General features: G+C 46.1%; 21 protein-coding genes and 1 long non-coding RNA gene across 63 annotated transcripts; 9 read left to right on the top strand and 13 right to left on the bottom strand.

Annotated features, from left to right (window-relative positions):
- Nucleotides 1-18,737: 18,737 nt before the first annotated feature.
- On the bottom strand, nt 18,738-47,589 carry MICALL2 (MICAL like 2). Its single transcript, XM_058157672.1, has 18 exons — nt 47,514-47,589; nt 46,852-46,995; nt 39,641-39,689; nt 35,686-35,827; nt 34,809-34,999; nt 34,362-34,483; nt 33,083-33,760; nt 31,802-32,052; nt 30,269-30,335; nt 28,028-28,167; nt 27,554-27,706; nt 27,331-27,395; nt 27,102-27,225; nt 26,697-26,787; nt 25,932-26,005; nt 25,360-25,474; nt 23,487-23,533; nt 18,738-22,285 (listed from the first exon to the last, which is right to left on the bottom strand). The coding sequence occupies exons 2-18, from the start codon at nt 46,992-46,994 to the stop codon at nt 22,206-22,208; spliced, it is 2,532 nt and encodes an 843-aa protein (XP_058013655.1). The 5' UTR covers nt 46,995; nt 47,514-47,589; the 3' UTR covers nt 18,738-22,205.
- Nucleotides 47,590-57,971: 10,382 nt separating this feature from the next.
- Nucleotides 57,972-102,079, bottom strand: INTS1 (integrator complex subunit 1). The gene is made up of 47 exons (XM_058157656.1): nt 101,923-102,079; nt 99,310-99,594; nt 98,602-98,798; nt 97,945-98,082; nt 97,692-97,851; nt 96,497-96,602; nt 95,144-95,330; nt 94,043-94,188; nt 93,036-93,177; nt 92,164-92,340; nt 91,917-92,025; nt 91,302-91,422; nt 91,109-91,186; nt 90,320-90,477; nt 89,305-89,401; nt 89,022-89,113; nt 87,495-87,555; nt 86,329-86,526; nt 86,012-86,141; nt 84,260-84,439; nt 82,016-82,165; nt 80,805-80,984; nt 80,613-80,717; nt 79,040-79,207; nt 77,746-77,857; nt 77,369-77,530; nt 76,313-76,459; nt 75,559-75,657; nt 74,312-74,436; nt 73,875-74,132; nt 72,602-72,761; nt 71,264-71,404; nt 70,994-71,174; nt 70,782-70,890; nt 70,173-70,303; nt 69,493-69,580; nt 68,143-68,369; nt 66,995-67,118; nt 66,098-66,231; nt 64,853-65,045; nt 63,674-63,801; nt 63,471-63,583; nt 62,541-62,654; nt 62,143-62,213; nt 61,230-61,321; nt 60,946-61,055; nt 57,972-59,309 (listed from the first exon to the last, which is right to left on the bottom strand). The coding sequence occupies exons 1-47, from the start codon at nt 101,978-101,980 to the stop codon at nt 59,194-59,196; spliced, it is 6,558 nt and encodes a 2,185-aa protein (XP_058013639.1). The 5' UTR covers nt 101,981-102,079; the 3' UTR covers nt 57,972-59,193.
- Nucleotides 102,080-104,247: 2,168 nt separating this feature from the next.
- Nucleotides 104,248-135,267, bottom strand: LOC131184976 (lysosomal alpha-glucosidase-like). 3 transcript variants are annotated; one of them, XM_058156924.1, is made up of 20 exons: nt 135,139-135,267; nt 125,368-125,909; nt 125,130-125,275; nt 124,010-124,175; nt 122,964-123,060; nt 120,568-120,687; nt 119,270-119,388; nt 118,411-118,542; nt 117,187-117,297; nt 115,322-115,435; nt 114,573-114,657; nt 113,685-113,802; nt 113,101-113,234; nt 112,561-112,712; nt 111,311-111,459; nt 109,824-109,965; nt 109,158-109,256; nt 107,746-107,910; nt 106,314-106,460; nt 104,248-105,101 (listed from the first exon to the last, which is right to left on the bottom strand). In XM_058156924.1, the coding sequence occupies exons 2-20, from the start codon at nt 125,887-125,889 to the stop codon at nt 105,039-105,041; spliced, it is 2,781 nt and encodes a 926-aa protein (XP_058012907.1). In that variant the 5' UTR covers nt 125,890-125,909; nt 135,139-135,267; the 3' UTR covers nt 104,248-105,038. The 3 variants fall into 3 exon arrangements, with proteins under 3 accessions (XP_058012907.1, XP_058012906.1, XP_058012908.1); XM_058156923.1 differs by lacking the exon at nt 135,139-135,267 and adding an exon at nt 127,879-128,053; XM_058156925.1 differs by lacking the exon at nt 135,139-135,267 and adding an exon at nt 127,762-127,781.
- Nucleotides 130,138-148,031, top strand: MAFK (MAF bZIP transcription factor K). Of its 3 annotated transcripts, none has more exons than XM_058156953.1 (3): nt 130,138-130,323; nt 141,387-141,466; nt 142,610-148,031. In XM_058156953.1, exons 2-3 carry the CDS (start codon nt 141,431-141,433, stop codon nt 143,042-143,044), a joined length of 471 nt encoding a protein of 156 aa, XP_058012936.1. In that variant the 5' UTR covers nt 130,138-130,323; nt 141,387-141,430; the 3' UTR covers nt 143,045-148,031. The 3 variants fall into 3 exon arrangements, with proteins under 3 accessions (XP_058012936.1, XP_058012933.1, XP_058012934.1); XM_058156950.1 differs by lacking the exon at nt 130,138-130,323 and adding an exon at nt 137,770-138,079; XM_058156951.1 differs by lacking the exon at nt 130,138-130,323 and adding an exon at nt 139,123-139,914.
- A 1,497-nt stretch (nt 148,032-149,528) lies between these two features.
- TMEM184A (transmembrane protein 184A) lies at nt 149,529-165,006 on the bottom strand. Of its 22 annotated transcripts, none has more exons than XM_058156944.1 (9): nt 164,904-165,006; nt 156,076-156,333; nt 154,714-154,879; nt 154,157-154,247; nt 153,962-154,037; nt 153,073-153,164; nt 152,797-152,966; nt 151,469-151,666; nt 149,529-150,598 (listed from the first exon to the last, which is right to left on the bottom strand). In XM_058156944.1, exons 2-9 carry the CDS (start codon nt 156,328-156,330, stop codon nt 150,351-150,353), a joined length of 1,296 nt encoding a protein of 431 aa, XP_058012927.1. In that variant the 5' UTR covers nt 156,331-156,333; nt 164,904-165,006; the 3' UTR covers nt 149,529-150,350. The 22 variants fall into 22 exon arrangements, with proteins under 22 accessions (XP_058012927.1, XP_058012929.1, XP_058012932.1 ...); XM_058156946.1 differs by having other exon boundaries at nt 156,076-156,330; nt 164,904-164,991; XM_058156949.1 differs by having other exon boundaries at nt 164,917-164,934.
- A 573-nt stretch (nt 165,007-165,579) lies between these two features.
- On the bottom strand, nt 165,580-168,148 carry PSMG3 (proteasome assembly chaperone 3). Of its 2 annotated transcripts, none has more exons than XM_058156954.1 (3): nt 167,998-168,148; nt 166,653-166,892; nt 165,580-166,450 (listed from the first exon to the last, which is right to left on the bottom strand). In XM_058156954.1, exons 2-3 carry the CDS (start codon nt 166,866-166,868, stop codon nt 166,298-166,300), a joined length of 369 nt encoding a protein of 122 aa, XP_058012937.1. In that variant the 5' UTR covers nt 166,869-166,892; nt 167,998-168,148; the 3' UTR covers nt 165,580-166,297. The 2 variants fall into 2 exon arrangements, with proteins under 2 accessions (XP_058012937.1, XP_058012938.1); XM_058156955.1 differs by lacking the exon at nt 167,998-168,148 and adding an exon at nt 167,610-167,991.
- A 57,449-nt stretch (nt 168,149-225,597) lies between these two features.
- On the top strand, nt 225,598-363,848 carry ELFN1 (extracellular leucine rich repeat and fibronectin type III domain containing 1). The gene is made up of 3 exons (XM_058157890.1): nt 225,598-226,168; nt 314,920-315,096; nt 360,005-363,848. The coding sequence occupies exon 3, from the start codon at nt 360,485-360,487 to the stop codon at nt 362,879-362,881; it is 2,397 nt and encodes a 798-aa protein (XP_058013873.1). The 5' UTR covers nt 225,598-226,168; nt 314,920-315,096; nt 360,005-360,484; the 3' UTR covers nt 362,882-363,848.
- Nucleotides 363,849-383,779: 19,931 nt separating this feature from the next.
- MAD1L1 (mitotic arrest deficient 1 like 1) lies at nt 383,780-773,481 on the bottom strand. 3 transcript variants are annotated; one of them, XM_058157103.1, is made up of 18 exons: nt 773,406-773,481; nt 771,377-771,539; nt 769,647-769,787; nt 764,735-764,914; nt 762,299-762,423; nt 759,547-759,628; nt 759,261-759,391; nt 757,583-757,697; nt 756,668-756,729; nt 727,539-727,625; nt 666,737-666,881; nt 633,979-634,119; nt 605,906-605,962; nt 585,622-585,710; nt 582,633-582,723; nt 538,182-538,419; nt 496,167-496,357; nt 383,780-384,276 (listed from the first exon to the last, which is right to left on the bottom strand). In XM_058157103.1, the coding sequence occupies exons 1-18, from the start codon at nt 773,420-773,422 to the stop codon at nt 384,118-384,120; spliced, it is 2,214 nt and encodes a 737-aa protein (XP_058013086.1). In that variant the 5' UTR covers nt 773,423-773,481; the 3' UTR covers nt 383,780-384,117. The 3 variants fall into 3 exon arrangements, with proteins under 3 accessions (XP_058013086.1, XP_058013087.1, XP_058013088.1); XM_058157104.1 differs by lacking the exon at nt 773,406-773,481 and adding an exon at nt 773,159-773,299; XM_058157105.1 differs by lacking the exon at nt 773,406-773,481 and adding an exon at nt 773,266-773,288.
- Nucleotides 773,482-776,102: 2,621 nt separating this feature from the next.
- MRM2 (mitochondrial rRNA methyltransferase 2) lies at nt 776,103-784,201 on the bottom strand. Of its 3 annotated transcripts, none has more exons than XM_058157112.1 (3): nt 784,046-784,201; nt 782,959-783,251; nt 776,103-776,561 (listed from the first exon to the last, which is right to left on the bottom strand). In XM_058157112.1, exons 1-3 carry the CDS (start codon nt 784,123-784,125, stop codon nt 776,110-776,112), a joined length of 825 nt encoding a protein of 274 aa, XP_058013095.1. In that variant the 5' UTR covers nt 784,126-784,201; the 3' UTR covers nt 776,103-776,109. The 3 variants fall into 3 exon arrangements, with proteins under 3 accessions (XP_058013095.1, XP_058013097.1, XP_058013096.1); XM_058157114.1 differs by lacking the exon at nt 784,046-784,201 and adding an exon at nt 784,020-784,035; XM_058157113.1 differs by lacking the exon at nt 784,046-784,201 and adding an exon at nt 783,847-783,919.
- NUDT1 (nudix hydrolase 1) lies at nt 784,147-788,456 on the top strand. 2 transcript variants are annotated; one of them, XM_058157116.1, is made up of 4 exons: nt 784,147-784,181; nt 785,558-785,717; nt 786,953-787,098; nt 787,999-788,456. In XM_058157116.1, exons 2-4 carry the CDS (start codon nt 785,566-785,568, stop codon nt 788,241-788,243), a joined length of 543 nt encoding a protein of 180 aa, XP_058013099.1. In that variant the 5' UTR covers nt 784,147-784,181; nt 785,558-785,565; the 3' UTR covers nt 788,244-788,456. The 2 variants fall into 2 exon arrangements, with proteins under 2 accessions (XP_058013099.1, XP_058013098.1); XM_058157115.1 differs by having other exon boundaries at nt 784,156-784,243.
- SNX8 (sorting nexin 8) lies at nt 788,442-821,432 on the bottom strand. Of its 3 annotated transcripts, none has more exons than XM_058157106.1 (11): nt 820,582-821,432; nt 804,826-805,016; nt 801,481-801,598; nt 800,939-801,060; nt 798,586-798,666; nt 797,893-798,053; nt 796,931-797,063; nt 795,489-795,557; nt 794,430-794,579; nt 792,692-792,841; nt 788,442-791,592 (listed from the first exon to the last, which is right to left on the bottom strand). In XM_058157106.1, the coding sequence occupies exons 1-11, from the start codon at nt 820,625-820,627 to the stop codon at nt 791,479-791,481; spliced, it is 1,335 nt and encodes a 444-aa protein (XP_058013089.1). In that variant the 5' UTR covers nt 820,628-821,432; the 3' UTR covers nt 788,442-791,478. The 3 variants fall into 3 exon arrangements, with proteins under 3 accessions (XP_058013089.1, XP_058013090.1, XP_058013091.1); XM_058157107.1 differs by lacking the exon at nt 820,582-821,432 and adding an exon at nt 820,446-820,464; XM_058157108.1 differs by lacking the exon at nt 820,582-821,432 and adding an exon at nt 813,975-813,997.
- A 2,381-nt stretch (nt 821,433-823,813) lies between these two features.
- Nucleotides 823,814-837,166, top strand: EIF3B (eukaryotic translation initiation factor 3 subunit B). Its single transcript, XM_058157102.1, has 19 exons — nt 823,814-824,590; nt 827,473-827,665; nt 828,170-828,289; nt 828,371-828,428; nt 829,048-829,176; nt 829,735-829,892; nt 830,545-830,676; nt 830,784-830,850; nt 831,143-831,189; nt 831,389-831,599; nt 832,390-832,462; nt 832,868-832,990; nt 833,462-833,540; nt 833,747-833,885; nt 834,332-834,457; nt 834,986-835,063; nt 835,327-835,435; nt 836,148-836,264; nt 836,572-837,166. The coding sequence occupies exons 1-18, from the start codon at nt 823,897-823,899 to the stop codon at nt 836,249-836,251; spliced, it is 2,640 nt and encodes an 879-aa protein (XP_058013085.1). The 5' UTR covers nt 823,814-823,896; the 3' UTR covers nt 836,252-836,264; nt 836,572-837,166.
- Nucleotides 837,167-840,859: 3,693 nt separating this feature from the next.
- Nucleotides 840,860-847,731, top strand: LOC131185335 (kinesin-like protein KIF19). Its single transcript, XM_058157775.1, has 5 exons — nt 840,860-840,958; nt 844,214-844,301; nt 845,155-845,291; nt 845,656-845,781; nt 846,623-847,731. The coding sequence occupies exons 1-5, from the start codon at nt 840,860-840,862 to the stop codon at nt 846,809-846,811; spliced, it is 639 nt and encodes a 212-aa protein (XP_058013758.1). The 3' UTR covers nt 846,812-847,731.
- A 1,111-nt stretch (nt 847,732-848,842) lies between these two features.
- Nucleotides 848,843-873,611, top strand: CHST12 (carbohydrate sulfotransferase 12). Of its 5 annotated transcripts, none has more exons than XR_009152084.1 (3): nt 848,883-848,962; nt 870,070-870,142; nt 872,898-873,611. XR_009152084.1 is itself a non-coding variant. In XM_058157111.1 (2 exons), exon 2 carries the CDS (start codon nt 857,887-857,889, stop codon nt 859,141-859,143), a length of 1,257 nt encoding a protein of 418 aa, XP_058013094.1. In that variant the 5' UTR covers nt 848,843-848,962; nt 857,788-857,886; the 3' UTR covers nt 859,144-859,878. The 5 variants fall into 5 exon arrangements, 2 of the variants coding, with proteins under 2 accessions (XP_058013094.1, XP_058013093.1); XR_009152082.1 differs by lacking the exon at nt 848,883-848,962 and adding an exon at nt 850,020-850,501; XM_058157111.1 differs by lacking the exons at nt 870,070-870,142; nt 872,898-873,611 and adding an exon at nt 857,788-859,878 and having other exon boundaries at nt 848,843-848,962.
- Nucleotides 870,158-872,164, bottom strand: LOC131185044 (QRFP-like peptide receptor). The gene has a single exon (XM_058157109.1). The coding sequence runs from the start codon at nt 871,843-871,845 to the stop codon at nt 870,583-870,585; it is 1,263 nt and encodes a 420-aa protein (XP_058013092.1). The 5' UTR covers nt 871,846-872,164; the 3' UTR covers nt 870,158-870,582.
- A 79,598-nt stretch (nt 873,612-953,209) lies between the features above and the next one.
- On the top strand, nt 953,210-981,187 carry LFNG (LFNG O-fucosylpeptide 3-beta-N-acetylglucosaminyltransferase). The gene is made up of 8 exons (XM_058157543.1): nt 953,210-953,722; nt 972,588-972,636; nt 974,138-974,237; nt 974,562-974,715; nt 974,836-974,921; nt 975,473-975,638; nt 976,518-976,603; nt 977,788-981,187. The coding sequence occupies exons 1-8, from the start codon at nt 953,282-953,284 to the stop codon at nt 977,852-977,854; spliced, it is 1,149 nt and encodes a 382-aa protein (XP_058013526.1). The 5' UTR covers nt 953,210-953,281; the 3' UTR covers nt 977,855-981,187.
- Nucleotides 981,188-981,888: 701 nt separating this feature from the next.
- TTYH3 (tweety family member 3) lies at nt 981,889-1,042,898 on the bottom strand. 3 transcript variants are annotated; one of them, XM_058156865.1, is made up of 14 exons: nt 1,042,615-1,042,898; nt 1,018,764-1,018,933; nt 1,015,937-1,016,048; nt 1,014,055-1,014,275; nt 1,012,737-1,012,832; nt 1,011,929-1,012,001; nt 1,009,949-1,010,024; nt 1,007,134-1,007,189; nt 1,004,269-1,004,361; nt 1,004,064-1,004,156; nt 999,548-999,684; nt 996,547-996,723; nt 995,573-995,648; nt 981,889-988,508 (listed from the first exon to the last, which is right to left on the bottom strand). In XM_058156865.1, exons 1-14 carry the CDS (start codon nt 1,042,750-1,042,752, stop codon nt 988,437-988,439), a joined length of 1,590 nt encoding a protein of 529 aa, XP_058012848.1. In that variant the 5' UTR covers nt 1,042,753-1,042,898; the 3' UTR covers nt 981,889-988,436. The 3 variants fall into 3 exon arrangements, with proteins under 3 accessions (XP_058012848.1, XP_058012850.1, XP_058012847.1); XM_058156867.1 differs by lacking the exons at nt 981,889-988,508; nt 1,042,615-1,042,898 and adding exons at nt 992,103-992,459; nt 1,019,777-1,022,171; XM_058156864.1 differs by lacking the exon at nt 981,889-988,508 and adding an exon at nt 992,114-992,459.
- Nucleotides 1,042,899-1,049,684: 6,786 nt separating this feature from the next.
- On the bottom strand, nt 1,049,685-1,076,568 carry IQCE (IQ motif containing E). The gene is made up of 19 exons (XM_058156863.1): nt 1,076,392-1,076,568; nt 1,073,973-1,074,020; nt 1,073,514-1,073,553; nt 1,072,828-1,072,968; nt 1,071,390-1,071,524; nt 1,069,826-1,069,896; nt 1,069,116-1,069,229; nt 1,068,202-1,068,252; nt 1,068,005-1,068,075; nt 1,067,598-1,067,670; nt 1,066,561-1,066,610; nt 1,063,374-1,063,436; nt 1,062,213-1,062,361; nt 1,060,292-1,060,347; nt 1,059,457-1,059,647; nt 1,057,732-1,057,834; nt 1,055,775-1,055,944; nt 1,053,002-1,053,099; nt 1,049,685-1,051,072 (listed from the first exon to the last, which is right to left on the bottom strand). Exons 1-19 carry the CDS (start codon nt 1,076,548-1,076,550, stop codon nt 1,050,978-1,050,980), a joined length of 1,878 nt encoding a protein of 625 aa, XP_058012846.1. The 5' UTR covers nt 1,076,551-1,076,568; the 3' UTR covers nt 1,049,685-1,050,977.
- A 312-nt stretch (nt 1,076,569-1,076,880) lies between these two features.
- Nucleotides 1,076,881-1,093,274, top strand: BRAT1 (BRCA1 associated ATM activator 1). Of its 2 annotated transcripts, none has more exons than XM_058157709.1 (13): nt 1,076,881-1,077,478; nt 1,079,852-1,080,006; nt 1,081,062-1,081,209; nt 1,082,223-1,082,595; nt 1,083,180-1,083,299; nt 1,084,207-1,084,301; nt 1,085,361-1,085,440; nt 1,086,822-1,087,008; nt 1,088,501-1,088,580; nt 1,089,975-1,090,077; nt 1,090,426-1,090,524; nt 1,091,129-1,091,310; nt 1,092,299-1,093,274. In XM_058157709.1, the coding sequence occupies exons 1-13, from the start codon at nt 1,077,349-1,077,351 to the stop codon at nt 1,093,019-1,093,021; spliced, it is 2,475 nt and encodes an 824-aa protein (XP_058013692.1). In that variant the 5' UTR covers nt 1,076,881-1,077,348; the 3' UTR covers nt 1,093,022-1,093,274. The 2 variants fall into 2 exon arrangements, with proteins under 2 accessions (XP_058013692.1, XP_058013691.1); XM_058157708.1 differs by having other exon boundaries at nt 1,089,975-1,090,125.
- A 3,037-nt stretch (nt 1,093,275-1,096,311) lies between these two features.
- LOC131185417 (uncharacterized) lies at nt 1,096,312-1,099,333 on the bottom strand. The gene is made up of 3 exons (XR_009152136.1): nt 1,099,169-1,099,333; nt 1,098,179-1,098,345; nt 1,096,312-1,096,923 (listed from the first exon to the last, which is right to left on the bottom strand). It is a non-coding gene; the product is annotated as an uncharacterized LOC131185417 (long non-coding RNA).
- A 714-nt stretch (nt 1,099,334-1,100,047) lies between these two features.
- Nucleotides 1,100,048-1,116,663, top strand: AMZ1 (archaelysin family metallopeptidase 1). 2 transcript variants are annotated; one of them, XM_058157496.1, is made up of 7 exons: nt 1,100,048-1,100,158; nt 1,107,609-1,107,927; nt 1,108,954-1,109,121; nt 1,111,011-1,111,139; nt 1,112,694-1,112,863; nt 1,113,352-1,113,528; nt 1,115,934-1,116,663. In XM_058157496.1, exons 2-7 carry the CDS (start codon nt 1,107,624-1,107,626, stop codon nt 1,116,510-1,116,512), a joined length of 1,527 nt encoding a protein of 508 aa, XP_058013479.1. In that variant the 5' UTR covers nt 1,100,048-1,100,158; nt 1,107,609-1,107,623; the 3' UTR covers nt 1,116,513-1,116,663. The 2 variants fall into 2 exon arrangements, with proteins under 2 accessions (XP_058013479.1, XP_058013478.1); XM_058157495.1 differs by lacking the exon at nt 1,100,048-1,100,158 and having other exon boundaries at nt 1,107,093-1,107,927.
- A 5,063-nt stretch (nt 1,116,664-1,121,726) lies between these two features.
- Nucleotides 1,121,727-1,141,381, bottom strand: GNA12 (G protein subunit alpha 12). The gene is made up of 4 exons (XM_058157269.1): nt 1,140,902-1,141,381; nt 1,137,608-1,137,823; nt 1,127,740-1,127,790; nt 1,121,727-1,127,060 (listed from the first exon to the last, which is right to left on the bottom strand). Exons 1-4 carry the CDS (start codon nt 1,141,277-1,141,279, stop codon nt 1,126,491-1,126,493), a joined length of 1,215 nt encoding a protein of 404 aa, XP_058013252.1. The 5' UTR covers nt 1,141,280-1,141,381; the 3' UTR covers nt 1,121,727-1,126,490.
- Between the last annotated feature and the right edge of the window lie 1,525 nt (nt 1,141,382-1,142,906).

The following is a 1,142,906-nucleotide window of genomic DNA, read 5'->3' as shown; positions in this document are numbered from 1 at the left end:
CATTTCAGACAAAGGGCCGTGGTGGCTCAGGCTATAAGGAGCCTGTTATTAGAACACAGCAGCCTGCAATTCCTGCAGGTTCAAGCCCCACCAGGCCCAAGGTTGACTCAGCCTTCCATCCTTTATAAGGTAGGTAAAATGAGGACCCAGATTGTTGGGGGGGCAATAAGTTGACTTTGTAAATATACAAATAGAATGAGACTATTGCCTTACACACTGTAAGCCGCCCTGAGTCTTCGGAGAAGGGCGGGGTATAAATGTAAATTTAAAAAAAAAAAAAATGGCTGCCCAAGCTCTTCTTAAAAACTGTTAGAACATTCACAAATTCTGGTGGCAAGCAGTTCCACTGCTTAATTGTTCTCACAATTGTTAGGAAGTTTCTCCTTAGTTCCAGGTTGCTTCTCTCCTTGATTAGTTTTTACCTGTTGCTTCTTGTCCTGCCTTCGGGTGCTTTGGAGAAGAGCTTGACTCCCTCTTCCTTGTGGCAGCCCCTGAGATATCAGAACACTGCTATCATGTCTCCCCTAGTCCTTCTTTTCATTCAACTAGACATACCCAGTTCCTGCAACTGTTCTTCATATGTTGTAGCCTCCAGTCCCCTAATCCTCTTTCTTGCTCTTCTCTGCACTCTTTCTAGAGTCTCAACATCTTTTTTACATCGTGGTGACCAAAACTGAATGCAATATTCCAAGTGTGGCCTTACCAAGGCATTATAAAGTGATATTAACACTTCACGTGATCTTGATTCTATCCCTCTGTTGATGCAGTTTTTCTCCCTTCTCCAGAGGGGCCAGTTCGACTGCCCTTCCCCTTCCCCGTGGCTGCCAGAGTCCCCGTGCGAATCCTGCCCACCAACAGGTGTAGGGGCGAAATTCAGCATATGCCATTGCAATTGGCAAGGCCGGCGGCAGACGCGAGCTCTCGGAGGGTCTCCGAGGGTCCCGTTCAGCTGGGAGCTGGCAGCCTTCACAGACACCATCTGGCATTGGCAAGGCTGGCATGGTTTTGCTCTTACCCGGATCGATGGGGCAGGAAGACAGATGCCCGTCCTTGGGATTGCATTCAGGCAATACCACCTGGTATTCTAAGATGTCTGCAGGCTTCCAATCCCCGGGACACGCCGCAGAATCGAAGGAAAAGGTTGGGGCCGAAGGGGACAGGAGGCGGATCCACCTACAGTGGTCACCTCTGTGAAGATCTACCTTCTCAGCAAATGGGTCTCTCGTTTCTCCGTTTGGCTCTAGTTTCCGACTGCCAGAAATCAGGAAGACTGTGGGATCCTTGGAGCTCTGTGAACCTGGAGGCTTCCTTGCAGATGTTTCATGACCCAACATCAGTGCTAGAAGGGAGGTTTGTGAAGAGGAGGAGGAGGAGGAGGAGGAGGAGGAGGAAGAAGAGGAGGAGGACAACGCTTGTGGGATCCTTGGGACTCTCTGAGCTTGGTTTTTTTCTTGCACATGTTTCATGAACCAACTAGGTGACATCATCAGTGCTAGAAGGTAGTGGGGTTGCGAAGAGGAGGAGGAGGAGAAGACAAAGGAAGAGGGGGGAGAAGGAGGAGGAGGAACTGTGGAGCCCTTGATGCTCTCTGAGCTTTGTGGTTTTCTTGCACATTTCATGACCCAACTAGGTGACATCATAGAACTTAGAAGGAAGTAGGAAGTGCAGAAAGGAGGAGGAAGAAGAGGAGGGGGAGGAAGAGAAGGAGGAGAGGGAGGGAGAGAAGGAACTATGGGGTCCTTGGTGCTCTCTGAGCCTGGTTGTTTTCTTGCAGATGTTTCATGACCCAACTAGGTAACATCATCAGTGCTAGAAGGAAGTGCAGAAAGGGAGAGGAGGAGGAGGACTAGGAGGTCCTTGGTGCTCCAAGAGCTCAGCTGTTGTCTTGCAAACATTTCATTTCTTAACTAGGTAATATCATCAAAGCTGCCCTGCGCTCTGCTTGTTGGGACCATTGGCACTGCCCAGGCCGCTACTCTTTGCCTGCTTTTAATATCCCAGAATATCCCCCCACCCCCAAAACGACCCACTCTCTGCCCAGGGACCCCGAATTCTGGCTTGGCGCTGCCCAGGCCACCCCTCCAGCTTCGGAAACGAGCATCTCCCTTCATCCATCATCTCTGGATGCCTCCCAACGCCACGTAAATAATTGAGGGGCACCAGGCATCGTCGGTGCTGCCTCTTGTTTGCAGCACGAATCCGGTGCCAGGAAACTTGGGAAAAAGGCCCAATAATAATGTACAAGTCCAAAGTAATTAAAGTGCATCATTACATATAAATTTGTAATTAAACACTTTATCGTAATCATCCCGCCCAGCGTGAGTCCTGATGAATTAATTAAAAGAACTCCAGAAATTAATGTTTTCCATGTCGGTATTGTTGTACCAGCTTTAGCCATCTCCCTAACTATTTCTGCAGCATGTTGCGAAGTAATTATATCATTACTGGGGGAAACAGGATTGCCTGAAGTCCCAGCAGAAGAAAAGGGAGAGGGAGAGAGAGAGAGAGGAAGAGAGAAGAGGAAGAAAAACAGCCAGAAACGACAAGTGAGGCCCAGGACAGCCCGTTTCAAACTTTCTCCTCTTATGAAAAGCTTTATAGGCTGGGCTAGAGATCCGAGGGGACCCCTGAATATTTGTGGTATCGCTCCCATCTGTTTCAGGGAACGCAGAACACATTCCGAACAACGTTGGCTGGAGATCAGGCCTGCTATTCCTCCAAAGTTTGCAGAAATGGGCTTCTGGTTCTTTATTTTTTAATTTGTTCTCGGGGTGTGTTGGTTTACAGGCAAAGAGGCCAAGAGAAGAGGTGGATATTTACTAGAAATTGGTCCTTACTGCTGGAAATGCAAAAAAGTCCCCGGAACATATTACCACCTCTGGGGGACATGTCCTAAGGAGAAAAAATATTGGTCCAGAATTAAAAACTGGATAGAAGAGATAAGTGGTCATAATGTGGACTTGAAACCAGAGACGTTTCTACTTGGGATATTAAGCAGAACCTACAGTAAAGATATTCAGTATTTGATATTACACATAATCACGTCTGCAAGGATTGTCTATGCACAGTCTTGGAAAAATGAAAAGGTACCAACAAAGGAAGAAATCATCAAGAAAATTCTGGACTGTGCGGAGATGGATAATGAAAGAAATAAAAGAAAAAGAAGAGACAGAATACTATCAAGTATCGACCAAATGGTACGATTGGTTAGAGAATAGGACAATAAAATAGAAATAAATGATGGAGAAGAGAAGGTGACCAACGTGTAAAATATTGTAAATAAATAAAACTAGATATAAAGGGACAATAAAGACAAAGACAATAAAAGAGAGGGAAAAAGGGGAATATATAAAGTAGGTGGAACGAAACTGATATGTAAAAAGAAAACACATATTATGTGTTTATGTTATGCATGTTTGTGTTGTGTTGTGTTGTTGTAATAAAATCAATAAAAACTTTAAAAAGAAGAAGAAATTGGTCCTTAGCATCCTAGCAGAGAAGGCTGAGGTTCAACAGGTTGTAGCAGGTCTGCTGGCCAGGATGTTCTCCAGATGTCGGAGACGGCTGGGGTCCCTTCTAAGCCTCGACCCTCTCTTCTCCTGATTCCCAGTGCTTGGAGTTTGGATAGTGGTCCTTTAAAGCAGGAAACTGCATTTCCCAGCGTTCTTTGTTGTTGCCCGTGCTGAACCAAGGCTCCTGGGAAGTGTAGTTCACCTAAGGAAGACCTTAGCGATTCTTGAAGCAAAGAACGTCATAAATACAGAGCTTGGATTTCAAAGGATTGTCTTCTGTATGATAAGAAATCTTAAGCAAGAGTCAATAACAAGTTGGGCAGCATATAAATTTAATAAACAAACAAACATATTCAACAGGGACGTCTGTAAAAACATCGGACCTCAAAGAGGACTTCCTATTCTGCCCTAATCTTTCCTTCTTTGAGGTGAACTTGGGGTGGGGACCAGTTTGGCCCTTGAAACTCAGCTTCTGAAGGATTTGATGGACGCTGCTTAACTCTGCCAGGAAGGACCATAAGGCTGTGACCCTAAAGAACATAAATCTTAAGTCACCCACTTGATTCTGGAAAGGAATGTAGTTACAGTACCATGGAGAGCTCCAAAGGAGATACCTGGGCAGCTGGACTTCACCTCCCTGCGAAGGGCTTTTTGAGCTCTTCAAGGAAATTCTTGTAGCTTCATGGTTCTAATTGGTGGGCCACCTGCTACAGCTGCACTCTGAGACTCCTTAGAAGACCTTGGCATCTCCAACTCTACAGAAACCCTTAGGCCTCTTCCAGGACCATCATAGGATCTTTAGGCTTTTTCTTGATGCTAAGGTCTTGGGCCAGGAGAGAACTTGAATAATCAAAACCACGTTGAGTCTGGAATCCCATGGAATTGTTTAACGGTGGTTTGAGATCCTTCCGCACTCCAGAACCATGAACAATGACCTTCAAACCATACTAGTCAACGCAAGCCAATGGTTCTTTGGCTTAGCCGGTGACATCATATCAGCATCCAAGGATGCTATGACTTCTGTTGTATCTTTCCAATTGGACAGTACCTAGATACAAACCTAGAATCTAGATCCTCATTCTGTGTCATGAGGGCCAAAATCCTGGCGGGATGAGTAAGTCGGCCTCCTGCAACCTCCCCCTTCCATGACCTCTGCTTTTGTCTCCTAGCCCCTCACCGTGTGTGCAACGACAAACCGCCTCACACAACATGCTGTCACAGGTCACCCTGGAAGTTCATGAACTCAGACAAGCTCTGACAAGGCCCAGCTGGGGGAAGCTGGTGGAACGGAGCAGTTTAATTATTCCTCAGTGGGGTTCCCCTCATTTCAACATAACGTTCTCCACCGCCCAGACATGTCGCTTCCTGGCCTTCCATTTCGCCACCTGATCTTCGCCGCACCACCAAGGGTGCGTGCCGACTGTGAAGCAAGGCTACAGCGCGGGGCAGCCAGGCCTTTGGGCCGGCTTCCAAATGAGGAACGCAGCCCAGGGGACCCACAATCACATCTCCGCAATTGCCAAGTTCTCCTGCTCAGCTGCTCCCTTCCTTTCCCTCCCCTGGAGCCAAATTGTTCCTGCACCAAAGACGGATGAAGGGATCGGGCGGCTGTTGAATTTCGGCAAGTCCAGCTAGAACAATCTTTGGGTGTGCCAGGAGTGGTGTGCCAGGAGTGGTGGGAATTGAAAACCAACATTCCTGGTAGGTTGAGAATCTGGGGGATTATATGATGGTTGCATTTTCAAAAGTAAAGACGTTGCTTGAATTCTCACTCAGGGGAAGAAATCTGATTAAGCCGATTGCCAGTTTAATCTTCAGAAACTGGCCCCGTTTTTGAGGGGAGTTGGAGATCAAGCATGTGTATGTTCTCACACGATGTTTTTAGCTTGTTTGTCTGACTCCCGTTCTAAATCTAAAACAGTTCAAGACCTGGAATGCTTTGCAAGGCCATGCTAAGATCCAGAATGAATCAATTCACCAAATCAATCGGTCAAGTGGTTGTCAGCTCTTGGCAACAGCTGATATTTTTCTCCATGAAAAGTTGCACGAATTATTTTAAACCCCAAAGAGCGCATGGGATTTTTTTTTTAAATCCCGAAAGATGCATTCTTATTTATTTTTAAATCTACAGCATCACATCTTTTTAGGAACTTTGTTATTTTAGATCCAGAAAATTGCATGAATTTTTTTAAACCCCAAATGTTGCATGGTTTTTTAAAAAAATAATAATACAGAAAGTCACCTGAATTGTTTTAAATCCAAAATGTTGCACGGATTATTGTAAACCTCCCAAATGTTGTGTGAACTGTATTCAACCCCAAAGGTTGTATAGATTATTTTAAATCGCCGAAAATTGCATGAATTGTTTTAAATCCAGAAAATTGCATGAGTTATTTTAAATCTATAGCATCGTAGCTTTTCAGGAGCATTTTAGGGCCTCAGGCTCACTGTCAGGACAATCACTATTGAATATATTCTCCTTGTTTCCAGAAATTGCATCCTTGAAAACTTATATTAGTTGGTGCTTTCAAAGTTGTGAGAAAATTGTGAGTCCCCCACCCCCTAAAACGATCAAACTGGATAAGAATGGATAAGAATCGCATGACCAATATTTGATTTCAAGGAAACAATTTAGGGTTTGAGACCTACATTTTCCTCTGCAATCATTAAAATTGTACAGATGAAGCTCAGCTAATGCCGGGGCCAATTCGTCAGAATCTTTTATTGAATTGTCACAAAATAAATGATCCGTAATTCCTAGAAAAATATTTTTTTTGCAGATGGGTTTGTCTTGAAGAGAAGCAACTAGGCTTTTCCGCATTGTTGTTGTTTTTCCTACTAAAATGTATGTTTTTTCCCCCTCCTTTCTAGACACACCTGTCTTTGCACACCAGAAGCTTGCTGGGGATAAATAGCAGAAAATGTCTCTTGGCTTGAGATCTGCTTCCAGAGGCATTTGGCGGGCAGATTTGAGAGGAACTACAAGAGTGGAGAAGATGGCGTTGCAAAGGACCTAATATTTAATTTCTTACTATTATGCCAGAGAGTTTGGCAGGTTTGGTAGACCTGCAAAGAAGATAGAGATGAAATGATGTTTCTACTAAAGACAAGCCCAACCTCCCACGTTGTCCAGGTATGCATGACAAACTCTTGCACAAAATAATGCTCAAATGCACAGCACAGCATAAAGCAAGATTCCCAAACTTAGCTATTTCCCATGATGTCCCACGGACCTTCTCCCTTGGACCTTCTCACCAACATAAAGCAAAATCCCCAAAGCTAATTATATTCCATGATGTCCCATGAACCTTCTCCCTTGGACCTTCTCCCTTGGACCTTCTCACCAATATAAAGCAAAATCCACAATGCTAATTAAATTCCATGATGTCTCATGAACCTTCTCCCTTGGACCTTCTCCCTTGGACCTTCTCCCTTGGACCTTCTCACCAACATAAAGCAAAATCCCCAATGCTAATTATATTCCATGATGTCCCATGGACCTTCTCCCTTGGACCTTCTCCATTAGACCTTCTCACCAACATAAAGCAAAATCCACAATGCTAATTAAATTCTATGATGTCCCATGGACCTTCTCTCTTGAACCTTCTCCCTTGGACCTTCTCAACTTCTCCCATGGGAAAGTCATTCTCCCATGATCTTCCAGATCAATACCCAAGGATTCAAAGGGAGTTTTGGAATAGGACTAGGATGATCTTCCACCCTGCAACATCTCATCCAACCCCCCATCATTTGCACAAAACAAATCACCATGCATTATGTGATAGAGTCAAGGCCATGGCTACCCTGTGTGGCCTCAGTTTTTCCAGACAACATCTGCGAATTGGGTTGATCGTGTTCCTTGAAGTCCTCCACAGAACGTGGGCAGAAGCCAACAGGGGAAGCTTCCCATCTTGACTCTCTAAAGCCAAAGGAGGCTCTTGCTCCTTGTCTCTTCTTAATCCCCTGCAGAACAATTTACCTTTCGGAACAAATCCAAGATGTTAATTAAGATAAATCTACCTCAATTTTTAGATTCTCTTATCCGGCAATTTATCAAAATTATGTTAATTATTTCTGTAGGGCAGCAAAATTATTACCTCTTCCGTGTCTGATTTGTATTAATATTCATAATTTAATAATTCGGCAGCCAAGCCATCTGGTTGGGGAGCCGCGTTGTCGGCTTCCCTCCGCTCTGCCAAAACTGCTCCGCTCTTAACTCACTCTTGCTCTGCGCCCCCCCACTCGGCCTGAGACCAGAATGTCCCCCGTGGCTGCAAAATTATATTTGTACAGAAATTTCTCTCTCTCTCTCTCTCTCTCTCTCTCTGTTGTCTGCCTGTCTGTTTGTCTGTTTGTCTATCATCTATCTGCCTCCTCCCCATGTCTACAGCAGGCTGGGACACCCCCGCTCCCGCTCCTGGCTCCCCTTCCCTTCTGGGGAGGGCTGGACCCCCCCCCGCAGGATCCTGCCCCTCTCCAGAGGCCAGGCGAAGGAAGGGTCCCGTCCCTTCCCGAGCCTCTCCCTGCGCCAACCTCCTCACACCCGCTCAGCTTAGCCGGCAGGTGATCGTAGCTGAATTGACATTTTCCACACTTAGTGATTTTTACACTGTAATTTGACATAATTAATGCCTACATTACTGCTGATAATTTAGCTAGTTAATTAAACTCGGAGGAGATAATTAAGGAGAGGCTACCACTCGGACTGCTAATTGTTTTTGTCATTATTCGAGGTGGGCCGGCAGCTGCCGGCTGAGTCATCCTCTTTTGTCAGCTGACGGGCCCTGTCATATGACAGGGACCCCCCCCCTCCCCAAATAGCAGGGTGGGGTGGAGGGAGGTAGAGAGACCCAAGGCGAAGCTCGGCTGCCCGCCTGGAGCCCCTTGATGGGAGAAGCAAGCGGAAGGTCTCCCTGGTCTTTGGGTCTGGAGCCAAGCCAGCCTGAAGGGTGATGGTCCCACTTCAACAGCTGAGTCGGCCCCTGGGCATTTGGGTGTGCAGATGGCCCATGAATATTCACACGGGCAGCCTGAGGATTCCCCCTGAGGGGGTGGCGCAGGGAGGGTGCCTTTTCAAGCAGGGGACACAAATGAATCCTCTCAGAGGGTACATCGGCCCCTGCACACTCTCTGCGATCCCCAAGGAAGATGGGCCCCCAGACAGGAGAGGCCGAAAGCTGCCCAATGGCAAAAATCCAGCATCTCCTGGAGATGCCAGCTAGGTTAAACTTTGGAGACAACTCTAAGCAGCTCTTCCCTTCCTTGAATCAATCACCAGGAGACGGTCAATTCTAGTCCCACCTTAGTCATAAAAGCCAGCTGGGTGACTTTGGGCCAATCACCAGGAGATGGTGAGTTCTAGTCCCGCTTTTGGCATGAAAGCCAGCTGGGTGACTTTGGGCCAATCACCCTCTCTCTCAGCTCAACCCACCTCACAGGGTTGTTGTTATGGGGAAAACAGAAGGAGGAAGGAGTATTAGGCATGTTTGCCCCCTTGAGTTATTGATAAAAACAATAAAGGTGGGATAAAAATAAATTCAAATGGACTAATGATGAGAATAAGGCCAGGTCAATGTGAGTCTTTTGGGTCTCCAAGAAACCAAGGAGGGAAGCTGCAGCAGGAGAAAGCATCGGGTTCAAAATCAGGAGAGGTCCAGGAGCCCCTTTTCTAAGTCTGCTGGGGTGGGCAGGGGGAGAGGGTTGGACTAGATGACCTTCAAGGTCCCTTCCAACTCTGTTAACCTGTAAAGATCTGTAAAGTCAAAATCAAACTGACTTTTTGCCCTCCTAAACTGGCATCCCCCTCCCCTCTTTATGTCTTCACCATGCCAACTGAGCCAAGCCAAGCCAAGGGAGACAAATAAAATCATTGAGATCACTGAACAAAGGCTCCAAAAAAAAAAAGCACTTTTCTTGCACCGTAATTATTACTAAGTTATTATTGTCTTCTGCATAATTTATTCTGGTTTCTTTTCTCCTCCCTGTAGAAAAAGGGTTCCCACAAGATCTCCCGATGCCCACATCTCCTGGCTACCAACCTCCCCGACTTCTGAACTACCCAGACCTTTTCCAACCCACCTTTCCAACCATGAGGTCTAGAAACTTGCAGGCTCTCGCAGGGAAAGCAAAGGCACTCCCACCACCACCACCACCACCACAAACTGCATTGCTGGGACGGGCCCTTCCTCTTTTCCTTCCTCCTGCATCCTTTCTTTGCATGAAACAGGGGGTCCTCATCTTCAAAGCGGGGGGTGGGGGGAGACGCAGCTCACCCAACTCCTCCTCCTCCTCCTCTGCTCCTGTTTTGTTGGGGACCTTTCAAGGCGCCGTCTGTTCCTCGACAGGAAAAGGGTCTCCTCCCTCCTTCCCTCCCGCCCGCCCACCCGCCACCCCAGGTTCTGTGCCAAATCCTCTCCGCTCGGGCACCGCGCTGGCTTCCCGAATGCCGCTAACCTCCCGAGCATCTCCGCAACTAAGTGTGAGCGGAGCCGTCACAATATTGCCTGCCGACAAAATCAACACACCAACTGGCGTACCTTCTCAAGCCGTCCGTCCCCCCCTCCCCGCACACACAAACTTAGATGCCACGGCTAAGCTGATAAAAGCGCTTCTGCTTTTCCCACAGCCCAGCCCAGCCCAGCCCAGCGCGGCCCACGCACCACCCACCTCCCCTCCCTTGCTAGCCGGTGGGTGGTACCTTGCCTTGGCCCGGCATATGATTTGCAAGGAGCCCCACCCCCACCCCTCCCCTCCTCTCCCTGAAAACCCTCATAAGGAGAAAAGACCGATCCTTGGTGTCTCTGGACTCCTCTGTTTTTTTCTTGCAGAAATTACTCAAAGTAGGTAACATCATCAGGGTTAGAAGGGAGAGGGGTTGCAGAGAGGAGGAGGAGGAGGAACTGTGGGATCCTTGGTGCTCTCTGAGCTTCGTTGTTTTCTTGCAGGCGTTTCATGATCCAGCTAGGTAACATCATCAGTGCTAAAAGAGAGTGGAGTTTGAAGAAAGGAGGAGGAGGAGGAAGGAGAAAGAGGAGAAGGCGGAGAAGGAGGTAGCAGCAGAGGAGGAGGAGGAGGAGGAAGAAAGAGAAAGAGGAGGAGGAGGAGGAGGAACTGTGGGATCCTTGGTGCTCTCTGAGCTTCGTTGTTTTCTTGCAGGCGTTTCATGATCCAGCTAGGTAACATCATCAGTGCTAAAAGAGAGTGGAGTTTGAAGAAAGGAGGAGGAGGAGGAAGGAGAAAGAGGAGAAGGCGGAGAAGGAGGTAGCAGCAGAGGAGGAGGAGGAGGAGGAAGAAAGAGAAAGAAAGAGGAGGAGGAGGAGGACTGTGCGGGCCTTGGTGCTCTCTGAGCTTGGTTGTTTTCTTGCAGACGTTTCATGATCCAGCTAGGTAACATCACCAGTGTTAAAAGAGAGTGGAGTTTGAAGAAAGGAGGAGGAGGAGGAGGAGGAGGACAATGACGACTGTGGGGTCCTTGGTGCTGCCTGAGCTTTGTTGTTTTCTTGCAAACATTTTATGACCCAACTGAGCAACATTATCTGTGCTACAAGAGAAAGGGGTTTGCTCTCTGTTGATATACAAGCCCCTTCTAGCACTGATAATGTTTGAGTCATCAAACATCGGCAAGAAAAAAAGCAGGGTCAAAGAGCACCAAGGACCCCACAGCTCTCCTCCTCCTCTTCCTCTTCTCTACACACCCCTCCCCCACTAGCGCTGATGATGCTACCCAGTTTGGATAATGAAACGCCTGCAAAGATAACAACCAAGGCTCAGAGACCACCAAGGACCCCTCATTACAAGCCTGAGCTCCAAATATTCTCCTTCATTGAAACCCGTCTTTGCAAAGGGCCAATTTTGTCTCACCCAGCCAAGGACTGAAATAGCTTCCAAACTCACCTCTCTATACAGGGGCTCTGGAGCCCCCAATTCCCAGGGGCTCTGGACGATTCAGGACTGGTTCATAGCCCGGGAGCAGACCCAGAAATAAGCAGGCCGATATATTCCCACATAGGGAACTCGTAGCCCTGTCTGGAAGAGGCCATGGAAGCAAATAACATGGAATTGACAGCACAGGAGATGCTTCTTGGGGTGATAAGAATTCGTTGTCATTCAATAGTGAGATTATTATTTCATAAGTAATAATACCAATACTTGGCTCCTTCCAAATTGGGATTAGTGAGGCACAGCTTTGCTTGGGCTTTGCCAAGGCCTCTGCCCCCTGGCTTATTTTGGGCAGCTCCATCCCTGAAACCCTGTTGCAAGCTGGATTGGGCGAAAATAAATGTTTCAAAGCGATACCTGAAATAAATCAAGATCTGTCCCGTGCAGAACTTCTGAGCATGCCCTATTGTGTTCAGGCAGCCGCAGCTCTTCAAAGGCTAGCAAAAACTCCGGTCCCCCGGAGCAGAAGGGGATCTGAACCTGCTTCCCGGCAGGGGTGAAGCTAGATGGCCTCTGGGGGGCCCTCCAACCCATCCTCTTTGCCTCTTGGCAGCTGATGGTCGACTTCTTCCAAAGGCGCCAATGGGGGGGGGATGCTCGGGCTGAACTTTGCAAGGTGGGGGGGAGGAGGGGGGGTGAAGCACCCCTTTGAAAGGCTTCAAATTCCCTCGTCCAGATGCTCGTTTTTACGATTTCTCCTATGAACAATGCCAGGACATCTGGCACCGTGAAACGGCCCTTATTTCGCCAACGCTCCGATTCAGCCCCTCTTGACAGTCAGAGGCGTCCGCAGGCTGGGTCGAAAAAAGTCTAGATGGTAGCCGGCATCGGAGGAATAGAGCTCCTCCTCTTTTGGGGGTGTCAATCATAACTCGTGGCTCCCATATAACGCCTCTCCTGCGCGGGCTGCACTGGCTCCCGGTGGTCTTCCGGGTGCAATTCAAGGTGTTGGTTACCACCTTTAAAGCGCTCCATGGCTTAGGACCGGGCTATTTACTGGACCGCCTACTGCTACAAACAGCCTTCCACCGACCTGTGCGCTCCCACAGGGAGGATCTCCTTGGGGTACCGTCGGTGAAACAATGTCGTCTGGCGACCCCCAGGGGTAGGGCCTTCTCTGTGGGAGCTCCTGCCCTCTGGAATGAGCTGCCTCCGGGGCTTCGCCAACTCCCCGACCTTCGGACTTTCCGCCGTGAATTGAAAACTCTTTTATTCCTCCGAGCTGGGCTAGCCTGATTAAGTAATTTTAAATGGGGTTTTAGTTTTTATATTACTTCGTTTTTAATTTCGGCCACTATTTATATAAATTTTAGTTTTGTTTTTATTGTATATTTATTGTATCTTTTAAATTGGCTGTTAACCGCCCTGAGTCCTTCGGGAGAAGGGCGGTATACAAATGCAATAAATAAATAAATAAAATAAACTTTTTTTTTGACACCCTATCAGCTCTTGAGAGATGGGCACTGCTGGGCATGGCGCCCCTTCCCGCTAAGCCAGCTGGTTATCAGATATGCCATGCCCGTCTTGAAATGCCTTCATTGCCCTGTCAATCTCTCCTGGCCATCTCAGTGGGATTTCACCGTTTTGAGACTGGCGGGCCCTGGGTTCTAATCCTGACCTTTTGGATCTTTTTAAAAGAATGCCAAAGCAACCACGCTTTTGCTGGGGGGTTTTTTCCCCCCTCCCCTGCCGACTGCCAGCCGGGCTCGTTTCATTGCATGTTGACACACAGAACGGACTTCGGTGGCAATTACAGCCTTACAAAACCAATATATAAATATTTATGCCGACATGAAATATTGATTGAAATAAGGTGGCACCGAGCCTTTCCCGAAGTTGAGCAGGGGTGCCAAGGATATTAATCGTATTTTGCCTGCATTGTGCAGTTTTACCTGTTACGTTTAGCCTGGGAACAGAAAATAATTTCTCCTATTGGCAGAGAAATTACAGCTGTGCAAAAGAGGACATCTAGATCAGGGGTCTCCAACCTTGGCAACTTTAAGCCTGGCGGACTTCAACTCCCAGAAAGCCCCAGCCAGCAAAGCTGGCTGGGGCATTCTGGGAGTTGAAGTCCTCCAGGCTTAAAGTTGCCAAGGTTGGAGACCCCTGATCTAGACTGACCCCCCCAGGGAGACTAGAGTGAGCCAGGATGGTGTCAAACTGAGGAAATATGTACCAGGATGTGTCACCTTCGCCCTTTCTGCACTGTATGACCAGTGTGGCAATGTGCATTTTATTGTTCTGCCCTCCCCCAGGTGTGGATGTCCACACCTGACACACCACACAACACACACACTCACACACACACAAAAAAACTTTTTTTTCAGCTGTGGGAACAGGAAGGATAGTTACAGAGTGGACAACTGGTATGTAAAAGATTTTTCATCCAGCAGAAGGAAGGAGGGCACAGAAAGCATTTCAGAAGGGACTTTCCTTCCCTCAGTTTTCCGGACAGTAAAAGGAAACCAATAGTAGATGATATTTCCTCCTCTCTGCAAACCCCACTCCCTTCTAGCACTGATGATGTTACCCAGTTGGGTCATGAAACGTCTTCAAGAAAACCAAGCTCAAAGCCCACCCACCAAAGAGCTCACAGTCCTTCTCCTCCTCCCCTCCTCCTTCTCTGTGCAAACCACACTCCCTCGTAGCACTGATGTTGTTCCCTATTCGGGTCATAAAACATCTGCAAGAAAACAGCCCAGCTCAGAGAGCACCAAGCAGCTCACAGTAAAAATAAAAGAAGTATCGCTTTCAAGATTCGGTTAGTGTAACTTAACACTAAAGATACAGCTGTGCCTCCCGGTTGTGCATCTTGTCCGGCCTACCTCACAGGGCTGACATTCTGGAGAAATACTTCTTTGCATTCCTTCTTTCTTCCCAGAGCAAAAGACACCCCTCCTCACTTCCCAAAAGCATCCGGCCAACGCATCATTTCAACCCTCCAACGGAGACCTCACCTCTGCCGCCGAATTTTCCTTTTTTTTTTTTTTTGCAGCTCGCAACCAGGTTTTCCCTCCTCACACACACACACACACGCACCCCTGGCACCTCCGCCTGTCACGCACATCCACCCCGAGCCTTGCAGCTCTTGGCAGGAAGAAAGACACTAAAGGGGGGGAGGCGGAAACATGAGGCAGCGCGAGAGATAGCAGGAGCAACTGCCATATCAGCCGTCTTCAGGCAAGATAACACGATAAATAATCAATCCATCCCCGTGCAAAATCCTTAAGTGCTTGATGTATCTGTCTGCAAATTGAATCACTTCGCCTGCCAGGAAGTTCTGCCTTGTAAATAAATGAGCCCAGAAAGGGAGCACAAGGGGATGATGGAGATGTAGAGACACACACACAAACACACACCCCACAAGCCCGCATGGCACAGCAGCACCTGGTTAAAAGCTGCTGATTAAATTTTAGCAAAGGAAGAGGCTTTCCTGGTTGTTATTATTATTATTACTATTATTATTTTAAAAAATTAAGAAGTAGAGAATATGATCCCCCCCCATCTTTCCGTTTGGGCTGGGGGAAGGAGAATTCCTGCATCTGGGCTAGGAATTGGATTAGTTCCTAATGGGCTTTTATAAGGTGTCACCGCAGCTCTCCGATGAAGGGGACGGGGCAGTAATATCCTTTATTAACAATTTAATGGACTGGCTGCAACTCCATCTGTCTTCATCAGCACTCCCCAGTATGTCTGGGAGAGCTAGTTTGCGCCCGGACCTGAAACACTGACCTGATGGAAGAGGGAGGTTGGCCATCCATCAGTGTCCACATCCAACTGATGAAGTTAGAAGAAGGGAATAGGTGAGGAAAGTTTGCAGTGGGTGACTCCAAACTTACCTTTCCTGTGGATGTCAAGAAACCTCTAGTAGATATTTTGGGGTCATTACTTAGAGGTTGCCCATTCTTGGAGGCTTCCAAAGCAACTCCATCCTTCAAATTCCTTGGCTCCGCATCATATCTATGGCTTGAAGCTCTTCACGATGTACTTGGGTATCCAGAATCGGGCCTTCTTCTCTCCGTTTCCTGGCCTTCAAAGAGCTTCAGATACAGTCCTAACGTAGCAGCCATTATTCCCAAAGTTTCTCTTGCCTGAGATGGAGAAGAATGGAAACAGGCATCTGTGGCACCTCAAATATTGTTGATGGACCTCAACTTGCATCAGCCAAAGGAAGTCAAGGGCCCCAGAAATCAAGGCCGGCCCAAGTGTAGTCCAATGACTACATACTGTGGATGTTCTGACCGTAACTTCTAAGAACTCTTGGACATTGGCTCCTCTTTAGAAAGGAACAAATAGGTTGTGGACACCAGGTGGCTATCTCGTAGTCCTGTTTTCCCATGGAGGTGTTCCTACTACAGAAACTTCTTTTGTGATTCAGAGCAAACCCAAAGAGGTCCTCCTCTCGTGCTGGTCTTGTAGCTTCCTCAGTGGGTGTCTACACCTGGTCTGGTCGGCTGTAGGGGTCCACGCAGGAAGGAGAAAGGGGGAAGACTAAGCAGGTAGCTCTGCCAGGCACGTGTGATTCAGGGGGAAGAGGGGCAGGCAAAATAATACTTGGAGGACGGACGGGCCTTCTAAGGGAGAGGCTTGTTTCTACTAAAAGTTCTACCTTCAGGAAAGGTGGCATCCTTCGGTCACACAGCTGCAAACGTGGGAGAAGAGGGTGGCTGAGAAGGAGAAGAGGTCTCAAAAATGAAGCTGTTTTCAGCTTTTGGTTCCATCCCTGGAATTATTTACAGCTGCAGGCAAAACAGGACTATGTAGAGCAAGTGTGCTCATTTACATGCTAATTCATTTATACCCTCTGGATTGACTCCGCCAATTCATTTTCAGCCCACTAACTCTTCTGACGTGAATTATATTATCACCTCCAGAATGGCAGCCGGAAAATACAGCAGCAGCGGGGATGGGGTGGGTGGGGGGTGGGGAAGGGAAGTGGGGGGAGGGGCTGCCCTTTGACCCTTCAGATGGCCCTGAGCTGGAACTGGAGCAGAAGAATAGGACTACCTGCTCCTGAAATCACTTGCCAAGGTTGGGGACTCCTCTGCTGCGATGGAGACCGTGGTTGCGTTCAGAGGAAGGGGATGGGAAATGAAAAGAAGGAAGGGACACAGAAAGTTGGAGGGAAAGGCTGTGATTTTTGTCTGGCTGGTCTCCCCAGAAAGATTCAACCAAGAAAACCCTTTGGTTCCTTTCCTTTCCTTTCCTTTCTTTCCCTTCCCTTCCTTCCTCCTTTCCTTTCCTTTCCCTTCCCTTCCCTTCCTTCCTCCTTTCCTTTCCTTCCTTTCCTTTCCTTTCCTTTCCCTTCCTTCCTCCTTTCCTTTCCTTTCCCTTCCTTTCCTTTCCTTTCCCTTCCTTTCCTTTCCTTCCTTTCCTTCCTCCTTTCCTTTCCTTTCCCTTCCTTCCTCCTTTCCTTTCCTTTCCTTTCCTTTCCTTTCCTTTCCTTTCCTTTCCTTTCCTTTTCCTTTCCTTTCCTTTCCTTCCTTCCTCCTTTCCTTTCCTTTCCTTTCCTTCCTTCCTCCTTTCCTTTCCTTTCCTTCCTTTCCTTCCTCCTTTCCTTTCTTTCCCTTCCCTTCCTTCCTCCTTTCCTTTCCTTTCCTTTCCTTTCCTTTCCTCCCTCTTCCCTTCCCTTCCCCTCCCTCCCTCTTTCCTTTCCTTTCCTTTCCTTTCCTTCCTCCTTTCCTTCCCCTTCCTTCCTCCTTTCCTTTCCTTCCTACCTTCCCTTTCTTTCTTTCTTTCCTTCTTTCCTTTCTCCTTTTCTTTCTTTCTTTTCCTCCCTTTTTCTATCTTCTGGACCATTCCCTGTCCCAGCTTCCTTTGACTTCAAAGTCCTTGCTCAGGGAAACGGACAATGCAGCTGAACACTTGCACTTTCTTTAAATGCCTTCGTTTCACTCTCAAACTTGGGCTATTAATTCATATTGTTTGATCAAGACCAGTTAATTAAGTGACTCCCTTGATACGGGCTTTAGCCTTATTTCATTTGTGCATTTTACTCTTGACAGCCATCAAACTTCCACAGGGGGCATTCGGAGAGTCCCCTCTATTTGTCCCACCCCAAACCTGGAGATCTTTCCAGGGGCCTCCAGAAAGCTTGGTCAGGACAGGTGAGACAGGATGTTCCTTCAAGTCACCCCTAAGATGATGAAAATGGCTCTTGTTTTTTTTCTTTCAACCCACTGGCCGGCTTGGCTAAATAAACAGATTTGTGCAGTTGCTGACTTAAATGTGTGTGTGTTGTGTGGGTATCCCTGAATAAGCAAATAACCATGGATGGACCACAACCGGCAAAATATCCGGGCAAACTAAACACCGGTTCCTTTTTGTGTATTGTCCCCCTCCCCCAAAAAATTACTCTCACTTTGGAACAAAAATTCAGCTTCAGCATCAAGAACAGGGCTTCCCTACCTCGTGCTGGCTGGGGAATGCTGGGAGTTGAAGTCCAGACCTCAAAATTGCCAAGGTTGAGAAAGGCAGTTCCCTCCTTCCCTTTGCCACCAGTCTTCCCAAATGGCTCTATCTAAAAAGAAGCCAGGAGGGCCAAAGGCAGGCGCAGAAGCCAAATCCAGACCTCCATTGTCTGGTCTCCAGACCACAGTTGCCAGAATTAGCAGTGTGAGCTGGCAGCTGGATCCTGAAGCACAGAGGTGGACGTCTCAGTCTGCTGCGTTTGGGCAGAAAGCCAAACTCTTCATATTTATACGGAGTCTGGCCAGCCTGGAGGTTTAATTCTGCCTGCCAGCTGCTTGCCAGCCATGGGGGGAAAAAGTCTCGGGTGTTCTTCGGCAGAAGGTTGACATTGAGGGCTTTCGCCTTGGTCAAATACCTAGGACAGAGTTGGACTTGGGAAGTGTTTCTACTCCCATCTATGGTCACGTTATCGGTTCATCTGGTAGAAATATCTGAGCCGGGAAGACACACATCGCACTTCTCCAGTCTATCCACAGGTAAGTTACCAAGATCCTTTGGGCTGTTTTTGAACCAGATCTGGAAGATCCTGGGTTATCTAACCCAACATCACCTGGGTGTCACATCCGTTTAGGGATCCTATTCAATAGGGAGGATGATTTCTGAAGACCATGAAGTCAACTTCAGTGAGGAGATGGGGATAACCGTGAACAAAGAAGCTTCGCCAGACTTGATCCCAGAGTTGTGACCCAAGCCCAGGTAGGTAGTAGTAGACACAATCAGTTCAAAAACAGACTTTATTAGAACAGCTGAGAGCTGAGAATTCACTCATTCTCAGTGTCGTCCAAACTAAATAAAAGCAAATTCTTCCTAACACAATTCTTCAATCTTTTTTTTTTATTATTATTATTTGAATTTATATCCCGCCCTTCTCCGAAGACTCAGGGCGGCTTACATTGTGTAAGGCAATAGTCTCATCCTATTTGTATATTTATATACAAAGTCAACTTATTGCCCCCCCAACAATCTGGGTCCTCATTTTACCTACCTTATAAAGGATGGAAGGCTGAGTCAACCTTGGGCCTGGTGGGACTCGAGCCTGCAGTAATTGTAACTGCAGGCAGCTGTGTGTTAATAACAGGCTGCATTAGCCTGGTTCTTACCAACCTTGGTCTAATTCGGCAAACTGCCAAAGGCTTTTCTTGGCAAAAGTTCAAAAGCAGAAGATGCCGACAAGAAATAAATGCAGCAAGACAAGGAGCAATTCTATCAACGTTGTTTTCCGGCAAAGAGCTAAACCGCGTTTCTGGTCTTTTAAGCCTTATGGGAGGGGCCAATCATCTCTTGACCCTACCCGAGTCGACCTCTTTGCTTGAGCTGCTCTTGCCTTCTGACAGCTCTTCTCATGCCTGCATTAGGAACAGGCTCCTCCTGTTCCTCTGCCTCACTACTGTCAGCCTCTGGAGGCTCCGGAGTTCGCGCCTCACTCCCCGATGGCCCTGGCCCCATTTCTGCCTCCCATGCAGAGCCCTCATCCGGGCCTTCCCCAGCCTCCAGGACTGGCCCATGTTCTTCCTCAGCTTCATCGCTGTCTGACTCCGTTGTCAGCTGCGCAGGCTGCCGGCGGACCACAACACCTAGGAGGGGAGGTAAATCATTGGTTTAGGTGTAGAGGGTACATCCAGATGACTTTGTGGCCATCATTTGCCATTTGGATGATGCAGTAGCTCAAGATAAGTGGAGACTTGCAAAATGGCCCAATCCATCAATACAAGTTTAGCATTTGGGGCAACCACAGGTGTGGAGCAACTAGGAGATGGAAGCTACCTTCTGAACCAGATTGCTCCTTCTGAAACACCACAGAAGACCCATCTCGCTTGATCTGCTCCAAGCTGGGAACAACTGGACTTCTTAAATTTGGACCACAGCAGCTAAATTCATGCACAGACCCAAATTTCTACATGCACACAGCCACCATGTGCAACTGCAAACCTTCCCAAATTCTTCCACCGATGGAATGGAAAGGGTTTTTTTTTTCTTTTTAAAAAAAATAAATAAATAAAGGATGGTTGTGAATTTATAATTTTGCCCGTCCAGTTTGACCTGGAAGCCTCCTCTGATGTCTATCCAATATCCTAAAAGCTTTGAATCTGGAATATTCCCATTTTCAACCGAAAACTACGCTGCCTGGAGCAACGTTTCACAAGATAGAAAGTAAACCAAGATTTTGGCGCTGTTGTGACGGGTGCCTGGAAACTGACATTTTTCCCTCCGCTGTCTGTCATCCCTGCTTCCTCTGCTCACTTGCTGCTCGTTCTCACTGCCGGCAATCAAACAGAATCGTAATCAATTCATTGCTAAATGTTTTATGCTGCGGAGGAAAAAGAGCATTGCTTAAATTGAAACGACACACTTGCACGCATCAAACGAACACAAACAAAAGAAGGGCAAGAACGAAAGGCGGGGAGGAAGCATCTGCTGCTTCTCGACTGCCAAGCATTACTTCTTCATTCATTCATTCATTTATTTATTTATTATTTTTGGCTAAAAACGGTCCTTAGCAGACTCCAGATACTGGGAAAGCCCACCGGCCTCTCTCACCAACTCCAACATCTTCAGAATAATGGGGAGGGGGCTTTGATCATACAGTCAACTTGCAAAGATGTGAAAGTTGAAAGAGGTTGGGTCAAAGTTTTGAGGTTTCCGGGACTTTGTTGGGCTTGGTCTTCCCTTGGCCAACTTACTGGAAGCAACTGTCCCTCAAGAAAGTCTCCTGAATTTTTGCATTCGGGATTCCACTCGTGGTTTAGGTCCATTCCAAGAAGCTGGAGTCACTTTTTCCATCCTTCTGGCCCACCCAAACCCTGTCAGTTGACCCAAATGGGGCAATCCGTGAAGGCTGGGTTGTATCAAAGCCTTAGTCTTCGTGCTTGGTCCTCACCATGATCCTTCTCTAGCTCTTCTGCCCCCAATGTCTAGTTTTTCTTTCAGAATTGGGTTTGCTCATAACTCATGTCCGTTTCAGGTCATGCAACAACTTCTGGATAAATATCAGCTACTAGCCTGATGTCTCCATGGTTTTCTGGTCAAGTCTACCACTCTGCTGGTCCATCTCCTTAGACTTCCGTGACACTTATAGGGGTCAAGGGTACTAAAAGGAGATGTTTTTTTTTCTCCTATCCAAAGCAGAATTTCACTCTAGTTATTGAAGAACCAAATCCAACTGAATCCCATCCACTGTTTTCTCCCAGCTAAGTCCACCAAGACTGCTTTAATGGCTAAATGGTCTCAAAAGTGCCTGTGGCCTACCTGGACCTCAACTGCACCTTTCTCAGTCAATTATCTGGCAAGTTATTTCAAGTATTTCTCTGCTACTCTTAGCAACAAAGGTACTGACCCCTCCAAACATCTGAATACCATTTTAATAAAAAAGATGCTCCTGATTGAAAGAGGTAATCTTCTTCTTCTTCTTCTTCTTCTTCCCCCCCCCCTCCTCCTCCTCCTCCTCCTCCTCTGCCAAATGGCTTTGCCCTTAAGCTTCTGGGTCAGCCAGAAGATGAAATCTAGATTTTACAAAAACTTTGGACATCTACCGTCCCTTTCCTCCAAATTCACAAACTGTCAATCATAGAACATTCTAGTTTTATTACAATGTACAAAAGTAAAAAAAAAAAAAAAGCCCATTTGAATCACCCCACAGGCCAGTTCTGGAGTGAATCTGGTTCTTCAAATCATGAAAATGGAAGTCCAGGGGGTGAAAGTTGTGATGATTTTTGAATGAAAATTCCTGAGAATTTGTTTTTTCTGAAGTCCCTTGCAAACAGACCTGCTGAGAGCTACAGCGCCACCTGGTGTCCAGAAAGCGATTTCTCCCTGGGATCGCACGGAAATCCTTGCAGGGAGACGAACTGAAAGAAATCTTATTTATTGCTGCTTGATCCAAAGTCGGAAGGGAAGTTTCTCTCTTCTTGGAAAAATGAAATGGTACAGTCCCACCAGAAAAAAAAACAAACGGGGGGCAGCCATATACCTCAAATTCTCCTGCAGATAGAGAAAAAGGCATCCCTGGAATCTCAGCTGCTGAAAAGCTTCGTTTGAAGATGCTCAAACTTCACTTGGATTTTTGGCCAATGTTTCCAAAGGCAAAGGGATTGCTGCATTCATATTTCCCCCCAAGGCTTTGCTCCTCACTATCCAAGCATTTCCTGGGAGATCTCCTTCTGCTTCCATTTTTTCCCCTCCGTGGGGCAGCCCAAAAACTTATCCTCCTTAGGAACAAAGTTATCCGAACAGCAAATAGATCCGTAGGTGATGAAGCGCCTTCGTTTGCATTCCCCACCCGTGGATTCAGTTCTTGGGTTTCGATATTCGGAAAAAGCCAAACTTGTTTTTCTTTTTTTCATTTTCCTGGGGGCTCCGAGACACACCTGTGGGGAAGAAATAGCTTCTTAAGACCAATCATTACATAAGGGCCGCAGCTAAAGGTGATTAGGGGTCTGGAGGCTAAAACATACGATGAACGGTTGCAGGAACTGGGCCTGGCTAGTCAAGAGAAGGACCAGGGGAGACATGAGAGCAGTGTTCTAATATTGGAGGGGCTGCCACAGAGGGGAGGGGAGGGTCTAAAGGGAAAAAGGGGAGAGGGGGTAAAAGGGAAAAAGTGATGTTATTATAAAAATATACACAAAGGATGAAACAAACAGTTGTAATTATTAAACAAATAAGATATTGAAATGAGAATAAAGGTAAATAGAAAATTGGGGCTGCTCAAATACCATTCAAGATTGAATTGGAAACAACAAGAGAGAGGGAAAGAAGTAGAGAGAGGAAGAGAGAAGAGAGAAGAGGAGAGGGAGAGATAGAAGAAAGGTAAAAGGGAGAGGAAGAAAAGGGAGGGGAAAGAGGAGTAGGAGAGAGGGTCAGAAAGGGGGGAAGAAGAAAGGAGTGGGGGAAGGGGAAGGGAAGTAGGAAAGAGAAGGAGAGGAAGAACGAAGAAAGTTGGAAGAGATAGAGGAAGGAAGAGAAGGGGAGGAGAAGAAGAAAAGTTGTGGCAAAATAAAAGAGGGTAAATGGTAAAAGAGCAGCCCTGAACAACTACAAATGAAAGTTAAAAGATAAGATGAATGGAAAATGATGGATAAAAGACTGTACATTTAAATATCTTTATGAGAAACAAAAATAAAAACTTCTTTGAAAAAAAAAACAGAGAGGAGGGGGTCAAGCTATTTTCCAAGGCACCTGAAGGCCAGACAAGGAATAATGGATGGAAACTGAACAAGGAGAGATTCAACCTGGAAATAAGGAGGAATTTTCTGATGGTGAGAACAACCAACCAATGGAACAGAAGTTGCCTCCAGAAGTTGTGGGAGCTTCATCACTGGAGGCTTTCAAGAAGAGACTGGACTGCCATCTGTCAGAAATGGCATCGGGTCTCATGCTTGGGTGGGGGGTTGGACTAGATGACCCACAGGGTCCCTTCCAACTCTGTTATTCTGTATTCTATTCAGACAGTTCCCGACTTACAATTAGCAACCATTTGAAGTTACAGCAGCCGTGAAAAAAGTTACGACGGTAGCATTACGATAAAAGTAGTCTTGACCCAAATGGCTTTGTAGGGTTGAGACTTACCAAACTTCTTGATCATGTCAACGAAGATCTCATCTTCTTCCAGTTCCCTAGAGAAGGAAGCAGAGTAGATAGTGCAACCCCTGGAGCAGTGCTAGCACTCCAGATGTTGAACCAGACATCCCCAACATCCCTCAACCTGACCATGAATGGCCAGCGCTGGAGTTCCTTAAGGTTCACCAGATCTGTTAAATACTCTTCCTCATTTAAAAGCATCCTAAAATCACCAAAAGGCGGCTCAGTCTTACTTCCTCTGTCAGGCCCTCAAAACCAAGATAGGTGCACTGAGATTCTTGTAAACAGTTTCCTTCAAGGTCCCTTAGCTACCGATAGAAATTTTTGCCAAATTAAAGCAGACTATTTGCATAAAACCTGGAATCTGGGAGCTATTAAGGAGGAACTGTCTTCACCCGCTTTCTCTCACACAAACTCTCTGAACTGAATTTTTCATTGATTTTTTTTTTGTTCCTCACCCATAGACAGAAATCTTGCCAAAACTACAGCAGATGACTTTCACCATTAAATATATATATATATATATACATATATGTGTGTGTACTGTGGGAACTATTGAGGAAGAACTGTCTTCATCCTCTTTCTCTCACACAAAAGCTCTAAACTTTGCTGTCTCTTGGTCCTCTGGAATGCGGCCTCTCCCTGCTGGGAATCCAGACTACATTCCACTACACTTCCTTCTCCGCAGACCTGAAAACGCTGCTCATTTTAACTCAAACAAAAATAAATAGATAAACGTAGCTAGTTAAAGAGTTTTAGGAGAAGGAAGGGCCGCCGCCCCTGCCGGATGAACAAACAGCTTCCTTGTACAGTATTCACAGCTTCCTCTGCCCAATGGAACTCATCCTCACAGTTAGCAACGCAACCGCAGCCAGAAACTACCGACAATCATCCCTAATTACTCCAAGGCTCTTGCCAAAAAGCCAGACCTGTGACCCTTGTTTGGCGGAAGGAGCTTCTAAAGGAGAGCTGTGGGCCATCCCTACGAAAGGCATAAGGCCGGAAAGTTGCTTTTTGCAAAGCAACCACTTCTGAAGAAATGGGAAAATTGCAAACCGCAGGACAAAAGGTGGCTTCTTTCCCCCCAATTCCCCAACCTTGGTAACTTTAGGACCAGGGATGAAATGCTCCCGGTTCGGACCGAATCGCCCGATCCAGTAGCGATGGCAGCGGCTGGTTCAGAGAACCGGTAGCAAAAATCCCTGCCCTCCCCTCATGCCCAGTTGAGCCATGCGATCATCAGAGGTTTTTTTTTTTTTAACTTTTAAAAGCATTTTTCCTTCGGCCGAAAAAATGCTTTTAAAAGTTAAAAAAAGCCTCTGATGACCACGCAGCTCAGCTGGGATCGTTGCGATCGTCAGAACCTTTTAAAAGCATTTTTTCTACAACTTCTTCAGCTGAAGAGGTTGTAAAAATGCTTTTAAAAGGTTCTGACAATCTCAGCTGAGTTGTCTGATCGTCAGAGCCTTTTAAAAGCATTTTTAACAACCTCTTTGGCCAAAGAGGTTGTTAAAAAATGCTTTTAAAAGGCTCTGGCAATCCCAGCTGAGTTGCCTGATCATCAGAGGCTTTTAAAAGCATTTTTTACAACCCCTTCGGCTGAAGAAGTTGTAAAAAAAATGTTTTTAAAAGTTTTTCTTTAAAAAAAAAGTCAGCCCCACCCACCCAGTCACATTACCACCCCCACCCCCCTCAAGCCATGCCCACAGAACCGGTAGTAACAAATTTTACATTTCACCACTGTTTAGGACATGTGGACTTCCAACTCCCAGAATTCCCCAGCCAACCTTGCTGGGAGACCAAGGGCTGGACAAGGGCTCTTGTCCCTCCAGTCCTCCTGCCCTCCTCCACCCATTCGTACCTGAGTCTGTCCTCATCCAGGTTTTCTACAATTTTGTTCCGATTGTTGACCGTGTCCAAGTACGAGTCAAGGAGTTCCTTCTCCCGAGCTTTCTCCTTCGAAGTCTTCAAGTAATCTGGACGGAGTGGAGGGAAGAATCAGAATTATAGGGTAGGGTCAAGAGATGATTGGCCCTTCCCATAAAGCTTAAAAGACCAGCAACGGCATTTGAGTTCTTTGTCGGAAAACAACACTGATAGAATTGCTCCTTGTCTTGCTGCATTTATTTCTTCTCGGCGTCTTCTGCTTTTGAACTTTTGCCGGGAAAAGCCTTTGGCAGTTTGCCGAATTAATCCAAGGTCGGTGATAAGACTGAAGAATTGTGTTATGCAGAATTTGCTTTGATTTAGTTTGGATGACGCTGAGAATGAGTTAATTCTCAACTGTTCTAATAAAGTCTGTTTGTTTTTGAACTGACTGAGTTTACTACTCCCTACTTGGGCCTGGGTCACAGCAATAGGTTGAAGTTCTTCCCAACTAGGAGAATCAAAGTTATAAAAGCATGCCAAGAAGAGAATGGATGGGATACTCACCGGCTTTGCCGATGAGAGTCCGCAGTTCGGTCTCAATATCCCACTGCTTCACTTCCAGTTTCTGCTGGTTTATCCTGCAGGAGAGAAATGTCACTTTAAGAGACCCAAATGCGCATGTGGGGCCGGTCCAAAGTCTTGCAGCCCTCCTGATCTGATTGCTGGAAGGATTCTACCACGTACTTTTCTTCTTCTTCTTTTAAAAAATATTTTCAGTAGAATTTTATCATGCAATCAAAGTAATTTCAAAAAAGGAAAGAAGAAAAATACAAGGCAGAAGAAAAGAGAAGAAATGAGAGTTTTAAAAAGTGGGGGGAAAGGAAAGAAAATATTCGCATTTCAAAAAAAAAAAACTTTCTGTCAAAGAAGAGGAAAAGAAATAGAGGACGTGCTTGTTTAGCGGCCACAAGGGACTGGCAACTTGGTCGTTAAGCGAAAAGGTTGCTAAGGAAAACTTATGGCTTTAGCTTTCCTTTTGCTTTGCAGATCTGCGAAGGTCATAAAAGAGAGAAGGTCATAAAAGAGAGGCCCGGTTTCAAAGCTACTTTTTTTCAGTGTCCTCACTGCAAACTGTCATTAAATAAGGCAATCACTAAATGAGGATTCCAAATGGTCGCTAAACAAGGCCATTGCTAAATGAAGACTACGTGTAATGAGTAATGATGACCCCCTAGCCCTGCTCTGTGGGGTTTAAAAAGGGAGCCCAAATCCTATATAGTCGGCGACTGGCTGCCCAGAACCGGCCATGAACCGGCCAGCTCCACTCACTTGTGCATTAGCTCGGATTCCCGTCTCAGCAAGATCTGCTTCTCGTGGATCAGTTTGAACCACTCCACCATCAGGGCATCTTCGGAATCATCTGCGCACGGGAGCCAAGAAAAAAAGTCAAACGAGGCATTCTCCATCCCAAAGAACCTCAGACAGACCCTGTGAGGTAGGCCAGGTGGGAAAAGAACCTGGCACCTGCTCCTCCGCAGATGAAAAATCGCCTAATTTGGAACACTTCTCTTAACCTTGTTCGTTATTAAAGAAGGAAAAAAGCAGAAGCCACGTGTTTCTGCTTTCCAGGCCTCCATGAGGACTAGAAACCTGGAAGTTTCCAAACCTCTTTTTAAAAGAAGACTGGAAAGCACCACCTTTCGGCCTTTAACACTTTGGGCAGGGCCCCCTCACCTCCCTCGCAAGCCCGCAGCTGTTTCTCCAAGGAAATGCCCTTCTGCTCCAGCTTGTCCAGATCTCTTCCAATCTGCCGGATTTCCTTCTGGATCTCTTCCTCGGGGACGTAATCCGGGTGGAGCTGAAAGGCGTCAAAAGTCAAGAGTCAAAGCCGCGCGAGGCTCACGGCAGAAAGCAAACGTTCCTGCAAGGTAGGCTAGCAGCTCGGCTGGAATTCAGAGCCTACCTTGGTGGGAGAGATCACTTGATCGCTCAGAGGCTTCCGGAAGGTTCCAGGAGAGGACGGCCGGGCTGAAAACAAAGAAGGAAAGATTCAGCTGCTGCCCGAGGGCCTCCCAGATGTTGCTGAACTACAATTCCCAGCGTCCCTCAGCAATGGCTCTCCTAGCTGGGGCTGATGAGAACTGTAGTTCGGCAATGTCAGATGCTCAGCGATGAGAGAAACTGACCGGGCGCAACCACTGTTTTTGACGGGCTCCATTTCTCCGCTTTGGCGGTGGCTGGTTGAGATTCCCACGGCATCTTCGCTTTCTGCCAGCTGCTGGACACATCCGGATGTGCCACCAACAGCTTCTCCTTCTGGGGTTGAAAAGCCAGCAGTGCTATCATGGGAAGAAGGGGGGGAAAAGAGAGAGAGAGAAAAACTCAACGTATGAGCGTGGACTTGAGTTCCAATTCAACTTTCAGCTATCCCAATGGGCGAGATCCTTCTCACCGAGGACGTGGCCAGGATTGGAGAAAGTTACCAGAGATAGGGGCCAAATAGGCAGGCCGAAATAGAAGAAACTGAGTTATCAAGAGTTCTCTCCCCATCATGAGGACTAGAGTCTTGCTTGAAAGGTTTTGGAAGCCCAGAGGGGAAATAAACCGCCACTGTTCTTATGGGAATTTCCCAGAGCCTGTCAAAACAGGTCTAGTCATACCAGGATTGGGAACTGCTGGGGAGATGACAGAAAGAGACGGCTTGTTGGCGTTTGGTCCCGGTTTCACCTGTACGTTGATCTCCACTTTGTGAACATCCGTAGGTTTTGGGGAAAGCTTGGCTCCATCCTGGCGGGGGGGTCTGCAGGAAAGGAGAGAAGCTGTTGGCACGGATGCCCCACCCACCCAACCAATATTTTGTGCCCAGGAAGGCGGAATTGGGCAAACCCATACCGGACTCTGCAAAACAAACAGAATCAAAACCACGGGAAGCCTCCAGAAATTGTAGATGCCCCAACACTGGAAGTTTTTAAGAAGATGTTGGATAACCATTTGTCTGAAGTGGTGCAGGGTTTCCTGCCTGAGCAGGGGATTGGATTAGAAGACCTCCAAGGTCCCGTCCAATTCTGTTATTCTATTCTGTTCTGTTCTGTTCTGTTCTGTTCTGTTCTATTCTAATCTAATCTGTGGTATTCTATTCTAATCTGTCCTATTGTATTGTATCGTATCGTATCGTATCGTATCGTATCCTGCCCTGTCCTGTCCTGTCCTGTCCTGTCCTCCTTCCCTCCTGTCCTGTCCTGTCCTGTAGTGTCCTGTCCTGTCCTGTCCTATTCTATTCATATCACTTTATAAAACCTTAGTAAGGCCACACCTGAAATGCTGCATCTAGTTTTGGTCACCACAAATTACCAAAAAAAAAAGAAAGATTTTAAGACAGATAGTTCTCAACATCCGACCATAGTTGAATCCAGAATCTCCATTGTAACTTGGTACAGTCATAAGTTGGAGAGGGGACTCGATGTTATGACCATGTTTACAGCAATTGTAAAGCAAATCATCATGGTCATTAAGCGAATCAGATGATGCTTAAGCAAATCCAGCTTTCCCAATTGATTTTCTGGCCAGTGGTGAGTTTCAAAATTTTTTACTACCGGTTCTGTGGGTGTGGCTTGGTGGGTGTGGCTTGGTGGGCGTGTCAGGGGAAGGATACTGCAAAATCTCCATTCCCTCCCCACTCCATGGGAAGGATACTGCAAAATCCCCACTCCCACCCCACTCCAGGGGAAGGATACTGCAAAATCTCCATTCCCTCCCCACTCCAGGGGAAGGATACTGCAAAATCTCCATTCCCTCCCCACTCCAGGGGAAGGATACTGCAAAATGCCCATTCCCACCCCACTCCAGGGGAAGGATACTGCAAAATCCCCACTCCCTCCCCACTCCAGGGGAAGGATACTGCAAAATGCCCATTCCCACCCCACTCCAGGGGAAGGATACTGCAAAATCTCCATTCCTCCCACTCCAGGGAAGGATACTGCAAAATGCCCATTCCCACCCCACTCCAGGGAAGGATACTGCAAAATTCCCACTCCTCCCACTCCAGGGAAGGATACTGCAAAATGCCCATTCCACCCCACTCCAGGGAAGGATACTGCAAAATCTCCATTCCTCCCACTCCAGGGAAGGATACTGCAAAATGCCCATTCCACCCCACTCCAGGGAAGGATACTGCAAAATCCCCACTCCCACCCCACTCCAGGGGAAGGATACTGCAAAATGCCCATTCCCACCCCACTCCAGGGGAAGGATACTGCAAAATCTCCATTCCCTCCCCACTCCAGGGGAAGGATACTGCAAAATGCCCATTCCCACCCCACTCCAGGGGAAGGATACTGCAAAATTCCCACTCCCTCCCCACTCCAGGGGAAGGATACTGCAAAATGCCCATTCCCACCCCACTCCAGGGGAAGGATACTGCAAAATTCCCACTCCCTCCCCACTCCAGGGGAAGGATACTGCAAAATGCCCATTCCCACCCCACTCCAGGGGAAGGATACTGCAAAATTCCCACTCCCTCCCCACTCCAGGGGAAGGTTACTGCAAAATCCCCATTTCTTCCCGATCAGCTGGGACTCAGGAGGCAGAGAAGAGATTGGGGTGGGGCCAGTCAGAATTTTTACTACCGGTTCTCCCAACTACTCAAAATTTCCGCTACCGGTTCTCCAGAACTGGTCAAAAGCTGCTGAAACCCACCTCTGGTTCTGGCCAAAAATCGGCTGGGAAGGTGGCACATCGCAGTCACATGACACTATCCAAACTGTGACCATGACTGGCTGGGTTACAATGGTCTTAACAGCGAGGACAGGTCGTAAATCACTTTTTCTAAGCCTGTCATAATTTTGAACCGTCGTAAATCCAGGACCTCCTATATTTTGCCTTCCCTCTTTTTTAGCACTCACTTGACCGGCTTCAGCATTGATCTCCAGTCTTCTGGGCTCTCCAATTTCTCTTCTGTCCCTTGGGCACCTTTCATTGAATGAGAAACATGCGAAGGAGGGTGAAGCGTAAACCAGCATTCAAGGTTTGCACCCGTCCTCTTCCTCCCGAGTCCCAACCCCCCCGCATGGAGTGAAGTGAATTACGGGGCGGATGTGCAAACACAATGATTCTGCAGAAAAAGTATGCAGCTTACAGAACCGAGGTCTTATTGGTCAATAAGCCGAGATTTATTGCTTTCAAAACGGGTAGAATTGGGTTTGAGTGCGGCTTCCATCCATCCCATCTCACAGCTGGCTGGGGAATTTTGGGAGTTGGAGTCCACCCCTTTTAAAGTCACCCAGGTTGAGAATCACCGGTTTAAACATTAACTAGGATTTATGGAGATTCTCAGTCATCCAGGTCACGGTTGTCCCCAAAGGTGCTTGTTTCAAGTGGGAAACTGGATTTTCTGTGTGTTTTTTTTTTGTGAAGACGTTTCACTTCTCATTCAAGAAGCTTCTTCAGCTCCACCATCCAATCAGAGCTGAAGAAGCTTCTTGGATGAGAAGCGAAATGTCTTGAAAGAAAAACCAGAAAGTCCAGGTTAGCTCTTGAAAAAAAGCACCTTTGGGCTATTAACTAGGAATGAAACTCGGGGTGAAATGCTCCCGGTTCGAACCGGATCCCCTGATCCGGTAGCAATGGCAGCAAGTGGTTCGGAGAACCGGTAGCAAAAATCCCTGCCCCCCCCCCACATGCCCAGCTGAGCCGCGCGATCATCAGAGGTTTTTTTTTTTTTACTTTTAAAAGCATTTTTTCTTCGGCCAAAAAAATGCTTTTAAAAGTTTAAAAAAAAAAAGTTGGCCACGCCTACCCAGTCACATTACCTGCCACACACACACCAAGCCACGCCCACAGAACCCGGTAGTAACAAATTTTACATTTCACCCCTGATTGAAACTATTCAATGGATTCTCTTTGATCGGGGATTTAAATCACGATTTGAACCCAACCTGTTGTATCTGCGCCCCCCGAGCCGGGCCCCCTTCCCTGGCTCAGCTCCAGAAGCCAGAGGCAGGCCAGCTGGAGGAGATAATGAGGCCTCTGTCCCCTGACTCTTGCCCCCCCAGGCCACGCCTACAGACCCAGCTGATGGCAATCAGGCCTGGCTGGACCCTAGGTTTCGTAGGCAGGAGAGGCGGGAACAACAGAAGCAGGGGTGGGGCAGGCCTAGGAAGTGCTGAGTCATGGAGCCACACCGCACAGGATATAAAACCAGCAAGGGCTGCTATGCCTCTTCGTAGCAGGCAAAATCAACTGCTTAACTAAGAGCTGAAGTACTGTTTGTTCCTGGGTGACTCATCGGCATCAAGGGAGATAACAGAGTCACTTGGCAGACGCTCGCTAGTTTGCTGCCAGAGCTGATAGTGCCGGCTAATTAAGCCATTGCTCGGACGGAGGCGAGGGGGGACAGAACACAACCCATCATGGGCACAGGGATGGCAGCTTCCTACCTTTAACCACCATGGGGTCCGCTTTACGTCCAGTGTTGGCCGATGTGCCAATGGACCGATCCTTGATTTTGTTCTGGGGCTCAATTCCGACCGCCCATTTGTGGCTAGGATCCTTGGGGAGATTCACAACCAGATGCGATGTTTCTGCCCCTCTTGGTGTGTCTGCAAAAGCTGGTTTGTTAAAGGGTTTGCTAGTTGGGGGATTCTGGAGCTGAAGACCCCGTGAACCGGAGAGGGCAGGAGAAGACGGGCTGTTGGAAGCAAAAGATGCTTATTAGCTTCTTGGCTGAGCTAAGAAGAGACCGAATCTGCCTCCCTTGCAAAACATGGGAAGTGAGTTCCAAAACTGCCCCCTTCCAGCATATAAATTGAATAAAGAAATAAAATTATAACCAACAGATTCCATACCAAATCAATCCATAAGAGGTAAAGTTGTATTCTTGTCCATTCCAGGGTATGTTGCCCCCACTCTACCCCACCCTGCAAACTCCCCTTTTTGCAAACTTAAACCTGCAATTTAAAGAAACCCAGTTTGGTCTAGTGGTGAAGGCACCAGGCTAGAAAGCAGGAGATGGTGAATTCTAGTCCCGCCTTAACTGTGAAAGTCGGCTGGGTGACTTTGAATCAATCACCAGGAAATGGTAAAGTTTTAGTCTAATCAAGTTCTAGCATTAGTCATGAAAGCTGCCTGGGTGACTTTAAGCCAGTCACTAGGAGAATGTGAGTTCTAGTCCTGCCTTAGCCCCAAAAACCAGCTGGGTGACTCTGGGCCAATCACCAGGAGAAGGTGAGTTCTAGTCTAGTCTAGTTCTAGCCTTAGCCAGGACAGATGACTGGGTGACTTTAAGCCAGTCACTAGGAGAAGGTGAGTTCTAGTATCGTCTTAGCCATGAAAGTCAGCTGGGTGACTTTGGGCCAATCACCAGGAGAAGGTGAGTTCTAGTCTAGTCTAGTTCTAGCCTTAGCCAGGACAGATGACTGGGTGACTTTAAGCCAGTCACTAGGAGAAGGTGAGTTCTAGTATTGTCTTAGCCATGAAAGTCAGCTGGGTGACTTTGGGCCAATCACCAGGAGAAGGTGAGTTCAAGTCCCATCTTAGCCATGAAAGTCGCCTGGGTGATATTGGGCCAATCATTCTCTCTCTCAGCCCAGCCCACCTCACAAGGTTGTTGTTACGGGAAAAATAGGAGGAGAAAGGCATGTTGAATGTCTTCACTGCCTTGAGCTATTTGTATAAAATAATATAGGTAAGTAAATGCCAATGGAATACCAAAGGCTCACCTGTTGTATGCCAAAGATCGGGGCACCGCAGCGCCAACCCCTCCTGGCTGGCTGGTCGAGGGCTGCGGTCCTGGTAAGACGCGCTGAAGGATGCTCCGGGCTTCGTCTTTCTTGCTGTCGCTGCTGCTGGGGGGGACCTGAGTTCGAGAGAGGGCTGTTTTCTCAGAGACTTGAGCAGGCTGGAGAGGAGAGCTGTGATTTCTCGCCGGTTCGAGTTTTCTCGCAGGGATGTCGGAAGAGGCTGGATCAGCCTGGAAAAACTTTTCCCGAGCCTGCTGGATTCTGGAGCGCACCTCTGTCAAAGAGGAAGACACCGGTGGGTCCGGCTTTGGGGCAGGAGGGTGCAACCGAGGAAAATTCGGACTTGTGGAGATCCTGCTGGTTTTAGGACTCCAGGAATTGGTCGGTTCCTGAGCGGCTGGTGGTTGGGGAGTCACATTGTTTTGGAAGATCCGACGTGGTTTGGGCACCGGCGAGGCTGCCTGCGTTGGTTCCAACCCCTTCCCACAATTCCCTGCAGGGGTCTTGGAAGTGACCGTCTTCTTTTCCATCCGGCTCTCCTGGGCCGGAGGACCCTGAGGGAGGTCAACTCCCGCGTGGCGATTGCAAAGGAAGGTTCCCGGTCTACATCCAGCTTTGTAGTTTCCACTTTGTAAAGTGCCGGAGCATTTTTGGCACCTGGAAGCGAAATTTGGGACAAATCGTGACCATCAAAGAGGGGGTCAGATCAGTGGCGAAATGCTACCGGTTCGCACCGGTTCAAGCGAACCGGTAGTGATAAAAGCTACCAGTTCGGCGAACCGGTAGTTAAAAAAATGCTACTGGTTGGTCCAAACCAGTATTTCTGACAATCAGCTGTGCCGCGTGATTTACATTCGCTAGAAAGCAGGAAAGCAGGCACAGCTGCCCCCCTCACTGTTCTACTTATCTTCAAACGGCTCCTTTTTCCACATGAAGTGTGTGCTTGGTGCGCACTGCAAATGCACGCACACATGTGTGTCTTGCATGCAATGTGCATGCATAGACAGCAAACTGGTTGTGATCCGCGGAGGATTTCACCACTGGATCAGATGATGGCTGGCTGGGGAATTCTGGGAGTTGAAGTCCACCCGTATTAAAAGGGCCAAGGCTGAGAAAGGCTGGGCCAGAGCGGACTTTAGAGACCACCCAATCCGTACAGCATCCTTACGCCTCTCCAAATCAGACCCCTGAAGCATGGCATGGTGGGGGGGGGGGTGTCAAGGCCAGCCCCTGATCAAGTCTCCCGGAAAGCCCATACCTAAAGCAATTCCTGTGATACAGCTTCCCGTCCATCAGGAGGCGTTGCACCAAGTGGACATGAGTTCCGCAGATGGCACAGTTGCTCGGTTGGGCATTGTTCTTCTCGGCTAAGACCCGTCTCTGGAAGGCAGGAGAAAACAGGGATTCAAAAGGAGCCCCTCCCCCCTCTATCAAGTCAAAGACCCTCCCCTGTTTCCCCAACAGAGCTCCCTCCATTCTCTATTCTGATTAGTTTAGCCTCGCATTTATGACCGGCGGTATCATCCTGCGATCGTATCATCACAATTTGCAATTTATTTATTTTTTTGCCAATTTCTGCTTTTTAAAAAAACGCCCTAAGATACACTCTGTTGATCCATGGAGGTTCTATCCTGAACTATCCAGCTGTCATAAACACACACAGAGAGAGAATCAGCTTCCAGGACCGAAGGGTGGTGTTACGTACTTCGACTGTCGGAGAGGTATCCATCGCCAGCCTACGCCCCACCACAGCTGGCTCTGCTTTGGGTTCAAGATAAAGAGGTCGCCTGGCTGGTTGCCTTGAACTCGGGACCGTCGGCTCGGGAACCACTTTTTTCTCAGTCGGCTGCTCGCTGGGTTGGGAAGCTGGGCGCTTGATTCCAGCCATCCCTCCAACTGCGGGAAAAGGAACAGAATTGAGATGCCAAGGATGCCAAGGCTCAGAGCGGGCATATAAAAGACACATCCACGGCACGATTGGATGTCTTCGCCCATGAAACTGGCAGCAAATGCAGTTTGATTTAGCTGCCTTTTATTATTAAGGCTGATGGTTGCTTACTTGAGATAACCATCTGGGTTTTTTTAATGAATATTTCTTTTCCCAATTTAAAGAGGCCTTCCTTCCACTCATCCCTCCTTCCATCCCTCTTTGTTTTTCTTCCTTCCCTCTTTTTTCCTTCTTTCCTTCCCTCTTTTTTCTTCTCTCCCTCCCTCCCTCCCTTCCTTTTCTCCCCTTCCCTTCCCTTCCTCTCCAACGCTCTCAGCAATTACCACTCCAGTTTTGCTGCCCTCTAGTCCTTGGATGTAACACTGCCTCTACCCATGGAAGCTCCATCTCTAGCTATCCTGGTTGAAAAGACCATTCCATGGCTTATGTCAAGCTAGCTGCATCTTGGGCGTTTCTCTTTGTTGTTGTTGTTGTTGCTCTTGCTTAATCCTTCCCATCCTCTAAAAGTTTTCAGAGGCTCCATGGGAACCATCCCAGCGTGGTCAGGACTTTACATCAGTCCAAAACCTGGAAGGAGTGAGAGAGAAAGAGAGAGACAGAGACAGAGAGAGGACAGAGAGAGAGAGATACTCACTGGGCGACTTGCCATGGAAGTAATTGTAATATTGGGAGACGTAAGTGAGGATGCTCAGCCGGTCGGGCACTCTGAGGGCCACCATATCTTCAGCGTCCAGCAAAGCCGGGATGCCCAGCTCCTTCTCCGCAACTTGGAAAGCCTGTGAGATGCGAACAGAGAAGTTGAGATGATTTCTTTCTCTTTAACCGTGGCCAAACTATTTTACACGGCAGCCAAATCCATGCACGAGTTCAGGTCCCGAGTCCTGGTGTCAGGGTTCCAAGTAGTAAATCCATACCAAGCACATGAATCCCTCCGAAGAATAACTTTATTGGATATGTCATATTGGCACAGAGCTGGTAAAAAACCGACTCTGGTGGTTTTCACCTAATTAAAAGTTCTTTCCTCAACCCCAAACCATCAGTCACATGGTCCAGTCAAGGCTCTGTCTAGTGGCCTGGTAAAATCACTCCTTCCTCCAGCTAGGTGTGAGACATTGGTGGGTTTCAAATTTTTTTACTATCGGTTCTGTGGGCGTGGCTTGGTGGGCGTGGCTTGGTGGGCATGGCAGTCGGAGGATACTGTAAAATCCCCATTCCCTCCTGATCAGCTGGGACTTGGGAGGCAGAGAATAGATGAGGGCGGGTCCAGTCAGAATTTTTACTACCGATTCTCTAAACTACTCAAAATTTCCGCTGCCAGTTCTCCAGAACTGGTCAGAACCTGCTGAAACTCACCCGTGGTGTGAGAACATCCTTGGTTCCCAAGAGAAAGTATTTTATTTTGGCTACACAACCCCAGGGACTATCTCTAATCCCCGCTCCCTATCCCTCAGCTCCAATGTGGCAGCACTGAAACTCCAAGATGGCTTCAGCCAGGTCAGCTTCAGGGTTGACACCTGGTCTCCTGAGGGAAAACCATGACCCAGGAACAACCTCCTTCCACAGAACTCGTTCATGTCCTCTTGGCAGGCTGAAGAAACCTGTTGTGACCTAAGCCCAAGTAGTTATTACCAGAAACAATCAGTCCTAAACAAACCTATTTTATTAGAACAGCTGAGAATTACTTCATTCTCAGCTTAGTCCAAAACAAGTCCTTCAGGCCTTATCACAAACATTTGTGTTCTTTGGCACCCTGCCAAAGGCTTTTCTTGGCAACGAACTTCAGAAACAAGAGACGCTGACAAGAAACAAAATGTAGCAACGTTGCTTTCCTACAAAGAGCCCAAGAGCCCTTTGCTGCTCTTTTAAGCCTTATGGGAGGGGCCAATCATCTCCTGGCTTTACTCCTGAGTCGTCCTTTTTGCTTCAGCTGCTCTTGCCTTTTGGCAGCTCTTCACATGCGTGCACTAGGAACAGGCTCCTCCTGTTCATCTGACTCTCTGCAGTCTGCCTCTGGAGGCTCCGGAGTCCGCGCATGGCTCCCAGATGGCCCTGGCCCCATCTCTGCCTCCGACACAGAGCCCTTGTCCAGGCCTTCCCCTGACTCCAGGACTGGCCCATTGTCCTCCCCAGCCTCCTCACTGTCCGACTCCCCTGCCAGCTCCGCAGGCTGCTGGCGGACCACAACAAAACCAAGAAAGGGGTTTGCAATCTGTTCTCCATCAACTGCACACTTTCTGTCAAGTTCCCACGCTTCTGCCAAGAACAGGGGACCTACACGGCCTGGGAGGAACACCCCAGAAGTCAACCCTGATGCGAAGGAGAGTTTTCACCACAGGGTTAAAACCCCCGCGCACCACCAAACAGGAGGAAGCCTCCATCTACTGGGAGCGAAAGAGAAGCCAGCACGTGCAAATCGAATCCAGCGAGACAGAGACGGCAGTCTGTCCAGTCTTCTAGTCCTCATCAAAAAGGCTCTTTGGTGCGGTTGGAAAAGAATCTCATTTCCAAGCTTGGCTCCAAGGAGTTGAAGATCGGCCAGGCCACGGAAACTCAACGTGGAGGCCCAGCTCCTTCCCCAGGACATTCCATTCCTCCGGCCCTCGACCCACGCATGCATGGAGCCTTGGACCCGGCACAGAGACTCTGGGTGGTCCAAGGCTCCTTCCTTCTCACCAACACATCTGGCAGCCTTTTGTTCCTCACAACAACTGGCTTTCCCAGGCACTCCACATCCGAGGATCTCAGGTTTCCAAAAACAGAGTAAGGAAGGGGGAACGGAGGAAGGTCTGTTTTCTAGAGGGAAGGGGGGGGATGCATTTCAGGAGGCGGCCAGATCAGAGATTGGCAAGAGGCCAGGGGTGAAAGGGTGTATAAATCTGACCTTTGGTTTTCAAGGAGGCTCCTTGGACGATTGGGAATCTGATCTGCTTGACAGGGTTGTGAGGGGCAAAACAAAGGAAGGAGAAATGACTAAGGTTGACCTGTTGTCCTTGGGACAAGAGCAGAAGGGGATGGAGATGGAGAGACTGAGACCGAGAAAGGGAGATGTAGAGAGAGACGGAGAAGGAAATAGAGGGAAATAGGCGAGGGAGATGGGAGAAGAATGAAAGATGGAGAGATGGAGATGCGGACGGAGAAACTGAGGCGTAGACTGAGAAAGAAAAATGGAGGGAGGTGGATAGATGGAAATAGAGAGAGTAAAAATGGATAGAGAAATAGATTAAGAGATAGATAGATAGATAGATAGATAGATAGATAGATAGATAGATAGATAGATAGATAGATAGATAGATAGATAGATGGATGGATGGATGGATGGATGGATGGATGGATGGATGGATGGATGGATGGATGGATGGATGGATGGATGGATGGGTGGGTGGGTGGATGGATGGGTGGGTGGATGGAGGGACGGGCAGACAGACAGAGTGGTGCAGTGGCCTAGAGGTGGAGCTCTCGCCTCACAATCAGGAGGCTATGAGTTCAATCCTAGGTAGAGGTGGATATTCCTCTCTCTGGGCACAATGAAAATATAGCTGTAGAACAAAATTCCTCATTGGCGACAGGAAGAGCATCTGGCCAGTAAATACTCTGCTAGCTCCATTCAGTTGCCCAGACTCCATCCCACAAGAGATTATGGGGTTGCTAAATGATGATGAGAGATAGATAGATAGATAGAGATGCATCATGACTCCCTCCCCTTGTAAAACTTGCATTCAAGAATCTAAACTTCCATAAATATGTACCTACATTCATAACCACCATATTTCACAATCTTCCCGTCCACCCAACTTACATTTATTTATTTATTTATTTATCTATCTATCACAGCAGCTTGTGGCCAACCTGGATGGAGCAAAGCTACGCTGCAGAACCACAAAACGCCAGGCGCACAAATCGAGACTAAGGTAGCATAAGGTAAATCACCAGCCATCATTCCACGTCGACTTGGTCCGATCCAGATCAATAACGAAACCCTGGCAGCCACTGCTCTTGCCAAAAGGGAATTCAGGATGGCAGCTGCTATTGGTGCTTTGGGCGGTGCAGACATTGATCAAAAGGTCCTCATCCTAGGACAGCTTTCCCTCCGTGCAAATCGACGGTGCTGGAAATCTTGCCAAACTGGTTTTTCTAGACTCTGCCTTGAACTGCAGGCGAAAGTGAGCTCACCTTCAAGATTAATCCACCTGATCTCCCCCTTATTTTTAAGGTTTGAGCTCTTCCAGATAGACTTTGGGGTTCCCTCCAGACCTGCAACCTGGAGACCATCCACATCCAGGGTATCTCAAGTGCCCAAAACAAGATATTTAACCTGTTCCACCCATGCAGCTGATGAACGTTGCAAACAAACAGAAAAAGCTCAGGGGAAAAGTGAGTAATCCTACGCAGGGCAAGCAAACTGCTATTTCTTTTTTCTTTTCTTTTTTTTCCTTTTTAAGGAAAGTTAATGGTGTTGAGTATTTGTTTTATGACCTGCTTGTTCTGATCAAATCTACCTGAGGTCAAGGTGTGCAGGAAAAAGAGACGGGAGGAAAATGAGCCTCGAGGGAAATGAAGAGGAAGCGAAAGAGAAGGGAAAACCACCTTACCAGTGCATTGTTCTCAAAGACGTTTTCCTTGTTCAGGGAAGTGAAGTCTCTGAAACAGAAAGAAAAGCAAAAGTTATAGAGAAACAACAAGTAACAACAGGCCAGGATTCCTCGCTCCACCATGGTGCCTGCCGGGCCAAACTTTCTCCGTAACCTCACAAGCCAGCTTTTCCACCATCAAAGCATGCAGAACACAGGTGGGTTTCAGCAGGTTCTGACCAGTTCGGGAGAACCGGTAGCGGAAATTTTGAGTAGTTTGGAGAACCGGTAGTAAAAATGCTGACTGGCCCCACCCCCATCCATTCTCTGCCTCCCAAGTCTCAGCTGATCGGGAGGGAATGGAGATTTTGCAGTATCCTTCCCCTGCCACACCCACCAAGCCATGCCCACAGAACCAGTAGTGAAAAAATTTGAACCCCACTACTGATGCAGCGTATTCTTAATTTTAGGGTGTTTTTCCCTAACATTCTCCTTGAATCTTCCTTTCCTGGAACTCACATTCCTTGTGATGATGGAAGGTGAACTCGGTCAACAAAGACGGTTAGGGGACTGGAGGATAAAACATAGGATGAATGGTTGGAGGAACTGGGTATGTCTAGTCTAAGGAAGAGAAGGACTAGGAGTAAAATGATAGCAGCCTTCCAATATTTGAGGGGCTGCCCCAAAGAAGAGGGAGTCAAGCTGTTCTCCAAAGCACCTGAAGTCAGGACAAGAAGCAACGGATGGAAACTCATCAAGGAGAGAAGCAACCTGGAATTAAGGAGAAATTTTCTAACTGTGAGAACAATCAACCAGTGGAACGGCTTGCCACCAGAAGTTGTGGGTGCTCCATCCCTGGAGGCTTTTAAGAAGAGATTGGACAGAGATTTGTTCAGAATGGTCTAGGGCAGTGATAGTGAACCTTTTAGAGACCGAGTGCCCAAACTGCAACCCAAAACTCATTTATTTATCGTAAAATGCCAACACGGCAATTTAACCTGAATAATGAGGTTTTACTACCTAAAATAATGATAAACAAGGCAGAGTCCAGCTAATTGTTCTAAGAAAAAAAGTGATGAATGCATTTTTATGCCCCTTCATTTTCTTTCTGCTTTTGAAATATTACGTTTAGGAACAATATAAAAGAAAAACTTTTGTAATATTATTTCTCTCTTTCCTTCCCTCTCTCTCTTTCTCTCTCTCTCTTCCCCTCCCTCTTCCCCTCCCTCTTTCTCTTTCCCTACCCCTCTCTCTTTCTTTCTCTCTCTCTTCCCCTCCCTCTTTCTCTTTCCCTCCCTCCCTCCCTCTCCCTCCCTCCCTCTCTTCACCCCCCATGGGGGAAACGCAATGGAGCTGGGCTGGGGCGATGGCGCGCGTGCCTACAGGGAGGGCTCTGAATGCCCCCTCTGGCACGCGTGCCATAGGTTCGCCCCCACTGGTCTAGGGTTTCCTGCTTGAGCAGCGGGCTGGACTAGAAGACCTCCAAGGTCCCTTCCAACTCTGTTATTCTGTATTCCATAAGTCTGAATGTTTTTGAAGTTTAGACGCAGCCCTCCAGTCTTTGTAACCATGTGAAAAATTTTCCTGTTAACAGCCATGATTCAGTTCGGCTATCTCATCCTGCAGGAATCTACCTGCCCTTACACAGCTATTTCAAGAAAAGAGATCTAGTGTGAACTTCCAATTAACAATTCCTCATGCCTGCTGCAAGTTTCTAAGATCCAGATCTACCTTCTGGGAAATCTCATCCATCCACAAAGAAATCAGGGGTTTGGAAGACAATTGTACTCGTATTCACAGCTGCCTAAAAGGGGTGCTTTTGCAAGTAACCTAAATCCCATCGTGCAGGGAGGAACTGAACTGGCTGGCATTCTCTGTAGCATGAATCGAGTTATTAAAACCACCTGGAACCAAGAAAATCCACCTCCTGTGGCATTAAAATTTCCTTGTGTTAATAGGAGAAAAACTAAAGATCCCACTTCAAAGAATTTGGTTTTTGGTTTTTTGCTGCAACAGCGTTCATACAAATAAAAATTAAACAGGCCGTTAAGAGGGCAGAAAACAATTCAACAGAATTTAGATCAAATGCCTGCAGGAGGTTTGAACAGTCACATCTTTTGGGTAACAACCAGGAAGCTGCCCCAGGAAGACAGGTGAGAAGGAACAGGAGAGAGACGGGATTTCCAGTTTGGGTTTTGGCGATGTAAACAATGAATTTAAGGAGACAGGGAACAAATGTACATATCAATGAAAGAATTTCTTACCGAATTCTTGGGGCTCAGGATTTTACAAGAACCAGTCCAAATGTGAACAATATTCTGATTTACAATCATAGTCTTTCAGCCCAGATTCAGGGCAGTTCTGCCAATACAGAAGGAGTAAGCCAGCTACTCTGTTGAAAGGAGTTGGCACATCACTACGACCTGACAATGAGCCAAACGGGCCATGAAGCCCTGATTTAAATCTCACATCTGTCAGAAATTCACCAGAAAGATTTTGGAAGATTGACACCGTTGCCCTTTTGGTCTTCTAGAGCAACCTCAGCTTGCTCCAGGTAAGGAAAACCAGGAAAACTGACCTGAAGTTCTTGAGCAACTTCTTCTATCAACCTCAGCTTGCTCCAGGTTAGGAAAACCAGGAAAACAGACCTGAAGTTCTTGAGCAACTTCTTCTATCAACCTCAGCTTGCTCCAGGTAAGGAAAACCAGGAAAACAGACCTGAAGTTCTTGAGCAACTTCTTCTATCAACCTCAGCTTGCTCCAGGTTAGGAAAACCAGGAAAACAGACCTGAAGTTCTTGAGCAACTTCTTCTATCAACCTCAGCTTGCTCCAGGTAAGGAAAACCAGGAAAACAGACCTGAAGTTCTTGAGCAACTTCTTCTATCAACCTCAGCTTGCTCCAGGTAAGGAAAACCAGGAAAACAGACCTGAAGTTCTTGAGCAACTTCTTCTATCAACCTCAGCTTGCTCCAGGTAAGGAAAACCAGGAAAACAGACCCAACATTCTTGACTTACTTATGCACATGCCTGTAACTTCCCAACACAGAGCAGCTAATCATGAAAGGGTGACACCCCAACATCCAAGAGGTGTTGGCACCACAACATTATCTTCACAACCAAGCCTTCTGTCCACAAGAGCTTCAGCCTAAGACAGGGGTCAGCAACCCATGTGGCTCTTTCATCCCACTGTTGCGGCTCCCTGTCGCCGGTCAGCTCCACAATCCATAGGACTTTTCAGTTAGGACAGGTAGAGGAAAAAGGACGCCACGCTAGGAGGAGACTCTATGGTGGGGGAAACGGACTTCCAGTCAGTTCCAGAATTGAATGGGGGGCTTCTGGTTAGGACCTTTGTGGCCCTTTGAGTGTTTAAGGTTGCCGACCCCTTGCCTAGGAGGTGGTCTGACCTCCAAGACCAGTGAGGCATGGGGCAGCTCCATCGTGTTGAGACCTGAACTGGTTGTTGAAAATATGGCTCCAGTTTAGACCCACAACTCTCGAGAAGACACGAGGGGAGGGGACTCTCTCTGGTCTTGCTCGTCCCAGACATGACAGCGATGAGATCTTAAGGAGAGGAGGAAGCCCTCCCCACTGATCATCTCCATTCCTGCCCCCTCCTCTGCCGTCTCGCCTGCTTTGCTCACAAACGTTGTCACGTCTAAATGTAAACAACCAACTGTTGTCAGGCCTGTTAGCAGAAGACGTCTAAACATCAGCTGGGAAACGCCCGACAAACCCTTGTTTGTTTTAAACCTTCCTTTCTAAGTGTCATTGCAAACATCTGTTCTGAAATGAATGTTCTTATTTCAAGACAAACAAGAACAAGGGGCTTTCCGGTTATTTTTCATTGAGCCGAGGCAGACGTCCAAGCGTTAAGGACTCACGGCCGAGAGGTCAAAAACATCAAGATGGCGTCTGCGATGCCCATAAAAACTGGGTGGGGCATGGATTGGACCGTCATAGCGGCCATGTTGAATTTTTGGATCTCGTTCGGAGACCCTCCTAAGTCAGAAACAACCACAAAATAATCTCAAAGATCTGTGAACATTCATTTTTATTTATTTATTCAGTTTCTGTAGCGGGCCACCAAGTGACTCTGGGCAGCTTATAATTCTAAAGTTATAAAACAAACATTTTTTTAAAAGAAATGCTGGCTGCCATTTCCATGCTTGGCTTCCTCCGATTTTCTCCTCTCCACCTTCCCATCTCTGTAAGTTACTTTGCTTTTATCGGGCTGAAGACAAGCTAGAAAAACTCACCATAACTGAACCCAAAATTATTTAGAAGGTGCCACATTTGATCAACAGGGCAATGAATGGACTTTCTCCCGATCACATCTCGACCCAAATATTATGAATTGCATTTTGAAAAGTACCAGCAAGTTGTCACGGTTTAGTTTTCTGCCAACTTTCTAGCCTTCCAGAAGCTTCATGGGAGATACATTTTATTTATTTATATATTCAATTTCTTTGGTGCCTGTCTTCCCACCAGGTGACTCTAATCCCGTGATGGCAAACCTATGGCACACGAGCCACAGGTGGCATGTGGAGTCATATTGGTGGGCATGCGAGCGCTGCCCTAGCTCAACCTCTGGAGCCTGGGGTGGGCAAAAAATGGGCCTACCAGGGCCACCGTGCCAAAAGTGGGGGGAGTGGGGGGGCGCATGTATGCGTAGGGGGGTGAGGCACAGTGAATTATGGGTGTGGTTATGTGCGCGACACCCCCCCCCCGTGCTCCCCCTGCTTCTGGCACATGACTGCAAAAAGATTAGCCATTACTGCTCTAATCCATCCCTGAATGCAGAAACTTAGCACATCAAGGGAAAACACTCCATCAGAATTCTGCTGGGGATTTAATTTAATTTTAATCGATTCAGGCCCTGCCCAAGCCAGATCCAAAAGTTGGCAGCTGGCTTTCTATGTGCCAAAGGTTGTTCTAGATAAGACGTGTTCAACCACATCAACCGTGATTAAATGTTATTTTATGGCGTCCGAGTTTAATGATTTCCCCATTGGGATAAATATCATGTTCTTTTCCCTGTAGTTAATGTGTGTTTTCGTGTTTTACGTCTGTTGTTTTTTTCACTCTCTCTCCTTTTTTCTTTTTTGTATGAAAAAGAAAGAGAAAGAAAGAACGAGAGAGAGAGAGGGAGAAACAAAGAAAAAGAGAGAGAAAGAAAAAGGAAGGAAGGAAAGAATGAATGAATGAAAGTAGGAAAGAGAAAGGAAGGAAGGAAAGAAAGAGAGAGAAAGAAAGAGAAAGAAAGAAAAAGAGAGAGAGAGAGAGAAAGGAAAGGAAAGGAAAGGAAGAGAAAGAGAGAGAGAGGGAGAGAAGGAAGGAAGGAAGGAAGGAAGGAAGGAAGGAAGGAAGGAAGGAAGGAAGAAAGAAAGAAAGAAAGAAAGAAAGAAAGAAAGAAACTCTATGGCTCTCTTAAAGAGATTCAAACCAGAGATAAGAATGACTGCTTTGTTCCCAGTGGTCTTAGCATTCCATGGGGGAAGGTCATTTCTTCACTGGGGTCAGTCACATGGAAGGAAATGACAAATACGTGTCCAGCCACAGAGAGTTTCCCTGTTGCTCACAAACTCTTGATTCTGTGGTTGCACTAAGAATGACGTCAGATGACGGGTGAAATTTGGTGGGGAAAATTGGGAAATAAATGAGTTTTCTGTCTAGTTCTCACTGCGAAGGGGACACACGTAGAATGTGTAACGAAAGGACAAATACTTGCTAAACCTTAAACTTTAACTGAGTTTTAAAAATTATTATTTAGGGGGAAAAATACTATTCCAGATAACGGGGGTTATTATACTGGACTTGGTTCTAACTGGGAAAACTGAAAGTTCACCCTGGATTCAAAGGGGATATTTGGAACAAGTAATACTCTGATTGGTCTGTTTTACAAGATTGGTGTCAGAACAGTTAAGATTCTCTCTCTCTCTGTCTAGCTATCATCTATATGTCTATCTATCTATCTGTCTGTTTGTCTGTTTATCTATCTATCTATCTATCTATCTATCTATCTATCTATCTATCTATCTATCATCAATCTCTCTCTCTCATCTATTTCTATCAATCATTTATATGTCTGTCTATCTATCTCTCTATCATCTCTCTATCATCTCTCTCTCTCTCTCCCCAGTGGTGGGATTCAAGTAATATAACAACCGGTTCTCTGCCCTAATGATTTCTTCCAACAACCAGTTTGCCAAACTGCTCAGACAGTTAACAACTGGTTCTCCAGAAGTGATGCAAACTGGCTGAATCCCATCACTGTATCATCTATCTATCTATCTATCTATCTATCTATCTATCTATCTATCTATCTATCTATCTATCTATCTATCTATCTATCTATCTAATACAATCTTATTTTATATATGTATAACATTCACACATATATGGAGTTCACTATAGGTCAGGTCCCATAAGCCAATCCCAGTCTGCTTTATTAATTAATTAATTGTTTTTTCCCAGAGAAAACCTGCCACTGCACAATGTTCAAGGGTCAGGGATCGCATGCGTAAGGAAGCATTTTTTAAAATCAGAAAATAGAAACCCATTTGAATATTTAATGGCATTTATATACTGTAATAAACTGTTTACAGGACCTGACTTTTGGTACGTCCTGTAACATTGGAGCAACTCCTTTCATCCTTGGCTGTTTCAGAAAGCAAAATAAAGCCCAGGCAAACATCGATGCCACGCATAGAAATGCCACCACCAAAAGTGCTCTGCTAACCTTTTGAGGAAAATGTCCGGGCAAATCTTTTCAACGCATCTTTTTCAAAAATAATAAAGGTAACACCCAAATAAAACGGAAGAAACGCATAAATCCAAGGCAAACACCTTAAATACACCCTCCACCCCCAAAGAGGGTTCTTTAGCAGCTTTGTGGCATCAAACCACACCTAAACAAACACACACATACACACCCTTTCCTGCAAAGGTTTATCCCAAACTGGGAATTCCCCTCCCCCACTTAATTCCGAAGGGTGTGAGATGGGGTTGTGGTTGTGCCCTCTGGGAGATGCCCTACAGCCAGTGCATGAGGGACCAAGGATCTCCAGCTTTTGAGGTTCTAGGGGTAGACTGCCTCGGGAGCTGGAAGCTCCCCTTAACTCCCGCGTGGGAAAAACGAGCGGAATTTCCTCCTGCCCTCCTTTCACGCTCCCCCCCCCACTTCTCCCACCCAGGAAGGGGACAACACCCACCCACCCCCGGCGTCACTCACATGAGGTCCGGCCTGTGGCGGTGCAGAATGGCGCAAAAGGCCAGCCCGTCCCGGAACGAAGTAGTCATGTTGGTGACGGAGACGTCCTTGTAGCCTTCGCACTGTTGCTTGCACCAGAGCTGCAGGGCTTGGGTGGGCGACATCCTGAATTGCGGAGGGGGGGCGGGAAGGGCGGGGGTGTTGCAGAGCGGGGGAAGGGGGGGCGTGAAATCGAGCAGGAAAGAGGGATGGGGAGAAAAACAGGGAGGAGAAGTGCGGGGGGGGGAAACGAGCAGGGAAAAGGGATGGCAAGAAAAGCAAAGGGGGGACGAGCAGGAAAGAGGGATGGGGAGAAAAGCAGGAAGGAGGAGTGGGGAGGGTCGAGCAGGAATGAGGGATGGAAAGAAAAGCAGGAAGGAGAAGTGGGGGGAAACGAGGAGAAAAGAGGGATGGAGAGAAAAGCAGGAAGGAGGACAGGAAACAAGGCAGCGAGAGGCGCCGGGCTGTTATTTCTGGAGTTGAAAAGGCCGAGCTGGAAAAGAGAGGAGGGGGCTGCGGCCTTTTTCCCGGGACACTCTCTCTCTCTCTCTCTCTCTCTCCCCCTTTCCAAAAAAAAACAAGAAAGAAAGAAAGAAGGGGAAAAAAGAACAAGAACTTTTCTCCGCGGGCAGCGCGAACTTTACTTTCCGCCGGGATCTTCACGCCTCCTGCAAGTCGCCGCCCCCGCCTCGCCTCGCCTCCTCGCCGGAGGGGCCGCCGCGCAGCTGGGAGGTTCCCCCGGCCCAGCCCCGGCCGCGATCCAGCCGGCCAGCGCGCATCTCCCTCGGCCGGAGGATCCCCCGCAGCCCCCCAGCTGGAGAAGAAAGCGGCGTTCAACGGGCGGCCAGAGGCGCGCGGAGCTCTCCAAACGCCCAGCCCGGCGCTGTCCAAGCGGACCCCCGCAGGCTCCGGATCTGCGGGCCGGTCGAGCCGGGAAGGGAGAGCCGCCAATGGCCGCGGCGGGGCGGGAGCGACCGGGCCCGGCCGAGAAGCGCCGGCTCCGCCTTCCGACGCGGGGAAGGGCGCAGCAGGCAAGCGAGGCGCCTTCGCACTAGCCGGACCCGACCTGGGTCTCCTGGAGAGGATCCATACGAGCCCCGTCCTCTGAAGCTGGAGAGGGAGCCCGGGGGGCGGCTTGTGGGGAGGGGTCGATACGGGGGTGGGAAGGGCGGTGGAGAGAGCGGGGCAGACCCGTTTGGCCCAGTTTGCTGGAGCGCAGCTGTAAAAATGGCTTTACAAGGGCCCTGGGGCCAAAAGAGGCGAAGAGGCAGATTGGGGTAGGGGGCCCTTGCCCCCCACCCCGTCCGAAAAGGAAGCCCCAAAGCAACTTGGCGAGGCCTCACCCCCCAACGGAAGACTTGCAAAAAGGATCCCGGAGCAACTCCAGCCTAGGGGGGAGCTGCTGGTGCTGCTCTTCCCTCCCCAGTTAAAAAGCTGCATTTAAAAACCCACCGTTGGGATTCTAAATGAAGCCCTGCTCTGACCCAGGCCCGAAGGGGAGGGGGAGGGGGAAGAAGAAGAAGAAGAAGAGGAGGAGGAGGAGGAGGAGGAGGAGGAGGAGGAGGAGAAGAAGAGGAGGAGGAGGAGGTGGTGGTTGTGGGGTCTTTGATGCTCTCTCACCTTGGTGGTTTTCTTCCAAACATTTTGTGACCCAACTAGGTAACATTATCTGTGCTTGAAGGAAAAGGGGATTGGGGAGAGGAGGAGGAGTTAATTTGGTTTTGGATCCAAATGCACCCCAATTCTCCTGCGGCTGAGCCCCAAGTGGATTACTGGACTCCAGAGGAGGAACAGGGAATTTCTGGAAAGAAAGATTTGGGAAAGTTCATGCAAATATTAATTTAGTCACAGTTCCTCTTCTCTTGGCTGCTTGCGGGTAGCTAGCCTTTGGTGGAATGGGTTATTTATTTTACATCCTGCTTTTATTGTTTTTCTAAACTACGCAAAGAAGCCAAGGCATCGAATACCCTTTCTGCCTCCTCTTCTTTTCTCCACAACAACCCTGCGAAGTAGCTTGGGATGAACGAAAGAGGCTGGCCCAGTCAGGCAGCGTCTTTCATGTCTAAGGCGGGACAAGAATTCACCATCTCCAAATTGATTGTCCCAAAGTCACCTGGCCAGCTTTCATGTCTAGGGGCAGGATTAGAATTTACGGCCTCCTGGTTTCTAGCCTAACCTGAACCACTAGACGGAACTGACTAATATATAGAGACGTGTGAAGCATCACAGTTGGAAAACGTTTCGTAGACCAGGGGTCTCCAATCTTGGCAACTTTAAGCCTGGCGGACTTCGCCTCCCAGAATTCCCCAGCCAGCAAAGCTGGGAGTTGAAGTCCGCCAGGCTTAAAGTTGCCAAGGTTGGAGGCCCCTGTCCTAGAGGGTCATGTTGGTTGTTGTGTCCCAATCGCACAAGGAAGCCGTGATCGCACGAGTGACCTGGTGTAAACAGGCCTCCGTTGCAAATGGCTCCCACCAAGGACTTCGGGGTGAAAAGTTTTAGCAGAAAGTTCGTTGGCTCAAGCTGAAAATGACCATGAGCTGGCGGTTCCTTGCATTCGATGGTCATAAGTGTGAGGACCAGTCTTAAGTCGCTTTTTTTTCAATGCCACTGTTTTTCAAACAGTCACTGAATTAATGGTCGTAAGTTGAAAAGTATCTGTACTTACACTCTAGAAATGCTAAACTTCCCTTTTTCCATTGAGAGGATTCATGAATTGCCATGAATTTCATGGCAACAAAAATGGGCTACTAGATATATTAATTCCCTTTGCCTGCCTGGATACTGAACTTTGCAATCAGCTGTTTTTTTTATGTAGGATATATTGCTTGTACAGTCCATGTCTTACTATGGGGAGGGAGGGAGGAAGGTGGGGAGAAAGAGGAGGAGAGAAAGAGAGAGGGAGAGGGAGGTATGGAGAGAGTGAGAAGGAAAGGACAGAAAGAGAGAGAGGGAGATAGAGAAAGGGAGGGAGAGAGAGGGAGGAAGGGAGGGAGGAGAGAGAGAGAAAAGGAGAGAGAGGGAGAAAGGGAAAGAAGGAGAGAAAGGGAGAAGAAGATAGAGAAAGGGAGGGAGAGAAAGGGAGGGAGGGAGGGAGGGAGAGGGAGAGAAAGAGAGGGGGAGAGAGGGAGAAAAGGAAAGGAGAGAAAAGGAGAGGGAGAGAGAGAAAGGGAGAGAAAGGAAGGAAAAGAGAGAGGGAGAGAGAGAAAGAAGGAGGGAAGGAGAGAGATATGCCCAACATATAAGTCAGCCAGCCGGAGTCTCTTGACAGGCGCCATATCAATTTAATAAATAAAAAATAATTTATGGAGAATAACCAAAAGGGGCTCCTGTCCTGGTTCCCTCTCTGGTCCACTTCTCTGCTCCCAGCCAAGGAGCCAAAGAGCCACAGCAATGGAATGAAGGGACCCCCCCGCAGATTTTTGCAATTTGGGGAAAAAAATGTCAGAAAAAGCCCAGCAAAAGAGGGTGGAAGCCCAGCCTGGGCTCTGGCAGGCGAAATGACACGAGGGGCCTGTCCCCTCTCCCATCTGAAGAGCGGCTGACTATAAATTGGGTGGAAAGGATTAATAATACATGCCATATAATATATTCATGGTAGTTCCATGGGCATGCTATGGATAATATGCATTAATATATAACCAGCCTTACAAATAATTCACCGTGTTCTCTTCCTTCTAATTACTGGACACCGGGCAGCCTATTTACTTTATGGTAAGGATTAGGAAAGGCATTTAATGGCTGCTGGGCCCCATCCCAAACTTTTCTTTTCTTCCCTTCCTTCCTTCCCTCCCTTTTCTTCCTCTCTTCCCTCCATTTCTTTTCCTTCTTTCCCTCCATTTCCTTCCTCTCTCCCTTCCTTTTTATTCCTTCCTTCCTTCCTTTCATACATTTCTTTCTCTATTCTTCTTTCTCTATCTTCCTCTTCCCTCCCTTTTTCCTTCTTTTCCTTCCTCTTCCCTTCCTCCTTTCCCCCTTCCTTTTTTCTCCCTTCCTTCCTTCCTTTTCCCCCTTCCTTTCTTCCTTTCCTTTTTCTTTCTTTTCTTTTTTCTTCTCTCTCTCCCTTCCTTCCTTCCTTCCTTTCCTTTTTCTTTCTTTTCTTTTTTCTTTTCTCTCTCTCTCCCTTCCTTCCTTTTTTGGTAAAACAGCCCCATTCATTGGATTATTAATGGATTCCCAAACAGTCCGGGCTCAAACAATGCGGCATGAATATTTGATGGCCCATCCAGAGCCGGCCCATTCATCATTTATAACAGGCTGCAAAAACACGATAAAACATTTATTATGTGTTTATAGATCACTTCATACCAAAGCAAAGTTGTGTTATAAATGCATTATTAATCCTCCACGCCGTTTATAGGAATCTCTTGTAATAAGGATTTACCATATGTTGCTCTACACCAGGGATAATAAATAGCATGTCGGCAGCTGACGGGAAATAGATGGACGCCCAGGACTTTTTCCTTCTGGCCGAGGGAAGGAAGCCACGGTCACATCTGCCGGCGTTTAGATAAAACTCGGAAATCGAGAGAGCTGGGCAGAAGACCTGGGAGGAAAGCTCAGCAGAGTTATTAGCGCAGGACTGGCCTTAACCAATAAAACTTTGCAAGCTTTGGGTTGCTTTAAAAGACCTGCTCCAGCCTAGCGTTTGGCCCTGGGTTCAAGGCATCTGTCCATTCCTGGGAGTCTTCCTCCTTCCCGGCATTGACTCTGCTACTGTTTGCTGTTGTCCCTTCTCTTCTCCATCTAAGCCTTATAAATACGCACAAATATTCTCCAGGCGCATGAATGCGAATAAAATAACGACATCAGCTCTGGAATAGTTGCTTCCTGTTGCAAGGCTGGCAATGCGGCGGTTGCATTTTGCATTGTGGTCTTTCGGGTGCGCTTCAAGATTTTGGTTACCACCTTTAAAGCGCTCCATGGCTTAGGACCCGGGTACTTACGAGACCGCCTGCTGTTACCCTTTGCCTCCCACCGACGCCTCACAGAGAGGGTCTCCTCAGGGTGCTGTCCGCCAAACAGTGTCGGCTGGCGGCCCCCAGGAGTAGGGCCTTCTCTGTGGGGGCAGCGACGCTCTGGAACGAACTTCCCCCTGGCCTACGTCAAGTGCCTGATCTTCGGACCTTCCGTCGTGAGCTAAAAACACACTTATTCATTCAAGCGGGACTGGCATAATAGTGTTGAATTTTAATTTGGGGTTTTGTTAATATTTTTAAAATTTTAAATCTAAATTTTTAATTATTAGCCTTTTATAATCTGCTATGTTTTAAATGTTGGTTTTAATTGTATATATCTTGTGTTTTATTTTTGGCTGTACACCGCCCTGAGTCCTTTGGGAGAAGGGCGGTATAAAAATTTAATAAATAATAATAATAATAATTTCACATTGCGTTGCATAAAATGCCTTATAATATCTGATAAAACACTGAAAATAATTCCGTTCTTCTGTATTCTGAAAAGGGGGGTTCTGGGGTGACTCAGGAGAGAGAGCTACAAGAACCCCTCGACTTACGACCACAACTGGGGTGAGAATTTCCGTTGCTAAGCAAGGGAGTCGTTACGTGGCTTGTGTCCAATTTTACGACCTTTTTTTGCCAAGCTTTGCAAGCAAATCGCTGCGGTCGTTAAGTGAATTGCATGGTCATTAAGCAAATCCGGCTTCCTCCGTGGACTTTGCTTGTCAGAAGCCAGCTGGGAAGGTCGCAAGTGGAAATCACATGATCCCAAGACACTAAAACCATTGCGAATACGTGCTGGTTGGTCAGCGCCCGAATTTTGATCACATGAATGCTATGATGGTCATAAGTGCGAGGACCGGTTGTTAAGTCTCCTTTTTTCCAGTGCTTCGAATGTAACTTCGAACGGTCAGTAAATGAACTCTTGTAAATCAAGGACTACCTGGAAGGTACTATTCTGAAGCTAGGTGGCTCAGTGGCTAAGACGCTGAGCTTGTCGATCAGAAGGGTCGGCAGTTCGGCGGTTCAAATCCCTGGTATAGGTCTCCTCCCTGAGCAGGGGGTTGGACTAGATGACCTCCAAGGCCCCTCCCAACTCTGTTACTGTTATAATTTAAGACCACCTGAAAATCGATTGTTCCCAGCAATTCCTGTAAAAACGGCCTTCGCCTCCCTTCTTCAAGATCGCCCCAGTGCTTTGCAAATCGTGATCAAGGAAATGGCAATTAAAAGCCGGGGTGTGTGTGTGTGTGTGATTGTGGGCCAGTAATAAACCAGAAACATTATTTAGTGGCTGCTCAGCTTCCGATCACCCTCAAATATGAACCAATTAACCTCTTCTGCTCTGATGCGGGAACTAAATTAATATGATGAGGCCAAAGAGCCGGCTGGCAGCTGACGGCTTTTGCCAAAGACGAGATCAAGGCTTTGAGAAAGGAAAGGTTTATTTTGGAGAAAATGTCACCCAGCCTGGCGTCGACAGGAGATTCTCCTTGGACCCTTCTTGAGCCCCCTAAATGGACCACGCTTTAGTTCAATTTGTTTTCTTTCATAAAGAGGAACCTCTCTGGGGTAGGTCGAAGTCCAAATTTTAACTTTAATTAATTTTTTTTTAAAAATTATTTTTTTTTTAGAAAAGGAGAACGAAGCCTTTAAAATGAGCAGAACTCTTGCTTGGAAATGGAGCCTCTTCCCTTTGCTCCAAAATTCCAAAACTTTAACTGGGCATCTGGTCTTGATTTCTCCAAATCGGTCTCTTTTACAAGGAGGTTACGTTCAGCACAACTCCCTAGTGAAAAGTTAGGTGAGGTTTCCAGCCACAATCCTTTAAAAGAAAAAAGGGGGGGAAAAGAGACTCCAGACCACAATTCCTAATTTCTGGGCTTTAATTCTTAGCGAGAACGAAGGCTGAGTTAGAATGTTAGAAAAGAATAGAGCTGGAAGGGACCTTGGAGGTCTTCTAGTCCAGCCCCCTGCTCAAGCAGGAGACTGTTATGACCCAGGCCCAAGTAGGTAATAGGAAATTTAGTCAGTGTAAAAACAAACAAACTTTATTAGAACAGCTGAGAATTAACTCATTCTCAGTGTAGTTCAACTAAATTAAAGCAAATTCCTCCCAACACAAATTCCTCAGTCCTATCACCAACCTTGGTCCAATTAGGCAAACTGCCAAAACTTTCTTGGCAAAAGTTCAGAAGACACTGATACAAAATAAATGCAACAAGACGAAGCTATCAACGTTGTTTTCCAGCAAAGAGCCCAAACGCCATTGCTGGTCTTTTAAGCCTAATGGGAGTGGCCAATCATCTCTTGGCCTTACTCCCAGTCATCCTCTTTGCTTGAGCTGTTCTTGCCTTCTGGCAGCTCTTCTCATGCCTGCATTAGGAACAGGCTCCTCCTGTTCCTCTGCCTCACTACTATCAGTCTCTGGAGGCTCTGGAGTCCGCACATCACTCCCCGATGGCCCTGGCCCCACCTCTGCCTCCGATGCAGAGCCCTCATCCAGGCCTTCCCCAGCATCCTCACTGTCCTACTCCGTTGCCAGCTCCGCAGGCTACTGGCAGACCACAGCAGAGACCCTCTGCTATTTCAGATAAGTGGCTGCCTAGTTTCTTCTTTAAAATCTCCAATGATGGGAGTGTTTTGGGCTCCTTCGATTTTGTGGGGTTTTTTCATAATAGAGATATTTCCCCCCCTTTTTTCCCCCTATGTTCTCCCTCCTTTTGGCTAGAGTCTTCTTGCGTTCATAAGCCGTAGCTGCTTTCACATCCTACAACCGTTTGTTCAGTGATCGAAGTTAAGACAGCACTGACAAAAAGTGACTTGTGACTCTTTTTCCAGACTTAACCGCTGTTGCAGGATCCCCGTGGTCCCATGATCCAAATTTGGATGCTTATCCACTGACTCATATTTATGACGGGGTCGCATCAATGTCCCGGGGTCATGTGATCTTTTTGGGTCACTTTCTGCCCGAGTGAAGTCAACTGGGAAGCAGATTCACCTAACAACCATGTCACTAACTTAACATCTGCGGTGATTCACTTAACAACGGTGGCAATAAAGGTCATAAAATGGAGCAAAGCTCACTTGACAATGGTCCCACTTAACCACGGAAATGTTGAGCTCAATTGTGGCTGTAAATTGAGGAGTTACCTGTATTATTTAGCTGCGATTCTCATGGAGCAAAACCTTTTCTCCCAACTTGCACACAAGTTCAAACGGTGTGTAAGCTCCCTGCCCCTTTGCACTAAATTTGTTAGCAAAAACCTCAGTTCTCTCTTTCTTTAGGCTGTTGTTTTTTCCCCCTCCTTCTCACCCCTCTTTTCTCTTCCTCCTCTTCTGCCCTTCCTTCTCTCTTTCTCCTGCTCCTTTCCAGGAAGCGGAGCCCTGCAAGGAGAAAAAAAAAAAAACCGCCTAGCAACAATTAAGAATTTCATTATGATACAATAGGACAGTTATTACACCAGCATAATTATTAAGCCATAATTGCTAATTGTCTTATTAGCATTTAACAATTATGCAAATAAGGGCAAACAGGCTGTAATAGCAATAAAATGACTCCTTTTATTTTTACACTAATAAAAAGAGATTGCAGATTGTGGTGGTGATGGCCGTTTTGCTCTTTGGGAGTTTTATTGGAAATTGCTCAGGAGCCAAACCAAGCACCGGGCAGTCCCGGAGGTTGGGGCGGGCAGGGGGCTTTGTGGGGAGGGGGGGACAGCCACATTCAACCTCAGATGATCATGTGCTTGGGATTTTTGCGCTGGGCAAGTTAGCTGGAAGCCCCACTTCCTGCTCCGAATTCTGCCCGAATAACTGAAGCCCTCGGATGCATTTGCAGCAGGAAAGTAGGCAGAACGCAGAGTCAAGCAGAGGAGCGGCCGGCAGCCTCCTTTCCAGCAAACTGGCTCTCCCCTTTTTTTGACACAGCAGGGGGTCCCCTGCAAATATTCAAATAAGGTGCTAATATTTCATTAATGAATAAATACTGGGAACTGCTGAGTCTCTGGAGACACACACACACACAGTCATCCCAGCGGTGAAATCCAGCAGGTTCTGGAGAACCGGTAGTGGAAATTTTGAGTAGTTCGGAGAACCTGCAAATGCCACCTCTGGCTGGCCCCAGAGAGGGGTGGGAATGGAGATTTTGCAGTATCCTTCCACTGCCACGCCCACCAAGTCACCCCCCACAGAACCGGCAGTAAAAAAAAATTGGATTTCACCACTGCGTCATCCTATCATATTCCTCTTCTGGATAAGCCAACTGATTACCTTCTCCATGTTTTGGACTACAATTCCCATATTCTTTGGATGTCATTGCACCGGGAGAAACTCATGGGGTCCAAGCATCCCTAAAAGTCACGGGTTGCCAACTCTTGTTTTTAAATTATCGACATTTTTTTTTTTGCACTAAGCTGCCTATTTGGAACCTTTAGTTCAACCTTTTCTGGCATCCCTAGGGTCCCTCTCTCAGCTTGGAGGCAGAAGGATCTGCCGAGGATGGTCAAAAAAGTCAAGATGGCAGTCCCGAGAATATATAATCGAAGCTCTGGCTGGTTTTTTTATGTGTGTTGCCAACGGTACGAGTGGGTGAGGATGCATTTATGAGCCCCTCCGGATTCACTGGGCGCCCTGTTTCGCTTCAGCAAATAAATCAATAAATTTGCAAAATAAATGTGCTAATAAAACCCTGCGAGGAAGCCATCTAATGCAGAGAGAGACTGCTTTCGTGCGGGGCTTCGCAGATGCAAATTCGTGTGAGCTGCGGGGGGGGGGGCAACACCCGCCCCCTCTCCCCCCCCAAATCCCCCCCCACATCACAGATGCAATTCAAATCCTGGAAGACAAGTTCTGCAATGGGAATAAATTATGCCTGGGGAACTCTTGAAAACGTTGTTACCTTCCTTGAAATCCTACCATCTCCGATTCTTCTAAGGAATCAAAAAATAATATACATAATAAAGAATATAACAATATTATTCTAAATAATAAAAATATTCTATTCCATTCTGAATTCTGTTCTGAATTCTATTCCTATTCTTTCTACTCTACCCTACCCTAATTCTATTCTATTCTACTTTATTCTTTTCTATTCTATTCTCTAATAATTCTGTTCTGTTCTCTTCTATTTTATTCTATATTCTTTTCTTTTCTATTATATCGTATTATCCTATCCTAATTCTATTCTATTCTATTCCATTCCGATTGCTATCCTATCCTATCCTATCCTATTCTATCCTATATTTTCCCTAGGAATTTTGCAAAGAGGGGAGAGAAGATGGAAGGAATTAAATTCAGATTCCAATCGTGAAGGACCATTTCTGCAATTGGAATCAATTAAGAAGCCCTGAATAGTTGTTGTTTTTTACCATATTTGGAATTCTTCACGGATGCTTCCAACTCTGAACTATTTTCCTCAGGAATTCTTCAAAGGGGGGGGGGGAGAAACAAAGCAGCTGAATTCCAGCTATTTTTTTCCCCCCTCCAATTTCTCGGAAAGCAAACCCAGCCAGCCGCCGAGGCAGCAGCTCTCACAAATCTGGTCGGTCGCTGGCCCGAGTCAGTGCTTAAAAGCCACTCGGTGGCTGGTAAGCCAAATTCATCATCCTTAAGCTGCCCGGGGAAACCACTCCGTGATTAGCCTCGGATTTCATTTCAGGCCCTCTGTGACCACTAAAGCCACGTGCCGAAGCCGAGGCGGCCGAATATAAACGGTTCGTTTTTTTCTCTCTGGAGGCGGAAGCAATTTCCGAGATGAGAAGGCTGCTGGCTTGAGGGGGATTTGAAGCTCTGAGCGAAGTGGAGAGGGAGAGAGAAGCTGGGAAGGCAGAGCAGATCCTTCTGGGACCTTCACCTGGCCTTCCCCAAGATGTTTCCAGGGCAGGCAGTTTGCTTGTCCGGTGGAAGAGACTGGATAACCATTTGTTCTGAAATAGCAGCATAGCCGTTTCCTGCCTAAGCAGGGGGTTGGACTAGAAGACCTCCAAGGTCCCTTCCAACTCTGTGATTCTCTTCTAAGACAGAGTGCCCCTAAATATGGGTGCTCCATCTGCTTATGGCGACAGTTGGCTAATTCTGTCTCTTTGGGGGGCGGGGGCAGGTTTTACCAGGGGTGAAATCTACTTACCTTCCTTACCGGCTCGGGAATGCATCCATGCATCACATGCGCACACAGACCTACTGTGCACGTGCAAAACCTGCACTTGCGCAGGCGGTAAAAAACACATTACTTCCTGGTTAAAACCAGGAAGTAATGACAGCAGGGTGGGTGGGCGGAGCTTTACTCCGCCATGGCCGAACTACCAGCTGCGATCGCTACCGGATTGCGCAATCCAGTCTGATCCGGTAGCATTTCACTCCTGGGTTTTATTTTTGGCCCAATGGGTTGTTACAAATCATTCTTCCCAATTTACTTTTCATACAGTCCTCAGCTTAACAACAGTTCGTTGAGTGACCGTTCAAAGTTGCTGTGGAAAAAGTGACTTAGGACCGTTTCTCACTTACGGCCTTGTGCCATCCCCGTGGTCACGTGATCAAAATTCACTGACTCTTACTTACGACCGTTGCTGTGTCCCAAGGTCACACCGATCCCCTTTTGCGATCTCCCGACATGCGAAGTCGATGGGGAAAGCGCGATTCACTTAAGAGCCGGGTTATTGACTCATCGACTGCCGTGATTCGCTTAACAGCAGGAGGCAAGAAAGGCCGTAAAATGTCTCATTTAACAAACAGAAATGCTGGGCTCGGCTGAGGTTTGTAAGTTGAGGAGTATCTGCATTATTTGGCTGTGATGGAGCAAAACCAAAAAAAAACAATGGAAAACCAAAAACAAAGGGTTGTGTATTTGGAAAGAACATGAAACACAATGTTTTAATTTAAAAAGGGTAAGAAAAACAGCCGGATCGTTTCTCAGGAGGTGGTTTTGATGTTCTATTGCCGATGTGTCCAGCCTTGGCAACGTTAAGACTTTCGGACTTCAAATTCCCTGAATTCCGGGAGTTGAAGCCCAAAAGTCTTAAAAAGCTGCCAAGGTTCGATACCCCTGTTCTACGGGATGGGATTTGATCCCCAGAAAGAGTTTAATGAAGCACCCTAATTTTTTTTGTTTTTTAAGCTGCATATCCTCAAAATAAAATGACCCCTCCTGCTTTGCTTGCGACCACGGATGAAGATGGGGAAATCTTTTCCTTCTCAATCAAAGCAGGATCCAGAATGGAATAAATCCTTGGATCCTTCGAGTCTCTTCTTCTACCGGAAATGTTCCAGCAGGTGGATTTTGGTCTCCTCCACAGAATTCTTCTCCTCTCCTCTCCAGAGTTGCTGGGCAGCTACCTTGGACAAGGTCCACCTTCAGATCTGCTGCCATCCTTCACATCATGGCCTCCATGTGCAAAATCTTCAAGGCTTCCGAGATCTGGGTGCTGGTGTCCATCTGTCCGTACATGCCCACCAGGAAAGCCCTCTGCAACAGGGCTGCCGCGTGTTCTGCGAGGGGGGGAGGGGAAAGGAAAGGTTAGGGAAGTAAGAGTGAAACAAAACACCTGAACGCTCCTCCTTAGTTCAAGAAGGTCTCCTTAGGAAACTTCAAGGTACCTGGGATGGTCTCACCTCAGTCACAGCAGAAGCCGTTAAAATCAGTGGTGAAATCCAAATTGTTTGAATACCGGTTCTGTGCGCGTGGCTTGGTGGGCGTGGCAGGGGAAGGATACTGCAAAATCCCCATTCCTACCCCACTGCTGGGGGAAGGACACTGCAAAATCTCCATTCCCACCCCACTCTGGGATACAGCCAGAGGTGGTATTTGCCGATTCTCCAAACTACTCAAAATTTCCGCTACCGGTTCTCCAGAACCTGTCAGAACCTGCTGGATTTCACCCCTGAATTAAATACTTCGCTTCCTTAAATATCAAATTATAATGTATATCCCATTGCAATTCTATAGCTTTGTTTTGTGATCTATCTATCTATCTATCTATCTATCTATCTATCTATCTATCTATCTATCTATCTATCTATCTATCTATCTATCTATCTATCATCTATAGTAATGGCCAAAATTGTGGAAACCTTTTGGAAAAAGTGTATTTTTGAAGTTTGATGGCTAATAACACCACTTTTTTGGGGAGTTTCAAGATAATCCTATTCCACTGCTGGAATGGCCTGGGAATAGCCCAGACCTTCACCCAATTGTAAATCTAGGGAGCCAACTAAAGAAACTTGTTAGTCAGAAGCGACCCAGCAATAAAACCCAGTTAATAGAAGCCATCATTCAATCTTGGTTTCACAGTAGAACAGCTGCAGAACTCAAAGACTTGGTTCACTCCATGGGAAGACCTTGTAAGGCCGTGATTCACGCTAAAGGTTACCCAACGAAGTATTAACTGACACAGTGATCATTTTTGTATATCTCGTTTTTTCTACGCGTTTCCCTTTTCTTCTTTATGCTGTAACTGCTATTCTAATAGCAAATCCTTCATAGAAGTTTTTGCATTACATTCTTGATTAAATTATCTTTCCATTGATAAATAATTTTATGGTACTACTCCAAACAAAAGTGGTGGTATTAGCTAATTTTAGAAAGTACTTTTCTCCAAAAGGTTTCCACAATTTTGGCCACCACTGTATCTATCATCTATATATAGTTCTCTCTCTGTCTCTCTCTGTCTCTCTCTCTCTCTCTCCCTCTCTCATCTATCTATCCTGACACTTTATTTAAACAAAATTTGTGATTGCATAACGTCTGTAGGGGCCGTATGCTAAATAAATAAACAATTCCTCCTCTTAAAACAAGAATCCCCTATAATACAATACAGGTAGTCCTCGGTTTACGACTGATGGATCACAACTGTTCAATGTTATAACAGACCTGTCTTAATTAACTGATGCATGGTTTATCCCAATGCTACATTCCAGCATTCCACACACACGTCAAGTCTTCCAATATTCTAGATAACAATTCCCATTACCCAGAGAGATGATGGTGAGGGATTATGGGACATTGTAGCTCAGCTCACTCAGGGAGCTACCTTTGGTGGAGGGGGGGGGGGAGGAAGAGCCTTCTTTAAGACCAGTCTGCAAGGCTGGGGCTTGGGTGCCAGGTCAGACGAGTGTCGGGCCTCACCTTGGCAGAGGAGGGTGTATTCTGGCAGGTTTCTCAGGGCGGTCTGGACGACTTCGAAGTCGCAGCTGCCGAGACAGTACATGAAGGTGGGCAGGAAATCAGCCGCGATGCTGCAGGTTTGAAAAAAGGAAAGGAGGAGAGAAAAAGAGAGAGAGACACACACAAAGGAAGAACTGAGGAGAGTACGAAGCAAAGGCAACCTTTGCTAAATTAGGACGGTCAGAAGTAGGGTTGGGGGGTGTTCCCTGGGGTGGGGGGGTGGGGGGTGGCTTCCATCCCGGTACCTGGGATTATTCTGAACGGAGCGTAGAGCGAGGTTGAAAGCCAGATTCCGGCAAGTTTCCTCTTCAGAGTTCATCAGTTTTTGCAAGTGAGTCTGAGAAGGGGAGAAAGGGAGGGGGGGAAACAACGGGTGAGCATTGCCAGGGAAGGTATGTATGTATAGGGAGTACTTGTGCCGAGTTCGAGTCTTTGATTGTTTGCAGATGTTTCACGACCTAACTAGGGAACATCATCAGTGCTAGTAGGGAAGGGGGGATCAGAAAAGAAGAAGAAGGAGGAGGAGGAGGAGGAGGAGGAGGAGGAGGAGGAGGAGGAGAATTATGGGGTTTTTGGAGCTTGGTGGGTTTTTTTGCAGACATTTCATGACCCAAGTAGGTGACATCAACGGTGCCAGATGGAAGTGGAGTTTGCAGGAGGAGGAGGAGGAGGAGGAGGAGGAGGAGGAGGAGGAGGAGGAGGAGAGGGCCCCTTGGTTATTTTCTTGCAGGCATTTCATTACCGATCTAGGTGACAACATCAGTGTTAGAAAGGAGTGGCCTTTGCTCTCTTTATACAAGTAGCTTGGCCTATCGGAACTGAGGTGTGTGTGATTTTCTAACTTTAACCCTAACTCAAATTCTGTTTGATTGTAAAATTTTAAACAGACCCATAAACTACATTTACATGCCATTCAGAAGAGACAATGAAAGGCTAAAAAGGGAACAAAAAGACCAGAACGCGTCTTATCCAGCAACCAACAGATAAGCAGGGATTAACCCCAGACAAACAATCAAGCAGAATACAATACTCGAATCAAGGCGCTACCAAAGGAAAAACACCCCTACCAAAACTGGCAGGAGGGAAAATGCCACCGGAGAGACCCCCCCCACCCAACAAAAAAAAAACAGAGGAGGAGGAAGAAGAGAGTTAACCTACAGAAAAAAAAGCAAGGATTTCCGGCCTCCGCCGAGCCATCTCGTCGATGTCGGTCAGCACTTCCAGGATATCTGAGAAATGGAAGAGAGAGAAGGAGGGAACGATTTGAAACCGATAAAAAAAAAATAAAAGAAAAAGGCAGGAAGGGGGAAGCTGTCCATTCATGGACCTCGTTTTGATATCAAAAAAGTGCCATTTTATACACTGGGGCTGCCCCACATGTTGGCAGCTTTTATTGGCTGTAAACAGACTTCATTAAGGCGGTGTTTTTCGACCTCGGCTGCTAAAGAGGGGCGGACTTCAACTCCCAGAATTCCCCAGCTGGCTGGATACCCGGAAGTTGAAGAATCTCTGGCTGTACAACTTCCGAGTCTGTGGTGGGGCTTGCTTTTACTCACCCTCGACGTTCTGACCCCTGGACAGGCTCTTCATGTAGGGGGCCATTTCAGCAGGGGTCAGTGGCGTGAAGAGGGAGACGCTGACCAGGGGCAAAGATCCAGCTGCAGCCTCATCTGAAACCAGACAACATGGTATAAGTCTAAGTGCTATTCCTATTGTAGGCTGGATCTACCGACTGTCGACGGTTCGATCCTGACCAGCTCAAGGTCGACAGCCTTACATCCTTCTGAGTCGGTAAAACCCAGATTGTTGGGGGCAAGAAGCTGACTTTGTAAACCGCTTAGAGAGGGCTGCGAGGAACTGTGAAGCGGTATATACCGTATTTTTCGGAGTATAAGACACACTTTTTTCCCTCCTAAAAGAGGCTGAAAATTTGGGTGCGTCTTATACTCTGAATGTAGCTTTTTCGAAGCTTTTTTCCAGCCCTAATGATCTTCCGGGCTTTGCCTGCTCCCTCCAACTCTCAGCTGTGAAGTTCTTTTTCAGCCTAATGAGGCGCTAATCTCCGTGGTTTGCCTGCTTTTCTCATTGCTTCTCTCTCCAAAGATCAGTTGTGCTTTAGAATTTTTTTTTTATCCCCAAGCAAGGGATAAAAACCAGCAAACTAATACGCTGAAGCTGACCAGACTAAGGACGTTAGCCCGATGACTACCTGGTAGGCAGATTTTCCCCCCCTATTTTCCTCCCCAAAAACTAAGCTGTATCTTATCCTCCGAAAAATATGGTAAGTCTAAGTGCTATTGCTAGATACTTTCCAGAGCAGCTAACTTCCATGCGATTGTTCTGTTGAGGAATCTGATTTTTACACAAACAACAAATCCTCCGATTATTCAAAAGCTCCACTGGCAAATCCACTGAGGTGATCTGCTTTAGGACCAACGAGGCGACTGACCTCCCAACCACCTGCCAACGAAGGCTCCGAGACTCACCGTTCTTTTCATCTTCGGCTCCCCGATCTGAAGCGCCAGCCCGACTGGGCAGGCTGAGACCGGCCAGAAGAGATTTCAGCATCGCCAGGTCATTGTTGTCCGAGGAAAGGTCACTGCAGGGGAGCCAAAGGTAAGGGTGGAGGCCGTGTGAAAACACTGACCCAGCCATCAACGCCCAACTGGGACCGAGAAGGGGGACTTACTGGAGGGGATCAGAGTGCTTCTGCAGGAAGGAGACGGCGGCTGGAGCGTTGGAGGTGATGTACTTGTGAATGAACTGCACGAATTTGGTGATGAAGCAGGCCAGGTGGCGAGAAGACTTCCGGTAGCTCTGGAGCAAAGAAGAAGCGAGCACAGGTGAGGCCTCAGAAGCAGCCTGGGGAGACCACAACTTCTAGGATCTTCTTAGGACTGACCCACTTAAACAAGACAACCTGGGTTTGTCCCGGACTGCTTCTGAGTCGTGGAGGACCTTGGTCACCTGCAGGGCGGGTTAAGATTGAACCCCGTTTCTGCATAGAGAGCTGTCCCAAGTCCTGCTCAGAAGTAACTGGGATTCCCGGCTTCTATGCCTAAGAAGTTAGAAGAACTGTGGGAGGCCAGGCCAGATGTCATTCTGGGGAGCCCTAAGGTGCTATCTCAGCTTGGCTCATGTGATTTCTATGTTCTATGGCAGGGCTCTCCAACCTTGGCAACTTTAAAGACTTGTGGACTTCAACTCCCATCAAAGCTGGCTGAGGAATTCTGGGAATTGAAATCCACAAGTCTTAAAGTTGCCAAGGTTGGAGAGCCTTGCTCTATGGTGTTGCTTAGTTGGGTCATGAAACATCTGCAAGAAATCCACCAAACTCAGAAAGCACTAAAGACCCCATAGTCATTCTCCTCCTCCTCCTCCTCCATCATTCCACAGCCCCCCTCCCTTTTAGCGCTGATGATGTTTCCTAGTTGGGTCATGAAATGTCTGCAAGAAAATCACCAAGTTCAGAAAGCACTTAAGGGACCCCACACTCCTCCTCCTCCTCTCCATATCCTCCCCGCCTTTCTAGCCCTGATAAAGTTCCCTAGTTGGGTCATGAAACGCCTGCAAGAAAACCACCAAGCTCAGAGAGCACCAAGGACCCCAGATTTCGACCTTGAGCCCCAGAGATTCTCTTCCAAATGTCGTTCCAGGATGGCAACCAAACTGGACTTTCTCTGAGCGATCACCCAACCCTGCTGGGGACGATGCAACCATCTGGCCAACGTCCTTATCTGAAGTAGCCGCCTGCGAAGGAACTCTTTGCTGTCCTGGTGCTTGTGTTTCAGTGCATGTGTGTCTGTGTATGTCTGCAGGACACAACAGCCCTCCCCCCCCTTCCCCAAAGCCGCAGCTCCTCCCCTACCAGAAGCAGCTGAATGAAGGAAAGGAGACAGTCCCACAGCGCCCCCTGGTGCTCGTTCTGGAAAACTTGAGGCTGCAGGAGCTCCAGAATGCCCAGCACATGGAGGAAGAAGGCGAGATGCTTCTGCTGGCGGAATTCCTGGAAATTGAGGTGGATCCGGCCATGCAGCAGAGCGGCGATCATCGGCAGGTGCCTGGGAAGGGACACGGGAGGAAGAGGAGCCACCTTAGGAGGGGTTTCTGGCAGGGAGGGCAGGGCACACTGTGCCGTGGAGTTGGGTGGCTAAATAAGTTTGGTAATAAAAAAAATTGCCATCTCAAAATATCTGGAGCACCATTCGAATGCCATCGGCATTGACAAAATCCCCCTCGGTCAATTGCAAAAGGCAGATTGACTGTGGAACAGCTTCCATCCTGTGATGAAACCTTTAGCATCATCCAAAACATCCACACCTGGAAGGACTCTGTAGGTAAATACCGTTTCCCCCAAAATAAGACCCAATATAAGCCCTAGCATGATTTTTCAGGATGCTCGTAATATAAGCTCTACCCCAAAAATAAGCCCCAGTTAAGATCATCAGCCAGACGGAGGCATTTAATGCCGTATTTTCTCAAAAATAAGAGCTATCCAGAAAATAAACCCTGATGCGTCTTTTGGAGCAACAATGAATATAAGACCCAGTCTTATTTGGGGTGAAACACAATAAAAATGCCAAATCCAGTCTAAACATCTGGCTGACTGTGTGATAAACCATAACAACAGCAATCAAACACCGTTGGCATTGAGAAAATCCCCATCGGTCAATTGCAAAAAGAAGCTGGACTCGGAACAGCTTACATCCTGCGACGAGACCCTTTAACCCCATCAAACATCCACATCTGCCTATCCCAGACCCTTGGCAAGGACTCGATATGTGGATTAAAAATATGCCAAATCCAGTGTAAACATCTGGCTGGCTGTGTGATCACTTGTAGTAAGAAAATGGGTGGGGGGGTGGGGGAGAAGGAGCTCCTTTTTTGAGCTTTGCTGCTTTTTCACGCATTCCAAGATCCAAAGAAAGGGGAAAGGGGAGGGCTCTGGCCTGGAGCAGAAAGGACAAAGTCTCACACTCACACACACACACAAGCTAACAAGGCTGAGTGGGGATGCAACTCTGGAAGCAGAGGTAACACCCCCCACCCACCCACCCCGGTTTCCAAAAGCTCTTGAAAAAACAACCTCCAAATGAGCCAAAAGGCCATGCACCTGAGTAGGAGGATGGGGTGAGCCACAGCCAGCTTCCGACATGCCATATTGGCGTCCCAGAGCCGGCCTTCGTTCATCTTCACATCACCGGCATCAGCAAGGAGGGTTATGAACCGGTGGATCAGGCTGTCCAACTGCAGAGAGACATGGACGTATTGAACAGGTAACCCAGGGAGGTCCGACCATGGCGACTTTTAAGGCTCGTGAACTTCAACTCCCAGAATTCCCCAGCCAGCATAGAGGACTCTGGGAGTTGAAGTTCGCATGTCTTAAAAAGTCGCCAAGGTTGGACACTCCTGAGCTAAATCTTTCTTGCAATTCCCATTACCTTACGAAAACCAAGTCTGCCTCTCCGGCTTTTACCGATTCTGCTTTTAATCCTCTTTCTCCTCTCTTTTGGGTGAATTGAAAAATCTAACAGGAATTCTTGAAATACTTTGGCCACCTAATGAGAAGGAAGGACTCAATGGAGAAGAATCTAATTAATGCTGGGAAAGATTGAGGGCAAAAGAAGAAGGGGACGGCAGAGAACGAGGTGGCTGGATGGAGTCCCTGAAGCAGTAGGCATGAGTTTAAATGGACTCCGGAGGATGGTAGAGGACAGGAAGGCCTGGAGGTACGTGGTCCATGGGGTCGCAATGGGTCAGACACGATTTCGCAACTAACAACAAATTGTGGCTGAATTTTTTCTTACATCAGATCACTTGACTGTAGTCGAGGGTCTGATCTGATTCGGGCGAAGTGAGAACGAAGCAAGGAGGGACTTGAAGCTGTTAGCAGCACAGCTGTCTGTTTGCATTCCTAGGATGAGAGGAGGGCCTGGCCCAAGGACACCCAGCCGGTCGTGCCTAAGGCAGAACTAGAACTCACCATCTCCTGGTTTTCTAGCCACATTACCTTGCATGGGCTGCTGTCAGTGGCCCCTTCGCAGGACAGCAAAGTCTCGGGCATCGGTACCAAGAGCTCCGGCAGCTGAAGATACATTTGCAGGAGGAGATCTTGGCAGTGTTTCCCCATGGAGCTGAAACAGAGATGGAGATTTGATGGAGCGCTTTCAACAAATCAAAACGGAGCTTACAGGTTTTAGCAGGGCTACCATTCCCATCCAAGGTCGAGTTTTTGCTGCTGGGGTTTGCAAAAAGACGAGCCATGTATTCCCTTGGATGCCAAAGAAGGGGTTCCAGGCACATCTGGATGATGGACCCGCAGAAGGATCAGAAAGCAGTTTTGGGATAAATCAGCTGCAGCCCAGAATATGCCGCCCCGGGAAGGGTTTCACAGATAGGAAGAGAGTCACTAAGTCCAGATAACATTCAGAAGTACTTAGGTAGATTCTAAGAAGAGGAGGGGGGAGGAGGAGGAGGAGGGGGAAGAAATGGAGAAGGAGGAGGAGAGGGGGAAGGAGGAGGAAGAAGGAGGAGAAGGAGAGGGGAAGAAGGATGAAGAAATGGAGTGGGAGGAGAGGGGGGAAGGAGGAAGGGGAAGAATATTGTATTTATGTGTTTATGTGTTTTTTAAGTGCCTGTAAACCGCCCTGAGTCCTTCGGGAGATAGGGCGGTATATAAATATGATTAAATAAATAAATAAATAAATAAATAAAGAAGAGGAGGAGAAGGAGAGGGGAAGGAGAAGGAAGAAATGGAGGAGGAGGAGGAGAGGGGAGAAGGAGGAAGAGGAAGAAGAAGGGGAGGAGAAGGAGAGGGGGAGGGGGATGAAGAAATGGAGAAGGAGGAGGAGAGGGGGAGAGGAGGAGGAGGGAAGGAGGAGGAGGATGGGAGGAGGAGGAAGAAGGGGAGGAGGGGGAGGAGAGGGGGAGGAGGAGGAAGAAGAGGAAGCGAAGGAAAGTGGGAGGAGGAAGGAGGAGGAACAGGAGATTCAGCTTAATCAGACTTGCAAGACTCAGTTACTGTTGCCCATCTCAAAAATTTTCAACTTTCTGCAGAACTGATTTCCTGTCCTGGTCTCTTTGCAGGCTAGTCAAAGAGCAAAAAAAAGTAAATCAATAAATAAAAACCCCTTTATTTATTGATCAAGGCAGGCCCACCTCTTCCCCCATTTCTGGATGGAGGAGATCAGGTGCTCGCTGACTCTTTGGATCCTCTGCATGTTCCCATGGCAGCAGCTCAGGAGAAGCGGCAGCCGGGACTGGGTGACCAAGCAGCTGGTCTCTTTGGGGTTCGGGGTTCTGCTTTCCGATTCCGCCAGGATGAGCTCCACCAAGCTCAGCAGTTCGGAGGTCTTCAGGCGCAGGACGAACTCTTCTCGACGTTTCTGTCGGCGGCCAGAAGAAACGGATCAGGCAGGTGCAAAGGGGATCCGATTTCAAGGGCCGGATCGGTCCGGAAGATGGAAATGATCCAGTGAAGACTCAGTTCAGATCAAATTGAATCCAAACCGAATTGGATCCAGAGCTTTAAAAAGTAGGGTTGACGCAAAAGAACCTCTGAATCGACTTGAAACAATCCGCTGCGCAGATCTGGTCAGTTCCACAAATCAAACTGATTGGCTGATTCAAACTGGCTGGAATCAATTCAACCAAATCTTTGCAGGGATCACTTCAAAGGTTTAACTGCAGGTGGTCCTTAATTTACAAGAGTTCATTTAGTGACCGTTTCGAGCTACAGAGGCATTGAAAAAAGTGACTTATGGCCGTTTTCCACCCTTACGACCGCTGCAGTATCCCCTTGGTCACGTGATCAAAACTCAGGACTTTTGACAACTGACTCATCTATATGACAGCTGTCCCGGGGTCAAGTGATCCCATTTTGTGACCGTCTGACAAGCGAAGTCAAAGAGGAAGCCGGATTTGCTTAACAACCGTGCTACAAACTTAACGGAAGTGATTCACTTAACACGAATGTCCGTAAAATGGGGGCAAAACTCACTGAACAACGGCCTCACTCAGCGACAGAAATTTTGGGCTCGATTGTAGTCGTAAGCCGAGAACTACCTGGGTTTGAACGCTGCTAAAACAGATGGATTAAAAAAAGCCAAGATATTCTCCCAACCCAAGCAAGGCTGACAGGAGACATTCCTTGACCTCCGCTGTATCTCAGTACCTTCTGTACCTGGCGGAGGCCTCAAGCTGGCCTCAAAGCTCCCACCAACCACGATCTCTTTATGGCCTTTGATTTCATGGCTTAGATTCCTATCCAGGGAGCTCTGCAGTGGTGGGATGATGAAGAAGGTGGGACTGAAATGGGTTCTCCCCACCACACGAGGTTGACAAGAGACGTCACCTGGCATCCGTTTATTTCAAAACGTGTCTTCAGTCCCACACCTTCTCCATGCCAACATGGTGGCCCGTCATAGAGAAGTCTCAAACACTTGGCTGGGGAGATGCTTTGAGGAACGCATGATCCCATGAGCTGGATCTGGATGGGCCCAAACCTACCTGTGGGATCCTTTGGTCTCTCCCTTGCCAGATCCGGGGCATATGAATGCAGGCCCACAAGAAATCCAAGGAAGCCGTTGGGTCAAAACTGTTGAGAGAGATCAAAGTGAGGAGGCAGCATCCAAACTGTTCATTCACTGTCAGCAAAATTTGTCCAAATAGTTTTTAAAAGGAATATTTCTCAACACACCTTATCTCGCTTGGCAAGCTGCCACGTAACTTGTTTCCAACCGCAGTGCAAGGCCAAACTTGGCACAGAGTCTCTCAGAGTCACGGAGCCCCCTCCCTGTTCGCTCCTCTTTTATTTTCCTATGGGAGGGGCCAATCACCTCCAAGGTGTGGCTTTACTCCTAAGTCGACCCTGCTTGCTGAGTTGTTCTTGTCTTCTGGCATACTGGGAATGGGCTCCAACTGTTCCTCTGCCTCGCTGCTGTCTAGCTCCCTCTCTGCCTCTGACGCAGAGCCCTCGTCCGAGCTTTCCCCAGACCCCAGGACTGGCCCAAGTTCCTCCCCAACCTCCTCACTTTCTGACTCTGTTGCCAGTTCTGCTGGCTGCCGGCAGGCCACAACAGAACGGAGTCTCCTGAACCTTTACGAAGAGAACTTTCTACCCGCTCACTGGACCAGACTGTGGATTATTGGCCGGGTCTTCTACAAACAGGTGATCCTGGCAGCCTTACCTGCACTCTTGGCTTCTGCAGAGCAGAGTTCTGATGCAAGAGTGAAGTGTGGTCCAGCTAGACTGATGAGTCAGGAGGGCCAGAAGGTACGGGCGGAAGGAGAGGGGCTCCGATTCAGATGAATCTTTACCCTGAGAAGGGAAAAGGAAAGGTTAGAAAAGGGGCACCAACAGGCTAGCAGAAGCAACAGTGAGGCAAAGCAAAGATTAAATCTCTAGAACTGATTACACTCAAAATTGTTCCTGCACCTTCAGTTCTGTGTGTATGTGTAGAACCAAGTTTCTTTCTATGTTTTCTGAAAGAATCTGCATCGGGTTCTCCAATTCTTCCTTCTTAAACTTGCTATAGATCCAAAATACATTGTGAGAACGTTAAGGATTCTAAACTTATGACTTGCTTGACTCCGCCACCAAGATCTACTTCTTCTTCGCCTACGCTGATCTCCCTACGGACTTCTGCAGCATCTGCTCCCAGAGAGGGCTGTACAGGCCAAGCATATTCTACTTGCAGATCCTCAAAATAGCAAGGAGCCCAGACAGTGTAGGGCTTCCCAGTTCTTGGGGGATGGCCATTTCTCAACGTTGACCGATGTTCCAGGCCAATCCTCACCTTATCCCAGGAGAACAGCAGTTTCTGCTGGAGATCAGGGCAGCTGCTGACGACCTCTGGATCCAGCAACTCCAACCAATCGATGAAGAGACCAGAGGCGCTTTCGACACTGAAGGAGGAAAACAGCAGGGGGTGGAACGATGGAACAAGGTCCCCAGAGGAGAACAGAAGGAACCGAAGACCGAGAACCCAACTGGAAGAGTCAACCCAACCTGGAGCTCTCCGGTTCTTTCTTAATGCGACTTTCCTCTCTGCACTGGAGCAGCAGGGAGGTCACCACCGAGATGGGCCCAGAGGTAGGGAAATGGGGCGTCATCTCCGTGGCCACAGAGAAGAGGGTCACCAATAACTCCTCCAGATACGGCGAGCGCGTTTTGGTCAGGCCTTCGAGGACTGGAAGGGGAGAAACAAAACCGTTCTGAAACTCAGAGGAGAAGGACAGGCAGGACAGGAGAAATCGGAGGGGGGGGGGACAACCCTACCTTTGCTGACAAGCTCTGGTTCCACATTCCATGTTTTGCTGGACTTCAAGGTGGCCACAATGGCACGGACGGTAGAGCCGATGACTTCAGAGTTGTGGCAGAAGGCCAGAGCATCCGCCAGGTGCAAGAACCCTGCCTGGGCTGCAGTTACAGAAAGGAAAGGGCTGTGAAACGGCACAGAGGGAAGCCACGGTTCCATGCCTGCTAAACAGGGTCAGCGTTGTTACGTTTGTGTGGACGGGCTAGGGAATTCTGGGAGTTGAAGTCCACAGAACTTGATTTGGCCAAGGTTGAGAGAAATGCTGTTCTAGAGGCTACAAATAAAATGCAAAGTCTGAACCAACAGCCTGACTCAAGACAGGTAAGCCATGGCTCAAACAAGGATGTTTGTTCCCTTCTTTGTTGTGGTCCGCCAGCAGCCTGAGGAGATGGCAGCAGAGTCAGACAGTGAGGAGGCTGGGGAAGACAAGGGGCCAGTCCTTGAGTCAGGAAGACCCGGACGAGGGCTCTGTGTCGGAGGCAGAGATGGGGCCAGGGCCATCTGGGAACAATGCGTGTACATGGGAGCCTCCAGAGGCGGACAGCAGAGAGGCAGAGGAACAGGAGGAGCCTGTGCCTAATGCACGCATGTGAAGAGCTGCCAGAAGGCAAGATCAGCTCAAGCAAAGAGGACGACTCGGGAGTAAGGCCAGAAGATGATTGGCCTTTCCCCGAAGGCTTAAAAGAGCAGCAACGAGCCATCGGGCTCTTTGTAGAAAAGCAACGTTAATTCCATTGCTTCTTGTCAGCGTCTCTCGAGCTTTGTGGGGGGTTTTCCCAAGAAAAGCCTTTGGCAGGCTGCCAAAGACAACAAAGGTTGGTGATAAGGCCGAAGGACTGTTTATGAAGAATTTGTTTTGGACTAAGCAGAGAATCAATTAAATCTCAGCTGTTTTAATAAAATAGGTTTGTTCAGGCCTGTATTGTGTTTGGTAATCTACTTGGGCCTTGGTCACAACACTCTTGGCCAAGTGGATCGCGTTTGGATTTTAGTCTTCCACCTTATTCCTATTTCAGGATGGTATATGAGCCCATCCCTTAAGGAGCCACATTTAAGGGCTGCATTCACAAAACAGCCAAAAATTCGTTCGGATTTTGGGTGGGTTCCCCTTTGTGTGAAGCCGCCTGCTGGGCCAGGTCAATGTACTTTCTGAACACAGAAAAGCGGTTAATTTAATCCCTGAGGCTAAGCTTGTAGAGTGACCATATTGAATGTTTAAGAGTTGCCACCAAAGATCTTTAAATGGAAAGTTATCTCACCCCCCCATCCCCCTCAAATTCTCTCCGTGTTCTTCCTACCATCGCTGATCCTGTGCTGGGATGAAAACTGGACCGCAAAGGACTTGAGCTGGGTCCGTAGAAGACTGTCTTCCACCCCTGGGTTCTCCAGCCACTGCAACATCTGCATGAGGACTTTGAAAAACAGCGAGGAGAAGGCCTCGTCTTGAGGAGCATGGCGCTGAGAGGAGGAAGAGGAGGAGGAGGAGGAAGAAGAGGAGTTGGGGTTACGGGCTGAACCGTCGACCTCCAAAAGAGGCGTTAGAAGAAAGTTCTACTTCTTGCTAAGTCTCCCCAGGATGAAGATGTCAACAGTTGAGGTTCCTCCACTACCAGGAAAGAAATCACCTTTACGGCCTTCAAGGGGCTTTGAAACGGGACGTTTGGTTGCAAGACTTGCATAGAGTCACTTGGCAGTGAGATGGGTGGCGTGTACAGTTTTAAAAATCAAATCAAATAAAAAAATCAAATAATAAAATCAGTCTGTGGCTCAGACTGGTAAGACAGTCTGTTATTAACAGCAGCTGCTTGCAATTACTGCAGGTTCAAGCCCCACCAGGCCCAAGGTTGACTCAGCCTTCCATCCTTTATAAGGTAGGTAAAATGAGGACCCAGATTGTTGGGGGCAATAAAAGTTGACTTTGTATATAATATACAAATGGATGAAGACTATTGCTTAACATAGTGTAAGCCGCCCTGAGTCTCCGGAGAATGCAAAAATAAATGCAAAAATAAATAAATAAATAAATAATCAAATCAAATAATAAAATTAATAAAAGCAAATCAAATAAGATTAAAATAATAAAATAAAATAAAAAACAAAACCCCCGCGTGCCACTTAATTACGGCCCTCCCTGGCTCTGCCTGCCCCCTCCTCTCCCCTCAGTCTTTCCCCCCAAACCTTATTCTGTGCAAGGCTCACATAGACCCTCTTCTTATAGTCCAGATTATTCAGACTTTCCTATTCCTCATTCCTTTGGCAAAGTTTGATGGGGTTGTGTGGGCAGAGTCTCATTTCTCAACTGAGAACGCCCGAGCATTGTTCCTGCCCAAAAGGGGATCAGGTGACTCCGGGACGCCGTCAGTGGCCAAGCGTCTGACTTTGGATCATGCGACCCTGAGGATGGTGCAACGGTCGTAAGTGTGAGAAACGGTCACAAGTCCTTTTCCCCCAGTTCTGTTGGAACTTCAAATGGTTGAAGTTAGTTGAGGATGGATCGATAGATTGAAAACCCTTCTCTCTGGGTCTTCTTCCCGCCCCTGCCCCCGACCAAGAGGGAGCTGGCAGCCTCACCTGGTGCTGCCACAGCAGGCGCAGGAGCGGGCAAGCCACAACGTGGTGGTGGTGCATGGCCATGACCAGGGCTCCTCCGTGGGGCAAGTTCAAGAGGGTCGCCAGAGCCTTTAGAAGCCGCGCTGCCGTCTTGGGCGATGACGAGCCGCCTCCTTGGCGCAGGTGGGCCAGCTCCTGGCCGAGGGTCTGCTGCAAAGCCAGGGCGAGGGGCCGCGGGTTCGAGTTCTGCCAGCGGGGGTCCGGAGCCAGGGGAAACAACTGAGCAGGCCGGAGGAAAGAGAGAAGATCAGGAAGGGGGGACCTGTTTTGGCTCACTGCTCAATTCGGAGTGCAGGTTTTTAAGAGACCCGTGCACATTTCTAAAGTTCAGGCGCGACATCCCTGCGGAGGATGGTCTCTTGCAGGCAGAAAAGGAGAAAAGCCGAAAGCCCCGTTACCTGGAGAAGGATACTCGCCAAGTCGGCCTCGGGATCGACAATCGGGAACTGGGCTAAAGCTCGGCTCCTTCCTTGTCCTTCAGGAACCTCAAGGCTGGATTTGATGCGGGGAGCATCGTCGCTCTCTGATGAGGGAGAGGCAGATGAAATCTGGTCGGTTTCAAAGCCCTGTGAGGTCTAAACCCCCACCCCTTACCCACTCACCCACCCACCCACACAGTGTTTCCCCCAGAGCAATGTCTATGGAGATTCTCAACCATCCAGGTCCTGGTTGTCCCAAAGGTGCTTTTTTCAAAGAGGCAACTGGGCTTTGTTTCTCTTTGAAGATGTTTTGGTTCTCATTCAAGAATCTTCTTCGGTTCAGGAAGGGCCCCAACCCTGTTAAGCTTTTCATAAAGTTTTATGCGCCCGAGTTTGCACGCTACATGAACCAAGGAACCCCATCTCTTAAGGCTATGTTGCTAACAGGCCAGCTGTCTTGCTCCCCTGTGTCCTTTGAGTTAGGTGCCTCGATGCTTTCTACTGTTTCTTAATGCTCTGCATTAGGATTTTAAATGTATCTTAAAATTTGGGCTAAATTTGAATAAGTTTTTTAGCTATTGTTTTTATCTGTATTATATGTATTTGATTGTTGTTTTTATTTGGCTATTAACCGCCCTGAGTCCTTCGGGAGAAGTGCGGTATACAAATTAAAATATTATTATTATTATTATTGTTATTGTTATTGTTGTTGTTGTTATTATTATTATTATTATTATTATTATTATTATTATTATTATTATTATTATTATTATTATTATTATTATTTTACTGCTTTAAAGTATTTTTTTAAATTATAATTGTAATCTGTTTTGAATTGCAAGCCGCCCAAAGTCTCCTACAAAGGCGAGGGTGTGTGTGTGTGGGGGGGTCAAACTGTTTTCCAAAAGGCAGGACAAGAAGCAATGGATGGAAACTAACCAAGGAGAGAAGCAACCTAGAACTAAGGAGGAATTTCCTAACAGCGAGAGCAATTAACCAAAGAAATAGTTTGCCTTCAGATATCGCGGGTGCTCCATCACTGGAGGTTTTTAAGAAGAGACTGGACAACCGTCTGTCTGAAATTATATAGGGTCTCCTGCTGGAGGTTGGACTAGAAGGCCTCCGAGGTCCCTTCCAACTCTATTATTCTACGTTCTTATTATGAGATCGGTGGCTGTGGAAGTCAAAGCAACAAATAAATGAGAGTCAAAAGCCAAGTACTGAACCTGGGTGAGACGGCAGGGAGGCGGTGAGAAGGGAGTGGAAGGTTTGCCCTCCCGTGGCTCCTCTTTCATGCTGCACCTCCACCAGGTGGGCCATGTAATCTGTAAGGGACAGGAGAGAGACAGGAGGCCTCCATCAGAGAAGGGTCGAATGAGCCGCGGTGGTGCGGTGGTTAGAATGCAGTACTGCAGGCTACTTCTGCTGATCATCGGCTGCCAGCAGGTCGGCAGATCAAAACTCACCAGGTTCAAGGATTGACCTATCCTTCCATCCTTCCGAGGTGGGTAAAATGAGGACCCAGACTGTTGGGGGCAACATGCTGACTCTGTAAACCGCTTAGAGAGGGCTGCAAAGCCCTGTGAAGCGGTATATAAGTCTAAATGCTATTGCCCTTCCTTCCTTCCTTCCTTCTTTCCTTCCTCCTTTCCTTCCTTCCCTCCCTCCTTTCCTTCCTTTTCTTCCTTCCACATGGTTAGAATGCCGTATTGCAGGCTAACTCTGCCCACTGCCAGGAGTTCGAGCCCAACCTACACAAACTTGACTCGGCCTTCCATCCTTCTTAGGTGGGTCAAATGAGGACCCAGATTGTTGATGGCAAAAGGCTGACTCTGTAAACCGCTTAGAGAGGGCTGTAAAAGCCCTGTGAAGCAGTATATAAGTCTAAGTGCTATTGTTATAGCTTTGGCAGAATCCCAAAACGCCCGGAAGAGATTCCCGGGGCAAGCGAGGGAAAAAACCGATCCGAAAACCTCTTACTCTTGTCCATGATGTTCTGCTCCAGGGTCTGAGGGTCGTGAGAGACCGTTTGATCCAGATACTGCAGAAGTTTGCTCATGCTGGAAACCGGGATGCCAAAGGATTGGACGAAGAGCAGCAGCTGCTGGGGTTCGAGGTCTTGCAACGCTGGAATTAAAAACACCCCCAAATTCAATACCCACCGAAGCAAAACAGGAGGGGGGGGGGCTTTCTTTCTGAATCCACACTGACAAACCGTTCCGCAGCTATTTCTTCAACTGTCATGCTAGACCAAGGGTGTCAAATTCAGGGCCCGGGGGCTGCTGAGAACTGGCCCATGGGGGCCGGCCTGGAGAAAGCAAAGGAATCAGTCTGCCGTGCCTCTGCCAGTGAAAATGGAGCTCGCAGCCCACTCATCACGACGGAACTCTGTTTTCACTGGCAGAGAGCTATCAAAACAAACTAAAAACAAATGGAGAAATGTTTCCCCTTTTCCATTTGTGCATTGTGCAAGAAGGAAGACAGGAAAAGAGAAAGGGAAAGAGGAAAGAAAAAGAAAAAGAAGGGAAGATGGGAAGAGGGCAAGGAAGGAAGGAAAAACAAGGAAAGGGGAAGGAAGAAGGAAAAAGAAAAGGAAGGAAGGAAGGAAGGAAGGAAGGAAGGAAGGAAGGAAGGAAGGAAGGAAGGAAGGAAGGAGGAAATCAGATTATAATGAGAGTGAGGGAGGGTCTCAGGGAAGCCCTGCGGAAGCTCTTGGCCACCACAGGTGCCCCCAACATGACTCCCATGTCATGCCCGCCATGGCAATGCCCCACACACACCCACGGGCACTCCGAGGTCAAACACAACTCTGATGTGGCCCTCCATGAACTCGAGTTTGACACCCCTGTGCTAGACAGACAGACGTACCTTTTTCCAACCTGCTTATATGCATAATTCTGTATATTATGTCATGTGGTGGGGTGACCCTTTGAGAGCTGCATGCAATGAAATTTCACTTTAATGAATGCCGATTAGTGTACATTCAAAGTGACAATAAAACGATTCTTTTATTCTTTTATTCTTTTCTGTTCTTACCTGCATCCACCAACCGAGGCACCTCCGAACGAATCATGCGCAGCTTCAGCCAATCGGGGAGAAGCAGGGCCTCTTCGGAGGTGTCCACCAGGAAAGCCGTGGGGAGTGACTTCTTCTCGGGGAACCAAATGTCCAGCAGGGTGTAGAAGTCGCCGTCGTCCGCTTTAAAGCAACATGGGAGAGCGGAGATATCCGACCTTGGCAACTGGAAGACTTGTGGATGTCAATGCTCAGAAACCGGGAATTGGGGAATTCTGGGCGTTGAAGTCCACAAGTCTTCCAGTTGACCAAGTTGGACACTGCTGATCTAGAAGCACCTGTGACCCACAGAAACGCCCCACCCCCACGGGTCGCTTTCCCAGCAAGCTTTCCTTCACCTTGAGGGGGTCCCAGGGTCAGAAGAATCACCATGGCGTGGACCACTAGGATGTGCATGGTGGCGGTTTCTCCACCGCTCCAGCGAAGGAAGACTTGATCTTGGGATTCCGACTAGAACAGAAACGGGGCAAACCATGAGCAAGGGAGGGCATTCGTTGCAGAAGCTGCTCCCCACTTCAACCAACCGATTCCTTTTTGGAAAATAAGAGCCTCCCCCTCCATCACGGATTTGTGGGTGGGTGTCTACACGAGCATCTAAAACGTTCATTTTGTTTCATATGATGATTTCACGGCTATCTTAACGGAATAACAGAGTTGGAAGGAACCTTGGAGGCAGGGGTGAAATCCAGCAGGTTCTGACAGGTTCTGGAGAACCGGTAGCAGAAATTTTAAGTAGTTTGGAGAACCAGTAGCAGAAATTTTGAGCAGTTCAGAGAACTGGCAAATACCACCTCTGGCTGGCCCCAGAGTGGGGTGGAAATGGAGATTTTGCAGTATCCTTCCCCTGTCATGCCCACCAAGCCATGCCCACCAAACCACACCATACCCACAAGCCACGCCCACAGAACCAGTAGTAAAAAAATTTGGATTTCACCACTGCTTGGAGTTCTTCTAGTTCAACCACCCACCCACCCCAATCAGGAAATCCTGGTCCAGTACAACAGAATAACAGAGTTGGAAGGGACCTTGGAGGTCTTCCAGTCCAACCCCCGGCTCAAGCAGGAGACCCTGTACTGCTCCAGACAAATGGCTATGAAGTCCCTTCTTGAAAACCTCCAGCGATGGAGCACTCACAACTTCTAAAGGCAAGGCATTCCACTGATTCTTGCTTTTGATTCTTTGCAATCATACGCTTCCATCCAAAACAGTATTTCTTGAGCTCAGCAATAGACTTTAACTTCCAGAATTCCCCATTCAACTAAGATGTGTGGACTTCAACTCCCAGAATTCCCCATTCAACTAAGATGTGTGGACTTCAACTCCCAGAATTCCCCATTCAACTAAGATGTGTGGACTTCAACTCCCAGAATTCCCCATTCAACTAAGATGTGTGGACTTTAACTCCCAGAATTCCCCATTCAACTAAGATGTGTGGACTTCAACTCCCAGAATTCCCCATTCAACTAAGACGTGTGGACTTCAACTCCCAGAATTCCTGAGTTAGCATGCTAGCCGGGGGAATTCTGGGAGTTGAAGTCCAGCCTTCTTAAAGTTGCAGAGGCTGCAAAACACTGCCCTAGAAGGCAAGGGGACAAATAGGACTGAGAGGGAGGAGGAGAGAGGGACACTCACCCAGTTGTAAACCTCGTCTCCTTCTTTGGTCTGGCGCATCCGTCTGATGTAGCGTGAGAAGATGGAGAGCAGAGCCACCAACACGGAGTCGGACTCTGAGCAGTAGGAGAGCTTCGAGAAGAGGTGAGACATGATGGTGGAACGCTCCACAATTAGCCTGGCCACGTCCTGCAGGGGAGGAGAGGAAGAAACATAGAGCAGCTGCACAACGAAGGCCTCAAACTCTGAGAAACAGCAAAAAACTGGAATTTGGCTTTTCTCTCCGGCTAGCCTGAGGCCGAAGTCACTTCTCCGTCCACCTCGTGAGGCATGGACAGCCAATCCACCCCAGCTCTTTTCTGGAGAAGACCTGCCCCTCTCTGTCGCTGGTGGCACCGATTTAGAACGGGAGAGAAGATAAATCAAAACTAGAAAGAGAAGGGGACACATCCCGCAGCAGGTAGACAAGAGGAGGTTAGCAGTTTGATCTAGCAGTTGAAGCACCAGACTGGAAACCAGGAGACAGTGAGTTCTAGTTCCACCTTAGGCACGAAAGTCAATTGGGTGACTTTGGGCCAATCACCAGGAAACGGTGAGTTCTAGTTCTGCTTTAGGCATGAAAGCTGGCTAGGTGACTTTGGGCCAATCACCAGGAGACAGTGAGTTCTAGTTCCACCTTAGGCACGAAAGTCAATTGGGTGACTTTGGGCCAATCACCAGGAGACGGGGAGTTCTAGCTTTGCTTTAGGCATGAAAGCTGGCTAGGTGACTTTGGGCCAATCACCAGGAGACGGTGAGTTCTAGTTCTGCTTTAGTCATGAAAGCTGGCTAGGTGACTTTGGGCCAATCACCAGGAGATGGTGAGTTCTAGTTCCACCTTAGGCATGTAAGTCAATTGGGTGACTTTGGGCCAATCACCAGGAGACGGGGAGTTCTAGTTCTGCTTTAGGCATGAAAGCTGGCTAGGTGACTTAGGGCCAATCACCAGGAGACAGTGAGTTCTAGTTCCACTTTAGGTATGAAAGTCAATTGGGTGACTTTGGGCCAATCACCAGGAGATGGTGAGTTCTAGTTCCACCTTAGGCATAAAAATCAATTGGGTGACTTTGGGCCAATCACCAGGAGACGGGGAGTTCTAGTTCTGCTTTAGGCATGAAAGCTGGCTAGGTGACTTAGGGCCAATCACCAGGAGACAGTGAGTTCTAGTTCCACTTTAGGTATGAAAGTCAATTGGGTGACTTTGGGCCAATCACCAGGAGACGGGGAGTTCTAGTTCTGCTTTCGAAATGAAAGCTGGTGGGCGTCTTTGGGCAAGTCCTTCTCTCTCAACCCAACTTACCTCACAGGGTTGTTATTGGAGGGGGGAAGAGGAGGAGGAGGAGGAGGAAGGAACATTAAATGTGTCTGCCACCTGGAGTTATTTATTAAAATGAATAAAGGTGGGATATAAACGAATAAATAATAAGCGAATTTTGGAGCACCAAGGGGAATGCTCTGCAATCTGTCGGGAGACGGAGTTTGCTTTGGTTGCTAAACGAGGAGGCCTCTCACGGACGTCCTCCTCCTCCTCCACCCAACCCTTGACTTCTCTCACCAAAGCCAAGTCGTTGTGTTGGCCTTGTTCCTCCACTGGAGCATGCTGGGACAGATACACCAGGTACGCACTGATGGTCTGCGGGTCCGTCTCCATGTGGATGGCCTGGAACGGGAAACCAAGAGAAACGCAATGTTACACAATCCAGGTCCCGTGTCTGGAGAACCTTCCAGGGTTCACCGCGCCATTCACCTGCTGCAAAGCCACCGCCGTGGTGGTCCGGACGCTGTCGAACAAGGGCAGCTTGGGGAGGTCTCGCAGGAGCCACTGGTAGCTCTGAAGCAGCTCAAAGTCCCAGGAGTCTTCCTCCATCGGGTGCTCCTTCTCCTCCTTCTCGTGGAGGGCCCCTTCGGAAAGCACCAAGGACAGGCCCTGCGGGGGGGAGGAGAACACGGGGGTCGCATCCAGATTGTCCTGCCTTTGAGCTGGACGGTCAAAACAGTCAGCTCCTGACCAATCTGGTGGCTGGCAACTACACATTTTCCCCTCTAAAAAAAGTTATTACATTTCAAAAAAGTATTAAAACACAAACAAGCATAGAAAAAAAAAAGGAGTTGAAAAGGAAAAGGGCAACTGCAAACAAACAAACAAAAGAAGAAATGATAGAAAAAAACATTCTACTTTCTTCGATACAGTGAAAAGCCTAATAACCAGAATAAGCAAGAACTCAGGGGCTAAGACGCTGAGCTTGTCGATCGACAGGTCGGCAGTTCAGCGGTTCGAATCCCTAGCGCTGTGTAACGGGGTGAGCTCCCGTGACTTGTCCCAGTTTCTGCCAACCTAGTAGTTCGAAAGCAGGTAAAAAATGCAAGTAGAAAACAGGGACCGCCTTTGGTGGGAAGGTCACAGCATTCCATGCACCTTTGGCATTGAGTCATGCCAGCCACATGACCATGGAGACGTCTTCGGACAGCGCTGGCCCTTCAGCTTTGAAACGGAGATGAGCACCGCCCCCTAGAGTCGGAAACGACTAGCACATATGTGCAAGGGGAACCCTTGACCTTTACCTTTTCCTTATTCTTTGGGGGGGGGAGTGGGGAGGGGGAGGAAGAGAGAGGGAGGGAGGGGGAGGAGGAGAGAGGGAGGGAGGTGGAGAGACTGACTTCTGGCACAGATATGAGTTTGCAGAAATACAAAAAAATATTTTCAAAAGTAAACTCTCAAGCCTAGCATTATGGGGCTTAAGAGACGAATATGGATGTTTTCAAGCTTCAGGCACGAAGGCCCCCGAAGCCCCTCAAATGCACCCCTGAACAGAAAGCTGATGGCACTCTGGGGAAAGGGCTGACGGTGCACCAAAAACGAGGTTGCATTGCAATATTTTATCCTGTTCTGCCTGGCTAAAAATTTGTATTGTGCCCTTCTAAAGTGGGCACTGACTTATGGGGCCTGGTGTTCCTTACCTTCATGGCCAGCACCCGTGAGGCCACCTGGGATGAGCTGAGGCGCCTCAGGAAGTAGTCCAGCACCTCGCACGTGGTCTGCTCGTCGGCGGTGGGTCCGAGAAGCATGTCTTGCAGACGTCCGAGCAGCTGCCTCTGTTTTTGCTGCCTCTGTGGAGAAGCAGCACCAAGTTATACATTTGGGGTGTGCTTCCCTACTCGCGGTAAAAATGCACTCAGCATTTGGGGGGGGCTGTATCTGAGTGCATCCTTGCCATGGAGGTGCAGTGGTTAGAATGCAGTATTGTAGGCAAACTCTGCACACTGCCAGCAGTTCGATCTGGACCAAAGGCTGACTCAGCCTTCCGTCCTTCCGAGGTGGGTAAAATGAGGACCCAGATTGTTGGGGGCAAGAGGCTGACTCTGTAAACCGCTTAGAGAGGTCAAGCACTGTGAAGCGGTGTATAATTCTAAATGCTATTGCCCTCCCTCCCTCCCTCCCTCTCTTCCTTCCTTCTTTCCTTCGTTCCTCCTTCCTTCCTTCCTTTCCTTCCCTGTTGGCACAGTGGCTAGAATGCAATATTGCAGGCTAATTCTGCCTACTGCCAGCAGTTTGATCCCGATCAACTCAAACTTGACTCAGCCTTCCGTCCTGCTGAGGTGGGTAAAATGAGGACCCAGATTGTTTGGGGCAAGAGGCCGACTCTGTAAACCGCTTAGAGAGGTCAAGCACTGTGAGCGGTGTATAATTCTAAATGCTATTGCCCTCCTCCTCCTCCCTCTCTTCCTTCCTTCCTTCCTTCCTTCCTTCCTTCCTTCCTTCCTTTCCTTCCCTGTTGGCACAGTGGCTAGAATGCAATATTGCAGGCTAATTCTGCCTACTGCCAGCAGTTTGATCCCGATCAACTCAAACTTGACTCAGCCTTCCGTCCTGCTGAGGTGGGTAAAATGAGGACCCAGATTGTTTGGGGCAAGAGGCCGACTCTGTAAACCGCTTAGAGAGGGCTGTAAAAGCACCGTGAAGCGGTATAGAAGTGCTATTGCTAAGTGCCATCCTTGTAAGAAGGATGAAACTCTTGTTCTTCAACATACAGGTAATCCTCGACTTACGACCATAACTGAGCCCAAATTTCATCGCTAAGCAAGACAGTTTTTGAGCTGTAGCCCATTTTACGACCTTTCTTGCCACAGTTCCGAAGTGGATCCCTGCGGTTGTAATGTTAGTAACACGGTTGTTAAGTGAATCTGGCTTTCCCCTTGATTTTGCTCGTCGGAAGGCCGCCAAATGGGATCACGTGACTTGGGCACACTGCCAGCAGTTCGATCCGGACCAAAGGCTGACTCAGCCTTCCATTCTTCCGAGGTGGGTAAAATGAGGACCCAGATTGTTGGGGGCAAGAGACTGACTCTGTAAACCGCTTAGAGAGGGCTGTCAAGCACCATGAAGCGGTATATAAGTGCTATTGCTAAGTGCCATCCTTGTAAGGATGAAACTCTTGTTCTTCAACATACAGGTAATCCTCGACTTACGACCATAACTGAGCCCAAATTTCATCGCTAAGCAAGACAGTTTTTGAGCTGTAGCCCATTTTACAACCTTTCTTGCCACAGTTCCGAAGTGGATCCCTGCGGTTATAATGTTAGTAACACGGTTGTTAAGTGAATCTGGCTTCCCCCTTGATTTTGCTCGTCGGAAGGCCGCCAAATGGGATCACGTGACTTGGGCACACTGCCACCGGCTTAAATACGAGTCAACGGCCAAGCGTCTGAATTTTGATCACCTGACTGTAGGGATGCTGCTACGGTCGCAGTGGTGAAAAACGGACATAAGTCACTTTTTACAGTTGCCGTTGTAACTTCAGTCACTAAACAAACGGTTGTAAATCAAGAACTACCTGCAATGGTCAGGCCAGGATGAAATTCCTGGCGCGACAAATATTCCGTCAACCCTCTTCCCAAGTTGGTTGTTTCGCTTTTCAAATCAAGGTAAACCCAGAAAAGACAGTCTGTTATTAACAGCAGCTGCTTGCAATTACTGCAGGTTCAAGTCCCACCAGGCCCAAGGTTGACTCAGCCTTCCATCCTTTATAAGGTAGGTAAAATGAGGACCCAGATTGTTGGGGGGCAATAAAAGTTGACTTTGTATATAATATACAAATGGATGAAGACTATTGCTTAACACAGTGTAAGCCGCCCTGAGTCTTCGGAGAAGGGCGGGATATAAATGCAAATAATAAAATAAAATAATAATAAAAAGCCGCTTACCTGCCGTTTCTTGGCCCGCTGCTCTTTACTTTCCCCTTCCTCTTCCTCCTCTCCAGAAGCCGACTCATCGGCCGCGTCGTGCAGAAGGAATTCGCAAAGACACTGGACCGGAAGGACGTCCAGCGAGCCTTCGCTGGACTGGACGAGGTCTGCCAGCCACGGCATGGACTGCGAAGAAGCCTAACGATGAGGAAGAGGAAGGAGACAGGAGTCGGTGGTGGAGAAGAGAAGCAGAGAGAGTAGACTTAAGCGGAAGAAACCTCTAATTTTGGGGACTGAAAAATGACTCTGGTTGGGTGGGAAGGGGGTGCCTGTTGCATTTGGGAAAAGAGGCTTGCAATTTTGGGGGGCAGAATGCAGTCTGGAGTTTGCAGAAAGGAGGGGCTCCTTTCCAGAGGCCAACACCCACCCACCCACCTCGCAGAGTTTGGAATGTCTGGTGGACAGGAAGAGAGCAAAGTCAAACTCTCCCTAGCAGTTCGCAGATAGATCTAGAATTATTGCAAAGAACTGCTTCAGTCCGGCAAGATTCTGTCTGCAGGCGAGCGGCAAGCAAGCAACTACCCAGAAGTAGCTCCACATCTCGTTCTTGGTTCTTTGGGCCTGACAGGAGCTCTGCAAACCCTACTGTAGGTCAGTGGGAAAATTGGACAATGCTGCTGTCTCAGAGATGTTAAATAGGCCAAGCCAGTGTGGTGCCAGTCCGGACTCAAAAGAAATACCATACTTTTCGGTGTATAAGATGCCCCAAAAGTAGATGGAAATGTCTGTGCGTCTTATAGAGCAAATGTTGCTAAAGCTCCACCCACCTGCTGGCCCCACCCTTTGGCTTCTGCCTCCCAGCTATTTGCCTCCTTGCAGCAAACAGCCAACAGCCTGGTCAGCTTCAACACAGCCTCTTTTAGCACGAGCAGCTGATTGGCAGTTGGATTGGCCTCCCGGGAATACCACCTATCAGCTGTTCCAGGCTGCGGGGATTGCCGCGACCCATCACCACCACCGCTACCGCCTATCACCACCTTAGTGGACCCCGTTTTCGGCCTCCCCGTGTCCAGTTTTTGGCCTCCATGTGCCCCATTTTCTGCCTCTATGCGCTCCATTTTTGGCTCGTTCTATGCGGCGAAGATCACCACCACTGCCACCTATCCCCGCCGCCTGGAATGGGCCCAAAACGGGGCACGCGGAGGCCGAAAATGGGACGCACGGAGGCCAAAAATGGGGCATGCAGAGGTGGCAATAGGTGGCAGCAGTGATCCCCACAGCCTGGAACAGCTGATAGGCGGTATTCTGGGAGGATGATCCAACTGCCAATCAGCTGCTCCTGATAAATCAGGCTGTGCTGAAGCTAACCAGGCTTTTCGCTGTTTGCTGGAAGGAGGTAAATTGCTGGGAGGCAGAGGCAGATTTCTTGTTTTCCTCCCCAAAAGCTAGGTGCGTCTTATAGTTCGGAGCATCTTATAGTCCAAAAAATAGGGTACTGTTGTTCTTTCTTCTCTTTAGGATTGATATTCAGTGGTAGACTGGCTGCAGTTAGGAAGGTTCCATTCACCAACAGCTGACAACCTTTTCAAGAATCTACTGAATCCTCTTTCAAGATTCAAAATTCTGCAAACATCACTTCATTTCTGGTCCTTCCATCCCTGGACAGTTTCCTGGGAATTCCGACTTTCTGAACATTCTGAAAAATGCATCCCCTCCAGGATTTTTCTAGGCTGAGACTAATCGAGCCTCCCAGCTCTTCACGCTACTCACCTGCCTCTGGATGATGTTGAGCAGGAAGTCGGGGTGGCGGCTACGACACAAGAGATGCCCCAGGCGCAGGGACTGGTTGAGGCTTTTCACCTGATCTAGGACGGGCTGAGGCGGCCTGCGGGGAGGCCCCCTGCGAAAGGAGCAGAAGTGGTGGTGAAGAAGAAGAAGAAGAAGAAGAAGAAGAAGAAGAAGAAGAAGAAGAAGAAGAAGAAGAAGAAGAAGAAGAAGAAGAAGAAGAAGAAGAAGAAGAAGAGGAGGAGGAGGGCTGGGACAGCATCCTAACCCCTCCTCCTTGGGAAACCACCAGGGCTTCTTACTGGGGATCCAAGCTGGTCAGCTGGGACAGCAGGAGGCTGCTGCTCTCTGTGATGGTCTGCTTGGTGGAGGCCGCAGCCAGGTGACCCTCAAAGGCCAGGATCTCCTGCTTCTCCCGCTGAGAGATCTGCAGTTCGCGGCTGATCATCTCCGTACGGGTTTCTTCGTCGGTCAGAGTGCAAGGAGGGTAGGAGTAATTGCTGGCAAACGGAAGGGGAAGCCATTTTAATGAGGCAATGGTTTGTGACTTGACGTTACGCCGTGAGGTCAATAAAAAGCACGAAATAACCTCAGTGTCAGCGTTCCAAGTCACACGCCCAGAGCAAAGAGAACTCCGAGGCAGGTAGATTCCTCAAAGAACAGTTTTATTTGGAGATATTATTATTGGCACAGATGGGTGAAAACCGACTCTGAGAGTTCCCACGGTTTTCACCTACCGTATTTTTCATGGTATAAGACACATTTCCCCCCCCTCCCAAAAGAAGGTGGAAATGTTGGTGCATCTTATGCACCAAATACAGCCATTTTTGGCCTGTTGAAGCACAGCCCCGCATGTCCTGTTTTTGTGAAAAATGGGCCAGTTTTTTGCAAAAAAGGGGTGCGTGGAGGCTTTGGGAGGCCTGCAGTGTGTTCCTGTGGTCTGGGGAGGGCAAAACCGCCCTTTTAAAAAAAAAATGGGCCAAAAGCTGGCCTGTTTTTTGCATTGCATAAACAGGGCACACAGAGGCTTTGGGAAGCCTGCAAAGTGCTCCTGGGGGATGGGGAGGGCAAAAACTTTTTTGTTTTTGTTTATCTCTGCGAAATCTTGGTGCGTCTTATCTTCCGAAAAATGCGATAATTATAAAGTGAAAGTTTCCCTTTCCCCCAAACAATCAATCATATTGTCCAATTGAGGTGCTGGCTGGTTGCTCGGTTATTCCTTTCCTCCTCCTCCTCTCTCCAGCCAGCTGTTGGAATGTCCTTGGTTCCCAGGAGAAACTCTTTTGTTTTGGCTACAAAAGCCCAGCTATCTCTACTCCCTCCTCCCTATCCCTTAACTCCAGTGTGGCAACACTGAAACCTAAAAAAACATGGCCTGGGGGAGGCCAGCTTCAGGGCTGACACTCCCACCTTTTAAGATGGGAAAGAGAGAAATATTTGGGATGGTCTTTCCCAAGTTTGAACCTACTTGGTCATCACCATCTCCATCAGCATCTTTAGTGTGGGATAGTCCTCCCAAGCGGTGAGACCTGCCAATCAAACCAGAGGAGGGCAGGGAGAGGAAGGCGGAAAAAAATTAGAGTGTTGGCAAAATTCCTTGAACAAAATCTCTGCAAAGTCACAGAAAGATCATTAGGGTCATTATAAACTAAAAACAATTTGAAAAGGGGAGTTTAAAAAAAAATCTTATACCAGTGAGATACAGATAGTCCTCGATTTACAACAGGTCATTTAGTGACCATTCAAAACTACTGTTGTGGCCCACCGGAAGAGCTGGCAGCAGAGTCAGCCAGTGAAAAGGTTGGGGAGGAATGTGGACCGTCCTGGAGTCTGAAGAAGGCTCCGACAAGGGCTCTGCATCAGAGGCAGAGAAGGGGCCAGGCCATCTGGTAGTTATATGCTGCCTCTGGAGCCTCCAGAATCTGAGCCCGTTCCCAGTGTGTGCATGCGCAGAGCTACCAGAAGGCAAGAACAATTAAGGGGAAAAAGGGGTGACTCAGGAGTAAGGCTTGGAGATGATTGGCCCCTCCCATAAGACATAAAAGAGGAGCAAATGGTTGTGAGCCTTTGCAGGAAGCAATTAGTTCATGTAGTCAGTTCAAGCTTCGAGAAGTCCTGTTTGACTCTGTGCTACGTTTGGCCTTGCAAAACTAACTGGCAATTAGGTCTCTGGCAGCGTTTCAAGGGAGATAAAGGTGGGTGCTTATCAACATTACCCTGAAGGACTGTGTCAACTCGAGCAGACATCTGTCGGAATCTGCACAGACTGTTTGTGAATCCTTACGGGCTGTGAATGACCATAATTCACAGCCGTCTCAATAAAAAGAGGTTTTTTTTGTTTTGTTTTGTTTTTTGTTTACATTTATACCCCGCCCTTCTCCGAAGACTCAGGGCGGCTTACAATGTATAAGGGAGTAAGACTGTGCTTTCTCAGGAAGCCTAGGTCAGAACAATTACAACAGCACTGGAAAAAGTGACTTGTGACCGTTTCTCACACTTATGACCTCTGCAGCATCCCAGTGATCAAAATTTGGATCCTTGGCAACTGGCTCCTATTTATGACAGTCAGAGTGTCCCAAGGTCAAGTGATCCCTTTTTGCAACCTTCGGACGAGCAAAAGTCCCTGGGGAATCCAGGTTCACTTAACAACCGTGCTACCAACCTCTCCGCTGCGGTGACTTGCTTAACAAATGTCTCACTGAATGACTGAAATTCTGGGCTCTATTGTGGTTCGTAAGTGGAGAACTACCTGTACTACCCATAGCAAGAATGTGACACAGAAAAATAAGAACGGCAATAAGAGTGTGCAAAATTTATAAGTACAACGTTGAAAGTTTTTCGACCCCACCTCCCACTGTTTGCTGTGTGTGTGTGTGTGTGTGTGTGTGTGTGTGTGCGCAGATGTTGTATCTGTGCAGACCCAGGGAGGGAAAACAGGAACCTTCAGTCGTGCCATCCCACCCCTGCAGGAAAGGATTCCCGCTGTCAGACTCACCAATGTTTTCCGGATTGAATGCAGCCACCACAAGCAACAGAGGCCAAGCCTTCCAATAGAGGGTTGAAATAGCCAGATTTGGAGGCTGGTACCTGCGGGAGAGTCAAGGATATAGGATCCTCTAAGGTTTTAACAAAATAATGCAACGTTCAAAAGGGGTGAAAAAAATCAGGACAGAATAGGCTTTATTGTCCCATGTTTGCCGTCCAAAAAGAAAGAAGAAGAAGAAGAAGAAGAGAAGGAGGAGGAGGAGGAGGAGGAGGAAGAATCCCTCCACAATTACCCTGGAGGCAGCTGGATGTTCTCAGGGTGATGGTAGGTACAGAGGTTCAAGACGGCATCGATCAGTTGAATCCTCTCCACTCTCAAGACTTCGAGATCTGAAACCCAAAGCGGGAGCCAAGGTATAAAAAACCTTGCTGGCAAAAAATCTGCATGAGATTGTGCTGGATTTCTACAGTTGGTAGCTAACAGCTAACAGAGATTCTTTATTCAGGCAGCGCAGGGGACCAAGGAGGAGAGGAGAGGAGCCCTCAGGGCGCAGTGGTGAGAATGCAGTATGGCAGGCTAATTCTGCCCACTACCAGTTTGATCCTGACTGGTTCAAGGATTGACTCAGCCTTCCATCCTTCCGAGGTCGGTAAAATGAGAACCCAGATTTTGGGGGGCAAGAGGCTGATTCTGCAAACCGCTCAGAGAGGTCTGGAAAGCACTGTGAAGCGGGATATAAATGCTATTGCTGTTTTCCCTCCTTCCCTCCCTCCTTCCTTCCCTTCCTTCTTATGGTGATGCAATGGTTAGAATGCAGTACTGTAGGCTGACTCTGCCCACTGCTAGGAGTTTGATCCTGACCTACTCGGGCTTGACTCAGCCTTCCATTCTTCCGAGGTGGGTAAAATGAGGACCTAGATTGTTGGGGGCAAGAGGCTGACTCTGTAAACCGCTTAGAGAGGGCCGGAAAGCACTGTGAAGCGGTATATAAGTCCAAATGTTATAGCTATTATGGAAGGAGGATAGGTAATCCTCAACCGATAACAACCCATTCCTCTTAATAACCATTCAAAGTTACGAAGGTTCTGGGAAAAATGATTTGCAACCAATGCTCATGACTGTTCCGCGTCCCTGCAGTCGTTTGATGGCGACCAGCAGGTATTTATGATGGTTGCAGCGTGCCAGGGTCGTGTGGGTCACCATTTCTGATCTTCTCAGAGGGCTTGGAATAAGCTGGGATGATCAGCAGACGCTGCTTCAGCAGCGGCTAAGAAGCAGAGGCCATGAGTGGCTCAAAGAAGGCTCACCGTCTGCCTGCACGGCTGCCGCCCGTTTCACCAGATGGTCGGCCAGCTCCATGGCATCGGCGGGGCCGAGAGGAAGGTCTCGCGACAGACCAATGACCAGGATGCGCATGAGGGTGTCCTCAAGGATTGGCACTTCGGAGCAAAGGCGGAGGAAGAAGCTGGCCAGGAAGAGAAGAGGGTGGGAGATGCTTAGCAGGTTCACACCCAGAGCAAGAGAGGAGAGACCAACTTCCCAACAGAATAAAACTTTATCGTCACTTTAAATCTACACTAATCGGCGGACGTTAAAATGAGATTTCACTGCATTCATCTCTCAAAAGATAAACCGTGATGCATATAGCTACACACACACACACACATGACACAGAGAAACATCACAGTCTAGTTCAGATGTTTACATACACATGGCAGAAAAAAAGAATATTGTGAGTTTACAAGATGGATGGCCTAAGGAACAAAGCTGTCCCAGAATCTAGTTATCCTGCTATGGATTCCCAGAGGGGAGCAACAGAAACAGACCCTGGAGTGGGGGGGGAGGGTCTCTTAACACGGCTTCCAATGCTTCCAACAAACCACCAATGGTGGCTTGGGTACCAGGGCAAGCCACCGATTATGCTTTCCGAGTCGCAAGGCTCAGTTTCAGCAGCCGCGAGCAGCAAACTGGAGTCGGCTACGCTCTGTTAAAGATGCATGATCTACACAGAAGCGGGGAAATTCTACCCCCCAAACCCTTGACGCCCCACCCCCACCACCGCAGGGTTCTAGGTTCAAGTCAAGCTCCGGATTTACTTGCGGTCGCTCTCTGGGGGCCAATTATCCCATTTGTAGTAAGTCTCGGGTTGCTCTGTGAATAGGACTTTGTGGAGGCTGTTTTAAAAACAAAGAGAGAGGTGGGGGGGGGAGAAATGTGGATGAAGCTAAGTTCTCGGGGATCCCCCTGGCAAGGAGGGTTTCCTTGACCCCCACCGGTCCCTTCTCTTACCAGTGGATGTATTCCTTGGGAGCCAGCTTGGTGATGGAGGGCACCACCGTGTGCAGCCACCAGACGGCATCCCGCTGGATGGCTGCGATCTGGTTCTGGAAAGCCCGCAGCCCTTCCAAATCTGGGGAGAAAGAGGAGACCCAGCTCTTCTTAGGGCTGAATCTGGGTTGGATTAACCCCAAATCAGAGCTCAATCTCTCGCACAGACTCCTTCTGCTCCCAAGATCCAGGCAGGAAGGATTGAGAAACCCCAGTGATGGGAGTGTGGTTAGAAGATGGCATTGCAAGCTGACTCTGCATTCCCACAGCCAGGAGTTCGGTCCTGAACAACGGGGCTCAAGGTTGACTTGGCCTTCCATGTTTCCGAGATCGGTAAAACGAGGACCCAGATGGGGGGGGGGGACATGCAAATTATGCTGACATTGCAAACTACCCAGAGAGTGCTGTGAAACAGGGGTCCCCAATCTCTAGGCCGCTGCCCACGAGTGGTCCGTGTGGGTTTTGCAACCGGGCCACGGAAATAGCCAGCCAGTGCATGTGCGCTCACTGATGTCCGCCCCTTGGTGAGGGTTGGGGACTCTCAACCCCCAACCAAGCCATCAAGCGAAGCCTTACTTTTCTTCTCGCCTTTGTCCCAGGCCACGCCGGCTTCCTTCACCTGGGCGGTGATGCTCAGCATCATGGAGACGGCCAGCAGGTCTGTAATGTGGATGACGAAGCGGTCCTGAGGGAGTAAGTGAGGGGGGGGGGAAGAGGGTTAAGACGCCTGCGGAGCCCTGACGGAAGGAGAACGGCGGGAGCGGATCTCGTGAGGACGGGAAGCTAGGCGGTCCTCATTTTAGGACCGTATCGCGTTCCTCACCTTGAACTCCATGTCAGCATACTGAGGCTCCTTCCGTTCCTGCATGAGTCCCAGGCAGAAAGCCTGGAAGTTGATCTCGTGCTTAGTCTGCTTGATGATCTCCCGCAGGAGAGCCCGGGAAGCTCTCAGGTAGTCATCTTTGTTGGTCAGCAAGTCTTGGAAGACCATAGCCAGGAACTGAGGGGAGGAGAGACGGAAGGGAGGAGAGGAGAGGAGAGGAGAGGAGAGAGGGAAGGGAAAGGGAAGGGTAGGGAAGGAGGAAAAGAAGGGAAGGGACACAGGGAAGGGACACAGGGAAGGGGAGGGGAGGGGAGGGGAGGGGAGAGGAGAGGAGAGGAGAGGAGAGGAGAGGAGAGGAGAGGAGAGAAGAGAAGAGAAGAGAAGAGAAGAGAAGAGAAGAGAAGAGAAGAGAAGAGAAGAGAAGAGAAGAGAAGAGGAGCTTCATGACAATGAGTGGCAGGACAAAATGCCAGCTCAAGCAAGCAGTTTTTCAGTGACAGTGAGGGGTGTGTGTGTCATGCAATGAAAACCATCCAGAAGTGCTTTCAAAAAAGTTTTCCTGCAGAAATTATCTCTCTCTTTTATGACAAAGGTTGACAAGTCCTCCAGAGGGGTTGGCTGCTGGGACCCCATGGGATAAATCTGCCCCTTCCTCACAAGAGCGGTGGCCCTGAGTTATCACAAAATTCCACAGAGTGGGAACCCAGTTTGTCCCTCCACAGGTTCTCCCCAAATGGAGCCGTCAGGTGAGCCTGGATGGGGGCAAAACCCCAGAAGTCTCGGGAGCTGAAGCCAGGGAGACCTTCCCTTCCTTGGGATTGGTCATCCCTCTCTTGGTGCTGGCTGAATCTGGGGCTGGACATCCAACGTACCTTTGGCGCTAGTTCCGGGCTGTGTTGAAGGACCGTATACAGGATCTGCATATTGTTGGGGTTTCTGGCATTGGACAGTTCGTTGAAAATCACCGATTTGACCACAGTGCCCAAGTTGTCCCGGTGAACGTTCAGCAGCTCCCTGGAAGACGCTCAGGCTCAGGAGAAGCCCCGTACTTAAGAGGTGAGACTTCTCCCCCATCCCAGTCAGCTGCCAGATGGAAGGTGTGCCTCCCAAAAATTGTCCAACCTTTGCAACTTTTAAGACTTAGAATATAGAATAACAAGAGTTGGAAGGGACCTCAGAGGTCTTCTAGTCCAACCCCCTGCTTAGGCAGGAAACCCTACACCAGTTCAGACAAAGGGTTATCCAACATCTTCTTAAAAACTTCCAGTATAGGAGCATCCACAACTTCTGGAGGCAAGTTGTTCCACTGATTCATTCTTCTCACTGTCAGGAAATTTCTCCTTAGTTCTAGGTTGCTTCTCTCCTTGATTAGTTTCCACCAATTGCTTCTTATTCTAACCTCAGGTGCTTTGGAGAATAGCTTGACTCCCTCTTCTTTGTGGCAGCCCCTGAGATATTGGAAGACTGCTATCGTGTCTCCCATAGTTCTTATTTTCATTCAACTAGACATACCCAGTTCCTGCAACCATTCTTCATATGTTTTAGCCTCCAGTTCCCTACCTAATCCTCTTTCTTGCTCTTCTCTGCACTCTTTCCAGAGTCTCAACATCTTTTGTTGTGGTGGACTTCAACTCCCAGAATCCCTCAACCAGCATGGATGACTGGGGAATTCTGGGAACTGAAATCCACAGATCTTCCAAAGTTTTAAGACTGGACAGTCCTGGTGTAGAAAACCCTGATGTGGTTCTACACACACACACACACCACCAATTAGACCTTCTCCATCACGTAGGGTTCTCCTGCTTTGGCCTTGCCTGGAGCATTCATTCAATGATTCCACCCCCACCCACCCCGCATCGCCCCATTTCTGTCTGCCTACCTCACGCAGAGCATGTAATGATTGAGAAGGACTTTGGGCTTCAGGCGGATCTTGATGAGGTTGGAGACTACTTCCACGTCCTCGGAGCTGTGGGTGTTGCAGTTCATGCAGACAGACATGAGCAAGTCCTGGGCCGGCCGAGTGAGCTGCAAAAAAGAGGAATTTGAGACACGGGCCCTGCGACAGACCCCACCCGGTTAAGGATGGGGAAAGCCACGTTAGATCCTTCACCATAAAAAAAAAGCTGAGATTTTAGCCATCTCAGCCAAATTAATGACTTTCAAATCTCAGCTTTTTTAAAAGACAATACGCAGGAAAGATATTTAATTGAATGGAAAAAAATGGATTGATTATCTACAAAACAGATATCAGATTAAGAAATATCAGATTGCCTTTGAATAATTAGGAAGTATTATTTTATGTAATGGGGAGGGGGTTGGGAGGTGAAAAGATTTGGATGAGGTTAATTGGATTAGAAGGGAAAATTTTACTCTATGTTTGGTTTATGTATAACAATACCTTGTGATTGACCGGGAAGCCCGGGGAAGGAGGGGGAAGGGGTTTTCTGGGAGGGAGGGGGGAAAAAGGGGGGGAAAATGTTTTTGTTTCTTAAAACCTTTTCAATAAAAAGATCCTTCACCATAAACACTTCAACTCTTGAGCCATTCAGCTCAGCATCGATTTCTGAGTGATAATAATGTTCTAGGGCCGTGATGGCAAACCTATGGCATGCGTGCCCGAAATGGCACATGGAGCTATGTCACCTGCCACGTGCAGCGTTGCCCATTTCAGATTTCTGGCGCGCCTGCGCATGCGACGATCAACTGGCCTTTTTGCATGCGGCAGTGCCGGAAACTGGTCTTTCGTTTTCCTGCATGAGCTTGTGCGCCAGCCAGCTAATCATTGCACGCGCAAGTCGGAATCCATTCACAGGCTAAGCTATGCCTCTTAATTTCTAGAACCAAGTCCAGAATCAGCCGGAAAAACAACCGTTTCTACATCTTGGGCCAGATTCCGTCTTACTGTCAATCCGATCGGAATTCACTCTCATCCCACCCGATTCTCTGGAGCAGATCCTTCCAAAAAGAAAGGCCGCCCTACCTTGGGGTTCTGCAGCCACATTTCCAGTCTCTGCACAGCCATCTGCCGGATCTCTTTGTAGCCACATGTAGCGGTCAGAAGGCGCAACAGATTCCGGGAGACGTTGTCCATCGGCTGGCGCCTGTTCAGCTGGTCCCGCAACATATCCAGAACGTATTCCTCCACACTTTCGGCGAGGTCATCATACCTGGGCCAAAAAGAGTGGTGCTTTTACAAATTTACCTGGGGCTTCTAGCAGGCACTCCCACCTTAGTTCAGGATTCGGAGTAGGTAAAGGCATCAAAGTAGAAAAGGAGAAATAAGAAATAATAAAGGCTGTGAAAATATCAACAGACCCCTCGCATCCTGGACATAAACTGTTTCAACTCCTACCCTCAAAACGACGCTGTAGAGCACTGCACACCAGAACAACTAGACACAAGGACAGTTTCTTCCCAAACACCATCACTCTGCTAAACAAATAATTCCCTCAACACTGTCAAACTATTCACTAAGTCTGCACTACTATTAATCTTCCCATCATTCTCATCATTCCCATCACCCATCTCCTTCCACTTACGACTATAACTTCGTTGCTTGTATCCTTACGATTTAGATTGATATTGTTTCCTGATTGCTTATTTGTAGCCTATGACTATTATTAAGTGTTGTACCTTAGGATTCTTGATGAAGGTATCTTTTCTTTTATGTACACTGAGAGCCTATGCACCAAGACAAGTTCCTTGGGTGTCCAATCACACTTGGCCAATAAAGAATTCTATTCTATTCTATTCTATTCTATTCTATTCTATTCTATTCTATTCTATTCTATTCTATTCATTCTTGAAGGACAGCTCAAAGACATATGCAGCTATGTTTAATCAAAGAAAAAAGGGACTTGGTTTTTGCAAGAATTATCCTTAAAATATTGACATAATTGGTTTGTTTTATTTCTTCCAAAACCCATAGCACCCTCTCCACCAATTCTTCTGTCCAACAACAATCCTAGACTGAGCTGAGATGAAGAGACTGGCTCTTAATCTTCCATGGCTGAGGGCAGACTTGAACCCAGGACTCATTTCTGCTTCAGTGACAGCATCTCTGATCTGACAGCTCTGAGACTAGGGGAAAAAAGCAGAATTCCCCCATGGCAAGAAAATTTGTCTTCCTAGGCGAAATTTGCAGCACTGGGAAAATCTGTGTTCGACCACAAGGTTGTCTAAAGGTATGCAGGAAGGCAAGGCCAAAACATCCCGGAGATGCCTCATTGGAAGCGCTCAAGGTTGGAACGTCTCAACCTAGAAACATTTTTAACATCTGTGCGGAACTTTCCTGGAGACACATGAACACAAGCAGCAGAGAGGAAGGCGCTACCTGGGCATCAGGTGGGACTCCTGCTCAGGGCTCATTTTGTCCTCAGCTATCAACAGTTCGCTCTGACTGTCTTCCTCCTCTGGAACCGAAGGATGAGGGCTGTTTCCTAGAAGGTCCACAAAATGAGAACGACAGTCATCCGAGAGAGTCACAGTCTGCCCTCAAAGGTCAGAAGGACCTACAGCAGGAGTCAGCAACCCGTGTGGCTCTGGAGCCGTATGTGGCTCTTTCATCCCTCTGTTGCGGCTCCCTGTTGCTGGTTGGCTCCACAATTGATAGGACTTTTCAGTTAGGGCAGGTAGAGGAAAAAGGATGCTGCGCTAGGAGGAGACTCTGGTGGGGGAACCGGACTTCCGGTTGGCTCCAGAATTGAACAGGGGCTTCCAGTTAGGACCTTTGTAGCTCTTTGAGTGTTTAAGGTTGCCGACCCCTGACCCATAGTTTACAGGGAAAACAATTATCTTTAAACTTGGCTTTGTACCCCTGTCCACTCACTCTCTGCAGGTATAGTTGTAGGTTCCTGGAGGGCTTTGGCCCGGCCTCTTATTAACCACAGTTTAACGTTGCATCTATTTAATCAACTGTAGCAAAGGGATAAGCACCATAAGGTAAAGGTTCCCCTCGCGCACATGTGCTAGTCGTTCCCGACTCTAGGGGGCGGTGCTCCTCTCCGTTTCAAAGCCGAAGAGCCAGCGCTGTCCGGAGACGTCTCCGTGGTCATTTGGCCGGCATGACTCAACGCCAAAGGCGCATGGAACTCTGCTACCTTCCCACCAAAGGTGGTCCCTATTTTTCTCCTTGCATTTTTTACCTGCTTTCGAACTGCTAGGTGGGCAGAAGCTGGGACAAGTAACGGGAGCTCACCCAGTTACGCAGCGCTAGGGATTCGAACCGCTGAACTGCCGACCTTTCAATTGACAAGCTCAGCGTCTTAGCCACTGAGCACCATGGTGTCCCCCTAATACTGTCAAATCCTCCAATCCAACTTCCTTCCTTCCCTTTCCTCTTTCCCTCCGTTCCTTTTTCTCGCTTTTATTTTCTCCTTCCCTCCTTCCGTTTCCTCTTTCCCTCCCTCCCTCCCTTCATCCCCCTTTCTCTCCTTCCTTTATTTCTCTCGTTTTTATTTTCCCCTTCCTCCCTCCCTCCCTTCTCAAACCCTACTTTATCTTCATCTGCTCCCAAGAAGTCCTCTTACCAGCACTGAGGTCCCCTCCACCACGTCCAACCTCTACGTGAGACAAAATACTTTTCGGGGGCATCTTGGTGCCAAACGCCGTCTGAATGTTTTCCACAAAGGTCTTGCAGTGAGGGCTGTCCACCCAGATCCGTTCCCCCAGCGAATCCTCCATGTAAACCTAGAGGAGGAGGAGACACCTTCACCTCTTCCCTGAAGTGCCCAGCGTTCCCTTCAATCCTACGAAAATCCCACCACCTCTATGTCAGCCCACCTTGACAAATATCTCAGGCCAGTTTTCGTCTTCCTCGTAAGCCGCCATGAGGAGGTTGCAGGCCAAGACAGACACCAGGTTGTTCCCTTTGGCTTTGAAGTTGATGGAGGCATCTCGGCGGAGGAGGCTGCACAGCGCCTGGGGAAGCAAAGGGTTCCTGAGCATGTGAGGAAAAAGTAGCCGGAATGCCAGTCCTGCTGGAGAAACTTTAGAACGGGCCTGGATGGTTAAGCAGAGATGGGCCACGCTTGAACAGGGATGGGTAGACTGCATTTCCATTTTTTAAAGAATCTGTGCGGGGCTCAGGGACAAGAAACCTTGTGCAAGGTGGGGCTGCCACAAAGAAGAGGGCGGAAACCTATTCTCCAAAGCCCCTGAAGGCAGGACAAGAAGCAATGGATGGAAACTAACAAAGGAGAGAAGCAGCTTCGAACTAAGGAGAAATTTCCTGGCAGCGAGAACAATTAACCAGTGGAATGGCTCATCTTCAGAAGGGCTGTGGGTGCTCCAACAGAGGAGGTTTTTAAGAGGAGACTGGACAGCCTTCTGTTTGAAATGGGATATGGTTTCCTGCTTGAGCAGAGGGTTGGACTAGAAGACCTCCATGGTCCCTTCCAACGAGGTTATTCTGTTATTCTGATTCCGCCTGCCCCTCACCTCAATCACTCCTTCTGTGGCGAAGATATTTGGCTTGATTTTCGCCAGGTACATCAAGGTCAGGTAGAGGGTGATGTCAGGCTTGGCCCGATTCATTTTCAGCTGCTTCACAGCTCCGCACAACACCCCTTCGATGCGGTCATCATTGCCTTCAGCTTCGGCAGCCTCGATCTCGTCCAGCAGAGCGTTGGGGGCCACTGTTAGCAAAGGGAAATCACGGCAGCTATTTGGCAGCCCAAACTCCCACTAAACCCCCCACTACGGTGCAGTTGGGTATTTTAAACAACTACAAGAACAACATTTATTGGGTTCCAGACAGAAGCTCCAATATCTTCTCTTTTAAAATTCTATTTAGCCAACAGGCATCTCAAACTATCAGAAAATCATTCAATACATCATCATCTTCCTTTAAAGACCCCGTAATCCCTTGCGAGGTAGAGTCTTGGGCAACTGAATGGAGCTGAGTGTTTACCGGCCGGATGCCCTTCCTGTCGCCAATGCGGAGTTTTGTTCAGCATTGAACAAATATTCTCATTGTGCCGAGAGAGAGAAATATCTGCCTCTACCTAGGATTGAACTCACAGCCTCCTGATTGTGGGGAGAAAATCATTCAATACCTACCTAGTAAAATACATTGATAAATATCCTCCCCACAATTTTGGGGGGAGAAAATGCTGCCCATCCACCCTCATCCCTTATAGACTTTACCTTCAATAGGAATGACGGACGGTTCTTTGATGGAAGGCGAAATGGCTCGCTTCTCAGCCACAGCAGCCTCGGCCAAACGTCCCAGAGCGCTGAGAGGGGGTGTGGAGGAAAGTTTGGGGCGCTTGGTCAGTCCGGAGGTGCTGGACAAAGCAGCCGCCGCCGCCTCGCGCTTCCGCTCGGAGGGCAACCCAGATGATGTGGGCTTGAGCAAGGTGGCGGCCGTCTTGGACTCTCCCACCTGGCCTTTGGAGCCCAAAGCGATGAAGTCCCCCGGAGGAGGGTGGCCTAAGGTGGGAAAATGGAAGAAGAAGATCAGGTAAGGTTGTGGGGAGCCCCATGAGGCCTCCTTCTGAAAGACCCCCCAGAAATCTCCATCGGCCGTAATGTAAGTGACTTGGGCACTGGAGGCAAGGATTTCCCAGTGGGGCTGAGGACACCCCCCCCCCCCAAGGGGGATACAAAGCCCCTCAAGTGACTTGTTTGATTGTTGTCGCTAAAGGAATGCAGGTTTCGGAGTGGGGGTGTATAGGGGTCTTATTTTTCCCATCACCCATCTCCTTCCACTTATGACTGTAACTTTGTTGCTTGTATCCTTACGATTTATACTGTAATTGATTGTTTCCTGATTGCTTAATTGTAGCCTATGGCTATCATTAAGTGTTGTATCATTAAGGGTTAAATTTGTACCCCATGACTATTGGTAAGTGTTGTAAGTGTTGTACCTTGATGAACGTATCTTTTCTTTTATGTACACTGAGAGCGTATGCACCAAGACAAATTCCTTGTGTGTCCAATCACACTTGGCCAATAAAAATTCTATTCTATTCTATTCTATTCTATTCTATTCTATTCTATTCTATTCTATTCTATTCTATTCTATTCTATTCTAATGATTCTTAACAAATGTATCTTGTCTTTTTATGTACACTGAGAGCATATGCACTGAGACAAATTCCTTGTGTGTCCAATCACACTTGGCCAATAAAAATTCTATTCTATTCTATTCTATTCTATTCTATTCTATTCTATTCTATTCTATTCTATTCTATTGATTCCTAACAAATGTATCTTGTCTTTTTATGTACACTGAGAGCATATGCACCAAGACAAACTCCTTGTGTGTCCAATCACACTTGGCCAATAAAAATTCTATTCTATTCTATTCTATTCTATTCTATTCTATTCTATTCTATTCTATTCTAATGATTCTTAACAAATGTATCTTGTCTTTTTATGTACACTGAGAGCATATGCACTGAGACAAATTCCTTGTGTGTCCAATCACACCTGACCAATAAAAAATTCTATTCTATTCTATTTCTGTAGGCTGCCCAGAGTCACCGTGAGTAGTGGACTGGTGTGTGTGTGAGGGGGGTGTCAGCCTGCAAGAAAATTATCAATTTTCTTAATAAAAAAATACATCAGAGTACAGGTAGTCCTTGACTTATGACAAGAGTCCAAAATTTCTGTCGCCAAGCAAGACGTTGGTTAAGTGAGCCTTGCCCCCATTTTACGATTTCTCTTGCCACAGTTGTTAAGTGAATCATTGTGTTTGTTAAGTGAGTCACCCGGTTGCTAAGCGAATCTGGCTTCCCCTTTGACTTGGCTTGTCAGAAGGTCGCCAAAGGGGATCACGTGACCCCAGGAGACGGCAGCCGTCATAAAGAGGAGTCGGTGGCCAAGCGTCTGAATTCTGATCATGGGACCAGTGTGAAAAATGTTCTTAAGTCACTTTTTTTTTCCAGCACCTTTGTAACTTTGAACGGTCACTAAATGAACCACTGTAACTCGGGGACTACATGTAGCCGTTCTACCATGCAGAAACTGACCGGCCGAGAAAGCCTCCCCTCCTTGCTGTCGTCCTCGACTTACAACAGTTCATTTAGTGACCCGTTCAAAGTTACAACGGCACTAACAAAAGTGACTTATGACCATTTTTCACACTTACGACCATTGCAGCTTCCCCCCCCATGGTCACATGACCAAAATTCAGCCACTTGGCGACTTGACTCGTATTTATGACGGCGTCCCGGGGGTCATGCGATCCCCTTTTTGCGACCTTCCGATGAGCAAACTCCAATGGTAAAGCTAGATTCACTTAACGGCAGCACGAATAACCCATCCACAGTGGCGATTCGCTTAACAACGGCATCAAGGAAAGCCCCTAAAACGGGTTCAAAACTGACCGAACAAACAGAGATGTGGTCGTATACGTCGAGGACTGCCTGTAACAGCAAAGCCGAGAGGGAGGAGGGGAAAAGAGGGTGGTGGGGAGGGGGAGACAAAAAAAAAAACACCAGCCCTGCAAGGTAGGCCAGCCCAAGAAGCCAAAGCTCCTGTAGGATCAGGTTTATCTTTTTTGATCGAAAGAGAAACGTTCAAGAGAATAAAGGTCTCCGCTTTCTTTGAGGGGGAAGTGGGGGTCTTGGAGGCGACCCTCCCCCCCTTTCCAATTTGGAGACCACCACCCCATTTGTGCCCCCCCCGACACGTGTCTTCTGGGGGAACCCCAACCCCTTCCTCGCGAGGAGGCGCCCCCCCCACAGACGGGGAGGGGGGGCGGGGGGAGGACCCCTCCCCTCTTTCACCAGCCCCCCTCCCCCCCCCAATTACCGGAGGGCTTGGCGGAGGCGCTGGGGCGGCGCGCGGCCGCGGGCTTCGGCCTGTTCATCCTGCGGCGAGGGTTGGGGGGGGCCTGTCCTCCCCCACACACAAAGAGGGGGATTTGAGGGGAGGGGTCGTCCCTGGGAGGGAGGGAGGGGGGAGCGCGGAGCTGCCGGTTCCTCCGCTGCGGGCAGCGGAGATGGGAAGGAAACCGGAAGTCCCGCCCGTGGGCCCGAAAGCGGCCCCTCTAGGAAGGAGGGTGTTTTTCGGCCGCCACCGGCGGTCAGGAGGTGGAACTGCAGCCTCTTCGCTTTTAAACGGAGCCGAGTCGGATAAATCATCCGGTTGCCTGGAAAGGGACGGGCGCTTGCGCCCCCGCGCGGCTGAAAGGGATAACCGCATCTAACGATCGTCAAAGTGTCTTAGACTTATATCCCGCTTCACAGTGCTTTACAGTCCTCTCTAAGTGGTTTACGGAGTCAGCCTCTCCCGTCCAGCCCACAATAATCTGGGTCCTCATTTGACGGACCTTGGAAGGATGGGAGGCAGTTAACCTTGAACCGGTTAGGATTAAAATCCTGGCAGTGGGTAGAGTCAGCCTGCAAATCTGCATTCTGACAATTGTGCCACTATGGGAAGGAAAGAGGGAAGGGGAGGGAGGGAGGGGAGGGGAGGGAGGGAGGGAGTCCTTGAATTACAACCACAATTGAGCTCATAATTTATGTTGCTAAGTGAGAAATTTATTAAGGATCGAACTCCAAGCAGTAGGCAGAATTAGCCTGCAATTCTGCGTTCTAACCACCGTGCCACCATAGCTGTTAAAGATCCTGGATGTTTCTGTTGCAAACGCCAGAATGCGCATTCAATTGATGGAGGATGTTTCGGAGTCACAGGATTAGAGGAAATGCAACGCTGGGAACCCTCAGCACCTGGAAAGGAGCCCATCTTCACCTGCCATGACGAAGGGGATTAGTTTGGGGTGGGGGAAGGGGAAACAGCCAGTCCACAGATCAAGAACACATCACATTGTATTTTATTTCTTTCTTGGTACAGAAACTTGGGGAAAAGAATCAAGCAGAGTTTAAAAATATACCAGTATATATATTCCAAAAATAATAATAGAGCAACCGCTCTAAAGGGACAAAGCTCACATTTCTTTTTCCTTAGTCTTCCTAACGCACCACAAAATTGCACAGCAGATGTTGATGTACAGCAGTGTAGGTGAAACCTGACAACTTTGAAACATGTGGACTTCAATTTCCAGAATTCCCCAGCCAGCCAAGCTGGCCTGGGGAATTCGGGGAGTTGAAGTCCACCTGTCTTCAGGTTGTCACATTTAATCAGCACTGCTACACGTTAGATTTGTTGATTTTTCTGGCTACCCTTGCCATGTCACAGGACAGCTAAAGGAGAAATTGTCCTGGACATCTTTATGGTGATGGTCCATAAACCCTTTGCTCATGCCAAGGTTGACTTCACAGAAAGTGGGCACTCCAAAGAACAGGCTTAGCTAACCCTATCGTGGTTTTCCTGGTGGTAGCTGCTGTGGCTCTTGAGCAGCGCTGGGAATTTCGGACAGGTTGAGCAAGGAAGAAATCTCCCTGCTTTGTTTATAGTTTATTGTCATTGCACGTGGTACAATGAAATTAAATGCTGTCTTCAGTACTTGTACTAAAGGGAAAACAAAATTCCCCAAACCCCAGCAGTCGGGAAAACTGTGGGTGGGGAAAACAGTGCAAATTGGATTTTCTGAAGTAGAAATCTAGGCATTTTAGCACAGTATATAGACATTCATTCTGAGGGTGAGTACAGGGCAAGGCGAAGTGCCCTCCCTATTTCGGGGTGTGTTGTTAATGCTGAGAAATATACCCCAAGTTTCACGCTAGCGTGCAAAGAGAGCTAAACCTGCCCCATTGGCAACGGTTCTGAAGCAAACCGTTCCGAATCTCAAAATTTAAAAGCCAAAAGTTGTTCCGTGCAACAGATTATCCTTGGTAAAGTTGCAAGCATGGTTAAAGAAATGTTATTGGTTAAATAGGCTTCCATGACTTGGCCATCCAATGGCAGAGAGGATCAAGGGTGGCTAATAATAATAAGGGCTGGGCATTTGGGCTCGGTTCTCGGTCCAAGGTGCTTCAGAAGTGTTAATTTACCTGTCAGGAACGAAGCAGGTTTGTTACAGGGTGAAATATCACCCTTCACCATTGCGGGTTTTACCAACAATGCTAGCAAAATACTTTGATACTGAGGTAAGGATTCATGGTTGTCCCAAAGGTGCTTTTTTCAAGAGGCAACTGGACTTTCTGGTTTTTCTTTGAAGACATTTTGCTTCTCATCCAAGAAGCTTCTTCGGCTCTGACTGGATGGTGGAGGGATGGACCCAGTCAGAGTTGAAGAAACTTCTTGGATGAGGAAGTGAAACGTCTTCAAAGAAAAACCAGAAAGTCCAGTTGCCTCTTGGAAAAAGCACCTTTGAGACAACCATGATCTGGAGAACTGAGAATCTCCATAGACATTTTCCTTTCCTCCTTTCCTTCCCCTTTCCTTCCCCTTTCCTTTCCTTTCCTTTCCTTTCCCTTCCTTCTTTCCCAAAAGTGCTTTTTTCAAGAGGCAATTGGACTTCCTTAATTAAACTGCGGAGAACTGAGAATGTCCGGCATGCCCACCGCCCAAGTTCACACAACGGTAGAGAGAGAATTCTCAGTAAATCTCAGTCTGCTGACCCAAACGCCAGTGACTCATCAGGAACCCAATTCCAGTGTCTTTGACTCGAAGGTCTCCTTTTTCCAGGAAAGCTGCAAAGCGCCACTCGCGGAGTGGGAAATGTTTGGCAACATGCGACGGAGCGAAACACGGAAGACGGTGAGAGGTCTGTGTGCCGGAAAGCATGGAGCAGAAGCTGTAGACGAGAAAGGCCTTTCCCAAGAAGCAGGAGGAGGCCATTGGCCAAGCAGGAGGGCCTTTCCCCGAGAAGATGTGAGGAGACCACGACACGGCTCAGCTGGGGCGGCGCCACCACAGAGGTACGTGGGGATCCCACGCCGAGGGTTCCCCACAGGCAGCGGATTCTCTCCTCGTGGCGGTGGGTTCGTCATGCAACCAGTGCAGAGGAAATTCTCCTGGTCTCACAGCCACCGAACGGAGAAACCCTGGCTGAGGGGAAGCTGCAGGTTGTTCACGTGGAGAACCTGGGGGGATGAACGCAAAAGAATGCCAAGTGAGTGGGTGGCACCATTGCTTTACGGAGTTGTTCTCATTCCTGCCGTTTTCCTACTCTACTTTTTCTACTAGCAAGAACACTTAGACTTATATACCGCTTCACAGTGCTTGACCGTCCTCTCTAAGCGGTTTACAGAGTCAGCATATTGTCCCCCAACAATCTGGGTCCTCATTTTACCGACCTCGGAAGGATGGAAGGCTGAGTCAACTGTGAGCCGGTCAGGATCGAACTCCTGGCTGTGAGCATAATTAGCCTGCAATACTGCATTCTAATAGGGAGGGAGGGAGGGAGGGAGGGAGGGAGAACCCACAAGCTCGGAGAACAAACCTTCCTCCTCATTCCCTCCATGCACAGCACTATTAAGAAGCATCTTCTATAAAATTAAAAACAGCCCAATTGTGAGTTTAAGGAGATAGGCATCAGTCACTTTTGAAGATTATTGACTAGTAAACCAACTTGGGTCATTTTTCATGTAACAAGAACCAAATAGACGGAGCCTTTCTCCCTGCTGGCAAAGCGATTCTGGGAGTTTATTTATTTATTTATTATTTACATTTCTATACCGCCCTTCTCCGAAGACTCAGGACAATTTACAGCCAATTTAAAAAGACATATACAAAAATTAAAACACAATATTTGAAATTTAAAAATCTGAAACCATAAGGCCGAATATTAAAATAACAAGTAATAAAACCACCCGATTAAAAATTACTCTTAGGCCAACCCTGCTCGGTGAAACAAAAAAGTCTTGAGCTCGCGCTTAAAGGCCCGGAGGTCGGGAAGAAGGCGTAGCCCCAGAGGCAGTTCGTTCCATAGGGTAGGTGCCCCCACAGAGAAGGCTCTTCCCCTAGGGCCGCCAGCCGACATTGTTTAGCTGACGGCACCCCGAGGAGACCCCCCCCTGTGGGAGCGCACAGGTCGATGGGAGGCTATTGGCGGCAGTAGGCGGTCTTGTAAGTAACCTGGTCCTATGCCATGGAGCGCTTTAAAGGTGATCACCAACACCTTGAATTGCACCCGGAAGACCACCGGCAACCAGTGCAGCTTGCGTAGGAGAGGTGTTATATGGGAGCTCCGAGACGCTCCCTCTAGTTGAAGTCCACAAGTCCTAAAGTTGGCAAGTTTGGACACACACACACATACACACACACACGGTCTGAATCATTAGTTGGTTAGTTACCTGATTGGTCAAATAAGTGAAGGGCCAATTTTTGCCACTGACGGTGACCGTTTTCGGCTCTTCCCGGACTCCATAGACGCTGAGTTTATCCACTGTGATGTAGGTGGCTTCGGTATTGGAATGCAGGATGGTGGAGATGAAGGTGTTCTGGAAGAGGGAGAAGGAGACTTCAAGATACGACCTCTTAGACGACCCTCACTCTGTCAAGGACCTCAGAGTACTCGTCTCAAACGATCTAAGCCCCAGAGCCCACTGTAACAGCATTGTCAAAAAGGCATTAAGAGTTGTTAACCTAATCTTGCGAAGCTTCTTCTCCGGTAATATTCCAAACTAGGGCATACAAAACCTTTGCTAGACCAATTCTCGAATACAGCTCGTCTGCCTGGAATCCGCACTGTATATCGGACATTAATACAATTGAGTGAGTCCACAGGTATTTCATGAGAAGAGTCCTCCACTCCTCTGCTCACAACAGAATCCCTTATGCCACCAGGCTTGAAATTTTGGCTTGGACAACTTAGAACTACGCTGCCTTTGGTCTGACCTAAGCGTAATACACAAAATTATCTGCTACAACGTCTTACCTGTCAATGACTACTTCAGCTTCAACCTCAACAATACACGAGCACCCAATAGATACAAACTTATGATAAACCGTTCCAAACTGGATTGCAGAAAATACGACTTCAGTAACAGAGTGGTCAACGCCTGGAATGCACTACCTGACTCTATGGTTTCTTCCCCAAACCCGCATAAGTTTAACCTTAGACCCGTGATGGCGAACCTACGGCACCGAGCCATATCAGTGGGCATGCGAGCTTTGCCTTAGCTCAGCTCCAGCTGATTTTCAGGCCTTACGGGCCCACCGGAAGTTAGGAAACAGCTTGTTTCCTGCCTCCGGAGGGCCTCCAGGGGAGTGGGTGGGGAAGGCTGTTTTCGCCCTCCCCAGGCTCCTAGAAAGTCTCTGGAGCCTGGGGAGGGCTAAAAAAGGGCCTTCCGGTCCCACCGTACCATCACGTGCCAAAAGTGGGGGTCGCGTGTGCATGCGCGGGGAGGGGAGCAATGGATTGTGGGTGTGGGTGTGCATGCACACGACCCCCCCATGCTCCCCCCCGCTTTTGGCACACGACGGCAAAAACGTTAGCCATCACTGCCTTGGACTGTCTACTGTCGACCTCACCCCATTCCTAAGAGGTCTGTAAGGGGCGTGCATAAGCGCACACCAGCGTGCCTACCGTTCCTGTCCTAATGTTCCCTTTGGTTGTATTCATTTTGTGTGTTTATTTCATGCTTATACTTATACCTGTTATCTCATACATGTTTGACAAACTAACTAACTAAATAAAAATAAATACATAAGAGTCCTACTTGAAAGAGAACCGAGCAGAAGAAGCTCCTTCCTCCTCCCGGCTGCCAGGTGGGACCTTCTTACCTGCGTGACATTGAACACCAGGTAGGAATAGTCGCCCTTTTCAAAGGTGTCCAGGCTGTCGCCATCGTCCCAAAACAGGTCTCCCCAGGCGTTGGAGGTCTGGGATAAGGCTGCGATCAGGGTCAGAGGGTTCCGGCGTGTTAGCCAAGTGCTGCCTCCGGGTTTCTGAGACACGCCAGCAGAGGGAGGGAAGGAGAGGAGAGGAGAGGAGAGGAGAGGAGAGGAGAGGAGAGGATGTCACTTGGGACAGTAAAAAATGTTCATCCATGCAACCCTGTCTTTCCCTTCTGCTTGTAGCCCAGAAGCCGCATTTTGCTGGTAGAGACTGTGACATAATGACCAAAAGTTTTGCAACCTCAAGACTGAAGAAGAAAAAGCTTTTCTTCCTGGTCCATCTCCAGGTAGCTTTCCGTTTTATTTTCCAGGTCTGTATTTTAACTTTCTAAGTTACCGTATTTTTCGGAGTATAAGATGCACCTTTTTCCCCCCTAAAAGGGGGTGAAAATTTGGGTCTGTTTAAATACACAGAATGTAGCCCTGCCTGCCCGCTGGCCCCCACCCTGTGGCCTCTGCCTCCCAGCAATTTACCTCCTTGCGGCAAGAAGAAGAAGCCCATTTCAGCTTCAGCACAGCCTAATTAGCACAAGTTGATCGGCCTCCCGACTCTCAGCTGTTTCAGGCTCCAGGGATTGCCATGGCCTATTGCTGTGCCGGCCTCTGCTGCTTGCTGCAAGGAGGTAAATTGCTGGGAGTAGATTTTTTTCTTCTTCTGCTAATCAAGCTATGCTGAAAACGAAAATGAAAGTAAAGCAGGCTGTTTGCTGCAATGAGGCAAAATTGCTTGGAGGCAGAGGCAGATTTCTTTTTCTTGTTTTCCTCACCAAAAAAAGGTTGTTGCGTCTTATAGTCCGGAGCGTCTTATACTCCAAAAAATAGGGTATTTGTTCTCACTGTTAGGAAGCTTTTTGCCCTCCCCAGGCTCTAGAGGCTTTCCTTGCGCTCTGGGAGCGCAAAAACGGCCTCCCCTAGGCACTGGAGGCCCTCCGGTTGGCTGGAAACGGGTCCATTTCCAGACTTTTGGAAGGCCCATTTTTTGCCCTCCCAGAGCCTCTGCACACGCCCTGCACTTACCTGCATCCAAAACGGGCTGTGTGAAGACTCCTGGGAGGGGCAGGGTGGGCTGGGTGGGGTCAGGCAGTCCTTGCAACTATCGGTTCGGCGAACCAGATTAAAATTAACACCCGATTCACTCGAACTGGTCCGAACCAGCTGAATCCACCCCTGATCTTACGGAGGGAGAGAGGATCAGGTTGGTCGCGTACAAGCTTGCCTAGAGAATCCTCGGCTCTCAGAAGTTTATCCACAATCAGTGGGGGTGGCGAAGAGTGAGTAAGAGCATCTTTTGGTCTCACCTGAGTCGGCAGGATGGTGCCCTCTCGCAGATGGACGTTGATGTGGTCCAGAGGGGCCGCCATTTTCAAGCTCTCCCCGCTGCTGTTCACCGAAGATCCCTGAAGAGGACGAGGAGAAGGCCTCAGATGGGCGTGAAGGACCACGGTCCCCTCGAAGTCTAAGAAATGGGGTTCACCTGGACTCCAGAGAGGTGGGAGGACCATGACAGGAGCTCAAGGGCTGGGTCCAGGGGTGGGCTCCTGGGGGTTCGTCAGGGTTCGGCCGATCCTCTAGCCAAGGATCACCGGGGTTCGGTGAACCCCCAAATGCCATCCCTGGATGGCCACGCCTACCCCTCCCCTCCCAGGAGTTTCCACATAGCCCATTCATCATTCTAGGTAAGTGAAGAGGCTGCGCGGAGAGTCTGGGAGGGCAAAAAATGGGCCTACCAGAGGTTACGGAAGTCCGGAAAGAGCCCTCCAGACCCCGGGGAAACCAGTTTCCACCCTCCCGGAGGCTTGAGAAAAGCCTCTGGAGCCTGGGGAGGCTGAAAAAGCCCTCCCCCCACCCCCGCTGTGGTGCAGGTGACCAACTAGGCCACGCCCACCATGGCAACGCCCACCCAGCAACAGGGCAGCGAACCTGTTGCTAAAGGATCTGAAGCCCACCCCTGACTGGGTCCTTACCGTGTAGTAATCATACCAAACGCCTTTGGGGAAGTAACCAATCACTGAATCTGCGCCAGGTTCCAGAACGGGCGTTACCAGCAGGACTCGGCCCCAAAGGAACTGCTTCTCTACTGCGTAGGTGGCCTCATCTTTTGGGAACCTACCACAAGGGGAAATCATTGCAATACCGTCTGCGTCATGTTAAGAAGACCCACCACAACCATCCAGGGCTCCTTGAAAAGATCTTCAGTTGGTAAGCCTAGGCCAGGGGTCTGCAAACTTGGCTCTTTAAAGACTTGTAGACGTCAACTCCCAGAGTTCCTTAGCCAGCAAAGCTGGTTGAGGAACTCTGGGAGTTGAAGTCCACAAGTCTTAAAAGAGCCAAGTTTGCAGATCCCTGGCCTAGGGACCATGATGCAAGTGCCATCGAGACAATCCAATCTCTTCATGCAAAACTTTATTGAGTACATCACTGTGGCACGATCGAAGGCAAAACCAGATCTAGATCTTTCCCGCCCTAAGCCCCATAGTTAAAGTTCACAATCTTACACACACACACACACACACTAATTAGCTCAGGTCAGATTGGCTGATACTTTCTCCGGATATTGTCGTGGGAAAGTCTTTCTGTCTTCTGTAAACACCTGCTGAAGTGTTCTTGGCCCTCACGCAGACATCTTCATATCTGGGCCATGTTTCTCTGTCCCGGTCCCTCCCCCCACCCCACCCATAGTTCGTTGCCAAGCTGAGATGCAATAATAATGGCAACAGCAACATATCTTTGAAGCTTGACACTCAGCTCCATACACCAGTCCATGGGAATAAGTACAAAAGACCTCATCCAGAGCCAAGATCCAAAGCGAGGAAGAACCTCACCCAAAAGCCAGAACTTAGCTCTGAAACACAGGCTGTTGTGCCTTTCCCAGGTCTGGAAACCTGTTGACCTAGAGATTGTGGGAACCAACTAAATCTGTAAAGAACCCTCTTCTGCAGGGCTCAGCCCCGGGCATTAAAGGAAGAAAAAATGGTGGATTTCCCCAAAGGAAGACCCCCTAAGAAAAAGGATGATCGGTGTTAAAAAGTATTCTGTATCTTCTTTATCCTTTATCTTTAAAGTTAACCTATTCATTTCCACACAGTCTAGTATTTTTTTTTAAATTATATTTTCATCTGTAGGAGTTTCCTCGTTTTTCCATTGTTTTATCAATCGTTAGACAATAAAGGTAGAAATTAGAAACTGGAAGAATACTATTATTGTTACCAGAATTATGTATATGTAAAATGACCCAGACAACACACTGTTTACTAAATGCTTATATATGTTAAGAAAAAGTATAAATAAAACTATTTAAGAAAAAGAAAAAGAACGATCGGGTTCATTACAAACTATATTCTTCCTTAAAGTGCTTCCCAAACTCCCTCTGAAGTCCCATTTCTGAAATGTTTTGCAGTATTGTCTTGCAGCTCATCCAAGAATCGTCCCTCGGACGCAGCCAAGGACTTACTCAAAAAACAGGGGGCGGGCGACCGTGTCCCCTTGCAGATGAGCCCGATGGAAGAGAGAATACAGCAGGGGCAGCAGGGTGTAACGGAGTTCTAGAGCTGCTCTCATGGCTGTCCGGGCTGCTGGGCTAAAGGCCGTGGGATCTTGAGCCTGTTGAGAGGGGAAAGGAGAGCGTGAGCGAGGGCTGTAGGGTAGAGTGGAAGAACCACGTTGTGGCCCGCCAGGGGAGCTGGTGGCAGACTCGGGCAGTGCAGAGGTTGGGGAGAAACATGGGCCACTCCTGGAGTCTGGGGAAGGCTCTGATGAGTGCTCTGTGTTGGAGGCAGAGATGGGGCCAGGGCCGTCTGACAGTTGTCAGCTGCCTTCGGAGTCAGACATCAGTGAGGCAGAAGAACAGCTGGAGCCTGTTCCCAGTGTACGCATGCACAGAGCTGCCAGGAGAAGGGAACAGCTAAGGAACAAGGGTCGACTCAGGAGTAACGCCCCAGGTGGATGGTGAATGGCCCCTCCCAGAGGGAATAAAGAAGAGCGAAAGGGGAGTGGAGTTTGCAGGAGACAATTAGTTTGCTTAATTGGTTCGTGACTCCTTGCCAAGTTTTGAAGATATTGGCTTGGCAGCTCCCCAAGCCAGATAAGGTCTTTGACTGTAAATTCTCCCTTGAAAGACTTCGCCGGATGTGAATGAGAGGAATTCACAGTAACTTAATAAGAAGGGACAAGGAGTCTGCTTCATGCTCTTGGGAAGCCGAGGTCAGAATAAACCAACAGTCCAGAAGGCATCAGCGAATCACTTTTCAATGCTCTCAAAAATACTTACAGAGCCACCCATGAGGTTTTCTAGGAGTCAGTTGTAACTCAGAGGAGACATTAACGTCTTTGACAAAGAATGAATAATCTGAACTCTTGCTTGGCAAGGGAGCTATATTGCAACAACCTTTAGGTACATCCAGTGTCATGGAGCTCTTCAGAAGAAGAGTCGGAGAAAAAGGATTCCCAGAATTCTCTGCACGAGTCACAACAGAGAGAGAACTCTCAAGTCACATACAGAGATGCAACGGTGAGCTCTTCCTTCACGCTTTTCACACGGAAAGGAAAACTTTTTTGCATTAAGTCCGGCTCCAATTCTGTCCTTTGGTTTACAGAAACAAGGGATGGAAACTTCTGTTCTAGTACTGGACGGGAGGTGAAGGTAGAGAATTGGGGTAAGGTACCTGAGAAGCGGGGAAACCACCCACCCCTCTCCTCCCTCACCTTCTCAAGTTGAGTGTTGTGATTGCGTGAAAAAGGATAAAAGGCCCCCAGCTGCATCCAGCGAACGCAGAGCTCTTCCGAGGTGGAGCTGGAGAAGCCACAGATGTCGGCCCCGACCAATGGGACTCCGAAGAGACTGAAACTCAGCAGGCCTGGGGATTTGGACAGAGAGGCCAAATGAGGTCAACCTCTAGCCACAAAGGTCACCGGAATGTTTAGACATAGTCCAGGACGAGGTCTCCTAATTATGGAAGGATGTCCCAGGTATTTTGGCCAGGTATATTGTTCAAAATACAAAGATAAAGGGCCTTGAGCTAGGTTTGGAAATATTCAGAATGCCGGTAGCTCTGATAGGTTATTGCTCTACTGGCAAATTACTTGTAAGTTTCCCATTTACAAGTTTCGGCACCCACTTCCAGCCATGCCTGTGGGACAGCTTTGTACTGACTTTATAAAACGCACACAGATAATGAGGGGAAGCCTATGTATGACAGGAGCAGCAGATATTCAAAATTGCATCCGAAAGCAGATGAGGGGTACCTGGAATGGACCAAAACATATCCTTCCATTCGCTCCGGTTGTCCCCCAGCCAGTGTCCAGAATACCTGCCCTGACTTGGGAAAGTGGAACGTGAAATAATGAAGGGTCTCTTCCCTCGGATTTCAACCAGAGCCCTGCAAGGAAAATAAAAAAAACAAACCTAGTCAAGAATAATGGACTTATTTGGGAAGCTGATGAATCCTCAGCATGGCAAAAAAAAGGAGGGGAAGGGGAAGGAGGAGGAGGAGGAGGAGGAGGAGGGAGAGGGACAGGAGGAGGAGGAGGGAGAGAAGGAAGAGAAGAAGAAAGAAGGAAAGAGGAGGAGGAGAAAAAGGAGAGAAGGAGAGGGAGGGGGAGAAGAAGAAGAGGAGGAGGAGGAGGAGGAGGAGGAAGAAGAAGAAGAAGTCGTGGTGGAGAAGGAAGAGAAGAAGAAAGAAGGAAAGAGGAGGTGGAGAAAAAGAAAGAGAGGGAGAGGGAGAGGGAGGAGGAGGAGGAGGTGGTGTTGATGATGATGGGCCTGCAAACATCCTATTGCTGTCACCTCCAAAATACACAATTCCCAAAGGCAGGGGAGCCTGGCCTACCTTGAGGTGGCCTTGGCTTCCATCAGCCCATAGAGGTTGTGGAGATTGTAATGCACAGAGAGACTCTGCTTGGCTGAAGCGCAAATAGTCTTTGCAGAAAGAGAACCTCCCAGGATCCCTAATGGAGACAGAGAAAGGGAGGTGAGGAGACGAAAGACCCGGCATGGATGTCTACTCAGCAAGTCGTGTCTGCTCAGGTGTTGCACTTCCAAACCCAGCCAGTGGGGTGCTAAGGCAGGAGTTCATCCTTGCGCAGATATACAGATCTATCACGGACTTCTCTTTGTGGGGGCAAGCAATGCTCTATGGAAAAGGAGTAAGAACTGAAAAGGAGGTTCTAGAACCGAGATCAGGAATCATGACCTTCTTAGATGTCGTTGAGCTACAGCTCCCAGCAGCCTTCACCAACTGGAACATGGGCTTTTGCAAACTTCAAAAACCCAGATTCCCACCCCAGCTTTACAAGAAGGGCAAGATTTTGGAGCTTCGAAATAGCACTTGGGCTGGTGACTCCCATCTTCTGGAAGCAGTTCTAGAACCTTCCTGAAGGAGCTTCCTCAATTTCTGAAGCCCTAGTTGGTGTGTGGTATGTAATGTCATCTCCAATGAGTTCCTTGCTAGCTTCAGCAGACCTGGATGTTTCTCTGTACTGTTACCTGAGATGACCAGAAACTAGGAAATGCACAACAATGTTTTTGATAGGAACTTCTGCGCTATATTTGTAATAACTGCTGGTTACCTTCAGGCTCCCACCTGGGCAGAGCTAAAACTCAGGAAACAACCCCATCAACCAGCAGCTCTGCTGAAGAAGCTTATGTAGTACGGAGGTTCATGAAAGGGTTGGTGCCAGCTGTGCTGTTGCAGATTTTAAGTGATGGTGTTTCTTACCAGGCACGTAAGGTGGGTTGTCTAGATCTCCTTTGGAACACCCTTCTGTTGAGCCATCAATAAAGTTGGATGGTTCATTCATGTCCTAAAGCAAAGAAATCTGGAGGAAGTTAAGTAGACCCATTCAAAGTCTGGCTGCTGAACTCGATCTACACTGGCCTTCTACAACCAGGAGTAATCTGTCAGGGATATTCTGTAGAGATTCTCAGTCATCCAAGTCATGGTTGTCCCAAAAGTGCTTTTTCACTTCTCAGCCAAGAAGCTTGATGGATGACTGAGAATCTCTACAGACTTTTTGCTATACAGTTTGGGATGGACACCCTTGGAATGGTACGGGAGTAGGAATGGATTTCCAGAGGAAAAAGAATTGTAGACTACAGGAACCAGGAACACCGCTCAGGTGACCCTGAGGACACAGATAAACAAAAACCAGGAGTTTGGCAACACCTTTAGTAACAGATGAAGTAAGCTGTAACTCACAAAACCCGATGCTTTTGTGAGTTTCTCACAATAAAAGATGTGCTCATCAGCTCAAGAAGACTGATCTCTTTTAATAAAATGTGTTAATCGGAAAATGTGCTGCTAGACACACACACAGGCACAAACACAAACCCGATTTCTCTTGCAAATGGAGTTCCTGACTTGGCACACTAGCATTATATCTATTTTCTTTTTCTTACTAACGTCTAGTTCAGAGTCACCCATGTCTTGCCACCCAGAAACCAAGAGGAGTTAAGAAGGAGACGTACGATCCAAAGGCCGTCGAAAGGAACTTGAGCGTGAAGATGTTTCAGATTTTCTAGCCACCATTCATAAGTGGTTGGGTTGGAAAAGTCAGGATAAGCAGTGTAGCCGGGCCAGACCTGGTGAAAAAAAATGAAACTTAAAAAATAATGCTAAATTCATTTGAAAATAGCTGGGCCAGTGATAATGGCCCATATAGAGTTTATGATAGGAAAGCTTGCCCGAGAAAATGCATCCGAAGTTTGGTTATTATTTTGTTTTAGGGCTAGGGAAAAGATTAAAATAGCACCAGTTTGTTCATATTTCAGGAAAACATTGTTTTCCGGCAAAGAGCTCAAACACCGTTGCTGGTCTTTTATCTCTTATGGAAGGGGCCAATCAACTCTAAGCCTTACTCCCAAGTCGACCCTGTTTTCTTAATTGTTCCTGTCTCCTGGTGGCTCTCCGCATGCGCAAACTGGGGACAGGTTCATGCTGTTCTTTTGCTTTGCTGCTGTCAGACTCCGGAGGCTGCACGTAACTATCAGATGGCCTTGGCCCACTCTCTGTCTCCGATGCAGAGCCCTCATCTGAGCATTCCCCAGCCCCCAGGACTGGCCCAAGTTCCTCTCCAACCTCCTCACTGTCCGATTCTGCTGCCAGCTCTGCTGCCACAACAATTCCCTTTGAGCAGAGCATCCATTTGAAGTGAAGAAGGAGAGCAGACACTCACCATTCAATCAGAGGTTTCCTTTGGTGTTGTTGATGAACACGCCGCGCTTCAGGCCTTCGTCATAAGGCCAATAAGAGCCCGGAGGCTGAACGCTACTGATTCCAGGATCCTGAGAGAAAATAACGTGAGAACCAGCTGTTTTACGCAGCAGTTTTCCCAAGCTGGGCGACTTCCAGATGTGTGGCTAGAATTCTCAGAAATGGCCACAGCAGCTGGCAAAACCTGCAAGTTAAAGTCTACACATCTGGATATTTTTAAGGCCAGCATTCCAGGACCGGCTCCAAAGGATCCTTTATTTTATTTTATTTTTTTATAATATTTTTTAAACATTATATTTTAAAAAAATAAAAAAAATATTAAACATAAAAATTCAATGTCTATATAAACAGTGTGTTGTCTGAGTACAGTTGATTTTGAGAAATAGTAATAATAATAACAATAAAATAGCATCAATAATAAACACATAGTAATAATATTTGCTTACCCATTTTAGTAAATCTTCAATGAAATTAATCATTCTCTTGTGCTTTTAAGTTTCTAACTTCTGTTTCTGTTAGTTAGCCATCGATAAAACAGATCCCACATTAAAAAAATAATGCTAAATTCATTTGAAAATAGCTGGGCCAGTGATAATGGCCCATATAGAGTTTATGATAGGAAAGCTTGCCCGAGAAAATGCATCCGAAGTTTGGTTATTATTTTGTTTTAGGGCTAGGGAAAAGATTAAAATAGCACCAGTTTGTTCATATTTCAGGAAAACATTGTTTTCCGGCAAAGAGCTCAAACACCGTTGCTGGTCTTTTATCTCTTATGGAAGGGGCCAATCAACTCTAAGCCTTACTCCCAAGTCGACCCTGTTTTCTTAATTGTTCCTGTCTCCTGGTGGCTCTCCGCATGCGCAAACTGGGGACAGGTTCATGCTGTTCTTTTGCTTTGCTGCTGTCAGACTCCGGAGGCTGCACGTAACTATCAGATGGCCTTGGCCCACTCTCTGTCTCCGATGCAGAGCCCTCATCTGAGCATTCCCCAGCCCCCAGGACTGGCCCAAGTTCCTCTCCAACCTCCTCACTGTCCGATTCTGCTGCCAGCTCTGCTGCCACAACAATTCCCTTTGAGCAGAGCATCCATTTCAAGTGAAGAAGGAGAGCAGACACTCACCATTCCAATCAGAGGTTTCCCTTTGGTGTTGTTGATGAACACGCCGCGCTTCAGGCCTTCGTCATAAGGCCAATAAGAGCCCGGAGGCTGAACGCTACTGATTCCAGGATCCTGAGAGAAAATAACGTGAGAACCAGCTGTTTTACGCAGCAGTTTTCCCAAGCTGGGCGACTTCCAGATGTGTGGCTAGAATTCTCAGAAATGGCCACAGCAGCTGGCAAAACCTGCAAGTTAAAGTCTACACATCTGGATATTTTTAAGGCCAGCATTCCAGGACCGGCTCCAAAGGATCCTTTATTTTATTTTATTTTTTTATAATATTTTTTAAACATTATATTTTAAAAAAATTAAAAAAATATTAAACGTAAAAATTCAATGTCTATATAAACAGTGTGTTGTCTGAGTACAGTTGATTTTGAGAAATAGTAATAATAATAACAATAAAATAATAACAATAAAGTAACATCAATAATAAATACATAGTAATAATATTTGCTTATCCATTTTAGTAAATCTTCAATGAAATTAATCATTCTCTTGTGCTTTTAAGTTTCTAACTTCTGTTTCTGTTAGTTAGCCATCGATAAAACAGATCCCACGTAAAAAAAATAATTCAGTTTTTTCCAAAGGGTCCTTCAGACATGACAGATTGTGTTTGCTCATTCGAACAGCTTCGTAAATAAGCCTGTAAGAGGGTCTATCAAGGTTTGTAATTGGACTCTTCGAACTGTCAGAAGAGGGACAGAGAATAGCCTTCGTCCCGGAAGCTGCAGTATTTCTGTTCTGGCTCAAAGTTTTGTTCTGGGAAGACTCGTCTACTTCTGAAGGGTCTACGAGAACTCACCCCAAGACAAATTGTCATGGGGAAATTCAATGCAAGATAACTCAAGAGAGAGAGACAAGTGAATTTCAGCGGGCCTTGTCTTGCGTTAAGTTTAGATTTAGGTCTGAGGCAGGGGTGAAATCCAGCAGGTTCTGACAGGTTCTGGAGAACCAGTAGCGGAAATTTCGAGCAGTTCGGAGAACTGGCAAATACCACCTCCGGCTGGCCCCAGAGAGGGGTGGAAAAAAAGATTGTCTCTCCGTGGGTTTATATTTATACACAGCACAGAGACACGTTGGCTGGAAAGAGAAATCCATCTTGCATACAAACACACACATAGACACACACATACACAGACACACAACCTCCACCAAAGCATTCACAGAAGAAATGGTTCCTACCAGAATGAGCACATAGTATTGTCCGTGCTTATGAAGATCTTCCACCATCTGGGGCAGGCTGGCAAATCTCTCGGAGTCCACAGCAAAGTCTCGAGAGCTGTTCATATAATCGATGTCATTCCACTGGGCATCCTGCATGCGGAACCAAAGAGAGGATTAAAGGGAAGCCTCTCCAAGCTGGCGGGGGAATCCAAATCTGGTACAGAATGAACCAGTTTGGAGATGTTGTGGCCTGCCAGCCGCCGGTCCCTCCAGCAGCCAAATCAGAGGAGGAGGAGGAGGAGGAGACGTGGGGGGTCAGGGTCAGCATCAAGGCAACCTGGGAGCTCTGAGGAGGAACAGCTGGGTCCAGTGCCAGATGTGCGGATACGCAGAAGGCAGAGGAAAGGAGAGCAGTGGAAATCTATGGGCTGGTCCTTGGGATGGAAGAGCCACCTCTGCTAATAAAGCCCCATCCTAGCTGTGGGGATAGAAGGCAGGGGGACGGAGATGAATAGGTGTGGCAGACAACTATTTATCTTCCGACCAGGAGTTGTTAGCCTGCGAGAGAAACTTTTTGCCGGGGTTTCTGGCATGCCTAATAAAGGAATCTTTTGAGTTCACGTCAGAGGGTTTGTCGTGTTTGGGGAGCTGGGTTAGAACTGGAGATGGCTCCTCTGAAGAACACGAAGATCCATTCCATGGGCCTCGTTTGTTCCATGGTAGGTTTGAGGTCTCATCACGAGGCAGAGGAGACACAATCACTCGGTTTTACGGGGCTACAACGGCCATCACCCCAAGCAGTGGCAGGGCAGAGCAAGGAGAGGGCAGACTGAATTCCTCTTCTCTTCCTTTTTGGTAGGCTCCTGTTGTTTTTTACCTGAGGGATCTGAAAATTCCGCATAGCTTTGACTGTCTCCCACGTCTTGTTGCTTGTCCCATACCCCCAACGGCAGAGATGGAACCCCAGTCCCCAAAAGGGGGGCATGGCTGGAAACCCTGAAATGGAAGTGGTGGAAATTCAACATATCAGCCTCTCAAGTCGGACTGGAGTCTGCTGGGCTACGTGACTATCTCTTTTTGTCATAAATTAATGTCATTTTCTTTCTGTGTTTTTTTTTTCTTTGACAAGAATTTTTATCATGGTGGGGCTTTCCCCCTTATTTCTGTGCCATTATTTTAAAAGTGACAACAGAAGAAATGTCATTGAGGAAGGTTCTCCCGGCAGAGAAACAAAGCCAACAAAAACAGCGCAGTCGTTCCTGAATTGATGATCTCTGAATTGCATTTGCTTTGGAAGGTTTCTCAGATAAGAACCCAAAACACAAATGAAATCAAAGCTGGAAGGCAGGCCTCAGCTCCATGCATGAGTGAATAAACTTCTCCTTATGGGCACCAGGTGCTCCTGGGTAAGTATTGTGGTCTGCCAGCAGCCTGCGGAACTGGCAATGGAGTCAGACAGCAATGAGGCTGAGGAAGAACATGGGCCAGTCCTGGAGGCTGAGGAAGGCCCAGATGAAGGCTGTGCATCAAAGGCAGAGATGAGGCCAGGGCCATCGGGGAGTGAGGTGCGGACTCCAGAGCCTCCAGAGACTGACACTAATGAGGCAGAGGAACAGGAGGAGCCTGTTCCTAATGCACGCATGAGAAGAGCTGCCAGAAGGCAAGAGCAGCTCAAGCAAAGAGGACGACTCGGGAGTAGGGCCAAGAGATGATTGGCCCCTCCCATAAGGCTTAAAAGACCAGCAACAGCGTTTGGGCTCTTTGTCGGAAAACAACATTAATATCTTTGTCTTGCTGCATTTGTTTCTTACTGGCGTCTTCTGAACTTTTGCCAAGAAAGACCTTTGGCAGTTTGCCTAATTAGACCAAGGTTGGTGATAGGACTGAGGAATTGTGTTGGGAAGAATTTGCTTTGATTTAGTTAAACTATGCTGAGAATGAAGTAATTCCCAGCTGTTTGAATAAAGTTTGTTTGTTTTTGAACTGACTGAGTTTCCTACTCCCTACCTGGGCCTAGGTTACGACAGTAAGTCTCTGGGTCACAGCCTTCCCCAACTAGACACCCTACATACAGTACGCTTGCACCCCCCACTTCTGCCCCCCACCCATCAGCCAAACTTTCTTGGCTCCCGTCAGAGCTTTTCCCACTGTACTTCTGATTCTTGAAATACTCACCAATCACTTGCTGGTATTGCTGGACCACCAAGTTGGGATCAGGTCCTAAAAAGATGTAAAAATCTAAAATCCCCCCGGTTGTCCTCCATGTCAGGGCAGGAGCAGGCTGAAGAGCCACCTCTGGACCATGAAAGAAGAAAGAAGGGAGTAACATCAAATCTGTTTGGGGGGAACCACCATTCCCACATGCAAAATCTGTCCACATTTTGAAGAAGTGCACTCTTACGACTTTCAAAACCTTTTCCATTTTCATACATACCAAGGGGGGAAAAAATTAGACAGGCTTTCAACTCTATCTACTGTGTCTCTGATTTCTCTTGAAGATGCAAGAATAGAATCGGTAACTGACTGGTACATTTCAATCAACCCCTGTGCCTTTCAGCTCCATTCCCTTATGAATGACTTTTGGCTTCACTCAGCAGTTTTTGTCTAGCAGTTCTGGGGCAGGACGCGATGGCTCAGCGGCTAAGACGCTGAGCTTGTTGATCGAAAAGTCGGCAGTTCAGGGTTTGAATCCCTAGTGCCGCGTAACGGGGTGAGCTCCTGTGACTTGTCCCAGCTTCTACCAACCTAGCAGGTCAAAAGCACGTAAAAATGCAAGTAGAAAAAATAGGGACCGCCTTTAGTGGGAAGGTAACAGCATTCCATGCGCCTTTGGCATTGAGTCATGCTGGCCACATGACCATGGAGAGAGATGTCTTCAGACAGCGCTGGCTCTTCGGCTTTGAAACGGAAATGAGCACCGCCCCCTAGAGTCGGAAACGACTAGGACATATGTGCGAGGGGAACCTTTGCCTTTACCTAGCAGTTCTGGACAAAACATAATTGATGCAGAGAAAAACCCTCAGCCCCCAAGAGCCTGTCTTCACAGAAGCCCTGGTCTTCAGAAGCATCCTAGAGGAGGTCAAGAAAAAAACCCTGCTGCTCTCGTTCTTCCTTGCCCTCGGGAACAGACAAAAATCAAAAAGGTTTGCCCACTTCGACCTAAATAGAAAGGAAGCTGGTTCTGCCTGCAATCTCAGGTAATTCAGGTCATCGGATCCTTCTTTCACCAGCCGACCTCTACATGCAAAGGGTCAAGAACAGAAGTCCAGAAAAGTGAGAGGCCTGCAGCCGACAAAGGTGCGGTTAAACGCTCAGCGGTTGCTAAAGAGGCCATCCTGAGCCAGGAAACAGATGTCTTGGCTCCAGAAAGTGCCTTCATGACCGCATTTTCCCCTCGTTACATCTCGCAGAATTGTACATCCGTTCAAGTAGTGAAAAAGGAAGAGGAATGGGAATCAGGCCGTCTCTGACTTACAATCATTCCCATTAGGAAATGTCTGAACTTATAATGGTGCTGAAAAAGATGACTCACAAGTAATCCTTGCATGTTGTACCTGCGCAATGGTGCAAAATTGGGCATGGCTCACTTAACAACTGCCTTGCTTGGGTATGAATACTCTGGTCTGGACTGGGGTCATAACTCGAGGAACAGCTGTAAGTTTTCTTTTCCAAGGAGATGAAGTTGATTTTGACTTGGCTTTTGACTCAGACTAGACTTTAGAAAGCAGCGGTCCTATGGATGCTCATGAACGGAGTAAATAGCAATAGCCGTAGCCCTTAAGACTTATATACCGCTTCACAGTGCTTTTTACAGACCTCTCTGAACAGTTTACAGAGTCAGCATATTGCCCCCAACAATCTGGGTCCTCATTTTACGAACCTTGGAAGGACGGAAGCTGAGATGGTCAGAATCAAACAGCTGGCAGTGGGCAGAATTTGCCTGCAGTGCTGCATTCTAACCACTGCGCCACCATGGCCCTTCCTTCCTTCCTTCCTTCCTTCCCTACTTAGCAATAGCACTTAGACTTATATACCGCTTCACAATGCTTTTACAGCCCTCTCTAAGCGGTTTACAGAGTCAGCCTCTTGCCTCCAACAATCTGGGTCCTCATTTTACGAACCTTGGAAGGACGGAAGGCTGAAATGGTCAGAATCAAACAGCTGGCAGTGGGCAGAATTTGCCTGCAGTGCTGCATTCTAACCACTGCGCCACCATGGCCCTTCCTTCCTTCCTTCCTTCCTTCCTTCCTTCCTTCCTTCCTTCCTTCCTTCCTTCCTTCCTTCCCTACTTAGCAATAGCACTTAGACTTATATACCGCTTCACAATGCTTTTACAGCCCCCTCTGGGTGGTTTATAGAGTGAGCCTCTTGCCCCCAACAATCTGGGTCCTCATTTGACCCACCTCGGAAGGATGGAAGGCTGAGTCAACCTGGAGCCTGGTGAGATTTGAACTGTACATGAAAATAAAGGAATGGCCCAAAATAGGCTTGCAAGGTAGCTACATTTCTTCACTCAAGATATTTGGGCTCCATACTAAACACCTCCAGAAAGGAATAAAGGAAACACACACCCATCAAGTTGCTGTTCAGGAGGAAAACCCCGTGGGCAGCTCCGCCTTTCTCCATGAGAAGATAGAATGGGTGGACGCCATAGAGATTGTAGGACTCCTGAAAACAATAATAGAGAGGGGAAAAAACCTGTATCCTCTTCATTTCAATTTTTTTTCTTTCCACATCCAATCATCAGGGTGATTTGAAACTGAGGCAGAGGAGAACTTCCTTGAATCAGGCCAAAGTTGCATCCCCTTGTGTTTCATAGCTGTGGACCAGAGGCCTCCAGGAAGTCTACTGACCAAACGTGGACAAACCCCAATTTCTTACTGCAGTTTCATTATATACAGAGAGATGCTGGTTTGAACTGAACAAGTATACAATCACTGTTACAAGACAATATAAGTTGTTACCACCCAGAGTGTCCATTCTGGCACATGGATATCCAGAGAAGGAGGGAACCAAGAAAAAAAATGTAACCCCACTGTTATGGTCCACCAGCAGCCCTGCGGAGCTGGCAGCGGAGTCGGACAGTGAGAGGCTGGGGAGGACGATGGGCCAGTCCTGGAGTCAGGGGAAGGCCCGGACGAGGGCTCTGCGTCGGAGGCAGAGATGGGGCCAGGGCCATCTGGGAGCGATACCCGGACTCCGGAGCCTCCAGAGGCGGACTGCAGAGAGTCAGATGAACAGGAGGAGCCTGTTCCTAGTGCACGCATGTGAAGAGCTGCCAAAAGACAAGAGCAGCTGAAGCAAAAAGGACGACTCAGGAGTAAAGCCAGGAAATGATTGGCCCCTCCCAGAAGGCTTAAAAGAGCAGCACTTTGTAGGGCTCTTTGTAGGAAAGCAACGTTTAGCTGTCATCCCTTGTTTCTGAACTTTGTGGGGCTTTGCCAAGAAAAGCCTTTGGCAGGGTGCCAAAGAAGACAAAGGTTTGTGATAAGGCCGAAGGACTTCGTTTAGGACGGATTGTGTCTGGTAATAACTACTTGGGCCAAGGTCACAACACCCACTGAAAATAAATGAACTCAACTCAAAACCGACTCGTAAGCCCAGCAAAGAAACCTACTGTAGGAGGGATGTCTCGGGCCCAGAGAGGCAGCGTGTTCCATTCCAGGTTATGCAGGAAATGGCTCTGATGTTCTCCCAACCCGTAAAGAAATATGGAAGGCAGAACCGTGGAAATCTGGAGAAACTGGTCCGTAAAAAACAGGGGAGCCACTGTTGTGTTCAACCTACAAGAGGAAACATCCCAATTAAGGGAACAATAACGCGTTTTCTTTTTTCTTTTTTTAAATTTTTGCGACTTAAGAAGAGCTTTTCAGGGTGACAGCAAAGAAATATTGGAAATCAATAGCAGTGACGGATCATTCAGATAGCAACACTGTCAAACTATTACTAAATCTGCACTGCTATTAATCTTCTCATCTTTCCCATCACCCATCTCCTTCCACTTACGGCTGTAGGACTGTAACTTTGTTGCTTGTATCCTTACGATTTAGATTGATATTGTTTCCTGATTGCTTATTTGTACCCCATGACTATCATTAAGTGTTGTACCTAATGATTCTTGATGAAGGTATCTTTTCTTTTATGTACACTGAGAGCCTATGCACTAAGACAAATTCCTTGTGTGTTCAATCACACTTGGCCAATAAAAATTCTATTCTATTCTATTCTATTCTATTCTATTCTATTCTATTCTATTCTATTCTATTCTATTCCTCTAGTCTATTTTCTCTTCTCTTCTCTCTTCTCTTCCTCTCTATTCTCTTCTCTTCTCTTCCTCTCCTCTATTCTGTTTTCTATTCTATTCTATTCTATTCTATTCTATTCTATTCTAGTCTAGTCTAGTCTAGTCTAGTCTAGTCTAGTCTAAAAACCTTTAAATGTTGAGCAGGAGGCATTCTGACCATCTGTGGTCCCTGACCGGCTGTCCTTCATGAAGGTGAACACACTGGAGAGCAACACAGGAAACGCAGCAATGTGACAATCATGTGACAATGTGACCATCATGATATCGGGATTCCTCTTTTTTTTAAAAAAAAAAAATGCTGATTTCAGAGTACGGAGCTCTTGCGCAACCCCTCTTGGCTCTTACAGGGACAGGGAGGGCCAACAGGCAAGATCATCTTTCTCGCGAAAGAGCAGGAGAAAACCACTAACCTAGAGGAGAAAAAAATGCTTACAGAACTGTCCCTGAGAGTCTCCGCTTCACGATCAGGCCGAAAGGCTCCTTGCAGAACTCAACGGAATAGAGAGGATTCTCTGCCCTCTTGGTGGCTTGAGGAACGTCAAGAGGCACCTCATACCGAGGATTGGTGGCATCGATGATCTACAAAGAGCAAGAGAAGCACAAACAGGCATCGCATGGAAACGAAGACCACGTCACGAAAGGGCCGCAAGAACATTTTGCAGATGCCTCACCTTGACGTGCAACCGAGAATCTGTTTCGAACTCCACCCTGAGCTGCAGCTTCTCAAGATCTTTCGGATAATAAGTCTTTTTTTCTCTGGTTAGAAAACCCACCAGCCCCAGGTCGGTCTCATTCGTGCTCCCCAAGGTGTAGCTGGGAAAATCAGGGGGATAAAAGCACCACGGAACCCCGTTGAGTCTATCGAGGGGCGTCTCGCCCTCCGCAAAACAGCATCCCCGACTCTCACAAAGTTCTCGCGTCACAACCACACTTTTCTCCGGGTAGCAGTCAAAGCGACGGTTCTCTGGCACAGAGGTGCATTTGGACCAGAAGGAAACCCCGTGCTGATCCCACCAAATCTGGCCGAGAACCCAAACGGTCACCCCGCTCAGGAGGGCAGCTACTGTCAAGAGGCCCCCACCTAGCCACCAAGCCGACAACTTCTGATGGCACAATGGTTTTCCATCGGCACCTTCCTCCTCCACCTCGCTGATCCGAGAGACATCTGTGCTCAGCTTCTGATAGGACTTCATGGGGGCAATTGCTGCTGCTGCTGCGGAAGGAAGGAAAATAAAAGAAAGGTGACTTTAACTCTGGTTCCTGGGATCAGAATAGAATAGAATAGAATAGAATAGAATAGAATTGAATAGAATTGAATAGAATTGAATAGAATAGAATAGAATTCTTTATTGGCCAAGTGTGATTGGACACACAAGGAATTTGTCTTGGTGCATAGGCTCTCAGTGTACATAAAAAGACAAGATACGTGTCAGGCCTGGAAACCATACTAGACTTTAGGGTTCCAGACGCTGCCACATTTTTCCCTTGAGGGAAAGAAGGGGGGCTGAGGGGTATGGTAACATTCTTCAAGCGGTCAAGGTCAGATGGTGTTCACATCTGCAGGAGGAGTGGCGAGAAGATATTCGAATGAACTGGGAGAACATGGGACCATGTGACCAGCAAAGGGGTTAGGGGGGTGGGACTCTTGGGGTTTGTATAACTGGGAAAAGAATCCGGAAGTTCAGTTTTGGAATTTCACTCATCGTGTGCCAGTTTCCTCATGCTAGTAAAGAACTCTGAAAGACAATGGCTTCTGAGTTTTTTTTATGCAGAAGAGGTTTTTCTGGAACCTTGACAATACATTCGTCATCAATCATAAGGTACAACACTTAATGATAGTCATAGGGTACAAATAAGCAATCAGGAACCAATCAATATTGTAAGAATACAAGCAACAAAGCTACAGTCATACAGTCATAAGTGGAAGGAGATGGGTGATGGGAACGATGAGAAGATTAATAGTAGTGCAGATTTAGTGAATAGTTTGACAGTGTTGAGGGAATTATTTGTTTAGCAGAGTGATGGCGTTCGGGAAGAAACTGTTCTTGTGTCTAGTTGTTCTGGTGTGCAGTGCTCTATAGCGTCGTTTTGAGGGTAGGAGTTGAAGCAGTTTATGTCCAGGATGTGAGGGGTCTGTAGATATTTTCACAGCCCTCTTTTTGACTCGTGCAGTATACAGGTCCTCCATGGAAGGCAGATTGGTAGCTATTTTTTTCCCTGTAGTTCTAATGATCCTCTGAAGTCTGTGTCTGTCTTGTTGGGTTGCAGAGCCAAACCAGACAGTTCTAGAGGTGCTGACGACAGACTCAATGAAAGGGAGTGAGAACCAGCAAAGTTATTTACACTGCAGGGATCTCCAGATCACATTCCTGCAAGGTAGGGGGATAACAGTACCCTCTGAAGGCGATCTGAAAGGTTCCTCCAATACCGGGGTCTCAACTGAGCGAACTCAATTGATTGAAGGGACGGAGGAGATCCCATCATGGCTTCAATGCCTCAACTGGCTGCTAGTTTGGAGGCTTCTAACTGTGGCTTTTCTGATGGCGTTAGGGAAGAAACTGTTCTTGTGTCTAGTTGTTCTGGTGTGCAGTGCTCTATAGCGTCATTCTGAGGTAGGAGTTGAAGCAGTTTATGTCCAGGATGTGAGGGTCTGTAGATATTTTCGCAACATCTAACCCCAAGATAAGAACATGAAAACATTTTCATTCAGGAGCCTGGAGGCTTTGAAGCGCTGTTTGGCTACAGAGTCACCAAGGGCCTTAGATCTGAGGTCATTGTCAGCTGTCTTCTGCTCTCTGGTCAGCCCCGCTTTCTACTTTCTACGGCAGCAACCGTAGCCATGTTGCTCGTGAGGAGGAATCATAGAAATTCCCAACTCTCCCACCGAAATGCAGTCACTAGATCAGGCTGTGCATGGGTGGACACAACCACAATGCACAATCCTTGGAGCTTCTAAGAAGCCCTTAGAGTCACGATGGTTAGAAATCAAGGAAGAAGGGGCCAAGGAGAGAACCCTAGGGGAAAGCGGGTGCAGAAAGCAAAGTTTACTCAAGCCACAAACAAACCTTTTTAAGGGTTTCCGACACTGGACAAGTCACCCCTTCAGGGCTTATTAAGTTACCTGGCTGAGGTCAAGAGGAAGGCCAGCCCAGAACTAAAAAAAAAAGCAAAGCAAACCATACCTCTCTCTCTCTCTTGTCTCTTCTTGACAGAGCAACAGCCGGGAAGGGGAAGAGAGCCGCCCAGTGTGCAATACTTGCAAAACACAACAGTAAATCTTCTACAATAAGCGCCTGCATAAAAGGAATTCTGCTTGCCCTCCAAACAGGGCATTGCAATCATTCTTAAGCTCTGAGGTTCTTGTTGTTCTTGTTGTTTTTAAACGGCATTCTACTCCAACTCCTTGTCTTCCCTTCGGTACCTGGCCTTACCCAGCATGGAATAGAATAGAATAGAATAGAATAGAATAGAATAGAATAGAATAGAATTTTGTATTGGCCAAGTGTGATTGGACACACAAGGAATTTGTCTTTGGTGCATATGCTCTCAGTGTATATAAAAGAAAAGATGCGTTCATCAAGAATCATAAGGTACAACACTTAATGATAATCATAGGGTACAAATAAGCAATCAGGAAACAATCAATATCAATATAAATCGCGGTGGCTCAGTGGTTAAGACGCTGAGCTTATTGATCAAAAGGTCAGCAGTTCAGCGGTTTGAATCCCTAGTGCCATGTAACGGGGTGAGCTCCTGTTACTTGTCCCAGCTTCTGCCAACCTAGCAGTTCGAAAGCACGTAAAAAATGTAAGTAGAAAAATAGGGACCACCTTTGGTGGGAAGGAAACAGCGTTCCGTGCGCCTTTGGCGTTGAGTCATGCCGGCCACATGACCAGAGATGTCTTTGGGCAGCACTGGCTCTCCAGCTTTGAAACGGAGATGAGCACCGTGACCGCCTCCTAGAGTTGGGAACGACTAGCACAAGTGCGCAAGGGAGATCTTTACATACACACACACACACACACACACACACACACGGAATATATAGATATATTGTAATGAAAATTGAATGAGGAAATTATACATTGAAGTAATAGTCACACCACTTCTATGTAGCAACAAGAAATACTGGACTGCTTGTTATGGTTTGAATTAGAAACTGGCAGAAATGTCATTTCTTTATGTGTCCTTCTCCTTATGGAGACTGTTTTCTTTCAAGGTATGAGGGGTGTGTCTTTTTTTTAAAAAAAATTAAATCTGTGATGCATATAGAAGGTACCGTATTGGTAAGTGCAATAGGCAAAATAACACATTGCACCAAAACTGAGAAGATGAAGCAACAGAGGGTCTATTGGACCAGATTTAATGTGTTAAAAGGATTGAGTTAGTGTCTGTCTGTGTTTTTCAACCTCCAAAACTGGAATTCTATAAATTGGGGGAGTGCAGACTTCTTAAAAGTTCCAGAAACTGATCTTTATTAACATTTTAAGGGTATATTTTTAGTACTGGCATAATATTTTTAATATTTTTAATATTTTAAATTTTAACTGGGGTTTTATTATTTTATGGTTTATAATTTTAAATTTTAAATTTTTAAATGTTGGCCATTTTTTCTAATATGCTCGGTTTTAAATTGTCGTTTTAATTGTATATTTTTGTGGTTTTTATCTTTTGGCTGTACACCGCCCTGAGTCCTTTGGGAGAAGGGCTGTATAAACATTTAATAAATAAATAATAAATAAATAATACTTATCTATTCATTATTCTACCTATTTTTTCTGACTTTATTTGCACTGCTAATATAGCAGTCTGCTAAATTATACTGCTTGTACTTTGTCATATCCTCGGATCGTTATACAGACCACTAAATATATACATAATTATTTTAAAAATAATAACTCCAAGCCATCCATCAAACTCTGCAAGGCTCTTTCAGAGAGGCTGGGCAAAACTCCCTGGTTTATCCGCCCTACGGATGGGGAGGGTGGGATCTAGGGCTCCAAGCAACATAGGCAACCAAGTGAGAGAAAGAATCCCCCGCCTCTCTTTTACTTATTTTTTTTAAAACCAGGGAGACCCTCCCGAATTCATTCATGCCTTATTTCCGCGCTTTCTTTTCCCCCAAGAATGAAATGTTGTGGGCGTGGCCAGGCCGTGGGCGCGGCTAAAAGAGACCGACTCTAGCGATGAAGGGGGCGTGGCGTCCTCTCTCTCTCTCTCCACCTCTGACGTGAGAAAGCTGAGAGAGACATCTCATCCCGGAAACCAGACGGAGAGCTCCGATTGGTTGGAAGCGTTCAAAATCAAAGTCTGGGCGGGAAAAGAAAAAAAAAAAACAGGGGGAGAAGGAGGAGCTTCGCGCGCGCGTGCGATTGGTTGTTTTGCCCCCTCCCCCTTTTTTTTTTTCTGTTGTTCCTTCTCCTCCGCTCATTCGCCGCACGGGCGCCAAGGAGGAGGCGGGAGGCGAGACTGCTGCCCGAAAGGGAGGGGGGGAAAAGGAGGAGGAGGAGGCGCGCGCAGCTACCCCCCCCTCAGAGTCGCCCGTTGGCGGGGCTTTCCCGCCTCCGTCTCCTCAGAAGCCCCGCCGGGCAACGGCTGGTCGCCGGCTGAGGGCCCGAGCGCTCCAGGTGAGGCGGCGGCGGGAAGGGGGGGAGAGGAAAGCCTGAGCGGCGGGAAGAGGAGAGAGGAAACGGGGGTTGGGGGTGGGAGGTAGGGAGAAAGGAAGGAAAGCGAACGTTCTCCGCTGAGGGAAAAAGAAACGGCCTGGGCGGCGCCGCCTCTTTAAACGCGCGCTTGCGCAGACACGAGAGGGCGGGGCCTAAGGCTGGACGGGGCGGGGTTTTCTCGTGGCGCACGTGGCGTTTCCCGCGTCGCTTTTTTTTCCTCTCTCAATGGGATCGAGTTAAACCGGCCGCTTCACAAGCGGAAGGCGGCCGGCTTCTCCCCACCTCTTTCCCGGGTGGGGGGAAAGATGAGCCCCCTTCTTGATTCAAGTCCCTGCGGGGCATCTGGGCGCCTCGTGGGGATCTGGCGGGTGGACGGAGCCCCCCTCCCCTACCCCCAGCCACTTGGTCAGCTCCGCAGGGAAAGCGGAGCCCTGACCCTAACCGGGCTTGGCGCGTCCGACCTGCTGGAGGAAGGGTGGCGTGAATACGGTTCTCGTGGGTCAGAAGCAGGCAGCTGAGACCCCGTGGCGGGGGTGGAGTGGGGGGGGGGGCTTGTGTGAGTATAGGGTTCGTTTGCGGGTATGTATAGACCAGGGGTCCCCAACCTTGACAACTTTAAGCCTGGAGGACTTCAACACCCAGAATTCAAAAGCTGGCTGGGGAGTTCTGGGAATTTGCCAAGGTTGGAGACCCCTGGTATAGACGACGTGGAGAACTGGTTTGACCTGGTATAGCGTGAATGGGGCTTTGGGGGGGCGGGGAGCAGCTTTTCCGGCGAAGTGGTGGAGGGGAGTTGTGTGAACGGGGCTCCTGCGGGTCAAGGTCCCCCTTGGAAAAGAAGTTTCTTTTGACAAGGTGGGGCGAGGAAACTGCTCTTTTCTTTTAATAGCTTTCCCTCCCCCACCCCTTCCCAAAGGGCCCGGCCAGCTCTGCACCTCACCGAGCATTGGAGGCACTTCTCCCCCCACCCCCCACCCCTCGGTATCTACCTGCCATCTAGAGAGTATTTCTTCATTTATATGTAAATACATGCAACCCTGCTTTGTCTCGGGACATTGGACATGCAGGAAAATGCATCCTTAGGCACCTAGGGATTAATTAATTATTTATTTTATTTTTATTTATTTTATTAAATTTCTATACCACCCTTCTCCCGAAGGACTCAGGGCGGTGTACAGCCAAAATAAAACACAGAATATATACAATTAAAAGAATTTAAAAAGAACTATTACTGTGCGGCCGATAATTAAAACGTTTAAAAGTTTAAAATATTATTAAAACCCCAATTTAAAACAACTATTTATGCCAGTCCTGCTTGAATGAATAAATATGTTTTAAGCTCATGACGAAAGGTCCGAAGATCAGGCACTTGACGTAAGCCAGGGGGGTAGTCCTCGATTTACAACCGTTCATTCGATGATATTTGAAGTTATAGGGGCACTGAAGAAAAGTGACTAATGACTGTTTTCACACTTGTGACCGTTGCAGCATCCCCATAGTCGTATGATTTGCATTTGGATGCTTGACAGCTGACTCACATTATGACGGTGGCCATGTCCTGGGGTCATGTGATCACCTTTTGCGACCTTCTGACAAGCACAGCCAAAGGGGAAGCCAGGTTCACTTCATAACCGGATTAACTAACTTGCCGACTGCAGCGATTCCCTTAGCAAATGTGACAAGGAAGGCCGTTAAATGGGGCAAAACCCGCTTAACAAATTTTTTGCCTTGCAACATAAATTCTGGGCTCCGTTGTGATTGTAAGTCGAGGACTACCTGTACTGCTGTAACCCTGTTTTTTTAGCCAACAGGTGTTTTAGGGAAGGCTGTAAAAACTCCCCAAAAGGGACACAGTGGCTCAGTGGCTTAAGACACTGAGTTTGTTGATCAAAAGGTCAGCAGTTCAGCGGTTTGAATCCCTAGCGCTGCGTAATGGGGTGAGCTCCCGTGACTTGTCCCAGCTTCTGCCAACCTAGCAGTTTGAAAGCAGGTAAAAAATGCAATGAGAAAAAATAGGGACCACCTTTGGTGGGAAGATAACAGCGTTCCATGCGCCTTTGGCGTTGAGTCTTGCTTTAAGCCAGGACATTGAATAAGTCGCCAATTTGTGAGATTAAAAATGTTTCCTACACCTCGGTGACCCAGCTTACCAGCCCACCAAGCCATAGTCAAGGCACAGGGAAATGCAGCCGGCTTGCAAATTTATTTGGTCTGAGAGAAGGATTTCCCCTCCAGTAAAAGCATGGCTGAATTGGCAGCCAGATCTGTGTTTTTGTTGTACCAGTCTGTGTTTATTTACAGTGATATACACTAATGCTACTTTGTGTCAGGAAATTACCTGCATCCATAAACAAACACTTAACTGTCACTCCTTTTGTAGCACCTGAATCTAGACTGCTGGTATTATTTTCCAGAGCAAGCCTAGGCCTGCATTTAAGAGCCATAAACTTAATTCATATTTTTTTGCCCTTATCTGTTGCTACTGGAATTTCCCTCTCCTCGGGACAAAATCAGTTAAAACCTGGGAAGCCCCTGGCTTCAACCCTCACCTCCGTCCTGCAAAAACAACACCCAATGAAACCACCTTAAGGAACTGCTGTTATATGAATCTTATTTTCACTTTCAAAAGAGAGAGAATAATCACCTTCCCACAAAGAAGGGGTTTAGGTGGCTGGGGTTGCAATTGGGTTTTTCAACTTTTCCATTTGTGTGTACAGATAGTCCTTATAAGATAGTGACTTATGACCATAATTGCGACTAAAACTTATGTTGTTAAGTGTGTTTTGCTCCATTCTTGCCACCATTGTTAAGTGAATCCGGCTTCCCCATTGACTTTGTGACCTCAGAAGGTCACAAAAGGGGATCACATGACCTCAGGACACTGCAACCATCATAAATATGAACCTGTTGCCAAGCACCTGAATTTTGATCACATGATCATGGGGATGCTGCAAAGGTCATAGCATAAGTCACTTTTTTTCGGTGCTGTTGTAACTTCGACCGGTCATTAAATGGACTGTTGTAAGTCGAGGGCTATCTGTACTAGCTCCCAGAATCCTACCATTCCTGAGGCTTCTGGGAAGTTGGTACCAATTTGTAAGGGGGTGGTGGTGCTAGATTGCATAAGGCTGTGATGGTTGCAACACCGCAAAGGCTGAGTGACCAGTGGCCTGCTGAGCTAAGAAAGGTCTACCTCTAGATAGACGTAGATAGATCTATTCTAGAAGTTCTTAAATTGGTTGTTTTCTTGTGTGTAATTGGCTGGCAAGATTTGAATGATTGGGAATTGATTTGGAAAGTTTGAGGGGTTGTCCTCAGAAGGGAATTTTACACGTGTTGAATGAATCAGCAGAGCATCATATTTGAGGTAGAAGACGCTTCTGAATCATTGTATTTTTACTTTTCGTTTGGAACATACATGCACACTTCTGCCTCTTTTCCATCCAACTGCTTCAAGAAACTATTCAGTGCATTCTACCTCCATGCTCCCTACCAACATGCATCAGCAGGCATCGGGCGCTTGGAGAAGACATGCAGCAGGTATGGGGTTGGGGGGGGGAGCAGTTGCTTGAACTGGATGCTGCAGTGGAGTGGCCGGTTGCAAAAATAGCTGGGCCTTTCCTGTTCTTCAAAGCGATTCGTCTCTCTCAATATTAGCAACTGGAGGTACTTTCACAAAACAGCTCCAACTCTGAATTCTAAAAGAGGAACTGATGCTTAATTCTCGCCTTCCGTGTGACCACCTATGAGGCTATCCAGGTTCTCACAAGGTCTTGATTTCATGATTAATGATGTAACAGTAGCAGTGTTGGAAGGGACCTTGGAGGTCATCTAGTCCAACCCCCTCCTCATGCAGACCTATACTAGGGATTCGAACTGCCGACTTTTCTGATCAACAAGTTCGGCGTCTTAGCCACTGAGCCACCTAGCCAGGCTAAATGGTGAAAGATGCTTCTCCAGTCTGGGAGATTGGCTCACTGGTTAGACTGGACTAGAGGTGGACATCTTAGTGGTCCCCATAAGAGACCCGTCAGTGCCTAGTTTGTTCAAAGAGAAGCTTGCCTGCTTCTTCAGTGTTTTTGCTCAAACCAAGTTACTTCTGGTAACCTTACAGGCCGATTACGCCAAAGGCTCCCCTTCTACTTCCCCCAGATTGGATGTAAATAAAGTACAGGAAGTCCTCAATGTATGATCACAGTTGAGACCAAAATCGATGTTGCTGAATGAGACATCTGTTAAGTGAGCTTTGCCCCCATATTACAACTTTTCTTGCCATGGCTGTTAAGTGAATCATTGCAGTTAAGTTGGTTGTGTGTGTGTGTGTCTGCAGCATAATTTAGGGGGTGGGGGAGCTAAACCACCCAGTGCAAAAAAAATAATGCCATGAATTCTGAGAGCTAAGGCACCAAGAGAAGGAGGAATTCCCCAGCTTGTGAGATGAATGGCTTCCAAAGATGAAATCATTTCAGTTCTGATACCTTTTCCTTCTCCCTCCTCCTGTCTCCCCTTTCAAAGCTAAGAAAGGGGCCAGTAAAGACTGTTTGAATATAAAATTAGCCCAAACTTCTCTATGGCAAGGACAAGCAGTAGATACCAGAGAGGAATACTGTGTTTTTGCTGCCTTATCGTAATAAATGGGGGCTCAGAAGAAGATAGAAGCTACTTCCTTTTCTTTTTTCTTTTACATGAAAAAAGAAATTTTTAAGGTCCTCTGCAGTCCCGTTCAAATGACTTCCCCCAGCCAGCCTGCTGGGGTGTAATATTGAATTCATTTACCTTTCTGCCTCGGCACCGAGGAAAGCCACAGCTCGCTGTGTTTGGGTTTTTTCCCCCCTTCGTGTCTCCAACGCCCGAGAAATCTTCCTCCTTGCAGTCACTTCCTAAACACGATCAACCGGATGTTACCCAGCGGCAGCTGGCGGTATCAGCAGGGCTTTGCGCAAATTATAATTAACCCTGTTTTGTACTTTGGAGAGAGCCTGAACAGAGAAAAGTGGAGCTCTGCTTGGAACAGAAACAACAACAACAACAATAATAATAATACCACCACCACCAGTCAATGGTATTTGTGATGCATTTTTGAATGTTCAGTTGACTGAGTTTCATGTTTAATGAATAAAGTAAATAATAATAATAATAATAATAATAATAATAATAATAATAATAATAATAATAATAATAATAATAATACCATTGACTGGTGCTAATGGTTGATATGAGTTGCTGCCAGTGTCCTAGGTATCAACCAAGTATCTTCTTAAAATATATGATGTTCCAAGTAGCGCAGTTTTTTGCAGTTCTGCTGGTGTTATCACAGGAAGCTGCAATTTCTTGGTGTGTTTTGTAAAATTCTTGGACATGGTACCAGATGCCCCGATGACAATGGGTACATTTTTAAATGTTCAGTTGACTGAGTTTCATATTTAATGAATAAAATAATAATAATAATATGATGCCAGGATGCTGGCAGCAACCCGTATCAACCATCGACACCAGTCAATAATATTTAAATGAGTTTCAAGTTCAATGAATAAAAGTTTATAATAATAATAAAACTCTTGCCTTTACCATAGATGGAAGCTTTGGAAAAAAGATGTTTTGGGAAGGCTACCTGGGGGCAGGGCGAAGTGGATTTTGGTACAGGTACTTGCTCATCCTTTCCCAGCTCAATGCGTTTCGTACTCATTTGGGACTACAGTTTCCATTGGCCCCAGCTGGGAGCGAGAGTTGGTTCAAGTTAGTTTTTATGTGTGAAAGATCCAGAAAAGCTCATTTAAAGCGGGAATGCTGGAAAGGTCTCAAATACATAAAACGTGCTTTAGGTTTTCATCCTTTTGCAATATTTTAAAATAGCCCCTCGCTCCTGACCAGAGGTAATAAGAGATGAAGTTAATGGGAGCCTGCATTACTAATAGCACATTAGCCGGCAGGATTTCATTTTGGTACTTGTAGAATCTGCAGCTTGTTTCCCCTTTGGCAAAGCAGGCTTTGAAACACCTTTTTTGGTGGTGCGGACAACCCGCCTTGTGTGGCTAGTACGTCGCGTGTGAATCCAGGTAGTCAGGTTAATTGCATAAAGAATGGTTGTGCAGGACCCTTCCCCGATCTCCATTAGACGTTCCTCCTTCCTTCCTTCACTGCTGCGTGGTCCTTGTTATCCAAAGCTGGCTGCAGCTTTTCCCCAGACCATGGAAGGCTCTCCGGTCATTGTCCAGAAATCACAAGAGAGAGAACTGCGCCTTGGCAAAAGTCCCTTTCAGTCAGTGGCCCCTGACCTTCCCTCTGTGGTGAGTTTCTTCCCCTGCTGGCTCTGATCACAGGGAGGACATAGGCTATCCGGATGAGTCCTCCATGCTGCCGCTCTCACCCTCTGTGACTCGCCTGCTGTTTGAATTGCCCCACTCCCATTTATGCATATACAGGCAGTCCTTTTTCTTATGACCCCAGCTGAGCCCAAAACTTCTGTGACATGCTTCAGATCAGATGGAAACAAGTTAAAGCAGTTTTTTTAAAAAAAACCAGAAGCTCAGAAACAAGAACACTATAGTGCAGAGATCTCCAACCTTGGCAAATTTAAGCCTGGAGGATGTCAACTCCCAGCTTTGCTGGCTGGGGAATTCTGGGAGTTGAAGTCCTCCAGACTTAAAGTTGCCAAGGTTGGAGACCCCTGCACTATAGAATACTATAGAAATAGTTGTTAAGTGGAACAGAAATAAACAATACAAAGGGAAGCTAATGCTTTGTGTTATCCCGAAGCCAATCACATTCTTTCAGACTGGCCTTATTGAATGCCACCTGTAGATATTTCTATTTCGGGGCAAAATTTGAGTAGATTTTGCTAGCAGGTAGGGCAGCAAAAAAGCAACCATAAACCTCAGTGTGTAAAACTGCAACAGGTGGGACCCAAGACAGGAGACGGTTGTCCGAAGACTCTAAAAACGTGAACAAGTGGGGGGGGGAAAACACGGGAACTCTGCATTGGTGGCACCTTTCTCCTGGATACCGAGTGTGTTTGCACACATCTTTTTCCATTGGTTGGTTGTTACATTGCCGGGAGAGCCAGGTCTTTCCCTGGTCAAAGATCAAGAAGCTTTTTCGTTTGTTTGTTTTAATGCTTGGGGATGGGATGGGGCCTGAAATTTGCTTCATTTCCCACCCTTCCCCCTCTTTTAAAACTTATTTATTTTTCAACGTGTTTTTGAAGTTCCCTTTTCTGGAACAACGGCCAAGTCCGGTGGGGTGGAGGAGCGTCTTGCTTTTTGCCTTCTAGGGGTTGGGGAGGGGAGAGGGCCGGGGCGGGGTGGGCAGGCCGACCGACCAGGGGGAGGAGGAGGAGGAAGTGTTGCTGGCTCTCTGGGAATGCGAGCTGTTCCCCCACTCTGTAAACAGCTGGTGACTCATTGCATAGCTATGGCACTGGAGCGATGCGTATGCTAAGCCATGCTGCGTGTGTGTGCCTACCCCAGGATAGGGAAGAACGGTGTCCACTCGCCTTGCTCTCGGAAAGGATTCCCGGAGAGACCCCCGCCCACCCCACCCCCTGCCCTGCACCCTGGCCTCGCTGCCTGCAGGTGCCTCCTTCCCCCACGCCCCGAGGAGGGGTCCCAACCTTGAGCGGGCTCCTGGGACGCCCGGCAATCGCTTCCAAACATGAGGGCAGGAGAGGACAGCTGTAAAGGCATGAACAAGGGTCTGGGAAAAGCTTTGCAAATCCAAGGTAATCCTTCTCTTGCCCCTGCATCTCCCCAACTCCTCCTTCTCCGCCTTGCTTCATTGTCTTTCCCCGTGGTGTGGCTGCCTTAGAACTTTTGCACCTGGGGCCGCTGGCTCCTTTGCAGGAAGCCAAAAGTGGTGTGGCCACCTTTGGTTCCCTCCCCCCCCCCCCGCATGCTCCCGGCTGTGCTTGCCCTGAATGACACCCTGTCATTCGAGCCGTGGTCCTTCCACGTGTGAAGTTCAGGCCGTTTGCATCCTGACCGTTTTCAGTGAACAAAAAAACCCAGGCTTCTCTTGTCCTGCTTTGCGCTCCTTCTGTCTGTCTCTCTCTCTCTCACAGGGTTTCTGCTGCATTCTCAGCACTGCCTGTTTGCTCCAGACCTTGAATCTAGTTGGGGGGGGGGAGCTTCTGGTAGTTCTGTTTCTGTACAGTTAAACTTTGAAAGTGAAAGATCAAGATCTTAGAACGCTGCCCTGAGATTCTTTGGTTTGGTTTGGTTTGGTTTAGTGTGTGAGGAATGTGTGGGGACAGGTTTCCTTTGCTTAGTAAGCAGGAGGAGGCAAGTTCTCCCTTCTCGGATGGTCTTATTGCTTCTCTATTTCTTTAAAAAAAAAAAAGACGGGGGGGCGGGCAGGCGTTGCAGAGGCGTGGTCTTCAGTGGGGCAGCTCTGAGGGGCCCGAGGAGGAAGGGCCGGGCGAAGGGATGTCCAGTGCCTGTAAGAAAACTTGGTTTTGCTCCTCTGCCTCCCAAGGCAAGAGCCACAGATCTCCGGGTTCTAGTTTTGCACTCGTTTGAGGAATGAGGATGGTGAATGGTGCTGATTGCCACAAGTCAAGCCAGGAGCCGCTCGGGCTGAGCCAGCCGCCAACAAACCCTCCCCCCTGCCATCCTCTTCCCCCCTTGCTCTTTCTCCCCCATGCATCCTGAAAGGCCTGGATTTGTTGTCTCTCTCTGTCTCTCCCCTATGCCTGTGCACAGAGATGACCCCAAGTCATGATTTGCTTTTGGGCTTCTCTTGTTTCCATGGTTACCATCTCAGGGTTGGCTACTTTCCCAAGGTCACCATAGCAACTATCGGAAGGAAATCATGCTTGGGATGCTTTGGCTAGATGTCGTCTTCTCCTTTTTTTATTTTTATTTTTTATTTTTGGTAATGATTAGAACCTGTGACATTCTGTAGACGTGCATGGAGAACCAGGGTTTCCATTGCCACCAGCCCAGCCTTGTTTGCTTCTTGGATGGGTGGGTGGCGGCCCGGGGAGGGAAGACCCTCCGATCCGACGGTCTCCCATGTCTGGCACTGCAGCCTCCCCGAGCCTGTGCTTCCTAGGCACGTCAGCTTTTCATGTTCGAGCCCGGCTGGTGTGGCCTAAGCTGGCGGGGAGAAGGAAGCCACTGTGATGTCACAGCTGCATTGCCCTCTCCATCGGTGAGGGCTCTCTGAAGCTGCTCCAAGGGTGTCTTCCTCCTCCTCCTCCTCCTCCTCCGTGCGGTGTGATGCAGGTGAAGGCTCTGCACTGAAGTCTAGACAGTCGGTCTCGGAAGTAGTTGAGAGTACCTGAGGTGAGAGTGAAGGGCAGCCGGAGAGCGCGGAGGGGCATTGCTGCTGGGTCACTTCTCCTCGTGCTGGAAGACCAGAGGGGCTCCTTCCTTCAGCCGGTGGGCTGAGACGATGCCAGCCCAGTAAGGAAAGGGGTGTCTTGTTTTCTCTGCTCATGAGACGCCCCCCCTCCCTCCGCTTCATCCTCGCGTTCTCATCTGTCGATTCGTGCTGCCTTGCAAAGAACGGGTCACTCAGACTCGGGAGCAGCTTAACAGGTGGGGCTGGGAAGAGGTAAGGGACTTTTCTGCCTTCGAGGAGCTAGGAAGAGAATGGTCGCCTGGTGGATTGTTTTTGTTTTTTTAACGGAGAGCATGGGATGAGGGTGAAGTTGGGGTTGGGTTTTGGAGGTGGCATTCTCCTGCTTTGGAGATAAAAAAGCTCAGAAAGCGAACTTGGGGCTAGCTTTAAAGGTTTGGAAAAAAAGGATTTGGCTTTTTGGAGGGTCCGTTCTGAGCAAACCGAATCTCTAGATGAACTGAAGTCTTCTGGATCCAGAAATTCCATCTCTTAAAACTCGGGTCCGGCAAGGGAGGGATCAAGATTCAAACGGCCATCTGTTTTCAAAGCCAGGATGAGGAAACAGCCTTTCTGGGTGGCTGGTGGTTGAAATGTGCCGTTACGCTGGGAAGTCATCTGAGGACTCTGGGTTCAACAGTGTGGAAAGTCTAGCCTAGCTTGCGGTGTGAAAGTCAGGAAAGCTTGGCAGAAATCTCATTAAACTCCTGCTGCCATCATTCCTCTTTTCTCTTTTCATTACGGCACCCCAGATTGGACATAAGGAAGACTGGGAAGAAATGTTATTCTCATAGAAGCTGCTTTTTTAAAAAAGAAAGAAATGCTATCATTATTATGAGTTGGTTGATGAAATCTCTTGCTTGTTTGTATCTTGTAATACAACTGTTCATTTAGTGACCACTCAAAGTCACAATATTGCTGAAAAAAGTGACTTATGAGTGTTTTTCACACATACGACCACTGCAGCATCCCCATGGTCACGTGATCACAATTCAGACCCTTAGCAAATGACTTATATTTATGATGGTTGCAGTGTCCTGGGAGTCATGTGATCCCCTTTTGTGACCTCCTGACAAAGTCGTTGGGGAAGCCAGATTCACTTAACAAACTGGGTGACTAACTTAACAACTGCAACTTAACGACGGTGGCAAGAGAAGTCATAGGATGGGGCACAACTCTGCAACCTAAATTTTGGGCTCCATAGAATAGAAGAGAAGAGAAGAGAAGAGAAGAGAATAGAGAATAGGATAGGATAGGATAGGATAGGATAGGATAGGATAGGATAGGATAGGATAGGATAGGATAGGATAGGATAGGATAGGATAGGATAGAATTCTTTATTGGCCAAGTGTGATTGGACACACAAGGAATTTCTCTTGGTGCATATGCTCTCAGTGTACATAAAAGAAGATTGTGCTTGTAAGTTGAGGACTACCGGTAGTCCTAATGGATGAGAATGCTCCTATGGAAGTCCAGGATCCTGAGAGATTGGGGATGGATTGAGTGGCTGGGGAGGTAAAGTTTAGAAGGCAGATTTTTTTAAAAAAGCAACCTCTAATAAACCTTGTGTGAAATAGCACTGACAGGACATGTGCCTGTCTACGTTTGAACGAAAATGCATCATTCTTTTCTCTTAAGTTGATCCTTAGCCTATTTCTTCTCTCTCTCTTTTCCCTCTTTTTCTCCAGTTGCAATTTCTGAGCAATTCTGTCCAGGTGACTGTGTCCAGGTTATGACGACTAATCCAAAACCAAACAAAGCATTTAAGGTAAGGCTCAGTTGGATTTTTTTTTTTTTAAGTGGCATCTTCGGTGAACTCAAGATGCCAACTCTTGGGTCCTCACTGCCCTTATCTAATCTAATCTAAAATCTAATTAAATAAATTCCAAAAGTCAGTCTATGCCCCAAAAGTAAAATATGAGGGTGTCTATCTTGAAGATGACAAGCTTTATTTAGCCATCAGAAACCTTCTTCACTTTAGCAAACTCAAGTTGCCTCTAACTCTGGCTTGGTTATGCAAATACTCTAAACACAAATTCCTCATCAGAGAGTTGGGGTACGGTAATGTTATGCGGGAATTATGGGGACCCAGGAGGGGAGAAAGAGATGCTACCTACAGAAATGATTGGATAAGACAGCAGAGCACAGAGCTGCATAACTGGTGGGGAAAGAGACTCAGAAAAGGATCTCCCTAACTTTTCAGGCTGAAAAAGCAATAGCGAGAGATTCGTACTTTCATATTTTCAAGATTCTGTTAACGTAGCCTTCTAATAAAGTAAAATTAGCTCATGGGGTCATGTTTCCTGTCTGGTCTACAAAGGGTTGACAGTTGGCTACTTGTGCTAATTACAGAAACAAGTCAGTTACCGAATAACATTAACTTCTTCAAAATCGTAATAACTGTAACGTTGAGCAATATATTTATAAGTGAGGAGGATACTCCGAACGGAGGCTAAGAGGGAAACTGCAGGCACAAAATAGCAGTTTGAGTCAAAGACAATTACTACTTCTCATGGACATAAAAATATAAGTCCGGGTTTTGTTTCCTTTGGATTCTAACTCAAAATTCTAAAAATAGCAGAATTCGTTCCTACTGGCTGCTCTTGACAGTGAGCACCTTGAACAGTTGAACACCTTGGAGTTTTTGGCGATTCTTTGGGGCTGCCCACACAAAACGCTTCCTGGTAGATGATCTGGTGGTCATGAAGGGGCAACCATGAGAAGCAGAGGAGGGGGCTCCAACCTTAGCCACTTTAAGACTTATGGACTTCAACTCCCAGCATTCCTCAGCCAGTGCATGCTGGCTGAGGAATCCTGGGAGTTGAAGTCCACAAGTCTTAAAGTGACCAAGATTGGAGACCTCTGACCTAGTGTGACATAATCACGAGTTATGTCCTGTTGGTGTCCTTAGGTCAAGGAAGAGTCGGGAGAAAACGCCCCGGTGCTGAGCGACGATGAACTCGTCTCAATGTCTGTGCGGGAGTTGAACCAGCACCTGCGAGGTCTCACGAAAGAGGAGGTGATTCGCTTGAAGCAACGGCGGCGGACACTCAAGAACCGGGGCTACGCGGCCAGCTGCCGGATCAAGCGGGTGACCCAGAAGGAGGAGCTGGAGAGGCAGCGGGTGGAGCTACAGCAGGAAGTGGAGAAGCTGGCTCGGGAGAACAGCAGCATGAAATTGGAGCTGGACGCCTTGCGCTCCAAGTACGAAGCCCTGCAGACCTTTGCCCGCACCGTGGCCCGTGGCCCCATCACCCCCACCAAAGTGGCCACCACCAGCGTGATCACCATCGTGAAATCCGCCGAAATCTCCTCCAGCTCGGTGCCCTTTTCGGCAGCGTCCTAATGTCCAAGGAGGAGAGAGAACTGGCTGTCTGGCTAGAAGAGAGGACTTTCCAGAGACCGCTTTCTCTCTCGAATCAGAGGTCCGTCTTTTCCCCCCAAAAAAGGAGCCAGCCAGCCACGTAGCGGCAGACTCTTTGAAGGGAAATTTAACCGGCTGCTTTACCTCTCGTTCAGTAAGCCTTCGAGGCTGAAATTGAAATTCCATATCCAGCCCTGCAGAAATCCAAAGGAGGCGCCTTGCACAGCTCTTCCTTGTGGTCTCCTTTTAAGTCCCAATCGAAACGAGGTATCGAAGGAATGTGTGCTAAATGAAAATTTCAAACGGATAACATGGTAGAATCATCGAGCCATAGGAAAAAATAATCTCTCTTCCTCCAGTTAGGAAAAAGAAAACGCAGCCCCATCGTAGCTATCTTTATAGGTTGTGGGTGATCAAGATTTTGGAACAGTTCCTGCATCCAAATTTTCATAGCCCCAGGTCTTTTCTCTCCAAATTCAGAAAGCCTTGGTGAATGTTCACCTCGTCGTCTGGTCCCTGGTGCTGCTCCATCCCTGCTGGAGGTCCTTTTGGTCAGGGGTCCAGCAAAACGGAACAGCGTCTACAATGCAAAAATGTCACTGAAGCTGCTTCCCATGATGTGCCTGTGAATTGGGTCTCCTTTTTGATGTGCTGGTGTGGCTTCCAAACAATACATTTTGGTCTGTGTCATCATCCAGGTTCTACGGTATCGTAGTGGGGGTGGGTGGGAATGAGAAACATACGGAGAGCAGGCGGCGTGGGGCTGGCATTGGTGGCTAGGTTGTGGGGGGGGGGAAACCTAATTTACCAGAAGAGGAACTTCTGAAAAAGGATAGTGCTATAAAATGATGCCTTTGAATCAGCATGACTTAGAAACATGAAAGCTTTGTGAATCAAAGACATGCCGGGGAAAAAATTTAGGTTTTGGGGGTTTTTTTTGGACAAGAAAGATTTAAAAAGAAATATGAATTCAACCCACAGTCTTATCCATAATATTTCTGCTGCCGCTGCCCTCTTGTTTTGGTGCTCTTTAACATCAAGAGATGTCAAAAGTGAACACGCAGTAAAAAGCAGAAAGAATTAGGTCTAATCATCTACAGGGAATTGGGCTCAGCAAGCCGAAAGATAACGAATTAAGCAGAGGAACACGGGAAGTTGGTATTTTTGGGGGCCGTGGGGCGTGGGGTTGGAGTTAAATTGGGACGTGGGCCTTGTGGTTCTGAGAAACGGGGAGAAAATCAGAGCTCGTCACCAGGGTGAGAAGGAGGGACGCAAGGCTGCTGTTTGTATGTGTGCAAAGAATGAGAAGTGCAGGTGGACTTGAGTTTGCTCAGACATGAGGAGGTTGTCCGTATGGAGAGCAGGGAAGAGAGAAGGCAGTTTTTGGATTGACGGAGAAGGCAGAGGAGTGAATGATGGTTAGAGTTGGGTCGTAGGTGAGGGCTGACAAGGGAAAGAAGGCTGGGAACTTGGAGTTGGGAGGCGAGTAAGTTGCCCTTTCAAAGTCCCTTTGTGCTGTTTTGTAACTTCCAATGTGAGAACTGAAGCCTCAGATAAAGGCCCCTTCAGATGGGTCGGTAATAAAATTGCTTCCCCCTTCTGCTTAGCTGAAGCCAACCCACCAGAGATAAAGTTCCAATTTTCTATTGGAAGCTGGGAATGCAACATTTGCATGGTGGCACCGTCCAGATGTTCTGCCTCACCCACATCATGTGGCGATCCAGGACTGATTCTTGCTGCCCAGGCGTCTTGCATGTTTGCATCCCCTGTCTTGTCAAACGCGTCCTCTCTATTGGGGTTGGATTTGAACTGAAGACCTTGTTTCCCTCAAAGGCTAGTTTTTGTGGTGTTTTCTTGGGGTGTCTTAAAACTCCCACTTACATTCCCTTGCAGCTAATACCGGTAGATCATGACCTCTCTTCTGTGGGTGCATTCATAATTGAAAGCAAATAAGGAAGAGTTGCTGGCCCTTAAACTCGGTGTAGGTGTTGGGGGATAAGTGCATCCTGGAGTGGAGTTACTAACAGTGTGAATAGAGCACTTAGTGGTAGTCGGGTGCATGATCTTGTATCACACCTTCAGCATATGCAACCTTCTTGGCCCTTAATGCTCTTCTGTGCCATTCAGTAGTTCACAAGTGAGGGTCTCCCTCCGGCCTCCCCTAGCCCTCTTGAAGACCAGTTAACGTCTGGTTTTTATCTTTGCTGCTTTGGACTCCCTCACAAAAAGTTTGAGGAAGAAAACAAATTGAGTTGCTTTATGTTGTTTTGTTTTCCTTTGGAACACCCTGGGGCCTCTGCAAGCTTCCTGAATCCTTAAAAGCAGAGGAAGGGGTTAGATTGCACTGTCTGAGATTCAGAAAATAAATGCCAGTGGCCCAAGCAGGCATAAGAATGTCAAAAATGTCAGATCCTCCCCTTTCCCTCCGGGGCCCACTGGAAGCTGAGCTCTGGAAAACGAGGGCCAAGTTAACGGGGCTCTACAAAGATGGAATAAATGTTTAGAGGTGCCTTCCCCAACCTGATGTCCCCCAAATACATCTCGCTGCAGCTCTCCTTGGCCCTTAGTCAACAAGGGCCATGATGTTCCTAGCTCCTGGTTGAAAGCTGCTACATCTGAGGAAGACCTGGACTATTGATGATGGACAACTGCCCCGTCCATCTTAAATTATAATGGTGCTCTTTCTGGATTGGCTGTGTGCCGATTGCCCTGCAGCTCTTGACTCTAGCTTTGTTCCTAACCTTGTTGAAGTTCCCTTTATCTCTGGTGTTGGATGGGCAACCCTTGGTTAGCTCCAGAAGAGGTCCTCCATTTTTGTGGAATGCTTCCTTGTCCTCCCCTAGCCCATTGTTTTAGGAGATGGACAAGCAATAATGGACCTAAACAGAATTTGTTGGGAGGTGCTCTGGCAACTGTAGACCCACTGAAATTCTTGAGGGTATCCAAGGGAGCTCCAACCAGAGTGCCAGTTAACACCATTGTGGTGGCCTTGAGTTGGTAAAAGCTACACGTGGGCTTATCCCTAGAGCAGAGGTCTTCAAACTTGCCAGCTTTAAGACTTGTGGACTTCCAACTCCCAGAATTCTCCAGCCAACTTTCCAAGGAGTTGGAAGTCCACAAGTCTTAAAGCTGCCAAGTTTGAAGACTTCTGCTCTAGAGAGTTTTTGCTGTGATTAGGGCCTCTCACACATTGACCAACCTCTCTGCACTTTCTTCCTAGCAGCTGCGGACCCTTTGGCCACCCCTGTCACATGCAGGTGGTACATGGAAGGGGAAGCCAACGGCTGGATCATGGGACGATGAGGCCGTTGCACAGGACGAGATGATAGTTGGACTAACCCTCTGGTTAGGGGAAAACACCTCTAAAGGAAGGAGTCCTCTGGACTTCCAAGTGTAGCTATCTTTGCTGCTATTTTGGAGAACGGAGAGTCGCTTCTGTGGGGTAAAAGCATCTCTCCCCCTCTCCCCCCCCCTTGGGTTGTGTCCATTTCCCTTGCAATCAGGCGTCGAAAGGCTTAACTCAGAATTAAAAGCTGTTGATACCATAGTCATGGTAGGTAATCCATATTGGATATCAATTTAAGGGCCACTTGGAAATATTTGAGAGACATATGCATATAGATACAGATATATGTGTGTGTGAGTGTGTGTGTATATATGATTATATATACATATATATATATATATATATAAAATAATTATATACATTTTACCATACAGGTTCTTTTTGTAAGAGATATGTGTAATTTTGTTGGTTATCTTATTTAAATCTATCTATATACCAGTTTCCAAAAAAAAAAAGAAGAAAAAAAGGACAGGAGGGACCTAAGAATTGGTGGCTGCTTTCTATGCAGGGGTCACTTTAAGACTTGTGAACTTGTGGGAGTTGAAATCCACAAATCATAAACTGGCCCAAAGTTAGAGATGCTTGAGTTGATGGATGCTCTGAGCCTGGAAGTGTTTTTCCCTCCACGATTCCCCTTCCAGAAGGATGGGAACACCCCATCCATCACCCCAAGAAAGCGAGAGAGCAGATACCTCCTCCTCCTCCTCCTCCTTGTTTTCCTGCCTTTAGGGACTCTTCTCACCACAAAGCTTTGGGAAGAAACACAGCCCCGTGTTGTGTGCAAAACCACTGCCGCCTGTTAGAAATGCACGTTTCTTTCTTTCTTTTTTTTAAATGCCATTTTTGTTCAACAGCCACTTCTCCCTTTCCTGCTTCTTAAATCCCTGGGAAGTTTTTTGGGGTGGGATGGGGGGTTTTGGGGGGATCCCACCACCTACTGGGAAGACCAGCATACTGTGGCTTCAAATTAGCGTTTTTCAAAGGTGGCCATTTTAAGATTGGGGAGGGGGGACTTCAGCTCCCAGAATCTCCCAGTCAGCCATGCTGTGCAGGGGAATTCTGGGAGTTGAAGTCCACCCATCTTAAAGCTGCTGAATTTGAAAAACACTGATTTAAACGTTGCTAATGTGGGGATAAAGGAAAACTTCCTGGCGTACCATAAACTAGCATATTAGATGCAAACAGTGCTTGGCACTTCTCTTAGATGCTAAGATTTTTTTTTATAAAGTAGAGATTTAATTTTTTTTTTTTTAAATCTCTCTCCCATGGATGATATGACTGAAAATTCTTGGGTTGGTTCAGCCTCTTGTCTCACAAGACACGTGATCATCCTTGGATAATTGAAAGCTGATTAACTTGGCTTACACATTAGTCTGGAAGGATGCGTTTGGATACCAAAAAATGCACAGCACACAAGTGATTTAACTCTCCCTTACGGAGGGAATTCTTTCCTGTTTTTATTCTGATTGTATTTTTTTTTGTTTTAAGTTGCAAGCTGTCCAGAGTTGATTTGGGATTGGGCAGTGCCTCTGTCAAATCAAATAAGAGATAGCATCTTAATGGTGTATGTAAAAACCAAAGCAGTGGCCTCTATGAAAATCGGAGGAATTTAATTTTTTTTTTTAAGAAAAGAGGTTTTCTTGTAAGATGGCTTTCTTTTCCCTACCGCCCCTCTTTTTTTTCTTTCTTTCTTTGCGTTACTACATGCTTTGGAAATTTAGCATGTTTTTGTTGCTGTTGACTGATCCTAGTATTTCTCCTTGCATCATAAAATTATACTTTAAAAAAAAAAACATACATGGCTGCAGATCTGGGCTGCAAAAAAACCCCCTCAGATAGCAGAAAAGAATTTTATTTATCTCTTTTTTCCCCCTCTCCTCTGGATTTTTGCAGCTCAGATCCAAAAGCTTTAATCACGAGACTGTTCTACTCTGTGGTTTCTGCAAACTTAATTTTGTTTTGGTATTTATTTTTGTGTTGCTTTTTTATTATGAAATAAATTATTGACATATCAAGGAATGTGGGTGCCTGCCCCATGAGGCCTATGATGTCCGTCCATCTGTGTGTGTGTGTGTGTATGTGTCCAATCTATTTTCATTTGACATCCTCTTCCCCCCACCCCCCACCCCCAATGTTAATTTATTGCTGTAAATTTGAAGCTGCAACCGTTGTGGCTTTTTGGTAACCTTTCCAATAAAGCACCTTCTGGTTTCAGATTGGATCTTGTCTGTGATCAGAGTCTTTGATAGTCATGGAACATATAAGTTCAATTTATTATTAGCTGTACTATTTCAAAGTTTTATCTAGTGCGGGGGTTTCCAAACTTGGCAACTTTTAAGACTTATGGAGTTCAGCTCCCAGAATTCCGCAGCCAGTATAGCCCACAAAATTGCCAGGTTTGGAGACTCCTGATCTAGCACAGTGGTTCTTGTTTCTAACTTGGCAGTTTTTAAGAGGAATGGACTCCAATTCCCAGCATTCCCCAGCCAGCATGCTTTATGATGAGTGGACTTCATGGTAGCAAGGGAATCCTGGAAGTTGAGGTCCACAGCTTCTTAAGATTGCCCAGATCTAGTAGTAATCTGCAGTTTATGACCCCGCTCTGGAGGGGGAGGGAGCATTTTAATATAATTTTGCATGCAGCAATAAGTGTCACATTGCTGTATCTGCCAATAAAAAGTACCATAGGGTGATTATCAAACTCTTGTCAACTTCAAGGCAACCATTTGCAGAAGGGAAGGAAAAAACAGGGATTGATGTGGATGCTTAGAATTTTGCTGTCTTTCAGAAGATGAAAGGCAGCCACAAATCCTGGGTTGTGCAAAACAAATCTCAAGATTTCAGAAGATGAGAAAAACATGACATCCCTTGCATTAGGAAGGCTGAATTGCAAACAGGAGCTGCAGACCAAAGTTTTTCACTGCTATTTAGCATTTGACAAGCCATAAAAATCCTCTACCTTATATCAACAATGTGCTACTTTGTTTTCAATTATGAACTATAGCACCAATGATTAACCACAGACCATCCCAGATTCAACCCAAATGACCACTGAATTGGTGCGTTCTCTGACTCCTGGAATACTCTCAAAGTAAATTTGTTGGCATTAGACAGCAGTGGGAAAAAGTAATACAAATATTTTTATAATTTAAATTTTTTTGAAATGTACAGATTGACACGCGATTCATAACCATCCCTCGGGACACGGGACCCTCCAGAAAGGAAGAAGTTACATTATATTGACACATTCACACTTTCAACATAACGCAATGCCTCTTCTTCCAAGATGAAGTCACAACTCCTCTGGCACCCAAGATACGTTCTAGGATCAGATCACCTTTGACAGCCTGGGTGCAACTTCGTAAAGGAATCTGGCGCTATAATTTCTGACCCTGCTGCAGCACCTTGTGTTGGAAAGAAGAAAAGTGCTTTTATTTCTCTGGGGCTGTGAGCTATTAATTCCCATCCCAGTGGATTGGATCAAAATAATAACAATAATAATAATGGGAATCCAGTTTCAATGGGATTGAGCTGCAATTGCTGAATGAAAATGTTGGTTTCATCCAATTTCGTCCATTCCTATATTGCCTTATTCCTTGTCTGCCAATAATCAGTATTATCTCCATGCACTGGGAATGTGAGGAGCTGCGTCCATTGAGAAATTCTGTTTTCCACAGGCTGCACCACGACCAACAATAAGTGCATCAGAAACTCCTGGATGTTTTTGCCACCCACCACAAGAAATAAGGGCAGATCTGGCTGTATTTAGGAGGTCAACCCTACGTCTGGCGGTGTCTTCCCTCAACAGCCCACTGAGAACAAGAATGAGACGCCTCCGTTGCTTCGTTCGACAATGGAGTCTGATTCAGTTGGCAGCTGCTGGACTGGAGAGAGGCGAGAAGACCTTGAAACCACAAACTCTCCTTCCTTCCAGGCGCCTCTTCACAGTTCGTCGTCGGAGACGATGAGCATCCGTTTCTCAAGACTCTTCGTCTTCTTGCTCTGCGAGGCCTCCACCGGAGGACTCGCGTGGCCGTTCTGTCCGAGCCCGCCTTCCGTCTCCTGCATGGATTGCTGCGTGTATTGTTGGTAGGTCGGGGAGAAATTGTGGATGGCGTCTTGGACGATATCTTGAGGACTCATCGTTTCCTTCAGCCCGCTGGAAATGCTTTGCAAAGGGGCCAGGCCTACTAGAAGAAAAAGGGAAGAGACCAGAAGAGAATCGATGGACAAGCAGACTTGGGGTTTTTTTTTTCCTTCAAGCAAGCCAGCAAGGAGTCATTTCACCTGCACAAACCAGCCTGCCAGGGAGGTGCAAAATTGGTTGAAGGCGCCAGGGAAAAGAAAATGAAATTTGCCTTGATGGTTTTCAACAGGTCAGTTTCTTCTACTGAAGTGTCATGACCTTTTCTACCGCATCTCCCAACCCCTTGAAACTTTCACATTTCTCTTGGGTCTGTTTGGACCTGAACTCGCCTCTGGAGGTGGGATGAGGTCCGTGGCTACTATTTTTCATTGGGCCCCATAAGAGAGAACGCCCCACTTTAACAGATGTCTAGGAAGCTAAGGAGTCCCTTGGCTGTTGGGGAGACCATCAGAGGTGGGATTCAGCCAGTTGTGTCCGGTTCGAGCGAACTGGTAGCGGCAACTGAAGTAGGCCCCGCTCACCCACCCAGATGTAATGCCATCCTATTTTGCCACATTTTCAAGTCTGGGCGCATGCACAGAAGGCATGCACGCTCACATTTGCGAACCAGTAGGGAAGGATAGTGAATCCCACCTCTGGAGAGCACCTTATAATGGAAGCAGGCCATTCCCACCCCCACCGCTTTGGCGGTCTTCTCCCTAAATAAGTTAGAACATGCTCCCAACTTCCTTTGTTTCACCTGCCTTACCTTCTCTTTGGAAAGAAACTGGGGAGAAAATGTTTTTAATCGCAGAATTCTTGCTCATTGGCCTTAGGAACAAGACACCAGGTGACCTTTCTGCTTGCTTTCCCCTTCCTCTCTCTGCCTACCTTCTGTATAACTGAAGGAGCAGATTCCTTTGACTCAAGTTACCTGTGGCGCTTTCCTTTTTCTCTTGGTAAACCTGGCATGTGAAAGCGTAACGGAGAGCAATGGAAGCAAACAGCATTTCAATACAGATGATGAAGTTCTGGTAGCCGGCTGCAACGGTGCCAGCTCCCACCGCCTTCCCGTCAATGATCTGAACTTCTGGGATGACCCCACATTTCTCCAAGATGGCCAGGAGCATCCCTGCAAAATAGGAGTGGTGGCAAAACATGAACAAGGGTTCCCAAGTGGATTTTCCAGAGGTCCAGAAAATGTCTGAAGGAACCTACGTAATTATCCCATACCTCCTACCGAGAGGTTTTGGGGTTGTTTTTTTAATACTGACAAATTGATAAAACACACTAGCAAAATCTACATCTAGGATTTGCTCCAACCTAGTTTTCCACTATTTTGGGGGTGGAAAGGACCCACAAAAAATATATGAGTCCTACTAGAACTAGCCAACATTTTTTGCAAGTTCATCCTTCATTTAATATTTATTTTCTTAGGGCTAGAGACTTCTCGGGGCTTTTTGTACTTCTTGCAGGTGTCGGTCTTTTGAAATTGGGAGCTCCCTAGACTATCTGCATTGCTACAAATGAATTAACTCTCTCAATTGAAATACTAACTAGAGCAGGGGTGTCAAACTCAAGGGCCATGGGCTGGAACCGGGCCATGGGGCCACCCTGGAAACAGCGGAGGCTGGATCATGGGCTGGATCTGGCCTGCAGTGCCACTGCCAGCAAAAACGGAGCTTGGGAGGGCTGTGGACAGCTCTCCCGAGCTCTGTTTCCGCTGGCAGAGGGTTTCAGGAGGCCGTCACAGCCGAAAACGGCGCTTGGGAGCCCATTTTTGTTGGCAGAGTGCTCAGGCCACCACTGGCGCCCTTGTCATGAGTGACGTTGAGCTGGCCAAGCCCACTCTGGCTTCCCAGGTCAAACAACTCTGATGCAACCCTCAATGAAATTTGAGTTTGACACCCTTGAACTAGATGGAGTTAGATTTCTTCAACTTTGCTTTTTCCCTTCAACCATGGAAGGAGCATCTCCTCCCTCTCTCTCTCCCTCTCTCTCCCTCTCTCTCTGAAATGATAGCCCAAACACATTAAATTGACAAGCAGTGTTTCTCACCCTTAACCATGTTAAGAATGGATGGACTTCAACTCCCAGAATTGCTGGGGGATTCTGGGAGTTGAAGTCCACTCCTCTGAACACGGCTAAGGTTGAGAACCACTGGAGTTGGCCCGGGAGGGCGAAAGGATTCATAGAGAACAGAGGTCTCTTATTCCAGGCCTTCAGCCCTCCCTGCCCATGACAGGAAGTAGAGCGACTCGCCTTGCCAAAAGGAGAGGAAGATGACCGCCTTGATGGTGAGAAACTTCAGGACTGGCTCAAAAGGTCTCAGGAAATCCATGGTGGCAAAGTAGAAGAGGAAGAGGGCGTAGAGGGCCAGGCTGACCGAGAAGTTGTAGATGATGGTGATGTAGAGGTATCCATTGTGGATGCTGGGAAGCAAAGAGTTGAAAGAGGCAGAATTCCTCCTTAGGAAGCATTCCCTTTCCAAGCCTGTCGCAGTTTCCCCCTCTTCCTCCCCGTCCCCTCCCTTCTCACTTGAAATCGCCATCATGGTACTTCCCAAACGCTTGGAGAACGATGGTGAGGATGGCCATGACCGGTTTGATGATGCAGAACTGCAGGGTGGCCTAGAAGGAAGCCAAGAAACGGCTCCGTTGAAACCACCCAGCTTCTGTGCCTATGCTGTCACCTCATCCCTTAATCCAGACCTCAGGTTTTGGGTCCAATCTAGGATGGGCCATCTGAGATCCTTCACAAACGCTCCAATCCACCATGGCTTCCACAAATGCCATCATCACCCATGGCTGTCACTAAGAGTGATGAAAGCTGGTGGGTGTCCAGCAACCAGGAAAGCCACAGATTCTCCCATGCTAAGATCACATTTCCACAGTCTGAGTGTCTTTGGGCAACGACTATCTCCAATTTGTCTCTATGCTTATAAAGGCAGGAGAAATTCAAATAATTCACACAATGGAGAACAAGATTTTTGCCTGGGAAAGACGAAACAATTTTTGGGGAGGAATAAATAAAGATAATGGCCTCCCTGGAAGTAACATGATAGCAGTGTTCCAATATCTCAGGAGTTGCCCCAAAGAAGAGGGAGTCAAACTATTCTCCAAAGCACCTGAGGGCAGGACAAGAAGCAATGGGTGGAAACTAATCAAGGAGAGAAGCAACCTAGAACTAAGGAGAAATTTCCTGACAGAACAATTAATCAGTGGAACAACTTGCCTGCAGAAGTTGTGAATGCTCCAACACTGGAAGTTTTTAAGAAAATGTTGGATAACCATCTGACTGAGATGGTGTAGGGTTTCCTGCCTGGGCAGGGGGTTGGACTAGAAGGCCTCCATGGTCCCGTCCAACTCTGTTGTTGTTATGGATGACGGAGAACCGATCAACTGTAGATCTATGAGAGGTTCCTCACCTGCTTGCAGAAGCGAAGAAACCCAATGGAGTAAGACATCCCTCGGAGACAGCAAGTTCCGTAGAGACAACTAGAACTAAGAAAAAGCGGAGCCATCAATCAGCCCAAATGTGGGACCTTAAGATTATATGTTGGGTGTGAAATACGCCCAACTGTAAGCAAGAGCTAGATATACGTTAGCCACGGTCAACTTACACAATGGGCTTCCCTCGGATTTCCGCCATGATGGTACTTTCTCCTCCAAGATATTCAAAGCAGAGGCTGAGGAAGCTGTAAATCACAAAGGCTGCAAAAAAAAGGGAGAGAGATTATTTATTAGAAAGACTCATCCAGCTGGCTTCCATACTTTAGCTGGGACTAGAACTCACTGTCTCCTAGTAATTGGCTCAGAGTCACCCAGTTGGCTTCCATACCTTAGCTGGAACTAGAACTCACAGCCTCCTGGCTTCTAGACCAGCACCTTAACCACCATACCAAACTGACTCTCAAACATACACAGAGCTCAATATGATGGCGGAAATTGTGACCAATTTCTGCCAGATTTTAAACAGGACTGCCTTTCATCCATGCATGTCTACATCCCTACAAATAGGCTGTCCTTCCTGGCCACAATCTGGAAGAAAGATTGCGTAAAATTTGGCCTTTGAACTTGGACCCTTCGGCTCAGTTTATGACCGACTGCCAACCACCATGCCACGCCCATATATCTGGGGTACTAAGTTCTCCAGAGACAGCCATGAATCCCAGCTCACCTTCGTAGCAGTCCCGCACCGAGTCAAAGTAAACGTAGTACTGGTGGCTGCCGATTAGCAGGAGGCTAAGCCAGGAATCGAAGGCATAGATGGGGACGATAAAGAGAATCCGGATGATGTAACGCTGCTCATTGGGAATGGTGTAATTTTTCAGGTGCAAGTAGATCTGAGAAGGGAAAAAGAAGGGAAGACACAACACAGGATCAGATGCAGCATTTCCAGCGAGAAAAACATTCAGAGCCAGTAAGGATCAATGCGTTGTAGCTAGTTTTGTGGGGATGTGGTTGCCTGCATTTGTCTCATCCAAAGACCGTCTTAAGACCAGCCAAAGAGAGTTTTGGGAGCTGGAGGACACAAATACCACACATATCTGCTTGTGTGGCCTTCAACCTGGCATTAGTCCCAAAGATGCTTTTTCAAGAGGCAACTGGACTTTCTGGTTTTTCTTCAAAGACGTTTGCTTTCATCCAAGAAGGTTCTTGGATGAGCTGAAGCAGAGCTGAAGAAGCTTCTTGGATGAGAAGCGAAACGTCTTCAAAGAAAAACCAGAAAATCCAGTTGCCTCTTGAAAAAGCGCCTTTGGGACAACCATGACCTGGATGACTGAGAATCTCCATAGACACAACCTGGCATTAGGTAAAGCTTCAGATCTCCCAAAGCTTCTGGCTTCTAAGCAGCCATGGGAAATCTGGCCTTCCAAAAACGCTTCAGCCAGCACAGTCAGCGGTGTGATAACTAGGAGTGACAGTTCTGTAACTTCCTTCTTCTCTGGGCGGAAACCACAAGCGAACAAGCAGCTGGCAACGATAAGAGGGTTAGATCTTGCCAGGGGGGTGATGGACATGACTTCCATCATTTTTTTAATAAAATAATCAGAATTGAAAGGCAACAGAATATCCTAATATTGGCAGGCCTATAAAGACTTATCTCCAGAGAAAACCCTACTAAACTCAGAAGGCTGAGCTGCCTCACTTGGTAAGTCAAAAACCCTGTAGGATATGATGTCCCTTCCCCCCCCCAAAAAAAAGCCACAAAACCATCAAAACACGGGGTCTCTTTTTCCAAATTGAAAACACTTTCCCTTTTCTCTTTCTAAACAAAACTAAATCAAGCATCTTAACATGGAAACAATACCACGATTCAAGTCCCACATGACCGCTAGAAGCTACAGAGAAGTTCTACGCCAATAACCTCTGACGGCACAGGAAGTACGACTCCACATAGCTGATCAAACAGCCATGGCTTTTGACAGTCTTTCCCCAAATGGATGCCTTGCATATCTGGACTACTCCCCTCTCCCATCTTACACAGCCACCTGGGAAGCCAAGAGTCCCAACAGGCCCATGCAGCGCTACCACCCACCTGGTGGAAAGTAAGGATCAGGGCCGTCCAGACAAACAGTCCTGAGATGGCTTTTGCCGTGGAAGTGGTCAAAAAGAGGGACTGGGTCTCCTGGGAGTGATTCTGATCGGCCCTCAGCTGGGAACCGTCCTCCACGATTAAAGGGCCAGAGACCATCAACGGAGAGAAGAAATGGAACGACGTAGCCACCATGCTGGAGGTCAGGAGCTTTTCCGGGGTGGGAGAAGACCGGTTGGTGTATAGCGTAGTATTCATCTGCTGGAGAGGAGGGAGCAAAGGTGAATGTATTAGGGAGGAGCACCGCATGAGGAAAACTGCCCTGATTGGGAGGAAAGATCAAGGTGAATTGCTGAAGAGACGCAGATTATTCATCACATCCTTGTATCTTCTGTCAGGCTCAAGTGATCAGGAACAGGAGTCGAGCTCTTGTGGCTGCACAAGAACTCTGAACTGATGACGTGTTTTATCTCACCCTCGGGCCCATCCCACTCATCTATATCCTCTTTTTCATCTCTTTTGACCCCCACCTGCTAGTATCCTCTCCCTTCTCCCAGGAGTTCCATGGGGCAGTTCCAGCCTATGCGGGTACGCTGGTCCAAAAGAGATTCAACAAGCAAACATCGCCAGCAAGGGAGAATCTGAATTTTTTTAAATTTTATTTGAATTTATATCCCGCCCTTCTCCGAAGACTCAGGGCGGCTTACATTGTGTTAAGCAATAGTCTCATCCATTTGTATATTATATACGAAGTCAACTTATTGCCCCCCAACAATCTGGGTCCTCGTTTTACCTACCTTATAAAGGATGGAAGGCTGAGTCAACCTTGGGCCTGGTGGGACTTGAACTTGCAGTAATTGCAAGCAGCTGTGTTAATAACAGACTGCATTAGTCTATTGAGCCACCAGAGGCCCTGGATGTGAATTCACATCCAACAAGTGAAATCCCACTCAAACTGGATGCTAAGTGACTTTGATCACCCTCCTACATATTGCAAATTTCTTGGCTTTGAGTGACAGAAATGGATAGCCCTCATGATTGCAGAAGCAACAGCTGGAAGCTTTAAAATTAGCCCATCATCCCAAAAAAACCCCAAAAAACTATGTCTGGCAAAGATTTGAAGAATCCGACATCTTTGCCTCGTTAGACTACTTTGTCCATCTGATTGGCAGGTTCCAGGATTATATTTGCTTTATCTGAAACGCTCCTATTCGAAGCGACCGCTGCATCCTGTTTTTCTCGCTGTGGGGAGGGCTTTGACATACCTACCCTTAAGACTTGAGCAAAACACAGCAGATGTTTTACACACAGCCTCCTGTAGCTGCCGATGATGCAGCTGCTTTAAAGAGCCACAGACAAGGACTCCAAAGCATTGCAGAGCCTTGACGGTTACATTAACAGTACACCCTGTATTTTAAATTAGAAACTCAATACGTTGCTCAAAAGTTTAGTAATTACTGTTATATTTCCTAATTGTTGAGGTTAAAAATGGGGGGGAGAGAAACCTCCTCTTCCTCGTTTCTATTCGACAGAATAGAAACTACAATTATTATTTTTGATTTGAGAGAACCCACACAAGGATAATCCAATGGCTATGAGAAGCACAAGGGTCTTTTCAACTCTGCACCTCTCATTTCTCTTCTCAATGCTGGGAAATCTTTGTTTATGAGCTCCAAGCAAAGCAAAATAATAACGGGTCCAAGCTTCCAGGACTAAATGGGGGTGGAGTTTTGTACGTTCTGGGTTATTCTGGACGGCTCTTTGCTAGCATCCAACTAATAATATACTTATATTTTTAGGGAGGGTGTCTAGAGAGCCCCCTGAGTTGTCACATTTCTCTCTTTAGCGATCCATGCCTTACATTTCTCCCACCTTCTATTCTAGGCATTAAGACACATATACACACTTCTTTTTTTTCACAAGAAAGGCATTCATTACAAAAATAACTTTGATAGACAAACAACTAAGGATAAAGACCAGCTGCTCCATTTTATTAATCTTTGCTTAGTTGAGCTGTAGTAAATTCTGCCCCCCATCTTAGTTGGCCAATGACATCAGCCCCCTATATAGACATTCTGTAAATCTGAATAAATCTTTTTCGCAAGAGGCTTAGGGTTACCATGCCATCTGCTTTTTTTCGGCCCAAACACAGCCCCAAGGTGCCACTCCTTCTCCCCAAACAATCCTAATTTTCCTAACCTTTCCCACTGTCAACTGTCCCTACATTTCACTTTAGGAAAGCATTAGAATAGAACGGCTTTTTATAACCATTCTGTAAGAAAAGCAAACTGGATCACTGGACTTTTGAGGCTGCAATCTTGCACAGATCTGGAATAAGTTGCACCATTAGGACATTTCACCATCCAGTGATTGCACTATAAATCTGGAAAGATTCGTATGACTAAAGCAAAGTCTTTTGAAAAGAAAAAGACCCTCTTAAGACAGGAGTCTCCAACCTTGGCAACTTTAAGACTAGTGGACTTCAACTCCAAAGCTGGTTGAGGAACTCTGGGAGTTGAAGCCCACAAGTCTTAAAGTTGCCAAGGTTGGAGACCCTTCCTCTAATATTCCCTTGGAAAAGGTAAATGTAAAAGTTCCCCTCGCACATATGTGCTAGTCGTTCCCGACTCTAGGGGGCGGGTGGTCATCTCCGTTTGAAAGCCAAAGAGCCAGTGCTGTCCAAAGACGTCGCCGTGGTCATGTGGCCGGCATGACTCAATGCCAAAGGTGCATGGAACGCTGTTCCCACCAATGGGGTCCCTATTTTTTCTACTTGCATTTTTTACATGCTTTTGAATGGCTAGGTTGGCAGAAGCTGGGACAAGTCACGGGAGCTCACCCCATTATGCAGCGCAAGGGATTCGAACCGCTGAACTGCCGACCTTTCGAACGACAAGCTCAGCATTTTAGCCACTGAGCCACCGTGTCCCTTCTTCCCTTGGAAAACCTCAACCTAATTTTCTTCTTCTCGTTGCAAGGATGGCAAATTCCTTCCGGAAAAGGTGCGCCAGTACTACTGTTTTAAGTCACCTGCCCCATTTTAAGGGCTTCTATTAAAAATAATTACATTTTTAATAAAGGGGCAAAGGCAACTTTTTTAATTAAAAAATTGTCTCGTCTCCCTGCAGCGTAAGAGTGATGAAGAGATCGAGCTGTTAGGAGCCACTTCTGGCATATCTGTAATTAAGAAATGCTTTGGTTAAGATTCATTTATTCATCCTAGAATCTAAAAGACAAAAGGAGCCCCATTCTCAACTCAAGGCAGGAAACAATTAAAACTTCCCAGTCCAGCTTCTGTATGAATATGTACTATAAAGACTGAATAAGGGGCTATTTATTTAACCTGGTGATATCACCACTACGCAAATCTCTTCATAGTTTCTTCCTTAATTAAGAGTATCATAATATACAAATGAAAAGAAAGATAGAGAAAGAAAGAAGAAAGAAAAAGAAGGAAAGAAGAAAGAAAAAGTAAGTGTAGGATAAGGGGGGGGGGGAGAAAAAAGCATTGACTTCCAACTTTTTTTTCAACGCAGTAAAGTACAAAATAAAACTACAGCTTCAACTTTTTACTTTTGCATACTTAGTATTTCTATACCAACATATTAATCAGCAGATCCTAGAGTCAAGATTTTTTTATGTCTCGAGAACAAATTTCAAAGTGATTTCCACGTAGAAACCAAAGTAGATTTTCCCCTATTAAAACAGTTCGTTTTGCCATCTCTGCTAACCATCCTTTCCGAATTATTATTATTTAAATTTAATTCCCAACATTTAATTTGGCTTCAATGCCAGTGACACGGTGACCCTAGAAAACTTAACCATTTCAACCGATGAAAGCAATTGCTTGTCTTTAAAAACAGAGAACGACCTTTTCTGGGCCAGTTGAAATGTCCACCTCCTCCCTTACTTACAACCTTATACCTTTTGGCTTTGCCAATTAGCCCAAGTTTTTAGACGTTCCGTTACCTATTCGATGGATCCAGGCTTCTAGCGTTCTTTCCAAACCGAAGGACCGGGCTGACAAATTGCCACTCTCGTGAGCTTTCCAGACACACAAATCTTTGTTACGAATCCACCAGCTTTATTTATGCCCCTTTTCAGCTGCTGGGAGAAGACACTCCAAGACAAAATACATGCTTACTCACCCCCGTGTGGTAGACGATGCAAGCGTTTCAGTGGTCTTATGCTTACAAGTACATGGGAGCCTAAAAATACACCTCTCCCTACTCCTAGGAGGAGGGAAGGAGAAGCAGCGGATGGAGGGCTTCAAGGATCTGAGGAGCAACTCCAGCTGATGGGTGGGTAGTTGAGCAATTCCTCAACCAGAAGAGGAGCACAATCTTGGTAACCACAACACTGGACGATGCAATGAGGTTATGCAGATTATTCCAGCCATCAGCTGACCACCAGAGTCCTCCCCAGGCTCCAGTGTCCTGCTCAGTCAACACTTGGCTCTTCTCTGACCATCGGAGCGCCGGCCAAGGAGGGAGCTTTGGAGCAAGGTACACGCCAGTACTATCACAACATCAAACATTAACCAGCCTGCGAAGAAGAAGCCGGTAGGCAGGGAAAGGAAGTCGCGAGAGGCCTGGAGAGCGTTCCCTTCTTCCTTGTTTGCTTTCCCAAGAACAGAAAGTAGTCCTGCCAGCTGGGAGAGACCCGAAATAGAATAGAATAGAATTTTATTGGCCAAGTGTGATTGGACACACAAGGAATTTGTCTTGGTGCATAGGCTCTCAGTGTCCATAAAAGAAAAGATACGTTCATCAAGGTACAACATTTACAACACGATTGATGGTCAATATATCAATATAAATCATAAGGATTGCCAGCAACAAGTTATAGTCATACAGTCATAAGTGGAAAGAGATTGGTGATGGGAACTATGAAACGATTAATAGTAGTGCAGATTCAGTAAATAGTCTGAATCTGCACTACTTTAAAGTAGAAACCTACTTTAAAAGAACAAATAACCCAAAGAGACACCACTGTCAGGCATGCCTCCGTTCAAAACTCAAGAAAGAAAAACCCCGACTCCACGTTTGTAGAGAAAGGTATTTTTACTGACTATGAACAACTGAATGCAATGAAAGAAAAGCAAAGTCTTAGGGCCATAGTTGCGAAAATTACATATCGAAAGCATCCCCAAATCCCTCCCCCCAAGGACCGAAACTGTCCAATCCACGTCTCCCCAAGGTGTCATGTGGGGTACTTCTTCAGAAGGCCCCCCATCTATCTGGTATGTCGGAACGGTTGACTTTGACAGCTATCAGCTTCTTCCACAGCTGCTCTGAAGCCTGTGAGAAGTTTCCTCCCTTTTTTCAAGACGTCTCCACCAGCTCACTCCCTCCCCCACATTCCCAGATATCAGCAAATCCTCCCCCCTCCTGTTACAATGCAGCCAAAAGCAAGTAAGCATCATAGAGGCCGACACCCACGCTAGAAGAAGTGGACGGAGAATGACCCGAAGCTGCTTTGAAAACAAAAAGTAAGTTTCGAAGTCTCCAGAAAATCCTCTTGCCTTTTCTGCTATCAAAAAGGGATTCTTATCTGTTCCCCTGAATCTAGTTTTTTTTGGGGGGGCAGAAGGTTCTAAGGAAGCCCAGACCACGAAACCCAACTGGGTAAAGAGAACTTATCAAGTTTGCCTGGGAAAAACGAGCAATTCTTGAACACATCAACTGTATCTCAGGAGTTACCTTTGGAAGAACAAAAAACGGTCCAGCAAGCTTCAGCCTAGCTCAAAACGGCCTCTATAAACTTCCCTTAATGTTTCAGAATCACAGCCGGATGCCAACTCACTCATTTGCGACCGCCTTGCTTTACCCACAGTCTCAGTTGTGGCCGTAACTCAGGGACTTCCTGTATTCTGGACGTTATTCTCACCGCCAAGGTAGCCACGCCACCCGTGCCAAGGCAGGGAGGAATTTCGGAGAAGGGTGCATCGCTCCCCTTGGCTCTCGTGAGCCCACCAAACCTGTTGTGTTGCTTTTCGCCAAGATGCGTGGCCCGACACAAGAGCCCGCTCAGCCGGTGCTGGGCCTTGGAAGCCCAGCAGCCGCTTCTCACCTACTGTCAGCTGGATTCTTCCTCCGTGAGCAAAGCAGGTGGGGCTGAGCTCCACCCAGGGCCTCTGTTTATTCGGAGCGATGGGCTGAGCTTTAGTGGCTCACTGGCCAAACAAGCCAGCTCAGCTCAAGTTGCTTTAGCCTGGGGCAGGGCTGGTGTTTTAGCACCTCCTTGCTTAATCAGCAGCAAGCAAACTCTTCAAGGGTTTTCTGTGGGGCGGGCAAAGGGACTGGCATCTTGGAGCCCTTAACCCGGATTCCTGTAGGCTGATATAAAAACCCTCCTTCCGGTTGGCTCAAATGGGTCCTTTGGTTTTCTTGGATCAACGGCAGCAAGATATAATTTGCAGGGACCGTTGCTAGGAATCTATTTCCCATCCTAGATACCAGGAGTGGGTGAGTTCTAATTCCTGCCTTAAGCAATGAAGCCCACGAGATGACCTTAGAGACTGATCACCATGAGATAGTAAGTTTTAGTCCCACCATAGGCAGGAAACCCAGCTGGGTGGCTTTGGGCCAATCAAGCAGGAGACGGGGAATTCTAGTTCCACCTTGGGCAGGAAAGCCGGCTGGGTGACTTTCACTCTCAGCCCAACCCACCTCACAGGATTGTTGTTGTGGGGAAAATAGGAGGAATTATTTGATATGTTTGGTGCCTTGAGTTATTTGTAAAAATAATAAAGGCAGGATGCAAACAAGCAAAATTGTAAAATATTCTAGAGGCCTCCCATTCAAGTATTAAATCTGGTCCAATCTGGCTTGACTTCTAAAATCAAACAAGTGCCTGCTAAGCTCCAGAATTCAGGGCCCTTCCTCTTTAATTACACAACTACACACAAATGTTAGGATTCCTGTGCTGGATTTCAAACTGCTTTGCTAAAGCCGAGGTGCTTGGAAAAAAACGCTCTGTTTGAAATCATTGGGTTCTACATTTGAATTGAGGCCATTACAATTGCAAAGGCAAAACCTTTTGGGCAAAATCAGGCTGGCTAAAATGAAAAAAAAAATTTAATATTAACACAAAGAGCCATACAGATAAGGAGACTTTGTAACATGATCTCCAACATCACCTTTACACAGAAGTAAGTGCTGTCAGTTCCCATTGGGCTTGCGCTCAGGTAAGGGCAGCCGAAGGTGTATGAAATTTTGTCTCCGATTGAATTTTCCAAAGCCTTTCTGTTCTGTGGAACTTCAAAGCAATGATTTTTTTTTCATTTGACCGTATCAGAATTAAATTAAGGAATGCAGAGGTGGACAGATATCACTTAATGTAAATATTTGCTCTTTTGTCCAGAATGCACAGAATCAAAAGTCTGAATTTAGAATATTGGGATTCAGTCTAATGCCATAATCCTCAGTACTTATTTGGGACATACCTTATCAAACTCAGAGGAATTTACTTTACTCAAATCTATTGTATGAAGGCAGACCGTGGGATTATTTTATCTTTCAGTCTGATCTGCTGCTAGATTCATTCCGTAGGCCATTCTTTAATTCTAAAAACACAGCCAGGGTCCTTAATGCTTTATTCTTAGGCATGTCTACATGGTAGAGTTGTTTTTTTTTAAAAAAAATCTTTATATAGCCAGCCTCTCTCAAATAAGTGACTCTGGGCAACCCATATAACAACAACAACAACAAAAAAAGCTAAAAATGGGACGCAAAGCCTGTCTGCTGTCTATTTTGCCATCTGAGATTTTAAAAGTTGCAACAACCCTTATGTGACTTGGTCCACAGACTCTGCTACAAAACCACTGTAGGTCTGAATCGGCTGTGAACCCAATCTATAAACCGGATTGAGCTCAGCTGGATGGGTGACTTTCTACCTGAGTCTCACGTCTGTCTATATTCAAGTCCTCGGCTTATTTTGTAAGGAATAATACTTAAAAAAAAAAATACTGTGCCTTTCTTGCCTCCTTGGTAACAAGATAGGCAGCTTAAAAAGTTAAATCTCTCTCTTTTTCTATCTCTGTATCATCTATCACTGCCTGTCTTTCTATCTATCTGAATAAATGTCTTGACATAAATAGATATAAATCTCTCTCTCTGTGTATCTATCTCTGTACCTATTGTATCTGTCATACCTATCTCTGTATCTATCTCTGTATCTATCTATGGTATCTATCTATGGTATCTCTCTCTCTCTCTCTCTAACTCTGTCTCTCTCTAAAGAGCGTGCAGTACTTTTTCAAACGGCCTCATTCTGTTCTCCGTCTTAAAAAGACTCGTTTCTCTCTTCATAGTCAGCGCCCACCCTCTTGTAATCAACCAGAGAAACTACAAATAAAAAGGTCCACTCAAACTTTCAAGCAAATCCTGCTTACCTGGGTCCTGAAGCTCCGTTTACCTGCTCTGAAAAGCAGACCAGGCTGATGTGAGTCTCCGTTGGGTGGGCGAATTTACCTTACACTTCCTACGCGGTTGCTCCCAGACCGAGACAAATTCGATTTAAGGCTCTTGCTCGTCTGACCCAACCTCGCCCCGTTTCCCGGCTTCGCTTCCCTCCACTGACCCCACCGGACGTCCCGAGTTCCCCCCTCGGTCCCGGTCCCGGTCCCAAGCCAAGCCTGGAACTCACCTGCCCGGCATCCCGAAACCGGCAGGCGAAGGGTGCGAAAGTTACGGCCGTAGATTCTTCTTCCCCGGGGGCCACCCCGAGATTTGCGCTGGGAAGAGCAACCGGGAAGTTTTGCGCGAGTTCCCGTGCTTTCCTCGGGCCGGAGCGCCTCGCAATGCCAACTTCCCTGCCCCCTTGCCTACCTATCTGTGCTACCTGTCCGATCTCCGGCCCAGGAAGCGGCCGTCCCACCTGGCGCGCCGCCCGGCCGCTTCCTCCTGGCTTTCTCAGCCGGCTGCCCGGCAGCACCTTCCCCGGAGACTCCTCCTCTTCCCGCTCCCTGCCCAGCTCAGTGGGGTGGGGAGGCGGCCAGGCTTACCTTACCCGCCCCTTCGCGGCTCCCCGCCACCCCCACCCCGGGGCACCGGGACTCGGGCTAGGCGATCTCTGACCGGGCGGGGAGGATTTGCGCCGCTCTCCTGCCGAATCTGCCCTCTGTGGCTCGGCGTTAACCTTTCGAGGACTTCCCCCTGGTGTGAATTCAGCCCATCTCGTTCGCAAGCTACAGCTTATGCTCAGAATAAGGGAGTCGGAAGGGACCTTGGAGGTCTTCTAGTCCAACCCCCTGCTCCAGCAGGAGATCCGGGAAAATGGCTGTCCGATCTCTTTTTGAAAACCTCCAGTGTTTGAGCACCCACAACTTCCATCTTTCCCCCTCTGATCCAGACTTTTTCAGTCTTGGCCTCTTTTAAGATGTTTTGGATTTCAACTCCCAGAATTCCCCAGCCAGACACGATCATCAACAAATTAGGGTGGAAACAATACTTTTTAAACTTTCTTTTAAAGAGTCAGTTAGACAGACCAACATTACTGGAAACACATTGCAATTCCTTTATTGTTTTACTCAAGCAAAAGAACAAAAAATAACTGCAGTTTCCGAAGATGGCAGCAAAGTTATTCTGAATTTATTCGTCTTGTTTTCGGAATGAGAAAGGATGGAGAGGAAACCCTCAATAGGAAGATACTATTTGTGATCTGAACTACTTCCGATGTGCTATAAAACTGAAATGTAAGGGAAAAAATGAAGTGTGTGTGTGTGTGTATTATACACTGCAGCTGGGAAAAACCTGCCTCCTGTTCACCTCTTGAAACTTCCATGGGTTTCCGCAGAAAAATCCAATTAACTACTAGGAAAACCTGAAGTAAAATTTGTTGAGGCTAATTTCTAGGTAGATGCAACATCATGCTTTTTAATGGTTACAGCAGGTTTTGAAACAGGTATTTGTGAATGTCTGTGTAACACAAATTGACACTGGTTGTGTCAGCTTACCTACAAACGTTCAAGGTTCAAAAAGTGAACATGTACACCAAGGAAGTCCAACCTGTGGACTTCAAGACTTGATTTTAAGACCTGTGGACTTCAACTCCCAGAATCCCCCAGCCAGCACAGCTGGCTGGGGAATTCAGGAGTTGAAGTCCACAAGTCTTAAGGTTACCAACGCTGGAGACCCCAATGTACACAATCAAGTTTGCATCCAAACCAACATGAACCTCAGCCAGACGTCTCTGGGATTCGTAGAATTCTTCCGGGCCATCATTACCACACTTGGCATTGGTGGATGAGTTCCTTCAACATCCGGATACCTTCAATGCTTTTGTCCTTCAGGGCCATGGCCAGTAGAACGGTCTTGTTGCCAGCTTCCTGAGACACCGAGGTGACCAGATGCTTGGCGGAGATGTGGACGAGAGGCTGAAAGCAAACCAAGAAGACCTTAAGAGAACATTTCTCCCCCAACTTCACCTTCTCCACCTCTTCCCTCCATGGTGTGGCCATCTGGCTAAGCCATCAAGAAGGCGTGGACTTTCTTGGGCTCCCAAGGAAACAAAGGGAGAAAGGAAGTCAAGGAGGATACTTGGAGGTTAAACTAAGGTAAGGATGGGAGGAAGAATACCTCATCTTTGCCGAGGAGAACTTTGGTGGTCCACAAAGGTTTGCTGATCCCGTCAGGTGCTGCCTCAGGCTCCACTGAGACCAGGGTCCCCATCTTTCCATACTGGGTCACCACCACCAGGATCGTGGCTCCAAAGGCGGTGCACACCACCTCCGTTGGGATACCACCCACAATTCCTCTAGTTTGCTTTGAGACTGGGACGGGCTGGGTCGCCATAGCAGGAATCGGTCCTCCTTGCCCCTAAAGGAAACCATCAGTAAGGAGGACGCAACCTCTCCAGATGCTTTCAACCCAACTTCTCCGTGAGAGAAGGCTACCCTCCTGCTTCTTGGGCAGACGGTCCTTGATTTGGACCCTGGTTCTCCACAGTTAAGCGTCAGTCAGTACGGAAACAAAGAGAAAGATTGCTTGGCAAGGAAATCTTAACCTTAAGCCCCAATTGTTTCAAGTATCCATCTCTTAAGCGACATGGTGTGTCTGTCTATCTGGATTTCCTTCCTTCCTGTTTCCACCTATCACCTACCTCTCCTTCCTTCCTTCCCTCTTTTGTTTCTTTCCTCCCACTATTCCTCCCTTTCCTTCCTTCCTCCCTCCCTTCCCTTTTTTGTTTCTTTCCTCCCTTTCTTCCTCCCTCCCTCCTTCCTTTCCTTCTTCCCTTCCTTCTTCCTTCCTCTTCTGTTTCTTTCCTCCCTTTCTTCCTCCCTCCCTCCTTCCTTTCCTTCTTCCCTTCCTTCTTCCTTCCTCTTCTGTTTCTTTCCTCCCCTTATTCTTCCCTCCCTCAAGCACAAAGCAAAAAACAATGAATAGGTAAAAAGCACTTTCACTGTGGCTTAAACCTTATGTCGCCCTTGCCTGATTCCCAAATATCTGCGTCCACTTTCTCTCCTGCAAAGCTTTTTACAACGGACTCGGGGGGTTTCCCCTGCTCGGCCCCAAAACACGACCGGCGCCTCGTACCAAGCCTGGAAGGCTGCGGGGCTGCGAGGGGCGCCTTAGCTTGCAGGCTGCCCCCTTCGGTGGAAGCGGCGGAGGCGCTCCAGAAGGGCGGAAAGCAAAACCTTCCCAAGCCGCGCAGTCGTGGTGGGTGGGTGGGCGGCTGATCCGGCGTTAGGGCCTCGTTCCCCGGAGAAGAACAAAGGAAGGCGCAGCGCCCGCCCGGCCTCCGCCTCTCCAGCCAGCCGGGCGTGCGCGCAGGATGCGGGCGGGTGCAGCTGCGGCTCTCCAAGGCCCGTGGCTCGGCTAGGCTCGGTTCTCCACGGCCGGCCCGGACCTAGAAGCTGACCTCCCCTTGCAGCCCGCTTCCTCCGTCCCAGCCCCGCGCTCGCTCCCTCGCTCGCCTGCTTACTTTCCAAGCGCTCGTTTCCTCCCCGTCCGCCGGTCTGGGCTGCTTCTGCACGCGTCCCTCTTCCCGGGCGGAGCGTCAAGCTGGGCGGAGCGTTTCTCCGAAGCCCCGAAGTCTCTGGGCGTGTGCAGAGCGCCTCTTCTGTTTGGCTCTGCGAGGCCCGAGGGAAGTGGACGTTGGGTCGAAGCAAAGCCGGAGGCACCGGCCGCCTCACTGCCCCAAAGCGGGAGGTGGCGCTGCAAAACTAGATGCCAAAGAAAGAATAGAATAGAATAGAATAGAATAGAATAGAATAGAATAGAATAGAATAGAATTTTTTATTGGCCAAGTGTGATTGGACACACAAGGAATTTGTCTTGGTGCATAAGCTCTCAGTGTACATAAAAGAAAAGATACGTTCATCAAGGTACAACATTTACAACACAATTGATGGTCAATATATCAATATAAATCATAAGGATTGCCAGCAACAAAGTTACAGTCATACAGTCATAAGTGGAAAGAGATTGGCGATGGGAACTATGAGAAGATTAATAGTAGTGCAGATTTAGTAACTAGTTTGACAGTGTTGAGGGAATCATTTGTTTAGCAGAGTGATGGCGTTTGGGGAAAAACTGTTCTTGTGTCTAGTTGTTCTGGTGTGCAGTGCTCTATAGCGTCGTTTTGAGGGTAGGAGTTGAAACAGTTTATGTCCTGGGATATGTAAATATTTTCACGGCCCTCTTCTTGATTCGTGCAGTATACAGGTCCTCCATGGAAGGCAGGTTGGTAGCAATTAGGGCAGTGGGGAGCTGCACTAAGGAGCAGGAAGATCTTAGCCATGGTTTATTGACTATTATTAACTATTTAATAATATCATTTAAACTATGATTATATTTTATATTATATTTTGTATTATATTATATTTAAACTATTATTGACTATTTATTAAGGTATAAGTGCATAAGCGCACCTGCGTGCCTACCGTCCCTGTCCTAATATTCCTTTTTTACTTACTCTTTTCATGGATCCAAATTACCTTTATACTTTTACCTGTTATATGTGATTGACAAAATAAATAAATAAAAATAAATAAATACTATGCCGGTGTTTCTCAACCTTGACAGCTTTAAGATGCCTGGACTTCAATTCCCAGAATTCTCCAGCAAGGCTTTCTGGGGAATTCTGGGAGTTGAAGTCCATCTATGGTAGCTGGGGAATTCTGGGAGAAGTCCACATATTCTAGCTGGGGAATTCTGGGAATTGAAGTCTAGCTATTCTGGCTGGGGGAATTCTGGGAGTTGAAGTCCATCCGTGCTAGCTGGGGAATCCTGGGAGTTGGCATCCACACACCTTCAAGTTGCCAAGGTTGAGAGAGACGGCTTTAGGCTAAGAGAGGAACAAGCATTCAGGTTTATGGGTTGTGTGCATGCAGCTTGTGGGTTTAATTCTTTGTCCTTCCACTGCTTCCAGCCGTATGTAACCAATCTGGGTGTGTGAATGGAGAAGTGGGCCTTCCCCAAAACACAACCATTCAATCGAACTCCTAAAAAAACTCAATCATGCATTAAAGGGGGGGGGCTTTTAATACATGGACCCAATGATTAATTGGCAACATCTTTTTATAGTTGATCAGAATGTTCCTAATTAATACAGGCGATTCGCCCAATATAGCAAATGTTAATTTAAACCTCATTGATTTAAGGAGCACTGATTCATACTTGGAGGCATGTCGCCGAGATTAACGGCCCTTATTTGCTTTCCTGAAAACCGCAGATCTTTAATTTCGATATGATTTATTTGCAAGGGCTGATGGACTGGGGGGGAGGGGGGAGTAGGGAGCCTCTGTGGTCTCAAGGGTTGAAAGACACAAATGAATACAAAACCTAGATGAAGTGCTTTCGAACAACAGAAATAAGTCATGCGGGAAGAGCACCAAAAAACACACATTATTATACAGAAAATTTCTGAGAAGCTCTTTCCCCCAGCTGAGAAAATGCTTGCAAACTATTCCACGGTTGCATTGAATTATTATTATTTTTTTTGGTAAAAAAAATATCTTAGCCAACTTGTACAAGACGAAAATGGAAAAAAAGCATGTTCAGACGGCATGCCTCATTTGCGGCCTTCTAGGGTTGTTTGGACTGCGTCTCCCAGAGTTCCATGCGAGGCTGGCTAGGAATCCTGGGAGTTGAAGTCCCTGCACATATGGCGGGTGTGCCATTGAGGAAACTGGGCCAGGAGAACGTTTGCACAGTAATTCCTCTAGAGGGCAGCAGAGTTCCATAGAAAGGCTTGCCACTGCAGAATGCCTTTTCCATGAGCATCTTCCTGCTGGCTGTGGATTATGGTTCTGAATCTCGGTTAGCAATCTTGGTTTATCTTCACACTTTCTGGAAGGGGGCCAAGGATTCCATATCCCTTCTTTCTCCACCATTAAAGCCTTTCCCTACTCCAGTGTTTCTCAATCCCGGGTAACACCACTCCTGCGCAGTCTGCACTGGCTTCCTGTAGTCTTTCGGGTGCGCTTCAAGGTTCTGGTTACCACCTTTAAAGCGCTCCATGGCTTAGGGCCCGGGTACTTACGGGACCGCCTGCTGTTACCTTATGCCTCCCACCGACCCGTACGCTCACACAGAGAGGGCCTTCTCAGGGTGCCGTCCGCCAAGCAATGTCGGCTGGCGGCCCCCAGGGGAAGGGCCTTCTCTGTTGGAGCTCCTACCCTCTGGAACGAACTTCCCCCCGGTTTGCGCCAACTATCTGACCTTCGGACCTTTTGCCGTGAATTAAAAACTTACTTATTTATCCAAGCGGGACTGGCTTGATTTTTAAATTTTCAAATTTTTAATTTTTAGTAATTTTATATGGGGTATTTTAGTCTGGGTCAGTTTGACGGTTTTAATTTGGCCTTTATTGAATATGTATTTTAATTGATATTTTAATTTTGTATATTTAATTGTTTTTAACCTTGGCTGTACACCGCCCTGAGTCCTTCGGGAGAAATGCGGTATAAAAATTTAAATAAATAAATAAATAAATAAATAAATAAATAATCTTGAGCCCCTTGAAGATGGGTGGACTTGGACTCCCAGAATTCCCAGCTGGGGAATTCTGGGAATCGAAATCCACCCATCTTCAAGGGGCCCAAGGTTGAGAAACACAGCCGTAATGTTTACTTTGGCAGGGATGGTAACGACAACTCTTAGTAACGTGGCTTGTTCACAAATTATGATCAAACCCATGTTGGTTTCTTTGATAAGCTACAGTTAAGCATAGTTGCAGAGACGCAACGGTTGGCATGAAAGTCCCCCCCCAACCCCCTCCTCTTGCAACAGAAAACTTTAAAAAAAAGAGATGGGGGAAAAAGCTCAGCCATCTCTTTCCAAGCTTCAGCTAAAACAGAGGATTTCTTTTACATTCAGGAAGGCCAGATGTGGGGAGGGGTCTTCCTCCCTGAATTGGTGAGTCATGCTTCTTTTAATACAAACCCCTCTCTTCTCTCCCGGCCTCCTTTTCTTTAGCCCTGGTTTGGCTGAGATGATCACGGAGGAGGGGAAAAATACGTGCTAATGGGAAATTGATCCTTTGGTGGCATGAAGATTGAGTCACCCTGTGGGAGGGGGAACTGAGGAGGGGGGAGGGAGATACAGGGTGATTTTATTTTGCAAAAGCTTAGCTAGTTACAGAATAGCCTTGGGAGGACCTTGGAGGTGGTCTAATCCAATCCCAGCTCAAGCAAGAGACTCCATACCAGGGGTCGGCAACCTTAAACACTCCAAGAACCATTTGGACCCGTTTCATCTATTGTAATGTCCTTCCTGTTAAAGACTACTTCAGCTTTAATTGCAATAATACAAGAGCAACCAATAGATTTAAACTTAATGTCAACCGCTTTAATCTAGATTGCAGAAAATATGACTTCTGTAACAGAATCATCAGTGCTTGGAATACTTTACCTGACTCTGTGGTCTCTTCCCATAATCCTAAAAGTTTTATCCAAAAACTCTCTACTATTGACCTCACCCCATTCCTAAGAGGACCATAAGGGGCGTGCATAAGCGCACAAACGTGCCTACCGTTCCTGTTCTATTGTTTTTCTTTTCTTCCTCCTATATATATGCTTATACCTCCTTATATTTACTCATATATGTGTTTATATACTATATAATCTTTTGTATGATACCTACATATATTGTTGTGACAAAATAAAAAAAAAGAAAAAAAGAAAAAAGAAAACACCGGGAGCCACAAAACCTTTCCCATGCCTGGCTATTTCCTAAGCAGCCACAGAACTAGCCTATGTAATTGCATTAAACGTTCTGCTTCCTTCTGAAACTTTTCTTGGATTTATCCATGGTTGGCCTACTGGGGGTCGAAAAGCTCAATAAATCATGTGCCGGTGAGTATCACACATTGGCGACTGTAACACATACTTTGAGCAAACAGTGAGCCGCAGCAGAGGAATGAAAGAGCCACATGCAGCTCCAGGGTTGCTGACTCCTGCTCTATACCAGGGGTCTCCAACCTTGGCAGTTTTATGACGTGTGGACTTCAACTCCCAGAATTCCTCAGCCAGCACAGCCTCCATGTTTCCAGTGTTTGTCTTTCTCCCAATTTGGAACTAAACCAGAGGAATATTTCTTCCAACACCCTCCCCGTTTCCAAGATAAAACGAGAACCCCTTCCCAACCGCCTCCACAGAGATGGAAATATTGGCAGAGATGAGCATCCATTTGATGGTCTCTTCCTTCTCCCTTCTTCCTTTCCCCCCAAATTGCTGGGCTCCACCAAGATTATTGCTTAGCCTGGCTGGGCTTCTGCTCACTGTTTGTTTAGACCCAGCCTGGGGTCGCTGCTGAGCCCTGGGTGATTAACGACGGGCATTAATCATCCTACCGGTTCTTGCCTGCCATATTTCAATTAAATGGTAAACTTGTGCTGGAGATCAGTCATTAACTTTCCAGGCATGAGAAATGGTTCTTCGGGGCCCCGTTCGGAACATCCCGTCACAGCTGCATATTGGAAATACGGCTTTCCCCCTCCCTGGACAAAATATTGCAAAGAAGAGATAACCATCCCCTGGGCTGTTCCAGAAGGTGTTTCCCACCCCCATCCTCTGAAAGAGCTACCTGCCATTCAAGATAAGAATTAAAGGGGTAATAGTTTGTTTGAGATCACTGTTTCCAAAACTTTTAAGATGGGTGGATTTCAAAGTGTGGTGCTGGGAAAGATTCCTGAGAGAAAATAGAATAGAATAAGAATTGGAATAGAATTAGAATTACAATAGAATTAGAATTACAATAGAATGGAATGGAATGGAATGGAATGGAATGGAATAGAATAGAATTTTTTTATTGGCCAAGTGTGATTGGACACACAAGCAATTTGTCTTGGTGCATATGCTCTCAGTGTACATAAAAGAAAAGATACGTTCATCAAGGTACAACATTTACAACACAATTGATGGTCAATATATCAATATAAATCATAAGGATTGCCAGCAACAAGTTATAGTCATACAGTCATAAGTGGAAAGAGATTGGTGATGGGAACTATGAAACGATTAATAGTAGTGCAGATTCAGTAAATAGTCTGACAGTGTTGAGGGAATTATTTGTTTAGCAGAGTGATGGCCTTCGGGGAAAAACTGTTCTTGTGTCTAGTTGTTCTGGTGTGCAGTGCTCTATAGCATCGTTTTGAGGGTAGGAGTTGAAACAGTTTTTGTCCAGGATGTGAGGGGTCTGTAAATATTTCCACGGCCCTCTTCTTGATTCGTGCAGTATACAGGTCCTCAATGGAAGGCAGGTTGGCAGCAATTATTTTTTCTGCAGTTCTAATTATCCTCTGAAGTCTGTGTTTTTCTTGTTGGGTTGCAGAACCGAACCAGACAGTTATAGAGGTGCAAATGACAGACTCAATAATTCCTCTGTAGAATTGGATCAGCAGCTCCTTGGGCAGTTTGAGCTTACTGAGTTGGCGCAGAAAGAACATTCTTTGTTGTCCTTTTTTAATGATGTTTTTGATGTTAGCTATCCATTTGAGATCTTGCGATATGATAGAACCTAGAAATTTGAAGGTTTCTATTGTTGATACTGTGTTGTCAAGTATTGTGAGAGGTGGAAGTATGAATAGAATAGAATAGAATAGAATAGAATAGAATAGAATAGAATAGAATAGAATAGAATAGAATAGAATAGAATAGAACGTTGGAAGGAACCTTGTAGGTCATCTAGTCCAACCCACTGCCCAAGCATGAGACCCTAAACCAGGGGGTGAAATCCAGCAGGTTCTGACAGGTTCTGGAGAACCGGTAGCGGAAATTTTAAGCAGTTCGGAGAACCGGTAGCGGAAATTTTAAGCAGTTCGGAGAACCTGCAAATATCACCTCTAGCTGGCCCCAGAGTTGTGTTTTTTTTTTTTACATTTATATCCCGCCCTTCTCCGAAGACTCAGGGCGGCTTACAGTGTGGGGTGGGAATGGAGATTTTGCAGTATCCTTCCCCTTCCATGCCTACCAAGCCACGGCCACCAAGCCACACTCACAGAACCAGTAGTAAAAAAAATTGAATTCCACCATTGAGTTGGATTTAACACAGAGTGGAATCAAATGTATTTCTCCCCCCATCCCAATTGCTGTTTCTCCTTATCCATGAGCTCTGGAAACTTGAAACCAACTTGGATCTTTCAACTTTCTCTTCCTGTGACCTGCCCTGATGCAGGAAGTGTTGTTTTTTTTTTTGCAACAAGGACAGCCAGGGTTATCCAGCCAACAGAAAACCCTGCAGGAACCAGAGGTTGCTCTGCAGATTTTGGAAGGCTGTGAGATCCCATGTATAAAACCCACCCTCCATCCTGTTTGGACTGAACATCTGGGATTCCTTCCTCTACAGCAGATGCTCTTTCCAGAAACCCCTCATCCTTCTTCCCACCCCCACCCACCCCCAGTTTGCTTCTATATTAAAAATAGGTTTATGTCATTTTTATTTAATCAAAGGGTTCATTAAAAGAGAATCAAAGCATGGAAGAACCAAAAAAGAAAAAAGAAAAGAAAAGAAAGAAAGAAACCTCTGGAGGAAGAAAGTATGAAATCGTGGTTAGATACATCAGTCAAAGGCCTGCAGGAGAGCGAGCCTAACCCGTTTCCCGATTAAAGGAGGGGAGCGAAATAAATGCACGTGAATAGGAAACATCTCTCTCTCTTTTTGTGTGTGTGTTTCTTCTGCAGTCCCTCTGGAGCTGCACAACATCACACACATTAGGGACCCCATGAACTTGTTTAATGCGTTTTCGCCTCTCTTCCCACCCGCGACTGTTGTCTAAATTGCCATAATTTCATTTCCCAGTGTTGCACAGAGACTCACTCATGGCATCGCCCGGCTCTGCCCGCCAAAAAAAGGAAGATAAAGAATGTTAATATTCTTCACGGCGCTTCTTAACTCCTCCAAAATCCCAAATTGTTTTCCCCCAAGTGTCCGGCAGTTTGCAAGTTTTCACACAGTCCTGAGGCGCTGAAGGAAACTTCTCTAAATGATTCTTTGGGAGGGAGGGAGGGAGGGAAGGAGGGCGGACATGATGAAAAGCATCACGCTAGTCCTCAGGGGCGAAGGGAGAAACCAACAGAAGTGTAATTTGGGAAGAAAAAGTTTCAGTGTAGGAACAAGAGCCTTCTTTGGGGATGGGGTGCTTTTATCTTGGGGTGATTAAAAGGAATTGAGAGCAGCTCAGACATTTCCATAAGGTTTTGGGCAGGAGGGCTGTGAGGGCAGGGAAAGGGTAGAGCAGGACGAATAAGCTTCAGTAGGACCATAAGGAATGTTGTGCCTCGCTCGCTCCCCCCGCCGCAGCTGGGCCCCTCTTATCTCCTGCCGGACGCTGATAGTACAGAAGAATGTTCTGGCACGCCTCCAGCCCCCAGCCCTGGCACCATGCCCGGACAAACCGAACAAACAAACCTCCCTCCGATAGCATGTGCGCCTGAAGCCAGCCACGAGCTGGGATTACCAACAGCTGGAGACGAAACGATGCAATGAATAGATCCACGCTTCCGGAGAATGGAGAGGCAATGTCAGCAAAAGGAAGGGAGGGGCAGGCCTGGATAAGTGCTGAGTCATGGAGCCACACCCCATGGCCTATATAAAGGATCTGCTTTCTGGCATTCTCTGAGTCAGGCAAAGTCTAATCTGGATTGCTGAAGTCACATCTTGGATTCCTGCCTGAGGACTCTGATAGGACTTTGGCAGAGCTGCAGAGGCACGCTTGATACGGACTTCCCCGACCCGGCCGTCAGAGGAGGAGTGGGACACGACAAGGAATGCTGAGCGCCAAAGAATGGAGGCCTTTGAACTCTGGTGCTGGAGAAGACTCCTGCGATCCACTTGGACTGCAAGGCGATCCAACGGGTCAGTCCTAGAGGAGGTCAACCCCGACTGCTCTTTAGAAGGCCAGATCCTGAAGAGGAAACTGAAATACTTTGGCCACCTAATGAGAAGGAAGGACTCACTGGAGAAGAGCCTCATGCTGGGAACAATGGAGGGCAAAAGAAGAAGGGGACGGCGAAGAAGGAGGTGGCTGGATGGAGTCCCGGAAGCAATCGGCATGAGCTTCAATGGATTCCAGAGGATGGTAGAGGACAGGAAGGCCTGGAGGAACGTGGTCCATGGGGTTGCAATGAGTTGGACATGACTTCGCAACTAACAACAAGAAGGACATTCTTGGAGAAAGAGGGAAGATGGATGGATGGATAAGGATGCAGATGGTTCTCAACTTATGGCCACAGTTGGAATAGAATAGAGTTGGAAGGCACCTTAGAGGTCTTCTAGTCCAACCTCCTGCTCAAGCAGGAGGCCCTATACAATTTGAGGCAGGCGGCTGTCCAGTCTTTTCTTAAAAATCTCCAGTGATGGAGCCACCCACAACATCTGGTGGCAAGCCGTTCCACTGGTTCATTGTTCTCACTATTAGGAAGTTTCTCCTTAATTCCAGGTGGCTTCTCTCCTTGTTTAGTTTAATTGGAACCAGAATTTCCATTGCAAGCAAAGGATTTATTAAATGAATCACACACCCAGTTTTGCAACTTTTCCCATGGGTGCTAAGCGAATCACTGAAGTCATTAAATGAATCACATGGTTGTTGAGCAACTCTGGCTTCCCCCATTGGCTTAGCTTGTCGGAAGCCATCTGGGAAGTTCACAAACATGATCACATGACCCCAATGATCACATGATCATCGTAACCATTCCCCATGGCTGGCTGGGGAATTCTGGGAATTGAAGTCCATGTGCCTTAAAAGTAGCCAAGGTTGTGAAACCCAGAAATTACTCACCCCACAACCGTTGTAAAAAAAAACAAAAAACTCTTCCCAAATTGGATCTTGAACACAGAGTGGAATCAAGGGTATTTTTCCCCTCCATTTTGTTCCCTGCTCATCCATGAGGTCCAGAAGCTTGATCCTTCGAAATCAACTCGCTGTTGTGGTCTGCCAGCAGCCCGTGGACCTGGCAACAGAAGAGTCAGACAATGAGGAGGCTGGGGAGGACTATGGGTCAGTCCTGCAGTCAGGGGAAGGCCCAGACGAGGGCTCTGCATCGGAGGCAGAGATGGGGCCAGGGCCATCTGGAAGCCATGCACAGACTCCAGAGGCGGACAGCAGAGAGGCAGAGAAACAGGAGGAGCCTGTTCCTAGTGCACACGTGAGGAGAGCTGCCAGAAGGCAAGAGCAGCTGAAGCAAAAAGGACAACTCGTGAGTAAGGCCAGGAGATGATTGGCCACTCCCACAAGGCTTAAAAAAGCAGCAACAAGCTGTTCGGTTCTTTGTAGAAAAGCAACGATGATTCCATTGCTTCTTGTCAGCGTCTCTTGAACTTTGTGGGGTTTTTGCCAAGAAAAGCCTTTTTGGCAGGTTGCCAAAGACATCAAAGGTTTGTGATAAGGCCGAGGGACTGGTTATTAAGAATTTTGTTTTGGACGAAGCTCAGAATGAATTCATTCTCAGCTGTTTTAATAAAATAAGTTTGTTGAGGACTGAATTGTGTTTGGTAATCACTACTTGGGCCTCGGTTGCAACACTCGGATCCTCCTGTGGCACGTTCCGATGCAGAAGAGGAAGGATAAACCTGGGCATCTTCTCTTCACTTCTCAGATGGACACCTGGGCATTTGCATTCACCCAGCGGGCAGCAATTATCCATCAACACGATGGGCAAGTCGGTGCGAGAGACACAAAAAGTTGTGTCCTGCTTGCCAAGCTTGCTCTTCTCCACCGCTGTTCCTTTCTAAATTGCTGACATTCCTGCACCGCGCAACTTGCTTATCGTTGCCGGAGCCAGGTGCTCTCCAATGTACCTTATCCGGTTTTTGCATGCTGGCTTAACCGGGCCCAGAAAGGAAATTCTCATTTGCAAACCTAATTAATAGTAATAAGCCATGCTTGGTGCGTGATGATAATAATATCCATGATGGCACGAAAGAGGGGAGGCAGTGGGAGGTTTGCACCTGCAATCTGGACTTTGCTTTCTCCCCTGTGTGGGAGCTTGAAGCCTTTTATGGCCCAATTTACAGAGACAAGGTTATGGGAGGCCAAAAAAATATTCCCAAAATCGCCTAAAAAAGGATCAAAAGGCAGCCATCAGTTTTGCTAAGGAGGGACTGTCTTCCCGTAGCTGGAATGAACACCTTCTATGCCCTGGCAAGGAGACCATCAACCGGCTTGGAGAAATGTTGAAGTACAAATAAAAATGTAATTTTGTTGTGGAGTGGATTTATTCAGCTTCAGCTCGTGGTTTGCTGGAGATGCTTGACTGCCCTCCGTATAGGGAACTCGGAACAGGAGTGAGTCTCCTGTTGGCTATCATTCCTTCTTTCCCCGCAACCGGGAAATGGGCCGGCTGCTTCTTTCCTTCTTGTTATACCGCACCGAGCACCTATTAAGACACCCTGCGCAATAAATAATGATAAATAGAGATAATGCCAACAGCGCAGAGCAATTAGCCAAGTGTGTTTGGTTAAGCAATGTGAGTCATCCCGGGAATCGTCTTTGGGATTGTGCAATTATTTTGACTCACATCACAGGCCCGGAAGGGAGATTTTGTTTTTCCAATTCTAGATGGCCCCTAATTGCTCAGATTGGTGGTGGGCTGGGTGTCAGGAGAGAAAAGGAAGGAAGCAGCCCGAAAGAGTATCTGCAGGGAAGAAGACAAAACATTTGAAGGAGGAGGAAGAAGAAGACATAATGGTGAGTGAGAGGAGAAAGGAGAAGGGAAAGAAGAGGAAGATGAAATAATACTAATTGAGAGAAGGAGGAAGGGAAAGCGGGGAGGAAGAAGGTGGAGGAGGAAAAGAAGGAAGGAAGGAAAAGAAAAAGAAACAAAGAAAAAGAAAAAAGGAAGGAAGGAAGGAAGGAAGGAAGAAAGAAAGAAAGAAAGAAAGAAAGAAAGAAAGAAAGAAAGAAAGAAAGAAAAAGAAAGAAAGAAAGAAAGAAAGAAAGAAAGAAAGAAAGAAAGAAAGAAAGAAAGAAAGAAAGAAAGAAAGAAAGAATGCTGATTTGTAGGAGGTGGTGGCTAGAAAGCCAGAATGACTACAATCCTGAGACAAAAGAATGTGCAAATAAAGAGCAGGGGAATTGCTTCTTATTTAGCAGCTGAATGGACTCAGACTAGGAAGGGAAGGAAGGCCCTTTCAACAAAAGAACAACAAATGTGAACAGGCAGGTCAGGACAAAGCCTTCCCAGCTTCCCTGGACACTCATGGCCGGCTGGGGAATTCTGGGAATTGAAGTCCACCCGTCTTAAAGTGGGAAACCCTGGCGTCTATGTCCCCCTAACAGGTACGCACACCATCCAGATAAAAGGATCCGGCTCAGAACATCTGGCAAAGAAGAACAAACATCTGCCTCTCCCCAGGTAGCTGCAGCCCCACCCCACCCCGTTTGCAAGAGATCCTCTCCTTGCCCGCAGGGCTGAAGGCACCCAGCCAGGAAAACGACGACAATGATGACAACAACAACAACAACAAGAAGAGTGCGACAAAATCAGAGGATACAGACTCTCCGCTTGGCCCCTTGCAAGAGAAACCTTTCACCAAGAGAGAGGAACAGAGACGGAGCGATGGCAGTTGACCTGAGCATCAGGCTAAGTGCCAACCCGGCATGGGAGCTGTTTGCAAGTCAGCGCTTGATTCAATAGCCGGCCCCTTAAATTGACTTTACAGGAGCCCTGGGCAGCCGGGGTGATGGGGACGGTGTGGCTGTTCCCTCCAACAACAATGCAGCAAGGAAGTCCCACAGGCTCCCAGGCCTTAATTTATTTATTCGGAATTATTTCTCCCAAGCAATCTTCTTTCTCGCCTGTTTGCTTCTCTTCCAGCCTCTGGAGAGAGAGAACAGCAAAGGTCTTCGCTCGAAAAGGATGGAAAACACCGGATGCTTGCTAAATCGACTGGCCACCGAAAGACCTCGGGAGACCCTCTTTAATCATGGTTGTGCCCAGGGAAGCAGCTTGCAGGAAATCTGCTGGTCTCTTTCAAGGCTGACCCATTTTACATCAGCACAACTTCGGTTCAGGGTCGGCCTCTTCGGAGACACATTGTGTGTTATCCCCGCGCACGTTGAATGCCCCTCCGGTACTGGAGTCGGTACATGCGTGTGGCGGCAGGCAGGGAAGACGGGAAAAACAAGCAGTTAAAATCAGAAGCCATAAACCGCAGGCTGGAGAATCGGTTCTGGGGAAAAAAAGCTGAACTGGATGCACACTCAAATAATTAAGACGAAACAGGCTGGGAGCTACTGGGGAATGTCTGGGGAATTTGCAGTTGACCTGCAAAGATTTCTGCCGCCTCGCCGTTCCCTGCCGACAATAATGAAGTCCTCACCCCAGAATAAGACTTAAGCATAAAATAAGCCAAGAGGGGAAAGGAAAATAACCTGCTTTTGCAACTGAAGAGTAAATGTCTGTGGAAATTCTCAGTCATCCAGGTCCTGGTTGTCCCAAAGGTGCTTTTTCAAGAGGCCAGTGGACTTCCTTTGTTTTTCTTTGAAGACGTTTCGCTTCCCATCCAAGAAGCTTCTTCAGCTCTGAAGAGAAGCTGAAGCAGCTTCTTGGATGGGAAGCGAAACATCTTCAAAGCAAAACCAGAAAGCCCAGTTGCCTCTTGAAAAAGCACCTTTGGGACAACTGAAGAGTGATGCATCCACATGTTAAAAAATTATTGGGGTAGAACATCGTGGCTTCCTTTTGCGCCTATCGTTGATCCAGTCTGGCCCTATCGAGATTTGCAGTTCCACCAATTTCCTTGAAATCTGCCATCCTGTGCATTCTTGTTGGCCCTTTGTCTTGCTTGTCATCTGCTGGGGTCTTCCAGCTTCTGCTTGGTCTTATGGTTTGTTGTTGGGCCTTAGCTTTTAGGTGTCTCCTTCAGCTCTGTTGTCTTCTCCAGCTGCTTTGGATGGATCATCTAGTTCAGGGGTCGGCAACCTTAAACACTCAAAGAGCCGCAAAGGTCCTAACTGAAAGCCCCCCATTCAATTCTGGAGCTGACTGGAAGTCCAGTTCCCCCACCATAGAGACTCCTCCTAGCGTGGTGTCCTTTTTCCTCTACCTGCCCTAACCGAAAGCCCTATCAATTGTAGAGCCGACCAGCAACAGGGAGCCGCAGCAGAGGGATGGAAGAGCCACATGTGGCTCCAGAGCCACAGGTTGCAGACCCCTGACCTAATTCTTCCTTGGTGGCCCCAGACTGATCCCTCAGGTCTGGCTCTCAGTGGCCACTTCTCTGCAGGCTATTAAGTCCATCTGCAAAATCTTTTCCTCCATCTTTTCTGGACCTCCACAAGTCAAGCGTCATGGAGACATATATGGTCTCCAGAAATTCCAGAATAAAGGCTGAACAATAGTGAGGTCTATTGTTGGGAAACGAAACATCTGCAAGAAAACCAGAAAGCCCAGTTGCCTCTTGAAAAAGCACCTTTGGGACAACTGAAGAGTGATGCATCCACATGTTAAAAAATTCTTGGGGTAGAACATCGTGGCTTCCTTTTGCGCCTATCGTTGGTCCAGTCTGGCCCTATCGAGATTTGCAGTTCCACCAATTTCCTTGAAATCTGCCATCCTGTGCATTCTTGTTGGCCCTTTGTCTTGCTTGTCATCTGCTGGGGTCTTCCAGCTTCTGCTTGGTCTTATGGTTTGTTGTTGGGCCTTAGCTTTTAGGTGTCTCCTTCAGCTCTGTTGTCTTCTCCAGCTGCTTTGGATGGATCATCTAGTTCAGGGGTCGGCAACCTTAAACACTCAAAGAGCCGCAAAGGTCCTAACTGAAAGCCCCCCATTCAATTCTGGAGCTGACTGGAAGTCTAGTTCCCCCACCATAGAGTCTCCTCCTAGCGTGGTGTCCTTTTTCCTCTGCCGACTGGAAGTCTAGTTCCCCCACCATAGAGTCTCCTCCTAGCGTGGTGTCCTTTTTCCTCTGCCGACTGGAAGTCTAGTTCTCCCACCATAGAGTCTCCTCCTAGCGTGGTGTCCTTTTTCCTCTGCCGACTGGAAGTCTAGGTCCCCCACCATAGAGTCTCCTCCTAGCGTGGTGTCCTTTTTCCTCTGCCGACTGGAAGTCTAGTTCCCCCACCATAGAGACTCCTCCTAGCGTGGTGTCCTTTTTCCTCTGCCGACTGGAAGTCTAGGTCCCCCACCATAGAGACTCCTCCAAGCGTGGTGTCCTTTTTCCTCTGCCGACTGGAAGTCTAGTTCCCCCACCATAGAGTCTCCTCCTAGCGTGGTGTCCTTTTTCCTCTGCCGACTGGAAGTCTAGTTCTCCCACCATAGAGTCTCCTCCTAGCGTGGTGTCCTTTTTCCTCTGCCGACTGGAAGTCTAGGTCCCCCACCATAGAGACTCCTCCTAGCGTGGTGTCCTTTTTCCTCTGCCGACTGGAAGTCTAGGTCCCCCACCATAGAGACTCCTCCTAGCGTGGTGTCCTTTTTCCTCTGCCGACTGGAAGTCTAGTTCCCCCACCATAGAGTCTCCTCCTAGCGTGGTGTCCTTTTTCCTCTGCCGACTGGAAGTCCAGTTCTCCCACCATAGAGTCTCCTCCTAGCGTGGTGTCCTTTTTCCTCTGCCGACTGGAAGTCCAGTTCTCCCACCATAGAGTCTCCTCCTAGCGTGGTGTCCTTTTTCCTCTGCCGACTGGAAGTCTAGTTCCCCCACCATAGAGTCTCCTCCTAGCGTGGTGTCCTTTTTCCTCTGCCGACTGGAAGTCTAGGTCCCCCACCATAGAGACTCCTCCTAGCGTGGTGTCCTTTTTCCTCTGCCGACTGGAAGTCTAGTTCCCCCACCATAGAGTCTCCTCCTAGCGTGGTGTCCTTTTTCCTCTGCCGACTGGAAGTCTAGGTCCCCCACCATAGAGACTCCTCCTAGCGTGGTGTCCTTTTTCCCCTGCCGACTGGAAGTCTAGTTCCCCCACCATAGAGTCTCCTCCTAGCGTGGTGTCCTTTTTCCTCTGCCGACTGGAAGTCTAGTTCCCCCACCATAGAGTCTCCTCCTAGCGTGGTGTCCTTTTTCCTCTGCCGACTGGAAGTCTAGTTCTCCCACCATAGAGTCTCCTCCTAGCGTGGTGTCCTTTTTCCTCTGCCGACTGGAAGTCTAGTTCTCCCACCATAGAGTCTCCTCCTAGCGTGGTGTCCTTTTTCCTCTGCCGACTGGAAGTCTAGGTCCCCCACCATAGAGACTCCTCCTAGCGTGGTGTCCTTTTTCCTCTGCCGACTGGAAGTCTAGTTCCCCCACCATAGAGTCTCCTCCTAGCGTGGTGTCCTTTTTCCTCTGCCGACTGGAAGTCTAGTTCCCCCACCATAGAGTCTCCTCCTAGCGTGGTGTCCTTTTTCCTCTGCCGACTGGAAGTCTAGTTCCCCCACCATAGAGTCTCCTCCTAGCGTGGTGTCCTTTTTCCTCTGCCGACTGGAAGTCCAGTTCCCCCATCATAGAGACTCCTCCTAGCGTGGTGTCCTTTTTCCTCTACCTGCCCTAACCGAAAGCCCTATCAATTGTAGAGCCGACCAGCAACAGGGAGCCGCAGCAGAGGGATGGAAGAGCCACATGTGGCTCCAGAGCCACAGGTTGCTGACCCCTGATCTAGTTCTTCCTTGGTGGCCCCAGACTGATCGCTCAGGTCTGGCTCTCAGTGGCCACTTCTCTGCAGGCTATTAAGTCCATCTGCAAAATCTTTTCCTCCATCTTTTCTGGACCTCCACAAGTCAAGCGTCATGGAGACATATATGGTCTCCAGAAATTCCAGCATAAAGGCTGAACAATAGTGAGGTCTATTGTTGGGAAACGAAACATCTGCAAGAAAACCACCAAGCTCAGAAAGCACCAAGGACCCCACCGTTGCTGCTGCTGCTGCTGCTCCTCCTCCTCCTCGCACTGTTGACATTACCTAGTATGGTCATGAAACCTCTGCAAGAAAACCACCAAGCTCAGAGAGCACCGGGTTCAACCCACAGATCAACCCTGAGCTACAAATAATCCCTTCCCTTGGCAAGATCTCGGAGCCCCTGCTTACAAAATCACTGCAGTATCTTTCCATGCGGTCGGCTCCCGTAGCATGTTTCTTCTCTTCTGCAGGAAAAAAAAAAAATCCACGGGGCAGGAGAAGAATGTTTTGTAGAAGACATTTGTGACTGTTGTGGGACTTTTCATTCCCACCATATGAAGTCTCTGGCAGAGCTCTGGTGCTCAACAACCCGAAGAAAAAAAGCCGCTTGGTTCAACTGATCCGTGATCTCCACGGCGTGCGAGGCCTCTTCTCGCCTTTGAAAGGATGCTGGGTAAAGGCTCATTAGTTTTAAGACAAGCTCTTTTCTACGGCTATCATTTTTAATTAGGGAAGCCGTTGAGCTGGCAAAGTTCTCAACTTCTGCTGGAGGCTAAAGACAGAAACGGATGCCATTTCTTCCCTGGCATTGCCTGCCGTGTCCCGCAGAGGACGGGGCTTCTGGTGTTATGAAAGGAGGCGCCACAGTTTGAGTCTAAGTGGGGGAATGGACCTCTGCAAGACGTTGAAGGTCAGGACAGACGTCCGTCCCTCCTCCCTGGTCAGGCAGATGGGTCGCACGGATCTCCCCAGTATCTGGAGACACTCAGAAAGACAATCAAGGGAGGCTCCAATCAAGCTCACATGAAGTGTTAATACTACCAAATAAGGCCTTCAATAATAATAATAACAATAACAACAACAACAACAACAACAACAACAGAGTTGGAAGGGACCTTGGAGGTCTTCTAGTCCAGGGGTCTCCAACCTTGGCAACTTTAAGACTTGTGGACTTCAATTCTGGGAATTGAAGTCCACAAGTCTAAAGCTGCCAAGGTTGGAGACCCCTGTTCTAGTTCAACCCCCTGCCCAGGCAGAAAACCCTACACCACTTCAGACAAAGGGTTATCCAGCCTCTTCTTAAAAATTTCCAGTGTTGGAGCATTCAGAACTTCTGGAGGCAAGTTGTTCCACTGATTAATTGTTCTCCCTGTCAGGAAATTTCTCCTTAGTTCGAAGTTGCTTCTCTCCTTGATCAGCTTCTACCCATTGTCCTGCCCTCAGGTGCTTTGGAGAAGAGCTTGACTCCCTCTTCTTTGGGGCAGCCCCTGAGAGAGGTCTTGGTAAGACCAAACTTAGGAACGCGGTGGCTCAGTGTCTAAGACACTGAGCTTATTGATCGAAAGGTCGGCAGTTCAGCGGTTCGAATCCCTAGTGCCACATAATGGGGGTGAGCTCCCGTGACTTGTCCCAGCTTCTGCCAACCTAGCAGTTCGAAAGCACGTAAAAAATGCAAGTAGAAAAATAGGGACCACCTTTGGTGGGAAGGGAACAGTGTTCCCTGCGCCTTTGGCATTGAGTCATGCCGGCCACATGACCACGGAGACGTCTTTGGACAGCGCTGGCTCTTTGGCTTTGAAACGGAGGTGAGCACCGCCCCCTAGAGTCGGGAACGACTATCACATATGTGCGAGAGGAACCTTTACCTTTACCTTAAGACTACACTTGGAATATTGCATTCCGTTTTGGTCGCCACGATATAAAAAAGATGTGGAGACTCTAGAAAGAGTGCAGAGAAAAGCAACGAAGATGATTAGGGGACTGGCCGCTAAAACATATGAAGAACGGTTGCAGGAACTGGATATGGCTATTCCAGAGAAAAGAAGTACCAGGGGAGACATGATAGCAGTGTTCCAGTATTTGAGGGGTTGTCCCAAAGAAGAGGGAGTCAAGCTATTCTCCAAAGCCCCAGAAGGCAGGACAAGAAGCAATGGGTGGAAACTAATCGAGGAGAGAAGCAACTTAAAACTAAGGAGAAAATTCCTGACAGTTAGAACAAGTAATCAGTGGAACAACTTGCCTGCAGAAGTTGTGAATGCTGCTTCAACGCTGGGAGCTTTTAAGAAGAGATTGTAGGGTTTCCTGCCTGAGCAGGGAGTGGGACTAGAAGACCTCCAAGGTCTCATCCAGCTCTGTTATTCTGTTATTCCACCTTAACACTGATAGATGGATGATGTGCCATTAGGTCCCTGTCAACTCTGAGCAGCCGCAGCGATAAATCTCTCCACCTTAACTGTTTGTTGATAATCGCTGGGCTAAATTGCCCCGTTCCAAGAATCCCTTTTCCCTGACTAAGGAGAACGGGGCCTTCTTGGCTGGAGCAGCAGATGTTGGGCTTGTCAAGTGGAGTGCTGAGACAAGCAAGGTTTCTGGGTTCTTTCCAGAAGGAAGGTGAAAAGCGTCTCAAGGGGGGGAGGACCTCTCTGGAGACCCCCTGCTTAATGGCCAAGCTGCTCCGTGTGTTCAGGAAGGGAAGAACAGGGGTGAGTTGGTGATTGGTAGTTTGAGAAGGAAGGAAGGATGGGAAGAAGGAAGGATGGAAAGAAGGAAAGAAGGAAGGAAGGATGGAAAGAAGGAAGGAAGGAAGGATGGATGGATGGATGGATGGATGGATGGATGGAAAGAAGAAAGGAAGGATGGAGAGTGGAAAGAAGGAAGGATGGATGGAAAGAAGGAAGGATGGAAGGATGGAAAGAAGGAAAGAAAGGTGGATGGAAAGAAGGAAGGAAGGATGGGTGGAAAGAAGGAAGGAAAGATGGAAAGAAGGAAGGAAGGATGGATGGATGGAAAGAAGGAAGGAAGGATGGGAAGAAGGAAGGATGGAAAGAAGGAAAAAGGAAAAAAGAGAGAAAGAGGCAGGAAGGGAGGGAGGGAAGGAAAAAGAAAGAAAATAAAGGGAGAAAAGGGGTGAGGAGGGAAGGAGAGGAGAGGGGAAAGGAGGGGAGAGGAAGGATGGATATAAGGAGGAAATGTATAAAATCCAGGTATCTACAAACTCATTCTGTTAAAAATGGCTGAAAGGCCCTTTCATGTCCTCTCTCTTGAACCTTCCAGATGGGACCACTGTTATGGGGAACATCTGGAGAGGGAAGGAGCTACCAGGCCCAGCCAAAACCAATGAATACTCATGAGCTCCTGGAAGACATATTAGAAGATTTAGTAGGGAAGACCAGCAAAAACTGCTTCGTACAGCAGAGTCAGGGAGTTGACTGCCAAGTATATATTTAGAAGGCCTGAAATCAATATTAACTTAATGCAGTTTATTCTCCCAATAGCAACCTTGATCCATAAAAAGCTGGCCTGGCTCCCAAATTTGAATAGTGTGTGCCTGGGACCCATTAGAAACCCACCCATCCGCCACTGGATGTCAACCTTGCGCTAAACAAATGGCTTTGCTCTATTCCCAGCATCAAACTCTCGCAACTTTTCAATCCTTCCTGACAAGAGGGTTTAAGCCCCTTTGATTATCGAGTCAATCCTTCCTCCTCTTCCTCCTTTTGAAGTTTGCATCGGAGCCAAGGGGATGCCAGGAAAAAAAGAAAGAAAGAAAGCAGAATGTCAGGAACCCGTGTCAATTTCTTTGCTATGTTCCGTTAGAAAACAAGGGGAGGGGAGGGATGCATTATAACGGGGGGCTTCATAAACCGTCAAGGGCTCATGGATTTTTTTGGTAGGCAGGGAGTTGGAGCAAGCAAGATCAAGGACTATAGAATTATTGAAATCACTCAAGCAAGTCAGCCAAGGAACAGACTGCAACAAGGGAAGAGACAGTTCAAAAGAAACAAGCAAGCAAAAGTCCTTCTACGTTCGGCCTCCCGCTGTTGACTGTTGTGACAGATTGAATGTAGCTGTCATGGCTAGATGGCCCTGGCCTGGAAAATGGTGGAGATAGAAGAGAGACTCCTCCAGCCTTCTCACTTCTACCTTATCTTCCTTTTTAAATTTAATTATGTGGCTCAAATTGTTGCTGAGATTCTTCCTTCCCTTTCTCCTCCTCCCAGTCAGCATTACTACTGCTGCTGCTGCTGCTGCTGCTACTACTACTACTACTACTACTCCCTCTTACTCCTCTTCCTCTCCTCCTTCTCCTTCTCTTTCTTCCTCCTCCTTCCTCCTCCTCTTCTTCCTCTCCTTCTCCTCCTTTCTCCTTCTCCTTCTTTCTTCCTACTCCTCCTTCCTCCTCCACTTCCTCTTCCTCTCCTCTTCTCTTTCTTCCTCTTCCTCTCCTCCTCCTTTCTCCTTCTCCTTCTCTTTCTTCTTCTTCTTCCTCCTCCTCCTCCTCCTCCTCCACTTCCACTTCCTCTCCTCCTCCTTCTCTTTCTTCCTCCTCCTCTTTCTTCCTCCTCCACTTCCTCTTCCTCTCCTCCTCCTTTTCCTTCTTTTTCTTCTTCCTCTTCCTCTCCTCCTCCTCCTTTCTCCTTCTCTTTCTTCCTCCTCCTCTACTTCCTCTTCCTCTCCTCTCCTCTCCTCCTCCTTTCTCCTTCTCCTTCTCTTTCTTCTTCCTCCTCCTCCCAACATTTTCTGCTTCAGAATTAAAGCACTCGCCTTTTTTCTTCCTCCTTCAAACGTGCTTGGATTTTTGACCATTTTCATACCATCGCCCGCCCACCCACCCACCCACCCACCCTTCACTCGCTCAGAATATTCGCTGGGGCTTAAACACTGACCCCAGCCCTTTTGCAAAGAGCTTCTCTTTCTCTCCTTTCCCTCCCTCCGCCCAGAAGATGCTCTGTCCACCTTCTCTGTCTTTCATAAACTTCAAAGAGGGCCCGAAATGCCTAAGGCTGGTTGAAGGGGTCAAAAGTAATTTAATATCAGAGGACAGCGGGAAGGGGGGGTGACTGGAGATGACAAAAGCAAAAATCCGCCCTGAACCTTGGTCAGAGAAAAATCTTCCACCTTCCCTTTCATCTTTATGTGCTCACCACCAAATTACTCTCTCTTTGTTATGTCTCATTGGTTGTTTTTCAGAGTTCCAGAAGAGCCGTAAAAAATCCAGGAGAGGTTGCCTGTTTCTGCGATTGGGGATGTAAAACAAAATGAAAAAAAAAGAGAGAGAGAGAGAGAGAGAGAGAAGAGGGAAGGAAAATAAATAATCTTTGAATGGCAGGGCTGGGTTTTGCTGAGCAATAACTCATATGTGGGACTGCCTGGGGTCCTACAAATATTGCAGGCCAGTGCTTTGAGGTTCCCTCTGCATCCATTGTGTACCCCATTTTCATTTTGTAACATGGAAAAGGAATTGCTTCAGCCCAAATTGCCCTCACTTACAACTTTGTTGCCTGAATTTCACAGGAGGGATTAGAGGCTGGGAGATGGGGCGGGGGGTGCAGCTGTAGTTCCTAAACCAACATCCATGGCTACACCCAGTTCTTTTTGCATTTGGGACCACCACTACCATCTCCTCCTCCTCCTCCTCCTCCTCCTCCTCCTCCTCCTCCTCCTCCTCCTCCTCCTCCTCCTCCTCCTCCTCTTTCTCTTCCTCCTCCTCTCTGCAAACTCCACTCTCTTTTAGCACTGATGATGTTACCTAGTTGGGTCATGAAACATCTGCAAGAAAGCAAACAAGCTCAGAGACAACCAAGGACCCCTCAGCCCACTCCTCTTCCTCCTCCTCCTTCTCCTTCTCCTCCTCCTCCTCCTCCTCCTCCTCCTCTTTCTCTTCCTCCTCCTCTCTGCAAACTCCATTCTTTTCTAGCACTGATGATGTTACCTAGCTGGGTCATGAAACATTTGCAAGAAAACAGCCAAGCTCAAAGAACACCAAGAACCCCACAGCCCTCTCCTCTTCCTCCTCCTCCTCCTCCTCTCTGCAAATTCCACTCTTTTCTAGCACTGATGATGTTGCCTAGTTTGGGTCATGAAACATCTGCAAGAAAACAACCAAGCTGAGAGAGCATCGAGGACCCCTCCTTACAACCCTTGAGCTGAAAATATTTTTCTTTTATCGCTTTTTTTTTTTCATCCCAAATTGGCTGATGGCTTAAATCTCCGCTTGGTAACCTAAAGATTTCTGAATGAAACCTATACTAGTTGTCATGGTTTCGTTTGGCTTGGCTGGTAGGGAAGAAATGACCACCTGGGAGAAATATTTTTATTTATATATCAAGCTCATTTGTTGCCAACATTTAGTAATGAACTTCTGCCTGGTTATAAACTCTTATGGGCAGTAACTTCAAAGGCTTCATTGTAGACTTAACTAAGAAGGTAAGCCAGCCAACTTCTTCAAGTTCTTCAACTTCTTCAAGTTCTTCAGATTCTTCAAGTTTCTGCATCCTTCAACAGCCAGGAACAAAAGGATGTTTGTTTATATTGTTATGACAAAATAAATAAATAAATAAATAAATAAATAAATAAATAAATAAATAAATAAATAAATAAATGTCCCTCAGGCCTTCTGCACTGAATCTTCAGGAATGAACCACAGTACTCTTCTCACAGCAGGTGGTAGAGTAGGTGGCATTGGTGACAACTCCCTGGCCTTGGATGACAAAAGTCCATAATTGGTATCAGAGTTGCTTTCATCTGCTGGGTTGAAGTGCTTTGAAATATTTCAGGCAGTTCTTTTCCAGCGGGCCATTTGCAAACTCAGCTCGGAAATTCAATTCCATTGAATCTCTATACTCACACTCACTCACTCTCTCTCTCTCTCTCTCTCTCTCTCTCTCGTGACCAGATCAGAAAGCCAAATTGGACCGTCAGATCAGATGTCTGCTTTTTACAAATTTTTCAAAATGGATTGGGTCATCCAACCCAACCCAACCCAACCCAACCCAACCCAACTCAACCCAACTGGACTCTTCTAGTTTCAAAGGCTGACTGAGGGACATCCTTCAGTTCCTGGTTGTTGAAAAAAAAAATCCAAGATGGCAGCACGTTCACACGCAGTGGCCCCAAGCTCCTGGTAGTTGTGTGTGGGGTGTTTGGAATAATGTGTGTATGGTTGTGTGTGCACAGTGTAATGCAAGGGGCAAAATTTGCCTACAAGAGCACCAGCGTGCCTACCGTTCCTGTCCTATTGTTTCCTTTCATTATATCCAATTAATATAGTTATTACATACTCATACTTATATATATGCTTATATATTGTATAGTTATTTCATGCTTATGCTTATATATACTGTGTGACAAAATAAATAAATAAATAAAAGTTCACATGGTAAGTAGGATTGTGTGTTTGTTAGTAGAATTCACTGAGTTAGGGATTTCCCCCCCCCCCTGTCTTTCACTGGCAGTTGTATTGGGTTGGGGGAGGGGGCACGAAGGGAGGCTCAGCCAATCTCATTGTACACATGTTGTACTCTGACAATAAAGATTAGATTTGATTGATTGATTGAGGTCCGCAGAAAGCTGAAGAACCAAGGAAGGAAGGATCACACAAGCTACTCATATGGATGCTAGTCCAGAATCTTCACAAATTGAGACAGGAACCCCCCCACCAGCCATCTCTTATTAGTGATGTGATTACCGTGGAGTCTCTTTGAAGGTTCTGAATCTCTTCTTCGTTTCTTTCTATCTTTTCCCACCTTTGAAGCCTTCTCTTATATTGATATTGATCGGTTCCTGATTGCTTATTTGTACCCTAGGACTATCATTAAGTGTTGTACCTTTTGATTCTTGATGAAGGTATCTTTTCTTTTATGTACACTGAGAGCCTATGCGCCAAGACAAACTCCTTGTGTTTCCAATCACACTTGGCCAATAAAAAATTCTATTCTATTCTATTCTATTCTATTCTATTCTATTCTATTCTATTCTATTCTATTCTATTCTATTCTATTCTCTAGAGAATTAGGTAACCCCTGTACACAGCCCAAGGCAGCCGCATCCCTTCACTAACCTACTTTCCACCCTCAGGAGCATAACAAATGAAAGTTTAATTTGTGTGTATTGTTCGGACTGCTCAATTGGCCCCGCCCACCCAGTCTCATGGACACCTAGCCACGCCCACCCAGCTGGTCCACATACACCCCCAACAGTCAGAGGGACGGTGAATTGGCCCCCTGTTTAAAAAGTTTGAGGGCCCCTGGTGTAGAGTCTCCTGCTTGGGCGGAGGGGTTGGACCACATGACCTAAAAGGCCCCTTCCAAATCTGTTAATCTGTTATAGTCAAATGCCTCCACCCTCAAATTCAGCAGAGTTATTATGTTCCCCATTCCCACCTTAGACAGGATAATGATGAACACCAGAAAGCTCAAATTACAGTGTCTACTGACAATCCTTCTGTCAGGCAGGAGATGGATTTTTGTATTCTCCTGTTGCAGGTGGGAGTCCATCTAAGGAGGACTTGAATTAGGGATTTTTGCAGCTGATGTACGCAGCCTTAGCTAGGGGGCTGCAGGGAAAGATTTCAGTCTTAACGCCGAGCTCAGCTGAGATGTTCTTTTGACCTCAGAAAGCAGCAGCCTGTCAAGTAGGATGGAGCAGGATGGATCCCAGAGGCAAACGCCGAGCAAAACAAAGAGAAAGACCATCCCTGAAACCTTGCAGATTCCAGCAATTCCCATACATGGACATCGAAGCATGTGGATAATAACATTTTCAGCATTATACAGGCTGCTCCTGTGCAACCTGTGGCTGTGGTGCCAGCATTCACGCGGATAAGGTAATTATCCACTTATTTCAATCCAAAAGAGGTGGGAATTAAAATGATGAGATGCCGGCCAAAGCCGGCTAACAATTTGCCTCTCGCTTTTTTTCCCCTGATGGATTTGAGTAATTTGCTCTGTTTTTCATCTTTTGGTCCCTGCTATTTTTTTTTTTTAATCAGCTTTGACTTAGTGACAGAGAAGTGTGAAATCCAGTATTTCCCCCGAACGATTTTGGTTTTGATTTGAGGGGGGGTGGGGGGGGCTGTGTAGTTTCCCCTACAACAAGCTCAACTCACAAAGGAGAACTCCTGAGGTGTGGTCTTGGTAGTAAAACCACCCTTGGAATAATACGGCATCCCCTTGTGGTCACCACGATATAAAAAAAGACGTCGAGATTCTGGAAAGGGTGCAGAGAAGAGCAACGAAGATGATCAGAGGAGTGAAGGCTAAAACATAGGAAGAACGGTTGCAAGAATTGGGTGTGTCTACCTTAGTGAAAAGAAGGACTAGATGATAGCAGTCTTCCAGTATTTGAGGGGCTGCCCCAGAGAAGAGGGGCTCAACCTATTCTTCAAAGCCCCTGAAGGCAGGAGAAGAAGCAATGGATGGAAACTAATCAAGGAGAGAAGCAACCTGGAAACTAAGGAGAAATTTCCTGAGAGTCAGAACAATAAACCAGTGGAACAGCTTCTCCCCAGCAGTTGTGGGTGACCCATCACTGGAGGCTTTTAAGAAGAGATAGGACAGCCATTTATCTGGAATATTATAGGGTCATGAGTAAAGGGGTTGGACTAGAAGACCTCCAAAGTCCTTTCTAAATGAGGATGAGGCTGGAGGAGGAGGAAGAGGAGGAGGAGGGGAAGAGGAAAGAGGAGGAGCAGAAGAAGAAGAGGAGGAGGAGGAGGAAGAAGAAGAGAAAGAGGAAGGAGAAGAAGAGGAGGAGGAAAGAGAAGAAGAGGAGGAGAAGGAAGAAGAAGAAGAAGAGGAGGAGGAGGAAGAAGGAAGAGGAGGAGGAGAAGTAGAAGGAGAAGAGGAGGAGAAGGAGAAGGTGGGAATCTTGGTTAGCTAGAACACAAGTTTGTTTCAAATATCCCTGGCTTTTAAACTAGGATCAAACCTCATCTTTACAACGTTTAGCAGTCTGAAGGTCCTAAATTTAGATTCTCGCAAGGTGAAGCAATGCAAAGACAGGGTCTCCAATAATATAATATACATACAAATATGATAATAAAAAGATGGCTTTTATTTTTATGCACACCCACAGATTCACGAAAGATTCAATTATCTTCGGCTCTCGGCGTAACACTTTCCCCGTGGGCTCCCAGCCAAGGAAACACATGGCAGAAAAGCATGAGGTTCGCCTTAGAAAGTGTCACAACACGTCTTGCCATTTTTGCTGTCACCAACTTGGCTCCGTTCTGTGGTAGAACACAAACGAGACACAACTTGAAAGGCAAGTGAAAGCTGGGCTGTCTTTTTTTGGGTTCACCGGCGTGATTGAAATTGCAAATTCATTAAAAAAAAGATGCGTTTCCTTTCTAAAAAAATTAGCCATGGTTTCCCGGCTTCTATGAAGCGTGTGGGAATCAGCATTTTTGCTTGTTTCAAGGCCGTGGGATTTCCTAAAGAGTCAGATCGGAGAAGAAGATCCAGCCTGCAGGAATTTCCTGAGGGTGAGAACTATGAAGCGGTGGATCAGGCTGCCTTCTGGAGTTGATGGTGCTCCGTCGCTGGAGGTTGTCAAGAAGATTAGACAGCCTTTTGTCCAGTATGGTATAGGGCCGCGATGGCGAACCTATGGCACGTGTGCCACAGAGGGCACGCAGAGCCCTTTCTGCGGGCATGCCAGCCATCGCCCAAGTCCAGTTCCACTGCCAATGCGCGCACCTCCTGTCGGCCAGCTGGTCTTTGGGTCTCTGCCGTGCATGCACAGGGGCGGGGCCTTCCCCGATCCCCGCAGGTTCCACCGTCCGCAGGTGCCTCTTCATGGCAGGAATGCAGGAGGCAGCTAGGCTGTGATGGGGGTAGAAACTGTGGCGATCGTGCCCCCCCCCCGCACCCGTTTTGGGTCTGAAAAGCCTCCTGCACCAACCTGGAAGCCAAAATAGGGGTCCGGGTGCCATGCGTGCAGGGGGGGCGCATGTGCAGGAAACGCAGGGTGGATGCGCGGGGAGTGCTCACGTTGCATTTTGGGGATTGTGGCACGCACGCGTGCATTTGTGAGGGTGCGTGCGTGCTTTGAGCACTTGGCACCAAAAAGGTTAACCATCACTGGTATAGGGTCTCCTGATTCAGCAGAAGGTCCCAGACTGATGATTCTAAGGAATGCAAACTCTACAAAGATGAGCAGACTCATGACCAGCTCTCAAGCATGGACCTTTTTGAGATCTTGGTCCTGCATTTTGAAGCTCAACTACCAAGGAGAACTCCATGCCAGATGGGTAGGTGAAGGGAGAATATGTTTGGTTTGATCCAGGTGGATGTCTAACCTGGTCCTCCAGATCTCTCAAAAGTGCACCCATCATGGCTGTAATTGAATCCCTCCATTTTGCTGTGGTCCTTCTCTTCTCTTCTCTTCTCTTCTCTTCTCTTCTCTTCTCTTCTCTTCTCTTCTCTTCTCTTCTCTTCTCTTCTCTTCTCTTCTCTTCCCTTCCCTTCCCTTATCTTCTCTTCTCTTCTTTCCTCCATCCCTCCCCTCCCCTCCTCTACCCTCCCCTCCCCTCCTCTCCCTTCTCTTCCCCTCTCCTCTCCTCTCCTCTCCTCACCCCCTTCTCCCTCCCCTCCCCTCCCCTCCCTTCCTTTCCTTTCCCTTCTCTTCTGTTCTCTTTTCTTCCCATCCACCCCCCACCCCCACACCTCACCCAATGTGATAGTCGAGGTTTGAGATAAATCACTAAGTTTCCATTCAATGGACACCTCCAGGAAATCCCGCAAGTCAGGGTGGGAAAGCAACAGGGTCCCCAAAGCAGACGATATCTTCATGGTACATCAAGTCTGCTTGGAGTTGTAGGGACGGTACCAGGCTAAAAACCAGGAGACTGAAGAGTTCTAGTCCTGCCTTAAGGATGAAGCCAGCCGAGTGATCTTGGGCCACGATCCGGTAGCAATGGCAGCGGGTGATTCAGAGAACAGGTAGCAAAAATCTCTGCCACCCCCATGCCCAGCTGGGCCGCGCGATCATCAGAGGTTGTTTTGTTTTGTTTTTTACTTTTAAAAGCATTTTTTCTTCGGCCAAAAAAAAAAATAGAAAAGTTGGCCAAGCCAGGGGGAGGGCCTTCTCTGTGGGGGCTCCTGCCCTCTGGAATGAGCTGCCTCCGGGGCTTCGCCAACTCCCCGACCTTCGGACCTTCCGCCGTGAGCTGAAGACTCTTTTATTCCATCGAGCTGGGCTAGCCTGAATAAGTAATTTTAAATGGGGTTTTAGTATTTATTATTGTTACTTTTAGTACTTTGGCCACTATTTATATAAATTTTATTCTGTTTTTAATTTGTATTTATTGTATTTTTAACTGGCTGTGAACCGCCCTGAGTCCTTTGGGAGAAGGGCGGTATACAAATGTAATTATAAATAAAAAAATAAATAAATAAAAAAGCCCACCCAGTCACATTACACCCCCCCAAGCCATGCCCACAGAACCGATAGTAACAAATTTTACATTTCATGACTGCCCCCCACCCATTTGCACCACTCAGGTGACCCTGAGGATACAGGTAAACCTCCAAGTGGCCTCAACGACTCTCTAAAATGGATGCAAATGACCAGCTTTGTCTGGAAACTTTTTGGCTGAGAAACAAAAGGTCTTCAAGGAACAACAATGTCTTTTTTTTCTTTTTTTAAAACGCTTTTGGGCCACTTCTGAAAAGGTTGCCATAGAAAGCAACATTGACTTGCGGTCCATGCAGTCATCGGGAGTCAAAACTGATTCAGGCCAACAGAGACCATATATGCAAAAACAACCTATCCAGCAATGCTTGTTTGCGTGCGCATCGGACTAAAGAATTTGCTAAAAGACATTACAGGGATTAAAACTGCCTGTGCATTTTAACGCAGATTTTCTGTCTCCCTTATTCCTGGCTCCAGTCTTTTTCCTGAATTTTCAAAGCGATAAAAGTCCAAAATAAATGCCTCTGGAGGCTTTGATTTAAAAAAATAAAAAAGCCCAGGTAATACAGCCATGACCTTGCGATTAAAGCTCACCTTGGTTTCTACATGCATTTAAAAAAAACAACACAACAGTGTTTCTATCACATCCTTCTGGTGGCCATTTTGACTTTTTTGACCTGGGGTTACCCCTTCACGAAAAAAAGGGACAAATATATCCATTGGCTGTACAAAACCCATCAATCTTCTTTTATTTATTATCTCTCTCTCTTTTTTTCCCCCCTAATCCTGGAATGAGATCACAAAATCTTTCATGTTTTCCCTCTTCCTTATTACGGCCATCTGTCTGCTTGGGCTGCTGGCACATTGCTGGATTTTTTTTTCTTCTTTTTTTACAGAAAGCAAAACGGTCCTTTAATTTGCATACTGTGATCTATAAAACCAAGGCTGCGCAAATTATTTCAGAGTATCATGGCTGTCACTCACCAGGATAATGGTCTCCGGAGTAGGGCGAACGCACCCTCAGTATGTGTGGGTGTGCGTAAGATTATGCCCTAGGATCCAGGGAGAAAATAGTACAGCGTCTAAAAAATTTTTTTTCTTCAGACTAAAAATGTAAGACAGAAGTTAAGCTGCGCTGATATGCGTAATATTCTCTCTGTTTTTTTCGCTCTTTGGGGATAGGATTTGTAATGTGCATAATATATTAGCGCCAGAGTACATGCATGCAATTTATAAATAAATGCACCTATATGGGGGGTACTGTTGTTGTTGAGGGTTGAGAATAAACGCAGAAAGAATGCTAGCCTTCCTGCCTTCTGGAATATTCTCCTCTTGTAGGTCATCTAGCCCAACCCCCCACCCAAGCAGGAGACCCTACACCATTTTTGACAAATGGCAGTCTAGTCTCTTCTTGAAAGCTTCCAGTGATGAAGCTCCCACAACTTCCAAAAGCAACTTCTGTTCCATCGGTTGATTGTTCTCACTGTCCTTATTTCCACGTTGAATCTCTCCTTGGTCAGTTTCCATCCATTGTTCCTTGTCTGGCTTTCAGGTCCCTTGGAAAACAGCTTGACCCCCTTCCTCTCTGTGGCTGCCTCTCAAATACTGGAAGACTGCTATCATGTCTCCCCTGGTCCTTCTCTTCACTAGACTAGCCAGGTCCAGTTCCTGCAACTGTTCTTCATAATGTTTTAGCCTCCAGTCCCCTAATCATCCTGGTTGCTCTTCTCTGCGCTCTTTCCAGAGTCTCAACATCTTTTTTATAGTGTGTTGTGACAAAATAAATAAATAAAATAAATAAATAAAACTGGATGCAGGATTCTAGGTCTGGTCTTACTAGGTCTCAATCTTGACTTCCCCGTCCTCATTTTCCTGGTGCTTTGACCACTTCAAGGCTTCCAACCTCAGGGCCTCTGTGGCTCAGACTGGTAAGTCTGTCTGTTATTAATACAGCTGCCTGCAATTACTGCAGGTTCAAGCCCCACCAGGCCCAAGGTTGACTCAGCCTTTATAAGGTAGGTAAAATGAGGACCCAGATTGTTGGGGGCAATAAGTTGACTTTGTATATAATATACAAATGGATGAAGACTATTGCTTGACATAGTGTAAGCCGCCCTGAGTCTTCGGAGAAGGGCGGGATATAAATGCAAAATAATAAATAAATAAATAAATAACTCCCAGGGGTTGATTAAAATGTCTTTTTATGATGGGAACTTGTCATTGCCACACACACACACACACACACCAAAAAAACCCCACAAAGAAACACAACCCACCTAGAGGTAATTAGCAAATTAAAATTTTAAAAAAAAACACCCCGCCATCCTTTTGATTAGTACTCAGCATAATAATTCCCTCCAATTATTCAAAGTTCAGAACTGCAGGGGGTGGGGGAGAGATCTCCGGGAATATTTTATTTATATCCTTATATTTGTCTTTCTTCCAATCAAGTTTGTGAATCTAGTTAATCATCGAGGCTAAAATTTGTTATCTTTGCAGAAGAGCCGAACTGTCAGGGCGCTTGATTATCGCTGGCGGCAACTCTGCTCAAGGTTTTCTGGGTTCGGAAGAGAAAGGGAAGGAAAAGAAAGGTGAAAAGGAAATGGATCAAAAGATGTTCCTGGGTGGAGAGCTTCAGGTCTCAGGAAGACAAATCTGGAGAGGGATTGGAACTCAGCACCAGAAGAAGGCAAAGTAAGACGACCACAAACAAATAAACGAATCTCTTTTCCGCTTAGATTGCAGAGGCCTCCTTAACAAAGCTTGGGTTTAACACAGTGGTGGGATTCAAATATTCTAACAACCGGTTCTCTGCCCTAATGATTTCTTCCAACAACCAGTTCAGCAAACTGCTCAGAAAGTAACAACCGGTTCTCCCAAAGTGGTGTGAACTGGCTGAATCCCACCACTGGTTTAACACCTAGCAGGCATTATGTTCTGGTTGATTTAACCATGATTTGTTGAATGAACTCTACTAGTCCAGTTCATATCTACCCTGGTGAGTCCTCAACCAGGGTTTGCCAGTTACAGTGCCTGGTTTCACGCAACCCCAAAAAAAATCAAACCAGCCACAGGTTGGTTTCAGTCAAAGGTGTTTTTCCCCCCCCAGCCCACCACAAACCAGCTAAACCAGCTAATCTCTTCATCTGATGGACCATTATGAGATGAGCAGCCATGTAAATGATTTCAATAAATGAATAAATAAATAGAAATTTGTAGCTCGGGGTTGAATTGTGGGGTCCTTGGTGCTCTCTGAGCTGGGTGGTTTTCTTGCAGACAGTTTTATTACCCAACTAGGTAATACGGGGCCAGTCAGAATTTTTACTACCAGTTCTCCAAACTACTCAAAATTTCCACTACCGGTTCTCCAGAACTGGTCAGAACCTGCTGAAACCAACCTCTGGCATGGGGACTCCTGGGAGGGGTGGGGTGGGGTGGGGTGGGCGGGACCAGCCAGGAGTGGGATTTGGGGGGTTCTCCGAACTGCACAGAATCTTAGCTAGAGGTTCTTGCGAACCCCCAGCAGCCCACTCCTGCATAAAAGCAACATTTCACCAACCAAAGTAGTATTCAGTTTACTCTTTAGGAATGCAATCAAAAGCCATTTTAAGCTCTTTGCAGATGCTGCCAATTGCCTCTTGCTCACTAGAGTGAATACGTTTCTTTCCCTACCAGATGTACTAAAACCAGACAATGATCTATGATAGAAGGGCATTTTCTAAATCCTGCCTGTCTTCCCTCAACATTTTCTCTCTCCAGCCAAGCCATGAATTGAAGCAGAAAGCAAGCTAGGGTGTAATTTTTCCCCAACAGACGATACGCGGATTGCTTCGCAATCACAATAGCCAGATTTCCCCCTTTACTGAGAAAAAAAAGAATGTTTTTCTCTCCCGTGCCAAATTTCAGGCCCCCGGTCAATTTGAAAAAGTGGATAACAGTGGCTTCACTGGGGGTTTTTTTCCTGTCCGTGGACGGCACAGAGTTCAAGAGAGGCAGGTCATTCTTGTGTGTGGGTTTTTAGGTTTTCTGGCTGGATGCCAACTGAGATGAATTAATTGTTGAGTCGCTCCTGCAAACCCCCACAAGTCCTGGGGAGGTTGAGAATTGCAACGGTTGGGTGTGAAAAGAACAACCATCCATTATCCATCCATCCAATTAATACATCTTCAGTGAAACTCTTGCAGCAATCTTTGTCAACCTTGACAATTTAAAGACTTGTAAACTATAACTCCCAGAAATCTCCAGCCTGAGGAATTCTGGGAATTGAAGTCCACAGATCTTAAAGTTGCCAGGGCTGAGATACACTGTCTTACAGGAATCATTTGCCCGCCAACATCTAAAGATGGTTGAATGCATCAAGTTTATGGTCAGCTCCCCTGTCAATGTGCATTATTCCCTGTCTACTTACTTCCCTCCCCTTCCTTTCCTTTCCCTTCTCTTCCCTACCCTGTGTCTCTTCTCTTCCCTTCCTTTCCCTGTCTCTCTTCTCTTCTCTTCTCTTCTCTTCTCTTCTCTTCTCTTCTCTTCTCTTCTCTTCTCTTCTCTTCTCTTCTCTTCTCTTCTCTTCTCTTCTCTTCTCCTCCCCTCCCCTCCCCTCCCCTGTGTTTCTTCCCTCCCCCCCGAAAGTTCAATGACTCCATCCACTTTATATTCCTTTTCTCATTTCATTATCTCTCTCTCTTTTTTTTTTTTCGGTCTCTCTTTCTTTCCCTGGACCTCTTCCCAGTCCATTCACTCAATCTTCCTTCTATTTAATTCAGGGCTATTTATAGACCTGGCTGATCTTCATCATTGTACAGGCCATTTTTCAAGCTGAATTCTGCAATTTTCTTAGAAATAATGTCGGTTGGGTAGAATGTAACGTTTGGTGCAAAATTTGAATTCAAAATCCTTACAGCGAAGGGAGGCTCTGCTGTTGGGCATCTTCATGGCAAGGGGTAATTTGGCCCTGGAATTGGAAGCTGTTCCCACCACCCCTTTTTAAGTGGGGTTGTTCTTGTTTTTATTATTGTTTCGTCATTGTTGCTGTAGGTGTACACAATTCTTTCATCCTGTGGGAATCTAAGTTACAAGCCTGTATGTATCTGCTTGGAAGCAAGTCTCCGTGAATTCAGTGGGGCTGATTCTTATCTCAGTATAGCCTTGAGACCATATCTGGTGGAAGGGAGGGAGGAGACAGAGAGAGAGAGGAAGGAAGGAAGGAGATGAAAGAGAGGAAGGAAGGGAAGAAGGGAGGGACAAGGTCGGAAGGAAGGAGGGAAGGGAAGGGAAGGAAATAAGGAGGGAAGGGGAGAGAGAGAGAATGGAAGGAGATGAAAGAGAGGGAAGGAAGGGAAGAGGAAGGGAGGAAGGAGAGACAAGAGAGGAAGGAAAGAAAGGAAGGAAGGAGGGAAGGGAAGGAAGGAAAGAAGGAGAGAAGGGGAGAGAAGGAAGGAGATGAAAGAGAGGAAGGAAGGGAAGAAGGAGGACAAGGGCGGAAGGAAGGAGGGAAGGGAAGGGAAGGAAATAAGGAGGGAAGGGGAGAGAGAGAGAATGGAAGGAGATGAAAGAGAGGGAAGGAAGGGAAGAGGAAGGGAGGAAGGAGAGACAAGAGAGGAAGGAAAGAAAGGAAGGAAGGAGGGAAGGGAAGGAAGGAAAGAAGGAGAGAAGGGGAGAGAAGGAAAGGAAGGAAGGAAAGAAAGAAAGAAGGAGAGAAGGGGAGAGAAAGAAAGGAAGGAAGGAAAGAAAGAAGGAGGGAAGGGGAGAGAGGGAGGAAGAAAGGAAGGAAAGAAGGAGGGAAGGGGAGAGAGAGAGAAGGAAGAAGGAAAGAAGGAAGGAAGGAAGGAAGGAAGGGAGGAAGGAAGGAATTCAAAATATCTCTTATTCTTCCCTGACATACTCTGCTTCCTTTATTCCCTCAGGGATGACAGCATATATATAATTTGGCTTGTCTCGAAGATCCAGCACCTGTAAATTACTGCCTGAAAACAACCACCAAAAGCCAGCAGTTTAAAGTGGATCTAAATGGCACCAGCCCTCCCTTTAAAGTATGCCACAAAGCCATTTTTCACTTGGGGAGGAGGGAGGGGAGAGATAGAGAGAGAGAGAGAGAGAGAGAGAGAAGGAAAGGGAGAGGGAGATCTATTCTGCATCGATCAGTCTGAAGAGATGCGGTCCAACCACTGGAAAAGGGCGAGGGTCTTCTTGCCCCTAGGTTGGACTGTGGTCAGTATGTGCTCCAAAGCATCCATAATATTTGGTGGCGGCAACTCTTCCTATCCACTAGGGGGGCTCAGGAGCACTTCCCCCGACAGCCTGTAGAGGGAGCCCTTAGACAAAGGAGGAGCCCGATCTTATTCCAATACTGCAAATCTTCCCTTTGGCGTGGGAAAAAAAACCAACTCCCTTCTGTAATCCAAAATCTGCCAGGTGTACAAACCCAACAAGTTGTGCTGGGGTGCAACACAATAACAACTCCCAATCATTTCTATTGCTTGCCTAAAATGGCCCCAGTTCAAAGTAAAGATCCAGGAAGTCGTTTCTCCCACACCTTTATGAAAAGGTCGGATTCCTGGGGGTAAAAAATAAAGGGTGGCGGGGGGGGGGAGGAAGGGGGCTTAAAATCTACACCTTTACCTGGAAGTTCAGTGTTCTTTAAGGCCCGTCAATGTCTACTATATGAACCCTTTCTCACCATTCAGCCAAGGACGGGAAGGTCCCTATGTGTGGTTCAGTCCCCTCAATGTCTTCCCCTGGAATGACTTGGCCAACACCCAACACCCCCGCCCCCCCCAAAATGTTCTCCTGCCCCAGATCATCTAGGTTTCTCTCCCCCTTTCAGGGACTTGAGTTTCACCCTCTGCTTCCTACTCAAAGGCCCATACTGCTGTTTCTGTTGGCCATTAAATTTTGACCTTCCTTCCCCTCTTTCTTTCTTTCTTTCTTTCTTTCTTTCTTTCTTTCTTTCTTTCTTTCTTTCTTTCTTTTTCTCTTCCTTCCTCCCTCCATTCCTCCCTCTAATTTTTCCTTCCTTCCTTCCTTTCATTCTCAGCCATTCCTTCCTTCCTTCCTCCCCTCTTCCTTCCTTCCTTCTTTCTGTCTTTCTTTTTCTTCCTCTCTCCTCCCTCTCTTCCTCCCTCTAATGTTTCCTTCGTTCCTTTCATCCTCATAACCATTCCTTCCTTCCTTCCTTCCTTCCTTCCTTCCTTTCTTTCTTTCTTTCTTTCTTTCTCTTCCTCCCTCCCTCTTTTCTTTCTTTCTTTCCTTCCTTCCTTCCTTCCTTCTTTCTTTCTTTCTTTCTTTCTTTCTCTTCCTCCCTCCCTCTTTTCTTTCCTTCCTTCCTTCCTTCCTTCCTTCCTTCCTTCTTTCTTTCTTTCTTTCTTTCTTTCTTTCTTTCTTTCTTTCTTTCTTTCTTTCTTTCTTTCTTTCTCTTCCTCCCTCCCTCCCTTTCTGTCTTCTCTGCAGATGGGGAGATGCTCTCTATGGGCAAGCTGTCCAGGCTTCCTCTACCATCTCTGGGAGATGGATGTGTGTGTGTGTGTGTGAGTGTGGGGTGCCCTCCTTGCAGCTGGCTGCCCCAGACTTCAAGGAAGCTGCCACTCATTTTGCTTCCTTTCATTTCCTGCGCCCAAGAATGCTTTCCGAGACAGATGTTACTGGTGGAATTTTTTTGGTGAAAGAATCCCGTCTTCCTATTGACGCCGCTGAGCCTGCACATTCAAAGCAAATCTGTCCCTTTGTTTCTTCTCGCTCTTTAAGTCTTAATTTATTCCCTTTGTTTTGCTCTCTCTGCAAAAAAAAAATATGCGTCCCTATTGTCTCTTCGATTTTCCTCTTCTTCATATCATAGGTTCCTCTTTTGGAGAGTCCGGCAAAACCAAACTCTAGATCAGTATCTCTCAACCTTAATAACTTTAGGATGGATGGATGGACTTTAAGATAAGATGGATGGACTTCAGCTCCCAGAATTCTGGGAGTTGAAGTCCATCTGTCTTCCAGTGATTAAGGCTGAGAAAGGCTACTCCATGTTGTTGCTTGGTGTCATCATCTTACCCCTCGACCCGTAGTTGATGTTGCTGCACCTTGAAGAGCGCAACAATATTGGGCGCGTTGGTGACTGTCAGGGGTCTCTGCAGGGTGAAGGTCACCTCCCCATGTCAACTCCTGATGGTTGCATCATGGTTTGATGTGTTGCAAGAATTAAATGTCATGTAATGTCATCAATGGAAGGAGGAGGAGGAGGAGGAGGAGGAGGAGGAGGAGGAGGAGGAGGTAGTCATCCCCGGGGCTCTCTCAGCTCGTTTTCTTGTGGACATTTCATTACCCAGCTAGCTAACCTCATCCGTGCTAGGAGTGGGGTTTGCTCTGTGTTTGCATACTAATTGCTCGCACCGTCATTGTTATTGGGAGGATTCTTGGTGGTTCCTTCATTAACTCGCGGTTTACCGTTGGCTTGCTTGTCTTAAGCCATACCCTTGGATTTGCCTCCCCTAGGCTCTGGCCTTGCCTCTTCCCAAATCGGGATGCCGAGATATTTCAAGCAGCTAAATAATGCAGTTGCTGCCAAGAAACAAGCTATTTTCCTTGGGAAGAGGCAGGCAAAACGAAAGGATCAGAGCTCAGCACCCAATTAGGTTTCGTCTTTTGCTCTTGATGGGAACGGGGGGGGGGGGAGAAGGGAATCCACACCCTGTTTGTGCCACCTAAAGAGCCAGTCAAAGGTTTATTGGCAATTTGAGGGCGGGAACTCAAAGTTCCCCTTGTATCTTAAAAGCTGCTGGCCCATCATTCTTTCCCTGAGCATCCCCTGTGACTCACACAGAAGCCGAGAGAGCTGGAAGACACAGCTGAGAAGCAAAGGGTGTTGTCAGAGAACACCACACACTGTTTCTCCTCCAGCTTTCTCCCCCCTACCCCACCCCTCAGCTCATAAATTGGATTTTTTCCCCCCTTGGATGCAGGACTTGCAACCATCCAGGGCTGTAATTGCTCAAATCTCCCCGCTTTCTATATTCCAGCTGTCCATATTTGCCTTCACAAGCAACAATCCTCACAGGCTTTAATATGAGGAACGGCGGTGGGTTGTTTTTTGGTGTTTTTTTTTGTTCCTCGCAACCGATCCCCTGGTTGGGGGAAAAAAATGTTTTCCAGGGTCGAAAATATAACAGGGAAATACGACAGAGAGCGAGAGGACAAAAGGATAAAAACAGCCAGGGAAATGAAAGCTCAACAGGTCTGTGAGCCGGACGACAGCTGAAAATACCAGCTTTTGTGTCAGGATGCTGAGGATTGTGGAAATTGTATTCTGTTGCGTGCAGAGCAGGAGAAGACAGATATTTGTGAAGAAAAGCAATTTCCAAGCTTAAGCAGGATATACCAATAGTCCCTATCCATCTCTCAGTCAAGGAAAGCTATGTTGCTAAAATGAGTTCCTGTTAAAGGACAAACTTTTAGCCAGCATTCCGGGTTATGAGACAAATGTTGGCATCAACCACAAAACATCTAAAATACTTCTCAATATTCAACTATCTTAAATGTTTCTCAGCCTTGGCCGCTTTCAGATGGGTGGGCTTCTACAACTCCCAGAATTCCCTAGCCTGCCCTTCAGGTGGATGGACTTCAACTCCCAGAACTCCCCAGCCAGTCAGCCATTTTGACTGGGGAATTCTGGGAGCTGAAGTCCGCTCCTCTGAAAGTGACCAAGGTTGAGAAACACTGATCTATCTATCCTCTTTTGTGACATCAGAGGAGATCCACCAATGGTAGCCTCCCCTGTCAATATATGTAACGACATCACAGCAGTTCAACCAATGGCCTTCAAGGACTCTCCTAACGCTGTCACCTCCCCTGCCCCTCCCTTTGGTTGCCTTTCATTAAGCTGGGCTGCAAAGCCCCAGGTGGGAAGGCATGGGACCTGTAGTCCAACCCATCAGGGAAGACGCCTGACTGAGCGCCAGGTTTCATTCTTGGAGACCATTTAAATCACAAATTTTTCTTATCTAGGGCAAGTTTTTTCCCCCCCTCTTCCCCCTGTCTGCTTTCAGCAGTGACAGGCGTTGTTAGACAACGGCAGGAATGACATCTCCTAGTATTCGGTGCAGAGAGCAGAGTTCCTGGCTAATATATCAGTTGAAAAGCACCTGATAAGATAAATGTCACTTCTGGGGCCCCAAAAGGCTCCTCTTGACAGTGATGGAACGCTTGGTATCCCCTTCCTCAAATTACCCTCCTTCGCTTGTCTTCCGCCCGCGATTCCTGCATAAATACATTTCTCAATGCATACCTGTTAATGGCATGGAAATTTCCTCATTACTGTTGAAGACAAAAACCCAGGCGAGAGGTCTGGGAATTGATCGATTGAAGGTGGATGTTTCCACCGCCTCTTTTATTTGATTTCTTGCCTTCTTTCGAAATTTCTTTGCCTCGCTCTCCTCCTCCTCCTCCTCCAAGCCACCCAGTGTTGTGGCCCACCAGCGGCCAGCAGAGCTGGTGGCAGACTCAAACAGTGAGGAGGTTGGGGAGGAACATGGGCCACTCCTGGAGTCTGGGGAAAGGCTCTGACGAGGGCTCTGCGGTCGGAGGCAGAGATGGGGCCAGGGCCTTCCGACAGTTATCGGTTGCCTTCTGTGGGGCAGAAGAATAGCTGGAGCCTGTTCCCGATGTGTGCATGCACAGAGCTGCCAGGAGAAGAGAACAGCTAAGGAACAAGGGCCAACTCAGGAGTAAAGGCACCGGTGGACAGTGAATGGCCCCTCCCATAGGGAATAAAGAGGAGCGAAGGGGAGGGGAGTTTGCAGGAGACAATTAGTTCAATTCATGAGGGTGAAGATCCGTTCCTGACTTCTTGCCAAGTAATTGCTGCTGCTACAGCCTGGTGTTTGGAAGATATCGGCCTGGCCACTCTCCAAGCCTGATAGAGGTCTGTAGTTGTGTAATCTCATGAACCACTGTTTGCCGGGACTTCACTGGTATAGAAGTCTAAGGGCTATTGCTATTCCTTCCTTCCTTCCTTCCTTCCTTCCTTCCTTCCTTCCTTCCTTCCTTCCTTCCTTCCTTCCTTCCCTCCCTCCCTCCTTCTTTCCTTCCTTCCTTCCTTCCCTCCCTCCCTCCTTCCTTCCTTCTTTCCTTCCCTCCCTCCCTCCCTCCTTCCTTCCTTCCCTCCCTCCCTCCTTCCTTCCTTCTTTCCTTCCCTCCCTCCCTCCCTCCTTCCTTCCTTCCTTCCTTCCTTCCACAATGGTTAGAATGCAGTATTTCAGGCTGATTCTGCCCACTGCTAGGAGTTTGATCCTGACCAACTCAGACTTGACTCAACCATCCCTCCTTCTGAGGTCAGTAAAACGAGGACCCAGGTTGTTGGGGGCCATAGGCTGACTCTGTAAACTGTTTAGAGATGGCTGTAAAGCACTGTGAAGCGGTACATAAATCTAAGTGCTATTGCTATAACAAGAAAGAACAATTACAGAGAGTTCTCGGCTTACGTCCACAACTGAGCTCCAAATTTATGTTGCTAAGTGAGAAATGTGTCAAGTGGCCCCATTTTTCAATCTTTCTCGCCGCATTTGTTAAGTGAATCGGTTGCTAAATGAATCTGGCTTCCCCATTAACTTGGCTTGTCAGAAAATCGCAAACGTGGATCACCTGACCCAGGGACCCTGCCACCGTCATAAATGTGAACCGGTTATCAAGCATCTGAATGTACATCATGTGACCAAGGGGAGGCCGCCACGGTGTGAAAAATGGTCTTAAGTCACTTTCTTCAGTGGCGTTGTAACTTCGAACGGCCACTGAACAAACTGTTTTAAGTCGAGGACTACCTGTGTATCAGTCCCAGCTGGGATGGAGGCTTCTGTTTAAAGTCCAGAAGACTGAAAGTTACGAAGTTGTGCCCGTCCTACCATATCGGGAATGTGGAGCGGTGCCAACTCACACAAAGCCATGGATGGGGACTCAGTGGCAGCTGATAGCGCCGGGACTTAAACGCGACAGCTAATCTTTGGCTGGATGGAGAACGCACCCTTCTCCTTGTCACCCCAGGCTGAGCTTTTCACACCTTCTTCCTCCTGCTTTCCTTCCTTCTCTTTGACCTCCTGAAAGTACTCGTTGGGTCGATAAGGCTGTAAACTCCAATTATCGCCCGCGGATGAGTGGCCGTCGTGTGGCTGTCTCCGCTGGCGCTGTCGTTGTGCTGAGTCCCTCCCCCGCGGTCTTTTAAGTTGCCTTCTGCGCCAGAGCGAATTCGTATCTGTCTCCGAAGGCCGTTGGGTGTCCTCACCTTGAACATCTGTAGAAGTTCCAAAGGTGAATAGCTAATAAGGACCGGAAGCTAGTCTTGCACCGGAGGACAGGCGAGGGGTCCAGATGGTCGATCATTACCTGTTTTTATTAATTGCTGCCTCTACAGCCTTTGATGAGCCCATATGGGAAGCTTTCCTCCTACGACCCACCATTCCAGCTCTCTGCAATGTTCAACCTTCTCTTAATGAAGCCGGATATTCCGACTTGGCTTTCAGGGCTGAACGATTGTTTTCTTAGCAGACGCTCTTGCCTTGATCTCGGGGAAAGCAACACAAAAGGGAAGAAAACAAGGAGGAGAAGGAGGAGAACAACAACACAGGGAACGGGACGTTGCCAGATGTTGTCCAAGGCAACAATGATCTTGTCTTGGCTGCTTAATTACAACTTTTGGAATTTCTCCCTGGATAAACATTTCTTGTCGTGCTGCTTGTTTTGAAATGGAGTTGCAGTTTCTGGTAGACAAAAACAAGACAGGGAGACATTCTCTCTCCCCGCTCTCTCCCTCCCTCCCTCCCTCCCTTTCTTTCTTTCTTTCTTTCTTTCTTTCTTTCTTTCTTTCTTTCTTTCTTTCTTTCTTCTTTCTTTCTTTCTTTCTTTCTCTCTCTTTCCCTCCCTCTCTCTCCCCGCTCTCTCCCTCCCTCCCTCTTTCTTTCTTTCTTTCTTTTTCTTTCTTTCTTTCTTTCTCTCTCCCTCCCTCCCTTTCTTTCTTTCTTTTTCTCTCTCTTTCCCTCCCTCCCTCTCCCCGCTCCCTCCCTCCCTCTCCCTCCTCTTTCTTTCTTTCTTTCTTTTCTCTCTTTCCTCCCTCCTCTCCCGCTCCCTCCCTCCCTCTTTCTTTCTTTCTTTCTCTCTCTCTCTCTCTCTTTCTTTCTTTTCCCCCTTTCTCTTTCTTTCTTTCTCCCCTTCTCTCTTTCCTTCCTTACTTCCTTCTTTCTTTCTTTCTTTCTTTCTTTCTTTCTTTCTTTCTTTCTTTCTTTCTTTCTTTCTTTCTTCTTTCTTTGTTTCTTTCTTTCTCTCCCTCTCTCTTTCTCTCTTTCTTTCTCTTTCTCTCTCTCTTTCTTTCTCCCCTCTCTTTTTCTCTTTCTTTCTCTCTCTCTTCCTTCCCTCCAAAAAATGCTGACAATTTTCCATATCTTTTCCCCCTGGAAATGGTGGATTGCTTGGTTGAGAAGGCAAAGCTGAGTCAAACTATGAAAGCACAAGAATTGGAAATTAGGTGTGCCTGGGGTTCCCTCCAATGGCCTGCATGCAGTTCCCCAAAATATCATAACTAAAAGGTTCTAAGGGTCAAACTGAAGACCCCCAAGTGAAGGAAGAATAAAACTTTGTTAATGAGGTTTCCAACTCTATTTCTTGAGTTAAAGGGATGTGATGAGTAATGCATTCTCTTGTAGGATCCTTAATGCTCTCTGAGCTTGGTTGGTTTTTTTGTTGTAGACATTTCATGACCCAACTAGATAACTTCATCAGTCCTAGTAAGGGAGTGATGTTTGTGGAGTGGAGAAGGAGGAGCAGGAGTAGGAGCGTGGGGTCCTTAGCGCTCTCTGAGCTTGATTGTTTTCTTGCAGACATTTCATGACCCAAGTTGAGAACATTATCAGTGCTAGAAGAGAGTGGGGTTTGTGGGGAGGAGGAGGAGGAGGAGAAAGAGGAGAAGAGGAGGATGAGGAGGAATTGTGGGATCCTTGGTGCTCTCTGAGCTTGGTTGTTTTCTTGCAGATGTTTCATAACCCAACTAGGTAACATCATCAGCACACCAGTGTGTTCTCTTCCATTAGGCTGGAGTCAGGTGGGATTTCAACAAGGAATTTTCTAATCTTGGACCTTGGGTCCATCAACAGAACCTTGTTGGATCAGGAGCAAAGGTCCATCCTCTCCAGTTTTCTCTTTCTCACAGTGGCCAACCAACTGTCTCTTAGAAACCGGATTAAGACAGATTCACTTGTCAACCTCAAGCTTCACTTAACGACTGCAGTGGTTCGCTTAATGACCACAGCAAAAACAGGCTGTAAAATTGGACACAGCCCACTTCGACCACCTCGGTTTAGATGCATTTTCGTGCTGGGATGGCCCTCTGCACCAAAACTGCCTTTCCCCCCCTCCTTCTCTTTGTTCTCCTACCCCAAAGCACCACCTCCCCTCACCCCAAAACCTCAGGTTGGTATTCAGCTCCATTCTTGCGTAAGTCATAATGGGTTAATCTGAAAGAGGATAGCATGCGGTTTTCTTTTTTTTCTTTTTTTTTTAAAAAAACCTCCAAACCCTGTTCATCAATGCAAGGAAACCACAACGGCTTTTAAGGCCTTCTGGCTGTCATCCTTGTTTGAGATTTTAATAATAGGCCACTTGACAGCCAACTGTTTTATAAAACCGCAAAGAAGCAAACAAGCCTCCATCTCTATTTGCGCCTCATCCTTCCCGTTGACTGACAGTATTGAATGAAAAACATGAATCCGTTCCAAAGAGGTTTCTCTATATCGGAGCCGCCCAACCTTGGCAACAAAGTCTTGTGGACTTCAACTCCCAGAATTCCCCAGCCAGCAAAGGCCTACACCAGGAATGGCCAATCTGGGCAACGAAGACTTGTGGACCTCAACTCCCAGAATTCCCCAGCCAGCAAAGGCCTACACCGTGGGTGCCCAACCTTGGCAACAAAGTCTTGTAGACTGGCTGGGGAATTCTGGGAGTTGAAGTTCACAAGTCTTGAAGTTGCCATGGCTGGACACCCTAGTGTAGGCCTTTGCATCACCAGCAGTGTTCCAATATCTCAGGGGTTGGCACAAAGGGGCCGCTGGTGGCTCAGCAGACTAAGTCTGTCTGTTATTAACACAGCTGCTTGCAATTACTGCAGGTTCAAGTCCCACCAGGCCCAAGGTTGACTCAGCCTTCCATCCTTTATAAGGTAGGTAAAATGAGGACCCAGATTGTTGGGGGCAATAAGTTGACTTTGTCTATAATATACAAATGGATGAAGACTATTGCTTGACACAGTGTAAGCCACCCTGAGTCTTCGGAGAAGGGCGGGATATAAATTCAAATAATAATAATAAAAAGGGTCCACCTATTTTTCAAAGTCCCTGACAGAAGGACAAGAAGCAACGGATGGAAACGAATGAAGGAGAGAAGCAACCTAGAACTAAGGAGGAATTTCCTGGCAGTGAGAACAATTAATCAGTTGACTCCAGAAGTTGTGAATGCTCCAACACTGGAAGTTTTTAAGAAGAGATTGGAGAACCATTTGTCTGAAATGCTATAGGGTCGCGTCGCCTGCTTGAGCAGAGGGCTGGACTAGAAGACCTCCACAGTCCCTTCTCACTCTGTTATTCTGTTAATTAACAACCTGATCTTTTTAAGAATAAAAAAAAAAATTGGTTTCACCGCTTGGCCTCCTTCGTTTCCTGCTGACAATCTAGCTCCAAAGATTTGGAGAAACCTCACTCGCTTTGTGGCAGAGCCTCAGTCACACCCATCCCTGGTCCTCAAACTTCTTGGATCGTCCTTCCTCTTTCATCGCCATTTCCTTTAAAAGCTTCTTCTTCTCCCCCCCCTCGCTGTTGTTCCCCCCCTCTTGAAACCGAGCAAAGATCAGCCTGCTTCGCCTGCGAAGGATGAGATGATTTTTGTCTCACCTTGCCGGCAGGCATCCCAGCCCTTAACGCAAGGATTGCAGTGGCTGACGTCACAAGACCCCCTCTGTCATTGCGGGTTGGAATTCAAGGTTGTGTAGGCCAGGAGTTGGGGGTGGGGGGAGGAGGGGAAGAGAGGAGGGGAGGGGCAGTTTGGAAAGAAGGCTGGGCATTCTTTGAGGGAGGTGGGCCAGTTCTCCTTTGAGGTCCCTCACGACCTGGCCTTCAGGATAGGGATGGTCAAAGATGAGGGGAGCTGCCATCTCAGAACATCAGGCGGGAGTAGAGGCATGCTCTTCTCCTTGCTCACATCTGGGCTCGGCTATGTCTCCAGCCTCTTGACTTTAACATAACATCAGAGTTGGAAGGGACCTTGGAGGCCTTCTAGTCCAACCCCCTGCCCAGGCAGGAAACCCTACACCATCTCAGTGAGATGGTTATCCAAGAAAATGTTCTGAAGGCTTTGAGCTTGGTCTGTCTGCTCTTCTTTGCTTCTCCTTCTGCACAATATTACTTAGTTGGGTCATGAAGCGTCTGCAAGAAAATAACCAAGCTCAGAGAGTATCAAGGGCCCATAGTCCTCCTCCTCCTTCCCCTCCTCCTCCTCCTCCTCCTCCTCTTCCTCTTACTCCTCCTCCTTCTTCTCCACTCCACAAACATCTAGCACTAATGATGTTACCTAGCTTGGTAATGAAACATCTGCAAGAACATAACCAAACTCAGAAAGATCAAGGGCCCCATAGTCCTCCTCCTCCTCCTCCTCCTCCTCCTCTTTCCTGCAAACTCCATTCTCTTCTAGCACTGATGATATTTCCTAGTTGGGTCATGAAATGTCTGCAAGAAATCAACCAAGCTCAGAGAGCACCAAGGACCCCACAGTCCTCCTCCTCCTCAACTCTGCAAACCCTTCTCCCTTCTAGCACTGATGGCATTACCTAGTTGGCTCATGAAACATCTGGAAGAAAACAACCAAGTTCAGAGAGCACCAAGGACCCCACAGTCCTCCTCCTCCTCCCTGCATACCCCACTCCCTTCTAGCACTGAATAGAATAGAATAGAATAGAATAGAATAGAATAGAATAGAATAGAATAGAATAGAATTTTTTTATTGGCCAAGTGTGATTAGACACACAAGGAATTTGTCTTGGTGCGTATGCTCTCAGTGTCCATAAAAGAAAAGATACGTTCATCAAGGTACAACTTTTACAACACAATTGATGGTCAATATATCAATATAAATCATAAGGATTGCCAGCAACAGGTTACAGTCATACAGTCATAAGTGGGAGGAGATGGGTGATGGGAACTATGAAACGATTAATAGTAGTGCAGATTCAGTAAATAGTCTGACAGTGTTGAGGGAATTATTTGTTTAACAGAGTGATGGCCTTCGGGAAAAAACTGTTCTTGTGTCTAGTGGTTCTGGTGTGCAGTGCTCTATAGCGTCGTTTTGAGGGTAGGAGTTGAAACAGTTTATGTCCAGGATGCGAGGGATCTGCAAATATTTTCACAGCCCTCTTTTTGACTCGTGCAGTATACAGGTCCTCAATGGAAGGCAGGTTGGTAGCCATTGTTTTTCCTGCAGTTCTAATTATCCTCTGAAGTCTGTGTTTTTCTGGTTGGGTTGCAGAACCGAACCAGACAGTTATAGAGGTGCAAATGACAGACTCAATAATTCCTCTGTAGAGGAATATTCCTCCTGTTATTCCTTCTGGATACTATTTCTCTGGCTTCTGCTGAAAGTCAATTCTTCCAAGATGTTTTAAGGTCCACTTTTGCTCTCTGAGTCCCTTTTTCACCATTCTAGGATGTCTACCTCAACACTTCGAGTCTTCAAACATGGATTTTCTACCTACCCTATGATGACATCCCTTTTCCCCAGACATTTCTCCCATTGGGAAACCGCACCTCTCCTCCCTCTGTTAACTATGCGGAGTACATTCCCTATAATGAACTTGGGATGTGGTCCGATCAGGCTTATGGGCCATTTGGAAGTAAATGTGAAGATTTATTAAAAGAGAGACCATGATCCGAGAGCTGCAGATATCATAATGCTATTGAATAAATCAATGGTGCAGCCACTTGCAGAATACGTTATTCGGTTCTAGGCACTTAATCTTCTAAATGATAGCCGGGGTGGGGAAAAAACCCGGAGGGACTTCCTTAGAAAGAAAAACTAAAAAAAAAAAAAAACCACCTGAAAAAGATGACCGGACATGTAAAGATCTGGAGAAATCTTGAACTAGATCAGGAATGTCCAAACTTGGCCCCATGAAGAGTGATGGACTTCCCCGAATTCCCCAGCCGGCAACTTGCTCATATTTATAGCTCATGCTGGCTGGGGGATTCTGGGAGCTGAAGTCCACCACTCTTCAAGGGGCCAAGTTTATTTTTTTTATTTTTTTTTTATAAAAAAGTTTTATTTTTACAATCTTGTCAAATAATTCATCCAATGTACAGTTATATACAATTAGTCGGGCCTGCCCAGTCACCACCCCCCTTTTTAACCTTCTTCCCTCTTCTACCTTCTTTTACTTTCCAAACCTTCCTCTCCTTCTCTTATCTACCTCCTCTCCTCCCTCCACCCTACACTCTTCTCCCTCTTCTACCCCTCTTCCTTCCTCTTCTCCTCTTTCCTACCTCCTACTCTCTCTTTTTTCCCTCCCCACCGTTCTAAAATGGCAACTGGTCAGACCCGACCCTACATTAATTATATTTATACATCTTCAATAATCCCTGTACATTAACCATCACTCCATCACTAACCTCAACCCCCCAATTCCCTTCCCCTTTACCCCCCACCCCCCACCCCGACTTCCCAGAACAAAATGCAGGGTATCAAAACTAACAATCATAATCTAAAATAATTCCTAAATTATAATCTCTAGTCTCTCCACGCTTATTCACACTCTCAATTCCCCTCTCCTTCAAAAATATATCTAATACAAATTATTTCCTAAATTTACTCATATGCTATTTGATATTTTTTTATCTGATACTTATTTTGAATATAATCAATCCACATTTTCCATTCTAAAATATATTTTTCTTGTGTATAGTCTTTCAAGTAAGCAGAGATTTTTGCCATTTCTGCCAGATTTGATACTTTGAGAGTCCATTCTTCAATTGTAGGTAATTCTTCTTTCTTCCAATATTGAGCAATATTGAGACACCCCTGCACTAGATGGTGAAACGGGAAGAGAAGAATCTCCTGGTCTTTCTCGTCAAAGGAGGCTTTGCATTTTCCCACCGAAGCAGATGACCAGTAAAATTTGAGATAAGAGAAAGGGGAGGCATACTTAGATTATGGGATGCATGTTCCCAGCCTGGTGGGGAGAACAGTCAGAAGTACAGATAAGGGAAGAGAAGTGGCGGAGATCCATAAATCCATGAATTGCACTTAAGTTGGCTGAGCAGAACTTCCATGTTCAATATATAGATTTCAATCAATCATATAGAGCAGGAAGGGATCTTGGAGGTCTTCTAAGTCCAACTGCCTGATCAAGCAGGAGACCCTATATACCATTTCAGACAAGCGACTGCCCAGTCTCTTCTTGAAAACCTCCAGTGATGAAGCACTCATAACTTCTGGTGGCAGGCTGTTCCACTGGCTAATTGTCCTCACCGTTAGACAGTTTCTCCTTAGTTCCAGGTTGCTTCTCTCCTTGGTTAGCTTCCATCCATTGCTTCTTGCCCTTATCAACCCTGATATTAATTTAAGAACTGCAGTGATTCACTTCACAAACGTGGCAAGAAAAGTCATTTTAAAAAAGTCTCACTTAGTGACAGAAATTTGGGGCTCCGTTGTGGTCGTAAGTCGAGGACTACCTGTACTCCTTTCTCCTCCTATTTTTCCCTGCCACAACAACCCTGTGAGGAGGGTTGGGCTGAGCGAGAAGGACTGGCCCAAAGTCATACAGCAGGCTTTCACGATTAAGGCAGGACTAGAACTCACCGTCGCCTGTCTTCGAGGCCAGCACCTTAGTGACTGATTCTGTGCCAAGTTAATCTTGGATGCCTTTATGCAAACCGAGGGGGTGGAGCTATGCAAATATCACCAGCCTTTATTTCCGGAGGGGATCCTCATCTGCTTCTACTACACAGAGCAAACCAGGCGCAATCTGCCAGGAGGAACATTGCGGTTATTAAACCTAATAAGAGGCCTGTTTTATCCATGCAGTCGGAGGATCCGGTCTCAACAAAGCTTATGATTCACTGCTCCCGCCTCGGGCAATCTAGGTCCTTTTATTTGAGTTTCTGGGAAGTACAGGGGAGGTGTGGGGGGGGGGAGACACAGAGGGGAGGGGGAGAGAAAAAGCAAGGAAGTGAGCTACACTGGGGGAAATCAACAGCAAACACCATCAAGGAGAAGTTTAATGCGCTCCAGCTGCACTGTTCTTAGCCTTCCGCTCCCACCAATTATTAATGTAACCCAGCTCTGGCAGCCTCCGTGGAGACAAGATGCTGACATTTCCAGTCGTCTCCCAGTTTTGCCGTTTCTTCTCCCTCTCCCCCCCCCCCCCCCCCACATGGTGTAATTTGGCTCCACAATCACACCACACAAAGTGAAGCCGTCCTCCAGTGATGGAAGGTGGCGAGGAAGTGGATTTCCCAGAGGGAGGGGCTGCATTCCAGAGGAGGAAGAGACAGCACAGTGTAGACAGCTTGTGTGGGAGAAAGAGGCTGAAGTCAGCCCCTCCTCAACAGTTCCCAGAGTATATCGTAGATGCAGATAGTAGAGGCTTCAGTCTGGCAAGATTCTGTCCTAAGAGGCATCAAGCCCTAAAGAAGTCACCACGCAGCATTCTTGGTTTGAGGCCTGACACATCGGGGCTGAGGGATACTGGGAATTGAACTCCACACATGTTTGTGGAGTGGAGAAGAAGAAGAAAAAGGAGGAGGAGGAGGAGGAGGAGGAAGAGGAGGAGGATGTCATCCTTAGTGCTCTCTGAGCTTTGTGGCTTTCTTACAGACGTCTCATGACCCAGCTAGGTAACATCATCAGTGCCAGATGTTTGTGGAGTAGAAGGGGAGGAGGAGGAGGAAGAGGAGGAGGAGGAGGAGGTCATCCTTGGTGCTCTCTGAGTTTTGTGGCTTTCTTACAGACGTCTCATGACCCAGCTAGGTAACATCATCAGTGCCAGATGTTTGTGGAGTGGAGAAGAAGAAGAAAGAAGAGGAGGAGGAGGAGGAGGAGGAGGAGGAGGAGGAGGAGGAGGAGGAGGAGGAGGAGGTCATCCTTGGTGCTCTCTGAGTTTTGTGGCTTTCTTACAGACGTCTCATGACCCAGCTAGGTAACATCATCAGTGCTAAAGGGAGTGTCCTCTGTTTATATACAAGTGGCTCACCCTGTCAGTGTTCCTTGTGTTCCCTTGATTAGGCTGTGGTATCCTGTTAGCTTGTTTGTTTTAAGTCAATCCAGGTGGATTTGCCTCTCCTGGGCTCTGGCCTTGCCCCTTCCAAATATTTCTAGCAGCTAAACAATGCAGTCGCCCACAAGGAGCAAGCTATTTTCTTTCAGAACAGACCCCCCCACCGCCCCCCCCACACACACCATTAATTGATTAGCCCCAGGAGCCTGAGCTGAGTGACACGCCTCGTATGAGGAAATACCGACCATTCATTGCGGGGGGGTGCCTTGAACAAGGTTGCGTAACTGACGCTACTGTATTTTGCAAGCCCCTTTGCTATCCGTCACATTGGCTGGGAAATCCTGGAGTCGCAGACCGGGTGACTCAGAGGCTCCTAAACTCTGCTCCCCAGCTGGATGTCCAGCCAAAGTGCCTCCCCCCCCCACCCCCCACCCCCGCCCGTATCCTCTACGTACGTTTCCAGCATTTTAACCTTTCCTGCTCACTTAATTCTCTCTCCTCTTTCTTTCTCTCTCTCTCTCCCTCCTTTGGTCTCCCTCTGGAAGACAGTGTGGGCACCGACAGCCAACTTCCCTGCTGTGCTTCCAGATAATTGGGCAAAACAGCAAATGTTTTATTAACTGATTTCTTTCTGTTTTTCCTTGTTAGACTTCTCTGAACCTGCTGTGTCAACAGTGCAATCTGCTGCGGCACACAGAAGGCCCTCAGTATGAAACCTTCGGATTTCAAGGCATCTTCTACCAACCAGCCGAATGGGAAAGCAACTCCCAATAAATCTGGGCTATTGGTGTGTGTCCCCCCCCCCACACCCACCCACTTTCTGTCCCCCCCCCCTTGGCTCCTTCTTGACTTTAACCCAATTATCAAGGTCTGTTCTGGATTTGACTAAACATACGGCTCAGAGGCCATGCTGGCTGCATCCCTTGCAGATGGATGTGATTGCAAAAGGAATGGGAGAAGCATTTATTCATCGGTGCTGCTGAGATTTCGTTGCTCAAGCTAGAAGCTGCTCCTGTTGTTGTCCTTGGTTGGGAAAGAAGGGAAGGAAGGGAGTGAGGGAAAGGAAGGAAGGAAGGAAGGAAGGAAGGAAGGAAGGAAGGAAGGAAGGGTAGGAGGGAAGCAAAGGGAAGGCAGAAAGGGAATAGGAGGAAAAAAAGAGAAGGAAGGAAGAAAGGAAGGAAGGAAGGAAGGAAGGGAGGGAGGGAGGAGGGAATAGGAGGAAGGAAGGAAAGAATATGAGGAAAGAAGGAAGGGAGGGAGGATGAAAAAAAGGAGGAAACAGTTTCAAGAGCTAATATCATAATTTACTCTCATGATCTCTTCCAGTTTGGGCAATTCTTTCATTATTTCTCAAGATTATTAACTTCAAGGACCAAAAAAGGAACTTTTACTTCTCAATAAAAATGCCCCCTTGACCACTTCATCTCTGCTTAATGTTTTATGTGCTCGTGGTTATACATCCTACCATAAGTGAAGATAAACCCAGCATGGCCCATGATCAAAATACTGAATTCTCCCAGGGAAAGGCAAATCTATGTTAACCCCGGTCTATTCAAGCCTGCAAAGAAAATATATGTGATACAATCTCGAGGGGAGCTAATCAGTAACTTTATTTTCCTGTATTGCTCTAGGATTTTTTTTAAAAAAAAAGCGAGGAAAGAAGAAAGAGAGGCAAAATAAAAGAGAACAAAAGAAATCACAAAGCTATCAGGGAAAAAAAAAAGGAGAAAGAAACAGCAAGTAGGATGTGATATATAAAAATATTTAGCCCAACCTTAAAATGCACAAGTAAACCTTGACTCCGCAAAACAGTATTGATCAGTCTGTCCATTATATCGATGGACAATCGGAAGCAGAAAGCAGTGGAAATTCACTGGATGACTTTGAAGCCATTTTTTTTAATTTATTTTTTTAATTTTAGATTTAATTGCTTCACAGGACGATGAAGAATGTCGGAAGGATAAATGGAAAAAGAACCTCTTCCTGTGAGGTATCTTATGATCCTGGAGAACATAGGAGACGCAAACTTAACAAAACCCTGAAAATGAGTCAGATCAAGGGAAACGAGCAATTATTTCTTTGGCGTTTTTATCAGCTAATTCCAGCTTTCTTCCTAGCATTAGGTGAGTATCAAAAGACGTCCCTTTATCAGTTTGCCATCAGCCAGCATATGAAAAAAAGGAGAAAATCCAGGCCGGGTTCTCACGTGACTTTATTGGGGATTTAAATATTCATTCAGAAGAAAGACAGCATTTCGACAAAGGCTGAGATGCAGTTCTTATGGTGGAATAAGATCTGCTTAGATATAGTCTGCTTTTTGGCAAGAGGTTGCTTTGAGAACGGAGCTCTGTTTCTAAAGGTCATTAATCTTTCAACATCTGCATCTCAAGTCCAGCTTTACAGCTGCTGTTCACACATGTATCTCAGATTTCCTGCCTTGGTCAGAAGTTTCATTCCCAGATCTCCACTTGGTGAAGAGGAGTGGAGTGGAGGGGAATGGGTTGGAGGTCTTCTAGTCCAGGGGTCTCCAATTTTGGCAACTTGAAGACTTGTGGACTTCAACTCCCAGAATTCCTCAGCCAGCTTTGCTGGGAGCTGAAGTCCACAAATCTTCAAGTTGCCAAGTTTGGAGACCCCTGTTCAGTGGTGAAATCCAAATTTCGTTTACTACCGGTTCTGTGGGCGTGGCTTGGTGGGCATGGCAGGGGAAGGATACTGCAAAATCTCCATTCCCTCCCCACTCTAGGGGAAGGATATTGCAAAATCTCCATTCCCACCCCATTCTGGGGCCAGCCAGAGGTGGCATTTGCCAGTTCTCTGAACTACTCATAATTTCCGCTGTTGGTTCTCCAGAACCTGTCAGAACCTGCTGGATTTCACCCCTGCTCCTGTTCTAGTCCAGCCCCCCCTGGCACAAGCAGGAGACCCTCAGCCATTCTGAACAACTGTCTCTCCAAACCCTTCTTGAAAATCTCAAATGATGAAGCACCCACAACTTCTGGAGGCAAGCTGTTCCACTGATTAATTGTCCTTACTGTCGGGAAATTCCTCCTTAGTTCTAGGTTGCTTCTCTCCTTGGTTAGTGTCCATCCGTTGCTTCTTGTCCTGCCTTCTGGTGCTTTGGAGAATAGGTTGACCCACACCACCCCCTCTTCTTTGGGGCAGCCAAAGGATGCTGGACTGCTGCTAAGTTGACCCCAGGGTCAACCTCTTCTCCAAAGCACCAGAAGGCAGGACAAAGAAACAATGGATGGAAACTAAACAAGGAGAAAAGTAACCTAGGATTAAGGAGAAATTTCCCGACAGAACAATTAATCAGTGGAACGACTTGCTTCCAGAAGTTGTGAATGCTCAAACACTGGAAGTTTTTAAGAAGAGACTGGACAGTCACCTGTCTTAAATGGTATAGGGTCTCCTGCCTGAGCAGGGGGCTGGACTAGAAGATCTCCAAGGTCCCTTCCAGCTCTATTCTGATTCAACTCCCTTTTAAGTGGCCCACTTCTTACACTGGATCTTCCCTACCATCCCTTCCCGGCTGGCAAATTGCAGCTCTTAAATTTTACATCCAAACACCAGAAAACGGCGTTAAATATTTATTCTCTCTCAATCAAAGCTGGATGAATGTTATCTTCGAGGAAATTATTGCCCCTGCTTCCAAATTCTCTGCCTTTTCTTTTTCTTTTTTCTTCCAGTTTTGCTTTCTGGAGCTTCTCTTAGCTGCAAATGGTTCCTTGCATGCACAAGATTGTGTGAAGATACACACACACACATACACACCACTCAGACAGGGGTCAGGAGAGGACACTGAAATCATTTCTTCTTTAAAATAAGCAAGCCGGAGATACTGTCTTTAGATATTCAGCATCCCTCTTGTTCAAAGTGAAGTTGTGGCGTTGAAATAAAGCTGCATTCCAAATTCTGAGAAACATATTTCTTCTGGCAGGGAACTGAGATTGAGGGATGAAAAACACCCTCTCCAATTCCACACACAAACACACATACACACACGCAACCAACTACGCAGTCCAGCAGGCCAGATCAGAACTTCCTTTACATCCAAGATTATATTATAGTATAGTGGGTAAGTCCTCTAAAACATAAACAGGTAGTCCTCAATTTACAAAGATTCATTTAGTGACCATTCAAGGTTACAACCGCACCGAAAAAAGTGACAGTTTTTCATGCTTATGACTGTTGCACACATCCCCGTGGTCACGTGATTCACATTCGGATGCTCGACAACTAACTCACATGGTTGCTGTCTGCTTCCTGGGGTCACGTGATCCCCTCTTGCGACCCGCTGACAGGCAAAGTCGGAGGAGGAAAGCAGCTTCACTTAACAACCGTGTTACTAATTTAAGGGCTGCAGGGATTCACTTAAAAAATGTGGCGAGAAAAGTCGTAAAATAAGGCAAAACTCACTTAACACATTTCTCCCTCAGCAACATAAATTTTTGGCTCAGTCGTGGTCGTACGTTGGGGACTACCTGTAGTATCTAACCTGGAAGTAAGCCCCACTGAATTCCATGGGGGGTGTTTGAGTAGAAGCTTCTAAGACCGTATGGTAAGAAGATGCCCTGTGAAATCAGAAAGTTTAGATCACGTCTCCTCAATGTCACCGGACCTCTGTCTAAAACTCAGCCTCCCTCGCAGGGCTGTTGTTTGGATTGAGAGAAACTCTCCGAGAGGTGCTAAATGCTGACCTAGAATTACGCTTGCCGGCTGCACTTCTTATTTCAAGAGGGATTTTTAAGCGCCTGTTCAGATCTCCCCGAGATGTCTTATAGGAGAGTAAGGCCACCCAAAGTCACTTTGGATAGTAAGATGGGCGGCATATGAATTTTATAACTAAATAAAGGTTTCTGGGAGGTACAATTCAACATTTGCTTGAACTACATAGTCCTGATTAATTGTATGACTTTCCTTAATAATGAAAGCAAGCTTGTTCAGGAATAATGGACGGATCCCTTCCGGGGGCTGAGAGATGGGAATTCAGCAGGAATTTAAAGTTTGATTCCTGGTGATTATGTATCAATCAATCATAGAGCTGGAAGGGAAACCCTACATCATTTCAGACAAATGTCCAGTCTCTTCTTAAAAACCTCCAGTGATGGAGTACCCACAACTTCTGGTGGCAAGCTGTTCCACTGGTTAATTGTTCTCGTTGTTAGGAAGTTTCTCCTTAATTCCAAGTTGCTTCTCTCCTTGATTTAGTTTCCATCCATCGTTTCTTGTCTTTCCTTCTGGCGCTTTGGAGAATAGCTTGACTCCCTCTTCTTTGGGGCAGCCCCTGAAATACTGGAACACTGCTATCACGTCCCCCCTGGTTCTCTTTTTCTCTAGAGGGGCCAAACCCAATTCCTGCAACCGTTCTCCATATGTTTTAGTCTCCAAGCCTTTAATAGTCTAAGTTAACATAGAAGGATCCATGAAGGTTTACTTGTAAGTAAGTAAATAAGTGTAGTTGAACAGTATTGAATCGGGCTTATTCTGAACGGAGTGTGTTTAGAAACATCAATGGCCAGACTGCGTTGCTTCCATCAGTTCTTTCCCTAATATTTATTATTTACCGAAAAAAGGGGGAGGGGGCTTGTTAAATGAAGATCCTCCTTCAGAAGTAGGAAACAGGACTGTTGCCATTGAGGGCAACTTAGTCACTATAGGCTGAGGGGATAATGGGGTGTGGTGGCTGGGGTCTCAAATGCCCCCTTGGAAATGGAAAGCATTCTAAGGGATGACCCTGGGAAGAGCCATGAGCTAACAACCAGTTCCGCCATTCCTCCTTAGGTCTTGCAGATTCCAATTCAGATCCCTTGGCATCTGAAGAGAAAGCAGAGAGACAAAGGACCGCCAGGAACAAATTCTGGAGGAATCCAGATCTGATGGGCACCATCCTTGCCTAGGTGGGGATATAGGCTGCTCGTCTCTACAGAGGGATTCAAGGAGTTTTTTTCTGGGAATCTGAGTGGGTTTTCAGCTTTCTGCCTGATCCTTGAGGCCCAGATCGGAGGCATCTCAGGTGAGATGTCTTTGATGAACACATCAATCTGGCCCCTCCCTGTAGGAAAGCCAGGGGGAAGTGATGACTTTGGAAGAAGCCCAGCACCTGTTGAGAAGCCTCAAAACCCATAAGCACCATATTGTGCTGGCGAGGCTCCTTTGAGGCGAGAGTTTGATGGGCTCCGGTGGGACATTTCATGAATTTCCTCATGGACTTCCACCTGGTGGAGCCGCCTAACCCAGAACGGCGCCTTGCAAAGCTTCACAGAGGTCCTAAGTTAAAACCACACCAGGTGTTCTTGGCTGCCTTGCAGGCTTGTCTCAAACAGCTAGAATTAATTATTCCCGGCTCCATTTATTCTGCCTTGAGTCAAAGATCAGCCTTCTGCGGGTCAGTCCTAGAATGGGCGAAGGAGGAAGGGTAAGTCCTAATTGCGGGTTCCCTTTCGGCTTTGGCTGCACCCCTGCCTGGGCACAGCTGGGGCAGTGAGCGCAAAGGACACCAACCCTTTCGGACTACAGCTCCCATCCTCTCCAGCCAACTGGCCAACCGCATCACCAACTCCCAGGAACCGGCTCTTCTGCACCTCCGGATGTTTTATTGGCTCGGCATCTGTTCAGGTTGTGTTTGGTGCCTCTTTTCCTTCCCGCGGCACTCACCTTGATCTCGACACCCTGCGCAGCCCTTTCGGAGCGCGGTTCTGGCCTCTCTTCCTGGCTCACTCAGATGGCGAAGCGGGCCGGTTTAGTGGCCAGAGCGAAGAGGAGTCCGTGCAGTCGAGTTTAGCCCGGGCTCTTCTCCCTTAGGACAGCGGCCATCCCAGGGCAGGTTCCTAGGAAAGACCCGCCAGAGCCAGGAGGAAAGAGAGACTCTAGCAGGAGACCCGTGTCCTTACGGTCGTGAGAAAGCGGTTCCGCTCCTGCGCTGGGGGGCCAAAGGGCGAACGCGGCTCTGCACCGTCCTTTCGGTCAACAGAGGCGTCTCCCGCTAGCGAAAGGAAGGAACCGACTATTGTATTGGCGAGGAACAGCACCTGCCTTTCCTCTCTCCCTCCCCCCGCCCCGCCACCCGTCGTCCTTCTGAGTTTGCCTTTCAGCCGGAGGAAGGAGAGCCCGAAAGGAATGAAAGTTTGCAGCGGCTGCTCCTGGCCAGAGTTATTCGGGGGCGGCTGGCGGGAGAGCCGGGAGAAGAGCAGGACTCCCCGGCGGAAGGCTGTTGGCTTGCCGTTCCTGCCACCGCCGCCTCCCGCTTGCGGCTCAGTCTCCGCCAAGCGGTCCGTGTTTTGAGCTACCACCGCCGCCGCGTTTTCTCTCCGGCTCCCAACCTAGGTCTCCGTTGCAGCACACATCCCTCCCTTCCGTCCCTCCGTCCCTCCCTTCCTCCCTCCGTCCCTTCCTCCCTCTCTCTCCCTCCCTCCCTCCCTCCCTTCCTTCCTTCCTTCCTTCCTTCCTTCCCTTCCCATTCTTCTATCTCCCTTCCTTCCTTCCTTCCTTCCTTCCTTCCTTCCCATCTATCCATCCTTCCCATTCCAGCCATCCTTCCTTCCCTTCCTTCCTTCCTTCCTTCCTTCTCTTTCCCTCCTTCTATCTCCTTCCTTCCTTCCTTCCTTCCTTCCGCCGCGCTTCTCCCTCGTCTCCTCCCTCCATTCACACATACGACGCACATTTCCAAGCCCTCCCCTCCCCGCCCCACCCCTTCCACTTTCCCCACTCCACGATCAAACCTGGGATCGCGCGAGGGACGCGGAGGGAGCTCGGGCTGGCTCTTGCTCTCGCTCGGCGGCTACTTGCCTCGCAAATCTCGCCTCGCCTCCACCACACACACACGCCCCCCCCCGCCCCGCCGCCGGCCGCCCCCCCTTCAGGTCCTTTGAAGAGCGGAGAAGAGAAAGAGGAGGAGATCAGAATTGAAAAGGAGGCGGAGGGAGAGAAGGGCTGTTCCCCGCCCGCGCTCGGCTCGCCCACCGCTTTCTCCCGGCTTCCAGGATTCCTTCAAGACCCGCCGAGCCCCGGCGCTCTCGGACTCCGGATCTCGGGAGCTCCCCTCGCCGGCGGCTTGACGCAGTGACGGTGGCCGGAGGGAGAGGCGGAGGCGCTCGCTCTTTCCAGGCCGCCCAAGGATTTCTCTTCTGGGTGTGGGTGCGAGCAAGAAAGCCAACGAGCGGGCGAGCCGGCGAGAGGCTGCTGCCTGCCTGGCAGGGAGAAGAAGCTGCCGTTGGGGGAGGGGCAGGAGGGGGCAGAGGTAGCGGCGCGCAAGAGAGAGAGAGAGAGAGAGAGAGGCGGAGAAGCGGCGGCGGCGACAAGACAAGGAGGAGACGCAGACTGGGGCTGGCCGCCCCTCCGGATTCCTCGAGACGCCCCCTCCTCGTCTTTTGAGGTCGGAGGCAGGTAAGTGAGCTGCGCGGGAGGGGACGCTCAAGCGAGCAGAAGGGCTGGAAGAAAAGGGGAGGGGGTCTCCGGGTCTCATCCCCGCCCCTGCCGCAGGAGCAGAGCCGTAGATAAAAGGGAACGACCCCGGGTAGAATCGCCGCCGTTCTTACTATTATGATTATTAACCGGAAGGCGGCTCGCCCAGCCTTTTCCCTCCGATTCTGCTCCGTACATCGCGTGCCTGTAGCCGAGGCTCAGCCAGGGGGGGCGCCCGAAACCCCAGCCCACCCAAAACTCCACTGGCGGACGGAAGCGCGCCCACGCGGCCTCACTCACCTACACCCTAGGGCCGGCGTTCCTCTCTTCCCCACCCCTATGAGAGGCTCTGCTTCCCCAGTGAATTCGGGGAGCGGACAGTTGTTAAAAAAAAAAAAAAAACGAAGAAGGAGGAAAAGGGGACGAAGTCTCCGCGGTCCCAAACTTGCTTTTCTCATTTCGGTGCGACTCGCCCGAGAGTGCCGGCTAACTGCCGACAAACTTTTCCCGGGCGGGCTCCGGCTTGGGAAGCACCTCCCGACGGGCATCCGGCATCTCCAACGCCCTAAAGAGGAGAACCGGACCCTCCCACGCTCCTTCTCTGCCTCCTCCGGGGAAAACGCGTCGAGGAGAGGGAACCGGCTCGCCGTGACCCGCTGGCCCCGGAGCGCGGCGCGTCCGGCGGGAGGCCGAGCCGTTTCAGCACCACCGTGGGAGGGGACAGCTCCCGAGGCTCGCAAGGACCCTCAGAGGGGGCGACGCGGGGTCCTCGCAGGGAGGCAGCAATGACCTTCCTCGCCTCCCGGCAAGATTATCCCCCCCCCCCCAAAACACCCGCGCCGTTTCTGGTTTCCTCGCCTGGCCAGCGAGCTGTGTGGTCTCCCTGGCGTAAAGCTTAACCGGGTTAGAAGCTGGTTACGAGTATTGCCGTGGGACGCCGTCGCCCCACCGAGTGGAAGCGAGATTTCGCCCCCTCCCCTTTGGGCACATAGGGGAGGGGACATTAGGTTGCCCCCGCCCCCCACCCGGCAACTAGCCCCAAAGCTAAGGGCTGGGAGGGGGCGAGGAGCCGCGCCGGAGATTCCTACTCGGGGAAAGGGTTACGCCGCTAGGCCAGCGAGGATCCGAGCGGCTGGTTTCGGTTGCCCGGTCCTGCGACGGCAATCCGGACGTGTCCGGGGGTGTGTGTGTGGCTTGGCATTTAGAGAAAACCCGAAGGGGTGTCGAAAGGCCAGGAAAGCGGCGAATGAACGTCTGTCTGCTTTTGGCCCAGGGAAAGTCGTGGGAGAAATCGGCGTGACAGGTTAACTCGCGCTTTAGATAAAGCTGTTTCTATCGCTGGCGGGGGGAGCCTGTCGGAAAGGATTAACGCTGGTCCCCGCCTCTTGCCAAGCGAGCCTCGCCGAGCTCTTCACGCCTCGCCGCGCGCCCTCCCACCCACCCACCCACCCCAGCCCTCTCTTCCCATTGTCTGATTAGGAGAGCGGCAAGCGCCTCCCACGCGCCCCGTTAGACGCGTCGGCAAAGGTAGACTGCCTCTGCCAAGGGAGGCTCCGCCGAGCCAGCCAGGCTGAAAGGCTTTTACACAAGGGAGCGCTGCTTTCCTGGCCCTGACGATCTTCCAACTCCGCTTCACCGCCACAGGAACGTTAAAATCGTTGCTTTTAATTGGGGCAGCCGGAAAATTGACGGGGGGGGGGAGGGGGGAAGAGGCGTGCGAACAACCCACTCCGTGCCCCTGGGTCTGAATGGGGACAGAGTGGAGAGAAAAAAGAGGCTCCGGATTGAGAGGTTTTCGCTCCGCCTTTTAATCCAAACCAAGTCCCTTGACCCACGGCCTGCAGACAGCCCTGGATCCTTAACTCAGTTTCCTTGCGTTTCTATGCAGGCGTGCTTAGGGGGAAACCCCACTGAAGTCACCCTTCTGACTCCCCGAAGGGGGCATCGGGCTTACGCCCCCCCTCCAACTCAGTCCTTGGTTTCTGACGCCCGAGATCCCCTCTCCTTGGCTGGGCTCAAGACTTCAGTTCCTCCCTTGGATGCTTACTCGGAGGCTAAGGGTCTTCCCCCACCCCTCCTGCTGAGGCGCCCCTTCGCAGAAAAGGGAGCGGAACAGCAAAGCTGACACCTGCAGCGTTTTAATTAAAAACTATCAGGCGCGCCCACTCCCCACAACTCCTGGCAAGAGCTGGTCTACACATTCAGAAGTTCTTCCTTCCGTCCCCCCGGAGTTGAGGAGGCCATGGGCAGCTGGGTCAGGGTTGAGTTTCTCGGCCTAGTTCAGCACCGAAGCGGCGTCTGCGAGTTGTCCGGGGCTGGGGTGTGTGTGGAGGGAATCCGTTGAAGGCCTCATCCGGGAACGAGGCCGATCCAAGAAAGGCTTTGGAGCTACAGACGCTGCCTTCAAGGGCGCCGGGGGTTGAGGCCGTGCCGGTTGCTTGCCTTAAATGGCTTCGGGGCGGGGGGCGGGGAGGAAGAGGTGAAGAGACGCCCCTCCCGTACCGGCACATACACCGCTCGGTTGGGAGGCAGAAATGGGGGCGGGGTGGGTGGGTGGGTAGGAGAAGAAGAGCCCCCTTATGTCTCTGCGACAGCAGAGACGGGGTGCGAGTCTCGACGGCTATGGGAGGGAACGGGCTGGAAGCTCAGGCCCCGCAAGGCCTTCGCCAGGTCAGAGCTAAGCGGGCAATCACGTGCCAAGCTTGCTTGAGGGTTGGAGGGGGTCATGTGAAATGCGTGGGGCCGGGTAAATAACGTTTTTTCCGTGTTTTGGGAAGGCTGCCCAGGGGCTCGGCTCGGCCCGGCCGTGGGAAAGGAAAGGAAGGCTGCGCTTTTGCACCCTTCGGTCGCCGCTGCGGCCTCGGTGCCTGGCGCAGCTGTGCACGATGGGCCTGGGGACTCTGCCTGGCTGCTGACATCCCGGCTCAGCTTTGTCTCCGGACAGAGCGAAGCCTCGCGTCCCAGTTGCTCCTATGGAGAGAATTTTCCAAAAGAGGGGTGAGCCGTCGAGAGCTTGGCAGCCGAGCTTAGCACCCCCCCCCCAAGCCCCGAATGGTGCGGCTCCTGGCCGACCAGACAAGCCGGCCGTTCTGTGTCCGGGACGCCCATTGGCTATCCGGGAAGGAAGCCGTCTCCACCTCTCAGGATCGTGCAGGGAGATTAAGTCTCTGTGGGGTTTCTAATCCAGCCGTTCCCAACCTCCCCTTTGCAAGGTCACGGGAGGCCTTGCGGTTGACGCCTGTTGGCTGTTGAATCCGGCCGAGGCCTTTTTTGCGTTAACCCGGTTGAAGCGCCACTACGAGAGCGAGGGGTCCTGCCCAGGGAAGCCTTTGGGAAGTCAGTCTCCCTTGCGCCCTCTTTTCCTGACGCTACAGGCCTGCCCCGCACCTCGTGCCTTTCCTTCGCTCTCCGCCTTTCCGAAAGGTCGAAAGAGCCCTAAAGGGAAGGGAGGGGAGGAAGGGCGAGAACCCTTTGGAGGTGTCTCTCGGGGTGGGAGGGAGAAAGGATGGATAGAGAGAAAGGAAGGAAAGATAAGTGAGGAGAGGAAGGAAGGGAGCAAGGAAATGGAGAGGGGGAGGGAAAGGAAGGGAGGGAGGAAATGGAGAGAGGGCAGGAAAGGAAGGGGAGGGAGGGAGGGAAGGAAAGGGAAGGGAAGGAAGGAAGGAAAGGGAAGGGAAGGAAGGAGGGAGGGAAGGAAGGAAGGAAGGAAGGAAGGAAGGAAGGAAGGAAGGAAGGAAGGAAGGAAGGAAGGAAGGAAAAGACCGAGCCACAGAGGAGTAACAGCTCTTAGCTGACCCCTCTCGCCTTCCTTCCCACATGCCTCCTGGCCACCGGGAGAGAAATGAGCTGCGTTTTGCATGCCGGGCCTCGCTGCTGCTGCTGCTGCTGCTCCTCCTCCTCCTCTTCCAGCTGCTCCGCTCCCCTTCGCCCCGGGGGCTTTCGAGAAGGGGCGGGGAAGGGGGCAGAAGCCGAGAGAGGCGCCCTTTGGCGAAGCCCCGGGCTCAGCCAGACTAGATAGAAAGAAGGGCCGTTTCCTTTCAGGTTTCCGGGCCGGAGGGTGGGAGCGAGTCTCCCGGCGACCCTGTGGCTGGAGGTGGGAGGGGGGTCTTCCGTGAAGGCGTCTGGGCCCCCCGCCCTCCCCAGAGACGGTTCCCTGGGGAGAGGCGGGATCAGATCCGGACGCCAAGCGAGAGCGGGGTGGTGGTGGCTCCTGTACAGCAGGCGAGGACCCCGTTCTTCGAAGGAGTGGGGACAGAGAGCCCTTCCCTCTAGAGAGGAGATCAAGCCAGGCTTCGCCCAGGTCTGCTCCACACACGTGCCTAACCCACCCGCCCCGAGTTCCCCTGTTTTGGGGCTTCTCACAACCTCTTGAGCCCCACACGGGGCTGGGGTTCGCCCCGCTCCCCGCGCTGAGCTGCAAAAGGCAAGGCTTAAAGCGGAGTTTGGCAGACCGCGAGCTTAACACGCAATGCGAACTCTGCCTGTTACGGGAGTCGTGTGAATGGAGCCAGACGTTTGGATTTGGGCAGAAGAATCCCGACCGCCTCCGTAGCCTCAAACGTTAAAAAGGACCGAGGTGGGGACTGAAGGAAGGGCTGGTTGAGAGGTTAGATATACCCGGTACTGCTTGACACGTGTACGCGGGGTCCAGAGGTGGGTTTCAGCAGGTTCTGACCAGTTCTGGAGAACCGGTAGTAAAAATTCTGGCCCCGCCCCTATCTACTCTCCGCCTCCCGAGTCCCAGCTGATTGGGAGGAAATGGGGATTTTACAGTATCCTTCCCCTGCCATGCTCACCAAGCCACGCCCACCAAGCCATGCCACACCCATCAAGCCACACCCACAGAACCGGTAGTAAAAAATTTGAAACCCACCACTGGCGGGGTCCTTCGCAACGGCGATGAGGCTACAGAAATGGAACCAGAGGCGCTCACGTGCTAGACTAGAGCAATGCTCCAAGGTGGGAACACACGCGCGCGCATTCCCCTCCCTCCTCCTCTTCCCACCCCACGCCTCCCCAGTTTCGTGGGTCCGCCTTCCCTGGGCACGCGCGTCCCTTCTCTCTTGCCTCCTGCCGGCTTGATGCATTTCGCGGCCCGTTTGCACCCTATGAAATATTCAGAAGTTTGCAGTGGTGAATCAAAAGGTCATTAATATATATGGGTTCCGATGTTTCCAAGCCGGGAAATGAACTTGCCCGCGTCCTGGAGAGACGCGGCGGTGTTTCAAAGGCTCCAGGCGGAGGGGGGAGGGGGAGTTAATCTTGCCATCATGGAGAGCGCAGACCTTGAGCCCCTCCCCAGATGTTGGATCGCAGACAGCAGGAATTCATGGTTCTATCTATCTATCTATCTATCTATCTATCTATCTATCTATCTATCTATCTATCTATCTATCTATCTATCTATCATCTATCTATCTATCTATCTATCTATCTATCTATCTATCTATCTATCAGTATGTATCTATATCTATCTATCTATCTATCTATCTATCTATCTATCTATCTATCTATCTATCTATCTATCTATCTATCTATCTATCTATCTATCTATCTATCAATCTATCCATCATCTGTATCCATCCATCTATCATCACATTTATATGGCTGCCTACCTCACTAAATGTAACCCAGGGTGACCTACAACCCAGAATTAAAACAATATCGCTATTAAACGCCCCCCACTTTCAAAAAAGAATAAAAACAAGACCAATGGTGGCAGCCTCTTGCAGACCCCCTCCCTGCCTTCACACAACCTCTCAGGCTGTTGTCAGGTCTTTTTGGAGAGGAGGGGGGGGGTGAACACGGCCACCATCTTGCCAGCTTCTCTTAGAAGAGTCAGATTTGCATAACTGAAGGGGGCTGACTTTTAAACTTGGTTTGTAGGGGAAGGCGGCTTAGGGTGCAGCGGGATGTGTGTTACAAGTCAAGGAAACAAACTAATTCTGACAGCAACTTGCGAAAAGAGCCCTTGGCCACAAACCAGTTGATCGTGCTTCTGGCTGGCACTGTGTGGATGAATCCACAGAGGTGGTTAATTTATGGCGTATTGTGTTGTGAACCTGTATGCAGTGCAAGCCACAGGTGATGTTGCAGGTGTCAGGACATTCCACACATTGCATAGATCACAACATTGGCCCAAGGATGTGCCGAGACCCACAATCACCCTTGCCCTTCCCCTGCCTGGAGATACCCAGGGTTTTGAAACTCAGAATGTGTGAGTTCAGCAACTGGGTGTCAAGGAGTGCCCCAAAACCCTTTGCGGGGAATTCCAATGTGGGTTTGAATTCAGCATTAGCACAAAACCTTCACTACTACACCACAATGGTTTACACTTGTGAATAATTCTCCTCCCTTCTAATTCATGGAGTCAATCTCTCGCCCTTCCCACAGATTGGCATATCCGTGTGATTATGGGATAGAGAGTTAGAATAGTCCAGGGGTCAGCAACCTGCAGCTCTGGAGCCGCCTGTGGCTCTTTCACCCCTCTGCTGCGGCTCCCTGTCACTCAAAATATGCATCACAACTGCCAATGTGCGACACCCACCGGCACGCAATTTATTAAGCTTTTCGACCCTGTAGGCCAACCAAGAAAGAAAAGTTTCAGAAGAAAACAAAGTTTAATTCAACTCCATATGCTAGTTTTGTGGCCGCTCAAGAAATAGTCAGGCACGGAAAGGCACGGGAAGAAAAACCAAATGGCTCTTTGAGTATTTAAGGTTGCAGACCATTGGAATAGTCCTTCCGACACTGTGAAAAGTGGAAGGAAAGTTTGCAAAGCTCAAGGAAAGATCCAGAAATAAGAAGAGCTTATAATCTTTCGGTTTAGAATGGCAAACCAAAGACCAGGAAATGGGGACAAAAGGATTTTGATGAGTGGAGAGTGTATTTTTGTGGTCAGGGGTATTTTTGAATAGTCTTTTTATTTTGGGTTTGTTTTTGGTTCAGGGTGCAATGAGAACTGGGCCTGGTTGTGTGGACCAGAGCTTACCAAGAGGAGGGAATATTTGTAGCTCAGGTTGGACTGGGGTCTTTGGAGGTCTCTGAGCTTCCTGGTTTCATTATCCAGCTAGCACTGATGATGTTATGTAGTTGGGTAATGAGATGTCTGCAAGATGAGATGTCACCAAGTTCAGAGAGTTGTTGTTGTTGTTGTTGTTGTTGTTGTTGTTGTTCTTCTTCTTCTTCTTCTTCTTCTTCTTCTTCTTCTTCTTCTTCTTCTTCTTCTTCTTCTTCTTCTTCTTCTTCTTCTTCTTCTTCTTCTCCTCCTTCTCCTCCTTCTCCTCCTTCTCCTCCTCCTCCTCCTCCTCCTCCTCCTCCTCCTCCTCCTCCTCCTCCTCCTCTTCCTCCTCCTCTTCACTAGAAACCAGAACATTGTGTCTGGGTGGGTGACTTTGGGCCAATTGCATTCTCTTATGCTAACCCACATCACAAGATTGTTATTTTCTGGAAGGTAGAAGGCAGGAATATGAATTGCGTTTGCCACTTTGAGTTGACCAAAATAATGGTGACAAAAACCTGAGAAATGTTTGAAAGAAATGTTTTCAATCAGCCAAATGGAACAGACGTTGCCTTCAGAAGTTGTGGGAGCTTCATCCCTGGAGGCTTTCAAAAAGAGACTGGATTGCCATCGGTCAGAAATGGTGTGGGGTCTCCTGCTTGGCCGGGAGAGGTTGGACTAGATGATCTACAAGGTCCTTTCCAACTCTGTTAAATGGTGTAGGGTCTCCTGCTTGGGAGGGGGTTGGACTAGATGACCTACAAGGTCCCTTCCAACTCTGTTAACCCGTATCTGTAACTAAGGTACAGGCTACTGCAATATATTGTGCCTATTCAGCCCCTCTGTAAACTGAAGGCGTGTGCTGGTGCCGTTTTACAGCTTAGCCTTGCTGGCCTTAATGTTCCCTTCCAATTGGCTTTTTACCTTTGAGTAAGCAGAGCCTCAATCACCTGTTCAATCAAGCCCCCGTTAGCATCCTTTCCAGGGAAGGGGGGACTTCTATTCGCCTTAAAAGGTATTCCTTGCAAATGGAATGGGAAGAGGTGGGTGGGTGGGGGGTGTCTTTGAGAAATCCCCTGGGTCACATTTGACAGCTTCTTTCAGGCCTCCTTCAGGAACTGGTGATTTGTAACCCTGGCTTCAAGCTTAATGTGTTGCCCGACTATGATTTATGCCGGGTGTAGCCAGAATTGTGGGTGATGTCAAAACCCCACTCTCGAAAGACGTGGCAAGATTTGGGGGCTTCAGTTCACAGATCACACCCAGCCTGAATGCTTTGGTGGCAGCCTGCGATCCCAGCGCTTTGTAAATCACCACAGATAGACCCAGACAACTATGGTTTATTTAACAAACCGTAACTCAGCCTGTCATATCAGGCTTCAAGGTTAAAGCTGATGGGGCTTAAGGGACCTACAGCTACTCACTCCCAAATAGGTAGCAGCTGCAGCATTCGGCTGTTGGGAGAATATGAAGTCAGATTATTTAGACAGGCCGAGATGAAAGGTTTCCGTCTACACGGGTCTCTTCCTCAGGCAGAGTTCTGTGCTGCTGTGAAGCTTGCATTAGACAAAGGGGGAAATCCAAGGCGGTCTGGTTTTTTGGGGTTTTTTTGCCCCTCCTCCTTCCTTCTAGCACTGATGATCTTACCTAGTTGGGTCATGAAACATCTGCAAGAAAATAACCAAGCTCAGAGAGCACTAATCCCACAGTCCTCCTCCTCCTCCATCTCCATCATTCCTTTTCAAACTTGCCTTAGACTGCTGAAGGTGCAAAGGGCCATTCTGTAGCCCATGGAAAAGGGTCATTTTATTACTATTGTCTAGAGATTGATGCTTCCTTTCCAATCCAGAACTGATGAACGGAATTTGAGAGCTGTTGCCACCCCGGAGGCTGTGGATTTTTGTCCGGAGAGCGTACCCCGCCCCCCGCCCCCAACCCGCGTGCCTTGCCAGCTTCCCCTGCAGCTCCCTTGCCTCTTTTTAGCTCTGCCCTCGGCTTTGCAGAGAGCTTCCTGCTTCCCACCCCTCTCCACACCCCCGGTCCTTTCGCCGTCTCTGCCTGGGCTCCGCTCCTTTCTCTGCCGCCTGAATGGGCCAGCTGCGAGGCGGAGGAGCGCGCGCTCCCGGGGACGGTCGGGGAGCAACAGCCGGAGCGCGCAGCAGGAGCAGAGGGGGAGGGAGGGGGACAACTCAGCCAGGGTCTTCTCCTTCGCCTGTGGGACAGAGGGGGGCCCGGTCTCGGTGAGCCAAGTCTTTCCGGGAGCGCGCATAAGTGGGACGCTCGGGCTGAAGTAACCAACCGCTTAGGGGCATCCCGGGTGGGCGCTTCTTGCTTGGCGGACGGTCGAGAGAAAATTTGGTACCCCCGGGCCAGCCCACCTCGCCCCCCCGCCCCAGTGCTGCGAGGCTTGCTTCCACGGGACACGAGCCTGGGGGCTACTGGTGAAGGCATTGCAACCCCGTGTGTGTGTGTGTGTATCCTAGTGAGGTGGGGGCGCATCGCCGCCTCCCTCGGCGCCCCCCTCCCCAGTTCTCTGCTCCTTCCCAGCCCCCTCTGGACCAGGGAGTGAGCAAGGACCGCCCGCCTCCTACTCCGAGCTGCCTGCAGGGCGCGCGTGGGAAAGCGCGAAATCAAGACTCGGTCGCCGCCCAGCTTGGGCGCACGGACCCCGAACCTCTGGAAAAAATAGAGGGGCTCGCTCATCTAATCGGTATAGGGGTCTGAAGTCGAACACGAATTTCCCCGCAAGAAATTGTCCGCAGTTTGTTTGCCGTTGTTTTTCCTCCTAGATGTCGGGTCCATCTTCCCCGCTAGCATGGCCCTGGGATTTCTTCGTGGTCTCCCATCCACGCTTCCTAATCTACCTCCGCTTTTTGAAAAGCGGCAGATTCTGGCCAAGGAGATCTTTTCTTCCCACCCCGTGCGTGCAAGGGGCTCCTGGGGTCTGGCATGCCTTGCACGAGGACCCCCCCATCTTTCTCAGTGGAGCTCTGTCCTTTCCCCACGCCCCGGGACTGCTGGAGGGGCGCTGCCTCGGCCTTCCCGACTTTGGGTAAAGCCCCAGCCGAAGCGAAGTGCGGAGGAAGCGGAACTGTAGGAGAGCAGCGCGGGGGATATAGGCTGCCCTTAGCTGACGCGGGTTTTTTGAATAGAATAGAATAGAATAGAATAGGGGAGGGAATAGAATAGAATAGAATAGAATAGAATAGAATAGAATAGAATAGAATAGAATAGAATAGAATAGGGGAGGGAACCGTGGGGAGGGCGGCCCCCGACAGACGCGAGTCCGTTGGGAGGGTGCGCCCCGCTTGTCCTGGATTCACAAGGAAAGAGATTAAAGCTGGGGTGAAATCCAGCAGGTTCTGACTGGTTCTGGAGAATCGGTAGCGGAAATTTTGAGTAGTTCGGCAAATACCACCTCTGGCTGGTCCCAGAGTGGGGTGGGAATGGGGATTTTGCAGTATCCTCCTGAGTGGGGTGGGAATGGGGATTTTGCAGTATCCTTCCCCTGCCACGCCCACCAAGTCACACCCACAGAACCGGTAGGAAAAACATTTGGATTTCACCACTGGTCGGAGGCGTCTCCCCTCCCCACCTTTTCCGCGCTCAGGGCGCGTTTCCACGGAGGTTCCGAATTTGTGGTCAAATCTAAGGCAGCCTCCCGGATGAAAGGAAGCCGAGCAGACCCCAAGAAGGGCCCCTTTATCTCTGAAGCCCCTCCTCCTGTCCTATGTGGGACCGTTACCCAGGGATGAGCTCCGCTTCCCCACCCCCCTGATCTTCTCTTACTCGCTGTCCCTTCGCCACCGGTTGGGTACATTAAAAGAGTTGTTTGTACCAGTTAGAAGGAGCCGCGCAAGCACCCACGGATGTCTCCCCCTCGCCCCCCCCCCTTCCCGAGAGACGAGCAGCAACGAAAACCAGCCAGTCCTGTTGTCTCGTTCGCAGAGAGATTGAGCGGTTGTCAATCTGTCTTGCGCATTTATAACCTCGCGCATCTCCCTATTTCAAAAATAATACTTTAAAAAATCCAAGACAGGTAACACCGTATGTATAATAACAGAGCCACAGAGTTTTGAAGGGAACCTTAGAGGTCTTCTAGTCCCAACCCTCAAGCAGGAGATCCTATCCCATTCGAGACGAATGGCTGTCCAGTCTCTTCTTGAAAACCTCCAGTGATGGAGCACCCACAACTTCTGGTGGCAAGCCGTTCCACTGGTTAATCGTTAATCTCGCTGTCAGGAAATTTCTCCTTAGTTCTGGTTGTGTCTCAGTTTCGGTCTGCTGGGTCTGGGGGCTGCGTTTGCCATTCCCCCATCATGTCTACCCTGCCTGGTTGGTGGCTTGTTGCTGATGGCTTTGATTTAGCGGGGGGGGGGGCTTTTGGGGCAGCAGGTGAGATGTTCAGGCATCAGCAGGCTGCTCACCTCTGCTGTCATTTATCCGCAGAAACTTCCCCTCGGACTGGAAAAAACCCCCCACCCCAACCCTCACCCTTGGCCTTGAAGCAATCTCTCTAATTTCTATCGCCTCCTGTGATTGAAACTATAATTTAGATTTTATTGCTTGCTCTCATTCTGACTGCTTGATATGAGTTTTATTGCTCTCGGTTAGATCTTTATATAATTTATCATGTTTATCCGGCACCCCATCCGGGTGTCTCGTGCAAGGACGTTCAGGGTAGGAAGGGGGCCCATGAATCCATCCATCCATCCATCTGTCTGTCTGTCCCTCCCTCCCATCAATATTAGGGTAGTTAACTTCGGAAGATTTCAAATCGGTGACCCCCATTAGTTACCTGGCCACGAAGGGGGGTGGGACATGAAGGAAAGGGGTGATGCCTGTGCTTACGAACAGAGCGAAAAACACCTCCTCTGCCAAGAAGGCTCTAATGGGCAAGAAAAGGAGGGTGCTGTCAAGTAAAGGGGGTACCGTGAGAGAGGGTGCACTCTGCAGAGTGAGTGCCTGGGAGGGGAGGAGGGAGGGGAAAGAGAGAGAGAGGTAGGTAGGTAGGTAGGTAGGTAGGTAGGTGTTCTCAGAGGTCTGCTGCCTCCTTCATGGCAAGTATGGATTTGTTTATCAGGTAACTCTTGCAGGTGGAAAATAAAAGATATTTTCTAGCAAGGAAGGAAGGAAAAAGGAAGGAAGGAAAGAAGGAGAAAGAGGGAAGAACGGAAGGAGGGAAGGGAGGGAGGGAGGAGAAAGAAGGAAGGAAGGAGAAGGAAGGAAGGAAAGAAAGAAGAAAGGAAGGAGAAAGGGAAGAAAGGAATTGAGGGGGGAAGAAGGAAGAGAAGGAAGGGGGAGAGAAAGGAAGACAGAAAGAAGGAAGGAATGAAAGAAAGGAGGGAGAGATGAAGGGAAGGAAGGGAAGGAAGGGAGAGATTATTTTCCAAGGATGCACAACGGTTCCCATCCTCCCCAGCCAGGCTGGGCCCCAAAAGCACCAGACTGAGGAAGTTTTCATCTGTTTCTTTTTCTTTTTTGCCCCCAGTCCCAGAATTCTCCTCTCTTTGATTTTAACCACATTACATGCCCGCCCTTTTCCTACTGAGCACCTTCGATTGAATTAAGGCTGGGATTTATTCTTTCTCACCTTGTGGTTATGATAGTGATCTGCCTGCCTTTGAGATCCACCTGGATTAAGCCTCTGGCTCTGATGTAGAGATGCTGCGGGGGTGGGGGGAGGGTGGGGATAAGGAAAGGAGACATGCAGAGACGAAACTTTTAAGGGGGAACAAATGGGCAGGAGAGAACTGAGAAAGGCTCGGCTTCCAGCAGAGACTTGGTTGCCCTCAATCCGGTTAGAGGAATCCCACGGTTGGTTTAGAAGAAGGAACAAGATCTGAGGCCTCCCTTGGAGGATGGTGGATTTCGAAAGGTCAGAGTTTTCTTGGTGTGAAGGCGGAAGGAGGGGTACCCGGTGGTTAATTTTGGAAAGGAGAGGGTGGAGTTTGGCTTCTAGCACCTTCAGTAGATCTTTGGACAGCTTTGATCCTCTCTTAAATGTCTTAAAAGTATTAGCTCATTTGGCATGGGTCAATTTCTCTCTGAGTCTTGTTTCTCAACTTGCAATAATCCCTCCCCCCTCCCTCCCTCCAATCTTCCATCCATTCATTCCTTCGTCCCTCCCTCCATGCAAACTTCCATCCCTTCATACCTCCCCCCAATCCCTCCATCCATTCCTCCGTCCCTCTGTCCCTCTATCCATCCTACCTTTCATCCTTCCATCTTTCCATCCATCCTACCTTCCTTCCATCCATCCTTCTATCTCTCCCTCCATCCATCCATCCATCCAAGCCAACTAGAAACCATCCTAGTTTCAATAAAGGAGAATCTTTGTAGCTCATGTTTGAAGCGAAGGGTCCTTGGTGTTCTCTGAGCTTGGTTTATTTCTTGAAGACCTTTCATGACCCAAAGTAGGTAACCATGCAGCCATCATTAAGTTTGCTTCTTTCCTTCTCCACCAACCCAGCCACCAATTTGGGAGCGTTGACCAAACCCAAATCCAGATCTGGAGGACGCCGCATGTAAGAATATCCTGAAACTCAAATCCTTGGAGACAGGCTATCAAGTGAGTGACGGGGGAATTCATTCTCCAGGCATTGAGGTTGGTGGAAGAAATGACAGGAACGGTAGATATCCCTCGGACTTAAAGGAAACGTTGAATGACATGGGAAATTGAGGCATATTTAAGATGTCAGAGAGAGAAAAGAGAGGCAGGAGGAACTTAATTTTGTGGCAGCTAAGACCTGGCTTTAACTCCACTTTCTGGTTCTTGAACGATTTTGATAGATGTCAGTCGACAAGAAATCAGCAATACTTTTAAAAAGTGGAGTCATTTAACCCCTAGGTTAGGCAAGGAAGAGAAACGAAGGAAGCAAGCTTGTTGGAAGCCACTTGGGGGGGGGGGAAGCCCCCTGGTTTTCTGCAAACTCAGGTGGATGTCCTGGAAAAATACAAATATTTGGGAGCAAGGCAAACCCAGATAGAATAGAATAGAATAGAATTTTTTATCGGCACAGCAAGATGTAAATCCCATCGGCTTTAAAGTGGCTTTGAAGAGAAGGTCTTTTTAAAATGTTTTTTTGCTTTTCCAGAATGTGGTTTTTGTTTTGTTTTTTGATCAAATGTAAGAGTGGATTGCGGGGAGACTAAAATGCTGAGATGATGGCTACAACCACGCGGTCCAAAGGTGGTCCCTTTTGTGGTGTGTTGACAGGCGTAAAAAGGGGGCCAAGCTTCCATCATGGTTTATGGCCTCCATTTTGATTTTTCGTTGCATCTTTACCTTTCAAGAACAACCCTTGTGATCCCAGAAAAACCGAAGGGACGGGCCGTGCTTACAAAAAATTAGCCAAACAATAATGACAGGTTACAAGCTACCATGAGCTGTTGGGTAAAAATGTTGCCTGGCGAAATTTGGGGTTTTGTCATGCTGGAGTGTAACAATTTAGACCTGGATGGTTTGTGTCAACAGTTCTCCTGAGCATGTGTCGAGTGACTTCCCCTTGTCATTGGATCCCCTGCTGATCCAATGCAGGGGGTTGGACTAGAAGACCTCCAAGGTCCCTTCCAACTGTTATTCTGTATTCTGAGATCCATAGTCAAAATAAGGAGGAATTTCTGACGTTTAGAACAGTTCATCAGTGGGGAAAAAAATGCCTTCAGAAGTTGTGGGTACAGCACTGGAGGTTTTTCAGAAGAGACTGGACAGCCGTTTGTCTGGAGCACTGCAGAGTCTCCTGCTTCAGCAGGGGGTTGGACTAGAAGACCTCCGAGGTCCCTTCCGACTCTACTATTCTATGTTCTATCTGTTTTTCCTGTGATTGAGGATGGTGAAAAATGAGTTCTCTCTCTTTCTCTTTTTCTTTTTTCTTTTTTGCTGTCCGTCTTCAAACACGGCGTGGCAACTATGCCCAAGTGTCTCCCTTCCTCTTTTTTCCTAAGTTAGCTCTGTGAAATTTCGGAGAAGCGATTTATGCTCTGGAAGTCGAATTTAATAAAGAATGTAGAAATACAAGGCATGAAAGCAAAATTTTAACTGTGATTGAAAGCTGGGATGGATGATCAGGACGTATTTAGGACGCGGCTGGAATTCTCATGCGTCTTTATGTACTTATTCCAGATGTGCTCTTGGGTTTGGCTTGCCATGATAAACCAATTAGCTCAATTGTGCATTTTTTAATAGTGTTGTTTGTTCAAACCGGAGTGGCATTATTAATTAAATTTTATGGCTGTTATGACGTTTCTGGGTCCCTTTTATTTTTTATGACAGGGTTTGGGGTGGGGTTGTTTTTTTCTCCCCTTGGGGCGATTTTAACTGGAATTTTCCTTGTGGTTTTAGTCAGCTCCTTAATATACAGCTGTGATATTATGGAAGGAAGGAAGGAAGGAAGGAAGGAAGGAAGGAAGGAAGGAAGGAAGGAAGGAAGGAGAGGGAGGGAAGAAAAAGCGAAGAAAGGACGGAATGAGAGAGGTAGAGGAAGAATGGAAGAAAGTGAAAAAGGAAGGAAAGAAGGAAGGAAAGACAGGAGGAAAGGGGGAAAGAAGGAAATATTGAAAGGGATAGGAAGGAAGGAAGGAAGATTGAAAAGGATAAGATGGAAGCAAAGAAGGGAGAAAAGTAAGAAAGAGAAGGAAGAAAAAGGAAAGGAAAGATTGAAAGTAATAGAGGCGAAGAGAAGGAAGGAAGATTGAAAAGGATAAGGAGGAAGGAAAGTAAGAAAGAAGGAAGGAAGAAACAATTCATTGTAAGTACTTTGAATTATTATTTGAAAGGGATAGGAAGGAAGGAAGGAAGGAAGGAAGGAAGGAAGGAAGGAAGGAAGGAAGGAAGGAAAGATTGAAAGGGATAAGATGGAAGCAAGAATGCATGATTATGACTTCTCCAGATTGGCTTCTTTTGCAGCCTCTTCCTCAACTTTCCTCAATGGGGGTTCCTGGCTCCCTAGGCGCTGGCGTGCAGAGATGGCCGGGGTCACCCATGTCGGTCTGGTGGCTTAATCAGAGGAGATTGATTAATTGCTGGGATTAAACCCTGAGACTCTGGATGGGTAAAAGAGGAGCAAAAAGGGAGACAGGATCTCGGTCTGTTTTGCCCTGATTTTAACCCAGTTTCCTCCCGGAAGTTCCTTTGTTTCCCTGTCTCTCCAATCTTGCGCAGGGTGGTGTTGAAGACCGTTGTGACCAATTAGCCTGACTAGGTGGCTCAGTGGCTAAGGCGCTGAGCTTGTCGCTCGGAAAGGTCGGCAGTTCGGCGGTTCGAATCCCCAGTACAGGTCTTTTGCGTGAGCAAGGGGTTTGGACTAGATGACCTCCCAGGTCCCTTCCAACTCTGTTACCTGATTTCACAGTTTTTTGAGGTTGTTAAGGGAGTCATCGGCTGTTAAGCGAACCCGGCTTTCTCTATTGATTTCGCTCATCAGATGCCGGCTGAGAAGATCCCAAATGACGATCGATCGGGTGATCTCAGGGCTCGCTCAACAGTTGTCACAAATATGTATCGGTTGCCAAATGCAAAATGGATTTTGATTGCGTGGCCGTGGGAATTGCTGCGACGGTGGGAAGCACGCGAACCTGTTGCAGGTCACTTTTTTTCAGTGCCTTGTCGCTGTCTTGTTCACACTTTGGTGTAATCTCAAATGGTCCTTAAATGGATGGTTGTTAAGTCGAGGACTCCTATATGGGGCCTTTCGGTTGTGTCGCTTTTGAGCTTGCCCGATCCATCACTAGCAGCAGGGATTACTGGGGTGGCTGCCTATCATTTCTGGAGAACAGCAGGCTGGGGAATGCTACTTCCTCCTCCTCCTCCTCTTCCTCCTCCCATTCACCTTCTCCTCCACCCTGCAAACTCCCTTCCCTTCTAGCACTGATGATATTACCTAGTAGGGTCAGGAAACATCTGCAGAAAAACAAGCAAGCTTGGAGAGCAAGAAGGACCCCATAGTTCTCCTTCTCCCCCCCTCCATTTCTCTTGGGGAGGGTCTTTCCTTGGTTGGAGAGCATCGAGGACCCCATAATTCTTCTCCTCTCCCTCTCCCTCTCCTTCTCCGTCTCCTCCTCCTCCTCTTTCTCCTTCTTCTCTCCTCCTCCTCCTTATCTTTCTCTTTCTCCTTCTCCTTCTCCTTCTTCTTCTCCTCCTCCTCCTCCTCCTTCTCTTTCTTCTTCTTCTCCTTTCCTTCTCCTCCTCCTCCTCCATCATCATTCCTCCTGGGGAGGGTCTTTCCTTGGTTAGAAAGCACCAAAGAACCCATAATTCTCCTCCTTCTCCTCCTTCTATCTCCATTCCCCCTGGGGAGGGTCTCTCCTTGAATGCCTGGAGAGCCCGGGGCGAGTGGGGCCTTGGCTGGAAGGCTTGGACGGCTGAAGCCGAGCTCTCTAGTCTAATCAGGTGAGCTTTTTAAGAACGTTCCGCTTTGCAAATGTCACTCGGCCGGTCGCGAATCCATCAAAACGCGTGGCAGCTGGCTTAATCATTAATCATCGGCCTTCACTGAAATGAAGTCATCAGAAGAAACGCTGACACCAGCAAATTGTCACCGCCATCGCGGTGGCTGGCGGAGTTTTCGTGGTGCTGTGGGGGTAATGCTCCAGTCCGTGAAAGGATCTGGCAACCGCTCTGCTCCTGCGGATCTGAGTTCTACCTGCTTAGCTTTTAATGCCACAGCCAAGGAGCCATGCGGGGTGTCAGCCCTGGAAACCATACTAGGCCTTCAGCTTCCAGACGCTGCCACATTTTTCCCCTGAGGGAACCTTGACACGGGGACGAGGGGGTGGCTGGGGTCGCACATTAGGCAGCTCCGCAAACCACGGTTTAGAAGAACGGTTGGTTTCACCCAAGATTGGGTTGTCGGCTTGCTTCAGGCAGCCCACAAACCACAGCCCGGGTTTTGTACCGTTGTGGGGTTGGTCTGGTGTGAACCCAACCAATTGTGGTTTATTTGGTAGAGGCGAAGGAGCCAGGGTCTGTGGGATGTCAGAATCCAGTGTTAGCTCAGCCTCAAAGACCACATCATGGCTTCATGCGGTGTGGGATCCAGATGGTTTAGCACGGGGCCAAACCAAGAGGTAAAATCCAGCAGGTTCTGAGAGGTTCTGAAGAACCGGTAGGGGAAATTTTGAGTAGATAGGAGAACTGGCAAATATCACCTCTGGCTGGCCTGAAGTAGCAAGATGCTTGCTCTACCATCCAAAGATACCAGTTTATGGATTCATGGATTTGGTTTCTCAACCATTGAGACCTCACAACTCTTGGTGGGGCCCGTACCAATCCCAGGCCTCCCCCACAGAAAAAAAAAATCCTTAGGAGAAAGGATCCAGAGAGATGTTCCCAACGATGTAATCCACCCAACACTAGATGGATCCAGGAGTCTTCCCTGTTAGAAGATCATCTAGTGGTACCCACAAACACGATGGATGCTCTTGACTCAAGGCTCACCTTGAAGGAATATTTGCTTTTCCTTTTGTTAAATTCTGGCCTGGCTTCAAATTTCATTTCTTTGTTACATAAATTCTTTCCCACTTCCAGATTACTTTGGCCAAAGGTGGTGGCTTCTAGATAGGGAGGAAAGCTACAGATCCAAACATCCTATGCAGCCTGGAGGACTATGCTAGCTGATAGGAGCTGCTGATCCAGTTCTACAGAGGAATGATTGAGTCTGTTATCTGCACCTCTATAACTGTCTGGTTTGGCTCTGCAACCCAACAAGACAGACACAGACTTCAGAGGATCATTAGAACTGCAGGAAAAAATAGCTACCAATCTGCCTTCCATGGAGGACCTGTATACTGCACGAGTCAAAAAGAGGGCTGTGAAAATATCTACAGACCCCCTCCCATCCTGGACATAAACCGTTTCAACTCCTACCCTCAAAATGATGCTACAGAGCACTGCACGCCAGAACAACTAGACACAAGAACAGTTTCTTCCCAAACATCATCACTCTGCTAAACAAATAATTCCCTCAACACTGTCAAACTGTTACTAAATCTGCATTCCTATTAATCTTCTCATCATTCCCACCACCCATCTCCTTCCAGTTATGACTGCATGACTGCAACTTTGTTGCTTGTATCCTTATGATTTATATTGATATTGATTGGTTCCTGATTGCTTATTTGTCCCCTATGACTATCATTAAGTGCTGTACCTTATGATTCTTGATGAAGATATCTTGTCTTTATGTACACTGAGGAAAGATTGAAAGGAATAGGAAGGAAGGAAGGAAGATTGAAAAGGATAAGGAGGAAGGAAAGTAAGAAAGAAGGAAGGAAGAACAAAGAAAGGAAAGATTGAAAGGGATAGAAAAGAAGGGAAGGAAGAAAAGTTTGAAAAAGATAAGAAGGAAAGTAAGAAAGAGAGAAGGAAGAAACAATTCATTGTAAAGACTTTGAATTATTATTTAGGATTCTACTTTTGGTATTCACAGCCTTTGGGACACTGAACAATTTTTCTTTCCTTCCGAAATAAACGGGCAGCTGTTTTAATGTGAGCCTCGCAGCCTCTGACGAAAACTGCACAAAACCATGGCTGGCTGACCACACAAAAGATGCCACCACCAGGGCTCCCTCTGGTGCAGCTCCAGCAATGCCAAGGTCACTCTTTACGATGGAGGCTTCCGTTGCAGTTATCTGGAATTTTGCTGCATGATTATGACTTCTCCAGATTGGCTTCTTTTGCAGCCTCTTCCTCAACTTTCCTCAATGGGGGTTCCTGGCTCCCTAGGCGCTGGCGTGCAGAGATGGCCGGGGTCCCCCATGTCGGTCTGGTGGCTTAATCAGAGGAGATTGATTAATTGCTGGGATTAAACCCTGAGACTCTGGATGGGTAAAAGAGGAGCAAATAGGGAGACAGGATCTCGGTCTGTTTTGCCCTGATTTTAACCCAGTTTCCTCCTGGAAGTTCCTTTGTTTCCCTGTCTCTCCAATCTAGCGCAGGGTGGTGTTGAAGACCGTTGTGACCAATTAGCCTGACTAGGTGGCTCAGTGGCTAAGGCGCTGAGCTTGTCGCTCGGAAAGGTCGGCAGTTCGGGCGGTTCGAATCCCAGTACAGGTCTTTTGCGTGAGCAAGGGTTTGACTAGATGACCTCCCAGGTCCCTTCCAACTCTGTTACCTGATTTCACAGTTTTTGAGGTTGTTATGAGTCATCGGCTGTTGCTTAACCCGCTTTCTCTATTGATTTCGCTCATCAGACGCCGGCTGAGAAGATCCCAAATGACAATCGATCGGGTGATCTCAGGGCTCGCTCAACAGTTATCACAAATACGTATCGGTTGCCAAATGCAAAATGGATTTTGATTGCGTGGCCGTGGGAATTGCTGCGACGGTGGGAAGCACGCGAACCTGTTGCAGGTCACTTTTTTTCAGTGCCTTGTCGCTGTCTTGTTCACACTTTGGTGTAATCTCAAATGGTCCTTAAATGGATGGTTGTTAAGTGGAGGACTCCTATATGGGGCCTTTCGGTTGTGTCGCATTTGAGCTTGCCCGATCCATCACTAGCAGCAGGGATTACTGGTGTGGCTGCCTATCATTTCTGGAGAACAGCAAGCTGGGGAATACTTCTTCCTCCTCCTCCTCTTCCTCCTCCCATTCACCTTCTCCTCCACCCTGCAAGCTTCCCTTCCCTTCCCTTCTAGCACTGATGATATTTTATTTATTTGATTTTTTTTGATTTTTTATTACCTAGTAGGGTCAGGATATGTCTGCAGAAAAACAAGCAAGCTTGGAGAGCAAGAAGGACCCCATAGTTCTCCTTCTCCCCCCCTCCATTTCTCTTGGGGAGGATCTTTCCTTGGTTGGAGAGCATCGAGGACCCCATAATTCTTCTCCTCTCCCTCTCCTTCTCCGTCTCCTCCTCCTCCTCTTCCTCCTCCTCCTCCTCCTCCTCTTTCTCCTTCTTCTCTCCTCCTCCTCCTTATCTTTCTCTTTCTCCTTCTCCTTCTCCTTCTTCTTCTCCTCCTCCTCCTCCTCCTTCTCTTTCTTCTTCTTCTCCTTTCCTCCTCCTCCTCCTCCTCCTCCATCATCATTCCTCCTGGGGAGGGTCTTTCCTTGGTTAGAAAGCACCAAAGAACCCATAATTCTCCTCCTTCTCCTCCTTCTATCTCCATTCCCCCTGGGGAGGGTCTCTCCTTGAATGCCTGGAGAGCCCGGGGCGAGTGGGGCCTTGGCTGGAAGGCTTGGACGGCTGAAGCCGAGCTCTCTAGTCTAATCAGGTGAGCTTTTTAAGAACGTTCCGCTTTGCAAATGTCACTCGGCCGCTCGGGAATCCATCAAAACGCGTGGCAGCTGGCTTAATCATTAATCATCGGGCATCACTGAAATGAAGTCATCAGAAGAAACGCTGACACCAGCAAATTGTCACCGCCATCGCGGTGGCTGGCGGTGTTTTCGTGGTGCTGTGGGGGTAACGCTCCAGTCCGTGAAAGGATCTGGCAACCGCTCTGCTCCTGCGGATCTGAGTTCTACCTGCTTAGCTTTTAATGCCACAGCCAAGGAGCCATGCGGGGTGTCAGCCCTGGAAACCATACTAGGCCTTCAGCTTCCAGACGCTGCCACATTTTTCCCCTGAGGGAACCTTGACACGGGGACGAGGGGGTGGCTGGGGTCGCACATTAGGCAGCTCCGCAAACCACGGTTTAGAAGAACGGTTGGTTTCACCCAAGATTGGGTTGTCGGCTTGCTTCAGGCAGCCCACAAAACCACAGCCCGGGTTTTGTACCGTTGTGGGTTTTGTACCGTTGTGGGGTTGGTCTGGTGTGAACCCAACCAATTGTGGTTTATTTGGTAGAGGCGAAGGAGCCAGGGTCTGTGGCGATGTCAGAATCCAGTCTTAGCTCAGCCTCAAAGACCACATCATGGCTTCATGCGGTGTGGGATCCAGATGGTTTAGCACGGGGCCAAACCAAGAGGTAAAATCCAGCAGGTTCTGAGAGGTTCTGAAGAACCGGTAGGGGAAATTTTGAGTAGATAGGAGAACTGGCAAATATCACCTCTGGCTGGCCTGAAGTAGCAAGATGCTTGCTCTACCATCCAAAGATGCCAGTTTATGAATTCATGGATTTGGTTTCTCAACCATTGAGACCTCACAACTCTTGGTGGGGCCCATACCAATCCCAGGCCTCCCCCACAGAAAAAAAAAATCCTTAGGAGAAAGGATCCAGAGAGATGTTCCCAACGATGTAATCCACCCAACGCTAGATGGATCCAGGAGTCTTCCCTGTTAGAAGATCATCTAGTGGTACCCACAAACACGATGGATGCTCTTGACTCAAGGCTCACCTTGAAGGAATATTTGCTTTTCCTTTTGTTAAATTCTGGCCTGGCTTCAAATTTCATTTCTTTGTTACATAAATTCTTTCCCACTTCCAGATTACTTTGGCCAAAGGTGGTGGCTTCTAGATAGGGAGGAAAGCTACAGATCCAAACATCCTATGCAGCCTGGAGGACTATGCTAGCTGATAGGAGCTGCTGATCCAGTTCTACAGAGGAATGATTGAGTCTGTTATCTGCACCTCTATAACTGTCTGGTTTGGCTCTGCAACCCAACAAGACAGACACAGACTTCAGAGGATCATTAGAACTGCAGGGAAAAAAATAGCTACCAATCTGCCTTCCATGGAGGACCTGTATACTGCACGAGTCAAAAAGAGGGCTGTGAAAATATCTACAGACCCCCTCCCATCCTGGACATAAACCGTTTCAACTCCTACCCTCAAAATGATGCTACAGAGCACTGCACACCAGAACAACTAGACACAAGAACAGTTTCTTCCCAAACATCATCACTCTGCTAAACAAATAATTCCCTCAACACTGTCAAACTGTTACTAAATCTGCATTCCTATTAATCTTCTCATCATTCCCACCACCCATCTCCTTCCAGTTATGATTGCATGACTGCAACTTTGTTGCTTGTATCCTTATGATTTATATTGATATTGATTGGTTCCTGATTGCTTATTTGTCCCCTATGACTATCATTAAGTGCTGTACCTTATGATTCTTGATGAAGATATCTTGTCTTTTTATGTACACTGAGAGCGTATGCACCAAAGACAAATTCCTTGTGTGTCCAATCACCCTTGGCCAATAAAAATTCTATTCTGGGAAAAATGGGAATTGTTGTGCTGAATAGAGTCCACAAAAAAAATGTTTTTTCATCTAAGCCCCCTTTTCTCCCCACCCCCCATGGCAAGAGGTCCCCATTCTGGTGCAGAACTGGCTCTTTTGAGTTCTCTCACCTGAGTCTAAATCTCATTTTGCTCCGGTCTTTGAAAATCTTTCCGAGCCTTGTGGAAATTTAGATTTTATGAAGTCAGGAGAGCATTTTAACCGGTGACAAACGATCCCAGCCGTCCATAAATCTTCCTCTGGTGGAAGGCCTCTTTAATTCCGAAAGCGGCCGAAGAATCAGATTTGCATAGCGGAATTATATTGGAAGTGCGAGGAAGACGGAGGGCAGAAGATCGGCAGAAAATGACACTTTCCAAGGAGAACATCTCATCTGGAAATCCAGAGATTGCGTCGGAGGCCGAGGGCGAAAAGTTTTCCTTTAAAAAAAAAAAAAACACTCTTAAGAAGTGGTGTAGGGTTTCCCGTCTAAGCAGGGGGTTGGACTAGAAGACCTCCAAGGTCCCTTCCAACTCTGTTATTCTATTCTATTCTGTTCTGTTCTGTTCTGTTCTGTTCTGTTCTGTTCTGTTCTGTTCTGTTCTGTTCTGTTCTATTCTATTCTACTCTACTCTATTTCTATTCTATTCTATTCTATTCTATTCTATTCTATTCTATTCTATTCTATTCTATTCTATTCCTATTTCTATTTCTATTCTATTTCTATTCTATTCTATTCTATTCTATTCTATTCTATTCTATTCTATTCCTATTCCTATTTCTATTCTATTCTATTCTATTCTATTTCTATTTCTATTCTATTCTATTCTATTCCATATATTCTGTTCTATTCTGTTCTATTCTGTTCTGTTCTATTTCTGTTCTGTTCTGTTCTGTTCTGTTCTGTTCTATTCTATTTCTATTCTGTTCTGTTCTCATTCTGTTCTATTTCTATTTCTGTTCTGTTCTGTTCTATTCCTATTTCTGTTCTGTTCTCATTCTGTTCTGTTCTGTTTCATTCTGTTCTCTATTCTCTGTTCTGTTCTGTTCTGTTCTATTCTGTTCTGTTCTGTTCTATTCTGTTCTGTTCTGCTCTGTTCTGTTCTGTTCTGTTCTATTCTTTTCTGTTCTGTTCTGTTCTGTTCTGTTCTGTTCTGTTCTGTTCTGTTCTGTTCTATTCTGTTCTGTTCTCATTCTGTTCTGTTCTGTTCTGTTCTGTTCTGTTCTGTTCTGTTCTGTTCTGTTCTGTTCTGTTCTATTCTATTCTATTCTGTTCTGTTCTGTTCTGTTCTGTTCTGTTCTGTTCTGCTCTGTTCTGTTCTGTTCTGTTCTGCTCTGTTCTGTTCTGTTCTGTTCTGTTCTGTTCTGTTCTGTTAATTCTGTTCTGTTCTGTTCTGTTCTGTTCTGTTCTGTTCTATTCCCATTCCCTGTTCTATTCTGTTCTGTTCTGTTCTGTTCTGTTCTGTTCTATTCCCATTCCCTGTTCTGTTCTGTTCTGTTCTGTTCTGTTCTGTTCTGTTCTATTCTATTCTATTCTATTCTATTCTATTCTATTCTGTTCTGCTCTGTTCTGTTCTATTCTATTCTGGCCACCGCTGTTAAGTCAATCACTGCAGCTGTTCAGTTAGTCCCACGGGTCGTTAAGCAGATCTTGGCTTCCCCATGGACTTTGCTGGTCAGAAGGTCGCAAAAGGGGATCCTGTGACCCCAGGACTCTGCAACGGTCATAAATCTGAGTCAGTTGCCAAGTGTCTGAGTTTTGATCACGTGATCATGGGGCAGGCTGCAACGGTCGTAAGTGTGTAAAGCGGTCATAAGTCACACTTTTCAGGGCTGATGTAACTTTGAACTTTTGACTTACAATTGGTCCTCGCACTTATGACATCCCAGCACCCCCATGGAATATGTGATTAAAATTTGAGCAGTTTGGCAACTGGCATATATTTGAAATAGTTGCCGCCTCTTGCGGTCATGTGATCGCCATTTGCGTCTTTCCGACAAGCAAAGTCAACGGGGGAAGCCAGATTTGCTTAACAACCGTGTGATTCACTTAACGACCTCAGTGATTTCCTTAACAACCATGGAGAAGAGGTCGTAAAATCTGGCATGGCTTCCTTCGCCGCCAATGAGCTCTATCCCAGGGGGTCTCTACCACTCCAATTTCCCAGCCTGCTGTTGGCAGAGGATTCTGGGGATTGTAGTCCCAACCCGTCTGCCTTGATAGAATAGAATAGAATAGAATAGAATTTTTATTGGCCAAGTGTGATTGGACACACAAGGAATTTGTCTTGGTGCAGATGCTCTCAGTGTACATAAAAGAAAAGATACGTTCATCAAGGTACAACATTTACAACACAATTGATGGTCAATATATCAATATAAATCATAAGGATTGCCAGCAACAAGTTATAGTCATACAGTCATAAGTGGAAAGAGATGGGTGATGGGAACTATGAGAGGATTAATAGTAGTGCAGATTCAGTAAATAGTTTGACAGTGTTGAGGGAATTATTTGTTTAGCAGAGTGATGGCCTTCGGGAAAAAACTGTTCTTGTGTCTAGTTGTTCTGGTGTGCAGTGCTCTATAGCGTCGTTTTGAGGGTAGGAGTTGAAACAGTTTATGTCCAGGATGCGAGGGGTCTGTAAATATTTTCACGGCCCTCTTCTTGATTCGTGCAGTATACAGGTCCTCAATGGAAGGCAGGGTGGTAGCAATTATTTTTTCTGCAGTTCTAATTATCCTCTGAAGTCTGTGTCTGTCTTGTTGGGTTGCAGAACCAAACCAGACAGTTATAGAGGTGCAAATGACAGACTCAATAATTCCTCTGTAGAATTGGATCAGCAGCTCCTTGGGCAGTTTGAGCTTACTCAAACTGCCCAAGTTTGAGTAACAATAGGTTGATCCACACTAACCTATTTGGGTTGAGCCCCAAAGATTGCAACCTGTGGAATAATGTTTCATGGCTGTCTTCCAAGGCATGAGCGTGTCTGCGTGTATGTATGTGCAAGGCAACACGCCCTCCCCCCTTCTGTGCCGTGTTCCCTCCCCCTCCCCCAATTCCTTTTCGGAAAGAAAATTAATGTAACTCACCCTCATTTTTCACCAGCCACCATTGTTTTAATAACAGGCTATGAAATAATGAACGGTGTTGTCTATCGTTTTGGGTGCCGTCCCCTCTGGTGTGTTATAAATCTAATTTGCTGGAGGAGGAGGAGGAGGAAGGGGGGAGGTTTCTTGCATGGAAATGATATAATGCACTTTTTCATTTTAATTAGTTCAGGATGAATTAGAGCGAGACGCAATACACTTGTAATCTTTGGCGATGGAGTCCCCGCCCTGCTGCAGCCACTTCTGCGAAAAGGGTAAAGAACCGTTTCCCAACAGGAAACATCCTTTCTCCTCCACTTTAAATCTCTCTAATAATTATTTACAATTATTCGCAATTATTTACAACGAGGAGATTTAAAGGAGGCGACCCGAGACCGTGGGCTTTGGAAGCCTGGAGGAGGAGGAGGGAATTTGAAATAGAATTGGGTGCAAAGCGTGAAGAGGCGATGCGGAAATGGGTAAATGTGTGTGGAAGGAGATATTTCTGCTGGTCAGGGAGGAGCCGTGCTTGCTACCTGAAGGAAAATAGGTGGTAGGAAGTAGCTGCAACAGCTTTTCTCCCAATGGCTTTTCCTCTGGGCCAAGTTGGGTATGCCTGATGGGTATTGTGGTCCAACGACTTTTGTGTTTCAGTTGTCCAGCCTGGGAAATGGTCCAATACTCTCTAAATAAGGAACACCACTGAATCTGTCCTTGCTGCACCTAGTCTTTCCTTTTCCCTTTTTCTTCTGGAAGTCCTCACCCCCCCCCACCCCCCCAATCCCACTCCTTCCCAGGGCACAGATAAGCTCCAGGCTGGGAATCAACCTTCAGTGGCAAAGATTTTGGTGCTTCCCTCACACAAGCTGTGGCATCTCAGGAAATAATTCCACTCCCCCTAAAATCTCCCTGGGGCAAACTTTAGGTATGACTAAGGTTTATTCAAAAGGCTTGTAGTTCCATCTTTATTTCCTCCTGAAGATTCTTGGAGAATCTTCATTAAAGCTGCCTCCCTCAACGTGAACGATGAGAGTGCTGTGTAATCAATCAAGAACAGATCATTTCTTCTAATAAGAAACACTTTGGAACAATATCCTTTGTAATTAGCCGTTGTCACTGCTTGTTCTATCACTCCAAGAGCTGAGATGTTCCTGGGATGTATTTGCCAACAGAGTTTTTAAAAATAGACTCGGCACTGATGAAAGCAGAATATAAACAGTCCAAAGTCCACGGCCTCCACGTGAGCTCCCTCGCTGGCATCCCTTGACCCTGTCAGAGGTCTGAGGAAACCTGGGGCCTACAGTTACCGTTGGACCACAGAGCCGTCACTCCCAACAGCTGGAGTTGCTGGGTGTTGTAGTTCATACAGCAACTGGAGGTTGCTTGCACAAAGAATCACAAGGTAAAATGGAGGTGGGGCCCAAGAGGTAGAGTGGGAACATCTCGAGATGATCGGTTACCGTAGAGAGCCAGTGGACATGAGCACTGCTCAGCCTTTGAACTTCAGCTGACAGTCTTCCAAATGTCAGAACTAGCTCCACTCACCCAGACTCATCAGAAGGGAGGTAGAACCTTCCTTGGACAAGGTGGTCTTCAAAAAAAGAAAAAAGACCCAAGCAGGCCTTACAAAACCAGATTTGTTTAAGGAAATTGGTTGTCTGGTCTGTCCTGCACATCACAAGTCAAAATGGCCATGGAGGTTGGTCCCCAGTAATGTTGTGACCCAGGCCCAAGTAGATAGTAGTAGACACAATCAGTTCAAAAATAGACTTTATTAGAACAGCTTAGAATTAACTCATTCTCAGCATCGTCCAAACTAAATCAAAACCAATTCTTCATAACACAACTCTTCAGTCTTATCACCAACCTTGGTCTAATTAGGCAAGCTGCCAAAAGCTTTTCGTGGCAAAAGTTCAAAAGTAGAAGATGCCAACAAGAAATAAATGCAGCAAGACAAGGAGCAAGGCTATCAACATTGTTTTCCGACAAAGAGTCCAAACACCGTTGCTGGTCTTTTAAGCCTTATGGGAGGGGCCAATCATCTCCAGGCCTTACTCCTGAGTTGTCCTTTTGCATTAACTGTTCTTGCCTTCTGGCAGCTCTGCACATGCGTGCATTAGGAATAGGCTCCTCCTGTTCCTCTGCGTCTCTGCTGTCCGACTTTGGAGGCTCTGAAGTCTGAGCATAACTCCCAGATAGCCCTGGCCCCATCTCTGCCTCTGATGCAGAGCCCTCATCTGGGCCTTCCCCAGCCTCCAGGACTGGCCCATGTTCTTCCTCAGCCTCATCGTTGTCTGACTCCGTTGCCAGCTCCGCAGGTTGCTGGCGGACCACAACAAGTAACAGGAGGGGAATACCAGTAAGAATTGGGCAGATTCCACCCCTGACATGACCAGGAACCACATCATCAGTGAAGCACGTTAGATCTTTCCTTCTTCCTTCAGGAGTAGAAGAACGACACTGCTTTAAAACCAGAACAGTTAAAGTGGACTCCTGTTCTGCGCTGTGCATGAGATGAAGGCAACGTCAACGGGAGAGGGTATTAGGAAGATGGTTACCAGGATATATTCAATATCCATATATCAGAAATACTCTTTTATCAAAGAGTGTTTGTGATATATACTTAGTGGGCATTTCTGGACCTCCGTAAGAAACTGTCTTTCTTATCTATATCTTCAAGATGAGAGCCAGGGCTATCTCTTCCACGTACATCGACTCTTGGATTGGCATAAATAATTCCAGGCAATTGGGAAATTAAAGTTCTTCAGATCTACCAAATGTGAGAAGGCATCTTTTAAAAAGAAAGAAGGGGACTGTAGGTTTAGAAAGAGAGCCGTCTGCAGGACCGTTGGAAACTCTTGGGGGTGTTTCTCACGATGTAAAAAAGGGGAGCATATTTGATTTTGGTAATTATTAGACTTCTGGTTGTAGGACTGTTTCTTTCTGTAGTTATTTGCAAGGCAAACCTTTGCCAGGTGTCTTTGGGCATGCTTATGTGCTAAGCGGTAAGTGGATTGGCTTGGAATGCAACAATAGTAATGATAGTTTATCATCGTCAGAATTTTGCCTCCGCGTTCAATTGTAGGCATTATTTAGCCTTACTGAGTTTATTTTGTTTACTTATTTAGTTTATGACATCTATAGGTCACTGATATACAACACTAATAAAACACATATATACAGATACAAATATGTTTAAATAAAGCACCAGTAGATAGATAGATAGATAGATAGATAGATAGATAGATAGATAGATAGATAGATAGATAGAAAGACAGATAGATAGATAGATAGATAGGCAGATAGATAAAGAGAGAGAAAGAGAGAGAGAGAGAGAGACAGACAGACAGACAAACAGACAGATGACAATACAATATACAAGATAAATATTAAATTAAGGTAAAACCATAATAAAATCATAATGTGGTGCCATAGATTCTCAATAGGATAGATGTCATGACTCTATGGTGCCTTATTGAGTGAAGGCATTTATTAAAATAAGTCAAAATCCTATTTCTAGGGGCAAATATGTCAGAATGTAAGCAGCAAACAGGCCAAGCTTATCATCTGTAGATGTTGGGTTACTGCTGAGAATTTTGTGAGCGCCCAGAAGCCGTTATCGTTACACCAGAGTAGAAACCCATGAATATATTTTTCTAGATTGATGGCCATTGAAAGCTCAGGTTGTCCCCCCTCACTCCCACCCGTGCAGGTTGCGAGACGCCTCTCTCCAGCTGCAAATGTCAAGATACGGATTCAAACCACCAGAAACTGGTGTACCAAATAGATTTCACACTTGAAACAGCTGTTTGTGTTAGAAAGTGGGGGGGGGGGAGAAAAACAACAACCTGCAAAGCACACCTTGGCTTTGACACATCCCAAGCGTTCAAGCAGATTTATTTCAGGGGGTTATTTAGTGGGGTTTCTCCAGGGGACATAACAGTAGGTGCCGGGGGATGCAATTGTACTAATCAGGACAATCCCCTGTTAATTAGGGACGTGAAGTATAAGGACTTTGGCAGCTGCAATAGCTCATTCAGAAAAGTGGGAGACAGGTGCAGAAATAATCTTCGGAAAAGGGAAATAATTGGAGGGCCCCTAGGCCTCATTTGCTAGCTTTTTGCCAAAGGATCAAACGGACTCTGAAATTTTAAAAGACTGCTTTCTCTTGTCAGCGGGAGTGAGTTGAATTGAGAGAGCTGTTGTTGTTGTTGCTGTTGTTGTTATTTGAGGAAGCTGCAGACAAGAGTTGTTGCATGAAACTGTCAGCCTCTCAAGTTGCCGAGACAGGAAAACACGACAGGATGAGCTAATTCTACTTTATTATTAGCCTACATTAATAGAAGCTCGCACGTCTGAAATTACAGGTCTCCTGCTGTCTCTTTTATAGGCTGATAAGTTTGGGTAGATCCTTTCCAAGTTTCTTTCTCTGGCCATTAACTCCTTCTCATCAATCTCTCCCTCTCTCTCTATCTCTCTCCTTCCCTCTCTCCCCCTCCCCCTCTCTTCCTCTTCTCCCTCTCTCTTCCTCTTCCTCTCTCTCACTTTTTCTTCCTCTCTCTGTCTTTTCCTCTCTCTCTCTTTCTTTCTCTTCCTCTCTCTCTCTTCCTCTCTCTCTCTTTCTTTCTCTCTCTCTCTTTCTTCCTCTCTCTCTCTCTCTTCCTCTTCCTCTCTCTCTCTCTTCCTCTTCCTCTCTCTCTATCTCTCTCCTTCCTTCCTCTTATTCCTTCCTCTTATTCCTTCCTCTTATTCCTTCCTCTCTCTCTCTCTCTCTCTCTCTCTCTCTCTCTCTATCTCTCTCCTTCCTTCCTCCTATTTCCTTCCTTCCTCTTATTCCCTTCCTCTCTTCCTTCCTCCTATTTCCTTCCTTCTTCCTTCAGGAGTAGAAGAACGACACTGCTTTAAAACCAGAACAGTTAAAGTGGACTCCTGTTCTGCGCTGTGCATGAGATGAAGGCAACGTCAACGGAGAGGGTATTAGGAAGATGGTTACCAGGATATATTCAATATCCATATATCAGAAATACTCTTTTATCAAAGAGTGTTTGTGATATATACTTAGTGGGCATTTCTGGACCTCCGTGAAACTGTCTTTCTTATCTATATCTTCAAGATGAGAGCCAGGGCTATCTCTTCCACGTACATCGACTCTTGGATTGGCATAAATAATTCCAGGCAATTGGGAAATTAAAGTTCTTCAGATCTACCAAATGTGAGAAGGCATCTTTTAAAAAGAAAGAAGGGGACTGTAGGTTTAGAAAGAGAGCCGTCTGCAGGACCGTTGGAAACTCTTGGGGGTGTTTCTCACGATGTAAAAAAGGGGAGCATATTTGATTTTGGTAATTATTAGACTTCTGGTTGTAGGACTGTTTCTTTCTGTAGTTATTTGCAAGGCAAACCTTTGCCAGGTGTCTTTGGGCATGCTTATGTGCTAAGCGGTAAGTGGATTGGCTTGGAATGCAACAATAGTAATGATAGTTTATCATCGTCAGAATTTTGCCTCCGCGTTCAATTGTAGGCATTATTTAGCCTTACTGAGTTTATTTTGTTTACTTATTTAGTTTATGACATCTATAGGTCACTGATATACAACACTAATAAAACACATATATACAGATACAAATATGTTTAAATAAAGCACCAGTAGATAGATAGATAGATAGATAGATAGATAGATAGGCAGATAGATAAAGAGAGAGAGACAGACAGACAGACAGACAAACAGACAGATGACAATACAATATACAAGATAAATATTAAATTAAGGTAAAACCATAATAAAATCATAATGTGGTGCCATAGATTCTCAATAGGATAGATGTCATGACTCTATGGTGCCTTATTGAGTGAAGGCATTTATTAATCTCTCCCTCTCTCTCTATCTCTCTCCTTCCCTCTCTCCCCCTCCCCCTCTCTTCCTCTTCTCCCTCTCTCTTCCTCTTCCTCTCTCTCACTTTTTCTTCCTCTCTCTGTCTTTTCCTCTCTCTCTCTTTCTTTCTCTTCCTCTCTCTTTTTCTTCCCCTCTTTCTCTTTCTTCCTCTCGCTCTCTTTTTCTTCCTCTCTCTCTCGTTCTTCCTCTTCCCCCCTCTCTCTTTTTCTTCCTCTTTCTCCCTGAAAATGTTCTGCAAGGTGCTGATTCTTTCATGAGTTTTCTTAAACGGCTTCACTGTCATGTGTGAATCTCTCTCTCTCTCTCCTCCCCTCCCCTCTCCTCCCGCCCCCACCTTCCCAGGTTATTCTCACATTCCTTTACAAAACCTTTCCCTCGAGGGAATGTTGACTCTGGGAATTAAGAACAGAAAGTTGAGGTGCAGCAGAATAATCTATGACCCTTTTCATAGATGAGATGGAGATGAGTCCTCCAGCAGAAAAACATTCAGAGATGGCTGTGGGCAACCTCACCTGTAGGCCAGGAGGTTCTTCTGGTACCCATGGACCACTGGGATGTTGCCTGTGGGTGGAGACAAAGCCAGAGCCGATACCTGCTCTAGCTCCCGTATTATAAGTGTGATGTTTTCTCAGCTACACCAAGGAGGAGAATATTGCCAGTCTGGTTGGGAATCAGATATGCTATAACTAATCGATTCCCTTGAATGAATTATTGAAACTGTAGTTGTTTTCATTATCTCTCGTCATTTGATTACTCTTTTGTTGTCCGCTCCATTTTCAGATGAAGGCATGGCAAACATCCCATGAAATCATCATGAAAATGGCAAAATGTGCGTTGTTGGCATGATGACATCTTGATGCACAAATTTGACACCACAAGGACAAGCGCAGGATCCTTAGGATTTTCACATCTAATAGTGCTATTAAATTAGACGGGTATTCGGTTGACCCATCCATTGGCTGTTTCTGAGCACCAGGCGTGAACTCTGAGCCTCCTTGGTCCTGCGTAGACTTAGAATATTTCCTTCTTTACTCGGGGGACATTTGAGCTCCGAGATACACTACCCAAGGATCAGTGTTGGTCATCAACCTGATTGGCTTTAATGGGAAGCTCTAAGCTGATTGTTGCCTACCATAGCAGAATGCAGAATTAAGCTAGCATTTAATTGGTCTGCACGAATAAAGCTGTTTTTGAGGTTTATTCAATGTATTCCTCTTGGATCTACTAATGTCCCCAAACACGGGTTTAAAGTCTGATGATGCTTGGGACCTTCAACTCCTCCGTTAAAACAATGCAAAAGTATTTTGTCCATGTAACATCTGCCTGTCCCGTTTAGAGGCGGGGTTCTGGCAGGTTGCAAAATCCAACTTTTCAAGACCTGGATCAGTGGTGAAATGTAAAATTTGTTACTACCGGTTCTGTGGGCGTGGCTTGGTGGTGGTGGGGGGAATGTGACTGGGTGGGCATGGCTGACTTTTTTTTTTAACTTTTAAAAGCATTTTTTCTACAACCTCTTCGGCTGAAGAGGTTGTAGAAAAACCTCTTCGGCTGAAGAGGTTGTAGAAAAACCTCTTCGGCTGAAGAGGTTGTAGAAAAAATGCTTTTAGAAGGCTCCTCTGACGATCCGAGCTGAGCATTAAAAGCATTTTTTTGCCTTTAAAAGGAAAAAAAGCCTCTGATGATTAGGCAACTCAGCTGGGATTGTCAGAGGAGCCTTTTAAAAGCATTTTTTTTACAACCTCTTCAGCCGCAGAGGTTGTAGAAAAAATGCTTTTAAAAGTAAAAAAACCCACCCCTCTGATGATTGCATGGCTCAGCTGGGCATGGGGGCGGGGCGGGCAGGGATTTTTGCTACCGGTTCTCCGAACCACCCGCTGCCATCGCTACCGGATCGGGCGATCCGGTCCAAACCGGGAGCATTTTACCCCTGATCTGGATGGACCATTGTGCACCCCAAAACTGTGAATGTTCCCTCCCTGTTAATATTTAGGAGGTCCCTTAAAAACATCGTTTTTATGCAGAAGTTTAAGTGCCATTGTGATGCCTGAGTTAGGGTTGTGTTATTTAGACATGTTTTTAATGCTAAGGTCTGTGGGAAACGGGTATCCTTTTTTTGATAGCAATGATTGAACTGCAAGTTTCATAATTATCGACTGCATTCCATCACGGTTTACGATTCGTGCAGCATGCAAATTAGGTAAAAGAATAATGAAGGGGCCACTTAAGGCAAAGAGCCTAAAAGTAATGAGGCACTTTTTATGCAGGAGGTCAGAAAGAGAGATTGGCGGGGGGAGGGGGAAAGGGAGAGGTTGTTTTTTATTAGGATGCAGTTAACGGCGTATGAGAATTGTGGAGAATTTTTCAGCAAAGGTTACCTTTTTAAAACCCGATTTGCTAATTGAAACAGGCGGAAAACGGATTAGGGAGCAGGAGGGGAAAACAACTTGGTGAATGCTTGTTTGGCAACCCTAACACGCAAGAAGCTGCAACGGGAAGTTTTAGTCAAGGCCTGGCCTTGTTTATAATATTCTGGGGCAAGGGACCTTGCTAAAGATTAAAACCGTAAGACGATATTTCACAAAACGATCAAATGTGCAGCTCGGCGCGGGCTCAACCCTGACCGAAAGGACATTTAATCCAAGGCAGCCTTGCCGTGAGCCGGCTGGAAAATCTCATTTGATGATATTAGTGGATGGATAAAAGGGATTAATTGTCCCGTCAGTTAAATTGTCTGTCAGGGGCCCTGGGAAGTGGTCCGAAGCGAAAAATGACTCTTGAACGAAGCGTTGCTTTGAAAATGTGATCCTCAGGTCACCAAGGAGAGATCTCGGATATTGCCCCTTGTCACGTAACCGAAGGCTACGACTGACCGATTATTTTGCCATGGGAGATGGGAAATCAGCGAAACGGATTAAGAAAATAAAAGAGGGGAAATCAGTCCATTGTTAGGGCAGGTATTAGATTCCATAAAAGCAACAGGATATACCACCTGGCCTGGCTTGGAGGATCCTTTAGGGCTGAACAGTTGTTAAACTAGGGAGACATTCGTTTTCTATTGTTCTTGAGGATTTGGTGAGGAGTTAGTTCTGGATATTTTCTTGTTGTTTTCACAAAGTGAGTCTACTTTAGGATTCACACAACCATGTTGGTGTCTTCATGACTCAAAATGGCAGAAAACCATGCTGATAATTTTTGGCAATTCTGGTCAAAAGAGTTTGGAAGGGCCGCAGCAGGGTTTCTCTCAACCTTGGCAAGTTGAAAGTGCGTTGACTTCAACTCCCAGAATTCTCCAGGTGATCGCTCCTCAATGAGATCTGGTACACATGTTTTTTTTTTCTGAAGGGACCCAAAATCAGGACTGGACATCTTCTATGGTTTCTTGCCCAGTTTTTATTGGGCAAATTGCTTTGGTCATGTGAGGTTTTTATATTATTTTATTCTCTTAGAAAGACACTTTATGTTACATTTTGTGAAACCTTTTTTGAGCACAGAAGATAAACAGTTTTAAATAATAGAATAGAATAGAATAGAATAGAATAGAATAGAATAGAATAGAATAGAATAGAATAGAATAGAATAGAATAGAATAGAATTCTTTATTGGCCAAATGTGATTGGACATACAAGGAATTTGTCTTTGGTGCATAGTGTACATAAAAAGACAAGATATCTTCATCAAGAATCATAAGGTACAACAACACTTAATGATAGTCATGGGGTACAAATAAGCAATCAGGAAACAATCAATATCAGCATAAATCATAAGGATACAAGCAACAAAGTTACAGTCATGCAGTCATAACTGGAAAGAGATGGGTGATGGGAATGATGAGAAGATTAATAGTAGTGCAGATTTAGTAAATAGTTTGACAGTATTGAGGGAATCAAACTATTTACTAAATCTGCACTACTATTAATCTTCTCATTGTTCCAATCACAAATGGGAAATAATGCCTGGGAGGACTGAACAGATTAATGTCTAAGGGCCAAATCCCAAATGGTGATGAAAAATGACGATTTGAAGGAGAGGATAAACTGATAAGAGCCAGAAGAGGGAGGAATATTAGTTCGCTATTACTTGACTCCATACTGTATATAACCAATGACTAAGATCTCTTGATCTGACAGGACCATAATTGACCTAGGTAGTAGATTCAGTGTTGTTTAGTGTTGAGACATAGTTCAAACAATGCCTTAATGCAGGGATGGGCCAACCATGGCAACTTAAAGACTTCTGGACTTCAGTTCCCAGAACTCCCCAGCCAGTTTGTGTTTTCAATTTTGGCCCAGTGTGTTTGCTGAACCGATGGCTTCTGTTTTATTGTCTTGTGTGAACCCAGCCTCTTGTGGCTTATTCAACATAAACCAGGAGGTGGAAGACACCTTCCCCCTTCAAGTACGGCTGGACAACAACCTCCATAATCCCCAGCCCACAAGGCCAACGCTGAAGGATGCTGAGTAGTCTTCCACAGGATCTTTTCAGGCTCTTGAATTTATTTATTTATTTGTATCTTTTAACTAGCAAGGCTCTGGATATGGTGCTCTGCTTTTGATTACCCCAAACACCCTCTTTATGCGCTCTTAAAAATAACAGCTTAGCTGTTCCAAAAGGTGTCAAGCTAAAATTTGGTACCGTACATAATTTCTTCACCTGGCTGTGTGTTTTAACCTTTTATGCTTTTTTGTTTGTTTGTTTTGCTGCATTAAGTGGTGAGCAGCGAAATGTTTTTCTCCACATGGCTGGCGGTTCTCACCTTAAAAGTGAGGGGCAGCTACATCTAGGGTGGAAAACTACTCCTCTTTAACTCCTGTGTGTACAGTAAAATGATGGGATTGTTTACACCACTAGCAAGCGGCCAGAACTATAATTTATGAGGTAAATGCTTAGCAGGAAGTCATCTGAGATTGGACTCAACATACCGTGCTAAACTGTGGTTTATTTTATTGTAGTTTCCTAAATAAATCAGTTGGCCACCACCAACTATATATTGATTTGCAATGCACATTAAAAAAATGGGAAGAATGGTGCCCACCGTGTAGAGTGGTTCTACCAGGCCATAAGGACATCGGTTGCCTGGGCAAAATACATTCTTATCTCCAAAAAGATCAGAGAACAGGTGAATGTCAAGGAACTACCCATGACTTGTATAGAACAAAATCCCAGCTGGCATGTTCCAGGGATGGGTGTAGATGACCAGGCTGAGATTGAGGGAGGGGTCAAATAAGTCACGAGTCTCTGCATGCCCACAAGAGATCTAAGGCCACCCCACCATCTCCCACCCATTCCCCCTGGTCTCCAGTGGGTCAGCTTAAGCTTGCAATAAATCTTTATACCAGGGGTGAAATTCACCAGGTTTTGACAGGTTCTGGAGAACCGATAGCGGAAATTTTGAGTAGTTCGGAGAACCGGCAAATACCACCTCTGGCTGTATCCCAGAGCGGAGTGGGAATGGAGATTTGCCAATATCCTTCCCCCAGGAGTGGGGAGGGAATGTGGATTTTGAAGTATCCTTCCCCTGCCATGCCCTTCAAGCCACGCCCACCAAGCCACACCACGCCCACCAAGCCACACTCACAGAACCGGTAGTAAAAAAAAATAATTTCACCACTGGAAACAGGTCTAGCAGGAGACAAAGGTGCTGATGATTGCCTGGTTCTTTATTTTTTTTCTTGATTCTGCCGAGGGTCCTTAAGTCTAAAAATAGAATTTTAAAAAATCTGGATTTTTTTTTTTTGAGCGAGGAACAAATCAATCAATCTAACTTGAACCTGCTTTTTTTTAAAAAAAGCCCCACTGATTTCAAGAGGAATAACATGTCAGGTGTTTATTTCTCTTGATTTCAATAGCACTCGAAGGTACTTCCCTTTCGCTCAGTTGCATCTTTTGAAGGTAGTTTTTTTGTTTAACATCCTAAGTGGCTCTGGAGGGCTCTTGAGGTCTGCGCTAATGAGAAACAAAGCTTATTCAGCCACCCTGGGGGTTGCCCAAGCATCGTATAATGACCCCTATTAAGTCATAGGGTGAGAGCAAGGCGATTTTTATGAATTTAAGGTGAGTTTGGGGCTCCCAGAAAAAGAAAAGAGAGATTTTCTCTCACTCCAACACTGGAAGTTTTTAAGAAGAGGTTGGACAACCGTTTGTCTGAAGTGGTGTAGGGTTTCCTGCCTAAGCAGGGGGTTGGACTAGAAGACCTCCAAGGTCCCTTCCAACTCTGTTGTTCTACCCTATTCTCCCAGAGTTTCTCCTGACAGTGCAGCATTTCGAGGGACTTTTAAATAAAAACGTCTCGGTTGAGTTATCATCCAGCCTTCTACCTTCTTAGATGCAAGGGTTGGCTAACCATAGAACGTAGAATCATAGACCCGGAAGGGACCTCAGAGGTCTTCTAGTCCAGCCCCTGCTCAAGGCAGAAGATCTTATACTATCCCAGTCAAATGGTTGCCCAGTCCGTTTTTGAAAGCTTCCAGTGATGGAGCACCTACAATTCCAACTCAGGCTATTCCAGGGGATTAATTGCCTTCACGGTCAGGAAATTCTGCCTTCATTTTAGATTGGGTCTCTCTCTTTGATGGTCTTCTACCCATAATTTCTTTTCCTGGCCTCTGGTGCTTTGGAGCAGGGGTCTCCAACCTTGGCAACTTTAAGCCTGGAGGACTTCAACTCCCAGAATACTGGGATTTGAAGTCCTCCAGGCTTAAAGTTGCCAAGGTTGGAGACCCCTGCTTTGGAGAATAAGCCAATAGCTTTGCTGGAGCACACGATGGCATATTTACACGGTTTAACTCTCCAAGGGAAGATAGAACCAGGGCACCAGAATCTACCACAAGCATTTATCTTTCTTTTTTAAAGTTTTTTATTTTATAAACAAACAAACATTTAATACATCAGTCATTCCTTCCGTGTGGACATCTCGGTGTTTTCTTCATGGCTCCATCTTTTCTGTTGTTTCTTCTTTCTTCACTTCAGTTTAAACTATTACCATTTTTTTTTCACAAGTAAAATATTCTAATTATACCATTTTCTTACATAATTATCCATTGCTTATCTATAGCTTTTTTCTTTCTAACCGATGGTCAACTTTATCCCATCTCTTAAAATACTTTGAATCCTCTCTTCCTTTGATCATCAAAGTTAATCTATTCGTTTCTGCACAATCTAAAATTTTTCAGTCTCTCTCTCTGTGTGTGTCTCCATCTTTCAAAAGGGAAGCTTGCCCCCTTCTTTTTGAGTGAAAAATAGGATTTAAAGCCAGTTTTATGCAAAACCACGAACCGAGGGTGGCATAAATGAGAGCAGGATCATTTCTTTCATGGTTTTACAGCATTCATGGACTGCCCAGAGTCTGGCCCAAGGGGATGTGCCCATCCACACCCACACCCGCAAAATAGAACCCAGACTAATCCAATCTTTAAAATGTGATCCCCTACAACAGTGATGGCAAACCTTTTCGGGACAGAGTGCCCAAATTGGAACATGTGTGCATGTGCTGGAACATCGGAAACCCAAAGACCAGCTGGCCGGCGGGCGCATGTCCGTTTTCTGGACTGTTTCCAGGCTGTTTTCAAGCTATTTTCTGGGCTGTTTTGAGGCCGTTTTCAAGCTGTTTTCTGGGCTGTTTTCAGGCTGTTTTCAAGCTGTTTTCTGGGCCGTTTTCAGGCCGTTTTTCAGGGTATTTTCAGGCTGTTTTCAAGCTGTTTTCTGGGCTGTTTTCAGGCCGTTTTCAAGCTGTTTTCTGAGCTGTTATCAGGCTATTTTCTGGGCTGTTTTCAAGCTGTTTTCTGGGCTGTTTTCAGGCCGTTTTTCAGGCTATTTTCAGGCTGTTTTCAAGCTGTTTTCTGGGCTGTTTTCAGGACGTTTTTCAGGCTGTTTTCAGGCCGTTTTCAAGCTGTTTTCTGAGCTGTTATCATGCTATTTTCTGGGCTGTTTTCAAGCTGTTTTCTGGGCTGTTTTCAGGCTGTTTTCAAGCTGTTTTCTGGGCTGTTTTCAGGCCGTTTTTCAGGCTATTTTCAGGCTGTTTTCAAGCTATTTTCTGGGCTGTTTTCAGGCCATTTTCAAGCTGTTTTCTGAGCTGTTTTCAGGACGTTTTTCAGGCTGTTTTCAGGCCGTTTTCAAGCTGTTTTCTGAGCTGTTATCATGCTATTTTCTGGGCTGTTTTCAAGCTGTTTTCTGGGCTATTTTCAGGCTGTTTTCAAGCTATTTTCTGGGCTGTTTTCAGGCCGTTTTCAAGCTGTTTTCTGAGCTGTTATCAGGCTATTTTCTGGGCTGTTTTCAAGCTGTTTTCTGGGCTGTTTTCAGGCCGTTTTCCAGGCTATTTTCAGGCTGTTTTCAAGCTGTTTTCTGGGCTGTTTTCTGGGCTGTTTTCAGGCTGTTTTCAGGCCATTTTCAAGCAGTTTTCTGAGCCATTTTTAGGCTATTTTCTGGGCTGTTTTCAGGCCGTTTTTCAGGCTGTTTTCAGGCCGTTTTCAAGCGGTTTTCTGAGCCATTTTTAGGCTTTTTTCTGGGCTGTTTTCAGGCCATTTTCGGACTGCTTTCAGGCATTTTTCTGGTGCTCCGGTGCCCTCAAAGACCAGCTGGCCAGTGCACATCTGGGTGCCAGAATTCTGAAGAGCAGCTGGCGATGGTGCACGTGCCCAGAGAGAGGGCTCTGCATGTCCCCTCTGGTTCACCATCACAGTCCTATGACTTCTCATGCTAGGCCAAAGACTCATCCGAAGGGCATTGTTAATGGATCACATTCTAAGCTGGTTGTAGATTCCTTCGCCCAGACTGTCCTTTCACAGATATGAAGAAGGACGAGCCTCCATCTTGAGGAAGCGAAACTATTTTATTTCCCACAACCGCTCCCAGAAGTGATTTGGGGAATGTTCCTTGGCTTAAAAACCCAGTCCAAAGAACTTGCCTTATAAGAAGAGAAACCCATTTGCTGGGTGGCTGATGAAGATTGTCTTCTCCTGACTCCCGTTACCTATGCTGGTGATGGTGGAAAGGCAAGAGAAAACAATCCTGCTCAAGATGTTTATTCACTCCTTAAGTAATAAGTTAAGACAATACATGGATGCCTGCAGAGTATTTTGTAAGTTGAATAGATCCCTCAGGAGACTGAGACAATCTTACTTCTGGCCAGGGAGCTGCGCTTCTACCAGAGTGAAATCTGGAGTTTGCAATTAGATACAGAATTGGATGAACAGAAAGGTTCATATTTTTAACATGAAACTCATTAACTCATGGTGTAATGGGGGACCATTAAGGCAAGCACCGCTCTCTTTCTTCCTTTCCACCCACCCAGCTGACTTCTATCCTTTCCCTCCTACGGCTCCTTTCCTTTCTAAATTTCTCTTGTTTGTTTTCGGCGAAGCGGCGCTTGGAGATGGTTTTTCTCCTTGTTAAAAACCAGAGAGCGTTTTTGAGAAAGAGGGGTGCCAAGAGGACGCTTTGATCTCGGAAAACGAAAACTGGAAGGAGAAAAGAAGAGAATAATGTTGGGTCTTGCAACGTTGAAAATTCACATTTCGTTCTCTCCCTCCTTTGACATCCTTTCTTTTTTATTTTATTTTTATTTTACTGAGAAGACAATGATTCTATTCCACCATTTCTTCAATATTTGTGTAACTCTTCTCCTGCAGCAAATTGTCCCACAGTGAGTTGGCTGTGGCAAGTTGTCCTACGGTGAGTTGGCCACAGCAAGTTGTCATAGAACCATCTTGAAGTCACCAAAGTTGAAAAACCGTGGTTTATCTAAATATCTATGGAGATTCTCAGTCCTCCAGGTCCTGGTTGTCCCAAAGGCGCTTTTTCAAGAGGCAACTGGACTTTCTTAGTTTTTCTTTGAAGACGTTTCACTTCTCATCCAAGAAGCTTCTTCTTCTTCAGAATTGAAGAAGCTACTTGGATGAGAAGCAAAATATTTTCAAAAGAATATTTATGGAGGTTTTCAGTCCTCCAGGTCCTGGTTGTCCCAAAGGTGCTTTTTCAAGAGGCAACTGGACTTTCTGTTTTTTCTTTGAAGACGTTTCACTTCTTATCCAAGAAGCTTCTTCAGTCTCCAATGAAAAACCAGAAAGTCCAGTTGTCTCTTGCAAAAACACCTTTGGGAAACCTGGTCTATCTACTAGCCAAGGCACGTTAGAAGTGAAGTTGGGTGAAGGTTTTGAAGGCTCACGTCCAACAGTAAAATGTCTGTACCAAATCTGTGGGATTCTTGACAGAGGGAAGCATCTGAATATGATGCTGACACCCTCACCCCCAAATTTTCTCTGTGAAAGAATATTTTGCAAGACTGGCCTGTTTCTTGGTCATTTGTGGAAAGGGCCAAAACCAAGTGCCCTATAGGATCCCAGTTGGATCATGGACAACATTGATTTTATGCTGGAACGATGCCAGTCCAGAGAACGTCAGACGGCAAGAAATACCGCCGGTGATTCCATGCATTTGTAATGCAAGGAATCAATTTTTTTTTCTTTTTTGATGACGCTGTATTCTTTTTATAGATTGTAAAGTTCAGATGGGCAGGAGCGAGAGTAATTTGCAGAGAATTTGTCTATCTCGTACATACGTTCCTTCCCTCGTTTCTCCTCTGTTTTAAAATCTAGGTTGTTTAGGTTTACAAAACATCTTTAAACGTGGCCTTAATTTGTAGCGGGAAGGGGGTGCCCAGAGATCAATTAAACGAGAAATTCAAAATGACGCACGATCGGTTGGATGGCATGGATAAACGAGGAGCCTATTTGAAAGGGGAGGTTTGCAAAACAGGATGAATTTTGAAACACATTTATTGTTGGTGGCTTGGCTGTTTTTTTCCCCCTTATTCTTTTTTCTTCTTTTTTTAATGCTTTGTAATTTATGTTGCCGCAACCTTTTTAGTGGCGGTGCTGGCAGTGTTAATGGCCTCTGGCTGGATGCCACCGCTAAATGAAATAGGGAAGCAATTTGACCAAAGCAATAACTGGTGATTCTGAGTGCAGAATGTGATCATGTAAATCCTTGATCTGCAGCTTCTGACTCCAAAACCACTTTTGGACTTTGCAATATCTCGGGGACAACTTGGAGAAAGGCAGCAGAGGGAGGACATTCCCCCAAATCAAAAATGGGGGGTCTCAATACCTTGTGATTGACCCGGGAAGCCGGGGGGGGGGAGGGAGGGGGGAAGGGGCTTTTTTTGGGAGGGAGGGGGGGAAAAAGGGGGAAAATGTTTTTGTTTTTTAAAACTCTTTCAATAAAAAAAAAATTAAAAAAAATGGGGGGTCTCCAGAAAAAAGGGGTGTAAGGGCTTCCCTCCTTTCAAATGAATTCCCCAGGCTATTTTTATCCCTATTTTTGTAGGGATAAATCATCTACAGGTATTCCTCGACTTACGTCAACAAGCGAGCCCAACATTTCTGTTGGTAAGTGAAACATTGAAGTGAGTTTTGCTTCCATTTGATAACCTTTCCCGCCATGGTTGTTAAGTGAATCGGGCTTTCCCATTGACTTTGCTTGTCAGAAGGTCGTAAAAGGGGATCACGTGACCCCCCCCCCCAAGGCACTGAAGCCGTCATAAGTATGAGTCATATGCCAAGCACCTGAATTTTGATCACGTGACCATGGGGATGCCCCAACAGTCATAATTGTGAAAAACGGTCATAAGTCACTTCTTCTGGCGCCGTCATAACTTCAAATGGTCACTAAATGAACTGTTGTAAGTTTAGGACTACCTGTCTGTGGTCACTTACTCACTCACTCATTCAGTCAATCAACTTTTCCTCCCATAAAACGAAGAGATTAGTTTTGTTTTATTCCCTTTTCAAGCCACCTCTATCCCATCCTATAAAAATGGAGATTTTTCCACCCCAACCTGTCTTCTCCAAAGTATCCATTTCGTGAAAATACCAGATGTTCTTCCAGTTTTTCTGTAGCAACAGAACGGAGGTTTTCAAGAAGAGATTAGAGACCCATTTGTCCAGAAGAGTAGATGCTCTCCAGTTTTTCAGTAGAATTCTGTAGTTGATGTTGATATATCATAACATAACATATAACATAACATAACATCAGAGTTGGAAGGGACCTTGGAGGCCTTCTAGTCCAACCCCCTGCCCAGGCAGGAAACCCTACACCATCTCAGTCAGATGGTTATCCAACATTTTCTTAAAAGCTTCCAGTGTTGGAGCATTCACAACTTCTGCAGGCAAGTCGTTCCACTGATTAATTGTTCTAACTGTCAGGAAATTTCTCCTTAGTTCTAAGTTGCTTCTTTCCTTGATCAGTTTCCACCCATTGCTTCTTGTTCTACCCTCAGGTGCTTTGGAGAACAGCCCAACTCCCACTTCTCTGTGGCAGCCCCTGAGATATTGGAACACTGCTATCATGTCTCCCCTAGTCCTTCTTTTTGTTAAACTAGACATACCCAGTTCCTGCAACCGTTCTTCATATGTTTTATCCTCCAGTCCCCTAATCATCTTTGTTGCTCTTCTCTGCACTCTTTCTAGAGTCTCAACATCTTTTTTACATCGTGGCGACCAAAACTGGATGCAATATTCCAAGTGTGGCCTTACCAAGGCATTATAAAGTGGTACTAACACTTCACGTGATCTTGATTCTATCCTCTGTTTATGCAGCCCAGAACTGTGTTGGCTTTTTAACAGCTGCTGCACACTGCTGGCTCATATCTAGATGGTTATCCACTAGGACTCCAAGATCCCTCTCACAGGTACTACTATTGAGCAAGGTACCACATATACGGTACTGGTGCATTTTGTTTTTGGCCTAAATGTAGAACCTTACTTTTTCACTGTTGAATTTCATTTTGTTAGATAGCGCCCAATGTTCAAGTCTGTCAAGATCTTTCTGTAACTTGAGCCTATCTTCTGGAGTGTTGGCTATTCCTGCCAGCTTGGTGTCATCTGCAAATTTGATGAGTTCCCATCTATCCCTCGTCCAAGTCATTGATGAAGATGTTGAAGAGTACTGGGCCTAAAACAGAGCCTTGGGGTACTCCACTGCATACTTCCCTCCATGTGGATGTAGTTCCGTTGAGGACTACACGTTGAGTGCGGTTGGTCAGCCAGTTACGAATCCATCTGGTGGTGGTGCTGTCTAACCCACATTTTTCTACTTTATCTAGTAGTAGGTTATGGTCTACTTTATCAAATGCTTTACTGAAGTCCAAGTAAATTATATCAACAGCATTCCTCTGGTCTACTAATTTTGTCATTTTGTCAAAGAATGCGATAAGATTAGTCTGGCATGATCTGTTTTTGACAAACCCATGTTGGCTTTTGGTTATTACTTTGTTTGCTTCTAGGTGTTCGGTGATTCGTTGCTTGATTATCTTTTCCAGAATCTTCCCCGGTATTGAGGTCAGACTGATAGGTCTGTAGTTTCCTGGATCTGTTCTGGATATCTCCGAAGGGAGGGAAGGATGCAGGAGGTAGAAAAATAAAAGATTATGTCAGGGTTCCAAGTAACACCCTCAACGAAAGAAAAATTCGAGGCTAGAGGTTCCTCAAAGTTCCATTTTATTAGAGATGTCATATTGGCACATTTGGGAAAACCTGAATCTGAAAGCTTCCAGGTTTTCCCTGTCCAAAGGAAAGTCCAAGTCCCTTCCCCAGCACCAACATGTCCATCACCCGGTCCAATCAAAGCACCGTTCCAACTGGAGATGCCTCCCAGTCACACCCCTTCAGGCGCAGGGCAAGATGTCCTTCACTCTCTGAGAAAGAAATGTTATTATGACTACATATTTCTCCTGCTCCATACAATCTCCCCTCCCAGTTTTCCACAGCACTAAATGTGGCAGGTCTGAAGATCCAATGCAAAAGATGGCTCCCAGGCCTGACAGATGTTCGATTGGCTGGATCAAGCATGCTAAAATATGTAAATTTCTTTCCATCTAATTCAACTTGGGATGAAGGGTCTTCTCCAAACAATTTAGATACTGATGAGGAAGAAACACGGAATCAGATGAACATGGAGATGGAATCTCAGGTAGCATCGACCGTTAGCAACATATTTGGTTTTCAAGGTTACATCATCTTTTTTTCCCTACCGAAAGTGTTTTTGAAGGAAACCTCTTTTTTTCTAATTCTTTGACAATGATGAAAAGGATTTTTAAAGCTGAGAACCAAGTACGTGAGGGTTGTAAGGAAGACCTGGTCAGTGATTTTTTTCCTCTTTTGCAGGTGTGGTACAATATTGTAGGTATGGTATTGATTTTGACGAAGCTTTCATTTTTCTGCTTCAAGAGGTATTTTATCCCTTCTAAGTTACATTGAGTTTTGGAGAATGGGCCATTGATCGTATAGGTTTTTTTTTTTCTTTTTAAGAAAAAAAATCAGGTTGCATTTGGGATTTTTGTTAAGTGGTGGTAGAACCTTTTTTTTTGGGTGGGGGGGAGGGCTCTACCAGTAAGGAGGACAGAGGCGATCAACGAACATAAAACTTCTGAGGAAGTAATTTTGTGGCTCATTTGCTACTGATGGATTCAGGAAAAGCCAGAGAAGAATGAAGCCAGACACAGGTCAATGGATGCCTTCAGCCATATTGAATATTTTTCAAAATTTACCCACCTTAAATTTTGCTCTTACCAGATGGAAAATTGGAATGGGTGTTCCACTAAATGTCACGGTTCCGACGGATGCCCTAATTAAATCATGAGCCTCTAGCCAAGCTTCAAAAGAAATCCAGTTATTTTTTAGGAGCTTCGTGTTGGCAAGTTCCAAGTGAAGCCAACTCTGACCCCACGTAATTTACAGCCCAGTCTTGACTCTGTTTCCCACCTCCCCCCCAGGGTGTGTTATCAGTCACATTCGCCAACGGAGCAATTTCGTGGGTTTATTTATTTATTTATTTTATTCGATTTTTATATCGCCCTTCTCCCGAAGGACTCAGGGCGGTGTACAGCCAAATAAAAAATCAACAATATACACTTTAAAACAAAACTAAAGTAGAGATCACTCCCCTCCGGCTGCTGTGGGTAACCCTGGGAGACAGCCTTGAGAGAGATATGTCTGGAATGTGCTTCTGTTTTTGGCTGCCATGCTGCTTCTCCGTTTACCCATCCCCCTTGCCTATGGCAACTGGAGAGCAGGCCAGGGATGCATTGCGAGTTGACACTATATGTTTTCTGACTTGGAATGATAGTACTAAAATTCTTCAACAGGATCTCCAAACTTGACAACTTTAAGACTCGTGGATTTCAACTCTGGAATTCTGGGAGCTGAAGTCCGCAAGTCTTAAAAAGTTGTCTGACTGAGAAATTCTGGGAGTTCCACAACTTGTAAACTTTCTCTGAAGTCCAGAAGTTGTACGCTTTCCAAGTTTGGAGATGCCTGATTTAGAGCAAAACAATATTCTGTCTCCTTTTGTGAAGACTCATTGGACATATTATGGAACAAAATTCACCCTGGGATTGTACATTCTGTTTATAATAGTTATTTTCTTTCCCTCTTTTTTTTTTAAAAAATAAACTTTATGGTCAATTTAATGCACACCATCTGGGATATTATTTTTTCCAGTGCTTTGCAAATGCATGGCTGTGATTTGAGGGACTCGGGGAAATCAGTCTTGGTGTGAGAATAGAGCATTTATTGCAAAGACATATGTATGATCACACCCCGAGTGCAATTTAAGACCAAAAAAATGTCCAGTACGCCCACATGAGCATTATGCAAGTGACCCCCCAGAGATCAAAAGCCATTGTGAATGGAGCGCAATCCAAAATGTGTGTTTCTAGCGGTATTTGTGCATTCTGCTGGTGGATCCAGGTGTTTGGGAATAGGAGGCAACTCTGGACTCATTTTCTGTGTGAATGGTTGCTTCTGGAATTTTTGGCCACTCAAGGCAATCGTAGTTTGCAAAAGGAAGAGAGGGGAATAATATTAAAATGCAAATTTCCAGTTCTTTTCTGGAGGGAAACAGGAAAAACCACATTAGAGCCCATCCATCTTTGAGGGGACTTACGTAGCTTGTGGGCGTTCTCAGAAAATTAAAGGAGAGAGAGAGAGAGATAATGGTGACTTTGGGTCAGTCCAGCTTTGCAATAGGAATTTGTCAAAATTGTCCCCCAATGTGCTTTTTCCAAAAGGCAACTGGACCTTGTTTTTCCTTGAAGACGTTTCGCTTCTCATCCAAGAAGCTTCTTCGGCCTGAACTGAAGAAGCTTCTTGGATGAGAAGCGAAACAGCTTCAAGGAAAAACAAGATCCAGTTGCCTTTTGGGAAAAGCACCTTTTGGACAACCATGACCTGGATGATGGAGAACCTCCATAGAAATTTATCAAAATCTAAAAACGTCGTAATGATTGAGATGAACCTAGTCACTGTTTCTCTCCGTGATATAATTTTTTCACCTCTGGCCAAGGCCATCTGCAGAAAAGTCAACAGGGCAGCTATGATCTATGCCCTGCCAGAGTTTCTCACATCTGTTGGATGTGTGACACAACCCTTTGATGTTGGTAGACCTTTTATCCTTCTTTCCCTGCTCCTGTAGATGTCCTGGCCTGTTCTGTCCCCCCTCGCCTCCATCCGAGTGATGGCTTAATTAGCCGGCACTATCAGCTCTGGCAGAAAACTAGCGAGCATCTGCCAAGTGTCTCTGTTATCTCCCTCGACACTGATGAATCACCCAGGAACAAACAGTACTTCAGCTCTTAGTTAATCAGTTGATTTGCCTTCTACGAAGAGGCACAGCAGCTCTTGCTGCCTTTATATCCTGTGGGGTGTGACTCAGAACTTCCTAGGCCTGCCCCACCCCTGCTTCTGTTGTTCCCGTCTCTCCGGCCTATGAAATCTAGGGTCCAGCCAGGCCTGATTGCTATCAGCTGAGTCTGGAGGTGTGGCTGGGGGGGGAGAAGAGTCAGGGGACGGAGGCCTCGTTATCTCTTCTACCTGGCCTGCCTCTGGCTCCTGGAGCTAGCCAGGGAAGCCGGTGCTCCCAAGGTAAGTCCTGACAGCCCTTCCCCCTCACTTCCCAAGTCACTTTCTGGCAGGAGGCCTGGCTCGGGGGGCGCAGACACAGCATGGCCTTTGGCTGTGGCTTCGGACATCAACTAATAGGCCTCCTCCAGTTCTGGTTCTTTGGCTCCAACTTGTTCATTCCAGGAGAGGACCATAACGTGAGAACTTGTGAAGAAAGAAAGCCAAAAGATGAGCTTTGAATTTCCATCCCGAACCCTAAAAGACCAGTGAGACTAAGATTTCTTCAAACGCCGAGTTGCACTTCTTTAAAAATAATCTTCTCCATTAGGAGAAGGACTAATACAGCAAATTATTATGCCAATAGAGCAAATTGTTCCTTGTTTTTTTACAATAGTTGGATTTTCATTTACTGAAGAATGAAACAGCTGCATTAATAGAGTTTTTTTTCCCCCTCCCTGGGGAGCACCCTTGGAGAAGCGGATGCTCTTATCTCCTACATGATCATAATTTTTCCATGCTAGGTTTGCTAATTGCTGGTGATAGTTGTCTTGCAGTGAGATGTTGCCTGTTTTTGGTGCTAATCCCTGGTTGCAGCCCTGACTTCATTAAAAATTGTGATGTCCAGTGTCAACTCCTGTTTGAGGAGAAAAGCTTTTGAGATTTGTGGTCATTTCACAACCTTGGAGTTAACAATAGCGGCCTTGAGGAAGAATGGCGCTGCCAGACTCAAATCTTAGGAAAGAAAAAACCCGTCTCCAACCTTGGTCCCTTTAAGACTTGTGGACTTCAACCCCCAGAGTCCCTCAGCCAGCAAAGCTTGGAGGTCATCTAGTCCAGGGGTCTCCAATCTTGGTCCCTTTAAGACTTGTGGACTTCAACCCCCAGAGTCCCTCAGCCAGCAAAGCTTGGAGGTCATCTAGTCCAGGGGTCTCCAATCTTGGTCCCTTTAAGACTTGTGGACTTCAACCCCCAGAGTCCCTCAGCCAGCAAAGCTTGGAGGTCATCTAGTCCAGGGGTCTCCAACTTTGGTCCCTTTAAGACTTGTGGACTTCAACCCCCAGAGTCCCTCAGCCAGTAAAGCTTGGAGGTCATCTAGTCCAGGGGTCTCCAATCTTGGTCCCTTTAAGACTTGTGGACTTCAACCCCCAGAGTCCCTCAGCCAGCAAAGCTTGGAGGTCATCTAGTCCAGGGGTCTCCAACCTTGGTCCCTAAGACTTGTGGACTTCAACCCCCAGAGTCCCTCAGCCAGCAAAGCTTGGAGGTCATCTAGTCCAGGGGTCTCCAACCTTGGTCCCTTTAAGACTTGTGGACTTCAACCCCCAGAGTCCCTCAGCCATCAAAGCTGGCTGAGAAACTCTGGGAGTTGAAGTCCACAAGTCTTAAAGGGACCAAGGTTGGGGACCCCTGATTTATTATATAGAATAACAGAGTTGGACGGAACTTGGGGGGTCCTCTAGTCCAGGGGTCTCCAACCTTGGCCACTTTATCTTACCTCTTGCCGCACTGCTGGTGTTGGGATGCCCTGTCTCCCGCCGGCCAGCTGATCTTTGGGTCTCTGCTGTGCATGCGTGCATGTCCGTGCACACGGTCATGCATGCACCCATTCACGCATGTCCCTGCGCAGGCACATTTGCGCATGTCTGCACACATTCATGCATGTCCGTGCACATGTATGTTCACGCACCTTTCAGCTTGGGCATCTGCGCATGCGCAGTTTGGGCACTTGGTGTCTAAATGGTTCACCAGGACTGTTCTAGGCCCATGATGGCGAATCTACAGGTGGCAGCAGCACCCTCTCTGTAGGCACGCGAGCTGTCACCCCAGTTCAGCTCCACTGTCATGTCCCACTCCTCCTCCGACGGCCGGGTCTGGGAAGTCTGTATCAAGCGTGGCCACGAAGCCTCTGCAGCTTTGCCAAAGTCCTATCAGAGTCCTCAGGGCAGGCAGGAGTCCAAGGTGTGACTTCAGCAACCAGATGAGACTTTGCCTGACTCAAGGAATGCCAGAAAGCAGACCCTTTATATAGGCCATGGGGTGTGGCTCCATGACTCAGCACTTATCCAGGCCTGCCCCTCCCTTCCTTTTGCTGACGTCGCCTCTCCATTCTCCGGAAGTGGGAATCTGTCCACTGTGTCTTTTCGTCCTCAGCTGCCGGCAATTCTAGCTCGTGGCTGGCTTCCTGCTCACACGCTGTAGGGAGGTTTGTTTGCTCAGTCTGTCCGGGCATGGTGCCAGGGCTGGGGGCTGGAGGCTGGAGGCATGCCAGGCCATTCTTCTTCACTATCAGTCTCTGGCTCAGATAGCAGGAGATGGGAGGGGCCCGGCTGCGGAGAGGGGGGCGGGCGAGGCACAACATCCACTGTGTATGCACGTGTGCCTCCCACTGGCCAGCTGGTCGTTGGATCTCTGCTACACATGCGCGGGGAGCGGGGTGTGTGTATGTGGGGGGCACACGCAGTTGCAGGGGGCCGGGGGCATGCATGGGGTCTGCATACACATTGCATTTTGGGAGTTCGGCCACACACTCGCTTTGGGCACTTGGTCCAGAAAAGGTTAGCTATCTCTGGTCTAGGCTGAATTGCACATCGGAGGCTGAATTTTGGATCGTAAAATGTGTTCTTACTTCCAGGACAGTAAGAATTCTTGGCGGAAATTCTTCTTGGCGGAAATGCGTCGCTCCGCTTTGGGATCCGTTGCTTTAAATTGAAGAACAAGGTCTTTACTTCGTTGGCAGTTGCTTTATCATCTCCCCCAACGTGTCATGGAGTTAACTAACGTGGCTTTTCGAGCCAGTATGAAAAATAGCGTTAGGTCACCACTTCGTTTCACACTTCAAAACAAATCAAGAGCGAAAGGATAAAATCCAGTGGCCAGTAAGGCAAATTAGGCGAGGCATCTGGGATGCTGCAATTCCAAAGGTAGGAGAGAGAGAATCCAATAATAAGATGGATATTTATGTAGCTGCTTTAGCCAGCGGTATAAAGGGAACGAGAGCTGCGTGGAGCAATCTGATTTATTTTATGTATTGCAGAGATAGGTTTTTTATTTTATTTTTAAAAAATGATATTTCAAATAACTAAGTGAGTCTCGGAAGAAAAGCAGGACTAAAAGTTGGGGGACGAGGAAACACAGCCAGTAAATACCTCATATAGGTTGTCCTTGACTTACAAGAGTTCACTTAGTGACGGTTCGAAGTTGCAACAGCACTGAAATAAGCGATGTATGACCATTTTTCCACACTTACGACCATTGCAGCATCCGTTCAGGGTCGCGTGATTGACATTCGGATGCTTGACTCACATTTAGGACGGTCGCAGTGTCCCAGGGTCACGTGATCCCATCTTGCGACCTTCTGAGCAGCCGAGTCCATGGGGAAGCTTTTTAATTTAAGAACTGCAGGGATTCACTTAACAAATGCGGCAAGAAAAGTCGTAAAATGGGGGGGGGGAAACTCACTTCGCGAATTTCTCACTTAGCAACTTCAATTTTGGGCTCAATGGTGGTCATAATTTGGGGACCGCCTGTCCTGTATTGTGGGTCTCTGATTGTGACTTAACTGAATAACAGACAGAGTCGGAAGAGACCTTGGAGGTCTTCTACTCCAGCCTCCTGCTCAAACAGGAGGCCCTAGAGCAGTGATGGCTAACTTTTTGCCATCGCATGCCAAAAGCAGGGGGTCGCGCATGCGCATGCTCACACCCATAATCCAAAGCCTCCCGCACTCCCGCGCATGCATGCATGACACCCCCCCCCATTGCCCCTGATTTTGGCATGCGATGGCCCGGTGGGCCCACTAGGCCGGGTTTTTGCTCTCCCCAGACTCCAGAGCCTTTCTAGGAGCCTGGGGAGGGCAAAAAAGCCTTCCCCAACTCCCGGAGGGCCTCCGGAGGCTGGAAACAGCCCGTTTCCCAATTTCCGGTGGGCCCAGAAGGCCTGAAAATCAGTTGGCTGGCATGCACATGCACACTGGAGCTGAGCTAGGGCAACACTTGCGTGCCCACAGATATGGCTCTGCGTGTCACCTGTGGCACGCATGCTATAGTTTCGCCATCACGGCCCTATAGTATTTCAGACAAATGGCTTTCCCGTCTCTTCTTAAATAACTCCAGTGATGGAGCACCCACAACTTCTGGAGGCAAGCCATTCCACTGATTAATTGTTTGGACTGTCAGAAAATCAGTTTGTTTCCATCCATGGCTTCCATCCGTTACGTCTTGTCCTGCCTTCAGGTTCTTTGGGACACCCCCTCAAGTACTGGAATTCAGCTATCATATTTGCCCCTATTCCTTCTCTTCATAAGACTAGAGAAGACTAGTTCCTGCAATCATTCTTCATAATAGCAGAAGGGAGCTTGGAGGACCCCTAGTCCAACCCTCTGCTCAAGCAGGAGGCCCTCTCTCATTGTGGACAAATGGTTTAAAATAGAATCACAGAGTTGGAAGGGACCTTGGAGGTCATGTAGTCCAACTCCCTGCTTAGGCAGGAAATCCTACACCATTTCAGGCAAATGGTTATCCAATCTCTTCTTGAAAACCTCCAGTGATGGAGCAACCGCAACTTCTGAAGGCAAGCTCTTCCCTCCTTCCTTCCTTCCTTCCTTCCTTCCTTCCTTCCTTCCTTCCTTTCTTCCTTCCTTCCTTCCTTCCTTCTTCCCTCAGTCCATCCATCCATCCATCCATCCATCTTATTTATCTCAGAATCATAGAATCTTGGACCTGGATGGGACCTTGGAGGTCTTCTAGTCCAAGGGTCTCCAACCTTGGTTTCTTTAAGACTTGTGGACTTCAACTCCCAGCTTTGCTGGCTGAGGGACTCTGGGAGCTGAAGTCCACAAGTCTTAAAGGGACCAAGGTTGGAGACCCCCATTCTAGTCCAACCCCCTGCTCAAGCAGGAGACCCAACAAACGGTTGTCCGATCTTTTCTTGAAAACCCCCAATGATGGAGCACCCACAACTTCTGGAGGTCAAGCAATTTCACTTCTCGGCCACATCTGCAGGAAATTATGCTCAGCAGACCTGGCAGCCTTTGAGAACACAAAACAAAACAAAACAAAACCTCACAGTGTGTGCATTGTAACATGGCAAAGAGACAAAGGAACTCTTACATGGCCATCCTCAGGAGACGGCCATTAATATTTCATGTTTTGTGCTGTACAAAACGGAGGTCTCAAAGTTCAATTGAACACTGTAGCTCACAGTGTCCTTTCCTTAATGAGGAATCATAGCCCCCTTCCCCCCACAGCAGTGATGGGAAGTGAGAGTTGTGTTAGATGTGGCAAGCCAGCTTGGTGCAAAGTAGAAGGAGAAACCTGCTGAACAACAGCTGTGACGCACAAGTCTGTGGAGGTTCTCAGCCACTCAGATCATCGTTATCTCCAAGGGGCTTTGTTTTTTCCTTCAAAAGGCAACTGGGTTGTTGTTTTACCTTGAGGAAGAAAACATTTCTCTTCTCATCTAAGAAGCTTCATCAGTTCTGAGGGAAGGAAAATGGAAGGATCCCATCAGAACTGAGGAACCTTCTTAGATGAGAAGTGAAATGTTTTCTTCTTCCTCCTCCTCCCCTCCTCCTCCTCCCCCTCCTCCTCCTCCTCCTCCTCCTCCTCCTCCTCCTCCTCCTCCTCCTCTTCTTCTTCTTCTTCTTCTTCTTCTTCTTCCTCTTCTTCTTCTTCTTCTTCTTCTCCTCTTCCTCTTCTTCCTCCTCCCCCTCCTCCTCCTCCTCCTCCTCCTCCTTCTTCTTCTTCTTCTTCTTCTTCCTCTTCTTCTTCTCTTCTTCTTCTTCTTCTCCTCCTCCTCCTCCTCCTCCTCCTCCTCCTCCTCCTCCTCCTCTTCTTCTTCTTCTTCTTCTTCTTCTTCTTCTTCTTCTTCTTCTTCTCCTCCTCCTCCTCCTCCTCCTCCTCCTCCTCCTCCTCCTCCTCCTCCTCCTCCTCCTTCTAGAAAAAAAAAAGTTGCCTTTGGAAGAAAAAAAAAGAGGAAATTTGTGAAGCAATAATCTTTTCTAAGGCTTCTCTGTGTGTAGATCTTGCCTCACTTGCGATGACCAATGTTGTCCAGGGAAAGTCAGCATGCTACAAAGGCCAAGCCCTATACCTAAGTTACAACCGGACTGAAAAAAGTGACTTACAACGGCTTCTCATACCTATGACTCCAGGGCTGAGGGCATTTATGGATTATTTGATCTCGTTTGGCTGAAATCTATCTTCCCCTTTGGCAAGGCCGATATTTTAGCTTCCCATCCAACCAGTTGAAGAAGGCTGTTGCATGTGAAAAGCCCAGCGTGAAGATTATATTCTCATAAATTCAGTCTTGGAGGTTTTACCTTCAATGCTTTATGAATGTCTGTTGGGGTGGGAAGAAAGCACAGGAGCTGGAGACTGAATAAATAAATGATTTATCATGGTCTGCTTTCCATGGGAAGGCAAGGAAAGAGGTGCATAGATGATAAATGAGAAAGTTAAACATCCATAGGTTGTGAGTACCGCAAAACAAATCAGCTGTGAATATCCTTACCAGTCAATGACCGCACAACCCGAGTGAGGTAGATTAGCAGGAAGCTCCTTGGACTGTTTCATAATTGTGTTATGTAGGCAGGGGTCTCCAGCTTGACAACTTTAGGAGTTGTGGACGTCAACTGCCAGAATTCCTCAGCCAGCCATGCTGAGTTGAAGTCCACAACTCCTAAAGTTGCCAAGATTGGAGACCCTTGGTCTAGGAGATGGCTCATGAAGATCCTGAGATCCCTCAAAGGATGCTAGCTGGTTTTTTCCTAGTGTCGTGTCCTCCGCTGACGGCCGGGTCAGGGAAATCCGAATCAGGCGTGCCTCTGCAGCTCTGCCAAAGTCCTAGCAAAGTCCTCAAGGCAGGCAGGAGACCAGAAAGTGACTTCAGCAAGATAAGTTCGACTTTGCCTGACTCAGAGGCTGCCAGAAAGCAGATCCTTTAAATAGGCCATGGGGTGTGGCTCCATGACTCAGCACTCATTAAGGCCTGCCCCTCCCTTCCTTCTGTTGCCTCCGTCTATCAAGTCTTCTGACGCGAGGGTCACTCCAGTCTGCAGCTGTTGGCAATTGACCTCCCTCAGGCTCACATGCTGTGGAGGAGGGGGAGGGGTCTAGTTGCTCCGTTTGCCTGGGCATGGAGCCAGAGCTGGGGGCTGGAGATACTTCCTCCTCTTCAGCCTGTCTGGGCATGGAGCCAGGGCTGGGGCCAGGAGGCATACTAGGACATTCCTCCGTGTTCGGAAGCAAATAAGAAGGCCCCGGCTGTGGTGAGATCGGACGAGACACAACACCTAGGAGAAATCTCAGCAGAATCATTCTTCCTCACCCGTCTTCATTCTAGGTTCTTCTCATGTACAAGTGGCCATTTTTAGGATTCCCAGCCTACATTAGTTACTGGGCTCTTCAGCAATTTGGTGGAGGAACCATTGATGGTCCTTTGGTCAAGAAATAGATGTCAACATCGGTATATGGAATGTATCTAGGTTCCCCAGAGAGCAGAGTAGCTATTGGAGCCATGGAAATTGCCGTTCCAGAAGGTCCTTGCGTCTCTATATCTTACACTAAGCAGTGAATATTGCGCAACTTCATTGCAGTTATATACTTAAGATTTTCAGCCTGGCTGAAGCGTTTGTCTCCAGGATTGCAAGCTTGGTAGCCAAGGTTATAGGAACCCGATCCCCATTGTGTCTGGAAACCTGGTAACTGCTGCTAAGATGCTGCCCATCAAAGTTTAATGCAATGATTAACGTCTACAGCGACCAGGTCCACATGGTCACATGATGGGGTTTTGAAATCATCCATTGCTTAAAGCAGGTGTGTTTGACTTCCCACCAACTCCAGATCCTTCTCCATTGCTGAAATTGCGTTCTGGGGTTGAGGTTTTATTTTTGAGTTGAGGTTTTATTTTTCAAGGGCTTTGCTGAAATCTCAAGGTTACTTCAGGCTCTGATTATACAATGTCTGGAAGAGCTTTTGTGAGCCTTAAGCGGGTTGATTGCCGATTATCGTGAGGGCAGGAAAAACTCCTGGACTTCTTTGAGGAGAGCTTCCTGCTGTTCGATCAGCCTTAGTCCTTTCTCTCCACAGGGCCATGTATCATTAGCTGTCTACCAGCGTGGTTTTTTTTTTTTAAAAAAAATTCCAAGCGATTCCTGGCACTTTGGACGTGTCTCTTCATGCTGTTGCAGCGTTCTGTAGAAGTTGAAATGACTGCGAACTCACCAGTCGCTTTCCTTGGGGTGCCAGAACGTTAGTCCTTCCAACTCCAGCAGCAGCATCTCAAGAAGCTCAAACAGCTTTCAGCTCGTAGAGATTCAGCTCTATCGCGTGCAGGGTGAGGTTCACGTTGGGAGCTAGTCCATCTTGTTATTGCGCAAATCATGACTGTGGGTTCAAAATCACAGCGGGTGGCTCAGAGTGTTGAATGTTCATAGGGCAGAATTCCTTTCCCTGGGAATCTCCAGATATGTGGCTTACAATTTGTGTCTTCCCTGCTTGCGTGGGCAATAAGTTGTCAGTGTTCCAAGTAATGCACCCAAAGAAAGCAGAACTCCGAGGCAGGTAGAAATCTCAAGAAATGATTTATTGGGTACATCATGTTGCCACAACTGATGAAAACTGACTCTGAAGGTTCCGGTGGTTTTCACTGGATTAAAAAGTAAAAGTTCCCCCCTTCCCCCAAGTCATCAGTCACATTGTCCATAAGAGGTGCTGGCTGGTTGCTTGGTTACTTCGCTCCTCCTTTCCCCAGCCACCTGTTGGAATGTCCTTGGTTCCCACAGGAAAACATTTTGTTTTGACTACAAACCCACCAGCTCACTATCCCACCCCCCATCCCTTCTTCTTCCTTGTGGCAACCCTGAAGTCTCAAAGATGGCCTCAGCCAAGTTTGCTTCAGGGTTGATATAAACATCTAGTCCAGTGGTGGGTTACTACTGGTTCATCCCGGATCGGGTGAACCGGTAGAGGCGGCAGGAGGCTCTGCCCACCCGCCCAGATGCTTCTATGCATGCAGAGAAGCGTTGTGCACACCCACCCACCCACCCACGAGTGAACTGGTAGCGACGGGTTTTGAAACCTGCCCCTGATCTAGTCAGGATAATGGGAGTCACGCAGGTAGCTCTCCATTTACAAACTTTGAAACTGGAATGAGAGTCATTGCAGTTGTAAGTTGAGGCATCACAACTGGACCCAATTTTTTGACTTTTTTTTTTTTTTTTTGGTAATGCTGGTTAAGCAAATGCCGTAATCATTAAGCAAACAAGGCAGCCATTGAGCAGATGCTACCGTCATTAAGCAAATTCATATTACAACTGTTGTAAGTCTAGGGCTACCTGTACCATTAGAGAAGTCTTGCTCAGTTTCCCTGCTCCGAGAAATACTCACCCCCACCCCCCGCCATCCCCAGCCAAGCCCTCACCAAACCAATTCTCACTTGGTCTGATTGCTGTAATAACAATAGACGCAAGTTTCCTGCCTCAACCTGCAACCCTCAGCGCTGCGATGCAAATAGCGTAATGTGTGATGAGTTTCGCAGCGGCAGGGATAATAAGAATAATAATTGTGATGATGCCTTTATGCAATGAATGGATGAGGGTAGAAAGGATGGAAGTGCAAATCAGTCGTCGGGCCCAGCTAGGAAAGGAAGAGGAGAAGGACCGGTTATTATTAGTTTATTACTATTATCATCACATTTATTTGCCGCCCATCTCGCTGTTTGACGAGAAACTGAACGGCTTTTGGCATGGGAGAAGAGCAGGAAGGCAGGAAATCCACAGCCTGATTTGGGACGGACAGAGCAGGAACTTGAGATGATTAAGCTGGGATGGCTGGCTGATTCCTGGGGAAGGATTTTAAGGGTTAAAATTTAAGGATTCTCTGATTTATACGGCCTGTTTGGCTATTTTATTGTGGTGGAATGTAGTCTGGAGTCCCAGGAGGGGGAGGGGCTCTTTCCCAGAGCACCAAGAGGCAGCAGCAGAGCTTGGATCGTCTGGTGGGCAGGAATAGGGCAAAGGCAGAACTTCCCTAGCAGCTCACAGAGCGTATGCCATGCTTTAATCTTTAATTAGTGGCTTTAATCTGGCAAGATTCTGTCTATAGGTAAAGAACGATAAAGGGAACTGCTCTAAATTATCTTCTTGTGTTGCTCTTGGTACTTGAGGCCTGACCTCTAGCCATTCAACCCCAAGATACAGGGGGCTCCTGGAGAGGGATCCGCATGCTGCGTCAATATGATGGTGCCGATTTCAAAGGTGTGATGCTCTCTCTTGGCACCGGCAGATCTACCCAAGCTTTGTCTGATTTATGCTGACTCAGAATGTGCTCCATCCCTAAATCAGGCGAGACGAAGAGAGCAAGGCCCCTCCGCTTGTAGCCGCTGCGAGACCAGCAGACACTCCTGTCAATATTATCTGTTCAGCTTCAAGGGAAAAATGTGTGGAATAGGGCTTATTCTCTTTGATCTTCCGTCATCACAGCTGCACAACAGAACGAGTTGGAAGGGACCTTGGAGGTCTTCTAGTCCAACCCCCTGCTCAAGCAGGAAACCCTATACCACTTAAGACAAATGGTTGTCCAATCTCCTCTCGCCTCCCCTCTCCCCTCCTTTCTCCTCCTCTTCCTCCTCTCCTCCGCTTCCTCCTCTCCTCTCCTCTCCTCTCCCCTCCCCTCCCCTTCCTCGTCTCCTCTCCTCTCTTCTCAACTTTTCCAGTAATGGAGCACACACAACTTCTGGAGGCAAATCATTCCATTGGTTATTTGTTCAAACTCAAAGCTCAACCATTCTACCCATCTGTTGTGTCTGCGCCCCCCAAGCCAGGCCCTCTGCCAGAAAGTGACTTGGAAAGTGAGGGGGAAGGGCCATCAGGTTTTACCTCAGGAGCACCGGCTTCCCTGGCTCAGCTCCAGGAGCCAGAGGCAGGCCAGGTGGAAGAGATAACGAGGCCTCCATCCCCTGACTCTTCTCCCCCCCCCAGGCCACGCCTCCAGACCCAGCTGATGGCAATCAGGCCTGGCTGGACCCTAGGTTTCGTAGGCAGGAGAGGTGGGAACAACAAAAGCAGGGGTGGGGCAGGCCTAGGAAGTGTTGAGTCATGGAGCCACATCCCACAGGATATAAAAGCAGCAAGGGCTGCTATGCCTCTTCATAGCAGGCAAATCAACTGCTTGACTAGAGCTGAAGTACTGTTTGTTGACTCATCGGCATCAAGGGAGATAACAGAGACACTTGGCAGATGCTCGCTAGTTTGCTGCCAGAGCTGATAGTGCCGGCTAATTAAGTCATCGCTCGGACGGAGGCGAGGGGGACAGAACACTATCCTCATCTCCTATCCGTTTTTGTTTCTCCCGATGTGCTCCACGTATTCCAACACTGATGAAGACAAAGTGATGCCTTCCCTTTTCCATCTGTCCTCTATGAGGCTGATTCCTGCAGAGACCTTTTCACAGGCATAGCTACCTTTGGTGGGAGCCAATCTTAGCTGCCCCTTCCTCTTTTTTAGGGCATTTCCTACCCCTATTCTAGGTCTTGTGCCCATCTTTGCTGCTCTCATTTACTGAAAGCAGCCTTCACTGGCTGGCTATATTTTCACAGTTTTAACAAGCCTTTTAAATGTTCCACTTCATTGCAAACCCAGAGGGAACTTGCATGAAAACGCAGCTCCATTTGTTCAAAATGTCGGCATTTTTGAAGCACCTCTGGATTTGGAGAGAACCCTCTTGTCGGCATCTTCCAAACAGTCCTATGACATTTAGCTTTTAGAGACGAGGAAAAAAAATATGGAACGGGATTGTGATGTCACTGAGGGAGATCTGGCAGGTGGAGGGCATCCTGCACACACCTGGCCAATTCTCATCTATAGGAGGATGAAAAAGCTAAGAAGATTCAACTTAGCTTAAGGAAAAGGGTTGAGAACAGAATAGAATAGAATAGAATAGAATTTTTTATTGGCCAAGTGTGATTGGACACACAAGCAATTTGCCTTCCTGCATAAGCTCTCGGTGTACATAAAAGAAAAGATAAGTTCATCAAGAATCATTAGGTACAACACTTAATGATAGTCATAGGGAACAACTAAGCAATCAGGAAACAATCAATATCAATATAAATCGTAAGGATACCAGCAACAAAGTTACAGTCATACAGTCATAAGTGGAAAGAGATTGGTGATGGGAACAATGAGAAGATTAATAGTAGTGCAGATTTAGTAAATAGTTTGACAGTGTTGAGGGAATTATTTGTTTAGCAGAGTGATGGCATTTGGGAAAAAACTGTTCTTGTGTCTAGTTGTTCTGGTGTGCAGTGTTCTATAGTGTCTGTTTTGAGGGTAGGAGTTGAAACAGTTTATGTCCAGGATGCGAGGGGTCTGTAAATATTTTCATGACCCTCTTTTTGACTCGTGCAGTATGCAGGTCCTCCATGGAAGGCAGGTTGGTAGCAATTGTTTTTTCTGCAGTTCTAATGATCCCCTGAAGTCTGTGTCTGTCTTGTTGGGTTGCAGAACCAAACCAGACAGTTATGGAGGTGCAGATGACAGACTCAATAATTCCTCTGTAGAACTGGATCAGCAGCTCCTTGGGCAGTTTGACCTTCCTGGGTTGGCGCAGAAAGAACATTCTTTGTTGTGCTTTTTTGATGATGTTTTTGATCTTCCTCTTAAATGGAATAACTGGTCAAATATGGTGGATGGATCCAGAGTTGAGCATCTTGAGATGGCTTCATCCTGGGCAGGAGAAGAAAGCACAAGGGAATTCATGCATCCCATTGAATCTGAAAGGAAGACATTGGAGCCATGAAAAGCTCGATTTTAAGAGAATCTATCAGACACCCCATCATTAGAAGAGGCTTTATCCCGCTCTGCAATTTTCATGTCTCCTAAGGATTTTCTTGAGTCTGTTCAGCTCCGCTTGCTGAAAGAACAGGGAGATGATGAAACCAAAAATCATAGGTTGTGTTGGTGCGCATCCCTCAACTCATCCACAAGTGCGGGCAAAACATTGGACCATAATTTATTGAGCAGATCAAGATCTGGGGGGCGGGGGGGGGGGGGGGCGGAAAATAACCAAGATGAAAAGAAACTGATCTTAGTATGTCAAACCAATATCTCTATTTGAGTTATGAAACATTTGCAACCAAATCACTGAGCTCAGGGAGCATCAAGGACCTAACAGTTGTTGGTTTGTTTTTGCCAAGCATTAATACAAAGCTCTGGAATCTCAAAGACCCAAAATCTTTGGGGGTTTTGCATCCATTATGCTCATTGCAAGCATCCCAGGTTTAGTTGGAACTGACTAGCTCTATAGATCTGATGATGATTACGGTTGGTTGCTCAGCCAGCCCGGTGGTGGTTTTTAGCCGGTTCGGGTGAATTGGTAGCAGCGCCGGTGGCGGGAGGCTCTGTCTACCCAGCCGGATGTCATCACGTCCCATTTTTGATGCTCTGCGCTTGTGCAGAAGGTCCTGCGCATGTGTAGAGGTGCTCCTGCGCATGTGCGTGCGCTTCCATTTGCGAACCGGTAGTGAAGGTAACTGAAAATCACCCCTGAGCCAGCCAGATGTTTACACTGGATTTGTCATTTTTATCCAACTTCACGTCAAGTTCTTCCCAAGCACCTAGAACAGGGATCTGCAAACTTGGCTGTTTTTAAGACTTGTAGACTTCAACTCCCAGAGTTCCTCAGCCAGGGAGTTGAAGTCCGCAAGTCTTAAAACAGCCAAGTTTGCAGACCCCTGTCCTAGGAGGTTTTCATGTATCACAGTAGTAAATATGCAAGTCCAATCATTGTGTGTGGCCTTTCGTAATTGATTGATGGAGTTTTTTCAACCTGAAGATTTTCTGAATTGTGGTCCAAGGCCCTTCGATGTGGCACTCAGTGTGCTGATAAACACCAGGACCACCGTAGCTGGTATGTGCCATCGTATTTCAATTTCGATTTTGAAACGTTGACACTTTCTGAGCTTCTAAAGAATATCTACCCATGTGGTAAGGCTGTGTTGCTCTTATCTTTCTCATCGTTCTCATGCTATTATCTTTCCTACTATCTTCTTCCTTTGGTATCTTACGTTTGATCACTTGTTGTCTGTATCTTATCAGTGGTAAAATGTAAAATTCGTTGCTACCAGTTCTGTGGGCATGACTTGAATGGGGGAGGGGGGGTCATGTGACTGGGTGGGTGCGGCCAACTTTTTAAAAAAAACTTTTTTAAAGCATTTTTTTTACTACCGGTTCGGCAAATAGGTAGTAAAAAAATGCTTTAAAAAAGTTTTTTAAAAAAGGTTCCAATGGTCGTGTGGCACAGTGTGCCATGTGATTGTCAGAATCTTTTTTTAAACATTTTTAAAGTATTTTTTACTACCGGTTCGCCGATAGCATTTCACCCCTATATCTTGTGATTTATGATGGCAACTTATGGATTTATGATCTATGATTTATCACATTGTGGTCTGTCTGTACACTTAGAGTTTAGTCTTGTATGTACACTGTATGTTTTTTTTTAATGTATGCTGTATGATTGTATGGGTACCCTGAGAGCTTACGCACCAGAGACAAATTCCTTCCATGTCCAATCATATTTGGCCAATCAAGAATATCCCAAATTCCAATTCCAATTCCAATCTTCTCCAGTTCTGTGCCTCTTGTTCTGTTGCCCGTTCCTATTGCCACGTCAATTATCCGCGCTGCCATCTCTTCAACCACAGTGAAATTGGGGGATGATTTTGAGCCAAGTTTGCGTTTGGAAATCCCACAATATTTTTTTACCTGCTCCTTTTCGACTATTTTTTCCACTCTGTCTTCCCAGTTTAGCGGGAAGTTATTTTTTTACAGCTGTCCCAGTGAATCATGGCTGTGTCCTCCCTGGGTTGGGATTGTGTCTCGATGACGATGATGGCGATGATTGGGTTACTGTTCTTAAATGCTTCCCGATTCTTGTGACTCTAGTAAATGAGCCACGGTCATTCGGTCGAACTGAACTTGAAACTGACGGCGAAACCTGCATTTGGCCGAACTGCCAGGCGCATTTATCAGCCCATTGGGGTGGTGGGGGAGAGAAAGTAAAAGTGAGGGTTTTAATTGCAGGTATTTCTGCAGCTGAGAATATTCCCACCGAGGCACTCTCAAAATTATCCTTCTCTCTCCCTCTCTCCCTCTCTCTCTCTCTCTCTCCCCGTCCTACATTTTCCCCTTTCTCTGAATGTGATGGGTTTGTTTATAGGTCATCCCACCTTCGTTGCCAACTCTCCTCCGACATCAAAAAAGTGAGCCACAATGCAAATCTCTCTTGTCAGAGCAAAAGTAGTCTTAATAATGTAGGCAATTACTTAATTAGCTCCATTTATTTAAAAGTGCAATTTGGTACGGGAAGTCATTTCCACAGATGGTTTTTGAGGAGAGAATGAATATTCTCAGGCTCTTTCCTATTTCCTGCCTCCTCCTCGTCCTCCTCATTCAACCTCCCCCTCCCCTCCACTCCGCCATCTATGTTGGTCTTCTGTCAATGGAGAAAAGAAAGAAGGGAAGGGGCCAGGAGCAAAAAACAAGATGGCAGAATATGGTTTGAACTTCAGTTCCTGGTCTCTCCAATAAGACTGGGAGAGGAGGATGCCGGGGGAGGGGAATCTAAATTGCTTTTATCCACTCAGGGTGGAAGTTATGGAATTATGGAATTCCAGAAATGGAAAGTTTTGTCTGAGCAGACTTCTCATGAGGTTGCACGGGAGGTGCACAACACTGAACGTGGAATGGCATTTCCCCCCCCCCCCCATGCTGTCGTGCAAACTTTTGGCAATTTGGGGATTCCAACAGAAACCCTGATCCCCTCTTTAGAATAGAAGAGAATTTTTTATTGGCCAAGTGTGATTGGACACATAAGGAATTTGTCTTGGTGCATACGCTCTCAGTGTACATAAGACAAGATACATTTGTTAAGAATCATTAGAATAGAATAGAATAGAATAGAATAGAATAGAATAGAATAGAATAGAATAGGATAGGATAGGATAGGATAGGATAGGATAGGATAGGATAGGATAGAATTCTTTATTGGCCAAGTGTGATTGGTCACACAAGGAATTTGTCTTGGTGCATACGCTCTCAGTGTACATAAAAGACAAGATACATTTGTTAAGAATCATTAGAATAGAATAGAATAGAATAGAATAGAATAGAATAGAATAGAATAGAATAGAATAGAATCTGGAAAGAATAGAATAGGATAGAATAGGATAGAATTCTTTATTGGCCAAGTGTGATTGGTCACACAAGGAATTTGTCTTGGTGCATACGCTCTCAGTGTACATAAAAGACAAGATACATTTGTTAAGAATCATTAGAATAGAATAGAATAGAATAGAATAGAATAGAATAGAATAGAATAGAATAGGATAGGATAGGATAGGATAGGATAGAATTCTTTATTGGCCAAGTGTGATTGGTCACACAAGGAATTTGTCTTGGTGCATACGCTCTCAGTGTACATAAAAGACAAGATACATTTGTTAAGAATCATTAGAATAGAATAGAATAGAATAGAATAGAATAGAATAGAATAGAATAGAATAGAATAGAATAGAATAGAATAGGATAGGATAGGATAGGATAGGATAGGATAGAATTCTTTATTGGCCAAGTGTGATTGGTCACACAAGGAATTTGTCTTGGTGCATACGCTCTCAGTGTACATAAAAGACAAGATACATTTGTTAAGAATCATTAGAATAGAATAGAATAGAATAGAATAGAATAGAATAGAATAGAATAGAATAGAATAGAATAGAATAGGATAGGATAGGATAGGATAGGATAGGATAGGATAGAATTCTTTATTGGCCAAGTGTGATTGGTCACACAAGGAATTTGTCTTGGTGCATACGCTCTCAGTGTACATAAAAGACAAGATACATTTGTTAAGAATCATTAGAATAGAATAGAATAGAATAGAATAGAATAGAATAGAACAGAACAGAACAGAATCTGGAAAGAATAGAATAGAATAGAATAGGATAGGATAGAATTCTTTATTGGCCAAGTGTGATTGGTCACACAAGGAATTTGTCTTGGTGCATACGCTCTCAGTGTACATAAAAGACAAGATACATTTGTTAAGAATCATTAGAATAGAATAGAATAGAATAGAATAGAATAGAATAGAATAGAATAGAACAGAACAGAATCTGGAAAGAATAGAATAGAATAGAATAGAATAGAATAGAATAGAATAGAATAGAATAGAATAGAATAGAATCTGGAAAGAATAGAATAGAATAGAATAGAATAGAATAGAATAGAATAGAATAGAATAGGATAGGATAGAATTCTTTATTGGCCAAGTGTGATTGGTCACACAAGGAATTTGTCTTGGTGCATACGCTCTCAGTGTACATAAAAGACAAGATACATTTGTTAAGAATCATTAGAATAGAATAGAATAGAATAGAATAGAATAGAATAGAATAGAATAGAATAGAATAGAACAGAACAGAATCTGGAAAGAATAGAATAGAATAGAATAGAATAGAATAGAATAGAATAGAATAGAATAGAATAGAATAGAATTCTTTATTGGCCAAGTGTGATTGGTCACACAAGGAATTTGTCTTGGTACATACGCTCTCAGTGTACATAAAAGACAAGATACATTCATCAAGGTACAACATCCCCTCTTGAGGGTCTCATTTTCAATCTCTGCTGCATACATAGCAGTTTAAGGTCATCCTTGATACCTGGCCAAATATACGAATAGTATATGAATAGTAGCAATGGTGGGTTCATGTGTGATGGGCCAGCAATCCAGTTTAGGATGTTTCTCATTGAAGGTTCCCACCTCTTAGAGAAAGAGGCAGTTTTGAAATGGGAGGCGGCAGATGTAATTTAAATGTGCTTCATAATCCACTGGAGCAAAGTCTCCAACCTGGGAACTGTCCTTGGTCCTGAACTCTGTACAAGTAGCCCTCACAGTTCATTTAGTGGTCGTTCAGAGTTACAGTGACACTGAAAAAAGTGACTTATAACCGTTTCACACTTACGGCAGAGGTGCGTTTCAGCAGGTTCTGACCAGTTCTGGAGAACCGGTAGCGGAAATTTTGAGTAGTTCAGAGAACCGGTAGTAAAAATTCTAACTGGCCCTGCCCCCCCCATCTATTCTCTGCCGCCTAAGTCCCAGCTGATCGGGAGGAAATGGGGATTTTGCATTATCCTTCCCCTGGAGTGGGGTGGGAATGGAGATTTTACAGTATCCTTCTCCTGCCACTCCCACCAAGCCACACCCACAGAACCGGTAGTAAAAACATTTGAAACCCACCACTGACTTACAACCGTTGCAGCATCCCCAATGGTCACGTGATTAAAATTTAGACACTTGGCAACTGGCTCATATTTACGAGGGGTAACAAGTGTGCAAGTGGGCATTTCTGCCAAAGTCAGCCTAGGAGAACTTCTTCACGGCAATTCAGTGTTTGAGATTGCTTGTCATGAGCTGCTGCCGAATAAACAAGAAATGGAGGGTGACCTGCTTTGTGCTATGCCCCGCCTGAGACAGCCCATAATATCCGATGGTGATGTGCTCTTGGCACAAGGTAAGATTGTAAAATGCCGTTCTGCCTCCAGCTGTCTGATAAATACTGCAGAACAGGTGTGGACAATTTTAGCCTTCCGATTTGGCTGCTGCCATTGTGCAGTTTTAGTGTGTAACAAAATAGCAGAATAACAGAGTTGGAAGGGACCTTGTGGGGAGGGGTCTTCTAATCCAACCTTCTGCACAAGCAGGAAACCTTATACCCTCCTGGACAAATGGCTGTCCAGTCTCTTCTTAAAAACCTCCAGTGATGGAGCAATTTCCAGCAATTTCTGGAGGCAACTTCCGTTTGGGGAGCTGGGTCAAAACAAATTTCCTGAAGAGGGAACAATTAAGTACCAGAACGGAAGTTGCCTCCAGAAGTTGAGCGCCAGCAACCCCGGTAAAAAGTTTCTTTCTCACCGCAGGGTAACAAGTCCATCTGGCTGGAAGATGAATAGTTCTCTGCCACATCTATTCATCTCCGCCCCCCCCCGTCTTTGATCCTCAGAGCTAGGGTGGGGCTTTGCTAGCAGCGGTGGCTCTTCGGTTCCCAAGGACCGGCCCATAGATTTCCACTGCTCTCCTCTCCTCTGCCTTCTGTGCATCTGTGTGTCAGGCACTGGACCCTTCTCTTCCTCATCAGCCACCTCTACACTTTCCATCTGAGGGCTGACAGATGGCCCAGGCTCCGCCTCTGTCTCTCTCTCTCTGTCTCTCTCTCTGTCTCTCTCTTCCAGCTCCATTCCCTCTTCCCCCCTCGCAGCTCTCAGGTTGCTTTGATGCTGATCCTGATTCCCACGCCTCCTGCCTCATCTGATTCGCCTGCTGGAGGGGCCACGATAAAATTTCTCCTTTGTTCTAGGTTGGTTGTCTTCTTGATTTGTTTCCCTCTTCTTTGGGGCAGCCCCTCAAGTATTGGAACATGGTGGGGCTTTGACAAAGAAGTACATGCACTCAATGGTTTTATGAAGGCCAGTAGAGGAGACTGCAGATTTATAGAGACCTGCCTTATTACAAGCTGCGGCGTTCTCTTGAGGCCGTCCGAGATCTCTTTTCAAACTTGCGTTTCTGTCTCCCATCACATCCATCTGAATCTGGCAGTTCATTTCCTTGCCCGAAGCACTTAAACTATTCGGCAGCAGTGTCTCTGTGCATGATGTGTGTGTGTGTTTGTGTGTAAATGTGAAAGAGGAGGCCAACAAGTAGCTGGGGAACTCGAAAAGCATATTATTTGCCTGACCTGGTTCCAGTCAGGTGTGAACAATATTTTGCTGGGGTTCCAACTCCACTCTTTAAATACCTGGAGAAGCGGTGGGTCATTCACTTAAGTCCATCAAGAATCAATTTAAGAAAAATACACACACGGACTTACCGGGACTGAGGTGCCTTGAGTGGAGGAGGAGAAGAGCTGAATAGGAATCCTGTTAAGGGGGGCGGGAAAGGGATTGGTAGGTTCAAAGGCATTCACAGGGCTAGATTTATGGAGGAAGGGGGGAAAAAAGATTTATTTTTTATCTATCAGCCTGCAGGTTTGAGGAAAGGACTTGTTCTCAACTTTCAAGATGTGTTAGGCTTGTAAAAGAAAAGTCTCAAAACTCTTTTTTTTTCTTTTTTCTTTTTCTTTACAATATTTTCCAAACTTGGCCATCTTAAGATGGGTGGACTCAGTGATGAAATTCAATTTTTTTTACTACCAGTTCTGTGGGCATGGCTTGGTGGACGTGGCTTGGTGGACATGACAGGGGAAGGATACCGCAAAATCTCCATTCCCTCCCCACTCCTGGGGGAAGGATATTGCAAAATCCGCATTCCCACCCCACTTTGGGGCCAGCCAGAGGCGGTATTTGCCAGTTTTCTGAACTACTCAAAATTTCCGCTACCGTTTCTCCAGAACCTGTCAGAACCTGCTGGATTTCACCCCTGGGTGGACTTCAACTCCCAGAATCCCCCAGCCAGCAGGGAATTCTGGGAGCTGAAATCCACCCATCTTAGAGTAGCCAAGTTTGCAAAACCCTGCTTTACGGCATCCATATTCTTGTTCCCAGAAGTTCGGTGGGGCTGGCCAAGCCGGCAAATTGTGGCCATCGATAGTCCTCTAACTTCTAAACCTTGGTGACCATCGGAAGAAGATGTTCCACCAATCGTAAAAAGCAGAGTGGCTTCATCTGGATGGCTGCAATCAAACAAAATATATTTCTTTTGAGGAAAGGTAGGGAAAGAATTAGTGGTCAGGCATTAACCTGCCATGTTTCACATACTACTCAAGTCTCTCAAACAATGGTCCAGCCTACACACCTTTCATTTCTTGGAACACACACACACACACACACACACACACAAATGCCTTTCATTTTATTTCAATCCGAAGCCAGAGGAGGTGAGAAAAACAGCTATTTTGTTCTGGCAGGTTCAGAGCTACACTGCCTCCCTCTCACCTGAGTTAAGCACCATCATTCTCAGCATATGCAAATAACATAATTGCTGCGTTTGCTGTATACAGGTGGGAGAAACGCAAATGTCAAAGCCTCTTTTTAAGAAATGATCAGCATCTCTCCTTTCCTCTATTTGTCTGAAAAAATACATGCACGCTGGCTATTTGCAACTTAATGAAGTTCTTGTTTTTTCCCCCCTGATAGTTTTCTTCCTGTTATCTCGTGCAGAAAGCTTTATGTCTTACAAGGTTTGAGTAAATAACAGGTTCTCCCTTTCTGTCTTCCCTTATTTTAAGCCGTCTGTTTTTCTGTCTGGGGACTTAAGACACAAGTCAGTTAATTAAGTGATGTGGATGTTTGGTAAATTTATATTGCTGCCCTGCCAGCTAAACCAGGCCCTTTTTCCAGGCTATACCACCAAATTTTCTTCCCTGCCAATATTTTGTAACCAAAAAGGAAGGGCACCATCATTTAATCCTTCCACCAAAGATCCTGGGGAAGAGATTAAAAAAAAAGTTATTTTTCTAAAGTTCTAAGGTCTTTTTTTCATTGGGTCATAACTAGAGATTGACCTATGTCATTTAAGTAGACATCTGGGTAGTTGTAGGAGGAGCTTTTAGGTCACAGGACTTGATTGTCCTTGAAAAGTTGGTCAAAGTCAACGTTACTACCATATAGTCAAAAAGAGGGCTGTGAAAATATTTACAGACCCCTCGCATCCAGGACATAAACTATTTCAACTCCTACCCTCAAAACGACGCTATAGAGCACTGCACACCAGAACAATTAGACAAAAAAAAAACATTTTTTCCCCGAACATCATCACTCTGCTAAACAAATCATTCCCTCAACACTGTCAAAGTATTCACTAAGTCTGCATTACTATTAATATTAATCTTCTCATCGTTCCCATCACCCATCTCCTCCCACTTATGACTGTATGACTGTAACCTTGTTGCTGGTATCCTTAAGATTTATATCGATTGTTTCCTAATATGATTCGATTGCTTATTTGTACCCTAAAAGACTATCATTAAGTGTTGTACCTTATGATTCTTGATGAATGTATCTTTTCTTTTATGTACACTGAGAGGATATGCACCAAAGACAAATTCCTTGTGTGTCCAATCACGCTTGGCCAATAAAGAATTCTATTCTATTCTATTCTGTTCTGTTCTGTTCTGTTCTGTTCTGTTCTGTTCTGTTCTGTTCTATTCTATTCTATTCTATTTAATGAAAAGAATAACCCTTTGTCTGTAGTGGTGTAGGGTTTCCTGCCTAAGCAGGGGGTTGGACTAGAAGACCTCCAAGGTCCCTTCGAACTCTGTTATTCTATTCTATTCTATAGATCATTTCTTCCTCCTTTGAATCTTCCTCCTTTGAATCCAGCTCTGATTTTCTCGATGTCCATTGGCTGGTTGTCTGACCAGCATTGCTTGGTGTGTTCGTGGACCGCCTGATCATTCATGCCTTTGCCGTGGACTTCTTTGGTGGAAAAAGATAGCCTGACCTCCGCTAAATCCTGACATTAATCTGCTTTTCCAGCCACAAAACCATTTTAGGGAAACAATGAACATCCAGTCTTTACCTTCTCTTTGGCAAGAGCCAAAATGCCCCATTTGCATTCCATCTACTCATATGTAAATGTCTACCGAAAAGGCAGGTTCCAGCGTGATTAACACATTTTCCATTTAGTCCCTTCTTATTTTAATTAGCTTAAAGTAATTAATTTTAATTCGCAATCCGATTCTCCCCCCCTCCCCTTTTACATATTTTGGGATTATTTACTTCCATTTCTAAGTAACAATTTTATGTAATTAGGCGCCATTAGTACCCGTTATTTACATAACTTCCTTTACTTAAACATGGAGGGGGGCTGCCTCCCCCCTTTTTCCCCTCCCCCTACATTTTAGCAGCTCCCCCTTTGGATTTTATTCCCTCGTCTGAAATTCACTGCTTCTGTGGGCTTTTCACCGGAGCCTTTCATCTTGTATCTGTGGTTTAGTGCCAAGTTGTGATCAATAGGTATTTTTTTCCTGTCATCTCCTGAAGTATATCACTGGGAGAAAAGAAGGAAATATATTAAGAAGCAATGATGTTTGTCTTTTTTTTTTTTTTTAAAAAAAAAACCTTCATATTTCTTGAACGGTTTTTTAAAATGAGCCTGGGCTTACCATCCCCTCTTACATAAAATCTCAATTTGTGAATATCCCAACTGATCGGCTGAAGTTTTGCAATTCTAAGGCCTCACCTGAAATGACACGCAGCTGAAGGCAAGATCGGATCTACAAACGGTCAAAAGGATAGATAATTGGATTGTGCAGACAGAGAAATGCATTTATTGCCATATTTTTCTTACGAGTTAGAAAATGAACGTATCCGGCAAAACCCTAAGTCAAACCACAAATCCAAACCACCATAGATAGGTAACCATCATGTTACTCAGTGGTGAAATCTGAACCGGTTTACTACCAGTTTGCTGGCTGCGCATGCACAGGGCACACACACGCATAGTGCGCACCACACACCAAACGCAAGGTGTACATGTGCACAGTGCACGCCAAAAGAAGGCCTAGGGTAAGTAGAACAGCATGCGGAGGGGGAGTGATCAGCTGTGGCGTGCGGGCTTTTTTTTTTTACTTTTAAAAGCATTTTTTTTTACAACTTATTCGGCCAAATGGGTTGTAAAAAAAATGCTTTTAAAAGTAAAAAAAAAATCTCACGGCTCAGCTGGGATTGTCAGAGCCTTTTTTTTAACCTTTTAAAAGCATTTTTTTAAACAACCTATTCGACCAAATAGGTTGTTAAAAAAATGCTTTTTTAAAAAAAAAAAGGCTCCGCCGATCAGGCAGCTCAGCTGGAATCATCAGAGCCTTTTTTTTTACATTTTAGAAGCATTTTTTAAATTTTATTTTATTTTATTTTACTTTATTCGATTTTTATACCGCCCTTCTCCTGAAGGACTCAGGGCGGTGTACAGCCATATAAAAAATCCACAATATACACATTAAAACAAGATTAAAACAAAACATATTACAAGGTGGCCGGAATTTAAAAGCAATTTAACAAACCTTAAAATATAAATTACCCCAATTAAAATTTAATAAAACTTTTAGGCCAGTCCCGCTTGAATAAATAGGTGCGTTTTCAGCTCACGGTGAAAAGTCCGAAGATCAGGCACTTGACGTAAACCAGGGGGAAGCTTCTACGAACCACCTGCCGCCATCACTAACCAGGAACATTTCACCCCGATGTTACCCTTCAAACATTACCAACATTGTTTGTTTATTTATTTAGAGCAAATTTACCACTGACAAATTTACCACTCTCTTAAGTCAGGGTTATCCAATCTTGGCCACTTTAAGACGCAGGGACTTCAGTTCCCAGAATTTCCAAAGCTGACCATGCTGTCTGGGGAATCCTGGAAGTTGAAGTCTACAAGCCTTAAAGTGACCAAGGTTGAGAAACCCTGCCCTAAGGGGTAAACCTCTTGTCATTATGTTTGTGGTATATCTTCAAAAAGATGTGACATCAAAGAAAGACATCTTGGGAGGAGAACCAGGGTCCTTGAGTGGCTCAGGCTGCTAATGCAGTCTGTTATTAACAGCAGCTGCCTACAATTACTGCAGGTTCTAGTCCCACCAGGCCCAAGGTTGACTCAGCCTTCCATCCTTTATAAGGTAGGTAAAATGAGGACCCAGATTGTTGAGGGCAATGTTGACTTTGTATATAAATATACAAATAGAATGAAGACTATTGCTAACATAGTGTAAGCCGCCCTGAGTCTTCGGAGAAGGGCGGGATATAAATGTAAATAATAATAATAAAAAAAAGTCTTTAGCGCCAATTTGTAATGTTATTGGCACTCCCTCATGTCAACTGTTGTGTAGATGGAAGACCACGTCTTTCCAATCTAATCTCAAACATTGTTGTGTCTGTGCCTCCCGAGCCGGGCCTCCTACCAGAAAGTGACTTGGAAAGTGAGGGGGAAGGGCCCCCTCAGGACTTACCTCGCTAGCACCGGCTTCCCTGGCTCAGCTCCAGGAGCCAGAGGCAGGCCAGGTGGAAGAGATAACAAGGCCTCCGTCCCCTGACTCTTCCCCCCCAGGCCACACCTCCAGACCCAGCTGATGGGAATCAGGCCTGGCTGGACCCTAGGTTTCGTAGGCAGGAGAGGCGGGAACAACAGAAGCAGGGGTGGGGCAGGCCTAGGAAGTGCTGAGTCATGGAGCCACACCCCACAGGATATAAAGGCAGCAAGAGCTGCTGTGCCTCTTCGTAGAAGGCAAATTAACTGCTTAACTAGAGCTGAAGTACTGTTTGTTCCTGGGTGACTCATTGGCGTCGAGGGAAATAACAGAGTCACTTGGCAGATGCTCGCTAGTTTGCTGCCACAGCTGATAGTGCCGGCTAATTAAGCCATTGCTCGGACGGAGGCGAGGGAGGACAGAACAAACATAGTGTACATGTCACAACTGGGTGCAACCTTTTGCTGCATCTCAGAAAACCTAAGAGCCTTGATCCAGTGGTGGACTCCATCTTCTGCAAAAACTGTTTGATTATTCATGAACTGGCAGAGTCATAGTAACAAGGTCAGCCAATGAATAGGCCTAGCAACTAAGTCAGCCAGTGGTGGGTTTCACATTTTTTTACTACCGGTTGTGTGGGTGTGGCTTGGTGGGCGTGGCAGGGGAAGGATAATGTAAAATGTCCATTCTCACCTGAATCCAGGGGAAGGTTACTGCAAAATCCCCATTTCCTCCCGATCAGTGGGACTCGGGAGGCAGAGAATAGATGGGGGTGGGGCCAGACAGAATTTTTACTACCGGTTCTCCCAACTACTCAAAATTTCCGCTACCGGTTCTCCAGAACTGGTCAGAACCTGCTGAAACCCACCTCTGAAGTCAGCCAATGGGAGCTGAAACAGTTTAGCAGCTGGCCGTGGCTCAGCTCTGTGCTGCGCAGAGAATTGAAACTGAAACCTCTGTGTGTGAACTTGTTTGCTCTGCTGAAATGAAACTAACTGTTCTTTCCTGCCTTCTGTTCTGCCTGTAACTTCTACCAGGTTGGAAGAATCAACTATCGGTATTGTAAATACTCATCTGTTATTATGTATATAAAGAAGTTAATGAATCCAGCTGAATCAGTTATCTGTTTGTGCTTCTGGATTTGATTTTTGCAAAATACTTTGATTAAAAAAAAAAGGTGTTTTCCTCTACTGAGTTGGGCTTTGCTTCTTGTCTTCTCCATGCCATCTCCTCTTGGGCCACGTTTCTGGATTTCTGTTCAGTTTTAATCAGATGTTTTCCTGCCAACTTGTTGGCAATTCCAAAGCTGAACCAAATGATATTTGATGCTCCATTTCACCAAGGCATAATGTAGAAAGAATATGATAGAAATCCCATTAAGGTTTATCTTTCTGAGTTGTTGTTGTTGTTGTTTTTAAAACCAAACTGCAGTGTGAAAACAGTTGTTACCACTTGCATTGATTACAAATGCATCTTGTCTTTCCTTCTTGGCTGCTTCCTGCTTCTCTGTCCCTTCACTTTTGGGGTTTTTTTAATTGGTTTAAGTCAATCAATGAATTCTTGCCTCTGCCCTTCAGTGAATTGCTAAACTTGCCAATAAATGCAAAGCAGGGTTCATTTTTTTAATGAACTTAGATACCTTTTGCTCCCGTTGAAGGCTGTTTTTGATGCTAGGCAGATCATGAAAGGGGAGGCATTTAGTCTTCCCAGCTTGGATTATTTTAAGGCCTTAATTAGGATCTGGAGTAAGAAAAGTCAGGAAGGAAGATGCGGATAGGGGGAAATAGGAAGAATAAAATCGTAGAAAAAGTCACTGCCGTGAAGATTGCATATAGTCTCCCCCTACATTGCTACCAACAACATAGAGACAGCTGAAGAGTGTCAACACCCACGGATGGTTAGAGAGAATATTGGAAAACCTGCAACCCTTAATTTGCAGGTAGGCCTTGAGATTGACAATTAAACCCATGAAAATCAGTATTTATAAAGCAGGGTGAACTAATAAGATGTAATAAGAGTTTTTTGAGGGCATTTGTATCACCTATTTAGAAGTCAAACTCTCAAGCAGCTTAGATTGACCTCATGTTTAGATCAACATCTTCTCCGCAGTCCATGAACTGCCCATCCATCACAGGTTCTCACGTTCTTCTGCTTCTACACCAGCACCACACTCATCCTGCCGGCCCGTCTCCTTGGCTGTGCTGCCTGGGACCACAGCAAGAACTAGAGAAAGAGCTCACTCAAGTCAACCACGTAAGATCTGGCTGTTAGGAGGCACCATGTTTGGGACTCAAGGCGCTCTTTCTCTGCCACCGTTTTGAATTGAATCCTTGGCAAGGATGGTTGAGGCCTTCAATGTATTACAAAAATTCAAGAGAACTCCAAGATCTCCTCTTTGGAAGTGTTGCCAAAGATCGTACATCATTTTAACTCTCTGCCTCAGCCTGAACTTCTAAGCGAGAACAATTTATTTATTTATTTATTTTATTTATTTATTTTGTCACAACAATATATGTAGGTATCATACAAAAAGATTATATAGTATATAAACACTTATATGAGTAAATATAAGGAGGTATAAGCATATATATAGGAAGAAGAAAAGAAAAACAATAGGACAGGAACGGTAGGCACATTTGTGTGGTTATACACGCCCCTTATGGTCCTCTTAGGAATGGGGTGAGGTCAATAGTAGAAAGTTTTTGGTTAAAGCTTTTAGGATTATGAGAAGAGACCACAGTCAGGTAAAGTATTCCAAGCACTGATGATTCTGTTACAGAAGTCATATTTTCTGCAATCTAGATTAAAGCGGTTGACATTAAGTTTAAATCTATTAGTTGCTCTAGTATTATTGCAATTAAAGCTGAAGTAGTCTTTGACAGGAAGGACATTACAATAGATGATTCTGTGAGTTAAACTTAGGTCTTGTCGAAGGCGACGGAGTTCCAAGTTTTCTAAGCCTAGGATTTCAAGTCTGGTGGGATAAGGTATTTTGTTGTTTTCGGAGGAATGAAGAACTCTTCTTGTAAAATATTTCTGGACACGTTCAATTGTATTGATGTCAGAGATGCGGTGAGGGTTCCAAACAGGTGAGCTGTAATCAAGAATTGGTCTAGCAAATGTTTTGTATGCTCTGGTTAGTAGTGTGGTGTTTTTGTTGAGAAAGATATCGTTCACTAGAAGTCAAAGTGAATTACAGCAACCCATAGCCAGAACTGACAATCGCGCGGCCAAAAATCCTCAAGTCTAATTTTCCCTTCCCATAAGTGCCTTCCATTGCTGGCCCCTCCATGTCCAATCAAATATCTCAGGGAGATACGGTGAACTCTTCATTCCTCTTGAAGCCTTCCCTCTCCCATCCAGCACCCCCCCTTCCAGTTCATGGCAAATTGGCACCAAAGACAAGATGTAAGGGTGAGGTGGCAGCTGTCATTCTCCTGCAAGGCCCCCCCTGATTCAACTTGCATCAATCCTTTGCGTTTCCATCCCTTCCAGAGGGCTCCCTTTTTAACCAAGGAAAGCAAGTTCTCCCACTCCGTGGAAGAAAAAAAAACCCTCTCACTTTTTAATTACTTCTTTCCCTCCAGGGTGGTGCCTTATATAGTTAGTCAGCTCTTTTTGGGGAAAGAAAAGAAATGAGAAATCTTTTATTTTAGGATTTTAAGCACTGGTGCCAGCAGGTGGTTTTGGATAACAGGGAGGGCTTGTAAGTGCCAAGAACTTTGCAAACCAAGATTTGTATAGAAAACTATTTTTAAATTGCAACTTTTCACCACTCAAGAAGATGGGCTAATCCTACTTGTAGACTATCACCAGATTTCCACATCTAAACATTAGTTGGTAGGCCTCTCTCTCTCTCTCTCTCTCTCTCTCTCTCTCTCCCTCCCTTCCTCCCTCCCTCCCTCCCCCTCTCCCTCTCCTTCTCTCATCTCAGTTGGTTTGATTTGTAGGTCCATTTGCTGGAATGGTTCATACCTAGAATAGCATCAATGTCAGGAGCTGTGATAAACCAACATTGAACTCCTATGTTTGAAGACAACCTATGAGGTTCTGGGAACCATCATGGAAGCTGCATGCTGATTTTTCGAATGTCCATAAAACTTTTGACTGACTGCTAGAGTCCATCCCAGCAAATCTTTTTCTTATTAGTCCTCTATGCTTCTTCTGCTTGATTCATAGACTTTCATGTAAAGTCTTTATATTTGGTCAGAGGCCACCCAGATCTGGGGGGTGGAGAGAGAAAGATTTGGGCAAGATTTGCTGGGATGGACTCTGGCAGTCAACCCAAGGTTTCATGGACATCCAAAAAAAAGAGAGAGAAAGAGTGAGAGCCCACAGCTTCCATGATTGTTTCAGAACCTTCTATGTTGCCTTCAAAGATAAGAAGTTATTGTTGGTTTATCACATCTCCTCTCATTGATGCCATTCTAGGTATGAACCGGGGTGAAATCCAGCAGGTTCTAACAGGTTCTGGAGAACCGGTAGCGGAAATTTTGAGTAGTTCAGAGAACTGGTAGTGGAAATTTTGAGTAGGTCAGAGAACCGGTAGCGGAAATTTTGAGTACTTCGGAGAACTGGTAGTGGAAATTTTGAGTAGTTCAGAGAACCGGTAGTGGAAATTTTGAGTAGTTCGGAGAACCGGTAGTGGAAATTTTGAGTAGTTCGGAGAACCGGTAGTGGAAATTTTGAGTTGTTCAGAGAACCGGTAGTGGAAATTTTGAGTAGTTCAGAGAACCGGTAGTGGAAATTTTGAGTAGTTCGGAGAACCGGTAGTGGAAATTTTGAGTAGTTCAGAGAACCGGTAGTGGAAATTTTGAGTAGTTCAGAGAACCGGTAGTGGAAATTTTGAGTAGTTCAGAGAACCGGTAGTGGAAATTTTGAGTTGTTCAGAGAACCGTGGAAATTTTGAGTAGTTCAGAGAACCGGTAGTGGAAATTTTGAGTAGTTTGGAGAACCGGTAGTGGAAATTTTGAGTTGTTCAGAGAACCGGTAGTGGAAATTTTGAGTAGTTTGGAGAACCGGTAGTGGAAATTTTGAGTTGTTCAGAGAACCGGTAGTGGAAATTTTGAGTTGTTCAGAGAACCGGTAGTGGAAATTTTGAGTAGTTTGGAGAACCGGTAGTGGAAATTTTGAGTAGTTCGGAGAACCGGTAGTAGAAATTTTGAGTAGTTCAGAGAACCGGTAGTGGAAATTTTGAGTAGTTCAGAGAACCGGTAGTGGAAATTTTGAGTAGTTCAGAGAACCGGTAGTGGAAATTTTGAGTAGTTCAGAGAACCGGTAGTGGAAATTTTGAGTAGTTCAGAGAACCGGTAGTGGAAATTTTGAGTTGTTCAGAGAACCGGTAGTGGAAATTTTGAGTAGTTTGGAGAACCGGTAGTGGAAATTTTGAGTTGTTCAGAGAACCGGTAGTGGAAATTTTGAGTAGTTTGGAGAACCGGTAGTGGAAATTTTGAGTAGTTCGGAGAACCGGTAGTAGAAATTTTGAGTAGTTCAGAGAACCGGTAGTGGAAATTTTGAGTAGTTCAGAGAACCGGTAGTGGAAATTTTGAGTAGTTCAGAGAACCGGTAGTGGAAATTTTGAGTAGTTCAGAGAACCGGTAGTGGAAATTTTGAGTTGTTCAGAGAACCGGTAGCAGAAATTTTGAGTAGTTTAGAGAACTAGCAAATACCACTTCTGGCTGGCCCCAGAGTGGGGTGGGAATGGGGATTTTGCAGTATCCTTCCCCTGCCACGCTCACCAAACCACACCCACAGAAAAATTTTGAATTTCACACCTGGTATGAACCACTGTTGTCCTGTTTGGTCCATGAGCCAGATCCATTGTCAGTTGTCCACCTCCTTTTTTAAAACTCTACCCCTCGCTCTCACTGGACTCTTCTCCTTCTTTAACCTTGAACATAATCACCATCCCTCCTTCATTTGTTTGCTTCCTTCTGAACTATGCCTCATTAGTCTTGACTCGAGTGATCTATTCATTCTTTGTTGATCTCATTCCATGCTCCACTGCAAAGAACCCATTTAGGCCTAAGCGCCAAACTCCTCTCTCTCTCTCTCTCTCAAGCCTCCCCCCCCACATCATTAGCATCTCTCTGCATTGTCTTGAGTGTGCAATATTTTATTTTTTTCTTGCAAATCTCTGTCGTGTTTTGCACCTGCCCTGTCTGTTTACATCCTCGCGCAGGCTTCCCTTGACGTTCTTATTTGTGGAGCGCACCCTGTCGATTCTAAACAAGGGGATTTTAGTTTTTTTTTTTTAAATTTGCATTTATATCCTGCCCTTCTCTGAAGACTCAGGGTAGCTTACACTATGTTAGCAATAGTCTTCATCCTATTTGTATATTTATATACAAAGTCAACTTTTATCGCCCCCAACAATCTGGGTCCTTATTTTACCTACCTTATAAAGGATGGAAGGCTGAGTCAACCTTGGGCCTGGTGGGACTAGAACCTGCAGTAATTGCAGGCAGCTGCTGTTAATAACAGACTGCATTAGCAGCCTGAGCCACAGAGGCCCAAGTAAGCAGATCTGCTTTGGTTCTCAAACGGGTTTGGAAATGCGGGAAGCTCTAGAAAGCGGCTTTCTCTCTCTATCGCTATCTAGCCGACGGCGTGACCTGGCATCCCCATATGCATGTTCCCCTGCACTGCCGTGGTTAGAATGCAGGACAGGCGATCCTCGACATACGACCACGATTGGGCCCTGACTTGTTGCTAAGTCAGAAACCAGTGAAGTGACTTTTCTATTATTTCCTAAGTGAGTTTCGTCCCATTTTACGACTTTGCTTGCCACATTTGTTAAGTGAATCACTGCAGCGGCTACATTAGTTACTCGGTGGTTGAGGGCGTCTGGCCTCCCCCAATTTACTTTGCTTGTTGGAAGGTCGCAAAAGATGGTCACGGGACCCTGGGACCGTCATAAATAAAAGTCAGTTGCCAGGCACCTGGATGTAAATCACGCGACCATGGGGATCTTGCAGCGGTCAAAAATGGTCGTATGTCACTTTTTTCAGGCCATTGTAACTTCAAACAGTCCCTAAATGAACTGTTGTAAGTCAAGGACTACCTGTATTGCAGTATTGCAGGCTGGCTCTGCCAACTGCCAGCAGTTCGATCCTGACCGGCTCATGGTTGACTTCCATCCTTCTGAATTGGGTAAAAGGAGGACCCAGATTGTTGGGGGCAAGAGGCTGATTCTGTAAACCGCTTAGAGAGGGCTGGAAAGCCCTGTGAAGTGGTATATAAGGCTAAGTGCTATTGCTAGGAAGGAAGGAAGGAAGGAAGGAAGGAAGGAAGGAAGGAAGGAAGGAAGGAAGGAAGGAAGGAAGGCAGGCAGGCAGGCAGGCAGGCAGGCAGGCAGGCAGGCAGGAAGGAAGGAAGGAAGGAAGGAAGGAAGGAAGGGCCATTGTGGCACAGTGGTTAGAATGCAGTATTGCAGGCTAACTCATTGCTCACTGTCAGAAGTTTGATCCTAACCCTCTCACAGTTAACTCAGCCTTCCGAGTTTGGTAAAATGAGGACCCAGATTGTTGTGGGGCAAGAGGCTGACTCTGTAAACCATTTAGAGAGGGCTATAAATCACCATAAAGTGATATATAAGTCTAAGTGCTATAGCTATGGTGAAGCACAAGGGAACAAGACAGGCAGAAAGCTGTTAGTTCCGCTTGGTTTTTCCCCCCTTATCCCCGAGCTCTCATATCCGTACAACACCAGCGGGCCTAATAAAGAAATACAAATCTGTTCTTCTGGCCTTCTCTTGATGCTCCCCCTCCTCCCCTCACTCCCCCCCTCCCGGTCTCTTTGCTCTCTTCCCAGAATGCCGCGCCGCAGGTTGTACAAGTCTTATCTCTTCCTTGGAAGACGCAGGCAGAGCTCTCTGCTTAATGTACAGACAGAGCATCTCTTTGAAAAGAGCAAAATAAAACCAAAAAACCCCCCAACAACCAGACACTAAAGCTACACAGTTGAGCCAGTGTGTTGCGATTTCCGCCAAGCTCCCGAGCTCAGGGCCAGCAAAAACTGACTTTGAATATGAGATTAGGAAGGAAGAAAAGAGCTGTTGTTATCCACCCTCTGCGTTTTCACCAAATTCTGGAAGGCAGGGGGGATTTAGTGATGGAACGTGTCCAGCTCTAAAGAGGCCTCTCTCATTCCTGACACCAATTTTCCCTGGCACAGGCGAATTTTGATCTTATTCACCCATAGATACCACTAGAAGGATGGAGTGATGGAGATTTGCAGTCCTCCAAGGTCATGGTTGTACCAAAGGTCCTTTTTCAAGAGGCAACTGGACTTTCTGGTTTTTCTTTGAAGACCATCTAAGGAGCTTCTTCAGCTCTGACTGGATGGTGGATGGATGGATCCAGTCAAAGCTGAAGAAGCTTCTTGGATGGGAAGCGAAACGTCTTCAAAGAAAAAAACAGGAAGTCCAGTTGCTTCTTGAAAAAGCACCTTTGGAGAATGATAGGATGCTAGAGTGATAGAATGATGGAGTGACAGAGTGACAGAACAATAGAATCATAAGGCTGGAAGGCACCTTGGAGGCCTTCTAGTCCAACCTGTGCCCAAGACAGGAGTCTTTATATCATCTCTGGTGGCTCAGCAGACTAAGTCTGTCTGTTATTAACACAGCCGCTTGCAATTACTGCAAGTTCAAGTCCCACCAGGCCCAAGGTTGACTCAGCCTTCCATCCTTTATAAGGTAGGTAAAATGCCAGATTGTTGGGGGCAATAAGTTGACTTTGTATATAATATACAAATGGATGAAGACTATTGCTTGACATAGTGTAAGCCGTCCTGAGTCTTCGGAGAAGGGCGGGATATAAATTCAAAAAATATGAAATATGAATATGAATATATATATAATATATCTCGAACAAATGGTTCTCCAATCCTTTTTGGAAGATTTCCAGTGATGGAACATCTACAATTCTGGGAATGAAGCTGTCTCATTGATTAATTGTTCTTATTGTCAGGAAATTCCTCCTTACTTCTAGATTGGATCTCCCTCTGATGTGATTCTACCTGTTGCTTCTTGTCCTGCCCTCTGGTGCTTTGGAGAACATGTTCATCCCTTCTTCTTCGTGGCAGCCCCTCAGGTACTGGAAGACAGTGATCAGGTCCCCATGAATACTTCTCTTCATTAGGCTAAACAATATCTAATTCTCTTGGCCGTTCATGTATGTACATTCTTCATACGATGTAGCTTCCAGAGCCCTGGTCATCTTTGTGGCTCTTCTCTGTACTCTTTCTAGATTCTCAAGTGTCTTATTTTTTGCCGTGATGATACATCTTCTCCCAGCCAAATCCAATTGAAGCAGGGGTGGTATTCTCTTACCTTCACTACAGGTTCATAAATGTGAATGTGCAGACGGGCATGCTCACTTTGCTCGTGCGCGCCATCTCAGCGCATGAGCAGAGCGTCAAAAACGAGAGGTCATGACATCCTGGCGGGTGGGTGGAGCCTCCTGCAGCAGTCGCTACCGGTTCGCCCGAACCACTAAATTGAACCGAATCATCCAAAGATCCCGGGCCCCGAGAAAGGAAACCCCCATCCATCTATTCCATCTTGGCAACTAGAGACAATGATCTGTTTACCAAACTAGGGTTCTTGGGATGCCACAGTCCTGTCTGAGTGGGAATACTGGGAGCTGTAGTCCCAATGGGCCTGGAAGCCATCCAATGCGGAAAAGCAATTTGGAAACTAACATTTCCAAGGAACGTTTTCATTGAGGATCGGGAAAGCCGGATGCAGATTTAAGGCTCTGGGAGCACTAAAATTCCTCGCTTTATGTTTGTGAGTGCCTGAGTTTTAATGATATTTTTATGGATGAAATATAATAAAGATCACCACAAATGATACTGCTGGTGATTACACAGTTAAGAAAAAGACACATATTGGAGTGATTAAAGTAAACTCAACATCAAAGAAGGAAAAAAAAATTAATAAAAGAGAGAAAAATGAGATTCTTATAGTATCAGTATGAGATCAATCCATTCCTCAAACTTAGCATTAAATCTAGGCCACATGAAAACATGTTGTTCCATCTCCTCATTTCCACGCTCTCGTGTGACTTTTTATAGTGGCTCCTTGGTTACAAAGGATGGAGGATGGAAATATTTGAACTGTTGTGGTCCGCCACAACAGTTCAAACTGATGGAGTCGGACAGCAATGAGGCAGACGTGGGACAGGGCCATCTGGGAGTGAGGTGAGGAGTCCGGAGCTTCCAAAGGCTGCAAATATTGAGGCAGAGGAACAGGAAGAGCCTGTTCCTAATGCACGCATGAGAAGAGCTGCCTGAAGGCAAGAGCAGCTAAAGCAAAGAGGACGACTTGGGAGTAGGGCCAAGAGATGATTGACCCCTCCCATAAGGCTTAAATGGGAGTAATGGCATTTGGGCTTTGTCAGAAAACAACGTTGGTAGCTTTGTCTTTTGCTTCATCTACGTCTTGCATTTATTTTTGTGACTTCTGAATGTTTGCCAAGAAAGGCCTTTGGCAGTTTGCCTAATTGGACCAAGGTTTGCGATAGGACTGAGGAATTTGTGTTGGGAGGAATTTGCTTTAATTTAGTTGGACTACGCTGAGAATGAAGTAATTCTCAGCTGTTCAAATAAAGTTTGTTTGCTTTTTCACGGACTGAGTTTCCTACTACCTACTTAGGCCTGGGTCACAACATGAACTGCAAGTTGGATATTTTGAAAAGGTAGTTAGTTTTCGACTTACAGCCTTCGTTTTGTGCCCATTTGAAGTTACTACAGCACTGAAAAAGGCCTGGGGGGAGAACCATCTCTGGTTCTAGGACTCACTTAGGAAGGAAAGCCAAATGGGCAGTTTTGGGTCTGTCAGCCCAATCCCACCTCACATGGTTGCTGTTGTGGGTAAAATAGAAGGCGGGTGTCAAGGGGAAGTCAGGACATCCAGGCAGTTCAAATGGGTATAAAGAGTTATTGCAAGCTTAAGCTCTCTACAAGAAACTGAACTACTAACAGTCAAGGCAAATTGGCGGTAGATAAGAGTCAACGGAATTCAAGGTGGGCTGAACTTAGATCTCTTTTAGGTGCAGAAGGACTTGAGACCGATGATACATTTGACCCCTCTCTTGGGCTCATACCGGTCAGTGCATCCTGCATGTCCCCTTGTACAAAATGGAAGTGCAATATCGATCTAATCTATGTACTGTTAAAACTCTTGGGTTGGTTTGATTGTCCGTAACCTTCAATTGGATGAAACGGTGCATCATACGGCAACAATTTTTGGATCAACATGTTTCATGTGGCCTAATTTATAGAACGTATCCAAAATCCTGGACCCAAGGCTCCCATGGGATTGGAATTTGGCACATTTCTGGCCGAGCTGCCACAGTCAACCACGTGGTCATGTGATGGTCATTTCCAATGCTACCTGCCAGTTTCTTGCAAGGAAAGTCAATGGGGAAGCCGGCAGGAAATAAAAAGTCATTCCCAGTTCTGTTATAGAGCTGGCTAGTATCTATTATTACATCAGAAGTAAAAGCTTGAGGTTTTATGTTATTACCTTTTTTCACTGTGCGAGAAGGAGTCAAAATTCAGTGCTTTTCTTTGCCTTTTCCCTTTCCTTACACCTTTTCCTCTTTGCCTTCTCCTATCTTTATTTTTCTTTGCATTTCTTTATATTTTGATTTTAAAAAGTCATTCCCACTTCCCTGTTAGTTTGGGTTTTGTTTTTTTGTTTTTTGCCTGCCCCTGGTTATTCCGTGTCTCTGTTTAGCTAAGGATTCCTCTCTGAAACCGGACAATCACCGGTTGTCTCGTAACAAAATAAAATTAAGGAAAATTAAGAAGACAACCTGCGGACCTGTCTGAGAGTAAGCCGAAGGGGGAGCTGGGATGTGTTTTCTTCCCGTCTTTCATTTAATCTCGTCTTGCTAGAGACGAAAGGGTCATTGCCGATCTCCACGCATCAAATATTCCCTCAGTTGGTTTAGGAAGTCGTATTAAAGGCTCCACTTTGCTGGCTCCGTCTGACAGAAGCAAGGCCCAATTAAGTGCAAGCTATTGCGTCGGTCTCTTTTGCTCTTCTTTTTCATTCCCTTCAAAGGCCTTGGGCTGTGCTTTGCCCGTTGCTTTTTCATTTGGGTGGAAATTGCTGCTCCCTTTGAAAAGGCAAATGGGTTCTCAGGAGTTCGAGAGCTGCCACAGGTCAGCATCACTGCAGTAGAAAGAGAACCGAGGCCCTTTGGAGAGGTGGATGGCAAATAGTATGGTCCTTGTCCCCTTCTCCCCAGGGGTTTCGAATTCTGACCTCGACACAGAAATCGGAGGGAGAAGGAAGTCAACCAGGGCTAGGCGTTTGCACCGGGTGGCCACAACTCTTTGGCTTTCCTCTGAGGTATCAGCCCGACAGCAGCTGAAGTTACGGTTGCAAATGCCGAACTGGGGAATCCTACGCTCCTTGCAAGGGTGAGGACCAGTCCCAAAAGCTATTTTTTTTCAGCACTGATGTAACTTTGAATGGGGCACTAAACAGGGCAGTTGTTAAGCGGGGACTATCTTTATGAGGAAAATACTGGGAACACAATATAGCAGGACACATAGGTCAGTGTCAGGAGCTGCACTTAAGTTTTGATTAGAAAAATAGCCATTTCATACATATTTTCCGTCCTTCCTTCCTTCCTTCCTTCCTTCCTATCATCCATCCATCCATTCATCGTCATCTGTTTCTCTTTCTTTCAATCTATCATCAATCTATCATCCATCCATCCATCCATCCATCCATCCATCCATCCATCCATCATTTCTTTCTTTCTTTCTTTCTTTCTTTCTTTCTTTCTTTCTTTCTTTCTTTCTTTCTTTCTTTCTTTCTTCTATTATCTATCTACCTATCCATCCATCCATCCTCCTTCCTTCCTTCCTTCCTTCCTTCCTTCCTTCCTTCCTTCCTTCCTTCCTTTCTTTATTATCTATCTATCCATCCATCCATCCATCCATCCATCCATCCATCCATCCATCATCCTTTCTTTCTTTCTTTCTTTCTTTCTTTCTTTCTTTCTTTCTTTCTTTCTTCTATTATCTATCTACCTATCCATCCATCCATCCTCCTTCCTTCCTTCCTTCCTTCCTTCCTTCCTTCCTTCCTTCCTTCCTTCCTTTCTTTATTATCTATCTATCCATCCATCCATCCATCCATCCATCCATCCATCCATCCATCATCCTTTCTTTCTTTCTTTCTTTCTTTCTTTCTTTCTTTCTTTCTTTCTTTCTTTCTTTCTTTTTTCTATCTTCTATCTATCCATCTATCCATCCAGTGGTGGGATTCAGCCAGTTCGCACCACCTTGGGAGAACCGGTTGTTAACTATCTGACCAGTTTGGCAAACTGGTTGTTGGAAGAAACCATGAGGGCAGAGAACCGGTCAACAATTCCAAGAATGCTCCATACCCATTTGCACTACAAGAAGGTGTGGTGCGCACGTGCCGGCCAGCTGGTTTTCGGGTTTCCGGTGCTCTGGCCCGCACAGATGCATGCACGTTCCAGACTCGATGCTGAAAAGGTTCGCCACCACTGGTATAGGATCTCCTGCTTGAGCAGGGGGTTGGACTAGATGACCTACAAGGTCCCTTCCAACTCTCTTATTCTGTTACTCTGTTACACTGTACCCATCCATCTATCTATCATCTTTCTCTCCCCCCACCTCATCTACCTACCTACCTACCACCTACCTAGCTCTATCACAGAACACAAGCTATTTTTTGCAACCTGTCAACGTGACGGAGATAAAGATTAAGTTTCTTTTTTCCAGAGACTTTCTAGTAACAGGAGTAAAAGCGAACCTTAAAAGAGTCAGGATGTGTCAGAGAAACGGAGTTAATCAAAACCCGTCTTTGGTTTCAAGTTATTCATTCCGGGCTGATTGCCTGGCTAGGAGCTATTGTTCCAGTGACAGCAGGATCCTTTTGTGAATGGTGGTTAAATCCAGGGAAAGTGAATGCAAAAATTATTCTGTGCTCATCAGATCGGCTGCTTTTGTGCAGGGAGTGATGCATCTCTCTAGTTTAATAACAGAAATAAGTTTGGCAGCTTTTAACATCTCAAAGCTGCTCAGCTTCATGGAGAGATCATGAATATTATTCCACTACTTTTTTTCCCCGGGGTTGCTTTTCTGCACCTGAATATATTTGGGGTGTGTGTGTGTGTGTGTGTGTAAAATAATTGTGGTGCATCTCTCGAAAACTCGGAATGGCTTCGGAGGAAGAAACGATGGAGGAGAAAAACCAAATGGATATGGAGAGCTTTTTGGAGGGAAATATTTCTAGATCTGTAATACGCCAAAGCAGAATCGGTCAATATTTTGGCAAAGGATCAACAGAGTTGGCCAGATTAAAGAATGCTCCAATCCCACAAATACAATGGGTCAACTCCAATCTTTGGATTGCATTCGTGGTCTTTGAGCAGTTGACTTGGATGTTCCTTCATGACTTGTAGTCTCTCTAGTTTAGCTTTTCGGGTTCTCTCCAGGGGTGAAATCCAACAGGTTCTGACAGGTTCTGGAGAACCGGTAGCGGAAATTCTGAATAATTCAGAGAACTGGCAAATACCACCTCTGGCTGGCCCCAGAGTGGGGTGGGAATGGAGATTTTGCAATACCCTTCCCCTTGCCATGCCCACCAAGCCACACCCACAGAATGGGTAGTAAAAAAAATTGGATTTCACCATTGGTTCTCTCCCTCTAGACCAGAAAACACTTCTTAATTTTGTTCTTTCTTTGCAGTTCAAGGTTGGCCTTGCTGACTGGCCCTTCCAGGTGTTTTTTTGCAATTGGGGTCCACTGGGTTTGCCGGCAAAGCACCGATCATGAAAAAGCAAAGTCCATGACCGCCAGCAGAGAACATCAACTCTGTGGCTGTTTTTGGAGGCCCACCATCAAGACCGCGGTTCCATCAGCAAGGTAAGAGGTGACTTTTGCAGCTGAGACTGAGGGAAATGTACGAAAAGAGGGGAATAGACAAACCAAGAAAGTGCAGCTCCTAAGGGCAGGTTGGTTGGTTGATTTTTTCTTCCTCCGTGGATATGTTGATGTTCTTCTGAAACTGTAGCTTGATATGTTGTGCGGAGAGAGAGACTTAATTTAGAAATGAGCTTTTTGTTGGAAACCACCCCGTAGAGATTGCTTCTCTTGTAGCCATTTCTTTGCCTGGCTTGTTTGTCCCAGACCAAGTAGAGGGAGAACCCTTTGCAGCCCACCAAGGAAATGAAGCCAAATATTGCAGCGGTAAAATCCTCTGAAGTCTGCTACCAGTTCTGTGAGGCTGCTACTGAGTGCGATCGTCGGAAATACTGGTTCGCCTGAACTGGTAGCATTTTTTTTACAGGAGAACCGGTCCGAACCGGTAGCATTTCACCCCTGAAATATTTGCGGTCATAGAAGGACATCCTTCAACATCATGAGCAGAAGGATATTTTCCCTTGCATCCTTCCTTCCGAAGGGCTACCTACTCCCAACTTTTGGAGGGTGAGACCACTAATTCCTGGGTCACCAGGTTGCTGCTCTTCATCTAATATTCATGAAGCTACCATGTCTTTCTCTTACTATGCAGCCCTTGATCACACACCCTAGAAGGTCTGCTCACATTGTCTGTAGATTGTAACGGTTAAGGTGATAGAAGGTGAACATGATTAAAAGCATGGGAAAGAATAACCCTGACTATATTTGACAGAGCTCTACCAAATAATGTAGAGTGTAGAAATTGTGGACAGAAGGATTTTCTCTCTCTTGCAATCAGGGTTATGAACTGAAATTAATCTTGTGGGTGGGTGGGTGGGTGGGTGGGGTGGGGGAGGGCTGCAGCTAATAAAAGAAAGGAGGGTGTCTGTGGGGGGGGATGCTTCCAGTGTTTGGAACATAATTCTTTAAGTTACCCGGTTGGAGAAACCTTGGCTAAATAGAAGGAGAGTTGGAAGATCAGGGAATTAGTTGGATCTACAGGAAAATTCCCACATTAGATATTAATCCAGGCTAGAGAAGAAGACCAGGTTGAAAACCTTCTTCCAAGAACCCATTTAAATCCAGCAGAGACCATGAGGGATTTGGGGAAGTTCTGAGATAGGACAGGAGGGGAATTGCTTGAATACCACACTGTTGTGGCCAGCAGAGCTGGCAGCAGGGTCGCACAGTGAGGAGGTTGGGGAGGAACTTGGGCCAATCCTGGGGGCTGAGGAAAGCTCGGGTGAGGGCTCTGCATCAGAGACAGAGAGGGGGCCAAGGCCATCTGATACTTATGTGCAGCCTCCAAAGTCTGACAGCAGCGAGGCATAAAAACAACGGGAGCCTGTTCCCAGTGTGCCCATGCGCAGAGCTGCCCGATGACAAGAACAATTAAGGAAACAGGGTTGACTTTGGAGTAAGGCTTGGAGATGATTGGCCCCTCCCATAAGATATAAAAGAGGAGCGAACAGGACGTGAGCTTTGCAGGAAGTTCATCTGGCCGATTCAAGATTTGAAAATTCTGTTTGTGACTCTGTGCCAAGTTTGGCCTTACCCTGCATCTGGAAATTAGCTCTCTGGCAGCATTCCATGTGAGATGGGTGGGTGTTGATAATAACCTTCCTCTGAAAGATTTTTTATCAAGCTTTGCAGACTGTAAATGAAGGTAATTTACAGTCGTATAAATAAAAGAGGTTTTTTGGGAGTAAGATTGTGCTTTATACTTTCTTAGGAAGCCTAGGTCAGAACACACACCTGGCATTTAAAGCATGATGCATTCAACAGTAGGTAAGAAGGTGCATCCATCTGAGTAGCCCTTCATCTTCCTCCTGACCATGGAATTGTCTCGTCCTTTTTTAAAGGCAGCTGAACTGGTCTCCATGAAAGGAACCAGATGTCCTTGAGGACCAAGGAGATTTTGGCATGAATAAATGGCGATGGGAGAAGGGGTACTGTAGTCAAGAAGACCTGGAGGCCAAGTGATGGTGGAGGTGGCGAAGATGGTGAAAATATCCTAGTTCCAGGATATTTTTGATGTTAAGCCTTCACTTCCAAGTTGAGCAGTGACACTAACAATGGACAAGTTGATCCTTTAGGGGGGTCAAAACAAGTGGGACTTGTTTTCACTTGGCTGGGACTTCTCTCATAGTCGAGGGCCTCAGATTCTTGCCTGACTCCTCCCTAGCTTCAGAATTTGGAGCAGAAGAGCAGAGCGTTGCTCTCTTCCACCTCACGTCTTCTTTGAGATTGCAACCCAAAATTATGAGGTTGGAGGCCAAGCTGACGTCCTCTGCCAGGAGTTATATTTGTGTGACTGTATCTGCGTGTCGTTTTCCTCTGAAATTAGGGTGGAAAAGACTGAAGTTGTCCATAGGAAAGACTTAAAAGAGTCAAGATAGCAGCCCAAATAATGTGGAGACCACCTTCAAGGGCACGGCTGGTGAAAGACGGAGCTTTGACAGCTGTCATCTTGATTTCTTTTGACCCCCCTTGGTGGTTTTGGGGATGACGGACCTGGATTTTTCGACAGAGAGGGAAAGATCTATTTATTTTAAATCAATGATCCATTTATTTAAAATAAAAGCAATAAATAATTTATTGCTCGCAGTAAAATACCTTATGCCACCAGACTCCAAATGTTGGGCTTAGACAGCTTAGAACTACGCCGACTTCAGTCTGACCTAAGCATAGTACATAAAATTATCTACCACAATGTCCTACCTGTCAATGACTACTTCAGCTTCAACCACAACCATACACAAGCACACAATAGATACACACTCAAGGTAAACCGCTCCAAACTCCGTTGCAAAAAATACGACTTCAGCAACAGAGTGGTCAATGCCTGGAATGCATTACCTGACTCTGTGGTTTCTTCCCCAAACCCCCAAAACTTTAAGCTTAAACTGTCTACTGTCGACCTCTCCCCATTCCTAAGAGGTCTGTAAGGGACGTGCATAAGAGCACCCGCGTGCCTACCGTCCCTGTCCTAATATTCCTTTTTTACTTACTCTTTTCATGTATCCAAATTATGCTTATACTTTTACCTGTTATCTTATATATGATTTGACAAATAAAATAAATAAATAAATAAAATAAAATAAAAAAGGAGAAGGAGAAAAAGGAGTAAAGAGATTGGGGCACAAGGAACTTTAGAATAGGTTTGTCCCGAGCCTTTCTCCTTTTCTTTTTTTCCTCCCTCGTTTGGCAGGATGTAATTTTCCCCCTTCTTAAATGTTGTTATTCAAAATACAGTATTTTAAAAAGGACAAAAAGGAAAACAGGATTACGGGCACAGGCACCGCTGGAGAGAGCAATTATTTCCATAGCTACTCTAGAAACACAACAGATGACATTCTGAAAAGGGGAGCTTTCATATTTAACTTGTTCTGGAGTTGGGGGAAATAACAAGTCTATTAAACTTTCGGCACTGACTTGGTTTTTCTGGGCAATCTGACTTAGGGACAGTTTCTGACTTCCCCAAATATGCATTTATTGTTTCTTTTTCGGCTTTAAGAGAAGAAGAGATGAGTCTGGTGATTTTTTAGAAAGAGACGCAGGAGAACGGTGCAAAAAAACCAGGAATTTGGTAGCCTCCTTCCCGACTTCTGAGCTGCAGTTTATCAGTTGAACTTCTGCCTTTGAATAAAATTACCTAGTTGCAAAACGGGGTAGCAGATGTCATAAGTCTAACTTGGCTCACTTCTTACTGTGTAACGTGGGAAAAAACGTGTAGTGTTTTCTCCAAAAACACTACACTACTAACCACAGCATATAAAACATTTGCTAGACCAATTCTTGAATACAGCTCGACTGTCTGGAACCCTCACCACATTTCTGACATCAATACAATTGAACGTGTCCAGAAATATTTTACAAGAAGAGTTCTCCACTCCTCCGAATACAACAAAATACCTTATGCCACCAGACTTGAAATCCTGGGTTTAGAAAATTTAGAACTCCACCGCCTTCGATAGGACCTGAGCTTAACTCATAGAATCATCTGTTACAACGTCCTTCCTGTCAAAGACTACTTCAGCTTCAATTGCAACAATACATGAGTAAACAATAGATTTAAGCTTAATGTGAACCATTCCAATCTTGATTGCAGAAAATATGACTTTTGTAACAGAGTTGTTAATGCTTGGAACACACTACCTGACTCTGTGGTCTCTTCCCAAAATCCCCAAAGCTTCAACCAAAAACTGTCTACTATTGACCTCACCCCATTCCTAAGAGGTCTGTAAGGGGCGTGCATAAGAGCACAAGAGTGCCTACCCTTCCTGTCCTATTGTTTCCTTTCGTTATATCCAATTAATATAGTTATTACATACTCATATATATGCTTATATATTGTATAGTTATTTCATGCTTATGCTTATATATACTGTGTGACAAAATAAATAAATAAATAAAGGGCCTCTGGTGGCTCAGGCTGGTAAGACAGTCTGTTATAAACACAGTTGCTTGCAATTACTGCAGGTTCAAGTCCCACCAGGCCCAAGGTTGACTCAGCCTTCCATCCTTTATAAGGTAGGTAAAATGAGGACCCAGATTGTTGGGGGCAATAAGTTGACTTTGTATATAATATACAAATGGATGAAGACTATTGCTTGACATAGTGTAAGCCGCCCTGAGTCTTCGGAGAAGGGCGGGATATAAATGCAAATAAAAAAAGAAAGAAAGAAAGAAAACAGGAAAGGAAATAACTTTTCAGTGAAAGGAAGAACGATTTTCTTCTTCAGAACAAGTCTCTCTATTCCCCCCCACCCCACAAGCTGAAACTCAATACACATAGTCCTGGACTTACAACTGTCATTGAGCCTGGAATTACAGTTGTAGGTCATGCTAGTCATTAAGCAGATCACCATGAGACGGCTGCTGATTTTATGACCTTTTTTGCAGCGGTTGTTAAGTGACTCCATTGACTGCAATGGATGTTTTTTTGCTGGAAATCAGAAATAAATGCTAATTCCCAGCAAACCTCCCCCTCCATAAATCACAGTCATGTGGACTGCAGGATGCTGCAAACACCTGTATATGCGGGCAATTGTTGAGCACCCAAAATGCAATCACATGACTGCAGGGAGGTAGGTCACTAAGCAATCAGTCGTAAGTTGAGGACTACCAATATAGAGTTGGAGATTCAGTTCCTATGGAATTCTTGAGAATGACGCAGAGGAAGGGAGGGAGGGAGGGAAGGAGGGAGGGAGGAAAGGAAGGAAGGGAGGGAGGGAGGGGAAGGGAGGATGGAGGGGAGGGAGGAAGGAAGGAAGGAAGAAAGGAAGGGAGGAAGGAAGGAAAGATATTTCATGAATTCCTCTCTGCAGGACCTTGCCCTAAATTTTCGTATAATTTAGCACTTCAAAACTTGGTTGAAGCTTTCCAGAAATGTGTCGGGAGCTCCACCTTTAATTACAGTGGCGATATTTAATTGATTAAAATATGGCACCAAGAATAATGTAATTGTTGGAACCCTTTGGGTTTCCCCGCCTTGTCAAATTTTAAAATGTAATTTATGGCTTTGAGAAATGGTTCTTTTAGGGGGAATTGCATCAACAGTATGCACAAGGAGGAAATGGGTGCATTAGAGGAAGAAGGCTTGCAAAAAACACATCCCCGGGAAGATGTTGCGTGTGTGAATGCAAGTATGTGCGGAAAATTGCATGGAGAGAAAATGCGTGGAGGGAACAGGTGTGAAATTTGCAAGGGGATTCAGAATTTGCAAACATAAACTAAGGTGTGCTTGCAAAAAATGGAAATTTGTTTTAGAGAGTGATCTCAACTGTTCCAGCCTTCTTTATTCATTCTTCCTTCCTTCCATCCTCCCTCCTTCCCTCCCTCCCTCCCCCTTCCTTCCTTCATTGGACTCTAATTCTAGATAACCTCTCATCGGCAAGAATACCAGAGTTGGAAGGGACCTTGGAGGTCTTCTAGTCCAACCCCCTGCCTAGGCATGAAACCCTACACCACTTCAGACAAATGTTTATCCAATACCTTGAGTTACAGGGAGCATAATAAGATTCCGTCCTGGCCTCCTTTGGGTTTTCTTTTTGAGGGGCCACCGAGAGGAACTCTCCGGAGTCAGGACCTTCTCGGTTGGGGCATCCTTTGACCTTTCATTTTGGAATTAAAAGGGGGAAATTCATACCTCTTTTTGGTTCTCAGCATCACCTGAGCTTCGTTCTTCTTTTGTGAACTACTTTGTGATGTTCACAAAGGAGGAGGATAATCTCGGGTGAAATGTTACTAATTCTGAACCACCGGTATTATTCATAAAAATACTACGGGAATTTAGGCAGAATCAAGGGACTTTTCAGTTGGGATATGTTGACATTTTAGTTTTATTGGCTGCATTTCAGTCCTTTCTTCGGAGAGCAGAAAGCAACCTCCATGAAAAGATAATGACCCTGTAAAATTGATTGCGCTAAGAAAGAGCTGAAGAGCTTTTCCTTTGGGGACTGGAGGCTGACAGGCCCCAAAACCCAAGAAAGACATGTTATGGTTCTCCCAAGCAGATTTATTTATTGTTCCCTCACCCATAGACAGAATCTTGCCAAATTAGAGCCTGCTAACACCGTCATAAAGTATATATTCTGGGAACTCTTAAGGAGGAACTGTCTTCACCCTCTTTCTCTCACACAAAACCATCTGAACCGAATTCTTTATTGATTTCTTTATTGTTTCCTCACCTACAGACAGAGATCTTGCCAAATATGACTTCAGTAACAGAGTTGTTAATGCTTGGAGTACACTACCTGACTCTGTGGTCTCTTCCCAAAATCCCCAAAGCTTCAATCAAAAACTCTCTACCATTGACCTCACCCCATTCCTAAGAGGTCTGTAAGGGGCGTGCATAAGAGCACCAACGTGGCTACCCTTCCTGTCCTATTGTTTCCTTTCGTTATATCCAATTAATATAGTTATTACGTACTCGTACTCATATATATGCTTATATATTGTATAATTATTTCATGCTTATGCTTATATATACTGTGTGACAAAAATAAATAAATAAAAAGTTCGGCTTCTGTAATGGCAGAGTTGAGACGACTGCCTGAGTTTTTAAGCCTCCATCTCCTCCATGCACAGATGAGGAAACCCCCACAGGGACCCCCCTCAAAAGAGCTCGGCAAAGTAGATCCCCCAGGGAAGCAGATAATGTCCTACGCAGCTTGTGACAAACCGGGAAATCAGAGCCATATTCTCATTCAGCAAAAGAGGAGCCGTGGGGGGTGGGGGGAGGGGGAGAGAAACACTGTGTTTTGACAGGTATTAAGTGAAGCGGTTTTGGGATCTCTTTTTCTGGGCAGAGGCGAGCAAAGAGGCTAGCAAAGAGGATTCACTTCACTCCTGGCAGCCTTGTTAATTATGATGAATGGGGTGGTCCGTCCTCCCCACTCCACCCCCACCCACCCACCCACCCACCCACCCGGGCTCCGCAGGGAAAGAAGAAAGTGCAAACCAAAGCAGTCCACGTTCAGGGAACTTTCCACGGGGAGAACTGGTCATTTCATTAGCTGTGCAATTTTCTTTTTCGTCCCCGAAAATCTCTCGAGGGCTAAAGAACGAACCAAGACTGTTAGGGAAATATTTTGGACTCCATTCGAACTTCAGATCACTATTTCCCTTCACGGGTAGCTAGAGGTAAATATTTGGTACCTGTTATTTCCAACCAGTGTTTCTCAACCTTGGCTATTTTAAGACGCGTGGAGTTGAAGTCCACACATCTTAAAGCTGCCCAGGGCAGTAGTGGGTTTCAAATTTTTTTACTACCGGTTCTGTGGGTGTGGCTTGGTGGGCGTGGCTTGGTGGGCGTGTCAGGGGAAGGTTACTGCAAAATCCCCATTCCCTCCCAATCAGTGGGACTTGGGAGGCAGAGAATAAATGGGGGCGGGGCCAGTCAGAATTTTTACTACTGGTTCTCCGGACAATCAAACTTTCCACTACCGGTTCTCCAGAACTGATCAGAACCTGCTGAAACCCACCTCTGGCCCAGGGTGAGAAACAGTGGAACTTCCAAAAAATTAGTTAATTCGGTCTCTTTAGGTTGGGGAGGGTCCACTCTTGCATGGATAAATCCTCAGCATCTCTAGAGGACCTATTTTTTAACCGACCAACCGAAAAATAATTCTTCCAAAACAAATTGCCTGCAATAATATCCGATCCAGTCCAAGGCATTCCAACTATTGGGTGCATTCAACTAATTACCACCACCAAAGCCTTACCTGAAGGATCTAGAAGAACAGGTGCGCCAAGGGGCCACCTGGAAAAAGGCCCTGCATCAAAGCCTTCACTTCTGGGGTCACCATCTTGAATTTTGGGATCGTCATCCCCAGCAGATACCTCCGGAGCCCAAAGCTGACACCTGAACCTTGAGAAACAAAAGGAATTTGGACAAAGTCCCCAGTCCTTATTATTTTCCTCCTCTTTTCTTCCCTCTCCCTTCCTGCTGGATGATTAACACCCTCCATTGGCTTTCTGTTAATCCGATCCTTGATATCAGATGGTAAAATGAGATCTTGTATGACCCTGCTGGGAGTCAGAAGCAAAGCGTAAAAACCATATCAGGAAGATTAAAAGGCGTCCAGAGATAAAAGCGAGCAAAGATACTTATTTATTTTCAGCTTCACAAAAAGCTGTGATAATCGGGTAGCGGCGGAAAGCGAAGCCTCCCTCTGAGGAAGGATCATAAATCGGAGAGTTGCATTTTGTCTGGCGGAGTGGACAATTTTCTGAGTGGGCAGGACCTCTGTGAGAAGACTGGGGACTGCATTTTTGGTAACTTCCTTCATAGACACATATACTTTCTGCAAATATTTCTATCTGTATTCAAAAAAGACCTCGTTGAACAGATAAGCAGGGATTAACCCCAGACAAACAATCAAGCGGAAAACAATACCCTAATCAAGGAAGCACCAAGGAGAAAACCACACTTCCATCAACAACCCCCTCCTGGCACATTGATTGAAGCTGCACTCTTCCTAACGAAGTATTATCTTTGGGGTGGGGGGCATTTTAGCATTTTAGTTTTGGACTCCCACAATATTTTTGTAAGTGGGCTTACAAGGCTCGTAGACATTGTTGAAATTGAAAACATCTGGAGACTTTCTAAAATAGTGTTTTTCAACCTTGGCAACTTTAAGATGGGTGGACTTCAAATACCAGCTAGCATGGATGGACCTCAACTCCCAGAATTCCCCAATCAGCATAGCTGGCTGGGAAATTCTGGGAGCTGAAGTCCACCCATCTTAAAGCCTGTTGGCTGGAGAATTCCGGGGAAGTCCAGCCATCTTAAAGTGGAGAAACAATGCTTTAGAGCAGGGGTCTCCAACCTTGATCCCTTTAAGACTTGTGGATTTCAACTTCCAGCAAAGCTGGCTGAGGAACTCTGGGAGTTGAAGTCCACAAGTCTTAAAGGGACCAAGGTTGGAGACCCCTGCTCTAGAGGTCATTTCTAGAGAGGATCAGAAAAGGGGCTGTTCTATCTCCCATGTGACCCTCCCCCCTTTGCTAATATCTCCTCCCCGCCCTGCTGGAAAAAAGATTACTTTTCCATTTAAATTACAATGGTTATTTCATCAATTGTGTTGTAAATGTTGTACTTTGATGAACGTATCTTTTCTTTTATGTACACTGAGAGCAGATGCACCAAGACAAATTCCTTGTGTGTCCAATCACACTTGGCCAATAAAAAATTCTATTCTATTCTATTCTATTCTAAGCAACTATTTGGGGAGCCCATTAGCATCTGTACATTTTCTGAAACCTCTTCCCTGTTCTTCCTTGAGGGTAGAGGGGGCAGTGGTCCTTCCTTCCTTCCTTCCTTCCTTCCCTTCCTTCCTTCCTTCCTTCCTTCCTTCCTTCCTTCCCCTTCCCTCTTCCTTTCCTTTCCTTTCTTCCCTTTGTTCTTTTCTTCTCTTTTCTTCTTTTTCAACTTTTTCAACTGCCTGCTGAAACCTTACACTACCCGCCACTCAGGTTCTCCACTAATTTTTGCAGAGAAAAAAAACCCCAAAGACCAACTGCCAGCCCCTCTCACCCAACTCCCGATTTTTACTTTATAAAAATTACACACCTTCACCAAAGCCGCTGGAAATCATAGCTAGATAGGTTTATTTATTTTATTTATTTATTTTATTTGTCACAACAGTATATATAAGCATAAGCGTGAAATAACTATACAATATATGAGCATATATATATAAATGAGTATGTAATAAGTATATTAATTGGATATAACGAAAGGAAACAATAGGACAGGAACAATAGGCACGTTTGTGCTCTTATGCACGCCCCTTACAGACCTCTTAGAAATGGGGTGAGTAGTAGATAGTTTTTGGTTGAAGCTTTGGGGATTTTGGGAAGAGACCACAGAGTCAGGTAGTGCATTCCAAGCATTAACAACTCTGTTACTGAAGTCATATTTTCTGCAATCAAGATTGGAGCGGTTAACATTAAGCTTAAATCTATTGTGTGCTCGTGTATTGTTGCAATTGAAGATGAAGGTTTGTGAACGGGCTGCGAATTCTAGGGAGGACGCCAGGCCGTATTGTGCAGAAGTGACGCCAAATGACTTGACCCGCAGAAAAAAGACGGCTCCTCCAATGGTTTCCACTAAGTACATTTGTTCTTCAAACCCGGCCTGTTAGGCAGCACGTTTGGAGGCGGACTGCCTGTTTGCGTTTAATGATACTCCTTTCCTGGGTTTAATGCACGTTCCTTGAGAAAGAGGTCAATCCGCGCCCGTGTTAAAAGCAGCGGCTTTTTTGCAATCATTCCTCGGTGTGTTTACACAGACCAGGAGAGGAGATGAAGAGGAGAGGAAAAATGCCCCTTTTTCTGACTCCAAGGTTTTCTGTCTATGAGAGGGAAGTAGACAATTAGGGGTGCAGGAAAATTGCTTCATCCCATGCTTGCACTTTGCTCTATCTATCTATCTATCTATCTATCTATCTATCTATCTATCTATTTATCTATCTATCTATCCTCTCTCTCTCTCTCCATCCATCCACCCACCCACGCATCCATCCATCCATCCATCCATCCATCCATCCATATCAATAATCTCTAATATATTTATCTTTTATCTATATCTACCATGTTTCCCTGAACATAAGACCCTGTCTTATATTTTTTTGAACCCTGAAATAAGTGCTCGGTCTTATTGGCATGCATTCAAAAGCCTGATTGGGCTTATTATCAGGGGATGTCTTATTTTGGGGGCAACAAGGTATCTACATTTTCTCTCTCTCTCTCTCTCTCTCTCTCTCTCTCATCTATCTATCATCATTTTTAAGGAATTGTGTGTCTTTTGTGAACATTCAGGGCTTTTACAAATGTAAATCCAAAGATAGAGTCCAGCAGTCTGATTTTTCTATCTATCTATCTATCATCTATCTATCTATCTATCTATCTATCTATCTATCTATCTATCTATCCATCCATCCATCCATCCATCCATCCATCCATCCATCCATCCATCCATCCATCCATCCATCTATCTATCTATCTATCTATCTATCATCTCTCTCTCTCTCTCTCTCATCTATTTCTTTCAATAATTTATATGTCTGTCTGTCCATCCACCCCAGTGTTTTTCAACTTTGATCTCTTTAAGATGGGTGGACTTCAACTCCCTGAATTCCCCAGCCAGCAGCATTTATTCTGAGCAACCTCTGGTTATTTCATGGTCAGACTGAATTATCCCCACCCGCTGGGTGTCTCTCGCAAATTGGCACAAAGGTAATAAGCCGAGCTGCAATTTTTGCCTTGGCCCTCGCCAAGTGAAGTGCTGGGAAACGACTAGACCTTTGGGTCAGCGTGCACTTCTGCTTTGTGCTCTCCAAGGTAACTGCCTGCCTGGGTTCTCAAATAGCTCTGGAGTTATTCAAGGAAACAGAGCCAAGTGTCCAAGGAATTTCTCTTGGTTTCTATCAGGTTGCCCTCCAAATGAGAGAATGAGAGACCCCTGCCCCCATATATTCAAGTTATGATTTGCCTGTACCACGGTCGGCAGCCTGGGAAATGTTCAGGTGGATGTTCCCACAACCTGCTCTTCCTTGCCGTAAGGTGTGGAACTAGCCAACAGATGTCTGTAGATGTGTCTCCAGGTCACGGTTGTCCCAAAGGTGCTTTTGCAGCTGACAACTGGACTTCCTTTTCTTTCTTTTTTTCTTTTGAAGACGTTTTGCTTCTCATCCAAGAAGCTTCTTCAGTTTTGACAGGATAGTAGGGAATGGAAACGTCTTCAAAAGACAAACAACAAAGTCTCTTGAAAAAGCACCTTTGGGACAACCCTGACCTGGAGGACTGAAAATCTCTACAGACATTTAGCTATACAATTTGGGATGAATGCCCTTTGGATGGTGTGGGAGTAGGAAGGGATTTCCAGAGAGAAAAATTGCAGACTGCAGGAACCAGGAGCTCCACTCAGGTGACCCTGAGGACACAGATAAACCTCCAAGGGCTTCAACGATCCTCCAAATACAAATGACCAGCTGTCTGCAAGGAGTATAAATCTTTCCATTCCCCACAATCCAGTCAGAACTGAAGAAGCTTCTTGGATGAGAAGCAAAACGTCTTCAAAAGAAACAACCAGAAAGTCCAGTTGCCTCCTGAAAAAGCACCTTTGGGACAACCAGGACCTGGATGACGGAGGAATCTCCATAGGCCTTGAAAAAGAAGTTGGGAAGAAGCTCCTGGGATGAGAAGTGAAACGTCTTCAAAAGAAAACAAACCAGAAAGTCCAGCTGCCTCCTGCAAAAGTACCTCTGGGATAGTCAGCAGGTGGGTTTCACCCAGCGAGAACCTAACCAACATTCCCATCCAGTCAAAGGGGTGAGAGAAGTTCTATCTCTGTCTCTCCCTGTTCACAAGTTGCTCCACCCCACCGAATTATGAGACATGGCGAAAGGCAGCCGGGAAACCACAATGCCAGCAAATGTGATTTCCTCAGGCATGGAAATCGGCTGGAGCTCTGAATGTTTAATTCCTTCGGCATTCCAGGAGCTGAAAAACAACAACACCACCACCACACATTTAACAACAAACATTGTTTTGCTTATTTCTGTTTAGTCTTCCAGGTGGAAACTCGGAACAAAGCACGCCGCTTCCAAGTCAAAATCCTTTCCAAGCCAATAAGCTTCTTTCTTTGCTAACCGTGAGTTGTGAAAATAACAGTTTTGCACCTCAGAGACTGTCTTGGAAGTGTCTGATCAACAAAATTAAGAAGTAATGGAGCATCCAACGGCCAGCAATGGCTGTTGAGAGGAAGTTTTAGTACGCCCTGAGTTTATGGAGGAGTTTGATGAGAACTTTTCATGCCATTTCTGATTTTTTTTTTCCTTCTTCTTCTCTGGTCTGCATTCTGGAGGAGAAAAATGTTAAGTGCACGGAGAACGTGCCTACCAATGAGATTCAAGGGATTTAGTTTGAGATTCAAACCAAAGTTGATTTGGCTCAGATAACACCTGTTTTATACCTTGATTTCATTTTATTTTGGGCCGCGGTGTGGCTCAGGCTGTAAGAAGCCTGTTATTAAAACACAGCTGCCTGCAATTACTGCAGGTTCAAGTCCCACCAGGCCCAAGGTTGACTCAGCCTTCCATCCTTTATAAGGTAGATAAAATGAGGACCCAGATTGTTGGGGGCAATAAGTTGACTTTGTATATAAATATACAAATAGGATGAAGACTATTGCTAACATAGTGTAAGCCGCCCTGAGTCTTCGGAGAAGGGCGGGATATAAATGTAAACAAACAAAAAAAAATGCCCCTCAGCCCAACAACGGCATTTTTAAGGGGTTGTGTGTGTCTATTGTGAACATCCAGTTGCTTTTCCGAATGTAGTTCCAAAGATAAAGAGAATCCAGCAATCTGAGTTTTCATTATCTGCAATATCTGTCTCAACTTCCTTCCTTCCTCCTTCCCCCCCTTCCATCCTATCCCTGCCACTCCCTCCTTTCCTTCCTTCCTTCCTTCCCTCCCTCCCTCCCACAGAAATGTGGCTTACCTTGCTCTGGCCCTACCTTTTCCTGTCTAGTTCTGCAACTGTTGGAGAGAGAAACCCCTGAGAAATTTGTGGCTGATAATCATCTTCAACCTGGCCTTAGATTTTCAGTTTCAAGGAGTCAGGCTTCTCCTGGGATTCAACCATCTAAGTGGGATCAGAAGCAGCAGCCCAAGCCCCACATGGATTCTTGGAGCTATCAGGAAAAGCAGAGAGGACCGCAATCCCAACTCCAACCTAGCCAAAACTTCTGAGCATCGAGTCTCGCCAGATTCTCCCTTCATCCAAGGCAGAGACCAAGAATCTGGCCAAGGGAGAACGGAGCACATGCCCTTCGGTGTGGGCCACCCATGCTGGCATCTCCCGCCACTTGAGGAACAGTAACCGTGGAGTCTTGAGCTCACCTGAGTAGACCAGCAGGGCAGAGAAGGGCGTGACTTGGTGAGACAGACGGGCTGATGAAATCTTGGAGAAAAGTTCCTACAATAGGGTGGTTGCAAAAATGGCCCTTGTGTGGATGAGATTTGTGTTCATTGTGCTTCTGCAGCTGTAGCAAGATGTTGATGCTCCCTGAACGGAGTGTCTCTCCTTTGTACCAGCTGTGCTTCTCTCCCCACATCGCCTTTGTCTGCCAATGTGCCAGCATTGCCCCAACTCCTGCAGCATCGTCTGCCCGGCCTTTGAGGGCTTCTGTCTCACAGCTCCTTTGTTCTCTTTTGATGTCAATCTCCTTCCATCTCTCCCCGTCTCCCTATGTGTGTTTGTGAGCACCCGTCTGCATGTCAAGACATCTGCACTCCATTTCATCTCATTCTTCTACCCCGGCTCCCCTCTTGCTCGGCACAACAGTTGTTTTTTATTCTGGAAATCCATCTTTTCCCTTGCCAGCGAACTGCTCGGCTGTGAATCTGGCGGTTTAAAGTGGGTCAGTGAATATGGAGGAAACGCAGCCTCAGGAACGGAGACATGAATTCACGGAGGACAAATGGAGTGGAGCAGCACGGCAGCAGAAAAGAAATGGAGATTGGAGGCAAGAGAAGAGGCAGGAAGTTGGATGTTCCTCGTTCTTTTCAAGCTTGGCTCAAAGCTATTAAGAAATTCCCAAGGTTTGGGAGTGGTTGATGTGTGTCTTTAACAGCAAGGAACGTGTTAGGGCTCTGTTAGGTAAAAGGAAACACACAATGTTGCAAATTAATACAAAAGAATGGCTTCCATTTGGTCTGGAAGATATGGAGATCTCAGAACAAGATCCCTACCATTAAAACTCCTCCACAAAATCCTGGAAATAGCACAGCCTCATTGTTGGTTACAGTTGGGGTTTGACTGGTCGTGGCAACCAGGTCATTGTGGATTGATATACCACCATGGTTGTTGTACAACCTGGATCTATTGCGCCTTGCTCAAAAAATCCTGTTTACGCACAAGTCATGTTGTTTGGTGCCCCATGCAGGATGTCTCCACAGAGTTTGAAAGTAGAAGGACCTCTTGTTCCATAGTCTTTGTTGATCTGGGGATGTTGAAAGAGGTCATCAAGGAATCTTGGGAAGAAGCTTTCGCTAAGTGTAACTGAAATTGCCTTCCACTGTGACCAATTTCATGAGATATTCAGAAGGGTGTAAGTCCTAACGAAATGATTCAATAGCCCTCAAAGATGCAGAGGAGACCAATCATGTCCAACCATAGATTTCTAAGCTTCCTTTAATTTCTGACTCCTCATTCCTCTCTAACAATACCGCATTTTCCTCCTTTTTCAACTCAAGATGGATGGTTTCCATCTCAAGACCTTCTTTGGTGTTGCAAAGCTCCATCCGCTGTGTAAAATTATGTTCTTATTGCCTGCCAACCCTACCCGGGGTGATAAACAATCTTAAAGAAAAGAAGAGACTACTTTTTAGCTCTTCTGGAGACAGGGACATCAGATTCTGGTGGATAGCATGAGGGGAAAATAAGATATGAAGAACCTGGGTGGAAGAGATTATTATTGGATGTATTTCCCTTAAGTTCATGGACTAGTGGATTGCTTGCGTTAGGCTCTGAGGTTAAGATGCAATTTCATCATTTCAAGCTTTACGGGGGGGAAAGTCCAAAGAAACATTTATTTTTCTCTGTGTTTCTCTATCAGTGTTAATAACCACCCAGGATTTGGCTTATACATTACAGGATGCCTGTTATTAAGTGGGCACTATAGTTCCTTTTTAGGGGAGAAAAGGGTTTGCTCCCTATACAGTAACTTAACTGGCCAGTGTGGATGGGAGTTGCTTTTCTCCTTGGTTGTTCTTTGATTGGGGTATTGTTTTCTACTTGATTGTTTGTCTGGTGTTAATCCCTGTTTCTCTGGAGGTCCTTTTTGAATAGAGAGATACTTGCAGGAAGCAGAAAAACTAGTTTCAGAAAATTCTTCAACATGCTCGTTGTCTTTCTCTCTCTCTCTCTCCCTCCCTCCCTCCTTCTCTCTCCCCCCTTGTCTCTCTTTCTCTCACACACACACTTACACCACTCCAATCACCTTTACCCTTAGCAGTTATTAGTCCCAGAATGGACTTGAATTTCCACCCACACCACAAGTTCACACTGTGACATATTCCATCGGCCATTTGCTGTAGCGAGAGCGAGATAGGGGTATTTTCAGCGAGAACGTACAGAGTTGTGTTTTTTTTTCTCTGTTAAAAAAAAGGAAAGAAAAAAGCAAACACACCTCATTGCTCATGAAACACACTATCCTTCACTTTAATTGCAATTAGTATTGTTTTTACGGAGAGCAGGGAATGTCTTTATCGTGTAGGCCTCTCGTCTGAGAGCAGGTCTGGGTGTGGACTATGGATAAGGCAGAGCGTCTCTGTTAGGAGCAAAAAAATAAATAAAAATCTAGCTCTTCCCTGGCACAGGAATAAGAGATCTCAGTCAGTGGGTCTTCTCTTTCACATGCTGGCACATAGGGCATTTGATGGGCATGTGGTTTAATCCTCTCCTTCGTAGATAAAGGTAAAGATTCCCCTCGCACATATGTGCTAGTCGTTCCCGACTCTAGGGGGCGGTGCTCATCTCCATTTCAAAACCGAAGAGCCAGCGCTGTCCGAAGACGTCTCTGTGGTCATGTGGCCGGCATGACTCAATGCCAAGGGCGCACGGAACGCTGTTCCCTTCCCACCAAAGGCGGTCCCTATTTTCCTACTTGCATTTTTTACGAGCTTTCGAACTGCTAGGTTGGCAGAAGCTGGGACAAGTGACAGGAGCTCACCTCGTTACGCCGCACTAGGGATTCGAACCGCTGAACTGCTGACCTTTCGATCGACAAGCTCAGTGTCTTAGCCACTAAGCCACCACTGGTATAGCTTTATAGTGTCAAGGTTCCAGAAAAACCTCTTCTGCATAAAAAAAACTCAGAAGCCATTGTCTTTCAGAGTTCTTTACTAGCATGAGGAAACTGTCACACGATGAGTGAAATTCCAAAACTGAACTTCCGGATTCTTTTCCCAGTTATACAAACCCCAAGAGTCCCACCCCCCCTGACCCCTTTGCTGGTCACATGGTCCCACGTTCTCCCAGTTCATTCGAATATCTTCTCGCCACTCCTCCTGCAGATGTGAACACCATCCGACCTTGACCGCTTGAAGAATGTTACCATACCCCTCAGCCCCCCTTCTTTCCCTCAAGGGAAAAATGTGGCAGCGTCTGGAACCCTAAAGTCTAGTATGGTTTCCAGGCCTGACAGGCGTCCCCCCTTGGAAAAGAAGCTATATTCTAGGAAAGAAAACAAAGAGTTGATAAAGAAGAGTGTCAGTGGTCCACACTTCCCTTCTACCCCCCCTTCCCTCTCCAAGAGGTTTTTTAGTTTGTCAGGGAAAGTGTCGTGAAATTGTTTAATCAAATTGTCCGCATTTACTTTCCAATTTTTGACCCAAGTAGATTCAGATAATGGATATCCCTTCCAGTGGACTAAATATTGTAATTGACCTCTGTATAAATTTATTTATAAATTTATAAATATATAGCTTTATAGCTAGCTGTAATCAACCAACATTTGAAATTTGGAGTGGAGGGTCTTCCATCTAAGATGATTTTGCTGTCTATTTAACTACATGCCTGGCTGAGTCCAAGGAGCATAAATCTAGTCCGGCAATTGAGGAATGGCTAGAAAACATTGCCTTAAAATGTATAAGAAGGTTGGTCTATCAGCTCCAACCTTGCAGGGACTGAGCAGTCATGACTGTCTAGTTTTTAGTTGTTGTTGTTTTTATTTGCATTTATATCCCGCCCTTCTCCGAAGACTCAGGGCGGCTTACGCTATGTTAGCAATAGTCTTCATTCTATTTGTATATTTATATACAAAGTCAACTTATTGCCCCCAACAATCTGGGTCCTCATTTTACCTACCTTATAAAGGATGGAAGGCTGAGTCAACCTTAGGCCTAGTGGGACTTGAACCTGCAGTAATTGCAAGCAGCTGCTGTTAATAACAGACTGTCTTAGCAGTCTGCGCCACTCAAGGACCCTTGAGTTTTAGTTCCAAGAACCAAGAAAGGCACACTAAGTTCTTCTATGCAACTTCCTTCCTTTATTGTTCTCCACCTACAGACAGAAATCTTGCCAGACTAAAGCAGATAAACTTGCCTCATAGGAACCTATTCTGGGAACCATTGAGGAGGAGCTGTCTCCATCCTCTTTCTCTGACACAAACGCTCCAAGCTGTGTTGTCTCTTGCTCCTCTAGAATGCAGCCCCTCCCTCCCTTCCTACTGGGAATCCAGACTACATTCCACCACATTCAGCGATATTTTTTCCCCAGATTAGGCATTCAATCCAGAGCCTTTGATGTGCAAAAAAATAAAAAAAAAGGGGTGGGATTTTACCATTGAGATAGCTCCCCCCTCCCTCTCTAATCGTTTATATTTTCAGAGTTGTACGGTTGGTCTACATAGGATCTTATATTGTAAACAAAGCATAAAATGATGGATAACCATCTAGCTGGACAGAAAGGAATGAAAAATGGACATGAACGAAAACCAATCACAGCTCCTTTTGTTTTGTTCTATTGGGGGCAGGTTGAGTCATTTTTTGATTTATTTTTGGCAAGCCCTTTTCTTGATGAGATGCTTTTCAATACAGAGCTACCCTCCCTCTGGATATCTCAGGATACAACGATGATGATGTAGAGGATGGGCAATTGTGTTACAAGCGGAAGCTTTTGCGCTGGCGTATTAATTTAAATAACTGAACTTTGGTTTGAGATTCAAGCCAGTTTGGTCTCCTACAGTGGCCATATTAGTAACATCTGTGTAGGCGTGAATTAATTGAGTCTATTAATTGAGCAAAAGGGGGAGGGGGTTCTAATAGGTTTTGAGGGATTCTCGGCGATTATGAAAATGTCCTGAATCATTTAGTCATATTAATTCTAGCCATTTCTAGACCCACTCTGGTTCCGTGGCTGAGTTTCTCGGAGATCGTCACTTTCCCCCCCCCCCCCCAGTTTCGACTCTTTAGACATCTACTTAATTAAATATAGATTATGGCTCTGGGACTAGGGGATTATTATTTATTCATGAACGATTTAGATTGTAAAGGCTGCATAGTTTATTTTTATGTCTGGTTGGGGGACTGTTGGGATAACCCGAAATGAAATCTCTTTCCATCAATCACAAATTGACTAAGGGGCTTGCTTAGATCTGTTCCATCAGCCCATCCTTGATCCTTGATAGGGGTAAAAAAAAAAGAGAGAGAGAGATATCGAATCTTACTTTTCAGGATTCCCACGATAATTCAGATGCTGTGTGCACAAAGCACTTGCCCTCTTAGCATTTAATGCTTTAATGTTGGCTGGTTGTTTTGATCTCTGGCATTATATTTTGCAAGTGATGTAAATGAAAACCAGGGTATATGTTTGGTTCTAAAGAACACAATTCCCAGAGCAGAGAGGGATAACACCATAATATTCCTGTTGCTGAATTGCCTAGTTGCAACACTCAAACAAAATATATAGAAGTCTTAGTTCATAGTATGTATGAAGTCTCAACAGGTGGCAGTACCTGGCCAGTTCTGTCTGGGCTCTAAAGCTACACAAGGCCAGGTCCACTTAGAACTTCAATGAGGAACCTCAAGACTGCAGGCAGAACTGGAGGGTTGGGGGATAAACCCACAATTCAATTGCCAAGCAGTTGCTTTGAAACACACCCTGTGGATGTCTCAGTGAAGCTGCCAGGAGTTGAGCTTCACTTGAAAGAGATGTTTCTTTTGCTTTCCATCATGTTCTCCTGTCATTGCAGTGTTAGCAATTTTTGTTTGCTTCCCCTAATTTCTGGACTCAACTTTGTGTCTCATAAAAGCTGACTCCAAGTTGGGGCTTATGGGTAGAAAGGCACATTCTGGACAGCTTCAAATTCAGCTAGAGAGATCACAAGGTAGTAATGCTCCAGGAAAGGTGCAGAACCAAATTAAGAGTATCAGGACCATGGAAAGCTCCAAGTGAAACCCGGTGGACTTTGGGTTTACAACTGGCTTCAGTGAAAGACCCCAGTTGATTGACTGAGAATTCAACCCTACTACATTGGCTCTACAACTTGATCTCCTGCACTTCTGAAGAACCTCCAATTGCAGGGATGTCCAACCTTGGCAACTTTAAGAGGCCTCTGGTGGCTAAAAGGGCCTCTGGTGGCTCAGACTGCTAAGACAGTCTGTTATTAACAGCAGCTGCTTGCAATTACTGCAGGTTCAAGTCCCACCAGGCCCAAGGTTGACTCAGCCTTCCATCCTTTATAAGGTAGGTAAAATGAGGACCCAGATTGTTGGGGGCAATAAGTTGACTTTGTATATAATATACAAATGGATGAAGACTATTGCTAACATAGTGTAAGCCGCCCTGAGTCTTCGGAGAAGGGCGGGATATAAATGCAAATAAAATAAAATAAAATAAAAAAAGATTTGCAGACTTCAATGCCCAGCATTCCCCAACCAGCCGTGCTGGGTGTTGAAGTCCACAAGTCTTAAAGTTGCCAAGGTTGGACTCTCCTCACCTAGTGTTTAGAGAGAGAGAGAGATACCTTCTCCTCATGCAACAACCGTTGAGATGTTGTGCTGGAGACACAGTTTCTGCCAAAGCTCAAAATGATAATATCACTTTATAATGCTTTGGTAAGGCCACACTTGGAATATGGCATCCAGTTTCGGTCGCCACGATGAAAAAAAGATGTTGAGACTCTAGAAAGAGTGCAGAGAAGAGCAACAAAGATGATTAGGGGACTGGAGGATAAAACATAGGAAGAACGGTTGCAGGAACTGGGTATGTCTAATGAAGAGAAGGAACATGGGAGACATGATAGTAGCGTTCCAATATCTCAGGGGCTGCCCCAAAGAAGAGGGAATCAAGCTATTCTCCAAAGCACCTGAAGACAGGACAAGAAACAATGGGTGGAAACTAATCAAGGAGAGAAGCAACTTAGAACTAAGGAGAAATTTCCTGACAGTGAGAAGAATTAATCAGTGGAACAACTTGCCACCAGAAGTTGTAAATGCTCCAACACTAGACGTTTTTAAGAAGATGTTGGATAACCATTTGTCTAAAGTGGTGTAGGGTTTCCTGCCTAAGCAGGGGGTTGGACTAGAAGACCTCCAAGGTCCCTTCCAACTCTGTTATTCTATTGTTCGATTGTTCTATTGAAACGATTAGCAAGAGAAGGCTGTGCTTTTTTCAACCCGTGGAGGCTGCGGCCACGTTGCATGAAGGTTCGGAGCAGCATGAGATCTTCTAAAAATAATTCCCCTGCTTAAACTTCCTTCCCCGGCTCATTGGGGGATGGGGAGAGAGGGGTTTACAAGCGTGAAAATGGCAATTAAGAGTAATTAGAGGAGGAGGTTGCCCTGCTAGGTTCCTTTCTTGAGGACAAGGTGGAACTGCTGGAGAGGAGATTGATGTGCTTGTTTTGCCAACTGTATCAGAGCAACAAGAAAATACCTCTTAGGTTCCCCCCCCCCACAACCCCCACATGAAGGCAGATGGTGTTTTCCAGCTTTGCCATGGCCCCAATGCCTCAATTAGCAGCTGAGATGCCCAGCTGGTGAGCTGGTAGCTGTGCTCTATTCTGGGAGAAGCTTCTGAATGGAGAGTCACACAGTCTTAGCAAGGGAGAGGGAGAGGCATAACTAAAGGTCAAAACAACACATTCAGTTATGCATATGCTTTAACTAGGAAATACACTTAGAAAAATACACACAGAGGTCCCTGATGGGTAACCAAGATCATGGCGATGTGGGAAAGGGTGTGAATCTCCTCCTTCTTGAGATCATGTCCTGCTGGAAATCTTTCCGAAGCTGTTGTTTCTCCATCAATGGGTACAGCAGAATAGCAATAGCACTTAGACTTATATACCGCTTCACAGTGCTTTACAGCCCTCTCTAAGCGGTTTACAGAGTCGCTTCTTGCCTCCAACAATTTGGCTCCTCCTTTTACCGAACCTCGGAAGGACGGAAGGATGAGTCAATCTTGAGCCAGTGAGAATCGAACTCCTGGCAGTGGGCAGAATCAGACTGCAATATTGCATTCTAACCACTGTGGAAGGAAGGAAGGAAGGAAGGAAGGAAGGAAGGAAGGAAGGAAGGAAGGAAGGAAGGAAGGAAGGAAGGAAGGAAGGAAGGAAGGAAGGAATAGAAATAGCCCTTAGACTTATACACCGCTTCACAGTGCTTTCCAGCCCTCTCTAAGCGGTTTACAGAGTCCGCCTCTTGCCCCCAACAATCTGGGTCCTCATTTTACCCACCTCAGAAGGCAACTTAAATGGACTCCAGAGGATGGTAGAGGACAGGAAGGCCTGGAGGAACGTTGTCCATGGGGTCGCGATGGGTTGGACACAACTTTGGAACTAACAACAACAAAAAGTGTCAGATTGGCACATCCAGGGAAACCAAATCTGAACACTTCCAGGTTTTCCCCACCCAAAGGAAAGTCCAAGTCCTGCCCAACACCCACATGTCTATCACATGGTCCAAGCCAAGCACCATCCCAGCTGGAGAAGCTTCCCAGCCATCCAGGTGCAGGGCAAGATGTCCTTGAACCTCTGGGAAAGGAATGTTATTATGACTATATATCACCCTGGCTCCATACGATCCCTCCTCCCAATTTTCCCACAGTAGTAAACGTGGCAGGTCTGAAAAAGATGGCTTCCAGGCCTGACATCAGGTCCTCCATGTCTCCCAGATGGCGGGATTGTCATGATAGAGAAGGCACTTTAGCTAAAGCTCAGAAGATGGAGGCCACGTGGCCTGGCTTGGCCACATCAGTCAGGGGACTGAGATGTATTTATGGATCCATATCACGATGCACACCAGGGAGTGAGACTTTAATTTACTAAAAGCCTTGAGTTCTACTGGGTTACCACACTATCACAGCAGACAATTACGTGTCGACTCTGCTGGGACTAAGGATCATCACACTTCCATCTGATACGGCTTGCTTCTTCCTCCACTTGCTGTTCTGGTGAGGAAGCCAGCAGAAGAGTCGAGGGATCTGAATCCCTTCCTTCGTCAGACATCCTTGGATCCCACGAGTTTCCCCTGGCTCTTTTGCCAGATCCAGGACTAATTCCCTCGTCCCTGGAAAAGCTAGAATCTATCTCTCTCCCTCTCTCTCTCTCTCTCTCTCTCTCCCTCTCCCTCCCTTCCATAAATTCATTTGTGAGCATATCAACAATGGTGGCCAGCTTTTTAAAAAGAAAAGGCTAGAAGTGGAATTGGACCCAAGGGAGGGTTCAAGAATGAATGTGTTGATAAATCTATTGCAAAACCCGATTACATTAGCAGGAAAAAGTGGTTAGCAGTTGTTACACATCCTCGAATTACAACAATTCATTTAGTGACCGTTCAAAGTTCTAATGTGATTCAAGGCTGCTTTTTAAAAAAAAAAAAATAGAAATGGTTGGTGGATATTTTTTTGGGAAAGTAAAAAGTTGAGGTTTGATGTTAAATACTTTATTCTACTGCAACAGAGAGTTGGAAGTCAATGCTTTTTTTCCCCCTCTTCTTCCTCCCCTCCTCATTTTTCTTTTCCTTTTTCCTCCCCATTGGGTCCTATTATTTGCTTTCATATTTATGTACTTTATTCTATAATCTAATAAAAAATGCTATTATTTTTTTTAAAAAAAGGACTGCTTTTCGCAATCTTTGCAGCATCCCGCTGGATTGTGTGATCAAATTTCAGAGGCTTGGCAACTGGTTCATACTTATGACCGTCGCTATGTCCCAAGGTCACGTAATTCCCCCTTTTGAGACCTTCTGACCAACCCAGTAAATTGGGGGGGGACCCAGATTCACTTAACAACCGGGTCCCCCACTTACCAACCGCAGTGACTCAGTTAGCAACGGTGGCAAGAAAAGGTCGTGAAATGGGCCCAAACTCACTTAACAAACGCCTCCACTTAACAACAGACATTTTGGGCTCAACTGTGATGGTTAAGTCGAGAAATATCTGGGTTGTTTTTTTGTTTTTTTTATGCAAGCCCTATTTGCCGTACCTTGCTTTTCAATAAAAATAATTTTCAGAACCCAGCAATTCCACATAACCAGAAAAAAATCTAATGTTCGCGTCTCTGTCTCTGTGGCCATTTTTGGGCTGGAGGCCAAACCCTCCTTTCACACACACACACACAAAACCACACACACACACACACACACACACACACACACACACACACACACACACACACACGAGATGCAAAAGGAGAACAAAAAAACCTGGCATCCCTTTTAATCTTCTCCGTTAATTATCCACCCTCGGAGCCTCATCTGCGTCTCAAATAGCTCAAACAAGCCCACCTGAGTGCAGTTTGGCCATTATCGTGGAGAAAGGACAGGACAATCGTGGATGAAGTGCAGCCTTGTTGAGAACAGGTGTTAGAAAGCCGGCACAGATGTTTAGACACTTTTCAATTAAAACGTCCTTAAATTAAAAGGGGGTGAGGGGAGGGAAGAGACAATCAGACAAGCTTTAACAACTCGCTGAACACAAAAGGCACCCAGGATGGTTAGGAGAAGAGCAAGTTGGGCGGTCCTTAATGGGGAATTGTGGTATAAAAAGAAATTGTGGAATGGTTGTATAAACAGAGGCGCAGAATCAAAATCGCTTGAAGCATCAGTGCCTCTTTTTAAAGCCTTAGTAAGGCCACGCCTGGAGCACGGCAACTTGTTTTGGTCACCACCTTACAAAAAAGATATTGAGACTTTGGAAAAAGTGCAGAGAAGAGCAACGGAGGTGATTAAAGTCCTGGAGATTTTCATTGTTAGTTGCAAAGTTGTGTCTGAGCCATTGCGACCCCCTGGACAATGTTCCTCCAGGCCTTCCTGTCCTCTCCCATCCTCTGGAGTCCATTTAATCTCACGCCGACTGCTTCAGTGACTCCATCCAGCCACCTCCTTCTCTGCCGTCCCCTTCTTCTTTTGCCCTCAATCTTTCCCAGCATTCAGCTCTTCTCCAGGGAGTTCTTCCTTCTCGTTAGGTGCCCAAAGTATTTGAGTTTCCTCTTCAGGATCTGGCCTTCTAAAGAGCAGTCAGGGTTGATCTCCTCTAGGACTGACCGGTTGGATGGCCTTGGATTCCAAGGGACTCGCAGGAGTCTTCTCCAGCACCAGAGTTCAAAGGCTTCCATTCTTTGGTGCTCAGCCTTCCTTATGGTCCAACCTTCACAGCCATACAGCCTGGAGATTAAAAGATATGAAGAACAGTTTCACGATTTGAGTTTGGCCAGTCGAGAGGAAAGAAGGGCAAGGATGGACATGGTAGCAGTCTTCCAATATCTCAGGGTCTGCCACAAAGAAGAGGGGGTCAAATTATTCTCCAAAGCACCAGAAGACAAGACAAGAAACGGATGGAAACTCATCAAGGAAGAAGCAACCTGTAGTTAAGGAGAAACTTCCTAACAGTGAGGACAATTGCTTGCCTTCAGAAGTTGTGGGTGCTCCATTATTGAAGGCTTTTAAGAAGAGCCTGGACAGCCATTTGTCTCAAATGGTATAAAGTGTCCTGGCTTGAGCAGGGAGTGAGACTAGAAGACCTCCAAGGTCCCTTCCAGCTCTATTCTGATTGAATTCTGGGAATTGAAATCCACACATCTTAAAGGTGCCAAGGTTGGAGACCTCTGGTCTAAAGGGTACCCAGATTGGAGAAGGCTGATTTTTAGACTGAACCCTTATTTCGGTCTAAAAGAGCTTTAAAAACCTGAAAAAACTGGCAAATTGCTACCTAGCATTAAATGCTCAGGTCCAAAGTCTGATACTTCATTAGATTGCTTCTCACCCTCTATGGCTTTATCCTTACGCTGGGATTTTCGGCTTTCCTTCAACAAGGAAATTTTCCTTCCAGACTTTTCTTTTTTTTAAAAAAAAAAAAAAATTATATGGGGAAAAAAGTTAAGATTCTTGGTTAATAGGTTGACAGAGTTGTTAATACTTGGAACGCACTACCAGACTCTGTGGTCTCTTCCCAAAATCCCCAAAGCTTTAACCAAAAACTGTCTACTATTGACTTCACCCCATTCCTAAGAGGTCTGTAAGGGGCGTGCATAAGAGCACAAGGGTGCCTACCGTTCCTGTCCTATTGCTTCCTTTCATTATATCCAACTAATATAGTTATTACATACTTATGTTTATATATATGCTTATATATTCTATAGTTATTTCATGCTTATGCTTATAATACTGTGTGACAAAAATAAATAAATAAATAAATAAATAAATAAATAAATAAATAAATAAATAAATAAATAAATAAATAAATAAATTGTAAATCACTTCCCAAGCTGAGGTTTTTGGGTTTTTTTGCATTTATATCTCGCCCTTCTCCGAAGACTCAGGGCGGCTTACACTATGTCAAGCAATAGTCTTCATCCTATTTGTATATTTATATACAAAGTCAACTTATTGCCCCCAACAATCTGGGTCCTCGTTTTACCTACCTTATAAAAGGATGGAAGGCTGAGTCAACCTTGGGCCTGGTGGGACTAGAACCTGCAGTAATTGCAGGCAGCTGCTGTTAATAACAGACTGCATTAGCAGTCTGAGCCACAGAGGCCTGGCCCTTGAGGACAAATGTGTTGGGGTAGAGGATAGGCACTTAGCCAATGAAATTTTTTGATATTTTTTTTTAAAAAACTTAATCAAGTGCAATTTTATGTTTCTCAATTCAAACCTTAATGGACCAAATAACTTGAAATGTGTTAAAGTACTTCTCGTATTTGGATGGTGAGGCATCCCTCCCTCACCCCAAGACGTATCCATTGCACTTCTTGAATTCTAATATATCTCCAGCTAGGGGCCTGATCCTGTGTGATCACAGAGGACTAGTAAGTTGCTGCTTAGTTTTTGCAGCCTCTTCTCACCTTCTGCTAGAGCTCAAATGAAGCAGAAGCGACATTACTCTCCAGAGTTTATTCCCCACTCCAGGGGTGTCAGAAAGAGGGATGAGAAGTTATCTACAGACCTCCCACATCCTAGACATAATTTATTTCAATTTCTCCCCTCAGGATGCTGTTACAGGGCATTGCGTGCGGAAACAACTAGACACACCAAAAAAAATCTCTCATGTCATCACTCTGCTGAACCACTAATTCCCACAGCATTGTCTTATGTCTAAGGATACTTACCCATGTAGTAGGAATGTATTACTGTTATCCCTCATCTTTCTTATTACCTTCTATTAGTATCTTATGATGATATCACTGTGTTGTTTGTAGGTTTACTGAAAGCTTTAAAGTCCTTGTGTGTTCATTCACACTTGGCCAACAAAGAATTGGCTCTTCTCTTCTCTTCTCTTCTCTTCTCTTCTCTTCTCTTCTCTTCTCTTCTCTTCTTTTCTCTTCTCTTCTCTTCTCTTCTCCCTTCCCTTCCCTTCCCTATTTTATTATGCATTCTATTCTATTTTGTATTTCATTCTGTGTTCCGTTCTGTTCTGTTGAGTAGAGAAGTAAATTAAAAGAGCTGAAAGAGAATATAGTTGATATTTTTTAAAAAAACCTGAATCATGTTTTTAAAACTCTTTTCTTCCCTTCCCTATTTTATTCTGCATTCTATTCTATTTTGTAGAATAAAATAGGGAAGGGAAGGGAATTCTATTCTATTTTGTAAGAGACACAGTGGCTCAGTGGCTAAGATGCTGAGCTTGTCTGTGGAAAGATTGGCTGTTCAGCAGTTTGAATCCCTAATGTCGCATAATGGGATGAGCTCCCGTTACTTGTCCCAGCTTCTGCCAACCTAGCAGTTCGAAAGCAGGTAAAAAATGCAAATAGAAAAATAGGGGCCACCTTTGGTGGGAAGGTAGCAGCGTTCCGTGCACTTTTGACATTGAGTCATGCCGGTCACATGACCACGGAGACATCTTCGGACAGCGCTGGCTCTTCGGCTTTGAAATGGAGAGGAGCACCACCCCTTAGAGTCGGGAACGACTAGCACATATGTGTGAGGAGAATCTTTACCTTTATACTATTTTGTATTTCATTCTGTGTTCTGTTCTCTTCTGTTGAGTAGAGAAGTAAATTAAAAGAGCCAAAAGAGAAGATTTTGGCTCTTTTAGAGTGAGTGGCTCCTCTTCCCTTCCACCCTCTTCCAGATCTCTCTGGATTTCTCCACCCATTTTCTAGGGAGGACCAATGTGGTTGGTGGCCCCCCTAGCTTGAAGGACTAACGGTTTGAGGACCAAACTAACATTTGGGGTTTTTTTAGTTCTTTGAGGGAGGACGCCTTTAGCCTGTGCAGCGTTTAGCTCATTTCCAGCCTTGAGTTTGTGCCCGGCTGTGTTGTGCAAGGAAAGGAGCTGATGTTGGCCCACGTTCGATCAGACGTGATTTTGCTGAGTCAGGCCAGCTAGGAACTTGGCCTGCTGACGGAACTGCGGTTTGCTGGTTTGTCGAGAGGGTGCCAAGTTTTTATAGATAAATGCAAAGTGAGCAGGACAGTTTTGAATAAGGGATGGCTTCTGGACCTCCGAGTGTAATTATGATCCCTGCATGGCAAGGCCAGATGAGCCATTATGTTAAGTAGACTCCATCTCAGCAACATCCAACGATGCATGGCAGCATCTGCTCCCTGCACTGAGTCTCTTTCCTGCAAGCTATCTGCTTTTCCTGGCGGCCGAATGTTAATGGGTGATGAGACTCTAGAAAGAGTGCATAAAAGAGCAACCAGGATTATTAGGGGACTGGAGACTGAAACATACAATGACCGCTTGCAGGAACCAGGCAGGGCTAGTCTAGTGAAGAGAAGGACCAGGGGAGACATGAGAACAGTCTTCCAGTATTTGAGAGGCAGCCACAGAGAGGAAGGGGGTCAAGCTATTTTCCAAGGCACCTGAAGGCCAGACAAGGAACAATGGATGGAAACTGAACAAGGAAAAGTTCAACCTGGAAATAAGGAGGAATTTTCTGACAGAGAGAACAATCAACCCATGAAACAGAAGTGGGAGCTTCATCCCTGGAAGCTTTCAAAAAGAGACTGGGCTGCCATTTGTCGGAAATGGTGTAAGGTCTCCTGCTTGGGCAGGGGGTTGGACTAGATGACCTACAAGGTCCCTTTCAACTCTGTTAATCTAATCTAAACCTCTGAGGTGTTAAGTAGAGCTCAATTAATAGGGAATGAATCTGGATCTTGTCCTTTCCTGAGAGAAGAAGTATTTTTTTTCTCTCTTTTGCCAGGATTCAAGTTCTTGGGCAGAACCAATTTTTTTTCTCCTGGAAAGCTGGTGGGCTTCCAGATGCTGGGTGATGGACCACAAGAACATCTGTGAGAAAGTAGGCTCAGCCAGCTTCTACATAGCTGGGAATGGTCCTTTCTCCTGGATCTGCTCCTAGATCTCAGCACCATTGTTACCCTCCTGGTCAGGTCTGAACAGCCTCCAAAGACCATTCCTCTTGAATATTAGGTTTCTGTTAGCAGGCTAGCCTGTAAGGTTCTCTGCTTTGCTTCTTCATCTGGTATGAACAACTAGAAGACTTCCACTCCAGTAGAAGACCTCCTATGGATGTGGCTGCTGCTGAAAGTCTGGTGTGATCCACCAACCAGGAGCAAACTGAAGCTCCTCCGATCCTAAATAATCCCCCATTTTAAACTGTTGAGAATATTCGTATCTCGTATCTGTCCTCCAAGATTGCTGTTGAGCTCTGAGATGTTTCATTACCAAACTAGGTAACGTCTTCAGCGGGGTTGGTGAATTGAATTCCAACTGGCTGAATTCCGTCCCACTGAAGACGTTACCTAGTTTGGTAATACAATTCACGGAGTGCAAAACCATGTTGTGTTTGGAGACATGCAAAACGGGGGATTTGGGCAGGGGTCTGTTCTTCGAGCTGGCTGTTTAGCTCCTGGACATTTCGTTACCAAACTAGGTAACATCATCAGCAGGGTTGGCGACTTGAATTCAACTGGTTGAATTCCGTGACTCACAGCAACCAGCCAAAAGTCACAAGACCGGAATCAGCCTTGTGATTCAACCGGTCACAAAACCAACCGACCTCCTAGGATCTATATACACAAACAAGACACTTCACCCAACCCCTCCACCCCTGAAGATTTTATCTAGTTTGGTAACAAAATGTCTGGGAGCTAAACAGCCAGCTCAGAGAAGCTGTCCCCTGCCCAAATCCCCTGTTTTGCATGTCGTTCAAACGCAACATGGCTTTGCACTGCGTGAATTGTCGAATTGTCGCTGATCTACAAAGAACAGCAAAGCAGCCGATTCCCTTTTGGCCCCAGTTCAGCAGAACACTTAAGCACTCCCATCAAGGTTGCAGTAGCATGCTAGTCATCCTTTGATTAAACCCTTCCACTCATAAAGTGGGGGGGGGAAGGAAAATTCTCTTCCTCACCTGGCAGTGAAACCATAGGAGGTGCTCGGCCATCAGTAGATGGATGACAAATCTGCTTTCCTTCTTAGCAACACTGAGGCGCACAAATGGACTGCGCAGAATTCGAATGGGTAGTTTGTCCCAAAGAAGTTGGTGAGGGAAATGGAGAAAAGGAGGAAGGATCGGTGTTTTTTGCCCTCTTTTAACATCAAAACCTAATTTGGAGATGGGCAAATAATCAGCCTGGATCCTGGGAATAATCACAAAGGAACTACGAGTCGCTGATGCACAAGGCACAGGGGTGGCCACCAGCTTGGATGGCTTTAAATGAGGAGTAGTGCCAGGCAGAGGTGAGATTCACTTACCTTCCCTACCAGTTTGCAAATGTGAGTGTACTTGCACGTACCATCTTTGTGCATGCGCAAGGCCTTCTGCTCATGTGCAGTACTCACGCATTACATCCGGGTGGGTGGGCGGAGCTTCCCACGGTCACTGCTACCGGTTCGTGCTATCCGGACAGAACCAGCTGCATCCCACCACTGGGATGGTTGTTCAAAAACCTAGCTTCCTCCTTGACTTCCCTTGTCAGGAAGTTGCAAAAACTGATCACTGTTTACATTCCGATTGACGAACCCAACCAAAGGAAGCGTGGTCGAGATGATCCAATCTCTGAATGCAAAACTTTATTGAGTACATCATTTTGGCACCGATGAGGGCAAAACCAGATCTAGCTAATTCCCGCACAAACTCATATAATTAAAGTATAGGATTCACCCTCCCCCTATTAATGCAGGTCACATTGTCTGATTGAATGCCATTGTATTGTTATGAGAAAAAGTCTTTGGGTTTGGCAAACACCTGCTAAAGTGTCCTTGGCTCTCACAGATTGTCTTCTTGATGTCTGAAGCCTACATTCCATCTTCCACTTAGTTCTTTGGCAAGCTGAGAAGTGATAATAGTTGCAACAGCATAAGTGCACTTCGAACTTGACAATCACATGACTCCGGAACATGGCAACCGTCATAAATAGGAACTAGTTGCCAAGTCTCTGAATTTTGATCACATGACCATGGGCATGCTGCAATGGTCATAAATGTGAAAAACGGCCATAAGTCACTTTTTTAGAATAGAATAGAATAGAATAGAATAGAATTTTTTATTGGCCAAGTGTGATTGGACACACAAGGAATTTGTCTTTGTTGCATATGCTCTCCGTGTACATAAAAGAAAAGATACCTTCATAAAGTTACAATACTTACAACACTTAATGATAGTCATAGGGTACAAATTTAACATTTAATGATACAACACTTAATGATAGTCATAGGGTACAAATTTAACATTTAATGATACAACACTTAATGATAGTCATAGGCTACAAATAAGCAATCAGGAAACAATCAATATCAATATAAACCGTAAGGATACCAGCAACAAAGTTACAGTCATACAGTCATAAGTGGGAGGAGATGGGTGATGGGAACGATGAGAAGATTAATAGCAGTGCAGATTTAATAAATAGTTTGACAGTGTTGAGGGAATGATTTGTTTAGCAGAGTGATGGGGTTCGGGAAAATACTGTTCTTGTGTCTAGTTGTTCTGCTGTGTAGTGCTCTGTAGCATCATTTTGAGGGTAGGAGTTGAAACAGTTCATGTCCAGGATGCGAGGGGTCTGTAAATATTTTCACAGCCCTCTTTTTGACTCGAGCAGTATACAAGTCCTCAATGGAAGGCAGGTTGGTAGCCATGGTTTTTTCTGCAGTTCTAATTATCCTCTGAAGTCTGTGTCTTTCTTGTTGGGTTGCAGAACCAAACCAGACAGTTATAGAGGTGCAGATGACAGACTCAATCATTCCTCTGTAGAACTGGATCAGCAGCTCCTTGGGCAGTTTGAGCTTCCTGAGTTGGCGCAGAAGTTTTATTGCTGTTTGTAGCTTTGAATGAACTGTCGTAAATTGAGAACTCCCTGTAGTTTGGTGGGGTTCTTTTTTTCCCTTCTTACCAAACCTTTGGTCTTTGGCAAATCACCGCCAGGTCCGGCCGACTGGAAAAACCACCTGTGGTCCACTCCTTCCCAACTTCCACCCGCATTCTCCAGCTGAGGAGGGGAGAAATAAACTTTTGAGGCCAACTTCAATCCTCCTCCTGAGCAGCAGGAGCCATTATGCAAATCCGAAAGGGAGAGGCAATTTAAGAGTCTGGATCCTCCATATTTCTTGATTTCATTAGCATCAGGCAAAGTGGGAGAGTTAATGTGACAAAATGAACTCGTTCTGACGCTTATCCAAACAGTTCTTTTCTGAATTAACGAGACCGCTGATTTCCCAACAGTTGCTTGAGGAGTAATGGGGCTTTTTAGGGGGATGAATGATGGAGCTGTCAAAGAATAGTGGGTGGGATTCCAGTAGAGGGGAGGTTGGACCTAGAAAGAGAGACAAGGAGAGGCTAGGCAGAGGATCAAGGGTTTATAGCATGGTAAGAGATAATAATAACAGAGTTGGAAGAGACTTTGGAGGTCTTCTAGTCCAACCCGCTGCTCAAGCAGGAGACCCTAAACCATTCTAGAGAAATGGCTTTCCAATCTCTTCTTAAAAATCTTCAGTTATGGAGCACCTACAACTTCTGGAGGCAAGTCGTTCCACTGATTGATTGTTCTCACTGTCAGGAAATTTCTCCTTAGTTCTAAGTTGCTTCTCTCCTTGATTAGTTTCCATCCGCTGCTTCTTGACCTGCCCCAAGGTGCTTTGGAGAATAGATTGACTCCCTCTTGTTTGTGGCAGCCCCTTAGATATCGGAGCACTACTATCATCTCTGATACAATATATGAAATGATAGAGATAGATATGATAGAGATAGATATGATAGAGAAGGGGGAATGCTGTGGCTCAGTGGCTAAGACACTGAGCTTGTCGATCAAAAGGTCGGCAGTTCAGCGGTTCGAATCCCTAGTGCCACGTACGGGGTGAGCTCCTGTGACTTGTCCCAGCTTCTGCCAACCTAACAGTTCGAAAGCAGGTAAAAAATGCAAGTAGGGAAATAGGGACCACTTTGGTGGGAAGGTAACAGCGTTCCGTGCGCCTTTGGTGTTGAATCATGCCGGCCACATGACCACGGAGACGTCTCCAGACAGCGCTGGCTCTTCGGCTTTGAAACAGAGATGAGCACCACCCCCTAGAGTCGGAAACGACTCGTACATATGTGCAAGGGGAACCTTTACCTTTACCTATGATAGAGATTATCTAAGATCCTCTAATGCTAGTAGGACATAGGACTTTGGACTTAGCTTTAAAAAAAAAAAACCTGACTTCTGGAGAAGGATGGAGATACTGAAAAGGTAGACCCAGGAATGGCAAGTTTCACGACAAAAGACCACAGAGCAGGAATTCAAAGCTATTTCTTTGTGTCTTGAACCACCATCACATCAGGTACAAATTAGGCTCTTTAGGAATTTCGAAGGAGAACCTAGGAATATTGCCACAAAGATCGAACATTTCGGGTGGAGGGGGGGGGAACAGATGTCCCTTAGAATTAGCAAATGTTGGGCCGCTGGCTGATGCTGTTACAGCTTGCAGCTAATATTTAGAGGACGATCATCTCATCGGAGGAGATCTTCGGGACATGCAAATTAGTGGATTTATCCCCAAACTAATCAGTCCAAATATGATTGATCTCCACTTGAAGATGTCAGCCATCAGCAAATTTCCCACCCCCTCTGTCTTAACAAGTTAGAGCGTTTTAATTACCTTCCGCGCTATGGGGGCTGCACCTGATTGAAAAGCCAACCTTGTCTAACACACGCTCCTGGCCATTAAATCACTGCTTTTTCTGTAGCTCACAAGATGGATGAACTGTCAGATGCAAGCAAGCTCAGGGGCTACAAGGGAAGGAAAAATCTCCCCTCCCCTACATCCCAACCCCCCAAGCCAAAGATTTGAGGGATCAGCAAGGAGAGAAGCGGTCTCCAAACGGAAAAAGAGAAGATTCTGAAAAGACCGAGTTACAGCGTCTTGAAATTTTCCCCTCTTGATGGTTCCGGAAGCATTATTTTTGTTTCTTTCGAAACTTGACAACGCAGCTTTTTTCTGGGTGATAACCATTGAAATGTGTAGGAATTAGATTTTCTTATTTGGCTCCGGTTTGTGTGAACAGGTCAGCAAAAGCTCTCTGCATTTTCCAACGTTCCACACAGATCGGGGGGGGGGGAGAAGTTGGATTTGTTATGAAGCAGTTTTGCATTTTTTTGGAGTCACAGTTGTACCTCAGGCCTCCTGACTTTTCTCGTGAGCCTTCGTGGGAAGGGGCTGTTCTTCTCAGAGCCTCAAGTGATGGCTCCTACTGGTAGGAGCTCTGAAGAAAAGAGAAAGGGAGAACGTATCTCCATCAGATACTCAGAAACACAATTGGAGCTGAGTTTGTACCCATCAATTTTAGAGGTAACAGAAAATAACAGAATTAGAAAGGACCTTGGAGGTCCTCTAGTCCAACTCCCTGCTCAAGCAGGAGACCCTATACCATTTCAGACAAATGGCTCTCCAATCTCTTCTTAAAACCTCCAGTGTTGGAACATCCACGTCTCAAGGCAAGTTGTTCCACTGATTAATTGTTCTCATGGCCAGGAAATTTCTTCTTAGTTCTAGGTTGCTTCTCTCCTTGATTAGTTTCCATCCATTGTTTCTTGTTCTGCCTTCAGGTGTTTTGAAGAATAGATTGACTCCCTCTTCTTTGTGGCAGCCCCTCAAATGTTGGAACACTGTTATGATGTCTCCCCTGGTCCTTCTTTTCTCTAGATTGGCCAAACCCAATTTCTGCAATTGTTCTTTATATGCTTTTTGACCTTACAGACCTTGAAAAGGACCCTTGGTGGCTCCGAGTGAGAATTTGATGGAGGGCTCAGAAGCCCAGTTCTGGAAATCTGGATACAGAGAATTTGTAGACAGACAGATAAAGAGTTTCTGTTCTTCACCCCACCGGTCCCCCATATTGCTGCAGTCCCATCTATTGTGAAGGTCAAGCTAACAAGCATGTGATTTGGAGAGGTGCCTCAATCAACCATGACCATTCAGTGAGCCAAGAAACGTTCCTAGTGTCAAGGTTCCAGAAAAACCTCTTCTGCATAAAAAAAACTCAGAAGCCATTGTTTTTCAGAGTTCTTTACTAGCATGAGGAAACTGGCACACGATGAGTGAAATTCCAAAACTGAACTTCCGGATTCTTTTCCCAGTTATACAAATCCCAAGAGTCCCCCCACCCCGACCCCCTTGATAGTCACATGGTCCCACGTTCTCCCAGTTCATTCGAATATCTTCTCGCCACTCTTCCTGCAGATGTGAACACCATCCGACCTTGACCGCTTGAAGAATGTTACCATACCCCTCAGCCCCCCTTCTTCCCCTCAGGGGAAAAATGTGGCAGCGTCTGGAACCCTAAAGTCTAGTATGGTTTCCAGGCCTGACACCTAGCTGGAGACTCCTCAGAAGCTCAAAGGCAGCAAGTCAACGGTTGTGCCTCATTTCTGACTCAACAGGGGTTGGAGTCTTTAAAAGATGGCCTTCTTTGCTTTTACCAAGAATGCTACGCTCTCAGGAAAAAAACACAACAGATTGAGAAAAGGAACGGGACAGTCTGGATTCCGTCAAATGCCGGAGTCAACATACCAGGAGATGCACTTTTGCTAAAATTTTCTATAGGTTGTGTCCACCTTCTGGGCCTCCTTGCGGGGGTCACCTAAATTCCAGATCATCTCACAGGACATTGTCTTAAGACGTTGCAATTGGTCTCTGTCCCAGAGCTAGCAAGCTCCAAGCATCCACAACTAAGCGGTCTTGGGAGTCCTTCCCGTCTGTTATTCCTTCAAGGACAAGATGGTAACATCAGTAGAAGAAATACATAGATCTTTCTGGTTGCGTCTGTCAAGGGCTCACTGGATTCAGCTCAGTGGACCAACTGAGGTCAACTATTGAAGCTATAAGCCATAAAATTTTTAAGCCCTTCCAGGATGGTAAATCAGTCTCATCCACCTCATTCTCTAGGGAAGTTGGGGAACTGTCAACCTGCCCCCCCTCCCCTCCGCCCTATCGTGAGTCAACATTTCATGTGACAAAACTCCTTTGAGCCTCAATGGAAGAAGATGAACGACGTGTCTTTCTTGCAACACAAAAGCCGTTGTGCTGACTGAGAATGAATCTCCCATGCTTGCACATGTTAGAGATTAAAGTATTCTAAATATAACATGCCGTCTCACACGGAAGGGTGGAGGACCAATTCCTTGCCTAGAGGATTTGCAAGGCTGAGAAGGCAGGAGAGATAACCCTGATTAAACAGACCGATTCTGAATGGGTGCTTGTCTCTGCTAAGAGAGCCCTTGAAATCGACATTTTAACTGGGCAAAAGGAGAGGTGGGTGTTTGTCATGAACTCTGCGGCACATAATCACGTGACCTGTTGCTCATTAATGTTCATTAGACTTCATTGAAATGGACCGGAGTGAGTTTTCCTTTCTGTATTCATCTCATCTATTTATCTGCTCCATTTCTGGAGGTGTAGGACTTTGTTCCCCACAGAGTAACTCACTCTGAATTCACTTTAGTATGAGATCACAGCCTAACACTGATGATGTTCCCTAGCTGGGTAATGAAACATCTGGAAGAAAACAACCAAGATCTGAGAGCACCAAGGACCTCACATCATTCTTCTTCTCCTTCTCCTTCTCCTTCTCCTTCTTCTCCTCCTTCTCCTTCTCCTCCTCCTTCTCCTCCTCCTCCTCCTCCTCCTCCTCCTCCTCCTCCTCCTCCTCCTCCTCCTCCTGCAAACCCCACTCCCCTCTAGCATTACCCAGTTGGGTCGTGAAACATCTGCAAGAAAACAGCCAAGCTCAGAAACACCAAGGACCCCCCTTTTCAACCCTGAGCTAGAAATCTTTTCTTCTATTGGTATCACATTAGCATGCATGTGCAAGCTGTCCCTTCTAAACCTCCATCCTCCAAAAAAACCTCAACTGTGCCCACATGATTCTGGTTCTGCCCCCATTTCCATGTCTCGCAGCTGGACTTTCTTGACTGCCCCTCAGGAGACCTCTGCCTCCTTGGAAGCAACATCTGCATTCTTGGACTTTGGAACAAAATAAAAGGATGAGAGCCCTTCTTAAAGAGCGGAGGGAGGGTATTCTTAAGAACAAGCTCCTTCAGCTTCTCATTCCTGGAAGAGAAACCGTGTCCGATACGTCAACAATAGCCGGACATCTAATCCCAGCTTTACGTGACATTGGCCTATTTTGAGCAGGAGATTAGATGAGATTATCCGCATCACCTTAAATGAGAGTTCCTCCCAGTTATTAGCTGCCTTTCTGGCCAGTGGCAGATGAAAGACACCTTCTCTTTCCCCCCCTCCCCCATCTTGGGAAAACCTTACTGAAATTTTGCTCTCTGGTGCCCCAGGAGACAGCTGATTTAGAAAAACAGAGGTGGAAGGGACTTTGAAGGTCTTCTAGTCCAACCCCCTGCCCAGGCAGGAAACCCTACCCCACTTCAGACAAAGGGTTATCCAACCTCTTCTTAAAAACTTCCAATGTTGGAGCATTCACAACTTCTGGAGGCAAGCTGTTCCACTGGTTAATTGTTCTAACTGTCAGGAAATTTCTCCTTAGTTCTAGGTTGCTTCTCTCCTTGATTAGTTTCCACCTGTTGCTTCTTGTCCTGCCCTCAGGTGCTTTGGAGAAGAGCTTGACTCCCTCCCTGAGATATTGGAAGACTGCTATTCATGTCACCTCTAGTCCTTCTTTTAATTAAACTAGACATACCCAGTTCCTGCAGCCATTCTTCATATGTTTTAGCTTTAACTTCAACTCCATGCTGGCTGGGGAATTCTGGGAGCTGAAATCCACGAGTCTCAGAGTTGCCAAGGTTGGACAGGGTTGTTTGGTCCTCTGGGCTCCAGAGATCGGGGACAATTTCCCCAGCAGATCCTCAGATCTTCCTCTCAGAGATCAGAAGTTCGAGTGAAACTCACCATATCCGCTTTTCCTAGAAAGAAACACAGTGGTGGCATTTTTTGCAGATAGTAAGATTTCTTGCAGGGATCCCCTGACTAACATCTCCCCTGGCACTGCAACCAGTCTTCAACAGCTGGTGACACGGAGAGAAGTGGGAAGGCAGGAGTCAACAAGGATTGTGTTTTGATACCTCCGTTTCTTTGACGGTACCTGGGGAATATACCAAGAGGTGAACAAAAGTGTTAACGTCAAGACCTTTTTAGCCCTGGGTGTTGTTCTTTCAGGAAGACAGCTTGATGTTTTTCTCACTTACGCCTGGAGAACGCCACCTGACCTGCTCCTCTTTGGCTGCCACTTAAAAATGGGTAGACTCATAGAATCATAGGACCACAGGGCTGGAAGGGACCTTGGAGGTCTTCTAGTCCAACCCCCTGCTCAAGGCAGGAGACCAATCACCCCCAGATGACTCCAACCTTTTCTGGTAAAACACCATTGATGGAACATCCAAAACTCCAGGAGGCAAGCGGTTCCATTGATTAATCATTCTTCTCCTCCTTCTCCTTCTCCATAAAAAAGATGTTGAGACTCTCAAAAGAGTGCAGAGAAGAGTGTTGGGAATCATTATGGCAATGGTCAGATAATTCTGCTTTGCATTATAAACCTGTAGACAAGAAAACCAGCAAGCAGACAAAGTAGGTGCATTGTATGTGTATTTCTGCATATCCTGTTCCAACCACATAACCATTAACTGTGATGTTTCCATGTCTCGCTGCAGTTGAACATTCTGTAACAGGAAAAGTTCTGTATGTGCCTACACCTGCTGTTGCAAACTGCTCAGAAACGCTAACCACAGAACCTGTCCGGGTAACACCGGACATGATATGAAAACTGCTTTGCACACATAGAATATTAATCTTGCTCAGCTGTGCTTGCAAACAAATTTCCATATATGTATATTCCAACCCAATGTGTCAGTTTATGTGTGGTTAATTAGGATCACATGCTTGCCTTCTGAAACTCTGTAACCCACCCCTAACAAACCCCAATAAAAGAGTTTGTCTCGAGCTAGCTCGGGGCTCGCTTACCCCGAGGAGAATTGGACTCCGCGTCTTCATTTCTCACTTGGTCCGGTACGGAAGGCCGGACCCTTTCGTGGCGAGCCCGCTGGCCGCGAGAAAAGCCACAGAAGAGCAACCAGGATGATTAGGGAGCTGGAGGCTAAAACAGACGATGAACCATTGCAGGGACTGGGCCTGGCTAGTCTAGTGAAGAGAAGGACCAGGGGAGAGATGAGAGCATCTTCCAATGTTTAAGGGGCTGCCACAGAGAGGGGGAAGGGGGCCAAGCTATTTTCCAAGGGACCTGAAGGCCAAACAAGGAACAATGGATAGAAACTGACCAAGGAGAGATTCAACCTGGAAATAAGAAGGAGCTTTCTGAGTTTCTGTCTACTATTGACCTCACCCCATTCCTAAGAGGTCTGTAAGGGGCGTGCATCAGAGTGCCTACCGTTCCTGTCCTATTGTTTCCTTTCGTTATATCCAATTAATATAATTATTACATACTCATACTTATATGTAGGCTTATATATTGTATAGTTATTTCATGCTTACGCTTATATATACTGTGTGACAAAATTAATAAATAAAATAAATAAATAAAAAATAACAGTGAGAGCAATCAGTCAAAGATGATTAGGGGACTGGAGGCTAAAACATATGAAGAACGGTTGCAGGAACTCGGTATGCCTAGTTTAATGAAAAGAAGGACTAGGGGAGACATGATAGCAGTCTTCCAATATCTCAGGGGCTGCCACAAAGAAGAGGGAGTCAAGCTATTCGCCAAAACCCCTGAGGATAGGACAAGAAGCAATGGGTGGAAACTAATCAAGGAGAGAAGCAACCTAGAACTAAGGAGAAATTTCCTGACAGTGAGAACAATTAATCAGCGGAACAACTTGCCTGCAGAAGTTGTGAATGCTCCAACACTGGAAGTTATTAAGAAGAGATTGGAGAGCCATTTGTCTGAAATGGTGTAGGGTTTCCTGCCTGGGCAGGGGGTTGGACTAGAAGACCTCCAAAGTCCCTTCCAACTCTGATATTATTATTATTATTATTATTATTATTATTATTATTATTATTATTATTATTATTATTATTATTATTATCATCATCATCATCATCATCATCCATGGAACAGAAGTTGCCTTCAGACGTTGTGGGAGCTTCATCACTTGAGACTTTCAAGAAGAGATTCGACTGCCACTTGTCAGAAATGGGGTAGGGTTTCTTGCTTGGGCTGGAGGTTGGACTAGATGACCTACAAGGTCCCTTCTCTGTTAATCTCTTAAATATCAACCTCCTCCTCCTCCTCCTCCTCCTCCAGTCAGGAAATGCCTTCTTATTTCCAAGTTGGATCTCCTTCTGATGAGCGTCCACCTGTTGCTTCTTGTCCTGCCCTCAAGTGCTACGGAGAGCACATCAATTGTCTCTTCCCTGTGACAACCCTTCAAGTATTGGAGGATGCTGTCATGTCTCCCCAGAGCCTTCTCTTCATTAGGCTAAACGTAGGAGTTGACTTGAGCAGGTGGTCGCCCTAACCCGGCTGAGATGCTTCCTTCCTCTTTCAAAATTGAAAGCATCATTCATCCTGGATGGCTGCTAAGATTTTCTTGTGTGTGCTTGGGGGTCAGACTGACCTGCCGCGACTGAATCTCATTTTTGATGATTTCTCGGGAGTTAGTAGTCAGTCGTCTCCTGAATGGCCGGGGGGGGGGGGAATCCCTGAGCAGTGACTCCTACAGACAGCCAATGGGGGAGCTTCCTTTGAAGGGTTCTTCTTCCACTGACCCACTGACTCACTGATGGAAGGGGTGAGCCAATCACATCTCCTCTGAAAAATGCATCTGATTAGAGGAGGGTTTCTTGACCTTAGGAAATTTAAGATGGGTAGACTTCAACTCCCAGAATTCCCCAGACATCTTCAAGTATGCAGGCTGGGAATTCTGGGAGTCGAAGTCCACCCATCTTCAAGCATGCAGGCTGGGGAATTCTGGGAGTCGAAATCCACTCATCTTCAAGCATGCTAAGGTTTAGAAACACTGGACTATCTAATCTGGTGATCCTCTCCCATTCTCCACGCCTGTAATGGCACGGCAACAACACCCTACCATTCTGGCATTGGTTTTCCTCTCCAGAAGACGTTGATAGGATTAGCATTGTAAGCCTTCCTTTACCTTCAAATGAGATTTCAAAAACCCTTATTCAGAAAGGGGGGGGGGAATAACCCATTGAAAATGGATTTTCATTTCAAATAGTACAAGGTTAGAGTTAGTCTCCATCTGCCACTCTGAAAATTAATAGCAATCATTATATAGGAATTGCACAGAAGAAGAACTGGGAAAAAGGCCCACTTAAAAAAAAAAGAGAGAGAGAGCAGCAATTGCTCGTGTGTGTGTGTGTGTGTGTGTGTGTGTTTGTGTGTGTGTGTGTGTAAACTGTTTAGACACACAAGTCATTTATTATTGCAGAGCTCTTCTCCCTGGGTTTTAAATCTCATTACAGTTTGTCCAAAACAGATGTTACCCCTTTAGCGTTAGATTATTAATGATCAATCTTGGTTCCTCTAGAGAGGTTTGTTGTCAGAAATTTTGTGGAAGAGGGCATAATTTTATTATGGGCGTAGATTTGGATGAGCAACATATGTAAATCTGGAGATTTCCTTCTGGTTTCAGATGAATTCAGAATAAAAAAAAAAGATCTCTTCTTTCTTGTTGCCTTGCTAGAACAATACCAGGCAAAACTTTATAAAAACAACTGTGTGTAAACAGAGAGCAAAGCAGAGGTGAAATGCTCCCGGTTCTGACCGGATCTTGCGATCCGGTAGCGATCGTGGCCGGTGGTTCGGCAATCCGGTAGCAATGGTGGTGCAAAGCTCCGCTCACCCGCCCATGCGTCATTACTTTCTGGGTTTTTTTTTGTTTTTTTTAATTGAAAAACTTTTTAAAAAAACAAAGACATTTCCTTTTCCCCTCCTCCCGGAAAACCCCTTCCCCCTCCTTCCCCCTCCCCACCAGCTTCCCGGGTCAATCACAAGGTATTGTTATACATAAACCAAACATAGAATAAAATTTTCCCTTCCAATCCAATTAACCTCATCCAAAGCTTTTCATCTCCCAACCCCCTCCCCATTAGATAAAATAACTTTCTAATTATTCAAAGGCAATCTGATATTTCTTAATCTGATATCTGTTTTGTAGATAATCAATCCATTTTTTCCATTCAATTAAATATCTTTCCTGCGTATTGTCTTTTAAAAAAGCTGAGATTTTAGCCATCTCAGCCAAATTAATGACTTTCAGTATCCATTCTTCTATTGTAGGTACCTCTTCTTTCTTCCAATATTGTCCAATCAACAGTCTTGCTGCTGTTATTAAATTCAGAATCAGTTTAGTCTCAATCCCTGTACAATCCGTTATAATTCCCAAAAGGAAAAATTGTGGCAGGAACTTTATCTTCTTCTTCAGTACATTTTGAATAATCCACCAAATTCTTATCCAAAAGGCCTTAATTTTCTTACAATGCTAATCCTTCTCCTTCTCTGTCCTCCTCCTTTGTCCTCCTCCTCCATTTCTTCCTCCATCTCCTCCTCCTCCTCCATCTCCTCTCTCTTCTAGCACTGATGATGTTAACTAGTTGGGTGATAAAGCATCTGCAAGAAAACAACCAAGCTCAGAGAGCACCAAAGACTCCACAGTCTTCCTCCTCCTCTTCTTCTCCTTCTTTTTCTCTGTGCAAACTACACTCCCTTGCCTTGTTGCACTGTTGTTGTTCCCTGGTTGGGTAATAAAACATCTGCCAGAAAACAGCCAATCTCAGAGAGCACCAAGGACCCCCTCATTTCAACCCTGAGCTACAGAGATCATCTTCTATTGCTGCCCTTCTTGCCATCTCCTGACCCTTGGGGTGTCTCCCAGGAACTGTTCACCTGCCCCATCATTCTTCCCCCCCCCACTCTTCTTTCCTCAAAATTGTACGCAACGTGTCTCAGCAAGATGGAGAAATTGCCTGGAGTCTCCTTATAAAATCGTAAAATAGAACCGGGCGAAGAGTTTGGTGCATAATGCAAAATCCAGCTTAGTGTATCATTTCAGGTCAAAACGGAGAGCCTCTCTCTTATTCAGCTCTGCAGTTATTCCAACCAGGTTTTTCCAGACGGGCGTCTAGATAAAAACTGGGCCTGAAAAGTGGGAAAGGACGAGGGAGGAGGAGGAGAATATTAAGGGGGAATCTGCCTTAAAGCACCTTTACTGCACCTGACATATACAAAATGGACATTTAGCCATTTAGTCGAGGCTTCATCATTAATATATGTTTGGTAGCTTATTTTAGAGATGTCTCCTTTGATTATTTCACCCACAACGAGTAGTCCCGGTTCTTGTTAGCAATCGGTTTTGCAAGCAGAATGGATACTGGAGGAGAGAGAAAATTTTTTTTCCTCCATTTCTTTGGGAGATGAAACGGTGTCAAGGATCACCACTGTTTCATCCAGTGCTTTCTTTTTTGTAACTAGTGGCTCCTAGATTTATGGAAAAACTGACCCGGGTGAGAAGGAAAACAGAAACTTGGAGAAGATGGGATGGTTGGGGGTGGTGGACTTGGTGGGCAATTCGAGAGGGTAGGCTGAAGCCAACATCTAGAAAGAAAGCTCCAAAGGTGTTTTTTCAAGAGGCAACTGGACTTCCTTTGGTTTTTCTTGAAGATGTTTCGCTTCTCATTCCAGAAGTTTCTTCAGTTCTTAGGAAGAAGAAGAAGCTTCTTCACTTCAGAACTGAAGAAGTATTTTGGATAAGAAGTGAAATGTCTTCAAGAAAAAAAAATAAAAGAAGTTCAGTTGCTTTCTGGAAAAGCAAGTTTGGGACAACCATGACCTGGATGATTGAGAATCTCCATAGACTTCTAGAAGGAAAGATTGGTAGATTCCCAACTGAGGAACCCCAGCTCTGCTTTCCTACTTGCACAGAGCCCATTGCATGCTGATGTTGTCTCTCTGCTTGTTCATTGGCAGGTCAACCTTGTGATTCCCCATCTCTGGAGGAACAGAGACCTGGAGAGAAAGGATGGAGAAGGAACCCAACACTCAAATGAAGACCAGTGACAAAAAGAAAGGCAGAAGAAGCAATGCAGAGAAGGAGAGCAAAGCTCATGTCTGAACCAGGGGCCTCTTCATTCCAGGTCCCTTTGTGTTCTGAGTGACTTCCAAACCCCTCTTAGATGATGGTGAGACAGTCAACTCCCCAGCCGCAGAGCCTTTGCTGATGGCACGTGGAAAACCTTGACCCTGGTGTAACCAACACCTCCTTGTGTTCCTGTCCACTAATCCACCCCAGATGCTTCTTCATGGTTCAGCATCATGAAGAAGGAAGGAAGAATGACCAAGCTGCTGAAGAAACTTTAGTCAAGGCAGGGTTGTGCCGTGACCGAGCTGCCTCTTCCCTTCTTCTGGCCAATCAAGGGTAAGACCCCCCTTTCGGTGTGGCCCTTCTCAATGGCAGGCCATCGGTGGGCCATGACATCAGCACTGTGCACCTATGTGGCAGCTGTCTCTCTCCTCTACGTGAGCGAGGTCCAAGCCGACTGCTGGCTGATTGAAGGGGAGAAGGGCTTTGTGTGGCTGGCCATCTGCAGCCAGAACCAGCCCCCCTACGAGTCCATTCCTCAGCAGATCAACAGCACCATTCTGGACTTGAGGCTGAATGACAACAAGATCAAGAGCGTCCAGTTCTCCTCCCTCAGCCGCTTCAGTAACCTCACATACCTCAACTTGACCAAGAACGAGATCTCGTATATCGAGGATGGTGCCTTCTCAGGACAATACAACCTGCAGGTATTGCAGCTCGGCTACAACCGCTTGAGGAATTTGACGGAGGGGATCCTCCGGGGCCTAGGGAAGCTGGAGTACCTCTACCTCCAGGCCAACCTCATTGAGACTGTCACCCCCAATGCCTTCGGGGAGTGCCCCAACATCATGAACATTGACTTGTCCATGAACAGGATCCAACGGCTGGACAGCAACACCTTTCGGGGCCTGAGTAAACTCTCTGTCTGCGAACTCTACAGCAACCCTTTCTATTGCTCTTGCGAGCTCCTGGGCTTCCTTCAGTGGCTTGAGGGCTTCACCAACATGACACGTACCTACGACCGCATGCAGTGTGACTCTCCACCCGACTACTCTGGGTACTACCTTCTCGGCCAAGGACGGAGCGGATATCGCAATGCGTTGGGCATGCTGTCTTCTCTTTGCACTGGTGGCCCCTACACCATGCCACCTTACTTGACCCCACCCAAAAAAAAACCTGTGACCACCCCTCCTCCAGAGAGCCCCTGTCCGGAGGAAGAGTGTTTCTCCGGAGATGGCACCACGCCCCAGATCTCCTTGCACACCCCAGTGATTGATCCAGGTTTGTATCCCACCATGAAAGTGAAGCATGTGACCCAAAACTCGGCTGTGTTGAGTGTGCAGATCCCTGTGCCCTACAGCAAGATGTATACCCTGGCCCAATTTGAGAACGGCCGCTACAATATCCTGGCAAAGCTGCTGAAGAAGAAGGAAGATATCGAGCTAACGGATCTAGGCCCAAACGAAAACTACACCTATTGTGTGATGTCCTCCAATCGAGTCTCAAGGTACAACTACACCTGCCTCACCATCAATCTCAACAAGCAGAGCCCCGAAGAGCCAATACCCAGGCCTTCAACTGCCACCCACTACATCATGACGATCTTGGGGTGCCTATTTGGCATGGTGATTGTCCTCGGAGTTGTGTACTACTGCCTGCGGAAGAGGCGTCACCAGGAAGAAAAGCACAAAAAAACGGCGGTGAACATGAAGAAGACCATCATTGAGTTAAAGTACGGACCGGAAATGGAGACTACCAGCATCTCCCAGCTCTCCCAAGGTCAGATGTTGGGCGGTGAGACCATGACCCGCATCCCTTACCTGCCCTCCGTGGGAGAAGTTGAGCAGTACAAGCTGATTGACAGCAGCGAGACCCCCAAGGCTACAAAGGGCAACTACATGGAAGTGCGGACGGGGGAACAGCCCGAGAGGAGAGAGTTGGAGCTGCCCAGGCCCCCAGATAGCCAGAGCTCCGTGGCGGAGATCTCGACCATCACGAAAGAGGTGGACAAGGTGAACCAGATAATCAACAACTGCATCGATGCCTTGAAATCAGAATCTACTTCCTTTCAAGGGGTGAAGTCGGGAGCGGTGTCCACTGCCGAGCCTCAGCTGGTGCTGCTCTCTGAACAAATCCCTAGCAAGCATAGCTTTCTAGCGCCTGTCTACAAGGAAAGCTACAGCCACCCTCTCCAGAGGCACCACAGCGTTGAGGTACCTCCTAAACGGTCCAGCACTTCTTCCAGTGGCTCCATACGGAGCCCCAGGTCCTTCCGCTCCGAGGGCTCCGGCCACAAGTCAGAAGCCAAATATATCGAGAAGACATCTCCGACCACCGACACCATCCTCACTGTGACACCGGCGGCAGCTGTCTTACGAGCCGAAGCCGAGAAGATCCGGCAGTACAGCGAACACCGGCACTCTTACCCAGGGTCCCATCAGGGGGAACAACACGACGGCATGGGGGGACGGAAGCCCTCCATTTTGGAACCGTTGACCAGGCCCCGCCCCAGAGACTTGGCCTACTCGCAGCTCTCACCGCAGTACCATAACTTGAGCTACACCTCCAGCCCCGAATATACTTGTAAACCCTCCAGGAGCATCTGGGAGCGTTTCAAACTGAACCACAAGCGGCACAAAGAGGAGGAGGAGGAATATATGGCGGCCGGCCACGCTCTGCGTAAAAAGGTCCAGTTTGCCAAAGACGAAGATCTGCACGACATCTTAGATTATTGGAAAGGGGTTTCCGCCCAGCACAAGTCTTGAGTTCTCCGCCGGCTCGTGACTTAACCACGGACCAAAAGAAAAACAAAAACAAAAATCAGCAGCAGCTATTATTTTTAATCCAGACTTATCTTTAAAAGAAAGAAAGAAAGAAAGAAAGAAAGAAAGAAAGAAAGAAAGAAAGAAAGAAAGAAAGAAAGAAAGAAAGGAACTCTGAGGAATCTATCACTATTCTAGAGCAGGCTGAAGAGAGCGAGTGAGAGACAGCGATATTATGGTCTCGCTGAGGTGGGGTTTAGAAAGGAGAAAGGAACGAGGAGAGGAGCGAAAGGAAAGATGCTTAAACATTAAAATAAACTCTGGGGTGGGGGAAAAAAACCAAATTCTTTTCTTTAAACACACACACACACACACACACACGAGTAAAATTGAATTTTCAGAGAGAAAGAAGCGCCAAGAATTTCAAGAGAGCCAGACAGAAAATACGAAAGGAGCGTGGCATAACCACAACTGCATCGCATGACTCCTTATTCTGTGAATTTTGTGGACTCTGTACAGCTTTGTCTTTCATCTTTTCAGTAACCAAAATGTAAAACAACCGAACAAAAGAGATCAGTTAGAAAAGTGAGCAGAAGGATCTTTTTTTTTCTCCTGTTGTTGTTAAAAAGAGAGAGAGAGAGAGAAAGAGAAAGAGAAAGAGAAAGAGAGAGACAAAGAAAGATCATCCTTTTTGGGCCTTTTGCAAATGGAGTCTTCCAGTTTAGACTGTTTACTCGCCTGAAGTCCCATTTGTGCAAATTTTTTTAAGATTTTATTTTTTGGGGTGAAAGGATCTGTCGGAACGTTGCGTTGCAAAACCGTCCTATTGTACAGAGAGAAAAGAAATTCTATATTTGCTGTATAACGAGAGAGAGAGAGAGAGAAAGAAGAAAAAGAAAAAAAATTACATCTACTAAAAGAAATATATCTATATATTCACCTGTTTGTACCAGGTTTTAATCATGGATTTTAGAAAAAAGAGAAAAAAAAAAACAGCCTCTATCACTGCGTTCTTGGTTTCATGTTCTTTGCTTGGGTCATTGGTCTGGGTGGGGAGGGGGAAGGGGTGAGATTTGGATAGGTGCCTCTTACTGTCTTTGTTTTCAGTTGAGTTCCAGTACATTAGAAATAGCAACAGCTCTTAGACTTATATACCATTTTACAATACTTTTACAGCCCCTCTCTAAGTAGTTTACAGAGTCAGCCTCTTGCCCCCAACAATCCGGGTCCCTCATTTTACCCACCTCGGAAGGATGGAAGGCTGACTCAACCTGGAGCCTGGTGAGATTCGAACTGCCAAATTGCAGGGAGCCGGCAGTCAGCAGAAGTAGCCTGCAGTACTGCACTCTAACCACCACACCACCATGGTCCTTCCTTCCTTCCTTCCTTCCTTCCTTCCTTCCTTCCTTCCTTCCTTCCTTCCTTCCTTCCTTCCTTCCTTCCTTCCTTCCCATTTAGCTCTTAGATTTATGTACTGCTTCACAGTGCTTTCCAGCGCTCTCTAAGCAGTTTACAGAGTCAGCCTCTTGCCCCCAACAATCCGGGTCCCTCATTTTACCCACCTTGGAAGGACGGAAGGATGAGTCGACCTTGAGCCTCATGAGATTTGAACTGCCAAATTGCAGGCAGCCGGCAGTCGGCAGAAGTTGCCTGCAGTACTGCAGTCTGACCACTGTGCCACCACAGCTCATGGTGAAAACGGAGCTCATAATGCACAGAAATGCACTAGAAATGCACCATTTCATTGAGGGCTGCATCAGGGTTGTGTTTGACCTGGGGGGGTCTGGGGGGCTGGGGGCATGGCCAGGATGGGCATGACCAGCTCAATGTCACGCATATTGAGGGCACCTGTGCTGGCCCAAGTGTTCTGCCAGAGAAAACAGGCTTCTGAGCTCCGTTTTCAGCGGGCGGCCCACCCGAGCTCCATTTTCACTGGCAGAGGTCTGCAGGAGGCTGTGGCAGCCCAAAACAGAGCTTGGGAGGAACATGGGCTGGTTCTTTGTTGTTTCCCAGGTGGCCCCACGGGCCAGATCTAAGTACCCCGCAGGCTGCATCCGGCCCCCGGGCCTTGAGTTTGAAACCGCTGCATTAGAAGAATATTACATTACAGATACTCCTCAACTTACAACCACAATTGAGCCCAACATTTCCATTGCTAAGTGAGACAATTCTTAAGGGAGGTTCCCCCCCGCCCATTTTAAGACCTTCCTTGCCAGTTCTTCAGCGAAACACTGCATTTGTGAAGCTAGTAATGCCGTTGTTAAGGGAATTTGGCTTTCCCATTGACTTTGTCACAAGGTCGCAAAATGGGGATCCTGCAACTCCGGGACACTGCAACCGTCGTAAGTACATGCCAGTTGCCGAGTGTCTGAATTTTGATCACATGAACACAGGGACGTGTGAAGTCAAGTGTGAGAAACAGTCTGAAATCTATCTTTTTTCCCCCAGTGATGTCGTAATTTTCTAACGATCCCTAAATGAATTGTTGTAAGTCGAGGACTATCTGTACACAATCGGGGGGGGGAGAAAAACAGATGGATTTTCTCATCGTTCAGGGAAGTTTTGAAAATTGGGTGGAAAAAACCCCAAGGTTTGTGACTGCTACACAGCAGCTCCCTCCCGTGTGCTCCTCCTGAGATCCTGCCCTCGTGCACCGAATACACAGCTTGTGTTCCCGTTCTCAGCGCTGTGTGTTCGCTACACTTCTGCTCCGTTTTTTAAGAGAGTCAACTGACCCGTTGACAAAAGCTGGCAACCCAATCAAATCCATCCTTAGGGTGAGAAACTGTCTGTTAGCAAATGCCACTCACTGTCTCAGAAACGAGGAAGGGTGGAACCCTGGGAAAGATGGGGGCTTCATCGACCCAAGGCGGACAAGGAGAGGTGGAGAGCACCCGTCATTCATCTATTGCCATCCAATCCAGGGCCTCTGAGGGAGGGATGGAGCCACTTGCAGAACGCAGCCGATAAGAAGTGTGCCAATGCAAGGGGATGTTTGTGTAGGTCAGGGTTCAACTGTGGGGTCATTGATGTTCACTCAGAGGACTTGGAGAGCAAACCTCACTCCCTTCTAGCGCTGATGATGTTACCTAGCTGGGTAATGAAATGTCTACAAAAAAAGAACCAAGGTTAAGGACCACCAAGGAACCTCGCAATCCTCTCCCTCCTCCCTGCAAACCCTCCCTCCCTTCTAGAACTGATGATCTTACCTAGTTGGGTAATGAAATGTCTTCAAGGAAAGAACCAAGTTCAGAGAGTACCAAGGACCCCGCAGTCATCTAACTCTTTTCAAGAATGTCCCATGACTACCTCTTTTTTTCCCCCTGAACTTTCTTCTTGGGTCTTTCTTCTAACTTACTGGATGGTGCCAGGTAGATGGAGTCCAGGAACTGCCGTTTTCATTTCTAGCCAAGTCCTCAAATTCCTTTTGGGTGGTTGGGAAGTCTGGGACACTTCAAAGAGGGGAGAAGGTTGACGTGTGTGTGTGTGATTGGACCAGTCCTTCCTCCTGCACTTCCTCAAAGCTTGGCCCAGGGACCTTCAGCAGTTTTTTTTATTTTGTCACAACAGTACACACAAGCATCAACATAAATCAACAAAATATCTTATAAGCATATATATGAGCAAAAGTATGTAATAATTGTATTAATTTTTTTTTTTAGAATAGAATAGAATTCTTTATTGGCCAAGTGTGATTGGACACACAAGGAATTTGTCTTGTCTGCATATACTCTCAGTGTACATAAAAGAAAAGATGCGTTCATCCAGGTACATAATAATTTGATATAATGAAAGGAAACATTAGGACAGGAACGGTAGGCACTTTTGTGCTTTTATGCACGCCCCTTATAATCCTCTTAGGAATGGGGTGAGGTCAATGGTAGACAGTTTTTGGTTGAAGCTTTCGGGAGTTCTGCCACCCAAGAACTAAACATCGCAGCTGAACCCCGTAACCGAATGTACACATCGCTGCTTAGCCCTCAGCAGCCTTGTTGCTAAGTAATCCAGTTGCGCACACACGCACACCAAACGAATGCATACACACACACACTCTATTTGCCGAACGTTCCCAGCTGTCTCTTCGCTTGCTTGTTGCTTTCTCTTCTTTTTGCCAGGCAGACCCAGTGGGCACCAGAGCTCCCCGGCAGCTGCGCGCCTCAGCTCTCATTTCCCTATCTCCAAGTGATTTTGACTAGCGTTCTCGCAAAATGATGACATCTGCTGCTCCGAAGGGGAGCCGAGGCCCAGAGGAGACGGCAAGAAGAGAGGCTGTGTGTGTGTGTGTGTGTGTGTGTGTGTGTGGTATGCGTGAATTTGTTTGTGCATGCACAGATTCTCTCCCTTTGGCGACTGGTCTAGAGCAGAAACCCTTAATGTGGCATTTTGGTGAGTGGCAGGTTGTTTCCCCCTAACAAACCTCTTGCTTCCTCCTCTTCCTCTTCCTCTTCCTGTTGCCTACAAGTCGATCCCAGCCACAGCAATGACCTAGAATGGAAAAAATAGCCAGAACGCACAATCCTGGGCCTCTAGCCAACATCCCTGGGGAGTGGGCACCACATTTATGTATTATTTATGTGTTTATAAAATTTATCGGCTGCCCCTCTTACCGTAGGGTAACTCTGGGTGGCTTAGAGAATAGAATAGAATAGAATAGAACAGAATAGAATAAAATAGAATAGAATAGAATAGAATAGAATAGAATAGAATAGAATTCTTTATTGGCCAAGTGTGATTCGTCACACAAGGAATTTGTCTTGGTGCATATGCTCTCAGTGTACATAAAAAGACAAGATACATTCATTAAGAATCATTAGAATAGAATAGAATAGAATAGAATAGAATAGAATAGAATAGAATAGAATAGAATTGAATTTTGTATTGGCCAAGTGTGATTCGTCACACAAGGAATTTGTCTTTGGTGCATATGTTCTCAGTGTACATAAAAAAACAAGATACGTTCATCAAGAATCATAAGGTACAACACTTCATGATAGTCATAGGGTACAAATAAGCAATCAGGAAACAATATCAATATAAATCATAAGGATACCAGCAACAAAGTTAGTCATACAGTCATAAGTGGGATGAGGTGGGTGATGGGAACAATGAGAAGATTAATAATAGTGCAGATTTAGTAAATAGTTTGACAGTGTTGAGGGAATTATTTGTTTAGCAAAGTGACGGTGTTTGGGGAAAAATGTTCTTGTGTCTAGTTGTTCTGGTGTGCAGGGCTCTATAGCGTCGTTTTGAGGGTAGGAGTTGAAACAGTTTATGTCCAGGGTGTGAGGGGTGTGTAAATATTTTCACAGCCCTCTTTTTGACTCGTGCAGTATACAGGTCCTCCATGGAAGGCAGGTTGGTAGCCATTTTTTTTTCTGCAGTTCTAATGATCCTCTGAAGTCTGTGTCTGTCTTGTTGCATCTAAGTTAAAATCAAAACTTTTTTTAAAAAACAAAACAAAACCCAAAGACACATGTTTGTACTGACATCACCAGCCTGGTCTAGAAAAGTCCCTTCTCGTCCCCGTCCCTTCCTGCATGTAGCTAAATTTCCTCCTTGGGTGGGTTAGGAAATCTACCCAGAGTGGCAGAGTCCGCTGGAGATGCAGTAGAGGATAATGAGTCGTGAATTGTGTTGGACGATCTCTTGAGAGCAGGTGAGTAGAGAGTACCAAAGAAAATGACACAGAACATAGAACATTGTCAAGAGTTGGAAGGGACCTTGTAGGTCATCTAGTCCAACCCACTGCTCAAGCAGGAGACCCTATACCTGTGATGGCAAACCTATTGCACACATGCCAGAGGTTGCACGCAGGGCCCTTTCTGTGGGCATGCATGCTGTCGCCGGCTGCATTTCTGGTTTCCAGCGTGCACATACATGGCGGCCAGCTGAGCCCCGGAAACCCAAAGATCAGGTGGCTGGCACGCATGCCCACGCTGGAGACCAGTAGAGCAGCTGGCGATGGCACACATGCCCACAGAGAGGGCTGGTCTTTGAGTTTCCAATGCTCCGGCGTGCACACGCGGGTTCCAGTTTGGGCATTCGTTGCTGAAAAGGTTCACCATCACTGCTCTATTCCAGGGTCTCCAACCTTGGCAACTTTAAGTCTGGAGGACTTCAACTCCCAGAATTCCCCAGCCAGCAAAGCTGGGAGTTGAAATCCTCCAGGCTTAAAGTTGCCAAGGTTGGAGACCTCTGCTCTATACCATTCTGGACAAATGGCTGTCCAGTCACTTCTTGGAAATTTCCAGTTGCGGGAGCACCCACAACTTCTCTCTAGCTATAAGACGCAACTGTTTTAATTATTCTGAGAGGGCTGAACTTTCCCAGGGTTCAATCCAACTCTCTGTATGGTGAGTTTGTCCTCCTTAAGGTTGGCAGCCCTGGTCTAGAAGTCAACTATGCAAGGGGGAAACGGGAAGGGGGCACAACGTTGCCTTAAAAACCTAAAACCCAAAGAATGGCCTTTGTTTAGTCTGCTGAATAAAGATGCCAGAAAAAACACACAAACCCACTCATTACCGCAAGCAAAAATAGAAGTGGAAGTTAAGCACATACCAAGACTTAGTACATATTTGTGCTTCAGAAACTAACCAACCAACAAAAAAACCCACAAGAAGGCACAGTCTGGGGATTAAATACAGGTCTACCCAAGACTTCGTCTGAAGATCTTCTAGCAAGGAGATGGAGGGGAGGGGGTGGCATTTGAAGGTGTTCAACATGGCCCCCTAAGACAAGTTGAGTGAAATGTTGCTCAGTTCGACAATGGCGAACGGCAGGAAACTGGTCAAATAATTCTGCACCGCTTTAAATAGACCGCACTGATTCCCAGAGAGTCCCCAGGCTAAGGACACTGGGCCTAAACCTCCACAGGAGTAAAAAGCTAATTTGTTTTGAGATGGCTTCCTTTTTTTTTTTTTTTTTTTGGCTTAGGGAAGAGAATGCATTTTTCAGAAGTAGAGATAGAGCGATATGATTGATGTGCATTAAATTACACAGCGGCCACCGAGAAGGCAACCACGCTCTGGTGTTATTAGGATAGATTGCAGCCGTTTCCTGTCTGAAATGAGAAAACGGCTCCTTGAATTCACCCTACGCTTATCTTCCTAGGAACTCACAGCTACAAGATACAACACTAACAAATGAAATACATATATGCAGATCTGAAGATAAACCTGCCAGCAGCTATGGGCTATGAAAGCGTGGACATGCAAACTTCTCAAGGGTTCAGTGTGCTTTATATGCCCCCATCCTGTTGAGCTTCTGGTGGCATCTCACCAGCTTCGATGTGCAGCTGAAAGCAGATGTTCCAAGGGTGCTTTTTCAAGAGGTAACTGGACTTCCTTGTTTTTCTTTGAAGATGTTTCGCTTCTCATCCAAGAAGCTTCTTCAGCTTGAAGCGAAACATCTTCAAAGAAAAACAAGAAAGTCCAGACGCCTCTTGAAAAAACACCTTTGAGACAACCATGGCCTGGATGACTGAGAATCTCCACAGACTGAAAGCAGATGTTGATCAGAAAGCCAATTTACAACTTGTCTGGATCGAACGCTATAAAAAGCCAGGCAATATATTGGAGTCAACTTGGAATAGGACCCTGAGTGAGTGTTGTGACCCAGGCCCAAGTAGGTAGTAGGAAACTCAGTCAGTGAAAAAACAAACAAACTTTATTCAAACAGCTGAGAATTAACTCATTCTCAGCGTAGTTCAACTAAATTAAAGGGCCGCGGTGTGGCTCAGGCTGTAAGAAGCCTGTTATTAAAACACAGCTGCCTGCAATTACTGCAGGTTCTAGTCCCACCAGGTCCAAGGTTGACTCAGCCTTCCATCCTTTATAAGGTAGGTAAAATGAGCACCCAGATTGTTGGGGGGACAATAAGTTGACTTTGTAAATATACAAATAGAATGAGACTATTGCCTTACACACTGTAAGCCGCCCTGAGTCTTCAGAGAAGGGCGGGATATAAATGTAAATAAATAAATAAATAAAAAAGCAAATTCCTCCCAACACAATTCCTCAGTCCTATCCCAAACCTTGGTCCAATTCGGCAAACTGCCAAAGGCCTTTCTTAGCAAACGTTCAGAAGACACCGATACAAAACAAATGCAAGAAGACGAAGCTATCAATGTTGTTTTCCGGCAAAGAGCTCAAACAATATTGCTGATCTTTTAAGCCTTTGGCCCTACTCCTGAGTCGTCCTCTTTGCTTGAACTGCTCTTGCCTTCTGGCAGCTCTTCTCATGTGTGCATTAGGAACAGGCTCCTCCTGTTCCTCTGCCTCACTACTGTCAGCCTTTGAAGGCTCAGGAGTCCGCACCTCACTCCCCGATGGCCCTGGCCCCATCTCTGCCTCCGATGCAGAGCCCTCATCCGGGCCTTCCCCGGCCTCCAGGACTGGCCCACGCTCTTCCTCAGCCTCATCGCTGTCCAACTCGGTTGCCAGCTCTGCAGAATCTTCCAAGATTCTCCAGGACTGCAGCATGGGGTAATTGCCAACATCTGTAGGAGGCAAGGAGAATCTTCTCACTGGCTTGGGGCAAAAGCCAACATGTTATATTCTTGGAGACTCACTCAAACCTTGCTCCTCCAGTGCTGCAAATAGTCATCATCATTGTACCAGTGTTAGTTTTGGTCTTTAGGATTTAGGCGCTGCCACTGTGGAGTTGAGGAATGAGTTCTTCCTGTTGCAATTTTATGGTCCCCGTCTTGCTGCAAAATTCAGTGAGCAGAGTCCTGGATCTATAGCAGCAAGAAATACCGAGGACAAGGGAAGGTCTGGAGGCTATAGATCAAGGATGTTGACCATATCATTTTTTTTAAATGAATCAGGTTGCTCTGATTGGAATGGTGCTCACATAGTGTAGATATAAGGAGCCCAGAAAAAATCCAAGTGAATAATGGTGTGCCAGGCCAAAGATGTATCTAAGCAATTCATCTGTCAGCTTTGGAAGCATATTAGCACCAGAAGCTTCCACGCTGCCATCATCCTTAACAGAATGACAGCGTCGGAAGGGACCTTGGAGGTCTTCTAGTCCAACCCCCTGCTCAAGCAGGAGATCCTATATTATTTCAGACAAATGGCTGGCCAATTACTTCTTTAAAAACCTCCAGGGATGAAGCATCAACAATGTGGAGCACCCACAACATCTTCTTTTAAAAACTTCCCGTGTTGGAGCATCCACAACTTCTGGAGGCAAGTCGTTCCACTGATTAATTGCTCTCACTCTCATTGACTAACAGAATAACAAAGTTGGAAGGGACCTTGGAGATCTTCTAGTCCAACCTCTTGCTGAAGCAGGAAACCCAGACAAATGATTGTCTAATCTCCTCCAGTGTTGGAGCACCCACAACTTCTGCAGGCAAGTTGTTCCACTGATTAATTGTTCTCACCGTTATGAAATTTCTCCTTAGTTCCAGGTTGCTTCTCTCCTCAATTAGTTTCCGTCCGTTGCTTCTTATCCTGCTTTCTGGTGCTTTGGAGACTAGATTGACCCCCCCCCCTCTTCTTTCGGTCTTCTCCCTGCTCAGACAAGCAACTGTGGTGGAGTTGCAGATACTTGTCTCCTTGGATGAAAGAGGGTTAGGGCAAGAGATCTCCAGGCCTTCTACCCCTAATCCTACAATCTCCTAAATCAGAGGTCACCAACCTTTTGGGCCTCAGGGACCCCTAAATTCATAATTTTAAATCCCACGGGCCAGTAATATGAATTCTTTAAAAAGATAAATAGTATTTAGTGCAATTGAAAAAATGCGAATAATTTTTCTGCGGACCACCAAAATTTCCTCATGGACCACCAGTGGTCCTTGGACCCCCCAGTTGGTGACCGCTGTCCTAAATCATAGCCCACACTTTCAGTGTGCGGAATTTAATCTAAAGCTGCAGAAGTGCAGAATTGATGGGATTTGCTGCCAAATTAGATGTGTATGTAAGAGTGGTTCATGTCCCCCATCTCTTTTGGAAACTCTGCCTATTTGTTTAGCTGCAACGTTCCCCCGCTGCTGCATTGCAGATCCAACTGGTTTCAGTTGAGATTATGTGACTTTCGAGAAGAAGAAAATAAATACATTTCAGGATAGAGGCACAATCCTTTCTTACGTCACGAGAATGGAACGTCCCACCCCCAAGTGGTTGTATGTACAGTAAATTAGGAACAGTCCAAAATGAGATGGACAGGGGTTTTTGTAGGGGTCAGCTAACTTAAAAGATGCCAGTTCTACAAGATGAAGCAGATAGCAGTCACTAGCTAGTCTTCTGTAAAAAAAAAAAAGAAAAAGAAAGAAATTAGGTAAATACATGATGGATTATCTGTTCAAAACTCTTAGCCATGATGCTAGTTATCATTTTTGTCGATGTCAGCATTGCTCTTTGATGTGTACGGCACTCAAGAGAGTAGATTATTTCAGCAATAAAACACATCATATCGACTATAAACTTACGCACAATTAAGACACTGTAACCTAAAACAGCAATCAATGCTGTTAATTAAAAATGAATTGATAGAAAAATAGAAAAAGCGCTTAGAAAGGTAGTCTACCTTTTTTGAGTGGGGGGAGGGCTGCTGGCGATTGAAAGAAGAAGACGGAAAAACTTGGAATAAATGGGCAATAAGGAAGTGAAAAAACAGTGTTCCTCAATGCAGTGGTTTTCCAGCGACAGTGAAAAAATGTACCACAATTCAAGTTGTTGGGGAAAAAAACCAGCCTCTAAATTCACATACTATATAACTTGATGAGCTCCAAACTTCTATAATTGGAAACTAATCAAGGAGAAATCCAACTGAGAACTAAGGAGAAATTTCCTGAAAGGGAGAACAATGAATTCATGGAATGGCTTGCCTCCAGAAGTTGTGGTGCTCCATCACTGGAAGTTTTCAAGAAGGGATTGGACAACCATTTGTCTGAAAAAGTATAAGGTTTCCTGCTTGGCCAGAGGGTTGGACTAGAAGACCTTCAAGGTCCCTTCTAACTCTGTTATTCTGTAATTAATTCGGCAAAATATCTGGGGGTACTTGGTGTGGGATAGAATGAGAGATATTGCTTCATGTTCAGTTTAACTGCCGTCCTATAAAATATGGGGAAGCAAGGAGTGGACTATTAAAAATCACTGCAGAATAAGGAAGGAAGGACTATTTTGGGAAGGAAGGAATGGATTATTAAAAAATCCCTGAAGAAGAAATGACTCAGTTTCAAGAAAGATGGTAGAAAGATGAGAAAGAAACTCAAATATCACTCCATTTTGATTTTAAGGTAAAAGTAAAGGTTCCCCTCGCACATATGTGCTAGTTGTTCCCGACTCTAGGGGGCGGTGCTCATCTCCGTTTCAAAGCCGAAGAGCCAGCGCTGTCCGAAGACGTCTCCGTGGTCATGTGGCTGGCATGACTAAATGCCAAAGGCGCACAGAACACTGTTACCTTCCCACCAAAGGTGGTCCCTGTTTTTCCACTTGCATTTTTTACCTGCTTTCGAACTGCTAGGTTGGCAGAAGCTGGGACAAGTGACGGGAGCTCACCCCCGTTACACAGCGCTAGGGATTCGAACCGCTGAACTGCTGACCTTTCGATTGACAAGCTCAGCATCTTAGCCACTGAGACACCGCGTAAAATTTTGATTTTATTGGGTGCCAAATGTAGTGGAGAGAAAGTCTGATGGACTACACATTAAAACAACAAAGAGCATTCCTCAAAAAGCTGGCATCCCCAGGGCGACTAAATAGAAATAGGATGTTGGATGTGCCAGTCCGAAGATGAAATGGAGATGTGGGCCAGGAAAGAGGAAGAAGAAATCTAGGAAAGGAAAATGAATCCCCAAGACAGCGAGGTCGAAATTAAATGGAGCTTTGCCTGCTCGTCTGTTCCTACAAAAAAAGTTGGATCAACAAGTATGATTTCCAACTGTGGTACACCACAGTACGCTATTTTTAGCCTCCAGCAGCAGAGCAGCAGTTGGGAAACCAACTCTGAATCTATTAGCATTTCTGAGTGCTCATCAGCAGGCGGAACGACAAAGTGGGGAAAACAAGCTTCTCGTTTCCACCGACATACCGTGACAGCCGCCTGATGTGTTATTCTCCTATTAAGCCAACACTTTAGAGTTCTTGTGTCTTTGAAGAGTGCCATCTGCGGAGTCAAGTGAATTCCTGCAGCGATGGAAAACATGTCCAAGAGTTGGGTTGGGTTGAGTGGGCAAGGGGTGGACTTCCAAGGACCGAGAAGACCACCAAGGTCCCAGAAGACCTTCAGGTCATGGTTGTCCCAAAGGTTCTGTTCAAAAGGCAACTAGACTTTCTTGGGGTTTCTTTCCTCTTGAAAACGTTTAGCTTCTCATCCAAGAGGTTTCCTCGGTTTTTTGAACTTCAGCTTTGAACTGGAGAAGCTTCTTAGAGGAGAAGCAACATGTTTTCGAGGAAAAACTGAGAAAGTCCAGTTGCCTTTTGAAGAACATCTCTGGAACAAGACCTGGATGGCTGAGAAGCTCCATAGACCAGGGGGGTCTGCAAATTTGGCTCTTTTAAGACTTGTGGACTTCAAAGCAAAGCTGGCTGAGGAACTCTGGGAGTTGAAGTCCACAAGTCTTAAAAGAGCCAAGTTTGCAGACTCCTGCCACAGACATTCTTCCCAACTCTGTTATTCTCTTAAAGCTCTTGGAAGTCCCTTCTAGTGGACCGCAGGGGACGGAGACTTGAAATCTCCAAGGCTCTCACCAGTCAAGGTCACCTTTGCCTTCTAAGGGTTCCCAGCACCTTTTCCAGCAGCCACATCATTGACATGGCCCACAAGAATAACGTGTCTCCCATTCTCAAGATGTGAAGTGTTATTTTCGGAAGCAGGGGGTGGGATGTGGGGGGAAGAAAGGACAACCTTTCAAAACTGCCCTTTCAGAGCTAGGCATGTTGCCCTTTTCAGCAGAGCAAAACCTTGCAACAAGCAACAACCTCACAGGGAAGATGGCAAGTGAGGAAAGAAAACAACTCAACAAGAGAACCGATTTAGCCCGGAGGGGGAAAAAAAAAAAAGAGATAACAATGAAGTCCTTGTTAAGCAACACATCCAAGCATCGAGATGTCAGCAGAGATGAGATCCTACCAGGTGAAGGTATCTATTGTGCCTGTCAAGAACGGACCCCGATCGGCTCCCGTTACATCTGGTGGAAGGGGGGGGGGAAGAAGAAGTGAGAAAGAAAGAAGAAAAAAAATAGGGACAGAGAAGTAAAATGTGGCCATCGAATCTGCAGAGAAGGTGGCAATTAGCGGGAGGGTGTTTCAACCAGAACCAGCTTGAGCTCTTTCAGAACTCAGAAAGAAATGGAAGCCGATGTATTTAATGTGATGTTTATGGATGGCCGGCTCTACCATTAGGCCAGCTTGGAGGTCACCTCCAGCAGTTGATGTGGGGTGTTGTGAATGAGGGCAAATGGTGCGTGTGTTCAGGTGCTATCATTATGGCATTTTCACTGCTCAGCGGGACGAAAAGTATTGTGAGATTTAATGGCCGGTCTTGAAGTTAGTAAGAAAACAGCAGGCGAGGGAGACTTGCTTTCTTCTGTTTTAGTCCCCAGAGAGACGTCTTGGGGGCAAGACTGTGTTGATGGAAGCCCTTAATGGGTTTTTTTGAGACTTAATGAAAAGATGGGTTGTGGGGGGAGCCCAGAAAGAAATATTAAAGGTAAAGGTTCCCCTCGCACATATGTGCTAGTTGTTCCCGACTCTAGGGGGCGGTGCTCATCTCCGTTTCAAAGTTGAAGAGCCAGCGCTGTCTGAAGTCATGTGGCCGGCATGACTCAATGCCAAAGGCGCACAGAACGCTGTTCCCTTCCCACCAAAGGTGGTCCCTGTTTTTCCACTTGCATTTTTTACCTGCTTTCGAACTGCTAGGTTGGCAGAAGCCGGGACAAGTCACAGGAACTCACCTTAAAGAAATATTAGGACAGGCCAAGAAAAACTGAACAAGTGAATGCTGGTCTCTACAATCTCCAGCTTTCTTAAGCTTCCTGTCCGTTCATTGCTGTCAAGAAGAGGTCAGATGGAACAATAATCTTTTGCTTCTTTAGAGGTCTCACACAAGTTAATAAATAAAACACCCATCAAATTAAAGACTGCAGGAGATTACACACTGAGGATGGGGGATAGTGTGAACAGATGAGCTTAATTTCTCTCATGGGGTTAAAAAAAACGGATGACTGCAATGTTTTTCCAACTTGGTCACTTTAAGATATATGGAATTAAACTTCCAGCTTCTATTTAGTTGTCCTGGGAATGCCAACTCTTTGGGAATGCTCTTCGTTGTCATAAGGTCGTGTAGTCCGTCAGGATTTCTCTCCACCACATTTTGTACCCAACAAAATCCAGGTGGAGTGATTTTGACTTTCTTTCTCATCTTTCTACCATTCAATTCGGGGAATTGAAGTCCACACATCTTAAAGAGGCCAAGTGTGGGTGGAAAAAAACTGGTTTAGCGCATGGCATTCAAAGGGTGTTGCGGCTACAGTGAGTCCCACCCTCTCTTTACTACTCCTTGAGACCCTTTGAGAGGCCATGGCCCCAGTGGCAGAATCCTCCCGGTTTAACAACCGGTTCGGTGATCACATGCTTTGCGTGTGTGCGTGCCTGACGCATGCTGTGTGCATGTGCGCAGTTTGAAGAAATCTTCAATTCTGCATTTCTTCGGAGGAGAAACACAACTGAGGTGCGGCAACCTGCTCTGCGGGCGAATCAACTGAGAAGATACAGGTAGGAAAATAGCGCGGGTGGGCGGGTGGGCCCATCTGATTGTGGGGCAAACCGGTTCGCTTCCAGCTGATTGTCAGAGCTACCGGTTCGCTCTGAATCGGTACGAACCGGTAGAATCCCACCCCTGCATGGCCCTCTCGTCTCTCTCTCTCCCACTACAAAACAAGAAATAAAATTGGATGCATTAAACTTTTGAGAAGCTTGACAGATCTATCAGAAGTAAAAAAAAAAAAAATCTCTTATCCCAAAATTGAAAATGCAACACCACCAACTTGGCGACATCAGATGCTGGGATCCTTGGCCACTGAAAATTTAGGTGATCCAGCAGTTTCCCACGGCTCCTTAAAACAAGGATTAAGTCTTCCGAGCAGATCGTTTGCAGAATTCTCCCAGTAGCAGCTGTTACAAATTCTACAAGAGTATCTTTGATCGGATCCATAATCCCCACATTTTTATAACTGCTCAGGAGCGATTCACAGTAATCCCCAGGGAGATTGTGCCCAGAGTGTTGTTAGGATTGCTATTAAAGACACCGGGAGATATTTTGTCTTTGATAAGATTGTGTTGTAAGATAATGGCCGTTACGAATGCTGAATGAGAAAGGATAGTAAATATTTACTGAGATCCTACATGGATGACTTTTTCTGGAATAAGTCCCAGGGTGAAAGTCAAAGCACCTTCAGGATGTTGCGGCGAAAACATTAATACAGTAACCCTCCAACTTACGACAAATAAGTCCAAAATTACTGTGGCTAAGCAAGACCATTGTTAAATGAGTTTTGCCCCATTCTACCTCCTTTCTTGCCATGTGCGTTAAGGAAATCCCTGCAGTCACACGGCCATTAAGAGAACCTGGCTTCCCCATGGACTTTGCTTGTTGGAAGGTCGCAAAAGGGAACTATGTGACCCCGGGACACCTCAACCGTCATACATATGAGTCAGTTGCTAAGCATTGGAATTTTGATGGTGTGACCATGGGGGTGCTGCAACGCTTTTAAGTGTGAAAAATGGTCATTTCCCCCCCAATACCATTGTAGCTTCGAACTTCACTAAACGAGTGGTTGAAAGTCAAGGATCACCTGAATCTCTCTGGTCACCATTGTGACGTCTCTCCAGATGGTAGAAGACCTGACAGCAAAGCCCTACCATTCTCAGCTTCAAACGCATGAATCAATTCCTGCCACCAGTCTTAGCCTGGCCCAATAGATATACCTCTTTTTATAGTCTTCAATGAAACCTTGATGGTTCACATGGACCCAATAGCTGAGGCCATGAACATTAAATCTATGGGGCCGGTTGGCCCACTAAATCTATGGCAGTTGGCCTCAGAACATGTAATCAATGGCTCCTCAACATATCTCAGAGCGATCGTTCCTACAATTCTTTTGGTGACAGCTCTTTAATTCCAGCTCAATTTTCACCGAAGTCATTTCGTCGCTTGGCTCTACCAACCTAGGAGTGATGAATGCTGGCAACAGCAACAGGGAGTAAGAAAAACGAAAGCGCACGGCCAACCGTGGCCCAAAGGAACTTCCCTGAGCGTTGAACTTTTGATTTGAGAATGGTCTCTCACGGAGGGAGGGAGCCAGAAAGACAGGTGAGGGTCTCTCACGAAGGATTGTGGGTAGACGCGGAACTCCGTGAGTTTTTCTCCTCCACTGTGTGTGTCTTTCCCGGCCAAGCAATATTTATGTTCTTGGTGATGGATGGCCCCAATGACTCAGCTGTTCAGCTCCCCAGATTGATTGGAGAAATGTTCCCTTTCTCCAGTTTGGCAACTATTTAAAGCCAGGAGGTGCTGGGCAGTTATTCAAAGCCCAATAAAAACGGAGAGGTAGTTGTATGTGTGTGTGTGTTTTAATTTGTGTCGCTGGAAACTAAGCCACATTTGATGAACAAGCGATTTCATCAATGCTGCAGCAGAAATGGGACTTCAGGTGCTGAGCCTTCCTAAGGGTGCTTTTCTTTTCTCATTTCAAGCCCCACGTTGGATTGAGGTTTAAGGAGGCCGTGCGTGTAAATAAGAAACTACCGTGTTTCCCCAAAAATAAGACTGGGTCTTATATTAATTTTTGCTCCAAAAAGATGCATTAGGGCTTATTTTCTGTTTAGGTCTTATTTTGGGGGAAATACGGTACTGAATGCACCTGTCTGGTTGACAATCTTAACTGGGGCTTATTTTGGGGGTAGGGCTTATATTACGAGCATCCTGAAAAATCATGCTAGGACTTATTTTCCAGTTGGGTCTTATTTTCAGGGAAAGAGAGTAAGTCTGTAGTGTGGGTTTAAAAAAAGAAAAGAGAGAGAGATTACAGGCAGTAATTGAGATACAACCATTCATTTAGTGACCATTCCAAGTTACAACAGTACTGAAAAAAAGAGAAATATGCCTGTTTCTTTCACACTTATGACCCGTCGCAGCACCCCCGTGGTCACGAAATCAAAATTCAGAGGCTTGGCAACGGATTCATATTTATGACGAGCACAGTGTCCTGGGGTCACGTGATCCCCTTTGGCGAACCTCCTGACAAGCAAAGTCAATGGGGAAGCCCGATTCACTTAACAACCGTCCAAATAACTTAACAACGGTGGCAAGAAGGGTGCAAAAACCCCGCTGAACAACTGTCCCAATTAGCAACATAAATTTTGGGCTCAGTTGCGGCTGTAAGTCAAGGGCTACCTGTATACAAACCCCCAACTTTGAAGAGAGAAGATTTATACGTTGGTGGGGAAGAATCGATGTTGTAGATCATTCTTAACTTAGAAGCCCTCACATTTGTGCAGCCAATGAAGTTTAATTCTCTGGCATCGACTTCCCAGATATATGTGTGCATTTTATGTATTTTCCCTCTGACTCTGAAGCAAGGGTAGCTGCCTGTCTTGATTTTTGGACTCTGTTTATTTATTTAATACATAAAAACATTAATTCTATCCAAGAATGGAGCCTTCTAGTTTTGAAGAAGGTCCAAGAGTTCTGGAGAACGTTGGTCCTCTTGATTGTTCTTCTCAATTTCTTTTTTTTTAGCAATCTCTTCATTTTAAGACAATTCCCCGCTGTTCAAATATCGTTCTCAACTGCTCTTCAAATGGCCTAGGTCATCCATGGAAGAGTCTTAAAAAAATAAAGGCCTTCTCCTTGAAGCTCCACCCTTTTCTAATGTACAGCGCCCCTATAAAACAATGGCCTTTGATCACGTCATGTTTTCACCCCGTTTTCACCTCCTAAAACATCCAACTTTGCTTAATGTTTTGGTTACGTTCAACACTCATAAAAATACAAGAAATGTCTAAAGTTCACCGTGACTTTTTAGGTCTCCAAAAATGCCAATCTGGAACAGCATCGTTAAGTTTAATCTGCAAAATACTGGCCTACATTTCTGTGTTGTTGTTTTCTTGATTGTAGTGTCATTTTATGATGTCATTATTTATTTTGTTCTTTCCAGATTAGAACTGGCTATTTGGAGGGCAATTTCCAAGGCAAACATTTACAAATATTCGTTTTTAAGCATGTAATCTTGGGAGTTTTTTGGTCGAGCTAGTGAAACGTAACAATATAGATTTAGCAAATGACTTTTTTTTGCAATTTAGTTTCCCAAAGCTTTCGGAAGCAATTATAAAATACCCATCTTACTGGCAATTTCTGCTTTCTTGATTATTACTAATTTATTTTTTTGACAACCTCCATCTCTTGACGTTGCCGGCATTAATAGGGTGCCAGCAGTTAAGCAACACTCCTTATGCAAATAAGATTTAATTAATTCTTTTCATCTGTTGCAAATATACCTCTGAACCCTATTAAGGTTATGAATATGTAAAACCTTACTTTCTAAAAGACCCAGACCCAGCTTGGCTGTTGGATTCTAGTTAGCAAGCGGTAAACTGAGATGCAAAAAAATTAGTTTCCATTTTTAAGTTCCGTTTAAAAAAAAGAGAGAGAAAAGAATCTATCAGATAATTAAGTAAATTATAGCGTTAGACAGGAAGAGAAGACAAACAAAAAGGACAAAAATCACTCATTAAGCTCAGTACCAATACAGGAGCCAAAGGCTGCTGTTTGGGTCTGTCTGAAATTAGAAATTAAGGACGGTTCAATTTCCTGGACAGGAAGAAGACAAGTTTTTCTCCTTCCTCATAGCTAGGGTTTATTTGAGATTCGAACTTGGTTAAGCCAGTTAAGAGTAATCAATCATTTGACTCTTGAGTACGATCTGGAATGTTTGATTCTTCTGAACATGCTAGGTGGTTCCATATCAGTAGAGTAAGACTTCTCTATTTGCAACAACCTCTTTGTTGAGCCACTATATACTACATTACCCTAATTGGACAGCTGCCCAATTTCTCAATTTTACACCCCTTAAAAAAATTGGGGAATTGTTAACCTGGAAATTGACATGAAGGATCTAGAAAACCAACTGTTTTATGCTGAAGTTCTGGAATCAAGTTCTGGAGCCGTTTTAAGTGAAGATTACCTGAACCGGCTGATTCCTTTTCTCATTTGAGTTTCATGAGAATCATTTACAGGGTACCACATTGGATCTGGGAATTTGGGGAGAGAGAGAGAGAGAGAGAGAGAGAGAGAGAGAGAGAGAGAGAGAGAGAGCGAGAGCGAGAGAGAAAGGAGGCACTTGCAATCCAAGACTTAAGTCTTTGGCAAGTTTAAGACCTGTGGGCTTCGGCTGAAAGGATTCCCCAGTTGGCCTGGGAGTTGAATTCCACAAGTCTTCAGTGATGGGAATTAAAGTCCCCAAGTCTTAACTTGCCAAGTCTGGAGACTCTTGGACTAGAAGACCTCCAAGGGTCCCTTCTAACTCTGTTCTTCTATATTATGTGGTTGACCACAGCATTCTTGATTCACCAGTCAGTAGTTGTGATCCGACGTGGGTGTCGCATATTGTAACAACGGGTTCGCCGAGAACCAAAAATGTGAGCGTGTGCTGGTTGGAACTACCGGTTCGTCCAAACTGGTCCAAGCCCACCTCTGGTTGTGATCCAACGGGCAGGCTAGCAGAATAACAGTATCTGGATGGAACGGTAGAAAACAGACTTCCTTCTGCCTCCAGCATCTGAACCAGCTCAGGGTTAACCTGTGGCATTACATTTGCCACTCTTCAGAATGCTAAAATATCTTATTTCAACCCCCTGTGACAGCGGGAACAGAACAGATTGACATAACGAGATGAGCGGGTTTATTAAATCCACACCGGAAAGTGGGAGAGAAAGGAATAAAAATATTATCCTGGGAGAGTTTCTCAGCCTGGCTCTCTCCATTGTATCTGACATGATGGGCCATTGATTTGATTTTCGTTCTCTCTCTCTCTCTTTCTCCTATCATCTTGTTTTATATATATATATATATATATATATATATATATATGTATATATATATATATATATATATATATATATATATATATATATATATATATATATATATATATATATATATATATATATATATATATATATATATATATATATATGGATGTATGGATGTATGGATGTATTTTTTTTTCAAATGGGAAAAAAAACCCAATAACTTTAGGAAGAGAAACTTGTTTTAAAATATTACAGTGTTGAGCAAGAATGTTAGAGACCCTAACGCTGGCTTTCTTCACCCATCAGATGCAAAGCAAGTCGTGCCTCGATCTGGGCTAGTAATATTTATTGAACTAATTTATACAGCCAACCATCTCACAAACAAGCATCTCGGGGAGCAGTACGACAGATCTAAAAACAATCTGGGATAAGTTTCAAAGTCTTGCCGACAAAGCTGCCCTGAAGGCAAGAGGTTTATCATGTCATCATAATCTGTTGACTTATTTAAAGCCTTTTAGGGCACCTTGAAGTTCAACCAACAGCAAGACATTTACATGCAGGGGGAAAAACAGAATAATAAAAGCACCATGATTAATGAATTAAAAGAACTAAGCTGCAAATTGAAACGTTAGATTATAGTTTCCAGAATCAGCCACATTCATCATGAAAGCCAGAGGAGAACAACAGGATCAGACGGGGAGAATTTGGGTGGTTGACTATAGTCGTTCCAGAAGTTTTGCTATTAGTGTACAAATGCTTGGTTGGCCTTGAAGGGTCTAGTCTAGAGTGGGCAACGGTTGTCCTTTGTGGAAAGAAAGAGATAGAGGGACGGAGGGAGGAAGTGGTAAAAGAAAGGTTAGGAGGGAGGGAGAGAGGAAGGGAGGGAGGGAAGAACAGGTAGAAGGAAAGGAGGGAGGCAAAGAAGGAAGGAAGGAAGAAAGAGAGAGAAAGAGAGAGAGGGAGGAAGTAGCAGAAGAAGGGTTAGGAGGGAGGGAGGAAGATTAGATCACTTCTTCAGAAAATAGGAAAAATGCTGAAAGATCACTACAAGGCCCTGAAATATCCAGGTAGCAACTATAAAGAGGAAAAAAGGCCCGGTTCCTTTCAGCGGATTGACGCCTCAGCGGAGGCCCTGTGAGCCATCTCCATCCGTGAGCCGCGAGCGGCCGATGCAAGGACTACCCCGCCCAGCTGAGGTGGCTAAGCCACGGTCTGGCGACTGAAGAGTTCGAGGGTGACCGCGCTGAGGAAGGCAGGGATGCTGTCCTGTTGCAGGAGGTGAAGGTCTATCAGGTCATGGACCGTCTGCGAAAATTCGGTTTCCAGCAGCTGCATCTTTGCCCCAGAAGATCTGGAAGTCTACACGGAAAAAACAAAACAAAGCAAAACAAAAAAATGGGAGAGAAGAGAGGAGAAAGTAAAGGAAAACCATTATTTTACCCACTGAGGCCATTTCCCCCCCACCCTTCAAACCATATTTATGTTGTAGCATGTTTGCTGTTGCTATCCGATTCCAATCAAGGTAATTTTATCTACTGCTGGGCAGGTGTTCAACACACAATTTAATTGGACCATTATTAAGCTTCTGCATCTCCACAGTCTCTGAACAATAATACCCCACGCACCAGACTCAGATGAATAATGAATTACCCAGCGATGGAAGAACGCGGAAAACGTTTTGAAAACTAACTTGAAAGGAGCCGTTGAGCGAAGAGGGGCAGGAGAACAGAGCGCCGCAGAAGGCAATCGATCAAGAACACCGATTCCCATGGGGTGAAGCGATATACAAACATCTCCTTCCCCTCATCCAGAAAAGATGGATTGTCTTAACCCATCAAGAGCCTTCTCCTCTTCCTCTTCCCCATTCTTCTTCCTGGTTTTCCCTCGTTTGGGCAGATCTGATAATCCAACTGGAAAGGTCTACGACAACTCGCCATGGCCAACTCTCCGCAGGACAAGAGTTACACTAACGTCAGTGGAATAAAATCATTAAAGAAACGATGCCAAAGGAGGGACAAAATGAAAGGTGAATTACAACAATTAAAATAATTATTTTAAATAATTAAATCAAATTGTCCCGTAGCGTCCCATACCGAGTTAGCCATGGTGAATTGGCCATGGCAAGTTGGCCGTGTGGCAAGCTGGCTGCGACGAGTTGTCCTATCCCACAACTGGAGACCTCCCTTCCATTAGATTTCTTATCAACTCCGCTCCAGCTCCAAAACACGACAGAGGACAATTCTTCTAATCAGGGAAGACATCTCTTTCGAAGGAGCCACAGAGAGTCTTCCAACATCAAAAGCTACATGGGACCCTCCTGGGAAAATGGCAGGTGGTCTGTCCAGTTGTTATTGGAGTTATTTATAACGCCACTCAATATATAGTTCAAATGATACACTTATATACTCTGATTATATAGTACTAAAGGTAGGGGTTCCCCTGGTCCCATTCTATCTGATTCTAGGCCGCAGTGCTCATCTCTGTTTCTTGACTGAGAGAGCCAGCAAAGACACTTCTGTGGGTATGTGGCTAGGATGGCTATATGCCAAGGCGCATGGAACGCAGTTACCTTCCCCCCCAAAGTGGTACCTATTTATCTACTTGCATTTGCATGCTTTCGAACCACTGGGTGGGCAGGAGCTGGAGCCAGGAACAGAAGCTTAACCATTACATGGAACTCAGGTTTCAAACCCATCTGTCGACTTTCCAGCTGACAAGCTCAGCGTCTTTAACCGCAGAGCCATCCACGCCCCTCTTATAGAGTTCTACAACTACACAATTATATAGTACAATTATATAGTTATGTAATTATAGATCTCATATATTATAGTATATATATATTGTAATATATAGTTTTATATCTATAATTATATAGTTGTGTAATTCAATTACGGCATCAAGTTACACTTCATTTATAACTCAATAATCACCTTGAGTTATTTGTGAACAACAGTAAAGGCAGGTTAGAAATGTAAATCAATGGATAATAAATAAAAAAAAATGTCTGGCTGAACAGTGGAGGGATGACCGAATGGATATTTGCCATAACTGGATTTAATTGTGAATTAATTGGAATGAAAGAAAATGCATCGAATACAGGTTTAATTAGTGGATATTTAAATTAAAGTTTTTGGAGGGTTTGTGGGAGGTGGTACATTCTTGGCTTGTAGACCATCCTACACATCTTCCAAGCCTGGTTCCTCTCAACCCATTGGCTAAAAATTCCGAACTGTCCAGAATCAATGATTGAGATGGGTCAACTTAGAAAATGAGAAATTTCCTGACAGTGAGAACAATTAATCAATGAAACAGTTTCCCTCCAGAGGTTGTGGAGATTTTCAAGAAGAGACTGGACAACCAGTCTGGAATGATATAGGATCTGCTTGAGCAGGGGTTGGACAAGAACAGGGGTCTCCAACCTTGGCAACTTTAAGACTTGTGGACTTCAACTCCCAGAGTTCTGGAAGTTGAAGTCCACAAGTCTTAAAGTTACCAAGGTTGGAGACCTCTGGACTAGAAGACCTCCAAAGTCCTATCCAACTCTGTTATTCTGGGTGCTCCATCACTTAAAGAAGAGACTGGACAACCATTTGTCCAAATGGTATAGGGTCTCCTGCTTGAGCAAAGGGTTGGGCTAGAAGACCTCCATAGTCCCTTCCAATTCTGTTGAATGAATGAATGAATAAGAATCAAATTTAAAGCTTTTAGATGCAACAGATACTTTGCTGTTGATATGCCTTCTCCTCCTCCGATGCAAAACCTATTTCTAATCCCGCCAGCACTTCTAGAGTGTGGTTTTTTTTCTAACACATCGGCAATAAATGCACAACTGGCTGCCTGCCCACCTCGCCTGCGACAAGGTGGGCTTCCAGATTTTGCAGGGCCGACTCTTGGCATCCTTCGGAGAAGCCTTTAGCACAACTGCCTTCCTGCTTAAGACAAGATTCAGCCTCCTTGGGGAGAGGAGTGCCTCATCCATCTTCCTTTTAACACTAGAAACTGGTAAATTATTCAGGGCTTTAAATATAAAAGCCGGCTGGGGAATTCTGGGAGTTGAAGTCCACATATCTTAAAATGGCGGAGGTTGAGACACACGGCGCCCTAGACGAAGAATGTAAAGGCCAGGATGTGTATTTGAACATGGCGGAGATGCGGTTGCACCTCAGCTCCGAGCCTGACCCTGTTAAGTAGTCATCTTCAGCCTGTTAGGTTCTTGCTTCTTGTACTGGCAGACATTTCATGACCAGGCTAGGTAGCACCATCAGGGCAAGGGGTGTGTGCTGGTATATTCATACTGTCATTTGCCCTGCCAGGTGCGGTTTCTTCCTTGCAAGTTCATTTGTTTTTCTTTGTGCTGATAATGGTTGCAACATCTTCTACATCGATTCTATGGGCCAAAGCACAGATGTACTGGAATGAAACTGATGGGGCTACAGAGTTGGTCAACCTGAGCTTGGTTCTGGGTCACTCTGGGCCAGAAAAGGAGGCCAGGAACAGTGGAAGGAGAGGGCTTCCGTGGCCATCGTATCGCTTGCAAGATTCTATTCTAGTATTGTAACCTTGTCATAAAAGCAATGTTGGGACTCATGCTTGGTACCCCTTCTCTTCATTACCTTGAAGGGCTGACTTTGATCTTTCAAAAACCTTCCCCCCCTCCTCCACTTCATCCTTCCAGGAAACCAGGGAAGGTCCCTTCCGAGACGCTTCCTACGCCCTTTTTTCTTCTGCGGGCCTAGAAACTGTTTTTTCTCGACCATTGCCTAGCCTGCAGCTCTTGCTTCCACCTATCAGAATTGGAAAGGGCCTTGGAGGTCTTCTGCCTCCAAAGCCCTTTCCAATTCTTTCCCTTTCCCCTTTCCCCTGCCCAGGCAGGAAATCCTAGACCAGTGATGGCTAACCTTTTTGCCATTGCGTGCCAAAAGTGGGGGGAGTGTATGTGTGTGTCGTGCGTGTGCCCACACCCATAATTCAATGCACCCCGCCCCCCTGCGCATGCGCGCACAACCCCTCCATAGCCCCCCCTGCTTTTGGCACATGATGGTACGGTGGGCATGGTAGGCCCTTTTTTTCGCTTTCCCCAGGCTCCAGAGCCTTTCTAGGAGCCTGGGGAGGTTGAAAACTGCCTTCCCCCCCACCCAGAGGCCCTCCGGAGGCTGGAAACGACCTGTTTCTCAACTTCTGGTAGGACCGGAAGGCCCGAAAACCAGCTGGCTGGCACACGCATGTGCGCCAGAGCTGAGCTAGGGCAACGCTCGTGTGCCCACCGATAAGGCTCCACATGCCACCTGTGCCATCGGTTCGCCATCATGGCCCTAGACCATTTCAGACAATCTCTTCTTAAAAAACTCTCCAGCGTTGGAGCACCCACAACTTCTGGAGGCAAGCCTCATGGTTCACCGTCCTCCGTGTCAGGAAATTTTTCCTTAATTCCAGGTTGCTTCTCTCCCTGGTTAGTTTCCACCTGTTGTTTCTTCTTCCGCCTTCCAGGCGCTTTGGAGAACAGGTTGACCCTGGTCCCAAGATAATTCCCACAGTCCCCAAGTTAAGCATGTGAAACCACATGGCACAACTGTAGTCAAAGTTTTTTTTTCTAAACAAAAATTTGCCCTGGCTTTGAGGCTTCTTCTGCTTGTCTTAAATACCCCAAAGCCGTTTTAACGTCTCACGTGAGTTTTCATGCGCTTTGCCACAAAAGATGCGTCATGTCATCTGGGAAGGACCTTCTCCAACACCTCCAGAAGGTCATGCCCAGAAGTTGCTGGAGAATCTCAAAGTGACATGAAAAGACCTCAAAAAGACAAGCTCTTTTCCTTAGCTCCCCCCCCTCCCCGCCCCGCGAGCCAAATAAGCATTGCCAGTTCAAATCACAGCAGCCCCTAAGACGTTCGCAGACCCCGGGGGGCAAATTCACAGGGTGAAATCACATCTCATAATTTTTTTTTTTTCATCACACATCTGCTCTCTCTTTTTTTGGAAGGGCAACCTTTGAAAATTTCCTCCCATCCCATTCTCGCAGGGCGACACTTTGCTCGCCTGCTGTCCGGCTCTATTTCCGAGTTTGGTCTCTTATTTTCTAAATCCCCAGTTCAAGCCGGCTCAGATCCTGTTGCAGACGGCGTGGAAACCGATGTTAAAGCAATATTTTTCTTTCTCTTCGTTTTACATCTGCCCCCCTCAAGCCTTGACCTTTTCGCTGGAAAATCCGTTGGGTGGTGGTTGTTTTTTCCCTCCCCTTTCTCTCCTCTTGCTTAAGATTCTGAGATTTTTCTAAATGTCAGCAAGCTCACTGCCCATGCAGTCGTCTTTGGAAACACAAGACTGCTTCTTCAGAAAAACCCCTGCTGGAATCTGGATGTAGAAAATGAAAGGCCGGGGAAAAGAAGGGAGGAAGGGGTGGGGGTTGTGGGGTTTTTTTTGGGAAAAAGGGAGGCGAACAATTTCCCCCTCTGGGTCTAAGAAGGACACGAGAGGGTCCCCTCCTCAAACAACAGTCTCTTTCTCCTCTAAAACTGGGGGAGTTAGAAGGCAAAGAAGAGGAATGAGAAGAAAATATGACTTCAGTAACAAGAGTTGTTAATGCCTGGAATGCACTACCTGACTCTGTGGCCTCTTCCCAAAATCCCCAAAGCTTCAACCAAAGACTATCTACTATTGACCTCACCCCATTCCTAAGAGGTCTGTAAGGGGCGTGCATAAGAGCACCAGCGTGCCTACCATTCCTGTCCCAATGTCCCCTTTGATTGTATCCAATTCATATAGTTATTTTATACTTATGCTTATATATATGCTTATATATCGTATAGTTATTTCATGCTTATGCTTACATATATTGTTGTGACAAATAAATATACTAAAGAGAGAGAGAGAAAGAGAGAGAGAGAGAGAGAGAGAGAGAGAGAGAGGGAAATCCAGATGTGGTCAAAATAATTCCAGCTGCAGAAAGGACATGTGCATGCTTAGATCCCGATGGCTCCAAGTTCTATTTTTCTCGTAGATGTTTCTTATTTCTTCTGTTTACAAGTTGGTGGATAGATTCATCCCCTGTTTTGATCGAGACTTGTCCAGCACGCAAAGTGAGTGCTGTGTGCTTCCCAAATATCAGACTGACCACTCTTCCCTGCTGGGCATTTCAATTATTTGGGACACTGTTGGTCGATTTATTGATTCATGACATTGTTTTGACACTGAGCTGCTTCTCAGGACTCAAGGCCGCTGACATGTAACAGGGCCAGAAGAAATGAGAAGGAATCCACAGCTGGTCAACCGGGGTACATGCCAGAGAGTGACTCATAGGATAAATGCATCTCATATTGGACTGAAATATGAAGACATGTCAGAAACCTATAGCAATAGCACTTAGATTTATATACCGCTTCACAGGGCTTTCCAGCCCTCTCTAAGTAGTTTACAGAGTCAGCCTCTTGCCCCCAACAATCCGGGTCCCTCATTTGACCCACCTCGGAAGGATGGAAGGCTGAGTCGACCTGGAGCCTGGTGAGATTCAAACTGACAAATTGCAGGGAGCCGGCAGTCAGCAGAAGTAGCCTGCAGTACCGCACTCTGGCCATTGCGCCACCGTGGCTCATGACTAGCTTAGTTATAGATAGCTAAGTTGCTTTTTGTAAAACAGGTAGAAAAAATGTCCCAGGTATGTAGGAATTCCTGTAACAGTCACAACGTTCCTGATTTCCAGAAGCATCTTCCGATCACCTTCCCAAGTGGTGAAGAACCAAGACAGTAGAAGGACAACGAGAAGAAGACATCACAAAAAAGAAGCTGCCGACTCCTGAAATTTCAAACAGCTGGGTTCTGAAGAGTGGTTTGATTACTCTAAACCTCTTGCTCTGAAGGGGGGTGGGAGGAAACGCTGTGATCAAAGCCCCCCTCCTTCCGAAACTCAACTCTTTAATCAGCTTCCTCCAAATATCAGGTCTCCCAGGAAGAAGTCAATCATTTCTAATGAAAGGCAAGTTGTGGTAAGAAAAATTAAAAGACGGGAAAGGAGGTATATTGGATCATGGGGACGTGGGGTTGGTGGCAGTTTTGGGAGATGGCTCAGCACATTGGGTGGTTTTTAAATCATAACAACTGCCAGGTTTTGATGTCTCGAGTGACATCATGCGATATGCATCTCCTGCCCCAGGACGGTTCAACAATTCAAGAAGGCTTTACTTTCCATCCATCAAAGAAAGGCGTGTTTCCTATATTAAGCCCGCCCCGCCCCCACACCTAGTACGGCTAACTTCTTGTCTACAATATTTCTTTTGTGCAATGAGAGTGGCTGGCTGGTGTTGTTTTTACACACACACACACACACACACACACACACACTAATAATTGCTTCTTGCCAAGAACTCTGACCTTGTGTTGGCAGCTTGATATATAAAGTGATGAAAAGGGGACGGACAATTAGAAATGACTTCCAGCGAAGGAAAAAGCTATTCTTTTTCCCAGAGTTGGGTTGGAAGCTGGAAAGGAAATTGATTTAAAAAAAAAAGAAAAAAGAAAAAAAAAAGGGGGGGGGGAGGGTTTGGGATCCAAAAAGACCAATGTGAAGTTCTAAGCAACCTAGGTTCTTTTCGTGCTATCATTTCAAAAACCAGCGTTCTCTTTGGTCCTGAGGACTCTAAGGATGAGGAGGGGAGACCCGCTTGAAAACCAGGAGGAGGTGAAGCAGGTTAAGATCTTGGCGGAAAGCCACAATCAATTTCTATATGTCAGTGCCATGAAAGTAATTTTTTCAGGTTAAGAATGAGATGGAAGTAGCTACATGATTCTTCGGACTGCCATCAAACTACAATTTCCAGAAATATTAATCCCCAACCAAGTTGATTTAGAGACACTGGAATTGGGGCGCAGCTATTGTGGCCTGTCGGCGGCCAGCAGAGCTGGACAGTGAGGAGGTTGGGGAGGAACGTGGGCCAGTCTTGGAGGCAGAGAGGGGGCCAGGGCCATCTGGTAGTTCTTTGCTGCCTCCAGAATCTGACATCAGCGAGGCAGAAGAACAGAGGGAGCCTGATCCCAGTGTGCGCATGCGCAGAGCTGCCAGAAGGCAAGAACAATTAAGGAAAAAAAGGGACAACTTGGGAGTAAGGCTTGGAGATGATTGGCCCCTCCCATAAGACATAAAGGTTGTGAGCCTTTGCAGGAAGCAATTAGTTCATATAGTCAATTCAAGCTCTAAAAAGTCCACTCTGTGCTCCGTTTGGCCTTGCAAAACTAATTGACAATTAGGTCTCTGGCAGCATTTCAAGGGAGATAAAGGTGGGTGCTTATCAACATTACCCTGAAAGACTGTGTCAACTTGAGCAGAAACTGTGTCGGAAACTTCACAGACAGTTTGTGAATCATTACGGGCTGTGAATGACCATAATTCACAGCCGTCTCAATCAAAGAGTTTTTTTGGGGACTAAGATTGTGATTTGTGCTTTCTCAGGAAGCCTAGGTCAGAACAGCAGCTTCATACGAACGGTCAGAGGTTCCCCACCCCTGTTCTGAGAAAAGAGATCCAGGGGATCCCTCTCTTCATGGCATAAGATGCTTTTCTGCCTCTAGGTCAGGGGTCAGCAACCTGCAGCTCTGGAGCTGCATGGGGCTCTTTCATGCCTCCGCTGCGGCTCCCTGTCACTCAAAATATGTGTCACACCCGCCAATGCGCAACAACCGCCGGCACACGATTTATTGAGCTTTTCAACCTCTGGTAGACCAACCATCATCATTATTATTATTATTATTATTATTATTATTATTATTATTATTATTATTATTATTATTATTATTATTATTATTATTATTATTATTTAGATTTCTATACCGCCCTTCTCCCGAAGGACTCAGGGCGGTGTACAGTCAAAGTAAAAACAAACAATACAATATACAATTAAAACAAGAATTAAAAAACTTATTACACAATTGACCTAAGACTTTAAAACATTTGAAATTCTAAAAACCCATTAAAAAATTCATAATATAAAGTTAAAAACCAACAAAATTTAAGCCAGCCCCGTGGATAAATCCAAAAAAAGGAAAGTTTCAGAACAAAACAGAACATTTAATTCAACTACATATGCTAGTTTTGTGGCCGTTCAAGAAATAGCCAGGCAGGGGGAAGGGTTTCCCGGTGTTTTCTTTTCTGTGGGAAAGGGGTCCAAATAGCTCTTTGAGTGTTTAAGGTTGCAGACCCCTGACCTAGGTTGATGGTCAGAGGATCAGAATGTGCACAGATGCTGAACTACCTCCCATCCAGAAGACCATCCAAGTAGGAAGCCACCAGTAACAGACCTTATGGTCAGCGGTGAGATTCAAAAATTTTTACTACCAGATCTGTGGGAGTGGCTTGGTGGACGTGGTAGGAGGAGGACACTGCAAAATCTCCATTCCCTCCCCACTCCAGGAGAAGGATACTGCAAAATCTCCATTCCCTCCCCACTCCAGGAGAAGGATACTGCAAGATCTCCATTCCCTCCCCACTCCAGGGGAAGGTTACTGCAAAAATTCCCATTTCCTCCCGATCAGCTGGGACTTGGGAGGCAGAGAATAGGTGGGGGCAGGGCCAGTCAGAGGTGGTATTCTCTGAACTACTCAACATTTCCACTGCCGGTTCTCCAGAACTAGTCAGAACCTGCTGAAACCCACCTCTGCTTATGGTTCTCCTGATGGCTTCCCCACCAACGTTAGCTTCCTTCTCACCCTTTTCCTTAGCTTGCGTAATCACACATACACAAAAGTATATAAAAGGATGGGGGAAAAAACAACCACCCGGTTGAAGTTCTCAGCTGAAAGTATTTGCTTTATGATTCACAATGCAGGTGGGCTGGTGGAGACCTCGAGTTCCACCGGCTGCCTGCTTTAAATCAGCTCCCTTGTTTTTCCCGTTGACAAGACTCGTCTCTGTGAAAGAGACCATGGGGGTGAAGCTAAACCAGGGTTATGGGAGTCAGGAGAGAGACCGGCACCTCAGGAAGGGTGACAACAACGGCTACACAATGGCGCAGAAGATCAGCGGGGAATGATTAATCCATTCATTGAGTTGAGTTCCCCCCGCCCCACGTTCTTCTAAGAGGAAACGAGGGTGGCAGAAAAGCAATCCCCACAAAGGGAAGAAGCTGAGGAACAAAAGAAATGGCATTCAACGGAAGCAGATGTTTCTACCATCTAGATCAGGGTTAACCCTACTGACGGCGGCATCTCCCTTCAGAAGGATGAGCCCTGAGTCACGTGGATCAGCCTTGCTGCTTGTAAGGGAGCTTCACACAAGCAAGGGAAGCAATTATGGGGGGTTTTGGTGGGGTTTTTTTTGTGTCCTCCTTCTCCAAAGCTTCACCGTTTTCAAAGAAGCCCTGTTCAGGCTGGGGTAGCAGCTCTCATCTGTACTTCACACTAGGTTTAGTCATCTTTGCTCTTCTAAAGTTCTGATTTCATCGCAGCTTCGTGCCCTTAGGCAGAACTTCGATATAAATTAGGAAACAAGAATAGCAATATGTGTTTTGACACTTTCAGGCAAAGTCGCCGACGTTGAGCAGAGGAGTTGGGTCTACAAAGAAGGAGAGGGAAGAAGTCCCTGCTTGAACAGAATAACCGGGTTCGAAGGGGCCTTGGAGCTCTTCTAGTCCAACCCCCTGCACAAGCGGGAGACCCCTAGACCAGGGATGTCCAAACTTGGTCCCTTGAAGAGTGATGGACTTCAACTCCCAGAATCCCCCAGCCAGCAACTTGCTCATATTTATAGCTCATGCTGGCTGGGGAATTCTGGGAGTTGAAGTCCACCACTCTTCAAGGGGCCACGTTTGGAACACCCCTGCCCTAGACCATTTCAGACAAATGTCTCTCCAATCTCTTCTTAAAAAAACAGTGTTGGAGCATTCAAAACTTCTGGGGGAAACCTGTTCCACTGGTTAATTGTTCTCACTGTCAGGAAATTCTTCCTAAGTTCTAGGTTGCTTCTCTTCTTGGTTGCTTTCCTGACCATGGAGAGCCAACTCAAAGCTGTTCAGATAACTGCTCAACTTTAATTCCCCATCTCCCCATAGCCAAAGGAAAGGGATGCTGAGGAAGATATTTTCACAACCCCTGCAAGACCACAAAGAAATAAGTGCTCTCCAGGTTACAATGATAGCCCTGAGAAAAGCCAGTGGACTTCTGGAGTATTAGCTAGTGATAGTCCCAAGGCACTCTGAGGCACACCAGGAATTCTGTATCCGTTGCATCAGCCAGTTCATCATCCTGAGAAGATGGTTTTAAGCGGGGAGGCACATTTTTCTCCAACCTCCTTTAGTACTTGTCAACAGTAGGACATGTGAACTGTCAAGCGTATTGGAGATGAAACATGTCAAAGCTGGACAGAGGGCTGGAGGATATCCACAGGAGGCTCAGGCTAAGGTCAAATCCAGGGTCAAGCTGCATGCTAGTAGCAACTGCTACATCCCGTCTTTCTTTTTGGCTCAGAAGCTTGCAATATCTACTAAAACACAACTGACATTGTGACACCACCACTGTCTTTTCCATCACACATATCTTGCACCCAAAGGAGCAGGCCACATCCATCCATCTGTCCATCTACCCACCCACCCACCCACCCACCCACCATCTATTTATCCATCCATCCATCCATCCATCCACCTGTCCATCTACCCACCCATCCATCTATTTATCCATCCACCTGTCCATCTACTCACCCATCCATCTATTTATCCATCCATCCATCCATCCACCTGTCCATCTACCCACCCATCCATCTATTTATCCATCCATCCGTCCATCCACCTGTCCATCTACCCACCCATCCATCTATTTATCCATCCATCCATCCATCCATCCATCCATCCATCCATCCATCCATCCACCCGTCCATCTACCCACCCATCCATCTATTTATCCATCCATCCATCCATCCATCCATCCACCCGTCCATCTACCCACCCATCCATCTATTTATCCATCCATCCATCCATCCATCTGTCCATCTACCCACCCATCCATCTATTTATCCATCCATCCGTCCATCTATCTGTCCATCACCTATCTATCCACCTGTCCATCTACTCACTCATCCTATCATCTATTTATCCATCCATCCATCCATCCATCTATCTATCTATCATCATCTGTCTGTCTATCATGACCCATGCTGACCTCAGAAATAATCAGACAGATAGCACAACAGTCCCTTTAGTTTTACCAAGTTAAAAGGTCTCCTTTGAATCAAGATGGGGCGTATTTTTCTGATTTTAAGAGCCATCACCGGCTTCAATCTCTCCTCCAGGATTACAGGTTGACTTGGGAAACGATTCAACAGATGAGCAAGCCCTGCCTGGCAGAAAAACAGGCGAGGAACCGCTGAGAGGATCAATTAATTTGACAGCCTTCAATGATATTTTTCTCTCCAAGTGAGGACTGAAATTCATTACTGTGCTAATACTTAGAAGCCGGGAGTCATATGGAGCTGAACTGAAATTCTCTTCTCGCTCCAGTGACCTGCTGCTTTCTCCAGACTGCATGGCGAAGAAACCCGAAGTTAATTTCAGCATTTAGAGCGGGGGTGTCCAGCCTTGGCAACTTTTAAGACCTGTGGACTTCAACTCCCAGAATGCCCCAGCCACAGGTCTTAAAAGTTGCCAAGGCTGGGCCCTTTGGAGTTAGTAGAGAAACAGCTGACGTGAGCAGACTGATGGGTGAATGACAGCCAGGAATAAATGGCATTCAAGTGACATTCCTGTTGCTTTTGATCTGATCTCCTCTGCTCCACATCTTTCACAAAAGGTGGTCTCTGTTTTCAATTTGACTGGAGAGCTGCATCTTGGATATTTCCCGAAGGTTTGGAAGTGAAATGTCTCCTCAAATCTAGGCGTGAGACAGCGAACCAAGGTTTCCCGACTGCTGAAAGTTGGAAGCAGGAGCTGAAAGTTCACTTCTGCTGTTATGAACGTAGAAGATGCTCAGTATCATCTCAACCACTGTATTATTGCCAATCAGGCCATATGTGTCCCAGACTGTGAAGCATCTGTCACGTCCTGGATCTCCCCTGAGCTCCATCCTTGCTACCAATTTATTGGAGAAATCCCGTCATCTCTACCAATTCCTCATGTTGATTACTCTTCCTTTCCCCTATGTGTGATGTGGGATAAGGGATCGTATCCAACTTTCAGAGGGAAGCAAGCAGGTTTTGGTGGCTGCGTCCAGAGTCCAATATTATATTTTTTTCTTCTTTCGATCCTTCTGGCAACAACATAGAGTTAATTAGCCACAACCCGAAGGGCACTAAATCACCCGGCAGCCCTCAAGCATCTTTAAATGAGGACCCAGATTGTTGGGGGCAATAAGTTGACTTTGTATATAAATATACAAATAGAATGAAGACTATTGCTAACATAGTGTAAGCCGCCTTGAGTCTTTGGAGAAGGGTGGGATATAAATGCAAATAAAAATTAAAAAAATAATAATAATAAAAAAAATAACATCTGGCCTTTCTCGCTGCATCAGTTCTTCCAGCAATCATCTCCGAGGCTCAAGTAGACAACCTGTTAGCTCTCGGAAAAAGGGGTCTACAAAATGTGATAAGGTAATAGGAGGAACCTCAGCGTGATCTTTGGTCTCCGAGTGCCAGGAGAAACAGGAAGAATGGCAAGTTTTCTACACGGGCCTTGTGTTTATCCTTGTCTTGGATCGTTGCGCATCTTTGGATGGGGCTTTGCTTGTAACGAATTCAAGTATATAGGCAGGCAGGTCCTTGACTTATGTCCACAATGGGAGCAGAGTCTCTATGGCTAGGCAAAGTGGTTTTTAAGTGAGTGATTTGATTTTTGCCATCGTTGTTGAGACAATCAGAAGAACAGAGCTGGAAGGGACCTTGGAGGTCTTCTAGTCCAACCCCCTGGTCAAGCAGGAGACCCTAGACCATTTCAGACCAATGGCTGCTCAAGCTCGTCTTGAAAACCTCCAGTAATGGATTTAATAAAACATCTATCCATCCATCCATGTCTATCATCTCTCTCTCTCTCTCTTCTCTCCCCCTCCCATCCATCCATCCATCCATCCATGTCTATCATCTCTATATCTATATCTATATCTATATCTATCTCTATCTAATCTCTCTATGCCCCCTCTCTCTCCCATCCATCCATCCATCCATCCATCCATCCATCCATCCAGCATTGACAACTTCTGGAGGTAAGTTGTTCCACTGGTTAATTGTTCTCACTGGCAGCAAATTCCTCCTTAGTTCTAGGTTGTTTCTCTCCTTGATTAGTTTCCATCATTGCTTCTTGTCCTGCCCTCAGGTGCTTTGGAGAATAATTTGACTCCCTCTTCTTTGGGGCAGCCCCTGAGATATTGGAACACGGCTATCCTGTCACCCCTAATCCTTCTTTTCATTGAACTAGACACACCCAGTTCCTGCAGCTGTCCTTCATAAAAGCCTTCCCTGCAATTCTTAATGGTTGTTAAGCAAATCTGGCTCAACCCCCCACCCCCGCCTTATCAGAAGGTTGCAACTAGCAATCACAAAACCCCAGGATCAGTGGTGGGTTTCAAATTTTTTTACTACTGGTTCTGTGGGTGTGGCTTGGTGGGCGTGGCTGGGGAAGGATACTGCAAAATCCCCATTCCCTCCCGATCAGCTGGGACTCGGGAGGGACAGAATCGATGGGGGCGGGGCCAGTCAGAATATTTACTACCGGTTCTCCGAACTACTCAAAATTTCCGCTACCGGTTCTCCAGAACTGGTCAGAACCTGCTGAAACCCACCTCTGGCTCAGGATGTTTGCAACTGTCACACATAACTTTAAGAGCCAGCTAAATCCCCTCCAAACTATAAACTGGCAATCATCTCCTCTTAAACGCTCCCCTTCTCGACACCCTTCATCCTGAACCTCATTAGATGCCAGCTGCCTCTGAAGTGGGTTTTATCGGAGTTTAGCCGAGCGAGCCTCAAGTGCCAACATCCATCTCAGCCCTCTTCTCGTTATCCTTGAGACGGGAGTCGCTTTCGGATAACACAGTGAGGGGGAAAAAAAGCAATGGAAAACTAACACACCAAGAAACAAGGCAACACAATAAAACCTAAACGCCAGCGACCCACAATTGCTTGTCGGTCAAAAATCATTTTGCCCTTGGTGTTGCATCCTAACATCATTCGGATCAGGATTTTCATGGGGAAAAGGGATTTGCTTGCCACACACCGAGTCAAAAAACACAAAGCAAAACAGGCGATCCTTGATTTACAACTGCAACTGGGATCAGACGTTCCATCACCAAGCAAGACGGTTGCTAAGTGAGTCATGTTGTGGTCCACCAGCAGCCTGCAGAGCTGGCAGCGGAGTCGGACAGTGAGGAGGCTGGGGAGGACAATTGGCCAGTCCTGGAGTCAGGAGAAGGCCTGGATGAGGGCTCTGTGTCGGAGGCAGAGATGGGGCCAGGGCCATCTGGGAGTGATGTGCAGATTCCGGAGCCTCCAGAGGCGGACAGCAGTGAGGCAGAGGAACAGGAGGAGCTTGTTCCTAGTGCACGCGTGAGGAGAGCTGCCAGAAGGCAAGAGCAGCTGAAGCAAAAAGGACGACTCGGGAGTAAGGCCAGGAGATGATTGGCCACTCCCATAAGGCTTAAAAGAGCAGCAACGGCTCTTGGGCTTTTTGTAGGAAAGCAACATTGCTACAATTATTTCTAGCCGGTGTCTCATTTCTGAACTTCGTGAGGCTTTGCCAAGAAAAGCCTTTTGCAGGGTGCCAAAGAAAACAAAGGTTTGTGATAAGGCCGAAGGACTTTTTCTGAAGGATTTGTTTTGGAATTAATTTGGACTAAGTTGAGAATGAAGAAATTCTCAGCTGTTCTAATAAAATATGTCTGTTTAGGACTGATTGTGTCTGGTAAATAACTACTTGGGCCTAGGTCACAACAGCGTGAAGCTGACCCTTATATCGACTCGGTTGCCGCGTTCGCTTCTAATATCTTATCAGGCTCTGCTTCTCTTTCACAGAAAGTTCCCAGCCTTTAAAAAAATAATAATCATAATCTCTCTATTTGCAGCAAATGTGCTTGATTCTTGCAGATTGCCCATGAAGAATATTGACTCTGCTCTATACTGGATGAGAGAGATTATATCTGAGGAACAGTTTAAAGAACAGGGAGTCCATTTTTCCCTTCGGTGTCATGTTATGATCTGAATCGTTCCCTGATCTGAATTTTGGCAGCTTTTTTCTTTCTTTCAAAAGGGATATTATGGATCTGCTAACTCACAAATGAGATCCCAAAGGTGCTTTTTTCAAGAGGCAACTGGACTTTCTGGTTTTTCTTTGAACACGTTTCGCTTCTCATCCAAGGAGCTTCTTCACCTACGAATGGTGTGGGAGTAGGAATGGATTTCCAGAGGGAAAAAAAAATTGCAGACTACAGGAATCGTTTGCACCACTCAGGTGACCCTGAAGACACAGATAAACCTCCAAGTGCTTCAACGACCCTCTAAAAGGATGCAAATGACCAGCTGTCTTGCAAGGAATATCAATCCATCCATTCCTCACCATCCAGTCAGAGCTGAAGAAGCTTCCTGGACGAGAAGCGACATGTCCTCAAACAAAAACAAAGTCCAGTTGCCTCTTGAAAAAAAGCGCCTTTGGGACAACTGTGATCTGGTGGACTGAGAATCTCCACAGATATTCACAAATGAGATCCAGCTCATTTAATTCCTTAATTTTTTTTTTTAACCTTCACCCAAGGAAGGTCTACCTATCTGCAGTAACGCTGGACATAATTGAGATAAAGAGTGTCCAGTTTACAAATTTCTTAGTGCAGATGATGATCTCTCTGTGTGCATCTGCTGTACACTGTTGTTGGTTATGAAATGAACGCGAATGTTGAGCGTATTTTATGTCTTTTGAGGACTAAGAGCAAGAGAACGGGTGGTTTTTCAATCACGTCTTTACAAAAATTGTTTTTAGACAAGAGACTTGCTATGTCTTATAACTAAAAGAGAGAAAAGCCAAAATTCAGATGATCAGAAAGTTGATCGTTCCATTTCTTCCAGCTCAGCCTCTTGTATCTTAAACTAGGGAAATTTGGCTGAAGTTTCTGAATTTGGCATTGTCTTCAAAGAGATCTACCCGTGTTTCCCCGAAAATAAGACTGGGTCTTATATTAATTTTTGCTCCAAAAGACAGATTAGGGCTTATTTTTCTGGTTAGGTCTTATTTTGGGGGAAATACAATACTAAATGTGTCCGTCTGGCTGACAATCTTGATTGGGGCTTATTTTTTGGGGGGTTGGTAGGGCTTATATTATGAGTATCCTGAAAAATCATGCGGGGCTTATTTTCCAGTTGGGTCTTATTTTCGGCAAAAACATGGTATAGATCAGTGATGGCGAACCCCTTCGGCACCAAGTGCCCAAACCAGAATATGCGTGTGCTGGAGCACCTGAAACCCAAAGAGAAGCTGGCTGGTGCATGCGTGCCTGGTTTTTTGGCTGTTTTTTGGGGCCATTTTCAGGCTGTTTTTCAGGAAGTTTTCAGGCTGTTTTTCGGGCCATTTTCAAGCTATTTTTGGGGCATTTTCTGGGCTATTTTTTTGCCTGTTTTCGGCCCGAAAAATGGCCTGGTTTTTTGCTGTTTTTTAGGCTGTTTTCAGCTGTTTTCTGGGCCATTTTTAGGTTGGTTATTTTGGGCTGTTTTCAGGCTGTTTTGGGGGCCATTTTTTGCCATTTTTGGGGTGTTTTTCAGAAATCAGAAGAGCAACTGGCATGTGCCCACAGAGAAGGCTCTGTGTGCCACCTCTGGCATGCATGCCATAGGTTCACCATCACGGGTATAGATATATTGTTAAGAGTTACAATAAAACATCCATAAAATCTTAGATCGAAGAGACCCAGATGGATTTTGAGAGGGTCTAAAAGGGAGAACTAATCACGGATAGATGACGTTTCAGTTAAAAACTATAGTGATTTGCTTAAGAACCGTAGCAAAGAAAGCCGTAAAATCAGGTGCACTTTAATAAGTGTTTTGTTTAGCGACAAATATTCTGGTCCCGTTTGTGATTGTCAATCGAGGAGTACCATGAGAGAAGGAGTGGCAGAATCTGAGGGCAGAGTTAAAAGAGGCATCAGCCTAGGTTCTCTACATTGTCACAAGTGAACCAAGTCCTTTGAATGCTGTTGACTGTTACGTAACACCAAGATGGTGCTAACTTGTGAGTTGAGAAGATTCCTGTGCACAGACAGGAGTAGCAATAAATCAATTTAATTGGCTCTTCAGTATGGACCTGACCTTCTGCCACCTGACAACTACACCTCCCCCAATCTCTGTGCTTCTCGTCTCAAAAGAAGGTGAAAACGGGCTGCCACGTTTGGGTATTTCAGTCCGAAGTGGTTCCGGGAACTGCCAAAAAAAAAAACAACAACAACCCCGAAACCAAACCAAACCAACGGCAAATTCATCCAAGTTGAGGGGTGGTCCACCTCTACATGACCCTGGCTTTCTTTCTTCCTTTCTCTCCCTCTCAAATAGCAAGAGAGGGAGTAGAACCGGCCACGCTTCTGGTCACAGTGCTGCATGTCTTTGCATTTCAAAGTTTGATTACTTGAGCTTAATGCTTCATTAATGCTAGCTCTTGCCCGGAATTGAATATACGCACTCCCATCCAGCAGCTCAGCCTTGGCAGCAAAGCTCAGATCCGAGGTGACCTTTTCATTGGAACGAACCAGAGAGGCCAGGAGCATCTCCTATCATGGGGAGAGTCTTCCCAGTGGAAACTTCCCAGCAATTAAGGCAAAGGCTATTCCCTCCCCTCCTTTCTTTTCGCCGGCAACCCCCAGCACAAAGGTGGGTTTTCTTCAGAGCAAAAAGCCAACAGAGCTGCATTGTCTTGCACCCAAGCGGTCCGAGGAAAACACCTCCTCGTTCACCCTCTTCCGAAGGCCTCCCTTCCATCAGTTACAAGGATCCCTTCTCAATAATAAGGAGAGGGTGACCTCCACGTGAATAGCAATCTGGATGTTATTCACAGCCAGAGGATTGGAGATTCGCCTCTGGGGAAGAGACAGAACGAGAGGGAAGAATTGCCGGGGGAACCTGTCTACACCATTATATTTTAATTCACACACAGCTGTAGCTTCCTCATAGCATGGTTGATGCTTTCTAGGATTTCCAGTCTGTCAACTGCCTTTTTGTTTTGTTTTGTTTTGCAATATAAGTTGCTTCCTACCTTCCCTCCCCCGCCCTTTCATTTTTTGCTATTTCCTCAGCTTGCTGTAGAGAGACAGCATTAGCATCAGGAAAAGAGAAGAGGGAGGAAGGAAGGATGGATGGAGGGAAGTGGGCAATTTTGGCCATTTCGTATTCCTCCTCCTCCTCTCCTATTCCAGCAGGGAGAGTCATATTCTCCATACAAGCCACCTGCTAAACACACCAGGACTTAGACGAGGTAGCCAATGCAGGCTTAACAGCGGCTCAAGGAGGATCGATCGCGCACTGGGATCAAACAGAATGCAAAGTTTTCCCCCAGCTTGCAATTAAACCTACTAATGTCCGTCTCCCATGAAACAAGGAAGGGGATGGGAGATGTGGGCCCTCTGGAAAGAAAAAAGGACAGCGCATCCAATGGGAGGCAGGGGGGTGCCGAGAACAAAGCGGCTATTGCCGCTTTCATGAATTTTTGAAGAAAGTTGAAGACCGCTGATTGCATTTCTGATTTGGGCAGAAAGAGTCAACTTTGCTCTCCCTCTGTTGTGGTCTGCCAGCAGCCTGTGGAGCTGGCAATGAGCTTGAGGAAAAACAGGGGCCAGTCCTGGAGGCTGGGGAAGGCCCGGATGAGGGCTCTGAGTCGGAGGCAGAGGTGGGGCCAGGGCCATTGGGGAGTGAGGTGCGGACTCCAGAGCCTCCAGAGGCTGACAGTAGTGAGGCAGAGGAACAGGAGGAGCCTATTCCTAGTGCACGCATGAGAAGAGCTGCCAGAAGGCAAGAGCAGCTCAAGCAAAGAGGACGATTCGGGAGTAGGGTCAAGAGATGATTGGCCCCTCCCATAAGGCTTAAAAGACTAGCAATGGCATTTGGGCTCTTTGCCAGAAAACAACCTTGATATCTTTGTCTTGTTGCATTTGTGTTGCATCGGTGTCTTCTGAACTTTTGCCAAGAAAGGCCTTTGGCAGTTTGCCTAATTGGACCAAGTTTGGTGATAGGACTGAGGAACTGTGTTGAGAGGAATTTGCTTTAATTTAGTTGGACTGCACTGAGAATGAAGTAATTCTCAGCTGCTCTAATAAAGTTTTTTTTGTTTTTACACTGACTGAGTTTCCTACTATCTACTTGGGCCTGGGTCACAACACCCTCCACCCTCTGGGGCCAAAGGAAACTGTTCACGTTTTCCAAATAGAGATGATGGAGGAGGAGGAGGAGAATTATGGGGTGCCTGGTGCTCTCCAACCTCATAATCTCATCTAATCTCCTGCTCAAAATAGGCCAATGTCACGTAAAGCTGGGATTAGATGTCCGGCTATTGTTGACGTATCGGACACGGTTTCTCTTCCAGGAATGAGAAGCTGAAGGAGCTTGTTCTTAAGAATACCATCCCTCCACTCTCTAAGAAGGGCTCTCATCCTTTTATTTTGTTCCAAAGTCCAAGAATGCAGATGTTGCTTCCAAGGAGCCAGAGGTCTCCTGAGGGGCAGTCAAGAAAGTCCAGCTGCGAGACATGGAAATGGGGGCAGAACCAGAATCACGTGGGCATAGTTGAGGGTTTTTTGGAGGATGGAGGTTTTCCTCCTTCGTTGTATTTAGAAGGGACAGCTTGCACATGCATGCTAATGTGATACCAATAGAAGAAAAGATTTCTAGCTCAGGGTTGAAAAGGGGGGGGGTCCTTGGTGCTCTCTGAGCTTGGCTGTTTTCTTGCAGATGTTTCATGACCCAACTGGGTAATGCTAGAGGGGAGTGGGGTTTGCAGGAGGAGGAGGAGGAGGAGGAGGAGAGGAAGAAAAAGAGGAAGAAGAAGAAGAAGAAGAAGAAGAGGAGGAGGAGGAGAGGAAGAGAAGAAGAAGAAGAAGAAGAAGAAGAAGAAGAAGAAGAAGAAGAAGAAGAAGAAGAATGATGTGAGGTCCTTGGTGCTCTCAGATCTTGGCTGTTTTCTTGCAGATGTTTCATGACCCAACTGGGTAATGCTAGAGGGGAGTGGGGTTTGCAGGAGGAGGAGGAGGAGGAGGAGGAGAGGAAGAAAAAGAGGAAGAAGAAGAAGAAGAAGAGGAGGAGGAGGAGAGGAAGAGAAGAAGAAGAAGAAGAAGAATGATGTGAGGTCCTTGGTGCTCTCAGATCTTGGCTGTTTTCTTGCAGATGTTTCATGACCCCACTGGGTAATGCTAGAGGGGAGTGGGGTTTGCAGGAGAAGGAGGAGGAGGAAAAGAGGAAGAAAAAGAGGAAGAAGAGGAAGAAGAAAAAGAAGCAGAGGAAGAGGAAGAAGAAGAAGAAGAATTGTCCTCACTGTCAGGAAGTTTCTCCTTAATTCCAGGTTGCTTCTCTCTTTGGTTAGTTTCCAACCATTGTTTCTTGTCCTGCCTTCTGGTGCTTTGGAGAATAAATTCACCAATTCTTCTTTGTGGCAACCCCTCAAATACTGGAATACTGCTACCAAGTTCCACCTAGGTAAAGGTAAAAGTTCCCCTCGCGCATATGTGCTAATCATTCCTGACTCTAGGGGGCGGTGCTCATCTCCGTTTCAAAGCCGAAGAGCCAGCGCTGTCCGAAGACGTCTCCGTGGTCATGTGGCCGGCATGACTCAACGCCAAAGGCGCACGGAACGCTTTTACCTTCCCACCAAAGGTGGTCCCTATTTTTCTGCTTGAATTTTTTTTACGTGCTTTCGAACAGCTAGGTTGGCAGAAGCTGGGAGAAGTCACGGTAGCTCACCCCGTTACACGGCGCTAGGGATTCGAACCGCTTAACTGTCGACCTTTCGATCGGCAAGCTCAGTGCCTTAGCCACCGAGCCACCGCGTCCCTTATGTCCCTCCTTCTAATAAGAAGGGGAACCGAAGTTATTTTAAAATCAGGTCTGCCCAAATCTTAGATTGATGCTCCAGATCCGAGGGATGGTAGCATTTTCCTTTCGCAAGTATCTCCCTAACTGTTGTTGCTTTCTCAACTGGTTCGTTTCCCATCCATCAACATGTTTATTCTGACAGCATCAACTCATCCAAACCATTTCAAAAGCATTTGTTGGATTCTAGAGGCATTTGGGCAAATTGTCAGCCAAAACCCGAGGTTTCAAAAATGAATTTAGCAGGAATAAAAAGGAAATTTCCACTCACATTGTGCACAACGGATTATATATATATATATATATATACACACACACATATGTGTATAATTTTTGGAATTTGCAGCAATGGGATGGGGAGATGGCCAGCAGAGTAATTTGATGAAATTGGACAGATTTATGAAAGCAGACTGCAATGGTTAGTCAGAAACAGCTGCATCCGGTGACTGCATCTTATCAATTTTCCTTTATTTCACAAATAGGCTTAAATGAATTTAAAACAGAAATGGTCAGTACGTGTGAACAGTGGAAGGAAGAGGGAGGTTGTGGTTTGTAATTCCCAGCAGAGGGACTAGGCAAAGCAGGTCTGAAGTCCACTCTTTGGGTACTTCTGTTGAACTGATCTCCAGGGCTTCGGGAAGGAAGGAAGATGGCAGGACAATATCCGAGTAGCAAGGAGGTAGATGGAACAATCTACCCATGTTGGTGTTCTTCACATTCCATTTTTTAAAACTATGGATAGAAGAGAATATTTGTAACGTAGGGTGGACATGAGGGGTCTCTGAGCTTGGTGGTTTTCTTGGAGACGTTTCATGACACAGTTCGGTAGCATCATCAGTGCTAGAAACGAGTGGGTTTGTGGATGGAGGAGGAGAAGAGGAAGAGGGAGGAGGAGAGGAGAGATAAAGGAGAGGAGGAGAAGGGGGGGAAGAGAAGGAGCAGGGGAGGAGAAGGGGAAGAGGAGACGGGGAGAAGGAGGATAGAAGAAAGAGGACTGTAGGGTCCTTGGTGCTCTTTAAGCTGGGTGGTTTTCTTGCAGACGTGTCGTAACCCAGCTAGGGAACATCATCAGTGCTCGAAAGGAGTGGGTTTGTGGATGGAGGAGGAGAAGGAGGAAAAGGAGGAGAGAAGAAGGAGAGGAAGAGAAGGAGCAGAGGAGGAGGAAAAGGAGAGGAGGAGGGGTCCTTGGTGCTCTCTGAGCTTGGTGGTTTTCTTGGAGATGTTTCATGACCCAAGTGTGTAACACTGTGATAGAAGGGAGTGGGTCTGTGGATGGAGAGGAGGAACATGGTGCTCTCTGAGCTTGGTTGTTTTCACCTAGAGTCTATGACTAGGGGCATCATAATAAGTGTGCCCAATGGATGAGAAATGAGCCAGCTGGGAAAGAAGCGAGCAGGCAATCTGCGTGCTGGGAAGCTTTGAACTTTGCCGATTCACAAAATCGTGTGGAAGGGGAGGTTCTTGACTTGTCAGATTGTCAGATTGTGGTTCCCTTGAGAGCAACCGTGTCCTCTGATTTTTTCCCCACCCTCCAAGTTGTTATCCAAGATGAGCAAATTCTCAGCATGTTCCGATGACAGAAGTATGAGCTGCCATGGTCACCTTGGAAGAGGCCATTAGTATGTGTAGCAAGTTGGAGAGAAGCGATAATCTCTTTTCCGCCCTTACCAATTAAGAGTCAGCCTGCTGTGACCTTGAGGACAATGTTTTCTTTCCACCAAGCGCTCAGTTTTGTGGATCCCAGGGTTAGCAAGCCTCTCGTCAGACTGAAGGCCGCCTTGAAGAAGACAGTGAGGGCTATGACTAGGAGCAACATAAGAAGATCCTACATCCTGCAGTGGTACCTTGAACACCATCAAACATCCACATCTGCCTGTCTCAGACTCCTTGGGAAGGACTTGTTAGGCGGACAACATTGCCAAATCCAGTGTAAACATCTGGCTGGCTGACTGACTGAGCTGGTGTTCTGCCTCTGCAGTCTCTACTCCCGCTCACTCTCATCCAGGGGTGAAATGCTACCGGTTCGGACCAGTTCAGATGAATCGCCATGGCTCAGAGAACTGGTAGCGGCAGTAGTGCGAGGCTCCACCCACCCACTCGGATGTCGTTACTTACTGGTTTTAATCAGGAAGTAACCTGTTTTTGACCCTCTGTGCATGCGCAGGAGACTTTGCACATGTGCAGAGGGTCCAAGCGTGCACATGACGCATGCACGCATGTGAGCACTTTCGAACTGGTAGGGAAGGTAAGTAGATTTCACCCCTGCTCTCATCCCTTGGACATTCTCCACTGCAGCACAAAGAGAGTCGCCTCCTGCAATTGATACCGAGTCAGGTTTCAATAACTAAGCCTATTAGAGAAAGTCAGAAACAAACTGGAAGATAAGCTGATGCAAAAGAAGGGGGTCAACCCACTGAAATCCAGATGAGGAGGTTCCTACCCAACTTAATTAGAGTGGACCCCTCTGCGCCCGTCCCCCTTTGAGGGCTATCTTCCAGCTCCCGTTTTTAGAAAGCTGTGAGATTGGGCTATCACTGAAAGAAGATGGAGAGGGTGGAGAAGGTGGAGAAGATAAATAAGATGGAGAAAGTGGAGACGATGGAGAAAATGGAGAAGGTGGAGAAAGAGAAGGTGGAGAAGATGGAGAAGATAGAGAGGATGGAGAAGATGGAAATGGAGAAGTGGAGAAGATAAAGAAGATGGAGAAAGTGGAGAAGATGGAGATGGAGAAGGTAGAGAAGATGGAGAAGATGGAAATGGAGAAGGTAGAGAAGATGGAGAAGATAGAGGATGGAGAAGATGGAAATGGAGAAGATAGAGAAGGTGGAAATGATGGAGAAGATGGAAATGGAGAAAGTGAAGAAGATATTTTTCATTTAAAGCCTCCCATTTTCCCCCCTCCCTCCAAATTTGACCACAATGAGGTCCACCTTCAATGGTGTCCCAAATCTTCCAGCTCCAGTTTGCACTTTTTTTTGCACACCAACGAAAAAAAATATTTTAAAAATTGCATCGTTTTAATCTTTTTTTTTTTTTTTGCTACCCTGGAAGTCTGATAAGGAAAGAGATGCTTTTCCTTCCCCCTCCCTTCTTTTTAATTAGCACTTGGTAATATTACCAAGCTGTGAGTTTATGGCTTTGTAGATCTTATATTTTTGACACTAATTACTCACAAAGGCTTTTAAAGAAACATTTCAACCTAGCAACTGTAATTAAGTCAGAAGCAGCAAATTCTGCGTTTTCAGAAAAATCCCCTTTTCGCCCGTTCCTGTTGCACTCAACCCACAATATCATGTTCAGGAACAGACAAGAGGCTCCGCGCACGATATGTATCATGCTCAACGCATTCACAGCCCCCCTACACACACACACACACACACACACACACACACCTTCCATCCCATCGCTCTCTTCAATGCTCAAAATCCACAGGGATTCACCGTTTGCATATCAGCAGTCTGAGCGGCTCAGTTAATTTTAGATAGCGCCTTCAACTGTATTTCCCCCGTATTCATGAGCTCCAACCTCAAAAGCACAGCCTGGAACAGCCCTCAGGACAAGCGTGCTTTATTTTACTTCCTCTTTCTTTGTCTGTCTGCTCAAATCCCACCTACCCACCCACCCACCCACTCACCTATCTATTATCTCTCCCGCTTTTCACTCTGGTCTCTTGGTGAGAACAAGAGCCTGCGAAGGGTTCCTCCAAAGACGACCAGAAATGGTGTGATGTTACCGAGGAAATAGAAAAGTGCACGAGTTTGTAAATTGGGAGGAGGTTACTTATTTGCTTACACCTAATGGGCGTGGATGGTTATGACACTGGGCTTGTCAACCAGAAGGCTGGAAAGTTCGAGACCCAAGCACTACATGATGGGGTGAGCTCCGGCTCCTGCACCAGCTCCTGCCAACCTAGCAATTCAGAAGCATGCAAATGCAAGTAGATAAATAAGCACCACTTTGGTGGGAAGGTAACGGCATTCCATACAGTCATGCTGGCCACATGACCACGGAAGTGTTTTCAGACGATGCAGGCTTCCTCAGTTAGGAACCAGAGATGAGCACGGTCACCTGGAGTTGGACATGATTGGAGAAGGGAAAACTTTTACCCTTTTTTTTAATGGACAGAATCTTGCCAGGCTAAAGCTCTAGTTTTCTAAGCCAATAGATATAACCTGGGAGATACTAGGCTGCGTCTACTCCGTGCGCCTTGGTGTATAGTCATGCTGGCTTTCTTGGTTAGGAAGTGGAGATGAGTACCGCCCCCTACAGTTGGACAACACTGGATGGGAGAAATATCTACCTTTTTTTTTAAACAGACAGAATCTTGCCAGGCTAAAGCTATAAAACCTTCTAAGCTAACAGATACACCCTAGGCTGGGTCTAACCAGAGCTTTTTCTTCCCAGTTCACGGCTGTGCCGTCTCTTGTCTTGTCCCCTCTCCAGAATGGGCTGCCTCCTTCCTGGGATAACTGCAGTGCTGTCAAGATCCCGTCCCCAGTGTTCCTTCTCCAGCTACACATTCCATCACGGATAGGCCTGGAATGTTTCCATCTGGATAAGGACCCATCTCATTTTCATAACATTTCTACAGATGCTGTCTTTACTGCCCAACCAAGCCTGTTGGTTTGGCGCTCGTGGATTCAGTCAAATCTTTGCACTTTTGGTTTAAAAGGTACTTCCTTTTCCAGTTTGGATGGGGTGGGGAGGAAATATAAATTTAAACACACACACACACACAAGGAGGAAAAAGGCCTGTTCTCCTCTGGCGAGCCTCAGGAACTACGAAGTTTGATTCTCCGAAATGAGGGAGATTAAACAACCACTATGAATATGATATGCGGTATCTGTGACAACTGCCAAGCCAATTCCAGCGCTAGAATATTCATGCAAATAGGAGCAATTTCACTATGATTAAAAAGGCAATTAGCGGGAGGAAAAAGAAAAAGCCAGCATTTGCAACGCGGCCTGCCTATCTGGGAGGCTTTATTTTGCTCGTTTGTGGACCCCACCCCAACAGCAACAGGCTGGCAATTGCCCCAAAGCACATGTGTGCTCCAAGATAAATCCAGTGGGGCCACCCGGCAAGTTAAGAGGACTACATAGGACAGTTCTGCTACCCAATTTATTGAACAATGCATGCTGATGAAACAACCTTTGGGTCCAAATGGAGGGAAGAGGGGAGAATTGTTTATTATAGGCTTCAAAACCTGAAAAAGACATGTTGAGATTCTTCTTAGCAGCGTCCTTTATTGCTCCTCACCTAAAGACTGAGATCTTGCCAAACTAAAGCAGACTACTTGCACCATAAAACATATATTTTGGGAACTATTGAGAAGGAGCCGTCTTCGCCCTCTTTCTCTCACACAAACTATCTGAAGGGAGTCCCCTCCCTCCTGGGAATCCAGACCACATTCCACCACAATATGCAACAGTAGGGACAGCAAATTTCTTTCTCTCCCCCCCTCCCCATTATGCAGAAGATGATAGCATTGTGGACTCTACTACTAGAACCGCAGCTTAAAATATTGTGGTTGAATGCTGTGTCACAAAATTACCTTTTCTTTTCTTTTCCTTCCTTCCTTCTCCTCCTTCCCTGCCTTTCCCTTCTTTCTCTGTCTTCTCCATCTTCCTTCCTTCCTTCTTCCATTCTCCTCCCTCCCTCCTACCTTCACCTTCTTTCTTTGTCTTCTCCTCCTTCCTTCTTCCCTTCTCCTCCCTCCCGCCTTCTCCTTCTTTCTCTGTCCTTCCTTCCTTCCTTCCTTCCTTCCTTCCTTCCTTCCTTCCTTCCTTCCTTCCTTCCTTCCTTCCTTCCTTCCTTCCTTCCTCCCTTCCTTCCAGAAGAGCATACAAAGAAAACCAACCAATTTTGGAGTCTAAAGATAGAATGATAAACCATTCAGGTGGATCAACTCTTTCTCTCTCTCTCTTTATTTTTTTGTGGGTGCATGTATGGCACAATGGGATTAATCGCTCCAGGCCACAAAGATGGAGGAGAAACTTCTCCGAAATCTCGTTTAGTATTTGAAATGACCAGAGACAGGAATGCTTTTATTCAAGGCTGTAAAAGAGTCAGTGAAAATATACATCCGGATGGGCGTCCCATATTTTAGGTCTGCGAAGAGACTTCTATTTACCGGGCCATTGACTTCAATGGATGAAAACAATAGAGAAAGATCAGAGCCAGACGGGGAGGAACTCAAATGGAATTTGAGTCTTCGGGCCTCCCTGAATCTTAAAAAAAAAAGCAAACCCCCCCCCCAACCCACAAACACCTAAAGGCCCTCACCAACATGGTTTGTTCACGACCCATCTTTTTTTCTAACTTTACGTAGTCTTTGACGTACGACCACAATTGCGGCCAGAATTTCCATGGCTAAACAAGGTGGTTCTTAAGCAAGTCACACCCAATTTTACAACCCTTCTCCCCCCCGCCGCATGGGCGGGAGAGGGAGACAGGTTAAAACCAGTGGTGGGTTTCAAAATTGTTTACTACCGGCTCTGTGGATGTGGCTTGGTGGGCATGACAGGGGAAGGATATTACAAAATCTCCATTCCCTCCCTACTTCAGGGGAAGGATACTGTGAAATCTCATTCCCTCCCCACTCCAGGGGAAGGATACTGCAAAATCCCCATTTCCTCCCGATCAGCTGGGACTCAGGAGGCAGAGAATAAATGGGGGCGGGGCCAGTCAAAATTTTTACTACCAGTTTTCTGAACTACTCAAAATTTCCGCTACCGGTTCTCCAGAACTGGTCAGAACCTGCTGAAACCCACCTCTGGTTAAAACCCAATATTTCTTTTCGAAATCTAAATGGAAATGTTGGCTGGATTCCTAGGCAGGGACCAAAAGTAGAACACCGATAAGATGCTTAGTGCAGATTTTTTCCCAATACAATAACAAGATTAACCATGATTTTCCCGGGATTCTGAGAAAACTAGCTCTGATTTAAACAACGTCCTACACAGTCTTTCCATAAAAGCTTTTATTAGCTCAATTCCCAAGCCAGAAGTGCAACCATCTCCTCGTAGCTTTAGAATTAAGTTTACTGATGCGGTAAATACTCCCCGCTGGAGGATGAATAGGGAAGAAATCCTCCTTCCAAGTTTAACTGGGTTTGTTCCAAGTCCAACTGGCAAGTGAATTTGGATCCTACCAATCCACCACGAGGTTATCGGTATCTAATGAAGCAAATTTCTCCCCAACGTTCCCTGCTCACATTGAGGTTGGATAACTCACCCGCTTACTTGCGAACTCTTGCAAATATTTGCCTGTCTTTCTCTTTGCACTGACTACCTAATCACGATTGTAACTTGGCACATAGGTTTGATGGTACTTCCCATATTCTTAATATGTTTGCAATTACTTTATTGTAAATTGCTTTGAGGGTTTATTTTTAATAGAGTGGCTCATCACGTTGTAATTAAATGACTTTAATTAAGTACTTACGGTGGGTCCCTGTTCTCTGGAATCAAGGGTATTCTAAGAGACCTTGAGAACTTTTAGTCCACTGATCAGAGGTTCCTCCACTTCTACTCCTTATGACTCCTGTTAGAGTCACCTCCCCACAAAGCTCTAAGATGTTCTGGGATCTTCAGGAGCTGCTTGGTACGTCCATCTGGCTGCTTCTGCTATTGCTGCTCTTTCCAGTCTGGTGTCTATGCTGTCTACTTGGGCCACCCAAGAAGGCTACTCAAGATCATTTTCTTTAAATTCATGCTGTTTTTTAAAAAAATTTATATCCCGCCCTTCTCCGAAGACTCAGGGCGGCTTAAACTGTGTTAAGCAATAGTCTTCATCCATTTGTATATTATATACAAAGTCAACTTATTGCCTCCAACAATCTGGGTCCTCATTTTACCTACCTTATAAGGGATGGAAGGCTGAGTCAACCTTGGGCCTGGTGGGACTTGAACCTGCAGTAATTGCAAGCAGCTGTGTTAATAAAGACAGACTTAGTCTGTTGAGCCACCAGAGGCCCCTGTAAAGCCAGATGGTTTCCTGCCTCCATCTTTTGCCCACAAGCTTCGGAGAGAGTGAGAGAAGGACCATTCTGCATGCCTTCAATTCAGGAGTGCTATTCAGTAGGTTCTGACAGGTTCTGGAGTAGCGGAAATTTTGAGCAGTTCAGAGAACCGGCAAATACCACCTCTGGCTGGCCCCAGAGTGGCGAGGGAATGGAGATTTTGCAATATCCTTCTCCCAGGACTGGGGTGGGAATGGAGATTTTGCAATATCCTTCTCCCAGGAGTGGGGTGGGAATGGGGATTTTGCAGTATCCTTCCTCCAGGAGTGGGGTGGGAATGGGGTTTTTGCAGTAAAAAACCTTTCTCCAGGAGTGGGGTGGGAATGGGGTTTTTGCAGTAGCCTTCCCCTGCTAGGCCCACCAAGCCACGCCCACCAAGCCACATCCACAGAACCGGTAGTAAAAAAAATTGGAATTACACCACCACTTCAATAACTTGCATTTGACTTTCATCTTTGGAAAGCACCAAAAATTCAGCGACTGCTTTTCCATGAGCTTTTGATTTCCTTGCTCCATGGAATGGCACAATGTTTATGTCGCAAATTTTATAAACTGCAGGATAAATCGGGGCTGTCCCAGAACGTAAGCCCAGTAACCCTTGGCTCCCATTAATTGTGATTCCCTACTGCAAGATTGACTCATTAGGATTTTCAAGAAAATACAGCTACTCCTGGTAAGTTTCTGGATCCGAGTTATTTTGGAGCGCTGAAGAAACTGCCCAACAAATGTACCTATTTTGCAAAAGGCATTTACACAGAGTACAGCGCAAATATGTAAGCAATTTGAGGCACAGCGCATCATGTCTATGCAAGGGGGAAGCAACCGGTTATGTTCACATCACATCCTTAACCTAGTTATCAAATTAAGCGAGCGCCATCGTGGATTGCCTCCAAGGTGGATCTGTATGTTGACGTTGATGGCAAAGAATCTTATATCACCCTGCATAAATTTCTGCTCTACATACGGATTTCTGTAGCACTTATAGTATTCCTGACAACTTGAAGGCATGCGTTGTTGATACAAACTCTTTTTGGAAGATGAAAAGGTGCCCTCAAGCTATTCCACCCTCTCCTGGGGACTCAATAACCTTAGGAGGGATAAACTTACATGTTCCCATCATGAAGCAACGCTCTTCGAAGATCTGTTAAGTTTTGGGCAGAACCTCTAAAAAGGAAATAAAACCTAGTCTAGGGAAAAGAAGGACTAGGGCGGGGGTCTGCAAACCTGGCTCTTTTAAGACTTGTGGACCAAGTTGAAATCCACAAGTCTTAAAAGAGCCAAGTTTGCAGACCCCTGGACTAGGGAGTGACATGATAGCAGTGTTCCAATATTTGAGGAGGTGCCACAAAGAAAAGGAGGGCACCTGAAGGCAGGACAAGAAGCAATGGGTGGAAACTTATCAAGGAGAGAAGCAACTTAGAACTAACGAGAAATTTCCTGACAGTGAGAAGGATAAACCAGTGGAACGGCTTGCCTCCAGAGTTGTGGGAGATCCATCACTGGAGTTTTTAAGAAGAGACTGGACCAGGGGTGAAATGCTCCCGGTTCGGACCGGATTGCCCGATCCGATAGTGATGGTGGCAGGTGGTTCGGAGAACCAGTGGCAAAAATCCCTGCCGCCCAATTGCCCGCTTGCTGGTTTTTTAAAAAAAAATGCTTTTAAAAGGTAACAAAAAGGTCAAATAGGTTGTAAAAAAAATGCTTTTAAAAGGTAAAAAAAAAAATGCTCTGACGATCACAGCTGAGCCGCACGATCGTCTGAGCCTTTTTTTACTTTCAAAAGCATTTTTTTACAACCTGGTCTGCCAAATAGGTTGTAAAAAATGCTTTTAAAAGTAAAAAAAAAAAGATTGTGTGCCACAGCAGATCACACAAACCCCCGCGTGCTGTTCTACTTACCCCATGCCTTCTTTTGGCTTGCACTGCACGCGCACCTTGCATTTAGTGCGTGGTGCACACTGCACATGTGCACGCACAGTGCGCAGCCAGAGAACCGCTAGTAAACCAGTTCAGTTTTCACCCCTGGACAGCCATTTGTCCAGAATGGTTATAGGATTTCCCACTTGAGTAGACAGTTGGACTAGAAGACCTCCCAAGGTCTCTTCCGCTCTATTCTGCTATACCTCCTTCCAAATAGGAACTTGGATACATCTCTTAATTTCACCTGCTATCTTCACCCAAGTCTTGAGATAAAAAATAACTTCTTTTTACCGCTACCGGAAGATGGAGTGGATTGTTTTATTTATTTATTTATTTATTTATTTATTTATTTATTTATTTATTTATTTATTTATTTATCTATCTATCTATCTATCTATCTTTCATATTTTTATACCGCCCTTCTCCGAGGACTCAGGGCGGTGTACAGCATAAATAAAACATGGATATCAAATTTTTTTAAAATACAATATTCAATTAAAAATCTAATTCAATAAGCTGCATGTTAAAATTACTGAATAAAAATTAATAAATAAATTAAAACCCCTTAAAAAACCCACTAAAAACCCTCAATATTAAAATTAATCATTAGGCCAGCCCCGCTTGATGAAAGAAAAAGGTTTTGAGCTCGCGCTTGTTGAAGTCTTAGAAAGTTTTAGCTGCCTCTTTTTAGTTGCGATGGAGATCCTTGTTTGAAAATAAACCATTTCTCAGAGCAGATTTAAATCCAGAGGCATCGCTTTGTTTTGTGGGCTTCTGGCAATCTGTACGACCTGAAAATTACAGCGAGAACTGGCATTCCTCACTTTCCTAGGCAGAGGAATTCTTCAGACAGGAATATGGTCATCTATTTTTTATTTTTTTTTGAAAAGACAAGATAAATCTCGTTGGTTTACAACTGACTATCCTTGACTTCTCCATCTGAGGAAGATAGCCTCCAAATTGACTTATTGACAGTCTCCAGATCAATACAAAGCAACTTAAGGATTTGGCCACCTTGTTAGCAAACAATAAATTGAATCAGGAAACTGAACTGGGGGTCATTTTTAGCTTCTATCTGTTCCAATGTGGGTTATTTTACCCCCCTCCCCCGCCTTTTCAGCCAAGATGTATGAACCAACCCTTTTCTATAATTGTGGCATGGAACAGCGACCTTCTGGCGTGTTGGGAGAAATGGCTCTTAGATTCCCACAGAAGCTAATGGATTATGAGAGGGGGAAGAGGGGAAGAAAAGAGGGAAGCTTTAATGAAAATGTAGACAGTCTGAAGAGCTAGGTTCCGAAGATCTCTGAGCTGCAAATTAGCCTGTTGTTTCGGTTGACCCAATAAACCTCATCCCACCAGAAATGATTGAGTTTAGGAAGCTGTACAGATGTTGCAGCTTTTCTGATCTCCCTCTCTCCCTCTCTCTCTCCCTCCCTCTCTCTCTCTATAATATATTCCATCTATCTATCAATCTACCTTACCTATCCTCTCTCCATCCATCCATCCATCCATCCATCCATCCATCCATCCATCCATCCATCCATCCATCCATCCTCTATTTATATCCCGCCTTTGTTATTTTTACAAATAATTCAAGGTGGCAAACATATCCAATACACCTTCCTCCTCCTATTTTCCTGTCGTGTCCCACTCCTCCGCTGACGGCTGGGTCAGGGAAATCCGAATCAGGCTTGCCTCTGCAGCTCTGCCCAAAGTCCTAGCAAAGTCCTCAGAGCAGGCAGGAGACCAGTAAGTGACTTCAGCAAGATAAGTTCGACTTTTGCCTGACTCAGAGAATGCCAGAAAGCAGATCCTTTATATAGGCCATGGGGTGTGGCTCCATGACTCAGCACTCATTAAGGCCTGCCCCTCCCTTCCTTCTGTTGCCTCCGCCTCTCCAATCTTCTGATGCGAGGATTACTCCAATCAGCTGTTGTTGGGAGTAAACCCTCCTCAGGCTCACCTGATGTGGAGGAGGGGGAGGGGTCTAGCTGCTCCGTTTGCCTGGGCATGGAGTCAGGGCTGGGGCAGGGAGATGCTCCTTCTTCTGCAGTTTGTGTGGGCATGGAGCCAGGACTTGGGCCGGGAGGCATTATTTATTTTATTTATTTATTTATTATTCGAATTTATATACCGCCCTATCTCCCAAAGGACTCAGGGCGGTTCACAGGCATATAAAACATCAATATCAATATACAAATTAAAATAATCCTTAAAAAACTTATTCTAGCGCCCGAATTATTAAAAATAGAAATATAAATATAAAATATAAATATTTAAAATCAATTTAAAACCCCTCTAAATTTAAAAATCTAAGCCAGTCCTGCACAGATGAATAAATGTGTCTTGAGCTCGCGACGGAAGGTTCGAAGGTCAGGAAGTTGGCGGAGTCCTGGGGAGTTCGTTCCAGAGGTGGGAGCCCCACAGAGAAGGCCCTTCCTGGGCGTCGCCAAGCGACACTGCCTGGCTGGCGGCACCCTGAGGAGTCCCTCTCTGTGAGGCGCACGGGTCGGTGAGAGGTATCTGGTGCAGTAGGCGGTCCCGTGAATAACCCGGCCCTATGCCATGGGCGCTTTAAAGGTGGTCACCAAAACCTTGAGCGCACCGGAAGGCCACAGGTAGCCAGTGCAGCCTGCGCAGGATGGGTGTTATCACGGGAGCCACGAGGCTCCTCTATCACCAGCGCAGCCGCATTCTGAACTAACTGCAGCCTCCGGATGCCCTTCAAGGAAGCCCCATGTAGAGGCGTTGCAGTAATCCAGGCGAGGCGTCACAAGGCGTGGTGACCGTGCATAGGGCATCCCGGTCCAGAAAGGGGCGCAACTGGCGCACCAGGCGAACCTGGTAGAACACTCTCCTGGAGACGGCCGTCAAATGATCTTCTAGAGACAGCCCTTCATCCAGGAGGACGGCTAAGATGGGCACCCTCTCCATCAGGGCCAATGACTCGCCACCGATGGTCAGCCACAGATTTAGCTGACTGTACCGGGATGCCGGCATCCACAGCCACTCTGTCTTGGAGGGATTGTGCTTGGGCCTGTTTCTCCCCATCCAGACCTGTACGGCCTCCAGACACCGGGACAGCACTTGATAACCGTTGGGGTGGTCCGGTGTGGAAAAGTACAGCTGGGTGTCATCCGCGTACAGCTGGTACCTCACACCGAACCCACTGATGATCTCACCCAGCGGCTTCATGTAGATGTTGAACAGAAGGGGCGAGAGGATCGATCCCTGCGGCACCCCACAAGTGAGGCGCCTCGGGGCCGACCTCTGCCCCCCTGTCAACACCGACTGCGACCGGTCGGAGAGATAGGAGGAGAACCACCGATAAACGGTGCCTCCCACTCCCAATCCCTCCAACCGGCGCAGCAGGATACCATGGTCGATGGTATCGAAAGCCGCTGAGAGGTCTAATAGGACCAGGGCAGAGGAACAACCCCTATCCCTGGCCCTCCAGAGATCATCCACCAACGCGACCAAAGCCGTCTCCGTGCTGTAACCGGGCCGGAAACCGGACTGGAACGGGTCTAGATAGGCATACATTCCTCCGTGTTCAGGAGCAGGTAAGAAGGCCCCGGTTGCTCTGAGGGCGGGCAAGACACAACATTTCCCCAGAACAACAACCCTTTGAGATGGATTGGGCTGAGGGAGCGGGATTAGTCCAAAGTCACCCAGCTGGCTTTCATGCTTAAGGCTGGACTAAAACTCGCACTCTCCCAGTGATTGGTCAAAGGCACCCAGCCAGATTTTATGGTTAAGGAGGAAGTAGAACTCACTGTCTCCTGCTGATTGGTCCAAAGTCACCCAGCTGGCTCTCATGGCTAAGATGGGACTAGAATTCACAGTCTCCACAATCTTCTAGCCTTAATCAGTAGACTAAACTAGCTCACTCAAGTATGTTGTGTAGACACAGGCTAACTACGTCCAAGAAAGCTTGGCTTGGCCAAGATTCAAAATGAACTTCTGCACAGGTCTAGAATAGAACAGAATAGAACAGAACAGAATAGAATAGAATAGAATAGAATAGAATTCTTTATTGGCCAAATGTGACTGGACACACAAGAACTTTGTCTTGGTGCGTATGCTCTCAGTGTCCATAAAAGAAAAGATACGTTCATCAAGAATCATAAGGTACAACACTTAATGATTGTCAAATCATATTAGTAAACAGTCAATATAAATCATAAGGATACCTGCAACAAAGTTACAGTCATACAGTCATAAGTGGTAGGAGATTGGTGATGGGAACGATGAGAAGATTAATAGTAGTGCAGATTTAGTAAATAGTTTGACAGTGTTGAGGGAATGATTTGTTTAGCAGAGTGATGGCCTTTGGGAAAAAACTGTTCTTGTGTCTAGTTGTTCTGGTGTGCAGTGCTCTATAGCGTCGTTTTGAGGGTAGGAGTTGAAACAGTTTATGTCCAGGATGTGAGAGATCTGTAGATATTTTCACAACGCTCTTTTTGACTCATGCAGTATATAGGTCCTCCATGGAAGGCAGATTGGTAGCCATTGTTTTTTCTGCAATTCTAATGATCCTCTGAAGTCTGTGTCTGTCTTGTTGGGTTGCAGAACCAAACCAGACAGTTATAGAGGTGCAGATGACAGACTCAATCATTCCTCTGTAGAACTAGATCAACCGCTCCTTGGGCAGTTTGAGCTTTCTGAGTCTACCTAGGGAGGTCCAGATATCAAGAAAGGTGGTCTATTAGAGAGGCACCAATACGATGGTCCATTTGATTATTACCAAAGACCTCAAAAGCGTGGTCACTTGTCACAGACCGCTTAGAAAAACGGAGGGCCTGGCTAGATCCTGCCAGCCTCCCAAGAGATACCATCTGAAAGAGATCAGAGCCGCTTGCATTTTGTCAAGCACTCTGAACAGGGAATTTAAAGCTATCCCAGTGACACTCTGATTTAAAAGTCAATTAACGGAGCACCATAACGTATAACAGCCTCAGGTGGTTTACTTTCACCTAGTATATTTCTGTATTGTTTTGAAGGAAGGAAAGAAGGGCAGGAGACGAACAATGGTTAAGCAGATGGCTTGAAGGGGACAGCATCTAATAAGCCTCCCTGTGAACTGTTGCATTATCAAAGAATAACTCCCCGCATCATTCTGGAGAACTTCTACTAATTTCACATCATCTTCTGTCTCTACTGTTTTCCTTTCTGGTCTCCAAAGACTTTGTGGATCGCTGGCTTTGAAGGACACCCAGGAGAAATGGTGCCACCTGGCAGAGAAAGCCAAGAAGGCCATGAGGCTTCTACAAGAACCATACTTTCACCGAAAAGTAGGTGACAAAAATGGGAAGGACAGAAGGATTGCTATTCTCACCAAGGGGGACGGTTACATCTCACCAAGAACAAGGATGATCAGATACCCGAGTATGAAGGTTAAAACTGCAGAAGAGGGGAAATGAACAAGAGGAACGTTGTGAAAGGAAGAAAGCTACCAGGTAACAGATCCATTTCGAACATCCCAAATGTTGCTTTTTAGGAGTGTAATTAGAAGGAACCAGACAACCCGTAACCAGCTGGGCCATCCTTTCAGAGATATTTCCTTACCAGATTCTTCAACAATGGTAGTAGAACTTTGCCAAATTTCAACCCATGGAAGTCAGTTCCAGATTTTAGATGCCTTCTGTAAGTTAGCCCATTTGAGATAGCTTGGTTGAAAAATTACTGTTACACTTGGTTAAAGGTTACAGGAATGAGTTTTAGTAGTATGTAGATAATACCAGAGACGATCAAGCAAAGACTAAGACTTACATTCAAGCAGCAGACTGATGTAACTCAGTCGGTTTTTTAACCACCAACCAAAAACAACAACAACAACAACAACAAATCTACCACCATAATCCAGCAAGATAACATCCTCCATTAGGATAGAGTAGAAAGCCAGAGTTCAAGTAACAATTTGTGCGATGGTTCACTTCATGCTTGGCATTTATCCATCACGAAGCCGGAATATTTGCTATTTTCATTCGTGGCAATAAGGTAGGAAAAAGAATCACAAGATTGAATCTCACTTATTTTGGCCGTGTCACGTGGGCAATTTCACCGGAGAAAGCAATTATGTTAAGAAGAGTTAGCAGTAAAGGGAAACCAGGCCATCTGTTGTGACCCGTCAGCAGCCTGTGGAGCTGGCAGGAGAGTCAGACAGTGAGGAGGCTGGGGAGGGCAATGGGTCAGTCCTAGAGTCAGGGGAAGGCCTGGACAAGGGCTCTACGCCGGAGGCAGAGATGGGGCCAGGGCCATCTGGGAGTGATGCATGGACTCCAGAGCCTCCAGAGGTGGACAGCAGAGAGGCAGTGCATGCATACAAAGAGCTGCCAGCAGGCAACAGCAGCTAAAGCAAAAAGGACAACTCGGGAGTAAGGCCAGAAGATGATTGGCCACTCCCATAAGGCTTAAAAGAGAGCCGTTGGGTTCTTTGTGGAAAAGCAACATCGATTCCATTGCTTCTTGTCAGCGTCTCTTGAACTTTGCCAAGAAAAGCCTTTGGCAAGTTGCCAACAAAGACAACAAAGGTTGGTGATAAGGCCGAAGAGTTGTTTATGAAGAATTTGTTTTGGACTAAGCTGAGAATGAATTAATTCTCAGCTGCTTTTAATAAAATAAGTTTGTTCAGGACTGAATTGTGTTTGGTAATCACTACTTGGGCCTCGGTCACAACACCATCAAAGAAGACGGTAGCTGGACACCATCAAAGCTGAAACCAGCTGGAGGAAAACTCAAAGAAGCAGTGCAAGATTGGAAGAGGTGGAGAGACCTGGACCATAGACTCACCAAGACTCAGACACAACTCAATGAACAACATCATTCCCAACATCATCAGGAACCAACTGACCATGTTCCTCTTCATTCTTAAGAGATGCAGAGTGGCATCCGTTCCAGGAGGACAGATTGCAGAGTTGTCACCTTGGTCCTTCTCCAGGATGGCGGAAGAGAGGGTTGGGGTAATGTGTCTTCAGAAGGGCCTTAGGGACTCAGATGCTCATGATCAAGGAAGCCTTTGGCGTCCTAAAGAAAAGCCTGTTTTTCTATAATTCATCAGGTTAATAAATGGCTCCATCGCTCCCTGCAGCCTCTTGTCCGACCGATTCTCATGCAGCGGGATGACATCTTCTTTCACTATTAATATCACTCATGGAGAAATGTAATTACCAGCTCTATCACAAAGCGTCAGGCACACTTATCCACTCCGTACCCTGGCAGACTCTGGACCGTATCAGTCACCGACAAGCTGGTGTTGACAGTGGCATCCGGTTCGAAATCGCTCAAGCTCACCTCCAGCGCTTCGTGAAACCGGCTAGCACACGGCGCGACTCCTGCTGAGCAGCAGGGCAAATGGAGGAAGGCAGGAGAAGAGGGCAGCCGAACATCACGCTGGCAAGGTGGAATGTGACCCCCGAGGAAAGGGGAGAAGAAGTAGCTGGACAACTAGGATGGGAGAGGGCAGCATTATATACATCATTATTGAGATGGAGACTCTCTGGAGTCTGCTGAACTACAACCCCAGGTTCATGTTGGGGGCTTCAGTTCTGCAACAGTCGAGAGACTTCAAGTGCCCCATTCTTAAATTAGTTAGAGAAAGGTTCTAGAGAAGGGGAATCTTCCTGTATTTATAATTTTATTCACTTCACAGCAAATTTTATTCATATAAAGAGCAAAGGAAAGCCAGCGGTTTTAATTTTCCTGTATTTTCACTTCTCAAAATTGCATTGTTAAACTGTACTGTGTTAAGGAATGAATTTAACAGGACCATTTGCAGATAACCAAGGTGATCTTTAGAGGAGGGGAACTCTTTCTCTCTCTCATCTCTATATGCCCATCTATCCATCCATCCATCTCTGTCTGTCTGTCTATCATCTTCCACTCACCATCCATCCATCTCTCTATCATCTTCCACTCACCATCCATCCACCCACCCACCCACCCATCCGTCTCTGCCTGTCTGTCTGTCTATCATTTTCCACTCTCCATTCATCCATCCATCCATCTGTCTGTCTGTCTGTCTCTCATCTTCCATTCACCATCCATCCATCTCTGTCTGTCTATCATTTTCCACTCACCATCCATCCATCCATCCATCCATCCATCCATCCATCCATCCATCCATCCATCCATCCATCTCTGTCTGTCTGTCTATCATTTTTCACTCACCATCCATTCATCTCTGTCTATCTGTCTATCGTTTTCCACTATCCATCCATCCATCCATCCATCCATCCATCACAACTGTGGAATCCTGGAAGTTGAAGTCCACACATGTTAAAGTTGGAAAGTCTAGCATCTCCTTCCAGATGTCAATCAAATATCTTTCTCATGTTAAGTGATACTGTTACTACAAATATATATATATATATATATCGCTAGTTGCGCGGTAAGGAAGTGCGTTACTCATGGTGACATTACAAACAACTGACCCAAGTAAAGTGGAAAGGAAGAGTGTTTTATGTAGTGTGTCTCCGCCAGCAACTGTGGGTGCCACCGTCAACAAAGATTCATATCTATTCTTTGGCTAGCCTTTCCCCCCTCACTCAATAATGCCGTTTACGGTTTCGAATTGAGGTCATTTTTAAGCAGCACGGTAGCCAATCGGGACTCTGCACAGCCCTAAAAATGGGAGATGTGACACGACAGCTCTCACCCACGGGTCAAATGGCCGCCTTTTGAAAAAGCGCCGAAGAATCAGTGGAGCCATCTCATCAATCTCACTTTTTAAACTGTGCGTCAATTCATCTGTTATTTGAATATATTATAGATGCGGTAAATAGAGCTACGATGTGGAGCTGAAGATACATTATTAATTTCCCCACATTATTGATGACCTTGTAGGTTCATGAAAAATGAAGACACGGGCAGTAGCGAGGGAAGGGCCGGGGAAATCAAGTCATAATAAATAATGTAGATCTTGGGCCACCCTACTGCACACGATGGCAGTAGAACCTCATATTTATTTAAATTGCTTCTGTGTTGTGATTCTGCTAAAGGTGGAAAGCCCGCAACAGTTGTGTTGGAGAAGAAAAGGGGCCTATTTTTCTTTGCTGATGGATCCTATTGGACAGGTGCCACCTGCAAAGCCCATGCATGAAGGTTTCCATCCATCGTTGATGCCATGATATTTCCCACCATCGGTGGATGGCCGGGTCTTCTTCTTGAACCAAAATCTTCTGCATTTTCCATCTCACCAGGTCCATGTCTAGAATCCCAAGGTAGTTAAGACACCTAACAAGGGACTTTGACCACAAATGTAAACCAGGGATGAAGATCCCAGGAAAGCTCTTCAAGATGTCAATTTTCAAAAATTTTTTTAAAAAAATCAAACCGTGGCTGGGGTGGTAGGGGAAACCTGTTTCATGGTCTAAACCAGGGGTCTCCAACCTTGGTCCCTTTAAGACTTGTGGACTTCAACTCCCAGAGTTCCTCAGCCAGCTTTGCTGGCTGAGGGACTCTGGGAGTTGAAGTCCACAAGTCTTAAAGGGACCAAGGTTGGAGACCCCTGGTCTAAACAAATCTGAGTTTTGGTTCCATCGGTTGGGTCTAATTTGTTAATTATTCAATAGATAATTCATCATCTCCGCCTGTTTGATCTGTGCGTATTACCTGCTGTCTGCAGCTAAGAGAGCACGGCGTGAATAAAGATAGAATTAATTAATAAAGAAATGTTCTGGAGGATGCTAACTGGGAGCAACTGCTTGAAGTCTAAGATTGGAACTGAACAAACAACTCAGAGAGGGGAAACAGCCGAGCAGTTCAATATTCTTACTCATCCTTTTGACAATCAATGCTTCCTGGCTTACCAAGGAAAAAAAGCTCACAAATTTCCCATTAATAGGCACTATCCTCACCTCTTGGTTACACTACAACCGGGCTACTTCCTAAAGTAAACTTAATTTTTCAGCAATGTTGTAACTTTGAACAGTCTGGAAATGAACCGTTGTTAAGTCAAGGACCACCTTATGGTCATAGTAGTGGTGCAATCCTGCTGGTTCTGTCCGGCTTGTGCGAGCCAGTAGCGCCGGCGGCGCGTGGTTTGATGAACCGGTAGCAGCGGCGGTATGAGGCTCCGCCCACCTGCCCGGACGTTGTAACCCATTTTTGACCCTTTGTGATAATGTGTGTGTGAGTAGAGTGTGTGCACGTGGTGCACATACTTCTGAACCGGTAGGGAACGTAAGTAGATTTCACCCCTGGGTCATCGTATTGATATTTTAAATTCTCTTAGCCACCCAAAGTCACTTTTGCAAGGTGGATCTTCATGCAAATCAAATGGAACAGCCTTTTTTCCAACGTGGTCTGGGGACCTCCCTCCCCATTCTTGGGGGTCCATGAAATAAAATTTCTCAGGTATTGAAGATATTTCCCAAAAGTGAACCAATGCCACTCTTCTCATTATTATTATATTTTATTTGTTAAAAGATATAGGATCTTTTTTCATGAAACACGTTCTATTGATGTTAGGATCGAATCGGCTTAACTGCTATTTTTACACATATCAATCAATCAATACTGCATCAATACATCAGTGTTATTTTCTAATTATTTTTTTTAAGTGGGGAGGGGTCCCGGGAGCAAAAGATTGAAAAAACACCGAGCTAGAATGTAAAACAGAGGAAAAATAAACCAGCAGATCTTGTGTAAAGCGACGTAGCTTATACATGGGTAAGACAAGGAGTTGCTGATGGCTGACGGAGGAAAATATGTGCATTTGTTCAGATGTTGCAGATCTTAACGCAAGGCTGCCAAAGTTTATTGGCTTTGAAGCTGAAATTCTGCTTCTCTGGGTGTTTAAGGGCCTCTTTGACTTCTCGACGATTCGTGATCAATTTAACAACCGTTTTGCACAAACAGAAGTTTCCTGGCTGAATTAATTATGGAAGAGTTAAAAAAAAAAGAAAAAGAAAAGAAAACAGCAAAGAGAGAGAGAGAGAGAGAGAGAGAGAGAGAGAGAGAGAGAGAGAGAGAGAGAGACAGCCCATTTCTGTTTGGATTGCTCTTTTTAATTGATTGCGTTAACATCTGATATTTGTTTTAATTAAAAAAAAAAGATTTCCTTCCCCAAAGGGCCGGATTGAAGTCATTACTGGAGTTTTGCTGTCAAATTGGCGCTGTCCTGAGGCAGCGTTTAATACTTCTCCTTCTGTTTATTTATTTATTACATCCATTTCTACCACCCCAACCGCCCACGACTAACAGGAATTAAAACACAGATGAATGACCAAAATTTAATATAAGTCATACCCACCAGCAACCCCCATCAAAAATAAAACATTGACCTGTTCGTCCTAAAATCACCTAAGAGCATTTACAGTTCAAGATCTAACCACCTGTAGAAACAACTTTGTCTTAACAACTACCTGGAAGATTAGGAGGAAATACGCCAATTTACCCAAGAGAAGGGCTGCCTTTGACCCCATGTCCCCTTCTATTCTCACAGGATGGGATGCCACCGCTAGGAACGGAAACTTGGGAAACTCTGGCCTTGGAGGATCAAATCAACTTCAATAAGACTCAGAAACCTACTGGTGACCAGAGAATTTATGTTCTATTATCACTACTTCGGGGATGGAGTCCACTACTTGGAATCCGGCATCCAGTTTTGGTCGCCATGATGTAAAAAAGATGTTGAGACTCTAGAAAGAGTGCAGAGAAGAGCAACCAAGATGATTAGGGGACTGGAGGCTAAAACATATTGTTGTGCCTCGCCCACCCTCCTCTCCACAGCCGGGCCCCTCCCATCTCCTGCTATCTGAGCCAGAGACTGATAGTGAAGAAGAATGGCCTGGCATGCCTCCAGCCCCCAGCCCTGGCACCATGCCTGGACAGAATGAGCAAACAAACCTCCTTCCTACAGCGTGTGAGCACGAAGCCAACCACGGGCTAGAATTGCCAGCAGCAGAGCAGGAGGACGAAAAGACACAGTGGACGGATCCCCACTTCCAGAGAATGGAGAGGCGACGTCAGCAAAAGGAAGGGAGGGGCAGGCCTGGATAAGTGCTGAGTCATGGAGCCACACCCCATGGCCTATATAAAGGATCTGCTTTTTGGCATTCCTTGAGTCAGGCAAAGTCTCATCTGGTTGCTGAAGTCACACCTTGGATTCCTGCCTGCTCTGAGAACTCTGACAGGAATTTGGCAAAGCTGCAGAAGCTTCATGGCCACGCTTGATACAGACTTCCCAGACCCGGCCGTCAGAGGAGGAGTGGGACACGACACATATGAAGAATGGTTGCAGGAACTGGGTATGTCTAGTTTAATGAAAAGAAGGACCAGGGGAGACATGATAGCAGGGTTCCGATATCTCAGGGGCTGCTCCAAAGAAGAGGGAGTCAGATATTCTCCAAAGCACCTGAGGGCAGGATAAGAACCGAAGGGTGGAAATTAATCAAGGAGAGATGCAACCTAGAACTAAGGAGAAATTTCCTGACAGTCAGAACAATTAATCAGTGGAACGACTTCTCCCCAGAAGTTGTGTATGCTCCAACACTGGAAGTTTTAAAGAAGAGATTGGACAACCATTTGGACAACAGGAGATCCTATTTGAGGAGAGGGGTGGACTAGAAGACCTCCAAGGTCCCTTCCAACTCTGTTATTCTATCTAAATGATGGCCTAAGAGCTGACCTCCCCCCCTCCGCCCCGCGAGCTAAGCATGGGCCTTCTCCACAGAACCAGTCAACCTCTCTGAAATGTGGCTGCAAGACACCTGCACCAACTTTCACTTTAATTAAATGTTCAAACACCAGCCCTGGTTACTTTCTCCAGCTTAATCACAGTAGCTTCAAAGCGCACACAGGTGAGGCGCTTCAGAATCCCGGAGATGAAGCTTTCATCCCCGCCAGGATGGCGGAGCACAGATCAAAATATTCCACCCTGAACTACGGACGATTATTAAACAGAAGCGGCGCCTCCCCAGATAGCCTTTTACGCAGAAATAGCGGAAGGAAAGGAAGGGGAGCGAATCCGCCTTTAGAGCCAGTTCCCTTTAGTCAAACGCAACGCTCTGAACATAAATTCTCTTCTATTAATGACCCTCTCAGGCCCCGTTGCCTGCTATTCCATCACTGCGGACTTTCCAACGGCCCCAGATGGAGTTTTAATCTCTGCAAAAGGGAGGAGGAGAAGCCTCTCCCAGCAAAGGGGGCTTTACTACGGGACGGCCGGAGGGACAGCGTGGAGTGGGCATCCAAAGGCCCCACCAAGACCAGAGTGGCTCATTTTGGGGGGGGGGGGCGCGCAAGGCAGAGCATCTCGCTTGGGAGCCAGGTGAAGGTTCTGTAGGAAAGCCGGGCAGAAAGAGCCGTATTTATTTATCGAATTTATACGGCTGCTAATCTCACGAGAAGTGACTCTGGTCGGTGTGTAGCAAAAGAAAAAAAAAAAAGGATAAAAACAATAGACGTGTCAAAGACTAAAACAAAACAAAAAAAAGCACCAGAGATTAGACTGGCAAATGTCAAGTTTCAGAATCCAAGGAAGACACCCCAGAATCATAGCTGTGGTCGTTGTGCTCCTCTTTCCTCTCTGCTCCTTCCTCCTCTCCCTTCTCCTCCTCTCCTCCTTTTTCCTGTCCGCAACTCCACTTCCTTCTAGTATTGATGATGTTACCTAGTTGGATCATGAAATGTCTGCAAGAAAACAAACAAGCTCAGAGAGCACCAAGGACCTCACAGTTGTTCTCCTCTTCCTCCTCCTCTTCCTCTTTTTCTTCCTGTTTTTCCTCCTCCTCCTCTTCTTCTGCCCTTTCCTCTTTCCATCCTCCTTTTTCCTGTCCACAACCCCACTTCCATCCAACGCTGATGATGTTATCTAGTTCCATCGTGAAACCAAGCTCAGAGAGCACCAAAGACCCTACAATTCAACCCTGAATTGCGGAGATTCCCGTCTACTGAAAGGAGACAAGTTTACGAGCTTCCAGAAGTCCCAACAGATCTTCTGCCTCCATTCAGCTAGCAAAATCCTAGAATTAGCCGAAGCCCCAGGGCCGTGATGGCAAACCTATGGCATGAGTGACACAGGTGGCACGCATAGCCATATTGGTAGGCATGCAAGCTCAGCTCCGGTATCCATGCGTGCACTGGCCAGCTGATTTTTGGGCCTTCTGGGCCTACCTGCAATAGGGAAACAGGCTGTTTTCTACCTCTGGAGGGCCTGGTTGGGGTGGCGAAGGCCCGTTTTTTGCTCTCCTCATGCTCCAGAGCCTTTCTAGGAGCCTTGGGGGGGGGGCGCGCAAAACATCCTTCCCCACTCCCCTAGAGGCCGGAAACGGCTTGTTTGCCAACTTCCGGTCCCACAGAAAGTTGACAAATGGGCCGTTTCTGGCCTCCGGAAGACCTCCAGGGGGTTGGGGAGGCCATTTTGGTCCTCCCAAGGCTCCTAGAAAGGCTCTGGAGCCTAAGGAGAGCAAAAAATGGGCAAACAGGCTGTTTTCGGCCTCCAGAGGGCCTACAGGTGTGGGTGGGGAAGGCCGTTTTCGGGACACCCCCTCCCCAGGCTCCTAGAAAGGCTCTGAAGCCTGATGAGAGCAAAAAACGGGCTTACCAGGCCCACTGTGCCAAAAGCAGGGGGGAGCACAAGGGGTGTCGCATGCACATGTGCGGGGTGCATAGAATTATGGGTGTGGGCATGCGCGCGATGCACCCCCCCCCCCAGTGTGACCCTCGCTTTTGGCCTGCGATGGCAAAAAGGTTCACCATCATTGCCCTAGGGCAAGAATTAGGAGCATCTTTTGATGTTCTTCCTCTTGACTCACAGGGTATGTGACTCATCCTTCTCTCGTTCTCTTAGCTACATGGATGGAAATTGCACTAAAGGCCATGGGAGGCAAAAGGGGGGGGGCGTGAGAGAAGGGGAGATTTCGTCCTCTTCTCCCCGTTGACCAATGGAGAGGCCACAGTTCAGTGACATCCCAGCTGTCCAAAGCACCAAGAAACATCTCGACAGTGACCGGCCGTTTAGCACTTCTGGCTGCATTGCTCATTATTTATCGCGCTGATCCTGCCCTCCACTGTGTGTGATGCACGCTTCCGTGGTGAAAAGCGTGAACTAAATATAGTAAGATGTGCTTCAGAGCAAACATACACAGATTGGGCCATCACGAGCTGTGTCAGTTTGTAAGTAGTTCACCTCTGCTTAAATTTCCCTTATATAATAGATAGAAGAACCAGGTTTCTGCTTTTGGGGCGGAAGACATGAGGTAATCATAGGTATTATTATTATTATTATTATTTATTAGCTTTCTAGACCGCCCTTCTCCCGAAGGACTCAGGGCGGTGTACAGCCAAGATAAAACGTAAACCATATACAATTAAAAATGAATTAAGAAACTTATTATACAGATGGCCGAGAAATTAAAATATTTAAAAATCTAAAAACCCCAATTTAAAACTTAAATAGAATTTAAAATTTAAAAATCTAGACAATTTAAAAGAAAAGCCTTAAGCCAGCCCCGCGCGAATGAACAGATGTGTTTTCAATTCGCGGCGAAAGGTACTCCTTGACTTAAAACTGTTAAGTAATCGTTGGTCTGTGATTAATATATATCATCATCCTTCTCATTTAACGACCCCAGAATCCCTTGCAGGGTGGAGTCTGGGCAACCGAATGGAGCCGAGTGTTTACTGGCCGGATGCCCTTCCTGTCGCCAATGTAGAGGTTTTTTTTTCAGCAGACAAATTCTCAACGTGCCCAAACAGAAAACTATCTGCCTCTACCTAGGATCGAACTCACAGCCTGTATATATGTGTGTGTATGCATACACACCAGAATTTCATTTTTAAATGGGTGCCAGTGCGTTCACTGCTGACCAACAAAGTCAATGGGATAAGTTGGTTGTGCCGAAGTAAATTTCTTGAGCCGGCTGAAGTGGCTCAGCGTCTGCGCATGAATTCATGCGACACCGCAGGTTTTTCATCAAGTGCCACTTATAAAATCAGCACCTCCGATTCTTCCACGCGCAACATCCATCGCTCTTCCAGGTACTCAAAAATATAAGAACCTGCTCAGGCAACCATCAGGGGGATAATTGTAAAAAAAAAACAAAAAAACCCACAACCTACGGAACAGGCCTGTTGCCTGAATTTGACACATTGCACACTTGCCAAGAAGGGCCACCAACACGAACCGCCCGTCTGAAGAGAAGCTCCAAAGAAGGAGAAGAGTTTTGAAGAAGCGTTTGGATTGTCCATTTTTTGGGAAGTGGGTCTAAAGGTCACACATGCCCACTTTTCCTCCAAAGAGACACACAAGTGAGGCGTGTCTACAAGTCCTGGAGAAACCTGCGTTCTTTCGATAAGGTAGAGTTCCCCAACTCGGTGTCCTCGTGTATGAGATAACCTCCAACTCTCATGATCTCTGATGGCTGGAGAATTATGAGAGCAGAAGTCTAGGACGGCTGAAGGCAACCAGGCTGAGAAAGGGATGTTTGAGATGCTACACCGCATGTTTAATCAGATGTATTTCAAAGTTACAAGAGCCCAAGAGCTCTTTATCAAGTGGATGCGATAATGTTGTGAAAATGAAATCAGAACAGGGGTGTCCAACCATGAAAACTTTTAAGACCTGTGGACTTCAACTCCCAGAATTCCCAGCCAACACGGGGAAGAGCAAGACTTCTTAAAGTTGCCAAGGGCGGGACACCCCTGGCATAGATGCAGGTTGTAGCTTTGAGCCAGTCTTCTTCCTCTGAGACAATCAGAAGAACCCATCTTTTGCATCTGGAGAACCTTCAAAGCTAGGATAGAAAGAGTTCCTAGAAGCAGACAGAAGAACAGCAAAACAAGCAAAACAGAAGCTCGGAGAACCAGACAAGAAAAAAAATATCTGTCAGAATATTTATGACTGGGAAGACATGGTAACACAGTCAGCCAATGAATAGGCATAGCAACTGGATCAGCCAATGAGAGATGTTTAGAAACAGAAACTTAAGCAAGAAGTCTGGGCGTGGCTTAGGTATTAAGCTCTGAGCTCTGAAGCTGCAAACAAGTCTGAACTAGTCTAGTCTGCTGTGAACTGCTGGAACTGAAAGCAATCTCTCCTCTCTATCACGTTGGAAGAATCTGTCGTGTCCCACTCCTCCGCTGACGGCCGGGTCAGGGAAATCCGAATCAGGCTTGCCTCTGCAGCTCTGCCCAAAGTCCTAGCAAAGTCCTCAGAGCAGGCAGGAGACCAGAAAGTGACTTCAGCAAGATAAGTTCGACTTTGCCTGACTCAGAGAATGCCAGAAAGCAGATCCTTTATATAGGCCATGGGGTGTGGCTCCATGACTCAGCACTCATTAAGGCCTGCCCCTCCCTTCCTTCTGTTGCCTCCGCCTATCCAGTCTTCTGATGCGAGGGTCACTCCAATCAGCAGCTGTTGGAAATAAACTTTCCTCAGGCTCACATGCTGTGGAGGAGGGGGAGGGGTCTAGCTGCTCCGTTTGCCTGGGCATGGAGCCAGGGCTGGGGCCGGGGGGTGCTCCCTCCTCTGCAGCCTGCTTGGGCATGGAGCCAGGGCTGGGACCGGGAGGCATGCATTCCTCCGTGTTCGGGAGCAGATAAGAAGGCCCCGGCTGCTGTGAGAGCGGGCAAGACACAACAGAATCAGCTATTGGGGTTGTACATTTATCTTCATGTGTTATTATGTATATAAAGAAGTCAATGAATCCTGCTGAATCAGTTTGTCTGTGTGTGCTTTCTGGATTTGATTTCCTGCAACAAACTCTGATAAAATTCTGCAGAGGACATCTTACACAGGGGTGCAGAAAGGATGTTAGGTTATTATCCGGTGTCTATTTTTCCTGCTACGTCTGAATATCACACAAGCAATGCTGTACGGGCAACCTTAAGATGCCACCGTGCCTTCTCATCTTCATGGAGTTAAGAGTGGGCAGTGCTACCAGCATTCTGAGCAGACCTTCTTCTCACTCAACCCTGTATTTATCTTATCTATGGTTGGTGACATCAGGCAGTTTCAGCATTGAGCGCTTCCTCTCCCCAACCCTCCTGACCTGGAATGGCTGTAATTAAGAGTTATACCACGGTTAGATCGGAGCCAATCACAGGAGAGCTCCAATGTGACCTATCGTTCCCACAACTCGGCACCTGGGCATCCCAGCCCGTTCATTTGAAGGGTTCTGTTGTCATTAATGAAGAGTTGTGTGCTCCTTCGTGTTGTCAAACTGCAATCAGGTAGGTCACAGGTGAAGAATAAATTCTTCCAGAACAAGACCAATTACACCATTTACATTTCATTAGCTGACTTGTTAGAAAATCCAGAGGTGGGTTTCCCACACTTTCCTGCCTAATAAACAACACAACGATGGAATTAATAAGGCCGGTGACACATGCTTAATGGCCCTTTCCCGGGAATTTGCAAGAGAGATTGCCGAAAGTTTCTGTCTCCCACCTCCGCCGTTTGCAAAATTAAGAGGAAAACGTTTCTCAAGAACGCCGAAAGGTCAGTGAGGAGGAAAGTTAATATGCCACAAGCCATTCCGTCAACAGACACATCGACCAACAAGCAGCCTACGAACCCCTCACAATTCAAATCAACTGCACAGCTAACCAATGACGGTACCAGCCCTCAACCAACCTATGCAAGCCCCCCGCCCAACCAGCACTTCACCTCCCGATGACCCTCACCTGATGTGACCTCCCCATCATGACCCCCACTTGACGTAACCCACACCTGACCCAACACAAGACCCTCATCTGATGTGACCTCCCCATCACAAGACCTACTGACTACACGAAGCCCGTATAAGCAGAAGAACACGACACTGACATCCCCTAAACTCTGCTGATGTTACCTAGCCTGGTAACAAAATGTTCAGAAACCAACCCACTGTCGTGTCCCACTCCTCCGCTGACGGCCGGGTCAGGGAAATCCGAATCAGGCGTGCCTCTGCAGCTCTGCCAAAGTCCTAGCAAAGTCCTCAAGGCAGGCAGGAGACCAGAAAGTGACTTCAGCAAGATATGTTCGACTTTGCCTGACTCAGAGACTGCCAGAAAGCAGGTCCTTTATATAGGCCATGGGGTGTGGCTCCATGACTCAGCACTTATCCAGGCCTGCCCCTCCCTTCCTTCTGACGCCGCCGCCTATCAATTCTTCTGAAGCGAGGGTCACTCCAGTCGGCAGCTGTTGGTAATAAACCTCCCTCAGGCTCACATGCTGTGGGGGAGGGGGAGGGGTCTAGTTGCTCCGTTTGCCTGGGCATGGAGCCAGGGCTGGGGCCGGGAGGTGCTCCCTCCTCCGCAGCCTGCCTGGGCATGGAGCCAGGGCTGGGGCCGGGAGGTGCCCCCTCCTCCTCAGCCTGTCTGGGCATGGAGTCAGGGCTGGGGCCGGGAGGCATACTAGGACATTCTTCAGCGTTCGGAAGCAGATAAGAAGACCCCGGCTGCGGTGAGAGCGGGCAAGACACAACACCCACATGCTCGGAGAACAAACCTCCACTCTCAAGGTTCTGAAGAGGGACCTTCAAGGAGCTGAAGAAGCTTCATGGATGAGAAGCGAAACATCTTCAAAAGAAAAACCCAGAAAGTCTAGTCGCCTCCTGAAAAAGCACCTTTGGGACAACCATGACCTGGATGACTGAGAATCTCTACAGATTTTCAGCCAGGTGAAAAAGTCACCGTTTGTTTTGGCCCAGAGGGGTAGCTCAGGAGAGCCACCAAATGGGATATGATGGATTTCCCTGATCCTGGGAACAAAAAAGGTGATTTCCAAAATATTGCAGAAGATCAAAAGATGGATATTTTGGGGAAATGCCTTATAACCTCCTCATTGAATCAAGACAGCTTGAAAAAAGATTAAAAAAAAAACAGGATGGTCCTGACTTAAGATACTATGGATCATAAATTAGGGCCATATCTACGTTTCAAGGTTTTGTAACTCAATCTTTTCCATTGCAACAAGCGTGAATTATTCAGAATGAGAATCTCATTTTTTGGGTTGAGAGGGGCCTAACCCAACAGTTCTAAGCAAAGCAGCTTTGCCAGACATAGTAAGCCTGGCTGGGGAATTCTGGGAGTTGAAGTCCACAAGTCTTAAAAGTTGCCAAGGTTGGATACCCCTGCCCCATGTCTGGCTAGGGAATTCTGGGAGTTGAAGTCCATAGGTCTTAAAGTTGCTAAGCTTGGATGCCTCTTCCCCATGTCTGGCTGGGAAATTGAAGTCCACTGCCAAAATAAACATTATGACAGTGTTTCTCAACCTTGGCTCCTTGAAGATGGGTGGACTTCAACTCCCAGAATTCCCCAGTCAGCGAGCTGGCTGAGGAACTCTGGGAGTTGAAGTCCACAGGTCTTGAAGTTGCCAAGCTTGGACGCCCGTGCTCCAGGGAGACAGACATTAAGCACAGAACAGAGAGCAAAATAGCAGCTTAGCTTCCCTAGTCAGGCAGGGAGTCAACTATGGTTGGCTGCACTTAAGAGCGATCTGGAATTGCAAAGTTTAGCCTGGCTGAGAGCTCATTACTATCCCCTCTGCTGAAAGCAGGAGCAGCTGAACAGTACTACACCTAAGGGCCCTTCAGAACTTTCTGTCCTCAGTTAGGAAGGAACTTATTTGGTGACACCCTTGAGCTTCTTCTCCTAAGGGAGATCTAAGCTTTAGTTCCTCACCTTCTTTTCTACTTCATGCCAGGAATGGGTTACGCAGAGGTTGCTCTGCCCATCTGCTGCCACCACAAAAGACACATGGATTCATTTCTTTTATGGAGAAGGTTGGCTGGCTTCCTCCTCGTGACTCAAGGCAGTTTACAACCCTGAAGTGAAAAGTGCAATAAACACGAAAGCAAGCGAAAGAAGAATGCATTCACCCGTTTTTTTTTTGCCATAACTTAATTCGGAGATCACGAGCGTCCAAACCATGGGGCATTTCCCCTTATTGCACGAATAAGGCTTTTTTCCGGGGGGGGGGGGGGCAGGCGTAGAAGGGCTGCTAGAAGGGGTGGGATTCAAAAATTTTAGCAACTGGTTCTCTGCCTGGTTGCTGGGTGGGCGTGGCCATGGTGGGCGTGGCCTACGTGGCCTCCTGCACCATGGCAGGTGTGTGTGTGTGTGTTTGAGCCCTCCCCAAGCTCAGGTGGCTTTCCTTGAGCCTCCAGGAGGGCAAAAATGGTCTCCCCCAGGCTCTAGAGGCTATCCGGAGGCTGGAAACGTGACTTCTGGAACTTCCGGGAGGCCCATTTTTTGCCCTCCCAGAGCCACCACGCGGGTGCTGCACTTACCCGGCATCCAAAATGGGCCACGTGGAGACTCTTGGGGAGGGGTGGGTGGGGCCAGCCAGTCCTTGCAACTACCAGTTTGGTGAACCAGATGTAAAATTAGCATCTGGTTCGCCCAAACTGGCCTGAACCGGCTGAATTCCACCCCTGGCTGCTAGGCAAATGATGACGAGAAAAGACAACTGCAATTTACCCTTCTTAAAACTTTTAACTAACACCAAACTATGGAGCAAGATTTTTTTTTCAACCGGTTACACAATGTTCTCTAGCTCTCAACGCAGAAGAAGAGGTGCAGGAGAAGAGAGGGTGAGGCGGCGTGTGAAAAGAAATCTGGACCGTTGTGAAACCTAGCAGAAGCAAAGAAGAACAACCAGAAGGGCCTCTGGTGGCTCAATGGACTAAGTCTGTCTGTTATTAACACAGCTGCTTGCAATTACTGCAGGTTCAAGTCCCACCAGGCCCAAGGTTGACTCAGCCTTCCATCCTTTATAAGGTAGGTAAAATGAGGACCCAGATTGTTGGGAGCAATAAAAGTTGACTTTGTATATAATATACAAATGGATGAAGACTATTGCTTGACATAGTGTAAGCCGCCCTGAGTCTTCGGAGAAGGGCGGGATATAAATTCAAATAAAAAACAAACAAACCAGTACCCCTTTTCACTAGATCCTGGAGGAGACAGCATAAAAAGAAAGAGCGCGATGGGAATTTACAAAACTAAAGTTATGTCTATACCTACAAAAGTGAACATTGTGCAAAGTGCAAGTGTTCTCTGTGTGTCTACGGAAGTAAAAGTTGGACTTGGAAGAAACAGGATAGGACTGACACTGCTGGACTTTGTTGTTGGAAAAAGAAAACAAACCAAGAAAACAAACCAAGGAACCATCGAACAAATGGATTTCACAAGTTCTCACTCAAGGCACAAATGACCAGGCCAAAGCCCATTTAGCAGCAACAGCAGCCGGCCCTGCCATCTGGAATACAATGGCCAAGTTCGTCTGGCCAAAACAATGGTTTGAATTCCACCAATCAGTTGGAGACTGAGCTCCCGGGAGCTGGAGAAAGCCAATAATAGAAAGAGAGAGAGCATTCATTTCATTTAGTTCTGTCAACCTTCTCAGCTACCAATTTTGGCCAATCTCACCTGCCTTCCGTCTATGTCTTAGAAGGCAATAAATAAATAAACAAATCTGGATATTGTGTGTGTGTGTCTATGCATTTATGGAACACAAAGATACCCACAGCGTATAATGAGGGAGGGAAAGAGAAAGAGGGAGGGGAAGAGAGAGAGAAAGTGAGAGAGAGGGAGGGAAAGAGAGAAAGGGAGAGAAAGGGAAAGAGAGAAAGAGGGAGGGAAAGAGAAAGAGGGAGGGGAAGAGAGAGGGAGGGACGGAGGGAAAGAGAGAGAGAAAGTGAGAGAGAGGGAGGGAAAGAGAGAAAGGGAGAGAAAGGGAAAGAGAGAAAGAGGGAGGGAAAGAGAAAGAGGGAGGGGAAGAGAGAGGGAGGGAGGGAGGGAAAGAGAGAGAGAAAGTGAGAGAGAGGGAGAGAGGGTCAAGATCAGGTCAGCATCTTCTGAAGAAGGAAGGACTTTAATGTTTTCGACCGGATGGACTTGGAATAAGGCGTTTCTTCAAAGTGTCTGCGTGGTTTATGCCAAGAGGTTTTATCAGGACTTCTTTGAATAGCAAGAGGAAGGCCCTGGATTGAGACAGCAGATTTCGACAATGTATTCACACGCACGAGCCTGCGCTGGTTGGGAAGTATGGAACGGTCACCCAACGTAACTGAATATCAGCAAGATGATGAAGAAGGACAAGTGAGCTCTCACGTCTGTTGAGATGCAATGCAAAAAAAGCTCTGATAAAGCCCTAAGGTGGGACTTCCTTCTCTTGACCAGCGGTGGCCTAGGTTTCCAAGGGTTGTTGGCAATCTACTTAAAGGTAAAGGTAAAGGTTTCCCTCGCACATACGTGCTAGTCGTTCCCGACTCTAGGGGGCGGTGCTCATCTCCGTTTCAAAGCCAAAGAACCAGCGCTGTCCGAAGACGTCTCTGTGGTCATGTGGCCGGCATGACTCAACACCAAAGGTGCATGGAACGCTGTGACCTTCCCACCAAAGGTGGTCCCTATTTTTTCTACTTGCATTTTTACGTGCTTTCGAAACTGCTAGGTTGGTAGAAGTTGGGACAAGTCACAGGAGCTTACCCCGTTACACGGCAGCACTAGGGATTCGAACCGCAATCTACTTAGACCATGATAAAACTAACCAGGTCTGTATGGGAGATGGGAACTGCCCTGGCCGACATGAAAAGAACTTGGTTACGGAACGGACCCTGGAAATTCCCAACGGTGGGAAAGTGTAATTATTCCACACAGATCACGTTGAAATTATTAAACCCAAAATGTAACAGGAGAGTGGGGGGGGAAAGATTGTGAAGAAGCTCTAAAAAACAAACAAACAGCCATGTAGTCCTCATTGTGGGTGCGCCATTGCTGGAGGTTTTGAAGAAGGAACTACAGAGCTGTTATCCAAAATGATCTCACAGGGCAGTGGTGGCGAACCTTTACTCACCGAGTGCCGTGCTTTGTGCGCTTTGCGTGTGCCATCTGTGCTAACGTGTGGCTGCCCCATGCGCTGTGCACGCAACCGCACCATCTGCGCATGTGCAAAGCTTTTGTGCACGCCCACCGTGCGCTGCGTGCAAAATCGCACTGAGTATGCACGTGGTTTTCGCGGGCGATGCACACGTGCACACGCTGTCTGCGCATACTATGCACCAGTACCCTTGTGCTCACGGGCAAACGTGCGCATGCGCAGGATAGCTCTGAAGACCAGCTGGGTTCCCTGAATTGCGCACATCTGCACCGGAGACCTGAACACCAGCTGGGGCGTGCACAGCTGCACAGCTGCAGGTGAGTTGGCCGACAGCTCGCGCGCCCAGAAAAATGGCTCTGTGTGCCACTTCCGGCACGCGTGCCATAGGACTATGCCACAGTCATAGGGTCTCCTGCTTGAGCAAGGAGTTGGACTAGAACAGGGGTCTCCAATCTTGGCAACTTTAAGACTTGTGGACTTCAACTCCCAGAATCCCTTAGCCAGCAAAGCTGGCTGAGGAATTCTGGGAGTTGAAGTCCACAAGTCTTAAAGTTACTAAGGTTGGAGACCCCTGGACCCCTGGACTAAGGTTGGAGATCCCTGGACTAAAGTTACTAAGGTTGGAGACCCCTGGACTAGATCCCTGGACTAAGGTTGGAGACACCTGGACTAAAGTTACTAAGGTTGGAGACCCCTGGACTAGATCCCTGGACTAAGGTTGGAGATCCCTGGACTAAAGTTACTAAGGTTGGAGACCCCTGGACTAGATCCCTGGACTAAGGTTGGAGACACCTGGACTAAAGTTACTAAGGTTGGAGACCTCTGGACCCCTGGACTAAGGTTGGAGATCCCTGGACTAAGGTTGGAGACCCCTGGACTAAAGTTACTAAGGTTGCAGACCCCTGGACCCCTGGACTAAGGTTGGAGATCCCTGGACTAAGGTTGGAGACCCCTAGACTAAAGTTACTAAGGTTGGAGACCCCTGGACTAGATCCCTGGACTAAGGTTGGAGACCCCTGGACTAAAGTTACTAAGGTTGGAGACCCCTGGACTAGACCCCTGGACTTCAAGGTCCCTTCCAACTCTTCTGTGATCGAAGAAAAGCCACTGGTCTGATTTCAAGAGTCCTGTTTCGTGTTAGAGAAGGAGAAAGTGGAGAAGGAAAGCAGAAGAGAGAGGGAGGGGAAAAAACTCAGGAAGCCTATAAATAGCTTTAGAAAGGAGCCCCCCCCCAGACCCCAGACCCTTCTCCTAGGCAAGGCAATCACAGAGCAGGTCAATCATTGCCACCACGCTGACATAAGAGACGGAGAGAAGGAGGGAGGGAGGGAGGGAGCCTGGCAAAGAGGAACGCGAGATCTGACAGCATCGTGCTGTAGCTTTGGGGCTCCCTTGGACTGAGCATCTGGCTGTTGCTAGTCTTTGCAGAGCTACTACTCCAAGGGGAGGGGGGGGGAAAGCAGAAATTCAGCTTCCATCGATACTGGCAAGTCGATCTCGCCTAATCCTTTCCTACCCTCCCCGGATCCCATCCATCGGTTTAGGTACGGTGACAAAGGAGCCATAATTTCGCGTCTCGTTTTCTGTTGCCACTCATCTCGTTTTGGAAGGGGGGAAAAAGGGGAACCATTCCAGCTGGTGCAGAAGGCTCCGTCCTTGGCTGGAGGCCCCGCATTTAGCAAATAAATCTGCTTTCGATGACACATAACAGAGCTGGACAGTTCAGATCTCTCGTTGATGAATGAGTCTCAATCAACCGCAGAGTCCAGACTAATGAGCTATGCATCACTGCGAGAGCGGTGGTGCCTCAGCAATGCACGAGGGGCTGGGAGATTGAAACAGGGGCAGGGAAAAATCATTCTTTGGACAGCTCCGGCGAAGTTCTGTCTTCGCGTAGACCACCTACACGTCCTCTCTTTGACTCTAAGGCGGGTGGCTGCTAGACCAACGGAAGAGAATATCTGGATCTCAGGGTTGAATTAGGAGCCCTTGGTGCTCTCTGAGCTTGGTTGCTTTCTTGCAGATGTTTCAAGACCCAACTAGGTAACATCATCAGTGCTAGACAGGAGTGGGTTTGTTCGTTTTTTTTGCAGGGAGGAGGAGGAGGAGGAGGAGGAGGAGAGGAGGAGGAAGAAGGGGAAGAGGAAGACTGTAAGGTCCTTGGTGCTCTCTGGGCTTGGTTGCTTTCTTGCAGACGTTTCAAGACCCAACTAGGTAACATCATCAGTGCTAGACGGGAGTGGGTTTGTTCGTTTTTTTGCAGGGGGGAAGAGGAGGAGGAGGAGGAGGAGGAGGAGGAGGAGGAGGAGGAGGAAGAATGGGAAGAGGAAGACTGTAGGGTCCTTGGTGCTCTCTGAGCTTGGTTGCTTTCTTGCAGATGTTTCAAGACCCAACTAGGGAACATCATCAGTGCTAGATGGGAGTGGGTTTGTTTGTTTTTTTTGCAGGGAGGAGGAGGAGGAGGAGGAGGAGGAGAGGAGGAGGAAGAAGGGGAAGAGGAAGACTGTAGGGTCCTTGGTGCTCTCTGAGCTTGGTTGCTTTCTTGCAGATGTTTCAAGACCCAACTAGGTAACATCATCAGTGCTAGACGGGAGTGGGTTTGTTCGTTTTTTTGCAGGGAGGAGGAGGAGGAGAGGAGGAGGAAGAAGGGGAAGAGGAAGACTGTAGGGTCCTTGGTGCTCTCTGGGCTTGGTTGCTTTCTTGCAGACGTTTCAAGACCCAACTAGGTAACATCATCAGTGCTAGACGGGAGTGGGTTTGTTCGTTTTTTTGCAGGGGGGAAGAGGAGGAGGAGGAGGAGGAGGAGGAGGAAGAATGGGAAGAGGAAGACTGTAGGGTCCTTGGTGCTCTCTGAGCTTGGTTGCTTTCTTGCAGATGTTTCAAGACCCAAATAGGGAACATCATCAGTGCTAGATGGGAGTGGGTTTGTTTGTTTTTTTTGCAGGGAGGAGGAGGAGGAGGAGGAGGAGGAGGAGGAGAGGAGGAGGAAGAAGGGGAAGAGGAAGACTGTAGGGTCCTTGGTGCTCTCTGGGCTTGGTTGCTTTCTTGCAGACGTTTCAAGACCCAACTAGGTAACATCATCAGTGCTAGACGGGAGTGGGTTTGTTCGTTTTTTTGCAGGGGGGAAGAGGAGGAGGAGGAGGAGGAGGAGGAGGAGGAGGAGGAAGAATGGGAAGAGGAAGACTGTAGGGTCCTTGGTGCTCTCTGAGCTTGGTTGCTTTCTTGCAGATGTTTCAAGACCCAAATAGGGAACATCATCAGTGCTAGATGGGAGTGGGTTTGTTTGTTTTTTTTGCAGGGAGGAGGAGGAGGAGGAGGAGGAGGAGAGGAGGAGGAAGAAGGGGAAGAGGAAGACTGTAGGGTCCTTGGTGCTCTCTGAGCTTGGTTGCTTTCTTGCAGATGTTTCAAGACCCAACTAGGTAACATCATCAGTGCTAGACGGGAGTGGGTTTGTTCGTTTTTTTGCAGGGAGGAGGAGGAGGAGAGGAGGAGGAAGAAGGGGAAGAGGAAGACTGTAGGGTCCTTGGTGCTCTCTGGGCTTGGTTGCTTTCTTGCAGACGTTTCAAGACCCAACTAGGTAACATCATCAGTGCTAGACGGGAGTGGGTTTGTTCGTTTTTTTGCAGGGGGGAAGAGGAGGAGGAGGAGGAGGAGGAGGAAGAATGGGAAGAGGAAGACTGTAGGGTCCTTGGTGCTCTCTGAGCTTGGTTGCTTTCTTGCAGATGTTTCAAGACCCAAATAGGGAACATCATCAGTGCTAGATGGGAGTGGGTTTGTTTGTTTTTTTTGCAGGGAGGAGGAGGAGGAGGAGGAGAGGAGGAGGAAGAAGGGGAAGAGGAAGACTGTAGGGTCCTTGGTGCTCTCTGGGCTTGGTTGCTTTCTTGCAGACGTTTCAAGACCCAAGTAGGTAACATCATCAGTGCTAGACTGGAGTGGGTTTGTTCGTTTTTTGGCAGGGGGGAAGAGGAGGAGGAGGAGGAGGAGGAGGAGGAGGAGGAGGAGGAAGAATGGGAAGAGGAAGACTGTAGGGTCCTTGGTGCTCTCTGAGCTTGGTTGCTTTCTTGCAGATGTTTCAAGACCCAAATAGGGAACATCATCAGTGCTAGATGGGAGTGGGTTTGTTTGTTTTTTTTGCAGGGAGGAGGAGAGGAGGAGGAAGAAGGGGAAGAGGAAGACTGTAGGGTCCTTGGTGCTCTCTGGGCTTGGTTGCTTTCTTGCAGACGTTTCAAGACCCAAGTAGGTAACATCATCAGTGCTAGACTGGAGTGGGTTAGTTTGTTTTTTTGCAGGGAGGAGGAGGAGGAGGAGGAAGACTGTAGGGTCCTTGATGCTCTCTAAGCTTGCTTTCTTACAGACTAGGTAACATCCTGAGTGCTGTCAGTGCTATTACCAACAGGTAGCATTGATGATGTTACCTGGCTGGGTCATGAAACGTCTGCAAGAAAGCTCAGAGAGCACCAAGCACCCCACAGTTCTCCTCCTCCTCGCAAATCCCACTCTCTTCCAGCACTGATGAAGTTACTTAGTTGGGCAATGAAATGTCTGCAAGAAAACAACCAAGAGCACCAAGGACACCCCCCACCCCACCCACCCCACTCTCCTAAGCAACGTGGCTCTTGCATGGAGCACAGTCTATAGTTGTTCTGCATGCAAGCCTGCAGCATCCTACATTGTGGGTGCTTCATCAGCATGAAAGTGGTTTTTCACTTGTCTGGAATGGTAGAGGCGGTGGTGGTGAACCTATGGCACTCGGAGCCCCCAGCCCAGCTCCATCGCGTTTCTCCCATGGAGAGAGAGGGAGGGAGGGAGGGAAAGAGAGAGAGAGAGGGAGGGGAAGAGAAAGAGGGAGGGGAAGAAAGAGGGAGGGAGGGGAAGAGAGAGAGAAAGTGAGAGAGAGGGAGGGAAAGAGAGAGAGAGAGGGAGGGAAAGAGAGAGAGGGAGGGAAAGACAGAGAGAGAGGGAGGGGAAGAGAAAGAGGGAGGGAAAGAGAGAGAGAGAGGGAGGGAAAGAGAGAGGGAGGGAGGAAGGGAGGGAAAGTGAGAGAGGAGGGAAGAGAGAGGAGGGAAGAGAGAGGAGGAGGAGAGAGAGAGAAAGTGAGAGAGGAGGAAGAGAGAGAGAGGAGGAGAGAGAGGGAGGAAAGAGAAAGAGGAGGGAAGAGAGAGAGAGGGAGGAAGAGAGAGAAAGAGAGAGAGAGAGGAGGAAAGGGAGAGAAAGGGAAGAGAGAGAGAGGAGGGAAGAGAAGAGGGAGGAGACAGAGAGAGAAAGTGAGAGAGAGAGAGAGGAGAGAGAGAGAGAGAAGAGGAGGAAGAGAGAGGAGAGAGAAAGAGAGGAGGGAAGAGAGAGGAGGAGGGAAGAGAGAGAAAGTGAGAGAGAGGGAGGGAAAGAGAGAGAGAGAGGGAGGGAGAGAAAGAGGGAGGGAAAGAGAAAGAGGGAGGGGAAGAGAGAGAGAGGGAGGGAAAGAGAGAGAGAAAGTGAGAGAGAGGGAGGGAAAGGGAGAGAAAGGGAAAGAGAGAGAGAGGGAGGGAAAGAGAAAGAGGGAGGGGGAGACAGAGAGAGAGAAAGTGAGAGAGAGAGAGGAGAAGCGAGAGAGAGAGGGAGGGAGAGAAAGAGAAAGAGGGAGGGGAAGAGAGAGAGAGGGGGAGGGAAAGAGAGAAATAATATTACAAAAGTTTGTCTTTTTCATTGTTCCTAAACGTAATATTTCAAAAGCAGAAAGAAAATGAAGGGGCATAAAAATGCATTCATCACGTTTTTTCTTAGAACAATTAGCTGGAATCTGCCTTGTTTATCATTATTTTAGGTAGTAAAACCTCATTATTCAGGTTAAATTGCCGTGTTGGCGCTTTGCAATAAATAAGTGGGTTTTGGGTTGCGGTTTGGGCACTCGGTCTCTAAAAGCTTCGCCATCACTGGTCTGGGAGGGGGGGGGTGTCTCCTGCTTGAGCAGAGTGGCTGGACTAGAAGACCTCCAGGGTCCCTTCCAGCTCTATTCCGATTCAGATTCAATGTTTCTTGGCAACTCGGAAGAGGTCTGGACTTCAACTCCCCAGAATTCCCCAGCCGGCATGGGTTGTGTGAAGGCCACGGCTCTTGGAGCTGCCAAGATTGAGAAGCGCTGGCCCCACACAGTCGCTTTGTATTTTCGGCTCTTTCCCCTCCAATCCCAACAACAATACAAACAGGGGAGAGGGTGACACAAAGGCGGTTGCCCCATTCCGACATCCGGAGCGGGTTGCTTAAGTTCTGCCCACCTGCCCCCTTGGCATGAAGAGAACGCTGGGACTTTAAAGATCCCGCCCCCCCGAGAACATCGGGACTGTCAATCAACCATTCTTATTTTCTTTTTATTCAACGAGAGCCGAGAATTCTCAAAGAAAGCTGAAAGCCATTAACAGAGGCAGGAGAGACTAAATAAAATCTCCTTAGGCGATCATTAAAAAAAAGGAAAAGAGAAGAGACATTTAAACATCGAGCGAGATGCTGGGGGGGGTGGGGGGTGGGGGGGGTGAGGAGATTCTTTGTGTGGGAGGCCAAAACCCGAGAAGAAGGCTTCCTCTTTAGGTTTCGCCTCTAAAAAGCTCCCGGGGATGAAACAGAAGAAGCAGGTTTTTCAACACGGTTCGGAAGGAAGTTCTTTCAACTAGCTCCAACCTCACTGCCTCTCCGGAACTAACCTCCATAACCTTTCTTAAAATTCTCATGCCAAGAGATGGCAAGTCCACAGACAGCACCAGGCCCTTGTTAGAAGCTCCTGAATGATCCATTCCCTTAAATATCTTCTGGGGAAAAAAATGCTCTTCCATTTTGGTGGAGCTCTGTTCTTATGCAATGGATTTTTGGGGGGGGGGGAGGGGGGGGAGGTCAATCCAAGGGCCAGCAGCGTTCTGTTCACATGATGGCCAACCAAATGTTGACTCTTGGAAGCCCACAAAAGTTTTTGTTCCCCAGCGCTTGATATATCTATTTCAGTGAAAGGAAGGCCTAGGAGTGACATGATGGCAGCGAGCATCACTATCTAAGGGGCTGCCACAAAGAATGGAGAGGGTAGGGTGTCAACCTATTCTCCAAAGGACCTGAAGGCAGGACAAGAAGCAACGGATAGAAGCTAATCAAAGAGAGAAGCAACCTGGAACTAAGGAGAAATTTCCTGACAGTGAGAACAATTAACCAGTGGAATGGCTTCTCTCCAGATGTTGTGGGTGCTCCATCGCTGAAGAAGCTTCTTGGATGAGAAGCAAAGTGTCTTCAAAGAAATCAAGAAAGTCCAGTTGCCTTCTTGAAAAGCACCTTTGGGACAACCATGTCCTGGATGACTGAGAATCTCCGTAGACCGTGAAGAAGTTCTGAAGAAGCTTCTTGGATGAGAAGCGAAATGTTTTCAAAGAAATCAAGAAAGTCCAGTTGCCTTCTTGAAAAAACACCTTTGGGACAACCAGGACCTGGATGACTGAGAATCTCCGTAGACCTTGAAGAAGTTCTGAAGAAGCTTCTTGGATGAGAAGTGAAATGTTTTCAAAGAAATCAAGAAAGTCCAGTTGCCTTCTTGAAAAAGCACCTTTGGGACAACCATGACCTGGGTGACAGAGAATCTCCATAGACATCCATTACTGGATGTTTTCAAGAAGAGCTGAGCAACTCTTTCTCTCAAATGGTATAGGATTGGGCCAGAAGACCACTAAGGTTCCTTCCAACTTTGTTATTCTGTTAATTAGGATCAATCAATCAGAATAGAGCTGAAAGGGACCTTGGAGGTCTTCTAGTCCAAGCAGGAGACCCTTTCCAACAATATTTAAGTGATTTAGATAGAGAGACAGGACGTAATTCTTGGAAGCAGTAGCAGGGGCTAGTCTTATCTTCTACCAATTTGCCTAATCCCTTGTTTTGGTGCCACCAGGAAAAAGACTGAGTAGATCTATTCAACGGGCTTTGGCACCATCCCCTTCCTTGTCCTCCGTGACCCTTTTCCTAATAAGTGAAAAATCTGACAAGCCTAAATTTAATCATGCCCTCACCTAGATTATGAACATTAATCTCACAGCTACTGATGGGTAATTTAATTAGGATGCATTTGGAATGAATTACAATCACCAATTAGCACCATCACGTCGGAGCCGGCAATGAACAGAGGGGAGTTAGTAAACTACCATTGTCGGGCCGGCTTAATTACAAACATACTCTCAGTATTAAATCTCCCTCCCCCTGCCTTCCTTCACCTATGTTTGCATCCGAGCATTTTATGATATGAGTTTACGGATGCGGGACATAAATACACCAAGGCCGGCTGTCTAACAACCAGCCAGCAATGGAGAAATATCAGAAGTTTTATTATTGTTTTATTTACACAAAATGACAGTACACACAGCAAACGAGATAACTATGCTGGATTTCGTATCACAGATCACTAGTCGAATGCTTCCCAAGCGTTTAGGACCGCGTGATGTATCAGTGAATTATGCGAGCAGATCCCAGTAAGGTGGCCTTCTGCAGATGACCAATGGTGATCTTGTCAGCGCCAATGGCTTTTAAGTGCTTGCCTAGGTCTTTAGGCACAGCTCCCAGTGTGCCGAGTACCACTGGAACCACCTGCACTGGTTTATGCCAGAGTCTCTGCAGTTCGATTCTCAAGTCCTGATATCTGGTGACTTTTTCAAGTTGTTTCTTGTCAATTCTGCTGTCACCAGGTATGGCAATGTCGACGATCCACACTTTTTTCTTTTCCACAATCGTGATATCCGGGGTACTGTATTCCAAAACTTTATCAGTCTGTATTCGGAAATCCCACAGTAGTTTTGCATGCTCATTTTCAATCACTTTTTCAGGCTTATGATCCCACCAGTTCTTTGCTACAGGCAGATGGTAGTTGTTGTTGTTGTTGTTGTTGTTATTTTCCCAAGCGCAGTGCGTGTCAGATTGAAAAGGATGTCTTTTTGTGCAGGCTTCAAACCTTCGCCTGTTTCTATTGGAAGGAGAAACCGAAGTCCCCTGGGACGACATTCAACCCAGCCCTGGTTATAGCAAACCTTTTCAACTCATTCCCTGGAATGTAATCCTCTCGGGATAGAGAGATAAGGAAGGCCGAAGGGCTCTGTAAAATCAAAACGCATTTTGAAATGTGTGGCTGATGGTTTTAGCGAGGTTGCCCAAGGCAACCGTCTTCTGACGTGGGAAATCAGGGGTTTAGGAAATCAGAGACAACCCCCCCCCGCCCAACCACAGCCACGATTTGGTGGAACGACCAGGAAGCAAAACTGAGCGTTGATCTTTAGGGCAGCCTGAGCTCTTTGAAGGAACGATGGGGTTTCTGATGTAAAATAAATTGTTTAAAAGCCTTTGGTTGGTTGGTTCCAGGAATATACAACCAAAGGTGTATAGAGAAGAAAGCAACGCAAATATAGATCAGATGAGCAGTGGAAACGAGGAATAGAATGGAATGGAATGGAATGAGATAGAATAGAATAGAATAGAATAGAATAGAATAGAATAGAATAGAATAGAATAGAATAGAATGACAGAGTTGGAAGGGACCTTCGAGGTCTTCTAGTCCAACCCCCTGCTTAGGCAGGAAACTCTACACCACTTCAGACAAATGAGTATCTAATCGCTTCTTAATAACTTCTAGTGATGAAGCACCCACAACCTCTGGAGACAAACTGCTCCAGTGATCGATTGTTTGAACCATCAGGAAATTTCTCCTAACTTGCTTCTCTCCTTGATTAGTTTCCATCCGTTGCTTCTTGTCCTGCCCTCAGGTGCTTTGGAGAATATCTTGACTCCCTCTTCTTTGGGGTAGCCCCTGAGATATTGGAACACTCCTATCATATCTCCCCTAGTCCTTCTTTTCATTCAACTAGACATACCCAGTTCCTGCAACCGTTCTTCATATGTTTTAGCCTCCAGTCCCCTAATCATCTTTGTTGCTCTTCTCTGCACTCTTTCTAGAGTCTCAACCTCTTTTTTACATCATGGCAACCAAACCTGGATGCCGTATTCCAAAAGTGGCTTTACTAAGGCCTTATAAAGTGGTATTAATACTTCACATGATCTTGATTCTATCCCTCTGTTTATGCAGCTCAGAACTGTGTTGGCTTTTTTGGCAACTGCTGCACATGGCTGGCTCATATTTAAATAGTTGTCCAATAGATGTCTGATGCTCACCATCCATTACAAAGCACCATTTATGGTGCTGCGGACTTCCAACGTAAAATGAATGCATCGGTTTGACACCACTTCTGCCTCCAAACTCCAGCCGGCTGCTCATGTTTTGCCCTGATAAGCATGGATCCAAGAAGCAAATAAGGATGGGGGAACCTGAATGACACCAGTAAAAAGAAATGCCTCGGTAATTAATCCCCCAAAAAGACCAGTGTTCACCAAATAGAGGTGAAAGAGAACTGGAAGAGCTTTCAGCAGCTCACTGATAAAAGTGATTTCTGTTTTGTTTGGCTGGCTTTGGTTATTATCGAGGAGAGTTTCCCAACTTTGGCAACTTCTAAGACGTGTGGACTGCAACTCCCAGAATTCCCCAGCCAGCATTCTGCTTACTAATATGTGGATTAGTAGCATCCTTCTGCTGTTCGTGGCTAACAATTTCCTCTGATTAAAAAAGAAAAAGAAAATTCAGAACAAATATGGGGCTTCTGCAAGCTGCGCTGGAAAGAAAGTGAGGAAGGAGATAGCAAAGGTTGAATCAACTGACAAAAACCAAAAAAGAAAAGAAAAGAAAAAAAGAATACAAAGCGAATTCAAAGATATAGGAAGACTTAGGAAGACTATTCACCTCACCACTGAACAATGTCCTCAAAAATCAATGTCCTCAAATGTCGGTCAACCACATGACACTTTTCTTCTATGTCTTATGGGAGGGGCCGTTCATCTCCAAGCCTTACTCCAAAGTTGACCCTGTTTTCTTAATTGCTCCTGTCTTCTGGCAGCTCTGCGCATGCGCACACTGGGAACAGGCTCCCGCTGTTCTTCTGCCTCGTTCATGTCAGACTCCGGAGGCTATCAGATGGCCTTGGCCCCCTCTCTGTCTCCGATGCAGAGCCCTCGTCCAAGCTTTCCCCAGCCCCCAGGACTGGCCCAAGTTCCTCCCCAACCTCCTCACTGTCCAACTCTGCTGCCAGCTCTGCTGGCCGCCAGCGGGTCACAACAGATAGTAGAAAGAGATAGTTGAAAGGAAAATGGAAAAGAAAGAGACAAATGTGACCATGGCAGTAGAAAAAAACTGAAGAGGGGGAGGTCCCTATTATATGGGGTCGGTTATTACCTTGAATTGGATTTAATTCCCTCAAACATGATTAATAATAGAGGTCTTACACCTCTTCTTCAAAAACCGAGTGTGTCCTTTTTAATATTTCGGTGCCTCCCGCACGTCTTTCCTCATTTTCCCTTGTTCCCGAAAACATCACACACGAGAAAATCAGAAAATTGCAGCTCAGAATGACATAATTTGATTGCAATAGCTCAGAGGTATGGGGGGGAAACCAGATTCTGACTACATTACTCTCTGGGAAAAAAAAAACACGTTACTTGGAGCAATGAATTCATTTGCACATTTTCCCTACAACATTATGCTAATTTTAAAACAGAATTTTAATGTTCAGGAGCAGGAATTTTTCACAGCCACCGCACTCGGTTGGAAACGGACGGTGAGTTTGAGAGGAGGAGGAGGAGGAGGAGGAGGAGAAGAGGAGAAGGAAAAGGAGAAGAGGAAGAGGAAGGAGGAGGAGGAAGGAGGAGGAAGGAGAAGGGGAAGAAGAACAGTCAGCAAATCAGGCATTATTAAGCAGAAGGTTGGGTCCATCTTAACTGCATTTTCAGAAAGGTAGAGCGAATTTGGCCCGCTGCCCAGCTTTCACAACGACGGGAAAATAGCTGACTCTTGAACCTGGCATCCAAGGAATCCTTAACAACTTGAATAGATTTTGGCTTGGAAAATTGGATTCCAAACAACTGACAGTGAGGAGAACCTGTATGCAGCAGTAAACTCTATTAATCCATTAGTTGCACAATTAAAAGAGGAAGCGGTGAGCCCAGGAAGCTAATGGGGTAGCTAAAGCCCACAGGCCCTTTAGTTCTGGATCAACTGCATGTCGATTAGGCTCAACAGAAGGAAGCCGACAAGTCGTGCCAAGAAAACCTCTGAAGCTGCAAACAAAGTTGGGAGACGTCAAGAGGCCTGCAAAGGCCGAACAAAGCAAGCTGGATGATGGGCTCAGAGCATCATAGGGAGATGGTAGTCCTGGCTCCATCGCAGAAAGCTGCCCATGTTTAGCTCCCTCAACATCTCAGAGGGTTGAGGAGAACGTTTCCAAGGCCATTATCTCTAGGAGCAACGGTAAGGAACTTGAGAACCATATCATCAAGTTTTGATCTCAAAGTGGAGACCTACAGTATTGGCTTTTTTATTTTGAGAATGGAGTATAATTAATAGAGTCAGTCTGGACCAGAGGTTAAGGCAGTGGATTAGGAGCGGGGACAGCTGGGTTCTCCTCTTATCTTCAGCATGGATGCCAAGGAGATCAGGCGACCTTGGACCAGGCACTCTTGCTCAGTCCTAGGAAGGTGGTAGCAGCAAAGCCACTTCGGAAAGATGTTGCCAGGAAAACCACGTGCGTTTAACCTGGGTGTGACGTCTTTGGTCACTCTCTGCTGTTGGTGGTTTTCTTGAAGATGTTTCATGACCCAACGAGGCAACACCATCAGTGCTAGAGGAGAATGGTAGAAGGAAACCTCACTCTTTTCTAGCAACGATGATGATACCTAGATGGGTCATGAAAGTTCTGCAAGAAAACCACCAAACTCAAGAGAGCAGCAAGGACCTCTTCTTCTCCCTCTCCTCCTCTCTGCAAACCCCACTTCCTTCTAGCACTGATGGTGTTCCCTAGTTGGGCCATGAAACGTCTGCAAGAAAATAACCAAACTCAGAGGGCACCAAGGACCCCACAGTTCAACCCTGAGCTACAAATATTCTCTTCTATTTATCTGCGTAGCTGCCAAGAGTCAAGATGGGCCTCTGGTGGCTCAGACTGCTAAGACAGTCTGTTATTAACAGCAGCTGCTTGCAATTACTGCAGGTTCAAGTCCCACCAGGCCCAAGGTTGACTCAGCCTTCCATCCTTTATAAGGTAGGTAAAATGAGGACCCAGATTGTTGGGGGCAATAAGTTGACTTTGTATATAATATACAAATGGATGAAGACTATTGCTTGACATAGTGTAAGCCGCCCTGAGTCTTCAGAGAAGGGCGGGATATAAATGCAAATAAATAAAATAAAATAATAAGAAGGGGAAAGAGAGAGAGGAGGAGGGAGAAAGAGAGAGAGAAGGGGGAGTCAGCCTTCCATCCTTTATAAGGTAGGTAAAATGAGGACCCAGATTGTTGGGGGCAATAAGTTGACTTTGTATATAATATACAAATGGATGAAGACTATTGCTTGACATAGTGTAAGCCGCCCTGAGTCTTCAGAGAAGGGCGGGATATAAATGCAAATAAATAAAAAAAAGATTGACTTAAAGGGGCTGGGAAGTGGCTCAACAGGCTAATGCAGCCTGTTATTAACACACAGCTGCCTGCAATTACAATTACTGCAGGCTCGAGTCCCACCAGGCCCAAGGTTGACTCAGCCTTCCATCCTTTATAAGGTAGGTAAAATGAGGACCCAGATTGTTGGGGGCAATAAAAGTTGACTTTGTATATAATATACAAATGGATGAGTCTATTGCCTTGCACAATGTAAGCCGCCCTGAGTCTTCGGAGAAGGGCGGGATATAAATTCAAATTTTAAAAAAAATTAAAAAAAAAAGGCACACACACACACTTCAGCACAATTGTACAACCATGCAAAGAGCTATAATTTCTAAGACGGGTTGCTGATGGATTCTTGACTAAGGTGGCAAGAAGCCGACGCCTTTTCATGTTCCCGCTAGGTCTTCTAATTTGATGTTTTCCTCGGCCAAGGCCGAGGAGAAGCCATGGAAGGTGAGGGCTTGAAATATTAAAACTTTTCTTCCGCAGCCCTCTCCTCTTCCCTAGCTGCTTTCCCACTGTTTAGAGCGATAAATCTCGCCGTGGTGCAAGATGACTACCGAGAAACTTATTACTTTTATTAGCCCAGCTGCTAGGAATCAGGATGTATTAACGATCCATCAGGAAAAAAAAAAAACCAGCTACATCAATCCCAGCGAGCAAGCGGTAACAGAAGCTCCAACTCGACTATTGTGCGTGTTGGGTGGGAAATATCAGCTGGCGATAAAACTTTCTTTTCAGGTAGAGTGTTTTTTTTTTTTTTTAAGTAGAACGACATTGGTTTCTCTTTCCTTCCTGCAGCTTTAAACACTCTCGTCTGTTTTAGAGAAGCGTAGTCCTTCAAGTATCCTAGAACAAAATGGATCCAAAATGGATCCATGGCACTTCATTCAAAAATGGTTTTAAAAAAATGCATCCGTGATGCTTTAAGGCCATCGCATATGTCCCTTCATCTCTGGTAATTTTGCAGTAAAGTTCTGTTGTAGGTTTTAGAATAGAATAGAATAGAATAGAATAGAATAGAATAGAATAGAATAGAATAGAACAGAACAGAATAGAATAACAGAGTTGGAAGGGACCTTGGAGGTCTTCTAGTCCAACCCCCTGTTTAGGCAGGAAACCCTACACCATTTCAGACAAATGGCTATCCAACATCTTCTTAAAACCTTCCTGTGTTGGGGCATTCACAACTTCTAGAGGCAAGTTGTTCCACTGATTAATTGTTCTCACTATCAGAAAATTTCTCCTTAGTTCTAAGTTGCTTCTCTCCTTGATTAATTTCCACCCATCGCTTCTTGTCCTGCCTTCTGGGGCTTTGGAGAATATCTTGACTCCCTCTTCTTTGGGGCAGCCACTGAGATATTGGAAGACTGGTATCATGTCTCCCCTAGTCCTTCTTTTCATTCAACTAGACACGCCCAGTTCCTGCAAATGTTCATCACACGTTTTAGCCTCCAGTCCCCTAATCCTCTTTGTTGCTTTTCTCTGCAATCTTTCTAGAGTCTCAACATCTTTTTTAAATAGTGGCTGGATGCAGTATTCCAAGTGTGGCCTTACCAAGGCCTTATAAAATGGTATTAACACTTCACGTCCCCCTTTATGGACCTCTTAAGAAACATGAAAGGTCCACGGTAGACCATTTACGGTAAAAGGTATGGGGATTAGAGAGAATAACAACAGGATCAGGTAGAGTGTTCCAAACATTTACTACTCTATTGCAGAAGTCATATTTCCTACAATTAAGATTAGAGCAAATTACATTGAGTTTAAAACTATTGAGGGCCCTTGTGTTATGATGGTTGAAATTAAAGTACTCATTTACAGGTAGAACGTTTTGGTGAATAATCTTATGAACTAAGCATAGGTTGGAACATAGACGATGTAGTTTGTGGCTTTCTAGACCTAAGATTTCAAGCCTGGTGGTATAGGGAATTTTATTTCGAGCAGAAGATTTGAGAACTCTCCTAGTAAAATATCTCTGGACCCTCTCTAATGTAATGATGTCTGAAATACATTGAGGCTTGATAGGGGTTTTTAATTTGGTTTTAAATGGGGTTATTTTATATTATGTATTTTATATCTAAATTTAGGCCACATTGAATAAGTTTTTTAAATAGTTTTTATTGTAATATATTGTATTGTTTTTACTTGGCTGTTCACTGCCCTGAGTCCTTCGGGAGAAGGGCGGTATAAAAATTAAATTATTATTATTATTATTATTATTATTATTATTATTATTATTATTATTATTATTATTATTATTATTATTATTATTATTATTATTATTATTATTCCAGGCAGGTGAACAGTAATCAAGTATAGGTCTGGCAAAGGTTTTATAGGCCCTAGTTTGGAGTATAGCATTACCAGAGAGAAAAAATTGTAAAATAAGATTTACTTCCTTCGTTTCTTCCTTCTTTCTGAAACACATCCAAAGTATAATTCCAAATTCTTCTTGAATTCAACCTTTCCAGCTTAGAAAACCATATTTGTAGTACGGGACTTGGATCATCACACAATTCAAGTTAGTTGGTGTGACTCACTCACAACAATGAACTAAGATGGATCTCGGCTTGATTCACAAAGACGATTTTTACATTCTGAAGGAACATGAGAAGCTACCGTATGGTCTACATACCTCAACTGATTCCCCCCCCATCTTCCTTATCAATAGACTAAGATTTCTAGATGGACTTGGGGCATAGTTCATTTTTTTTCATCGTCTCTGGAGATTCTCAGTCCTCCAGGTCATGGTTATCCGAAAGGTGTTTTTTCAAAAGGCAACTGGACTTTCTCTTTTTCCTTGAAGATGTTTTGCTTCTCATCCAAGAAGCTCCTTCAGTTCTTCAGAAGGCAACTGGACTTCGTTTTTCCTTGAAGACATTTCGCTTCTCACCCATGAAGCTTCTCCATTGTTTTTTTTTTTTATTAAAAAAACGTATTTTTAAAATTAAAACTGGATTGCAGAAGTGTTAACTTCCAGAAGCAAATGAAATGAAGCTAAAAATCTCTACAAGATCCGAGGTCCCCATCTCAAAAACATGCTACCGCCCACTAAATAAATACCCCTATAATCCTCCGTCGCTTCTTCCTGGAAGCTTTCCAACCATTTCAAAAGAAGGTCTTGAGTGGCAGAAATAATTGTGTGCCAAACTCCAGATCTGTTGGTGCGTGAGCTCACCTGTTGCAGCATTTTTGCGACTTGTCGGACTTGTGACATCCGACGATCCAATCCATTTGACCCGGTTCATTCAAACTCTCCTGGTGCGGTACTATTCCGAAACTACTAGTTTTAAGACATTACCGCTCCTGAAGCTCAATGGTCTTATTTATTTTTATGCTCATGCTTGACGCTGTGCAATTTCAAATCTGCATACATTTAAATTAATTAACATATGCAATTAAGTCCTGGCATTTCCTTGCTCGGAGTTGGCAACAAATAATTACAAAATCTCCAGTTGTTTCCAGCTGTGTTTATGCAGAGGCGGCTTCAGCTAAAAATCCAGGAACCTGCAGCCCAGAGATTGTATACTGCAAGACTCGTGGGGATATGCTCATGTGCAGAGATTCCATGCTCTTCGGGAAGGAGCATCTTTTGCAGGACTTAACCCATTCCCTGGGTTTCTAATCCCTCCTAATAGGATTTTTTTTCCTTCTGCATAGCTTTCCCAGATATTCAGGTTTGCGTCACGAGTAAATTACACTGATGACTACCTGCAGAGTTCATAATTGCTGATGGGAATCCAAGCTTATTTGCAACGTTTAACAGAGTAACAAGGTTGGAAGGGGCCTTGGAGGTTCTCTAGTCTAACCTCCTGCACAAGCAGGAAACCCCGTACCATTTCAGACAAATCTCTTCTTGAAAACAACTTCTGGAGGCAAGCCCTTCCACTAGTTAATTGTTCTCATTGTCAGGAAATTTCTCCTTAGTTCTAGGTTGCTTCTCTCCTTGATTGGTTTCCATCCATTGCTTCTTGTCCTGCCTTCAGGTGCTGTGGAGATAGCAGGGGGCTGGCCTAGAAGACCTCCAAGGTGCCTTCCAGCTCTGTTGTGTTGCGTTGCGTTGCGTTGCGTTCTATTCTATTCTATTCTATTCTATTCTATTCTATTCTATTCTATTCTATTCTATTCTATTCTATTCTATTCTATTCTATTCTATTTATAAATGTGCTCTGTGCTGTAAAAAACATGTTTCAGTCATTCTTTGTTCAGTGTAGCCCTTGCACAACAGGAAGGAACTGGGCAGAACAGATTCCATACCAATACATTTTATTAAAAGGGATGAGTTTTCTGTGAGCTGAAGTTCCCAAAAGCTTACGCCTTTTTGTAAAACATGCCAGTTGGAAAAGATGCTACCACATCCTTTCTAAAAAATTTTTTTTTGCTAACAAGTCTTTTACTAGCAAAACAAATTCTCTGAAACTGTAAGATTTCCCATGCTTCTCTATCGAATGGGCTGGTTTTTGTGACTTGTTGGGAAGGAGTTTTCGTTCCCCATAGGCTCTGGAGCCGCATGTGGCTCTTTCACCTCTCTGCTGCGGCTCCCTGTCACTCAAAATATGCATCACAACCGCGACACCTGCCGGCACACGATTTATTGAGCTTTTCAACCCCCTGATAGGCCAACCATGGATAAATCCAAGAAAAGAAAACTTTCAAAAGGAAACAGAACATTTAATTCAACTACATAGGCTAGTTTTGTGGCCACCCAAGAAGTAGTCAGGCACAGGAAGGGTTTTGTGGCTCCAGGTATTTTTTTTCTGTGGGAAACGGGCAGTGGTGGGATTCAAGTAGTTTAACAACCGGTTCTCTGCCCTAATGATTTCTTCCAATAACCAGTTTGCCAAACTGCTCAGAAAGTTAATAACCGGTTCTCCCGAAGTGGTGCGAACTGGTTGAATCCCACCACTGGAAACGGATCCAAATGGCTCTTTGAGTGTTTAAGGTTACAGACCCCTGCCCATAGGTATTTGTGTTAGGATTTGGGGATCTTCTCTGAAGGGCTGGTCTCCCACAAGACCTCTTTATCAAAATACAAAACAAAAAACCCGCAAGGAGTATCATCAACAACGGAACAGACACAATGGCCATCTTTAGAGTTCCTTCACGGTCCAAATACCAACTTTCTGATTTTATTTTATTTATACATTTTCCAGGCAGAAACATCTTCATCCCTTGGCTTAAGAATTATTATTATTATTATTATTATTATTATTATATGCTGCTTCCTGTTTGTTAGGAAGCTTGTGATCCACTTACAAGTCTGTTCCGGTACCTGTAGCTGGTTTAGCTTAGTTAGAAGAATGTCTGGAATGATGGTATTGAATGCTGAACTAAAGTCTACAAAAAGGACCCTTGCATAGGTCTTTGGAGACTCAAGATGTTGTAGGATGTAGTGCAGAGCCATATTAACAGCATCATCTGTTGATCTATTTGCTCGGTATGCAAATTGCAAGGGGTCTAAGAGCGGATTCGTGATGGTTTTCAGGTAGGAAAGCACTAGCCTTTCAAAGGTTTTCATGACTACAGATGTTAGAGCAACTGGTCTGTAGTCATTCAGTTCCTTGATGGTGGGCTTCTTCGGCACTGGGATGATGGTAGAGCGTTTGAAGCAAGAAGGAACATAGCACATCTCTAGTGATAATGAAACATCTGCAAGAAACAACCAAGCTGAGAAAGCACCAAGGACCTCACAGATTAGATAATCAAGTCACCAAGAACCACTCCAAAGTCTCGCTTCATTCCACTCTAGGTTGATGCTGCTGAATCTAATTCTCCTGCCCATAAAACCACTCATTCTCCTGTGTTTTTTTTTTGTTTTTTTTTTAAGGCTAGTCTTTCAACAAATGCCAGGGATTTTAACTCAAAATTGAGCTGGGGAACATTTGCTCCTTGTGATCTTCTCCACAAACCATCACTCTCATTATATGGCGAGCACGTGCCGACAAGAGTGCGGCAATCAAAACATAGAAGAGATCATTTATATTTGAAAAGTTTCATTGTTTCTCCCTCGCCCGACGTTCCCTTAAGAGCCTCTCAAGATGCTGGAGCTGCTTCTAACCTAGCTCATAAAATACAGTTCTGCTCTTGAGGCAGCCTCTTTTCCCCCCCACGGCTTAAGAGATGAGGCAGGAGAGTAATTGGCACAGAGATGTAATTGTAATAGAGCAGGGGTGCCAAACTCAAGGCCCGCGGGCCGCATCTGGCCCACGGGGCCACGCTGGAAAGAGTGGAAGATTGCCATTTATACTTGGATTCGAACTTGGGCTGCCTGCATATTAGGCAGTTGTATTAACCTCTGAGCCACAAGTTCTCCTCCCCTTATCAGCTGAGCCAGGGGAGAGATTTAAGTGTTTGTCTGTCGAAGCCCCTAGTCTGCCCCAGTATGGGAGGGAACGTACCGGATTCGTTTTGGAACTCCAAGCCAGTCCACATTGAGCTAAGGCTGTTGATATCCCTTGTAGGATGGATGATATCTCATGTCTTATGGAAAACAGACTGTGTAAGGATGCAGAAATTAAACAGTACCATTGCTGAGCCACAGAAAAAGAAAGAGAGAAAGAGTAAGAGAGAGAGAGAAAGAAAGAAAGAGAGAGAGAGAGAGAGAGAGAGATATGATAATGATGCAAACCCCAATGTGAGTAATGAGAGAAAGACAGTCAGAGATGCCCATCTTATAAAAACAATTCTAGCAGCTTAAAGTAGGTAAAAATGATACCAAATCCCATGTGGCTGATCCTGTTTTTTTTTTTTTGAGAGAGAGAGAGAGAGAGAGAGAGAGAGATTGATTCCTTCTGTCCTCAACCTCTCATCCATCTCAGGGACGATTCTGACAAGTTTGAAAAAACTATACCGACAACCAGGAACAACTAAGAGACTGTCTAGAATAGAATAGAATAGAATAGAATAGAATAGAATAGAATAGAATAGAATTTTGTATTGGCCAAGTGTGATTGGACACACAAGGAATTTGTCTTGGTGCATATGCTCTCAGTGTACATAAAAGAAAAAATACGTTCATCAAGGTACTAAGAAACTCAAACTACCCCTTTAAGTCGGGGAGAGCTGCAGAGACCGACTTTCGATGGTATAGATCTAATTTTTTTTTAAAGATTTGAAAGAGAAGAGCTGCAAACAAATAAAAAAAAACCCAGCTTCTTTTCCGCTAAGAATATGAAGACGTAAACTGAACCACCAATCGTCCTGACTAATCACAGCGATAACATCTCGCCCGGGGTTGACGGAAGAATTTTTTCACCTCTTGCATCCAAAATGAAGAAATCATTTGTCGAAGGCGCTTTAGTTACTGAGGTTCTTACCTGGGAGATAATTATCCTACCGCGAGACATATCCAATTACAGGACTGTTTCCTGCACCACATAAAAGCTACAGGGGAAATCGCCTTGCAGTTATGCTCTGCCGGGTTGAAAAGTTTACCATTCAGCACTTTTGACATATGGGATCGAGTTCTTGGGGAAGCAGCTGAAACGGCTTCCTACCACTGAGCGAGATTCTGGTTGACGGATTCTGATAGAAAGAAGGGTTTCGGATAGTCTCCAAAGAGAGAAGTTTCGATGATCTTTGTTCTGATCCTGCATGGAAGAGGTATCTTGAGCCCATTGTGGAGAACTAGATAGCCATAGCACTTTGACTTATACACTGCTTCACAGTGCTTTTCAGCCCTCTCTAAGGGGTTTACAGAGTCAGCGTCTTGCCCCCAACAATCTGGGTCCTCATTTTACCGACCTCAGAAGGATGGAAGGCTGAGTCAACTGTGAGGCGGTCAGGATCGAACTCCAGGCTCTGAGCATAATTAGCCTGCAATACTGCATTCTAATCAGAAAGGAAGGAAGGAAGGAAGGAAGGAAGGAAGGTCAATAGCACTTTGACTTAAACACTGCTTTACAATGCTTTTCAGCCCTCTCTAAGTGGTTTACAGAGTCGGCCTCTTGCCCCCAACAATCTGGGTCCTCATTTTACCCACCTCGGAAAGATGGAAGGCCGAGTCAACCTTGAGCCGGTGAGATTTGAACTGCTGAACTGCAGTTAGCAGTCAGCTGAAGTAGCCCGCAGTACTGTGCCACCTCACATTCATCAATATGAATATGATATTCTTTAACGTTGTGCTCAATTATAATTCCCTTTTTTTAATATCAAATGTTGATATTAACATCAAATGTTTTTGATATTAACATCAAAAATATTTAACATCAAATGTTGATGCCATGGACATTCTAGATCAGGGGTCTCCAGCCTTGGTCCCTTTAAGACTTGTGGACTTCAACTCCCAGAGTCCCTCAGCCAGCAAAGCTGGCTGAGGAACTCTGGGAGCTGAAGTCCACAAGTCTTAAAGGGACCAAGGTTGGAGACCCCTGTTCTAGATAACACAAAGAATCCCACTGGGTGGAAAGTGATGTGGTTGCTTCAGGAAAGGATCTGCAAGGCCAGCTTGGAAATTCAACTGATCGAAGCCCCGAATGAATCGAAGGAAGATCGCTCGTCTGTGCCGAATTTATCTTTTTACCCACAGAAACTCAGCTTTCCAAAATTATAAAGAAGGAAAGAATATTCATGTCCTTTCTTGATTGCAAAAAATCAAGCCGCTCGGATGCCTCTTAACGATATAAATTACCAAGTTAATCAAGACTAAGAAAAACGTGATGGGGGCCTCATGGTTTGACGGGCAATTAATATTAAAATAAAAGAAGACCTATAGAAAAGCAGGAGACAACAAATCCAGGGCATGGTTTTCTTATAATTTGTTCAGTAAACAAATACATACAAAAAAAATAAAAAAAATAAGAAGCAAAACCTTGAAGGGACTCCATTGTGGAGCTCTGAATGGTAACATCTGTTCAATATGGAGTCCAGTAATTTTGGGGAGGGTGGCGATGAAGGGAAGAGTTTGAAATTATTAGGAGCTCGAAGTTAAACAAATTTTATTTGTGGCAGGGAGAGAGGGAGGGAGGAAAGAAGGGAAGAAAAGAGAGGAAGGAAGGGAGGGATAGAGGAGAGAATGGGAGGGAGGGAGGGAGGGAGGAAGGAAGGAAGGAAGGAAAGAAGGAGGGAGAGAATAAGAAGGAAGGGAGGAAGGAAGAAGAGAATAGAAAGGAAGAGGGAGGGAGGAAGGAAGGAAGGAATGAATTGGGTCCCTCTCTCTCAGCCCAACTCACTTCATAAGTTTACGGGGAAAATTGGAGAAGGAAGGAGTATTCGGTATATTGACTGCCGAATATTTTATTTTATAAAGAATATTTTATTCTTTATCAAAATATCTTTTAAAACCTCCCTTTTTTTGTTTGAGTTGCTGGAGTCATTTCTTGCTTGGGAAACAAACGAAAACATTACGCCTGAAGGCAGTTTATGTCCCCTTGTTAAATATTGCCCGAGAGTGAATATTGGCTGAATTTAAATCATGGTTTACAACCAGGTCACTCCCTGTTATGAATCTTTATAATTGACAGGGCCTAAATCAAGCAGCCGCTTGCACCTTGTGAGATGCAGGCTCATTAATCATGTATTTCGTACCTACTACTTATCGGAATAGCTATGTTTTCAATCATTGCTTATATTGGGCCGTCGCTTGGGCACAAAAGGGCTTGCGGTAATAAGGATCTTACTTACCAAGTGTGCTGCGTGAGGGAAAGCCCATGGGTGCAATTGTGTGGAATGACAAAGGTGCCCCCCCAAAAAAAAATATTGGAAGAAAATAAAAGCGACCACTGAGAAAACAGGAATTTGGCCCAGAAAGGTTGACTCAGCCTTTCATCCTTTATAAGGTAGGTAAAATGAGGACCCAGATTGTTGGGGGCAATAAAAGTTGACTTTGTATATAATATACAAATGGATGAAGACTATTGCTTGACATAGTGTAAGCTGCCCTGAGTCTTCGGAGAAGGGCGGGATATAAATGCAAAAAAATTAAAAAATTAAAAAAAATTAATTCGGAGAAGGGCGGGATATAAATGCAAATTAAAAAAAAAAGAGTGAGAAAGAAACTCAAGATGGTTCTGCCTCAACTTCTTTTGGTTGTAAGAGGGAGGGAGGGAGGGAGGGAGAGAGAGAGAGAGAGAGAGAGAGAAGGAGAAATCTTCTCAAGCTTCTAATTTTCTGTTATTATGCCCTTATATTTGAAGCTCAACAACTTTGGCCACCAAATGAGGAACTCCTTGGAGTAGACCCTGATGTTATTTTGGGTGGAGATGAGGAAGAAGGACCAAATTTATTTATTCCTTTCCATGTTCCTAATACAGAAGAATATAGTCAAATCTTATGATCTTCCCAGGAATAATGTATGGCTCTGAGAGTTGGACCATAAGGAAACCTGAGAGCCAAAGAATGGGTGCCTTCAAATTGTGGTGTTGGAGAAGGTTCTTGAGCATCCCTTGGACAGCAAGGAGATCCAATCAGTCGATCCTGAAGGAAATCAACCCTGACTGTCTTTTGGAAGGACAGATCCTGAAGCTGAAGCTCAGCTAACTTTGGCCACCAAATGAGAAGAGAGAAACTTATTGGAGAAGACCCTGAACTTATTGGAGTAGACCCTGAAGTTATTATGGATGGAGGCGAGGAGGTGAGGAAGGTGGACCAATTTATTTATTCATTTCCATGTTCCTAGCAAAGAAGAATATAGTCAAAACTTATGATCTTCCCAGGAGTAATGTATGGCTGTGAGAGTTGGACCATAAGAAAGGCTGAGCGCCGAAGAATAGATGCTTTCGAATTGTGGTGTTGGAGAAGACTCTTGAGTGTAGTGTCTCTTAGCCTGCAAGGAGATCCAATCGTCGATCCTGAAGGAAATCAACCCCTAATTGCTCTTCAGATGCTGAAGCTCAACTAACTTTGGGCACCTAATGAGAATACAGGAACTCATTGGAGAAGACCTGGATGTTGGGAAAGACTGAAGGCAACAGGAAAAGGGGACATCAGAGAATGAGATGGTTAGATAGTGTCATTAACGCAACAAACATGAATTTGAGCAAACTCTGGGAAACAGGAAGCCTAGCACGTCCATGGGACCGCGAAGAGTTGGACACAACTTAATGACTGAATAAAAATACTCTTATAGCAAGAATTTGGGTCTTGGGACCCTTTCATGTTCTTAAAAACGAATGAGGTCCCCAAAGAGCTTTGGTTGATATGGTTATATGTGATATAACCTTTTGATGTTTTCCGTATTAGAAATTAAAATGGAGAGATTTTAAAGCATCTATTGATTTGACTTTGTGGACCCCAGAAAGGATCTCAGGGACCCCCAGGGGTCTCCGTTCCATACTTGGAGACCCCCCGCCCTGACCAATGAACAAAGCCCTTGTGTTTCTTAGTCTGCAAACTTAAGCAGGTCTGATTACATGTGGGGGAAGGACGGTTTTGGGGAATTGCTCTCTCATTCCATGATGGTTGGTTATAAAGAAGTTAGGGAGGTGTCGGAAAGCAGCATTAAGCATGAGGTTCACCAGGAGTTAAGCAGAAGGCTTTTAAAATTACAGGGAGAAACTCAGGGTGAGGAGCGGCATAAGGAGAATTAATTACAAAAGTGAGGTCTCACTAATTAAGGCTGCTTCTAAATTTGCATGTAAAACAAATATGAAAGCGCTTTGATATGTGTGAAAAAAGGCAATTTAACCTGTGGGTGACAACATTTAGTATTTTAATAGGATGTTTCATCTTCAATTCCCCTTTATAATTACGGAGGCCGATCGCTTACCTGTCAGGTCAGGAAGACGGACACCTGAGAGTGGTAGGGAAGGGAGATGAGACCAAAATGTGGCAGAGTTTTAGCAGCGGTGGAAGATGGAACTGAGTTCTCCGATGCTCCGTCCAGGGGTGAAATGTAAAATTTGTTACTACCGGTTCTGTGGGCGTGGCTTGGTGGGGGGGATGTAATGTGATTGGATGGGCGTGGCCAACTTTTTTTTTTAACTTTTAAAAGCATTTTTTCTACAACCTCTTCAACCAAAGAGGTTGTAAAAAATGCTTTTAAAAGCCTCTGATGATCAGGCAACTCAGCTGGGATCGTCAGAGGAGCCTTTTAAAAGCATTTTTTTACAACCTCTTCGACTGAAGAGGTTGTAAAAATAATGCTTTTAAAAGGCTCTGATGATCCCAGCTGAGCCACGCGATCATCAGAGGCTTTTTTTTAACTTTTAAAAGCATTTTTTCGGCCAAAGAAAAAATGCTTTTAAAAGTAAAAAAAAAAAGTAAACAAAAACAAAAACCGCGTGGCTCAGCTGGGATCATCAGAGCCTTTTAAAAGCATTATCTTTACATGCGTGATCGCGTGGCTCAGCTGGGCATGGCGGGGGCGGGGGGGCCAGGGATTTTTGCTACTGGTTCTCCGAACCACCCGCCGCCATCCCTACCAGTTCAGGCGATCCAGTCCGAACTGGAAGCATTTCACCCCTGGCTCTGTCCCTTCCTCAACTTCCTCTTTGGACTTTGGTGGGATGCATTTATAACCCCGGTCAAACTGGTAGCTTTTCTTTTACTACCAGTTCGCTGAACCAGTAGCTTTTATCACTACCGGTTCGCCTGAACCGGTGGGGACCGGTAGGATTTCACCACTGCCTCCGAAGCTATCCAGTGCGAATAAAGATAGGAAAAACAAGGAAAGGATAGATTAATGACAACGGATAATTAGAGTGGAAGGTTCAGCTCGGTGTGGACTAGCGAGCCAAGTTAATCAACAATTCCTGGTTCCCTCAGAGAGAAATAATCCTGGATATTGTCAATAAAAACAAGATGAGCGGAGACTGGGACGGCTGGGTTACAAGCTACCGCTAACTCGGTTAAGTGCTAATGCCGGTTTGAGGGAAATCCTCCGGGCCAGATTGAGACGGTTAACTCTAGATTTAAGGTGCCGCACAGCACGGCTGCTGGGCTCTGGGTTTCCTCCCTGTCCCTCCTGGATCAAGGGTTTTGCTACCTTCTCAAAAATCTATCCGACAGATGCCGATGTCAGGGGGAAAAATGTGTACTATATTCTTTGGAAAGAGAAATACCGATGGGAAGGGAACAGAGGGAAGGGCTCTGCAGATGGTCCTTGACTTAAAACAGTTCATTTAGAATGGAATGGAATGGAGAATGGGGAACATAGAGAATGGAATGGGATGGGATGGAGTAGACTAGACTAGATGGAAGGGACCTTGGAGGTCTTCTAGTCCAACCCTCTGCTCAAGCTGGAGACTGTCCAGTCTCTTCTTGAAAACCTCCAGTGAAGAATAGAATAGAATAGAATAAACAAAATAGAATTTAGAATAGAATAGAATACAGAATAAAAACTAGAAGTAGAAATAAAAGTATTTATTTTTTATTTTTATTTGCATTTATATCCCGCCCTTCTCCGAAGACTCAGGGCGGCTTACACTATGTTAGCAATAGTCTTCATCCTATTTGTATATTATATACAAAGTCAACTTTTTATTGCCCCCAACAGTCTGGGTCCTCATTTTACCTACCTTATAAAGGTTGGAAGGCTGAGTCAACCTTGGGCCTGGTGGGACTTGAACCTGCAATAATTGCAGGCAGCTGCTGTTAATAACAGACTGTCTTACCAGTCTGAGCCACAGAGGCCCCTCTGTAGAAGAAGAAGAAGTAGAAGAGAACAGAATTCTTTATTGGCCGAGTGAAACTGACACACAAGGACTTTGTCTCTGGTGCATAAGCTTACAGTGTACATATAAACAGCAAGATCATAGATCATAATAGATCATAATTTAGTGATGGAACTTACAAGGGCGCTGAACAAAGCGACCTAAGACCGTTTTCCACACTTACGACCGTTGCAGCTTCCCCATGGTCACGTGATCAAAATTCAGACGTGTGGCAACTGGCATGGATTTATGACGGTTGCAGTGTTCCCGGGGGTCACATGATCCCCTTTTTGCGACCTCCTGACCAGCAAAGTCAACGAGGAAGCCAGATTCACTAACTAACTAGTTAACTAACTCAAGAACTGCAGCGTTTCGCTTAACAACCCGTGGCAAGAAAGGTCGTAAAACGGGGCAAAATTCACTTAGCCACGGAAGTTTTGAGCTCAAATCGTGGTCATAAGACGAGGACTATCTGTGTCACCCTCCCAGTTGTCTTGATCTGGTATTTGAAATCTACTCCAGTCCTTCCAGCTATAAACGCACCTATTTATTCAAGCGGGACTGGATTAAAATTTTATTGGGGTTATTTATATTTTAAGATTTTAAATTGTTTTAAATTTTCGGCCACATTATAATATGTTCCTTTTTAATCTCTTTTAATGTGTATATAGTGAATTTTTTACTTGGCTGTACACCGCCCTGAGTCCTTCGGGAGAAGGGCGGTATAAAAATCGAAATAAATAAAGAAATAAATATCAGCTAAAGATGCTTGAAATCCTTCTGGCAGGTCACTGGAGATCAAGAGGGATCCATTCAGACTCGAGTGGCCGTGGGAGGTCCAAGGCTTGACCTCTTAGGCTGTCTAAGGCGACTTTCGATTTATGAAATAATCACAGCGGCATCCTTTTACTAGGAGATGACGCTAATAAGGGAAAAACCAGACTCCGATGCCTGCCGTTATTTTATTTGATATCTTTATAAGAACCGAAGGCAGCAGACTTGGCTGGGAGGTGGGGCAAAGGGCAACAGGAATTTGTGGTGGAGGAAAAAGCTTTAAAAGAACGAATTAACAAACCCGGCATGGGGAGCCCCGAAAAAATAACCCTTCTCTCCAAATTAAAGTGGCGGGGAGGGGGGCTGAGAGCGAAGGGTCTTGTATCTCATTAGACTGGATCTAAAACAGGACAGGCAAATGATGGGCGCTTTCCTTCTCTCCCCACCCACCCACCGCCCGGAATCTGGGAGAGATTTAATCTGTTTTTCCTCCAATTTACTCGGGGCGTGTTTCTGCCTAAATGGGCCACATCCTTCTTTGGAGCAACAGGCTGCCGTCATTACCGTTGGCAGCATCGTCCAATGGATGAATGGTTAGCTGGAGGGATTTGGTTTCGAGCCAAAAGTCTTCCCAGGATGGAAAAATTATCCAGCATATCCAAAAGAACTTCCTCATCCTATTTTCCCCACAACGACCCAGTTGTGGTCCGCCAGCGGCCTGCGGAGCTGGCAACAGTCGGACAGCGACGAGGCTGAGGAAGAGCGTGGGCCACTCCTGGCGGCTGGGGAGGCACAAACACAGAGACTCTACATGAAACAGGCCTCTAGATGACCATCCGAGTAGAGAAGAGATGCAAAACTGCCTTCCATCTATGGGGTCAGCCTACCCCTTGAAGAATATTGATCAGCCAATTTTCCAAGAAATGAGCTGGGTCACCTCTCACCGAACCCAGCCCTCAAACTGTGACTTCTCTCTTTTCCGTTCTATCTCCAAATATCACGATGCAATTTGACCGAAGCTGAGAGAGGGGCAGAAAACGGAACGTCTACCCCCATTTGAATTCTCTTTCCTTTGCATCCCCAATTTGGCCGCTGCGGAAACCAGCGGCGTGTCATGGAGGATCAGGCGGTCAAGCTTGTCGCTTTCCAAATATAAATTGCTTTCCGTATTCAACCTCGCATCTCCTTCTTCAGAGCAGTCAAGATCTCCTGTGCCTATTTTTTGGGGGGGGGGGCGGGTGGGGAAGGAGGGGAATCTAGTTCAGTTCCTGACCATTTTGCGAAGCTCGCGTAGTTAACCTTTGCTTTTTTTCCTCCGCCTTTTCAATTTATACACTGTCTTTTTGCGCCAAAGGCTCTTGGGACAGCAGCTTCATGAATATTCCTTCCACCCAAAGACAGGGCACCGATTTTTTTTTTGTTTTTTGTTTTGTTTTATTGTTTTGCAGTCTCCTGTTCTGTATCATTCGCAATTGAAGGACAGAATCGTTGCCCTACACCTCAAAGCAAAGGATCCCATCCTCTTGATATTTATGCTTATTTGACGCACAGCTCCTGCCCGTCTCCAGACAGGTTGACATGACTACATATCAGATTGCTATGCCCAAGAGAGAACCGCTTTCTGCAGCCCTTCCAGGTGAGGAAGCAAGATAACTCCAGGGTCTGCTTGTAACGGATCGTAGGAATGACCTTGGGGGGAAAAAAGAAGGGGAGATACTGTCTAGGAAAGAGTCAGAGAAGAGAGGCAGGAGCTTACAATGGCTTAACAATCAGAGAAAGAAACCTAGGAAGGACCTACCCTAATGGACTAAATACTTTGTTGTTGTTAGTTGGGAAGTCGTGTCCGACCCATCACGATCCCATGGACCACGTTCCTCCAGGCCTTCCTGTCCTCTACAATCCTCTGGAGTCCACTGAAGCTCACGCCGACTGAAAGGTCAGTCCTGTGAATGGCTTTGTGCATGTGTGTCTGGTGCCTGCCTTAATCCTCTGCGGCAAACAGGATTTGGCCATCATGAATAACAGAGTTGGAAGGGACCTTGGAGGTCTTCTAGGCCAACCCTCTGCTCAAACAGGAAATCCTATAGCATTTCAGACAGATGGCTGTCCAATCTCTTCTTAAAAGCCTTGAGTGATGGAGCACCCACAACTTCTGGAGGCAACCTCTGTTCCACTGGTTAATTGTCCTCACTGTTAGGAAGTTGCTCCTCAATTCCAGGTTGCTTCTCTCCTTGATTAGTTTCCATCCCTTGCTTCTTGTCCTGCCCTCAGATGCTTTGGAGAATAGCTTGACTCCCTCTTCTTTGGGGCAGCCCCTGAGATATTGGAATCCTGCTATCAGGTCTCCCCTCATCCTTCTTTTCATTAAACTAGACATACCCAGTTCCTGCAACCGTTTATCATGAGAGAATGACAGAACTGGAAAGGAGGTCTTCTAGTCTGACCCCCCTACTCAAGCAGGAAACCCTATACCATTTGACAAAAGGCTGTCCAGTCTCTTCTTTACAAAATCTCACCGCTTCTAACCAAAGCATGATTGTATCCTGGCTTCTGTCATATTGTACATTATGTTTGCTTCACTGGATGTCTCCCCATACCCCAATCGCCAAGGATGGCAGATGTTCCAGAATATTGTGAGGTACATCAGTGAGACATAGCTATGGAGATTCTCAGTCATCTACGTCATGGTTGTCCCAAAGGTCCTTTTCAGGAGGCAACTGGAGTAGATAAACCCTTCCGTTCCCCACCGTCCAGTCAGAGCTGAAGAAACTTCTTGGGTAAGAACCGAAATGTCGTGTCCCACTCCTCCGCTGATGGCCGGGTCGGGGAAGTCCATCTCAAGCTTGCCTCTGCAGCTTTGCCAAAGTTCTGTCAGAGTTCTCAGGGCAGGCAGGAGACCAGGAAGTGACTTCAGCAATCCAAATTAGACTTTGCCTGACTCAAAGAATGCCAGAAAGCAGATCCTTTCTATAGGCCATGGGGTGTGGCTCCATGACTCAGCACTTATCCAGGCCTGCCTCTCCCTTCCTTTTGCTGACATCGCCTCTCCACTCTCTGGAAGCGTGGGTCCTTCCAGCCTCCAGCTGCCGGCAATTCCAGCTCGTGATTGGCTTCACACTCCCCAGGCTTACATGCTGTGGGGGAGGGGTCCAGCTGCTCCAATTGTCCGGGCATGGTGCCAGGACTGGGGGCTGGAGGCATGCCAGGACATTCTTCTGCACTATCAGCGTCCGGCAGGAGACGAGAGGGGCCCGGCTGCGGCGGGTGTGTGTGTGTGTCGAGCGAGGCACAACACAAAATGTCTTCAAAGGAAAAACCAGACAGTCCAGTTGCCTCTTGAAAAAGCACCTTTAGCACATCAATGCTTGAGTAGGACCGGGTGGGGGTGGGGGTGGTGGGATGAAAATTAGAAGTGCCAACCTCAAAGTGAAACAGAAGACCACAGCTCAATCAGGGAGTTGCCCCCAGCAAGGAGAAGCATGCAGAAAGCAGCAGAAAGCGCAAAGACACAATCTTTAAAAGCACAAAGACACAGTCTTTAAATCAAGTCATTCAGCACTCAAGTGCTAGTTCAGGAAATAATCTCCCAGGCTTTTAAATAGCTGTCAGGAACCAGGTTATATCTCTTCATCACTCTGTTGGTAAAGACAGTCAACAGCAGTCAACAGCAATCTTGAAGGCAAAGAACAAGAAGGTGTCAGTTTTCTGGCTATCAGAGGTCTTAGAAGAAGGGGAATTCTTCAACGTTCGGATGACAGCTCTTCATCATCATATACGGAAGTTCAGAAAACCCAATCGGTTAGTAATAGATAGTTGCTGGCTGAATAATCATTTCTTAATTGAGCTGGTAAAGGAAAATTGACCATGGCAGAGGTGAGAGATACTTTTGTAAGCTTCAAGTCAAGGTAGACATACTCACTCTTCATGGCATAGGGCTGGGTTATTTACGGGACCGCCTACTGCTACCGAATACCTCTCACCGACCCGTGCGCTCTCATAGAGAGGGACTCCTCAGGGTGCCGTCAGCGAGGCAATGTCGTCTGGCGACGCCCAGGGGAAGGGCCTTCTCTGTGGGGGCTCCCACCCTCTGGAACGAACTACCCCCCGGACTTCGTCAGCTTCCGGACCTTCGGACCTTCCGCCGCGAGCTTAAAACATACTTATTTAATTGCGCAGGACTGAGCTAGATTTTAAATTTATGGGTTTTTAATTGGGTTTTATTTTTTATATTTTTTAACTAATGGGCTTTTAGAATAAGTTTTTTAATTGTTTTTTATATTGTATTTATGTGTTTTTTAAGTGCCTGTAAACCGCCCTGAGTCCTTCGGGAGATAGGGCGGTATATAAATATGATTATAATAATAAAAATAATAATAATAATTTAGAGGAGTATCTGGGGGGGGGGCTAGCCAAGTATTTTCCTTGGATCTTCAAAGTCATAGAAGCAAGAAGTTCCTGTGTGATTCTACACGGAGCTGGCAAATTCTGAATACTTACGAACCCGAGAATAATTACAAACCGAGGTACATTACAATACTCATGCCTGTAAGATCTCCCTTGCCACATAGATAACAACCAGGATGGTAACTCGGTTCAATCAATCAATCAAAGAGCTGGAAGGGACCTTGGAGGTCTTCTAGTCCAAACCCCCTGCTGAAGCAGGAGACCCTATATTATTCCAGATAAGTGGCTGTCCAGTCTCTTTTTAAAGACCTCCAGTCGTGGAGCACCCACAACTTCTGCAGGCAGGTTGTTACACTGGTTAATTGTCCTCACTGTTAGGAAGTTTCTCCTTACTTCCAGGTCGCTTCTCTCCCTGATTAGTTTCCATCTGTTGCTTCTTGTCTTGCCTTCTGGTGCTTTGGAAAATAAGTTGACCCCCTCTCTGATGAACTTGTGTGTCATGAACTATCCAGGGATCCAACCCCGATGTGAGTGGCCTAATTCAAATACTATTTCAAGCTTGGTTTCTACCTAGGACTTACTTGGATTCAGACAGACTCTTATGTCCTGAAGTCTCTGGTTGCCCGTTACGTCTTAGGATCTCATCTTCTGCAGAAAGCTAGCGAGACACCTGACTCAGGGGAGAGGGGTTTGCTGCTCCAAACTCTGGCCTTTCTGCTACTGGTACTTGTTGTTGTTGTTAATTGTGAAGTCGTGTCCAACCCATCGCGACCCCATGGACAACGTTCCTCAAGGCCTTCCTATCCTCTACCATTCTCTGGAGTCCATTTATGCTCACGCCGACTGCTTCAGTGACTCCATCCAGCCACCTCGTTCTCTGCCGTCCCGTTCTTCTTTTGCCCTCAATCTTTCCCAGCATGAGGCTCTTCTCCAGTGAGTCCTTCCTTCTCATTAGGTGGCCAAAGTATTTGAGTTTCCTCTTCAGAATCTGGCCTTCTAAAGAGCAGTCAGGGTTGATCTCCTCTAGGACTGACTGCTTGGATCACCTTGCAGTCCAAGGGACTCGCAGGAGTCTTCTCCAGCACCAGAGTTCAAAGGCCTCCATTCTTTGGAGCTCAGCCTTTCTTATGGTCCAACTTTCACAGCTATACATTGCCACTGGGAAAACCATCATACCATCGTACCATAGCTATTAGTACAGACGATGCCAAACAGCTCTGAAGGTCAAAACAACCAGTCCCCAAGAGATCGTTTCAGAAATAATGGGACCTTCACTCTCCTGACTCATAATACCCTCAACGTGCAAGTAAGCAAATGAGCAAGGAGGATATGGGGAAATATATCCCCTCCCTCCCCCCAATCCCTCTCCCTCTGCAGACAGATGGATCATCCTGTCAGCTCAGACCAACACACCTGAAAAAATATAACGCCACTGGAAAGCACTTCTGGAGAGGGGAAAAAAAAAAAGGAAGACAAGACTTCAGTTGTTGTGCTTCAACTTGAACACAGACTCATCTCCCCTGACACTCGAGTCAGTGGCCAGAGAGATGCTTTTGAGATGTTTGTTCCTTCAGTTCCAGTGGATGAGTTTTGGACAGGGTGAAGTGAGGCTGAATAGGGTAATAAACAAGAAGAACCACACACTTTCCTTCGGTGAGGTTCTCTGGAGACTTCCCCGCAGCCTTCTTCCCGCGTATCTCCCGGGAACGCAAACCTCCTCTTTGAAACACTTGAATGATTGGGATGGTCTCCAAAACTTTCTACCCGCCCTGGGTCAACGTGGCTTCCAACAAAGCTCTCCCTACCATTCCACTTTTGGAACGTCCTGCTACCACCGTGAAATCATTTGCACCCATCCACACCTGCTATCGCTCCATATTTTGGCCACCGCAAACATCTACGAGATGGAAAGACAGGAACGTCTCTCTCGATCGCCTCTGAGAAAAAACCCTTCCTCAGATGAAAAGGCCAGTCCCATCTGTGAGGGCCCATTTTTTGCTCCATACTGGGGGAAACGCACAGCTGAAGCTGGAAGTAAAGAATTGCGAGTCCTATTTTTGGGGAGAACCACAGAGGGGACGTGACAGGGGTGAAATGCTCCCGGTTCGGACCGGATCACGCGATCCGGTAGCGATGGCGACGGGTGGTTCGGAGAACCGGTAGCAAAAATCCCTGCCCCCCTCCATGCCCAGCTCAGCCGTGCGATCATCAGAGGGTTGTTTATTTTTTACTTTTAAAAGCATTTTTTCTTCAGCCGAAAAAATGCTTTTAAAAATAATTTTTAAAAAAGCCTCTGATGATCGTGCGGCTCAGCTGGGATCGTCAGAACCTTTTAGAAGCATTTTTTTCTACAACCTCTTCGGCCGAAGAGGTTGTAGAAAAAAATGCTTTTAAAAGGCTCCTCTGGCGATCCCAGCTGAGTTCCCTGATCCTCAGAGGCTTTCAAAAGCATTTTTCTTCAGCGAAAAATGCTTTTAAAAATAATTTTTAAAAAAGCCTCTGATGATCGTGCGGCTCAGCTGGGATCGTCAGAACCTTTTAGAAGCATTTTTTTCTACAACCTCTTCGGCCGAAGAGGTTGTAGAAAAAAATGCTTTTAAAAGGCTCCTCTGGCGATCCCAGCTGAGTTCCCTGATCGTCAGAGGCTTTTAAAAGCATTTTTTTACAACCTCCTCGGCTGAAGAGGTTGTAGGAAAAAATGCTTTTAAAAGTAAAAAAAGAGAAAAAAGTTGGCCACGCCCACCCAGTCACATTACCCTCCCCCACCAAGCCACGCCCACAGAACAGGTAGTAACAAACTTTACGTTTCACCCCTGGGATGTGGCGCGTAAGAGCCAGATGGGTCAATTACGTGCCCGCATGGGGACTTGCTCCTGTTGTCATCTGCAGGTGGACAAACAGATCTCTTTGCTTTCCAGGGAAAAAAAAAGGGGGGGAGGGGAGGAAGAGGTGGAGGAGGAAAGGAGGGACTCTTGAAAAATGTGACCACCTGCACAGGCAGTTTCTCCCTTCAAAAAAAAACAGTGTGGCAGGATCCATAATTTATGAAGGTGCTGTCCACAGGCAAATTGCCTGCAATCTGTTAAAAAGGGAGAAAGTCCCCTTCTTCTGTGGCTACATTCATTATGCAGATTGGAGGAGAGCTTTAATTTCTAATTGATTTGCCAATATATAATCCTTTTACTTTGCTTTTTTTTCTTTTCTTTTTTTAAACACATACACACATATATATGTAATAATACCTGCAGGACTTGCGAAGAGATCGGCACAATATCGAAAGAGAAAACACAGAAACATTTTTTCCCTTTTACTAGAAGGATGTTTTAGTAAAATCAGATCGCAAGCCTTGATCCCTAAACGACATCTCCATTCTGCTCGTTGTCCGCGGGACCTTTTGGCTGGGTTAAATGCCTGGCGATTAACCTCGCCTTGGGAAGATCCGCTCCAACCACTCATCAAATTCCATCGGAATCCTTGCGGGTTTCCTAGGATTGTGCGTGGGCTAATGAGGACCAAGCGAAAACCAGCTATCCCTGGTCAGGTCAAATCTAAGTCCCATCAAGAGCAACATTTTACTTCCAACAGAAGAGATGGATGTGTTAGCGCTCCCAGGAAATCCAGAGATACGCTGATGGAGCTCAAGATTAACTGTCACTGTTAATAGGTATGGACAGACTTGTCCTCCATGAAGCCGAGATGCTCCCAAGAATGCAATTTAACCTAGTGGTGGCCATCAAACCTTCTGACAGCTCATTCTAAGCATCGCATCCGTCCTGCGAAGAAGACTTTTAGCCATTATCTTACGCTTCCTGCTGATCAAACACCTTTACACCTCGCCTTGTAAGCCCAACCCGTGCTATTTCAGGTGTATCTTACAACCGCTCGGGGCAAACTTTGATTCCGACATGAATCCATCTGCAAACCCTGCCTAAACTACGCTTCCTCCATTTTTGAACTCAAGAGACAGCTGGCGAGGCATATGTGTCTACTCAAGCTTATGAACGACACACCGCATGGGGCTGTCAAGAAGCTACTGATGGCTCAGAAATCCCTGCCTGAACTGGAAGGGGATAGGATGTCAATTCCATTCACCCCTCTCCCAAATCCACCCACCTCCTCCGAAAATGTGACATGCACAGGCTGGCGGTGTTTCACAGTCCTAGCACTTAGCACTTAGATTTGTATACCGCTTCACAGTGCATTTTACCCACCTTGGAAGGATGGAAGGCTGAGTCAACCTTGAGCCGATCAGGATTGAACTACTGACAGTGAGCAGACTCATCCTGCAATATGGAATTCTAACCACTGCGCCACCACAGTGGGATGGGATGGGATGGGAGGCATAGCATAGCATAGCATAGAATAGACCGCTTCACAATGCTTTTCAGTCCTCTCTAAGCGGTTTACAGAGTCAGCCTCTTGTCCCCAAGAAACTGGGTCCTCATTTTGCCCAAGGAAGAAGGGCTGAGTTGACTTTGAGAAGGTCAGGATTGAACTCCTGGCAATGGGCAGAATTAGCCTGAAATATTCTAATCATTGCGCCCACCATGGCAAGGAAGGAGGGAGGGAGGGAGATGGAAATGAGAGGAAGGAAAGAAGGAAGGAAGGAAGGAAGGAAGGAAGGAAGGAAGGAAGGAAGGAAGGAAGGAAGGAAGAAAAAATTAGAGGGAAGGAAAAAAGGAAGGAAGGAGGGAGGAAAGGAGGAAAGGAAGGAAGGAGGGAGGGAGGAAAGGAAGGGAGAAAAAGGAGGGAGAGAAAGAAAGAAAGAAAGAAAGAAAAGAAAGAAGCAATAGCACTTAGACTTATATTCTGCTTTACAATGCTTTTACAGCCCTCTCTTAGCGGTTTAGAGTGAGCATCTTGCCCCCAAGAAACTGGGTCCTCCTTTTACCCACCTTGGAAGGATGGAAGGCTGAGTCAACCTTGAACTTTGTGAGATTCGAACTACTGGCAGTCAGCAGAGTTAGCCTGCAATACTGCATTCTAACCACTGCGCACCATGGAAGGGAGGGAGGTGGAGATGGAGAGGGGGAAGGAAGGAAGAGCATTAGCACTTAGACTTATATACCGCTTCACAGTGCTTGACAGCCCTCTCTAAGCTGTTTACAGAGTCAGCCTCTTGCCCCCAACAATCTGGGTCCTCATTTTACCCACCTCGGAAGGATGGAAGGCTGAGTCAACCTTTCCGTTGCATTTTTGCTAAAGGGGGACTCCCAACTCCTAATTTTGCTTTGCATCTTCTCCCCCCCACAAACCACATCAACGATAACCCCAGAGGTCACCTAGTTCTTGAATCAGGACCTCCGGGCGAGGACCAGCCAATTCCTCCGAGAAGGTGCCTGTGAAGATCTTCCACATGTTGATTGAATCCTAACCTCCTGATCTCCCGCTGATTTGATTGTCTCCGTGGTGCAGCCAGGATTAACTGCGAAGTGTAATTAACGGGCAGGGTATGTATCACAAGACCCCAGATTAGGAGATAAATTGGATGGGGTGGAGATGATATCAAGAGAGCTGACAAGCAAATTGCCCTCTGGGACTTTCAAGTCATCCCATGACAGAGAAGAAACGGCAGAGAGCTCTGCTCAGCTGTCACTACTAGTAGTACTTGCAAGGGAGGGAGGGGACGGACCCCCACAGGGGTTGCATTGGGATGTGGGGGCTCTACTGTTGTTTGGTGACCCCAAATCTCCTCTTTTCCCCAGGGCAAAGCCTGTCCCTACTCAAGAGTACGTGCTAGATCCAGAAATGACAATTTCTTGGAAGAGGACGTTTAGTTTATGATTTATAAATTAAATTCTTTGCTCTTGCGTTCATTTGCTTATGCATTTATTAAATTACTATTGATATTTATTGAATTATTATTTACTTACTAAATTATTTGCCCCTGCGTTTATATGCTTAATGCATTTATTAATTACTATGACTATTTATTGAATTATTATTTCTTTACTAAATTATTTGCTCCTGCGTTTATATGCGTATGCATTTATTAAATTACTATTACTATTTCTTGAATTATTATTTATTTACTAAATTATTTGCTCCTGCATTTATACGCATGTGTGTTTATTAAATTACTATTGCTATTTATTGAATTATTATTTACTTACTAAATTATTTGCCCCTGCGTTTATATGCTTAATGCATTTATTAATTACTATGACTATTTATTGAATTATTATTTCTTTACTAAATTATTTGCTTCTGCGTTTATATGCGTATGCATTTATTAAATTACTATTACCATTTATTGATTATTTATTTACTAAATTATTTGCTCCTATGTTTATATGCTTAATACATTTATTAAATTACTATGACTATTTATTGAATTATTATTTCTTTACTAAATCATTTGCTCCTGCGTTTATACGCGTGTGCGTTTATTAAATTACTATTACTATTTATTGAATTATTATTTACTAAATTATTTGCTCCTGTATTTATATGTTTAATGCATTTATTAAATTACTATGATTATTTATTGAATTATTATTTATTTACTACATTGTTTGCATTTATGCATTTATGAAAGGATTGTTACTACTTATTGAATTATTTATTTATCACATTATCTATCATGCTTGATCTTGTCTGCTCCTGATGAACGTTTGGGAGCATTGAACCCTTAAAAGCACCCCCCTCGCAGCTTAAGAGCTTCTCCAGAACCACAAATGCCAACTCCAGATTCCCCCTTCAAAACCGCTTCAAAGTGTGGAGAGATTCGGGTGATTAAGTCTAATGAGATGTTTCTCTCAAATACTTCTCACATACAGAAGGGCACCATGACCTGGGAATGTCGTTGCAGAAGAAAACATCGGAACGATTGCTTTGGCCCGGTCTCCTGCTTTCGCCCGTGAATTAGTTCTTAAAGTTTGCTGCCTTCTTGCAGACTCAGGGGGAAAAAAAAATCACATTTAGCACTTTGCAAAGAAACAGGTTAAAGCTAAAAGGAGGACGTTTAGGAATGTATTGAGTGCACCTTCTGCAGAGATTATAGATAAGCCGCAGTCTGTCGCTCCAAGTTCTGTCTTGTGCTTCTTTTTCTGAAGCCCAGCATGATAGAATAGGATAACAGAGTTGGAAGGGACCTTGGAGGTCTTCTAGTCCAACCCCCTGCTTAGGCAGAAAACCCTACACCACTTCAGACACATGGTTGTCCAGTCTCTTCTTAAAAACCTCCAGTGATGGAGAATTCACACTTCTGGAGCCAAGTTGTCCCACTGATTAATTGCTCTCACTGTCAGGAAATTTCTCCTTAGTTCTAGGTTGCTTCTCTCCTTGATTACTTTTCACCCGTTGCTTCTTGTCCTGCCCTCAGGTGCTTTGGAGAAGATGTTATCATGAGATCTTCCTCTTTCTCAGTAGCAAAGGATCATCATCTTAATGGGTTTAACAAAAGGGCGGCCATTCCTTCGCTGGTTATCCTGCTGCCCCAAAGCAAGGTCTCCTTTTGCTATTTTGCTGCTGGAAGAAACGAGAAGGACTCCTTCCGGCTTCTGAAGGACACCAAACAGACCATCTATCACCCTCCATTGGCCCGAGTGGGCTTCCTATGACGATTCCACTCAGGGAGATGCTGGTTGTCCATACCAGTTTGTAGCAAGGGGCCCTTGGTGCTCTCTGAGCTTGGCTGTTTTCTCGTGGACATTTCATTACCCAAACTATGTAACATCTTCATTCCAATATTTGAGGGGCTGCCACAGAGAAGAGGGGAGGGGCAACTTATTCTCCAAAGCACCAGAAGGCAGGACAAGAAACAATGGATGGAAACTAATCACAGGAGAGAAGCAACCAGGAATTAGCAGTTAGCAATAGCACTTAGACTCGTAGTGCTTTTACAGCCCTCTCTAAGCGGTTTACAGAGTCAGCCCCTTGCCCACCCCGACAATCTGGGTCCTCATTTTACCCACCTCGGAAGGATGGAAGGCTGAGTCAACCTTGAGCTGGTGAGATTTGAACTGTCGAACTGCAGCTAGCAGTCAGCTGAAGTAGCCTGCAGTACTGCACTCTAACCACTGTGCCACCTCGGCTCTCAATAATTAAGGAGAAACTTCTTAACAGTGAGGACAATTAATCAGTAGAATGCTTTGCCTTCAGAAGTTGTGGGAGCTCCATCCCTGGAGGTCTCTAAGAAGAGACTGGATAGCCACCTGTCTGAAATGGTAGAGGGTCTCCTGCTTGAGCAGGGGGTTGGACTAGAAGACCTCTGAGGTCCCTTCCAGCTCTGTTCTGATTGGATTGATTGAATTCCAAAAAAAAGCACTGGAGTACAGCAAAAACAGGAACAAGGACTCGCTGGGCAATCGATTTCCCAACCCAAGAATGCAGAAATAAAATAACAGCCTATTCACTCAAGATCATCTAGCTTTGATCAGATACCAAGCGTAGGTCTCGGTGGATTTAATGCACATTACAATCAACCGGCATGATCTCTCTCTCTCTCTGCCTCGCTCCTTTGCTTCCCAGAATAAAATCGGCTTTCTCTCCCAAGAAACGAAGCCTTTTAAAGAGAGAGCAGCAAGGTCGCCAGACACCCGAAAAATCTTCTAATCACTATTTTTGCCCAAAGAAAGACTAATAATCTCTCTCTCTCTCTCTCTTACACACACAACACACACACACATACACACAGCCTCCAGATCTCCTTACAAGCCAACAATGTCATCTTCAGGAAGGCTAATTACATAAAGCCATCCCTTAGCCGTGTGGTGTGATTCTGTGTCTGTTTGTGTTTGTTTCTTTAAAGCCTTAAGTTTTCCCTTTGCCTGGGTATTGTTTTTCTGAATTCCTGGCGGGGCTCCCTTCCTTTTTGCTCGAATGTTCCACCTGCACGATGTGTTAATGCTCTTTGATAGCTAAATACGAGCGAGGCTGCGGTAAAAAAAAACACACACCAAAAACCCAACAACACAACCCACACAAACCCACTGGGGCGTAAAATCTTTATTAAGAGTGTGCTGAGGTCTAGGGAAAGGATTTCTGTTTGCCTGGCTGTGAGGCACTGATACCGCTTTCTCATCATGCTGCGGGAGCACAGCCTATTACACGGGGTGGTAGGACTAAGCCCTTCTCTCTTTGCACACTTGAGGAAGGAATGGAGCATGGATGTGTGGGATGAAAGCAAACACACACACATACACACACTGAGCAGCTCTCTGAGGAATTCGCTGGTATCTATGCAGAGGCCATGGATGAAATCAAGAGAAGCGCAACGAAGATGATTAGGGGACTGGAGGCTGAAGCATTACGAAGAACGGTTGAAGGAATTGGGGTATGTCTGGTTTAATGAAAAAAAGGACTAGCGGTGACATGATTACAGCCTTCCCGGATAAGAGAGGCTGCCCCAAAGAAGAGGGAGACAACTTATTCTCCAGAGCATCTGTGGGTAGTAGAAGAAGCAACAATGAATGGAAACCGATCAAGGAGAGAGGCAACCTAGAATCAAGGAGAAACGTCCTGACAGTGAGAACAATTAACCAGCGGAACGGCTTGCCTCCAGAAGTTGTGAATGCTCCAACACTGGATGGTTTTCAAGGAGAGATTGGACAACCATTTGTCTGAAGCAATGTAGGGTCTCCTGCTTGAGCAGGGGGTTGGACTAGAAGACCTCCCAAGTTCCTTCCAATTCTGTTATTCTGTTGTTCAAGAGGACCAAGAAGAGCATGGATAGAAAAGCCAGGAACACAGGTTGCAGGCAAAAAAAATGTGCCTGCCCCTGGGGTTGCATCCTGCAGCCATGCAGCTGGTAGACTGCATGTCATGCATCATTTTGCAATCTCGGCCACCTAAATAGGTGTGGACTTCAACAACATCTCCTGGCACAGAGGCCACTGCTGGAACCACAAATTCTTTGTCTATCAACCTCCTTTCCCTTGGTTCAGCTTCAGGGCCCGTGGTATTCTCAACCGTGGCAACTTTTGGGGGGATGGACTTCAACTCCCAGAACTCCCCAGCCAGCCCTGAATGATAGAGTTGGAAGGGACCAGAAGGATCGCCTAGTTTAGTGTTTTTTTATTCTAACCTAGGTTTCCTTAGAAAGTACACAGCACATTCCTAGTCCCGGCAAACCCCTTTTATTCATACGGCTGTGAATTATTGTCATTCCCAGTCCGAAAGGCTTCTCAAACAGTCTTTCAGGGGAGTGTTTACAAACACCCACCTTATCTCCCTTGGATTGCTGCCAGAGAACTAATTGCCACACTCAGGACAAGGCCAAACTTAGCACAGAGTCAGACGAACTTTCCCAGAGCTTTTACCGACCAGATGAACTAACTGCTTCCTGCAAACGCTCATATCCCGTTCGCTTTTCTTTTATATCTTATGGGAGGGGCCAATCATCTCCAAGCCTTACTCCCAAGTCGACCCTGTTTTCTTAATTGTTTCTGCCTTCTGGTAGCTCTGCGCATGCGCACACTGGGAACAGGCTCATGCTGTTCTTCTGCCTCGCTGATGTCAGACTCCAGAGGCAGCAAAGAACTACCAGATGGCCTTGGCCCCCTCTCTGCCTCCAACTCAGAGCCATCGTCCAAGTCTTCTCCAGACTCCAGGACTGGCCCATGTTCTCCCCCCAACCTCCTCACTGTCCGAATCTGCTACCAGCTCTGCTGGCCGCTGGCAGGCCACAACATTCTCAATCTTGGCAGCTTTAAGAGGGGTGGACTTCAACTACTAGAATTCCCCAGTCAGCCCTGAATGATAGAGTTGGAAGGGACCAGAAGGATCGCCTATTGTTTCTCCATTTTGGCAGCTTTAATAGGGGTGGACTTCAACTCCCAGAATTCCCCGGCCAGCATGAAATCAAGGCCTGTTTTCCCCTCAGCCTAGGACTTGTGTATTTCAAGCAACGATTGTGACGTAGCGCTGACTTTAAAGCAGGGTTTCTCAATCTTAAGAGGTGTGGACATTAAATCCCAGAATCTTGGCTGGGGAATTCTGGGAGTTGAAGCCCACAAGTCTTAAAAGTTGTTGAAAGTTGGAACCCCCCCCTCCATTAGACCATCTTGAGTCTTGATGGTACGTGCACATATTAAAAAGTCCATAAAATTAGAGTGTAACTTTGAAAAACATCTGACAATTATTCTGTTTCAACTTCAAGGAACTGAGAAAAAAAGTCTAGGTCGCTCCCGATAGAAGTTTCCACCAGGCAAATATTTAAAAAATAAAATAAAATAAAAACCTCGACTCCTTGCTATCCGACTGCAAATGCAAACCCCCTCCCTCCTGAACACCTGAAATTTCTAAAAGCTTAAAAGCCTCCAGGAGAGAATCAATCCAGAGCACAACTGAGATCTTTGTTGGTTCTTAGTCCACTGGGATTTGGGGATTATCTTTCTGTTGGGTTTTCTTTCAGATTAAACTATTCTTTAGCAGATCAGACTAATTTAAAAAGTAAAAAAAAAAAGGAAAGGAAAGAAAACACTTAAGATTCCACCAGGAGGTAAAGAAATTGTTTAGCCAAATAGCGAAAGGAAACGAACAATGTAAAACAGGCACTGAGAGACCCAGCCTATCAAACAGGCAATGAACGGAAGGGGATAAATTTGTCGGCATGATTACAGCAAAATGGGAGATGGAAGGAAGGATGGTGCGAAGGTCCCCAGAAGGGACTTGGACCTCTTGCTTCTCTGCGTTGTGCGGCCGGCAAAAAAGCCCATGCAATCCTAGGCTGCATTCGCAGAGGGGTTGAATCAGGATCACCTAGTGTGTTGAAAAGGCCTTGGTAAGGCCACACTTGGAATACGGCATCCAGTTTCGGTCACCACGATGTAAAAAAGATGTTAAGCCTCTAGAAAGCATGCAGAGAAGAGCAACGAGGATGATTAAAGGCCTGGAGATTAAAACGTATGAAGAACGGTTGCAGGAATTGGGTTTGGCTTAAGTCGGACCATAAGAAAGGCTGAGTGCCAAAGAATGGAGGCCTTTGAACTCTGGTGCTGGAGAAGACTCCTGTGAATCCCTTGGATTGCAAGGCGATGCAACCGGTCAGTCCTAGAGGAGGTCAACCCTGACTGCTCTTTAGAAGGCCAGATCCTCAAGAGGAAACTCAAATCCTTTGGCCACCTAATGAGAAGGAAGGACTCCCTGGAGAAGAACGATTGAGGGCAAAAGAAGAATGGGACGGCAGAGAACGAGGTGGCTGGATGGAGTCACTGAAGCAGTCGGCGGGAGCTTAAATGGATTCCGGAGGATGGTAGAGGACAGGAAGGCCAAGAGGAATGTGGTCCATGGGTCGTGATGGGTCGGATATAACTTCGCAACTAACAATAAGTCTAGTGAAAAGACAGACCAGGGGAGACATGATAGCAGTCTTCCAATATCTCAGGGGCTGCCACAAAGAAGAGAGGATCAACTTATTCTCCAAAGCATCAGAAGGCCGGATAAGAAACAATGGATGGAAACTAATCAAAGAGAGAAGCAACCTGGAATTGAGGAGCAACTTCCTAACAGTGAGGACAATTAACCAGTGGAACATCTTGCCTCCAGAAGTTGTGGTTGCTCCATCACTCGAGGCTTTTAAGAAGAGACTTGACAGCCATCTGTCTGAAATGCTATAGGATTTCCTGCTTGAGCAGAGGGTTGGACTAGAAGACCTTTAAGGTCCCTTCCAACTCTGTTATTCATGATGGCCAAATCCTTTTTGCCGCAGAGGATTAAGGCAGGCACCAGACACACATGCACAAAGCCATTCACAGGGTTGACCTTTCCTACAAAAAACTGATCGCGTTCATTTGACAGAAAGACATTCAAGCTGCTTCTCGAATGGCATTGGCTTCCGGAGCTGAGCCGAGCTGAGGCCAAATCTTGCAGGAAACCGTGCAGGAAAATTGAAAACAAAATACCCCCTCAAAAAATATAAAAACAACAGGTAATTAACCAGAATGAGAACTTAATCGAGGCCCGCAATCTCTAATCAATCTCGCCACGGCTGGCCACTTCCACCAATGAGCTCCGCGGTTATTTCTGATTGTGTGTGCAAGGATGCGGGACGGCGGCCCCAGGAACGTGCTCCATCAAAAATGAGACAGGAAGCCATATTGCAAGGAGGGAGAAGAAGCAGCAGCCAAAAACAAAACAAAACATGAAGGGCCAGGGATGAAATGCTCCCAGTTCGGACCAGATCGCCCGATTTGGTAGTGATGGTGGCAGGTGATTTGGAGAACCGGTAGCAAAAATCCCTGCCTCCCCCCCATCCCCGGCCCTGATCATCAGTTGTTTTTTTTTTTTTTACTTTTAAAAGCATTTTTTCTTCGGCCGAAAAAATGCTTTTAAAAGTAAAAAAAAAGGAAAGGAAAGAAAACACTTAAGATTCCACCAGGAGGTAAAGAAATTGTTTAGCCAAATAGCGAAAGGAAACGAACAATGTAAAACAGGCACTGAGAGACCCAGCCTATCAAACAGGCAATGAACGGAAGGGGATAAATTTGTCGGCATGATTACAGCAAAATGGGAGATGGAAGGAAGGATGGTGCGAAGGTCCCCAGAAGGGACTTGGACCTCTTGCTTCTCTGCGTTGTGCGGCCGGCAAAAAAGCCCACGCAATCCTAGGCTGCATTCGCAGAGGGGCTGAATCAGGATCACCTAGTGTGTTGAAAAGGCCTTGGTAAGGCCACACTTGGAATACGGCATCCAGTTTCGGTCACCACGATGTAAAAAAGATGTTAAGCCTCTAGAAAGCATGCAGAGAAGAGCAACGAGGATGATTAAAGGCCTGGAGATTAAAACGTATGAAGAATGGTTGCAGGAATTGGGTTTGGCTTAAATCGGACCATAAGAAAGGCTGAGTGCCAAAGAATGGAGGCCTTTGAACTCTGGTGCTGGAGAAGACTCCTGTGAATCCCTTGGATTGCAAGGCGATGCAACCGGTCAGTCCTAGAGGAGGTCAACCCTGACTGCTCTTTAGAAGGCCAGATCCTCAAGAGGAAACTCAAATCCTTTGGCCACCTAATGAGAAGGAAGGACTCCCTGGAGAAGAACGATTGAGGGCAAAAGAAGAAGGGGACGACAGAGAAGGAGGTGGCTGGATGGAGTCACTGAAGCAGTCGGCGGGAGCTTAAATGGATTCCGGAGGATGGTAGAGGACAGGAAGGCCAAGAGGAATGTGGTCCATGGGTCGTGATGGGTCGGATATAACTTCGCAACTAACACTAAGTCTAGTGAAAAGACAGACCAGGGGAGACATGATAGCAGTCTTCCAATATCTCAGGGGCTGCCACAAAGAAGAGAGGATCAACTTATTCTCCAAAGCACCAGAAGGCCGGATAAGAAACAATGGATGGAAACTAATCAAAGAGAGAAGCAACCTGGAATTGAGGAGAAACTTCCTAACAGTGAGGACAATTAACCAGTGGAACAACCTGCCACCAGAAGTTGTGGGTGCTCCATCACTGAAGGCTTTTAAGAAAAGACTGGACAGCCATCTGTCTGAAATGCTATAGGATTTCCTGCTTGAGCAGAGGGTTGGACTAGAAGACCTTTAAGGTCCCTTCCAACTCTGTTATTCATGATGGCCAAATCCTGTTTGCCGCAGAGGATTAAGGCAGGCACCAGACACACATGCACAAAGCCATTCACAGGGTTGACCTTTCCTACAAAAAACTGATCGCGTTCATTTGACAGAAAGACATTCAAGCTGCTTCTCGAATGGCATTGGCTTCCGGAGCTGAGCCGAGCTGAGGCCAAATCTTGCAGGAAACCGTGCAGGAAAATTGAAAACAAAATACCCCCTCAAAAAATATAAAAACAACAGGTAATTAACCAGAATGAGAACTTAATCGAGGCCCGCAATCTCTAATCAATCTCGCCACGGCTGGCCACTTCCACCAATGAGCTCCGCGGTTATTTCTGATTGTGTGTGCAAGGATGCGGGACGGCGGCCCCAGGAACGTGCTCCATCAAAAATGAGACAGGAAGCCATATTGCAAGGAGGGAGAAGAAGCAGCAGCCAAAAACAAAACAAAACATGAAGGGCCAGGGATGAAATGCTCCCAGTTCGGACCAGATCGCCCGATTTGGTAGTGATGGTGGCAGGTGATTTGGAGAACCGGTAGCAAAAATCCCTGCCTCCCCCGCATCCCCAGCCCTGATCATCAGTTTTGTTTTTTTTTTTTTACTTTTAAAAGCATTTTTTCTTCGGCCGAAAAAATGCTTTTAAAAGTAAAAAAAAAAGCCTCTGATGATCGTGCGGCTCAGCTGGGATCATCAGAACCCTTTAAAAGCATTTTTTCTACAACCTCTTCGGCCAAAAAAAAAAAAAATATGAAGCTTTTAAAAGGCTCCTCTGGCGATCCCAGCTGAGTTGCCTGATCACCAGAACCTTTTAAAAGCATGTTTTCTACAAATTCTTGGGCTGAAGAGGTTGTAGAAAAAAGGCTTTTAAAAGTTTTTTTTAAAAAAAATTGGCCATGCCCACCCAGTCACATTACCCCCCCCCCAAGCCACGCCCAGAGAACCGGTAGTAACAAATTTTACATTTCACCCCTGTGCAGGACCGAAACCTCTTCAGGAAAAACCAGCTGGGGATTCAGGAAGGTAGCAGAGGCCCCTGAACAAGAGCCAAATCACAAATTTTGTTTTTTTAAAAAAATGCTAACTGACAGAGTTCCCGTATAACCGGAGGGAAACCGGATGATGCCAGTGTGCTGGGTGGGGATGATGGTACAAGAGGCTTGGAGGGATTCTGCTTGGCCCAGTCTGGGTTTTCCTCCTGCATAATGTGAGGAATGGCCCAGAGCAACATCCACCTGGCTTCCAGCTGGCGAAGTTACCTCCTACCTATTTTACCTCCAGTCAAAGAATCCGATTAGGTGCCTTCAGGCTGTTCTTGGGTTGGCACTCAACCTATCGAAGAAGGAGAACTTAAAGAGTTTCCCGAGCTGGCAGCCAAAATCTAGGCTATAATGGGATTCTAAACATGACTTTTAATATTTCTGGATGCTCAAGACTTATATCCAGCCACTGGTTAGCCTGGGCAGCTGGTAACAACCCAAGGGGGGTGGGGGCGGTCAGGAGTAACACCAGAATGTAGAATAACAGAGTTGGAAGGGACCTTGGAGGTCTTCTAGTCCAACCCCCCGCTCAAGCAGGAGAACCTATACTATTCTGGACAAATGGCTCTCCAGTCTCTTCTTAAAACCCTCAGTGATGGAATACCCACAACTTCTGGAGATAAGCCATTCCACTGGTTAATCGTTCTCACTGCCAGGAAATTCCTCCTTAGTTCTAGGTTGCTTCTCTCCTTGATTAGTTTCCATCGGTTGCTTCTTGTCCTGCCTTCAGAGGCTTTGGAGAATAGGTTGACTCCTTCTCTGTGACAGCCCCTTGTTCCTTCTGCCCTATAGCCCAGTGGGAAATTACAATCTTATCATCACTTGCAGAAAAAACAATTGCTACTAACCTGCTTTCCATGGAGGACCTGTATACTGCACGAGTCAAAAAGAGGGCTGGGAAAATATTTACAGACCCCTCACATCCTGGACATAAACCGTTTCAACTCCTACCCTCAAAATGATGCTACAGAGCACTGCACACCAGAACAACTAGACACAAGGACAGTTTTTTCCAAACGCCATCACTCTGCTAAACAAATAATTCCCTCAACACTGTCAAACTATTTATTAAGTCTGCACTATTATTAATCTTATCATCTTCTCATTGTTCCTATCACCCATCTTCTCCCACTTATGACTGTAACTTTGTTGCTTCTATCCTTAAGATTAATATTGATATTGATCGTTTCCTGATTGCTTATTTGTATCCTATGACTATCATTAAAGGTTGTACCTTAGGTTTCTTGATGAACGTATCTTTTCTTTTATGTACATTGAGACCGTATGCAGCAAAGACAAATTCCTTGTGTGTCCAATCACACTTGGCCAATAACAAATTCAATTCAATTCACGGGCCTCTGGTGGCTCAGACTGCTAAGACAGTCTGTTATTAACAGCAACTGCTTGCAATTACTGCAGGTTCAAGTCCCACCAGGCCCAAAGTTGACTCAGCCTTCCATCCTTTATAAGGTAGGTAAAATGAGGACACAGATTGTTGGGGGCAATAAGTTGACTTTGTATATAATATACAAATGGATGAAGACTATTGCTAACATAGTGGTAAGCCGCCCTGAGTCTTCGGAGAAGGGCGGGATATAAATGCAAATAAAAAAAATCAATTCAATTCAATTCAATTTTATCACCTTCTTTAAAATCCAAGGCACCATCTTTCTAATCTTCCAAAATATATCCCTAAAGCTTACATGGATTGAGTTAGCACCCGACTGAAGTTCAGGATCCATCAATGGAGAAAGCAGCACCCTTTCTGCAGATTTTAGGCCAAGACAATGTATCGTGATGAGTTCTCTATGAATGTTGATGTAACCTAGATACTTGCCAAAACAAATAAAGCTCAGGTCTGCATTTCTGGGTGGCCAGAAGGTTGTCTTCTTCTAGAGATAGGATGCGGGGCAGCGGAAGCGACCATCAAGAGGAACATTTCAGACTGAGCTTCCACATACGTTCAACGGATAGACTTCTAAATAAGCTCAAGCATAACATGGCGTCTTAACTAAGCCTCCAGGGACCTTCTTCCAACAGAATCAGAAACCCAATTAAGCGCTCGGAAGGATGCTGGGAGCATTACCCGTATCTCTGCCTGGGAAATGGGATCCATCTCCTTTATCAACGGCTGATTCCCGGTTACAAAAGCCAGCGAAGAGAATTAAAGTGCAATCTATTTTCCAAATCGTTGGAGATTTGCATTAGGGAAGAACTTTATTGATTTTATAATTAAGGTGGGGATGAAATTCATACGATGATGGATTAGAAAAGGGAGGTGGTTGGGGGGGAGAGGAGAAATGCCCTGTTTTTAACAGTTTTAATTCCTACTTTTCGATCATCCTAATTTAATATTTAACTTCCTTCGAAGAATGAAAAGTAGATATGCAGACTGGGAATTTTGGCAGCTCAGAAATCTTAAGAAATCTGGAGAACACTGGCTGGTGAATATCTATCTATCTATCTATCTATCTATCTATCTATCTATCTATCTATCTATCTATCTATTATCTATTCATCCATCTATCTTTTTCTCTCCATCCATCCATCTGTTTCTCTCTCTTTCTCTCTCCATCTATCCATCTCTTTCTCTCTTTTGCCATCCATCCATCCACCCATCCATCTTTGTATCTCTCTACATCTATCATCTATCAGTTTCTCCCTCCCTCCCTCTCTCTCCTCTGCATATGTATCTATCTATATCTGTATCTCTATGTCTGTCTGTCTGCCTAGCTAGCTATCTCTGCTACCAATAGTGACGTTTACGGTAATTAAAACATGCTTATTTTCTTGATATAAAGCTACTCTTTTAATCCACAAACCCAACCTCTGGCTCTCCTGGGCTTGACAGCTGCTAAATCATGTTTTCTGCATGCATATAAACTTTAACAGCATGGCCACAGCAGTATGTTTTTCATTTCAGCCTTCGTGGATATTCTTTAAAAAAAAAAAGATATATCTAGATATACTTGTCAATAGGAGATAAAACTTCATGCACAATAGATTCAAGATCACTGTGCTTCATGAAGCATAGAGCTGGAAGATATGAATTAGTATCACGAACACTATTTTTTTTGTATATATATTTCTGATTTCACAAACACATTAGACCTCGGTTTGAAGTGCTGCTATGTTTTGATAGGTACTCCCACAAATTGGATCCTTTCTACTCAGGGAACATATTAACAAATACAGATTAATAACCAGAGAACCCTTACAATACAGATTAGTCATTCAGGCTATAGAGGGTGATCAACCTGCCATCATAAAACCATCAGCAGTTTAGTAACCTGCTCCTTAAAAGAGACAAGGTAGACCAAATAATTCTTTAATAGGTAATGTTTTATTAGATTGGTAGTCATGGCTTCTAATGGAAAAATATTGAAGGACTTCTGTGATTCAGCAGGAGAAAGAGTTGTGTTTGGCGAGATGGGCAACAAGATAGATAGATAGATAGATGATAAGAGATACTATAAGAATAGAATAGAATAGAATAGAATAGAATTTTATTGGCCAAGTGTGATTGGACACACAAGGAATTTGTCTTGGTGCAGATGCTCTCAGTGTACATAAAAGAAAAGATACGTTCATTCATACGTACAACATTTACAACACAATTGATGGTCAATATATCAATATAAATCATAAGGATTGCCAGCAACAAAGTTACAGTCATACAGTCATAAGTGGAAAGAGATTGGTGATGGGAACGATGAGAAGATTAATAGTAGTGCAGATTTAGTAAAATATAATGGATGGATGGATGGATGGATAGCTAGAAAGATAGATAGCTAGAAAGATAGCTAGCTAGAAAGAGATAGATAGACAGACAGAGACAGATAGATACTCAATCTTGCCAACTCTAAGGTGGATGGATTTCGACTCCCAGAATTCCCCAGACAGCCAAGCCTTCATAGATTACGACCCTTTCCCACACTCAAGTTTTTATCTTGGCTTCCTTTTCTCCACCTCCATGAACACCAACCAGCAGTCAGAAGACATGATGAAAGCTCCTTAATTCCACAGCACATGGACAGACTCAACCATACTTTCAATTGGGAGACAGTGAGCATCCTAGACGGAGCCAAGTTCAAAACAAAGACCAAAAAAACCCCAAACCAACAACAACACCTAGAGAATTCCTGGAAGCCCGGCATTCAGATGAATCGGCCATCAACAGGCACATACAGATAAACCAACATCTACATACCATTCAAAAGAGACAGTAAAAAAAGAAAAGAAAAGCTGAGAGACCACAACACCTCCTGTGGTGTGGTGTCCTGAGAGACCACAACACCAATCAACACCCAGATAAGCAGAGATTGACAGCAAGCAATAAACAATACCCTAATCAAGGAACTACCAACTACCAACCACAGCCTAATCAAGGACCCACTCCCACTGAGACTGGCAAGGCAAGCCACTTGTATGTAAACAGGGAGAAAACCCCACTCCCTTTAGCACTGATGATGTTACCTGGTTGGGTCATGAAGTGTCTACAAGAAAACCTCCAGGCTCAGAGAGCACCAAGGACCCGACAGGTCCTCCTCCTCCTTTCTACAAACTCCACTCTCTTCTAGCACTGATGATGTTACCTAGTTTGGGTTATGAAACGTCTGCAAGGAAACCTCCAAGCTCAGAGAGCACCAAAGACCCCCATATCTTCTGTCTCTTCCTCAAGGCTATTCCATCATCTACAACTCCAGATTTTTTTAAACTCCCTTTACCCTCCAGACCTAGCCGCCATGGCTTGTGGGAGTTGTAGTTACCCACCCCCGCCTATAATCTGCCCTCTGAGATGCTGCTCAGGGTTTAGTTGAGCTACGCTTCTCCGGCCAACCTCAGAAGCGTAAGCGAAGCTCCAAGCAGGGGGAGGAAATGAGAAATGGAGGGCCAAAGCAAGCTTATTTTGCATGCCTCATCAGGAAATGGCAAATGAACTCTAGGAAGGAAGAAAGAAAAATGAGCTGCTACCATCCATGCCTTCACAAGTGATCCCTTCAGGCCTGCACAATAAATTTGCAAGTTAATGCACATTATTAATGTGTGTCAACGTCTCACAGATGTTTTCTTGCTCTGTTAATTTTGTCCTCTTTAAATAATGCTGTTTCACGCAGAAGCTCCAACCCCCACCCCCACCTCGCACCCCCGGTTAAAACGCCAGGCAGCGTCATCCAGATAAAAAAATGTCTTTCCATTTTCTGTCTTCAGACTTCCCACCTTTTCAAGTAGCTCCTTAAACAAATGTGAATCAAAAATCGGGGTAGACTCCAGCTGTTAATTTAATGGGCTCCTACCCAAAAAAAGAAAGAAAAGAAAAGCTGAGAGACCACAACACCTCCTGACCGGCAATCAACACCCAGATAAGCAGAGATTGACAGCAAGCAATAAACAATACCCTAATCAAGGAACTACCAACTATCAACCACAGCCTAATCAAGGACCCACTCCCACTGAGACTGGCAAGGCAAGCCACTTGTATGTAAACAGGGAGAAAACCCCACTCCCTTTAGCACTGATGATGTTACCTGGTTGGGTCATGAAGTGTCTACAAGAAAACCTCCAGGCTCAGAGAGCACCAAGGACCCGACAGGTCCTCCTCCTCCTTTCTACAAACTCCACTCTCTTCTAGCACTGATGATGTTACCTAGTTTGGGTTATGAAACGTCTGCAAGGAAACCTCCAAGCTCAGAGAGCACCAAAGACCCCCATATCTTCTGTCTCTTCCTCAAGGCTATTCCATCATCTACAACTCCAGATTTTTTAAAACTCCCTTTACCCTCCAGACCTAGCCGCCATGGCTTGTGGGAGTTGTAGCTACCCACCCCCGCCTATAATCTGCCCTCTGAGATGCTGCTCAGGGTTTAGTTTGAGCTACGCTTCTCCGGCCAACCTCAGAAGCGTAAGCGAAGCTCCAAGCAGGGGGAGGAAATGAGAAATGGAGGGCCAAAGCAAGCTTATTTTGCATGCCTCATCAGGAAATGGCAAATGAACTCTAGGAAGGAAGAAAGAAAAATGAGCTGCTACCATCCATGCCTTCACAAGTGATCCCTTCAGGCCTGCACAATAAATTTGCAAGTTAATGCACATTATTAATGTGTGTCAACGTCTCACAGATGTTTTCTTGCTCTGTTAATTTTGTCCTCTTTAAATAATGCTGTTTCACACAGAAGCTCCAACCTCCACCCCCACCTCGCACCCCCGGTTAAAACGCCAGGCAGCATCATCCAGATAAAAAAATGTCTTTCCATTTTCTGTCTTCAGACTTCCCACCTTTTCAAGTAGCTCCTTAAACAAATGTGAATCAAAAATCGGGGTAGACTCCAGCTGTAAATTTAATGGGCTCCTACCCAAAAAAAGAAAGAAAAGAAAAAAAAAAGTGATGCCTATTGAGTTTATTATACTAGGAATGACTCAGGGTGGACCCTGATAAAGATTTCTATTTTGTAAAAGGAGTGATAGACTTGTTGTGAGAAATGTTTCTGCCTCCCACACACAACCCTTCCTGTTCTAAAAATACCTCCATTTCCTGATTGTTTGGGAGACTCGTTTGTCAGTGAATCACCATCGGATCAAAACCAGGTAACCAGTGGTTAGCTTGGTGAGAACAGGAAGAAGAAGCGAAGATGGTTGGGTGAACCCTTACTTTTCAACAAGTCCTTGTGTGCAAAGATCCCAATGACAACTTCAGGAACAGTAAGCAGCGTTCAAGGTTGGTTGCAACATCCACATGTCTTAAAAGTTCTCCAGCATGCTGCCTGGGGAATTCTGGGAATGGAAGTCCGCACGTCTTCAAGTGGCTAAGGATAGATAACGGGTTCTAATGTGGGGCCTGGCAGCATGGAAGCTTGCCGCTCAGTGCTAGAAGGGAGTGGGGTTTGCAGAGTAGAGGAGGAAGAGGAGGATTTTAGGGTCCTCGGAGCTCTCTGAACTTGATGGATTTTCTGGCAGACATTTCATGAGGAGGAGGAGGAGGAGGAGGAGAAGGAGGAGAAGGAGAAGAAGAATAATTATGGGGTCTTTGGAGCTCAGTGGTTTTTTTGCAGACATTTCATGACCCAAGTAGGTGACATCATCAGTGCCAGATGGGAGTGGAGTTTGCCGCAGCAGCAGCAGCAGGAGGAGGAGGAGGAGGAGGAGGAGGAGGAGGAGGAGGAGGAGGAGGAGGAGGAGGAAGAAGAAGAAGAAGAAGAAGAAGAAGAAGAAGAAGAAGAAGAAGAAGAAGAAGAAGAAGAAGAAGAAGAATAATTATTATGCGGTTTTTGGAGCTTGGTGGTTTTCTTGCAGATGTTTCGTGACCCAACTAGGTAACATCATGGCCAAAGTTTGCCAGTACTCCCTTTTAGCTCTGATGATGTTACCTAGTTTTGGATCATGAAATGTCTGCAAAGAAACAACCCACCAAAGACCCTTTCGTTTCAACCTTGAGCTACAAATATTCTCTTTCATAGCCTCTAATGTGTTATTTGTAAAACCATCCCGCTCAGCCTCATTTACATTCCAAAACAGACTTATTTTGAGACTTGATAGGACACAAACATGCTGCCAAATCCTACAGCTGAAAGCCGTATTTTCCTTCAATTGCGGTATTTAGAAGACTGAAGTTATCCAACTCGGCTTACGGGGGAAATGAAATTCTTCAAATCTAAGCTAATCGGCAGAACCACTCTATTGATCAATGAGCTGCTTCCATGTTACAGTCACTTACATAAATAAGAGAAATATCTATAACCAACTAAGACCTTTAATGAACCAGCAACCGTAATAGACTATATCTGCCAAAACCAAGGATAATTCTAATATATTACTTTGTACAAAATTGTCTGCCTCTCAAACGCTGCTGAAACGTATTACGAGAGCACTTTTAGGGTTGTTTTTTTTTTAAAGAAACAAGAAGCAGGGAGCCATAGCAAAGATGTAGATGCACTCTGCCAGCGTGCCAGAAGCAGCTCAAAATAGCCCCTGATCCATGATCCACATCATGGATAACACATGACATTGGTCTACAACAGGGTTGTCAAACTCAATTTCATTGAAGGCCATATCAGGGTTGTGTTTGACTTTGGGGGGGTGGGGGCTGAGGTGGGCATGGCCAGCTCAATGTCACTTGTGTCGGGGGCACCTGTGGTGGCCAACAAAAATGGACTCCCGAGCTCCGTTTTCGGCTCCTGCAACCTTCTGCTAGCGAAAACGGGAGCTTGGAAGGGTTGCATGTAGGACATGTTTTGGAAAGCAAAAACAATGGAGGTCCAAAGTCTGCCGCTGTTACGGTTTGGGAATCAGGTAATGGTACTCTACTGTTCCTCAACCTTGTAAACTTGGAAGTTGTGTGGAATTCATGCCAGATGGGGAATTCCGGGAGTTGAAGTCCACACGTCTTGGAGTTCACAAGGTTGAGAAACACTGCTCTATTCAGTCAAAAAGAAAGAGAAGGAGGTCAGGTAGACCAAAGAGTTTTCTTGTGAAGAACATCTCAACCTTAACCCCGTAAGGAGACATCTGACTAACGGGTCTGTCGGTATCAGTTGAGCAAGCCCACCAAGACCCCAAAGGACATTCTGTTGATGTTCACACACGTCCACCTTCTCAGAAATGCTATGTCGATATGTGTAGGGGAAGAGGAAAAAAAATATAACTTGCCTTGAAGATCAAGCAGTCTTCTCTGTGCTCGGCGTAGATGGACGTCAGACGGTATTGGTTCTCGATTGTAATATCAATATGGTAGCCGGTCAGTTTATAACACACTTTGCGAAATTCCTGAATCTTGGTTCCAAAGATCTCCCTTAAGCGCTGATTTTTCAACTCTGCACTTTCCAGTTGTTTCTTTAATTCTGAAATGAAGTAGAAAAGAGATTACATTTTTTTTTATAGCGCGGTCAGGAATCGTTCCCACAGGATCTGTCACGTAGATGAGAAAAATCAGCAGAAGTAGCAGAAAGCAAGATTGGAAAAGCGAATTAATGCTGTTCCAAAGCGTTTTTGTTAAGGCACCGGAAAAACTGAACGAAGGACTAAGGCTGCCCAGGTTGGGTGAGACTGAAGGGCAGCGTGAGACCAGGACGAAGGTGCCTTCTCTAAAGATGAAGTAGACTCAGAAGCAGGGTCGACAAAATCCACAAATCTTGCCTGAAAGATCCCTTTAGCAGGTAGGTGAGAAGGAACCAAGTCCTTAAGGAAACAAAGGGAAAAATGTCACCTGAACAAGGCAGAAGAAGTTAGGCCTGACCACATGGGAAATCCTCCCAAAATCCCATCAACAGCCACCAGACTTGTAAAATAACGGTAGATCTCACACTTGGCCAAATAAAGTATTCTGTTCTGTTCTGTTCTGTTCTATTCTATTCTATTTTCTCTTCTCTCTTCTTTTCTCTTCCTCTCTCTTCTCTTCCTCTCCTCTATTCTGTTTTCTATTCTATTCTATTTATTCTATTCTATTCCTCTCCTCTAGTCTATTTTTTATTCTCTTCTCTTCTTTTCTCTTCTCTTCCTCTCTATTCTATTGTTTTCTTTTCTTCTCTCTTCTCTTCTCTTCCTCTCCTCTATTCTGTTTCTATTCTATTCTATTCCTCTCCTCTAGTCTATCTTCCTCTCTATTCTATTCTGTTTTTCTCTTCTCTTCTCTTCTCTTCCTCTCCTCTATTCTGTTTTCTATTCTATTCTATTCTATTCTATTCTATTCTATTCTATTCTATTCTAATTCTATTCTATTCTATTCTATTCTATTCTATTCTATTCCTCTCCTCTAGTCTATTTTCTCTCTCTTCTTCTCTTCCTCTCTCTCTCTTCCTCTCCTCTATTCTGTTTTCTATTCTATTCTATTCTATTCTATTCTATTCTATTCTATTCTATTCTAATTCTATTCCTCCTCTAGTCTATTTTCTCTTCTCTTCTCTTCAATTCCTCTCTATTCTATTCTGTTTTCTCTTCTCTTCTCTTCTCTCTTCCTCTCTATTCTATTTATTCTATTCTATTCCTCTCCTCTAGTCTATCTTCCTCTCTATTCTATTCTGTTTTCTCTTCTCTTCTCTTCCTTTCCTCTATTGTTTTCTATTCTATTCTATTCTATTCTATTCTATTCTATTCTATTCTATTCTATTCTATTCTATTCTATTCTATTCTATTCTATTCTATTCCTCTCCTCTAGTCTATTTTCTCTTCTCTTCTCTTCTCTTCTCTTCTCTTCTCTTCTCTTCAATTCCTCTCTATTCTCTTCTCTTCTCTTCTCTTCTCTTCTCTTCTCTTCTCTTCTCTTCTATCCTATCCTATCCTATCCTATCCTCTCTCATCTCTTCTCTTCCTCTCATCTCATCTATTCTATTCTGTGCAGGTGAGGGGAAGAAAAATCTCTCCAAACTACAGAAAAACAGCAAACTGCATAGCTGAATGCCATCCCTCTCTCTCTCTCTCTCTGGCAGATTTTTGGCCCAGAGAAGGCAGCTGAGTTGGCTGCCACTCAGCCAGTATTTTATTGTTAGGAAAGTTTGCTGCCAGTGGAGTGAATCCTTCAGGGGGATACACAACAATTACCATGAATCTTTCACCCAAGGTGCTTTCTGAGTAATTAAGCCACAATTTATCCCCCCATTAATTACCGAGAAGAGCTTTAGTTAAACACAAGTCGGAGATGCCACCTAAGTCAGCTTGTTTTATCAACACACCAGCCCAGAAGGCTTTGATTCCCATAATAAACAGAGACACTTGCTCTCCAGAGGCTGTGACGTCTTTTCCCGCCCCCCGGCCCCTCGGTCGCCACACGACCGTTCGGGCCACCGGGTTGTGGGAGACGAGGAAAAGAGGTGGCCCCAGTTGAACATCGGCAGTCATTCAAGGAATGTTCTGCACTTTCTAATTTAGTTTTTCATACGGCATGCTTGATTAAAGGGGATGCTGCTGGTTACGACAATGACTACGCTTCCCTCCATGTGACATGGCACTCGGCAATTTCCAGAGACCGGGTCTCGGCACCTGGACCTGACATTGGAATTCAGAAAGTGCCACAGTTAAAGGGGGAGGGAAAACACACCGGAATATCGGTGACACACGAGCCACCTGCACCCCAAAAGGTTAGGCGTCGCTCTAGCAGAGAGGCCTTGTTCTCTTTGGGTTTCTAGGAGTGCCGCTTTCCCATCAGGAAGGAGAGGAGGGAAGGAGGGAGGGAGGGGAAGGAAGGAAAAAGGAGGGAGGGAGAGAGGAAAGGAGGAAGGAAGGAAAGAAGGGGAGGGAAGGTGGAAGGAGATGAAATAAGAGGAATGAAGGGAGGGAGAGAGGAGATGAAATGAGAGGAAGGGATGGAGGGAGAGAGGGGAAGGAAGGAAAAAGGAGGGAGGGAGAATGGAAGAAGAAAAAGGAAGGGAGGGAGGGAGGCGATGAATGAGAGGAAGGAAGGAAAGAAGGAAGATAGGGAGGGAGGGAAGGAAGGAAGGAAGGAAGGAAAGAAGGAAGAAAGGAAGGAAGGAAGGAAGGAAGGAAGGAAGGAAGGAAGGAAGGAAGGAAGGAAGGAAGGAATCTGCCACCATAAGCCTTGGGAGACGTTCTCACTGCTGCTGGTAAGGCAGCTGGAAAAACTGAAGGAACATTGGCTTAGGCACCCTTAGCCAACCCGTTCCATCGGCTCTGTGCTGATGAAGAAACACCCATGGATGACTTCCTTCTTGCTATCACCTGGAACATCCCAACTCTTCTGTTGACACATGATGTACTTTCTGGCTATTCCCAGAGCTGTTCTGCTGTTGGATGCAGTTCTCCCAAGTAAAGACAGGTATCAAGGCACAGGTTGCTCTGCCAGAAGCATCATGGCTCAAGACCCAAAGCTGATGCCTTCTTCCTTGGCCTTCTATGGTCTCCTTGCAGCCACTTCCTGGCATTCTCCACCCCTTGATAAAAACCTGCCCTGACCCTCATCAGCTATCACCAACCTTTGTTGTCTTTGGCAACCTGCCAAAGGCTTTTCTTGGCAAACCCCCCACAAAGTTCAAGAGACGCTGACAAGAAGCAATGGAATCAATGTTATTTTTCCACAAAGAACCCAAAGGCTCATTGCTGCTCTTTTAAGCATTATGGGAGTGACCAATCATCTCCTGGCCTTAAGTCATCCTTTTTGCTTGAGCTGCTCTTGCCTTCTGGCAGCTCTTCGCATGTGTGTACTAGGAACAGGCTCCTTCTGTTCCTCTGCCTCTCTGCTGTCCGTCTCTGGAGGCTCCGGAGTCCGCGCATTGCTCCCAGATGGCCCTGGCCCCATCTCTGCCTCTGACGCAGACCCCTCGTCCGGGCATTCCCCCAACTCCAGGACTGGTCCATTGGCCTCCCCAGCCTCACTGTCCAACTCTACTGCCAGCTCCACAGGCTGCTGGCGGACCACAACACCTTGCCCCTCTTTAGCTAAGATGAAGACCCTGTAGATGGAAAAACAAGAATCTCCTCCTACCAGAGAAAAGAACTAAAACCCATTTGGATGCCCAGCGGGTTTAACTGCTGACAAAAGCTGCCAGAGGTATTAGCACATTCCAGGCACCCAACTGTGCATTTGTTTTTGAAATACAATGCAAGTTGTCCGGTCCAAATTCTCAACGCCAAAGTATCAGGCGCCAAAGTATCAAGCGTTAGCTTGGCTCAGCTGGTGGGAATAGCTGGGAAAAGAATGGGAGGAGGGATTCAGTAGCAGGTCTTTAAGAATTAAGCTGCCCTCCCATTCCCTCCCCCCCCCAGCATTGTTTAGACATTTAGATGGGCTTTTAATCACCAGCTTCTTCCTAGCCTTGAAGATAAATTAGCATGAGTGTGAAAGAGATTGAGCGATTCAGCCATCAATGACATCTGTTTCCCATCACCCTCCATTTTGACTGCCCTTCTTCTTTCCCTGGCATCGATAAACAGGCTGAACAGGGGGTGCCGGTTGGAGGGGACCAGCCCCCATTCACAGAACCTTATTCCCACCGTCTGACGATCAGTGCAAATTCTGAAAGCATTTTGGAAGTCCTTGCAGACTTGAAGTTCCTCAAGCATGGAGTCTGAGGTTTAGGTGAGCTTCTTGTAGGAATTTAGCCACCCACCCCCCTCCTAGAAGAATGAAATATTTTAGAAAATATTTAAAAAGGCAGAATATATTTCCCTGGATGAGAAATGGAGAAACATGTTTTAAAGACAAAGCAGCTCCCTGCAACTTCCTGCCACCCCCCAACCTTTGTCAATGGGCCATTAAAGCCTCAGCCAAGCTCACTCAATCCCCCCACCTTTGTCAATGGGCCATCATTATCTGCAACACAATAGGACCCATCTAGCAACAGAAACTCACCACATGGCAAGGCTCAGGCAAGCTTGAGGGACAACCTACAATGTTAACTAAGACCCCTAGACCACCTGGGAGTTTGACAACCAATCAGGATACTCTTCCTGTGCCCCAGAAAGTTCACAGCTCAGAAAAAGCATAAAGCCAGGGAGCACACAGGATCTCAGCCCCTTTTCTGTTCAGGAATTCAAGCCGTGTGATCCTGACCACCATTAAACCATCTTTCCAAGCAGCCTCCATGTTTCCAGTGTCTTTGTCCCCACTTGGAACTGAACCGAGATGGACATTTCTTCCAACATTCTCTCTGGTTGTCCTTCTTAAGATTGAAGTTGGATTTATTTATTTATTTTATTTTAATCATTGTACTACATTGGGTTTGGCTCATAGTGGCAACTGACATAACAACAACAGCAACCATAATGAGAGAGATCTTGCTTAGGGACCTGATAGTTGAGAATACAGATCCCCAAGTATTGAGATCATTCTCCACTGTTTCTTGCTACAAATTTTGTTCAAAGACAGGGAAACTAAACAGCGTTGGCCTCTTTTCAGAGAAATATAAAACATTCTAAGCTGCTATATTAGACACCTACAACAAATGTTGGCCGGTTTGAAGAAATATGTAAGAAAGTTTTACTTGGAAAGGAGAGTTTAGTTATAACCACTATTTGGCATTTTGAGGAACGACTGGTATAGAGTATAGAATTGTAGGAATTTAGCACTCACCCCCCTCCTAGAAGAATGAAATATTTTAGAAAATATTTAAAAGGCAGAATATATTTCCCTGGATGAAAAATGGAGAAACATGTTTTAAAGACAAAGCAGCTCCCTGCAACTTCCTGCCACCCCCCACCTTTGTCAATGGGCCATTAAAGCCTCAACCAAGCTCACTCATTCTCCCCACCTTTGTCAATGGGCCATCATCATCTGCAACATAATAGAACCCATCTAGCAACAGAAACTCACCACATGGCAAGGCTCAGGCAAGCTTGAGGGACAACCTACAATGTTAACTAAGACCCCTAGACCACCTGGGAGTTTGACAACCAATCAGGATACTCTTCCTGTGCCCCAGAAAGTTCAAAGCTCAGAAAAAGCATAAAGCCAGGGAGCACACAGGATCTCAGCCCTTTTCTGTTCAGAATCTCAAGCCATGTGATCCTGGCCACCATTAAACCATCTTTCCAAGCAGCCTCCATGTTTCCAGTGTCTTTGTCCCCACTTGGAACTGAACCCAGATGGATATTTCTTCCTACAGAATAATACGCTTGGAAGGGACCTTAGAGGTCTATTAATCCAACTCCTCAAGCAGGAGACCCTACACCCTTTAGGGTAAATCATTGTCCAGTCTCTTCTTGAAAACCTCCAGTGATGGGTCATCCACAACTTCTGGAGGCAAGTTGTTCCACTGGTTAATTGTCTTCACTGTAGGAAGTTTCTCCTTAGTTCGAGGTTAGATCTCTCTTTGATAAAGTTTCCACTCATTATTTCTTGTCCTGCCTTCAGGAGCTATGGAGAAGAGGTTGACCCTCCTTCTCGGTGACAACCCCTCAAATATTGGAAGACTGTCATCTTCTCTTTGTTAAGTCTACACACGCCCGGTTCCCTCAACCATTCATTGTATGGTTTAGCCAAAGAAGAGAACTGAGTCATCTGGTCCTTCATCTACGAAGAAGATGGTGAGATCTTACCCAACCTTTCCTCCATCCTCTCACGATGGCTTGTTAATGCTATGATACCATCGGCTTCTTTGTCCTTTCCCATCGCACAAAGCAGCCCACGTGTTTCAGGAAAGGATCTCTGAGACGGTCTTGGCTTCTCTGCTTTTCAGCTGATGCTCTCGGGAGAAATAAAAACCCAGGGCTCACTTTTCTGTAGCAGACAGGATACCTAGAAGGCCTAACCTTGCTTTCTGGAACAGCAAAGGCAGCCATTCAAATGTTTCCGGGGGTGGCTGATTACTTGTCTTTGTCAGCATCCAAGGAAATTTGAAAAGCAAGATGACGTTAGCAAAAGAGCTGCCATCGCCACCCACCAGTAACCTCCCAAAGTCTCACTGGCTTTTATTCCAACTCAGGAAAGCTCCCTTTAAGGGAATCAATCTATCGAACTTCAAGGATGCTGAGGGCCCAAGATGGAGAGGTCGTGGTGATGGGAGTCTTTTGTGGGTCTCTTACTGCTCACACAAGAATGCGACAATCCTCTGGCCAGTTCTTCGCATAACCAAACACAATTAACAAAAAGCAAAGCCTTCATTTAAACAGGATGTGTTTTACATTTCAGGAACAATTTGGGCACCTTAAAAACAACAAAAACAAAAACAACCGGGAGCTTGGAAATATCCATCACGGTTGGTCAATGGCTACCAACACGGCATCAAAAGCACTGTCCCAACTAGAGATGCCTCCTAGTACCAGCTGTCCAGGTGCAGGGCAAGATGTCCTTGACTTTCTGAGAAAGGAATGTTATTATGACTATATATCGCCCATGCTCCATACAATCCCACCTCCCAGTTTGCCACAATAGTAGTACACGTGGTAGGCCTGAAGGCCCAACTAAAAAGACGGCTTCCAGGCCTGACACTGGATTGGAAAGGCCTTGAGGCAAAACGGACTTAGGGTGAAGGGAAAGAGATGGTCCCGCTTTCTGGGACATTAAAGTCCCCATCTCGTTAACTTTCCGTTTTGAAATGCCTGTCCTTCAAAAACTGTTCAATCCTCACCATCCACCCCCACACACTTTACATGAACCAGAGTGAATAATTCACGCTGTTTTGGAAAAAAACAACAACCAACCACCATCAAAACACGGGGCAAGCTTTTCCTGTCTTCTAGTGAAAATGTCACTGCGTTCCGAGCAGAATTTTAATTAGCAAACCCTACAGTGGAACAAGCTTCCGTCTCAATCAGTAGATCACGCTGATGATCTCCAGAAAAGGAGAAAGTGGGCCAAACCATGATCCAGTCTGGAGGTCACCACAGGACAACCTGTCTCCAGACATTCTAGTCCAGGCGCGAGCTTTTTAAACTGCCCCAAAGTTTCATATACCTCCGAATGACAACGAGAGGAATTGGATCAGAATCCTAGCCCGTGGGAGTCTTCTATTTTAAACACCAAACCCAGAGTTTAACACACAGTTGTATGCAAAGTTAGGCACCCCTGGTCAAATTGCAGATTTCAGCGAATCTCTAAGTAAATAGAAGCTGACATTCCTGGTACAGTTAAGCATGACAGCTTTCTGCAAATCTGAATGCCTACTATTTATACGCAGCTGTTTACAGATTTCCAAATAATAAAACACTGAAATATGGCAGGTGCAGAAAGTCGAGCGCTTTTCGAAGATCGGGGCTTTGTGAGACTCCGTCTGGCGGAAGATTCCGTTTCCGCTCATTTCAGTGTCTTTTAAATCATTCTTTGGGATATTTCCCCCCCCCCTCTTCTTTCCTTGCAGGAGTCTTCTCGTTCAAAAAAAAAGAAAAGAAAAGAAAAGAAAAGAAAAGAAAAGATAAGAAAATCTTAAAATGAGCCTGGACTTTTCAGCAAGAGAAAAACTAAAAGGTATCTCCGTGTAGAACTTGAAGGACTGACGAGATAGGAAAGCAAAGTTTTGGAAATGGACTTCAGAGACACACACACACCCCGGACTATTATTAAAAATCTGAGAGCAGATCTCAAACATACAGCCTGTCAGCGTTCCAGAACCCCCCCCCCAAGTAAAAACTCCGAAGCAAGCATCTTTCAAAGTTCTATTTACTAGGATAGGTAAACTGGCTTAGCCATATCAGTGGCCATGCGAGCTCAGCTCCATTTTGGGGCCTTCTGGGCCCACCAGAAGTAGAGAAACAGGCTGTTTCCTGCCTCCAGAGGACCCGGCGGGAGGATGGGGAAGGCCCGTTTTTCTCTCTCACCTGGATCCAGAGCCTCTCTAGGAGTCTCTGGAGGCTGGGGACAACAAAAAATGTCACTTCCTGTCCAACTGGAAGTTGGTAAACGGGTCGTTTCTGGCCTCCGGAGGGCTTCCCAGGGGGTGGGGGTGGGAAAGGCAGTTTTTGCCCTCCCCAGACTCATAGAGAGGCTCTGAAACCAGGTGAGAAAGAAAAATGGGCCTACCGGGCCATCTTGTGCCAGGAGTGGGGGGGTGGGGGAGTTGCACATGCATACGCGGGGCCGGGGCGCCTAGAATTATGGGTGTGGGCACATGCGCACGCGACCCCCCCCGCCCCTCTCTCCTGGCACACGATGGCAAAAACATTAGCCATCACTGTCGTTGGGTATTTTAAGAGCCTACGTGGTTGAGAAAAACTTGAATTAAGCCTGTAGAAGAAAAAAAAAAAGGGGGGGGGCTTAGGTGATACTGCGACTGTGAGTTTATCTTTTACCAGAAAACAATCTGAAATTATCTCGACTATTGGCATCTTTTAAAACCCCAAGGCAGTTTCCAAGGGCCGGTTTAGCTCTGCCTGGTAAGGCCTGTTATTAAGAACACAAAGCCTGCAATTACTGCAGGTTCGAGCCCGGCCCAAGGTTGACTCAGCCTTCCATCCTTTATAAGGTAGGTAAAATGAGGACCCAGATTGTTGGGGGGGCAATAAGTTGACTTTGTAAATATATACAAATAGAATGAGACTATTGCCCTATACATTGTAAGCCGCCCTGAGTCTTCGGAGAAGGGCGGGGTATAAATGTAAACAAAAAAAAAAAAAAATACGGTTCCATCATAGATACTTTCGCGCGCATTTAATACCCACTGTGATTCCTCCCTCCCCCCCACCCAAAAAACCCCCCTCCTTCAATAACAGGCATCTTCCACTCTGTTTTACCTAACATCCTTTTTCCTCTCGATCCACTGAAAAGCTAAAAGGGAATCAAAATATCTCCATTTCGCAAGTAGTTATGTGCACCGATACACTTAGCAACCTGAGATGCGGTTATTACTCTGTGCTTTAATTCCTATGACAATGAAATAGAACCTACTGTATGTGTATGGCTGGTACCAGGGTAAAAACAACTGGAATATCAAAATTATTTTTCCTTTCTTCTTCCTCCCTCCACCCGCTAAGACATTAACTTCAGGGTGTCTTGTCATCTTGCATAATGAAGATTTCTTAAAAGCTCCAAAGCCTAAATACGTTCCGCTGGTGTTATCAAAATAAGGTAAAGGTAAAGATTCCCCTCGCATACACGTGCTAGTCGTTCCCAACACTAGGGGGTAGCGCTGTCCGAAGACGTCCCTTTGGCCATGTGGCCGGCATGGCTAAATGCAAAAGGCGCACGGAACGCTGTTCCCTTCCCACCAAAGGTGGTCCCTATTTTTCTCCATGCATTTTTTACCTGCTTTCGAACTGCTAGCTTGGCAGAAGCTGGGACAAGTCACGGGAGCTCACCCCGTTACGTGGCACTAGGGATTCGAACCGGTGAACTGCCGACCTTTCGATCGGCAAGCTCAGTGTCTTAGCCACTGAGCCGCCGTTATCAAAATACGGCCTTCAAAAGAAAAAAAAATTCTTTCATGGGGTATTCACAGAACTTTTGAAGTCAAGATAAGATACTTGTGTGCATCTGGAACTCTAATCATTCGGCTCTTGGTCAAGATGATTAGCCATTCCAGGTAGACCAAAAAGGAAACACATCCAAATGAATGTGGTTTGAAAAGTCCACATTCTGGATGGAGAGGACCGCTGGTTTGAAAGAGGAGTCAAAGAGGCCATCTATGTCAAAATTGAATAGCCTTCTCTCAACGGAGTTTGGGGGTGGGTGGGATACGACACCAACTATCTCCTGTTTACAACATAGTTTCAAGAAGGTTCTACACCCATTTTCACTATTCAGGTGGCCCTGAGAGCACAAATAAACCTGCTGTCGGGGTTAACTCATGAGCCTCGAGCCATTTATTCGAAGTAACACATCAGCATCTACCCGAATGAACCCGCACGCAATTTACGGCTCAACTCTGACCCTGTTTTCCCCCTCCTCTCAGTCTGTGTCATAAATCACATTCTCCAACGAGGCACTTTTGCGGGCTGTAGAAAACACAACCCTGCTCTGGTAATCTGAGAACCAACCTTGAAGAAGGTATGTGTGGAATGTGCTTTTGAATGTGGCTGCTGAACTGCTCCGTCAGTCCTCCCCACCTTTCCTACCCATGGCAACTCGAAAGCAGACCAGGAATGCTTTGCGAGTTGACACCTCCAAGTGGCCTCAATGACTCTCTAAAAGAATGCAAATGACCAGCTGTCTGCAAGGAATATAAATCCTTCCATCCTCCACCATTCAGTCAGAATGAAAGCTTTTTGGGTGAGAAGTGAAACATCTTCAAGGAAGAATAAAGTCCAGTTTATTGTCTTTTGAAAAAGCACCTTTGGGACAAACCATGACGTGGATGACTGAGAATCTCCACAGACATCCAAGTGAACTAATTCTACTTTCTTGCAAAGTACACTAACAGAACCTTGCAAGTCTGAAAGTAGAAATCTTCTGCCATCTCTTTTTTCAGGCTGATAAGTTAGGCAGTCTCTTTTCTTTGCCCGTTTTACAGCTGTGGACTCCGTGTTCTCTTATCTAATTGTTCCCTAGGCAGCATATCTTCCTCACGTACCGTTACAAGAGATGTAAATTAGAGGCACCAAGAGTTAGTTGGTGAACTCTATTAATGGAAACCACGGATGCTACATTTCTTTGGTGCAATCTTCCATTTCCCATCTCTCACGGTAGCCAGGATGGACCCGATCCGCCATCATTATTTCCCTCCTCTCCCCTGCCGCCACCCGCTTCGTTGAAAAGGTCAGCCTGGCCTTCTCTATTTGCATAATGGCTGAGACTAATGGAGCGGCTTCCATGGTGAATAGCGAGGTGTCACAACTTGCAGATGTGCAGAGGAAAACAAACACCGCTTCCCTGCGTCAGCAGGAGGGAAGGAGCTCTGCAGAAGGCAATGTTCCTTAATCTTGGGGTCAACTCTCCTGAGTAACCCTCGGAGAAACCAGCTGGCCTTCTCCGATCCTGGTTTTTAACTCTTTCGGTTTCCTCGTCGTCATTCCCAAGTTGAGGGCACATGTAATTGTCAACCATTCACGCCTGCCCCCAAAAGTCCGTTTCTTCCTTTGGCCCTTCGGCCGGAACTGAAGAGTTTGTTTTCCATGCTCAACGGCTCCCCTGAGTGTACTTTTGGACAGCCCTCTGACCTCCTCGCTGGAGTCCCAGATCTGGGGGTATCTGCTCCCTCTTTATTGGAACATTTGTCATGTTCTACTTCTCTTCCCGGAGCCCGCTTTATGAAAACCATTTTTTAAAGGCAATAGTGCTTAGGCAGAAGAAAGCCGACAGATCAGCGAGGAGCCAGAACCCATGAAGCCAAGCAACAAGAATAACGGGGGGCGGGGCGGGGGAGGGAGAGTAGGGGGACTTTGGAGAGGACAAAAGTGAAGGAAAAGCCATCCTGCCTTGGCGTGGGACGAGGAAGTGGGAAAGAGAGGGATCTTCTTGTAGCTCAGTTTTCAGCCATGTCTCTCTGTCTTCAGTCTTTCCAAGAGCTGTGGTGGCGCAGTGGTTAGAATGCAGTATTGCAGGGATAGCTCACCGCTCACTCCAGCAGTTCGATCCCAACCGATTCAAACTTGAGTCAGTCTTTCATCCTTCTGAGGTGGGTAAAACGAAGACCCAGATTGTTGGGGGCAAGAGGCCGACTCTGCAAACTGCTTAGAGAGGGCTGGAAAGCCCTGTGAAGTGGTATATAAGCCTAAGAGCTATTGCTATTCCTTCCTTCCTTCCTTCCTTTTTCTTCCACAGTGGTTAGAATGCAGTATTGCTGATTCTGCCCACTTCCAGGAGTTCGATCCCGACCGACTCAAGCTTGACTCAGCCTTCCATCCTTTCAAGGTGGGTAAAAGGAGGACCCAGAATGTTGTGGGCAAGAGGCTGACTCTGTAAACTGCTTAGAGAGGGCTGTAAAAGCCCTTTGAAGCGGTATATAAGTCTAAGTGCTATTGCTGTCTAACCCTTCCGATAGGCAGCATCTCTTCCCTGTCTCCCACAGCCATTCTCACATGCCATGACAGCCTGGGAATGATCCTATCACCACTCTATCCAACTGAGAAGCTGCCGCTGGGCAACCTCACTTAGGCAGCTGGAAAAGACAGGTTGCTGAGCACTTTCCCCCCCCCCCACAAACCCCTCCCCTGCGTAAGCTCATTTGCAGCCCGTAAATTATTCATCGCACGGATGCTTAAAAAAAAAACTATTTCACTTTTAAATTTTTAAATATTTAATAATTGCGCATTAAATATTAATGGGATTTTATTAGAAAACGTTGGCAAAGTTGGGCAGGAAAGATCTAATTGTGAAGTTTATCATTGGAAAAGGACTGGCTGGCCTCAGTTGCTTTGGAGTTTATTAAGAGGAGGCGAAAAAGCAGGTAAGTCTCTACAGACCCAGAGATATTCCGAAATAAGTCCCGGGGCAAGATCAGTTTTGGTGCCCTACCAAGAACTGCACCCTTTGCAGATAAAAGCCAAGCCTTCTCTTTTCTCTGCATAGGGCAATGAAGGTTATTGAGCTAGAATAAAGATATCGCTGGAATAACTGACAGTTTCAACCTTTCTGCCGTTGCATATTGCAAGTGTGCGCGCACGCAACACCCATAATGCAATGTTTGTACAACCCCTCTGTGCCCCAACCCTCCCCTGCATGCACGCACAAACCCCTGCATAACTCCTGCCCCCCCTTGCATGTATGCGCAACCCCCCACCCTGTTTTGGGCCTAGTAGGCCTCTCTGAAGCCTCCTGGGACCAAAAACATCCTGCTGTCCCAGGAGGCTGCAGGGAGGCCTGCTAGGCTCAAAACGGGCCACAGGGGGCGCTGTACTCCCCCTGCTCCCCCCTGCCCCTGCGCGTGCAACCCCTCCGCTCCTGTGCATGCATGTGACCTCCCCCAGCATGTGCGCGTGTCTCCCGCATGCATCCCGCCCCCAGCGCATGCACGGCAGAGACCTGAAAATCAGTTGGCTGGCGGGAGGCGCTTGCAAATGCGGGTGGAGCTGAGCTGGGTGACGGCTCGTGTGCCCACAGAGGGAGCTCTGTGTGCCACCTGTGGCATGTGTGTCATTGGTTCGCCATCACGGTCCTAGACAATGTTTCTCAACTTATGTCCTGGACAATGTTTCTCAACCTTAGCCACTTTTTTAAAAAAAATTATTTGCATTTATATTCCGCCTTTCTCCGAAGACTCAGGGCGGCTTATACTATGTTAGCAATAGTCTTCATTCTATTTGTATATTTATATACAAAGTCAACTTATTGCCCCCCCAACAATCTGGGTCCTCATTTTACCTACCTTATAAAGGATGGAAGGCTGAGTCAACCTTGGGCCTGGTGGGACTAGAACCTGCAGTAATTGCAGGCAGCTGCTGTTAATAACAGACTGTCTTACCAGTCTGAGCCACAGAGGCCCAGATGCATGGATTTCAGATGCATGGATTTCAACCTCATTTCATTTCATAAATTTCTATACCGCCCTTCTCCCGAAGGATTCAGGGCGGTTCACAGCCAACATAAAACAGAATTCATACAATATACATAGATAAATTAAAAGCACTGTAAAAATCTGATTAAATTTTGGCTAACAATTAAAATTAAGTTATTAAAATCAAATAATAAAACCCCAGTTAAAACACAACACATTAGGCTAGCCCTGCACGATGAAACAAGAGAGTCTTGAGCTCGCGTCGGAAGGTCCGGAGGTCGGGGAGTGATCGTAACCCCGGAGGAAGCTCATTCCAGAGGGTGGGTGCCCCCACAGAGAAGGATCTCCCCCTGGGGGTCGCCAGTCGACATTGTTTGGCTGACGGCACCCTGAGGAGACCCTCCCTGTGGAGAGTACAGGTCGATGGGAGGCTACCGGTGGCAGCAGGTGGTCCTGTAAATACCCCGGTCTTAAGCCATGGAATCTGATGCCCACACATCTTCAAGTGGCCAAGATTGAGAATCACAGTCTGGGAATTCTGGGCGTTGAAGTCCGCACTTCTTCATCTTCCCAAGGTTTAAGAAACACAGATTTTGTAGGAAGGGAAGGGATCCATATGGAATTAGTTTTGTTATCTTAAATTTCTGCACTGAAGATCCAATCGAACCATTGCTCAGAGAATCTTACACTGCAGTAAATTTATGATGACCCCCCCCGCCCCCCCGTCTTCTGGGTAACGGCTAAATGAACGAAAAACCGAATCCACTCTGCTTATAGATGTTTGGAATCCAAATTATCACACTGACCAGGATTGTAAGCATCTGAAGCTACGGATTATGTTAATCAACGTGAACTGGACTACACCACGGTTTTCAAAGAGTCGGGTTTACAAGCACATTGTGACTTAACTCCATGTGTCAGCCTCACCCTACTCTCCTTGTTGTTATTTAAATAAGCGAAATAAGTTATTTGGGAACTTCAAAGCCACCAGATTAAACCAAAGTAGGTGGATTTTGAGCTGATGCATGACACAAAGCCAGCTGTAAGGTCCACAAATTGTGAGTAGAAGATTTTTGGTTATAGTCACAGCTCCTCCCAAACATACACACATTTGCATTGCTTTTTTTTTCTTCCTTAGGACCCCCCCCCCCCCGGGCATAGTGACTGAAGTGCATTTAACAGTGTGCATTTAATGCAACTGTATATTTTATTGTCACTGGTGTGCTTTCCAAAGGTTCCGAGGTTTTTCCAATGTTATCGTCGTAAGACATATTGTGTAGAAAGAAAGGAAAAAAGGAAAGAGAAGAGAAGAGAAGAAATTCAGGCAACTGTTCTGTGTAGATGCATTCTATCCCTGGTATACACTCAATAGAAAAAGCAATTGCTAGGAGACAGGGCTAGAAATTCAGGTAAACTCTCAAAAGACAGGGCTTCGGAGAGGTAAGCAAAACAGCCATTCATCTCCGACAATTTCTTTTTAAAAGAAAATTTTCGCTCGTTTTTTTTTTTTTAAAAGAAACAGCAAACAATGTGAGAAAGGCAAATTGGAGTTTTCTGCTGTGACTCACTGTGGATATACAGTTAAAGTGCCTTTTAAATTAACTCTCAAACACTTGCACCAAGACAAGCTGTTTAGAAATTGCATTTGGTAATTGGAGACCTTGAGGGTGTGAGGAAGGGTCTTCATTTAGAAGCACATTCAGAAGCAGGTTAGCGGACTCTAATGGGGTTCCGATTAAATGGGGAATACAGCAGTCACTAAACGAATGATTATAAGTTGGGGACTACCTGTATTGAGTTTGTCAGCCCACAAGAACTAACTCCAACATTCCTCAAGGTGTGAGTTACAAGAGAAAATGCGTGAGGAAGTTGACTTCTAAAGAAACTTGACTTCCTCTCTCTAAAATCTCAATTTTGCTCAAAACTATCTGGAGGCCACAGACTTAACGTTGGAAACTCTTGTCCAAGCATTTGCTCAGAAGGTGCGGAGAGAAAAGCAGGACATCTCCACTGACATTGGCCCCAGATGATCTTCTTCTTCACCGTGAAAGCTTGGTCCAAGGCTGATGAGCCCGAATCGCTAAAGATCGATTAATCCAAGTAGAGCTGGAAGGGACCTTGGAGGTCTTCTAGTCCAACCCCCTGCTGAAGCAGGAGATCCGATATTATTCCAGACAAGTGGCTGTCCAGTCTCTTCTTAAAGACCTCCAGTTGTGGAGCACCTACAACTTCTGCAGGCAGGTTGTTCCATTGGTTAATTGTCCTCACTGTTAGGAAGTTTCTCCTTACTTCCAGGTCGCTTCTCTCCCTGATTAGTTTCCATCCGTTGCTTCTTTGTTTTGCCTTTTGGTGCTTTGGAAAATAAGTTGACCCCCCCCCGCCACTCTTTGATGAACTTGTGCCCAATAACTACATTGGATCCATCCAGTTTCCCAGCTCCAAACACAGAAAGATCCACCTCTTCTACTCGTTGGAGAACACGTGAAGACAAAACTCTTGGACAAGGCTAGAAGCTCCACTGTGGCAGAAGAAATTGCGTGCTTTGCACAAAGATGAGACACACACACACACACACACCCCAGACCTGAAATTATATGCAAATGAGAAGATTCACTCCTTACATCTAACGGCAGAGGCAAGGCTGGCTTTCAAGAGACGCATTAGATAATTTCTGTGCCGACTTTCAAGCTGGAGACATTTCCATGTTATTAACATCTCTTTCCAGCAAACTGTTTGTCACCTTTCATAAACACGATCTGAAAAAGTGCAATTATCTACCAAGGAGATTACCATTTGATGACACCCCAGGATCCGGGCTGGGGTGAAAAGAGATGTAGTATTGATGAGACTTCCTTGCCCACCCACCCCCACCTCACAACTCTTGCTGGGGACGGGGGGAGAATAAGACAAATTAAGCCACAAACCAACCACCACCTACAGATAGCTGTAGAAAAAAAAGAAGAAGAAGAAAATCCCTTGCAACAACTTTCTTGTGGGCAGAATGTGGGATGAAAAGATGAATTGCGTTTCAGGCTGGGAATTTTGAGACGTATCCTTTTAATAGCTACCATGTGGAGTCTGGTTTAATTTACGGCTCTGATCGCAAGCTTTGGCTCCCTTTTAATTGATAGATTAATCAAGGAAGGCATGGGATGATCTAGTGGTTGGACACACACGAGCAGAGCCGTGACACAGCTAGAAGCAACCTTGTTTTACTGGGGAAGCGGTTTTTCAGTTGAGTTTGCACTGAGAAATGGAGGAAATGAAAATGAAGTTACGTTTCCTTCTAGTATAGGCTTTCTTTCTGGTCTAGCAAATTGTGGTCCATCTCTTAACACAGATATTATTCCACTGATAACTGAACTTTGGATAATAGGAATATTTATTTAAGCCGAATCAGTTGCCACAAAGGATTAATCATCTATCTATCTATCTATCTATCTATCTATCTATCTATCTATCTATCTATCTATCTATCTATCTATCTATCTATCTATCATCTCTTTAATCTCTCTTATTTTTCTTTCTGTCCTATCATCTATTACCCATCCATCCATCCATCCATCCATCCATTTCTTTAATCTCTTTAATCTCTCTTATCTATCTCTCTGTCCTATCATCTTTACCCATCCATATCTATCTATCTATCTATCTATCTATCTATCTATCTATCTATCTATCTATCTATCTATCTATCTACCAATCAATCACTCACTCACTCTATCTATGTATCCCTTCATCCATCCATCCATCCATCCATCCATCCATCCATCCATCCATCCATCCATCCATCCATCCATCTATCTATCTATCTATCTATCTATCTATCTATCTATCTACAGAATTTATTACCAAAGGCTGATGTTGCCTTGAAAATAGATGTTGGAGTACCAGTACTCAAGGAAGTTTGAAAAATCCCAACACCACCTCCCAAAACGCTTTTGATGCTGTGTTAGGAAAGAAAATTGTAGGAGATGAGTAGGCTGAGCTGGAAAGTGGCATTAAACATGCCATAAGTTTGGAATCATTGCGCAGCCACAAGAGACCCAAGTCCAGCCCTCCATGACTTCCGGTGACTCTTATCTAGCTCCAGTTTAGTGCTGGCTGTTAGTTGACCCGATTCTCGTGTATAGGTAGCACTCATAAACCCTTTGGTGCTTTGAACTCAGCAAGTCTTCCTGGTTCTTTGCACCTGACGAAAATGCTCCCCACAAACGATTCACCCAGGGGATCTACCAGGAAAAGGAGTCCTGTAAAAATATCAGTAGGTTGAATGAGATCCCCCAAATGACCCGTCTGATCCTTAAGGAAGAAGATAACCAAGGTGCTCATTTCTGGGCACCGCTAGCGGAATTCACAGCCTCTTCAGCCTTTGAGGGTGGACCTTGGGTGTCTTACTTTCCATCCGATGTATCATCCATTCCCAAGACCGGGTTCAGTGTTCCAAGAACACACTGTTCCAAGTCAAATTAAGACAATTTTCGCCTTGCCGGTATTGGAACCCGGATCTCCAAATCCATTCATTCAGCAGCATTGTGTGAAGATATGGAGGAAGGGAAGGAACAAAGAACTTTTTTCCACTCTTCACCTCGAATTTCTCCTGCTCATGAGATCAAATATTAAGAAAGAAAAGGACCCAGGGAATCCTTGCAATTTTTGTAAAATTGTTGTAAAGAAACAACAAGCGTTTGAATTCTGCTTTCGCATCCTCCTTTTCAAAAAGTCCTCTTCCTCCTGTGCCATGAATCGTTATTAATGATATTTGTCAGTCTTCTCAGGAGCCCTTTCGTGGTTGAACTGAAGCAGAACGCTGGTTTACATCAAGCAATGAGCAAATGACCTGGGTGGGCACAAGGAGACCGTGTCAAATACCACGAATGCCGCAAGGCAAGGAAGGAGACCCCTCAGGCCCAGCACTGGAATTGACTAGCCACGTGTGGTCGAGATGGAAGATGACAGTTGCCCAAGAAACTGGAGTGTGGAGAAGGAAGCCAATGCTTTTCACAGATGGAAGAAATGGTCCTTGATTTACCCCATGCCATGTGGGGGAAAATGTAGTCTTCTTTTAAGCACGGAAAGATCAAGGAATAAACTTAAGAGAGGATACTGGGTTGGCAGAAGATATGTATTCGATTGAATCAACAATGAAAAGTTTGATTCTCTTCAAACACCTCTTTCAGCAAAAGCAGCATTAGAAGATTTGTTAACCGTCCAGAATGGTTGGCTTCTGGCTTGCTCAGTTCTTTGAACAACAAAGAGACGGCCAAGACTGTGAACACAGCTTTTCTTCTGAGATGTTACGGATGGATGAATGAGAGGCAGCAGAGAACTCCAAGTTGCCTCTAAACTTTGCGACTGTGGATTGAATAATGTTGATAGCCTTCGTCATCATGGAATGAAAGACCAGAGACTGAAGATTACAAACTGAAGACTGAAGACCAGAGACCAAAGACCATAACTGAAGACCACAAACTGAAGAGTGAAGATCGGAGACCAAAGACCAAAGACCACAAGCTGAAGACTGAAGACCAGAGACAGAAGATCATAACTGAAAACTGAAGACCACAAGCTGAAGACCAGAGACCAGAGACCGAAGACCAGAGACCGAAGACCACAAGCTGAAGACTGAAGATCAGAGACCAAAGATCATAACTGAACACTGAAGACCACAAACTGAAGAATGAAGACCAGAGACCAATGACTGAAGACCACAAACTGAAGACCACAAACTGAAGAATGAAGATTATAACTGAAGACCACAGACTGAAGACCATGTCTGATGAACATTCTGAAAACAGGACACTGTCAGTAGAATGAGTTGCCTCCAGAAGAGCATTTATCCCCCATGTATTTTCCAACTCAACAGAAATTAAAGTTGGAAAGGGAAGACAACAAGATGTCACATTTTTAAGGATACACACCGGGCATCTAGTTGAAACGTGAAGGCTACGAAACAACATTTCAACTCCTTTTAGTATTTTAAAACCATCTTGCTGCAGTTTTCGAGATATTTTACAGCAAGAGGAGATTAAAAAAAACCACATTGTACGTCTTCCCTCGGCTGTGACGCCATTAAAAAACTTGATTAATGGAAAGAATATGGATTGTGAGTTCCTCCGACAGCCTTGGCTAAATCGCGAATTGCTAAATGGGACTAATTGATTGATTACATGCCATCGAATCATCGTTACTGTTAGCGGCCACATAGATAGCTTCTCGCCACGATGATCATCCCCTGGTCCAGCTCTTCCAACAATGTACCACGTCCCTATCGCAACCATCGTGTCTATCCATCTTGTTTCTGCTTGTCCTTCTCATTTGAAGCAGGAGCACACTTTCTAATTATCTAGAGGTTTATGACATACATCGACACATAACATCCCCTCGGGATAAAGGATGGAGAATCCTAGTAGTCATGTCACATTTACAAGTGAAAGATATATTTGTATAAGGCTGTAGGGGGCTAAACCATTTTATATGCTGTATGTATTATTAATTTTTGACAGTGGGCTTAGAAAAACCTAATTCCCTCCCCGAATACTTTCAGCAGAGAAGAGAGTTTTTTCAGAGCTCATCTTTTATTGACCGAGTCATTTTGGAGCCAATCTGTCTGCTTTCGGCAAGACAAGAGTTTTAAATCTTCATTTTTCTTCCAAAAAACCCCCCACCCATTTTTTTTTAAGGGGGAGGGGAAGGAATCGTGGCAAGATGATTAAAACATGCTAATGTATGCAGCAAAGTATGCAGGCTCTCATTTGAAATGTAATGAATTCTTCATTTGGTCCCAGGTGGAGGAACAGAAATGGTGACAACAGCTGTATCTTTCTCCAGCCCTTCCAAGAAAAGGGGGGGGGGAAACCTCTTTCTAAATGATAAGACCGAAGAGAAAGGGAGGGGGGAAAACAGGAATTAAAGCAGATTAAGTATTTTTTTAAATTTGCTCTTGCTCAAAGGATTATTCTTTGCTACAGGTGGCAGAGTGGCTGGCTACCAGAAACCAAATGAAAAGACTCAATCAATTCTTGGTGTCATTCTCTACTCAGTCCTATGCCATATCTAGTCTGCCACATTTAGCTGAATTACGACGAACCAAAATAATAATAATAATACATAAATGCAGGTAGTCCTCAACTTGTGACTATTTAGGACCCCCTAGTGGTGCAGTGGTTAAAGTGCAGCATTGCAGCCAAACTCTGCCCACTGCCTGGAGTTCGATCCTGGTGGAGCTGACTCGCCTTCCATCCTTCCTAGGTCAGTAAAATGAGGGCTCAGGTTTTGGGGTCAATATAGAAGTAATGTTGACGAGTGGTGCGGTGGCCTAGAGGTGGAGCTTTCGCCTCGCAATCAGGAGGCTGTGAGTTCGATCCTAGGTAGAGGCAGATATTTCTCTCTCTGGGCACAATGAGAATTTATCTCCTGAACATAACTCTGCATTGACGACAGGAAAGGCATCCGGCCAGTAAACACTCAGCTCCATTCAACTGCCCAGACTCCACCCCGCAAGGGATTATGGGGTCATTAAAAGAAGATGATAATGATACAAGTTATGCTGACCTTGTAAACCACCCAGAGAGTGCTATGGGATGGTACATAAGTCTAAATGCTATTTCTATTCATTTGGTGACCATTCAAAGTTACAACGGCCTTGACTTGCAACCGGTCCTTATATTTATGATCGTGGCAGCATTCTCACGGTCATGTGATCAAAATCTGGGAACTTGGCTATTGGCCAACAGTTGCTGCAACCAGTTGTAAGTTCGAAACTACCTGTATTACCAGTTACAGCCCCAATTTGGGGCACAGTTTCAGTGCTCCTTCTGAAAACATCCCTTGCGTTTGGGGGTGTCACCGATACTTGGTCACAACAATCAAATCAGGTTGGATAGATAAATTTGTTTTATTGTTAATCTGTCTGATTCGGGAATTAGAGTTCTTGATTGGATAAGATCTACAATTAAACCATGATAGCGAGAAAGAGGGAAGGAAAGTGGAGATTACAGTGAAGTTTTACTGGGATATAATAATATTATACTAATACTGGAAACATTTCAATTAAACAGAGAGGATTAGTTTTTGATTGCAGGAGGAAGATGGGAAATAACCTGTTGCGGGTTTATTCTAAGGAATCTCAGAGAGGCCTTAAAGTTCTAATCCAATCCACATTAATGCAGAAAATCCTTTTGCCCCTCTAACCGCAAATCACTCCATCGTAATTGAGTTCGCCCAGATAGTACAAATTACCGGAGAATTTACATCTCTGAGAGTTGAGCCACACTGTCCACACAACCACACCAAAGCTGCACAACTCTCTCACAATCAACCTCCACAAGCTTTGCTGGCTGAGGAATTCTGGGAGTTGAAGTCCACAAGTCTTAAAAGTTGCCAAGGTTGGAGACCCCTGCTCTAGTTCCTTTTCAAAATATTCTCTCTTAAAAAATAATAATAATGGTTTTACAGTAGGCTTTAAGGTAAAGGTAAAGGTTCCCCTCGCACATACGTGATAGTCGTTCCCGACTCTAGGGGGTGGTGCTCATCTCCGTTTCAAAGCTGAAGAGCCAGCGCTGTCTGAAGACGTCTCCGTGGTCATGTGGCCGGCATGACTCAACACCAAAGGCGCACAGAACACTGTTACCTTCCCACCAAAGGTGGTCCCTATTTTTCTACTTGCATTTTTTACCTGCTTTCGAACTGCTAGGTTGGCAGAAGCTGGGACAAGTAATGGGAGCTCACCCCGTTACACGGCAGCACTAGGGATTCGAACCGCTGAGCTGCCAACCTTTCGATCGACAAGCTCAACGTCCTAGCCCCTGAGCCACCATGTCCCCTACAGAGCTACACCTAGCTCCCATGTAACACCGATCCTGCGCAGGCTGCACTGGCTGCCTGTGGCTTTCCGAGTGCACTTTAAGGTGTTGGTTATGACCTTTAAAGCGCTCCATGGCTTAGGACCTGGGTACTTACGGGACCGCCTGCTGCTACCACATGCCTCCCACCGACCCGTACGCTCCCATAGAGAGGGACTTCTCAGGGTGCCGTCCGCCAAACAATGCCGGCTGGCGGCCCCCAGGGGAAGGGCCTTCTCTGTGGGGCGCCCACTCTGGAATGAGCTTCCCCCGGGTTTACGTCAAATACCTGACCTTCGGACATTTCGTCGCGAACTAAAAACACATCTTTTTATCCGCGCGGGGCTGGCTTAAATTAGTTTTAAGGGGAAATTTTATTAATTTTAAATGGGGTTTTTAGTATGGAAATTTTTAATCTTAGGCTATTTTAAATAAGTTTTTTAAATGGTATTTTAATCTGTATATTGTATTGTTTTATTTTTGCCTGTACACCGCCCTGAGTCCTTCGGGAGAAGGGCGGTATAAAAATTAAATAAAATAAATAAATAAATAAATAATAAATACAGTAGGCTTTAGAAAGGACCAAATCCGATGCCAAGGGATGGCTTTGTAAGCACCAGAGAAACATGGCTGAATTTCCTACTGAAACTTGTAGGTAAGCCATCACCCAAAATGATGACAGGTAGTCCTCGACTTACGACCATAACCGAGCCCAACATTTCTGTTGTTAAGTGAGTTTTGCGCCATTTTATGACCTTTCTTGCTACTTTCTTGCTATTCACTTGTTGAGTGAATCCGGGCAGTTGTTAAGTCAGTAACCTGGCCATTAAGCGAATCTGGCTTCCCCATTGACTTTGCTTGTCAGACGGTCGCAAAAGCAGATCACGTGACACCCCCCCCCCCGCCCCAGGCACGGCAATCGTCATAAATACGAGCTGGTTGCCAAGCGTCTGAATTTTGATCACGTGACCGCGGGTATGCTGCAATGGTCGTTAAGTGTGAAAAACGGGCACGAGTCGCTTTTTTCAGTGCTGTTGTAACTTCGAACCGTCACTAAATGAAACTGTTGTAAGTTGAGGGTTACCTACATTGCAAGTCTACTGCTCTGCTTCCCTTCCCAGGAAAATGAAAATTGAAAAAGCTTTCAGGAAGAGATTGCCGTCTGTCAGAAATGGTGCAGTGTCTCCTCCTTGGGCAGGGGGTTGGACTAGATGACCTATGAGGTCCCTTCCAGTTCTATTAAATGGTTTTAAAAAAGTTTATTTAATGGGAACTGCAAGAATCTTTTTTTCCCCTTTTTTTGTTTTTAAAGGGGCTAATGCTTGAAAACAACTACAGAGAATTCCACTTAATCATAACACTGTAAACAAGGAAGTGAGAGCGGTATTTAAAAATATCTGAGCATGTTTCAAAATCCCCGCTGATTTAAATTAAGCAGCTGTGTAATCACTGGTCCTGCAATTTTAATGAAAATTCCAAAAGGAAATGCAGATTTGATTATCCTTATTATCAAGGAAAGATAAGATCTGAGAGGAGGAACAGACTGAGCGTGGGAAGGGAGACCGCGTCTCGCCTCCCTACCCCGTAGAGCTCTCTTGCCTGCGGCTCATCCCTTGATCCCAGGGAGGGTATAAGGGACCAGATCTAACTTCTCCACCACTTTCTCCATCCAGGTGGAGCTCCAGAGCTTCTTTAGATCAGATGTTAAGATCTCCTGGCCTTGGAGCCCACCATGCTTGGGAGAATAATTAGAGATTCCAGGCAGGGTTTACCCTGGGATCAAGCAATGATTAACTAATGCGTATTTTGATGCCGTTCTCCTTTAACATACTTTGGGGCATGTTATATACACTTAATTAGTTGGTGTTTATACAGTAATTAGGAGATATGCAACCCTATCAAAGGTCTCAACAGAGCCACTGGCATTAGGGGAAAAGCAGCGATTTGTGGACAATGGTTATCCCCCTTCAAGGAGAGTTATGGACACAGAAAAGTCTGATTGAGACATTTACCGGTCCTAGCATTTTTTTCTCTTTCTTAGGGAGAAGTGGACTTAGAACCTCATGGATCTTCTCAACACTTCAAGCTACTTGCAAAGAGTGAAGGACACTGATGAAGGGGGGGGGAGGGAGGGAGGGAGGGAGGGAGGGAGGAAGGAAGGAAGGAAGGAAGGAAGGAAGAGTATTTGACGTTTTCATCAAACATGACTGGCATTGTAATCAGAATAAACCAACAACTGTTGTGCAATACCAGGCACCAGGAACGTTAACTGTAGTTTCTCACCAGAAACTCAAATTATACTGAGGAAGGCAATGTGTCTGGCATTTTTGTGTTGGAATGTGGTCTGGATTCCCAGGAGGGAAGGGCTGCACTCCAGAGGAGCAAGAGACATCAAAGTTTTAGATAGTTTGTGTGAGAGAAAGGGGAGGAAGACAGTTCCTCCTCAATGGTTCCCAGAGTATTTATTTAATGGTGCACGTAATCTGCTTTAGTATGGCAAGATCTCTGTCTCTAGGTGATGGAACAACGAAGAAATCAATAAAAAATGCAGTTCAGATAGTTTGTGTGAGAGAAAGAGGGTGAAGACAGTTCCTCCTTAAGAGTTCCCAGAGTGTATGTGTTATGACAGTGTTAGCATGCTCTGCTTTGGCAAGATTCTGTCTACAGGTGAAGAACAATAAAGAAATCTGCTTGGAAAAATCACCATGTGCCTTTTTTGGTTTCTGGAGCCTGACAATTTTTTTTTTTTTAAGAGTACAAAAATAATTGACAAATTAGTAGGAGGAAAAATTGAAGTGGGTTCAAAGGAAGCCAGCAGGAAGATCAACAATGGCTCCATATGCCAGGAATCTGGGTTTCTGTTCAACCCTAGATTGCCTTCGCTTCCAGATCTTCAGACCCAGCAACAAGAGCAGCCAATGCCTGGATGCACCTTAAAGGAGAAGTCCAGTCATGATCAAGTAAAACTAGCTGCTTCGATATTTGTGCAGCATTTTTCTTTCTTTCTTTCTTTTAATGAACAGTATCTGCTAGAAAGCAGCCAAGGATCACCGACGGAAGGAAATATTCAATAAGGGCGCAAGGCGAACAAAATGTATTCGTGTTAAAGAGATTAACATTATTTCACGGAGGCTAATGACTTTCAAAATGACAAGTTTTACTCACTGTTGCCTTCTCTGCCTTCAGCGCCATTCATCTCTCTCTCTCTCTCTCGCGTGTGCTTCTCCCGGATTTCGCTACAGCCTCCACCACCAATGGTGACTGATTCATAGCTGATGCGCTTCTCCCCCTCCTTAAGCCGCCCTGCTGACTAACGGCACATGCTCCAGAGACGATATCCTAGGAGCCTTGGCGATTGTGCCAAGATAGGAAGGGTTGTTGGTGTGAGGGTGCGACTGGCGATCCTTCAAGAAAGCTATCCTGAGATGTATCGGCCAGGAGATTGTTGAGGACTACCGATGTCCCCCGGCCTGCAAGGTGCCCTTCTGGAGCCCGGATAAGAGAAGATCATTGCTCCACTTTCGATCAAGGCTGCAGCTATGGAATTGGAAGGGACCTTGGAGGTCATCTAGTCCAACCCCCTGCTCACGCAGGAGACCTGTACTAGGGATTCGAACCGCCGACCTTTCTGCTCAACAAGCTCAGTGTCTTAGCCATTGAGCCACCTAACCAGGAGGTGGGTCAGTAGTATGAAGTATCCGGGGGTGCAGATAACTAACAATCTGACTTTGGTCCCTTCATACGTTATCTTTGGGGAAGAGTTCAAACCAGAGTTTGCGTTTCCTGCGTGGGATGAGGAGAGCACATCTTTCTCCTTCTGTCCTGGCCACTTTTTACAGAGGCATCGTTGAGAGCGTTTTAACAAGCTGCATCCCTGTTTGGTTTGGTGGCAGCAGTGCCTCAGATAGAAAGTCCCTACAGAGAGTGGTGAGAACAGTGGAGAAGATTATAGGAAGCTTGCTTCCTGTTATTCAGGATATTGCTTTTAAGTGCTATGTGCTTAGAGCTCAAAGCATTGCGAGAGACCCTCCACCCCACGGCCTGTTTCTGTCACTCCTGTCCGGGATGACATTTTGAAGTATCTATAGAAGGACTATTAGATTTTGGGACAGCTTTGTTCCTTATCTCTCATCTGTCTTATAAACTCGCAGGATTCTTCTTCCCCCCCACCATGTATATGTATACATTCAAATTAGACTGTGATGTTTCTCTGTGTCATATATGTGTGTGTATGTGGGTATATGCATAATGGTTACCTTTTGAGAACTGAATGTAACGAAAATTCATTTTAATATATGCTGATTAGTGTACATTTAAAGTGACAATAACTATATTCTAATTCTAATTCTATTTGATTCTATACTTCTCTTCTCTTCTCTCCTATCTTCTCTTCTCTTCTCTTCTATTCCATTCCATTCCATTCCATTAATTTTATGTCTAATCTAGTCTAGTCTGGTCTGGTCTAGTCTATTCCCATTTCCATTTCCATTTCCATTCCCATTCCCATTCCCATTCCCATTCATTCTATTCTATTCTATTCTATTCTATTCTATTCTATTCTATTCTATTCTATTCTATTCTATTCTATCCCATCCCATCCCATCCCACTCCATTCCATTCCACTCCACTCCACTCTAATTCTATTCTATTCCTATTCCTATGTCTATGTCTGTCTATTCCTATTCCATTCCATTCTTATTCTTCTCCCCTGTACACAGAATTCAACAGCTCTCCAGCCCACGTTTAGCCGATATTTACACGTCCTCTTTTTAATTTCTGGGTGTATTAGCAATAAAACAGAAGAGAGCCAAGGACCAACTCGCTGTGTGCTTGGAAGCAAGAAAGGTATCTCCACTCACGTTTGGAGATTTAAGCAAATGGAGCAAAGAAAACTGTGAAAGGGACCCACAAATGTGCCGTAAAGACTAATGACGGACATGGGGAGCAACGAACAGAACGGCGGAGAACAGCACCCTGGAGGGTTTTCATGGAGTTCCTTGCGTGCCGATAAACAGGATGGTTAAAATGCATGAAGATGTCCTTTATGGCTCGACATTTTTAAGATTAAATAAACGAAGTCCCCCTTTATGCCCGCAACAATTAGCAAGGTTATTTATCTCCCATTTAAGATGGTCTTCTTTGTACCACATTTGGAAAACCTGGGGGGAAGGGGGACTTTCAGGAGGGATTCCTGCTTGGTCCTTCATCTACCATATTTTTTGGAATATAAGACACACTTTTTTTCTCTCCTAAAAGAGACTGAAAATGTGGGTGTGTCTTATACTCCGAATGTAACCCTGCCCACCTGCCGGCCCCCACCCTTCGGCATCCACACGTCCTCTTCCTGGCCGCAGAGATTGCCACTGGCAATAAATTGTGTTTTTGGGCTCCGCGCGTCGCGTTTTCAGCCTCCAAACGCTCCGTTTGAGAGCCCTTCAAGGCTGCGGGGATCGCCAAAGCTCATTGCCACTGATCGCTGCCCGAAAACGCAACCCGTTTGGAGGCTGAAAGCATGACGCACGGTGCCCACAATGGCTACCCGGAACAGCTACTGCCTTCTCTTAGCCCTTCCGCGCTCTGCCTGCTTTAGCCACTGGAGCTCCCGCCGACGATCAGCTGTGGTTTTAAAGCTGTTTTTCAGCACCAATGTGGTGCTTACGAGCGAAGCGATATTCTGCGCTTCGCCTGCTTTTCTAATTGCTGCTCCCTCCGACGATCAGCTGTGCTTTAGCAGCTGTTTTTTTAGCCCCAACCAGCCCCAACCTCAATACCAGCGAGCAAAGTAATGTGCTAAAGCTGACCAGGCTAAGGACGCTAGCTAGATGAATACCTGGTAGGCAGAATTCCCCCCCCCCACTCCCATTTTCCTCCCAAATAACCTAAGGTGCATCTTATATTCCGGTGTGTCTTATACTCCGAAAAACACGGTACATTTTTTGCTCAATCTTGGACCAAGAAATAACTTTTCATTTGCCCAGACCTTCCATCACCTCTCTGGAGTGGTCTTCTTCTGCCAGACCTTCTTCTGCTAGTTCTATGGTTTTAAAGCTCGATGTATTCCCTCTGTTCGTGTTTGACAAGATTGCTTTTGTAGTGTGATTTGTATCCATGTGGACATCTCATAATGGTTTCGCAACTGAAGAACCAAAGACCACATTTTTTTTCTTCCCCTCCAGGCTCGTTACTTTTCTTATCTCTTTGACAGTTCAACCTCAGCTATTCTTCTTTGCTTACCGTTGTCAGGGAGAAGCAAAGGAGAAAGGAGCCATCCTCCCTAAGTCATCATCCCTCTCCATGCATCTGCAAAAAGATGGCCGTGTCTTCTTCTGTCCTCAATTGTACTTGTGGCCATAGTATTTCCTCCCCCTCCACTCTTCCCCACCGCCATCTTCTCCTGGCAGAGAAGGTACCGTGATCTCCTTCTCCACAAGGTCAATTGAAGTGTTGTGTCTCGCTCGCTTTCCTCGCAGCCGGGCCCCTCTTATCTCCTTCCGGACGCTGAGGAATGTCCTGGCATGCCTCCAGGCCCCAGCCCTGGCACCATGCCCAGACAGGCCGAGCAAGACGAAGGGCCTGACGTGCCTTTAGCCCCCAGCCCTGGCTCCATGCCCAGGCAAATGGAGCAACTAGACCCCTCCCCCTCCCCCACAGCCTGTGAGCCTGAGGAAGGTCAATTACCAACAGCTGGAGCCTGGAGCGATCCTCGCTTCAGGAGAATTGATAGGCGGCGGCAGCAGAAGGAAGGGAGGGGCAGGCCTGGATAAGTGCTGAGTCATGGAGCCACACCCCATGGCCTATATAAAGGATCTGCTTTCTGGCATTCTCTGAGTCAGGCAAAGTCTAACTTGAATTGCTGAAGTCACTTCCTGGTCTCCTGCCTGCCTTGAGAACTTTGCTAGGACTTTGGCAGAGCTGCAGAGGCACGCCTGATACGGACTCCCCCGACCCGGCCGTCAGCGGAGGAGTGGGACACAACATGAAGGCTTCAGAGAAAGAGAAGTTGGCCGCTGTAAAGACTTAACACGCAGAGCATTGTTTTTGTTTTTGTTTTAATCAGGGCAACCTGGTCTACCCAATTATGGGACAGAACTTCTGCTTTCGCCTTTCAGCCCCAATCCAGGAACCTTCGCAGGCAGTTAATTTCGTGACAAACTCTTTTTGTGTTGAATTTATATTTACCAACAAAAGAAATAAAGGGAGACTAGCATAGAACTATTTCAAGCTATTTAGCTCTCGTTAGCTAGCCATACCCTTCTGGGATTTGAACACGGAATACTTCAAAATTAGGTATATGTATTAACCTCTAAGCCATGGTGAGGCTTAGCGAGGAGACCCTGTGGCTTGGAGGTTAATAATACATCTATCTAATTTTGAAGTATCCCGGGTTCGAATCCCAGAAGGGTATGGCTAGCTGACAAGAGCTAAATAGCTTGAAATAGATCTATACTAAGGTAAAGGTAAAGATTCCCCTCGCACACATGTGCTAGTCGTTCCTGACTCTAGGGGGCGGTTCTCATCTCCATTTCAAAGCCGAAGAGCCAGCGCTGTCCGAAGAGGTCTCTGTGGTATGTGGCCAGCATGACTCAATGCCAAAGGCGCAGGGAACACTGTTCCCTTCCCACCAAAGGTGGTCCCTATTTTTCTACTTGCATTTTTTATCTGCTTTTGAACTGCTAGGTTGGCAGAAGCTGGGACAAGTCACGGGAGCTCACCCCGTTACGCGGCATGAGGGATTCGAACTGCTGAACTGCCGACCTTTTGATCAACAAGCTCAGCGTCTTAGCCACTGAGCCACTGTGTCATATATATATGTATGTATGTATGTATGTATGCATGTATGTATGTATGTATGTATGTATAGTATAGCTCTATACTAATCTCCCTTTATTTCTTTGTCGGTAAAATATAAGTTCAACACTAACAGGCAAACTGCCACTCATGGGACAGCTGTGCCCCCATGGGCCCATCTGCCCTGGGAAAGCATTTTGACATATGTGTACACAGTATTTGACTTTGGAAGAATTTACATCTTCAAGATTGGGAAATAAACATTTTGCAGGCTATATAGACAAATTCCTACACTGTCTCATTAACATCTTGATCATATTAATAGATCATTTTGGATCAGCATTTGGCTCTATTTAAACCTTCTTGTAGACTTCCTTTGCTATTTTTGCTTTCTTAGAAGGAAAAGAAAAAAAGTTGGATTGCTTAGTTAGGCAATTTAGTATAAAAAAGGATTCCAGGAAAGCATTATTTTAATTTATGTTGCTCTGAGTTTGTTTGACTTACATGAAAAACAACGAAAAGGCTCCAAAATTTCTTTCCAAATCGTTTTGATTTCGACATTCCTTTGTCATTTATTTTTGTTACCAAATAATATCTGTTTGGATTAGTTTATGCATCTATATATTCATTAAATCATGGGCTGAACACAGAAAGCAGCTGCTGAGATCTAAAGTAGAAAGGAAAAATGCTTTTTATTGATGGGTTTGTTAATTTTGTAGCTTTAGCCCCGTGGTCAGCATTGCATCACTAGACACAGGAAGTAGACCCAAAAGAGCATCTTCAAATCAGGTTTTTCTTCAGACAGGCCAGACTTTAAAAATACTTCAAAGAGCTCAACAAGAGACAGGCTCCAAGGAATTTATTTATCCCGAAGCTGAAGGTCATAGTTAAGAGCGTGCCATTCATTGCAACTTGAGGCTGGGCGGTTTCAGTGTTGCTTTGACAAGCCAAATAGTCTATAAAGACCTGAGAAGCGATAAAATGAGTTTATTAATAGAATGAATACGTGTAGCTCAAGGTTGCACTCTTGGGTCTTTGATGTTCTCTGAGCTTGGCTGTTTTCTTGCAGATGCTTCATGACCCAAGTAGGTGACATCATCAGCCCTGCTGCATGAGCTCTGATGTTGTTACCTACTTGGGTAATGAAATGTCCTCAAGAAAGCTCTGAGAGCACCAAGGATCCCGCAATCCTCCTCCGATTCTTCCTCCTCCACTCCACAAAACCCACTTCCAGCCCTGATGATGTTACCTAGTTGGGTCATGAAACATCTGCAAGAAAATGTCAAGCTATTTAAGCTCTCACCAGCTAGCCATACCCTTCTGGGATTTGAACCTGGGATACTTCAAAATTAGGTGGATGAATTAAACTCCAAACCACAGGTGAGGCTTAGCGAGGAGAGCCCATGGCTTAGAGGTTAATAAGGTAAAGGTAAAGGTTCCCCTCACACATACGTGCTAGTTGTTCCCGACTCTAGGGGGCGGTGCTCATCTCCGTTTCAAAGCTGAAGAGCCAGCGCTGTCCGAAGACGTCTCCGTGGTCATATGGCCGGCATGACTCAGCATCAAAGGCACTCAGAGCGCTGCTACCTTCCCACTCTGATGATGTTACCTAGTTGGGTAATGAAATGTCTCCAAGAAAGCTCAGAGAGCACCAAGGATCTCACAGTCCTCCTCCAATACTCCACAAAACCCACTCCCTTCCAGCACTGATGGTGTTACCTAGTTGGGTCATGAAACGTCTGCAAGAAAATAACCAAGTTCAGAGAGCACCAAGAACCACGCAACCCTCCTCCTCTTCCCTTCTAGCACTGACGATGTTACCTAGTTGGGTCATGAAACATCTACAAGAAAAAGACCAAGCTCAGAGAGCACCAAGGAACACATAGCTCCTCCTCCTCCCTTCTAGCACTGATGATGTTACCTAGCTGGGTCACGAAACATCTGCAAGAGAACAACCACGGACTCCACAGTCCTCCTCCTCCTCTCCCATTCACAAACCACACTCCCTTCTAGCACTGATGATGTTACCCAGTTGGGTCAGGAAAGGTCTGCAAGAAAACAACCAGGCTCAGAGACCACCATGGACCCCACCGTCAGTCTATTCTTCTCATGGTAAAATGGGGAGCAGGCCTGCAGCCTTCATTCCCCGGCTGAGCTCTTCTCACCTTCCGCTCCCTATTCAGCACCTCCAGTGTGCAGAAATATTGAATTCTCCCTCCGCCTTCAAACCTCCCAGCTGACGTCACTTCTCAAAGCACCTGCCAGTTGACTGTCTTCCTGCATAGATGTTGTGTACCCCAAGTCACACACACACAAAAACAGCCTGGAAGGCTGAGCTTATGGGGGCAAGTCGCTCATTCCCCGGGGGCCGCCCGCCAATGTATCTCTTGACTTTCTCTGATTAAAATATCAATCTAATTGTAGGATTTATGTAGCCTCTCCTCGTTTAATATGGAAATTAGCCTCCAGTATCCCACTGCTTGGAAGATGTGTTACTCTGTTTACTTGATTAGAGAGGGAATTGCTGCTCCTGCTGTCAGCACGTTCGGATTTAAGTGACAACTCGGCGTATCAGGAGTCGCGTAATGCATTGCTTGACAACTTCAGAGCTTTGAATGCAGTCCTTTCGTCAACCTGCAGGGCCATCACTTTGCGGTTAGCTTTGCTGGAATGGGATTACATTCCCCTTTTAATGAAAGGGGCCCGCTGCCTTCAGAAGCCAGCTCTTTCCTAGATAAGCAGCCAAGAACAGGCAAAAAAGTTACCCTTCCCTAAGTTGCTGCAGAATTACTATTTGCAGCCATTTTGGTGGTCTGGGAGCTGTGGTGGTATGCCGGCGGCCTGCAGAGCTGGTAGCAGAGTCGGACAGTGAGGAGGCTGGGGAGGAACATGGGCCAGTCCTGCAGTCTGTGGAAGGCTCGGATGAGGGCTCTGCATCTGAGGCAGAGATGGGGCCAGGGCCATCTGGGAGTTATGTGCTGCCTCCGGAGCCTCCAGAATTGGATGTCAGCGAGGCAGAGAAACAAGGGGAGCCTGTTCCCAGTGTGCGCATGCGCAGAGCTGCCAGAAGGCAAGAACAGTTAAGACAAAAGGGACGACCCAGGAGTAGGGCTTGGAAATTATTGGCCCCTTCCATAAGGCTTAAAAAAAAAGAGCCAAGGCACATGGGCCTTTGCAGGAAGTATGTATGTTTGTTCATTCTGGTCAGTTTAAATTCTGAAGCTCTGTTTGATTCTGGATTCCATGTGGCTTTGCCAATTTGGCAGCGTGTCAAGGGAGAGAAAGGTGGGTGATTATCAGCCTTATCCCGAAGGTCTCTTTACAACTATTGGGGACTCACCTGTGAATGAACAGAATTGCAGTAAAAGAGGTTTTTGGGACTACTTGTGTGTTTTACTGACTCAGGAAGCCTAGATCAGAACAGGAGCAAAGAGGCAGAGGGGCCGGTCAAAGCCTCCTTGCCTCCCGAAGGAAGTTTACCCAAGAGACAACTTAAGACTTTCTGGTTTTTCTTCAAAGACATTTTCGCTTCTCATCCAAGGAGCTTCTTCAGTTCTGACTGGACGGTGGGGAATGGAAGGATTTATACTCCTTGCAGACAGAACTCGTCATTTGTGTTCTTTTTAATTAGAGCCGTTGAGGCCACTTGGAGGTTTGCCCGTGTCCTTAGGGTCCCCTGAGTAGTGCAAATGGGTGGGGGAGGCTTCTTGGAACTGCAGCCGATAAACTTCCAAGTGGCCTCAACGACTCTCTAAAAAGAATGGAAATGACCAGTTCTATCTGCAAGGAATATAAATCCTTCTGTTTCCCACCTTCCTGTCAGAGCTGAAGAACATTCTTGGATGGGAAGCGAAACGTCTTCGAAGAAAAGAACCAGAAAGTCCAGTTGCCTCTTGGAAAAGCGCCTTTGGGACAACAGAGAGTCTCTATAGATATTGGACTTCCTTGGGTTTTTTGCCTTGAAAACATTTCGCTTCTCATCCAAGAAGCTTCTTTGGTTCTGAAGAACCACCTCATCGTGAAGAAGCAGCTTGGATGAGAAGCGAACCGCTTTTGGGGGGAGGGAACCCCAATATCCAGGTGCATTTTGGAAAAGCCCCTTTGGAACAACCGTGACCTGGATGACTGAGAATCTCCTTCAACTCCCTTAGGAACTTCTTTCATCCCAACTCTAGAACTTCAATGAATCTCCTGCCTTCCTCTCCGTTTCAACCATCAAGGCATCTTATCAGAAAATAAAGACCTGAAACTTGAACGGCTGCCATCTGATTAAAAATCCCTGCGGATCATTGCTAATTGAAAAGGTCCGGCGGAAAAGGAAGGTCTCGACTCTTCTCTTCAACGTGGGAAGTTGAGAAAGTGCTCCTTGCAGCTTCCAAGCAAGCCCAGATGAGAATTTGCCTTTCTGGTCATGTTTAAATTTTGAAAAACCAGCACTTTCCACCCCAGCCCGTCTCTTTTCCATTTTCAGATGCCTTCGCAAACCCATCTTTTAATCCTGCTGTCCTGCAACGACAATCATCCCTAACAGTAAGTGGTGAATCAAAGCTATCCTGCATCATTTTCTCAATTCTGCCTCCTTCTCAACGTCCAGCTGACAGACTGCCAGTCACAAGGCATCCGCAGATAACCAGTTTACTTATTTCGCAGTTTTTACCACCACCGTGCTAGTCCCCCAAACAGAATGTATGATAATCAATCCATTATCACCTCACAGGAGCCTCTGCGTGCTAGTCATTCCCGACTCTAGGGGGCGGTGCTCATCTCCCTTTCAAAGCCGAAGAGCCAGCGCTGTCCGAAGACGTCTCCATGGTCATGTGGCCGGCATGACTCAATGACAAAGGCGCACAAAATGCTTTTACCTTCCCACCAAAGGTGGTCCCTATTTTTTCTACTTGCATTTTTTATGTGCTTTCGAACTGCTAGGTTGGCAGAAGCTGGGACAAGTAACGGGAGCTCACCCCGTTATGCAGCACTAGGGGATTCAAACCACTGAACTGCCGACCTTTCGATTAACAAGCTCAGTGTTTTAGCCACCGCGTCCCTTAATAGCCGTGTCATACCACAGGGCAAATAAGGGCAACGCTTCATCCGAAATTGGAGGCACGTCCTCCGAACCAAAGGGGTATTTATTATGATGCATAATGCTTCGTTTGTACCTCTGTGCAGCGTAAGAACATATTCTTTGAATGACATTGACGTCTTACAATAGACCCAACTTGACCTACTGTAGGGATGTCCAATCTCGGTAACTTTTAAGACTTGTGAACTTCAACTCCCAGAGTTTCTTTGGCTGGTTGGAGAATTCTGGGAGTTGAAGTCCACAAGTTGAAGTTGCCAAGATTGAACACCTCTGGTCTATAATTTGGTAGAAATACTTTCCTATGACTATCCTTAAGATACTTCTATTTTGCCACTGAAACCAGTGGATGTACAAGGCCCACTTGAGCACTGTAGGTCTATAATCTGAATGATATTATCTAGATAGGAGGACCCACCATACATTTCTGGTAAGTGAAAAGAAATGGGTGGAACAACTCACAATTTCTGGTTGGAAGGTCTCATTGAGAATCCGAGAGTGGGTAGACAAAACTGAACCATTCAAAGCCCTGAGATTCTTCATTTGCATCCGGGAGGTTGAGGAACATCTACCAAAGAGTCTGTAGGACCTAAAAGTTGAGAGAACCTGGTACCCTTGCATCCTAACAGGCTCACAGGTCAGCGAGAGTCAGGTTTTTAGAAAGGACAAAACGTATGACTTAGAGTGGCAGCCTGCTTCTGTCCAAATAAATCACTCTTAGTTAAGAGTCTGCGTTGGCAACGGGGAAGACTAGAAGGCGGACACAAACAAAAGAGGGTTTTAGGTCCCTTAACTGCTCGTTATTCTTTCTCCTCCTGAAGGTAAAACTGCCTCGGGCTAAGAAACAATCTTCAGCCAGCCCAGGAGGATTGGCATGACAGCTCTGAAGAACATTTCTCTCTTTTCCCCTCGCCTTTTTCTAACCCACCGTGATCCCCAAACACAAACATTCTTTCGGTTCCTGTCACCGTTGGGAGCCAGGAATGAAAGCTGCCCTCCAATCCTGGAGGAGTCAAGAAAGTGCTCAGAAACATTTTGCGGCCTTGCTGCTGGTACCAACTCTGCTCTCTTTCTCCCCCTCACGAGTCCACAGACCTAGGGACCTTGCCTTTCTACATCTGAAACTAACCTTTCCTGAGTTCCCTCTACACAACGGTTGAACAAGCGACAAGTCCGCGAACAGGAACCTTCATCCCTCCAAGAGTCAGGACGCTAAGCTGGTGTTTCTCAAGCTTTGTAACTTGAAGGTTTGGGCGGACTTCAACTCCCAGCATTCCCCAGCCAGGCATTCCACTCATGGGAATGCTGGGAATTGAAGACCACCCATCTTCAAGTTACAAAGCTTGAGAAACACTGCATTAAGCAGCGAATTTGGAGTTAAGCCTTACTGTGAGGGAGGGTCCCTATGGAAGGGGAGGTGCTGTGATGAGTTACAGTGATGTGGCCATTTCTCAGGAAGGAGGAAGCACATCTCAAGCTAAAGTGGGGAGGGGCATTACAAGAGGCAGCACAGTCCAGAAATGGACAGGAGACAGAAGAAGAGAATTAGGATAGCCATTTGCTAGAATACCCCAGGTATATCGGTTGGGGAGAGAGTGGTATAGATTAAATCTGGCAAGATTCTGTCCATAGGATGCAAGTAAGTATAAAACTGAACTTTGGCTGGATTGTCTTAGGACATTCCAATATTTAAAGGTCTGCCCCAAAGAAGAGGGGGTCGACCTATCCTCCAAAGCACCTGATGGAAACTTACCAAGGAGAATCTAACCTAGAACTAAGGAGAAATTTCCTTATAGTTAAAACAATTAGTCAGTGAAACCGCTTTGCCTCCAAAAGTTGTGGGGGCTCCAACATCGGAGGTTTTTAAGAAGAGACTAGACAGCCATTTCTCTGAAATGGTCTAGGGCAGGGACCTGCAAACTTGGCTCTTTTAAGACTTGTGGACTTCAGCTCTGGGAGTTGAAGTCCACAAGTCTTAAAAGAGCCAAGCTTGCAGACCCCTGGTCTAGGGTCTCCCGCTTGAGCAGGGGGTTGGACTAGAAGACCTCCGAGGTCCCTTCCAACTCGGTTATTCTGCTAATCTGTTAAGAAATGTCAGTGAATTGCTTGAATGTTCTCAGGAGTGTTGACGTGAACATGATCAGTTAGAGATGGGAACAGTTCCTCCCTCTAACTGCTGAACGTTTTTGCCTCTCCAAATCCTGAAGCTGTTTTAGGAACCCACCTGAGCCGTCTTTGCACCTGACGCGGTATTTATATCCTCCTGACTCTCTTCTCTGTCCCTTCAGCCCTCTTTAAGTTTTGAACTTCTTTTCATTACCTGCTCTGCTCTCCCTTTTCTCGCTCTCTTAGCCTTTTCCCGAGGAGCCGCAAAAGTTCAGACTGGATTTCAAAATCCCTTTCATCTTTTGATGCCCGGAGGGATGGCAACGTATGTTCGAGAAGAAATATATCCCAGGGTTTTATAAATGCATTGTGACCTTCTTTCAGGCCAAAGAGATACGGCAATGTTTGGGGGGGGGGGGGGCGGAAAAAAAACCAAAGAGAAAGATCTGAAATAGCAATAACTAGCTTTTTTTATTATAACTAGGCTGTTTTTTTTTAATACGGTCCATTTGCTAATTCCACACCTGAGAACCAGTCGATTCTTTGTTCTGGATGAAAAGATAAGTGGCCCCACTGATGAATGCCAACAGGAACCAATTCTCTGGATAATCATTGCTTAGGCTACTCATTGGTTGTCCAGCCAACAGGCAGATTCCATCTCCCTTCAAAGATTTAGTAGAAGCCATTCCGTTATTTTTTAAAAATCCAATGGATCTTTCAGCAGGCATAGGGTTCGTTCAACTTTCTTAGGGAGCGATCAAAATGCTTCCCACTTCTAAAAAAATGAAGAAGAATTCTATGAGGAATGGATCTCCTAGAACGGACCTTAGAGAAGACTTCTTCTGCAAAGGAGTGGGCTTCAAAAATTTTAACGAGGGGTTCTCTGCCCGGTTGCTGTGGCCATGATGGGCGTAGCCTAGTTGGCTTCCTGCACTACAGTGGGGGTGGGGGGGGGCTTTTTGCCCTCCCTGGGCTCCGCAGGCTTTCCTCGAGCCTCTGGGAGGGCAAAAACAGGCTCCCCAGGCTCTGGAGGCCCTCTGGAGGCCGGAAATGGGCCCGTTTCTGGCCATCCCAAACTTCCGGTAGGTCCGTTTTTCGCCCTGCCTGAGCCTTCATATGTGCCCTGCACTTACCTGCACCCAAAACGGGCTAAGTGGGAACTCCTGGGAAGGGCGGGGTGGGGTGGGTGGGGCCAGCTAGGAGTGGGATTTGGGGGTTCTCCGAACTGCACAGAATCTTAGCTACAGGTCCTCCCGAACCCCTGCGAACCCCTAGCAGCCCACCCCTGCTTCTGCATCCATGTAGGTCAGCATAAGGAGACGTTGACTGTGAGTAGGATCTATTCATTTATTTTTTTCCTTCAGGATATTTTCTTCCCCCATCTGAACTTCCTTCCAGTGTGATTACTATCTCTAATAATCATCTCTTTTCCCAGAACAGAATGCCAGAATGGAGAACAAAAAGGCTCCGTTATAAAATTAAAAGACAAAAACCCAAACATTTTATGATACAACTCCCGGTAATTATATAGTCATATCAAAGTTGTCTACAGCGGAGAAGATGACACAAGGAAGACGGGGGAGGGAGGCAACCCAACTCTGTTCCCGTGGTGGGTTGCTCCTGGTTCGGGCAAATTGGTAGTGGTGGCGGTAGGAGACTCCGCCCACCCACCCAGACATCATTAGAAACGCTCTGCGCATGCCCGGTAGCACTGGGATTTGAATCCCACTACTACTCTGTTGCAACATGGGCCTATATTGTCAATCTTATCGGATGTCTAGTATATTATTTTTCAAGGGAGAGTGGAATAAGAACAACTGCTCAAAAAGGTTGGCGCTGCCTTAGCTCTTTAGTTTGCAGCCAAATCTAGTGTGGTTTTCTGGATTTGACTTGGGATGTTGTATGAACCCAGCCTTGTCGATTTATGGCTTAGACTAACACTAGACCACAAGAACCCCCACAGCTGTGTCTTAGAACTAGACTAAACATGACATTCTTGGTTTGGGAACAAGCATGTAGACCCACAACTATCAATAGCAATAGCAGTAGCACTTAAGATTTATATACCGCTTCACAGTGCTTTACAGCCCTCTCTAAACAGTTTACAGAGTCATCCTCTTGCCCTCAACAATCTGGATCCTCATTTTATCCACCTCAGAAGGATGGAAGGCTGGGTCAACCTTGAGCTGGTCAGAACTGAACTGCTGGCAGTGTGCTGAGTCAGCAATACTGCATTGTAACCACTGCACCACCAGGGCCCTTCTCTCTCTCCCTCCATCCTTCCTTCCTTCCCTTCCCACTTAGCCTGATATAGCGCTTCCCAACGCTTTACAGCCCTCTCTGAGCGGTTTACAGAGTCAGCCTCTTGCCCCCAACAATCTGGGTTCTCATTTTACCCACCACGGAAGGATGGAAGGCTGAGACAACTTTGAGCTGGTGAGATCTGAACTGCCGAACTGCATCTAGCAGTCAGCTGAAGTAGCCTGCAATGCTGCACTCTACCCACTGCGCCACCACGGCTCAACCAAAGATCTCCCATGGTCTTAGGTAGATATGGCCGGCTAAAGGGATCGGCAATGCAACAAAGCCAATGTTGAGAAGCATGCTGGCTGGGGAACTCCAGGAGTTGAAGCCTACCCATCTTCAAGTTGCCAAGTTTGAAAAAAGTTTGCCCTACGTGGATAAGACACCATCACTGAATCCAAGTCTTGAGGGCCGTGGCCCACCTAGAGAATGAAGCCGTTGAAAGGTCTACCTTATTCACAAGCCCCCTTCTCCAAATTGCCATTTTCATACCAAGGAAGACCAGAGGGAAGGGGGCCGGCTGGCCTCTAAACTGCCCCTCAAATAACCACCCCCCTGTCTTCCGTTTTAAGGGGGACAATCAGAAAGCGAATGAGAAGAAGCCATGACCAAGAAGCTCAGTGGCATGCGGCCAAAACTGCAAGACAATCTCCAGTGGCTGCTCTGAAGGTTATTTAGCGCTTAGGATCACTTTGATGTGTGGAGTCACATTTAATGGACTCTGGCATCCCCATTAAAAGCATCCAGATTACGAAACCCAGAAGTCGGAACCCCTTTTAGCCGGAATGCGGCACAATCGTATCCAAGGAGGAGATTTAAATAGTGGCCAAGAAATTATTGCGCCAACCCATCACTGCCACTGTCCTTAATGTTTTCTTGATTATTATTTTTTTCATTGCCATAAACCTTAAATTTTGAACTGCTCTGGATTATAACAAATATCCTGGGCACACAAAATCCTGGACCTCTATGGCTGCAGCCTCTGCAGAGGAGCTGAAAAATGTTATTCTCCACTCAGAAAATCCGAGGAGCAACTTACACATCAATTAAAACTAACCGCAACGTTCTTCATACCGTTTCGTTGGTCAAGTAGCCCTTGACTTGCCTGGTACACACACCGTTTGCCACTCAATTGCCGGCGTGTGCTTTAGCCATCGACTTTATGAATTGCATTGTTGTACCGTCCAATAGCCAGAAGCTCTCGGGGGTGGGGGGAGGGCGGTTGGTGTCACGCAGAAAAGGTTAAAAATGCATAATAAAACTGAAAAGCTGTGCTCACCCAACACAGTGGCTCAAATCAATTAGACTGGGGCAGTGCATTGGAAAAACACAACCTTGGATAGATAAATGTGAGAGCTAGGGATAGTGAGAGAGAGAGAGCAAGAAAGGAAAGAAAGGAAGAAAGGAAGGAAGGAAAGAAAGGAAGAATGAAAGAAAGAGGGAGGGAGGAAGGAAGGTAGGAAGGAAGGAGGGAGGGAGGGAGAGAGGAAGGAAAAAAGGAAGGTGGGTGGAGGGAAAGAGGCAGGGAGGGGAAAGGGAGGGAGGGAGGGAGGGAGGAAGGAAGGAACAAAGGAAGGAATGAAGGAAAGTAGTGGCTGGGGAATTTTGGATGTTGAAGTCAACCCTTCTTGAAGTTGCCACGGTTGTGAAAGACGCAACTAGATGGCTACCAAAACCATTCAAGGGCTAAACTAGGCTGATAGCACACTGGTTAGTCTTGCATTTGGCGTTGGCATCCAACAGCTCTCCCAAAAACTGTGAAGCTGCTCTGATGGCAGAATTAGGTACCTACCAGCAATTTCAGGGTGAGCCTGGAGATTTATGCTGCCCTCCAGTTTCCCCGAGAGAATGCTGCTGCTGCTGCTGCTGGTTCCTGCCCCATCTCCACCTTCTAACACTTTGATCCTTTCTCGGAGGCGTTCGCATTCCTCCCACAGGTTCCCCATCTGCTCTTGACGTTGCTGCTTGGCCAGGCTGGCTGGGTTCATGGAGAAATGGAGTATTTTGGTTCGGCTGGGATCGTGATAACCCTGCAAGGACAGAAGCGGGGAGACAGCGCCGTGAGGATGGACAAGAAGCTAAGAACTGGAAGCCGAGCCAGCTTGCTTGGACGTGCCGGTGGGAAGACCCAGCTGCAAATGAAAAAGAACGGTAAATGCACCAGCCCGTCCTGGAGATAGTTACTCGATGCCTAGTTTACTCCATGCGTGTCGTCTCCAGGTTCAGAGGATGGCAGCGAGGAGAAGACTGAGAGCTAAGTAAGTCTCACCAGGAGAAACAGGGAAGACAAGTTTGGCCTTGAGAGAGGAAACAAACGTCAATAAGGATCTGGTAGCATTTAGTCAAGTAGTATGGGGAAGGGTTACCCAAACGTCAAGAGCTCGTCTCTATCATTCATTCCTAAGCGCAGGACCCGATGTTACATTCTCACGTTTCAGGAGGCCGAATCCCTGCTGGATGTTGAGTCCTAAAACCAACTTCAACCAATTATCCGGGGAAATGGTGAAATCCCTTCAACTGAACATACTCGGGATGAATCCCATACCAGCCATTTCCACCCTTGAACTTGAAGATGTGAGGGCTTCAACTGCCAAGAATTTTGAAATTCTAGGCGCAGAAGTCCATACAACTTCAAGTTGCCAAGGTTGAGCAACTCTAGACTAGATAGACCTTCTGTTGGGAGCAGGGGGTGAAATCCAGCAGGTTCTGGAGAACTGGTAGTGGAAATTTTGAGTAGTTTGGAGAACTGGCAAATACCACCTCTGGCTGGCCCCAGAGTGGGGAGGGAATAGAGATTTTGCAGTATCCTTCCCCTGGAGTGGGGTGGGAATGGAAATTTTGCAATAACCTTCCCCCATGAGTAGGGTGGGAATGGAGATTTTGCAATATCCTTCCCCTGGAGTGGGGTGGGAATGGGGATTTTGCAGTATACTTCTCTTGCCACGCCCACCAAGCCACACCATGCTCACCAAGCCACGCCCACAGAACCGGTAGTAAAAAAATTGAATTCCACCACTGGTTGGGGGATACCTTGATCTGCATTTCTCCATCAAACAGGTGCTTGGACCTCCTGACCTCAATGGGTTTTTCAGCCCCAGGATTAAAAACACACAGACATTCAAGTAATTTAAAACATGTTCTTCAGTCCAAAGCCTCCCAGAGTTCCGGACATCCAATATCACATGGAAAAAGGCACATCCAATAAACCATCAACTCTAGGACCGACCTGAGAGCTGGCAGCTGATCATGCAGGGTTCCGTATGTGTAAATCAAGGTTGTTCAACCTCATTTCCTTTGAGATGTGTGGACTTCAACTCCCAGAATTCTGGGAATTGAAGTCCAGACGTCTCAAAGGAGCTGAAGTTGAGAAAAACCTGGTCTAATCAATTCTGACTCTCAACTAAACACTCAAGAAGTATAATATGGGGATAATCCTACAGCTGGAAGGGACTTTGGAGGTCTTCTAGTCCAACCACCAGCTCAATCGTCGAATCGTAGTGCTGAAAGCGACCTCAGAGGTCTTCTAGTCTGGCCCCCTGCAACCTGTGTGTTGCTCAGCAGGTTTTCCAATGAATCGGAATAACCATCTCGCAGCAAACAACACGAGCCTTCAAAGGAGAAAAACAGAGCGAAAGAAAAGATCCAAAGAACGGGTATTAAGAAACACAACAGCCAGCGGGGGATTTTCACCCTCCTTTGACGAAGGACGCCCCCCTGAGCGTCTGGAACTTCAAACCAAGTAACAAGAGAGAAAATAGGATCCGTCTCAAATTTACACCTCTGTTGGGCTCTACTCACCAGCCACCTTAAACCAGCTGCAAAAAACAAACAAACAAACATAAACACACTGATTGCTGTTTGTAGTTTTTGGGTCCTTTCAGTGGTGGGTTTCAATTTTTTTTTACTACCAGTTCTGTGGGTGTGGCTTGGTGGGCGTGGCAGGGGAAGGATACTGTAAAATCTCCATTCCTACCCCACTCCAGGGGAAGGATACTGTAAAATCTCCATTCCCTCCCCACTCCAGTGGAAGGATACTGCAAAATGCCCATTCCCTCCCCACTCCAGGGGAAGGACACTGCAAAATCCCCATTCCCACTTCACTCCAGGGGAAGGATACTACAAAATCCCCATTCCCACTTCACTCCAGGGGAAGGATACTACAAAATCCCCATTCCCACTTCACTCCAGGCGAAGGACACTGCAAAATCCCCATTCCCACTTCACTCTAGGGGAAGGATACTACAAAATCCCCATTTCTTCCCGATCAGCTGGGACTCGGGAGGCAGAGAATAGATGGGGGTGGGGCCATTCAGAATTTTTACTACCGGTTCTCCCAACTACTCAAGATTTCCGCTACCGGTTCTCCAGAACTGGTCAGAACCTGCTGAAACCCACCTCTGGGTCCTTTCTTCGGGGAACCAACCCCAGGTAAACACCGACACCCCATCGCCTTTCAAGCCAGCAATGCAAGCTTAGCATCCGGCTTCTGATAACAAGCAAATGCCAGGCCACGAAAGGGTCTTCTTTTCGCTCTACTTTTCCCCCAAGCTGGCACAGCGCAGCCCCAGAAGCATGGACATGAAAGCTCTCCCAGCTGCGTTCAGTGCCCTCTAGTGTCACTTCTTGAGCCCATCATCCTGGTTCGACAAAAGGACGTGACAAAAGAAGACGGTTTAGTAGCAATGAGTAGCCTGCCACTCTTTGTGGATAGCTTCAAGAATTCTTTGAAGCTATCCACAAGAGGCAAGGGTTAAAGTCTTGCGGTGGTAGCCGCTGTCCTAAAACGATGAAAAAAGTGGGTGAGAGAAGGCGGAGGTCCTTGGTTACAAAAAGACCACCAAGAGGGCTGGGGTTGTTTGGTTCTGGCTCTGCGGTGAAAGAGAGACTGGTTGCATTTAAGGATGTGTTACGCAGCGATGGGGGTGTGTGTGAGGGGGAACCGAGGGGTTCAGGAGAGCAGCTCCAGCCTATCTCAAGATGCAGATCAAAAGCGAGGGGAAAATATCTATCTATCTATCTATCTATCTATCTATCTATCTATCTATCTATCTATCTATCTATCTATCTATCAGGCAGAAGATTCTCAACCACTTTTCTTTTTTTTCCCCCTCTCCTCTCTCTCCTTCTCTTCTCAATGTTGTGCCTAACAAGCAGCAAACCGAAGTGTTGTTTTTTTTCCCCGAGAGCTACAAGCCAGCTCTCTGATTTTCATTAAATCTGTCTTATTAGGTGCATTAGGATTTCTTGCTGTCTTCATCCCCAGGATGAAGACCCCTAGTGGCAAAGTCTTCCTGCTTCGTTGGTTGTTGTTTTTTTGTTTTGTTTTTTAAGGACGGCAATTAAAAACAACAACCTGAAACTACAGATTTGGATTTAGAAAACTGACTTTGAATCGACAGATTTGGATTTAGGGAACGTAGAGCGATTTTGGAAATCGAGTTAGATTTACGGTAGATTAAGAGAGGACTGCCTCTTCCCCCACCCATCGTGTCCACCCCGGATGGTTCTCTGGTGAGACCACGGAAAAAGTTCTTCTCGGTGGTGTCGTCCAACTTCTCTATGGAAGACCGTTCCCCTTGAGATACAATTGGCCTTCGCCTTGAACTTTTCTGAAAGGCCCTGAAGACATGGTGTCTTGCAGACCTGGGACCACGAAGGGAGGTGGAGACGATCAAGTGGTTGATTTCATTGCGTTGATGCAGCTGTGGAGATCTTGGGGTTGGGTGGGTTGTAGGCTTAGCTGTTGTGGATTTTAGTGTTCTAAGCAGTTGCATTCTCTCAGGGCATCCAGCCTGCCTTGCATTAATTCGACTCCAGGGAGAATGGAGAAGGAGGAGGATCTCCCAAATATGAAGAAGGCTCTCTAAAATCTTGTGTATGAGTGTGGGTGGGTGAGGGAGAGAGAGATAGAGGCAGACAAGATGTTGAGACTCTAGGAAGGGGGCAGAGAACTGCAACAAAGATGAGTAGGGGCTGAAACATAGAATGAACGCTTTTATGAACCAGGTATGTCTAGTCTAAGGAAAAGAAGGACCAGGGGTGACATGATAGCAGTCGTCCAATATTTGTGGGGCTGCCAAAAAGAAGAGGGGGACCAACCTATCCTCCAAAGCACCTGAAGGCAAGGCAAGAAGCAACGGATGGAAACTAATCAAGGAGAGAAGCAACTTGGTACTAAAAAGAAATTCCCTAACAGTGAGAACAATCAACAGTGGAACAGAAGTTGCCTCCAGAAGTTGTGGGCGCTCCATCACTGGAGGCTTTTAAGGTGGCCTGAGCACCTGCTCGTCCGGAATATTCTTCTGCTTCAGCAGAAGGTTGGACTAGAAGACCTCCAAAGTCCCTTCCAATACTTGTTATCCTGTTGTTCTGATCTGGAACTGCCATGAGATTATCTGGGGGAGCCGGCCTTTGGTCCTCAAGAGGCCAGGCACTGGAAGGACTGGTGTGTTGTTGTTTTTTTCCTTACCCATCATGCATTTGTTTACAAGGGAAAAAATAAACCTCTCCCCGAAACACAGTTGAAAGGAATGGCTGTGCCTTCCTTCGGCTTGCTTGCTTGAGGCTTGTTGAAGTGATTAGAGGAAAAACCTTACATGAAACGCTTCCAAACAGTTCCCCAGGGCCCCGGTGTACGACAGGCAAGCTGCGCTGACCAAACCCCCAATTCCCATCATTAGGGCGGACAACCCGGCCCAGGGGACCCGTAAAAGCCCTCTGAACGATGACGTGCTGTCGTGCCGAAATGGCTTCCCATGACAACCCGGAGAAACCCCGGAGAGCCACCCACACCCGGCCTGACAAAGCGGCCCATTTTGATCCGTTTTTCTTGCAAATTTCCTCTCTGCCATCTTTTAGGAAAGGCATCTTTACAAAACATGCGTCAAGATACGTCAAGCCGTAAGAGAGGCTGACGTGGTTTTCCTAAGGAGGCACTTGTGGGGAAGGGTCTGTGGAAGGGAGGAGGAGAGCGATGTGGAGAAAACAGGCAGGACCCTTGGGACAATTTTATGCCCCCCCCCATCCCCAAAAATGTCAACTTTCTTGATCAAGGCGAGGGGGGGGGGTGAGACCTCTGGTCTTCTTCTCTGGGTTTGCTGGCTGAGGAATTCTGGGACTTGATGTCCACAAGTCTTAAAGTTGCCAAGGTTGGAGACCCCCTGCACTGGGCCTTCTGAGAATTCAACAATGACTTATGGGTCACCAGTTCAACTGCCTACTAAGGCGTGTCACTGCCCCACACTTGGGGACAAAGATAGCCCTTGGAAACTACTCGGAAATGGTTTCCTGCCTTGAGCAGGGGGTTGGAGTAGAAGACCTTCGAGGTCCCTTCCAGCCCTGATTCGATGATTGAGTAGGGCGATGATAGCAAACCTTTTCAGCACCGAGTGCCCAAACTGGAATGCGTGCTGGAGCAGTAGAAACCCAAAGTCCAGGTGGTTGTTGCGTTTTCCAGTTTCCGGCGCTCTAAGACCAGCTGGCCAGAAACCAGGAGAGCAGTTGGCGACAGTTCACATGCCCAGGGAGTGGGCTCTGCATGCCACCTCTGGCACGCATGCCATAGGTTCGCCATCACGGGAGTAGGGAGTTGGACTAGAAGACCTCCAAGGTCCCTTCCAGCCTTATGATTCAATGATTGAGCAGAGGGTTGGACTAGAAGAAGTCCAAGTTTTCTTCCAGCACTATAATTCTATGATTGAGCAGAGGGTTGGACTAGACCAGGGGTCTCCAACCTTGGCAACTTTAAGACTTGTGGACTTCAACTCCCAGAATTCCTCAGCCATCAAATTCTGGGAGTTGAAGTCTACAAGTCTTAAAGTTGCCAAGATTGGAGACTTCTGGACTAGAAGACCTCCGAGGTCCCTCCCGGCCCTAGGATTCTAGGATTCTAAGCCTAATGTGTGGGAACGGTGAACCACAAAGACACTTGCCAAAATCCCCTTGACCTCACCTGATCCCTTTTCTCCTTCCAAACGGGAGACTTTTAACCACCCCAACTCCCAGCGGCCTGCCTTCCCTTTCATGTCAGATTTAACTCTGCATCTTTCATGAAGCTCATTTCTGGAATTCATTCGGAGAAGATTTTCGAGAGGAGATCTCGAGAGAAATCTCCGTCCAGCAAATCCACCAAGCTTGCCCGAGACCCCTTGTTAGTGAAAAGCGAAAAGGGGGAAAAAGCATTAACAATGCAAGGCAGAGGGACGCGGGGCCTTCGGAGAATTCAACAATGACTTATGGGTCACCAGTTCAACTGCCTACTAAGGCGTGTCACTGCCCCACACTTGGGGACAAAGATAGCCCTTGGAAACTACTCGGAAATGGTTTCCTGCCTTGAGCAGGGGGTTGGAGTAGAAGACCTCCGAGGTCCCTTCCAACCCTATGATTCTATGATTGAGTAGGGCGATGATGGCAAACCTTTTCGGCACCGAGTGCCCAAACTGGAATGCGTGCTGGAGCAGTAGAAACCCAAAGTCCAGGTGGTTGTTGCGTCTTCCAGTTTCCGGCGCTCTAAGACCAGCTGGCCAGAAACCAGGAGAGCAGTTGGCGACAGTTCACATGCCCAGGGAGTGGGCTCTGCATGCCACCTCTGGCACGCATACCATAGGTTCGCCATCACGGGAGTAGGGAGTTGGACTAGAAGACCTCCAAGGTCCCTTCCAGCCTTATGATTCAATGATTGAGCAGAGGGTTGGACTAGAAGAACTCCAAGTTTTCTTCCAGCACTATAATTCTATGATTGAGCAGAGGGTTGGACTAGAAGAAGTCCAAGTTTTCTTCCAGCACTATAATTCTATGATTGAGCAGAGGTTGGACTAGAAGAAGTCCAAGTTTTCTTCCAGCACTATAATTCTATGATTGAGCAGAGGTTGGACTTCAACCCCAGAATCCCCCAGCCAGCAAATTCTGGGAGTTGAAGTCTACAAGTCTTAAAGTTGCCAAGATTGGAGACTTCTGGACTAGAAGACCTCCGAGGTCCCTCCCGCCCTAGGATTCTAGGATTCTAAGCCTAATGTGGGAACAGTGAACCACAAAGACACTTGCCAAAATCCCCTTGACCTCACCTGATCCCTTTGCTCCTTCCAAACGGGAGACTTTTAACCACCCCAACTCCCAGCGGCCTGCCTTCCCTTTCATGTCAGATTTAACTCTGCATCTTTCATGAAGCTCATTTCTGGAATTCATTCGGAGAAGATTTTCGAGAGGAGATCTCGAGAGAAATCTCCGTCCAGCAAATCCACCAAGCTTGCCCGAGACCCCTTGTTAGTGAAAAGCGAAAAGGGGGAAAAAGCATTAACAATGCAAGGCAGAGGGACGCGGGGCCTTCTCGGCTTAAATAAAACATAGATTTAAAACAAAACCAATCTCCAAATTAATGAGCGAGGCTGTTTAATATGCGAAACTGCCCGAGTGGCTTTTTTTTTTTTTTTTTTGCTTTTCCCCCCTCCCTCCCCCACCTCTTCCCTCAAGGAAAACATATCCTTATGAATAGATAATTTTGCTAATTTGCTAAATGCATCAGAGCAGGCTTCTTCCAATCTGGTGCTTTTAAGATAGGCTGGGATGGCAACTTTCGACATCTCCAGCCAGGCGTGGCCAAAGAATTCCTGAGTATGTTATTTTATTTTATTTTTAATTTCCTTTTTGAGTACACAGGAATGGGAAAGATTTTCATTTTCCTACATGGAACAGTAGATATTCATCCATAACTTTTTTTTTTTCATTTACATTTATATCCCACCCTTCTCTGAAGACTCAGGGCGGCTTACAGTGTGTAAGGCAATAGTCTCATTCTATTTGTATATTTACAAAGTCAACTTATTGCCCCCCCAACAATCTGGGTCCTCATTTTACCTACCTTATAAAGGATGGAAGGCTGAGTCAACCTCGGGCCTGGTGGGACTAGAACCTGCAGTAATTGCAGGCAGCTGTGTTTTAATAACAGGCTATCTTACAGCCTGAGCCACCACGGCTCCAACTTGGCTTTGGAGCATGTTGGGTGTGGACAGGTCCACCTTGAGTCCTTCTGTTGCATCTCCTGGCTGGGGTTCACACAAGAAGCTTTTGTCTGGCTAGTCTAGAGAAAAGAAGGACTAGGAGGGACAAGATAGCAGTCTTCCAGGATTTGAGGGGCTGCCACAAAGAAGAGGGGGTTCTCCAAAGCACCAAGGGCAGGACAAGAAGTGATGGATGGAAGCTAGCCCAGGAGAGAAGCAACCTGGAATTAAGGAGAAACTTCCTAACATTGTGAGGACAATTAACCAGTGGAATGGCTTCCTTTCGGAAGGTGTGGATGCTTCAACACTGGAGGCTCTCAAGAAGAGAATGGACGCCCATTTGTCCAGAATAGTATAGGGTTTCCTGCTTGGGTAGGAGGTTGGACTAGAAGACCTCTAAAGTCCCTTCCAACACTGTTATCCTGTTGTACTGCCATGAGATTATCTTGGTGGAGCCAGCCTTTGGTCCTCAAAAGGCCAGGCACTGGAAGGACCCATATTTTTTACCATCATGCAGCGTTTCCAAAGGAAAAACAACCCAGAGCTGACAAGATAGCAGTCTTCCAGTATTTGAGGGGCTGCCACAAAGGAGAGGGGGTGGTCTCCAAAGCACCTGAAGGCAGGACAAGAAGGAACGGATGGAAACTAACCAAGGACAGGAGCAACTTGGAACTAAGGAGAAACCTCCTAACAATTGTGAGAACAATTAACCAGTGGAACAGAAGTTGCTTCCAGAAGTTGTGAATGCTCCAAAAACTGGAGGCGTTTAAGAAGAGACTGGGCAGCCACTTGTCTTAAATGGTTTAGGGCTGTGATGGCGAACCTGGCACAAGTGCCGGAAATGGCACGCTGTCAGAGTCCCAGAAAACCCCCCCAACTCCAAGTAAAAACTCTGAAGCAAGCATCGTTCAAAGTTTTATTTACTAGGATAGATAAACTGGCACATCTGGGAAAACCCGAATTTGAGAGGTCCGTGTTTTCCCTCAGTAAATCAAAACCCCCCAAACCATCCCCTGACTCCGCAGTCGATCAAATTCTCCAATCACCATCCGTCCCATCTTGAGGCAGCACTCCGGCCACTCCTCCTCCAGATGCAGGATCGGCCTGACCTTGACCGACAGGAAGATTATGCTATTATGTCTAATGGGCCCCTCTACTAAATCCCCTCCTCCTACTTTCCCTCACAGGAGAAGAAAGTGGCAGCATGGAAGCTTCCGGCCTAATATGGCTTCCAAAGCTGACACATGCAGAGCCATCTCTCCAGGCACGTGAGCTGTCGCCAGTTGCTCTTTCGGGTTCTGGCCAGCTGGTCTTCATGCGCGCGGGTTCTGGCACAACCATAGTCTTCCAGGCCATTGGTCTTCAAAGGTTCCGGTGCGAGGATGTGCAACGGCCACCTAGTTTTCTGGTTTCTGGCGCACATGTGTGCACGAAGACCAGTTGCCCAGTGTTCACTGGGAAGCTGCTCTTCCATTTTCTGGCGTGTGGACGTGCATGCGGCCAACACTGGTTTAGGGTCTCCTGTTTGAGCAGGGGGCTGGACTAGAAGACCTCCAAAGTCCCTCCCAACCCTGCTATTCTATGTTCTAAGGCTGTTTTCTACTTTTCAGCCAACTCGCAGAAAGTTTACCCCTCAGTTCCATCTTCCTGAGAGTGCTACTGCAAAATCTGCGTGTGCACTAGTGTTACAGGCGGATTTATTTTTCTTAAAAAAAAAAACCAACCACCAAAAAAACAACAAAGACCCACGGCAAAGTTCTCTTTTTGTTCAATTCCTCCCGCCTCTCTCAGGAACTCAGCCACCGATAACGCCCAGCATAAGAAATCTCCTCTCGGAATAATTGTTGGAACCCTTTGGTCATCAAAGGGCAAGTTTTGGGATTAGAGGACGGGGGGCGGGAGGGGAAGAGTCTGCCGGGGTCCCGAAAACTTTGCAGCTGTGGAAAAGATCCTCTTGCAACGAAACCCGTATCAGCATCTGGACAGGTGTTACACCTGGCTACGCACAAAGCACCTGCTGGAGATAACATGCTCCCCGCTGCACTTCTGTAATCGGTCCGAGTTTGACCCCGAGGCTTCACTTTGGATTACCAGGATAAATGCAAGCAGGATTTACAAAAGAAGCCCAGATAGGCTTAATATCCAGCCAGGCTTTTAACCCCGATTGACAGTTTTCTTTCTTTCTTTTTAAACGTTAAGAAGAGTTTCCCAGGGACCCAGTTGCAGGCAGTCTTTGCTTACCGACTGCCTTGTTTAATGGAGAAAGTTAAGGAAGTGCTAAAAAAAAACAGCTTTGTGTCCAATCCTCGCATTCGTGGCAGTTGCAGCTCATGGAATTGCCGTTCTTGCGTTTCACAAACAACATGCAATTTTGCTTGCGATGTGCAGAGTGAATGCAGCACTGCAGGGAAGGCAGAAGGAAAACTGTACAGGCTGCAGATCTCCCACTTAGAGACCGAGTTGCCGATCCCAAGTGTGGTCACTAACCGAGGACTGCCTGTCATTCCAGCAAGGCAAACCTGCCCGAAGCCCTTAACGTAAGTCTTGACCACCTGGTTTTCCACTTAGCGACCGAGCTGCCTATCCCAAGTACGGTCGCTACGTGAGCGCACTACCTGTCACTCCAAGAAGGCAAAAAAGGCCTCGCTATTCTTCTCCGCCTGTTTTACCACGTCGCGACCGAGTTGCCGGTCCCTAAGCGAGGACTGCCTGCGAGGGTTCCAGCAAGGCAGAAGTGCCGGCTGTCCTTAACGCCACTTTACCGCTTACAGGCTGGAAAGAAATCGAAGTCCTTTGCATTTTATTTTTTTTTAAAGACAAGACTTCGGATTAATCCCCTCCCTGGAAGCGTCCCAAGCTGCCCGCACGGGGCCTTCACCCGGCCGCTTGCTATGCAAGCGCAGCGTTGGCAGGAGAGCGAGGGAGAGTCAGCAATGCAAGGGGAATTAAAAAGCACGCTTAAACAGCCCCGAAGCCTCATGCATATTTATAAGCAACACAAGCAGACAGGCTAAATCAATAGCCTTCCCTCTTCCATTAATGTAGCTCAGGAAAGAAAAGAGCCGCTAACACAGTGTGGTTACATTCGGGCAGGGGGTGGGGATGGGGGTTGCAGAGAGACCCCGGAAGAATTCATTCCTAGCAGGGGAATGAATGGTTCCTTCAGATCACTGGCCCCTCAAACTCTTTTGGGCACTGGGGACCGGTGAGGAGAGATTTTCCCGTGGACCGGAGGGGAGGGGGCATGGTTTCGCGTGCTGCCTGCATCTCGCAAATGGGGCTTCGGTTGTTTGCACGGACCGGTTTCTGGTATGCCGCGGCCCACGGACCGTGGGTTGGGGACCCCTGCTTTAGATGGGCTGCTTCGGTAGCTTCACGGGAGAACACGTATGTGTTTAGAAGAAAAGAAAAAGAGCGGAGGAGAAACGGTGAGGACATCTCACTGGATATTGCTAAGGGACAGAACGTAGTTGAACGAGATTGGGTTCAACGTTGTGCTACGCTTGGGTGCGCAGGAAAGATGTGTTGGTGTCGACAGGGTTGCAAGCTTCCATGTGCAAGCTCAACCAAGCAATGAGAAGGGCGTCGGTCCACTCCGGCACCATATCTCCTTGGGAGGAGCACAATCCTGCTTCCTGCTCCATTCCCTAGATCAGGGATCTCCAGGCATGGCAACTTGAAGATTTGTGGACTTCAACTCCCAGAATTCCCCAGCCAGCCATTCCCATGGAGGGCTGGAAGGAGAAGTCAAGCAGGAAACAAGTCAGGGGTGAAATCCAACAGGTTCTGACAGGTTCTGGAGAACCAGTAGCGGAAATTTTGAGTAGTTCAGAGAACCGGAATTTTGCGACTTTGTTTTGCCCTGGCTGTGAACTGAATCACGGCAGTTGTTGAGTGCATCACGTGGTCATTAAGAGAATCCAGCTTCCTCCATTGATTTTGCTTGTCGGAAACCGGCTGACAAGGTCTCGGATGGTGATCACGTGACCCCAGGATGCCCTTGGTGGCCAAGCACACAACTTTTGATCCTGTGACCATGGAGATGCTGCGATGGTCATGAGCAGGAGGACCGATTGTAAGTTGCTTTTTTCCAGTACCATCGTAACTGTATTCATCCAAAGAGTTGAAATCCATAATTGGCCAACCAATGTAGGTCAATGTCTTCCTACAGTTGCCACTTCTGGGCCACAAGAACTGTTGACCTCAAGAAATCTTGATGTCAGTCTCTGTGATATTACTTGGTTGATCCCAAGTTCAACCCTGAGCTACAAATATTCATCTTTATTAGTTGTACACCTTTCTATTTTTCAGGTTCTACTGGATTGATCAGAAGGGTTGAATCCATAGCTGACCAACCCATCAAGGCCAATGTCTTCCTACATTTACCAATTCTGGGCCACAAGAATTTTGACTTCAAGAAATCTTTACATAGTCTGTGCGATACTATTTGGTCGATCCCTAGTTCACCCCTCAATTACAGATATTCTCCTTTATTGGTTGATCCGTTTTTCCTCTACATCTCTTTATTTTTCAAGGTCTACTGGATTCTTCAGAAGGGTTGGATCCATTAGATGACCAACCCATCTAGGCCAACATCTTCCTACAGTTGTCAATTTTGAGCTGTAAAAGCTGCAGTCCAAAGTTTATTCAGCTGCCCCTACAAGTATTTTTCATTTTCACCATTTTAAACGGCATAATTGGCAATTGATCTTGGACTTCTGGAGGCATGTGTCCATAATGAAGAGAGGCAGCTCTCGAATTAAGCAGAAGACGCAGGAAAACTGTGAGCTGACCTGGAAAAACAGCTTAATGCCATCATCAAAACACAAAACATTGAGATATCACGGGCAGCCAAATCTCTCACTGTATAATCAAACCCGCGTACCACTTTCTCCTTGGGCAAAAGTTCCTTTGAAGTGGCTGTTTGATCCTCAGGAATCTTTCTTCAAATGAGCCCCAGATGATTATTTTTAATGGAGTTGTTCCGTCGTCTTCCCTTAAAAAAAAACAAAAAACCTATCGTAATGATCTGATTACATCCAATCATTTTATTTCCAGCCATTACTTGAAAACGGGGCCTGGTGAGTCACAGTAAATTCACACACTCGTGTTTTCTGGTCATTAATGACTCATTGGCAGTATTTATGACTGCATTGCTTGGTTATGGCATGAGAAGAGAATGGCTGAAGACAATGCTGTGGGGGCTGAACGATGAACAGTGTTGATTCTATTCTAGGCAACTGCGTGAACTGACTTGCCCACTACTTGGGCAGAGTTAACGGATTGTAGGAAACCCTTGTGTCACCCAGACAAGGGACGCTGTCACAAAAGAAGTCTTCCAACGAAGCTTGAAGGTAGAATTCAGGTTTGAAAGTATGGATTCTCCTGAAGACCTTGGGCTATTATCCAATATTTCAACCGTGAAAGAGGATTGTCCAAGCCAGCTTGGCTTAGGTACTGAGTAGGCAAAGTTTAATTGTCTAGTTTAATGCAAAGACGGACTAGCAGCGTTCCAATATCTCAGGGGCTGCCACAGAGAAGAGGGGATCAAATTATTCTTCAAAGTACCTGAGGAAGGATAAGAAGCAATGGATGGAAACTAATCAAGGAGAGAAGCAACCTAGATCTAAGGAGAAATTCCCTAACAGTGAGAACAATTAATCAGTGGAACTACTTGCCTTCAGAAGCTATGGGTGCTCCATCGCTGGAGGTATTTAAGAAGAGATTGGACAGCCACTTGTCTGAAATGCTAAAGGGTCTCCTTCTTGAGCAGGGGTTGGACTAGAAGACCTCCAAGGTCCCTTCCAACCAGTGGTGAAATCCAATTTTTTTTACTACCGGTTCTGTGGGCGTGGCTTGGTGAGTTTGGTGTGGCTTGGTGGTCGTGGCAGGGGAAGGATACTGCAAAATCCCCATTTTCTCCCCACTCTGGGGCCAGCCAGAGGTAGTATTTGCCAGTTCTCCGAACTACTCAAAATTTCCGCTACCGGATCTCCAGAACCTGTCAGAACCTGCTGGATTTCACCCCGGCTTCCAACTCTTATTCCAGTTTAATGGAAAGAAGGAAGGTCATCGGAAGATAAGTCCAAATCAATTCCTGTTGTCCACCAGGAATTTACCCTGCAGGCCATTCAATACAGATTGATTGAAGCCACTATTATCAACTGTAGGTAGACACATAGACCCCTGCTGAAAACCAAGCCAAAATTCAATCTTAATGAAGAAGGGAGAGAGAAATATTAAGAGCACACCATTCTGGGCTCTTAAGAATGATGATGGAAAGGAGAGAGAGAGAGACATGACAGAAGAAGTGACTTGGGTGCCAAAGGTGTTGCAGCTAACTCGTGGCCTTTGCCCCGGAGATCTTAATTGGTGCCACCAGATGCAGAAGAGAACCTGTCAAGGAGATTGGACAGACACAATCTCCTGTCGAGGGACAGACACATTTTTGATAGCTGGTTTTCAGATAACAGACTGTCGTCTGTCAGAAAACCAACCCACTCTCTTCAAACAGAACCAGGTAAATTTTCAACTGTCTAATTTTGGCCAGCGAAGATCTCCAGATCTTAAGGGTCATGATGAATTTGGAAGCAGGAAAGAAAAATTGTCAGCGAACAAAAACTCACATCTTACCTTAGCATTTTGCTAACTTTAGGAATGGGTTATTTGGTATTTTAGAAGTTGGATGGAGAAAGACCTGTTTTGGAGGGTTAAATATTCCTTAGATGTCCCAAAGGTGCTTTTTCAAAAGGCAACTGGACTTTCTTGTTTATTTCTTTCTGAAGAGGTTTTGCATCTCATCCAAGAAGCTTCTTCAGCTCTGACTGGATGGTGGGGAAATGGAACAGCTGAAGAAGCTTCTTGGATGAGAAGCAAAACGTCTTCAAAGAAAAACCAGAAAGTCCAGTTGCCTCTTGAAAAAAGCACCTTTGGGACAACCATGGCCTGGATGGCTGAGAACCTTCATAGACATATTCCTTAGATAATGTCTTTAACAGAGGACAATCAAGATACTCTGAAGGGCTTTGATTGGGACACAGTTTAGGAAGAGAACTTTGGCTAGTTATTGGCAAGTCTACAAGCTACCAAACTTTGGTTAGCACTAGAATCTTCACCCCAAGAGGAAGACTAGGGAAGTCTGGAAGTTGAAGTCCATATTATCTTAAAGTTGCCAACATTGAGAAACACTGATCTAGGGAATCTTGGAGAGGGACTGCTTCTCCAGGTTGGATCTCCACAATGTGTAGGAGGAAAGAGATGCTGAGAGGCCATTCCTTGTGAGAATTCAGGGCAAGAAGAGCTTCTCTGTTACGGTCCCCATGCTTTGAAACATCTTATTCCAGGTGTGTTCCTGGCACCCTCTCCATTAGCCTCCCACCAGGCTGTGCTCTATGGAGGCTTTATCGATTAGCCGATCATACCACTTTATAATGCTTTAGTAAGGCCACACTTGGAATGCTGCATTCAGTTTTGGTCGCCACAATGTAAAAAAGATGTGGAGACTCTAGAAAGAGTGCAGAGAAGAGCAAGAAAGAGGATTAGGGGACTGGAGGCTAAAACATATGAAGAACGGCTGCAGGAACTCGGTATGCCTAGTTTAATGAAAAGAAGGACTAGGGGAGACATGATAGCAGTGTTCCAATATCTCAGGGGTTGCCACAAAGAAGAGGAAGTCAAGCTATTCGCCAAAGCCCCTGAGGATAGGACAAGAAGCAATGGGTGGAAACTAATCAAGGAGAGAAGCAACCTAGAACTAAGGAGAAATTTCCTGACAGTTAGAACAATTAATCAGTGGAACAACTTGCCTGCAGAAGTTGTGAATGCTCCAACACTGGAAGTTTTTAAGAAGATGTTGGATAACCATTTGTCTGAAGTGGTGTAGGGTTTCCTGCCTGGGCAGAGGGTTGGACTAGAAGACCTCCAAGGTCCCTTCCAACTCCGATATTCTATTCTATATTTGTATTAACCACCCAAGTTATCTTTGCTCCATCCCTCGGCTATTGTTTTGACCGAGAAGTTCAGAGTAACTCCAAAATCATTTTCTTAGAAAGTCACAGTCAGATCCCATTACCGAAAATGAGGTCTGGAGCACTTGCTCCCTTTGTGGTTCAGAGAACCGAGTAATAATCAAGCTAAGGTAGAGATGAACCAAACCCCTGGCTAATCATTTCTCATCTCCTGCAGCAGCCCCAACGTTTCAAAGAACATAGGTTAGAAACCATTTACAAAGGAGGTTTTTGGGTTGTTGTTTTTTTACCAAAGAGGACTTTCAAATAATAAGAGCTCAAAGTGGAGAATAATTTCAGAATCCTTTCGTCTGGTGCAATTTTGCTTCGTAGCAGTCGAACTACAAGTCACCGTCAGATCATAAGTATCAGAAGAGAATCGGCCAGTAGCATCCTAGGACAGGAGTGTCAAACTCAATATCATTGAGGGCCGCATCAGGGCTAGGATTGACCTCAGGGTGGGGCAGGGCGGGCGGGGCCGACTGGGTGGGCATGGCCAGCTTGGTGCCACTCCCCAAACTGCTGGCCCAATGTTTCCTCTTCGCACTGGGTATACTGGGGTGAAGCAACGCAGGCTGGCCCTTCACATTTTCCAGGACGGTGCCGTGGGCCTTGTGTTTTACACCCCTATCCTAGGACCCTCAGGCGAGAGGTCCCCAAAGTCTCAGCTGAACCCTCAAAGTATGCATGGAAATCCTTTGTAGGAGTGAATTGTAGCTTTTGATCATCTTGAGTAGTAGGCCAACTCTACCATGCCTTCCTTCCACATTTCTAGCTGTGATGGGAGGAGAAGGGAGGTGGGCATTCCAAGGAGCCTCTGGTGGCTCAGCGGACTAAGTCTGTCTGTTATTAACACAGCTGCTTGCAATTACTGCAAGTTCAAGTCCCACCAGGCCCAAGGTTGACTCAGCCTTCCATCCTTTATAAGGTAGGTAAAATGAGGACCCAGATTGTTGGGGGCAATTAAGTTGACTTTGTATATAATATACAAATGGATGAAGACTATTGCTTAAAACATTGTAAGCCGCCCTGAGTCTTCGGAGAAAGGCGGGATATAAATTAAAAAAAAAAAAGAAGAAGGTCCTCTGCTGGATCCTCCTACTTCATGACCACCAGACGGTCTCACAACAACGCAAGATGAGAAACAACTTCCTCCTTACAGTACAGCTGGCATTCAATGCTTCTCTTGCGAAGGAATGTAGAAATTTTTACTCATTCACGATCATCACAGCCTTTGTCATACGAATAAAGAGCAGCCTTCGCATTCAGGTGAGAGCTCTTCAAAGTATGAAATGGGGGCTCTTCTGGAGATGAAGGGTTCAAGACCGAAGAGACAACGTGACTTATGCCAAGACTTCTGGGTCTGGTATAACAAAAGAAACCGAAGGGTTTGGGGGAGGGGGAATGGAATTGCGCAGGAAAGAATTATTTAAGGCTAGGTAGAATTTCAATAGCTTTGTGCCTAACAGAGGCATCTCTCAAAATATGACAGCTCCATCACCTCCCTTTCAAAACCGACCCACCAACCCTTCCTGAGTCACAATGATCTTCCCAGGAAGAGGAAAACAAGATGGTCTGTGCAACCCCTGGGCAACGAAACCGATCCGTCACCTGCAGATGTTCAACCCATAGAGAATCCTGTAGCACACGCATGGACAGTTCGGCCGCAGCAGCCTTCTGCGCCTCCAGCTGTTTGACAAAGCTTAGAGGATGCATAGAGACAGAAGCTTCTTGAGATGCTCCTTTAAAGCTGTGAAAAATGCCAACTCGCAGGAGGAGGGTTTTCACACATGGAAAAGTAGTTCGCTTCCAGAGAAGTGAGACAGGGAAGAAATCTGTGCCTGAAGGCTACTGAATATCGCTATCAACAGACTGTGTGCTACAGATCAAGAGATGAGGAGGAGAAAAGTAAATTCTGGAAATTCACTAGAGAAGTTCAGGTTTCTGCAGTCAACTGGCCCCGTGGTAGCATGATAGGACAAGGAGTAAATTCTAGACAATATAACTGGATCCTGTTAGTTCTATGATGTACACCATACATTCTTGTTCCTATTTCATCAGCCAAAGGTCTTCTGTAGAGACCATGTGTTGTGTCTTGTCCGCTCTCACCGCAGCCGGGGTCTGCTTATCTGCTCCTGAACACGGAGGAATGTATGCCTCCCGGCCCCAGTCCTGGCTCCATGCCCAGACAAGCTGCAGAGGAGGGGGCACCTCCCGGTCCCAGCCCTGGCTCCATGCCCAGACAAGCTGCAGAGGAGGGGGCACCTCCCGGCCCCAGTCCTGGCTCCATGCCCAGACAAGCTGCAGAGGAGGGAGCACCCCCCGGCCCCAGCCCTGGCTCCATGCCCAGGCAAACGGAGCAGCTAGACCCCTCCCCCTCCTCCACAGCATGTGAGCCTGAGGAAAGTTTACTCCCAACAGCTGCTGATTGGAGTGACCCTCGCATCAGAAGATTGGATAGGCGGAGGCAACAGAGGGAAGGGAGGGGCAGGCCTTAATGAGTGCTGAGTCATGGAGCCACACCCCATGGCCTATATAAAGGATCTGCTTTCTGGCAGTCTCTGAGTCAGGCAAAAGTCAAACTTATCTTGCTGAAGTCACTTACTGGTCTCCTGCCTACTCTGAGGACTTTGCTAGGACTTTGGGCAGAGCTGCAGAGGCAAGCCTGATTCGGATTTCCCTGACCCGGCCGTCAGCGGAGGAGTGGGACACGACACCATGGAAGGCAGGAGGTTGTAGCTGAGGGTCGAACTGTGGGGTGCGTGGTGCTCTCCGAGGTTGTTTCCTTGCACACGTTTCACTACTCAACTAGGGGACATCATCAGCGATAGAAGGGAGTCAGGCTTTGCGCTGATGTTGGGGGAGTGAAACATCTGCAAGAAAACAACCAAGTTCAGAGATCACCAAGGACCACACAGAACTCCTCCTCTTCTCTTGGTTCTTCTACTCCTACATCTCCTTCTCCTCCGCTTCCACTCCACACACCCCACTCCCTTCTAGCACTGATAATGTAGCCCAGTTGGGTAACGAAACTTGTGCAAGAAAATAACCAAGCTCAGAGAGCCCCCAAGAGCCCCGTGGAAGAGACACCAACCACCAAGCCAACCATCAGGTGAACGGGGCTTGAACTCAGGCCAAGCAACTAATGTGAACATCTCAGGTGAGCATCTCCGTGGTCCAGGTGAAGATTAAAGGAGAGAAGGCAGAAGTGCATTCAGACCTGCATGTTTTTGTTACTATAGTTTTACAATAAAAGAACTCCTGGCCTCCTTAGCATGGCTTCCTCGTCTGATCTACCTGAAAGGATTGACAAAGAGCCAAAGAGGGGAGACGAGACGGAGTTAAGAGAAAAGTCTGTGGAGATTCTCAGTCATCCAGGTCAGAGTTATCCCAAAAGTCCTTTTTTTTTTATGGTCTTCCGGGTCTTCCTGTGGTCTTCCGGGTGCACTTCAAGGTGTTGGTTACCACCTTTAAAGTGCTCCATGGCTTAGGACCGGGGTATTTACGGGACCGCCTACTGCCACCGTTTGCCTCCCACCGACCCGTGCGCTCTCACAGAGAGGGACTCCTTAGGGTGCTGTCAGCCAAGCAATGTCGGTTGGCGGCCCCCAGGGGAAGGGCCTTCTCTGTGGGGGCTCCTACCCTATGGAACAAACTTCCCCCTGGACTCCGACAACTCCCTGACCTTCGGACCTTCCGCCACGAGCTGAAGAAGTATCTATTTTTCTGCGCAGGAATGGCATAGAATTTTTAGATGTTATTATTGGGTTTTAATTTTTAATTGGGTTTTATGGTTTTTAAATGTATTTTAAATTGGGGCCAAAGTTGAATAAGTTTTTTAGTTATTGTTTTATTTGTATTGTGTTATTGATTGTTATTTTTACTTGGCTGTAAACTGCCCCGAGTCCTTCGGGAGAAGGGCGGTATACAAATTAAATAATAATAATAATAATAATAATAATAATAATTTTAGAACTGCAGAAGAAACCATGGCTACCAACCTGCCTTCCATTGAGGACCTGTATACTGCACAAATCAAAGAGGGCTGTGAAAATATTTACAGACCCCTCGCATCCTGGACATAAACTGTTTCAACTCCTACCCTCAAAACGACGCTATAGAGCACTGCACACCAGAGAACAGTTTTTTCCCGAACGCCATCACTCTGCTAAACAAATAATTCCCTCAAAACTGTCAAAGTATTCACTAAGTCTGCACTACTATTAATCTTCTCATCATTCCCACCACCCATCTCCTTCCACTTATGACTGTGTTGCTTGTATCCTTATGATTTATATTGATTGTTTCCTAGTATGATTTGATTGCTTATTTGTTCCCTCTGACTATCATTAAGTGTTGTACCTTGATGAAGGTATGTTTTCTTTTATGTACACCGAGAGCATATGCACCAAGACAAATTCCTTGTGTGTCCAATAAAAAATTCTATTCTATTCTATTCTATTCTATTCTATTCTATTCTATTCTATTCTATTCTATTCTATTCTATTCTATTCACTAAGTGTTGTATCTTTTTGTTCTTAATGAATGTAATTTATTCTCCTTATGTACACTGAGAGCATATATACCAAAGACAAATTCCTTGTGTGTCCAATCACACTTGGCCAATAAAAAATTCTGTTCTGTTCTGTTCTATTCTGTTCTATTCTATTCTAAAGTGCTTTTTTCAAGAGGCAACTGGACTTTCTTGTTTTTCTTTGAAGACGTTTCACTTCTCATCCAAGAAGCTTCTTCAGCTCTGATGGGGTCCTGGGGAATGTAAATCCTTCCGAACTGAAGAAGTTTCTTGGATGAGAAGCCAAAGAAAAACAAGAAAGTCCAGTTGCCTCTTGGAAAAAAACAAAAAAACAAAGCACTTTTGGGACCGTTAAGAGAAAAGCCATTTACACAGCTAGGCTCAGAGGACTGGGCACCTCTGCCACACACACACACACACACACACACACACACACACACACACACACACACCCACTGTAATTAAATATTGCTAGAGTAGCTTCCAGAACAGGCTTGTCTGACATGGATGGCATTTACCCCAAGCAGCTCGCAAGAAAACCTGCAAAACTGGGTCACTGGCTCGTGGAGAGTCAGCGGCTCTTCAGGGACCTGCCATTTTCAAAATCAGGTCTTGTGCGTGGAGTAGATGAGAGGCACAAATAACAAGCACTTAAAGGAACACTCGGTTTCGGGGGAGCCACGTTGAGGACTAGGCGGTGGCTCCTTCAAAGGTGTCAGAAGATCAGGGGGTAAACAGAGACGGCTCCATGTTTGGATCTAACTTTTTGTTTCTACTTGGAAACCGGTCCTGGGCTTTGTGCTCGAGGTGGAGGGGAAAAAAGAAAACGTTGATTTCGGGTTTTCCTGATTAGCTTGATTTGCCGCTATAGAGGTGGCTGGTTTATGCTATTTATACTAATCTATAGTAATAGTTTATACTATGATGGAAAAGTAAAAATTGAGGTTCGATGTTAAGGCCTTATTCTACTGCAACAGAGGGAGTTGAAAGTCAAAGCTGTTCTTTCTCCCCCCTCCCCTTCTCCACATTTCTCTCTTCCTCTCCCCCTCCCCTGTGTCCTACTATTTGCTTTCGTATTTTTGTATTTTCTATTATAAACTAATAATAACAATTGAAAAAGAAAAAAGAAAGAAGATCAGGGTTCACAATGGGCAGGAGAAGCCAGAACCAAAGTTGTCACCTGGGCCCTGATCCGGTCTGCCCCTGAGCCCGATGGATATTACCAAAAGGCAGTTCCTGGCTTCACATATTGCGGGTGGACAGAAGCTCTACATAAATATGGCCTTCAGCATCTTGAGTCCAGCGCCAGGCCCTTCAAGACCAAATCTTTGCCTTCAAATGTTGCTGTCCTTTAGCTTCAATCGGTGCCCAAGCCGTGGTCCTTCTCCCTTGTTACCTTAGTTCAATGCCCACTGATCCAAAGCCTCTTAGACATGATCAAGTAGCCGGTACGATCCTTCCTTCCCAGCATTGGACCCTTCAAGATCAAGTCTTTGCCGTCAAATGTTGACTTTTTATTTCCATCAATGCCCAAGCCGTAATCCTCCTCCCTGCTACGTTAAGTTCAAGGCCAAAGCCTCTTAGACAAGATCAACGGGCTGATAAGAAGTTGTAACCAGTGCTGGTTCTCCTCCTTCTTGAAAGCACGTTCTTCAAGATCCTTCCTTCCCACTGCCAGACCCTTCAAGACCAAGTCTTTGCCTTCGAATGCATCGGACCTTTTATTTCAATCGGTACCCAAGCCGTATCCTGTGTACTTTAGTTCAATATCCAGTGATCCAAAGCCTCTTAAGAGATGATCAATGGGCTGCTAAGAAGTTTGCAAATAGGCTGGAGGGGCAGAAAAGACGATCGGGTTTCCGTTACCTCCATCCCAATTTTGCATCCGAAGGACCGGCCAGCTCTAGAGCCTCTAGATTCTAGAGCTCTAGACCGGCCACCTGCGGCTCTAGAGCCGCGTGTGGCTCTTTCACCCTTCTGCTGTAGCTCCCTGTCGCTCAAAATATGCGTCACAACCGCCAATGTGCGACACCCGCCGGCACGCAATTTATTGAGCTTTTCAACCCCCGGTAGGCCAACCATGGATAAATCCAAGAAAAGAGAAGTTTCAGAAGAAAACAGAACGTTTAATTCAACAACACATGCTAGTTTTGTGGCCGCTCAAGAAATAGTCAGGCACGGGAAAGGTTTTGTGGCTCCTGGTGTTTTTTTTTCCGGTGGGAAACGGGTCCAAATGGCTCTTTGAGTGTTTAAAGTTGCCGACCCCTGAAAAGGCCCTTCGATCTCAAACGTGACATCTCTTTAGCATTATTGGCTCTGGCGGCCATTCCATCTCACTTAGGCAGATTCTGCTGTCATTTCGTTTCTTTTCCTGCCCTTATCGCGGCTCCGTCATTAGGGGCTGTGTGCGAGCCTCCTTGCTTCTCGGCGTCTGTTTTGTATGCCAGGACACAGCCTTCCTTCTCCGGGGACCGAAATTGCTGTGTGCTGATAGCCTGGAGGGACGGCTGAAGTGCCAGAATTTCATCTGAGGGCGATTTCAAGAAGATACACAAAATAATCCAGGAAATATAAACCACCCTCCATGGGCTGGACGCAGGCACCGCATCGGAGCGTGACTACAATTCTGGTTTCTTTTCTTTTCTTTTTTTTTTTGCTTGTTCTTCTATTGCTGCAGTAGGACATGACCGAGCCGTTAATTCCACCCTGCAACGTTTAATTCCAGGCCGCGCGGAAGTAAAGTCTGGTTTGGAGAGGGGGGTGGAGGGAGGAAGAGAGAGAAAGAAGCTGAAAGAGGAGACAAGGTTAAATCTTTTCTCCGGTGGGCCCTGAGAAGTGCGTTGCCTATCCAGTTTTGGTCGCCAGATTATCAAAAAAAAAACACAAAAAGGGATGTTGAGAAAAAGTGCAAACAAGAGCAACTAAAGTGATTAAAGGCCTGGAGTTTAAAGCACATGAAGAACAGCTGCAGAAGTTGGGTTTGGCCAGTCTAGAGAAAAGAAGGACAGTGGGTGGGTTGCCACCTGCGGCCTTCCCGAGCTCCGCTTTTGCTGCTGGAGGCACCGCAGGCCAGTCTTTCACTGTTTCCAGGGTGCCCCCATCCCGGGTCAGATTTAAGCACCCTGCGGGCTGGATCCGACCCCCTGTGCCTTGCATTTGACACACCTGCCCTCCCCCATTTCTGACAGATGGCTATCCAGTCTCTTCTTGAAAGCTTCCAGTGATGAAGCCCCCACAACTTCTTAAGGCAAGCTGCAAGTGATTCAGTGGTGGGTTTCAAATTTTTTAACTACCGGTTCTGTGGGCGTGGCTTGGTGGGCGTGGCAGGGGAAGGATACTGTAAAATCTCCATTCCCACCCCAATCCAGGGGAAGGATACTGCAAAATCCCCATTTCCTCCCCACTCCAGGGGAAGGATACTGCAAAATCCCCATTCCCTCCCCACTCCAGGGGAAGGATACTGCAAAATCCCCATTCCCTCCCCACTCCAGGGGAAGGATACTGCAAAATCCCCATTCCCTCCCCACTCCAGGGGAAGGATACTGCAAAATCCCCATTCCCTCCCCACTCCAGGGGAAGGATGCTGCAAAATCCCCATTCCCTCCCCACTCCAGGGGAAGGATACTGTAAAATCTCCATTCCCACCCCACTCCAGGGGAATGTTACTGCAAAATCCCCATTTCCTCCCGATCAGCTGGGACTCGGGAAGCAGAGAATAGATGTGGGCGGGGCATGTCAGAATTTTTACTACTGGTTCTCCCAACTACTCAAAATTTCCGCGACTGGTTCTTCAGACCTGATCAGAACCTGCTGAAACCCACCTCTGAAGTGATTCGCTTAACAAAGGCCTCAAGAGAAGTTGTAAAACGGGGCAACACTCCCTTAACAAAATGTCTCACTTAGAGACCTAAATTATTTTGGGCATAACTGTGGCCGTAAGTCGAGGACTACCTGCAGAAAGGATCTTTTAATGACGGGGAGCTGCCACTGGGGCTTCCAATCCAAAACCAGGATGGGAGAACTACCCATCAATGAACCCGATGTCCGAGCGACCACCTTTCTCAAATCCTGAGGTTGAATGTGCCTTTTAAACTGTTCTCTCTCTTCCTTTCTCTTTCCCTCTGCAACCGGGGGAATTGAATTTACTTGTCAGACAGAGCTAGAAACTCATTAGGAAAGCCTCCCAACGCTGCATTTGCAGAGGGAAATACAATGATCTTATCAGACTTTCTGCAAACTCAAAAGCGGCTTTGCTCTTTCCGAGCTATTCAAAGGCTGCCTCCAGGAAAGTTATTTTCTCTCTCTCTCTCTCTTTTTTTTCCCCAAATAGAAAAAGTTATCTTCGTTCAGAGAAATAAGCCCATCTTGAACATAAAGTGGAATGCTAAAGAGAAGAACTTCAGGGCAAAAAACCCGAATCTCTTAAGTACGCCGAGTGGAAGCCGGATCAATATAACGATCCTGAGTTGAGGTTCTTCAAGCTCTTCCACGCCGGAGTAAGTCGAATCTGTTGACAAACGGTTCCAGGTCACCTTCCAACTTACACCCAACTCAACTAGGAACCATTGGAAGATACACATGGAGGAAAGCGACTCACAACCGATTGTCACGTTACAACCCTTGCAACGTTCCCACAATCGTCTGAGTGCTGTTGTAACTTTTTGATTTGGCTTTGGCAACCGGCATGTATTTATAACAGTTCTGAGTGCTGCTGTAATTTTTTGTCTCTGGAGATTCTCCATCCTGCAGGTCCTGGTTGTCCCAAAGGTGCTTTTTCAAGAGGCAACTGGACTTTCTGGTTTTTCTTTGAAAACGTTTTGCTTCTCATCTAAGAAGCTTCTTCAGCTCTGACTGGATGGTGGAGGGATGGACCCAGTCAGAGTTGAAGAAGCTTCTTGGATGAGGAAGTGAAACATCTTCAGAGAAAAACCAGAAAGTCCAGTTGCCTCTTGAAAAAAGCACCTTTGGGACAACCATGATCTGGAGGACTGAGCATAGACATTTTTCTTTCCTCCTTTCCTTTATTTCCTTTCCTTCTTCCCTCCTTTCCTTTCCTTCTTTCCCCAAAGTGTTTTTTTTCAAGAGGCAACTGGACTTTCTGGTTTTTCTTTGAAGACGTTTCGCTTCTCATCCAAGAAGCTTCCTCAGCTCTGACTGAATCCTTCCATTCCCCACCATCCAGCCAGAGCTGAAGAAGCTTCTTGGATGTGAAGCAAAACGTCTTCAAAGGAAAACCAAAAAGTCCAAGTTGCCTCTTGGAAAAAAAAGCACCTTTGGGTTGCAACTTTTGCTTACAAAGGGTTGTAATTTAAGGACTACCAACGATTGTTGGCCAACTTCAGCTGAGACTCCTAACATCTTCACCATCGTGCCAGTGGCGAAGACAGAGCAGGCTGCCCCAAAATGAGGTCTCTCAATCCTCTCTTCAAGGATGGCATTGAAGACTTGGCCTGACCTCTCCTCCTTGGGAAGGTCCTTCAGAAAAAAAGTGGCATTAAAGCATCAGAGTTTGTTGCAGAAAATCAAATCCAGAAAACACACACAGGTAAACTGATTCAACAGGATTCATTAACTTCTTTATATACATAATAATACATGGAGATAAATGTACAATACCAATATAGATTCTTCTTCAACCTAGTAGCAGCGACAAGCAAAACACAAGGCAGGAGAGAACAGTTAGTTTCATTTCAGCAGAGCAGACTAGTTTCAGTTTCTCTGCACAGACTCAGAAGCTGCAGAAGCTGCCACGCCCAGACTTCTTACTTAAGTTTCTGTTTCCAAAACAGCCCTCATTGGCTGACCCAGTTGCTAGGCCTATTCCTTGCCTGACCTATTCCAGTCGATGAATATTCATACACTGACATAAAGAACATCGATTCTACGACCTCAACATCTATGCTGGCTTCTAAGAACGGAAGCTTGGAGAGAAAGCCTCATTGAACTATGACGAGCAAGTGATGAATCCCACGGAGAAGAAGGGATGAAAGTAACAAAAGGTTTCCTTTGTCAACCACAGTGTGTGATGCGCTGAAGACTTGTGACTGAGCATCTCTCCCGAAGTGACTGTAATATTAGCATTCTTATCTAATTTTCTATGTGGCTCGGGAAAGTCTGTTCCCTGCGTCTGCCGCGCGGTTCGAGAAAAATGGTTAAACCTTCCTTCAATTTCAACCGACACTAATCCAATGAAATTATAACATCACCCGTTTTTTTGCCTCTCAAAAGAGGAGACACTTATATATATATTTTTATTAAGTCTGCCTGTAGCTACTATTTAAACCGTGTTATTATTTAGCATCAAAGGGAGAAGCGGCATATTCTTCGATACAAACGACGCCGTTATAATTTGCCCAAGATTAAATCAGCAGAACGCGAACGAGTAAAACGCGCACAGCAGCAAGCGAAGGGGTGACGGGCATTTACGTGCTAGTCTCATAAACTACGCATTCAACTGATCTTCCGTATCTGTCTTGGGCCTGGGGGTTGGACTAGAAGACCTCCGAGGTCCCTTCCAGGGTTGGGATTCTATGTTTGAGCAGGGGGTTGGATTAGAAGATCTCCGAGGTCCCTTCCAGCCCTAGGATTCTATGATTGAGCAGGGGGTTGGACTAGAAGACCTCCGAGGTCCCTTCCAGCCCTAGAATTCTATGATTGAGCAGGGGGTTGGATTAGAAGACCTCCGAGGTCCCTTCCAGCCCTAGAATTCTATGATTGAGCAGGGGGTTGGATTAGAAGATCTCCGAGGTCCCTTCCAGCCCTAGGATTCTATGATTGAGCAGGGGGTTGGACTAGAAGACCTCCGAGGTCCCTTCCAGCCCTAGAATTCTATGATTGAGCAGGGGGTTGGATTAGAAGACCTCCGAGGTCCCTTCCAGCCCTAGGATTCTATGATTGAGCAGGGGGATGGACTACAAGACCTCCGAGGTCCCTTCCAGCCCTAGGATTCTATGATTGAGCAGGGAGTTGGACTACAAGACCTCCGAGGTCCCTTCCAGCCCTAGGATTCTATGTTTGAGCAGGGGGTTGGACTACAAGATCTCCGAGGTCCCTTCCAGCCCTAGGATTCTATGTTTGAGCAGGGGGTTGGACTAGAAGACCTCCAAGATCCCTTCCAGCCCTATGATTCTCCTCCTCCTCCTCCTCCTCCTCCTCCTCCTCCGTCTACTTCTTCTTTCTCCTCCGCTTCCTCCTCCTCCTCCTCCTCTTCTTTTTACTTTTAGACCTTACAAGATTTGGAGACAGCTGGTCAACAAAGAAAATCTTTCCTAAGCTCCACGATTAATGTGGGAGGAATTCTTATTATGAAGGGTTTAACCAACAGAAGGGACAACACAACCCAGGAAAGGAAAATATTGTCTAGGTGGGGGAAAATAATAATAATAAAAAAGAACAAGAAAGAACGAGGCAAGACCAGAAAAACGTGTGCTTTCTTTTAAACCAGAGAAACAGAAAATCAAAAGCAACAAGATCATGGAATGAAAGCTTTAGCCCTAATGCTTCCCGCAATTTTGTTCTGTGCCAAGGGAACCACTACGAGAAAAACAGAGCAAGCACTAAGATATGCAGTGGTCCTCGCCTTACGACCGCAAAACATGAGCCCAACATTTCTGTCGCTTGTTAACTGAGCTTTGCCCCATTTTACGACCTTTTGTTGCCACGGTCGTTGAGGGAATCCCTGCGGTATTTAAAATTAGTCACATGGTTGTTAAGTGAAACGGGCTTCCCCATGGACTTCGATCACGTGACCCCGGGGCACGGCAACTGTCGTGAATATGAGTCCATTGCCAATTGTTTGAATTTTTATCAAGGGACCGTGAGGAGGCTGCAATGAACATTAAGCGTGAAAAACAATCACAAGTCACTTTTTTCAACGCCATTTCAATTTCACCTTCCTTGAGGAAAGAGAGTAGGGTAGGGTAGGATACAGAGTAGAGTAGAATAGGGTAGGGTAGGGCAGGGCAGGGCAGAGCAGGGTAGGGTAGGGTAGGATATAGAGTAGAGTAGAGTAGAGTTGAGTAGAATAGAGTAGAGTAGAGTAGAGTAGAGTAGAGTAGAGTAGAGTAGAGTAGAGTAAAGTAGGAAATGAAGAGAAAAGAAGAGAAGAGAAGAGAAGAGAAGAGAAGAGAAGAGAAGAGAAGAGAAGAGAAGAGAAGAGAAGAGAAGAGAAGAGAAGAGAAGAGAAGAGAAGAGAAGAGAAGAGAAGAGAAGAGAAGTTTGGTGGTCTTCTAATTCAGAAGACCCCCCTACCATTTCAGACAAGTGTCTGTCCAGTCTCTTCTTAAAAACCTCCAATGACCCACAATTTCTGGAGGCAACTTCTGTTCCACTGCTTAATTGTCCTCCCTGTTAGGAAGTTTCTTCTTAATTCCAGGTTGCTTCGCTCTTTGGTTAGTTTCCACTGTTTCTTGTCCTGCCTTCTGGTGCTTTGGGAGAATAATTTGACACACACACCCCTTTGTGGCAGCCCCTCAAACAAAACTGTACAAAGGCAAAGGTATTAATTGAAAGGACAAACACGCAGACCTCAAGGCCTCCATCAAAATAAACCCTTGTCTTGTAGAATCTGTGGAGAGGCACCTGCCTGCCTCCCTTGTTCCCGTTTGTATTCCCCTTCTTTTTAAAAAACACACACACACACACAACCCCCCCCCCAACAATCCTCTGATCCCCTGCTGGGTATTTTTAGCTTCTGATAATTTGTAATTAGTCCTCATCAACCTAATCTTTTAACCAAGGTGCTTTCGTTCCAACCGTCTGCCTGTTTGCATCACTGCATACTGATTGAGCCCAGCCCTCGTTGCCATGCAGCCTGTTTTAATTCTCAAAGCTGGAGAGAGGATGGGTTGTGCAGCTGCTGTGTGTGTGTGTGAGAGAGAGACACACACACACCGGATAAGTGTTGATAGGCTGACCGGAAGGACACCTTGAAAGGACGACTTTTGTTGCAGGTGCTCCTCAACGTGCAAATCACAACCGAGCCCCGACATTTCTATGGCTGAGACGTTTGTCAAGAATAGAATAGAATAGAATAGAATAGAATAGAATAGAATAGAATAGAATAGAATAGAATAGAATAGAATAGAATAGAATAGAATTTTTATTGGCCAAGTGTGATTGGACACACAAGGAATTTGTCTTGGTGCATAGGCTCTCAGTGTACATAAAAGAAAAGATACGTTCATCAAGGTACAACATTTACAACACAATTGATGATCAATATATCAATATAAATCATAAGGATTGCCAGCAACAAGTTATAGTCATACAGTCATAAGTGGAAAGAGATTGGTGATGGGAACTATGAGAAGATTAATAGTAGTGCAGATTCAGTAAATAGTCTGACAGTGTTGAGGGAATTATTTGTTTAGCAGAGTGATGGCCTTCGGGAAAAAACTGTTCTTGTGTCTAGTTGTTCTGGTGTGCAGTGCTCTATAGCGTCGTTTTGAGGGTAGGAGTTGAAACAGTTTATGTCCAGGATGCGAGGGATCTGCAAATATTTTCACGGCCCTCTTCTTGATTCGTGCAGTATACAGGTCCTCAATGGAAGGCAGGTTGGTAGCAATTATTTTTTCTGCAGTTCTAATTATCCTCTGAAGTCTGTGTTTTTCTTGTTGGGTTGCAGAACCGAACCAGACAGTTATAGAGGTGCAGATGACAGACTCAATAATTCCTCTGTAGAACTGGATCAGCAGCTCCTTGGGCAGTTTGAGCTTACTGAGTTGGCGCAGAAAGAACATTCTTTGTTGTGCTTTTTTGATGAGGTTTTTGATGTTAGCTGTCCATTTGAGATCTTGCGATATGATAGAACCTAGAAATTTGAAGATGTATCCAGCATCTCCATAGATGGCGGACTTGTGGCACGCGGAGCCATGTTGCCTGGCAAACGCGGTGTCGCCTGTTCCCCTTCCGGGTTTCCGGCGCGCATGCGCACGCAACGATCAGCTGGCCTTTGTGTGTGCGGCAGTACTGGGAAAACGGAAGAGCTGGTCTTCTGTTTTCAGGGGTGAGCATGCACGCTGGCCAGCTGATCAGCGCCTGTGCATGTGCGGCGGTAACTGGAAGACTTGCTGGCTGGCGTGCATGTGCATGCTGGAAACCAGAAGTTCCATATCCGGCGTGCGCATGCCCCCTGGGCAGCCCCTCTTCCTGGTCATGGCCCTGATGAGCGCGCGCCAAAAAGGTTCGCCATTACGGTCACAGACTCTGCTTATCAGAAGGTCGCAGAAGGGGATTGCGTGACCTTAGGATGCTGCGACCGTCATAAATATGAGTCGGTTGTCTGAATGTCTGAATTTTCACCACATGCTGCAACGGTCATAAATCCCTTTTTTTAGTGCCGTTGTAACTTAAAGCAGTCCCTCAGCAGATGTTGTTGTAAGTCAAGGACGACAGTTGTTGTAAGTCAACTGTACAATAGTCTATTACATTAGCACAGAGAATGGGGCCGTGTGTTTTTTAATTCTAATCTCTCGCCTGACATCATAAAGCAGAGAGGTGTGCAAACTTGGCAACCTTGAAACTTGTAGACTTCAACTCCCAGAATTCCCCAGTCAGCATCTTAACGTTGCCAAGCTTAAGACACTCCTGCCTTAAAGATATAACAGAAAATCGTCTTTCAACCAGGCTCCTAAGTGATTGAAAACTGAAATGCAGGAATTATTTTGAAAAAAAAAACAAAACAAAACCCCCCTGCTCTTTCAGCCTCTACTCGGATTGGAATCTACAGCTCCTTGCAAAACAATCTCGACGGATTTGAAAAGTAGGGTAGACGAGAGAAAAGTATATCTCGTAGTAGACAAACAAAGAAGAGTGCAAGCAATCTCCCGCAAGCCTATTTTCAATCCGGTATCAAGAGAAAATCCTAATAACGTGTATTTCTGTGTGGTTTTGCAACCTTCTCTAACAGGTGTGATAAAGAGGAGAAAAGTAATTGTCTCTTGGATGGGAATCCAGCTAAAATAATATTTTGGGAAATGTCACGGGGGGGTCTACCAACGAAGAGTAACTTGCAATTGCAAAATAAGTTATTGTATAAAACAATATTTTGGGAAATGTCACGGGGTCTACCAACGAAGAGTAATTTGCAATGGCAAAATAAATTATTGTGTATCACGTACCGTTCGTAACGTTGGAAAATTTCACGACCAAGTTGCTTACTTCCCCTGCCATCTCATACGGGCCGATGCTGCTGAGCAGCGTTCTTTTCTTTTTTTTATTGAAAAAGTTTTACAACAATTAAATTTTTCCCCTCCCCTCCCCCCTCCCCCTCCTTCCCCTCTCCCTCCAAAACCCCCCTCCCCCCCAAGTTCCCGGAGCAAACACAAGGTATAGTTTAATAAACAAACAGTCATACATTAAATTTTTAAAATCTAACACAATTATAATCCTTCTCTCTCACATAACCTGACTTCATCCATTAAAATCAAAAACACTGAGCAGCGTTCTTCACTCCATTGACTGTTTGCAAGCACACCAGAGGTTGTCCCAACTACACCGAGTTCCTTTGGAAGCATATGGAACCTGTGAAATCAAAACGTGCCTCTGATTTTAAAACAAATCTTCCTTGAAGCAGCCATGGGACCTGAAGGATCTCGTTTCTGCCTCCCTCTTCTGAAAAGCGAAGGAGGGAAGGAAGGAGGGAGGGAGGGCTGCATCTGCGTAGTGAACCACTTCACCAGCCATCGTTGGCCTTGTAAACAAGAGGACTGCTTGAAGAAATGAAGACTAAGTGAGCACTCTTGAGAAGCGTTTTCCTCTCGCTTGGCTGAGCAGTCGTGATTTGATCGCTCCTTTCCATCCGGAATTCAAGTTCCCCGCTTCCCTTCAAGGAGGGATGAGGAGGGAGGGCTGCATCTGCGTAGTGAACCACTTCACCAGCCATCGTTGGCCTTGTAAACAAGAGGACTGCTTGAAGAAATGAAGACTAAGTGAGCACTCTTGAGAAGCGTTTTCCTCTCGCTTGGCTGAGCAGTCGTGATTTGATCGCTGCTTTCCATCCGGAATTCAAGTTCCCCGCTTCCCTTCAAGGAGGGATGAGGAGGGGAGGAGAAGGTTGGCAGGATATGGCTCAGCCAAGCAACTTCAAAACAGGTCAAGCTAGAGGACAACGGTATGTTCTCGGGATCCAAGACCCAAGTGCAGAAAAGCGAACCACTGCATCGGCTCTACCCCACTGAACCTTACATGGAGATTGGGGAAGAATTTGGAAAAACGTGGTCCTCATCAGGCACCAAGTATCAAGACCATATGTTAAGCTGGATGTTGTTGTGGTCCGCCAGCAGCCCGCGGATCTGGCAACAGAAGAGTCAGGCAGTGAGGAGGCTGGGGAGGACAATGGGTCAGTCCTGGAGTCAGGGGAAGGCCCAGACGAGTGTTCTGCGTTGGAGGCAGAGATGGGGCCAGGGCCATCTGGGAGCCATGCACAGACTCCGGAGCCTCCAGAGGCGGACAGCAGAGAGGCAGAGGAATAGGAGGAGCCTGTTCCTAGTGCACACATGCAAAGAGCTGCCAGAAAGCAAGAGCAACTAAAGCAAAAAGGACAACTCGGGAGTAAGGCTGGAAGATGATGGGCCATTCCCATAAGGCTTAAAAGAGCAGCAATGAGCCGTTGGGTTCTTTGTAGGAAAGCAACGTTGATTTCCGTGCTTCTTGCCAGCTTCTCTTGAACTTTGTGGGGGTTTTGCCAAGAAAAGCCTTTTTGGCAGGTTGCCAAAGACATCAAAAGTTTGTGATAAGGCCGAAGGACTGGTTATTAAGAATTTTGTTTTGGACTGTTTTAATAAAATAAGTTTCTTGAGGACTGAATTGTGTTTGGTAATCACTACTTGGGCCTTGGTCACAACAGGTGTATTGCTCAGGCTTCTAGATAAGAATCAAGTCAACTAAAGTTCATATCTGATAACAGTCAACAGAATTAAAGGGGGTCTGGACCTACATTGCTTGTGGCAACGTAAGGACTCTAAGCTAATGACACGTTTAACTCCTACCTCCAGTTTTGCCTGGTCTTCTCCTACAGTCCCCTGTGGTTTCAATCGTTTAACTTCCCCTTCCCCTGTTAAGCTCCGTGGTTTTCAATTCTCCCAAAGTGGACAAAGTTTTAGGGTGCACAGGGTGCACCCAAAACTTCCAGTCTTTTTGCAACCTGAGATTTCTTTTTTTTATATGAGCTGTAAAGATCTGAGCAGTGAGTAATATCCCTGCGACAAAACTTTTATAGGGATGAAGGAAAAAATCAATACTGCCTGCAGTGAGGTGTCAGGAACCAAGGGGGTGGCGAAGGGGGGAGTGGAGGTGGACGGAGCCCCCAGGCATAATTCAATCTGTCTCTCATAAGCCAAGAGTCTGAAGGCAATCAGGCGTTATACAGACTTGCTCTCAACCAACATCAATATTGGTTTCATCACTTGCTAATACCAAGTTCGGAGCCAAACAGAAGGAGAATGAAACACTGGGCCACTAATTCTTCTAACCAGCCAACTATTATTTTTTGTTTTAATCTTCAACTCAGCCCAGACTCGTGAAGGTACTGAATGTCAGATCATTCCATAAACTTAGCAGGACACATAAAGGTAACAGAATAACAAAACAGTTTGGAAGGGACCTTGGAGGTCTTCTAGTCCAACCCCCTGCCTGAGCATAAGACCATGAGATAAGGTGTCAGCCTGCATCTTTGCTTTCTTTCAAGCTTGCTGCCGGCTGCCATGGAAACGATGGTTGCGGGGGGCGGGGGGCGGGGAAGCACCGGGCATTTGGGAGGGGAAGGGTGCAAGAGGTAGAAATGGAATTTCTGAGAAGTGATGAGAGGCCTGGACTCAGAGAGGCCAGCTTGGGTTATTTACCATCATCAAGGCCAACCTTCCTGGGATTGGCATGCATGGGAGAGGAGCATGGAGACTTTCCCAAAACATCTTCCCGTCTGATGATTGAACTCTGGGTGCCTCACTACCGGAGGTTTGAGCTCTGGGGTTTATTTCAAATGTGTTTCTTCTCACGCATTTTGGTTCAGATCTTGCCTGACCTTTGCTGCTGTTCAGTCCTTTCCTAGTAAAAGTACATTTTCTCTAAATCTATGGAATCCAGGGTTTTCCTTTCCTGGGAATTGAGCGGAGGCAGCACTGACACCGCTGCCATTCCAGACCAGTGGCTGTCTAGTCTCTTCTTAAAACCCTCCAGTGATGGGAGCACCCGCAACTTCTGAAGGCAAGCCGACTTTACGCAGGGTCTAAATCCTGAGGAACCTCAACAGGCCTCTCCAACCGGCTCCATCCCTGTATGCCAGCTGCCGTCCCCAACTCCTAAGATTAATATTCCCCTCCACGCCTATTCCAGAGCCATGAAATTCCACTGGCGATTATTTTTAGCAAGGTGAGCGCCTACGCCGATTCCCAGCCGCGTGAGATGCCCAAGTTGCAGGTGAGACCAGAATGAGAGATTTAGTACAAGGAAAAGGCTTCAAGGTGTCAGCCGTGAGCTGTTATTTCAACGAACGAGCCCGCAAATGACTCACGGGGGGAAAAAAAACAACAAAAACCCGGAACCTTTTTACTTTATTTAGGAGTGAATATGGATCTTGAATTAGGTTCCTCCCGAGCAAATGAACTGCCGTGAGTCAATTAGATTACGGGGAAGGATACAAACAGAATGAAGAAATGAAATAAAAGGAATGAAATGAAGCTACGAGCCCTGAAGGGCCAATTTGAGTCTGTCCTGCCTCCTCTTTCTGGACGGCTGCTAGCGGGTGATTGATTCAAAAGCCAGGTTAAATCGTGGGAGCCTCTTATTCTCTCTCTCTCCGTCTCCTGCAGACCAGGAAGGCATCGGGAGTGTGCCTGTGTCACAACGGACAACTAGTTACAAAAATGGGGGGGGGGAGAGAGGGCTGGATAACGGGCACTGCAATCTTATCGCCCCTTCTCTGTTTAGTCCTCGGTGTACGACCACCATTCAGTCCCAAATTTCGGCCGAAGAAAAAATGCTTTTAAAAGTAAAAAACAAAACAAAAAAAAAACCTGGCTCAGCTGGGCATTGGGGTGGGGGGAGGGATTTTTGCTACCGGTTCTCCGAACCACCTGCTGCCATTGCTACTGGATTGGGTGATGTGGTCCGAACCGGGAGCATTTCATCCCTGGTCTGAAGTGGTTTAGGGTTTCCTGCCTAAGCAGGGGGTTGGACTAGAAGACCTCCAAGGTCCCTTCCAACGCTGTTATTCTATTCCATTCTAGCATTGGTGGGGGATGGAGGATGGACACCTTCTCCCGTCAAGGACGTGACATGAAATGTGAAACAAATGAGCTTGTAACTTGCTGAGGAACGAAGAGCTGTTCTAAAGTGGCCCTTGGAGATCCAGGCATCAAAACATCAAACCCACAACTTTCATCTCCCTTCTGAAGACGGCAACCCAATTAAAGGAGGAACAGGTGACAATGCTTCATCGCTAAGCCGTTGCTTGGTAAAAGCACTCCGGAGCTCTTGATTCCCCGTTTTGAGCAGAGGTGTCATTCCTTGCGCCGTGCCCCCCCCCCAAAATCTCTGGGAATTGACAATAAAAGAAAGATTTGATTCACCTCTAATAGGTGTCAAGATAAAAATCAATGCTGTGTCTGAAATCTGGGTAATTTCAAATGAAGCCATCTTGGTGGAACAGGAGGAGAGATAGAGACAGAAAGAGAGAGGGGGGAGGGAGAGGGGGGAGGGGGGAGAGACAGAGAGAGAGAGAGGGAGAGGAAGAGAGGAAGGCAGGGAGGGAGAGAGAGAGAGAGGGAAAGAGAGAGAGAGAGAGCGCACTATTCAGTAGAGATAGTAGACATCAGTGTTTATAAGTTTGTAGTTGCATCTACGGTATACTCCATGACTTTTCTCTGAGTAAAGTTTCCTGCTTCCTTCTCGCAGTTAAGCAGAAAGGCACATGTGGACGGTGCACTGTTTGTTCTGTAGGGTTGTATACAGAATTTCTAACAAGAACTCAGTCTCTTTCTCTCTCATACACACACATAAAGGCACATACGTACACATAACAAAATAAACCAATGTTTTCATTTTGTCCAAACACAACCAGTAGCTTTCTAAACTGACCCACACTCTGGCCACCCACTCTGCATTGGCACAAAGTCGTGGAGTAACTTTGTTCTCTGGGCAGACAAGAACTGAACGTGATCCAATCTGGTGAGCACCTTGGAAAGGAGGCCACCAAGAAATCCAAAACCCACCCAGAAAAGACCAGTGTGTGCCCATAAAACCCCCAGTTCTTGATCTCAATACAAAAGGAGAGAGTCACCTTCTTCAACACGACGCCCCATAAACAAACCAAAGCATTTGGGTTCGCACAACCAAGCTAACCAAGACTAAAACAAACTCAGTTTCTCAAGTGACGGCAATGCAGGCTCAATTCTTGCAACGACAGCGTTATGTTTTACGTTGAGGAGTAACCCGTACAATTTGTCTCTCCTTTTACTTCCTAGAACAATTGACATCTATCTCCATGCCCAAATTGGAAAACAATCTGGATTTTCTTCTATTTTGTCTCTGGTTTTATTTGCTAGAGGTTTACAGGTAGTCCTCAACATACGGCCAGAAAGGAGCCCAAAAGTCATGTTGCTCAGTGAAACATTGGTTAAGGGCGTTTGTACGACTCTTCTTGCCAGAGGCCTTGTTAAGTGAATCGTTGCGCTTGTTAAGTTAGTCCCACGGTTGTTAAGTGAAGCTGGACTCCCCATTAATTTTGCTTGGCCAGGAGGTCGCAAAAGAGGATCATGTGACCCCGGGACATTGCGACCATCATAAATATGAACCACCTGCCAAGTGTCTGAATTTTGATCACGGGACCTTTGGGGATGCTGCAAGGGTTGTTAAGTGTGAAAAATGGTCCCAAGCCATATTTTTTTTCTGTGCCGTTGTAACTTCGGTCACTAAATGAACTGGTTGTAAGTCAAGGATTAACCTGTAATAACTTTTGATCTGTCCATTGAGCGAGCTGGCCTTGGTGCCTTTAATACCCACTTCTGTCTGTTGACTAAAGTGGATATATTGAGCCTACGAGCTTTTGAGTGGCTCTCAGCTAGTGAATGTTTTATATCAGACAGCTAAGGCCTTTGGCTAATGCTGCTTGTGAAGTTCACACTCCTTTCCAAGTGTACTCCCAAGTGTCTCTCTTTGTATGCTTCTGGTTGCAAATGTCCCAGGGGAAACAGTAAGTACTCAAATATTGGAGGTTTTCAAAAATAGACTGTAGTCTATTTGGGATGGTATAAGGTCTCCTGCCTTGAGCAGGGGGATGGACTGGAAGACCTCTGAGGTCCCCTTCTAACCCTAGGACACATCTGGGAGTGTTCTGACCTCCAAGGTCCCTTCCAACTCTGTTACCGTTAAGTTTAAGTCCCGGCAAACCTCTTTAATTCATACAGCTGTAAATTACTTTCATTTACAGTCCACAAGGCTTGATAAACAGTCTATCAGGGGAGTGTTTACAAACACTCACCTTATCTCCCTTGGAATGCTGCCAGAGAACTTATTGCCACACGCAGGGCAAGGCCAAACTTAGCACAGAGTCAAACAGAGCTTTTCCAGAGCTTTTACCGACCAGATGAACTAACTGCTTCCTGGAAAAGCTCACGTCCCATTCATTTCTCTTTCGTGTCTTATGGGAGGGCCCAATCATCTCCAAGCCTTACTCCCAAGTTGACCCTGCTTTCTTAATTGTTCCTGTCTTTTGGCAGCTCTGCGCATGTGCACACTGGGAACAGGCTCATGCTATTCTTCTGCCTCACTGATGTCAGACTCCGGAGGCAGCAAAGAACTACCAGATGGCCTTGGCCCCCACTGCCTCCAACTCAGAGCCATCGTCCGAGCCTTACCCAGACTCCAGGACTGGCCCACCTTTCTCCCCAACCTCCTCACTGTCCGAATCTGCTGCCAGCTCTGCTGGCCTCTGGCGGGCCACAACAGGGAGAAAGAAGAGAGACAAGACCCTTCTGAGCAGAACATGGTTGGATTTAATGCAAAGCAGACCTGGGTTCCCAATGTGAAAGCAGTAGTTACATAGGCAAGAGGGTAAGCGCGATCACTGTGAGCTTTGTACATGCGTTGATGTTTTGTGTAGATGGCTCATCCCCTTTCATTCTCTTCTCCATGAAAAGAGCAAGCATCTGTTCCATTATATAAGCTTCTGAGAAAAATAAAACCGGAATCCTGATCTTAACAAAGTCTACTGCTAGATGGGACCTTCACAAACCTTTTATTTAATACGGGGGTGGTGGTGGTGGATGGGTGTGTAGATAGAAAGACTCCCACAACACAATGCTCTGGCCCCCAAGCTCCACGCCGTCGCCCAACTATATGATGTTCTTCAGCCAGTAGCTCCACAACGTTCATGTCCTTAAGATGTACGTTGGTAACACCTCAGAGCAGGCAGACACCCCTTTCCGGTGCTATCAAATCAACTACGGAATGAAATGGAGATACCCAAGTCTTTGAGCAATAAGAAGACACATCTTGAAGTGCCTTGCTTGCTCAAATGGAATTATGGACATGGCCCTCTGTGGTCTCCTTCCAAACGAAGAGTTAAAGAAGTGGAGTCATGGTGGACGTGTCCCCAGGGTAGGGTTGTCCTTTTGTGACGCGATCGTTGTGAGCGGCGAACGTCTGTTCCATCTCCAAAGGGATTGGAGGAAAGGAGTTGCTTCTGCGCCTGAAGAACAGAGCTCAAACTCCAGCTTGGCCAACAGATCCACCCGCTGACCGTGGAACAAGTCATTTGTCTTCTCAGACTGAGTTCCCCACCTGCAAAATGGGAATAATCATGACCTCCCTTGTTGGCCTGGTGGAACTAGGAAGGAATTATGCTTAGCAAAACACTTTGAACACGGTGCCCTTGACTTACAAGCACTCATCCTCTACTACAGAGCCAGGTTTTGGAAATAAATCACACCGAACAGAAATGGGAAACAACATTTTTCTTTTTTCCGTGAAAGGAAGATATGGAGTCACAATTTAAGAGGAGTAAAACTCAGATCAGTGATGGCGAACCTTGTAGACACCGAATGCCCAAACCGCAACCCAAAACCCACTTATTTATCGCAAAGCGCCAACACGGCAATTTAACCTGAATAATGAAGTTTTACTACCTAAAATAATGATTAAACAAGGCAGAGTCCAGCATATTGTTCTAAGAAAAATGTGATGAATGCACTTTTATGTGCCTTCATTTTTTTTCTGCTTTTGAAATATTACGTTTAGGAACAATAAAAAAGAAATTTTTTTGTAGTATCATTTCTCTCTTTCCCTCCCTCCCACTCTTTTTCCCCCTCCCTCTCTCTCTTTCCCTATCTCTCACTTTCTTCCCCTCCCTCCCTCCCTCTTTCTTTGTCTTCCCCTCCCTCTCTCTTTCCCTCCCTCTTTCTCTTTCCCTCCCTCCCACTCTCTCCCCCGTGTGGGAGAAACACGATGGAGCTGGGCTGGGGCAACAGCGTGCGTGCCCACAGGGCTCGGAGTGCCACCTCAGGCATGTGTGCCATAGGTTCGCCACCACTGACTTAGATGCTTCCATCATTTACAATGCCCCCGCCGTTATATAGGAGATGTTGTATTGTTTGAGCTACGTAAAAGAAAACAAAGAGGACCAGAGGATGTAGAGAAAGGGCCAAAAGGCACCATCAACAGCATGATATCCATCTTCACAAAAAGAGGTTTAATGGTTGGAGGATTTCTTAGCCCGCTAAGAAAATACATGGAGGTTTACAAAATTACACTTAGCCAAGAAGGAATGTATACGGCCGCTCATCCAGAACAGACAAATCGGAGGATGTTCGCTTAATTCCAGCAGACCTGAGATTCCGCGCTCGAAGCAGAGACGAGAATCCCTGCCCGCGGACGGCTGCTGGGGCCACCAGCATGGGCAAGATTATCAAAGGTCTGCTGGAAGACAAGGTGAGACTCTCAACAAAGACCAGCAGCGACAAGGCAGAACAGAAAGCCCTTTTGTGTGACTACACGCCACCTCCGAATCCTGACATGCGAGACTGTAGGCAGCGCGAAAGGATTGTGGATAATCAGCATTCGTTCTGTAAGCTACTGGGATGACATGGAAGTCAGTTCTGATGGGCGAGAGTGAGAACTACCCTGATTTTTCTGGATATAAAAACAGGACTAGGTCCAGGGGTATCGAACTCGATTTCATTGAGGGCTGCATCAGGGTTGTGTTTGACCTTGGGGCGGGTGGGGGGCATAGCCGGCTCTACGTCACTTGTCCGGGTGTGCTTGTGGTGGTGTTGTGGTCCACCAACAGCTTGTGGAGCTGGCAGCAAAATCTGACAGTGAGGAGGCTGGGCAGGATGATGGGCCAGTCCTGGAGTCAGGGGAAGGCTCAGAGGGCTCTGCGTCGGAGGCAGAGATGGGGCCAGGGCCACCTGGGAACGATGCGCAGATTCTGGAGCCTCCAGAGATGGACAGCAGAGAGGCAAAGGAACAGGAGGAGCCTGTTCCTAGTGCACGCATGAGAAGAGCTGCCAGAAGGCAAGAGCAGCTAAAGCAAACAGGGCGACTCTGGAGTAAGGCCAGGAGATGATTGGCCACTCCCATAAGGCTTAAAAGAGCAGCAGTGACTCTTGGGCTCTTTGTAGGAAAGCAATGTTGCTACAATTGTTTCTAGCCGGTGCCTTTTGTTTTTCAACTTTGTGGGGCTTTGCCAAGAAAAGCCTTTGGCAGGGTGCCAAAGAAGACAAGAATTGTGATAAGGCCGAAGGACTTTTTCTGAAGGATTGTTTTGGAATTAATTTGGACTAAGCTGAGAATGAAATAATTCTCAGCTGTTTTAATAAAATATGTTTGTTTAGGACTGATTGGGTCTGGTAATAACTACTTGGGCCTAGGTTACAACAGGTGGCCCAAGCGCTCTGTCAGTGAAAACAGGCTCTGGAGCTTCATTTTTGGCTGCAAAGGTCTCCTGCAACTCTCTGCCAGTGAATACAGAGGTCAGGAAGAGGGTTGCAGGAGGCCGTCACAGCCAGAAATAGAGCTCTAGAGCCCTGGCAGAGGCACTGCGGGCTGGTCCTTCCAGGTGGCCCCATGGGCCACATCTAAGCACCCCGTGGGTTGGATCTGGCCCATGGGCCTTGAGTTTGACACCCCTGACTATGTCCATTAGTCTTTATGAGTAAGAGTAAGCAGGTTAGGAAGGTGAGAATTAGTTACACCCCCATGAGAGGTCTAAGGAGGTATTCTTACAAGACGTAAGTAGCAGCAGCGAGAAGGTGAGAAGATCAGAAGAAGCCCTTGAATCCCATTGTTATCTCCATGGAAACCCTTCCTTGGACACTGTTGTCTTTTATGGGAATAGAGAGAACTGTTCTGTTCCACATCCCCACCTCAGTCTGGGAGACACATGAACTGACACAATTAGCCAGCAATTTAGTCCACGGCAGCTATCAGCTCTGGCAGCAGACCAGCGAACGTCTGCCAAGGTTTTCTTTATCTTCCCTGATGCCGGCCTCACAGAAGCTTGTTACCGGAGCAACCAGGAAGTCAGGAACAAACAGCAATCCAGGCCAAATGCTCAGTCAAATAGTTCAGCTCAAGTTTTCTCCAGTCAGCTTGTTTTGTCCGTCACAAAGTAGTAGAACAGCCCCTCCTGCTTTTATACCCTGTGGGGTGTGGCTCTGTGACTCAGCACTCTCTAGGCCTGCCCCACCCCTTCTTTTGTTGTTCCCGCCTCTCTTGTCTACGAAACCTGGGATCTAACCAGGACTGATTGTCGACAGCTGGGTCTGGAGGCGTTGCCTGGGTGTGGGGAGATACAGGAGACAGAGACCTCCTCCACCTGGCCTGCCTCTGGCTCCTGGAGCTGAGCCAGAGAGGCCGGCCCTGCAGAGGGGAGCCCCGACGGCCCTTCCCCCTCACTCTCTGAGTCACTTTCTGGCAGGGGGCCAGGCCCGGAGGGAGGGGGGCTGGAGCCACAACAAGAACAATAATGGCATAGGGTGATGCCAATATTAACCTTTGATATTCCAGACTAGTTGATATGGTGGGGATGTAGATCCATTTGTTATAAAAATGTGCTTTTTTAAAAAGAAGTTGAACAAAAGTGTTATGGAGTAGATTGGGAGTCTCCAGACTTGGCAACTTTCGAGACTTGTGGATTTCAACTCCTGGAATTCCTCAGCCAGATTTTGCCACATTTGGAGACTTCTGGAGTAAAGGAGTGTTAACGTTTAGGCACTTAGATATTTTCAAGAGATAACCAGAAAAAGATGTGACAACTTTGTTCAAGAATATTCTGGAATGAAGAGGCGGAAGATGAGTGTGGTTTCTGTGCTCCAAATTTGGGTTCACCCATCAGGCTTAACTTGGATACTGCATCAACCCACATTCTGGGTTTACAAATGAGTCATAAACTAATCAGTCTGAGTTCATACATGATTAGGCCCCCAAAAAACACCACCTAACCAAGATTAAAACTAACCAAACCTAGTCAATTGTGCGAAGCCAGCAATTTGCTTTTCATTTGCCTTACAACTTTTTTTTTTTTTTTACATTTATATCCTGCCCTTCTCCGAAGACTCAGGGCGGCTTACAGTGTGTAAGGCAATAGTCTCATTCTATTTGTATATTTACAAAGTCAACTTATTGCCCCCCCAACAATCTGGGTCCTCATTTTACCTACCTTATAAAGGATGGAAGGCTGAGTCAACCTTGGGCCGGGCTTGAACCTGCAGTAATTGCAGGCTGCTGTGTTCTAATAACAGGCTTCTTACCAGCTGAGCTACCACGGCCCTATAACTTCCTTTGTCGCTTACAAAATGTGTTGTGTGATCATCCCAGACAGAGGAAAATTTTCTTAGAAGCAGCAACCCACAATCCCACTTTTTAAAACCTAAACCACCAACTAGCTCATCCCACAGTGAAAGCTTCAGAGCCTGTCAAAGACAGATCGCGGAAGAAATTACGGGATGCTGCTCCTGGTTGCATCCGTGGAGGCCCTCAAGCAATTCAACTTTATCTTAGTCATTAGAAACAAGTTACGGACGTCTGAACACAAAAGCACCCTTTTATACAGATAACAGAAAATATTCAAGAATCTTTCAAAACGTTTGATTTCCTAAGACAGTGGTGGTTAACCTCTTTGCCATCGCATGACAAAAGCGGGGGGAGGGGTTGTGCATGCGCGTGCCCATACCCATAATTCAATGTGCCCCGTCCCCCCGCACTGTGCGCATGCCCCCCCCTGCCTTCCCCCTGCTTTTGGCACGCAATGGCACACTGGGCCCGGTAAGCCCATTTTTTCGCCCTCCCCAGGCTCTAGAGCCTTTCTTGGAGCCTGGGGAGGGCAAAAACGGCCTTCCCCACCCACCTGGAGGCCCTCCAGAGACCGGAAATGGCCCATTTCCAGACTTCTGGTGGGCCCGGAAGGCCTGAAAATCAGCTGCCTGGTGTGCACATGCGCACCGGAGCTAAGCTAGGGCAACCCTTGCGTGCTCACCGATATGGCTCTGTGTGCCATCTGTGGCACGCATGCCATAGGTTCGCCATCACGGTCCTAAGAGATGCCCAGTAAACTCTTGTAATTAAAAAAAAAAACCCAACAGCATGAGATAAGACTTAGCTTCTTGAAATTAATCTCAGGAGGGAACCCCCCTCCCCCAAAAAAGAGCATAAAATATGGACAAAACCTCTCGGTCCCTCTCCACAAGACAAATTCAAGCATCTTAAGAGATTACCTGAAGCGTGGCTTGTTCCAGCTTTGCTTCCAGGGATCTGTTCTCCTCTTCTAACCGGCTTCGCTCAGTTTCCAGTTCCTCAATCTTTAACCTGGAGGTGAAAGAGTCGACAATACCTCAATATCCCTTAACAGTTTTTTGCATCCTTGCGAATTTACATATTGTGGTTTACTCGGAGTTGGGATGCTCATTTTAACCTCCCGGGTTTTGTCATCCAAGTGAGATTAAGGAGGCTTTCCAGAAGTTTGAGTGTGACCCTCAAGCGGAATCCTCCTGAAAACTCAAGTTACCTGTGTGCACGAGGTATTCAAGAATATTTATGCAGCTGCGTCACGTTGCCTCAATAATGTGTCTCCTCTGAACCTCAAGAGGGCTAATTAAGCTAATGAAGGTTTAATTATGAAAACACAGGAAAGGCCCTACGGGATGAGGATGAAGTCCAATCTAATCTACATTTAATGGCACTGGCTTTACTCGGTTCCCAGGATCCATCTACAAGGAGCCACAGGTGACTCTCCAACGATGCTTTTCTGGAGCTCTGAAGAACATCAAGAGCGAGAAACGAAGACTCAAACGTTTTAAGGGCCATTAAACGTGGCTCAGAAACCAGGACAAGAACGTGGCTTTCTTATCAGCTCCGCAGCAGCCAAAAAAAGCTAATACAATTCTTGGTTGCATAAACGGAGGCATCAAATGAAAATCACATGATAGTACCACTTTATAAAAGCTTAGTAAGACACACCTGGAATGCTGCATCCCAGTTTTGGTCGCCGCAAATTACAAAAAAGATGTTGAGACTTTGGAAAAAGTGCAGAGAAGAGCAACTAGGATGATTAAAGGCCAGGAGACAAAAATATACAAAGAACGGTTGCAGGAACTGGGTATGGCCAGTCTAGAGAAAAGAAGGACTAGGGATGATGTGATAGCAATATTCCGGTATTTGAGGGGCTGCCACAAAGAAGGGGAGGTGGTCAATGCACCCGAAGGCAGCACAAGAAACAACGGCTGGAAAGTAACCAAGGAGAGAAGCAACCTGGAATTAATGAGAAACTTCCTAACAGTGAGGACAACGAACCAGTGGAACGGCTTGCCACCAGAAGTTGCGGTTGCTTCATCACTGGAAGTTTTCAAGAAGTGACTGGACTGAAATGCTTGAGCAGGGGGCTGGTCTAGAAGACCTCCCAGGTCTCTTTCCAGCTCTACTCTATTCTTAGTCAAAACCATCCATTTTCCAAATCCATAGCTGACATAGAGGATTTACTGAAGTCGCTGCTGTGGGGGGAGAAAAAAGTGTTTTTGTTTATTCCGGTTCAAAATGTTCCTTTAACTCTCCGCAAATAAAAAAACAAAACAAACCCAACAGAATGCTTTTTCATTCTCCTGGGTGAAACAACCTGTTACGCTATCAAAGGCTGAAGCGGCCGCTGGCTACGGAGATCACCAAATGGGGCTAACTTGATTTATGGGAGGCCAGGTGTAGGTGAAGGACTGGCAGTGTTAATATTACTTTGTGTTATTTCCTCAGAAGTAATAACGTCGAGAAAGAGAATTTTCACATATAACCGCTATAAAAAAAAAAAATATTCTGATGAAAAGAGGGCTTTGTTCACCAAAGCCGGATTAGGAGGAGGAGTGGGGGGGCGGGTGTTGGGAGGGCAGAGATGTAGATAAAGTCTTTTAAGCTTCCTGGAGATAATTTAAAAGAAGACTATATTCGTTACCAGGCTAGGTAACACCTTCAGCGGAGTTTAGGGGATGTCAGTGTTGGTGTTCTTCTCCTTATAAGGGCTTCGTGTGGCCAGTAGGTCTTGTGATGGGTCAGAACAGGGGTGGGCTTCAAAAACTTTAGCAAGGGGTTCTGCTGGGTAGGTGTGGCCATGGTGGGAGTGACCTAGTTGGCCTCCTGCATCATTGCTGGGGAGTGGAGTTTTTGCCCTCCCTGGGTTCCGGAGGCTTTCTTTGAGCCTCCGGAAGGGCGAAAACAGCCTCCACAGGCTCTGGAGGCCCTCTGGAAGCAGAAACAGGCCCATTTCTGGCCTTCCCAAACTTCCAGTAGGATGTTACTCCGTGAGCCTCCGTGCACGCCCTGCACATACCTGCATCCAAAACAGGCTGCATGGGGACTCCTGGGAGGAGAGGGGAAGGGTGGGCGAGGCCAGCCAGGAGTGGGATTTGGGGGTTCTCCGAACTGCACAGAATCTTAGTTAGAAGTTCTTCCGAACCCTTGCGAACCCCTAGCAGCCCAGAGTCTTGTGATGGGGAGGTTACATCAGGGGAGGAAACCATCCCACGAGCTGGGAGAACGAACCTTCACCCTCATCCTACACCTGAGCTACAGATATCCGCCACTACTGCAAAGTTTAAAATGTCAGCAGTGCAAATTGTATACGTTTTCACCGAACTCCTGCTGCTTCAGAAGAGTCCCCGCCCTACTAACTCTCAAAATGAAAGCCGGATAAATTTTATTTCAAGAGGCAATCTACCTGTCAGCTTGGCACGCTATAAATTGGAAAAGTAATCCATCATCTATAAGTGGCATCCGAGTTCATCTAATTAGTGGATGGCAGAACTTGAAAAGACAAAGGATGCTCATGGATTCAGTAAGATCTCTCTCTCTCTCTCTCTCTCTCTCTCTGGCTTCCGAAGTCATTCATCTTGGTGTGGGATCCTTGCTAGTTTGGGGTGGGGGGCGTTATCCTGGGCAGGATCCCTTGGCATTTGTCTGAATGTTCACAATGGATTACTGATGTTCTTCAACATGTGGTTTTTGTCAATTAACATCACAACAGTGGGAAAAGTTACCAAGATCCTGAATGTTGCTTATCATCGTTATTGTAATCATAATCAGTACCTGATTATGATCTACTGATGTTATCCTGATCCCCAGGTTGGGACAGAAGTTCTAGGAGCACTTATGGAGATGGAAGAGACTTAACTCCCACCTCTTCTCCTCAGCTCTATCACTACGAGTAGAAGGGAGGATATTCACCTTAGCGTATCCAACTCTTCTTTGGCGAGGAAGCTGCTGGGCTCTACGGTGGACGCTTGTCTCTTCAGCATCTGAAGTTCTACCTCCAGCTACAAAATGAAGAGAACAGGTGGAAGTTAGCTTTGTATGGTGTGGTCACCAGATATTGAGACACAAATAAGTCTTCCATACCCATGAAGTATGAGATAGGATAGGGTAGGGTAGGGTAGGGTAGGGTAGGGTAGAGTAGAGTAGAGTAGAGTAGAGTAGAGTAGAGTAGAGTAGAGTAGAGTAGAGTAGAGTAGAGTAGAGTAGAGTAGAATAGAATAGAATAGAATTTTTTTATTGGCCAAGTGTGATTGGACACACAAGGAATTTGTCTTAGGAGCATATGCTCTCAGTGTACATAAAAGAAAAGATACGTTCATCAAGAATCCTAAGGTACAACACTTAATGATAGTCATAGGCTACAAATAAGCAATCAGGAACCAATCAATATACGTGTGTGTGTGTGTGTGTGTGTGTGTGTGTGTGTGTGTGTAGGTCTTTGGTTATTTGGGTTTTCTCCCGCGTAAAATTGGGAGTGTCTTGGTGACGTTTTGACGAAGTCTCATTCGTCATCTTCAGGCTGGTGTTTACAGCTTTGTGCTTCGTGCTTTACGCGGGAGAAAACCCGAATAACCAAAGACCTACATACAAACACCCGCGAAAACCTCAGAAAACATATATATATAATCAAGCAACAAGGTTACAGTCATACAGTCATAAGTGGAAGGAGTTGGGAACGATGAGAAGCTTAATAGTAGTGCAGACTTAGTAAATAGTTTGACAGTATTGAGGGAATGATTTGTTTAGCAGAGTGATGGCATTTGGGAAAAAACTGTTCTTGTGTCTAGTTGTTCTGGTGTGCAGTGCTCTGTGGCATCGTTTTAAGGGTAGGAGTTTATGTCCAGGATGCAAGGGGTCTGTAGATATTTCCACAACCCTCTTTCTGACTCATGCATAAAGAAAATGTGATGGCCGGTCGCATGGTTTAAAGTGAACAGACTGCAAACTCATATTATGGATTAATCTTGCCCATAGTTTGTTAAACAAGGCACCATGTTTTGGTTTACTAATCACTCTGGGCTATTGTAGCTGGATTGATACCGCCTGCTAAATAAAAATAACCAATGTCTATGGAGATTCTCTGTCGTCCAGTCATGATTGTCCCAAAGATGTTTTTTCAAGAGGCAACTGGACTTTCTGGTTATCATTCTCATCCGAAAAGCGAAGAAAACCCAGAAAGTCCAGTTGCCTCTTGAAAAATCACCTTTGGGACAAAAACAACCAATAAATACTATTATTAAGGCTCCATAACGGGTTGATAGACCTTCGTGAATCTCTATTACTACCTTGAAAATTAGAGGAATGACTTCTTGGTCAAAACTTACGCTTAGCCCATACCTTAACCGATAAATTATATGAAATCACTGAATGAAATTAAGAGGTCCAGGGGACCAAAGTTTTCTTCACTGCCACTTTCAGGAATCGCACTCATCCCTTCAGAGACGAGCGTTCAACAGCAAAGAGCAACCTCATTAAAATAATCCAGGAAACTTCAAAGGAAGAGCGAAAGTCCAGAGCAGGGCTCCCAAATAAAGAGGCTCCTGCTTTAGGTGTGAGTAAAGAGTTCTTGTGGGTGGCTGGGGAAGAGTTGAAAAGGGGGAGCAAGCCATCTAATGTGTGTCAGGTGCCATTTGCCCCGATGATGTTGTGATTCACATGATGCTGTTTTGATACCGCTGTGGTTTTTGTCAAGGCACCTGTGGGAATCCGCCAAGCTCTCTTTATCTGACTTACCTTTGGATTGTAATGTGAGATGCAAGGCACAGATTTCCGTGCTTTTCAATGAATCACCAACCGTGGAAGACACATTTGGAGAAGATAATAGAGTTTCAGCTGTTCCTTACTGAAGGATTAAGTGTGTCTCTCCTGGAATGATTTTTTAAAGAGGTCTTTTGCCTCCACAAGTCTTAAATAAATTCCGATGGAATAAATTCTGATGGTGCCTAGGCAGATTTTACATCAAACTTTGGGGCATTCCTATTAAAAGTTACGAAATTCCTTCGATGTCACACTCTGACCTCCAACCGGCCTTCTCATCCCACCCAACCTTGACAAAAATCAGGTCTTTTTGCCATTGGTAGCCTCGCATTGCAACAAATAAAGACATGCATTCCATCTTGCTGCTACCAAGATTGTTGGACGAGCAGGCAGAAAAACAGCCAGGGAGGTGATTGAAGCCTGGGAAATGGGCCCCTAGTCCAGGGCTCAGCAGCTTGCGATTCTGGAGCCGTGTGTGGCTCTTTCACTCCACTGCTGCGGCTCCCTGTCACTCAAAATATCCGTCACAACTGCCAATGTGCGACACCCGCCAGCACGCGATTATTGAGCTTTTCAACCCCCGGTAGGCCAATCATGGATAAATCCAAGAAAAGAAAAGTTTCAGAAGAAAACAGAACATTTAATTCAACTATATAGGCTAGTTTTGCGGCTGCCCAAGAAATAGTCAGGCATGGGGAAGGGTTTTGTGGCTCCCGGTGTTTTCTTTTCTGTGGGAAACGGGTCCAAATGGCTCTTGGAGTGTTTAAGGTTGCAGATCCCTGACCTAGTCAGTCAACCGGAATGCTGATTTACCCCCAGTTTACCAAATACTTAGGAGGCGTGGGCTTGGCAGCACAAGGAAACAACAGCCAACGACTTACTAGTCAGCCATCCACACCCCAATCAACAACTAAAAAGCCACACCCTGTATAAATGCCACACAAAGACTAGCCCAAAACGCACAGTCTGCCAGAGAGAAGTTCCCTGAGGATGGGCTCCAGGATGAGTCCGAAAGCTCGGAAGACAAAACCTCTGGTCCCGTTGACCGACCTAGATTGGATCCTGCAGACACTAGCCTTCTCTAGTTTTCCATCTCTTGAAATAAGAACAAAATGCAGAGCTTTCTCCACAAGTGGAAAAACAACGAACAACGTGCCTTAATTAGAGATGCAAACCCAAGAACACACATCCTGAAGTCTGTGGCTTAGGGCCCCAGGGGAAATAAAGCATTAGCATACAATATCCTTTGACAAGATGGATGGAGGCTTTGGCAGCATCTTAATTCCACTCTGCAGGATGAGGCCCACAGACAGGGAAGATGGCTTCAGCAGCAGAGCCAATACAGGCGTATATTTGATTCCAGGGACACAGCAGATGGGAAATGGCAGCTTGCCAACCACCAAGGAACCACGCCTGGATTAGCAACTAGCTGGAAATGGAACTACAGGAAGAGCGGAAGGTTAGCCAAGATGGTCTATCCAAGTATGGGAACCCATCATGCAGAGGAGAAATGACACTGCTGATGATTGATTCTGCCAACTCAACCAGGAAGGGACAAGGTTTTGCCAAGAGTAAAGGTTTCCCATGTCCAGTCACGTCCAACTCTAGGGCCCCATGGTCATCTTCATTTCTTGGCCAAAGGAGCCAGCCTGGTCACATGGCCAGCATGGCTACATGCCAAGGTACATGGAACACAGTTACCTTCCTATGAAGTGGTACTTATTTATCTACTCGCATTTGCATGCTTTCAAACCGCTAGGTGGGCAGGACCTGCAGCCAGGAATGGGACCTCACTCCATTGTGTGGAGCTCGGGTTTCGAACCCATCTGACAAGCTCAGCGTCTTTAAATGCTGAGCCATCGCGTCCCACACACCATGCTATTTCCTACCCACCTTCTTGGATGAAGACCCCAAGCAGCACGGAGGGTTGAGACAGGAGAAAGTAATGACAAACCAGGGAAGAATGGCAGGCGCAATCGTTTAAAATTACCCTTCTGAACCTTAAATGATGTCTCGTGGCCAAATTTGGAGCTGGATTTTGGTGGGGTAATCTGGGAGGTTCCACTGAAATGGAGGACCCACCACCAACTGTATGGCGCCACGGAGCACAGGAACAGGAGAAAAGGAGCCAGGATTGGGGGCAGGTCCTCTGAAGGACCATCCTTCTCCATTTTTAATGTGATTCCATCAGCGAAGCTGGCAAGCCATGAGAAATCGGCCTTTCTTGATAGCAGTCCTACTAGGAGAGAGACCTTCTAGCTGACCTATGGATAGCCCACTCTCCTAATGATTCTCCTATCTTAGAGTGTGAGAACAATCCTCTTTAAGAATCTCTTTGAAAGAAAACGATGGAAGAGAAGTGAGTAGGTGAAAGGAGAGAGGGAAGGGGAGGAGAGGAGAGGAGAGACGGAGAGGGGAAAAAGGCCGAGGGAAGAGGAGAAGGAAGGAGACAGACAGAAGAAAAGGAAAGCAGAGAGGGGAAAAGAGAGAGAGAAGTGGAGGGGAGGGGAGGAGTAGGAGAGAGGGAAGGAGAGGGAAGTGGAGAAGAGGAGAAAGGAGAGGGGAGAGAAGGAGAGGAAAGGGAAATAGGGAGGGGAGAGGAGAAGGAGAGAAGGAAGGAGAGGGAGGAGAGAGGAGGAGGAGGAGGAAGGAGAGGAGGAGGAGAGGAGAAGAGGAGGGAGGAGAAGGAGAGAAGGAGAGGAGGAAGGAGAGGAGAGAGGGAAGGGAGGAGGGAGAGAAGAGGAAAGGGAGGAAAGGGAAATAGGGAGGGGAGAGGAGAAGGAGAGAAGGAAGGAGAGGGAAGTGGAGAAGAGGAGAGGGGAGAGAAGGAAGAGGGAAAGGGAGGAGAGGGAAGTAGGGAGGGGAGAGAGAGAAGTGGAGGGGAGGGGAGGAGTAGGAGAAAGGGAAGGAGAGGGAAGTGGAGAAGAGGAGAGGGGCGAGGGGAGAAAAGGAGAGGAAAAGGGAGGAGAGGGAAGTAGGGAGGGGAGAGGAGAAGGAGACAGAGAAGTGGAGAAGAGGAGAGAGGGGAGAGAAGGAGAGGAAAAGGGAGGAGAGGGAAGTGGAAGGGATAAGGGAAGGGGGGAAGGAGAAGGAAAGAGACGGGCTGTCATTGTAAATTGTGATGTATTACAAAGGAAAATGTGTAATAAAAACATTTTAAAAAAAAAGAATCTCTTTGAAGAATTACAGAACGTGGTTCCCCCAGCATGGCTGGCTGGGGAATTCTGGGAGTTGAAGTCCACAAGTCTTAAAGTTTGCCACGCTTGGATCCCCTGGTTTAGCCCCTTCCCAAGCCCCTCCATTCGTTTCCACTCTATGGTTCCAATCTGCTTCCTTGGGAAGCATCATGGTCTGATAGTCCACGATCTGTCAGAAGGTCCAGGAATTCTTCAGCGAGCACCTTAAAGGGGATTGAAAACTCAGCTCCTGGCTGCCTCCTAAATCTGCCCTCACCTGCATTCTCCGATCGTTGAAAGGAAGGAAGGGAAAAATAGACCCCATAATTCATACCACTTGGCCGGTGAAGATGATCACAGCGAGAAATACTGTCCTCAATTTTATGATTGCTGGCTTTCTCTGGGGGAGGGCGTTTCCCCCCTTTTTTTCAGCTCAACCCATCATAGATGGCCCGGTTCAAGCTGGCGCTGAAGATAATTCCAGAGGACGGGGTATCCGAGGGGGGCAGCAGGCAGCCTAGCAGGAGATTTTCAATTCCACCCCACTCTTCCCACACAAAAGCCATTTATCATGCCCCAGGCCTTTGCTTTGCAGCCGAAGGTTGCAGCTCGGTTTGTTATTATTATAGTTTCGGAGCTGGTCTGCAAGCAGCTCCCAAGAAAGAGCCCCAGTAAACAGCCCATTTATCATGGGATAAGCGGACTCAAGGCCGAGCCACCTGTCCTCTTGACACCAGCAGATAAATTGCCCACCGTTCCCTCTGGAGAAAGAGGCCTGGGGGGTGGGGGTTCCTAATGGATTGCCGTTGGGTCTCTGCAGTTGTGCCTGGATGGCAGGAAGGGAAGCCAAAGAGGGTTTACGAAGCTGGCGTAAGCAACTGCGTGACAACAGAGCCAGGTTGTCTATTCCGCCTGCTTGCGGTGACGATAAAGGGAGTGACAATTCGCACCTTCCTTCAAGCGCGTGGCAATGTGGTAGGACCTTCCTCTGTTGAACAAACAATGGCCTTGTCGTGTCCCACTCCTCCGCTGACGGCCAGGTCGGGGAAGTCCGTATCAAGCGTACCTCTGCAGCTCTGCCAAAGTCCTAGCAAAGTTTTCAAGGCAGGCAGGAGACCAGGATGTGACTTCAGCAATCCAAGTTAGACTTTGCCTGACTCAGAGAATGCCAGAAAGCAGATCCTTTATATAGGCCATGGGGTGTGGCTCCATGACTCAGCACTTATCCAGGCCTGCCCCTCCCTTCCTTCTGACGCCGCCGCCTATCAATTCTCCTGAAGCGAGGATCTCTCCAGCCTCCAGCTGTTGGCAATCCTAGCTCATGACTGGCCTCACATTCTTCAGGCTCACATGCTGTGGGGGAGGGGTTTAGTTGCTCCGTTTGCCTGGGCATGGTGCCAGGACTGGGGGCTGAAGGCACGTCAGGCCCTTCGTCTTGCTCGGCCTGTCCGGGCATGGTGCCAGGGCTGGGGGCATGCCAGGACATTCTTCCGAACTATCAGCGTCCGGCAGGAGATAAGAGGGGCCCGGCTGCGGCAGGGGGAGCGGGCGAGACACAACATGCCTACAACCGTGATGGCGAACCTGTGGCACGCAGAGCCATATCGGTGGGCACGGAAGCGTTGCCGTAGCTCAGCTCCAGCATACATGCGCGCGCTGCCCAGCTGATTTTTGAGCCTTCCGGGTCCACCGGAAGTTGGGAAACAGGCTGTTTCCGGCCTCTGGAGGGCTTGGGAGGGGGGGGAGAGAAGGCAGTTTTTGCCCTCCCCAGGCTCCTAGAAAGCCTCTGGACCCTGGGGAGAGCGAAAAACGGGCCTACCATGGGCCATCGTGTGCCAAAAGTGGGGGGAGCGCGGGGTGTGTGTGTGTGTTTTTGGGGAGAGCAAAAGGAACGAGGAGGAGGAAGGGGGCAGCAGCTGCCATCAGGGGGACTATTCATCTCCCCTTCGGACTCTATTCAACACATGGGCTCATCCCTGGAGGCTTTGAAGAAGAGATTGGACTGCCATTTGTCAGAAATAGAATCAAATAGAATAACAGAGTTGGAAGGGACCTTGGAGGTCTTCTAGCCCAACCCGCTGCTCAGGCAGGAAACCCTACTCCACTTCAGACAAATGGTTATCCAATCTCTTCTTAAAAACTTGCAGTGGTGGAGCATTCACAACTTCTGCAGGCAAGTCGTTCCACTTATTAATTGTTCTCACTGTCAGGAAATTTCTCCTTAGTTCTAAGTTGCTTCTTTCCTTGATTAGTTTCCACCCATTGCTTCTTGTCCTACCCTCAGGTGCTTTGGAGAATAGCTTGACTCCCTCTTCTTTGTGGCAGCCCCTGAGATATTGGAAGACTGCTATCATGTCTCCCCTAGTCCTTCTTTTCATTAAACTAGACATACCCAGTTCCTGCAACCGTTCTTCACAAGTTTCAGCCTCCAGTCCCTTAATCATCTGGTTTTGTGTAGAGTCTCCTGCTTGGGCGTGTGTGTGTGTGTGTGTGTGTGTGTGTGTGTGTGTGTGTGTGTGTGTGTTGGACTAGATGACCTACAAGGCCCGTTCCAAACTCTGTTAATCTATTCCTTTCCATCGAGCGGCCTCTCTCATAATTACGGCTCTTAATTTAGGGGCCCAAGTGGGAGAAAGGAATTATAGATTCATCCATTAACTTCCGAAGAGATTGAAAATAAAGAGGAGGGAATGTCTTCTTCTAGAGATTATATTTGGAAACGAAATAGAGTGACATTTGGTATTAACTTGAAAAATTGCACTAGGAAGGAAGGAGGGTGGGGGGGGGAACCTCACTAAAAATCCACACTAGGGCTGAGATCAGCTGAAGTCAGCAACTGCGCTACCTCGGCCCAACTCTCTAACTCACACAAGATATGTGTGTATATATATATATATATTAACGCTGAGTTCTCGGATGCGATAAATATTTAACAATTCTCTTCTCACCGGCGCGGGAGTGTTGCTGTGTGGCTCTAAATCTTCCTCCAACATTGCAAAACAAAATCTAATTTGGGTTTGTTTGTTTGTTTCCCCCTGCAAAATTTGTGCTGCTTTGCTGGACGTAGAGGGAGTTCTGGACTTATAACCGTTCGCTTAGTGACCGTTTGAAGTTACAACAGCACTGAAAAAAAGTGACTCATGACGGGTTTTTTTCCCCCCACTTATACAACCTTGGCAGCCTCACGTCGCGCGATTTCCATCCGGATGCTTGGCAGCTGACTCGCATTTATGACCGTTTACTTAACGACGGTGGCGAGAAAGGACGTAAAGCGGGGCAAAACTCACTTTTGCCAATGTCACACTTAGCGACATACATGTTGGGCTCCATTGGGGTCGTAAGCACCGCCTGTACTAGGATAGGGAAGCAATTGTAAATTATTTTTAATGCGGGGCTTCCTCTTACTTACTTCTTACTTACTTACTTACTTCTTACTTACTTACTTCTTACTTTTACTTACTTACTTACTTACTTACTTCTTACTTACTTACTTCTTACTTACTTACTTACTTCTTACTTACTTACTTACTTCTTACTTACTTACTTACTTACTTCTTACTTACTTACTTACTTACTTCCTTCTTACTTACTTACTTACTTACTTACTTACTTACTTCCTTCTTACTTACTTACTTACTTACTTACTTACTTACTTACTTATTTATTTATTTATTTATTTATTTATTTATTTATTTATTTATTTGAATTTTTATACCGCCCTATCTCCCGAAGGACTCAGGGCGGTTCACAGCCAGATAAAAACATGCAAATAATACAGGTAAAAACAACAATTAAAAAACTTATTAATTAGGCCGAATTAAAAATATCACTAGAATAAAATAATATAAAACCCCATTAAAAACTAAATTTAAAAACTAAAACCCTAGGATAGCCCTGCGCAAATAAATAGATGTGTCTTAAGCTCGCGGCGGAAGGTTCGGAGGTCAGGAAGTTGGCGCAGCCCTGGGGGAAGCTCGTTCCAGAGGGTGGGGGCCCCCACAGAGAAAGCCCTTCCCCTGGGTGTCGCCAGTCGGCACTGCCTGGCAGACGGCACCCTAAGGAGTCCCTCCCTGTGAGAGCGCACGGGTCGGTGGGAGGCGATCGGTGGCAGTAGGCGGTCCCGTAAATAACCTGGCCCTATGCCATGGAGCGCTTTAAAGATGGTAACCAAGACCTTGAAGCGCACCCGAAAGGCCACAGGTAGCCAGTGCAGTCTGCGCAGGAGAGGTGTAACATGGGAACCACGAGGGGCTCCCTCTATCACCTTAAACCTTAAACCGTCCATTAATTGGAAGCAACGTTAAGGTTGCCTTGCAGGACGAATGAACGGAGATTTATGCTAGAGCAGCTTTGGCTGTGATTTAGTGGCTGCTGTTTATTTATTTATTTTTCCCCCCCAGTCTGGCAAGAACCGAAGCCGTATTTTGGCTAGCGGAAGGCCTAGCCCAGCTCGTCCGCCCATTGGAATCACAACCGGCATTTTTGCTCTTCCCCAAAACGTGGATGGTTCGGCTTTTATTTTTTTTTCTTGGGAAAAATGCAAATTAGCCCCATCCTTTACGAGGAAGGATCGCACCCTGGGCTACTCGAGTAATAATGAAAATGAGGGAATCTCCTAGGCGGAAATGTGCATAAATATTAAACACTTGTAACTAATAACCTTGGAAGAGGGTTTTTTTTCCCTCTCTAAGTTTTTCTCTCTAAGCCCAACAGTTTGATGTGAGCCATTTTGGTACCAACTATTTGTTATCAATGATGGTGTAGGGTTTCCCTGACTGAAGTAGGGAGTTGGACTAGAAGACCTCCAAGGTCCCTTCCAAACTTCCTATCCTATCCTATCCTATCCTATCCTATCCCTATTCTCTTCTCTTCTCTAATCTATTATTTTATTCTCTCTACTCTTTTCTATTCTATTCTATTCTTTATTCTATTCTATTCTATTCTTTGTTGGGTAGGTTGAATGCCACCACGTGTTTACTGGACCCGTGCCCCTCTTGGCTGGTGCTGGCCACTCGAGAGGTGACACGAGGCTGGCTCCAGGCGATTACGACCGCTTCTTTGGTGGAGGGTGTCTTCCCAGCCGCCTTGAAAGAGGCGGTGGTGAGGCCCCTCCTTAAGAAGCCGTCCTTGGACCCGGCTGTTTTAGGTAATTATCGTCCGGTCTCCAACCTTCGCTTCACGGCGAAGGTTGTAGAAATATGGTGGCATATCAATTTCCCTTGCACCTGGATGAAACTGTCTATCTAGACCCGTTCCAGTCGGTTTTCGGCCCGGTTACAGCACGGAGACGGCTTTGGTCGCGTTGGTGGATGATCTCTGGAGGGCCAGGGACAGGGTTGCTCCTCTGCCCTGGTCCTATTAGACCTCTCAGCGGCTTTCGATACCATCGACCATGGTATCCTGCTGCGCGGTTGGAGGATTGGGAGTGGGAGGCACCGTTTATCGGTGGTTCTCCTCCTATCTCTCCGACGGTCGCAGTCGATGTTGACGGGGGCAGAGGTCGGCCCGGGCGCCTCACTTGTGGGGTGCCGCGGGGTCGATCCTCTCGCCTTCTGTTCTTTATCTACATGAAGCCGCTGGGTGAGATCATCAGTGGTTTCGGTGTGAAGTACCAGCTGTATGCGGATGACACCCAGCTGTACTTTTCTACACGGACCACCCCAACGGTTATCAAGTGCTGTCCCGGTGCCTGGAGGCCGTCGGGTCTGGATGGGGAGAAATAGGCTCAAGCTCAATCCCTCCAAGACAGAGTGGCTGTGGATGCGGCATCCCGATACAGTCAGCTAAATCCGGCTGACCATCGGTGGCGAGTCATTGGCCCCGATGGAAAGGGTCCGCAACAAGCGTCCTCCTGGATGAGCGGCTGTCTCTAGAAGACCATTTGACGGCCGTCTCCAGGAAGCGTTCTACCAGGTTCGCCTGGTGCGCCAGTTCGCCCCTTTCTGGACGGGATGCCCTATGCACGGTCACTCACGCACTCGTGACGTCTCGCCTGGATTACTGCAATGCTCTCTACATGGGGCTCCCCTTGAAGGGCATCCGAGGCTACAGTTAGTCCAGAATGCGGCTGCGCGGGTGATAGATGGAGCCCTCGTGGCTCCCGTATAACACCATCCTGCGCAGGCTGCACTGGCTACCTGTGGCTTTCGGGTGCGCTTCAAGGTTTTGGTACCAACTATTTGTTATCAATGATGGTGTAGGGTTTCCCTGACTGAAGTAGGGAGTTGGACTAGAAGACCTCCAAGGTCCCTTCCAAACTTCCTATCCTATCCTATCCTATCCTATCCTATCCCTATTCTCTTCTCTTCTCTAATCTATTATTTTATTCTCTCTACTCTTTTCTATTCTATTCTATTCTTTATTCTATTCTATTCTATTCTTTGTTGGGTAGGTTGAATGCCACCACGTGTTTACTGGACCCGTGCCCCTCTTGGCTGGTGCTGGCCACTCGAGAGGTGACACGAGGCTGGCTCCAGGCGATTACGACTGCTTCTTTGGTGGAGGGTGTCTTCCCGGCCGCCTTGAAAGAGGCGGTGGTGAGGCCCCTCCTTAACAAAGCCGTCCTTGGACCCGGCTGTTTTAGGTAATTATCGTCCGGTCTCCAACCTTCGCTTCGCGGCGAAGGTTGTAGAGAGTATGGTGGCATATCAATTTCCCTTGCACCTGGATGAAACTGTCTATCTAGACCCGTTCCAGTCCGGTTTTCGGCCCGGTTACAGCACGGAGACGGCTTTGGTCGCGTTGGTGGATGATCTCTGGAGGGCCAGGGACAGGGGTTGCTCCTCTGCCCTGGTCCTATTAGACCTCTCAGCGGCTTTCGATACCATCGACCATGGTATCCTGCTGCGCCGGTTGGAGGGATTGGGAGTGGGAGGCACCGTTTATCGGTGGTTCTCCTCCTATCTCTCCGACGATCGCAGTCGATGTTGACGGGGGCAGAGGTCGGCCCGGGCGCCTCACTTGTGGGGTGCCGCGGGGTCGATCCTCTCGCCTTCTGTTCTTTATCTACATGAAGCCGCTGGGTGAGATCATCAGTGGTTTCGGTGTGAAGTACCAGCTGTATGCGGATGACACCCAGCTGTACTTTTCACCGGACCACCCCAACGGTTATCAAGTGCTGTCCCGGTGCCTGGAGGCCGACGGGTCTGGATGGGGAGAAATAGGCTCAAGCTCAATCCTCCAAGACAGAGTGGCTGTGGATGCCGGCATCCCGATACAGTCAGCTAAATCCGCGGCTGACCATCGGTGGCGAGTCATTGGCCCCGATGGGAAGGGTCCGCAACTTAGGCGTCCTCCTGGATGAACGGCTGTCTCTAGGAGACCATTTGGCGGCCGTCTCCAGGGGGGCGGTCTACCAGGATCGCCCGGTACGCCAGTTGCGCCTTTCTGGACGGGATGCCTATGCACGGTCACTCACGCACTCGTGACGTCTCGCCTGGATTACTGCAATGCTCTCTACATGGGGCTCCCCTTGAAGGGCATCCGGAGGCTACAGTTAGTCCAGAATGCGGCTGCGCGGGTGATAGATGGAGCCCCTCGTGGCTCCCGTATAACACCCATCCTGCGCAGGCTGCACTGGCTACCTGTGGCTTTCCGGGTGCGCTTCAAGGTTTTGGTAACCACCTTTAAAGCGCTCCATGGCATTGGGCCGGGCTACTTACGGGACCGCCTACTGCTACCGAATATCTCTCACCGACCCGTGCCTCACAGAGAGGGTCTCCTCAGGGTGCCGTCGGCGCGGCAATGTCGTCTGGCGACGCCCAGGGGAAGGGCCTTCTCTGTGGGGGCCCCCACCCTCTGGAATGAACTACCCCCCGGACTTCGTCAGCTTTCCGACCTCCGGACCTTCCGCCGCGGGCTTAAAACGTATTTATTTAATTGTGCAGGGCTGAGCTAGATTTTAAATTATTGGTTTTAAATTGGGTTTTATTTGATATTTTAATTCTAAATTTACGGGCTTGTTAGAATCAGTTTTTTAATTGTTTTATATTGTATTTATATGTCTTTTAAATGCCTGTACACCGCCCTGAGTCCTTCGGGAGATAGGGTGGTATATAAATTTGAATAAATAAATAAATAAATAAATAAATATTATAAATTCTATATTCTATTCTATTCTATTCTCTATATTCTATATTCTATTCTATTCTATATTCTATTCTATTATTTTATTCTCTCTACTCTTTTCTATTCTATTCTATATATTATAAATTCTATATTCTATTCTATTCTATTCTCTATATTCTATATTCTATATTCTATTCCATTCCATTCCATTCCATTCCAGTCCTCTCCTCTCCACTATATCCATTGGGGTCACTGACAGGATAGCTAGCTGCAGGCTTTTTGTGTGTGTGTGTGTGTGGAAAATAGTTATGTCTTTCCGCTCCATGACAAAATCTCCAGTCAAAAACTCCTCCTAGGAGTAAAAAGATGCTTTGCTTTAAAGCAAGGGAGCCTGTCATAAAGAGTTAGCAGACGGTCTATTGTAAACTTGGAAAAAGTTGAACTAATAACGAATAATGAAACCCCCTTGAAAGCTGATTTTTACAGGGTTAAGGGTAAATAGGAAGTGACTTGAATAGAGACTGCAGGAGGACCCGTTGACGTGGGTGAACCATGAGGAGACTGGAGGCTAAAATATATGAAGAAATAGATGTCTGGTTGAATGAAAAGGACCAGAGGTGACAGGATAGCAGTCTGCCAATATTTGAGGGGCTGCCACAAAGAAGAGAGGGATCAACTTCCAAGCACCCGAAGGCAGGACATACCCAATTCCTGCAACTGTTCTTCTGATGTTTTTGGCCTCCAAGTCCCCTCATCATCTTTTATTGCTTTGTTTTGGCAACTGCTTTATATTTTAATACTTCTCAGGAACGTTCTCCCTGCAAGAAGTGAAATGCCTCTCCTTTGGAATTCAGGAAATAATTTTTTTTTAAAAAAAAAACAAACAACCCGGGAGCAGTTCTAGAGAAAATAGATTTGCCACACCTCTGTTCGGCAGGCCGGGAGAGGTTAACTTCTCGCAAACTCGAAAAGGAAACCCCAGCTCAAGTTCACAACGGGATCCAGACTCTCCAAAGGATCTCCTGAATGGCTATAATCACAAGCGCCTTTCCTCTCTAGCCGCCGTTGCCCATGCTTAATTAGGGTGAAGCGTGTTAATGATACGGGTGGCACATCCCAAAGACTGTCGCCCGGTTGCAGAATTAATTGCGTTGAGAGAAAAGATGCATAAATTGTGCTTATACAAGCTAATTAGCATGGGTTTGCTAATTAATACTGGAGAGTCAAACTGCCTTTGTCTTGTCAATTGCAATTAGCTGAAGCGATCTGAAATTTCCTCTCCTTTTCGTTTCTCCTTTTCCTTTCCAGCGGTAAACTGGCTTTTGCTGAGCGAGTAATTGAATCGTGTGTTGAAAGAGACGAGTACGGGGCTCGGTGGGTCTGCTGCTCTTTTGAGGCAGAGGTTTTGGGTGATCCGAGTGAATGGCCTGGCATTTGGTAAACACACCACCTGGATCCTCCCCCCCAACTTTCTCACCTGGCACCGGTGACTCACCCATTCAGTATTTCACAGGAGCGTAGGGATAAGGGTGCTACAGGAGACTCCCCCCCCCCTGTAGACCTAAATAGAAGCACCCGCAGTTCATTTGCTAAGCGTCTCTAAGAGGGAGACGGTGAATGCTGTCGCGTTCTGTAATCAGAGCAATCAACTCATAGCCTTTAACAGCAATTAATAAGTCAACTCCCATTAATTGGGCAGAAGGAGTTTATGTTAACATTTGCAATGAAGCCTGTTGTTTGACGCGAGGTAGAGCAGGTGGGAAGGCATTAGAGAAGCTAATGGGGAAGGTTTGGAAGTGTTTTCAGATTCCACAAGAGCTGCCCATTCCTTCTCGGTCCCAGGTCTACGTCCCAGGACACAACGGGGGGTGTGGGGGTGTGGTGTGCGAGTGTGTGTTAGTTAATCCACTTTGTCTACTGTCCTCTGCAACTGATTTCTCATGAACTTCTCAACAACACTGCTCAACAGGAAGGGAGGGAGGGAGGGAGGGAGGGAGGGAAGGAAGGAGGGAGGGAGGGAAGGAGGGAAGGAAGGAAGGAAGGAGGAGGGAGGGAGGGAGGAGGAAGGAAGGAAGGAGGGAGGGAGGAGGAGGAAGGAAGGAAGGAAGGAAGGAGGGAGGAGGGAGGAAGGAAGGAGGGAAGGAAGGAAGGAAGGAAGGAAGGAGGGAGGGAGGGAGGGAAGGAAGGAGGGAAGGAGGGAGGAAAGGAAGGAAGGAAGGAAGAAAGGAGAGAGGGAGGGAGGACAGAAGGAAGGAAAAAAGAGAAGGAGGCAGGGCTAAGGAAAGGAAAGAAAGGAGAAAGGAAAGGAGGGAAGGAGGGAGGAAGGAAGGGAGGGAGGGAGAAAATGAGGCAGAGCTAAGGGAAGGAAAGAGGGAAAGAAGGGATGGAGGAAGGAAGGAAGGAAATGTATAATAATAATAATAATAATAATAATAATAATAATAATAATAATAATAATAATAATAATAATAATAATAATAATAATAATAATTCCAGTAGGTAGGTGGGTGGGTGGGTATGTAGGCAGGCAGATGGATGGACAGACAGACAGCAATGTAGCCTTCCAGCCACCGGAATCGTCAAATGGCTTCATTGCAGCCATCTCCATATTTCAATTGAAATCTATTTCAGTCACAGACCTAAAAGCCATTTCGGCTTCAAGAGCGAAGGCCCTCTGCACAGCTTGACATAGTTGGCAGTTCCCTTTTGCAAAAAAAGACCAATAATAGAAGAAATAGTTACAACCCAGAGGAGTCCATCTGGCAGATCACTTATTCCTGAAATTATGTACTACACGGTGAGAGAAGAAAAAAAAAAGAAAGAAAGAAAAGGAGGACCTCAAACCGAGCTGCCCAAGGAGCTCTGAGAATAGGACAACCAGCAATCTTATGAGCTCAGAATTTCAAGTAAAATCCCGGGTCAAAATTGACAAGTGCTTCTCAGATTATATGTTTTACGAGCAGCTTCTCCTGCAGACGAGGTTTTACTTGGAAATAGGACCTGCCTGATGATGTTTCAAAAGACAACGGTTGTGTCTTTGGCGCGATCAGACGACAATGTTGACATGGTCAACGTGAATTTCATTTTTGTAACTCTCACAACGCTGCAAATATGGGTATTGGTCAAGGGTGAAATGCTTCTCGGTTCGGACTGGGAGCATTTCACTTCTCATCCAAGAAGCTTCTTCAGCTCTGGAAAAGAACTGGAGACGCTTCTTGGATGAGAAGTGAAACATCTTCAAAGAAAAACCAGAAAGTCCAGTTACCTCCTGAAAAAGCATCTGCGGGACAACCATGACCTGGATGACGGAGATCCTCCACAGACCTCCAGAGAGATGGAACAGATGATCAGGGCCTGGTGGATCTTGACTGGCTGTTGATGATCCATCATTCCTTGCTTGTTATCCACTTTGACCCTCCTGAATGATCATGGGCAAATGTCAAATAGAAATGTAAGCGCAAGGAGAACTTTCTTGAACCAAGGTAACTCCAGAATGAAACTTGGCTGAATGTCTTACCATCAAGAACTCTCACAGTCTGGTAAACAAAACTGCCAGGTGCCTGAAGCAGATCAGAAGAGGTTATATCAAGCCCATCATCAAAGAGTAGATGGAGAACTGTTGTTGTTGTTAGTTGCGAAGTTGTGTTCGACCCATTGTGAACCCATGGACAACGTTCCTCCAGGCCTTCCTGTCCTCTACCATCCTCTGGAGTCCATTTAATCTCACGCTGACTGCTTCAGTGACTCCATCCAGCCACCTCATTCTCTGTCGTCCCGTTCTTCTTTTGCCCTCAATCTTTCCCAGCATTAGGCTCTTCTCCAGGGAGTCCTTCCTTCTCATTAGGTGCCCAAAGTATTTGAGTTTCCTCTTCAGGATCTGGCCTTCTAAAGAGCAGTCAGGGTTGATCTCCTCTAGGACTGACCAGTTGGATGGCCTTGGAGTCCAAGGGACTCGCAGGAGTCTTCTCCAGCACCAGAGTTCAAAGGCCTCGATTCTTTGGTGCTCAGCCTTCCTTATGGTCCAACTTTCACAGCCATGCATTGCAACTGGGAAAACCAGAGCCTTGACTATACGCACTTTTGTTGGCAGGGTGATGTCTCTGCTTTTTAGTACGCTGTCTAGATTTGCCATAGCTTTCCTTCGCAGGAGCAAGCGCCTTTTAATTTCTTGGCTGCAGCTCCCATCTGCGGTGATCTTGGAGCCCAGGAAGATAAAATCTGTCACTACCTCCATTTCTTCCCCATCTATTTGCCAGGAATTGAGAGGGCCAGATGCCATGATCTTAGTTTTCTTAATGTTGAGCTTCAAGCCAACTTTTGCACTCTCCTCCTTCACCCGCCTCAAGAGGCTCTTTAGTTCCTCTTCACTTTCTGCCATTAAAGTGGTATCATCTGCATATCTGAGGTTGTTGATATTTCTCCCGGCAATCTTAATTCCAGTTTTTGATTCATCCAGCCCCGCCTTTCTCATGATGTGCTCTGCATATAAATTAAATAGGCAGGGCGATAGTATACAGCCTTGCCGGACTCCTTTCCCAATTTTGAACCAATCAGTGGTTCCCTGCCCAGTTCTCACTGTTGCTTCTTGACCCACATATAAGTTTCTCAAGAGACAAATAAGATGATCTGGTACTCCCATCTCTTTAAGAACTTGCCACCGTTTGTTGTGATCCACACAATCAAAGGCATTAGCGTAGTCTATGAAGCAGAAGTAGATGTTTTTCTGGAACTCCTTAGCTTTCTCCATGATCCAGGGTATGTTGGCAAAAGATGGAGAACTACCTTAGAGCTATTCTGAAATAACCTCTAATAGACCTAGAAGCCCTTCTCCAGATGCCCTGTAATCTCTTGTCTTTTCAGATTACGTGGTTCTCAAACACAACTGCCTCCCCTTTAATTAGCCTCCGATTCTAATTCTCGTGCTGAGGAACGTCTACCGAGACTTGAAGCCAAGGACTCCAAGCAGATGGCCAAATGGCAGATAGCATTTTCATCGGTTGGTGTTCCACCACCAAGTGCTGCATACATTTTGAGGGACAGCTTGTGTTGCTCATCCTCCTGCCGCCGTGAATACAAATTCAGCTTCCCTCGGGACTTTTTAATCCTTATTTATTCGGGGCCGCTTAATTTTTGCTTTAGCTAAACCGTACCGATTGCGAAGGCTTGTAATCTGTTCCTCGGGCGAGCCAGCCGGACTCCCCCAAATTTGAACAGAAAGTTATGACCAAAGGAGAGCTGCGGAAGAAAGAGAGAGAGAGAGAGAAAGAAAGGAAAGGAAAGGAAAGGGAAGGGAAGGGAAGGGAAGGGGAGGGGAGGGGCGGGGCGAGGCGAGGCGAGGCGAGGAAAGGAAAGGAAAGGAAAGGAAAGGAAAGGAAAGGAAAGGAAAGGAAAAGAAAAGAAAAGAGAAGAGAAATGAAAAAAGAGAAAAGAAGAGAAAAGAAAAGAAAAGAAAAAAAAAAAGAAAAAGGATCGCATTGCTTATTGAACCCAGCCGCCCACAGCCTGGATCTCCCCAGCAGAGGAAAATGAGTCATTGAAGAGTGTAAAACAAACCGAAAGGAATTACAGGAGGGGAATTAAAACATTTTCCATTTGCTGAAAATTCTGCCTTCTCATGCCCACAGCCCCATGCAGGCTGGTAAATATGCAACTGCCTCCAGAAAAGAGCCGACAATAGATTATAAAGGTGTGTTTGTTTGTTTGTTTTTTGCATGTGTAGAAAATGGGGATTCCCAGCGTATTTTTTTGGAATATGTTCAGTCTACGGCTTTTTGCTTCTCCTGGTTCGTCAGGGTTTAATCCCAGAGCCTCAAAGTTGGAACCCACGTGCCGTGAACTGCTTGCTATCATGTCAATGCACAAATTATAAAATCGGTATTCCTTATTAAGAAGTAGTTTGGCCCAGTAATTAAAATTCTGAGTGACAAACGAAGGAGGCCACGAGTTCTAGTCGTTCTTCCCTTAGGCGGGAGGGTCAACTGGGTGACCTCGGGCCAGCTCTTCTCTCTCGATCCATCTCAAGCATCTCACAAGTTGCTGATGTTGCAGGGAAAAAAGTGTGTTTGTGTGTGTGTGTGCATTGGGAGTGTATTGGTAGTCCTCGACTTATGACCATAAAAGGAGCCCAAAATTTATGTTGAGCCAGACGTTTAAGTGAGTTTTGTCCAATTCTACTACTCTTCTTGCCACATTTGTTAGTTGAATCACTGCAGTTGTTAAGTTAGGAACACGGTCGTTAAGTGAATCTGGTTTCCCCCACTGACTTTGCTTGTCAGAAGGTCACAAAAGGGGATCATATGACCCCGGGGACACTGTAACCGTCATAAGCACGAGTCAGTTGCCAAGCATCTGATTTTTTTTTTTTTATCGCATGACCATGGGGATGTTGCAACAGTCCTGATATATACATAGATACATACCAGTGGTGGGTTTCAAAGTTTTTTACTACCGGTTCTGTGGGCGTGGCTTGGTGGGCGTGGCAGGGGAAGGATACTATAAAATCCCCATTCCCACCCCACTCCAGGGGAAGGATACTGCAAAATCCCCATTCCCACCCAACTCCAGGGGAAGCATACTGCAAAATCCCCATTCCATCCCCACTCCAGGGGAAGCATACTGCAAAATCCCCATTCCCACCCTACTCCAGGGGAAGGATACTGCAAAATCCCCATTCCCTCCCCACTCCAGGGGAAGGATACTGCAAAATCCCCATTTCCTCCCTATCAGCTGGGACTCGGGAGGCAGAGAATAGATGGGGGTGGGGCCAGTCAGAATTTTTACTATTTGAGTCTCCGAACGACTCAAAATTTCCGCTACCGGTTCTCCAGAACTGGTCAGAACCTGCTGAAACCCACCTCTGATACATACATACATTCACACACACACAAACACATGGAGCTTCACGCACGCATTCTTGCCTATTTCTGCCATGGCTCAGTTTCGAACAAGCCACTGCCGTGGGTTGAAGACACCTGATATATAGATAGATAGATAGATAGATAGATAGATAGATAGATAGATAGACAGACAGACAGACAGACAGACAGACAGACAGACAGACAGACAGATAGATAGATTGATTGATAGATATAGATATATAGTTCTGCCCTGTATAAAATAAAACTGGGCTATAAATCAAATGAATAAATTTGAAAGCTTTTTTTTTAAATTAAACATTATAAAAGACATAAACTTACCATGTCTGCTCTTTTCTTCTGATTTCCTGCTTCTTCCAAAGCCTGGGACAACTGGCCCTTTCAAGAAAATGAGAGGAAGACCAAGATTGAAGAAAAGGACAAATAACTTCAGGGTTTAAAAGAGAGAATGAATGCTGCAGGACGAACTAAGGAGTGAAACAGTGGAAGTGTTTCAATATGTCCCAAACAACAGTAGAATTCGTTTCTTGTCAAGGCAAAAGCCTTCGGACGTCGGGCCAGGAGGCCCACAACTCCATGATTTCGTACATGTCTAATAAGGAATGAGTTTAATCTTCATGCAGTCATAAGAAAGATGATTTTTTTCAATCTAACCACTAGCACTGATGAAGTTACCTAGTTGGGTCATGAAACATCTGCAAGGAAACGACCAAGCTCAGACCCCACCGTCCTTCTCCTCCTCCTCCCTTCAAAAACTCCTCCCTTCTAGCAATGATGATGTTACCCAGTTGTGCCATGAAACCAAGCTCAGAGAGCACTAAGGATCCCACAGCTCCTCCTCCTCTCCTCCAACCATCTCCCTTCTAGCACTGATGATGTTACCTAGTTGGGTCATGAAACATCTGCAAGAAATCAAGCAAGCTCCGAGAGCACCAAGGACCCCTCAGCCCTCCTTCTCAGACCTTCTCAGTCTCCTCCTTCTCCTCCTCCTGCAAACCCCACTCCCTTCTAGCATTGATGATGTTACCTAGTTGGGTCATGAAACGTCTGCTAGAAATCAAGCAAGCTCAGAGAGCACCAAGGACCTCCGTCAGTAGCCTACGGTGCTGGTGGCGGAATCGGACAGTGATGAGGCGGAGGCGAGGCCAGGGCCATCGAGAAATGGGGTGCGGACTCCAGAGCCTCCAGAGGCCGAGAGAAGTGAGGAGGAGGAGGAACTAGGAGAGCCTGTCCCTAATGCCCGAGTGAGAAGAGCTGCCAAGAGGCAGGAGCAGCTCAAGCAGAGAGGTCACCTTGGGGGTAGGGCCAAGAGATAATTGGCCCCTCCCATAAGGCTTAAAAGGAGACCGGCATCGGTGTCTCAGTTTGCCAGAAAACAACATTGGAGCTGCGCTCGTCCCATTCTCTGCTCCGGATGTTTCTCTGAGAAGACCTTGGCAGCTCTCCAGTCTCTGCTCGAGACGCTTATCTGCAAAGGACTTTGGCAATTATCTAAATTGGACCAGGCTGGAGATAATGACAGACTGTTTTGTGTGAGAAGCCTTTGCTTTCTTTTGAGTTTCACGACGCTGGGAATGGGCCAATTCCCAGCTGCTTGAATAAAGTTTATTTTCATTAAGGACTGCGTTTGTTGCTACCTGCTCGGGTCTGGGTCACAGCACCCACCGTCCTTCTCCTTCTCTTCCTCCCGTCAAACCCTCCTCCCTTCTAGCAATGACGATGTTACCTAGTTGGGTCATGAAACATCGGCAAGAAAACAAGCGAGTTCGGAGAACAGCAAGGACCCCTCAAAACTAACTTTCTTTGAATGTCATTGAGTATTTTCTAGTTAAACTCAGGTGCAAACCTTTAGTAACCTGGACTGGCCTGATTCTTAAATTTTTAAATTTTAATTGTGAGTTTTAAATTGTTGTAATTTGTATGGGGTGTAATGTTATTTTAAATTTCTGGCATATTTGAATTAGTTTTTTAAGGGTTGTTTTAATTATGAAGTATATTTCTGTTTTGTATTTTACTTGCCTGTTCACCGCCCTGAGTCCTTCGGGAGAAGGGCGGTATACAAATTAAAACATCATCATCATTATTATTATTATTATTATTATTATTATTATTATTATTATTATTATTATTATTATTATTATTATTATTATTATTATTATTATTATTATTGAAGAACATTGTGCATAGGCTGGAGCACTAAATTTGAACCTTTTTTTAAATTCGCATTTATATCCCACCCTTCTCCGAAGACTCAGGGCGGCTTCCACTATGTTTTTGGACATATATGAGTTTGGACCTGGTTCTTTCCCCCATGAATGAGGCGGTAATGTTGGCAATGGAAGAGTCAAAGGCCAACGCTTGCTACTATGGTCTTACTACAGGGATTCCCAGAGAGACTCCATGTCTGCCTTCCTTTTTCTCTTCATTTCTATTGAAAGTAAGTGCTGAAGAGTGCTACTATGCCCAGCAAGGCCTATCCAGAAAGGCTACTAATCATAGCACAGATCTATGGAAAGGCCTGTAGCACTTCTCAAGATAATGGTTATGTCAATCTAAATTAGGCTGTTTACTCTGTAGGTTAAGTCAAAGGGAATGTATTCTCATTTTTCGCTCCTGATCAATTATTATAATAAAAACAAATTGAAACTGAACAAAATGTATTTTGGATGGGCTTTTCAACTTCAGAATACCAACTAAGCAGACAGCACTATTATGCTATTGTGGGAGGGGGAGGAGGGAGGAGGAGGAGGAGGAGAAGAGGAGGAGGAGGAGGAGGAGGAGGAGGAGGAGGAAAAGAAGAAGAGGAGGAGGAGGAGGGAGGAGGAGGAAAAGAAGAAAAAGAAGAGGAGGAAGAGGAAAAGAAGAAGAATAGATGGTATCGTCTGATGCAGAAGAGATCTCCGGATCCCTGCTCTGTTTCACAATCTAAAAACTTTGAAAGGTTCATAACCCAACAGCATTCTGGAAATCCAATTTTAGCCGACAAGAGTTAGAAATAGCTTCTGGGCCTGCCACATCCCAGCCTCGTCGTGGGCGATGCCATGGTAACTTTGGTCGCTAAACAAGTCATTGTAAGTCAAGGACTACCTGTACTGTAATAGCCCACTAAAAAAAACCCCAAAACCTGAGACCATAAGGAGAGCAAAAGTCCATTTTCTTAAAGGCAGCTACGTGGAATCCATGCAACAGCTGGCAAGCACAGCCACCTCTGACTCCTGTAATCCGAGCATCCTACTGCCCTCGGTTTCAGTAAAAAGAAATAAAAAATTAACAGTGCAATATTGTGGTTGAGAATCCCACCTGTTGCTATTGCAATGTTTTGATTCGTAAACACAGGCCTCTCCTAAGCCAAAGTAAGTGGGTACTTGCTGTAAAGCTCTGAGATTTAAAAAATAAAATGAAATAACAATGTGCAATTCGTTGTCGCACAGTCGTAATCCTGCAGAGAAAACCGATCGCATGACGGGACTCATCTTTTCCTTCCCGGTGCTTAATTTTAAATTCACCACCAAACCACGTGGATGGAAGGAGTTTTTCTAGAAAATTCGATGCTCTTAACCCCCCCACCTCCCCAGGCAGGAAGCAACGACCCCAACTTCAAAACCTCGATGGGTAAGATAGCTTTAGAGGTTTGCCAAAAGCAATTTATTTTATCATTAAAGCCCGCTGCCTGGAGCAAGGAGAGGAGAAAAAAGGCAACCTGAATAGAGAATGACAATCCCATTCATTGTTGGTTTGGGTCAATGGTTGGTTGCCACGCCACGTCTCCTAACGCCGTGGCCAGCAAGTGAATTCTGGGGAAACACCGTCTCTGCAAACCAAAAGCTGGTTCTTCCCAAAGGTGCTTCCCTCCCCCGTCGTCCCCTCCCCAAAGTACTGTTTTTTTCCCTTGAGAAAGAAGAAAAGGTTTCGCTTCTCATCCAAGAAATTTCATCGGTTGCATGATGGAGCTGATGAAGCTTCTTGGATGAGAAGCTGAACACCTAATACTATTTACTAGTATATTATTATTATAAACTTATTCATTAAATGTGAGTTATCTTCTTCTTCTTCTTCTCCTTCTCCTTCCTCCTCCTCCTAATTCTTCTTCCTCTAATTCTTCTTCTTCTTCTTCTCCTTCTCCTTCTTCCCCTCCTCCTCCTCTTTATTCTCTTTCTCCTCCTCCAATTATTACCTACGTATTTGAGAATCATAGGGGACGCAGTGGCTCAGACACTGAGCTTGTTGATCAAAAAGTCGGCAGCTCAGCGGTTTGAATCCCTAGTGCCGCGTAACGGGGTGAGCTCCCATGACTTGTCCCAGCTTCTGCCAACCTAGCAGTTCAAAAGCAGGTAAAAAATGCAAGTAGAAAAAATAGGGACCACCTTTGGTGGGAAGGTAACAGCGTCTCCCTGGCCACATGACCACGGAGACGTCTTGGGACAGCGCTGGCTCTTCGGCTTTGAAACAGAGATCAGCACCGCCCCCTAGAGTTGGGAACGACTAGCACGTATGTGCGAGGGGAACCTTTACCTTTACCTGAGAATCTCCACAGACAAAAACCTGGCTTGCTAAAGTCTTATCCACTCAACATCCGTCGTTAAATCTGAAGTCAGTTTGTAATCAGGACGAGCCCAAAGGTGAGGGGTGATTGGATTGTTTTGTCTTCTCTGCTCCTCCTAAACCAGCCAAGGCCGCTCTGCCCATTGGAGAATCAGCCCAAACAATACAGGGAAAACTCTGGCTTAACAAAAATGTGACAGGATACCAATTTTCCAAAAATTTTACTGAAGATCACAGGCGCGGCAATTTGGCAGCTCCGTAACGCCTCTCTGAAAAATAGACCGACAGAGGCATAAAAGTTGATTTTCAAAGATACAAATGTATGTACGTACACACACACACACACACACACGTAGGCCTGTGAGAGATGTTTCATGCATCTTCCTGTGGGAGGGGAAGCCGATTTCCAACAGCTGCGGTGGAGCTGGGTTTGTGTGGGAGGAAAAGATTGTGCGACAAAAGTAAGTTCCAATGGTTCTGCTGCTAGACTTCCTATTTGCATACTGCCACACGCTGTATTAAAATATTGTGAAAGCTGGTAGGAGAAATAATTTCCGTCGGTAAAACATGCCAATTTATATCAGGATAAAAATACACTTTCCTTTTGCTAAGGGAAGTGACTGAGTTAGCCCTTTTGCCGCAAAGGAAGGAAGGAAGGATGAAAAAGAAGGGAGGAAGGATAGAAGGAAGGAAGGAAGGAAGGCAGGGAAGGAAGGATGGAAGAATGGATGGAAGGAAGGAAAAGAAGGGAGGGAGGAAAGAAGAAAGGATGAAAAAGAAGGAAGGAAAAGAAGGGAGGGAGGAAGGAAAGAAGGAAGGAAAGAAGGAAATAGAGGGAGGGGAAAAAGGAAGGAAATTAGATAACGTACCTTCAGGATGACATCATTGTTCTATGTACTTTAAGGCAACATTGATAACCAAAATCTCCTCATGTAGAAATTATAAACAAGGAAAATTTTCATCTAAATTGCAGCAAGCTATTTGTCTTGACTTTTGATGTTATTTGATTTGTCTGCTGCATAATATCTTCCTCCCTTCCTGAATCCCTCCCTCTTTCATGATTTCCTTCCTTCGTCTCTCACTCAATTCCCTCTCTCCTCCTTTTCTTCCTCCCCTGTTTCTTACCTGCCTCCCTCCCTTCTAACCATTCCTTTTATCTCTTCCTCACTCCCTCCTTCCCTCCCTTCCTTTTCCTTGGTCCCAGAAAGACAGACGGCAGGATGGGAAATTTAACAGACCATCCCAAGGAACGTGAAGAAGGAAACTTTTTAAATAAGTGAATTGCCCCTTTCATGGTCCTTGGGGAAGGTCTGTTAAATTTCCCATCCTGCCGTCTTTCTTTCTGGGACCAAGGAGAAAGAAGGGAAGGAGGAAAGGAAGGAGTGAGTGAGTGAGTGAGGAAGGGATAGAAAGAATGGTTAGAAGGGACCAAGGATGAGGGAGGGAGGGAGGGAGGGAAGGAAGGAGGAAGAGAAGGAGGGAGGGAGAAAGGGGAAATACAGAGAAAGAGACTCAGACTAACTCCACCTTAATTATGCTAGTATAAGTTGAGCTGGAGAATTATTTTGATGGGCATTCAAGGCTCCCTTTACGATGCAGCCTGGTGGGAAAGATCTTTCTAGTAATCCAAGAGGCTCACTTCCCCAAATTTGCTCGCCTTAAACGGCTTGTCAATAATGAGAAACCCTACATTTTCTTTATCCCCAAAGTGTCGGATGTGTATGGAACGCCATCAACCTGCAGAGTTTTTGAAGAAAGACAGAAAATCCCAAGATAGACAGATAGATAGAAAAGAAAGAAAGAAAGAAAGAAAGATAAAGCTGCTTATCTCCCCTCCTTATTTTCCTTCAAACATCTTAGAAGATAAAAATCCAAAGATGAAAAACGATCAGTGGAGATCTTGGGGGAATACTATTATCTTAAATCCATTCATGTCCAGACATCTTCACCGTCGCAAAAGGACAGCTCGGTGACTCTTGGACACGTCCATGTTGTGACCGAGGCCCAAGTAGTGATTACCAAACACAATTCAGTCCTCAACAGACTTATTTTATTAAAACAGCTGAGAATTAATTCATTCTCAGCTTAATCCAAAACAAAATTCTTCATAAATAGTCCTTCGGCCTTATCACCAACCTTTGTTGTCTTTGGCAACCTGCCAAAGGCTTTTCTTGGCAAACCCCCCACAAAGTTCAAGAGAAGCTGACAAGAAGCGATGGAATCAACATTGCTTTCCTACAAAGAACCCAACGGCTCATTGCTGCTCTTTTAAGCCTTATGGGAGTGGCCAATCATCTCCTGGCCTTACTCCCGAGTCATCCTTTTTGCTTTAGCTGCTCTTGCCTTCTGGCAGCTCTTCTCATGCGTGCACTAGGAACAGGCTCCTCCTGTTCCTCTGCCTCTCTGCTGTCTGCCTCTGGAGGCTCCGGAGTCCGTGTATGGCTCCCAGATGGCCCTGACCCCATCTCTGCCTCCGACGCAGAGCCCTCGTCCGGGTCTTCCTGACTCAAGAACTGGCCCATCGTCCTTCCCAGCCTCCTCACTGTCTGACTCCGCTGCCATCTCCTCAGGCTGCTGGCGGACCACAACAGTCCACTTGCCAAGCAAAACTGGCCAACGGCCACCTCCTCGGAAGTCCAAGGCAGCATGGCTTACCAACATGGCCACACCCAACGTTAGCGTTATTCTGTTTTTGTGGTAAGCAAGTAACAATGGTGGTCCCGACGAGACTCCAGAGGAGCCTTTCCACGTTCTTCGTCCTCTACCGGAAAGACTCTTGAATTTCCATTCTTGGAACCCAATTATTCCATCACCCAAAATAACTGGCAAAGTTGCCTAACGAGGAGACAACAGTACTCTCTCCATTAATTATACCTTTACGGAAATAAAGGCAACTGTGTCAGTCCAATGATCTAATAGAAGCTTTCTTCTCTTTCCACTCCAAAAGGAAGAAAGAAAAGAAAGCTGGTTATTTACCATGCAAAGGGAAGAAACCTTCAACCATTCTATTCTAAATTGAAACTCCTATCTGGCCATAATCAGTAGAACTTTGGGTTCATGTCTATGGAAAATCTCAGTCCTCCAGGTCCTGGTTGTCCCAAAGGTGCTTTTTCAAGAGGCAGCTGGACTTTCTGTTTTTTCTTTGAAGACCTGAGGACACAGATTAAACCTCCAAGTGGCCTCGACGATGCTCTAAAAGAATGCAAATGACCAGCTGTCTGGAAGGAATAGAAGCCTTTCCATTCCCTACCATCCAGTCTTTGGGTTTATGTGTTCTCAGAGATGCTTTTTCAAAAGGCAACTGGACTGTGGGGGTTTTTTTCCTTGAGTGGGGGAGGAGGAGGAGGAGGAGGAGAGGAAGGAGGAGGAGGAGGAGGAGGAGGAGGAGGAGGAGGAGGAGGAAGAGGAGTTTTGCTTCTCATCAGTTCTGGGCATCCTCAGTTCTGGGCAGAACTTCTGCCAGTATTGATGAAGCTTCTCGGATGAGAAGCAAAACCTCTTCAAAGAAAAACGAAGCTCGGTTGCCTCTTGAAAACGCACCTTCAGGTCTTCCTGGCCACATTTTCAATTCTACCCTAGTAGCCTTTTGAAACTTGGCCTCAACGTCTGTCGTCCTTGTTTCTCATCCTACCAGCGTTAAAGGCAGGCGAGGTTTGTTCTATTATTCCGGCGGCGGCTCCTTCCTTCCGCGGTCATTTCATCCACTGGCTCAAAACGTGTCACTTCCACCTCGGGGACGGAAGAATTGAACGAGAAAAGGATCGGATGGGTTGCAATTACTTTATAAAAATCTCCTTTCCGCGTTTAAATAACCAATCATTTCGGAGCAGGGCACCCATTTCATACCTGAGCTGTTGCTTCTAGTCAAAATCAGAGACGGGAACTGTAACATCTAATAAAAGGGCAGGGAGCATAAAACCTAATCAGCTCTGCGAAACTGCCATGTAATTATAGCCTGCCCTAAAGGTACAGCTAACCAATGGATGTTTGGCTCCTGACAACGTCTCTTTTGCGGGTTTTTTTTTCCCCTCGGATACTTTCTCGGGGTGAGGAATAACGGCGTGTTTATAGAACTCGCTCTAATAAACCAGCCCAGGTCTCATCGTCTGTATTTGATTGACTTCCCTGGAAGAGAGGTTAGCAAAACACAATTTCCGATTGCAAAGTGTGTGTGTGGGGGGGAAAATTGGTTAACGATTCCCCAGCCAATCTTTCCGGAAAGAAAATTTCAATGGAATTAGCGGAATCGCTTCCTAGACAAACCTGTCCGTTGCTGTTTAGAATCCGCATTTGTTATACGGGAAGTCCTTGACTTGCAACCGCTCGTTCAGTGACCGTTCCAAGTTACGACAGCACTCGGGGGGGGGGGAATCACTGAGGACCGTTTTCCACACTTAGGACCGTTGTGGCAGCCTCCCCGTGGTCACGTGATCAAAATTCAGATGCTTGGCAACGGACTCGTATTTATGAAGGTCGCGAGGTCCCGGGGGGGGGGGCAGGGGGGCATGCAATCTTCTTTCGTAACTGTCTGACAAGCCAAAGTCAATGGGGAAGCCAGCTTTGCTTAACAACAATGTGATTAACTTAGCATTTGAAGCAATTTGCTTAATGGCGGCAGCATGAAAAGGTCATAAAATAGGAGAAAAACTCATCTGACAAACATCTTGCTTAGCAACTGAAAGTTAGGGCTCAGTTGCGATCATTACGTTTAGGGCTCAGTTGCGATCGTTAAGTTTAGGGCTCAGTTGTGATTGTTAAGTTTAGGGCTCAGTTGCGATTGTTAAGTTTAGGGCTCAGTTGCGATCGTTAAGTTTAGGGCTCAGTTGCGATATTTAAGTTTAGGGCTCAGTTGCTATCATTAAGTTTAGGACTCAGTTGCGATCGTTAAGTTTAGGGCTCAGTTGCGATATTTAAGTTTAGGGCTCAGTTGCTATCATTAAGTTTAGGACTCAGTTGCGATCGTTAAGTTTAGGGCTCAGTTGCGATTGTTAAGTTTAGAGCTCAATTGCGATTGTTAAGTTTAGGGCTGAGTTGCGATCGTTAAGTTTAGGGCTCAGTTGTGATTGTTAAGTTTAGGGCTCAGTTGCGACGTTAAGTTTAGGGCTCAGTTGTGATTGTTAAGTTTAGGGCTCAGTTGCGATATTTAAATTTAGGGCTCAGTTGCTATCATTAAGTTTAGGACTCAGTTGCGATCGTTAAGTTTAGGGCTCAGTTGCGATTGTTAAGTTTAGAGCTCAATTGCGATTGTTAAGTTTAGGGCTCAGTTGTGATCGTTAAGTTTAGGGCTCAGTTGTGATCGTTAAGTTTAGGGCTCAGTTGCGATATTTAAGTTTAGGGCTCAGTTGCTATCATTAAGTTTAGGACTCAGTTGCTATCATTAAGTTTAGGGCTCAGTTGCTATCATTAAGTTTAGGGCTCAGTTGCGATTGTTAAGTTTAGAGCTCAATTGCGATTGTTAAGTTTAGGGCTCAGTTGCGATCGTTAAGTTTAGGGCTCAGTTGCGATTGTTAAGTTTAGAGCTCAATTGCGATTGTTAAGTTTAGGGCTCAGTTGTGATCGTTAAGTTTAGGGCTCAGTTGTGATCGTTAAGTTTAGGGCTCAGTTGCGATATTTAAGTTTAGGGCTCAGTTGCTATCATTAAGTTTAGGGCTCAGTTGCAATCGTTAAGTTTAGGGCTCAGTTGCGATTGTTAAGTTTAGGGCTCAGTTGCGATATTTAAGTTTAGGGCTCAGTTGCTATCATTAAGTTTAGGACTCAGTTACGATCGTTAAGTTTAGGGCTCAGTTGCGATTGTTAAGTTTAGAGCTCAATTGCGATTGTTAAGTTTAGGGCTCAGTTGTGATCGTTAAGTTTAGGGCTCAGTTGCGATATTTAAGTTTAGGGCTCAGTTGCGATATTTAAGTTTAGGGCTCAGTTGCTATCATTAAGTTTAGGACTCAGTTGCTATCATTAAGTTTAGGGCTCAGTTGCTATCATTAAGTTTAGGGCTCAGTTGCGATTGTTAAGTTTAGAGCTCAATTGCGATTGTTAAGTTTAGGGCTCAGTTGTGATCGTTAAGTTTAGGGCTCAGTTGTGATCGTTAAGTTTAGGGCTCAGTTGCGATATTTAAGTTTAGGGCTCAGTTGCTATCATTAAGTTTTGGGCTCAGTTGCAATCGTTAAGTTTAGGGCTCAGTTGCGATCGTTAAGTTTAGGGCTCAGTTGCGATTGTTAAGTTTAGGGCTCAGTTGCTATCATTAAGTTTAGGACTCAGTTGCGATCGTTAAGTTTAGGGCTCAGTTGCTATCGTTAAGTTTAGGGCTCAGTTGCGATTGTTAAGTTTAGAGCTCAGTTGCGATTGTTAAGTTTAGAGCTCAGTTGCGATTGTTAAGTTTAGGGCTGAGTTGCGATTGTTAAGTTTAGGGCTCAGTTGCGATCGTTAAGTTTACAGCTCAGTTGCGATTGTTAAGTTTAGGGCTCAGTTGCGATTGTTAAGTTTAGGGCTCAGTTGTGATCATTAAGTTTAGGGCTCAGTTACGCTCGTTAAGTCAACCTATCAAGCCGTTGAAGGCAAGCAAATTCTGGAAAGGGGAGCCTCTTGGATTGCTATTAATTAGCCAAATTAGGTGACTGTTTCCAAGGTGGAAACTTCCGTTGGGGTTGATGGATAGAAGAATCTGGGATGGGGTCATTCTTGAAGACAAGGTCTTTGAAACCAAGGAACTGGAGAAGTGGCAGCTGAGGGTCCTCAACAGGGAGGAATTGTGGTTTCAAGGCTGTTCTCTTGGACTTCTGCAACATCAGTCACTAATATTGTGCATTTTAAGAATGCAACCAAACAATGTAGGTTGGCGGCCCCCAGGGGGAGGGCCTTCTCTGTGGCGGCACCAGCCCTGTGGAACGAGCTTCCTCTAGGATTACGACAACTACCCGACCTCCGGACCTTCAGACGTGAACTGAAGACTCTATTGTTTCAGCGTGCAGGACTAGCCTAAGATAAAAGGTTTTAGCATATTTTAATGGGGTTTTTATTGGTTTTTACTGTTTTAGTGACCAGGCCATGATAATATTTAGTTTTAACTGGGTTTTAATGTTTATTTATTATATTGTTTTAATATGCCTGTGAACCGCCCTGAATCCTACGGGAGATGGTGCGGTATATAAGTTTGATTAATAAATAAATAAATAAAATAAAAGCGATTTAAAGCGGAATTACACCTCTCCTCAGCTCTTGAGTACCCAACTAGGTAAGATCCTAAATTCTAGAAGGGAGTGGAGTTTGCAGAGAGGAAGAGGAGCGGGGCGGGAGGGGGAAGGAGAGGAGGAGAAGGAGGACTGTGGGGTTTGTTGTCTTTGTTGTCTTGTTTCATTACCCATCCAGGTAACATCATCAGTGCTCCTAGAGAGAGGGGTTTATTCTCATTTTATATGCTAGTATCAAGAATGAAAAACATGGCAGCTTCGTAGCTTTTCATTTCATCTCGCCATTAGATCAGGGGTCTCCAACCTTGGTCCCTTTAAGACTTGTGGACTTCAACTCCCAGAGTCCACAGAGTCCTTTGCTGGCTGAGGAACCTTGGGAGTTGAAGTCCACAAGTCTTAAAGGGACCAAAGTTGGAGACCCCTGCATTATGTGTGTGTAGCCGGGGGGGGGGGGGGAATGTTGATTACGAATGGGTTAGTTAGAGAAACGAAACTTCTCCAGTTTCACTGAAGCTTGTGACAGTCTGAAAACCTTTCAAGGGCACTTGAACAGGTGTGACGAAGGCGGCAGATGGTTCCCCTAACAAAGAAAACTTGTTTACATGAGCTACGTGGAGGCCTGGGGGGGTTTGGCTGGGAAAAATCATTGTTAAATACTACGTTCCGATGCCTTGGAATTTCAGAGGTACAGTAGTTTTACTTCGCCATTACCATGCTGTGCTTTCAATAAACAGTATGCTTATTTTTTTTTTAAAGAAATGACACGATCCTGGACTTTTTATTCGGGTGCTAAAGCTGGATGTCGACAGCCCGTTTATATATTTGTAAAGTCAAGAGTAAAAGCGGGGTCCCCTTCTAAGACGGATAGAAAACACACTACGAGATTTGGATGGAAGCTTTTTCATTTTAATATCTGCACAGAGAGAGAGAGGAGGAAAAAAATATGACATTTACGGGGGTGGGGTTTGGTTTATGGAGACATCTACATTCTGAACTGCGCAGGAAGAAGCCAAACACTCTCTCTCTGTGTATATGTGTATATAAAAATATATGGAAATGTATTTCGAAATCAACAAAGCATAAGGGAATGTTAAATGCGCTGCAAGGGCTTGACATCAACGATCAATTCGACTCCCCGGGAACAGACAAATCAAACAAATACATTCTCTCCAGCAAGCCTCTTTTTCCGAAGCCTCACCACTGTTCTAATTGACTGCCACCGAAACAAGTTAAGTCTATAAACAGGAGACAAGATAACACAATGGAATGAAGCGGAGCGGGGTAAAGTTGTAGTAAAGGGAGGGGGGGCGGGCGGAGGAAGAGGATGAGCTACTGAAGGAACCGGCGCACCGGAAAGCCACTGTATGGAATCAGGGGAAGGTGGTACCAAAAGAATTGGGACGAGGTAGACAACGTTTTTAGATTTAGCAGGGAAAATCCTTCTGGAAACGAGGCAGAGGAAGAGGGAGGGAGGGAGGGGTCCGTGGCGCTCTCTTGGTTGTGCTTCTTTCAGAGGTTTCAAGACCCAACTAGGTAACATCATCAGTGCTAGAAGGGAGCGGGGTTTGCAGGGAGGAGGAGGAGAAAGGAGGAAGAGGAGGAGGAGGACTCTGTGGTCCTTGGTGGTCTCTGAGCTTGGTTGCTTTCTTGCAGATGTTTCATGACCCAACTAGCTAACATCATCAATGCTAGAAGGGAGCGGGGCTTAAAGGGAGGAGGGGGAGAAGTAAAAAGAGGAAGAAGAGAAGGAAAAGGATTACCGGGACCTTGGTGGTCTCCGAGCTTGGTTGTTTCCTTGCAGACGTTTCATGACCCAACTAGGGAACATCATCAGTGCTATACGGGAGTGGGAGGAGGAGGAGGAGGAGGAGGAGGAGGAGGAGGAGGAGGAAAAAAATATGACATTTACGGGGGTGGGGTTTGGTTTATGGAGACATCTACATTCTGAACTGCGCAGGAAGAAGCCAAACACTCTCTCTCTGTGTGTATATGTGTATATAAAAATATATGGAAATGTATTTCGAAATCAACAAAGCATAAGGGAATGTTAAATGCGCTGCAAGGGCTTGACATCAACGATCAATTCGACTCCCCGGGAACAGACAAATCAAACAAATACATTCTCTCCAGCAAGCCTCTTTTTCCGAAGCCTCACCACTGTTCTAATTGACTGCCACCGAAACAAGTTAAGTCTATAAACAGGAGACAAGATAACACAATGGAATGAAGCGGAGCGGGGTAAAGTTGTAGTAAAGGGAGGGGGGGCGGGCGGAGGAAGAGGATGAGCTACTGAAGGAACCGGCGCACCGGAAAGCCACTGTATGGAATCAGGGGAAGGTGGTACCAAAAGAATTGGGACGAGGTAGACAACGTTTTTAGATTTAGCAGGGAAAATCCTTCTGGAAACGAGGCAGAGGAAGAGGGAGGGAGGGAGGGGTCCGTGGCGCTCTCTTGGTTGTGCTTCTTTCAGAGGTTTCAAGACCCAACTAGGTAACATCATCAGTGCTAGAAGGGAGCGGGGTTTGCAGGGAGGAGGAGGAGAAAGGAGGAAGAGGAGGAGGAGGACTCTGTGGTCCTTGGTGGTCTCTGAGCTTGGTTGCTTTCTTGCAGATGTTTCATGACCCAACTAGCTAACATCATCAATGCTAGAAGGGAGCGGGGCTTAAAGGGAGGAGGGGGAGAAGTAAAAAGAGGAAGAAGAGAAGGAAAAGGATTACCGGGACCTTGGTGGTCTCCGAGCTTGGTTGTTTCCTTGCAGACGTTTCATGACCCAACTAGGGAACATCATCAGTGCTATACGGGAGTGGGAGGAGGAGGAGGAGGAGGAGGAGGAGGAGGAGGAGGAGAAAAAGGATTATGGGGTCCTTGGTGCTCTCTTGAGCTTGGTTGTTTCCTTGCAGACGTTTCATGACCCAACTAGGTGACATCATCAGTGCTAGAAGGGAGAAGGTTTGCAGGGAGGAGGAAGAGGAATGTAGGGTCCTTGGTGCTCTCAGAGCTTGGTTTTCTTCTTGCAGATGTTTCATCACCCATCCAGGTAACCTCATCAGTGCTAGCAGGGAGTGGGGTTTTTCTCTCATTTTAAATGCAAATATAGTTTGTATTTGTAAACAATGAATAAAACGAGAGTAAACCACACTGATGATGTTACTTAGTTCAGTAATGAAAAGTTTGCAAGAAAGCAACCAGGCTCAGAGGGCACCAAGGATCCCACAGTTCTTTCCCCCCACCCCACGATCCTCCTCCTCCTAGTATTCTCCAAACCCCACTCCCTTCTCGCACTGATGAAGTTACCCAGCTGGATCATGAAACGCCTGCCAGAAAACAGCCAAGCTCAGAGAGTACCGAGGTCCCCTCATTTCAACCCTGAATTGCAAAACGTTCTCCTTTAAGAGGGAAGGTATCTGTCGGCTGCTGCGAGAACGGAAGAGCTGCTTGCGATGCGGAGCCTGGATAAATCGAATGATTCTCAGTCGGTGCCAACCGTGTTATCAGAAAGAGCACAATTTCTGTGCACTTTGGAAATGAGAATCCTGCCCTGCTGCATTGCTCTATCAGATAGAGATGAAATTAAGCCACGGCGCCATAGCTCGGGTGGTATAAATGAAGCAAGCCGACCCAAGCCCAGGGTCGAGAAGGACCGGGCACCGGGCACGGGCACCAAGGAGGCGAAAGAGAGACCCGAGAGGGGCGGAGGGGATGCTAGGTTGCTTTTTGGCCATCAGAGAAGGCATTTCGGAAACGAAGTTGCTGCAGGGAGGCCTCCATCTGCACATCCATTCAAGAGCAGATGCAGTTCCACAAAGCTGCTTTCTGGATTCTTGTCACTCTTTTTATGAATTTTTTTCCCCCTTAAAAAAGAGGGCTCATGTATAAAACATCGCGGTGCTTCCCGAAAAGATGCAATTTACTCTATTTCCGTGATATTAATAATATGCGGCAGGAGGAGGAGGAGGAGGAGATGCTAGGTGCTCAGCCCAAAGACAAATGGAAATATTTTGTAGGAAAAACTGCTTTGTCCTTCATTAAAAAAAATGAGCCAGACTGTCTTATTTTTCTTATTTCCAAACTCAACCACAGTCAGATCTAAATTCCTGGCTCTTTTCTTTTTTTTTCCTTCCTTCCTTCCTTCCTTCCTTCCTTCCTTCCTTCCTTCCTTCCTTCCTTCCTCTCCGCCTCCTCCTCTTCTTCTGATAATGTATAAAGAATGTTAAAAGGGAACGAAGTCTGAAATTTAGCTAAACAAGAAACCAAAGTTTCTGAATGAGATTGTCTGGGTATTTCTCGACAGAAGACAAAGGTTGAAGAATAGAAATAGAATAAAACTTTATTGTCCCTTTAATAAAGCAAGCAATAGGCAGGCAGTGCAGATGAGCCAAGCACAACCCCTGGAGTAGATTCTGAGTAGTTTTTTTTATTGTTGTTGGCCTACAGACAGAATCTTGCCAGACTAAATTACTTTTTTTTTTCTCTTTTAATGACCCCGTAATTCCTTGCATCGGGGTGGAGTCGGGGAAACTGAATGGAGCTGAGTGTTTACTGGCCGGATGCCCTTCCTGTCTCCAAAGGGGAGTTCACTGCAGATATTTTCACACTGTGTCCAGAGAGATAAATATCTGCCGCTATCTGATCTGCAATAATGATAAATACATTCTGTGAACTGCTAGGGAGGAGCCAACTTTGCTCTCTTCCTGCCCACCAGACATTCCAAACTGCCTATTTGGCCTCTGAGAAGAAGCCCCTCCCTCTTGCAAATCCAGACTACATGTTGTGGCCCACTAGCGACCAATGGAGCTGACCACAGAGTTGGACAGTAAGGAAGTTGGGGAGGAGCTTGGGCCAGTCCTGGAGTCTGGGAAAAGCTCGAACAAGGGCTCTGCGTCGGAGGCAGAGAGGGAGATAGACAGCAGCGAGGCAGAGGAACAGCTGGAGCCCATTCCCAGTGTGTGCATGCGCAGAGCTGCCAGAAGACAAGAACAACTCAGAAAGCAGGGTCGACTTGGGAGTAAAGCCACACCTTGGAGGTGATTGGCCCCTCCCATAGGAAACAAAAGAGGAGCAAACAGGGGGGGGGGTGTCTTTTGCAGGAAGCAATTCGTTCGTTCCGTGACTCTGAGAGACTCTGTGCCAAGTTTGGCCTTGTACTGCCGCTGGAAACAAGTTACGTGGCAGCTTGCCAAGCGAGATAAGGTCTGTGTTAATAAATATTCCTCTGAAAGACTGTTTGGACAGGCCCTGCTGACTGTGAATGAAAGGAATTCACAGTCGTGTAAATCAAAGGAGTTTTGAAGGGACCAGGATTCTGCTTCCTGCTTCTTAAGGGAGCCTAGGTCAGAACGCTACACTCCACCACACCAGGTGGATGAGGTACCTCAGAGGGAACCGCGGTTGATGGATCCAAAAACGACAACATTAAAAGTAGACAAGAGCGGGTTTCAATCCAGCTCGGAAGATCTTTGATGTTTATATCACAAAGAACGCATCCCCCCCCCCAAAAAAATGTGATTCGTGTCCAACCGCCGGGCCCCTGTTGATACGAATAACGAGCCAATATTTATATAAACCCAACAAGGACCAGGCCATCTGTGCCATCTGCGTGCACGCTTCCAAGAGACTTTGTGTGTCTTTTGCAAGATGTCCTCTCATCATTAAAGCTCTTTTTCCCCCCTCCCCCCACCATAAATGAACACCGAAAAATGCAGGCACGAACACCGCCTCAGTTAGGGAGAAAGGGAGATTAAAGGAATTCCCAACTGCCCCCCTGACAAAAACAAAGACATGTGTATCAACAATGTACTTCAGGACAGAGGCATCTGCAGAGAATAATGATTCTCTAATTCTGGCCATATGTTGATTTAGGATTTCAAAGAAATGCAAATAAAGAGCACCAGCATAGATGTTTCTGAGTTCGCAGGAATGCACCGGTTTGATCAACTAAGGAGCAATATCAATGTTACTTATTTATTTATTTGGTTCAGTCTTTACGCTCCCCAGTCTCCCCTGGAATTTATCCGCCCAACTTGTCTTCGGCTTCCTTGAATTAGAAGGAAAAATGAAATTAGAAGGAAATTAACTTATGCACAAATAACCGAGCTAAGTCAATTAATGGCTCCATGGAAAAGTTTTCAGTCTGGCTTAGATGCCACTTGTCGTCTGGCCAGGGCTGTTACTGTCACTAAAATTTCCCGAAATATGAAACTCATGACATCTTAAGGCAAATCACAGGAAGGTTACCAAAAAAAAATTTTTTTTTTCAGTTTCACCCTTCCTTCTCCTCCTCTCTGCAAACCCCCACTCTCTTCTAGCACTGCTGATGTTACCTAGTTGGGTCATGAAACATCTGCAAGAAAGCAAACAAGCTCAGAGACAACCAAGGACCACACAGTCTTCCTTCTCCTCCTCCTCCTCATCCCTGCAAACCCCTCTCCCTTTTAGCACTGATGATGTTAGAGTTGGGTCATGAAACATCTGCAAGAAAGCAAACAAGCTCAGAGACAACCAAGGACCACACAGTCTTCCTTCTCCTCCTCCTCCTCCTCCCTGCAAACCCCTCTCCCTTTTAGCACTGATGATGTTAGAGTTGGGTCATGAAACATCTGCAAGAAAACAACCAAGCTCAGAGACAACCAGGGACCCCACATTGGGTGTCTGCCTATAGTTGTGCCCGAGGCTCCAGAAAAGACAGTAACGCTTGTTATGTGCTACATTTTCCCAATGGACTAAACTTTTACTCGCTCTTCCTGCCACAAAGAGAAGCCATCGACCCATTTAGACACGAGCAGACGATCGCTGGAGGAAAAATCCCACCTCTATTCAATGTCTCGCAGGACCCCTCTACGCATCTCCCCTTAGAAGCAACTCTAGCTGCCTTCACCTTGCGCGTTGACGTCCATCTACATGTGGACCTTCCACCCAAGCTGGCACAGGGCAGCTGCCTTAAAAAAAACTTGTCGGTCTTGCGAGGTCTATGTTTACTCCTGCTGGTAGATCAGCTAGGGTCCTTCGGGAGATAGGGCGGTATAAAAATGTGATTAAATAAATAAATAAATAAATAAATAAATAAATAAATAAATAGGGGATGTTGGCTAAACCCAGCCATCTGGTGTTCTTCTGTTCTTTCAGATCTTCCAGTGAGGAGGTTCTTTGCAACCCAGGATCATCTCCATACCTGTCTTCTCCTAAGAAATCACACCGACAAGTGTCCTTCTAAAGCCTTTCTTGGCTGCCATCTGGTGGCTGCTTGTGGAAGGGCCCGAAAAATGCTTCAAATGAACCGTTTCTCCCTCCCAGGGAAATAAAATTTTATTTAGACAAAAAAAATAGTCTATCTCCAGATGCAGGCAGGAAACTTTTCTAGCACAGCCCTGCTGAAACTTACTTTTTTTTTCTCCCTCCGACACACACACACCAACGGGGGGAAAAATGCATCTCTGCTCCTGCCAAAAACGTGAATGAATAACAAATGAACACCAGTTTATCTTCGCCTTCCAAGCCTTTCCTGGAAAAAGAACCCAATTTCCATCCTTTATGGACGCCGGCCTCTGTTATCATCTGTTGCTCTCTCCCACTATCAGGTGGAGCTGACAAACTCCCAGGGGTTGGGGGGGGTTTTTTGAGGGGGGGAGGGGAATGAGAAGGAGGGTTGGGTTTTTTTAATAAACGCTGACATGCACCGAAGTCAGGCTGGACATCTGGTTTAAAACGGGACACGAATACGGACGCTTTCAACAGCCGGAGGAAGGGGCTGCCAAAAAGAGGACGCAGCTAAAGGAGAGGGGTTTATTCTAGTCACATAAACCTTGGGAGGAAGAGAGAAAGAAGGGCAATGAAGGATACCAATTTAGAGAGAGGCTTCAATCCAAACAGGAGAATCTGCTGAGACTCATTCGTTTGGGAAGCGGGGTGGGGGGCAACTCAATGTGACAGTTCAAAGCCCTTAGTTGGGTCAGGGGCGAAAGAGCAGGATCACACGTGAAGTTCCAGTTTAACTGATTTACGGTTTTTATTACTCATGTCCGTGCACAGGAATCTACTTAGCGAATGGTTAGCAGCGGAAATCAAGGAAGGTAAGAGCTGGTTGGTTTGTGGCTACGTAGAGATTCTGGGCCGATTGCTCTTTTGATGCCGCCCGCGGGTTCTGCCAGTCCTTTGCCTACAGTTGGCCTTGTTAAACGGTTACGTGTGACTGCCAGTGCTCTTTGGCACCTGGATCTAGGCAAGCCGTGTTCGGAGGACCAAAAACATCAGCTGGAAGTCACCGCAACTGCTGGATTACTGGAATCCCTGCCTAGAACCCACCTATTTCCTTCCTCCCTCCCTCCCCACATGGTTGTCTTCCTTGCAAGGTAGATGGCAGAAGGAGCACAGCACACAGAAATACTACTTCTATCCTTATTGTAAGGGAGAGAGAGGGAGAGGGAGAAGGAGAGAGGGAAAGGGAGTGGGAGAGAGAAAAGGAGAGGGAGAGAAAGGGGAAGAGGGAAAGAGAGAGAGGGAGAGGGAGAGAAACAAAAACAGAAAGGGAAAGGGAGAGAAAGGGAGAGGGAAAGTAAAAGGGAGAGAAAGGGAAAGAGGGAAAAGGAGAGGGAGAGAAAGGGGAAGAGGGAGAGAAACAAAAACAGAAAAGGAGAGGGAGAGAAAGGGGAAGAGGGAAAGAGAGAAAGGGAGAGGGAGAGAAACAAAAACAGAAAGGGAAAGGGAGAGAAAGGGAGAGGGAAAGGAAGGGAGAGAAAGGGAAAGAGAGAGAGGGAGAGGGAGAGAAACAAAAACGGAAAGGAAAAGGGAGAGAAAGAGGAAGAGGGAAAAGGAGAGGGAGAGGGAGAGAGGGAGAGAGTCAAAGGACCAAACTGGGAAGCTCACAAACAACAGAACCAGAAGCCAGCCAAGTTAAGGCATCCGCGCCTGCTAAACTCACAAGGTGTTTGTTTTTTTATTTTTTATTTTTACTTTACGATTACAGACTCCATTAACAGAGATTTAAACATATGGTCACCTGTCTACCCAAAGAGGTAACCATCTGCTCAGCAAGCCCTGGCTTACAACGTGTGTTAAAAGCGAGCCCGCGGGCGAGCCTCCCTCCTGGGAGAACGGCCCCTTCAATAGCCGAGACATTTTTTTTACAGGCGTCCCTTCGCTGTGACCCACACTTCGGGAGCCTCAATGTTGTTTCATTAACGGGCAGGCCTAAGCCAGCCAGATGGCTCACTTAACGGGAAAGGATAAAACGCCGCAACGGAAAAGAGAATCCGGGGACATCCGTCCTTCAGCCTGAGAAATTGGGCCAGCTTGCCCTTTTGCAAAGGCAGCGGGTGGGCTCCAAGAGACAGGAAGTTGGGGCGGGGAGGGTTGAACAAAGAAAACCAACACAACAGCAGTGCATAGCCAGCTCCTGAATTCAAATACAAATAAAAATCAGGGGCGGTTGGAGAAAGCAATTTGGCTCCGGCCAGAGAATCAATGTACAGAGGATTTCCGATGGAATCGGCCGCGTGAGCCAGAGGCTGAAGAGAAGGCGGCGGTGTTGAGTGGCGTCGATGAAATGCATAAAAGTCTGGATGGATGTGGACCTCAAGTTCATTTCTGGGTTTAGTTCTGAGGATGCCATGTTTTAAAGGACGCTTTAGAGCAGAGGTCTTCAAACTTGGCCGCTTTAAGACCTGCGGACTTCAACTCCCAGAATTCCCCAGCCAGCCATGCTGGCTGGGGAATTCTGGGAGTTAAAGTCCACAGGTCTTAAAGCGGCCAAGTTTGAAGACCTCTGACATAGAGCATAGCTGGCTGGGGAATTCTGGGAGTTGAAGTCCACAGGTCTTAAAGCGGCCAAGTTTGAAGACCTCTGACATAGAGCATAGCTGGCTGGGGAATTCTGGGAGTTGAAGTCCACAAATCTTGAAGGGGTTTGGGGACCCCTGCTTTAGAGGAAATGAAAAGACCTTCAAAGCCCACCAAGGTCAGGAGAATGGATGCTACGTCTCAGGTGAGGAGGAGAAGGAACCAAGAAGGTTTATCCCAAAGTTTTTCTTTGAAGATGTTTCGCTTCTCATCGAAGAAGCTTCTTCAGCTCTGAAGGGGAGTAAGAGGAGGAGGAGGAGGAGCTGCTGTTTCTTGGATGAGAAGTGAAACGTCTTCAAAGAAAATCCAGAAAGTCCAGTTGCCTCTTGAAAAAAGCACCTCTTGGACAACCGTGACCTGGAGGACTGAGAATCTCCAGAGACATATAGGAAGAAACATCTCGAGACGATTGAGGAGGCATCTGCTAGTCCTTTTCAAGGATCTGAATCCTTGAATCTGAATCAAGTCTTCTCTAGAGATTTTAAAGGACAGGAGGGCAAATTCCCACGAGAAGAAAAACAACACTTCAGTGGTAGTAGCAATTTGACCAAAGCATCATTCACTAAGAATGGTTAAGAATCATTTCTTATAAGATCTGGTAACAGAGACCTCCCGGTCATCTGTTGGACACATTTCGATTGGGAGTTCTGTATGAAGCAGAACCTGGGATTATATTATACTTAAACAAGCATTTTACCCCCAGCGGATCCATTTGGAAAGCCATTTAGAAATGTGGAATATACATAACTCATTAATATTTTTTTTATGGTTCTCTTCTTGTTAAGCAACGTAAAAGTTAATAACTTGGTTAATCATTTAATTGAATAACACAACATGAATACATATAAGAGAAGTGTGGCTTTGTGTATTAATTCTTTTCTTCTTCTCTTTTGATGTAATGAATTCTCTGTTCTGTTTTATTAAAAATAAAAAATAAAAAAAATAAAGAGGGTTTGGTTTGATAAAATTCCAGTGGGACCCTGGAACAATATAAGAGGGTATCAATTCAAGACTGGGGCATGCCACTTTCTCTCCTCTTAACAACTTCAACACCCCCTATCACAGGGGTCTGCAAACTTGCTCTTTTAAGAGTTGTGGACTTCAACTCCCAGAGTTCCTCAGCCAGCAAAGCTGGGAGTTGAAGTCCGCCTGGGCCAAGGTTGGAGACCTCTGTTCTAGTCCACCCATCTGCCCAAGGGAGAGTCCTTATTCCATCTGGGACAAATGGTTGTCCAATCTTTTCTGGAAAAAACCTCCCAGAGAGATGGAGGAGCAGATTATCAGGGCCTGGTAGAAATTGATTGGTTGCTGATGACCCCCTCATTCCTTTTTTGGTATCCCCTTTGATCTTCTGGATAATCATGGTCAAATCTCAGGTTGCCTTCTAACAGGGGCGAATTGCTCCTGGTTCAGACTGGATCACCCGATCCGGTAGCGATGGCGGCGGGTGATTTGGAGAACCAGTAGCAAAAATCCCTATCCACCCCACCACCCATGCCCACCCAATGCCTGGTCACCTGCTTCCCCGCTTCTTTTAAAACAATGCTTTTAAATGATTAAAAAAAGAGGCTCTTACGATCACAGCTGAGCCATGCAATCGTCAGAGCCTTTGTTTTTACTTTTAAAAGCATTTTTTTTAGTAATCTCTTCGGCTGAATAGGTTGTAAAAAAATGCTTTTAAAAGTAAAAAAAAAAAATTGCGCGCCCCAGCTGATCACACAGCTCACCCACCCCACGCGTCCTGTTCTACTTACCCCATGCCTCCTTTTGGGGTGCACTGCACATGTGCACCTTGCATTTGGTATGTGGTGCGCACTGGGCATGCGCAGTGCACATACACAGCTAGCGAACCGGTAGTAAACCGGTTCAGATTTCACCACTGCCTTGTAACTGTTACGTTCAAAGAATGATGGGCTTGGTGAATGGGGCTGGAATGAGGACCTACCCAAAATGAGGAGTACACAGGACTATGGATAATGGACTAGGGAGTCTGGATTAAGGAGGAAATCTGGATAGATACTCCAATTTAGAAGAGGGCTCAAAACCTATTTGTTTACCCAGGCCTTTTAATTAGGTTTAACCGTTTTAATATGCATCGTTTTTATATAGTGTACTGTTTTTATTAAGTAATGTTTACAGTTTGCTTTAAAACACACTCTGGTTTTAATTGTATTTCTTGAGTGCTCTGAGCCATTAAGGCATCATGCAAATTCTCTAAATAAATAAAGAGTTCTTTCAATATGCAAAACGCTGCCACAGCCAGGAAGGCAATAAAGACATCTGCAATTACAGGTAATGCCATGACCTGTAATTGCAGAGGCCTTATTTCCTTCCTGGTTGTGGCAGTGTTTTGCATACGCAAGGAACTCTTTTTATTTATGCTGGCTGGGGAAATTCTGGGAATTGAAGTCCACGAGTCTGAAAGTTGCCAAGGTTGGAGACCCCTGACCTACCCAGAAAGACGCTGGGCCTCTGGGTTGAAGGCCTTCTCCTCATTCCTTGGAATTCAGAAGCTTCTCTGTTTTAATTCAAACAAGCAACTGCTAAGCAGTATCCAGAGAAACGGTGACTGAAGCCTGCTTTCTTTGCCACACAGTGCTATAATTTTTAATTAAATTGCCTTTATAGCGCAACTTCAATGGCCCCCACCAGACCTTCCATCATTCCACCGCCTTCAATTCCTTAAGGGGGTTTCCAAAGTGCTTTTCCTATTTCTGAAATGGAGTTAGCACGCGCACATGCAAACACACACACACACGTAAACACAAACACAAACACACAGACACACAGAGGAAGCACCATCTTGAGAAAACCCACAATCTTGGTTTCCTGGCTTCTTTAAGGGGAACTGCAATGCTAGCTAGAGCACAATGGAATTTAAACACGGTCCTGTTTTTAAACCTACGTTTAAGGCATATTTGTATTCATAGATTAAAGGGGGGAAAAACAACAACAGACCAATTAATTAGCAACGGAGAGCCGCTATGGAAGAAACAATAGATCTTGCCCAGGTTAATTCTCTTCTACATGTTGCTGTGCGTAAAAATACAACAACAGGACACCTCCAACGCTTAAGAGGGGTTTGCAGGGAAAGTTATAATTACCTATTTTTATTTTTATTTTTGCATTTATATCCCGCCCTTCTCTGAAGACTCAGGGCGGCTTACACTGTGTCAAGCAATAGTCTTCATCCATTTGTATATTATAGACAAAGTCAACTTATTGCCCCCAACAATCTGGGTCCTCATTTTACCTACCTTATAAAGGATGGAAGGCTGAGTCAACCTTGGGCCTGGTGGGGCTTGAACCTGCAGTAATTGCAAGCTGCTGCTGTTAATAACAGACTGTCTTACCAGTCTGAGCCACAGAGGCTCATTTCTGATGCACTGGAAGGAAAGCAAATTAAATTGCTTGCAAAGATATATATATAAAAAAACCCATCTGAGCAGTCAAGCCCATGTGGATTTAGAAAAGGGGGGGGGCTATCCCAGAGTTATATTTGGACTGTTAAGAGGAAGGGGTGCAGAAAAGACGGGGTCTTATTGGAGAAGCTCCCCCCTCCCCTCTCAAAGTGGTGGAATAACCCTTCCAGGAGAAAATCTATTTTATTTCAACAGGAGCTTCCTGCAGAAACTCTGCTGCTGTTTTAAACCTGTGCTGATATACTTTTGGATTATATTGCTTCCTGCAATGTTCTTAAATTTTATAACCATGCTACCTAAGTGCTGGATGGACAGAAGAAATTCTGCTAATTATAGAAGGATAGAATCAAGATCACGCGAAGTGTTAATACCACTTTATAAGGCCTCGGTAAGGCCACGCTTGGAATGCTGCATCCAGTTTTGGTCGCCACGATGTAAATAAGATGCTGAGACTCTAGAAAGAGTGCAGAGAAGAGCAACAAAGATGATTAGGGGACTGGAGGCTAAAACATATGAAGAACGGTTGCAAGAACTGGGCATGTCTGGTTTAATGAAAAGAAGGACTAGGGGAGACACGATAGCAGTGTTCCAATATCTCAGGGGCTGCCCCAAAGAAGAGGGAGTCAAGCTATTCTCCAAAGCACCCAAGGGCAGGACAAGAAGCAATGGGTGGAAACCAATCAAAGAGAAAAGCAACTTAGAACTAAGGAGAGTTTTCCTGACAATGAGTACAATTAACCAGTGGAACAACTTGCCTCCAGAAGTTGTGAATTCTCCAACACTGGAAGATTTTAAGAAGAGATCGGACAACCATTTGTCTGAAGTGCTGTAGGGTTTCCTGCCTAAGCACGGGGTTGGACTAGAAGACCTCCAAGGTCCCTTCCAACTCTGTTAGTCTATTATTGATTTGAAGGCCAGCAGCCCACTATAATTGGGGGGTGGGAAGGGGCGTAGGCATCAACTAACCAATATCGCACCTCTTGGGGAAAAAAACTGGAAACTGGGAAGATGCTAATTTTAAGAGAGTAACAGTCATCTAGAATTAAGGAGAAATTTCTCGACAGCAACGAATCAGTGGCCTGGCTTGCCTTCAGAAGTTGTAGATGTTCCATGCCTGGAGATTCTCAAGAACAGAGTGGATCGATCCTCATGAGCCACTGTGGCGCAGTGGTTAAAGTGCAGTACTGCAGGCTACTTCTGCTGATCACCGGCTGCCAGCAGTTTGGCAGTTCGAGTCTCACCAGCTGAAGGCCGACTCAGCATTCCATCCTTCCGAGGTGGGTAAAAGGAGGACCCAGATTGTTGGGGACAAGAGGCTGACTCTGTAAACCGCTTAGAGAGGGCTGGAAAGCACTGTGAAGCAGTGTATAAGTCTAAGTGCTATTGCTATTTGTCTCGGATGGTACATGGATCTCCTGCCTTGAGCAGGGGGTTGGACTAGAAGGCCTCTGAGGTCCCTCTTCCAGCCCTGTGATTCTATGATTTCAATTTCTAAAGGCAGGCTGGGTTAATGCATGCAAATCAGGGCTATTTTATGGACACAGAAGCTAGTCGAGAGTCTGGTCAAGGCAAAGGACAAAGTCATAAATCCTCCCTCGCAGCCAATGCAGAACTTCCCAGGAGATGCTGTCCTCTCTGGTTTGATTTATCCGAAGGTTTTCCTTGGAAGAAAAGCTAAAGAAATGGAACCGATGAGGAATGGAGGAGCAGGGACAAGTTTAAACAGGAGGAAGGGAAGAAGCTATGACCATAACGGATCCAATCAATATTTTATGGCTTTCAACTGGGACTGTCTAAAGCAGGGGTCTCCAACCTTGGCAACTTTAAGACTTGGGGACTTCAACTCCCAGAGTTCCTCAGTAGCAAAGCGTTGCTGGCTGAGGAACTCTGGGAGTTGAAGTTCACAAGTCTTAAAGTTGCCAAGGTTGGAGACCCCTGCTCTAAAGGGAAGGAAGCTCAAATCTTCCCAGAGATCTGTTTTAGGTTGATCCTTGCAAATAATTCCTTGCGTGTTTAATCGTGCTTGGCCAACAAAGAATCTGAGGATTCTATAAAAAGGTTCCCCCGCACATGTGTGCAAGTTGTTCCTGACTCTAAGGGGCGGTGCATGAAGAGCCAGCGCTGTCCGAAGACGTCTCTGTGGTCATGTGGCCGGCATGACTCAACGCCAAAGGCACACGGAACGCTGTTCCCTTCCCACCAAAGGTGATCCCTACTTTTCTACTTGCATTTTTTACTTTCTTTCGAACTGCTAGGTTGGCAGAAGCTGGGACAAGTAACGGGAGCTCACCCCGTTACGCGGCGCTAGGGATTCGAACTGCTGAACAGCCGACCTTTCGAGCAACAAGCTCAGCGTTTTAGCCACTGCATCCCTATATGATTCTATATTTCCTTATATGATTCTACAATTCTATGTTGATAGCAGTGCCTGGATGCCCATTTTAGCAGGAAGGGAAGAAATACTCCTTAAAGGGTAGTTTAACAGGTGACCTGATATTAGATAGCAACTGTCCCAGACGGAAGGAGAGATCAAGCAGGGAATTAGCCTGGACTCCTCGGCGGTTAAAAACGCTGAGCTTGGAGAGCCGACGTCTTGGATTTGAGACCCGAGCTCTGCGCAACAGGGTGAGCTCCTGTTCTTGCTTCAGCTCCTGCCCATCTAGCAGTTTGAAAGCATGCAAATGCGAGTAGATAAACAGGTACCACTTTGGTGGGAAGGTAACTCCACTCCCTTCTAGCACTGATGATGTTACTTATTTGGGTCATGAAATGCCTGCAAGAAAACAACCATGCTCAGAGAGCATCCAAGACTCCACGGTTTTCCTCCATTCCACAATCCCCGCTCCCTTCTACAACTGATGGTGTCACCTAGTTGGGTCATGAAACGTCTGCAAGGAAACAGCCAAGCTCGGAGACCCCCCAAGGATCCCCATAATCCTTTTCTTTCTCCTCTTCCACTTTTTACTTCTCCTCCTCCTCCCTCCAAGCACCGCTCCCTTCTAGCACTGATGAAGTTACCTAGTCGGGTCATGAAACATCTGTCAAGAAAACAAACAAGCTCAGAGAAACACCAAGAACCCCACAGTTGTCCTCCTCCTACTACTCCTCTCCCCCTCCCCCCACTTCACAAACCCAACTCCCTTCTAGCACTGATAATGTTACCCTAGTTTGGATCATGAAAGATCTGGAAGCAAGCGCAGAGAGCACCAAGGACCCCACAGTCCTCCTCCTCTTTCTCCTGCTCTTCCTCTCCAAAAACTCCACTCCCTTCTAGTGCTGATGATGTTCCCCAGCTGGGTCATGAAACGTCTCCAAGAAAACAAGCAAGCTCAGAGAGCACCAAGGACCCCTCATGTCAACCCTGAGCTATAAATATTCTCCTTTATTGGCACATCCACATGTTTTTGCGTTCCGTTACCTCCATTTCGGTGCAGTGGGCTTCCACCTTCTGCACCAACTCCTCGGCTTCTCGCACGCGGAAGCTGAGCTGTGGTGAGTGCTCCGATGGATTCAGCTCGCTGTCGTAGAATTCCAGGATGGATCTCATTCCGTCACGGGCCTGGGAAAAAGCGGAAGAAGCTGTTACGTTTCCATTCGATGCAACCCAAAGGACAAGTCGAACACACGCGCAACACTTCCATTCCTCCACTGGACAGTTTTCCTGCTGCTTTATTCCCACGTCTTTCCATTTTGACCGCCCATCAACTATGATAAAAGGAAAGGAAAGAAGCGATGTATTTATTTATTTATTTTAATTTAAGAAAATTTAAGATGCCCAATTCATTCTCAGTGACTCTGAGAGGCTTACAAAGATAAAAACCTAATTGTTGTGACTCGTCCTCCCTCCTCTCCTCAGCCGGGCCTTTTATCAGACTCGGAGTCTGATAATGAAGATGAATGGCCTGTCATGCCTCCAGCCCCCGGCCCTGGCCCCATGCCCGGAGAGGATTCAAGGAGTGAAAGGACAAGCCCGATAAACCTCATTCATACAGCGTGTGTTCCTTTGGCTCAGCCTTCAGAGCAGGAAGCCAGCCAGGTGGTGGAATTAACCGGGCCTACTCCTTCTGACCCGTCCCCTTCCCAGATGCTGACAGCAGATCCAGCTGAAAACAATTCAAAGTGGGTGGACCCTTGCTTCCGGAGATCTGAGAGGCGACGCCAGCAGAAGGAAGGGTGGGGAAGGCCTGGATAAATGCTGAGTCATGGACCCACACCCCACAGCCTATATAAAGAACCTGCTTTTGGCATTCCAACCTTGACTCAAGCAAAGTCTTATCTAGTTTGCTGATATCGGACCCTATCGCTGAAGTCACAACTTGGACTCCTGGCTGCCCTGATAAACCTCGAAGGAACTTGGCAAGCTGCAAAGGCTTTGTTGCCAAGTTTGTTACGGACTTCCTTGACTCGTTCGTCGGAGTGGGGGTGGGACACGACACTAATATAAAACAATAAAAAAGCAATGAGAACCCATCTCCGTTGAAAATTTATACTAAATACGATATACTTGTATGGGTAGTCCTCGACGTACGATCACAATTGAGCCCCATGGGGCTTCCTTGAAGGGCATCCGGAGGCTGCAGTTAGTCAGAATGCGGCTGCGGGTGATAGAGGAGCCCTCGTGGCTCCCGCATAACACCATCCTGCGAGGCTGCACTGGCTACCTGTGGCCTTCGGGTGCGCTTCAAGGTTTTGGTGACCACCTTTAAAGCGCTCCATGGCATAGGGCCGGGTTATCTGGGACCGCCTACTGCGACCAGATACCTCTCACCGACCCGTGCGCTCTCACAGAGGGACTCCTCAGGGTGCCGTCAGCTAGGCAGTGTCGTTTGGCGGCGCCCAGGAAGGGCCTTCTCTGTGGGGCTCCCACCTCTGGAACGAACTCCCCAGGACTCCGTCAACTTCCTGACCTTCGAACCTTCCGTCGCGAGCTCAAGACACATTTATTCATCTGTGCAGGACTGGCTTAGATTTTAAATTTAGAGGGGTTTTAAATTGATTTTAATATTTATATTTTATATTTATATTTTTATTTTTAATAATTTGGGCGTTAGAATAAGTTTTTTAAGGATTATTTTAATTTGTATATTGATGTTTTATATGCCTGTGAACCGCCCTGAGTCCTTTGGGAGATAGGGCGGTATATAAATTCGAATAATAAATAAATAATAAATAAAAATAAATAAAACTTGTATGGGTAGTCCTCGACGTATGATCACAATTGAGCCCCAAATCTCTGTTGCTAAGTGAGACATTTGTTAAGTGAATTTTGTCCTGCTTTATCACCTTTCTTGCCACAAACCCTAGACCATCTCACACAAATGGTTGTCCAGTCTCTTCTTGTAAATCTCCCGTGGTGAAGCACCAACAACTTCTAGATTACTTCTTCTCACTGTCAGTAAGTTTCTCCTTAGGGTTAGAATTAGAGAGATGATTGGCCTCTCCCATAAGGCAGCCAAAAAAGCCAATGCATTAACAGAGGGATACAATCAAGGTTAAGTGAGGTACTAATACCACTCTATAAAGCCCTAGTAAGACCACACCTAGAATCCTGCATCCAGTTTTGGTCACCACACTATAAAAAAAGATGTTGAAACGCTAGAAAGAGTGCAGAGAAGAGCAACCAAAATGATTAGGGGACTGGAGGCTAAAACATACGATGAATGGTTGCAGGAACTGGGCCTGGCTAGTCTAGTGAAGAGAAGGACCAGAGGGGGATATGATAGCATCTTCCAATATTGGAGGGCCTGCCACAGAGAGGAGGGGGTCAAGCTGTTTTCCAAGGGACCTGAAAGCCAGACAAGGAACAATGGATGGAAACTGACCAAGGAGAGATTCAACCTGGAAATAAGGAAAAATTTTCTGACAATGAGAACAGTCAACCCATGGAAGAGAAGTTGCCTTCAGAAGTTGTGGGAACTTCATCACTGGAGGCTTTCAAGAAGAGATAGGACTGTCATTTGTCAGAAACGGTGTAAGGTCTCCTGCTTCAGCGGGTGGCGGGGGAGGGTTGGTCTAGAGGACCTATAAGATCCCTTCCAACTCTGTTAATCTGAGTCAAAGCTCCTGCCTGCTGAGAATGTCCTCTTTGTATTGCCCTCAAGCTCCAGGGAAGTCCTCTTATGATCTGAACTCCCTCTTCCTACTGATTGTCATCTGAATTATTGAGGCCGAATCTAGCTGGTGTTTGCTAAGCTAACATCGTGAACTGCTGCTCCTGGAAGTCACAGTCGCTTAGACTGGGGGAGTTGCCAAGGCATTTTGCTTACTCAGCTGCCTCTCTCCAAGAAATGAATTATGGGGGAGGGAGGGAGGGAGGGTTACACTTCAGCTTTTGGTGAACAGATCTCCGCTTTTCCATCTGGATCCCGAGCAGGCTTCAAAATTGGCTGTCAAGCCTCAAGTGCTTTCTAATTGTTCATCTGAGGAGGAAGAGGCTATAAATTCAGGATGGTCTGAAAAGCCAACGGAAAGCATCTCCCGGTAAAGACATCACAGAGGTGTTCACAACACTCAAGAGCAAGGTTGGGTAGGAAAGGCTGGTGGTGGCCCAGCAGACCAACCAGGCTTCTTGCAGAAGAGTCTCAACATCTTTTATGAAGCATGGGGACCAGAACTGGATGCGGTATTCCAAGCGTGGCCTTACCGAACAGTATATAAAACGGTACTAACACATCATGTGATCTTGATGATTCAAGGCAGGAAAGCCAAGCTGATGAAGAAGAGGGCAAGGACGGCTTTTGTCTTCTGCCAACGGAGGAATTGGCCTCATCGCTTTGGCTCCAAAGCATCTTCAGATGTGAATTATGAAGAGGGGCGGTGATGGAAAGTCCTGTCGGATCAGTTTCATCTTTCAACCCCAACCTCACCAAATGATCCTACAAGCTCAAGGTTGCAGGAATGAGCAGCAGATTCAAAAGGTCCAACATTCACACATCAGGGTGACATGATTGTTGTTGTTAGTTGCGAAGTCGTGTCTGACCCATCGCGACCCCCATGGACAACATTCCTCCAGGCCTTCCTGTCCTCTACCATCCTCTGGAATCCATTGAAGCTCACACCGACTGCTTCAGTGACTCCATCCAGCCACTTTGTTCTCTGCCGTCCCTTCTTCTTTTGCCCTCCATCGTTCCCAGCATTCAGCTCTTCTCCAGGGAGTCTTTCCTTCTCATTAGGTGGCCAAAGTATTTGAGTTTCATCTTCAGGATCTGGCCTTCTAAAGAGCAGTCAGGGTTGATCCCCTCTAGGACTGACCGGTTGGATGGCCTTGCAGTCCAAGGGACTCGCAGGAGTCTTCTCCAGCACCAGAGTTCAAAGGCCTCAATTCTTTGGTGCTCAGCCTTCCTTATGGTCCAACTTTCACAGCCATGCATTGCAACTGGGAAAACCATAGCCTTGACTATACGCACTTTTGTTGGCAGGGTGATGTCTCTGCTTTTTAGTATGCTGTCTAAATTTGCCATGGCTTTCCTCCCCAGGAGCAAGCGTCTTTTAATTTCTTGGCTGCAGCCCCCATCTGCGGTGGTCCTGGAGCCCAGGAAAATAAACTCTGTGACATGATAGCATCTTCCAATATTTGAGGGGCTGCCCCAAAGAAGAGGGAGTCATGATATTCTCCAAAGCACCTGAGGGCAGGACAAGAAGCAATGGGTGGAAACTCATCAAGGAAAGAAACAACCTAGAACGAAGGAGGAATTTCCTGACAGTGAAAAGAATTAACCAGTGGAACATCTTGCCTCGGGAAGTTGTGGGTGTTCCATCACTGGAGGCTTTAAAGAAAAGTCTGGACAGCCATTTGTCTGAAATAGTACAGGGTCTCCTGCTTGAGCAGGGGATGGACTAGAAGACCCCCAAGGTCCCTTCCAACTCTGTTATTCTATAGATCAAACTTGGCATGAAACAGATCAGCAACAATTAACACAACCCATCCAGGATAACTAATAGGAGAGACTCGATGTGCATTAATTGCTTTGCATTTCCTATTAATTCTATTAATTGCTTTGCCTTTTCTATTGAAAAGAAAGAGTACGATAAAAATCAGCTAGAGCTCTACTCTTGACTTCTTATTTCAGTGACACTTCAGGTTCGTTCTCTCTTTGCAAAAATGGAGCCCAAAAGAGCAGAAAACGTAGCAAACAAATTTGCTAAATTCGCGTATTAATTGTATACTTATTCAGACAGTTCGTTTGGACTTTTTCCAGTATATTGTCCCTTATTCTGGTTTGGCTTTTATAGTTTCTTCCACGATCTGGGCTATTTGACACCGAGTGTCTAATTAGTTGTTGTCCACAAAAATCAATGGAAACAAAATTAAAGTTACAAATCTAACTAAAGTCAGTCGGATACCTGTGGGGAAAACTTGTTTCGGGGAGAAAGTTTATACAGTGTCATAATTTTATTGAAATCCTATATCTTCCTATTGACTTTTATTGTTTCAAGTGAGATGCTAGAATTATCGTTATTAGAGTCTCTGTGTTGCTTGCAGGTCAAAAAACCGGACTCTTCCTTTTATAAACAAGCTGTAATTGTCTATTTATTGACCCATAAATCTCTAAGCTGACTGCCTTCACTACACTTCTATTATATTATGCCTTTTGCACTATTTTCCAACTGAAAATACAGCCTCTCTCCTATTAAATTAAATTTATTTTATTTTATTTTTTTTAGAGAAATTGTTTTGTCATTAACGGCGGAAGAGAAAGAACATAGACTGGTCTGCTTTCATAATAACTTTTTAATGACAAATTCTAGTCACAGTTAAATTTGCTCTATTTCCACCCGAGTGAATTTCAGCTGTTAATTTAAAAGCAAACCTACAGCTCATTCATTTTTTGACGATAGCGAAGAAACAGGCTAAAATGCGGTCTTGGAAAACACAACTATGATTATATTTTCAGCCAAGTGTTAAAAATACAGCACAGAAGCAGTTTTGCTCCTGAAAACTGAACTTGTACTTTGATTAATTGGCAATGATTTAAGGAGAAGATTAATATATCGTTCTCGTTATTGGAAAACTTAGCGGGTGGGGGGATCGCCTCTCAGGATGAGTTAAGATATTTAGCTACGATAAGAAATATTTTTAGCAAAGCGTCTGTATTTTTAACTTGAGCATAAAACGGCTTTCAGAAAAATTAGTGCAATGAATCTTGATATTTCTGGATGCCAGTTGCAAAGAACGGGGGAAATTTAACTTAATCTATAAAACCATCACCGGCTTCCATATACACTGAATATAAGCAAAAATATATATATAGGTTTCCTTCTGAAGGCAGCTCCATTTAATTTCAGCTCAAAATGTGTTTGGCAATTAACATTTTTACACGATTGCATTTACGACCTCCATGCATTAAAATTCCTGCAAAATTCTTTGGTCACACACAGCACCGTCGGCATTGACAAAATCCCCAACAGTCAATTGCAAAAGGCAGCTAAACTCGAAACAGCTTCCATCCTGGGACGAGACTCTTAACCCCATCAAAACATCAACCTGTCTCAGGTTCTTGGGAAGGATTCAATAGGTGGACCAAAATGCTAAATCCACTCTGAACATCTGGATGACCGTGTGAGAACAGCTTTCTTCAGAGCCAGTCAAATTTCTTTCGCTATTTTACATAAAACCTTTGCCAGGCCAATTCTTGAATACAGCTCGTCTGCCTGGAATCCACACTGTATATCGGACATTAACACGATTGAGCGAGTCCAGAGAAGAGTTTCAAGAGAAGAGTATTCCACTCCTCTGCTCACAACAGAATTACCTTATGCCACCAGGCTCGAAATTTTGGAATTGGAAAACCTAGAACTACCTGTCAATGATGCTTCAGCTTCAACTGCAATAATACACAAGCAAACAATCGATACAAACCCAAAGTCAACCGCTCCAAACTCGATTGCAGAAAATACGACTTCAGTAACAGAATGGTCAATGCCTGGAATGCTCTACCCAACTCCATTGTTACATCCTCAAACCCTCAGAGCTTCAGCCTTAAACTGTCTACTGTGGACTTCACCCCATTCCTAAGAGGTCCGTAAAAGGGGCATGCAGAAGCGCACCAGTGTGCCTACCGTCCCTGTCCTACTGTCATTTATCTGTATTCATTTCCTTCATTCATGTCCATGTTTATATTCATGCCTGCTATCTTGTACATGTTTGACAAATTAAATAAATAAATTTTACTCTCCTCCAGAGGCAACCGTTCTCTGCTCCCCGATTACGGAGGACAGAAGGAGGGCTCCTTGTACAAAGCAGAGAGCCTGTCCAAATGAAGATAGGGAAGGTGGGAAAATAGCTGTTTCCTAGAAAAACAGGTATAAGGAGATGAGGAAGTGAACTTGTGGGAGTGAATGCCGAAAGGGGCAAACTTCTGGGGTGTAAGACTGGCGTTCCGCCAAAGCAAAAAAAAATAAAAATATTCGTGGCCTCCAGCGATTAAATGAGAAAGACCTTTGATTAGAACTGCTCCAAAATGGAATGACTCACGGCTCAAAACTCATTTTTTGAAGGGTGGGGGCAGAAGCTGCAAAAAAAAAGTACATTTTATAAGAAACGGAATCTAATAAAGTTGCTTATCTAGGCCCTTTTTTTAAAGTAAATATTTTTTTAAAACAACAACAACAACACTCCATTCCAAAGTGTGCTGAACGCAACTCTTGCAAAAGTAGGAAACCAACGAGGGGAAACCAGTCTTGTGTTAGAAAAGGTCTTTCGTCTGCAGATTTCGATGAATTGCGATTGGGTGAGGCTGCTTGCAATTTTGTGTGTGTGCAAATAGTTCTCGACGTACAGCTAGTGACCCGTATGAAGTTACAACAGCGCTAAAAAAATATATGACTGTTTCTCATGCTGATGACCGCTGCGGCATCCCCAGGGTCACGTGATCAAAATTCAAACGCTTGGCAACTGGCTTGTACTTATGACAGTTGCAGTGGTCCCGGGATCATGTGATCCCCTTTTGTGACCTTCTGACAAGCCAAGTCGATGGGGAAGCCGGATTCGCTTAACAGCCATGTTACTAAAGTAACGACGGCAGAAATCCTCTTAACAACGGTGGCAAGGAAAGTCGTAAAACGGGGCGAAACTCACTGAATAACTAACTGTCTCTCTTAGGAACATAAATGTTGGCCTCCACTGTGTTCGTAAGACAAGGACTACCTATAGCTGGGAAAGGGGGAACAAGAAAATCTTCACCTAGAAGGATTTTGCACGGTGAAATAGTCTAACCCAAAATATGTGTAGCAGTTGAAAATCCGAGTTTCATATCTATTCTTCTCTTGCAAAAAAGGGGGGAAAAAATCAACGCGCCATCTGACATTTATGCGCGCACAAAAGCTTTTCTTGCCAGCCAACCCTCTGAATGAGGATTCTGGTTTATCTGACGTTTCCCAAGAATGAAACGCAGTGCAGTTTCTGATCTGATGTGGATCAAATTCTCTGAAAGGTTCCCTTAAATGTTAAATATACCTAACAATGTTTCCCTCTTGAAGTTCACGGCCAACCACTTCAGAATTTCTTATTTCGTTTCTCAGCCTCCCTCCCCAAATGGCCCGTATGACTTTTAAGGTCTCAGAGGCAGAGCTGCAAATCCACTGCAGTTTTTAAAAAATGGGAAAAAAAAAAATGGGAGGAAGGGTTAGTTAAAATCCATGGAGACTTCGCCAGGGTGGTCCTCGCTTGGTTAAAAGAAAGAAAAAAACAATGGTTATTTACTTAAAGAATCTTCCGATGGCCGTGAAGACAACTGTGTGTGCTTTTGTTCAAGCGACAAATTACCGTTTATCACAAAACCTACCCTTTCTACATCTGAATCCCCTCTCTGAATAAATCGTGCATTTCGGCCACTTGTATGTAAGAAACCCAAGATTTAAAATCTTTTCCGATTCCTTCACCAGAGAACATGGCTCAAGATGTACCGATGCCACACAAGACGCTGAGTGAACCGGGAACAAAAGTTTGGTGGGAAAGAGGACAAAATTGTGACACGCAACTGTCCTGCGTCTTTCAGGGTACCTTTTGCAATAGGCCTTCTAGAAGTAAACAACCCTAGATGTTGATGATTAAGCTTCAGGAATGACTAAGGCGGGACTAGAACTCACCATCTCCTGGTGATTGGCTCAAAGTCACCCAGTTGGTTTTCATGACTAAATCAAGACTAGAACTCACTGTCTCCTGGTGATTGGCCCAAAGTCATCTAGTTGGCTTTCATGGCTAAAGAGAGAGCAGAACTCACCATCTCCCACTTTCCAGCCTGCTACCTTCATCACTAGACCATATTGGCTTCCATCTTGGCACCTAAATCTGTTAGACATGCATACACAACTTTGCTGATGAACATACACAATCCATGACCAAAATTGCATATGAACAGCTCTCGCAACTGGGCGCTAAACAGCGCAGAGTTAACCAGGCAGATAGAAGATTTTAATTGTGTCTAATGTCCAAGTAATACTTCAATTATGCCTAGACAAATACTGGACCAGTTGCCAATTGTTAGGCTGGAGAAAGAACTTCGGTAATTACAACTAATTTGTATGGCTGGCTTGTGTGATCCACGACAATAAAGATCAGTCGCGCGTTTAGCCCCAAAAATGCTCATACGAAATAACCAGCCAGGTAGATTTTTACCTTTTAACTTCTAAAGCAGCGTTTTCTAACAATGGAGCCGACGGACATCACCGGTCTGTGTTTAAAGACCACTGAAGTGTAGCTTCATTAAGCGGTTAGCGAAACCCAGCAAAGCTGAAAAGTGAAGGAGAATCTGTTTCCATTAGAGCAATATTGGTTTGTTGAGGTTTTGCACCCCCCTCCGCCTTTTCTTTCTTCTTGAATGAAAAATACAAAACCTTTACACAAAACAACGGCAAGGCTTGTTTTAATTTAAAAACATAATACAAAAATCATGAATAAATGATCTGGGGGAAGGATTCTTCTATTCTTCGGTGCCGTAATGAAAATTCCGAAAGAATCAATAGGTTTGTGGTGGTTTTTTTCATCTTTGCAAATTCAAGCACAGTAAGGTGTTGCTGTATCACACACACGCACACACACGCACACACACATGCAAACACACACACACACACAAACACACACGTGCAACGGCCAATGACTCTACGGTACTTGGTGGGCCTACCTGATTTGCTGTAAATCAGGGTGAGTGAATGAAGTATGTTGTGTTTATGTGCTGATGAATATGCATCCACACGGCCCCTTCTCTGCCTCCTTGGTTAACGGGGAGATTCAAGATAATTCACAGAATTATTTGAATCAAAATCACATAAAGTATCAGTACCACTTTATAAATCCTTAGTGAGGCCACACCTGGAATACTGCGTACAGTTTTGGTCACCGCATTACAAAAAAAGAGGACTTTGGAAAAGTGCAGAGAAGAGCAACTAGGATGACTGAAGGCCTGGAGACGAAAACGTTCTATGAAGAACGGTTGCGAGAACTGGGTTTGGCCAGTCTAGAGAAAAGAAGGACTGGGGAGGGGATGACAACATGATAGCAGTATCCAAATATCTAGGGGACTGCCCCATAGAAGAAGAGGGGGTCAATTTATTTTCCAAAGGACCAGAAGGCAGGATAAGAAACAACGGATGGAAACTCATCAAGGAGAGAAGCAACCTAGAATTAAGGAGAAACTTCCTGACAGTGAGAACAATTAACCAGTGGAACAGCTTGCCACCAGAAGTTGTACGTGCTCCATCACTGGAGGTTTTTAAGAAGACAGCCACCTGTCTGGATGGTATAGGCTCTCCTGCTTGAGCAGGGGGTTGCATTAGAAGACCTCAAAGGTCCTTTCCAGCTCCATTCCATTCCCAATTCCCAATTCCATTCCATATTGTATTCCATATTTTATTATTCTATTCCATTCCATTCCATTCCATATTTTATTATTCCATTCCGTATTTTATTATTCTATTCCATTCCACTCCATACTGTATTCCATATTTTATTATTCCATTCCATTCCGTATTTTATTGTTCTATTCCATTCCATTCCACTCCATATTGTATTCCATATTTTATTATTCCATTCCATTCCACATTTTATTATTCTATTCCATTCCATTCCATTCCATTCCACTCCATACTGTATTCCATATTTTATTATTCTATTCCATTCCATTCCATAGTCTTATTCCATTCTGCATTCTATCCTATTCTACACACGCAACCGCCAATGACCAGGGCCTACCTGATTTGCTGTAAATCAGGATGAGTGAATGAAGCATGTTGTGTTTATGTGCTGATGAATATGCATCCACACGGCCCCTTCTCTGCCTCCATGGTTAATGGGGAGATTCAAGATCATTCCCACCCTGGTTTTCGAAAAAAAGACACCAGCAGGGCATTTTATAGCAATTAAGATGTCTTGTTAATGGACTCAAATACGTTCCAGATTATTCTTTTAGGCTTACAGAGCGCACAGGGGATGTGATGAGTCAGCCTCAAACCTGATCTGTCAAAGAAAACTTCTGCAAACGGAGGCGTCCTCGGCTTACGGCCACAATGGAGCCCAACTTTTCTTCTGCTAAGCGAGAGGGTTGTGGAATTGAGTTTTGTCCCATTTTTACGACCCTTCTTGCCACCGTCGGTTTCATGGACGTCGTAAGTCGAGGACCGCCTGCGCGTGTTAATTAAGGACTATGGGTGGTGCTGCCGCAGCCTGATGGATCGTTTGATTTAAAAGCTCCTCCCCACCATCTAAAAAAAAAAGGCTACTGCAAAACCCGACATCGTCGTTCTTCCCCAAAATGTCACTAAAGCAGGAGGACTAAATATCCCTCCAGGGTGTCATCCGGAGGAAGATTCTGGCAACGCTTGAGTTGAGAAGGAGGCCCCGCCATTCCTACTTTCCACTCGAGCGGCTGCTCTTAATGAACTTGCTCCGAACGGCGCAACTTTTAGTTAAGAAATGAAGCAGATGGCCGGGCGCCGATGAAAGAGAACTGGGTTGCCACGATGAAATAAGGCATCACTGCCTGCAAATCCCACACTAATTACCGCCGTCACACTATTCCACTAATGATGCTGTTCCTGCACGCTGAGACAGAGGAAAACGGAGACGGAGACGTGGCGGTGACTTGCAGCCATCCGGGGAGGTGGAAGCAGGGAGGAAGTCGGGGTACAAGTCGCGCCTTCCCGATGGACTGGAGGAGAGAGGGAGAAGTGAGCTGCCATGGGTCTTCTTCTTTTAGGGTGCCGGAATGGTCTGAAATGCGATTCAAGAAACACCTCGTTCTCCTGATGCTGTGCAGCGATGCTGTTAGCTAAATCGGGTACTGTCTGCAAAAATACCAAGCTCAGAAAACTCTGAGGACACCACAGTCCTCCCTCCGCAAATCCCACCCCCTTCTATAGCATTGATGATGTTATCTAGTTGGGTAATGAAACGTCTGAAACAAAACAACCAAGCTCAGAGAGCACCAAGGACCCCAGGGTCCTCCTTCTCTTCTCCCCACTCACAAACCTCACCCCCTTCTAACACGGATGATGTTCCATAGCTGGGTCATGAAACATCTGCAAGAAAACAACCAAGCTCAGAGAGCACCAAGGACATCAGAGTCCTCCTATTCTTCCTTCTCCTGCCCTCCCCACAATCCACGCTTCCTTCTAGCAGTGATGATGTTCCCTAGCTGGGTCATGAAATGTCTGCAGGAACACAATCAAAAACCCCATAGCCCTCCTCCTGCTCCCTGCAAAATGTGGGCTCTGGTGGCTCAGCAGACTAAGTCTGCCTGCAATTACTGCAAGTTCTAGTCCCACCAGGCCCAAGGTTGACTCAGCCTTTCATCCTTTATAAGGTAGGTAAAATGAGGACCCAGATTGTTGGGGGGGCAATAAGTTGACTTCGTATATAATATACAAATGGATGAAGACTATTGCTTGACATAGTGTAAGCCGCCCTGAGTCTTCAGAGAAGGGCGGGATATAAATGCAAATAAAAAAAAAAATCCCGCTTCCTTCTAATACTGATGATGTTCCCTAGCTGGGTAATGAAACATCTCCAAGAAACCAAGCTCAAACAGCACCCAGGATCCCCTAGGCCAACCCTGAGCTACAAATATTCTCCTCTATCCATAAACTGTCATAAAATAACTGTCCACAACTGAATGCTCTTCTTCTGACCCTTTGATCTGGGCTGGGGAGGGGCAGGGGGGGACACATGACATTTTTTGCAGCCGATAAATTCCAGGTACAGACTCAAACAGCCGGTTGAGCATCATGAGGTTGTGGGAAGCCCTTTGCCAAGTCGGGGCCAATGAAGACGGGCCCATCGCTGCCTCCTCCACCTTCCCCTGCAAGAGAAATTTTGGAGAGCCAAACGCCGGCTGCCAATTTAAATGTTTAATAAACGTTCTCCGGGTAGGGTTTTAAAGCTTATCGCAAAAAGACATATTTCAAGTGCCGGCACGGTAAGTGATTCTTTTGGGGTGGGGGGGGCAAGAGGGGGGTGCAAATATGTTACAGCTGAAAATGGGATATTTCTGCATGCCTGCTCCAAGATAGAGGGAGAGGTTTCAAAACAGGACGGTTCGCCCAGGCAGAGGGTGTGCGAGATGAGAATTATTAATTAACAGTTGAGTTTGCGGCTCTGGGGCGGCTGCCAGAGATGGGATTAGGTTATTGGATGGGATCGGGTCACTTGGATGAATCGGTGAGGTAGGCAAAGAAAGGGGATGTGGGGCAGGGAATGGGGAGGAAGCAGCTTCTAATGCTGTAGAAACGAGCGAGAAAGGTCCATCTGACTTGTCGGTCATTGAGGTCATGGTTGTCCCAAAGGTGCTTTCTTGAAGAGACAACTGGATTTTCTATTTTTTTTCTCTGAAGATGTTTCGCTTCTCGTCCAAGGACCTTCTTCCAAACTTCTTCTTCAAGGTCTAAGGAGTTTCCCAAACATCCAGGTCATGATTGTCCCAAAGGTGCTTTTTCAAGAGGCAACTGGACTTTCTGTTTTTTCTCTGACGATGTTTCGCTTCTCATCCAAGAAGCTTCTTCCAAACTTCTTCTTCAAGGTCTAAGGAGCTTCCCAAATATCCAGGCCATGGTTGTCCCAAAAGTGATTTTTCAGGAGGCAACTGGACTTCCTTTGTTTTTCTCTGAAGACGTTTCACTTCTCATCCAAGAAGCTTCTTCCAAACTTTTTCTTCAGAGCTGAAGAAGCTTTTCGGATGAGAAGCGAAATGTCTTCAAAGATAAACAAAGGAAGTCCTCTTGAAAAAAAAACACAGCTTTGGGACATCCATCTGGCTTGGAAACCATTTTTGGACTTTGTGCTTGAGGTGGGGGAAAAATATAAAACTCTAATTCCCTCAATACTGTCAAACTAGTTACTAAGTCTGCACTACTATTAATCTTCTCATCGTTCCTATCACCCATCTCCTCCCACTTATGACTGTAACCTTGTTGCTGGTATCCTTACGATGTTTATTGATTGTTTCCTGATTGCTTGTTTGTACCCTATGACTATCATTAGGTGTTGTACCTTATGACTCTTGAATGTATCTTGTCTTTTATGTACACTGAGAGCCTATGCACCAAAGACAAATTCCTTGTGTGTCCAATCACACTTGGCTAATAAAAAATTCTAAAAAAATTCTGTTCTGTTCTGTTCTATTCTATTCTATACATACCGTTCCTCCTGTTCTTTGTAGCTTTTAGCTTCCAGCCTCGTAATCGTCTTTGTTGCCCTTCTCTGCTTTCTTTCTAGAGTCACACTTTCTTCAAATAATGAGAAGCACCAAACGTTGGGAAAATAATGCGGGGTTAATACCTGAGCTGAGTGGGGAAGGGGTACAAACAGAATTTTCCCCAAACCTGCTGGAGAACAGGGCTTCCAAGAGGCTTGTAACACATCCCAAATAATTAACTTCAAGTGTTTCTGTTTCAGATACAGTTGAAAAGGCTTGGTAATTTATTATCCAGCGACTCAGTTGGTGTGTTTCATTCTACCAGCAGTTAATTATAGGCAGAATGATTTCCTGGCATATTAAATACACAGAGTTTCTTGGGCGGTTCTGCAAAAAAACAACCCCAATAAAACCAAAAAACGCTGTGAAAAAGTCACTTAGGAGGAGAGGGGGCCAAGAGGTCTGAGAAAAAAAATAAAAATGAGATCTCTTCACTTTCCTTTTCAGACTTTTGAAGGAAAAGGCAGGGCAGCAGGAAAATTTAGCAGGGAAGTTTTATCTTCCGTATCGGTTAATAAGAGGTGTAGGAAATGGAGCAAAAGGGTTACATTTCGTGTGGGTCAGAGAAGGAAGAAAACACTTGGGAAGTGTCGCGTTTCTCAACCTTGGGTGGACTTCAAACTCCCAGGCTGGCGGGGAATTCTGGGAATTGAAGTCCACCATCGTCAAGATGCCCGGGTTGAGGAACGCTGCTCTGTTACTTTAGCCGTTATTTAAATATTCTATCACTTTCCAAAGAGGAGGCCCTCAAAGCAAAAGAGAAGACATGGAAAGGAGGGAACTAGTACTTTCTCTATTCTGACGATGCTTCAAAATAGATACATTCAGTTTTGCTGCTACCAAGATTGTTGGACGAGGAGGCACAAAAACAGCCAGGGAAGCGATTGAAGCCTGGGAAATGTCACTCGGGAGTGCGGATTTACCACCAGCTTATTTTATTTATTTGATTATTTATAATTTAATTTCTATACCGCCCTTCTCCCGAAGGACTCAGGGCAGTTTACAGCCATATTAAAACACATAGAATACACAGTATAAATCACAAATTTAAAAACGAATTTAAAACGAAATATTTAACAGGCCTAAGTAACTAAAACGGTCATAAAACCCTTAAAATTTAAAATTATAAATAAATTAATAAATTAATTAAAAACACTTAGGCTAGTCCCGCACGATTAAATAGTAAAGTCTTCAGTTCCCGCTTGAAGGTTCGGAGGTCAGGGAGTATTTAGTATCAAGTATTTAGGAGGCGACAAGGAAATAACAGCCAATGATTTTATAGCCAGCCATCAACACCCCAATCAACAACTAAAAAGCCACACACTACCAAGATTGTTGGACGAGCAGGCACAAAAACAGCCAGGGAAGCGACTGAAGCCCGGGAAAGGTCACTCAAGAGTGATGATTTACCACTAGCTTATAAAGTATTTAGGAGGCGACGAGGAAATATTAATGATTTAATAGCCAGACATCAACATCCCAATCAACAACTAAAAAGCCACAGACAACAGGAACCATATAAATACCAGGCACTGACTAGTCCAAAGCACACAGTCTGCTAGAGAGAAGTTCCCCTGAGGATGGGCTCCGGCAAGCATCCGAAAGCTCAGAAGGTTAAAACTCTGATCCTGCAACATTATCCTGGGACACGTAGATTCGCCTTCGTTCGTGCCTGAAAACGTTGATGCAGATTTGTGAGGCACACTGATTTAGGTTCGTTTTTTTCCCCATCTGTTGGAAAACTTTGTGGCTCAAACTGTGCAACTTACATATTGTGGAACGCCAAGGATATTTCCTCCCCACCCCAGTCTCTTCAAAATAGAATCCTGATAGTTTTGGCTCCCTGAAGGCAGATTAATGTGAATTAGTCTGATGCAACCTAAAATATTTTGACTCTGTGGACAGACTTCCCCTGGGTGCCTGGCATCTGCTGGTTGAGCCATCTGACAATTGCCTCCTGTTGCTTTTTCCTCCTGGGACTGAACTACGCGACTGCAACATCTGTCACAGAATTGGTGGCTATCACACAAAGTGTTTTCTCCCGCAGGATCTTAAGAATAACAGGGTTGGAAGCAGTGAACCGGTTTAGTACCGGTTCGCTGGCTGGTAAACGCACCAAATGCGAGGTGCGCACGCACGCAGTACACGCTAAAATGAGGAATGGGGTAAGTAGAACAGCCGGGGGGGGGGGGTGACCAGCTGTGGCACGCCATCTTTTTTTTTTTTACTTTTAAAAAGCGTTTTTTTTAAAAATGCATTTAAAAGTTTTTTAAAAAGGCTCTGGCGATCGCACGGCTCAACTGTGATCGTCAGAGCCTTTTTTTTTTAACCTTTTAAAAGCATTTTTAACAACCTATTTGGCCGACTAGGTTGTTAAAAAATGCTTTTAAAAGTAAAAAAAAGGCTCTGATGATCGCACAGCTCAGCTGTGATTGTCAGAGCCTCTTTTTTTTATTTTTAAAAGCACTTTTTAAAAGAAGCAGCAAGCGAGCGACAGGGCAATTGGGTGGGTATGGGGGGAGGGCAGGGATTTTTGCTACCGGTTCTCGGAACCACCTGCTGCCATCGCTACCAGATCAGCCGATCCGGTCCACACCGGGAGCATTTCACCCCTGTTGGAAGGGACCTTGGGGGTATTCTAGTCCACCCCCACCCCCGTGCAAGCAGGAGACCTGAGCATGCTAGAAGGGAGTGGGGTTTGAAAATGGGAACTGTTTTAGTACTGATGGTGTTACTAGTTCCCACAGTTCTAGCTTAGCCCAGAAGTCTCACATGGTAGAAGAAGCTGCTTTTCCCCTCTAATTTACGATGTCCAAATCAAAACCACATTTGCAAAATTTAACATTTTAGATTCAGCCAGATCCTTCTCTATGCACACAAGGGCATAGACTGTAGAATCACACAGGGGAAGGGTAAACGTTTTTGCAAAGGGAACAAACAACACACTGGCCATGGAGGAAACACAACAGCAGCGCTCTTGTCTATCGCTCCTTGTCCTGCATAATCACAAAAGATCCGGCCAAAGCAAATGAGATTTAATCTGCATTTTCTTGCTAGTTTGCTCTTTTGCCTACAGGGAGTGCCATGAATGGGCTGCGGGTGGATCGCCTGTGGCAACAAGGCAGTTAGATTAAATTCAAGGCGGCAAGAAACCACAAGAAAGCAAGCAGAGCTCGGGAGGATCAAGGAATCAGCTAAGTACCAAGGTAACCGATGCTTCTTCTGCGGATTCGCTAAAATCTGCCTTTCCTCGTCTACCGGACTTGGCGTTGTCCTTTAAAATTCAGAGCAGTATTGCCAATGCCTCTGAAACTTGCTTATTTAATTTGTATCCTGCCTTTATTATTTTTACAAATAACTCAAGGTGCCAAACGCATCCAACACACCTTCCTTATCCTACGTTCCGCACAACGTCAACCAGGTGAGGTGAGTTGGGCTGACAGCAGGGGTGAAATACTACCGGTTCGGGTAAACCTGTAGTGATAAAAGCTACCAGTTCGGTTGAACCGGTATTTCCAATGATCAGCTGTGCCGGCGGTTTATATGTGCTAGAAAGCAGCTTTCCCCCCCCACTCCCCAATCACTGTTCTACTCACCTAACGAAGTCTTCTTTTTCCATGCAAAGTGCCTGTTTGGCAGAAACCGCACATGGGTGCACCATGTGCTTTTGACGTGTGCCACACATGCACGCACAGCGTGTTTTTGGCGCACACTGCGCATGCGTGGGCAGCAAACTAGTGGCAATCCGTGGAGTATTTCACCACTGGGTGACCGAGTGTGATTGGCCCAAAGTCACCTAGCTGCCTTTCATGGCTAAGGCGGGACTAGAACTCACAGGTTCCTGGTGATTGGCTCAAAGTCACCCAGCTGCCTTTCATGGCTAAGGCGGGACTAGAACTCACAGGTTCCTGGTGAATGGCTCAAAGTCACCCAGCTGGCTTTCATGGCTAAATCAAGACTAGAACTCACTGTCTCCTGGCGATTGGCCCAAAGTCATCTAGTTGGCTTTCATGCCTAAAATAGGACTAGAACTCACCGTCACCTGGTGAATGGCTCAAAGTCACCTAGCTGCCTTTCATGGCTAAGGCGGGACTAGAACTCACAGGTTCCTGGTGATTGGCTCAAAGTCACCCAGCTGGCTTTCATGGCTAAGGCGGGATTAGAACTCACCGTCACCTGGTGAATGGCTCAAAGTCACCCAGCTGCCTTTCATGGCTAAGGCGGGACTAGAACTCACCGTCACCTGGTGAATGGCTCAAAGTCACCCAGCTGGCTTTCGTGCCTAAAGGTGGGACTAGAACTCGCAGGCTCCCGGTGATCCCCTTTTGCCGACTTTCTGATCAGCAAAGCTAATGGGAGAAACCAGATTCACTGAACAATCAGGTTACTAACTTAAAAAACCCGCCTTGATTCACTTAACAACTGCAGCAAGAAAGGTCGTAAAATGAGGCAAACTCACTTAACAAATGTCTCACTTAGCAACATAAATGTGGGGGTCAAATTGTGGCCGTAACTCAAAAACTACCTGAATTCCTTTTCGTGAGAAATCTTAAAGGTAAAGGCAAAAGTTCCCCTCGCACATATGTGCTAGTCGTTCCTGACTCTAGGGGGCGCTGCTCATCTCTGTTTCAAAGCTGAAGAGCCAACACTGTCTGAAGACGTCCCCTTTGGCCATGTGGCCGGCGTGGCTAAATGCCAAAGGCGCATGGAACATGTTCCCTTCCCACCAAAGGCGGTCCCTATTTTTCTACTTGCATTTTTGATGTGCTTTCGAACTGCTAGGTTGGCAGAAGCTGGGACAAGTCAGAGGAGCTCACCCCGTTACGCGGCGCTAGGGATTCGAACCGCTGAACTGCCGACCTTTTGATCAACAAGCTCAGCATTTTAGCTACCGAGCCACCGCGTCCCTATTGAGAAATCTTACTCAGGATTATTAAAACCAAAAAGCAAACAAGCTGAATATCACCATCTTGTTTTGTTTTCAATCCTCTTGGGCAGAAAAGCTGGGAAAAAACCAAAACCCACAACTTTCTCATTTGGTGTTTTTTCATTTTCTTTTTTCTTCCTTCTCCTGTACGATACCTAATAATGATTCTAGTCCAAACAGGGTGTCAGTTCCAAGCAGTAAATTAGGCAATTGTAAAAAAAAGGAGGAGGAGGAGGAGGAGGAGGGAAAAAAAAGAGGGGGGGAGAATAGATATTTTTCTTAGCATTAATATTTATTTCCATTTTTTTTTGGTTGCTCTCTTTATTTATGCATTAAAAAGTTACCTCGTGATAATGTAGGAAATTATTATGCAGCGCGAGATGCTACCTTAACAATGTGAATTATATCCGGTCGGATCGCATACCTCTGAAAATAAGCCATATCTGTATTTTGTGTGTGTGTGTGTGTGTATAAATAAATAATCTCATTAATTTTTTAGCGCTCCCTGGTAGGAGAAGGTGCCCACTGGCTGACATCTGCTTCCTGGCAGGGCCACACATTAGCATGTAAATAGCTGGCAGATAGAAGGAAATAGGAACCACTAAGAGCTCTTTAATTAACTTTAATCCTTTGTAAATCCATACTGCAATCTGCTTGGGCCCTCTTCTTTTTTTTCCTTTTCCTTCCCCTTAAGAAATCCCTCCGCTTTAGGAGGAAAAAGGGGGGGAGAATAGATATTTTTCTTAGCATTAATATTTATTTCCGTTTTTTTTTGGTTGCTCTCTTTCTTTATTTATGCATTAAAAAGTTACCTCGTGATAATGTAGGAAATTATTATGCAGCGCGAGATGCTACCTTAACAATGTGAATTATATCCGGTCGGATCGCATACCTCTGAAAATAAGCCATATCTGTATTTTGTGTGTGTGTGTGTATAAATAAATAATCTCATTAATTTTTTAGCGCTCCCTGGTAGGAGAAGGTGCCCACTGACTGACATCTGCTTCCTGGCAGGGCCACACATTAGCATGTAAATAGCTGGCAGATAGAAGGAAATAGGAACCACTAAGAGCTCTTTAATTAACTTTAATCCTTTGTAAATCCATACTGCAATCTGTTTGGGCCCTCTTCTTTTTTTCCCCTTTTCCTTCCCCTTAAGAAATCCCTCCGCTTTAGGAGGAAAAAGGACCGGTGGGGGGGGGGGGAGAGGCGAGGGCTTGGACTTTCTAGGCAGTGCCCACTTTGACTGCCAACTGGTCTGATCAACCCCCATGGCTGAGTCTGGCGGAGAAGGAAGACCATCAATGGAAGAGAGGAATTGTAGTTTAGGATTGAACGGCGGGTGCTCTCTGAGCTCGGCTGACCCGACTAGGCGACGTCATCGGTGCAAATGCCCAGGCCCTTCTAGCACTGATGATGTTTGCCCAGCTGGGTAGTGAAAACCACCAAATATGGATATAGAAAGGAGTATAAAAAGGAAAGGGAGAGGAGGGGAAAAGGAAGGGGGGAAAGGGGAGGAGAGGAGAAGAAAGTTAAGGGGTAAAGGAAAGGAAAGGAAAGGAAAAAGGGGAAAGGAAGGAGAATGGAAGGAAGGAAGGAAAATGGGAAGGGGAAGGGGAGGAAAGGAAAGGGACAAGGAAAGGAAGGAAGGGAGAAAAGGAAGGAAGGGGAGGAGGAAAGGAAAAAGGAAAGGAAGGAAGGGAGAAAAGGAAGGAAGGGAAGGAAGGAGAGGAAGGAAGGAAGGAAGGAAGGAAGGGGAGGAGGGAGGAAGGGAAGGAAGGAAGGAAGGAAGGAAGGAAGGAAGGAAGGAAGGAAGGAAGGAAGGAAGGGGAGGAAAGGGAAGGGAAAAGTGGAAAAGAAAGGAAGGAAGGGGAAGGGAAGGGAAGGGAAGGAAGGAAGGAAGGGGGAGGAAGGAAAGGAAAGGAAAGGAAAAAGGGAAAGGAAAGGAAAGGAAAGGAAAGATAAGATGCTGGTTAGTGTTAAGTTGGGTTGGGTTTCTTGGTATTATTATATTTCATGAACTGAAAGAATGAAAGTTCAGTTAAATGTATAGTTCAAAGTATCATGAACATCTTAATCATCAAATTAAGTATGTTGTGAACTACAACTTATCTTTTTAGGGTTTGGGACACTATTTTCTGGTTTTTTTTAAAGTGAGGGGGGAACCCCTAACAGAAATATATATATATTAATAGCTATCTCATTGGGGGCGTTCCATTGCAGAACCCAAACCAATAAAAGCTTATTAGAGGGGTATTAAAAGATAAAAGTAACAGACCTCCTTGAGAAATTAAGCTATAGCAACAGATAAACCTTTTCATTTGACAGCCCTAAAGGGACCGAAGATTTACATTCGCCAAGAAGCCAACAAAAGATGCAATTGAACGTTAAATAAAACAGCTATATCAAAATAATTGGGAGGCTACAATTACCCAATTACCATCATTTAAATAAAAGCTGGCCATAAGCCATTTCCAATATGTTTTACCGGATCATTAGGAAAATTGGTTTGAAAAACCCGACGAATGAAAATGGATTTAGGCCATAACGAAGCATAGAAGAGGGTTTTTTAATATGCTGAGTTGGGGATAAAGTTGCTCAGATTTAACAGCCGGGCAGCTTAGGGGAAACCCCCCCCCCTCTCGCACTGACCTTTGTCTGCAAGGCAAATATTAAGATTTATCTTAAAAAGAGCTGCCATGATGGCTTAAATTCGCACGTGGTAACATACTACCAAAGACAGAAGAAATGCAATCCTCAATTATTAGCGAAAATGTGGACTGGACCTCAAAGGAGACACAGGAAATCCTCCATTTACAATAGTTTGGTTAGTGACCGTCCAAAGTTACGACGTCCCTGTAAAAGGCGATTTAGGAGCATTTTTCACACTTATCCCCATGGTCATGGTGATGCAGATTCAGACACTTGGCCAACTGAATTCACATTTATGACAAGTGGCAAGGTCCCCGAGGTCGTGGGATCCCCTTTGGTGACCGTCTAACCTGCAAAGTCAATGGGGAAGCCGGATCCACTTAACAACCGGGTTACTAACTGATCAAACGGCAATGTTTCACTTAACAACCGTGGCAGGAAAAGTTGTAAAATGGGGCCAAAACTCGCCTAACAAGTATCTCACTTAAGAACATAAATTTTGGGGTCCTTCACTTGATGCTCTTTGCAGACGTTTTTCTTGTCTTCTTACAGAGAGGAGGGGGTGGAGGAGGAGGAGGAGGAGAAGGAGGAAGAAGAGGAGGAGGAGGAGGAGGGGGAAGAAGAAAAGGAGAAGAGGAGGAGGAGGAAGGAGGAGGAGGAGGAGGAGGGGAAGAAAGGAGAAGGAGGGGTGGAGAAGGAGGAGGAGGAAGGAGGAAGAGAGGAGGAGGAGGAGGAGGAGGGGAAGAAGAAAGGAGAAGAGGAGGAGGAGGAGGAGGAGGAGGAGGAGGAGGGGAAGAAGAGGAGAAGAGGAGGAGGAGGAGGAGGAGGAGAAGGAGGAAGAAGAGGAGGAGGAGGAGGAGGAGGGGGAGGAGGAGGAGGAGGAGGAGGAGGAGGAGGAAGAAGAGGAGGAGGAGGAAGGAGGAGGAGGGGGAAGAAGAAAAGGAGAAGAGGAGGAGGAGGAAGAGGAGGAGGAAGAAGGAGGAAGAAGAAGAGGAGGAAGACTGTGGGGGTCCTTGGTACTTTCTGAGCTTGGTTGTCTTATTGCAGATATTTCATTACCCAACTAGGTAACATCATCAGTGCCAGAAAGGGGAGCAACTCAAAACAGCAAAGCCTGTTGTGGGTTGAGATTTCTCTGTCGGTTGCCCTGCCTGCAGTTCTTCCACCTGTCTCCCAAGGTTCTTCTCACATCCCATTGCAAAGGGAAAGACTCTCCCGGTGGACTCAAAGGGCCGGTGAATAGCGCAGGCTGGTAAAGCCTGTTATTAAGAACACAGTAGCCTGCAATTACTGCAGGTTCGAGCCCGGCCCAAGGTTGACTCAGCCTTCCATCCTTTATAAGGTAGGTAAAATGAGGACCCAGATTGTTGGGGGGGGCAATAAGTTGACTTTGTAAAAATATACAAATAGAATGAGACTATTGCCTTACACACTGTAAGCCGCCCTGAGTCTTCGGAGAAGGGCGGGGTATAAATGTAAACAAACAAACAAAACAAAACAAAAAACCTTGCCAGTTGTCTCCTCACCCAACCATCCAGCATTTCCCGGAGAAAGAGGTGGAGAGCAATCACTTTCCCAAATGGTTGTTGTTGTTTCACAAAATGACAATATACACAGCAAACGAGATAACTATGCTGGATTTCGTATCACAGATCACTAGTCGAATGCTTCCCAAGCGTTTAGGACCGCGTGATGTATCGGCGAATTATGCGAGCAGATCCCAGTAAGGTGGCCTTCTGCAGCTGACCAATGGTGATCTTGTCAGCGCCAATTGCTTTCAAGTGCTTGCCTAGGTCTTTAGGCGCAGCTCCCAGTGTGCCGAGTACCACTGGAACCACCTGCACTGGTTTATGCCAGAGTCTCTGCAATTCGATTCTCAAGTCCTGATATCTGGTGACTTTTTCAAGTTGTTTCTTGTCAATTCTGCTGTCACCAGGTATAGCAATGTCGACTATCCACACTTTTTTCTTTTCCACAATCATGATATCCGGGGTATTGTGTTCCAAAACTTTTATCAGTCTGTATTCGGAAATCCCACAGTAGTTTTGCACGCTCATTTTCAATCACTTTTTCAGGCTTATGATCCCACCAGTTCTTTGCTACAGGCAGATGGTAGTTGTGGCACAAGTTCCAGTGGACTTTGTTGTTGTTGTTGTGGACTTCGTTGTTGTTGTTAGATACTGTTGGAAGGTGTTTGTGCTTGTCGCAACCAGGGGAATAATGCTTGACTGAAGTTGGATGTGTTTTGATTGTGGGCAGAAAAGACAGACAGGTTGACCGGTGAGAAAAACGTTAGCCTGGACGGCTGAATGCATTTTGTTTTTCAGAAAACACCTCTGTTCTTAGCAGGGAGAGTTGTCTACAGGAACATGATGGCTGGTAAACAAGCTCATTTATGGCACTCACAGCTTCTCCAGCAAGGTGCAGGGATAGCAAAGCCAGCCGAGCGTAGCTGTATCTTGTTACCATCAATGTATCCTGCAGATAAATGGCCCTTTTCAGGTTGTTTTTCTGACCTCCCTTGTATCCAGGTATGTTTTAGAGGCAGGGAAACTGAGCCTCCTTGCTTTAGATCGCAGAAAGAAATAACCCCGCATACATAAACATCAAAGGTGACAGAAAAAACAGCCATGGGCCACAGACTGGCTGGTCTTCAAGAAATGCCCCCCCCCCCACACGACGGGAGCCATCTTGTTCTGGGATACGTGCTTCGGAGGAGTTTTGGTTGCTGAAGAAAAATAACTCTTCCTTAGGAATGAAGGGAAAGGAAGGAAAGAAGGAAAGCAGGCAGGAGATGGAAATGAGAGGAAGGAGGGGAGGGAGGAAGGGAAGGAAGAGATGGAAAGAAGAGGAAGGGAGGGAGGGAGGGAGGGAGGGAGGAAGGAAGGAAGGAAGGAAGGAAGGAAGGAAGGAAGGCAGGAGATGGAAATGAGAGGAAGGAAGAAAAGAAAGGAGGGAGGGAGATAGGGAGGGAGATGGAAAAGAGAAGAAGGAAGGGAGGGAGGAAGAGAGATGAAAAGAAGGAAGGAAAGAAAGAAGGAAAAAGGAAAGCAGGCAGGCAGGAGATGGAAAGAAGAGGAAGGAAGGAAGGAAGGAAGGAAGGAAGGAAGGAAGGAAGGAAGGAAGGAAGGAAGGAAGTAGATGGAAACGAGAGGAAGGAAAGAAGGAAAGCAGGCAGGCAGGAGATGGAAAGAAGAGGAAGAAAGGAAGGAAGGAAGGAAGGAAGGAAGGAAGGAAGGAAGGAAGGAAGGAAGGAAGGAAGGAAGGAAGGAAGGAAAGGAGGCAGGCAGGAGATGGAAAGGAGAGGAAGGGAGGGAGGAAGAGCTCTGCATATGCAGGCAAAGGCAATTCCCATTTCAAAATCCATTGAAGAGAAAAAGGGCCTCTTTGCCAAAGTCTCCTCTCCAAACTTTCTCCTCAGCGCGTCTGAGGCCTTGTGCCGCCCGCATCTCTTCTCCGTACCTCCCTTCCACAGACTTTATCTTAATAAGCATCTTTGTAAAAAAACAAAAACAAAAAAAACCCAGTGCATTTAAAAAGGTGTTTTTGTTTCTGCTGCAATCCCGAAATTAGTTTTTCTTCTCCTGCTGTTGAGTTACGAATTGCTCTCCAAGACGAAGAATGCGGTCATATTTCCAACATCAGGGTAATATGGGGGGGGGATGGCCTTAATTTTCATTTTTTGTCTGTCTGTCTGTTTGTTTTTTTCTTAAACAGGGATACTAAAACTGTATCAAGGGATGCTACAGGAAAGCAGAAATGGACGGATGGAGTTAAAGGAAACCAGAAGGGCCCCAACACCAAACCGTCGCTTGATTTAAGGGGTTTTCTGCTCTGACTTCACGTCGATATCCGTAAAGGCAAGCGAGGAATCATCCCTGCTCGACAACCGTTTCAATAAATCAATACAACTTTATCACAAAGGGACCCGGGCGACAAATTAAATGTGCTGGGTTTGGCCCAACACTCTTGATTCTGACTAATAGTGACAAGATCTCTGCCGGGGTGACAACACCGAAGACTGGAATCGGATATTTGTTTTAGAAAAGAATGATGTTGTACAAAGGCTGTATTGATGGGGCCGCAAAATACTTATGGATTATTCTTAGGGAACGTTTACACTGACATACACACACACACAAACACACAGTCCAAAGTGAGGTCAGCTCCATTTCTGTTAATGTTCCTTTGCAGGGAAAGGGAGTTGGGAAGGAAGGAAGAAGGAAGAAAGTGTTTGGATCCTGGATAGAATTTCCAGTAACCCCAGCAGAGATCTAACAGATCTTCATTGAACCTGGGATGGATGGATGGATGGATGGATGGATGGAGGGAGGGAGGGAGGGAGGGAGGGAGGGAATGGTTGGATCCTGGATAGAATTTCCAGTAACCCCAGCAAAGTTCTAACAGATGGTTTTGGTTCATTGAACCTGGGTTGGATGGATGGGGGAAGGAGGGAGGGAGGGAGGAAGGAAGGAAGGAAGGAAAGAAAGAAGGAAGGAAGGAAGGAAGGAAATGGTTGGATCCTGGATTGAATTTCCAGTAATACCAGCAGAGATCTAACAGATGGTTTTGCTTCATTGAACCTGGGATGGATGGATGGATGGATGGGGGAGGGAGGGAGAGAGGGAGGAAGGAAGGAAGGAAGGAAGGAAGGAAGGAAGGAAATGATTGAATCCTGGACAGGATTTTCAGTAAGCCCAGCAGAGGTCTAGTTGATGCTTTTGCTCCACTGAACCTGGGATGGATGGATGGATGGATGGATGGATGGATGGATCTTGGCCATCCCACCAACAGCTTCCTCCTGCATAAGTCCCACCAGGAACGAGTCCTTGGAGCAGTGATGGCCCCACTCTGAGTTCTAACCAACCAACCGTATCGAACCAACGTAGCGCTCTTGCATCCCACAAGCTGCCGCTTGCTTCTAGGTCTGCCAAGGGTCTAAGGAAGAGCCCCCGTTTGCTTTGAAGAGCTGAGAGAAGGACTACAGCATTCCCACATCCTCCTGTTCACACCTGCACTTACAAGTAGCGGCGGAAAAAGTTCACCTCGGCCTCACGGTCACCCGCAGAGCTCCAGACTAGGCCTATTGGAGGCACCAGGGAACCTCTTTTGCTGGAATGTTTTGGGGGCCCCGTCTTCTTTCTTTTAGCTCCTTTTCTCTGGGGTCCGACTGCCTCACCCCTCAATCTTTTCCACCCTTGAAATCCCAGCCTTATCCCCGCCTGCAGCCACCCGAGTTCAAGGCTGAGGAGCTTAAAGCGTGACTGTTCCGCTACTGAGCGGAACAGATCCATCAAGTGGCTTACTAGTCTCGGAGAAAGCGGCAGGCTCCGAATTACCTGATCTGGGACATTGCAATTGTCAGCCGTAACCCTGGATTAATCGCCGCCGCGGTCTTCTTCTTTTCACCTAACGTAAAAGCTCTTCCCTTTTGCAACCTTGGAAGAGGAGGTCTCCCAGGAGAGGCGTAGATAAGGGAAGTCAAAACAATTCTCCTTCTCTCTCTCTCTCTCTCGTTCTGTGTTTCTAGACACCCAAATATTCATGTTCTTTTTGCCCGAGAGGAACAGAATCTGTTGTGAGAAGCAAAACTTTACACCAGCCTTGGACAAAAAAAAAAAAAATCCTTGCAGAGTGTTTCTTCCGATTTAAATAACTCCATACATAACTCACATCACTCGTGTTTTCTCAGAAATGAATGTTAATGGGTAATTAAGGGCCAGGTGAAGGAAAGAAAAGGAAAGAAATGAAAAGTTCATTTATGGACCCACCAAGGTCTTTAAATACCACCCTTTTGGCTTCCAGAGTCCAATATTGAGCTCCGTTTCTCCAGAAGACCACAAAGTCCGATTCCAAACAGCCAAAAAGCGCCCCTCGCATGGATTCCCTCCTCCCAGTTACCCATGAAACCAAATGCTCTTCACAGGTATGTATAGGAGAGCAGGCAGAACTGAGGGCGGCGTTAAACTTGTCATCAGCTTGGAGTCCTTACGTTGCCACAAAAGTCCTGAATTCCCTTGACTCTTACCTAATGCCAATCTAGTGCTGAACATTAGATTCTTGGCAAATCTTTTCCGGACCAAGTGCCCAAAGTGTGTACACACACCACAACGCCTCACACGCATGCGTGCACAGTTCCCCTGTATGCGCCCCGCCCCTGCGCGGCAGAGACCCGACGACCAGGTGGCTGGCGGGAGGCACACACACACATGCGCGGCAGAGCTGAACTGGGGCAACGGCTTGCGTGCCCAAAGACAGGGCACTTTGTGCTACCTGTGGCACGCCTGCAAAAGGTTCACCATCACGGCTCTGTATTATTTATATTGTTTTGTATTTTCTGTTATGGGTTGCACCAGAGAGGCTAAACCAATTTCGTTGTATACATGATGTGCAGTGACAATAAAGGCTATACTATACATAACATAACATAACGTAACAACAGAGTTGGAAGGGACCTTGGAGGCCTTCTAGTCCAACCCCCTGCCCAGGCAGGAAATACTGTTGTGTATAGACTTGAGCGATACATTTTCTAACTGCAACTTAACATATGTGTCAGCTTTGGGGTTGTTTACAGTATTTGGTACCCTGGAAAGGGTCCCCGTTGTCTGAAGGTATGTAAGTGAAAAGTTGGGATGTGAAAGCTGATATTTTAGTAAAGTAATTTTGTGATAAATTCCCTGAGAGAGGTCCACCTGGAGGGGGAAGAGGGGGTTAAGAGGTTATGTACAAGGCGTTAACCCCATCTTTTGTGTTTTGTCTGTTTTATTTTCCAGGGTGTGTTTTCTTCTGCAGGGGGGGTACGCCTGTCAGCTTTGGAAGCCATATTAGGCCGGAAGCTTCCATGCTGCCACTTTCTCATGTGTGGGAAAGTAGGAGTGGAGGGATTGAGTAGAGGGGCTGTCTTTAGATATAATAGCATTCTTCCTGTCGGTCAAGGTCAGGCCGATCCTGCATCTGGAGGAGGAGTGGTCGGAGTGCTGTCTCAAGATGGGACCGTTAGCGATTGGAGCATGTGATCGACTGAGGAGTAAGAGGATGGTTTGGGGTTTTTTTGATTTACTGAAGGAAAACCCGGACCTTTCAGATTCGGGTTTTCCCAGATGTGCCAGTTTACCTATCCTAGTAAATAGAACTTTGAAAGATGCTTGCTTCAGAGTTTTTACTTGGAGTGGGGTTTTTTTTCTGAAACGTTGACATTATGGTCCTCATTCTTCAAGCCTGACATTGTCCCTCCAAAGTTGACCTTGGTCAATTTCCCAAGCATTGGAGCCCTACCAAAGCATGGCTGGGAAAAACGGGAAAGACTCAACCCCCCACCTTTTCCCACTTCTACGGCCGGGGTCGGCAACCTTAAACACTCAAAAGAGCCATTTGGACCCGTTTCCCACAGAAAAGAAAACACCGGGAGCCACAAAACCTGGGTGGGCGTGGCTAACTCGACGTCACTCACTTCCATCAGTCACATGACACCCCTCCCAGCCACACCTACCCAGCGGGTCATTAAGGCCTCCCTGTTAACCTCAGACACCGCCAGAACCTGAGCAAACTTGGATTTCTACTCTCAGCTGCAGTGTTACCTACGCACAACTCCGAAAAGGTCATGGGGACAAAACTGAGTAAACGATGGGCTTCGCCTCTATTACTAACGGAATGAATCTTGAGCTCGGCTCTTCATCTGAGAAAATAGCATTTCTAGATCCACTTTCCGAGTGTCAATTTCTCTGCCACGAGTGTGTATATCTCGTTTTCTGACCGAAGGAAATGGCCCTAACTATGTTTAGCGTTGTAAACTTTGCAAGCGAATTCCAAGAACAAACAGCTTCCTCTTGGAAGGCAACGGATTTGTGTCTCAGGGCTCATTTTCCTTAAAGAGATGCTGCAAAATAAATAAATAATCATATTACAATCTGTCTCTCTCTCTCTGTCTCACCAAACAGCCCCGATCAAAATGCTTTTGTCCCCACCTAATTCCGGCAACCAATTTCCATTTGCTTAATATAGTCATGATATTTCACCAAGGTAATTATACCCTTAGCTATCAGTAACAATTAAACCCTTAGACTTGGGAGTTGTTTAATAAAGGTCTCCTGGAAAATATATATATCTATATCTATATATCTGTTGCACATTCTGAACAGCAGGCTTTTAAATGTCAAGGAGGCAGGTAATGTTTTCTGATGAATATAATGATGAAACGTACCATCCAGCAGCCTCAGTTATTCCCCTTCAATAGAAAGTGACAGGAATATTACATCTGAAGTGGGAAGCAAGCCTCATCATCGCTTTAATAAGAAAAGGTATTAGCAAGAATGGGAGATTGCAAAAGAAGAAGAAAAGGTGTGTGGGGGGGGGGAGAGATTGAAGCATGAACCTTGGAACTGGTGCATTTCGTTTTGGGAAAATAATGTCATCTGCAAAGAAACAGACTCCCTGGGTAATGTTTTCGCCCCGCTCTCCTGAACAGGTGGAAAAAAACACAGAAACCAGCAAAGAATGGTGGTGCCGGGTTGCTTGCTTTTTCTAAAAAGGAAAAGGTTCTAGTCCTCATGATCTCAGAGAAGAGCCTAGGGATGAGAAGGTGAAGGAGAGATCAAGAATGAGGGTGTGGTTTCCTTTCCTAGGAGGGAGGGAGGAAGGAGGGAAGGAAGGAAGGAAGGAAGGAAGGAAGGAAGGAAGGAAGGTTTTTAAGAAGAGACGGGAAGGAAGGAAGGAAGGAAGGAAGGAAGGAAGGAAGGAAGGAAGGAAGGAAGGAAGGAAGGAAGGAAGGAAGGAAGTGAATTTTCACCTTCCAAGAGAGAATTGGCTACGGAGTCCACTCGGGAGAGGAAAAAACTATCAGCAAGACAAAGCTATCAACGTTGTTTTCCGACAAAGTGTCCAAACGCCGTTGCTGGTCTTTTAAGCCTTATGGGAGGTGCCAATCATCTCTTGGCTCTACTCCCGAGTCGTCCTCTTTGCTTGAGCTGCTCTTGCCTTCTGGCAGCTCTTCTCATGCGTGCATTAGGAACAGGCTCCTCCTGTTCCTCTGCCTCACTACTGTCAGCCTCTGGAGGCTCCGGAGTCCGCACCTCATTCCCCGATGGCCCTGGCCCCACCTCTGCCTCCGATGCAGAGCCCTCATCCGGGCCTTCCCCAGCCTCCAGGACTGGCCCATGTTCTTCCTCAGCCTCATCGCTTTCTGACTCCGTTGCCAGCTCCACAGGTTGCTGGCGGACCACAAACAGTTTGATTACCCCTCTTCTTTGTGGCAACCTGAGATATTGGAACACTGCTATCATGTCACTCTTAGTCCTTCATTACACTAGAAAAGTAGATTGGACATCCTGCCGAATAAGACTTTTAGTATCCTCGTTCCCACAACCAAATATCCCGCAGCGGTCCATGTTCATGAAGGTAATCCAGCTGGTTAGAAGCCCCACCAAGCACAGGACAAGCACTTTGGACAAGAAAATGGAACTCAAAACTTATACTGGCCCCGATTTGAAGAAAGCACTGATTCGTTGTAGGTTTTGAGAACGTTTGTTTAAAAATGTATTTATAAGCTATATCATCATCTCTAAAAAGCCTAAGGCTTTCCATTCTAAGCAACCTGCCTTCCCCACCTCCCTTCTTCTCTCTTTTTAGTGATACTTACATCAACAGCTCCAGCCGTAGGACATGCTAATTAGATCATTAAATATCAGTCTCGGTTCTAAAGCTTCCAGGGCAAAGTTATTATTTTTAACAGGTAATATATTTTGCTCAATTTAATATTAAATTATGTGATCGTTTTCGTTTAATTAAAACAAAACTTTTTGTTCTAGGTTGGGAGGGAAAGTGACGACGAGGAAAGCTGTGTTAGACGTTCCCGTTTCCTGGAAAAACCAGTTGCAAATTGAGAAATAAATAAGCAAGCCATCATGAAATGGATCTACCCCATAAGTGGCAAAATGAAACATAGGCACAAGGAGATGTCAGAAAACCAACAATAAGAGATGATTAGATGGCTAAAATCAACTCAGGAAGCTCAAACTGCCCAAGGAGCTGCTGATCCAGTTCTACAGAGGAATTATTGAGTCTGTCATCTGCACCTCCATAACTGTCTGGTTTGGTTCTGCAACCCAACAAGACAGACACAGACTTCAGGGGATAATTAGAACTGCAGAAAAAACCATGGCTACCAACCTGCCTTTCATTGAGGACCTGTATACTGCACAAGTGAAAAAGAGGGCTGTGAAAATATTTACAGACCCCTCACATCCTGGACATAAACTGTTTCAACTCCTACCCTCAAAACGACGCTATAGAGCACTGCACACCAGAACAACTAGACACAAGAACAGTGTTTTCCCGAACGCCATCACTCCGCTAAGCAAATAATTCCCTCAACCAACACTGTCAAACTATTCACTAAAGCTGCCTTACTATTACTATTAATCTTCTCATCGTTCCTATCACCCATCTCCTCCCACTTATGACTGCATGACTGTAACCTGTTGCTGTATCCTTCCGATTTATATTGATTGTTTCCTAGTATGATTCGATTGCTTATTTGTACCCTATGACTATCATTAAGTGTTGTACTTTATGATTCTTGACGAATGTATCTTTTCTTTTATGTACACTGAGAGGATATGCATCAAGACAAATTCCTTGTGTGTCCAATCACACTTGGCCAATAAAGAATTCTATTCTATTCTATTCTTCTTGATTCCAATATTCTATTCTATTCTATTCTATTCTATTCTATTCTATTCTATTCTATTCTATTCTATTCTATTCTACTCTACTCTACTCTAAAATCCATATTTCCAAGTTTGGAACATCTAGCAAGTAAGAACCCTCAATTTTACCAGATTTCCCATGAAGAGGAAGGAAGAGGAAGAGGACAGGAGAAGCGTCGCATCCTTGGTTCCTCCACCGAGAAGACTTACCTTGATGAGAAGCTGCATGTGTTTCTGGAGATATTTAACCATGGTTTCTTGCTGCTCACGTTTTTTCTTTTCTTCCAGGAGCTGGCTCTGAACCTTCAACAGCTCTTCTTGCAGTTGTTTCCTTGCGTTCTCCAACAGCCGGGCGCTAAAGAAAGGAAGAAGGGAAATTGAAGGAAAGAAGAGTAGAGTATTTTTTTGCACACAGCATAGGAGAAAAAAGCATCCAAGAGTGGGAAATGATTGCTACTTGTTGCCAAGATCCAAAGTCTTCCTTGCTTGCTCCGTCGGGAATATAGTAGCGGTTGCTTCTCACGGATGGTTGTTAAAACATTTGCGTTTCAATTTTGACATGGGTGTATAGGTGATTTTCGTGGAGCCCTAATGGAGCTCCTGGTTCTAGGGCTGAAACATTGAGCCTAAATTTGGGTATCAGTGATTGCAAGACCTCTGTAGATGCCATCTGTTAAAGAAAATAAATAGAATAACAGAGTTGGAAGGGACCTTGGAGGTCTTCTAGTCCAACCCCCTGCTTAGGCAGGAAACCCTATACCACTTCAGACAAATGGCTATCCAACATCTTAAACCTTCCTGTGTTGGGGCATTCACAACTTTTAGAGGCAAGTAGTTCCATTGATTAATTGTTCTGACTGTCAGGAAATTTCTCCTTAGTTCTAAGTTGCTTCTCTCCTTGATTAGTTTCCACCCATTGCTTCTTGTTCTACCTTCAGGTGCTTTGGAGAATAGCTTGACTCCCTCTTCTTCGGGGCAGCCCCTGAGATATTGGAACACAGCTATCATGTCTCCCCTAGTCCTCCTTTTCATTAAACTAGACATACTAGTTTATTCTTCATATGTTTTAGCCTCCAGTCCCCTAATCCTCTTTATTGCTCTTCTCTGCAATCTTTCTAGAGTCTCAACATCTTTTTTACATCGTGGCGACCAAAACTGAACACCATATTCCAAGTGTGGCCTTACCAAGACATTATAAAGTGGCATTAACATTTCATGTGATCTTTCCTTAGTTCTATAAATAAAGGAGGTCTTCTCAAACACCACACAAAAATTATCTTTATTGCAAGGTGAATGGCTTACACGGATCTCTTACGTACATATGCATAGATACCCATACCTGAAAAACTGTCCTACTTGCCCAGTTTCTCTCTCTTTTTTTTCCAGATCTCTAAAAACTCTCTCTACTAGCAGTCCGTCCAATCCTTTTCCCTTCCTTTGCTAACTGCTCCCTACAAGCACCTTAAATCTTTCAATGAATTTAAAGGGCTCTATGTAAGCAGCGGCTCAATTTGAAGCTATTCATACACCAATTTAATAGTCTGTAAAATAGATTCTCTCCACTATAGCCGTCAGGTGGGGAGGCTAATCGTGAAGGCTATAAATCTACTGTGAAAAATGACTAATTCAATAACCACACTACCAGGCCTCTGTCTCCCGTCCCGTCCCCTCCCCGTTTTAATTAATTAGTTACACGGAGAATGGAACCTTTGCCACCGAGTAGCATGTAAGAGTTGTGTTAAGACTATTACAAAAGGCAGGATTTCAAGCGCGTGGGTGTCTTGGAAAACCTCAACTTCCCCTGCAAAGATTTCAAAACACAGATGAAAGAACCCAATTTTATGCATGATTATTCCTGGATAAACTAGCTGGGAACGACACCACTGAGCAAAAAGAGAGGAGAGAGCGTGAGCGACAGACACAAAATTGGATTTGCAGGGAATTTTTGTCCCGACGCTGAACGGGATTAGTTGAGAATCCAAAACTGGCAGTAGCCCCAATGCTGAAGCAGGTCCCACTAGAAGTCCTGTTGGGATTTTGCCACCCCGCTGAAAGTTTTAGGGTTGCTTGCTGTTCTTGTTTGTTTTTTCTCCCCAAAATGTAAATATTTTAAAACTTTCAAAAATAAACAGGTTGCATAGCCAAGATCTGAAAAAGTCTGTGTCAGTCCTGGAAGCCATCTTTTACTTTGGATCTTTGGAGTTGCCACATTTAGTGCTGTGGGAAACTGGGAGGGGAGGACTGTATGGAGTTGTAGAGATATCTAGCCATAATGACATTCCTTTCTCTGAGAGTCAAAGACATCCTGCCCTGCACCTGGAGGGGTGTGACTGGGAGGCATCTCCAGTTGGGACGATGCATTGATTAGACCGTGTGATGGACATGTGGGTGCTGGGGAAGGGACTTGGACTTTCCTTTGGGTGGGGAAAACCTGGAAGCTTTCAGATTCGGGTTTTCCCAGATGTGCCAATATGACATCTAGATATATATAAAAATGGCTTGTGTGTATGTTCCAGCATAACTCTGGAACGCCTCGAACAATTTCAACCAAACTTGGTACACAGATGACTTACTCTCTGGAAACAAATACTGTGAGGGTAAGACACTCCTAACACCTCTTGGTGTGTGTGTGTGTGTGTGTGTGTGTGTGTTCCAGCATACCTCTGGAATGCCTGGGCCACTGAAATGAAAAGAAATGAATTACATCTATAGTGTCAAATCACAGTACTTTTGACAGTTGATAGTGTGCCTTTTGGATTCAAGTTCTGTTAAGATACAGCCTGTTGTGCCTTAAAATGGCTTCTCCTGTACAGCACCGTGGAGTTGCCATGGTAACGGCTTCACAGTACTCCACAAGGGGGCTCCCTCTGGTAATGGGGATTGGTTCTTGAAAAAAAAGAAAAAACCCGGGCAACGCCGGGTTATCAGCTGGTCTCTGATAAAACGGAACGTTGAGGAACTTCTAGCCTCAGAGTCTTCTTTCACTGGGGGTGAACTCTGACAGTCTGGATTGGGGTATGCCTTTCTTTTGAGTAGTCTGGGCCAAATTTGTTTTAAAAGGGGGTGGGGGTGGCAGAGACATTTTTTCAAGTGTCCACAGGGGACCCAGAGGCATTTTTAAAAAAAAAAAAAAATTAAAAGCAATACAGGTAACCCCTTGACTTACAACAGTTCGTTTAGTGACCACTCAAAGTAACAATGGCACTAAGTGACTTATGACCGTTTTTCACCCTTGCGACCGCTGCAGCATCCCCCGTGGTCACGTGATCAAAATTCAGCCCCTTGGCAACTGACTCACATTTATGACGGTTGCAAGGTCCCGCAGGTCACGTGATCCCCTTTTGCGACCTTCTGATCAGCAAGGCCCATGGGGGAAGCCGGATTCACTTAACAACTGTGTGACTAACTTAACAATTGCGGTGATTCACTTAATGGCGGTCTCATGGAAAGTCGTAAAAACGGGGCAAAACAAATGCCTGACTTAGCAACAGGAATTCTAGGCTCAAGTGCGGTCGTAAGTCGAGGATTACCTGCAGAGTGTGGTCCGCTGCTTGCTTTGAAGGATACCCTCTTGCTGGAAAAAAAGCTGAGCTGGAAGGCTACTTGGTGTGGGGGGTGGGAGATAAGGAAGATTCTCTCTTATTATTATTCATTTATTAAATTTACCCTGTTTCCCTAAAAATAAGACTGGGTCTTATATTAGTTTTTGCTCCAAAAGACACATTAGGACCTATTTTCTGGCTTGGTCTTATTTTGGGGGAAAATACGGTACTAAATGTACCCATCTGGCTTACAAGCTTAACTGGGACTTATTTGGGGGGTAGGGTTTATATTATGAGAATCCTGAAAAATCATGCTAGGACTTATTTTCTGGTTGGGTCTTATTTTCAGGGAAACAGGGTATTGTGTCTCATTCTGGAGTGACTCTGGACAGCTCACAACGCCATGGAAGCACATACAAAGGATTAAAACATCGAATGTCGAAATAAATTAAAGATTAAATAAGTTTTAGAAAACCAAACCAAACAACGGGTTGGAAGTGAAAAACTTCTACTTTTGATAAAATCATGTACTGTAAATAACTAAGCCCTCTGCAGCAAATCTTTTTAGAAAGGCCCAGCACCTTCCTTGCAGGTGTTTTGGCCTTCGGTCCCATAACGTGGGACTAAAAACTCCCCAATTGACGGGAAATCTAGAATTCTATGCTCTTTGATTCAACCATTAGAGAGCTGGGTATAAAAGCTCCAACCAGGATGTCAACAGCTACAACAGAAGAAACCCATTTATTGGCTGGATAAATGTCCCACTCATTAAAGGCCACACGATCTGAACCCTTTTCATTTTGTTTTTGTGTGTGTCTGTTTTTTCAAAACTCATAAAAAATTAAACCCTACATCTGATAGCTCGGTTGAACCCTGGCCTCGGTGGCATTTTCAGAAGTCTTTGCAAGTTCAAAGTATATTTTGCTGGCCTTAAAAAAAAGAGGGGAGGGGAGAGAGAGAAAAAACCCATTCCTGTTTATCGCCTCAATAACTCCTTGGATGCTGTAAATCTTAACGATTTGAACCCAGGGGGAAAAAACTTTGGGTTTTAAGTCGCTGGGAAATATCTTGTGGTCCCTTTTTATTCCCTTTCTTATTTTCTTTTCTTCGGAATAATTTCGAGGATAAAACTCCCATTTTTTAAATAAAAAAAAATGTTGTTAGCCTTGCCAAGTATGAGAGGACACAATGAATACAGACTCACTAAGATGCATTTTAATAGCTTCTTTCTTAGAAAAACAACAACAAAAACAACAAAAACTGCTCCGGGATATTCAAAATTTCATCTATCTTCAACAAAGATTTTTTTTAGGAAGTAATTCAAGCACCCTGAAGATAGAGAGCACGTTTTGATTTTTCAAAAAGGCTGCTCTGCAGTGTCGGAGGGTGACAGAAACATCTGGTATGGTATTGAGGGGACAGAGGCTGGGAGTCCAACTGGCCAGGACGCAGCTTCGTTCAACATGCCAAGGAAGATAAGCCAACGCTCCCAAAATTATAGCCGAGACAAGAACAGCTATTGGAGTCAGCCGCATGAGAGGCGATCAAATGAAACTAAACCACAGTTGGGGGAAGAGACATTAAAGTGCCACGTCTTGGCTTGTGCAACGCTGCCAAGTTCTTTTCCAAACCAAGAGAGCTGGAAGACGGTTCCCACAATAGGCGGCCTTGGAAATATAAGAGATGGAGGATCTCTGGTTGAGGCTACCTGATTAGGGTGTCAGGTCTTAGGACAACCTGAGGAGGAGGGAGGGGGGAGGAGGGGTGGAAAGAAGGAAGGAAGAGGAAGAAGAGGAGGAAGACTGTGGGGTCCTTGGTGCTCTCTGAGCTTGGTTGTTTTTTTGCAGACATTTCATAACCTAACTAGGTAACATCATCAGTGCTACAAGAGAGTGGAGTTTGCAGAAAGGAGGAGGAGGAGGAGGAGGAGGAGGGAGGAAGGGAGGGAGGGAAGGAGAGGAAGAAGAGGAGGAAGACTGTGGGGATCCTTGGTGCTCTCTGAGCTTGGTTGTTTTTTTGCAGACATTTCATAACCTAACTAGGTAACATCATCAGTGCTACAGGAGAGTGGAGTTTGCAGAAAGGAGGAGGAGGAAGAGGAGGAAGAGGAGGAGAAGGAGGAAGAAGAAGAAGAAAAAAGGAGGAGGACTGTGGGGTCCTTGGTGCTCTATGAGCTTGGTTGTTTTCTTGCAGACTTTTCATGACCTAACTAAGTAACATCATCAGTGCTAGAAGGGAGTGAGCATTTGCAGAGGAGGAGGAGGAGGAGGAGGAGGAGGAGGAGGAAATGCTGGTTCCCCCAAGTTGTAGCAGGAGCTGCTTGCTTACAGCTAGCTATTTCAACCATCTAATTCCAATTCTAAATGCTTCGGAACATAATTACGCTTTTTGCTTTACAAAAAACCCAGAAATCAAAACAACTTAAATAAAATTGAGAATGAAGAAAGAAAATAAATAACAAAGATTGAAATAATTACTAATCAGAAGAAAGTCCAGGACATGGACTGGTGGAGCTACCAGCCAGCTCTACCCAGTAATTTTTTCTCCATGTTGCTTCTGATGAGTTTTATATTCCTTACATTTCATCAATTTGAATCACCAAATTCAATTTGCATCGGAAGATAAACAGAGAGAGAATGGTAAATACTCTCATTTGACCTTGAAGTCAAAGAGAAGAAATCTTATCTTCCACAATTTCAACTCCGTCCAAGCTGTAATGAATAATCAAATTTGCCACATCAGATCTCAAACCTGTAATCATATTTTCTTTACTCGAAAAATGAGTTTTGTTGCCTGGGCACAACAAGCCAATCTCTTCACATTGTTACCTCCAAATGCGGTAGATAAAACTTGTGCTCATGTGTTGGGAAACCCCCCGGAAATAAATCCTGGTGACAAACGGTCTATTTACCCTAAAATCATTTCTTAGAAAACAAAGATTGTAGAATCTAGGAATGGTTAGGAAGCATGTGGGTTGCCCCAGTGCATCGTTTCCATGGTTGCTCAGCCTTGAATTAGAACAGAACAGAATAACAGAGTTGGAAGGGACCTTGGAGGTCTTCTAGTCCAGCCCCCTGCTGGAGTAGGAGATATTATACCCGTGATGGCACGCAGAGCCCTCTCTGTGGTCACATGCGTTGTTGCCAGCTGCTCTTCTGGCGCGTATATGCACACTGCCAGCTGGTCTTCGTGGGTGCCGGAGCGCCAGAAAACGGCCTGAAAACAGCCCCCCAAAATGGGCAAAAAGATAGCCTGTTTTTCTAGCTGTTTTCAGCCTGTTTTTCTGGCTGTCAGGCTGCCTCTGATTATATTTAGGAAAGAATACACCTTGACTTCATTTGCAAATAAAGAAAAGTACTTTTACTAAATACATCCGGACTGCAGCAGTATAAAGTTGGATCTGAGACAAAATATGGCTAACATTCCATATCCCATCGTTAGTCCCTCCTCTCCCCAAGAGGTCAGGCAGGTCTGGTCTAATGCCAGCTCCTTCTCAGCCCCCCCCCCCCCAATCTTCTTCCTCAGGTCTCTGGCTGTAAATCATCTCAGGAATGCAATGTCCATTGAAAGCCCGCGCTCTAACATTCCTGTTGAATTCAAACCATCAATCTCCCCTCCCCTTGATCTCATGTCAGACGACACTCTTAAAGGGCCTTCTCTACTTAACCTGAATCCATGAGCTATGTACATTACACATAAAACCCCATTGCAATCTAACTACTGAATACAAAGTGTACAAAAGGATGTGAGGATTGGAGTGGAGGCTGACATTGGCTGTTTTTAGACCGTTTTTGGGCAATTTTTCAAGCTGTTTTCAGGCAGTTTTTCAGTTATTTTGGGGCCAAAAAACCAGCCAAAAACAGGCATACGTGTGCCAGCCAACTGGTCTTTGGGTTTCTGGCACTCTGGGCACGGTGCCGAAAAGGTTCGCCATCATTGTCTTATACAATCCCAGTCAAATGTTTGTCCAGTCTCTTCTTAAAAACCTTCAGCGATGGGAGCACCCACAAGCCGTTCCTTTGGTTAATTTTCCTCACTATCAGGAAATTTCTCCTTAGTTCTAGGTTGGTTCTCTCCTTGATTAATCGATCTATCGGAATAGAGCTGGAAGGGACCTTGGAGGTCTTCTAGTCCAACCGCACTCAAGCAGGAGACCCTACCATTTCAGACAAATGGTTGTTCGGTCTCTTCTTAAAAACTTCCAGTGTTGGAACACCCACAACTTTTGCTCCACTGATCATTTGTTCTAAGTGTCAAGAAATTTTTCCTTGGTTCTAGGTTGCTTCTCTCCTTGATCAGTTTCCACCCATTGCTTCTTCTCCTGCATTCAGGTGCTTTGGAGAATAGCTTGACTCCCTCATCTTCAGGGCAGCTCCTGAGATATTGGAAGACTGCTGTTCATGTCTAGTCCTTTTCTTCAACTAGTCTTCTGTTCCTCTAGATTTGCGGCAGGTAATATCTCGTCATGGATCAAACCCTGATATCCTTCAAATGTCAACCCAAGAAGGTTTTTATTTATTTATTTATTTGAATTTATATCCCACCCTTCTCCGAAGACTCAGGGCGGCTTACATTGTGTTAAGCAATAGTCTTCATCCATTTGTATATTATATACAAAGTCAACTTTTATTGCCCCCAACAATCTGGGTCCTCATTTTACCTACCTTATAAAGGATGGAAGGCTGAGTCAACCTTGGGCCTGGTGGGACTAGAACCTGCAGTAATTGCAAGCAGTTGTGTTAATAACAGACTTAGTCTGCTGAGCCACCAGAGGCCCTTGGTTCATTCTAGTTTCAAAAATGTCTCTCTGTCTTAAGGAATTCAGGGGGGGGAAAATTCCACCAATGAAATAAGCTTGATGGAAAGTAAATATAAAACTTAAGGGAGACTTTTGTTATGAGATCGAATTGTGAATAGAAGTTAAGATAATTTAAACAAGGATGTAAGTTTAAGATAGAGATGTTTAGAAGTAGAATTTGTGTATAGAGGTTAAATAGGATAGAGATACCAATGTAGAAAAACTGTAACTAGTATTGTAATTTTGATGCGTCTTGTCTTTATTTTTTTGTGTGTAATATGTTTCTTTTTGTACTGTGTATTTTAATGTTTGGAAATTTAATAAATATTATTTTTTAAAGAAATAAGCTTGTATATTCACAACCTTACTTGAATCTAGTGACTGTAGGTAGTCCTTGACTTACAACAGTTCGTTTAGTGACTGTTCTAAGTTACAACGGCACTATAAAAAGCGACTTATGACTGTCTTTCACACTTATGACCGTTGCAGCGTCCCCAGGGTCACGGGATCAAAATTCATACGCTTTGACAACTGACTCACATTTATGACGGTTGCATATGGGATCATGCGATCCCCTCATGGGAGAAAGCGGATTCACTTTATAAGCCTGTTGCTAACTGAACCACTTGCAGGGATTCATTTAACAACGGTGGCAAGAAAGGTTGCAAAATGGGGCAAACCACCGCCCCGCTTAGCAACAGAAATATGGGGCTCCATTCTGCCATTCTGGTTATAACTCGAGGACTACCCGTAACTCAGTGGTGGGATTCAGCCGGTTCGCACCACTTCGGGAGAACCGGTTGTTAACTTTCTGAGCAGTTTGGTGAACTGGTTGTTGGAAGAAATCATTAAGGCAGAGAACCGGTTGTTAAATGATTTGAATCCCACCGCTGCCTGTACTATAGTGCCAAAACTTAGACCCTCTTAAATCCGAGGCACAAAATTTTGGTTCAGGGGTATCTGAATAGCGGGGAGAGACATGCCCAAAAAAAACCCCACAATTTTTTATGAGAACAAAAGGACAACGAGTGGCACGCTGTAATTGACAGCCCAGGCATTTAACGGGAAAACAATCTTATGCCCAAAATTAAATGCAGCCAGCATCACACGAGGCTGAGCTAACAAGCCGGTTGCAAACGCTCTTAATCGCGGGACGATGGGCCTATTTGAATGTAATCAGAAATAATTGGGAAAATAAACACACGATGACAAAAAGACCTTTAAAAACCAGCATCCCACTTCAGTTCCGGAAGACCTTCCCCGGGTTTCCACTCATGATTGCTACTAAACGCTCTTCGGGATGGTCCAGGCTGACCTTTTTATAATAGGGCTTCATCTTCAATGCATATTATGGCCCTTTTGCAGGATATTAGCATCGCCTTGTTTATCGGCGTGCTTGCGTTATTATTTGTTTTGTTTTGCTTGCATCGCCCCGCCGGCTCCTCCTCGCAATTAGAATTTTCTGAAAAAGCCTTCCAGATTAGAAACCGGTCTCCAAGGAGTTTCCTTTCCAAATTCTGAATGCGAGACGAGAAGGCTTTAAACTCAAGTAAACAAACACCGGCGTTGGCTTTCAGGGTGGCGAGTCTAATAATAACTGGTACCGCCGTCGAGAGTATCTAACGCAGGGTTGGGATCGTGAGCGTTGTGATCCCGCATTTGGGGCTAATGAAATTGCGGGACGCTGAATGGGGGTACCTTCACCTGGGAACACCTTGTTGTGGTCCGCCAGCAGCCTGCGGAGCTGGCAGCGGAGTCGGACAGTGAGGAGGCTGGGGAGGACAATGAGCCAGTCCTGGAGTCAGGGGAAGGCCTGGACAAGGGCTCTGCATCGGAGGCAGAGATGGGGCCAGGGCCATCTGGGAGCGATGCACGGACTCCGGAGCCTCCAGAGGCGGACAGCAGAGAGGCAGAGGAACAGGAGGAGCCTGTTTTTAGTGCACGCATGAGAAAAGCTGCCAGAAAGCAAGAGCAGATGAAGCAAAGAGGACGACTCGGGAGTAAGGCCAGGAGATGATTGGCCATTCCCAGAAGGCTTAAAAGAGCAGCAACAAGCCTTTGGGTTCTTTGTAGAAAAGCAACATTGATTTCATTGCTTCTTGTCAGCGTCTCTTGAACTTTGTGGGAGTTTTGCCAAGAAAAGCCTTTGGCAGGTTGCCAAAGACAACAAAGGTTGGTGATAAGGCCGAAGGACTGTTTGTGAAGAATCTGTTTTGGACTAAGCTGAGAATGAATTAATTCTCAGCTGTTTTAATAAAATAAGTTTGTTCAGGACTGAATTGTGTTTGGTAATCACTTCTTGGGCCTCGGTCACAACACAACCTTGAAGCATTAAGGCCAGCGGGTAACTCTGGCCATGCCCACGTACGATCGGGTCTTCTCAAGGGAACCTTTGCAGAGATGTTGGTGTTCAAAGTCTGTGGCTGCAGTATTCTCATTTGAGATGTTTGATATGAGAGTGACTCTGATTTAACTATCTTTCGATTGGATCCTGATCCCTTCAATATTGACGTGCAGCCTTGGTGTACACAGCACTGGGCTGCACTGTTTGTAGCCAGAGGCCGCTTGAGGTGTGTGGGAGGACTTGACATCACTTTGCTTTGGGACTTGCCAGAAACGTGGGAGCGTTCGTGGAAATTTGGAGCAATAAAGGGGCTGTTTGAACTGCCAGCTGTTTGTGTTATCTCTGTGCCATGCCCCGGGTCATCACACAGAGGCTGGAGGTCCCTCAACGCATGCCATGGTGGCATTGCAACAACGCCAGCGTTGTCGTGACGCCTTTGCCACCAGGATACGGAGAAAAAGTCTGGAAAGGCCACGTTTCTTTCCTCTTGCGATGGTAGCCCAACCTCCCAATTAGCAGCCCCGATTCTCCCCACACCCTACATCTCCTCCAATCGATACCGACACTTCAGCAGCCAGCCGGGAGATAGCTTAAGCACCCCACGCTCTTCTTCGATCGACACATTATCATCTTCTTTTCTGCTTCCAATGGACTTGATTAATAAAGCCCATTCTTCTCGTTTATTTCCCTATTGATTTTGCTGTCCCTCCTCTTGGGAAGAGACGTCAATGCGGGCGGGGGTTGCAAAGCCAGCTTGGGGGAGCCGCCATCCGTTGGGGCCCTCAACCTTTTTTTAAAAAAATCAAAACATCGCTAGCGACTAACCCAAAAAGCAAAGTGGGGCTGAAACATCGTTCACACGCCCAGCATCATCGCAAAACAAATCCTGCCTCCTATTTTACAGGAGAAATCTTCCATTGGCTCAAGGCAGGAGTCTCCTTAGATGTTCTCCAGAGATAAAAATGATACCTTGATGTTTCTTTTTCGATCAAAAGAATCGAAGGGTTTACCTCCAACATCCATCGCTGACCATTAACGGAGCAGCCCGCTTAATTAATCCATCTTTCTCTCCTTCCTGTGTTTTCCCTGGCTTGGGTGGGGGGGTCTCCCAAAGTTAACACTTGGCTTAAGAAACAATGCTACCTCGGTGCAGTTTATTTCCCCTTGAACTTTAAGCACTGACTGAGATAGGAATGACCTTTAAATATTTCGGGCTGGGTGTGTGTGTGTGTGTAAAAAAATGATAGACATACACTTTGCTTACGCAGCATCTAGAATAAATAAAGCATGTTCTACGATTTGATCCATGAGTTACAAGAAAGGATAAAATAGGATAGGATAGGATAGGGTAGGGTAGGGTAGGGTATGGGATGGGATGGGATGGGATAGGACAGGACAGGACAGGACAGGACCGGACCTTGGAGGACTTCTACTCCATCTCCCTACTCAAGCAGGAGACCCTATACCATTTCAGACCAATGGCTGTCCAATCTCTTCTTGAAAGCCTCCAGTGATGGAGCACCCACAACATCTGGAGGCAACCTCTGTTCCACTGGTTAATTGTCCTCACTGTTGGGAAGTTTCTCCTTAATTCCAGGTTGCTTCTCTCTTTGATTACTTTCCATCCGTTGCTTCTTGTCCTGCCTTCCAGTGCTTTGGACACTAAATAGGTTGAGCCCCTCTTCTTTGGGGCAGCCCCTCAAATATTGGAAGACAGCGATCATGTCATCCCAGTCCTTCTTTTCATTAAACTCAACTCGTTAAACTCATCTTCGTTAAACTCAACTCAACACCACCCTGTTGCCAACTGTTCCAAGAAGCAAAGAGTTGAACAGCTGAAGATCTGTTGACTTACTAAGAGTTGAAGTCCATAAAGTCTTAAAAGTTTCCAAGCCTGGTTTTCCAAAATATTGAATCCCCCTCCCCAAGGTTGAAGTGTCATTTTATCACTGCTTAGACACCTGCCTTCATTTACCCACATCAGTGGAACCGAGGCAATTAAAAGTTGCCATACAATGGGACCGTTTCCCATGAAAGAGTCCGGCTCTCTTTTTGGACAATTCCCTTGGCGATTTAATTAAGAGCCATTGGCTGGTCGGGATTTCATTACAAGTTTCACATTAATTGCCCTGGGGCAAACCACGAGTGTCTCGCATAGCGGCAGGAATTTTGGTCTCAACTGTGGTTTTTACAGGTAGTCAAGGACTACCTGTAAAAACTAGCAAGTAAAGATAAGGCCCAACTCTGGATTGCAGCTAAGAGGAGAGGAAAAAATTACCGGTTTAAATCTAGCAAGCAAATCATGCTAATTAGAGAGGAGAAATTTCCTATGTAGATCATTTCTTTGAAGGAAAATGTCTTTAAGCTGCCACCATCTGTCTGTAGGATTATCATTCAAACACTGTAGGCATCACAGCTCCATCTACACAACCAGTACATTCGTAATAAACAAAGGTGAAGAGAAGCATTTATTTCAGACAAAACTTTTAATGTGTGTTTGGGGCCAGATGGATGCATATTGATCAGGACACGTCAGAAACTAATTGTCTCATGAAAGCCGGGAATATTTCGGGAGGGAATGACTTAAAAAGAACCTGCTAAACTCTGCAAATCCAGAGTCCCTCCAATTTTTTTTTTTTTTTTAAAAGCCTCTCTAATCATCGCAGATGCAGCCAGGCAATTAGCGGTAATGATTTTAAAACTCATCACCGAAGGTAACTAGGCTTGTTAAACTTGGACAAAGAGCTTTATCCCTCCTACCTGAACCGAAATGGGGACGATGGGATTTTAATCCCAAATTCTAGGCTAATCCCTGAAGAATGCAGGACATTGCAAATGTCATTTATTTACATCAGGGGTCTCCAAACTGTGGCCCTTTACCATTTTTAACAGATGGCAGTTGAGTCACTTCTTGAAAGCCTCCAGTGTTGAAACTCTGTTCCATGGGCTGATCGCTCTCACTGTCAGAAAATTCCTCCTTATTTCCAGGTTGAATCTCTTCTTGGTCAGTTTCCATCCATTATTCCTTGTTTGGCCTTTAGGTGATTTGAAAAATAACTTGATCCCCCCCCACTCCTCTGTTGCAGCCCCTCAAATATTGGAAAAACTTCTATCAGATCTCCCTTGGTATTTTTGTTGATTAAAGTCATATTAACAGAGTTGAAAGGGACCCTGTAGGTCATCTAGTCCAACCCCCTAGCTACCCAAGCAGGAAACTCTACACCATTTTTGACAAATGGCGGTCCAGTCTCTTCTTGAAAGCTTCCAGAGATGAAGCTCCCACAACTTCCAAAGGCAACTTTTGTTCCATGGGTCGATTGTTCTATCAGAAAGTTCCACCTTATTTCCAGGTTCAATCTCTCCTTGGTCAGTTTTCATCCATTATTCCTTGTCTGGCCTTCGGGTGCTTTGGAAAATAGTTTGACCCCTTCCTCTCTGAGGCAGCCTTTCAGCCTACAGCCCCTTACTGTAGGAAGTAAAACAAGAGACAGATACAAGAGAATCCAGGCGGCTTTTAAACCTGGGCGCAACATGCCAGTATAGGAAGTAAAACAAGGGATAAATAGACAATAATAATAAAAAAATCAATGGATCACAATGTATTACTTTGCCGTGTTGAATGTACCACGAACTGCTGGGGATCCTTTATGGTCCCTGAACAACCGATTCTACGCTACGTTCCTGTTGGCTTGGCAGCCGTACCGTTTCCCACGTTAAGCCAGAAATCCATCCCTTAATGGAGAGGGCATGTTGACAGATCTCAGAGACCGCATGGGAACTTTTAAATAAAGCATCAGCAGAGGGCTTTTAGATAAAACGCTCGCGGACAATACAAGCTTTTAAGTGAAAAGGGCAACCAGCGACCGACCACAATTCCCCACCCCCTGTGAAAGTAGATATCTCACACCCACCACCATCCCAGAGCCAATACTAAAAACAAGACGGAATATTGTATTTCCGAAGAAAGTTCACTCCGGATGGAGCTACCTTGCATTAAGATGCCTCAGCTGATCGATTCAAAGAGAAGGCGAAAGGGAAGGTGCTATTAAGGGGAGTTCGTTGGCACGCCGCCCCAATATTAAACGAGTAAAATTACCACCAAAACAACGGAACCAAAAGCCTGCTCCTTATCGGAACAGCGAGGGAGGGAGAAAAGAGGGAGGGGGGGGAGACTGGCAGCGTGTGGAAGCGAACTCAATACAGTAGCTGGAGTGATCTGTAGTTGCTTTCATGAGACCCCCCGCTGCAGTGTGCAAACAGAGGCATTGATTTTGCCTCCTTTAATTGCTGTTATTTTCAACCGTTTTTTAAAAAAACACTAATGGGAACCGAAACAAGGAGACCGGGAAACTTTTGAGTAGAAAGCTACTTTCCAGGTAAGGGTGGGTGGGCGGATGGGTAGGGGCTTAGCTCCTGTATTCTGTATTTTCAAACCAATATCCCTAAAAGGATGATGAAGTCCTTCGTTATCTAAGCTTGCGCACAACAGTCCTTTTTGAACCTGGGAATAATAACTTGAAAAGAATTGCACGCTCTTTCTCTTCTCTTCAACTCCTGTGTGACTTTTGGCAATTTATCTTCGTTTCCCCCCCCCCCCCCGCCTCCCCCCCAAAAGCCAAGTTCTAGTTACTTTGCTGCGGAGCTGAACTATCGCTCTTTTGTTCTTGTGAAAACGTTGAGGGGTTTTTTTTTCATCTGTTTCTGTTTGTGCAGGGCTCGTATTCCGTGGAGGGGTGTTTAGCTACTGTTGTAGTGGAATAAAGTAATACAAGTGGAATAGTTCAATGGCGACACAACTTTGCTTATAGGCTAAGCCGTTCCCAGTCTCTCTCTAAAGGAAAGGATAGATACGATGACGGATGGATAGATGGAGGGATAGATGGACGATTCTCAAAAAGTGATAGACAGGCAAGATACATACATAGATGATAGGATAGATGGCAGGTAGGCAGACAACCGGGATAGAAAGATAACCGGGATAGATGGATGGATGGATGGATGGATGGATGGATGGATGGATGGATGGATAGATAGATAGATAGATAGATAGATAGATAGATAGATAGATAGATAGATAGATAGATAGATAGATAGATAGATAGGCAGGCAGGCCAGGCCAGGCCAGGCCAGGCCAAGACAGAGGATAGATAGGATAGATAGATTATAGATGATAGATACCGTAGATAGATAGATAGATAGATAGAGACAGACAGACAGACAGACAGACGGACCGACCAACCGATCGACCAACCGGACAGGACAGAAGCCAAGAAAAAAACCCACCTTTGCCCAAGTTGTGATTCAGAGCCTTCAAAAGGGCACAGGTTTAGCAATTCACATCATGTAATAATACTTCCTTTCGGAAAATTCTTCATCTCCAAAAAGCGGTTCACGAGCAATTTCCAGAAGTAATTAAGCAAGGCAGTATGGGTAGGTACGGGTGCTTTAACATTAAAACATATTTAAAGGTGAAGGAACTCATTTTCGGAACCCAAATATTTCATGTCAATATCAAAAGTTCTTTTGATATAAAAGAAGATGTGAAAAGCCAGCGCTCCAGTTAAGTGGCTCAGCCAAAACCCCAAGAAGTTTTGAGTTGCAATCTGTCTCCTTAACCTGCTCGCTTCTTAACATTTTCAGTCTTCTGCGTAAGGGAAGAGTAAGCGGGTTTCTTTCCTTCTGCCTCCTTCCTGACATGATGTAAAAGGCCAGGACCAGCTGGATGGGCACGGATGCTTTCAAAAAAATATTTAATATTTGCCAACCCAGCATGAATTTACGATAAAACAAATGGGAAGCTTCCCGAGAGACAGGCAGCCCGCTTGAAGAAGGCGTCGAAATGCAGTTTAATGAAGGTAAACTTCAAAAGAAGTTACTGATGATCCAAAGTTATGAATTAGGAGTGGGACATTCCTCGTCCTCACCCCGGAATTTCTGCGAAAATGGGGCGATTTATTAGAGAAGAGAGAAGGCAGAAATGGGGAAAGCAGCGGGGAGCGGATGTAGTAGCTATTCGTTTACGAGACAAGAAGGATTATTTTGCATCTGTCTGATCCACCAAAGCAGCAATTATTCTGGATGGACAAGAACACCGTCCCATTATTTGCTCTATCTGCTGCATGTGTATCAACCTGATTTATATTAAACCTCGCGAGCAGCTTCCTGGGGACGGCTTGCAAAATTTTAACCCAACTGTGAAGCAAACAAGAACACACAATTATGGAACGCAACTTTTGCATGCTGCCCACTGGGCCAGTTCGTAACAACGAGGCTTCCATAAAACGAGAAGCGAAATGTCTTTAAAGGAAAAAAAACAACAACAAGAAAGTCCTGTCGCCTCCTGAAAAAGCACCTTTGGAACAACCATGGCCTGGATGACTGAGAACCTCCAAAGACTTCAATAAAAGTCTCTGACATCAATACAATTGAACGTGTCCAGAAATATTTTACAAGAAGAGTTCTCCATTCCTCTGAAAACAACAAAATACCTTATCCCACCAGACTTGAAATCCTAGGCTTAGAAAACTTGGAACTCCGTCGCCTTCAACAAGACTTAAGCTTAACTCACAGAATCATCTATTGTAATGTCCTTCCTGTTAAAGACTACTTCAGCTTTAATTGCAATAATACTAGAGCAACTAAACTTAATGTCAACCGCTTTAATCTAGATTGCAGAAAATATGACTTCTGTAACAGAATCATCAGTGCTTGGAATACTTTACCTGACTCTGTGGTCTCTTCCCATAATCCTAAAAGCTTTATCCAAAAACTTTCTACTATTGACCTCACCCCATTCCTAAGAGGACCATAAGGGGCGTGCATAAGCGCACAAACGTGCCTACCGTTCCTGTCCTATTGTTTTTCTTTTCTTCTTCCTATATACATATATGCTTATACCTCCTTATATTTACCCATATATGTGTTTATTTACTATATAATCTTTTTGTATGATACCTACATATATTGTTGTGACAAAATAAATAAATAAAAGTTTCTCCAGATAAAATCACCGTAGCCCCTTAGTCATCTAAAAATGTGGTGGATTGGGCTGAGAAATGACTCGCCCAAAGCCATCCATTTTTCGGTTGAGAACGAACGAACAAGGATCTGGGCCAACACCTTAATCATTGCAGGTAGTCCTCAACTTGTAACAGCTTGTTTAATGACCGTTCAAAGTTGCAATGGAACTGAAAAAAGTGACTTACGGCCGTTTTTCACATTTATGACCATTGCAGCATGCCCAGGGTCACGTGATCAAAATTCAGACACTTGGCCAATGACTCACATTTATGACGGTCGCAGTGTCCCCGGGTCACATGATTCCCCTTTGGCGACTTTCTGGCAAGCAAAGTCAACGAGAAAGCCCGATTCACTTAACAACCTGTTACCAACTTAATAACTTAATAGCTGCAGTGATTCACTTACTGGGATAAGAAAGGTTGCAAAAATGGGGCAAAACTCCCTTAACAAATGTCTCGCTTAGCAGCGTAAATTTTGGATCCAATGGCAGTCGTAAGTCAAGGACTACATGAATTTCCTCCCCTGATTTTCCCACACAAAGTCTGCTTCATTTGAACCCGTGTCAAAGTTTAATGAAAAGGGGAGACATGAATAGCAGTCTTCCAATATCTCAGGGGCTGCCCCAAAGAAGAGGGAGTCAAGCTACTCTCCAAAGCACCTGAGGGTAGAACAAGAAGCAATGGGTGGAAACTAATCAAGGTGTTGTGTCTTGTCCGCTCTCACCGCAGCCGGGGTCTGCTTATCTGCTCCCGAACATGGAGGAATGTATGCCTCCCGGCCCCAGTCCTGGCTCCATGCCCAGACAAGCTGCAGAGGAGGGGGCACCTCCCGGTCCCAGCCCTGGCTCCATGCCCAAGCAGGCTGCAGAGGAGGGAGCATCCCCCATGCCCAGGCAAACGGAGCAGCTAGACCCCTCCCCCTCCTCCACAGCATGTGAGCCTGAGGAAAGTTTACTTCCAACAGCTGCTGATTGGAGTGACCCTCGCATCAGAAGATTGGATAGGCGGAGGCAACAGAAGGAAGGGAGGGGCAGGCCTTAATGAGTGCTGAGTCATGGAGCCACACCCCATGGCCTATATAAAGGATCTGCTTTCTGGCAGTCTCTGAGTCAGGCAAAGTCGAACTTATCTTGCTGAAGTCACTTACTGGTCTCCTGCCTGCTCTGAGGACTTTGCTAGGACTTTGGGCAGAGCTGCAGAGGCAAGCCTGATTCGGATTTCCCTGACCCGGCCGTCAGCGGAGGAGTGGGACACGACACAAGGAGAGAAGCAACTTAGAACTAAGGAGAAATTTCCTGACAGTGAGAACAATTAATCAGTGGAACTGCTTACCTCCAGAAGTTGCAAATGCTCCAACACTGGAAATTTTTAAGAAGATGTTGGATAACCATTTGTCTGAAGTGGTGTAGGGTTTCCTGCCTGGGCAGGGGGTTGGACTAGAAGACCTCCAAGGTCCCTTCCAACTCTGTTATTATTATTATTAAAGTTTGGCCCGTGGACACGAAGTTATCCGAAAGCAAAGCAAGCAAATCGATCTGTTTTTGAAATAAAACTGAAGGCTTTTAATAAAACTGAAATAACATACAGATAAAAGGCAGCATAAAATCACCCCATGCCCTTACAAGGGATATATAACAGATATTCTTTATGGGTAACAATATAAGCAAATAGATTGATAAACGGAGACTCAGCCGAGCTAAAACAAAATGAAATTCACATTTGCATATCATTACTGGAAACCTACCAGCTACCCAGGGGTGATAACTACTAAACAGTGCAGAATTTTTATTGCATTTTTTTTTTCAGCGCTCCTCCGGGGATTTTTTTCATTTTTGGTTTATTGGCGATAAGAATTCCCCCCCCCCTTTTACATATAAACAGTGTGAGCTCTAAAAGATTCATTTTAATGGAAGACGCTCCGTGAAACTTTAACATACAGCGCTAAAGTTCCTTTGAAGGATGACAGACCGCTTGAACGTTTTGTGAATTCAACAAGTCCGCAGCAGAGGGATCAACGGGAAAGAGACAGTGTGGTCTAGTGGTTAAGGCACCAGGGGAGAAAGCGGCGGAGATCCTGAGTTCTAGTCCCACCTTAGCCAGGAAAGCCAGCTAGGTGACTTCAGGCCAATCACCGGGAGACGGTGCGTTCTAGTCCTGTCTTAGGCATGAAAGCTGGCTGGGCCAATCACCAGGAGCCTGTGAGTTCTAGTCCCTCCTTAGCCAGGAAAGCCAGCTGGGTTACTTTGGAACAATCACCAGGAGATGGTGAGTTCTAGTCCCGCCTTAGTCATGAAAGCCAGCTGGGTGACTTTGGGCCAATCACCAGGAGACGATGAGTTCTAGTCCCGCCTTAGCCAGAAAAGCCAACTGGGTAACTTTGGGCCAATCACCAGGAGACGATGACTTCTAGTCCCGCCTTAGCCAGGAAAGCCAACTGGGTAACTTTGGGCCAATCACCAGGAGACGATGAGTTCTAGTCCCGCCTTAGCCAGGAAAGCCAACTGGGTAACTTTGGGCCAATCACCAGGAGACGATGAGTTCTAGTTTTGCCTTAGATGCGAAGGCCAACTACTTTGGGCCAGACCTTCTCTCTTTCAGCCCAACCCACCTCTCAAATGCTGCAGAAAGATGTTGCCTCTCTTTCTGTTTCAGCTTCGAGAGTCTAGAGTTCAAATCCTGCCCTTTGGCCAATGTTTAAACCCTTCCCGGCAGATGCTCCCTCTTTCTCTGTTTCTTCCTCCGGTGAAGACAGCAACAGTCAGAAGCCGTCTCACCAAATAGCTGTTGAATAAACTCCCATGAAATATGATGCAAATTCAAATTAGCATCTAAAGGCTAAGGAGCAGTAATGTGGGAAGATAGTCCCTATGGCTAATTTCACGTCTCCCTGTTGCATTACTGATTTATGGCAAAGACCTTCGTTGGGAAAGCAAATATATCCCTTGATTTAGACAACACTTCCAGCCAAGCTCTCCGGAGACTTCCCTTCACTCTGACCTGCCTTGACAAGTGAACTTCTTTGTTTTAATTTTTTATCATCGACGTTTCAGCTGTGTTATTAACCGATTCTCATTTACACGTGTCAGAGGGAGAGAAAAATCACCTAATTAACTGCTTTCCCCATAAGGAGGAGGGAGGAGGAGGAGGAGGAGGAAAAGGAGGGCGGTGGGCTGCCAATTTATCCCCCTCCCCTTCTTTTTCCAACCCTTCCCCTTTTAAAGGTGGGAGATTTACGGCCCCCTGTCAGATATGAACTATGAGAATCATTTTCTAATTACCCCAATCTCTACCAGGCTGACTTCGAATCATCCAGTGGTTTGGTCTTTCTTTTCCTTTCTCACCCCCCCCACCCCCTCCTTGCCTGCTCCTTTTAAATTAGGAAATGACTCCGTTTAAAGGCCCGGCTTCGTTTGTAGCCGTTCTGGTGAGAGTTGCATCTTTTCGCTCGAGTAATTGATATTCGATATAGGTTATTAATGGCCCCGGCTGCGAGAACTCCGGCAAAGCCAACAAAGTAAACACAGTAATTTTGGTCACCGAACAACAGTCACAGGGATGAGGGGAATTGCAGTAATAACCGCCGGTTTCCCGGGTTGCAATATTGAAGCTGTTTGTCTTCCGAAGCTAGTTTTTCAGCGAATGGCGAGCATTTTTTGTTTTTGTTTTTCCTTTCCTCTTCGGAAAGTCAAGAGACACCAGACCGGTTTTTATGGCTGGTTGTCCTGGCTATCTGATGCTTCTCGCTGGTATTGAATTGGGACGTCCAACCCATAAGTTCTCCCTATGGCCAAAAAGAGACTCTTGGATGACCATCTGTGCTATGATCATGTCAGGAATGGGAATGGGAATGGGAGAGGAGAGGAGAGGAGAGGAGAGGAGAGGAGAGGAGAGGAGAGGAGAGGAGAGGAGAGGAGAGAAGAGAAGAGAAGAGAAGAGAAGAGAAGAGAGGAGAGGAGGAGGGAGGGAGGGAGGGAGGGAGGAGGAGGAGGGAGGGAGGGGAGAGGAGAGGAGAGGAGAGGAGAGAAGAGGAAGGGAGGGGAGAGAGATTAAGATTAGGAGATAGGATAGGATAGGATAGGATAGGATGGGATGGGATGGGATGGGATAGGACAGGACCTTGGAAGTTACAGATTACAGATTAACAGAGTTGGAAGGGACCTTGTAGGTCTTCTACTCTAGCCCCCTATTCAAGCAGGAGACCCTATACCATTTCAGGCAAGTGACTGTCCAGTCTCTTCTTAAAAACCTCCAGTCACGGAGTGCCCACAACTTCTGGTGGCAAGCTGTTCCACTGCTTAATTGTCCTCACTGCTAGGAAGTTTCTCCTTAATTCCAGGTTGCTTCTCTCCTTGATTAGTTTCCATCCGTTGCTTCTTGTCCTGACTTCTGGTGATTTGGAAAATGATTTGATCCCCTCTTCTTTGTGTAAAGGTAAAGGTTCCCCTTGCACATATGTGCTAGTCGTTCCCGACTCTAGGGGGCGGTGCTCAACTCCGTTTCAAAGCCGAAGAGCCAGCGCTGTCCGAAGACGTCTCCGTGGTCATGTTGCCAGTACGACTCAATGCCAAAGGTGCACAGAATGCTGTTCTCTTCCCACCAAAGGTGGCCCCTATTTTTCTACTTGCATTTTTCACCTGCTTTCGAACTACTAGGTTGGCAGAAGCTGGGACAAGGAACGGGAGCTCACCCCCGTTATGTGGCAGCACTAGGGATTTGAACCGCTGAACTGCCGACCTTTCGATCGACAAGCTCAGCGTCTTAGCCACTGAGTCCCTTATTCTTTGTGTTCTTTATGGCAGCCCCTCAAATATTGGAACACTTCTATCATGTTGCCCCTAATTCTTCTTTTCTTTAGACTAGCCAAACCCAAATCCTGCAGCCGTTCTTCATAGCGTTTAGTCTCCAGGCCTTTGATCATCTTAGAATCCTGATTTAATCTAAACTGGGTTAAACAAGGACCTAGTTCACCATAGGAGAATGCTCTGCAACTTGAGACATACAGTTCGCCACATATTGTAGATGGTCCTCGCTTAAAAACAGTAATTGGGACTGGAATATCCATCGCTAAGCAACGTAAGTGGAACATCACGTAACGCTTAGTGACGGTAAGCGCCAGCATCCCCGGTTGCTGTCATTAAGCAAGGATCTCATGTGAGCATCCCCACGGCAGCATTCCCGTGGTCACGTGATCAAAATTCAGACCGTTGGCCACTGACTCATATGTATGACGATCGCATTGTCCTTGGGATCACGTGATTCCCTTTCGCGACCTTCTGGCAAGCAAAGGGAATGGATAAACCAGATTCCCTTAACAACCATATGATGAACTTAACAATTGCAATGATTCACTTAAGGACTGCAGCAAGAAAGGTCACAAAATGGGGGGAGAAGTCACTTAACCAATGCCTCGCTTGGCAACAGACATTTGGAGGCTCCACTGGGGTCATAAGTCGAGAACTTGCCTGTACATTATCCAGAAAAGCAAGCCACCGTTCACTTTTTTCCATTTTTCTCCCCGCTTCAGCTAACGCTAAGATTTTGATTTTTACATCTGCAGATATTGGTTGACTTAAGGCCAGGCACAGCCGTCCATCATCGGAGTTAAAACATTGTAGTAGGGATGTAATTTTGAAGGTCTGTTGATTATGGAAGCGTTCTGGTTTCAATCATGAATAGCTGGCCCTCTGGTTATTGTCAACGCAATTCCAAATCCATTTCGACCAATCTAACTCTTTGTGTTTATATTTTGAGAAACAGAAAAAAACCGAAAACATTTTTGGTTCAAAGAACAACCAGATTAGATACAGGTCTTTTATCAATAGCTGGGTTCAATGCATCAACAAGATTTAGGAGTACGTCATCCATACTCTTCAAAAAATACCTACGGAAATCTTTGCTCTCTCTGTGTGTGTGTGTGTGTGTGTGTGTGTGTGGTCAGCTGTGAGATATGAGAGGCGAGCAATACCTCAGATTTCACCGAGGACAAGCGATATTAAAACTCTCCAGAAACTCAACCCTGCCCCTCAGGAGCACCCAAAATTTTACAAACTTGACCTTGCAAGATAAGTTGCTTTTCTGAAGATAAGAAATGAGTCTACTGTGCTTTTATGGATCTGTATTTTCCAATTTGCCTTCTAAAACAAATTAGGACAGCTGATTTAAACACCGGTTTTTCTTCTATTTCCTGGGCAGGGAGGATGTGTAGTTGATGGTTTCCCTCCCGCCCCCCGCCCCCCAAAAAGCAAGCAAATTTCTCCTCTTGCCAGGCAGAGAAATGGGGTCAATTCCATTGAGGTCTCGAATATGGGGTGATTTTCCCATCCCGCCTCATTCTGAATTTCTGTGTCTCATTCCTGTGACCACATTTTTATAAGCTCTGACCTGTTGGGACCCTTGTGGGCATCCATGGCTCTGAAAGCATTCCTCGTTGCCGATTGTCTCAGTTTGAAATGCAGACCATCCTCGATTTGTGACCATAGTAGGGACCAGGAATTCATACCTAAACAGCGTGGTTGCTAAACGAGCCGTAAGTGCTAAGTAACAGTCATACGGGTGAAAAACGGTCGTAAGTCACTTCTTTCAGGGCCATCGTAACTCTGAACAGTCACTAAATGAATCGTTTGAAGTCAAGGACTACCTGTACTTGTTAAATACGTCAACACTGATCGGAGGTCAGATATTTTGATCCCACGAGTAAGAGCTGGGTTTCTTGTTGATGGAGACACTCGGTCATCCCGGCCATGGTTAGTCCTAAAGGTGCTTTTTCCAAAAGGTAACTGGACTCTCTTGGTTTTTCCTTGAAGATCTTTCGCTCAGCGGTGTGTTTTCACATGTTGTTACCATCGGTTCACCGTGCGCATGCCTTCCGTGCATGAGCCCGGCATTCCGTGCATGCAATTTGCTCGCACCTGCACATGCACCCAGTCTCGAAAATGAGGCTAAATAAGACGGCATTATGCCGCTGCAGTAGCCACTACCGGTTCACTCAAACCGGTACGAACCGGCTGAATGCCAGCTCTGGTTTCACTTCTCATCCAAGAAGCTCCTTCAGTTCTGGCTGAATGGTGGAGGATAGAAGGATTCACATTCCTTGCAGTCATCTGGTTGTTAGTGCTCTCTCTGAGAATCGTTGAGGCCACTTGGAGATTTATCTGCATCCTGGGGGGGGGGTGTCACCTGAATAGTGCCAATAGGTCTGGAGCAGGGGTGAAATCTAAAAATTTTCCCTACCGGTTCTAATTGGTGGGCGTGGCTTGGTGGTCAGGTGACTTAATGGGCATTGGCCAATAATAATAAATAATAAAAATAATAAGTATACAAAACTTGGGAGCGCACCGGTCTACCTTCTTTAAAAATAGAGGCACAAGTCTACTAATTGCCTTTTTTGGGGAGGCACCGGTCTACTTCTTTAGAAATAGAGGCACCGGTCTACCAATTGCCTGTTATTGGGAGGCACTGGTCTACCTTCTTTAAAAATAGAAGCACCGGTCTACTAGCCGCCTACAATGCTGATCAGCTGTAGTGTGGCCCTTTGAAGCGCCATGGCAGTCATTTAAGACCGTTTGCAGCTATATCACCACCAAGCGCTTCAGGGACAGAGAAGAGGAACAGCGAGGAGTGGGTGGTGGCGGGGAGGCAGGGACTTTTTTGCTACCGGTTCTCCGAACTACCTGCCCCCATCACTACGGATCGCGCAATCCGGTCCGAACCGGGAGCATTTCACCCCTTGTCTGGAGCCTTCTTGGAATGGCTGAAAGGACTGTGTTGTGAACAGAAGAGAGGCGTCATCGTATCCGTCACTAAATAAGCGGTCGTAAGTCAAGGACTGCCTGTGTTTTATTCCCAGTCATAGTTTCAACCTCTGGAACCGCACACCCGCGGAAGAGACGGGCTTGAAATGATCGGCTATGTTTTTCAAAAGGGGATTCAGGGCCGATTTGCCTCTGTTCTGCTTTGCAACGTTCTGTCTGCATCAACGGACATGCCAGCGCAGGGGAGAAAGGTAATTAATTATTTCTGACGTATGGCTTATCTGCTGAAAATGTGGCAGGATGTGTGTTGTTAATGAGCAATTTGAAATTAATTGTTTGTCGCTTCCGTGAAAGTCGCTGGGCAGGCATCGTAATCTGTTTCTCAGAAGAAAAAATAAATAAATAAAAAATAAAAAGTCTAATGAAGTATTTAAACTCCAAGGGAGGTCTTAGGGACGTCCGTGCCTCCTACCAGGAATATAGTACCAAAGAGTGGGAGCCTCCATTGAATAAATTACATAAATACTGTATTTTAAGATGCAATTACCATCCGCGCATCCTCTCGCTCAGAAAGCATATTCCCCAGGATGAGGAATGGGGAGCGTTCAGGAGGAACTGAAGAAGCAGACAGGGTGAATTTTGGAGCGCTTCCGTCGCAGAAGCATTCAAGGGGACCTTTTTAATGAGCGGATGGCAAGTAAGTTAGTCCAGCGGTTCAAAACCTTCCTCCCTAAAGAACTTTGTCAACGAGAATAAATACCCGCATCCAATTTAAATCCGCCTTCTATTTGTTTCCTCCACAGCGAAAAGTTTTAATGGCAGGCTGGTCCATGTTTCTTTCTTTACAGGAACTCTTTCAACAGACCGCTGAGCCCAACATTACTGTTGCTCCTAAGCGAGACGGTTGTTAAGTGAGTTTCCCCCCCCCCGTTTTTACGACCTCTCTTCTTGCCATGGTTGGTAAGCGAATCACTGCAGCTGTTAGTAACATGGTTGGTAAGTGAATCTGACTTCCCAGTTGACTTTATTATCAGACCGTCACAAAAGGGGATTGTGGGACCCTGCAACCAGCATAAGTACACGCCAGTTGCCAAGCATCTGAAACAGAGGTGGGTTTCAGCAGGTTCTGACCAGTTCTGGAGAACCGGTAGTGGAAATTTTGAGTAGTTCGGAGAACCGGTAGTAAAAATTCTGACTGGCCCCGCCCCCATCGATATTCTGCCTCCCGAGTCCCAGCTGATCAGGAGGGAATGGGGATTTTACAGTATCCTTCCCCCAGGAGTGGAGAAGGAATGGGGATTTTGCAGTATCCTTCCCCTGCCACGCCCACCAAGCCACACCATGCCCACTAAGCCACGCCCACAGAACCGGTAGTAAAAAAAAATTGAAACCCACCACTGGTCTGAATTTTGATCATGTGACCCTGGGGAAGCTCAACAGTCGTAAGTGTGGAAAAAAGGTCATAAGTCTCTTTTTTTCAGTGGCGTTGTAAGTTCATTGCACATTATCTAGCCCAGGGGCCGTAGTTTGAGGACCCCTGATTTAGCGCAATATAAAAAAATGCAAATAATTTTTCTGCGGACCACCAAAATTTTCTCACGGACCACCAGTGATCCACGGACCACCGGTTGGTGACCGCTGGACTAGAAGACCTCCAAGGTCCCTCCCAACTCTTCCGTTACTCTGTTAAACTGGAAGCCACTGGTGGATTCGTTTCTAATACATCGGCCACCTTCCTATTAAAACAGGAACCGGCTTCAGGGGTTGCTATCCAATCGATTCCGGTTTGGATTCGTGTCCAGGCTAATCTGCTATTCAGTCTCCCTCTCATTAACATATCCGCCTTAATTGGCATTTCATCCTAGCATTGTCTCCCCGAAAGAAACAAGGTGTAATTATGTTAAAGAGAGCAGTTCGGTGGTTTTTGAGTTTAATTCATGTCATTCATTGCCATCAGAATGGGCACAGATGTTCCATTGCGTGCGATATGGAAAAGAAGGGGGGGGAACCTAATTTTTGTGGAGGGTTTTAGTTGGGAAAACTTTTTTTTTTAAAAGTGAAGTTATTTAAGCGAAGCGCGCCGCACACTGTATTTTTCTCCCTTTGTTTTCTCGCTGGCTTTTTACGTCGCTCCCCTTTTCAAAAAGCGATTTCTGTTTAATTGGATTTTTCGTGGTTTTTTTTTTTTTTCTTCCCCCAAACCGACAGCTGTGTTTAAAATCTAAAGATCTTTGTTGAAGCACACAGCGGCGCAGGAAACAGGCTCCAACAAAGCCTCTTTCTGTAAACATTTGATTACCAGGAAAGACGGTTTTCGGAGGGATCTGTCACTTTGTGTGTTGGGGGCGAAAATCTTCTTACCATTTAAAATTCCACTTAAAAATGGACACCCAAGCGTGTGTTTCCTTTCTTCAGATGTCCCAGAACAAAACCAATATACATTTGGATAACTGCACTGGTTGAAGTTTAATGCAAATGAGAAGCAAATTGACAAACCAGCAGCTTTCCAAAAAAATCTACTGATAACTTAATAGAATTCTTCAAAAGGCTGGATTTTCTAAGCAGTTGGGTGAAAAATTCCCAAACAGCTTCACGTTTACCTCAAAAGTCAGCAAAACAGAGAATAATATTGAGCGGTGCAGTACTTTTTAAAATCTTCCAAAAGAAAAATAAGATTAAAAAAAAACATATCAAATTGTGACTCAGTGAAGGCCAATTTCACACTGAGCATTATTCTTATAGGCGTGGACAGGTAATCCTCCACTTACGACCACCAACTTTTAGGTTGCTAAGTGAGACATTTGTTCAGGGAGTTTTGCCCCATTTTACGACTTTTCTGGCCACCGTTGTTAAGTCAATCGCTGCGGTTGTTAAATGAGTCACACGGTTGTTGAGTGAATCTGGCTTCCCCGTTGACTTGTCATAACGTCGTGAAGGGGGATCATGTGACCATCCCCCTCTCCGGGATATGGCAACGGTCATAAGTACGAAACAGCTGCCAAGCAATCTGAATTTTGATCACACGACCAGGGTTCCTTTAGTGGCAGTTCAGAATTACGACGACACTGGGGGGGAAAAGTGGCTTATGACCATTTTTTTGCCACAGTTACGACCTTCGTAGCATCCCCAAGGTCATGGGATGAACAATTCAGATGCTTGGCAACTGGTTCATACTTACGACCGTTGCTGTGTCCCGGGGGATCGATGCACGATCGATGGGGAAGCCAGATTCGCTTAACAACCAGGTGACTAACCTGTTGGCGGTAGGGATTCACTTAACAACTGCGGGAAGAAAGTTCGTAAAATGAGGCAAAACTCCTTTGAATGTCTCGCTTAACCACAGAAATTTTCGAGGCCCAATTGTGGTCGTAAGTTGAGGACTACCTGCATACACTTCTTAGGTATGTGGGTGCTTCTCTCAGCTGCATTAGGAACATTTAAGTCTGTTTATAACCAAATAAAAACGATGAATAAATAAAGATTAGGCTTATAACTTAGAATAGGCAGGGAGAACTTTTTAAGGAATTCCTTTGTGAGCAATTCCCGATGAAAAATGCTTCTTCATAAGCAGAGGGACATGGTTTTTTTCAGACCTCTGCGTTACTGATGGAAAAGAAATAGTGTTATATCTATTATTCTGTCATCATAAAAGCACGCAATATTTCATTTTCACTATCCTAATAGTTCTCACACTCTGCTTCCAGCTTTCAAAAGTACCCAAAAGCACCTCGGGGGGGTAAAAAATATACATTTCAAAACAAAATCAGAATTTGAAGGTTTTTGGTTTGGTTCGTTGTTGTTTTTTTTTAAAAAAAGGAGCCATTATAATGTAATCCATGATCACTGGACGTAAACTAATGTTATATTCCCGGTCACCCCCTTCTTCCAACAACAAATGAACCATTTTGTGCCTTTAAAAGAAGCACAAAACAAGTGTTTCCTAACATTTTGGCTGGAATTAATCACAAATCTTCAGACGTCAGACGCTTAGGTACAAAACGGTATTTCAATTCCTCGTTCGAGCTGTTTAAAGGAGTGTTTTCTAACAACCATAAGAACGGGATCATTCTTCTGTAAAAAAGACGGGCTGAATTCTCCAGCTTTTCTGGCATTATTACCATTCCGCGCTTTTAAGCAGATCACAACATACTGCAACTCCTTAAATAGGCAAACGGTAGGAGGTCCTTGAGTTACAACGACATTGGGGACTGCATCGTTAAGTGGTGCAATGGTTAAACGAGGCATCATGGGACCACAGAGCATTTAACGACCCTTTTTGCCATGGTCGTTGAATGAGACACCGCATGACCGTGACTTGAAAGCCTTCCCTGTCTGGTTCCCCATTGACTCTGCTTCTTGGAAGCCAGATGGGAAGGTGCAACAGTTCATCGCCGTCGTAAAGGCGAGACAGTTCCCAAGTTCCCAAATCACACTGGTGTCACCATAAGGATGATCAGGATGGTTGCAAGTGCAAGGATTGCTCATAAATCACTTTTTTCAGTGCCACTGTAACTCTGAACAGTCGGTAAATGAATATTCATCAGTCAAGGACTACCTGTATTATACACATACATATACATATCCATTCCTACCTACCTTTGTATCTATCCATCCATCATCTGAGCTACCTATATCCATCCATATCTATCTATCTATCTATCTATCTATCTATCTATCTATCTATCTATCTATCTATCTATCTATCATCTCTTTAATCTCTCTATCTCTCTGCACTATCATCTATCACCCATCTATCATCTATCTATCCATCCATCCATCTGTCTTATCATCTATCTAGTTATCTATATCCAACCATATCTATCTATCTATCTATCTATCTATCTATCTATCATCTCCATTGATTATCTATCTATCTATCATCCATCCATCCATCCATCCATCCATCATCTGTCTATCATCTGAGCTACCTATATCCATCCATATCTATCTATCTATCTATCTATCTATCTATCTATCTATCTATCTATCTATCTATCTATCTATCTATCTATCTATCTATCTCTATCTATCATCCATCCATCCATCTATCTATCTATCCATCCATCCATCCATCTGTCTTATCATCTATCTAGTTATCTATATCCAACCATATCTATCTATCTATCTATCTATCTATCTATCTATCTATCTATCTATCTATCTATCTATCTATCATCTCCATTGATTATCTATCTATCATCCATCCATCCATCCATCCATCCATCCATCCGTCTGTCTGTCTGTCTGTCTATCTATCTATCATAACCCTCTATCTACAGTATCTATCTATCTATCTATCTATCTATCTATCTATCTATCTATCTATCTATCATAACCCTCTATCTATCTACAGTATCTATCTATCTATCTATCTATCTATCTATCTATCTATCTATCTATCTATCTATCTATCTAATCTATCTACCTACGGTATCTGTATCTGTCTGTCTGTCTGTCTGTCTGTCTGTCTATCTATCTATCTATCTATCTATCTATCTATCTATCTATCTATCTATCTATCTATCTATCTATCTATCTATCTATCTATCTATCTATCTATCTATCTATCATCTCCATTGATAGACAGATAATCAATGATGATAGATAGATAGATAGATAGATAGATAGATAGATAGATAGATAGATCTATCATCCATCGATCCATCCATTCATCTATCCATCCATCCATCCATCCATCCATCCATCCATCCATCCATCCATCCATCCATCCATCCATCCATCTATCTATCTATCTATCTATCTATCTATCTATCTCTATCCATCTATCTACTAACTTACCTACCTACCTACCTAAAGGGGGGAAAAATCCAAAACAGTACATTAAATTCCTGGAAATATATGTTAAAGTCATCAAAGGCAGAGTGTTACATACGGTACAAATAATCTACAGGAAAAGTGATGCCCTTAATGAAGAGTGTTCACCATGCATATTGTTTGATCTGAAGAAATAATCAAGTGGCTACAGAACAAATAGTCTGAAAATCGATGAGTTGGTGGACTATGGCAGTCACTTACTCAGGGCAAAGGATATTGACTACACCTTTCAAGAATAAAGTGACTTAAACCCAGCAGGCTTCGAGCACTTTAAAAACCTGAGTAATAAGGAAATAAGTGAAGGTGATCTCAAAGTTGCTTTTCTAAAGGAAAAAACAAACAAACATCAAGCCGTTTGCGCTACATTTCTTTTGTAAAACAACACACCTAGCTAACACTTGATATCCACAATCAACCAGTCATTAATTAAATCAATTGCCATGCATGCAATTTTAGAACGGTGGGAGCCTCTATCTCTGACTTGTCAGATTAACAGAGTTGGAAGGGACCTTGTTGGTCATCTAGTCCAACCCCCAGCCCAAGCAGGAGACCCTATACCATTTCTGACAAATGGCAGTCGAATCTCTTATTGAAAGCCTCCACTGTTGAAATTCCCACAACTTCCAAAGGCAACTTCTATTCCATGGGTTGATGGTTCTCACTGTCAGAAAATTTCTCCTTATTTCCAGGTTGAACCTCTCCTGGATCAGTTTCCATCCATTGTTCCTTGTCTGGCCTTCAGGTGCCTTGGAAAATAGCTTGACCTCCTCCTCTCTGGGGCAGCCCCTCAAATATTGGAAGACTGCTTTCATGTCTCCCCTGGTCCTTCCCTTCACTAGACCAGCCATGCCCAGTTCCTGCAACCGTTCTTCATATGTTTTAGCCTCCAGTCCCCTAATCATCCTGGTTGATCTTCTCTGCACTCTTTCTAGAGTCTCAACATCTTTTTTACATCATGGCGACCAAAACTGGATGCTGTATTCCAAGTGTGGCCTTACCAAGGCCTTATAAAGTGGTATTAACACTTCATGTGATCTTGATTCTATCTCTCTGTTTATGCAGCCCAGAACTCTGTTGGCTTTTTTGGCAGCCAAGTAAAAATGTTAGACCACCTAGCACTGCTGGAAAACTACTTTCAGGAATCTTCCCCGGCTGACAGCTTACCCCAAGAAAGCCTAGATAACTTTAACCAGCACCTTGCTCACTTAATGACCTCGGCATTTGCTTAATAACCAGCACAAAAAAAAATCCCAAAAGGTGCTTTTTTCCCCCCAGAAAAGACAACTGGACTTTGAAAAAACCAAGTCCGGTTGCCTTTTTGGTGGGGGGGGGGGAAACATCTTTGGGACAACCACGACCTGGATGACTGAGGATCTCCGTAGACATTCAGTGGGGAAAAAAGATGCTAAAATCAAGATGCAATCACATGGTGACCCACTGTAGCAACTTCGTGACTTATGACCGTAATTGCCAGGCTCCGTGACGATCGTAACTCGAGGATGGACATTATCTGCTCTGTTTATCAGATTGATTTCTTTAGGCCAGAATGAAATGTTACACAGGTATTGATTCGGAAAATATATTCTGCAACAGCCCCTTGGTATTAACTTCAGTAAACCCATCAATAAAGCGATGGATGCGGGAAACAGGATAGCCAAAGAGAAAAACGATACGGCTGCTTTGAAGGCTCAATGAGGACAATTCTTCCTACGGAGGTAGCCCTCGACCTAGGACCAGAATTGAGCCCAAAATTCTCACTGCTAAGCGAGAGAATTATTCATGGAGTTTGGCACCATTTTACGACTCTGTCATGGGTTGTTAAGTGAATCACTACAGGGCAGGGGTGAAATGCTCCCAGTTCGGACCGGATCCCCTGATCCGGTAGCAATGGCAGCGGGTGGTTCGGAGAACCGGTAGCAAAAATCCCTGCCCCCCGACACATGCCCAGCTGAGCCGCGCGATCATCAGAGGGCTGTTGTTTTTTTACTTTTAAAAGCATGTTTTGAAAGGTAAAAAAGCTGAAGCCTCCTAGGCAAAAAATGGGGGGGGGGCGTTTGAGAGAAAGAGAGCGAAAAGAAAGGAAGGAAGGAAGGAAAAAAGATAGGAAGAAAGGAAGGAAGAAAGAGAGAGAGAGAGAGAGAAAGAAAGAGAGAGAGAGAGAGAGAAAGACAGACAGAAAGAAAGAAAGAAAGAGAGAGAGAGAGAGAAAGAAAGAGAGAGAGAGAGAGAAAGAAAGAGAGAGAGAGAGAAAGAAAGAAAGAGAGAGAGAGAAAGAAAGAAAGAAAGAAAGAAAGAAAGAAAGAAAGAAAGAAAGAAAGAAAGAAAGAAAGAAAGAAAGAAAGAAAGAAAGGAGGAAAAAGGAGAGGAAGGAAGGACTACAAATGTGGCACTAGATGTAATTCAGAGGATAATCCAGGGCTGGAAGGGACCTGGAGGTCATCTAGTCCAACCCTGCTCCAGCAGGATATTGTTACTGAGTTTCTGTCTTTTGATCCCCCCCAGTCACATAGCCACGCCTACCCAGTCACATGACCGCCCCACCAAGCCACACCCACCAAGCCACGCCCACAGAACCGGTAGGAAAGAAATTTAGATTTCACCATTGCTACAGGGATTAAATCAGTAACGCAGTTAAGTGACTCCAGCTTCCCGATTGACTTTTGATTGTCGGCAGGTCGCAAAAGGGGATGGCGAGACCCTGGAAGCGTCATAACTATGAGTCAGTGGCCGATCAAGCGACCACGGGGATGGTCCATGGTCATAAGTGTGAAAAATGGACATAAGTCCCTTAACTTTCGACGGTCATTAAACGAACTGCCATAAGTTGAGGACTACCTATATTAAATCTTCAATGGGCATCTGCTTTTCAGAACGGCCGATGCTAAGAGAAAGAAAGACGGGCGGTCAGGAATATTCGGTCAGGCTGGAAAGATCTTCGAAAGGTCGAGAGCAAGAAGAATGGCAAGAAATACGAACGTTCAGAGTTGCATTTTGAGACCCTCCAGCCTAGTTCCGAAATTCAAAGACAATACGCGTAAGAAACAAACGGGGTGCGGGGGGGGGGAGACTTTTAGAAATTTGAAGAGCAGGTAAGCGTCCAAGCCCAACTTCTGCGGGCTAAAATCGAAGCCGCTGAAAAAGGCAAGACAAATCAATGCAGCTGAAATGACAGGCAAATAATATCCAGAGAGGGGATAAAAACAGCAGTAAATACAAGGAAAGAGGTCATAAACCAATTGGTTTTTCAAACGACAGACTGAAAAAATGACGTCCAACGATTCTTAAGGGCTCCTGTTTCAAACGGGGAGTTTCTTGCTCGGTTTCCTTCTTTAAATATGGCTCGACTTGCAGGGACACTGCAAACTGTCGTAATTATGAGTCCGTTGCCAGGCGTCTGAATTTTGATCCCACAGCAACAGTCGTAAGTGTGAAAAATGGTCATAAGTCACTCTTTTTCAGTGGCATTGTACCTTCCAACCAGAGGTGAAATCCTAGCGGTTCGCACCGGTTTGGATGAACCGATAGTGATAAAAACTACCAATTCGGGTGAACCGGTAGTAAAAAAAAATGCTACCAGTTCCTTCGAACCGGTATTTCCGACGATCAGCTGTGCCACGCGATTTAAAATCGCTGGCAAAGCAGGAAATCCTGCTTTCTAATGAATCTAAATTGCGCAGCGCAGCTGTTCCACCACCACTGTTATACTTACCTTCCCAAGCCTCCCTTTTCCATGCATTTGGTGATACCCCGCATGTGCGTGCGCAGAGTGCATTTTGTGCCCATTATCCATGCACACATGTGCAGAGTGCATTTTTGCCTGCCATGCATTTGGCGCACGCCGCACACGTATGGCCAGCGAACCGGTGGATAAGCGGTTCAGATTTCATCACCGCTTCCAATGATCACTAAACAAACCGTTGTAACTCGTGGACTCTCTGTATGGTTATTGGGCTATTGGTCAGCCCGCCCAAAGCCACCAATTTCCACACCAAAAGGCAGAAAAAGGTTTTCCACTTTTGGTCAATAAGAAGGGATTTTAATTTTGATTTTTGCAAAGGACCCTTGCCGGATGCTGACTGAGCAATTCGCCAGTTCCTGCAGCATTTCATTGATTCTGGTGAAGCCAACTTTTACTGGGGGGGGGGGGGAGGAGGCAATGGGGGGAGAAAGGGGGGGGGAGCAGGAAGAAATGCCTCCAATACTTTTATTTTATGCTGCATTTTCAAACCTAATTCACGCCCTCCGTTTGCGGCTGTCTTAGTTAAAGGCTGATTCAAAGTAAGAGGTATGCACAGAATAACTAATACACCGCTTGCTGGAATATTGGTCACCTGTGTGTGTGTGTGTGTGTGTGGCTTTTATCAGCAGGCAACAACCAACAACGTGGCGAAGACGCCAGCAAGGGAGTAACTGTTATCGTGCAAAACGCAGGGACAGGCTGCAGTTGTCCAGCTTCCCGACTTAATAAGGCTTCCCATTGAATGGGCAGGTGGAAATGTTTGATATTTGGGCCTCTTCCTACAGTGCAGGCTGTTGTGACTCGTCCTCCCTCCTCTCCTCAGCCGGGCCCCTCCGTTTCCAACCGGGCCTTTTATCAGACTCCGAGTCTGATAATGAAGATGAACGGCCTGTCATGACTCCAGCCCCCGGCCCTGGCCCCATGCCCAGAGAGGATTCAAGGAGTGAAAGAAGGCGGCCAATAAACCTCACTCATACAGCGTGTGTTCCTTTGGCTCAGCCGTCAGAGCAGGAAGCCAGCCAGGTGGTGGAATTAACCGTGCCTATTCCCTCTGACCCCTCCCTTTCCCAGACACTGACAGCAGATCCAGCTGAGGACAATTCAAAGTGGGTGGACCCTCGCTTCCGGAGATCTGAGAGGCGACGCCAGCAGAAGGAATGGTGGGTCAGGCCTGGATAAATGCTGAGTCATGGAGCCACAACCCACAGCCTATATAAAGGACCTGTTTTTGGCATTCCAACCTTAAGTCAAGCAAAGTCTTATCTAGTTTGCTGATATTGGACCCTAACGCTGAAGTCACAACTTGGACTCCTGCCTGCCCTGATAAACCTCGAAGGCACTTGGCAAGCTGCGGAGGCTTCGTTGCCAAGTTTGTTACGGACTTCCTTGACTCGTTCGTCGGAGTGGGGGTGGGACACGACACAGTCATTTCGAGTGGGAGACGTAACGACCAGCATGGAGCCCGACATATCTGCTGCTAAGAGAGAGACGGTTGCTAAGCTGGTTTTGCCCCCATCTTATGTCTGTCCTTGCCACGGCTGTGAAGTGCAACGCTGCGGCGGTTCAGTTAGTAAGAGGGTCATAGAGTGAATCTGGTTTTTCTACTGACTTTGTTTTGTCCGAAGGTCATAAAAGGGGATTGTAAGTTGTTAAGTGAGCTTCGCTCCATGTATGTGTTTTTTTTTTCTTGCCATGTTTGTTAAGCCAATCACTGCGGTTGTTAAGTTACCATGTTTCTCCGAAAATAAGACCCTGTCTTATATTTTTTTGAACCCAGAAATAAGCGCTTGGCCTTATTGCCATGCGCTCAAAAGCCCGATTGGGCTTATTATCAGGGGATTTCTTATTTTGGGGGCAACAGGGTATCTACATTTTCTTTCTATCTATCTATCTATCTATCTATCTATCTATCTATCTATCTATCTATCTATCTATCTATCTATCTATCTCTTTCTATCTATATCATATCTATCTTTATCATACCTATCATACCTATCTATCTCCATATCTAGCCATCCATCCTATATCATATCTAGCTCTCTAGCTCTCTAGATCATATCTATCTATCTATCTATCTATCTATCTATCTATCTATCTATCTATCTATCTATCTCATATCTATCTATCTCCATATCTAGCCATCGATCAATCTATCTATATCACATCTATATCACATCTATCTCTCTATATCATATCTATCTACCTACCTACCTACCTACCTACCGTGTTTCCCTGAAAATAAGACCCTGTCTTATATTTTTTGGAATTTGGACAATTGGGTTTATTGTCAGGGGGTGTCTTATTTTGGGGGCAACAGGGTAGTGACACGGTTGTTAAGTGAATTTGGCTTCCCTGTTGGCTTTTCAGAAGAATGCAAAAACGGGTTACACCCAACCCCAGGAAGACTAAACTATGGGTCCATTCAAACTTCGCTTTCACCTCTACTTCACAAACAACCCCAAAGAGGTGGCTGTGAGGAAGAATTCCTCGGGCAGCCCACACCCCAAAAGCCTCCTTCATGGGGGAAGTTCTGCCAAAGAACAGCCTGTGGGTTTTTTTTTGTTTTTTTTTAAATTATCCCTCCAGAAAAGTGTCCTTGTCTTGCTTTTCCAAGAACGGAAAAATCGATTTCTTGCGGAGAGAAAGAGAGAGAGAAAAAGAGCTCTGATTTAACTTTAGATGGGGTTTTGCCGCAAAATAGGGAAGGAAAAAATCCAAGCAAATATGCTTAACTCACCCCCTCCTGAAAGAGAGGAGGAGGAAAGGGCGCTTCGGATAAAGAACAATTAAGAGGGTTACAGAATAGTTCGGCTGGCCATGTACAATCAATAGATTCTTTTCATTTTGTCCCTGAAACTATCTTTCTCTCTTTTTTTCCTTCCCTCCCTCCCTCCTTTCCTCTCTCTCTCTCCCTCTCTCCTCCTTCCCCCCTCTCTCCCCGTCTTCCTCCCTCCTTTCCTCTCTCCCTCCCTCCCTTTCTTGCTCTATCCCCTCTCCTCCTCCCTTTCTTTCTCTCCCTCTCTTCCTCTCAATCTCTCCTCCTTCCTTCCTGTCTTCCTCCCTCCTTTCCTTTCCCTCCCTCTCTATCTCCCTCCCTCTCTATCTCCCTCCCTCTCTCCTCCTTCCCTCTCTCTCTCCCTCTTCCTCCCTCCTTTCCTCTCTCCCTCTCTTTCCTCCTCCTCTCTCCTCCTCTCTCCTTCTTCCTCTCTCTCTCCCCCATCTTCCTCCCTCCTTTCCTTTCCCTCCCTCTCTATCTCCCTCCCTCTCTCCTCCTTCCCTCTCTCTCCCCCTCTCTTCCTCCCTCCTTTCCTTCCCCTCCTTCCCTCTCTCTCTCCCGCTCTTCCTCCCTCCTTTCCTCTCTCCCCCTCTCTCCCTCCCTCTCTCCTCCTTCCCTCTCTCTCTCCCCCCATCTTCCTTCCCCCTTTCCTTTCTCTCCCATCTCTCCTTTTCTCCTCTCGCACAAGTGCTTTAATTCTCTCTTTCCAGAGAGGAAGCAAATCCAATTGCAGTTTAGGAAGAAGCAAAAAAAAAAAAAAAAAAAGTGCGACCCCTGAATTCGGGAGTTTCTCTTTGTTACCAAAGTCAGCACAATTAGCACAGGGCGCAGCCAGCAGTCACATCCCATTAAAAAGCGAATTTATAACATCTTTATGGAGCGAAAGCAAATCAGCATCGGGCCTGGAGAGGAACCCGTCGTTGCCTGCAAAACAGCAGGGCTGGGTCGAGGCTGCGCTTGCGCTCGGAGGCCACGAAGCGGAGAGGCTGGACGTACAGAACTTTTGGGACAGAGCGGCCATCGCCTCCCCCTCCCCAAAGGTGCCCTTTTTCAGGGGGTGTCTCCGTTTCTAGGTCTCAGGACCCTGGAAGCGAGCCTTTGGGGCTTCTTTGGAATGAGCTTCCCCCACCCCGATATCTGAATGCCCCCCCCACTCTGCTGTGGTTCAGAAGAGCTGCGAAGACTGGGGCTCGGCCCCCAGACCACTCACTTCATTGCATTTGTCCTCTCTTTTTTTTCTACTTTTTAATGGTTTATAGTAATTGTTTTGTTGTGAACTGTCCAAGGTCCTTAAGAGATTGAGGGTCTATACCGTACTTTTAGGAGTTTAAGACGCGCCTTAGCTTTTGGGGAGGAAAATAAGGAAAAAGCTTATTGGCAGGTGGATCGGCCTCCGGGAATACCCCCCAATCAGCTGTTCCCAGAGGTGAATTTTAGCAACAGGTTCCTTGGTTGTGAGCTCTGTGCCTTGCTTTTTTTTGCTGCCTCTGAAACTCCGTTTCAGAAAAAAACTTGTTTCTGCATCCGAAAGCCTCCAAAACAGGAAAAAAGCCTCTAAAACTCTGTTTGGGGGCTTCTTTTCTGAAGCTTCTTTCAGCCTCTAAAACCTCCATTTGAGAATCTGCGTGAGGCTACATTCGGAATATAAGAATAACTGTGAAAAACAGCACCAGGTCACATATTTTAGTTCGGGGGAAACTTCCGAAGCTCAATAAATGAACTTTTGTAAGCCAAGGACTACCTCTACCAAGGCAACTTCCTTAGGATTCGGTATCCGTGCTGTAAATTAGTCTCCTCGTTCCTCCGTTTCCCTTTCTTCCATTTGATCTATCTGTTTGTCACCTTTTGCTTTATAGCGAATAAAATGGTGCCTCTACTCCGGCCAAAAATGCCGAGAAAACCAATAAGTGATTAAACACTGCTTCAAAAACCCAGGGGGGAAAAAAAAGTCATTTAGAAAATAGGATAAACGAACGGAAACCTGTTACAAGAACAAACAAACAAAAAAGAAAAGAAGTCAGAAAATGTCAAATGGCACACACGCAAACCCGCCAGTTTGAATTTAGTACAATTTGTCGTCTCTTGACAAGTTGCGCAATACTTAGATAACGAAGGCTTAATGAAGAGAGAACAATCATTCCAAGTGAATAACCTATTGAAGAAACATCCCAAAAAAACCCCAAAACCAACAACAATTGAAGCACCCCTAGCAAGATGTTACCTGAAAAAAAAAATAGAAACAGGTTTTCTTTTTAAAGGACTAAATTATGGTCTCGGTGTAATCTGTCCTCTTGGGGAGAAAGCTCAGCGCTAATTACCCAGGCACTACAGTTCACCGAGGGCTTTTATAGCATTTCCTGTGGACTCCGAGAACAAATCAGGAAATCCTTATTTCTGTTTGATTATTAGATTAAAAAAAACAAGACCGACGAAAAGAATTGTTGGCCAAGGAAGGACAAATTGTGTGAGACGAAGCAAAAGGTCGGGAAAACTTCCTTAAGCGTTGCGCAAATAAATTTGAGAGCTGGGGAAATATATACTGGTGGAGTCTTGTCATTTGAAGTAGAGAAATGAGCCGGGAGGGAAAGGACGTGAGGAGTTTGGAATAACAGAAAAAGAGAGTTGGGAGGGGGCGCCGGAGGTCTTCTAGTCCAACCCCAGGCTCAGGTAGGAAATTATTTCTTATAGGCAAAGTGAAACCAACCCCAAAAATGGACTTGTCATCTGGCAATGAGAAGACCTACCGGTAAATGACCATGATGTCCTCCAGAGCTGATGTTTGTGGCTGCTTCTTTTTACCTTCACAGCAGTGGTGAAATTCAATTTTGTTTTACTACCGGTTCTGTGAGAGTGGCTTGGTGGGCGTGGCAGGGGAAGGATACTGCAAAATCTCCATTCCCGCCCAGTCCAGGGGAAGGATACTGCAAAATCTCCATTTCCACCCCACTCCCGGGGGAAGGATATTGCAAAATCCCCATTCCCTCCCCACTCCACAGGAAAGATACTGCAAAATCTCCATTCCCTCCCCACTCCTGGGGGAAGGATACTGCAAAATCCCCATTTCCACCCCACTCTTGGGGGAAGGATATTGCAAAATCCCCATTCCCTCCCCATTCCACGGGAAAGATACTGCAAAATCCCCATTCCTACCCCACTCCTGGGGGAAGGAAACTGCAAAATCTCCATTCCCTCCCCACTCCTGGGGGAAGGATACTGCAAAATCTCCATTTTCACCCCACTCCTGGGGGAAGGATATTGCAAAATCCCCATTCCCTCCCCACTCCAGGGGAAGGATACTGCAAAATCTCCATTCCCACCCCACTCCTGGGGGAAGGATACGGCAAAATCTCCATTCCCTCCCTACTCCTGGGGGAAGAACACTGCAAAATCGCCATTCCCTCCCCACGCCTGGGGAAAGGATATTGCAAAATCCCCATTCCCACCCCACTCTGGGGCCAGCCAGAGGTGGTATTTGCGGGTTCTCCGAACTACTCAAAATTTCCACTGCCGGTTCTCCAGAACCTGCTGGATTTCACCCCTGCTTCACAGATTAACAGATGTTGGGACAGGAGATCTGAGGTCTCTGAAGCCAAAACATTAATTATTCAATGTTTAATTAACAGCCAAACCTGCTGGATATCAACCTTCACCATGAGGCTGGAACAGGTCTCCTCCATCCATCCAGGAGTAACTTGCTCATTCTCCAGGCCTAGCCCTTACTCTACGCAGATATGGCAAGACAGCCGAGTAAATACCCAGGATTGGATTAAGAACCATTTGTGCTCCTGACCCTTTCAACGCACTGCGAGCCGACTTGATTATCCAACAAATTCCTTCTTAATTAAAAAAAAAATGCCTTAAGGGATAAATAATGAATTTTTAAAGAAGGCTTTTTTCCCTTCCTCTTCTGAATCCTAACATACTTCGCTTTGGAGAATTTGGGATAAGTGCATAGACAGTGGCACATTCAAGCATGTAACCCCATTAATCACTTTAAGGTTTCTATCTCAAAGTCCCTTCATCAGATTTACAGTATCTTGGCATAGCCTAACTTACTGTAGGCCGCATTTCATCTTTCGGAAAATTATTCTACAGTCATCCGAGCCCTTCCGCTCTCCGCAATTCCCGTTATAGCTTTTTTTCCCCTTTTTTGGCCAACCAGACGTGAGAAAAATGCTCCACTACTGGGTCTCCAGCACGTTTGGGTGTTCAAATCCTGCCACCTTCTATTTATCAACATCTGCTGTTCTCCTAATTATATAGAATAATTCTTTTTGGAGTCCAGGCCCAAAAAGGTTAACAATATCTCATTGCCTGTTTTATGCATTGTCACTTTTAGATTATCCATAGCCTTCGGCTTTTCACGCAAGGCAATTTATTTATTTGATTTTTTTTCCAGCCTGCTGAAATTATTTATTGTATATAAATAATTCAAGGTGGAAAAATATACCTAATGTACCATCCTCCTTCTATTTTCCCCACAACAACCCTGTGAGGTGGATTGGGCTGAGAGAGAAAAAGAGGGACCAGTTTATCCTGCTGGCTTTTGTGCCTAAGGGTGGACTAGAATTCACAATCTCCTAGTGATTGGCCCAAAGTCACCCAGGCAGCTTTCATGGCTGGCTAAGGCAGGACTAGAACTCACTGTCTCCTGGTGATTGGTCCAGTCACCCAGCCATCCTTCATGCCTGAGACAAAACTAGAACTCACTGTCTCCTGGTGATTGGTTCAGGCACTCAGCCATCCTTCATGCCTGAGACAAAACTAGAACTCACTGTCTCCTGGTGATTGGTCCAGGCACCCAGCCATCCTTCATGCCTGAGACAAAACTAGAACTCACTGTCTCCTGGGGATTGGTCCAGTCACCCAGCTGTCTTAAATGCCTAAGGTGGGACTAGAATTCACTGTCTCCTGGTGATTGGTTCAGGCACTCAGCCATCCTTCATGCCTGAGACAAAACTAGAACTCACTGTCTCCTGGGGATTGGCCCAAAGTCACCTAGCCATCTTCCATGCCTAAGGCAGGACTAGAACTCACTGTCTCCTGGTTCCCCACCAAACACCTTAAACAGTACATCGAACTGCTCACCTGGGCAGTTCTCCATTCCACAGGTCTTATCCCTGGAGCATAGCTGTGAGGTCAGTTAATTACCCGTCTGTCTCATTTATCAAGAGAATTAAAAAATAAAAGAAAGCCAACGAAGGAAGAGCCAAAAAAAAAACCTCTCAGCCATGTTAAAAACCACATTCTTTTCTTTAAAAAAAAAAACTGGCCTGAAATCCAGCCCACGATAGCTAATTCCAGAGGTGTCTTTAGAAATTATTACTGCCCATATCCGGCCTCTCCTCTTAAAAAGTTCACGAGGGACCACAGGGGACGGCGATTCAAATGAACAATGAAATATGCCTGGTTCTTTTAAAAACCGATTTCGCAGCCAAAAGGCCCCCCGAGAGAGAGAGAGAGAGAGAGAGAGAGAGAAGCTGAGGCTGGATTGAAATGGCAGCCGAGCTTGCCTTTCCATCAGCCATCCTCTCTGCCTTCGTGCGTGCGCACGGGCTGCTCCTCTCACGATGATTTTAATCGTAATTCTTTACAGCTTCGCGGTGTCCCATCTTATTCTTCTATGCAGATCTTGCAAGGGAATGAAAAAGCCCGAGTTTTTTAAAAACTCCCGTTGCTGTCTGTGAGAGGATATTTATCTCCTTCAGAAAACGCCGGAGCAAGGCGGTGTGTTATGGAAGCCTTTCGGTGCATGAAACCATACTTGCGTAAGATTTTATTTATTCATTCCTTCGTTGAGGTATGTCCCGCCTTCTTTATTATTTTCACAAGTAACCCAAGGCAGCGATTGGATCCAACACACCTTCCTCAACCTATTTTCCATACAACAACAACCCCCTCAGGTAGGTTAGACTGAGAAAGAGGGAGTGGCCCAAAGTCACCCAACTGATTTCCTGCCTACAGTGGAACTAGAACTCACCATCACCTGGTGACTGGCCCAAAGCCAGCCAGTTGATTTCCTGCCTATGGTGGAACTAGAACTCAGCATCACCTGGTGACTGGCCCAAAGCCAGCCAGTTGATTTCCTGCCTAAGGTGGAACTAGAACTCACCATCACCTGGTGACTGGCCCAAAGCCAGCCAGTTGATTTCCTGCCTATGGCGGAACTAGAACTCACAGCCTCCCAGTGATTGGCCCAAAGTCAACCAGCTGATTTCCTGCCTAAGGCAAAACTAGAACTCACAGTCTCCTGGTGATTGGCCCAAAGTCAACCAGCTGATTTCCTGTCTAAAGTGGAACTAGAACTCACAGTCTCCTGGTGATTGGCCCCAAGTCAGCCAGCTGATTTCCTGCCTAAGGCAAAACTAGAACTCACTGTCACCTGGTGACTGGCCCAAAGTCAGGCAGCTGATTTCCTGCCTAAGGTAAATTTAGAACTCACAGTCTCCTGGTGATTGGCTCAAAGTCAACCAGCTGATTTCCTGCCTAAGGCAAAACTAGAACTCACCGTCACCTGGTGATTGGCCCAAAGTCAGCCAGCTGATTTCCTGCCTAAGGCAGGGCTAGATCTCACCGTCTCCTGGTGATTGGCCCAAAGACACCTAGATGGCTTTCCTGGCGAAGGTAGGACTTGAATTTGGGATCTCCTTGTGATGGTCATTAAGCGAATGTGGTGGTCATAAAACAAACACAGTGTTTGTTAGGTGAAGCCCATTGTTCCCTGTGCCAATTTTCAGCAAAACAAGAGTCAAAAACATAGTAATGGGATCCTGGAATGCTGCAAACAGTTACTGGCAGAAACGTGGATGTATTGTTAAGTGGTCCGAAGAGTGGTCACATGACCATCACGGTCCAATAGAACTCTGCATCCAGTGATAAGGCAAAACTCTTTTTCATGTAGGTCATAACTTTGAACAGTCGCTAAGCAACCTGTCGCAAGTCGAGGGCTTTCCTGGATTAGCTGTTATGAAAAGAGGGTAAGTGGAGGTTCAAGGGTATGAAAACTCAAGGTGTAGTTATAGCACCTGAGCATAGTATGTAAGAAGGGGAAGAGGATAATACATTCTATTCTATGTTATTATTGCTTCTTCTTTCTATTTTTCTTTATTTATTAAATTTCTTTGCTGCCCATCTCGCCCCAAGGCGACTCTGGACGACTTGCAACATTCAGAATTAGCCCAGAGGCTTTCAAAGGAGAGATGTGAAAGTGAAACCCCAGAAAACCCAACATGGGTGCCAATTATTACTAATGAAATGCAAAGAATCTTGATGCACAGATGCCATGCATTTAATTGCCGGCTGTTGCGTTCCTTTTCTTCATATGCATAACCATTTTTCCTTTCTTTCTCTCCTTCTCTTTCTCTTCTTTCTTTCTTTCTCTCTCTCTCCTCTTTCCTCTGTGCCACTCTCTTTCTCTCCTTCTCTTTCTCTCTCATCCTCTCCTCTCCTTTTTCTCTCTCCACTCCTTTCGCTCTCTTTTCTTTCTCTTTCTCTCTCTCCCCTTCTTTCTCTCCTTCTCTCTTTCCCTCTCTCCTTCTCTTTCTTTCTCTCCTTTCTCTCTCTCTCTTGTTCGCTCTTTCTCTCCTTCTCTTTTTCTATCTTTCTCTCCTCTCTTTCTCTCCTTTTTTCTCTCCTCTCTGTTTTTCTATTTCTCTCTCTCTCTCTCTTTCTCTCCTTCTCCTTCTTTTTCCCTCCCTCTCTTGGAGAGGGCCACTGTTTCTACAAAAAAGAAGCTGTTTCGGAGAATTGAAAACAACTCCTCAATAAGGCTGGATGGGCTGTTCAGATGTCCCTTCCTTGATCCCTCTAAACAAAGAAAATAAAAACAGAGACCAAAAGCTCCATCAAGGAGGCCTCACTAGACTCCCTCATAAAGGGGAATTTGCAAACTACTCGGCTGTTTCCTATTTCTGTATTATTTATGATGAACCGACGTTCACTTGAAATCACACGCCCGCCTTGCTTAGAAATGCAAACTTGACGTTTTGGATGTAAGAGCTGGAAAACAACATGGCCGCTTGGGACCTCCCTGACTAAATATGACAGAACTTCACTTGATGTTCTCCAGGGAATAGGAGCTGGTAGACACAGGTCAGCCTTCAACCCATCTTCCTGGTGTTTTAAAAGCATCCATCCATCCATCTTTCTTTCTTTCTTTCTTTCCTTCTTTCTTTCTCTTTCTTCCTTCCTTCCTTCCTTCCTTTTTTTTCTTCCTCAACTAAAGATGAGAAATGGTTCAATATTCCAAGATTGTCAGCTTTTTTCATGTTTGTTTCTCCAGGATAAAAATGTGCCGTTCTCTGCATCCTTTCACCAATTTCTTTCGTCTTCGCAACCGCTAATTTATTTACAGGTTGATCCTTCAAGAGGTAGAAAAAAAGGCTGTCTGGATGACTTGCAGGCCCCAGCCCGCAGTTCCGCGATGGACAAGCACTGGTGTCTCTCAACATTTTATGAGCAGCTATATTAAAATGAGTTAAATGTAATAGTTTGTTCCCCTGACTACTAAAAATATAAGAGGGCAATCAAGTTAGCGGCACATAAAAATAAGTTAAGTCCTAAACATTCCCTTGCCTTCTTTCCGGTGTCATATACAATAAGCCAGATGGGCTGCAGAATAAAAGGAAATCTGGGACAATTTAAAAGGAAAAATACAACTACGATGGTTCTCATGTGGTGCATTTCAGGAGGCCTGAAATACACACCTTAATCTGAGGAGGAGAGGAGGAATGGTGGTGGAGGAGGAAGGAGGAGGAGGAGGAGGAGGAGGAGAAGGAGGAGGAGGAGGAGGAGGAGAAGGAGGAGGAGGAATTAGCTTTCCCTAAGAAATGCAAACATTCATAATGAAAAGAGAAGAGGGAAAACTGTTGAAAAACAATTAGAAGTATTTTATTCTTTCCCCCTGCAAGATTGTGAAAAACAGCATTCCTTTAAAAGAAAATAAATCAGTGCAGAAAGAAAGAAGGAAGGAAGGAAGGAAGGAAGGAAGGAAGGAAGGAAGGAAGGAAGGAAGGAAGGAAGGAAGGAAGGAATGAATCTCACAACGGGTCCAGCTCAGGAGGAAATGACTGCAAAATCACATGACCTTTCTAAATTGCGCCCCGTGTGCAACCACATCACACAATTTTCACACGGGTCAGAAGAATGAAACAGTATCCTTGAATGTGCCGGACCACGGAGATGAAAGTCACAAATGTGTTACCTTGCGATGATACCGCAGAGCCAACGTTTTCAGACAATCCCCAAGCGTTAAGCCAAGGGCCAGAGAAATCCTGAGCAATACACGCATAGATCTGTGCCGGAAGGATAGCAAATCCAAAAAAGGCGTTCCTTAATTTCTATGTCCGAACCTCAACCTCAACTCCCCTTTGGTCATTTTAACTGGAATTCTCATTCCAAATTTCCCTTCCATTTGGTACGTGTGCACAGAGATTATTCCATTTGGTACGTGTGCACAGAAATTTTGAGTATTTTGCTAGGCGCAGCTAAACAAAATTTCTTGTTTTACGGAGATTTTCAATCATGGTTTGTCCCAAAGGTGCTTTTTTCCCCAAGTGGCAACTAGACTTCCTTTGTTTTTCTTTGAAGACGTTTCGCTTCTCATCCGAGAAGCTTCTTCAGTTCTGGCTGAATGGTGGAGGACGGAAGGATTTATATTCCTTGCAGTCCTCTGGTCATTGGGGGGTCACCTGGAGATTTATCTGTGCCCTCGGGGTCACCTGAAGAATGCAGATAGGGGTGGGCACAGATAAACCTCCAAGTGGCCAGATGACACCAAGATTTATTTATTTATTTATTTATTGATCACATTTGTATACCGCCCTATCTCCCGAGGGACTCAGGGCGGTTAACAGGCATATAAAAAGGACATATAAATACAGATTAAAACACAAATAAAAAACTTATTCTAACCAGCCTGATTACCAAAACCAATTAAAATCAATATAAAATTTAAAATTTCAAAAATTTAAAAATCTAAAAACCTAGTCAGTCCTGCACCTAAATAAGTGTGTTTTAAGCTCACGACGGAAGGTTCTAAGGTCCGAGTTGGCGAAGTCCTGGGGAGCTCGTTCCAGAGGCGGGAGCCCCACAGAGAAGGCCCTTCCTGGGCGTCGCCAGGCAGCACTGCCTAGCTGGCGGCACCCTGAGAGTCCCTCTCTGTGAGGCGCGCAGGTCGGTGAGAGGTATTCGGTAGCAGAAGGCGGTCCCGTAAATAGCCCGGCCCTATGCCATGGGCGCTTTAAAGGTGGTCACCAACACCTTGAAGCGCACCGGAAGGCCACAGGTAGCCAGTGCAGTCTGCGCAGGATAGGTGTCACCGGGAGCCACGAGGGCTCCTTCTATCACCAGCGCAGCCGCATTCTGGACTAACTGCAGTCTCGGATGCCCTTCAAGGGAGCCCCATGTGAGAGCATTGCAGTAATCCAGGCGAGGCGTCACGAGGCGTGGTGACCGTGCATAGGGCATCCCGGTCCAGAAAGGCGCAACTGGCGTACCAGGCGAACCTGGTAAAAGCTCTCCTGGAGGCGGCCGCCAAATGATCTTCAAAGGACAGCCGTTCATCAGGAGGGCGCCCAAATTCGCACCCTCTCCGTCGGGGCCAATGACTCGCCCCAACAGTCAGCAGCGGTTGCAGCTGACTGTACCGGGATGCCGGCATCCACAGCCACTCTGTCTTGGAGGATTGAGCTTGAGCCTGTTTCTCCCCATCCAGACCCGTCGGCTTCCAGACACGGGACAGCACTTCAATAGCTTCATTGGGGTGGCCGGTGTGGAAAAATACAGCTGGGTGTCATCAGCGTACAGCTGGTACCTCACACGAAGCCACTGATGATCTCACCCAGCGGCTTCATATAGATGTTGAACAAAGGCGAGAGAATCGGCCCTGCGGCACCCACAAGTGAGGCGCCTCGGGCCGACCTCTGCCCCCGTCAACACCGTCTGCGACCGATCGGAGAGATAGGAGGAGAACCACCGATAAGCGGTGCCTCCACTCCCAATCCCTCCAACCGGCGCAGCAGGATACCATAGTCGATGGTATCAAAAGCCGCTGAGAGGTCTAATAGGACCAGGGCAGAGGAACACCCCTATCCCTGGCCCTCAGAGATCATCCTGCGACCAAAGCCGTCTCCGTGCTGTAACCGGGCGGAAACCGGACTGGAGCAGGTCTAGATAGACAGTTTCATCCAGGTGTAAGGAAACTGATATGCCACCATACTCTCTACAACCTTCGCGGCGGGTTGGAGACCGACGATAATTACCTAAAACAGCTGGGTCCAAGGCAGGCTTCTTGAGGAGGGTCTCACCACCGCCTCTTTCAAGGCGGCGGAAGACTCCCTCCACCAAGGCGCTCGTGGTGCCTGGAGCCAGCCTCGTGTCACCTCCTGGGTGGCCAGCACCAGCCAGGAGGGCAGGTCCAGTAAACATGTGGTGGCATTCAACCTGCAACAACCTGTCCATGTCCTCGGGAGCCACAGGGTCAAACTCATCCCATAAAATATCACCAAGACCACCCTTGGGCGCCTCCCCTGGGCCACTGCAGTTTTGGTCCAAACCGTCCCGAAGCTGAACGATTTTATCGTATAGATAACCGTTAAACTCCTCAGCACGTCCCTGCAGCGGGTCATCCCGCTCCCCTGATGAAGGAGGGCAGGTCACCCGAAACAGGGCGGCTGGGCGGTTATCTGCCGGCGCAATGAGGGAGGCGTAGCGCCCCGCTTCCCTCAGTGCCACTAGGTAAGTCCTAGTATAGGACTTCACTAGTGTCCGATCAGCCTCGGAGCGGCTGGACCTCCAAGAACTCTCCAGGCGTCTTCTCCGGCGCTTCATCCCCCTCAGCTCCTCGGAGAACCAAGGAGCCGTTTGGGACCTGCGCCGGGTCAGAGGCCGCAAAGGCACGACACGATCTAAGGCCCCCGCCGCGGCCCGTTCTAACGGGCCAAGAGGGCAGCTAAGATCACTAAACAAACGGCTGTAAGTTAAGGACTGCATGTCCCCGTACAACTAGCAGAATTGGCAGGATGTCTTTTTTTAAAAATGAAGTCAGCATTGTCCTCTACGGATGCCTCAATAGGATACACGCTGGCACCCCCAAAATGCAGCTCACCTTTTTGGAAAGCTGGCACAGGTTATGCTAAAAAAAGAAAAAGGCACGGACAGGCCAATCCCCAGGACCATCCGTTAAGAGGGACAGCCATAAAACGCTGCAGACGTAGCCCGCGTGATGCTCTTCGGGGAGATGAGAAGGAATTAAGGGCACGTCTAACGGGCCAAGAGGGCAGCTTTCCCAGCGTGGGATCAGGAACGGAGAACAACGGGCTCCTCAGGACGTTCCCCGGACCTCGAAATAGCCAATGCAAGCTTCATGCACCACCCGAAATAAACCCAGGCCGCCGAGTGCATGCTATTTACTCCGTGGCATCTAATGAAACTCTTAAATCTCGGGCCAGATGCCCACAGCTAACCAGAGAGAGCTCAGCAGATGCTTCCGATCTGGCTGGCACTGAAAAGTTTGAAACGCTGGGCAGAAAATTTGCTCCGAGGGCTCTCCAGCAAGTGTATGAGGGTCTTTTTTTTTCCCCTCCTCTCCATTCTGCCCCCCACCCCCGAAGATTGCTGAACTGGCACAAAGTTCTTCTCCAGTTCTTTTTAACTTTCCTCTGTTTCATAAGTAACGGTTTTTAATCTAATTGGCCCCAGGATTTATAATCTGAGCGTCTCTGGCTACGCTGCACAAAATGAGGCTGGGTTTTTTTTTCCCACCAGGATGGGTCGGAGAAAGAAGGGAAGAAGGAAAGGCTACAAGCTCCATCTTCTGTCTGGGAAACATTCCTGCAAGCTGAAGAGAAATATTTCTCTCTTTTTTTTCCCCCCCTTCCGATGCACCTGCTGCTTTTTCTGTTTCCTCCCTCCCTACCCCTGCATTTATTCCAAAGGCAGGAAATCCGAGGCTTTAAAGAAATGATTTTCTGCTCAGAGAATAGCTGCGCCACCTGACAAGTTTTCTGCATAGGCAAGGAAGAATTAATCTAAAACTGAAGTGCAACAGGCCCAGCTCGACTTTGAAAAGGCTAGATTAAGCAAAAAGGGAAAAAAAGTGGGGGGAAGGGAAGTGGGGGGAAGAAGGGAGAGGGATGCAGTTAAGGCAGCAAAAAATTAACATTTCCCCACAATGCGAAGTTTTGTCAGGCAACCACTCTGGTAGACACATGTTCATATCTGTCAGCATTTACATGATAAGTCCCAATTTTCAGCCATTGTTGATCAAACCAAACAAAATTTGGAAGGCAAACTTTTCAGGCCCAGATGCCGGAATAAATTATGCACATTCGTCATGTATACGTTCTGGAGAAGCAAAGAAGCTTTTCTTTTCTTTCTTTCTTTCTTTCTTTTTTTTTCTTTTTTGGATTTTTGCTACTTGCGACAATTTTGAGTATTTTGCTAGGCGCAGCTAAACAAAATTTCTTGCTCAGGAAACTTCACGAGATAGCTTGTACTTTGTGAAATGTGAGGATACTTGGGAGGGAGGGAGGGGAGGGTGGGATAAAGGATAAATGGATGGAGGGTGGATAGATGGACGGATGGATGAAAGATGGATGGACAGATGGATGATGGATGGATGGATGAAAGATGGATGGATGTAGAAATGGAGGATGGATAGATTGATAGAGGGTTGGCTGAATGGAGGATGACTAATGGCTGGATGGCTGGATGATGGACAGATGGCTGGATGGACGGATGTATGTATGTATGTAGAAATGGAGGGGTGGATTGATGGAAGACAATGAATGGAAGATGATGGATGGATGATGGATGGATGGATGTAGAAATGGAGAATGGATTGATGGAAAGTTGGCTAAATGGATGATGATGAAGGAAGGGAGGGATGATGGAGAGAGGGAGGGATGATGATGGCTGTCTGTCTGGTTGGATTGCTGGCTATAGAAACGGAGGATGGATAGATTGATGGAGGGTTGGCTAAATAGTGGATGATGAATGGATAGATAGATGAATGACTGGCTGGCTGGATGGAGGGACAGATAATGATGGAAGGAGGGATGATGGATGGAGGGATGAATGGATGATGGATGGAGAAGGCAGGATGGAGAGATGGAGGAGAAATCCATGGATGGATGAGGGAGGGATATAGGGAGCTATACATGGAAAAACTCTATCCATGCTTGACTCAGGAAATCCACATTCAAACGTAACACATTGGATCGTAGCAGAGACGTGTTCCTTACGCCCAAAGACACAATAATCCTAAACGTTCATTAGGCGAAGGTATCACAAGTAGGAAGAGCAGGTGACACTCCTGAGCCTACGTGGCCATCCGTGCAGCTTGTTCTCCAACTCCTTCAGAGCGGAAGGCAGGTGACAGGCTGGCTGTGAAGCACCTTCATCTCCGACGCCTCTGAGAACACCTGTCATGAAGAGGGCTCCTATCACCAGATAACGACCAGGCAGGAACAGCTTCAACCAGCCCTTCTGGAGAGGAAAGAGCTAATGACTGATTAGTTGGGGAATTTGTCAGGTCTCTACACCGGCACCCTGGATGGCTTTTCAGACAATTTATTTTAAAGATATCGCATTTTATAGCTGCTCTTTAAATAGATGGAAAGCTGCTTGGTGGCGAACAAACTCTAATATAGCTCCCAGTTCCTTCTAGAAATCCAAGTTCCTTTTTATATGCTTTTATATTGGGCTGAGAAATTATCGCTTCAGCTTTAAAGTAGAGGTATTCCTTCACTTACAACTGCTTGGCGACCGTCTGATTAGATTAACAGAGTTGGAAGGGGCCTTGTAGGTTATCTAGTCCAACCCCCCGCCCAAGCAGGAGACCCTACACCATTCCTGACAGATGGCAGTCCAGGCTCTTCTTGAAAGCTTCCAGTGATAAAATTCCCACAACTTCTGAAGGCAACTTCTGTTCCATGGGTTGATTGTTCTCACTGTCAGAAAATTCCTCCTTATTTCCAGATTGAATCTCTTCTTGCTCAGTTTCCATCCATTATTCCTTGTCTGGCCTTCGGGTGCTTTGGAAAATAGTTTGACCCTCTCCTCTCTGTGGCAACCCCTCAAGTATTGGAAGATGCTATCCTGTCTCCCCTGGTCCTCCTCTTCACTAGACTAGCCAGGCCCAGTTTCTGCAACCCTTCGTTGTATGTTTTAGCTTCCAGTCCCCTAATTATTTGGCTGCTCTTCTCTGCGCTCTTTCTAGAGTTTCAACATCTTTTTTATAGTGTGGAGACCAAAACTGGATGCAGTATTCTAGGTGTGGCCTTATTAAGGCTTTATAGAGTGGTATCAGTATCTCACCTGATCTTGATTGTTGTTGTTGTTGTTAGTTGCGAAGTTGTGTCCAACCCATAGCGACCCCATGGACAACATTCCTCCAGGCCTTCCTGTCCTCTACCATTCCCCGGAGTCCATTTAAGTTCATGCCTACTGCTTCAGTGACTCCATCCAGCCACCTCCTTCTCTGTCGTCCCTTCTTCTTTTGCCCTCCATCCTTCCCAGCATTAGGCTCTTCTCCAGGGAGTCCTTCCTTCTCATCAGGTGCCCAAAGTATTTGAGTTTCATCTTCAGGATCTGGCCTTCTAAAGAGCAGTCAGGGTTGATCTCCTCTAGAACTGACCGGTTGGATCTCCTTGCAGTCCAAGTGGATCACAGGAGTCTTCTCCAGCACCAGAGTTCAAAGGCCTCAATTCTTTGGCGCTCAGCCTTTCTTATGGTCCAACTTTCACAGCCATCCATTGCAACTGGGAACACCAGAGCCTGGACTATATGGACTTTTGTTGGCAGGGTGATGTCTCTGCTTTTTAGTACGCTGTCTAGATTTGCCATGGCTTTTCTCCCCAGGAGCAAGCGCTTTTTAATTTCTTGGCTGCAGCTCCCATCTGCGGTGATCTTGGAGCCCAGGAAGATAAATCTGTCACTACCTCCATTTCTTCCCCATCTATTTGCCAGGAATTGAGAGGGCCGGATGCCATCTTGATTGTATCCCTCTGTTAATGCAGTTTAGGATTGCATTGGCTTTTTTGGCTGCCGCTGCTCACTGCTGGCTCATATTTACTGCTATTAAGCCTGGTCTCACCCATCTCCTTCCACTTATGACTGTATAACTTTGTTGCTGATATCCTTACGATTTATATTGATATTGATAGCTGTATAAAAAAGAGTTGCAACCAATCTTCATATTTCTGACCGTTGCAGCATCCACATAGTGACCACTTAAGTGATTCACTTAATGACCGAAAGGAAAGTGAGCCCCTTGTGGTCACATTGTGTGTGTTTTTCCCCCTCTTAGTAACCCCTGGGCCTAGCGATGGAATTGCCATTTCCCAATTTATGGCCGCTAAGCGAGGACTGTCTGTAAAAGGCATCCTATGTTGTCCCCAGCACAGACAATTTACATTTAGGCTAATTTTTACATCGCCACCTGAGAGTTAATAGCAATTAATCTAATTGTAATAAGTGGCTATTAGCTATGGCAAGCCAGGCAATGAAATCGAGGGCAGAGAAAGCAGGGAGAGAATTACGGCATCTGCTACTTGAGAGTCAAGCCGGTGAATCCTCAGCCTGCAATCTGAAAGGGGCTCGCAGCAGACGCTGAAGAAGAAGAAGCGGAGAGCTTTCCCCTCCAATGGTGCCAAAATAGCTCAGAGCCCCATCATTACGCTGCTGGCTGGCTTTCCAGGCAACGCCTGCCAGACTGGAGAACTCCCAGGCTCGTGTCTAAACAAAGCCTAAATAAAGAACAGGAGAGGGGGGGGAGAGAGAGAGAGAGAGAGAGAGAGAAGGAAGGAGGGAGAGAAAGAATGAACTGAGTGAGAGATGAAGGAAGGAAAGCATAAAAGAGGGAGGGAGGGAGGAAGGAAGGAAGGAGATAGGAATGAGAAGGTAGGTAGGTAAGAAGGAAGGAAGGAAGGAAGGAAGGAAGGAAGGAAGGAAGGAAGGAAGGAAGGAAGGAAGAAAGGAAGGAAGGAAGGAAGGAAGGGAGATGAAGGAATGCATGAAAGAAGGAGGGAGGGAGGAATTGAAGGAGAGATGAAGGAAGGAAAGCATGAAGGAGGGAGGAAAGATGGAAGGAAATTGGAATGGGTAGGTAGGTAGGTAGGAAGGAAAGAAGGAAGGAAGGAATTGTGAGAGGTGAAGGAAAGCATGAAGGAGGAGGAAGGAGGAAGGAAGGAGATAGGAATGAGAAGGTAGGTAGGTAGGTAGGAAGGAAAGAAGGAAGGAAGGAGGAAGGAAGGAAGGAAGGAGGGAGGAAAGAAGGAAGGAGAGATGGAGGAAAGAAAGCATGAAAGAGGGAGGGAAGGAGGGAAGAAACCATTCCACCCACATTTGCAGAGCAAAAGATAAAATAAACCACAGTAAGCCAGAGATGGGACATCTATCATCAATCTTCGTTTGGGGTGACCGTGATATTCCAAAAAGGAGGAAAAGAAGATTGCAAGGAAATAAGCATCTTTTTCTTTTTCTCTACTTTTTTAATGAGGACAGCCTTCCATCAAGTGGCAGCCCAGGTGAGACTGACTCTTCCCCTGCCTGATGCGAGATGGGCCTTACCTGTCAGCCTCAACAGATTCTGCTTTTGTTTGTCAGAGCTGCGCTAACAGAACAATCTGACAATCTGAAAGTACAATTTCCCGTCAGCCCATTGACCCAGGAAGCCATGATGCTCCAGATGTCACGACAGGCCAGATTCACCCTCCGGACTACCCCACAAACCAGGATTCCAAAGTGCGTCGGAATTCACACCGACCGGACTTGTGAACCTTCCATATCGGAGCCCAGCAGAGCGAAGATTAACTGGCTCGTTTGGAAAACAAGCAACTGACGCCCATCAGACGTGTCCCACACCAGGCAGAGATGGCGGCTAAACACGAGTAACGCAACCCTGAGATAGACGAGGATAAGGAGATGGCGACCGGGGTGGGTGGGGTGGGAGGGGTGGGCATGTAAAACAAACATAAAGAAAGGCAGGAAGGCCACTCAGAGGCTCCAGTCACGGTCCTCGAACGTCACAGAGGGGATTCTTCCTCAACACACACGCACCCCACAAAAAATATTTCACAGTATAATGTTGCCAAGGAAGCTGTGCACCATCTGTCCTTCTCTTCCTTCTTATGGAGGGAGGGAGGGAGGAAGGAAGGAAGGAAGGGAGGGAGGAAGGAAGGAAGGAATTGTGAGAGGTGAAAGAAAGCATGAAAGAGGGAGGGAAGGAGGGAAGAAACCATTCCACCCACATTTGCAGAGCAAAAGATAAAATAAACCACAGTAAGCCAGAGATGGGACATCTATCATCAATCTTCGTTTGGGGTGACCGTGATATTCCAAACAGGAGGAAAAGAAGATTGCAAGGAAATAAGCATCTTTTTCTTTTTCTCTTCTTTTTTAATGAGGACAGCCTTCCATCAAGTGGCAGCCCAGGTGAGACTGACTCTTCCCCTGCCTGATGCGAGATGGGCCTCACCTGTCAGCCTCAACAGATTCTGCTTTTGTTTGTCAGACCTGCGCTAACAGAACAATCTGACAATCTGAAAGTACAATTCCCCGTCAGCCCATTGACCCAGGAAGCCATGATGCTCCAGATGTCACGACAGGCCAGATTCACCCTCCGGACTACCCCACAAACCAGGATTCCAAAATGTGTCGGAATTCACACCGACCGGACTTGTGAACCTTCCATATCGGAGCCCAGCAGAGCGAAGATTAACTGGCTCGTTTGGAAAACAAGCAACTGACGCCCATCAGACGTGTCCCACACCAGGCAGAGATGGCGGCTAAACACGAGTAACGCAACCCTGAGATAGATGAGGATAAGGAGATGGCGACCGGGGGTGGGGGGGGTGGGGGGGTGGGCATGTAAAACAAACATAAAGAAAGGCAGGAAGGCCACTCAGAGGCTCCAGTCGAGGTCCTCGAACGTCACAGAGGGGATTCTTCCTCAACACACACGCACCCCACAAAAAATATTTCACAGTATAATGTTGCCAAGGAAGCTGTGCACCATCTGTCCTTCTCTTCCTTCTTATGGAGGGAGGGAGAGAGGGAGGGAGGGAGGGAGGGAGGGAGGAAGGAAGGAAGGAAGGAAGGAAGGAAGGAAGGAAGGAAGGAAGGAAGGAAGGAAGGAAGGATGGAGAGATGGAGAGTATGAGGGAGGAGGGAGGCAGGAAGAGATGGAGAGTGTAAGGGAGGGAGGGAGGGAGGAAGGAGGGAGGAAGGAAGGAAGGAAAAGAGATGGAGAGTATGAGGGAGGGAGGAAGGAAGGAGAGATGGAGGGAGGGGGGGAGGGAGAGTATGAGGGAGGAAGGGAGGAAGAAGAGATGGAGAGAGGGAGGAAGGAGAGCATGAGGGAGGGAGGGAAGGAAGGAAGGAAGGATGGAAGGAGAGATGGAGGAAGGGAGGAGGGAGGGAGGAAAGAGAGATGGAGAGTATGAGAAAGGGAGGGAGGAGGGGAGGGAGGGAGGAAGGAAGGAAGGAAGGAAAGAAGGAGGGAGGGAGGGAGGAAAAGCTCTGAAGGTAAAATTCCTTTCCCAGTTTATCAGCATGCCTTTTTTCCGAAGCCGGCTGAGCCAAGAGACCGACCTCCACCATAAAGATGCTACCGGCTTCCATTGAACCAGAGAAATCGTCTAACTGACACGACAGCCAGCCCTGCAATCAAACCGTGGTGGCTTTCCAAAGTAATTAATTTGACCTGGATTACATTAGGAAGGGAGCCTGCTCCAAAACCATTACCACTTTTGCCCAGAAAATACGACCAGGAATCTATTATCTTCCAAATCCATGGCTCCGTCTTTATAAACAAGCCAGCCAACGTGCTCCAAAAACATGGCTTATTCTGAATCGGTGGGCTTAATTCAGGATCTCCTCAAAGCTTCCTCTCCCACCAGGGAAACCCAAATAATCAAATAACAATGGACCAATAACCACCTTTATCAACATCCTCATTTTAACAATGGCAGCTGGCATGGGTTGTGGTATGAGCCGCATTTTTTTTTTATTTACCTTAGTAAAGGTAAATAAATTCTGAAGCAGGTGAAGAGAGATGCACTTAAGAAGCCAAGCTAGAGAAATAATATTGATTCTGCTCTTATTCCAAAGAAGGGAGAATTGAACCAGGGCCCAGCAGGAAGCAGGGAGCAGAGTTGTACCTTGATGAAGGTATCTTTTCTTTTATGAGAGGATCTGCACCAAGACAAATTCCTTGTGTGTCCAATCACACTTGGCCAATAAAAAATTCTATTCTATTCTGTTCTATTCTATATAGTAGGGGGTCTCCAACCTTGGCAACTTTCAGACTTGTGGACTTCAACTCCCAGAATGTTGTGACCCAGGCCCAAGTAGGTGGCAGTAAACTCAGTCAGTTTAAAAACAAACTTTATTAGAACAACTGAGAATTAACTCATTCTCAGCGTAGTCCAAACTAAAGCAAAGCAAATTCCTCCCAACACAATTCCTCAGTCTTATCACCAACTTTGGTCTTAATTAGGCAGACTGCCAAAGGCCTTTCTTAATGAAAAGGATTAATGAAAACCAGGCCAATGAGATGACCATGCAGTCTGATCATCCACGACTCAAACTGGTTTTCCGTAGCATCCAGAAACCATGGAAATGCCCTCCCTCCACCCCACCCCCGAGTGAAGTTCTCCTTAAAGACCCACCCGAAAAAAACAGCCAAGAACATGCTATGAAGCTCCTAACACGCCTTTGGAAAGAAGTAGAGCACATCCTTGCAAGTTCATCTAGCTTATAATCACTTATGATTGCACACAGTGGACACCAAATAATAAAAGGGATGTGAGCGCTTCCCACCCAGAGAGCCAAAAGGGGTAGCAGCAATAACCAAGAATTAATTAAGACGATGCTGTTTGGTTGCTGGTATAAACGGGCTTGGTTGCCATCACAATGGAGCTTCAGTAGCTTCCCCCTCTGGAGTCGTAAGCCGTGGAATATCACTAAATCTACAGAATCTACCACGGTCAACTCTACCGCTTCTTGCTCCGAGGTGTAATGTACTTTTAGGACATAATGTCCTCACGATGAAGCCCAAACAACCGGTGAAACGCAAACCACAGCCGGTACGGCCCTCAAAGAAAAACGTATGCCGAGGATAAGATCCTAAAAAAATGTATTTTAAATGCACACCTTGCCAAAAAAGAATTAAATAAAACAAATTCTTCCACTGCTGAAACTTAATGAAAAGGACGTCTGATTGATGGCTTTTGGTAAAATGAGCTGGACGTTTTGGGTGCTAGCAATAGCATTTAGACTTATATACCGCTTCACGGTGCTTTTACAGCCGTTTACAGAGTCAGCATCTTTCCCTCAACAATCTGGGTCCTCATTTTACTGACCTTGGGAAGGATAGAAGGCTGAGTCGACCTTGAGTGGGATAGGATTGAACTTCTGACAATGAGAAATGAGTTAGCATTCTAACCACTGTGCAACCACGGCTCTTAAAGATAGCAATTACACTTAGACTTATAGTCTAAGCTTTATAGTCCTCTCTAAGCGGTTTACAACATCTTGCCTTCAACAATCTGGGTCCTCATTTTACTGACCTTGGGAAGGATGGAAGGCTGAGTCAACCTTGAGCCGGTCAGGATCGGACTGCTGGCAGTGGGCAGAGTTTAGCCTGCAATACTCATTCTAACCACTGCACCGTCATGGCTAAAACAAGTCTCCCCATCCTAAAAGCCAGTGTAGGGCAGGAATCTCCAAGCAGTGGAGGGTTTTGTACTGGTCAACCCCAATTCGGGCGAACCGGTAGCGGAGGGAGGCTCACCATAGACGCTCTGCGCATGCGCAGAATCACCCCGTGAGCAGTCAGGTTAAGTGAAACCCACTACTGTCTCCAACCTTGGCAAGCTTTAAGACTTGTGGACTTCAACCAGCTGGCTGAGGAATTCTGGGAGTTGAAGTCCACAAGTGTTAAAGTAGCCAAGGTTGGAGACCCCTGCTCTAGGGTGCTAAAATTAAGCCGAGTCCCTGCAGTTTTATTAAATCCGATACCAAATACGAACACGGACTGTAAATCTAGAAGGAACAAAACGCCAGGATCTCGGATCAGGCTACCCGGTTTATTGTTGAAGCCAATCAGATGCCACAATCGCAACCGCCGACCGGTCCTTTTCCAAGTTGTTTCCACATGAAAGGTAGTATACTTCTTATGACATTTTTTTTTTTTTTGAAAAAAAATTGTCCATCAGATCTTTTATGTATGCCATAATAAAATTTGCTTTTTAAGAGGTTCCGGATGCTGTTCTGGGAATTTTGAAATAAAGCCACAGTTCAAATATAGGCATTTAGTCGCCACTTAAAAGAGAATAAAACATTACGGGTGAACTGAGATCTTGGCATTTAGAAGTGGAATTGGACAGTGTCTGGGAGGAACTTGAAAGTTATGATTTCCTACAGTTCATTCTCTCTCTCTTTCTCTTTTTAATCCTTTGCACTTATTGGCCCTTTCAAATCAAAACTTTCTCTTAATTCCTCTTTCTTACATTTAAACTGTGTCCAGGATAAACAGGCAACTGAAAAAAGAATGCAGGGTGGTTTTCTTTTTAACCGTAACATTATTCCTGCCAATTAATGCACAAAAGACAAATGTTTTGTATTACAGACTAGGAGTTGAATGCTTGGGTAGGAGGTGGGGAATTGTTAGCTTCCCATTGAAGTCATGTTCAGCCCAGGCAAGATTGGGCTGAAGGATTCAGCACTTACGATTTATATTGACTGTTATCTAATATGATTCAATTGCTTATTTGTACCCTATGACTATCATGAAATGTGGTAACTTATGATTCTTGACCAATTTATCTTTTATGTACACTGAGAGCATATACACCAAAGATGAATGCCTTGTGTGTCCAATCACACTTGGCCGATATAAAATTCTGTTCTGTTCTGTTCTGTTCTGTTCTGTTCTGTTCTGTTCTATTCTATTCTATTCTGTTCTATTGGAGTGGTCCAACCACCTTTTCCCAACATAAAAAAGCAGAGGTAGGCTATTGCTTGGCCTTCTGCCCACCTTTCTAGAGCTCAGTGAGGATCTGATATAGAGAATACCATCTTTCTGCCTCACCTGGGCAGAGAAGCCAAACAGCAGCAGCAGCAGCTAGGGATTAACGGAAGTGCGTCTCGTCCTCAAAGCATCAGAAAGACAATTAACCCAGTTAGAAGTGCAAAGTCCTTTACCTGCTCGAGATGGCCGCGTTCTGCTCTTTCAGGATCAGCTCCCGTTGCTGAAGGCCAAGGATGTGCCGGGAGAGATCGTCGGGGCTCCTGAATAATTGGAAGAGAGGACGGGAGATGAGCAGGCTCCTTCTATCAGAAAGGCCCGGATGGATGGCCACATGGGGATTAGGAAAGGGATACAAAGTGACAGTTATAGGGTATTTAAAACAATTTGGGTTGAGGATGGGTGGATGGATGGATAGATCGAAGGGAGGGAGGGAGGAAGGAAGGAAGGGAGACAGAAAGAGAGAGAGAGAAAGGAAGAAAGAAAGAAAGAGAGAGAGAGAGAGGAGAAAAGAGAGAGGAAGGAAGGAAGGAAAGAAAGGAGGGAGGTGAAAGAGGAAGGGAGGGAGGAAAGAAGGAAGGTAATGGAGGGAGGGAGGGAGGAAGGAAGGAAAAGTGAGAAGGATATGAAGGACGGAAAGCATGAAAGAGGGAGGGAGGAAGGAGGGAAGGACGGAAGGGAGACAGAAAGAGAGAGAAAGGAAGAAAGAAAGAAAGAGAGAGAGGAGAAAAGAGAGAGGAAGGAAGGAAGGAAAGAAAGGAGGGAGGTGAAAGAGGAAGGGAGGGAGGAAAGAAGGAAGGTAAAGGAGGGAGGGAGGAAGGAAGGAAGGAAAAAATGAGAGAGATATGAAGGACGGGAAGCATGAAAGAGGGAGGGAGGAGGGTAGGCGATAGGAATGAGAAGGTAGGTAGGTAGGTAGGTAGGTAGGTAGGTAGGAAGGAAGAAAGGAAGGAAGGAAGGAAGGAAGGAAGGAAGGAAGGAAGGAAGGAAGGAAGGAAGGAAGGAAGGAAGGGATTGATTTCCTAAACAGAGAGGCAGATCACTTCAAAACTCTTGTTTATGTTTCTTTTTCCCCAAAGACCTTCAAGACTGTTCACAATGCTTGAACACACTGGTGGGGGGGCGAAGGGGGGGGGGGGGAGAGATTCTAATTGTTTTAAAACTAATTGCCTCCCATCAGAGAGGCAGAGACCGGAATTGCCTTCTCAAACACGCTTCGATGATGCTCCTTTTGTTAAGCGGATGCGCCATCTCCCCTCGGTGGGCTAGGCAAAGCCTCCCACTTAACATCAGCCGGGTGGGCTATTGAGAGCTGAGGTTCCCACGAAGGAGGAAGTGGAGAGATGTCGGCCTGACAGAATCTCCCCGCCGGCAACAAACCAGACAGAGGAATTAAAAGGTAATAGATTTATTATTCTTTTTCTCTTCCCCGCACATAGGGAACCTATAGCATCAATGAAAGATCAGCCGGCTAAAGATTTCAACCAGGCGAGAAAAAGCGGGCCACGGTTTCCACAGGCTCCTGAAACTGGGCCCAAATTATCCTGGCCTTTCCCCACTGCAAATTATTATTATTATTATTATTTTTTATTAAATTTTTATACCGCCCTTCTCCCAAAGGACTCAGGGCGGTGTACAGCCAAAGATAAAACACAGGATATATACAATTAAAACAAACATTTAAAACATAGCAAATTACAAAAAGGCTGATAATTAAAAATTTAGATTTAAAATTTTAAAATATTAATAAAACCCCAATTTAAAATCAAAACTATTTATGCCAGTCCCGCTTGAATAAATAAGTGTGTTTTTAGCTCACGACGGAAGGTCCGAAGATCAGGGGGCATTCACGCTCAGAGCCCCCCCCCCCCCCAAAGCAGTTATGTTTTTTTATACCCGGTGCAGCACTGCCCTCTATTGAACCGAAGGCGGCCAAGGATTCCCGCAGAAGATTTCTGTCTCATTGACGGATGCAGCTAGTTCTCGACTTACAACATTCATTTAGCGACTGTTCCAAAGTTACCAGGGGATTGAAAAGAAGGGACTTAAGGCCATTAGAAGACTAGAAGACCTCTGAGGTCCCTTCCAGCCTTAGGATTCTGCGTTTGAGCAGGGAGTTGGATTAGGATCTAGTACAGGTCTCCTGCGTGAGCAGAGGGTTGGTCTAGATGACCTCCAAGGTCCCTTCCAACTCTGTCACTGTTACTGTTACCTCCGAGGTCCCTTCCAGCCTAATGATTCTACGACTAAGCAGGGGGTTGGATTAGATGACCTCCAAGGTCCCTTCCAACTCTGTCACTGTTACTGTTACCTCCGAGGTCCCTTCCAGCCCTATGATTCTACGACTGAGCAGGGGGTTGGATTAGATGACCTCCGAGGTCCCTTCCAGCTCTGTTATTCTGCCCATATGACAAACTGGTCCCTTTCTTTCCTACTTGTGCGGCTGTCTCTGAAATAAACCCCGTCTGCCCTCCTTCCGGTGCTGATAAGGAGACAATTAACATTTGATGTACATGTTCCGAATCCTTCAGCAACTTTATCCTTGGGCCTTTTTTTTTTTTTTTAACAAGATGAATCTGGGTAATCAATTGCTGACCATTAGACATTAGAAGCATAAAATGGAAAAGTAGATGATTAACCGAGGAAACCTAATAGAAATCGTGCAATTTTAGAGAGGACTATATTTTTTTTAAAAAAAAGGTTAGAGAGATTTAATTGCCTGCATCTAATTCCATTCCTTCAGTTCAAGGGTCAGCCGTAGTCGAATTCAAGCCCATCTAATTAAAATTAGCCAAAGGCTCACCGGGAACAGAAGGACCAGCTAATACAGTATATTTCCTACCCAAGAAAAAAAGGGAAGTTTTAAGATAACTTGTTCTGTAAAAACAAGACAGATTTGCGTGCAGAGCTTTTTAAAAAGCCAGGCCCCGAATATGAGAATGTGAAGATTTGTATCCCAGTGCCGTAAATATCATATATAGTTTGTCTGATTTTCATCTACAGTGCAGGGAAAACAAAGCCAAGTTCGGTTTGCTAAATAAATCTTGCTAAAACAAACATGGGTTTAGCAGGATAGGCGAGGGAAGCTATAAATATGAAAAAGGGACACCCGACCGCGTTAAGGAGACAAATCTTGTTTTATTTACACCTGTTTGGTCTTCTGCAGGAGGGTTGCAATTTCTGGAGGTCCAAGCTTCTAAGGTTATTCCAAAGTGGACTTTTTTTCCAAAGAGATTTTGCTCCTTGGACTTTCGATTAAAATCAAGGCATGTGGCATTTAATATGCCACAGATGCAAAATGATATATATTGCTCCCAGAAGCACGAAGCTGAAGCCTGAAGATAGGTCTTTGGTTGTTCGGGTTTTCTCCCGTGTAAAATTGGAAATGTCTTGGCGACATTTCGACGAAGTCTCATTCGTCATCTTCAGGCTTCAGCTTCGTGCTTCTGGGAGCAATGTGTGATCGCAGCTGTTTCTTCCTTTTAACTGCTAGTGGGGGTTTGAACTGATTGGGTGGGAGCTTGGCTGTGCTCTGATTGGATGGGGGTTTTTCTGTGCTCTGATTGGCTGGGGGTGTGTCCTGTGTTGGTGGGGGCTTGGTTGTGCTCAGTCTAGTCTGTGCTGCAGGGGGATTTGAGCTGGTGAGCTGCATAGCTGTTGTTTGGCTTTGTGGTCGTGCTACATCTTCATAGTGGGTGTCAGTCTGCTGCATGTATGGATTGGAGGGGTTTGAAATGGCTAATGTTGCAGCTGCAGTCTGGCTTCTGGTCCTTGGTCGTGCTTCATGATCAGTGTGGGTTTGGGTCTGCTTTCTGGGTGGATGTGCGGTGGTGACATCCTGTGTGGACCTCATGAGTGTGGGTCTGGTGTCATTCCTCGTGTTAGGGACTCTTTTGTCAATAAGGGCGGGTTTCCAAATGGCTGGTAGGCAGGAGGTATCATCTCGTTTGTTCATGCTGTGTGGGCGTTTTTCTATCTCAATGGCTTCTCTGATTATTCTGTTGTTAAAGTGTTCAGTTTTGGCGAACTGACCCTTATATATATATATGATTCATGTATAAATATAAGGGTCAGTAAATTCGCTGTTTCCCTGTTTTGACTGAATCAATGAATCATAAGCATAGAAAGGATTTTTCTACATCAATAATAGCATTCCTGACAAAGCTACTTCCTCCTCATTATGGGGGGGCCAAGCAATATTTAGATTACAGAGGGAGAGATTAGGTCTGTATGTTCACATTAGCCCATCATTAGTTTTAGGCAGGAAAATACATAAATCACACTTAAACCAAAGCACTCAACAGGCCCTTTGAAGTATGGCTAATTCTAAGCGCTGTCATTTAAAAATGATGCTGAAATTTTAAAACCACTCCAAGCGAGGTGTTAACTTGATGGCGGGAAGCCCTTAACTGCTGTTGCGCTTTTGGTCTGGAAAACATTTCCCAAAATTGGCATACGAAGGGAAAGAGGGAAACCCTGCCTCAGATTTCACCTTGAGGGCTGCACCCAGGGGTGAAATGCTCCCGGTTCGGACCAGATCGTCTGATCCGGTAGCGATGGCGGCGGGGGGTTCGGAGAACCGGTAGCAAAAATCCCTGCACACACACACCCCCCATACCCAGCTGAGCCGCACGATCATCAGAGGTTTTTTCTTTACTTTTAAAAACATTTTTCCTTCGGCTGAAAAAATGCTTTTAAAAGTTAAAAAAAAAAAGCCTCTGATCATACAGCTCAGCTGGGATCATCAGAGCCGTTTAAAAGCATTTTTTCTACAATCTCTTCGGCCAAAGAGGTTGTATAAAAATGCTTTTAAAAGGCTCTGATGATCCCAGCTGAGTTGCCTCATCGTCAGAGGCTTTTTTTTTTCTTTTAAATGCAAAAAAAAATGCTTTTAAAAGAAAAGAAAAGCCTCTGACAATCAGGCAACTCAGCTGGGACCGTCAGAGGAGCCTTTTAAAAGCATTTTTTCTACAATCTCTTTGGCCGAAGAGGTTGTAAAAAATGCTTTTAAAAGTAAAAAAAAAAGTTGGCCACGCCCACCCAGTCACATTACACTCCCCCCCATCAAGCCACGTCCACGGAACCGGTAGTAACAAATTTTACATTTTACCACTGGCTGCACCCCAAGATTCATTCTCTACCTCCCAGGCGAGCGTCCTACTAACCAGAGTATTTGCAAGCATGTTAAGGTTGACTCAGGGGTCCCAATTCGCATTAAATGTTGAGCCGTCATGTGCTTTGTTTCAGAATGCGGTGCAGATGCACCCAAAGATGGTGTGTTTTAGGAACCGCGGTTTAAAAACCACGGGTCAACGCACGGAACGTCGAAAACTAATGGTACCGTTGTGTTATATGTAGATAACTTACCAATGAAGGAGACTATTTGTAGCTTGGGGTTGAAATGAGGGGGTCCTTATTGCTCTCGTGAGCTTGTCTGTTTTCTTGCAGACTTTTCACGACCCAGCTCGGGAACAGCATCAGTGCTGCAAGGCAGTGTGGTTTGCTTTTTGACAGCAAACAACGCTCTCTTCTAACACTGATGATGTTTATCTAGTAAGGGTAACGAAACGTTTGCAAGAAAACAAGCAAGCTCAGGGAGCAGAAAACTTAATGTAGCAATAAAGAAATGACATTTATCTATATAAAAAAATCCAGTAGAGAATAAATTGCTTTTTGTAGGTTTAAAGGAATAATTGGAGTTGACATACAATACTGTATATATAGTAATAGAGAGTCTAAAATAGTCTCTTCTGTGCAGCTCCCCACATTTCAAACTAAAGCTGTGATGTTAGGAGTCTTAACACCAAGCAGTAAACAATCAAGGAATTACCAAATCAGTAAACCACAGTCTAATCAAGGATTACTAAGAACGTGTCCCCTCCCCACAATCCTAAGAGAGCAAGTCACTGGTATATTTTATAGAGAGCGAACGCCACTCCCTTCTAGCACTGATGATGTTACCTTACAGTAGTTGGGTCATGAAATGTCTACAAGAAAACAATCATGCTCAGAGAACACCAAAGACCCAGCAGCCCTCCTCCTCCTCCTCCTCCTCTCCACTCCCTTCTAGCACTGATGATGTTAACAAGCTGGGTCATGAAATGTCTGCAAGAAAACTATCATGCTCAAAGAACATCAAAGACCCAACAGCCCTCCTCCTCTTCTCCCTTTTAGCACTGATGATGTTACCTAGTTGGGTCATGAAATGTCTAACAACGTTTAACAAAAAGAAGGACTAGGGGAGACATGACAGCAGTGTTCCAATATCTCAGGGGCTGTCACAGAGAAGTGGGAGTCGGGCTGTTCTCCAAAGCACCTGAGGGTAGAACAAGAAGCAGTGGGTGGAAACTGATCAAGGAAAGAAGCAACTTAGAACTAAGGAGAAATTTCCTGACAGTTAGAACAATTAATAAGTGGAACGACTTGCCTGCAGAAGTTGTGAATGCTCCAACACTGGAAATTTGTAAGAAAATGTTGGATAACCATCTGACTGAGATGGTGTAGGGTTTCCTGCCTGGGCAGGGGGTTGGACTAGAAGGCCTCCAAGGTCCCTTCCAACTCTGTTATTATGTTATGTTATGTTATGTCTACAAGAAAATAATCATGTTCAGAGAGCACCAAAGACCCAACAGCTCTCCTCCTCCTCCTCCTCCTCCTCCTCCCCACTCCCTTCTAGCACTAATTATGTTACTTAGTTGGATCATGAAACGCCTGCAAGAAAACAACCAAGCTCAGAGGGCACCAATGACCTAACATGGAAGTAGATACCTCCTCCTGCTTCAGACCGAGTTTGAGATTACGCTCGACAGCTACCTATTCCTGGTTTTGTTTAAGAAACAACCCTTAGCAGATGTTAAGGGTAGACGAATGCAACCGATGAAGAGATGATCCCACAAATTCAGTCAATTATGTGACGAAGCACGATGACGGAGGGAGGGGAAGAAAGAAGTTGTTGACTGTGAGACTTATTCCAGTGGTCTGAAGTGGTGTAAGGTTTCCTGCCTAAGCAGGGGGTTGGACTAGAAGACCTCCCAGGTCCCTTCCAACTCTGTGATTCTAAATAAAATAAGACAAGGTGCTCCAGTTAATTCAGTGCAAAGGACAAACTGTGGGAGATGAAGGAATAAGGAGTGTCTGCTCTTGACGTGGCCATCGCATCTCTATAAAAGCGCAATTTGTCTGCATCTTGGCCAGAGGGATGGATGACAATGGCTCTTTCCTCATGTGTCACCACAGCCTCCAGAACCAAGAGGTGAACAGTAGATAAGGCGACCGAGGGCAATTTCATCCGGCTTTTTACAAGTCCTGTCAAGACACATTTCTGGGCTCCGCTACAGAAAATAATGATTCATTCATAAATAATGAATGGGAGCTGGCGAATTCCAGCCACGTGTGAGATGCCGCGGAAAAAGGATGAGGCGCATTATCTCTTCATTGCGAGACAAAACTCTGGAATCCATGATGGCGAACCTGCGGCACGCGTGCCCAAAGCCGCATGCGGAGCCATGTTGCCTGGCAGGCGCGGCGGCGCCCGTTCCTCTTCCAGGTTTCTGGCACGCATGCGCGCGCAATGATCGGCTGGCCTTTGTGCTTGCGTCAGAGCTGGGCTTCCATTTTCCAGCGTGAGCATGTGTGCGCTGGCCAGCTGATCAGTGCGCGCGCATGCACGGCAGTAATCTGAAGGCTTGCTAGCCAGAACACATGCGCACAACTGGAAGTACAGTCTCCGGCTTGCGCATGCCTCTGGGCAACTCCTATTCCTGGTCTTGGCCCAGACAAGCGTGGGTGCGCATGCAAAGTACACATGCACAAAGTGCTCCCACTTACTTTCTTTCTTTCTTTCTTTCTTTCTTTCTTTCTTTCTTTCTTTATTTATTTATTTATTTATTTATTTATTTATTATTTTAATTTATATACCGCCCTTCTCCCGAAGGACTCAGGGCAGTTTACAGCCAAGTAAAACAAGGAATCACAAAAATTAAAAACATTTTTTTAAAAAAAACTAATTCAATTTGGCTAAGAAGCTAAAAGTTTTAATAAAAAACCCCCATTAAAACTATATTAAGCCAGCCCTGCGCGATAAAATAAAAATGTCTTTAACTCGCGTCGGAAGGTCCGGAGGTCAGGGAGTTGACGTATCCCTGGAGGCAGCTCGTTCCAGTGGGCAGGAGCCCCCACAGAGAAGGCCCTCCCCCTGGGGGTCACCAGTCGACATTGTCTGGCCGACGGCACCCTGAGGAGACCCTCCCTATGGGAGCGCACTGGTCGATGGGAGGCAATCGGTGGCAGCAGGCGGTCCCATAAATAACCCGGTCCTATGCCATGGAGCGCTTTAAAGGTGGTAACCAACACCTTGAATTGCACCCGGAAGACCACCGGAAGCCAGTGCAGCTTGCGCAGGAGAGGTGTTACATGGGAGCCTCGAGTTGCTCCCTCTATTACCCGAACTTGGTGGCCCGAGCATATGTGCATGTTCCCTTTTTGGCTCTAGACCAGTCATGGCGAACCTCTTAGACACCGAGTGCCCAAACCGCACACGTGCGCATGCCCAAACTGAAAGGTGCGCGAACGTGCACGGAAATGCATGAATGTGTGTAGACATGCGCAAATGTGTGTGTATGTGTGCATGGACATGCGGGAATATGTGCATGCCCATGTGTGTGTATGTGTGTACGGACTTCTGACTTCCGACAAGCAGTCAATGGATAAAGCCGGATTTGCTTAATGGCTGCTGCGGTTCTCTGAACAATTGCGGCAAATAAAACTCGTCCGCGACTCGCTTCCCAATCTGTCTTCTTTAGCGACAGAAATTCTGGTCCCAATTTTGGCCCTAAGTTGAGGACTACCTGTAAACCCGTTCTCGTGCGCCTCTTCCCCCGCCCCCCACCCTCAGGGGTTTTTATACCCTGCCCTTGGCAAGCAAGGGCGGGCAACGTGCTGGGTCTATCCAAGCATCTCTGCTTGTTAGAATAGGATATTCTCCCCAAGAGAACCGGGTTTTTCTCCGTTCTAACTGTACCCTATCACAGTCATAATTAAGGGGCTGTTCTTGGCACAGGAAGCCGGTACCTTGGCTTTGGGTAGTACATTCAAAAAAGACGATTTCTGGATTGTTCAGCCATGCCATCCGCAACATGGATGGGTCTGCTCACCAGCATACCAACTAGCGATTTAGAAGATGCAGCTGATGTCAGTGTCTTCACAGCAAAAAAAAAAAAAAAAAGGGGGGGGGGAAATATCACAGTCACAATATCGTAAATCTGAATCTAGAATCTCCCAACCTGTTATAAATCAATGGCTGGAATGCAATTATGCAAAAGGCTGAACTTCTATTTGCACTGGGACCTATAAATTATTTTGGGGATAACAACCGGCGTTTTAATTTCAAATGCAAATAGGAAAGAGGCATCGGAGCTCTAGGAGAAGATTGGAAACAGTTAAAGAAGGAAGGATTGGGGTTTTTTAAAAAAACAAAACAAAAATAGTAACCTAGGTAACCTTGAAGGAGGTTTTCACAAAATCTGGCAGATATTTAAGATTAGGTAGGTAGATACTATAGATAGATAGATAGATAGATAGATAGATAGATAGATAGATAGATAGATAGATAGATAGATAGATAGATAGATAGATATGGATGGACGATAAGTTGATTGATTGATTGATTGATTGATTGATTGACTGACTGATTGTTTTAGCGTATGGCACAGGTTAGCCAGGAATCACTGAAGTGGCTTTTTCAGGAGGTGTTATCTTTACCCATGGGACACCTGAATGCCAGCAGGGAATCAGGGGAAGCTCCTTTCTTGTCCCTCTGCGGTTTATTCGCTCACAGGAATCGAGCCACCCAGCTGTCGACCTTAGCGGCACGCAGACCCAGCGTCTTACCACATGAGCCACCGCAGCCCCTATAGGTAGATAGGGAGAAAGGGGGAGAGTGGGGGAGAGCGCGAGGAGGGGTAGGTAGGTAGGTAGGTAGATGGATGGATGGATGATAGATAGATAGATAATCAATGGAAATAGATAGATAGATAGATAGATAGATAGATAGATAGATAGATAGATAGATAGATAGATAGATAGATAGATAGGGTTCTGTCTCCTTCCCCACTTTGGAGCAACGAGTTGGCCTTCAGCCAGTGGATTCACGGCTCTAATCAGTCCTGGTAGAGAAATTGCAGCTGCCTGCCAAAGTTCAAACAAATGACTCACAGAGTAAGACTTTCAGCTCTCTTTGAAATGGTTCAGCTAATTTTTGCTTCCCGTGGAATGAGAGCAGTCCCAAAGCTCCTTATATATCCTGTGGGGTGGGGCTCCTGCCCCACCCTTCCCTTTGATGACGCTGCCTCTCTAATCTTCTGAAGCGCGGGTCAATCCAAGCTTGATTATTATTATCAGCTGGGTCTGAAGGCGTAGCCTGAGGAAGGGAGGAATCAGGGGATGATGGCCTCATTACGTCCTCCGAGTGGCCTGGTTCTGGCTCCTGGAGAAGGAATCGGTACTCCCGAGGTAAGCCTTACCGGCCCTTCCCCCTCACTCTCGGAGTCACTTTCGGGCATGGGGCCAGGTTCGGGGGTTGGAGTCACAACAGATAGATATGAACCCTGTCTTATATTTTTTGAACCCCAAAATAAGCGCTTGGCCTTATTTTGGGGGATGTCTTATTATTTTGAGGTGCGTGGAGCAAGACAGGGCTCTTCTTGCCATCTTACCTGATTTCCAGCTCTGTCTCCCTAAACCTAACCAGAGGAAATGGCAGGGGCCCACTGCGCATGCATTTAAATATTTTTGAGGAGGGCTTATTATCAGGGGATGTCTTATTTTAGGGGAAACAGGGTGGGTAGGTAGGTAGGTAGGTAGATAGATGGATGGATGGATGGATAGATAGATAGATAGATAGATAGATAGATAGATAGATAGATAGATAGATAGATAGACAGACAGACAGACAGACAGACAGACAGACAGACAGACAGACAGACAGACAGACGGGGATGGATGGATAGATAGATAAGAGATAAATAGAGAGGGGGAAGGAGGGAGGGAAGAGAAAGAGAGAGAGAAAGAGAAATGACTGATAGATAACAGATAGAGAGACAGAGAGCAGATAGATGATAAGAGAGGAGACAGATCAAGAGAGATGAATAGATTCATGCATATATATGTGTGTGAGAGAGAGGGGGGAGGGAGAGAGAGATATCAAAATGACAAATTTTGGATGATAGCAAGCTACAGGAGTGAATATTACATTATTGTTCAGCATGGTCTCAAATGTAAATTATGTATTGAGTAGAATTGTTTTTTAAAAAAACAACTCAATGTGATCCCTTAAGCGTTCTTTTTCTGACTATTTGAAACGGTAAATCCCCTGTGTGTCTCAACAGCAATTAGACAGATAGCCGTCTTAAATGGGGAACCTCTAAGCTTTTATTAATTAGATAACCTTTTAAAACTCTCTCTTTATTTGTTTTAGCTACAGGGGGGTGGCGATATCTTTAACAAGGACGGCCCTGATCTTGGTTTGTTGTATTGCCAGCTCAACAAAAAAGGTGCAAGAACGTCGACAATTTGCAAGCTTCATTTCCATACTTTACTGAAGCAGAATCTGGTGAGGGTCTTGGAGCTTCGTGGGACTAGAAGAGGGGTCTCCAAACTTGGGGATTTTAACACCTGTGGACTTCAACTCCCAGAATTCCTCAGCTGTCAAGTGACACTGGCTTCCGCTTTGACACAGATTGTCAGGAGGTTGCAAAAACCGATCCCCAGGGACCAGTGGTGGGATTCAATTTTTTTTTCCTATCAGTTCTGTGGCCGTGGCTTGGTGGGTGTGACAGGGGAAGGATACTGTAAAATCTCCATTCCCACCCCACTCCAGGGGAAGGATACTGTAAAATCCATTTCCTCCCGATCAGCTGGTTCTCCACCGGTTCTCCAAAACTGGTCAGAACCTGCTGAAACCCACCTTTGCCAGGGACACTGCCACCCTCATAAATATGAGTCAAAGCATCCGAATTTTGATCACGTGACCGTGGAGATGCTGCAACGGTCGTAAGTGTGAAAAACAGTCGTAAGTCACTTTTTTCCCCGTGCTGTTGTAACTTTGAACGGTCACTAAACGAAGTGCTCTTAAGTCAAGGACTACCTGTACTCTTGAAGGCAGCGATTAACCAGCTCAGCGTTCTGTAGCAGGCGGTTAGGTCAGAGGCTGAGCTTAAACTTAGAATAACAGAGTTGGAAGGGACCTTGGAGGTCTTCTAGTCCAACCCCCTGCTCAGGCAGGAAACCCTACCCCACTTCAGACAAATGGTTATCCAACCTCTTCTTAAAAACTTGCAGTGGTGGAGCATTTAAAATTTCTGGAGGCAGGTAGTTCCACTGCTTACTCATTCTCACTGTCAGGAAATTTCTCCTTAGTTCTAAGTTGCTTCTCTCCTTGGTTAGTTTCCACCCGTCGCTTCTTGTTCTACCCTCAGGTGCTTTGGAGAATAGCTTGACTCCCTCTTCTTTGGGGCAGCCCCTGAGATATTGGAAGGCTGCTATCATGTCTCCCCTAGTCCTTCTTTTCATTAAACTAGGCCTACCCAGTTCCTGCAACCGTTCTTCATATGTTTGAGCCTCCAGTCCCCTAATCCTCTTTGTTGCTCTTCTCTGCACTCTTTCTAGAGTCTCAGCATCTTTTTCATATCGTGGCGACCAAAATTGGATGTAGTTTTCCACACAACATAATATAAGTTGCCTACACACACACACACACACAGAGAGAGAGAGAGAGAGAGAGAGAGAGGGAGCAATCTTCCATCTTGATGCTCGCTTTCTCGTGAAGCTTCCCGCAAACTCAGCTTAAGAACTTTGGGGGGGGGGATGAATTTTACGCTTCCCTAGACACATGTAAACAAAATGATGAAATGTCAGATTTACAGTTGTTGCCTCTTCTGTAGCTCAAGGAGGATTAAGAGGGACTTCAAAGCCGCCCGAGATCCAATTAAAACACTGTGACCATCCCAGGGAGGCAGGAAGCGTCTCCTGATTAGCAGCGGAGATGCCCTCTTTGAACTGTTTAGCTAGGGGAGAAAAAGCCTTTCTGAACTTCAACTGCAGAGAGCCTGGCTCCTGGAAAGGAAGGTTTGATCACTTCTAGGGTTGAATGCTTCCCTTGAAGGGTGGCACAAGGGTTGATGTCTCAGGCCCTGCGCAGCTTTAGAACTCAAGGCAAAAAAAAAAAGATCAGGTGAGAATCACAGGTGGAGGATCTGTCCTCAAGGCCCTAACCTCGTCTTCCACGGAAAGGCCTTCCTTCATCCATCCATCCATCCATCCATCCTTTCTTCTTTCCTCTTTTCCTTCCTGCCTCCCTCTCGCCCTCCATCTCACTTCCTTCTGTCGTGAGCTAAAAACATATTTATTCATTCAAGCGGGACTGGCATAATAGTTTGGTTTTATATTGGGGTTTTATTAATATTTTAAATTTTAAATTCATTTTAACTATCAGCCGTTTAGTAATTGCTATATTTTAATTGCATTTTAATTGTATATATCTTGTATTTTATTCTGGCTGTACACCGCCCTGAGTCCTTCGGGAGAAGGGCGGTATAAAAATTTAATAAAATAAATAAATAAATAAATAAATAAATAAATTTTCTTCCTTCTTGCTTCCACTTTTCCTTCCTGTCTCCCTCTCTCCCTCCCACTCTGACTTTTTCTTCCTTTTTTCCTCCATCCCTCTTCCTTCCTTTTCTTTCCTTCTTCCTTCCTTCCCGTTTTTTCCTTCCTTCCCTCCATGATCCATCCATCCTTTCTTCTTTCTTCCTCTTTTCCTTCCTTCCTGCCTCCCTCTTTGACTTTTTTTTTCTTCTTCCTTCCTTCCTCCATCCCTCTTCCTTCCTTCTCTTTCCTTCTCTCCTCCATCCCTTTTCCTTCCTTCTCTTTCCTTCCTCTTTCCCTCCCTGTCCTTCCTTACTTCCTTCTATCCCACTTCTTCTCTTTTGCTTCCTCTTTCCTCCTCCTTTCCCTCTTCCTCTCCCTTCTTTCTTCCTTCCTTCCCCCCTTCTTTCCCTCTCTCCCTTCTCTAGGATATATAATGCATAAACAAGAAACTGACTTGAATACGATTGAAAAAAGAAAACAAAACCATGTTTTATATTAAAACTCAATTATAATTTGATTCTTCACAGGACATTACAACCTAAACAGATATAAGTAGAATATTACACTTCTTATTGCTCATCAAGCACAGTCATGTGTGACATCATCTTATAGGTCAAAAAATGAATTGTTGTAATAAATGTTGGCTGCATTTTATGCTACTATAATTACGTTCATCAATAAGATACAAATTACTCATTGCTTTTTCACAGCAAACATAATTACCCTTTGAAATGAAAAATTTTGAACTCAAGCTTACATATTTTAGCTTCTTCTGCAGGGCAATTACAATTAACGCATAACCTACATTTTCTGAAATGGAACAAAATATAGCTTTCGCCGTTAGGGGAATTGGGATTTTGTTTTGTTTTTTTTCCAATTTATTTATCATTTCTTCGGCCCAATTCTCACATGCACACAAGAAATGGAAGCCAAGGCAGAACCACAGAGAAGACATCACAAAGGAGGCCAAAGATAAAAACTGCTTTAGACCTTGCTGGGAGAAATACGATGCCTAAAGGAAGTTTGCAATGCCTTTCCTGATGTTAGGAGTTAAGGGGCTAAATGAGCAATACGTAGGTGGAACAGAATATTATTAAAACTTTAAGGCCATTAGAGAGTCATCCCTGGTTTGTGCAAAATTGCATTCTTGCATTAAACTTAAAATATACAATCTGCATTTCATCTTTTAAGACCTGCATCCTACACAACTGATGAGCTGTCAGTCTAAGCTAGGGTTCCCGAAAAGGGGCCCATTTCAACCCCAGGGGATCAACCCAAGGAGTTGATTTATGGCTCTGGGTCAAAAGGAGGTCAGTAAACGACAGCGGGGTCAACACCTGCGAGAAAACGACCAAGTTCAGAGACCATCCTGAAGATGCAGGTAACAAAAATGCTTCCTCTGTGCCAATGGAAGAGAATAGTTAACTGTGGCTGCTGTCCTTGGTGCTGAACTTGGTGGGGGTTTTTTCCTACTATGTTTCGTGACCCAACTAGGTAACATCATTAGTGCTAGAAGAGAGCGGGCGTTGCAGAGGAGGAGGACTGTGGGCTCCTTAGTGCTCTCTGAGCTTGGCTGTTTCCTTGCAGACGTTTCATGACCCAACTAGATAACACCATCAGTGCTAGAAGGGAGTGGGATTTCATCATCATAGCATGGGTGATGTTACCTACCGTAGTTGGGTCATGAAATGTCAGCAAGAAAACAACCAAGCTCAGAGAGCACCAAGGTCCCCAAATGATCATCACCGTCCTTCCCTCCTCCTCAGTTCCACTCCCTTCTAGCACTGATGATGTTACCTAGTTGGGTCATGAAAGGTCTGCAAGAAGACCACCAAGCTCAGAGAGCACCAAGGACCCCACGGTCTTCCCCCTCTTCTTCTCTCCTTCTCCTTCTTTCTCCTGTTCCTCCTCCTCTCTGCAAATCCACTCCCTTCTAGCACTGATGATGCTACCTAGTTGGGTCATGAAAGGTCTGCAAGAAGACCACCAAGCTCAGAGAGCATCAAGGACTCCAGATGCCTCCTTTGTATGTAACAGAGAGTCTTCATTCAAAGGTTTTGTTAACAGAAGATGCCAGATGCAATGAAAAATTGAGCTCGCTCATCCGGTCAAAGCATATTATGTCTTTTGCTTGGTGTTAGCTCAGCCTGTTGAGTGAACTCAACCACTGATTTGCAAACCATAGTTCACTGCTCAGTATCGGGGTGGGGGTGGGGGGGGTGTCAGCTCAACCACCATGCCTTGTTAACAAACCAGAATGAGATATAGTAAGAGTTACAAGTGGCTACAGGTAGTCCTCAACTTACAAAAAGTTCATTTAATGACCCTTCAAAGTGCCCTTGTAAAAATAAGTCACTTCTGACCGTTTTTCACACTAACAACCATTGCAGCCTCTCCATGGTGATCAGAATTCAGAGGCGTGGCAACTGACCCGTACTTACGACGGTTGCAGTCATGTGACTGCCTTTTGTGACCTTCTGACAAGCAAAGACAATAGGGGAGCCAGATTCGCTTAACAACCGTGGCAAGGACGGTCGTAAGCGGCGCTGGCATCTTTCAATGCCTGTTTTTAGCTGGCAAAACTCACTTATTTATTTTATTTATTTATTAATCATACTTATATACTGCACCATCTCCCGTAGGACTCAGGGCGGTTCACAGGCATATTAAAACAATATAATAAATAAGCATTAAAACCCAGTTAAGACTAAATATTATCATGGCCTGATCACTAAAACAGTAAAAACCAGTAAAAACCCCATTAAAATTTGCTAAAACATTTTATTCTTAGGCTAGTCCAGCGCGCTGAAATAATAGTCTTCAGTTCCCGTCTGAAGGTCCGGAGATCGGGGAGTTGTCGTAATCCCGGAAGAAGCTCGTTCCACAGGGCTGGTGCCACCACAGAGAAGGCCCTCCCCCTGGGAGTGACAAATGTGTCACTTAGCGACATAAATTCGCAGCTCGACTGCGGTCGTAAGTCAGGGAGTGGCAGTATAGTCCCTCTCTAAAAGGCTTAAAAGATCTGGAAGGATGAATGCCAGTCAAGTTTAACCGAAGTCTGTGAAAGATTCTATTAATTGCCATTTTAAGAATCAGGCTAGGTCAAGACTCTTTATCAAGAGGGGGAAAAAATATACATTAGAAGCGGAGACATTCCTTGTTCCCTGCACCCCGTCCACCTGCAATCACATTATGCCCCAAAGGAGACAAGGGAGAGGATTTCATTAATAAATTTATTTTTTCCCCTCTCGTTTTCAATAGCGTGGAAGGGGGGGGAAAATGTATGCAAATCCGTTTGTAATTAGGTTTAAAAATTCCATTTCATGGGATAATCAGACTTCAAAAAACTCGATTTTAGTTTTAATCAGATTTTAACAAGGATATTAACTCCATTTCGTTCATGAGAGAGAGAAGAAGTGGCAAATTCAACGCAAATGTATTCAAGCTTAGCCTTAGGAGATAATTAAATAAAATTAATTTGGCAAGAATTGTCTGTAAATGGGAGGCATTCCAGATAGCGGCGCGCGCCTCTGAAAGAAACAAACGCCGTCTCATTTCCATACGAACGGATACAAAGCTTATTGTTCAGACGGGAAAAGGGGATCTCGAGACTTCTGTGAAGGGAGAACTATGGGAAGCCACGGAGCTGCTTCCAAAGGGCACCATCTTCCAGAGGAGAGAGGCTGGCATGGGCTGCCCTCTTCGGATAAGCTGCTTAAAAGTCACCCAGGAAACAAGGGACAAAAAAAAAACCCACAAAAGAATCTTTAAGAGCAATCCTGCCGAGAAGCCAAGCGAGGCTTGGAGAAAGGGTAAAAGACGCTGGAGGAGAAAGGGAGGAAGGGGAGGAGGTTTTCGTTTCCAAAATGCCAGGAGAGGGGGAAAAAACAACGGATGGAAACTGATCAAGGAGAGAGAACAACCTGGCATTCAGGAGAAACTTCCTGACGGTGAAGAGAACTGTCAGGCCTGGAAGCCATCTTTTACTTTGGATCTTCGAGGTTGCCAGATTTAGGGCTGTGGGAAACTGGGAGGGGAGGATTGTATGGAGCAGGGGAGATATGTAGTCATAATAACATTCCTTTCTCGGAGAGTCAAGGACATCCTGGATATCTTTTTAAGTCTTATGAGAGGGGCCAATCATCTCTTGGCCCTACTCCCGAGTCGTCCTCTTTGCTTGTGCTGCTCTTGCCTTCTGGCATCTCTTCTCATGCCTGCATTAGGAACAGGCTCCTCCTGTTCCTCTGCCTTACTACTGTCAGCCTCTGGAGTCCGCACCTCACTCCCCAATGGCCCTGGTCCCACCTCTGCCTCCGACGCAGAGCCCTCATCCGGGCCTTCCCCAGCCTCCAGGACTGGCCCCATGTTCTTCCTCAGCCTCATCGCTGTCCGACTCCGCTGCCAGCTCTGCAGGCTGCTCGCGGACCACAACACTTTGGCTACTTTCAGGGTCCATCCGTATTAGCACCTTATTGTGGGGGGGAGTACAGTGAGCAAAATTAATTCCAATAAATGAAGTGACAGAGGTTCGATTCTCTGTCGTAAATACACTTCGATCAATGTAAACCTTTCGCCAGCCACCGCCTGCTTCGGATCCTGGCCAGTCGAAAACCACAAATGCAAGTTTCTAAGCTGTGCAGCATGGGAGCTGGTCCAACCTAACAGGAGGAGGCCATGCTGGGAAATGCTCATGCAGATGCCTCACTGCCTGTGAGCAAAAAAAAATAAATGACTTAAATGCTTCCACTAAGCCAACTCCAGTTTACAAAATACGCAAGCTTCGAAGTTCTCGCCCTTTACTACCCGTCCGGATATATGATTTCTCTGCTCCATTAAACGATGAAATTCAATGGAAACGCAGCCACCATCTGTGTTTAAGCTTGTGAGAACTCATCGTCTACTGCCCATATATATTTGTATTTATGCAGAAAACAGCCAGAGCTAGCCAGCCGGACCACAAATGGGCTAGAGCATAAATATGGAAGCTCAAAACCGGTCTTCCGAGCAATTAAATTAAACAAAAGAATATCGGTAGTTAAATTGCACCCATTTCTACCTCATTCTGAAAAAGAGAAGCAAATAAAGTTGTTTAACTAGATTCCCCCACCCCGACCCCCAGTGCGGTAGCTGAGGGGGAAAAAAACAAGTTCTTGTCCTTCAAGGACAATGTGGTCAATCTTGCCTGCTCTAAAATCACAGGCGGTTAAGTTGACTAAGAGTATGTCTTCTCTATTTTATATGCAATATTGGTATTTCGGTTGTTTTCGGGAGTTGGGGGAGAAAGAGATGAGATGAGATGAGATGAGATGAGATGAGATAGATAGACAGACAGACAGACAGATGAGAGATGATAGGAAGGAAGGAAGGAAGGAAGGAAGGAAGGAAGGAAGGAAGGAAGGAAGGAAGGAAGGAAGGAAGAAAGAAAGAAAGAAGGAAGATACCCTGTTGCCCCCAAAATAAGAGATCCCCTGATAATAAGCCCAATCAGGCTTTTGAGTGCATGGCAATAAGGCCAAGCGCTTATTTCTGGGTTCAAAAAATATAAGACAGGGTCTTATTTTCGGGGTAATACGGTAGGTAAGTAGGTAGGTAGGTAGAGACAGATAAACAGACAGACGATGACAGATGATATAGATGGATGGATAGGCTAGGCTAGGCTAGGCTAGGCTAGGCTAGGCTAGGATAGAATAGAATAGAATAGAATAGAACAGAACAGAACAGAACAGAACAGAACAGAACAGAACAGAACAGAATTCTTTATTGGCCAGTTGTGTTCCGGGGGTGGGGGAGATATGATAGACATTCATTCATTCATAAGATTTGTATGACCCCCTCAGTGACTGTCAGTGGCTTAGCGACAATAACCTCAGACATAAAGGGAGCCAACCTTGGTTTCAATACTCTACTGAAATGAACCCAGTGTTTGTAAATATTTTTAGGTTCAACTGCGACCGCCACTTCCCTTATTTCTCTTTTTTTTAATCTTATTTGCCACAGAGAGGAGGATGGGGGGATCAAGCTATTTTCCAAAGCACCCAAAGGCCAGACAAGGAATAATGGATGGAAACTGACCAAGGAGAGATTCAACCTGGAAATAAGGACAGCGAGAGCAATCAACCGATGGAACAGAAGTTGCCTTCGGAAGTTTTGGGAATTTCAACCCTGGAGGCTTTCAAGAAGAGACTGGGCTGCCATCGGTCAGAAATGGTGTAGGGTCTCCTGCTTGGCCAGGAGAGGCTGGACTAGATGACCTACAAGGTCCCTTCCAATTCTGTTAATCCGTTAAATCTGTTATCTAGTGAAGAAAAAGAAAGGAGGACTCTGAAAGTGGCTAATCCTTCCTGTGTAAACGGGCCTCCCCTCGCTGGGGCAGGAGAATTTCGCTATTCGTTCATGGTATCGCTAATTAACTTCACTCCGCGGTGAATGAAATGAACCATGGCAGCAAAACGCTTTCCATCTCACATCACTTAAACTTGGAAACAGAACACGGAGGAGGCGGCCGGGCCGCATCCTTTTTCCCCAGGAAATGTTTTTTTATGACTGGTTTGATGGGCACACCAACTGCCGAACAGCAGAGCTGGCATCCTTCCGTGCCAGGTTTTAGACAAGCTGGCAAAGCACCGCGCCCTCGATTCAGAAGAGGCAATTCTCCAGAAACCCACTAGCTTGACAATGTTTGTCAACAGGAGGCCTCCCTCTGATCCCCAATGCAAGTGACTGTCTAGATGTTCGAACCTGCAAGCGAAGCCGCCAAACTGGCTATTTAGGAACAATGATGCCCCAATGCAACACAACGAAGCCTGGATAATTGGGACAGCGGTTTGCTCAGGTATAGAACTCCTAACTCCTTTTATTTTCCGGGACTCCAGGACCACCGCAGATGGGGACTGCAGCCAAGAAATTAAAAGGCGCTTGCTCCTGGGGAGGAAAGCCATGGCAAATCTAGACAGCGTACTAAAAAGCAGAGGCATCACCCTGCCAACAAAAGTGCGTATAGTCCAGGCTCTGGTTTTCCCAGTTGCAATGGATGGCTGTGAAAGTTGGACCATAAGGAAGGCTGAGCACCAAAGAATTGAGGCCTTTGAACTCTGGTGCTGGAGAAGACTCCTGCGAGTCCCTTGGACTCCAAGGCGATCCAACCGGTCAGTCCTAGAGGAGACTCAACCCTGACTGCTCTTTAGAAGGTCAGATCCTGAAGAGGAAACTCAAATACTTTGGCCACCTAATGAGAAGGAAGGACTCCCTGGAGAAGAGCCGAATGCTGGGAAAGATGGAGGGCAAAAGAAGAACGGGACGGCAGAGAACGAGATGGCTGGATGGAGTCACTGAAGCAGTCGGCGTGAGCTTAAATGGACTCCAGAGGATGGTAGAGGATAGGAAGGCCTGGAGGAACGTTGTCCATTGGGTTGTGATGGGTCGGACACAACTTCGCAACGAACAACAACAATATTGACTATTGTCTTACACAATGTAAGCCACCCTGAGTCTTCGGAGAAGGGCGGGATATAAATTCAAATTAAAAAAAAAATAACTCCTAAATGAATTCTATTTCCCTGCAAAAAAAGGAGAATAGACACACAGGGATACGGTCCTTCTCCCTTTTACGCCGCCAAACAATTGGAGGCCTTTCAAAAGAAGTAGTAAAACAGAAATCGTTATTAATTAAGGCATGCCACACAATTCTCCATCAAAGTACAAGGAATACGAAGCCAAATTATTTCTTCTAAATAATAATATTTTTTTAAAAGAAAAAGAAAAAGAGGCGTACGAGCATCAAAAGACAAGCTGGCTGGCTTTTAGTATTATTCCTCACAGGTAGACCGAAGGCTTAGAACGATTTAATCCATTTTTGGTTCGTAATGAACATCTGCCAAAAAAAAAAAAAGAAAGAAAATCTCACCAGACCCGCAAATCATAATGGATTAGTTGCGACACACAAAGAGCTGGAAACTCTGAAGTACGTTCCTAAGCCTCCTCTCCAAAGCTCATAAAAATTACGTTTAAAAATGCTCAGAAGCATGCTCCATAAACCACAATTTTGAAGCAGGGGTTTAGCATAACCCCTAAACCTCAGAGGTTAATTTTGGCAAAGGAAAGCTTGCAAATTAAAACTGTCCCGGATCACATCAATGGTTAGTTTGCTCTGTTTGACGAGTCAAAGAACAGTCTGGCGATGAGAGGGGAAAAAAATATAGCTGGTTTGGAGGCTTGGTAATTGACTGTGGGACTTCGGAGACTGGTGCTGTGGTCCTCCAGCAGCCTGAGGAGCTGACAGCTGAGTCGGATAGTGAGGAGGTTGGGGAGGAACATGGGCCAGTCTTGGAGTCTGGGGAAGGCTCGGACGAGGACTCTGCATCGGAGGCAGAGAAAGGGCCATCTGGGAGGTACCTGCTGCCTCCGGAGCCTCCAGAGTCGGACCTCAGTGAGGCAGAGGAACAGGGAGAGCCTGTTCCCAGTGCACGCATGCGCAGAGCTGCCAGAAGGCAAGGACAGTTAAAACAAAAGGGACAACTAAGGAGTAGGGCTTGGAGATGATTGGCCCCTCCCATAAAACATAAAGGAGGAGCAAAGGCACAAGAGCCTTTGCAGGAAGCAACGTTGTTAATTCTGTGCAGTTTAAAGCCTGAAGCTCTGTTTGATTCTGGACTCCGTGTGGTTTTGCCAATGATGTCTTTGGCAGCGTGTCAAGGGAGAGAAAAGTGGGTGATTATCAGCCTTATCCCGAAGGTCTCTTTACAACTATTGGGGACTCACCTGTGAATGAACAGAATTCACAGCTGTTGCAGTAAAAGAGGTTTTAGGGAACACTGGTGTGTTTTACTGACTCAGGAAGCCTAGGTCCGAGCAACCTGAGCGACAGAAATAGACTGGACAAGTGGCATGAAAAAGATATCTCATCCCCCCAAATGGAAAGGAGTGTCAGGTACAAGACGTCAGGAACGGGGTTCAAAAGTACCACGAGTTTATTTCATGCCACCTGAACACAAGGATCTGAACTATTACAGTAAAGCATTTCATGTTGTACCTAGCCTTGAGACTAAATAGATTCTATGTTGTGGCCCGCCGGCAGCTGGCGAAGCTGGCAGCAGAGTCGGACAATGAGGAGGTTGGGGAGGAACATGGGGAAAGCTTGGAGGGATCTGCGTCGGAGGCAGAGAGGGAACTAGACAGCAGCGAGGCAGAGGAACAGCTGGAGACCATTCCCAGTATGCCAGAAGACAAGAACAATTAAGAAAGCAGGGTCACCTTGGGAGTAAAGCCACACCTTGGAGGTGACTGGCCCCTCCCATAGGAAACAAAAGAGGAGCAAACGGGGGTGAGGGGAGGTGGGCTTTTGTAGGAAACAATTCAGTAGGCCAGTCGTTTCAAGAATGGAAAGTTGTGTTCGTGACTATAAGAGACTCTGTGCCAAGTTTTGCCTTGCCCTGCGTTTGGAAACTAGTTATATGGCAGCCTTCCAAGCAAGATAAGGTTTGTGTTGATAAAAGTTCCTCTGAAAGACTGTTTGGACAGGCCTTGCTGACTGTGAATGAAAGGAATTCACAGTCGCGTAAATAAAAGGTGTTTTCCCGGGACCAAGACTCTGCTTCCTGTTTTTTAAGGGAGCCTAGGTCACAACATTTTAGATGCACTTCTTCCTTGTGTACATTAAGTGTCATTTTAATGTACATTATAAGTAGAACAAGAAGCAACGGATGGAAACTACTCAAGGACAGAAGCAACCTAGAACTAAGAAGAAATTTCCTGACAGTCAGAACAATTAACCAGTGAAATGGCTTCTCTCCAGAAGTTGTGGGTGCTCCATCACTGAAGTTTCTTGAAGAAGAGCCTGGACAGCTGTTTGACTGGGAATTTGTAAAGCTCCTGCCTTGAGCAGAGGGTTGGACTAGAAGACCTCCAAAGTCCCTTCCAACTGTTACTCTGTTAACTGTTAATGGTCAAGGCAAACTGGCATCGGATAAAGAGTCAACAGACTTCACAGGGAGTTGGATTTAGGGCAAGGAAACTCCAAAATGATGATGCGTTTGGCCCCACTTTCAGACTCCTACAATCGTGGGAAGCAAGAAGTCCTCGACTTAGAAAGGTTCATTTAGCGACCGTTCAAAGTTACAACAGCACTGGGGAAAGTAGACTTCCTGAGCCAAGTGCTGCGTTCTACCTGAAATTATTTCCTCAAGGTTGTTGTTTTTTTTGAAAACCTACAAAAGGAATGAAAATCCAAACAACTCTTTTTAAAAAGGAAAGATCGGAGTGGGGAGGTGGGTGGATTCTGCTTTTTTTTTTCCCCCAGAGGGGGTGCGCTTTAGCCAGCACGAAAGCAAAAAGCACGAATTGGGGTTTGCGATTCTTAAAAACTGTGTGCTCTTCAGCAGATTGCACGTTTCAGAAATTGCCGGGGGTGGGGGGGGGAGGTGGAGGGGGGGAAGGAATGAGCCCGTTTCCCCGTCTCAGACTTGCATTGTCAAACCGACTTGTACAAATGGAAATGGAATCGTAATTCCAGCAAAACTGCTGTGACTTCGACATGCTGGGAAGAATGCTAAGGCAGCTATCGTAAGAGGGAACGGCTTTCATTTTAGCAGCAGGACCCGGGATTTATTAAGGATGATTCACGCCCCCCCCCAAAAAAAGTGCATTAGTCAAGTTCTTTCAGCCCCTTTTGGAGAGGTAGAGAGAAAGAGAGAGAGAGAGAGAAAAAGAAAGAAAGAAAGAAAGAAAGAAAGAAAGAAAGAAAGAAAGAAAGAAAGAAAGAAAGAAAGAAAGAAATCCTAGAGCTTTGACTCAAGACAACCTCAAAATGCGGTATTTCAGTTCTTTGATGCACAAAAATGATTGTTGTGCTATCTGACAGTCTTTTTTATTATTTAGTTTATTCATTAAATATGAAACTCAGTCAACTGAACATTCAAGAAGACATCACAAATACCATTGACTGGTGCTAATGGTTGAGATGGACTGCTGCCAGCATTCTAGGTATCAACCAAGTACCACCTTATTATTATTGTTGTTGTTGTTGTTTTTGTTGTTGTATTTTATTATTATTATTTTAAAATATAAATTATTTAAATTATAAAATATATATATCCACAATGTGTGTGAAGAGAGTTGGTTCTGGGTATCATTCGTATTAATCCAATTCGCAGTAACAATGTTAGTAATCCCCATCGCATTTATCAAATTTAAGCAATCCTCATTATGTTGTTTAAACATACATAAACAAAACAACTCGACGGTCTTGAGCTCCCTTCGCTTTAAGACAGCGAAAACTAGAGGGTGAACTTCCACCAGGGAAGCAAGGAAGTGCAATTAGCCCGTTCCTTTCTCGCTTCCGTCCAAAGCCATCCATCTCGCTGGTAGTGAAATCAAAGGCCTGGCATTGCCATGAACTGGGTTCAATAAATGCACATAGAGCTGGAAGGGACCTTGGAGGTCTTCTAGTCCAGCCCCCTGCTCAAGCAGGAGACCCGATGACATCTCAGACAAGTGACTGTCCAAGTCTCTTCTTAAAAACCTCCAGTGATGGAGCAGCCACAACTTCTGGTGGCAAACTGTTCCAGTGGTTAATTGTCCTCACTGTCAGGAAATTCCCCCGTATTTTGAGTATGGATCTCAGAATACAATATAATAAGAGCTGGAAGGGACCTTGGAGGTCTTCTAGTCCAGCCCCCTGCTCAAGCAGGAGACCCTAGACCAGTGAGGGCTAACCTTTTTGCCGTCGCGTGACAAAAGCGGGGGGAGGTCACATGTGCGTGCCCACACCCATAAATCAACGCGACCCACCCCCCACATGCGACTCCCCCCCCCGTGTTCCCCCTGCTTTTGGCACACGATGGTATGGTAGGCCCGGCAGGCCTGTTTTCGCCCTCCCCAGGCTCCAGAGGCTTTCTAGGAGCCCGTTTCCTGATTTCCGGTGGGACCTGGAAGGCCCGAAAACCAGCTGGCTGGCGCACACATGCGCGCTGGAGCTGAGCTAGGGCAACACTCGCATGCCCACAGATATGGCTCCGCATGTGCCATAGGTTCGCCATCAGGGCCCGAGACCATTTTCTTAAAAATCTCCAGCAATGGAACACCCTCAACTTCTGGAGGCCATCCGTTCCGCTGGTTAATTGTTGTCACTGTCAATAAAATTTCTCCTTAATTCCAAGTTGCTTCTCTTCTCCTAAAGTGAACCACTGAAGTTGTTCAGTAGCACGGCTGTTAAGTGAATCTAGCTTCCCGCACCGATTTTGCTTCTCAGAAGGTCACGAAAAGGGGATCAAGGGACCCCCAGCACACTGGAACTGTCATAAATACGAGGCGGTTGCCAAGCATCTGAATTTTGATCACGTGACCGTTGGGGATGCTACAACGGTCATACATGTGAAAAGTGGTCAGAGGCAGGCTCCCTTAATGACCTTGTTCCTAACTTATTTATTTATTTATTTTATTTGAATTTATATCCCGCCCTTCTCCGAAGACTCAGGGCGGCTTACACTATGTTAGCAATAGTCTTCATCCTATTTGTATATTTATATATAAAGTCAACTTATTGCCCCCCCAACAATCTGGGTCCTCATTTTACCTACCTTATAAAGGATGGAAGGCTGAGTCAACCTTGGGCCTGGTGGGACTCGAACCTGCAGTAATTGTAACTGCAGGCAGCTGTGTGTTAATAACAGGCTGCATTAGCCTGGTGAGCCACTTCCCAGCCCTTATCAACTGCAACGATCCACTTAACAACTGCGGCAAGAAAACGGGGCAAAAATGCGTTTCACAACTGTCTTCTTTCTTAGCAACAGAAATTTTTGGGCTCGATTGCAGTCATAAGTGGAGGACTAGCAGCAATCTGAACACACAGAACATTAGACAGTTAGACCTCCATTTACGACGTGGGTTAGAACCAGAATTTCTGTGTTGTTAAGTGAATCAGGCCCAATCTTCTTTTTATGCCACCCTTGTTAAGTGAATTGATTTGTTCTTAACTGAATCAGGAGGCCGTTAAGTGAATCCGGGGGTGGGGGTGAGCCCTCCCCCCACTGACTCTGCTCATCCAAAGTTGGCCAATTGCTTTTCACAAATAGAGAATCACCTTCTGGCGAGACAGGCCGCGAGCGAATTTAAGAAACAAATGAAAAGAAATGTTACTTTCATAAAAAAACAATTCCATGTTACTTTCATAAAAATGATGATTGGGGAACGTCATTTTTGGGGAAGGGAGGGAGGAAGGGAGGACGTGGCTGGCTCTGCTGCCCGATCAGACGCCTCGCTCGTCTTCGCCATCAAACTTAAATGAAGAGCTTAATTATCTGTAGCGAGATGGAGACTCTGCGCCATTCCTCTCCCACTGCAAAATTACCCCATTAAAATACGAATATGAGGAATTGAAAAATATTACCTCCTTCCTCCCCTGGCTTGGCTTCTCAAGGAACGGCTGTCAGGTGGAACTTCCGAGCCCCAAAACATTTAACTCTCCCAACCCCAATCTCATAGAAACACATCCATTTTTTCCACTTAAGTGTTGGAAGGGACCTTGGAGGTCTTCTAGTCCAACCCCCTGCTTAGGCAGGAAACCCTACACCAGTTCAGACAAAGGGTTATCCAACCTCTTCTTTAAAACTTCCAGTGTTGGAGCATTCACAACTTCTGGAGGCAAGTTGTTCCACTGATTAATTGTTCTAACTGTCAGGAAATTCCTCCTTAGTTCTAGGTAGCTTCTCTCCTTGATTAGTTTCCATCCGTTGCTTCTTGTCCTGCCTTCAGGTGCTTTGGAGAATAGCTTGACTCCCTCTTCTTTGGGGCAGCCCCTGAGATATTGGAAGATGCTATCATGTCTCCCCTAGTCCTTCTTTTCATTAAACTAGACATACCCAGTTCCTGCAATCGTTCTTCATATGTTTTAGCCTCCAGTCCCCTAATCATCTTTGTTGCTCTTCTCTGCACTCTTTCTAGAGTCTCAACATCCTTTTTACATCGTGGCAACCAAAACTGGATGCAATATTCCAAGTGTGGCCTTACCAAGGCCTTATAAAGTGGTATTAACACTTCACATGATCTTGATTCTATCCCTGTTTATGCAGCCCAGAACTGTGTTGGCTTTTTTGGCAGCTGCTGCACACGGCTGGCTCATATCTAAATGGTTGTCCACTGGGACTCCAAGATCCCTATCACAATTACTATAAAAAACTTATAAAAAACACAAATAGTCCTTGACTTACGACCACAATTGGAAACTGGAGCTTCCATCACTAAGCGGAAGTGAGTGAGTTGTGCCCAGTTTTACAACCTCATTTGGTGCGGTGGGAAGTAAATCCAGCTTCGGAAGTGTTGTGTCTTGCCCGCCCTCAGAGCAGCCAGGGCCTTCTTACCTGCTCCCGAACACTGAGGAATGTATGCCTCCCGGCCCAAGTCCTGGCTCCATGCCCACACAAACTGCAGAAGAAGGAGAATCTCCCGGCCCCAGCCCTGACTCCATGCCCAGGCAAACGGAGCAGCTAGACCCCTCCCCCTCCTCCACAGCAGGTGAGCCTGAGGAGGGTTTATTACCAACAGCTCATTGGAGTGACCCTCGCATCAGAAGATTGGAGAGGCGGAGGCAACAGAGGGAAGGGAGGGGCAGGCCTTAATGAGTGCTGAGTCATGGAGCCACACCCCATGGCCTATATAAAGGATCTGCTTTCTGGCAGTCTCTGAGTCAGGCAAAGTCGAACTTATCTTGCTGAAGTCACTTACTGGTCTCCTGCCTTCTCTGAGGACTTTGCTAGGACTTTGGGCAGAGCTGCAGAGGCAAGCCTGATTCGGATTTCCCTGACCCGGCCGTCAGCGGAGGAGTGGGACACGACAGGAAGATGGAGTTTTTAAGCCATGGTTGTTAAGCGAATCATGTGGTCGTTAACTGAATCCAGGCTCCCCCAGTTGGCTTTGTTGGTTAGAAGCCAGCAGAGAAGGTTGCAGAGGGTGATCATGTGACCCCAGGATATTGCAACCATCATAAATACATGCCAGTGGCCAATCACTCAAACCACGTAAAAGCAGGGATGCTACGATGGTCATTAACTGGAGGACTTCTCGTAAGTCAACTTTTTCAGGGACATCAGAAGTTCCAGCAGTCGTAAAAGGAAGGGTGAATTTCAGTGGAAATTAGATTTTGTTTACATTTTGTATATTCCTGACTGCTGCAGGCCGAGCTGGTTTAACCAACGGAGAGGAAGGCAAGATACAGACGGTCCTTGACTTACAATACTTCATTTAGTGACCGTTCAAAGTTACAAAACAAGTGGCTTGTGACTATTTTTCACACTTACGACCACCGCAGCACCCACCCACCCCCTGTGGTCAAAATTTAAGTGCTCGGCAACTGACTTGCACTTACGACGGTTGCAGTGTCCTGGAGTCACGCGATTCTCCTTTTGCGACCTTCGGACAAGCAGAGTCCAGGGGGAAGCCAGATTCATTTAAAAACCGGGTTACTAACTTAACGACTGCAGCGATTCAGGTAATGAGTATCGCGAGAAAGGTCTTCTTCAAATGGGACAAAATTCACTTTGCAAATGTCTCCCTTAGCAGTCTAAATTTTGGGCTCGGTTGCGGTCGTAAAGTCGGGGGGTCCACCTGTATACACCCAGCAAACGAACAAAGAAACGCGGGTGGGTGGATCAGAATGGCAGAATTCGCTTACCTGATCTCTAAGCCCATGTTCTGGTCCAGTTTTTCCCACCTGCTGAGTTTCTCCTGAACTTTCTGAAGGAACAAAAAGAGAGCAAGCGGATTTTTTAAAATTCCAACAATGTAATTACATCTGCAATTACACAACACACACACACATCAGTTCACCTTACAGCTGACTACAGTGTTCTGCAGTCACGTGACAGATGCAATTTTATGACCATTGTTGCCGGGATCGAAATTTTTGGGGCCAGTTTAGAGCAAAACAAAAAACAAACCCCCCTCCCGCCCATAGGAATGTATCAACTCGCTTAAGGCTTTGGCTTGCCTGAAGGTCGCAAAAGGGGATTTTGGGACTGTATGGATGCAACCATCGTAAAGAGGAGTCGTGCTGGCGTCTGGATTTCGTTCGCGGGGATGCTGCCACGGTCGCGTGAAAAATGGTCGTCACTTTTTTCCGCGCCGTTGTAACTTGCAAAGGTCACTAAAACGAATGACTGCAAGTCATCAGAACCTCAACTTGCAACAATTCATTTAGTGACTGCTCAAAAGTTACGACGCTACTGAAAAAAGTGACTTACGACCGGTTTTCACACTTATGACCATTGTGGCATCCCCAGTAACCATGTGAACAAAATTCAAAAGCTTGGCAACTGGTTCCTATTTGTGACCTTCCCCGAGGTGATGTGATCCCGTTTTGTGAGCTTCCGTCAAAGCCGATCGGGAAACCAGATTCACTTAACAACGGAGTCAAGAAAGGTCGTAACAAAATTTACTTGATAAATGCCTCACATAACAACCTAAATTTTAGGGCTCCATTGTGGTCGTAAGTCGAGGACGATCTGCGTTCAGCCTGGAAAACCAGCAAATCTTATTCAGGCCTAAGAGCAGAAGTAGCAACGAGGTGAGTAGCCTTCCCAAATTTTACCTCCTTCTCCAGTTCCAAAGCCACCCGTTCTGTCTGGACCTTTTCGAATCTCTCAAGCTTCCTTTGAAGACCTTCGACTTCCTCTTTCAGCAGTCCGTTGTTTTCTCTCATTTCCCTGTGAACCGGGGGGGGGGGGGGGAGGGGGGGGGGAAATGTAAAATTTGTTACTACTGGTTCTGTGGGCGTGGCTTGGTGGGGGGGGTGTAATGTGACTGGGTGGGCGTGGCCAACTTTTTTAAAAAAAACTTTTAAAAGCATTTTTTTCTACTACCTCTTCGGCCGAAATGATTGTTTAAAAAAAAAATGCTTTTAAAAGGCTCTGACGATCAGGCAACTCAGCTGGGGTCGCCAGAAAAGCCTTTTAAAAGCATTTTTTCTACTGAAGGCTCTGACAATCAGGCAACTCAGCTGGGATTGTCAGAGGCTTTTAAAAGCATTTTTTTTACAACCTCTTCAGCCTCAGAGGTTGTAGAAAAAATGCTTTTAAAAGGCTCCTCTGACGATCCCAGCTGAGCCGCGCAATCATCAATGGCTTTTTCTTTTTACTTTTACAAGCGTTTTTTCAGCCGAAGAAAAAATGCTTTTAAAAGTTAAAAAAAAAAAATAACCTCTGCTGATCGCGCGGCTCAGCTGGGCATGGGGGGTGGGGGCAGGGATTTTTGCTACCAGTTCTCCGAACCACCCGCCACCATCGCTACCAGTTCAGGCGATCGGGTCCGAACTGGGAGCACTTCACCCCTGCTGTGAACCCACCCCCAAAACACCCTTGGTTAGAAGACAAACTTGATCAATTTCGCTGGACTGCATCAAATGTAAAATGTAAGACAAAGGGAACAATAAGACATGACCGTAGCTAAGTCATCACCCTGACTGTTAACCACAATCTGGTCTACATATTCTTGTCCTCTTCGAAATGGCCTTTGAAATACCCCTAACTCTAAGCCAGGGGGTGGTCCAAACTTGGAAACCTCTGGGAACTGGAAGTCCACAAGTCTTAAAATTGCAAGGTTGGACGGACGCCGCCTGCTCTCGCCCCACTTTGTGAAAGCATCCCGTGCTGTCAGGTACAAGGAACCCAGAATGACCCAAAGGAATTACTTCAGAGTGGCATATTTGTTGCTGCTTGCCTATAGACAGGAATCTTGCCAGACTAAAGCATAAAACTGCCTAACTGTTAGTTATGCCCTGTGAAAGGCTAGGGAGGCTCCACCCTGGCTCTCTTCCTGCTGTACCAAAGACTCCACGCTAGGCTGTCTCTTTGCTCTTGGGGAAAATCCCTTCCTTCCTGCAACATTTCTACACACACACACACACACACACACACACACACACACACACACACACACATGAGCAGGGGGGCTGGACTCGAAGACCTCCAAGCTCCCTTCCAGATTCCGATTCTATTATTCTATTCTATTCTACCATTCTATTATTCTTATTCTATTCTATTCTTCTATTATGCTATTATTCTATTCCTTATCTACAAACCACAATGCTGCCAAGGTATAAACCTTCTGTTATAACCCAGGTGTGGAGAAAAGCACATGGTTGCGATGACAAAACTGGCAACAAAACCAGGCACAAGGAGAAGAGAGGTGGTAAAAAAAAAACCAGAACGCAGGTCTTGACACACTGACAGCCAATCCAAATAGGTAATTTTTTTTCCCCTTTTCCTTACCTAAGATAGGCGTTCTCCTCCCTGAGTTGCTGCAGCTCCCGTTCCATTTGGGGAAACTGAGCCAGCTCCGCCTTCATGTTCTTCACGATGATCGCATCTTGCTCTTGCATGGAGAGCTTTTGCTCGAGATCCTGGAGGAACGGGGCCAAGAAAAACCTTCAGAAGGTAACTGAAACAAGGATTGTACTCTGCGATAAGTAGTAAAATGTCGGTGCTTTCCTAAGAGTAGCTGGGTAGAGAATTATCTCCGGGTAACGCAAAGAGGAAGGAACGTAAGAGGTCTCACCTGGATCTTCTGCTCCTTCTTAGACATGAGCTCTTCCTTTGCCTGAAGGATTTGGATTTGCTGAGTGGCTTCTTGCCATTTTCTGTCGAAAGGGGAGATAAAATATTCATTGATCGCGCACAGCGGTGTTTCTAAACCTCAGCAACTTTCAGATGGGTGGACTTTGGTTGAATTCCAACGCTTCTCTCACTAATGTCTATGGAGGTTCTCCATCATGGCTGTCCCAAAGCTGCTTTTTATAAAAAGGCAACTGGTGTTTCTTTTGTTTTTCCTTGAAGACGTTTAGCTGCTCCTCCAAGAAGCTTCTTCAGAAGAAGTGAAGAAGCTTGCTGGAGGAGAAGCAAAAGGTCTTCAAGGAAAAAACGAAAAAAGGAAGTCCAGTTGCCTTTTGAAAAAGCACCTCATTAGATTTTAGACATCTTTTGAGGAGACGGTTGGCCTAAAAATTTAATAAATAAAATAAATAAATGGGTCTGGGGTAGGGACATAGAATTCTTTATTGGCCAAGTGTGACTGGACCACACAAGGAATTTGTCTTTGGTGCAGATGCTCTCAGTGTACATAAAAGAAAAGATACCTTCATCAAGAATCATAAGGTTCTTATGATTCAACACTTAATGATAGTCCTAGGGCAGGGGTCTGCAACCTGCGGCTCTGGAGCTGCATATGGCTCTTTCACCCCTCTGCTGCGGCTCCGTCGCTCAAAACACATCACAACCGCCAATGTGCGACACCCACAGGCATGCGATTCGTTGAGCTTTTCGACTCTTTTTTTTTTTTCAGAATTCAAAAGGTTTTTGTTGCACGCAGAAATAAAAATTCGTTTTCTCTGTAGCGGTTCATGGATTACATAAATGCAACACTCTATAGTTTTTTTTATACATAGCATAAAGGTAAAAAATGATATATGCAGCGTTATCTTCATTTTAGGTGTCAAAAGGTTTTTGTGGCTCCCGGTGTTTTCTTTTCTGTGGGAAACGGGTCCAAATGGCTCTTGGAGTGTTTAAGGTTGCCGACCCTTGTCATAGGGAAACAGTCAATATAAATCTTGAGGATACCAGCAACAAGGTTACAGTCATATGGTCGTAAGTGGGAGGAGATGGGTGATGGGAACCATGAGAAGATTAATAGTAGCATGTAACTGGACGTCATCCATGTATGGATAATATGACTTCGCCCAGAAGCTTCTTGCAAATGTTACATGCTCTGACCAACAAATCACTTCCAAAAACCATTAGCAGCCTCCTGACTGCACATTCTCTGGGCATCAGTGAATTCACGAAGTGCTACGTGGAAGTTAAAACCCACATATGATACCCACTAAGTTCCTGACTGACAAAGTAGAATTCACAACTTGCTTCAGCAATTCCGGTCACCAATTACAGGTGTAAAAACAACAAGCTTTCAATGGTCTTCCATGCTCCCCTTATAAATTGCAGTCCTCTACTGTAGACAAAATAGGGCAGGGAATTTAAATGCTGGTGTTCTAACCCAGCTCCCCAAACACGACAAACCCTCTGAAGTTAAATCAATGATTCCTTTATTAGGAGCGCTGGCAGCCCCAGGAAAAAGTTTCTCTTTCACACAGCAGCCTAACAAGTCTGTCCCACAGGGAGATGAATAGCTATCTGCCACATCTATTCATCTTCGTCCCCTGCCTTTTATCCTAAGCTAGCATGGGGCTTCGCTAGCAGCAGCGACTCTTTCGTCCCAAGGACCGGCCTATAGATTTCCACTGCTCTCCTCTCCTCTGCCTTCTGTGCATCCAAGCGTCAGGCACTGGACCCAGCTGTTCCTCCTCTTCCTCATCAGCCACTTCCAGGCCTGGGGGCTGTTGACTCTCCATCTGAGGGTTGACAGACAGCCCAGACTCCCCCTGTCTCTATCTGTTGTGACCAAGGCCCAAGTAGTGATTACTAAACACAATTCAGTCCTCAACGAACGTATTTTATTAAAACGGCTGAGAATTAATTCATTCTCAGCTTCGTCCAAAACAAAATTCTTAGTAACCAGTCCCTCGGCCTTATCATCAACCTTTGTTGTCTTTGGCAACCTGCCTAAGACTTTTCTTGGCAAAAACCCCACAAAGTTCAAGAGACCCCGACCAGAAACAATTGTAGCAACGTTGCTTTCCTACAAAGAGCCCAAGAGCTGTTGCTGCTCTTTTAAGCCTTATGGGAAGGGGCCAATCACCTCCTGGCCTTGCTGCTGAGTCGACCTTTTTGCTTTAGCTGCTCTTGCCTTCTGGCAGCTCTTTGCATGCGTGCACTAGGAACAGGCTCCTCCTGTTCCTCTGCCTCTCTGCTATCCGCCTCTGGAGTCTCTGCAGTCCGTACATCATTCCCCGATGGCCCTGGGCCCACCTCTGCCTCCAACACAGAGCTCTCATCCAGGCCTTCCACTGACTCTAGGACTGGCCCATTGTCCTCACAGCCTCCTCACTGTCTGACTCTGCTGCTAGGTCCGAGGGCTGCTGACGGACCACAACACTACCTCTGACAGCTCCATTCCCTCTTCCCCCTCAGGTTGCCTTGATGCTGACCCCGACTCCCACGCCTCCTCCTCCTCCTGATTCGGCTGTTTGACGGGGCTGGCAGCCGACAGGAAACAACAGTTAGATGTTTAAAAAAAACTTACCTATTTTTCAAGGTCTATCCGTTTTCAAGACTACCTTTTCCGATGATTACATTCCTTGGATTACACTTAGACTTTTCAGAATCGAATTCCCACCCGTTGTCGCTCGCCCGCTTACTTGTGAAGCACATCTAGCTGTTCGGCCAACTCCTGGTTTTGGGATTGCTGCTTCTTCATCTCCATCTCCTGATTCATCGTGTTCCACTGTGACTCCGATATTTTCCCCTTCAAGGCGTTGATGGTCTGCGGGAGAGAGGAATAGTTGGCGTTCATTTCTTATTTATGAAATGCATATGCTCCTCACCGGCTGTTCAAACTGACACCTTGCAGAGCCTACGGTGAAGGAAGCGACGTCTGATCGGATGCCAAAATGAATAGGAGAACCAAAGACCCTGATCCGGATCTTTTTCATACAGGCGGTCGCTCATTTAGCGACCGTCCAAAGTTACGACGGGCACTTAAAAAGAAGTTTCTCACGCTGACGACCGTTGCAGTACCCCCATTATTGAATGTACTGAATTATTTATTGGATTGATTCAATCGGTTTGTTTCTTGGCTGCACATCTCGCAGCAAACGAATTTTTGGCGAGCAAAGGTAGAGCCACCACTGTTGATTTATTGACCATTGCAAAATTGCAAAAGCAGTGGAAAAAAGTGAACTTATGGCTGTTTTTCCAGACTTGAACCACCGCTGCAGCAAACCCACGATCGCGTGATCAAAATTCGGCCGCTTGGCGACTGACTCACGTTTAGGACAGCTGCAGTGTGTCCTGGGGGTCACGTGATCCTCTTTTGCGACCATGTGACAAGCAAAAAGCCAGATTCGCTTCCCCAACCGGGTGACCCGCTTAACAACTTCAGTGTTGAACCATTGTGGCAGGAACAGTCACAAAACATGGGGCAAAACTCACTTAACAACCGTCTCGCTGAGCCACAGAAATTTTGGCCTCGATTGTGGTCGTAAGGCGAGAACTACCTGTAATCATTTTTTTTATTTTTTTAAATTTACATCTTCACTGCACTGTCCAAATTACACCTTGTGGACTCTGGGCTCGGCGGAGAAGAAATAAATGATCAAATGATTTTTCTGATCAAAAGCTAAAATGTACACGAGACCCAACGATGCTGATCTGGACCTTTTTAACACACAGGAACCCGTTCTTTGTTCCCTCCGATGCTCCCTTGAGTGTTGTTATTTACTAAAAGGACTTGCAAGGGGAAACTTTCAAAGGGAGCCTGCTCCATGTAGTAAAGACCCCATCAAAGGGATGCAAATGGATGAGTATTTCCTCCCTGCGTGCACTTTCAAAAGAGGCAGCTTGTATACGTTCTCCCCGCGCGACGGATAAGCAGCGGTGATGGCCTTACGTTTGGCACAGAGCCGGGTAAGCCAGTTTTCAAACCTGGATTACAGGCGGGCTAGGAAAAAAAAAGATCTGAAGCAGCCTCCTCAGCTTTTCTCATCTTTGTAAACCAATTATAGAATCGCTCCGGGAACTGAAGAGTTCGCTTTGCAATTTCTCTCCAATTTCGGGCCTTCTCACCATAAGGTAGGTAGATAGATAGATAGATAGATAGATAGATAGATAGATAGATAGATAGATAGATAGATAGATAGATAGATAGATAGATAAATAGACAGACAAGACAAGACAAGACAGAGGATAGACAGGATAGATAAATTATAGATGATAGATACCATAGATAGATAGATAGATAGATAGAGAGAGAGAGAGAGAGGGGGGGGGCAGGCAGGCAGGCAGGCAGGCAGACAAGACAAGACAGAGGATAGACAGGAGAGATAGATGATAGATAGACAGACAGACATGGATGGATGGATGGACAAATGGACGGACAGACAAACTGACAGATGAGACAGGATAGATAGATAAGAAAGATAGATAGATAGATAGATAGATAGATAGATAGATAGATAGATAGATAGATATGGATGGGAGGATGGATAAACAGACAAGACAGACTGACTGACAGATGATAGACAGAATAAATGATAGATGATAGAGAAAGAGAGACAGACAGACAGACAGACAGGTAGATAGAACGAATGGACAGACAGAGACAGATAACAGAGTTGGAAGGGACCTTGGAGGTCTTCTAGTCTGCCACCCCCCCCCGATCAAGCAGGAAACCCTATACCACTCCAGACAAATGGCTGTCCAGTCTCTTCTTAAAAAAGCCTCCAGTGTTGGAACAGCCACCCCTTCTGGTGGCAAGTCGTGCCACTGGTTAATTGTTCTCACTGTCAGGAAATTTCTCCTTATTTCAAACTGTCAATTATTCTAATTTATGCCCCCAAGAATTCTCCCTCTGGAATTGCTTAACAATACAGCTTTTTAACTTCTGCTTGTCCCACCCTGAAAGCATTAGAAGATGCTGCCTTTCATTTTAAGGAAAAGAGACCACTCGGTGTCGTTTAAAAAACAAAACACTGTCACCTAACTCCTGCAACACAAACGTTATTTGGACTATCACCCCTGTAGGCTCCAAAATGAAATCAAAGACACTTTCACCAAATCAACGGCTCGGCCCTCACTTCATTCGCCTCGGTCAGTTTGGTCTCCTTCTCCTGCAACTTCTTATTCAGGGCCTCCATGTCCTTCTGGCAGGTCCTGTTGGCCTTGAGTTGTTCCTGAAGGGCATTTTTCACCTCGGTTTCCCTTTCCTGGCACTGCTGGATGCGCTTAAGGAGATCCTGATTACGATCAGCTTCCCGCTGGAAAAAAGAAGACAAGAGGAGAAAGTTTAGGAGAAAAACAAAATACTACCATTATGAAAGGATTTCAAGTTGCTTATTTATTTATTTATTTATTTATTTATTTATTTATTTATTTATTTATTTATTTATTTAATTATTTATTTATTTATTTATTTATTAAATTTTTATACCACCCTTCTCCCGAAGGACTCAGGCTTGGAAGTAACAGCCGATTCTTCAGAAGCAGGGTCTGCGGACCCTCGAGGTAGGTCTGTCGTAACTTCCAACGGTTGCTAAGCTACAAGCCGTAAGTCAAGGACTACCCGTTCTATATCATGGAAAGGCTACGTCAATAAGGCAAAGTTCTTTTCAATGACAGTAACGTTCGGTGTACCAATAGAAGAGAATATTTGTAGCTCTGGATTGAACTGTGGGGTCCTGAGCTGGGTGGTTTTCTTGCAGACGTTTCATGACCCAGCTAGGGATCATCATCAGTGCTAGAAAGGAGTGGGGTTTGTGGAGTGGAAGAGGAGGAGGAGGAGGACCGTGGGGTCCTTGGGCTCGCTGAGCTTGGTTTTTTTCTTGCAGGCATTTCATGACCCAACTAGGTAACATCATCTGTGATGTGATGATGAAATACTCTCTCCTCCCCCCCGCCTTCTCTCTTCAAGCACTGATGATGTTACCAAGTTGGGTCATGAAACGTCTGCAGAAAGAAACCTACCAAGCTCAGACAGCAGCCCACAGTGTTTTGGTGTGTTATATTCTACAGTCTGAATTTTAAACTCCTGTAAAAAAAAAATCTTGGCTGAAGTCATTTTCAAAGCTGGATTCCACGCTTTTTACTGAGTGCGGTTGTCGTTCAATCGGTGTTCTTTTTTTACATAAAGACCAGTGTAGCCTCCTTCCAACCCGATCGATCGTGGCTTGCTTTGTCATGCAAATGAGCTGCATCTAGCCGTTATACAGCCCACGGCTTTCATCCTTACCACAATCAGCGGCTTTTCCATTTTCCATCCAAATGCTTTTTTTTCCCCTACTGTTCCTTTGATAACATTTGCATGTAATGCTTGTTCTTGGGCAGCGAAAGCTTTCTTTTCCATTTCCCCCTTTTTTAATGTAGCATCTTAAACCACTTAGCCCAATTTTCCTTCCGTGTCTTCCCCCCGCCCCCCGCCCCCCCCAAAAAAATGCCCACCGAACATTTCGGTTTTCGGTTTCCCAATGTTTTAAGCTGTTGCTTTTTGTAGTCGAGTAGATTGCATTTCAGCCTTCAGTCCGTCTATCTGAGAGTTTCTGGTTTCCAATAGTTTCCTTTCTCTTTTATTATTTTATTTATTTTATTTTATTTATTTATTTATTTTATTTATTTACATTTATATCCCGCCCTTCTCCGAAGACTCAGGGTGGCTTACAGTGTGTAAGGCAATAGTCTCATCCTATTTGTATATTTACAAAGTCAACTTATTGCCCCCCCCAACAATCTGGGTCCTCATTTTACCTACCTTATAAAGGATGGAAGGCTGAGTCAACCTTGGGCCTGGTGGGACTAGAACCTGCAGTAATTGCAGGCAGCTGTGTTTTAATGACAGGCTTCTTACAGCCTGAGCCACACCGCATTATTTTAGAATAATTAGGCTGTTGTTTCTCCTTCTCTGCCTTCTTCTGCTTTACCTGTGAAAGTTCTCACCTGCCAATCTTTCTTGAAAGATATAATCCATGAACATCCCTAACGTCTTGAGTCACAATCACGGATTTTCTAGTTTGCTATCCAAGTTATCAAGGTAAATCTCAGTTTCACCTACTCTTACCTGTAACATACCGATTTATTGGTACAGACAGTAGCAATAGCACTTAGACTTATATACCGCTTCACAGTGCTTTTACAGCCCTCTCTCAGCGGTTTACAGAATCAGCCTCTTGCCCCCAACAATCTGGGTCCCTCATTTGACCCACCTCGGAAGGATGGAAGGCTGAGTCAATCCTTGAACCTGGTGAGAGTCGAACTCCCAAATTGCAGGCAGCCGGCAGTCAGCAGAAGTAGCCTGCAGTACTGCATTCTGACCACTGCGCCACCACGGCTCATAGTCCTCGACTTGCGACCAAAATTCAGCCCAACATTTCTGCTGCTAAGCGGAACATTTATTAACTGAGCTTTGCCCCAATTTTACGTCCTTTCTTGCCATAATGGTTAAGTGAATCACTGCAGCTCTTAAGTTACCAGCACGGTTGTTAAGTCAAGACCTTCCGCCGCGGGCTTAAAACATACCTATTTAATTGTGCTGGACTGAGCTAGATTTTAAATTTATGGGTTTTAATTGGGTTTTATTTTTAAAATTTAATTAACGGGCTTATAGAATAAGTTTTTTTAATTGTTTTTATATTGTATTTATGTGTTTATGTGTTTTTTAATTGCCTGTAAACCGCCCTGAGTCCTTCGGGAGATAGGGCGGTATATAAATACGATTAAATAAATAAATAAATAAATAAACCTGGCTTCCTCATTCACTTTGCTTGTCAGAAGGTCGTAAAAGGGGATCACGAGACCCCGGGACGCTGCAACCGTCGTAAATACGAGTCCGTTGCCAAGCGTCTGAATTTGGATCACGTGACCCTGGGGATGCTACAATGGTCCTAAGTGTCAAAAACGGGTCATAAGCCCCTTTTTCCAGTGCTGCTATAAAATTTGATCATTCGGTCATTAAGTGAACTATTCTAACAAGGACTTTCTGTATTGCCCAGAGGTTGCTGGCTCTGATTATTAACGCTACTTAAGCCAGATTTTCTATAATTGTTTGCAGTATTCTAAAGAGTAGAAGGGACCCGGTGGCTCAGGGGCTAGGACGTTGAGCTTGTCGATCGAAAGGTCGGCAGCTCGGCGGTTCGAATCCCTAGTGCTGCTGTGTAACGGGGTGAGCTCCCATTACTTGTCCCAGCTTCTGCCAACCTAGCAGTTTCGAAAGCATGTAAAAATGCAAGTAGAAAAAATAGGGACCATCTTTGGTGGGAAGGTAACAGCGTTCCGTGCGCCTTTGGCGTTGAGTTATGCCAGTCACGTGACCACGGAGACGTCTTCGGACAGCGCTGGCTCTTCGGTTTTGAAACGGAGATGAGCACTGCCCCCTAGAGTCGGCAATGACTAGCACGTATGTGCCAGGGGAATCTTTACCTTTACCTAAAGAGTAATTTTCTATGGTGCAAAAGACCTGATATTTACCAATTGCTAAAACTCCTGCAAAATAGGAGCAGGGAAACGTATCAGTTGCATTCGTCACCTTGAGTCATTTATAAAAATGAAAAACAAAGGCAGGATTAAATAAATGTCAAAAAAATAAAAAATAAGGGGAAACAGATGTGACGACTAAAACAAAACTTTGCAAAAGTCCAAAACCTCGGCCTGATTTCTTTTCCGTAAAAAACTCGGCTACCCTCCTTCCTTCCCTCCCGCCCCCCCATCTCCATTTCTGATTTCCTTATTTCCTTCCAACTCGAATCGATTAGCATTGATTGGAGAAAGTGTGCAGCCGATTTGCTCTGCTAATCAAAGTAAAACAAGCTACGGATTTGCATACTAAACGAGCATTGTGCAAACCAGTCCCAGGTTTCATAGGACTCCTCAAAATGCTATCCCAAGCAAGGCAATTAAGCTGGGCTTCCTTTGGGGAGGGGGGGGGTGTCTGTTCTCACTCTCTCCCCCCACCCCCCATTCCAGCAGGAATTTAAGCATCTCCATGGCAGACTCGGCTCTCTGGGCAGGAATTGAAGGAAGGGTAGAATAACAATCCTCAGAATCGCTTCAATTAAACTTAGACCTGGAAACCGCTTCCGTTTGGCAGGACTTTTTTTTTTCCTGCTGACTCGGTTTCGTTCTTGGGAAGCTCGCCGTTTTACTTCTGGCCCAAAACATTCGGCAGAGGCAATTCCGGCGACGACCGGCTGCCAATTCAACTCTTTATAGATGCCAGCTATAACATGCCCGTATCCTGATTCTGCCTTTTTTTTTTTTAATCCCAAGATGACAAGCTGGAGCATCAAGGATGATCTGGCTCTATCCTCACCACCTATGAGAGGCTGAGAAGCCTTATGGCTGCAGGTACGACTATTGTTGTTAGTTGCGAAGTGGTCTCCGACACATCGCGACCCCATGGACAACGTTCCTCCAGGTCTCCAGACCTGGCTAGGTGGCTCATTGGCTAAGACGCTTAACTAGTCGATCGGAAGGGTCGGCTGTTCGAAACCCTAATATAGGTCTCCTGCGGGAGCAAGGGGTTGGGCTAGATGACCTCCAAGGTCCCTTCCAACTCTGTTGCTGTTACCTCTACCATTCTCTGAAGTCCATTTAAGCTCACACCGACTGCTTTAGTGACTCCATCCAGCCACCTCATTCTTTGCCGTTCATCTCCGTTTCAAAACCAAAGAGCCAGCGCTGTCCAAAGACGTCTCCGTGGTCATGTGGCCGGCATGACTCAACGCCAAAGGCGCATGGAATGCTGTTACCTTCCCACCAAAGGTGGTCCTTATTTTTCTACTTGCATTTGAACCGCTGAACTGCCGACCTTTCGATCGACAAACTCAGCACCTTAGCCACTGCATCCCTTTTCAATGATTATATACTGGCCTAAATAATAAACTGTGGATTTACAAACCATAGAGACCAAAGTGTTAGAACAAAACTACTCAAACAAGCCAGGTTAGAAACGAACCAGGACAATGCAGAATCCCGGCCCTTAATCTGGCCTCCCCAGCTCACCTCAAATTTGTTGGCGTTCAAATTAGCTGCCTTCTCGAGTTCAATCCGAGCCCTTTTGTGACTTAATTCCATCTGCCTTTTCTCCCGCTCCATCTGCAAAAGCCGCGCCCCCGAATGGATTTGCCCGGCCTGCTCTTCCAGCTGATCCGTTGCCGAAAGAGGAAAAAAAGAGACCAAGCAGTAATCCCGTGAAGCAGTTGAAGAAGGTTTGCTATGCCTCTATCTCTGGAGGGCTGTGTGGGGTGGGAGGGCCTGGAGTGAACCTATATGTTGTGTCTCGCTCGCTTTCCCCGCAGCCGGGTCCCTCTTATCTCCTGCCGAACGCTGAGGAATGTCCTGGCATGCCTCCAGGCCCCAGCCCTGGCCCCATGCCCGGACAGGCCGAGCAAGACGAAGGGCCTGACGTGCCTCCAGCCCCCAGCCCTGGCTCCATGCACAGGAAAACGGAGCAACTAGACCCCGACCCCTCCCACACAGCATGTGAGCCTGAGGAATGTGAATTACCAACAGCTGGAGCCTGGAGAGATCCTCGCTTCAGGAGAATTGATAGGCGGCGTCAGCAAAAGGAAGGGAGGGGCAGGCCTGGATAAGTGCTGAGTCATGGAGCCACACCCCATGGCCTATATAAAGGATCTGCTTTCTGGCATTCTCTGAGTCAGGCAAAGTCTACCTTGGATTGCTGAAGTCACTTCCTGGTCTCCTGCCTGCCTTGAGAACTCTGATAGGACTTTGGCAGAGCTGCAGAGGCACACTTGATACGGACTTCCCCGACCTGGCCGTCAGCGGAGGAGTGGGACATGACACTATAGCATTTTCCACCACCCCCCACCCTTACCCAGGGGTAGACATTATTCTGTCCAGGGATACAGGCATCTAATCTATTAGGGCCCCTGCTCCACCTGGCTCTGTGTATTTAGCGAAAAGCAAAACAAGCATCAGTAGGGATTTATCAGCTAGTTCAGATAGGCAAAATATTTGGTGGGCAGAAAAGCTAGGTGTTTGTTTGTTTTTTTGTTGGTTCACATGCACGACTTTCTGGATATGGACCAAATCACAACTACTTAGCCAATTAATTTATTTACTTAAAACAATTGTCCATCTTATAACCATCTCCGGGCAGCTCTCAATCCAAACTTAAAACAGCATAAAAACCATAGTAAAATTATAAAAATTATCAGACTGGAAACCACAGTGTAGACAGGGGGTCAAGGGGAAGAAGAGGGAAAGAGAGAATCCTGTAATTGCTGGCTGAGCATAGACCTCCAGGCTGGGCAAGTGGATGGTCACCATATTTATAATATATACGTCATCATTTAGCTTGCTAAATTTTTGCTTGCTTGGATTAGGTCGGGTGTCAGCAACCTTAAACGCTCAAAGAGCCATTTGGACCCATTTCCCACAGAAAAGAAAACACTGGGAGCCACAAAACCCTTCCCCATGTCTATTTCTTGAATACCACAAAACTAACATATGTAGTTGAATTAAACATTCTGTTTCCTTCTGAAACTTTTCTTTTCTTAGATTTATCCATGGTAGGCCTACTGGGGGTTGAAAATAACTCAATAAACTGTGTGCTGGCAGGTGTTGTACATTGGTGGTTGTGATGCGTATTTTGAATGACAGGGAGCCACAGCAGAGGGGTGAAAGAGCCACAGGCGGCTCCAGACCACGAGTTGCTGACTCCTGGATTAGGGGATTGGTTTGTTTACAGAGTGTGACCACTGTCTCACCTTCATCATTTGCTGGTAGTTTGTCTGGAGTGAGCCCGAAGGAGACTGTGGGACGTCTTGGACAGACGATTCCTCCATAGAGAGGGACATGAAGTTGTTGTACGACTTCAGGATGGAGAAGACGGTGGTGTTCGCTTCGGTCTCCTCCATCTGCATCCGAGTTCTACCATTCATACAATTAAAAATAATTTTTTAAAAAAAATTAAGGACATTTCCTTTCACGCACCTCAAGTTATCGCACCCCAAACTGTAGCCCCTCCAAATGAGTTTTTTAAAAAATAACTGGACATCTTTGATTAGAGAAAAGATGGCAAATACAAAAGAAGAGAATATTTGCAGCTCAGAGTTAAACTATGGATTCGAACACGGCTGGATGATGTTACCTACGGTTGGGTCATGAAATGTCTACAAGAAAACAATGAAGCTCAGAGCAAGAAGGACTCCAGAGTCCTTCTCCAACTCCTCCTCCTCCTTCACTACACAAAACCTAATCAATCAAGGACCACCAAGAGCATGTGTCGTCCCCCCCAATCCTGACAGAGCAAGTCACTGGTATATATTTATAGAGAGCAAACCCCACTCCCTTCTAGCACTGATGATGTTACCTAGTTGGGTCATGAAACGTCTACAAGAAAACAGGAAAGATCAGAGGGCACCAAGGATTCCAATTTCACTGCTGTCTGGAAATCTCTTATATTTTTTTGCATGAAAGGGGGGGGAAAGGAAGTTTTATTTATTTTATTTATTTATTTTTCGTATTTTTATACCTCCCTTCTCCGAAGACTCAGGGCAGAAATAAAAACATAAATATCGAAAAAATTTAAAATACAATAAACAATTAAGAATCTGATTCAATAAGATGAAGCATTAAAAAATTTTAGGTAAAAATTAATAAAATAGAATTAATTCCCTTAAAACCCCATTAAAACACTCAATTAAAACTGTATCGTTTTGTGGTTTTAATAATAGAAAAAAAAGAGGGTTTTTTGTAACAGTAGAGTAAAAAATAATTTTGTAATCATCTTTGCATTTGCTGGAAAAGAAATCAGAAATGTCTGTTTCTTTTTTTATCTATTTATCTTTTTTCTTTTACACTTTTGTTAGCTTCCTTTCTTGCTCCTATGCAGGTTGTGTTTATGACTTTGTTTGCCTCTTTTTTTTTTTTTTGCAACACTTGTCTCTTTTCCTTTCCATTTTGTTTTAACCAGTTTTGGAACAACAATCACACAACCCAAGTGGAAACAAAAGGAGCCAAGTGTTGCAAAAAAACAACAACAACAACAACAGCAGCAGCAAAACAGAAACAAAATCCTAAACCACAACCTGCAAAGGAGGCAACAGTGAAGAGGAAACCGATCCACAAAGGCCAGAGTCAGGGGCATCTTCCCCAATCTTGGCTCCAAACCCATCGTCCTTTGCCTCCATATTGACCCTCCTGGAGTTTAGGGGTTTTGTAGTACTCTTGATGCAACTTTTTTTTTTTTTTTGCATGGGTTTCCTTTGCTCCCCCATTCCACCCAAGCAACTCCGGCTAACCAAGATCGAAAGGCAGTAAGCCCTATTCGTTTATCTCCATATCCCAGTTTATCTTTTCTGCCCAAACTGGTCTCTTGTGTGGTTGTGTCTCCAAGCAAACTTAGATGGGGGAACAAGCCCTCCTGCTAAAACGATCGGAGATGGGACTCCAAGCAGCGGGGAAGGAGCCGGGCAGGGGTCTGCCCTCCGACTGCAAGGGCGGTAGGGCACTCTGTACATGCCCAGGAACACTCCCGGCACACCAACCGAGAAAGAAGCCGTGTGGGGCGGCGTGGTTCTCGGGCCTCGTTCTCCAGCTCGAGAGAACACCGGCGCCCATTGGGGGTGGGTGGGGGAAAAGCCCGTTAACCCACCCGCCCTCCCCAACGTCCGGGTCCCTGAGGCGACGAGACGGCAGCCCTCCGCCCCGGTCGCCGCCCGCCCGCCCTCTGCCGCCCCACCCGCGCGGGACCCACGTGACCACCCTCGGCCTCGCTCGCTCGCGCGCACTCACCCTCCCCAATCGGCCATGGCCAGCTCCGCTCGCTCTCCCGCCTTCCTAGGCGCCGCGAGAGTTCCCCGCGCCTCAGCTCCCGCGAGATTTCGCCCCCCCGCCTCTCGGGCGAGAAGTGAGCTCTCCGCCGAGCCTTCGCTTCCCAGCTGCTTCGCTTTGGGGGCCCGTAGTGCTCGGAATAGAGGCGCGCCGAGAAATCGAGAGGAGGCGCGGCGCGCTCTTCTGGCGGAGGAGGGTATTTCTCCAAAAGAAAAAAAAAATAAGTCTATTTCCAGGAAAGATAATAATCAAAACTTGCATCGCTGATGCAAGTTTTTTTTATTGCTGATGGTTTTTATACGGTTTTATGATATTTTGTATTGTTTTTATATTGTTTTACACTGTTCACACTGCTTTATGCTATTTATATTGTTGTATTTATTTTATTTATTATTTATTTATTTATTTATTTATTTGTACTGTTTTACTGTTTTACATTGTTTTACTGTTTTACATTGTTTTACATTGTTTTTATATTGTTTTATTTATTTAAAATAAACAATTAAAAAACTTATTATAAAATTGGCCAAAATTTAAAACATATTAAAATTTAAAACCCTTAAAATACTAAAATCTAAATAACCCCCGTTAAAATTAATAAAACTTCTAAGCCAGTCCCGCTTGAATAAATAGGTGCGTTTTCAGCTCACGGCGAAAAGTCCGAAGATCAGGCACTTGACGTAAGCCAGGGGGAAGTTCATTCCAAATTTACATTGTTTTACATTGTTTTTATGCTATTTGTATTGTTTTACATTGTTTTAATGCAATTTGTAATGTTTTACGTTGTTTTGCACCGTTTTACATTGTTTTACTCTTTTACATTTATTTGTACTGTTTTACTGTTTTACATTGTTTTTGCTATTTGTATTGTTTTACATTTTACAGTTTTACATTGCTTTTATGCTATTTGTAACATTTTACGTTGTTTTACACTGTTTTTATGTTATTTGTATTGTGTTACATTGTTCTACACTATATTACACTGTTTTTATACTATTTGCATTGTTTTGCATCATTGCTACCCTGTTTTACCATAACGTTTCTGTGTGATTTTATACTGCGTTACATTGAGGCTATTTTATTTATTTATTTATTTATTTTGTCACAACAATATATGTAGGAATCATACAAAAGATTATATAGTATATAAACACATATATGAGTAAATATAAGGAGGTATAAGCATATATATAGGAAGAAGAAGAAAAAACCAATAGGACAGGAACGGTAGGCACATTTGTGCTCTTATGCACGCCCCTTATGGTCCTCTTAGGAATGGGGTGAGGTCAATAGTAGAAAGTTTTTGGTTAAAGCTTTTGGGATTATGAGAAGAGACCACAGAGTCAGGTAAAGTATTCCAAGCACTGATGATTCTGTTACAGAAGTCATATTTTCTGCAATCTAGGTTAAAGCGGTTGACATTAAGTTTAAATCTATTAGTTGCTCTAGTATTATTGCAATTAAAGCTGAAGTAGTCTTTAACAGGAAGGACATTACAATAGATGATTCTATGCTGGTTTATGGATCATAAATTGCCCCGAGAGTTCTTTCACGATGAGAGGCTACATTTCAATAAATAAATAATCTTTTCCATGCAAGGTTTTGTCAGCAGCTGTTGCTAGAGTGAGGCTCCAGGTGTCCTAATCTGGGAATAAAGTCGTACAACAGTTTCGTGCTGAACGGACACAACAGAGAGGTTGTATTTTGTCCTATCGGTTATTTATTTATACGACTTATAATTAACACTATACACAAACTTCTCCAGTGCTTATGGAATATTTGTAGCTCAGGGGCTCTTGATTCTCTCTAAGCTTGGTGGTTTTCTTGTAGACGTTTCATAACCGAACTAGAGAACAGCATCAGTGCCAGAAGGGTGCCAGAAGGTTTGCACTGATGATGTTCCCTAGTTGGGTTATGAAATGTCTGCAGGAAAACCATCAGGCTCAGAGAGCACCAGGGACCCCACTTCTCCACCAGCCTACAAAATTTCAATCTGTAATTCACTACCCCGCAAACCGAAAATGCAACCTATTGTAGTAACCATCTCTGGTGCTTGAATCCTAAAGCAATGCTTAGGACTTGACTTCTTCAGCTGCTTGCAATTACTGCAGGTTCTAATCCCACCAGGCCCAAGGTTGACTCAGCCTTCCATCCTTTATGAGGTAGATAAAATGAGGACCCAGATTGTTGGGGGCAATAAGTTGACTTTGTATATAATATACAAATGGATGAAGACTATTGCTTGACATAGTGTAAGCCGCCCTGAGTCTTCGGAGAAGGGCGGGATATAAATGCAAATTTAAAAAAAAATACATGGGCAAACAATCAATACAAACTCAAGGTAAACCGCTCCAAACCCAATTGCAGAAAATACGACTTCAGCAAGAGTGGTCAACGCCTGGAATGCCCTACCCGACTCCATTGTTACATCCTCAAACCCCCACAGCTTCAGCCTTAAACTGTCTACCGTGGACCCCACCCCATTCCTAAGAGGTCCGTAAAGGGGGCATGCAGAAGCGCACCAGCGTGTCTATCACCACTTTCCCCATTTATCTGTACTTACTTCCTTTATGTTTACATTTATGCCTATACCTGCTACCTTGTACATGTTTGACAAACAAATAAATAAAATAAAATAAATAGATGCCGCACAGAATGCATGGAGCTACTCAAGTTTATTCTGCTGCACATTTGAGATGCCTCGGTAGGTTTTTGCTAAGAAAAAAGTCTCGGCCGATTCTTTCCTACTCGCTTGAGGTTTTAGGGTCTTCACTTCCTGGAAGTCTTGCAACAGCCGGCTTCGGAGGAGGTGGCTCTCCTTGCCATCCCAGAATTTGCACAGCAGGATCCCTCCTGGCTGCAAAACGCCTCTGGCCAGATCCAGAAGGGACAGGCACAGGTGAATCAACTTTTGATGATCGAATTCCCGGATGCCGGTTGCGTTCGGTGCCATGTCGCTTAGGATAATGTCCGCTTTTCCTTTCGGGAGAAGGGTTTGGATCTTCTCGTGGGTGCTCGGATCCGTGATATCGGCATGAGGGAGAAAAATTACCCCTTCCAGGGGGAAAAGGTGAAGAAGATCAACTCCGAGGACAAAGCCAACAGGCTGTTTTGGGTCTGGAGGACACAAAAAAACAGATTAAAATACATTTATCAGTCTTTAAAGAAGCCCTGGAGTCTTTGGCTAGACACCACACTGGTTAACTGATCCATAGTTTACAACTGTCCAGCTGTCCAACATGGCTGCCTGGGGAATTGAGGGAGTTGAAGTCCACAAGTCTTAAAGTTGTCGATTTTGGGGACTTCAGATTTACTCAAATTACCCGCCATTATCTGATTTTCTACTGGATATCAACTAATTAAATGAACTTAACCCGCATAACTCAATTTGCAGATCATGTTTGGCGTTTGAGGCAAACGGTATTCTGATTTTTCCTCTGTGGGCGGAAGAACAGTTCTAAGAAGAACTGTTAAAAGAGAAAATGTTAACAAAATCTGGCTCCTTTGGACATAGAATAGAATAGAATAATAATAATAATAATAATAATAATAATAATAATAATAATAATAATAATAATAATAATAATAATAATAATAATAATAATAATAATAATATTTTAATTTGTATACCGCCCTTCTCCCGAAGGACTCAGGGCGGCGCACAGCCAGAATAAAATACAAAGAGAACAGTACATATAACATTAAGAACAACCCCTTAAAAAACTTATTCAATTGGCCAAAAATGTAAAATACAATAACACCCTATAAAAAAGTTACAAAAATTTAAAACCCATAAAAACAAATTAAAATTTTTTAAATCAAGCCAGTCCAGCTAGACGGAATAAATAGATTTTAAGTTCGCGGCGAAAGGTCCGAAGGTCGGATAGTTGACGAAGTCCAGGGGGAAGTTCGTTCCACAGGGTAGAATAGAATAGAATAGAATTCTTTATTGGCCAAGTGTGATTGGACACACAAGGAATTTGTCTCTGGTGCATATGCTCTCAGTGTACATAAAAAGACAAGATACATTCATCAAGAATCATAAGGTACAATACTTAATGATAGTCATAGGGTACAAATAAGCAATCAGGAAACAATATCAATATAAATCGGAAAGCATACAAGTAACAAAGTTACAGTCATGCAGTCAATTGATCAATTGATCCTTTTGACATCTCGGCGCCAAATAATAGTCGGTCCACCCAGATGAACTAGACCAGGGGTCCTCAACCTTGGCAACTTCAAGCCTGGTGGACTTCAACTCCCAGAATTCCCCAGCCAGCTTTGCTGGCTGGCGTATTCTGGGAGTTGAAGTCCTCCAGGCTTAAAGTTGCCAAGGTTGGGGACCTTTGAACTAGACAGAAATACAGCTAGACAATCTAATTCTATTTTATTTTAAGGCTATGTTGACAGACTCTTTTAGATCTGAAAGTACAAACTTCCCCGATCAATTAGGATGGATCCTTTCCAAGCTGTTTTTTCCTCTAACAGTTCAGCAACTGTGGGGGGGCACCTGCCTCTCTTACCTAATTGTTTCTTCTAGGCAGCATTTCTTCCCTTTCTCCCCTCCTCTCCCCCAAGGTTATTCTCACATTTCATTACAATATCATCATTAACAAAAAGACACTCGGTGACGCTTAGTCAGAATTCCAGGAAGAAAACAATTTTCCTAGGTTGTTGGTTTTTTTTCCCCTCCCTTTTTAACTGCCGGTTGACTGATGACCAATACAAGGGCAAGTACATTCTGACATTTTTATGAGGAAAAGAGGACCGAGGACATAAAGATAAAATTGTTCACTAGAGGGTTCTCCTCCAGGAGCTGTTGTATAATGACATATTGCCTGGGAACCTAGAAATCACATAATAGGCAAATTTATGAAGCAAGCGGGTCCAATTGCTTTTAAAGACCCCTACACCCCCTGAATTATCAAGTGAAAAAGACCGATACATTTACTAATCCACCGGTCATTGTAACAGTGGCTTGAGGGAACTAATAGCGTACACTATTACCCAGAAGCAATGCTACGTTAATAAATCTTTTTTTTTTAAAGGCACTGCATAAGCGGATTCTTACTTTTTAACAGAAAGCTGTTTCCCAGTTTCTAGAAACTATGAAAGGCCAAGCAATCAATGATTTACTTATTGATTGTTCAAGCCGTAAAGCGTGAGTAGGGCAGAACTGGTGTATTCTTCCCAGGGATAATATATACAGACCTCTGTTACTCCCTTACTTATTACATAGAAATATTGAGTGACTTTCCTGGCTGAGTTTACACACTGCATTAAGCTAAGATTTTGTTAGTTATGTATCTGTGGAGATCATCCATGTCATAGTTATTCCCAAAGGTGTTTTTTCCAAATGCAACTGGACTTTGTTTGTTTTTTCCTTGAAAATGTTTTACTTCTCACCCAAGAAGCTGAACCGAAGAGGTTTCTTGGATGAGAAGCAAAACATTTTCAAGGAAGAAAAAGCAAGAAAGTCCAATTGCCTCTTGGATAGCTCAGGCTGGTAAGAAGCCTGTTATTAGAACACAATAGCCTGCAATTACTGCAGGTTCAAGCCCAGCCCAAGGTTGACTCAGCCTTCCATCCTTTATAAGGTAGGTAAAATGAGGACCCAGATTGTTGGGGGGGCAATAAGTTGACTTTGTAAATATACAAATAGAATGAGACTATTGCCTTACACACTATAAGCCACCCTGAGTCTTCGGAGAAGGGCGGGATATAAATGTAAACAAAAACAAAATGCACATTTGGGACTTAGCTATGTGTATTGTACAAGCCATAGAACAACTAGACACAAGAACAGTTTTTTCCCCAAACGCCATCTCTCTACTAAACAAATAATTCCCTCAACGCTGTCAAACTAGTTACTAACTCTGCACTACTATTAATCTTCTCATTGTTCCTATCACTCATCTCCTCCCACTTATGACTGTATGATTGTGACATTGTTGCTGGTATCCTTACGATTTATATTGACCGTTTCCCTATGAGTATCATTAAGTGTTGTACCTTAAGATTCTTGATGAATGTATTTTTTTTTCTGTATACCGAGAGCGTGTGCACCAAAGACAAATTCCTTGTGTGTCTAATCACACTTGGCCAATAAAAAATTCTATTCTATTCTATTCTAGTTGAATGGTTCACACATGCACTGAGCCAATAAACCACAGTTTATCAAAAAAAAAAAAAAAGCAGAACGAAATAAGCCACCTTATGACTTAGCAAAATTTGTGAACTCTTGTCAATAGCAGAACTTCTCTCTATGCATAAGCTGGCAAGGAAAATAGACAAACCACTTTGCATTCTCTATCTGTGGTGTTTTTTTTAAAAAAAATATTGAAAGTCACCCATGACCAGCCTCTTAATCAATTCTATCATTTTATTTTTAGCACCTTCCTTAACAAGCAGATTTTTGGGTTGGTTTTTTTTATGAGCGAGGCTTTCTGTAAGGATCAATAATTTAGAAATCTTCATCATCCATCACCGTCTTGTACTGTCGTCAAACCACTCCAGAGTCAGCCAACGGTAACGTTTTCTGCTGTCAGGGCATTTTTGCCTGACATTAATTAATTAAATTGAGGCTTTTCAAGATTCCTCTCGCTATCGTTTCCCAGAGAGAAAACCCACGATATTAAAATGAAGCCTCGGGTAGAGATAAGAAATTGCAGATTCAAACGGAGGGAAGAATTTCTCTAGCCATGTACTGTCAATACTTGGGGAACGGGGGGAACCATTCTTGGCAATATTTATTGGATAGGAGATTAATATAAATTGGCAGATCTAAAACAATCACACTTTATGATACATTATGAAGTCTGAGGCAACCGCCTCCCCCACCATCCCACTCACATAAAGCAAAAGCAGGAATGGAAAAAAAAAACACTGAATGTGAAGAAACACACACTTTTATACCTCTGGAATATTCCAGCTACTTCCTAACCAAAGCTGCTGTGTTGATTTTAGTTTGCTCAAAATGCCATAAAACTGGTAGGATTTGCAAAAACGAACAAAGTCCGTCCGAGGCATTCTGCTTCCTCTTTTTAAATCATGATCTCTGGGTTTATTGACAACTAAGGCAGGCTCCTTCCCAGTTTGGGGCTGTGGGTATGTCATTACAATCATAAAATATGTAACTTTTTCTTTTTCCTCCTGAGAGGCCAAAAGTAGATCCTAAGAGGGACAAAGCTGGTAGATAGACAGGCAGTCTTTGACATACGACGACAAAATTTCTGTTGGCAAGTGAGACATTTGTGAAGTGAGCTTTGCTCCATTTTACAATCTTTCTTGTCACAGTTAAGTGAACCGCTTGGCACATGGTATAGTTCCGGGATGGCGAACCTATGGCACGCATGCCACAAGTGGCACGCAGAGCCGTATCGGTGGGCACGCGAGCTCAGCTCGCCAGCTGATTTTCAGGCCTTCTGGGCCCAATAGAAGTAGGGAAACAGGCTGTTTCCTGCCTCCGGAGGGCCTGGAGTGTGTGTGGGGAAGGCCCATTTTTCGCTCTCCCCAAGCTCCAGAGCCTTTCTAGGATCCTGGGGAGGGCAAAAACAGCCTCCCCCACCCCACCCCGGAGGCCCTCCTGAGGCCGGAAATGGCCCGTTTGCCGGAAGTTGGCAAACGGGCCATTTCTGGCCTCTGGAGGTGGGTGAGGAAGGCCGAATTCACCCTCCCCAGGCTCCTAGAAAGTCTCTGGAGTCTGGGAAGGGCAGAAATCGGCCTACCGGGCCCACCGTGCCATCACGCGCCAAAAGTGGGGGAAGCACAGGAAGTGGGGTGTTGCGCATGCATGCATGCATGGGGGTGGGACGCATAGAATTATGGGTGTGGGCATGTGTGCACGTGACACAAACCCCCGCGCTCCCCGCACTTTTGGCACGTGATGGCACGCGAGTGGCCGGAATAGCTCAGGCTGTAAGGAGCCTGTTATTAGAACACAATAGCCTGCAATTACTGCAGGTTCAAGCCCGGCCCAAGGTTGACTCAGCCTTCCATCCTTTATAAGGTAGGTAAAATGAGGACCCAGATTGTTGAGGGGGCAATAAGTTGACTTTGTAAAAAATATACAAATAGAATGAGACTATTGCCTTATACACTGTAAGCCGCCCTGAGTCTTCGGAGAAGGGCGGGATATAAATGTAAAATAAAATTAAAAAAAACATTAGCCATCACTGGTATCATTTGTTAATCGGGTTTCCCCATTGATATTGCTGGTCAGAATGTTACAAAAGGCAATCACATGGCCCTGCGACACTGCAACCATCATAAATATGAGTTCAACTGCCAAGCCTCTGAATGTCGATCGTGTGACCATGGGGGTACCGCAACGGTCATAAGTGTGAAAATGATCATAAGACACCTTTTTTTTCCACCGCTGCTGTAGCTTTGAACAGCCACTAAATGAACTGTTGTAAATGGAGGACTACCTTCTAATCCTTCCAATCTGCATATGTTATCAGTATTATTTTGATTCTCGGTCACCAAGCAGGGAACAGAGGATGTGATATCGATCTGGAAAGATGCGCCAAAATAGGTTTGTCCTTCCCATTAGAGGGACTTTTACCATAAAGACAACTCTATTCCAGCACTGGCTATACTTACAGTTGGAAATAAATATTCAGGCTAAGAAAAATGTGAGGATTGAAAAAGCAGAGGAAGAGAGAAACAAAAGTACAAACATAACAAGGAAGTGATTCTAAAATGTGAAGAGCAACAAGGCAGATGAATGGAATGGAATGGAATTCTTTATTGGCCAAGTGTGTTTGACAGTGTTGAGGGAATTATTTGTTTAGCGGAGTGATGGCATTCAGAAAAAAACTGTTCTTGTGTCTAGTTGTTCTGTTGTGCAGTGCTCTATAGCGTCGTTTTGAGGGTAGGAGTTGAAACAGTTTATGTCCAGGATGTGAGGGGTCTGTAGATATTTTCACAGCCCTCTTCTTGATTCATGCAGTATACAGATCCTCAATGGAAGGCAGGTTGGTAGCCATTGTTTTTTTTTTTTGTTAGATGGAGTCAGAAAGCTAAAGTTATTTAGGAAAATTCAATGGAATGAACCTTTCATAGGCGTTAAATCAAAAATTAGAATTGAAAAATGGGAAGCCATACAGAACTTTAAAGCAAAGGGATGAATATGGAACTAAAAACCAGATTGGTCTAATAGTTAAGGCACTGGGCTACAAACCAGGAGACTGTGAGTTCTAGTTCTGCCTTAAGCATGAAAACCAGCTGGGTGACTTCAGTGCCAATCACCAGGAGACAGTGAGTTCTAGTTCCTCTTTAATCATGAAAGCCAACTGGGTGACTTTGGACCAGTCCCTCTTTCTCCACCCAATCGGTATTTCTGCCCATATTCCCTTGCAGTGAAGAATGATCCATCAGAAGCCATGAGTGAGACAAAAAGTAGAACTACAGGGGGTTCAAGTGTCACGATTCCAAACTAACCAAACCACAGTATGGCTGCTTAGAACAGGTTGCAAACCAGATGCAGCAGCCTTAGGCGTCCACTCACCAGATCCTGCAGCATTGACCCTTTCAACAGCCACCTGAGCCCAGGCTCCAGGGGCCGTCCCACAGTCCAGGACATGCAGCCCAGGGCGAAAGAGGTGATGCTTGTCGTCAATCTCCAGCAATTTGAAGGCACTTCGGCAACGATAGTTCAACTTTTTGGCTCTCTTCACAAATGGGTCTTGGAAATGTCTCTCCAGCCAGCGATGCTCTGCCCCGCTTTTGGATTTCAGGTGTTGCCCCGCGGTGTGGATTTTCTGGATCTGGAGTAAAATGGTGGGCAGCAGCATCCGATATCTGCAAGGGAGAAAAACCAGTGGGATTGCTGAACATTAGCAACAGGTATTAACAGGATGGATGGTTTGATGGATGGATGGATGGAAAGAGGAAGGAAGGAAGGAAGAGAGGGAGGGACGGAGGGAAGGAAGGAAGGAAGGAAGGAAGGAAGGAAGGAAAGAGGAAGGGAGGGAGGGAGGATATTCTTCCAATGGGAAGAAAGGAATGAAAAAAGGAAGGAAGGAAGGAAGGAAGGAAAGAGGAAGGGAGGGAGGGAGGGAGGGAGGATATTCTTCCAATGGGCGGGAGGAAAGAAGGAAGGAGGAAAGGAAGAAGGAAGGAAGGAAATGCTGGACCAGCGTTTCTCAATCTCAGCAATTTTAAATTGGGTGGACTTCAACTCCCAGAATCCCCCAGCCAGCATGCTTTCACATGTATGGATTTTCACTCCCACCATCCCCCCAGAGCAGGGGTCTCCAACCTTGGCCACTTGAAGACTTGTGGACTTCAACTCCCAGAATTCCCCAGCCAGCTTTGCTGGGAGCTGAAGTCCACAAATCTTCAAGTGGCCAAGGTTGGAGACCCTTGCCCCAGAGTGACGCTCTAGGGAAATGACCTGGGCAGACAAGAGGAAGCGCTTGCAACTAAACAACGGTGAGGAAAAGGCATCTCAGCCCACCCAAGGACAAAGGGACGTGGGAATCTCGCCAAGCCTCAATTCGGGAGACCCCCGCCCGTCCTCCTCCTCCCCAGCCCCGAGCAAAGGAAGCAGGAAGGGGGGGAGAAAACCTCTGGTTGCATTCAGCGCCACTCACCGGCTCATGGTTTCTGTCGCCACTTCCGGGATCTGGGGGGACGCTTTTCGGGTTGCACCGCGTCCGTCATCCACAATCATCCCCCCCCCGCCCGGAAACGCCGTTCCGTCTCCTACGTTCCGTTGCCCTGCACGTGGTGCGTTGTTTTTGTTGTTGTTTTTTTTAAATTGCATCTGAGACGCGCTTCGTTCCTTTCAGGTTTGCAAGGGTCGCGTTGGGGAGGGTCTCCTTCCTTCTCTTCTTCCCCCTATTTTGTTAGCAGGATCGCCTTTGGCCTAAACAGCGGGGAGGGAAGAGGAGGAAAGGGAGGGAAAGAGCATCCAGGGCTCTGCTAGCTTCTGTGCAGGGTTTTTGCATCACAGTCGCGCTTTGCCTCTTTTTGCATCGTTAGAGGCAACGCGTGGCTGGAGTTTCAAAGCGAGAAGTCGGCCGGGAAGAGAACTTTCCATGGAGTCTTCATTGGGAGTTTAAATGTTCTCATAGTTCCCATCACCAATCTCTTTCCACTTATGACTGTATGACTATAACTTTGTTGCTGGCAATCCTTATGATTTATATTGATATATTGACCATCAATTGTGTTGTAAGTGTTGTACCTTGATGAAAGCATCTTTTCTTTTATGTACACTGAGAGCATCTGCACCAAGACAAATTCCTTGTGTGTCCAATCACACTTGGCCAAATATATATATATATATTCTATTCTATTCTATTCTTAAACCCATACAAGTGACAGCATGCTGGCTGGGGAATTCTGGGAGTTGAAGTCCACCCATTTTTAAATTGCTGAGATTGAGAAACGCTGGTCCAGAAGATAACAGCAATTTCCTTCCTTCCTCTTTCCCTCCCTTCGTTCATCTTCCACACTCTCCTTCCTTTATCACTCTCATTTTTTTCTTTCTCCTACCTTCTTTTTCTTCCTCTTTCCCTCCCTCCCTTTCACTCTCCTTTATCACTCTCATTTTTTCTTTCTCCTTCTTTTCCTTCCTTTCTCTCCCTCCCTTTCACACTCTTCTTCCTTTATCACTCTCATTTTTACCTTCCTTCCTTCATTTCATTTCATCTCCCTTCCTCCTTCCCTTCCCAGCATATTGCACTTGGATGAAGTAATAATAATAATAATAATAATAATAATAATAATAATGGTGGGAGGCATGTGGTAGCAGAAGGCGGTCCCGAAGATATCCCGGTGCTACGCCATGGAGCGCTTTAAAAGTGATAACCAACACCTTGAAGTGCACCCGGAAGACCACAGGTAGCCAGTGCAGCCTGCGCAGGATCGGTGTTAGAATATATTGGAGCATTTAAAGATGCTCCAGATGTCTGTCTTTTTCCAGTGCTGTTTCCAGATTGTCTTTTTTTCCCCAGTGTTTTTTGGCCATGAACTACCCCTCTTGCAACACATAGCACCAACAACCTCGACCCTTTTCCCCCCTCTTGCAATCTGCCTGAGCTTCCTGCAGGATTTCTGTGGATTTGCCCCTTGATGTTTCCCCCATCTTCTTGACTTAGGGTACAGCATGCCGATGACTAAGCTGTACACGTTGGTGCTGGTGATGCAGCCGCAGCGCGTCCTGCTGGGCATGAAGAAGCGTGGCTTCGGGGCTGGCCTCTGGAACGGCTTTGGGGGAAAGGTGCAGCTGGGGGAGACGATGGAGCAGGCAGCCCGAAGGTGAGAGGACAACCGAGTGCATCCACAGCCCGTCTTCTCCAATTCTTTGGAAGAGGCTCGCGATTGCAGTTTTGGAATTGCACAACGCAGCCCTTGTGACTTGCTCCGCTTCTACTTTGTGGGCCAAACGGAGTTGGGATGATTCATGCTGGATGGAGGGTGTTTTTCTTTGCTTTTGATTTGACTTGGGTTTTTTAGCTCAATCATCGGCTAACCAGAGGGACTCACCTAGATGCTGGCCTCTGTTAAAATTAAAAATCGGTGAAATGACTTCACGGAATATTTTGGGAGAGGCCACAAATGGGTGCGGATTCACTGCGTTTCATCACCTGGGAGTCATTTCACCCATTATTATTTAGTGCATGATGAGAACGTGACAAAGGGAAGTAAACACAGACGCACAATTCAAAGCAAAAGGCGCCCGCGTCCGTAGCATCCCTTAAGCTACACGTGCTTCCTGGGCGTGGAAGTCTGAAATATTTCCCCCAATTCAGCTACTGATTTTCACTCCTTTCATTCTAACTTGACTTCTGTAGACCTCACCCTGTATTTAAGAGGTTCCTAAAAGGGTGTGTGCGTAAGTGTACTAATGTGCCTAGCATCCATCACATTTTAGTTTGTTCATTTTGTTTGCTCGAATTTATAATTTTTGTTTTACAAAGAAAGAAAAGAAGAGAAAGCAAAAGAAAGAGAGGAAAGAAGGAAGGAAAGAAAAGAAAGAAAAAAGAAAGAAAGAAAAAGAAAGAAAGAAAAAGAAAGAAAATAAGAAAGAAAGAAGACAGAGATCAGATGCAGCCGTACTGCGCTCCTGGGCCTCACAGCCATGACAAACAAGAGTATTTCACCAATGTTCAGAAGGCATGGACCTACACTATATGACTATTAAAAGACTGCTTAGGTTTATGGCCTGTTTCCATCCAAATTTAAGATTCATTAAACTCACAGTATTTGCTTCCAAATGTGACCAGAATTTCCATTTGTTAAGCAAGTTGGGTTTTTGAGTCCATCATAATTTCGAGCAGTCACTATAAGTGAATGGTCCTAAGTCGAGGGCTATTAAAAGCTTGTTTCCAGGTGGAAGGCCAACAGGTCACCTTCACCCTTATCCTATTGTCCTTCCAAAGGAAACGGTTTAAAATGCAGGAATGCAGAGCTAGGACCAACACTGAGGGAAATGCCCTGGGGGCGAGAAGGAATGTATGAACCGAAAGACTCTCTTGTTCCTTTACTTTCAGGGAGCTTCAGGAAGAGAGCAGCTTGACCGTGGACACCTTACAGAAAATGGGCCAGATTACCTTCGAGTTTGTAGGCAACTCGGAGCTGATGGAAGTCCATATCTTTCGCGCCGACAGTTTCCACGGAGACCCCACCGAAAGCGACGGTAGGAAACTGGGCAGGAGCGACAGCAGAGTCCGGGAAGCCTGCAAGATCTGGTCAGCACAGTCAAGCTGGCCCCCATCCATAATAATACGATCCAAGCTTCCACTGTGGGTTTTGTTTTTAGTCTGTGGAAGGGAGATCTTTAGACTGGAAGGGAGATCTTCCAGTCCAACCCCCTGCTCAAGCAGGAGACCCTATCCCATTTCAGACAAGTGGCTGTCCAGTCTCTTCTTAAAAACCTCCAGTGATGGAGCACCTACAACTTCTGGAGGGAAAGTGGTTCCACTGGTTAATTGTTCTCACAGTTGGGAAATTTCTCCTTAATTCCAAGTTGCTCCTTGATTAGTTTACATTCGTTGCTTCTTGTCCTGCTTTGAAGAATAGGTAGGACACACACACCCTCTTCTTTGGGGCAGCCCCCTCAAATGCTGGAATGCTACTATCATGTCCCCCCTGGTCCTTCTTTTCCCAATTCCTGCAACCGTTCTTCCTATGTTTTAGTCTCCAGGCCTCTAATCATCCTAGTAACTAGGACCTAGTTGCTCTTCTCTGCACTTTTCCCAAAGTTCGATCGCATCATCATTGCAGCTTTACAAGGGTCACAACCTCCAGAGGGTGTGTGTGTGTGTGAGAGAGAGGGAGAGGGAGAAAGAAAGAGAGAAAGAGATGATCTCCATTTGTGATCTTCCTACAAGCAAAATCAGGGAAGCCAGATTCACTTAACAACCTCAGGTTGATTCATTCAACAACCGCAGTGATTTGACTTAGCAGCCACGGCAAAAAAAAAAAAGTCATAAAATCGAGCGTGACTAGCTTTAACAAGCAACTTTCGAGCACCACCACCCCCCAATTGTGGTTAGAAGTCAAGAACCAACTGTACTTTGTTTCTCTCCCGTTGCAGAAATGTGCCCTCAGTGGTTTGACGTGGACCAGATCCCTTTCAAAGAGATGTGGCCAGATGATATCTATTGGTTTCCTCTCCTGCTCCACAAAAAATATTTCCTGGGCTATTTTAAGTTTCAGGGGCAGGAGACTATCTTGGAATATACCCTGAAGGAGGTGGAGAAGATGTCAGAAGGAACGCAGGAAGGAAACATAAAGGACATTTTGGCAGGCAAGGAACCACAACACAATCCTTCTCATTGACGGTTGACTTTCTAGGAAAAAAAATAAACCCCTCTCAAAACTACTTCATGTACAGAAATGTGTTCTGTGACCAATGAATACTAAATTATGGGAAAATACGGTCAAACCAGAAGAAGAAATGTCGGGCTATCCTCAATACCATGAAGAAAAACACTTTTGATCGTATAACGTGGCAATAAATTCATTCAACTTAAAATAAACTTTCAAACTTTTTTAATAGAGTTTTTACGTTTCTCTTCTTACAAATAGATTTATTTTTTTTTTGCAACTTTTGGGGCCGGGGGCCTGTGGATGTCAGACTCCGTAAACATTTATTAAGGTCTACCAAGTGGGAATGAAAAGACATTCTGCCGTTTCATAAAGTGCTTCGTTTTAAAAAAAAACAATACTTTTTTTTGCAAAGTGAACACTCTTTTATAAAATGTCAGATTAAATGCCAGGAGGCTGGAGAAAGCCCACCCACCGCCACAAACCAAAAATGTGACTTGGAAAACACACAAAAAAAGACAATTTACTTTCCTGAGAATTTGGCGTTTAGTCCCTTCAGGTTGCTTCTTTTGTCCTGAAGCCTTAATCATCTTGCTTTTTAAAAAAATGTTCCATGGTCCCACTTTAAATAGAACTTCCTCAAAAATAAACTTCATGACCTTCTCTTTTCTTGAAGAGAAGAGAGGTGGCTTTCCTCGTAGCAGTTGGATTTTTATTTTTAATCCAGCAGAACAAGTTTTACAGCTGTTATTTGTTTGTTTATTTAACTAGGCATGAACCAAACAACAATCTCCTTTTACAGTAGTGGCCAAAATTGTGGAAACCTTCTGGGAAAAGTGTACTTTTGATGGCAAAAAAGTTTGATGGTTAATAACACCACTTTTTTTTTTTTTTTGGAGTTTCAAGATAATCCTATCTAACTGCTGGGATGGCCTGGGAATTAACACAATTGAAAATCTATGGAGCTGACTAAAGAAACTTGTTAGTCAGAAGCGATCCAGCAACAAAACCCAGTTAATAGATGCCATCATTCAATCTTGGTTTCACATTAGAACAGCTGCAGAACTCAAAGACTTGGTTCGCTCCATGGGAAGACGTTGTAAGGCCGTAACACATGCTAAAGGTTACCCAACTAAGGATTAACTGACATGGTGAAAAATTTTGTATATCTCGTTTTTTCTAGGGTGATCATTTTTGTAAATCTCATTTTTTTTCTACGTGTTTCACTTTTCTTCTTTCTACTGTAACTGCTATTCTAATAGCAAACGCTTCATAAAAGTTATTGCATTACATTTCTGATTAAATTATCTTTCCATTGATATATAATTTTATGGTACTACTCCCCCCCAAAAAATGGTGTTATTAGCTAGTTTTAGAAAATACACTTTTCCCAAAAGGTTTCCACAATTTTGAACACTGCTATAGATGGCTTCAGGGCTGGTAGCCCCTGGGCAACTTAACCGAGACTTTGAAGCTAAGCAAGGATCATTTTGATTAGTAAGATGAGATTTGTCTAGAGGTTTAAAAACCTATATTGGAATAAGGCACTATATTTAGCTGGTCAACACATTCAGCCAAGCTTTGGATAGCTTTGATGAGGAACACAAGTGGACAGGAGAAGGAATCTGCCCCATGGATGCTACGAAGAAATCTTTACATCAGAAATTCGCAGTCTTGGCCCCTTTAAGACTTGTGGACTTCAACTCCCAGAACTCCCCAGCCAATGTGGCTGGTTGGGGAATTTCTGGGAGTTGAAGTCAACCCATCAGCTAATTCTGGCTGACTGCCAGCTGCCAGCAGTTTGGCAGTTCGAATCTCACCAGCTGAAGGTCGACTCAGACTTCCATCCTTCTGAGGTCGGTCAAATGAGGACCCAGATTGTTGGGGGTGCAATAGGCTGACTCTGTAAACCGCTTGGAGAGGGCTGGAAAGCACTGTGAAGCACTATATAAGTCTAAATGCTATTGCAATGGCCCTTCCTTCCTTCTTTCCTTCCTTCCTTTCTTCCTTTCCTTCCCTGTTGGCACAGTGGCTAGAATGCAATATTGCAGGCTAATTCTGCCCACTGACAGCAGTTCGATCCCGATCAACTCAGACTTGACTCAGCCTTCCATCCTTCCAAGGTGGGTCAAATGAGGACCCAGATTGTTGGGGGCAAGAGGCTGACTCTGTAAACTGCTTAGAGAGGGCTGTAAAAGCCCTGTGAAGCGGTATATACGTCTTAAGTGCTATGGCTATCTTAAAGTGGCCAAGGTTGAGAAATATTTGTTTTAGAGCAACACACAACATCCCATCTCTTTAAACTCCTGGGTTTGCGTTCATTCAAAAGGAAGGTAGGTATGAGGTATACACGTGAGAAGGACTGACTTATGCAAACGCTGGACACAAACGTGTCTTTGAAAGCTGGTCAAATGCCAGCTAGTATCCGGCGCCTGTAAGCCAGCATATTGTTGAAATGTGCTCCTGTGTACCAGATCTGGGCAAATAGGGTTAGCCATTTGGGTTTGGTTCATCACACATCACTTCTTGTTAAAAGAAGTTTGCTACATCATTAAAAATGGCTTTTAGAAAGTTCTTTCAAGTGGCCATTAAACGAGCTGGCATAAGTCAGAACTACAGGATTAGCCGTAGTTCTAAGAAGTTTGAGAGGCTGGAAGTGTGTTTTGAGAGATGAATTCATGAGTCTAGTCCTCTATGAGGCAGCTGGCCGTTTCTTAAGTGGCACGGAGTCACACAGCCACCCGTCTACCGTTGAAGCATACGTGTCCCTAAAGTTATGCTTCTGTTCCACTGAAATATCTGGCTTTTCAAAACAAAGTAAGAGGAAAAAACTCACGATGGTCGCTTCGCTCAGAATGCTGCTTAAGGAAACTCTGTGCCCGTTTAATCAATGGTGCATATATTTGCTGCCCGGCCCTAACCCTCATGAAATTATGAGTTTTATTCCTGGAGTGGAGGGGGTCACCCAACCCAATCTGTTATCCCCAAACCTGCCCCGAGGGCTGCTGTTGAGCCTTCACAGTCGATGTTAAAAATGACAAAACACAAAAAAGTCTTTGAAAAAAAAACAAAAAACCACAGCTCTACATACTGGAGATTGTGGGACACACACACGCACAACCTCAAATCAGGCTCTGGGAGGCAAAGCAAGGATTTGCCAAAAGAAGAATACCTGGACAGGTGCGGTTAAGTGTCATGAAGGGCAGCCCCTTCCTTCCAGCTCCTCCCATCCTGAATCCCAAAAACATTAACTGGGAAGGAAATTGTCCTCTGGGGCAGACAAGGGGAGCATCAGCAGGTCGCTGCTTCCCGCAAAGAGGCAGCTCAGCTTGGGTTTCAGTTCATTCCACACTTTGCTCATCTGCAGGAAGGAAAGGAGAGGCAGAAGCAGTCAGAAGGGCAAGGAAACATCTACAGAAGATGTCCTCCAACATTGACGGTAGTGGCCAAAATCGTGGAAACCTTTTAGGGAAAGTGTATTTTTGAGGTTTGATGGCCAATTACACCACTTTTTTTTGGGGAGTTTCAAGATAATCTTAATTCCACTGCTGGAATGGCCTGGGAATAGCCCAGACCTTCACCCAATTGAAAATCTACGGAGCCGACTAAAGAAACTTCTTAAGTCAGAAGCAACCCAGCAATAAAACCCAGTTAATAGAAGCCATCCTTCAATCTTGGCTTCACATGATAACAGCGGCAGAACTCAAAAGACTTGAAAGAGGATTCAGAATATTTTAAGATACGGGATCAAATTTTACCATTGGTCAGAAAGAAGATGTAGATAAGCAAATTGATAGTTAGGTAAGAAAATGGTATAATTAGAATATTGTATTTGTGAAAAAATCGCAATGGATTAAATTGAAATGAAGAAAGAAGAAACAACAGAAAAGACGGAGCCATGAAGAAAACACCGAGATGTCCACACGGAAGGAATGACTGGTGTATTAAACGTTTGTTTGTTTATAAAATGAAAAACTTTTTTAAAAAAAAGAACTAAAAGATTTGGTTCACTCCACGGAAAGACATCGTAAGGCTGTCATTCATGCTAACGGTTACCCAACTAAGTACTAACTAACAGGATCGTTTTTGCAGATCTCATTTTTTCTACGGTGATCATTTTTGTGTATCTCGTTTTTTTCTACGTTTCACTTTTCTTCTTTATACTATAACGGCTATTCTAATAGCAGATCCTTCATAAAACTGATTGCATTACATTCTTGATTAAATTATCTTTCCATTGATATATAATTTTATGGCACTACACTACTCCAAAAAAAAAAAAGTGGTGTTATTAGCTAGTTTTAGAAAATACAACTTTTCCCCCAAAAGGTTTCCACAATTTTGGCCACTCCTGTAGAGAGAGGCCCTTGGAGGAAAACAAGCGAGAGGAATGCAAGAGCTGGCCAGACATGCCAGCCTGGTGACCACGGATGGACAAGCACCGCTCGGAAGGCACTCACCTCTTTGTGGCCTTGGATCTGCGAGTTGACAAAGGCCCCCAAGATGTGGGAGGTGAGCGGAAGGTAAATGTGGATGAGCTGGGTCTCTTGGTGAAGGCAGTAGAGGGAGAAGTAGTTACGCTGCTCCATGGTCAGGATTGCATTCTCTTGCTGTGGGTGGGTGGAGAAGCAGAAAGAGGGAAAGGAAAAGGGAGGGAAGGAGAAGGAGAAGGAGAAAAGAGGGGGAGGGGTGGAGAAGGGGGAGGGAGGGGAGGAAGAGGAAGGATACAGAAGAGAAGAAGGGAAAGCAGGAGGAGGAGAAGGAAAAGGAAAAGAAGAGGAAAAAGGAGACAGAAGAGAAGGAGGGGGAGAAGAAGTGAGGGGAGGAGGAGAAAGGGGAGGAGAAGGAGAAGGGGAGAAGGAAAAGAAGGGGGAAAGGAGACAGAATAAGGGAAGGACAAGGAGAAGGAAAAGGAGAGGAAAAGGAGACAGAAGAGAAGAAGGGGAGGAGAAGGGAAGGAGGTGAGAAGGAGAAAGGGGAGGAGAGGAGGAAGGAGAAGAAGAAGGAAAAGGAGACAGAATAAGGGAAGGAGGAGGAAAAGGAGGAAAAGGAGACAGAAGAAGAAGGAGGAAGGAGAAGGAGGGAAGGAGAAGGAGGAGAGGAGGAAGGAGGAGAAGAAGGGGAGGAGGAGGAGGAGGAGAAAGGGGAGGAGGGAGAAGGAGAAGGAGGAAAGGAGAAAGAAGAAGGAAGGAGAAGGAGACAGAAGAGAAGGAAGGAGGAGAGGAAGGAGAGGAGGAGAGGAGAAGGGGAAGAGGAGGAGGAGGAGAAAGGGGAGGAGGAGGGAGAAGGAGAAGGAGGAGGAGGAGAAAGGGGAGGAGAAGGAGAAGGGGAGAAGGAAAAGAAGGGGAAAGGAGACAGAATAAGGGAAGGAGAGGAAAAGGAGAAGGAAAAGGAGAGGAAAAGGAGACAGAAGAGAAGAAGGGGAGGAGAAGGGAAGGAGGTGAGAAGGAGAAAGGGGAGGAGGAAGGAGACAAGAAAAGGGAAGGAGAAAAGAGAAGGAAAAGAAGAGGAAAAAGACAGAAGAGAAGGAGGAAGGAGAGGAGGAGAGGAGAAGGGAAGAGGAGGAAAAGGAGGAGAAGGAAAAGGAAGAGGAAAAATGAGACAGAGCAGAAGGGAAGGAGAAGGAAAAGAAGAGGAAAAGGAGACAGAGAAGAAGGGGAAGGAGAAAGAAGAAGGAAAAGAAGAGGAAAAAGACAGAAGAGAAGGAGGGGAAGGAGAAGGGAGGGGAAGAGGAGAAAAGGGGGAGGAGAAGGAGACAAGAGAAGGGGAAGGAGGAGGGAGAAAGGAGAAGGAAAAGGAGAGGAAAAGGGAGACAGAGAAGAAGAAAAGGAGGAGAAGGAAAGAGGAAGGGAGATTAGACTAGAGCTTTGGAGAGACACCACAAGCTATCATCTCCACCCAAGACCTCGTCCCCAGCCCCTGCCCCTCCCCCTCCCCCCCCCCCCGTCTTCTTCCCCAATCCCAGATGCCTCAGAAAACCCTCCAAGGTTCTTGTTTCAGCTTCACCAACTTCACTGGGCATTTATCCTTGCCAGGAGGACTAAACATGTGCCAATTTTCTGGTGTTTTTTTTTTTAATTAAAAACAATTTTAAAAAAACCCCAAACCCCATCACTTTCAGGATGCAGAAACGTTGATCTACGTCTTCCCGGTTCCTGGTTGGCCAGCCCAGGTTCAGAAGAGCTGAGGGACTCTTACCTCCACAATCCGGGATTCCAGCTGCTCCACCGACTCCGGCTCCTTGTTCTGCACCGTGGCGCTCATCATCTGCTTCTTCATCATGCTGTATTTGTGCAGAGCCCGCTGGTGTTTGTGCAACACCCCCTTCTCGTGCCTCTCGCACAGATCCTGCCACGCAGGCAGAAGCAGCAGGTGACGTAAGGCGGCTAATTGATCATCTATCACTCTGCCTGTCTCTGTCTCTCTCTCTCTCTAGCTCTACCTACTGTAGCTCTCTCTAGATCTCTCTTATCTTATCCATCCATCCATTCATCCATCTATGTCTATGTCTGTCTAACTACGTCTACCTCTTTCTTTATCCTGCCTGCCTGCCTGTCTAGTTCTACCTCCCTCCCTCCCTCCCTCTCTCTCTCTCTCTCTCGCGTCTATCAGTCTATATCTATCTATCTCTGTCTATCCATCCCTGTCTATCTATCTCTCTATCTGTCGGTCTATCTCTTCCTCTCTATCATCTATCAGTCTATGTCTATCTGTCTATCCCTCTCTATCTATCTATCTATCTATCTATCTATCTATCTATCTATCTCTTCCTTTCTATCAGTCTATGTCTATCTATCTAGCTCTGTCTGTCTATCATCAATTTCATCTCCATCTATATTTTTGTCTGTCGTCTGTCTCTCTATCTACCTAATCTATCTACCCATCCATCATCTATCTATATTTTATCTGTCTGTCTGTCTGTCTATCTTTGTCTATCTATCTATCTATCTCTATCTATCACCTATCTATCCAGCCAGCCAGCCAGCCAACCAGCATCTACCTATAGCTTACCTATCCGTCTATTGATCGATCAATTGATCGATCTATCATCTATCCATCCATCATCTATCTTTATCTTGTCTGTCTATCTATCTATTTATCTATCATCTATATCTATTTGTCTCTCTCCATCCATCCATTTTTCATCTTTTTCATTCCTTGACTCTCCTGTTTCGGACCCTCCCGCTTCCCCTCCAGCCGCCAGCCATGTCCCAGACTTTCTCTCCCCCCATGGGTGGGCTGAATGCCCGAACTCACTTTATAAGACTGCAGCAAGTCCAGGAAGAGGTTGAGTTTCTCCACTACGTCGTTCTCTTCCTGTTTCCCCTGGACAGCAGAACGAAAGAGAACCCTGTGAAGGGGAGGGGAGCTGTTCCCCCCCACGCACCCACCTGCCCACCCGAGGGCAGGAAGTCGGTGGGAAGTGGCCCCTTGGAGGCTGGAAAGGAGGGAGGGTCTGCAGGGGAACCTTTCAACGGCAAAGATAAATAGGTGGGTGGGTGGTGGATGTGGAGCAATTCAAGATGAAAGGGGCCGTGGATGGATGCGCAGGTATTCTGTGTATGGGCGTGTGTGTGTGCGCACATATCCATACACACACACGCACATACATATATACACACACACGGGTAGTCCTCAACTGGCGGTCACAGTTGGCACCGGAACGTCCGTCACTAAGCGATGCAGTCGTTGAACGAAAACCTCCCCCGGCGCAAAAAAAAAATGGACATTTGTTTTCATACACGCCTTTCCCCAATGGAGTTGTGAATTCCGACCTGCGTTTCCTTATCTTTATCATTAGTTCACTATCATTACGCCCTGGGTAGGTCGTAGATTTACATCTTGTCCTCGTTTGGAGGCTGAAACTGGAACTGGCTTCTCGGGTCATTAAGCGAAAGGCCGTTCAGTGAAACCACGACGATGCTTACGGTCTTCCTTCCAAAGCCTCCCTTTGCTTGACAGACCGGTGAAGGCCACCAACGACCCAGGAGGGGCGTCTCCAAGGGGCTGTTTCGTCCCCACGGTCAGTGCGAACGGTCGCCAAACAAGGCGGTCCCTAAACGAGGACGGCCCCCCAGGAGCTTCCTTGCAATCTTCGCTGAAAGGTCAATGTGTTGCAATATAGCCATATGAATTCCATCTGAGAGATTGCCTATGTGCTAGATTAGCATGGGAATCCCCCAGCTAGTTGGATCACATAGGTAAAAACTTGTTTGATGTTAAAGTCACATCAGAGGAGCAGGATATTTACCTCTATAGTGTGAAGATGCATTTACAGTTTTACATCCTTCTTCCTTTCCCTGATAAGATCTTTCTCACAAAGATCTAAGGAATCCCTTTATGTGAAGATCAATTAGTATGCAAGGTTAGGATGTCACAGGATGTATTGCTATGTTTTGCTGCAGATCGATATGCAAGATTTTGTTTGATGTATTGCTTTCTGATAGACTCTCTTTGATGTGTGTGCCTTCTGATGTTATTGTCTTTTATGCAAATGTTTTTCCTGTAAGAATCCTAATAAAAGGAGAGGCTTAGATTTTGTGCTGGGCTCTCATCCCAAAGGAAAATTGTGCGTTTAACTCATTTGCTTCATGAGAGACCACCGCATCAATGAATCTCAGAGGCGGAAAACGCCCGGCCCCACCGTCCTGGGCAACCGCCACCCCCTCCCACACAAACCTTTGCCCGTCCCGGCTCACCTGCTGAACGGCTTTGTCGGCCAGCATGGCAAATTCCACGGACAGGCCTTTCAGCGCCTGCTTCAGGTTGCCCCAGGCGCTGTGGTTCAGAGCCGCCCAGGAAGGCAGCGGGGTCGTGTCCGAGCCCAAAGCACTGCCAGGAGAAGGGAAGGTGGGTATCTGTGAAAACCCTGCCAAGCCTTTGCACCAACCCCCCCACCCCCGTTTGCACCCAGCATCCAGCCCTCTCTAAGTAATTTACAGAGTCAGCCTCTTGCCCCCAACAATCTGGATCCTCATTTTACCCACCTCAGAAGGACGGAAGGCTGAGTCGACCTTGAGCCAGTCAGGATCGAACTCCTGGCAGTGAGCAGTCAGCAATACTGCATTCTAAACATTGTAGCACCATGGCCCTTCCCTCCCACCCCCCCTCGCTTCTTCCTTCCTGCCCTCCTGCTTTCCTTCCTTCCTTCCTTCCTTCCTTCCTTCCTTCCCTCCCTCCTTCCTTTTTTCCTTCCCTCTAATTCTTCCTTCCTTCCTTCCTGCCTTCCTGCCTTCCTGCCTTCTTCCCTCCCTCCCTCCCCACTTAGCACTTGGACCTATATACCATTCACAATGCCTTACAGCTCTCCCTAAGCGGTTTACAGAGTCAGCCTCTTGCCCCCAAAATTTTTACCTACCTCAGAAGGATGGAAGGCTGACCTTGAGCCTGGTGAGATTCGAACTGCCAAATTGCAGGCAGCCAGGAGTCAGCAGGAGTAGCCTGCAGTACTGCACTCTGACCACTGCGCCACCACAGCTAAATGCAAGCCAATTGCCAAACGTCTAAAATTCAGGCATGGGGGCTGCTGAAACTTTGAATCTAGGCCGTAACTTCGAACAATCGCTACCGGTCATAAGTGGAGGACTACCTCTATAGAGATGGTGGCTCAAGCCCAAGGCTTGGGCTTAGAAAAGAAGTGGCTCAGTCCATGCCCGCTCACCTTAGTTCCTTCCCAAAAAGGAGAAGGTCTGAGGCATTGTCCACTGCCCGGGATGCTATCCGCTCAGTCCGGTCCCTGAGTTTGTAAAAGCTGTTGTAGATGTTTCTGATCAATTCTCGGCTGGCCGCAAACTGGAGTTGGATGTCTGTTGGCAAGTATTCCTGAAAGAGGGATAGAAAAGTTCAAGAGACCCCCAACAAGAGCTACATAGGGATGCTGGAGGGGCGCCAGGTTGGCGATGAAGACAGAATAGCCAGCTTCCATATAGCTGGAAGAGCACTACATGGCAGGAGAAATGGGCCCCAGCTGGCGCAATCATCCCCAGCCCATCCTTCTCAATGCAGCTCAAGCATCTTAAGTCAATGGATAATGGGCCAGTCCTAGAGTCAGTGGAAGGCCTGGATGAGGGCTCTGTGTCGGAGGCAGAGATGGGGCCAGGGCCATCTGGGAGCGATGCACAGACTCCAGAGCCTCCAGAGGCGGAGACCAAAGAGGCAGAGGAACAGGAGGAGCCTCTTCCTAGTGCATGCATGAGAAGAGCTGCCAGAAGGCAAGAGCAGCTGAAGCAAAAAGGTCGACTCAGGAGTAAGGCCAGGAGGTGATTGGCCCCTCCCATAAGGCTTAAAAAAACAGCAACGGCTCTTGGTCTCTTTGTAGGAAAGCATGTCTCTAATGAGAGGTCAAGACAATTACCTTTGCCTGCATTGCGAACTTGCACGTCATGAATTCGTCCCCCACACCTTGGACCAACTCCCTCAGCTTGTTCTGAACATCCTGGAACAAGAAGAAGAAGAAGATAAGCAGGAAGGGGGACGCCAAGGGCAGAAAGGAACCGGAGGGCATTCCTACAACCATCAGGGGTGTTTAGCAATGGCTGTCTCCTCTCACATTCCTGGAGTTTTGCATCTGTCAGCCAGTGATGAAATCTAAATTTCTTTCCTACCAGTTCTGTGGGCGTGGCTTGGGGGGGGTCATGTGACTGGGGGATCAAAAGACAGAAGCTCACAATGTCCTGCTGGAGCAGGGTTGGACTAGATGACCTCCAGGTCCCTTCCAGCCCTGGATTATCCTCTGAAGCTGCATTTAGTGCCAGGTTTGTAGTCCTTCCTTCCTCTCCTTTTTCCTTCCCTCCCTCTTTCTCTTTCTCTCTCTATCTCTCTCCCTCAAACGAACCTCCCACTGCCCATTTTTTGCCTACAACCCCCCCCCCTCTTTTTTTGGCTAAAGCAGGCTTCAGCTTTTTTACCTTTTAAAAAATGCTTTTAAAAGTTTTTTTTAAAAAAGCCTCCGACGATCAGGCAGCTGGGATCATCAGAGCCTTGTTTTAACCCTTTAAAAGCATTTTTTTACAACCTCTTCAGATGAAGAGGTTGTTAAAAAACGCTTTTAAAAGTAAAAAAAGAAAAGGCTCTTACGATCACGTGGCTCAGCTGGGCATTGGGGGGGAGGAAAGAATTTTTGCTACCGGTTCTCCGAACCACCTGCTGCCATTGCTACCGGATCGACTGATCCGGTCTGAACCGGGAGCATTTCACCCCTGCTGTCAACACGACGTTTGTCAACAGTTTGTGATCTCTGTGAAGGAACTAATCTCTCACCTTTGACTCAAAGGCCACCTCTGGATTCTATGCAGGAGTGGGTTTCAAAAATTCTAGCAAGGGGTTCTCTGCTTTGTTGGCCTCCTGCACCGTGGGGTGAGGAGGCGTATTTGCCCTCCCCAGGCTCCGGAGGCCCATTGGAGGCCTTCCCGAACTTCCAGAAGGCCCGTTTTTCGCCCGCCTCAAGCCTCTGCGCGTGTCCTGCACTTACCTGCATCCAAAATGGGCAGCGTGGGGACTCCAGGGTAGGGCAGGGTGGGTGGGGCCAACCAGGAGTGGGATTTGGGTGTTCTCCAAACTGCCCAGAATCTTAGCTGGAGGTTCACCCGAACCCCCAGCAGCCCATCCCTGATTCTACGTGTGGGAGCTACAGTAGTTCTGAGATATCAGAAATTGGTTGGTCACTTGCAAAATTAACTGGAAACATGAATTGTCCATGGATTGAGTCAACCTCTCAAGCTCTCTACATGGGGCTACCCCTGAGGTGCACCCGGAGACTTCAGCTAGTCCAGAATGCAGCTGCGCGGGTGATTGAGGGAGCACCACGTTGCTCCCGAGTAACACCACTCCTGCGCAGTCTGCACTGGCTACCTGTGGTCTTTCGGGTGCGCTTCAAGGTTCTGGTTACCACCTTTAAAGCGCTCCATGGCTTAGGGCCCGGGTACTTACGGGACCGCCTGCTGTTACCTTATGCCTCCCATCGACCCGTACGCTCTCACAGAGAGGGTCTTCTCAGGGTGCCGTCCGCCAAGCAATGCCGGCTGGCGGCCCCCAGGGGAAGGGCCTTCTCTGTTGGAGCTCCTACTCTCTGGAACGAACTTCCCCCCGGTTTGCGCCAACTATCTGACCTTCGGACCTTTCGTCGGGAATTAAAAACTTATTTATTCATCCAAGCGGGACTGGACTGATTTTTTAGATTTTTTAAATTTCTAAATTTTAAATTTTTAAATTTTCTGTAATTTTATATGGGGTATTTTAGGTTGGTCAATTTGACGGTTTTAATTCGGCCAATATTGAATAGGTATTTTAAATTGATTTTTTAACTTTGTATACTTATTGCTTTTTATCTTGGCTGTACACCGCCCTGAGTCCTTCGGGAGAAGGGCGGTATAAAAATTTAATTAAAAAAAAAACCTCTGTCATCTAGTTCATTGCTGTTGGGATGACCCCGAGTAAGATCAGCTGCTACTCAAAGCAAGGTTGAGCATCACAAACTTAAGTTTGTCGCCTCCACTGGATGTACATGCTACCGAATGACTAAAGAAATTGCTAGTTGCCTCAAGACCCTGTCAAGGTTGCCCAGCTAGGAAAGTCCTGCTTTAGACAATGTTATGGTAGATATCTTAACTAGTAGGAGGCATCTGGCAAACCAGCACTAGATGAGCCAGCAAGCACTGATCTCGACAACGTATTCGATTACCGACGGAATCCTTCTCAGGCCCACTTACCGACCCACTGAACGAGAGGAAGAACTTCAGAAGCACATCTTCTGAAAAAGGAGGGTGTCGCGCCACCAGATTGATGAAACGCTTCAAGGCACGGCGTCTGGTCTCGATGAATTCTCGGTCAGCTGGAGGATGGGAGAAGGGCCAGGTTGAGGAACCTCAATCTTCAAAACCTTCCCGATAGCTTCATGCCCATAAGGAAGTCCCACTTCTTCTACCAAATTCCAACCATAAGCTATGGTCAATAGGATATCTCTAGAGAGGCCGGGATTGCAACTCCCAACACAATGCCTTGGTTCAGGGGTCTCCAACCTTGGCAACTTTAAGACTTGTGGACTTCAACTCCCAGAGTTCCTCAGCCAGAATTCTTGAAGTTGAAGTCCACAAGTCTTAAAGCTACCAAAGTTGGAGACCCCTGCCTTGGTTGACTAGGAAGCCTGACAGTCATAGTTCCAACACATCTGGAAAGACCAGGTTGGGGAAAGCCATCATCGATGGTCTTCCTGAAGTTTAGTTACCTCCCATCTCGTCCCTTCTAAGCTTACCTCCTAACATCCTCTTGGGAGGCAAGCCAGGGACCATACGGTAGGGGAACTTCTGAAGGAGCATCTCGTGGAAAACCACAAAGTCGTTATATCGCCGGTAAACGGAGCACCTAAAACGCTGTAGGGAGAGTGAAGGAGTCCATTCAGAGCTTCCTTAAAGGTGATACTGGAGCTCTTGGCATCTTGGAACAGGAGCAGAAGACCTATATGCCCTCCAGCCCAGCACCTCCTGGCTTGGGACTAGGTGACTTAAGGGACCCTGGTTGTTTCTACCCATCCCATCTCGTCTGTCGAGATGGGCACGCTCCAGATCTCATTGGCCAAGGAATGCCAACAGATAATGTCTTGTCTGCCATAGTTGTCCGCTCTATGGAGCCTCCTTCCTCCGGACATGAGGTTGGCTCCAATCCCACTGGCCTTTCACAAGACTTGGTTTCTGTGCCCAGGCCTGGGTCCCCGTGGGATCTACAACAACTCGCTACAGCTAACTCGAATTGCCATAGGACAATTTGCTGGGGAACAAGAGTTACACTAATGTCAAAGAAATGGTGGGAAAGAATCATTAAGGAAGGGATGAAAAAGGAGGGACAAAATGAAATGGGAATGACAAAAAATTTAAATGGTTTAAATCAAGGGTCTCCAACCTTGGCAACTTTAAGCCTGGAGGACTTCAACTCCCAGAACCCCCCAGCCAGCAAAGCTGGCTGGGGAATTCTGGGAGTTGAAGTCCTCCAGGCTTAAAGTTGCCAAGTTTGGAGATCCCTGGTTTAAATAATGAAATTGAATTGTTAAACTGACCCGCAGCGAGTTGGCTCTGGCTAGTTGGCCCATTCTGCCTCGAACGGAACCATCTCTTGCTTGTGTTAACCATTGTTGCATTTGTCACGAACGAAGGCGAATCTACGTGTCCCAGGATAAATGTTCCAAGATCCAATCTGGGTCAGTCATCGGGACTGGAGATTTTGACTTCCGAGCTTTCGGACTCATGCTAGAGCCCGGCTTCAGGGAACTTCTCTCTAACCTTTCCCTTGGCTGCTATCTAATTTTGATTTTTGCCGTTGCTCTTGTTTCCGTTTTCACTTTTTAACATTGTTCACTGCCCAGATCTCCTTACTGAGATGGGAGGCTAGCTACAGCGATTCAGTAACTAAAGTATAGCCTTTATTGTCATTGTACATCATGTGTACGACGAAATTGGTTATAAATAAAATAAAGATCTCGTTTCGAGCGATGGCAGCTAGTTAAAGGACTCTGGTGTGTGAACCAGTTTATCCGTTCACCCTTCGCTTAAACATCCAAGAATCCTTCTCGGCTTCTCTTCACAACAGATCTAAACAAACCGCAACCACCACTTCTTGCAGCAATAAATCCTTCTCAAAAAGCTAAATGATGCAACGAGCTGGAAGTTGTTCCCCCTCGCCTTCATTGCTGGAGTTTGAATCACTCTTGAAAAATAAGCGCTAAGAAAAACCGGCCAAGAGCGAATGTGGAAGGAAAGAAGCAAAAATCCCTGTGCAGGGAGGAAATCATTTATTTTGGGACAATTCATCTATCAATAGATGATTTATCTATCAAATCATCTATTGCAATATCCTTCCTATAAAAGACTACTTCAGCTTCAATCGCAATATTACAAGAGCAAAAAATAGATTCAAGCTAAATGTCAACCGCTTCAAACTTGATTGCAGAAAATATGACTTCTGTAACCGAGTTGTTAATGCTTGGAACTCATTACCTGACTCCATAGTCTCTACTCAAAATCCCAAAATCTTCAACCAAAAACTGTCTACTATTGACCTCACCCCATTCCTAAGAGGACTATAAGGGGCGTGCATAAGAGCACAAAAGTGCCTACCGTTTCTGTCCTATTGTTCCCTTCATCATATCAAATTGATATAGTTGATGCATATTTTTATACATATATGTATATTTTCTTCAAAATATGTTGTTTTATCTATGACAATTGTTTGTGTATTCTGTTGTGACAAAAGAAATTTTAAAAAAAATTGAAAGCCACGCTTTAAATTGGGATTTATTTATTTTTTCACCAGCCAGAAAAAGGGATGGAAGTCAGTCAGTTCAACTGCTCGCCCATGACTGAAGTGGCAGAAATCAATAGAAGCTTTATCAATTCCCTAAAAGCACTCCAACTATTTTTATAGATGGAATAATGTTTTGTTCTTTTTTTCTATCTGGCAACCCTCTTTGCCAATCTTAGCATCATCTCACGCTGGATTTGTACTATACTTGCAGATTATTAAAAAGAAGAAAAAATTAAATTGTTCAGATTATTCCTACAGCCGGCCGGCATTTAACTTTTAGGTTTAAATATGGAGATGGGAGGCTTCCTGAGACCCAAGCAATTGATTTTATCAATTGATCTGGTGAAAATCCAATCCAATCGAACCAAACCTTCGTTATTTATCATACTGATTACAGAGAGGTTCCAGCATAGTGGAAAAGAAGTGCTTTCTTCTTGTTGTCCTATAATTTGCTTGACAAGAGTTATTATAAAACCTAAGTAATCCATTATATTATTTGCGCTAACCCAGGGTTAACCCTCAACTCTTTTACAACCTTGGCAACCTGGTTGTTGGGGAATTCTGGGAGTTGAAGTCCACCCATCTTAAAAGTCAGATTAACAGAGTTGGAAGGGACCCTGTAGGTCATCTAGTCCAACCCCCTGCTCAAGCAGGAGACCCTATACTATTTCTGACAAATGGCAGTCCAGTCTCTTCTTGAAAGCCTCCAGTGTTGAAGCTCCCACAACTTCCGAAGGCAACTTCTCTTCCATTGGTTGATGGTTCTCTCTGTCAGAAAATTCCTCCTTATTTCCAGGTTGAATCTCTCCTTCGATCAGTTTTCATCCGTTATTCCTTGCCTGGCCTTCGGGTGCTTTGGAAAACAGCTTGACACCCCCCCACCCCACCTCTCCTCTGTGGCAGCCCCTCAAATATAAAAGCTTGGGAAACATTGCGTTAAGAGATTGTTAAAAAAAGAAATTTCTATCCTAATAACTATGATTTCTAAAATGCCGATGTAAATTTGCACAAGGCGGTGGACAATTTGCATTCAAAACTAAACACAGCATTGATAAACAACGGCAAAATTTAGACACTCTCTCTTTTTTAGGAAGACGCAGCTCTCCCAAGATACAGCCTTTTGCAACCCTACAAGCTTCAGCTAAAAGCCAAGAGAAATTGCTTCACTCTTCTTCACTCAGACCAATCTTACAGCTTTCTTCAAATACACCCCTTTTTATTCCTCAGCTCAGCCCGCCTGGAGGATCCACCAAGTTTCTCAAAGCCAAAAGCCCAGGAATCAAATTTCTTCCTGGTCACCAACCTTGCTGGAGACTTCATATTCCACGTGCTTCAAAAACAGGCCTTTTTTCTCCGGGATTAACTGCACTTGAACGGTGTCTTTGCTCAAGAGCTCCTGCAAGGTGTGAGGGAGAACCAAGGGGCTTCCAGGAGGCTTCTGCATCGGAGGTTCTTCTGGGTCCTTGGGGTCACTGACCGGAGGCTCCCCCAAGTCTAGAGGAGAAATCAGGAATGGCAAAAAGAAAAGGAGATGCTCTTGGAACAAAAAAAAAGGCAGTGGCGAGAGATCTTCCCGATGCGCAGACGTTCGGCTACCCAATCTGTAAACTGCTCTTGCCCAAACAGGCGCACACCTATATTGGAGAATTTATCTCTACCTGCCTAAAACTACCCAGAAACGTTTCACACCCCACACCTCTCTTCAGAAGCAGTTGGCTCTGCTCGGCCAGGTGCCAAAAAAATCATCCGAAGGAGCCAGCCGAGTGGCTGGTAATTCTTGTCGAACTGGCTCCTGCGAAGATCAAAACGCAGCAAAGCTTGAGGCTGGCATTCTTGATTCCTGCTCTCAACCAACTATGGAAGCGGGAGGGGGGGGGAAAAATAAAGATTTCCATGCCAACAAAAGAAGAAGGGGAAAAAGAAAAACCCCATACTGTCCATTCTTCCTATCTGCTAAAATACGTTCGTCGCTAAAACTTTGGGAGCCAAAGAGGTTGGGTGAAGGACAGATCCATGCGCTGGAGGCCATTCTATCTGTCCTTGTTATTATGTGATCTGCAAGGGCCTTTTCCAAGGCGAGGCTCCCCAGATGTGACCGGTGGGACTTGTAGTCCCTAAAGAGCCAAAAGATCTAGGTTGGAGAACATAAAATAATTCAAGGCAAGGATTTATTTTCACCCATCCCACCGAACCAGCTGTAGACACGGCTTGGATTTGGCTCTGTTGTGGAAACCCAACCACCGGAGTTTGCATATGAGGGTTGCACGAAGCCAGTCGATTATGGTTTATTCCGGGGTGAAATGTAAAATTCGTTACTACCGGTTCTGTGGGCATGGCTTCATGGGGGGTGGCAATGTGACTGGATGGGCATGGCCAACTTCTTCTTCTTTTTTTTTTTTTTTACTTTTTTTTACTTCGGCCGAACAGGTTGTAAAAAAATGCTTTTAAAAGCCTCCGACGATCAGGCAACTCAGCTGGGGTCACCAGAGCCTTTAAAAGCATTTTTTCTACAACCTCTTCAGCCAAAAGAGGTTGTAAAAAAATGCTTTTAAAAGCCTCTGATGATCCCAGCTGAGCCCCACGACCATCAGAGGCTTTTTTTTTTACTTTCAAAAGCATTTTTTCGGCTGAAGAAAAAATGCTTTTAAAAGTAAAAAAAAAAAAAAAGATGATCGCGCGGCTCAGCTGGGCATGTGTGGGGGGGAAGAGAAGGGATTTTTGCTACCAGTTCTCCGAACCACCCGCCGCCATCACTACCAGATCAGCTGATCTTATTATTTATTATTTATTTTATTTTATTCGATTTTTATACCGCCCTTCTCCCAAAGGACTCAGGGCGGTGTACAGCCAAATAAAAATCACAATGTACACTTTAAAACAAAACTAAAACAAAACATATTACAAGATGGCCAAAATTTAAAACAGTTTAAAATCCTAAAATATAAATAACCCCGTTAAAATTTAGTAAAACTTCTAAGCCAGTCCCACTTGAATAAATAGGTGCGTTTTCAGCTCACAGCGAAATCTGGTCCGAACCGGGAGCATTTCACCCCTGGTTTACTCCAAAAATCATGGCTAAACTAACCATGGCTAAGAGGGTTTTTATTAGGGTTTTATTAGAGTTTTAATTATCTTTAGCTAAATTGAATAAGTTTTTTTAATAATGTTTTGATCTTTGTATTTTTGTTTTTTACCTTGCTGTAAACCGCCCTGAGTCCTTCGGGAGAAGGGCGGTATATAAATCAAAATAATAAAATAAATAAATAAATAATAAAATAAGAGCAACGAATAAACCCGGACGAAAGCTCTTACAGGCAGATCTCGACTTACAACAGTTCATTCAGAGACCATCCATAGTTAACAACGGCCCTGAAAAAAGTGACAGAAACATTTTCCACAGTTGCAACACCCACGCGATCAAAATTCAGGTGCTTGGCCACTGACTCATATTTATGACGGTTGTCTGCCGGGGTCGTGTTACTGCAACCTTCGGACAAGGTCGACGCCGAAGCCAGATTCACTGAACAGCCGCAGTGATTCATTCAACAACCGTGGCAAGAAAAGTTGTAAAATGGGGCAAGATTCGCTTAACAAATCTTTCAGGCAGCAGCAGCAGCAGAAACGTGGGGCCCAATTGTGATCGTAAGTCGAGGACCAGCCTATAGAGCCAACCTTTCCTCTCTCCTCCTCTAAACCCACCACACAAGTTGCATTTGCATTTCTTACTCGTCCTTCAGGAATGGAAGTCCTCAACTTATGACTGCAATCGGGGAGCAGAGTTTCCGTTGCTGAGCAAAGCGGTTGTTAAGTGAATTGCGCCCAATTGTAGGACCGGTTTTGTTATGTTTGGGTATTGACGAGGCAGGAGACCAGGTTAGTGACAACAGCTCTTTAATATAGTGTGACCCAGCAAAACTCTGGAGAAAAACCTCTCCTTATATACACTTCAGCCTGAGGCTGCATCCAATCAGAGACGAGATATTTCCCGCCTAAAACTCCCTCCAAAACTTACAGTAATACATTACACTCCTTCCCTCCCAGAAGGCACTTTGCCCATATTTGCATACTACTTCTCTACGTAGTCCTGCAGGTACGTGGGGCGTCTCCTGACTCTCCCGGACCTGCGCAGTTCACTTTCTGGAGTTGAGTCGAGCGTGCCGGAGGGACTTTTCGTTCCTCTGAGCTCCTCCTCCCGGCCATCCGGCCCTGGATTATTCGCCGGCTCGGGCCTGCTGTCCTCTAGAGGGACCGGAGGGTGTCGCTGGACCTCGCCTGACTCAGATAAGTCTCTGTTTGGTTCTTTGCTTACGATTTCTGTTTGTTCTCGGCTCCAGTCAGCTGTGGGGTTAATTATATCATAGTCAGGGCTGGTCTCGCCTAATTCCGTCTTATCGCTCAATCTGTTTCTTAATTGATCTATGTGGCGCCGCCAGATTCGCCATCGTCTAGCTCCACTAGATAAGATTTGGGGCCCGTTTGTCTATGATTCTCCCCTCCTCCAGCTAGGGCCGCGCTGTAATTATGTGCCCACACTGTGTCTCCTATGGCTATTTCTCTGAGTTTCTCCGGTTTAGTTCTGAACCCGTCTTGTATGTAGCTTGGGTGCAGCCGGTCTAGTGGGCATCTTAGCTTTCGCCCCATTAGCAGCTCGGCTGGGCTGCGGCCAGTGGCTACACAGGGGGTCCTATGTTGGACAGTTAGGAATGCGTCGATTTGTGACTGCCAATCCCCGGGGCTACTTCGTGACAGCGCCTCTTTCGCACTCCGAACAAATCGTTCAGCAAGGCCGTTCGACGCAGGGTGGAACGGCGCTGAGAGGGCATGTCGGATGCCCTCTTCGGCCAGGTACCCTTCAAATAGCGCTGCGGTGAACTGTGGACCGTTATCGGACACGATGGTGTCCGGTAGCCCATGTGGCGAAAAGGTGTTTTAGTGCTGCAGTGACAGCTCCGCGGTTGTGGATTTCATTAGGATGATCTCCAGCCATTTGGAGAATGCATCCACCACAATTAGAAATGTTTGGCCGTGGAAGGGGCCGGCAAAATCAATGTGTATGCGGGACCAAGGGCCTTGGGGTTTCTCCCACTCCAAAACTGGGGCCGTAGGTGGTAGTGGTCTGGATTCCTGACATACTTGGCATCGGCCAACCCTGTCACTGATTTCCCTGTCCATTAGGGGCCACCAGACATAGCTCCTAGCCAAACCCTTCATCCTCACAATTCCTGGGTGACCCTCATGCAGGAGTTCCAGGACTTTTTTCCTTAGTTTTTCGGGGACCACTACCCTATCCCCCCAGAGCAGGCACCCCCCTTGTACAGACAATTCCCCTTTTTTCTTTACAAACTCTTTAAAACGCTCGCCCGGCGCAGCGGGCCATCCCCTTTGAACCCATCCAATCACAGTTCTTAATACAACGTCCCGGTATGAGGCCCGAGCCACTTCCTGAGATGTGGCTGGGCCAGAGTCCAAAGAGTCAATTAGTAGAACGGGTGCGCCCGGGGTGGGGTCCTCGATTTTCCCTGGCAATGGGCATCTGCTCAGTGCGTCTGCATGCCCCACCTCCTTTCCAGGCCGATGTTGTAGTTTGTAGGAGTAGGCGGCCAGAAAAATAGTCCATCTGGTCAGTCTAGGTGAGAGTGCTACTGGCGTTGGGCGGTCGCCAGCCAGTAACCCCAATAGCGGTCTGTGATCAGTGATAATTTCAAAGTCTCGCCAAAACGTATTCGTGAAATTTCTTCACGCCTGACACTATTAGAGCCTCCCTATCTAGTTGGCTGTAATTTCTTTCAGCCGGGACATCGTTCGTGAATAGAACGCTATAGGGGCTTCAGTGCCGCTTTGGGAGTCTGTGGCTGGCACAGCTCCTACTCCATAGGGGATGCATCACAAACCAATACTAACGGCAGCCTGCTACTGTACTGGACTAACAGGCTTTCGCTTGATAGCAAACTTTTACTGCCTCAAATGCTCTGTTTTCTGTCTTTCCCCAAGACCAAACAGTGTTTTTCCAACAACTTGTGCAACGGTTCAGCAACGGTTGCTTTGTTTCTTAAAAATACAGCATAAAAGTTTACCAGACCCAGGAAAGCCTGGAGTTCTGTCTTGTTTTTGGGTGCTGGGGCTCTCTTTATCGCTTTGACTTTGCTCTCAGTGGGGTGAATTCCATTCTTATCTATCCTATATCCCAAAAATTCCACTGATTCGACCCCACCTGGCATTTTTGCTTTAACTTTCAGGCCGGCTGACCTAAAATGGCCAAAACTTTCCTCAGCCGCTCCCCAGTTCTTCCAAATCTTCCCTGATACCAACACATCATCGAATAGGGCACGACTCCTGGTAGCCCCTGTAGGAGTCGCCCATCAAATTTTGGAATAGCCCAGGGCCACACTCACCCCAAACTGTAACCGAGTGCATTTAAAGGCACCTCGGTGCGTTACAATGGTCTGGGCTTCAGCTGTGCTAGCATCTACGGGTAGCTGTTGGTACGCTTGTGCCAAGTCTAATTTGGCGAAAACTTGTCCGTGCCCTAGTGAGTGCAATAAGTGTTGCACTACTGGAACTGGGTAGGCGCTCTTTTGCAATGCTTTGTTCAAGGTAGCCTTGTAATCAGCGCAAATTCTTATGGACCCGTCTGGTTTTACAGGGGTGACGATTGGCGTCTCCCATTTGGCATGGTCAACTGGCACTAGTATCCCTGCCTGACTATTTTATCTAACTCTTTGTCGATTTTAGGTTTGAGTGCAAACGGAACCCTCCTTGCCTTTAACCTAATGGGAGCTATTTGGGGGTCTAAATTGAAGGAGATAGGGGTCCCCTTGTACTTGCCTAAACGGTCCTCGAATACGTCTGCGAATTCCTCCATTAGGGTGTTTTGCAGGTTGCATCCGGTCCGGTGGACGCCAGTCACCCCCATTCCCAACGGCCCGGACCAGTCTAGCCGGAGCAAGCTTGGCAAGGTTCCTCGACTAACGTGATGGGCAGGGTCTTTTCGTATGTCCCGTACTTGACCTCGACGGTCGTTGTCCCTCGAACAGGGATGCGGTTGCCCTGGTAATCCTGCACCCGGAGCCGTTGTTTCTGTAGCTTGCGCTGCGATGTGTGGCAAGGCTTTCACAAAAGTGTCCCAGGACATGATTGTGATAGCTGATCCTGTGTCTACTTCCAGTCGGCACGGTACGCCTTCAATTGTCGGGTTTGTGAAGATCTTTTCTTCGATGCGGGTAGCTGCGTGGTCTATGGTAACAGTCATTCGGTTTGACTTCGCTCTTTCTTTCCTGGCCAATCGCGGGTCGCCTCGCCGATCTCGCGCTCTGATTGGCTGGTTTGAAATTTCGGCGGAATGTGGGGTTTGCATCTCTGACTCAGAGCCGCTCTGATTGGCCGATTTGAATTTTCGGCGGAAGGTTGGGGTGCTCGGCAGACTTGAGCCAGGTGCCCTTCCTTTCACACCGCCGCAAATGGCGCCCTGAACTTACATCTTTGGCGCTGATGTCGCCCGCAACTTCCGCATTCCTCCGGGTCTTCCTTGTCGATTTTCCGGTGTAGTGGACTTCTTCCTCCTCTTCGCTGGTTGACTCACGATAGGTTTCTTCGTGGTGGACTGTGCTCGGCTTTGCGCCCGCCATCGGCGTGAGTCGCTTTGTAAGGTGTCTGCTGCATGGTTGGACATCTCATGGGCTCTGGCTTCGTCCAGGCGTTTGCCAATGTCAGGTTGCTCTTGGCTAGCAACCGTCTCCTCAAACGGATGTCTCTGACCCCCGTATAAGTTGTTCCAGCAGCTCTTCGTCCAGATCGCGGTACTGCAATGCTTGGAGGCTTGTCTCAGGGCTGCCATGTAGTCGCTGATAGACTCGCCTTCTTGTTGCCTCGCTCCCCAAACTCGTACCGTCGAGCGTATTTGGGCGGGGCTGGTGCGTAGTGATTCTTCAGGAGGGTCTGAAGGGTCTGCCACGATACGGAGTGTAGCGGTGTTGGCTCCGCTAGGGCTTCTGCGACGGCGATGACTGCGGGCCCACAGTGGCTTATGAAGTAAGCCCGTTTACGGTTGTCGGAGACTCCTGTAGCTCGTTGCCTCCAGGAAACTCTCGAAACGGGTCATGTATATTCCCCATGTCTCCTGGGCAGGGTCAAACGGAGTGGGTGGCGTGTAGCCGGTCATCGCTGCATTCGCCGTCACCTTGCTGGGTTTGAGTCTCGTAGTGAGTTCAGCTCTGTTCTGGTGCTCTGCCTCAAAATCCCACCCTCGTCGCCAATGTTATGTTTGGGTATTGACGAGGCAGGAGACCAGGTTAGTGACAACAGCTCTTTAATATAGTGTGACCCAGCAAAACTCTGGAGAAAAACCTCTCCTTATATACACTTCAGCCTGAGGCTGCATCCAATCAGAGACGAGATATTTCCCGCCTAAAACTCCCTCCAAAACTTACAGTAATACATTACAGGTTTAGCTCCTGGTTCTTAAGCAAATCACTGCAGCGGTTAATTGAACCACACGGTGGTTAAATTCTGAGAGTTCACAGCCACACATCTTACATGATCAAGTTTGAGAAATTTAGAATAGAATAGAACAGAACAGAACAGAACAGAATGGAATAGGAGTTGGAAGGGACCTTGGAGGTCTTCTAGTCCAACCCCCTGCTCAGGCAGGAAACCCTAGACCATTTCAGACAAATGGTTGTCCAATCTCTTCTTAAATATTTCCGGTTTTGGAGTATTTCCCAACTTCTGGAGGCAAGTTGTTCCATTGGTTAATTACAGACCCCTCGCATCCTGGACATAAACTGTTTCAACTCCTACCCTCAAAACGATGCTATAGAGCACTGCACACCAGAACAACTAGACACAAGAACAGTTTTTCCCCGAAGGCCATCACTCTGCTAAACAAATAATTCCCTCAACACTGTCAAACTATTCACTAAGTCTGCACTACTATTAAACTTCTCATCGTTCCCATCACCCATCTCCTCCCACTTATGACTGCATGACTGTAACCTTGTTGTTGGTATCCTTACAATTTTTACTGATATTGATTGTTTCCTGATTGCTTATTTGTACCCTATGACTATCGTTAAGTGTTGTACCTTATGACTCTTGATGTACATATCTTTTCTTTTATGTACATTGAGAGCGTATCCACCAAAGACAGATTCCTTATGTGTCCAATCACCCTTGGGCAATAAAAAATTCTATTCTATTCTATTCTATTCTATTCTATTCTATTCTATTCTATTCTATTCTATGCCAGGAAATTTCTCCTTAGTTCTAGGTTGCTTCTCTCCTTGGTTAGTTTCCATCTGTTGCTTCTTGTTCTACCCTCAGGTGCTTTGGAGAATAGTTTGACTCCCTCCTCTTTGTGGCAACCCCTGAGATATTGGAACACTGCTATCATGTCTCCCCATGTCCTTCTTTTTATTAAACTAGACATACCCAGTTCCTGCAACCGTTCTTCATATGTTTTATCCTTCAGTCCCCTAATCATCTTTGTTGCTCTTCTCTGCACTCTTTCTAGAGTCTCAACATCAAATGCTGGTCATACCTGAGCCCAGGTAACTCAAGCAATCCTGACTGATTCGACTTTCTCAACACTTACACAGGTGTCTTTTCTAATCCAATTTTTTCAATGTGATGGCACTGAAATGTCACACATACACACACACACACACACACAATCGATGTGGATGGCTGGAGCAGAAGGTCACACACACACCGCCCATAACATAGAGCCCCAACTGCATGGGAGCCTGTTGTATCACCTTCCCACACAAGGGGTTGGACTAGAAGACCTCCAAGGTCCCTTCCAACTCTATTATTCTGTTATTCCAAGGAAGCTGGCGGAGCTTGCTTGACTCATTTTAGGGATGCAACATCACACTCGCACTCCCCATTTGAGCAATCTTAAAAGCCTGTTTGGCGTAGCGGTGAAGGCACCAGGTTGGAAACAAGGAGATCGTGAGTTCTAGTCCTGCGCTGGGCACCTAAACAGCTGGATGACCTCAGGCCAATCTGCCCCTCCAAGCTCTTAGACGAAGCCAATGGCAGACTTTCTGAAAAACCTCGCCAAGAAAACTTGTCCAGGCTGTCTCTGAGAATCAGACAGGATTGAACAGAATTTTTTTTTTTAAACCATTTGAAGGCCAAAACATTCTTTTAAGGTTATGATGCCATTTGGCAAAATCTCTCAACATCCAGTTAGGTGAACGCATTCCAAGGCACGCTCCATCAGAAGCAGAACCCAGACAGAGCCCTCAGCAACACCTTAAAGTCCAAGGTCCCTTCCCAGAGAGAAAAAAAATCTTCCTCCGGAAGGAATGGAGCAAAACTCACTGGGGGGGGGGGGTTGGCTGGAGGGGGGAGGAGAGAGTACAGGTGGGACGGGGGCGGAGGAACCAAGGATTCCTTGTTCGGATCTCAAGCCCTGGCCTTGCAAAGCAGAGGAAAACGGGGCTGCCCCACCTGCAAAATCGGATGTTTCCTTGCCACTGTATAGCCACAGTAAGTCCACAAAAAAAAAGTAGTTTTTTCCATGTCTCACCTATTCTAGGGTTAAAGAGAGAGGGAGGGAGGGAGAAGAAGAGAATGTGAGAATGTGGGAGAGAGAGAAAGAGAGAGAGAAAAAAAGTGAAAAGGAGAAAGAGAAAGAAAGAGAGAGAGAGAAAGCGAAAGTGAGGAAGAGAATGAGAAAGAAAGAGCGAGAGAGGAAGAGGGAGGGAGAGAGGAAGAGAAAGGGAAAGAAAGAAAGAAATAGAGAGAAAAGGAGAGAGAAAGAAAGAAAGAGGGAGAGAGCAAGGAAGAGAATGAGAAAGGAAGAAAGAGAGAGAAAGGGAGGGAGAGAGGAAGAGAATGAGAAAGGGAAAGAAAGAGAGAGAGAAAGAAAGGAAGAGTGAAAAAGAGGGAGAGAGCAAGGAAGAGAATGAGAAAGGAAGAAAGAGAGAGAGAAAGGGAGGGAGAGAGGAAGAGAATGAGAAAGGAAGAAAGAGTGAAAAAGAGGGAGGAAGAGAGAGGAAGAGAATGAGAAAGGAAGAAAGAAAGAGAAAGAAGGAGCGAGAGAGCGAGGAAGAGAATGAGAAAGGAAGAAAGAGAGAGAGAATAAGGGAGAGAGAGAGAGAAGAAAACGAGCTACAATGGAATGCAAAGCCTCAGCAAAAAGCAATAACTGGAAACAGGATAACAGGGAGAGATCAGCCTCAAATCAAATCATTCTAGCTTGTTTACTGCCGTTTGGCTTCCTTTTTTAAAAATCCAGCTTGTAGGAGGAAAAATGGAGAAGTTAAGAAATACCAGTCGGGAAGCCTTGTAATTTCCCATCCAGAGTTTCTGATCAGGAAAAAGTTTAGGGGTTCCCCCCCCCCACTTCTCTTCTCAGGAAATCCCCCCCCCCACACTCTTCTTAACATTTCTAGAATTCATCAGAAAATGGAACTGAAATGATTTTGGAAAGCAACACAGCCCAAGTACGTACTTCTGCAAATTTTTTTGGCCCAGGGAAAGAAAAATAAAAGAGACGCCTGCCAAATCATTTTCAGCAACGAGAAACAGCTGAGGGAAAAAATACATTTTTCAAGTTTGGCCAAGTTGTGTTTTTTTAAAAAACAAAAACAAAAAAACAAAAACCAGGCTGTGCGGGATCTGAGACGCAAAATAACCTGGTTTTGATGCCAACCTGACCACCAATGAACGGCACGGCCTTTAAGCCGCGTTGCCAAATTCATTTCTTTGGTTCAAATCCTACAAAAAAAAAAAAAAACCAGGAAAACTTGCCTCTCCAAATTTCAGCCCCAATCCATTCCAGGCCTGCAAAGAAACCTTAAGAAATATTATAAAAATATTTTTTTTAAAAAAACAATTATTCCAAACCAGAGGTTTTGGAGGTTGAGGGTTGAGTTACATAAGCCTCTCCAGATGTCTGAAACGGTCACTTTAAAAAAAAATAAAAATAAAAACTCTGGCTACTGAACTTAATAGCCTGGAGCATGGGGAGGGATGGCAAGCGAAGGGCGCTAGGCGATGGCTTCTTGTGGGTTACGACTTGAAAGAGCCGAGTTCAAATCCTGATCGGCCAAAGATCATCAGATTATGGGGGGGCCTGGCTTATTAATCGGGCCGATTCGCCTGGATAATATAAGAGGGCACCAACCTTAACCTTCAGAATGGGAGAAACCAATGTCCAGAATTTGCAATACAGGGAGTCCTCCTCTTATGGCCGTTTGTTTAGTGACCTTTCGAAGTTACGACGGTTGCTGAAAAAGGTGACTGAAGAACAGTGCTTGCGCTTAAGACTGTCCCAACAGCATCCCAAGCGTAAGGACTGTCCTTAAGTCACTTTGACGCCATCGTAACTTTGAACGGACACTAAACAAATGGTCGTTAAGGGCTGGTTGCTTGGCAAACTGGTACCGGCAGTCCTCGGCTTACGACCATGGTGGAGCCCAAAATTTCTATTGCTAAGCGAGGGGTTGGTTAAGCAAGTCTGGCCCCGTGTTATGATTTTTCTCGCCACGTTTGTTAAGTGAATCGCTGAAGTTCTTGAATTAGCCACGCGGTCGTTAAGCGAATCGGGCATGGACTTTGCTTGCCAGAAGGTTGGAAAAGGGGATCCCGTGACCCCGGGACACTGCAACCGTCATAAATGTGAACCAGCTGTAATGATTACTGATTAATCATTAAAGAGTAACATGATTAATGTAAATCATGTGTGAACAGGGATGTTGCTCTTGGCAAGACAGTTAACCCAGTTAACACTAACACTGATGATGTTACCTAGTTGGGTCACGAAATGTCTGCAAGAAAGCAAGAAAGCTCAGAGAGCACCAAGGACCCCCACAGTCTTCCTCCTCCTCCTCCTCCTCCTCCTCCTCCTCCTCCTCCTCCTCCTCCTCTCCACTCCACAAATCCCACTCACTTCTAGCACTGATGATGTTACCTAGTTGGGTCACGAAATGTCTGCAAAGAAACAACCAAGCTTAGAGAGCACCAAGGACCCAACAGTAGTCGTAGTCATCGTCCTCCTCCTCCTCCTCCTCCTCCTCCTCCTCCTCCTCCTCCTCCTCCTCCTCCTCCTCTCCACAAACCCCCCTCCCTTCTAGCACTGATGATGTCACCTAGTTTGGGTCACGAAATGTCTGCAAGGAAACAGGAAAGTTCAGAGAGCACCAAGGGCTCCATAACCCTTCTCCTTCCTGCAAATCTCACTCCCTTCTAGCACTGATGATGCTACCTAGCTGGGTCCCAAAACATCTGCCAGAAAACAAGCGAGCTGAGAGAACACCAAGGACCCTACAGTCTTCCTCCTTCTCCTCTTCCTCTTCTCCGCAAAAAAACAACACCCCTTCACTCCCTTCTAGCTCTGATGATGTTCCCTAGCTGGATCCTGAAACGTCCCAGCTCAGAGAGCACCATGGACCCTACGGTCCCCTTCCTCCCATCCTCCTCCTATCCTTTTCCTCCCTTCTCCTCCTCCTCCTCCCCTTTCTCTTCCTCTCCTCCTCCTCCTCTTCCACTCCACAAACTCCACTCCCTTCTAGTACTGATGATGTTCCCTAGCTGGGTCATGAAACGTCTGCAAGAAAACCACCCAGCTCAGAGAGCACCAAGGACCCCTCATGTCCACCTTGAGCTACAAATATTCTCCTTTACAGACCCAGCAGAAACACAGACACACACACACACATACGGACGGATGGATGGCATCTCCAAGACGTTTGTTCCCAGCTTTCTGGAGCCTAAATATTGGAAATGTTAGCGCAAGATCACACAGCTCCCGGGGGGGGGGGGGAGAAGGGGGGAAGAAACAATAGAAGAAAACAAACACAAGCCACAAAGGAGCAGATAAAGAGCCTGAAGCAGCCACAATTAACTGCTTGGGGGGGGGAAGGGGGGAGGGACGACACAACAGGCAGGAAGGAATACCTACTACAGGATACCAATAGCTCTTAGACTTATATACCACTTCATGGTGCTTTTACAGCCCCTCTCTAAGTGGTTTACAGAGTCAGCCTCTTGCCCCCAACAATCTGGCTCCTCATTTTACTGGATGGAAGGCTGAGTCAGCCTTGAGCTGGTCAGGATCAAGCTGCTGGCAGTCGGCAGAGTTCGCCTACAATACTGCATTTTAACCACTGCACCAATACGGCTCTTAACAGCAATAACACTTAGACTTATATACTGCTTCAAAGTATTTTTACAGCCCTCTCTAAGCGGTTTACAAAGTCAGCCTCTTGTCCCCAACAATCGGGGTCCTCATTTGACCCACTTCGAAAGGATGGAAGGCTGAGTCAAGTTTGAGTTGGTTGGGATAGAACTTCTGGCAGTGCGCAGAATCAGCCTGCAATACGGCACTCTAACCACTGAGGAAGGAAGGAAGGAAGGAAGGAAGGAAGGAAGGAAGGAAGGAAGGAAGGAAGGAAGGAAAATAGCACTTAGACATATACCGCTTTACAGTGCTTTACAGCCCTCTATAAGCAGTTTACGGAGTCGGCCTCTTTCCCCTTCAACAATCTGGGTCCTCATTTTAACGACCTCAGAAGGACAGAAGTCTGAGTCAACCTTGAGCCAGTCAAGATTGAACTCCTAGCACTGAGTTAGCCTGCAATACTGCATTCTAAGCACTGGGAGGGAAGGAAGGAAGGAAGGAAGGAAGGAAGGAAGGAAGGAAGGAAGGAAGGAAGGAAGGAAGGAAGGAAGGAAGGAAGGAAGGAAGGAAAACAGCACTTAGAATTATATACCACTTTACAGTGCTTTACAGCCCACTCTAAGTGGATTACAGAGTCATCCTATTGGGTCCTCATTTTACCCACCTTGGAAGGACGGAAGGCTGAGTCAACCTTGAGCCTGGTGAGATTCGATCTGCCAAACAGCTGGCCAGCCGGCAGTCAGCAGAAGGAGCCTGCAATACTGCACTCTGACAACTATACCTCCATGGAGACTAGATAAGCATCTAGGAAAATCCTCTGAAAATGCCTTGAGCTTGCTTTATTCCTTCCCCAACCCCACCTGTTTTTCCTTGCCTGCCTTTCCCCTTTCAACCTCTACAATCCAAGATATCTTCTTCCCCTTTTCGGCTAAAGAGAGAGGTAAAAACTCTACAGATAAATAAATACAGGCGCTCAAATCCCGGTGCTGTTAAGAAATTAGTCGGTTGTTTGTCAGGCCAAGCAAGTTCAGAGACAGGAAAGGAAGTTTTCTAGGAAATGAGAGCAGATTGCATCCATTCCAGTGGGAGGGGGGGGGCAGTGGGGGAATGTGCATCAGACACTTTCTCATGTTAAAAGCCAGAAAGTGTAAAGTTAACAGAGTGTGTGCATCTTTTCATTTCCTTTGATCTCATTCAGTTCCTGCTTAAAAAAACTTCATCTCTCCATACTAAATCAATCCACGCAGCACAGGGGACGTCAGGTAATTACACTGATAATTACATTGTGTAGAGAAAATTTAAAAAAAGATGACCGAGTAAGTGAGCCAATCGGCATAACACAAAATCAAATCCAAGCTTTATCAGCCAGCAAAAAAAAAAAATAGAAAAACGATAACCAGGCAACTCTTAACAGGCAAAGCATGTTTAAAAAGTTGGGTTGGATTCGCACCTATCAAGCCATCTTTGGGGGTTAATGTTGGTTTATTGAGGATAAAGCACCTTGCACAAAACCTACAGTTTCCAAGCCACAAAGGCTGGCCTTATCTAGATGCACCCAAACCTCCCGCATAGCAACATGAGGCTGTCACAAGAGGTTGTGCGAAGTCACGATAGGCAACACATGATCCAGCCCGGTGCGACCACAAATCCACTATGTGAAGACAGCAGCAAAATTAACCAGGAAAGTAATGAGAATAAGTTGACATAAATAGGCAAGCAGATCCTGTTAACCTCCCCAAGGCCAGTCATTTCAGCCCAACGGCTGATCCAGACTTCCCGGAACCTTAGCCACTTATAAGCTACAGGTAGTCCTCAGACTTGTGACCACAATTCAGCCGAAAGTTCATGTTGCCAAGACATCTGTTAAGTGAGTTTTGCCCCCGCCGCTACAAGTTCATGCCACAGGGATCAAGTGAACCGCTGTGGTTGTTCAATTAGCAACATGGTTGTTAAACGAATCTGGCTTCCCCTTTGACTGCTTTTTGGAAGGTTGCAAAAGGGAATCCCGGGACCCTGACACCGTCATAAATATGAGTCGGTTGTCAAGCATCTGATTTTTTTGATCATGTGCAACGGTCGCTAAGTGTGAAAAATGATCCTAACGAAGTCACTTTTTTCCCCCAGCACAGTTGGTAACTTGGAACGGCCCCTACACAAACTGCTGTAAATCGAGGACTGTAGGTAGACTTCAACTCCCAGAATTCCCTAGCTGGAATCCTGGGAGTTGGAGTCCCCCACGGCTTTAAGGTTGCCCACTTGGGAGAAATTCTTGGGAGAATTCCCAGCTGGGAATCCTAACAACCTCCTTCAAAAAGGAAGGGAGGGGAGCACAGAGGCCTCCTTTTCAAAATCTGGAATTGAGGAGGGGTGTGTGGAATCCTGCAGGGGGTCTTCCTCCCTCGGAGTCCTCCAGCCAGGCGAAGACTACACCTCCCATCCCCCACAGCCACCCAGATCCCGCCCTCCCACGCCTTCTAGAGCCCGCATTCCCGACCCTTTCCAGAGCCCCTTTTTCCAAGGTTACGCGCTGCGCTTACGAAACCCGGCTGCTGCGCAAGGAGAAGAAATGGGGAGGGGGGCGCTGAAGCCCCGCTCGCCCACCCACCCCGCGACCCTGCGCGGCTGGGCCGAGCCCCTCTGCCCTCCGGCTGCGCTGCCGAGTCTCCAGATGGGGAGAAAAGCCACCCCCTTCCCAGCCCTGCCCCGAGAAGCTGATGGGAACCCGGGAGCTGTCCAAGCGCTGCCGGTTCCCAACCGCGGCGGGGACGCGGACAGGGGTCTGAGGATCGCCCTACCCATCGTCCCCAGCCCCGGGGGGGTCGGACTAGGAGAGGCCCGGCGTTGGAGAGAGACAGGCGCAGCTGGCAAGGCGGGGGACGCAGAAGGGAAGGCGAGGCGAGGGCGCCGCGCATCTTGGCACAGGCTGCTTACCCGCGGCTCCTCCCGGGCTCGCTTCGGGCCCTTCTTCTCGGTCCATCGCTGGCCTCGGTCATGTGAGCCTCCGGGGGAAACGTCCCTCCTTTGGCTCTCCGGCCAGGGGGCCGGTGGGGCGGGCCGGGGAGGCGCCTCCGAGGCGGGCCGACACGTGCTGCTGCTGCTGCCCGCTGCGCTGCTGCTGCAGGATCTCTTTGCGCGCCGCTTTGCGCCCCGAGCCTTTTCTGCAACGGCTCAGATGGGCGAGGAAGGGCCTTGGAGAGTCAGAAGTGGGGAAGGGGTTTCTTAAACGGCCGGGGTCCGGGGTGGTGGAGGGGAAGAGACCCCCCCCCCGTTTCTCCGGCCGCGCTAAGCGCCCGCGCGGAGCCTCGGGGCGATTTGCAAGGCTGCGCAGACTTTGCAAAACTCCCGCAAGAAAGTCCCGCGGGGGCAGGAGGAGGGGGGGGTTGCAGGGGGCTGGGCTAAATGGATAAGGGGATTCCCGCCCCCCCCCTTCCAGCCCCTTTTGGCTGGGACAGGCCTGGGCACCCCAGAAAGCCAGCTGCAGTTGGCAAGGCCGGATTGGAGCAGAAGGCTCTGACTTAGCAGATGTGCGTCAATGGGGGGAGGGAGGGAGGGAGGGGGAGCGCTCCCTGCAACGCCCAGATGGGGGCAGCGCCAGCCAGGCTTGCACCGTTGATTGTGCAAAGAGCTCTTCCTTAGCTTTTTCCTAAAGGGACACACCCTTTCCCCGGGCTGATGTGTGAACTTGGCATTCTGTATCAGCAGCAGCTTTTAAGAGGGGTGGGCTTCAGCTCCCAGAATTCCCCCAGCCAGCGTCAGTTTGAAGGCGACTCCCAAGTTGCCAAGGTTGAGAAAGGCTGCTGGAGTCTAACACGCCATGAGAAAAGCGGATAAAATAATCTGTATTGTCATTTATCCTGTGTACACACTGCACACATTAAAAATGAAATTCTGAGGCCCAATCTCATACCTATATATATCCATATACATACAGTAGATACACACATATACATAGGCTGAGAAGGGAGGAGAGGAGAGAAGAGAAGAGAATTCTTTATTGGCCAAGCATGATTGGGCACACAAATAATTTGTCTCCAGTGCATAAGCTCACAATACAGCATACATATATATGTACCCATACATACGCACACATCTATATATATTAATCACAACCCATTTTGAATACATAGCAGAAAAAAAAGAGTCTTGACAATAAGGTTGATACTATATGGTAGAAAGCTACCAGTATTAGTGAATCTAGTTCTGCTTCGGATACCACTTTGTATTTAAGAACTTTGCTTTAAGCTCTTACAAGCCCCCTTCTTTTGATCTGGCTAAAATAAAAAGCAGCTACCAAAAAAAAGGGGAAATTAACCCATTGAACAGCTGCTACCCTGATATTTAACCCTCAGGCTGTAGAAACCAGTAATGGCACCCCATACTGGTTTATGACTCCTTGCGCTTTGAAAATTTTGCTTGGATTTTAAAACCATGCTTGCTTTCTCACGTTCTCACAGCTCTTCTAAGGACTTGCAAAGATTGAAAATTAAAGGATGCAATGGGTTGCATTAGCATGGCACCCCCTATTTAGAGGGCAACAGTATGTGTACCCCTAGATATGGCAAATAAACAGATCAAAACTTTTTCTTGACCAATACGTTGTACTATATTATTCAAACATTATATAGGGATTCTGGAAGGTTAATAAGTACAGTGTCATGTTGATCTGATTCGAAAACTGTATTTGAAAACCACTTTGTTGGTGCATTTAAATTAATATTCATTTTCCAACAGTGGTGTTTTAACAGTAGTTTTACTTAGCTTTTAATCGTATCACTTTAGCAAAGAGCCAACAGATTTGAACATCGCTGTAACTGTAATATAAAAATATAATATTATCTGTCATATTCATGGGGGGAAATAATAATAGAAATTAAAGTGCTTGTAAAATTATCCATGATTTTGTATTTCTGTGTTGTGTTTTATTAGGAGAATAAATGCAAGACAACAGGCTCCCTTAAGGATTAACATATCCTGGCAGAAGCCATCCTTCTCCAACCCCAGTCATCTGATTTCCAGATGTTTTAGACTCCAAATGCCCTAATTCCCAGCCTAAATGTCACATTGGACATCTTGCAAAAGTTGCAAAAATCTATTCCTGTACATTGGAGACAACCTAGTCAGGGATATATATGCACGGTTTCCTAAGTGGCATCTTCACAAAAAATAAAATGCCACTTAATGCAGAAAAGAAGGAAGTATATAAAATCATTGCAACTCTTAATCTGTATTTAAAACGTTTTAAAAGTTCGGTGGGAAACGCCCAGCTTTGGAGCAAGGTTAATATCCCTCTCCTGCATTGGACCTAATAACTCGCCGTCCTTTTTTGTGTGTGTGTGTGTCCTGTTTCTTTAAAAGATAGATCACGTGAGCAAGAAACAGCTGATGTGGCGGAGCTCGCCGGGCCGTACCATTCCAAGGAATTTTTTTTAAAAAAATTGAAGCGTTTTCTCTACCGATCACAATTTAGGATTGTATATACTATTTAATTTGTAACAGGTAGTGCATATTCCAGGCATTGCTTGTTATAGGAGTTTCAGGAAAGGTGCCCATAATTAGCTACAAGCTCCCCTACGATACACTTAGTATGGTCCATGCTCCCGATACGTCAAATTCCTAGACGATACCATTTTGAATCCTTGAAAGGGTGATGTGTGACTATGTTAAAGGGTTAATTCCTTGTTCAGCACGGCTATATTTTTCATTTTTCATAAATCGCCTTCCTAAATAAAGGATTTCCTACTGTGTTTAACAGCATAAGCGTAAAGCAATAGTTTTATCAGCACTGCCCTGCCAAGACCACCCCCTTCATCTGCGGGATGCAAGCCTCACCTCAAGGCGCTTTTCAAATCGGTCGCCATCTTGGACTGCCTCACCTCGATGGACCCAGAAGGGGGGGCAGGGGAGGATTGTGTATAATCCCGAAATAACCTTTCCCAAAGAAAGCAACCGTGGGAAAAGCAAGGCGAGAAACGACTCGAGTGACTTTATCCTCCTTCACTAAAAGCTCTAGGAGAGCTTCCCTTCGAGCGGCTCTTGCTTTTCTCCCGCCCCTTAGAAATGGTTTCCTCCGATCTCGCGAGAGCGGGAGGGCGGCGCTCTCGCGCACATGGCCCGGCTAGGGGGCGCCTCCCCCGTGCGTGGTCGCGCGCGCGCGCATGCGCCCTTCCCTTCCTTTTCGGCCGAGGCCTCTCCGAGCGGCGTGTGTGAGGCGAGCGGGAAGGCCGCGCAGCCTCCCCCGAGTTTCCCATGCAGGAGACCGAGGAGAGCTTAGCGGCGGCCGCGGCCTCCCCCGCCGACGCCCTTCCCGCCGACGCAGAGGGGTCCGGAGTCGGCGGAGGGACCAGCGGCACCACCAGCAGCAGCAGCAGCAGCAGCAGCGACTCCGAGGCCGAACGGCCGGCGGCGGTGTCCCCTCAGGCCCAGCCGGAGCCCCAACCGGCCGGAAAAGCCGACGCCGACGAGGCTGCTGAGGAGAAGGAGGAGGAAGAGGAGGAGGAGGAGGAAAAAAGCAGCGGGGACGAAGAAGCCGGAGAGCGGCCCGAGCAGCCGCTTCTTCCCCCTCAGGAGCTGCCGCCGCCGTCGCCGCCGGCCGTGAACGAGGAGGAGCCGCCGCCTCAGCAGCCGCCGCCCGCCCGAGAACAATCGCCGGTAGTCGCCGCCTCCGAGGAGCCGAGGGAAGAAAAGGCCGAGGAGGAGGAGGAGGAGGAGGAAGAAGAAGAGAAGGAGGAGAAGAAAGAGAAAGAAAAGGAGGAGGAAGAAGGAGGAGGAGAGGAAGGAGGAGGATCCGAGGAGGAGGAGGAGGAGGAAGAGAAGCCGCAGCGGGACTCGGAGCAGCCCCAGCCTCCCCCCCACCCGCTTCTCCTGCCTCCTCTGGGCCAAGTCGAGGACGAGCCCTCCTTCAGCGACCCCGAGGACTTCGTGGACGACGTCGAGGAGGAAGGTGCGCGCCGCCGCCGCAGGAGGAGGAGGAGGAGGAATGAGGAAGACGGCGCGCGCTCGCCTGGAGAGGAGGGGGGAGGGGGTTTGTCTTTTTGGGGGGGGATGGGAGAGAGAGAAGGGCGCCTTCCTGCCCTCCAGATGTTCCTCTGGCCCTGGCAGCTGCTCTGGAGGCCCCACCCAAAGCAAGCTGTCTCTCACACACAGACACGCCTAGGACACGTGTGTGTGTGTGTGTGTGTGTGTGTGTGTGTGTGTGTGTTTGTGTGTCAGTTGTGGCCCCTTAGCACCTCGCTTCCCCCTGTCAGGGGCTGGACTACAGGTCCCAGGGTTCCCTGTTGGAGAGGAGAGAATGGAAAAGGAAAAGAATTGAATTGAATTGAATTCTTTATGGGCCAAGGATGATTGGACACACAAGGAATTTGTCTTTGGTGCATAAGCTCTCAGTGTACATAAAAGAAACGATTACCTTCGTCAAGGATCATAAGGTGCAACAGTTAACGAAGAGTCGTAGGGAACAAATAAGCAATCAAATCATATCAGGAACCGGTCAATATAAATTGCAAGGATTCGAGCTACCAGGTTACAGTCGTGCAGTCCTAAGTGGGAGGAGATGGGTGATGGGAACATGAGAAGATTAATAGGAGTGCAGATTTAGAAAATAGTCTGACAGTGTTGAGGGAATTATTTGTTTAGCAGAGTGATGGCGATTGGGAAGAAACTGTCCTTGTGTCTAGTTGTTCTGGTGTGCAGTGCTCTATAGAGTCATTTTGAGGGTAGGAGTTGAAACAGTTTATGTCCAGGATCTGAGGGATGTGTAAATATTTTCACAGCCCTCTTTAACTCGTGGAGGAGGGTCTTGGGTGAGGTGGAAATGACAGCTGGGTTGGGGTTGGGGTAGCGTCCCTGTTTTCCCACCTGCTTCCCAGAGGTCGTTCTTACCCTCCAGGAGCTCCAAATCAACCAAAAAAAACCCACCCCCAAACTTGATTAAAACGTCCACGTCATGGTGGTTGGACAGAATAACAGGCTTGGAAGGGACCTTGGAGGTCTTCTAGTCCAACCCCCCTGCTGGAGCAGGAGAACTTATATCATTTTGGACTTTTTGGGAGGGGGCTTGAGGGGATGCATACAGGTGATCATAGAATAACAGTGTTGGTAGGGACCCTGGAGGTCTTCTAGTCTAACTCCCTGGTTGAGCAGAAAACCTTATGCTATTTTGGACTTTTGGGGAGGGAGCTTGACGGGATGGATACACGTCATTGAATAACAGTTGAAAGGGGCCCTGGAGGTCTTCTAGTCCAACCCCAGGCAGGAGACCCTATAGCATCCCAGACAAATGGCTGTCCAGTCTCTTCTGGAAAGCCTCCAGTGATGGAGCAACACAGCTTCTGTTCCACTGATTAATTGTTCTGTCAAGAAATTCCTCTTTAGTTCCAGATTGCTTCTCTCCTTGATTAGTTTCTCTCCATTGTTTCTTGTCCAGCCTTTTGGTGGGTGAGCACAGCTGAAGAAATAGGGAAGCGGTTGTGTGTGTGGACCGTATTTGCAATACCTGTACAATATTGACTGAATGTGTTGAAGAGCTTGTCAGCTTCAAGCAGCCTTAGTTTTTGTTATCAGTGGAAAAGGAAACCCGTGAATCCTTCAAACAGAAATTGTGCCAGTTGTTAACCTTGAGAACTTTGAATAGGCCTCATTTTAAAAAAAACTTGCATTATTAAATTTATTTAGAAAAAAACGAGGTTTTTATTAGAAACCTTGTTTAAAACCTGTTAGCATGAAGGTTATGGTAGTAACCTAACCTGTAGGTTGAGTTAGAGGAGAACCGGAGCTGTGGCATTCAGATCTGTTGTTTTTTTCTGGGGTCAGTTTAGTCAAATCTGTTTGATGTATAGAGGAGCCCTTCCAGAGTTGTCAAGTACTTCTGTGTCCCACATTAGGGACACACACAACTGGAGAGGCTGCTGGGTTTGGCTCCAAGTATCCCAGATTAGAATCTGATGCTTTATGAGGAGTTATTTTAACCACAGAGGAGAACAAAGCGATCCCAGTTAATCAGCCAAGATTACTTGGGAAAGTAGAAGCTTCTATTTCTGACTGTCATGAGTTGAATACCAACCTGGAAGAACTGTGTGAATAAATCGGGCAAGATGCCCTAATAGGCAGTTGAACATGTTGTCCAATTTGTGTTTATTGTTAGAATGTTCAGTACCCACATTTGTGCATGACAGAGAAATTAACACCGTGTAGTCCAAAAGGCTGTGAAGAACTGTGAAGGATACAGCCGGCTTTAAAAGAAGGGTGGAATATATGTGATAATATGCTGTGGTACATTAGATTAAAATGCACTTTTAAAAGCCAAGATAACTTGCAATGACTAGAATATTTCAGCAGAGTTTTTCTCATGCATTACACTGATGATGTAGTGTTCAAAGCTTACTTATAGATAACTCAGTGACGGTTTGATAGTTTTGAAGCTCTTCAGGTTTAGAACATTGAAAAATAATGCAGATGGCAGAGGGAGGAGCTGCTCGGTGCAATTGTGGCTGCTGGGCTGCCTTGAGACTGTTGAAACAAGCTGAGGTAATTTGTTCAGGGGTTTATGGCAGAGCAATTATCACTGGCCTTTTGATAAGAGTCAAATGTTACAGACCCTCCAAAGCAGTGCTTCCCAAACTTTTTGCTTCATTACGCAAAACCACTTACCAAGAAAGTCCTTTTCACCCAATGATTCCAACTTGGGCTTTTCATCACTCCTTTCTGCGTGCTTTCAGGAGGCTTTAACAAATCTAATGTAGATGATTGGCTTTATCTTACAAAGGCAGCCCTGGACTGTGTCCTTCACCAGACCTTTCTCATTGGTCTCTATTTCACTGCCTACAGAATTACTGGGAGACATTCTGCAAGAGCTCCCTCAGGAAGCGGATGGAATTGATTCTGTGATTGTGGTGGACAATGTCCCCCAGGTTGGACCAGACCGTCTTGAGAAGCTGAAGAATGTTATCCATAAGTTTTTCTCAAAGTTTGGGAAGATAACCAATGAATTTTACCCAGAAGCTGATGGCCAGACTAAAGGGTGAGTGCTGATGACATTTTTTATATATATATATATATTTGTAGCCGAGTCTCTCCATCAAGAAAGCATAATCTTGTAGCCCATCCAGCAAGCCAGAATAGTAGCTGGTGCATTTGTGCATCTCCAACACATTTCTCCAAGCTGGCCACCGCATTATCCTGCTTTGAAGGCACCTTGCTAAAGTTTTTGTATAAAAAACACTTTACGATGCTCCCATCCGGCAGTAACCAAGCAAAGTCTGTGGCAACTTTTCCTGTGTAAAAGATTAATGGGAAGGAAAGCACACTGTGGGTTACACACAAGACATGTTAAAAAGAAGAAAGGAAAGGAAAGCTAGTTACTTGCTGTGCTCATGGGAGCTTCTCCCACAATGAACATGGTCTCTTGAAAAGTTTAGATAATGAGAGTGGTAGCTGTGGAGGGAAGAATAAGATAATTTGTATGCTGCATCACACTTCTGAGTGAAAGATGGAATGGAAATGAACTGGTTTTGTTTCGTTGCAGGTATATCTTCTTGGAATATATGTCTCCCACTCATGCTCTGGATGCTGTCAAAAACACAGATGGTTACAAGCTGGACAAACAGCACACTTTCAGGGTCAATCTTTTCACTGACTTTGACAAGTGAGTACAGTTTTATCCCCACAACCTCCTCAAAAATACATACCTGTATGGTATAGGTGACTAACTTTGTTGCACTTTCAGGTACATGACAATCAGTGATGAGTGGGAAATTCCAGAGAAACAGCCATTTAAAGATCTGGTAAGTATTCAAAAGGCTGAATGGCATGTAGAAATCGCTCCAGACATTCCCCAAGATACGACATTCCTAGCCAGGCAGGAGAAGCAGACCTTGCCCTAATCAAGATTACACCATTCTCTAATGTATATTTTCATCAAGAGACAGGTTGAAGTTATCAGTCTGTGGCTTGCTGTTGCATTGTCCAAACTCTGATGATTCCCAGGATGCATGTCTCAGATTTTAAAAAATGAGTTTTCAGCAAGAGCTGTGAGCTCAATAATTTGTACGCATAACACTGAAACTCCTGAAAATGTAAAGAAAAAGAAACAACCAACCCTGCAAAGTGTCTGAGTGAGAGGACTGATTTACATGCTGTTTGCTGGAGTATTGCAGAAATTGACTGAACTGTTGGTGTCCAAATAGAAACATCGTCTCCACCAATTTTAATTCATTTTGCTACATGGCAAGTGTGTACTTTGTTTGCTACAACAAAAGTTTTGTGTGTGTGTGTCCTAGGGACACATTTTCCTATCTGGCAGGATGGGTTTTTTGGTGTGTTTTTTTTTACAATAGAATGCTCGCTCTCTGTTTTTTGCAGCCTCTTTTTTCATCTTTTTTTCCCTTTTTGGTTATTTCCTAGGGGAATTTGCGCTACTGGTTGGAGGATGCAGATTGTAGAGATCAATATAGTGTAATTTTTGAATCTGGAGATCGAACCTCTATATACTGGAACGATGCTAAAGATCCTGTTACAATTGAGGAGAGAGCTGTGAGTGTTTTGGGCAAGTTTCTCTTGATAACACTTTGTATGCTGGCGGCTGTAAGAAGTAATTCCAATTTCATCTGTAATGATATTAAATGCTTTAATTAGTTGATGCACAGAAGAAGATTTTAGGAACATAATAGCTATTGAACTGAGCCATAAATTTCACCAGTCCTAAGTGGCTTTTGCCAGTGAAAATTTGTACATGATTGTGAAATTCACATTTCAGCATCTTTGTTGAAAAACAAAGTGCAAAAATTGTCTGATGTTAGATGTTCTTTATTCACAAGATTTAAGGGGTTTTCTAATTGGCCAAAATAGATCATGTTTGTTCTGCATTTGATATCCGATTTTTTTGTACTAAAATATCAGGTTATCTACAAAATTAATATGCCAACTGATGAGGGAAGTTCCAGCGAATGATCAGCTCCAGTTTGGTGCCCTTCCCCATTAAAATAATTTTTTTTAAAAAAATCCATGCAAACTTTCAGAAATAAAATGTTCATATAGCTCCGGTATTCAAAGGTAGCTTGACCCAATTAATGTAGCTTTCTCCTCCTGCAGCGATGGACAGAAACCTACGTGCGCTGGTCTCCAAGGGGGACCTACCTGGCTACATTCCATCAGAGGGGCATTGCTCTGTGGGGTGGCGAGAAATTCAAACAGATCCAGAGGTTCAGCCACCAGGGGGTGCAGCTCATTGACTTCTCACCTTGCGAAAGGTATTCTTGGAAATTTGCTAGCGGTCAGCGCTTCAAAAGACCTAGCAGCCTTGCTCATTGATAAATTGTCGCTGAATTGCAAAATGCTGGAGTATGTAATGGTTGCTTTAAGTTCTCTGTGTGGAAATACCTTTACGTTCCCAGTTCCTTTTTTTTAGTCAAGTTTTTATTATTTTTTAAATTTATACATACCATTGTGTGAATGGCGCGATGTTTGAGTATCATACATTTCAATACATATAAACGGATTCATAGTTATTACATTCCATTTTCCTTATTTCATATTATTTACTCCTACCGTTTACACAAAATTTTAATTTTCATATAAATATTAACTAGTATGCAATAACATTTAAACCGATGTGCTTTAGCATCCGTATTATTTTCTGTTATAGTTTCAATAGTATAACACGGCTGTTAAGTGAATCCAGTTTCCCACATTTACTTTGCTTGTCAGAAGGTCACAAAAATGGATCACATGACCCCGGCACGCTGCGACCGTCATAAATGTGAATCCGTTGTCAAGCATCCGAATGTAAATCACGTGACCATGGGGACCGTGCTATTTGAAGTAATCTCGCTTGCTAAAATCGGCATGAAACGGGATCGTAGCGTTTGTATTCCTGCAATCGATTTTATTGTCTTTGTGAAGGTACCTGGTAACCTTCAGCCCCCTGATGGACACCCAAGATGACCCTCAAGCCATCATTATTTGGGATATCCTAACTGGGCAGAAGAAGCGAGGGTTCCACTGTGAGAGCTCCGCCCACTGGCCCATATTCAAGTATGTTTGTAGAGGACTAAAAACGATTGTGGTACACTTTTTGACTACTGGGAAATACGACACACACATGCACACCTCTCTAAACCTTTGAAATTTTTCTTGCTCAGGTGGAGTCACGATGGCAAATTCTTTGCCCGGATGACATCCGATACCCTTAGCATCTACGAAACGCCTGTAAGTCTGATCATGCCTTAACCCAAACATTACTCGTTGCAAACATGAACAAAAAGAAAAATATGCTTTGTTATTCTCCCTCCCTCCGTTTCTCCTTTCACGTCATCTCTTTTATTCATTTTTATACATTAATGAATTCACAGATGCATTCCCAGGCTCGGGGATATAAAAGTACATCGATGCTTTTTGGGACCTTAAAGAGTATCCCTTTCTCATGGGAAAAGGTCTATATGTTAAATACCATCATGGTATGATTTGCAGGATTGTTACGTTGTCCTTTTTGTCGTTCTAGTCCATGGGCCTGCTCGATAAGAAAAGTCTGAAAATCACAGGGATCAAGTGAGTGCTTTCCTTTTGAATCTGCTTGACGCTGCTTGTATGAAGGTCTCCCTTTGACTAAATCGGCCCCTCTCCTTTAAAAAAATGAGCTCCCCCCTTCTTCCAAATCTGAGAAACAGATTTCACGGTATGGGTTGGGTGGCTGTTTTGGAACACGTCTTCTCCACTTTGAGATGCTTCTTTCTCGCTACCCCCTCAGAGACTTCTCCTGGTCCCCAGGTGGAAACATCATTGCCTTTTGGGTCCCTGAAGACAAAGACATCCCAGCGAGGGTGACTCTGATGCAGCTCCCCTCCCGGCAGGAGATCCGAGTGCGCAACCTGTTCAACGTGGTAGACTGCAAACTCCATTGGCAGAAGAACGGGGATTACCTCTGCGTGAAAGTAGACAGGACCCCCAAGGGAACCCAGGTATTTGCTTCTCACGCACGCTCGTAAAACCGGCCAGTTGGAGAATATCTGCTTCCTCCCGGGGTGTTCTAGGGCAGGGGTCTCCAACCTTGGTCCCTTTAAGATTTGTGGACTTCAACTCCCAGAGTTCCTCAGCCAGCTTTGCTGGCTGAGGGACTCTGGGAGTTGATGTCCACAAGTCTTAAAGGGACCAAGGTTGGAGACTCCTGTTCTAGGGCTCCCTTAATGACTACAGGTAGTCTTTGACTTACATTGAGCCTGGAATTCCAGATGTAACTTACACTGGTCACTTGAGTGGGTCATCGCATGACCAACCTGACCATACAACCTTTTTATGGTGATGGTTAAGGAAAACTCCATGGTCATTAAGTGAACCATGTTCTCAAAGGCCGCCTTTGCCCAAAATTGGAAGTAAGCATCAGAGTTCAACAAAAGACATCTGATGCTGCAAACGGCTGTAAATGCAGGCTGGTTGCCAAGGGCCCAAAATACGATCACGTGACTCTTCATTTTTGTTGTTGTTTGGTATTAAGCAATTCTTTCCTGCAACCGTCAAATCCCAGCCAGCACAGGACTGAGTTATGACTCCACAACTGTGGTCTGATAGCCGATGAAAGCCCTCTTTCAAAGATAATACGTCATTCAGCTTCGTCTTTATAATAGCACTGTTTACTTACAGATCATGCTCTCTTTCGATAAAATTGGTTTGTGATGCACATTGTTAGCAAGGATAAAATTCTCAGCAAAGTCCCACTTTGGATCAATCCTGCTCTCTTTCCCTCCATCCCAGGGCGTAGTGACCAACTTTGAAATCTTCCGCATGAGAGAAAAGCAGGTTCCAGTTGACGTGGTGGAAATGAAAGGTAAAGGGGCACTTTTTATGTAGCCTCTGTGCGACAGTGCACAATTTCTCCAAACTGCCATGTTCGCTGTCCCCCAACTGAATTACTCCTTGGGAGGCAATTATCTTGCGTTGCAGCAGAAAGAAAGCATGTTCAACATACAACATGCCTTACTTCTGCAACAGCTTCTCAGCCCTTAGCAACACATCCGGTTTTATGTCTTAACGAGGGACACCTGTGTTGGCTGTTTCCCTCTGGATCTGGCGGATCTGGGGATCTTCATTGCTTTGAATAGAGAATTTTGAACTGAGAGAGGTGATGGCCTCAGACTACCTATCCTGCATCTTCCACCTTCGACGACTGAGTGGCCTAACGGGCTTTTAGAGGGTTTCTAGTCCCGACTGACAGGATCTTCCTGCCTTGCAGAGAGCATCATAGCCTTTGCTTGGGAGCCAAACGGAAGCAAGTTTGCCGTGCTGCATGGGGAGTCGCCCCGAATATCCTGTTCCTTCTATCACGTGAAGAACAACGGGAAAATAGAGCTCATTAGTAAGTGGACTTTGCACACGCTCAGTGTGCTGCTGCTTTTCAGTCTGTTGTGATCTTCGGCTGAGGCAAAATGCAACGGAGGCCGCTTGTGTGTTGCTTTTTGTTTTGTTCCAGTTGAAAATGGAACTTTTATGTGAAGTGGGTTTTGTAGTTGCTCTCTTAAAAACTACATGCCCCCCCCCCCCCGGGTTTTCAGCACTGTCTTGAAACTGCCGGCATCAATTAAACCTCTGGACCTGCTAAATAGTCCGAGCATCTGATTAAAAAGGGGAAACAGCCTGATGGGGGAGGACAAAATTGGGCTGCTATGCTCTGGTGTTATTTTAAGATCTCCCACTTAATCCTCCAGGGTTAAAATTCCAGAAGCAGCCTCAACAGGGGGCAGGAGACAACTCCAGCCTTGTTACTCTGGCGTGGCCGTTTCACTATTTGAAAGTCAAATCAGTTCCGTCTTTTTCATTTTTATCTCAGAAATCTTTGACAAGCAGCAGGCAAACACGATATTCTGGAGCCCTCAGGGACAGTTTGTGGTGTTGGCTGGTCTCAGAAGGTGAGCGCTCACTTTGGGGAAGAATTTAAATGATTGTCTTGGGTTTGCAAGCGTTAAATCATCTACGTAACTTGTTTCTGGTAATTAGAAACAAAGTGAAGATGCACATTCTGAGTTTCTTTCCCTCAAAAATATTAACCTCTGGCTCCAAAATGTTGAAGGAGACCAGTGAGATAATCTGCCTCTCCTCTCTTTTCTCTGTTCAGCATGAATGGTGCCTTAGCATTTGTGGATACCTCTGACTGCACCATGATGAACATCGCTGAGCACTACACAGCCTCAGATGTGGAATGGGACCCCACCGGCCGCTTTTTGGTGACTTCTGTGTCTTGGTGGAGTCACAAGGTAACCTGTGTGGAGGCCGTGTCTCCTGATCTTTTTTTTTTCACCTGCACAGGCTTTGTTGTGGTTATTGTAAGTTTTCTGTGCGAATGCCATCTTTACCCCAACCTCTCTGAGTAAATGAAAGATTTCATGCATGTTGTGTTCCTCTGTCTTGATAGGTCAGTTCACCTATCTAGATCGGGGCTGTCCAACCTTGGCAACTTGAAGATGCATGGAACTCAACTCCCAGAATGCTGGCTGGGGAATTCCAGGAGTTGAAGTCCACACATGTCTTCAAGTTGCCAGGATTAGACATCCTCGAGCTAGAAAGAACATCACGCTCCACACATTACATGCCAGCCAGGCTGGTATGGCTTCTCCCTCTTAAGCCCTGGGATGCTGAATTGCAGCTGCTGCCAGGATTCTTTGTCTTGGATGCCCTCACCTGACCAAAATGTCCTCCTTAGGTGGACAACGCCTACTGGCTGTGGACTTTCCAGGGTCGCCTCCTCCAGAAAAATAACAAAGACCGGTTCTGCCAGTTGCTGTGGAGACCCAGGCCGCCAACTCTGCTCACCCAGGATCAAATAAAGGTGAGGCGTCCTTTGGGGCAGAAATCTGCTTGAAGGAGGATTTTTTTGGCCTGCAAAGAGCTTGATTTAAATCCCTGATGATCTTCAGGGCAGCTAGTAACAGAATAGAATTTTTTATTGGCCAAGTGTGATTGGACACACAAGGAATTTGTCTTGGTGAATACGCTCTCAATGTACATAAAAGAAAAGATACCTTCATCAAGAATCATAAGTTACAACACTTAATGATAGCCATAGGGTACAAATAAGCAATCAGGAAACAATATAAATCGTAAGGATACCAGCAACAAAGTTACAGTCATAAGTGGGAGGTGATGGGAATGATGAGAAGATTAATAGTGCAGATTTAGTAAATAGTTTGACAGTGTTGAGGGAATTAGTTGTTTAGCAGAGCAATAGCGTTCAGGAAAAAACTGTTCTTGTGTCCAGTTACATCACTGGATAAACTTTCCTTAGCTGAAGAGAGTGGTTTCTCTGCATACATCCCCTTTCAGGTGTGAAGCATTTCTTTGTTTTTCCTTGCTGCAGCAAATCAAGAAAGATCTGAAGAGGTACTCCAAGATATTTGAACAGAAAGATCGCCTGAGCCAATCGAAAGCCTCCAAGGTAAATTGGATTTGGGACCACATGGGTCAACTGTGCTTCTGGCCCCATCAACCTCAGTCCCTTCCGATGGTCCCTCCATTAGGAATGTGCTAAGTAGCTGCCTTAATACCGTGGGGAGCCCCAGTCCTTTGTGTATTTAGCTGGGCGTCCATATTGACAATTTTTTCCCATGGAAATACTTTTTAACAAGAAAGGTACTAGGGAATCGCAGCTTTGGACCAGCGGCCCAGATGGATGGTTTAAATGACTCCTGTTTCTTACAGGAACTGGTTGACAGAAGGCGAACAATGATGGAGGAATTCAAGAAATACCGCAAGATGGCTCAGGAGCTGTACATGGAGCAGAGGAACGAGCGCTTGGAGCTCCGAGGAGGTACGTGGGACAGGGAAACCTGCTGGCTTATTTTAGGTTAATCTCTTAATTTCCAGGTGTATTTGACCATCCTGGATCTGGGAGCTGAGATCGCAAATGCCTGCAGAGCCCCTGATCTGAAAAGCAAGATTATGCAGGTTTATTTCAAGAAGTAGAGTGTAATTGGGTGTATATTTAATATTGAACATTTAAATATTTAAAGAGCCATGGTGGCACAGTAGTTAGAATGGAGTATTGCAGGCTAATTCTGCTGACTGCCAGCACTTCAGCAGTTCGATCCTCACCAGGCTCAAGGTTGACTCAGCCTTCTGTCCTTCCAAGGTTGGTAAAAGGAGGACCCAGATTGTTGGGGGGCAATTGCTGACTCAGAGAGGGCTGTAACAGCACTGCGAGGCGGTATATAAATCTTAAGTGTTATTGCTTATGTCAGGCCTTGTGTGATTCTGATAAAGGCAGATTCTGGTTTATAAAGCTATAAATTGACCTAATTAGTGGGATGTTAATGAAGAAAAGTCTGTGGTCAAACCGTATCAAAGAGATAAGATTGCAGTGGGAAGGTGGTTAAGAATCCTCTCTGGCCGCATTTTTTCCCAACTGAAGGACAGCATTTCTGCCTTCAAATCAAGTCAAATCTTCATTACCATCGTGGACCAGCAGAGTTCTTCTGCCTTCAGATCCCACCTCATTTGAACTTTACTTTCCCTCTTTCCAGGAGTGGACACCGATGAGCTGGACAGCAACGTGGACGACTGGGAGGAAGAGACCGTTGAATTTTTTATCAATGAAGAAATCATCACAGTTGTAGAGGCAGAGTAATCCCAAAGCCGTGGTAAGGAACCCTTCCTCTCGCACCGTCGGTGAACAAAGAGCAGGGAGGGCAGGGGAATCGTGGGATCCAAGTGTGCAATAACCAAATTTCTCTTCCTTTACAGCAGTGGTTCCCAACCTTTTCTTGTTTGAGGCACAACCTTTTCTTGTTTGAGGCACCCTTGGAAAGCCTTTCAAAAGTTCCCGGCACCCTTATAAGGAAATAGATATTTAAAATCTCCGTAGCTCAAAAGTTCCCGGCACCCTCAAAAGATCTCACGGCACCCCTTAGTGCCGCGGCACACTGGTTGGGAACCACTGCTTTACAGCAACACCATCGATCACCCTGAGAAAGTTGTTCCTTTTCAGGAGATCTCCTCATCTTTGGAAGTTTTTTAAATCCACAATTTTTTTTCTCTCTGGACGGTGACTGCACAGGATCCATTCATTCTGACATAACTGTAGTGCCTTTTGGTCCCCGACATCCCCGCTGGGCTCCCTCGAAAGGCACTGCTTTTAATTTTGTATTTCTTTACTGGGACGGGGGTGGGTGGGTTTCGGTTTCGGTCTAATTTTTAGCGATCTACCACCGGAATGTGCTGCTGCTGCTGCTAAAATGCTCCTCGGAGCACGTGGGGATGGTTTCCCCACACACAGCCCATCCTAAGTCAGCCTTGAGACATTTCCCAGGATCTCCAGAGGGGGAAACTCCAGCGCTTCTCTTTTGCCGAGGACGGGTTGCTGCGTCCCACACCAGCGGGGGTTGGGCTGGTGTGACCCAGAGACAGGCCAGCCAGGAAAGGCTCTTCTTTCAACACTGGTTGTGTTGAAGCCGCACCGCGGTGGACTCGACTCTCCCATATTCCGGTTGTGACAGGATCTCTCCATGAGTTGAACATTGGAAATAAAGCAAGCCAACACGCAGTCCATCGTCTCTGGTGTCTTTGTTTGCCACATTTCAGACCGCTGTTGCTAGAAAACTGCAGCTTATCCCTGCTCCAATTAATACGTTCGTTAAGGGTTACACCCCCCCCCCACTTCGTAGCTTTGCTTTCTGGTAAGGCTGAGTCACTGGGACGCTAAAATCCGTAAGGAATATCGGGGCCTGCGTGTGCAGAGATGTGCAAAATGTTGAGGACAACGCGCCGTGCGGGGGTCAGTTTAGGTTGCCGAGTTCCAGTTTTGCGTTGGGGGGAACTTTACAAAATCAAAGTTGCTCTAACTTGAATCGGGAGCTGTCGAATGATCGCAGCCTTGATTTCACTGTATCTCGTGCCCGTTTTAGAGCTGTGCTTTGTAGGTTGGCATTGCTAACCTCTCTGAAAACCTGCTAGAAGAACGGACAAAAGTTGAAGGCTGCGACATGGTGGATTTCAAACCATCCATCCACATTTGAGGGCTATTGTTCAATGGTTAGCAAATCCGGAGGGGGGAGGGGGTGTTCATGAATACTGATTTTAAAAAACCCTTTTTTTCCTTGAGATCGGTGCTGAATCTTCCTCCCATGCCTTGCACCTTCCCTCTGTCTTGCATCACCTGTTCACCCCCTGGGGAAATGCCATTCCCGCCCCCCCTGCAAGCTTCTCTTCCAGTTCCTCCTCCCATTCTTGCAAATTGCTTGCTTGAAGGCAGCCAGATGGGTATCTTGACCCCCTCTGCATCTCCCGGTGCAGCCCAGAGGAGGGGATTTTCGGGAGGCTCAGCTAGTATGAAGGACCTGAGAACAGAAGAACATCAAGTGGTGGTAAGTCCTTCAGAACTGCTGGTGGATCACGCCCCCCCCCCCCGTTCTTCCCCATCACCCCACCCTTGTGAGTTAGCAGTTGCACCTTTAAATGAGATGGAGAGGGGCTGCTGACACAGAAGATGCCCCTCAGAGGGGCTCAGCTTCCTTGCCAAGCTGTGCAGGATGAGCCCAACTGAAACAAAATTCAACCTGATGCTCAAATCTCAACCGGCTACTCCCGTCTCTGGCTTTGTCCTTGTGACGAAATAACAAGCAATGCCACCCACCTGCCACCTTCGGAAAGGTGGCACGGCACAAGCGTGCCAGCCCTTTTGAAAATGGGCTCCTTGAAGACCCTCTCTGCACCTGTAGTGATGGTGCAGAAATCGCGAGTGGGAAGCCTGGCAGGGATTCCAACGTTCTGGAAAGCCCGTCTCTTGGTCTCGGTTGCAGGTGGCTCTCCGTATTCGCCCCATCAACGAAACTGAGTTGGAGGAAGGCGCAGCGGTCATTGGCCACAGAGTGGGGAAGCAGGTGAGAGGGTGAGGGAGGCAGGACAGGTGTGGGCTCTGGGTCCCATGGAAATGATAAAAGTTGGAGAAACTGGATCCAAAATTATGTATTTTATTTATGCTGTATGTTCATCTCGCTCTGAAAAGCAGCTCTGAGCTTACTTGGGCACAAGAGTGACAAATATATTTTATCTAAAGCCATGGTTTTTGTTCTTTTTTTTTTCAAACTCCACCACTTTAAAAGGTGTGTGGATTTCAACTCCCAGAATTCCCCAGCCAGCATCATGCCTGGGGAATTCTGGGAGTGGAAGTCCACATCTCTTAAAAACTGGCAAATTTGAAGAAAGAAATAAAAAAACCACCTGGGTTGCAATTCCTCACATGCTCAGCATGGCTTCTAATGGCACTTCCAGCTTTTTTTTTTTAGCCTTTTACCAAAAAATAAATAAACAATGCAAATAAATCAACATACCACCAAAGGACCAGTTCTTGGAGCGGGTGGTGATGATGCTTGGCTGCAATTCGTTGCTTTATTTGGAAGTAAACGCTCCTATCCAGGAAAATATTTACAAGCTGGAGTAGCAGACGGTGATCCTCATGCCAACACATTCTCAAACAGGAAGGTGGGGTGGATAAGAATAAGAAGCAGTATAGAGTCTGGCTTTATATTTTCCCCTACAGCTGCAGAGATTTTGCTGTTTTTGTACAAGGTTCAATCTCACCCCATGGCCAAACATGTTTCATTTAAATTCTAATTTTGAAGGAGACGACGACATCAAAGGAGTTACAGCTCTAAACAGCCCTAATCAGTTTGTTGCTGCATGTAAATGCTAATAGCCACCAGACAGCCCAAGAAATTTACAAAATATGTAGTCATCCACTAGCATTTTCGGAAAACTGGATTTTGCTATGAGCTATGAGTATAATTGGAGGGACTCCGTGGCTCAGTGGCTAAGACACTGAGCTTGTTGATTAAAAGGTCGGCAGTTCTGCAATTCGAATCTCTAGTGCCGTGTAACAGGGTGAGCTCCAGTTACTTGTCCCAACTTCTGCCAACCTAGCAGTTCGAAAGCACGTTAAAAAAAAATGCAAGTAGAAAAATAGGAACCACCTTTGGTGGGAAGGGAACAGCGTTCCGTGCGCCTTTGGCGTTGAGTTATACCAGTCACGTGACCATGGAGACGTCTTCGGACAGCGCTGGCTCTTCGGCTTTGAAACAGAGATGAGCACCGCCCCCTAGAGTCGGGAACGACTAGCACATATGTGCGAGGGGAACCTTTGCCTTTATGAGTATAATCAGAAGCTGGAATATGGTGGGGCAAGACATAATATTTGATATTCCAAGTCTGTTAATTGGATAAACACCATCTTGTAATTTTCAGTGGGTTTATTGTCCAAATTTGGCATTTATGCCCCCCATGTGCTCAGCAGTAATTTTGTTCTGGTTTTTTTTTTTAAAGGGCAAATGATATATAATCTATACTGCAAGCCCTTTCCTTAATTGTATGCTTTTATCTGCAAAGCTGCCAAAGTTTTGTTGGGAAACTGCCTTGACGTAACTCTTCAGTGCCTCCACTGGGTGTGTTTCAATGGAGAAGATATAAACCCAGGTTCTCCTTTCCCAGCTGGCTGGGGAATTCTGGGAATTGAAGACCACAAATCTTAAAGGTTGAAAAACACTGCTGTAAATTCTCCGTCCAGGAAAGCGTAATTGCCAATGGTTGAGTTTGGATGATCTCCTGTAACCCTTTCTAGTTCTGTGATTTTAAGGAGTTTGGTGCTGGCATCATGGCTGTTGTTGTTAGTTGCGAAGTTGAGTCCGACCCATCACAACTCCATGGACAACGTTCCTCCAGGCCTTCCTATCCTCCACCATCCTCTGGAGTCCATTTAAGCTCCCACTGATTGCTTCAGTGACTCCATCCAGCCACCTCGTTCTCTGCCGTCCCCTTCTTCTTCTTTTGCCCTCAATCTTTCCCAGCATGAGGCTCTTCTCCAGGGAGTCCTTCCTTCTCATTAGGTGGCCAAAGTATTTCAGTTTCCTCTTCAGGATCTGGCCTTCTAAAGAGCAGTCAGGGTTGATCTCCTATAGGACTGACTGGTTTGTTCACCTTGCAGTCCAAGGGGATCACAGGAGTCTTCTCCAGCACCAGAGTTCAAGGCCTCAATTCTTTGGTGCTCAGCTTTTCTTATGGTCCAACTTTCACAGCCATAGCCTGGACTATACGCACTTTTCTTGGCAGGGTGAGGTCTCTGCTTTTTAGTACGCTGTCTAGATTTGCCATAGCAAATCCATAGCAGATATAGCATAGCATATTTGTCATGGCATCATAGCTCTCAACAATCAAATCTACTTCTCTGAAATAGATCGTGGTCTTGATGGACCCAACGGAAGATCCAGAGGATATTTTGCGTGCCAATCGGTCGAGGGAGAAAACGTTCATTTTTGACATGGTTTTTGGCCCTCAAGCAACCCAGGTGAGGAAGTCTTTCTTGGCGGAGTAACTTGGAAGATGCTAATCTAACCGGTTTCTTTCTTCTTCCAAATCTTATTTCATGCTAGCTTTAAATGCATTGCTTAGTCATTTTAGGAAGACGTCCTATCAGCCAACCAACGTGGATGTTGTCCTACTCTATCTTGAAGGCATCTCATGATTGGGTGAAGCTCCAGCAGATATTTCCTACATGAGCATCCAAGAGAGAAGTTACATTATGTTGGACCGATGTAAATCTCAAGATATTTTATCTGAATAGGAGGCGAAGTGAATATATAGGGGATGTTCACATTGGTTAAATCAGTGTTTCTCAACAGGGGTGAAATCCAGCAGGTTCTGGAGAACCGGTTGCAGAAATTTTGAGTAGTTCGGAGAACTGGCAAATATGGGGATTTTGCAAAAATCCTCCTCCCAGGAGTGGGGGTGGGAATGGGGATTTTGCAATATCCTTCCCCCAGGAGTGGGGAGGGAATGGGGATTTTGCAGTATCCTTCACCTGCCATGCCCACCAAGCCACACCAAGCCACGTCCACAGAACCGGTAGTAAAAAAAATTGAATTTCACCACTGTTTCTCAGCCTTGGCAACTTTCAGATGAGTGGACTGGCTGAGGAATTCTGGGATTTGAAGTCCAGGTATCTAAGAGTTGCCAAGGTTGAGAAACGCAAGGTTAAAGGACTCAATGGCTACTACATCAGTTGCAGCTTGCATGTATGTGTCATCTTTTCACTGTTGATTCTCTTCCTCCAGAACGCATTCAGAGTCGATCTCTTCTAAGCCCACAATCTCATTTGCATTTATCAGTACCTCTTGATCCGAAATGAGCAAGATGATGAAATATTATATCGATGTCCTTGCATCTAATGTTAAAGAAGAGGCTTCAAATTCTCTCGCCTCCCTTTTACTCTTCCTGATGTATTTGCTCTCAGTTTCTTCTTGTATTCATCCTGTGCCTTTGTTCTAAGTCACTGGGGATGAAATTATTGCCTTTTAAAACCAACAGTGAAGTTTAAAAGTTGCAAACCCTCCTGAGGGATGAAGTCATGTTTACTGGGGATGCTAAGGTACATCGCTCTTGAAAAATTTCCAGCACGAATACATCTGAGTAGCCCTGGAAGCTTACTCTGCTGGGGCCAATTCGGCAAGTCTGTGCCTCCTTTTGAGTTTCCATGGAAGAAAGGAAAATTATTAAAAGAAAAGCCCCACGGTCGTAATTTGGTTATTCAAACAAAGCAGAAGCGATTAGAATTAAAAATAGAAAAGTATCCCTTCTTCAAATAAGATGATGCAAAAACAACGTCTTATGTATCAGCTTTCTTTAATGGGATGGTTTGGAGTTATAATTTTAAGAATCGCAAGGCATATTGTCTGCTCAGATATAGGTGTACAAAATATACTGGGAGGGAGGGAAGGAAAGAAAGGGAAGGGAGGAGTGGGAGGGAGAGGAAGGAAGGAAAGAAGGAAGGAAGGGCGGGAGGGAGGGAAGGAAGGAAGGAGTTGGAGGGGAAGGAAGGAAGGAAGAAAGGAAAGGAAAGGAAAGCAGGAGGGAAGGAAGGAGTTAGAGGGGAAGGAAGGAAGGAAGGAAGGAAGGAAGGAGAGGAGGGAAGGAAGGAGTTGGAGGGGAAGGAAGAAAGGAAAGGAAAGAAGGAGGGAAGGAAGGAGTTGGAGGGGAAGGAAGGAAGGAAGGAAGGAAGGAAGGAAAGGAGGAGGAAGGAAGGAGTTGGAGGGAAGGAAGGAAGGAAGAAAGAAAGGAAAGGAGGAGGGAAGGAAGGAGTTGGAGGGGAAGGAAGGAAGGAAGAAGGAAGGAAGGAAGGAAAGGAGGAGGGAAGGAAGGAGTTGGAGGGGAAGGAAGGAAGGAAGAAAGAAAGGAAAGGAGGAGGGAAGGAAGGAGTTGGAGGGGAAGGAAGGAAGGAAGGGAGGGAGGAGGGGAAGGAAGGAAGAAAGGAAGGGAAGGAGGAGGAGGAGAAGGGTTTCCATTTGCCCCTTTCATGATTAAAAGCCTGCCTTCTCCGCTTCGCTGACGTTGGAGTTTCATTAAGAGCCCTACGCAGTACAAAATCGTTTCACACTCATGAAGGGCGTGAAGAAAGGCTCCTCCAGAGGCGCTAAGAAAATGTGCTAAGAAAACGGAAGTCACTCTGTGGCTTTACTTTACCTCCTGAGCCATGAAAGTGTCAAAACATTTGGTAATGGAAAAATCCTAACAAGAGGCAAGGAAGCTGTGCTTATTGCTTGGCGGGTTGGGCAGCTGAGAGAAAGAGCCGTTCATACAATGACATGCTCAGGGCTAGCATAGCAAGACCAGATCATTGGTAGCTTCATGCTGCAGGAACACGTCTGGAAGCTACAGCCATTAAGCAAATCTCCTGTAGCTTCTGAATTAAAACATACCAGCTCTTTAGAATAGAATAGAATAGAATAGAATAGAATAGAATAGAATAGAATAGAATAGAATAGAATAGAATAGAATAGAATAGAATAGAATAGAATAGAAAACATGGAATGGAATGGAATAGAATAGAGTAGATTTTTTTTATTGGCCAAGTGTGATTGGACACACAAGGAATTTGTCTTAGGTGCATACGCTCTTAGTGTACATAAAAGAAAAGATACGTTCATCAAGAATTCTAAGGTACAACACTTAATGATAGTCATAGGGTACAAATAAGCAATCAGGAAACTATCAATATAAATCGTAAGGATACAAGCGATAAAGATACAGTCATACAGTCATAAGTGGGAGGAGATGGGTGATGGGAGCTATGAGAAAATAGTGCAGTAGTGCAGATCTGTTGTTGTTGTTATTATTATTATTATTATTATTATTATTATTATTATTATTATTATTATTATTATTACTATTATTATCTAGTAAATAGTGTTGGGGGAATTATTTGTTTAGCAGGGTTATTTTTATCACAAAAATTTTTAAACAAACATCCTTAAAATCTTGATCTTTATCCAGAATGTCTGAGGATGATGGGTCTGTCCCCCAATGGATCTGGTTTTCGATCACAACAAGTTACGACCGTAATTGCCCAGTTCAATTACGGTCATAACTTGAGGACAACCCCCCCCCCCAAAAAAAACAGAAGCCTCCATACTATGAGTTTTAACTCGACCTGCAGCACAATAAAGTCACCTGGCAGCTGAAACCTGTAGGAGTTGAAAGGCATGGATGTGGATGCAAGTGGTTTTCACAGCATCTCTGATGGTCTCCCCTCTGTGATTCTTGCTAGGAGGAGGTGTATGTGTCCACTACTAAAAGCCTCATCGAAGGTGTCATCTCGGGATACAATGCTACCATTTTTGCATATGGGCCCACAGGTAAATAGCTCTGTGCTGACGTTGGGGTTGGCGGAACAAGGGGAAGAGAGATGGAAGGACAGCCTCTCTTTTAGGAATTCCAACCAAAATTTACCAGTTGGAATTGGAACTGAGAATTTCCGTTTACTTTTGTTCCTTCTTTCCTTCCTTCCTTCCTTCTCCTCTTTCCTTCCTTTCCTTTCTTCCTTCGTTTCTTTCTCTATTTATCCCTATCATCTCTCTCTCATCTCTCATCTACATATCTACTATCATCTTCCTTCCTTCCTTCTCCTCTTTCCTTCCTTCCCTCATTTCTTTGTCTATTTATCCATCTATCTATTATCTCTCTCTCTCTCTCTCATTTATCATCTACATACCTACTATCATCTTCCTTCCTTCCTTCCTTCCTTCCTTCCTTCCTTCCTTCCTTCCTTCCTTCCTTCCTTCCTTTCTTTCTCCATCTATCTATCATCTACATACCTATCATCTTCCTTCCTTTTCCTCTTTCCTTCCGTCCTTCATTTCTTTCTCTATTTATCCATCTATCATCTCTCTCTCATCTCTCATCTACATACCTATTATCTTCCTTCTTTCCTTCTCCTCTTTTCTTCCTTCCTTCATTTCTTTATCCATCTATCTCTCATCTCTCATTTATCATCTACATACCTACTATCATCTTCCTTCCTTCTCCTCTTTCCTTCCTTCCTTCAATTCTTTATCCATCTATTTATCATCTCTCTATTATCTACATACCTACTATCATCTTCCTTCCTTCCTTCCTTCCTTCCTTCCTTCCTTCCTTCCTTCCTTCCTTCCTTCCTTCCTTCCTTCCTTCCTTTGTCCCTCCCTCCCTCCCTTCCTTTCCTTCTCTCAGGAGCTGGGAAAACCTACACTATGCTGGGGATGGATTCAGAACCTGGAATATACATCCGTACTCTCCATGATCTCTTTCAAGCCATTGAGGCCACAGGAGATGACCAGAATTATTTGGTCTGCATGTCGTACCTGGAGGTGAGATCACCACGTTTACAGGATCGCAGGTTAAAGCGAGAAGAGACATAGCTTGGAGCATCCGACAGGGTAGGAGGAATGAAATCAAACCAGGCATCCCCCAAATCTTCCCACTCCCTTCTCCACAAAAGGAAAACTCCTGTCCCTCTAAGGGAGAAACCCCATTTTTGGGGTCCTCTAACCACTTTGCAAGAGAATGACCCCGTTGAATCTTCAGGTGGGGGTGGGGGGGAATGGGATCCAGAAGCAACTGATGGGAAAGATCCAGAATGTGGAAGAATGAATGTCAAGCCTTAGTAAGCACTTTTGGACAAGATGGGCAAAGAGGCAGTTTAGTGTCCTCTTTCTCTCCTTTTCCTTTCAGGTTTATAACGAAATTATCCGTGATCTCCTGAATCCATCCACGGGCTGTCTTGAGCTGAGAGAAGATTCCAAAGGGTGCATCCAGATTGCAGGAATAACGGAAGTCTCAACGACAAATGCCCAGGAAGTAAGTATCACCAACATTCGGTGGGAAGGGAAGAAGGCCATACGCAGGAATTAATCCTGTTGCAAGAAGGGTCTCCATCCAGCTGATCTACACAATCCAAGGAAGAATTGGAAGCCAGATGTTGACTGAGCTCCCACAGGAAAAAGACTGTGGAGCTCAGCCGGAGCTCTAACCCTCAGCTCTAACCCTGAGCTCTAACTCAGACTTGCAATGAACATTCAAGGATCTATGGGGAATCTCAGTCCTCCAGGTCATGATTGTCCCCAAGGTGCTTTTTCAAGAGGCAACTGGACTTTCTGGTTTTTCTTTGAAGAGCTGAAGAAATTTCTTGGATGAGAAGTGAGATACTTCAAAAGAAAAACCAGAAAGTCCAGTTGCCTCTTGAAAAAGCACCTTGGGGACAATCACGACCTGGAGGACTGAGAATCTGCATTGACATTTAGAAGAGAGCTGAAGAAGCTTCTTGGATGAGAAGCGAAACATCTTCAAAGAAAAACAAGGAAGTCCAGTCGTCTCTTGAAAAAAAGCACCTTTGGGACAATGAAGATAAGGATGATGTAGTAATAAAATCCCCTTTGGTATTTTTAGTGCAGTATGGCTGGAAGCTAGAAAAAAGCACGACCAGAGAAAGAAAAGTTTACTTCGAAGTCTTAAAAAGATGCAATCTTTTTTTATGATGGGGGGAAGGAAGACAATCTGAGCCTCTTGATGGAATTTCTGGCAGGAGAGATCGTCCTTTGCAGGGCTGGCCTTCCTTCCTGCTGCTGATGGACCCACCGAAGAAGCTCCACGCCCCACGGCATTGATCGCACCCGCCACCTGGTTTGTTTTTCTCGCTCAGGGCCCGTTGAGAGCATTGGTGGATATCGGAAACAGCAGCCCGTTACTCACTCGAAGAAGGCAGGAAAGCCGAAATAACCACAACTGTCAGAAAAGCCACGGTGATCATCCAGCTCAGAAGGATCGTCTTTCACTCAGATGGCGAGATACAGGAGGACAGACGGTTGGTGGACTGTCTGAATGGAAGTAGCAGCGACTCTGGGTTTACGCTGTGGCCCCTGAACCAAAGGACCACCCATACAACCAGTGGTGGGATTCAAAGAATTGAACAACCGGTTCTCTGCCCTAATGATTCCTTCCAACAACCAGTTCACCAAACTGCTCAGAAAGTTAACAACCGGTTCTCCCAAAGTGGTGCGAACTGGCTGCGAACTGCCCACCACTGCATACAACCCTAAGAACAAGAGTCCCACTCCACTGGATTCAGCTAAGGCCATCGGAAGTCTCTCATGGTGGCCAGCCAGAAGCTTCTGAGATATAATAATAATAATAATAATAATAATAATAATAATAATAATAATAATAATAATAATAATAATAATAATAATAATGAGTCTGTCATTTGCACCTCTATAACTGTCTGGTTCGGTTCTGCAACCCAACCAGAAAAACACAGACTTCAGAGGATAATTAGAACTGCAGAAAAAATATTTGCTACCAACCTGCCTTCCATTGAGGATCTGTATACTGCACGAATCAAGAAGAGGGCCGTGAAAATATTTGCAGATCCCTCGCATCCTGGACATAAACTGTTTCAACTCCTACCCTCAAAACGACGCTATAGAGCACTGCACACCAGAACAACTAGACACAAGAACAGTTTTTTCCCGAAGGCCATCACTCTGCTAAACAAATAATTCCCTCAACACTGTCAGACTATTTACTGAATCTGCACTACTATTAATCGTTTCATAGTTCCCATCACCAATCTCTTTCCACTTATGACTGTATGACTATAACTTGTTGCTGGCAATCCTTATGATTTATATTGATATATTGATCATCAATTGTGTTGTAAATGTTGTACCTTGATGAACGTATCTTTTCTTTTATGTACACTGAGAGCATATGCACCAAGACAAATTCCTTGTGTGTCCAATCACACTTGGCCAATAAAAATTCTATTCTATTCTATTCTATTCTATTCTATTCTATTCTATTCTATTCTATTCTATTCTATTCTAATAATAATAATAATAATAATAATAATAATAATAATAATAATAATAATAATAATAATAATAATAATAATATCAGAGTTGGAAGGGACCTTGGAGGTCTTCTAGATGCCCACAAGCAAGGAGATACAGAGGTCCTTTACTGTTACTCCACAGCTTGTTCCCAGCCCAGAGGAAGCAGGCGGTCTTCCACATTAATACCCCTCAATAAGTCACGCCCACCCTGTACAGGCAATCCCCAACTTACAACGGCTCATTTCAAACTTACAAAGGCACTGAAAAAAAGGGAGTTAGCCCCATTTTTCAGAAGTTACAACCATGGCAGTGTGTCTCCCCCCCCCGATCACGCGTCCCACACATACAGACACTCGGCAACCGACTCTTAGTTATGACCGTTGCAACATCCCTGGGGGTCACGCGAAGGTCCCTTTTTGTGACCTTCTGACCAGCGAAGTCAGTGGGGAAGCCAGCTTCCCTCACTTCACAACCCTGTTAACTAACTTCACCACTGCAGTGATTCGCTTAGCAACGGCGACAGGAAAGGTCGTAAAACGGGGCAAAACTCACCTCAGCCACGCCTCGCTTAGCGACAGTAATTTTGGGCTCTAAATTTGTGATCGTTATGTCAAGGACTACCTGTATCATTTTAAGGGGGTGGGTGTCTGTCGTAGTTTCAAGCGGTGGGGCAAAACTCGCCTAACCAAGGTCTCGCTTAGCAACATAAATTTTGCGGCGGTCGTAAGTCGAGGACCGACTCTATTTATCCAAGCCCCAAGGCCTTTGCTAGCATGCATCTGCCTGTGTTCAGAAGAAGGGACAAAGGAGGACCTCCTGACAATGGACTGCACTGGGTGGCAGCTACAGATCCCAGTTCAAATTCCCAAGGCTCAAAGAGCGCCTGAAGGTCCTTGCTCCCCCCCACTCCTTCAGCCCAGAGGGCAATGGTGAGGCGGATGTTACCGAAAAGGAGACCACATCCGCACCTAAATGTCCCTCAAAGAGTGTGGCATGTGACTAACAGGATGTGCGTGGATCAGCAAATCTTTCTCGTGTTTCCTTAATGGGTTTGCAAGTCAAGGGCCTGGTCTTGTTTCTCTCCCGGGCTGGAGGCCAGTTAAAGAGTCGTAACACGTTGCTACAAAGGACCTAGAAACTGGGAGATGGTGAGTTCTAGTTCCGCCTTTGACAAGAAAACTGGCTGGCTGGGTGACTCTGGACCAATGACCAGGAGACAGTGAGTTCTAGTCCCGTTTTAGGCACAAAAGCCAGCTTGGTGACTTTGAGCTGGGTGACTTCAAGCCAATCACCAGGAGACAGTGAGTTCTAGTCCTGCTTTAGGCATGAAAGCCAACTGGGTGACTTTGAGCCAATCACCAGGAGATGGTGACTTCTAATCTCAACCTCTAGTCAGACTATTTACTGAATCTGCACTACTATTAATCGTTTCATAGTTCCCATCACCAATCTCTTTCCACTTATGACTGTATGACTATAACTTGTTGCTGGCAATCCTTATGATTTATATTGATATATTGATCATCAATTGTGTTGTAAATGTTGTACCTTGATGAACGTATCTTTTCTTTTATGTACACTGAGAGCATATGCACCAAGACAAATTCCTTGTGTGTCCAATCACACTTGGCCAATAAAATTCTATTCTATTCTATTCTATTCTAAATCTATTCTGAAGCAGATAGTATCTTTATTTTATTTATTTATTTATTTATTTTGTCACACAGTATATATAAGCGGAAGCATGAAATAACTATACAATATATGAGCATATATATATAAAAATGAGTATGTAATAACTATATTAATTGGATATAACGAAAGGAAACAATGGGACAGGAACGGTAGGCACGTTTGTGCTCTTATGCACGCCCCTTACAGACCTCTTAGGAATGGGGTGAGGTCAACAGTAGACAGTCTTTGGTTGAAGCTTTGGGGATTTGGGGAAGAGACCAGAGAGTCAGGTAGTGTATCTTCACGGTACACCAAGCCTGTTTGGGATCGGAGTGAAGCCACCCGGTTAAAAACTAGGAGAGTTCTAGTCCTTCCTTAGGCAGGTAGATTTTGGCTCAGTCCTTCTCGCTCAGCCTTGGAAGGAAGAAGAAGAGGAGGAGGAGGACAAGAAGGGGAGGGGGAGGAGGAAAAGAAGGAAGAAGAGGGAGAGGAGGAGGGGGAGGGGGAGGGGAAAAGGAGGAGGAGAAGGAGAAGAAGAAGAAGACAAGGGCCAACCAACCCCTTCCAAGAAAACTGCAGGGCCATTAATCACTCCCCCCTACCCACTTGCTGGGAGAAAGTACTTAAAGCCCCTTCGGGGATGGCTGGGTGGATGGAGAAGCGAAGCTCGGAGTTGCAGCGGGAGCTTCTCTTCCTCTCCCCGAGCGCCGCGGGGAGCAGCCCGCCAGCATCCCCGGAGCGCAGCGCAGCGCAGGAGTTAAGCAGCCAAGGCTTGAGCGGGTCTTGCGCGGCCGGGCATCTCAGCGCAGCTCATCGCAGCGCAGGGGGAGCATCGGGCGGCGCTTGAGCTGGCTGGGGGAGACCCCCCGAGCCGAGCCGGGCCGGGCTTCTCGCGAGAGGGGCGGCGCAGCCCCAGCCGGAGGAGGAGCCGCGGCCGGGGCTGGCCGGAGAAAGAAAGAAAGCGGGATAACCGCGCGGCCGAAGCGCGATCCGGGCAGCGGGGCCGGCCGGAGGTGAGCGGGGATGCCGGGCGCAGGTGGGCAGGGGGGCTCGGCCAGCGGGCGGAGGGGACCGGCGGGATGCAACGGCGGCTCCTTCTGCCTCCGCGCCCACGTGGGCGCATCTTTGCAAAGCGCATCGCGCCCTGCCTTGCCTTGCCTTGCCTTGCCTTGCGCTAGCCTCTTCCCCTTGGATCCCCTCTCGTGGACGCGCACTTTGGCTGGATCGGAAGCCATAGCCGCGCTGCCGTGGAATTCCCCCGCTTCCCAACTCTCGCAGCCGGGCGGAGGGCACCCCGGCCGGGGAGAGATGCGCAAAAGGGCTTCCGCGGGCGCCAGCTTGGAGATCTCCCTGCCTCCCTTCGCCATCCTCGCATAGGCTTTTTCTCCCCCTGCGCAGGAGTGGCGGGTGGTGGGATCTCGACTCCAGATGCCCCCCCCTCCCCACCAGGCTGGTTGGTGGCCACCTGGATCTGGGGAGGGGATGGCTCCCTCCCAGCATCCCTCCTGGGTGGGTGGGTGGGTGGGATGAGGACAGGTGTGTCATCATCTCTTCCAACAAACGGTGCACTTTCCATGCGGTGGGAGCCAGTGGCATCATGACACCCGTCTGTGTGAGGTGGTTGTGTCTTGCGGGTGGAGGCCTTTGGTACAAAGCTAGCTTGTGAGAAAATACAGGAGGAGGGGTCTTTCCCCCTTGCACAACCCTGGTTGGTTAGGATTGGAATGGCCTGAGATCCAATTTGCACATTGTGCCGAGCTAAAGGCTTCCTTGCAGGCTTGCACCCTGGGCATGCCACGATTGCCGAGTTGAGGTCTAAAGCTCCGAATTATGGTTTGTAAACCTGGCCGGCCGGTTCCTCACATGGTGCTACCCTGAAGAGCACGATGGCTTAATGTAAACGGTTTGCCCTGCTGTCTTTTGCAGATTATGGAGACCAGACTCTCTTGTGGGAAATGAAAGGTCCAACTGGGGTGCCAAAATTGGATGACTGAGGAATTCCGGAAGTCCAGAGGTCTTAAAATTGACCAGGTTGGACATCCCTGAGTTAAACCAGCTGAGTCTCCGGCTGAATTATCAGTCTTGGGCTACTGGTAGTGTGCATAAATTTTTCCGGAAATGAAAAGGAGGAAGTCTATAGCTTAGTCTAGCCCTTCCTGAAAAACAGGACACACAACGCAACTGTAACACTCCATGCTCCTTTGGTGGGGCCGAAGTTGCTTCATTGCAGTTCCTGTCGTCTTTGTGCACGGGGGTGGGGTGGGGTTGTGGCAGTTCTTTTTTGGGGGCAAGAGGGAATGATCAAACATAAATAGCTGGATATCTTCACCCTGTCTTTGAAGACTTCAGGTGATGTTCTGCGTGGCTTGGGTCTTCAGCGCTCAGGATACTAGGCGTAGTATCCTGGAGAACAGCAACTTGGAGGAAAGCTACAAAGTGGCCCTTAGCTCAGAGTAGATCCTTTAGCTCAGGGTATCCAACCTTGGCAACTTTAAGACCTGTGGGCTTCAGTTCCCAGAATTCCACAGCTACCGTTGGAAATAAAATTGGCAATTTGGAACATTGATAAGGTTAGGATTTAGAGAGCCGGCTTTGGTCTAGTGGTTAAGGCACCAGGCTAGAAACCGGGAGACAGTGAGTTCTAGTCCTGCGTTAGCCATGAAAGCCAGCTGGGTGACTTTGGGTCAATCATCAGGAGACGGTGAGTTCTAGTCCTGCGTTAGTCATGAAAGACAGCTGGGTGACTTTGGGTCAATCATCAGGAGACGGTGAGTTCTAGTCCTGTGTTAGTCATGAAAGACAGCTGGATGACTTTGGGCCAATCACCAGGAGATGGTGAGCTCTAGTCCCATCTTAGACCTGAAAGACCACCGGCTGGATGACTTTGGGCCAATCACCAGGAGACGGCGAGTTCCAGTCCTGCCCTTAGGCACAAAAGCCAGCTGGGTGACTTTGGACCAATCACCAGGAGACGGCGAGTTCTAGTCCTGCTTTAGCCATGAAAGCCAGCTGGGTGACTTTGGGCCAATCACCAGGAGATGGTGAGTTCTAGTCCTATCAGGAATGAAAGCCAGCTGGCTGATCTTAGGTCACTCACAGGATTGTCGTAGGGACAATGGGAGGAGGAAGGAACATTAGATATGTTCGCCACCTTGAGTTACTTATAAAATTAATAAAGGTGGGGTACAGGTAAATAAATAGTCTTAGGGAACAACATCTCCATCGTGATGTCATTCGGTTGCATAGCATGACACTTGTGTCATTGTGGCTTGTGTCAGTCGTCTTAGTTGAAGACATAAGGCAGATTAAACTGCATGGCATAGAACCCAGTCCTGGGTCTCTGTGTTTTTACGCCTTTGCTAAATTTCTGCTTCAGTTTCTCCCCTCCCCACATCCAACTTACATCGCTAAGTGCAAATGCCCTTTGCAGGCCTCTGATGTGCTTCCAGCTTCTCTAGGGAATGAACGAAAAAAGTCCTCCTCTTCTCCCTGTGGCTTTCCGTGAAGCAAACGCTTTTTAATTCACTTGAGTTTGTCCAGAATACCAAGTCATTGGTTGCTTTGCTTTGCTTGTTGACAAAAATACCCACAGTCCTCCTCAAAGTCTATTTTTAATGTGCAACCGCTTATGAGTCACCTCAGGTTGGCCCAAGCCTGCTGGGATGATGGAATCCAGTTTCTGGCCAAGGAGAGGGAGATTGCTCTGGTCAAAAGTGGCCTGTTGATTATTTCCGTGGATATCTTGAATGGGCCCCTGTTCATCCTGCAGTAGCACATAGGACATCATCGGAGTTGGAAGGGGCCTTGGAGGTCTTCTAGTCCAACCCCCTGCTCAAGCAGGAGACCCTATACCATTTCAGAGAATCTCCAGTGTCCAAGCTCCAGTGATGGAGCACCCACAACTTCTGAAGGCAAATTGCCCCACTGATTAATTGCTCTCACTGCCAGGAAATTTCTCCTTAGTTCCAGGTTGCTTCTCTCCTTGATTCGTTTCCATCCATTGCTTCTGGTCCTGCCTTCAGGTGCTTTGGAGAACAGAACAGAATAACAGAGTTGGAAGGGACCTTGAAGGTCTTCTAGTCCAACCCCCCTGCTCCAGCAGGAAACCCTATATTATTTTACACAAATGGTTATCCAACCTCTTCTTAAAAACTTCCAGTGTTGGAGCATTCACAACTTCTGGAGGCAGGAAGTTCCACTGATTAATTGTTCTCACTGTCAGGAAATTTCTCCTTAGTTCTAAGTTGCTTCTCTCCTTCATTCGTTTCCATCCATCGCTTCTTGCCTTGGCGCTTTGGAAAATAAGTGGGCCTGTTGATTATTTCCGTGGATATCTTGAATGGGCCCCTGTTCATCCTGCAGTAGCACATAGGACATCATCGGAGTTGGAAGGGGCCTTGGAGGTCTTCTAGTCCAACCCCCTGCTCAAGCAGGAGACCCTATACCATTTCAGAGAATCTCCAGTGTCCAAGCTCCAGTGATGGAGCACCCACAACTTCTGAAGGCAAGTTGCCCCACTGATTAATTGCTCTCACTGCCAGGAAATTTCTCCTTAGTTCCAGGTTGCTTCTCTCCTTGATTCGTTTCCATCCGTTGCTTCTGGTCCTGCCTTCAGGTGCTTTGGAGAACAGAACAGAATAACAGAGTTGGAAGGGACCTTGAAGGTCTTCTAGTCCAACCCCCTGCTCCAGCAGGAAACCCTATATTATGTTACACAAATGGTTATCCAACCTCTTCTTAAAAACTTCCAGTGTTGGAGCATTCACAACTTCTGGAGGCAAGTAGTTCCACTGATTAATTGTTCTCACTGTCAGGAAATTTCTCCTTAGTTCTAAGTTGCTTCTCTCCTTCATTCATTTCCATCCATCGCTTCTTGCCTTGGCGCTTCGGAAAATAAGTGGGCCCGTTTTGCTTTCCTGAAGGTTCACAATCTGCACAATGCCCATTGAACCTACCGTTGGTCTGTAGGCCGTACAAACATCATTGTTCTAAAAACAAACCCACAGTCGGATGCTAAATTTGGCGCTTGGCTCCTTTCCCTGCTTTTGCCAGGAAGGGCATCTTGACCCGTGACTTCGCATGCTTTCGAACAATAACCATGCCAAGGAAGAGACGCTTCCAAAATCTTGGGTCTGTGAAACTACAGACTTCTTCATGTGTTGTTGATTTTAAAAGTTAGAGCGAAATCCAGAGATGCAATCAGGGCGGACTCGTTCCCAAAGCGAACGCTCAATTTTCCAGGTTTGTTTACATGTTTTCCCCTCGCATCTCATCCCGGAAAGAGCATTTCCCGTGTCTGCTTTGCTTCCTGTCAAATTCGACAGATGGAATTTTGCAGGAATCCAGCCCATTGGAGAAGCTGCAAGACACACCCTTGTTGCTTATTTCCAGAAAGCATTCCCGATTATTCTGATTTACCATATTTTTCGGAGTATAAGACGCACCGGAGTATAAGACGCATCTTAGTTTTTGGGGCGGAAAACAGGAAAAAGAAAATCTGCCTACCGATATTCATCTGGCTAGTCCTTAGCCTGGTCAGCTTCAGCACATTACTTTGCTCGCTGGTTTTGAAGTTGGGGCTGAAAAACAGCTTCAAAAGCACAGCTGATCGTCGGAGGGAGCAGCAATTAGAAAAGCAGGCAAAGCACGGAAGATTACTTCGCTTGCAAGCGCCACATTGGGGTTAAAAAACAGCTTCAAGAGCACAGCTGATCATCAAAGGGAGCTCCAGTGACTAAAAGAGGCGAAGCATGGAAGGAGTAAGAAAAGGCATCAGCTGTTCCGGGTAGCCATTTTGGGCACTACGCATCACGTTTTCAGCCTTCAAACACATTGCATTTTTGGGCGGCGATCTGCCTTGGCGATCAAAGAAGGGCTCTTAAAGAAGGGGTCTTCTTTGTGGCAGCCCCTCAAATACTGGAAGACTGCTATCATGTCTCCCCTAGTCCTTTTCATAAGACTAGACAAACCCAATTCCAGCAACCGTTCTTCATATGTTTTAGCCTCCAGTCCCCTAATCCTCTTTGTTACTCTTCTCTGCACTCTTTAGTCTCAACATCTTTTTTACATCGTGGTGACCAAAACTGGATGCAGTATTCCAAGTGTGGTCTTACCAAGGCATTATAAAGTGGTATTAACACTTCACGTGATCTTGATTCTCTCCCTTTGTTTATGCAGCCCAGAACTGTGTTGGCTTTTTTGGCAGCTGCTGCACAGGGCTGGCTCAAGGAGTCTCCAAACTTGGCACCTTTTAAGATTTGTGGACTTCCAGCTCCCACAATTCCTTAGCAGGCACGAGGAATTCTAGGAGTTGAAGTCCACAAGTCTTAAAAGTTGTCAAGTTTGGAGACACCCCTTCTTACTTTTCCGCAAGAAGCAAAAGACTTGGGATAGGCGTTTCTTGGCGTGACTAAGCATGTGAGTCACTTTTGGCGTAGAAGGAAAATTTTATTATTTGTGGAGACGGTTCCTTATCTTAGAGATCTAGTTGATTAAAACAAACAAACAAACCTAGAAACATTTTGCTGTGTTCTTATTTTGGTTGATTTCTTTTCCTAAGAAATCAGGACTTCAGAATCAGCTTTTGAAACAAATATCCGGACTTCCATCTCTCTCAGGTTTTAAAGGAAAAGAAACTTCCTCTATCTAATTCTGATTCAGAAATTCCCGGGTTTTCCAGCCGAGATATTTCAAAACAATAGAGAAACAGCCTAGAAACAGAGGAAATCTCGGTGCTGCGGATTCCAATCGTACTGTGGCGATTGTGTTTACTGAAGGGGAGAAAAGGTTATCGCATTATCTCCATAGGGGAAATTCACTTTTGTGAGAAGTAGCTTTGAAAAGGGCTGTCGATATAATAACAAGTCAGATAACACAAAATTGCCACAGGGAAAGACAAAGAGAAAGAGATGAACTTTGGTCTCGGAAGAGAGCTGGGTCAATCCAGAACGGGGGAAAAAAATCAATTCTGGATTAGGGTGATAGTGTCAGAGCAATAATACCACGCGTGAAATGCCCTAATACAAGTTTATAAATATCTACAACGGTTTGAAATGGGTTCTGCTCCATTTTAGGTTTTTTTTTGTCCACCTTTTAAAATTTCAGGTGTGCTGCAAGTTGAAATAGACAGAACCACCAATAGACGAGACCAGAGGTGGGTTTCAGCAGGTTCAGACAGTTTTGGAGAACCGGTAGTAGAAATTTTTGAGTAGTTTGGAGAACTGGCAAATACCACCTCTGCCTCCCGAGTCCCAGCTGATCGGGAGGAAATGGGGATTTTGCAGTAACCTTCCCCTGGAGTGGGGTGGGAATGGAGATTTTACAGTATCTTTCTCCTGCCACGCCCACCAAGCCACACCCACAGAACTGGGTAGTAAAAAAATTTGAAACCCACCACTGGACGAGACTCTGCAGCTCTGGGTTGAACTGGGTCCATGGTGCTTTCTGATCTTGCTATTTTCATGCAGACGTTTTAACTACCCAGCTGGGTAGCATCATCAGTGCAGCACTGAAGATGTTATGATAGAAGAGAATATTTATAGCCCAGGGTTGAGCATGTTGAATTGTGGTGTCCTTGATGCTACGTTTGCTGGTTATCTTGCAGATGTTTCATTATCAAACTAGGTAACACCATCGGTGCTAGAAGGGAGTGAGGTTTGTGGAGTGAAGTAAGAGGAAGAGAGGAGGAGGAGGAGGAGGAGGAGGAGGAGGAGGAGGAGGAGGAGGAGGAGGAGGAGGAGGAGGAGGAAAATAACTATGGGATCCTTGGTGCTCTCCCAGCTTGCTGATTTCTTGCAGACATTCCATTACCCAATTAGGTAACATCATCAATGCTAGAAGGAAGTGGGGTTTGGGGAGAGGAGGAGGAGGAGGAAAATAACTGTGGGATCCTTGGTGCTCTCTCAGCTTGGTGGTTTCTTGCTGATGTTTCATTACCCAACTAGGTAACATCATCAGTGCTAGAAGGGAGAGCATTCAGAAAGCAAACCCCATTTCCTTCTAGCACTGAGGATGTTACCTAGCTGGGTAATGACACGTCTGCAGGAAAACCACCAAGCCCCAAGAGCATCAAGCAGTCCACTGAAGATATTACCTAGCTGAGTGATGAAACATCTGCGGAAGAACAACCAAACTCAAAGAACGACAAGGACCTCTGGCATACCAACCTTCTCCAATTCTCCCGAATTCCATTTGCTGTCTTTAAGGAGGTTAGGCTGGAGAAGGCCGGCTTGTTCTGTGTTTTCTCTCCAATAATGTTTGCGAAAGGGAACGTTCACGTTGTGTTTGGTACCCCCTGCAGGTTGTGACCATCCATCAAAGCCATGTTGGATTCCAGAGGTTTTCCGTTGAGTTGGAGATGAGCTCCATGAGGAAGTAGCTCAAGACCCCACCTGGCAGAATGACCAAGGCCCGGCTTTTCCGTCTCTCGGTGGTCCTTGGCTCCATTTTCATGATCTTGTTGATCATCGTGTATTGGGACAATGTCGGAACCGCGCATTTCTACCTCCACACCACCCTCTCGAGGCCTCAGGGGGTGCTCCCCACAGCGGGGAAGGACAACCCAGGGTCTCTGCTGGAGATGGACGACTTTTTGGAGAACCTATTAAATTCCAACCTGAAAAAGAACATCGATGTGGGCCGGAAGGCCGAGAAGCCCAAGACGCCCTTGCGTGCTTCAAGCAAACCCGGGGCCAGCAACTTGGAGGAGAACGTCAGAGGCTACGACTGGCCCACCCGGGAGGCCAACGTGGTGGTGGACCAAGCCAAGTTGCAGAAAGAGAGACGGCAGATGTTGCAGGACTGGTGCGCCAATTCCAGCTTCTCCTTCCCGACCAAGGAGAGGACCTTTGATGACATTCCCAACTACGAGCTCAACCACCTCATCGTCGATGACCGTCACGGCATCATCTACTGCTATGTCCCCAAAGTGGCCTGCACCAACTGGAAGCGGGTGATGATTGTCCTGAGCGAAAGCTTAATGGATCAAGGCGTCCCCTACGTTGACCCTTTGGACATTCCCCGCGAGAATGTCCACAACACCAGCACCCACTTCACCTTCAACAAATTCTGGCGCCGCTACGGCAAATTCTCCCGCCATCTCATGAAGATCAAACTCAAGAAGTACACCAAGTTCCTCTTCGTCCGGGACCCTTTCGTTCGGCTGATCTCGGCCTTCCGGAGCAAATTTGAGCTGGCCAACGAGGAATTCTACCGCCGGTTTGCCATCCCCATGCTCAAGCTCTACTCCAACTACAGCAGCCTGCCGACGTCGGTGAGCGAGGCCTTCGAGGGTGGCTTCCGCGTCTCCTTCTCAGACTTCATCCAGTACTTGTTGGACCCTCGGACAGAAAAGTTGGCCCCTTTCAACGAGCATTGGAGGCAGGTGTACCGCCTGTGTCATCCCTGCCAGATCGAGTATGACTTTGTCGGCAAACTGGAGACCTTGGACGAAGACGCCACGTACCTGTTGCAGCTTCTCAAGGTGGACCATCTTCTCCACTTCCCTCCCAGCTACCGGAACAGGACAGCCAACAGTTGGGAGGAGGACTGGTTTGCTAAAATCCCCATGGCGTGGCGACAGCGGTTATACAAACTCTACGAGGCCGATTTCGTACTTTTCGGATATCCTAAACCAGAAAACCTGCTCAAAAACTGAGCAAGAGTGAGGTGGAGGAGTGTCCCCCCCCCAAATCCCAAAGAATCCTCCTTATTTGATGTCCCCCAAATCAGGGGGTCCCTCATTCCCGGGTCGTAGCCCGGGACTGGGCCGCGGCCTGTTCAAAACCGGACCGCATGAGTAGAAGGTGAGTGTGCACACGCAGCTCAATTTGCGCAAGCGGTGGGCACTTACTCGGGTGCGCGCGTGAAGCTCCATTTGTGGGACCGGCGGGCATGCCCACCGCTCGCACAAATGAAGCTTCACAAATGCGCGCGAGTGCCCGTCACTCACGCAACTGGAGCTTCATGCACGTGTGCGAGTGCCCGTCGCTCGTGCAAATGGAGCTTCACATGCGTGTGTGAGAGCCCACCGCTCATGCCAATCGAGCTGCGGGTGTGAGCCTGCCGCTCACACGGAACCATTTCCTCCCCATCACCACCACCAGTTTGCAAAGCTGGAAAGGTTGGGGACCACTGCCCCAAATAACAAGGGTCTCTCCAGGTGAACCTCCACAAGTGTACTTTTTTCTACAGGCTCAGTGGCAAGCTCCCGAAACCTTCTGCAGAAAAGGTTTTCGAAGCCCCTCTTTGTCCAGTGTGACCTCTTTATTTTTGCCGTTGTGTTACGATCCGGTGGGTTCCGCCGCCATTTTATGTTGATGCTTTTTCTTGGTGCATTTAAAACAAATGGAAAGAAAGAATTAATATATTAAAAAAAAATATTTAATACGGAGCCTGCCGTGGGAAGGAAGGACGAAAAAACGTGTCCGCTTTATGTTGTTTCTGTTCAATCTGGCCCCCCAATCCCGGCCCGGAGGGTGGGATACGGTGGAAAAAATGCTGCGTGTTTATAGAGTCACTGATGGAAAAGCAGCAGACTGATTCTAGGTTGCAGTCGTGTGTATAATTTTATTTATGTATTTATTTACTTACGTATTTATTTCCTGCCTTTATTTTTTTTACAAATAACCCAAGGTGGTGAATATATCCAACACAGCTTCCTTCTCCTATTTTCCCCACAACAACAATCCTGTTTGGTGGGATGGACAGAGAGAGAAGGACTGGCCCAAAGTCACCTAGATGGCATTCATGCCTGAGGCAGAACTAGAACTCACCATCTCCTGGTGATTGGCCCAAAGTCAGCCAGCTGGCTTTCATGCTTAAGGTGGGACTAGAACTCGCCATCACCTGGTGATTGGCCCAAATTCAGCCAGCTACTGTACTTTTGTCTCTAAGATAGGACTAGAACTCACCGTCACCTATAGATTGGCCCAAAGTCAGCCAGCTGGCTTTCATGCTTAAGGTGGGACTAGAACTCACTGTCACCTGGTGATTGGCCCAAAGTCAGCCAGCTGGCTTTCATGCTTAAGGTGGGACTAGAACTCACCATCACCTGGTGATTGGCCCAAAGTCAGCCAGCTGGCTTTCATGCTTAAGGTGAAACTAGAACTCACCATCTCCTGGAGATTGGCCCAAAGTCAGCCAGCTGGCTTTCATGCTTAAGGTGGGACTAGAACTCGCCATCACCTGGTGATTGGCCCAAAGTCAGCCAGCTACCATACTTTTGTCTCTTTCATCTCTAAGGTAGGACTAGAACTCACTGTCTCCTGATGATTGGCCCAAACTCTCCCAGACGGTTTCAATTTTTTTCTTCCATTTTAAAAAACGCTACAAATATGCCAAAAAATTTATTTTGAACGGTGTTTGGAAAAGACCTCGGGGGGGGGGAGGGGAATCATTAACCAGGTTCACTGGCCTTTTAAACCATGGTTTCCTCTGTATTTTGGCTGTAATCTAAGGGTAAGTGAAAGCATAGTATGAAGTGTGCGACAGTCCCGATGGACTTTGCAAGAGAACAACTGTCTCAGGCCACAGTTGTTGGTGAAGAACCCATCCTAGTGAAGGATCTCTTGAACTTGGGTTTCAACGAACCATCCCATGAACTTTAAGCTTGTCTCCCAGGAATTGCTGGGACCTGAGCTTTGCAGAATCCTGGTCTGCAGAAAAATACAAGTAGAGATTCTTTGGGACAACTAATCTTTAAGGCACTGTGTTTGAGTCTTCAAAGGTAGTTCCGAAGAAGCTGGGAGTTTAGAAGACCCCTTAACACTGGTAAAATAAACGCCCCTGCCCCAATTGCCACTGGATATCTCGGCCATAATATATCAGGAGCCGAGGTGGCGCAGTGGTTACAGTGCAGAACTGCAGGCCACTTCAGCTGACTGCTAGCTGCAGTTTGGCAGATCAAATCTCACCAGGCTCAAGGCTGACTCAGCCTTCACCCTTCCGAGGTGGGTAAAATGACGACCCAGATTGTTGGGGGCAAGAGGCTGACTCTGTAAACCGCTTAGAGAGGGCTTTAAAGCACTCTGCAGCAGTATATAAGTGCTATTGTTCCTTTCCTTTCCTTCCCTTCCCTTCCCTTCCCTTCCGTCCTTCCTTCCTTTCCACGGTGGTGCAGTGGTTAGAATGCAGCATTGTAGGCTGACTCTGCCCACTTCCAGGAGTTCGATCCTGACCGGCTCAAAGCTGACTCAGCATTCCATCCTTCTGAGGTCGGTAAAATGAGGACCCAGATTGTTGGGGGCAAGAGGCTGACTCTGTAAATCACTTAAGAGAGGGCTGTAAAACAGCATGAAGCGGTATATAAGTCTGCTATTGCTTGGGAAGGAAAGAAGGAAGAAAGGAAGGAAGGCATAGTGGTGCACTTGTTACAATGCACTGTTGCAAGCTATCTCTGCCCACTGCCAGGAGTTCAATCCTGACCAACTCAAGGTTGACTCAGCCTTCCATCCTTCTGAGGTCGGTAAAATGAGGACCCAGATTGTTGGGGGCCAGAGGCTGACTCTGTAACCGTTTAAGGCTGTAAAAGCACCATGAAGTGGTATATAAGTCTAATTGCTCTTGCAATTATGGCTATTGCTCTTAAGACCCATCTTGGAATGTGTTGGCCCTTTTAAGTGCATTCCTTTAACACTTGCAATTTCAGTTATGTAAACATTGCACAGAATTTGGAATTCCGCACGCTTCCCCCTCTTCCTTCATTCGTCCCCCTCCCAATTTTGTGGAAGGAGACCCCAGGTCTTCCTCCTGCAATATCCCTGGAGCCAGGAGAACTAGATTCTTCATAGCTCCTTAAGCTGCTCAACTCATGGCGAGCAGCTGATAGGAAGACCTATAAATCTGCCCTTCTGACATTTGCAGCTTTGCTTTGCTGCCAAAATCTGGAATGTGTGACTCACCCTTAGAGAAAAACAAGGCCAGGGCCTCTTCAGGTTTTTGCATGGAAAAGATAAACAAGGGGAGATTGCCAAAAAGCAGTCCCGAATAGATTCATTTCTGACAGCCTTGTCATTTTTTGACACGAGGCGGAAGAGATGGAAAACACAGAGGCTGCGTTGTTGGGGTTTGCTTAAAGCAAAATCAGGAACTGTGCTTGGGCTAAGGCAGGGGTCTGCAAACTTGGCTCTTTTAAGACTTGTGGACTTCAACTCCCAGAGTTGCAAAGCTGGCTGAGAAACTCTGGGAGTTGAAGTTCACAAGTCTTAAAAGAGCCAAGTTTGCAGATCCCTGAGCTAAGGAATGTGGTTATCTGGAGGCAAACAGGAACAGTTTGTAATACCTTGGGTAGAAAAGGTCTGGAAATCCTCAAAGGGAACGACCTGTTTCTGTGCAGTTACTATTCATCGGTCTTAATGTAAAAAATTTATAATCGGAGAACCTGGGTGTTTTCCAGATCTTTATTTATTTATTTATTTGTCAACAAATACAAGAAAACAAGTAACAGAGTAGTCACAGACATGGACACATGAAAAATTTTTGGCACCAAAAAAAATGTATATAAATAGGCAAAACATAGCCATAAACACATAGAATGATTATCTATAATTGGGAATAGTAGGACAGGGACGGTAGGCACGCTGGTGCACTTATGCACGCCCGCTTAGGGATCTCTTAAGAAACATGAAAGGTCCACGGTAGACAGTTTACGGTAAAAGGTATGGGGATTAGAGAGATTAACAACAGGATCAGGTAGAGTATTCCAGACGGTTTTCAGTGGTCAGGTGATATGCCCCCTCCAGGAGCATCCCAAATAAGCAACCTGTCAAACGCGAATCTAAGCATCACTCGTCTGTGAAAAAAGAACTCTTTAGGGCATTTAGATCTTCCTCCCCTGGCAAGCCACCATCAACTCACGTCTATTGCCTAAAATTGATGAGGAGGTTCTGCCCAGGAGCAAAAGCCAGGCAGATAGATAAATTGTGGTGGGTGAGCCTAGACAAATAAAAAATGGATTTAAAAGAAGAAGAAGGAGGAGAAAAAGAAGAAGAAGAAGAGGAGGAGGAGGGGGAGGAGGAGGAGGAAAAAGGAGGAGAAGAAGAAGAAGAAGAAGAAGAAGAAGAAGAAGAAGAAGAAGAAGAAGAAGAGGAAGAAACATCATCTTGTGGGACTTTCGAATATAGACGGATCGTCATTTGCAACATAACACACCAGATGTCATGGTTGTTGAGGACCGAAATGTACAATTTATTGACATCGCGGTACCAGGAAATGCCAGAGTTGAAGAAAAAACTGGGAAAAAAAATCACGAAATATCGCCACCTGGCCATCGAAACCACGGCTATGGAAGAAACATGTCATAGTGATACCCATTGTCTTTGGGGCACTTGGCATCGTGTCCAAGAATTTTACAAAACACGTCAAGAAATTGCAGCTTCCTGCAATAACACCAGCGGAACTGCAAAAAAACTGCACTACTCGGAACATCATATATTTTAAGAAGATACTTGGTTGATACCTAGGATGCTGGCAGCAACCCATCTCAACCATTAGCACCAGTCAATGGTATTTGTGATGCATTTTTGAATGTTCAGTTGACTGAGTCTCATGTTTAAAGAATAATAATAATAATAATATGGGGGAGGAGATTTATAGTGGTGTTAAACCATGTTGTTTTCTTGCATCTGTTGGAATGCAAACATCAGTGAAGGTTTTGGAACAAGCCCTTGTTTGCATTGGATGTTTTCTGCCATGGAAATACAGGCGGGGTTGCAGAACAGCAATTGAGCCAAAATGACACAAGGAAGCGTTGAACTAGGCCAGCCGTCTGTGGGGGACGAGAGCTGTGAAAACAAGCTGGACGGGCGTTGACCTCAGCTATCCCTAAAATATCCCTTTGGGATTTTCTTCCCCTTTAGAGCCACTGGTTTAGAGGAAAATGAAAAGGGGGTTTGTGAGAAGACTAACCGAAGGAAATTTCGAAGCATCTGGAAAAGTAAGAAGGGGAGCTTCTGAATGACATATTTACAGTGCCCACGTCTACTCTGGCACATCCTGCAAACACAGGCAGCATTATTCACATGTTAAAAGACGACATCAAAGTTTTGTGGCGGTCGGCTTGTTCAGTGGCTTGCGATGGCCGGTGGCTAGTGGATATTATCTCATTTATTTTGTTGTTGTTGTTAGTTGCGAATTGATGTCCGACCCATTGTGACCCCATGGACCACATTCCTCCAGGCCTTCCTGTCCTCTACCATCCTCCGAAGTCCATTGAAGCTCCCACTGACTGCTTCAGTGACTCCATCCAACCACCTCGTTCTCTGCCGTCCCCTTCTTCTTTTGCCCTCCATCGTTCCCAGCATGAGGCTCTTCTCCAGGGAGTCCTTCCTTCTCATTAGGTAGCCAAAGTATTTCAGTTTCCTCTTCAGGATCTGGCCTTCTAAAGAGCAGTCAGGGTTGATCTCCTCTAGGACTGACCGGTTGGATCTCCTTGCAGTCCAAGGGACTCGCAGGAGTCTTCTCCAGCACCAGAGTTCAAAGGCCTCAATTCTTTGGTGCTCAGCCTTCCTTATGGTCCAACTTTCACAGCCATCCATTGCAACTGGGAAAACCATCTCATTTATATTTCTTCAAACCTCAGCAATTCAAGCTCGTATGGCGCCATTTCTCCACACCATACAATCCCTCGATATTTGGGGCCTATTTTCAATGCAAGGTATGAGCATGGGGATGTTAAAATATTTGCATATTCCTCTTTGGGGAATTTAGAGTTCCATAACAAAGAGTTTCCTAAACTTCACATAGGTAGGTGGGAAACTGCTAAAAGCAGTAAAAATGCTGAACAAAAAGAAAACTTCAATGGTTTAAACCAGGGGTCTCCAACCTTGGTCCCTTTAAGACTTGTGGACTTCAACTCCCAGAGTTCCTCAGCCAGTTGAAGTCCACAAGTCTTAAAGGGACCAAGGTTGGAGACCCCTGGTTTAAATCTATGATTCTCAGCCTTTTCGACTGCAATGAGTGGACTTCAACTCCCAGAATTCCCCAACTCTGGGGCGATACGTGACTGAGATTTTGGGTTGGGTTGGGTTCTACTTATCTTTACTACCGGTTTGCAACAGGAGTGTGTACGTGCCCTTGCTTCGCCCGTGCATTCCATGTGCAGATCACCCATGATGACATCATGGTGGGTGGACGGAACCTCCCACTAGTTTTACTACCGGTTCTATAGAACCGGACTGAACCGGGAGCAACCCACTACTATTGAGCCTATCCTGAGCCTGACATACCAGCTGCAATGGATTACAATGCCCATCATCCAGCCATGATGGAAGGCGCTGGTTCGAGAAGATCGTGCTCTCCTAACATTTAATTTCCCCCCCCACCAAAGCCTAAGGAGGTTAATTCAGGTCCTGTACCATAACATTTTCCAAGTGAAGCCGTCACTGCCCTAAACTGAGTTTCTCAGCTGCAAAATATTTATGTTCCCTATATTAATATAAAACTTCCTCCGGGACACAATGAACAGAAGGCTGAGCTCAGCCAAGGGGATAAACATAACGCTGGCCTTTTTGACTTTAGAGACAAACGATCATTTCTTTCAGTCTCTCTGATATAGGATTCCTTTAATATTTGCAATATGCAGCTCAGCAGGCTAAATATTTTCTTTTCAATAGGCACATAAATACATAATCTTAAAAGAAAACTTTGTGGAGGGATGTAAACCCGTGGTGAAATCCAATTTTTTTTTACTACTGGTTCTGTGGGCGTGGCTTGGTGGGCGTGGTGTGCCTTGGTGGGAAGGATACTGCAAAATCCCCATTCCTTCCCCACTCTGGGGCCATCCAGAGGTGGTATTTGCCAGTTCTCCAAACTACTCAAATTTTCCGCTGCCGGTTCTCCAGAACCCGTCAGAACCTGCTGAATAGCAACCCTGGTGTGGACTTTCTTTCTCTCCTTCTCTAATTCTCCTCAATCAAATACTTTCTACTTCGTTGGTGTCCTTCTGCTCTGCTCTGCTCTCACTCTTCCACTTAAAAGACCATATTGAAATCTTGGTCTCCTCCTCCAGTTGTCTCCTTCTTCAGGTGACTCAATTCTTCCCCCTCTCCTTTCTGTACCACCCCGCCCCCCCAGATATCTCTTCTTTCTCAACCATGTCCTTCCTAAAGCACCTTAAGATCCTTGGACCATGTCCCTCTTATCTCTTCCTCCAAACCATCAGTCAACTTCAACAGTCAAAATCAGGGCTTAATAAAGAATATTTGTTGCTAAGGGTTGAAATAAGGAGTCCCAGGTGCACTCTAAGCTTGGCGGCTTTGATGATGTTACCTGGTTTAGATAACGAAATGTCTATAAGAAAGCCAAACTCGGAGAGCATCAAGGATCCCTCAAAATAAAGACTTGTTTTGTTTTGGTTTCCTTGGTGTTGGTCTTGGAGTGCATTTTCAACCAAAAGCTTTGACTTTCCAAGGTTGAAGGAATGGAGCAGAGCAAGAGGGATCTCTGGAGACCATGGGGCTGAACATGGCCCCCGGACCGTTCTTCCTAGACCCAGGAAGTGTCTTCTGATCAGCATCTACAATTCTTCCAGGGACATCTGATCAGCATAATGATCAGCATCTGTAACAGCATTGCCAAAATGGCATTAAGATTTGTTAACTTAATTTTGCGAAACTTCTTCTCCGATGACATTGTATTGCTAACTAGGGCATACAAAACCTTTGCCAGACCAATTCTCGAATACAGCTCGTCTGCCTGGAATCCACACTGTATATTAATTAATACAATTAAGACATTAATACAATTGAGTGGGTCCGGAGGTACTTCACGCGAAGAGTCCTCCACTCCTCTGCTCGCAACGGAATACCTTATGCCACCAGGCTTGAAATTTTGGGCTTGGATAATCTGGAACCGCACTGCTTGAGGTCTGATCTAAGCATAGTACACAAAATTGTCTGCTACAACATCTTACCTGTCAACGACTTCTTCAGCTTTAACCTCAATAATACACGGGCAAACAATCGATACAAACCCAAGGTCAACCGTTCCAAACTCAATTGCAGAAAATACGACTTCAGCAACAGAGTGGTCAACGCCTGGAATGCTCCACCTGACTCTGTTGTTACATCCTCAAACCCCCACAGATTCTACCTTAAACGGTCTACCGTGGACCTCACCCCATTCCTAAGAAGTCGTAAAGGGGGCATGCATAAGCGCACCAGCGTGCCTACCGTCCCTGTCCTGCTCTGCCCATTTATTTGTATTCATTTCCCTCATGCCATGTCCATCTTCATATTCATACCTGCTATCTTGTACGTGTTTGACAAACAAACAAACAAATAAATAATGGTTTGAGCCATATAAATATCAGACAGGGGGTCGTTTTCTCCACGCTTCATCATTGCGGATGCTCTCACCTCCTTCTGCCAGCAGCTTTTCTCGAAAGATAGTATTTAGTTAATATTGCCTTGCTTTTTCTGCAGCCAGGAAGACCAGCAGGGTGTGAACTGCGGTCTGTTGACCATTCCTTCCCTGCTCAGAAACAAGCCAGGGCTAGGTTTGTGAGGTGACAAGCTTTTCCTGGTTGCTTTGGATGACAGATTCATGAATAATCTTCAACCAAAAACCGTCTACTATTGACCTCACCCCATTCCTAAGAGGACTATAAGGGGCGTGCATAAGAGCACAAAAGTGCCTATCGTTCCTGTCCTATTGTTCCCTTCATTATATCAAATTAATATTATTGATGCATATTTTTTATTTATATATTTTCTTCAATACATGTTGTTTTATCTATGACAATTGTTTGTGTATACTGTTGTGACAAAATAAAAAAATAAAAAAAAATATCCATATATATCCAGAACTCTGCCAATCAGTGGAGAACCTCCACCTCTCGCCACAAGAGGGCGCATTTGGACAATATGTTCTTCTAGGACTCTTAAGATGACTTATTTTTTTTGTGTGTGTGAAAGGGTTACAATTCTTGGTGGTTGTTTTTCTTGCTTGATTTGTAGGGAAATCGGTTAAGGATACAGGAGGAAGGTGCATTGAAATGTGGAGTCCCTTCGTAGCAGAAGTTCAGGGAACATTTCAAATTTATTTTTTATTATGCATTGGCTAGGCCTTTGAGGCAGTCTAGACCAGGGGTCTCCAACCTTGGCAATTTTAAGCCTGGAGGATTTCAACTCCCAGAATTTTCTGGGAGTTGAATCCAGGCTGTTGAATCCAGTTGAATCCAGATTCAACTGGATCCAACTCCCAGATCCAGTTGAATCTGGGAGTTGAATCCAGGCTTTCTGGGAGTTGAAGTCCGCCAGGCTTAAAGTTGCCAAGGTTGGAGACCCCTGGTCTAGACCACAAAAACAAAATCAGGAATACTAATATCACTATCAGACCCTTATCAAGAGTGTTGTCTCTTCCTCTTGATTCTTTCCTCTTTTTTTGTAAAGTTTTTTTTTATTTCTTACACAAACAAACACATGATACCTCAGTCCTTCCATGTGTCATCTCGGTGTTTCTTCAGTAACTACTACTTCTTTCTGGTTACTACTCCTATCCTCATTTCTTCCCTTATAGTTTCCATTTCTCTATTACGATACTTCCCCCCCAAATACAATACATTTACTATAATGTTCTCTTATTACAATGTCCAAATCTTTATCTATTTCTCTTTTCTAACCAATCATAAAAATTTCCCCCTTAAAATATATCTTAAAATATTCCGTATCTTCTCTCTCTTTAATCATCAAGGTTAATCTACTCATTTCTTGATTCTTTCCTGTTTGATGGCAGCTGACTTGACAGATGCAGTAGAGACTTTCAAATTTCTAGGTTCTACCTTATCGCAAAATCTAAAATGGACACTCAACATCAAAAACGTCATCAAAAAAGCACAACAAAGAATGTTCTTTCTGCACCAACTCAGGAAGCTCAAACTGTCCAAGGAGCTGCTGATCCAGTTCTACAGAGGAAGTATTGAGTCTGTCATTTGCACCTCTGTAACTGTCTGGTTTGGTTCTGCAACCCAACAAGACAAACACAGACTTCAGAGGATCATTAGAACTGCAGAAAAAAACAATGGCTACCAACCTGCCTTCCACGAAGGACCTATATATTGCTCGAGTCAAAAAGAGGGCTGTGAAAATATTTACAGACCCCTCACATCCTGGACATGAACTGCTTCAACTCCTACCCTCAAAATGACGCTATGGAGCACTGCACACCAGAACATCTAGACACAAGGACAGTTTCTTCCCTCTGCTAAACAAATAATTCCCTCAACACTGTCAAACTATTCACTGAATCTGCACTACTATTAATCTTCTCATCGTTCCCATCTCATCTCATCTCCTTCCACTTATGACTATAACTCTGTTGCTTGTATCCTTATGATTTATATTGATATTGTTTCCTGACTGCTTATTTGTAGCCTATGACTACAAATTCTATAGTCTATTCTGTAAATCTTCCAGTTTTGAGTGTGGGGCTTTCCGTCCTGTTGCACCTACCCGAGATGATGTCAAAATATCTGGGAGGCCATATTTGGGTCTTGCAGTTAACGGCTAAAATTGAGGATGATCTCTGCAATTGAGGATATCATCTCTGCAAGCGTTCAGATTCTACTTACTGTTTTCCCTTCAAGGAGCACTGATGAAGTTACCAAATTGGGTCATGAAATGTCCATAAGAAAACAATCAAGCTCAGAGAGCATCAAGGTAGGACCCCACAGTCATTGTCCTTGTCCTCCTCCTCTTCCTCCTCCTCCTCCCTGCAAACCCCTCTCCCTTTAGCACTGATGATGTTACCTAGTTGGGTCATGAAATGTCATGAAATGTCCACAAGAAAACAACCAAGCTCAGAGAGCCTCAAGGACCCTATAGTCCTTCTCTGCCATCTCCTCCTCCTCCTCCATCTCCATCTCCTCCTCCCTTTTCCCCCCCACTCTTCCTCCTACCTGCAAACCCCACTCCCTTCTAGTACCGATGATGTCCCCTAATTGGGTCACAAAACATCTGGGGGGAAAAACCCACCAATATTCTCTTCTACCGGCTTCAGGGAGGTGCTCACATCAAGGGAAGATGCACAGTTGGAAACTTCAACCCTTGTAGGAAGGTGGTTCTTTCCCCGCACGCTATTGGTCATCCCTAAGATTATCTTAGACAACACTGCTGCAGCTGTGGCTGTGGCCTCCGCAGCCTTCTTTTCGTGTTGCAAGGTCAGGTTCTTCTTTAGCCGAGTCCATTGACCGCCTGTGAGAAAGCATCTTGGGAACCGAAGGTAGCCAGCTCTTTTCCGAGGGAGAGAAGCTGAGAAGGAAAGCTACTTTCTTTTGGTATCTGCTCCTCATTTCCTTAGCTGATCTGTAGAGGCTGCCCACAAAACAGTAGCAGATGGGGTTGAGGCTGGAGTTGGTGAGGCTAAGCCATTGAGAGAAAGCCCGCAGTTGCAGGACCAAAGGAGATGGCTCTTCATCACTCAAGGACTTGGGGCTGTGGAACTCTATCCAGATGTCCATCAGATAAATGGGCAGCCAGGAAATGGCGAAGAGCAGAACTAAGGCGATGACCATTTGAGCCACCGTCCGGCGGATCTTCAGCCTGGAAGCCAGCAAGGTCTGCTTCAAGGCACCGCAGTCTCTCAGGGTGCTGGTGGGTCTCCAGAGCCGATGGACGGTCAAGTAGCAGATGACCACGTTGAAGGAGACCGGCAAGCAGTAGAGAGCACAGAAGAGGAAGAAACTGTAGCTTAGCTTGAGCTCTTCCTGGGGCCACATTTCCCGGCAAATGGGGAACACCAACGGGAGATCGGAGCCCACCCCGATCTCGTCTCGCCGGTTCATGAACAGAAGAGGCAGGCAGATACCTGAAGACAAGATCCAAATCGCCAGGATGGTGTTCAAGATCTTCCTCCGGGTGAAGAAGGACCTGGCTTTCAGGGGGTTGTGGACGTTGTAATAGCGGTTCAAGCTGATCACCGTCAGACTGAGAATACTGGCTGAGACGGACAGAGCCTGGATGAATGGCACCGCCCTGCACAGCAAGTCTCCGTAGATCCAAGCTTTGTATATAAGGTTCCCGGTCGTGACGGGCATGCAGATGCAAACCACCATCAAGTCACAGATAGCCAAGTTGATCAGGAGGCTGCGGGTGGCATTCAGGCTGGGCACGGCACGGCTCCGTTTCCTGGTCAGCATCCTGATCGACATGACGTTGCCTACCAACCCAACCAAGAAGGACACCAGGTAGAGGATGACGAGGCTGAGGGTGACCGGATCTTTGTCGAACAGGAAGAGCAGCTTCTCTACCTCAGCCCAACCCAACCCTTGGCTCGGCTGTCCGGACAACGACAGATTGGGTGGCATCGTCCACGGCTCCGGCTGGCTCCCGAGAACGGTGAGGCCATTGAAGGAGAGGTTCATAGCTGGGGGAGGCGATGGAGAAAGAAAGGGACGCGGTTATTGACCTGGGTGAGCTGAGAAGGAGCTGCTTGGGTTTGTGGGAGAAGAGCAGAGATTTCGAGAAGAAGGGAGAGAAGGAAGATTATGCCCACAAGGGCAGGTGTTTTTTTTTTTGAAGGAGAAGGTGGGATATCAGCTAAGAAAATGTAGCAAAACTTCCCATAAAGACCCCAGACATAAACAGTAAAAGGACTTGCCTCCAGAAGATCGCCAACACCGGAGGCTTTGAAGAAGAGATTGGACAACCATTTGTCTGAAAAGATATAGGCTTTCCTGCCAGAGGAGGAGGTGAGACTAGAAGACCTCCAAGGTCCCTTCCAACTCTGTTTTCCTCCCTCCCTCCCTCCCTCCCTTCTCCTCTTTTATTCCTTTCCTTCCTGTGTTTCTTTCTCTATTTATCCATCTATCATCTCTCTCTTTCATCTCTCATCTACATACCTACTATCATCTTCTTTCCTTCCTTCCTTCCTTCCTTCCTTCCTTCCTTCCTTCCTTCCTTCCTTCCTTCCTTCCTTCCTTCCTTCCTTCCTCTGAGAGATCTTTCTTTCTTCCCTTTTCTCCTTCCTTCCTCTTTCTCTCCCCCCTCTCTCTGCAAAGTGTAATTATAATTTCACACATGTTTTTTCTGACTTTCCCCAGAAGCACAGAGTGATCTCACAAATGGACAGTTCATAAGCCCCAGCATTGCAGCTTGTGAATCATTGCTAAAATAGAAGCCTAAAGTCCTTCCTTCCTTCCTTCCTTCCTTCCTTCCTTCCTTCCTTCCTTCCTTCCTTCCTTCCTTCCTTCCTTCCTTCCTCCCTCCCTCCCTCCCTCCCTCCCTCCCTCCCTCCTTCCTCTCATTTCCAACTCCTTCCTTCCTTCCTTCTCTTCCCATGGCTGCTAGGAACAGGAGATGGGGAAGGGTTGAATTTCTTGAGCGGGAGGGCAGGATCCAACTATTGGAATATTCCTTGCCTGCTGCTGTATGACAGCCTCTTTGCAATTTCTAATCCTTTATTTCCAAACACTAGGAATACGCACTCAGCTGCCTGCCTGTCTCCTGAATCTCTTTCCTTAGAAAGAAATGAACTTACCTGGAGCAGCAGAGTTGGATCTGGTGATCAAGAGGACTTTGGAGGCTCGCTGGGCTGGAAGATGCCTTCAGCGAAACAAGCGGGCTCCTTCATATTTCTTCCACACTCACTGAAGCACAGCAAACGCTCTTCACACCTCCGAGCGACACTTTCCACTCCCCACCCCTTCCCCCTGAGCCGGTCACGATCTGCACTCAGCTCTCCAATTTTGCCTCCCCACCCAGCAAATCATAATTTCTCACTTCATCGGTCATCGAGACCTCTGACTTTGCACCGCAGAGATCATCTCGCCCTGCCACAGCTCACTCGGTTGCAACGATTGGATGCACACGCAAACAACCCACACACCCACACGCAGGCACCCGCTTCACCGCTTGCGTGTCCAAACCACCCACAAAAGAAGTGCATGTCCGTAATGGGTGCCAGGAAAAGCCATAATAAAGGTTATCTTATCTATCTTGTCTATCTTATTTTCTTGTCTTCAGGAGACAGAATGCCACTCACCTTGGCGTGTCCTATGTGTGTGAGGGTGTATAAACACACAACCCTCAGTTGTGACTCTCCTCCGGTCACTGCACACATGGAGACACCTTCTTTGAATGCCCTAAGCACACATATGGATACTTCTCTGCCACACCCGTAGCAGATTGATATGCTGAAGACACATCCTTCCCCTCTTCCTTGCACAATTTTTTTTATTATTTGCATTTATATCCCGCCCTTCTCCGAAGACTCAGGGCGGCTTACACTATGTTAACAATAGTCTTCATTCTATTTGTGTATTTATATACAAAGTCAACTTATTGCCCCCCCCCAACAATCTGGGTCCTCATTTTACCTACCTTATAAAGGATGGAAGGCTGAGTCAACCTTGGGCCTGGTGGGACTAGAACCTGCAGTAATTGCAGGCAGCTGCTGTTAATAACAGACTGCATTAGCAGTCTGAGCCACAGAGGCTCAGAGATCTCGGTTGAGATCTCGGTTCTTAAATGAAACCAGGGATAGCTAAAAGGAAATACGATAAAAGAACAATATATTTCATTTTACATATAATAACCGCAGCAAGGTTAGCTTCGGTGCAACGTTGGAGAAATATGAACCGAAGGTTTAGTAATTAAAAAAAGTATTTGACTGTGCTGAAACGGATGAATTAACAATTGAACTGAAAGGACAAGTAGATTCGGAATACTGCGCAATATGGGAGAAGTATGATGATACTTCTCAATCCAATGATATGTGGTATGATTGGATTGAGAACAGAAAAAAAGAAAAGAAATAGACAAAAAAGAAGTAGAATTAAGTTTTTAAAAGTCGAGCCTTCTTGGTGCCTGGGGAAGAAAACGTGTGACTTGGCGGCAGGAAAACTGCTGCCCAGGTAGCCAAATTTTTGTTCTAACCAAATGCAAAAACAGACGCCAGAATGAGATTCGGGGTGGAATTCCATGCTTAAAAATGGTGTTGCTTCCAGTTTTTAAAAATCGAGCCTTCTTGGTGTCAAGGGAAGGAAAACTGCTGCCAAGGAAGCCAAATTTTTTTCCCAAACCAAATGCAAAAACGGCCGCCAGGATGAGATTCGCGGTGGAATTCCATGTTTAAAAATGGTGTTGCTTCCAGTTTTTATTTTTGTTTTGTTTTAAAAATAATATTTATTGAATTTCCAAAAGTTAAAATACATAATACAAAAAAAAGTACAATAAAACAAAAACAAATATATATATATATATATATAAAACACACAAAAACGAATGCATCAAAATTACATTACTCATAACAGCTTTTCCTACATCGGTATCTCTTATCCTATTTAACCTCTATAACAGAGTCTACTTCTAAGTATCTCTATAAACCAACATTCTTATTTAAATTATCTTAACCTCTATTCAGAATTCAGTCTCAGGACAAAAATCTCCCTTAAGTTTTATGCTTACTTTCCAGCCAGGAATACCATCTATTCCATATTCGATAGTACTCAGTATCTTCCCTCTCCTTCATTTCCATCGATAATCTATCCATTTCTGCACATTCATATACATACATACATACATACATACATACATACATACATACATATATATATATATATATATATATATATATATATATATGTCTTTGGTTGTTCGGGTTTTCTCCCGTGTAAAATTGGAAGTGTCTTGGCGACGTTTCGACGAAGTCTCATTCGTCATCTTCAGGCTTCAGCTTCGTGCTTCTGGGAGCAATGTGTGATCGCAGCTGTTTCTTCCTTTTAACTGCTAGTGGGGGTTTGAACTGATTGGGTGGGAGCTTGGCTGTGCTCTGATTGGATGGGGGGTTTTTTGTGCTGTGGTTGGGTGGGGGTGTGTCCTGTGTGGGCGGGGGCTCGGTTGTGCTCAGTCTAGTCTGCTATGCAGCTCACCAGCTCAAATCCCCCTGCAGCACAGACTAGACTGAGCACAACCGAGCCCCCACCAACACAGGACACACCCCAGACAATCAGAGCACAAAAACCCCCATCCAATCAGAGCACAGCCAAGCTCCCACCCAATCAGTTCAAACCCCCACTAGCAGTTAAAAGGAAGAAACAGCTGCGATCACACATTGCTCCCAGAAGCACGAAGCTGAAGCCTGAAGATGACGAATGAGACTTCGTCGAAACGTCGCCAAGACACTTCCAATTTTACACGGAAGAAAACCCGAACAACCAAAGACCTATATACAAACACCCGTGAAAACCTCAGAAAACAAATATATATATATATATATATATATATATATATATATATATATATATATATATATATATATATATATATATATATATATATATATATATATATATGTAGGTCTTTGGTTAATAACCAAAGACCTACATACAAACACCCGCGAAAACCTCAGAAAACAAATATATATATATATATATATATATACACACACACACACACATACATATACATATATAATATATATGGAACGAGCTACCACCAGGTATCCGCCAACTCCCTAATCTCCGGACCTTTCGACGTGAGCTGAAAACATTTCTGTTCCATTGCGCAGGACTGGCCTAATGGTTTTTAAATGGGGTTTTATGGGTTTTATAGTGTCCAGCCAACTTTGAATTTTTGCTTTTTAAATTGGATTTAATTTTTGTATCAATTGTTTTATTCTGGCTGTAAACCGCCCTGAGTCCTTTGGGAGAAGGGCGATATAGAAATTTAAACAAGAAATAAATAAATAAATAAATAAATAAATAAATAAATAAATAAATAAATAAATAAATAAATAAATAAATAAATATAATTTAATCTGGTGGGATATGCTTCCAGTTTTTAAAAATTGAGCCTTTTTGGTGCCCGGGGAAGAAAACGTGTGACTCCACAGTCAGAAAAACCATTGTGTTGATTCATTTTTGTTTGCACTCAGTAGTCTTTGTGAACATTCACCATTCTTATTTACAAATCGTATTGTCTTTTTTCAAATTCTTTGGCCTTAATGAAGAAAAAAATCTAGACATTCTCATTTTTGGAAAACTGGCGAAACCAAAGTGCATGGACAACAGTGGTTGGTCACCTTGGCTGGAGAAACTCTGGTGCTGAAAGGGACAGCTCCCCACCATCTTCACCTTGAATGCCAGGTTCCCACCACACCAGGTGCCCAGGGGAACCCTGAACTCCTGGGCATCGGCTGGAAGAGCTCCGAGTGATCCGAATGAGACCTCATGGAGTTTGGTTCCTCAGAGCATCGACCTAATCTGAACCCTTTTCAATTCTGGAAAGAAAGAAATGTGGGGTCCTTGGTGCTTTCTGAGCTCGGTGGATTTCTTGCAAACATTTCTTTACCAAACTAGGTAACATCATCAGTGCTAAACATTTGCCCAGAGAGCAAACCCTGTTTTGTATTCTTTATTGGTTTCTGCAAACGTCTTGAGGCATCAACAGAGACAAATAACTACTGCAAAGCAATGCTGGTGTTTTGACCTGAAGCACAGCGGACAATCTGTTTTTTCCACCTGCGCAAATCTCTTCATGGAGAACTGCAAAGTGTAATTATAATTTCACACTTGTTTTTTCTGACTTTCCCCAGAAGATTAGAATGATCTCATAAATGGACAGTTCAAAAGCCCCAGGATTACAGCTTGTGAATCATTTATAAAATAAGAGCCTAAAGTTTTCTTTCTTTCTTTTTCTTCCTTCCTTCCTTCCTTCCTTCCTTCCTTCCTTCCTTCCTTCCTTCCTTCCTTCCTTCCTTCCTTTCTTTCTTTCACAGTGACCCTGGGCTACTGCGACCATCATAATTGTGAGTCAGTTGCCAAGTATCTGAATTTTTTTAAATATAAATTTTATTACTTTTCTACTAAATACATTCCTTAGTGCTTAATAAAGAGTGTGTTGTCTGGGTATTTGGTTCCAAGTATCTGAATTTTGATGATGTGACCATGGGAGATGCTGCAGTGGTCATAAATGTGAAACACGGTCATAAGTCACTGTTTTCAGTGAGGCTGTAACTTCAAAAGGCCACTAAACGAACTGTTTTAAGTCAAGGACTACCTATACCCTCATTTTCTCCAAATACCATTTTCTCCCTAACCACAACCCTTCCGTTATCCATTTTTATTGTTTCTCTTTCACTCATCAAACAACTTTGCTCTTCCTCTTAAATTCTGCAGAATTTTCTATTTAGGGACCACACAGTTTATTTATTTTTAGCCGCTTCCTTCTCCATTGGTGGGATGGACACATCTTTCCTTTCCCCTTTCCTTTCTCTTTTGTCTTTTCTCCTTTCCTTTTTCCTTTCCCCTTCCCTTCCCTTCCCTTCCCTTCCCTTCCCTTCCCTTCCCTTCCCTTCCCTTCCCTTCCCTTCCTTTCCTTTCCTTTCCTTTCCTTTCCTTCCCTTCCCTTCCCTTCCCTTTCTTTCCTTTCCCTCCCTTCCCTTCCCTTCCCTTCCCTAACCTTCCTTTCCTTTCCTTTCCTTTCCTTCCCTTCCCTTCCCTTCCCTTCCTTTCTCTTCCTTCCCTTCCCTTCCCTTCCCTTCCCTCCCCTCCCCTCCCCCTTTTTTTTTCTCTCTCTCTCTCTTTTAATTTGGCATCTGCAACATCTTGCTCGACCTATTTTCAGGCTTTGCTCTGTTTAGGAAAAAATGGTCGTTGCACAGGAGGGAGAATGGAATGTGAAAATGCTGCTGGAGAATTATGAAAAGCTTCTGGGAAGTATTTTTTTTAAAAAAATTTTGCGGGGTGGGGGTGGCGGGGGCAGGAGGTCTGGCGTGGCTGACCAAAGAGCTCTCAGCCTGGACCGTGAATCGTTTCATCTGTTTGATTGGCCGGGAAGTCTGGAGAGAGAGAATGCAAAATTCTCTCGCAAGCAGAGCAGAGCGTGGGAAAGGAGCATTTAAGAGGAACAGGGGGAATTCTGCCACCCCCCACCCCCCACCCCTCGCTTTCTGAGAGCCAATATGTTCTGACAGCTCATTTTTACTTCTCTGGGCTTTGAAATGTATTTAGCCTTCTCTTCTTCTTCTTCTTCTTCTTCTTCTTCTTCTTCTTCTTCTTCTTCTTCTTCTTCTTCTTCTTCTTCTTCTTCTTCTTCTTCTTCTTCTTCTTCTTCTTCTTCTTCTTCTTCTTCCTTCTTCCTTCTTCCTTTCCTTCTTCCTTCTTCTTTCATCAGGGGTCCTTTTGGCTCTCCCCACCCCGACCCCCACCCCCACCCCGCAATCCTCGGGCATTAGCATCACAAATTATTTCTTTAGCAGAGCTGAGAGGGACACGGAGGACTCTCCAGCGGCCGGTGTCTGCTTTCCATAAGTGGTGGCCTTTGCCACCGCTGAAAAGGTTTTTATCTCTCGGGGAATAATAGCTACGGAGGGCGACCACAATGGCCGTCTTGTTCAACTGCCTCAGAGGCCCGGCTTGGATGGGAGATGTTTGCTTTTGAATTTAAGGGATGGAACGCCCAACTCCTGAATGACTGGGTGGTTTATAAATAAAAAACATTTCTCTTCTCTTCTCTTCTCCCTCCTTTCTCCTCTAATTATTTTCTATTTATGTTATCTATCATCCATCTTCTGCTATACCTTTCATTCCCTCCCTCTCTCTCTCCCCCCCCCTCTCTCTCTCTCATATTTATCTGTCTGTCTGTCTATCTATCTATCTATCATCTATCTATCTATCTATCTATCTATCTATCTATCTATCTATCTATCTATCTATCATCTATCTATCTATCTATCTATCTATCTATCTATCTATCTATCATCTATCTATCTATTTTTATCTATCATCTATTATCTATCATCTATCTATCTATCTATTTTTATCTATCATCTATCATCTATCTATCTATCTTTATCTATCTGTCTGTCTGTCTATCTATCTATCTATCTATCTATCATCTATCTATCTATCTATCTATCTATCTATCTATCTATCTATCTATCTATCTTTATCTATCATCTATCTATCTATCTATCTATCATCTATCTATCTATCTTTATCTATCATCTATCTATCTATCATCTATCATCTATCTATCTATCTATCTATCTATCTATCTATCTATCTATATCTAACATCTATCTATATTTTTATCTATCATCTATCATCTATCTATCATCTATCTATCTATCTATCTATCTATCTATCTATCTATCTATCTATCTATCATCTATCTATCTATTTTTATCTATCATCTATTATCTATCATCTATCTATCTATCTATTTTTATCTATCATCTATCATCTATCTATCTTTATCTATCTGTCTGTCTGTCTATCTATCTATCTATCTATCTATCTATCTATCTATCTATCTATCTATCTATCTATCTATCATCTATCTATCTATCTATCTATCTATCTATCTATCTATCTTTATCTATCATCTATCTATCTATCTATCTATCTATCATCTATCTATCTATCTTTATCTATCATCTATCTATCTATCATCTATCATCTATCTATCTATCTATCTATCTATCTATCTATCTATATCTAACATCTATCTATATTTTTATCTATCATCTATCATCTATCTATCATCTATCTATCTATCTATCTATCTATCTATCTATCTATCTATCTATCTATCTATCTATCTATCTATCTATCTATCTATCTATCTATCTATTTTTATCTATCTATCTTCCATCCATCCATCCATCCATCCATCCATCCATCCATCCATCTATCTTTATCTATCATCTCTTTCTCCCTCTCATCTACCTATAATAACTACAATGGATTGCAGAGTTTTCAAAACACAAACTTGCAGAGATGAGAAGGAATCGGTTGATATCTTCCTTTTAAGGCATCTCAGTCTGAGCTGTCTGCTGAAGTCAATTGCTCTCCTCCCATCCCCCACCACTGATATGAGTTTAATGGAGACGAGGGGAACCTCCCGTCTGATTTCTCCCCTTTCCCCCAGCCGGGGTCTGAACAGAATCTGGCAGAAGGAAGCATGTGTATAAGCAAGCAGACAATGGCAGCCCTGACGCCCAGCACTTGGAGAGAAGTTGTGGGAACTTAGCGATCTGGAATTCCTTTCAGATCCGATCAGAATCTTGATAGGGACACGGTCCAAGAGTAAATGTCAATTACAATAGGAAAAATTAAGGATGTGTTTCCTTTCTTGCTTGCTTTTCTCCATTGGCCACTTCCGTCTGTACCGCTTTCCACTTGGCCAAGCTCCCATCGTGAACTTAACCACATCATCTGGACGCAACACGATGCTTTGACAAAAAAAAGGAAAGATTTTCCAAACTGGAAAACAAGAACAAACCAACATTTTTAGAAGAAGTTAATTGTTTGGCCGCACAGCAATTCTTGCCCGGCCTTAGGCATGAAAGTTGGCTGGGTGATTTTGAGTCAATTACCAGGAGATGTGAGCAGTGGTGGGATTCAAGTAATTTAACAACCGGTTCTCTGCCCTAATGATTTCTTCCAACAACCAGTTTGCCAAACTGATCTGAAAGTTAACAACCGGTTTTCCCGAAGTAGTGCGAACTGGCTGAATCCCACCACTGGATGTGAGTTCTAATCCTGCTTAGCCATGAAAGCCAGCTGGGTTACTTTGGGCCAATCGCCAGGAGACGGTGAGTTCTAGTCCTGCCTTAGGCACAAAAGCGGGCTGAGTGAGCTTGGGCCAGCCCCTCTTGCTCAGCCCTAAGAAGAAGGCAATGGTAAATCACTTCTGAAAAACCTGACCAAAAAAAACAGCAGGGATTTATCCATAGGTGGGCTGCTGGGGGTTCACAGGGGTTCAGGAGAACCTCTAGCTAAGGTTCTGTGTAGTTTGGAGAACCCCCAAATCCCACTTCTGGCTGGCCCCGCCCACCCAGCCCCTCCCCTCCCAGGAGTCCCCCCACAGCCCGTTTTGGATGCAGGTAAGTGCAGGGGCTCGAGGAGGGCGAAAAACAGGCCTACCAGAAGTTTGGGAAGAGGGCCTCCAGAGCCTCCACATGACCTAAGCTTAACTCACAGAATCATCTATTGTAATGTCCTTCCTGTTAAAGACTACTTCAGCTTTAATTGCAATAATACAAGGGCAACCAATAGATTTAAACTTAATGTTAACTGCTTTAATCTAGATTGCAGAAAATATGACTTCTGTAACAGAATCATCAGTGCTTGGAATACTTTACCTGACTCTGTGGTCTCTTCCCATAATCCCAAAAGCTTTAACCAAAAACTTTCTACTATTGACCTCACCCCATTCCTAAGAGGACCATAAGGGGCGTGCATAAGCGCACAAACGTGCCTACCGTTCCTGTCCTATTGTTTTTTTTCTTTTCTTCTTCCTATATATATATGCTCTCAGAGGCTCAAGGAAAGCCTCCAGAGCCCAGGGAGGGCAAAAACGCCCCCCCTGCCACGGTGCAGGCGGCTGACTAGGCCACACCCACCCCATGGTGGGTCACCAGACAGAGAACCCCTTGCTAACATTTTTGAAGCCTAACCCTGGACTTATCCAAGAATCAGCCATAACTGAACAGAAGAAGAGAGGGGAAAAAATTGAATGGCCTTGTAATATTATTCCCAGGCTGCAGATGGTGCCATTGGGCAATTTAAAAATGTCTTCATGGAAATAAATAAACTGGACAATTCAAGGAGTGGATTTCATGCTCGCCCCAGAAGTAAATCTCTTTCTTTCTTCTTTTTCCATCCTTGTCCAATTGGCACCGCTTGTGGTAAAGTAAAAGAGAGGTCCAAAATAATCCAACTTCCTAACATCTGAATTTCTCCTGCTGTCCTTGATTAGGTTCCACCGGAGTGGTGCAGTGGTCAGAGTGCAGGACTGCAGGCTACTTCTGCTGACTATTGGCTGCCAGCAGAATGACAGATCGAATCTCACCAGGCTCAAGGTTGACTCAGCCTTCCATCCTTCCGAAGTGGGTCAAATGAGGACCCAGATTGTTGGGGACAAGAGGCTGACTCTGTAAACCACTTCAAGAGGGCTGAAAAGCACTGTGAAGCAATATATACTATAAGTCTAAGTGCTATGGCTATTGATATTCCTTGTCCTCAACCTCACTCCTAACCTGGATTTTAATCTTCCCAGAGTTCCAGAAAACCTGGGCTTCTAATTGTTGTTGTGAACCAGAGGTTGGTAGCCTTAGTCTTTTGGAAGGATGTGACTTCCAAGGCACAATTGCTTTTGCTGCTTAATTTAAGCTCCAGGTCTCCCTTTTGCAATTGAGAAGAACTGTATTTGGAGATTCACTGCAAATGATCCAAAAATCTACCCACAGTTTTGAAAACACTATGTATTCCTCTTTGTAAATTTTGGAGGTTTTTTCATGCTGAATCTTCTTCCCAGCCACAAACTCAGATGGTTTTCAACTAGTAGAAGACTCAATGGCCCTGTTTTGCCAACTTGACTTCAGATGACCATCTCAATTCAATGTTAGAAGATTCTGGTTTGGTCCCAAATTCAACCGAACCCTCTAAAGCAATGTTTCTGCTTAAAGTTGGGTGGATTTCAACTCCCAGAATTCTACCAGTTGAAGTCCACCCATCTTAAAGTGGCCAAGGTTGAGAAACACTTCCATAAGGTCTTAAATTTCCCCATCGATGCCTGGAGAAATAGAGTTGGAAGGCCAAGGTCCATCTTTAAAAAGGGGGCAGGAGAGCAGCTCATGGATCCTTCACACAGCCAATGAAGACCTCATTAACCCTAACTGTCTCTTGCTGCTTCACTTAAGAACCTTTCCGCGCCAGCTAAACATCTCAACATACCTTTCCTTGTAATCTTTTTTTTTTCATCATATTTACACTCCTGTCCTTTGAAGCCACCAATTTTTTTTAAAAAAAAATATTGCTAAGGGTAAACAAGGATGAGAAAGCAGGACAGGTGGGCAGACAAAGGCACACCTGTCAGCAGGCCAGGTTCTCTTTGCACAGGTTGGATGCTGGAGGATAAATTATATTTGCTTTGTTCTGCCGAGTCAGATATCTCCCCGAAACCTTGGCGTGGTTCCTCTAATCACAGCGTCAACTCAAAGATCCGGAGCACGGATGACAAAAGCCACTGTGTATTCTCTGAAATTATCAGAGACGCTGGCATTTTAGTCTTAGTAGTTAGACTCAGCTATAATTATATGCCAACGATTAGGAACCAACCCAGAGAAAACCAACTCAACCCCAAGCTTTTGACTGGCAGATTTTCCAAGCCTTGAACAGTCATTAAAGAGAATCCTCTAATCCTGGAGATTAAGGCCTTGTGTGAGAAGACTCCTTCTTTTGTAGCTGGGAGTCTGGTTCCCCCCCCCAGAGTGCTTAAAAATGGTATGTGGGAATTAATATAATGCCCTCAGGGAATGCATTTAGGCCTCGTCTTGAAGGTGTATTATCTCTAAACTGTTTTTCGAGATGGTGGCCAATATTGTCTGAGCTTTTCAGTCAATAATTGGATGGAAATGAAGCTGGATCAAGACTCAGAAGGGTCCAGAAGAGAATGAAAAGTTTGTGTGTGTGCCTTCGATACCTCCTTTTGATCTCCTTAGAGGTTCCTTGGAAGTTCTTTCCTGATTGAGGCGTCCATGCCTGGTCTATAGTTCTGTCCAACTTCTCTTTGTAGGCCAGCAGATCCATGGAGATAGGAATCCAGTTTCTCCATAACTTTCTTGCCACGTTCAACTTGCTAGAGTTTTGATATTTCTTGATTTTAACTCTCCCATTGAAGGAGATCTTGGGTCAACCAGCAGCTAAGAAGACAATTGCCTTGAATTTCTTGTATCAACACCTACCGTATTTCGCATCCCCCCCCCATCCCTCCTTCCGGTCTTCCCCTTGGAAACAAGGATGTATGGGTCAAAAGAACCAGGATGTGGTTGTTCAGGTTTTTAAATTTGGCTTTGAAAGACCAGGATGTCCGTTCTATTATTATGGTGTATTTGACCGCAGCATGAAGAGCAGGTAAAGAAACACGTTGCAATGTTGATTCTGTTGATGGAACAAACAAAGAGACACACGGACCATTTCAGAAACGAGATTAAAGGAGAATCGTGGAAAGGAAGGAAGGAAGGAAGGAAGGAAGGAAGGAAGGAAGGAAGGAAGGAAGGAAGGAAGGAAGGGATGATTTTTTTTCTGGCCATGTGAAATTCAGTTGTTGCTTTGGGTTTGATTCAAGCTAGCCATCCAGAGTCTTATTGTGCAAAATGGGCGCAATATCCAGCAATCAATACAAGTAGCCCTCAACTTACAACCGCAATCGAGCCCTAAAACTTAGGTTGCTAACTGAGACACAGTTGTTAAATGAGATTTGTCCCATTTTACGGCCTTGCTTGCCACAGTTGTCATAACTGTGAAAAACGCTCCTAAATCGCCTTTTTCAGTGCTGTTGTCACCTTGAACGGTCACTAAATGAAGTGTTGTAACTCAAGGTCGTAGGAAGCCACATGGCCAAGTCTCCATCTCTGCTACTGAGTCTCCACAGCGAGCTTCAGAATGACGTGAGGAACCAAGAAGGCGGCCAAAGCATGAAGTCTCTTCAGAGGAAAACATGCATAGATTCCTGTGGCCGGCTTGCAACAGACGGGCCCTCTCCAACATCTGGAACAGTTCACAGAGCTGGGATTCGAGTTCCTGCAGTGGGAAAGGGGCTTGAGAGGAGAACGACCCCGCTGGGTTTAATGGACTAAGAGCATCACCTTTGGAGGCCCAGGTCCCAACTCAAGCATCCTTCAGAGAAGGAGATTTATCGGGAAGGGTTGATGTCCAGTTCCAGGCAGGGTCATTTGACGGTGTCACTGAAGTCACGGTGATTGGCAGGTGGTTGAATGTGAGAACTGGGGGAGAGGGTCAGGGAGTGATGGACAATGGAGATAGCGGGGAAATGAAACCTCCGGAGGGGGTTGTATTGCCACGGAAAGGCTGGTTAGCTAAACTGAAGACCTCCCGTTCTTAGTTATTCGGCTTTCTCGTTGATGTTCCTCCTCAGAGGAAGATCACTCATGGAAACTGCTCTGTCTAAGGGGAGACTAGGAGTTTGGGGGAGGAAAATGGCAGCACTTTTGTCCAGCTCCAATTCTCGGATGCCTTTGGAAGAAGCTGACAGCCTTCAAGAATCCTCAAGTGAAGAATCTAGCCATCTTTAATACAATCTGTACCCTACGAGAATCACCAAGCGTGGGACACAAACAAACAAATGACATCATTGTCATTGTGGGCATGTGTAAGAGGGGGGGGGGAAAAGAAGTTATTGATTGTGACAAGGTTGTCAACCTGCTAGGAACCTTTGATTGGCAATTAGCTGGTTCTCAGAAAGATCTGAAAAGATCAACAGATGTGTGTGGTCCTTGATGCTCTCTGAGCTTGGTGGTTTTCTTGTAGACGTTTCATGAGCCAACTAAGTAACATTATCAGTGGTAGAAGGGAGTGGGGTTTGCAGGGAGGAGGAGGAGGAGGAAGAGGAGGAGGAGGAGGAGGAGGAGGAGGTGGAGGAGGAGGACTGTAGAGTCTTTGAGTTTTTATTTATTTATTTATTTTTATTTATTTATTTATTTATTTTGTTACAACAATATATATAAGTATCATACAAAAAGATTATATAGTATATAAACATATATATGAGTAAATATTAGGCGGTATAAGCATATATATATATATATATATATATATATATATATATATATATATATATATATATATATATATATATATATATATATATATATATAGGTCTTTGGTTGTTCGGGTTTTCTCCCGTGTAAAATTGGAAGTGTCTTGGCGACGTTTCGAAGTCTCATTCGTCATCTTCAGGCTTCAACCGTGCTTCTGGGAGCAATGTGTGATCGCAGCTATTTCTTCCTTTTAACTGCTAGTGGGGTTTGAACTGATTGGGTGGGAGCTTGGCTGTGCTCTGATTGGCTGGGGTTTTCTGTGCTCTGATTGGCTGGGGGTGTGTCCTGTGTTGGTGGGGGCTTGGTTGTGCTCAGTCTAATCTGTGCTGCAGGGGGATTTGAGCTGGTGAGCTGCACTGCTGCTGTTTGGCTTCGTGTTCGTGGTCGTGCTACATCTTCGTAGTGGGTGTCAGTCTGCTGCATGTATGGATTGGAGAGGTTTGAAGTGGCTAATGTTGCAGCTGCGGTCTGGCTTCTGGTCCTTGGTCGTGCTTCCTGATCAGTGTGGGTTTGGGTGTGCTTTCTGGGTGGATGTGTGGTGGTGACATCCTGTGTGGACCTCGTGAGTGTGGGTGTCACCACCACACATCCACCCAGAAAGCACACCCAAACCCACACTGATCAGGAAGCACGACCAAGGACCAGAAGCCAGACCGCAGCTGCAACATTAGCCACTTCAAACCTCTCCAATCCATACATGCAGCAGACTGACACCCACTACGAAGATGTAGCACGACCACGAACACGAAGCCAAACAGCAGCAGTGCAGCTCACCAGCTCAAATCCCCCTGCAGCACAGATTAGACTGAGCACAACCAAGCCCCCACCAACACAGGACACACCCCCAGTCAATCAGAGCACAGAAAAACCCCCAGCCAATCAGAGCACAGCCAAGCTCCCACCCAATCAGTTCAAACCCCCACTAGCAGTTAAAAGGAAGAAATAGCTGCGATCACACATTGCTCCCAGAAGCACGAAGCTGAAGCCTGAAGATGACGAATGAGACTTCGTCGAAACGTCGCCAAGACACTTCCAATTTTACACGGGAGAAAACCCGAACAACCAAAGACCTATATACAAACACCCGTGAAAACCTCAGAAAACATATATATATATATATATATATGAAGAAGAAAAGAAAAAACAATAGGACAGGAACGGTAGGCACGTTTGTGCTCTTATGCACGCCCCTTATGGTCCTCTTAGGAAAGGGGTGAGGTCAATAGGTGAAAGTTTTTGGTTAAAGTTTTTAGGATTATGGGAAGAGACCACAGAGTCAGGTAAAGTGTTCCAAGCACTTATGATTCTGTTACAGAAGTCATATTTTCTGCAATCTAGATTAAAGCGGTTAACATTAAGTTTAAATCTATTGGTTGCTCTTGTATTATTGCAATTAAAGCTGAAGTAGTCTTTAACAGGAAGGACATTACAATAGATGATTCTATGAGTTAAGCTTAGGTCTTGTCAAAGGCGACGGAGTTCCAAGTTTTCTAAGCCCAGGATTTCAAGTCTGGTGGCATAGGGTATTTTGTTGTTTTCAGAGGAGTGGAGAACTCTTCTTGTAAAATATTTCTGGACACATCTTTAATTCAAACTGTATCCAACAAGAACCCATGAGATGTTCCAGATCACAACATGGAGAGGGGTAATTGGGGGAGGGGTCAAACAATTTAAAAGCCACTGTTCTAGAGTTAGACTTTTGAGACAACCCAGAGAAGGCGGCCCAGCCTTCATAAATAAAACAAGAACTCTCCTATTATTTTTGGAACACCCCACACTGTTTCCCTCTCCCACACTCGACAATAAGGCTGTTGACTTTGCAACTTCTAAACCCTTCGGATTATTGATGGCTGCAGCGGGCCTGAGGCCATGCATACATTTAAGACCCAGAGAATTGTTTGCATCCCTATTCAGAGGATCATTCCTTGTCCTTGTTCAACCTTCTCCCCCGAAAGCAGCCACAAAAATGTGTCTTAAGTTACACATGAGTATAAAAAACACATGCAGTTCACACCAGCGGGAGAAATGCGAACCTGAGTGTTCGACTCACGATGAAATTTCTGCTGGGACGGAGAACTCCGTGGTCTGTCTAAGGCCAGAGGGTCAGCAACCTGAGGCTCTGGAGTCACATGTGGCTCTTTTACCTGTCTGCTACAGCTCCTTATCACTCAAAATATGCATCACAACCGCCAATTTGCAACACCCACCGGCAGGCGATTATTGAGCTTTTCAACTCCCGGTAGGCCAACCATGGATAATTCGAAGAAAAGAAAAGTTTCAGAAGAAAACAGAAAGTTTAATTCAACTACATAGGCTAGTTTTGTGGCTGCTCAAGAAATAGTCAGGCAGGGGGAAGGGTTTTGTGGTTCCTGGTGTTTTCTTTTCTGTGGGAAATGGATCCAAATGGCTCTTGGAGTGTTTAAGGTTGCAGATCCCTGGTCTAAGGCCGTTACTCATCCAGGACTCCAACCCGATTACTTTGGAAAGGGGCAGGAATCACAAAGGATGTTGCTTTGCTTCCTTCATAATTGTTGGCTCTTGGCCCAGCCTTCTGATCTTCCAAGAGCCCAATATATAAACATCCTGGATCTTGAAACAGGTAAGCCGTCGCCAACAGCCCCAAGGCGCATTAGAATGATATATCTCTGTCCATCAAGCCTTGGTCTCCACCCTTATTTTTCACCACAGCTATAAACCATCTTCTTTGCAAGTGCTACCAACTCTCCATGCCAAGTGGTGTTGCTATCTTAACCAGAAAAAAAAAAACCAACTGGGGAAGGGACAATTAAAACTCTTCTTCTTCCCAGGTTTCAGCTGTAGGTACCATTGTTTAGGTACCATTGACCAATCTATTTTCCAAGACCCCTGAAGGCCAGGCAAGGAATAATGGACGGAAACTGAACAAGAAGATATTCAACCTGGAAATAAGGAGGAATTTTCTGACAGTGAGAACAATCAACCAATGGAACAGAAGTTGCCTTCAGAAGTTGTGGGAGCTTCAACACCGGAGGCTTTCAAGAAGAGACTGGACTGCCATCGGTCAGAAATGGTGTAGAGTCTCCTGCTTGGGCGGGGGGTTGGACTAGATGACCTACAAGGTCCCCTTCTAACTCTGTTCATCTGGTATAGAAACCTAAACCACACCACTCATGTAACAAGGAATCTCAGGCCAGTTTTGGGAAGGTTCCGTGTTTCACAAAAGTGCTAATAATCTTTGCGGTTTGGCGGGAGAGAAAAAGGAAAACATTGCCTAAGATACAACAAAGGCTGAGTTTGCCAAGGGGAGAGAGAGGAATCAAAAGATAATTTTTTGCAACTTTTGGTTGCAAATCCTGTTTGCAATTGTTCTCCTACCAGTTTGTTACCTGCTTTGGAATATTCCTGCTAAGCTACAGAGCATGTAAAGTCAGAAATTTTTTTTTAAAAAAAATTCTTTAATTCTCTGAAGGGAACCTCCCCGCCCCTCACTATTTGGCCGTCTGGGCATCTTTTTCTTCAATGGTGAAATCTGAACCGGTTTACGGGCTGCTCAGCTGTGATCATCAGAGCCTTTATTTTTACCTTTTAAAAGCATTTTTTTACAACCTACTCAGCCAAATAGGTTGTAAAAAAATGCTTTTAAAAGTAAAAAAAAAAAAAAATCTGATGATCAGGCAGCTCAGCTGTGATCATCAGAGCCTTTTTTTAACCTTTTAAAAGCATTTTTTAAAAGAAGCAGCAAGCGGGCAAACGGGCAAACGGGCGATTGGATGGGCATGGGCATGGGGGCAGGGATTTTTGCTACCGGTTCTCCGAAGCACCCGCTGCCATCGCTACCGGATCAACCGATCCAGTCTGAACTGGAAGCATTGCATCCCTGCTTTTCTTGCCTGTACCCCTCAAGAAGAGCACAGAAGCATTCATGATGGATATTTGGGATAAATGCACACTTGAAACCTCTGTGACGCACAGATCTACAAGATGTTTGGGTGTGGTTTTTGTTGAATTCCGGGCATTTTAAGTGGATTTCCCAGGTTAGAGTTTCATCTGTGTCGACGTTCAGGAACCTAATCATCTGTCAAAGAGAGATGTTCATGAGTTCTCCAGCTGTGGCCTTCTCCATCTGGTTTGTACATTTCTCTCCGTGGTCCCAGCATGGAACAAGGGATGGCTGTCTCGCAGCATCACATGAGGATGTGTGATCCATAACGTCCTGCCCCATAAGTGTGAAAGGTTCACAGAGCTCAGCCTAGGTTGGGGAGGGGGGAGAAAACAACCCATCATTAACCCAGCTCGGCTTCCTTCACATTTCAGATCTACAACACATGTGGAAGTAGGAGATTCAAAAGGTCAGCTCTGAACAGTCTACAGGGAATCTTGAAAGTCACGCTGGTCCATGGATTAATGTGTTGTGAGAAACTAACCAATAAAGGCTTAGTCAGAAAGCTGTGGAAAAAACAAGCTATGGCTTAGATAGCTCTTCCAAGTGAGGAGGTGGCATCCAAAATATCTGTTGTGTAGCAGAAGTTCATGCAGATTTTCTTGGCAATCGTGGTCAAATTTTTTAGCTACTATTTCAGCCAACTTCCTCAACCTGACCATTTCCAAATAGGTTAGACTTCACCTCCCATACAGGCTGGGGATTATAGGAATTGAAGTCCAGGACATCTGGAAAACCTCTGGTTTCCAAAAGATTAACGCACTCTGATTTCAAACGAATGTGTCTGAAATTCTGGGGCTCGAATTTCCATTCTGAGAAGCTCCTCTCAAATTTTGTTAATGGGGTGCCACTGAGTCAAGCTGATGGGCCGTGAGGAGAAATGTTTCCAAGATTGATCTGTTTCTAGTAATAGCTTCTAGTTCTTGCAGGACACGGCAATAATATCCATAGGTATCACGTAGAAACCACGATGGCATGAAGTCCATCCAATGATGCAAATTTTAAGTCACTTCGCTTGCATAATGATATCATTATGCAAGTGAAGTAACTTAAAATTTGCATTATATCACTCTCCCCCCTTTAGATTTCCATGATAATCTTTGATAACCATCCATCTTCTCCACAACCACCTTCTTCATCACCTTCGTCCCTTGATCGGTCAAGCACAGATGAAGATCTGCTTGAAGGACACACTCAAAATATGGCAGACATTTTGTTTGGTTCTGCAATCGGTAATAATCTAAGTCAACGTTGCCAAACTTCATAATTCAAGTCACTTTCCTCTCCTCCTTTCTCAACCTCCCATTCTCATAGCTCCTCAAAAGGCGGGCGACCCCCAACATGTTAAGAATGTGAGAATGGGAAGGAAGAAGAAGGGAGGAAGAAGAAGGGAGGAGGAGGAGGAAGAAGAAGGAGGAGGAAGAAGGAAGAAAGAAGAAGAAGGAAAAAGGAAAAAGGAGGAGGGACGAGGAGGAAGGAGGAGGAGGAAGAGGTGGTGGTGGAGAAGAAGAAGAAGAAAAGGAGGAGGAGGAGGAGGAGAAGGAGGAGGAGGAGGAGGAGAAGAAGAAGAAGAAGAAGAAGAAGAAGAAGAAGAAGAAGAAGAAGAAGAAGAAGAAGAAGAAGAAGAAGAAGAAGAAGATTATTGTCATCCTACAACTAAGTTATAGACTTCCTCCCAGAGCTGCTGAGATCCAATTTCTTCTACCATTAATTCCTGGTGGAGCAGCGGAAGAAGGAAAAGTCTCAGGCCTTTAATGAATATTTCAGATGCCAAAAGCTACTCTCAGGTTGGAGGGGCAGTGGGGGGGGGGAGAAGAACACTGTGTTTATAAACAGAAGCAAGTCAATTAAGATAAGAAAAGGCAGGGTAATTAAATTAAAAGCCATGGAAAGTCACCAGGATGAGTTTCAAAGCCCTGTTGGATGTCCCAGACTTTAAAGCTGTCAAAACGAAAAGGATTCCATTACTTTTATTGTCTGGGTAAGAAAAGCTGGGTGGAGTTGTTTTTAATGCCATTATTTAATTTCCTCTTCCCAGAAAACACCCGGGGTAACTACCGTATTCCGAAGAGAGGTCAAAGGTGCCAACAGCGGCTGAATTCCTATGTCAAACCTAACCTGAACTGTTGGCTTGCTTGATTTTTGAGTCGGTGTATTAGATGAACCCAGCCATTCCATGTTGGGAAAATCCTGGTTTACAGCTTGGCACAGTGGGTGAACTCAGCCAATTGTGGTTTAATCAATAAACCAGGGACCTTAGTGATAACTGAAACCTCTCTACCCAGTTTTTTTTTTGAGATGTATATAGTATTAGAGAAAGTCACACTCAACTCCTGATGGTTTTTTTGTTGTTAGTTACGAAGTTGTGTCTGACCCATCGTGGCCCCATGGACCACGTTCCTCCAGGCCTTCCTGTCCTCTACCATCCCCCAGAGACCATTTAAGCTCCCGCCGACTGCTTCAGTGACTCCATCCAGCCACTTCATTCTCTGCCGTCCCCTTCTTCTTTTGCCCTCCATCGTTCCCAGCATTAGGCTCTTCTCCAGGGAGTCCTTCCTTTTCATTACGTGGCCAAAGTACTTGAGTTTCCTCTTCAGGATCTGGCCTTCTAAAGAGCAGTCAGGGTTGATCTCCTCTAGGATTGACCGGTTGGATCTCCTTGCAGTCCAAGTGGATCACAGGAGTCTTCTCCAGCACCAGAGTTCAAAGGCCTCAGTTCTTTGGCGCTCCTTATGGTCCAACTTTCACAGCCATCCATTACAACTGGGAACACCATAGCCTGGACACTTTTGTTGGCGGGGTGATGCCTCTGCTTTTTAGTATGCTTCCTGAATACATGGATGGGAATTTTTGGACACCGTTCAGAGGTGACTTTGTTATTGTGTCCTTCAGGAATGTTTTTATGGCTTCCCTGTCTGTCATAAAGTCCTACACCCTTCCTGGTTTTCCCCATCCAAAAAATGTACCAACCCGATCCAACGTTTTTCTGAATACAGAATAGCAGAGTTGGAAGGGACCTTGGAGGTCTTCTAGTCCAACCCCCTGCTTAGGCAGGAAACCCTACACCACTTTGGACAAATGGTTCTCCAACATCTTCTTATAAAAACTTCCAGTGTTGGAGCATCCACAACTTCTGGAGGCAAGTTGTTCCACTGATTAATTGTTCTCACTGTTAGGAAATTTCTCCTTAGTTCTAAGTTGCTTCTCTCTTGGATTAGTTTCCACCCATTGCTTCTTGTTCTACCCTCAGGTGCTTTGGAGAACAGCCTGACTCCCTCTTCTTTGTGGCAACCCCTGAGATATTGGAACATTGCTATCATATCTCCCCTAGTCCTTCTTTTCATTCAACTAGACATACCCAGTTCCTGCAACCGTTCTTCATATGTTTTAGCCTCCAGTCCCCTAATCATCTTGGTTGATCTTCTCTGCACTCTTTCTAGAGTCTCAACATCTTTTTTTTTAATAATACGGTGACCAAAACTGAATGCAGTGGGGCCTTTCCAAGGCATCCAAGGTTTTTTAGGAGTTGATACCACCTCTGGACACCCCTCTAATCGAACCGAGGGAGTTTTCCTCCAGGAATTCTGGAGAGCCCTGGTTTGGAGAAGGTACGCCTAGATGGGCAAAGGATTGAATAAGCTTAAATTTCTCGGCTAAAAAGTTTGGGAGGATTATCTACATTCTGCCCCCACCCCACCCCACTCTTCCATTCATGCGTAAGTGTCCAATTAGTTCTCCTCCCATTCACTCCCATCTTGTTTTTTCTTTCAAAGCCTCGAGAGCCATTTAATCCGCTTTGGAGCATTAAGAGTAGGCTGTTCATCATGAGATCATTTTCTCCGTTGGGGTCCCTCACTCTTGTAAGGATACTTCGCTCGGCTGTGCCAAATATTAAGGGCTCTGAAGGCCTTGAAAAGCCCCGGCTGACTGGACTTTATAATGCCTTGGTCTTTAGAATGCCTTGGTCTTTAGAATGCCTTGGTCTTTCTTCTAATGCCTTGGTCTTTCTTTCCAATGCCTTGGTCTTTAGAATGCCTTGGTCTTTAGAATGCCTTGGTCTTTATAGTGCCTTGGTCTTTCTTTAGAATGCCTTGGTCTTTAGAATGCCTTGGTCTTTAGAATGCCTTGGTCTTTATAGTGCCTTGGTCTTTCTTTAGATGCCTTGGTCTTTCTAATGCCTTGGTCTTTCTAATGCCTTGGTCTTTATAGTGTCTTGGTCTTTCTTTAGAATGCCTTGGTCTTTCTAATGCCTTGGTCTTTCTTTCTAATGCCTTGGTCTTTCTTTCTAATGCCTTGGTCTTTAGAATGCCTTGGTCAAGGCCACACTTGGAATACTGCACCCAGTTTTGTTCGCCACGATATAAATAAAAATGTTGAGACTCTAGAAAGAATGCAGAGAAGAGCAGCAAAGATACTTAGGGGTCTGGAGGTTAAAACATATGAAGAATTAGGGATCTCTAGCCTGAAAAGACACGGTGGCTCAGTGGCTAAGACACTGAGCTTGTCGATCAGAAAGGTCGGCAGTTCAGCGGTTTGAATCCCTAGCGCTGCGTAATGGGGTGAGCTCCCGTTACTTGTCCCAGCTTCTGCCAACCTAGCAGTTTGAAAGCACGTAAAAAAATTGCAAGTAGTAAACTAGGGACCACTTTTGGTGGGAAGGGAACAGCGTTCCGTGCGCCTTTGGCATTGAGCCACATGAGCACGGAAACATCTTCGGACACTGCTGGCTCTTCGGCTTTGAAACAGAGATGAGCACCGCCCCCTAGAGTCGGGAACGACTAGCACATATGTGTGAGGGGGAACCTTTACTTTTACTAGCCTGAAAAGAAGGTCCAGGGACACCATGATAGCAGTCTTCCAGTATTTCAGGGGCTGCCCCAAAGAAGAGGGAGTCAAGCTATTCTCCAAAGCACCTGAAGGCAGGACAAGAAGCAACGGGTGGAAACTAATCAAGGAGAGAAGCAACTTAGAACTAAGGAGAAATTTCCTGACAGTGAGAACAATTCATCAGTGGAACAACTTGCTTCCAGAAATTGTAGGTGCTCCATCACTGGAGGCTTTTAAGAAGAGATTGGATAACCATTTGTCTGAAATGGTCTAGGGTCTCCTGCTTGAGCAGGGGGTTGGACTAGAAGACCTCTGAGGTCCCTTTTCAGCTCTATTCTAATTGATCAACTAGCTTGGGAAGTTTGAGTTGGCTAACTTTCAGAGCCCAGCAAGGATTCCCAGCGACTATTTTTTATTTTTATTTTTTATGAATGAGTCCTAACTGCAAAATCTGCAATTCTTTTGGTTTCCCCGAGAAACTTTTGTCTCCATTGCTCAGGTTTGGCCTTGCGGGGGGGGGGGGGGGGGGAGGACGTGTTTTACTTTGCTGAGAAAAATTCAGCTGGTCTTTGTAGCAAGAGGTGGTTGTGTTGAGGGGGTGGGGTGAACCCAGCACTTCCTGGAAAGATTTCTCGATTTGAAAGAAGTCTGGCACACCAACGGCAGCTTGGTGCTGGTGTTTCCGTGGGATGTTGGCAGCTTTATAATTCGAAACGGTGGGATTAGCACCGAGCGGGTCAAAGGAGGCTGGCAGCTGCCAAAAAAAGTTTGCAATTGAAGGAACTATTTTGTCTGGGCTGCGATGAGGAAGAGGGTCTTAGACCTTCAGAAGGTTGAGGGGCATCTCTCATCATGCCTCCTAGGGCAGGGGTCCCCAACCTTTCGGACCTCAGGGACCACTAAATTCATAATTTTAAATCCCACGGACCGCTACTATGATCTGCCTAATGACCTGCTGGGTGGGCGTGGCTAGGTGGTCATGTGACTGGGTGGTGTGGTCAACTCAATGTCACTCACGTCAAGGGGTGCCTTGCCGGCCTCTATTCGCCCCTCCCCTCCAAGCCACTCCTCGCCTGCCCGCCTGGGCTCCTTAGGACCCAACAGGAAGCAGTTGCTGGAGCTAAGCAGCCACCATGAGAAAGAGTTGGCAAAACAGCTCAGTTCAAATTGGATCTGACTGAGAAGGAGGCTCAGCAGAAGCACTTCACTGAGGACTAGGAGCATAGGCTTTCCAAGCAGAGGAAAGACCTGTGGAAATGCAAAGCCAGGTACCTGGAGGCTCAGTGGGCTAAGGTGGTCAGCCAGCTCCAGGCTATGAGGCAGTCCAACTGGAACAAGGCCCATCGGCTCTTTGCCACCAGCGGCGTTTCCCTCCAGCCTTCACCGAAAGCCCCACACCAGGAGGCTGAAGCAGACCCTGAGTTGGAATTTCTGCTACCCTCCAACCCACACAAAAAGACCCCCAAAGGGGGAGACTCTCTGCAGCAACACAAACGTTCATTGCACATATCTGGCAATATAAAAAATGCAAATAATTTTTCTGCGGACCACCAAAATTTTCTCGTGGACCACCAGTTGATGACGGCTGTCCTAGGGGACACAGTCCCCAATCTGATGTCCAGTAGATGTGTGTTGGCATTGCAGCTTCCTGTATGACCAGCCGTGGCTAGGAATCAACACCAGGAAATAACTGGAGCCCACTCAACCACAGCATGTAAACAAGACAAAATCTGACTTGCTGGCTTGGTTCAGAGAAGAGGACCAGGATGATGGGGGTACTGGAAGGTCCTTCCAAAAGAGAGGGATGGAGGGAAATTTCGACCTTCCGGAAGATGTTTATGTTTATGTTTATTCAATTTCTATACCGCCCTTCTCCCGAAGGACTCAGGGCGGTTTACAGCCAACTAAGAACAATAAATACAAAAATTAAAAACACATTTAAAAGAATAATTTAGATAGGCTGAATATACTAAAAGCTATTAAAATCCCCATTAAAACTATTAGGCCAATCAAGAAAAGATTGAAGAAGGGAGAGGACTTTTCAAGGTGCTCAGGACCTCGTCTTTGTGGTCCTGGAGCAGATATAAAGAAATTGGACCTCCAGTTATAGAAAGGCAGATTCTAGATGGACATTGGAAAGACTGAGGTAAAAGTCCCAAAGGTGCTTTTTCAAGAGGCAACTGGACTTTCCGGTTTTTCTTTGAAGATGTTTTGCTTCTCATCCAAGAAGCTTCTTCAGCTCCACCATCCAGTCAGAGCCGAAGAAGCTTCTTGGATCAGAAACAAAACATCTTCAAAGAAAAACCAGGAAGTCCAGTTGCCTCTTGAAAAAGCACCTTTTGGGCAACCACGACCTGGATTACTAAGAATCTTCATAGTCCTTGAAGAAGAAGTTCTGAAGAAGTTTCTTGGATGAGAAGTGAAACAATCATCAAAGAAAAACCAGAATGTCCAGTTGCCTCTTAAAAAGGTACCTTTGGAACAAGCATGACCTGGAAGACTTGAGAATCTCAATAAACACGGATGTAAGAGAATTTCAACAGAGGAACCAAGAGAGTGGGTGAAAAGTCCCCTTAGCTGGCTCACGTTGTGTTCAAACAAAGGGATGCTTGATTTGAGTTCCTGCAGGAAGGGCAATGATCTCAAGACCTTCTTCCATATCTATGAGTCCATTTTGTCCAGCAATTCCTCATTTTTATCCTCCCCCTCCCCCTCCTCCCCCCTCCTCCTCCTCCTCTTCCCTCTTCTTCCTCTGTCTCTACATTGGTTAAAGGTTTCAACAGCCCACAAGAGGAAAACAAGAATCAGCTATAGGAAATCTCCACAGCAAGGCACCCTTATCTGAGCAGCATCACAATAAATCACAACCGCAACCCCCTAGGCCAACAGGAAAACCCCCGGTGTCAAATTTTCCTCAGTCGGCTCCATCTTTCATATCTGGTGATGATATGATCCTCTTACCCGGTTTCTCCCCCCCACACACACACCGAGAGAGCCAGTGGTGGGTTTCAATTTTTTGTACTACCGGTTCTGTGGGCGTGACTTGGTGGGTGTAGCTTGGTGGGCTTGGCAGGGGAAGGTTACTGCAAAATCTCCATTCCGTCCCCACTCCAGGGGAAGGTTACTGCAAAATCCCCATTCTCTCCCGATCAGCTGGGACTCGGGAGGCAGAGACTAGATGGGGACGGGGCCAGTCAGAGGTGGTATTTACCGGTTCTCTGAACTACTCAAAATTTCTGCTACCGGTTCTCCAGAACTGGTCAGAACCTGCTGAAATCCACCTCTGGAGAGAGCCCCTTAGCCCTGGAGAGGGGAGGGGACTTCCTCTGTGGAGAACGTGTGCCAATTCTTTTGAAGACCCTGGTTGCTCTCTATGGTTTTCCCCTCCTCTATTATTTCTGGGTATTTTCCCCTCCCGTCCATTCATTATCTTTCAAAGTGAGATCTCCTAAGCTTTTGTTTTGGGGTGTGGAGGGGGGGGGCAAGAGGGGACCGAGGGCTACCCTACCCTTTTCTCAGAATATTTGCCAAAAAATGAATTGCTCTGTACAAATGCCTTTTTATGCAGCCTGCTCAGAGATCTCCTCCTCCTACAATGGATGGAAACTCTATTCTTAGCAGACTGGGAGCCCTTCCAGTGGCAGATGGCAAAGAGCAGAATACGGTGCCTCGGGGTCTAAAGGAAACTCTAGACACCCTTTCGGAGAATAGAAGGCAAATGGCCACAAGCCACAATATTCCTTGGCAAGGGTATTTGAGAGGATATTTGTCTTCCCTCCATCCAGGCTCTGCTTCCCCAGAGAGATACTGGAGTTCTCGGCCGAAGTAATAATAATAATAATAATAATAATAATAATAATAATAATAATAATAATAATAATAATAATAATAATAATAATAATAATAATAATAATAATAATAATAATAATAATAATATATCAGAGTTGGAAGGGACCTTGGAGGTCTTCTAGTCCAACCATCTGCCCAGGCAGGAAGTCAAATTCTTGGTTTTTTCCGAGTTGTCTCTTTTTCCCATTCAGTGTGGCCTTTTGGTGGGCTAAACCAGAGGTGGGTTTCAGCAGGTTCTGACCAGTTCTAGAGAACCGGTAGTAAAAATTCTGATTGTCCCTGCCCGCATCTATTCTCTCTCAGCTGTCCCAGCTGATCAGGAGGAAATGGAGATTTTGCAGTATCCTTCCCCTGGAGTGGAGTGGGAATGGGGATTTTGCAGTATCCTCCCCCTGGAGTGGAGTGGGAATGGGGATTTTGCAGTATCCTTCCCCTGGAGTGGGGAGGGAATGGGGATTTTGCAGTATCCTTCCCCTGGAGTGGGGAGGGAATGGGGATTTTGCAGTATCCTTCCCCTGGAGTGGGGAGGGAATGGGGATTTTGCAGTATCCTTCCCCTGGAGTGGGGAGGGAATGGGGATTTTGCAGTATCCTTCCCCTGGAGTGGGGAGGGAATGGGGATTTTGCAGTATCCTTTCCCTGGAGTGGGGAGGGAATGGGGATTTTGCAGTATCCTCCCCCTGGAGTGGAGTGGGAATGGGGATTTTGCAGTATCCTTCCCCTGGAGTGGGGTGGGAATGAAGTTTTTACATTATCCTTCCCTTCCATGCCCACCAAGCCACGCCCACCAAGCCACGCCCACAGAACCGGTAGTAAAAAAATTTACATTTCACGACTGTGAACGCCCATATTATGACTGAAGTTCCACCCACCAGAGCTCCATTGGCATCACAGTGGGCACCCTCCTGGTCCTATTCTGAGGATCTGAAGATCCTTCATACTCTTCATATCCATACTCTGAAGATTCCCTGGGACTAGAATCGCAGAATAACAGAGTTGGAACGGATCGTGGAGTTTCTTCTAGTCCAGGGGTCTCCAACCTGGGTCCCTTTAAGACTTGTGGACTTCAACTCCCAGAGTCCCTCAGCCAGCAAAGCTGGCTGAGGAATTCTGGGAGTTGAAGTCCACAAGTCTTAAAGGGACCCAGGTTGGAGACCCCTGTTCTAGTCCATCCCCCTGCTCAAGCAAGAAACCCTTGACCTCATCCTTTTCTATGTGGAAATCTGATCCTGTGGTTGAGTTCAACATGGACCTGGCTTCATAGGAAAGCTTCAGCCCCCACCCATCTATCTCTGCTGGCATCTGCTACATGTCAGTGACCCTGAAGGACCTTGTCAGGGTTTGGACATCCAAGGATGGACGATGACCAAGTCCATCCTCCATCCTTCCGAGGTCAGAGGGACAATGAGGCTCCACCTTAGGATATAACGGAGCAGCTTTTCAATCACGCTTCCTTTGAAAAATAGTCCGGCTCCACTTTGTTTTTTGGGAAGCTGTGCTACGTCTAGAACAGGAAGAAGTTAATTGCTATCCAGGGGGTTGTAGGCGTGTGTTCAAACATGTTTGAAATGTTTAATTTTCTTGAAAGAGAAAAAAACACTCTCCGTCAAACCTCCTCCCTGTTGACACAAAGGTTTTCTATTAGGAAAGTCAACATGCAGGATTAGTGTCGGCATCTTTGCTTTGCTTCCAACCCGGATTTTTTTTTTTTTTTTTGCTCAAGATGTTCCTTCCCAGAGTTGCAGAAGCTGGACGGAGAACATAAAACAAAACCCAAAAACCGGCCGGTGGGAACGAGGTGTGCCAGCAGTTACACACACCTTACTCAAGCGCTTTGCAATCCCCTTCTTCTCCAAGAAGAGCTAGGTTGAATTAGGTCAACTATGCATCGACCATCTTGGAGAAAACCCATGAGCTGTTCCTCAGCCTCTGTATACTATAGATCAGGGATCTCCAACCTTGGCAACTTTAAGCCTGGCGGACTTCAACTCCCAGAATTCCCCAGCCAGCTTTTGCTGGCTGGGGAATTGTGGGAGTTGAAGTCCGCCAGGCTTAAAGTTGCCAAGGTTGGAGACCCCTGCTATAGATAAAAGCCCCCCCTTACTGAGAGATGGGCTGCTGGGATCCACTTACTCCGGTTAATTTCCCAACTAGATTACCGCAATGCGTTACTCCTGGGCCACCCTTGAATGGTTCTCAGTGGTTTCCAGGAGTGGAGAAGACAACAATTTTGGAAGAGAGGAGAGAATAACATGGGAGAACGGGTGGAAAATGAATTAGAGGACTCCAGAGCATTTTGGGGAGGAACTGATAGAAGGAGCTCCTCAAACCCCCCCCCCCCACAATGTCTTAGATGTGAGATGCATCCTTGGACTCCAAGAGAAAAAAACCACAAGGATTCAGGGAGGAATGTCAAAGAGCTAATGCTTACTCAGATAACTGAGGATGATGGGACAAAGAGTTACATGTTAAACATTGCAGGAGGACAACCATGTTGGTAGGCTGATAGCTCCTTTTCCAACAGATAAATTTCTGTAGGAAGCAGAGACTTGTATGCTGCAGATACAATGGCTACCCCAGTGTTTCTCAACTGGACGACTTAAGCTATATGGACTTCAGCTCTCAGAATCCCTCAGCTGACTGACAAATCCTGGGAGTTGGTCCATCCATGCTGATTAGGAAATTCTGGGAGTTGAAGTCCACCCAGTTTTGACTCGGGAGTTCTGGGAATTAAAGTCTACCCATGCTGGCTGGAGAGAACTGGGAGTTGAAGTCCACTCATTTAGGCTGGGGAATTCTGGGAATTGTAGTTCACCCACACTGGCTGGGTAATTCTGGGAATTAAAGTCCACCCATTTTTGACTCCGGAGTTTTGGGAGTTGGTCTACCCATGCTGGTTGGGGAATTCTGGGAAATAAAGTCCACCCACTGTGGCTGGGGAGTTCTGGGAGTTGAAGTCCACCCATTTTTGGTTGGGGAGTTCTGGGAATTAAAGTCCACCCACTCTGGCTAAGGAATTCTGGGAATTGTAGTTCACCCATTCTGCCTCGGGAATTCTTGAAGTCCACAGGCGAATTCTGGGAAACAAAGTGGTTGGGGAGAACTGGGAGTTGAAGTCCACACAGAAATTGGCCAGGTTGAGAAACGCTGAGCTAGACGAGTGAACAAGTTACAGAAATACAGAAAGTGTGTTTTTTGGGGATTGTGCAAGTGGCTTCGTGTCTGCGTTTCGGTCTGGATTGCATTGGCCAAACTCACTGGAGGAGCCTTCTCTCTCCCAGGACCCGTATTGTGAAAAGATTGATTCTTTCTGCTTTGCCATTTCAGCAGCTGCTTATCGTGGTCTCCTGCTCCAAGTCTCCTGAGTTTTTGGGTTTTTTTTTTTTAATTTTGCTGTTTCCTGGATAGGGGGGGTGGAGAGCCAAACTCGGCCCACTGCAGAAGCCGAACCCCCACCTGGTTGTTGTTTTTTCAGAGATAATTTATGGCCGTGATTATTATTGGAAGGAGGTTGTGGTGGATGGATTGGGTTACAGCTGCCCTCCCAGCAAAATGAAGGGGTCCCTGGAGTTTCCTCACATCTTGCAGTGGTGGTGGTGGGGATAAAATGAGGGTGCATCTGAGGTCATGGCACTACCAGGGCTAGGATTTGGGGGGGCAACAATCTTAATTGCTTCCCATCTTTTGAAATGAATAACGTTGAGAGGCCATTTAAAAAGGACACCCGGACTTCCTCGAATATATTAAATGTAGAGCTAGTTTCCTTCCTCCCTCCTTCTTGCCCTTCCTTCCTTCTTCCTTCCCTTCCTTCCTTCCTTCCCTCCCTCCCTCCCTTTTTCTTTCTTTCCTTCCTTCCTTCCTTCCTTCCTTCCTTCCTTCCTTCCTTCCTTCCTTCCTTCCTTCCTTCCTTCCCTCCTACCTTTTTACTTCCTTCCTACCTTTTTTCCTCTTTCTTTTTCCTTCTCCTTCGTTCTTCTTTCTCCTCCTCCTCCTCCTTCTTATGGCTATGAAGTCACGCATGGTGGGTTTATCCTCGTAACAACCACACCGTGAGTTACCCCTTAGGAAGACTGCTTGAGGGGCTGCAGAGTGAAATTCAAGGCCTCGAGCCAACGGCTTTATGGCAAATGTGTACATTGAGGAGCCATCTGAAACAAACTGGGATCCACGAATTTAGGGATTGAAACTCCAGGCAGTCAAGGATGTCTGGAAAAAGTTCACAAATGGAATGACCATGGTGCTAAACCTCACAATACCCACTTGGAGTCGACTTAGATTGACCCATCCCTCTAAATCAGAGCCTGATTGGTTTGCTGTTAAGCCCCCATGCCTTGAACCAGCCAATAGAAATCCAGACTGCTGTGCTCCATGGAAGCCACCTGAGATCTCAGAAGAAGTGGAGATGTTCTACAGAGAGTTCTACAGAGAGAAACAGGAAGAGTTCACTGAAGGTGGATTTCGTTCCAGCTTCTGGGCTGTTCTTTCATTAGAGGGGTCATCCTTCTTCATCCTTTCCACTCACCCCAAAAGTTGACTCTGAGTTTGCTCAGAAGGCGGCCAGGAACCCAACTCGGAGAAGGTCAGTCCTCTTATTTAGGCAGCTGGAGTGAAATTATTGTTTTTAATTTATCTTGTGATGGATTGCTTCTGGCTGGAGGATATCCAAAGTGACTCTGTTTTTAAAATATGTCTCCCGTTTCCCTTTCCAGCTCCAGCAGGGACTCCGGATCGACCCGAGAAATATCTATCTATCTATATTTACAATCTTTTCTCTCTTTTGCTTGGTTTGCTCTTGTTTCTCCCCAACTGGGAAAACCTTTGGCCGAGACAGCAGCCAAAAATGTGTCTTGTTTTCTCTCCCTCTTGAGAATTTGCCAGTCAGCTTTTCCTATCGCTTCTCCTATCTCGTTGGGTCTTTGAGAGTTTCATGCTTTTGCATCCAATTGTCTAGTCTAGTGAAAAGAAGGACTGGGGTGACATGATAGCAGTGTTCCAATATCTGAGGGGCTACCCCAAAGAAAAGAGGGTCAACATAATCTCCAAAGCATCTGAAGGCAGGACAAGAAGCAACGGATGGCAACTAATCAAGGAGAGAAACAAGCTAGAACGAAGGAGAAATTTCCTGATAGTTAGAACAATTAATCAGTGGAACAGCTTGCCACCAGAAGTTCTTGGTGCTCCAACACTGGATGTTTTTAAGAAGAGATTGGATAACCATTTGTGTAAAATGGTATAGCGTTTCCTGCTGGAGCAGGGGGTTGGACTAGAAGGCCTCCAAGGTCCCTTCCAACTCTGTTAGTGTGTTCTGTTAGTTTAATGAAGAAACTAGGGGTGACATGATAGCAGTCTTCCAATATTTGAGGGGATGCCCCAGAGAAGAGGGGGTTGTCCTATTCTCCAAAGCACCTGAGGGCAGGACAAGAAGCAACGGATGGAAACTAATTAAGGAGAGAAATAATTTAGAACTAAGGAGAAATTTCCTGACAGTGAGAACAATTGATCAGTGGAACAGCTTCTCTCCAGAAGACTGGAGGTTTTCAAGAAGAGACTGGACAACCATTTGTCTGAAATGGTATAAGGTATAAGGTCTCCTGAGCAGGGGGTTGGACTAGAAGACCTCCAAAGTCCCTTCCAATTCTGTCGTTCTGTGTTGCATGCATACCGATGGAACTAAAGGTGGTGAATGAATCATTGTCCCAATCATTTTTGCTGGATGGAGGAACAATTCGGGGGGGGAGGGGGAAGGAGAAATTATTTTCCTCCTACCCAGTCCTTTCCCACCATGATCCTACCCTGTTTCCCCGAAAATAAGACCCAACCAGAAAATAAGCCCTAGCATGATTGTTCAGGATGCTCGTAGTATAAGCCCTACCTCAAAAATAAGCCCCAGTTAAGATCATCAGGTAATGGAGGCGTCCAGTACTGTATTTCCTCCCAAATAAAACCTAACCGGAAAATAAGCCCTAATGAGTCCTTTTGAGGATTAATTAATGAGTCTATTCTATTATTAATGAGTTATTAATTAATTAATGAGTCTATTCTATTCTATTCTATTATTCTATTATTCTATTATTATTATTCTATTATTCTATTATTCTATTATTCTATTATTCTATTATTCTATTATTAATGAGTCTACTCTATTAATTAATGAGTCTATTCTATTCTATTCTATTCTATTCTATTCTATTCTATTCTATTCTATTCTATTTTGGAGCAAAAATTAACATAAGACCCGGTCTTATTTTGGGGAAAACACGGTATGATTGCAGGGATGCTGAGACAGTCGTAAGTGTGAGGACTTGGCCCTCCGTCCCTGTTTTCATTGCCATTGGAATGAAGGAGTCAATCAAGGACTACCTATATCTTGAAAGGGGGAGGAAAGAACAGAAACCTCGGAAGAAATATATTCTCAGCAACAAAAACCAACCAAAAAAATGTCTCCTGCAAGATGTGAACTCAGCAATAAAAGCAGCAAACGGGCTGATTTTGCAATCCTTCCTGGGAGAACCGTCCTTCGGCTTGCGACTCAACCGAGGCGGCCCTGCCAAGAGGAATTTGATGTTCCAGAAGTTCCAGAATTCCGCTCCCCAGCCTCCCCTCCCCAGCTTCTCCTTCCATGGCTGCCCAATGTCAAGATGGCACAAATACATCCAGGAAAAAAGAAATAAGGCCAGTTTGCTTTTCTTGCCCCAGATCGCACATCTGCAGCGGGTGGTCCCCGGATAACGCCAGCCGTAGACAGGCATGTGCCCCGAAGGCTGCCGCCTGCTTGCTCTCTCTCTCCAGCTAAGAATAGTTAGGCAAATATTTAGACATCAGCCTGTTTTAGCACTCAAGGGAAGACTAGGGAGGGTGCTGGGTTTTAAAATAGAAAGGTTTAACCCAGCAAATGTTTGACAGGACTGGAGGAAAAGACGAAGTGAAAGCAAAATCTGAGTCCAACAGAGGCCAGCAAGGTTTGGGATGAGAGAGAGAGAGAGAGAGAGAGAGAGACAGGGAGGGAGGGAGGAAGGGAAGGAGAAAGAGAGAGAGAGGGAGAGAGATTATAGAGGAAAAGTATAAAAATGGTGGGTTTGCTGCCAATCTCTACACTACAGTTCAGAGGTGGGTTTCAGCAGGCTCTGACCAGTTCTGGAGAACCGGTAGCGGAAATTTTGAGTAGTTCGGAGAACCGGTAGTAAAAATTCTGACTGGCCCCGCCCCCATCTATTCTCTGCCTCCTGAGTCCCAGCTGATCAGGAGAAAATGAAAATTTTATAGTATCCTTCCCCTGCCACGCCCACCATGCCACGCCCACCAAGCCATACCACGCCCACCAAGCCACACCCACAGAACCGGTAGTAAAAAAAGTTGAATCCCACCACTCCTACAGTTGTGAAAGATGTCTTCAAAAGCTGTTGGAAACCAAGATGGGATCTTCCCACCTAACAGAACAGAAAAGGAATTACATGGGACCTTGGAGGTCTTGTAGTCCAACCCACTGCTCAAGCAGGAGGCCCTATAACCACTTCAGATGTTCGATCTCTTCTTAAAAACCTCCAATGATGGAGCACCCACAGCTTCTGGGGGCAAGCCGTTTGATAGATTAACAAGAGAACAGAATTGGAAGGAACTTTGGAGGTCTTCTAATCCAACTTCACAAGAAGGAAACCTTACACCATTTCAGACAAATGGTTGTCCAATCTCTTCTTAAAAACCTCCTCTATAAGTTGTGAATTGGAGCATCCACAACTTCTAACTGTTCCACTGGTTAATAGTTCTCCTCACCATCAGGAAATTCCTCCTTCGTTCTAGGTTGCTTCTCTCCTTGATTAGCTTCCATCCGTTGCACAATTCCATCCACCGAAGAAGCTGAGTAAACATATTGAATGTTGTTACCTTAAACTATCCTCCCTTGAAGGTCATCTTCTACTTGTCCTTCAAAGAATGCTAACTGGACCCAGATCCACCTGTACCTCTAGGTTTAGGACACAGCCATTGTGCTAAACAAAACAGCAGAACCCAATTTAGGATACCTGGAGATAATATTTAGTACACAGACAACAACAGTTTGTTTCTCTCCTTGGTAGGTTTCCATCTAGCTTCTTGTCTTGCTTTGGGAAATTTCTATCTGGAGGCTATAAATTTCTATCTGATTCTGGATGTTATACATTTCTATCTGGAGGTTAAAAATTTCTATCTGGATGCTATGTTGTGTGTACACTGAGAGCTTTTGCGCCAGGGACAAATTCCTTGTGTGTCTAATCATACTTGGCCAATAAAAAGAATACTATTCTGTAAAAGCAGGTTTTCTGCATCAAAAGAAAACACCTTGGGGTAGAGCCCAGCTGTTCTCCTACCAATGTTATACCTAGTACAGGTAGCTCTTGACTTACAACTTATTTAGGGACTGTTAAAGCAACACTGAAAAAAAGTGATTTATGGCCAGAGTCTTGCACTTATGACCAGATCCTGCAAGATTTAAGAGATACTCGTCCATTGGCTGTATAGAGCAGGGGTCTCCAAATTCTGGGAGCTGAAGTCCACAAGTCTTAAAGTTGCCAAGGTTGGAGAGCCCTGGTATAGAGCCTTCCAGAACTGGTTCAGTTAGATCTGGCCAGATCTCCCCAGCATGGCCACCAGAAGGAGATGACTCCTGCATGCTGGTCTATTTCTTTCAACCCCGTCTCCCCACTCTAAAAGTCCAGGGGTTCTGCAGCAGAACGTGGGAAAGGGCAGATGGACCAAGGAGAGAGGGGGCTTTGCGGTATCTCTAGAGCCAAGCCAATGCCTGTAGGCTGTGAGGTAGCTCTTGGGGAGCCCTTCCTGCCTGGAATGGGTGGGGGGGTGACCACAAAGAAAGAGCCCCTTTTGTTAGAATTGGAGAGAAATCGCTGCCCCCCCCACTCCACCCCCCCCCCCACCCCCCCAGCCTCCTTTGATGGATCTCTAAACCTTTCTTAGCAATTTCTCGTCTGAGCTGGTGGCTCAAAGCAAGTGAATGGAAACAGGGTCCCTATGTTTAAACCCCCCTCCCCATATCCTCAGCACCATCTGCTCTCCTACCCTCCAGCCCTCCCCCAAAAGGAGCCCATCCCACCCGATTTCCATACCTCTAAAAACGTTTCCACAAATTGATGGCTTTCTGATATGGGGAGACCCCACCCCCGTTCTCATTCCTTTGCAGAGAAGGGCAGCCCTCCCCCCACCCATCCTCACAGGAAATGTATGTGGATGGGGTGGGGGAAGGGTGGGGAGAGGAGGAAAAGGGCCTTCTCCCATCCTAAGACGCCCCGCTTTCCCCCCCCCTTTCTGTAAAGAAATGTTAAAAGTGTGTCAAAGGACAATGGGTCCTCGTCCCCCTTTGTGACCTACCAGCTGCTGCTGGCACAAAAGGAGACCCTCCCCTCCCCGGGGAGGATGGATTGGGTGGGGAAGAGGGGGCAGTAGGTGACCTGAAAGAGAAACTTGTCCAAAGAATCAATATCCCCCCTCCTTCGGGCCCTCCTCCTTAACAAGAGGAGACAAAACCCAAGGGTTTGTTTAAGCTGGAGAAGGAGGTCCCAGGACCAGTTAAGAGGGTTGGGGTCTTTCCTCGGGAGTGGAGCATTAACCCCCTTCTCAGCGTCTCCTTTTTTCCCCTTAGGCAGAAAATTCAATTAGTCTCAAGCAAATGGCTTCCTAAGGAATAAAGACACACAGAGACACACACACCCAAAGGAGGAGGAAAAAAAACAAAAACTAGCAGAAAACGGGCTTTTATCTGTCAAAGAAAAAGGACTTTTTTTCCCCAGGAGCTTTTTCCTCTCTTTTCTTTCTCCTTTTGTGCCAAAGGTGCCTTTTTTTTTTACTTTCCAAAAGGCAACTGGACTTTTTGGCTTTTTCCTCGAAAGCCGAAGGAGTTTCCGTTACACTGGGGGTAAATGCAAACCGATGCAGTTTTGCCAAAAACTGGAAGACTCAATGCCAGTTTTCGGCAAAACCGTCGTAAAATACAGTCACGTGTCTGTGAGACGTGGCAAACAGCTGTGTACACGTGGCTGTGTTGCCAAGCACCTGACGTGTGTGATCCTGTGACTATGGGAACTGTTGGAACTTCGGGGTCAGGAAGGGGGAGTTATGCGTTCCAGAGAAGGAAGAGGCAATGCAGTTTAGACAGTTAGTGTGTGAGAAAGAGGATGAAGACAGCTCCTTCTCAATAGTTCCCAGAGTAGCTGTGTTACAGTTCAATGCTTTGGTTTGGCAAGGTTTCTGTCTACAGGTGAGGATAATACAATAAAGGAAGCTGCTTAGAAAAATCTTGATGATTTTTGGTTTCTGAAGGCTGATGACTTTGGGTAAATATTTCCTGTTGGAACCAGCTCAGAAGTCCAGACAGAAAGAATAGGATAGTCAGGCTGATTTGTTGGGGGTAAGAAATGTTGGAGCTGAGCTTTGAATATATGGCCAAACACACAAGCCGAATTTTGCAAAGGAAAAGATTCCCCTCACAAATATGTGCTGGTCATCCCTGACTCCAGGGGGCAGTGCTCATCTCTGTTTCAAAGCCGAAGAACCAGCGCTGTCCTAAGACATCTCCATGGTCATGTGGCTGGCATGAATCAATGCCAAAGGTGCATGGAACGCTGTTACCTTCCCGCCAAAGGTGGTCCCTAGTTTTCTACTTGCATTTTTTACTTTCTTTCGAACTGCTAGGTTGGCAGAAGCTGGGATGAGCAACGGGAGCTCACCCCCGTTACGCGGCATTAGGGATTCGAACCGCTGAACTGCCGACCTTTCTGATCGACAAGCTCAGCATCTTAGCCACTGAGCCACCGAGCCACCACATCCCTGCAAAGAAAATATAGCTATAAAGGATGCAGAAGTGACTTTGGAAAAGGGAGACACACTCTCTCTCTCTCTCTCTCTGCGCCCACCCAGCTGCTAACTCCCTTTTTCTCTCTCATCAGAACATCTGGAGAGTTATTTATTCGCTTCTTCCTCTCCTGCCCTCTCTCCCACTCGTAACCTTCCTGCTGCTTCAGGGCTGTTTGCAGCCGGCGTCTGCGTTTTGCCATCTGCTTATTGGACATCCCAATGGAGAAATATCAAAGCCATGTTGGAAGATCTGGAAAAAAACAAAAAAGCAGTTCGTGATGAGCCTTTTGGGAGCAGCTTGGACTGCATGGAGTCATTGCGTCTCATGGACGCACCTGTGCTCTGTGTGTGTGTGTGATTTTGCAACCATGCGTGACATCCTTTGCAGTCCGCTTTGCAGTCACTCCAAGATTCATATCGGAAGGTCTGGAGAGGCTGCCCAGTTCTAGGTTCTACTGGCTGCCCAGTTCTACGGAGAAGGGGCTGAAAGGCAGGGCAGGAAGGACCAAGCAGGGAACTGGAAAGTTTTAGTTTGAAGAGCCTTGTTTAGTTTAGCAGAAGTTCCATCTTCAATCTTTGGTGGGGATTGGTCTTTTTTTCCCCTAAATGTGTATTTCCTTATTTCAAGAAGCTTTCAAGAAGAGATTGGACAACCATTTGTCCGGAATGGCATAAAGTCTTCGGCTTGAGCAGGGGGTTGGACTAGAAGACCTCCAAGGTCCCTTCCAATGATTCTATTTTAAAACACTCCCTTCTTTCCATATAAATCAGCATTTAGCCATTTGTTTTGCTGTATTTTTAGAGTCCCAACTCTCTCCCTCCCTTCCTTCCTTCCTCTCTCCCTTCTCACCCTGTATTTTACCTCTACCTACATCTTCAGAGGTTCGAATCCCTAATGCCGCGTAGCGGGGTGAGCTCCTGTTACTTGTCCCAGCTTCTGCCAACCTAGCAGTTCGAAAGCATTTCAAAAGTGCAAGTAGAAAAATAGGGACCACCTTTGATGAGAAGGAAATAGCGCTCCGTGCGCCTTTGGCATTGAGTCATGCCGGCCACATGACCACGGAGAGGTCTTCGAACAGTGCTGGCCCTTCGGCTTTGAAATGGAGATGAGCACCACCCCATAGAGTCGGGAATGACTAGCACATATGTGCAAGGGGAACCTTTACTTTATATCTTCTTCCCTCCCTCTCTTTCAGCCCCTCTCTTTCTCTCTCTCTCTCTCATCTCTCTCTCTCTATCCTATCTATCTATCTATCTATCTATCTATCTATCTATCTATCTATCTATCTATCTATCTATCTATCTATCTATCTATCTATCTATCAGTATGTATCTATATCTATCTATTGATCTATCTGTCTGGATCTATCTGGATCTATCTGGATCTATCTATCTATCTATCTATCTATCTATCTATCTATCTATCTATCTATCTATCTATCTATCAGTATGTATGTATGTATGTATGTATGTATGTATGTATGTATGTATGTATGCATGCATGTATGTATGTATGTATGTATGTATGTATCTATCTATCTATCATCTATCTATCTAATTGCTACCAACCTGCCTTCCATTGAGGACCTGTATACTGCACGAATCAAGAAGATATTTCCGGTTTTGGAGTATTTCCCAACTTCTGGAGGCAAGTTGTTCCATTGGTTAATTACAGACCCCTCGCATCCTGGACATAAACTGTTTCAACTCCTACCCTCAAAACGACGCTATAGAGCACTGCACACCAGAACAACTAGACACAAGAACAGTTTTTTCCCGAAGGCCATCACTCTGCTAAACAAATAATTCCCTCAACACTGTCAGACTATTTACTGAATCTGCACTACTATTAATCGTTTCATAGTTCCCATCACCCATCTCTTTCCACTTATGACTGTATGACTATAACTTGCTGCTGGCAATCCTTATGATTTATATTGATATATTGACCATCAATTGTGTTGTAAATGTTGTACCTTGATGAACGTATCTTTTCTTTTATGTACACTGAGAGCATATGCACCAAGACAAATTCCTTGTGTGTCCAATCACACTTGGCCAATAAAATTCTATTCTATTCTATTCTATTCTATTCTATTCTATTCTATTCTATTCTATTCTATTCTATTCTATTCTATTCTATTCTATCTATCTGTCTGGATCTATCTGTCTGGATCTATCTATCTATCTATCTATCTATCTATCTATCTATCTATCTATCTATCATCTATCTATCTATCTATCTATCTATCTATCTATCTATCTATCTATCTATCTATCTATCTATCTATCTATCAGTATGTATGTATGTATGTATGTATGTATCTATCTATCTATCTATCTATCTATCTATCTATCTATCTATCTATCTATCTATCTATCTATCTATCTAATTGCTACCAACCTGCCTTCCATTGAGGACCTGTATACTGCACGAATCAAGAAGATATTTCCGGTTTTGGAGTATTTCCCAACTTCTGGAGGCAAGTTGTTCCATTGGTTAATTACAGACCCCTCGCATCCTGGACATAAACTGTTTCAACTCCTACCCTCAAAACGACGCTATAGAGCACTGCACACCAGAACAACTAGACACAAGAACAGTTTTTTCCCGAAGGCCATCACTCTGCTAAACAAATAATTCCCTCAACACTGTCAGACTATTTACTGAATCTGCACTACTATTAATCGTTTCATAGTTCCCATCACCCATCTCTTTCCACTTATGACTGTATGACTATAACTTGCTGCTGGCAATCCTTATGATTTATATTGATATATTGACCATCAATTGTGTTGTAAATGTTGTACCTTGATGAACGTATCTTTTCTTTTATGTACACTGAGAGCATATGCACCAAGACAAATTCCTTGTGTGTCCAATCACACTTGGCCAATAAAATTCTATTCTATTCTATTCTATTCTATTCTATTCTATTCTATTCTATTCTATTCTATTCTATTCTATTCTATTCTATCTATCTGTCTGGATCTATCTGTCTGGATCTATCTATCTATCTATCTATCTATCTATCTATCTATCTATCTATCTATCTATCATCATCTATCTATCTATCTATCTATCTATCTATCTATCTATCTATCTATCTATCTATCTATCTATCTATCTATCTATCTATCTATCTATCTATCTATCTATCTATCTATCTATCTATCTATCTATCTATCTATCTATCTATCTATCTATCTAATTGCTACCAACCTGCCTTCCATTGAGGACCTGTATACTGCACGAATCAAGAAGATATTTCCGGTTTTGGAGTATTTCCCAACTTCTGGAGGCAAGGTGTTCCATTAGTTAATTACAGACCCCTCGCATCCTGGACATAAACTGTTTCAACTCCTACCCTCAAAACGCTATAGAGCACTGCACACCAGAACAACTAGACACAAGAACAGTTTTTTCCCGAAGGCCATCACTCTGCTAAACAAATAATTCCATCAACACTATCAGACTATTTACTGAATCTGCACTACTATTAATCGTTTCATAGTTCCCATCACCAATCTCTTTCCACTTATAACTGTATGACTATAACTTGTTGCTGGCAATCCTTATGATTTATATTGATATATTGACCATCAATTGTGTTGTAAATGTTGTCCCTTGATGAACGTATCTTTTCTCTTATGTACACTGAGCATATGCACCAAGACAAATTCCTTGTGTGTCCAATCACACTTGGCCAATAAAATTCTATTCTATTCTGTTCTGTTCTGTTCTGTTCTGTTCTATTCTATTCTATCTATTCTATTCTATTCTATTCTATCTATCTATCTATCTATCTATCTATCTATCTATCTATCTATCTATCTATCTATCTATCTATCTATCTATCTATCTAATTGCTACCAACCTGCCTTCCATTGAGGACCTGTATACTGCACGAATCAAGAAGATATTTCCGGTTTTGGAGTATTTCCCAACTTCTGGAGGCAAGTTGTTCCATTGGTTAATTACAGACCCCTCGCATCCTGGACATAAACTGTTTCAACTCCTACCCTCAAAACGACGCTATAGAGCACTGCACACCAGAACAACTAGACACAAGAACAGTTTTTTCCCGAAGGCCATCACTCTGCTAAACAAATAATTCCATCAACACTATCAGACTATTTACTGAATCTGCACTACTATTAATCGTTTCATAGTTCCCATCACCCATCTCTTTCCACTTATGACTGTATGACTATAACTTGCTGCTGGCAATCCTTATGATTTATATTGATATATTGATCATCAATTGTGTTGTAAATGTTGTACCTTGATGAACGTATCTTTTCTTTTATGTACACTGAGAGCATATGCACCAAGACAAATTCCTTGTGTGTCCAATCACACTTGGCCAATAAAATTCTATTCTATTCTATTCTATTCTATTCTATTCTATTCTATTCTATTCTATTCTATATGCACCAAGACAAATTCCTTGTGTGTCCAATCACACTTGGCCAATAAAATTCTATTCTATTCTATTCTATTCTATTCTATCTATCTATCTATCTATCTATCTATCTATCTATCTATCTATCTATCTATCTATCTATCTATCTATCATCTATCTATCTATCAGTATGTATCTATATCTATTTATTGATCTATCTGTCTGGATCTATCTATCTATCTATCTATCTATCATCTATCTATCATCTATCTATCTATCCCTCCTCCCTCCCTCCCTCCCTCCCTCCCTCCCTCCCTCCCTCCCTCCCTCCCTCCCTCCCTCTCTCTCTCTCTCGTTTCTCAACTATCTCTATGCTAAAGGTTAAAGTCATGGGAGAAGATAACTAAGTGAAGGTGGCCACAGCAAAGCCCTGTGAGACATCATCCGATGAGGACCATCCATGCTTTGCTGCAAGACGCAGCCAATGCGCAGGATCAGCGGAGAGCGAGCCAGAGATGAGTGATGAGCCGGGTTTTGGCTTGCATTCCACAGCACCTTCTCTTGGGACCCCGGAGCCCCAGGTCGGAGCCAGCAACAGATGGTAGCTGCAGGGATCTCCCCCTCCCCATCTTCTTCCTGACACCCCTCCCCGCCCCTCCCCCCCCCGGGGTCACAGCTCTCTAAGCAGAGTGAAGGCCTAGCCGGGATGGGGATGGGGGCGGGTGGGTGGGTGGGATTGTAGGTGGAATTAGCTCATAGTTTCCTCCAGCTTTGCTCCATTAGCAGAGCTTGGGAGAAGAAACTTCCGCTCATATTTCTCTATCTAGCTCATGAATCTGATTTCCCAAGACAAGAGGAGAAGATGGTTTAAGGCTGCTCAGCCGGCCTCTCTCTCTCTCTTTTTCCCTCCCTCTCTCTTTCCGCTGAAAGCCTGGGAAACTGGGTTAGAAGAAGCAGCGGCTTCCAGGCTGTGTCCAAGAGATTTGGACATTGGCTGGCTCTGCGATTGCATCTTCCTTGGCGCTTTCTTCTGGCTCACTGCCTTCCTCTGCATTGCAGATTCTAAGGGATGGTTTGCTGATGATGGGGACAGAAGAAGGAAGGGTGGTGAAGGGTGGAAGGACAGGACATCTCTGCCTTTGTTCCTCCTTTTCCAATATCATCAACCACAACATCTCTCTTTCTCTCTCTGAAAATTCGTTGTCTGATAGAGGGCACGTCATCTTGAGTGGCCGCCAGGCACCCCATCTTCAGACAAGGTTGAGTTGGTCTGTGACTCTGCTTCCCGAGGGTCCTCTAAGGTAGAGAAGGAGGAGGAAACGTAGAGAAATGGCAGAGTTGGATGTCTCCCTAGTAGAAGAGGGAGCTTCGGAACGCAAATTGGCGGATGGTTTGCAAATCTGCGTGGTTGATGGCGCCACCTTCTCCAGAAGTTCTGCTCCATTTACTCTGTTTCCCCTGAAAATAAGACCCAACCGGAAAATAAGTCCTAGCAGGATTTTTCAGGATGCTTGTAATATAAGCCCTACCCCCACTCCCCCCAAATAAGCCCCAGTTAAGTTTGTCAGCCAGATGGGTGCATTCAGTACCGTATTTCCCCCAAAATAAGACCTAACAGAAAATAAGTCCTACTGCGTCTTTTGGAGCAAAAAATTAATATAAGACCCAGTCTTATTTTCAGGGAAACATGGTAGCAATGGAGGAACTTGCTATCTGTTGCCACTCTGGTTGTGTTTGTGTCATTCAACTAGAAGCAAGAATATCATTTATCATTTGGCTTTCAACAATGAAGTCAGTGGCGGAAGGCACCTTGGCTTAATGGCCACATGATTCACTTAACAGCCGAAACAATTTGCTTAACAATCATGACACAAAAGCTGGCAAAATTAGGTGTGATTCACTTAGCAACCACCTGGTTTCACAGTGGAAATTCTGGTCCCAGGTGGAGTCGTAAGTTGAGAAATGCCTGTGCTGAGCAGATAGCAGTACTTGGCCAGATATTCTTTGGTTCAGAAGACGGTTCCGATGGGAGATGTCAAATTTGTGTGAGTTGTAGGCTAGCTTTGAAGAAATGTAGAGGAAGTGACTTCGATCTGCTGAGCAGAAACCTCAGTGGACGTTTTTGTGAAGACCCCAAGAGATCAGAAAAGAGATTTTCACTTACCGACTACCAATTGGTGTTTGGGTTTTCCATCCAATCTTTGAGGTCGCACCCAATGATGGTACTTGACAAGTGATCGCTATGGAGTTGTGGTGACACAGTGGTTAGAATGTAGTTATTGCAGGCTAATTCTGCCCACTGTTAGGGGTTTGATCCTGACCGACTCAAAGTTGACTTAACCTTCCATCCTTCTGAGGTCGGTAAAATGAGGACCCAGATTGTTGGGGGCAAGAGGCTGACTCTGTAAAGAGCTTAAAGAGGGTTAGAAAGCACGGTGAAGCAGTATATAAGTCTGCTACTGCCCTTCCTTCCTTCCTTCCTTCCTTCCTTCCTTCCCTGTGATTAGAATGCAGCATTGCAGGCTAACTCTACCTACTGCTTAGAGTTTGATCCTGACTGACTCAAGGTTGACTCAGCCTTCCCTCCTTCCGAGTTCTGTAAAATGAGGACCCAGATTGTTGGGGGAGATATGCTGACTCTAAACTGCTGAGAGAGGGCTGCAAAGACCTATGAAGCAGTATATAAGTCTAAGGGCTATGGCTATTGCTCGGCTAAGATTCCCCTCCAGTTCCTGCCTCCATCCATCTCCATCCAGCCCAGCGGTTGGTGAGAACTGGTGAGAACGTTCTCCCAGATGAATGCTGGTGAGGATGTGAGAGAAAGAGACACCTGTGAGGAGACAACATCTCATGCTTGTGGGAACGCCTCCCCCTCTTTGCATTCCTTCTCGGCCACAAACCTGGTCTGTCAGGAAAATTCCCCAACTCCGCATACCTGGACGTAGTAGATCATCCCTTCTCCGGAGACCCAGAAATCCATCCCCATCGCATCCGAGGCAGGACACCAACCCCACAGCTGTTCCTGATTTGGAGTCGGTGGAGTAAAGGAGGCGAGGGTGGACGCGGAGAAATGTGTTTTCCATTTGTCTCCTGGTGCTGCTGAAAAGAGAAGGAACAGAGAGAGTGAGTGACCTCGCTGGCGGCTTCCACAAGGCCCATTGTTCTAAGACAGACCGAGCTGATGGTAGCTCGGAAGACTTCCTCCCCCAAAAGGGATAAACAAAACCAGCCCTCCGTGGCTGCAGCTTTGGCCTTTCCCACAATAGACAATGAAGAGACGGGGGGAATCGGCGTCTTCCAGGACCCTCACAGCATCCCGTTGCATTGCATAGATGAGCCGCGGTGGCGCAGTGGTCAGAGCGCAGTACTGCAGGCTACTTCTGCTGATCACCCGCTGCCAGCAGTTTGGCAGTTCGAATCTCACCAGGCTCAAGGTCGACTCAGCCTTCCATCCTTCCGAGGTGGGTAAAATGAGGACCCAGATTGTTGGGGGCAAAAGGCTGACTCTGTAAACCTCTTAGAGAAGGCTGGAAATCCCTGTGAAGCGGTATATAAATCTAAGTGCTATTGTTATGTTTGGGTATTGACGAGGCAGGAGACCAGGTTAGTGACAACAGCTCTTTAATATAGTGTGACCCAGCAAAACTCTGGAGAAAAACCTCTCCTTATATACACTTCAGCCTGAGGCTGCATCCAATCAGAGACGAGATATTTCCCGCCTAAAACTCCCTCCAAAACTTACAGTAATACATTACACTCCTTCCCTCCCAGAAGGCACTTTGCCCATATTTGCATACTACTTCTCTACGTAGTCCTGCAGGTACGTGGGGCGTCTCCTGACTCTCCCGGACCTGCGCAGTTCACTTTCTGGAGTTGAGTCGAGCTTGCGGAGGGACTTTTCGTTCCTCTGAGCTCCTCCTCCCGCCATCCGCCCTGGATTATTCGCCGGCTCGGACCTGCTGTCCTCTAGAGGGACCGGGGGGTGTGGCTGGACCTCGCCTGACTCAGATAAGTCTCTGTTTGGTTCTTTGCTTACGCTTTCTGTTTGTTCTCGGCTCCAGTCAGCTGTGGGGTTAATTAAATCATAGTCAGGGCTGGTCTCGCCTAATTCTGCCTTATCGCTCAATCTGTTTCTTAATTGATCTATGTGGCGCCTCCAGATTCTGCCATCGTCTAGTTCCACTAGATAGATTTGGGGCCCGTTTGTCTATGATTCTCCCTCTTCCAGTTAGGGCCGTCGCTGTAATTATGTGCCCACACTGTGTCTCCTATGTTTAACTCTCGGATTTTATCTGGTTTTGTTTTGAACCCGTCCTGTATATAGTTCGGGTGTAGCCGGTCTAGCGGGCACCGTAGCTTCCGCCCCATTAATAGCTCGGCTGGGCTGCGGCCGGTGGCCACACAGGGGGTCCTGTGTTGGACAGTTAGGAATCGTCGATTTGTGCCTGCCAATCCCGGGGCTACTTCGTGATAGCGCTTCTTCGCACTCGAACAAAGCGTTCAGCAAGGCCGTTCGACGCAGGGTGGAACGGCGCTGAGAGGGCATGTCGGATGCCCTCTTCAGCCAGGTACCCTTCAAATAATGCTGCGGTGAACTGTGGGCGTTATCGGACACGATGGTGTCCGGTAGCCCGTGTGGCGAAAAGGTGTTTTAGTGCTGCAGATGACAGCTCCAGCGGTTGTGGATTTCATTAGATGATCTCCAGCCATTTGGAGAATGCATCCACCACAATTAGAAATGTTTGGCCGTGGAAGGGCCGGCAAAATCAATGTGTATGCGGGACCAAGGGCCTTGGGGTTTCTCCCACTCCAACACTGGGGCCGTGGGTGGTAGTGGTCTGGATTCCTGACATACTTGGCATCGGCCAACCCTGTCACTGATTTCCCTGTCCATTAGGGGCCACCAGACATAGCTCCTAGCCTAACCCTTCATCCTCACAATTCCTGGGTGACCCTCATGCAGGAGTTCCAGGACTTTTTCTCAGCTTCTCTGGAACTACCACCCTATCCCCCAGAGCAGGCACCCCTTGCACAGACAATTCCCTTTTTCTTTACAAACTCTTAAAACGCCGCCCGGCGCAGCGGCCATCCCTTTGAACCCAACTGATTACAGTTCTTAAAACAACGTCCCGGTAGGAGGCCCGAGCCACTTCCTGCGATGTGACTGGGCCAGAGTCCAAGAGTCAATTAGTAGAACGGGTGCGCCCGGGGTGGGGTCCTCGATTTCCCTGGCAATGGGCATCTGCTCAGTGCGTCCGCATGCCCCAGCTCCTTTCCAGGCCGATGCTGCAGTTTGTAGGAGTATGCGGTCAAAAAATAGTCCATCTGGTCAGTCTAGGTGAGAGTGCTACTGGCGTTGGGCGGTCGCCAGCCAGTAACCCCAATAGCGGTCTGTGATCAGTGATAATTTCAAAGTCTCGCCCAAAACGTATTCGTGAAATTTTTCACCCTGACACTATTGCGAGAGCCTCCCTATCTAGCTGGCTGTAATTCCTCTCAGCCGGGGACATCGTTCGTGAATAGAACGCTATAGGGGCTTCAGTGCCGTTTGGGAGTCTGTGGCTAAGTACAGCTCCTACTCCATAGGGGGACGCATCACAAACCAATACTAACGGCAGGCTGGTGTTGTATTGGATTAACAGGCTATCGCTTGATAGCAAACTTTTACTGCCTCAAATGCCCTATTCTCTGACTTCCCCACGACCAAACAGTGTTTTTCCAAGCAATTTATGCAGCGGTTCAGCAACGGTTGCCTTGTCTTTTAAAAACACGGCGTAAAGTTTACCAGACCCAGGAAAGCCTGGAGTTCTGTCTTGTTTTTGGGTGCTGGGGCTCTCTTTATCGCTTTGACTTTGCTCTCAGTGGGGTGAATCCCTTTTTGTCTATTCTATATCCCAAAATTCAACAGATTCGACCCCTATCTGGCATTTTTGCTTTAACTTTTAATCCTGCCGACCTAAAATGGCCAAAACTTTCCTTAATCGCTTCCCCAGTTCTTAAATCTTCCCGATACCAACACATCATCGAAATAGGGCACGACTCCTGGTAACCCTTGTAGGAGTCGCTCCATCAAATTTTGGAATAGCCCAGGGGCCACACTCACCCCAAACTGTAACCGGGTGCATTTAAAGGCACCTGGTTTCACAGTGGAAATTCTGGTCCCAGGTGGAGTCGTAAGTTGAGAAATGCCTGTGCTGAGCAGATAGCAGTACTTGGCCAGATATTCTTTGGTTCAGAAGACGGTTCCGATGGGAGATGTCAAATTTGTGTGAGTTGTAGGCTAGCTTTGAAGAAATGTAGAGGAAGTGACTTCGATCTGCTGAGCAGAAACCTCAGTGGACGTTTTTGTGAAGACCCCAAGAGATCAGAAAAGAGATTTTCACTTACCGACTACCAATTGGTGTTTGGGGTTTCCATCCAATCTTTGAGGTCGCACCCAATGATGGTACTTGACAAGGGATCGCTATGGAGTCGTGGTGACACAGTGATTAGAATGTAGTTATGGCAGGCTAATTCTGCCCACTGTTAGGGGTTTGATCCTGACCGACTCAAAGTTGACTTAACCTTCCATCCTTCTGAGGTCGGTAAAATGAAGACCCAGATTGTTGGGGGCAAGAGGCTGACTCTGTAAACAGCTTAAAGAGGGCTAGAAAGCACTGTGAAGCAGTATATAAGTCTGCTACTGCCCTTCCTTCCTTCCTTCCTTCCTTCCTTCCCTCCCTGTGATTAGAATGCAGCATTGCAGGCTGACTCTGCCTACTGCTTAGAGTTCGATCCTGACCAGCTCAAGGTTGACTCAGCCTTCCATTCTTCCGAGGTCTATAAAATGAGGACCCAGATTGTTGGGGGAGATATGCTGACTCTGTAAACTGCTGAGAGAGGGCTGCAAAGACCTATGAAGCTGTATATAAGTTTAAGGGCTATTGCCCTTCCTTCCTTCCTTCCTTCCTTCCTTCCTTCCTTCCTTCCTTCCTTCCTTCCTTCCTTCCTTCCTTCCTTGCCATGGTGGCGCAATGATTAGAATAGATTTCAGGCTAATTCTGCCCACTTCCAGGAGTTCGATCCTGACCAGCTCAAGGGCGATTCATCCTTCCATCCTTCCAAGGTCTGTAAAATGAGGACCCAGATTGTTGGGGGCAAGAGGCTGACTCTGTAAACTGCGGAGAGAGAACTGCAAAGCCCTATGAAGTGGTATATAAGTCTAAGGGCTATGGCTATTGCTCGGCTAAGATTCCCCTCCAATTCCTGCCTCCATCCATCTCCATCCAGCCCAGCGGTTGGTGAGAATTGGTGAGAACGTTCTCCCAGATGAATGCTGGTGAGGATGTGAGAGAAAGAGACACCTGTGAGGAGACAACATCTCATGCTTGTGGGAACGCCTCCCCCCTTTGCATTCCTTCTCGGCCACAAACCTGGTCTTTCAGGAAAATTCCCCAACTCCGCATACCTGGACGTAGTAGATCATCCCTTCTCCGGAGACCCAGAAATCCATCCTCATCGCATCCGAGGCAGGACACCAACCCCACAGCTGTTCCTGATTTGGAGTCGATGGAGTAAAGGAGGGGAGGGTAGATGCGGAGAAATGTGTTTTCCATTTGTCTCCTGGTGCTGCTGAAAAGAGAAGGAACAGAGAGAGTGAGTGACCTCGCTGGCGGCTTCCACAAGGCCCATTGTTCTAAGACAGACCGAGCTGATGGTAGCTCGGAAGACTTCCTCCCCCAAAAGGGGTAAACAAAACCAGCCCTCCGTGGCTGCAGCTTTGGCCTTTCCCACAATAGACAATGAAGAGACGGGGGGAATCGGCGTCTTCCAGGACCCTCACAGCATCCTGTTGCATTGCATAGATGAGCCGCGGTGGCGCAGTGGTCAGAGTGCAGTACTGCAGGCTACTTCTGCTGATCACCGGCTGCCAGCAGTTTGGCAGTTCGAATCTCACCAGGCTCAAGGTCGACTCAGCCTTCCATCCTTCCGAGGTGGGTAAAATGAGGACCCAGATTGTTGGGGGCAAAAGGCTGACTCTGTAAACCTCTTAGAGAAGGCTGGAAAGCCCTGTGAAGCGGTATATAAATCAAAGTGCTATTGCTATTGCTCTTCCTTTTCTCCTCCCTCTCTCCCTCCCTTGCCATGGTGGCGCAATGATTAGAATATTACTCTGTCTATCGCCTGGAGTTCGATCTCATCCAGCTCAAGGTTGACTCAGCGTTCTACCCTTCCAAGATCTGTAAATTGAGGACCCAGATTGTTAGGGGCAAGAGGCTGACTCTGTAAATCGCTTAGAGAGGGCTAGAAAGCACTGTGAAGTGGTATATAATTGGTATATAATTTTAAGTGCTACTGGTATATAATTTTAAGTGCTATTGCAATTGTATCTGGATCTCCATCCTGGGCTGCCAGCTTTCCAGCCAAGAAGCCCACCCTGTTAACCACTGAGCCACCTAGATAGATAGCTCAGTAGAAAAAGGGCAACTGTGCTATCTTGGTGGTTTTTTTTTTTACATACTATAGATGTCCCTGCTTTAACAGAATAACTGAGTTGGAAGGGGTTTTGTAGGTCATCTAGTCCAACCCTCTGCCCAAACAAGAGACTCTACACCATTTCTGATCAATGGCAGTCCAGTCTCTTCTTGAAAGCTTCCAGGGATGAAGCTCCCACAACTTCCGAAGGCAACTTGTGTTTCTTCGGTTGATGGTTCTCGCTGTCAGAAAATTCCTCCTTATTTCCAGGTTGAATCTCTCCTTGGTCAGTTTCCATCCATTATTCCTTGTCTGGCCTTCAGGTGCCTTGGAAAATAGCTTGACCCCCTTCCTCTCTGTGGCTGCCTCTCAAATATTGGGAGACTATCAAGTCTCCCCTGGTCCTTCTCTTCACTAGACTAGCCATGCTCAGTTTCTGCAACCGTTCATTGTATGTTTTAGCTTCCGGTCCCCTCATCATCCTGGTTGCTCTTCTCTGCACTTTTTTCTAGAGTCTCAACATTTTTTTATAATGTGGTGACTGAAACTGGATGCAGGATTCCAGGTGTGGCCTTACTAAGGCTTTACAGAATGGTATTAGTAACTCAGGTGATCTTGACCGAATCCCTCCGTGGCTATGGGTTTGGCCTTTCCCACAACAGACAATGAAGAGACATGGAATTGGCATCTTGCAGGAACCTCACATCACCCCGTTGCGTTGTGTTGCGCTGCGTTTCAGGCAGTGGTGGGATTCAGCCAGTTCGCACCACTTCGGGAGAACCGGTTGTTAACTTTCTGAGCAGTTTGGCAAACCGGCTGTTGGAAGAAATCATTAGGGCAGAGAACCGGTTGTTAAATTGCTTGAATCCCACCAACCTGGCCTGCCAGCTTTCTAGCCAAGAAACCCAACATCTTAACCACTGAGCTGCCCTGCCACCCAGAGAGATAGATAGAAAAACCCCAAGTGCCGTCTTTTGTGGCATCCTACAGATGCCTCAGGATTCACGCTCACTCCTTTCTCTCAACACAAAGGAAAGGATTAGTTTAACAGGGAGGGGAGGAAGGGGGGGTTCCTTAATTAAAGGGAACAATTAAAGGACAACATGCAGGCCCTGTTCCCAGTTACTGGGACAAATCACCCGAGTCCTCCTCAAACATCTTTGTCTGCTTCTTTTACTGGCCCAACTACACATTTGGAGGCTGAAGGAAAAGGATCTTGCGTGGAAAATAAATCATCTGTTTTTTCTCCATCCTGCAAAGCAAGGAATTCTTACATAGTTATGTTTTCAATATCCTGGGAAAAAGAATGCGCCTGACAGATGCTGATGGCTGATAGTCAATTTTGCAATTTATTTCGAGTTTTTTTCTTCTTCTTCACTGTAAAGGAACCGTAGCTCTTGTGGAGATATTTTGGGGTGTCTGAGCATTTTAGGGTGTTTTGTTACTTTAATATTTTTTTTAAAAAAAACAGCCAAGAATAAATTCCATGGGTTCAATTTTTTTTAAAAAAATTTTTTTTACTGGTTTTCTCTTTACATACAGTAAGTGCAGTGATGGAATTCAAATATTTTTACTACTGGTTCTGAGGGCGTGGCATGGTGGGCGTGGCAGGGGAAGGATCCTTCAAAATCCCCATTCCCTCCCCACTCCAGGGGAAGGATGCTGCAGAATCCCCATTCCCTCCCCACTCCAGGGGAAGGATCCTGCAAAATCCCCATTCCCTCCCCACTCCTGGGAGAAAGGATATTGCAAAATCTCCATTCCCACCCCACTCTGGGGCCAGCCAGAGGTGGTATTTGCAGGTTCTCCAAACTACTCAAAATTTTCGCTACCGGTTCTCCAGAACCTGTGAAAACCAGCTGAAAAGCACCCTTGAATAATTGCTTAATGAACAGCGTACTGTCCGAGTCCATTTGTTAACATAATAATACATCTAAAGTTCCGAATTTCTACCCCTGTTTTCCCACCACTGATAAAACAAGTCCCAAGTTTGATAGTATTCTGTATCTTCTTTTTCTTTTAACTTCAGTGTTAGTCTGTCCATTTCTGCCCAGTCCAATATTATTTTAAATTGTATCTCCTTCCCTAGCTGTTTCCTCGCTTTTTCCAATGTTGTGCAAATACAATTTTTTGCTGCTGTTAAAACATGGATGCAATTTTTGTTTTTGAACCGCTGGCTTTGACATCAGCTTGCAGGTTTAAAAAATGTAATTTGGAGCGTCCCCCCCACCTCCGTTTTGCTACAGCAATTTACTCCTCAGGTGTGTTTACGTGTTATCTTAGCATCATTGGTTAATTCACCATCCAGTCCAGTTGGCACATGGCAAGGACTGGGGTGTGTATGTTATTATTTCTTTGGCTTCGGGAGACAACTTAGAAATAACAAATAAACAAACCCGATGGATTGTTTCCTTGGCAAACAAGCATGTAAGAAGTTTAACAGAACAGAATGCCAGAATTGGGAGGGACCTTGGAGGTCATCTAGTCCAACCCCTTGCTCAAGCAAGAGACTTTATACCCCTGAGGGCGAACCTATGGCACCTGTGCGAGAGATGCACACAGAGCCCTCTCTGTGGGCACGTGGGCCGTCGCTGGCTGCTTTTCTGGTTTCTGGAGTGCCTGAAAACAGCCTGAAAACGCCCTGAAAAATGGCCAAAAAACAGGCCGTTTTCTGGGCCTTTTGGGGACCATTTTTGGGCTATTTTCTGGACTGTTTTGGGGCTGTTTTTGGGCCATTTTTTGGGCTGTTTTCGGGCCATTTTCAGACCATTTTGGGGCTGTTTTCAGGCTTTTTTTGGGCTGTTTTCAGGCAATTTTTGGGGCTGTTTTCAGGCTTTTTTCAGGCCGTTTTCAGGCCATTTTTGGGGCCAAAACCGGCCCAAAAACCTGCCTGAAATTGGCCAAAAAATGCCCAAAAGACAGGCATGTGCACCAGCCAGTTGATCTTCAGGTTTCCGGTGCTCCGTTGCTTCTTCTCAGGCCTTCAGGGGCTTTGGAGAATAATTTGACCCCTTCCTCTTCTTTGGGGCAGCCCCTCAGATATTGGAACGCTGCTATCATGTCTCCCCTCGTCCTTCTTTTCGTTAAAGTAGATATACCCAGTTCCTGCAACCATTCTCCATACATTCTCGTCAGTGGTGGGCTTCAATTTTTTTTTACTACCAGTTCTGTGGGTGTGGCTTGGTGGGGGTGGCATGACTTGGTGGGCATGGCAAGGGAAGGATACTGCAAAATCCCCATTCCCATCCCACTCCAGGGGAAGGATACTGTAAAATTTCCATTCCCACCCCAATACAGGGGAAGGATACTGTAAAATCCCCATTCCCATCCCACTCCAGGGGAAGGATACTGTAAAATCTCCATTCCCATACCACTCCAGGGGAAGGATACTGTAAAATCTCCATTCCCACCTTCTCCAGGGGAAGGATACTGCAAAATCTCCATTCCCATCCCACTCCAGGGGAAGGATACTGTAAAATCTCCATTCCCATCCCACTCTAGGGGAAGGATACTGTAAAATCTCCATTCCCATCCCACTCCAGGGGAAGGATACTGTAAAATCTCCATTCCCACCTTCTCCAGGGGAAGGATACTGCAAAATCCCCATTCCTGCTCCAATCCAGGGGAAGGATACTGCAAAATCTCCATTCCCTCCCCACTCCAGGGGAAGGATACTGCAAAATCCCCATTTCCTCCCAATCAGCTGGGACTTGGGAGGCAGAGAATAGATGGGGGTGGGGTCAATCAGAAAATTTTACTACCGGTTCTCCAAACTACTCAACATTTCCGCTACCGGTTCTCCAGAACTGGTCAGAACCTGCTGAAACCCACCTCTGGTTCTCTTGTCTTCTGCATTGCAAACAGCTGGAAGGGTCGATGAGGTGTGTTCCTTTCACAACGTGCCTTCCAGGTTGTGTCAGAAAGGTGGCTTCCAGCCAGCCTTTTGCATTGGGGAAAAGAACATGAGAAACCTCCCCACTTTATCAAGGGCCTCTGGTGGCTCAACAGACTAATGCAGTCCGTTATTAACAGCAGCTGCTTGCAATTACTGCAGGTTCAAGTCCCACCAGGCCCAAGGTTGGCTCAGCCTTGCATCCTTTATAAGGTAGGTAAAATGAGGACCCAGATTGTTGGGGGCAATAAAAGTTGACTTTGTATATAATATACAAATGGATGAAGACTATTGCTTGACACAGTGTAAGCCGTCCTGAGTCTTCGGAGAAGGGTGGGATATAAATGCAAATTTAAAAAAAATGGGGGAGTGGGGAGGAGGAAGAAAGCAGGGGCTCTGGGGGCAGCCGGCAAGGGGAGGAAGCGGTCCATTCTACGGAAGCAACAATTCAACCCTTGCCAGGCTGTTTATCCCCTACAGCGCCTTGGGTTCGCCACGTCTGACAGAGCTGGGCAAGTATCAACCGGGTTAAAAGGATTGTCTGGAAGATAAACTCTTTTCTGCAACAGCCGAGGAGGAACCGCAGGGCTGGGCTGGGCTGCTGTTTATTTATCGGGGTTGGGGGTGCTTGGTGGCAGGCAGCCGTCTTAAATCTCCCCACTTGAACTGAGATACCCAGCAAGAGGAGGTCTTTGCGTGTTGAGGATCCCATGTGGCTTTTCTCAAAGGGCATCACCTGGAAAGACCGGTTGGGAGGACTTGCGTAAGATCCATACAGCCAAAAGGCAAGATGGCTGCCTCCCATCTGCCACCAAGGAAGGGACTCGTACTTCTTCAACCAATGGTCCTTCCACTTCACCATTTGTTTGCGTCAGGCTTTGGCACCTTCCCGAATAAATGGCTTTGGGTTTGCAGGGACCTCAAAATTTCCCTTAGGGCAGTGGTGGAATTCAATTTTTTTTACTACTGGTTCTGTGGGCATGGCTTGGTGGGCGTGGTGTGGCTTGGTGGGCGTGGCTTGGTGGGCGTGGCAGGGGAAGGATACTGCAAAATCTCCATTCCCTCCCCACTCCTGGGGGAAGACTATTCCAAAATCCCCATTCCCTCCCAACTCCAGGGGAAGGATACTGCAAAATTTCCATTCCCACCACACTCCAGGGGAAGGGTATTGCAAAATCCCCATTCCCACTCCACTCCAGAGGAAGGATATTGCAAAATCCCCATTCTCACCCCATTCTGGGGCCACCAGAGGTGGTATTTGTGGGTTCTCCGAACTGCTCAAAATATCCGCTACCGGTTCTCCAGAACCTGTCAGAACCTGCTGGATTTCACCGCTGCCTTCTTGTCCATCTCCTACCTCTTCATGGTCCATCTCAAGCCATAAACATATAAAGAACAGTTGCAGGAACTCGGTATGCCTAGTTTAAGGAAAAGAAGAACTAGGGGAGACATGATAGCAGTGTTCCAGTATCTCAGGGGCTGCCACAATTGAGAACAGTTAACCAGTGGAACAGCTTGCCACCAGAAGTTGTGGAGGTTTTTAAAGAAGGGGTTGGACAGACATTTGTCTGAAATATTATAGGGTTCTTCCCCTGAGCATGGGGTTAGATGAGAAGACCTTCAAGGTCTCTGCCAACTTGTAATTCTGCTATTCTGTTATGCTGAAAAACTGGATGAGTTAATTGGTTGAAGGTTTGGAAAAAGACTTCGAAAAAGTGCAGAGAAGCACAACTAAGACGATTAAAGGACTGGAGCTTAAACATATGAAAAACTGTTGCCGGAGGTGGCTACGGCTAGTTTTGAGAAAAGAAGGACTAGGGGTGACATGATAGCAGCATTCTGGCATCTGAGGGGCTACCACAAAGAGGAGGGGGTTTCAGAGTATTCCTCAAAGCCCCCGAAGGCAGGACAAGAAGCAATGGTTGGAAACTAATCAAAGAGAAAACCAACCTAGAACTAAGGAGAAATTTCCTGATAGTGAGAAGAATTAATCAGTGGAACGGCTTGCCTCTAGAAGCTGCCAGTGCTCCAACACTGGAAGCTTTTAAGAAGAGATTGGATAACCATTTGTCCAAAATGGTGTAGGGTTTCCTGCCTGAGCAGGGGGTTGGATTAGAAGACCTCTACGATCCCTTCCAAACTCTTCTTTTTTATTCTGTGGCTCAGGATTTCCTATCCGAGACTCCAGCTCAGGAGGAAAGGGACCAGAAGTTAGGAGTGACACCATCCACAGCCAGCACCAGCCAAGTTCCATCTGTCAAGTGTTAAAGAGCAGTGGCTGTCTAATTCCACTTAACAGCTCCGCTTTTGTTGCCTGTACGAACAGCAGTGGATGCGCCGGGAGCTTAATGAGATACATGCAGCTGGGAAAAGTTCCCATGGGCTAGTTCACAGCCTCCCTTACCTTGTCTCATCCCCTTCGCATCTGGTCAGCAGGATTCATCACTGTTTAACTAGCCTTGCCCCACTCCCCACCCCACCCCACTCCCATGCCCACCTGCTGTTTCTCCTGAACCTCACAACCCTGGGAAATTTAGAAATCCCTCCGGGAGCAGATGGCTCTAGGTCCCTTGCTTGTGGGAGAAAAGAGGAGGGAGGGTGGGAGAGGAGGAGGAGGAGGAGAAGGAGGAGGGCTGAGCTCCAGGCTTGCTTCTGTTCCTGATGGTCGTGGAAAACAAACACAATTCTGCACTATAACAGCACTCCAGCCTGATAGCAAAGTGATAACTCTTGGAACCGAGTCAAAAAACCGAGTCAAGGACTTCCCAGTGAAATCTTCCCAGCGTCCAATCCAAGCAATTTTATTCGATTATCCCCTTTGTAGCTAGTCCAGTGAGTCGTTGTTTTGTTTTGTTTTGTTTTGTTTGGTTTTTTAAAAAAATTCTTTTTCAGTTTGCCAACTTACCAGAAATGACAATAGATTTATTCCAGATGCCTCTCGTGTTGAAGCAACTCTGGAAATGCTTAACTTTCCCTCTACCTCCCCCCACCACCGCACTCCGTGAACAAGGTTGCAAGCGTGGGTGCGTATTTGCACACGGCCCATGTTCAGACGCACTATAGTCTGGGGTTGTTGGAGGTTCATTTTGAAGGTGGTTGTGTTATGTTTGTCTAGGGCCGTGATGACAGACCTCTGGCACGGGTTCCACAGGAGGCAGGCGGAGCCGTATCTGTGGGCGCGCAAGTGTTGCCCTAGCTCCGCTCCAGCGCGAATGCGCATGCCGGCCAGCTGACATTCGGGCCTTTTGGGCCCAACAGAAGTCGGGAAACAGGCCGTTTCTGGCCTCCAGGGGTGTTGGGGAAGGCTGTTTTCGCCCTCCCCAGGCTCCTAGAAAGGCTCTGGGGCCTGGGGACGGCAAAAAAAGGCCACCATGTACCAAAAGCAGCCGGAGGGGGGGGGAGTGGAGGGGCGCATGTATGTGCAGGACACATTGAATTATGGGTGTGAGCACGTGTGTGCGTGCGCGACTCCCCTATGCTCCCCCCGCTTTTGGCACGTGACGGCAAAAAGGCTAGCCATCACTGGTCTAGAGTTTCCTCCCCCTGGAAATGTATTTCTCTACTTTGGGTGGGTGTTTTAACTGGCCAGAGAGAGACCCCTGCAGCATAAAACCTTGGAAATTAAGATTTCCCAACGTGACCTTCCTTCCTCCAGAGAAGCAGATTTCAATTTCCTGCGAAAGGTTGTTTAAAATAGAATGGGATAATGGGATTAAAAAGGCGGATTTAAGCTATGATAACGTTACCGGGAATATGATTCACTGTGCAACATCAGCCAGGATCTCAGTTCTTTTTCTCCATCTATTCTTCCCCTTCCTTCCACCTCCCCTCCCCCCACATTTTTTTTTGGGAGGGGAGGAATGGAAATTTGGGGTGCTCATCTCTGCCTTTTGCCACCGACATGTCACATGCCTCTGAATATCTTGCGGTGTTATTTACTGACCTTCCCTACCGAGTGATTACTCGGATTTGTAAATCCCCTGAAGCCGTGTGTGGGAATTGCTGCTGATCCCGTCACCTTGACTGGTCCTGAGAAACAACGTGCAGAACTAAAGAGCCAGAACGACACTTTGGAAGTTAAAGTCAACAACTCCACACTTTGTGGGTTGACCAACATCTCCTCGCTGGTGTTGACAGAACTTGTCCGCTGTATGGAGATATGAAGCAGATGGCCCCTCGTGACTTCCAAAGGCGTCGTTCAAGCCTGTGAATGCTGTCACCAAAAAGAAAAGGGAAAAAAAAAAGCGGGGGCGGGGGGGGAGAGAATTGGGTGCAAAATATTGCAATTCTGACCTTAGAACGTTCTACCCCAAGTTCAGGAGAACCGAGAACCTAGAACTAAGGAGAAATTTCCTGGCGGTGAGAACAATTAACCAGTGGATATGGCTTGCCTCCAGAAGTCGTGGGGGCTTCATCACTGGAGGTTTTTAAGAAGAGCTGGACGGCTAATGGTATAGAGTCTCCTGCCTGAGCAGTGGGTTGGATTGGAAGACCTCTAAGGTCCCTTCCAACTCAGTCATTCTGTTTCTTTTGAGCCTCTTTCCCTGCCCATTATCCAAATACGGGCCATGCTGTCTCATAGCTAACTGTTCCCTAGACAGCATTAGGAGCCGCTGTGGTCGGAATGTGGTATTGCAGCCTAACTCATTTCTCACTGTCAGGAGTTCGATCCTGACCGGCTCAAGGTTGACTCAGCCTTCCATCCTTCCAAGATGGGTAAAATGAGGACCCAGATTGTCGGGGTCAAGAGGCTGACTTTGTAAACTGCTTAGAGGGGGCTGAAAAGCATTGTGAAGTGGTCTATGCTATGCTATGCTATGCATGCTATGCTATGCTATGCTATGCTATGCTATGCTATGCTTTGCCATGCCATGCCATGCCATCCCGCTGTGGTGGTGCAGTAGTTAGAATGCCATATTGCAGACTGAATCAGCTCACTGTCAGTAGTTCGATCCTGATTGGCTCAAGGTCAATTCAGCCATCCATCCTTCCGAGGTGGGTAAAATGAGGACTCAGATTGTTGGGGGCAAGAGGCTGACTCTGTTTACCACTTAGAGGGGGATGTAAAGCACTGGGAAGCGGTATATAAGTCTAAGGGCTATTACTATTAAGAGCTATGGTGGCACAGTGATTAGAATGCAGTATTGCAGCCTAACTCATTTCTCACTGCCAGGAGTTCGATCCTGACTGGCTCAAGGTTGACTCAGCTTTCCATCCTTCTGAGGTGGATAAAATGAGGGCCCAGATTATTGAGGGCAACAGGCTGACTCTCTAAAACTGCTTAGAGGGGGCTGTAAAGCACTGGGAAGCGGCATATAAGTCTAAGGGCTATTGCTATTAAGAGCTGTGGTGGCGCAGTGGTTAGAATTCCATATTGCAGGCTGAGTCTGCTCACTGTCAGTAGTTCAATCCTGATCGGCTCAAGGTTGACTCAGCCTTCCATCCTTCTGAGGTGGGTAAAAGGAGGACCTAGATTGTTGGGGCAACAAGCTGACTCTGTAAAACCGCTTAGAGAGGGCTGTAAAAGCACGGTGAAGCGGCATATAAGTCTTAAGTGCTATTGCTATTGCTAATCGTGCTCGCTTCACCCTGTCTCCCAAGTTCTTTCTCACAGGCCGTTCATCTACCCCTATCCAATCTGGCCGGAAGGGCAGTTGGCAACCCCAGAAGATGGCTGAAATTTGTGGGACCCGAGTCGATTCCTCCTGTTCCTTTGGAGAGCCGCCCTACTCAGCGTCAGAAGGAAAACATCCCTCAATTAGGATGCTGCTCACGGGCCTCCCTTTGGCAGGTTTCCCTCTTGCACTTGGAAGCCGCACCAGTTCTCACCATTGTGCCAGTTTCTTCCAGGCGGATGTAACCTTCTATTCTTCTGCCCGGCTTCTCACTGGAGTATCCGTCCCAATTAAGAGCCTCCTGGCACCATTGCCCTGGCAATGCAGATCTCTGATGGCCAGATCCCCCCCCCCACACACACACTCCTCGCCTCCTTACGTGGCTCTCAAGACCAAGGACGCCCCGAAACAAAGAGATCTCAGTCCTCCTTTTGTGCGAAGAGTTTCTGGTTGATTAACAGTAACATGGTGGCACTTTCCACTCGGCTGGAATGACGAAGACAATAAAGGATTCAGGACGTAGGATTTGTGGGGGGGGGATTTCCCCCACCCCAGTTGTTGTTCTCGGGGTAATTGACCGCTTTTGCCCTTCCCATGAGGGGAGATGGAGAGGTTGCTTTTGGGAACGTTCTTAGAGGCCTTGTATTTTTGGGGAGAGCTTATTTTCCCTCGGAGGAGATCATTGTATGGTGTTCTTTCATAGCTGAGACTAATTAGGAATCCTTGTGGGGTGCGGGGACGAATTCCTGACTGATTCATCCAGAAGGAGATTTGCATCAGGGACGGGAAGTAATCCGGTGGAGAAGGAAGGGAAGAATGGGGTTCAGGAATCATCTGGTCCAGGGGTCTGCAAACTTGGCTCTTTTAAGACTTGTGGACTTCAATTCCCAGAGTTCCTGGCTGAGGAACTCTGGGAGTTGACGTCCACAAGTCTTAAAAGAGCCAAGTTTGCAGACCCCTGATCTGATCCATTAATGCAGAATGCTGGAACAATAGTGACATAGCCCATTGACCCATGTTGGTGTGTAGATGTTGAGGTCCACCCGCTGAAATCGTCTTCAATGAAGTTTTGAGGAACATCTACCCTCATGGTGCGGTGGCTCAGTGGCTAAGACGCTGAGCTTGTCGATCGAAAGGTCGGCAGTTCAGCGGTTCGAATCCCTAGTGCTGCCGTGTAACGGGGTGAGCTCCCGTGACTTGTCCCAGCTTCTGCCAACCTAGCAGTTCGAAAGCACGTCAAAAATGCAAGTAGAAAAATAGGGACCGCCTTTGGTGGGAAGGGAACAGCGTTCCGTGTCTACGTGGTCTGCCAGCCACCGGAACAACCTGCCACATGAAGCAGAGAGGTATTCGTAGGATGGACACTTGCCGGAGATCCATCTGTCAATAGATCCTGTGCTGAGCAGACAGCTGGAGGTGATGATCTCTAAGATCCTTACCAACCCTATGACTTTATGAAACTTTCAAGATTTATTCAGGGGTAAGTCCCACTGAGTTCTAAGCGACATGTGGATAATAATAATAATATTTTAATTTGTATACCGCCCTTCTCCCGAAGGACTCAGGATGGTTTACAGCCAGAATAAAATACAACAACACATACAATATTAAAAACAAACGTTAAAAAACTTATTCAATTTGGCCGAATGTTAAAATGCGATCAACCCTTTAAAATTAATAAAGATTACAAACCCATAAAACCATCTAAAGATTTTAAAAATCAAGGAGGATGGCAGCCTCAGCCAACTCTTAATCTGCATTGTCTCTCAATTGTGTTTTGGAGATTGCTATCCAAGGGGCAGGGATACGGTGGCTCAGTAGCTAAGACGCTGAGTTTGTCAATCAAAAGGTCGGCAGTTCAGCGGTTCGAATCCCTAGTGCTGCAAAACGGGGTGAGCTCCCGTTACTTGTCCCAGCTTCTGCCAACCTAGCAGAATCAGCACCAAGCGGGGTGGGAATCCCTTGTTGATCTTTGGATCTCAAAAACATCCTTGTTTATCGCATTTTGCAAAGGCGGAAAGTCCGTGGGTGGGTAGCGGATTCCACCAGGGAGCACTGCAATTTACAGTGGGTGTGTTTTCTTTCTTTCTTTTTTTTTCTTCTTAAAAAGGGAACAGGAGGGTCACGTTTATTGACTGCAGCCAGTCTGCTTAATCTGCCATGTGAATCTGTTTCCTGCCTAAAAAACAAGGGCAAAGGACAACACCTATGTCTGGCGGACAACCTGCCCCGTTCCAGCTGGAGGGGGTTTTGGGGAATTGGACGGAAAGTACTTGGGGGGTAACACATGGTAAACCTTATGCTGTTACCCTATGCCTCCCACCGACCTGTACGCTCTCACAGAGAGGGTCTTCTCAGGGTGCCGTCCACCAAGCAGTGTCGGCTGGCTGCCCCCAGGGGAAGGGTCTTCTCTGTTGGAGCACCTACCCTCTGGAACGAACTTCCCCCCAGTTTGCACCAACTTTCTGACCTTCGGACCTTTATTTATCCAAGCGGGACTGGCCTGATTTTTAAATTTTCAAATTTTTTAATCTTTAGTAATTTTATATGGGGTATTTTAGGCTGGGTCAATTTGACGGTTTTAATTTGGCCATTATTGAATATGTATTTTAATTGATATTTTAATTTTGTATATTTAATTGTTTTAACCTTAAATAAATAAATAAATAAATAAAACCCTAGACTCTCTTTTCCCCATTTGGGGAGGGGGGGAATGGTAGGAGATCACAAGGGTACTGGAGATAGTCCGAGTTGCAACTTAGAATCTTATAGTTTTAGCACTGGAAAGGACCTTGGAGGCAGGGGTGAAATCCAGCAGGTTCTGGAGAACCGGCAGCGGAAATTTTGAGCAGTTCGAAGAACCCGCAAATACCACCTCTAGCTGGCCGCTGAGTGAGGTGGGAATGGAGATTTTGAAGTATCCTTCCCCTGGAGTGGGGAGGGAATGGAGATTGTGCAGTATCCTTCCCCTGCCACGCCCACCAAGCCACACCACGCCCACTAAGCCACCGTGTCCCCACACTTTTATTAGCAGTTGATAATTGACACACAGGATTCTGTTTAACAACAACCGAGCTGGGATGGGAGATTGGCTGTTTTTTGAAAACTGGGTGCAGGGAGAATGCGATGCTGCCATTTTGAACCTTCTGCAGCTTCACAGCCTCAATTTACTCATTGGTGAACGGCTTCTCCTCATTGTCCTTCCCTCCTTGATGCAGCTTTTCATGTCAGAACCGGAGATGGCCGGAGCATCGTAGAGAAACCGTTGCAATGTGAAATGCGGAGGCTTTTTTTAAAAAAACAACAACACACACACACACCATCAAGCAAGAGCAATGAGCTGTAGCTGCGATTTTTGCAGATTGCGTATCGTTGGGAGAACTTCCATGAGACGAAGCTGAAGCTGAGCTATACAGCTGGTATGTATACATTGTTTATCCTCCCATCAATTGCACATACCAGGCGTGGAGGAAGGATCTCCAGATGGGAAAAACTCTGTAGAGCACATCTGGTCCAAGGCTTGGAGGTCTTCCATCCATGGAAGCGAATGGAGCTCCATTAAAGCACCAGTGACATCACTCGGTATAGGATAACTGCAGATGTGGCAGCTTCGGGTTTTTTTCCCTCACCCATCTGGCAGGGAATAAATTACACATGGCAAGTTGATGGATGATGCCAATCACACGCCAGGCATGTTTAAGTCCCGGGGATTGTGTCTGATTGCTTCCAAGCTTGCAGGCAGCAAATTATAGCACGATTCTGGATCAATTAAGGGGATGGAATTTAACAGAAAGAATTGTCATGTTTTGTATCTGGTTAGGAACAGTGTTAGTAATGTACGGCTGTGGAAGTTGGACCGAAGAATGGAGCTTTCAAATTGTGGTGTTGAAGAAGATTCTTGAGAGGACTGCAACTCATCATCATTCATCATTGTCTATCCACTGCAGGAGGAAGGCCCCTTCTTGAACGGTCTTGAATTTCCTTTTGCCAGCTGGGCCCTCAATACTTGCTGATGTTTGTCGATCCATCTTGGTTTAAGTCTCTTTTGCGGACGCTTTTTTAATCAAGCAAAATTGATTGGATTAGTATTGATCGGATTGGATCGACTGCGAAGAGAAGACCCTTGAGCGTCCCTTGGACAGCAAGGAGATCCAGTCAGTCGATCCCGAAGGAAATAACCCTGAGTGTCCTTTGGCGGGACAGATCCTGAAGCTGAAGCTCAAATACTTTGTCCACCTAATGGGAAGAGAGAGGAACTCATTGGAGAAGACCTGGATGTTGGGAAAGACGGAAGGCAACAGGAGAAAGGGACATCAGAGGATGAGATGCTTAGATTGTGTCATTCGACACAATGAACGTAAATTTGAGCAAACTCCGGGAGAGGTCTAATGTGCTATGGCCCATAAAGTTGTGAAGAGTCAGATATGAGTTAGCGACTGAACAACAACAACAAAGGAAAATGTAAGGCAGAAATCTAGGTTGGGTTGGTGGGAAGAAACATGAAAGGGGTATAACCTCCATCATCTGGATCTGGGCACGCTTAACCTACAGAAAAGTTAAACAACAGGGGATGTGCTAGAAATATCTTCAAATATCTCAAGGATTGTCACCCAACAGAAGGAGTGGATCTATTCAGTGTTGTTTCTAAGGTCATGAGGAGAAGCAAAGGGTTAAAGGAGGCAGGTTCAGATTTTACCTCAGGAGGAACTTTGTTGTCTACGTGTCTGCCAGCCACTGGAACAACCTGCCACATGAAGCGGAGAGGTATTCATAAGATAGACACCTGCCGGAGATCCTTCTGTCAATAGATCCTGTGCTGAGCAGACAGCTGGAGGTGATGATCTCTAAGATCCTTACCAACTCTATGACTTTATGAAACTTTCAAGATTTATTCAGGGGTAAGTCCCACTGAGTTCTAAGCGACATGTGGATGGCAGCCTCAGCCAACTCTTAATCTGCATTGTCTCCCAGTTGTGTTTTGGAGATTGCTATCCAAGGGGCAGGGATGCGGGGGCTCAGTAGCTAAGATGCTGAGCTTGTTGATCGAAAGGTCGGCAGTTCGGCGGTTCGAATCCCTAGTGCCGCGTAATGGGGTGAGCTCCCGTTACTTGTCCCAGCTTCTGCCAACCTAGCAGTTTGAAAGCACGTAAAAAATGCAAGTAGAAAAATAGGGACCACATTTGGTGGGAAGGGAACAGTGTTCCGTGCACCTTTGGCGTTGGGTCATGCCGGCCACATGACCACAGAGACATCCTTGGATAGCGCTGGCTCTTCGGCTTTGAAACATAGATAAGCACCACCCCTAGAGTCGGGAACGACTAGCATATAGGTGCGAGGAGAACCTTTACCATCTCTACTGTCCTGTTTTTATTTTTATTTGATTTTTGGTAGGGCCTATAAAGATAAGCAGAACCGACACTGACAGAGTGATTCCCAGGCCTCCGAATTGCACATTCCTTACAGAAAATAAAAGCAGGCCAGGTTCAGTCAGATTCGTTTAAGAGCCAAGAAGCCAAGCTACTTTTAATTCCAACGGGAAAACCCAATCGGAGGATTGCTCCAGAGCAGGGGTCTCCAACTTTGGCCACTTTAAGACTTGTGGACTTCAACTCCCAGAATCCCTCAGATTCCTCAGATTCCTCAGATTCTGGGAGTTGAAGTCCACAAGTCTTAAAGTGGCCAAAGTTGGAGATCCCTGCTCCAGAGGACTCGTTTTCTCCCAGCGACGAGACGCCTGGACCCACTGCCTGGGTAACACGCCCGAGTCGAAAAGTGGGACTATTTAAACTGGGTTTAAAAGCCAGCTGGGCCTCTTGAACCTTAAGTTAAAAGGGGGAGGAGGAGGAGGAGGAGGAGGAGGAGGAGGAGGAGGAGAAGGAGAAGGAGAAGAAGAAGAAGAAGAAGAAGAAGAAGAAGAAGAAGAAGAAGAAGAAGAAGAAGAAGAAGAAGAAGAAGAAGAAGAAGAAGAAGAAGAAGAAGAAGAAGAAACCACCGTTTCTCTCGGTGGCAAAGTCTGGATGACAGAGCTCCCTTTCTCTATTGTCCGTTGGTTTGGAGGCCTTTCGATTCCCAGAGTCGGAAGGACAATCAAGACCCAACCAAGTCCTCTGGGAGAAAACCTAATCTCAGATACCAGAGTCCTTTTTTTTTTTTTGAAAAGCGCGTCTTCCAAACAACAGAGAATCAGTTAAAAAAAAAAAAAAGGAAAGAAAAGCGCCCTGTGTGAAAAAGAGTTTTTGGGTCCCCTGAATCGGCTGACACCTGATTCTCCCGCTTGGGGCATTGATTGTTCAAGCCAATCCCCACTTCTGAATGTGACACTTGTTTTCTGAAAGGCAAATGGAAAGAGAGGGTGATGGGAGTCACTGGGGGGGGCTTCCTTTTCTCTCTCTCTCTCTCCCTCCCTCCCTCTCTCTCTTTCTCTCTCTCCCCCCCCCCCCAATGCCAAACTCTTCGCTTTGTTCCAAGCCAGACCTGAAAGGAAAGACTCAAAAGCAGAGGGAAAAAAATGAAAGGCAAGGGAGTGGGGGAGGCAGGGAAGGGAATGAGAGAACAAGAGCCGGGACGTTTGAGGAGGACTGCCGTTGCCCCATTGTGGAAAGGAAAATGGTTCAGGGGTGTAGGGTGACTTGGAGATGGGACAACGCATGGGGGGGGAATCATCTCCTTCATCTTCCCCCCACCCTGCCCCCAGTCGCTGCAATCCTGTCACTTTGCTATAAGTGTTCTGGCATTTTGCCCAACCCAACCTTGCTCCTTCCTTCTGTCCGTTTTCCTTTTTTTTCAAGAGGAGTCTTTGAAAAGCTCTTTGAGCTTGACTGTTTGCTTGCAGACATTTCGTGACCAAGCTTGGTAACATCATCAGTGATAGAAGGGAGTGGGGTGTGCAATGAGGAGGAGGAGGACAAGGAGGAGAAGGACGGGGGGGTCTTTGATGCTCTCTGAGCTTGGTTGGTTTATTGTAGATGTTTCATGACCAAACTAGGTAAGATCATCAGTGCTAGAAGGGAGAGGGGTTTGTGGAGGAGAGGAGGAGGAGGGGAGGAAGAGGAGAACTGTGTGGTTCTTGATGCTCTCTGAACTTGAGTTGGTTTATTGTAGATGTTTCATGACCCAACTAGGGAACATCATCAGTACTAGAAGGGAGTGGGGTTTGCACAGTTAACTTAACTCTTCCACTGCCATCCTTGGTTTTACTTTTCAGCATTTATCGAGAGTTAATGTCTTGTAAACTAAGCAATTAAGCAGCTTTAGCCTAGTTAAGGCAGCCCTTTGCATACTAGGCAGTCAATCACTGTTTCTTCTCCTCCTCCTTCTTCTTCTTCTTCTCCTTCTTCTTCTTCTCCTTCTTCTTCTTCTTCTTCTTCTTCTTCTTCTTCTTCTTCTTCTTCTTCTTCTTCTTCTTCTTCTTCTTCTTCTTCTTCTTCTACTACTACTACTATTATTATTATTTACACAAAATGACAGTATACACAGCAAACGAGATAACTATGCTGGATTTCGTATCACAGATCACTAGTCGAACGCTTCCCAAGCGTTTAGGACCGCGTGATGTATCGGCGAATTATGCGAGCAGATCCCAGTAAGGTGGCCTTCTGCAGCTGACCAATGGTGATCTTGTCAGCGCCAATTGCTTTTAAGTGCTTGCCTAGGTCTTTAGGCACAGCTCCCAGTGTGCCGAGTACCACTGGAACCACCTGCACTGGTTTATGCCAGAGTCTCTGCAATTCGATTCTCAAGTCCTGATATCTGGTGACTTTTTCAAGTTGTTTCTCATCGATTCTGCTGTCACCAGGTATAGCAATGTCGACTATCCACACTTTTTTCTTTTCCACAATTGTTGTTGTTGTTGTTGTTGTTGTTGTTGTTGTTGTTGTTGTTATTATTATTATTATTATTATTATTATTATTATTATTATTATTATTATTATTATTATTATTATTATTATTCCCTTAGGGAGAGAGTGACTTCATTTTTTAATCCTGAATTCTTCAATCCCTAAATCAATAATTCTAGCGAAGTGGTCTACTGTGGGGAATCGGAGCCATTGTCATTTAGTTTTTAGAGGGCACTTTTTTTTTTCCCCTGAGAAAAGGACTTTAAAAAACAAATCCTGGGTTTTTACTTTTTTTCCTCTTTCAGTGATTTGTCTCCTGCTGTTTTACTGCTCTCATTTTTTTGGCCTGTTTCTTTGGGTTAATTAGTCGTTATTGGACTGCTAAATTTATTCTTAAATGGAAGGCAGATGTTTGTTTATGGAAAAATCTGCTTTCTGTGTTAGGCTGAGTGTCGCTTGAAATGCAAAATGCAGATGGAGGGATAGAACTGCATTTCCTTCATTGCTTAGATCAGCAAACAAGGATTTTTGGAGGAATAAGTTTAGAAAGAAAGCTGTGAGAGGTTCTGGTAGTGAAGGAGGAGAAGGAGGAAGAGGAGAGGAGGAGGAAGAGGAAGAGAAGGAGGAGAAGGAGAAGGAGAAGAGGAGGAGGAAGAGGAGGAGGAGGAGGAAGAAGAGAAGGGGAGGAGGAGGAAGAGGAGGAGGAGGAGGAAGAGGAGGAGAAGGAGAAGAGGAGGAGGAAGAGGAGGAGAAGGAGGAGGAGAAGGAGGAGGAGGAGGAGAAGGAGGAAGAGAAGGGGAGGAGGAGGAAGAGGAGAAGGAGGAGGAAGAGGAGGAGGAGAAGGATGAGAAAAAGAAGAGGAGGAGGAGGAGAAGAAGACTGATAGCATTTTTTCTAAAAAAAAATATTGATGGAAAGATGTCCATTTTCGTGAGCTGCAGTTCACTTCATCAAGGTTCAGGAGCTGCAGCCAACAAAATTTGATGCATTTGATTAAAATTATTTGGATGCAACAGAGGAAATAAACTGCAACTTTAAAAAAATTGCTACCTTTGATTAAAACGTGGACGCATCTGAGGAAGTTGAGTTGCAGATCATGAATGTTGTTGCCTTTGATTAAAATTTGGGTGCATCCAAGGAAATGTCTTGCAACTTACAAAAACTGGTACTTTGGATTAAAACCTGGATGCATTGAAGGATGTAAACACAATTTACACGAACTGGTACCTTGGATGCAAAATTTGGGTGCAACTGAGGAAGTGAGTTGCAGGTCACAAAAGCTAGTGCCATTGTTAGATGGAAAAGGTGTTATTTTGATTGTTGAAGTCACATATAGACAAAATTCTTCCTCCGTTAATCTTCTAGATCTATGTGGAATATAGTGAGTTATAAACCAGTTAGGAGTTTTTGAAGTTTCTTTGTATCATTGGAAACAGCTCCAAATTATTTTTAAAAAATGTTTCAATTTTGAACCAATTAAAAACATGCTGATAACTTAGATGAAACTCAGATACTTTGGCCACCTAATGAGAAGGAAGGACTCCCTGGAGAAGACCCTAATGCTGGGAATGATGGAGGGCAAAAGAAGGGGATGGCAGAGAAGGAGGTGGCTGGATGGAGTCACTGAAGCAGTCGGTGTGAGCTTAAATGGACTCCAGAGGATGGTAGAGGACAGGAAGGCCTGGAGGAACATTGTCCATGGGGTCGCGATGGTTTGGACACAACTTCACAACTAACAACAAAGAATATTTATTAAATGATGTCAGAACGATAGTTCTTTATTTTGGAGAGATGGGTAAAATATTATTTGTTTTATTCTTTTCAAATATAAGCTGCCCGCAGTCACTCTGGAGGGCAGCAGCCTTGAAATCAAGCCAAATGGATCAATGAATAAAAATAAAGAACAAAATGAAGTCAAATCCAGTCCCTTCCTTGGAAGCCTGTTTGCTAGACTTCCTTTATCCCTTCCCGGTACGAATTTTTTCCCCAAGTGTTTGTATGTGGTTAAAAGATTAAATAACCTTTTCCCCAGGGAAAAAGTAGGAGGGGTTTTTATCCTTGGTTAGCCATGAGGAACACATTCCATTGCAATGACAAGTTTGCACGCTTGGGGTTTTTTAAATGGACTTTTCAGTAAAATGTATATATGTAATTATATGTATAGATCTGAAGAAATGCTTTTTAGAAAACCAGCCAACCGCTATGGCGCCCTTCCCCACAGCATTGGAAGACTTGAAACTGTGATTGCATCTTGAAATGGTCAATTCCATCCCGAAAGAAATGGACTCTTGCATCGTTGCAAATCTGGAACCTCTATTAACGGACTAGGTGATTATGTTCACCCGACGTGCTAAAGACGTTATCACTGCTGAGTTAGGGCTTAAGGCATTGAATGAGAACAACCATTGTAACTTGGTTAACAGTCAAGGAGCCAGTTTGGTGTAGGGAGTTAAAGGTGTCGGCCGAGAAACCAGGAGATGGTGAGTTCTAGTCCTTTTCTTAAGCATGAAAGCCGGCTGGGTAACTTTTGGCCAATCACTAGGAGTCTATGAATTCTAGTTCTGCCTTAGGCATAAAAGCTAGCTGGGTATCTTTTGGCCAAACACCAGGAGACAGTGAATTCTGATTCTGTCTTAGCCAAAAAAACTGGCTAGGTAACTTTTGGCCAATCATTAGGAGACAGTGAATTCTAGTTCCACCTTAGATGTGAAAACTGGTTGGGTGAGCTTTGGCCAATCACCAGGAGACGGTGAGTTCTAGTCCTCTTCTTAAGCATGAAAGCCGGCTGGGTGACTTTGAGCCAATCACTAGGAGACGGTGAGTTCTGGTTCTGCCTTAGCCATAAAAGCTGGCTAGGTAACTTTTGACCAATCACTAGGAGATGGTGAATTCTAGTTCCACCTTAGATGTGAAAACTGGCTGGTTGAGCTTTGAGCCAATCACCAGGAGATGGTGAATTCTAGTCTCCCTTTAGGCTCGAAATCTAGCTGGGTGACTTTTGGCCAGTCCCTCTCTCAGCCCAGCCCACCTCACAAGGTTGTCACTGTGGGGAAAATAGGAAGGAAGAAGGATGCATGATCGTTGCTTTGAGTTACTTTTAAAGGTGAAAGTCCAATGAATAAATAAAATAGATAGATAGATAACATTGATGGCTCAGTCCTAGCTCAGAAGAGAAGGCCCTCCGAGCTGCCAACGTGGATGGGATAGTCACTTAAACCATCCGCCAAGGTATGGACAGGTCCCCTTTATTTATTCTTCACGCCCCCCCCAATGTGAAAAGTCAGCTTGAGTGACATGCATGAAAAAAAAACCCGGCGGGGTGAGGAATTCCCTCCCACCGCCTGCTTTCACAGACCCTCAAAGCTTCTCACTCGTTGTGTTCCTGACACCCATTTCTCTGTGCAAGAATGGGGTAACTAAGAAGGTTGTGCCTGTTGCTGGGGACGGAAGAATGCCGCAGGGGAAGGGCTGTGAAAGAGAGAGAGAAAGAGAGAGAGAAAGAGAGAGAGGGAGGGAGGGTTCTCCTGTAGGAGTTGCCACAAAACCCCATTCAACGGAGCAGAAGGGAAGAAATAAAATCCTTTTAAACGGGAAATCAGCTTTTCTGAAAGGGAAACTCCCCCCCCCGCTTTGTCTCACGCCTTTGCTTTCTTATAACTGGGCGAGGCGATAAGGCCCCCCCACTCCCCAATGCATTAACCAGTTTTCACTTTGTAGGGCCCACAATAGGGATCTTCAGCTCCCCCGTCTCTTTCTTCAGCAGTGCTCTTTTTTGTTCTTCCTTTCTTGTCCTCTCTCCATCCATTGTCCCCGTTGCTCTTTCTCCGATTCTGCTCAAGGATGCTGTGCGGCCATAGACCCCTTGTTCCTGAAATTAAAAAAGGTTAATTTATTTGCTTTTTTTTATCCGCAGTTTATTTGATTGTGTGTATCCCAGTTATTTTTACAAATAACTCAAGGGGACGAACATATCCAATGCGAGTTCCTCCCATTTACCCCACAACAACAGCCCTGTGAGGTGGGTTGGTTGAATGAGAGGGACTAGCCCATAGTACCCAGTTGGCTTTCATGCCTAAAGCCAAACTAGAACTACTTATCTCCTGGTTATTTTGCCAAAGTCACCCAGCCAGCTTACATGCCTAAGGTGGGACTAGAACTCGCCATCTCCTGCTTCCTAGCATGGTACCTTAACCTGCAGTTGATCTTGATTTTCATGTCTAAGTTGGAACTAGAACTCTTCATCTCCTGGTGATTAGCCCAACATCACCCAGCTGGATTTCATGCCTAAAGTGGGACTTGAACTCACCATCGCCAAGTGATTGGCTCAAAGTGACCCAGCTGGTTTTCAGGTCTAAGACGGGACTAGAACTCACCATCTCCTAGTGATTGGCCCAAAGTCATCCAGCTGGCTTTTCAGAGTTTAAGGCCGGACTAGAACTCACCATCTCCCACTTTCTAATCCGGTACCTTAACCTGCAGTTGATCTTGATCTGCAGTTCCTTTCTTTATCCAGTCTTCATTCTGATTAATTGGCCAAGAGGGGCTACATTTCACATGCAAGCCAGGCGCAGCATAAGAACGCCAGGACTTCAGAAGACCCTGGTTAGGTCAACTCAGCTTGCAATCTGGTTGGCATACGTTCTTCTTGACCAAAGGCTTCAGAAGTTGTGAGTCTTGTCTGGAAATGGTATCTGCTTGAGCAGGGGGTTAGACTAGAAGACCTCCAAGGTCCCTTCCAGCTCTATTCTGATCGATTGATCGATCGGTCGATCGAAATGGCTAAGTGAAACCCACAGGCACATTGTGAAAAATCATCGTCTTCTACCAACTTCCATTACCCAGCTTCCCTCTTCTCTTCGGTCCTGCTGGCCGAAGGGGATCAGTCTCCAGAACTGTGGAGCTGACCTTGAAGGAAAGAGTTTGTCATTAAGGTGGGGGGGGGACTTCAAGAAAGATTGACTCAGCCCCAAGGACAGAAAGCGTGGGAAGAGAAACTCAAGCCCGTTCTTGGTTTTATTGAGTGTTAAGAGGAGAGGAGAGAAACCCGAAGGGGCTGTTAAGAGATCATTAGTCTTACCCTACAACAATGAGAAGCAGAGGTGTCCGCAGAAGGGGTCAAAGAAAACATAGGCAGTGCTCAACTTGCAACAGAGTTCATTTAGGGACTGTTTGAAGTTACAATGGCACTGAAAAACAGGGATTTAGGGGCATTTTTCACACTTAAGGACCATTGCAGCGTTCCCAGGCTCACCTGGTTTACATTCAGATGCTTGACAACTGACTTGCGTTTATGATGGTTGCGATGGGGGGAGGGGCGATTTCAACTGCATGATTAAACTGCATGATTAAAAAAGGACAACAAAGAATGTTCTTTCTGCACCAACTCAGTAAGCTCAAACTGCCCAAGGAGCTGCTGATCCAGTTCTACAGAGGAATTATTGAGTCTGTCATTTGCACCTCTATAACTGTCTGGTTCGGTTCTGCAACCCAACAAGAAAAACACAGACTTCAGAGGATAATTAGAACTGCAGAAAAAATAATTGCTACCAACCTGCCTTCCATTGAGGACCTGTATACTGCACGAATCAAGAAGAGGGCCGTGAAAATATTTACAGATCCCTCGCATCCTGGACATAAACTGTTTCAACTCCTACCCTCAAAACGACGCTATAGAGCACTGCACACCAGAACAACTAGACACAAGAACAGTTTTTTCCCCGAAGGCCATCACTCTGCTAAACAAATAATTCCCTCAACACTGTCAGACTATTTACTGAATCTGCACTACTATTAATCGTTTCATAGTTCCCATCACCAATCTCTTTCCACTTATGACTGTATGACTATAACTTGTTGCTGGCAATCCTTATGATTTATATTGATATATTGATCATCAATTGTGTTGTAAATGTTGTACCTTGATGAACATATCTTTTCTTTTATGTACACTGAGAGCATATGCACCAAGACAAATTCCTTGTGTGTCCAATCACACTTGGCCAATAAAAATTCTATTCTATTCTATTCTATTGTGACTGCCCTCTTGACCATCTGCCCACCGGCCTCCCTGATAAAGACCCATATATACAGAAATAAGGGATAACGGGACAAAAAAGATAAGTATAATGAAAGGAAACTCGAGAAGGGAAAAAAATAGAGGAATACCGAAATGAAGCTGATGTAAAGAAGGAGTATATGTTTTATGTTAGTGTTTGTTATGTCTTCCTGTGGGGTTTTTTTTTGTAAAAAAATAAAAAATATTCAAAAAAAAAAAAAGATAAAGACCTATCCCTGGAATCCGTGCCTGGCTTGCATCTTGACCTGAAAGGGAGAACGGATCCGTGCCGGGGTCAAGGAACTTGAACGGTTGGCCCAGCAAGCCAGGATCTGCCTGTTGACGTCCCTCAAACCAACTTTACGCTCTCCATCCTGAGGTAGGAGGGAGGGGGAAAAAATAAATAAACAAACCAGGCTTTGCACATGGGTTTCGAACCTATTGTTCCTTCCTCTACCCCCACCCCCCACTCCCTCCCTTCTTTGCATTGTTTCCATCACCCACCTGTTCTTTCTAATCCTCAAATCTTTTGAAGTCAGCCCCGAGTGGACAGCAATGGTGATGGGAGGGCTCTTTTGTCCAGATGAAATACGCAACCGACCAACCGCTTTCCAAAAGTCGAAGGGTGGGAGGGGGAGGTCGGCAGATAAGAGAAGCCTCCGAGCCAGCCCTCAAAATAACCCCGGAGACACGGGCCTTGTGGAGGGGGGGGGAGGAGGGAGGGGAGGGAGGGATGCTTGAAGGAGAGCCAGAGAAGCAGGTGGCTCCTGGGTGTGAGTTTTCGAAGTCCACCATTGGGTGGGAGAGAAGCCGGCTTGCCCCTTTGACTTGCAAAGTGTGCTTCCCAGGCTCTGCACGGGCTGGGAAAGGAAGTCCCCGGTCGCACGTCCCTCATTAAGGCCGCCTGCTTTCTGCCCCCATGGACAGGAGGGCTAATCACCCGGGGTGGGTGAAAAGTCTCACCTGGAAGAAGGGTCGTTTGGCTCCAGGAGAATCTGCGGAGAGGCCTTCCCAGGCGTTTGTTGCGGGTTCCCATCAGCACAACTGCTGCCAACAACACCCCCTACCCCCCCACCCCTCACCCCCAAGAAGACAAACGGGCAACTTCGGTTCATGGCCCCCATCTCACCCCTGCCCTGCTGGGTCACATTTTCCCAGAGGAATTAGCTTGGCCAGTTTGACTGATGACCCCACCCCAATAAAAGCTGTGACCCCACTTTATGTAAGCGACTGTTTTTCTTCGGTGATAGTAATTTTGTTTTAGAATGATGTTCGTGATTACTTCCTTCCTTCCTTCCTTCCTTCCTTCCTTCCTTCCTTCCTTCCTTCCTTCCTTCCTTCCTTCCTTCCTTCCTTCCTTCCTCCCTCCCTCCCTCCCTCCCTCCTTCCTTCCCTCTTTCCTTCCTTCCCTCTTTCCTTTTTTTCCTCCCTCTATCCCTTCCTTCCTTCCCTCCTTCCTTCCCTCCTTCCCTCTTTCCTTTCTTTCCTTCCTCCCTCCATCCTTCCTTCATTTGCCTCATTTTTGAACTGCTCATCTTCCCCTCAGAGACTCTGGGTGGTGTACAATAAAATGTTAAAATATAAAAACAGCAATTTTTTAAAATAGAATTTAGGAGGAGGCAAGGACTCTTAAACCCTGTTAAAAATTAGTCACCAGTTAGTTAGATGATCCTGGAGCACATCTTGTTGATTGTTTTCTGGAAGCTGCTTTAACTGGAGGGATTTGGGGTCTTGACCGCCATCCTGCTTTAGTTATAGTTGGGTGAATTTAACCTATGTTTTTTTCTTGGGTAAGTATTTACTTTGGTTGACAGTACAAACTTTCTTCTGTACCTTGTTTTGTTGATGGTAAATGGTTTCTTATGCATCTTAGCTGGGCACCCCCAAGAGTCCTTAGGAATTTGATGGTCTTCTACTACTATGGTAGTAGCAATGGCTAAGTAAATCATGAAGAAGAGCCCACCTTTTGAGCAGGGGACTAGAAGACCTCCAAGGTCCCTTCCAGCTCTATTCTATTCTATTCTATTCTATTCTATTCTATTCTATTCTATTCTATTCTATTCTATTCTATTCTATTCTATTCTAATTTCTATTCTATTCTATTCTATTCTATTCTAATTTCTATTCTATTCTATTCTATTCTGTTCTGTTCTGTTCTGTTCTGTTCTGTTCTATTCTATTCTATTCTATTCTATTCTATTCTATTCTACTCTACTCTACTCTACTCTACTCTACTCTACTCTATTCTATTCTATTCTATTCTATTCTATTCTATTCTATTCTATTCTATTCTATTCTATTCTATTCTATTCTATTCCATTCCATTCCATTTTCTCATTGACAAACTGTCTGGTGCCTGGCAGTTTTCAAATCAAGGATCGCACATCATGCTCATTTATGTTCCATGGTGCAGCTATGATTTCATCATTTGCAATTCACAAAGGTGACATTTACTGGGGTATTAGATATACTTCCTAAGCAGCATGCTTAGCCCAGGTCTGCAGTGATCTCAGGAGGAGGGAGGGAGGGGCCTTCATTTTGGAAGGGTCTGTTAATTTGCTGGGTCCTATAATGGGGTGTAGTTAGGGACACAGTGGCTCAGGGGCTAAGACGCTGAGCTTGTTGATCGAAAGGTTGGCAGTTCAGCGGTTCGAATCCCTAGCGCCACGTAACGGGGTGAGCTCCCGTTACTTGTCCCAGCTTCTGCCAACCTAGCAGTTCGAAAGCACGTCAAAAAAAACGCAAGTAGAAAAAATAGGGACCGCCTTTGGTGGGAAGGGAACAGCGTCCCGTTCGCCTTTGGCATTGAGTCATGCCGGCCACGTGACCACAGAGACGTCTTCGGACAGCGCTGGCTCTTCGGCTTTGAAACGGAGGTGAGCACCGCCCCCTAGAGTCGGGAACGACTAGCACATATGTGCAGGGGGAACCTTTACCTTTTATAATGGGGTGTATGGTGCATGGGGGAGGTAGCTGATTTGAGTGGGGTCAGAAAAACAGAATAACAGAGTTAGAAGAGACCTTGGAGGTCTTCTAGTCCACCCCCTGCTTAATCAGGAAACCCTATATCATTTCATACAAACGATTGTCTGATCTCTTCTTAAAAACGTCCAGTGTTGGAGCATTCACAACTTCTGGAGGCAAGTTGTTCCACTGATTAATTGTTCTGACTGTCAGGAAATTTCTCCTTAGTTCTAGGTTGCTTCTCTCCTTGATCAGTTTCCACCCATTGCTTCTTGTCCTGCCTTCAGGTGCTTTGGAGAAGAGCTTGACCCCCTCTTCTTTGGGGCAGCCCCTGAGACATTGCAATAAGACCTATATACCTTCCAAACAAATCCTGCTTGGGAAGGGACAGTCTTTGGCCCCACGATGGCTCTGGGTTCAGCAGACAGTCATCTCCCACAGCCCCAGCCAAAATCCCGAAGTGACGCCTGGAGGGGAAGTCTGGGGAGGGGACAGCCGGCTGGGATCCAGCGCCTTCTCTGGGGAGCTGTACTCGAATGAAACAATTAGCCCGAGCGGAAGTTGTCTCTCTGTCCCACTGAAGTGGCAGACGGCATCCTTGGCAGCCACACTTTCCTTCCCAAAGCCCGTGCCACCGAGGACTGAATGCCCAACGTCCAGCCCACCCCTCCCTCCCTCCCTCCCTCCCTCTCTCCCGGATTCTGCCTCCAGCCAAAGGGAAAAGGGAGGGGTCATCTGAGATCCATTTTTAGAGACGCTCAAAGAGGGGAGGCTTTGTGGCAGGGAAGGGGGCGGACATTCCGCAGGCCTGGAATCCTCAGAACTTGATAGACCAACCATTGTTGGCAAGCCGGTGCAGCCATGGCCAAGGGTTGGTCAGCAGGGCAGGAAACGGAGAAGCAGCTGGCCTGCCAGAGAAGCTAACATCTGCCTGATGTATCTTCAGGGCCTAGAGAGGAGGAGTCAAGGCGCCAAGATATAGCCCGGCCTTGCGTTGGGATACCCTCGCATTTAAGAGTTGGACAGGACCTCGTTGGTCTTCTAGTCCAGAGGTCTCCAACCTTAGCAGCTTTAAGACTTGTGGAGTTGAAGTCCGCAAGTCTTAAAGTTGCCAGGGTTGGAGATCCCTGTACTAGTCCAACCCCCTGCACAAACAGGAGACCCTATACCAGTCTGGACAAATGGCTGTCAAGTCTCTTCTTGAAAGCCTCCAGTGATGAAACACCTACAACTTCTGGAGATAAGCCGTTCCACTGTTTCATGGTTCTCACTGTCAGAAAATTTCTCCTTCATTCTAAGTTGGTTCTCTCCTCTGTTAGTTTCCATCCATTGCTTCTCGTCCTGCCCTCAGGTGCTTTGGAGAGTAGGCTGACACCTCCCCCTCTTCTTTGTAGCAGCCCCTCAAATATTGGCTGAAATTTGGCTGGTGGGTTTCCATTACTGGATTTTGCGGGTGAAAAATCGGTGGGAGGACAACCTTAGTTAGGAAGTTGCACCATGCATTTTGAAGGCCACGTTAGGTCACCTCTCATCCATGGCCATCAAAGCTGGGTTAGATACTCTACTGCGAACAAAGGAATCGATCTGTTCCCTGCATGGCTTGCTGAGAGCTTGCTTTGTATCTTGACGGACTTGTCCAGGGGACGGGGAAGTCTTCTTCAAGGCAAGCTCAGCTCCTGGCAAGTTCTGCAGAACTTTTGCGGGAACCGTGTCAAACTGTTGACCAGAAGGCTGTGTGCATTTTGCCAGCTTCCCTATTCAGTTTCAGGTGTTTTTCAAAAATGTTTACAATAATCCATCGTAAATCTTACAATCTCTCCCACCCTGCCCGTTACTACTCTGTGTAACATCCAGCTCCCTTAAGGAAGCCACATCTGCTCATTCATGCAAATGGCTGGCTTTACGAGTGGCCTGCACTTAAGACACAGGATGGCACGGGCTCAGAAGGACGCCAGCTCCAGGGGGCAACTGGCAACGCCTCAGGAACCTCCTCCCCTTTGCAAGCTGGCCCATTAACAACACCCTTCTCCGGCAAGCCCAGCACCACCCCCTTCCCATTTGGCACCAGGCCTGATAGAAAACACATACACACACTCTCTCTCTATTTCTTTCTCTCTCTCCTTTTTTCTTTCTTTCTTTTCTTTCTCTTTTTCTCTCTCTTTTTCTTTTTCTTTCCTTCTTTCTTTCTCTTCCTTCCTTCCTTTCTCTCTCTCTTCTCTCGTTCTCTTTCTCTCTCTTTTCTTTCCTTCCTTCTTTCCTTCCTTTCTCTCTCTTCTCTCGTTCTCTTTCTCTCTCCTTCTCCTTTACTTTCTCCTTTTCTTCCTTCCTTCCTTCCTTTCTTTCTCTCTCTCTCTTTCTCCTTTTCTTTCTTTCTTTCTTTCTTTCTTTCTTTCTTTCTTTCTTTCTTTCTTTTTCTTTCTTTCTTTCTTTCTTTCTTTCTTTCTTTCTTTCTTTCTTTCTTTCTTTCTTTCTCTCTCTCTCTCTCTTTCTTCCTCCCCCATCTCTCTTAATCAATCAATCAATCAGAATAGAGCTGGGAAGGACCTTGGAGGTCTTCTAATCAGACAAGTGGCTGTCCAGTCTCTTTTCAAAATCCTCCAGTGATGGAGCTCCCACAACTTCTGGTGGCAAACTGTTCCACTGGTTAATTGTTCTCACTGTTAAGAAGTTTCTCCTTCCTTTCCCCTTTCTCTTGCTTTCTCTCTCTCAAGGGCAGGTAAGGGTGGGCAACCTCTTCCACCACACCCCCAAAAGCTGGATTGGGAGGGCAGGGAAAGGACAGCTATGGACACGTTGACGCTATCCCATCCCCCACCGCTGGCCTGCTGTGATGACCAAAGGCCACTGCAATTTTGCAGCCGGCTGGGATAATGTGGGGGGGGGGAGCCTCTGGCGTGTGAAACAGATGCTCCGACACCTTGGGACCATGCTCTGCAGGCTCAGGTGCCAAACCCCCTTAGTGGGGTTACTTGACAGGGGTGTGCCATCTTCTTTTTCCAGCTGCTCTGGCACCCGGAGAGAGTTTGCATAACAAATCCAGGCCCCGAGTTGGCTGGTTGGCTTGCCAATAAAACCCCAGGTGAGTCTCACCCCAGAAGCAAAGACCAAGTCAAATGTTTCACCGCTTCCCTCCTCTAGTTACGACGGGAACTTAAAGCTCCGTGATTAATGCGGGCGAAATGCTTAGCGGTTCTCCCTGCCTGTCCATTCTTGCTTTCAAAGGAAGGCAAAGAAAAAGCAGTTTTGCAGAGTTTGCAGGCTGGCTGGGCAGGAGATGGATGGGTGGGGGGCAGAATTTTTGCATCTTCCCCCTGGAGTGGCTGGGTGGGGAGTTGGGGTCCCACCAGCATCTGGAAGGCTGCAGATCCCAATCCTGAGAGGAAGGAAGTCTTTATGGGGTTCTGGGACTCGGCTCCAAGGATGGGCTCGGCCAGAGAGGGTTCAGCCAGCTCTAGGTCAGCATCAGACCCTTCACTAATATGGGGCTGGGGGTTTGGGGGTTCCCTACGCCTGGGAATACAGCCAAAGCATCTACCGCCAATGACAGATGTTCTCCCAGGAGGGAAACACTCTGGGAATGAGATAGGTGGATACCTAGATTTGACAAATAAATAAAAAGGAGGATTTAGAGGTCTTCAACCTCTGCAAATTGAAGTTGGTTGGACATCAGTAGAAGGGAGGGAGGGAAAGGGAGAAAAAGAGAAAGAAAAGAAGAAAAGGAAAGAAGAGAAAAAAAGAGGGGGGGAAGGAAGGAGGAAAGAAAGAAAGAAAGAAAGGAAAGAAGAAAAGGAAAGAAAAGAAAGAATAGAAGAATAGAAATAAAGAGAGGGAAGGAAGGAAGGAAAAAGAAAGAAAAGAAAGAAAGGGAAGGAAGGGAGGAAAAAGGAAAGGAAAGAAAGAGAGGGGGAGGAAGGAAGGAGGAAAGAAAGAAAAGAAGCAAAGGAAAGAAAAAGAAAGAATAGAAGAATAGAAATAAAGAGAGGGAAGGAAGGAAGGAAAAAGAAAGAAAGAAAAGACAGAAAGAGGGAAGGAAGGAAGGAAAAAGGAAAGAAAAGGAAAGAGAGGAGGGAGGAAGAAGGAGGGAAGAAAGAAAAGAAGAAAAGGAAAGAAAAAGAAAAGATGAAAAGAAAGGAAGAGAAGGAAGGAAGGAAAAAGAAAGAAAAGACAAGAGAGAAAGAAAGAAAGAAAGAAGAAAGGAAAAAGGAAAGAAAAGAAAAGAGAGAGCTGGGGGAAGGAAGGAAGGAGGAAAGAAAGAAAAAACGGTTATTTTCTTTTTACCGCCCCCTTCACACTTTCCTCCTTCCACTCCCCCCGCCAAGCTAAGCCACGTGGGAGACCCGCGACAAGCCCTAAAGCCCGGGGACCCCCCCTCCCCTCCCCTCCCCTCCCAAGCCCTCCCTTTCTCTTTTCTCGGTGGGCGGGGCGGCCAGGGAGGAGGCGGAGGCGGAGGCCAAGCGGGTGGGGGGCGTGGAGGGAGGTTTTAAAGCCGGGCGGAGCCGGGACAGGACGCGGGTCCGGCTGAAACGCGGCGCGGGACGATCTCGGGGAGCTGCGAGCGTCTCGGCTGCCGCCGCGATGCTGACCGGCTGCGGCCAGAAGCTGCTGCTCTCGCTGCTGGGCTCCATGCTGACCTGCCTGCTGGTGCTGATGGTGGAGCAGCCGCGGGGCCAGGGACTCGGCCTGGGGGGCGGCCAAGGGGGCGGCCAAGGGGCTCTGCTGCTCCAGCGCGGGGCGGAGGGCTTGATGCGGCGCTTGAGGAACGGAGAGACCCCCGGACGGGACCCTCGGCCGGACATCGGCTCGTTCAGCGGCTACTTCAGCCAGCTCAGCCGGGCCAAGAGAGAAGCCGGCGGGGGCAACGAGGGCAGGCGGCAGCAGCAGCAGCAGCAACCGGCCCCCGCCCGGGAAGAGATTTCGCCCCGGGACATTTTCATCGCCGTCAAGACCACCAAGAAGTTCCATAAGGCGCGGCTGGAGCTGCTGCTGGATACTTGGATCTCGCGCAACAAGGATATGGTAAGTGGGGTCTGGGGTCCCCTTTTTGGGGAGGGGGAGCCGCTGCTTGCTTTGAAACCCCACTTGGGAATCCATCCCTAGTACAGCTCTCCTGCGTGAGCAGCTGGTTGGACTAGATGACCTTCAAGGTCCCTTCCAACTCTGTTACTGCGACTGGCCGCTATCCAGGTGCTGGAAGGGGCATCCTCCGGAGCGCCCTTTCCCCGGACAGGCGGGGGCTCTCTGCACTAGCCCAGAGGCGCTCTTGCTCGCCTGTCCCCAGCCCGGGAAAGTGCCCGGGCGCTCGCAAAAGCGCGGGTGCCTGGAGCTATGGGGAGAGAGGGAGGGAAGAGGCGGCTGCGGCGGGCCCGCCGTGCCACGGGAGCGGGCGGCGGGTGGGTGGGCGAGTCGAGGCAGGCTGGGCGCCTTGAACTCCGCCCGCCCCGCCTCTGCCCGCGGGGCTGGAAAGTGAGGAGGCACGCTCCGGCCCGCGTTGCCTTCCCTGCCGCCTCCCGCCGCTCTCTTTCCCCTTCGCGCGGCAGCCGACGGCGGTTGGAATCCGGTGGCAGAGTGCTTTGCACTCTGTGCATGCTCAGAGGTCTCCCGGGAAAGATTTCTTGGCCGATCGGAGCTTCGTCTTCTGGAGCACCGAGGAGGGTGGATGGGTTGCGGGGGTTTCTCCTGTAAGAGAGGAGGGGGAGATGCTCTATTGGTTTAAGTCAAGGCTAAGGGAGGGGGCATTGACACAGGTTGCACGTGGGAATTGACTTTGTGTGTGTGTGTGGGGGGGACTTTCCTGAGGGGCTAACCTAAACCCCTGATTGTGGGAACACAGCTAGAATTCAGGAATGGGGTTGAAGGGTTGTGTGAATGAATGCAGCCAGTGCTGCCTTTAAATCAAGGGTGTCAAACTCAAGGCCTATTGGGCAGGATCCGGCCCAGAGCGTGCTTAGATCTGGCCCATGGGGTCAACCTGGAAACAGCGAAGGTGCCTCTGCCAGGCTCTGTTTTTTGCTGGCAGGGGGGTTGCAGGAAGCTGTCCTGGCCAAAAACAGAGCTCAAGAGCCCGTTTTCGCTGGCAGCCCATTTTCGCTGGCTCGGGTCACCATAGCTGCCCCCCCACCCGACACGAGTGATGTCAAGCTGGCCATGCCACCCCCAGCTCCCTCCCCACCCATCCCGAGGTCAAACACAACCCTGATGCGGTCCTCAATGAAATCGAGTTTGTCACCCCTGCTTTAAATCCATGAATTGGGCAACGGGGGGGGGGGAGGCGAGGGGGCTGCACTAACTAGTATCCGGGGTCCAAACCAGCGGTGAGATTCAAGTAATTTAACAACTGGTTCTCTACCCTAATGATTTCTTCCAACCACCAGTTTGCCAAACCGCTCAGAAAGTTAACAACCGGTTCTCCTGAAGTGGTGCGAACTGGCTGAATCCCACCACTGGTCCAAACCCTGCTCCGGGGCTCTAGACTAGCTCTTTCTTCATTTTCTTCCTTGATAGAGACAGTTGGTAAAAGTTGCTGCATGTTCACACCCTCCCTGTGCCTAGTGCGATATCCCCCTCCCCTCTTTCAAGTGACATTGTGGGCTGGTTAGCCGCAGATGGAGGAAAGCTGGCTTCAATGCAGATTGGTGTCAGTGTGATCTGCGAGTATCAAAGCTTTAAACTGGTTAAAAAACAACAACAACACAACAACAACAATCTAACGGCATCACATTTAGGACCTCAAAAAGAGGCGTAAAAGCAGTGGTGAAATCCAGATATATTTTTTTTACTACCAGATTCTGTTGGTGTGGCTTGGTGGGCGTGGCAGGGGAAGGATACTGCAAAATCCCCATTCCCACCCCACTCCTGGGGGAGAATATTGCAAAGTCCCCATTCCCTTCCCACTCTGGGGCTACCGGTTCTCCAGAACCTGTCAGAACCTGCTGAATAGCACCCCTGTGTAAAAGGCCATGATAAAACAGATGGATCCTCTTTGCATTATCTTCGAGAAACCCTTCTGTCTGGGAGGTCACTCTATTGTCATGCTGATTGTTGTTGTTGTTATTTTTTTAAAAAAGCAGCAGAATTTCAGCCACAGCCCCCATTTTGACTTTTTTGACTTGGTCTGATGGCCCTTCAGCAATTGAGCCCATGCTCCTCCTCCCGAAACTGTGAACCATGGGTACTGGGGAAGGGAGGGGGTTGTGATGTCGTGTTTTTTTTTCATTGGTATCATTTGTTGAAAACGGTTGGGAGGACTCTGATTGACCTTTGGTGGGGTGGGGGACACAGACTGCAAGTTTGTGAACCCCAGAAAGGATGAAATCTAATCTCTGGATTGGTCTTTCTCCTGACCTTAAAAACCACATTCCCACCACGGACTAAGCTATAGTTTGTTTAGCTAAGATTTAGTCTATCGGCTGCCAGTTGCGACACGTGACCCCCCTAAACTAAGCCAAACTGCTTTCATACTGGGTGTGTTTCGTGAACTGCCCTCGGTTCAACAACTCTGGTTCTGTAAGGCTTGCACACACAAAGAAGCAACACAGTGGCACAGGTGTGCGTTAGTGTTTGTCTGTTTGCGCTGGGCAGGGTTGAACGGATGTTGAGGCTCGGCCTGGGCTGAGGATCTGAATCGGCTGAATTTTATCGCTTCCCAACTCTGCTACAGGAGCTTAAAAAATTCACTGCACTTTTGCAAGTTGTGTTTGCAGGGAATGGCATGTTTCAAAGAGGTTTATAAGTAGGAACAGGGGTTAATAAATCCTTTCCCCCCAAAATTTAGCAAGCGTCAGCTGAAGATGTAGTGACCTTCATTCTAAAGAATGGCCCGTTATTTCAAAAAATGGCTCTTTATCCGTTTCTATAGTTTTGCTCTGGGGTTGTTGTTTTTTTGCGCTTTAATTTTTCCTTTGAGAAACAAAGTTGTAAACATAAGCAATTTGTTTTTTTAAATCCTTACAAACTGATGTCAAATCTATGCGCCCCCCCCCCCTTTTTAAGTTTGTCCTTTATTTTATTCCCATGAAAATGTGGTCATTGTAACCACAAGACTGTTAAAAAGAGCATTGCTGGTTTCTCTAAGGTAGGAGAACCAGAATAATAGTATTTCTCCTCTCGCCCCCCCCCCCCAAAAAAACCCCCAACAATATAAAATGCAGAGGAACAATAAGGGAGGGGAATGGCAGCGCCCCTCCCCCTTTGTGGTCTGAGCTCTCTGGAGTCGCTGAATTGTTTAAAACCAGGTTACCTCGAGATCCCAGCCATGAGAATTACAAATTCTCCTTTTGTCTGAGCTGCCTGTTTTTATTCCTCCTGGGCCCCCTCCCCTCCTTTTCCCCCACCCCCCTCAGGAGACAGGGCTGGGGGACCATGAAATGGCCTTTAAGATCCCCAGACCTGAGCTTGTCAAATGAGAAACTGGAAGTCTTGTCTTTAACTTCAAAGAAGGGAAAAAGTTCGCAGGCTGGTTTAGGGAGAAAAGGAGGGTAACTTTTAAGCACGCTTTTGATTCACCTTTCTCTGGCCTTCATCCTTAGAGACGTAAAGCAATTTTGGGGCCTCTTGTAACCACTCACAAAGGAGGAAATAGATGTTGGCCCACAGTTTCTTTCCTGTGGGATGCTAGGTGGCTTTCTGGCAGTCGTTTCATTATCCAGCTAGGTAACATCATCATGTTAGTAGGGAGGAGGATGTATAGGGAGGAGGAGGAGGAGGAGGAGGAGGGGGAGGAGGAGGAGGAGGAGGAGGACCTGTGGTATCCTTGGTGCTCTCTGAGCTTGGAGGTTTTCTTGTAGACACTTCATGACCCAACTAGGTAACATTATCAGTGCTAGAAGGGAGTGGGGTTTGTGGATTAGAGGAGGAGGATGAGGAGGAAGAAGAAGAAGAAGAAGAAGAGGATTGTAGTGTCCTTGGTGCTCTCTGAGCATGGGGGTTTTCTTGCAGATGTTTCACCACCCAACTAGGTAACGTCAGCGGTGGTAGAAGGCGAGAGTGCAGTTTGAAGAAGCAGAGCTCCTCCCTAGAAGTATACATCCTTATGGAGCTTCTCCTTTGCAGAGTGGCAGGACTACAGGCCCCATAACGGGGAGGGATGGAGAAGGGTGGTTGCACCTTCCTTGAGGAGGCCAGCCTGGAGACTTTTCTGGGCCCTCCCCTGGCCCTTTAGGGTGGCTTTAGAGCCATTTCACACCTGATCGGATTGGTAGACCTGGGAGAAACTTTGCGTTCTGCAGGCCCAGTTGGGGAAAAAAGGCTAAATTTGGATGGCCAGCCCAGACCTTCCGCTGCTGCTGCTGCGGTTCTCTAGGAGGCAGCAACAGGCCCCCATCTAGGGAACGGCTCCCCCTTTTTTCCCAGCCATTCGGCCTCGTTTTTTGGGGGGGGGGAGAAGAGAGTTTGTTCCACCTCGTTTGTCCTTTGGGCTTCCCAGCGCTTGGCGGCTCAGCTCTCACGCTGTCTCCCTAGGCAGGCTAACAAAGCCTCTTTTCTCTTGGGGGCCGAAGAAAGAGTCCCCGGCTGCCGCTTGTGTGGTACTTCGGCCGTGGGAACGACGGGGTGGGGGGGTGTTGAGGAGGGTGGGTGGGGGGGAGGCAAGCTGGAGCTAGCAGTATCCAGGTCAGGTTGCAGCGAGATGGGACCCAACTCAATCCCTTGTTCTGAAATATCTCCCTTCTTATGGGGCAAGCAGGAGAGAGGGGGCTGAAACCCCCCCCCTTTGTATTTCCTTTTCCCCAGCTTCAGCCTATCCTCAGCCTGAGCCCTCCCTCTGCCCCCACCCTCCCTCAATAGCATTGAGCAGGTAGTCCTCGACTTACAACACATTGTTTAGGGACCGTTCGAAGTTACAACGGGACTTTTGGACCGTTTTTCACAGTTGCGACGTCTGCTGTTACGACCTCTCTCTCTCCCCTCCCCCGCCCCGCCCCGTGATCAGAATTCAGATGCTTGGCCACTGGCTCACAGTTGTGACGGTTGCAGTGTCCTTATTGTGACCTCCTGAGGGGCAAAGTCAATGGGGAAGCCAGGTTCACTAAACTACCGATTCACTTAACAACTGGGGCCAGCGAGGTCGTAAAATGGGCCAAATGTTTCACTGAGCGGAAATTTGGGGCTTACTTGTGGGTTGTAAGTCAACCTGTATCTATCTACTCATTCTGCGGATGCTGTCCTCACCCTTGGTGAATTCTCATTGCTATGGACATCACTTCACCCCCTCCTATACTCACATCCTCCTAGGTGGTGTTAATCTGTTCAACTTTGTCCTTTATTACTTTGCGGTTGGGCTGGAAGGATGCACTTTTCTGCAAAAACTGGGAGTGGCCAGCTAATGCAAGGTTGGTGCGTTAGGGTAGGTCCCTTGTAGCTTCCCCCCACCCCCAAAAGACGCACACGGTGTGTGTAAACACACAAGCCTACTCAGTGACTTTCAAAAACAATGGGTGGTTCTCTCCTTGATTGAAGAAATTCTTTGGAAAAAGCATTTAAGAATCATAAAATGCCACAACCGTTGTGTGGATGATGGTAGCTGGGTGGGAGGGAGAGGTTGATTAATTGCTTTAATGAAGCTGGGATCTTTAATTATCTCTCTCCAGGCCCCTTTCGTGGGCCCATCAATGAGAGGCTGTGTGTATTCCCCTCCCTGGCTTTGATTTTTCCTCTAATACAGTGGACAACCGGAAGACGGATGGATTTCAATTCCCAGATTGGACAGACGTTTGTCAGAAATGGGGTAGGCAGGGTCTCCTCCTGGGGTGGGTGGGGGGTTGGACTAGATGACCTACAAGGTCCCTTCCAACTCGGTTAATCTAATCTAATTCCAGAATTCCCCATCCAGCTATGCTTAGAATAGAATAGAATAGAATAGAATAGAATAGAATAGAATAGAATAGAATAGAATAGAATAGAATAGATTTTTTTTATTGGCCAAGTGTGATTGGACACACAAGGAATTTGTCTTTGGTGCAGACGCTCTCAGTGTACATAAAAGAAAAGATACCTTCATCAAGGTACAACACTTACAACACTTCATGACAGTCATAGGGAACAAATAAGCAATCGAATCATATTAGGAAACAGTCAATATAAATCTTAAGGATACAAGCAACAATCATACAGTCATAAGTGGGAGGAGATGAGATGAGATGGGAACGATGAGAAGATTAATAGTAGTGCAGACTTAGTGAATAGTTTGGCAGTGTTGAGGGAATTATTTGTTTAGCAGAGTGATGGCCTTCGGGAAAAAACTGTTCTTGTGTCTAGTTGTTCTGTTGTGCAGTGCTCTATAGCATCGTTTTGAGGGTAGGAGTTGAAACAGTTTATGTCCTGAATGTGAGGGATCTGTAAATATTTTCGCAGCCCTCTTTTTAACTCGTGCAGTATATAGGTCCTCAACGGAAGGCAGGTTGGTAGCCATGGTTTTTTCTGCAGTTCTAATGATCCTCTGAAGTCTGTGTCTGTCTTGTTGGGTTGCAGAACCAAACCAGACAGTTCTAGAGGTGCAGACGACAATAATGAAATCCAACAAACATAACTGGGAGGGGGGGGGATTCTGGGAGTTCAACTCCCCCCCCCATCTTCCAGTGTCCCAGTTAAAGAACCAGATCCAGATGTTTCACTCAAAGTTGAAACTTTGCAGGTCATTTTTCATGGATTCCCTAAAACTCTATAGGTTAAGAACATCTGAACGCCGCCCAGACTGTGGCCGATTTTGGGGAAGCAGTAGCATGCTCCTTGCCCCCCATCTGCGTTCAGGAAAAGCCTCATCTCCAGCCAGTTCAAACTTTTGACCTCTGCTGCATTTTGCAAAGGGCCTGCGGTTAAGCGTCAAAGAACTCCTTCTCATTGAGCTCAGCTTCTCTTTTTTATCTCCGCTCTTCCTCTTTTGGGTCTCTTCTGACTGAGAAGGTGGAGATTTTTGAGGGGCTTTGGAAATTCCCGAGGCGCTGCCATCTGTGACCAGTATCATCTTCCCTAAAATTCACCCCCCCCGCCGGTTTTTCAAGCTTTTAAATCAATTTTTCCTCCCCTTCTTTTAAGGCCCAGATCATTACCAGGCAGGAGTCATCGTTATTCGGAGGTTAAATATTAAATAGCTTGCCCTTGTAGGTTAATACAGTTTTCCACCTGGAGCGCACATCCTTAATCTATTATCTCATGCTTCATTTGTTTGCTTCATCAGCCCAACTGGAATTTGGCTTCCTAAACCTTGGATTGCCCCTGTGACTTGTTCTGCAAACCACCAAGAAAACCGTGGCTTAGCAAACCCAACGTGGGAATGCAGCCTCTTTTCTGATCCTTCTGGGGAAACTAACCAGCATCAAGCAAACCTTGCTAGTTTCACCAGGATTCCCCATTGCAACCATTCAGAGCAAACACTGTTTGTGTTTGTGTGCAGGCTCGAGACTGGGGTGGGGTGGGAGGAATGAGTCCGTGTTTTTGTGCTGAACGGGTGAAATTAGCCAGCGTTTCCTTCCTTTGGTCCACAAGTAGGTTAGGCACGAAAGAAAAAACGTGCGCTGTGTAAGTTACTAGCAGATGTTGAGGGTGAGGGATGGTCAGAGCAACTCACAGCATTTGCAGTTTGCAAGGTGTGCAAATAAATGCCAGATGGATTTTGGGCTGGAGGCAAAAATGCATTGTCTGTTCCTGTTTTAAGTCCTGCAACCTTTCCTGTTTAAGTCTTGAAAAGTTATCTTCCTTTTCGGTTGCTCGGAGCGCTTTGAAAACAGTTATTACAAGAAGTGGAACCTCAGCTTACGTTCTTCCTTCCTGTGGTCGTAGCTTGAGCTGTTAGGCAGAAGTCTCTGCAGGGAACTGCAGTTCTGCAAAACCGCAACATCAGCCAACCGACAAAGAAGACGATGACTTGGTTGCACAAAATCATTGGTCAAGTTGACCAAAAAAATAAAAATGGTTTTCTTTTCCTGCTAAGAAGGAAGGCCGATGGCGGATATCTTGGGAGATTGAATGGATAGATGAGATAGGAAGATCAACTCTACCCCTGGGTGTTTTTTTAAAAAAATTCTTTTTTTTTTATCCCAGGCTTGTTTGGCGTTGGCATTTTAGAATTTGAATGCTGTGATGTTTAAAAAAGTCAGGTTGGGGATGATGATGATGATGATGATAAAGGATGGAAAGGCAGACCTGAAAATTGTGAACTTTTAAGAGGAGTTTGCAAGAGGATTTTTTTTAAAAAATAAATAAATATGTAGCTGGATTCACTTAACAAGCATAACAAAAAAGGATGTAAAAAACAGGCCGACTCTCTTAAGAACAGGCTTGCTTAGTGATGGAGATTCTGGTAGATAGATAGAATCTATATCAGTCTGTTTCTATCTATCTATCTCTCCATCCATCCATCCCTCTCTGTATGTATCTATCTCTGTATTTACCATCTGTTGATCATCCATCCATCCATCCATCCATTCATCCCTATCTATCTATCTATCTATCTATCTATCTATCTATCTATCTATCTATCTATCTATCTATCTATCTATCATCTATCATCTATCATCTATCTATCTTTTATCTATCCATCGGTCTCTGTCTATCTATCCGTCTATCTATCTATCTATCATTCTATCATTCTATCTATCTATCTCTCTATCTCTCTATCTCTCTATCTCTCTATCTACCTACCTACCTACCTACCTACCTACCTACCTACCTACCTACCTACCTACCTACCTACCTACCTACCTACCATTTATATCCATCCATCCATCCATCCATCCATCCATCCATCCATCCATCCATTCATTGGCTGGCTGGCTGGCTGCCTGCCTGCCTGCCTGCCTGCCTATCTATCTATCTAGCTATCTAGTTATCTAGCTATGTACTTCCTCCACTGTCTAAAAACAGGGAGAGGATGGGTTCCTTTCCTCCTCCTCCTCCTCCTCCTCCTCCTCCTCCTCCTCCACCCACAAACTCTACTCCCTTCTAGTACTGATGATGTTCCCTAGATAGGTAATGAAACTTCTACAAGAAAACAGCCAAACTCAGAGATGACTAAAAACCCCAATAGTCCTCCTCCTTCCTCCTCCTCCTCCTCCTCCTCCTCCTCCATGCAGAAATAACTTCTGACAGCTAATTCAGAGCTTAAAAACTTGGCCAGCCAGAGAGAGGAAGTGGGGCGAACCAGGAAAGTGGCGGGAAGCTCCCTTGCCAAATTCCTGATGCGGTGAAAACTTTGCCCCAACAGGATCACACAAGAAAACCGATCCTCCTCCTGGCATTAGGAGCCAAGAGCCAGGAGGTCCTTCCTTCCCAAGGAAGGTGGTGGGTGGCCGGGCGTTTCTGCAGCCAGGGCTGGGCTCTGCCGTGACCTGAGCTGGCAGAGGCGCTTGTCGCCAAAATGCCCATTACGAAGTTCTGCAAAAACATTTCTTGGGGTTGCCGAGCCTCTTTTTCTCAAAAGGATCCAAGAGGGGTTGGCCAAGGGTTGGCTTTTCTCCTTTAGAGAAGAGCAAAGCAAACTTTTTAAAAAATGAGGACCCTTAAAATCCTTGGAAAGTTCAGATTTGCTCCTTAAAATTGCCTCCAAATAGAAATACCTTCCTTCCTTCCTTCCTTCCTTCCTTCCTTCCTTCCTTCCTTCCTTCCTTCCTTCCTTCCTTCCTCCCTCTCTCTTCCTCTCCCTTTTTCTTTTCTTTTACATTCTTTTAGAATAGAATAGAATAGAATTTTTTATTGGCCAAGTGTGATTGGACACACAAGGAATTTGTCTTGGTGCATAGGCTCTCAGTGTATATAAAAGAAAAGATACGTTCATCAAGGTACAACATTTACAACTTTTCTTCCTTCCTTCCTTCCTTCCTTCCTTCCTTCCTTCCTTCCTTCCTTCCTTCCTTCCTTCCTTCCTTCCTTCCTTCCTTCCTTCCTTCCTTCCTTCTTCTTTCATCTATCTTTCTCCAACCCTTCCCTTCCCTTCCCTTCTCTCTTTCCTTTCCTTCCCTCCCACCTTAATTATTTTTACAAATAACTCAAGGTGGCCAAGGTATCCAACATACCTTCCCTCCTCCTGTTTTCAGGTGCTTGCCTACTGGCCAGTATTTATGATAGTAGCAGCATCCCTGGGTTCAAGTGTCCTGGGCCCCTTCCCAGCCGGCTTCCGACGAGTGAAAGGGAGGCACGATTCGCTTAACGAATCGCATGGTTCGCTTAACGTCCACAGGGATTCACTTAACAACCCCGGCAAAAACAAAAAGGGCTGTGAAATCAGGGGTACACTCGCTTAACAACCTCTTTGAGGGGTGGGGGGGGGCTGCAGCCTTTCCCCGAAACATGAGGACTAGCAGCTTGAGCTCCGAAGGACTCTACCGCCGTAAATGTTGGACACAGGCTCCTTCATACAGAGGTCGGTGTGTGTGTGTGTGTGTGTGTGTGTGTGTGTGTGTGTGTGTGTGAAATGCACATGCCAGCCCACCTGCCCTCACGCACACTTGGCCCCATCGCAACAAACCAATCCTTTTGTCCCTTCGGTTCCGGATTTGTGAGCCCCTTTCTCGCAGCACCTCTTGTTTTTTTTCTCCTTTTTGGGGGACGGGAGCCAGGGGGAGGCATTGTTTTCAGACCGGTTCATTCCAACGCCCAATTTTTTCCCGCCTCTTGGCTAGAATTTCTACCCTGGAGCAGACAGGCAGAGGCAGGCAGGCTGGGGTGCGTGCCGCAGTACAGTCTGTCCACGCCCCCCCCCCAAACCCCCCCCCCACCCCCGGTGGCTTCTGTGTACAGTATAAACACGGCTTGGCTTACTGTTTATACTCCAAACACAGGTGGAAGGCTCAGCCCGCTGCGTCGGCGGTGCCAGCTGAGCTGGTTTGGGTCCACTCGGCTGCGGCTTCAGCTGGATTTTGGGTGGGTGGGTGGGGAGGAGAGGCAAAGTCTTCTGCCTTTGCAAAGACTTGAAGCGGGGTGGGGTATCCCCCACCTCCAACCCCCTCACCCCACTAATGTTCCTGGGGAGTTCTGGGGCTTGCCGGGGAGGAGGGATGGTTGGGGGAGGGTGTTTCTGAATTGGGGGGTGCTATGTGCTGGGCTCCTCTTCTGAGCCCCTCCCCCCAAAAAACCAGCTTTTTCCACAGCTCTCAGGGTGGAGTGTATGGCAAATGGGGGGCAGGGGGGGCTAGCTTCATGCTGGGAAGCCCCCCTCCCCCACAAGCTCTTGCTGGGAAACAGCTGGGATTTTCATCCAGATTCACTTAACAACCTTGTGTATAATTTATAATTTAGGTGTTAAATAATATATAATTTAAGTGTGAAATTTGTACCCTATGACTATCATGAAGTGTTGTAAGTGTTGTACCTTGAAGAAGGTATCTTTTCTTTTATGTACACTGAGAGCATATGCACCAAGACAAATTCCTTGTGTGACCAATCACACTTGGCCAATAAAGAATTCTATCCTATCCTATTCTATTCTATTCTTTCCAGATTCTGTTCTATTCTATTCTATTCTAGTCTAGTCTAGTCTAGTCTAGTCTAGTCTAGTCTAGTCTAGTCTAGTCTAGTCTAGTCTAGTCTAGTCTAGTCTAATGATTCTTAACAAATGTATCTTGTCTTTTATGTACACTGAGAGCGTATGCACCAAAGACAAATTCCTTGTGTGTCCAATCACACTTGGCCAATAAAAAATTCTATCCTATCCTATTCTATTCTATTCTTTCCAGATTCTGTTCTATTCTATTCTATTCTATTCTATTCTATTCTAGTCTAGTCTAGTCTAGTCTAGTCTAGTCTAGTCTAGTCTAGTCTAGTCTAGTCTAATGATTCTTAACAAATGTATCTTGTCTTTTATGTACACTGAGAGCATATGCACTGAGACAAATTCCTTGTGTGTCCAATCACACTTGGCCAATAAAAAATTCTATTCTATTCTATTCTATTCTATTCTATTCTATTCTATTCTATTCTATTCTATTCTATTCTATTCTATTCTATTCTATTCTATCAATGAGTACCACCACAATTTGTGCCCCAAATTTCCATGGCTAAATGAAACATCATTTGATGACCTTTCTTGCCATAAATGTTATGCGAACCACCGCTCTTGTTAACTTAGTCACACGGTTGTTCAACAAATCTGGCTTTTTAACCCATTGACTTGGCTCGTCGGAAGGCCTCAAAAGGGAATCACACAACTCCGGGACATGGCGACCGTCATAAATAGGAACCAATTGCCAAGCATCTGAATTTGGATCACGTGGCCGTTAGGGATGCTGCAATGGTCATTAAGTGTGAAAAACGATCCTTTTTTTTCCCCAGCACCGTTGTAACTTTGAACGGTCAGGAAACCAACTGTTGTACGTCAACCTGCCTGGGTTTCTTTCTTGTACATAAATGTGAAACGGATAAACGGATATTTCTTCCTATGACCTGTTTCTGCTGGGTTGCTCCGTTCTTCCAAAGAGCTTCAGTCAGAGACCCCAAAATTATTTTCTATAACCCCAGAAGCCCTTAAGAGAGGGTTGAGTTGAGCAGATCAGAGGTGGGTTTCAGCAGGTTTTGACCAGTTCTGGCGAACCGGTAGCAGAAATTTTGAATAGTTCAGAGAACTGGTAGTAAAAATTCGGACTGGCCCCGGCCCCAACTATTCTCTGCCTCCCAAGTCCCAGCTGATCAGGAGGAAATGGGGATTTTGCAGTAATCTTCCCCTGCCAAGCCCACGAAGCCACGCCCACCAAGCCACACCCCCAGAACCGGTATTAAAAAAAATTTGAAACCCACCACTGGTGCAGAGCCATTGAAGGTCATAATAAACCAGGGCATCTGGAGGATACGAACCAAGGTTAAAAACAAACCAACAAACCAAGTTAGCAAAGCAGGAGAAAATAGGAACTTGCTAAAACAGGAGGTTTCCAGCTTCCATTTTTTTTCCAAGAAGACGAACCGTTTGGGTGCAACTTGCAAACTTCGGAAGGAAGGCAAGGGTTAATTCTGTCTCACCAGCCTTTATTACAGTTCCTTAAAAATCAGATCGCCTGGTTGGTGCAAAGGTCAGCAGATGTATGTATTTCTGCGTGGGTGTTGTTGCCTTCGATGCCAAAAGGCGAACTCTGGCAATCTTGTGCCCTCAAGGCACCTTTTCTAGAGAGGTTTCGGCCAAGGGCACCGGCAGGAAAGGTGGGGTTGGCCTCTCTCCCCCAGGACCCAACCGGTTGGCTTTTGCTAAGATGCCCTAACCCAGCAACTTGGAGAAAGTTTGCATTTCTGCATTTTACTCGGCTCCTAGCTTGGCCCCTTTGGGGTGAACAGGAAGGGGAAATGAGTCACGAAAAGCACGGGAGAACACCCGGTGACCACCGAGGGAACCTCACCGACTGAAGAACCATCTCGTGGTCTTTTTCTGGGGGATCCCGGATCCCCATTCCCAAAACCCTGACCTGGCGAGAACTGCTGGGTTGTTTTCTGATGGGACTCTGCTATTGTTCTCCAGGACTCCGTACATCCTGTGTTTCTTCCAACTGTAGCCTTTTAGAAACAATGAGGTTTCCTGTCTATCCCCCAGGCTGGGATGCTTGGACAATGAAGGCTCCAGAGTCAAGCTAAGGAGAGAAAACTGTCTTTTCCCCCTCCTTTGGTTTGCAAAAGCTCCCAAGGAAGCAAGAGCAGCCATGTCTGGTTGTATCTCTGGGACGGGGAGAACGTCAGTGGGAGACCGCATGTCCCACGTGGGAAAGGCTCCTGGCTTAAAAGGGGATGTGAGGAATTGCCCCTGCTTGGTGGGACACTGTTGCTCTTCCAAGCAGGGTTAGAAGATCTACAGAAGAGGGATGGTGTAGGACAGGGGTCAGCAACCAGCGGCTCCAGAGCCGCATGTGGCTCTTTCATCCCTCTGCTGCAGCTCCCTGTTGATGGTCGGCTCCACAATTGATAGGGCTTTCGGTTAGGACAGGTAGAGGAAAAAGAACACCGCGCTAGGAGGAGACTCTACAGTGGGGGAATCGACTTCCAGTTGGCAGAGGAAAAAGGACACAGTGCTAGGAGGAGATCCTATGGTGGGGGGAACCAGACTTCTGGTCAGTAGAGGAAAAAGAATGCCATGCTAGGAGGAGGCTCTATGGTGGGAGAACCGGACTTCCAGTTGGCTCTAGAATTGAATGGGGGCTTCGGGTTAGGACCTTTGTGGCTCTTTGAGTGTTTAAGGTTGCCAACCCCTGGTGTAGGAGAAGGAGTGGCAGAAGCTGGGGTCGTAGTTAAAAGAGGAATCGGCCTAGAATCCCTAAGTAGCCACGAGCGAACTAAGTCCAGCCACCTTGAGTGGCCTTGAACCCTATCTAATTCTGAGCATGTGTCTACTGTCGATTGAGAAGATTCCTGCGCGTAGGCTCTTAGCAATAAAGCAGTTTCATTGAACCTTCACTTGCATCTGGTCTTCAGTGCCTGACAGAGGCTGACCAAGGGTTGACTCTGGTGTAGCATCTTGGTACACATGTGGAGAATAACAGAATAACAGAGTTGGAAGGGACCTTGGAGGTCTTCTAGTCCAGTCTCCTGCTCAAGCAGGCGACTCTACACCAGTGTTGGCTAACCTTTTTGCCGTCATGTGCCAAAAGCGGGAGGGGAGCATAGAGGGGTCGCACATGCATGTGCCCACACGCATAATTCAATGCACCCCACCTCCCCATGCTCCCCCCACTTTTGGCATGCAATGGCAAGGTGGACCTGGTAGGAAGCGCCTCCAGAGGCTTTCTTGGAGCCTGGGGAGGGCAAAAATGGCCTTCCCCACCCCCCAGAGGCCCTCCAGAGGCCGGAAACAGCCCATTTCCTGATTTCTGGTGGGCCCAGAAGGTCCAGAAATCAACTGGAGCTGAGCTAGGGCAATGCTCGTGTGCCCACAGATATGGCTCCGCGTGCCACGGCCCTACACCATTTCAGACAAATGGTTTGTCTAATCTCTTCTTTAAAAAAAAACCTCCAGCGATGGAGCACCCAAAACTTCTAGAGACAAGTCCAGATTGTCACCATCATGCGTCTTCTCAAAAGGGGAAGTTTCTGGGCAGTTCCATCATTTCAGCACCTTTCTAGTTTCTGGGGAGGGAAGTCCCGTTTTCTGGAGGTCTCTGGAGGTTTTCTGGAGAGAACCAAGGCGGGGTTCTCTTCCTGTCGGAACAGCTCAGCTGGGCTTCTCCTGCTTCCGAGAAGAGGCGTTGGCTTGATTCTTGGCATCTTCCCGGATAAGCAGCCTGGGCATTAATCAAATAGAAATATAATGGTCTCTCTTTGGGCTATTTTTAGCAGGCTGTGGATGAGCAAAAGGCTATTTTTGGGTGCGGAGTTGCTAGCGACGGCAGGCCTGATCTAATCTAGTAAATATGATGGGTTTCCCTCCCCCACTCCTCTTTCCTTTCCTTCTGTTTTATGAAATTCCCGTTCAAGGATTTCCAGCAGAATCTTGGCCTTTCCTTGTTAGCAGGCCGGCCACGATTCCAATGAAGCTCGGTTCCTTCTCTTGGCCTTAAGTCCCGGTTGCTTCGAGAAACTCTTGAAATAACCAGAAATGGCGGTTTAAATCCTTGACTAGGTATACTGCAGGGGTGTCCAAACTTGGCAACTTGAAGACTTGTGGACTTCAACTCCCAGAATTCCTCAGCCAGCATAGCATAGCTGGCTGAGGAATTCTGGGAGTTGAAGTCCACAAGTCTTAAAAGTTGCCAAGTTTGTACACCCATCTCTGGTCTACTGGATTTAGATGCAAAACTCCAGACGGCCAGAAGGGGAGCCGAGGAGTTCGGTTGCCTTCTGGAGTTTCGTAGCCAGGGGTGAGTCCTGCTGAGGTCTTTCAATGACCTGTCTGTGGCTTACCTTACTTGGCCAAAAATAAAAATAAAAAAAAGCAAAGATGGAAGGAAGGCGGGGATGAGCCAGGCCTTTATCCACATGCCTGCATGGTTGTTCTTGTTTGTTTGTTTTTTTTCATATAAAATTTTTTTATTTTCTTTATACCCCAGCTACTTCTCTGCAAGATGCTAGGGATCAACCGGGAGGGGGATGCAACCGTTTGTAGCAAGAGGAGAGGTTAACTGCTGCCTGTCCCCCTGGCTGGGCATCTGGGGCAAAATTTGCTGACTTTGCGGTTTCTTAAAACACGCAGAGGGTGATACGGTTTTATGGTTTATTTAAAGACGGGCGCAGCACAATTATCTCGGTTTGTAGGGCAATAAACTTTTCTGTGTTTCTTTTCCTGCACATACTTAGGGGTGGTGGGTTTTTTTGGTTTTTTGGTTTAATGGAAAGGCACATGATAAATCACGGGAGAGCGGTTGACCTCTGAATCTGCAGGGCCGAAGTCTTGACGGGGCATTGAGGGTCTTTTACAAAGGGCCAGGATTGGGGAGGGGGGAGAAGAGGAGGAGGAGGGGGGGGGAACCTCTCTTTGTTTTCCTACTCTGTGAGTCTCCCCGGTTTCTTTGCTCTTTGTCTTGGCGATTAAACCAAGTTTTGGCTGTAGACACCCATCCCAAACCTCCCTGGCCTCCCTCTGGTTAACCAATCCAGCTGTATGCTAATTGAGAGCAAGTCCCAGCCTTCCCTCTTGCATTAAGTTGGCTGCAAGACTATTGTTCAAAATCCCTTCGCTTCCTTTGTCGGAAACTTTTTAAAAAATGGAATGGGACGGAGGGGTGGGGGGGTGCAGGGGTGGGGGGTGGGGGGAAAGGAGGGAAGAATATCCCATGGACTAAGTTAGAGAGAACAACACTCTTTCTTTCTTTCGTTTCTTCCTTCCTTCCTTCCTTTTCTTCCTTCCTTCTTTCCTTCTCTTCCTTCCTTTCTTTTCTTCCTTCCTTCTTTCCTTCTCTTTTTCTCCTTCCTTCCTTCCTTTTCTTCCTTTTCTTCCTTCCTTTTCTTTCTTTTTCTCCTTTCTTCCTTTTCTTTTTCTTTTTCTCCTTCCTTCCTTCCTTCCTTCCTCTCTCCTTCCTTCCTTCCTTTTCTCCCTTTTCTCCCTTCCTTCCTTTTCTTTCTTTTTCTCCTTTCTTCCTTTTCTTTTTCTTTTTCTCCTTCCTTCCTCCCTCCCTCCCTCCCTCCCTCCCTTCTTTCTTTCTCTCTCTGTCTTGCTTGGGCACAGCCATCTCTCTTCTCTCCCCACCCGGTCCTGAACAATCCTCCTCCTTGCCACCACCACCCCAGGCCGCCAGCCCTCCCCGACAAGCAGCAGATGACAGGCCCTCCTTCCTTCCTCCCTCCCTCCCTCCCTCCCTCCCTTCTTTCTTTCTCTCTCTGTCTTGCTTGGGCACAGCCATCTCTCTTCTCTCCCAACCAGATCCTGAACAATCCTCCTCCTTGCCACCACCACCCCAGGCCGCCAGCCCTCCCAGACAAGCAGCAGATGCCAGGCCCTCCTTGCCTCCCTCCCTCTGTCAATAAGAAAGTGCAGCCAGGCAGGTGGTGGAGATAGCAGGGCGGGGCGGCCTTCGCCCGTTTTGGCTTCTGTTCAGGTGGCCGTTGGAGGTGAACCACTTCCAGGCAAGGAGGGGCGATGCTGCCACCCATTATCAGGCGGCCCTGAGGGGCAGGTGTGGTGGAAGGTGAAGACCAGAGTTGGCAACCCTTGGAGTTGTGACGGTCACAGCAGCTTAGTAGACAGATGAACCCAGAAGGTGGAAGCAGGCAGACCTTGGAAGGGTTGGGGGGAAACCACAGCAGGTGCGCAGAATCCCCCAAATAATGCAAATTCTCAATGCAATCTTCCAAAGGCAACAGATGGACAGGTGAACCGTCACCTGGCGAAGCCGCCCACCTCTTCTGTTTTGCTCCTGACCTTCCCTGGCTTTTGAAGTGTTTAATCAATAATCTCTTTGCAATGCAAATGAAGCTTTGGCTTCAGGCTAGGTTTATTTTCCACTTTTATCTTTCTTTCTTTCTCTCTCTGTCTTGCTTGGGCACAGCCATCTCTCTTCTCTCCCAACCAGATCCTGAACAATCCTCCTCCTTGCCACCACCACCCCAGGCCGCCAGCCCTCCCAGACAAGCAGCAGATGACAGGCCCTCCTTCCCTCCTTCCCTCCCTCCCTCTGTCAATAAGAAAGTGCAGCCAGGCAGGTGGTGGAGATAGCAGGGCGGGGCGGCCTTCGCCCGTTTTGGCTTCTGTTCAGGTGGCCGTTGGAGGCGAACCACTTGGAGGCAAGGAGGGGCGATGCTGCCACCCATTATCAGGCGGCCCTGAGGGGCAGGTGTGGTGGAAGGTGAAGACCAGAGTTGGCAACCCTTGGAGTTGTGACGGTCACAGCAGCTTAGTAGACAGATGAACCCAGAAGGCGGAAGCAGGCAGACCTTGGAAGGGTTGGGGGGAAACCATAGCAGGTGTGCAGAATCCCCCAAATAATGCAAATTCTCAATGCAATCTTCCAAAGGCAACAGATGGACAGGTGAACCGTCACCTGGCGAAGCCGCCCACCTCTTCTGTTTTGCTCCTGACCTTCCCTGGCTTTTGAAGTGTTTAATCAATAATCTCTTTGCAATGCAAATGAAGCTTTGGCTTCAGGCTAGGTTTATTTTCCACTTTTATCTTTCTTTCTTTTCTTTTTTTTTCCCCCCTCAAAAGCTCTCCTGGGCATTTCTGCAAAAACTTCAGATCTCCCTGAAACATCAGCGAACTCAAGTCTGTTGACCCGAACGCTTGTGGGGGTGGGGGGTGGCACCCAACTGCTTGCTTAAAACAATTAGGCGTTTACCCAAAAACACCTTAAGCCTGGTTTGCACACACCCACCCCCGCTCTGTAAACTTCAAATCATGATTTATGCAACGGAATGTTTATGCAAATCTCCATCCAGGGCTGCAATTTGCATGGGGATTTGAATGAATGCAATCGGTGGGTGCCTTAATACCATCGGCTTGACATGATTGAGAGAAGCACATTCCTAAATATATTTTTTTCCCCTTCCTTTTTAGACCTACATCTTCACCGATGGCGAAGATCAAGAACTCAAGCAGAGAATGGGTGAGTTGATGCATTTCCTCTTGGGCAGGTGTCAAAAATGCCCCCTTTTTACAGACCCTAATAGTGGAGTTCTCAGGGAATTAACTTTCCTGAGGGGAGGGGGGTTGAAGGTGGATACTTACTCAGTGAGTGTTTAATGAGACCCCCCCTCTCCTCCCCCCAGGCTAGTTCAGACCCTCCTATTCTTCTGATGCTAATGGGCTCTATTCATGCCTTCAATTGATTCCCCTCCAGACAGCCAAAGGAGTAGCAGGTGGCAAATGATGAGAAAAGATTGGCATGAATAAGCGGGACAAGGACTTCTACCCCCCTGTTAAAAGGGGGCTGGGAAAGATCCAGTTTTCTGTTCCACTTCCCACGTTTTCCCTTTCTGAGTTAACACTTTGGTTGGGTTAAGGCTGGGAACAAAGGAACTTCCATTCGGTCAACAAGGAGGAGAAGAGGATGAATCTGAGTTTGCCTTGGCGAACAGTTTAAACATCTGCAGAAGGTTGCTCCTAGGCCACATTTGAGGAGGAGATATTCAGGGAATCGCTTGAAGCTTTAGCTACTATAAAGACATGGAAATTCTCCACCATCCAGGTCAGGGGTCTCCAACCTTGGTCCCTTTAAGACTTGTGGACTTCAACTCCCAGAGTTCCTCAGCCAGCTTTGCTCAGCCAGCTTCAACTGGGAGTTGAAGTCCACAGGTCTTAAAGGGACCAAGGTTGGAGACCACTGATCCAAGTCACAGTTGTCTCAAAGGTGCTTTATCAAAAGGCAACTGAACTTTGTTGGTTTTTTTTTTTCCTTTTGCTTCTCATCCAAGAAGCTCTTTCAGAACCAAAGAAGCTTCTTGGACAAGAAGTGAAAAGTTTTCAAGGAAGGAACTGAGAAAGTTTAGTTACCTTTTGGAAAAAAAGCACCTTTGGGTCTTAGTAGAAGGATGGTTTCCTTGTTGGTTACTCAAGTCATCTTCTAGTCTTGAGGAATGGGGAGATAGAGAAGTGTGACTCAAAAGGTATCAACATCCTTGGACAGGTGTGGTGGTTGAACTTCTGGTTGAACTTTCCTACTTGCAGCCTGAAATTTTCAGTAGGATGTCCTGTGCCTGAATATTGAGCTAATAAGCTCAATACAGGATGAGAACAGGCTATAACTGGAAGTGATCTTGTAGGATTCTGATCCAGGGATGAGGATCTTGATCACAGGGTTGGATCAAACCTCTAGCTGAGTTCTTAAGCAATAACCTAAGATGGTCAAGACGGATAGATAGATGCAGGATAATGGAGAACATCATAAACCAAATAGGTCCGTAGGGGGGGGAAATATTCATAGTTGGGCATCCATTGTTTTGAGGAACACCACAATGTCCTCAAAGAGTATGCAAAACATTTGAAAAGGTTCCCCTTTGCTGAGCCTAATGAAGATCCTTCTCGTGTTACGGATTTTTGAATTCAGTTGTAGTAACGTTGTCGTCTTTTAAGGCAATTGAATTTTTTTTTTCCTTGTCTGTCTTCAGGAAACGTCATCAACACCAATTGTTCCTCTGCTCATAGCCGCCAAGCTTTATCCTGCAAGATGGCGGTGGAATACGACAAGTTCATTGAATCCGGACGAAAGTAAGAGCCGAGAAGAGGGTGGTTGGGGAGGGAACTGTAGGATCTGGATATCCTTCTTCTAGAAGAGAAGATAGTTCAGATGTAGAAAATCTCCTTGACCCATGCAAGTTCAACCCTTAAAGGGAGGACTAAATTCTTCTCCTTGGTCCTTCTTGAATATGTCAGAATACGGTGATCCTGCCCATTGAGAGTCAGTCAAAATGCTTGGAGGCTAGAGTTCTTGGGTTGATGTCCTAAATAAATAGATCAGAGATCAGTGATCTAAGCATCTTTGAATCCCCTGGCTCCTGACCTAATCCAGTCTTGTTTTCATCCTTGCATTAGGTGGTTTTGCCACGTGGACGATGACAATTATGTGAATGTCCGGATGTTGGTCAAACTGCTCTCCAGCTATGCTCACACGCAGGATATCTACATTGGAAAACCCAGTCTGGACAGGCCCATCCAGGCCACCGAGAGAATCAGCGAGAACAAGATGGTAAGCCAAGAAGGAGAATGAGGGGACTTGATGGAGAACATTTGGGGTTGTCTATGTGCTTTTCTGTGTCAGAGAAAACCCTTCTTGAGTCTTCATCTCTTGATTCTTCTCATCCCATAGCATCCGGTCCACTTTTGGTTTGCCACCGGTGGGGCTGGTTTCTGCATCAGTCGTGGTCTGGCATTGAAGATGACCCCTTGGGCCAGGTAAGAGACTACCTTTGGTTGAGTGTAAAGTAGTTGCAGTATGAAAGCTGGAGGATTAAAAAAATAAGCAAGGTATCTTGCTCAACCATCAACCATCCCTGATCCATCTCAATGGTGGTTTACAGATCAAACTCCATAATATTTATGGGCTACGTTTTAGCGTCGCTGATGCGGAAGGCCGTTTCTTAAAAGTGTAAAGCACGGTATTTCCTGGGACACCCAAGTTTTAGCAAGCTTGTCCTTTTAATTTTCCAAATTTCCCTACACTCTGCATTTCAGCTGTTGGGATACCCAGTTGTGACCATGCTTAGCAAGTCACGGCTGAATACGACACACAAATCCATTGCCAGACATTCCCACCAGTTGGAAAAATCACATCAACGAATTGTGTTTGCACTTACACGCACACACATACAGATGTGAGGGCTTTTAATGTTAGAGTTTAATCCTTTTTGGGTTTTCAAAATGGGAACAGATGGAATAATAATAAAACCTATTTTTGTCTTACTCTTCTCCAATTCTCGTCCCTTTCTCTCTTTCTCTCTCTCCAGCGGTGGGCACTTCATGAGCACCGCTGAAAAGATTCGTCTCCCTGATGATTGCACCATTGGGTACATCATAGAATCTGTCCTGGGGGTGAAACTCATCCGAAGTAATCTTTTCCACTCGCATCTCGAGAATCTCCATCAAGTGGCCAAGTCCGAGATCCATAAGCAGGTACAAACGCTAAAGGATTTAAGTCACCCAGGCCCAGAAAGAAAGCGTTAAAAATTCAGACGTTCAGAGGTTGGGAATCTGAGCCAAACTTACCCCAGCTGAAATCCTCCTGGGACGAAGGCTATAAAGTTGGCCAGGAGACCCCCATCTCTCCTCCCCACCACCATCAAATAAATGTTCCGATGAATTGATATTTCGGGGTGGACAAACCCATCTTGGCAGCCACTTGGGGAGAGTTGCCAAGAGAATAACAGAGTTGGAAGGGACTTTGGAGGTCTTCTAGTCCAACCCCCTGCTGAAGCAAGAGACCTATCCCATTTCAGCTAAGTAGCTGTCTGGTCACTTCTTAAAAAGCTCCAGGGTTGGAGCACCCACAACTTCTGATGACAAGCTGTTCCACTGGTTAATTGTCCTCACTGTTAGGAAATTTCTCCTTAATTCCAGGTTACTTCTCTCCTGGATTAGTTTCCATCCGTTGCTTCTTGTCCTGCCTTCAGGCGCTTTGGAGAATAGCTTGATTCCTCCTTCTTTGGGGCAGCCCCTCAGATATTGAAACACTGCTATCATGTCACCCCCTAGTCCAGTAGAGGGTCGCAAAACCTGCTCTTACTGGTTCGCTCGTGTGTCCATGTGTGCTTGTGATGCTTCTGTGCATGTGCAGAAGCGTCTGGCGTGGGTGGCCAGAGCCTCCAGCTGCGACCGCTACTGGTTCACTGATCTGGATAGAACCGGTAGCAACCTACCATTGCCCTAGTGGTCCTTCTTTTCATTAAACTAGACATACCCAATTCCAACGACTGTTCTTCATGTTTTAAAAAGCAGCACCTCTTGGCTGCCTTTGTAGCTCAATCTTACAATTTCTTTTCACTTTTCCCCAAGGTCACTTTGAGTTATGGGATGTTTGAAAACAAGAGGAATTCCATCCATATGAAGGGGGCTTTCTCGGTGGAGGAAGATCCTTCCAGGTAAGAATTGCATCCGTCTGTCGTCTGAATTAGCTGACATTTACACTGAAGGAAGGAAAGAGGTTAGAATGACAGAAAGGAAAGTCAACGATATTTCTACCCCTAATCTTTGCAGATAGATAGATAATGATGAGCTAGACCAGTGGTAGTCAACCTGGTCCCTACCGCCCACTGGTGGGCATTCCAGCTTTCATGGTGGGCGGTAGGGGTTTGGTCCGATACTGAAGCACTTTCCTTTTTTTTAATTTAATTGACTTTTTTAAAAAAAATTCATAGCATCATTTAAAAACATTTTCATTAGGTTTTCATAAAATTCCCTGTGACAATTTAAATTTCTGAAAATATGCTATTTGTATCGGCCGCGCAGAAGTTTAGTTCACGTTACATAAGTGAAACTAAATGGTGCTATAGTGCGACCGCAAACCAAAGAGCCTCGTCCCAGAATAGCTCATGCATCTCCCCACACATCATCCAGCTGTAACAGACAAGCAGAGCTGGTAGCTGGCACCCCCCCCCCAAACCAATCCACGATGCCCGAGAGGCATGCGCAGACAACAATACACCTTATAAATCACCATTACTCTGGAACCAGTGGGCGGTTAGAAAATGTTGCTACTAACAGAGATACAAAAATGGGCAGTAGGTATAAAAAGGTTGACTACCCCTGAGCTAGATAGAAAGATATATATATAGAGAGAGATGATTGATAGAGAGATGATAGCTAGCTAGCTAGCTAGATGATAGAGATAGATAGATGATAGATAGATAGATAGATAGATAGATAGATAGATAGATAGATAGATAGATAGATAGATAAATAGAGATAGATAGAGATAGATAATAATGAAATAGATATTGATGAGCTAGATAGATATAGATAGATAGATATGATAGATAGATAGATGATTGATAAATAAATGATAGATAGACAGATAAATGATAGATAGACAGATGATAGATAGATTGCTTGATAGATGATAGAGAGATAAATGATAGTGACATGGTCCTTAAGTGAATCCCCGTTGACGTCGCTAAATCAGAAGGCCACACAAAGGGATCACATCCCACCCCCCCCGAGACGTTACAAGTTAGATCACAAGTTGTACGCCGATATCCATCTGGCTGCGTCCTTCTTAACGTTCCTCCCAACACCCATATTTTTCTTCTTCTCCTCTTTCTTCTAGGTTTCGCTCCATCCATTGCTTGCTGTACCCGGATACGCCGTGGTGTCCTTCCGACGTCGTGTACTAAAGATCTCGACGTCCCCTTAACCTCGTCCCGAGTTCTCCGGTATCCGAAGAGTTTCCGGGACCTCCGTATTTTTATGACCGTGTCTGTCTGTGTGCGTGTGCCCTTCCTTTGCTGTGAAGCAATGAGCTCCTAATTACTGTGGTTGGTTCACAGTGTGTGTTTGTGTGTGTGTGTGTGTGTGTTTTGGACCTGCTGCTGTGTGGTCTTGTGTTCCTCGCTGCGTCCATCTCCCGGTGACTATCAGGGTATAAATATTTTAGAAGCTCTCAATGCAAGAACTATTGTGATGGGGTATTTTTTTTTCTCCCCAGCTTTCCCCTCCTTTGCAACGGCTTCAAGGCTGATTGTGTTTTAAAAAGATCTTTTTTTTTATCTGCCACCTGCTGAAGAGTCAACTCTGCAGGTTTCTTGCGGAAAAATCTGCCCTTCTCCAGAATATTTCAAGAAGTGCATCCTCTTCTCCTCCCGCCCCATCCATTTCTCACGAGCCAGGAAAAGCTCAAAACACTTTGTGCCAGGAGTCTCCAACCTTGGCAACTTTAAGCCTGGAGACCTTTGCTGGCTTGGGAATTCTGGGAGTTGAAGTCCACCAGGCTTAAAGTTGCCAAGGTTGGAGACCCCTGCTCTGTGCAACCTGCCAAACCTTAAGCACTTTTAAAACCATGTATTGTGGCAGATGCTAAGCAGGTATGGGATTGCCCCCCCCCCACCCCATTTTAACGAGTTGAAAGAAAGGTCCAGTAAAAAGCATTTCTCAAACTCGTAACTTTTAAGACGGGCGGATTTCAATTCCCAGAATTCCCCAGCCACCTTCCATGTAGAGCGTACTGGCTGGGGAATTCTGGGAGATGAAGTCCACGGGTCTTAAAGTATGCTGGCTGGGGAATTCTGGAAGTCCGTCCACCCTCAAGCCATGCTGGCTGGGGAATTCTGGGAGTTGAAGTCCATCCATCGTAATTTTGGGGAATTCTGGGAGTTGAAGTCCACTCGTCTTAAAGTTGCCCAGTTTTGAGAAACACCGGACTAACGCTTAGCCTGGTTGTGTAGTGGTTTGGGCTGTTTAAGGCTATCAACACCGGCAAGACGGCGTTCCACAGCATTATAATCAAAGCCAGGATGCTATTTTGCAGATTTTTCCACACACCCATCTCCCAACCCCAACCTGGTCTTTTTCAGCTAGGATCCTTTAGCTTTGTGGCACTCCAGTTCCAATCATTTTTCTGGCTGGGAACTATTGGAGTGGGAATCTAACGTAGCTAGCAGACGTCCCCCTTGAAGAAAAAGCTAATTTTGGTATTTTTTACATACCTTTTCCCCTCCCTTCCTGCTTTTTCAGGCTCCGCGTAATTTTTCAGATGAAGGTTTACATAGGAAACAAGGTTTTTTTTTGCTGATTTGCTGTGTGTGTGTTTTTGTCCATGTTTTTTGTTGATGTTGCTTCGGGGTTGTTCCTTTCCCTCGTGCTGTTTGTAGACTTCCCTCTGAGAGGTGGGTTGTTGTGTTTTTCCTCCCCAAAATTCATTTAGAGCTGGTCTCTTGAACGTTAGCCTTTACAGGAGCTTTGGTGGGCTTCTTAGGAGTAAACAGGCAAAGGATTGCAAAACTGCACCTAAGTCCAGAACTATGGAGTGCACCTATAGTTGCATTTAATTCTGATTTAATTTAATTAAATCAATATTCAATACCAAATGTAAGCAAAGAGTTGATAGCAGATTGGAAGGCTACAGCTCCAGAAATCCTCAATTCCAATCTCTCTCTCTCTCTCTCTTTCTCTCTCAGTATCTCTTTCTCTTTCTGTCTTTCTCTCTCAGTATCTCTCCCTCTCTTTCTCTCATCTTCCTCTCTCTCTCTCTCTCTCTTTCTCTCATCTTCCTCTCTCTCTCCCTATATATATCTATATATCTATATATCTCAAACACTCACTTTGCTGTATTCCTAGTTCTGTCTTGCTGCACAAATGTCGGTAAGAATGACAACGGAAGCCTATGTAGATTCAGAATTTTAGACCCTTTGAAGATGCAATTATTTTGATTCTACTAAATATAATTTATATATATATATATGGATAATGAGCAATCCTCTGTGAAGTTTACTCAGGAGGAGATCCTCCCCTGTTGAATGGGGTTTGTTCCCAGGAAAGCACAAGATGTTGGCTCACGACATAGGGCCCCACCTGAATTAATATTTAAGTAAGTAATTTAAGTCCTATTTAATTTTACTTACTGTAAGTAAGTCTTTTAATTTTATGGACCAATTGGGAGGAACCCGTGTCCGTTAAAAGCCAAATGTTCATTAAACCCAACGATATGTCACGCCCGTGAATGTTACGCGATGTTCATAATATTTATGTCGTATACCCATGTACTTTACAAAAAAAAAAATATTCTATGCACATGGTCTGATTTACCAAGCTGTTGTTTGCTGAAGCCACCCAAATGCAGATACTGTCTGTTAAATCCAAAGTCTGTTGAATCAGGGTCTGAAAAATCGAGATGTGATCGTAGCAACATCCAGGCTCAACATTTTGCGGTTGGTAGGAATGACTCATGTATTAATTTAAAAGGCGTATAAAGATGTTGGAAGCAATGAGGGATCCCTATATTTCTCTTGTAAGTTGGAGATGATGTTCATTCACCATCTCCCTTCGCTGCAAACTTCTCTGCCTCTGGGCCAGGGAGATTTGGCTGTAGCATTTTCAACGCAAGAGTTGAATTTAACTCTCCTGCAAAATGCCGTATAAGCTTTTTCTTCCTAGGGTCCCAAAGGCAGAGACGGAGAGGCGAAAGCTTCCTTTACAAACGAAAAAATAAAAAACGAAAACCAACAACAACAACCAAAAGGCCCATACTGGGTAGTGTTTGTAAATATTTTATTGCAACAGTGTTATTTACTGTGCCTTTGTGTATGTGTGTGTGTGTGTAAAATGTTGAGTCCTGTGTGATTTTTGTCAAAGGTGGGTTTCAAAGTGTTTTTTTCTCTTTGTGGATCAGCAAAAAAGAAAAAGAAAAGGAAAAACGTTTTTTTTTTTCCTGATCTGTTGAAAAGAACAAACAAATGGAAAAAGTTTTGTGTCATTTGTCACTTATCTGTAATTTATAAATTCCAGTATCTGGGATGTTGTTTTCTGTAAAGTAGTGTACATATACATATACATATATATATATATATTATGTGACTCTCGCTATAAATATATATATATATTAAAGAAGAAAAATGTGTGGGAGGGAAATAATGATTAATATTCTCAGGGAATTAAACCTGATCACTGCCCCAGAGTGCCTGTGGCCTGTGTCTTCTTTGTGCTTTCAATAAAAGAATTTGTTGGCTAATTAATTACTTGAAGCTCTTCTCGTTTTTTTTGACCACTTATTTGCTTTCTCTGCTTCCTGGGGGGATTCTGGGAGTTGAAGTCCACACGTCTTCAAGTTGCCAAATTTGAGAAAGAACAAGAAGGTCCCTTCCAACTCTGCTTAGAACTCCATTCTAAACCATAAGTACTAACCTAGCTTGTGCATAGAGGCTTGACATTCAGGAAGAGCAGTGGGTTGGACTAGAAGACCTCTTAAGGTCCCGTCCGGCTCTGTGATTCTAGGAGTCTAAATCTGAAAGCTCGATGAGAGGAATCTATAGGTAGTCCTCGACTTATAGCCACAACTGAGCCCCAAAATTACTTACGCAAAGCCAGACATTTCTGAAGCGAGCTTTGTCCCATTTTACGGCCACTCTCGCTGCACGTTGCTAAGTGAATCCCCCGCAGTTGTTAAGTTAGTAATTTTGATGAGTGAAAAATGAGTGTGTCTTTTTTTCCAATGCTGTTGTAATTTGGAACCGTCACTATAGGAACGGTCCTAAATGGAGGAATACCTCTATGCTAATTCTATATGATTTTCAATGGAAAGAATTCTCCTTTGTCCACGGAAAACGCAGACAGGTGCTGCCACCATGTGGAGGGACTAGGTACAACCCACCAGACAAATGATAAAGCTACTAACAGTGAACAATATATACTTATAAAAACCATTCATTAGCCGAAGCAGAGCCTTTTCAAAGTTGTTTATTTTAAAACATGAAACCCAAGCGGAATAGAAACCACAGGAATTACATTTAGAATCATTTCTGTTGTAATATCTGCAGAACAGAAAGAACACAAACCAGTTAAAAAAAACGAAACAAAAACAGCTACAGTACAAGGTCATAAAATTCAACCAAAAGTCAAAGAAAAGTTTTTAAAAAATAATCGTCATCAGGCTGAAACCCCACCCCCTCCACTTAAACCCCCGTGAAATTTCAAAAATGTTTTTTTTTGGGGGGGGGGGGTTGTCCGGTGGAGAACTTTGAAAGAAGCTAGTCACGTCTAAAGGCTTTAAAAAATTATATTTATATATATTTCATATACATATATTATATATGTATACATAAAAGTAGAATGCTGTATTAACCATTGTGGTTTAAAGCAAAACCCGGTTTGAAAACGCCAGTTCGGAGTTCGACTTGGTAGAATTTGCCACACCTCTCAAATAATAATAATAATAATAATAAAATTGGAGATCGACAGAATTAAAAGTTACAAAATTATCTCCCAGGTTTGATTCTCTAATGAACAGAGGAGAGAATAGAATTGCTAGTTGCCAACCATCTATAGCGCCAAACTCCACCAAGGCTCTGGTGCCTTTCCTAATCACGGGCAGGCAGAAATTCAGAAGGTGAAGCTTGGCCCTGCGTCATAAGAGGTGGCGTTGCCTGCCCAATTTAGCCTGCGTGTTGGATGGGTAATAAACCAGGATTCTTTGTAACTGGGTTTTTAATGGAACTCGCTTGCTCTGGGGGGAGGGGGGGGCAAAGCGGGGGTCATGAAAGACGCAACCACAATATCAGCAACCCTACTAAGAGACTTCAACGCAAAATCGATTGAAGTAGGGGGAAAGAGAATAGAAGAGGCCCAGTTCTTGACCACAGCATCAATATTCCTGGGAATCAGAAGCTCTCGAGGGATCACAGTTCCCAGAATCCCCATCCTACCTCCCTGAAAAGCTGAGTTGATTCAGGGGGACGTTAAGTCCAACCCCCAACTGGATTGGGGAAGCCTGAGAGATGGATCTGGGTTATCAGAGAAGGAGGGGTGAAAACAGGAGGAACGTCCCACCTTGCATAGAGACAAAAGTGTGGTTGTTGAATTCACAAAGCACCAAAGAACTAGCCTGACGCTAGTCCAGCAGCTGCCGCTGTTGGCTGTGGTGGTGATGGTTGTTGCGTTGTTGAAAAGGTAAGAAAACGTTCAGCCCTGCTTACTGAGGTCCGAGGTACGCAACGGCCCTGCTAACATGGGTTCTAAGGTTGGCTTCTGAGTGTGTCGGTGTGTAGATGTGTCTGTTTGGTCCCAGGCGCACCGTTTTCTCCCTCTCAGAAGCTTCTTGAGGTTGGGAGATGGTCTACAGCAGGGGTCTCCAACCTTGGCAACTTTAAGACTTGTGGACTTCAACTCCCAGAATTCCTCAGCCAGGAGTTGAAGTCCACAAGTTTGGAGACAAGTTTGGAGACCCCCCCTGGTCTACAGGGGAAATCTGAAGATTAACTAACAAGGATGTGGTGGTCTCCCACCACTACATATTAGCTGATGGTGAACAGAGGTCCCATCAGTTTCTCAGCACCTGTCCTTGGTCGCCCAGGGAGTCACCTCTCCCAACGAGAACTCATTAGCTACAAGCAGGAGCATCTGCCATAGATTGAACCAAAGCACTTAGTACTTAAGTCCTCTTAACAATGCCTGGTGGTCAAGTTTTCTGCTCCATTTGGAAATGATTTAAGGACTGGAGCTCTTGCCTGCAAGGCATATGCCCTTCCATTGAGCAGTGGACCAGAAGACCTGGCCAACAACCTGCCTTGTTACGTGGAAGATCTGGTTCCAGCTATCCAATATTCCAAGGATCTCAAAGCTTAGCTAGGCATCACCATGACATACTCACAACACCTAGGATCTAGAGATCTAATTGTGGGCCTGTCTAAATTATTTCAGGTCCAAGAGTTTCACTTTTAAAGAAAGCATTTCTCTGAGGAACACACCTCAAAAATGAGCAGAGACCAAGATAAGGTGTTTTTTTTTTTTTGGAGTCCTTGTCTACCTACTTGGCCATCAATTACAAGATGAAGGAGGACAGAAACAGATGGCTGAAGGCTCAATTTTATTTTATTTTTGGCTGAAGGCTTTTTTTTTAACCCAACATGGTCCAACCCAGACCCTTCAAGGACTCTTGAAGACAACAGCTTGGAAGCTGCGGATCCACATTTCTCTATTCTCCCTCATCAGAGACGCCTGAACTGGACTTGTTCACTTTAATTAAGCTTCATACTTCCTGGAGGAAGATGCCCGATTGATGGGGGGGGGGGAAGCAGCCAATAGAGCACCTCCTCTTAGACAACAGCTCAGAAAGGGTGGGGTAAGGACCAAAGCTGCACAACTCCAGCCTTGTTTCATCGCTATGGCTTTTAAAAGACTTTATTTTTGGCCCAGATACGGTTGAACAATTCCCAGAACCTTCACCGCAACAAGCTTTTTGACATGCCCTAAGTCCTAGATCTCGGTTTTTCAAAGAAGAAATGGGCACAGTTGCCTCAAAGCAGACGTACCCAAAAGCGACATGCCTTCTGCCCCAATGGCCTCCATCCACGATCAAAACTGAACTGTGGACCAGACCCATCATTCAACCTTCTTGTTGGCCTTGCTGGCTACACGGATCACATCCCACACTGCATCTTCTGACCTTCCTCTCTGCTCAAGCGGACAATACAAGAGATCACAATCTTGGCCTTCTCAAACACACAAAGGATCCTGAGAGAAACACCAACAGATATTCCCAGCTACTTGACTTCCTAGTTAGTAGATCTTAGGAAGCACCAGCATGCTTTGGGAGAAAATAGAGGTCTTGGGTCCTTATGGGCCACAGATAGACAAGCACAAGAGATCTCCATGGCAAGTGTGCCGAGTTGAGCAGGAACTGAATTTAACACACCTGTGCAAAAACGCACCCATTTTCTGTGACGCTCCAGAAATTTTGCCCTCAGTAAAATCGTTCCAAGTTTAAGCCAGGTTTAAGCTACTCATTCCTCTTCCTTCCAGTTAAAAGCTGGCCACACCTGAGGTATTTAATTCACACATACCTATCAGATTTGCTTTTTTGTTGTTTTTTGTTTTTAATCGAGGCTAGTTGAGAAGAAACTAACCTTCAAGTCTACATGGATGAATATCGATATATATTTTTTTTTCACCTTAAAACCTTTTCTCGTCTTTTAAGAAGCCAAAGAAAATTCAAAACCAAGTGAGCTAATATTATACAGACAGGATACGAAACACGACACGTTTTTCTTGTTTTTGGACAGCACACACAAAAATAAATTCACAGCCAAGTCTTGATTCGATTTTTTTTAAAAAAAACAAACAAAAAACAAAAACCCCAAAACAATTACAATGCAGTCTTCAACGTTGGACGGGAAAAGTCCATCCCCATGCTATGTACATGTCAGATTGTGGAGAAATTCCTCATGAGCTCCAGGTAGTTCCTTGGTTTCCTTTAAGATTGTTTTCAAGAAAGGGCATTTGCCACGGGAAAAACCAATCCCCCTGGCAATGGCTCTCGGGAAGGGAAGGAAGGAAGAGTTTTAGGGCTCCGCTTTTCCACTCCAACCTCTTGTCCCCCTACTTCAGGTTCTGGCCAAGCGGTCTTAGCGACCCGCCACTCAATGTCTCCTGAATTTCTTCGGCCCAAAAGTCCACAGGGATGGTTCCTCCCCCCTGCCCCTGACCGACCGAATGGCCGGAAAAGTCTACAGCGCCATCCTGAGAGTTCTTAACTTGGAAAAAAACAAAACCCAAAGAGAGAGAAAGCTAAGACAACAGAAAATAAACGACTTCGTGGGGGTTTCGCCTACTGTGCCAAAGAAGCTGGTGCAGAAGCCCTGATGAAGACACCGAGCCAGCCGAAGGTCAACACTCTTTGCCAGCCAAGAATTGAGGGAGGACGGGGAGGACAGGGGGAAACTTGGGATAAGCTGGTTTGGAAGGAGAGGACAGCCAGCGGTGAACAGCCCTTAGCAGTCGAAATGGTCGCCACGGATGCTTGGCACGAAGGAGAAGTCGGGGAAAGTAACCCCGGCTTCTCTTGGAAGGCAAACAAGTGACCATGCAACACACTCACATTTTTTGAAAAGAGAGCCATCCAGGCAAGCCTCACCAGAGCTGCACGTGCTCTCGGCGTCCCCAGCAATCCATATTTACACGGGTGGGCGCGGGGAGTGCGTAGAACGCAACCATAGTTTTGAGTTTGAGATGATTCTGTAATCTCGGTTAGTTGAAAAGCTGGGCCGAGTTCAAAGTCCCTGGAGAAGATTCACCCTGCGCCAAACTCCCGACCAAGATCCGACAGCTTGGTCTTCTCCACCAGGTTGTCTTCTACTTGTTGGAAAATGCGGACGACAACTCCAATTCGTGCAGGATACCCCCAAGCTTTTTCAGGAGAAAGTCAGCTTCTATAGTGGTTATTATTACAAGGTTAAGTTGCTGGTCCCTTCCTTAAAGATGATCATGCTCAAGTTTTTCTTCTTCCTAAAGAAGACTGAGCAGGGCGGGGCTGTCTTCCTGCTCTCCACAAACTGAGCTACCAAGAACGTTCTTCTGAAGATCTATGATCACCTGCACAATTTTGTTTTTAAGGGCACGCTTCAAAAGGTGGTCTGTGAAGGAATGTATTTATTTTTTGGGGGGAGGTTTCGTTTTTGTACAAATACCTTCCTGGTTGGAAGTAGGTCCAGTTCCTGTCCCAATGCCACTGGGCGATGAGCTCTGTGTGATCGGCACCTAGAGCTCAGATTGCAAAGCTGAGGAGGCTCCCTGCACTTACACACAAATAATGGCTTACGTGACCCTGATGTTTTAAAAAAGACCTAACAGTGGTTTTGTATCTCCTCATTCTGCCGCAAGCTGCATCTAAGGATTTCAGAGCCTTCGGACGTTCTAAGTTTTCAAAGCAAGCAAGCAATTATGGCGGAGAGGTGTGTATGTGTATGTGTGTGTGTGTGTGTGGACATCTCTCAAGAGCGAAAGCAAGCAAAACTTCCTCTCAAGCGTGCAAAACTTGAAAAGGAAACCGCCGCGCTTTCAAAATGAGAAGACCCAAGAGATCAATAAAAATAGGGTGCAACTATTCAATATCCTAATCATCTCACACAGCGGGAGCACCGGTAGGTGTCCTGCAGCAATTGTTCTTCCTCCCAATTTGCTGCTCATCTTTACTGTCAACACGTTAAGAAGCAACTGATCTCCAGATGGCCTTCAAATTAAGGTGAGAGTCTATCTGGAGACTCCCTTCCACTCCTGAACTTCAAGTGTCTGTCTTCCCATAACAGTAATTTTATCTTTGCTTCCTGATTTAAGGATACAGGATCAGGGACAACCCTACTTTCTCCATCTAACGTCAACAGGGATTCATCTGTCCTAACTCCCCAAAGAGGCCCAAATGATAAGCATGGAGAAGTCTAACCTAGGAGGACACCTTGGGAGGACCTTCTAACCTTGGGAAAAAGCTTAGTTTTGCTGGTATCTCCTTGACGTGTCAAATCCTTTCCCCAAAATTTGATATTTCACAGCCTTCCCACCTACAGCGCTCCTTAAATATTTTCCTGGAATATTTTGGCACCGAAAGAGTGGCTGTTTCCAGTTTGATGACTTCGGCTCAAGAGATGTTTGGTGGGAGCTGGTAGGAAGTACAGATACAAAGGAGGAAGGCAGACAGAGCACAAACAGTGTGTGCTCATATAAGGCTGTGTTTGTATGTGTGTGCAGACCAAGCACATACATCCAACCACATGAGAGCTGGTGCAGGAAGCCTTCTCCCTTCTCTCCAGGACTTTCAGCCCAGATAATAAAACGGAGGAGTAAACTTGCAGTAGAGGTATCCGAGAATCGCAAAGGGTTAAATTAGCAGACCACATTGTAATAGGGAAGGGACCAAGGACTTGCGAAGATCCCAGGTTGGAGATCCACCAATGCTGGCAGGAGAACCGAGGATGCCTCTACGGCAGCTCCAAGGAGGAGAATCTGGAGGAGAAGCTGAGAGGTATCTGAGCTTCATGGCAGAGCGGACATTAAAGATGGCTTTCGTTTCAAGCGTGCCACGTCAACAGCACCACGATCCAGGTTTAAGTCATCTGGTTCATCCAATCGTTTCTGGTGGGTTAGACCGAAGCCTTAGGGAGGAGATGGTCAACTTGACCATTTCCGGGCATCAAAAGCATATTCCCTGTACAGCGAAGGAACACAGAGGACCAGCAGGTCTTCAGCACGTGGACATGAGCATGAGGAGGTCTGTTTCCCCCTCTCTGTAGAGAGAGAACTGCGAGGGAACAATAAGCTTCTACGGAGGTGTCTTCACATGGACATGGGCCAGGTCAAGCTGGGGAAGAAGCAGCAGGAAATGCAACTGAGCTGGATCCTGGACTCGGGAAGAAAAGCAGGATAGAACTGTGAAGACAGCAGAGGCTTGCAATGTCGGCCCATTTCGTTCCATTTTTCACTTTCCAGGTGTCCTCGTTTTCAGTGCACGCTTCCAGAATCCGGCTGAGGCTGGTTGGTGGCGAGGTATTTGGCTCTCATGCTGGAGGTGTACTAGAGGAAGAACAGAAACCAAGAGAAGAAAACAAGAAGATTATCAACTCACAGCCATGTGTCAAGAGCTACTTCAGAATCACAAGCGTTGAAAAGGGACCTTGGAGATCTTCTAGTTCAACCCCCAAACAGGAGACCCCCCTAGACCAGGGGTCTGCAAACTTGGCTCTTTTAAGACTTGTGGACTTCAACTCCCAGGTTCCTCAGCCAGCTTTGCTGGCTGAGGAACTCTGGGAGTTGAAGTCCACAAGTCTTAAAAGAGCCAAGTTTGCAGACCCTTGCCCTAGACCATTTCAGACCGACGGAATCTCCAGCATCTTCTCAAAAACAAAACAAAACCCTCCAGTGATGGAACACCTACGACTTCTGAAGGCAAAACGTTCCCCTGGTGAATTGTTCTCATAGTCGGGAAAGGTCTCCTTACTTCAGATACCGTGAGGGTCTGATGGACCTTTCGAGAACTTAAGATTTAGCACGGAGTTACAAATTAAGGAGCTGACACTCAACCGGAGATCACAAAACCCAAGAAAACAGAGCTTTGCGGATGTGCTAAAGAGCAGCGATGAAGGGTTTTGTGGGCAGAAACTGATAACACCCCACTCCAAAAGTTCAAAGAAACCCAGGGCAGAAAAAAATAATATCATCCTACAGATTTCAGTTCCACAGAGAAGAGAACACAGCCTTAAAAATAGAGTCCATTTTAGCAGGCAGACAGATAATCCTCGACCTGAGTTATGATGGACTTCCCCAGAGCTCCTTACGACCCATTTCCAGTGTTTCTGATGGCTGTAAACACACACAAACACAACCCGTGGTGATGGGATCACATTTGAGTGCTTGGCAACTGGCTCACGTTTATGGACATCTGCAGCATCCTAAATCACCTGGCCTTGATTTGTGATATTTCCCACCCACCCCCGCTTCTGATGTTTACTTCCAGATTCCAGGAAAAAAACACACCATCCTGTTCTATTCCTTTTGCAAAAATGTATCACGAATTTGAAAGAAAAGGGCAGGACAACCCTGTCAGAGGTGGGCTGCTGGGGGTTCGGGAGAACCTCTAAGATTCTGTGCAGTTTGGAGAACACCTGCTCCTGGCTGCCCCACCCCCTCCCAGGAGTCCCCACAGGACCCGTTTTGGATGCAGGTAAGTACAGGGCGTGCACGGAGCCTCCAGGAGGTCAAACAACAGGCCTACTGGAAGTTCAAGAAGGCCGGAAATGGGCCCAGAGGACCTCCAGAGCCTGGGGTGGCCATTTTCGCCCGCCCAGAGGCTCAAGGAAAGCCTCCGGAGCTTGGGGAGAGCAAAAAAGCCCACCTACCCACCATGGTGCAGAAGGCCGACTAGGCCACGCCCACCATGGCCACGTCCATCCAGCAACCAGGGCAGAGAACCCCTTGCTAAAATTTTTGAAGCCCAACCCTGATCCCCATGTCGGTTTCATCACTCCGATGAAATTTCTGGGTTCTACAGACACCTCTGGCCATCTCTACCCCTTTAGTTTTTTGTGTGATTTAGTCCCGAGGGTGACCCTGTATCATCACCATGTTCTGGAGCCACCTCTGGTGTGTCCTTCCACTGAAAGTCACACTGGCCATCTGGACCTCTCAATGCCAAATATAACTCGTCTTGGCTTCCCTGCTTTTTCTCAAGACGAGTCGGCATTTGCAGGAGGAGCCAACACAGAAGGTGGAGAACATCTGCTGACACTTCAGGCCCTAGCAAGAAACGTTTTGGTCTTAAGGCTACATTCTGCCCCTGTCAAGTTTCTTCCAGAAAAAAAAAAAAAAAAGATGTCTGAAATACAAGACTTGTAATACAGAACATTGAGAAAGGAACGAGAATGCAGTGAACCAAACAGCCACGACGGGACCCTGGCATTCCTGCCCCATGGTTGAGTGGACCAAGCGAGGCAGAAATAGAGACCATCCCAGGAGTAGAAAGGAGGAAACCCTTTGGAAGATCGCAGGCAAGCATGCACCCAATAACATACGCAGTTCCTCCTCATGCGGTTGTTGGCCCATGCACCCCAAAGCAAAGCATGTTGCCTCTTGGACAATTCACGCTAGAGCAAGGTTTTGCCAAGGTGGGAAAACCCAAACTCTAGAGATTCTCAACGGCATATGATGAAGCAAGAAGCCAGGATGGAGAAACGGGGCAAATGGCAAACAAGCAAGAAGCCAGGATGGAAAAACCAGGCAAATGGCAGCAGAGATAAGGTAGGTGTGTCTGTCCTTGGGAAGTGAGGGCGGGGGTGTTTGTGTCCTGAACGCTTCGCAAAAGTTAGGATAAATCTCTTCTCTCAAGAGTTCTCTAGATGTTCATCAGTTCGGAGATATTTTTGCACCAGTCTGATTTAATCAGATTTGAGCAACAGGTAGCAAGCTGGCCTTTGCTGGTTGAAGGCTACCGTTTTCTGGAAGGGTTCTGGAGGTTTCTCGCTGCGGGAATCCTGAACTCATCTGGATTGACTATGTCTAACTCATCTGAAGGTCTACGTCTAACTCTTGGTGGAATACCCCAGGATCTGTGTGTATCGAGGGGATATGACTAGCTGTCTTGTGGAGGTCAGCAGGAGACCAAGGATAATGAACAATGCATGGTCTTCTCAGCCACCAGGGACCTGTGTCCTATCATCAGTGGTGGAGCTTGGAGGATTTAGCAAGCTGTTGGTAGCTCCCATATTCAAGGTTTATTTCTACCTTATGGAAGGTAGATGGAGCTAAGAGGTAGCACCCACCTGGGAGATATGGAATTGGTCAGCTTCGTGAACAAAACCAGGATAGAATTAGAATTAGACAAATAACCATTATCTGTTCCACATTAGAACTAGGGGGAAGAACCCCTTAGCTCCTATTCTTAGATAAATAAGCTTAACTTTGCCACTAGATTAGCTAGTTTCTTTCAAGGAGGGTGTAACCTGCACCAGATTAAACTCTTATCCCGGTTTAAGCTAGGGTTGAAATTCAAAATGACAAACAACGATATCTCGTTGTTGCTTCTGAAGCTGGTTCGCCCGCAGCCAAATCAGGTGGGCAAGAAAAAAAAAAGGCTGTTTTGAAGCTATGAAAAACTCTGCTTGAAAATGGAAGGGAGGTGATTTCAAAATCCAGCTGTCTGAATCTTAAAGCCTTCTGGGTTTGAAAATTTGTCAGGAGACACCTCTGTTAGCAGTTTCACAGCAACCTCTCTGGGGTATAGTTGACAGTGGTTGGTTTTGACCTCTGCACACCGCCCAGGATCTCTCTTACGAGATGGGCAGCTACAGACACGACTTAAATCACCCAATCAACGTTTTTTTTTTTTAAATAAAAATAAAAATACATAGAACACTTTGACACGAAGGGAAAGAGATTGGGAGAGAGACAAATAAGGGTTTGGCGAGAGAGGTTAGCTACGTATGTTTCAGGTGAGCTCAGCTAGCTAAAACTCCACGGAGGGGAGTTCCACGGAGGAGATGCAATAAACCAATCCAGTTTCAGATCCTTGGTGGGTCTCCAACTTGAAGTTCCCAGAAGAGCCAAAGAGAGAAGGGTCCTTTCTCGATTGCAAAACTCCCTGGAGGGGTGTGGGGAGGGGACTGGGTGGGGACTGGAGGCTCTGATTCTCAACAGCTACAAGGATTGCAGGGAGTTTTGCCATGAAAAGCTGGGAGAGGTCCCTCCACGACGGAGGAGGAGCAGGGTGTAGAGACCCTGGCGGGGAGAAAGACGGGGGGGAGGGGAAGTGCAGGGAGAGGAGGAGACGTGGAGTCTCGGGCAGGTGACCTGAAGGAAGTCAGTGCAGGATAGCAGGATCGGGTGGGTGAGTGGACGTTCAGCGAGAAGGACCCTTGTTTTTCAGTACCTGTTCCGTTTTTGCGGGCGCTGCTACCAGTACGTCCGAACACTGTCCGAGGGCTTAAGCTGCCAGCTCATATGGCTGCTACTGTCCATGGCAGCCAAATACAACTGTGATGATGCAGGAAAAGAGAGAGAGAAAAAGAGAGAAGAGTGCAGCCTCAACGTGCATGAAAAAACCCACAAGTGCAAGCATGTGACCAGTTGTGGCAGGGATGTCAATGATTTGGGGGGAGGGGACGGGTCATCCTTGGAGAACAGGCCTCGGAGCCAGGAAGGGGAGGAAAACGAAAGAAGGGATGACTCGGGGGACCAAAAAAAAAAACGAGAGAGAGAGAGAGAGAGACAAACGATGAAGAAGACAACTCTTGCCCTACTGGAGAAGCGGACTTGGTATTCCACAAGTCGGGTCCCAAAAGGAACAAAATCTCGAGGAGCGCTACTCTATTCTGCTTTGGTTCAGAACCCTCTTAACGGTATGACCTCGTGACTTGGATTTGGGTCCAATTCTGCATGCACGCTTCTCTGGGTTTTTTTTTTGAGCAGCCTTAGCCAACTCTGATCTCATCAGAGAAGCTTGGTGGGACACGGTTTGGCCAAGTCACCCGTTGGTACTCTTGACAAAGCTACTTTCCACAAAGCCTACTACGAAAGGAGACTCCGGTCCCATTTAGATAGTGTCTACCTTTTTGCATACCACCTCCGAGTACGGTGGCTCAATGGCTAAGGCGCTGAGCTTGTCAATCGGAAGGTTGGCAGTTCAGCGGCGGTTCAAATCCCTAGTGCCGCATAACAGGGTGAGCTCCTGTGACTTGTCCCAGCTTCTGCCAACCTAGCAGTTCGAAAGCACATAAAAAATGCAAGTAGAAAAAATCGGGGCCACGTTTGGTGGGAAGGGAACAGCGTTCGGTGCGCCCTTGGCGTTGAGTCATGCCGGCCACATGACCACGGAGACGTCTTCGGACAGCGCTGGCTCTTCGGCTTTGACACGGAGATGAGCAGTGCCCCCTAGAGTCGGGACTCTACATACATATATGCAAGGGGAACCTTTAGCTTTACCTGTGTGCTACAGAAGAACACTTCCGTTTTTCATAAGCAGTGGGTGTCCTCTTCCTCTCAACCTCCAAAGCATGGACCACCCAAAGTCCTAAGATAAAAACTCAAAACGTGCTGGTGCTTCTATCTTGGTGGCAGTGCCTGTCTTCTTATACGTTGAGGTAGGGCACCAAACGTATCTCTACATCCCAGGTCCTGAACTAATTGTTCCCATTGTATCAACTTGAAGCTCCTTTCTCTTTTGAAGACCAGATCTCTTATCCTTCCAGATAGAATAGAATAGAATAACAAGAGAAGGGACCTTGGAGGTCTTCTAGTCTGGGGGTCTCCAACCTTGGTGACTTTAAGACTTGTGGACTTCAACTCCCAGAATTTTTGAGTTGAAGTCCACAAATCTTAACGTTGCCAAGGTTGAAGACCCCTATTCTAGTGCAACCTCCTGCTTAGGCAGGAAACCCCTCCACCACTTCAGACAAATGGGTTATCCAACATCTTCTTAAAAAACACAACACTGGCTAGAGATGTCTTGAAGGCCAAATGGCTTCTTTCCAATCTTCTGAAAGTTAGGATTTTTTTTTTTTATTTTGCCAAAGGAGAAGGGTAGAAAACAAAACCTCTACCACTATGTTCTTCCCAGTAACGTAAAGTAAAGATACTTTAATAGGTTGTATTGAAGGTGTCCAAACACCTGCAGCAGTAGGTTGCATCATCACTAACACCATATGCATAATCAGAAGAATAAACCTTCCCCCCCACACACACACAAAAAAAGAATTTGCTCTAAAAAAGCTAGCAGCTTGAATCTTTCCGAAATCAAAACATTTCAGAATGACTGCAACGTATTTCTAATTATGGCCTGAACGGATGGTCCAAGCATCTGTTTTTCCTTACCAAGACTAAAATCTCTTCTACGAGACCCAGCCATTTTTTTTTCCCTTAAAAAAAGACTGTTGGTTTGTGGGTTTTTTTTGTTGTTCTTTTAATATACTGAAGGCATAAAACATAACCGATCCCCCTTTGAAGATATTCCATTGCTGGCAGAAGACCGTTGTACCGAGACCGCCAGTACAAAGACTAGAATAAATCGAGATATAAGATCGCAACTCAGGAAATTAAAGAAAATAAATAAATAGGGGCCGGGATAGCTCAGGCTGCAGAGAAGCCTGTTATTAGAACACAGAGCCTGCAATTACTGCAGGTTCGAGCCCGGCCCAAGGTTGACTCAGCCTTCCATCCTTTATAAGGTAGGTAAAATGAGGACCCAGATTGTTGGGGGGGCAATAAGTTGACTTTGTAAAAAATATACAAATAGAATGAGACTATTGCCCTATACATTGTAAGCCACCCTGAGTCTTCGGAGAAGGGCGGGATATAAATGTAAACAAAAAAAAAAAAAAACTCAGGGTGGTTGTTTTTTTTTTTTTTAAATAATAGCTTCTTGTTCAAAGAGAATCTTCCATAAAATTCATAAGTTTTCTTTCTGGAAATCAGATTCTTTCCCACCCCAAAGAAGGAAATTATGAATATTAAAAAACCCAAGATGAACTCAAATAGAGAAGGGAACACACTGCTGTCTTTCCTTCAAGGCTGAATTTGATGTCACCATAAAGCCCCGTGGCCAAACATTACCGGCTCTTGTTCAGGATACCTTCTGCAGAATTTTTGCTCGTGGTCCACAACTCGACGAAGGCCCCATCGTCACAATCATGTAATGTTTTCCGGGTGTGTTTTGCAGGGGAGTGAATATCAGCCTGCCCGCCACAAGACAGGGTTCCATACCGTGTTTCCCCAAAAATAATAACCCTGTCTTGGCCTTATTTTCGGGGAGGTCTTATTATTTTAGGGCACGTGAAGGAAGATGGGGCTACTCCTGCCATCTTACCTGATTTCCATCTCTGCATTTAAATATTTTCGGGGAGGGCTTATTTTTTTGGGGGGGAGGCTTATTTTAGCACATGCGCTCAAAAGCCCGATTGGGCTTATTATCAGGGGGTGTCTTATTTTCGGGGAAACAGGGTACTTAATGAGGAGAAGTGGGCAGGCGTGTCTCTTGGATGGATTTGTGAATCGGGAGGGAGAAGACCCCCCCCCGCCCCCGCAGCTCTTTGTCCAGATCTTCAGAACAGATGGTGATTTTTAACCTTTCAAAAAGGAAGACCAGAACTTACAGAAGGAGGCGGAGATTCCCGGCCAATCAGAGGAGTGTTCTCGCAACGGGGGTTCTGGAAATTGGCGTTCTGCGTCCTGGGAGGAAAAGAATCAAGATTGAGAACTTGGAGATGTGGTGCTTATTCAAGATCTCAAGGAAGAGTCCTTGGAAAAGGTGTTGCCTCTCCTCTTGGAAACTGGGGGATTTGGGGAGTTGAAGTCCACATACCCGTATTTTTCAGAGTATAAGATGCTCCGGACTATAAGACGCGCTGGAGGAAAACGAGGGGAAAAAAGTCTGCCTCTGCCTCCTAGCAATTTGCCTCCTTGCAGCAAACAGCCCGTTTCAGCTTCAGCACAGCCTGATTAGCACAAGCAGCTGATAGTCGGTTGGATCGGCCTCCCAAAGATCAGCTGTTTCAGGCTGCAGGGATTGCCATAGCCTATTGCTGCCTCCGTGTGACCCATTTTCTGGGTGGGTGGGGACAGCGGGTGGATGGGGCTACATTCAGTGTATTAGACACACCCAAATTTTCACTCTCTTTTATGGGGGGGGGTGCTTCTTATACTTCGAAAAATACAGTATCTTAAGGTTGCTGAAATCGAAAAGGATTGCTTTAAACTCACCGAGTATCCACTGATGCTCTTGTCATACTTTCTGGAGTCAGTGGATGGTGGCAACCACGAAATGGGTTGCTTTGATTCTGATGATCCTCAGGGCAGGAAACAACTCAGAATGTCTTAGCTCAGGGATGTCCAACCTTGGCAACTTTTAAGACCTGTGGACTTCAACTCCCAGAATTCCCCAGCCAGCATGAAGTCCACAGGTCTTACAACGTGTCAAGGTTGGGCACCCATGATCTAGATCTGGATGGAATCTGGGTTTTTCAATTCGGTTCACTGTTCTGTCTGATGTATTGTAGGTCAACTCCAGCTAGATGCAAATTTCTAAGGCTGAGACCTCAACTGCAACCCCCCAAATGCTTCCACTCACATGTACTCAGTGACGGGCGCATTGCTGACGGTATGTGCAGCTGCCGGGATGCTGGTTTCGCTGCCGTAGCTGCTCCCACAACTGTAGAGACTCGGCATATGGACTCGGTACAAGTTGTCGTGAGTTTGCCGGTTCCCTTGAGCTGTGGATTCTTCCTCTCCATCGTCTTCGGTGCTCCTGGTGGAGAAGAAATGGAGAAAAAGGCCCTGACAGTGAGAACAATGAATTAGTGGAACAGCTTTGCCTTCAGAAGTTGTGGGTTGCTCCTCCATCACTGGAGCCTTTTAAGAAGAGATCGGACAACTACTTGTCTGAAGTGGTATTGGGTCCCTTGCTTGAACAAGGGTTGGACTAGAAGACCTCCAAGGTCCCTTCCAACTCTGTTACTCTGTTAATTAACCAATGGAACGGAAGTCGCCTCCAAAAGTTGTGGGTTGCTCCAACGCTGGTGGTTTTTAAGAAGAGATTGGACAACATTCCGGGCCTCCGAACCTTTCGTCGCGAGCTTAAAACTCACTTATTTATTTGCGCAGGACTGGGTTAGTTTTTTAAATTTATGGGTTTTTAATGGGTTTTTTATTATTTATCCTAAATTTTTAATCTCGGCCAATTGAATAAGTTTTTTAATTGTATTTTAATTGTATTTATATTGTAATATTATTGTGTATTTTTATCTGGCTGTGAACTGCCCTGAGTCCTTTGGGAGAAGGGCGGTATAGAAATTTAAATAATAAATAAAATAAAATAAATAAATAAACAATTAGTCTGAAATGGTAGAGGGTTTCCTGCCTGAGCAGGGGATTAGACTAGATGACCTCCAAGGTCCCTTCCAACTCTGGTATTCTGTTAATCTGAGATGCTTTCATTAAGCTGTGCTTTGACATAGCAATATCACCAGCAATAACTAGTGATCTAAATAACACTTATATACCGCTTTCCAGCCCTCTCTAAGCAGTTCACAGTCAGCCTTTTGCCCCCAACAATTTGGGTCCTCATTTTACTGGGACCACAGAAGGATGGAAGGCTGAGTCACCCTTGACCCAGTTAGGATCGAACTCCTCACACTGGGCAGAGTCATTCTGTTACTCTGTTAATTAACCAATGGAGCGCAAGTTGCCTCCAGAAGTAGTTGTTGTTGTTATTGTTATTGTATTATTATTATTATTATTATTATTATTATTATTATTATTATTATTATTATTATTATTATTATTATTATTATTATTATTTCGATTTCTATACCGTCCTTCTCCCAAAGGACTCAGGGCGGTTTACAGTCAAAGTAAAATCAATTAATACAAAAGAAAATTTAGAGTTGAGTTGTTCGCAACACTGGAAGTTTTTAAGAAGAGATTGGACAACTATGGGTCTCAAAGGGTAGAGGGTTTTCCTGCCTGGGGCAGGGGGTTGGACTAGAAGGCCTCCAAGGTCCCTTCCCGCTCTGTTATTCTTTTTCTGTTAATTTTGTTTTTCCTGTTATTCAAGGAACATTTTTTTTTTTAAAAAGAAGAAGATTCTGGACCGAGGCTCGTTTGCAGCCGACGCCACAAGGGGGCAGTCTACAGTTGCTGTAGAAGGCAAATTGTGAGTCAAGGATGACACATCTACCACAAACTGGCAATCAGAGTCTTCACATTTGGCAGCCGCAGAAAGTGGAGGCGGACTCTGGGACGGGAGGATTGTCGATCCAAAGCATCAAGATGGCAGCTGCGACTGTACGAATGAAGTCTGGAGCCTTTTAAAACACACACACAGACTCTTCCCTGCTCCGGAGAAGAAGAATTTTTTTTTTTTTTACAAAAAAAGTTGTGGGTGTAACACAACCATCTCGGCCACCCTTAGGAGTCGTTCATGCCTCCTTAACCTTTGCCATTTCTATTGGAGTGTCCTTTTTTTTTTTTTTTTTTTTTGCAGCCTGCAGGGATCAGGAAAGGAATGCCCTAAATATATCATCCATAGTAGGAGAGTGGTGCGGTGGTGGCCTAGAGGTGGAGCTCTCGCCTCACAACCAGGAGGCTGTGAGTTCGATCCTAGGTAGAGGCAGATATTTCTCTCTCTGGGCACGATATATAATATAATATAACAACAGAGTTGGAAGGGACCTTGGAGGCCTTCTAGCCCAACCCGCTGCTCAGGCAGGAAACCCTACACCACTTCAGACAAATGGCTATCCAAAATCTTCTTAAAACTATCCAGTGTTGGAGTATTCACAACTTCTGGAGGCAAGTTGTTCCACTGATTAATTGTTCTCACTGTCAGGAAATTTCTCCTTAGTTCTAGGTTGCTTCTCTCCTTGATCAGTTTCCACCCGTTGCTTCTTGTCCTGCCTTCAGGTGCTTTGGAGAATAGTTTGACTCCCTCTTCTTTGTGGCAGCCCCTGAGATATTGGAACATTGCTATCATGTCTCCCCTAGTCCTTCTTTTCATTAAACTAGACATACCCAGTTCCTGCAACCGTTCTTCGTATGTTTGAGCCTCCAGTCCCCTAATCCTCTTTGTTGCTCTTCTCTGCACTCTTTCTAGAGTCTCAACATCTTTTTTACATCGTGGCGACCAAAACTGGATGCAGTATTCCAAGTGTGGCCTTACCAAGGTATTATAAAGTGGCACTAACACTTCACGTGATCTTGATTCGATCCCTCTGTTTATGCAGCCCAGAACTGTGTTGGCTTTTTTAGCAGCTGCTGCACACGGCTGGCTCATATGTAAATGGTTGTCCACTAGGACTCCAAGTGCTGAAGAATATCTGCTGAACAAAACTCCGCACTGGCGACGGGAAGGGCATCTGGCCATTAAAACGCTCTGCTAGCTCCATTCAGTTGCCCAGACTCCACCCGGGAAGAGATTATGGGGTCGTTAAATGATGATGATAATGATCAGTAAATGGATTAAATCTATAAAACCAGCATTCACAAATCATTGCTAACATGGGACACTGCCTCTCTCTCTCTCTCTCTCTCACACACACACACACACAAACTTTTATTTTTTGCACACCTACCTCTTCTGCTGCCAAGTGTGCGGGACGCTACACACAATGGAACTGAACATCAGGGCCGTCACAAAGGAGAACAGGACCAGATAGATGAGTCCTTCTACACCGTCGTAACAGAAGCCGGTCAGAGCTTGGACATAATCCTAAAAGGAGATATAAATACATTACAGGGAGTCCTCGAATTACAATGGTTCACTTAGTGACTGTTCAAAGCCACAACCGCACCGTGAAAAGTGACTTGTGACCAGTTTTTCACACTTACGACCGTTGCTGCCTTGAAATTTGGACTCATATTTATGACGGTTGCCGTGTCCAGGGGTCACGCGACCCCCTTTTGCGACCTTCTGACAAGCAAAGTCCAACGGGAAATCCGGATTCACTTAACAACCGTGTCACTAATTGAACAACCGCAGTGATTCACTTACTGTAACAACCGTGGCAGGAAAGGGGGCAAAATTCACTGAACCGACGTCTTGCTTAGCAACGAAAAAACATTGGGCTGTCTTGCAGTCGTAAGTCGAGGACTACCTGCATTTCAAGATTTGGGTTTCCGAACCACCTGATGCCTCCTTGAAACACGGTTACAACCCCTTAAATTGGGATCAGAATTTCTGCCGGTAAGCAAGACAGTTGTTAAAGAGGTCGCGCTCCATTTTACAATGTCTTTTTCTCACGGGGATTGAGAAGTTATTAAGCGAATCACGTTTCGTTTGCGGTTTCTCCGATTGGCTTGTTGGTGGAAGCAACAAGTGGCGGGGGGTGGGGGTGAGCTGCAATTGTTGTGAATACACACCAGTTGCAAGCATCCAAGTGTTGACCACGTGAACATGGGGATGCAGCAATGGTCGTAAGTCCGAGGACAGGTTGTTAAGTCACTTTTTTAAATATATAGCTTATTTATACATTTTCAATTAACATGCTTAAGTGCTTTGTGAACAGTGTATTGTCCAGATCAATTGCTTACAAAATAATGTTTTCCCAGCTCCTAATTTCTACTTCTATTATATCCAACCATTTATAAAACAAACCCCATATTTGAAAATATTCTGTTATCTTCCTTCTCTTTGATCTTTAACGTCAGTCTAGCCCAGTGATGGCGAACCTATGACACGCATGCCCAAAGTTGCACACGGAGCCATGTCGCCTGGCGCACGCGGCGTCGCCCGTTCCTCTTCCAGGTTTCTGGCACGCAACCATGTGCTGGCTTTTGTGTGTGCGGCAGTGGCAGAAACTGGAAGAGGCGCTCTTCCGTTTTCCAGCATGAGTATGTCAGCTGATCGGTGTGTTCGCGTGCGCAGCAGTAACCGGGAGACTTGCACACTCAGGAAACAGGAGTTCATTTTCCGGCATGCACATGCCCCTTGGGCAGCTCCTCCTCTTCCTGGTTCCGGCCCAGACGAGGGCATGAGCTTTTGGCACTTGGAGCCAGGCACGCACTCCTGATCTATCCATTTCTGCGCAATCTATTTTTTTTTTTTTTTTTATATTCAAAAAGTTTTTATTAGTCAAAAAAGGTTTATACAAATACATTTCAGGTATGGTAAATTTTCATTTTTCTTATCTAAAATAAGAATTTTACTCAAATTTTTTAACACATACAACAGCCATATGGCAAGCAGGTGACACGAAGTAGCTAAGTTTACAAATTTTAAATACGTAATAAAGAAGAGTCAAGAATAAACAGAATATCGTACAAAGGAGAGTAAGGAAAACCAACACAATCCCAAATATCTTTATCACTTCCTAGTTTTAGATCTCAGAACTCTGGGTTCAGCCTGACCCAACTCCAGGGCCGCAACAGCGGCAGCCGCTCTCCCATGATCTATAACCTCCCTTCTTCAATTCCTGGGTCATCTGATTCCAGGAGGGCTTAGAGTTCCTCCACATAGGCCGTAGCCTCCGCAATTGTACTGATTTTTTCGTAATGCCCTCCCGGAAAATCATCAATCCTCTGGCATCAGCCATCTGAAGCCCACTCCTTCTGGTACAATTTGCTTGACAAAAAATAATATTTCTTTCTTTTTTCACGTACCTGTCTGGGAATCTGCCTCAGAATGGCTATCTCCCTGCCCCTGTAAATCAGTGCCCCACTCCTATGTTTTCTAAGAATTTCATCTCTCGTCTCTCTTCTCACAAATTTGACATGAACCTCTCTAGGAACTGCATGCGTATGCATATTGCGAATTAACTCTATAAACTCGATCCACATCCCAATTCATGAAATCAACACCTCTCCCAAGAAATTCTCCCAACAATTTAGTCACAACATCTCTCAAGTCTTCTTGGTCCACTTCTTCCAAATTTTGAAACCTAAGGAAATAAGACATTTTATCCATCTGTAGTCCAAGCACAGCATTGCCTGTCGCCTCTCTTTTCTGCACTGCCCGCATCTCGCCTCCAAACCTTCCACTTTCTGCTTGTTTTCTGCTGAAACTTGTTGAGTATCCTTTAAATCCTTTTGGATAGTCACAATTTCTGCTCTTATTTCATCCAATTTCTTGTCCATATTAGATAACTTTTCCAAAATTCTCTCCATCTCTCCAGCAGTTGGTCTCTGACCTTTTGCCATTAAGGAAAAAAAATACAAAATCCTCAGGCAGGCACAGTATCCTTGTAATTTCCTCCGGATCCACCAGGGGGCACTCACAGGAGCAACGAGTCCAGAGTACAGTTAGTCAACCAGGAAGCCGAAGGGAAGTGATGTCATCAAAATTCTCATAGTGAAGGCGGAAGCTGGACGCCACCACTGTTCCCCAGAAGGAGGGGGGGCCTCAAACCTTCCCTCCTAAATTTCTCCATCACCTCTTCTCTCCAGAGCTCCACAAAACCGGTAATCTTCTTATTTTAAGTTCTCCTCTCTCCAGAATAACTCGTGCTCCTTCCAACCGCAGGGGAGAAAAAACCCCCCCGCACTCCGGAGCAGTCCACTCACGTTTACCGATATTCCCTTCCCTTCTCCTCCTCAATTCTTCTCCGTGCCCTGTTCACCACCAGGCTGCTGCAGTTATAAATCCAATGCCCCGGTGTCACCGGGCACAGCGGCCCAGGCGACGACCAAAATAATGGCCGCGGCCTGTGGCCTCCGAACCCCGCCAAGCCTAGGACGCGCCAGCATCGGTCCCCACAGTCCTGTATGTCGGCTGGGAGACCCCTGGCGAGCCGTCCGTGCGGCAGGTGTCCTTTTCGGAACACCTGGCCCCTGAGGGCCTCGGCGGCGGCCGGATTCGGGCGCTGGAGGCAGGAGAAGCCTTCCAGACGTCCGTTGCCGCTGGATACCAATCTATTTTTTTTTAATTGCATCTCCTTCTCTCGGTGTTTCCTCATTTTTCCAACACTGTGCAAAGGCAATTCTTTAGCTGCCGTCTAAAACGTGCAATATTAAATAAAAATTTCCCTTTTTATGATATTTTTCCGGTACTATCCCTAACAAAAATACTTCTGGCTTATCATCGATATGCAGCTTTAACATTATTATTTTTTTTCTAACCACGTATATATTTGCAGGTTGTTAAGCCACTTTTCTTCCGTAGCTTCAGAACGGCCGCTAAACCGAACGATGGTTAAGTCGAGGGCTGTCCGTACACACAAAGCGGTTGTGTTGTGGTTGTGTAGCCACTTCTGGTCCCTTTGAAGGGCTTGCTTCGTTTCTCCTGCAAATCTTGTGCGTCAAGAGGAGCTGTTGCATGGCAACGAGGAGGTTAAAACCGCATCTCTGATCCCATTCTTGGTTTTCCTCCCGGGCAACCTCTCCATAACAACATCAGATCTTAAGAGGACTTCTGTCAGAACAGAACATGCCCAAGGCATCCCGAGCATCAACATCGTTACCTTCAAGACTTGAAACGAAGACGTGTGTTGGAAGGCTACATGGTCCTCTTGCTTCTTGACAGCTTCCTCTTCTGATTCTGCTGCAGAGAGGCCTTCTCCCCAAGGACGATGAGAAAGGAAAACCAAGCTGGCTGACGGGGGAGGTTTTTTGAAGGCCACCAGACTCCGTGTACTAGGAGATAAGGCTGACCACAGAACGGGTTTCAGTTCCTCTGTTGAATGAGGGATGTTCAGAAGAGGAGGAACCAGCTGGCGTCCTTCCATGAGGTACGTGCTGGGTGATCGTGGTTCGAGGCTTTATTATTATTATTATTTTTTCATAAAAACAGAACCGTAAATGGCCTCGGTTGACCTTCTCCAATCAACATGCTCTTCTGCACCCATTTATTGATGTCCTTCAAACACAGCTCTGTAGCCCAGCCGTGTCCACATTAGTGTCTCTCAACCTCGGTAACTGTAAGTTTGGTGGACTTCAACTCCCAGAATTCCCCAGCCAGCTTGGCTGGCTGGGGAATTCTGGGAGTTGAAGTCCACCCATCTTAAAACTCGATGGGTGGAAGTTGGGAGTGGAAGTCCACCCATCGTAAAACTCGATGGGTGGAAGTTGGGAGTTGAAGTCCACCCATCGTATAAAAGTTGTTGAGGTTGAGAAGACACCTCAACCTCACATTCGCCATCCTTCCGACAGACTCACCAAATGAAGACTCCGACAGTCAACCAAAGCGGTCAAATGTTGCAGGTTGACCTCCGTGGAGTTCAGCACTTCTTGGATTCGAATCAGGTGCTCCTGTGAGTTTGAGAGGACAGGAGGAAGTTTAGCATCGCTGGCTGGCTTTTTGATGACGGAAGAAAAATGGAATATGGAATGCCACCCTTTCGAAGGCTGGATCCAGTGTTACCTTAGAGGTAGGATATTCCTTAACAGCCAACTTCAACAGCTCCAGGACATCATCCTGCATTTCTACCAGAGCTTTGTGGCTCCCTGACAGCTTCTGTTCCAACACAGAAATATCATTTGAGTCTTTCAAGTCGAATCCGGCTAGCCTGTGTAGTCCTTGGTGTTCAGTGAGCTTGCTGGCTTTCTTGCAGATGTTTCATGACCCAACGAGGTAACATCATCAGCGCTAGAACTTCACCCCTACTCCCTTCTAGCGCTGATGATGTTACCTTGTTGGGTCATGAAATGTTTGCAAGAAAACAGTTGAATTCAGAGAGCACCAAGGACTCATAGTTCTCCTCCTCCTCCACTCTGCAAACCCACTCGCTTCTAGCACTGATGATGTTCCCTAGTTGGGTCATGAAACATCTGCAAGAAAACCACCAAGCTCAGAAAGCACCAAGGACCACACAGTCCTCTTCCTCCCCTCCTCCTCCTTCTCTTCACCTCCTATCCTTTTCCTCCTCCCCTCTTTCTCTTCCTCCCCTTCTTCTCTCCTCTCCTCCTTTTTTTCCTCCTCCTCCCCCTTTCTCTTCCACTTCTCTTTCTCCTTCTCCATCCACAAACCCACTCCTTTCAAGCACTGATGATGTTCCCTAGTTGGGTCATGAAATATCTGCAAGAAAACCACCAAGCTCAGAAAGCACCAAGGACCACACAGTCCTCTTCCTCCCCTCCTCCTCCTTCCCTTCGCCTCCTATCCTTTTCCTCCTCCCCTCTTTCTCTTCCTCCCCTTCTCCTCTCCTCTCCTCCTTTTTTTCCTCCTCCTCCTCCTCCTCCCCCTTTCTCTTCCACTTCTCTTTCTCCTTCTCCATCCACAAACCCACTCCTTTCAAGCACTGATGATGTTCCCTAGCTGGGCCATGAAATGTCTGCAAGAAAACCACCAAGCTCGGAGAAGCACCAAAGACACCCCCCAGCCCGGCATGTCAACCTTGAGCTTCAAATATTCCCTCCTACCGGTTCCAGCTAACCTGCATGCCCTGGGGTGCGTTTTAATGGCTGTTCTCCTAAAATTCTTGAAACATCAGCTACCACGTATCGTTAACCGTTCAAGAAAACATCGAGTTTTGCAAGTTAGACCCATCAGACCCAAAATACAGCCAAGAGAACATGGGTTCAAAATTCTCCTTTGGTAACAAAGCATGACCCAGTCCCTCTAACCGGCCTCTAGAGAATGCAACCCAGCCAAACATCCTTCCTTGAATGAAAGCTCAAATCAGTCCTTAGAAATTGCTTTTATTCTTCCTGTTTACCTCCCTCTTAGGTCTTTCATTCAACAAAAAGATTGGGAGGGTTTTGAGAAGAGCAAAAGAGGTTGTTGTTTTTTACGGTGTCCTGCCAAGGAAGACAGCTGCCCGACCACCTCAAAAGCTTCAACTTAATTAGCAGACCCCCTTCCCTTGCCTCTCCTTTTATCTCATCATCCCGGTATGGCATTTCCTTTGACAGCCAAGCCTTCTGCTACCCATCACTTTCATTCCAGCTGGCAGGATATTCCTTTTGATAAGATTAAGAAAACCTGCTCTGGCATTTAGGAGAACGTGGCCTTCTGCGAAGGCTTCTGGTGATGAAAAGCTGTGGTGGCGCGGTGGTGAGAATGCAGAATTGCAGGCTAATTCTGCCGACTGCCAGCAGTTCAATCCTGACTGGTGCAAGACTCAGCCTTCCCTCTTTCTGAGGTAGGTAAAATGAGGACCCAGATTGTTGGGGGCAAGAGGCTGACTTTGTAAACAGCTTAGAGAGGGCTGTAAAGCACCATGAAGCGGTATATAAGTCTAAGTGCTATTGTGAGGGAGGGAGGGAGGGAGGGTCATGTTGGCACAGTGGTTAGAATGCAGAATTACAGGCTAATTCTGCTGGTTGTCAGCAGTTCGATCCTGACATGGTTGATTCATCCTTCCCTCCTTCTGAGGTCGGTAAAATGAGGACCCAGATTGTTGAGGGCAAGAGGCTGACTCTGAAAACAGCTTCACAGTGCTTTACAGCCGTTTCTACCCGTATATAAGTGCTATCGTGAGGGAGGGAAGGAAGGAAGGAAGGAAGGGCCATAGTGGAGCAGTGGTTAGAATGCAGAATTACAGGCTATCTCTGCCCACTGCCAAGAGTTCAATCCTGACTGGCTCAAAGTCGACTCAGGCTTCCATCCTTCTGAGGTGTTAAATGAGGACCCATATTGTTAGGGGCAAAAGGCTGACTCTGTAAACCGCTTAGGGAGGGCTGTAAAAGCATTGTGAAGCGGTATATAACTCTAAGTGTTCTTGCTAGTGATATTAATATGTCAAAGCACAGCTTAATCAAAGCATCTCAGATTAACAGAATACCAGAGTTGGAAGGGACCTCGGAGGTCTTCTAATCCAACCCCCTGCTCAGGCAGGAAGCCCTACTCCACTTCAGACAAATGGTTATCCAATCTCTTCTTAAAAACTTCCAGTGTTGGAGCATTCACAACTTCTAGGAGGCAGGTAGTTCCACTGATGAATTGTTCTAACTGTCAGGAAATTTCTCCTTAGTTCTAAATTGATTAGTTTCCATCCGTTGCTTCTTGTCCTGCCTTCAGGTGCTTTGGAGAATAGCTTGACTCCCTCTTCTTTGTGGCAACCCCTGAAATATTGGAAGACTGCTATCAGGTCTCCCCTAGTCCTTCTTTTCATTCAACTAGACATACCCAGTTCCTGCAATTGTTCATCCTATGTTTTAGTCTCCAGCCCCCTCATCATCTTGGCTGCTCTTCTCTGCACTTTTTCTAGAGTCTCCACATCCTTTTTATGTCGTGATGACCAAAATTGGATGGAATATGCCAAGCGTGCAACGTGAAGACACTCACCTGCTGAAATGGATTGGGGTAGCCAGCACCACAGACCAGGTAATAGTTCAAAGTATCTATCAGAAAGATCAACAGAGAACCATCCATCAAGGCTTGTAGGTAACCTGGTTACATTATGCTACTCTTGAGGAAGCAAATGAGTTTTGTTACGGACAACCTGCAACAGAATACATTCGAAAACTGCATTTCAAACGCTTCCCACGTATTTTACCAGGGAATGTGGATAAGGCAGGCATGAAAAGTCAGAGCCTTCCTAACCATACCGACACACTCCAAATCCATTGGTGAAGTCCATTTTGCTCCCCGAATTCATGGGGAGCTAACCCTAACCCTAAGTGGGTTTGCCCCCCCCCATAGGATTTTCCCATGTATCGTATTTTTCGGACTACAAGATGCAGCTGATTATAAGACACACCTAAATTTAGAAAAGGAAATCAACAAAAAAAAATTTTTGGCCTCTGCGTGCCCCATTTTCGGGCCTTTTCCAGCCCATTTTCTAGGCTTTTTTTTGGCCCATTTTTGAGGCTTTTTCCGGCCAGTTTTTGAGGCTTTTTTTGGCCCATTTTTTGGGCTTTTTTCAGGCCATATTTTGGGAAAAAATTGCCAAAAAAGCCTGAAAACCAGGCCAAAAAAAGCCTCAAAAATGGGCAAAAAAATAAAAATAAAAATTAAGGCTCTCCTCCATCCATCTCCTTTTCTCTCTCCTCCTGCCTCACCTTCTCCCTTTCCTTCTCCTCATTCTCCACCATTCCTCCTCTTTCTCCCTCTCTTCCACCATCTCCTTTTCCCTCTCCTCTTCCTCCTCCACCATCTCCTTTTCTCTCTCCTCCTGCCTCTCCTTCTCCCTTTCCTTCTCCTCCTTCTCCACCATTCCACCTCTTTCTCCCTCTCTTCCACCATCTCCTTTTCCCTCTCCTTCTCCCTTTCATTCCCCTCCTCCTCCTCCTCCACCATTTCTTCTCCCTCTCCCCCCCTCCTCCTCCGTCTTTCCTTTTCTTTCTCCCTCTCCTTCCTCCACCATTCCTTCTTTTTTGGGAGAAGACAGAAACATCTGAACAAGGATGACCCATATCTGAGTAGGCACTTTTTTTTTTTTGCAACCCACATTTTTCAAGAATGTCTTTTAGGAGGCCTCGACAGCTAAAAAGACACTAAAATATGGTTTCCAAGCTCAGGCAACTTTAAGACTTGTGGACTTCAACTCCCAGAATCCCCCAGGCAAAAAAGTGGGAGTTAGAAGACCACAGGTCTTCCCCAGAATTTCCTGGCTATTCTGGGAATTGGAAGTCCACACGTCTTAAAAGTTGCCAAAGTTGGATACCCCCGTAGTAAAGCATGAGGAACTAAAACAACATGAGCATTAATTTCAAAACTTCATCCCTTCTGCTCGTGAGAAAGAAAGAAAGAAAAAAACACCAAACCACAGGCTTGGAAGTTGGCCAGAACTCGTGGTTAGCATTAGCTCCTTCCTTTTTCTCTTTTTTTGTTGGCTTTGCAAAGTCTGCATCCGCGTGATTTCTTTGAAAGAGGCTTGGAAATAGTAGAGCCACGGCTGGCTGAAGCTCAAAACGCCCCTATAAGATACCGACAGCTTGCTGTGTTGGGGGAACTGAAAGAGTTGTTTCAGTTCTTCCTCCCCGAATGCTAAAACTCAGAACTTGGCCAACAAGAAGCAGAAGTACAAAGCGCATAGGTTTGCACAAAACTTACAAATTCATTTACTTTTCGTGCAAAGAAATACCTATGATTTAAACCTCCAAGCTGTATTTCTGGATACCGCTAGTTCTCAACTTACAACCATTCATATAGTAACAGTTTGAAGTCAATACGGCATTGCAAAAAGGGACTTATGACCAGTCCTCACACTTACAACTGCTGGGGTCATATAATCTGTGTCAGGAGCTTGGCAATCGGCACCTATTGATGCTGTTTGCAGCGTCCTGCGGTCGTCTGAGCGCCGCTTATGATCTTCCCAGCCGGCCTCTGACACGCGAAGTCGAGGGGGAAAGCCGGATTCCCCGAACAACTGAGCGATTCACATAACGACTCTTAACGACCGTGGCAAAAAGACTGCATAATCGGTGCAACTGTTAGCAACGGGCATTCTGGTTTCGATTGTGGCCGTAAGTCGAAAGCTAGCTGTAATTTCTGCTTTCACCTTTCCGTTTCCAACCATTTCAAGTGCAGAAAAGAAATGAACGTACCCCGAGGCCACAGATCCACCCCTACGGCCTGAAATCCTTGGTCAGATACAGATTAACAGAGTTGGAAGGGACCTTGGAGGTCATCTAGTCCAACCTCCCCGCCCAAGCAGGAGACCCTACACCATTTCTGACAGATGGCAGTCCAGTCTCTTCTTGAAAGCTTCCAGGGATGAAGCTCCCACAACTTCCGAAGGCAACTTCTGTTCCATGGGTTGATTGTTCTCACTGTAAGAAAATTCCTCCTTATTTCCAGGTTGAATCTCTCCTTTGATCAGCTTCCATCCGTTATTCCTTGTTTGGCCTTCGGGTGCTTTGGAAAATAGCTTGACCCCCCCCCTCCTCTCTGGGGCAGCCCCTCAAATATTGGAAGACTGGTATCCTGTCTTCCCTGGTCCTTCTCTTCACTAGACTAGCCAGGCCCAGTTCCTGCAACCGTTCATCGTTCATCATGGTCTTTTTAGAAATTCTCTTTCTGGCCCATAACATTGCTCTCTTTCTTCACCTAATCCTCTATTTTTTTGACTACGTACAAAACCACCCTCCAATGTCTGCCCGGGCCGCTTAAAATCCCAAAGTCGCCTACTTCTTAGAACTTGTTCTCAGCACATTACCTGCATTGAGCACTCTGTAAGATTCCACTGTCTTCGACACGTAAGCATCAGGGTTAATGCAGAAGTCGCTGGAACCCTAAGAGAGCAAAGACAACCCGTGGTAACTCACAAAAGTCCCATTCCAGAATAGAATGGAATGGGAATGGGAATGGAATAGGAATAAAATCGGGCAACTTTCACTTAGCAAATGTTTCACATAGCAACAAAAATTTGGGGCCTTATTTTGGTCGTAAATCGAGGACTGCCTGTTTTAATTTTTTGGGAGAAAGTCATGTAACTGCGCGGGTGATTGAGGGAGCCACACGTTGCTCCCGCGTAACACCGCTCCTGTGCAGTCTGCACTGGCTACCTGTGGTCTTTCGGGTGCGCTTCAAGGTTTTGGTTACCACCTTTAAAGCGCTCCATGGCTTAGGACCCGGGTACTTACGGGACCGCCTGCTGTTACCCTATGCCTCCCACCGACCCGTACGCTCACACAGAGAGGGTCTTCTCAGGGTGCCGTCCGCCAAGCAATGCCGGCTGGCGGCCCCCAGGGGAAGGGCCTTCTCTGTGGGGGCTCCCACCCTCTGGAACGAACTTCCCCCTGGTTTGCGTCAATTACCTGACCTTCGGACCTTTCGCCATGAATTGAAAACGTACTTGTTCATCCAAGCGGGACTGGCTTAACTCTTAATTTTTAAATTGTGAATTTTTTGAATTTTAATAATTTTAAATTAGGTATTTTGTTTTATTGGGTCAAATTTGATGGTTTTTAAATTTTTCGGCCATTATAGAATATGTTATTTTAATTTGTTGTTTTAAAATTGTATATTGTATTGTTTTAATTTGGCTGTAGACCGCCCTGAGTCCTTCGGGAGAAGGTCGGTATAAAAATCTAAATAATAAATAAATAAATAAAATAAATAAATGTAACAGTGGTGGGTTGATCCCGGTTCAGTCCGGTTCTTGAGAACCGGTAGTAATGGTGGCGGGAGGCTCCACCCATCCACCCGGGCGTCATCATGAACAATCTACATACACGCACAATCCTGTAGTGGAGGTAAATAGAACCGACCCTTGTCGTGTAGGCTCGCTCTACAAAGATACTTGCCAAGGGGGCTGCAAGTCAACCACTGCACTAGGCCATTGTTGCAGTGGTGAAATGTAAAATTTGTTACTACCGGTTCTGTGGGCGTGGCTTGGTGGGGGTGGGGGAGGTTAATGAGACTGGGTGGGCGTGACCAACTTTTTTTTTTCTTTTAAAAGCATTTTTTCTACAACTTCTTCAGCCGAAGAGGTTGTAAAAAATGCTTTTAAAAGGCTCTGACGATCCCAGTTGAGTTGTCTGATCAGCAGGGGCTTTTTTTCCTTTTAAAGGCAAAAAAAATGCTTTTAAAAGAAAACAAAAGCCTCTGCTGATCAGGCAACTCAGCTGGGCCTGGCAGAGCCTTTTAAAAGCATTTTTTCTACAACCTCTTCGGCCGAAGAGGTTGTAGAAAAAATGCTTTTAAGAGCCTCCGATGATCCCAGCTGAGCCACGCGATCATCAGAGGCTTTTTTTTTTTACTTTTAAAAGCATTTTTTTTGGCTGAAGGAAAAATGCTTTTAAAAGCAAAAAAAACCACAAAAACTTTAGTGCGGCGCAGCTGGGCATGGGGAGGGAGGGCAGGGATTTTTGCTACCGGTTCTCCAAACCACCCGCTGGCATCGCTACCGGATCGAGCAATCCAGTCCGAACCGAGAGCATTTCACCCTGCATTGTTGGCTTAATGGGACTTTAGTAAGGCAATGCACAAGTGAATGGCTTCACCCAACAGACTAAGCCACGAATTGTGGCTTGTAGTGGTCAGTGAACCAGATCAAAGCCTCTTTTGTACGGCTACGTGGAGACAACTAGTGCCGGTAAGCAAATTCTTTGGCTGAGCATCTACCAGCAAAAGGGGTGAGGAGAGTGAAGTGAAGAGAGCTATTCTTTTTCCCTGATGAAATGAAAATACTCACCACAGCCACCGCCAGTTCGAGCCCCAGAGACCCCCAGCTCACAGTTAGGGCCAGCACCCCGAGAAGACACACACTGCAGGAGGGAAGAAAAACAGAGTTAAACAGCCAGACACGTTGGCTCCAGTTCTGATGGCTTAATCTTCCCTGTAGATTGCACTTCAGAGTTCAAACGGCATGGAAGAAAGAAGAAACCACGGACCATGGCCGCATCTGGCCCCCTTAGAAGAAGCGACTCCCTGCATTCTTAAGACAAAGACCCCTATCAGCACCAGAAACACAAACTAAGTTATCTGGCCGAAGTTGTGAGAATCTCAACCTCCCACTCTGCTCATCCCTGTCCCCACCCAAGGAATATCTTTTTTTAAAAAAAATAATATTTATTAAATTTCCAAAAGTTAAAATACACAATACAAGAAAAACGCAATACACGAAAGCAAAAAAATATAAAACAAACAAAGACAAACGCATCGAAATTACAATACTCGTAACAGCTTTTCCTACATTGGTATCTCTTATCCCATTTAACCTCGATACATAGATTCTGCTTCTAAGTATCTCTATCTTAAACTAACATCCTTATTTAAATTATCTTAACCTCTATTCAGAATTTAATCTCATGGCAAAAATCTCCCTTAAATTTTATGCTTAATCTCCAGCCAGGAATACCATCTATTCCATATATACAGCATATGGATGGATGGATGGATGGATGGATGGATGGATGTCTATATGTATATATGTATATATGTATATATGTATATATGTATATATGTATGTATAGGTCTTCAAGTTCTTTTTCCTGACTTACCCAATGAGAATGGCCTTGGAGTTTCTGATTAGTCCAAATAGCACCAGTAGACATATCACAACATGGAACATCAGCAGGCCCAGGTAGCCCAACCATCTATGGTGAAACCAACATATAGATGGTTATGACATAAAACGGTATGTAAAAAAGTTATAGGCAAGGATTGGAGCAGTCGTAAGACCATGGCTTTCAGGAGTTGGTATAATTGTCTTTGGGTTTTGAGAAGTCAACGGCTTCTGAATCAGGCAATTCAGATCTTAATGATGGTTTTGGATCAATGTTCCCAAACATTTCCATTCATAAAAGGTAAAAGGTTCCCCTCGCACATATGAGCTAATCGTTCCCGACTCTAGGGGGCGCTGCTCATCTCCGTTTCAAAGCCGAAGAGCCAGCGCTGACCCAAGACGTCTCTGTGGTCATGTGACCGGCATAACTCAACGCCAAAGGCGCACGGAACGCTGTTACCTTCCCACCAAATGTGGTCCCTATTTTTCTACTTGCATTTTTTACCTGCTTTCGAACTGCTAGGTTGGCAGAAGCCGGGACAAGTAACGGGAGCTCACCCCATTACATGGCGCTAGGGATTCAAACCGCTGAACTGGCGACCTTTCGATCACAAGCTCAGCATCTTACCCGCTGAGCCACTGCGTCCCTTCCATAGGGAAAAAGAAAACAAACCATCTTGGCCTGTAGCTTACATAATAAGCCACACTTTTTATGGGTAACAAGGTCAACCGTCCTGTTGACACGCACAGCAAAAGAAACTCCTGGGACATTTTTTTTTTTATTACCAAGAATAGTAAAACTTTACTGACAGATCCATACAGGCACAGAAGAAGCAAAAGCCAATTCTGAAGTTTTGGTGTGAAGCCTAGTATAATGAAACCCCCTCTTTTCCTTCCCCCCCCCAGAGCCATCCAGTGTCCACTTAATCTAGGTTAAGCATTTTATTTTGGGAAAGCGGTCTGCACCTTTCGAAAACTTTTCAGCTCGTGACCTTGGGATTGCGAGCTTTTCTCAGGCTACCAACGGCTCACGTAGATTCCTTCCCTCCCTCCCGCTTCCTACACATCCCAATCATACCCTTCCCCCCTCCCTTAGCTTCTTCGTCAAGCTGTGAGCAGAAAGAGGTGTCTTGCGAGTCACCCTTCACACAAACACACACACACATTCACACATAGGTCACACGTTCACACAGGTCGCACAACTAGACCAAAGTGACTCTGTCAATGCAATGACATCCTCATTTGCCCACCATCTTCGTGGACCATCACCCGCAGATCGAGATGAAATAAAAACAGGGTTACATGCTACTCACCTGTACCAGTCGTACAGGTCGATACGAAGGGCCAACTCTTCTAACGAAACCTGGTGGTTCTTCCAGAAGGGAATCTCTGTGCTTTCTCTTACCAGGTCATCCAGAAGTCCCTGGATCTTCTGAACCACGTGCAGATACTGTGTCTGCTTACTGAATATTACCTCCAGGTCTCCTAAATTGGGCTCGGCCGTTTTGTTCAGGGCAATGCCTGTGTCGTAAACCTGGAGGCGCAGACAGATCTGGGTTCAGTGAGCATTCTTTGAAGGACAACAAGAAAGTTGAAGTTGAGGTTCAAGAGAAGGTAGCTTCAAGGCAACAGCACATTCAATATGTTTACTCAGCTTGTTCAGTGGATGGAATTGTGCAATGGATGGAAGATAACCAAGGAGAACGAAGGAGGAACTTCCTGACCGTGAGAACAATGAACCAGTGGAATGACTTGCCTCCAGAAGTTCTGGGTGCTCCAATGCTGGAGGTTTTTAAGAAGAGACTGGACAACCATTTGTCTAAATTGGTCTAGGGCAGGGGTCTGCAAACTTGGCTCTTTTAAGACTTGTGGACTTCAACTCCCAGAGTTCCTCAGGCAGCTTTGCTGGCTGAGGAACTCTGGGAGTTGAAGTCTTAAAAGAGCCAAGTTTGCAGACCCCTGGTCTAGGGTTTCCTGCTTGAGCAGGGGGTTGAACTAGAAGACCTCCAAGGTCCCTTCCAGCTCTGTTATTCTGTTCAAACGATGTTCATTCGCCTGCCAAGGTTCATCTACAATGCTAAGCTATGGTTGTATGTAGTTGACTTCAGAGGTTCATGAACAGAACCAGCTAAGGTAGACCCAACCCTACTGCATCCCCATGCACCGTTCAAACATAACAATCGTTGGTTTGCTTTTCATGCTTCACCAAATACATGATGGCTTGAAGGACTTAGAATCTGGATCTTCTCTTGAAGGTGCTCGATTAGAAATCACAAACAAATATCCTGATATACATTCTCGTGTCTTCATTTCCGAACACTGCTCTCTATCCTAGAATATTATCTACCAAGCTAGTGGTTGTTATTGTGCATCCAGGAGCAGCAGAACTTACAAAATTGGCATGCCTGGACTCTTGTTTTTATGAGGAGTGTTCTGACCTAGGCTTCCCTAAAAAGCAGGAAGCTGAGTCTTGGTCTCGGGAAAACCCCTTTTATTTACACGACTGTGAATTCCTTTCATTCGCAGTCAGCAAGGCCTGTCCAAACAGTATTTCAGAGGAATATTTATCAACACAGACCTTATCTCACTTGGAAGGCTGCCAGGCAACTAGTTTCCAAATGCAGGGCAAGGCAAAACTTGGCACAGAGTCTCTGGGATTGACGGACAGATCTTCCCACTCTTGACTGAACAAAGAATTGTTTCCTGCAAAAGCCCCCTCCCCATTCACTCCTTTTTTGTTTCCTATGGGAGGGGCCAATCACCTCCAAGGTGTGGCTTTACTCCCTAGTTGATCCTTCTTTCTGACTTGTTCTTGTCTTCCAGCAGCTCTGCACATGTGCACACTGGGAACGGGCTCCAGCTGTTCCTCTGCCTCACTGCTATCCATCTCCCCCTCTGCCTCTGACGCAGAGCCCTCATCCAAGCTTTCCTCAGCCCCCAGGACTGGCCCATGTTCCTCCCCAACCTCCTCGCTGTCCGACTATGCTGCCAGCTCCGCTGGCTGCCGGCGGGCCACAACAGGGAGGACAATCGACAAAGGACCGTTACAGAAAAAAGCCAACCCTTCCTTCTCTTCATCTTCCTTCTGCTAATAGCTGTTGAGAATTAGTTGAAGGGCGGACCCACAAGTGAATGAGACTACGAGGACAGCAGTTTATCACATCTGGACCTCATCCTCCGGGACAGCTAACTTACCCGGTCTTGAACACCAGCCACCGTGCGATTGGCATGCCGCAGGGAATATGTTACTCGATGAATGCCGTCGCTGGTCTCCCCATTTCCGTAGAAGCCCACCGCGATGCCAGCGCTGCAAAGAGACAGAAGACGACAAGGAGATCATAGCTGCCCATTGAAGTAGCCATCAGACTTACGATGGGGTGATTGGCTTAACAACTGTGGTGACCCACTTAACAAGGCATAAGAACAGGCGTAAAATCAAGTCCAGCCGTGTGGGGATTCAATTTATAACTGCAGTGCCTTACAACCAACATTCCAGGCTCAATTCTGGCCGTAAGTTGAGGACTACGTGTATACAGTGGTTAAGGCACCAGATTGGAAACCAGGAGACTGTGAGTTCTAGTTCCATTTTAGTCATGAAAGCCGGCTGGGTGTCCTCGGGCCAGTCCCTCTCACTCTCAGCACAATCCACCTCACAGGGTTGTTGCTGTAGGGGGGAAAAGGAGGAGGAGGAGGAGGATGTGTTGGATCTATTCGCCGCTTTGTCACGATAGGGGCGGCATACGAATAATATAAATAACAACAATGCAGGTATAGTCCTTGACATACGACCACAAAGGAGTCCAACATTTCCATCGCTCAGTGAGACACTTGTTAAGTCTAGTTTTGCCCCGTTTTGCGACCTTTTTTGCCACAGTTGTTAAGCGAATCACAGCGGTTGATAAGTCAGTAGCACAGTTGTTCGGTTGTTAAGTGAATCTGGCTTGGGACCACAGCAACGGTCGTTAAGTACGAAGGAATATAAACCCTTCCATTCCCCACCATCCAGTCAAGAGCTGAAGAAGCTTCTCGCGTGAGAAGCAAAACGTCTTCGAAGAAGGAAAAAAACCCCCAAAAAGTTCAATTGCCTCTTGACAAAAAGGCACCAATGAGACACAATCCAAGAAGGGAAGCGAGGAAAACGCCTGGCAACAGAGCATTAAATATAGTCTTCTCCAGGCCTGGAAGAGTTAAAAAACACACACTTCCTCTCCTTCTGCTTCTCGCTATCCTACTGAAGAGCTGTGACAAAAATATGTTTCTGATGATTAATTCCTTATATACCCACAAGCTAAAAATATCAGCCTCGGAGATGTTCTGGGTTATATGAAGTCTCCAACTAGCAACGGGGGGATCTTGGGTACCAAAGAGAGGAGGGGGGGTGGAATGGACAGGAATGGCCGGGCAGGGAGTTGAGGATTAAGGGAGCCCCTTCCTTCCCCAAAGATGCTCAATAATAATAATAATAATAATAATAATAATAATAATAATAATAATAATGATGATGATGATGATGATGATGATGATGATGATGATGATGATGATGATGCATCTTTAATTAAGAGGTGTTTCACAAGCTGAGTCCTTTGCGCGCAGCTCACACCTTAAAATTCCTCTTGAGGCCCGAGCTAATTTTCACATTTCATTACCACCTTTTTCTTCCACGCCAGGAGAAGGTGCTATTTTGGGGCGGGGCGGGAGGGGGGAAGGCAGATGGAAAAGCCTCTCTTTTCCACATCCGACATGCTGGCACCCCCAGAGATACAGACAGAAGTCTACACTTCGAATCAACCCCACCTCCCCGTCTCGTGGTTTCTGCTTCCTGCCCTCTTCTTCCTCTGTTGTTCTTAAGTTCTGCTGCCCCCCCCCCCCCCTCACTATTTCTGGAGAGCTGGGAAAAAATGTCAGAATCTAGCAAGAACATGCTGACACATTGCAAAGGGCGAGTGTTTCCTTCTCCCCTAGTTAGCCCCACCAGTTCAAACTCAGTTAATGAAGTTGATGCAAATTTGCACCAATGACGGAGAATATTTGTAGCTCAGGGCTGAAAATGTAGGATTCTAGCGCTCTCCGAGCTCGGTGTGTCTTCTTGAAGATGTTTTGTTACCCAACCAGGTAACATCATCAGTGCTAGTTAGGAGACTAACTAGGTGTTTTTTGCAGATGTTTCATTGGGTAATGAAATGCCTGCAGGAAAACAAAACCAGCTCAGAAAGCAATGAGGATTGAGCCCTCATGGGGTCGTGTTTGGCATTTGCAAGGGCCAACCCAACACAGAACAGGATTCGATGTGTGATGCTTTGAGGTCCAATGTGGAGAGAAGCCTTGTGAAGTTGGAAAAGGGCACAGCTGTTTTCAAAGGACAGCAGGAAGCGGCTAGGTTAATGCTCCTGCACATTTTGAAGTCCAGTTTTGGAAGCGAATTTGAAGCATTGCACAACTCTGATGTAAATCTATCCAATGATAATCAAATGGAGATCACTGAGATCTCCTTGGCTGCACTACAAATATCCAGAGGGAGAATTTGATAGAAGATGATAGCAGTATTTCAGTATTTGAGGGGCTGCCCCAAAGAAGAGGGAGTCAAGCTATTGATCCAAAGCACCTGAAGGCAGGACAAGAAGCAACAGATGGAAACTAATCAAGGAGAGAAGCAACCTGGAATTAAGGAGAAACTTCCTGACATTGAGGACAATTAACCAGTGGAACGGCTTGCCACCAGAAGTTGTGGGTGTTCCATCACTGGAGGCTTTTAAGAAAAGACTGGACAACCACTTGTCTGAAATGGAATGGGGTATCCTGCTTGAGCAAGGGGTTGGACTAGAAGACCTCCAAGGTCCCTTCCAGCTCTATTCTGAATTCATTTGAGAAATCCTAGAGTTTGTTTCTTAAATGGAGCCAGCTGCCAGTCTGGAATTCCTGAGATCCAAAGAGATGGGTTACATGGGATGTAATTTTTGCTGCTGCTCCTTGTAGGAAATATAACTTCATCCTGGTGTAAGTCATCAGATGGGGCAAAACTCACCTGCACACTAGAGTCGCAATGATGACGCACCACGCCGTACAGCAACAATCCGCATTCAGTTGTTCTTCACTCTTCCGATGGTGACAACACAACCAGAAGGAGTAAAAGAGGAGGAACAGAAGATCCAAAGCCAGGCACATCAAAGAGACGGCTCCCAACAGCAACAAGGCCTGAAGAGTTAACAACAAATCGAGTTAAGCAACAGGAGCTTACACAATGCCAGCTGGACAAATGATTGATAGCAATTCTGAACAATGAATAACTAGGAAGACCTTGCTGATAATGTAGCGTCTAGCTGGATGCCCGTAGCACGAAAACTATGTGATTGGGCTTCATAAATTGACAGTTAAAGCTTGAAAATTAATGAGTAGTTACGATCAGCCACTCCTCTCCCCCTTCTCCCTCAGCCTTGCCCCACAGAGGCTTCTCCTATCCTATCCCCTTTTCAGAAAGCTCAAACTGTCCAAGGAGCTGCTGATCCAGTTCTACAGAGGAATTATTGAGTCTGTCATCTGCACCTCTATAACTGTCTGCAACCCAACCAGACAGACACAGACTTCAGAGGATCATTAGAACTGCAGAAAAAATAATTGCTACCAGCCTGCCTTCTATTGAGGACCTGTATACTGCATGACTCAAAAAGAGGGCTGTGAAAATATTTACAGACCCCTCGCATTCTGGACGTAAACGGTTTCAACTCCTACCCTCAAAACGACGCTATAGAGCACTGCACACCAGAACAACTAGACACAAGAACAATTTTTCCCCAAAGGCCGTCACTTTGCTAAACAAATAATTCCCTCAACACTGTCAAACTATTTACTAAATCTACACTACTATTAATCTTCTCATTGTTCCCATCACCCATCTTATGACTTTGTTGCCTATATCTTTATAATTTATACTGATATTGTTTCCTGATTGCTTATTTGTAGCCTATAACTATCATTAAGTGTTGTATCATTAAGTGTTAAATTTGTACCCTATGACTATCATTAAGTGTTGTGTTTTACCTTGATGAAGGTATCTTTTATGTGAGAGCATCTGCACCAAGACAAATTCCTTGTGTGTCCAATCACACTTGGCCAATAAAAAATTCTCTTCTCTTCTCTTCTCTTCTCTTCTCTTCTCTTCTCTTCTCTTCTCTTCTCTTCTCTTCTCTTCGCTTTTCCCTCAGGCTTTCTAGTCCCTTCTCTCCATGAGGCTTGCCCCACAGAAGCCTCCCCTATCCTATCCCCCTTCTCTTGCCTTTTTTTAAACGCTACACCCCATAAGTGCCCCAGTATATATACATATATTTTCCTTAGGTGGTAGGTGAGAGTGTATGTTGTAGACCCAGAAAGCAAGCAGAAAAATCAGACGTGACAGCAAAACTCAAATATTAACTCCTCAGTTCTAAGACTTTGACAAGAATGATACATCTCTGAAAATGGTTAGCCTCGGGGCAGGAAGAGATCGCTTTTTAATCTATAAAATGTTTAGGCTGGGTTATTATTGGGTTACTGTTTTTCTATACAGAGCAAAAGAAAGAGATTGGCTTCTGTTCTCATGGAAATAACTATCACTCTGAGAACTAGAGTGAGAGAGAACGAGAGAGAGAAAGAGAAAGAAAAAAAGAAGAAAAAAACAGAGAGAAAGAAAAAGAAAAAGAGAGAGAAAGAAAAAGAGACAGGGAAAGAGATAGAGAGAAAGAGAAAAAAAGAGAGGAGAGAGAGAAAGAGAAAGAGAGGGAAAGAGAGAGTAATAGAGAGGGGGGAAGAGAGGAAGAGAAAAATAGAGAAAGGGGAGAGAGAGAAAGAGAGGGAGAGAGAAAGAGAGAAAGAAAGAAAAAGAGAGAAAGAGAGAAGGGGGGGATCAATTAATAGACAACTTATTTTTTTACAATGCAGTAGAAGCTCTCTAAGAATTTGCACCTTCCACTCAGGGGTGGGCAATTAATCCTCAGGATGATCCACTGGATTTCACCTAGATTTCCTGACTAGCCAGCTGTGGTATGAGTCCCTCTCGTACCATTTCCAGGGGCAAATCCATTGCCCAAAATATCTAGGCAGAAGATAAAAGAGCCAAACAGATGAAGAGTTTTGGCCTCAAGAGAAAGCGCCAGAAAGAATATTCCCCATCACTGCTGGCAACTCAACCACAGCCTTGTTCAAAGATTAACATAAAAATAAAAAATAGCACATTATTCCTTTCCTGGCATCATCTGAGCTGGAGTTTGGAGTCCAGGTGGTTGGGCAATCTGCTGCTATCTATTGTGCCCAGGAACTGCTTAATTTCATAACGATTCTGTGTTGATGGATAGTTTTTATGTCAATATTATAGTATTCATTCTATTTTGCTAGTTTTTAATTTTTGATTTCACCTTTCTAGGCTAATATCATCATCATCATCATTATTATTATTCTTTTATCCATTAAACATGAAACTCAAGTTAAAAATGCGTCACAAATACCATTGACTGGTGCTAATGGTAGATACGGGTTGCTGCCAGCATCCTAGGTATCAACCAAGTATCTTCTTAAAATATATGATGTTCCGAGTAGTGCAGTTTTTTGCAGTTCTGCTGGTGTTATTGCAGGAAGCTGCAATTTCTTGGTGTGTTTTGTAAAATTCTTGGACATGGTACCAAGTGACCTGATGACACTGGGTATCACTGTTACACGTTTCATCCATAACCGTGTAGTTTTGATGGCCAGGTCGCGATATTTTGTGATTATATTATTATTATTAAACACGAAACTCAGTCAACTGATGTGTCACAAATACCACTGGCTGGTGCCAATGGTAGACATGGGTTGCTGCCAGCGTCCTAGGTATCAACCAAGTATCTTCTTAAAATATACGATGTTCTGAGTAGTGCAGTTTTTTGCAGTTCCATTGGTGTTATTGCAGGAAGCTGCAATTTGTTGATGTATCTTATAAAATTCTTGGACATGGTACCAAGTGCCCTGATGACAATGGGTATCACTGTGACATGTTTCATCCATAATCGCTTATTATTATTATTATTATTATTATTATTATTATTATTATTATTATTATTATTATTATTATTATTATTATTATTATTATTAGCCACCCAGAAGTCATAATTGGGGTAACATACAAATCCTGTAAGTAAGTAAATAAATAAATATAGAAACACTTTTTGGGGCAAGGACCTGCTCTGAAAATTATTATTCGTTTGTGCAGGAATGATCCTCTTTTCTATTACCTCTGGAACGGGCTGATGGCTCCTGCGCAGAACAATAATTTAGAAAAATATCTGCCATGCTCTGAATGACATTTGTACTGACATCTCCCCAAAGACAAAAGCATGATTAAATGAAGCTTAGCTTCTGACAGCTTGTCAAGTTAACGCTAAAATGATGGATTTTCTGGCAGAGGTGTTTTTTTCCTCCCTCCCTCCCTTCCTTCTTTCCTTCCTTCCATCTCTTTTTCCTTCCTTCCTTCCATCCCTTTTTCCTTCCTACTCTCTTCCTCCCCCCCACCTTCCTTCGCTCCCTTTTTCCTTCCTTCCTTCCTTTTTCCCTTCCTAATCTCTCTTCCTCCCTCCCCCTTCTTTCTTTCTTTCCTCTCTTTTTTCTTCCTACTCTCTTTGTTCCTTCCTCCTTCACTATTTTTTTCCTTCTTTCCCTTTCTTTCTTCTCCCTTTTTCCTTCCTACTCTCTCTTCCTCCCTCCCTCCTTCCTTTGCTCCCTTTTTCCTTTCTTCCTACTCTCTCTTCCTCCCTCCTTCACTTTTTCCTTCCTACTTTCCCTTCCTTTCCTCTTTCCCTTTTTTCCTTCCTACTCTCTCTTGGCTCTCTTGGATCGCGTGGCTCAGCTGGGCATGGGGGGAGGGAGAGGGATTTTTGCTACCGGTTCTCCAAATCACCTGCCGCCATCGCTAGTGGATCAACTGATCCGGTCCGAACCGGGAGCATTTCACCCCTGGTGAAAATACTAACTAGAGGGATTGATTTTTGTGGGACTGAAGTAGCTTTATGGAGTTGAGAGACCAAAGATAAATCAGCTACCCCAATACCTGGAAGAATCCGTCTATCTAGACCCGTTCCAGTCTGGCTTCCGACCCGGCTACAGCACGGAGACAGCTTTGGTCGCATTGGTGGATGATCTCTGGAGGGCCAGGGACAGGGGTTATTCCTCTGCCCTGGTCCTATTAGACCTCTCAGCGGCTTTTGATACCATCGACCATGGTATCTTGCTGCGCCGGTTGGGGGGATTGGGAGTGGGAGGCACCGTTTATCGGTGGTTCTCCTCCTATCTCTCCGACCGGTCGCAGACGGTGTTGACAGGGGGGCAGAGGTCGACCGCGAGGGCCCTCACTTGTGGGGTGCCGCAGGGGTCGATTCTCTCGCCTCTTCTGTTCAACATCTACATGAAGCCGTTGGGTGAGATCATCAGTGGCTTTGGGGTGAAGTACCATCAGTACGCTGATGACACTCAGCTGTACTTCTCCACCCCAGGTCACCCCAATGAAGTTGTTGAAGTGTTGTCCCGGTGTTTGGAAGCCGTACGGGTCTGGATGGGGAGAAACAGGCTCAAGCTCAATCCCTCCAAGACGGAGTGGCTGTGGATGCCGGCATCTCAATTCAGTCAGCTGCAGCTGCAGCTGACTGTTGGAGGCGAGTTATTGGCCCCAAAGGATAGGGTGCGTAACTTAGGTGTCCTCCTGGATGAGCGGCTGTCGTTTGAAGATCATTTGACGGCCGTCTCCAGGGGGGCCTTCCACCAGGTCCGCCTGGTTCGGCAGTTGCGCCCCTTCCTTGATCGGGATGCCTTGTGCACAGTCACTCACGCACTCGTTACCTCTCGCTTGGATTATTGTAATGCTCTCTACATGGGGCTCCCTTGAAGTGCACTCAAGGCTTCAGTTAGTCAGAATGCAGCTGCGGGTGATAGAGGGAGTGTCGCGTACCTCCCATGTAACACCTCTCCTGCGCAGACTGCACTGGCTACCTGTGGCTTTCCGGGTGCACTTTAAGGTTTTGGTTATGACCTTTAAAGCGCTCCATGGCTTAGGGCCTGGGTACTTACGGGACCGTCTGCTGTTACCATATGCCTCCCACCGACCCGTACGCTCTCACAGAGAGGGACTTCTCAGGGTGCCGTCCGCCAAGCAGTGCCGGCTGGCGGCCCCCAGGGGAAGGTCCTTCTCTGTGGGGGCTCCCACACTCTGGAACGAACTTCCCCCGGGTCTGCGCCAAATACCTGACCTTCGGACCTTTCGCCGCGAACTGAAGACACACCTTTTTATTCGCGCGGGGCTGGCTTAAATTTTATGGATTTTATAGTTTTTATTATGAATTTTAAATGGGGTTTTAGTATCTATATTTTTAAATTTTTAGGCAAATTATAATAAGTTTTTTAATCTTGCATTTTATATAATACTGTCTTGTCTGCTTTTTATTTGCCTGTACACCGCCCTGAGTCCTTCGGGAGAAGGGCGGTATAAAAATTAAATAAATAAATAAATAAATAAAATAAAGATTTAAGACCAAAGATTTTCTGTTCTATCGTTCGTCAATCGTAAAGAGAAGCCCCACCTGTTCTGTTGGCCAGATCCATATTAAACTGATCCATCAAAGCTTCCCTTTGTAAGACCTACCTACAGAAGAACCTGACTCCAGCAAATATTTTTAGAAACGCAATTCATGCGTCTCAAAATAGGTTGTTTTTTTGGGGGGGGCACTGCACAAATAAGTCATAACTAGGCATAGGTGCTAGAGAAAGTTGCCATCGTGCAGAGCTCTATTCTGTCAGCAAGAGCAGGTCGGTGTGGCATCTTTCGAACGATGTGCCCCGAGTCGCATCTCTGAAACCCAAAGAGGAGGCTGGATGGAGCCCATCCTGAGTTCCGTTCTGTGGTTACGGTACAGGTAGACCCCCAACTTACGACCGAAACGGAGACCCAAATTTCGAGGGCTAAGCAAAGAGATTGCTAAGTGAGCTTCGACCCATTTTTATGAGCTTTCTGGCCAGAAAGAGTATCATTGCTATTGTTCAGTTAGTGGCCCGGCCGGCTGTTAAGTGAATCCGACTTCGCCTGTGGGAAAGTTGCAAAAGGGGATAATGTGACACACACACACACATACACACCCGGGACACTGCGACCATCATAAATATGAGTTGGTTGCCAAGAATTTTTGATCACGTGATTGTGGGGATGCTACAACGGTTGTAAGTAGGAAAAACGGTCATAAGTCACTTTTTTTCAGTGCCGTTGTAACTCTGAATGGTCACTAAATGAACCGCTGTAAGTCGAGGACTATCTATACAGCCAATTCAAGTATATATGTAAGATTTGCGTATTAGATGAACATTACAGTCGTTTGTTAATTCTTCAGCTTTACGCTCGGGCTGTCCTTTCATGTGACGCTGATCTAGAATTCTTTCCACGTATTTTGTTTATTGATTAATTTATTGGTGATAAATATTAACCCTAACAATTTACTGTTAATAAATACAATAAATATTGTTTTTAAAAGTCACTCAAGGGGGCAAACTCCCACAATACTCCTTCCTCTTCCTCGTTCATTTCTTTCTTTATTTAGAAAAGTTATATGGCTGTCCACTCACCCTCCATGATTCTGGGCAGTTTAAAAAATAAAAAGCCAATATATAAAAATTGGGGAAAAAAACCCAATAACCTCAGCCTCCTGGCAACCGCAATCAGTCAAAGAAGCCAAATATTTTCCTATTGTCACTTATTTCTCTCTCTATGGGAAGGACGTATTATCTACCTGCATTTCCACACCTTTCAAAGTGGGTTTTTGACATCAAAACGCAACGTATTTAGGTCTCGTTCCCTAAACATGAGCTTTTCTGATCAAATGATTTTTTTCAGGCCTGAATTATATTCCATGCCAGCCCATGGGGAGAAGAGAGAGAGAAAACCAAAATGCCAAGGGAAACCTTTGAAATTACATAGAATTATCTCTGATCATATGCAATTGTAATTTCAGCGGATATTATCTCAATCCAACCATCCTCCCTATAGCAACCTCATCTTCCTTTCTAGGAACCAGCTGGTGGAATTCACCGCCAGGACTTAGAATGCAAAAAGCAAAAAATCTCACTTGCTTCAAACAGCCTTGTGCAATTTTTTTTCATAGTTTTAAAGTTTATTTATGTATTAATACTAAAATACCAATAAAGGAGAATATTTGTAGCTCGGAGTTGAAATGAGGGGTCTATGTACTCTTCCATACTTCCACCTCTCACAATATTAGACAAGACAGTATCAACAGTAGAGACCTAAATCTAAGATCGCAAGATCTCAAATGGACAGCTAACACCAAAAACGTCATCAAAAAAGCACAACTAAGAATGTTCTTTCTGCGCCAACTCAGAAAGCTCAAACTGCCCAAGGAGCTGCTGATTCAGTTCTACAGAGGAATTATTGAGTCTGTCATTTGCACCTCTATAACTGTCTGGTTTGGTTCTGCAACCCAATAAGGAAGTCAATGCCTTTTTTCTTTCTTTCTTTCTCCCTTTCCACCCCACATTTTCTCTTCTTCCCTTTTTCCTTCCTCCTAGTTTTCCATTACTTTTTATTTTCCGTTGTATTTTATATTTCGGTATAAGAACAAAAAAATTGATACACCCCAAAAAAGTGAATTTTTAAACCACGAATGTTGTGCCTCGCTCGCCCCCCTCGCCGCAGCCGGGCCCTTCTCATTTCCTGCCAGAGACTGATAGTACAGGAGAATGTCCTGGCATGCCTCCAGCCCCCAGTCCTGGCACCATGCCCGGAGAAACTGAGCAAACAAACCTCCCTCCGATAGCATGTGCGCCTGAAGCCAGCCACGAGCTGGGATTACCAACAGCTGGAGGCAAAACGATGCAATGGATAGATCCATGCTTCCGGAGAATGGAGAGGCGACGTCAGCAAAAGGAAGGGAGGGGCAGGCCTGGATAAGTGCTGAGTCATGGAGCCACACCCCATGGCCTATAGAAAGGATCTGCTTTCTGGCATTCTCTGAGTCAGGCAAAGTCTAATCTGGGTTGCTGAAGTCGCACCTTGGATTCCTGCCTGCCCTGAGGACTCTGATAGGACTTTGGCAGAGCTGCAGAGGCACGCTTGATACGGACTTCCCCGACCCGGTCGTCAGAGGAGGAGTGGGACACGACAACGAAGAATGCTTTTCTGTGTTTTAGATTCAGGGTGGAAAACCCCTTTCTGTGGGTTTTCATATTATTCCATGTTATTATAAATTACGTATTGGTTTGGATGAAAAAATGTCCTGGCTATTTTTCAAATATGGCCCTCTAAACCAAAATGCAAGATTGCAATAGCCCTTGACTTACAAACGCTAGTTTAGTGACGTTACAACAGCGCTAAAAAAAGGGTGACTTAGGAGCAGTCCTCGTACTTACAACCGTCATAGCTACTTCGGAATCATGGGATTAAAGTTTGGGCATTTGGCAACCAAAATATGTATTTACGATGGCTGCAGGCTCATGCAATTCCCAGCCAGCTTCCAACAAAAGCAATGCCAAGGAAGGAGGCCGGATTCGTTGAAACCCCCCCCCTTGTGATTCACTTAATGACTGCAGAGACTCGCTTAATGACCAGGTCAAAAAGGCTCAATAAAACAAGAAGGGAGCGAGAAGAGAAGCAGACACAAAAATACAGGTATGCTGCGGAACAGAAATAGAGAGAAGAAAAAAGCCCTGAATATGGAAATTGTTCACAAGATTGCTTTCATATTCCGCACAAATCCATTTATTAAATCCTGAAAAAGGCCTCTTGTTCCATTTTCATATCTGCTCAGTGAAACAGTCCACATTTCTTTTCTCCCCCCGCCTCCCGTCCCGATTCACCATGAATTTCACAGTGACAGCAAAAATCTGGTGAATAGCTTTTTATTTCCTTGCCTGTCCTTCGTAGGGACGCTCCACAACTGTGCACAACCCTCAGTTGTTCTTTTGTTCATCCAAAACTTCACAGGCCCCAGAGATCAGGAATTCTCCGCTAAAGACACTGAGGCTACTTTGCCGAGTTATTATAAATTTATTTATTTATGATGGTTCTATTCTAACAAAACCGCAAGCCGATGGCAACACGATACAGATTTACAACGGATCCATTTAGTGACCGTTCCAAATTATGATGGCACTGATAAAAGGGACTTGTGGCCTTTTTTCACACTTCCGACCGTTGCAGCATCCCCAAATGAGCGAAATTTGGGAAGCTCAGCAACCGACTCATACTTATGACGGTTGCAGTTTGCTTCATGCGATCCCCTTTGGTGACCTTCCGGACCAAGAAAAGTCAATAGGGAAACTGGATTCACTTAATAACTGGGTTATTGCAGTGGTTCACCTAACAATTGTGGCAAGAAAGGTCGTAGAACGGGACAAGATTCACTTAACAACCGTCTCATTTAGCAACAGAAATTTGGGGCTCAATTGTGGTTGTAAGTCGAAGACTAGTTCAGTGGACGTCAACAACATTTTGGGGAACAGTAACTTTAAAATAGATGGCAGCCCTCTACGCGTGTCCAATAACTACTAATCTTGGCTAGATGTAAAGATAGAAGATAGAAATTGAATAAATAAATATATCGAATCAAAATAAAGCATCCATCTTTCAGACAGTCCAATTCGGTGGTCTTTTACTCAAATACAGATTGATTTCCCAAAGAGAGATCTTTGTCAGTCAGATCACCGGAAAGATTTAGCGGAAGGTCAGAATTAAATCCTTAGGATCTTTTCCTGCAAAATGTTAAGTTCTCTTACAGCTATTTTCTCAAGCGTTTTTCGATTTTCCATTTTTGTGGGGGGGAGGATTTCTGCTGTTTTAAGATGATCCGGCTGCCACAACAAACGAGGCCCAATTTTTCAAAAATCAGAGAGCCGAACAACTTCTTGTGAACAATCGAAAAAGGCATTGTGGAGTTTTTTGGAAGGAAGGAAGACTAGGAAGAGTGGGGGAGGGGAAACCTAATAGAAAACAAAAGCACCTTTGTCCAGCAAACATTTTTTTCATATTTTGCACGCGAAAGCTTCCGTTTTTGCAAATTAGCGTTTCCTTAAATTGTCTGGGCTGAAATTTTGCATTCGTTCCATGATTTTTGAAGCAAAACTACCGAGACAGTTCCAGATTTCTTGTTTTGAGGCATGTAAGAAAGAAATCCCTCCATAAAAACAGCTTCAAGAAAACGGGATCCCAGCTGCAATTACAACCCAGGAAACTTCCTCGCGTTCTCCTTTTCGCCCCAAATAATTAACTGGATCCACCACTATCGGGCTGTCCTGTATGGCAAGTATAAAAGGATACCATTCAGGGAAAGACTCTGTCCCTGATGGCTCAGTGGCTAAGACACTGAGCTTGTCGACTGGAAAGGCCGGCGGTTTGAATCCCTAGGATAGGTCTCCTGCGTGGGCAGGGGGGGTTGGACTAGATGACCTCCAAGTCCCTTCCAATTCTGTTACTGTTAAGAGGTGGAAACTGTGGGTCACATTCTCCTTAAGATGTGTTGTGTCCTCCTTGCCTCTGTCCGAACGATGGCTTAACTAGCCGGCTCTTATCAGCTCTGGCAGCAAAAGAATCAGCGTCTGCCAAGAGCCTTCGATAGCTGCCAAGACGCTGGTGAGTCACAACCTTCAGCTCTAGTCAATCCGTGGATTTGCCTGATACAAAGAGACACACCAGCTCTTGCTGCCTTTTATATCCTGTGGGGTGTGGTTCCATGACTCAGCACTTCCTAGGCCTGCCCCTCCCCTGTTTCTGTCATTCCCTTCTCTCCTGCCTACAAAACCTGGGATTGAGCCAAGCCTGATTGCTGTCAGCTGGGTCTGCAGGCGTGGCCTGGGGGGGGAAGAGTCAGGAGAAGGAGGCCTCGTTATCTCTTTCACTTGGCCTGCTTCTGGCTCCTGGAGCTGATCCAGGGAGGCCGGTGCTTCCGAGGTAAGTCCTGACGGCCCTTCCCCCTCACTGCCCAAATCACTTTCTGGCAACAGGCCCGGCTCTGAGTTACTTTCGGGCATGGGGCCAGGAGCCACAACAAGATGTTCCTTTTATACGGAGATTAGGAAAAAACATATTCTGCCAATAACTGCTAGATATCCTGGACGTTCCGACACTACTTATTTTCAACGGCTGCTTAAGGATGAATAGTCCATAACTACAGCGCGGGTCGCCAGATTCTGCGCAGCAGCACTGGGGATTCGTTGGAAACCCGTGTCTTCTCCACCATAGCGATGCTGTATAACAATTGTGGCACTGCTTAGTCATTTTGCTTTTAGCGTTGAACCTGCAACGGGCCACACAGTTTAGGGACTGCAACTATCGTATAGTCCAGTGGTCGGCAACCTTAAATTCTCAAAGAGCCACAAAGGTCCTAACAGGAAGCTCCCGTTCAATTCTGGAGCCAACCAGAAGTCCGGTTCCCCCACCATAGAGTCTCTTCCTAGTGCGGCGTCTTTTTTTCCTCTACCTGTCCTAACCGAAAGACCCTATCAATTGTGGAGCCGACCAGCAACAGGGAACCGCAGCAGAGGGATGGAAGAGCCACATGCGGCTCCAGAGCTGCGGGTTGCTGACTCCTAGTATAGTCAGACCATGCATAATTGACACTGGATTTTATTATAGATTTTAGTTGTTATTTATTATTTTATACTAGAATGTTAAGTGTATATATACCGAGTGCTTTTATTTCTTCTGGTCTCTGGTCTAAGACTGTAATAAATTGTTGTTGTTCTTGTTGTCACTACCTTGGACTAAAATTTTAATGAAACAAGAAAAAAGGTTAACATAACATAATAGCAGAGTTGGAAGGGACCTTGGAGGCCTTCTAGTCCAACCCCCTGCCCAGGCAGGAAACCCTACACCATATCAGACAAATGGCTATCCAACATTTTTGTTAGGTTTGGGCAATAAAGAGGCAGGAGACCAGTGAGTGACAACAGCTCTTTAGTTTATAGTGATCCCAGCAAAAACAACAGGCAGAAACCCCTCTTTAAATACTCTTTTGGCTGAGGCTTCAACCAATCAGCAACGTGCTTTGTTCCCGCCCAAACTTCCCTCCTAAAGTTTAAATACATTACAATTTTCTTAAAAATTTCCAGAGTTGGAGCATTCACAACTTCTGGAGGCAAGTTAAAAAAGATATCAAGATAAAATGTAAAGTCTCAAAAGTTGTACATGAATCAACTTGTGCCTGCAACAACACACATGGGTTAGTCCTCGACTTGCAATGAATTGTTTAGCGACTGTCTGAAGTTTCGGTAGCACTGATAAAAAGTGATTCATCAGCAGTCCTCGCACTTACGACCGTTGCAATATTCCCCACGTCACATGATCAAAACTCAGGCTTTTGGCAATTGGCATGGGGTTTTTGGGGGGGATGGTCCTGGGGATACATGTTTGCCAGTTGAGTTCGCTTAACGGCCGACAGTGTTAACAACTGTGGCAAAAAAGGTCATAAAATGGAGCAAAATGTCATTTAACAAAGGTCTTCCTTAGCAACAAAACATTTTCGGCACAATTGTAGTCGTAAGCCGAGGACTAACTCTACTGTAGTCAGCTTTAACTCTGGTTAGCCGTCCATATCAGGAGAGAAACCACAGTTAAAGAGCGCTGTTTATCCAAAATTAACACCGAATATCGGTCCAAAACATGACAATTTGAAGGCATGAACTCCCAGCGAAATGGCGGAATTTTCCAGAAATCCCTTTTAATACCTTTCCACTGTGCAAAAAAGAAAAAAAAATCCCCCAACAGATGTTATCAGCAGTAACAAAAATGAGATCTGATTTCTGGAAAGCTATTTTTTAAAAATTTTTTAATACGTTTCTTTTTAAAAAAATGTGTAAATTTTCCCCTGGTTCAGCGGAGAGAAACAGTAAAAACAGATGCTTGGAAAATTCAGCTTCCTGCTGAAAATATCGCTTTCCTGTCCACATTACATAGGCCCCAAACAATTCAATACGAAGAGTAACCAGAGAACGCGGGAATTGGTTCCCCTTTCTCGAAGTACCCATTTGTTCGCCTATATCACACAGGGAACGGAAAACAAGACAAATGAGATTACATCATATATATATATATATTTTTCTTCAGGCCTCCTAAATTGCTATAGAAATAAAAGCCAGAAGCTATTAGAAGGAATAACGCCTGAATAACGTTTATTGCTAGCAACAATTGACTCTACTATGTAATTACAAGTCCTTCAGTTGGAGTTGGATAGACTCGCAACTCTTGCGGCCTTTTGCCTTCAGCTCCATGACACAATAATTGGTATTATTGGCTCTAAAAATATCTTTTGCTGTAAAGGTTGGATCCAAAGAGCTGCTCGCAATTCAGATGTGGGTCCAACTGAAGACAGTCCTTGGTTAGAAATATTCCTACCTGACTCCAAGCTCATTTTACAACTGCTTCTTCTTCTCTCTCCCAAAACATGGGCGCTACCAAGAAACTTTTTAAAAAATAAATAAATAAATAAATAAAAAGTCTGAAGACAGGCTTGTATTGCAGATTCCATGGTTCGGATAAGTTTTTAAAAAAATTTTTTTTATTTTATAGACAAACAAACATTTAATACATCAGTCATTCCTTCCATGTGGACATCTTGGTGTTTTCTTCCTGGCTCCATCGTTTTATTGTTTCTTCTTTCTTCACTTCAATTTAAACTATTACCATTTTTCCACAAAGCATTATCATTTTCTTACGTAATTATCCATTGCTTATCTGTAACTTTCTTCTAACCAATGGTAAAATTTATCCCACATCTTAAAATATTCTAAATCCTCTCTTTCTTTGATCATCAAAATTAATATGTTCATTTCTGCACAATCTAAATTTTTTCTAATTATTTCTCCTTCCAGGGTAGTATTTTCTCTGCTTTCCAATTCTGCGCAAAAACTATTTTTGCTGCTGTAAGTACATGTATAATCAAATAAATATTTTCTTTACTAATTTTCTCTGGTAGGATCCCCAATAAAAACAACTCCGGTTTTAAATCAGTATGTTGTTGGGTTATTTCTTCTAACCAACCCTTTATTTTCTCCCAATAGTTTTTGGCTCGGATAAGTTTTTTTGGGATCCTTCTGACACCAGGTTAGATTTTGCCTTCAACCAACTCGTGTTGGTGGGAACATTTTTTGTGAGAAGTCAGAGACCAAGATAGCAATGTCCACTGAACTACTCAAAAGGACCTTCGAGAAACAGTTCCTTCCAAGGTGACCCATCTGGAAGAGGTCATGTGAAAAGGAAACACACACACATACACACACACACTGTATTGCCAGTAGAAGAAGTGCACACAATGCAAAGTTCACGAAGGAATCTGACAAATTGTATACATTGCACGAGCTGTTTGTTGACCTGGAGATATGACGACACTCCCCGAGCCAGGCCAAAGTAAGCAAATACAAAGTCTTATAGAAACAGTTGGCTGCTTGTCAAGAGCTGCAAATTGATCAGAGCAATTCATTGGGTTGAGAACCGAAGTCTAGGGAGAGAGAAAGATTCGGGGCGACTGCCCTGCGGAGTGGGCCTGGATTGGAAAAGCCCTGCCTGCAGAAGATCTGACACCCAATTCCTGGTGAAGGTCCTACTGAAAAACATGCAGTATCTAATTTTGGGATCCTTGGTGGTCTCAGAGCTTTTATTTATTTTTTATTTATTTTTGTCAAGCATGTATTAGATAACAGACATAAGTATAAACATAATTATGAATACATGAAACGGATGTGAAAGCTTGGTTGTTTCCTTGCAGATGTTTCATGACCCAACTAGGGAACATCATCAGTGCTAGAAGGGAGCGGGGCTTAGGGGGAGGAGGGGGAGAAGTAAAAAGAGGAAGAGGAGAAGGAAAAGGACCTTGGTGCTCTTTGACCCAACCAGATAACATCATCAGTGCTAGAAGAGAATGCGGAGAGGAGTGGGAGGGGGAGGAAAAGGATTTTGGGATCCTTGGTGGTCTCTGAGCTTTTATTTATTTATTTATTTATTTATTTCCGTCAAGCATGTAGTAACAAGCATGTCTGTTATTAACACAGCTGCCTGCAATTACTGCAGGTTCTAGTCCCACCAGGCCCAAGGTTGACTCAGCCTTCCATCCTTTATAAAGTAGGTAAAATGAGGACCCAGATTGTTGGGGGGCAATAAAAGTTGACTTTGTATATAATATACAAATGGATGAAGACTATTGCTTGTCATAGTGTAAGCCGCTCTGAGTCTTCGGAGAAGGGCGGGATATAAATGCAAATAAAATAAATAAATTAAAAAAAATTAAGTATAAACATGAAATTAAGAATACATGAAATGGATACGAAAGCTTGGTTGTTTCCTTGCAGACGTTTCATGACCCAACTAGGGAACATCATCAGTGCTAGAAGGGAGTGGGGTTTGGAGGGAGGAGGAGGAGGATTGTGGGGTCCTTGGTGCTCTCAGAGCTTGGTTGTTTGCTCGCAAATGTTTCATGACCCAATTGGGTAAAATCGTCAGTGCCAGAAGTTTGCTCAGAGAGAAAACTCCACTCACTTCTAGCATTGATGATGTTACTTAGTTGGGTCATGAAACGTCTGCAAGGAAGAAAAAAAAAAAACCAAGCGTGGAGAGCACCAAGGACCCTTCAGTTCTCTTCCTCCTCCTCGCATCCCCTCTCCCTTCTAGCACTGATGATGTTCCCTAGTTGGGTCATGAAGTGTCTTCAAGAAAACAACCAAGCTCAAGAAGCACCAACAGTCGTCCTCCTCCTCCTCCTCTCCACAAACCCCATTCCCTTTCAGCACTGATGATGTTATCCAGTTGGGTCACAAAACATCTGCAAGAAAACAAACAAACTCAGGGAGCACCAAGGACCCCACAGTCCCCCTCCTCTCCGCAAACCTCACTCCCTTCTAGCACTGACGATGTTACCTGGCTGGGTCCTGAGATGTCTGCAAGAAAACCGCCAGACTCACGAGAGCACCAAGGAACCGTGAGCTACAAATAGTCTCTATAACAGTAACAAGAGTTGGAAGGGACCTTGGAGGTCATCTAGTCCAACCCCCTGCTCACGCAGGAGACCCATACTACGGATTCGAACCGCCGAATTGCCGACTTTTCTGATCGACAAGCTCAGTATCTTAGCCACTGAGCCTTCTCTCTTCTACTGGTACTATCTAATTAGCTCGGAATTATTTGCCCATGTGGATGGCTGCACCTTCCTTCTACCTCCTTTAGCTTCTCTCCGTAGTTGCAAAGCCTTAAACTCTAAGGAGCCATAGAAGACTGCGTGCACTCCGGAAACCTGGTGTTATCGCCATAAATGATGCTTCATTCATCAGACTAACAACCTGTCCCATAAGGTAAGCACAGTCATCTTCCTTATTCATGTTCAAAATTCGAAATATTGTGGGTTTATTATTATTATTATTATTATTAAATAGATTCAGTAGCGGGTTCCCTACAACCAGGCTAATTTTGCGAGCAATTGTGATAAATGCTAACAAGCAAGGTATCATCCAATGGGATCCCCAATGCTTCTTGTGTCTGTGATTTTAATTATAGCCAGCATGTATTCTTGTGCAACTGTGCTTTATCTTAAATATTTCCCTTTGCTCTCTTTTTCTGTTTTTTAACGGAAGCCCGGTGATTCAGCGTAGTTTCATGCCGAGACAGAAGCTCCCACGACAGGATGTGAACCAAGGGTGCACCATCGCTTAACTAACCGAGGTTCCTAACCAAGACGAGCAGTCTATTAAGAAACTGGCCAGGCTGTCAACCATGGAATGGAATGGAATGGAATAACAGAGTTGGAAGGAACCTTGGAGGTCTTCTAGTCCAGGGGTCTCCAACCTTGGTCCCTTTAAGACTTGTGGACTTCAACTTCAGCAAAGCTGGCTGAGGAACTCTGGGAGTTGAAGTCCACAAGTCTTAAAGGGACCAAGGTTGGAGACCCCAGTTCTAGTCCAATCCCCTGCTTAGGCAGGAAACCCGATACCCGTGATGGAGAACCTATGCCACAGGTGGCACGCAGAGCCCTCTCTACGGGCATGTCAGCCATCACCCCAGCCCAGCTCCACCGGCCAGCGAATTCCAAAGAAAACACAAACCTGAATATATTGCCCAAATGTATAACATTAAAGTAAAAAAATAGTGCAAGAGAAATTCTAGATTATGCATCCCGCTGTGCTTTGTTCACATTTCCCCCCCAAAAAAGTTGGAACCCTTCTTATCAGCTACCACCACATTCGAACTGTTGACAGTAGCAGATTGATAAAAAGTCTTTCCCTGGAAAATCGAGGTTGGAAAAAAAGGCATAGGAAAGTTGAATTCTCCGTTCCCTTAAGGGAGGGAGGGAGGGGAGGTTGGAAGAGTTGACAGAAAAGAAATGGATCGTCCCAAAATTAAATTGCAAAATGTAACTCAGGCTAAAAAGCAATTTCAACAGTTGTAGGAGGATAAGCAAGATGGAGGTCATCTGATAGTTTAAGTCACGTAAACTTTTAAAAGTTTATATATATAATGTCCAGGTTCGTAACGGCTTTCCCTTAATAATCCAACACTGATTCTCCAGGGACAGTTTTAAAGTCATTTTTCCTTAACGTTCCTACTCGAGATCTGGCCAATATTTTGAACCTCTCCAGCTACCCTCAGTGGTTTTTCAGGAACTGTCAAGGGTGCTGAAAAGATTCCTTAAAATCCCTGGAACTCAACTGCAATTCCCAGGATCGTTTGCAACCAAGGACCAGGCGAGGAAATAAATCTGAAAATAATTCACATTTATAATCTAGAGAGTTTCCACTCAAGCTAGCACAATGATAAAAACAGATACAGCTGGAAAGGGTCTCTCCTTCCAGATTGAATTCCAACTTTTGCGGGACCAGCAAATTCAGCGGGCAAGATCACCGATGAAAATTCCAGAAGCAGGAATAGACGAACCGTGCCAAGAAAATAAAGAATAATAATAATTCTGCAGTTCCGTTCCTCGGGACTCTTGACTGAAGGGGCAGGGGGAAAGCTACGGCTTGGCGGGAATTTTTATGCCTTGAAGTTTCCATACCCAGAACTAGGAAAAGAAACTCAAGGGGGAAGGAAAGATTTCAAGGGCCGTGGTGGCTCAGGCTGTAAGATAGCCTGTTATTAAAACACAGCAGCCTGCAATTACTGCAGGCTCGAATCCCACCAGGCCCAAGGTTGACTCAGCCTTCCATCCTTTATAAGGTAGGTAAAATGAGGACCCAGATTGTTGGGGGGGCAATAAGTTGACTTTGTAAATATACAAATAGAATGAGACTGTTGCCTTACACAATGTAAGCCGCCCTGAGTCTTTGGAGAAGGGCGGGATATAAATGTAAATAAATTAATTTAAAAAAAGGGTAAAAAACAGGCCATCCTGGGCTTTTGCAAAATTAATGTCCTGGTTGATTTCTTTAATTTGCATCCCACATTTCTACCAAATAGTTCTGACAATACGTCCAAACTCAGGAGTACCCTAACTTACCCTGAAGAGAGATCCTTGGTGGTCTCTGAGCTTGGTTGCTTTCTTGCAGAAGTTTCAAGACCAAACTAGCTAACACCATCAGTGCTAGAAGGGAGTGGGGTTTGCAGGAAGGAGGAAGAGGAACAACAACAACAATTGTGGGGTCCTTGGTGCTCTCTGAGCTTGGTTGTTTTCTTGCAGACGTTTCATGACCTATTTAAGTCACCTCATCAATGTTACAATGGGCTGGTATATATAAGCAGAGAGTAAACTCCTCTCTCTTCTAGCACTGATTATGTTACCTAGGTGGGTCGTGCAAAGTCTGCAGGCAAACAACCAAATTTAAAGACCACCAAAGACCATACAGTCCTCCTTCTCCTCTTCCTCCTTGCAAACTCCACTCCCTACTAGCACTGATGTTTCCTAATTGGGTCATGAAACATCAGCAAGAACGCAAGCTCAGAGAGCACCAAGGACCACACAGTCTTCCTCCTTCTCCTCCTCCTCCTCCTCCTCCCTGCAAACCCCACTCCCTTCTAGCACTGATGATGTTACCTAGTTCGGTCATGAAACGTCTGCAAGAACACAAGCAAGCTCAGAGAGCACCAAGGACCCCACAGTTGTTCTTGTTGTTCTTCCTCCTCCGCCTTCTTCTTCTCTGCAAACCCCTCTCCCTTCTAGCACTGATGATGTTCCCTAGATGGGTCATGAAACGTCTGCAAGAAAGCAACCAAGCTCAGAGACCACCAAGGACCCCTCATTTCAACCCTAAGTTACAAATATTCTCCTCTATTGCTACCCCCAGAGATAAAAGAAATCAGGTCTCCTGTGTTGACACATACAGAGAGCAGCCGATGTGTACTTTAACCTCTCCAGCGCCTGGTCACAAGGACCGGTTAATAAAAGAGAAAACGGTTATGATTAACTGTCCTATTCAGAGTGGTTTTGCCTGCATTCTCAGTGACCTCTTTGCTAAATGGGGCTTTCTATTGTCTCGTGCTCAGAGCGTGGCAGGACACACAACTGGAACAAAGAGGCCCGAACCCAACATAGCAAAAGGCAGGCAGTTACCCCAAGGGGGTTTACGGTCATAAGTCAAAACTAGTATATCACTGCTGAATATGGGAGGGAGAGAGGAAGGGAGGGAGGAAAAGAATAGGAGAGAGCAAGAGAGGAAGGAGGAAGAGGAAGGAGGAGGGAGGGAGGGAAGGAAGGAAGGAAAAGAAAAAAGAATAGGGAGGGAGAAAGGAGGAAGGAGGAGGAAAAGAATACGGAAGGAGGCGGAGGAAAAAGAATAGGGAGGGAGAAAGGGAGGAAGGAAGGAAGGAAGGAAGAAGAGAAGAGGGAGGGAGAAAGGAGGGAAGGAAGGAAAAAGAGAAGAGGGTGGAAGGAAGGAGGGAAGGAAGAAAGGAAGGCAGGGAGGGAGGGAGGAAGGAGGGAGGAAAAGAATAGGGAGGGAGAAAGGGAGGAAGGCAGGCAGGCAGGGTGGGAAGGAAGGAAGGAAGGAAGGAAGGAAGGAAGGAAGGAAGGAAGGAAGGAAAAAGAGAAGAGGGAGGGAGAAAGGAGGGAAGGGAAGGAGGAAAAAGAATAGGGAGGATGGAAGGAAGGAGGGAAGGAAGGAAGAAAGGGAGGGAGGGAGGAAAAATAGGGAGGAGGAGGAAGGAAGGAAGGAAGGAGGAAGAAAGGAAGGGAGGAAGGAGGGAAGAGAAAGAATAGGGAGAGAGCAAGAGAGGAAGGAAGGAAGGCAGGGAAGGTGGGAAGGAAGGAAGGAAGAAAAAAGAGGAGGAGGAGGGAAGGAAGGAGGAGGAAAAGAATAGGGAGGGAGAAAGGAGGAAGGAGGAGGAAAAGAATACGGAAGGAGGCGGAGGAGGAAAAGAATAGGGAGGAGAAAGGGAGGAAGGAAGGAAGGAAGGAAGAAGAAGAGGAGGAGAAAGGAGGAAGGAAGGAAAAGAGAAGAGGGAGGGAGGAGGAAGGAAGAAAGGAAGGCAGGAAGGTGGGAAGGAAGGAGGAGGAAAAGAATAGGGAGGAGAAAGGAGGAAGGAAGGCAGGCAGGGTGGGAAGGAAGGAAGGAAGGAAGGAAGGAAGAAAGGAAGGAAGGAAGGAAAAAGAGAAGAGGGAGGGAGAAAGGAGGGAAGGGAAGGAGGAAAAAGAATAGGGAGGATGGAAGGAAGGAGGGAAGGAAGGAAGAAAGGGAGGAGGAGGAAAAATAGGGAGGAGGAGGAAGGAAGGAAGGAAGGAGGAAGAAAGGAAGGAGGAAGGAGGAAGAGAAAGAATAGGGAGAGAGCAAGAGAGGAAGGAAGGAAGGCAGGCAAGGTGGGAAGGAAGGAAGGAAGAAAAAAGAGGAGGAGGAGGGAAGGAAGGAGGGAAAAAAGAATAGGGAGGGTGGAAGGAAGGAAGGAAGGAAGGAAGAAAGGAAGGAAGGAAGGAAGGAAGGAAGGAAGGAAGGAAGGAAGGAAGGAAAGAAAAGTGACCAGAAATCAGAGTTTGCATTTGCAGTCAGAGAAGGAAGGAAGGAAGGGACTTGGGCTGCAGGAGGAGCAGGATGATGTAATTTATTTAGCCCTTCACATCCGCAAGCCATATAACTCTAACCTTCATGCTTTACAGATGTTTTACAAGTCTTTCAGAGCCTCTACTACAGATACCTTTACCAAAGCTGTAAAAAACAAGCCAACCTTAATTAGAGAGGGAAACCTAGAAAGGGAATTTTTGAAACAATCTGTGTATGTGTGTGTGTAGGGGGGGGGGGCTTTAAGCCAACGCTGTTCCTCCACAGAGGCCCTGGGCCCTGGTTAAAATAAAGGCGGTAGAGGTAGAAAGGCGGGGGGGGGGATGTTTCGTTCCCAAGGGGTGGGGGTCTAGGACATCCACCCTACAGCTGCCTCCCTCCTTGGGGCTTTTCGTTTGAGGGGGACAAGGGCAGACCTCCATCAAGGGTGAATCTCTACCCCTCTACACTGAACCGACCAACGATTTGAGGAAAGAGAAACGGGAGAATCCGGGATGCTGGACTCTAATAAATGAAATAAAACAAAACGGTTCTTCATCATCATCATCGTCATGAATTAATTAGGAGCCAAGGACGAGGCAAAGCGCAAAGGGAAGCTCCCCCCACCCTCTTTCCTGCCTTTTAAACCTCCAACTCTCCATTCTTCCGGCCATTTTTAAGCACCAAAATTCAGGCAGGATAGGATGGTTTTTGCCCCTCCGTTTGAGATCCCGGCTGGCTTTAGGAGGCCAGGCAGAGCTGAAGCCCTCCAGCCGCTTCTCCATATATATTTTTTTTTTGGGGGGGGGAGAAAACCTGGCTAGGGGAGAAGGGGAGGGGGAGGCGGTGGGTTGAGGCAAAAGCCGGCAGGCAGGTATATGCAGCGATGCCGGCCTCAGACGTCCATCATGACGTCATCTGCACCCCCCCAACCCATTGCACGTGTCCCCACACCGGCCACTTGCTGCAGATTCTGCTGGGGATGCAGCCAAAAAGGGCCAAGGATTTGGGAGAGGAAGGAAGGAGGGAGGGAAGCAAGGGCCGGAATTGGGTTCACCAAGCAGGATCGGGTCTCTCCTTCCTCTATTTCTGTCTAGTTCCTTTCTTCCTTCCTCTTTCCATCTCTATTTCCTTCCTCTATTTAATTCTCTCCCTTCCTTCCCTTTTTCCCTCCCTCCCTTTCTTTCTTCCTTTTCTTTTTCTCTCTCTCTCACCCTCTTTCGACCTATATTTCCTTCCTTCTCTTTCTCCCTCTTCCTTCTTTCCCTTTTTCTTCTTTTTCTTTCGCTCTCTCACCCTCTTTCTACCATATTTCCTTCCTTCTCTTTCTCCCTCTCCGTTCTTTCCTTTTCTTCTTTTCTTTTTTTTTCTCTCTCTCTTTTTCTGTCTACATTTCCTTCCTTCTCTTTCTCCCTCTTCCTGCTTCCCCTTCCTTCTTTTTCTTTCTGTCTCTGTCTCCCTCTATATTTCCTTCCTTCTCTTTCTCTCTCTCCGTTCTGTCCCTTTCTTTCTTCCTTTTCTTTTTCTCTCTCTCCCTCTTTCTATCTGTATGTCCTTCCATCTCTCTTTCTCTCTTCCTTCTTTCCCTTTCTTGCTTTTCTTTTTCTCTCTCTCTCTCTCTCTCCCTCTTTCTATCTATATTTCCTCCCTCCCTCCCTCCCTCCCCCCACTCTCTATCTGACTATCTCTATCTCTCTATCTCTATCTCTCCAGAACAACAACAGAACCACAGGTTCCCTCCAGGGGAAACTAACAATGGCAGCTCTCAGAAACTCCCCCCCTCCCCCTCCTCAGCCCAGGCAACCTCTCCCCCCCCTCCTCCCTCTTTAAGGGGTCTTGGGGGTCTTGGGAACGCTACAGGAAGGAGAAGGTTCTTCTCGGGAAGCAGAACCAATCGGGGAATTCACACACACACTGGCAACGATCCAATTCAACCTTGGAACTGGGGGAGGGAGGCAAAGGAGGGTGGGGGGGAAGCAGGATGCAACACACCAGCTTTGGGGATGGGTCATCATCAGCCGCTATTTCTAGAAAGGGGGGAAGGGAGGGGCGGCTTTCAGAATTTAGAACTCCCCCCCCCAGATCTACCCCACCCCCCCTTTCTAGGGAAAGACTAGCCAGGAATGGAGGTTAAAGCAGCACTTGGGAGGGGGGGGCCTCCTGGGCAGAGATGAAAGGGAAAGCCGCAGATCAGGAAAGGCTTGGGGAGGGGGGGGTCCTGCAGAGGAGGGAAGGAGCCCCCCCACGACCGAGTTGCTTCTCGGGGGCTCTTCACCAAAAGCAGCTTGGGAAAGATCCGCGGGGCCGGGAGAAAAGTTTGGGGGAGGGAAAAGAAAGGCGGGGGGGGGGAGGGAGAAACGGGGCGCCGCACGTAACACCGGCCAGCTCGAACCACGCAAGACGGCGAAGGCTTCGCCCCCAAAGCCGCCCCCCCCCCACCAGCACCCCACACCCGGCCGGGCTCCAAGAAGACCCGCTGCGCTACCGGCCCCATCGCTCCCAGCCATGGACCCAGGGGGGGAGGGGAGGGGGGAGCCGAAAGGCATCCGGCTGAGCTGGCAGCTGCAAAAGAGGCTGGCTGGGGAGGATGGGTCTCCCGGTCAGCTGGGGAGGATGGGTCTCCAGCTAAACTGGGGAGGATGGGTCTCCCGTTGAACTGGGGAGGATGGGTCTCCCGGTCAGCTGGGGAGGATGGGTCTCCAGCTAAACTGGGGATGATGGGTCTCCCGTTGAACTGGGGAGGAAGGGTCTCCCGTTCAGCTGGGAATGATGGGTCTCCCGGTCAACTGGGGAGGATGGGTCTCCCGTTGAACTGGGGAGGATGGGTCTCCCGTTCAACTGGAGGGGATGGGTCTCCCGCGTCCAGGTCCGCTGGGGAGGATGGGTCTGCCGGCACTGGCAAGCGGGCCGAGCGAGGGGAGTCGCGACCCCGCGGGGCTGACCTGCTGGTATTGGGTGTCCTCAGGCCGGAACTCGTCGGGTGCGGCCTCCCAGCTGAGGCTGAAGTGCGGCAGGCGATGCAGGAGGCCGACCCACCAGGGCGGCGAGTAGCTCACCCCCGCCGCCGCCGCCGCCGCCATCCCCTCCCGGCTGGGCAGAGCGGCGCCGCTTCACGCCCGCCCGCCGCGGCTCCCGGCTGCGCTCCCTCCGGCTGCTGCTCCGGCCATGCGCCCGGCTGCGTTCCGGCCGCCGCCCCGCATGGCCCCAGCGCCCCTCCGCCCCGGCCGGCCGGCGCTCTTTGTTCGCCCGGAGCCTCGCCTGCTCCGCCTCGGCCGACGCGCCGCCCCCGCCGCCTGGCACCGCCCGGGAAGCGGCAGGAGGAGGAGGAGGAGGAGGAGCCGGCCGGCCCGGGCTCAGCCCCAGAGGCGGCAGGGAAGGGAGGAGGGAGGGAGGGAGGGAGAGGTCCGGACGCCCCGCTCGGCTGGCCCCGGACCGGCCTGCCTGGAGAGGAAAGGATGGGCAGGGAAGAACTGGGGGGGTTGGCGTGGGGGCTCTTCGCGGCGGCTTTGGTCCTCTCTTGGCACGGGCGCGGGTGCCCGAATGCCTTGCTGGAGCTGGGAAGGAAGACGGAGGAGATGATCTCTTAAGGTCCCTTCTTCTTCTCTTTCCCCCTTTCCTCTTATGCTCAGTGTTTGGATGAGCCAGTAGAGCCCACCGATGCCCCCCACCTCCCCGCATCAGGCGGCTGATCTGTGCCAGCTACTGAACATGGGCAGGAGGACGGAGGAGATGATCTTTTAAGGTCTTCTCCTCCTCCCTACTCTTTCCTCCTGCTCCCTCCCTCCTCCTCGTCCTCCTCCTCCTTCTTCCTCCTTCCACCCACTCTTTCCTCCCTCCTCCTTCTCCTTCTTCCTCCTTCCACCCTACTCTTTCTCCTCCTCCTTCTCCTTCTTCCTCCTCCTCCTCCTTCTTCCTCCTTCCAACCTACTCTTTCTCCTCCTCCCTCCCTCCTCCTCCTCTTCTTCCTCCTCCTCCTTCTTCCTCCTTCCCTCCTCTTAGTTCAATGTTTGGATGGGCCAGTAGAGCCCGCTGATGCGCCCCTGATATAAGGGGCCTGATCTGTGCCAGCTACTGGACCCGGACAGCAGGGCCAATGAGATGCTCTCTTAAGGTCCCTTCTCCGCATCCCCTTCCCTCTTTAACACTGAACAATTTGCTGGCTGGCGAGTGCCCAAACCAGCTAGCTCTCCACTCCAGCCCAGAGCAATCTTGCAAGAGAGTCCTTTAAGCTTTTAGTATCTGTCTTTCTGAAACGTGGCAGCTTTGACTTCAACTCCCAGAATCCCCCAGCCAGCATTGCTAGCCAGCCACGAAAAAGAGCATCACTCCCCACCCCCAATTCTACCGTAGAACTTGTGTTCCTCTGATGAAACAGCCAACGGCCAGCAAAACTGACCACTTCTAGTCCAACGCAAAGGCTATTCGGTGCTCTGTGAAGCCTTCGGGAGGCAGAGCCAAGCCTAGTAGTGCAAGCATGACTCTCTCCTTTTTGTCGTTTGCAGTGATTTTCTACAACTTGGCTTCCTCCTGCTCTGGTACTAGGGTCCTAATTCCGTTTGGCTGCTTCGCTCCATTGCAGAAAAAGATGCTCTAATTCACCCACCCATCCTTCCTTTCGTACAATCTCCCATCAAGGCCGAACGTTACTCGGTTTTCCAAGCCTTAAGATGCCGTTCGGAAACGGCCTTTCTTCCTTCCCTGGTTCGAGTGAAACACACGTCACGTGGCGATCATGGATCCGCTGCATATTCTCCGCGCAGCATAAAAACTGGGGCCTGGGCCAGCCCCATATTGGAGTAATTAAGCGTCAATCCCGGCTGGATGAAATGAAACGGAAGGCAAGGCAAACGGAGCCTCTTCAAGATGGGGAAGAAGTTTGTTCTCGTTCGCTTCAAGACGGCACAAAGAAACGGAACATGATCACAAGTAGCCATTGGGTTGTTTTTTTAAAAAAATTATATCTATCTATCTATCTATATATATGTAGGTCTTGGCATATTCGGGTCTTTTCCCGCGTAAGGTTGAGGGTATCTTGGCGACGTTTCGACGAGGTCTCACGCATCATCTTCAGGCTGGTGCTTTTGGTTTCATGCTTGTGCGAGCAAAGCGTGGTCGGAGCTGCAGTCTTTCTATAAATACTGGTGGGGAGTGTTGCTGTAAGTGGGTTGGTTGGCTGTGTGGTTGCATCCTGATTGGTAGATGGAGTGGGTGCTTGCAGATTAGTCAACTGTTTCGTAGCATCCCGAACGTCCTAGTTGTGTGCCCATTAGTCTTTTGTGTTGTAACAACCTGGTTAATGGGCTTCCTGGAAACATCCTGAGAGGATATATATCCTGAAGAGGAAACTGAAATCCTTTGGCCACCTAATGAGAAGGAAGGACTCCTTGGAGAAGAGCCTAATGCCGGGAACGATGGAGGGCAAAAAAAGAAGGGGACGGCAGAGAATGAGGTGGCTGGATGGAGTCCCTGAAGCAGTCGGTGGGAGCTTAAATGGACTCCGGCAGAGTCGGTCTACTGAACCGGTAGCAGAAATTGCAGGTGGCCCTGCCTACCTGCCTCAGCTCTATGCTGTTCTATTTAGGCACGTTTTTGAGGCCAGCCGCATTTCTTTTTCTCTCTGCCTCTCTCTGCTTCTATGTCTTTTCTTTCTCTCTCTCTCTCTCTCTCTCTCTTTCTTTCTCTCTCTCTCTGTCTCTCGTCTTTCTTTCCTTCTCTCTCTCTCTCACAACTGTGGGAGCCTGTTATGGATTTTGTAAGCCTGTCTCTATCCCCCTTTCCTGGGCAGTGAAAAGGCAAGGCTAGCACCAGGATAGCACCAGCCCCCCTTCCCAAAGTCTCAGCCTTCACGGCAGATCAGCCTTGTGCCTCCAGATAAGCTTTGAAGCTCCTACTTCAGCTCAACATCTCTCGCCCACCCCTCCTTCTGCATCTCCTCAATTACATCATCTCAATGGCGGGTCGTCAGTGCTAATAGGGAGAGGGGTTTGCAGAGTGGAGGAGGAGGAGGATTGTGGGGTCCTTCCTGCTCTCTGAGCTTGGTTGTTTTCATGTAAAGGTTTCATGACCCAGCTAGGTAATATCATCATTGCTAGAAGAGAGTGCAGAGGAGAAGGAAGAGGAATGTGGGGTCTCCGAGCTTGGTTGTTTTCTTGCAGACATTTACTGACCCAGCTAGGTAACATCATCAGTACTAGAAGCAGTGGTGGGATTCAGCCAGTTCGCACCACTTCGGGAGAACCGGTTGTTAACTTTCTGAGCTGTTTGGTGAACTGGTTGTTAAAAGAAATCATTAGGGCAGAGAACCGGTTGTTAAATTATTTGAATCCCACCACTGACTAGAAAGGTTTGCTCTCTGTCTCTGGATTGGCCGTGGATTAACTAAGATGCCACCTTGGAAAGGTGAAAACAAGGACTAGGGGTGACATGATAGCAGTCTTCCGATATCTCAGGGGCTGCCCCAAAGAAGAGGGAGTCAAGCTATTCTCCAAAGCATCTGAGGGCAGGACAAGAAGCAATGGATGGAAACTAATAAAGGATTGAAGCAATTTAGAACTAAGGAGGAATTTCCTGACAGTTAGAACAATCAGTAAGTGGAACAACAGCCTCCAAATGCTCCGACACTGGAAGTTTTTAAGAAGATGTTGGATAACCATTTGTCTGAAGTGGTGTAGAGTTTCCTGCCTGAGCAGGGGTTGGACTAGAAGACCTCCAAAGTCCCTTCCAATTCTGTTGTTGTTGTTGTTGTTACCTTTCAGAAGCATTTGCTCTGGTGCCCACAACATACACCTCATGAGACATTAACAACGAAGGATCTGGATCACAACAATTAGGGACCACCCTTCCCTGCCTTGCCGCTTGCAAGCGGGCCAGCCTAAAACCGGGCGGAAAATGCAGATAAGAATATTTGTCCTGCTGGATGAAGGGACAGAGCACGGCCTAAAACCAAAGGCCAACACAAAAACTCCTTCTCTGTTCCTGCTTGCCTTTTGAATAATGAAATTGTGCCCTGCAGCCAGAGGGCCTATCCTGGCCCGGGAGGAGGCGAAGATCTTGCAATCTGCAATCCTATTGATCCTATTTAAGGAGCTGTGCTTTACAAGGAAGCAGATGGTGAGCAATCCCTTAAGAATTATGGCTCACTCGCCTGGGCTGCTGTCTGTAATTTTTGAGGCGCTTCCTCCTACGCTGCTTTGCCTAATACCCTTCTCCACCCACGCCTCCTGTTCCTTTGTTCCAGAAAGCAACGTGGGAAAACGCGAAGAGGGGGTAACAAGGCGCTCGGTGGCTGTTTGACGAAGCAGCCAACCTGTTTCATTTGGCAGGAATTGGCCAAGTGAAAACTTACTTATTGGAAAAGGCTTTTAAGGAAGAGGGAGGAGGAGGAGGAGGAGGAAATGCTGCGTTTTTAAATGTGCACCTTGCTCCCTTTGACCTTGGCTGGCTCCATCACAACCGGCCTCTTGCGATGCTACAGGGGACCAACAGATGCCTTGAAGTCTGACAGTTCAACAACTTCATGCTTGTCTTCGCAACTTTTCTGGATGATGGTGGTGTTGGCGGTGACGATTTGCAATGCTGGGGTCCGTCAATCCCTACACGTCTGCAGGACAGCAGAATGAAGAAAGCTACTGTCAGCCCTGGAAGCCATCTTTTTCTTTGGATCCTCAGGGTGCTGCTTCTTCCCATATCAGGCTGTTCCTTATGCCAGCATTTTATGAATTCAGCTCTTTGGCTGTTGGAAGTAATTCTCTAAAAGCAGTTAGCGAGATGGAACCCTTCAAGAGCCTGAAAAATGATGTCTGCTTTTAATTAGAACCTCAGATACTTTGTTTATGTCATTGTAAACTGAGGAAGGAAGGAAGGAAGGAAGATGGAGAAGACAAAAAAAGGGGAAGGCAGGCAAGGAGGGAGGGAGGGGAAGGAAGAAGGAAGGGAGGGAGATGGAGAAGACAGTGAAAGAAGGGAAAGGCAGCCAAGGAAGGAGGGAGGAAGGGAGGGACAGAGGGAAGGCAATTGCTAGCTTAAAAAACAAATCATTTTTTTCCCACTGGTGTCAAACCAGAAGGTCAGTCCTTGACCATAACTGAGTTTAGGGATTTGACAACAGGAAGTCAGCAAGAGGTCAACAGACCAGATGTGTTCAACTCATCTTTTGGCACTGCTCCTCCATTTTGGTGAAAATGCAAAGGAGTTGCGAACCTTGAGCTGTGCTCACAAAATATTTTGTCTCACGCAAAATACCCTTTAGAGTCCTCTACCCATCACCTCTCCCTTTTCTCTCCTCTCTCCCCTGTTGTGCAAAGCAATGTTGCGGTTGTTGGGCTGACACCAGTTCAGATTCCAGCTCTCCCATTTCTTTGAGACCAAACCCATCTTCATCGCCGGATTCTCCAGCAGAACCAACTTATTTTCCAATATGAGCGTCCTCAAACTCACGTCTACAAGATTTGTAGCTCGCTGGAGCTTCAGAAACAGGCCATCGCTTCACACCTGGAATCCAAAATGCGGCTTCTACACCGCTGTTCTGTTCTTCTCCACGAAGCATCGAAGAGCAACGCAATCCTGAGCACGATTGCAAAAATCCAGGTGTCTGGCTGCTTGGGAAGGAAGCCCAACTTCGCTCTTCCTTGAAGCACATCTTTGTGTTGAGGGCATTGTGTCTTCGCAGACTTGGCTCAACCAAGGACAATGCAAGACCATGCCTTTTTCAAAACAACCTGCCGAGCGCCCAGCTTGCTTTTTTGTGGTTTCTCCTTGCTATGCATCCCGGTCCATTATTTCGAGAAAAAAATGGGCTAATTTCATTAACTAAGCTGCCTTGAAAGCCATTGCCCAAGCCACAGAAGTGCATTTCAACAAGGATGTGAAACCAACTGGCTCTCTGCACAGCCAAGCTTCCCAATAGGCAGCATCGTTCCCTGCCAAACAAGTGATGTAACACGTCGCTGTCGCTCTGGAGAGCAGAAGCCAAAAGTAGAACCGAGCCGGTTTCTTGGTTGGGTTGAGGGGCTTGACGTAGAGTTCCCTTCTCAAGAATCCCTCTAGGTTAATGAAAGCTCCGTCTTCCTTGCCTCCTGTCCGTTAAAGAGCTTTGTTTGATGGGAAGCGTTGCTGTTGTGAGAAAGAGGATCCGGTGCCATCAAATTACTCATCCTGGGTAGCTTCCCTCCGGTCCCTGGAGGACTAAAGTCTGGGAAATATTTAGCTCCTGTCTTGGCTTGACTGATCTAATGAAGTCCGAGAATTCCCCAGCCCTGCTAAGACAGGCTTCTTGGAGGTTAATTACAGCTCGCTCACCCTGCCTCCAAATTAATAAGGCACCAGCTGGGCCAATGTCGTTAGCAAATGAACCGTGGACAGTTTCGTCCAGGGGAAAACTGATGGGCTTAAGGCAGCACTCGGCAGTTCCCTTTGCTTAGGACGATAACCGTGCCAATAGAAAGATTTCATCTGCTGGATTTCATCTGCTGGGCTCGGCAAATGGTGAAATTGCTCTTCTTCCTTCTCCGTTGCCTTTGCTCTGGATGGTTTCCAGCACCTGCCTCTCTGGGAAACCCTATCTGAATTGCAGAACTGGAAGGGACCTTGGAGGTCATCTAGCCCAACCCCGTTCAAGCAGGGGACCCTGTAACGTTTCAGGGTTACAAAATCACAGAGCTGGAAGGGACCTCTGAGGTCGTCTAGTAAACCCACCCACCACCTGCTCAGGCAGCAGACCTTTACAGAATCAGAGTTGGAAGGGACCTTGAAGGTCATCTAGCCCAACCCCATTCAAGCAAGAGACCCTGTTGTCAGAGGCTTTTCTTTTCTTTTAAAAGCATTTTTTTTGCCTCTTTGGCTGAAGAGGTTGTAGAAAAAATGCTTTTAAAAGGCTCTGATGATCCCAGCTGAGCTGCATGATCATCAGAAGCTTTTTTTTTTTTACTTTTAAAAGCATTTTTTCGGCAGAAGATAAAATGCTTTTAAAAGTAAAAAAAACCCTCTGATGATCACGTGGCTCTGCTGGGCATGGGGGTGGGGGCAGGGATTTTTGTTATTGGTTCTCCGAACCACCTGCCGCCATTGCTACCGGATCAGGGGATCCGGTCTGAACCGGGAGCATTTCACCCCTGCTCCAGAGGTCTACTGAGCCAGTTAAAGTACCATAAAAAGAACCACACTCATTAAAAAAAAAAGATGAGAGGTGTGTAAATGCATCGAAGGTCGAAAACAACATTTTAACTTCAGTCTCCAGCAAGCCGGAGACAAAGATTACAGAAATACTTTTTTCTTTCTTTCTGTAATTTCTAGCTTTACATGGAAAAAAGCTAATGGCCTGACATGACTTAATTTCTTTATCTTTTATTGCTTACAGAAAATCGTCCCCATGTTGCTGGACACAGCCTACCAAGCTTGGCCTCTGACTTTGTTTCCAAAGGCGTTGCGACTCCTAACAGGTTTGTGATGTGCTTTTCCAGCCAACAATAGTGACACACAACAGGCTCTTTCAGCACAACCAGTTTCTCTGTCGCCACCAGAATGGGAGCAGAAGACCAGAATACTTGGGGGCCATGTGTGTGTGGGTGTGTGTGGGGTGAACGATGGAAGTTGGGACGTTTAAAGAACCGCATGGAGGGGAGGGGATACAGCTGCAAACAGCAGCCAAATTCACCGCAGACTAAAAGAAGAAAAGATGTTTCGTTTGAGTGACTTGCCTCTGATCACGTCGCAGGTAGTGCTTGACTTTCAACTTGTTGTTTAGTGACCGTCCCAACGGCACTGAAGAAAGTGACTTACGACTATTTTTCAGGCTTACAACCGTTGTAGCATCCCCGTGGTCATGGGAGCCAAACTCAGACACTTGGCAACGGACTCACATTTATGACGGTCGCAGCAGCAGTGTCCCAGGGTCACGTGATCCCCTTTTGCAACCTTCTGACCAGGAAAGACAATGGGGGGAAGCCGGGTTCACTCAACAACTGTGTTACGAACTTAAGGATGGCAGGGATTCACTTAAGAGCCATGGCACAAAAAGTCGTAAGATGGGGCAAAACATAAAAAAATATCTCGCTTAGCAACAGAGGGTTGGAGCCCAGCTGTGGTTGTAAACCGAGGACTACCTGCACTCTGCTGGGGAATACATGTGTACATCTGTAACCCTCATCCAAAGCACCAAGTGGACACGGCGACATTACGGGTGCCCTTACTTCTCCTTCGTCTTTGTTTTTCGTTTTGGGCCAAACCAAGATGTCTTTGGTTCACAAACCGGGAGCACCCCGGAGGATGTTACACGCAACTGCCGGAGCCGAGAGACACGAGGTGTCCTTCATGGGAAGGAAGACAGGACGGTGATGATCTCATCCGAGTCGTCTGACTCAGCCCCGGAGGGGGAAGCTTGCCGCTGATGGTGGGAGGCGGTAGCTGGAAAGAAAGGAAGAAAGAAAGAAAGAAAGGAGAAGCAGAGCTGGTCGAAAGGAACAGAGACATGATGCCTTTGGGTGTGTGTGTGTGTGTGTGTGTGTGTGTGTGTGTGTGTGTGTGTGCGCGGGGGGGGGGGGGAGAACAGCCATTTTTAGACCAGGAGATTGGAGACTGATGGGTTTCCAAGCCTGGTTTTGTTTCTACGTCACCAACGACAACCCGACCACCAAACTATCATTTCTGGGTTCTCTGCCACTGGGTTACTTGTCCTCAGATGGGAAACGTTACTTAGGACAAATGAGGAAACCAACTAAAGCCAGCTATGATTAGCCTGCTGGGTTAATTCACAGGCTACTTTCCTGCCTGAATAAAAGGCCTTGACTACTGGAGATCAAAAGGTCGGCAGTTCAGCGGTTTGAATCCCTAGTGCCGTAACGGGGTGAGCTCCTGTTACTTGGCTCAGCTTCTGCCAACCTAGGAGTTTGAAAGCATGTAAAAAAAATGCAAGGAGAAAAATAGGGACCATCTTTGATGGGAAGGTAGCAGCATTCCACACGCCTTTGGCGTTGAGTCATGCCGGCCACATGACCACGGAGACGTCTTCGGACAGCACTGGCTCTTCGGCTTTGAAACACAGATGAGCAGTGCCCCCTAGAGTCGGGAATGACTAGCACATATGTACTAGGGGAACCTTTATCTTTTACCTTACTGGAGTTGGCATCTTCAGAGATGGGTCTCAACTTATTTCCTAAGGGGAAAACCAGATTAGAAAATGCCATCCAGTGGGTTTTGGATTGTAAGGGGAAGATCTCCTGCCAGGATCTACTGTTTTCCTTAACTTGCCTTTCATCCGTCCAATAGTTTGTCCTCCCTCCTTTCTTTTTCTAATGCTTTTACTTTATTTGGGCGAAATTAAGTTTGGCGGACTTCAACTCCCAGAATGCTCCAGCCAGCTAGGGTTTCTGGGAGTTGAAGTCAGCCCAGCTTCATGTTGCCAAGATTTATTTTATTTTATTTTATCTGCATTTATATCCTGCCCTTCTCCGAAGACTCAGGGTGGCTTACACTATGTGAAGCAATAGTCTTCATCCATTTGTATATGTATACTGTAGGAATTTAGCACCCACCCCCCTCCTAGAAGAATGACATATTCTAGGAAATATTTAAAAAAGCAGAATATTATACCTTCCTGGATGAGAAAAGGAGAAACATGCTCTTGGAAAGCGGCCCCCACCTTTGTTAATAGCCCCAGAAAGACAAAAGACATCTTATCTACAACACAGAAGACCTTCAGCTCCAGGGTGATGGGATTAAGACATAGCCTCTACCCATTTCACCACATGGCACCTGGGAAGGTTACATCAACCAGCAAGGCTAGCTAAGACCCCCACCCCCTGGGAGTCTGACAGCCAATCAGGATACTCTTCCTGTGCCCCAGAAAGTTCAAAGCTCAGAAAAAGCATAAAACCAGGGAGCGCACAGGATCTCGCCCTTTTCTGTTCAGGAACTCAAGCCATGTGATCCTGACCACCATTAAACCATCTTTCCAAGCAGCCTCCATGTTTCCAGTGTCTTTGTCCCCACTTGGAACTGAACCCAGATGGATATTTCTTCCAACAATACAAAGTCAACTTTTATTGCCCCCAACAATCTGGGTCCTCATTTTACCTACCTTATAAAGGATGGAAGGCTGAGTCAACCTTGATTGAGAAATACCACTCAAAATCATGAGCTTCAAAGGGAAGATCTGGTTGTGCACTGCCCTCCCCAAGACAAGCAAGCAAGAGGGGCTGACCCCCCCCCATTCTATATCCAGGTTTCAAATGAGATCAGTTTTGTACCCAAGATCAAAGGGATGAAGCCCACCCTTGTGAAATCAAGCAAATGTGTAAAAAAAACAAACTGTTAAGTTGAAGTCAGCGAAATTACCAGAATCGGAAGTGAAGACCAGAGGAGAGAATTTGAATAGCGACCAGCCCACCTTCTCTTCCCTGGCTTTCTCTCTCCCGGGACTGGAGGGGCTAGGCCTGCAAAAGATAAGTGGTGGGTTGGGGGCAAGAGTCATAAAAGCTCGGATTCCAAAGTGGTGAGTCAGAGAGAGAGAGAGAGAGAGAGAGAGAGAGAGAGAGAGAGAGAGAGACATCCAAGGAGATCTGCATAAGAATTCTCCCCAGCCTGTGGGCTCAAGGTCGAGCAAGCTCCTTCTGACCTCAGGTTAGCTTCTGTGTGCAAAACATAGAATGGAAGAACTGGTCCCCAGGGAAGGGGAGGTGGCAGTACTTTACCAATGGGGGGAGGGGAGGTGGAGAGCAAATCCATTTGCTGCCCTACAGAAATTGCACCCTGATTGAAATCTTTGAATCTGTGCTAAGGGAGAACACTGGGGGGGGAAGGGGGGAGAGGGGGAGAAGGCCAATCTCCAGCATCCGGCCCTCAATTCCTGGCAAATCAATGGGGAAGAAATGGAGGTAGTGACAGGTTTTATTTTCCTGGGTTCCAGGATCACCGCAGATGGGGACTGCAGCCAAGAAATTAAAAGGCGCTTGCTCCTGGGGAGGAAAGCCATGGCAAATCTAGACAGCGTATTAAAAAGCAGAGACATCACCCTGCCAACAAAAGTGCGTATAGTCAAGGCTCTGGTGTTCCCAGTTGCAATGGATGGCTGTGAAAGTTGGACCATAAGGAAGGCTGAGCGCCAAAGAATTGGGGCCTTTGAACTCTGGTGCTGGAGAAGACTCCTGCGAGTCCCTTGGACTGCAAGGCCATCCAACCGATCAGTCCTAGAGGAAATCAACCCTGACTGCTCTTTAGAAGGCCAGATCCTGAAGAGGAAATTCAAATCCTTTGGCCACCTAATGAGAAGGAAGGACTCCCTGGAGAAGAGCCTCATGCTGGGAACAATGGAGGGCGAAAGAAGAAGGGGACGGCAGAGAAGGAGGTGGCTAGATGGAGTCCCTGAAGCAGTCGGTGGGAGCTTCAATGGACTCCAGAGGATGATAGGATAGGAAGGCCTGGAGGAAAGTTGTCCATGGGGTCGTGATGCGTTGGACACGACTTCTTAACTGACAACAACAAGGAATCTCCACCAAGGAGGTGAGGCCTTCAGGCCTGGCTTGGGATGCCAGTGTAGCCAAAATCTAAATCAGGGGTGAGGAACAATGGCCCTTTTACGACTTGTGGACTTCAACTCCCAGAATTCCTGAGCCAGCAAATCACAAAGGGGCCATCATTCCCCCCTCCATCAAATCCAGATATGTGGGTATGTGTGTTTGTATATCTGCAACAGCTGGGGAGCAACTCAGCCTGAGGGGGTTGGGTGGAGGAATGCCTTTTGGCTGAAATGATTTGGATTCCACGTCTCTCGGTATACAAGGGATGCAGACCAACTGCGTCTAAGCAACCTTTGCAACTTTAAGACTTGTGGATTTCAACTCCCAGAATTCCCCAGCCAGCGTGGGAATTAAAAATTCACAGATCTTAAAGTTGCCAAGGTTGAAGACCCCTGATCTAGATGACGATAAGGTTTCTGATTGTTTGAGTGGGCCCTGGGGCGGGGTGGGGTTTGTCAAGGACTTCCCAAAGGAGGCAACTGGACTTTCTTGTTCTTCTTTGAAGATGTTTTGCTTTTCATCCAAGAAGCTTCGTCAGTTCTGACTGGATGGTGGGAATGGAAGGATTTATATTGCAGAACTTTTAGAGATTCACGGTCTAAGCCCCAGAGCTCACTGTAACAACATTGCCAAAAAGGCTTTAAGAGTTGTTAACCTTATTTTGCGAAGCTTCTTCTCCGGTAATACTGTATTGCTAACGAGGGGATACAAAACCTTTGCCAGACCAATTCTCGAACACAGCTCATCTGCCTGGAATCCACACTGTATATCAGCAATTCAGCGGGTCCAGAAGTATTTCACGAGAAGAGTCCTCCACTCATCTACTCACAATAGAATCCCTTATGCCACCAGGCTTGAAATTTTGGGCTTGGACAATCTGGAACTAGGCCGCCTACGGTCTGACCTAAGCTTAGTACACAAAATTGTCTGCTACAATGTCCTACCTGTCAAAGACTACTCCAGCTTCAACCGCAATAATACACAGGCAAACAATCGATACAAACTCAAGGTCAACCGCTCCAAACTCGATTGCAGAAAATACGACTTCAGCAACAGAGTGGTCAACACCTGGAATGCTCCACCTGACTCCATTGTTACATCCTCTAACCCCCACAGCTTCAACCTTAAACTGACGACCGAGGACCTCACCCCATTCCTAAGATGTCTGTAAAGGGGGCGTGCATAAGCGCACCAGCGTGCCTACCGTCCCTGTCCTACTGTCCCCATTTATTTGTACTCATTTCATGTGCTCACGTCCAAGTTTATACTTATACCTGTACTCTCGTACATGTTTGACAAATTAACTAAATAAATAAATAAATAAAGTGGCCTCAATGACTCCCTAAAAGGATGCAAATGACCAGCTGTCCGCAAGGAGTATAAATCCTTCCATTCCCCATCATCCAGTCAGAGCTGAAGAAGCTTCTTTGGACAAGGAGTGAAACGTCTTCCAAGAAAAAAACCAGAAAGTCCAGTTGCCTTTGGGGCAACCATGACCTGGATGACTGAGAATCTTCAGCCTCAAGGACAAGTTGGTTGCTGGACCACTCAGCTTCTGAAGGCCGCGTTAAAACCATCCGTTTCCAACGTACCGTTCCTCCAGGGGTGGTTGCGTGTCGTGAGCTTTGAATGCAGACCGAATGAGGCTCATGGCTGGTGCTGCTGCTGTCTTCTCTTCCTCCTCTTCTTCCTCCTCTTCCCTCCCTGCTTTGCAGCCAACAACTTCAGACAAAGGGCACAGCCTGGAAGATGATTCTGGAGCCTAGGAATGGAGCAAGCAGGAATCAGAATCCGAATTTAACCAGGGAAAGCTAGGATGCTTCTGTGTGCTCAGTTGTAAACATTCCTTAGTCCAGGGGTCTCCAACCTTGGCAACTTTAAGACTTGTGGACTTCAACAAGCAAAGAGGACAATGCGGGAGTAGGGCCAAGAGATGATTGGCCCCTCCCATAAGGCTTAAAAGACCAGCAACAGCGTTTGGGCTCTTTGCCGGAAAACAACGTTGATAGCTTTGTCTTGCTGCTTTTGTTTCTTATCGGAGTCTTCTGTTTTTGAACTTTTGCCAAGAAAGGCCTTTGGCAGTTTGCCTAATTAAGACCAAGGTTGGTGATAAGACTGAGGAATTGTGTTGGGAGGAATTTGCTTTGCTTTAGTTTGGACTACGCTGAGAATGAGTTAATTCTCAGCTGTTCTAATAAAGTTCGTTTGTTTTTAAACTGACTGAGTTTACTACTACTGTACCTATTTGGGCCTCGGTCACAACATTCTAAGAGTTGTTCCACACGTCTTAAAGATGCCAAGGTTGGAGGCCCCTGCCTTAGTCTTCCGCAGAGACACAATTGACGCACCAGCAATCAGGCGCAGGATTGGAATTTTGCAAAAGTCATAATAATGCCAAACTGCTGCAATTCAGGAACTGGGTCTACAGAGAATCCTTGGTTAATGACAGTAAATGGGACCAGAGTTCCATCGCAAAGAGGTTGGTTGTACAACACACCATGCGGCTATGCCATTTAGCAGCAGCAGTTCTGACAGTCCTGATTGATTGTCGTTAAGTGATCAAGCAAAGGTCAGGAACTCGGGGAGTTGATGTCCACATTAAATTAAAAGATACTGAGGTTGAGAAAGACTGACTTTGCAGGAGTTAACAGAACCCGGGGGGGGGGTGGGGGGTGGAGATAAAAGAGGGATCGGCCCAGAATCCCTACGTAGCCACAAACAACTAAGTCCAACATCCCTTAAATGTCACTAACCCTTCTCTAACTCCTAGCAGGTGCTAACCTGCTAGGAGTTAGAAGATTCTTGTACACAGGCATCATCTTTTAACGACCCCATACTCCCTTGCGGGGTGGAGTCTGGGCACCTGAATGGAGCGAAGTGCTTACTGGCCAGATGCCCTTCCTGTCGCCAACGCAGAGCTATATTCAGCAGATATATTCTCATCGTGCCCAGAGAGAGAAATATCTGCCTCTACCTAGGATCTTGTACACAGGCATAAATGACAATAAATCAGTTAAACTGGACCTTCGCGTGTGGACCCCATCTTTCATGACTGACGGAACCAGAGTGACACTGGATTAAGAAAGAGAGAAGAGGGGAGAGAAACAGATAGGCAGGCTAAGCGCCAGTTCAGAGACTGTGGAGTTTTGTAACGGAGGCTTCTTGCCATTCACAAAGTGAGATGGGGTTGAGCCAGGCCAGGAATCTCCCAGCCAAGATCTTGACAGTAACGTCTTTGGCCATTCATTGATCTCCCATAACACCATTTTTCTCGCTGACCCTGCCTTAATTGCAAGGATGTCATACATCACTCGCCACCAGGAGAATATCGGAAGTTTCTCATCTCTTTGACACGGCAGAAATGTAGAACTCAATCCTTGGCTGTAGGTAGATTTTCAGAGGGGAACAGTTCAAGAAACTATTAAGATCCAAAGCCAGATAAAAGCCCAGACCTTCTGGGGCTTTTCGACAGAAGCTAGATTTGTCAATATTAGACAACTGCAGCTCACCAAGCCAATTAAATGGTTGGAAGAGGATCTTGTTTTTCACCTGATCTGGAGGTTGTGTCACATCAATCCCAGCCTGTCTACAGGTGGTTGCTTGGTTTCCTTCCAGCTCTCTCAACTTCTCTTTCAGCAGCCGGATTTCTGCCCTGCAGAAAGATGACATGGATCACTGGCACAGCCAGGCTATAGTACAGATGAATCAAATCCCGGTGATGATAGTCCCAAGATCTGGATTTGACCGACGCTCCCCAAGGTGTGTTGTATAGTAGCCCTTGCTTAGAGACCGTTGGAAATTACCACTTACCTGAAAAAGGGGACTTAACAACCCAGATCTGAAGTTTCTAGTTTAGAATTTAGAATGGGATTAGCTCAGTGGTAGGATTCAGCCAGTTCGCACCTATTCGGGGGAACCGGTTGTTAACTTTCTAAGCAGTTCGGAGAACCGGTTGTTGGAACAAGTCTTATTTTGTTTTTTCCCCACTTTACAGGGCTAATCCTGTAAGGAACTGAAACATTCTGGTGTTGTTTCTAGCCTAATCTTTATTGCCCTGCTTACAGAAACTGCCTCTCTGGTTTACCCTTTTTACATTGTAACAGCTAAGGCGAAGCGCCCATCGACTTGAGTGATGTTGAGTTGGCCACGCCCACACGGTCACATGACCACCAAGCCATGCCTACCCAGCTGGTCATTAGGGCAGAGAACCAGTTGTTAAATTATTTGAATCCCACCACTGGATTAACTGCAACTTCATGCCTCCCCCCGCCCCTCACTCCAGAGACAGACAGCTACTCTTCAACCCCAAATCTGTAGTGTGTACTAATTAGGGGAGGTCAGACTTTACCAATAAATTTGGGCTGCCTGCTGGATTATTATTATTATTATTTTTTTAAAAAAATCCATTTTAAGGCCAGGCTCACATTTCTTTCTTTATGCAATTCTTGCCAGGCAGGGCTCATTTGGGTTTCTCAGCAGGGTGAAGGAAATCTTCAGAAACTTAACTAATTCTACAAACTTTGTGAGAAGGAGCAGGAGGAGGAATAACTAGGGAAAAGACAGCTCTGGGATATACTTGCTGCATTCAAAGCAGCTTTTCTAGGCTGGGCCCTATATTCACTTTTGATTGGTGGAAAGAGAAGGAGGGTGGGGGAAGAAAAGTAATCATCATCATCATCATAATAACCTTTTATTGTCACTGCACAACGTAGGTACAATGTGATTGGCGGAGCTCCCTCAGTGCACCCCACCCCCAACACAATGCAATTCACAGTGAAGACAGAAAGTCCCTAACCAAATAAATCATAAGTAAATAAATACATGTATTTAGGGACGTGGTGGCCCAAGGGCTAGGACGTTGAGCGTGTCGATCGAAAGGTCGGCAGCTCAGCGGTTCGAATCCCTAGTGCTGCCATATAACGGGATGAGCTCCCGTGACTTGTCCCAGCTTCTGCCAACCTAGCTGTTTCGAAAGCAGGTAAAAAATGCAAGTAGAAAAAATAGGGACCACCTTAGGTGGGAAGGTAACAGCGTTCCGTGAGCCTTTGGCGTTGAGTCATGCCAGCCACATGACCACAGAGACGTCTTCGGATAGCGCTGGCTCTTCGGCTTTGAAACGGAGATCAGCACCGCCCCCTAGAGTCGGGAACGACTAGCATGTATGTGCGAGGGGAACCTTTACTTTTACCTTACTATTTATGTTGGATGGTTTCTTCCCCCAAACCTGCAATAGGTGGGATCTGGTCTCTGTTGGCTGAGCCCCAGAAACTTAACTCTTTAACTGCCAACTGATCCTGAAGGACGAGAATATGGTCTCTCAGCTCCGCGTTGGTCTTGCCGAGAGCTTCACACGCTTCTGGGAGATTGGATTCCTTAGCAATGGAGCGATCCGCTTCTCCAGAAACTGTGGGAGAGAGCAACAGCGCTCTGCTGGTCTCTGAAGGCCGCAACTCATCCTCCATTTCCTGGAAGAGAAAAAATAAAAACAAAAATATGAAACACTGATCCACCGTTTCTTTCCCCACTACAAGTTACCTCCTTCTGCGCTTCTCTAATGAGCTAGAAGCACCAGAAAAACGAAAACTTGCTTTAATGAGAAGCAGTTCAGCTGGGGAGGGAAAAAAAAGAAGAACTAAGCACCCTTCTACAATATGCAGCCTTTCCGATCTTCTACCCGTCACTGTGGATTCTGGGGATTGTAGTCCAAGGAGGCGAAGGGGGACAGATTGCAAAAGGAAAACTAGCAGAGCCCATTAGTAGCTGCTTGCTTTGAAGTTGGAGCCCTTTTTGGAGTTAGAAACAAGCTGGTGGTGGAACCGGCATGAAATTTCTCCTTTCGGGTACCCCCCCCCGGGGCAAAAAAACCCCCAATCCTGGTCAGCAGCTTCTAACCTTTGTCTGTAATTCCCAGGGAAACCATGATCCAGGCCATCTCGTGAAAGATGGCAAGGAGAGCTAATGCTGGACCCTGAAACTATCATCACCCACTGACAGATATCATGCTGTATTTAAGATAGTGAAGTCCCAGACCTTCGATTTTTAATCAAGGCTCGTGCAAGTGTCCCGCTGAACATGGTTAGCAGCCAACTTCGGAATAACTCTCACTTACTTTTTCCCCAGCAGAAATCTGTTGGAGCAGTTTCTGCCTCTGGCGAGCAACGTAATCTGAGGAAAAGGAATACAGTTTTCAAAATGGGAGAGACACAAAAGACCGAGGCCCATCAGCCATCAACAGGGGGCTGGTTGTAAAACCTAGAAGTGCATATTCCCTTGCTAGAATTTGACCATCTGTCAGGGTTCCGACCATCGTTCAAGTGCCTCTGATGGGCACGAGGATGAGAGCAGGGCGAGAGAACGAAGGAAGGATAGGAAGAAGGTCTATCGTCGTATTTGAATGGCCCCATAATCCCTTGCGGGGTGGAGTCTGGGCAGATGAATGGAGCTAGCAGAGTGTTTTAATGGCCGGATGCCCTTCCTGTCGCCAATGCGGCGGTGTATTCGGCAGATAAATTCTCATCGTGCCCAGAGAGAGAAATATCTGCCTCTACCTAGGATTGAACTCACAGCCTCCTGATTGTGAGGCGAGAGCTCCACCTCTAGGCCACCGCCTCACGTGATAGGAAGGTGGTCTATAAATGAGAAAATTTCGGAGTCTCCCTTATCAGCTATTGGAAGAGGGAAGTCCTGCCTTGCTTCCTTCAGAGCAAGGAAGTTTTTCACCGTGCTTTTTGAGAGAGGAAGGGCAGACAAGCGGCCACACACAGGGCTCCCTTCGTATGGCAAATCCCCCATGCTTCCTGGTTGCTGCAGGGATTCCCAGCTCTTAGTTCCCGCCAATGTTTTTGACTTTTTGAGTGTTCATCCACGCCAGAGGTGGTATTCAGCTGGTTCGCACCAGTTCGAGTGAACCGTTGGTGGAAATTTGGCTAAGGTCATCGAACCGGTAGCGATGGCCGGCTGGTCACGCCCCTGAAACGGTCCCCTGGTCGCCGCTCACTCACCCCGCCCGCCATGTTCATCGCTACCATGTTCTTCGTGCACACGCATCCCATTGCCTTGCAAGTCCAATGGGATGCGCATGCGAGAACAACATGGTGGCTACGGCAGCAGCTTTTTCTGCGACCTCCGGTACTTTTTGCTAGCCTGCAGCTGCTTTCTCTTTGAGAGCCGCTTTCCAGCAGCGGCGGCTGGCTGGGGGCTGCCGAAAACTCCGGTCAGCTTGCCTTCAGGACTCTGGACCAGCCGCTGAGGAAGGTAAGCAGTCCAAACAAAGGGGCGGTGGTGGGGAGGAAGCGAGGCTAGGGCCGGGGTCGCTAAAGGAGGGAAAGCGAGGGCAACTGGAACGAACTACCCCCCGGACTTCGTCAGCTTCCGGACCTTCGGACCTTCCGCCGCGAGCTTAAAACATACTTATTTAATTGCGCAGGATTGAGTTAGATTTTAAATTTATGGGTTTTAAATTGGGTTTTATTCTTATATTTTTAATTATTGGGCTTTTAGAATAAGTTTTTTAATTGTTTTTATATTGTATTTATGTGTTTTTTAAGTGCCTGTAAACCGCCCTGAGTCCTTCGGGAGATAGGGCGGTATATAAATATGATCAAATAAATAAATAAATAAATAAATAAACTGGGGAAGGGAGAGGTGGAAATCCCAAAAATTTTCCTACCTTTTCCAGTGGGCATGGCTAGGTGGGTGGGGTCATGTGACTGAGTGGGTGTGGTTGACATCTAGTTAGCCACACCCACTCAGTCACGTGCCCACCCACCTAGCTACGCCCATCGAACCGGTAGCGAAATTTTTTGAACCCCACCACTGATCCATGCGATGTTAGAGCTCTCGGTGAAGTCTGCTGAACCGTGCTCGGTCCCCTCAGAGCAGCGTTTCCCAACCTTGCTCGCTTGAAGGTGGGTGGACCTCGATACCCAGAATTCCCCGGCCAGCAGAGCTGAAGTCCGCCCACCTTCAAAGTGCCCAAGGTTGAGAAAATAATGTTTTGAGGACCTGTTAAGAGAGGTCCGGATGCTTACTTTTGGCTCGGCTGGACGAGAGGAAGCTGCTCAGAACGTGGTCCATGTCTGCTTTCAGCCTTTCGTTCTGGTCCTGCAGCTCCTTCATCCGTTCGGAGAGCTGGAAGATGGCCGTGCTGAGCACCTTCTGGCGTGGGTTCTCCGCAGTTCTAGGCTCAAAAACAAAAAAAAAGGGGGGGGGGAACCAGCTGCCATAGCAATACAAAATGTGGCAGTCTCTTGCTCCCTCCTTTATCCCTCCTTTATTTGACCGCCCTGCCTGGTGAAAATAGGGACGTTTCTAAGCTTTCCGACGATTGAGCAAAGGTGAATCTGCCTTAATTTTGATCTCCCTCCCTCCCCTGGAATCAAGATGGCAGCTTCCGTTTGAAATCATGGTGCTTCCCTGGTTTACTGCTCCTTACACATTCCTCCTGGGACATTTTTTTAGATAAAATTCTAAATTTTGTTCCTCGGGGTAATGCCTGGATTTTGCATGGCTCATTGGGGGCGCTGTGTAACAGTAGACATCTTAATAATTTGTGGAAAGCCACTAAAATATGAAGAGAGAGAGAGAGAGAGAGAGAGAAGGGAGGGAGGGAGGGGAATAGGGAGGGGAGGGGAGGGGAGGAGAGGAGAGGAGAGGAGAGGAAAGGAAAGGAAAGGAGGAAGGAAATGCATTGATACTTAAGAAGTTCAGTCCCCACAATGCTGTTTACTATTTTTTGAACTATGGTAATATTTAGAATCGGGATTTTCAAGAATATTTAGAATTGCCTGTGGCCACAGGTGAGTCTAAGGTATCACCTGGCTTGTTTATTTCTGTTTCAGGCAACGTGTAAATAAAGCCAAATGTAGTTCAGTACAAAACAGGGTCCCAGGTCAGGAGCTGAACTTGCAATGCTCCAATCTGGCCCTTCCCGCCTTCATATGAATTTAGCTATAACAAAAATAATAACAGCAACAGTAACAGTTGGAAGGGACCTTGGAGGTCATCTAGTCCAACCCCTTGCTCACCGAGACCAGCTATACTAGGGACTCGAGCTGGGGACCTTTCTGATTGACAAGCTCAGGGTCTTAGCCACTGAGCCACCTAGCCAGATTATCTTTTAGGGGGGCGGGGGTGTGAATGACATTTGGGGAAGAAAAATGAAGTCTTACTCTACATTTCCACGAAACTACCTTGAGCGCCACAATCCGCCAATTGTCCTTGGATTGCACAGACCCTTTTCTATCTTCTTCTTCCTGAGAATCAAGAAGAATCTTCTTCCTGCCATCAATTTCTTCCTCCTTTGAATCTTTCATCTGATCTTACAGAAACTTTTATAGTATTCAGTCTTTATTTTTTATTTTTTTAGCAACCGGGAGCCCGCAGGGAAAACATCTCTGCTTGGACTTCCCAAATGTTAACAAAGCACATCTATTAACCAACTTCTGGGATTTAGGGAGCGGTGGGGGGGGGGGAGTTTATTTTTAATTGTGAAAATGAACTCAAAACACAATCCTTCCCACGGTTTGCTCCCTCAGCATTTGAATTGCCGATGCTGCCAATCACCCTTGAGACCTTTGTAACATTTGATCGTGGATTTTCCTAGTAAAGGTAAAGGTTCCCCTCGCACATGTGTGCTAGTCGTTCCCGACTCTAGGGGGCGGTGCTCATCTCCGTTTCAAAGCCAAAGAGCCAGCGCTGTCCGAAGAGGTCTCCGTGGTCATGTGGCCGGCATGACTTAAATGCCAAAGGCGCACGGAACCCTGTTCCCTTCCCGCCGAAGGTGGTCCCTATATTTCTACTTCGATTTTTTACGTGCTTTCGAACTGCTAGGTTGGCAGAAGCAGGGACAAGTAACGGGAGTTCACCCCATTACACAGCACTAGGGATTCGAACCGCTGAACTGCCGACCTTTTGATCGACAAGCTCAGCGTCTTAGCCACTGCGTCCCTATTTTCCTGGAGGTTATCAAAAGAGGTAGAATGGTTAGGACTGGAGAATGCGGTAACCGCTCTTGAAGCTACATTATTCACTCAGTTTTCTCCTTCAAACTAGGAGGAAGGAGTTAGCCAAGAATTGCAACTCAACTTCCAGCCTCAAATTCAGGAAACTGTTGATGGCTTTTGCAGAGTTGGTGATTATGGGCAGGATTTGAACACAAGCTAGAAGGGCCAAGGAAAGAAAGACTGGGAGGAATCGTCCAAAGCTCATAATCTGCGACTCAACAAACCAGTGCTTCTCTTAACAACGGTGGCAAATCAGGCACAACTTGCTTAATAATTGCCTTGCTTAGCAATAGAAATTTCTGGCCAAAATTGTGATTATAAGTCGAGGACTATCTGTGCTCTATACCAGGGGTCTCCAACCTTGTCAACTTTAAGCCTGGCGGACTTCAACTCCCAGAATGCTTTGCTGGCTGGGGAATTCTGGGAGTTGGTCCGCCAGGCTTAAAGTTGACAAGATTGGAGACCCCTGCTCTAAATTGTAGTTCTGGGCTTTATAGCATTGTGGCCCTAAACTGCGGTGCCACAGAAATGAAGTCACCCTGTTTATGAAGGTTTAATTTCAACGGACACTAAATTCAACAGGTTTTTATAGGGTTAGAGAGAGAGAGCTTCAGCAAGGCGAATTCTACAGGTAGTCCTCGACTTACAACAGTCCGCTTAGTGACCGTTTGAAGTTACAGGGGCACGGAAAGGAGTAACTTTGGGACCGTTTTTTTCACACTTACGACCGTTGCAAGCATCCCCGTGGCCACGTGATTTACATTCGGAGGCTTGTCAACTGACTCACATTTATGACGGTTGCCACGTCCCAGTGGTCACGCAATCCCCCTTTTGCGACCTTCTGACCAGCAAAGTCAAGGGGGAAGCTAGGTTCGCTTAACAACCAGGTTACTCACTGAACAGCTGCAGGGATTCACTTAATAAACGTGGCAAGAAAAGTCATAAAATGGGGCAAAACTCACTTAACATCGGTCTTGATCTATCAACAGAAATTTGGGGCTCAATTCTGGTCATAAGTTGAGGACTACCAGCATTGTTTGAGGTTTTGCAAACGGGGGGTGGGAAATTACCACCTTTGCGATGGTAAATTCAGTTTTTTCATCCCCATTTAGGTTTGAATGAGACATTACAAATTTCAGGAAGCCTTTACTTTGTCCTGCGCAGGACACGGAATTATCTAGGGCCGTGATGGCGAACCGATGGCACGCATGCCCAAATTGGCACCCGGAGCCATGTCGTCTGGCGCATGCGGCCTCGCCCGTTCCACTTCCGGGTTTCTGGTGTGCAGGCGCGCGCGACGATCAGGTCGACTTTTTGCATGCGGCGGTGCTAGAAACTAGAAGAGCTGGCCTTCCATTTTCCTGCGTGAGCATGCGCACTGGCCAGCTGATCGTCACGGGCGCATGTGTGCCAGAAACCCGGAAGAGTAGCTGGCTGAAACTGGAAGTTCAGTAGCTGAAACCGAAAGCTCGTTTTCGGGCGCACACATGCACCCTGGGCAGCTCCTCTTCCTGGTTGCGGTCCAGATGCATGCTCCCTTTTTCGGCACTCGGTGCCGAAAAGGTTCGCCGTCACTGATCTAGGGGTTACTTAGAATTGACAGCCCATAATCAGATCAGTCAGCCAGGCAGCTTTCATTCTGACGAGAGATGGGGATGGCAGGTGGGGGTGGAATATATTATTTTTATATATATATATGTATGTATGTATGTATGTATGTATGTATGGATATGGATATGGATATGGATATATATATATATATATATATATATATATATGTAGGTCTTTGGTTATTCGGGTTTTCTCCCGTGTAAAATTGGAAGTGTCTTGGCGACGTTTCGACGAAGTCTCATTCGTCATCTTCAGGCTTCAGCTTTTTTCTCCTCCTCCTTCTCCTTCTTCCTTCTCCTAAAGGAAGAAACAGCTGCGATCACACATTGCTCCCAGAAGCACGAAGCTGAAGCCTGAAGATGACGAATGAGACTTCGTCGAAACGTCGCCAAGACACTTCCAATTTTACACAGGAGAAAACCTGAACAACCAAAGACCTACATACAAACACCCGTGAAAACCTCAGAAAATATATATATATATATATATATATATATATATATATATATATATATATATATATATATATATATACACACACACATTGTTTCACCATTTTTTAAGGTAAAATGACAGCTCCTTGTGAGAATTACAAGAACAGAGTCTGCTAACCCAGCTAAACAAAGAGAACGACACTTAGCCAATGACCCTTTTTTTTAAAAAAAAGTTTACATTTCTCTTCCTGCACAGAAATTAGTGAAGAATAGAAACTAGCCACCAAAAAGTTAAGCACAGGCAGAAAGCCCCAAAGTAATACACATACTTCCGTTGTACAACTTTTGAGTGCGTCAGCAGGTTCTGGAGGCGCCGGATCTGAAACGGGGAGAGAATATTATAACCAACCTAGCGAGGACCATCGAAGGATGCCCTTTCATAAATATGCAGAATGGGTAGCTCTTGGCCCCCCCCCCCACAACTAACACATTTTATTCAAAGGCAAATCCTTCTGGCTTTGGGCTGCGGCAGGTGATCACGAGCAAAGGTGGTTCTCCAATTGCACACACACACAAAAATGCATCGAAGGCACCAGCAGGAGTGACGGAGAAAAGACACAAGAGAATATTCGGGTGACCAAGAGATGGTCTCGAATGAGCCAAAAGACATAACAGGGGTTTCCTAGCAGTCGTAAATGTTTTTTTTTTTAAAAAAAACAGATCTGTGGAGTTGTGCCTTTCTGGGAATAAAGTCCTGCTTTGCAGAATCTGGCAGGTCAAGTTAGGATCTGGGAGGATACCTTTGTGGTAGCTCCGATTGCAGTATCATTTGGGTTAATAGCAGAATAACAAGTGGGAAGGGATCTTGGAGGTCTTCTAGTCCAACCCCTCGCACATGCGCGCTCATCGGGGCCGCACTCCAGAAAAGCCAAACTTCCAAGTTCTAGCGCACATGCGCGCCCGATGATCAGCTGGCCGGCACGCATAAGCAGGCCAGTTTCCGTCTGCTGCAGACGAAGGACAGCTGATCGTCGTGAGCGCATGAACATCAGAAACCCGGAAGACAAACAGGCAAAGCTGCTCATGCTGGGCGACATGGCTTTGCGTTCCACTTTGGGCACGTGTGCCATAGGTTTGCCATCACGGCCTTATACCATTCTAGACAAATTCTTCTACGATCAACCACATGTGGAATAAGACAATCTCTGCATAGCTAGGTGGCACGAAAGAAGTCGGGGTCATTGACACCCCCTGTTTTCTGGGGGAGCTCATAAGCATAGAGACCTTCAGCCCACAGATCTGCAGCAAGCAACGTTGAACCGAATGTTTTTAATGACATTTCTCTCTTTCAAATCATTTCTCATACCTCTTGGTAGGAAACACGAAGAGCGACCGTCATTTCTTCCATGTCGGTATTCTTCGTGTCTGCCTGGAGCTGACTTCGGAAGAAACGAGACACAGAAGGAGAAAGATTGTCATAATACAGAGAGACAGTTTAACCCCCTAAAGGTTTCTTAAATTGGATCGCTACCAATATTAAGTGACGACTAAATCCTACTTTCAGATCCTTATCGATGGGAAATCAAAACAAATAAATAAAGAGAACACATGATTTTCCTATTCTGCCCGCCCAGGCTGCATTTGGTTATCATGAGTGCAGGAGAACCCTGTGGCCAGAAGTCCCATGGGCAAATGACCAAGTTGTTGTTGGAAAACCTGGGTTTTCTACAAGAAGGAAGAGGCGGGAGGAAATATTTGACAGGTGCTCCATACTTAATGGTGTTGTCTTTCTCCTTGCACTGCTGTTCTAGCCTGAGAATCTTCTGCTTCAAACCATTTATCATCTATTCCAAGAGAGAGACAGAGAAAAAAAAGCGGTTGCCTCTTTATTGTACGTTCCTGGTTCTGGTAAGTGATAAGGGCAGAACAGAAGGAGGGGGGTGGGGGGGAGGGCGAAAAGGTGCATTTACCGAGCTGCTCTCATTTTTCTGTTCTGTCCGTACCCAGCTAAATTCAGAATACTGAAAAAGAAAAAAAACACAAAGCACTGAGCGTTCCTGATTAGTGAACTGGAGAATGTGTCAGGGTGGAGGTTTGTTCTCCGAGCTTTGTGGGTTGGTTTCCGAGCGTTTTGTTACCAGGCTGGGTAACATCTTCAGCGGAATTGAGGGGATGTCAGGTTCGGTGTTCTGCTTATAAGGGCATCGTGTGGCCAGTAGGTCTTGTGATGGGAAGGTCACCAGCGGTGAAATCCAGCCAGATCTATCCAGCTCGTGTGATCTGGTAAGGCCGGTGGCAGGAAGCTCTGGCCACCCGCTGGGACGTCATCACATCCCATTTTTGATCCTCTGCGCATGTGCAGAAGGCTCTGCGCATTTTCTCACGTTTTGTGGCTCACATTTCGGATCCGATAGTGAAGGTAAGTGAATTTTACCCCTGAAGGTCACATCAGGTCAGGGTCTTATGATGGGTCAGGTGTGAAGGGTTACACCTGACCCATCACAAGAACCTCACCTGCCTTAACCTTCACTATAGGTGACCTCCCCATCACCAAACCTACTGACCACAGGAAGCCCTTATAAGCGGAAGAACACTGACATTCACATCCCCTCAATTCGGCTGAAGATGTTACCTAGCCTGGTAATGAAACGTTCGGAAACCAACCCACAAAGCTCAGAGAATGAACCTCCACCCTAATCCTCCACCTGAGTGACAGAGATCCGCCACCATGGAGAATGTGTGTTGCTAGGTTTTGCAAGTTGGCTGAATCGAGGCTAGCCCTGCCAGACTTCAGCCCCAGAAACCTAGAGAGCCCAAAGCAGCCGGCTTCCCTGCTCGGTGGTCAAAAGAGTGAAAGAGCCATCCAAGGGGACCCTCTGCTTACCTTGAAGGGATCCAAAAGTTGCTCGATTTGTCTGTCCTTCCGGTTGTTGTCTTCTTCCACCCGCCGAAGTTTGGTTTTCATCCGATCCGCTTCGCACTTCTGAGCTTGGATTGTCTACCACAGAAACGGGTGGGAGGGGGTGGGAGAGGAGAAATCTTTCAGAATTCTAAAATATTTCTCTGGGGCCTCTGGTGGCTCAGACTGCTAAAACAGCTGCTTGCAATTACTGCAAGTTCAAGTCCCACCAGGCCCAAGGTTGACTCAGCCTTCCATCCTTTATAAGGTAGGTAAAATGAGGATCCAGATTGTTGGGGGCAGTAAGTTGACTTTGTATATAATATACAAATGGATGAAGACTATTGCTTGACATAGTGTAAGCCACCCTGAGTCTTCGGAGAAGGGCGGGATATAAATGCAAATAAATTAAAAAAAAGAATCCTTGAGTAAGGTGATTGGAAACCAAAACAAGGGGACAGGAGAAAATTTATCTTACAAGGTGGCATTGGAGAATCTCATTTGTTTTTTCCCCCCAGGAATCTATTCTAGGGCATCTTTAGGTCCTCAGCAGCTCCCCTCCCGCCCTGTTGATTTTAAACATTTCCCAGAAAGCAAGAAGCGCAGGCTTCAAAGGGAAAAAGGCTAAAATTTCCCCAACAGTATGTTCTGTTCATTCCACGGAGAAGAAGAAGATATAAATGCTTTCTTCTAACCTTTTTTAGCTCAATTATCTCGTCGTACATATCTTCCTTCTCCTTGTAATCTGGAGTCCCAGGGATGTAGCCTAGAAAAGAAGCCCGGCCCCCAAATGGCAGGGATAAAATATTTTAGAATTTAGAATGACAGAGTTGGAAGGAACCTTGGAGGTCTTCTAGTCCAACCCCATGCTTAGGCAGGAAACCGCAGACCACTTCAGACAAATGGTTATCCAGCATTTTCTTTAAAATTTCAGACAATGGTTAGCCAACATCTTCTTAAAAACTTCCAGTGTTGGAGCATTCACAACTTCTGGAGGCAAGTTTTTCCACTGATTAATTGTTCTAACTGTCAGGAAATTTCTCCTTAGTTCTAAGTTTCTTCTTTCCTTGATCAGTTTCCACCCATTGCTTCTTGTTCTACCCTCAGGTGCTTTGGAGAACAGCCTGACTCCCTCTTCTTTGTGGCAGCCCCTGAGATATTGGAAGATTGTTATCATGTCTCCCCTAGTCTTCCTTTTCATCAGACTAGACATACCCAGTTCCTGCAACCGTTCTTCATATGTTTTAGCCTCCAGTCCCCTAATCATCTTGGTTGCTCTTCTCTGCACTCTTTCTAGAGTCTCAACATCTTTTTTACATTTTAACACCATATAATTGTATCTGTTGCCAAGCTTTCACACAGGTTCATTCCTCCTTTTCTTTAAATCTATGACAGACTAAAAATTCTGGGATTGGTGTTAGTGCTAACTGAGATTGAGACCATCACCCAGAAGTCTGAGGGAGGTTTGCGATCTATGCTTAGAGACACAAGTGAGTTTTAATTTTTAATTTTTCTTCTGAAAGGGAAGTAGCCCCGTGCAAGAACCGAGGACAAGAGCAACTTTACATAGCACTTTTGACAACAAGGCATCAATAGTATACATCTGTCTTCTGCAGCCATCTTTTTTCAAAGGAATTCTGTGACATTGTGCCCATTTTGCAGAAAAGGCGCTGAAGGCAGATTGAAAGACGGGGGCTTGCTTAAGATCACTTAGCAGGCAGGTAGAAAGAATGATGGTTTCTATTTATTTATTTACGAAATTTACGCTGCAGAGGTCTACCAGCCTGGGCAACTTTTAAGACCTGTGGACGTCAATTCTCCGAATTCCACAAGCCAGCATTGGAGGAATTCTGGGAGATGTAAGTTCACAGGTCTTAAAGTTGACCAGGTTGGAGACCCTTGGCTTACAGTCTATTCAATCTGAATTAAACTAAACTCCTGGCAGTTTATGTGTTCCTATTTACTATTATTTTCTGTGGGTCTGAAGAAGAAGAAGAAGAAAAGTTTCACAGAAGCAGGATGTTTATGAATGAGGGTGGAGGTTCGTTGTCCGAGCTTTAGGGATTCCCCTAAATTCCGCTGAAGATGTTACCTAGCCTGGTAACAAAATGTTCAGAAACCACCCTCATCCTCCGCCCGGGCTGCAAATTTTTTGCCACTATTTTTTTTCAAAACTTCGTTTCCCAGCCTTAACTTTCCAAAGCTTGTGCCCAGCATGCCTCGCCTCCTAGAGGCAGAGTCCCACGCCTCCAAACTCACCACGACTGGCTGAGCGAGCGTGTTTCGGTTTCTTCATCCCCAAAGCTTCCTTGAGATACTCAGGTGTGCTGCCGGCAAGAGGGGAGGAAGCAGTTCGGATGCCAATGTCAGACTTGGAGTGGCTCATCCAGGTACCTAGTGAAGAGGGGAATGGGGCTGTCAGCTGCCACCTCAGGGCTTGCTTGCGCTTTGCTGCTATTTGCTGACAGATTGCCATGAACTGGTGGGGGGAGGAGGTGAAAGGCAGGCAAGGGGGAAAACAAAAGTAAGTGCTATTATCTCTTTGAGATGCTGCTTCAAGGTCACCCAGCCTATCAGCTGCATACCATTCTTCCCTTGAACTGACCGTTATGAAAACATCCTGCCTGAACCTGATTGGTCACACAGGGGTGGGCAACGGGAGGGAACCAAGGGAGGGAAAAAGTTGAACCTAGGGATTTTGGTCTCCGATCCTCAGTTCTGGCTATGTTTGCTCATAATACACTTTTTTGTGTTTTGCTTCATAATACAATTTTAGACGAGTGGTGGCAGGTTGGAGAGGGGCACCAAGAAAGACAGCAATAACAATAGCACTTGTAGTTGTATTACAGACCTCTCTAAGAGGTTTGCAGAGTCAGCCTATGGTGGCATAGTGGCGCAGTGGGGAGAATGCAGTATTGCAGGCTAATTCTGTGCACACTGCCAGCACTTTGATCCTGACCGGCTCAAGGTTGACTCAGCCTTCCATCCTTCTGAGGTGGGTAAATTGAGGACCCAGATTGTTCGGGGCAAGAGGTTGACTCTGTAAACCGCTTAGAGAGGGCTGTAAAGCACCGTGAAGCAGTATATAAGTCTAAGTGCTATTGCTATTGTCCTTCCTTCCTTCCTTCCTTCCCTTCCCTTCCCTTCCCTTTCCTCCCTTTCCCCTCCCTCCACCCTTCCTCCCTCCCTCAGTGGTTAGAATGCAGTATTGCAGGCTGACTCTGCCCACTGCCAGGAGTTTGATCCCGACCAACTCCAAACTTGACTCAGCCTTCCATCCTTCCGAGGTGGGTAAAAGGAGGACCCAGATTGTTGTGGGCAAGAAGCTGACTCTATAAACTGCTTAGAGAAGGCTGTAAAGCACTGTGAAGGGGTATATAAGTATAAGGGCTATCGCTATTGCTCCCAACAATTTCGGGCCTCGTTTTACCAACCTCAGAAGGATGGAAGGCTAAGACAACCTTAAGCTGGTCAGGATCAAACTGCTGGCTGTGGGAATGCAGAGTCAGCCTGCAATACTGCATTCTAACCACTGCGCCACCATGGCTCCTAAGGGAAGACAATGCCATCCTCCAGGCAAGTTCATCCCCTTTGTCCAAATTCAGCTCCTGGCTACCCGTTAACCAGATCTTTTCATCTGGATTTTAATCCCAGGTCTACTGGGCTCCAGAATAAAGGAAGAGCCAAGATTTCATACCTTGCTTCAGAGACCCACGCCAATACTGCCTCGAGGCTTTCACTAAGGGGCCCTCAAAGCGTTTACCCTCTGCGCTTTTAAACGTCCGCAGAAAGCCAGTCCGTTTAGAATGGAGGCAGGTGTGAGAGGTGTATGGAGATCCTGCAAGGAGGACAAAAGAAAAAAACAACAACCCAAGATTAAAAGTTTTAAAAAGCAAGTAAGATACTAACATTTTATTTTGTTACAAGAAGAGCGGGCTCTTTAGGATCTTAGGGGAGGGGGGGAAGGAAAAAAATAATTCATAATCGTGTGCATGCATATATAGAAAGCAATGGTGAAATTCAATTTTTTTTACTATCGGTTCTGTGGGCGTGGGTTTGTGGGCTTGGTTTGGTGGGCATGGCAGGAAAAAGATATTGCAAAATCTCCATTCCCTCCCCACTCCTGGGGGAAGGATAGTGCAAAATCCCCATTCCCACCTCACTCTGGGGTCAGCCAGAGGTGGCATTTGCCGGTTCTCCGAACTGCTCAAAATTTCCACTACCGGTTCTCCAGAATCTGTCAGAACCTGCTGGATTTTGTACTTCTCCTAGGAGCAACTTCTACCTCTCGATCCCTTTCCATCACAAAAACTCACAGATTTTTACTAAGTTGTCTCAAAGGAAAGGACACCAGGTCAACCAATGTTGCGATGTGACACTTACTTGATTTTGTAAGCCTGCGAGACATTTTCTTCTTCAGTGTCTGTAAAACAAAACAAAACAAAACAAGACTTTGTGTTGTAATTTGTCATAGGGCATTTTTCTTAGTGAATTCCCTGCTGGTTTTCCATTTTCTGAGCAGAATTCTCTTGCAATTACAGATTTATTGGAATCCGATGGCCATGAGGGCACCCAATGTTTTAAGGCCACATCGATTCCACAGTGTTCAAAAAGGCAGAAAAATGGTCAGAGGAGTTTGGAATCTGAAAGCAAACAGACACAGGAATCCATTGCAAAGTTTTCTTTGTCTAGCTTGAGTATCATAGATAGGCTCCAAAGAATTTGCTGGTTTAATTTGAATTAACATGAAATACAAAACCAGATTACTGTGGTTTGATTAATAAACGTATTTTTTTTATTTATAGAAAACGAGACAATTGAAAGGTATCTAACCCAACTTACTGTTTCTGTATCAGAATCATAGGTCAGAGCAAGAGAATTATCTTCTGCCTGTAAAGACATAATTATTATAAAATTTCATCCTGAAGTGTGGTATTTAAATAAGTTTATGAGGTTGGCATTCACCGAGATGGAGCAGGGGTCCATCAATAGGGTCAGTTCTGACTGGTAGCTGCTTCTCTGAGGCTTTCTTACCCTTTTTATCCTGGAAACTTTTGCCTGAGATGGCTGGAATATGACCAATTTCTAAGCAGGTAGCTTAGAAAAATAATCACCTTCCATCCATCATCAGCCATCTGTGATGGTGGCTGGTCAGCTCGAGAGGCCAGTGACAGAATGCAGGTTACTGTCTGAAACCATCGGTTATAAAACATCTCATGTATGGGGTGGTTGGTGCCCTCTAAGATTGGGGTTTTTTCACAGACGTTTCATTACCCAACTAGGTAATATCTTCAGTAATATAATATAATATAATATAATATAATATAATATAATATAATATAATATAATATAATATAATAACAACAGAGTTGGAAGGGACCTTGGAGGCCTTCTAGTCCAACCCCCTGCCCAGGCAGGAAACCCTACACCATCTCAGTCAGATGGTTATCCAACATTTTCTTAAAAACTTCCAGTGTTGGAGCATTCACAACTTCTGCAGGCAAGTCGTTCCACTTATTAATTGTTCTAACTGTCAGGAAATTTCTCCTTAGTTCTAGGTTGCTTCTTTCCTTGATCAGTTTCCACCAATTGCTTCTTGTTCTACCCTCAAGTGCTTTGGAGAACAGCCCAACTCCCTCTTCTTTGTGGCAACCCCTAAGATATTGGAACACAGCTGTCATGTCTCCCCTAGTCCTTCTTTTTATTAAACTAGACATACCGAGTTCCTGCAACCATTCTTCATATGTTTTAGCCTCCAGTCCCCTAATCATCTTTGTTGCTAATTACCAATCTGTTGCTAATTACTAATGTGGTAAGGAGTGGGGTTTGCTCTCTGTTTACATACTAGTGGCTTTGCTCTGTCAGTGGGAGAATTCCTTGGTTGGCTTTGACTACTTGATTGTTGTCTAGTATTAAGATAGATAGACAGACAGACAGACAGAAAGAAAGGACAGATAGACAGAGAGATGATAGACAGGAAAGATAGATGATAGATAAATAGATAGACAGACAGATAGACAGACAGATGATAGCTAGCTAAGTAGAAAGATATCTAGATAGATGATAGATAAAGGTAGGTAGGCAGATGATACTGTAGGTAGGTAGATGATAGCGATAGATAGAAAGGTAGATAGATAGATAGATAGATAGAGAAAAAAAGAGACAGACAGATATATGATAGCTAGCTAGGTAGCTAGATATAGATAATAGATATAGATAGGTAGGTAGGTAGATAGGTGATAGTGATAGATAGATAGATAGATAGATAGATAGATGGATGATACTGTAGACAGGTACCGTGTTTCCCCGAAAATAAGACCCTGTTCTATATTTTTTTGAACCCCGAAATAAGCACTCGGCCTTATTGCCATGCGCTCAAAAGCCCGATTGGGCTTATTATGAGGGGATGTCAGGGGACATTATCAGGGGAAACAGGGCAGGTAGGTAGACGATAGATAGCGATAGATAGATAGGGTTAGGGTAGATAGGTAGATAAGTAGGTAGGTAGGTGGTAGGTAGGTAGATACCTAGACAGATAAAGATAGATGATACGGTAGATAGGTAGGGTAGGTGGGTTCGGGTAGGTAGGGTAGCTGAATGGTGAGCTGTGGGCGCTGTCCTTGGTGCTGCTCTCTGGTTCTTTTCTGGCAGACCCAACTTTACCCAACTAGGTCATGTCATCAATGCTGGGGAGGAGGGAGAGATTTGTAGAGTTGAGGAAGAGGAAGGATAAGAATGACGACCCGCAGGATCTTTTGTTCCTTTCTGAACTTGGGAAACTTTCCCTGCAGACGTTTCCTGAAACCGCCCTAAGTCCCTTGGGAAGATAGGGCGGTATACAAATATGATTAAATAAATAAAATAATAAAAGCCCAGCCCAGGTTGCAGTGCAACATGGGACTCCCGATACGAAGCCTCGGGAGAGGCAGAGGAGGAAGGGCGGCATTTCTGCCACGGATTTCCAACCCCGCTTTCCTGAGGCCCAGAGGCCGCGGGTGGGGGGGTGAGACGGGGGTGGGGGTGGGGGCAGCCCCGGATCTTCAGGACCCCGCCTGGGCAGCCCCGTAACGTGGGAACGGGCGCAATTCACGTGAATCTCCGTGCACTCCCCGTCCCCTTCGTCCCCCCCCTCCAGCTTTGCAGGGGGGGGAAGAGACCCTCCCCAATAACGCTCCGCATCCCCTGCACCCGCCCCTCACCCTCTACCCCCGCGACGGCTGGCTGGGGATGATGGGACCTGGAGTCCACCTCCGGCCCTCACCGACTCCTCCCGCTCCTCCGCGGCCTCGCTGGGGCTCCGCGACATGTCGGCGGCGGCGACGCGACGAGGGTCTCGGGCGGAGAAGCCCACCACAATCGCCTCAACCCCACCCACCCGCCGCGCGCTGGGCCCGCCTCCGAGCTTCCGGCCGGGCTCCATGGCAACCGCCCCGGCAACCGCCGGCGAAGGACCCGGATGGACGCGCGCGCGCGCGCGAGAGAGAGAGAGAGAGAGAGAGAGCGAGCAGGCCGCGCCTGCGCAGAAGCGCTCCTGCTTCCGCCCGGGAAGGCCGCGGCCTCTTCTTGACCCACCCCTTAGAAACCCCGCCCCGAATCCTCCCGTGACTCTCGGCTGCGGACGATGGGGGATCGGGGCCAAACGTGTCTAGATTGGATCCCGACGGGAGGAAAGGGCAAATCCTGGCCTCGTCAGGGAGAGGCGAGCTTCACTCGCCCTTCTGCGCATGCCCGGAACAGGAGGGAACTGCGCAGAGAAGACGAGCCCCTGTAGTTCGCGGCCGCGAGTTTGCAGCGGGTGGGTTGCATGCTCTGCTCGCTTGCACGCCTCGTTTTTCTTGCAAGCGGAGCCTTTTGCAGGACTCCGGGCTCTTGCAGGAGGCTCTATCCCACTAAGAAACCTATATTGGGGCCGGGGTCGTCTCTTCCCGCCCCTTCCCCAGCAACGCTGCTTGCATTTGGGGGCCACCAGCCGGTTCAATTCCCTGCGCGAGAAAGACGGGCTGGCGTTCAGACGATCGGGGCGGACGCGTGTCTGCCATTAAACACGGAGTATCAACGTAGCAGTGGGGGAACTTTAGTTTTTAAAAAGTTTTTAAAAGTTCCCGCACTGGAGCAGCTAAGGAGGTTCTCTATAAGACTGTGAATATTAAGCTTTGTTTTCTGGGGCTTCGCCTCCTTTTGTTTTTGCAAGAACAGCCCGCGAGGCTCCTTGCTCCCCATGGATGCAAAATGTTCCCAGCTTTTGCCTTCCGTTTGCGCCGTCCTGGCCGATCCTGGGCACCTCGTGGCGGACGACACTTGTCTGGAAAAACTGCTGGACTGGTTTAAGGCTCTGGCCAGCAGCGCTGGTGAGTTGGCACTTAGTTTGCATTGGGGAAGTGTGTGTGGAGGGGGGGACGTGTTGCAAGGAAACCCCACCCTGGGATGCTAGAGGAGGGCAAGTGATGGAGACGTTGCAAAGATTAGTTTTGGCATCAAGAGATCCCCCCCCCCCTGTAGTCACCACCTTGGCTTGCTTGAGATTAAAAAGTTTTGGAATTGCTCCTTTAGCATCTTTGGACTGTCGCTTCGTTGTTTGTATCCTGTGGTTAATGTTGGTTGCTTTATTTGGTATCCTATGACCCTCCCTGAATGTTGGTACCTATGATTTTTTTGAGGATTGTATTTCATGATTAGGATTTATCATTTGTTGCTTGCATGTACACTGAGAGCTTCTGCACCGGTGTCTGTTCACACTTGGCCAATAAAGAAGTCTATTTCTGTTGTGAGATGCTACTGGGATGCCAAGCTAGCCCGTTGAGTGGGACTCCTCTCTTGCTTCCGCACTTGTTGAGCAAATGCCACAGTCATGAAGCGAATGCAATGCAATGCAATGCAATGCAATGCAAATGCAATGCAATGCAAATGCAAATGCAATGCAATACAACTTCATTGTCACTTTGAATGTACACTAATTTAATTTCATTAAAATGAAATTTCATTGCATACAGCTTTTAAAGGGTCATCACCTCCAATATACCCTACATAACCATGACAAAATAAATAAATACATAAATACAAAATTATGGATATACCCACATATATTATATGACACAAACAACTCAGTCTAGTTTGGATCTACACAAGTACATGGCGAGAAAAAAACAAATCTTATGAGTTTACGAGGTGGGTGGCCTAGGGCAGGGGTCGGCAACCTTAAACACTCAAAGAGCCACAAAGGTCCTAACCGGAAGCCCCCCCCCATTCAATTTTAGAGCCGGCCAGAAGTCCAGTTCCCCCACCATAGAGTCTCCTCTTAGCAGTGTCCTTTTTCCTATACCTGCCCTAACCGAAAGCCCTATCAATTGTGGAGCCGACTGTTTACAGGGAGCCGCAGCAGAGGGATAAAAGAGCCACATAAGGCTCCAGAGCCGCAAGTTGCTGACCCCTGGCCTAGGGAACAAAGCTGTTACAGGACAGAAATACTTTGAATCCTCTTCCCAGAGGGGAGCAACAGAAACAGGCCGTGGAGTGGGTGTGTGGGGTCTCTAACAGTGCTTTGTTAGTCTAACTTAGTGCTTATTATCAGTATTCTGAATTTGGGAAGCAAGCTTCCTATAATCTTCTCCGCTGTCCTCACCACTCTCTGTATGGACTTTCTATCTGAGGCACTGCTGCCACCAAACCAAATAGGAATGCAGTTTGTTGCCTTTGTTGTTAAGTGAAACATTGCACCTTGCTCAATAGTAGTACCTGTGAGAGGGATCTTGGAGTCCTAGTGGATAATCATTTAGATATGAGCCAGCAGTGTGCAGCAGCTGCTAAAAAAGCCAACACAGTTCTGGGCTGCATAAACAGAGGGATAGAATCAAGATCACGTGAAGTGTTAGTACCACTTTATAATGCCTTGGTAAGGCCACACTTGGAATACTGCATTCAGTTTTGGTCGCCACGATGTAAAAAAGATGTTGAGACTCTGGAAAGAGTGCAGAGAAGAGCAATAGAGATGATTAGGGGACTGGAGGCTAAAACATATGACGAACGGTTGCAGGAACTGGGTATGTCCAGTTTAATAAAAAGAAGGACTAGGGGAGACCTGATAGCAGTGTTCCAATATCTCAGGGGTTGCCACAAAGAAGAGGGAGTCAGGCTGTTCTCCAAAGCACCTGAGGGCAGGACAAGAAGCAATGGGTGGAAACTGATCAAAGAAAGAAGCAACTTAGAACTAAGGAGAAATTTCCTGACGGTTATAACAATTAATAAGTGGAACGACTTGCCTGCAGAAGTTGTGAATGCTCCAACACTGGAAATTTTAAAGACGATGTTGGATAACCATTTGTCTGAAGTGGTGTAGGGTTTCCTGCCTGGGCAGGGGGTTGGACTAGAAGGCCTCCAAGGTCCCTTCCAACTCTGTTGTTATATTATATATAATAATTGTTAAAAATGAGTCCATTTTAGCCTGTGGGTGTTTTCTGCCAGAGACGGGAAGCAAACACCATTTTCTGGGGGGGAAAAATGCTTAAAAATTGTGGTCACTTGACTGCAGGACGCCTGCCACAGCCATAAATGCAGGCTGGTTTACTGAGCACGGAAAATGGAATCGCATTGAAGCAGTGTGTATGTGTGGCCGTCAGATTTCGAAACTGGGTCATAAGTAGTTCTGGGGAGGTCCGTCGTAACTTGGACTGGTCATAAATTGAGAACTACCTGTTATTTTCCCGCCCCTTTCCTTCTCCTTCCAGGGCCTAGTTTGCTGGTGTTAAAAGAGAACCCGTGTCTGATCGAGTTGATCCTTGTGGTGCTGAAACAAGGGGAACCAGATCCTGTCCTCCTGTCTTTTGTCCTGAGGCTCACGGGGATCTTTGCAGCTTCCGAAAGCAGCTTCCAGTATCTGCAGGTTAGTCAGACACGCAGAGATCCATTCCGATGCAGGCGTACTTACTGAGCGAGGGGAGAAGAAAATACCATACCCCGTTTTTTCCTTTCTTCTGCGCGATTTAGAAACTGCAGATTTCGTTCAAACGCAAAAGGATTCCACCAGTTTGAATGTCTATGGCAGAGCCCGGATGGATGGGCCAGGATTTCTCAGCCGCAGCTGTGAGGCATCCTTCAAAGTAGCAAGAGGCTGATCTGGCAATGCAACTCTCTTTCTTTCTTTAATAATAATAATAATAATAATAATAATATTTTAATTTTTATACCACCCATTTCCCGAAGGACTCAGGGCGGTTAACAGCCAGATAAAATACAATACAATACGATAAAAACCAATTAAAAAACTTATTCCATATAGACAATAATTTAATTATAAAATACATAATTTAAAACCCCATTTAAAATCCAATTTAAAAACCCGTTTTATGCCAGTCCTGCTCGGAAGAATAAATATGTCTGCAGCTCGCGGCGAAAGGTCCGGAGGTCAGGAAGTTGACGGAGTCCAGGAGAAAGCTCCTTCCTTCCTTCCTTCCTTCCTTCCTTCCTTCCTTCCTTCCTTCCTTCCTTCCTTCCCCTCTTTTTTTCTTTCTCTTTCTTTCTTTTTCTCTTTTTTTCTCTTTCTCTTTCTTTTTCTTTCTTTCTTTCTCTTTCTTTCTCTTTTTTTCTTTCTTTCCTTCCTTCCCTCCTCCCCTCTTTCCTCCCTCCCTCTTCCCTTTCCTTCTGCTTCTTTCCCTCTTCCTTCCCTTCCTCCTTTCCTTTCCTCCCTCCTTCCTTTCCTTTCCCTCGCTCCCTTCTCCCTTCCCTTTCCCTCCCCTTTCCTTTCTGAAATTATCAAGATGTCTATTGTTTCACAGTGCCCCCCAATGAGCCATGCAAATTCCAGGCTTTGCTCCAAAGAATTTCATTTCAAATGTAGATAAGCTTCACCCAGGAGGAAAATGTAAGGTGCAGTAAACCAGGGAAACCTCAGGATTTCAAACGAAAGCTGCCATGTCTTTTCTTTTTCTCTTGCGTCAGCAACGGGAGGTGGTGTTTGGAGCCTTCGGAGAAGCAGGTCCCCTGGGCAGCCCTCTCTGGGAGGACATGACCATTCGGAGCGGCTGGGTGCAAGGCGCCTACGTCATGCTACAACATTACAGCACCTTCCAGTTCCTCTGCAACTCTGGCAAGTTTAGACTTTTCCTCCCCTAAGATCGGCTTGTCCCAGGCGGACTCTCCTATCCTGGATCCCATACAAGGAAGTCCTTGACTTACGACTGTAATCGATTCCAGAATTACGGTCGTAAGCCGTGCCTCTCATTAAGCACAGGCCTGTGCCCCGGTTTTAACAACCTTTCTGCTCTGCAGCAGTCGGTGACTTCTAACAATTGCTAAGCAACCAGACATAAGTCAAGGACTACCTGTGCAACAATTTCTGCTCCTGTAAGTGACACGTTGGAGACTTCCTACGACAAAGAATTGGGGGCCCAGGAGTTTTCTGTATTAACGAATACGGATCGTCCTTGGTTAGACAGTCTCGTCTCTGAAATGTTATCTTTTGTCCCATGCAACAACGATGATGCGGTAGAATCAAAAGGATTGAAAAAGAAAAAGAAATATTGTATGTCATTTAACCAAAGTCCTAATGATTACAGTGTTGTTTTCAGCACTAAATCCAAGCATCTTGCTTATGTTCATCCCCAAGAGAGTTTTCTATAGAATTAGAATAGAGAAGAGAAGAGAAGAGAAGAGAAGAGAAGAGAAGAGAAGAGAAGAGAATAATAGATAGGATAGGATAGGATAGGATAGGATAGGATAATAGAGAAGAGGATAGGATGGAATGGGATTGGATTGGATGATGGGATGGGATAAGGATAGGATAGGATAGAATAGAATAGAATAGAATAGAATAGAATAGTTGGAAGGGACCTTGGAGGTCTTCTAGTCCAACCCCCTGCTTAGGCAGGAGACCCTACACCACTTCATACAAATGGTTATTCAACATCTTCTTAAAAACTTCCAGTGTTGGAGCATTCACAACTTCCGGAGGCAGGTAGTTCCACGGATTAATTGTAAGTGTAAGACTGTAAGATGATGTGTTTGTAAGTCAAATCTCTGTGTCCTGTATTTTGCTCCTGGGTTGTCTCAAAAGAGTAGCCCCGCTGTAAACCCTCTGACATCGCTTATTGCTGCCCACAGGAGCTCTGGATGTGATCTTCACTCTTCAAGGAGACCCCAGCCTCTTCATCGCCGCGGGAGCCAACCGGCTTCTTGCCCGCCTGCTCATTTTCTCCGTGGAGTCCGAACCGTCTCGTCTTCTCAGTTCCAAAGACTGCGATTGGCCGGCTTGTGCTCGGATGATGGTCGCCCGTGTTGAGGAGGCTCTGATGTCCCGCTCTACGTCTCGGATCAAGCACTCCCTGAAGCTCTTAATAATGTTATTCGAACACAACCAGGATGCCTGGACTGAAATCTTGTGGTCACGCATAGCAGAAACAGTGGAAGCTGTCCTGATGGAAGAGCCCATCCAAGCCGGACCCTGGTTGGTTGATTTGTTCCTTAGCATGGCAAGGTAAGAGAGGGGTCCATAAGTTATTGTTTAAGATTAAAATTGGTTAAGATGGTGGGATGGCGATTGTAGGTAGGGCTCTTGCATTGTTCTTGCCCGTTCGGGTTTCAACTAACAAAATAGAGAGTTGGATCTCAGCTTCTGGCAGCTCTTCTCATGTGTGCATTAGGAACAGGCTCCTCCTGTTCCTCTGCCTTACTACTGTCAGCCTCTGGAGGCTCCGGAGTCCGCACCTCACTCCCAGATGGCCCTGGCCCCACCTCTGCCTCTGACGCAGAGCCCTCATCCGGGCCTTCCCCAGCCTCCAGGACTGGCCCATGTTCTTCCTCAGCCTCATCGCTGTCTGACTCCGTTGCCAGCTCCGCAGGCTGCTGGCGGACCACAACACATTGTTCTTGTCTATCATGGATGATCCTACACTGCTGGGACTTCTGTTTCAACTACTGACGCTCAGTACAAAAAAAAAATGGGTCATATAGGGAAACGTGTGAGCACTCATTGCATTGGAGGGAGAAAGAGATGAAGTGGGTGCTTTAAGTCTCGCAGATGATTTAAGCTCTTCCCACAGGTCATTCTTCCTCCAATAGGTCTCCTGCATTTCGCTCTCATGAATGCAGCCTTTGGAAGCAGGTGGCCCTCGCCCTGAAGAATATCAGCCTGGCTCAAGCCGGCCCTCTGGCACATGGACTTTTGAAGCTCGAGGCATGGTAGGAATGAATGCTGTAGAAAAGAGGCTGTGATCTCATGCAGTCGGTAACTGTAAGAGATGTGGACTTCCAACTCCCAGGATTTCTAGAATAGTAATATTCAATAATGAAGGAGCCTCATTGAGGGGTTTGCTAAGCATTTTGCTTGTTTAGCCGCAGATTCCAATTCCACTTTTCTTCCGGAGGTCATACTTAAGCTCTTTTTCAGGCATGATCAAAGGTTTTTTTTTTAAATTTGCACTTATATCCCGCCCTTCTCCGAAGACTCAGGGCAGCTTACACTATGTTAGCAATAGTCTTCATTCTATTTGTATATTATATACAAAGTCAGCTTATTGCCCCCAACAATCTGGGTCCTCATTTTACCTACCTTATAAAGGATGAAAGGCTGAGTCAACCTTGGGCCTGGTGGGACTAGAACTTGCAGTAATTGCAGGCAGCTGCTGTTAATAACAGACTGCATTAGCAGTCTGAGCCATAGAGGCCCCTGAGTCTGAGATTGCAGGTCCTATTGGGTGGGAATTGGGTTTGCCCATCACATGTTCAGTAAGGTGAGCCCAGACAATCATGGCTTATTGGAAAAACGTTGGCTTAAGGTGCTGCATGAGCTCAAAGTCGTAAAAACCAGAGGCCCTTTCTGCTCCTGGCTCTTCCCCTTTTCTCCACTCTGACGTTTTGAACGTCTTTTCTATAGTTCTAAAGATGGTAGAATTTGTAGAAGGTAGCGAGTTAAACCAAAGTAACGTATCCCTCTTATAAATTTGAAACACAATGTGTGTGTGTAGGCCTGTTGTGTGGTTTCACGTTAAGGGATTTTTGATTTGCGTAATAAACTTTTGACAGACGTGAAACCAAGGGAAAGCTCTAATCTTCGTGCACGCAAAGCAAACTTTTTCTCTTCTTCAAGCCCGCAGGCCGTCAGAGCCCAGAGTCTGGCTGTTTTGCTCCAGCCTATGGACTGCATCTTGCGAGCCACTTCGCATCACTTAGCCACCTCCCCGAGTGAGTGATACAACACAGTCTTATTAATGCCTGTATCCTTTAGACCGGAGTCTCCCAATGTTGATGGCTTTGCGGACCTGGGGGCGGGGGGGGGGGAAGGGGATGGTTTTGCACAAGGGGCTTGCAGGTGTGTGCGCCCATAGTACCATTTGTGCGAGCGGTGTGCACGTATGCCTGCCACTCGCTTAAATGGGAGTGTTGTGGCCTGTCGGCCGCCGGCCCCTCCAGCAGCCGACTCAGAGGAGGAGGAGGGGGAGGAGGCGGTGTGGGAGTCAGGGTCAGCATCAAGGCAAACAAAGAGCTCTGGGGGGGAAGAGGGTATGGAGCTTGCAAAGAGACAGAGAGAGAGAGACAGAAGCTGAGCTGTCCATCAGCCCTCAGATGGAGAGTCAACAGCCCCCAGGTCTGGAGGTGGCTGATGAGGAAGAGGAGAAACAGCTGGGTCCAGTGCCTGACACGCAGATGCACAGAAGGCAGAGGAGAGGAGAGCAGTGGAAATCTATGGGCCGGTCCTTGGGACGGAAGAGCTACCACTGCTAGCAAGGCCCCACCCTAGCTCTGGGGATAAAAGGCAGGGGCTGGAGATGAATAGATACGGCAGACAACTATTCATCTCCCTGCCGGACAGACTTGTTAGCCCGCAAGAGAAACTTTTTGCCCCAGCTGCCAGCATTCCTAATAAAGGAATCTTTTGTGTTCATGTCAGAGGGTTTGTCGTGTTTGGGGAGCTGGGTCAAAGTAGGGACATGCATGCAATTACCTTGTGCAAGTGGGGATGTGCCTGTGTGTGTACTCACTGGCCATTTCCACGGCCCGGTTGCAAACCTCTTGTGGCCCATTAGTGGGCCGTAGCCCACAGTTTGGGGACCCCTCCTGCGTTAAGACAGAATGGGTGGGTAGGGAAAAAAGAGGCCCTTGGATTATCTGGAGACTGGGTTTAGAACAGCCCCAGTGCGTTGTAGGATCAATGTGTGGGAGCTCACCTGTTTGTGGAGGTTTGTCCAGCTGTGTCAGAGATGCCTTTTGTCTGAAAATTGTCATTTCATCCCACGCTTTCAGATGCTTCCTCTGTAGATACTCTTCTCTCTACCAGTCTCTTGTGTCAGACGATGGCTCATCTCGAGGAGATCCAGGAGACGGTAAGGAAAAAGCGGGCGCTCTTGACCTGTCTATTAAGATTCTCCATCGTCCAAGTCATCGTGTGGCTCCAAAGGTGCTTTTTCCAAAAGGCAACTGGGCTTTCCTGAATTTTTTTTTGCCTCGAAAACGTTTCGCTTCTCATCCCAGAAGCTTCTTCAGTGTCTTCACACAGAGCAAATAGGCTTCCGGGGGCCTTCTGCGAGTTCGGGTTTTCCCAAAAGACTCCCTCGTCCTTTTCCAGATGTGAAGCCTGGAAATTTCCCAAGCGTGGGGAATTCTGGGGATTTGAAGTCCATAAATGCTAACTGTGGGATTCTGGGAAGTCCACAGAGCTTAAAGCAGGGGTGAAATGGTACCGGTTCTCACCGGTTCGAGCGAACTGGTAGTGATAAATGCTACCGGTTTGGGTGACTGATAGTAAAAAAGAAAAAGCTACCGGTTCATCTATATTTCTGACAATCAGCTGTGCCGCGCGATTTATATTCGCTAGAAAGCAGGAAATCCTGCTTTCTAGCGAATCTAACTTGCGCGGCACAGCTGTTCCCCGCCCCTCACTGTTCTACTTACCTTGTTAAGCCTTCTTTTTCCGGGCAGAGCGCACGTGTGGCATGCATTGTACATGCGTGCGCAGTGTGCATTTGGTGTACAGTGTGCATGCTGTTGTGCCTTGTCCGCTTTCCCCGCAGCCGGGCCCATCTTATCTGCTTCCGAACGCTGAGGAATGTCCTAGCATGCCTCCCGGCCCCAGCCCTGGCTCCATGCCCAGACAGGCCGAAGAAGTGCCTCCGGCCCCCAGCTCTGGCTCCATGCCCAGGCAAACGGAGCAACTAGACCCCTCCCCCACAGCATGTGAGCCTGAGGAAGCTCAATTACCAACAGCTGCCGACTGGAGTGACCCTCGCGTCAGAAGACTTGATAGGCGGAGGCAACAGAAGGAAGGGAGGGGCAGGCCAGGATAAGTGCTGGGTCATGGAGCCACACCCCATGGCCTATATAAAGGATCTGCTTTCTGGCATTCTCTGAGTCAGGCAAAGTCTACCTTATCTTTCTGAAATCACTTTCTGGTCTCCTGCCTGCCTTGAGAACTTTGCTAGGACTTTGGCAGAGCTGCAGAGGCATGCCTGATTCGGATTTCCCTGACCCGGCCGTCAGCGGAGGAGTGGGACACGACACATGCACACACTGCTTTTGGGCCACTGTGCATGCGGCATATGCAGCGCACTTTTGGTGCGCATTGTGCATGCACGGGCAGTGAACGGATGGCAATCCGCGGAGGATTTCACCAGTGGCTTAAAGTTCCCACAGTTGAGCAACCCTGGTCTACAGAGTTACAGCTCTGATTAAACTAGATTAGGACACCCCTGTCTGTTGCTTCTCCAGGCGTGCTTGGCGGTGGACTTTCCCCATAAGCCTTTGCTATGCTCCGTGGTGACCGTACTACAGTTTTGCGCCGGCCAGGCTGTGTCGTCCTCCTCCTTTGGCTCTACACTAGGCCACCTCTTGATTGGCAGCTTTCGAGTCCAGAGGGCAGCCCTCAGCCTCCTGGGAGCACTCTCGCGATGGGCTGGTAAGTAGGAATGTGGTTTGTATTTGGATACCCAATTGTCGAAGAATTGCAACCCTGCCAGAAATTCTCTCCATAAATGTTTCTCACTCTTCAGGGTTCTTTGCCGTTAACTGTCAAGATTAGAAGTTTCATAAATCAGGGTTAGGAAAGTGGCTTTATTATCCCACTTTTCATTGTAGGTACTGCCAGTATTCAATTTGTTGTGACATTTATTTAAAGGGACAGAATTATAAATAATTGAGCAACTCTTAGCTTCCAAGCATCTATGGAAACTGCCATGTTTTGTCTGTTCGGTGTAGATAATGCCGTTCTGACAGTGGAGCAGTTTTCAAAATATGCATTTTTTTAAAAAAAAAAATCCTGTTCTACCATGCAATCAAACACCAACAATAGTCAATAGGAATAAAAAGCAGAAGAAATCCAAAGCTCTTTTCCCCCCTCAAAAGCAACTTATTTGGGGCAAACTGAACATAAGGAATGTTTTTGTCAGGCCCATGTTTGCTGTCACTCTTTAGAGTAGAGTAGAGTAGAGTAGGATAGGACAGGACAGGATAGGATAGGATAGAATAGGGGTCTCCAACCTTTTAAGACTTGTGGACTTCAACTCCCAGAAGCTTTGCTGGCTGAGGGACTCTGGGAGTTGAAGTCCACAAGTCTTAAAGGGACCAAGGTTGGAGACCCCTGGGATAGAAGATAGGATAGGATAGGATAGGATAGGATAGGATAGGGGTCTCCAACCTTGGTCCTTTTAAGACTTGTGGACTTCAACCCCCAGAAGCTTTGCTGGCTGAGGGACTGGGAGTTGAAGTCCACAAGTCTTAAAGGGACCAAGGTTGGAGACCCCTGAGATAGAAGATAGGATAGGATAGGATAGAGGATAGGATAGGATGTAGGGTAGGATAGGATAGGATAGGACAGAAGATGGAATAGAATAGAATAGAATAGGGGATAGAATAGGAAAGAAGATAGGATAGGATAGGATAGGATAGGATAGGATAGGATAGGATAGGATAGGATTCGATTCTTTATTGGCCAAGTGTGATTGGACACACAAGGAATTTGTCTCTGGTGCATATGCTCTCAGTGTACATAAAAAGACAAGATATATTTGTTAAGAATCGATAGGATAGGATAGAATAGAAAGAATAGAATAGAATAGAATAGAATAGAATAGAATAGAAGATAGGATAGGATAAGATAAGATAAAGAATAGAATATAATCCTTTATTGGCCAAGTGTGATTGGACACACAAGAAATTTGTCTCTGGTGCATACGCTCTCAGTGTACGTAAGGAAAAAAATAAAATATATTCGTCAAGAATCATAACGTACAACACTTCGTGATAGTCATAGGATACTAATACTAGGATACTAACTACGGAGCAACTGTTCCCGTTATAAACTCCGAAAAGTAGCATTGGGAATGAAATCCAGGCTGAATTGGAAGTGGAACGGGCCAGACACAATTAAAATGTTTGTTCTCTGTATTTAGCGTCCGTTCACGACGAAGAAAGGCTGCAAGTGTTTGACGTTCTCCTGACATACTTACGGAGTCCCGACAGCAGTCCAGTGGTGAGTGCAGGATTGTACCAGGGCTTTCTCTTGTCTTTTGTAAGGAAGTCTCTTATTTACTAAGATTGCTGCTTAGAGAGGGGGCGGATGCTTTTCCTTTGGACGAGAAATGGGAATAAAAGCCAGAGAGAGTTATCACCTCTGCTGGGAGATCAGCAGCTTCTGGTGTTCCTTAGTTAGTTATACCCTGCTTTTCATACTGTTACAAATCACTCAAGGCTGCGGCCGTACCCGTTGTAATACCGTGTTTCCCTGAAAATAAAACCCAACCAGAAAAGAAGCCCTAGCATGATTTTTCAAGATGCTCTTAATATAAGCCCTACCCAAAAAATAAGCCCCAGTTAAGATCGTCAGCCAGATGGGTGCATTTAATACCGTATTTCCCCCCAAAATAAGACCCAACCAGAAAAGAAGCCCTAGCATGATTTTTCAGGATGCTCATAATATAAGCCCCACCCACCCCCAAAAATAAGCCCCAGTTAAGATTGTTGTCAGGTTTCCAAGTGATGAAACCCATTCAAAAAAGGGTTGGCGAAGTCCACCTTCCAAAGCAAATTTATTTAGGTAGGCGTGAAATTGACAAAGACGGTTGTCATTCTGGATCTGACACAAACCCGAATTACACCACATAATATTGAAATTTAGAAAGATCCCACAAAAGTCACATTCCCCCATAAAAGCCAAATCCACCTTGTCCGATGTCATCAAACTCCACCTTTTGCTCTCAGCAGGGACAGCCTCCGTTCCCATGGGAAAGAAGATCACCTAGCCCAGGGATCAGCAACCTCGGCTCCCTGTCATTCAAAATACGCATCACAACCACCAATGTACAACACCTGCCAATAAACACAGTTTATTGAGCTTTTCAACCCCCAGTAGGCCTACCATGGATAAATCTAAGAAAATAAAAGTTTCATAAGGAAACAGAATGTTTAATTCAGCTACATAGGCTAGTTTTGTGGCATTCAAGAAATAGACACGGGGAAGGGTTTTGTGGCTCCCGGTGTTTTCTTTTCTGTGGGAAACGGGTCCAAATGGCTCTTTGAATGGTTAAGGTTGCAGACCCCTGACAAGCCAAAACAATGCTCACTATCTATTCCCTCCTCCCACCTTAAGAATGTGGCAAGCCTGGAAAAAAACACCTTACAAAACAGAGAGAAAGAGAAGGAATAAATGAGTATACTATAAAGCTGACTAAAATGGCTTCACATATGTCCATTTCGGGTTCAACAATCGTCAGCCAGGCAGGCACTTAGTACCGTATTTCCTCAAAAATAAGATCTAACCAGAAAATAAGCCCTGATGCATCCTTTGGAGTGACAATTAATATAAGGCCCGGTCTCACTTTTGGGGAAACACAGTTATAAATTAAATATCTTTCCACTTCCTTCCAGATTTTGAAGAAAGCCCTTCAAGGAACCCTAAAGTGGCTTCTGGGTGCCTTGCAACCTTCCGTCTCCCTTGCCGATTTCCAGCAACACCGAAAGTTTCTCAGAGGTGTAAATAGCGGGACTAGACGAGACACACACGAGCTTGGGCTAACTGGTCAGAAAGGAATCCGCTACTCCAGCCTTCCTCAATCTTGCAGATGTTTGGGGATGGCACTGACCAGCACATCTGGACAGGGCTAGGGTAGGGAAGGCGGGTCCCTGCAGCTGATCCATGCTAACTGCCCAATATTGGTGGGGTTTTTTTTCCCTTGCAGTTCAGATATTTAATTTTTCAGAGCCGGAAGGCTTAGATTTTAAGCCACTATTATTTCCTCCGTTCGACCTGCATTGAGTGGGGGATTAGAAAGGAGAGGCAAGTTCTCCAACCTGCAATTTTCTCTCTTTTTCTTTGAAGATACACTGCAGGTGTTACGGAAACATCTGTGCAGTCCAAGCTGGGAAGTACGCGATTCCTCCCTGGAGTTTCTCAGCCTGGCGATGAAGCGTTTGAGAGGTAGGGGAGCACCAAGGTGTACAGATGAACAAGAGTCGGAAGGGACCTTGTGGGTCATCTAGTCCAACCCCCTACCTACCCAAGCAGGAGACCCTGCCCCATTTCTGACAGATGGCAGCCCAGTCTCTTCTTGAAAGCTTCCAGAGATGAAGCTCCCACAACGTAGCATTTCAGCAGCTGTGTCGAGTGACACAAAACCTCCAGACCAGACTGCAGCAAATGGGCTGGGAATGATGGGGGTTTTTTTTTTCCTCCGGAGGCAGCTTTGAACCTCCAGGAACCTTGAGAGGAATTTCTTAAGTCTTTCCTGATTGTGGGGATGGAACGACTTAAGTAAGTCGCTGCAGTTGTTAAGTTAGCAGCCAGCTTGTGAAGGGAATCCGGCTGCCCCGCTGGCTTTGTCCAAAGGTGATCCAGTGATTCCGGGACGATGCCACCGTCCTAAATATGAATCCGTTGAATTTGGATCACGGGGATGCTGCGACAGTTGCAAGCGTGAAAAAAGGCTTTTTTTTTTCAGTGTCGTAGCTTCGAATGGGCACTAAGTGGACTGTTGTAAGTTCGAGACTGACTTGTATTTTAGCAGTGCCATTTCCTTACACAGGGCTAGACTGGTTTTGGCAAGAGCTGCTCTCTTCGGAGTTGCCCATCCTTTTGGAAGGTCTCCTGAATGACCCCGAGAGCTACGTGCGTGCCAGCGCCGTGAAAACCTGGGGCCGTTTCTCCCTCATGGCCCACTCTGGTCCAGAAGCGCCTCTTGTCAAAAGGAACGAGAACACCAAAGAGGTACGACACTTGTGCGCAACCTGAGGCTTTAACTCCCCATTTCTCTACCCATTAACACATTGACAGGGTTGGAAGAGACCTTGTAGGTCATCTAGTCCAGCCCCCCCGCCACCCAAGCAGGAGACCCTACACCGTTTCTGACAGATGGCAATCCACTGTCTTCTTGAAAGCTTCCAGTGATGAAGCTCCTACAACTTCCGAAGGCAACTTCTGTTCCATGGGTCGATTGTTCTCACTGTCAAAAAATTTCTCCTTATTTCCAGGTTGAATCTCTCCCTGTTCAGTTTCCATCCATGATTCCTTCTCTGGCTTTCAGGTGCTTTGGAAAATAGCTTGACCCCCTTCCTCCTCTCTGTGGCAGCCCCTCAAACATTGGAAGATTGCTATCCTGTCTCCCCTGGTCCTTCACTAGACTAGCCATGCCCAGTTCCTGCAACTGTTCATCGTATCTTTTAGCCTCCAGTCCCCTCATCATCCGGGTTGTTCTTCTCTGCACTCTTTCCAGAGTCTCAGCATCTTTTCTATAGTGTGGGGACCAAAACTGGGTGCAGTACTCTAGGTGTGGTCTTACTACGGCTTTATAGAGTGTCTTGATTGTATCCCTCTGTTAATGCAGTTTAGGACTGCATTGGTTTTTTGGGCTGCCGCCGCATACTCATACAGAGACCTCATGGGCCTCTGTGGCTCAGACTGCTAATGAAGTCTGTTATTAACAGCAGCTGCCTGCAATTACTGCAGGTTCACGTCCCACCAGGCCCAAGGTTGACTCAGCCTTCCATCCTTTATAAGGTAGGTAAAACGAGGACCCAGATTGTTGGGGGCAATAAGTTGACTTTGTATATAAATATACAAATAGAATGAAGACTATTGCTAACATAGTGTAAGCCGCCCTGAGTCTTCGGAGAAGGGCGGGATATAAATGCAAATAAATAAAAAAAAGATGCCAATTTTTTCCTTTTGAGATTCTCTCTGTCCGCTTGTTCCCCAGATCTGCGTCGGGGCCGCTCGCTTGCTGGAAATCCTGTCTTCGGATGCCGAAGGTTTTCCTCGCCGAGCTGCCGTCGGCATCTTTATTGACTGGCTGAAGGAAGGACACCCTGAGGCCCGGGAGGACCCCGCCGAGTTCGTTTCCCGAGCTCTTCAAGCTGTGGATGGAGACTTAGACTGGGAAGTCAAAATTAATGCTCTGGAACTGGCGGGAGTTTTCATCGCCCAGACTTTTGGCCGGTTCGGACTCGGGGAGAGCTCTGCTTCGTCTGGTTCTTCACTTGGCAAGACGCCGGCGCATCTCGCCGACGTGCTGCAGCTCTTCTGCCAAATGCAAATGCTTGGCTTCCTTTTCAGAGGCCTTCAGGACTGCGACAGGCCCGTGGCGCTCAAGGCCTGCGAGGTCCTTTTGGCTCTGAAATCCGCTCTTGGCAAACACCCGTTAAAATCATCGCCATCGGGAGATGCTGCCGCGCTAAAGGAAGTTCCTACAGAGACACCCTTCTGCTCTCTTTGGAGCCTTCCTGCCGGGGCCGCCGCCACCGAAAAGGATTGCCAGGATCCAGAAAGGCTGCGCCTGATCCTAGAATCTACGGACCTGGAGGGTTTGCGAAGGGCTCTGGATGTGAGCAGCGATCACCTGGAGAGGAATCCCCAGTCTCTCCTGCAGGATATCCTGGCTGCTGCAGGGAACGCGGAAGAGAACAAAGTAGATTGCTACTGAATGGATGGGCTGGAGTTCGCCGGCCAGCTTGGAAAAAGGGGCCAACTGTAAGAACTGAACGACTGCAAGCAGGCTGCTTTTTCCAGGCACCTCCAGAAAGTGGGCCTGGTGGAGCGAATTAAAACTGAAAACTCACATACAGGAAGAATAAACACCAAAAGAAGAGCTAATGGACATTTGCACCAAAGTGCAAAACTCACACAAACTTGGGGTGAACGCAAGGGATAAAAATAAATAAAATAAATACCCAATATTCTTTCTTCCTTCTATTTTTCTCACAACAGTGATCTTTAACCACTAGACCCATCTGTCTGTCTGTCTGTCTCTCTCTCTCTCTCCCCATCTCTCTCAAAACAGCATTTCCTCAATCTACCGGTGAGAAAACGCTTCTCAATCGACTGATTTCAGTTGTGCATTTGAGAATATTCTAGCAAAGAGGGAAAAATTTTAACTCGGCAGTGGGTTATTCCTAGCCTGGCTGGTTCTGCTTCAATTCATGGGAGGGGGAGATCAGCTGAATTTGGGCTGAACGGGATGCGGCTCCTAATTAATCACTGTAAAATTACGCATCTAGATCAGGAGCATCTAATCTCGGCAAGGGTAAGGCTTGTGGACTTCAACACCCAGAATTCTGCTGGCTGGGGAATTCTGGGAGTTGAAGCCCACAAGTCTTACCCTTGCCAAGATTAGATGCTCCTGATCTAGGTAATTCCATTCAAGAAACCCTTGGGGAAAAAAACGGAAGTGTTCTGTCCCCCCTCGCCTCCGTCCGAGCGATGGCTTAATTAGCCGGCAGTATCAGCTCTGGCAGCAAACTAGCGAGCATCTGCCAAGTGTCTCTGTTATCTCCCTCGACACCGATGAGTCACCCAGGAACAAACAGTACTTCAGCTCTTAGTTAAGCAGTTAATTTGCCGGCTACGAAGAGGCACAGCAGCTCTTGCTGCCTTTATATCCTGTGGGGTGTGGCTTCATGACTCAGCACTTCCTAGGCCTGCCCCACCCCTGCTTCTGTTGTTCCCTCCTCTCCTGCCTACGAAACCTAGGGTCCAGCCAGGCCTGATTGCAGTCAGCCGGGTCTGGAGGCGTGGCCTGAGGGGGAAAGTCAAGGAGCGGAGGCCTCGTTATCTCTTCCACCTGGCCTGTTTCTGGCTCCTGGAGCTGAGCCAGGGAAGCCGGTGCTCCCGAGGTAAGTCCTGACGGCCCTTCCCCCTCACTTTCCAAGTCACTTTCTGGCAGGAGGCCTGGCTCGGAGGGCGCAGACACAACAGGAAGGTTTATTTGGGCTCCTTATGTAGCAGCCTCCATCTGGAGGTACGTAGGAATGGGTCTATGACAGTGATGGTTAACCTTTTGGTGCCAAGTGCCCAAAGCGGAAATGCACGAGTGCGTGCCAGAACCCCCAAAATGCAATGCGCGCATCCCACCCGTGCCCTGTTTTGGCTTCCAGGTTGGTGCAGGAGGCTTTCCAAGCCCAAAGTGGGATGGGGGGGGGCTGCGCCCTGATTTGGGCCTGGAAAGCCTCTTGCACCAACCTGCACCCCCCTCCATGCGCCCTCCCATGCATGGACATGCGCCTCCCCCCTCATGCACCCCACCCCTGCGTGACAGAGACTTGAAGACCAGCTGGCCGGTGGGAGGCACACGCACATGCACGGTGGAGCTGGGCTGGGGTGACGGCTGGCGGGCCTGCAGAGGGGGCTCTGCACGCCAGCTATGGCACGCATGCCATAGGTTCATCACGGGTCTATGACAACTCGCCATAGCTCAACTCTGCAGGACAAAGAGTTATATTAATATCAAAGAAACGGTGGGATAGAGTCATCAAAGGCTGCAAAAGGACAGAATGAAACGTGAATGACAAAAATCAAAAAGGTTTTATTTATTTTAAATACATGAAATTGTCCTGCAGCGAGTTAGCCATAGTGAGTTGTCCCATTCTATGTGGAAATACCTGCAGAGTACATCACCCTGCCAACAAAAGTGCATATAGTCAGGGCTCTGGTGGTCCCAGTTGCAATGGATGGCTGTGAAAGTTGGACCATAAGGAAGGCTGAGCGCCAAAGAATTGAGGCCTTTGAACTCTGGTGCTGGAAAAGACTCCTGCGAGTCCCTTGGACTGCAAGGCGATCCAACCGGTCAGTCCTAGAGGAGATCAACCTTGACTGCTCTTTAGAAGGCCAGATCCTGAAGAGGAAACTCAAATCCTTTGGCCACCTGATGAGAAGGAAGGACTCCCTGGAGAAGAGCCGAATGCTGGGAAAGACTGAGGGCAAAAGAAGAAGGGGACGGCAGAGAATGAGGTGGCTGGATGGAGTCACTGAGCTTAAATGGACTCCAGAGGATGGTAGAAGACAGGAAGGCCTGGAGGAACATTGCCCATAGGATCACGAAGGGTCAGACATAACTTCACAACTAACAACAACAACCCACAGAGTTGAAACCTGCGTGCCAGGCCACTTAATTATTAAAGGAGGAAAGCCAAAAGGAGAGCTCTGAGTAGTTGAAAATGATCCCAGGTCTTAAATCGCAGCCAAAGGATGGGGGAAGAGGACCATGCAGATAACGTCGTTCTCTTAAAAATGCACTTTCTTACATGGAGCTACACTTATTTCCTGCTGAAGAGCCGTGGATAATAACGATGATTATAAATGATTACAGCCAAGTTTCCCCCACCCCCTTCCCTTCCTGGGGGTGGTAAATGCAGTTTTCTCGCCCCCTGTTTTATTCTCGCGGCAAGGAGGGAAAGTGCTTGGCCGCCTTCAGATGAAGCAAGTCGGGCCGGGATTCGTAGGTTTCCGTCGGCACAGTCGGAATCGGAGGAATTTCAGACATCAAACACGTAGCCCTTCTTACATGCCTCTCTTGATGTATCCTTTGGAAATCTGAACAAATGTGCTGTGCGCAGCTTCTGTCTTGACTTAGTGGGGAGCGAAGCGCTCTTGAGTCAAGTCCGAGATTTGTGTGGGCGAAGCCTTGAGACAGAACTTAATAGAAAAGAGGAGAAGAAGAAAAAAAATAACCCCTTAACGCCAAAGCCAGCCAAAGCTACGAATCCAAAGAATTACATTTGCTCCTGGAAGCATTGACAGGAGAGTATAAAAAAAACTGATTGATTAGGTTTTTTTAAAATGATTTTCTTTAATCAAGCACATCTAAGCAGCTTGTAAAAGTTCTATTCGATTGTGTTCACTATACGATCCCGCAGGTATAGATCAAAAATAAATTCAGTTATAAAACTTAAGGTTTTGTACAAATGTGGACATGGATCCCATCTGGGGGAGAATTAATTGATTCCAAGGGAAGGGAACCCCAGGCGTCTCTAGCAACCCACCTCTGGATTGAGGTCGGCCAGGAGTGTCAGAGTACCTCACCCATAATCTTCAACCAGGAGAGGAGTTGCAAACCAAAGGGCGCCAACACGAGGAATTCTATCCTGAAATAGTTCCTGGACATGTCTAATGAAAGAAAAAGGACACACACACACACACACACAAAATAATTGTAGACCGAACTATTTGCATTACTTTCGACAGCCTAGTGTGTTTTCCCCGAAACAGAATAACAGGATTGGAAGGGACCTTGGAGGTCTTCTAGTCCAACCCCCAGCTCAGGCTGAAAACCCTAAACCATTTCAGCCAAATGGCTGTCCAATCTCTTCTTAAAAAATCTCCAGTATTGGAGCATTCACAACTTCTGGAGGCAAGTCGTTCCACTTGGTTACTTGTTCTAATCGTCAGAAAGTTTCTCCTTCATTTCCCGGTTGCTTCTCCCCTTGATGAGTTTCCATCCATCGCTTCTTGTCCTGCCTTCTGGTGCTTTGGAAAATAGATGGACCCCTTCTTCTTTGGAGCAGCCCCTCAAATATTGGAAGACTGCTATCGTGTCGCCCGTTAAGACAACTACAAAAAAAAAATGAAGATCAGTTTTTAGCAATCCAAAATGCCTCGTTTTAGCATCCTAGGGCTTTTGCCTGCTCTAAACATAAGGAAAGCAGCTTTTTGCAAAACAGAAGGAGCCATTTCTTCGCAAGAGGGTGGGGGACAGGAGAGCTACGGAAGACCTACAACCCTAATTATCTTGAGCGCTGGAGCATGCTTTGCGCCTGCTCCCAGCACCCGCCGCTAGGGCTCCAGGCTTCAGAATTTAATGAGAATTGTTACACGTAAAGAGAAGAATGCATCAGACGAGATGACCGATTCTCCCCCACCCACCCACCCAAGGTCTCTGCAGAAAATGAAAATATTCGGCATCTGCAAGAGATGGGGTTGGAGGCAACGACAGCCTGCTGTTGATATCATTTAGCGCCCAGCAAGGCAAGCAAATACAAATATTAAAGCATTGCACGCTGCAGTGATTCACGCTGCTTTGCAAAACAGGCACAAATGATTCCTTAGCTGGGAAGATCTGGGCAGGCTGACTCCTCAGCGAGCTGCCAGGAGATGTGGATGAGCTGAATAGATGACATCTCTCCTCTCCTCTCCTCCCCTACAGGTGTGTGAGATGCTTCCTTCTCCAAGTGTGAGAAGGAAGCCTGCAAAAAGCGAATCAGAATATTCCACCAGCTTTAAACCCAGCAGCGATGGATATGGGTGATTATGGGAAATAAACCCCTGTTCCTTTTGCAGCTATGCTAATAGCAGAGGCGAGAGGGACCGAAACCTTCACACACACACACACACACACACACACACACACACACACACACACAGAAAGAGAGAGAGAGAGAGAGATAGCACAAAAGGCCTGTTTCTGAAGTGTGTGGCTGTCTCTTGTGAATGCAAATACAGCATCTCCAGACCATTCATTTGCCTCCAAGACATAATGAAGTGTGGTGCCAAATTGAACTTGAAGTCCACCCGTTTTTGTTGGCTGGGGAATTCTGGGAACTGAAGTCCACGAATCATAAATGGATGGGGAATTCTGGTGGTTGAAGTCCACCCGTTTTAGTTGGCTGGGGAATTCTGGGACTTGAAGCCCTCAGTCTTAAAGTTGACAAGGTTGAGAAACAATGGTTTAGCATCAGAAGCGGACCTGTCCTTTTGTGGATTATTCCACAGGAAAAGAAGGAGACATCATTGTGGATTGGACCTGGGAATGGAGAAGCCCCAAATCCAATTTGAAGAAGAAGATGGAGACAGAGAGAGAAATACATACCGAAAAACCAGAAGCCAGTTTAAAGCCAGGAATCACAGGCCATCTCGGCCTTTTTACTCTCAGCTACTGAAGCCAAACCAGTTTTGAGGACGGTCCCTTCCTTAAAGCCAGACAAGGAAGACCCCCATCTGAACAGACTCCGTGCCCTCCAACTTCCAAGGGGCAGCCTTTAAAAGAGAAAGAGGGTCCATTCAATCATTTCCTTGAAAAGGAAAGAGGGGAGGGATTGGGAGTCCGACACACACGGGCTTTTCTTTTGCAGACAGACATGATTAAGAGGGAAGAGGGAGAACAACGAAAGGCGAGGGGGGACACACAGCCCTCATCACCTCCCCTCAAAAGCCAGGAGGGAGGGGGCTTGCCAAAGGTCAAGGCTGAGCCCAGGAAATCTGGAAGGCGTTCCTAGCCCAGCCTCTGGATAATTGGATGTCTTTGGCAGGATGGAAAGCAAAGCACGAATCCTCGAATACAGCTCATCTGCCTGGAACCCGCACTGCATATCGGACATTAATACAATTGAGTGAGTCCACAGGTATTTCACGAGAAGAGTCCTCCACTCCTCTGCTCGCAACAAAATCCCTTATGACACCAGGCTTGAAATTTTGGGCTTAGACAACTTAGAACTACGCCGCCTTCGGTCTGACCTAAGCGTAGTACACAAAATTATCTGCTACAACATCCTACCTGTCAATGACTACTTCAGCTTCAACCGCAACAATACATGAGCACGCAATAGATACAAACTTAAAGGGAACCACTCCAAAACTCGATTGCAGAAAATACGACTTCAGCAACAGACTGGAACTCACTACCTGACTCTCTGGTCTCATCCCCATGGAGGTCTTTTAGTCCAACCACCTGCTCAAGCAGGAGACCCTGCCTATGTCATTTCAGACAAACGATTGTCCAGTCTCTTCTTAAAGATTTCCTGTGACGAAGCACCCACAACTTCTGGAGGCAACTTCTGTTCCACTGGTTAATTATTCTCACCGTTAGGAAGTTTCTCCTTCATTTCCAGGTTGCTTCTCTCTCTCCTTGGTTAGTTTCCATCCGTTCCTTCTTGTCCTGCCTTCAGGTGGTTTGGAGAATAGCTTGACCCCCTCTTCTTTGGGGCAGCCCCTCAAATATTAGAATAGTGTGATCCTGTCACCCTTAGTCCTTCTTTTCTCTAGGCTTGTTGTTATTGTTATTAATCGTCCGACCCATCGAGACCCCGTGGACCACGTTCCTCCAGGCCTTCCTGTCCTCTACCATCCCCTAGAGTCCATTTAAGATCAGGGCTGACTGCTTCAGGGACTCCATCCAGCCATTTCTCTAGAGCAGGGGTCTCCAACCTTGACAACTTTAAGCCTGGTGGACTTCAACTCCCAGAATTCCCCAGCCAGCTGGGAGTTGAAGTCCTCCAAGCTTAAAGCTGCTAAGGGTGGAGACCCCTGCTCTAGACTAGCCATACCCGATTGTGTTTCAGTCTCCAGGCCTTTAATCTGTTTAGTTGCTCTTCTCTGCACCTTTTTTTCACCCAAAGTCTCAACATCTCTGTTTTTTAACCTGGTGACCAAAACTGGATTCTCGGCTTCAGCCAGGCTGGACTGTCGGGCGGCAGGGGGAACCACCGGGGATCCTCCCACCCTTATGGAAAACCTATTTACCACCAGCCGCCTTTCCTCCTCTGGAAAAGGCTCAGAGCAAAGCCATCCACACGACCCCCGCCTCGCCCCAGCGGCGGTGGGGAGTCTCCGCACCTTGTTTTCCTCCAGTGGGAACTTCGCCCCGGCTTCCCTCGATCGACTCTCCCCCCCCCCACCAAAAAAAGCAGGTCGCCTCCCCCCTCCGCAACGTCACGGGCTCGGAAGCATCCTTCCCTCCGGTGCTGCCCCCCCTCCCCAATCCACCCAACCAGCCAGCCTGTGTTTGCCAGCCCGCCGAGCTCTGCAGAAAGGCGAGCCAGCGGCGTCACGCAGCCCGGCCGCGGTCCGAGCGGTAAGTCCCGTGCCCGGTCAGCCAGCTGAAGACCCCCGGCCCCCAGCAGCCTGCCTGCCTGCCTGCCTGCCCCGAGGCGAGAAGGAGGGAAGGAGGCTGAGCTGACCCAGCCGTGGTCGCTTGCAAGGTGGGGAGACTCCGCTGCGGAAGAGAAGGGAAAGGAAGGGAAGGGAAGGAAAGAAGGAAGGAAGGAATAGAGGGGAAGGGAAGAGAGAGGGAGGAAGGACAGGAGCAAGGAAGGAAGGAAAGAAGGAGGAGAGGAGATGAGAAGGAGGGAGGATTAGAGGGGAAGGGAAGAGGGAGGGAGGGAGGAAGGAAAGAAGGAAAGAAGGAATAGAGGGGAAGGGAAGAGAGAGGGAGGGAGGAAGGAAAAAAAGAATAGGGAAGGGAAGAGAGAGGGAGGGAGGACGGGAGCAAGGAAGGAAGGGAGGGAGCAAGGAAGGAAGGAAAGAAGGAAGAGAGGGGAAGGGAAGAGAAGGAAGGAAGGAAGAGAGGGGAAGGGAAGAGAGGGAGGGAGGATTAGAAAGGAAGAGAGAGAGGGAGGAGGAAGATGGTGGGGGAGAAAGGGACGGAGGGGTCCGGGTGAGATTCGGAGGGACCAGGGCTTTCAGAGGGACTTTTGCCGACCGACCTCCCCCCACCACCATCCCCCAAAAGAAGATGCCGGTTAGACATCGGCGGACAAACAGACCAGCGAATCGCGTTTGCGGGGCGCCAGAGAGTTTGCGGGGCCCCGAGGAGCGAGGCTCTCCCCTTCCCTACGCTCCAAGAATGGCGAGACCCTTGCCTTGCCCTCCCCCCCCCGTTGCCTGGCCCAACGCCTGGGGAGGTCCCCCATCCCCGGATAGGGAAACGCACCGGCGGCACGGTAGGAGGTGGGATTTGAGCGGCGGGTCTTTTGGCTGTGGTCGGGGCGCAAGGGAACCGTCGGGGCTAGGAGATAAATTGTTTTCTTGCGCGAGTGGTCAGTCCCGCGAGGAGGGAGGTTGGACGGCTGGGATGTGGGCAAAAGAGGGGCTTCCCCCCCTCCTCAAGCCCGTCTCCCCTTTTCCAAGCCTGCAAGAAGAGAGGGAGGAAGGAGATGAGGAAGAAGGAAAAGAGAAGAAAGGATGGAAGGGAAGGGAAGGGAAGAGAAGAAAGAAGGAAAGAAGGAACTGAAAGAGAGAGGGAGGGAGGGAGGGAGGGAGGAAGGGAGGAGATGAGGAGGAAGGAAAAGAGAGGAAAGGATGGAAGGGAAGGGAAGAAAGAAGGAAAGAAGGAACTGAAAGAGAGAGGGAGGGAGGGAGGGAGGGAGGGAGGAGATGAGGAAGGAAAAGAAAGGAAAGGATGGAAGGGAAGAAAGAAGGAAAGAAGGAACTGAAAGATAGAGGGAGGGAGGGAGGGAGGAAGGGAGGAGATGAGGAAGGAAAAGAGAGGAAAGGATGGAAGGGAAGGGAAGAAAGAAGGAACTGAAAGAGAGAGATGGAGAGAGGGAGGGAGGAAGGGAGGAGATGAGGAGGAAGGAAAAGAGAGGAAAGGATGGAAGGGAAAGGAAGAAAGAAGGAAAGAAGGAACTGAAAGAGAGAGGAGGGAGGAGGAGGAGGAGATGAGGAAGGAAAAGAAAGGAAAGGATGGAAGGGAAGAAAGAAGGAAAGAAGGAACTGAAAGAGAGAGGGAGGGAGGGAGGGAGGAAGGGAGGAGATGAGGAAGGAAAAGAAAGGAAAGGATGGAAGGATGGAAGGGAGGGAGGGAGGAAAGAAGGAACTGAAAGAGAGAGATGGAAGGAGGAAGGGAGGAGATGAGGAGGAAGGAAAAGAGAGAAAAGGATGGAAGGGAAGAAAGAAGGAAAGAAGGAACTGAAAGAGAGATGGGGGAGGGAGGAAGGAAAGAAGGAACTGAAAGAGAGATGGAGGGAGGGAGGGAGCAGAGGAAGAGGAAGGAAAAGAGAGGAAAGGATGGAAGGGAGGGAGGGAGGGAGGGTACATGGTATTACTTTTCCCCCACAAATTGGCCTTCATCTAAATGAAATGATGCGAAGGAGCAAACCAGCATCTCTCCATACAGGGTTGGTTAAACAGATCATGGCAGCCTCTGATTCAACCCCTGCCCTAAGCCAGGATGGGCTTTAAAGAAAGGAAGGAACTAACTGGAGACAGATGTGGAACTGCTCGTCTAGGGCACAGGGTACCCAAAGTTCCCACCAGAAACAACAAGTCGCTTACACCACCATCCTGCCTTGAAAGTATCTGGAATTCACCCTAAATGTGCACAACAATCCAGTCAGTGTGGATCGAAGGGAATAGTTGGAACTCAGGACTGACCTGTGTGTTCTCTGAGCTTGGTTGTTTCCTTGCAGATGTTTCATGACCCAACTAGGGAACATCATCAGTCCTAGAAGGGAGTGGGGTTTGCGGAGAGGAGGAGGAGAAGGATTGTGGGGTTCTTGGTGCTCTCTGAGCTTGGTGGTTTTCTTGCAGACGTTTCATGACCCGAGGAGTTAATACCATCAGCGCTAGAAGGAGCCCTGGTGACACAGTGGTTAGAATGCAGTATTGCAGGCAAACTCTGCCAACAGTCTGGAGTTTGTTCCTGACGAGGCTCAAGGTTGACTCAGCTGTCCATCCTTCCAAGGTCGGTTAAGAGGATCCATATTGTTGGGGGCTCTAGACTGACATTTTAAGCCACCCAGAGTATGCTGTAAAGCACTATATAAGTCTAAGTGCGGTTGCTATAGAAGGGATAATAAACAGCAAACCTTCCTTCTAGCACTGATCACGTTACCTACTTTGGTAATGAAACATCTGCAGGAAAACAGCCAAGCTCAGAGATCATCAAGGACCCCAAGGCTAGCAAGTATTAGCATCTGATTCCCGAGATCGAGAGCCGTTTACTTCCTAAAATGATTTGTCCCTGCAGAAGATTTAAGAAATCTTCCGCCGCGAACTGAAGACACATCTTTTCATTCGCGCGGGGCTGGCTTAAATTGAATTTTAAATGTTTAAATTTATATTAATTTTAAATGGGGTTTTAGCGTTTGGTAAATTTTTAAATTTTCAGGCCAATTTGAATAAGTTTTTTAAATTCCGTTTTAATTGTATTTTGTATTGTTCATTTTATTCTGCCTGTACACCGCCCTGAGTCCTTCGGGAGAAGGGCGGTATAAAAATCAAATAAATAAATAAATAAAAAATAAATAAATAAATACTCCCAACTCCAAAGTGGAACTAAATTTAATCTCCGCCTTTCCTAGTTTTGCATGCATTCCCTCCCACACTTGTGGGTCGGGTGAATGTTACAAAGATCTCATCACATCTGGGGCTAAACTCTATCTCCATCCAGGAAGTTCTTGGATGATCCCCTGTGGGCCGTTTTCTCTCTTCTTACACCTACCCCCAAATCTGTGAAGCCAGGCCAGAAAAAATGCAGACTGAAATAAACATACTGGAGTATAATTTGAATCTGAGAATCATTTCCCACGTGTCTTTTTGGGGAAGCCGCGAATTAGAGGAACTGGGATGCAAAGTCTGGACCGAAACCAAAGCATTAAAACAGAAGTCATTTTTTCCTGCTGTTTCCAGACAAGACCAACTTCCGTTTTGCTCCTGTTTTGCAAAAGATTCCAGAAACATTTCAAGAAATATTTCAAGAGTTCAACATTTCTAAGGCTTCAGGGAAGCTTAATGTATGAAGGCTGGAATACCCGATTTTATAAATTTAAACAATAATAATAATAATAATAAATATCCACTCTCGTATATATAACACTCCTGCCTCCTTAGAAGGGATCAGGGGTGAAATCCAGCAGATTCTGACAGGTTTTGGAGAACCGGCAGCAGAAATTGTGAGTAGTTCAGAGAACCGGCAAATACCACCTCTGGCTGGCCCCAGGAGTGAGGTGGGAATGGAGATTTTGCAGTATCCTTCCCCCAAGAGTGGGGTGGGAATGGAGATTTTGCAGTATCCTTCCCCCAGGAGTGGGGTGGGAATGGAGATTTTGCAGTATCCTTCCCCCAGGAGCGGGGTGGGAATGGAGATTTTGCAATATCCTTCCTCCAGGAGTGGGGTGGGAATGGAGATTTTGCAATATCCTTCTCCCAGGAGCGGGGTGGGAATGGAGATTTTGCAGTATCCTTCCCCTGCCACGCCCACCAAGCCAAGCCCACAGAACCGGCAGTAAAAAAAATTAGATTTCACTACTGGAAGGGATGTTTTGGCATTCAAGTACCCAGGTCCTAAAAATAGGAAAATCAGTCTCATCCTGCGTTGACAGGGTTTATTTAATCATGGTTTGTTGACTGTACTCCAGTTGGCTGGATTCACACAGCACGATGAGTCAAAGCCAAGTACAGGTAGCCCTCCACTCATGACTAGTCCTTTAGCGAATCTTCACAGTTGCGACCGTGCTGAGAAGATTGACTTATGATGAGTCCTCCCACTTACGACTGTCGCAGTAATCCCCTCTGGGATGCTGCCTGGGAGAATTCTGGGAATTGAAACCCAATCTCTTAAAGTTTCCAAGGTTGAGAAATACCAGTTGATGTGAATCATGCTTGTGCAAATAATTCTGCCAACCTAGCAGTTCGAAAGCAGGTAAAAAATGCAAGTAGAAAAATAGGGACCACCTTTGGTGGGAAGGTAACAGCGTTCCGTGCGCCTTTGGCGTTGAGTCATGCCAGCCACATGACCACGAAGACGTTTTCGGACAGCGCTGGCTCTACGGCTTTGAAACGGAGATGAGCACCGCCCCCTAGAGTCGGGAACGATTAGCACATATGTTGTTGTTGTTGTTGTTGTTGTTGTTGTTGTTGTTGTTGTTATTATTATTATTATTATTATTATTATTATTATTATTATTATTATTATTATCTCAATTTTTATACCGCCCTTCTCCCGAAAGACTCAGGGCGGTGTACAGCCAGGTAAAACAAACAATGTAATATACAATTAAAATACGAATTAAAAAACTTATTACATAATTGGCCTAAAACTTTGGAACATAAAAACTAAAAACCCACTAAAAATTACTAGTAAAAATTTAAAATTTAAAACCAATAAAATTTAAGCCAGCCCCGCGCGAATAAATAATAATTAAATAATAAATAAGTGTGTTTTTAATTTGCGGCGGAAGGTCCGAAGGTCAGGTATTTGGCGTAAGCCCGGGGGAAGCTCGTTCCAGAGGGTAGGAACCCTCTGCGAGGGGAACCTTTACCTTTTAGTGCAAATAATTTCTGGTGGCAACTAAGCGTAGAGAACTTTATTCAGGCAGAAACAATTTAAAAAAAAATAAATACAGATTTTTCAATACCATTAAAATACTTCCATACAGGGTGCTTGGATCAGTTATGTTTCACCCTACAGAAATACAGCCTCATTTTACTGGTTATTAGAAACCCAAATGGGACCACGAAGCGCTAAGAGAATTCATTAAAATGCCTTTTTTTTTCACCCCCCAGCATGTTGAAACGTTTTTTTTCTAAAGAAGGAACCCTGAGGTTGGTTTGGGGTTTTATACTACCCCATGGGTATCTGCAGTCATCTTTTCGCTGTATGTTTTATTCGGGGGTGGGGGGCAGGAGGGGGAGTGTACGCCAGAGGAAAACAGTTTGCGAGTAGTCCAGACACGTACTTTCAAACAGAATAATCCAGGGATACTTGTCACGCATTGGGAGTTGCTAAAGAGGAGCCAAGTCACAAAAAAAGAATTATTCATGAAAACAGAGGGAACGGCTGCAAGTTTTCCTGATGTGCAATTTTTGGCAGGATGGCAGTTAAACTTATTGGAAAGGAGGAGACCCGGTTGGGCAGCCGGAAACAGGACAATGCTGAGGAAGAGTGAGGTGGTGGAAGATCAGCGTTTCCATAGTTGATAAAATAGGAATCATTAATTTTTTTAGTAGCCGCCATAATTCCGGGAGTTTTCCATTACGGGGGTGGAATTTTTCCCGCCAGCCTTCTCCCCTGGTGGAAAGGCTAACCATTAAATGTGGCAGGGCCTCGCTCACCAATATTCCAGTTGTGCTTGTGTTGGTCTTCCTAGGAGGCATTAATGACATTTTATGTTTTCTTTTGCCCTGCTGGGAAAAAGCTTCAGAATCAAATTCAGTTCAGTTCCACCCTTTGTCTGTCTCTCTCTCTCTCTCTTTATCTCTATCTCCATCTATCTATCTATCTATCTATCTATCTATCTATCTATCTATCTATCTATCTATCTATCTATCTATCTATCTATAAAAAAAATCATTTCCCCTGTTCTTACATCTAGGAGAACTAGTGGATTCCAAGCAAACTTGAAAACAGAATGTAAAATAGTTATTGTCCCTTATTTAGTTGTGCCTTCTATAACCAAATGGTTAAATTTTTAGGAGTGAGTGTAAACCAGAGGTGGGTTTCAGCAAGTTCTGACCAGTTCTGGAGAACCGGTAGTGGAAATTTTGAGTAGTTCGGAGAACCGGTAGTAAAAATTCTGACTGGCCCCACCCCCATCTATTCTCTGCCTCCCGAGTCCCAGCTGATCGGGAGGAAATGGGGATTTTGCAGTATCCTTCCCCTGGAGTGGGGAGGGAATGGAGATTTTTCAGTGTCCTTCCCCTGCCATGCCCACAAAGCCATGCCCACCAAGCTGGCCATCACGCATGTGCGTGACATCAACCAGGAAGTTCGGGTGCTGACCTGCGCATGCATGATGGAACACCGCTCTTCCGGGTATCGGTGCTCCTGTGCATGTGACGGTCAGCTGACTGGTGCGCGTGTGATCACAGGAACACGGAATAGGAGCCAGTGAGGCCGCACATTCTTCACGGGATGGTTTCACGTGCCGCTTCTGGCATGTGCGCCATAGGTTCGCCGACACTGCCCTATATCATTCCGGACAAATGCCAGTCGAGTCTTGTCATGTCCCACTCCGCCTCTGACGGCCGGGTCTGGGAAGTCTGTATCAAGCGTGGCCACAAAGCCTCTGCAGCTTTGCCAAAGTTCTGTCAGAGTTCTCAGGGCAGACAGGAATCCAAGGTGTGACTTCAGCAATCCAGATTAGACTTTGCCTGACTCAAGGAATGCCAGAAAGCAGATCCTTTATATAGGCCATGGGGTGTGGCTCCATGACTCAGCACTTATCCAGGCCTGCCCCTCCCTTCCTTTTGCTGACGTCGCCTCTCCATTCTCCGGAAGCGTGGATCTGTCCACCCTCCAGCTGCCGGCAATTCCAGCTCGTGACTGGCTTCATGCTCCTCAGGCTCACATGCTGTGGGGGAGGGGTTTATTTGCTCAGTCTGTCCGGGCATGGTGCCAGGACTGGGGGCTGGAGGCATGCCAGGCCGTTTGTCTGCACTATCAGTCCCTGGCTGAGATAACAGGAGATGAGAGGGGCCCGGCTGCGGAGAGGGGGGCGGACGAGGCACAACACATCTCTTCTTTGCCAAGTGTGGGTAATCTGGTTAATCGCCAGCTTTTCTCTTTTTCTCCTCCCAACCAGAGTCGGCTGTCAGCGATGTTGCAGTGCAGACATGCTCAGGAATTTAGCTTTGGGCCCCGGGCATTGAAAGATGCTTTGATTTCCACCGATCCTGCCCTGCAGGATCTTTACGCCAAAGCTTTCTCTAGCACCGAAAAACTCTTCCTCTCCGAAGCTTACAACCCACGCCGGACCCTTTTCTGCAGTTTGTTCATCAGGACGGCTTTTGATTGGCTGCTCAGCCACCCGGATGGTCCCGAGGATTTTGAGACCTTCTACTACACGCTCCTAAAGAAAAAGCAACGGTTCTGTCGCAAGCACATCTACCTGCAACCCATCGGTAAGTCGGCGGATGGATCGGAAGAGGGTGGGAGGAAGGAAATTTGTTTTGGAAGGTGGACTTTGCCAAACCTTTTTTTTAATGGGTTTCATCACTTGGAAACCTGACAAGGATCTTAACTGGGGCTTATTTTTTGGGTAGGGCTTATATTATGAGCATTTTATGAAAAATCATGCTAGGGCTTATTTTCTGGTTGGGTCTTATTTTGGGGGGAAACACGGTACTAAATGCACCCATCTGGCTGACGATCTTAACTGGGTCTTATTTTTTAGGTAGGGCTTATATTACCAGAATCCTGAAAAATCATGCTAGGGTTATTTTCTGGTTGGGTCTTATTTTGGGGGAAACAGGGTATATGCCGTTAATCCTCGATTTACAAATATTCCTTTAGCTACTGTTCAGTGTCCTCACATTTATGACCGTTCCAGGATCCTCGTAATCGTGTGATCAAAATTTGGGCTCCCAGCCATTGGCGTGTGTTCGCGATGGGTTGCAGTGTGCTGGGGTCCTGTGATCGCCATTAAGGACCTTCACAGCTGGCTTTTGACAAGCAAAGTCAGTGGGAAAAGCTGGATTCGCTTAACGACTGCACGGTTCATGTAATGACCACGGGGATTCACTTAACAACTGTGGCAAAATGTTTGCAAAATTGGGCACGACTCGCTTAAACAAAAAAGCTTGCCTACCAATGGAAATTCTGGTCGACCAATTGTGGTCGTAATCCGAAGACTACCTCCAGTCATTATCTGAGACGTGGCCACTTTGCTCTCTAAACCCAATGAAATTGCGGTTTCCCCCTCCCCAATTTTTTTAATTCTTTAAATCACATGGAGATTTACTTTAAATAATTTTCCGCAGCCGAGTGGAGATTTCCTGAGTTAAGATCAAAGGGCCACAAAATACTGTGTAAACATACTTTTCCCCACTCCCCATCAGCAGGAAAATAGGACCCCTTCTCCCCCACCCCCCGCCCCAAATCGACAGGTGAAAATGTGCAACCCTGTCACTTGATGCTTCTGTTCCCAGACCTAAGCGAAGGGCCCGTGGGAATTTCTCTCCTGGATTCCCTCCGGAGCTGCGTGGAGTCTTTCTTCCTGGGTCTCCGAGTCAAGTGCCTTCCTTCCGTCTCCATCTCTTCCATCCACTGTTGTTACCGTCACAATCAGGATTCGGACAGGAGGCAGCTTCACACAGGTGAGGCGGTGGGGCGAACAACCTGGGAGGATGATAGTGGTGGGGTCGTTTGGAGCTTTTGAGACAAGGTCCTGGGTGCTCTGAGACCTTGGTGGTTTTCTTGCAGATGTTTCATGACCTGACTAGGTAATGGTATCAGTGGTAGAAAGGAGAGGGGGTTTGCAGGGAGGAGGAGGGGGGAGGGAAGGAAGGAAGGAAGGAAGGAAGATGGAGGAAGAGGAAGAAGAGGATGATGATGTGAGCTGTGAGCTGAAAACGCATCTATTTATTCAAGTAGGATTGGCTTAAAAGTTTTACTAAATTTTAATTGGGGTTATTTATTAATTTTAGTGTTTTAAACTTTTTAAATGTCGGCCACTTTTGTAATATGTTTTGTTTTAAATTCTGTTTTAACTGTGTATATTGCGGATTTTATTCTGGCTGTAGGAGAGTTTGCAGAGAGGAGGAGGAGGAGGAGGAGGAGGAGGAGGAGGAGGAAGGAAGGAAGGAAGGAAGGAAGATGGAGGAAGAGGAAGAAGAGGATGATGATGACGGGGTCCTTGATGCTCTCTGAGTTTGGTTGTTTTCTTGCAGACGTTTCATGACCTGACTAGGTAATGGTATCAGTGGTAGAAAGGAGAGGGCTTTGCAGAAAGGAGGAGGAGGAGGATGACAACGACTGTGGGCCTCTTGGTGGTCTCCGAGCTTAGTCATTTTCTTGAGGACATTTCATTACCCAACTAGGGAACATCATCAGCACTAGAAGGGACTGGAGTTTGTGGAGCGAAGGAGGATAATGATGGGGTCCTGGGTGCTCTCTTGAGCTTGGTTGTTTTCTTGCAGACGTTTCATGACCTATCTAGGTCACATTATCAGTGCTAGAAGGGAGAGGGGTTTGCAGAGAAGAGGAGGAGGAGGAGGAGGAGGAGGAGGAGGAGGAGGAGGAGGAGGAGGAGGAGGAGGAGGAGGAGGAGGACGAGGACGAGGAGGAGGAGGAGGAGGAGGAGGAGGAGGAGGATGACGACGACTGTGGGCCTCTTGGTGGTCTCCGAGCTTAGTCATTTTCTTGAGGACATTTCATTACCCAACTAGGGAACATCATCAGCACTAGAAGGGACTGGAGTTTGTGGAGCGAAGGAGGATAATGATGGGGTCCTGGGTGCTCTCTTGAGCTTGGTTGTTGGGTTTTCTCCATGTAAAATTGGAGGTGTCTTGGCGACATTTCGACAAAGTCTCATTTGTCATCTTCAGGCTTCAGCTTCATGCTTCTGGGAGCTTGGTTGTTTTCTTGCAGACGTTTCATGACCTATCTAGGTCACATTATCAGTGCTAGAAGGGAGAGGGGTTTGCAGAGAAGAGGAGGAGGATGACAACGACTGTGGGCCTCTCGGTGGTCTCCGAGCTTAGTCATTTTCTTGAGGACATTTCATTACCCAACTAGGGAACATCATCAGCACTAGAAGGGACTGGAGTTTGTGGAGCGAAGGAGGATAATGATGGGGTCCTGGGTGCTCTCTTGAGCTTGGTTGTTCGGGTTTTCTCCCATGTAAAATTGGAAGTGTCTTGGCGACGTTCGACAAAGTCTCATTTGTCATCATCAGGCTGGTGTTTTCAGCTTCCTGCTTCTAGGAGCAATACCGTATTTTTCAGAGTATAAGATGTGTCTTTCCCCCCCAAAAAAGAGGGTGAAAATCTGGGTGCGTCTTATACTCCGAATGTAGCCCCGCCCAGCTTCTCAAAGGAGGTTTCAGAGGCAGGAAAGTTTTTCTGAAACAGAGTTTCAGAGGCAGAAAAAAAAGGAGAAGAAAAAAAGGGAACACGCTACGGGACATCCGATCCTATTTTACCAGGCAGCCCAAAAGTTTCAGGCGTAATTCCATCCTGTCTTTTTTGTTTATTTGCTCCTTTAGATGGCATCTTGACCTTTCTGAAGAACAACAAGCCGATGGACGCTCTCTGCGTCTTGGGCCTCACCCTCGCTGACCTCTACCCGTGTGAGACGTGGCGTTTCACCTTTGGCAAGTTCTTGCCAGGCCAAGGTGTGCTCGATATCTTGTCCCCTCTTCTGGGTTGGGTCAACCCTCCAAAGGTTGAGTCAAGGTGTGCGCTCTTGGGATGAGATTTCTGAGATCGAGGGACATCCAGAAGCTCTTCATTACCACGTCTGATGAGGGGAGGTGGGAAGAGCTTCAAAAACGTGGTTTCTCACTTCAATTTTCACAGAATGTGATGAATCGTACTTCATTGGGCGCTAAGATTCCAAGGCGTTCTTAATATTACAAATGTTTCAGTGGTGGGACTCCAAATCTTTTCCTACCGCTCACAGCCTCCTGATTGTGAGGCAAGAAGAGCTCCACTTCTTGGCTACCGCACCACTCAAGAGATGAATATATATATATATATATATATTTGTTTTCTGAGGTTTTCGCGAGTGTTTGTATGTAGGTCTTTGGTTGTTTGGGTTTTCTCCCATGTAAAATTGGAAGTGTGATCACACATTGCTCCCAGAAGCACGAAGCTGAAGCCTGAAGATGGCGAATGGGACTTTGTCGAAGGTCAAGACACTTCAATTTTACAGGAGAACAACCAAAGACCTACATATATATACCTATAGGTCTTTGGTTATTCGGGTCTTCTCCCGTGTAAAATTGGAAGTGTCTTGGCGACGTTTCGACAAAGTCTCATTCGTCATCTTCAGGCTGGTGTTTTCAGCTTCCTGCTTCTAGGAGCAATACCGTATTTTTCAGAGTATAAGATGTGTCTTTCCCCCCCAAAAAAGAGGGTGAAAATCTGGGTGCGTCTTATACTCCGAATGTAGCCCCGCCCAGCTTCTCAAAGGAGGTTTCAGAGGCTGAAAAAAGCATCAGAAAAGAAGCTTCAGAAAAGAAGCCCCCAAACAGAGCTTCAGAGGCTTTTTTTCTGAAGCTGTTTCGGAGGCTTTCAGAGGCAGGAAAAAGTTTTTTTCTGAAACAGAGTTTCAGAGGCAGAAGAAAAAAGCAAGGCACAGAGCTCACAACCAAGGAACCTGTTGCTAAAATTCACCTCTTGGAACAGGTGATTGGGAGTATTCTGGGAGGCCGATCCACTTGCCAATCAGCTTTTTTCTTATTTTCCTCTACCAAAAACTAAGGTGCGTTTTATACTCTGAAAAATATGGTATATATAACTCAATTAATACCAGTTCAGCAATACATAAAAAGTTATTACTGGATTGAGATTTTAAACGCCGATCGAGCCTTAGCCAAACCTTCATTCTGCTTTTTTATAGCCACCTTGTTTGTTATTTCTTCCCTGGCTGTAAGCTGAGTTGTCCTTGAAGGGGTAAAAGCTGAAGGCGGCCTTATCATTGCAACCAACCTTAATCCAACCGTGATTCACTTTCATTCCATTGTGCGTGGAATTACCTCGCGGATCATCTTGTAAAATGTGCCGTTGTGCTAGAAATCGATTTAAAATGGCCCAAGGACCAGCCGTTTGAAACAGAGGGTTCAACCCGGCACAGGAAGTCTGTCCTTGATGGTTACGTATAGGAGATGACACACCTGCGGGAAATGCGACCCACCTTCCTCACCCCTGGTTTCCTTTCTCCGCAGAAGTGGGCGTCTGCAGTTTTGCCCGATTTTCCAGCGATTTCCCCCAGGTGGCTTGCCCGGCTTTCAATCCATCTCCACGCCGACAGGAAGCTCGTGACGAAGAAGAAGTGGAACTAGCCAGGAAGCAAACTTTGTTGTTTAACATGTTGGAAATGCTCCAGTGTTGCAAGGTGAGGAGCACATGGGACCAGGGTGGGTTCAAAAATGGTTTTGAGACATGATCTGTCTGGGGTGTAGATCCGAAATTTCTGCCTTAAATTAGAAGGTTGGAGGAAATTAGCAGCCAAAAAAAAAGATTCCCCCCCCTTTTTTTAACTATTACCATCTGGCAGACGGTACAGGACAATAAAAACAAGGACACATAGGCTGAAAAAACAGAGCAGTAACTATATTGAACTCTACTGTACAGTATAGTGCTATATTAATGCGATATCAGAGGTTTTCATTTCAATTGTATGGAATGTGAAGGATGTGTATTTGGGTTTTATTTTTATAATTATAATGCAGACCTCGTACACGTTGTACGAGCTGCAATGACAATAAGGTAAACTAAACTAAAACTAGTAGGAACATGAGATGAAAAGCCAGGGAACTGAACCCAATTCAGGAAAAGAGTTGCCTGTTCACCTTGACGGATCCTTAGTTTTTCCTACAAAAGGTCACGTGTCATGAGATCTGTCATCTGATCGGCTTGGGGAACTGCCGTTGGCTTCAGTGCATCATGCAAGGGGCCCTCAGCTTGGATGAGATCCTGCTGCGGCCGCTGGAACCGTGTCCCATATGTCTCCGGAAGCTGCAGTACGTGGTGGGCTTCAAGCTCATCGAGCGCTACAGGGTGAGTTGAGGGTAAGAGGTGGCATGGCTCTTCTTCTCTAGGCCAAGTCCAGCTCCTTGTTGAGGAGCTCCAAAAGCCCACCAGAAGAACTGAGGTGTGTTATCAGGGGCATCAGAGTCCTCATAATTAGTGACTTTTTGTCAGTAGGCTCAGCGTGGGTCCCTGCCACCTGCTTTCTGTTCCAAGTAAAGTTGGCCTTCAGTCAAGAATGAGGAATAGCAATAGCCCATAGACTTATATACCACTTCACAGTGCTTTACAGCCCTCTCTAAGCGGTTTACAGAGTCAGCATTTTGGCTACAACAATTTGAGTCGTTTTACCGACCTCAGAAGGCTAGAAGGATGAGTCAGCTTTGACCTGGTCAGGATCGAACTCATGGCAGTGGGCATTGTAACTGCAACATCCTTCCTTCCTTCCTTCCTTCCTTCCTTCCTTCCTTCCTTCCTTCCTTCCTTCCTTCCTTCCTTCCTTCCTTCCTTCCTTCCTTCCTTCCTTCCTTCCTTCCTTCCTTCCTTCCTTCCTTCCTTCCTTCCTTTCTTTCCCAAGCTATAGCAGACTTATATACCACTTCACAGTGCTTTACAGCCCTCTCTAAGCGGTTTACAGAGTCAGCATTTTGGCTACAACAATTTGAGTCGTTTTACCGACCTCAGAAGGCTAGAAGGATGAGTCAGCTTTGACCTGGTCAGGATCGAACTCATGGCAGTGGGCATTGTAACTGCAACATCCTTCCTTCCTTCCTTCCTTCCTTCCTTCCTTCCTTCCTTCCTTCCTTCCTTCCTTCCTTCCTTCCTTCCTTCCTTCCTTCCTTCCTTCCTTCCTTCCTTCCCTTCCCTTCCCTTCCCTTCCCTTCCCTTCCCTTTCTTTCCCAAGCTATAGCAGACTTATATTCCACTTCACAGTGCTTTTACAGCCCGCTCTCAGCAGTTTAAAGAGTCAGCATATTGCCCCCCCCAAAAAAATTTTTGAGTCCTCATTGTCCCCACCTCAGAAGGATGGAAGGCTGAGTCAACTTTGAGCCTGGTGGGATTCGAACTGCCAAATTGCAGTCAGCCGGCAGTCAGCAGAAATAGCCTGCAGTACTGCACTTTGACCACTGCGCCACCGTAGCACAAGAAACAACTTTTGGCTGGAGAGAAAGGTTTGGAGAAGCTAGCAGGAGTTCTTTGCCTCCTGCTTGCAGACTAAATTGGCCACATGGGAGGCGAAAGGAAGTTGGGGAGTGAAAGAGAGCCAGAAAGAAATCCATTGAATCACAGCTTATAATTCAGCCAGGTGTGAGCAAAACGGTTTACCATCACGGATACTGGCTCTGAAACATTTAGACGTTTATAGGATTAAAATCTTATTCGCCACTCAGTTCAGAGTTTGTGTTTGAAGTATTGAGCCGTCATGTTTTCACCGGGGGCGTAGATCCAAAATTTCTGCCTTAAATTAGAAGGCTGCATGAAATTAGCAGCCAAAGATACTTTCCGACTCTGTCACTGGATTGTTTCAACTTGGAAATTCCTACCTTACGGGACTAATGCCTGGAACTTCCTTTTCAACTCTCTCACTTCTCTCAAGTTGGTGAGAACTTAGCCTGTCCGCAGACGGTTTCAGAATCACTTTGACAGCTGTTAAGAAACCAGAAAGTTTTCCCCCCCGAAAGGTGGTTAGCTATGTTTTTTTTTTTTAAACAAAATTGGGTGCATATTTACAGACGAGGCAGAGAAATGATTGCTTGCACAATGCTGTATAATCACAACAGAAAGCTCCATCTTGTGTGGTTTTTTGAGGGGGGAAGGAGGGGAATTTGGAGTACAGAAACTCTACCCCTGGATGCAGACGGTTTCAGAATCACTTTGACAGCTGTTAAAAAACCAGAGAGGGGTTTTTCTCCCCCAAAGGTTGCTAGATTTCTTTTTTTTTACAAAATTGGGTGCATAGTTGTAGAAAGTGGTAGGATTTAAATAATTTAACAACTGGTTCTCTGCCCTAATGACCAGCTATGTGGGGATGGCTCAGTGGTCATGTGACCGTGTGGGCGTGGCAAACTCAACATCACTCACGTCGATGGGCGCTTCGCTTTAGCTGTTACAATGTAATGAGGGTAAACCAGAGAGGCAGTTTCTGTAAGCAGGGCAATAAAGATGAGGCTAGAAACACCACCAGAATGTTTCCTTCGTGCCTTCCTTACAGGATTAGCCCTGCAAAGTGTGTGTGTGGGGGGGAAAACCGAAATAAGATTTCTTCCAACAACTGCTTAGAAAGTTAAGTCCCAAATAGGTGCGAACTGGCTGAATCCCATCACTGGTTGTAGGCAATGCAGAGAAACGATTGCTTGCACAATGTTTGTAACCATAACAAAAAGTTCCATCTTGTGTGTTTGTTTTTTTGGGGGGGGGTTAATTTTGGGGTACAGAAACTCTACGCCTGGATGCAGACGATTTCATCTACCTGGCTCAACCAAGACTCGACGGATCTCTCCGTCTCGGAGGACATTTGGCCACCCAGTGCAGACTCGGGGATGGGTGGCGAGAACGATTCCGAGGCCGTCACCCCCCTCTCGGAGCCCTTGACCCCAGACTCTTGCAGCCAAGCCACGTCCACCTTGCAGGATCTCGACCTGGATGAGCAGTCAACGTCTTTGGCCAGCGTCCCAGACCAGGAACAATTGGCCAGGGGCAGCGGGACCCCCAAACCCTTGGACATGATCAAGGAATACAAACGGTGGCTCGAGATGTGCATCGCGGCTCTCGAAAAGGATGTGTCGGAAGACGAAATCCAGCAACTGGACAAGACCGTGGATGCCCTGGCCCGATGGGAGATGTTCACGGGCCAGCTTCCGCACAGGCGGAAAGATTTCCATTTCCCCAACGACAGCCCTGGGTTGAGGAAAGTTCTCGGAGACAAATTCTCCTCCTTAAGAAGGAAACTGAACTCCAGAAAACTGGCCAGAGGGGAATCTTCTCCTCACCACTGGAAGTGGGAGGAGAGTTAGGTTCTCGAGACATTTTGCAGCCTGTTGTTTTTTTTTTCTTCAAAAAAAACCAACGATGGATTCCTGTGTGGGCTTGGTGAAGTCTCGTTTCTTGGATGACGGCTCGTCTTTTCAACTGCACATTCTTATTGTTTCCTCGGATGAAAAAGAATTTCCCAAGCGCAATAAAATACGTCTGTTCTTATCTTTCCTCTGGGAGTTCCTGGAAGGGGGGGGAGGGCAGGAGGGAGAGGCTCTCTTTCATCTACAAAGGGAGAATGTAGAGATCTTGACGTAGTAGTAGCCCTGAGTCTCGTTTCAATTATTGCGGATTAGGCAGGTCAAGACAAGATCCCTATTAAACATGGCCAGCCGCTACCACGGGGGAAAAACACACACAAACACAAATGCAAACGAGCTCTGCAGGAGATAGCTTTACATGTTTACGTAATCATCCTGCAAGTTATGTAATAACTCGATGTTTTTTTGACAGTAAAAATTCGGAGCGGGAAACCAAGTCCATGCCGTGTGGCATTCTCAAAAGAGGAGCGTAGAGAAACCCCCGTTATTCTGCCCTCTTCTGCCAGGTGCATGAGGTTTCCTACCTGTTACTGTTTCACCTGTTAACACATTTGTCATCCAGAAAATGCCTCACTTGGCCTGAACTTCCTCGTGGGACAGGAGAGAGAGAGAGAGAGTCTGGAAAAAGTGGGATATTATTAGGTACAGGGCTGGGTTTCACTTAACTTTGCTACCAGTTCGCTCACATGGGTGCCACCTCTCCACATGCGCGGAAGCTTCTGCGCATGCGCAGATCATATTTGATGTTGTCCGGGCAAGTGGGCGGAGCCTCCCGCCGCCGCTACTACCGGTTCGCCCGAACAGGGACAAACCGGTAGCAACCCACCACTGATTAGGTACCTTTTTGCTTAATGGTTGGGATGCAAAAGATCTGGTTTGAAAAGCAGATTTCTCTCTCTTCTCCCACAACAAAGCTTTTGATTTTAACGCAGGGGTTTTAGAATTCCAGATCTTGAAAAGGTTGCCTTCTCCCTTCTCCCCCCACGAGTGATCTTAAAATCGGGAATGTCAGCCGGTTCAGGAAGGATTCCCTGCGGAGGACCCTGTTTTAAGGAAATGTTGAATTAGCTAGCACTTGTGAAGCGGTTGACCATAAAACCAGGACTTCGGAAAGACAGATTTCTCAATGTTGAATTCTCTACCCGAAGTCTTTTATCATTAAAGTAGCCAGATACGCAGCTGCTACCATATAGCAGTCAATGAGACGTAGGCATACACAGGGCATCTTACATTGTCTAAATAGCTGAAAAAGAAAACAAGAAGCTTCACTTGAAAAAGGCAAACATACAACCGCCCATTGGATCTCTGGACTCCTTGCTTTCAACCCTGTATTCTCTCTCACGGAAAAAGAAAAAGAAACCATGGAGGCTGACCTAGCCCCCCCCACTGTGACTGCCAGCTGCTTAAATATTGTTTTAATTGCTTCTGTGGCAGCCCTTAAAAGCTGCAGGTTACACGTTCCTCTTTGCTCGTTAAAAGAAAACAGAAAAAAAACCCTGCAAACCGATCTATCCTTTTGGAAAATATCAAGGGGTGGGGGTGGGGGGTGGGGAGCACAGAAGATCAAGGCTGGCAGGGCAGAAAAGAGTATTTTAGAAATAAATAGGTTTTGATTAGATTTTAAAAGCAAAAAAAAATCAGAAGAGAGAAGATGGATCAAAAAACAAGCTTGCATCTCCTCCATCAGTTAGCAAAAACGTTTGCAGAACTTGGGGGGGGGAGGTTGTTGCTATAGCAACCAGTTCCCCTCCCCAGTGGAGGAGAATCTATTTGGCATCTCCTTGCAAAAAAAAACCAGATGCAGGCATCTGCCTCAGGCTTCCCCGCAGTTCCGTTTGGCACTGCGCTGGAAAAATGCCTCTAATGGGTGCCTTCTTCTACATAGGTGGTTCTCGACGTACGGCCATCATCGAGCCCCAAATTTCCGTTGCAAAGCGAGACCATTTCTTAAGTGAGCTCTCTGCCCCCATTTTACGACTTTTTCTTGCCACCGGTTGTTAAGTGAACGAATCACTGAGGTGGATAAATAGCCACAGCCATAGCACTTAAGATTTATATACCGTTTTGCAGCCCTCTCTAAGCGGTTTACAGAGTCGGCCTCTGGCCCCCCCAACAATCTGGGTTCTCATTTTACCCACCTCAGAAGGATGGAGGGCTGAGTTGACTTTGAGACGGTCAGGATCGAACTCCTGGCAGCGGGCAGAATTAGCCTGAAATATTCTAATCATTGTGCCACCATGGCAAGGAAGGAAGGAAGGAAGGAAGGAAGGAAGGAAGGAAGGAAGGAAGGAAGGAAGGAAGGAAGGAAGGAAAAATTAGAGGGAAGGAAAAAAGTAAGGAAGGAGGGAGGGAAGGGAGAAAAGGGAGGGAGAGAAAGGAAAGAAGCAATAGCACTTAGACTTATATACCGCTTTATAGTGCTTCTATAGCCCTCTCTAATCGTTTTATAGAGTCAGCATGTTGCCCCCAACAATCTGGGTCCTCATTTTACCCACCTTGGAAGGACGGAAGGCTGAGTCAACCTTGAGCCTGGTGAGATTTGAACTGCCAAATTGCAGTCAGCAGAAGTAACCTGCAGTGCTGCACTCCGACCACTGCGGCTCATAAAGTTACTAAAGTGAAGTGAAAGCCGGTTGTTAAGTGAACCCACCTTCCCTGTTGATTTTGCTTGTCACAAGGTCGCCAAAGGGGATCACGTGACAGCCCCCCCCCCGGCCGGACGCTGCAACGGCCATTAAGTATGAACCTGTTTTGCCAAGCGTCTGAATTTTGATCCCGTGACCCTGGGGAGGCTGCAACGGGTCGTGAAGTGTGAAAAATGGTCATAAGTCACTTGTAACTTGGAACGTTCGCTAAAGGAACGGTTTTAAGTTGAGACCGTCTGTATTGCAGGAGTAACTAACCTATCCCACAAATGAACCGGCTCTTGAAGTCTTTCAGCCAGAATGACCCTGGCTTCCGTTCTCCTCTAATATCAAAGATTAGAAGAGCTGAGCTTATTGATGCTGAAGCCTTTCACCAACAGAAAGGCTTCAAGGTGGTGCTGATTTGGGAATTCTGGGTATTGGGAGTCCACGCATCTTAAAAGTTCCCATGGTCGAGAAACACTTCCAGCAGACCAAAGTTTGCCAAACTTGGCAAATTCCATCTGTGTGACCTTCGGCACCCAGGATTCTCCTCTATAGCCCTACTGGCTAGGGCAGGGGTCTGTCGTGTCCCACTCCGCCTCTGACGGCCGGGTCTGGGAAGTCTGTATCAAGCGTGGCCACGAAGCCTCTGCAGCTTTGCCAAATTCCTGTCAGAGTTCTCAGAGCAGGCAGGAATCCAAGGTGTGACTTCAGCAACCAGATGAGATTTTGCCTGACTCAAGGAATGCCAAAAAGCAGATCCTTTATATAGGCCATGGGGTGTGGCTCCATGACTCAGCACTTATCCAGGCCTGCCCCTCCCTTCCTTTTGCTGACGTCGCCTCTCCATTCTCCGGAAGCGGGGATCTGTCCACCCTCCAGCTGCCGGCAATTCCAGTTCGTGGTTGGCTTCGTGCTCACATGCTGTAGGGAGGTTTGTTTGCTCAGTCTGTCCGGGCATGGTGCCAGGGCTGGGGGCTGGAGGCATGCCAGGCCATTCTTCTTCACTATCAGTCTCTGGCTCAGATAACAGGAGATGGGAGGGGCCCGGCTGAGGAGAGGAGGGCGGGCAAGGCACAAGAGGGTCTGCAAACTTGACTCTTTTAAGACTTGTGGACTTCAACTCCCAGGAACTCTGGGAGTTGAAGTCCACAAGCCTTAAAAGAGCCAAGTTTGCAGACCCCTGGGCTAGGGAATTCTGGGAGTTGTTGGAAGTCCACCCATGCTGGCTGTGGAATTGTGGGTACTGAGATCCACGCATCTTAAAAAGTTCTCAAGGCTGAGAAATACTGCAGCAGGCTAGTCCTTGGCAATTTTCAATGGTGTGGCCTCGAGCAGCCAGAATTCCCACCAATGGCCCTGTTGGCGGTGGCATTCTGGGATTCGAAGTCCACCCATCTAGGAAGCGTTGGGGGGAACCCTGCAGTAAACACTCCGCCAAGCAGTCTTCGTTTTTTTACAACCCCAAATAAGCGGGGGGCGGAGGAGAGAAAAGAGTTGATCCTCCAAATTCCCCCCATCTGTTCAACCCATTAATAGACAGATTTTACACATCTCGCTGCATATAAAACTCATACTCCTTTTGCAAACAGATGGCCGCGATGCGTTCAGAAAGGGTGACCGAATAAAGACGCTGCCATTTGTTTCACAATCTCTATTCCGGTTTTTAAAAAAAAAAGTATTAATTGCCTTTGGTGTGCTCTAGGCGAAAGGGAGAATGCAAATCCTGCTCCGCCAATTTAGAATTATTTGAAGTTTTTCTTTCACAAAGCGCCACAGGGCGGGAGGGAGGGAGAGAGATAGAGAGATGGATGGAGAAATGGTGTGATACAGTATTTGAATCAAAAGCTCGGCACACCAGTATAAAGTAATGAACTGGGGTGAGCAACCTACTCCCTTTCCTCTTCGCAGCATTTAAAGTTGTCGAATGCCTAGAAGAGAAAACCACTTCATAAAGGAAAGGAGCTCAAGTGGAGGCCAGGGTCTGCATCCCTTATAATAGAAAATTGACTTAACAGGTATCATCCGTAGAATCTAACTGTACTAAAGCATGAAAGCCTGCAAATTGAGAGGATTTCTGGCTGTAATGCCAGCTATTGAAATGCTAGAAATGTTGCACCAAAAGAAGAGAATATTTATACTCGGGATTTAATTGTAGGGTCCTTGGGCTCTCTGAGCTTGGTTGTTTTCTTGTAGACGTTTCACGACCCAGGTAAGTAACATCATCAATGCTAAAAGGGAGTGGGGTTTGCAGAGAGGAAGGGGGGAGGGGGAGGACTGTGGAGTCCCTGGTGCTCTCTGAACTTGGCTGTTTTTTTTGCAGATGTTTCATCACCCAGCTAGGTAACATCATCAGTGCCAGAAGGGAGTGGGGTTTGCACTGATGATGTGACTTAGTTGTAATCATGGCTATATTAAAGAAAATCTGCGGGCTGTGTTATTTCTAAGAGAGGCCTCTAGTTGCTGTCCCATCCATCGCAATTCCTGCTCCCCGGTGGAATTTAAATTGTCTGGCAGAGTCTTAAGGCACAGTAATAACAAATCACATTTTAATGCATTTACAAAATTCCTATGTACAAAACAGCCGATTCAAAACGAAAGCCGTTACATTTTTTTTTACACTGCGGTATTTTAATAACACAACTTTCATGAAAAGACAGCATCGCTGTAAAAGAGGCCACAAAAAGTCAAGAGATTTCCCTTTTCGACGAGGTGCATAAAATAAGAACGATTGAAAAGCGCAGACAATTCCAGATAGCGACAGCGGTTGCGGTACAACCGTTTCAATTTGAGGACGACACGTTTGGACTAGGTTGAGTTTAGAAAATCAAGGCTTGAACCCCTGTCTGTCTGTCCCCCCCAACCCTCCCCACCCCAATATTCATACAAGTTCTTAAGGTAGGATGCTGTTTGAGGCTGAAGACTCAGAAACACCTTTCGTTGGTCTGGGTTTCTCCAAAGCGGTCAGTGTTGACCGCAGAGGCACATGGGCTGGTCTAAGAGATCAATGTTAATATAATAGTCATAGAATTATACAGTCATAGGGCTGGGAAGGGACTTTGGAGGTCTTCTAGTCTAACCCTTATAGCCATATCCCAGTCAAATCACTGTCCCGTCTATTTTCAAAAATCTCCGCTGATAGAAGAGAGCTCTCCACAACTCTAAGAGGCAAGTTATTTCGCTGATTAATTGCTATCGTTAGTGACAGTACCATTAATTGGGAGCAGTAAATAATTTTCATCTAATAAATGTTTGAGGGCTGATGAACCATCTGAAGCTTCTTGAAAAGGAAAAGCTGGCTGGGGAATTCTGGCAGTTGAAGTCCAGATTTCTTAAAGTTACTAAGATTGTAAAATACTGCTTTAAAAGTGGCCACGGTGGTTAAGTGTGCCCTTCTCAAAGGATACACCACATTCACTTTCAGGAAGCTTAACAGACTTTTACTATAGCCAAGATCTTTTTACAGGTAGTCCTTGACTTACGACCACAATCGAGCCTAACATCTCCGTTGCTAAGTGAAACAATCGGTAAGTGAGCTTTGCCTCATTTTAAGATCTTTCGTGCCACAGTTATTGAGCGAACCATTGCAGTCGTTCAAGTTAGCAACCCAGTGTTTAAGTGAATCTGGCTTCCCTGTTGACTTTGCTCGTCGGAACGTCGGTCGCAAAAAGGGGATCACGTGACCCTTGGAGGCTGCCACCGTCATAAATATGAACCTGTTGCCAAGGGTTTGAATTTTGATCACGTGACCCACCGGGAGGCTGCAACGGTTGTAAGTGCGAAAAAAGAGTCATAAGTCACTTTTTTCAGTGGCACTAACTTGGAACAGTCCCTAAGTGAACCATTTGGTAAATCGAGGACTACCTGTGGGCAGTTCCAACAAAACGCCTGCGGATGGCTGACATAATAAATGAGAAAGCTGAAGCCACAGACTTCTTGCAACTACGGTTTTGCGAAGAAAAACAAAACACACAAGACCACAACCTTCTCATCTTTTCCAAAACCATTCTTCTTGAAAGCTTCACAGGAAACCAATTCTGATGTAAAACCGGCTAGATGTGGATGTGTCTACATTGTAGGACTGACACGACACTGAATTCCCCCTTGGTCCCTGGCCAAGATGATGGAAGTTACACAGAACTACAAGCCTTAACGGAGGCTTCTTCGGACAAAGGACAAACTGTACAACTCGCTCCAGGCTATTCAACTGGAACACAACACGCAAAAGTATAAATTCAAAGTCAATTGTCTTATATACGACCCGTTTCCTGGCTAGTCGGCACCGTTACAATCAAATGCTCTGTCTTCAAATCTGTTTCCCCGACCCCCCCCCCTTCCTTTTTCCAAGTGTGCTTGGAAGAGAACAATCTGGGGCAGGGGCTGCAATGAAGGCAATTAGATTAAAAAGCGTTGTGGCTGTCAGAAAAAAAGAAAATAAAACAAAACCCACAGAAACAGGGCTTAGATGGCTAAAGATCATGTAATATTTCTGCACTGGGTTACAAAATAAAGAGGCTGTTAACCGAACAATATACAGCAGCGTAAACATGGCCGAATAGATGTGCTTATGTTATTATATATGCAAGTGCTGTACAATATAGATTTTTAGGACTGAGCTAGCACGGAGAATTAGAGCTGGCCTTTACGGTGAAACGTAATAAATAAAGACTGGCTGGTATACAAATAATGTGGCAACCACAAAAAATGAGTTTAGATATTAAATGTCAATTACAGTCCTTAAGAAGATGGTTAGGGTCATGAGAATAAGCTTACAACGGTAAGGCGAAGGAGTAAAAATCTTAAACCACGTCCTAAAAGCAATATAAACCGCCTGCAAGAGCCACTGGGTGGATTAGACAATTGAAGTTTTATCTGGCAATCGAAACTTTTATTTGTTTCTCTCGGTAAGGAGCTCTGTTATACCACAAGACAATTGTTACTTGATTATCGAAGAAATGTAGAGCTGTATAATACATTCGGCAAGGCATGCTTCTACAATAGAAAAAAAAAGGATAAAAAGTAAGTCTTGATAAACACTGGTGGCTTAATTCAGGTTTTAAGTACTACTTCTAAAGAGGTTGTGTGCTGCTACTGGAGTCAGTTTTAGAAGTGATGTTACTGGATAGGCCGATTTTCATCAACACAGAAGAAACCCCTGGCAAAGAAATCAATTATTAAAGTATGGACGTATGTGCCATAAGATGTTTCTGAACTTCATAGAGTTTGAGCCCTTCCCCATGGCACGACTACTCTTTGAGAACTATATCGGAAGTCCCTGGGCCGCTTTAGAATTTCCAAAGGATAAATACAGCATTAGCGCTAATGATAAAATAAAGTCCAACTGACCATCAAACTTAAGATGCGTTTCCCTTTTTTTTCCCACCAGACAACCGTTTTAGAGCTTGCAAAACTCAAGATTCTTGGCAAAAGGCAACATCTTATGTAGAAACGGTAAAAATAACGGATTCCAGATGTTAACTGCTTCCAGGTGTGCCCGTAGGTAAGACCTTAAAAAAAGCAGCCTCCGAAACAGAAGTCTGTGGCTTTTAATGATTCAGGTCTGTCTACTTTTACTTCAAAACTGGAAACAAATTTAACCCCTCTTCTCAGAAACAGCTTGGTTTTGCACAAAATATACTACCAAAATGGGGGACATCACACCAGAAACACGCCGGGTGTAAATCTGAGTGATCTACACTCAGGGGGTGGGGGTGGGGAATAAATCTTAGAATTCCCCTAACTGGAAGTCACGAAAGATTTTTAAACTGGTTATTGTGCTCTCAGCGCCTAGACAATTGCCTTGCATTTGATTGTCCACGACATTCAGAGGCGATAATAGCAGGAGAGGCAAAGCCCTTTGTTTTATTACAAAATATGGTACCAAAGTCACAGTAAACGTTTCTCGTGCTTAAGATTATCCCTGAATAATGATTGTAGGATGGATAAGGCAGGACTTCAGTTTGATTAATACATAACCTCAGAGTAGACAAAAGTGTGAACTGTCTGTACACAAAAGAAAGGCACCCTTAGTTAAATATAAACGTTTTAGAATGGAGGAAAAAAAATAATAATAAGCTCACATCAATGTTATTCACAGCCTTCTGCAAATTCACACATTCTAGCCTTAAAGGGGCAAATTACACATGTCGGGCTTATGGTTTTGTTTTTTTTAATGCATCATGACATACATTGGTAAGCCCCTATATAATAAAGAATAAACTCAAAGCAAGACCCTTTAGTCCAGGGGTCTCCAAACTTGGCAACTTTAAGACTTGTAGATTTCAACTCCCAGAATTCCTCAGCCACGCTGAGGAACTCTGGGAGTTGAAGTCCACAAGTCTTAAAGTTGCCAAGTTTGGAGACTCCTGCTTTAGTCCAAACTCAGTGGCTCCAAAACACTGATATATATTTTTTTTAAACAGCAATTCACGACCAGGCTATGGCCAGTTGATCCTTGCTAAGACCTTTCTAAAAACTGGGTTAACTTTCATATTAGACAGGAAACTCTGTGGCAGTGAGGGAACTTCTTTTTAAATACAGATCTAATTTTAAACAGCACCAAAGATGTTTTACCAAACCACGAAGTGTGTATTTTCACTACTACCTGCTGAAGCTGTGCCTCACCAAGCAGTAACAATCTCATACAAAGCTATGTTCTTCCGACCTAGGCTTTGGATATCTAACCTGCTTTATACATCTTGCTAAAAAATATATATGGTGTTTTGGTTTTTTTTGCTTGTATTACCGTCTAAAATTCAGTTGAAAACCCTGGGTTTTCTACATGAGGAAAGCTGAGGACAGATTCCTTAAACAAGAGCTAAGATAGCCAGTTGGCAAATGCAACCTGAATGTTGGCAAACCTCTGGATACACACCTGGCTCCTACACTGGCCTTGGAATTATGACCATGTATTCTCTTAAAAAGAACCCTCGGTAAAGAAATGAAATATATCACCAAATTCATTATTTCAGCACCCAAAACTAGTTAAGGCTGACAGGTATGGAAGCCAGCATGTTCTGGCACTTTTGCAGGATAAGGTTAATTCACACAGACGCTTTTGTTGTCCCTGCAACTTTTGGCTTTTCAAAAGCCGAGAGGAAATACATCATGCAGTTGTGTTCTTAGTTGAGGAGCGATGCAGAAGCTCGCTTAAAACTTTTGCAATTCTTCTGCTTCTCGGCTTTCCTGACTCAAGGCACGGCAGGGATCTTCGGAGAAAAGACACCCAAGTGGTGATGAGAGGTCGGCCTACAAGGGGGTTAGGTTTCCCTAGAGAGAATTCCGTTTTCGCTCACTGCAACATTATATCCTTAAGGTTCTCCTGGAGGATGGTGTCCTTCACCGCGTGGAAGACAAAGCGGATGTTCTCGGTGTCGATGGCGGTGGTGAAGTGATGGAAAAGGGGCTTGCTGCGATTCCGCCTCTTCCGGTCGAAGCATTGTACCAGGTAGCGCTGGACATCTTCCAGACGGTGAGGGTCGCCCCTGAAGTCCGAGAAATACTTCTTGATGCTGACTGTCTTGACTTTGTCCACCAGGAGGTCCATTTTGTTCAGGAACAGGATGATGGAGACGTTGAAGAAGAGCTTGTTGTTGACGATGGTCTCAAAGATGTTCATGGACTCCACCAGTCTGTTGGTGCGGCGGTCTTCCATCAGGACCTGGTCGTATTCGCTGGAGGAGACCATGAACAGGATGGACGTGATGCCGTCGAAGCACTGGAACCACTTCTGGCGCTGAGACCTCTGCCCGCCCACGTCCACCATTTTGAAAGGGATCTTCTTAATGATGAAGTCGTGCTCCACGATTCCTTTGGTCGCTTTTCTAGCCAGCAAGATGTCTTGTTTACTGGGGAAATAATTCTGTCGAAAAAGAAAAACGCAGAAAGTAGGAGAAAAGGTCACACTTCAAAAGGGAAGTTAAGTCTGCTGAAAGAGCGTCTAGATACACTGCGGTGGAATGAAGATTCTGGAACTAAAGCTGGGAAGGATAAGCTACCTCGGCTAATCTTGCACGGGCTGTTCAGATGCCAAGGTCGCGTCTGTGTTTGTATTAAGAGCTCATTTTTATCTCAGATTATCCCCCCCCCCTCTATTTTGTGTTTGGTTGCTTGAAGTGAGGGTTAGCAAACTTAATCTGAAGGATGCATTTCAGTGGTGTACAAACCTTTTGCAGCCTGGTTTCTGTAGCCTCTGAAGTTATGTGCCACCCTTTCAACATCAGGCAGTAAAATCCTGAGATTGGCAAACTGTCACTGCTACTACAGGGAGTTTGTCTGAACAATGGATGCATTCATCATGTCTTGTTTTTTTTTAAAACAGTGGGCCCAAAACACACTTTTCTCTTCCCAGAGGAAGAATAAGAGCTCCTACATATAAGAAATTATTAGTCTGCTTTAGAAGAGATATTATTTACTAAGTCCACATGCTCAAACATCCAGTGCTATCTATAATCTTGAGGAACAATTCCCAGTGTTATTACTTCTCTTATCTATGATTTGAATGTGTATGACACAAAACAGCAAGAACAGAAAAATCTCACCAACTGGCCAATCCGATCCAGATTATCCAGGAAATATTTTACTGATTCACCCTGTTGAGAAAGAGAAGAAGAGTGTATTTACTTATGGTTTACATCCTGCCTTACTTCAACAAACTCTTGAGCAGCTCACAAGAGTTATATTTAGATTAAAATGTCCCATGGTTAAGACATACTGAAGACTTTAGTGCCCAATATTCCTCTGAAAAAGCCACGTTTTCACCACATCAGGATTTTAATACCCCTTGGATTGTACTCCGAAAGATACTGGCAACCAATGCAGTATCCAAAATATCCCGTTGAAATGTTTCTCATCTGCCAGCATGGAAGCCGCTGGGTTCTGTACCAACCAACTGACATTTTGGGGTCAACTGAAAATCATTTTAGACTCATCCAATTACAAGGCAATCAAAGCAGCTGTTTCTGCAAAAGAGAAGACCTTCGTTTACATTAAGAAATGTAATCTACAAGTGCTGGGATCAAGTGCATCGTCACAGAACTGGCCACATTGCTTCAGAACCAGAACTGTGACCTGGAAAAAAACCAACCTTTGAAAACATATTTACGCTGCTTGGTTCTATCTTGCGATGATCCCTTTATAGGGCAGTCTGTAAGCCAAGCTAGAGCTGTGTACACTTTGGGGAAGGGAATTTACACAGCGGGCTGTAAAATGAAATAGCTTTGTCTTTATGCCCTTAGGACAGGCCATAGATTCTTGTGATATAATACAATGGCTCTCATTCATTTGTTTCCTCTATACCTGGGCAGGTGGTGTTTTTTTCTTTTCTTACAAAGTTAAAAAAACAACAACAACCCCACAATACAGAAGTGAATTGCTCTCTCTATTTATCAGGATTGCTTACAAGATAAGGCAACCTTCATGTGGTTTCCAGTAAAGCACACAAAATTCACTTGAAAACTCTAAACTGTTTTCAAGTACCTCCACAGAAGGAAGACATAGAGCAGAGGTTTTCAAAGTTGGCAGGTTTAAGACTTGTGGACTGCAACTCCCAGAATTCTCCAGCCAGCTATGCTGGCTGGGGAGTTCTGGGAGTTGAAGTCCACAAGTCTTAAACCTGCCAACTCTGAAGACCTCTGACATAGAGCATAGCTGGCTGGAGAATTCTGGGAGTTGAAGTCCACAAGTCTTAAAGCTGCCAAGTTTGAAGACCTCTGACATAGAGCATAGCTGGCTGGAGAATTCTGGGAGTTGAAGTCCATAAGTCTTAAAGCTGCCAAGTTTGAAGACCTCTGACATAGAGCATAGCTGGCTGGAGAATTCTGGGAGTTGAAGTCCATAAGTCTTAAAGCTGCCAAAGTTGCACACTCCTGCTTTAGAGCTACATATGGTCCCACTGCTCTTGTATTTCTCAAGGAAGCCAAATGTATTCCAATTTTAACTGGTAAAAATAGTTAAACAAAAAAAACAAAAAAATAGTTGTTGGTAAACGTCCCTTATAGGATTGTTTTGTCTTGCGAGATTATTGTTATTTTGTCTTTGTGTTTCTTTTGTTTCACCAACAAGGGTTGAAGGCGGTGAGCATTTATGGCAATTAGTATATAGTACACAAAACAGCCAGATCTAGGAGCAATCTTAACTCCTGAATAAAATCCAAGCCTAGACCACAATTTTTACACACGTCAGATCTTAAATGGGAACAATTTAATCCAACTTGATCTAGTTCTAGTTTCATCTAGTGCTCTTATCTACTTTGACTGGGATTGAAGTGTATGTCTTAATTCTTAAAACCTCCGTCATACCAACAATGTCTTCAAATCATTAACCTCTCTGCTGTCCTTGGATTGGTGGGGGAAAACGTATCTTTGTTATAAGCAAATAGCAACAAAAGGAAATAATATTTTGTTCAGGTTTAGCCATTTAACACCCCACAATTCCACCTGAAACCATGAAACTGCTGTGCAAGATTGCTTCACTGCATTTGAGATAATTCTCATATCACTTATATACATATAGCTGTTTACAGCTAAAGAGTTAACATAAAAATATAGATGATTCATTTTCACTTTATATTTCTCTCTCTTCTCGTGCATCCTCTGAGTCAGTCCGGCCAACTGGGACAACGGAGGAGGAGGAGGTGCTGTCCCCATCGCTGAACAGCAGCCATGAGTCATCCCACATCTGGGAATTTGAAAACCCAGAACTGGGAACTACAAATCTGAAATAAGCCAGCTCCCACATCTGAGCATTGTTCCAAGTTTTTATCTTGTTTATTTCGGACTGATACTGTGGAAATGCTTCTTGCTTTCATCTTTAGAAGAGCGCTTGTCCAATTTACAGTCATAAAGTATAAAAATTCAGGCGGTTCACATGCTAGGTAGAGTCATATCGATTTAATAAAACACAGAGAAAGAAGGTGGCTGTAAAAAAAAAACACACTCCGTTTTAGCACGAGAGTGCAGGTAGTCCTTGACTTAACAATGGTTCATTTAGTGACAGTTCGAAGCTACAACGGCACTGAAAAAAAGTGACCGGTTTTCACGCTTATGACCATTGGCTGCGGCATCCTCGTGGTCAGGTGATCAAAATTCAGACCCTTGGCAGCTGACTCTTATTTATGACCGTTGGAGGGTCCCAGTGTCATGTGATTATTTTTTTTTTGTTTACATTTATACCCCGCCCTTCTCCGAAGACTCAGGGCGGCTTACAATGTATAAGGCAATAGTCTCATTCTATTTGTATATATTTTTTTTTACAAAGTCAACTTATTGCCCCCCCAACAATCTGGGTCCTCATTTTACCTACCTTATAAAGGATGGAAGGCTGAGTCAACCTTGGGCCGGGCTCGAACCTGCAGTAATTGCAGGCTATTGTGTTCTAATAACAGGCTTCTCTATTGCCTGAGCTATCCCATTTTTACGACCTTCTGACAAGTAAAGTCAATGGGGAAGCCAGATTCCTGCAACTTAACAACCGTGGCAAGAAAGGTCGTAAAATGGGACAAAACTCACTTAACAACGGCCTCGCTCTATCAACAGAAATCTGGAGCTCAATTCTGCTTGTTAAGACGAGGATTACTAACTAGAGCAGGGGCCTCCAACCTTGGCAACTTGGCAAAGCTGGCTGAGGAATTCTGGGAGTTGAAGTCCACAAGTCTTAAAGTTGCCAAGGTTGGAGACCCTTCCTGTACTAGTGTGTCAAGTACTGAAAACAAATCTCTTGTTAATGCATACCAGCTGCCCAGATAGCTATGCCTCATGACTTATCCCAGCACAAAATTATAAACCCCACAAATGTAGTGACATATAGTTCTGAATGAGCAGTTTCCTGCCACGGTAGGGCTATAAATAGTACACATCTCTCACCATCACCTAAAATTAGAATTATCGCTGCAAAGGCTCCATGCTTTCTGAATAGATGCCCACACACACACACACACACACACCTTTTGAAAGATGGCTTCTGAGTTCAAATGCGCTAAGTGCCCAAAATGCGTCAAACATACCCTGGACGCCCACGTTTTATATGGCCATCTATCTTATGGCAAGATAATCCTAGATGGCTCACAAACATGTTCCGTAAAACAGAATAAATAAAATAAACCCACAAGCCAACACCATATAACTCAGACACAGCACCACACAACCTTGCCATGTTGTGACAATTGCCATTTATGGGCAAGACCCATAGAAGATTCCACGGGAGGGAATGGAAACAAACTGAAGTTAAGCGAACAAGGGGTAGGTTTTTTAAGGCCATGAGTAACACTGAACTACGGTAAAAGGCTTGGTTCCCCCCCCCCCCCAAATAAGGTCCTAGCATGCGTTTCAGCTAAGCCATATAATACCTCTGAATAAGATATTGACAGGTCGGTAGCACACGTAGTCCTCGACTTACGAGCACAGTTGAGCCCAACATTTCAGTGGCCAAGCGAAACATCTTGCCCCATTTAACTTGCCACCGTTAAGCGAATCACCGCAGGTGTTAAAGTTAGTCACACGGTTGTTAAGTGAATCTGGCTTCCTTATTGACTTTTCTCGTTAGAAGGTCGTAAATGGGACAAAACTCACTTAACAACGGCCTCGCTCTATCAACAGAAATCTGGAGCTCAATTCTGCTTGTTAAGACGAGGATTACTAACTAGAGCAGGGGCCTTCAACCTTGGCAACTTGGCAAAGCTGGCTGAGGAATTCTGGGAGTTGAAGTCCACAAGTCTTAAAGTTGCCAAGGTTGGAGACCCTTCCTGTACTAGTGTGTCAAGTACTGAAAACAAATCTCTTGTTAATGCATACCAGCTGCCCAGATAGCTATGCCTCATGACTTATCCCAGCACAAAATTATAAACCTCACAAATGTAGTGACATATAGTTCTGAATGAGCAGTTTCCTGCCACGGTAGGGCTATAAATAGTACACATCTCTCACCATCACCTAAAATTAGAATTATCGCTGCAAAGGCTCCATGCTTTCTGAATAGATGCCCACACACACACACCCCTTTTGAAAGATGGCTTCTGAGTTCAAATGCTCTAAGTGCCCAAAATGCGTCAAACATACCCTGGACGCCCACGTTTTATATGGCCATCTATCTTATGGCAAGATAATCCTAGACGGCTCACAAACATGTTCCGTAAAACAGAATAAATAAAATAAACCCACAAGCCAACACCATATAACTCAGACACAGCACCACACAACCTTGCCATGTTGTGACAATTGCCATTTATGGGCAAGACCCATAGAAGATTCCACGGGAGGGAATGGAAACAAACTGAAGTTAAGCGAACAAGGGGTAGGTTTTTTAAGGCCACGAGTAACACTGAATTACGGTAAAAGGCTTGGGTGGTTTTTTTTTCCAAAATAAGGTCCTAACATGCGTTTCAGCTAAGCCATATAATACCTCTGAATAAGATGTTGACAGGTCGGTAGCACAGGTAGTCCTCGACTTACGAGCACAGTTGAGCCCAACATTTCAGTGGCCAAGCGAAACATCTTGCCCCATTTAACTTGCCACCGTTAAGCGAATCACTGCAGGTGTTAAAGTTAGTCACACGGGGTTTAAGTGAATCTGGCTTCCTTATTGACTTTTCTCGTTAGAAGGTCGCAAAAGGTGATTCACATAAATACGAGCCAGTTGCCAAGCATCTGAATGCTCCCATGGCCATGAGAAAAATAGTCCTATGTCACTTTTTCCAGTGACGTCGTAACTTTGAACGGTCACTAAATGAACTGTTGTGAGTCAAGGACTACCTCCACAGGGTTAGTTAAAGGACTCCAAATTCAAACAACAATGCACAGAACGCTGGGACTTTCCACCTAGTTCTCTATACCAGGGGTCTCCAACCTTGGCAACTTTAAGACTTGTGGACTTCGACTCCCAGAATTCCTCAGCCAGCAAAGCAAAGGAACTGGACAGTTCCTTCAATGTGAACGGTCAACACTCAAGATAACAGCAAAACTTCAGGATACTTCATTACAGAGAGCCTTGGATTTTGCATCTATTATGTAGCATATATAATAAATAAACAAAACCATCTTTTATCAGCCCCCAAAAGCAATACCTCGCACCACTTCCTGGATTTTGTCCATGTGCACAGAGACAACTGCGACAGTACGATGCTAATATTTGGCACACTTTACTCAAATAAGCGACCTTCCATATTTTAACTAATTTTTAGGTATTTTTAATTTGCAGTTCGGGTTAAGCAGTAAACAGTTAGGTGATTTAACTGCTGATGTATAGAATTATTTGGGGTGGGGGTGGGGCAGGGTCTTTCATGGAACGTCGTATCCTGTGACGACACGGAAGTAAGGCAGAGGGGGAAATGGAAAAACATCTGGAAGCGCCGAGTGGGCTAGCATTGCTGCCAAGAGACACGGCTATGAAAAAGCTGAGCTTGACTTGACGGATTTCACAAAGCCTCAAGTTGCTGGGTTGTTTACAAATGGATTTAGGATCCAACTCAGTTTCCTCAGGATCTTGATTACATTTCATGCTTACATTTCTCAAGGAGGTGATTTAGGACTCTGGCCCGAGTCCAATGAACTGCTCACAGGTTTGAAAGCTAGGCTGCTTTGGGGTTTAGCCTTTGCAGCAGAAATATACTGCTCCTCACGTCCGTTTAAACGATGATGCAAGCCACACACCTTTTAGGAAGTTTTAGAGCAAGTCTGGTCTACTGGTTAAAGCACCAGGCTACAAACCAGGAGATAGTGAGTTATAGTTCCGCCATAACGCATGAAATCCAGCTGGGTGTCTTTGGGCCAATCACCAGATGATGATGAATTCTAGTCCTGCCTTAGGAACGAAAGGAGGCTGGGTTATTTTGGGCCTGTCACTCTCTCTCAGCTCAACCTCCCTCATAGAGTTGTTGTTGTTGTGGGAAAAATAGGAGGAGTTATTTGTAAAAACAATAAAGGTGAGATATGACTAAACCAACCGATAAATATTGTCCAAACTTCAGCATTTATGGCTTCGGCTATGCTGAAGTGCTACTGAACAAGGTTCTAAAGTTCTGATGTCTCACAACAAAATGTACTGCGCCCTGCCTCACTTTCTCACTAGGAGTTTCCTAGTTTTATAGCCATTTATCCATTTATTGCCTGACTTCAATGGATAAATGGAGCTCGGTCAAGAAACCTCTTCCCGGGAGACAGGAGGGCAACTGACTCTCTTAGGACACATCTGCCCATTTATTTGGACCAGGGCCAAGGAAAGCACAAATCAGCCACAGTCCAAATTGCAGAAATCAAGGTAGGAAACAAAGAGGCTTGAAACTGCTCCAAAACGTTATTTATATGTATTTATATATACCGTATTTTTCGGACTATAAGATGCACCAGTGTATAAGACGCACCAAGATTTCGAAGAGGTAAGCAAAAGAAAAAAAAAAGTTTTTGCCCTCCCCGGCCTCCAGGAGCTCTCTGGGGGCTTCCCAAACCCTCTGCACACCTTGTTTTTGCGAAAAACAGGCCTGTTTTTTGCAAAAACAAGACGCATGCAGCAGGGCTTCAGGAGGCCAAAAATGGCTGTATTCAATGTATAAGACGCACCAACATTTCCACCCTCTTTTGGGTGGGTGGGGGGTGGAAGTGCATCTTATACTCCAAAAAGTATGGTATATATATATTTAAAGGACAAACAGTGAAAGTAAAAAACAAACAAACCAAAAACAAACAAACAAACAAAAAAAACTATGGTGGATTTTATGACAGCAAACCTTTTGGTTAGGAAACATGCCATTGGGGACAACATTTTTGTATCGTTTTAAAAAAAGGGAAGAGAAAAAGAAGAAAGCTCCAGAAAGTTACAGTGGCCTAAATAATCAGACAAGAAGTTCTTAGTTTGTCAAGGAGTGACCACATCACAGGGTTTTTAGTAATTGAAGACTGAATGGAAAACCTGCAGATATGGGTAATCTTCCACTTGCGATTGTGTTGTGACTTTTTTTGTGTTGACGGACACACACACACAAAAAATAACTGCAATTGAGGTTTGGAGTTTTGATGGCCAGGCCTGCAGTCCTGGTGGTCATATTATTTACATTTTGGCTATTTGTGGTGTCCTGTGATCATTTGCATATATATTTTTGCCAGAAACTGGTGTTTATTTCAGATTTTGGGCAAAAAAATGCCCTTTACAGATGATGGGTTTGCTTAATGACCATAGATTTAATTAGCAACCTTGGCGATCCACTTAACAATCACCATAAAATTGGGTCAGTCAGGTGATGACCTACTGAACAACCACTCTTACTTATGACTGTAATTTCTGCTCAGTTACGGTCGTAAGTCTAGGTCTGCCTGTATTGGCTGTTTTTTTTTGGGGTGGGTGGGATTTCCATACATGATCTTCTGCCTGAATGATTGAGGATTTCTCTGCTAATCTTGGAGTGACACGTATGTCAATAATATACTCCTCCAATTTGTTATGAGCCATTTTGAAGCAACTTTCAGTCTTCCGTAGAAGGCCAAAGACCCAAAGTCACAAACAGTTTTGTGTTTCTTTCCATCTAACCAATTTAAAAGTGGCAGAACTGCATTCATATGATAATGTTATTATGTGTTCTTGCTTAACAAGGAAGTGGTCCGGTTTATCAGAAGCAATACTGTGAGAGCTTGTTCTTGTATTTACAAATAAAAACAAAGGAGGCATTAATAATGCCCTATGAATTTCTCGGGTTAAAACAAAGCTCAGATCCAGTTCAAAGCCTGTGCTGAAATTCCCACGTTTGTTACTTCAGAAGCAACTTTATCGGCAGGCATCCAACCCTGGCTTTTCCAAAGCTTTCGGCATGCAATAGTCTGAAAGTTATTAAATAATCCTTAAACCCAGAAAGAGTTTAGCAACGTATTTTCAGATGAATAAATTCTATGATTTCATCAACCATTTCCCTTCTCTTCAACCCAGCAAATCTTAGCCACACTAATGAAGTGAGCTGCAACTCACAATACTGCATGTTTTTTTAATTAAAAAAATAATCTAAGAAGGTGTTACCAGATTCCTCCTGATTTTTAGCTACCATAAACTAGCACCACCTCTCTTGCTACGAGATGCTCCTTCTTAAACAACTGAAGAGATTGTACATGGAATGTTTTGTTTCTTTAAAAAATCTACTTCAATACAGCACACTACGTATTTTATCTGGTTTGATATTTCTATTCACTTGTGTACCTTTACATAAAGAAAAGTAGAAGTTTAAAATAGGAAGCAAATTGTTTTATATTGTTCCACTGATAGCAGCAGTCGTGATATATTACTACACTGGAGTAACCAGGTCCGCCACAAGAAACACCACTAAAATGTATTAAATATTGGCACCAATGTGACACAGGCAATCATCCATTTTGTAAATCAATGCACAAAAGCTATCCACACATATCCACATTATTTGCAGCCTCCAATTGTTTATATTTTGCTCCCTATTTTATTGATGCTCACAAATATTCTCCAGTTCTGAATGGCTCTTGTTGGACTAAGCTTTGTCTACACAGTGGAAGGAAGGAAGGAAGGAAGGAAGGAAGGAAGGAAGGAAGGAAGGAAGGAGAGGGTGGGAGGGAAGGAAAAAAGGAAAGAAAGGGAAGGGATGGAAGGGAAGGGAAGGGAAGGAAGGAAGGGAGGTCAAAAAACAAAAAAGCAAAGCTTTTTTAAACCACCATGGTACTGACCCAACATACCTTGACAGAATAGGCAAACCGCTTGGGAGTTTAGTGTTGACAAAAATCATAAACACAATGTCTACACCTCAAAAGGAAATGTTATAAATTTTGTGGGGGGAGGGATTTAATCATACTAAATGGGGAGAAGGCACAGGTCACCTATCTCTGCAATCTGCTTGAAGGTGCAACTGCTTACTCAAGAATACTAGGATACTCTAGAACAGGGCTGGGCAACTATGGCCCCTTTATGACCTATGGACTTCAACTCCCAGAATTCCTGAGCCAGCATGCTGGCTCAGGAATTCTGGGAGTTGAAGTCCATAGGTCATAAAGGGGCCATATTTGCCCAGCCCTGCTCTAGAATCTTCTCATTGTTCCTATCACCCATCTCCTCCCATTTATGACGGCATGACTGTAACTTGTTGCTGTATCCTCACAATTTGTATTGTTTCCTAGTATGATTCGATTGCTTATTTGTATACTACGACTATCATTAAGTGTTGTACCTTATGATTCTTGACAAATGTATCTTGTCTTTTTAGGTACACTGAGAGCATATGCACCAAAGACAAATTCCTTGTGTGTCCAATCACACTTGGCCAATAAAGAATTGTAAATAGCTCTAAATACGGTCCTTCTACATCTTGCTTAGGTGGTTCAGAGCTAGTAATTATAGGAGACAGCTTTAAATGGGAGAAGCATTTAGGAAATAGGGTGGGTGACGGGAGATTTGCTTTTGGTTCAGTTTACTCACCAGCTGGTATTCACTTCGACGGCTAAAAGCTTCCTTGATCCCAGAATCCCTCCACAGGCCGGTCAGAGCTGGTACATACAACTGGAACATGGAGGGTTCAATGAACATGCCCGCTTTATTTTCGAAGGCCATTAGGAACATGGCATGTTTCTCATTTTCCGCGTACTGCCAAGGAATGCCCAGTTTGTCGCGTGCATCGACTAGAACCCTGCAGCCCTAAAAAAACCAAAACAAAAAACCGCCCCAGAGAAATACACTTTAGCTCCTATGTTGCCCATCTATGCTCGATCTTTAACACACTAATAGAACCACGTGCGCTTTACTTGGCCAGTTCTCCCTTGCTCTACATTCCAGGATATTTTAGACTACTTTGAGAGCCAAATTCCATCCTTATTATTAAGCCGGGATGTGGTTTTCTTAAAGATAAAATTCCCATTTGTTGTGGGTAGTAGTGTACCACCAACACAGCAAGGCTACTGCAGGCGAAGAAGGCAAGAATTTACTTTTGCAACACCTGCAGCAGAACTGCCACGCTTGTTGGGAGACAAACTTCTGTTAAGTCTCACTTTAGAACCACTTTTAAGGCACAGGAAGAGGTCCAGCAAAACTTTCCACAGAATAAACGAATGTTTTGGTCCCCCCCACCCTTCTTTTTAGGAAAAACCATGGCTTAGGCCAATAATCTAGGATCGGTTTGCAAGAGGAAAAGTCTGGATTCCTAAGGTTTAGAACAGGTTTTTTTTAACCCTCAGGCTGGAAAGCCATATCTGAAGACAAGCCTGTGCAACTAGCAAGGGTGTGTATATCCGCCCCTTTTTTTATTGCCCCGTGCACAGTAAGAAATAACATTGGCACATGTCGAATTAGACGTCTTCTGAACTCTCGAGAAAGGGTGGTGGGAAGAAATGTTGTAACGTGTCCCCCCCCTCCAATAAATTATTTTTTCCTCCAGGAACTTTAATAAAAACATGGCTGTCATGATAATCCATGGATCATTTATTTACTCCTGGTTTTCTGAATCCACTCGTGGGATGCTGAAAATTAAATTTGAGTTTAATGTGATGGAAATGCAGTCCTTACAGGCTTTCAGTGACTTTATGGTGGGTGGGTTCCTAGTCTCAGGGAAGACTAGAATTCCGGTTTCAAGCTTACCTGCTTAGCCCTGACACAGACCTGGACCATAAGGGGGTGGGTGCTGGGGAAAATGCATCCTGGGATAGGCTGCTCCAACTTGGGACTGCTCTGTTTTGGTGGGCAGGAGACCACCAGAAAATCCTGCAGGCAAAGTTGGGGGGAGGGGGAAACAGTGGCAGACTGGCCACCAATCCCTCTTTCCAAAGGCAGACCCTGTTCAACCTGGAGGTCTCTATTTAACAGGGGGATATGAGACCATCAGGAAATCTTGCAAGGTTGGGGGGAAAATGTAAAGAAAGCTAAACAGCAGGCCACCACCCTACCAAGGTGGGTTGGTCTGAGGGAGAGGCCCAGTCCTTAATCTGCTGGCTTCCACGGCCAAGGCAGGACTGGAACTCAGGGCCTCTTGGTTTCTAGTCTAGCCACTTAACCAGTACACCAAACTGGCTCTTAAGGAGGCACAAAAGTACAGGGAGAATCCCTCTTTTCCGAGGGGAGGGGGTAGATGGATGGAGCCTATTCAACTCGGAAGTCTCTACTTAACAGGGGGATATGAGACCACCAGGAAATCATGCAAAGTTGGGGGGGGGAAATGTGAAGGAAGCTAAATAGCAGGCCGCCAGCCTGCCAAGGTGGGTTGGATGTGTTGGGGGGGGGGAGGGGAGGGTCCCTAATCACCCCACTAGCTTCCCAATCCAAGGCAGGACTGGAACTGAAATGTGTGTCTCTGTGTGTGTAATGTCTCTTTCTAAGGGAGGGGGCTTAAGAGAGTGTGTGTGGGTCATAGGGGTGCATAGGGGTGACGTCTCGCCTGGATTACTGCAATGCTCTCTACATGGGGCTCCCCTTGAAGGGCATCCGGAGGCTGCAGTTAGTCCAGAACGCGGCTGCGCGGGTGATAGATGGAGCCCCTCGTGGCTCCCGCATGACACCCATCCTGCGCAGACTGCACTGGCTACCTGTGGCCTTCCGGGTGCGCTTCAAGGTTTTGGTGACCACCTTTAAAGCGCTCCATGGCATTGGGCCGGGTTATCTACGGGACCGCCTACTGCTACCGCATGCCTCTCACCGACCCGTGCGCTCTCATAGAGAGGGACTCCTCAGGGTGCCGTCAGCGAGGCAATGTCGCCTGGCGACGCCCAGGAAGGGCCTTCTGTGGGGGCTCCCACCCTCTGAACGATCTACCCCGGCCTTCGTCAGCTGGACCTTCACTGGCTCAAAACATACCTATTTAATTGTGCAGGACTGAGCTAGATTTTAAATTTATGGGTTTTAACTGGGTTTTCTTTTTTTTATATTTTAAAATACGGGCTTATAGAATAAGTTTGTTAATTGGTTTTATAGTGTATTTATGTGTCTATGTGTTTTTATGTTTGTAAACCGCCCTGAGTCCTTCGGGAGATAGGGCGGTATATAAATATGATTAATAAAATAAAATAAATAAATAAATAAGTGTGTGTGTGTGTGTGTAATGTCTCTTTTTAAGGGGGGGGCTAAGTGTGTGTATGGGTCATAGGGGTGCTGTGTGTGTGTGTGTAATGTCTCTTTCTAAGGGGGGGGTTAAGTGTGTGTGTTACAGGGTCCCAAGTGTGTGTGTGTGTGTGTGATGTCTCTTCTAGGGGGTTAAATGTGTGTGTGGATCACAGGGTCCTAAATGTGTGTGTGTGTGTGTAATGTCTCTTTCTAAGGGGGCTAAGTGTGTGTGTGGGTCATAGGGGTGCTAAGTGTGTGTGTGTGTGAGATGTCTCTTTCTAAGGGGGGGGGCTAAGTGTGTGTGTGTGGGGGGGGGGCAATCCCTCTTCCTAAGGGAGGGCAGCCTATCCAGGGGTCTCTACTTAACATGGGGACAGGTGACCCCCCTCCCCCCTCAAGGAAAGCGTGCAAGGGGGGAGTCGAAAGAAACATCCTTGGCTGAAGAGCGCAGGGACAGACACCCCCCCCCCGCACAACAGGTCGGGAAGGGGGCCTTAAGAGGTCCTCTAGTCCATCCCCCTTGCCTCCAGCAGGAGACTCCCCCTCCCCCAATACCCCCCTGCGGGGAAGGGGAGGGCGGGGCTGGGCTTTCCCGAGTGGGGAGAGAAGGGAAAGGGGGGGGGAAAGGAGGCGTGGCCGAGGGAGCGAGCGAGCGAAGGAAGAAAGGGGGCCACGCGGCGATCCCACCTTCACGACGTTCTCGTAGATGGTGGCTCGGAACTCGAGCAGCGCCTTCTGGTCGAACTCGCGGCCGTGGATGATGCGCATCTGCTTGAGGAAGGTCGACTTGCCGCTCTCGCCGGCGCCCAGCAGCAGGATCCGCACCAGGCGGCGGACGGCGCGGCGCTCGCGGGCCAGCAGCGCGTCGATCTCGCGGCTCCGCCGACGCGCCTCGCGCTCCAGCTCCCGGCGGCGGAGAGAAAGAGGCGGCGGCGGCGGCGGCGGGGACGACCGGGGAAGGCCGCCTTCCTTGCCCGGCTCCACCGGCCCGGCCGCCGCCTCGACCCCGGGGTCGCCTCCCGCCGGCCACAGGCAGCGGCCCAGGGAGCGCACCACCCCGGCCATGGAGGCGGAGGCGGCGACGGCGGCCCCCTCAGACAGGCCCAGGCGGGAAAGGCGCCGCCTCAGCCGCCGCGACCTTCCCTCCGTCCTCGCCCTCACGCCCACCCGAAGGGGCGGGGCCAAGACGCCGCCTCGGGCGAGGCAGAGGCGGCGCTCGCGCCCCGACGCGGACGCGGATTGGGCGGCGAGGCCCGGAGGCGGGGAAATACCCGCGGAGGGGCGGGCCGGGCCTGATCGACGACCAATCAGCGGGCGAGGGGCGGGAAGAAAGCTCCTGAGAGAGACAGACAGAGAGAGAGAGAGAGAAAGAGAGAGAGCGGCGGGGCGGGGTTTTCCCAGGGTCAGGGCGGAGCGGGGGCGGGAGCCGGCGCTGATTGGCCGCAAGGGGAAGGAACCCGTGACGTCACCTGGGGGGAGAAGGTTATGAATGGAGAAGGGGGTGTCTGTAATACAGACGCCTCTGTCTCGCCCATCATCCTTAGCCAAGCGTGGCAGTTTATGGGATTTGGAGTCCAGCGCTCTTCATTTGCATCATAGTATATAGGTTCTCCTGTATACTATGCGGGCTGGACTAGAAGACCTCCAAGGTCCCTTCCAGCTGTAGTCTAGCTTTTTATTCCTATTCTAGCTCTAAGACGCTGAGCTGGTCGATCAGAAAGCTTCGTTAGTTCGGCGGTTCGAATCCCTGGTATAGATTTCCTGCGTGAGCAGGGGGTTGGACTAGATGACCTCCAAGGTCCCTTCCAACTCTGTAACTATTAATTGAAGGGTGGGTGGGGGTCTCCAGCTGGAGAACAGCCTCCTTAGGGTCTTGGAGTCTGGAGGCCTTTTGCAGCCATCGGGAACTGGAGTTCCAACTGGAGTTTCTCACCATGTACATGCATTGTTTTTGTTGTTAGTTGCGAAGTCGTGTCCTACCCATCGCAACCTCATTGTCCATGTTCCTCCAGGCCTTCCTGTCCTCTACCATCCTCTGGAGTCCATTTAAGCTCAACATCTCCAAAAGCTCAAAAAACGGAGGGCAAAATGCATAAAACTCAGCCTGTCTTTCCTTTCCAGAGTTTATGCTGTGCTCAATATTTCCCGGAGAAAAAAACTATTCTCTTCTGGAGGCCTTTGCTAGCTCACCCACCAGATGTCACCAGATCTCCATCAAGACAACTGCTGAAGCCTTTCGTGAGAAAACATTTCAGTCCTAAACCCAAGAAATCCTGCTTCTCGGATATTAGTTTTCTTCTCCTTCAGTGCTCTTCTTTTTAATGGGTTATTTTGCCCATTAAAACATTGCCAAAAAGGCACTAAGAGTTGTTAACCTAATCTTGCGTAGCTTCTTCTCTGGTAATATTGTACTACTAACTAGAGCATACAAAACATTTGCTAGACCAATTCTTGAATACAGCTCATCTGTCTGGAACCTGCGCTGCATATCAGACATAAATACAATCGAGAGAGTCCAGGGATATTTTACGAGAAGAGTCCTCTATCCGCAATAAAATACCTTATGCCACCAGACTCCAAATTTTGGGCTTAGACAACTTAGAACTACACCGACTTCAGTCTGACCTAAGCACAGTACATAAAATTATCTACCACAATGTCCTTACCTGTCAATGACTACTTCAGCTTCAAC

The sequence above is a fragment of the Ahaetulla prasina genome, chromosome 14 (assembly GCF_028640845.1).
Source record: "Ahaetulla prasina isolate Xishuangbanna chromosome 14, ASM2864084v1, whole genome shotgun sequence".
NCBI classification, from domain to species: Eukaryota; Metazoa; Chordata; class Lepidosauria; order Squamata; family Colubridae; genus Ahaetulla; species Ahaetulla prasina.
Note: the sequence above shows the minus strand (reverse complement) of the source record. Positions and strands in the feature narration are given on the sequence as shown.

Coding starts and splice junctions, on each gene's coding strand:
- MICALL2 (XM_058157672.1), bottom strand. CDS start 46,994: ATGTCGCCCACCCAAGCCCTGCAGCTCTGGTGCAAGCAACAGTGCGAA. Junction 35,000..35,685: donor CTTCCATGGCAAGTCGCCCA/GTGAGTATCTCT, acceptor CTTTTCCCGCAG/TTGGAGGGATGGCTGGAATC. Junction 33,761..34,361: donor TATCACAGGAATTGCTTTAG/GTATGGGCTTTC, acceptor TTTCGCTTCCAG/GTGCCAAAAATGCTCCGGCA.
- INTS1 (XM_058157656.1), bottom strand. CDS start 101,980: ATGAACAGGCCGAAGCCCGCGGCCGCGCGCCGCCCCAGCGCCTCCGCC. Junction 91,187..91,301: donor CCCAAGGAATACATCCACTG/GTAAGAGAAGGG, acceptor TTTTTAAAACAG/CCTCCACAAAGTCCTATTCA. Junction 70,304..70,781: donor TGCTGTTCTCCTGGGATAAG/GTGAGGATTGGC, acceptor TTCCCTTCTCAG/GGTAAAGATTCATCTGAATC.
- LOC131184976 (XM_058156923.1), bottom strand. CDS start 128,038: ATGATTGCAATGCCCTGTTTGGAGGGCAAGCAGAATTCCTTTTATGCA. Junction 123,061..124,009: donor CCCGAGACATCCCTCCTACA/GTAGGTTTCTTT, acceptor TATTGTTTTCAG/GAGTCCTACAATCTCTATGG. Junction 111,460..112,560: donor ACAACACTCAACTTGAGAAG/GTGAGGGAGGAG, acceptor CCCTCTCAACAG/GCTCAAGATCCCACGGCCTT.
- MAFK (XM_058156950.1), top strand. CDS start 138,013: ATGAGGGCAGGAGAGGACAGCTGTAAAGGCATGAACAAGGGTCTGGGA. Junction 138,080..141,386: donor AAAAGCTTTGCAAATCCAAG/GTAATCCTTCTC, acceptor CTTTTTCTCCAG/TTGCAATTTCTGAGCAATTC. Junction 141,467..142,609: donor AACCAAACAAAGCATTTAAG/GTAAGGCTCAGT, acceptor TGGTGTCCTTAG/GTCAAGGAAGAGTCGGGAGA.
- TMEM184A (XM_058156926.1), bottom strand. CDS start 158,977: ATGCTGAGCTTGTCGTTCGAAAGGTCGGCAGTTCAGCGGTTCGAATCC. Junction 153,165..153,961: donor TTCTTCGCTTCTGCAAGCAG/GTGAGGAACCTC, acceptor GCTTCCTTCTAG/GCCACCCTGCAGTTCTGCAT. Junction 150,599..151,468: donor GAAAAAGGAAAGCGCCACAG/GTAACTTGAGTC, acceptor TTTTTCTTCTAG/TAGGCCTGGCCCCTTTGCAA.
- PSMG3 (XM_058156954.1), bottom strand. CDS start 166,868: ATGGCGACCCAGCCCGTCCCAGTCTCAAAGCAAACTAGAGGAATTGTG. Junction 166,451..166,652: donor TTCTCCTCGGCAAAGATGAG/GTATTCTTCCTC, acceptor GTTTGCTTTCAG/CCTCTCGTCCACATCTCCGC.
- ELFN1 (XM_058157890.1), top strand. CDS start 360,485: ATGGCAGGCCATCGGTGGGCCATGACATCAGCACTGTGCACCTATGTG.
- MAD1L1 (XM_058157103.1), bottom strand. Junction 757,698..759,260: donor GAGGAGAACGCCTATCTTAG/GTAAGGAAAAGG, acceptor CCCGGTTCACAG/GGAAATGAGAGAAAACAACG. Junction 666,882..727,538: donor AACGCGGCCATCTCGAGCAG/GTAAAGGACTTT, acceptor TCCTTTCTTTAG/CGCCCGGCTGTTGGAGAACG.
- MRM2 (XM_058157112.1), bottom strand. CDS start 784,125: ATGATTGTGGATGACGGACGCGGTGCAACCCGAAAAGCGTCCCCCCAG. Junction 783,252..784,045: donor GCGACAGAAACCATGAGCCG/GTGAGTGGCGCT, acceptor TCTCCCTTGCAG/ATATCGGATGCTGCTGCCCA. Junction 776,562..782,958: donor GGTCAATGCTGCAGGATCTG/GTGAGTGGACGC, acceptor TGTGTCCTCCAG/ACCCAAAACAGCCTGTTGGC.
- NUDT1 (XM_058157116.1), top strand. CDS start 785,566: ATGCCGATGACTAAGCTGTACACGTTGGTGCTGGTGATGCAGCCGCAG. Junction 785,718..786,952: donor ATGGAGCAGGCAGCCCGAAG/GTGAGAGGACAA, acceptor CTTTACTTTCAG/GGAGCTTCAGGAAGAGAGCA. Junction 787,099..787,998: donor AGACCCCACCGAAAGCGACG/GTAGGAAACTGG, acceptor CTCCCGTTGCAG/AAATGTGCCCTCAGTGGTTT.
- SNX8 (XM_058157106.1), bottom strand. CDS start 820,627: ATGGACCGAGAAGAAGGGCCCGAAGCGAGCCCGGGAGGAGCCGCGG. Junction 801,599..804,825: donor AATATGAAGTCTCCAGCAAG/GTTGGTGACCAG, acceptor CTCTCCCTACAG/CGTTTTAGGTGCTCCGTTTA. Junction 798,054..798,585: donor AGTTCGCAATGCAGGCAAAG/GTAATTGTCTTG, acceptor TCCCTCTTTCAG/GAATACTTGCCAACAGACAT.
- EIF3B (XM_058157102.1), top strand. CDS start 823,897: ATGCAGGAGACCGAGGAGAGCTTAGCGGCGGCCGCGGCCTCCCCCGCC. Junction 824,591..827,472: donor GGACGACGTCGAGGAGGAAG/GTGCGCGCCGCC, acceptor CACTGCCTACAG/AATTACTGGGAGACATTCTG. Junction 832,463..832,867: donor TGACGTGGTGGAAATGAAAG/GTAAAGGGGCAC, acceptor CCTGCCTTGCAG/AGAGCATCATAGCCTTTGCT.
- LOC131185335 (XM_058157775.1), top strand. CDS start 840,860: ATGGACCCAACGGAAGATCCAGAGGATATTTTGCGTGCCAATCGGTCG. Junction 840,959..844,213: donor TTGGCCCTCAAGCAACCCAG/GTGAGGAAGTCT, acceptor GATTCTTGCTAG/GAGGAGGTGTATGTGTCCAC. Junction 845,292..845,655: donor TCTGCATGTCGTACCTGGAG/GTGAGATCACCA, acceptor TTTTCCTTTCAG/GTTTATAACGAAATTATCCG.
- CHST12 (XM_058157111.1), top strand. CDS start 857,887: ATGACCAAGGCCCGGCTTTTCCGTCTCTCGGTGGTCCTTGGCTCCATT.
- LOC131185044 (XM_058157109.1), bottom strand. CDS start 871,845: ATGAACCTCTCCTTCAATGGCCTCACCGTTCTCGGGAGCCAGCCGGAG.
- LFNG (XM_058157543.1), top strand. CDS start 953,282: ATGCTGACCGGCTGCGGCCAGAAGCTGCTGCTCTCGCTGCTGGGCTCC. Junction 974,238..974,561: donor TTCATTGAATCCGGACGAAA/GTAAGAGCCGAG, acceptor TCCTTGCATTAG/GTGGTTTTGCCACGTGGACG. Junction 974,716..974,835: donor GAATCAGCGAGAACAAGATG/GTAAGCCAAGAA, acceptor CTCATCCCATAG/CATCCGGTCCACTTTTGGTT.
- TTYH3 (XM_058156864.1), bottom strand. CDS start 1,042,752: ATGGCGGCGGCGGCGGCGGCGGGGGTGAGCTACTCGCCGCCCTGGTGG. Junction 1,012,002..1,012,736: donor TCCAAGGCCATTCTCATTGG/GTAAGTCAGGAA, acceptor TCCCTCCTGCAG/TGTGTGTCTTCTCGGGGTGC. Junction 999,685..1,004,063: donor ACTGTCGGAGTCTTCATTTG/GTGAGTCTGTCG, acceptor ATCTCCTTTTAG/GATTATGTCCAAGCTCTGAC.
- IQCE (XM_058156863.1), bottom strand. CDS start 1,076,550: ATGGAGCCCGGCCGGAAGCTCGGAGGCGGGCCCAGCGCGCGGCGGGTG. Junction 1,074,021..1,076,391: donor CGGAGGAGCGGGAGGAGTCG/GTGAGGGCCGGA, acceptor ATGTCTTTACAG/GCAGAAGATAATTCTCTTGC. Junction 1,067,671..1,068,004: donor GAGAAAGACAACACCATTAA/GTATGGAGCACC, acceptor TTTCTTCCGAAG/TCAGCTCCAGGCAGACACGA.
- BRAT1 (XM_058157708.1), top strand. CDS start 1,077,349: ATGGATGCAAAATGTTCCCAGCTTTTGCCTTCCGTTTGCGCCGTCCTG. Junction 1,082,596..1,083,179: donor TTGTTCCTTAGCATGGCAAG/GTAAGAGAGGGG, acceptor TTCCTCCAATAG/GTCTCCTGCATTTCGCTCTC. Junction 1,085,441..1,086,821: donor TCGAGGAGATCCAGGAGACG/GTAAGGAAAAAG, acceptor TTGCTTCTCCAG/GCGTGCTTGGCGGTGGACTT.
- AMZ1 (XM_058157495.1), top strand. CDS start 1,107,375: ATGCTGTGGGGGAGGGGTTTATTTGCTCAGTCTGTCCGGGCATGGTGC. Junction 1,107,928..1,108,953: donor CATCTACCTGCAACCCATCG/GTAAGTCGGCGG, acceptor TTCTGTTCCCAG/ACCTAAGCGAAGGGCCCGTG. Junction 1,112,864..1,113,351: donor AAATGCTCCAGTGTTGCAAG/GTGAGGAGCACA, acceptor TTCCTACAAAAG/GTCACGTGTCATGAGATCTG.
- GNA12 (XM_058157269.1), bottom strand. CDS start 1,141,279: ATGGCCGGGGTGGTGCGCTCCCTGGGCCGCTGCCTGTGGCCGGCGGGA. Junction 1,137,824..1,140,901: donor TCTACGAGAACGTCGTGAAG/GTGGGATCGCCG, acceptor TGGTTTTTTTAG/GGCTGCAGGGTTCTAGTCGA. Junction 1,127,791..1,137,607: donor GTCGAAGTGAATACCAGCTG/GTGAGTAAACTG, acceptor CTTTCTCAACAG/GGTGAATCAGTAAAATATTT.